Source organism: Antechinus flavipes, chromosome 6 (assembly GCF_016432865.1).
Source record: "Antechinus flavipes isolate AdamAnt ecotype Samford, QLD, Australia chromosome 6, AdamAnt_v2, whole genome shotgun sequence".
Classification (NCBI taxonomy): Eukaryota; Metazoa; Chordata; class Mammalia; order Dasyuromorphia; family Dasyuridae; genus Antechinus; species Antechinus flavipes.
In genome coordinates this window covers 133,503,366-134,656,798 of record NC_067403.1, presented here as the reverse complement: position 1 = coordinate 134,656,798, position 1,153,433 = coordinate 133,503,366, and the positions used below count along the sequence as shown (strand labels likewise).

The 1,153,433-nt window shown below is 35.0% G+C and overlaps 9 protein-coding genes, 1 long non-coding RNA gene and 1 pseudogene across 20 annotated transcripts; 4 read left to right on the top strand and 7 right to left on the bottom strand.

Moving 5' to 3' along the window:
• Positions 1-34,542: 34,542 nt before the first annotated feature.
• ETNPPL (ethanolamine-phosphate phospho-lyase) lies at positions 34,543-55,302 on the bottom strand. The gene is made up of 13 exons (XM_051966640.1): positions 55,029-55,302; positions 52,505-52,623; positions 52,115-52,274; positions 49,330-49,404; positions 46,820-46,910; positions 45,765-45,881; positions 42,923-43,005; positions 42,388-42,613; positions 40,446-40,600; positions 39,374-39,463; positions 38,924-39,054; positions 37,760-37,791; positions 34,543-35,833 (listed from the first exon to the last, which is right to left on the bottom strand). Exons 1-13 carry the CDS (start codon positions 55,082-55,084, stop codon positions 35,708-35,710), a joined length of 1,461 nt encoding a protein of 486 aa, XP_051822600.1. The 5' UTR covers positions 55,085-55,302; the 3' UTR covers positions 34,543-35,707.
• Positions 55,303-145,082: 89,780 nt separating this feature from the next.
• Positions 145,083-149,669, top strand: LOC127541357 (60S ribosomal protein L34). The gene is made up of 5 exons (XM_051966643.1): positions 145,083-145,114; positions 146,511-146,584; positions 146,674-146,773; positions 147,245-147,348; positions 149,540-149,669. Exons 2-5 carry the CDS (start codon positions 146,520-146,522, stop codon positions 149,622-149,624), a joined length of 354 nt encoding a protein of 117 aa, XP_051822603.1. The 5' UTR covers positions 145,083-145,114; positions 146,511-146,519; the 3' UTR covers positions 149,625-149,669.
• A 21,161-nt stretch (positions 149,670-170,830) lies between these two features.
• On the bottom strand, positions 170,831-172,483 carry LOC127540381 (40S ribosomal protein S27). The gene is made up of 4 exons (XM_051965041.1): positions 172,367-172,483; positions 172,050-172,158; positions 171,493-171,603; positions 170,831-170,912 (listed from the first exon to the last, which is right to left on the bottom strand). The coding sequence occupies exons 1-4, from the start codon at positions 172,370-172,372 to the stop codon at positions 170,884-170,886; spliced, it is 255 nt and encodes an 84-aa protein (XP_051821001.1). The 5' UTR covers positions 172,373-172,483; the 3' UTR covers positions 170,831-170,883.
• Positions 172,484-229,096: 56,613 nt separating this feature from the next.
• On the bottom strand, positions 229,097-231,952 carry B3GALT4 (beta-1,3-galactosyltransferase 4). 7 transcript variants are annotated; one of them, XM_051966970.1, is made up of 2 exons: positions 231,813-231,952; positions 229,097-230,876 (listed from the first exon to the last, which is right to left on the bottom strand). In XM_051966970.1, exon 2 carries the CDS (start codon positions 230,857-230,859, stop codon positions 229,714-229,716), a length of 1,146 nt encoding a protein of 381 aa, XP_051822930.1. In that variant the 5' UTR covers positions 230,860-230,876; positions 231,813-231,952; the 3' UTR covers positions 229,097-229,713. The 7 variants fall into 7 exon arrangements, with proteins under 7 accessions (XP_051822930.1, XP_051822932.1, XP_051822931.1 ...); XM_051966972.1 differs by lacking the exon at positions 231,813-231,952 and adding an exon at positions 231,462-231,793; XM_051966971.1 differs by lacking the exon at positions 231,813-231,952 and adding an exon at positions 231,506-231,793.
• A 527-nt stretch (positions 231,953-232,479) lies between these two features.
• Positions 232,480-237,616, bottom strand: LOC127541751 (40S ribosomal protein S18). Its single transcript, XM_051966976.1, has 6 exons — positions 237,508-237,616; positions 237,072-237,170; positions 233,830-233,916; positions 233,646-233,747; positions 233,448-233,539; positions 232,480-232,600 (listed from the first exon to the last, which is right to left on the bottom strand). The coding sequence occupies exons 1-6, from the start codon at positions 237,508-237,510 to the stop codon at positions 232,525-232,527; spliced, it is 459 nt and encodes a 152-aa protein (XP_051822936.1). The 5' UTR covers positions 237,511-237,616; the 3' UTR covers positions 232,480-232,524.
• A 195-nt stretch (positions 237,617-237,811) lies between these two features.
• On the top strand, positions 237,812-247,479 carry VPS52 (VPS52 subunit of GARP complex). The gene is made up of 20 exons (XM_051966967.1): positions 237,812-238,077; positions 238,404-238,488; positions 238,613-238,665; positions 238,818-238,893; positions 239,085-239,152; positions 240,580-240,755; positions 241,314-241,464; positions 241,621-241,721; positions 241,839-241,971; positions 242,141-242,198; positions 242,382-242,515; positions 242,875-243,030; positions 244,519-244,637; positions 245,324-245,447; positions 245,696-245,791; positions 245,898-246,005; positions 246,169-246,234; positions 246,336-246,447; positions 246,803-246,921; positions 247,039-247,479. Exons 1-20 carry the CDS (start codon positions 238,012-238,014, stop codon positions 247,183-247,185), a joined length of 2,148 nt encoding a protein of 715 aa, XP_051822927.1. The 5' UTR covers positions 237,812-238,011; the 3' UTR covers positions 247,186-247,479.
• Positions 247,480-284,352: 36,873 nt separating this feature from the next.
• On the top strand, positions 284,353-360,319 carry OSTC (oligosaccharyltransferase complex non-catalytic subunit). Of its 2 annotated transcripts, none has more exons than XM_051965975.1 (4): positions 284,353-284,584; positions 305,476-305,569; positions 306,337-306,534; positions 360,182-360,319. In XM_051965975.1, the coding sequence occupies exons 1-4, from the start codon at positions 284,446-284,448 to the stop codon at positions 360,219-360,221; spliced, it is 471 nt and encodes a 156-aa protein (XP_051821935.1). In that variant the 5' UTR covers positions 284,353-284,445; the 3' UTR covers positions 360,222-360,319. The 2 variants fall into 2 exon arrangements, with proteins under 2 accessions (XP_051821935.1, XP_051821937.1); XM_051965977.1 differs by lacking the exon at positions 360,182-360,319 and adding an exon at positions 311,652-312,095.
• A 733-nt stretch (positions 360,320-361,052) lies between these two features.
• Positions 361,053-908,731, bottom strand: COL25A1 (collagen type XXV alpha 1 chain). The gene is made up of 38 exons (XM_051965978.1): positions 907,648-908,731; positions 906,519-906,588; positions 622,979-623,023; positions 620,157-620,164; positions 575,416-575,433; positions 553,937-553,963; positions 553,748-553,774; positions 514,095-514,166; positions 512,989-513,096; positions 508,915-508,950; positions 488,386-488,412; positions 484,073-484,117; positions 468,675-468,728; positions 465,200-465,226; positions 461,169-461,213; positions 450,348-450,380; positions 449,565-449,600; positions 444,447-444,491; positions 430,445-430,507; positions 422,527-422,595; positions 421,590-421,634; positions 420,285-420,329; positions 419,051-419,128; positions 411,471-411,494; positions 410,788-410,832; positions 407,519-407,563; positions 403,278-403,358; positions 400,794-400,856; positions 400,190-400,240; positions 396,935-396,961; positions 388,615-388,650; positions 386,659-386,712; positions 381,462-381,515; positions 379,790-379,816; positions 378,469-378,522; positions 373,171-373,248; positions 369,708-369,746; positions 361,053-362,704 (listed from the first exon to the last, which is right to left on the bottom strand). Exons 1-38 carry the CDS (start codon positions 907,939-907,941, stop codon positions 362,702-362,704), a joined length of 1,998 nt encoding a protein of 665 aa, XP_051821938.1. The 5' UTR covers positions 907,942-908,731; the 3' UTR covers positions 361,053-362,701.
• Positions 570,849-572,201, bottom strand: LOC127540964 (elongation factor 1-alpha 1-like; annotated as a pseudogene).
• A 2,985-nt stretch (positions 908,732-911,716) lies between the features above and the next one.
• LOC127540288 (uncharacterized) lies at positions 911,717-917,144 on the bottom strand. The gene is made up of 2 exons (XR_007948116.1): positions 916,962-917,144; positions 911,717-913,991 (listed from the first exon to the last, which is right to left on the bottom strand). It is a non-coding gene; the product is annotated as an uncharacterized LOC127540288 (long non-coding RNA).
• Positions 917,145-1,057,001: 139,857 nt separating this feature from the next.
• On the top strand, positions 1,057,002-1,151,816 carry SEC24B (SEC24 homolog B, COPII coat complex component). 4 transcript variants are annotated; one of them, XM_051967390.1, is made up of 24 exons: positions 1,057,002-1,057,366; positions 1,072,536-1,073,255; positions 1,096,430-1,096,603; positions 1,102,947-1,103,051; positions 1,116,325-1,116,417; positions 1,119,495-1,119,676; positions 1,122,254-1,122,438; positions 1,125,511-1,125,613; positions 1,128,252-1,128,378; positions 1,129,211-1,129,320; positions 1,131,064-1,131,176; positions 1,132,494-1,132,612; positions 1,132,956-1,133,011; positions 1,133,326-1,133,532; positions 1,134,838-1,134,961; positions 1,141,633-1,141,791; positions 1,142,436-1,142,609; positions 1,143,181-1,143,291; positions 1,144,802-1,144,977; positions 1,145,327-1,145,464; positions 1,146,044-1,146,148; positions 1,148,645-1,148,737; positions 1,150,328-1,150,431; positions 1,150,925-1,151,816. In XM_051967390.1, the coding sequence occupies exons 1-24, from the start codon at positions 1,057,249-1,057,251 to the stop codon at positions 1,151,037-1,151,039; spliced, it is 3,711 nt and encodes a 1,236-aa protein (XP_051823350.1). In that variant the 5' UTR covers positions 1,057,002-1,057,248; the 3' UTR covers positions 1,151,040-1,151,816. The 4 variants fall into 4 exon arrangements, with proteins under 4 accessions (XP_051823350.1, XP_051823349.1, XP_051823352.1 ...); XM_051967389.1 differs by having other exon boundaries at positions 1,122,251-1,122,438; XM_051967392.1 differs by lacking the exon at positions 1,102,947-1,103,051 and having other exon boundaries at positions 1,057,003-1,057,366.
• Positions 1,151,817-1,153,433: the final 1,617 nt, after the last annotated feature.

The window sequence follows — 1,153,433 nt, the reverse complement described above, 5'->3', positions numbered from 1 at the left end:
AGCTTCAACATCTGCTGCAGTGCTATTTGTACTCCGTAGCATGCAGACTCAGATATCTTAATATGTGGACTCAGATAACAGCTAATGCACAAACTTACTGACCATGCTGTGGGAAGGAAATAATCACATTTCCATAAAACAAAAACCAGGGAATTGTTAAGGACCATGCCTAAGTGAAGCTGCAGGTTAATTCTGCAAACCTCCACAGCTGTGAATCATAACATTTGAAGGAGTTTTAAAGTAGCATTTACTTAGGCAGATAATCCTTGTGGATTGGGAATGAAATAAATTGGAGGCAAGAGGGAAGAGGAGAGAGGTCAGAGAATGCAACTGCCTCTCAGTCTCCTTGTATCATCATCCTCCTCTCATATGAAGAGATCCATTTTACAGGTCTGAGTTAGACCTCCAGCAGCCACTGGTAGGTGGCTCCCATATCACAGTACAAGTCTATTGCTCTTTCCTACACCTTTTCTCATACTTGTTAACTTCTTATTCTTTAAAAAGACCTATGGGGGTGAGGATGGAGACTGTGTCCCCTTTAGTCTGTAATCACTCTGAAATTGTGTCCCCTTTGATCTGTAAAAGAAGGGAGATTCAGAATCTCAGGCCCTCCTGGGAAAGTTTATCTCCCCAGACAAATTAAGCGTGTCATTCAATTGAAGATCTCTGACAAATCACTTCCCATTGATTTTTTGGGGTGATCCAAATCTTCAGGAAATTCCAGAGATCTCACTTGATATCGAGTGACTTGAAATGCCAAGATAAGTAGCTAGGCCTGGGAATATTGGCTCTCTTTTCAACTGGTGATTTTAGCCTTAGACTTCTATGAGGGACAATTTTAAACTATATTTTTGCAGAAGTCCAAAGTAGGGCTTAGCTGCTTATCATTACTCTTGCTTGCTGTGAAGACATTCTCTTCTCAGTGCTAGCAGGACTTTACCATTTGGAAGTCAGTCTTCCTAGCAAAGCTGGTTTCTGCAGTGCCAACAATAAACTTTCCTTTTGCCAGTCAAACTTTTTGGGTTCATGAATTCTTTCACGTTGAACCTGTGCCAACCAGAAGGGGATTCTCACACCTCAACTCTCTGCGCTGCTACTAGAACAGCATTACTATTACTACATTTTTTTGGTGGGGGTGCTCCAGGAGTGGATGCCAGCCAAATAAAAGAAATTTGAGACTGTGATGGATTTTTTTTTTCAAACTGTGCTCCCATGATTTATTGGAATGGATGCCAAGAACAATGGCACAGTATGAGTCTGTCTTCAGAAAAGGGGTAATGAAGTATCATACCAATCTTTTATCTTGTAGTTTACTTTGAGGACAAATCTTAAATACGTATGCCTCATTTAAGAAAACATTAGGGGTAGGGAAATATCTTCAATTACTTCAATCAGTTCTTAGATGTTATAATTGCTTTTCACATCCTTTGCTTCCTCATGTCAGATAAACTCTAATTACATACTTCAGCTTCTTTTCTAGGGCCCTACATTCCTCAGTAATGAGAATTCTGCACATATAATCCATACATAGACCCACCATATGGTCATTTTCATTCCAAGCCACTATATCCTTCCCCATTCACTCTTTCTCACTTTCTACTCTAGTCCTAAGAACACTAATCAGAATAATATTATCATTCTTAGAAATAGTGGAGTCAATTCATTTTCCTATGTCTCTATTTATTCCCGTGACTTCCTGGACCAGAACATTTCTTCCTGGCTATCATTCCCCTGTATCTATCTAGTCTTCCATCACTGAAATGTAAATTCCTTGAAAGCAAGAACTTGCTCATTTTTCAAAATATCTATATACTCAGTATTAAATGCAGTGCTTACAGCAGAGAAAATATTTAATGTTTTTTCATTCATTCATCTCATTCTGGTTACCTGAATCTGTAAAGAAATTGGGTATAATGCACCCTTGACCTTGGAAAAAGTTACTTAACCTCTTATTGACTCTAAACAACTATTAATTTGCATCAATAGAGGGAAATTCTCTATGTGAATAAAATTTCAGATTCAAACCTTTTATGTATCAGTTAATCAACAAACATTTATTAAGTACCTACTGTGTGCCAGGTATTGTTCTAAGATCTAGATCTAGATACAGATCATTACTTGTGAGGATTTCATTGAGATTAGACAGACATTTTAATCAATAGTTACTAATGCTTTCTCAGTCACTTTTTTTTTTTGGAGGGGGAGAGATATATTAATACTATATGTGAATTTATCCATTTTGTGGCCTCTCCTTCTTTGAGATTTTTTAAAAATCAGTAAAAGAATGCTTTTAATATTGTGTCACTTACACATCATTTACCTCTACATATTTTATAAAGTTTAGTTACTTTTTATAATTTTATTTCCTTGAGTATCATTAATGCTTTTTGATATAACAAATTAGTGAAATCTGAATTTTATGTTTCATTTTAAATTGAGAATAGATTGTTATAGAAATGCTAAAAGATCTATTTCATTTTATATTTGTTGTTTTCCAATTTTATCCAAAATGTTCTTGACATATTTGTATTTCACTACAAACTTTCTAAGACCAACTCTCCTATGCTTTTTTTTTTTTTTAATGTGAAGTAGTACTACTTATAATCTCTCATTATTTTCTCTTTTGGCTCATTTCTTCTGGAACTGTATCAACTCATAAGGCATTTGTTGTTGTCCAGTCCTTTCAATCATCTCTGATTTTTCATGATTCTATTTGTTGTTTTCTTGGCAAAGATAATGTAATGATTTTCTATTTCCTTCTCCAGCTCATTTTACAGATGAGGAAACTGAGGCAAACAGGGGTTGTCTAGGAAATGTCTGAGGCTAAATATGAACACAAGAAAATGAGTCTTCCTGATTCCAGGTTTAGCCACTGTGCCTACTAGCTTTAGATATTATACAAAGTCAATTTAAAGGTCTAATTGGTTTGATCTTTGCATTCCCTGCCCCATTTTCCATCATTCTGACTCTATCATGATAGAAGTAGAAGGATACTATAGAGGACAAAGACTCATTTTGCATTTTTTTCCTCTTTTGTGAATTGTCATAGTCAAAGAATTCACTAGCTAATAGTCAATCTGCCGGTAATGGGTTTCTATACTGCATAAGTTTTTTCTTGTCTGGATTAAATATACCTCATTCCTTCAGTTATCATATGTCATGATTTGAGGTTTTTAATATTTCAGGTTAGTTTCTTTGGAAGATTTTCAGCTTATTAATATCCTTTATAAAATGGTGGGCCTAGAATTGAGCACAATATTCATATGTAATATAGCAACTTCATAAGAAAGAGAACTTTGATCCAGGCTAAAACAAGTAAGTGATAGAATGGACAAAATGTTGAGTCACAAAAACTAAAATTCAAATTCAGCATCAAATATTAGTTATATGATCCTAGGCAAATCTGCCTCAGTTTCCTCATATGGAAAATGGAGTTATTGTGAGGATGAAATGAGATATTTTAAAGCACTTTTGCAAAACTAAAAGTACTATATATATGCTAGCTATTTTTATATTTCACTTATGCATCATAAACTCCTTTAAGCAGTCTGTTGACTTCAACTAGTGACTGTTCAATTGTGTTGTTGAAGCCCATGAACTCCTCAGAATGCTTTTAAATGCATAAAATACAAAGCATTTAAAAAGAAATTATATTAAAATATGGTTATAGAATTATTCAGCAAGCACATTCACACAGCCCAGATTAAAGGGATCCCTGATCTAGGCAGTCTATGATCCAGAATCCTAAAAATTCTGACTGGACAACAGTGATACTCATGTTCATGAGTCCTGCAACATAAGATGATCTATCAATTCTCCTATGAAACTATGTTTAATATTGTTTTTAGGTACACAATAATCGTTATTAAGAGAAATCGTAACAAAATTTTAATTTGCCATATACTCTGTTCTATCTTGACATACATAAATGATTCAAAATAGACAATTAGACACTTTTAGATAGAGCCCTTGAAAAACATCTCCTAGGAAAACTTTTTCTAAACCACTCTGCTTCTCACTATTACCAATTATTACCAAATATTAGCAAATTAGCAAATGAGTTAATTGCTTGGAATAAATGAAGATGATTTTCTGCCCCCCCCCTTTTCTAACTGGCCTAATAGCTTCCAGGGTTACTTCTCATCTCTTTATTACTGACTAACAGCAATCCCCTTTCTACAAGTTGTGTCAGCATTCTCAAATAAACAACCCCTAGATTTAAGACAATTCATCTGAAATATTTATAAAAGTGTCTGCAAGGCAAACACCTTGTTTATTTTTTTTAAATCAAAGTCATTTTCTGTCACTTGGTCCTATTCTCACTAGGCTTATCATCAGATATCTGTAAAAATGCTTATAGTAGAATGTGTTTTCTCTGACTGCCTCAGAAAGCTATAAATTATTCTATTAATGGTTTGAGTCTTTCCTTTTGGACTTTTTCCATGGTGGAAAAGAGAATGAATCCCAAAGTCACACTGGACTAAGTGTTTTTAGAATCCTATGTACTAATTTGGGGATTTATCTGCTGAAAGTACTTTTTTTCTTACTTTTGTAAGGCAATTAGTGACTTTCCCGGAATCACACAGCTAATAAGTTTTGTGTCTGAAGCTGTATTTGAATTCAGGTCCTCCTGACTCCAGGGCCAGTGCTTTATCCATTGTCTCCTCTAAATACACTTATTTGTTGAAAGTACTAAACAGTTCCTTGGCTTGAAGTTGTTAGAGCATTCCATGGGCATAATTCTGTGTAGTGATAGAGTTGAATTGTTTTAATCATGTCTGACTCTTCATGATGCTATTTTGGGATTTTCTTGTTAAAGACACTGGAGCAATTTGCCATTTCCTTTCTCTAGCTAATTTTAGAGATGAGGAAACCAATGCAAGCAGGATTTAGTGCCCTGCCCAGAGTCACATAGCTAATGTCCGAGGCCATATTTGAATTTATGAAGCTGAGTCTTTCTGATTCCAAGCCCAACTGTTTAGCTGCTCTGATAGAAGCAATATGGCATATAGTGTTGGATCTGCATAGAGGAAGACTTAAGTTTAAATTCCCTCTCTTGATACTCATAGCTCCATGACTCTGTGTCTCAGACATTTCTATTCCTTGTATCCCATATGTTGTTGAAAATCTGGAATGCTTCTTTTATTCTTGTTTTTCAGTGGATATTTGTACCAAAAATCACTCTCCTGCCTCTTACCAAAAGCCTCGACTATAGGCCAAATTTAGGAGGATGCCTCTTTTAAATGCTACTAGCATGCAGATTGATAAGGGCCATCTTTGCTTTTGTATGTATGCTTTGTTATATTCAGCAGTTAGATTAATATAATCATTCAGAATCAATTGTATGAAATGGGAGACATTGACACAGGCCCGCCCAGCATGGCATGCCTTCATCAGACAAGGTATTGTGCCCTATGAGCAAAGCAGAATTGAATTAGCCCAAAAGAAATGGTACATATGCAAAATTAGAGAAGCTACCCCAAATGTTCATAGGGAATATTTGTGTCCAATCTGTGGCAGAACATTCCCATTTCCTATTGGTCTGATCAGCCACAGTCGGACACACTGTAACTCGGCTCTAACACAATGATGTAATTTTAATCCTCATCAAGTACGAAGGACAACAACCAACCAACTAACATTTGTTCATTCATAGAACAAACATTTATGAAATATAAACTACATGTAATCAATATGAGATACAATCCAGCCTTGATCTCTGCCTTTCCTCTGTTGATTACCTCCGATTTATCTTGTCTGTAGCTTATTTATCCATAGTTTGTGTTTTGTCTCCTCCATTAGACTGTGAATTCTTCTATGGTAGAGAATGTCTTCTATTTTCATATCTCCAAGGCTTAGCACAATGCTTCCTAAACATAGTAGATATTTAATAAATGATTTTTGACAAACAGATTTTAGGAAGCTTTCAGTCCAGCAGAAAGAAAAAAGACAACATCATGAATCACTATTATTAGGCACTTAATAAATGTTGATTGATTGATATATGACAAATGATAACTGCAAAATAATGAGTTATGAGTGATCTGATTGAGATGTTCATTATTCATAGGGAGGATCCAGGAACATTTCCTGGAGAAAGAATGTTTCCTGGAGGTGATTTAAGATGGGATTTGGGAAATGGTTGGAGTTTTAATGGAAGAGAGAAGAAAATAAAACAAATTAGGTAGAGGGCATTTATTGAAGAGCATACCATATTTGGGGGAAGAAGACAGCTTCTTGACATTCTGCTTATAGACTCAATTAAGGCTTCACCAATATAGAAAAATGAGAACTAAGCAGACTTCAGTTTACCAGGAAGGACCCTGGATCAAGTTATAGATTTGTAGAAAAGTACAATGAATAGCAATCACAGCCCTAACTCAAACCATTGAAATATCATTGAGACAAAGTCCTTAAAACTTGGAATTGTATTTGTATGATCAAGTGACACTGGCTCCTGCTCTTTTACATTACTCCACTGACAAACCTCTTTTTACACTGATTTTGCTCTGTTCTCTAAAGATTTTTAGACATTTTCTGGGATGAAACTCTAGAAATGCCTGAAGAGAGCCTGTAGAACCTACTGATTTCTTAACTACTTAACCAGGTCATTCCAATCACCATGTATCCCCAAGTCAACAATGATTCTGAAGAAGAACATATGCTTCTTCTCCAGACCAAGAGTATTTGTTCCAACAAACCTTATCTCTGTACTTATTAAATGAGGCATTAGATGTGTGACCTAAGGAAATCCTACCTACAAACTACCTTGTATTCAATCATATTCCAAAGTCTCTATGGCCAAGAAGAAAAGTGACCATATATATTTGATGGAAACAGATTCCTTTCTCTTTAAAAGTTTTAGCTAATGATACATTACCCATATATTTCTTGTTATATCCATTTGAAACAAGTTATTGGGTTAGTAAAAGGAAGCAGATTTGTGGACTGAATCTTTTCTGTCCTGGCTTATGACTATTCCCTTGCATAATAGTATACTTGTTTGTAGCAGCCCTTCTTGCAGTGGCAAGAATTGGAAACTGAGTGGATGTCAATCACTTGGAGAATGGCTGAATAAATTATGGTATATGAATGTTATGGAATATCATTATTCTATAAGAAATGATCAGCAGAATGATTACATGAACTGATGCTAAGTGAAATGAGCAGAACTTGGAGATATTGTACACCACCACAACAAGATTATATAATTATCGATTCTGATGTATGTGGCTTTTTTCAACAAGATGATTGAGATGAGCTCCAATAATCTTGTGATGAAGAGAGTCATCTACACCCAGAGAAAGGACTGTGGGAACTGAGTATGGACCATAGCATAGCATTTTCACTCTTTCTGTTGTTGTTTGTTTGCATTTTTTTTTCCTTCTTGATCTGATTTTTCTTGTGCAGCAAAGTAATTGTATAATTATGCATATATTGGATTTAAAATATATTTTAACATATTCAACATGTATTAAATTATCTGCCATCTAGAAGAGGGAGTGGGGGAAAAGGGGAAAGTTTGAAACACAAGGTTTTGCAAGGGTCGGTGTTGAAAAATTACCCATGCATATGTTTTGTAAATAGAAAGCTTTAATTTTTAAAAAAGAAAAAATATACTTTTGAAAACTATGCTTTCCTGTGTTCTCTCTGCATTTACTCTTCTTTGGGAGAAAAAGAAAATACGTGCTATTACCCAGAGGACCTGAAAAAAATCTGATGTGACATAATCCAAGCATATTTAAGCTAACATTGAACCCTCTATCCTCTTTGTTTACTTTTATAAGATTATTTTCAGGGACATATTTACTTTGACTTCTCCAGTTCTTTTCCATAAATATCATGTCTGGGGTCACCTAAACATTGTGTTCTTACTTATCTGCCTTTTAAAAAAAACCCAACTTAGTTTGATTAAGCAACTTCTGAATAAAATACAAAATGTTCATTAAATTTCCTCACAACAATTTGGGTTAAAACTCAAAATCACCATGACAAGTTTAAGAAGTAGATATAAATAAAAATAAGTCTGTGAAGGTTGATTATCAGAGACAAATCACATGACATGAAATGAAGATGTGATGCAGTATTTAGAAGAGTTGGCCTTGAAGTCCAACATACCCGAGTTGCAATCCTGCCTCTATTCATGAGAACATAGTCAAGTCATTTAAAAACTCAGCCTCTCAAATACTTTAGACTATAAAGTTATGTATGGATTTAAAATGGAGGCAAGTCTTTCTCTGAGAAAAATGGCAGAAATTCTACCCCACCCTAACCTCTGGAAATCATAGTGTATTCCATTCTGTTGGCATTGTTATGCTTTCAAATGGAAGGTGCAATTTTGGGATGATAAACTGGATCATAGTATTAGGGTCCTCCATCTTATGCTCTACTCAGAGTTACTATTAATATGTGCAACTGAAGTGACTGTCACTATCTGGGTGACCTTGGAAATGTAATTTAAAATCCCTAGATCTCAATTTCCTCATCTGGGAGAGGAAAGAATAGGCTAGATGATTGCTGGGTATCTTTTCTACTCTGTTGTTGATGTTCAATTGTTTCAGTCTTATCTGACACTTTGTGACATTATTTGGGGTTTTTTTTTGGCATAAATATTAGAATATCCACCTCATTTTTACCAGTGAGGAAACTGAGGCAAAAACAGTTAAGTGACTTGCCTAGAACCACACAGCTAATAAGTGTCTGAGGCCTGATGAAAGACAAAACATAAAGAGAAAGCTGGCATCCAGGATGAGCATAAAGGGAAGTGAGTGAGAAAAAAAGTGATCAGGAAGAAAAGTTTGGCTGGAGCTTCTCAAGAAATGATGATTCTTGGCAGAAATTCATCAAAAGCAAAGGTCCCTCAAGGTGAAGAGTAGAGAATACAGATTTGAAAGAAATAGTTAATATGTTAATCGATACAAAATATTTTCACTGTATTTGGGGGGAAATTGTTTTAGTATGCTTGTTTTCAAATTGCCATCACTAAGAAAACAGCTCATTTAGCATGATATGGTGACCAAAAACCCCAAGATGATCTTCGGCTGCTTTGCTCTCTACCCTGGTCAGAACATATCTGGAATATTTTGCTCAGCTCTGGGTGGTTTTCCCATTATAGTGTAATATCGTGACATTAGTCTTCTTGTTTTTCTTACATGACATTCCTTCTCCTAATGGTACTTTCACAGGCCAAACCCTTAAGTTTACTATTTTCACCTTGTCTCTTGGATTCCTTGTCTTCCTTCATGACCCAGCTAAAATACAAGGTTTCTAAAAGAAGCCTTCCCTAATCCTCTTTAATGCTAGTTAGTGTCTTCCTTCTGAAACCCAGTTTATTCTTTGTAACTCTTGTTCATGCATGGTTGTTTGCATAGGGTCTTCCCCATTAGACTGTGAACTCATTTTTTTTTGCCATTCTTTGTATCTCCAGTGATGGAGTGACCAGTACTTAGTAGATATATTTTTTTAAATGATTGTTGACTTTATAGAAGAGATTCTTAGTCAGGTTCAAGTTAGACTGGATGATTTATAGAACCTCTTCTAAAGTTAATTGTACGAAGTATATATAGAATATATACCGTGTTTCCCCGATAATAAGACCTCCCCTTACTGTGTAAGATTCCTCTAAAATAAGCCCTCCCCCGAAAATAAGCCCTATTGAGATTGCTACTGTAGTGAAGGTGATCCCCTGCGCTACATGCTACATTACGGTACCTTCTGTATGCACCATCCCCTCCCCCCCCCGGGTGAAACGCACGCCAAGCTCCGAGCTGCATCTAATCAGAGCTGCAGCAGTGAGTGCGTGTGTTCTTTCCCAGTGATTTGCTTGCTGGCACCATTGAGAGCAGTGCCGCAGAGAGGAGCTGAGGCAGGACAACATAAAACCTGGTATGTAAGCAGGAGTGAGGGGGCATGATGGAGGATAAAAGGGGCATGATGGAGGATAAAAGAAGAACTCAGGGGGCATGATGGAGGATAAAAGAAGAACTCAGCCAGCTCTCACCACGCTAAAGAAATGAAGAACTTCTTTGCAGAGAGAAGAATAGATCAAGTAATGATTCCTGCAGGAATGACTGCCTATCTCCAGACCCTTGATATTGCAATAAACAAGCCATTCAAGGACCATTTACGCATGGAAGTCAATGACTACATTGAAAATGGAATGGAAAAAAATCAATGTGGAAACTTTGTGAAGCCCTGTCTGCAAGAAGTTGTGACTTGGGTGAAGAAGTCATGGGATAAGATTACTGACAGCTGTGTCGCCAAGGCACTACGAGCAGGTTACCTGGACAAGACATGTTCATTTAAAGAGAGCTATATTGCTGGACATGACAGATTGGGTCCACTTCTTCTGAAGGAAAGAGAGGCACAAGACATCCAGGATGGAATTCAGGGTATGGACACTTATGACAATGTTGTTGAAGAAGATGACATGATCATTATTGAATAAAGGTACTTTTTTTTTGTTCACATTTACCTGTTTATTAAAATTGCTGTCAATGTTCATTAAAATAAGCCCTCCCCTGAAAATAAGCCCTCTGAGGTTTTTCTGTCCAAAAAAATAATAAGACAGTGTCTTATTATCGGGGAAACACAGTAGGTAATAAGGAGCAGAAGAGAAGCTGGAACTTAAGGCAGTCCTGCTGTCACTGTATTGTCCACCCTGCATCTCCCACTCCAAAATTCTCACATTGATTCTTTCAAAGAGCTTTATTCTGTACTTTATACAAAGAAACCTTGTATGTAGTCCTTTTACTATTTAGAAAATGCATTTAGAAATGAGCCTATTCTCTAAAAACTTATGTTATTATCATAACATAGCATAAGATATCACAACACATTGTGTTATTTTAAGAATTGGTTTTAATTTGGCATATGCATCTGAGATCTCAATGAAAGAATTTAACTTATGAGATTCAGAACAAAGAAATATGGTTTATGAGTCTCAAAAAAAAGTTTTAAAAACCTGTGCTGTTTATATTTATATACACACATATATGTATATAAAAGTATACAGCATATATATGTATGTTTATATTGAACTATATATGTATATGTACAATATATGTATATATGTTGCCTGATCTTCATTGAGGCAGCTTCTATTCACTGAGGTTGTTATTTGTTATTCATTCTCAAAGACAACCATGACACACCAGTGATTTGGATTTGAGTGAGTGAGGGCTTAAAAAAGGCCAATGTTTCCCACTGCATCCAGGGCCATGTCCAGTTGTCCTGATCTGTTTCTGGCCACTGGGTAGAAAGGGAAATTGGAGACCTTGCTCAGCATTCCTCACTGAAATTGAAGCCACCCAATTCACTTGCCTGTCATGGCACCACCTCCCTGATATCATGGTCCTCTTCAAGAACAAAAGACAAACAACATGTTTTTTGTAAGACTTTGTGTTCCAAGATTACACGATGGTCAATTCTGATAGATGTGGCTCTCTTCAACAATGAGTTAATATGTATGCACATATTATATTAACATGTATTTCTACCATGCTTAACATTAAAAAAAATTTTTTAAGACTTTGTGTTCCTGATGCTAAGTGAAATGAGCAGAACCAGATCATTATATACCTCAACAACGATACTGTATGAGGATGTATTCTGATGGAAATGGATTTCTTCGACAAAGAGATCTAACTCAGTTTCAATTGATCAAGGATGGACAGAAGCAGCTACACCCAAAGAAAAGACACTGGGAAATGAATATAAACTGCTTGCATTTTTGTTTTTCTTCCCGGGTTATTTACACCTTGTGAATCCGATTCTCCCTGTGCAACAAGAGAACTGTTCAGTTCTGCAGACATATTGTATCTAGGATATACTGTAACTTATTTAACACGTATAGGACTGCTTGCCATCTAGGGGAGGGGGTGGAGGGAAGGAGGGGAAAAATCAGAACAGAAGAGAGTACAAGGGATAATATTGTAAAAAATTACCCTGGCATGGGTTCTATCAATAAAAAGTTATTTAAAAAAAAAAAAAAGACTTTATGTTCCAATTTTTCTCCCTCTTTTCCATTCTTTCTTCTTCCCCAAGACAACAAACAATCTGATCTAGGCTAAATATATGCAAACCACGAGAAAGAAAAATACAAACAAAAAAGGTGAAAATACTATCCTTTAGTCCATATTCATTCTCCACAGTTCTCTCTCTGGATGCAAATGGCATCCATCCCAAGTCTATTGGAATTGCTTTGAATCACTGCAGTGTTGAGAAGAGCCAAGTCCATCATCACATAATCTTCTTGGTGTTTGTGTACAATGTTCTCTTGATTTAACCAGTAAACGTTTATTAAGTGCCTACAATGTGCCAAGCACTATTTTAAAACATTGAACATACAAGGATAGGGAAAAGATAATTTCTGCCCTCAGGGAGTTTATATTTTAATGAGATCATAGCTATAAAACTAGAATGGACTTCAGAGACCAGGTGGTACAACCCCTTCATTTTATAGATCATGAAAAGTAAGACCCAGGAAAAATAAGTGAATTGACCAAAGCTACCCAAATGCCAGTTGTGGAATTGGAATCCAGCTTCCTGGACTCCAGATTCTATGATCTGTTAATGTCAATTTGTTTACTTCGTAAAAATATTATGTCAAAAAACACAGAACCTGGCCACGACAGAGAGAGCTCAATAAATATTGGGTAATGTGATTTCATGGCTCCCTCCTTATTCCATACTATAACCTCTCTGACTATCCCTGTGTATTGCATTCTTTTGGGGACTCTGTTAACAGCTGCTAAAACTGATAAAGTTACCCCTGTCCAGATATTAATGGATGCTAAAGCTTCCTAGACATACATAGCTCCAGTGATGGAAAATTCAGAAACCCTGGCATGTCTGTGGCAGAGAATCATTTCAGTGTCTTCTCAAAAGATACTATACACTTGATGAATCTATAAACTAAGATCACTATAGCTTCTTCCTCATACATTTTAAGTTTAGTTCAATCTGGTAAATTTTATAGGTAGCCAAAGTTAGAAATGCTACCTTTAATATTATTATTTTTTGAGACCAAATTTGTGAATTCATCAGTGTAGGAATTTATTCTACCAATACAGGTTAGAGGCTTCTCTGCAACCTATAGCCTTTCAAAGATGCCTGAGACAATGGAAAATTAAGGGTTGTCCAGGATCATGTAGCAAGTTTGTAGCAGAGATCTTCCCAGATCTTTCTAGCTCCAAAGCCATCTCTTTATCTTCTTTATCATGTACTCTTAGCTTTTGTAATGTTAAAAGGCATAGAGGTCTTCTACTGAGTAATATACTTGAATCAAATTTGATTTAAAAAAAAAGATAGATTGTGATTTGCACCACTGGAATGATCTCTAATCAATAAGATTACAAATCAATTCACTGAAATGTGAAGTTGATTGGGTATTGGTGCTTTGCTGAATCCATCACTCACTTTTGGAGCTATTCTCTTTTTACCCTGTAGATTTTTCTTTTTTTTCTTTATTTTTTTTTAAAAAATTAACATTTTCATAGATGGCATGAAACAGGAGAAAGGACTGCATTGCAAGTGGAACCATGAATCTCTTAATTAGACTTTGCTTTTTCAAGTACACAATAAATTTAATATATAACTTTCAAAATTTTCCTGCTTATCTATAATTCCTTCAGGCCTTTTATTCTCTTTTTATTTATTTTGGTGGGGATGGGAGGGAAAGAACTGCCCTTACCTCTGTATTATTCCTATTCCTTCCATTGAAAAGGAAAAAGAAAATTCTTACATAGTTGGAAAAGCATTTTGAAACCATTCCCTCAAAAGTCATTAAACTGTATGCAACAACAGATGTAAAAATACTATAGTCCTAAGTCTATCTTGAAGTGAAAGAAAATATATATATATATATATATACAATAGGTATATATTATGCTTATATATGAAAAAGTGAGAGGGAAGAAAGAGAGAGAGAAAGAACGAACAGCTTTTTTCTTAGTGATAAAGAGCTGAAGACTAAGAGGGTGCTCATTAATTAGGGAATGATTGAATAAATGATGATACATGAAACAAATGGAATACTTATCATGTCATAAAAAAAGAATAGCATCAGAAATCTAAGAAGACATGTGTGATTTTTTGCAGAAAGGAATGAGCAGAGTCAGAACAATCTATACAATGATAACTACACCCAAAGCAATGACTGACTGATTTCAGGCAACCAATGCTACCTTATACTTGATAGAGAGATGGTGAATATATTTTTTTTTTTGGCCACTGTTATGTACTGTTAAGTACAGAACTCTGTACTTAAAACAAAGATTCTTACAAGGTGCTAAGTGGAATTGCTAAAATAATGATTATCTAGTTTAGCATGGTGATTGATAATTCTCTAATTCAGTACATGTACTTAGTACTTAATATAGTTCTACAAGATTCATACCTATGATGTAATTAAAATAGAGCTTATAAAGCTGGGACAAACTCAACCAGAGTCAGAACCAGAAAAGACAAGAGGAATGGAGGTGGGAGCTCAAGCTCTCAGAAGTCAAGGAAAGACAAATTCATTCCATTGTCATCAGCCTTGTAGTGGCTGTCCTGTCCTCCTGCTCCTCCCAGAGACCAAGGCCCATCTGAAGGGCCTCAAGTAAGCTAGCCAGGCCCCAGGCAAGGAGGCAATAAAGAATTTGGACTTTAATATGTGGCTATTCTTGTGGTGATTATTCTATTGAAAAGAAGGCTGCTCCTGAGACCTCCAGAAAATCAACAAGAACATTACAGGCCACTGTTAGGGCAACTAAGTGGTACAATAGACAGAGCATGATGGCTGAAATTCTAATTTCAAACCTGGCCTCAGATAGACACTAGTTGTATGATCCTGGGCAACTCACTTAACTCTGTTTGCCTCCATTTTCTCATCTGTAAAATAATCTGGAGAAGAGAATGGCAAAATATCCCAGTATCTTTACCAAGAAAATCCCAAATGGAGTAATGAAGAATCAAACATGATTGAAAAACAATTAAATAGTGACACTACTAGAGGGAAAAAAAATGTTGAACTTGGAATCAGGAAGATCTGAATTGAAATTGATCATGGTTCTCAGCAGAGAAGCTACAAACACAGGGGGTAAAGACTTCAATCCTAAAACACTGGGGTCTCCCAGGACCTGACCACACGTACACAACACCCAGAGTGACTCAGTACACTCTCAGACTCAGAGAGTGGCTGCTGTGCAGGCAGCACAGCCATTGTTGTTCCATTATTACTTCATTGCTACCTCCGGTAGTTTGTAGAGGAAGCTTGATAACACCACACATACTGCCTAAAAAGCAGACCACATTTGCTTTTTTTTGTTTGTTTGTTTTCTTTGTTTCTTTTTTGTCAAAATGAGCAAAAAATTAAAGCACACTCTAACTATAGATAGTTTCTGTATGGCTAGAGAGCAGACTTCAAACCCTGAGGAGACTAAAAACAGAGTGTTTCCAGATGAATCCCCAAAGGAGATATGATCCCATCCCCATCACACAAGACTCTCATAGAAGAAATTTAAAAGGCTCTTACAAGAGAGCTAGAAGAAAAATAGGGAAAGGAAAGAGAAGTTTGCAAGAGGGTCTGGATAAGTCATCCTACTCATTTAAAGATAGAATGGATAAAGAAATCAAATCCCTGAAAAACAGAATTAGTGAATTGGAAAAGGTAAACAATATGTGCAAAAGTGTTTGTGGCAACTCTTTTTGTAGTGGCTAGAAACTGGAAACTGAGTGGATGCCCATCAATTGCAGAATGGCATATGAATGTTACGGAATTTTATTGTTCTGTAAGAAATGACCAGCAGGATGAATACAGAGAGTCTTGGAGAGACTTACATGAACTGATGCTGAGTGAAATGAGCAGAACCAGGAGAGCATTATACACTTCAACAACAATACTGTATGAGATGTATTCTGATGGAAGTGGATATCTTTGACAAAGAGAAGATCTAATTCAGTTCCAGTTGATCAATGATGGACAGAATCAGCTACACCCAGAGAAGGAACACCAGGAAATGAATGTGGACGTCTTGCATTTTTGTTTTTCTTGCCAGGTTATTTTTATCTTCTGAATCCAATTTTTCTTGTGCAACAAGAAAACTGTTAGGTTCTGTACACATATATTGTATCTAAGATATACTTTAACATGTTTAACATGTATGAGACTGCCTGCCATCTAGGGGAAGGGAGGTAGAGGGAGGGAAGGGAGAAGTCAGAACAGAAATGAGTGCAAGGCAAATGTTGTAAAAATTACCCATACATATGTTCTGTCAATAAAAAGCTATAATAAAAAAAGTAATTATGAAAAAAATTGAAGCAATTTTCTTTGAAAAAGGCATCATTTCTCAAACATATAGACAACTGAGCTAAATTTAAAAAAAAAAACAAGAGTCATTTCACAATTGATAAATAATGAAAAGATAAATTTACACATGAAGTTATAGTTACCTATAGTTACCTATAGTCATATGAAAAAAATGCTCTAATTCACTATTGATTGGAGAAATGCAAACTAAAATAATTCTGAAGTACTATCACATACTTATCATAAGATTGGCTAATAGATCAGAAAGGGAAAATGATGAATAGTGGAAAGGATGTGGAGAAAAATAAGACATTAATGCATTGTTGGTGGAGTTCTGAATTTATTCAACCATTCTGTTGAGCAATTTGGAACTATGCTTAAAGAGCTATAAAACCACTACTAGATATGTACCCCAAAAGAGATTAACAAAAACAAAAAGTAAAAGGACCTATTTTGTGTGCAAAAAGTGTTTATAGCAACATTTTCTTGGGGGCAAGGAATTGTAAATTGAGGAGATGCCTGTCAATTTGGGAGAGGCTGAATAAATCGTTCTGTGTAATTATAATGAAATACTATTGTGCTATGAAAAATGATGAGCAAGATAATCTCAGAAAAGTCTGGAAAGACTTCCATGAACAAAGGGAAATGAACTGTGTACAAAGTAACAGCAATATTGTAAGATGATCATCTGTGAATGACTTAAGTTATTCTCAGCAATACAATGATCCAAGACAACTCTATAGGACTTACTTGTGATAAAAAATGCTATCCATACCCAGAGAAGGAACTGTCTGAATGCAGATTAAAGCATACTTTTTTTTTTTGCTTTATTTTTCATTAGGGATTTTTTTGTTTTTTGTTTGATTGGGTTTTGGTCTGTTTTCTTTCATAACATGACTATTATAAAAATGTTTTTCATGACTACACATGTATAACCTACATTGAATTGCCTACATTCTCAGTGAAGAAGGAATGAAGGAAAAGAATCTGAAGCTCAAAGTTTAAAAAAAAATTTGAAATTGAAACGAATTTGAAATTGAAAATGAAAACATTTTTCATGTAACTGAACGAAAATAAAATGCTAAATTAATTAATTAATTAATTTTTAAAAAAAGAAATTGATCATGGGTATATCAGCTTCTTTGTACCTGTTTCCTTATTTGTAAAATGAGAAGGAAAATACCTCCGGAGATGTTCTGAAGATAAAGATATTTATAAAGTGCTTTGCTAAAGTTAAAATGTCATATAAATCTTATTATTAGTGAATAATTAGCTTTGTTTAGAGTTAGGAAAGCCTGTTTCTGACATTTAACTAGATGTAAACTCTGAACAAATTATTCATTTCTCTGGGCCTCAATTTCTTCATTTGCAAAATGGGAGTGGGGGAAGATAGGGTTCAGTGATTTATTCCAGCTCTAAATATGATTTGTGATCTCTGATTACATGTCCTTTGTTACTTCCCTCACCTTTCTACCTCATGTTTGGTTGCTACAGTTTTTCTTTTTTCCTTCTGGGAAACAAAATCTCAAGGTTAGCAATTGATTTCAGCCTCTAGTTTTCAGTCATTGAATGATTTTTTAAAAATTCAAAGAACTTGGGTAAAGATGACAGTAAACCAGTATACGCAATGAGCAATATTTCATTAAACCCAAGTCAGGCTAAAAGAATCATCATGTCTTTATGGTACTCTTGCCATCTCCCTCCTTTGAATCTTTATAGCAAATGACATTTGGAATGGTTTCCAGAGCTATCTATATGAATTTTTCTGTTCAGTATATTCAGGTTTGTTAGTAATTGATGTGCTGTATTTCCTTCCTCTGCCTTGGTAGCCTTTGGGAGTCAATTCATCAGAAAAACTGGTTCTACAGCATTTTATTAACAGCTTCTGGCATGTATTGTCTTGGACATTTGCCCTCGGTATTTTTAAATGAAGATTTTTTATTCTGATTTGTTGACTCATATAATAAGGCAAGATTCCTGTGGGAACTGCTAGGTGTCTGGAGGAGAAAGAAAAGAGACAAACATGAGCTTTGGGATGTGATTCAAGGGAAGAAAAGAAATGGTTGGATGAGATGCTTAGGGGAGGGAATAGTACAGATATTGGGGTTGGGAAAAAGATGTATTTCTAATGCAGCACCAATTGCCACAGGTTTAATGCCCCCCAATGAAGGATATCTCATTCTTTCTCTATTCCCAGGGGTTGTAGATGGCTTTTTGTCCAGATTTTCATATTCAGAGCTAATCCTTTCCCACCATATTGACACTTGCTTGGTTTGATCCTCACAGTCCCTAATTAAATCATATCTATGGATCCCCAAATTTTCCACATCCCTTTTTGCTTAGACTAACCAAAAATAGCCATGTTTCTGTCATAAAAGTTCTATCAGGAGTGAGTTCAAGGGGAATAAATTATTGAAGTAAAACTTTGATGTGAGTCAATGTGGCATAGAGATAGAGAGCCAATGTCAAAGCTGGGTTCATCTTCTGACACATTCTGGCTGTCATTTAACCTTCAGTGCTTGAGAGTAATGGTTTTCTCATCTGGGAGTCTCCTAAACTAATAAATGTCTATGCCATCTGATAAATTGATAGGCAAAGAATTTTGACTGTGAACTCCACTTCAGCTATTAATTTTGTGACTGTGCAGCCAGTCACTTCTCTAAACATTAGTTTGTTTACTTATCTACAAAATGGAAACAATGATATTTGCATTGAATGTCTCAGGATTGTTGTAACAATCAAATATGATAATGTATATAGATCCTTTTAAAATGTCATATTTAATTATTTTACCTAGAGCTATGAACTCCCATTGAGGGAAACTATCTTCTCCACTTCTGTAGAGTATCATCTTCTCTGCCATCAACTTAAAGTTTTAGACAGTGTCTTGAGGACATTAAAAGATTAAGTGACTTTTTTAAAATAGTATTTTAATTTTCTCAATTATATGTAATATAATATGTTAATGTTAAATATCTGAAGTCTGAATTTGAATTCAGGTCTCCTGACTATAGGGTTGGTATTCCATCCACTGTGCCATCTTGTTGCCCCTTCACCGTGCCATCTAGTTGCCCCTCCAAGATTTTTAAATTCCATTTTTTTTCTTCCTCTCTCTCCTTTCTTCCCCTCTTCCTAAAGTGGTAAGCAATTTGGTATGTATTTAATATGTATAATTGCCTAAAACAATTTCCATATTAGTCATAGTTGTGAAAGAAACAGACCGAAAGGGGAAAAAAGAGGTGAAAAACGTATGCTTTAATTTTCATTCAGAGTTCATCTCTTCATCTATCTGGAAGTGAATAGCATTTTCCATTATGAGTTCTGTGTAATTGTCTTAGATTACTGTGTTACTGAGAAGAGCTAACTTGTTCATAGTTGATCATCACACAGTATTGCTGCTGATACTGTGTATGATGTTTTCCTGGTTCTGCTCATTGAATTTGCATCAGTTTGTACAAGTCTTTCCAGCTTTTTCTGAAATTTGCCTGCTCATCACTTCTTATTGTACAATAATATTCCAATATATTCATAACCACAACTTGTTCAGTCATTCCCCAATTGTTGGGCATCTCCTCAATTTCTAATTCTTTGTCACTATGAAATGGGATGATATATTTTTGTACTTATGGGTTCTTTTCCTTTTTTAATGATCTCTTTATGACAGACCTAGTAGTGGTATTGCTGCATCAAAGGATATGAATACCCCGATTGCCCTTTGGGCAAGTTCTAAATTGCTCTCTAGAATGATTGAATCAGTTTGTTGAGTCAGAGCCCAGGACCTACTCAAAATTATGTATCTAGCTCAGGAATGTGGACCAATAAAACCTCTTATCTGTTGCTCCTTATTTGTTTCTCATCCAGACTTCTTATTTGTCTTTTTTTTCTTTTAACTACATCCTGACTTCTTAACCTGTTTCCTCCCCTAAATAACAATACCTTGCTAAAAGACATCCTGGCTTCTTCTTTATCTTTCTTTCACATTTTACAACCTTATAGGTTCAGCCTGCAGATTGAAGGTCCAAAATTTCAGTATATAAAACTCTTCCAAACTTTTTCTAACTGCCACTCTCTCTCAGAATTTGGTCTGCTTTGGTGTTAATAAAGACTTTTGTGACTATAAGAGAATTTCTTTGGATTCTTTCAAACTATGAGCCATGCCTTAGGGTCCCAATTTTCCCACATCCTCTCCAACATTTATTATTTTTCTTTTTTGTTCTGTTAGTACCTCAAAGTTGTTTTACTTTACGTATCTCTAATCAGAAGAGCACTTCTTCATATAAGTATAGATAATTTTGATTTCTTCATCTGAAAACTGCCTGTTCATATCTTTCGATTATTTATCAGTTGGGGAATAACTTGTATTCTTATAAATTTGCTTGGTTCTCTATATAATTGAGAAATGAAGCCTTTATTAGAGACACTTGGTGTAAAGATTGTTTACCAGTTTTCTGCTTTCCTTCTAATCTTGGTTCCATTTGGTTTTGTTTTTGCAAAAGCTTTTAAATTTAATATAATCAAAATTATCCATTTTGCATTTTTTTCTTGTTTAGTCACAAATTCTTCCCTTCTCTATAGATTTGGTAATTTTTTTATTCTTCTAATTTGTTTATGGTTTCATTCTTTATGTTTAAATCATTTACCCATTTAATCCTATTTTGGTTATGGTCTATTTCTAATTTCTGCCATATTAGTTTCCAGTTTTCCTAGCAGTTTCTGACAAAAACTGACAAAGAGTGCTTAAACCAGAAGCTGTGTCTCTGAACCTTATCAATTCCATTAATCTTTTCTGTTTCTTAGCCAGTACCAAATAGTTTTGATAATTGCTTCTTTAAATTATAGTTTTACATTTCATACTGCTAAACCACTTTCTTTTGCATTTTTCATCAGTTCTCTTGATATTCTTGTCTTTTTATTCTTCCAGATAAATTTTGTTTTTGTTTTTTATTTTTCTAGCTCTATTTTTAAAAATTTGCAATTTGATTGGTATGGTCCTGAATAAGTAAGTTAATTTAAGTAGATTTGTCATTTTTATTATGAGTTCAGCCTATACCTATGACCAATGGATATTTTTCCAGTTGCTTAGATCTGACTTTATTTGCATGAAATGCATTTTATAATGGTGTTCATATATATAGTTCCTGAGTTTGCCTTGGCAGGTAGGTTCCCAATCTACAATTTTAAAGCCCCACTTTGCGGCACATTCCCTGAGAGGAGCCAGGCAGTTGTCCAGAGAAGGCCGCTGGTGCCCGGCCTTCCCCGTACCTGAATCAGTGCTGAACTACTTGCATCAAACTGACCTAGGCAGAAGAGAGAAGGCAGAGGGAGTCTTCTGGTTATGGTGAGGAGCCCCGCAAGGCCTAGGACATTGGGGGTCATCATCATGGGTCTAAGTCCAGGACCTTACTCAGGACTACAGCAAAATGGTGCTGCACAGGGCCCTGCGTTGTCAACAGTTTCCTGCTGGTCCAGAAGCAGAAATCCCATAAGGAGCAGCTCATGCACTGCTGCCTCAACCCATACAGATCATCTTCATGGATTCTATCCCCCTCATCCACCTTGGTGCTGGTCCCCCCCATGCTCAAGGTGGCCCCCACTTTAATCAATTCTTGGTATACAGACAATAGCTATGTAATTGATGGTTATTATCAGGCTAATGAACTTTACAGGATGGCAGTTCAAACCAGATTGCTGAGAAGATAGACTGAATTGCAGAAGGCTCCAAAGACACTGCACTCATCATGGTAGGCAACACAAAGTTCACAATGAAGTGCATAGAACCTGCCATTCATGTGTAAAAGCATCATGAAAATAAATAGCGGTGTAAAGATCTACACTATGATTTTTGTGAAGACTGGCTGGAAGCCTAGAGGATCTCAGCATCTTTCTTAGATAGCAGGTCCTATGAAATTCTTATTTGAAATGATTGAACAAATACAGAGATCAATAATCTATGTTAGAGATTCCATTGACTGATTTATGGGCATTTCCACTACACTGAAGAGGAAAAGAGAAATATTTTAAAATGTAAATAAGATCTCATACCTAGTATGGAAAGGGAAGAATTTTAAGAAATGGCATGTGGCTTAAAAGAGGCAATGTGTCTAAGAGGTCATCTTTTTAAAACAAAGATCTCTAGAGATAATAAAAACTGTCAACTTTAGCTGTCCCTGTGGATTCTTTCTGTATGTTGTTCTTACCTTCAAAAATCAAAGCTATTTTTGCTTGTCCAAGATTCTTCTTATTAAATGATTTTAACTAATCTTTTATAATCTTAAGAGACTATTTTAAGATTAATGAACTATCTTTTGTTGGAATCTTTACAAACTGCTAACTCATTAGAGTTGATCTGATCTTACAAGAAGATGTTTTGGGCCAGAACCTGAAACAAGGTACTAAGTAGAACTAATTAGTACAATGCTTGTGTTTACACCTTTACTTATCGGAGCTCACAAGTATGCCAGATTCACAAAGTAAACCTTGTACCTTTGGGAATTCACACCTCCCTTAAAGCTCTTAGGGCCAGAGAGCACTATGGGAGAAAACCCATAATCCCTCTCTCTCGTATCCCACAATTCCTCCCTCTTGTATAAAAGAAACAGACAGAGGCTCTCGATCAGATTTCACCGGAATGAGCTGGCTGGAGGCTGAAGAAAGCAGAGGCAGAGGCAGAGGCTGAAGGACAAAACCTTTGGATTTGGAGACATTCGGAGGGAGCTCTTGGAACCAAGCAGAGAAATAGCCTACAGACCTCTAAGCTAACTGGGCTATATTGGAGATAATAAAAGATCTGAACTTTTATCACCTGGCTGCGTTTTGAGAACAAGATCACCACAATCTTTCCCCAAAAACCAAATCTTATCCTTTAATGAGTGTTTTAGAAATTTCTGAGTCCATACTATAAATACAGTCTCAGGACCAGGTATGAAAATCCATAATGGATAACCTTAGTACCAAACCTACTACCCCAAGCAGCTATTTGTGCAAGTAAGGCATCTCTGTTAGAGCTGTCTGGGATTATAAAACTGTACTACTTAAAGTAATATCATACTCAAAAAGTCACAGTAGAAATGAAACTGTTGTCTAATTAATATTTAAAGTTGAGGGTATGATCTAGACATAAAAAAATGATAGTATAAATAAATTAGAAGAACATATGATAGTTTACCTCTCAGACCTGTGGAGGAGGAAATTTTCTTCAGTGATAAAAGAAGAACTAGAGATCATTATTGATCACAAAATAGATAATTTTGTAAAAAGTTTTTGTACAAACAAAACTAATGCAGACAAGATTAGAAGGAAAGCAATAAACCAGGAAAATATTTTTACATTCAAAGGTTCAAAGGCTTCATTTCTAAAATATATAGAGAATTGACTCAAATTTATAAAAAAAATCAAGCCATTTTCTAATTGATAAATGGTTAAAGGATATGAACAGACAATTTTCAGATGAAGAAATTGAAACTATTTCTAATATAAAAAGGTGCTCCAAATCACTATTGATAAGAGAAATGAAAATTAAGACTACTCTGAGATACCACTACATACCTCTCAGATTGGCTAAAATGACAGAAAAAAAGGATGACCAATTTTGGAGGGAATGTGGAAAAACTGGCACATTGATACATTGTTGGTGGAACTGTGAATGGATCCAAACATTCTGGAGAGCAATTTGGAACTATGCTCAAAAAGTTATCAAACTGCATACTCTTGGACCCACCAGTGTTACTACTGGGCTTATCCCAAAGAGATCTTAAAGGAGGAAAAGAGACCAATATGTGCAAAAATGTTTGTGGCAATCTTTTTTGTAGTGGCTAGAAACTGGAAACTGTGTGGATGCCCATCAATTGCAGAATGGCTGAATAAATCATGGCATATGAATATTATGGAATTTTATTGTTCTGTAAGAAATAACCAACAAGATGATTTCAGAGAGTCCTGGAGAGACTTACATGAATTGATGCTAAGTGAAATAAGCAGAACCAGGAGATCATTATACACAGCAACAACAAGACTATATGATTATCAATTCTGTCCTTTCTTCTATCCAGCCCCTCCCTTTTCTTTTCCCTTTCTCCTCCTACTTCCCAATAGGGTAAGATAAATTTCTATAACAAGTGGAATGTGTGTGTTACTCCTTTTTTTATTCAAAACTGATGATATTAAGCTTTAGACAATGCTCATTCACTTCCCTTCTTTCCCTCTACAGCAATAGTTCTATTGTGCCTCTTCATGTGATTCAAATTACCTCATTTTAATTCCCCTTTCCTCTTCTCCCAGTATAATCCGTTTACCACCCCTTAATGTCTTTTTAAAAAAAATCATATCAAAATCAACTTATTCTCACACCCTCTATCTATGTATATCCCCTCTAATTGCCCTAATAAAAGATACAATTGTCAAGAGTTACAAGTATCATCTTCCCATGTAGGGATGTACACAGTTTAACTTTCAAGTAATAAGATTTTTTTTCCCCATTTACCTTGCTATGCTTCTCTTGAGTTTTGTACTTGTAAAACAAATTTTCTGCTTAGTTATGTTTTTTTCAGTAAAAATTATTGAGAGTCCCCTCCTTCGTTGAAGATTCATCTCCTCCCTGAAAGATGCTCAGTTTTGCTGGGCAATTGATTCTTGATTATAATCCAAGAGATCTTTTATTCCAGGATCTCTAACTCTTTATTGTAGAAGTTGCCAAATCCTGGGTAATCCTGACAGTGACTCCTTAATACTTGAATTGTTTTTTCCTGGCAGCATGCAGTATTTTTTATACTTGATCTTATACTTCTGGAGTTTTGCAACAATATTTCTTAAAGTTTTCCTTGTGAGATCTCTTTGAGGAGGTGATTTTTCAATGACTATTTTGCACTCTGGTTCTAATATAGCAGGGCACTTTACCTTGGATGATTTCTTGAAGAATGCTATCCAGACTCTTTTTTTGGTTGTGACTTTTAGGTAATCCAAAAATTTTTAAAGTCCCTCTCTTGGATCTATTTTCCAGATCAATTGTTTTTCCAATTAGCTATTTTACATTTTCTTTTATTTTTTCATGCCTTTTAGTTTTGCTTAACTGATTCTTGTTGTCTCATGGAAACATTAACTTCCATTTGCTAAGTTTTAGTCTTTAAGTATGATTTTCTGCAGTTAGCTTTTGTATATCCTTTTCCATTTGATTAATTCTACTTTTAAAGATAGTGTTTTCTTCAGGAGATTTGTTTTGTTTTGTTTTGTTGCATTTGGCCAATTTTATTTTTTAAGGAATTTATTTCCTTTTCCAAATTGTTGACTCTCTCCTGAAAGAAACCCTTGTTTCTTTTCCCAATTTTTCTTCTGCTTCTCTTATTTTATTTTTTAAATTCTTTATGAGCTCTTCCAAGAAGGCTCTTTGGGTTTGGGGCCAATTCATTTTCTCCTTTGAGGTTTTGCAAGGGGCCATTTTGTCCTCTTCTGAGTTGGTGTTTTGGTCTTTTCTGTCATCTTAGTAGCTTTCTATAGTCAAGGTTTTGTTTTGTTTTTGTATTTTTTTCTAATTCATTTTCTCTCTCCCTTCCTTTCTTTCTCCCACTTTCCCTTTCTCCCTCCCACCCTCCTTTTCTCTCTTCTTCCTTCCTTCCTTCCTCCCCACTATTTCATGACTTTTTAAAGCCCAACTCTGATCCTGGGGCACAGGGGGCACTTCTTATGCAGCTTTCAGCTTTGGCTTTGAGTGTAGTGGCCCCTTGAGTATGGTTACTTACTGACAGTGATGAGGGTAGTCTGACCTAGTCCTGACTGCTGTTCCCTAGTTTTCTGGACTGACAATTTTCCTCCTACACTAGGACTGGAGGATGCCCTACTGGACTGCTCTGCTACTGCTGCCAAGACAGAGGGTCTTGGTGTTGATTCATGCTTTGGTTAAGACTTTCTCAATGGTTTTCCCAGATATTATCCAAGCTGTGCTGCACACCCTTTTCATCCCAGGAAGCCTAACCTTTCTTGAAATCCTTCCAACCTATCTTGAGCTGGAAAATTGCTTCATTCCATCTTTTCGTAGGCTATGTCATTCCAGACCATGTTCAGAAGCTTGGTTTCATGTGGTTTTTAAAGGAAATCGAAAGACCTCAAGCAGCTTCCTAGCTTCACCATGTCATCTTGGCTCCACCACTAGTTTCTTTCTTTTTTAAAATAAAATTAGTCAAACATATATCTATTTTATTGTTTTCCTCCCATGAAACCAACTCAGTTTTATCTATTAGTTAAATAGTTCTCTTTCTTTCAATTTTATCAATCTCATATTTGATTTTCAGAATTTCTAATTTGGTATTTAATTGGAAATTTTTGAAGCATTTTTTTTTTTTAGCATTTAGAAATATAAAGTTTCCTCTAAATATTGCTTTGGTTGAATCCCATAAATTTTGTCATGTTGTCTCATTATTGTCATTCTTCTTTTTTTTTATAATAGCTTTTTATTTACAAGTTATATGGATGGGTAATTTTACAACATTGACAATTGCCAAACCTTTTATTCCAATTTTTCCCCTCCTTCTCCCCATCTCCTCCCCCAGATGGCAGGTTGACCAATCCATGTTGAATATGTTAAAGTATAAATTAAATATAATATAAGTATACATGTCCAAACAGTTATTTTGCTGTACAAAAAGAATCAGATTCTGAACTAGTGTACAATTAGCCTGTGAAGGAAATCAAAAATGCAGGCGGACAAAAATATAGGGATTGGGAATTCTATGTAATGGTTCTTAGTCATCTCCCAGATTTCTTTCACTGGGTGTAGCTGGTTCAGTTCATTACTACTCCATTGGAATTGATTTGGTTCATCTCATTGCTGCAGATGGCCAGGTCCATCAGAATTGATCACCATATAGTATTGTTGTTGAAGTATATAATGATCTTCTGGTCCTGCTCATTTCACTCAGCATCAGTTCATATAAGTCTCTCCAGGCCTGAAATTTTGAAAATAAAAAGCTTTAAAAAATTTTTTTAAAAGAAATGTAGATGTTATACCATTTGGTTCATATAAGTTTAATACTCAGAATGCTTTCCTTGTCTCTCTTAATTAGATTTATGTTTATTTTTGCTTTGTCTGAAATCATGACTTTTTTTTTTTTTACTTTAGCTGAAACATAAATTATTCTGCTCAAATTTTTTATCTTACTTTATATGTGTTTCTATGCTTCCCATGTGTTTTTCATAAACAAACAATATATTGCACATTTTTAATTCATTCTGCTATCCACTTTCATTTTATGGAAGAATTCATCTCATTCACATTCAAAAGTGTGCTTTCCTCCATCCTATTTTTCATTGTTTATACTACTCTCTCTGTCTCTGTCCCTGTCTCTCTTTCTCTCTGACTGACTCTCTCTCTCTCTCTCCCTCTCCCTCCTTCTCTGAATCTCTGTCTCTCTTTATGTCTCTCTGTCTCATTTTTTATCCTGTCCCTCCTCACTAGTGTTTTGCTTCTGACCACTGCCTCCTTCACTTTGGCCTCCATTCTATGATCTTTTCCCTTCCCCTTTTACTTCCCTATTAGGGTAAGATAAGTATATATACTCGAGTGTGTATGTTATTTCCTTTTTGAGCCAAGTTGAATTAGAGTAATGTTCAAGCAATGTATATCTTCTTCCCTCCTTTCCATCTATTATAATAGTTTCCTTCTTCATGTGATATAATGGGGTACATTCTGCCTCCCTCTTCCTTCTTCTCCCAATTTAATCCTTTTACAACCCCTTAATTTTTTTATATCATCACATCCACACCCTCTCTTTCTAACTGCCCTAACAACGATATAGTTGTTAAGTATTGCAAGTATCATTTTCTCATATAAGAAGTTTAACAAGGTGGGTTTTTTTTCCTTATTTACCTTTTTATGCTTCTTTTGAGTGCTATATTTGAAGATCAAGTTTTCTGCTGAGTTCTGGTTTATTCTTCAGGAAGATTTGAAAGGCCCCTCATTTACAGAATATTCATTTTTAACAATGAAGGGTAGTGTTCAATTTTGCTGAGTAGTTGATTCTTCATTGGATTCCGAATTCCTTTGCCCTCCAGAACATCATATTCCAAGCTCTCCTTTTATGTAGTTCTTTTATGTAGCAACTGCTAAATCCTGTGTAATCCTGATTGTGGTTCCTTGATATTTGAATCGTTTCCTTGCTATTAGCAGTACTTTCTCCTTGATCTAGGAGTTCTGGAATTTGGCTTGAAGTTTTCCATGGAATTTTCTTTTGAAGATTTGTTTCAGTTACTATTTTACCCCCTGCTTCTAGGATATTAGGGTAATTTTTCTTGATACTTTCTTGAAAGATATGGTCCAGGCATCATGACTCTTAGGTAGTCCAATAATTCTGAAATTATCTTTTCTAGTCAGTTGTTTTATCACTGAGGTATTTTACATTTCCTCCTATTTTTTCATTCTTTAAATTTTTTTTTGATTGATTCTTGATGTCCTCATGTACACACTAGTTGGCACCTCTCTCTTAATAACCTGTATCCCAGGAAGGAATGACCCTTATTCCCAGAGACAAGCATTATAAAAGATTTGTTATTCCTCTAAAATGGGGGAAGAACAATGGAAAGAATTGTTCTGGGCATCAGAAGACATTTGGACTTTAATTTTGGCTCTTCATTTAATTAGATTTGTAACCATTAACACTTGTCATTTAATAGCACAGAATCTTAAGTTTCCTCAATTATAAAACAGGAATGATTTTAAAAAATACTTTCCTTGTGTTATGTTCTGTTTTATAGAGCCCCAAGTTTGAGTGCCAAAACATACTGTGCTTTCTAGAGCTCCCATGCTGGGGTGGTTAAAACATACCATCTTAGTGGAGGAGTGATAAGGCGAGACTCTGGAGGATGGTTAAAATATGAAGTCCATTTATTCCAAGGTCTTCTCCCTTTATGTATTCTAATACCCTTATGCAACCAAACCAACCCTGGGCATGTACTAAGTATATACTGCCCATGGGGGGACCATATGAACAACTTGCTATTGTATTGCCACCTGGTATCACTCTGCTTCCATTATAACATAGGTTGTCACTACCCCCTGACACTCTCAGGAAGGCCGGGAGCCCTTAGGAGACATGGGGAGCCAAACCATTGTTAGCAGGTTCCTTCTGGGTTGAAAGGTCTTATACCTCACCCAAAGTTCCCCCACTGTCTGTGGCTTCTACATCCTTGAAAAATTACTGTGAAGATCCAGTGATATATTTCTTATCATGGAATCATAAATTTTGAGCTGGGAGGACCTGAGAGGAAATTGAAAGTACTTCACAAAATTTGAAATAAGAGTATTTCTGGGTTTCCCCTAGTCACATTCCATTTATTCTGTTTGCACTTTGGATGTACTGATGTATGGCCATGTTGTCTTCCCCTTTAGAATATAAACTCAAGGACAAGAACTGTTTTTGCTTTCCTTTCTATCTCCAGTCATTAACCACAGTAACCGTCACACAAATTCTTATTTAATATTTATTTATTGATTGAAATGTTTTAGAAATATCAATTTTTACTTTTAGACGAAAAAGAAAATGCTAGGTCTTTCTATCATACCTGGATGCTGTAGCCCATTTCCTGAGTTCCTCTTCCCTACCTAATCCACAAATGCCATCAAAACTGAGGTCATCTCCCCATTATCTAAAAGTGTTTTGTAATGACTTTTCTTAATCAATGAAGCCCTAAAACTTATATCAAACTATTGTGATGAATAAAGGTTTAATGTGCAGAAATGCTGGTTTCCAAGAGCAATGTGTGAGGGCTTCATGCATACTTTGTTCATGTATTTTCTTGAAAGACCGTCTCTATGACTACTCATTCTGAGAACACTGACAAGGAATGAAGGAAAATGATTTCCCATACTACAGAAACAATGTGCACTCATGCAGAATTTTCCCTTTATTAACACACTGATCAAATGACAATTTACCGAGGTTCTCTTGGCAGGGAGACCACCATTCCTCATTGTTGTTCAGTGTCATCTTGGTCCACTCTATAGTCCATTTGAATGCCAGCAATATTTCCCAGAGAAGTGGCAATTTTTTCTGGGGAGGAACATGTTATGTCACCCACAGGTCTAATAGGATAAGCATTTAGTTGAGGTAAAAAAGTAAATAACACGTGAAATGATTAAATTGGCATTGATGCTCCTTTTAGAACCCTTTTTTCCCCAAAACTCAAGCTCTGGTCATTGTTCTCTGATTTAGTATTTATTTTAGTTCAAAGAATTATTTATTTAATTTGGGGAGGGGGGACCCAGAATAGTGGTTCAATTAGTATAAGGAATCCCTAGTGAGGAAATTCCTTCTATCAATGCACATCATCTACTATTTTGCAATTTAATCTTAGAAGATTAAGTGACTTATCTATATCTATGCCACAGGAGATGAGAAATGATTCTGTAACCAAAAGTTTGAAATAATTTCCAAGGGCCACTGAGCCTATACATACATGTTAGCCCAAGATTTTGCATGTTCCATCCCATTGTAATAGTAGGGATTATCTCATTCTTTATATTTGCATACCTATCACTTACATTGCCTGGCATGTTGTAGATGCCAAGAATGTTTGTTGTGAACTGATGCTGAATGAAGTGAGCATAATGTTGTACATAGTAACAGCAACATTGTGTGATAATCAGCTATGATAGATCTTCTCAGCAATACAGTGATCCAAAACAATAGACTTGCGATAGAAAATGCCATATGCATCCAGAGAAAGAACTAAGGAGACTGAATGTAGATTGAAGTATACCGTTTTCGTCTTTTTGTTTTGTTTTTCCCTTTTCTTCTGATTTTTATTTTCCAACATGACTAATATGGAAATATGTTAAAAATCATTGTATATGTATAATTTCTATCAGATTACTTATAATGTTGAGAGAGAGAGAAATAATCTTGAAACTTGTAGATGCCCACCAATTGGAGAATGGCTGAATAAATTGTGATATATGAATATTATGGAATATTATTGTTCTGTAAGAAATGACAGAAAGGCCTGGAGAGACTTATATGAACTGATGCTGAGTGAAATGAGCAGGACCAGAAGATACTTCAACAACAATACTATATGATGATCAATTCTCATGGACATGGCTCCCTTCAACAATGAGATAAACCAAATAAGTTCCAATTGTTCAATAATGAAGAGAACCAGCTACACCCGGTGAAAGAACTATGGGAAATGAGTGTGAACCACAATATGGCATAGCATTTCCACTCCTTCTGTTTTTGTCTGCTTGCATTTTTGTTTTCCTTCTCAGGTCATTTTTACCTTATTTCTAAGTCCTATTTTTCTTGTACAAAAAAAAAAAATAACTATGGATATATATACATATATTGTGTTTAATGTATACTTTAACATATTTGACATACTGGTCTACCTGTCATCTAGAGGAGGGGGTGGGGAAAATGAGGGGGAAAGTTGGAACAGAAGGTTTTGCAAGGGTCAATACTGAAAAATTACCCATGCATATATCTTGTAAATAAAAAGCTATAATAAAAAAATAAGGAAACTATGTTACAATAAAAAAAAAAATGTGAAACTCAAAATCTTATGAAAAAGAATGTTGGAAATTATCTTTACATGTAACTGGAAAATACAAAATACTATTGAAAAGAAAAATTAGCTTGTCCAAAGTAACAGATATAGAATCTGAGTTTAGAAGGTCTCCTTCCTTGTTCAAGAACCATGGCTCTGCCATGAGGATTTTTAGTCATGGGTCTCAGTAACTCTAGATCAATACATTTGTAAACAAGAAAGCTTGGAATAACAAAAATCTTAGAAATGAGGAAAACTTTGAAATGATAATAAAATATTTACATACTCAATTTCCTACCAACAGTACAAAAAAAAAAAAAAAAGACTCACATTAAAAAATGGCCCTGTAAGTTGATGATGTATTATGAATACATTTATCTATCTCATATATACCATGTTAACCTTCATTTCTCTAGCTGGATATACCCCATATCAATATTAATGGAGTTCCAATTAATCAGCTAATAAGCATTTATCATATATGTACTAGAATGTTAGAGTATAACATTTTTCCAAGAGAAAATGAAAAATATTAAATATGTTTTCCCAGGAATTGACAAAGCAATTGAAACTAACTTTGAGCACAAGGTGAGCTTCACTTGGCAGTTGTCTGTCTTAGCCATGAAGCCGATTTTTCTGCTGAGCAGTCTGTTGTATATGAGGTGGTTTTGTTCTGGTCCTTTACCAGATGAACAATCAAAGGCCAAAAACACAAAAAGACATTTTACCTACTCCGAAAAATCTGTAAGTAAAGCTTTAAGTGTACAATACAAATTTTCCCAACAAAAATATCAGAAAGTATATTTTTTCTTTGTTCAATTACGATAGAAGTGTTTATGATCATCTTAATGCTCAAAAAGGCAAGGGCTGCTTAGGAGTTATGTTAAGCTTTATTAATGTGCTTATTGTGCTAATATTATTATTATTAATGTCCTCATCCCCTTTGTTGCATTGCTTTGCTGTTAAACCATGACATTAAAAGGATATCTTGAATCATTTAGTTATTACTGCTTCATTTTTTTCATCATCTTTGTGAGCTCTTTTGGGATTGTCTTGGTGAAAATACTGCAGTAGTTTGCCATTTTCTTCTTCAGCTTACTTTATAAATGAAGAGACTGAGACAAATAGGATTAAATAATTTGCCTAGGGTCACATTGCTAGTAAGTGTCTAGGGCCACATTTGAACTTCCTAATTCCAGGCTCAGCACTCTATCCACTGCACCACTTAGCTCTACTAAAGTGATAATTAAATATTCACGCATTGAATCTTGTACTAACAAAAAGAGGCTCACCTTGAAAAATGGCTCCTACAATTCTATTATACACACACACACACATGATATATACCTGATAACACACTTATAACACATAACATATATGTATAATATACAAATACATATACATGTATATATATATATACATTTATAAACCTCGTAATGGGGCAGGGTTCCTGGGTTCAGTGCACTTCTTCAGCTACATAAAACCTATATATCAATATTGAAAAAACTGATATGCAGGAATTATAAAACATAAAATGACTTCTTATATACTGCAGAGATTTAGATAAGTTATTTATTGTAAGAACATCAAAACTGAAATGATTCTATCCACTCAATTGAGCAAAGATCCTACATTTGGTGAACCATCAAACTTCAAATGGAAATTTGTTCTTTAAAAAAAAAAAATGTGCTTCTTAATACTGCTCCATTTCCTATCACTTCTCTATTTCTACAGAAGTAGAAATGAGAATTTCATACAATAGAGGTCCATTTACTATTCCTTTATTTCATTGATTGCCATGGTCATAACAAGGAATTTATATATAAACACATGCATATATAACAAGTCATAATCAATGAATCAACCTACTCATGATATGCTTTTTTGTGATTAGTTAGGCTGGTCCAAGCTAGTAAATTTGATCTGTTACTGAGCCACACTGGTAGAACCTACTAGAGCTTGAGCCAGGAGGTATGCTAGTACCTGCTCATACTGGTTCCTGAGAGCCTTTGGTTAAAATTTCAGGTGATACTGTGTTAGAGTACTAGGCCTGGAGTGAGGAAGAATTCAAGACTTCAAGAGTTCAAATTTGGCCCCTCACACTTATTAGCTTTGTGACCTTGGGCAAGTCACCTAATCCTGCTTGTCTCAGAGAATGGACAAAAATAGAGTCCAAAGTCTTTATTGTCTCTCATACAGTCTGTGTCTGCCCCAGTTCTCCTAAAATACCCGATTACAATTATATCATTACAGTATATTGAATATGTGTGAACTAGAGAACTAAGTATATATGTGAACTAGAGAACCATTATCTCATCAATTCCACCGAGTTAACACCTTGTTTCAAGTATACTTCTTTCAAGTTTACTTCTCCAAAATTCCTGCCTTTTACAAGACATGACTGAAAGAATTGAACAAAAACAAGCAATCACACCTCAGAAATTGATAAATGTTACAAATCAGGGCTTGATTTCCTTTTTTTGACTATTTAGACTAAAGTGAGGGGGGGCAATGTTAATATAGCTTTAATTTACAGGTCAGTTGTGGATATATATGTCCCCCAGAGAGTCTTTTGTTAAATAATTACCAGCATATATCAAGAGTCTTGAGCTTTAAGATCCTTTAAGACACTGGGGTCACTTTCATACTATGAGACATTGGAGGAAGAATTTGATGTTTAGGAAGTATATGTATTTGATGATAATCCAACAAAAGACAGAAAATTTCTGCATTGAAAATAAATTTTAATTTAATTTAACAATTAACTACATAATCAGAGATAACTAGAAAATAGGCAATTATTAGTGAGTGACCAAACACTATAGCCAATGTATTAACAGAGCAATATCATTTATAATTTCGGTCTTTTACATTTCATAGCTTTCACAAATAATGTGTCTTAAGTAACAAAAAGTAAAATGGATAACAATTCTAGAAATAGATTTAGTGCTGAAAATGGAGAAACTCACAGATACAGATAGTATGGCATAGATTTTCTGATCTTGGACAAATCACTTAACTTTTCTTTGTCTGTTTTATCATCTATAAAATGAAGATGTCAGATTTATTGACTTTTAAGTTTCCTTCCAGAGCTATATCTGCCTATTGGTCTTTTCTCCAATAATGTTTTCATTAATTTGATCTTTAAAAGTTAGACATGGGGGCATCTAGGTGATACAGGGGATAGAGCACCAACCCTGAAGTCAGGAGGACCTGAGTTCAAATCTGGCCTCAGAGACTTAACATTTCCTAGCTGTGTGACTCTGGGCAAGTCACTTAACCTCAATTGCCTCACCAAAAAAACAAAAACAAAAAACTAAATAAATAAAATAAAAATTAGATACCTTTAATTTTTTCTTCCCACTAAAGACTTTGAATATCACCTCCTAATTAATGTTTGGCACTTGTGTGTGTGTGTGTGTGTGTGTGTGTGTGTGTAGAAACTTTACACTTTTTGATAGAAACTTAAGATATGTGATTTTATTGCTTACTTTTGTATATTCTAAGCCTAAATTTTATTTAGATCCCTTAAGCTTCAAACCTGAGAAGCTTGCTGTGCTTTGCCTTCTAACATTAATCACTAAAATGTGAACAGTACACATGGACTTAATATTGAGTTTACATTTTAAAAATTCATAAAAATAAATTAAGTTTTCTGATTCACAAAAGCCAAATAAGGATTTCCTGGGACAGGTGTTTTGATTAGCAGTTGGTTTTTGCTCATTGTTTATTGATTAGGTTATTAACAAATCAAACAAAATGAACAATTACTCTATAGCCACCGTTAAGTATGTCTCTATTAGCAGCCAGAAAATCCCCGGAAACTGCTGGATGCTTCTGCTCTTTCTCTTTAAATCCAGAAGTTGCTTTTGTCTGTAGCCACAAGCCTCATGTCTTGATCCTTTTTCCAGTCACTGTGTGTTTTTCTGCATAATATCCGTTTCTCTTTTTATTGGTATTTTCAGACTGACTGGCACTGTCATTGGCACAATCTGAATTTGCTTCATTAAGCCTCTATAACATAAGCCCAAGTAAATTCCAGTGAATTATTCAAAACTAAACAAGTTTCTCTGAGCAAATTTACTCAACATAATTGACAAGAATTGAACTCTTTTCTCTCTGGTGCCTTCCACAGATACTTTCCACCAGTAATGTGAGCTTAAAAGTGTGGGCACAATCCTTTAAGCTCATTTTGCACCCCTTTCGTATTTTAATTCATGCAAATAAGTAAAAGAATGAAACAATGTATCTGAAACAAACTGGAGAGTGATTTTTGGAAAACCTATAGGCTTTTCCTTAAAACAAATTATATTTCATCCAAAAAGTTTGCATTCCCATTCTTAATGGGTCCAAAAGAATATATTTATCAAGCACTTACTATGCGCCAGGTACTGTGCTAATTACAAGAATCTCCCTAACCAAATATGAATCCAAGCCAAGTTTCAGAAAATGGTAACTTATGACATGTGTGGTCTTGAGCAAATTTCTGGACCTCAGTTCTCTAATCTATAAAATGAGAACACTGAACTAAGATATTTTCCAGTTCTCTGAGCTTAAGACCCTTAAACTTGAATAGTAAAATAAACCAAGTTTCTAGTAGAGAAGGACCTTTACAGGTCATAATTTTCCTACTAATATTTGGTCATAAAGCTTTCCTGGTGTATTGGATAGAAACATAGCCTTGAAACCAAGAAAACAAGATGCCAAGTCTTGACTCAGACATATTGGCTGTGAACAGGGCAAGTTAACTTCTTGATGCTCTAAGCAACTCTTAGATCCTAAATACTAGCGAGTGTCCCTCTGAGATTATTCCTACTTAGCCCGGTACATAGCACATTGTAAGTATTTAATGATTGTTTATTGACTGACTGAAAATGTGCCACCCTGCAGGTTCTAATAGCAATGAAATCACAGTTCTAATTTCTATCCCTGTTATTAGCCCTGATTGCAGAGACTCTGTAAGCAAGCACCCCTTCTTGGGCAGCAAGCTAGACCTGCTATCCACTAGCTAACTCTTTTTTAAGGGTAGAAAGTCATTGAATTTACCTCATCCTCTATTCAACATGATTGCCCTAGGGATCTTGGACAAAAGAAGTTCAGAAAGAACTTTTCCAGAAAGGAAAAGTCTGCCTCTTTTCAGTCATTTAGTAATAAGCAATTATTAAGTGCTTACAAAGTGGCATGTATTGTATTGGGTGTTGAGGATACAAAAACACCATTCCTTCCCTCAAGGAGCTTACACTTTCAAGAGGAAGACAATATACAAAGAATTACATACACACAAAATACATATAAGTAGGATATAATCTCAGACGACTTTTTCTGCAACCTAAGCAACAAGTCATTAAATCCTCTAAGCTTTTTGCCTCCCTCTTGCCCTGCCAAAATCCTTGGTCAAGGGCTCTAAGCAGCTATAAAATGGCCCTCTGCTGGGAGAACCCTAAACACACAGGATCCAGGCCACATTATGACAGCTCCTAGGAGTTTGCAAGCGCCTAGTTCCATTTGGAACTTAAATTCATTTAAGGGTGAAAGAATGGTCTTTTCGTTTCTCAATATTGATCCTTTGCTGTGATATAGGATTCTGAAAAATCCCATATATTGGTGCCTAAATGCCAAGACAGGAGCTTAAATTATCAAAGCCCTTCTGCAGCCCTCTTCCTTAACAGACTACAGGAGCTCCTCACCAACAGAAAAAGGGGATACCTCTGAGGAAATGAGAGTCACTTTTATTTACTCCCTAATGGGAAGGGAAGCTAGATAGTTCAGCTTAAGATGTTCTTGAGTCATACAAGGGGAGTATGGGATTTTGTATATGTCTATAAAACTGCCAGCCTTGGAAGGGAAACTGGTCACTGTATTTCATTAGAAAGTTTTTACTCCCTCACCACCCTCCACCCCCATTTAAAAAAAAAAAAAAAAAGGAAAGTAGGATCTTACTTCAGTCCTGGTTCCTGTGGCTTCTTCTAAAGCTACATAAAGGAAAATGTAATCATTAGAAGATCAGTTACAAAACCTTCTACTGCTTTCTGTTGTGACTAAGAAGACTTTTGCCTGAGATGTTTTAAGGAAAGAGAAGTGTTTAAGTGCTAATGAAGTTTCCCTCTATTAACAGAGAGCAGTATCCTGACTCTTTCTGCAGTGATTTCTACTGTGGAGAATGTCCCTCTGAAAAGTCAAAGGAAAAGAAAGCCTGATTATTTCCATGAGGAAACTCTACTAATTGAGGGGGAAATGTTTAAAAGGGGAGTAGTGAATCAAATGTAGCTGAGATCTCTACTCCTCTAGTCTATTCATCCTGCCATTGTTTCTTGTTTCCATTCATTCATTTACATTCATATTTCCACCTGTAAAAAAATCTTACTTTGTTTCAAAGTCCATTTCAGGGACTCTCTGAAACTTATTTCCCTGAAATCCTTATTTCCCTGACTAAAATGATTAAAATAGACCTCTCCTTTTTCAATCTTCTCAAAGGACTTTGGAGCTCCCCTTTTACATTTGTTACAGTCTACCTTTTATCATAAGCTGCTATGTATGTCTCAGGCCCTTCTTTAAAATCATATGGGAAAAAAATCAAAAGACAATGTTTTGAAATAAAAGTGTCACAATCAGTGAAATGACCTCATGCTAGGAATTTGGGAGGCAGCAGGATATAGTAAGTAAAGAGTTGGCTTTAGAATCAGGAAAATTTTTGAGTTCAAATTCTGGCACAGAATAGTTGGGAGAGTTTGGCATCATTTAACTCCTCCATCCCCTCAGATGCAAAGCAGATGCTGATGCTATTCAGCAGAAAGCCTTAGGATGCATTTCCTTGTATTAAAAAAGCACTACAAGTCAAACCCCACCCCCCCAACAAAAATTTTTTTATAAAACAACTTATTTTCTGTTTCCATGAAGTCTTAATTTTGGAGTGGGGTTGCTTTTGAATAAATTTCTCTCCCCTCTTTTCTCACTTTTTTTTCACCATTTCTAAATCTAAATCTAAGTTACACAAGCATTTCTGTCTTCAAAGGCTATGGGTGTAGACAGTAAGAGATTGACGAATTTTGTACTGATCAGAGGAAAATAAAAAAGAGGGACAGTCCAGGGAGCTGCAAGATTAACCTGTTAGAATTTTATCCAGTTGTTCCACCATAAACTTAGCATTGTCCTTTGTGAAGCACATTGGTGGTTTTAGTTTTAGAACATTCCTATGGGGACCATCAGCACTGAGAAGTATTCCTTGTTCTTTCATCCTAGTAACAGAAAAATGCATATAGATGTAAATAAAGTCAAAGGTTCAGAATAATATTGCAAAAGAAAAAGAGTCCCTCTAGGAAAATCAGATCTTTCTATCACAGAAACAACATATCATATACAAATGTACACTTCTACCCCCCTCTACCCTTCTCCCCTTTTCTCTCTCACACTCACAATCCCAATCACATAGTAAATACTTAATTGCTCTTTTCCTGGAGAAGAGGGCAAAGACTAATGTTATCAAAATCCACATGACATAGATTGGCAAGTAATTGATATGCCACACTAGACACAGAAATAACAGATTTTATTTACTTATAGATGATATGTTGTGCTTCAGCAGTGGCAGGAGTCCTTTTCTGTAGATTCTTCACTAAGTCAATTCCAATAAAAAAACCAATACCCCTAGGAAAGATGGAGAAGAAACGGACATTCATTCTATCAGGAAAAAAATTCCTCATTTTCTTTTTTAAAAAATTTATCACCAATACTTCTGTTCATTTAGTGGTAATGAAAAGGGTCACTGACCTTCCACATCTAAGCAGATTCAGGCTAATCTAATCAAAAGCCAATCAGAGGCTAATTGTTTTTAGAAACAATTTCTTCTTCTCCTTCCTAATAGATTGGAATCTAGGCCTTGATTCCAAGGTCAATTCTCTATTATATGCCATACTGACTTTCTAAAGATAATAACTATCTTAAGCTTCTTAGGACAATAGTTACAACAATACTGTTTAATGTTAATCAATTTAAAAGTAACTAATAAATATTAATAATGTTCGCAAAGTACTTTATATATAAGTACTCATTTTATCCTCACAACAACTGGGAGTCACTTGCTACTTACTATTAGCTTTATTTTACAGATTAAGAAATTGAAGTTTAGGGAGGTTAAGTTACATGCCAAAGATCATGCAACTATTAAGTGGTTGCTAATAAAACCTGATAAGCAGGTTTTAAATTAAAGTTTTTCCTAATTCCAGATCAGTTAAACACCTACTATGTTCTAAGCACTGGGGAATACAAAGAAAGACAATACGGTTTTCTATTTTTTCTATTCATATTTCTAGTCTCAATGAGCTTATATTCTAATGGAGGAGACAACTTTCAAATAACCATGTACCTAAGATGGACAGAAAACCTATTTTTTAGATATCTTTGAGTATTGAAATTGGGAACATACTTCTAGTGTCAAAATATTATTGTGCAGAAATATCTTTAAAAATTTTTTTTGTTTGTCTTTTTGCAAGGCAATGCTCAGATCACACCATTACAGTAAGTGTTAAGATTCTGAGGCTAGATAAACGCAAGCCCTATCCACTGCACCATCTTAGCTGCCCCTATCATGCAATTATCTAATCACATGATTCCTCCTTGATAAACATACCTGACATCCCCGATCAATGAATGTTTTGCTTTTTGCTTATTCAGTAACTCAATTAGGTAATTTCCAACTCGTCTGGCATTTCCTGGGAGGTCTTCCTTTTCAATTACATCTAGGACAGCCAAGCCAACAGCACAGGACACTGGATTTCCTCCATACTGCTCACAAAGATGGAAAACAAAACCCAGCAGTTGGATGAATGGTCTCCTTTCATTTACTAGGAATTCTAGTTAGAATTCTTACAAGGTGCTAAGTCAGTGGAATGGATAGAGACAATGGTTGTTCAGCAGAGGGCTCAATAGTTCTCTAGATGTACTTAATACTTATTAAGAGTTCCATGAGATTCACACCTTAAGAGAGCATTACATAAGCTAGGAGCCTCAACCAGGACGCACTTCAGGAAGCCCATAAGCCCACTCTCAGAGGCAGAGTCAGATTCATTCCAACTTCTACCTTTATGCTGGCTGGAGATTCGGAGGGAGGTGGAAGCAGAAGCTGGCAGAAGCAAAGGACTAGTGGCAGGAACCAAGGAGAAAGATAGGCCTCTAAGAAACCTAACTGGGCCCAAGGAAGGAGACAAGCCTTAAAAGGAAATAACAAAGGATTTGGACTTTAATTCATGGCTGCATTTGGGGTGATTATTAGACAGAACTGAAATGAAGGCTGCCTCCAGAAACCTCCCAAGAAACCTGCTCCCAGAAAACATCATATTTTAGAGAAGAACACTACAGGAATCCTGAAGAATCTCTTTAGGATTCTCCAGCTGAAGCTCAGACGTGAAGATTAAATTTGAAGGGCATTTTTTACTTACCATCAAAACTTTTATAATTCAATATCTATCACAAATATTGACTGTCACAGATTAGCAAAAATATTATGCTATGCAGTTTTGTTCACTGACTGTTTGAGATTGGGTAATTTCAGGCAAAGCCAATAGCTAAAGCTAAAATGTCCTCTTCTGGTCTCTCTCAAATAGTTTTTGATACTTGAATTCCAGTAAATTTGAATCTGACTAAACTATGCCAAATTCTACAAGCATCAACTTTTAAAACTTTAAAGTTAAATGTGATTGGAATAAATCTTTAAAGCAACAAAACAGGTCAAAAAGGTTATTCAAATTATGTCTCATAATCTAAAGGATTTAAAAGATGATTTATGAATTTGTGATAGGCATCACACACACAGGCAGCTATGCCTGTATTTAACAAAACAACTATTTATTAGAATATAGAAAAATGACAAAAGAATGCTTGTTGGGTTGAGACAGATAGTATCTAACTTTAGATATCTTTAGACAGTTTGTTCAAGTTTACAGATTTGGCTTTTAAAAAAAAATTAATATCCTATTCTAGTTCTTACTTTGTACTGACTGTCCTATTCCTGTATCTTTCTTCCTGCTTCCTGTTCTCTCCCTTCAAGAAATGGATTCTCTTTGTACTCTTGTTCAAATATTTTAAATAGAATTTTTCTTGGAGTTCTCCTTTGTACTTAGCCTCCTCTTCATGCTCCCCATCAAAGGCCTTTTTTTGGAGGCGGGGAAGGAATAAATTATTTTCCATCTATTCAATTGTAAACTAACAAGCAGCAAGTACATGACCTGTTTCATCTTTGAACGCCTAAGACCTAGAACATTGTCTTCTATATACTAGTCACTAAAGAAATTCATAGGATCCTAGATATAGACCCAAAAGGGTCATCTCAGAGATCATCTGGTCCATCCTTCTTCATTTTACAGAAAAGGTACGACCAACGAAGGGTCATCTCAAAGATCATCTGGTGCAACCTCCTTCATTTTATAAAAGAGGTTAACTAAGACCAAGGAAGGAAGTAATTTGAAGTAAAAAAAAAAAAAATTAGTAATTACTATCTTTGACCATGTTTGGAGAAAACAAAAAAGCACATAGCACATTCCCCTTTTATAAAACTGTCTGAAAATAAAATTTACCGTGTTAAAATACTCCATTCCAGAAGCACTGAAGGCTTCTGCAATTTCCTGTGTTGTCACAACACAAGATATTGGGTATCCATTGCCCATCGGTTTACCCATGGTAACAATGTCTGGCACAAAGTCTTCACCACACATTTGGAAGCTCCAAAAATGTTTCCCAATTCGACCAAAACCAACTTGAACTTCATCAGCTATAACTACACCTCCTGCTTTGTGGATATATCTGAAAAGTAAAGGGACATGATGAAAAAAAAAAAAGACATGATAGTCTTGAGATCCTATAAAGATACTCATGATATCAAAAAAAGGGGACAGTTTTCCCAATTGCTTTGCATGACAATTACTTGATTTTCATATTAAAATATGGGGATACATGTCAGTATAAGCTTACTAAATGAATTGTGGTTTGATTTGCACCATGTAAAATGTTCCATTAAAATACTGGAAGAATAAAAAAAGACCAAAATAGGCAAAAACAATCTCCAATTGGTAGCTGTCACAAAGTTCAGTGTGCTCCAAGTCCAGTACATACTCTGCCACTTTCTGGAAGTAGCCTGCTGGTGGAATGACTTGGCCTCCACAGCTCTGCATGGACTCAGCAATAAAAGCAGCAATCTACATGAAAGGAGATGAAGTCAGAGTTTATTTAGCTGATTGCCTCCCCTTTGTACACCCAGAGACCAGAATGAGCTTCCTTACAAATCAGCTAACTTCAAGAATGTGCTAGAAAAGAAAAGAGCACTGCCAGAGAGGTAAAGAAGCCATACAATGATTCCATAGAAAAGTACTCATTAGATGTCTATCAAACACGAGATGTAAAACATGGGTCACCAGTTCAGTGCAGTCCTCGTCAACCATAGGACATGGAGAAAAAAAATTGTAGCATTTGACATTTACAAACGTTTAGTCGGTAGCATCATTTTAATGCAATGTGAACACATTCCGAAAATATGCAGCACTGATAATGCCAATTCATGAAAGCAAGGAAAACTTATAGTTCGGCAGATGATGACTGGGCTTGCTATTGTACTATGAAAAGCTTCCATATGAGGAAATATTCGATGCACATCGGCATCTACTCTGCAATTTATAATCTTAAAAAGTTGTCTAGAACACTCGAAGATTAAGTAACTTATCTTGCCCAGTAATTATCAGAAAACAGACTTGAATCCAGATGTTGGTTCCAAGGCCATATCCCTATTAACTATGCCACAATATCTTTCAAATAATAATTATAGCTAACTTTTATAGAAGTCTATTAGGGTTTACAAGGTACTTTACAGGTGTTTTCATTTGATCCATTACAATAACTCAAAAGAAGTAGGTATTGTTACTATTATTTATATTTTGTAGATAAGGAAATTGAATTTAATAACTTGCTCAGAGATAGATAGCTAGTCAGTACCTGAGTTAGAATTTGAACTCGGGCTTCTTAGCTCCAAGTCACTTCAAGTTATTTGGAGTAACTATGCTGCCCCGCTTTTGGCTTTCTTACAGATAAAACTCTCGCATTAGTTCAAGGGTTTTCATATGGTATATAACAAACTAGAGTGTTTCCAGTGTCTAAAAATGGAAAAGAGAAAATGGTTCTAATAAATAAAGTCTGTAGATCTCACATTCTTTTAAACCTTCATCTTAATGTTTGCCTTCTTCTGTCCGCTCCATAACCTTTGGGTGAGGTGTCAATCAATTCTTCTGTAAGTAGGATAGTACCAATCTTATTTTATCGACTGCCTCCTATACAATGTAGGCACCCCTCCCTTGGCAATAACATTTGCCATGAAATGGAATATGCCGTCTTCCCAGAAATAGTGCTTAATGCAATGGTGCTTAAAGTATTGAATGTTATATTCAAAGGGACCCATTTTAGTTAAAAAGCAAGAAGTTTCCAAGAACATGGGGAATTTTCACCTCTTACGCAACATTTTTTTTTTCTGCAGCTGGTATACAGTGCTAAGACAAAGAAAACATGTAGAAAGAAGACAGGGAGAGAGATGCAGGAGAAGAAAGAAGAGGAAAAAAAGGAAGACGAGAGGACTCTGTTAGCAATGAGTACAATTTTTTTTTAAAGTTCCAAATGTTAGGTATTATATCTAGGCCAGGTTTTCCTAACTTTTGTGTCCTGGACTTCTTTGGCATCTGGTAAAGCCTGTAGACCTCATTTCAGGATAATGTTTTATATACATAATGAAATACATAGGATTATGAAAGAAACATTCTACTGAAATAATTATAAAAATATTTCTAAAACACAGATCACACATTCAAGATTAAAAATTCTTAATCTAGGTTATCAGATGACTGATGACTTCCTAGGATTTCATCAGAATTGCTATGTGATAGAGTAGGCAATTTCCTACTACATCACACAACAATGCCCTGAGATTCTGATTTTATTTCACACAACTATCAAAAATTAGTTAGGATTTGAATCCACATCTTCCAGATTCCAAATCCAATACCCTCTCCACTATGCTATGGGGACTCTCAAAATGCTATGCTTTTAAAACCCCTGAAAGAAGGTTCAGTATAGGATATTAAACTAAATTCAGTTGAGGAAAAAACACTTCTCTAAATACCAACACTTCTCTCCCCTGTTCTTCTCTTTTTTTTTAAAGGTGAGGCAATTGGGGTCAAGTGACTTGCCCAGGGTCACATAGCTAATAAGTATTAAGTGTCTGAGGCCAGATTTGAACTCTAGTCCTCCTGCCTCCAGAACTGATGGTCCATCTACTGTGCCATCTAATTGTCCCTTCCTACTGTTTTTGATTGTTGGAGACTTGCTTACACTTTAAAGGGCAGGTTCACATTGATAGACTTTGTAAAAGATCTGAACAGGTTTAGATCTTTCCCAATTTCCAAAAGTAGAGTCAGTTCTAAGGATGCCCTAAGGTCTTTGTCTGAAACCTAGTTTAGGACTGAAACTCAGGAGTTACTATGTTCTCTTTTCAATCAAAATATTAACCCTTGGTGCCATTATCTATTGGAGTGGATACTTTTCCTTCCAGCAACTTCTCATTCTCATTCTTTCTAGTAGGCTAGAAATGGATCCCTGGAGAAGAGACATGAAGATGCCATTTGCCGAGCTTTTTGACTCCCAGAGCATGAGTTCACACCGCAATGGGGAGAAAGTGGTCATGGGAGAAGTTCCCTATATCAGTAAAATTTCAAGTTGAGTACATCAATCTTCTTGCAGACAAATCTTATGTAGTTTGTACCAACAAAAATGCAAAAAGAACATCATAAAAGAATCTAATGAAAATTTAGGTCCATAATATTTGGTTCAGATTTTTTTTCTCTCCCCCAACTCCCCTTTGAAACCAATTTATAAAAGATGTTAAGAATCTATAATGTCTATAATGGTAAATACAAACCTTCCGCCCACATTTCTGGGCTTCTTCAATAATTTTCTTCACCTCATCTGCATAAGCACCAGCTGGATCTGGGTGGTCCTCTCTATATTTTCCTCGGTAGATATCTGGAGTTGGTGCCTGAAAGCATCAAGAGATAGACTTTCTACATTGAAAATTTAGAATGATCTTTCAGCTTTATGTAGAATCTACATAGATCTAAACTCTTACAAGAAAAAAACTGAGGCCCTAGGGGCTTTAATGACCTAAGCCATTAGCAATTGGTCAGCATCAGAGATAAGATTTTCATTCATGTCCTTTAACTCTGAGTACTTAGATAGCACTGAGCCACCTAAATAGGGAGCTGGGTCTGAAATCAGGAAGATTCATCTTCCTGAGTTGGAATCTTGTTTCAGATATTATATTAGCTGTATGATCCTGAACAAGTCACTTAATTATTTGTCTTAATTTCCTCATCTGTAAAATGAACTAGAGAAGGAAATGGCAAACCATTTCAGTATCTCTATTAAGAAAATCCCAAATGGGGTCAATGAAGAGTTAGAAAAGACCAATCAAAACAACTTCTGTCTCTAGAACTATTGCCCTTTACACTGTAAAATGCTATCTTACCATTGTAGTATGAGGATGGAAAGAAGGCAGAAAGGAGAGAAGAATTAACTCCTGAGCTTTAACTACCAAGTGTTACTTTCAAAACTTAAAGTTATGGGAAAAGAGAGACACAATTGTTCTTTTGAGAATACATAGAAGAGAACCAATTCTTAATTGTTATGTTTTTAAAGAGTATTGCAAATTATAGGGTCACAATTGTTTTTAAAAACTGATGACATCATTTTGTGTTAAATTGTGACCAACTAACTCAAGGACAGAAATGAGGTTGTGCACCCTGGCAAGAATAACAGCAAACAAGACTCAAGGGCACTTTGGCAGTAGTCATCTCTAGAAATTAATGCTAGAAGGTGGCAGATCAAATCCTATTTCTCAAGGTAGATGGTGTGTGCATGTGTGTGTGTATTACATAAATAATACACATATATATGGACATATAAATATGTACTTACAATATGCACATATTCTTTCTTGACATCTTTCCCTTTTCTCAATTTATATGGACTGACTTCAATCAAGGAAGAAAGATGACCATGATAAGCACTGAAAGTAAGAGTAATATACATAATTTTCAAGGAAGTTTTTTTCTAATATTAAAATTTGTATCATTCCATAATCATTAAGAAATGAAGAAAAAATACTTGATTTTAGTAAATACACCCTGCTTGTGTATCTCTATCTATCTATCTGTCTACCTGCCTACCTATCTATCTATCTATCTACATATACATGAAAGGTAAAGATTTGGGAAATTAAAAATAGTATTTTTATTTTAAAAACACGTGTTTTTGCTGATATTAGGTTTGTTAAGGTGGACAAAACTTATTTTTTTTGAGATTACCTACCTTGCCTTGTTGAGCCTTGAAATCATCTATGTAGAAATTAAATTCTATACATTAGTTGGATTTAGTCTCTCCCCTCCTGACATAATCATAGAACGTAGTAAGCAGGTATTAATGTGGTGTAAACTATTACAAACATGTGTACATATACATATGTAACCTGAATTGTTTATGAAATGTGAAAAAATTTCTGATGCATTTAGAAGTTTCTTGTTCATTGACTGGCAAAAAATTAGCCATATCTTTGTGAGAAAGGGATTTTAACAAACTATGCCTATCAGTCCTGGAAGAAGTGGAGTGATGAGAGGGATCTGTCCTCTTCACCTTCTCCAGTTGTTTTGGTGTCCTGCACAAGAACTTCTTGCCTTGAAGGGGACTTCCCCACCCCCACCACTATAGGTACCATTAAAAAAAAATCCTATTTAAAGACATTTTAAGAGTCAAGTTTATATTCTATAAATGCAAACTCAAATAAATGATTTTTCATATTAGAGAGAAAAAGCAGATAGATGATGCTATTTATGGTTGCTGAGTCATATAAATATATGCAGATTTATACAATATTTATATGCTATATACATATTATACATGCACATTTTCATATTCACATATACAGGGATGCAGGGAGAATGTTCAAAAGAATTAAGAGTCAGAGCAGTTCAAGGAACTAAGTGTCTATAATTGCTGTTTTTCTACTTCTAGCCAAGGAAGAAAAGGATGTGAAAATACTAAGAAAATGGAGAATTGTAGGGAAAAAAATGTCACATTTTTACCCCTCTGAGTTAGAAATAGTCTCATTAGTGTTAAGATCAAAGCCAAGAGGGATGGTGATCCAAGGCTTTTGATGCCAAACTCAATTTACTCTACAGATATATAGAAAAATGTTTGAAGATTCTAATTTCAAAAGTAAGCACTAAAAATAAAATCGTTTTGAGCCTAAAGGGAAAAATCAGGTTAGAAGAGTCAGAGTCTAGTAATAGTTAAGGATTAATGAGAAAAATATTGAAATGCATTTTGGTATATTCCTCTAATTATTGGTCTAATTTGTTATCTATTTTTAAATATATACAATTGTATTGACTATGTTTCTGTTTCCCAAATTTGGTTTGTATAAAACCTAATTGTGCCATATAAGTCATATCAGAATCTTTTTTCTACATAATCACCTTGTACTTGTATATAAGTACAAGACGTATAGTACAATACTATACAATCAGTATTGTATTTTATAAACAATACTGTTGTATAAACAAATACCCAAAGACAGAGGTACAGTTGTTACTTCAAATTTAGCAGTTGCTAAACATGTTTAAATTACAAAGAATGGTAATTGTGGATTAATCACTGACAGGCAACTTGTTAATTGTGTCCTCTGAATGCCTTTTGTTGAGGGTGGGGAATTTGGGGGTTCATGGTTCTATATCAGGTGGAAAAATTAAGAAGATTTTATCCATATAGGAAAGAGTATTTCCTCATATATGAACTGAGTCTTCTAAAAGTGCTGTCCTTTGGGATACATGATAAAGAACATTGTGAAAAAATAGAAAAAATACCAAATGTGATAAAAAGACCGAAAGTGGTGGGGTCAAACTTGAATAGAATCTTTATATTTGCATAAGAAAATCTAAAAGAAAAAAAGAACTGCAAATATTTATTTTATATGATAATTATGTATATTTCTTTGTTATATATATTTTTTCTTTAAATTGTTTTTTTGAAGTAGCCTATATAATACTTTACAAATTAAATAAAGTGATATATTTTTAAAATACTGATTGAATGGAAAAACATCGTTTCCTTCATCTGCCCCCAAGTTACTTATGGCAATGAAAGTCCTAGTTATTTGGTTGAGAACGTCTACATATTTTAAGCAAAGAACCCCTACTGTCAGCTTACCCTTTTCTTAAACAAATTTATTAGGAATTAAAATGAGTTCTATGGTACTGGTCTTGCAAATCCATAATTAATAATAAAAAAGACATTAAAACCCTTTATTTATGATACTGATATGTCTATTGAGACATAGTAAAATTAATATATAGCTTTGTCTTTTACTCCAACTCAGAAGAGTGAAGAAAGACCAGCTGGATTCATTCACAATTATTTCATCACAAACTTACTGGTCAAGTGTGATCACATCTTGGTGATCTCTGTATTGCCTAGCAAGACGTAAGGCAAGATCATTGGCTTCAGATCTAGAAAGAAACACATCAGGGTTACAAGTGTATGGTCCTTTTTGCTAGACTCATTCCAAATTGTTAGCTAAAGTATTTGCAGAAAAGAATACGTCAATTTAAAAAAATAAAATGAAACATGCAAATATGTCTTAGTAGTATGATTTAATGCTAAACATGACTATTCCATAAGTGGACAGTTCATCATCATATAAAATATTGTTCTATTCCTTGATCACCATTGAGTCCTCCGTATACCTCACACCTTATTTTTAATTCTTATCAGTAAGAAAAACAAGAACAATATGAGCTATAATTTCAACTAAAGTCATAATATGCACATTTCAGATCCTAGTCTTCTGGGTAGTTGCTAATAATCCCTTTCTTCCTTCCTACCACTGCCAATACAGATCAGCACCTGCTTTCTAACAACTAACCTCAGAAAGTTACCTAGGAGCAAGTTAGAAGGCTTATCAAAAGTAAAAAATCCAGTATATGTTAGAGGCAAGACTAAGTCTTTCTGACTCCTATTAAAAGACTTTGAGGTTATGGCTTTAAAGATAGAAGGGAAGAAATCACTGAATCCAAATTTCTCATTACATTTCTAGTTATTTTGTCTCATGATTGATATGTAGGTAAATATATTTAAGAAAAGGAATGTTGTGGGTCCTTTTTAAGACAGCCTCACCTATCCAACAGGGGAGCTAACATTTAAAACAATAAAAGGTCTTTGGTAAGCTTCATTACAACAGTATGCAGTAGAAATTCTGTTGTTATTTGCTATTATCAGGAGTAAATTTTGTCAGGCATAAATACTAAATGTTTCATTTTCTTATGAAATGAAGGTGATAATTGTTCCCTTCTTGCTTCACTTTTATAGAACCTAAAGATATTTAAAAAATAAGCTGTTGAGTTGTGTCTAAGTCTTTGTGACCCCATTTGAGATTTCCTTGACAAAGATACTGGAGTGATTTGCCATTTCCTTTTCAGTCCATTTTACAAACAAGAAAACAAGGTTAAGGGACTTCGCTAGGATCACACAGCTAGTAGTATCCGAGGCCAAATTTGAACTCAGAAAGATATCTTCCTTACTTTAAGCATGGCATTCTATTTATTGTACCACCTAGCTGCTCGTAAAAGAAGTAGTAACATCTTTCATCACTGGAGCCATGGTGTTGTGCCACAGTTCCCTTTTATTGTCCTGCCTCAGTTTCTCTAAATTATTATGCCTCAGTTTCCCTGAATTGTCCTGGCTCAGTTTCCTTGAGTTCTGTTCTGCTTCAATCCCTCTGATTGAAACCCCCCTTTTCTGCTCATTAGAACTAGGATAATTAGGGCTGTGGTGATCTGGCATTCTAAAAGATAAAACTCCTGATGTCCTATCTCAGATACCTAACTGGTATCCTCAAAGTCCAGACTTCCTGGCTCTAGTTGGATACCTCCTTAACTCCCAATTTGTTGGAATTTATGGTCCTACCCCAACATGTCAGAACAGGACTGATGGTCCCTGCCTGGAGATTCCTGCTCACCAGAGTGTGGACTTCCCCCACCTTTATATATCCAAGCTTGGAGCTATGTGCATATATTTCATTAAGAACTCACATTCAGGGCTGGATACTTTGGACATCAGCCCTGTGGGCAACATTCCCCCAGCACAATCTGTCCCTCTCAGAAATCCAAATAAAATATTAAAAACTCTAATCTCTATCTTGCCTCAGTTTCTCTGGCATTATAATGGTTTTGCTGTTAGAGGATGTGCTTAAAAATAATATAGGGAAAAAAAAGTTAAACTCCTGAGATTCTAAGAAACTCTTTGGAGATGTCTAAGAAGTCACATGGATAGGGATGATGTATGAGAGATAAGGACTTAAATCATTTAGCTTATGTATTCTCCAATTAATATGTGAATTTCTAAAGATTGAGTCAACAATTATTTCACTTGGAGCAAAAATGTTTCACAATTATAATTTAAATATTAGAATTATCTTGAAATTCTTCCCAAGGGAAAATATTTTATGGTTAAACACTTTGTTCTGGAATATCTTGAAGAAATTGTTAACCACAAAATCATGGAAATAGACTTTTAGAAATGAAAGGAACCTAATGATTTTCTTTGTTAGATTTCAATGCTAGTGGAAAATGCCATGTCTCAGAAATTGTATTTGATAAAATCCTTCATTACTATATTGATGAGAATTTCCATCAGATCTCTGCTCCCTACAATTGCCAAATCAGTGTTAATTATTTTTGAGCAGACTTCGACTGATTATTTTTACCAACTGAATACTATACACTACTATCTTTGACATAAGTAACATCTGACTTTTTTTTCCCTCCACTTGATAAGTGAGGAAACAGGTGCTTTAAAAAAAAAAAAAAAAAAAAGGTGTGGGGGGAGTTCTCTAATAGAAAGGAAATTTCTTGAGGACAGGATGTTTTATCTGTGTGCCTTTGTAGGCACACCTAACACAATGGTTGGCTTATACTAAGATCTTAATAGGTGTTTGTTGAATTGAATTGAGTTGATTTGCTCAATATTAATTATTAATAGAAAATAACCTATGCTGTTCTCAAAGTATTTGAATGCCTTTTTTTAGGTGTTCCATATATTCCTAATCTACAGACACATTCAGGATTATATGGACCTGAAAACAATTAATGATCCATTTATAATAAATGGGAAGGGGAATGAAGATAGCAAAATGAAAAGAAATCAAACTCTGAAACATACCCTGAATTAGCAAAATAGCAAACAGATAGTTTCTCTGGCAAAGTGTCGGAGAGGCGTTTGGCATACTCAACAATGCTGTCGTGAAGGAATCGAGAATTTGTATTTAGCAGCTCCATCTGCTTCACAGCAGCTTTAATCACTTCTGGATGACTATGTCCCACTGAAATTTAGGAAACAAAAATTCCAGGAAACTTATTACAATCCCAAATGCCTAGGAAATGAAGGGAAGAACCAAGTAATACAGAAGAAATGTTTTCCCTCTTCAACCAGACTTTCCTTGTCAGTGCCATTAGTTAGCTTTCAGTCACTGAAGAACCACTGACAAATCGGGGAACATAAATTAGTTGCCATAAATCTGCCCTGGCCATGAAATGTATTCTCTGCACTCACCATGAGCAACATTATTGATGCAATCCAGGTATTGTTCCCCATTTTCATCAAACATGTATTGCCCCTGGGCCCGAACTATCTTGATGGGGTCCTTGGCAAAGAAAACTTTACAAGACGGCCTAAAAAAATCAACAAAAGCAATCTTGATCTGGTAGCCATTATTGAAATCATAAAAATTAGAAGAATCTCAAAACTGGACATGTACTTTAGAAGACACAGAGCCAAACCTACAGCTTCACAGAGTACCCCTAAACTTCTCAAAAAAGGCTCAGATCAAGGGCTATGCCAAAGCCCCAAGGAAGACTACTAAAAGAAAAAAATCCTTCATAAGTGAATAAACAAACATTTCATAAAATCAGAAATCTGGGAGGGACCTCAGAGGCCATAAAGTCCAACATCTTTTTGTAGATGGAGAAACAGAGGTACAATCATATAGATCACAGCTTTAGAGCAAGAAACAACTTTCACAGCTACTAAATCGAACTACCCCATTTAACAGAATAAGCCAATTGAATCCTATGAAGTTAAATGAATTGTCTATGATCATCTAGACTATCAAGAGACAGAATAGGAATGAAGGACTTTTTGACTCCAGATCTTGCTTGAATCATTTATGGTCCTATCATTTTTATATTCTGACTTAACTATTTCCAAATATCAAGTGTTCTTTTTGCCCTCTTTTGGAATGCTCTTTTATAAAGGCATATATAAGCATGTGTAATGCCTTAAGGCTTTACAGAGGTTCAAATCCCAGCTCTACTGTTTACTATGTATGTTATCTTGGGAAAAATCAGTCAACTTCCTATGACTCAGTTTTCTTATTTACAAATTGAAGAGATTAAACTAGACTCTGAGGTCTATTAAAAGTTCTAAATCATAATTCCATTAATTCAATTCATGTGATAATTCTGATAGTTTTCCATCATAATGGTAAAGGACTTGTCTCTTTGGAAAGGAAATATTAGAAAACATAATTTGTAAAGAAACTACAACTGTATCTTTAAGAACTTAATCACTTAGGTAGCACTAAGTCACCTAAATAAAATTGGGTCTAATATACTTATTAGTTAAATCAAATTCAAATATTGGAAACTCTAATTTAAGTTATTTACCTCAAAAGTATTTATTTGGTTATTTACCTCAAAAAACATAAGGGTCCCTCCACCCCAAATAACAAAACCGATGCTTAATTCTCAGCACTAAGGAAAAAGCTCTTTGACTGGCAACCACTCCTTTCAGCTATGGTAATCTGAATATTTTTTGCTCTAAGAAGAAAATTAGAGAACACAGAGTTTTTCTCTTAAGATTCTCCTTTATTAGCATGCTACTTGCCATAGCCCCAGGAAGAATAAAATCCTTCTATCCACTGAAGCCAATCACATCAATCAACAAGCATTTATTCAGCACCCTTACTAAGAGCTGATAAACACAGAAATGAAACAATCCCTGCACTCAAGGAGCTCACATTCAATAGGTAGACAACGTATGTATCTAATATACGCTTCAAAGTTCTTGGAAACAGGGGGGACGGGGAGGAATTAAAAAATTAGAATCCCGCTGGCACGCCCATCTCCTATCCCACATCCCAGGTCTTTGCTCGGTTCGACCAGTGGGTCCCTTCCCACTTATGCTAACCCCCATACCGGCAGAGGAGGAAAAGGAAGTGGGAGTGGGGGTGGTATGCAGTCGGGCAGCATGGATTAGGCACCTACTGTGCTAGATTGGAGTGGGAATACGGGAAAGGGGGTGAGGGGAAGGAAAGGAAAATTAACCTTTAAGGAATGAGACCGCTTTGGGTCTAAAAAATATCTGAGGGACTAGTGGCTGCTGTGCCACTAGTCCCTTGGAATCTAAGCTTCCCAGAAAGAGTGATGGGAATAGTGCGTTTTTTCGGGATTCTGAGTACCCCGAAGCACGATTCCTGTTGTATAGACTAGCAGCGAAGTTTACCAATCCCGGGAAGCCTTAGGTGGCGTAGGAGGGGTAAGACAGATAGGGCAGGGAGAGAGACCAAGGGATGCCACCTCTTTACCTTTGACTCAGCTCTGCTCCTTGAGCGGACCCGAGTACGGACTCTCATCTTTGCTAGTGGTGCCGGACTGACTCTTAAGAGATAGAGGTTGGGAGTGCATGCAATCCATCTCTCTGCCCTGCACCTCCCTCTCCCCCCCACTTACCTCTCTCCAGTTTCCAACCCTCTGCTTCGGAGAAATCCGACCGCCTGCCGGGATAGGCATTGACATACGTGCAGATGTGCAGCACGCAGCGGCCTCTAGATTGGGGAGATCGAGGTTGTGGCCTCCAGGCTCAATTTGGGACTAGGTAGGCAAATTTCAGCCTTTGCCACCACGGAGCATTCCCATTTCTTCCCTTACGACTTTCAGGTATAGAAAGGCTGGTGAGGGTTTTGATCAAGAATCCGTCCCACACTCCCCAGGGTGTGAGATTGATTCTCTGCTTACCTTCCCCCAACCCCTGCCCCGGCTCTTCCCAAGCCCAAGTTGGATTGCGCCCAGCTGCTCACCCGATGTATTTTTTCCTGAGTTTGATGGTCTCTGTTTTGCTGTACAGCTCACTCATATTTCAGAGGCTACTGGAAAGCCCGGCACTTCTGCGAATCGATCAAGTTGCCCTTCTCAAGGTCTCAACACTGGCACTAGCTGACGGGATCTGGTCACTTTCCAGCTCCAGAACTTTGAGCAAGACCCAGTTTCCAGCACTTTACCTCCTTTGGTATTCGCTGTTATTATTACCTTTCCGAACTGCCCTATTTTGGGTTAGCTTTGGCATTAGCTGCTTAGTGTCATCTTTTATGTCTTGCACTGGCTTTGCTGTTTGCCAAATCCCTCCTTCCTCTCCTCCTCCTCCTCCTGGGGCGGCCAATTGCTTGGCTAGTTAACCTGGTTTACAATTAATTCGCCCTCTCCTTAGTTTCCTCCTCCCCCAAACCCAGACTTATTGGTTCGTATCCCTCTCTTGGCTTCCTACAACTCCCTATCTCTATTTTTCTTTTCTGTTTCTATTTCTTTCTTTTCTCTTTCTCTGTCTTTTCTAATTTTCTTTTCTAGCATCCCTTTATTCACTCCTCTCACCCTTCCGAGTTTGTGAGGATTTGCAATCACTGAACTTGAATATAGCTTCTGATACTTGATAAGCCTTTATCAGAGTCTTAATTTCATCATCTATAAAAAGGAGAAAGTATTATCCGTATGCCTACTTTCACAGGATTGAGAGGATCAAATGAATTTTAGATATAGATATAGATATATAAAAACCTGTCAAGCTTAAAGCTATACATTAATAATTAGCTCTTATTTCTCTATGTATTTCATTACCATTTATTCCTTTTTACAGTTGCAGAAGCAATGGATAGAAAATATATAATCTGTTGCATTAATTCTTATTTTCTAATTTCCCATTTGATGAACAATTGAACCTAGGGAGGCTAAAGAACACATGTGCTGTCCTGTTGCACACTAAAATCTAGGATCATGGTTTGTAGAAACAAATTTTAAAATCTTTTTAGTTTTCAAGATATATTGAGAAATGACAATTTTCTCTGAAGCCTTTTTTAGACTCCTTGGAAAAGCCGATTTGAAAGGAGAGGACAAAGAAGACTTTCAGTAGTTGAATGGATTAAAGGTGATAACAAAATTTAACAGGTACTAAGAACATTGACAATGTTTTTCCTATCCCAAATTGATTAGTTTTTTGACCTACTTAAAGACAATCCCCAAAGATTGCAGCCTAGATCTCCTATTCTTTTTGAATTCTTGATATAGATCTCAATAGACTTTTATTGTATTATTGAGCACCTACTTAGTGTTAAGCATTGTTTTAAATCCCTGGGATACAAACAAAAAAAAGGGGCAAAAGTAGTCACTCTCAAGAAGCTCACTAGCTATTATATAGTATTATTTATATTTATATGTATATATCTAGTATTATATATTATATATTGGTTGCTAAAGCAGAGTGATTAAGGAGAAAGAGGATTGTGATGATGTGGTTAGTGGTAGTGCAGAGAGATGAGGTGTGAGAATCCCCTTCTGGTGGCTCCAGGTCCAATGTGAAAGAATTCATGAACTCCAAATATTAGTGTCAAAAAGGAAGTGTTATTGGCACTGAGAAGTCAGCTTTTGCTTGAAAGATTCAGTGGCAAAATTCTGGCAGAGAAATAAAAGGAGTTATCACAGAGAAGAAAATGTCTTCACAGGAGGCAGGACTCCTGGCAGGCAGCTATGCCAAGGAGAGAGAGATATCTTGACAAGGCATCATCTTGCTTCGGACATTCTGCAAGTTATAAGTTTAAAATTGCCTTTTTTATAAGAGGTCAATTGAATGAGATTCCTTCAATGTCACTGGCCCCAGGCCTAGATTTGCAGTTGAATGAGATCACTTAAATTCCAGCTACATTCCAGCTAAATTCCAGTGGTTCTGAACTAATTTTCAACTCAATGGAGGATGCAGCTAGTCACCACCAAGATAACAAAATTAAGCCACTTTATCTTGATTCCCTGAGGCAGGCCTCTTCCAGAGGAGAGTTAGAGGAGAGTTACTCAAGAGTTCACCCCATGGTTTCCCCTCCAAAGTCAGAGAGGACAATTTCAGATTTCCCCCATCAGAGACACAAGTGCTGAATTTTAGCATGCAAGCCAGACTATATTTTTAAATATCTTCTTCAGGGAAAGGGACCTTATGTGCAAGAATGTTTGTGGTAGTCCTCTTTGTAGTGACCAGAAACTGAAAACTGAGTGGATGCCCTTCAATTGGAGAATGGCTGAATAAATTGTGGTATATGAATGTTATGGAATATTATTGTTCTGTAAGAAATGACCAGCAGGATGATTTCAGAAAGGCCTGGAGAGACTTACATGAACTGATGCTGAGTGAAATGAGCAGGACCAGAAGATCAGTATATACTTCAACAATACTATATGATGATCAATTCTGATTTCCTACAAACTCATTCATCCTCCAAACTTACCTACTTACCTGTTTTTGTTGAGACTACCACCATCCTGCAAATTTTCAACCTTAAAGTTGTGTGGGACAGGTGGGGAACAAGAGCCCCTTCCCAATTAACTTATTACAGACATTGTCAGATATAAAGAGAAAGTGGCCCAGAGATAACTGGGAGGTATCCCAATTCTGCCACGTGCTCCTGGAACCTGGCCAGCTTCTAGCTTGTCCAGGGTTTAAAAGCAAAAGACTCCCGCCTTCTCATTGGATAGACTAAAAGAATGTAACTGTCCTTGACCAATGGTCACCAATGCCGGATGCCTCCCACAGGTCCCATCACTTCCTGCAACTTCCTATATCCCAGAGTTCAAAGTTCATTCCTCCAGAGATCAAATGACCTCCTCAGGCTCCCAGCTCTGGGAACAGGGATCACGTGACTCAACACTGAGAAATACTTCATAATACGTCCCATTCAAAGTCATTCTTGACTCTCCTATCTCTTACTTTGTATATCCAAGCATTTGCTGAATCTTTAATTCTACCTCCATAACATCTTTTTGCATCTCTCCCTGTCTTTCCCTGTAGTCACTGTCACAGCAAGGTGGTACAGTGGATTGAAGGCTGACCTGAAGTTAGGAATATCTGAGCTCAAATTCTGCCTAGCTATGAGACCCTACACAAATCATTTAACCTCTTTGTGCCTCAGTTTCTTCAAATGGAGATGATAAAAGCTCAGAGTTTTTTTGAGGATCAAATGAGATAGATATTTATAAAATGTTTACTTAGCACAATGCCTGGCATATAGTAGGTGCTTAATAAATGCTTGTTTTCTTCCATTAGCTCTTTATCAGCAGAGGATTACAATGACCTGCTTCCTCTCTTCCTGCTTCCTCTCTTCAATCCATATTCCAAAGATAGCTGCTAAATTGATGAATATCAATTATATAAAACACAGATCAGATTGTGTCACTTCCCAATCAGTTACTCTGTTGTCACTTAGAGAAAACACAAACCCATCAGCCTGACATTTAAAACTCTCTGCAGATGTAATAAGCATCTACTTTTCTGATCTTATTTCCTTTCACATACTCTCCTTTACAACCAAAGTGCTCTCTGATCTCTGTTACTGCTATTCTAGCCCCCACCTCAGCGCTCTTAGCACAAGCCATCCCACAGATCTAGAATGCAATTTCTCCTAAACTTTCCTTCTTAGAATTTCCATCTTCCAAGGCAGCTAGATAGTGCAGTAGATAGAACATCAGCCCTAGAGTTAGGAGGGCCTGAGGTATGACCTCAAGGACTTAACACTTACTAGCTGTGAGGGTGACCTGGGCAAATCATTTAACCCCAATTGCCTCATTAAAAAAAAAAAAAGAATTCCCATCTTCTTTCAAAGTACCACCCCTGAGGTATGACCTTCTCTGTTCTCCTGTTAGTATAGACCTTGAATTCTATCCCTGTGTTACTTTGTATATCTGTGAATGAGTTATATCCTTTTAGAGTCCAGTAAGGCCCTACAGAACAAGGAATTGCTTCATTTTTTACTTTCATATCTTCAGCATCTGTCACAGTATTATGATGAATGCTTAATAAATATTTATTGAATTTAATCAAAAGGTAGCTCTTACATAGGTATATTTGCACATATACATGCTTATAGCAACACATGCATATGTACACACATACCACATATAGACATGTGAATACACATACAACATACATGTGCATGCGTGCAGACATGCATATGGACAGATACACTACATACATATACACACAAACGATTTGCACATGTATACACATATGTATATATATATATGTATATTATATACATATATATATATACACACACATATACATATGGCATTTATAGGATGTATAAACATTTAATCCCAGAAAGTAAACAGTGTTAGCAACATTTCACAGGTGACTTCTAGAACAAATAGCCAGTGTGTGGCTAAGTCAGGATTTAGTATTAGTTTTTCAATTACAACATATATGTTATATCTGCTCTACCATGTAGCCTCATTTGAGTGATTGTTTAATGTTCAATGTCTTTATCGATCCAACATTTTTGTTCTGTTGTTTATATGGACAGTATGCAAGTTTATTTTGCTTTTGAATTTAAGGAGCCTAGCTGTGTGACCCTAGCAAGTCATTTTACCTCTGTTTGCCTCAGTTGCCTCATCTATGAAATGGGATAATCACAGTACCTCCTCCTAGATTGAGTATTGTGAAGATAAAATGAAATAACAAGTATTTTATAAGCCTTAAAGTGCTATAAAAATGCTAATTCTTTTATTCTCTTTGTACACTGCCTGGAGTAGGGTGAAGTACAACTAAATAAGATTTGCTTTTTGTTGCAATATCCTTAGCTTATATTGATTCTAAAGCCAAAGCCAACAATCAGTTTATACTGGCCGTGGGTTCAAATCCCTTCTTTGGCATTCACTGTCTATGTGATCTTGAATGAATTATTTCACATCTCTGACTCTCATTTTCTTACCTATAAAATTAATGCATGTGACTCCATGGCTTTTGAGATCCCCTCCTCTTCTGAAGCTATGATTCTATGGTCTAATGATCTTTTTGTCAGGAGCCAATTCATAGGAATTCAAAAACTACTAGGCTCTCTGACTACATTAATTTCATAGTATTAGTCTTAATAGAGTTTTAATAACTACCTCCTTTTAAGGAATCTTTGTCCTTTTGCATAAAATGAATGAAACTAAAGTGGAGCTAAATCGATAGCTGGCATGCTAGGGCTTCTTAAAAAGCAAAAATACAAAAAATGCTGGTTATGTGGAAATAATACTTTAAAACATTTTTGTGAGTCAAATATCTATGCTGGAATAGTTTTCCTCCCCTCAAACCTGATGTTTACTCATTTTTTTTTTTTTTGAAGACCCTATTGATTGTATTTAGAGTGTAAGCCCTGACTCAAGGGTCAGAGATTTCTCAATAAAGGACAGGCTGGCAGGCTGGATCAAGTGAACTACTGCTGTATATTCCTGGATAAGTAATGAAAATCTAGAACTCTATCAGGAAACTGACATTCAATGGGAATTTGAAGATTGTCAATATTGCTTACTTACCTATCTACCTACTGTTCAATATCAAATTGAGTTGAATTGATGTATCAATGAGAAAGATGTGAATTAAAATAAATTGCATGTCTTCATCCACAAATTAATTACAATATTTTACTATCTTAAACACTTAATATGGTTTTGATTATACACATAATCTATCTCCTCCTCTTGCCCTACCCCTGCCCTACCCTATCAGGGACTTGTGTATCATCTGGAACAAATGTTGGGTGTGATAAACTTGTTTTGTTTTGTTTTGTTTTTCAATTATGAGAATCCTCCAGTCCTATTTAGTAAAGTTCAAAGGATCATAGATTTATAGATCCAGGAAGGTATCTTAGAGGTCATAGAGTCCAATTCTATTATGTTATAAATAAGAGACCTGAGGTCCAGAAAATGAAGTAATTTATCCAAGATAGAATTGAAATTAACATCTTCTGTCTCTGAATTTAATATTTTCCATCATGCCAGACTGCCTTCTCTCATCTGTTATCCTCAAAGTCTGACCTGATTTCATGGGAATAAAGAATGTCCCATTTGCTTCTGTAGCTGAAATGAGGGGTCATATTCTAAATGGGAGCACAATGTAGCATTATTAGTATTAATGGCTAATTGGTGGCCTTTGGTTTTGTTTTATATTGTAGTTCTTTTTTTTTTTCCTGAGGCAATTGAGGTTAATAGCGGCCTCTATTGTAGTTACTTCTAAAAATGCAATTCCTCTCCCTCAATTTGAATCCATCCTTCTACCAAAACAAACAAACAAACAAAAAAACCACAACTAATTAAACGTAGGAAGAGCTAGGTGACACAATGGATAAAGATTCATCTTCCTAAGTTCAAATCCAACTACAGACACATAGCTATGTGTAGCAGGGCAAATCACTTTATATCTATTCATCAGCTGAAGAAGGAAATGGCAAACCACTCTAGCATCTCTATCAAGAAAACACCAAATGGGGGCACAAAGAAACAGATATGATTGAAAAGCAACTGAACAACAAGTAAAAATAACCTATGCAATAATTACATTGATCGATGGTATATGGAAGCATTATTTTTAGAAAAATTTCAGGGGCAGTTAATTGATGTAGTGAATAGAGCACCAGTACTGAAGTCAGGAGGACCTGAGTTCAAATTTGACCTCAGATACTTAATACTTCCTAGCTGTGTAATCCTGAGCAACCCCAACTGCCTCAGCAAAAACAAAAAACAACAACAACAACAACAAAAATCAAAGATTTTCTAGGTTGCCATACAAGTTCCAGACATAATTAAGATATGTTTATGGAGGAAAAAAATACTGTGATTAGTCAGCCTATAAACATTTATAAAGAACCCACTATGTGCCAAACAATGTGCTAAATACTGGGGATACAAATATGAAAAAGAAAGATAATTCCTGCCTTCAAGGAGTTTACACTTTAATGGGGGAGAACATCACATACAAGGAAGTTGAAAAGATAAGGGAGAAAGAAGGGAAGTGAGTACTGGTACGAGGATATGATGGAGTTCAGTCCAAAAGAATGCAGCTTTTGGGAAATGAAGAGATGGCTGGCCTGGGAGTCCTCTTACAAATGGAAGCTTTGGGAGAAATTCTTTGCTCTGCCCTTCAATCAAAAGGATTATAGCATTTTAACATGGATTCAGATTGGCTCTCAGGCTACCTTTATAAAGCAGAATTATAATTTTGGGGCTCAGCAATCAATAGTGATCGGAAGTGAAGAAAGTATTTATTCCAGATCTCAGAACTTCTTTTGAATAATGTGGAATTCTTGGAGAGGGCTCTGGAAGTAACCTATAATTTCTCCCCTTTTCCTAAATGTTTCCCCCCAGATCCCTACTTCTCCCCTTGTAAGCTTCTGAGGGGACAGATTTCATGACTGGAGAAGATTGGAAAAGATTTCTTTATATACAATCCACAAACTCTGGCATCTCAGTCACTCTCTCTTTAACTCTTTAAAACTCCTCACAATCCACTCTCACCTCCTTGTAATCTGGATATTGTCTTCAACACTATACTGAAAGGTTACAGATGGCTCCTAGTTAGCAAATCCAATGGGATTTTGTTCAGTCTTTATCTTCTCTTCAGCATTTGACACTCCAATTTCTGCTCCATGAGGCTAAGGACTGAATCTTTTCTAAATTTATGCTACTTCCCTCAAACTTATCATACTGCTCTGCACATATGAGGTACTTCATAGACATCTGTTAGATTGAATTGAATTTCTGCAATTAAGAAGAATAGAATAAACTATTGGGGTGATAAGCAACTTCTTGTGGTGACCAGAAAGTAACTAAGTAACACAGATGCAACATGAAATTTCTATCCATTGAAACTGAGCTTTTCCAATTGGATCTGATGCTGGAGTTATGGAATACTTGTTTTTGTCCTTACATAGCATTGAACCCCTGTTGGAAAAGGCTACTAAAACATAACATCATGAATTTATAGAACATCATTTTTTCCTGAAAACTGAAAGCATTGCATGTATGTTAACTCCAATTCTCATAGAACTATCTCAGTTTGGTGCCCAATGAAGTATGCTATATGGTACCATAAAACATGGGAGTTCTGAAAGAGTACAACTCTGAGGAACAATGCATGCTATTTGAACAGGTACGGGGATGGGGCATGCAGAATTTCCCCCTGAACTTTATAGCACACAAAATATGGAGCTGGTAGATTCATCTATTTTAAAAACCCTTCTCCACCTCCCCAAATTCCACAAAAAGTATAGTAGTGATAATAGTCCTGTATTCAAGAAAATGCTCTCTTAGGGAAATGCTAACTTTAATCTGAACTTCAGATTGCTGGCTTAACCTCAATACTGACAGATTTAAAGCTACTACTTTTTAGGTTAAGGTTGAAGAACTGCTCCTGATTAATGCTCTATATTTGTTCTTAGTATATGTGCATGTGCATGTATATGAGTGTAATTAAGCAAGAAGGATGTACTACCTTTAGATTTCTCACTCTAGAAATGTGATGTAACCCTGACAATTCTAAAAGATGCTCTAGTTTCTGTCAGGTTTCTGTCAGGAGGTAGCAGTTCTGGGAGTTTCTGGTCTCTGGCAGCTTCTTAGAAGGGCAGTGTTTAGAGAGGAAGGAACTTTCTAGGAGTACTTCCAGCTATGACTCAGAGCAGCAGAAGTTAGTAAGAAGCCCAGCTAGATTATGTATATATATATGAATTATTTGATTATCTCAGTGAAATATATCTCAAACTCAGTCGTTACATGTTCATTTTTTTCCATGAGGAAAAAACTGAGATATTATTGTTGCTATGGAAATACACATTTTGAAATCTATTTTTATTATTGTTTTAAATATCTTCTTTCCTCCTGTGGAAAATATTGTAGATTCTAGGTACTTATGGTATTTATTTTCTTGTTCTCTGATCCTTGACAACTCACTCAGCTACTTTAAGCCTTAGTTTCCTTATCTGCTAAATGGGAATAATAATAGCACCTAGTTCAAAACAATGCTATGAGTGAGATTTATATGTAAACTGTTGTTATAAAGGTTAAAGTTTGGGACCTTAGCAATTCTTTTGTATCAATCCATCAACAATCGTGTGTTAGGCAATGTACTAAAGCACAGAAAGGCAAAAACTGCTTATTTTTGAGGAACTACAATTTAAATCAGAGATATAACATGAATATAATGTAACATATAAGATATATAAAGTCTAGATACGAGATAAATACCTCCTAAGTTACAGAGAAGTTGTAATACTTGGACTAAAATAAGGCAGTATCTATGCCAGTGACACTATAGAGTCATAGGATAGATTTTGAAGTCCTATTACAGCTTTGGCTAGCTATGGGCCTTCTATATGTTACTTACAGTAATCCTGTACCTCTAAAAATAAACCAGGGATTCTTAACCAGGGGTTTTTGAACTTGGTTGTTGTTGGTTTTAAATATTTGATAACTGTTTCCCAAAATAATTGATTTCCTTTGTAATCACATGTATTTATTATGTGCATTATTTGAGAAGGGGTCCACAGGCTTCACCAGATTTCTAAAGTAGTCCACAATGATTGTCAATTTCCAAAGTGTAAATGCTCACACTGAAAATTTAAGAACTAGTTCTAGCATACCCAGATCCCACCTGATACATTTGATAGCAGTGTGACTCCTTGACAACTTACTTTGTCTCACTTTGACTAAAGACACTGTAGTTGAAACTTATGATTTTATTTTCTCCAGAAAAAGCAATCCTGTCAATCTAAGAAATGTTCTTCAACCTTCCTTGTAAACTGGCAGTATATCTTGGTTTTGCAAACTCTTAACCTTTATTTAGATCTGAGTAATACAACTATAGTTTTGTCCCCAACTGGCATTCTAGTAGACTGCTACTGGCCCCACCTCAGTCCATATGAGATCTGTGATTCAGCTCTAGAATATGATCAATAAAGCTTGCGGTTGGCTATTCCTCCTCTCTGGAAGGATTAAGTCCATCTCTATGTCTCTAGAGTTGCTTTGTACTCTACTACACAGCCATAGGTCTGTCTATATAGTATTCCTGATAAGGTCCTGAATACCCACCTTATTGTACAGAGAGAAACTAAAGAATTGATCCCTGGGGCAAATAGAGAAGGCTCTGATAAGAAATCAGTTTAGCTCCATGGTCCCATCCTCTGAGGAAGTCCTTCAGTTTGAAATCCAAGTTATGTCAAACCCCTGAGACCCACCTTTTCTAGAGGTCTCAAGCAGTCTTACTATGCCAGAAATCTCAATCATGTCCCTAAGGTTGAATTTTTCTTATAAAAATTCCTTGTGTACTGCCCTTCTTTGGATCAATTTGTCACAGAACTCTGCCTTGGATGTCTTTCTCCTTATCTTCACCCTCCATGCCATGTGGTATCTCCCCTAACTCCACTATGCTTCTCAACACCACTTCTCCCAATGGCTAACTAACTCTTTTAGAACGCTAAGTCCTTTCAGGATTTAGCCTGCCAGTTAAGGATATGTCCTAACCTTATGGGTGCTCCCTTTCTTCTAGGTAATTGTAAGTTTCACTGAAGAAGTAACTCTCCCAACTCTATTTCATATTTACCAATACTGATATCTATTGTATCCCTTCATTTTGTCTGTAATCTCTTCCCTAGATAAATCTACCTTTTACCAAAGAGAATAACTATTGTGAATTTTTCACATGACCAATTCCCAGCTTTTAATGCCTACCACTGGTGTCTACATCAGCCACATCACTTTGGTCTTTGAGCCATATCAATACCCATTACCTAGAAATCTCTGTGTCTCTCTAAACTGATCTCAGCTGAAGAAATTATTCAATATGAGTTTTTGTTGATTATGACTTTTCTAATGTTCTTTCTAGGTTTTTGTTAGAAAAATTGTTAAGGAGAGTTAGGCTATATTGCTTCCTTCTTCTCTGGTGTCTTTGCTAGTCTCCAGTGAAAATAATTTAGATCTTTCCTAGATAATTTAGAAAAACATTTCCATGAATTAAAAAGAAAACAATGGATTCGAGAACTACAAAATAATTCTTCCTTGAGAGCAATTTGGAACTATGACCAAAGAGCTATAAAACTTGTGTCCCCAGCAGAGCCACTACTGGATCTGTATCCCAAAGAGCTTATAAAAGAGAGAAAAGGACCCACATCTACAAAAATGTTTGTAGCAGCTTTTTTGGTGATGGCAAGAAATGACTACATAAGTTATGATATATGAATATAATGGAATGTTATTATTCTATAAGAAATGATGAATAGGCTAATTTCAGAAAAGACTACATGAACTGTTGCTGAGTGAAGTCAGCAGAACCAAAATAATATTGTGCAAAGCAGCAGCAAGATTATATGATGATCTACTATAACACTTAGTTCTTCTCAGCAATACAGTGATCCTAGACAATTCCAATAGACTTGGGATGGAAAATGCCATCTGCCTCCAGAGAAAGAACTATGGAGATCAAAGCATCTAATTTTCACTTTTCTGTTTTGTTTAATTTTTCTTTTTGCTGTTTCCCCCTTTTGTTTTGATTTTTTCTTTTCCAACAGGGATAACATGGAAATATGTTAAAAATGAATGTACACTTGTAAACTGTATCAAACTTCTTGCTAGGATATTGGGAGAAGGTTAGGGATGGAGGGAGAAAAAATATTGAAATTCAAAATCTTACAAAAATGAATGTTGAAAACTATCTTTACACGTAATTGGAAAAATAAAATATGATTAAAATGAAAAAAAAAATCAACCCAGCCTCCTTGATACTTTTTATTATTAATTTACTTTTAAATGTCATTAAATGTCATTAAATGTCAAATAAATTTATTTATGGCCTATAAAATTAGCAATTAATTTTGAACCATTTTTTTCAACTCAAGAAAGTGTTTTTTAATTAAATTTGCTTCATTGTGTCATAAAACCTAGAATTAAGTTTTTTCTTGTTCTTGGGCAAGTTACTTCTGACAGTTTGCAGATAGGCAGACCAATTTGGATTTTTTATTATATCATGCATTTAAGGCCTTTATTTATGAAAAAAAACACCCTTAGATTTACTACAGAAAAGTGAAGAATTTTAAATAGAAAAAAGTATTCTAAGCTTGTTGCAGAAATGGATTCAGTTAGGTCTTTAGACTGAGAAGGGTTTTTTTGGTCTTTTGTTTTGGTCTTTTTGAGTGCGTCATCCAAAAATAGCAAGATATTGTTTAGGATACAGGACTTTTGTAGCAAGATACACAAAAAATGTTTAATAATTTTGCATATAAAGAGACATACATTTACATACTGACAAAAAAGACAAAGTCACAAATAGTATTTTTAATTCTTTAGTATGAATGAGCTCATGAAGAAACTAACTTTTGTTGCAAGGGCATTTAAGGACAAATCACTTTTTTGAATTTTCAAAGTCTGCCCTCTATTGGCAACATATACAAAAGGATATTTCCTGCCTTAGAATTCTGCACTGAATAGAAATCCATTCATTCATTTGTTTATTCAATAAATAATTAAGTGGCTAGTTTGTGAAAGGCACTGTGCAAGGGACATGTGTTTGGGGGCTGGTAGAGGGAAGAGTACAAAGATAACTAAGTTATGATTCATAGCCAGAAAACTCTTTTCCTATGTAGCCATAAGTTTTTTGGGGATTTTTTTATTTGTTTATTTGGTAGCCAGGTAGAAATAAATATGTAAATGGCACTTTACAGTTACAAATCATTCCCCATACTTTATCTCAGTTGATCTATAGCATTGGATGGGGAAAACTGAGGCTCAGAAAGGCTTGGCCAATTGTCACTTAGATGGTAAATGAGAAGAGGACTGGATTTGATTTTAATCTTTTGATAATGGGATTTTTTGAACAAGAAGGTACCTAGAGATCATATAATCTTACTTCCTCATTTTGCTATACAGGAAACTTAGTGAACCGACCTGCCACCCAGGACTTTCCAGCTCCAAGTACATCAGCTTACCTATTAATCAGGAATCTCAGATTTCAGGGTGTACTTCTTCCTTCCAAGCTATATATATAATTCCTTATCTGTATGTAATTTGCATCTTCTCTTGGCCTTAGTTTACTCATTTGTTAAATGGGAGGGTTGAATTTAATAGTCTTTGAGATCTCCTGGCTCTAAATCTGTGCCCATGATTCTCTGATATAAATTGAATTAATCTCAAAGGAGATGAATTAGACTGAGATATTAGCTTTTGGGGATGATATCACTAAGGTGGTTCTTGGGGAGGGGTGTTCACATTTGGGAAGTCATTTAACTGTTTTCTGCCTCAATTTTTTCTCATCCCCTTGCTTTTTTTTTTTTTTTTTTTAATGTGTTATCTTCACTATTAGAATATGACCTTCTTGAGGACATTTGAGGGTATAGTAGATAGGGCACTGGGCTTAAAATCAGGAAGACCTGAGTTCATATCTGACCTCAGATATTTACTTGCTATATGACCTTAGGCATATCACTTAACCTTTGCCTCAGTTTCCTTAACTGCAAAATGAAGATTATAATAGCATTTAGTTCCCAGGGTTGTTGTGAAGATCAACTGAGATCATATTTGTAAAGTGTTTGGCTTGTATCTGACACATAATAGGTACTATATAAATGCTAATGCAAATTATTGTTTGGATTTATAAAGCACCTATTATGTGACAGATACTGTGCTAAATACTTTACAAATATTATCTTATTATTAGCATCAGTGGTTGTATATTTATATATAAGTATTATTAGCATTGGTATTTATCATTAACATTTGTAGAGTACATATATATACCAAATATTATTATTATATAAATATACAAATACAAAAAATGGCAATAACTAATATAATTCTTATTTGTATTTGTATCCCCAGTGTTTGGCATTTTACTAATGCTTGTTGACTTGACTTGGTAAGACAATCTAGAGCTTGTGCTGAATTGATAAGTGAATTTTTAACAAGTCAGGGTCCATAATGATATGAGGCATTGATAAGGACTTAATGTGGATCATGTTGTTTATAAAAATATTCAATAGGACTATTTATACACTAATATCTAGGAACTATACTGCTTATATTTTTTCAAATAAAGAAACAGTTGCTTTCATTTATTTCTAAGCCAGTTCACAACAGAATATTCCTTTCCACAATCCTAGGATGAGCCAAGTTATTGTTTTATAGCTTTTCTGTAGAAAATTTTCTAGGATTTTCTGAAAGTCAAAATAAATTATATCCACTCAATTTCTTTTTGTCTAACTCAAAGAATTCTAATAATTACTCAGGTGTGATGTCTCTTAGCAAAGATATCTTTCTCTTAGTAATAACAACTTTTAACTTGGGGATATCTGAACTTGATTTTAAAAAATATATATTGATAACTGTATTTCTTTTTTTAAATAATAGCTTTTTATTTTCAAAATACATATAAATATAATTTTCAACATTCACCCCTGCAAAAACTTTCATTCCAGATTTTTTCTTCCTCCTTTTTCCTCACCCCCTCTGCAGACAGCAAGTAATCCAATATATGTTAAACATGTACAATTCTTCTATATATATTTCCACAATCATTCTGTGCAAGAAAAATTAGATCAAAAAGAAAAAAAAAAAGAAAGAAAGAAAACAAAACAACCAAAAAGGTAAAAAAGTATGTTGTGATCCATATTCTTTCCCCATAGACCTCTTTCTACATGCTGATGGCCCTCTCCACAAGTCTATTGGAATTAGCCTGAATCATTCCTTTGTTGAATAGAGTCATGTCCTTCAGAGTTGATCATCACATATTCTTATTGTTGCTGTGTACAATGCTTTCTTGGTTCTACTCACTTCACTTAACAGTGGGATAACTATTTCACCTTTGTAACTTATGTATTTTTAGGGTGGCACAATGGACAAGAACACTAGAATTGAAGTCTGGAAGACCTAAGTTCGAATCCAGTCTCAGAGGCTGTCAATTAACTTCTGTTTGCTTCAATCACCTCGTCTGTAAAATAAAAATAACATCTTTAAGGAACTGCACTCTCACTGAGAATGGGCTAGAGGGGGGAAGATAGATAAATAAAAATCATATAAGCCTTCTCAATTAAGAAAGAAATAAGAGAGGGTGAGGATAAGAGAGAGATTTTTTAGAGTGAGTTCTGAGGGTGAAGCTGCTTAAGCTCTCCTAGTTTCCCTCCAAAACCACATGAATCCAAGCCTCTGAACAGAGTCGGACTCCACGAAACCCTTCTCCAACTCAAGGTAGACTGAAAAAACGTCAAGAAAAGTCAGTCTCACTGGGGAGAAAAGGGTGGTCAACCCAGCTCACATAAGACTGGGGATGACTATGAGAGGGTTTTAATAAGGCAAATCAGCATCTAAGACCCTCAGTCCTGGCTCAGTAGAGGAGCAAGTGGGGGGAGGAGAGTGGGAGGAGGAGAGAGAGGGGGCAGCTTCCACTGTCAGCCTGGGAAACCAGGCTGTTTCCTGAACAGAGTAGGCGAAGCTACTGCCTGCAAACACAAGAGGGCACTGTGCTCAAAGCCAAAGCTCAGAGCTGCATAGGACAGCACCTCCTTTAAATCAGGAACAGAGATCCACCTTAAAAGTAAAAAAAATAAAAATAAAAATTTAAAAAAAGGAAATAAACAAGAAACAGAAAAGAACTTTAACCCTAGAAAGCTACTAATAGTGACAAAGCAGACCAAAACACAAACCCAGACAAGGACAGAATGTCCACAGGAAGAAATCTCAAAGGGATAGATTGGTGTCAAGCCCAAACAGGCTTCTTGGAAATTTTCATAAAAAACTTCAAAAGGCAATAAAAGGTGGAAGAAAAGATGAGAAAAGAAATGAAAGTTATGCATGAGAAAGTCAACATTTTGGAAAAAGAAGGAAAAAAATTTTCTGAACTCCTTAAACAGTAGAATAAACCAAATGGAAAAAAGAGATACAAAAGATAACTCAAGAAAATCACACATTAAAAACTAGAAGAGGGCAAATGGAGGTTAATGACTTTGTGAGACAACAAGAATCACTCAAACAAACTAAAAAGAATGAAAAAATGGAAGAAAATGTGAAATATCTCATTGGCAAAACAGCAGACCTGGAAAATAGATCCAGAAGAGACAATTTAAAAATTATTGAACTATGTGAAGGCATGACCAAAAAAAAAAAAAAAAAAAAAAAAACCCAGATAGCATTCTACAAGAGGTCATTAAGAAAAACTGCCTCAATATTCTAGAAACAAAAGAGGGAATATTCATTTTTTTAAAATAACTTTTTATTGACAGAACCCATACCAGGGTAATTTTTTACAGCATTATCCCTTGCATTCACTTCTGTTCCGATTTTTCCCCTCCCTTCCTCCACCCCTCCCCCAGATGGCAAGCAATCCTTTACATGTTGAATAGGTTACAGTATATCCTAGATACAATATATGTTTGCAGAACCGAACAGTTTTCTTGTTGCACAGGGAGAATTAAATTCAGAAGGTATAAATAACCTGGGAAGAAAAACAAACATGCAAGCAGTTTACATTCATTTCCCAGTGTTCTTTCTTTGGGTGTAGCTGCTTCTGTCCATCTTTGATCTATTGAAACTGAATTAGCTCTCTTTATCGAAGAGATCCACTTCCATCAGAATACATCCTCAAACAGTATCATTGTTGAGGTATATAATGATCTCCTGGTTCTGCTCATTTCACTTAGCATCAGTTCATGTAAGTCTCACCAGTCCTCTCTGTACTCATCCTGCTGGTCATTCCTTACAGAACAATAATATTCCATAAAGTTCATATACCACAATTTACTCAACCATTCTCCCATTGATGGGCATCCATTCATTTTCCAGCTTCTAGCCACTACAATCAGGGCTGCCACAAACATTTTGGCACATACAGGTCCCTTTCCCTTCTTTAGTATCTCTTTGGGTATAAGCCCAGTAGAAACACTGCTGGATCAAAGCATCCTGTTCTTCCCCAGTGATTTGCTTGCTGGTGCCATTGAGAGCAGTGCCACGGAGGAGAGCTGAGGCAGGACAACATAAAAACCCGGTATGTAAGCAGGAGTGAGGGGGCCTGATGGAGGATAAAAGGGGCATGATGGAGGATAAAAGAACTCAGCCAGCACTCACCGCGCGCTAAAGAAATGAAGAACTTCCTTGCAGAGAGAAGAATAGATCAAGTAATGATTCCTGCAGGAATCAAGTAAAGGATTCCTGCCTATCTCCAGACCCTTGATATTGCAATAAACAAGCCATTCAAGGACCATTTGCACATGGAAGTCATTGACTACATTGAAAATAGAATGGAAAGAAATCAGCGTGGAAACTTTGTGAAGCCCTGTCTGCAAGAAGTTGTGACTTGGGTGAAGAAGTCATGGGATAAAATTACTGACAGCTGTGTCGCCAAGGCACTACGAGCAGGTTACCTGGACAGGACATGTTCATTTAAAGAGAGCTATATTGCTGGACATGACAGAATGGGTCCACTTCTTCTGAAGGAAATAGAGGCGCAAGACATCCAGGATGGAATTCAGGGTATGGATACCTATGATGATGTTGTTGAAGAAGATGACATGATCATTATTGAATAAAGGTACTTTTTTTGTTCACATTTACCTGTATTAAAATTGCTGTCAATGTTCATTAAAATAAGCCCTCCCCTGAAAATAAGCCCTCTGGTGTTTTTCTGTCCAAAAAAATAATAAGATAGTGTCTTATTATCAGGGAAACACAGTAGCAATACTACAATATTAATGTACACATCTAAAATCTTACTCTCAAAATGCATCAGTTGGAAGTAATTCTAGCATATATAATTTAAATTTAAACACACAATAATTTAGGTCACATTTTTAGGAGAAAACCCCTCTTTCCCCTCAAAAACTCCATTTTCCTAGACTGCCTGAAATCTCTGAAATGGCAGTAAACTGTTTGAAATCTGAGGTAGAGACAGGCCCCTGGAAGCAAGATGGCAAAATTCAGATTACTTTGCATCAAGATGCACAAGAAGCTGTTAAATCCCCAAATGATCATTTCTTTTACTTTGTAATTCAGCCATCTGAGAAAAACAGAAGACAAAACACAAGACTCCACATTTACACACAAACACAAATTGCTTTTAAATTACTTAAGTGCTGCATAGGAGCTTTCTTCCTGATTGAAAGGCTCATTAGCATTTATACATGAATTTAACTTTTGATATATCCAATCTGTATTTGGGCCTCCTCCTTGATCCTTCCATATGGAACAACAGTATTTTACCATTTTTGTCTTATTTTTCAATTTGTTTCACCCTCTGATACTGAGTTTAATACAAGCCAATTATGGAGGGGTCAAGTCATCGGGAGGAGCTTACCAGGTGCTTCACTGGATCACTATAATAATCCCAGGACCCCGATCAGCTTGGCTTACTAGATGCTGCCCCTTTCCCAGGGCTCTCTTTCAGCTTTATACAGTTTATACAGGGGTATAACTTGCCTGATTGTTCTTCTCACATGCCCACTGGGCTTTCTCTCTCTTAGACTATGGAGGCTTCTTTGGGTTTCTGCTCTGCCAAGTCCGTCTCTTTGTGTCCCTACTTTTCTACAGCAGGATTCCCCCATCAAGTCCAAAAACTATGGGGCTGCTGCCCTGCCAGAAGCTTCTTTGGGAGTGATGAGAAACAGTCATCAGTGAGACAGCACAAGTCTTGGACCAGGCCCCAGAAAACTGTTGGTGATGTAAACTGAGATCTTTTGGGGGACAAATGATGTAAATTTTGTCCCCTTCACCTTTTGGGGTAAGCCCTGAAACTGCCCCCCTTCTCGGGGGAAATTCCTGAGTCTCAAACTTTCCTGTGAAAGAGGCCCACCCTTTAGGGAACCCAGTTAAGTGATCTTATTCAGTTGGAGATCTTGGCCAGGGTCTTGGTCGTGGTCACATCCTCTATTGAGTTGATGATTAGTCTGGAACCACTCCCAGTAGCTCAAACTCCCAGTTAAGTGATTTTATTTATTTGGGGATCTCAAGCTGATAGTCCTCTATTAAGTAGGTCAAACAGCTCCCAGCCCTCAGGCCAAGATTTACCTGATATAATCAAGGGCTGGTCAAACGTCTTCACAGAATCCTAAACAGGATTGTGTTTGCTAAGAAAGCTGTCTTCCCAGCAAGCTGTTCTGCCAGGACTTTTTGTCCACTAAAAAGTCTTGTCTTCTAGCAAGCTGGCTTCTCAGTGCCAGTAAAATTCCTTTTGCTACAGATTTCGGGTTTGGGAATTCTTTTGCATAGGACCTGTGGCTCTGACCAGAGGGTCTCCAACCCCAATTCTCACACCTCATCATTGGGACCAACTACTATCCCAAAATAATTGAAATAGACATTTCTTAGAGCCCAAACAGAAAGCAGTTTATTCAGTTCCTACAGAAAAGAAATGTCACCTTCACTAGGATATTCTAGTGAATGGTGGAAAAGTAGGCAATAGAGCAGGGTTTTTATACCCTAAAACAACTTTACTACATTTTGGGCCCCAAGCTGACCTAGTATCAACATGCAATCATGGGATCACTATTCCTAAGGTCACATTTTTGGGAGTTACACTCTGTCATGGGAATCCACTCTACCCTCAGGATACAAGAAGAAGGGACTATAGATTTCAAAGAGGTTTGTGCAAGATTAATAAGCAAGGATACAAGCTAGGAGGGTTTTCTTGGAATTGTATCCTTAAACGATGGCAGGGGTCAATTTTCTGAGAAGGTCTCACATCCATCCTACTTTGATTTATGAATGAAGACGTTATTCTCCTTCACAGAAACAGAGGACAAGCAAGCGTAGTGTGGTCTTTCATAAATGCAAATGAATGTGTGTGCCTATATATGTGTGTGTGTGTATTATTATAGATATCGATGTATATGTATGTATATAGGTGTATATATGAAATGTGTAAGAATTAAAGTTTGTACTTGGATTGAAAGAATTCTAGGAGATTCTTTTGTAGTTTTTCTTTATTTTCTTTATTTAGCCAAAACTAACAGACTAATCTCTAAGAGTCTAGCAATTAGAGAAAATTTAGGAGGGTTTTATATACTGAATATCTGAGGCTTAACTAACAAGGTAGTAGCCTACAAGACTGTAAATTGAAAAAAAGAGAAATAAAGAAGATGGTGATTAGGGTAAGAGGCAAGCACTTTTACAAAAAAAGACAAAAAGGCAGGGTGAGAGTTCTCTACAGGAGGCAAAAAAAAGGAATCACAGATAAGAGGTTTTAATTATTCCACATACTTTAACTATATTTGTTGTTTTTATTGCTCCACATCTATTAATTCGACATACAGTTGAGAATAGATGATGATTCTAAAGTGTAGGACCCGGATTGTGACGTGTGTGTGTGTGTGTGTGTGTGTGTGTGTGTGTGTGCACATTTGTATAAAATATGTATACATCTGAGCATAATTGTAGCTTTTGTAGGGGAGGAAGTTGAAAGAAAGAATAAAGTTAAAAATACACAGCAGAGAAAAAGAGAAAGCCTATAAGGAATTAAAGAAAAAATAACTCTGAACACAATGTTGGTACTATATAGGCTTTCTTGAAATGGAAATTTATTTCTTTATATTTAAATTCTCTCTTATGTTCTGTTGTGCACATGGCAATGTTCTTTTTCCCCTCCTATTTTGTATTTAAATTTAAAATAAATTAAAGTCAAGCAAATCTGAGTTCAAATCTCATTTCAGATATAAACTATGTGACACTGAGTCATTTACTTCATCTCTCTTGGCCTCAGGTCATTTGTAAAATGGGGAGGGAATTTGAATTTGATGGCCTCTGAAATGCCTGCTAGCAATAAATCTATATGCCTATTACCCTCTGAAACAAAGTAAATTACTCTCAAAGGAGGTGGATTATATTAAGATTCACTTTTGAGACTGAGATGCCCAAACAACTATTCCTTGGAGAGGATAAGTAGTTAAAAAAAAAAAAAAATGGAAACAGAGAAAACACATTTGGATCTTATTTGGGGGACAGCCTTGTTTCTTCATCCCAACAACTCCAATTTATTCCAGGAAACAATCAATTTCAGTGAGAAGACAAAATCTCTAGAAGCAACAGTTAACTTCAAATAGTGAGAAATTCAATCCTGGCTGATTCATGCCATGGGCTGTAAGAGGAATGGAGCAAGAGAATATAGACAATTTGGACTTGTTTTTGTTAACCTGGAACAGACATAATCACTGCTAGGAAAACAGTTCAAAGTGCAGAGGGGTCAATGACATCACCTTTTTGAAGAAAGGCCACTTATATTTACCAGTTTCTTCCCTGCTGAGGAAGCATGGTGTAATAGAAAGAGGCCAAGAGACATAGTAAAGCTTGAGCTTGAGATCAAGCTTTGATATTTATTAGCCATGTAGTCTTATCCCATAGACTCTCTCTATCTCATTTCATCATTTATGTAATGGGAATAATTTTTTAAAACCTATCTCGTAGTGTTATTTTGAGGAAAGTGCTTTGCAAATCTTACCATGGTTTAGCAATACAAGCTTTTTTAAAAAATTACAATTCTGAAAGCAGTCATAACAAGAGGGAAGTTAGGTGAGAAAGTGGATAAAGTGCCAGGCCTAGAGTCAGGAAGACTCCTCTTACTGAATTTAAATCTGATCTCAGACACTTAATAGCTATGTGACCCTGAGCAAGTCACTTACTCCTCTTTGTCTCGGTTTTCTCATCTTTAAAATCAATTGCATTTGGAAATAGCAAAGCATTTCAGTATCTCTGCCAAGAAAATGCAAAATAGGGTCCCAAAGTGCCAGGTACAGCTCTAGTAATGTATCTGACTATCTTTTGCTCTTTTCAGGGAATGATGTCTTCCTGTGGTTCTCATCCTTTCTCTGTCTTTTACTTTTGTGTGTCTGCCTAGAGATGATGTTTATATATATATAAATATATATATATATATATATATATATAATTCCTTAGAATTTATATAATTCAACAAATCAATCAATCAAACATTTATTAGATGCCTATCATGTATCAGACACTGTGTATGTGGCCAAACGTATCATTTGCCAGGGGAATAAAGCAATCCATCAATCAATTATTAATCAAGGAGCAATCATTTAGTAGATGTGTAGAGAAAGAAATAGGTATAAGAAATATTTCGATGGTAGAATTAACAATATTAGACAGCTGTTTGAATATGCAAATTGAGTGAAAGCAGAGAATTATGATTGACTTCTAGATTGTAAACCAGAGTGATTAAAACAGTGACTCCCAAAATAATGATGTCCTCAACAGAAATAGAAAAGTTGGGAAGAGAGGCAGAAAAATGAATTCTGTATTAGTTAGAGTTATAGCGGACAGTTATTGATGCAGGTCTGAAGATCCAGAAGTCATCTGAATAGAGCTGAATGGAATACCCATTGGAGATGATCTACAGTAGATAAAGAAGAGAGCACCAGAGACTTTGGGTACATCTGATACATCTTGAAGAAAGGGCATGGGATATGAATGATGATCGTGCAAAAGAGACAGGAATGGTAAGAGGAGAGAGGATCTAGAAAAGGAGAGGAAGAGTACCAAACATTTTCAAAGGCTGTACTAGGAAAAAAATGAATGCATTTAAAGTAAAGAAATCATTGGCAATCTTTGAAGAAAACTTTCAGTTGAATAAATCTTGTCAGAAGCCAGATAATAAGAGGTTGAGAAGGGGAGTGGGCAGTGAGAGAATGGAAGCAACAGACAACTTTGTTTGGCAGTTTGGGAGAGAATACCTCTCCTAATTTTGATGTAATCTTCCCAGATTTATACTCATGTTTGTTCCTTCTAGTTCTCAGGTGGGAGGAATGCAATGCCTAGAACATATTTTCAACATGACTATTTACTCATCTCTCATACTACTATGCTCACATTTCACTGGCCGGTTTCCCAAATCACCAGTTGATGTGAACCAGCTCTGCCTTTTATTACTTTTTGGTGCCTCCTAAAGATTCTCTTATATGCCACAAACATCTACCCTTCCTGATAAAAGATGAGAAAGAAATGGTCTTCTACCAGGGATAACTTTGTTTCCCTATTTCTTTTTTTCCTCTTCAAAGGTGTCCCATGATTACTAAGTTCATAGAATCTAGATTTTTTTTTTTCTGAAGTAATTTGGGGTTAAGTGACTTGCCCAGGGTCACTCAGCTAGGAAGTGTTTAGTGTCTGAGACCAGATTTGAACTCAGATCCTTCTGACTTCAGGGCTGGTGTAGATACTACACCAACTGTAGCTGCCCCCAGAATCTAGATTTAAATCTGGAAGAGACCTTAGAGAATATATAGTCCAAACCCTTATAGAGTTTACAACCCCTTATAAAAATGAAATAAGTCCTAGGAAGATCACAGTGCTGAGGCTACATTGGGGAGTTAGATTTATCCATCTATGTATGTATGTCTGTGTATCTGATAGAGCTAGGATTAGAATCAAGTCCTCTGACTCCAAATCAAGTACTAGTTCCATTGTAACAATTTTTTTTTTTTTCAAGTAGGGAACAACCCTGAAAAAAAAGTTTAAAAGATCAATCAAATCTACCAATCAATAAAATAGCATTTTTAAAGCATTTCCTATATGCTAGCTAGCATGCTAATTGCTGGAGATATAAAGAAAATTAAAAAAAAAATACAACAGTCCCTCCTTTCAAGGAATTCACAACATATGCTATTGGTAAGATTTTGAAGAGAATTTTCATTTTTTTAAAAAATAAGGTGCAATTGTCACTATCCTACCCTGATCTATTAAATTCAACTTTGATCTTTATCATGGATAATTAAACTTTATTAAGAACAGGAACTTTTTTTTGGTCTTTGTTTTTATCCCTATCTTAGTATAGAGCATAGTAGCATCTTAATGAATATTTGTTAATATTAATTTCTTTATTTCTATTGATGGCCTTACCATTCTCCCAGTCATCCAGGCCCCAAATATTGGACTCTTTTCTCTTCTCCATCCCCTATCTCTAACCAGTCACAAAGTATTTTCATTTCATGTCTTCCATATTTCCCTAATCTGTCCGCCCAATTTTTTTCTTATACAAGAGTAGCAAAGTGGATGATAGTGAATTTGAAGTTAAGAAGAAACAAGTTTTCATCCTGCCTTAAATACTTGTCAGCTGTGTGACCCTGCACAGGTCACTTAATCTCTGTTTATCTGTTTTCTCATCAGTAAAATGATGGCAATCATAATACTTATCTTACAGAATTGCTATAATATAACACATATGAAGTGCTAGTTGCCATTGTCACTAAAATGAAGTAAAGAAGACTGGAAAAAAAGGAATTTCTTCTCTTCCTAGGAAATTTACACTTTTAAAAGGTGACAGGAAGAGGACCTAGGTCCTCCCAAAGCCATCTGGATATATGCATTATACAATATATTGTCAAAAAGTCACAAAGCAATGTCCCAACTGCTGCAATAACACGTGAAAATATTCTTTACTTAGTGCCAACAACATGGCCTTATTTTATGAACCCAAACAGGAAGATAAAGTCCCATGAAAGGCATCTGACCCTGAAGTAGGTGTTAATAATCTCTTTGTTCAATTATAATATGCTGCTTAGAGCCAGTCTTGGGACAAAGAAGGCAGGGTTATATAACTGTCTTGGCAGGTTGAACAGCTTCAGTAGTGCCTTTACAATTCTAGCTCAGCCAATGACTAACAGACAACAACTTCAACTCGACTCAAAATAAAATCAAACCTTTGGTTGGAATTGCACAAAACAGCCCTGTTTCCTTTGGCCTTGAGAGATGATGGCTAAGGATGAGTCTCCTAGTTAGTCATTCAGTGTTAAGACTGTCAGACGGCTCCAGTCAATCCTTTCTTAGAACAGTTAGTCCTTGGCACTAATGAGAATTTACTAAATGTTCTGTCTGTCTAATCTGTCTGTTTGTATCTATGTGCATTATAGAAACTGAGCTAAATTGTGAATTTATTCCTTCCCTCCCCAGAGATGAGGTAGTGTATGTGGAAGATTATGTCCCTGAGGTATTGGGATTTGTATATTTACTCTTCTTATGTCTTTGGAGTAAACATCGGTTTATAAAAGATAACTTAATATCAAATGGTTACGTGGAACTAGGGTGCTAGTCATCTCACTCTTTAAATGGGGGGAGCATAAGGAGTGGAGACTTGAGCCAAGGGCAGAGAAGAAAGATTCCCCAACCCCTTTAGGGTGTCAGAAAATCCTGAGAAGATAAAATCCAACAGCTACACTCTAAGAGAGTGGAACCAGAGCAACCATAAATACATGTTGTATGTATGTATAATTGTATGTATGATTTTTGAGAGCAGGTAATAGTTCACTTTAAAAAAAAACCTTTGAACTTTAAAAAAATTTCAACCTTCCCTCTCCCCTCTAGTCAAGCAAGGGACCCCAAATCCTTGTAAAAAAAATAAGCGTAGTTGACTAAAGTGAATTCTTAAAAAGGGTATTCCAACAAAGTGTTTCTCCTGTATATTAGTAAATAATCTGTCTGCTAGGAGGTGGATAGCATTTTTTATTGTAGATCCTTGAAATCATGATGAATCATTGTGCTTATCACAGTTCTTAAGTCTTTCAAAATTAATTGTTCTAGTTCTTTTCACTTCATTCTGTTCATACAAGTTCACACAAATGTTCCTAGATTTCTCTGAAATTGGCTCCTCTTGATTTCTTATAGCATAATAGTATCCTATTATATTTATATGCCACAATTTGTTGAACCATCCTCCATTAGAATGTGAGTCCTCTTGAGAGCAGGACAATTTATATTCCTAGCACTCAGCACAGTGCTATGAGCATATTAAACAATTAATGTTTTATTCATTTATTCCAGTGATGGATACCAGCTTAATTTCCAGATCTTTGCCACTACAAAAACTGCTATTAATACTTTTTATACTTATTGACTCCTTTTTCTCTTTTTTTTTTTCGACCTCTGTGGGCATAGGTCTAGTAGTGGTATCACTGTAAAAAATAATTTAGTAACTTTGTGGGAATAATTCCAAATTATTTCCTGAAATGATTATACAGTTTCACAGCTCTATCAATTATATATCATTGCTCCTGTTCTCCCATAGTTTTCCCAGTATTTGTCCTTTATTTTTGCTTGATTTTACCAATCTGATGGGTATAAGATAAAACCTCAGAGATACTTTAATTTGAATTTCTCTAACAATGAGTGATTTGGAGAACTTTTTTTTTCCCACATGAATATTGATAACTTGGATTCCTTTGACTGTTTATCAATTGGGGGAATGACTCTTATTCTCATACATTTTAATCAATTTCTCATATGTTTTAGAAATGAAAGGTTTTTAATAATTTAAAGCTAACATTTATCTAGCATTAAATGGTGCTATTAAAATCCTCATTTTACACATGAAGAAATTAAAACAGAGACAGGATAAGTGACTTATCCAGGGTCATACAACCAGTCAATGTCTGAAGGTGAATTTGAGTATAGGTCTTCCTGACTCCAGGTTCAAGGCTCTATCTTTGTCTCTATTCCATACACTCTATCTATACTTTTTTTTTTTCCTAGAGAAACTTTCTATAAAGATTTTTCACTCAATTATCTGATTTCCTCATAATTTTTGTTATATTAGTAGAGTTTATGCAAAATCCTCTTGATTTTATGTAATCAAAATTGTACAATTGATCTCCCATGATCCTTTCTAGCCCTTTGTTTGGTCATGAATTCTTTCTTCATTCATAGATGTGAAAGGTAACTTCTTCCTTGTTCCTCTAATTTTTTTATACTTAGGTCATTTATCTACTTGAAGTTTTGTTTTGTTTTGTTTTGGTTTTGGTTTTGGTTTTGCTATGTGGCATGAGGTATTGGTTTAAATCTAATTTTTTCCCAAACTTCCATTTCCTCAATATTTTTTGTCAAATAGCTGGTTGTAGAGGGCCGGAACTCTGAAAAGATATACTTTAGATACTGACAGCAGGGTACTTGTAATTAAGCACCTACTCAGTGTGTGATAATGATTCTCTAAACATACACTTAATGTAATATAGTGATGTAATGGCTACAGTTGTCAAATGGTCAGTGTGCTGTAGTGATGAATTGGACTGGGAAGACTGGGAATGAACCTCTCAGCCACAAACACAGAGTCTCAGACACAACCACAGAGAAGACTTGAGACTCCATCTTGGACCAGTCTCATGGTAGCTCTCCTGCCTTCATCACTTTTCCACCTAAAAACCAAGACCCATCCTGAGACCCTCTAGAGAGCTAGCATAGACATTACATTTTGGTGCCTAAACACGGGGCCCCACAAACACAGGGCCTTCCAAAGCAGAGTACAAACCAGCTTGACTGATGAGATCGTAAGCTCCATGGAGAAGTTCCTGCGACTTGGAAATAGGGTGAGTATAAAAATAGACAAGTGGGAAACTTTGGTGAAGGCTAAATTAGTCACTTTCGTTTTTTAGCTGAAATGCCGCAAATACTAAGAGTCTCGCCCACCCCAAGGGAAGTGGGTAGAATGCATATTTTCTTTGGTAACTTGGAAGCAGATCACTGGACTCTTAAATATATTAGAGTGCACGTCTCCTTGGCTATCTCAGAAAGAAAAATTAGAGCCAGATATGTGGGAACTAGTGGGAGAGGAACTAATTGAATAATACGAAGCTATGGGTCCTGATTCAATTCCTGAGGAAACATTCCTTATGTACAATATAATACAATTGCCTTTAAAGAATCCCACAAGTTCTAAAAAAAGGAAAAGTTGTTTTGTTTTTTTTTAAATATCTTTTTATTGATAGAACCCATGCCAGGGTAATTTTTTTACAGCATTATCCCTTGCATTCACTTCTCTTTCCTTTCCCTATTTTTCTTTTAGCTCTCTTTTAAGATCTTTTCTAATTTTTTTTTTTAGGAGAGCCTTGTGTGATGGGAACCGAGCTATATCCCCCTTTGGGGTTTTGTCTGGAGACTTCTGTTGTTAGTCTCCTCAGGGTTGGAAATCTGCTCTCTTTCTATATAGAAGCTATCTATAGTTAGAGTTCACTTGGCTTTTTTACTCATTTTTTAAAAAGCCCTTAAGGTCTGCCTTCAGGGCAAGGAAGTTCTCAACTTCCTCTACAGAACAGGGATATATGGAGAGTAGAAGGGCTGCAAAGAGTAGCCATGCTGCTGCAGAAGTGTGACTGCCCTAGGCAGAGCCCCCTTCCTGTGCTGAAGTGTAACTGCCTTGGGCAGAACCCAGTGCTACAGGCTGAGGCTGGTCAACTATGCTGTGGTTATGCTGAGTCACTTCTGGTGGTGGGTAGATATGGCCAGGTCCTGTTAAATTCTGGGATTTGGGGGTTCACTCTACCTTTGGCATTTGTGTAACTTCTCTGCTGATCTACTGCTTTGCAGCCAAAGCAGAGCAGCCAACTTGTGGTTGAGTCTGGGAGGACTCAAATTCTTCACCCACAGAGATCACACCCCGCCCCAGTCCGCTCAGCATAGTCTAACTTCTATGTTCTGCCTCTCTGCCTGTGCTGGCCTCCTCCCACCCAATCAACACAGACCTTTTCTGGCAATCTTCCGAGTTATCTTTGACTAGTAATTTGCTGTACTCCCAATATTCATGGATTTTACCAGTCAAAAACTATTTTTGAGGCTGAATTAGGTAATTAGGAAGTAAAGGTAGAAGGGAATTCACAATGTAGCATGTGTCTTCTCCACCATCTTGGCTCCACCCCCCAGTTGATCATAATCTTGTTGTTACTATGGACAATTCTCTTGGTTCTGCTTACTTCACTTAGCATCAGTTCATGTAAGTCTTTCCAGTTTTTCTGAATTCAGCTTGCTCATCATTTCTTATAGAACAACATTCATATACCATAATTTGTTCATCTATTTTCCCACTAATGGGCATGTACTCAATTTCTAGTTTCTTTCCACTACAAAAAGAGCTACTCCACATTTTTGCACATGTGGGCCTTTTCCTTTTTTTAAATGATCTTTTTAGGATACAATCCAGTAGAAATACTGCTGTATCAAAGGGTATGCACATTTTTATAGCCCTTTGAGCATAGCTCCAAAATGTTCTTCAGAATAGTTAGATCACAATTCCACTATGTCCAAGTTTTCCCACATCCCCTCCAACATTTATCATTGTCTTTTCCTATCCTCTTAGCCAATAGAAGAGGTATAGCCTTTTACCTCAGAATTGTTCCTAATTTGAATTTTCTAATCAATAGTGATTTAGAGCATTTGTTCACATGACTAGAATTGGAAAATCATATCATATCATATCATTTGATCATGTATCAATTGAGGAATAACTTGAAATCTTATAAATTTAAATCAATTTCCAATTAATTTTAGAAATGAGGACTTTATCAGAAACACTTGTAAACATTGTTTCCCAACTTTCTGCTTCCCTTCTAATCATGGCTGCATTGGTTTTGTTTGTGTAAAAACTTTTTAATTTGATGTAACCAAAATTATCCATTTTGCATTTTATAATGTTCTCCACTTCTTCTTTGGTCATAAAGTCTTCTCTACAGATATGAGAGGTGAACTCTCTCTCTCTTTTTTTTTTTTTTTTAATTTGATTATGGTATCACCCTTTATGCCTAAATCATGATCCCATTTCAACCTTATCTTGATATAGGGTGTTAGATGTTGGTCACTACCTAGTTTCTGCCATACTATTTTCCAGTTTTCCCAGCAATTTTTGGCAAATAGTGAGTTTTTATTCCAGGAGCTGGAGTCTTTGGATTATCAAACATTAGATCACTATACTCACTGATTATTGTGTCTTGTGAAGCTAACTTATTCCACTAATCTACTATTTCTTAGCCAGTATCAAATGATTTTGATAACTGTTACTTTATAATATAATTTTATATCTGGAACAGTGTGGCCATCTCTCTTTGCATTTTTTTTTCATTACTTTTCTTAAAATTCTTGATCTGTTGTTTTTCCAGATGAATTTTGTTATTATTTTTGCTAGCTCTATAAAGTAATTTTTTTGGCAGTTTGATTGATATGGCATTGAATAAGTAGATAAATTTAGGTAGAACTGAGTCTTGTCTTTTTAAAGCTAAGGTCTTTAACAGATCTCAGTGTGACTGAGCAGCTGCCCATTCAGTGAATAAGATTAGATAAGAAAGAAATGAGGCAAAGAATGGCCTATATTACAAGTCAGGAAACAGGTAAGTGCTAATATTATCCCTTATTTTTACAGATAAAGAAACTGAGTCTGAGAGTAGTGGACTTCCCTAAAATCACATAGCCAATATACACCTGAGGCAGGATTTGAACTTGAATCTTCTTGACATCAAGTCCAACATTATTAACTGGGAGTGCTAGTTCCCTCTGAGAAGACACAGAAAGCATTGAAAAGGCAGGTACAGAGTCAGGAGATATTGGGGATATGAAATTATTGCTACTTGCAATTGATTAAAAAATGCAAAAAAATGATTTTGACATTTTGGGCCTGGGTGATTGGGAGAACAGTAATGGAATCAACAGAAATAGAAAAGTTAGTAGAAGAAGATGATGACAATTACATTTTATTTTAAAATCATGGAAGTCCTCTTTAATACCTTTACCAGTACTATAATTATTCTTAATTTTTTTTTTATTTTATAATAACTTTTTATTGACAGAACCCATGCCAGGGTAATTTTTTACAACATTATTCCTTGCACTCACTTCTGTTCCGATTTTTCCCCTCCCTCCCTCCACCCTTCCCCTAAATGGCAAGCCGTCCTTTATATGTTAAATATGTTGCAGTATATCCTAGATACAATATATGTGTGCAGAACCGAACAGTTCTCTTGTTGCACAGGGAGAATTGGATTCAAAAGGTAAAAATAACCCAGGAAGAAAAACAAAAATGCAAATAGTTTACATTCTTTTCCCAGTGTTCTTTCTTTGGGTGTAGCTGCTTCTGTCCATCATTGATCAATTGAAACTGAGTTAGGTCTCTTTGTCAAAACAATCCATTTCCCTCAAGATACATCTTCATACAGTATCGTTGTTGAAGTATATAATGATCTCCTGGTTCTGCTCATTTCACTTGGCATCAGTTCATGTAAGTCTCTCTAAGCCTCTCTGTATTCATCCTGCTGGTCATTTCTTACAGAACAATAATATTCCATAACATTCATATACCACAATTTACCCAACCATTCTCCAATTGATGGGCATCCGTTCAATTTCCAGTTTCTAGACACTACAAACAGGGCTGCCACAAACATTTTGGCACATACAGGTCTCTTTCCCTTCTTTAGTATTTCTTTGGAATATAAGCCCAATAGAAACACTGCTGGATCAAAGGGTATGCACAGTTTGATAACTTTTGGGGCATAATTCCAGATTGCTCTCCACAATGGTTGGATTCATTCAGAACTCCACCAACAATGCATCAGTGTCCCAGTTTTCCTGCATCCCCTCCAACATTCATCATTATTTTTTCCTGTCGTCTTAGCCAATCTGACAGGTGTGTAGTGCTATCTCAGAGTTGTCTTAATTTGCATTTCTCTGAACAATAGTGATTTGGAACACTCTTTCAGATGAGTGGTAATAGTTTCAATTTCATCATCTGAAAATTGTTCATATCCTTTGACCATTTATCAAATGGAGAATGGCTTGATTTCTTATCAATTTGAGTCAATTCTCTCTATATTTTGGAAAGGTTTGGAAACCTTTAACTGAAGATGTTTTCCCAGTTTGTTGCTTCCCTCCTAATCATGTTTGCATTAGTTTTGTTTGTATAAAGGCTTTTTAATTTGATATAATCAAAATTTTCTATTTTGTGATCAGTAATGGTCTCTAGTTCATCTTTGGTCACAAATTTCTTTCTCCTCCACAAGTCTGAGAGATAAACTATCCTATGTTCCTCTAATTTATTTATAATCTTGTTATTTATGCCTGAATTATGGATCCATTTTGATCTTATCTTGGTATATGATGTTAAGTGTGGGTCCATGCCTAATTTCTGCCATATTAATTTCCAGTTATCCCAGCAGTTTTTATCAAATAATGAATTTTTATCCCAAAAGTTAGGATCTTTGGGTTTGTCAAACACTAGATAGTTATAGTTGACTATTCTGTCTTGTGAGCCTAACCTTTTCCACTGATCAACTAATCTATTTCTTAGCCAATACCAAATGGTATTTTTTTGTGACTTCTACTTTATAATATAGTTTTATATCAGGTACAGCTAGGCCACCTTCATTTGATTTTTTTTCATTAATTCCTTTGAGATTCTTGACCATTTATTATTCCATATGAATTTTGTTGTTATTTTTTCTAGAGCATTAAAATATTTTCTTGGAAGTCTGATTGGTATAGCACTAAATAAATAGATTAGTTTAGGGAGTATTGTCATCTTTATTATATTCGCTTGGCCTATCCAAGAGCACTTAATATTTTTCCAGTTATTTAAGTCTGACTTTATTTGTGCGGAAAGTTTTTTGTAATTTTGCTCATATAATTCCTGACTTTCCTTTGGTAGATAGATTCCCAAATATTTTATGCTGTCGACAGTTATTTTGAATGGAATTTCTCTTTGTATCTCTTGCTGTTGGATTTTGTTGGTGATGTATAAAAATGCTGAGGATTTATGGGGATTTATTTTTTACCCTGCTACTTTGCTAAAATTATGAATTATTTCTAATATTCTTAATTTTGTAAACTTTATTTTAAAATTATGACACTTGTGAAGAATGTTGGCCCTTTGGAAAAAGTCCCAGTTTCAGATCTGGTTTAGATCTCAGTTCTTTAGTCATTCTTATTGTGTGAGCCAGGTCACTTCACATTTCTAGGATTTATGTCATTCTCACAAGGTGATAATGCAATATTACCTCCATCAACAAAATGAAGAACTCTTGGGCTCTTTCCAGTTTAGCAGGCTAAGACATTGTGGGTGAGAAAAGAAAAACTAGAGACAAAGTTATTGTGTTTTGAAACATTTCTTGTTCATCTTCAGTTCAAGGAGCTAAAACAGAGAATATCATTGGAAAAGGTCAGGAAGAAACATCAAGTAAAGTTGATTAACATCAACTGATGATATGAAAAACTAGCTTTTGAAGTATAAGCATGGTATTATGGTAGAATAATGAATAGCTAGTCATGCTAAGGGTGTGTTCTGGAGTGTGTTTTCATGTGAGATTCCAATGAGAGAGACATAGGGGAACAAGTATAGTGTGAAACTTACTGAGGTTACATCAAGTTGTACAGGAAGTAGGAAGTGTTCTGTCCCACTTAAACTTCTTTACAAAGTTGTCCATGCTCAATTATTTCTATTTTCTCACCTCCTACTCATTTTTAAACTCCTTATCTATCAGGATTTGATTAATTTATTCAATTGAAACTCTTCTCTCCAATAGTTACCAATAATGTTTTTATTTCTAAATCTATTATTAACTCTAAGACATGACCCACTCACTTCACACACACCCCTTGTCCAAATGTATCCAACAAGTTGTCACATTTGTTGATTCTATCTTCATAATTATTCTCCTAGGTTTCCTTGTCTCAGATCTTTTGAATCCATCCTGCACACTACTGGCATATGGATATTTCTAAGTCCATCTCTAACCTTGGTACTCTCATTCTCCAAAAGTCTTTTTTTTAAGATATAATACAAACTCCACTTTTTTCTTTCATAGTTTGAGCTTTTGTCATGTCACAGTCTGGCTCTAGTTAGAACTTTTAGGCTTATTACACATGACACCCCTTCATACCTTCCCCAATTCAAACAAACTGACTCACTTGACATTTCCTCCCCAGCAGTTTATCTTGTTTTAGGCCTTTGTTCTGGTTGTCCCCCTTGTCTGAAATGCTCTGCTCCTCACCTCTAACTATTGGACCCCAGATCCTTTAACAATTGGTATTAATACTATCTCTTTCCCATTGTCTGTAACTTCTTTAAGGTCAGGGACTTTTTTCTCCCCCAGCATTTTGTGCTGGGTAGATGGTAGATACTTAATATCTGACACATGATAGATACTTAATAAATGCTTGTTGACCGATTCTTTCAAAAGATTTTTAACATATCACAAGTTATTAATTAGTGCTTCCTTACCCTCAAAGATTTTACATTTATATTATATAGATCTCCTATAGTATTTACTTATTTGTATACATGCTGTATCCTCCCTGTAGAAAAGAATCCCTTTAAGGACAGGAACTGACTCAGTTTTGTCCCGGTGCTTTGCAGAGTGCTGGGCTTGCACTTGGGAAGATCTGAGTAAAAAATCCAATCTCAGTTGCTTACTAGCTATGTCCCATTAGGTAAATCACATAAACTCTGTATTCTTCAGTTGTCTCACCTGTAACATGGGAGGAATACTTAGTTATCTACCTCCTATGGTTGTGAGAATCAAACAAAATAATAATCATTAAATGCTTTGCATAGTGCCTGGCCCATAGCAGGTACTAGAAAAATGCTTGCTGTTGCTACTTCTACTCCTACTTCCACAAATATATGTTTGATTTTGTCTTAAGAAGGATACCTAGTGAAGTTGTGCCCTAAGAGGTAAAAATGGAAGCATATTAGAGCAGAATTTCGGAGAACCTTAATACCAGGCACCTTGCTATGAAGGTACTTATCTTGCAAGGACATCATATGCAGTCTGATTGTGAGCATCATTAAGGGGCAGATAGATGGGGCAGTACATAAAGCATGGGAACTGAAGTCAGGAGATTCATGATACCTGTGTGAGCCTGGGCAAGTCTCTTTGCTTCAGTTCATCATCTGTAAAATGAACCAGAGAAGGAAATGGAAAAGCATTCTATATCTTTGCCAAGAAAACCCACAAAAATAATCATGAAGAGTTGGGCATGACTGAAATGATTGAACAACAAATAGCATCATTAAATCTAATGATTGGAACACATCAGATATGTCTGTTTCTGTCCCTCCAAATCATTTACACTCTATTTGCCTCAGTCTCCTCACTTCTTAAATGGCATTTTCTAATACCACTTATCTCCCAGTGTTGTTTAAAGAATAAAATAATATCATGTATATATGTATATGTATATATATATATATATATATATATATATACACATACACACACACACAAATATTATACACACACACATATATCCTTTTATTAATCCTAAAGCATTATATAACAGTTATACATATGTATACATAATATATTATATATATTTAGAGAAAGATATAAGTACCTCTATATATTATATGTAAAAGTATATAAAATATATTTATGTCTATATAGAAATATACACATTCATATATGTACCCTTAAATATATAACCTTATCTACCTCAAATCCCCCTCATGTTTATCTGCCATGATCCCTATAAATTTCCACTTAGAATCCCTATAATCATAATGTAAACTGATTGTCCAAGTTGCTTTAGATTCTGCCTGTCCACCTACCTACCTCTTGGTCTCAATTAGTGGCCATTGCTATTAAATTAATTCTTCTGCATATTTTCATATTTCATCCCTCTTGGCCATACCATATAGTACAACACATTTTCTGAGTCTGGACATATTATCTTAAATTTTCATTCTGTATCTTTAGGTTTTGTTTTCTTTTCCTTCCCCTTTATTCACAGGGGCTCATCCAAAGAGTTAGGCTCAAAGTTTAAGAGGCCTTCCTTTGATTTAACAACCCTATTATTAAATTTGTTTTGCTGAACTTTAGCTCCTTAACTGGAGAAATGAAGCTCATTAAAATCTATGAATATTGAATTTTGGGTGGACACTAGTCAGTTGTGATTCATCTGTATTTGGGATGGGGATAATGTAAGAAAAAGTTAGTGTGGTAATGGAGAATGAAGAGAAGGGATAGGGAGGCTAACAGAGTAAGCCATATGAGGAGACAGGGCATGTTGTGAATGAAGATTCTTTGCAAAAGAATAAAGATAGTTCCTATTCCTTTCTGTGAAGGGTATAATAATGAAACAGTTACATGCCTGGGACTGGCAAGAATAGATAGGACTTTGCCCGAGTTCTTCCTGGCTTCCCTTAGAATTAACACTAGTTAAAATATAAACCTCTGAATGGATTTTGGAGCGACAAAACCCAGAAATAATTGGAGTGTAACAACCTTATAGCATAAGTTATATTGGAAGGACTTTAAGAAGTGTCTTTCTCATTGGACAGGGGGCAATGAAGCCCAGAGTAGGTACAGCATGGGGAAGCCCAGGGCAGAAGGCTCTATGGAAATCTAGTGGGAGACTTTCAGCCAAAATACAGCAGATTGGTTACTCTGTCCTGGTTCAGAATGCCAGTGGAGCAGAAGACTAGCTTTAAGACCTCCAACACAATGCAAATAGTGATCCCCTGAACCCCAGAATAAAAAAGCAGCCTTGGCCAGACCAGACCAGACCAGTGAGAAAACCTGCAGCACACCTGCTAGCACAGATAGTAAGAAACTCCTGTTGTCCTATAGAAGAAGCTTGGGACAATCTCCCCTGTGTTCTAGGAGTGGACCTCAACCTTTAAAAATGAGCAAAAAAGCAAAAAGAGCTTTGGTCATAGAGAGCTACTATGGAGATAAAGAAGAAAAGAATCCAAATCTAGAAAAGGACACTAAAGGCAAAATACTACCAGAAGAAGCCTCAAAGAGGGATGTAAATTGGTCTCCAGCTCAAAAGGTTCTCTTGGAAGACCACAGAAAGCATGTTAAAAGAGAGTTAGAAGAAAAATGGGAGAAAGAAACAAGAGCTTTGCAGGAGAATTTGGAAAAAGAAACACTGAAATTGACTGAAGAAAACAATGCCTTAAAAATACATTTGGTGAAATAGAAGAAAACAAAATGAAGAAAACAACTTCTTAAAAAATAAGTTGGTTGATAAGTTATCAAAGGACATGAACAGACAATTTTCAGATGAAGAAATTAAAACCATTTGTAGTCATGTGAAAAATACTCTAAACAGTATTGATCAGAGAAATGCAAATTAAGACAATTCTGAAATACAAGTACACAACTTTCAGAATGTCTAAGATGACAGAAAAAGATGATAAATGTTGCAGGGGATGTGGGAAAACGATAACATTAATACATTGTTGGTGGAGTTGTGAACTTATGCAACCATTCTGGAAAGAAATTTGGAACTATGCCCAAAGGGCTATCAAACTGCATATCCTTTGATTCAAAATTATCTCTACTGAGCCTGTATTCCAAAGAAATCATATAAAAGGAAAAAGAACCCACATGAGCAAAAATGTTTTCAGCAGCCCTTTTAGTAGTGGCAAGGAATTAGGAATTGATTCCGATCAGTAAAAAATAAAATAAAATTTTTAAAAAATGGAAGAAATCATTGGAAAAACAACTGATGTGAAAAACAGATCCAGGAGAGACAATGAAATTATTAGATTAAAGAGTGAATTATTAGATTAAAGCCATGATGAAAAATGAACCAGGACATATCTTTCTTTTTTTTTTTTATTTTAATTTTAATTTTTTATTTTATAATAACTTTTTATTGACAGAATCCATGCCAGGGTGATTTTTTACAACATTATTCTTTGCACTCACTTCTGTCAGGACAATATCTTTCAAAGAAATCAAGTAAAACTGACCTGATATCCTAGAATCAGTAGGTAAAACAGTCATTGATAGAATCGACCAAGCAACTCCTAAAAGAGACCCTAAAAAGAAAACTTCAAGGAATATTGTAAATAAATTCTAGAATTACTGGATCAAGAAGAAAATACTACAAGCAGTCACAATTAGGATTACCCAAGATCTAGCAGCCTCCACTTTAAGGTTCGAGGGCTCTGGAATATAATATTTTAGAAGGCAAAGGAGCTTTGACTACAACCAAAAATCAACTACCCAGCAAAATGAAGTATTATATTTCAGGAGAAAGATATATCTCAGAGAAAAGATCAATTAAATAGGGGATTTTCAATCATTTTTGATGAAGACCTGAGCTGAACAGAAAATTAGATCTTCAAATATAAGATTCAACAGAAGCATAAGAAGGTAAAAAGGGAAGGAAAAATACTATATTTTTAAAGGTTAAAAATGCTTATATCCCTACATAGGAAGATGATACATGTAATTCTTGAGAACTGTATATTTGTCAGGGCTATCCTTAGAGGATGTGGCATAAAATGACTTTAGCATGATGATATAAAAAAGAAATTAGGGGTGGATAAAGGATCATACTAGAAAAAGAGAAAAAGGGAGCTAACTAGGGTAAATTATATCACATGAAGACCTACTATAAGTGAGGGAAAGAAAGGAGAAAAGGGGGAATGTTTGAAACCTTAATCTCATCAGATTTGGCTCAAAGAGGGAATATTAGAAACTTGTCTCACCCTATAGAAAAGTAAGAGGGGAAAGGGGAAAAGAAAGGGATAGGCTAAAAGGAAGGGCAGAAGTAGTAGGGGAAAGATATAAGTGGTAGAAATCAAATGAAATCTCTCCAAGATAATACTGAAGTCTTGATAAAAAAACAAATAAACAATTTGATCACCAAGCAGTAGAGAAACTTGAAATGCTGGTATCCATTATTATTATGGAAATGTTAGTATCCATAATGGTATCCATTATTGTTACTGTTTGGGGTGAGTGGAGAATCTTTATAAATATAAAAAAAATTAAGGAATAATATAAACCTTGAGACACTAAGTAAGAGTGTTGAGGGATGAGACACCCTAATAATGTTTGTAAGTTTAGCAGATATTGCAAACAAATTCACAGTCCCAGTCTCTAAGTTGGCAAAAAAAAAAAAAAAAAAAAAGGGGAGAGGGGGAGGCTTATTTGAGGCTGAGAATTTAGCAGGCTAGATTCCATATTGGAAATAGCAAAGAACTGAAAGAGAACAACTTTATCTAGTCTTCTATAGCCTAAGAGTACATGTTGATTCTATGACCTGAGGCTAAAGAGTAATGTCCAGATGAATTAAGAATGGTGGGATAGGGAGTGTGTGGGTTAGAAACCATTAATAAAAAAAGACTGGATAGATCTCTAGAAGCAAAGCAAAGTTTATTATACCTTCTCACGAGAATCTGGTGTCCTACCCATCGAACAGACAATGGAAGGGAGGAAGCACCATAGGGGGCAGGGTTAAGGCTTTTAATCTCTAACGCAAATTCCCCCTCCCACCACTGACCCTCATCCTTATTGGCTGAGGATCTTACATTCTAAACTCGGGAACTACCCAAGAAATTGAATTTGACCAATAAGTACACAGTTGCCCATATTTGGTCGAAATAGGAAGAATAACAAGAAGGGGGCTTAAGTATGCCCTTATGGGGATAACAGGGAGGAGACCTAAATATGTCCTTAGGAGGATGGCAGGGAGGAGACACTTTAAGTATGCCCTTGACTTAATGCTTAAAGTCCTTCAGGCCTACTCAAACTTTGAAATAGATGAAGCCTTACTCGATTTTCACAACTGTCTTGAAAGATCTCACCTTATCTCGTTCAGGGAGTAATCTCCAAATGAATTAAGAATGAAGAATAGTGGGTTAAGGAGTAATCTTCAGATGAATGAAGAGTGGTCTCTAAAATTTAATTATTATAGGAATTGCCTGAGGCTGGAAGCTATCTGGCTAAGGAGTGGTCAGAATCAGAAGACTTTCCTGAGACAGACTTCAAGACAGAGGATGTAGTGTTTCCTAAAAATCAGGGGACCAAAGAATCCTATTATATCAAGAGGTCATTCTATGTAAAGTCATATCAGTGAAACACTATGATAGTTAGGAGGGCTTGTCATTGAATGCCATCACTGCAAATCAGCCCATTTTTAAAGGATTCCCCTCCTCTTTCACCCCCAAGCAAGCTGAAGAAGGCTGCCAGAGAAGACATAATAGCCCATAGTGAAGTTGGCTGAAATTCTAAAAAGGTGTGCTTGAATCAGACAACTGAGCACATAAGGCTAATTACCTATTTGATGTGAAACAATGACTCTATTAGCATATATTTGGATAAATGGCTCTTCTCACTGTTTGGGGTTAAGATAATCATAGGCAAGCATTCGAGGGTGGAGGGAGAGAGGCACTTGGTGGCAGGACAAGGAGAGAGGCTGGTGACTCTAGACTCCAGAATCCAGGATTTTGCTTGTCTGCCTCCTTCACTTCTCCCCTTAAAGACCAAGGACTTTAATTTATCCTGATGCTAGCTGACCCCAAGGCCCTCCAGGAAGCTAGCCCATAGTCTATATATACTTTATCATTAATATATTAGAAGAGGACAAGCTTATAATTGTGGCTAACTTTTTTTTTTATTATAGCTTTTTTATTTACAAATTATATGCATGGGTAATTTTAAAGCATTGACAATTGAATTGTGGCTAACTTTAATGCTAAAGTAGGCACAGACAGCCAGACATGGCAGGAAGTCCTTGGGAAGAATGGAGTAAAAAATACCAATAGTAATGATCACTTACTACTGAAGACTTGTGTATCTCATTGACTTCTCATATCACTACTATATTCTGCTTACCTAAAAACAATAAGGCCTTGTGGATGCACACTTGAAGCAAATGTTGGCATTTAACAGACTAAGTCATTGGAAGGTGAAGAGGCAGGATGTGAGAGTGACAAAAGCAATGTCCAAAAGAATTCTGGACTGATCATAGTCCTATCTTCCCTCAAGCTAAATATTCACATTCAACATAAGTGTTGGCCCCAAGGCAAAAAAGACTGTCAGAAGAATTTTTTTTTATTTGAAACACTTTTATTTTTTTTTTTAATAATAGCATTTTATTTTCAAAATATATGCAAAGATATTTTTGAACATTCATTTCACTGCTTACATTTCATGTAAGTCTCTCCAAGCCTCTCTGTATTCATCCTGCTGGTCATTTCTTACAGAACAATAATATTCCATAACATTCATATACCACAATTTATCCAGCCATTCTCCAATTGATGGGCGTCTGTTCAATTTCCAGTTTCTAGCCACTATAAACAGGGCTGCCACAAACATTTTGGCATATACAGGTCCCTTTCCCTTCTTTAGTATTTCTTTGGGATATAAGCCCAATAGAAACACTGCTGGATCAAAGGGTATGCACAATTTCATAACTTTTGGGGCATAATTCCAGATTGCTCTCCAGAATGGTTGGATTCGTTCACAACAATGCATCAGTGTCCCAGTTTTCCCGCATCCCCTCCAACATTCATCATTATTTTTTTCCTGTCATCTTAGCCAATCTGACAGGTGTGTAGTGGTTTCTCAGAATTGTCTTAATTTGCATTTCTCTGAGCAATAATGATTTGGAACACTTTCATATGAGTAATAATAGTTTCAATTTCATCATCTGAAAATTGTCTGTTCGTATCCTTTGACCATTTATCAATTGGAGAATGCCTTGATTTCTTATAAATTTGAGTCAGTTCTCTATATATTTTGGAAATGAGGCCTTTATCAGAACCTTTAATTGTGAAGATGTTTTCCCAGTTTGTTGCTTCCTTTCTAATCTTGTTTGCATTAGTTTTGTTTGTACAAAGGCTTTTTAATTTGATATAATCAAAATTTTCTATTTTGTGATCAGCAATGGTCTCTAGTTCATCTTTGGTCACAAATTTCTTTCTCCTCCACAAGTCTGAGAGATAAACTATCCTATGTAACTCTAATTTATTTATAATCTCGTTCTTTATGCCTAGGTCATGGACCCATTTTGATCTTATCTTGGTATATGGTGTTAAGTGTGGGTCCATGTCTAATTTCTGCCATAGTAATTTCCAGTTATCCCAGCAGTTTTTATCAAATAATGAATTCTTATCTCAAAAGTTAGAATCTTTGGGTTTGTCAAACACTAGATTGCTATAGTTGACTATTCTGTCTTGTGAACCTAACCTTTTCCACTGATCAACTAATCTATTTCTTAGCCAATATCAAATGGTTTTGGTGACTGCTGCTTTATAATATAATTTTAGATCAGGTACAGCTAGGCCACCTTCATTTGATTTTTTTTTTCATTAATTCCCTTGAGATTCTTGACCTTTTATTGTTCCATATGAATTTTGTTGTTATTTTTTCTAGATCATTAAAATATTTTCTTGGAAGTCTGATTGGTATAGCACTAAATAAATAGATTAGTTTAGGGAGTATTGTCATCTTTATTATATTCGCTCGGCCTATCCAAGAGTACTTAATATTTTTCCAATTGTTTAAGTCTGACTTTATTTGTGTGGAAACTTTTTTGTAATTTTGCTCATATAATTCCTGATTTTCCTTTGGTAGATAGATTCCCAAATATTTTATGCTATCAACAGTTATTCTGAATGGAATTTCTCTTTGTATCTCTTGCTGTTGGATTTTGTTGGTGATGTATAAAAATGCTGAGGATTTATGGGGATTTATTTTTTATCCAGCTACTTTGCTAAAATTATGAATTATTTCTAATAGCTTTTTAGTAGAATCTCTGGGGTTCTCTAGGTATACCCTCATATCATCTGCAAAGAGTGATAGTTTGGTTTCCTCATTGCCTACTCTAATTCCTTTAATATCTTTCTCGACTCTTATTGCAGAGGCTAGTGTTTCTAATATGATATTGAATAATAATGGTGATAGTGGGCAACCTTGCTTCACTCTAGATCTTACTGGGAAAGGTTCAGTTTTTCCCCATTGCATATGATGCTTACTGATGGTTTTAAATATATGCTCCTGACTATTTTAAGGAAAAGTCCATTTATTCCTATGCTTTCAAGTGTTTTTATTAGGAATGGATGTTGGATTGGATCAAATGCTTTTTCTGCATCTATTGAGATGATCATATGGTTTTTGTTTGTTTGGTTATTGATATAGTCAATTATGCTAACAGTTTTCCTAATATTGAACCAGCCCTGCATTCCTTATATAAATCCTACTTGGTCATAGTGTATTATCCTGGGGATGACTTTCTGTAATCTTTTTGCTAATATTTTATTTAACATTTTAGCATCAATATTCATTAGGGAGATTGGTCTATAATTTTCTTTCTCTGTTTTCAACCTACCTGGTTTAGGTATCAGTACCATGTCTGTGTCATAAAAGGAGTTTAGTAGGACTCCTTCAATCCCTATTTTTTCAAATAGTTTATTTAGCATTGGAGTTTTTTTTTTTTTATAAATTTTTTATTTAATAATTACATTATATTTATACTCATTTCTGTTCCGATTTTTTTTTTCCCCTCCCTCCCTCCACCCCCTCCCCTAGATGGCAAGCAGTCCTTTATATGTTGGATATGTTGCAGTATATCCTAGATACAATATATGTTTGCAGAACCGAACAGTTCTCTTGTTGCGTAGGGAGAATTGGATTCAGAAGGTATAAATAATCCGGGAAGAGAAACAAAAATGCAGATAGTTCACATTCGTTTCCCAGTGTTCTTTCTTTGGGTGTAGCTGCTTTTGTCCGTCATTTATCAATTGAAACTCAGGTCTCTTTGTCAAAGAAATCCACTTCCATCAAAATATGTCCTCATACAATATCGTTGTCGAAGTGTATAATGATCTCCTGGTTCTGCTCATTTCACTTAGCATCAGTTCATGTAGGTCTCTCCAAGCCTCTCTGTATTCATCCTGCTGGTCATTTCTTACAGAACAATAATATTCCATAACATTCATATACCACAATTTACCCAGCCATTCTCCAATTGATGGGCATCCATTCATTTTCCAGTTTCTAGCCACTACAAACAGGGCTGCTACAAACATTTTGGCACATACAGGTCCCTTTCCCTTCTTTAGTATTTCTTTGGGATATAAGCCCAATAGAAACACTGCTGGATCAAAGGATATGCACATTTTGATAATTTTTTGGGCATAATTCCAGATTGCTCTCCAGAATGGTTGGATTCGTTCACAACTCCACCAACAATGCATTAGTGTCCCAGTTTTCCCGCATCCCCTCCAACATTCATCATTATTTTTTCCTGTCATCTTAGCCAATCTGACAGGTGTGTAGTGGTATCTCAGAGTTGTCTTAATTTGCATTTCTCTGATCAATAATGATTTGGAACACTCTTTCATATGAGTGGTAATAGTTTCAATCTCATCCTCTGAAAATTGTCTGTTCATATCCTTTGACCATTTATCAATTGGAGAATGGCTTGATTTCTTATAAATTTGAGTCAGTTCTCTATATATTTTGGAAATGAAGCCTTTATCAGAACCTTTAACTGTGAAAATGTTTTCCCAGTTTGTTGCTTCCCTTCTAATCTTGTTTGCATTAGTTTTATTTGTACAAAGGCTTTTTAATTTGATGTAATCGAAATTTTCTATTCTGTGATCAGTAATGGTCTCTAGTTCATCTTTGGTCACAAATTTCTTTCTCCTCCACAAGTCTGAGAGATAAACTATTCTATGTTCCTCTAATTTATTTATAGTCTCATTCTTTATGCCTAGGTCATAGACCCATTTTGATCTTATCTTGGTATATGGTGTTAAGTGTGGGTCCATGCCTAATTTCTGCCATACTAATTTCCAATTATCCCAGCAGTTTTTATCAAATAATGAATTCTTTTCCCAGAAGTTAGGGGCTTTGGGTTTGTCAAACACTAGATTGCTATAGTTGACTATTCTGTCTTGTGAGCCTAGCCTTTTCCACTGATCCACTAATCTATTTCTTAGCCAATACCAAATGGTTTTGGTGACTGCTGCTTTATAATATAATTTTAGATCAGGTACAGCTAGGCCACCTTCATTTGATTTTTTTTTCATTAATTCCCTTGAGATTCTCGACTTTTTATTGTTCCATATGAATTTTGTTGTTATTTTTTCTAGATCAATAAAATATTTTCTTGGAAGTCTGATTGGTATAGCACTAAATAAATAGATTAGTTTAGGGAGTATTGTCATCTTTATTATGTTCGCTCGGCCGATCCAAGAGCACTTAATATTTTTCCAATTATTTAAGTCTGACTTTATTTGTGTGGAGACTTTTTTATAATTTTGCTCATATAATTCCTGACTTTCCTTTGGTAGATAGATTCCCAAATATTTTATGGTATCAACAGTTATTCTGAATGGAATTTCTCTTTGTATCTCTTGCTGTTGGGTTTTGTTGGTGATGTATAAAAATGCTGAGGATTTATGGGGATTTATTTTGTAGCCAGCTACTTTGCTAAAATTATGAATTATTTCCAATAGCTTTTTGGTAGAATCTCTGGGGTTCTCTAGGTATACCATCATATCATCTGCAAAGAGTGATAGTTTGGTTTCCTCATTGCCTACTCTAATTCCTTTTATATCTTTCTCGACTCTTATTGCCGAGGCTAGTGTTTCTAATACGATATTAAATAATAATGGTGATAGTGGGCAACCTTGCTTCACTCCAGATCTTACTGGGAAAGGTTCCAGTTTTTCCCCATTGCATATGATGCTTACTGATGGTTTTAAATATATGCTCCTGACTATTTTAAGGAAAAGTCCATTTATTCCTATGCTCTCAAGTGTTTTTATTAGGAATGGATGTTGGATTTTATCAAATGCTTTTTCTGCATCTATTGAGATGATCATGTGGTTTTTGTTTGTTTGGTTATTGATATAGTCAATTATGTTAATAGTTTTCCTAATATTGAACCAGCCCTGCATTCCTGGTATAAATCCTACTTGGTCATAGTGTATTATCCTGGTGACAATTTTCTGTAATCTTTTTGCTAATATTTTATTTAAGATTTTAGCATCAATATTCATTAGGGAGATTGGTCTATAATTTTCTTTCTCTGTTTTCAGCCTACCTGGTTTAGGTATCAGTACCATATCTGTGTCATAAAAGGAGTTTGGTAGGACTCCTTCAATCCCTATTTTTTCAAATAGTTTATATAACATTGGAGTTAATTGTTCTTTAAATGTTTGGTAGAATTCACATGTAAATCCATCTGGTCCTGGGGATTTTTTCTTAGGGAGTTGATTGATAGTTTGTTCTATTTCTTTTTCTGAGATGGGACTGTTTAGGATATTTACTTCTTCCTCTGTTAGTTTGGGCAAGCTGTATTTTTGGAGGTATTTTTCTATTTCATTTAAGTTGTCGAATTTATTGGCATAAAGTTGGGCAAAGTAACTCCTAATTATTGCTCTAATTTCCTCTTCGTTAGTGGTGAGTTCTCCCTTTTCATTTTTAAGACTAACAATTTGATTTTCCTCTTTCCTTTTTTTAATCAGATTTACTAAGGGTTTGTCTATTTTGTTGGTTTTTTCATAGAACCAACTCTTAGTTTTATTAATCAATTCAATAGTTTTTTTACTTTCAATTTTATTGATCTCACCTTTTACTTTTAGAATTTCAAGTTTAGTGTTTGACTGGGGTTTTTAATTTGTTCCTTTTCTAGCATTTTTAATTGCAAACCCAATTCATTGACCTTCTCTTTCTCTATTTTATACAAATAGGCCTCTAGAGATATGAAATTTCCCCTTATTACCACTTTGGCTGCATCCCATACATTTTGGTATGATGTCTCATTATTATCGTTTTCTTGGGTGAAGTTATTAATTATGTCTATGATTTGCTGTTTTACCCAATCATTCTTTAGTATGAGATTATTTAGTTTCCAATTATTTTTTGGTCTACTTCCCCCTGCTTTTTTGTTGAATGTAATTTTCATTGCATCGTGGTCTGAAAAGGATGCATTTACTATTTCTGCCTTACTACATTTGAGTTTGAGGTTTTTATGTCCTAATATATGGTCAATTTTTGTATAGGTTCCATGAACTGCTGAAAAGAAAGTGTATTCCTTTCTGTCTCCATTACATTTTCTCCAGAGATCTATCATATCTAGCTTTTCTAGTATTCTGTTTACCTCTTTGACTTCTTTCTTATTTATTTTCTGGTTTGATTTATCTAATTCTGAGAGTGCAAGGTTAAGATCTCCCACTATTATAGTTTTACTGTCTATTTCTTCTTGCAGCTCTCTTAGTTTCTCTTTTAAGAATTTAGATGCTACCCCACTTGGTGCATATATGTTTAATATAGATAGTGCTTCATTATCCATGCTACCCTTTAGCAAGATATAGTGTCCTTCCTTATCTCTTTTAATTAGGTCAATTTTTGCTTTAGCTTGATCTGAGATCAGGATGGCTACCCCTGCTTTTTTGACTTCACCTGAAGCATAGTAGATTTTGCTCCAACCTTTTACCTTTAACCTGCATGTATCTCCCCGCTTCAGGTGTGTTTCCTGTAAACAACATATTGTAGGATTCTGGCTTTTAATCCATTCTGCTAACCGCTTCCTCTTTATGGGGGAGTTTACCCCGTTCACGTTTATGGTTAGAATGACCAATTCTGTATTACTTGCCATCTTGTTAACCCCGGTTTATGCTTTCCTCCCTTCTTTCCCCTTTCCCCCCCTTCCAAGTATTAAGCTTGTGAGCACCCCTTGCTTCTCACAGCCCTCCCTTTTTAGTGTCCCTCCCCCCGCCTTAGAGTTCCTCCCCCTATCTTACCCCTTTCCCTCCCAGTTCCCGTATTCCCTTCCGCTTAGCTTATTCCTTCCCTTTCCACTTTTCCCTTCTCACTTTTCAATGAGATGGGAGAAGTTTCACCATAGATTGAATATGTCTTAAGATTTTTCACTTAAAGCCAATTCTGAAGGCAGTAAGATACCCACTATATTCATCCCCCTCCATTCTTTCTCTCAGATATAATAGGTTTCCTATGCCTCTTCATGAGATGTACTACCCCCACTTTACCCTTTTTCTGGTACAATGTCCTTTCCACATCAATTTCTAGAACAAGGTATACATGTATTCTTTATACATCTATATAGTCAAAATATAGTTCCCAAGATTAATCTTTATAGCATTGGAGTTAATTGTTCTTTAAATGTTTGGTAGAATTCACACATAAATCCATCTGGTCCTGGGGATTTTTTCTTAGGGAGTTGGTTGATAGTTTGTTCTATTTCTTTTTCTGAGATGGGACTGTTTAGGATATTTACTTCTTCCTCTGTTAGTTTGGGCAAGCTATATTTTTGGAGGTATTCTTCTATTTCATTTAAGTTGTCAAATTTATTGGCATAAAGTCGGGCAAAGTAACTCCTAATTATTGCTCTAATTTCCTCTTCGTTAGTGGCGAGTTCTCCCTTTTCATTTTTAAGACTAACAATTTGATTTTCCTCTTTCCTTTTTTTAATCAGATTTACTGAGGGTTTGTCTATTTTGTTGATTTTTTCATAGAACCAACTCTTAGTTTTATTAATTAATTCAATAGTTTTTTTACTTTCAATTTTATTGATCTCTCCTTTTATTTTTAGAATTTCAAGTTTAGTATTTGACTGGGGGGTTTTAATTTGTTCCTTTTCTAGCATTTTTAGTTGGAAGCCCAATTCATTGACCTTCTCTTTCTCTATTTTATGCAAATAGGCCTCTAGAGATATGAAATTTCCCCTTCTTACCACTTTGGCTGCATCCCATACATTTTGGTACGATGTCTCATTATTACAGTTTTCTTGGGTGAAGTTATTATGTCTATGATTTGCTGTTTCACCCAATCATTCTTTAGTATGAGATTATTTAGTTTCCAATTATTTTTTGGTCTACTTTCCCCTGGCTTTTTGTTGAATGTAATTTTCATTGCATTGTGGTCTGAAAAGGATGCATTTACTATTTCTGCCTTACTGCATTTGAGTTTGAGGTTTTTATGTCCTAATATATGGTCAGTTTTTGTATAGATTCCATGAACTGCTGAAAAGAAAGTGTACTCCTTTCTGTCTCCATTACATTTTCTCCAGAGATCTATCATATCTAATTTTTCTAGTATTCTATTTATCTCTTTGATTTCTTTCTTATTTATTTTGTGGTTTGATTTATCTAATTCTGAGAGTACAAGGTTGAGATCTCCCATTATTTTAGTTTTGCTGTCTATTTCTTCTTGCAGCTCTCTTAATTTCTCTTTTAAGAATTTAGATGCTACACTTGGTGCATATATGTTTAATATTGATATTGCTTCATTATCCATGCTACCCTTTAGCAAGATATAGTGCCCTTCCTTATCTCTTTTAATTAGATCAATTTTTGCTTTAGTTTAATCTGAGATCAGGATGGCTACCCCTGCTTTTTTGACTTCACCTGAAGCATAGTAGATTTTGCTCCAGCCTTTTACCTTTAACCTGCATGTATCTCCCCGCTTCAGGTGTGTTTCCTGTAAACAACATATTGTAGGATTCTGGCTTTTAATCCATTCTGCTAACCGCTTCCTCTTTATGGGGGAGTTTACCCCGTTCACATTTATGGTTAGAATGACCAATTCTGTATTACTTACCATCTTGTTAACCCCGGTTTATGCTTTTCTCCCTTCTTTCCCCTTTACCCCCCTTCCCAGTATTAAGCTTGTGAGCACCACTTGCTTCTCACAGCCCTCCCTTTTTAGTATCCCTCCTCCTGCCTTAGAGTTCTTCCCCCTATCTTACCCCTTTCCCTCCCAGTTTCCGTATTCCCTTCCGCTTAGCGTATTCCTTCCCTTTTCACTTTTCCCTTCTCACTTTTCAATGAGGCAGGAGAAGTTTCACCATAGATTGAATATGTCTAAAATTTTTCTCTTAAAGCCAATTCTGAAGGCAGTAAGGCACCCACTATATTCATCCCCCTCCATTCTTTCTCTCAGATATAATAGGTTTCCTTTGCCTCTTCATGAGATGTAGTACCCCCACTTTACCCTTTTTCTGGTACAATGTCCTTTCCACATCTAGTTTCTAGAACAAGGTATACATGTATTCTTAATACATTTTTATAGCAGAAATATAGTTCCCAAGATTAATCTTTACTTTTATAGATTTCTCTTGAGTTCTATATTTGTAGATCAAACTTTTTTGTTAAGTTCTGGCTTTTTCATCAAAAATAGGTGAAATTCGCTTACTTCGTTGAATGTCCATTTTTTCCCTGGAAAAAGATGCTCATTCTAGCTGGGCAAGTTGTTTTTGCTTGTATAACGAGTTCCTTAACCTTTCAGAATATCATATTCCAGGCCCTTCGATCCTTTAATGTGGATGGTGCTAGATCCTGGGTGCTGCTTATTGTGGCTCCTCGATACTTGAATTGGGTTTTTCTAGCCGCTTGCAGTATTTTTTCCTTCATCTGAGGGTTCTGGCATTTGGCCACTATATTTCTTGGTGTTTTGATTTTAGGATTCCTTTCATTAGGTGATCGATGAATTCTTTCAATGTCTATTTTACCCTCTGTTTCTATGACTTCTGGGCAGTTCTCTTTGATAATTTCCTGGAAAATAGTGTCCAGGCTCTTTTTTTCATCATACTTTTCTGGGAGTCCAATGATTCTCAGATTGTCTCTCCTGGATCTGTTTTCCCCAGAAGGTATTTCACATTCTTTTCCATTGTTTGATTTTTTGGGATTTGCTTGACTGATTCTTCTTGTCTCCTCGAGTCATTCAATTCCAATTGTTCAATTCTGATTTTCAATGAAGTATTTTCTTCACTCACTTTTTAAATATCTTTTTCTAATTGTCCAATTAAGTTCTTTTGTTCTATGGAATTTTTTTCCATTTCGCCAATTTTGTTTTTTAGAGAGCTATTTTCTGTTTCCAGTTCACTAATCCTATTTTTCAAGGATTTTATTTCTTTATCCATTCTGTTTTTAAATGAGTGGGATGACTTCTACAGACTCTCTTGCCAAGCCTCCCTCTCCTTTTCCCATTTTTCTTCTAGCTCCCTTGTGAGAGCCTTTTTAATTTCTTCTATGAGGTTCATCTGTGCTGAGGAACAGATGATCTCCTCCTTTGGGGATTCACCTGGAGACAGTCTGTTTTTACTCTCCTCAGGGTGTAGTGTCTGCTCTCTTTCTGTATAGAAGCTGTCAAGGGTTAAAGTCCTTTTCAATTTTTTGCTCATTTTGTCAGAGAAGAATCAAAGACAAACTAGCAAAAAGAAAAAAAGAAAAAACCCTAAATGGAGTCTGCTTTTTTGGGGAGAGGAGCTGGGTGGTGTTACCGAGCTTCCTCTACAGACTGCGGGGAGTAGCAGCGAGGCACTAGCCAGACTGTGCTGCGCCTACGCTCTGAGACTCTGAGAGTGTGCTGAGACACTGTGGAGGAGGGATGGCCAGGTCCTGAGAGACTCCAGCTGTTTGGGGTTGTATTCTTCACCCTCGGTGTTTTTAGCTTCTCTGCTGGGCTACTGGCTTGCTGCCAGGGCAAAGTATCCAATCCTGTAGCAAAGCTCTCCCCGCAGAGACAGCTGCGATCACACCCCACCCCGCTCAGATCTGCTCGGCTGTGAGCTGCCTGCCATGCTCTCAGCTGCCTGCCCTCAGCCTGCGCCTGATCTAAAACTGTCCCCGCCCTTGCGCAAAAACAGACCTTTCTTGGCGAATCTCAAGGATGTCTTCTCTTGGTAACTATTTGTGGGTTTTTTTTTTTCAGTCAAGCATTAATTCAGAGGCTTGTAATGGAATGGATTCTGAGAGAAAACGTGGAGCTTACACAGATATGTGCCTCCTCTCCACCATCTTGGCCGGAAGTTCCATTTGATCGCAATTTCATGTAAATTATTAATTCATAAAACTTATTGTCTTTGGGAGTCCAATGGAAGTGGGGAAAAATCAGGACAGATATATTTATGCTCTGTTTCTGCAATTTTCACATGACTATACATCATCCCAGAGAGCTCACAATTTGTGTTTTCAGATTTCTCTCTACATGGTATGCTATTTTGCCTAATTTCAGAAGTGAAAAGGAGATATACACATGGACCAATTCAAACAAATAGAAGCAGTTACATGTAAACATATCTCAGACATAAAAATCCATATTTCAAAATGTAAATGATTATATGAACAACTTCTTGCTTGAAAGGTTAGGCTCATTATTGCAGAGAAACAAAAAAAACAAAAACAATAACTAAGGTTAGTAGTCTGGAAATTAGACCAGGGAAAACTTGGTGACCAAGATAACAAGTGAGAGAATAGAGACCATTGTTTAATAATTAATCCCCAACTGGATTACTTCTTTAAAAAAACTTTCTCTCTCTTTTTTTTTTTTTAATAACTTTTTATTAATAGAACGCATGCCAGGGTAATTTTTTACAGCATTATCCCTTGCATTCACTTCTGTTCCGATTTTTCCCCTCCCTCCCTCCACCCCCTCCCCCAGATGGCAAGCAGTCCTTTACATGTTGAATAGGTTACAGTATATCCTAGATACAAAATATGTGTGCAGAACCGAACAGTTTTCTTGTTGCACAGGGAGAATTGAATTCAGAAGGTATAAATAACCCGGGAAGAAAAATAAAAATGCAAGCAGTTTATATTCATCTCCCAGTGTTCTTTCTCTGGGTGTAGCTGCTTCTGTCCATCTTTGATTAATTAAAGCTCTCTTTATCAAAGAGATCCACTTCCATCAGAATACATCCTCAAACAGTATCGTTATTGAGGTATATAATGATCTCCTGATTCTGCTCATTTCACTTAGCATCAGTTCATGTAAGTCTCGCCAGTCCTCTCTATATTCATCCTGCTAGTCATTCCTTACAGAACAATAATATTCCATAACATTCATATACCACAATTTACTCAACCATTCTCCAATTGATGGACATCCTTTCATTTTCCAGCTTCTAGCCACTTCAAACAGGGTTGCCACAAACATTTTGGCACATACAGGTCCCTTTCCTTTCTTTAGTATCTCTTTGGGGTATAAGCCCAGTAGAAACACTGCTGGATCAAAGGGTATGCACAGTTTGATAACTTTTTGAGCATAGTTCCAAATTGCTCTCCAGAATGGCTGGATGGTTCACAATTCCACCAACAATGTATTAGTGTCCCTGTTTTCCCACATCCCCTCCAACATTCCACATTATCTTTCCCGGAGGTCATTCTAGCCAATCTGACAGGTGTGTAGTGGTATCTCAGAGTTGTCTTAATTTTCATTTCTCTGATTAATAATGATTTGGAGCACATTTTCATATGTAAAAAACTTTCTGTTTAAGAGAGCTCAATACTATGCAGCTTGTAAAAGAAATGATTATTAATAATAAATTATAGAGAAAGCCTTTTTTCATCCTAATTCCTTGTTCAAATCTCAGACTTTGAAGGACAGTACTGATCTTTGCCAAAAATTTATTCACCTTAAACCATCTTATTTAGGTTGATTTATAGATTCTGGCCCTTTCAAAGTTTCATACTATGGAGAAGGAAATTTTGCAGATATAATTAATGTTTCATTTACAGAAATATAACTACTATAAGCTATTAACTGTCATCAGAAAATTTTAAAAAGAAGTCTTAGAAAAGAGCAAAAGAAAGGGGAAAAGGGGGGGGAAATTACTATGTTATAATGTATCAACAGACCCCCAAAAAAGACTAGGGACCCTTTTGTGTGTTGTTTTTAAAGGTCAGTATAGAGGGCCACAGATAGTGGGGAAACTCTAGTTGAGGTATACGACCCTTCAGCCCAGAGAGAACTTGTTGACAATGTCTGGTTCAGCTCCCCATCTCCCCTAAGGGCTCTCGAGCTTCCTGAGAAGTCTGGGGGCTGTGAAAATCTGTGTTGCATTTGAAACAGAGTGATACCGAGTGACAGAGTCATCTACATATAATAGCAAGTTGTTTTATGTGGTCCAGCATGTGCAATACATAGAGCATGTTCAGTGTTGCTATAGTTATGTAATGATGTTAGGGTATATAAGGCTGAGAGAATTTGGAATAAATGGGCTCCATGTTTGACCATACATGTAGGTCCCACCTCATCATTTCTCTTCTGTTGGAATCCTTACAAACTGCTAACTAATTAGAGTTGATCTAATCTTACAAGAAGATGTTTTGGGCAGAACCTGAAACAAGGTACTAAGTAGGACTAATTAATACAAGGCTTGTATTTACACCTTTACTTATTAGAGTTCACAAGTATGCCAGCTTCACAAAGTAAACTTTGTACCTTTATGAGTTCACACCTCCCTTGAAGCTCTTTGGGCCAGAGAGCACTATGGGAGAAAACCCATAATCCCTCTCTCTCGTATCCCACAATTCCTCCCTCTTGGATAAAAGAAACAGACAGAGGCTCTCGGTCAGATTTCAGCGGAGTTACGCCAGAAGCCCTCTCTCTGAGGCAAGGCAAGAGAGAATATATATTCCACTTGGCTGGCTGGTCGCAGAAGAGAGTTCAGCTGCATTGGAGAGGAGTTGGTGGCTGGGCTCCTGCATGCCCCCCACTGAGACCAAGCTGGTCTGAAAGACTCACCAGAAAGCTAGCCGAGCTCCAAGTGAAGGAGACAAGACATTCATTCCATCTCTGTGTTGGTTGGAGGCTGAAGAAAGCAGAGGCAAGGCTGAAGGACAAAACCCTTGGATTTGGAGACATTCGGAGGGCTCTAAGCTAAACCGGCTGTGTTTTGAGAAGAACAAGAACTCCAACATTTGAACTCCCAACACTCTTCTAGGACCAAGGACTTGGATTAGTACTGAACACAACAGATCAGCAAACAAGGTCTTCTAAAACTGTGTTCTACAGAGCATGGATATTCAGTGTTATAGGAATGAGAATTCTATGAGAAAATTCTGTTACATAGTATTTCCACTCTTTTTGTTATTGTTTGCTTGCATTTTTGTTTTCCTTCTCGGGGTTTTTTCTTTCTAGATTCGATTTTTCTTGTGCAGCAAGATAACTGTATAAATATGTATATACATATTGGATTTAACATATACTTTAACATGTTTAACATATATTGGACTATCTACCATCTAAGAGAGGTGGTGGGAAGAAGGAAGGGAAAAGTTGGAACAGAAGGTTCAAGGGTCAATGTTGAAAAATTACCCATGCATATGTTTTGTAAATAAAAAGCTATAATAAAAAAAAATTTAAAAAGAGAAAATTCTGTTAGTTGGAATGCTCTGATATTCCACTAAAATATTAACTATTTAATTACAATATTCTGATGAATGAAGGGTCAATGAATTCATACCTGTGGCTTACATGTCCCTGTAAACATATGGGGTTAAACAATTAATAGGGTAAATGCTTAGAAAAACAATCATTAGACATCCCACTGCGACAGTACTGAATGCCATTTAATCAGTGAACAGAACTAAGACCTGGCCAGTTCACTTTTCGAATATTTGATGCGATTTGTGTTCAACTATACTTTGTTACTGTTATAGAAAGAACAAAACAAAACAGGAAAGCTCTTTTTCCTTATATGGATTTTCTATGTTCACTTTCATATCTTCCAAAATAAGCTCTGGAAAGGTTGAAAACTATGTTACAATCCCCCAAACTCAAAAGTTTTGCTTTGTTTTTCCACCAATGAGAACAACTTTAGTCAATTTCATGATGTCGTTTTTTATTCTATCACACCAAGTATTTCTACAAAATGCAAATTTGAACCCACTTCCTTGGAAAATAGTCTATTTGGCAGATCATTCAAGTTCTAAAAAGTTTGCTTGTGAACAGTCATGGATAATAGTCAGAGAATTTGGTCCACAGAATTTAATAGATAATATCTTACATATGGATTCAGACATATACAGCCCATCAAAACATCTCTCCTAAAACATAAGTATGTACAGCTTATGAAATTGTTTTTCACATGAACAATTATGATCATCATTATAATCATAATTATCATCATAATAAATAATACACCTAATAAAACATAAAATATATAAATTTCAAGAAATCTGCTGGCTTATCATCTTTCCAGATGAAATATGGTAACATGTCTCTAGATTTAGATATATACAGCACATCAGAATGTCAAATTGTTTTTCATATAAACAAATATAATATATATAATAAACATGCTTTTTCAAGAAATCTGCTGGCTTATTATCTTTCCAAATGATATATGGTGAAATATCTATAAATTAAATAAACATTAGTCTGGTGTCTGTGGCACAGGTTAATATTTTTAATAACTTTAATTAAAACATATAAATCACATAACTTATAGCATAAAGTAAATAAGGAATTTTCAATTATAATATGAACTAAAAAAATAGCTCCTTCCTATCATGGTGGAGGATATTAAATTTTTCTAGAAGTAATTTTATAATCAGATGATCTTTGATTTATTGTATCCTCTAAAAATCATAACCCTTAAATCAGAGCTTATTCACCTTGGTTATCATTTTGCTATCAATGTTTAAAATTGTGCTGCTCAAATTCCCCAAGACAGTAAAGAGTGTAGAAGAGAGATGGGAATGAAATGATAATCCTGAGCCTGATGTAGAACTGCATTTCTGAAGCCCATCTAATACTTAACCTCTTATTCTTTTTCCTTAATCTTCACTCCAAGGTGGAATTAAAATTATGTTAGGCATTGGAAAATTCAGAAAAACCTTTGTATTCATATTAATACCAGTTCTTCTTACATCCTAGCCCTAGGCCCAAAAAGAAAAACGAATCATATTTAATTTCAGAATGACATGCTGAGAACTACTACTAGTAACATGTAGAGCACCATAAAGTGATGTATTCCCAGACTATTGATGACTATTCCATTTTAAACATTTTTGTACAATCACATGTGAACTTCTCAAGGCCATTGTTGCCATTAAAAAAAACTCAAAAATATTCTCTTGTTTTTTTAGAAATCAGTAATCTTGTGTTTTGAAAAGATTAGAAGAGGTATTATTGAACTTTTAAACACCTAGATAATTTTACTATATAGTAGGACCCCTGGAGATTCAACAAAGTAAATTAAGACCACAGCCCCCATCATCATATTACTGATTAAATTTTACTTTTAATGAGTAAAAAAGATAACTGTTCATTAAGATGGTAGTATAGGACATGTTGATTTGTTTCCTTTGTTTGTATTTGTTACAAAAGAGGGAGTCGAGAGTGACAGAAGAGGGAAAAAAATCAATAAAATATTTAAATAGGAAAAAAAAATAGTGTGGCAAGGGAGGAGGATTTGTTTTCAGTGAGCAGTTTTTTTATCCTTCCTAAGACTGATGACCTGTCTGGTAGATGAATCATTATGTTCATGTTTTTTACATAGTTATGCATATATCCGAATTTAGAAGATTTTTTTTTCTTATTTACCAGGTAATGATCAATTCCAGATTAAATGAATCTTCACTCTGTATAGATAACAGTATGCTAAAAGCAGAGGCTCTCTACCATTGCCATATATCCAAAATGAAATTATCCAGAAATCAAATCCATTGGCCTGGGGAAAAAAAAAAAGTTTCTTCATTTGCTCCTAACTACATACTACAGTGTTCCTTTGCTGCTGATATTTTGGTAGATTGAGCTAATTTTTAAGGGATGATTTATATCTGGCTTTTTTGAAAGATGTTTATGTCTTAAAGCAAAAATACTTTTTCTTTTTTTTTCAAAGTTTATTTTGCTGTAAACAGCCAGGGAGAATAAAGTTCAGAAGCACAATGTAACCCAATCTATTGTTCTGCTCTCATTGTTGTGTTTTAAACTTGCCAGATGATATCTCTGTAAGGGTGGATCTCCACTATTTTAATAATTCACATGCAGCTAATTTTTAGATTATTGACTGAAAATGTTGAGCTCTATATTTGGGGTACCTAAATGAAATTAGGGTTTAGTTAAGGTCTAGTGGCAGGTTTGGGGTACAGGGAGTCAAGCAAAGCTCCTCTGCAACCCCCTTGGATTCAGTGCAAGGATATGGCGGTAAATGCGGTCTAGTAGCAGCGAATTCCCAATAAAAGCATTTATTGGCCTGAGAGCTAGATTGATAAAAGAGGTTTATTATTAGGTTTGGAAGTAAGGAGATAGGTAAGATAGAGATAAGGAGGGCACCGGACAGAAGGTCCAGTGGACAGTGGATCCTCACATGGCTACCATGTTTGAAATCTCTGCAAAGAGGGGTTTCCAGCGTGGTCTTTTTATAATAGGAGACTTAGCTCGAGGGGCTTTTGGGTGTAGTCCCAAAGTTGGCTCAGATCCGGGTGGGGCTGGGACAGGTTCAGATCTTCTATTGGAATTCAAAGGGACCAGGATTTGTGAGTCAAAGGGTAATTACATTCACTAGGAGGGGATGGGAATCTAGAAACTAATTTTTCCCACATCAAAGATTTTTCCTAGTGTTATTTTTATTGTTAAACTATGTGGGAAAAAAATGCAAGCAAGTGTAACAGGAAATGTTCTTAAATCTTAACTGTTGACTGTGTACACATAAGCTCATTTTTGTGAATTCTCATTTTTGTTCTCTGTGTGTGTGTATACAAATGACTGTATTAGTGTATGCTTTCCAGAGAATTGGATTATATGAAGTTAATAAACATTCATTTTTAACAATAGCAAAAAAAAAAAAAATTGTGCTGCTACTAGGCTAGTAGATTGCTTAAACTAAACGGCTCCCCGATATATATATATATATATATATATATATACACACACACACACACACACACACACACACACACACACACACACACACACAATAAATTCCCAGAAAAGAAAAGCGGGGATGTCAGGTTATCTAAGGTAAAATAGCCTGGGTAGGAAAAAGAAGTTGTTGAAACTCCAATGCCTACGAGTGGTCATTGTACTTCTAGCCTGGACAGGAAAGAGACCAGTCTCAAAACAAAAGAAAAGGGTGTCAGTTAAAGCAGAGCTGTAAATTCAAGAGGCATTACTTGTTACGCTTTGGGAAATTTCAGTACTTTACTTTGCTCCAAAATAAGTTACCAAGAGAAAGGAGTGTGAAGGATTTTGGATTAAAAAAAAAAACAAAAACAACAACAACAACAACAACAACAACCAAAAAAAAAAAAAAAAAAAAAAAAGATTTTTGCTGGAGAGCATGGCCTGATCTGCCTTTTTTTTTTTTTTTTTTTTACTCTTGTTGCAGACATTTACAAGAGTGCAATTGTTACCATTGTAGCCTTGAGTCCTAGCTATTGTATACAATCACTGAAAGGACTAATTTCTCAAAGCAACCATTTCCTAAGTTAAACATATGCTTTGATGTCAAAATTTCTTATGTAATTTTGGATCATTCTAATTTATTTTATCAGATGGGTTCTAGAGTGTGCTATTACATAATAAAGCAAATAATGAATGGAGACTAGGTAAACACTAATTCTTTTTTCTCTTTAAGGTTGAGCCAAGATCTCCAAGAACATCAGGATGGTGGACAGGTATAACCCAAGTAGATCATTTCTGTTGTTGCTAATCTATTATTACAACTATTTTTGTTATAGAATAGGAGTTTAAGGTCTATAAAAATTGGTCCATGCCCATTACATAAATGATTTGAAATTATTATAGTCATAATTTTAAATCAATCATATTTTATTTCAGAGATCATATTTGATTTCAGAAAATATAACTTTAGTATCATAATAGTTATAATTTGCAAATTATTTTTGTACATATACATATGTATAAAAATTTCATCATGTATGAAGTCATATGATTCTATGAGGCAGACAGTTTAATTCCCATTTATATACAAAGAAACCTCAGCTCAGGAAGATTTGTTTGTCCATAGTCATATAACTACTAAGTATCAGAAATGATATTTGAACTGAGGCCTTTTAACCACTAAACCATGCTTCCTCGCTATGATATTAATGTCATTTTGTACTTGTGTGACAATTTTACATTGAGATTTTATACATTGAGATTCAATTTGGCTTCAACAACCTTATGAAAAAAGTAGGCTTGGATTAAAGTAGAAAAGATAGAATAACATATCAAGCTTTAGATCCCAAATCATTTGAACAAGCTCTTATTCAATAACGAACTAAGGAAGAAATAATTTTTTGAGATACTCTATGATAATGGTCCTCAGTATTTAGTCTGAGTATCATTTTTGGACAATACTTTGGTCTCATTTAATAAAGATGTTCATAATCTGTTATATATGTCATGTAATTTTTGAGCTGAGTGAAATTATGAAATTTTTCAGTCCAATCCTCTTATTTAGCATGAATGGAACATGGAAAATGTGCACATAATGTAGAGAAGGGAGAAAGAAGTTGACCAAGATAGAGCCCAGATCTTGTTTCCAAGTAGAGCACATTATCTCCCTTTTATAGATAAGAAAATTGAATCTCTCAGTCACAAGCATCAGATCTTTGATTAAAACCCAGGAGTTCATACTTCAAGTACAAAATTCATCCCCCTATGTCTCACTGCCTTGTCAAATCCCATTTGACTTTTACAAGAATTGTACCCCTCTTTCAACTAGTCTCAGAAGAAATATTCATTTTTAGGATAGCTTTTTTTTTTTTTTTTTTTTTTTTTGCATTTCATGAGAGGTCCAGAGAGCTGTCTTCAGATTCAAGCATTCAAAGGTTCAAATCTCATTCCTGACCCATTAGTTGTATGACTGAACAAATCATCTAACCATGCAGTGACCTCAGTAATAATAATGATACTTAACATTGATATGCTGCTTTAAGGTTTACAAAGTACTTTATAAATATTATTCCATGTTATCATCACTGTGAAAGTCAAATGAAATATTTGTAAAGAACTTATCATGGTGCCTGGCACATAGTATAAACTTTGTGAAGAACTTATCACGGTACCTAGTACATAGTAGAGGCTATATAAATGCTTATTCCCTTATCCTTTGCGGCCCTCCCTCACCTTTATCATCACAAAAAATCTGATACCATTATTATTATCATTTTACAGATGAGAAAACTGAGGCAAACAGAGGTTAAATCATTTGCTCAGCACTACACAGCTGGTACTTGCTCCTGCACCACCTAGCTACTATCGTGAAGGAAATTTTCTCACTGGGAGTTCCCTACATAAATGAAATTGCAAGTCTAGATAAAAACAAAACAAAACTCACAGTATCAATGATCTTCACTGCCAAAAATTACCAAGAATAGATGTAAGATTATGCTAGAATTAAAAAATAAAGGTAACACTACTCAATATGATAGCTTAGCTATCCTAGAGTCTATACAGAAATCTGTTCTTTTTTGTAATTTATTTACAAATATTTGTAAATGTTTCTATCATTCAATCTCGATAAGTGAAATTACACTAGGATAAGATCTCTGGATATAGTTAAGATCAGACTGACCCATAAACTATAAAAATATCCCTTCATAATTGTTGATTCATTTATGACAATTTATTAAATTATATACATAGCTTTATAACAGATGTTATAAAACCAAAAAAAAAAAAAAAAGAATAAGGAGAGCCATTCTTGTCCTTTTGCTGTTCATAGTGTCCTAAAGAAGGACATTATTCTGTATTTTTAGAGCTATAGAATATCATGTCTGATGCTTTTTAAAAGGAAATGAATGTTCCCTTCTGAGTCTGATGACTCAGCGAAGGACTTGGTTACTGATGACAGTTCTTTTCCAAGGGAAATCACTTCAGGAGTGGTGGTCTGAAGCTGTGATCCTCTCACATAATACAATACAAACTCATTCTATTTCTTACATATGAAATAGGTATAATAAAGCCTGCAGTGCCTGTTTCAAAGGATTGTAAAGAAGGTAAATCAGATAAGGGGTGTTAAACATTTAGGTAGAATGGGAATGACAAATGTGAAACATCATTAAACATTTGGGAGTTAGTAAACTTTGTAGTAGCATGATAAATTATTTCATTGAATAAGGTCACATAACCCTATTTGCCTCCATTTCCTTATTTGTAAAATGAGCTGGAGAAAGATATGACAAACCACTCCAGCATTTTTGCTAAGAAAACCTCAAAGGGGTTCATGAAGAACCAGAAACAACTGAATATCAACAACAAGAAAAAAATAAAGATGGATTTGGTCTTTAATTTTGAATTGACATTCATTTTTTTGACAGACAACATAAAGTAGCAAAAAGAGATCTGACTCTGGAGTTGGGAAAACTAGGATTCAAGTCCTCCTTCTGAAATATGCTAGCTATCTCTCTATGGACAAGTTATGTAGCAGCCATATTTGACCTATATCAGATTGCTTGCTGTTTTGGGGAGGAAGTGATGCTATTTGAGGGATCTAGATTCCTGGTGGTCTAGAGGTTAGTGGCTATAAGAGAGTTGTTAAGAATCCCCTTTAAATCGGCCACAGGTTTTAAGAGTGAAAGAATTCACTCATTCCCGAATATTAGTTGCAAAATGAAAGTTTATTGTTAGATAGAAATCAGTTTACCAAGAGACTGACTTCTATAGTGGTAGATCTATGGAAAATGGAGTTTTGCACTGAGAATGCAGTTCTCAGTGGACAGAAGGTCCTGACAGTAAAGGGAGCTACCAAGGTCCATCTGCAAAAGACCTTCATTGATGGAAACTATTATATTGTGTCTTCGTGGGGACTGGGACAGCCAGGATCTCCTATTGGAATTCAAAGGGATACTTTTTGACCAGCATTTGTAATTGAATCAAAGGCCCTGGCATTCTGAAAAGATCTTATCTAGGGGAGGATATGCTTTCCCCAGGAAAGGGCTGAGAAACTGAAAGGGATCACAGATCTTAAAGGGACCACTACCCACTTTAGAAGGAGCTAACAGAGGGAGGGAAAAATTTGGGAAACAAAATATTGCAGCAATGAATGCTGAAAAATAAAATACTATTGAAAACTTTAAAAATCTATGTAACATCCACACATACCAAGTGACTCTCTAAGACTATATATTGTAAAGAATGTGCCAACTTGTACTGAGAGGAGTTTTTTCATCTGGGATGTGCCTCTCCAGGAATCCACAACTGCTTAGCTGCAGGATTTTAGATTAGCCTGACCTGGCAATGAATCCTGCTCGGAGTCAGCCAGCAGACCAGCAAAGGCTGAGAAGGATTGGGAAAAGATATGCTGGAATGAAATGGCAAACAGGATGGATAAGGGGAGAGGCTGTTTCTCCTTGGACCCTAAATTCACACAGTCCCTTTGATGAGGTATGGATCATGGCAGGAATATGAGTTGGTCTCCTAGTTCTCTAGAACATCAAGTTAGGGCAAGTTCACAGCAAGAAATGTTACACAAAAGGCTGTGATAAGAAAAGGCACTTTATTATAGAGAGAGACACTAAGATTGTGGGCAATGTCAAAGAATTGCAAAGAGACATTCTCTCAAGGCTTACTTTTATACAGAAACAAAACGGGAAAAGAGTCTTTCCCAGGGAATGTAGATTTTTGCATCCAAAAGGTGCATAATGTGTGGGAAGAGTCTTTCTCAGGGAATGTAGATGTTCTTCAGGGAGAGGCTGTATTGTCCTCATCACTTTCATATCTTGATTTATCTACTTTTTGTTTAGAGCTTAAAAGAGAATACTTAGTAACAATAAAATATCTTACCAGAAACACCTGTGTCTGTCTTTCTCTTTTCTTGCTTCCATGGTTTCTGTGAGAGTCAATACAGCCGGTCTGTCATTGGCATTTCACAAACTGATGCCTGAGAATAGTGATTTCTGAGGATCCAGACACTTGCTGTATTTTTTCCTCTTTTGTTTATTTTTACTTATTAGTTTATACAATAGGGCAAACAGTAGTTAAACAGCCCTGCAAAGATAAATATGAAAAGTTTTAAAAGCCCTTGTTAGAGAAAAGAGCCTCATTATCACTTCAAAATAAATTACAGAATTTCTTGACATGGTAGGAAAAACATCTCTGGTTTCCTTCTGAGGGAACCTTAGATTTGTCCCAATGGAGAGCAGTGAGGGAGCAAACTGACTGAATATTACAATGAAGTGGGGCCAGATAATTTCCCCCTTCACTGTTTTCAGCTGTATAATATTTTAAAATTGTATATGGCTGATCCTACTTCCTTCGGAGAGATCAGACGTTTCTCATCTCGAACCCAAACAGACCCTGCGAACTGCCTTTTATCTAACAAAGCTCAAATACAGACAGACTGATGAATTGACTTCTTTATAAATCAAAGAGGAGCCTCCCAGCAATCTATTACACCCCTGCAAAAGCTGCAACAGCCCCACTCAGGGGAAGATTCTCTCCCAGCGGATTCTCTCTTTAGGAATTTCCCTGTCATTGAGGTCCCAGATCCAAATAACCCAGGACAGGCTGGGCAAGACTACACCCCTTTGCCTATGAGTGTCCTTAAAAAATTAAAAGCTGGGTCTAAGGATTATGGTCCCATGTCTGCTTAGAGTCTTTTAGAACAAGTTCGCCAGTCGGTCTTCTCTCCACATGATGGGCGCACACCTGCATGTATTTCCCTAGATCCAAGGGATTATCTAATTTGGTCCACAGCTTTTAGGGAATAGTGTAGGCTTCAGCCAGTGGATAACTAGACTCATAATGTTAGCATAAATCAGGAGCAACTAGCAGGGACAGGTCAGCTCAGTGAATTAGGGAAACAATTGCATTACACTGTGCAAGCATACCAGCAGATTGCTGCCTGTGCCTTAAGGGCTTGGTAGAAGCTTCCTTCTGCCAAAGAATGTGTCCTTTACACAGATCAAACAAGGACCCACTGAGCCTTTCAGTGATTTTCTTGCTCCACTCATGACAGCAGTGATTAGAATGATAGGAGAAGGGCAGTCAGCTAATATTATCGTTAAACAAACAAATTATTGTTAACAAAAACTGCAAAAAAGCCCTTTTGGGAGGATCCCCAGACTTGTTCTGAGGAAATGATTGAGCATTGTTCTTTGGTGGGCACTTAACAGTTTTATGTTGATTTATTGTCAGAAGCCATAGCAGCTCTAAGCAATCCTGGAGGTAATTGTTTTAAGTGCAGCAAGCCAGGACACTTTTGCCCAGCTTGCCCGCTAGATGGAGGCAAAGGACAGAAAAAGCCCTTAAGCACAGATCAATTGACTACTCTTAATGGTTATCAAAAGCTCTTGGCTTTTGGGCGACATCAGTGGTTATGTCCAAGATTGCCCTTAACAAATTCTCAGTTAAAACCTCGGTAAGACATACTCCCAGGGGATCCCACATTAATTCGCCTCCCTCCCACCTTTCTCTGACTCCAGCAGCCAAAGCTGCTTTAGCACAAGTTATGGACGTTCTTCCTTCAGTGTCTCATCGATGTGACCCAGCCCTTCCAGTTCCCTTGTCTCCCTTGCCTACTCCCGAGTAGCTTACGGCCTTACTTCAGGGTGATTCTATTTTAGGATGGTTTTTTTCCTCCTATTCAGCCTCACCACGTGATTTTGGCTTATGCTTCTTGGGCAGGACGACCCTCGCATAACCAACCTTTCTCCTTTGCCACAGGCTCTTCACACATACACAGACACCACAAAGAATAATAGAACTTCCTTGTTTCTCCCTGATTTGTCTCAGTCCTTTGTGTTTACCATACCCTTTATGTCTACCCAAGCTACTGAGCTTTTTGCCATTTTTCTGACTTATGTGGCTTGCTGGCCTTTTAAATATCATCTCTGATCGTTTCTATTCAGCGAATGGCCCTCGGCAATTAGAGACAGCTGTACTCCACAGGGGCTCTAATGATGTATTTCAATTATTTTAAAATCTTCAAGCCTTCATACACTCTTGGTCCTCCTCGTTTTATATTGTCCATCTTGCCTCTGCCCTCAATTTCACCCTTGTTATACAGCTGTTGGGTAGTCCTGGGAGCTTACAGAGCAACATCCTAGGTGGCTTTTGGTCCAATCAACCAAGAGTGCCTTATTTGCATATTGGAACTAGCCACTCCAGTCATTATTTTCTCACCCTTGCCAGATTCTATCAGGGCTGGCTCTCCTTCTAGACTTGTTCAAGAAAGTGAAGTTAGGAAGCAGCTACACCCAAAGAAAGAACACTGGGAAATGAATATAAACTGCTTGCATTTTTGTTTTTCTTCCCGGTTTATTTCTACCTTCTGAATTCAATTCTCCCTGTGCAACAAGAAAACTATTCGGTTCTGCACACATATATTGTATCTAGGATATACTGTAACCTATTCAACATGTAAAGGACTGCTTGCAATCTAGGGGAGGGGGTGGAGGGAGGGAGGGGAAAAATCGGAACAGAAGTGAATGCAAGGGATAATGCTGTAAAAAAAAGAAATTACCCTGGCATGGGGGTCTATCAATAAAAAGTTATTTTAAAAAATAATAAAATAAAGTCATAGGTTATTGGAAAAAAAAAAAAAAAGAAAGTGAAGTTAGCCTTGCTGGCATGATCTTTGTTCCTTGGGTTATTTAAGTCATGATAGGATAATGCACAATTTGGAATCTCACCCATGGAAAGGATGCGCTGCCTGGGACCCTCCTGGTCTGACTGTCTTCATTATGTTCATATCTCTATAGATACTTATTCCTCTTTCACTTTTGCCTTAGCACATAGTTCTGCAACAGTCAAAGGTCATTTTCTCCTTGCTTTTGCAACCTTGGGTGTCCCTGCCTCTCTTAAAACAATACAAACAATTTTAAAAAGTACTAGTCCTTCAAATGCTACTTCTCTTTTTGTACATTTTGTGCCTTCTTCCATATTCATCATCTCACAGGTATTCCTCACACGTCATCCTCCAGGGTCAGGCAATTGTTGAGTGCTGGCACCAGACATCAAAGCCTATCTCCAAAGACAGAAAGAGGGAGTTAATGGCCGTGTGCAATCCCTCTCCCCAGCAGCACAATTAGCACAGGTGTTATTCACTTTGAACTTTTTGATTTTCAACTCAGACAGTGTTTCCTGGCCATTTTTCCTCCCCCCCACTCCAACAGGTACCCAAGTGTTCCACCAACCATCATAATCAATCCCCAGCGTTGGTCTCACAAGTTATGTAGAAAGATAGGAGGAGGGGTCTGTTCTTCCCATTACAGATTCTGGGGACAAAATAGCTATTATGATCTTGCTGTGCCTGCTTATTTTTCCATCACTGGAGCATATGTCTATGGAATTCTGCTAGGTTTTGTGGGATGTCCCCCGTGGTTCTCTGCTGATACACCTGTTCCCCTAGGACAGATGGCACTCCTGGAGGCCATTCATGCTATGGACATGCTGACATCCCCCACTGTAAAACAGTTGCCTCATGGGAATGTGACATGTATGGATTATATGCTCTTGCAATCTTATGGAATGTATACCAAAGCTCAAGCCTGTGGCCCAGAAAGCAGATATGTCTATGTTCTTACCCATACCCCTTTTGCCATCCTCCACGTTGTTGTCCCACAATGGTATGATTCCCCTGCCCAAGAAACTCTTCAGCTGAAAAGAAAAAGTGATGTATTTCATGTATCATTTTAGGAATTATGTTCTTAGAAGTTCTTATTGCTTTGCTCAATTTGTAACCATTTTATAGCATAATATCACCCTTGCTTTGCAAAAAATAAAACTCTATTAACCAGGATTTCTTACAATTTATTACTAAAGTAAGAGATACTTTGCTAGTCTTAGGAGATCATGTAGATAACTTAGAATGATGGCTAAGGTGATTATAAATAGACATGACAATCTTTGAGAAAATCCTTCAGGATATGAAGCAGGCCTCGATAGATCAATCTGACCCTAAGGGCATTGCTGATAAAATCAGGAAGTTATTCCAGCAAGCTGTGCCTCTGTGGCAATGGGTGCTCTCCCTCATCAGTCCTATTATCATCATCCTATTATTGATATTCACATTTTGTTGCTTGATCCCTTGGTTTTGTTGAGTAGTAGGGGGCTTGTACAAGCAGATGGCAGTTATTGATCACTGGATACGTCTGCAGCTAAAAAAGAAGGTGAGAATTGTGCCTCTCCAGAAATCCACACTTGCTTAACTGCAGGATTTTAGGTCGGCCTGACCCGGCAATGAACCCTCCTATGAGCCAGCCAGCAGACTGGCTCTTAGGGGGAAGAACATTTTGGTATCCTGTTGGAAGTGTTTAAAAACAAGTTTAAAAAATCTCCTTACTGAGAATTGATATGTAATAATTTATAGGAAAAATAGATTTATAATTGAAGTTTATGGAAAGAATTTTTTTCCTTAGGAAATGCTTGTCAAATTAGCAGGAGTAATTTGGGCAAAATCCTTTTTATCAGGGGGTGAATGAAGTTCAGATTTGATGTGTCATCAATAATGGAGTGACTGCTACTGATGGGATTTTATGGAAGCTTTTATTTTAGTCAGAAATATTACTAAGTAGCTACCATATGCCAGGAATTGTGATAAATACTGGGGATACAAAAAGAAGCAAGACAATCTGCTTTTAAAGAGCTCACAATCTAAACAAACAAATATATACAAACAAGCTATATACAAGATAAATAGGAATAATTAACAGGGAAGACATTAGAATTAAGTGGAATTGGAAAAAGCTTTTTGTAGAATATGGTAGTTTAGTTAAGACTTGAAGGAAACCAGGGAAACTAATTGGTGGGGATGAGGAAGAATAGTTTTACAGGCATGGAAGAGAAAGTGACCAGAGCAAAGGGATGAAGTGTGTTCAAAGAACAAACACCATGGAAGTCATTGTCACTATATTAAAGACTATGTGATACAGAATAAAGTTTAGGAAGACCCACCAGAGGGCTTCTTGCAGTCTCCCAAGTGTGAGTTAAGGAGGGCCTGAACCATAGTGATGGCAGTATTAAAGGAAAGAAAAGGGTGATTTGAGAGATATTGCAAAGGTAATATCAGCTTGGTGATTGCAAAGTCTTGGCAACAGATTAGATATGGAGGAGGGAAATGAGAAATAGTAAAGAGTTGAGTTTCAAATCTAGCTGGTGAGTGTGAGGAACTGGAAAGATAGTATTGCCTTTGTACTAGAGAAGTTGAGTGAAAAGAGGGGAATTTAGGAGGAGAAATAATGAGTTAAATTTTAGACAATGTTTAGTTTAAGATGTCTATTGGACAGACATCCAGTTCAAAATGTCTGAAAGACAGTTGGAAACCCATGAATGAGAATTAGCAGAGAGGGTAGGGCAGGATAGGTCGATCTGAGAATTATCGGCCTAGAAATGGGCATAGGCAAATAAATACAAGGGAATGGAAGAGATCATCAAGTAAAGTAGGACAATTAAATGAAGAGGACTTAAGACAAACCCTAAAGGACACCCATAGTTGGAAGGTATTATTTGGAAGAGGATCTGTCAATGGAGATTTCTAATACAATGGAAGCTGCTTGAGGAAAGGGATTATTTTTTTGTTTGTCTTTATGTCCACAGTACCTAACACATAGTACCTGATACATAGTCTTGAAAGTAAGTGTTAAATTATGATGATTGGCTTCCAACTGAAAAAAATAGCATAATATAATCTGCAAATATTTTTAAATTAATTAGAAAATCTGGGAGATGAGGTGTTCATTTGCAATTCAGAGAAATATTAAAGTAAATTTCCAATAAAATACAAAAGTTAAATCTCTACTGTATTTTTGGATTGATATGTCCCAAGAAAAACTGGAAATTTTGATAAACTCCATAAACGTACAGAGAAGAAGACAATACTATGTGTTGGATGTACATAATTTTATTATCCCTCTGAAAATAAGTAGCACATCCTGTAGCATATTATGATAGTAATTACTATTACCCAAAGTGGATTGAATTACTTGAGGAGAATGGACACTAAAGTGCATTTTTCTTCATGTTCTTTGTAGAGTGCCAATGGCATGAAAGGAGAAAAAGGAGATTCTGGTTTACCAGGTTCTCAGGGACCTTCTGTAAGTTTCTTGTGACTGTCCATAAAACATTGGAAAACAAGGTTCTCCATTTACTAAGCTCAGACCTGTACCAGATAGTTTAACAATGTAGGAATTGCTAACGTTTTAGTGATCAAATTGTAAGGAAATTTCTGTTAGTCTTGTACAATAAGTGCCTCAGGAGAACAAGTTTGAAGTAATTTTTCAGAGAGCTGTCTAACTCCAAGAAAAAAAAATCACTGGTTTCCCAAGACTGCTTTTGGTAGAATTCCGAATGCAGATTATAGTTTCAGTTTTCTCTAAAGCCATGGTTTTGCTCATTGGAATATTTGAAAATATATCAGTAGCTGTTGAATTTATGATATTTCCTAATAATTGGTTGCTTCATTTTTTGGACCAATTGGTATTTGGTGGAAGAAATCTAAAATATAGAGAATTTAATGCATCACTTTCTTACAAGGCACTTCTCCCTATTTTAATAATGAGAGCAGGAAATTAAAGGGATTCAGTTTAACTTATCTGGAAGAAATAAACACATTTTATTTTTAATATGCAGATCATTGGCCCCCCAGGCCTCCCAGGCCCCTATGGTTCACCAGGTCCAATTCACCAGCAATTAATGTTTTTATTTATGACATAAATAGAGTAAAAGAAAAATAAAGTTCTTGAACACAGCTAGGCTCATTTTTGTTGACCAGAGAAAATCACTAGCATATTTGTCTTATTCTCCAAGAAACACAAAGAAGAAACTAAACTGTTGGCTTTGAGCTCCAAAGACTCAGAATGGCATCTTTACCTCCCACAAATGACAATAACAAACTGAAGGACATGTGAAATCCTTGTGAAAAGACAACAGATAGATTCAGGGATCTAATGGAGCTAGTGCCTATTGCTTTGATGAGAAGTAATTATTAAACTTTCAGTGTGAGAATTTACATCTCAGAAATCAACAAAGGTTGATATTAATGCTTGATATATTGTTTGATATCTAGACTGAAGTGGGAGAAAGAGTTGATATATTGTTTGATTATCTAGACTGAAGTGGGGGAAAGAGTTATAGATTATATAGATATTATATCTATATTATATAGATTAAACTTTAAAAAGTGTGTCCTAGGTCACTTGTTTTTCCAGAGACCCAATCATTTAACAATTTACAAGCATACTTCTGGGGGTAGCTTCTACTCCTCTTCAACAATTTAACATTAATAAAATCCTGCCCATCAGATAATATTTCTGAAGGGTTTTGATTCATATAACATAATTGTTTTCTATTGTAAATAGGATTTATATACAATTCGCTTTTTTTAAGCAGGCTTCAGCAAGGCAGGTAAGTGGAAAGTATCAACTCTATCTTCACTATTGTTCAGCAGATAAGATCTCTTTCATATATATATATACACACACAAACATGCATACACATATCTATAACATATACCCCAAAATATACTTGTATATTTATCTTACACACACACACACACACACAACACACACACACACACACACACCCAGGGATGTGCTGGCAAATATTTAACAACTGATATGCCCACATATATATAAAAAGGTTAACAGTTTATCAAAAAATGTATGCACATGCAAACTCACAGGTATGGGTACATATGTATATATTTTATGTATACTATGTAAATAAATTCCATATGTATAGGTATGTCTCTATACATGCACAAATATTACCCAGAGATAAGCTGGTAAATATTTAATAACTGAATCTCAGGGTGGGGAGAGAAGAGGATGTGTATGTATGTGTGTGTGTGTAGATATACACATGTATTATAATATATATGACAAACTGGTCACTTTTCCTTCCTGCTGTGTTCTAGTGCTTAGCTCAGTGTCTGGACATAGTAGGAGCTTAATTAATATTTGATTAAATAAAGAAAAGTTTGGTAAAATGCTTGAAAAGACCTGAGCATAAGCTGTTGCACCAGCCACACTAATTCTATCTCATAAATAATAGCTTCCATTTTGTAGTGGGTGATACCTCCATATGCTATCTAAAAGCATCGCAATTACTAGCCCATTAAGCCTAGTAGTTATGCTTTTGGCACTTCATCTCTCCCTTCCAAAACTTTAGAGAAAAAGAAATGAGATGATGTATCTTATTCATCTATTTTTGGTAATAGCTCTTGTGAAATACATCCTAGCCAAGTTAAAGATAGAAACAACTTCTGATAAACCAACAAGCTGTTTACAGAAAAATATCTGAAATGAATTGTAATACAAAAATATGTAACAAATATTCATGCAATATTTCATTACATGATAAATTCTTTATGATTTTACATTATATTTACCCCATCTTATTTTCTAAATAAAGTCCTTTGAGATATTTATTGAAAACAAAAATAGAATTCAAAGGGCACAAATGTCTTCATAGTCTCTCTAGATTTTTTATCAATTTCCCTATAATGCATTATTTTGCAGATTGATTCATGCACTTGTGAGATCTTTCTAGTAAATTATTAGAATGATTGATAGTGTGATGTCACCACGGAGCCACTCATTAAAGGTATTTGCCTTTCTATCTGCCCAAATTCTACCTTCAATGAGACAGAGAATTAGACAAGAATTATTAGTTTTCCTTGCAGGCAAAGACATCTATTATGAATACATGAAAAGCCAAGGTTCTAGATTTTTTTTTCTACTCCTGAGTTCCTCATATAGTTTTTTTTATATCATCCACACCATCCTGAACTGATCTTTTGCCTGGCTTAATCTCCTTATTGACAGTATCCTATAGTTTTTAGCTTTTGGAAAGTTGTTATTCTGAGTTTCATTCTATCAGAGGACACACACACACACACACACACACACACACACACACACACAAACCTGTTGCCCTCCCCCCCCCAAAAAAAAGTCTTAGTACAATTTAAAATGTTAATAATTTTAAATTTTAATAGCTTAAAATTGCACTGAGGCTTTTGGGAAAACCAGTATAATGATCTTAAGAGAAAGAAGTAAATCATATATCACAGTTCTTGGCACATAGAAGTTGTTCAGTAAGTTGTTTTTCAATCATTGCAATAATTCAACAAAAATACCTTGTTCTCTTTTTTGCTTAACATTTCCAATTTATTTATTTATTTATTTTAATATTTTATTTTATTTTATTTAATAATAACTTTATATTGACAGAATCCATGCCAGGGTAATTTTTTTTTTTTTACAACATTATCCCTTGCACTCATTTCTGTTCCTATTTTTCCCCTCCCTCCCTCCACCCCCTCCCCTAGATGGCAAGCAGTCCTATATATGTTAGATATGTTGCAGTATATTCTAGATACAGTATATGTTTCAGAACCGAACGGTTCTCTTGTTGCACAGGGAGAATTGGATTCAGAAGGTAAAAATAACCCGGGAAGAAAAACAAAAATACAAATAGTTCACATTTGTTTCCCAGTGTTCTTTCTTTGGGTGTAGCTGCTTCTGTCCATCATTTATCAATTGAAACTCAGTTAAGGTCTCTTTGTCAAAGAAATCCACTTCCATCAAAATACATCCTCAAACAGTATCGTTGTCGAAGTGTATAATGATCTCCTGGTTCTGCTCATTTCACTTAGCATCAGTTCATGTAAGTCTTGCCAGTCCTCTCTGTATTCATCCTGCTGGTCATTTCTTACAGAACAATAATATTCCATAACATTCATATACCACAATTTACCCAGCCATTCTCCAATTGATGGGCATCCATTCAATTTCCAGTTTCTAGCCACTACAAACAGGGCTGCCACAAACATTTTGGCACATACAGGTCCCTTTCCCTTCTTTAGTATCTCTTTGGGGTATAAGCCCAGTAGAAGCACTGCTGGATCAAAGGGTATGCAGTTTGATAACTTTTTGGGCATAATTCCAGATTGCTAACATTTCCAATTTAATGGTCTCTCCTTTTAGAATTTACTTGACAAAGTCCATATTACTTTCTTACTCTCTGTTAACATGAACTGCAATTCCTCTTTATATTTAAATCCTTCCATTGATCCTTTTCCTGATAGCAATCTGGCAATGCTAAATTTTGCCCCCTATCTAAAGATATTTTTTAAGGATTTTAGTTTTTTTGTTACTTTTTGTTATTTTTACTTTTAAATGAAAAATATTTATTTCCAAAGGTTGGGGAATTATTATTATTATTATTTTTAAAATTTAGTTAAGCATGCTTCTATAAAAGTAAATGTTCTTAAGATTAGATTTTTTCAGAACAGAATATATTAACTCTCTACTTAGAGAATTATGTTTTTTAAAAGTATCCAATATTATTTTTTGTTTGCATTGGGTTCATACTTATTTCTTATGAAGAAAATATAAGCATGTTTTCATAATATACCAAATGTTATGGTCTTGGTAAGATCATTTGTATCTGGAGCATGGCTACACATATGAGTAGAATGGATTTTGTAATCAAAGTTCCCTGCACACTAAAAGATAATTTCTCATACAAATTTAAAAAATATGAAAACTAGTGAGTTTTTTTTAGTAGGTTTTAATTTCTACTAAATTTCTACTAGATGGGATATTGTGCACTATACCAAAAATGTACAATAACACTGTGCTATGAAAAGTTTATCATTGGCTTCCTGAGAAATAATATTTGATCTGTATTATTTAAATTTTATTTATCACTTTCTGAAACAAATTATTAATTAATTATATGTGTTATAATTACATTTTTTACAGATTATATATAACATTTTAATTATTAATTAAAACAATAACTAAAAACCTGCCTTTTAGCATTTACTAGTTTCTAAGTTGTAAATGCTCACATTGAAAATTTAAATTGATTCTCACAACCCAAATTTAAACTGGCTCCTACAATCCTGTACATATAAGGAATCATGAATATGACTATAGCATTACTTCTGCTTCAATTAAATAAGTAGGTTCTATTGTAGTTGATGATTTAAAGAGGAAAAAAATTAAAATTAAAGAAAGTATGATCTTAAGCATAATGTGAATTATAAGAAACTACCTTTTTGTAAGTTGAATTGGTACAGTAGTACAGTCTTTGCTTCTCCTACAACATTCCTCTGAATAAAATATTTCCAATTTCTATCCTTTTATATGTAGTTAAGAGCAGTGGGTAAAACATTGCATGGATAAATAATTGGATTTGAAAATGCTAAACTCTATCAGTCTGATTTACAAAGCAGAGCAGGAAGAAAATCCAAATATTTCACCCTTCAACATCCCATTGATTATTGAACAAAAGTCAGGTAAAGTTAAGATGTTTTCAAATATATATGACCATTTATTCATAGAATTAGAGTTAATCTGGAAGAGACCCCAGAATTCATTTAATTCAACTCATTTTACAAAGGGGGAAACTTTGGCCCACTAAGATTAATTAATTTACTTAAGTCCATTTGGTAGCAGGTGGCAAAGTAGATAGAATATTAGGCCCAGAACCAAGCACTCATAACATTTAATTTTGACCAGTAAGACTTCATTCCCTGCAATTTCAAAAGATCTCTAATGGCATCAGTATGTCTTTGAAAGAAATACATGAGGTGGCTCGGGTGACACAATGGTTTGAGAATGCTGGATAGAGAATCAATAAAGTCCAAATTCAGTCTCAGAAAATTACTACCTGCGTGATCCTGGACAAGTCTCTTTTTGCTTTAGTTTCCTCAACTGTAAAATGAGAGAAAATAACAACACATATCTTCTCAGGGTTATAATGAGGATAAAATGAGATTAACATGGAAAATTCAATACAAATATGAGTTTGCTTATTTATTATATTTTGTTGTTGTTAATTCATTTTACTGATTCTTCATGACCTTATCTCCATTTCTAGCTCATACAGAAGAGGAAGTTAAGGCAAACAAGGTTCAGTGACTTGTCCAGGGTCATTCGATTAATAAGTCTCTAAAATTACATTTGAACTAAAAGATGCATTTTTCTGACTTTGGGCCTAGCATTCCATGAATCATTATTTTCTTGAGATGTGGAATGAAATAGTGAATGAAGAGCTGACATTAGAGTGAAAAAACATGGGTTCAAGCTCCACCTCTGACATTTTTAGCTGTTTGACCCTTGACAAATTCCTACCTTTCATTGCCATAGGGAATGCTTTAAGACTGTAAGATGCAAAGCTGGTGCTAATTTGGTAAAGAAAGTTTCCTCACAGAAGTTCTCTATATCAATGTAATCAGAGATCTACTCTAAAAAAAACAAACCAAAACCCTACCATATAATCACAGGACTATAAATTACTTAGACAAGTCTCATAGTAATTTGCTCATTCATTTGTTCAGCTATATGTGAAAGAATGTACAAGTCACTGAGCTCATGCAATGCCATTCAATCTTTGCTCAAATGACTTTTGTTTCTGGTTTATAAGTTCACATTTCTCAATGAAATGGCCCAAGGAAATGAGTTATTGAACTGCAGCTGAAGTAGGTACGCTGATTGTTATTTGTCCTTTGTTCTCAAAGAGGACCATGGCATCAGGAAGGAACAACTGGAGATAGCCCTACATGCAGTGGAAGACCTAAGCCTTTTAAAGCTAAGGTCTTTAACATGTTTCACTTTGAGGCAATGCCCAATCAGTAATTAAGAGTAGGTGTGAAATGAAGCAGAGAATGGCCTCTTTTACCCATTTAAAAAAAAAAATTTGGGAGGGGAAGATCCTCAGGGTTTCTGACTAAAACAGAAAACATTACTATATACATTTATTCTGAGGCAAACAGGATCCAATGACCAAGTGGGGCTTAGCCTGAGACCTATTCTCAGTCAAAGAGACCCTCAGTTATTTGTGTTTATCTTGTGAGTTTTCAAAGATCAAAATTTACATTCCTTTGGGCAGAGTACCTATAGATAAAAAGTATGATTTGCCCTGTGTGGACAGAGGGAAGGGAAGAGGAAAAAAGAAAGAAAAGGAAAGAAAAGAAAAGAGCTGTGTTGTCTGGCCAGTTCCAGTTGGGTCCCCAGTGGGACAGCTTCTACTACTACTCACAGAGGTTGTTCTCTGTCCTTTGTTCTCAAGGAGCGCCATGACATCAGGGAGATGATGCCATGACATGCAAGTGAATTGAATTTAAATGAAGGAGGGTTGTGCAAGGTCACCTGTGTCACTTTCTCCTCTGGTGCTATCTGGATCCTCTGCTAAGATCTGTATCAGGATGATTGGAATTGGCCCTAGATGCAGTGAAGCATCTTGGACTTTTTAAGCCAGGGGTCCCCAAACTACGGCCAGCAGCCAGACTGCTGAGGACGTTTATGCAGCCTGCCAGGAGATGGCAAAATCAGACCGGAAGTGACATTCGACCTAAACTCCCGTTAGCAACGCATACTTCGGGCAGTGGGCTGAGGCAGCGGGAACAGAATGTGAGGCGCAGGGGACAAAGTGTGAGGTGATACCAAGGTGAGGTGAATTCCCAGGTCGAGGTGTGTACTGTGGGGAAGGGAGAGAGATGCAGAAGATGGAGAGCTGACACCTGGTACAGTAACGGCAGCCACCACAACAGACAGGCACGGGGGATGCACAGTGCATGCTGCCCATGTCATGGACCCTGCAGGGGAATTCACTGCAGCAGTGAAGGTCGGAAGTGGGAGCTTGAAGAGCAGGAGAGAGAGTGCGGGAAACGGAGGCATCACAGCGCAGAGGCAGCTTGGAGGAAATTGGGCATTGCAGTCTGTATGTCTCTGTGTGGGCAAAGTTATTGCTGTTATATTGTTTTTATAACACTATGTGTGTATGTTAGTATTTTACTAATAGCAATTTGGAATCCCTAGGAAATAACGATCTCAAGAAAAAGAAAAATTGACTCAGAGTGTAGGATATTCAAAGAATAGTGGACTTATGATTACTTTTTCACGCAGTGCAAGGAAAGAGCTGTGTGTCTGATATGCCAGACATCTGTGTTCAAAGAATATAATTTGCGTCGACACTATGAAACTCAACATAAAGATAAATATGATTGGTTGGAGATGTGAGAAAAGATAAAATATTAAAACTGAAAAATACATTGACAACTCAGCAAAATACTTTTGTGAAGCAGAAGCAGCTAAATATTTCATCACTGTGAGCAAGTTTTCAAGTTGCCAAGCTAATAGCACACACTGGCACACCATTCGTGGAGGGAGAATTTGTTAAAGACTGCCTTCTTTCTGTTGCCAAAGAGATGTGTCCAGAGAAGGCCAATTTATTTAGTTCAGTGAGTCTTTCAGGACCTACAATTACACGGAGGATTGAAGAAATGGGAGACAATCTGCATCAGGATTTGCAAAACTCCATAAAAAATTCATATTTTTCCTTGGCACTCGACAAAAGCAATGATGTTTGTGATTCTGCACAACTTCTAATTTTTATTTGTGGGACAAACGATTATTTTGAAGTCATAGAAGAGCTTGCTGCACTGCAAAGCATCAAAGGAACAATTACAGGAGAGGATATCTATGAAAAGGCTTGCCAAACTATGAATGGTTTGGAGCTGGACTGGGCTAAACTAGCCAGCGTGACAACTGATGGTGCTCCTAGCATGGTGGGGTCTAAGAAAGGAGTAATTGCTCACATTAACCAAGAGACGGACAAACATCACCATTCTCATCCAATAGCCATACACTGCCTCATCCACCAACAAGCGCTATGTAGTAAATCACTGACTCTGTTATGAAAATTGTGGTATCTTGTGTTAACTTCATTAGAGCTAATGCACTAAATCACAGACAATTTCAGGAATTTCTGTCTGAGCTAAATGTTGGGTATGAAGATGTTCTGTATTACACAGAAGTCTATTCGCTGAGTCGAGGGAGAGTTTTGAAACATTTCTATGACTTACTTCCACAGATTACAACTTTTCTGCTTTCAAAAAACAAAGAAGTACCAGAGCTCAATGATGCAGAATGGAAATGGCACCTTGCCTTTCTGACAGATAAAACAGAGCTACTCAACAATTTCAGTATGCAACTTCAAGGAAAGGGGAAGCTCTTCGGTGATATGCAATCACATGTCAAAGCATTTCAAGTAAAATTAGGCCTCCTCATCAGACAAGTGAAGGAGGAAAACTTCTGCCATCTCCCCACAACTCAAAATCTGTTAGCGGAAAAACCACTGATTGCATTCCCAAACAAAATATGTGTGGATTCACTGGAAAAATTGCAAAAGGAGTTCCAATTTAGATTTAAAGAGCTTCATCTCCACGAACAGGACATACAGCTTTTCCATAACCCATTTTCTATTAACATTGAAAATGTAGATACAATTTACCAAATGGAACTGGCTGAACTGCAGAATTGTGAGTCTCTGAAAAACGCATTCAAGTCAAGCAGCCTTCATAATTTCTATGCATCTCTCCCCTCTGAGACATATCCTCATCTCAGGAACCATGCACTCAAAATGGCACCCATCTTTGGCAGCACTTATGTCTGTGAACAGACTTTTTCTAGAATGAAACATTTGAAATCTCCAACTAGATCAAGACTAATGGATGCACACTTGCATCACTTGTTACGACTAGCAGAGACAAATATGTAACCAGACATTGATCATCTCATTAGCCAAAAGCAGGCCCATAGTTCCCATTGAAATACTCATAAGTTTGTTGATTTAACTTTACTTCATTTTAAACATTGTATTTGTTCCCGTTTTGTTTCTTCACTTCAAAATAAGATATATGCAGTGTGCATAGGAATTTGTTCATAGTTTTTGTTTTTACTATAGTCTGGCCTTCCAACAGTCTGAGGGACAGTGAACTGACCCCCTATTTAAGAAGTTTGAGGATCCCTGGATTATATTATAAATTTTTTCAATAGACAAAACTAATGCAACAAGGAAAGCAGAAAGATGAGAAACAACTTTTAAAGCAAGTGTTTCTGATGATGGCTTCATTTATCAAATGTATAGAGAACCAAGTAAATTTTGTAAGAATATAAATTATTCCTCAATTGATAAATAGTCAAAGATATGAACAGATCAAGAACAGATGAAGAAAATAAAGCTATTTATATGAAAAAATGCTCTAAATTACTATAGAGAAATGCAAATAAATTTCTCAAAAGTACCACCTCACACCCTCAGATTGCCTATTATGACAGAAAAAGAAAATGATAAATATTGAAGGAGATGTGAGAAAACTGGAACACTAATGAATTGTTGGTAGATTTGCGAACTTACTCAACCATTCTGGAGAACAATTTGGAACTACAGCCAAAAGGCAATCGATCTGTGAATACCCTTTGATCCAGCAGGACAATTACTAAGTCTCTATCCCAAAGAGTACATAAAAAAAAAAAAAAAACAGACCTATTTGTATGAAATATTGCAGAAGCTCTCTTTGTGGTGTCAAAGAATTGGAATTTGAGGATATGCCCATCACTTAGCAGGGGTCCTCAAACTTTTTAAAGGGGGGAGGGGGCCAGATCACTGTCCTCAGACTGTTGGAGGTTCGGATTATAGTAAAAACAAAAACTTTGTTTTGTGGGCCTTTAAATAAAGAAACTTCATAGCCCTGGGTGAGGAGGATAAACCTCCGAAGCTGCCGCATCTGGCCCGCAGGCCGTAGTTTTGAGGACCTCTGACTTAGAGAATGGCTAAACATGTTATATATGAATATAATGGAATACTCTTGTACCATAAGAAATGATGCTCAAGTAATGAACTGAACCAGCTATGCCCAGCGAAAGAATTCTGGGAGATGACTAAGAACCATTACATTGAATTCCCATTCCCTATATATACGCCTGCCTGCATTTTTGGATTTTCTTCACAGTCTAATTGTACAATATTTCCGATTCTTTTTGTACAGTAAAATAACGGTTTGGTCATGTATACTTATTGTGTATCTAATTTATACTTTAATATATTTAACATCTACTGGTCATTCTGCCATCTAGGGGGAGGGGGAAAATTGGAACAAAAGGTTTGGCAATTGTCAATACTGTAAAATTATCCATACATATAACTTGTAAATAAAAAACTATTTAAAAAAAAAAAAGAAATGATGCTCAGGCAAATTTAAGACAAATCTGGACTTACATGAATTGATGCTGAATGAAGTGAATAGAACTAAGAGAACATTGTACAGTGTAACAGCAGCATTGTGTGATAATCAACTGTAATTTACTTAAGCTCTTCTCAGCAATGCAATAATCCAAAACAATTTAATTTATGATAGAAAATGCTATCCATATTCCAGGTAAAGAATTATGGAGTCTCTAATTTTTAAGCAATCAAGCCACTCTCCAATTGATAAATAATCAAAGGATATGAACAGACAATTCTCAGATGAAGAAATTTCATGCTCCAAGTCATTATTAATCAGAGAAATGCAAATTAAGACAACTCTGAGATACCATTATACACCTGTCAGATTGGCTAGAATGACAGGGAAAGATAATGCACAATGTTGGAGGGGATGTGGGAAAACTGGGACACTGATACATTGTTGGTGGAATCGTGAATACATCCAGCCATTCTGGAGAGCAATTTGGAACTATGCTCAAAAAGTTATCAAACTGTGCATACCCTTTGACCCAGCTGTGTTACTACTGGGCTTATATCCCAAAGAGATTTTAAAGTAGGGAAAGGGACTTGTATGTGCAAGAATGTTCACGTCAGCCCTCTTTATAGTGGCCAGAAACTGGAAACTAAGTGGATGCTCAACAATTGGAGAATGGCTGAATAAATTGTGGTGTATGAATATTATGGAATATTATAGCTCTGTAAGAAATGACCCAATAGGATGATTTCAGAAAGGCCTAGAGAGACTTACATGAACTGATGCTGAATGAAATGAGCAGGACCAGGAGATCATTATATACTTCAACAACAATACCATATGATGATGAATTCTGATGGACGTGGCCCACTTCAACAATGAGATGAACCAAATCAGTTCCAATAGAGCAGTAATGAACTGAACCAGCTACACCCAGTGAAAGAACTCCGGGAGATGACTATGAACCACTACATAGAATTCCCAATCCCTCTATTTTTGTCCACCTGCATTTTTGATTTCCTTCACAGGCTAATTGTATACTACTTCAAAGTCTGACTCTTTTTATATGGCAAGATAACTGTTTGGACATGTATACATATATTGTATTTAACTTATACATGTATTGGTCAACCTGCCATCTGGGGGAAGGGGTGGAGGGAAGGAGAGAAAAAGTTGGAACAAAAGGATTTGCAACTATCAATGCTGAAAAATTATGTATGCATATATTTGTAAATAAAAAGCTATTTTAAAAAAAAGAACTATGGAGTCTGAATGAAGATTGAAGCATACTATTTTCACTTTTTTGGGTAGTTTTTACTTTTGTTCTGTTTCTTTATTTTACCACGTAACTAAAGGGAAAATATGTTTATATGATTACACATGCATAATCTATATGAGATTGCTTTTTCAAAAGGAGGTAATGAGGGGAGGGAGGGGAAAAATTTGAAATTTAAAATCTTATTTAAAATGCTGAAAAAATTAATAATGTTGGATATGATAAACACTAAATCACTTCATAAATACTGAACTTTATGCTTTTTTAGAAGTAATTGCATTAAATGAGACAAAGAGTCAAAATGTTTTTATTTGTTTTGTCTGCTAAACCTTTTCTTTCTTTCTAATGTATATTAAATATTTTATTGGTACTCTTTTATTTTTCATTTCTATCACCTACCCACTAAATTATCCCCCTCAAACTTCTTCTTTATAAGTAATAAATAGGGGCAGTTAGATGGGGCAGTGGATAGAGCACTACAAATCAACACATTGGCCATATTTGGAACTGTGGGTTATTCCACTCCTTTAATTTTTCACTTTTCTACGAAGAGATAAGTAGGATACTCCATGATCAGCCCCCTCATGCCACTGCTTTGATCAGTTCAGAAGCCTTGCCTTTGTATTAATGAAATCATTATATATTTTTTCTACATTCTGTTCAATTCATTCTGCAATAGTTCATACAAGTCTACCAGCATTTCTCTTGATCTGCTATAGGCATTCTTTCCTAAAGAACAATATTCCTTTCCATTTATATACTACAATCTGTTTAGACATTCCCCAATTAATCAGCATGAACTTTCTTTCCAGTCCTTTGCTATAACAAAATGTGTTACTTTAAATATTTGTGTGCAAATGCTCTGGAGTGATTTCCTATGCCCTCTTATCAAGATATCTCATTTCTTCTTTTTTTAAATAGTATTTTCCCCCAAATATATGTAAAGATAGTTTTCAACATTTATTTTTGTAAGACTTTGTGTTTTAAATTTTGCTCCCTTTCTCCCTTCCCTTCCCTTTCCCATGCTAAGACAAAAAGCAATCTGATATAGGTTAGATATGTAAAATCCTTTTAAATACAATTCTATATCTGTCATCTTGTACATGAAAAATCAGATCAAAAGGGAAAAATCAGGAGAAAGAAAATAAACAAGATACTATGCTTTGATCACATTCAGTCTCTATAGTTCTCTTTTGGGATGTGATTGGCATTTTCCACCCTAAGTCCATTGGAACTGCTTTGAATCACCACATTGTTGAGAAGAGCCAAGTCCATAGCAATTGACCATCGCATAATTTTGTTGTTATTATATACCATATTTTCCTGATCCTGTTCACTTTACTCAGCAGCAGTTCATGTAAGACTTTCCAGTCTTTTCTGAAATCAAGCCTGCTCATTATTTCTTACAGATCAATAATATTCCATTATCTTCATGTATCATAACTTATTCAGCCATTTTTCCAACTGATGGGTATCTACTCAATTTCCATTTCTTTGTCACTACAAAAAAAGGTTCTATAAACATTTTGTATATATGGGTTATTTTCCCTTTTTTATTATCACTTTGGGATACAGTGAAGAGACTGCTAGATCAAAGGGTATGCAGTTTTATAGTCCTTTGGGTATAGTTACAAATTGCTCTGAATTATTTTATAACTCCACCAAAAATGCATTAATGTTCTAGTTGTCCCACATCCCCTCCAACATTTATCATTATCTTTTCTTGTCATCTTAGCCAATCAAGGATGTGTCAAGTGATACTTCAGAATTGTGAATGCATTTCTCTAATTAATAGTAATTTAGTGTATTTTTTTTCAGAAGACTAGAAATAACTGTAATTTCTTCATCTGAAAATTGTTCATATCCATTCATCATTTATCAACTGGGGAAAGACTTGTATTCTTATAAATTTGACTCAGGATTTTTTTTTATACAATGGATTTACATGTGAATTCTACCAAATGTTTAAAGACCAATTAATTCCAACTATTTGAAAAAATAGGTAAAGAAGGAGTCCTACCAAATTATTTTTATGATACAGATATGGTTTTGATAGTTAAACCAGGTGGGGTCAAAACAAAGAAAGGAAATTATAGACCAATTTTCATAATTAATATTGATTAAATAAAAATTAATAACAAGATTATAGAAAGTCATCCCGAGGATAATACTCTATGACCAAGTAGGATTTATACTAGAAATGCAGGACTGGTTCAATATTAGGAAAACTATTAGCATAATTAACTGTATCAATAACCAAACTAACAAAAATCATATGATTATCTCAATAGATACAGAAAAAGCATTTGATAAAATCTAACTACTCATTCCTATTATAAACACTAGAGATTATAGGAATAAGTTGACTTTTCTTAAAATCATCAGTAGCATCTATTTAAAACCATCAGTAAGCATCATATGTAGTGGGGACAAATTAGAACCATTTCCAATAAGATCAGGAGTGAAACAATGTTGCCCATTATCACCATTACTCTATTCAATATTGTATTACAAATGTTAGCTTTGGCAATAAGAAAAGAAAAAGAGATAAGAGGAATTAGAGTAGATAATGAGGAAACTAAATTATCACTCTTTGCAATATAATGGTATACTTAGAGAACCCCAGTAAATCAACTAAAAAGCTATTAGAAATAATCCACAACTTTAGCAGTGTTGCAGGATACAAAATAAATCCACATAAATCATCAGCCTTTTTATATATTACCAACAAAGTCCAGCAGCAAGAGATACAAAAAGAAATTCTATTCAAAATGACTGTCAATAATATAAAATATTTGGGAATCTATCTGCCAAGGAAAGTTAGGAACTATATGAACACAACTACAAAACACTTTCCATACAAGTAAAGTCAGATCTAATTAGTTGGAAAAATATCAAGTGTTCATGGGTAGGCTGAATAAATATAATAAAAGTGACAATACTAACTAAATTAATCTATTTATTTAGTGCCATACCAATCAAACTCCAAAGAAATTATCTTACAGACCTAGAAAAAAGTAATAACAAAGTTCAACTGGAATAAAAAGTCAAGAATTTCAAGGGAATTAATGAAAAAAAAAATCAAATGAAGGTGGTCTAGCTGTACCAGATCTAAAATTATATTATAAAGCAGAAGTTACCAAAACCATTTGGTATTGGCTAAGAAATAGATTAGCTGATCAGTGGAATAGGTTAGATTCAAAGGGTAAAACAGTCAATAACTTTAATAATCTAATGTTTGACAAACCCAAAGACCCCAGCTTTTGGGATAAGAACTCACTGTTTGACAAAAATTGCTGGGAAAATTGGAAATTAGTATGGCAGAAACTAAGCATTGACCCACACTTAACACCGTACAAGATAAGGTCAAAATGGGTTCATGACCTAGGCATAAAGAATGAGATAATAAACAATTTAGAGGAACATAGGATAGTTTACCTCTCAGACCTGTGGAAGAGGAAGGAATTTATGACCAAAGAACTAGAGATCATTACTGATCACAAAATAGAAAATTTTGATTATATCAAATTAAAAAGGTTTTGTACAAACAAAACTAATACAGACAAGATTAGAAGGGAAGCAATAAACTGGGAAAACATTTTTACAATCAAAGGTTCTGATAAAAGCCTCATTCCAAAATATATAGAAAATTGACTGATTTATAAGAAATCAAGCCATTCTCCAATTGATCAATGGGTCAAAAGATATGAACAGACAATGCTCAGACGAAGAAATTGAAACTATTTTTTAGCCATATGAAAAGATGCTCCAAGTCATTATTAATCAGAGAAATGCAAATTAAGACAACTCTGAGATACCACTATACACCTGTCAGATTGGCTAGAATGACAGGGAAAGATAATGTGCAATGTTGGTGGGGATATGGGAAAACAGGGACACTAATACATTGTTGGTGGAATTGTGAATACATCCAGCCATTCTGGAGAGCAATCTGGAACTATGCTCAAAAAGTTATCAAACTGTGCATACCCTCTGATCCAGCAGTGTTACTATTGGGCTTATATCCCAAAGAGATTTTAAAGAAGGGAAAGGGACCTGTATATGCAAGAATATTCATGTCAGCCCTCTTTGTAGTGGCTAGAAACTGGAAACTGACTGGATGCCCATCAATTGGAGAATGACTAAACAAATTGTGGTATGAATAGTATGGAATATTATTGTTCTGTAAGAAATGACCAACAGGATGATTTCAGAAAGGCCTGAAGAGACTTATAAGAACTGATGCTGAGTGAAATGAGCAAGACCAGGAGATCATCATTTACTTCAACAACAATACTATATGATGATGAATTCTGATGGACGTGGCCATCTTCAACAATGAGATGAACTAAATCAGTTCCAATAGAGCAGTAATGAATTGAACTAGCTACACCCAGGGAAAGAACTCTGGGAGATGACTATGAATCCCTACATAGAATTCCCAATCCCTCTATTTTTGTCAGAACAGAGAAGCTAAACACCTTAAATGATTTTCAGAAATTGATAGGCAATATCCAATGGATGCAACCAGTGTTAGACTTGACTACCTATCAATTGCAATTGTTATATGATATTTTAAGGGGAAACAGTGCTTTAAACTCACCACGCCAGCTTACAAAAGAAGCTCAAGAGGCTTTGAGAGAAGTTGAACTGGCTTTATCCAATGTGGTTGAAAGAGTCACTCAAAAACCCTTGGAAATATCAGTTTTTGCTACACAAGAGGCACCCACAGCAGTCCTCCATCAAGGAGACAGTGTGATAGAGTGGGTGAACCTCCCGGCACAACCAGAACAAAGCCTTACTCTTTACCCAGGCTTGTGGCTAGAATTTTATTAAAGGCCATTAAGGGAGCAGTACAATTATCTGGGACAAGACTTGACAAGATATACACCTTTTATACTAATACACAAATTAATGTGTGCTGTGAAACCATGCCAGAGTGGCAAATTTTATTAGCTATAGCTCCAAATTTTACACATGGGTCTCCATTAAAGATAACCAGACTATTACATAATTGGCGATGGATTCTTGAAGAAAAGGTTTCTAAAGTTCCTCTTAAAGGACCAACTAGCTTTACAGATGCATCCAAACATAATATTTGCAATGTATACTGTCGTGATTTAACTATAAAGAGAGTAGTCAGAACTCCTTTTCAGTCCACTCAGCAGAATGAATTGTATGCAATCATTCTAGCTCTTACTTATTATCCAGGAGATATCAATATAATATCTAATTTGGCCTATTCAGTAGGTGTGGTACAAAGAATTGCCACGGCCCAAATAAAATTTGTAGCCTCTAATATATATCAGCTCTTTAAGAACTTCAAGAGCTTCAGCCCATTACAACATTGGTTCTTTTTTACCTTACTTGTCTTTGGAGAATTTTCTCCATTTTTTAAAAGAGCACAGCATTGGGATTGCCATATATTTTGAATCATAAAATGCCCACTGGAAATATCCATCCACATCTCTCTGGGACTTTAATGGGTCCCAATGTACCCTTGTCTTCCTCCAGATGTTTGGTGATGATCCTCATCCTGTTTTGACCTTTCTCCTGCTTCCCAGGTCAACTAAAGATTCTCCCACTTGATAAACATTAATCCCAACTAAGAGACTGAGAAGGGAAAGAACAGCGTTTTTGCCAAACTCATTCTTAGTTAGGAGCCTGGTTTTCATGCCCATGGTGAAGAGAAATCTATCAGGCTCATTGAAGGTTGTGTATGGTTTGGTGAATACCTAGCTTTTACAGCATTGCTTGTGTCTCTTCTATAATTTTCCTGGTTTCCAGGGCAGCCAGCAAATCCCCCTCATTGGGCCACATGTCTATAATGGCCCTTATCATCCAATCCATGAGGCCCTGGTTCCTTTATTAGCTGTGGGCTCAATTCAGCCATTGTCTGATGGCCAGATGGATTGCCACATTACTTACTTTGCATTCTGGGAGGAATTTTTGTGCTTGGCTTGAAGTTTGGATTTCCTGCCGGGCTTGCTGTCCAGAACCCAAACATCAGGCCAGCAGTCTTGGACGAATACTTTCACCCTTTCCCTTCTGACCACCACCTCCTTCAATTTTCTCTTCCCTTTTTTCAGCCTTCCTCATTTTTTATGCATTTCCCCTTATACTTCTGCTTTCCTTATTAGTCTCCCTCTTTCTTTTCCCTTTTCCTCTCATATTTCCTTATAGTATAAGACAACTTTTTATACCAAATTATGTATGATATTCTCTCTCTGAGCCAAATTTGATGAGATGAAGGTTCAAACAATGCTCATCACCCCTTTTCTTTCCTCAAATCTATTATGTTTTCTATGCCTCTGCCTCTTTATATGACACTATTTGCCCCATTTTACTTCCTTTTTCCTCTTCTCCCAGTACAATCTTTTTTCTACCCATAATTTCCTTTTTATAACATATTAAAGTATATCTCTTCCCAATTGCTTTCATAAAGGTATAATTGTTAAGAGTTACATATATCATCATTCTCATACAGGGTTGTAAACATTTTAACCTTTAAAAAACATCCTTTTTTTAAATTCCTTTTTTAACTTTTTATGCTTCTCTTAAGTCATATTTTAAGATAAGATTTTCTGTTCAGCTCTGATTTTTTTCATTAATAAGATTGAAAATCCCTTATTTCATTGAAATTTCATTGAATGTCCATTTTTTCCACTGAAAGATAGTACTCAGTTTTGCTACTAATTGATTCTTGGCTGCAGTTCAAGTTCCTTTGTGTTCCAGAATATCATATTCTAGGTCCTAGGCAATCCTGATTGTGGCTCCTTGATATTTGAATTGTTTTCTTCTGGATGCTTGAAATATTTTCTCCTTGATTTGATAATACAGCTACAATGTTCCTTGGAGTTATCATTTTGATTGATGAATTCTTTCAATAACTATTTTACCCTCAGTATATTTGTACTTTTAGTCATCAGAAATCATGAGGATGAATCTTGCAGATTTCAGTTTATATTATTATGATAATTCAAGTAGATTAGACACACACTATCCAGCCCTAGAGAGCTTGATGAATGCTGGTGTGGAAAGGGTTTGTGAATCAAATGAGATAATAAGTCCTTGGCATGTTTCAGGATCCAGGGGAAAGAGGCACTACTTTAAAAGGCTAAGGTATTATTGTAATCATTACAATTACAAAAATCTGTAATATCTTTTTGTGGAGCTGAAAATATCTGTCCCTGCAAGTAGAATGGATGCCTGTCATTGCTAGTTTATGCTTGGGCCATGCTAAGGGTTAATGCTCACACAAGGCATTAAGGTTTAGACTACAATTCTCCCAAAGGTAAAATTGTTGCTCCAAGCTTAGCAATTCTAAAATATTCAAAGACTGTGCTGTTCATTTGTGTCCAATTCTTCGTGACTTCATTGGGCGTTTTCTTGGCAAACATACTGGAGTAGTTTAACATTTCCTTCTCCAGATGATTTTACATATGAGGAAACTGAGACAAACCAGGTAAAGTCATTTCCCCAGGATCATGCAGTAAGTGTTTGAAACCAGATTTGAACTCAGGAGGAATCTTCCTGATTTGAAGTTTGTTTCTCTCTCCCTCCCTTCTATAAATCTATACATAAAGATTGTAATTTCATTAGTTTGGAGAACCTTCTGTTGTGGAAAATACTTCTAGTAATGTAGACAAGAAGTTGTACTATACAAATGAAAAAAAAAAGTTATAAAGCAATTAAGTACCCAATTAAGTACATCAAATTAGATGAGTCATTTTCATAATACAAATTAAAATGTTCTCTTCTCTCTGAGATTTATTCAGATCCTGTTGCAATCATCCTTGCTACCCTCATAGAGTAATCTGAGGAGAACTCAGAGCTGTTTAATAGCAATGTGTAATGTGAAGATAACTTGTCTTAAACAGTTGCCTGGGGCATTAAAGGATTCAGTGACTTGTCATTTGTCAAATAAGTATATATTAGAATTCAATCTTGAATCTAGCTAGATCTAAGTACATGGCTAGCCTTCTCTTTACTGTGTCACTGCCTTTTTTTTTTTTTTTAAAGACTCAATTTTATTTTTTAAATAATAGAAATCTTTCAATTAGCACTCATCTTCCAAGATTGTTATGAGGTTTCAAAGAGAAATATGTAAAATTTTTTGTAATCCTTAAAGAGCCTTATAAATGCTAACTTTTTATTTTTATTTTAAGTTAAAGGATTTGTCAGTTAATCTTTCACTATGATGAATACTTTCTCTATGAAAAATTGAAAATTAAATTAGATATCTATATTTACAGCCAGGTTAACTTTTTGGTTTTAGGATGTGCCTAATAAAATGATAGGATAGGTAAAAGAGGGAAAAAAAATCCATGTTTTCTTTTAATTCTGATATTTACTTTTTTGGTCTTTTTTGTTTCATTTGTTACTCTCTGAAATGCTGTGAAATTCACACACACATACACACATTTGATCTGTGTTATCTGAGGGCTGGCGATAAGGTGGTCAGATGCCGTACAACATGGCTGCGCCCACAGTAGCTCCGCCTCTTGTTTACGAACTTCCTTTGGTAGAAGGAAGATCCTGTGAAGTCACTATTTGAACTCTGAACTCGGACGCACTTTCTTTTCCCTCTTCCGGTGACGGACCTAGCAGGTAAGGTAGCTTTTTTCACTATCTTTCGTACCTTTTTACAATCCGCCGCCATCCGATACTTGGCGGGGGCCGGGGTCGTTTGGGATGGGTTCCCCCGGGCTCTAGACGCCGACGAACACTAAGAGCGGCGCTCCGAGCAGATGGCTTTCTCCTTTTGTCTTAAGAGCACTGCCATCCCTCTGCGCCCGGAGCTCCCTGTGGAAGGGTGCAACCTGCGGCGTCCCGCCTAGTGCCTGGGACGCCACGCTCCGAGATCGGAGCGAGCAGAGAGCCCCATTGGCTGGACCCTTGGAGTCCTCCCAAACCTTGGGCTCCCAGAGCCGTGGACTAGAGAACTCATTTTCAGGGTCACGTCCGTCGCTGACATTTCGCGGGTGGTGGGATGGGAACTGGGGAAAGGGGAATGGTGTCGGTTGTGTTAATGTTAGAAACAAAAAATTCTGAACTCGGCTTTTTTTTGGCCACAGTTCTGTTGAATTGGAAAACTCAGGGGAAAAGTTGATAGATTAAATTGACGAGCACTAAGAAAATAAAACAGCCGTGTTACTTTACTTTTATTTTCCCATATATGTGTTTGAGGCATTTTATACAAAGCAAATTTCGTATCTAGCAATATCTCAGGTTGTATCATAGTTTGAAGATGAGGCCCATCGAGATTAAGGGATTTACTTGGTCACACAGGCAGAGCCTCAAAAAACTGGTTATTTTCACTGCCTTTTGCAGGTTTATATTTGAAAATGTAAAGGGGAAAAGGTGGAGTTAATTAAGGAGCTCACTAGGAGTCAAAACTAGTACAAGCCACATAAAATCGATTTAAGTCTGGGAAGGGATGTTGGCTTTTCTAGGTCCCTCTCTGGTCAAACGCTTTACTACTTTTGGAGTCCCTATTTAGTTCCAAAGGGATAATTATCAGCTCCTTTACTGTAAAAGGGATGTGCTGCTTCTTTCTCCAGTAGAAAATGCTGGATTTCGATTTTAGGACTTAAGTTTGAATTCCAGCTCTGGGGCTTAGTTTGTGTGGCTTTAGGCAAATGGATTTAAATCCTTAAATTTCTAATCTGCCAAATGTTGGATATCCTAGGTTCCTTCTCAGTGTGATTTTGGAAGACCTGATGTAGCTCCTGAATATAATCATTTTAGTGTAACATTTATCACTTGTAAAAGTGACGTTTTGCTGGACAGTGTCATGTCGTGATGAAAGTTGTAAAGTGATGGCCCAGGCTTTTAAAAAGTAAAATATTAAAAATAGAAAGTGGAAGTGTTTTGCATGATTAAAGGGCATATTGTTTGCCTTCTCCCTCTCATTGGGTAGGAGAGGGAGAAAATTTGGAATTCAAAATTTTCCAGTGATGAAAAGTAATGTTTAAGAATGTGTTGGTTTTTTTTTTTTTTCAAGAAATTAAAAATGGTTCAGCGTTTGACATATCGCCGTAGGTTGTCCTACAATACAGCTTCCAACAAAACTCGGCTGTAAGTATTCATGTGCTGTAAGTACATGTTTTTAATTTATAAGTATTATTTTGAATGTCTTAATTAATTCTTTCTTCTTTTTGGCACAGGTCACGAACCCCAGGTAACAGAATTGTTTACCTTTATACCAAGAAAGTTGGAAAAGCACCAAAATCAGCCTGTGGTGTGTGCCCAGGAAGACTTAGAGGTGTAAGTTGCTGTATTTATTTTTTCTATAATCATCTTTGTCAAGTTGGTGTTTGTAATTTTGAGGACTCTTCCCAGATTAATCAAGATCTGGTAGAGTACAAGTTCCTTGAGGGTAAAGAACTATTGCTTGCCTTTCTATTGCACCACTCCCCTCAACCCCCCCCCCCCCCCCCCCCCCCCCCCCCCCCCCCCCCCCCCCCCCCCCCCCCCCCCGCCCCAGTCAAGCACAGTATCTGCCACGTAATAGGTTTTGGGACTAAAGGGGAGATTAATTCTTATTTGAAGGTGAATTTCTCTATGGCATTTGGCATCCAAGGGTTACAAAACAGTGGAAAAGAAATTCTTAGTGTAAGAGGGGAGCATTGTGAGGTTAACACTAATTTAGGTAGTGACATAATCATCATAATGTAAACACTACCATCTAAAAAATTTTAAAAGCATGTTTTAATGTAAAATCTTTTTATTATGCAGGTTCGTGCAGTAAGACCTAAAGTTCTTATGAGGCTTTCAAAGACAAAAAAGCATGTCAGTAGAGCTTATGGTGGCTCCATGTGTGCTAAATGTGTTCGTGACAGGTAAATAAAAGTTAAAATAAGTTTTTAGGGGTAACAGCCTATTTGTAAGGATAATTGGTAGCTGTATCAAATGTTGATAGTACTCAAAACTGATTTTTTAAAATGGGTTTTAAATGTTAATTTGTATTTTTCCTGGATTTTAGAGTAAGCCAGCCAATCTTTTTTAAGAAGCTTTGAATTGGAGTGATAAGCAAGATGTTTATTTCAGTATTGCTCAATAACAGTAGCTAGGTTAATCAAAAAACGCGCAAGTTTGTTTATATTTAACTACTTGATTTTGTGTGTATGAGTATTGAAGCCCAAACAGTTAAATGCTCAGTCTGACAATCTTAAAAATCTTCCTCTTGATCTCTCCAACTTTTGACACTGTTAACTGCTTGTAAGTCTTTAACATTGCTCTCTCTGTGCCCTCTCCCCAAGTATAGGTGTTTCTCCCAAAAATCCTTCCTACTTTTGTATCCCCTTGATTAGCTTATCTTTCCATACAGTGACTGCCAAAATCAAACTTTGCATCCCTAAACTGACCTTCATCACCAACTGCTTTAAATGTAATATGGGAATGGAGAGAGGGATGGGGAACCAAGAAAGGAGCCTTTTGATTTTTTTCTGCCTCTAAGCTATTATACAGCTTCACAAATCTTCCTGAAGCACAAAACTGATCCTGTTAATTCTCCTACCTTAAAACCTTGTCTTTTTCCTTCCTTGATAAACAACAAACTTCACAGCTTGGCATTTAAATCTCTTCAGTCTGGCTTTAACCCATTTTTCTAGTTTTATGTCATGTTAGCAATCTTTTTAGTAAGACAGCTCAGGTGCTATTTCCTAATTTTCTTTATTCTTTGTCTTCATAAAAACCTATCTGTTTCTGTCATAATTTGGTGGAGATAAGAGTCTTGGGATCTGTGTTCAGGTCCTTCTGCTTAATGCCTAATATTTAAATTACTTACTCAACAGGTTTCTTTTTCTTCTGACAGTCACACTAAAATCCTTGTCTCTTTTCCTCGAGTTCATGGTTTTCCTGGCTTAGAGGAGCCTGGATCCTAGTAACTACTTCATTTTAAAGGAGTAAAACTGAGGCTCAGGACAGCTAAGTGATATATTGGCCTTCCATGGGCCTGGATTCAGGAAGAGTTCAAACTTGACCTCAGACACATATGTGCCTCAATTCCCCATCTGTAAAATGGGGACACCATAGAGAAGAAAATGGCAGGATCTTTGCCAAGAAAACTCTAGGAACAAAATCCAACACAAATAACAAATTTAAGGTGCATTGAGGATTAGTGACTGGATTTAATTTTGGTCAGATTTAGGATTTAGACCTAATTCCTTTTACTCAAATTAGTGCTTGTACCCTGAATGGAATCACATGATAAATGTTGCACTGTTTATGTAAGGGCCTGTAGTTGGCAACATAACTCAGCTCAGCTTTTGGTTTTTTTGCAGGGCAAGTTTCTGTGGATTTAAAATGATTTCATTTTACCAATTACTCATTGGAAGCCTTGGTGATTTAAAAAAATCATGTTCATATTTGAAATTCAAAACAAAACAAAACAGTGCTATTTAGAGTATTTATAAATAACATTGAAATTGAATTTTTAGGTCTTTATATAGCTCCTAATTGTTTCTCTCTCTTTTTTTTTTTTTTTTTTTTTTTTTTGAAGCCTGGGATAAGAATCTTATCTACTTTTATGTGGTAAATTATAGGTAAACAGTGGTGTGAACATCCAGGGACTACAGAGGCATGCATATGAAATAGTTTTTAAAAGAATTGTCTTGTGATAATTGCCTGGCCAGGTTTTGGTGACAGGAAGTGACTACATTCCTTTAGGGTAGGGGGTCTTAATCTTTTTTGGGTTGTGGATTCCTTGGACAGTCTGGTGAAACCTAGGAAATCTCAATAATAACTTTATATGGCATAAGATTTCAAAAGAAATCAATTACTGACAAATTACCAAAATATTTTTATAAGTTGGGGGAAATAGTCAGCCTTGAGTTCACTGAATTTCTGGTTTAATTCAAAAGTGCTTTAAAAAAAAATAAGGGTTTTTCCCTGTTCTTTGTTCTATCACTTTGCATAATACCTAGTCCATAATAGGTACTTTAAGAAAATGTTTATTTGCTTTAATTAGTAGGTTTGTGAAGGGAAATTTAATTTCAGAAATATTTTTACATTAAATGTTTTTCCATCTAGGATCAAGCGGGCTTTCCTCATTGAAGAGCAGAAAATTGTTGTGAAGGTGTTGAAGGCACAAGCACAAAGTCAAAAGAGTAAATAAAAAGGACTTGGATTCTTTTTGAATGATAAAGAAAATTAAAATGTATTTGAGTGTTCTGGGTTCTTTATCTTTAGTCCTATTTATAATGCTGTGGTGGGAAAGCTTTTAGATTTGCACCTGAGGAAAACAGAATAGGAATCTCATTAGTTCTCCCATTTCTTAGCTTATGTGACCTTTGGAGAAATTACTTAAATGCTCCAATTTCTCATATATTAAAGTGAGAGCTGAATTAGATGTATATGTGTATTTTAACAATGGAAACTTTCAGTTAGCTGATTTCTAAAAGAATCTAAAATAAAACTGTTTTAAGTTGGTGAGTCTTAAATCTTTTAGAAGTAGCTTTTGGTACCCAGAATTTTTTTAGAGATGAAATTGTTGATGGAGTTAATGTGCACACTTAAGACTATGTCACCATAACTTTGAGGTTGAAATTATGAGAAAAAAAAATGTATTAGGCACCCTGCTAAACATGATGCAAGAAAGGCAAATGGATTATCATTAGGAAAAGGGACTTCAATCCCCTCCATTAAGGAAGCCTTCCTCTGAGGAGCCACAAAACAAAAAAAAGCAGGAGATAAAGGGTTTTGGCCACGGATATTTTTTAGTCTGCCAGTGGGCATGGGTGTGGGCTCTACTTCAAGGAAGGCTTCTACAATAGAATTCATCCTTGTATGTCCCCTTAGGAATGCCTATCCATAGTTCTCAGCCCCATTGTATGTATATGCATGTACTTGCTATTCATTCAAATTACCACAGGCCTCCATCCATCTTGATTTTTAAAATTGAGTGCTAATGGAAAACTGGGAAATAGTTCACCATCATTGCCAATAGAATCTAGATAGGTTTTAGTTTCCTGTCATTTGGTTATCTAATACATGGAGTTGAGGAGTCCTGACAGCTGAATGTTGTTGATTAACCTTGAACCTGTTAGTCCAAACTGGAATTCTTTATATCAATAAAACCCTAGAGATCAGGACCTTTATAAAGGAAACTGCCAGTGCAACTTGCCTACCTGCAGCTTAGTCTTAGCTGCCTGGAGCAGTAAGGGATTAAATGATGAAGAATGAAGGGTTTTGTTTTTGTTTTTTTATTATGGGCAAGGAAAGACTTTACTTGATTATACATATTGGACAGCAGGTAAAATGGAGAGAATATAGAATTGTTGGAAGCAATTTAAATAATGGAGAGTGTTCCAGATATGAAGTGCTGCTTTTACTTTTTTTTTTTTTTTTCCAAAAAGAACTCAGACCCTAAAGTCAGGAAGACCCCCAGTTCAAACCTGGTCTCAAGACACACACTGCCTATCTGTGTAATCCTGGACAAGTCACTAAACCCCAAATGCCTCAACAAAAAGATTTTGAATTCTGAATGTTTTTCCCCATTACTTCCCTTTCCCCAAGATAGCTAGCAATCTCATATAGATTATACCTATATACTTTTTTTAAAAAACCATAAAGGAATGAAAAATCAAAACAAGGGGAAAATCAAGAAAAAGGAAAAAGAAAAGTGAAAATCTGCAGTCTGCATATTTCTTTCTCTGGAAATGGATAGCATTTTTCTGTTTCCAGCAGGATGTAAATCTCTTTTAAAGAACTGTTTTGAGTTTCTTAATCATTTATTTTTACATCCAATGTCCAATTTATATCCAAAATCCTATTTTATATCCAATGTGCCTGGCACATAGGAACTAAATTGGAAAACTCCAGATCCCAGCATTATGTATGTGAATATTAACCCACTCAGCTAAAGGATTTTCCACTTATCCTATAGGTGTGTCTCCAAGTTTTCTTTTTTTTTCCCCTAGTAAATGTATTTTAATACACATTACTTTATAAATATGAATCATTGGGAGAGAAAAATCAGCAAAAGGGAAAACCCATGGGAGAGATTTTTTTAAAAAGGTCAATGTATCTGCTAATTTACATTGTCTCCTCAGTTTTTTTTTTCCCTGAATATAGATGGCATTTTTTGTCCAAAGTCTTGTGATTGCTTTGGATCACTGAAAAGACTGACTTGAATTGACTTGTTCATCATTGCATTCTTGCTGTAAATGTGTAAAATGTATTCCTGGTTCTGTTTTTTGCTCAGCATCAGTTCATGTAAATCTAATGTAATGCTGGAGAAACTGAGGCAAAATAGAGATTAGAAAGTTAATATTTTATTTACTGTAGAGCTTGATTGATTGGACAGGACTCTCAAAGTATCCAATGGTGAATGTGAGAATCCCAGGTTTTTTTTAATAGAACTCTAGTAAAAAGAGTAAGAAGCAGAGTGGGGGAAAACTATAAATTCTTATTAGGAAGCCAGAATTGGGATGTCTTAATAAACAGAAGTAAAAATGTCAATTGGGTATCTGAGATAAGTTATCTTGGAATGTTTAGAGAGGGTAGTGCTGCCCTAATGGATGGGAAAAAGGGTTGCATACCAGCATCAGGACAGTGGAGATATAATGCAGGAAAACTAAGGTAGAACAGTGCAACGAGACTGTGGCATAACATTCCACACACTCCTGAATATTCAAATCATTGAATCACCTTTCCCCAGATACTCAGGAGGTCTTAGCACCATAATTTGACTGACTCCCCTTGGGAGTGGATGAAGTGAACAAGATTAGAGAAGATGCATGGACCTACTGCAAGGGCAAGGAGAAGAAGCAAGGGTCCTGGAAGGGATGAAATAAGGGTGGTTAACCACAGGGAGGAATTAGAGACTGGTACCAGTTCTTTTCCTGCCCCTGCTCCAGTTGTCTAGACAAAAGATTCTTAAGAACGGGGACCAGACTTTCCCTGATAAGCCCAGTTAATAGCATTAAAACAGCATTCCTCATTTAGGGTGACACAGTCCTCCGCATTGCAGAAATAGGTCAAGTCCCCTGCGGTTTTGGGAGTCAACCTGGATTTCCAGTTTTGAGATGGATGACTCGATCTGAGTCAGTTCTGTGGTCCTTTATACACATAACTCAGCATACACAGAACTGCCATTCAGGAGGGCTGCAGTGCTGAGTGCGGTAGTGTCTGCCAGGCCGAGCCCTACTGTGAGGGGAAGGATTGGCAGAGCACATTTCTGTCTGATAGTCTCCAAGGGGGAAAAATGGGACCGGAAGTGGCTTCATCTGTCCCTCCTGGAAGAACAGACAGGCTGGGAAACAATGCTACCAGGACACAGAATTTTCTGAGGAGAGTATCAGAGCAGGTGTATTTGGTCCATTTCCATAGGCAAACCATGAACCTTTAGGGGCCTGGTACAATGTCTACAACGTCTGTTGAGGATGCTGAAATATTAATCAAAGAACTGGGGCTACAGGACTGGAGAAGAGGGTCAGAAACACTTGTGGAAGGAGTCACCAGACAGATCCCTATACCTTGGAGATTCCCAAGGATAATTTTAGGTTGCTCCCAGGAACGGGTAGATTGAGAAGTGGTCCCAGGAACAGTCTGCCAGAGCAATTCCAACAAAATAAGGGGGTTCAGAATTAAAACAGAGCCAACAATCATGGCCCAGCCGGGGATTTGTGGAGTTCAAATAGAAGTGCAGTATTGGCAACAAATCGAGCATGGAGTGTAGAGCAAAGGATTCAGCGAGGCTGTCAACTGGAACTAACGGGTTAGAAAGGATAGAGGGCCTTTGGGTCAGGGCTGTGGTGCCAGGGATGGTGGTGGCAGAATAGGATCAGCCAAGGCTAGTATTCTAGAAGGGACTAATAAAGCAGACAAGAGGTCCAGTGGGCTTGGAGGGGGGTGGATCTTTATGCTGAACTAGGAGGTAATGGCTGAATTGAAAACTGCTACCTGCCCGGAACCAAAAGGTGAAATTTCAGGACTTCTTCCACTTCTGGTGGGATGGTTGCTGGATCATTAGGATGATGGGGGGGCGGGGGTTCGAGTGTGGTCTGGGTCTGTTGATCAAAGGTTTGGGTGGTCAACTTAAAGGAGTTGTCCCCTGGGAGTGAGCACCACCTGGCATCAGGGCACAGTCAGACTGGAAGGTCATAGGGGCTCTAAAGTAGAAACAGGGAGCCAGGGTGGGATCTACTGTCATAGGGGGTTCTAAATCTGAGTAGTAGGTGGCAGAAAAGGGGGGACCTCCCTCGAAGTCCCTAAAGGTCATTGTCCATGTGGGCTTTGGGGCATGTGGGTTTCCTAAAGCTTTGAAAAGCAGAGGAAGGAGGAGAACTAAGGAAAATCCCATGATGGCACCACACTCTGGAGAAAGGGCTAAGGGGAAAGGGCCCCTTAGGGGAGGATATACAGACAAATTAGGGCAATCACAAACAGTAACAAAGTAAATACAAGGATTAATCTTCCCAGGATTTTCCCACCCAATGTCTTTAGGGGAAATCAAGGACTGAAGGAATGGATCAGTCTGTTTCAGGAGTTGTCACCAATCTCTGCTCTCCATTCAGTGGTGACAACTGGCTTCACTCTGCTATAGTGAATCCAAAGTGGGATTGACTCAACTTTTAGAGTGGTGGGCGTGGTGAGGATCACAGTATGCAGTCCTTTCCACCTGGGCTCCAGGCAGGAGGTAGAAGATTTCATCAGGACTGCATCACCAGGCTGAAATGGATGAGAGGACTCAGTGACAAGGACAGGAAAGGTCTCTCAGAGGAGGTGTAAATGTCTTCTGAGTTTTCTGCAGGGCCTTGATAAGGGAGGAGTTAAGAGACTTCAGCAATTATGTCTTCCCTGACCAAGGGTAAGATAAGTGGTGATCTCCCAAAGAGAATCTCAAAGGGAGTTAAACCCAATCTTTTGGGGGAGCATGTACTTCTAAGTAATGCTAATGGCAGGAGTAAGACCCAGAAGCTTTGGGTCTTTAAGACAAGCTTTGTAAAGAGCTCCTTAAGTATTCTATTCATTTTTTCCACTTGCCGAGAGCTCTGCGGTCTGTTTCCAGGGCCTTGCTAATGCCTTGTGATATTTTGGCAACAAAGGCAAGGCCATTATCATACCCTATGGCTGAAAGACCTAAGTGAGGCATTAATTCATTTAGTATCTTTTTGACCACTGTGAGAGCCATTTCATTTCGTGTGGGGAAGACTTCTGTCCACCCTGAGAAGGTGTCTGCAAAATCTAATAAGTATTTGTACCCAGCTGTTGACGGCTGTATCTTAGTATAATCTACCTCCCATCTCTCCCCTGGGATAGGTCCCTTAAGCCTGATTCCCACATAGGCCTCTTTAATTCTTTTTTTATTTACTCTAGCACAAGTGTTACATCTATGAATATAACTTCTGATCAATTGGCTGACATCCTTTATGTAATATCTGCTCAATAACTGATGCATTTTCTTTTCACTCAAATGAGTGAAATCATGCAGGTCCTTTACCAGCATTCTGCTTAATGCTTGTGGAATAAAAATGTTGTCCTCTTTGTACCACCAAGGTCCCTCTCTCTGTCTTCCCCTCTGAGACATGAAAGAATCTTCTGCATGGGAGTGTTTGGGGCAATTGCACCTACCCAAACTGACTACTCAGGAGTCACTCCAAATGATGTACAGAAAGAATTTATTAGAATCTCGAGAAGCGGATTGTCCTGGCCTGTGGGCCCAAAAGGACAGCAAAGATACCCACAGGAGGAGAGTCATTCACATGAAGATGCTTACGACTTTTATACATTTCAGACAAAGAACCCCCCAAATCCCACCCTTTACAGGCTGTGATTGGTTACATAAACCTTTATCCCCCTATTTGGTCAGTGGAATGCAGTGAAAAAGGTGATATATAGCTTTGGCCACTTAATTCCTTCTTTGGACAATGGAATGCAGTCCAGGTCTCATCTAAAATCACGTGACTGAGCCTATAGGCCTGATCTACTTCAGTTAACAGTCTCTGATCAATATGTGCTTAAACTGTAAGTTCTTCACCTTTCCACACAATCCCCCCTGTTATTCATAAATATATAGGTATATATATTTCCTCATGAAGAACTAACATTGTGGTCAAATTCGATTAACATTTCTACATAATGCTTGTAAATTGCTTCATCAGGATCATCCCTTGCTACCGCTTCCCATCCCTCCTTTTGTAAAGTCATCATTTTAATGGCATCCTCTTATAAGATTCTTGACAGTGACTTCTGAACTATTTTTGTTACCAATGTAATCGTACAGGGCAAACATAATGGCAACAGGATGATTCCACATATAGCTATTAACCCAGATCCCAACAGTTGTTTCCACCAGCTTCCACCGAACCACGACCAACAGCCATTTGTAAAGGGAGGTTTCCAAACCTGCATGGGTACATGTGCAACCTTACGGGTGTTCTTCGTGATTTCCTTAACAATTTGCCCATTATCGTCAATCTGCATACATCAGGCAGACAAATTCAGTTTCCCACAGACCCCTCCTTCCTCAGCTAGCAAACAGTCTAGGACTAGCGGGTGTTGTAACACTGCTTCCCTTGTCTGAGTTGCCTGATCAGCCAGTAAGTCTAAGGCTTGAGCAGTTTGGTTGGTTATTACCTCTAGGACTGCCTGTAGCCTAATCAACCGATTTAACACATATATCAGTGTTCAATGCCCCCAGCTACCATCCTGGGCCCATGTTGCTGGTCCGTACTCTTTCATAATTCTCCCCAGGCATCTCCCACCCATTGGCATCATTTGTCTGGGTCAAAGAAGTATCAATGCAAGTTAGGGAGCTATCCGCACTTAGTGTTTCCCTTTCCAAATCTTCATATAACCATATTTCCAATTGCTGCCAATGCATGATGGGAGAAAGAAAAATTTAGGTCTAATTATACCTACATAACAAACCCCAATTCAGTTTTTGGGTAAATGGGTATAAGCCCCCTCATCACAGATCCAATAATGCCCCTTCAGGGCAGGATTATCTTCATACCAAAATATAACATATATAACAGGTCCACTTGAAGGTGGAAAATACCTGACATCCCAGGGACCGTTATCTCCAAAGATGACTTTCAACATTTTCCTAACAGTGCCTTCTCTATTCTCCCACTTCCATTCCATTGAAGTGTAAGTTGAACCTGGTGCTGTGCTATTCAAGGTTATACATGTCCATATCTGGGGTCCTTCTGGGTCAGGAATTAAACAGGCAGGTGGCATTTTCCTTGTACACCCCTCACTACTATCAGAACGTTGATTACAGCGAACCATTGATCTGTCATAACAAGTTATACTGATTTGGTCCCATCTATTTACATACCTACTGCAGTCTACTGCTCACTTCTCTGGCCTGCGAGTAAATGTCCATGTACATTCACTTTCTCTCATCTGTGGCCCTGTACCAGACTAATTCAGGCAATCTCTCCCTAAAGCTGTACTGGTCAGAGTCCAGTGATGCTTTTCTTCTGCTGACCAGAAACCTGTTCCATTATGTATTACTGACCTGTTGCTCGAGATTCAGGCCGGAGACAAGGGAACAGGAACCCAGGACCACCGTGTAAGTTGATCAGGTCCCCCACATATCCAACAGTCAATCGATCTAAAGCTAGTGGCTATTGTTTGGATCAGGGTTTGAAAGGTATTTTCATGCCCCACTGCTCTCAAGGTACCAGTACAAAAGATGTACCCACATAACATCATACATGCATATACAAGGCGCAGTTTCCAACCCTTTGGGTTTGGTTCACACCCCATTCTTCCTGATAGTATATAATATCCCTAATCCTAACAAAACAGTTCAACAAAATGTAATATCTAATACAAACAAGAAGAGTCCCAAGAGAGTTCCCCAAATGAGACAAGTCAAAAAGATTTTACATGCACAATTCATCAGTCTTTGCTAAGTTTCCTGTAATTTCAGCCACACTTTCAAAGTTCCTGGATCAGTCTCTACTGCCCACTTCTTTGGCGCATCCACGGGATCTTTGACTCGAGTGTGATGTGTTCAATCTTTCTCTTTGGTGTGTATCGCTGTATCTGAAGTCAACAGGATCTGGAACGGTCCTTCCCAGCTCAGGGTCAGCTTGTCCTCCTTCCACGTCCAAACCAGGACCCAGTCTCCAGGCGAAAATTTGTGCACTGTGAATCCTAAGGGAGGAGTCTGAGCAATAAGCCCTTTTAGTTTTGAAGCTTTCAGATGTTACAGTAAAGACAGAACATATTTCTTTAAAAACAAATCCTTGGTCTCAAATATTGGATTCCAGGAAGAATTTTGAATCCCTTTTGGATAAGAGTGACTATACAATAATTCATAAGGTGATAATCCCACCTCCCTTTGGGGTTTTGTCCTATTCTTAATAAGGCAAGGGGATGGCACTTGGTGTTGGAGTTCAAATGTGGGGTTCTTGTTCTTCTATAAAATATTATAAAAGTTCTCTCTGGGTGCCTTCCCTGGAATCAGGATTTTGTCGGTCCCTGTTCGGCCTATCTCTCTGCTTGGTTCCAAGAGCTCTCTCCAAATGTCTTTAAATCCAAAGGTCTGGTCCTTCAGCCTCTGCCTCTGCTTTCTTCAGCCTCCAGCCAGCTCCAGTCTTCATGTCATTCCGGTGAAATCTCGACTTGTAGCGTCTTCCTCTGAAGAACCTCTTCGACTGGCCCATTGGCCTATTTATGCTCCTTCCAGAGAGAGGGATTATGGGTTTTCTCCCATAGTGCTCTCTGACCCAAAGCTTCAAGGGAGGTGTGAACTCATTGAACTCCAATGAGTAAAGGTGTGAACACAAGCCTTGTATTAATTAGTTCTACTTAGTACCTTGTTTCAGGTTCTGCCCAAAACATCTTCTTGTAAGATTAGATCAACTCTAATCAGTTAGCAGTTAGTAAGGATTCCAACATCTCCCCCTTTCTTTTGTTTTAAAACATAGGGGGTTTCTGAGGGGGTACACATAAATCCATCAATATGGGCCAGAACTTTGTAACAGATATACATGGTATACATAAATCCATCAATATGGGAGGCATTATACATAATTTACAAAATCACACAGCAATATAACACAGGCTAGTGGTAATGTAACAAATAACATGAATCAACATGAAAATTTAACTACTACAAAAGTCTCATCAACAATCTTTCATCTCAAGAAATCCAATGACTCTTGCAATTGCTTAAAATACATAAGCACATAGTAATATAACACAGGCTAGTAGTAATGTAACAACATAAATCGACCTGAAAATTTACAAATGTCCATAAGTCCTAGAAATAGTCCATAAGGAATCCATTGTCCATTAGTTCATGCGCCAGGAATCTAATAATTCCTGTAAGCTCTGAAGTACTGCAAAAAGTCTCATCAACAATTTTTCATCTCAGGGAATCCAGTGATTCTTGCTGGTTTTTCAGGAACTGAAAGCTGAAGATTTTAAAGTTCTTTTGACAGTCTCATTGTTAGCCATCTGATTCCTTTTCCACCTGTGGAAATATAAGCAGATCCTCTTCCCCAAGCAGTTAACCTATCTAATTCTCTTCTATTTACCACTTTTGGGATTTCTCCTCATCATCTGGTAATTACATTGGAGCTGTTTGCATTGGATATTGTCTTGTTGTCTTAAAAGGCCTGTATTCTTCCCAACTGTAATCCTGATTGCTTTTCTGTTGGTTGATGACATCAGAATCCTGAATTTCTAAAGTCTCTCTGGGTGTAACTTCAGCTGCTATCATGCCCCACCTGTCCTTTGATTGATACTTTAGAGCTGGGCCCTGCCTCTCATTCCTCTGGGTCAATATACATTTAGAGGCCCAGTGAAAGCCTCGGTTACATTTTGGACATGGGGTTTTGGGTTTTCTCTCACCCTGTCTTCTCTCTCTATCTCCATATCTACAATGAGCTCTCAGATGTCCAATTTTTCCGCACTGAAAACATCGACGAGTTTCTCTAGAAATCCTCTGCCAAGAAGGACCTTGTCTTTCCATGTTCATCATAGTCTGGGCATAATAAGCATTTGTGCCCACTGTGGCACAGCGTCTTATGATCTCTTCTAAAGGAGCATTTTTGTCTAGCCCCCATATAATTCTTTTGCAAACCTCATTGGCATTTTCCTTAGCCAAATGTTTGGTCATTATTTCTGTTGCTGCATTGTCTCCAATGGTTCTTATTACAGCTGTTTGTAAACGTCCCACAAAATCTGCAAAAGGTTCATTGGGACCTTGCTCTATTTTTGTGAAAGCATTATTTCCATCTTTCTGTCCAGGGAGAGAATTCCAAGCTTTTATTGCAGCCTTAGAAATTTGCTCATACACTGTTATGGGATAATAAATCTGTTCTGAGCTCTCTGCATACTGACCTTCACCAGCTAGTTGGTCAAAAGCAACTTGTACAATAGCTCCTGTTTGCCTATTGCGTTGGGCTTGAATCCTACATAATTCACAAAACTCCGAAAGCCACAATAAATTTTGTCCCGGTTCTAGACAAGTTTTCGTTATGGATTTCCAGTCATTCGGGGTTAGGATTTCATAAGATAAATTATCCAGTAACATCTTCACATAAGATGATGTAGCCCCATAAAGAGTGCAACCCTTTTTCAAATCTTTAATTTTTTCCAAATTAAAAGGAGTGTATCTTCTCCCTTTCTGACCTGAGGAGTTGAGCTCTTCAATCACAGGATATGCATTTATAAAATCAGATATATCTTCTCCTTCATTTTTTGCTTTAATTAATGCTTTTTCTAATCTTGTCAAATTCTGATTTACAGGAGAAGCTGACTGTGTTTCTGTCTCTCTCCCTCCCCCTTGTTCTACCCATGAAGGGTTAATTGCGGGGGGAGGGTCATGAGATGTGGAATCACCTAATTCCTCCTTCTGTGAAGTATCATACTCAGAATTGTAATTAACTCCATTCTCATCTGATTTGTCCTCCTTTTCACCTAGTAAAGTTGGCACTTCCTCCTGTACTTTCCTTTTCATCATTCTATCACTTAAATAACTTCTTATAGCCAATTGTATTACATTATATGTATTAATTATTGAGTTAGGCCCATTTTTATCATAGAATTGACAAAGATCCTCTCCAACCAATTTCCATTCATTTAGATCTAATTCCTTATCAAGAGAGAAACAAGGACATATGTCCTTTACAGTTTGTAAAAATTCAGTGATTTGCTGTAAACTTATAATTAAACCTTGACTTTCCATAACTTTGACAATGCTCTCTAAACATTTTCCTTGAACAGAAACAGGCTGTTTTCTAAATATCTGTCCCATCTTAGATGAAATTCTACTTTAACTCTTCTAACAAAATTTCTTTGTTTCACTCACCCTAATTTCTGGATTGAAGAGTCTTTTCCACTGGATCAGGATCAGAGGCTTTTCCACTTGAATCAGGATCGTAGCTTTTCCACTGAAATCCACTGAAGGGTCTGTTAGCTCCACGTTGAGGGCGCCAAAATGTTGGAGTTCAAATGTGGGGTTCTTGTTCTTCTATAAAATATTATAAAAGTTCTCTCTGGGTGCCTTCCCTGGAATCAGGATTTTGTCGGTCCCTGTTCGGCCTATCTCTCTGCTTGGTTCCAAGAGCTCTCTCCAAATGTCTTTAAATCCAAAGGTCTGGTCCTTCAGCCTCTGCCTCTGCTTTCTTCAGCCTCCAGCCAGCTCCAGTCTTCATGTCATTCCGGTGAAATCTCGACTTGTAGCGTCTTCCTCTGAAGAACCTCTTCGACTGGCCCATTGGCCTATTTATGCTCCTTCCAGAGAGAGGGATTATGGGTTTTCTCCCATAGTGCTCTCTGACCCAAAGCTTCAAGGGAGGTGTGAACTCATTGAACTCCAATGAGTAAAGGTGTGAACACAAGCCTTGTATTAATTAGTTCTACTTAGTACCTTGTTTCAGGTTCTGCCCAAAACATCTTCTTGTAAGATTAGATCAACTCTAATCAGTTAGCAGTTAGTAAGGATTCCAACAACTTGGTCCAGGGCAATTGTGTCTCTAATGCCAATTTAGTCAATTGCTGTTTAATTTCCTTATCCATCCTTTCCACTTTACCTGATGAGAGCGGAGGTCATGGGATATGTAAGACCCATAATAGTTCTAGAGCTTGGGCCACAGATAGGAGGATCTTAGCTATGAAATGGGTGCCTTGGTCCGAATCTACCTGCTCTACCATCCCATACCCTGAAGTGATTATGCTCAGGGAGGACTTTTACAACTGCTGAGGCAGTTGCCCAGGTAAGGGGAAAGGCCTCCGCCCATGAGGTCAGATGGTCCACAATGACCAACAGATATTTGAGACGCCCCACTGATGGGAGCTTGGTAAAGTCCACCTGAATGCTTTGGAAAGGCCTGATACCAGAGGGCCTTCCTCCTTTTTGGGCTTGTCATTGGGCTGCCCTATTCATCCTTTGACAAACAGGACACCCACTGACCAGTTGCCTGCTAGTGTGTACAAGCTGGTGCCACAAACATGGTCAGCACCGCGTCACACAGGCCTCGGACACCCCAAGGACTGCCCTGATGTAAATGTTGGAGCACATGTCCCATACCTGATGTGGTCAGTACCTCTCTGCCATCAGGGAGGAGCCAGTGCCTCTCTTTATCCTCCTGAGCACCAAGGCTTTGGATATCCTGCTTCTCTTCTGGAGTAAGGGAAAGTAGAGGCACTAGAGGCAGAATGCCAGAATTAGCACCTTCATCTCCTCCGTGCTTACAGATTTCTCTCCTCCAGCCCATTTCACCTCCTCATCCATAAAGCAGTTTCCCCTTGTCTCAAATGAATCTCCTCTTTGGTGCCCCTGCATATGAATCACTGCAATGTTCTTAAGTGACATAAGATTAGTCAAAATTTCAGTGACCAATGCCCTGTGTGCCAATCCCTTACCTTTCTATTTTCATTCTTTCTCCCAAGTAATTTATAGGATCTAATTTCTTTTTCCTTCACTTATACAATGACCTAAATGTTTTACCTCGCATTTCACAAATTGCATTTGGTCTTAAGAAATTCTCAGGCCCTGTGCTCCTAATATTTTAGGAGCTCCTAAATAATTTAACAAATTGATAGTGACTTGGACAAGGCCACTCTTTTTCCTTCTTGCCACAAAAGGATCATCTACATATTGTAAGACTTTTAACAGTAAGAAATTTATCCCAGAATGTTCACACAATTCTTATATACCCAAGTAGATGTTTCATAAATTGAATATTATACCAATCATTTTGCTTTTAAAATACCCAATACACAGAAAAATCCCAAACTATATATTGTCTATAACAAAAAACTTTTTCAAAAGGACAAAGGTAAAAACTATTATCCTTGGAGTCCCTTTAAATAATTGGCATCAATACAGTTAATTAAAACTTCCTATTTTCACATGAAAGAATCTGAAAAGTTCTTAAAAACGTCAATTAAACTTTTTGAAATAATACTTTCAAACTATAGATCGCGTTTATGATCATATTCCTTAAACAAGAAAACCATTATGTTTCAAAGAAACAAATATTCAGTCAATTAACCAAGCCAGTACAGAAAGTGACTGGAACGCACTTGGTGAGGGGGAGGAGGGGAAGAGAGGATTCCATGTGGCCACCCTTCCCCCACTCCTGCACTCTTAGACAAAGGATTCCCTCCAGTTTCTCCACTCAATTTCCCACTTAGGAATCCTTCTCAAGCTTTAGGCAATCAGTTTATTTCCTTTTATTTTCTAACTGATTCCTTTTTGATATCATTCAGGCTCTCAATTTTCTCCTACAAATCAATCCTTCATAAATCTCCTGCATTCTTCCTTCCAGTTCCCTTCAGAACTTTTAAGATAAACAATATAGTGAATAGCTAGAAAAACTCCATAAAGCATAACTTACAATGTTAACAAATTACCCAATTATGTTTCCTTGTTTTCCACGTGTCCAACATTCTAAATTTGGATTCCTCAATGCACCCTTTCCTTTATTGTTTCTGACTCCCAGCCCCTCCTGGGTCCCTTATATTCCTTTTTAGCAGCATCCGAGTTATGGATCTGCTGAATCATGAACCTATTTCTCTTTCTTTCTCTCTTATCTCTGTGCTTTCCCATTCCCTTCTCTGCCCCTCTTTTTCCTTAGCCCGGTAGTTTCCCCAATAAAGTTTCCAAAGAAGACCGCATTTACCCTTCAGTCTTCTATAACTTCCTATTTATGTCCAGCCAGGCTAGATACAAACTGCACCTTTAACATCTGTTCATTCTCTGGGCTATCAGGATCTGTTCCTGAATATTTTCTTATTCCTTCTCTAATTCTAAGAACTGCGCTGGTCACTCGTCCTTTTCTTGGGTGATAGCTAAGGCCTTGTTTATATTTTGCCTCTTTGGGAAGGCATCCCTCAACCCCACAACTATTAACTCCCTCATATATTTTGCATATTCCTTGCATATTCTGTCTATGCACCTGAGTATTACCATCCCACCCTAGGTCATTCACAGGATACTTCTGTGATGGGGACCGCCCCATCATTCAGGGGTGGGTGCCTCCTTTCCCATTCCCGCATGGCTTGTGCCCGAATTGAGCAGCACTCTTAAGGAGTAAACAATATTGACAATACATGCATTAATTCCCCCCAGTATATAAACTGGGGCCCAGGAATCGATCTAACTATTTTGACGTCCCCAACTGAGTCCTCCATAACAGAAACTAATTCTTTTTAAATGCCCTGACCTCACTTCTTGATAGGGGTGCATTCACATATCCAATGCCCCCTTGAGCCCCACCTAATGGGACTTCCCTGAGGGGAAACATATCGGCATCCCCCGCTGGGAGGAACACCTCTCTACCTATATCTCCCACTGAACTCCGTGTCTTTCTTGGGAGTGATCCTGCCTCCTCCCTAAAGGGGAGTCTCTGAATATCCTTCTGCACCTGGTGCAATTCCCTGGAAATAGGAGAATACGGCCCTTCTCTTATCTGCTCTCCTGGAGCTTTAGCCATGAACTGGGCCTCAACCGGCTGGGGGAGGGGGCAGAGCTTCTAAAGGGTCCCAATCTTGCTTCTTTTCCTTTACTACTTTCTCTTTAGCCCCTGACCCGGTTCTGTTTTCTCTGACTCTGACTCATCAAGCCAAAGATTAGCACAGGTGGATTCTTCTGGGTTAAAAGAGTCTTTACTATTCACATACAAATTCAATTGTTAACATCCCCAATCCTCGGAGGAACCAAATCTCAGCCAAATCGTTCCCCCACCAATGTTTTGGCAGCTCTAAACAAAGCAGCAATATTTAACGATCTTTCTTTTGTCCTTTCCTTTGTATCTGGGAAGTTCTTCCCAGTCCTTAAGTCGACTTCCTAATGGGCTGTCGACTAGAATTCCCTGGCTAAGGTCCTGACACTCACTTTTGGACTGTGATTTCCCCATTTAACTTAGTTCCTCAAACTAAGTTCAGCAGTTTCTCGGCAACCTCCCTTGGCAGTTCTTTACTATTGGGGCCTGTCACAGTCCAGCACTCCACAAAATTTAGCGAGGGCTATTCCCTCGGGTTCCCTAAAACCCAGCCAATAAGACCCCCAAACTATTCCAAGAGCTTACCGAGCCACACGGTGCGGATTCTAAACTGCGCCGGCCAGTCAGGACATTCGTTCCTTCCAAAATATTAGTTTCTGTACATCACTGAGTCCCCCTGCTTCGGTCCATTGTCTGATAGGGAGGGAGCACGCACACGCTTGAGTCGGAGACCACTGGAAAAATTTCTCCGTGGGCGCCCGCCTCTGCTCAAGGTGTGCACCCGTCTCCCCAAAAGACACCATCCCGGACGAGCCCCCAAAACTGTTTGGGGCAATTGCACCTACCCAAACTGACTACTCAGGAGTCACTCCAAATGATGTACAGAAAGAATTTATTAGAATCTCGAGAAGCGGACTGTCCTGGCCTGTGGGCCCGAAAGGACAGCAAAGATACCCACAGGAGGAGAGTCATTCACGTGAAGATGCTTACGACTTTAATACATTTCAGACAAAGAACCCCCCAAATCCCACCCTTTACAGGCTGTGATTGGTTACATAAACCTTTATCCCCCTATTTGGTCAGTGGAATGCAGTGAAAAAGGTAATATATAGCTTTGGCCACTTAATTCCTTCTTTGGACAATGGAATGCGGTCCAGGTCTCATCTAAAATCACGTGACTGAGCCTATAGGCCTGATCTACTTCAGTTAACAGTCTCTGATCAATATGTGCTTAATCTGTAAGTTCTTCACCTTTCCACACAGGAGGAAGAGGGGAAACTGCCAGAGGCAGGGAAGAAGTGGGAGAGGAAATGGCGGCTTGCTGAGCCACTGCATCCACAGCCCTATTTATCACTGCTTCCATTGTCTTACCAGATTGGTGACCTGGACAGTGGATAATAGCAACAGAGAGGGGTAACCAAATAGAGTCTAGTAAGGAAAGTATCTCTGCCTTATTCTTAATTTCCCTCCCAGAAGATGTCAGCAAGCCCCTTTCTTTGTAAAGAGAGGTGTGGACATGAGCTGTTGCAAAAGCATAGCAGTGTCAGTGAAAATGTTAGCTGATTTCCCTTCTATTATACACAGGGCCTGAGTCAAGGCAACAAGCTCAGCCTTTTGGGCAGAAGAGCCAGAGGGGACTGGGTCTTAGTCTGCTAGAGCAGACTAAGAGAGACTGTGAAGGAGATAATAAAGACTTTGGACTCTATTCCTGACTATTCTCATGGTGATTATTCACTGAGACTAAGGCCCATTGGGAGGACTTCTAGAAATCTAGCTTGGACATTACATTTTGGTGCCCAACCTGGATGTAAGAACCTACACTCAGCAGCTTGGCTGACAAGATCATAAATTCAATGAAGTCCCTGTGACCCAGAAATAGTCAGTTTAGTTTTTTTTTTTTTTTTTTTTTTTTAGCTGAAATAGGGCAAATACTAAGAAAAGAACCTCCCGCACTCCAAGGGAAGTGTGTAGAATGCATAGTTAGGTTACTAAAGAAGCAAGGTTTAGTGATAACTTGGGAGCAGATCATTGGACTCTTAGAAACATTAGAGTACACAAGAGTCTCCTTGGGTCTCTAAGGAAGAAAAATTAGAGCCAGATATGTGGGAAATAGTGGGAGAGCAACTATTTGAATATTATGAAAATAATGGTCCTGATTCAATTCCTGAGGAAACATGTATATACAACATAATATAAATAAGGAAATAGGAAAAAGGGCAAGAGGGAAATGGCACTGACAAAGCAGCTGAAAAGCATGAATTGGACAAGAAAAGAGTTAAGTACAATGCTGATGAAATTCAGGAGTGGGGTGCTTCTCAGCAGGAGCCGTTAAGGCATTTCCCACTTCCAGACCCTCTCTCCTCATTTCCCCTTTGAGGGTGGAGGGAGGAAGACTGGAAGGGGCAGTGCACCACTCATGCAGTAGCTTCAGGATATATCTGATTTGAGAATAAAAGTATACCCTGTGATTGAAGAGTTTCATTGATAGATCAAAGGGAATGCAGTTTGATAACTTAGGGCATAGTTCCAAATCATTTCTCCAGTATGGTTGGATCCGTTCATAATTCCACCAACAATATATTAGTGTCCCAGTTTTTTCACATTCCCCTCCAATATTTGTCATTATCTTTTCCTGTCATCTTAGCCAATCTGAGAGGTGTGTAGTAGTATCTCAGAGTTGTCTTAATTTGCATTTCTCTGATCAATAATGATTAGAACACCTTTTCATACGACTAGAAATGGTTACAATTTCATAATCTGAAAATTGTCTTCATATCCTTTGATCATTTATTAATTGGAGAATGGCTTTTATTCTTATAAATTTGATTTAATTCTCTATATATTTTAGAAATGAGGCCTTTACCAGAACCCTTAAATGTAAAAAGGTTTTCCCAGTTTGCTTCCCTTCTAATCTTGTCTGCATTAGTTTATACAAAAACTTAACATAATATCATTACATTATAATTTTATGATCAATAATGATCTCCAGTTCTTCTTTGGTCATAAATTCCTTCCTCCTCCACAGATGAAATATAAACTATCCTATATTCTTCTTTGCTTATATCATTCTTGATGTCTAGATAATAAACCCATTTTGACCTTATCTTGGTATATGGTGTTAGGTGTGGGTCAATGTCTAGTTTCTGCCATACTAGTTTACAGTTTTCCTAGCAGTTTTTGTCAGTGAGTTCTTTTAATAAGAATTCTTAAGATTTTAAAAGTCATTTATCTTTATAATGTTGTTGTTGTATAAATTGTCCTCCTGGTTCTGCTCACTTAATTCTGCATCTGACACACATTCCATATACTATATACCACATATATCATAATTTGTTCAACTACTCCCCAATTTGTAATTCTTCTGCCATCTCAAAAAAAAAGGACCACTACCAATATTTTTGTACAGGTTAACCCAAGTTAACAGACCTTCTGAAATGAAACCCAAAGGATCCATGGATCCTAAGTTAAGAACTCCACTTTTATAAGGTAATCTTATTAGGTGCCTGTATTAACTTATTTCTGTAGTTCTTCCCATAGCTAAATCCTGTTGTCTTATATAAATAGTACTGGACTTCATTATTGTTCTTCATCCTTTTGGGCTTTGGGTATGGGTGATGGGATTTTGTTTTGTTTTGGAGTAAAAAGTTATCAGGAGAAAGCTTTTCAAAATTCTCATTTTTTTATCTGCCTAAGTCCTATTCATGAGAAATTGAAGGAAGGCTTTTTTCTCCAACTCCTATTTTGTTGGGGGAAAAAAGAAATGTTCACTTTGTATCAATTCAGAGGCAATGAGGGTTAATGACCAGGATCTTAACATTACTATTAACTAGTTTTCTGGCCATTGTTAACTCATCTATATTCTGGGCCTCTTTCTTTTTATGTAAAATTGTGTTAATACCTCATTTCTTCCAGGCTTGATATAAAGTTATTTTTCATATTGCAAATGTGATTTGTTACTGTCCTCAGTATAGTAAAACAACTGAGAAGATTCAACCTTAGTACGTGTTCCCCTTTTACATGCCAGGAAACTAATAGTCTATAGTCTATAGTCTCATATTGAGCCAGAGTTGCTCCTGGGACTCTTTAGGATCCTTCTCCCTGCACTGTTGGGGTGTGAAGATGGGAATGTGAGGTATTTCTTCCCCCTCCTTAAACAAGAGCTACTTTATTTTTTCTTCCAGGTTTTTACAAGCTCCCCAGTCCTGGTCATTTCTTTCCATAAGAGATCATCCCTCATTCCAGGGTAGGCAATCTACCCAGTTCAGCTTGTCAACTTTATATCCCTCCAGTAGATGGCCACTCGGGTTAACATTTGTGTGCAAATAGTCCAGAGAGAGGCTATGCCAGTGAGGACAGTGGATATCCAGCATGGGTGGTAATTTCCCATACTCTTCATGAAACTCCTTCTAATGCAGCTGAAACCAAAACTGCCTTATCATTCAGCAAAAGCTATCCCACTGCAGCTGAGAACAGGTTATTGACACTTCAAGTAAAAGGAAACATCCAAAGGTCACAAAGATAACCCACAAATTCATGAAATGCTTCCTTTTTTATCATCGAATTTCAATGGCCCTCCTGCCTTCAAACCCTGTAACAAGGCTCAAGATCTCCAGGTCTTCATTTGTAATTTTGCCTATCTTCACTTTGTTAACCTACTTGATATTTGCCTGACATAAAATTCTTATGTCTTTTCCTATGTCATTATTTTCTATTTAAGATAAAATGGAATGGTAGGCTTACAATCAGGAAAACCCGAGTTCAATCTGGCCTTTAACACTTACTAATTGTGCAACCCCCCCCACCGCCCCAATCCCCCACACACATACACACAAGTTCCTTAGTCCTGTTTGTTTCCTTCCTCATCTGTAAAATGAGAAGGGAATAGCAAAGGACTTCAGTATCTTTGCCAAAATAAAACAAATGGGGTTACTGGAATTAAGTTTAGATATATGCACTAAAGCAACTTCCTAAGAGATATTCAAACATTTTTTTAAGCACCTATTATACTATATACAGGAACAGAGGCAGAATAGTAGTGACTACCTTTTGAGTACAGAAGATCCAGATCACTTAGATTAACTAAGCTAATTTGTTTTGAACCCCTTGAAGCCAGGGAGTTTTTTGCTTTTCTTTGTATCCCTGTTTCAGCACACAGTCTGACAATAAACATTTTTGTTGATATATTGACCTCTTTTAAAATTTTTAGTAATCTTTTCCCCAAATACATCCAAAGATACATTTCACTTTTGCAAAAACTCTTGTTCCAAAATTTCTTTTCCCTCTTTTCCACCTCCCCAAGGTAGCAATAGGATATAGGTTAAACATTTGAACTCTTTTTTGTAGTTCTCTGACACATAGCAAGTACACTTAATATTTTTTTCATTAATCTTAGGTAGGATAAAGGCATAGTTAGAATAGTCCAGATTATAATACTTTTTAAGACCAAAAATTTGATGTATTTAGTATTTTTGGTTACCTAATGCAAAGCATATTAAAGAATGCTCATAAGAAAAAACCGGAAATAAAATTAAAAACCCTTATTTGCATGTTAATACTTAAGATGCATTAAAATATCAAATTCTAATTTAAGATGATTATCTCAGGATGCTCAAAATCACTGCCTGCCATCCCTCCTACACCACCCATCATTTAAAACCTATTCACTCTACAACTAAGGAGGCTGAATGTCAATCAATATATGCTATGTTCACTTTTTTATTCACTCCTACCTCCATTATCTTTTTTTCTTGGTGACTACTCCAAGTTTCCCTTACTGTTCTTTTTTCATTCTTCCAGAATACAATGTGTTTCTCGGCAGGGTACAGACAGTTCCAGTTGTGTATGTTCCAACCCCAAGAGCAGGCTGGTAAAAATAATTCCTGGGATAACTAACTTCTTGAAAAATGATACCTTTCAATTCTCATCTTTTCTCTTTCTAGGTTTTCTGCCAATTCACCATTTGTGAATCCACCACCTCTACTCCCCCCAAGTAGGCTTCAAGTACTGGTTATGGAGGGTTATCTGAAAAAGGCCTGACTACATTTAGGAGTTGGGGGCATTACAACTCAGCTCAAGCAGTAACTGCCTCTCATACAGAGTGTTGTAGAAACTCCATTAAAAAACAAAATCTGCTGTTAATGCTTTCTTTTGTTGGCTTAATCATCTACTCCCCTCAAATCTACTTTCATTCTATTTTATTCATAGCTGTATGGAAGCAGGTAGAAGAATGTTAAAAAACTACATAAATAAAGATATTTAATTATTCTGGTAAAAGACACAAAAAATTAAGTACATAGATGGGAAAGGATGCTACAAGCAACCTTTCAGAACTTCTAGTCTTTAACATTTACTTTTGATGGGTCCACCCTCACAATATTAAAGCAAAAAAGACAGTGAACAAAACTGTATCAAATTTAGTTTATTTTTTATAGTTCCTTACTCATCCTGAATCTGTCATTAGTGCTGCTTCCGTCTGAAGGAACATCCTGGGAGAGAGATAATAAACTGTTATTTATCATCTTAGCTTACCTTAAGAAAAAAGATTATTTATCCACTCCAAGCCCTTTCAGGGGCAGCTACATGGGGGGAGGGAGGGGTGGGGGAGAGGGGTGGGGTGGGGAAGCAGTAAATGAAGAACTGGGCCTGGCATCAATAAGATACTTCCCAAGATCAAAATCAGGTTTCAGATACCTGCGAGACCTTAGTCTAGTCACTTGCACCTGCAGCTTCATCAGTAAAATGAGTGGAAGGAAAATGACAAACCACACTAAGTGTCTTTGCCAAATTAGGATACTGACGGATGGACGGACACACACGCTAACCAGCAAGCCCCTTTTATTAAATCTTCACAATTAGTCCAAACTTTTTCCAGTTTTCTAACCTCCCCCACTCATCGAATTCTTTATTTCATTTGATTATAAGGTTCTCACAAAAGCCACAGGGGATAATTCAATTTTATCAATGCAAGAATTCTTAATCATTTGACACTTGGCTCACTATCAACCCAATTCCTCAAAATCCAGGTGTTTTGGAAACCCGGGGTGGAGGGAGAGGGACATCACTGACCTTCTGTAAGTCTTGCTTTTCCTCCAGTAGGCTGACAGAGGACAGTGGAGCATCCGACACAGAGAACCACCGTTTGTGCATGGCTGAAGACAGTGGTGATTTTATAGCACCCTGCAAAGCACAATTCAGGATTTGAAAACTTGCCCACCACCTTTATGCACTCCTATTATTCTGAATTTTAAAATGGATATAAATTTCTAGTCAAAGGCAGTTAAGTTACATAAACCCCGCACGTTAAAGCCCTTAAAAGTTTAGCGAATTTTAAGGTAGACACAAGCCACCCCTCAATCCTATCAACAAAACATTAAAAAAGCAGAAAAAGGCGCCCACCAACCAGCCCTCCTCCGAAATTATCAGGCAAATCTTATTTCTGGGTGTAGCCCTTTAAAGATCCCTCCAGACTTGGAGTTTAATTCTGCGGGCTGGTTAGCATCTCCATCCGTAGGGAAGCACAACAAAGTGATGACACACACGGATGACGGAGGCGCGTAACGCGCTGGGGCTCAGGGTTCGGGCCTAGCCGCAGCACGCAGCGCGCCACACTCGCGTGACCTCACCCGGGCACTTTACATCCATGAAATACGAGTTGGGACTCTGCACCAGGCGCTTCTTCTTGTGTTTGCGCTTCTCCTCCTCGGGAGAGGGGTGTAGGAGGTCTTTCGCGAGCTGTGAGGGGCAGAGAGGGACAAATTAGAGACCAGTGAGAGGGAGGAGAAAGGCAGGCACCGCCGTGTTAGAGCCCTGTCTCCTCCTTCATGCATGGGGGACCCGCTGCTGCCCGCGAAGCTAAAAGGGCCGTAACTGGGGACCCTCCGCAGCCCACAAACCATCTGGAGCAGGCAGAACATGCTCCGTGGCAGCCAGAGCAACTCACCGGCATGTTGGGGCGGAGAAATCTTTAAAGCTGGGAAAGTGAAAGCGCAAATCCTGCTCTTTATATATTTCGTAAGGCCGGAAATGACGCATACGTCTCGCCGGGTCGCCATCTTGAGGAGGTCATCGGTATGGATGCTTGCTCATCCATTGGCTTCTTCCGAAAGGTGGCGATCATATAAGGAAGGTCACAGAGAAGTTAGGGCATCTCTACTGCGTTTATAAAAGATGTGGGTAGTCATGGCGACATATTTTAAGTCCCACATGCTGCTTAAAGTAGTAGTTAATGAATAGCCATCTGCCTTTACCATTTAGCCCAACGAATGAGAAACCTCAGCAGAATCCCACAAACAGGCTGTACCAAATGCCAGATCTAAGCCAGGCGATGAGCATCGCATGTTAGTGCCCACTTGATGCCTGCTAGTGGGAGCAATAGGAAGACACCTCCCAGAGTTCAAATGTGGCCTCAAGCTCTAGCTGTGTGATCTGGGAGAGTTCCAAGTTTGCCCCCTAATTTTACCCCCATTTGCCTCAGTTTTCTCATCTCTAAAATGAATTGGAGAAGGAAGTGACAAACCACCCCAGTGTCTCTGCCAAAAAAACCCTAAATAGAGTTCCAAGTATGACAGGCCAGTAATAGCATGCCAAATTCTGTGCCAAGATCTGAAAATAACAAAAAAGAGCAAAAAACAGTATACAAACAACTATGCATAAGTCAGTGAATGTTGAGAGCCTACTACTAACAGGAGAAACAACACAAAGATAAGATCACAAATAACAAAATGTACTAACAAGCTCTAAAAGGATACATTTAGCATGTTTTCAGAAGGAAAGTTAAAGGGCATTGGGAAAGGCTTCTTGCAGGAGGCGGGACTTAAGCTGGGACTTGAGGACCTGAGCATTTGTACATATCCTGACATTTTTGGAGATATTTCCTCTTTCAATCAAAGAAGCATAATCTCTTTTGATATAGTGAGTTGCTCTTATAACAATTTAGCTCAGAGGTGTCAGAGATAGCCTCAGCATCTTATGACAACTAAAGTATTTTGTTATTGGTTGCAGGAGCTGCTTGCTATATCACAAAGAGCCACATTGTATAAGGAAGATAATGAAAAATGTGTATTTCTATGATGTTTGTTTTTCTCCAGTTATATATGGCTGTTCCAAAGCCTCAGTTACTTAAAAATGTTTCATGAAACTGATCCAAGCGTTCTGAAGAGCAATATGGAACTATGCAATTGATCTAGCAGTGTTTCTAGTGCGCCTTTATCCCAAGGAAATCACAAAAGAGGGAAAAGGACTCATATGTACAAAAATGTAGCAGCCCTTTTTGTAGTGTCAAGGAACTGGAACCTGAATGGATGCCCATCAGTTAGAGAATGGCTGAACAAGTTATGGCATATGAATGTTATGGAATATTATTATTCTATAAGAAAATTCTGAGTAGGATTGTGTGGTTCAGAAATGGTGAGGGGTCACCATTTAATAAAAAAAGCTGGAGAGATTTCTAGAAGCAAAGCAAAATTTATTATACATTCTCGGGAGAAGGGCATCTTACTCATTGAGCAGACAAATGAAGGGAGGGGGCAGGGTCAACACTTTTAATCCCTAATGCAATACCCCACCACCACTGACCCTCATCCTTATTGAGGAGCTTACATTCTAAATGAGGAACTACCCAAGAAATTGAACTTGACCAATAAGTACATAGTTGCCCATATTTGACTGAAATAGGGAGACACTGATGTCATGGGAGGATAACAGGAAGGGGATCTTGACCAATAAATACATAGTTGCCTATATTTGACTGAAATAGGGAGACACTGATGTCATGGGAGGATAACAGGAAGGGGACCTTGACCAATAAGTACATAGTTGCCCGTATTTGACTGAAATTGGGAGGGGGACTTAGGTATGCCCTTGACTCAATCTTCAAAGTCCTTCAGGCCTACTCAAACTCTGAAGTAGATGAAGCCTTACTCAATTTTCACAACTGTGTTGAAAGATCTCATCTCATTTCATTCAGTCCCCCCTCTTATTTGTACACTGAGATCGCTTCAAATTTTTGTAACATAACTTCACATTCCCTATCGAATTCCTCATCCCCTTCTGGTTCCTGTGGGTCTTCTTGGGCCACTGGCTCCCACCCTTGTCCTTTTAACACCATCAATCTAACAGACCCTTCAGCTTTCTCCCTTCGATTGTCTGCTCGATGGGTGGGACACCCTTCTCTAGAGAATGTATAATAAACTTTGCTTTGCTTCTAGAGATCTCTCCAGCTTTTTTTATTAAATGGTGACCCCTCACCATTTCTGAACCACACAGGATAATTTTAGAGAGGCCTGGAGAGACTTAAATGAACTGATGCTAAGTGAAGTGAGTAGAATCAGAAGAGCATTGTACTCGGCAATAGCAAGATTGTAGAATGATAGACGAGGCTCTTTTCAACAATGAGATGATTCAGGCCAATTCCACTGGTTTTGTAATAGGGAGAGCCATCTGCATCCAGTGAGAAGATTGTGTGTGTGGATCACAACATAGTATTTTCACTTCTTTGTTGTTATTTACTTGCATTTTGTTTTCTTTCTCATTTTTTTTCTTTTTGATCTGATTTTTCTTGTGCAGCATGATAATTTTGGAAATATGTATAAAAGGGTTTACTTGCTATCTAGGGGAAGTAGGGGGAGGAGGGAAAAAAAATTGGAACACAAGGTTTTGCAAGGATGAAAGTTGAAAATTATGCATATGTTTTGAAAATAAAAATGAGTTTCATAAAAATCAAAATCTTGCAGAAGGTGGGACAAGACAAGGGCTAAAGCTAATGGAACAGAGAGCCAATGGAATTAATTGAATGGTAGTGGGAGGGGAAGATACTTTGTGACATGGTCAGATCTGTGCTTTGGGAAGATCACTTCTATAGCTGAATGAAGGCTGGATTGGAGTAGGGAGAAACTGAAGAGAAACTAACTAGAGGTTAGTGCAATGGTCTAGGTATAAGGTTAGGGGACCTGCATCAAGATGGTGGCAGTAGAGAGAAGGTGGAGTATACAAAGATAATATGAAGGTAGGACAGATGGAATTTAGGAACAGATTATATATCGGGAAAGAGGTAAGGTGAGAGAAAGTTGACACCAAAGTTGTAGTGACTGATAAAATAGTGGTGTCCTTGACAATGATGAGGAAATTAAGAAGAGGGATGGCTTTGGAGAAAAAAATAACAAATTTCATTTTGGACAGGTTGAGTTTAAAGTTTCCAATATAAATCTGGAGGGTCAGGAGAGAGGTTAGATCCAATACAGGCGTTCCCTATTTGAGAGTCTGACATCACTAAGGGTAGAAAGATAGAAAATAAGCAAGAGAGTCAGTCCTCATCTGTCCTAGTGAAGACATCAATAGTCAGCAATAGCCATTTGTCTTAAGGAAAAGACTCAGGTGAAATAGAAATAAATAGAGTGGACAGACTAAATGAGCTAGAAGTTTGAGATTCAGTGATCATGCCAAAAAATAATCCAAAAAAAAGCCTTTTTAAAGTGCCTTTCCCTAGATAGATAACTATATAGAAAAATTAGAAGGCTGTGGTTCTTAATTTCTAGATATTTGTTAAAAGGTCAGGGCTCAGATATGCTTTTGTAGGTGAGTAATTACAGGAAGGGCATAGAGCAGATTGAAAGCAATAACACCTTACGTCCAAAAATACAGCAGCTCTTTTTGTAGTGACAAAGTCCTATAAACTAAAGTTACACCCATCAATTGGAGAATAGCTGATCAAATATTAGTATATGAATCCTATAGAATATTAGAGTGCCACCATAAGAAAGGACACAAAGGACATAGATCTGAGAAGATATAATAATTGATGTTGATTGAAATGAGCAGAATCAAAACAAGTTATTAAAAATGTAAAGAAAAACAACTTGGAAAAATTGTCATCATTGTAATGATCATCCACATTTCTATGGTACCAACGAGTTTTCATGTTATCTTACTTTCCGAGTTTTGATATTCAAGACGTAGAATGAGCTATACATTTTACTACATTGGCAATATGAGAATTTGTTTTGCTTTTTTGTGCCAATTTGTTTTAAAGGTCTTTTTCACCCCCACTTGGAATGAGAAAGAGAAAGAGACTGGGAAGGTAAAAATAGAGGAAAAGGAAGAGGAAAAAAGAAATAAGTTAGAAGGAGTCATAAAGGAGCAAAGATAGTTTTGCATTTTTTTAAAGCAAAGTCAACATAATATAGATTTACATTTCCATATACAATCCTCTTCTGTTCTACAATATTTGTTTTATATGATATTTTAAAAGTTCAAAATTAAAACACAAAGGAAAAAGTGTGATTACCAATACCAAGGACACACCAGAATTAAGAGCAATTTGGCTTGGTGAACAGGATGGGAGGGGGAGATACTTTATTGATGTGGAAATTACAAATTTATTCATTCCAACAGTGTACAAAAAAAATGTATCGTATACCTACCATGTGCAAATTGTAGTAGGGATTACAAAAATCTATAAAACATGGTCCCCACCCTTTAGGCAATTACAATCCTATAACTGAAAAAGCTTTTCAAAGTAATACTGTGGAAGAGATTCAAGCTCCAAGTATTTACTAAAAAGTCAACTCCAGAGATTTTCTAGATTATTGATCTAGAAGATATAGAGAAGAAGTTTCCAAAACTGCTTGACAGCAGAAAAGTTTATCTTGAATTAGTAGAGAAGAGAAACATACGTTGTAGACATTGAAAAAAGCACTTAACAAAGTCGTCAAAAAGTAGAATGGAATGCCTTCAGAATTTGTGATTTTCAAATAACTGGAAGTCTTCAAATGGAGGCTAGATGATAGTATAGAGGGTAATCTTCAAATATAGGTTCAAATAGAGGGAGATGACAATCCAGTCTGGGTTTTATAAAACAGATGAGTACAAGAGAATTTTTGAGTAGCAATTCTTAAAATGGCTTACAGGTATACATTACAAAGATTCAGACAAGGAATAGTATCATCACTGATTCATTCACAGTTAAAACCTTTATCTTTGTTCCATCTCCTTCACTCCTTACATTCAATTAATCAAATCCTACTCATTCTAATTCCCCAATTTCTCTTACATTGGAGGCAGACCGCACAGTGTGTGACTGGATTAGAAAGATCAGAGTTCAAATGTGGCCTCAGACACATTAACTTCTGTGACTCTAGGAAAGTCACTGTCTCTGTTTCTTTATCTGTAAAATGGGGATAATTATAGCACTAACCTCAAAGTGTTGTGAGAATCAAGTGAGATAACAATTGTAAAGCACTTGGCACAGTGCCTAGCATATAGTAAATACTATATGTTATATATTAGCCCCTCCTTTATTCCTATGCTTAACTGCTAGTTCTCATTATCACTCCTCTGGAATTTTGGTGATAATTCCTACCAGGTCTTCCCACCTTTACTCCATCCTTTCCATTACCATCAGAATAATATTCCTTGTGCATAAAGTTAGGCATATCTCATTGAATCCTTCAATGGCTCCCTATATCCTTCAGAGTCAAAATCAAAACACTTACTAGCATTTAATCCATAATGTGAATCTATCCTAATTTTTCAGCCTTAGATATCTTTTTGCTACTCTTCTCCAAATTCTCTGTATTTCTGGCAACCTGGATTGTTTACCTTCTCTCTAGATATCTATGGGACTTGGCACTCCTAACAGACCATGGCCCAAGAGGCTCATTATTAGTGTATTTTCTGTAAAATTTCATTTTTTTGTAAAATCTCACTAGCCTTGATACTTTACCTTATCACTACTCCTTGTCTCTCAGACTGGAAGAGGAGGCTATGAACTCCAAACAACATTTAAGCTCAGATATATCTCTTCTCATTCAGTTATAAACTACTTAGCACAGTTCCTGGCACATGATACATTCTTAATAAATGTTAATTAAATGAATGGCCTATCATTTAACCTCTGCCTGGCAGTTTTCTCAACTGTGAAGTGGGGATTTTAATAGCATCACTTCTCAGAATTGTGAGGATTTAATGAGATATTTGTAAAGCACTTAGTACAGTGCTAGGTCCTTAATAAATGCTTATTTCCTTTCTTTTTGATTCTCTACCTTAGGATTAAATTATCTCATTTCTGAGGTCACAAAGGCAAATTCACTAGTTTGCTATATCTAGCTGGTTCCAGATTATTTCCATATTCCATCCAGCCTTTCCAATAACAATGGTAATTGGAAATTGTTATAATCAAGTATTCTATGGCTCTGCTTAATGCTCCAGACAAAAACTACCTCTAATCCTCCTATTACCTTATAACTATTAGATCCCCCTATTAGAATGTAACAACCTCCCTAGCTGTATCAGATCTAAAACTATATTATAAAGTGGCAGCCATCAAAACCATTTGCTACTGAATAAGAAATAGAGTAATAAATCAGTGGAATAGGTAGTCAATGACTATAGTAATCTAGTACTTAATAAACCCAAAGATCCCAGCCTCTGGGATAAGAACTCAATATCTGACAAAAATTGTTGGGAAAACTGAAAAATAGTATGGCAGAAACTAGGCACTGACTAACATCTAATTCCCTATACTTATGAAATGGTTCATGATTTAGACATAAAGGGTGATACTGTAAGCAAATTAGAACAAGGTTAGTTTACCTCTCAGATCTGTGAAGAAGAGAGGATTTTATGGTCAAAAAAGAACCAGAGAACAATATGAAATGCAAAATGGATAATTTTTATTACATTAAGTTAAAAAGCTTTTGTAAAATAAAACCAATGGACCCAAGATTAGAAGGAAAGTAGAAATCTGGGGGAAACTTTTTTTTTTACATTCAGTGTTTCTGATAAAGGCCTCATTTCTAAAATATATAGAGAATTGACTCAAATTTATAAGACTACAAGCCATTCCCCAATTGATCAATGGTCAAAAGATATAAAAAGGCAATTCTAAGATAATAAATTTAAAGTCATTTTAAAAAATGCTCTAAATCACCATTGATTAGAAAAATGCAAATTAAAACAACTCTGATGTACCATTTCACACCTCTCTGACTAATTAAGATGAATCTTAGCTAGAGATATTGATGAATGTTGGAGAGAATGTAGGAAAACTGGAACACTAATGGATTGTTGGTGGAGTTGTGAATCAATCCAGTCATTCTGGAGAACAATTTGGAGCTATGCCCAAAGAACTATCAAACTGTGTATACATTTGTTTGCTTGTCTCCCCCTCCGCCTTCTCTTCCCCCCTTCTCCTCCCCCCGCCCTTTTTTTTCTTTCACTTTTTGATCTGATTTTTCTTGCATACAGCATGATGAATATAGAAATATGTTTAATATAATCTATATTGGATTGCTTGCTGTCTAGGGGAGAGGGAGGGAGAAAAATTTAAAACTCTGCTGGCAGCTAAATAGTATAAAGGAGAGAACTCTGCCCGGGAGTCAGGAAGATCTGAGTTCATATGTGACCTCAGACACTTAATAACTTACTAGCTGTATGACCTTGGATGAGTCACTTAACACCAATTGCTTGAGGGGAAAAAGAAAAATAAAACTTTCTGCATGTATTTAGAAAAATAAGAAGCTATAACAAATTTTAAGAGAGATAATAATAATAGTAAGAAGAATACAACCTCCTCCCAGCAAGAACTCTCTCTTTTGCATTTATATCCCTAGCACATAATAATGAGGGATTAAGTACAACTGATGAGGTTTAGATTTTGAGGTTCCCTTTTGTCAGGGAACCAAATAATAAGGTCTAGATTTAGGGAACCAAAATGAGATTAGGGTTCCTGGTGGTCAGGCAGTTAAATGATAAGGTCTAGTGGCAGGTTCAGGGTTCAGGGAATCAAATGGAGAAATTTGGTTCCTCTACACCCCCTTGGGATTTGGTGCAAGAGTAGGGAGTTTTGGGGAACCCCCTTCTGGTGGTGCAGGGATTCTCTGTAAAGGAATTTACATGCCCGAAAAAAACTAGACTAATAAAAGAGGTTTACTATTGGCAATGGGAAGTCAGCTTTTACTGTGCAAGAACAGAAAGGCTGAATTCCTCAGTGGAGGAATTCTGGCAGAGAAGTAAATATTTGTTCATGGATAGATAAATATAGAGATATAAGATATATACAGACACACCTATACATATGGAATTTATTTACACAGTATACATAAAATATATACATATGTACCCATACCTGTGAGTATGCATGTACATACATGTATGTGCATACATTTTTTGATAAACTGTGAACCTTTTTATATATATGTGGGCATATCAGTTTTGCCAGCACATCCCTGGTGTGTGTGTGTGTGTGTGTGTGTGTGTGTGTATGTAAGATAAATATACAAGTATATTTTGGGGTATACATAATATACACAGTAGAGATGTGTTTATGCATGTTTGTGTATATATGTATATGAAAGAGATCTTATTTGCTGAACAATAGTGAGAAAGATTTGATACTTTCCACTTATCTGCCTTGTTGAAGCCTGCTTTAAACAAGCGAATTGTATGTAAATCCTATTTACAATAGAAAACAATTATGTTATATGAATCAAAACCCTTCAGAAATATTATCTGATGGCTAGGATTTTATTAATGTTAAATTGTTGAAGATGAATAGAACCTACCCCCAGAAGTATGCTTGTAAATTGTTTAATAATTGGGTCTCTGGAAAAACAAGTGACCCAGGACACACTTTTTAAAGTTTAATCTATATTATTAACTCTTTCCCCCTACTTCAGTCTAGATAATCCAACAATATATCAAGTACTAATGTCAACCTTTGCTGATTTCTGAGATGTAAATTCTCACACTGAAAGTTTAATAATTACTTCTCATCAAAGCAATAGGCGCTAGCTCCATTAGATCCCTGAATCTATCTGTTGTCTTTTCACAAGGATTTCACATGTCCTTCAGTTTGTAATTAAGTCATACATTTGTGGGAGGTCAAGATGCCATTCTGAGTCTTTGGAGCTCAAAGCCAGCAACTTAGTTTCTTCTTTGTGCTTCTTGGAGAATAAGACAAATATGCTAGTGATTTTCTCTGGTCAACAAAATGAACCTAGTTGTGTTCAAGAAAATGACCTTTGACTGCTGCAGAACTATGTGCTGAGGCAAAAGTGAAAGAGGAATAAGTATCTATAGAGATATGAACATAATGAAGACAGTCAGACCTCACAGGCAGCGCATCCTTTCCATGGGTGAAATTCCAAGTTGTGCATTATCCTATCATGACTTAAATAACCCAAGGAACAAAGATCATGCCAGCAAGGCTAACTTCACTTTCTTGAACAAGTCTAGAAGGGGAGCCAGCCCTGATAGAACCTGGCAAGGGTGAGAAAATAATGACTGGAGTGGCTAGTTCTAATATGCAAATAAGGCACCCTTGGTTGATTGGACCAAAATCCACCTAGGATGTTGCTCTGTAAGCTCCCAGGACTACCCAACAGCTGCATAACAAGGGTGAAATTGAGGGCAGAGGCAAGATGGACAATATAAAACGAGGAGGACCAAGAGTGTATGAAGGCTTGAAGATTTTAAAATATTTGGAATACATCATTAGAGCCCCTGTGGAGTACAGCTGTCTCTAATTGCCGAGGGCCATTCGCTGAATAGAAACGATCAGAGATGATATTTAAAAGGCCAGCAAGCCACATAAGTCAGTACCTGAAAAATGGCAAAAAGCTCAGTAGCTTGGGTAGACATAAAGGGTATGGTAAACACAAAGGACTGAGACAAATCAGGGAGAAACAAGGAAGTTCTATTATTCTTTGTGGTGTCTGTGTATGTGTGAAGAGCCTGTGGCAAAGGAGAAAGGTTGGTTATGCGAGGGTCGTCCTGCCCAAGAAGCATAAGCCAAAATCACGTGGTGAGGCTGAATAGGAGGAAAAAAGCCATCCTAAAATAGAATCACCCTGAAGTAAGGCCGTAAGCTACTCGGGAGTAGGCAAGGGAGACAAGGGAACTGGAAGGGCTGGGTCACATCGATGAGACACTGAAGAAGAACGTCCATAACTTGTGCTAAAGCAGCTTTGGCTGCTGGAGTCAGAGAAAGGTGGGAGGGAGGCGAATTAATGTGGGATCCCCAAGGGCAATCTTGGACATAACCACTGATGTCGCCCAAAAGCCAAGAGCTTTTGATAACTATTAAGAGTAGTCAATTGATCTGTGCTTAAGGGCTTTTTCTGTCCTTTGCCTCCATCTAGCGGGCAAGCTGGGCAAAAGTGTCCTGGCTTGCTGCACTTAAAACAATTACCTCCAGGATTGCTTAGAGCTGCTATGGCTTCTGACAATAAATCAACATAAAACTGTTAAGTGCCCACCAAGGAACAATGCTCAATCATTTCCTCAGAACAAGTCTGGGGATCCTCCCAAAAGGGCTTTTTTGCAGTTTTTGTTAACAATAATTTGTTTGTTTAACAATAATATTAGCTGACTGCCCTTCTCCTATCATTCTAATCACTGCTGTCATGAGTGGAGCAAGAAAATCACTGAAAGACTCAGTGGGTCCTTGTTTGATCTGTGTAAAGGACACATTCTTTGGCAGAGGGAAGCTTCTACCAAGCCCTTAAGGCACAGGCAGCAATCTGCTGGTATGCTTGCACAGTGTAATGCAATTGTTTCCCTAATTCACTGAGCTGACCTGTCCCTGCTAGTTGCTCCTGATTTATGCTAACATTATGAGTCTAGTTATCCACTGGCTGAAGCCTACACTATTCCCTAAAAGCTGTGGACCAAATTAGATAATCCCTTGGATCTAGGGAAATACATGCAGGTGTGCGCCCATCATGTGGAGAGAAGACCGACTGGCGAACTTGTTCTAAAAGACTCTAAGCAGACATGGGACCATAATCCTTAGACCCAGCTTTTAATTTTTTAAGGACACTCATAGGCAAAGGGGTGTAGTCTTGCCCAGCCTGTCCTGGGTTATTTGGATCTGGGACCTCAATGACAGGGAAATTCCTAAAGAGAGAATCCGCTGGGAGAGAATCTTCCCCTGAGTGGGGCTGTTGCAGCTTTTGCAGGGGTGTAATAGATTGCTGGGAGGCTCCTCTTTGATTTATAAAGAGGTCAGTGCATCAAAGTCTGTATTTGAGCTTCATTAGATAAAAGGCAGTTCACAGGGTCTGTTTGGGTTTGAGCTGAGAAACGTCTGATCTCTCCGAAGGAAGTAGGATCAGCCATGTACAATTTTAAAATATTATACAGCTGAAAACAGTGAAGGGGGAAATTATCTGGCCCCACTTCATTGTAATATTCAGTCAATTGCTCCCTCACTGCTCTCCATTGGGACAAATCTAAGGTTCCCTCAGAAGGAAACCAGAAATGTTTTTTCTACCATGTCAAGAAATTCTGTAATTTATTTTGAAGTGATAATGAGGCTCTTTTCTCTAACAAGGGCTTTTAAAACTTTTCATATGTATCTTTGCAGGGCTGTTTAACTACTGTTTGCCCTATTGTATAAACTAATAAGTAAAAATAAACAAAAGAGAAAAAAATGCAGATTAAATTCACCCTGCACTCCACACTGTGAGTTTGTTGAATGAATCCCGGGCCAGGGGTGGAACAGGTAAGTGTCTGGATCCTCAGAAATCCCTGTTCTCAGGTGCTAGTTTGTGAAACGCCAATGACAGACCAGTTGTCTTGACTGTCACAGAAACCATGGAAAAAAGAAAAGAGAGAGACAGACACAGGTGTTTCTGTTAAGATATTTTATTATTGGTAAGTATTCTCTTTTAAGCTCTAAACAAAAAGTAAATAAATCAGTCAGGATATGAAGGGATTGTGTGAATTTAGGGTTCAAGGAGAAACAGCCTCTCCCCCTATTCATTCTGTTTATCATTTCATTCCAGCATATCTGTTCCCAATCCTTCTCAGCCTTTGCTGGTTTGCTGGCTGGCTCTTAGGAAGATTCATTGCCAGGTCAGGCTGACCTAATATCCTGCAGCTAAGCAGGTGTGAATACCTGGAGAGGCACATCCCAGATGAAAAACTCCCAGTGCAAGTTGGCACATTCTCACAGGAGTCCTCAAACTACGCCCGCAGGCCAGATGCAGCAGCTGAGGACGTTTGTCCCCCTCACCCAGGGCTATGAAGTTTTTTTATTTAAAGGCCCACAAAACAAAGTTTTTGTTTTTACTATAGTCTGGCCCTCCAACAATCTCAGGGATAGTGAACAGGCCCCCTATTTAAAAGCTTGAGGACCCCTGTTACAATATATAGTCTTAAGAGAGTCACCTAGCGTGCTGGGATATTACATAATTTTAAAAAGTTTTCCATAATATTTTATTTTTCAGCATTCATTTCTGCAATAATTTGTTTTCCAAAATTTTCCCTCCCTCCCTTAGCTCCTTCTGAAGTGGATTGTGGTCCCTTTAAGATCTGTGATCCCTTTCAGATTTTTAGCCCATTCATGGGGAAAGTATATCCTCCAGAGATAAGATCTTTCCCGGATGCCAGGGCCTTTGATTCAGTTACAAATCCTGGTCAAAAAGCATCCCTTTGAATTCCAATAGAAGATCCGGGCTGTCCCAGCCCTCACTAGGTCTGACTTGCTTGGGTTGCCCCAATCCCCACCGGGTTTGACCTGTTCACTGTCCCAGCCCCCACCAAGACACTCAATATAATAGCTTCCATCAATGAAGGTCTTTTGCAGATGGACCTTGGTAGCTCCCTTTACTGTCAGGATCTTCTGTCCACTGAGAACTGCATTCCAGTGCAAAACTCCATTTTCCATAGATCTGCCACAATAGAAGTCAGTTTCTTGGTAAACTGATTTCTATCTAACAATAAACTTTTCATTTTGCAACAAATATTCAGGAATGAGTAAATTTTTTCACTCCTAAAACCTGCGGCCGATTTAAAGGAGATTTTTAACAACTCTCTTATAGCCACTAACCTCTAGACCACCAGGAATCTAGACCCTCAAATAGCATCACTTCCACCCCAAGACAGCAAGCAAATATGGCTGCTACATAACTTGTCCATAGTGAGATAGCTAGCATATTTCAGAAGTAGGACTTGAATACTAGTCTTTCTGGCTCCAGAATCAGATCTCTATCTACTGCTTTATGTTGTCACTCAAAAAAATGAATGTCAATTCAAAATTAAAGACCAAATCCATCTTTATTTTTTTCTTGTTGTTGATATTCAGTTGTTTCTGGTTCTTCATGAATCCATTTGAAGTTTTCTTAGCAAAAATGCTGGAGTGGTTCGTCATATCCTTCTCCAGCTTATTTTACAAATAAGGAAATGGAGGCAAATAGGGTTATGTGATCTTATTCATTGAAATAATTTATCTTGCTACTACAAAGTTTACTAACTCCCAAATGTTTAATGATGTTTCACATTTGTCATTCCCATTCTACCTAAATGTTTAACACCCTTTATCTGATTTACCTTCTTTACAATCCTTTGAAACAAGCACTGCAGGCTTTATTATAGCTATTTCATATGTAAGAAATAGAATGAGTTTGTATTGTATTATGTGAGAGGATCACAGCTTCAGACCACCACCACTGAAGTGATTTCCCTTGGAAAAGAACTGTCATCAATGACTGAGTCCTTGGCTGAGTCATCAGACTACAAATGGTATGTGGTCAGAAGGGAATATTCATTTCCTTTAAAAAGCATCAGACATGGTATTCTATAGCTCTAAAAATACAGAATAATGTCCTTCTTTAGGACACTATGAACAACAAAAGGACAAGAATGGCTTTCCTTATTCTTTTTTTTTTTTTTTTTGGTTTTATAACATCTGTTATAGAGCTATGTATATAATTTAATAAATTGTCATAAATGAATCAACAATTATGAAGGGATATTTTCATAGTTTATGGGTCAGTCTGATCTTAACCATATCCAGAAATTTTATCCTAGTGTAATTTCACTTATCGAGATTGAATGATAGAAACATTTACAAATATTTGTAAATAAATTACAAAAAAGAACAGATTTCTGTATAGACTCTAGGACAGTCAAGCTATCATATTGAGTAGTGTTACCTTTATTTTTTAATTCTAGCATAACCTTACATCTATTCTTGGTAATTTTTGGCAGTGAAAATCATTGATACTGTGAGTTTTGTTTTATTTTTATTTAGACTTGCAATTTCATTTATGTAGGGAACTCCCAGTGAGAAAATTTCCTTCACTGATAGTAACTAGTTGGTGCAGGAGCAAGTACCAGCTGTGTAGTGCTGAGCAAATGATTTAACCTCTGTTTGCCTCAGTTTTCTCATCTGTAAAATGATAATAATAATGGTATCAGATTTTTTGTGATGATAAAGGTGAGGGAGGGCCGCAAAGGATAAGGGAATAAGCATTTATATAGCCTCTACTATGTACTAGGTACCGTGATAAGTTCTTCACAAAGTTTATACTATGTGCCAGGCACCATGATAAGTTCTTTACAAATATTTCATTTGACTTTCACAGTGATGATAACATGGAATAATATTTATAAAGTACTTTGTAAACCTTAAAGCAGCATATCAATGTTAAGTATCATTATTATCACTGAGGTCACTGCATGGTTAGATGATTTGTTCAGTCATACAACTAATGAGTCAGGAATGAGATTTGAACCTCTGAATGCTTGAATCTGAAGCCAGCTCTCTGGACCTCTCATGAAATGCAAAAAAAAAAAAAAAAAAAAAAAAAGCTATCCTAAAAATGAATATTTCTTCTGAAACTAGTTGAAAGAGGGGTACAATTCTTGTAAAAGTCAAATGGGATTTGACAAGGCAGTGAGACATAGGGGGATGAATTTTGTACTTGAAGTATGAACTCCTGGGTTTTAATCAAAGATCTGATGCTTGTGATTGAGAGATTCAATTTTCTTATCTATAAAAGTGAGATAATGTGCTCTACTTGGAAACAAGATCTGGGCTCTATCTTGGCCAACTTCTTTCTCCCTTCTCTACATTATGTTCACATTTTCCATGTTCCATTCATGCTAAATAAGAGGATTGGACTGAAAAATTTCATAATTTCACTCAGCTCAAAAATTATATGACTTACATATAACAGATTATGAACAACTTTATCAAATGAGACCAAAGTGTTGTCCAAAAATGATACTCAGACTAACTACTGAGGACCATTATCATAGAGTATCTCAAAAAATTATTTCTTCCTTAGCTCATTATTGAATAAGAGCTTGTTCAAATAATTTGGGATCTAAAGCTTGATATGTTATTCTGTCTTTTCTACTTTAATCCAAGTCTACTTTTTTTCATAAGGTTATTGAAGCCAAATTGAGAATAACAAGTATAAAATCTCAATGTAAAATTGTCACGCAAGTACAAAATGACATTAATATCATAGCGAGGAAGCATGGTTTAGTGGTTAAAAGGCCTCAGTTCAAATACCATTTCTGAAACTTAGTAGTTATATGACCATGGACAAGCTCTTAAATCTCTCTGTGCTGGGGTTTCTTTATACATCAATGGGAATTAAACTGTCTGCCTCATAGAATTATATGACTTCATACATGAAGAATTTTTTTTATAAATATGTATATGTACAAAAGTAATTTGCAAATTATAACCATTATGATGCTAAAGCATCAAGTTATATTTTCTGAAATCAAATATCTCTGAAATAAAATATGATTGATTGAAAATTATGACTATAACAATTTCAAATCATTTGTATAATGGGCATGGACCAATTTTTATAGATCTTAAACTCCTATTCTATAATAAAAATAGATGTAATGATACAACAGCAACAACAGAAATGGTCTACTTGGGTTATACCTGTCCACCATCGACTCCTGATGTTCCTGGAGTTCGTGGCTCACCCTTAAAGAGAAAAAAGAATCAGTGTTTACCTAGTCTCCAATCATCATTTATTTTACTATGTAACAGCACACTCTAGAACCCATCTGATGAAATAAATTAGAATGATCCAAGTCAAAATTACATAAGAAATTCTGACATCAAAGCAACATGTCTAACTTAGGAAATGGTTGCTTTGAGAAATTAGTCCTTTCAGTGATTGTATACAGTAGCTAGGATTCAAGGCTACAATGGTAACAATTGCACTCCTGTAAATATCTTTAACAAGAGTTAACAAAAAAAAAAAAAAAAAAAAAAAAGGCAGGTCAGGCCATGCCCAGCAGAAAAAATCTTTGTTTTTTTGTTTTTGTTTTTTTATTCCAAAATCCTTCACACTTCTTTCTCTTGGTACCCCACAGTTGGAACAAAGTAAAGTACTGAAATTTCCCAAAGCATAACAAGTAATGCCTCTTGAATTTACAACTCTGTTTTAACTGACACCCTTTTCTTTTGTTTTGAGACTGGTCTCTCTTGTGTCCAGTTCTAGAAGTACAATGACCATTCGTAGGCATTGGAGTTTCAACTTCTACTTTTTCCTACCCAGGGTATTTCACTGTAGATAACCTGACATCCCTGCTTTTCTTTTCTAGGAGCTTATTCTCTGTGTAGCACAATTTTAAATATTGAAAGCAAAATGATAACCAAGGTGAATATGCTCTGATTTAAGGGTTATGATTTTTAGAGAATACAATAAATCAAAGATGATCTGATAATAAAATTACTTCTTGAAAATTTTAATATTCTCTACCATGATAGGAAGGAGCTAATTTTTTAGTTCATATTATACTTGAAAATTCCTGATTTACTTTATGCTATAAGTTATATGATTAATATGTTTTAATTGAAGTTATTAAAAATATTAACCTGTGCCACAGGTTATTTAATTTATAGACATTTCACCAGATTTCATTTGGAAAGATAATAAGCCAGCAGATTTCTTGAAAAGAAACATCAAATTGTTTTTCATATAAACAAATATAACATATATAATAAACATGTATGTCATATTTGTTTATATGAAAAACAATTTGATGTTTTGATGTGCTGTATATATCTGAATCTAGAGACATGTTACCATATTTCATTTAGAAAGATTATAAGCCAGCAGATTTCTTGAAATTTATATATTTTGTGTTTTATTATATGTATTATTTGTTATGATGATAATATTCATCATAATTGTTCATGTGAAAAACAATTTCACAAGCTGTATGTATTTATGTTTTAGGAGAGATGTTTTGATGTGCTGTATATATCTGAATCTATATTTAAGATATTATCTATTAAATTCTGTGACCAAATTCTCTGACCATTATCCATGACTGTCCACAAGCAAACTTTTTAGAACTTGAACAATCTGCCAAACAGACCATTTTCCAAAGAAATGGGTTCAAAGTTGTATTTTGTAGAAATATTTGGTGTGATAGAATAAGAAACGACAACATGAAATTGACTAAAGTTGTTCTCATTGGTTGAAAAATAAAACAAAACTTTTGAGTTTGGGGGATTGTAACATAGTTTTAAAACTTTCCAGAGCTTATTTTGAAAGGTATGAAAGTGAACCATATGGGGAAAAAGAGCTTTCCTGTTTTGTTGTGTTCTTTCTATAACAGTAGCAAAGTATAGTTGAAGACAAATTGCATCACATTTTCGAAAAGTGAACTGGCCAGGTCTTAATTCTGTTCATTGACTAAATGGCATTCAATGCTGTCATGTGGGATGTCTAATGATTGTTTTTCTAAACATTTACCCTTTTAAATGTTTAACCCCATATATTTACAGGGACATGTAAGCCATAGGTATGAATTCATTGACCCTTCACTCACCAGAATATTGTAATTCAATAGTTAATATTTTAATGGATAGAGCATTCCAACCAACAGAATTTTCTCTTTTTAATTTTTTTATTTTTTTATTATAGCTTTTTATTTACAAAACATATGCATGAGTAATTTTTCAACATTGACCCTTGAACCTTCTGTTCCAGCTTTTCCCTTCCTTCTTCCCACCCCCTCCCTTAGATGGCAGGTAGTCTAATACATGTTAAATATGTTAAAGTATATGTTAAATCCAATATGTGTGTATATATATGTGTGTGTGTGGAAAACAAAATGCAAGCAAACAATATATATGGAAAACAAAAATGCAAGCAAACAATAACAAAAAGAGTGGAAATGCTATCTAACAGAATTTTCTCATAGAATTCTCATTCCTATAACCCTGACTATCTATGCTCTACAGAACACAGTTTTAGAAGACCTAGTTTGCTGATCTGTTGTGTCCAGCTAGCTCTCTGGAGGATCTTGGTACCAACCCGAGTCTTTGGTCCTAGAAGAACAATGATGAGGCGGGACCCACATGAATGGTCAAACATGGAGTATATTTATTCCAAATTCTTTCAGGCTTATCTACCCTAATACCATTATATAACTATATTAACACTGCACATGCGCTAACTATATACTGAGCATGCTGGACCACATAAACAGCTTGCTATTGTATGTAGATGACTGTGTCACTCCATATCACTCTGCTTCAAATGCAACCCATGTTGTCACAACCCCCTGACTTCTCAGGAAGGCTGAGAGCCCTTAGGGGAGATGGGGAGCTGAACCAGACATTGTCAGCAGATTCTCTCTGGGCTGAAGGGTCTTTTACCTCAACCAGAGTTCCCCTACGATCCCCCAGCAAACTCTCTCTGCTGACCTTTAAAAAAACAACAAACAAGAGAGTCCCTAGTCTTTTTTGGGATCTGTTGATACATTATAACATAGCAATTTCCCCCCCCTTTTCTCCTTTCTTTTGCTCTTTTCTAAGACTTCTTTTTAAAATTTTCTGATGAAGGTTAATAACTTACAATAGTTATATTTCTGTAAATGAAACATTAATTATATCTGCAAAGTCTCCTTCTTCATAGTATGAAACTTTGAATGGGCCAGAATCCATAAATCAACCTAAATAAGATGGTTTAAGATAAGTAAATTTTTGGCAAAGATCAATACTGTCCTTCAAAGTCTGTGATTTGAACAAGCAATTAGGACAAAAAAAAAGCCTTCGCTATAATTTATTATTAATAATCATTTCTCTCACTGTCCAGAACCTGCTGGACAGTGTGTGTAAAAGGCCCTGCGAAGAGAGAAGAGGAAGGGCTGGACAAGAGACGCGCAGAAGGGAGACAAGACAGGCTTTCTGATCAAGTCTCATTTATTGTGGGCAAAAGTACAAGTATTTATGGTGGTTTGTGAGGGAGTGGGGGTCGTGGAAACTCAGTACAGAGGAGACCCTAGACAAAGGGTTTGTTTCCCGCCGAAAGAGGAGTTGACCAGAGGCCTTTGATGATGTAGGAAGCTCCAGGAGGCGTCTAGATGTCTGATTGTTCAAGGTTAGAGGAGTCTTTAGGAATGTGGCTTTATCACCTGTAGATTAGTGCCGGCTCCCCACAGGTCCCCCTTTTTATATTTATATAAAGAATAGAATTTTTCACTTCCCGACCTGTGCCTGGCTTAGGTTGTCCCTATGGGGAGAAGCCTTACCCGTCATAGGAAGGATATACAGAAACATCTCTTCCTGGTTTAGGTTGGCTAGTCCTTGAGGGATCTTACCTGTCATTGGCTAACCAGGTCTCGATGTTTTTTGAAAATTTTGATTGCTCATATGAGCATCAAAGGGGTCATCATCAGTCTCAAGGCGATGATAATGTATGTGAATGGGTTTTGACAGTGCACTATCTATCTGGGACTTTACAAAGGACTTGATTTTCCGGAAAGCCCAGGGTCCAAAGGACAAAAGTACGAGAAAGCCAATTAAAGGCCCAAGTAAGGGGAGGATATAAGGGAGGATCCCATGGAGCCCACTCCAAAGAGGGTTTTCAAATAGCTCTTGGCACCGCTTAATCAAATCTTCCTGGAGTCTCCTAATTTTGTCCCTAACAATACCGGATTTGTTTGCATAGAAGCAACAGCGTTCTTGGAGGACTAAACCTATCCCTCCTTGTTCTGCAGTGAGGAGGTCCAGGCCTTTTCTGTTTTGCAAGACAACATCAGCTAAACTATTGATCTGATCCTGAAGATCATTTATAGTATTGGAGAGGGCCTGGATGCAGGTGCCAGTCCATGGTCTCATTTTAAAAACTGCTGCTCCAGGCTGTGAAATGTGGGTGTGCCATGCTGACAATCAAAGCTGATCAAAGCTGATCCAGGTCCCAGAAGCAAGCCAATATCTGTAATTTGACCAAAATCTAGAACAAAAAACACAAATCTAACAAAGAAAGATTAAATCATTCTTAGATAGAAAGACTCAGTTCACCAGACTGCTGCAGAACATGAGGAGGCCAAAATAAATTGTTTTCCATGTGAAGAAATGAGTTCGCTTTACAGGCCAGGCAAACGGCTGCCGTCTTTACAGACCATTATTAATTGTCCTCTTATCATGTAGAAAATTTGAAGAAACAAAACACAAATCTCCAGTAAGACAGATGACCAGGTGAAATACTCAGGTGCCCAAGCATTTAGGATACTATGATTACATATAACCAGACTGAAAATAGCAAGGCATGACATAATTGAATTGCATTAACAGTTTCTATTGACCATTGCTCTGATCATAGAAATCAGTTACAGAAGGAAAAATGCAAGAACATAACTGTAACATAATGTAAGCAGTTAAAACTCAATCTTCAGCAGATAACCTTATAGTAATAACAGAAAGAAGTTTTGTCTCAGTAATTTCACAACTTAGAACAATTATCAAATCCAGGTAGATGTTACATGAGTGAACATTATACATACAAATCATTTTGCTTTTAAAATGCCCAATACATAGAAAGATATCCCAAATTGCATATTGTCCATAACAGAAACATTTTCAAAAGGACAAAGGAAAAAACTATTATTTTCAGAGGCCTTTTAAATAACCTCAGGATGACTCAATACAATCAATTTAAACTTATACAAAAGACCCAATTCCACATAAAAGAATTCAAGAAGGTTTTTTAACATAGCAATTAAACTTTTAGAAATACTCGGACCAAAGTATGGATCACATTTATGACCATATTCCTCAACCAAGAAAATATTTATGTATCAAGAAACAAATATTCAATCAATTAACTTAAAAGTAAGCATGCTCTTAAAGATCAGTTTGCTGCACTGTCCGTAATCAGATAAGAAAAAAAACCAGTAGGAAGATACTTAGAGGGGGTGAAGGGAGTAGAGGATTCCACATGGCCATCCTTCCCCCACTCCTGCCCCTTAGGAAAAAAAACTTCCCTCAGCTTCCCCACTCAATTTTCTACATGGGGATCCTTTTCAAGATTTAGCCCATCAGTCTCCCAACATCAGGTTTCTTCCCAAATCTATCCATTTCCAACTTTCTCTTTCTCCCTGGCTACATGAACAATCTCCTTAAAGAACTTTCCTACCAGATGCTCCTTTGGTAAAGTAACAGAAGGCAGTGGGGGTGGGTGGCTCCCTCCCCCATCTCTTTACCTATCCCCAAAAGTCTTCCACCTTCCTAAAACCATGCAAAACTCTAATTTCCCTACAAATCAGTCCTTCCTAAATCACCTGCATTCCTCTTTCCTTTTCCCTTCAAAAACCTGTAAGATTCACACTATAGTGAATAGCCCAAACCTCCAAAAATTCACACATGTCCAGCAGAGCTGGATTTAAAGTATATTAACAAATAACTCAATGTATTTCAGATGGTAACAAACTGAATCAAACAGCTGTTTTTAAAAGTTTTTTGTTTGTTTGTTTGTTTGTTTTCCACCACCTTTCTTCTAACAGCTATCAGCATCTTATCTCCAAAGCTTTTTATTGCCCAGGCCAGGCTAAGCTTGAATTTTATTGTTTTTTAGTAGGCTTTTCCTTAAAAAAGTTTAAAATCACAAGCAAATTTTCTTTATTCATTGTTCTTAAAACTTAACAAAGCTTTTAAATCAGCAAACAGACTAGGGGCTTTTTTCAGGACCTCTACCCCCAGAGAGAAGTTTGTTTCACCTTGAATTCCATTTTTTTTTTTTCTTTCAGAATCCAAAGGGGCTTCTGTGAACTTCCAAGCCTGTTTAGTGCTATTCTCTGCCTTCACAGAGAATGCCTAGATATTCCATTCAAACTTCCTTTTCTTTAAATGTTAGCACATTGCTCTTTTATATATATTTAACTTTCCAAACTTTCAAATCCCTTTCAATCTATTTTTTTAAATTCATTTCTTTTTTTTTTTTTTTTTTTTTTCCTTTTTCTCACAGGCTGCTGTAGTCAGCCAGAGACAGAAGGAGAGAGAAAGATTTTTCAAGCTTCTTGATATTTTCTAAGCCTGCACACAGAGGCTGAATTCTTATCTCTTACAAGTTGGCTAACTTTTAACACAGACACACAAAGACATACATGGAGCTCCATTTTACTAAGCACAGTTGCAACGTTCTTAAAAATTTTTTCAACCAAACAGACAAATCACACAGAACATAGAACACACATCACACAGACTACATAGTTAGAACATTAAACAAACATATAACACATACCCAGAGGATATTTTCCAGCATTCCAGAAAATATCCATCTCAGAACTTTAAAAACCCATCGGTTTTATTCTGAGACCACAGGTAGCTAGCAAACAGACCAGAACAGAACCAGAAAAGAATCAAAAGGTCTACTCTCTTGTTTATCTTGCTAATTTATAACCTCAGAGCAAAGAGTCTTCAGTCTTAATGGGTCAGAGCGGGAGGGGAGTTTTACAGTTTAGGAGATTGAGACAGAACAGTTAAGGAAACTGAGACAAGGGAAACTAGTTCAGGGAAACTGAGTCAGGACAGTTAAAGAGAACTGTGGCATAACATTCAATACTCTTTCCCCTAAATATTCAAACCTTTGAATATTAGCACCTTCCTCTAGATACCCAGGAGGTCTTAGCACCATAATTTTGACCAACTCAAAATAAAACTAGAAAAATGTAAGGACCCATGTGGCAAGAGCCAGTCTCCCCCTGATAACCCCAGAGTTAACAGCTGTACAAAGGCTTCCTTGTTGCAAGCATGTCAGGTCCTCTACAATTCTGGAGCACCATCTCAGCCAGAGAATCCAGTTTGATATGGACAGTTAGTTCTGTGTTCATTTGTGCACTTTGCTAACAGCAGGGCCCAAGGGCTCAACCCACTCCAGGGGAGAAGAGTAAGGCTTGGAGTAGCTTCACGGTCCTGCCCAGAGCTGCTGCTACTAGAATACAGATTTCTGAGCAGATTATGCACAATAAGACCATCAAGGCAGGCAAACTCCAAACTTTTTAAATGCCTGATATCAAACAAGGTCCTTTGAAATGCTGAGGTACTAATTAATGAACTGGGGTTACAGAACTGAAGAAAAACAGATCAGAGAGACTGACAGTTCCAAGTCAGGTGTCTGATTTCTAATCCCAAAAACTGAGTCTGCCAGGGCAATTTTAACAAAATAAGGGATTCCAAAGCTAAAACATTCAAATCCAATCTGAGCTAGTGAGATAGGAGGTGGGACAGAAATGCCTAAGGAAGAGTGCATAGGAGCTAGGGGTTCCCATTCTTTCAGGTATGTTGAAAAAAATATACCAGTTTCCCCAGTATTCTATCTTTTCCTCCCCTTTTATTTTTTATTTATTATTATTTTTTTTTCTCACGGAAAGGAATTATCAAATGACTATTCCCCATATTTAAACCCCAAGAGTGAATCAAAATCCCTATACATAACAGACTAGTACAGTAGCATTTCCTTAAAAGCCCTTAAACATAACAGCAATGATTACATTTTTAACAAATCCCATCCCAGATCTTAAACACACAGTAATAGATGATCCAGGCAAGGTTTAACAGTTAGTCATCAATCATTCCCAAAGTCCCTCATATCAGTCCAAAGTACACTAGATGCAAGGTCTAAAGGCTCATCGATTGGGGAAGTTAAAGAAAAGCTGTTGAAGGGGTAGGGTTTTTTTTGTTTTTTTTTTTTTTTTTTGTCTGTTATCTCCTTTTCATTGTTATGGGAACTTAATTCGAGCCTAGAATTGGTGAGCTTATGGGCATCTTTTAAGAAAGAGGAACTGTCCTGAATAACTTTGTTAATATTTGTTAACATCCTCATCATGTTGATGGGCAGCAAGTAGGCCGCTTATGCAATTCCAATAATTGAAAGCTGTGATAGGGACCTTTCAGGTACAAAAGTTCTATATATCTATATATCTATATAGTTTATATATCTATAAAAATCATTAAGGCAATCTCTAACTCTTTTCATCTTTAAATCTCTACATTTTTCATATCAATGGTTCCTTCCTGTGGGAACTATGAACAAACATCTTCTAAAAACTTAAAAAATTTTCACAAGTCTTTTTTTTTTAACCCTTACTCTTCGCGCCCTTAATGAGTCTTTGAGACCCTCAACAAACCTATACACTAATGTCCTGTCCCATATCAAAAACCTCACTCACCAGGCCTCTTTCTATGGAGCCGGTGCACCCAAGCGGACCTTCTTCTCTTTATTCTCTGGGACTGCGCAGTTCTACTTCTTCAGAGGTTTTTTGATCCAGCAGTGGCTGCTCCTAACTCCACAATCTTCCGGGCCCCACGTTTCGGCGCCAATTGTCCAGAACCTGCTGGACAGTGTGTGTAAAAGGCCCTGAGAAGAGAGAAGAGGAAGGGCGGGACAAGAGACGGGCAGAAGGGAGACAAGACAGGCTTTCTGATCAAGTCTCGTTTATTGTGGGCAAAAGTACAAGTATTTATGGTGGTTTGTGAGGGAGTGGGGGTCGTGGAAACTCAGTACAGAGGAGACCCTAGACAAAGGGTTTGTTTCCCGCCGAAAGAGGAGTTGACCAGAGGCCTTTGATGATGTAGGAAGCTCCAGGAGGCATCTAGATGTCTGTTTGTTCAAGGTTAGAGGAGTCTTTAGGAATGTGGCTTTATCACCTGTAGATTAGTGCCGGCTCCCCACATCTCACAAGCTGCATAGTATTGAGCTCTCTTAAAGAGGAAGCTTTTTTTTTAGAAGTAATCCAGTGTTAAATAATGGTCATTATTCTCTCACTTGTTATCTTGGTCACCAAGTTTTCCCTGGTCTGATTTCCAGACTACTAGTCTTAGTTATTGTTTTTGTTCGTTTGTTTCCCTGCAGTAATGAGCCTAACCTTATAAGCAAGAAATTGTTTATATAATCACTTACATTTTGAAATATAGATTTTTATATCTGAGATATGTTTACATGTAATTGCTTCTATTTGTTTGAATTGGTCCATGTGTATATCTCCTTTTCACTTCTGAAATTAGGCAAAATAACATACCATATGGAAAGAAATCTGAAAATACAAATTGTGAGCTTTCTAGGATGATGATATGTGGTCATGTGAAAATTGCAGAAACAGAGAGTGATCTTATCTACCCTGGTTTTTCCCCACTTCCATTGGACTCCAAGGACAATAAGTTCTATGAACTAGTAATTTACGTGAAATTGTGATCGAATATCAGCAAGTAGTAGAGAAATAATCTCAGTGTCCAGTATTTTACTCTGCCAGGCGATCTTCAGAATCTTCCTAAGATGATTCAAATGGAAACAATTCCATTTCGTGGCATGGCACTGGTACATGGTCCAGTTTTCATAGGCATGCAGGCTCTGTAGACCTTCAGTTTGATGGGCAGCTGAATACCTCCCACATCTTCCTTGGTAGTTTCAGCAATATATACCTCAGCTTTACTATCAATGTGTACATCCCGGATGTACAAAGTAAATGAATTTAATGTATCCACATGATTCACAATTTCTCCATTCACTGTAATGGATGGTTCCACATATGGATGACATGGAGCTGGCTGGTGGAGCACCTGTGTTTTCTATGGTTTAATTGTTAGGCCAAAATTAATCCACACACTGTTGCATCTCAATTTCATGTATTGTATGTATAATTATCTGTGGGAAAAAATCATGCACCAATTTTCCCTCTGCTTTAGTCTATGAAAGTGAACCCTTTCAAATTAAATAATTTGCTCTCAGTGCAGTAGCTAATCTTGATGCAATGTTCATCTTCCTTAAAGGCATCTGACCACACTGCTGAAAATATCATGGTAAAAAACATGGGAACAAGCTCGTAAAAGCACAAAAATATCATTGTCCACGATCCAGGTAAGCATACCATCTTCTCACTATAATACCAATGCAACATTGAATTCAAAGTCTTTTGAATATTTTTTCCTTTGAAAGAAATTGTTATTCATTTAATATGAACCATGGGGATTACAACAAAAGTCCCTTTGTGAAAGAATATCCCAAGGCCCTGCTTCATTTTAGTATATTAAAGGGGTCTTTTTGAAAACTTTCTAATATTATTGGTAAAAGTTGCCTTAACTTGCAGTGCACAACACACAGGGCTCAAAATTTATTCAAAATCTCTTCTTCATTTGGAAATTTGGCTAGAGTGGATTGACTTTAACCTGACTAATTGCAGTTTTGCAAAGTGAATGTTCAAAAATATCTTTGCATATATTTTGAAAATAAAACATTATTATTAAAAAAATAAATAAAAGTGTTTCAAATAAAAAAAAAATTCGTCTGACAGTCTTTTTGCCTTGGGGCCAGCACTTACGTTGAATGTGAATATTTAGCTTGGGGAAGATAAGACTATGATCAGTCCAGAATTCTATACCGGGCATTGCTTTTGTCATTCTCACATCCTGTCTCTTCACCTTATAATGACATAGTCTGTTAAGTGCCAACATTTGCATCAAGTGTGCATCCACAAGGCCTTGTTTTTAGGTAAGCAGAATACAGTATTGATATGAGAAGGCAATGAGATGCACAAGTCTTCAGTAGTAAGTGACCATTACTATTGGTATTTTTTACTCCATTCTTCCCAAGGACTTCCTGCCATGTCTGGTTATCTGTGCCTACTCTAGCATTAACATTAGCCACAATTCAATTGTCAATACTATAAAATTACCCATGCATATAACTTGTAAATAAAAAAGCTATAATAAAAAAAAGTTAGACACAATTATAAGCTTGTCCTCTTCTAATATATTAATGATAAAGTATAGAGTATGGGCTAGCTCCCTGGAGGGCCTTGGGGTCAGCCAGCATCAGGATAAATTAAAGTCCTTGGTCTTTAAGGGGAGAAGTGAAGGAGGCAGACAAGCAAAATCCTGGATTCTGGAGTCTAGAGTCACCAGCCTCTCTCCTCTTCTTCCTGCCACCAAGTGCCTCTCTCCCTCCATCCTCCAATGCTTGCCTATGATAACACCAAACTGTGAGAAGAGCCATTTATCCAAATATATACTAATAGAGTCATTGTCTCATAGCGAATAGGTAATTAGCCTTATGTGCTCCATTGTCTGATTCAAGCACACCTTTTTGGAATTTCAGCCCTCTACAATAAAGGTCTCAAGGTTTCATAAAATTTTTCTTTGACCTTAAAAGAGTTTGTCATGGTAGGAGCACAGGTACTGATGATAGCACATTCTTACAAGTGACAATCATATTGTCACGAGCCTATCATTACGTCCTTTTCTGGGCTTACAAGCTTGTTGACTAGATTAGTTTTGATTATAAAAGCTACAACAGCATTCTGGGGCTTCCCTTCACTGCAGACATTCCAACTTTGGTAAACTGACCTTCATTTGTTAGCCTTGTTTCACACAGTGCTGCCATTTGGATGTGGTACCTGCTACATTCTCTCACAACAAGAGCTTTTCAGGTCTACTGGATTTCTTTTATCCATAATTGTACACACTTTCCACATTTGTGCATTTTTCTATCTTTTATTTGTATACACTTTATAGCATCATGAGAAAAAATAATTCTGTCCAAAAAAAAGAAAGATTGGAATCATTGGAATATGTGAAATACTTCCCAGTTATGCTCAAGAGAAGGCAACCAATGTTGTTGCACTAATTCAGTGTGCCAGGAAGCTAAAATAATGGCATTTGCATTTGTGTTGAGAATGAGTTTAAGTTTTAAAATTGAAGTCTTATGGAATTGTAGATTATTCCACATCTAGATAAAGAATTTTAAATCAAAATGATGTGGTGTGGTCCCTTTAAGATTCCTTTCTTTCTGATTCCCAACCCCTCCTAATTAATGTAATTACCTTTTGATTCACAAATCCTGGTCCCTTTGAATTCCAATAGAAGATCTGGACCTGTCCCACCCCCACCCAGATCTGAGCCAACTTTGGGGCTACACTCACAGGCCCCTTTAAGTAAATCTCCCATTATAAAAGGGCCACACTGGGACCCCCTCTTTGCAGTGGTCCCAAACATGCTAGCCATGTCAGGACCCTCTGTCCACTGGATCCTCTGTCCGGTGCCCTTCTTGTTATACCTTCACCTATTTCCTTACTTCCAAATACCATAATAAACCTCTCTTATCAATCTAGCTTTGCAGCCGATAAATGCTTTTATTGGGGACTCACACCACCAGTAGACTTCATTTACCGCCGCATCCTTGAACCAGATCCAAAGGGGTTGCAGGGGAGTACTATTTGACTCCCTGTACCCTGAACCTATCACTAGACCTCAATTAAACCCTAATTTCCTTTAGATACCCCATATCTAGACCTCATCAAAAACAGTTTTCTTGGGATTTTGACTGTTATTCTGTGACAAAGAGAGACAATTCCATGTGGCAGTCTCAAACTGCAGTACCTCTGAGTCTTTTTTTCCATTTCTTACTTATTAACATTTCTTGTACAGATTTAAAGACATAGTCACCATGGTTCTAAAGATATTTAAATTTTAGAATGGTGCATTTTGGTAAAAGTTTTGATACATTTTATTTTGTATTTCTACCACAGAGTAGAATCCCTGTTTACAACAGTAAACAGGATTAAATAGACATTTTTAGGGTACCTTTTCTAGCCTCTTCTTCACATTAGAAAAAAAAAAAAAAGCCTTTTGGCTGCTCAGTCACCCAGAAGGCTGCCAAATCCCACTATTGCTTCTTCCAGTGAAAAGACAATCCTATGTCCTGGACCACCTGTGTACAAAGTTGTGACTACAATTCACTTGCCTGTTACCACAGAACACTGAAATAGGTAAAAATGGTAAAATGGTATGAGCAGTGTCCTTTGATTCATGCATAAAGCAATGATCCTGAGATCCCCTGATTTTAGAATGTAATGAGCTGAGGCTTGAGTTGATGCACTGAGGTCCCAAGCATGTGAGGCTAAATAGTAATTGAACCATATTCTATTAATATATATGCTTGGAGAAAGAATGGCCCCCACCCACTCTTTGTGAAAGTCCTGATGTGTTGTATAGGAAATGACGTTTTTGGTGGGTGGAGGAAGGGAGTAGAAAGGGAAGCAGAAGGAGAGACTGCTGGCTGGCGTCTTGATACAGTTGCTTGCATTGCTATTGTAACCCCTCCCTTCACTTCCAATCCCCCTCTGCTAGCTGGCTTCCTGTCGCAGCTGCCCATATTGCTATTGCAATCCTTCTTGCCCATATTGCTATCGCAATCCTTTTTCACTCGTTCTAACAATCTGTGTGAATAGATAGACCTAGAAACAGATAGCTCTAATCCTGAGACAATAGTGAATAGACTCTGTACTACCTCTGAGTCATAAAAATAGCATATCAGTGACATGAAGAACCAGATCTCTCTGACTTTTCCTATAAATTTATTTTCTTGTTCCTGGTTCTTTGCTAAATCCTTTTGAAACTTAGCCTGCTTCAATTGGCATTACAATTGCAATAAACTTTGCCCCTTGACTTGAAGAAGGGTTCAAGCTGCAAATTCTTTTGAGATACCTCATTCCACCATCCTATGACCCCAACCTCTTGGGGTCTTCTTTTGAACCTCAATAGTAAAAGGGGGAAGGGAGGAGATACATAAAAAGAAGCTTTGAATATAAACATCAAGCTTAGTTTAGTTTTAAAATATTTTTTAAAAAGAGGATCCTTTGAAAACGGTTTATTTTATCTTTGAGAACTGGTTATTTTATCTTTAAAACTATATTCACCTTGTTTTAGTGCTAATATTTTTTTTTGAAATAAGAGAGAGAAAGGAAATAAACTTCACTATGGGCTATTATGTCTTCTCTGTTTGGCAGCCTTCTTCAGCTTGCTTGGTGGTGGAAGAGGAGGGGAATCCTTTAAAAATGGGCTGATTTGCAGTAATGGCATTCAATGACCAGCCCTCCCACCTGCCATAGTGTTTCACTGATCTGAATTTACATAGAATGTGTATCCTCTTGATATAATAGGATTCTTTGGTCCCCTGATTTTTAGGAAACACTACATCTTCTGGCTTGAAGTCTGTCTCAGTAAAGTCTTCTGATTCTGACCACTCCTTAGCCAGAATCTCAGAATCAAATAAACCCTTTTTTTTGCCAACTTAACTTGGAGACTGGGACTGCGAATTCATTTGCAATACCTGTGACACCCACTGCTGACCCCAAAACATGTTAGTGTGTCTCATCCCTCAACCCTCTTACTTAGTGTCTCAAGTTTATATTATTTCTTAATTTTTTTATATTCATAAAGCTTCTACACTCACACCAAACAATAACAATAATGGATACCATTACAGATACTAGCATTTCCATAACAATAATGGATACCAGCATTTCAAGCTTCATTTTCTCTATTGTTTGTTTGGTTTTTATTAGCAAGACTTCAGTATTATCTTGGAGAGATCACCTTTGATTTCTACCATTTATATCTTTCTTCTCCTACTTCTGCCCTTCTTTCTATTAGCCTATCCCTTTCTTTTCCCCTTCCCCTTTTACTTTTCTCTAGGATGAGACAAATTTTTAAATCAAACTAAGTATGAATTTGACTTTTTGAGCCAAATCTGATGAGATTAAGATTCAAACATTCCCCTTCTCCTTTCTTTCCCTCACCTATAATAGATCTTTTATGATTCTTCATGTGATATAATTTACCCTATCTCTTTTTCTCTCCTTCCAGTACAATCCTATTTCTACCCTTAGTTTCTTTTTTATATCATCACTCTAAAGTCAGTTTATACCATACCCTCTAAATATACCGCTGACAAATATACAGTTCTCAAGAGTTACATATATCATCTTCCTATGTAGGGATATAAGCATTTTTAACCTTTAAAAAATATAGTATTTTTCCTTTTTACCTTCTTATGCTTCTCTTGAGTTTTATATTTGAAGATATTTTGAAGACCTTCACCTCTGGTCTTTTCATCAAAAATAATTGAAAATCCCCTATTTAATTGAATGTTCATCTTTTCCCCTGAAATATAATACTTCATCTTGCTGGGTAGTTGATTTTTGGTTGTAGTCAAAGCTCCTTTGCCTTCTGAAATATCATATTCCAGACCCCTCGAACCTTAAAGTGAAGGCTGCTAGAATCTGGGTAATCCTAATTGTGACTGCATGTGTCACATGCACAATTAATATTAAAATATTAATTTTCTTCTTGATCCAATACTTCTGGAATTTATTTACAATATTTCTTGGAGTTTTCTTTTTGGGGTCTCTTTTAGGAGATGCTTGGTGGATTCTTTCAATGAATATTTTACCTACTGATTCTAGGATATCAGGCAATTTTCCTTGATTTCTTGAAAGATGTTGTCCAGGCTCATTTTTCATCGTGGCTTTAATCTAATAATTCTTAGATTGTCAGTCCTGGATCTATTTTCCACATGAGGCTTGTTTTTCCAATGAGGTACATTTTCTTCCATTTTTAATTATTATTTTGTTAACTGATGGAAATCAATTCCCAGTTCTTTGCTACTACTAAAAGGGCTGCTGAAAACATTTTTGCACATGTGGGTTCTTACCATTTTATATGATCTCTTTGGAATACAGGCCCAGTAGAGACAATTCTGAATCAAAGGATAGTTTGATAGCCCTTTGGGTATAGTTCCAAATTTCTTTTCAGAATGGTTGCATAAGTTCACAACTCACCAACCATGTATTAATGTTGTAATTTTCCTACATCCCCGGCAACATTTATCATTATCTTTTTCTGTCATCTTAGACATTCTGAAAGTTGTGTACTTGTATTTCAGAATTGTCTTAATTTGCATTTCTCTGATCAATAGTGTTTTAGAGTATTTTTTCACATGACTAGAAATGGTTTTAATTTCTTTATCTGAAAATTGTTTGTTCATATCCTTTGATCATTTATTAACCAATTTACTTTTTAAGAAGTTGTTTTCTTCATTTTATTTTCTTTCATTTCACCAAATGTATTTTTAAGGTGTTGTTTTCTTTGGTGAATTTCAGTGTTTCCTTTTCCAAACTGTCCTACAAAGCTCTTATTTCTTTCCCCCATTTTTCTTCAACCTCTCTTTTAAAATGCTTTTTGTGTTCTTCCAAGACAGCCTTTTGAGTCGGAGATCAGTTCACATCCCTCTTTGAGGCTTCATCTGGTGGTCTTTTGGCTTTAATGTCTTTTTCTGGGTTTGGTTCTGTTTTTCCCTATCTCTATAGTAGCTCTCCATGGACAAAGCTCTTTTTGCTTTTTTGCTCATTTTTAAAGGTTGAGCCCCACTACTAGGACACAGGGGACATTGTCCCAATATTCCTCTACAGGATAACAGGGGTTTCTTACTACCTGTGCTAGCAGGGTTGCTGCAGGCTTTCTCACTGGGCTAGGTTGGCTTGGCCAAGACTGGTTTTTTATTCTGGGGTTCAGGGGATCACTAGTTGCGTTGTGTTGGAGATCTTAAAGTTAGTCTGCTGATTCACTGGCATTCTGAACCAGGACAGAGTAGTCAATGCTGCTGTATTTTGCCTAAAAGCCTCCCATTAGATTCCCATAGAGCCTTTCTGCCCTGGGCTTCCCTGTACCTACTCTAGGCTGCATTGCCCCCTGTCCAATGAGAAAGACACTTCTTAAAGTCTTTCCAATATAATTTATACTGGAAGATTGTTACACTCCAATTATTTCTGTGTTCTGTCACTCCAAAATCCATTCAGAGGTTTACATATTAACTAGCATTAATTCTAAGAAAAGGCAGGAAGAACTCGGGCAAAGTCCTATCTATTCTTGCCAGTCCCAGGCATGTAACTGTTTCATTATTATACCCTTCACAGAAAGGAATAGGAACTATCTTTATTCTTTTGCAAAGAATCTTCATTCACAACATCCATTTTACAGATGAAGAACTGAAGTAAAGAGACTTGCCCAGGTTCACATAGGTATCATGAATCTCCTGACTTCAGTTCCCATGCTCTGCCCCACCTACCTGCCCCTTAATGATGGTCACAATCAGACCACAAGCCTATATATAGTCTGACTGCACATATTCTATGATGTCCTTGCAAGGTAAGTACCTTCACAGCAAGATGCTTGGTAATAAGGTTCTCCCAAATTCTGCTCTAATATGCTTCCATTTTTACCTCTTAGGGCACAGCTTCACTAGGTATCCTTCTTAAGACAAACTCAAACATGTATTCATGGAAGTAGGAGTAGCAGTAGCAACAGCAAGCATTTTTCTAGTACCTGTTATGGGCCAAGCACTATGCCAAGCATTTAATAATTATTATTTTGTTTGATTCTCACAATCATAGGAGGTAGATAACTAGTATTCCTCCCATTTTACAGGTGAGATAACCAAGGAATACAGAGTTTATGTGATTTACCTAATGTTACATAGCTAGTAAGCAACTGAGATTGGATTTTTCACTCATATCTTCCCAATTGCAAGCCCAGCACTCTGCAAAGCACCGGGAAAAAACTGAGTCAGTTCCTGTCCTTAAAGGGATTCTTTTATACAGAGAGGATTCAGCATGCATACAAATAATTAAATATTATAGGAGATCTATACAAAATAAATGTAAAATCTTTGAAGGTAAGGAAGCACTAATTAATAACTTATGATATGGAAAAAATCTTTGAAAGAATCAGTCAACAAGCATTTATTAAGTATCTACCATGTTTCGGATACTTCACAAAGTGCTGGGAAAAAAAGAGTCCTTGCCCTCAAAGAATTTACAGACTAATGGGAAATAGGTAGCATTAATACCAATCTGGGGTCCAATAGTTAGAGGTGAGGAGGCAGAGTATTTCAGACAAGGGGAACAACCAGAACAAACTGAATAAACAAACTGGAAACTAAAACAAGATAAATTGCTGGGGAGGGAATGTCAAATGAGCCAGTTTGTTTCAATTGGGGAGGGTATGAAGGGGTGTCATGTGTAAAAAGGCTAAAAGGTCTAACAAGAGCCAGATTGTGAAATGTCAAAAGCTCAAAATATTAAAGAAAAAAAGTGGAGTTTGTATTATATCTTAAAAACAAGACTTTTGGAGAATGAGAGTACCAAGGTTAAAGATGGACTTAGAAGTATCCATATGCCATAGTGTGCAGGATGGATTGGAAAGATCTGTGACAAGGAAACCAAGGAGAATAATTATGAAGACAGAATCCACAAATGTGACAATTTGTTGGCTACATTGGAGAAGGTGTGTGTGTGGAGTGAGTCATGACTTAGAGTTAATAATAGATTTAGAAATAAAAAGATTATTGGTAACTATTGGACAGAAGAGTTTCAATTGAATAAATTGATCAGAATCCAGATAGATAAGGAGTTAAAAAATGAGTAGGAGGTGAGAAAATAGAAATAATGAGCATGAATAACTTTGTAAAGAAGTTTAAGTGGGACAGAACACTTCCTACTTCCTGTACAACCTAATGTAACCTCAGTAGTTTCATACCATACTTCTTCCCCTCTGGTTCTGTCTTTGGAATCTCTCATGAAAACACACTCCAGAACACATCCTCAGCATGACTGACTATTCATTATTCTCCCATAATACCATGCTTATACTTCACAAGCTAGTTTCTTATATCATTTAATCAACTTTACTTGATGTTTCTTCCTGACCTTTTCCTAATGATATTCTCTGTTTTAGCTGCCTGAACTGAAGATGAACAAGAAATGTTTCACAACACAATAACTTTGTCTCTAGTTTTTCCTTTCTCACCCACAATGTCTTAGTCTGCTAAAATGGAAAGAGCCTAAGAGTTCTTCATTTTGTTAATGGAGATAATATTGCATTATCACCTTGTGAGAATGAACTAAATCTTAGAAATGTGAAATGACCTGCCTCACACAATAAGAATGACTAAATAGAGCTGAGATCTAAACCAGATCTGAAGCTGCGAATCTTTCAAAAGAGCCAACATTCTTCACAAGTGTCATAATTTTAAAATAAAGTTTACAAAATTAAGAATAATTGTAGTACTAGTAAACGTATTAAAGAAGACTTCCATGATTTTAAAATAAAATGTAATTGTCATCATTTTCCTCTACTAACTTTTCTATTTCTATTGATTACATTCCTGTTCTCCCAATCACCCAGGCCCAAAATGTCAAACCCAATATTTAATCAGTTGTAAGTAGCAATAATTTCATACCCCCAATATCTTCTGACTCTGTACCTTCCTTTTCAATGATTTCTGTGATTTCTTCTCAGAGGGAACTAGGACTCCCCATGAATAGTGTTGAATTTGAAGTCAAGAAGATTCAAGTTCAAATCCTGCCTCAGGTGTGTATTGGCTGTGTGATTTTAGGCACGTTCACCTCTCTTAGCCTCAGTTTCTTTATCTGTAAAAATAAGGGATAATATTAGCACCTACCTGCTTCCTGACTTGTAATATAGGCCATTCTTTGCCTCATTTCTTTCTTATCTAGTCTTAATCACTGAATGGGCAGCTGCTCAGTCACACTGAGATCTGTTAAAGACCTTAACTTTAAAAAGACAAGGCTCGGTTCTGCCTAAATGTACCTACTTATTCAGAGCCATATCAATCAAACTGCCAAAAAATTACTTTATAGAGCTAGCAAAAATAATAACAAAATTCATCTGGAAAAACAACAGGTCAAGAATTTTAAGGAAAGTAATGAAAAAAAAATGCAAAGAGAAATGGTCACACTGTTCCAGATATAAAATTATATTATAAAGTAACAGTTATCAAAATCATTTGATGCTGGCTAAGAAATAGTAGATCAGTGGAATAAGTTAGCTTCACAAAACACAATAATCAGTGAGTATAGTGATCTAATGTTTGATAATCCAAAGACTCCAGCTCCTGGAATAAAAACTCACTATTTGCCAAAAATTGCTGGGAAAACTGGAAAATAGTATGGCAGAAACTAGGTAGTGACCAACATCTAACACTGTATATATAATACTTATACAGATAAGGTTGGAATGGGATCATGATTTAGGCATAAAAGGTGGTACCATAATCAAATTTTAAAAAACAAGGGATGGCCAAAGATTGACCAAAGAAGTAGTGAAGAACATTATAAAATGCAAAATGGATAATTTTGATTACATCAAATTAAGAAGTTTTTACATAATCAAAATCAATGCAGCCAAGATTAGAAGGGAAGCAGAAAGTTGGGAAATAATGTTTACAACTAGTGTTTCTGATAAAGTCCTCATTTCTAAAATATATAGGAACTTGATTTAAATTCATAAGAATACAAGTTATTCCTCAATTGATCCATGATCAAATGATATGACGATATTAAAACCAATTCTATTCATATGAATCAAATGCTCTAAATCACTATTGATTAGAAAATTCAAATTAGGAACAATTCTGAGGTAAAAGGCTATACCTCTTATATTGGCTAAGAGGATAGGAAAAGACAATGATAAATATTGGAGGGGATATGGGAAAACTGGGACACTAGAGCATTGTTAGTGGAGTTGTAATCTAACCATTTTGAAGAACATTTTGGAGCTATGCTCAAAGGGCTATGAAAATGTGTATACCCTTTAATACAGCAGGATTTCTACTATATCTGTATCCTAAAAAGATCATAAAAAAGAGGAAAGATCCTACATGTGCAAAAATGTTTGGAGTAGTTCTTTTTGAGGTGGAAAGAAACTAGAAATTGAATATATAGCCATTAGTTGGAAGATGGATTAACAAATTATGGTATATGAATGTTAATGTTGTTCTATAAGAAATGATGAGCAAGCTGAATTCAGAAAAACTGGAAAGACTTACATGAACTGATGCTAAGTGAAGTAAGCAGAACCAAGAAAATATTGTACATAGTAACAAGATGATGATCAACTGTGATGGGGTTGGCCTGTGGCGACTTGCATGAACTGATACTAATCAAAATGAGCAGGATTAGGAGATCATTATACACTTCAACAACAATACTATATGATGATCAGATCTGATGAATGTGGTTCTCTTCAACAATGAGATGATCCAAATCAGTTCCAATTGTTCAATAATGAAGAGAACCAGCTACATCCAGCGAAAGAACCATGGGAAATGAGTGTGGACCACAATATAGCATTTACCCTCTTTCTGTTATTTTTTGCTTGAATTTTTGTTTTCCTTCTCAGGTTATTTTTACCTTCTTTCTAAATCTGATTTTTCTTGTTCAGAAAGATAACTGTATAAATATGTATATGTATATATGTGTATATATCTATATCTATATCTATATCTATAATTTAACATATATTTTAACATATTTAACATGTATTGGACTACCTGCCATCTAGGGAAGAGGGTGGGGAGAAGGAGGGGAAAAGTTGGAACAGAAGGTTTTGCAAGGGTCAGTGTTGAAAAATTACCCATGCCTATGTTTTGTAAATAAAAAGGTATAATTAAAAAAAGAAAAAGCTTTAATAAAAAAAAAAGAAAGAAAAAAACACTAAAAAAATTAGTTCACTTGCTTTGCATATAGAGATTTGCTAAAAAGAGAAAAAAGCAAGGACAGGACAAAGCATCCTTAGTTGTTTGACTTCAGGTATGAAAATCACACAAGACTTCCACTCTCTCACCAGACTAGGGAATAGGTGGGAATCATTCCTATAGAAAGGCATCAATTTTGGGCATCAAGTTAGAAGGTTCTGACCTCAAGTAGAGCTCAAAAAGACATTCTTCAAACTCTTTTTTGGCCAGATGAACAAATCTTCACCTCAAGCTCTGTGGCATTTCTCTGGGATGATGGATATTCTGACTTATTGGTCCTCATCCATACCTGGATTCAAACTCAAGAAATAATATTAGTTATAGTCCCCCCAAAATTTTCTCTCTAAGAGCCCAATCCCATATTAGAGGCTTCAGGTGTAAAAGAAAGCCTCAATTAAGCATTCTCAGGGCATGCTTTCTTTTCACATGCAGATGAACTTGAAGACAATTTCATTTCCCCAACACTGTGCAGAGAACACAGCCAAAAAAAAAAAAAAATGCTGCTTTAGATATTTTTAAAAAGCATTAGATCATACTGGTTAAACAACAAGACCATAATGCACTAAATAAAGGTTAAATAATTTGCTGAATGGTTTTTAAATAGCTATTTTCAGAAAATTTGTAGTTAGAAATCTAATAAACTTCTCTTAGAAGTTCCTTGCATTACTAAGCAGTAGAACTTTGATATAGCATCTTATCTATACTGTCTTTAGCATTACAAAAATGATTTTGCTCTTAAAACCACCATCACAGACTTGAAAAATAGGAAAAAAAAACCCAAATATTGAGTTATTAACACCTTGTAAACATAGGTTGAAAAAGGGTTTCAAAAGTGTTCCAGGGCCCCTTTTTTCCAATTGGGTAGCCTTGTGGAAGGCTAGTATTAATTTCCACATAATGGGGAAATTTTTAATTTCCTGAACTGTTGGGGAAATGTTTAAAATTAAAGAAAACTTCATCTAAACAGCTGGAGGGGCCTAGAGAAGGACTGAGAATGAGTAGGATTCTTTTTACTTCCTCCAATAATCAAGAGTAGGGAAAGTACACCTATACTGACTACATAACATCAAGTTTCAGATTTTGTTTCTTTTTGTTATTGTCATTTGTTCTTTCCATTTACTTTGCTGTCACCATAATATATGCTGTTTTCCTGACATTTACTATTAATACAAATCACACTGATCTGAAGATGACCAAGTATGCATGTGAAAACTTCTTTCTGCCTCTCCCTCAACCCTCACCTGTCATTTATGTGAGTGTTTCTTAGCAGGAACAAAAGCTGCCAAAAAAGCAAAGTGGAAGTGGGTCATGCAACATGATACCCATGTGGGTGCATGTGATTTTTTAAAAGTATGTTAGCACCAATTTATAAAGGAAAAAATAAAAATTCACTTCTAATAATTCCTTGAGAGAGTCTTAAAGAGGTAAATGGCATCAAAACAATTTATATGTATATATATCTCAGATATATTATCAGAAAATTTAAAAAATAAATGACCATTTGGATTTCTGCTCTTTATGAGTAAGAAACATGCAGGACATCAACATTATAAAATCTAATTCCCTTCTATGATAAATATATATAAAAAAACTATCCCCTAAAGGACTTATATTTGAAACCATACTTTGCTGAGTCATTGAATCACCACTTTGTAGGTCAAATCATTACAGCATATAAAAGCAAAAATAACAAATTACGTTATTATGAACATAATCAGTAATTCATAATTCTAATTCAAACTAACATTTTCCCCAATTAGACAACTCAAAGCTTAAGTGACCTGGAAACATTGGAGAGTTTGCTATTTTTGGAAAATATTTAAAATGCAACTATTCAAGCACATCTGCTTTTAGATAAAGCACATATTCTATGTAAGAAAATGATTCACACATCAACATCAGTTTAATGAAAGTTTAGGTTTCATCTATTTATATGAACAATATTAATTCTTTGAAATGAGAATCCTGTACATATATAATTACTTATATGAAGGCAACTCTTATGTATATAAATACTACTCAATTACTCAACATACATCATTAAAGTTCTTTATTCTCTAGTTTTTGTGGTTTGGGGAGCATACTAGGAGTCTATCATTAAAAAGATGTCAATAAATAAATGTTTATGTTGATAATGTTTGAGCAATTAAGTTAACTTACAAAAAGAATGTGTATCTTTGTTTTTATATCCAAATGATGCAAATTATAAATTTAGTAATGGAATTTACTGTGTAATTTAATTTATTTGTTAGTAATTAGTTACTTTTTACAGTTCAGAAAAAGATCCACTGTTAGGCTACTCCTAACCAGGCAGTACATTTCCTTACCTAGTCACCTCAACGACTCTTCAGATGTCTCTGGATACACGAGATGAAATAGTCACTACACCCAATGAAGGTTACAGCAGGCACACTTTATTTGGTACAGATTCTCCCACAATGTCTCTATTTCTCCCTCATCCCTTGTCCCTTATATCTTCCCCCCAACTGTCCTCTGTTTCCCCCAGGTCACATGACTTGGCAACAGTTCTTCTAATGGAGGGGAGTGCTTGCCCCATTCTTGGCACATACTTGATTCATGACTGTTTGTGACTTATTTCTGTTGCTGGAACCCCTAATGCACACCTGTCAGCAGAATACATGCCCGGGTGCCTCAACCCAATTCTGGTTTGTACTGTTATAGGGGTCATGGAAAACAGGTGGGGTAGAAGGTTTCAGGGCCCACAATCCACCAACTTATTTTGTATACATAAATTTTTATCAATACTTTTGCATTTATGTAATTAGGTTCCAAAGTAAATTATACCCATCTCCAAAGTTCCTAGCAATTTTTTTAAACAACTAGAGACATTAATGAATTCTAGGGATAACCCTGGAGAAATAGGAAACGCCTACCTGACTGTTTCATACATACACCGTGTTTCCCCGATAATAAGACACTGTCTTATTATTTTTTTGGACAGAAAAACACCAGAGGGGGAGGGCTTATTTTAATGAACATTGACAGCAATTTTAATAAACAGGTAAATGTGAACAAAAAAAGTACCTTTATTCAATAATGATCATGTCATAATAATAATAATAATGATCAGTGCATACAGAGGGTACCATAATGTAGCATGTAGCGCAAGGGATCACCTTCACTATAGTAGCAATCTCAATAGGGCTTATTTTCGGGGGAGGGCTTATTTTAGAGGAATCTTGCACAGTAAGGGGAGGGCTTATTTTCGGGATAGGTCTTATTATCGGGGAAACACGGTATATATATATACACACACACACACACACACACACACACATACACATATATATATAAGCATGTGTATATATATATATATATATATATACACAGCATATAAGAGTGCCAGGTCTGGTGTTAGGAAAACCCTCGAGTTCAAATGTGGCCTTAGACACTTATAAGCTGTGTGAACGTGGGCACGTCACTTCATTTGGCTCAGTTTCATTATCTGTGAAATGAACTGGAGAAGAAAATGGCAAACCATTTCAGCATCTTTGCCAAGAAAACCCCAAATAGGGTCTTAAAGAGTCAGATATAACTGAATAACATTTTAGGTTGAAGGCCATTTAGATACAAAGTCCACAAGGTAACCCAAGCCCCTGTGCCTTCTTGTAAGGACTATGGAAGAAGTAAACAAAATCTATTTTTACGATTCCCTATTCTATACTATATTCCGTGTTATTTACTATAAATATGTGCCTGACTTTGTGATCTGGAAGTCTTTCTACACAGGGATAACTCCCTATGAGGGGAATAAATTTAATACTTGATAAACATTTGTATTGCAATCTGACTTAAAAGATACCTTTGGTATCTTTGGTTTTTACATCACTTATATTTTTCAGTGTAATTCTCTTTACCTCTCAGGGAGCCATTACTTATAACAAATACAAGGAGAAAAAAATTTCAGCAAAACCAGAACATCAGTAGAATCTGACATTGGAAATGGTACAATACATATTCACAATCCTCCACAGGAGATACCTTCTCATACCTCTTCTTTGAGGCCAAACTGAGGCATTATTCACAGAACTCACTATCAATTATTTTGTCCTCCTATGCAGTCTCAGAAGAGTCTTGCACATGTAGATGATGGCATAGGGAAAAGTTCCTTCTGTGTCTGTGATCATATATCTGTTGTCCAATATTCTCCTGTAGATGGATATCTGCTCATGACTACTTGCTTCACTGGCGGAGGGCTCACTTAATACTCTACTTCAGTTAACAATGTGTTGTTTTTGCAGTCCCTCCGTCAGTGAGGACTAGCAGGTCATCTCAGCCTTGCCTGCTTGCTATTGCTTGTGCTTTTTCTTCATGTTCTTTCAAAATTGCTCATACTTGGAATGTTGTGAACATCACAACATCATTGGATTGGCTAATTAAATTGCCTCATTGCCAGAATGGGGCACTTTTAAGAATGAAGATTCTCTCTGTGTATTACTATCCAGAATCTTTGATTTTTAAAAAATTTCTAAAGAAAAGCAAACATGGGCAGCTAAGTGGCACAGTGGATAGAGCACCAACCCTGAAGTCAGGAGGACCTGAGTTCAAATCTGGCCTCAGACACAATGCATCCTGGCTGGGTGACTCTAGACAAGTCACTTAACCCCAATTGCCTCAGCAAAAAAAAAAAAAAAAAAAAAAAAAAAAAAAAAGTTTTAAAATAATAAAGGTCACAATTATCTGCTTTTTAAAAAAATTTAAATGATTCTTTTTCCTAGTCACTTAGGATCCTATTTGGCTTTTTGTTCTCATTATAAAACAGCCACCTCTTTCTCAGAACAACTGAAGTATTTGTCTCAGTTCCATCCCTTTTGGTTCATCTAGTATTACTGCCATTGTATTAATTGCTCTGATACTCCTTTGAAAACTTTTTGATCATTTCTTGTTGGTTCTTGCTGCTTTTGGAAGCCTTAAATATTTGCTCATTGAACTATTGGTTCCTTTATAATAGTTAAAAAAAAAAAAAAAGAAGTGGCTTTTAACAATAATTTACTAGTTGTTTACAAAAGAGGAGCCAGAAGTTGTTTTGAGGTGTGAGAAATGAAGGTTAAAGATCCCCAAGCCATGTGGTGTTGCAGGTTCTTGAGAAAGAATTTGCAATCCCTATAGGTGAGGTTTGTGGCAAAAATGGGTTTATTATACTGAGAAGAAACATCTCAGCAGATTCTTCTTAAAGTAATTTAGCAAAGCTAGGTTTTAGCAAAGATGGGTTTACACTGAGAAATAACTTCTTCAGGGGGCCAAATCCAGAAAGGAATTAGCAAAAGTTTGGGGTTCAGCCTTTTATTATATGGGGATTTTGTGGCCCAAGGTTAGGGAACGATCACCAGATGAATTTGAGGGACTGATTATCAATTCAATAAAGGGTGGTGATTGTTTCCCAGACCAAAGTGATTATCTTATATATAATTCAGTAGCTGTCCTTTAGTACTATTCTCTGAAGTTCATGGCTTATTCTAGAGTTCTACATGTGTCCTGGAACTTTTTGTCCACAGATCTGATTCTTTGGGATTTACACACTTTCAAGTTTGTGCTGCCCACAATCTAATGTGGCTGATGACAAACAAATCATATAAAGTTATGTAAGGATAAATAGAAAATAATAAGCAGAGGGAAGGGAATTAAAAGAGCTTGGAAAAAAGACTTCTGTAGTGTTCTTGGTTGGTTTTCTGGAGGTCTCTGGAGCAGCCTTCGTTTCAGTAGATTAATCACCAGGAGAATAGCCAAGGATAAAATCCAAATTCTTTATTGTCTCCTTGCCTGGGACTCAGCTAGCTTTCTGGAGGCCCTTCAGACCATCTTTGGTCTCAGTGGGGAAAGCAGGAGGACAGGTAGTGTGAGTTGGAGTGAATCCTTGAGTCCGAGGGCTTGTGCTCCAGCCTCCAGCCACCACAAAGGTGGACCATGGAATGAATCTGTCTCTCAGTCCCACCCTGGCTGAGTTTGTCCCAGCTTATATGCTTTATTATAATTAAGTCATTTATAGTATGCTGAGTATAAAACAATCATTAAATTGCTAGGGAACCATTATTTGTTGTAAGATTAAATCAATCAGGCTAAGATGACAGGAAAAAATCATGATGAATGTTGGAGGGGATGTGGAAAATTGGTATACTGATGCATTGTTGGTGGAGTTGTGAACAAATCCAATCATTCTGGAGAGCTATCTGGAATTATACCCCAAAAGTTATCAAACTGTGCATACCCTTTGATCCAGCAGTGCTACTACTGGGCTTATTTCCCAAAGAGATCCTAAAGAAGAGAAAGGGACCTGTATGTGCCAAAATGTTTGTGGCAGCCCTTTTTGTAGTGGCTAGAAACTGGAAAATGAATGGATGCCCATCAATTGGAGAATGGTTGGGTAAATTGTGGTATATGAACGTTATGGAATATTATTGTTCTGTAAGAAATGACCAGCAGGATGAATACAGAGAGGCTTGGAGAGACTTACACGAACTGATGCTGAGTGAAATGAGCAGAACCAGGAGATCATTATATACTTCAACAACGAAACTGTATGAGGATATATTCTGATAGAAGTGGATTTCTTCAACAAAGAGAAGATCTAATTCAGTTTCAATTGATCAATGATGGACAGAAGCAGCTATACCCAAAGAAAGAATGTTGGGAAATGAATGTAAACTGTTTGTATTTTTGTTTTTCTTCCCGGGTTATTTTTACCTTCTGAATCCAATTCTTCCTGTGCAATAAGAGAACTGTTCAGTTCTGCACACATATATTGTATCTAGGAAATACTGTGACATATTTAACATGAATAGAACAGCTTGCCATCTAAGGGAGGGAGTGGAAGGAGGGAGGGGAAACGTCGGAATAGAAGTGAGTGCAAGGGATAATGTTGTAAAAAATTACCCAGGCATGGGTTCTGTCAATAAAAAGTTACAATTATTTTTAAAAATTAAAAAAAAAGTATTCTTAAATCTGCAAAAAAAAAAAAAGATTAAATCAATCATACTGAACTAGAGAACTCATATGCTAAACTAGATAACCATTGTATTATCAATTCCACTGAGTTAGCACCTTGTAAGAATCCTTGTTTCAAGTACAGAGTTCTGGCCCATAACAGATAGATTTCTACAAAAAAAAATGTTACTTGAAACTTGAAGGGAGCCAGGAGGCAGAGATAAGAGAATATTCCATGTATAGGAAACAAGCAGCAAAAATTCCCACCCACAGCCATGTGGTAAGAAAATCTTCTTGAAATAGCAAGGAAAGCAATGCTACTGGATGAGAATATGAGTATATGTCAGAGAATAAGGTGTAAAAAGACTAGAAAGATGTGAGTGAGGGAAGATTTTAAAGGGCTTTAGACACCAATCACAGGATTCCTGGAGATGAAAGTAACATGGCTTTTACCTTTATTTTAGGAAAGTCAGTTTGGTAGCTGAAGAATGGATTGAAATGTAAAGAAACTTGTGAAAGACTGAAATACAGTAATAATCTAACCATGAGGTAATGAGGACTTGTACCAGGGTGGTTAGTTGTGGTTAATTGTATCGAGAGAGAGAGAGAGAGAGAGAGAGAGAGAGAGAGAGAGAGAGAGAGAGAGAGAGAGAGGGAAAAAAGTTTCAAGGAGAAGGTAATCAACAGTGGTAGACTGAAAAAATGTTAAGGAAAATGAGGAGAGGAAAGAACAGTGTATTTGCTAATTAGGTAACCATTGATAGTTTTGGAGAGATGACTTTGGATAGAATGATGAGGATGGAATTATACATTTAGGAGAGTGATAGGAGAGCAGTTGTAGATACTCATTGTAGAGAATCTTTTAAACAATTTAACCACAAAAAGGGAAGTACCATATGGTATGAGTAAAGATTGAGATAAGTGAAGGTGGAAATAGTGGCAGGATGCTCCTAAGTGATAGGCAAAGACTTCCCTTGGTTTTCTGTTAAATAGGAAATGGAGTTCTCTGTTAAGAGAGTAAAAAGGATTGGGAAGAAGGGAAACTATGGGAGGTTTAAAGAACCAATAGAGAGGGTGTTTAAAAGAAGTATAGAACAATAGTCTAAACCAAAAGAAGGCACAATTTGAAGTTGTGTAACATTAATTTATAGTGGGCCCAGTTAGAATATTTTTCCAATTTTTTCCTTCCCATTTACATTCAACAATATATATGTGGGAATGGAGGTGGTAAATAGGGGGAGTGGATGAATGATAGGATTTGTGAAAGTGAATCAGATATGAAGTGATCAGGGATATGAGAAGAAGCTAGTATATAATTAAACTAGTTCAATAAAGAGTGGATATGGGGAGAGGGAAAGAATGGCTAGTATAGGGATGATGATGGCCTGGGAAAGAACTGAGGTATCAAGGAATTGGAGATTATTAAAGGTCAAACTTTATTGACAAATATAGGTTAGGATTTTAAGGGAGAGATGAAAAACCAATAGATTATGTTCAGAGAGGAGAATTTTTGAATTCTTGAAAAATAGATTGTGGTGCATTTGTGAGAGATGGCAAGATCAAAAATTATGACTAGTTTTATTCATAATTAAAGGAGAGTAGACAAGTAGGTCAGTAGGTCATTGGAAATGTGTAAATAGAAGAACAGAGCGATTGGGGGGTTTGGGGGAAAGTTGGTAGATGTTTACATATATATATATATATATATATATATATATATATATATTTGAGATTTTAACAAATTGGTAAATTGAGGTAAATCACTAGGCAAATTATATTTATTAACAGTTATATTGTTAATAAATGGGTTAATGAATTGTCTCCATTTATGTCAAAGACCCCAAGCAAAAAGGACAATTTCTCTTTTATTATAGATTTTAGGAAGTCCAGAACAAACAAGCAGGCTAATTTGTTGTGCCACAGTTCCCTTTTATTGTCCTGACTCAGTTTCCCTGAATTGTTCTGCCTCAGTTTCCCTAAATTGTTCTGCCTCATTTCCTTGAATTGTTCTGCCTCACTCCCTCTGGTTGCAACTCCCCTTTTCTGCTCATTAATTAGGGCTGTGGAAATCTGACATTCCAAAAGCTAAGACTCCAGATGCCCTATCTCAAATACCTAATTGGTATCTCTAAGTTTCAGGCTTCCTAGCTCTAATTGGACACCTCTTAAGTCCTCCCAAATTGTAAGAATTTATGGTCCTACCCCCAATCTATCAAAACCGTATTGATGTTCCCTTCTTAGAGATTCCCACTCACCAGAGTTTGGACTGCACCCTCCTTTGTCTAACCGAGCTTGGAGCTACATGTATATATTTCATGGGAACCTCACATTGGCCGCTGGATTCTTGGAGACAAAAGTCTCATTCAGCCCTGAGACCAAAACATGAATCTATTTGGTCCCAGTAAATCTCTCCCTTTCAGAAATCCAAATAAAATATTAAAAACTCTCTAATTTCTATCTTGCCTCAGTTTCTCCAGCATTATAAGATAATATCATAGGATTAAGAGCACCATAATCGATTACAGTTCTGAGGTGCAAAAAACAAGATTGGATAGAAGTCAACAAGCTGCTAGCTCTCCTGACCCTTGAGACTAAGAAATGGAGTTCATTATTTGAATCCAGTTGGGAAATAAGAAAGAGCACATCAGTTATCCTTAAGGGACAGCTTGATGGAGTAAAGATATCCTCAACACTCTTACTCACTCATTTCCTCAAGGTTATTCCTTAGAGAAAATTCTTTGATTTTTAAAGTTGAAAGTACAGTTGGTTTATTCAGAGATAACCATTATGTAAGCAGTTAACAGAACAATATCAATTACCTGTATATAATCAATAAGAAAATGATACATTTATCCGCAAGGGTGGGGAGATTTGTAAACAACAGTTACTAGGATTTTGATTGGATAGAATCAGAGAATTTTATGGATCTTAAAGTTAAAAGAATTTATTGAACAATAAAGATGAAGGTAGTAAAGTTGAAAGTGACACTGGTAAGCAAAAGGTAATTCCAAAATTCCAATGTTATTTTGTGATGCTTTTTTATACTTATATGGACCTGCTGCTGCTCTGAACAGAAAATTTATATATTAAAAGTTTTTTAAAATATATACAATAAAATATATTTTTATTTTATCAGAATGGTTAAAGAGTTAGTGACTACACAGTTGTTTTTCCTTTTCTGAAGTTGCTGCAGAAGGAATATTAATATGCATATTAAAGTATATTTAGCACAAAGTCAGAGCTATGAAGGACTCTTAAGACATTTACCTCAAAGAGGAATGACAAGTTCTTGGATTGTAGGCAACAGAATTTGAATTTAGGGGACTTGGAGTATAAATATAGATTGGGTAAAACTCCAAGGAGGTATTGTGGTGTGTTTATGATAGAGTAAGGACTTCAAAGTAGCATGGGAGTGAGGATTATTCAGCTCTCCCACCTTGATCTCACTAGTCAGGAGTATGAAATCAATGCTGCAGAGTCTCATGAAGAAGATTCAATTAGTCTCATGCCATAAGGATTACACATAAACATGAAAAATTTAAGTTCACCTTGGTCCCGATTACGAGGAGCCCAGCTGGATTACTATGACCTGAGGGACTTGCTTGTCCCTTGGGAGTCTTTAAGGTATTAGACAAAAAGGTATTGCTAGATTCATTTTGATTCAGAATAATATATTTGAAACATGTTTTCATTCCTTTGAATCAAATTATCTTTGAACAACTAGTAGGTGAATTTTTTTTCCTGTGTGTGTGTGGGGAGGGGCATTTGTGATTAAATGACTTGTCAAGGATCACACAGCTAATTAAGTGTCAAGTGTCTGAGGCTGAATTTGAATTCAGATCCTTCTGACTTTTGGGCCAGTGCTTCATCCACTGTGGCACCCTCCTAATTCTTGTCCTTAGAATTCAATGAAGCATACTTAACCTGCCAGCTGGGGAGAGGGGGAGAAGGAGGGGAAAATTTGGAACACAAGGTTTTATAAGGGTCAGTGTTGAAAAATTACCCATATGTATGTTTTGTAAATAAAAAGCTTTAATTAAAAAAAAAAAAAAGAATTCAGTGAAGCAGATGTTTCCCAGCCTCAGCCTGTCCATTTTCAAGGTTAACTAACTCACTGGTTGACAATAAGTGAATGCAATAAAGTCTTTATTAGGCCCTTACCAGTAATCTCAAGGCCAACTTCCCCACTTCCCACAAATCTACTTAACAGTCAAGTTGTTTAATCTCTCCACAATTAAATATGGAGTAGCTTTTTATTGGTCTGCTCACATGTATGTCTGGAATGCTAAACTTTTTTGGCATGATGTCATTTTGTTGAAAGTCTTGATAATGAACACAAATATTCTATTGATGTTTATTAGTTTAGTATTCTTTTTGACTAATGTTTCTAGATGGTATGCTGCTTTAAATTTTCTTCTCGAATTAGAAACACATCCATCACAAGTAAGCCAATAGATTGTGTAGTTTATTTCCAAACATTAGCAGATAAAGTATAGAGCCATTGATATTGTTAAAATTGTAAATATGTGCCAGAAAGGCAAAATGCTTGCTCCACTGACTTTTTTTTTTTTAATTCTCTTATCTATTTCCCTAATAACAGAAAACAGTTAAAATGTTCAGAATGTAAAATTCTCTTGAAGTTGACAAGACTTTGTTGCTAGTCAGATTTCATCTTTTTTAATGATTGCACTTTGAGATTTTTATGCAGGCCAATTCCAAAAATTTGTTAATATTTATATTTCTCAAGTATCTAATCAGAATGATTTCATCTTACTTTTCTTTGTACCAAGTGGACAAAAGGCTCACTTTTTGGTGACAACTTAGTCATCTTGGACCAGAAAAAATGAAGTCCTTTTTTTGAAGTCCTTTCTTGATCTATATATCTACAGCATCTCAACCACCATAGATAGAGTCATGCTCTGAGCAACTCCATTTATTTCGTAGTACCTTGAGTAGGATAAGTAACTGTCTGGTATAGTATTTTTTTTCATAGTTCCAACTTTTGCTATTTTATTAATAGCAAATAGTCTTCAAAAGACTTCCACTTCAATCTTCTACCATGACTAATTCACTCTATGGCTCTTGATATTTCACAAACTTATTTAAGTCATCATAAACTGATACTGGTACATGTGTAAGGCAAGTTGCCCAAGCCCTTAAATTCTTGTTGAAAAACCTGTTCAACAGTTCTCCAGAACAAGTTTGCGCTGTGTGTCATTCTGTCTCTGCCTTTTCTTTCACATATATTAGAGTTAGGATCATTCAATGGCTTAGTAATCATAGTCTCATTTTTAACATGCTCATAACTGCTAAATTTAAGATAAATGCTCAAATTTCTAAAGATGCTTTAACTGACTTAGTCAAGAGTACCCCCTGTTTATCGACTTAATGCTCATACTCTTTTGAAACACAATGTATCCCAAACACATATTTTACAAAGGCTGTCCAAAACTGGCATTTGTCAATTGAATGTTTTAGGTTGTTTTCCTCTATCGGATCAACACTTATATCAGTCTCTTCTTAGTTTCCTTCAAGGTAGTTGTGTGTAAAACAATTGAGGGGTAGGGTGGAATCTAAACTACATAAATGTAGTTAGTAAGCTACATATGACTTGGAAAACTATACTTGTTTATATGTTAATACATCAACTTTAAAATCAGATTACAAGTAGATATAAACAATCTATAAAAAGAAACATGAATTTGATAGTTATAATAATTATTGTTATATAAATTCATTCAAACCAGGAACACATTACAAGTAGAAAGCATTATGTTTTATGTTAATATGTAATAGATTCATAATCATTGAAAAATATCACTAAAAGAAGATTCAGAATTAATATTTGCTAGGAACTTGGTATATTTTGCCAATAACTATTTTATCAATGTCTATATACATTTAAGGGATAATACTGTGTTTCAATATGGATGATAAATACCTATTTGTTAATCATAATCTTGGAAGTTTGAATAGTTTTTAGGGGTAATTTAGTATGACTTTTTCTTGATCTTTCTGCCCAGTGAATTTTACAATGATAAAAGAGGTTTTCAAGAACCAGAGAATTGTGACCTATCTACCATATTCCTTGTTTAGCTTCCATTTTGTCCGAAAAATTACTTGCTCTTGCATTGATCTCATTGCTTTTATAATGTGACATTTTATACCCTTTTTTTTTATAAAATAGAAATTGTTTTAAAAATCAACTTAATATTCTTATTTGTAAAATGAGATGATCATCTAAGAGGAAAAGTTGAGGAGAGTCTTTGGAGGAGGAGGAAGGGAATGTAAGAGACTCCTGAGCCTGTTTTAGGGTCTTGGAGCAGAAGGAAGGGGAAGGAAGGATGGCAGAATCATCCAGAATACTGGGGTCAATCCAGACCAGGAGTCATGGGAAGAGAATTTGTCAGGAATGTATTTGATGATGGCTAGAAGAACATTTTTACAGTTTTTATACAAATCAGGTCTTGGGAAAGAGACATGAAGACCTAGAGACAGGGGATCTTTGTCCATTTTCTCTCACAGTGATGAAATAAATCTAGTTGTAGGACAGTGTATTATAATTTAGAGACCCATATTCAGGCCACTGTTGTTGATTTTCTAAATTGTTTTGGAGTCAGGATATCACAAAGGAAAACCATATGCTTTCTCCTCAGATCCTATCCTGTGAGTTTCTTCTAATTCTTAAGACATGTTGAGGGGCAGAAGGGATTAGTGGCTCCCTGTCCTATCTCTGATTTCACTACTGGTAGGATTCAAAAGTTGCATTCTAAACTAGCTGTCCCTCAGTAAATAGGAAGGCAGATTGAACATAGTGCATAGCAAATGCTACTAGTTCCTTAATCTAGATATTGCTCTCTTTGGTAACTGATCAAACTCTTAAGCACTCCACAACGCTTGCTTCTCCTTTCATAGCTGTTGAAACAAATTTGCCTATTCTGCTGGTGGAAGTCTTCATGTGCTTGGGGTAGACATCTTGCTAACTCCCCATCAGATTTGATATGTTCTTACTCTCAACCTGCTTTAACCTGTCTGCTGAAATGGTTTATCATGGACTGTGGCTTCTGTGTCTGCTACAGCTTCTTGGAGCCAAAGATGAAAGTTGGGTTAATCAAGTGAACACCAAAGATGGATGAGTACCCAACAAGGGCTGTGCCAGCCCTCATACAGGAAATATGGAATAATCCTCCATGAACACCCTCCACAGCCTTTCCATGACACACAATCTAAGACCAGAGTCCATCCCCTGGCATAACTGGCAAGGACATAGTAGACCAGTTATTATTCCTTGTGGGGTGTTCCTCCTACAGCTCACTACAACAACACCTCTAGCACCAAAGATCCACTCTCAATAGTTCAGTGAGTTTTTGCTTGGACAAAAGAGGGAGTTTTTTTTTCTTCTTTGCCTGATATATATACATTGGTCTGGGAGTTCCCTGAGGTAAGACATAGCCTTTCCACTTTTAAACCATTTGGGGTGTTCCAGATCACACGACTTACCAGGAGAGGTAGCCTTTTTCTTTAGCATCTTTGCTGTCCTCTGCTTAGTATTTATTGGAGAGGAGACTGAGCTGATGGCTACAGCTTCCTTTAATTATGTAGATTCTAAATTCTGGGGTGCTCTAAAAATTGGCCAGGAATTGAAACTCCTATAATAGTCAGAACTTGCCCAAGGGAGACCTTGAATGGATTGGGGCTGCTCTCAGGAAGAACTGGTGTTTGTCAGCTGTAAGGAGAGGTTTGTTCCCAGAGAGATGAAAGCATTCATCCTGAACTTGTTTCTCCAAGGTGGTCTTAGTCCTTAAGGGAGCATCAGTGAGCTAGACAAAGGTCTTAGATTTAACCAGTTACTGGGCCAGGTGTCACAGGCTGAATTCTTACATGAACTATTAACCACAAGGAAAAGAAAAACACCATGTACTTGCCCACCCAGCCAGGTATAGAGAACTTGGATATATTTTTTTAAAAAACTAGAGTTGTAAATATGGTTAGTCACATTTGCCCTGAGTGCCCAAAATCAGCTTTTGTTATCTGGGCAAATTTTCCACAGGGCAAGATACAAGGCAAGAACCTTGTACAAGCCAGTACCACCATCATGCCAGTATTTTTTCTGAGCAAAATCTGTTCCTCCAAAGTAGTTAGTTCTAATTGGACTTGGGTATTAAGAACAGTATTCACATGGAGTCAGATATTCTTTAGGCCATAAAAAGTAAATGGAGAACAGAGGTAGTGATCTAAATTACTCTGTGGTTTCTATCAGCCAGTGAGACCCAGTCAGGTTGTGAGCTGGGCAGAGATTCAGGGCCTCTGGGATTTTCCATTTCCTACATCTTTTCTCAGCTGACAAGATCTGTCTGGTATTAAATATAGCCAGTTTTTTCTATTACTTCTCATCTGGGATGTGTTGATGTTTTTTAATTAGTCTCTGAACTTCCAAATGTGTACAAGTTGTGGTCTCAAAAGTGGATAGAGAAAGGATAGGGAATTGTGAGGATTGTGTGGTCACTGAGTGGTATACCAGAAAGTCCCCATCCTTATAATTTGTTTCCTGAGTCAATATCTAGTCAGCTTCATCAAGATTTGCAAAAAAAAAAAGGTCCTTCATGTATCCTGCTTGTCTTCCTTCCCATGGGCAACCCTTGTAGCTGCAGCTATTGATGTCCACACTTCTGCCAAATTGCTCTTGCAATTCTCAAGCATGATTTTTGAGATCTGATAGGTTTTTAACGAACTGAGTAAAGCACTGAGGACTATGATAATCTTTGGAGGTACTTAGCAATCATATACATGTCAGAACACAATCATTTCTAAATATTTCTGCACTATATAAAACCCAGAGTTTATGGGGAAAATGGGCGCATATGTATACATATTCACATATATTTGTTAATTTTACATTTTAAGAAATCAAGGAGACTCTAATCTAGGAAAATGCAACATCTTTAACTGAGTCTAGAAGTTGCAAACCAGAACATTGTACAGTGCTCAAGTACTTGAGTGCCCGCCTGTTAGAAAAGAGAAGTTTTTATGCAATTGAAGAACAAAAAAATGGGGATGTTGACTGGTGATTGGCTCAGTCTTGTTGTGTTTTTTTTTTGGGGGGGGGGCAGAAGAATAATAAATAACTTGGAGGTTGGACAAGTGCCAAGCACTGCTGACATGGTTCAAACTGGCTACTACTAGTTCAGGTAGGCCTTATGGGGAGAGTTCACAGTATAACATGGAGCAAAAGGCATCTGGGAGAAAGCAAGCCTTTTGTTCCATTATTCATTTTCAGAAATATAGAAAGATAAAGAGTTAACAAATCTTGGTAATTCTGACATTCCTATCTTATGATTTCTCAGTGTTTCATAGTCATTAGTTATCATATTTCAGGGACATTTTGCAGCTGTTTTCAGAGATCTTTGTGGGGACGTATACTGTAAGCCAGCACTGCTACCCAGATCTGGGTATGGGCAAAGCAGCAGAAAACTGCCGCAGTGCTGACCACAAGGCCCTCGGCAACCTTGCTCTCACCAGCTGTTCAGCCACTGCCTCTACCTATGTGCAGAGGTCTTTGGCAGCCACTGATGCTGCTGCCACAGTCACTGACGCTGCCACCACTTCATTCACTGGCTCCCTAAACCTCCTCCTGGTTTGCTAGGGTTCCCTTACATCCTGGTGCACCAAATTTTTCCTGCAGACCTTCCAAGTCTTCCTTTGTGTCTGTGGTTTGAGAGGTCTGGAAACCCTACCACTGCTGAGATTCAAAATCCCCAAAGCTTACTCCTAGTTTCCTGGGGGCCCAGGATGTGTTCACACATTGAGATTGTGCCCCAGATCAACCCCAATGCAACAGACCCCTCCTGTTGGCCTTCCAAGTTGCCTTCAGTTGGAAATTGTTCTATTCCACCTTTTGTGAGTTCTGACATTGAAAAATCTGTTTTGAGTCATTATTTAAAGGCATTTGGAAGGGTTTAGACAAGAGCTCAGGCATGTCTGTCTTCACTGTGCTGTCCTATCTCTGCCTGAGTCATTAGCTCTTTCTCAAATTAAATTTTTAAGGTATATTTTATTTTTCTATTTTTAAAAGAATATTTTCTTAAATAAGCTTTTGTATTTCTGTTTCTGTTTGGCCAGGTCTACTTTTTAAGGTATTATTTTTCCCTTTGGTGAACTTTTGTATATCTTCCCCATCTTCCCCCCTACCTTTTTTTTTTTTTTTTTTTGGCAGTTCCTTTACTATGTGATTGACTCTCATTTCATAAAGATTCTGTCAAATTTCTCTCATGTCTTTTCCCACCACTTTTCATATTTGATTTTGAAAATGCTTTTTGAATCCTTATAGGAGGTATTTTGCGGCCTCAGACAAATTCACATTTTTTATTTGAGACTTTACATGTAGCATTTTATATATATATATATATATATTTTGTGTTTTTATATTGCTTTTCTTTTCTAAGTTTGTGTCTTGATCTTCCTTGTCATCACAGTGACTTTCGATTGTTTTTTTTTTTTTCCATTGGTTTGCTTCTTGCTCATTTCTCCACTAATTTTTTGTGATAAAAATTTTAAAGTTGGGCTGTGCTTTTGGGGTGGAGAGGGTACTATCCAAGACTGAATATTACAAGGCTCCCTGTCATACAGCCTACCAGTGCTATTTGTTTACCAGGGATTTTTTCCTACCTCAGTGAAAGACATTTTCTGCTGTGCTAGTAAGCTCTTTTCCTGCTACTAAATTGATTTATGAGGCATTTTTCAAGGCTGTTCTGAGAAGACCTATCAGATTTATTTCTAAGATAATTAGTTTTATTCTGATTAAACACAATACACACACACACACACACACACACACACACACACACACACACACACACACCCTCTGTAGCCAATAGATTTGGGGCTAATTCTTCGTCAAAGAGCTTCAATTTAGCAAAACTTTGCAAGTTTCAGGTCCATATTGAAAAGCCAGGTACCCACCTGCTCTTTCATTGAGTGGAGTGGGGGCAGCAGATGAACTGGACCCTAAATTGCTTATGGATCTTAAACCAAAGATCAATGAAAAAAATGAGTTAGAGCCAGGATTTGAAACATTCAGGTGGGGTCAAGAAACTCACCAGTCCATTGGAGGGGAGTCCATACTAGACTCATGAGGGTTATTGCATTTAGCGACTGGCTACACTGGGGATAGTTGCATGTATCAATGGAGTTGCCTTATTGAGCTCCTGATAATCAGTGGTCATGTGCTACATCCTATTTGGTTTTCTTAGTGGCCATATGGGCTACTGATAGAACCCCCGATTTCTCCAGTTCCCGTAGGGTCCCATTTAAGTTGTCTTTACCTACCAGCAGATAGTACCATTTGACATTAGCCACTTTTGTCAGTGTAGAGAATCACACTGGCTTCCACTGTGCCTCTGGTTTCACTATCCTGACCCAGAAGTAGAACACATTGTCCATTGTAGCCAAGGTCAACTCTGCAATATATTTGCAGGATATTCAAGATATTTATGGGGGACAGGAACTGACCCAACTATATGCTTGCCCTATCCATGGGAGGTAACCAGAGTTGGGAGTAAATAACTAGTTCTTGAAAAACAGACAATTAGTCATGGCTCTGAAGCTGGAAGGTATCTCAGATGATGTGTGATCCAACTCTTTCTAGTTTAAAGATGTTGATACCATTTCTCAGAGAGGTGGAATGATTCGGTTTGGCACTAGCTGGCACAGAGAATTTGTGCTGGAGCCATGTTAGAATCCTGCCCCAGACACTAGCTGTTGTGATCTTACAAATGGGGTTGATGATAGCATCTTCCTCACAGGGCTGTTGTGAGGCTTGAATAAGTTTAAAATGTTACATAAATAAATCCAAGCCATTATTCTTTACCCAAGGTCAGGAAGGCAGGAAACTCAAACATGGGAGTACATAGAAAAATAAGGCACATATAGAATGTGATTAACAATCTACACATTGCCTCCAAGTTTCCATCCCTTTTCCTCCATCTGTTCACTGGGCCAAATAGTACAAGTGGATCCCTACCTGTTTTTCCCTAAAGAATCCAAATATTTTCCCTCATTTGGTTGTCTTAATGGCAAAGGGAGCTTTTAGCTTCATCTTCCCCTTAGTACAGGCTTGCTTTCAATCCAGCTTTTGGGATTCCCAGGATGAAGCATAATTGAACCAGATTACAGATGGACAATACTTTCTAGTCCTGGACCACACTCATTGCACCCTAAGATCATATTAGTTTTCATTAGTTAGATGACATTAGCTTTCTTACTGTAGTTTCATATAAGACAATACACAAAAATGGGGAAACAAGGAGGTTTTACTGAGAAATAACTGTCATCTTCTCCTGCCCCTGAACAAATGCATTGCAACTTGGGGGACAGTCAACTCTGTTCCTTCTGACCATCCCAGGATGGAAAAGAAGGCTTTTTTTTTTCCCCCTTCCCCTGTTGATTAGGACTCCTCCATATCCAGCTGTCTTGGAGCTGAGTCCTTTTCTGATACTTCCAAACTCTTAAGAATGTGAAATGGGGAGCAACTAGGTGGCACAGTGGATAGAGCACCGGCTCTTAAGTTAGGAGGACCTGAGTTCAAATCTGCTGTCAGACACTTAACACTTCCCAGCTGTGTGACCCTGGGCAAGTCACTTAACCCCAATTGCCTCAGCAAAAAAAAAAGAAAGAAAGAAAGAAAAAAGGGGGGGGGGGGGAATGGAATTACAGCTCAGGCCACTGAATCCATAGCCTGGGGAGATACTTCATTGCTTCATGATAAACTAGGATTGTTGGAGAAGAAGGATAAAATCCCAGGGCAACTGCATCCCAAGTATCCAGATCCCACTGTGGGCCAGCCTTTCCCAACACCTCCTTCTGATAGATCTTCAGCCTCAGCTCTTCTCTTCTGAGGATTCACATATTGTCAAAAATACCACCAGTTCAGCATCCAACATCTCAGCATTCCAAGAGTTTCCTGAAGCCATGAGCAGAGTGGCTTGTCCCCATTCCCTGAGGAACCCCTCACAAGCTCCCAGGCACTCTTCATCTCCCAGGGCTCCATGTGGTGAGAAGTTAGCAAGATCCTCCCAAAACAGCAGCGGTCGATGGGGTATCGGGCAGCACCTGCTATCCGAGAATTGTGGGTAGGTGCAACCCCCACCTTCTTGGCAATCACCCCAACAAAAATATCTTCTACTGGGATTAGAGGCACACCACCAGCTGCCCTCAGAATCAGCTGCAGGACTGGGGCTGACAACACATAGCCAGTGCCTGAACCGTAAGGGGGGAAGGCACCCCGCTCAGAAGGCCACTGGACCTCCGACACCTGATGCCTGCTCCCCTTCAAGCGGGAAGGGTAAACTCTCCAGTGGACATGGCCAAGGTACAGATGGGGCACAGCAGGGGGCAACGCTGATTCTTTCTCTCCACTTTCGGCCCCCCCTTGAAGAATTCTATCTCTGTTAGGATCTCTCTGTTGCAGATCCTTTTCTCGTTTGTCAAGTTCAGCCACAAGCCCAGGGACATTGATATAAACATCATCGTCAGTCTTGAGGACATAATGAACATTGGGGCAATACCTGGCTGCCCATGCCAGTCCACTTAAGGTTTTCAGGGTAAGGTTTCGATATGAATCAGTGAAAGCGGCCTGCACGATATCCCCCTCAACCTGTGCTTCCCATTTTAGCACCTCCCTAATGTTTTCCCAATGATTATAATCAGGTTCCCCAAGTATGAAGAGAGTCCGGACCAAGTGACCATGGATCTCCCGAAGAGCTCCCCAGGAGGCTCGAATAGCATCTCTCTGCTCTTGATGCTCAGGTGCGGTGCTCACTAGGATCAGAAGAAAAGGCTGGGAACCAGAACTTTTGCAAGCCCCTACATTAGGGATCAGAAGGTGGGGCAAGGAGAGCGGGGGTGCAGGTGCAGCTGGGGCTGGCATTGGGGGAGTGAAGGATAACTCCTTCCTTAGCCCAGAGGGACCAAAGATGGCCCAGACACATAAGAATGCCAAGGCTGCCAGGAGGATGCAGCGTGGATGGAGAAGGCAGGAGGACATGTTGGGAAACATTCAAATTTGATAGTGACCTGGAAAGAGACAAATGGGGAGGGGGGGGGAGGGAGGGGAGGGAGGAGAGAGAAGAGGGTAGAAAAAGAATGAGAGTTGGAATAGAGGCAAACATACTTCATAGATAGTCATCTAATTTTCGCCCGCACGTCCTAAGACGGTCCTTAGCTCTCATCCCCAACTACCTCTTCGAGCCAACATTCTCTTCCCCAGCTCCTGCTCCCGGAGAGAATAGAAATAGAGAAGGCAGGAATGGGGGATGGGGCAATGGATCTGAATGCAGATTGCAGAGGACGGAGAAGAGGGGTGACAGATGACAGTTTGGGAAAGCCTGGAGAGGAAAAAGGTAGAACGGGAGCTGGGGACAGAGGACGGGGGGCACTAGAAGTGGATTACCTTGAGTGCAGCACTCTGATGCCCTAAATGCTGGCTCCATGGTTGGGCTGCTTATCAGTAGTGTGCACCCGCCTTGTTTCTCGTCATCTCCCCAGCCCCTCCTTCTAACTCCCCTCCCTCTTCTTACTGGACTGCCTACTTTCTATCTGCAATCACCTTCTGCCTTCCTATCGCCTGGTCCCGTTTACCCCTTCCCTCCTCTCTTCCACCTCATCTGGGTTTGAGGGGTCCTTTCTTTCCCATTATCTCCTACTCGGCTTTTCATTGGCTCTCCTTCTGGTTTCTGTGTCAATATGGGACTGAGGACGGGTTGATGTTTTATCGAGGGCGGATGTCTATTTTTCTACTCCCCACAGTGCTCACGATTCGGGAGAGCAGGGGACATTCTCCCCAGGGTCCTTGGGCAGCTCCGCACCGGCCCGGTGGTGCAGGGACGGGTTTGTGTCCGCAGCTGTGTGCAGCGTTCCCGTCCCAATGCGTGGAGCACGGCAGCCGCAGCAGCAGTTTCCCATCCCTTTCCCCCGCCTCTTTCCCACAATCACTGGCACCACTGCCCTTACCTCCCAGAACCCGTCCAGCATTGGGGGCCGCTTCCGCCCTTTCTCTGCCACGTGGTTGGGATGGCGGTCTGCAGGGTGAGAAGGAAGTCCCATCCAGCAAAGGTCTAATCTGGCTTTCTTTTTACCAGCCAGACTCCACCCCTAAGGCGCTTCCAGAAATTGTAGTTCAAAGGGACCCGGGGCAGTAAGGGAAGTCGCTACGAAGTAGTGGGAGTGCCAGAGACTCACTCAGTTGGCAAAGTCTGTGACCTTCGTACTAGATTAGATGGGGTGCTCTGGGACATCGGCCAGCAACTTCCAGTCTTCTGTCCCAGTTTAACACCTCAGGGTGGAATTTTTCCCTTCCAATTAACAGAGCAACTTAAATTCTTCAAATTTGACTAAATTGAATTGCAACTGCCCCAAAGAGGGCAATTAGCTGACACTAGGAATTTGTTTAGGCAGAAGTCTTGAATAAGAATGGCTTTTTAAAAAGGGTGAAAAGTGTGAGGAGATTAAACCTTTATGGCCAGACGAAACTTATGGACCATATATGCTTCTCTCTAAAAACAACCTTGGATTCTTTTAAGCTGTCAGAGAAAAAAGCAATGCCTCTTGCACCAAGCAGGTGGTTATTGAGATTAAAAACTCATGTATTTAAGGAAGAACAGAAACAAGACACAGACAATTTTGATATAAACTATTTATTAATAGACAAGGCCAATGAATATATTTATTTCTTCTTGGACACACCCACAGTGCGACCTCTTCGGCCTGTAGTCTTGGTGTGCTGGCCTCGGACCCGGAGACTATATACAGAATACAAGGGACAAAAATCAGAATGAGTTGGCAGCAGCCAAAAAATCTGATGAGCTAATGTAGACATTTATTTAAATAACTCACTGCCCTAAAAACGCAATTTAGCCTTGACCCAAAGGACCAAATCGCCAACTGTACAATTAAAATTTAACACAGGTGGGGCAACTAGGTGATGTAGTGGATAAAGCACCAGCCCAGAGTTCAAATCTAACCTTAACACACACTTCCTAGCTGTGTGACCCTGGACAAGTCACTTAACCCTAATTGCCTCAGGAAAAAAAATTAACATAGCTAAACTGAATTGTTCCTCCCCAAAGTCCTAAACTTTTATATCATCTATTCCAATCTTTGGCAAGTCATTCATGAAATTTCAAACCTCAATGACTAACCCTGTGTTGTTCACAAATCCCTCATTTTAAATTAATATTATTTTTAAAATCCCTAGCAATGTCACTTATATTCCTTGAGTGTTGCTAAAACAACCAAATCAGACCGTATCACCATGTTACACATTTGTTCATAAGTGGCTCTCCTTGCCTGCTCTACAAAAGCTCTTAAGGTCCTCTACACCTGGAGTGGAGGGCAAGAATCCACTTCTTTAACCTATCTTCCTTTACTATTTATTCCTGCTCTACCTCACCAAATTGTTAAGAGCTTTACACTTACTACATTCTTACATAGCTATTTTTTTTGTATATAATTTCACCTTCCCAGACCATAATCTTGGATCCCCAGTGTAGTTTTCCTAGAACCCAGATGGTACTAATTCTGAGTCACAAGGTACATCTAATAGTTAATGTATCTTAGAACTTTCTTCAACATTCCCATCTAACTCACCCCCAGAAGTGTCGAAGTCCCCGATGTGCCCGAATCTTTTTCAGGCGTTCCAGATCCTCACGCAGTTTATTGTCCAGACCATTGGCCAGAACCTGTATGAGAGTAAACAGAACATTTCTCCTCTAGCTCCTCCCAAGACTGACATTTTAATTTGCCCCAGTTTATGACCACCTTCTCTACCCTGCCTCCCTCACCTACCTGGCTATATTTTCCATCCTTTACATCTTTCTGTCTGTTAAGAAACCAGTCTGGAATCTTGTATTGGCGAGGATTCTGCATGATAGTGATCACACGTTCCACCTGTGATGGAAAGAGTAATGTAGTAAAAGCCCAAAACTCTTCTAGAATGTATGCTCCCCTCACCCACTTTCAGTATTCTTACCTCATCTTCAGTGAGCTCACCAGCCCTCTTGGTGAGGTCAATGTCTGCTTTCCTCAGTACTACATGAGCATACCTCCGACCCACACCCTGGAGAAAAAATATATATATATATAAGAGATACTGTAAACAATGAAATGAGAATATGAGGATTTGAGAATGAGACCTAGGTAGCAATGCTGTGTAACTAGAGGGATACTGGTACTATCAGCAGTAACAGGGCAGTTTGGAAGAGAATTGAAGCAGTTAAACGACTATCCCTGCTTACACAGCAAGTGTCTGAGCCCAGATTTATACCTAGGAATATAAGTTATGATTTTGCAAGCCCAGCACTCTACTGGCCTATTTATTCCCCTTCTTCACTTTCTTTCAGTCATCTCCAGGCGAAATACATTAATTTCCTTCTACAGAAAATTCATGATGATCAGATTTTTAAATCTTTATCACTTAACATTGCCTATAACAAAAAAGACAAGTGTCACACACTAGGACCTTAACCACCAGCACACCTCCCTCTTCCTGCCTGTGTAGCCTGAATGACCCAAGTGAAAATGCGATTTGTAAATCAGTATGAGGTGATACTACTACTATTGATAGATAGCTAGGTATCTTAAGTGGACAGATAGCTGGACTTGGAAGTCAGGGACACCCAAGTTCAAATCCAGTCTCCCACATTTGTTAGCTGTGGGTCCCTGGGCAAGCCACTTCACTGCCCTCACACCAATAAAATAAGCTAAAGGAGGAAATGGAAAACAATTTAACATCTGCCCAGAAAACTCCAAAAGTGGGTCAGAAAGAGCCAGATACAACTGAAATAGTCACAACGAGGAAGTGTCTTCATTATCACAGCTACACCTGATTCCCCCCCGCCCCAAAACCAGGCAAGTGGGCTTTCAATCTTGACACTTCCAGAGACTACCCATTTTTTGTGTGTGTAGTTATTATATGTACTGGTTTTTCTTATATCAAATATAAAAGGGTTATAGTTCTAGTATGATCTCTGCAACAGTTAAATGCCTTGTAACTCTTAAATTGTTATATATTTTGAATCGTCACTGGTGTTCTGCTGGGTACATACAATTCTCTTGTTTTACATTGTTTTTGTTTTTCTTTTTGCTTATTGTTTCTTTAAATAAAACAAATTTGGAAAAAAAAATTAGGCTCACAATTCTCTTATCTTCTAGGGTTTTGCCAGTTAGAAGCCATAACCTGAGACCAGTGGGCCTCAAACTTTTGTTCTATCTTTATCCTATTAAAAATGATTGAGGATCTGTCCAAAGAGTTTGTTTATGTGGGTTATAGTTATAGATATTGATCACATTAAAAATAAAAACCAATTATGAATTTGTAGAGACTCTGAAAGGATTTCAGAGATTCCGAAGATGCTCTGGATCAGGCTTTGAGAACCAATGCCTTAGACTCTTCCACATTCCTGCTGTTTTTATACCCTAGTACCAGGGGATTCCTGGGAAAGCTATTTATTCTGTCCTGGTTCAAGTCAAACTGGAAGACCTCATGTGCACTCCCCACTAGTGTATAATCTTGAAGAGAGGCCATTTGTGATGGTCAGTACTTGTCTGAGCCTTAACTTCCTTATTAGTAAAATATGAGGTTCAGACTAGAGGGTCTTCATTTGTGGTACACTCCACCTTTGGCAGTCAAATGAAACATATAAACCTTCTCTCAAGAGTGTTTAAACTTGCACAAAATCAAGTGATAATGGAAACCACATAAGCAAAGATATAAACCTCACTCTACATTCTCTGGACAAGATGACCTGAGGTCCAGCCCCTGCTAGATTTGAACCTCAGACCAAACCCTTTCCAAGCCAAATATATTCAGTTTAACTTAATATCAAGTGTCTCCTATTTATTTGCAAGAAAACTAACTGGGGAAGGAAAAGGCATATGGTGCCCATACTGAAGGAGTAACCATCTACAAAATGGAACTACCATCATATAATAATTGAAAACACTAACAACCAGGAGGGTTCATGAAGAATGTTATAAAGAAATCAAAGGTTTGAAGAGACTGAGGAACCTAATAATAAAAATGTATTAATAATTTGTTAACAAATTTATTATTAATAAAGTATTAATGTAATTTAAATTACATGAATTTAAATGTAAAATTAAAAAAAATTAAATATGTGAGATTTATACTTTGGAAGCCTGAGGCTTTTATTGCAACAGGAAAATTGTCCCATCCCTCTCAATTCTATTTCCATCCCAGACAGAGGTTGTCTTTCAGTGTACTCTTTGAGGGCAGAGAAGTCTTTCACCTTTTTTTTCTTGGCATAATGCCTGAACTGTAATAAGAAATTAATGTTTACTAACTAATGAACACCTCCCCTTTAACTCTCTCCTCAGCCCAATTCCCTTGACTGCCAATTTCAGTCTCAAAATGACCCATCTCATCTACTGCATTAACTTGGAAGGCATCTGCAAAACAAGCCTTCCTATAATGCTTTTAGAGAACAGAAATAGTGAAGTTTGGATCTGGGAGAGAACAGGATTTCTGACTTGAGTGTGTTGAAAATGAGAAGTTTGTCTCACTGGTACCACTCCAACTTGTAGAAGAGTGACAGTTTCCAATTTTGTCTTATCCTTTATTCAAGGTCTGGTTTCAAAACCCACCTCTGCAGAAAACAAACAAAAAAGGTGAATCTAGAACATAACCTTTTTATATCAAGCTTTTATACAAAAAGCATTGCACTAAGAATTTCAGGAGGATCACTAATCTTGAAGGGCAAAGCCTAGCAAAATAAGACATGATTTAAAAAAAACCACACACAAAGTCAAAACTAGTTTTAGGCTATTTATCCATGGATGCACTTTTCCTAAGCAAGTATTTCCTACTTATTTGTTTACCCACTACATTTCAAGATTTAGTGAAGCCTGGAACATTTTAAGAGTTAGAAAGGATCTCAAAGATCACTCCTCATTATCTATTTCCTGTACTGTCTAACACAGGTAGTCTGAACCCAGGACTATAAAACTTTTCCCACACTATACCACTGTCTCTGTACATGTACATAGAATATGTCAATTTACATAGTTTTAAAGAGGGCAGATACATGGGCAGTAGTTGGGAGATGGGAAGTACAACTCCTTAAACTATTTTAGTATTTACTATGTTTTACTTCATTAATGTAATGAGTAAATGCCCCAACCTTATAGTCTTCTCTTCTTCATGTCTTATTTAAAAATTCGGTTTTTTGCACCCCCCCCTCGGCTGGTCTTTACCTTAATGGCTGTGATAGCAAAAGCTATTTTCCGCCGTCCATCAATGTTGGTATTGAGCACTCTCAAAATGTGCTGGAACTTCTCGGGGATTACAAGAGACTAGGGGATCGAGATAGCAAGAAGAATTTAGGTAAAGTCAGTCCAAGAATCCCTTATACCAAGTTGCACGTTAACCTTAAGTACAAAAAGGGGTTAAATCACTCACCCTCAGCTACGACCCTGTAAGTTTTAAGAAGCCAAGCGGAGTTTTAGCGTGAAAACCAAATCAGAGAGGTGAGACTCCCTGCTTTCGTGTACAGCCATTCTCCGTCCCTCCCAAGACAGACCGCCCTGACCTAACCGCAAACTGCCGCCCCCGAAGCGTCCTCGCTTCGGTACGCAAAATCCTGACCCCGATGTCGCCGGATCCTCAGACCCGGTTGGAAGCTAGCCTTACCATGGCTACAAAAGCAGCATGAAAGTCTCCTGTGGAAAAGGAAACGGAAGTTACGTGTTCTCCTTATATAGCGGTCCTGAAGGGCGGGGAGGAGGCGGAAGGAGAAAAGAGAAGAAAGACTTCCTTAAAGCAAAAAGACCTTCCTGCTCTTACTCTGTTGGAGTGACGCTACTTCCGGTAGGGTGCTGTCTGGGCTGCGACGTTTCCGTTGTGCACTTTCAAATCCTGTCCGATCGGGAAAAGAAGGCTCACTGAAGTCAAGGTCCCAAGCAGGGAGTGTGTCGACCCAGGTTTCCAATAGAAGGTTTAAAACGAACAGCCCAAGGAATTGGCGGAACGGTTTTCACACGCATGCCTTTTGGGCCATAAGCGTCATTCTATCCACTGTCTTGGATGTCCTGACTTGGTTCCTCCCTTCCCCATCCTGCACCCGGGCAGTGGACGGACCTATTTTGATACACAACGGGCGGAAGTAGCTGAGGAGCCGGGGTAGGAGCAGCAGGAATGGCAGCTCCGCAGCTGATTCTGCCTGTCGGTGCTTCAGACGTGGACGAAGATGAGAACGCCCTGGTGAGGGGCCTGCGTCTGCACTCCCGCCCGCGAGGCTTGGGCGGGAGTGGGGGAAGGTGGTGTTGCAGCGAACGGGGCATGTGCAGCCCTCCGGGGAGACGGCTTTCCCCGGCGAGTGGCGGCTTTATTCACCCCATCACCTCAGTATTTCCCTGAATGTGGGAGGCTTGCTCTGTCATACACCTTTTCACAACATACGATTATTCCTTACAAAATGTGTGAGCTTTGGCATTGCCCCTTCCCGTGTCTTATTCCTTCCATCTCCTTTGCTGCCCCTCCCTATGTTTTATTTCTTCCATCTCATTCGCTAAGTGCTCTCTTTCCAGGGAAGCGGCCCTGGGCTCCAGGAGCCACTGCAGCTGGGAGAGTTGGATATCACATCTGATGAATTCATCCTAGATGAAGTGGATGGTGAGGGATGATTACATCCTAGGCATGTGGGGAGGGTGTGGTCTGGGAATGACACTGGATTGTGGGAAGGAGTTGGAAGGGAAAGAATTGTATGCTTCAATTCTCATGACATCTCTGGGTTTAGTTCACATTCAGGCAAATCTAGAAGATGATTTGGTAAAGGAAGCTCTCAAAACGGTGAGACTTTCTACAATATTCTCTGTTGATCTTCCCCAATATCTTCCTACTGAACAATCTGATGTTTTTTCTCATCTTAATCTCTACCTAGATCTTAAGAGCCTCAGAGTCTTGGATTTCTTTTGACTTAGATTGTCTTTTGGTCCTCCCAGGGTGTAGATCTCCGTCATTATTCAAAACAGGTGGAACTGGAGCTCCAGCAGATAGAGCAGAAATCTATTCGAGATTGTATCCTCATGGGAAAAAGATGGGGATTTCTGTCACTGACTTCAGGGGTGAGGTGAAAGGGATGGCCACGATTGTCTCCTCTCCTCCGAGGTTTGATATAAGTTAAGGTGGGTGCATGATATATAAGGGGTCTTTAGAGATTTGGGTGTCTCTGTCCTTTCTGTGAATCCTCTTAACTGTCCATGGCTCAGATATCCAAGAAAGTGAGAACATTGCATCACTGCACAACCAGATTACAGCCTGTGATGCGGTCCTTGAGGTTAGTGATCCATCCCTAGCATTTATTCAGCACCTGTATTTGCTAAACAATTTTATAGAATACAAAAACAAACATGGCCTTCAAGGAGCTTATACTTAATGGGAGGAGGGAACAGCAGATAGGATGTCTTGTGCTAGGAATAGCAATTACACTAGGGAATTTATGGAGGAGATCATATTAAATACAACTATTGAATAATATTAAGGCTGGAAAAGTAAGAAGATAGGTTGCAAAGAGTTTTAAATGCTTGACTGAGGAGTTTATATTTGTTCTTGAAGGTGATAGGAGGATGCTATTGGAGTTTTACCAAATGGTTTACCATGTCTTTTTCCTGCACCCTCAGGACTATTGGGTTTTTCTATCTGATTTGTAGCTGGATTCTTGCATATATCTTGTTAAAGTACAGGGATTGTTTTGCTTTCTTATTTTTTTTATCTCCTTACTTTATACTCACAAGTGCTTGATAAATTTACTGTATTTTAGGAAATTACTTTGGGAGCTATATAGAAGATGGTTTATAGTGGGAAAAGAGTTGAGGCAAGAGGAAATTTTGAACTCTGGTTGATGTAGGAAGGAACTGGAGTGAATATAAGAGATGTTATGGAGATAGAAAATATAAGATCTGGAACTCAAATAGGGTGAGAGAGAATGAGGAGTCAAGTACCACATCAAGCTTTTCACTGGAAGGTCCTTTTGATAGTCACAGAAAAGTTTAAAAGGTGGGTGTATTTGAAGGAAAAGATAATGACATATTGAATTCCATATACCTGAAGAATATCCGATTATAAAAGTCTACTAGTCACTTTGTGGTCATGGCCTGGAGCTCAAGCAGGAAGTTAGGGAAGTTACTGATAGATCCTTGGGGTATACAAATAGGAGGAATGACATGAATGATGATGATCCAGCAAAGAACAAGAAGAGAATGCAGCCAAACAGGTAGGTGGAGAACCTAGAAGGAAGAGAATATCTAGAAGGACAGGGTGGTTATGTCAGGTAACAAAATGTAGAGAAGCAAAAAAGGGATAAAGACTAACAAGATGCCACTAGATTTGGCAGGTAATAAATCATTGGTGATTTTAGATCAAGACATCATGGTGCACATTTATCCTCATATGTAACTAAGATAAAGTGGAAGTTAAGTCCTAGGAACTGAGTGGATTGAGAAATACTTGCCTCAAAACCTCACATCCTTCATGTCTCGCATACGATCAAGTACTAGAATTGGATGAAATTGGATTTAGCCTTTCCTTTTGTGTTCCTCATAATCCATGTCTTACAGGTGATCCACCATTAAGTATATAGAGAGTATAGACATTTCTGCAAGGGTACCTCAACCCTTTCCCAAATATCTTTATTCTAATTTCTATAGTAATTCTGTTACTCTCCACAAAATGTCACTGATCCCCTTATATTTTCTTCCCCTTTAGCGTATGGAACAGATGCTAGGTGCTTTCCAGAGTGATCTCAGCTCCATTAGCTCTGAGATCCGGACACTACAGGAACAATCTGGAGCCATGAATGTTCGGCTCCGGAACCGCCAGGCTGTGCGTGGGAGACTTGGGGAGCTTGTAGATGGTTTGGTTGTACCCTCTGTCCTGGTCACGTAAGTTACCTGGTATTGTGAATTGCTTGGAGCCAGTTCTATAAGTTTTAGAAAGATTAATGCTTCACTTTTCTTAGGTAAACTGGGGCGAGGGAAGACAAATCAATAAAACTGGGAGGAGATTGTGGTTAATTTGATGAGCATTTCCTCTGCTCAAATCACCTGAATCAGGGGTTAGAAAAAAAGGACTCATCTTGGATCAGACATTTCTTGAGTGGTGTTGCTAGAGATCCCATGGGAATCAGGAATCTTATTAAAGTCATATAAGTCCACTCTGCCTTCACAGCTCAGTGGATTAAAGGATAATTATTCTTTTTTTTTTTTTTTAAATAACTTTTTATTGATAGAACCCATGCCAGGGTAATTTTTTACAGCATTATCCTTTGCATTCACTTCTGTTCTGATTTTTTCCCTCCTTCCTTCTACCCCCTCCCCTAGATGGCAAGCAGTCCTTTACATGTTCAATAGGTTACAGTATAAGGGATAATTATTCTTGAGAGGGAAAGAGGGAGTTTCTTCTTGTCACAATAATTTGACATGTCCTCTTTCTTTGCCTAGGGCAATCTTAGAGGCACCAGTGACAGATCCTCGATTCCTGGAACAGCTACAAGAGCTTGATGCCAAGGCAGCTGCTGTCAGGGAGCAGGAAGCTCGTGGAACAGCAGCTTGTGCAGATGTCAAGGGTGTCCTGGATCGGCTTAGGGTCAAGGTAGAGATGAAAATAATGGTGTCCCCAGTGGCCTTTGAGACTTCCAGAATATCCACCCCCCCCCAAAAAAAAAAAAAAATAGGTAATGCTTTATTCCCTCCCTGGTCCCTTTCAACTGTGATTTTTTTCCTTATGTGTATGATCCTTTCCCATCAGGCTGTGGCCAAGATCCGAGAGTTCGTCCTGCAGAAGATTTATTCATTTAGAAAACCGATGACTAATTATCAGATCCCACAGACTGCCTTGCTCAAATACAGGTCACAGTTAGGGAATGGGGCATGAGGAGGGGCATTAGGTTTTGGGAGAGCCAAGGATAGAAGATGGGAGGATGCTTTCTGAGCCTTCCTGTGGAATTATTTCCATGGAAACTGCAGGTTTTTCTATCAGTTTTTGCTGGGAAATGAACGTGCAACAGCAAGAGAAATCAGGGATGAGTACGTGGAAACGCTGGGCAAGGTTTATCTGTCCTACTCACGCTCCTATCTGGGGAGGCTTATGAAGGTTCAGGTAAAACTGGAGGGAATGAGAGGGGAGGGGGCAGACCAAAGATGAGGTAAGGGAAGTGAATCCCCCAGGGAAGGTGGGTATAGACATAGTACTTTATTTTGGGGAAATGGGAGGGAAGGAAAAATAAGCATGGAGATAGTCAGCTTTTTTCCTCCATATTTCTTCCTAGTATGAGGAGGTGGCTGAGAAAGATGATCTGATGGGTGTAGAAGATACAGCAAAAAAAGATATCCTGAGAACCAAGGAATCATGGCAGAGACTTGCTGAAAATGGGAGAAACAGTTTCTAAGGGGAGGGTGATTGGGACCTGGTCACTTGGGAGTTCCTTCCTAGAAAAATTCTGTTTCTAGACAGCCGGGATCTGTGTGCCCAAGTTCTTTTGTTTTCCCTAACTACCCCTTTCCAGTCACGATTTTTCTCAAAGCCATCTCTCCGAAGTAGAAATACAATCTTCACTTTGGGGACCCGGGGCTCTGTCATCTCTCCTGTTGAGCTTGAGGCTCCCATCCTGGTACCCCATACAGCTCAACGTGGGGAGCAAAGGGTATGAGAAGTAACAGACTGGGGAATTTGGAATATAGTGAGATGCGTGGAGAGGAGGGCATGTAGGAAATGGGGAGAGCAGTAATAATGGGAATATAGTGTAATCTGGGGCAAAGGTATAAGTGTCTTCCCTGCATAAGGAAGGATTGCAGTATGGGAGATGTCAGTGTTGTAGATATCTTTTACATCTCCTATTTATAGTATTGTGATTAGAGAAGGATGATGAGTCTTAGGAATGGTGGGCATTCTTTGCTGTTTCAGTCTGAATGAAGTAGAAAAAACAATGCTAGTCTGGGGAGATTGATGCCAGATATACCAGTTCTCCTCTTCTGTCTCACTCAATGCCTTTCTTGCTCCTAGTATCCCTTTGAAGCACTCTTCCGGAGCCAGCAGTATGCCCTTTTAGACAATTCCTGTCGTGAGTACCTCTTCATCTGTGATTTCTTCGCTGTCTCTGGCCCTGCAGCTCATGATCTTTTCCATGCTGTGATGGGGCGTACTCTCAACATGACTCTGGTAAGTTTCCCTAGAGCTTAGGGCTAAAAACTGTAATACCCCTTACCATAGAGTTTTTTTTTTTTTTTAATAACTTTTTATTGATAGAACCCATGCCAGGGTAATTTTTTACAGCATTATCCCTTGCACTCACTTCTGTTCCAATTGTTCCCCTCCCTCCCTCCATCCCCTCCCCCAGATGGCATGCAGTCCTTTACACGTTGAATGGGTTACAATATAAGTGTGCAGAACCAAACAGTTTTCTTGTTGCACAGGGAGAATTGGATTCAGAAGGTATAAATAACCCAGGAAGAAAAACAAAAATGCAAGCAGTTTATATTCATTTCCCAATGTTCTTTCTTTGGGTGTAGTTGCTTCTGTCCATCTTTGATCAATTGAAACTGAATTAGCTCTCTTTATCGAAGAGATCCACTTCCATCAGAATACATCCTCAAACAGTATCGTTGTTGAGGTATATAATGATCTCCTGGTTCTGCTCATTTCAGTTAGTATCAGTTCATGTAAGTCTCACCAGTCCTCTCTGTATTCATCTTGCTGGTCATTCCTTACAGAACAATAATATTCCATAATGGTCATATACCACAATTTACTCAATCATTCTCCAATTGATGGGCATCCATTCATTTTCTAGCTTCTAGCCACTACAAACAGGGTTGCCACAAACATTTTGGCTCATGCAGGTCCCTTTCCCTTCTTTAGTATCTCTTTGGGGTATAAGCCCAGTAGAAACACTGCTGGATCAAAGGGTATGCACAGTTTGATAACTTTTTGAGCATAGTTCCAAATTGCTCTCCAGAATGGCTGGATGTGTTCACAATTCCACCAACAATGTATCAATGTCCCTGTTTTCCCACATCCCCTCCAACATTCCACATTATCTTTCCCTGTCACTCTAGCCAATCTGACGGGTGTGTAGTGGTATCTCAGAGTTGTCTTAATTTGCATTTCTCTGATTAATAATGATTTGGAGCATATTTTCATATATCTACAAATAGTTTCAATTTCTTCGTCTGAGAATTGTCTGTTTATATCCTTTGACCATTTATCAATTGGAGAATGGTTTGTACCATAGAGTTCTAATCTCGTAAGACATATTCTCAATATGACCTGTGGGAGCTCTAAAATAAGAGTTCCCCAAACCTTGGCCTTTTAAATTCTGCCTTGTCCCAATTCTATAATGTGCCATATAGAGGACACATTTTCATCGTGATCTTGATAGATGTTTCCCCCCCTTGCCACCTAACAAAGGAAATTGTAGACAAAACAGGAAGAAATGATAAGAGAGTGGGAGATTTGAGTGAGAAATTATTTCTTTCTTTGATTTTCTCTACCATTGCTCTTCCCCACTCAGCCATGAGAGAAAGAGGAATGAGTATGTGTATACTCGTTTGAAGGAATGTCAATTGGAGATTTTTTAAAAATCTCTCTTGGACCCTCTTTTCCTCTTGGTTAATCTACTGTGATTTTTTTTTTACCTCCAATTTACAGAAACATCTGGAATCTTATTTGGCTGATTGCTATGATGCCATTGCTGTTTTTCTATGTATCCATATCATCCTCCGATTTCGCAACATTGCTGCTAAGAGGGATGTCCCTGCACTGGACAGGTCACTAATACCTAGCTCTTGATTTTATTGACTTCTGATTCCCTTACTTAAACAATCCTGCATTGAACAGGATTCTAATGATTCTCATACCCACCTCTCCCCATTCAGCAAATAACATTTACTTAAACAATGTCCTGTGCTAAATACTGGGTGGGACATAGTACTTAGAGATAATCTTCCAAGAATAGAAAACAGTATTAATGTGCAGAGAAGACTTTTTCTTGGCTGGAGTAAGGAAAATCATATGAGCTTATGACTGATGAGGTTAGATAGCACTTGGCCTCAAATGCCAAGCAAAGAATCAGCAGTCAGGAATTGATAAAAGAATTTTGCGTGGAGGAGTGATAGGACTAGATCTATGCACAAAGAAACTTGTTCTAGAAGAAGTATGAAGGATAGATTGCAGAATTTCTAGGGAATGGATAGAAGGGAGATCTATTAAAAGACTATTGGAGTAATCCACTAGGATGGAACTGTTAGATGTTAAGTATAATAGAACTTGGATTGATTAGATGTAAGAGAGTTTTCATTATAACAGCAAGGTGTAAGACACAAGAAACTAAGTGATTGTGCCTTTCTCCTTGATCCCTGGCCCTTTAGAATATTTGGAAGGAAATCCAAAGGGATTATACTGGTTAGGAACATGTGTCCTTCATCACTGACTTCTGACCCTGGGTGACCCCCAGGTATTGGGAACAGGTCCTGGCTCTGCTGTGGCCTCGATTTGAGCTGATTCTGGAAATGAATGTACAAAGTGTTCGAAGCACTGATCCCCAGCGACTCGGAGGGCTGGACACACGGCCCCATTATGTGAGGACAGGGCAAGGGTCTCTATGCGGGAGAGGGGGGGGGAGGTGAGGAGGAAGGGGGGAAGCTGGGCGGGGGGAGGGGTCCTTGATTTGGAATGGGATGGGATGACTTGTAGGGAACTTGGGCAGAACTGAAGGACTGATCACTGGGGACAGTAAATTGAAATGGGTGAGTCTGGGAGATTGAGCAGTCTGAGAAACATTAGATCATTCTAAAGATTGGGGTAAGATGTAATTCTCCTTTCTCAGATCACCCGTCGTTATGCAGAGTTCTCTTCAGCTCTTGTCAGCATCAACCAGACAATTCCCAATGAGCGCACCATGCAGCTATTAGGACAGCTACAGGTGAGGTGGCCTTTCGCCTAACTGGAATTTCTAGGAGTGAGGAGGGAAGTCCTGCCTTACATAACCATGCTTTCCTCCATTGTTCCCTTCCTTACTGCTTTCCCAGGTGGAGGTGGAGAACTTTGTACTCCGAGTGGCAGCTGAGTTTTCCTCACGGAAAGAGCAACTTGTGTTTTTGATTAACAACTATGACATGATGCTAGGCGTGCTCATGGTAACAGATTTCCCCCCCAAACCTATAAAATATACTATCTTCTATTCCTTACCCATGGAAGGATTGCTTTCTATTGAAAAGACCCACTTTTTCTGCTTCTTAAAATACTTTGAACTCTTGTCCATCTCCAAATTTGCTTCCCTTGTCTCTTACTTTCCTATAGGAACGTGCAGCAGATGATAGCAAAGAAGTTGAGAGTTTCCAGCAGCTGCTTAATGCCCGAACACAGGTCACTAATTTTCTGTTACTCCTAGTTAGACTTATTGAGGGAACGTTTTTCCACACATAACTCACTCTAAAATACACTAACTTTGTAAACGTGTTTTCTAGGAATTCATCGAAGAGCTTCTGTCCCCACCTTTTGGAGGCCTAGTAGCATTTGTGAAGGAGGCTGAAAGTCTAATTGAGCGAGGTCAGGCAGAGAAGCTTCGAGGTGAAGAAGGTAAGAAAGGAAGGCACAGGAAAAAAGGCTAGCTGAAAGAAAAGAATTATAGGAGCTAGGAGGAGAAGGGGATAAGAACTAGACCAGAGGTATCAAACATGCCCAAAATAGGAACTATTTGATTATTAATAAAATATATATACATAGATATATATGAAGCCTGCAGGGAGCCTTACATACTGCTTAGTCGGCCTATTTCTATTTGATTTTGACACAACTGAGTTAAATGAACATGAGCAAAGTAGGTAAGAGACTACTGGGTGGAACAGGTGTTGCCTTAAGTTAGAAATCCTCAACTTCATCTGTGAGAGGAGACAGCTTTCTAATACTATTAAGTCTGTTTCCTCAATATTAGCCCGAGTGACTCAACTGATCCGTGGCTTTGGCAGTTCTTGGAAATCTTCAGTTGAGTCACTAAGTCAAGATGTCATGAGAAGCTTCACTAACTTCCGAAATGGGACCAGCATCATCCAGGTAACACTCTAGGGGTTCCTAACCCCAATCACTGATCCCATCGTCACATTCTAACTAGCATCATTTGGTGTTCCCAAACTCTAACCACTTTTATAACCTTTTGTGACCTCTGACCAGGGAGCATTGACCCAGCTGATCCAGCTTTATCATCGCTTCCATCGAGTCTTATCCCAACCCCAACTCCGAGCCCTCCCAGCCCGTGCAGAGCTCATCAATATTCACCACCTTATGGTTGAGCTTAAGAAGCATAAACCCAACTTTTGATATGTTTATCCTTGGAATTTTCCAAGTTCTTTCTTAATCCATTCTATCTGTAGGGTACCTCCAATTTTTCAGGGATTAAGTTGCCCACCTAATGATTTCACCCCCCTCCCCCCCAGTCCCCAGGCTCCTCATATGTCTGTTTCCAACCCTGTTAAATATAACAGGCTTTAAATATCCCTTGGCTTTTGCCAGATTATTAAAGAATTGGATTCTCATAGACTATTCTGGAGACTTTCCAAACTGACACTTTATTTTTGGTTCTGTTCTTCTAGCCAATAAAACTTGGTGCCTCAATTTTTGTTTTGTTTTTTATTATTTCTGTCACCTTTTCTTATGATATGAGGATATGAAAAAATTGTTGTAGAAGGGTCACTTTTTATGGCAGAACCCATAGGACAGGGCCTTTTAATCATATATGTCCCGTTCCCTTGGGGTGGTCTGGTGAAGTCAATGGACTTCTGCTTAAAATACATATTTAAAGTTCCTGCACCACTGGTTAAAAACCCCAGACGTAGGTAGATCCTATTCCAGAGTTTCCAACTTTTTAGCCCCTACATACTTTGGGATCCATGACATTGTTAGTATGGTTACTTGATTTGTTCATGTTTTTGAATTTTGGTGGCCAAAATAATAAATCACTTGAGGACCAGCTCTCTGGTTAAAGAATCTCTCTACAATTAAATAGACACTGTATACTTAAGCAAACATACAGTCTGTAGCTAGACATGGTTGCAGTTTTTCCACTTTTGTATACTCTTGCAGGCCTTCCTTGCTTTTGGTGTAGCCTTTTTGAAATCTACAATAAGAAAAAAAATTACTCAATTTCACCAACTGAAAAGGGTAGGCCAGAGTTTCTTTCTGGCTACTGATTACAAAGAAATACTTGCTGTAAAACTGCCTGCATGGACAAAATAAATCACACAGTTGGACCAAGAGAAGTGGGCCACCTTGCACCTTAATGCAAGCTTTGTTGGCTAACCCTCTCTTAAACCATCAGTTAGCCATTCAAATGAAAGTTGTTCCTAAACCAGACTTGAGTACTGCTTTAGCCTGAGAGATTTTCTAACTCCAACCCTATTCTCTTCAGTTTTTCTGCCCCTTTCCCACTTTTCTGAAGCAGCATGAAAATTTCAGGCTAAAAAATTATTAAGTGTGGGAAAGTAACCCTTACTCAAATTGAAATCAGAGATTTTTCAAGGTAAAATGCAAAACAGGATTCACTATGATCTGCTGGAAAAGGGCAACTCCAAACAGGAGTACAAAGCACAAACAGCAAAACACAAAATTATATAGATCCTAATGCAGAAAACAAGCCCCAGCACCTTTTCTCCCATTGACTGGGGAAAGAGACTGGAGGGGGAATATTTTAACACCTGCAGCTTTTAGCTCAACTTGTTATTTCAAAATCTCAAGTCACGATTAGGACATAGGTTGAGGTCACATTCCTGAGAAAGGTCTTCATTCAATTTATCCCATTCAAGTTCTACTGTATTCAGCCCTGGCCATAGCACACTTGGGAGTTTGATGAGTGCTAAATGCTAGATTTTAAGAATGTTTAATTGGAGATTATCCAAAGGAAGGCAGATGACTTCAAAATCAGATAATAAAAGGAATAGATGAAGGAACTGGCAGTACTTAATTCAAATCCAGCCATTTATTCTTGAGGCCCTAGGTATCTAGATGGAGTTGTAGAGAAAGCTTGAAGCACTGACAGGATTATAATATTCCCTGAGGCAGCTTGCCAAGAAGAGAGCTTCCTTGGCAAGCATAATCCTGTTTAGGACTTTTGCAGAGATTCTGGGTTCAGAGTTGTCTTTTATTAGCCATCTGAGGCTCAGGCTTCAATTCAAAATTGCATGATATTCCTTCAAAGTTATCAATGCCTTGGACTTAGATCTCTAATTGAAAAGAGATTACTTATCTTGTGAATTTTGAGCTACTGAGAAGTTGGAGACTAATCTCCAACTCAATGTGTGTGACCATATCCCTGGCCAAGATCTCCAATTGAATAAGACCACCCAAATGGGCTCCCTGAGGGTGGGTCTCCCAGAGGAGAGTTTGGACAGTTTCAGGGTTCAATCCCATCATTTCCCTCCAAAAGTCAAAAGGGACACAATTTGTATCAACCTCCCAACATTAGGATCAGGATGAATATGAGTGATGTCTTAACTAGCATGTGAATTAGATTTAAGTGAAGCAGACCTGCATAAAATTCTCAGGCTCACTCTTTCTTCCTAAGTTATCTAAGTCCAATGGTAGAACAAAAGTCAAGATTGTCCATGATCTAGGGTGGAGTGGATGGCTTAAGTGTCTGACCAATCTCTAAGTGTTCCACAGTACCTGCTTCAACTGCCTTTGTGGTCATTGGAACAAATTGTTCTTGTCCACCTATTCTTGCAGAAGTTTTCATATGCTTGGGGTAAACATCCCCTTTACTTATCAATGGGTGTGAAATCTGTCCATTACCCTTAACCTGGTTTAACCCATCTGCTGAATTAATTCTCCTGGGCTATGGCCATTCCACATAGCTTCTTGGAATCATATTTGAGAATTTAGTGCCAGGTGGACACTAAAGGTGGATGAGCAGCCCTAAAATGAGCTCAGAAAGCCTTCTCACCTGAGGTGCTAGTTTTTCTAAATACTCTGTACAACTCTAATTAAGCCAGCAGATCAGAGGTTGAAGCACTTTTTGTAACTTAGCTAGACAGACCACCCTCTTCTACAAGGCCTTAATGTCCCCAAGCGCTATCAAATGAGGAAATACTCTGGTTCTGGGTCATTTATCTATTATTTGAAATTTTGCAAAGAGTTTAGATTTATTGTGTAACTTGAGTCTTATAACAAAATGCTACAAGGATCATCCTTTTTTACCGGTGTGTAAATAAGGAGAAATTAAATGACTTGTTCAGGGTCATACAACTAATAATGGCCTAAAGTACAATATAAAAATGTAAGTCATCTTGATGCAAAGTACAGGCTTTTATCACCAAGCTTTCCCCTAATTTCTAATTAAGTGAGAAATTTTCCTGTTCAGAAAGGAAATAGTACAATGGTGAATTGAATCAAGAAGATCCTGTTGAGGTCTAGCTTTGGGGTACCTAAATGAAATTAGGCTTAAGGTCTAGTGGCAGGTTTGGGGTACAGATTCGGTGCAAGGGGTCTAGTAGCGGCGCGAGTTCCCAATAAAAGCATTTATTGGCCCAGAGAGCTAGATTGATAAAAGAGGTTTATTATTAGATAAGCAAAGTTAAAGTATAGGCGAAGGTAGAGATAAAGAGGGCACTGGACAGAGGGTCCAGTGGACAGAGAGTCCTCACATGGTAGCCATGTTTGGAATCTCTGCAAAGAGGGGTTCCCAGCGTGGCCTTTTTATAATAGGAGACTTAGCTCTAGGGGCTTTCGGGTGTAGCCCCAAAGTTGGCTCATATCCGGGTGGGGCTGGGAACAGGTCAGATCTTCTATTGGAATTCAAAGGGACCAGGATTTGTGAGTTAAAGGGCAATTTACATTATTAACTAGGAGAGGGTGGGAATCTAGAAAGAAATCTTTCCCGCATCAATCCTACCATCAACAGTGCAAGATTGCCCTTCAACTTTCCCAGACACAGACATTCACCTGTAGCTCAAATCAAACACTTGTGGAACAGCGCATGACATTTCCCTCGAATGATGTATTATTGTCTCATTGACAATTCAGATATTAAAACTCAAAATAGTTAAATATTCAAAATTTAAGTAACTTAAAATTCAAAATAATATCAAAATACTTCCAAGAAATTTTATCTCAAAAAACAAATTTCTCTAATCATAGATTAAGGCTTGTTTTTTTTCTCTTTGTTTTCCATGTTGTAGCAATGAAACTTAATGAGTGCTAAACCAGCTTATTCTCAGGGATTGATGAGCCAATCCTGTTTCCTTTTTTAATGATATAATCAGGTCACTTCTCCCACATTGTCCTGTTTGCATAGAAATAATGAGAAGCCACAGTCCATTGTTAATCCATCCATTCTGTCTTCAACCTCAGACTGTCTTGATGAGAATTTGTTTTCCCTGATTGTCTTTTAACTGTCAACAGTTCAATACACAATCTTGTAATTCCCTAGAGCCTGTATTTATTTCTCCCCCCTTCCTCTGAGATCTTAAAAGTCCTGTCTCCCCAAAAGCAAGTTGCTTAATTACCTTGACTCTGTCTTGCCTAGCTATGCTTGCTTTGAGCCTGTGAGCTGTTTCATGTAAATAAATGGCAAATCTCTATCATCTGTGATAAATATTTTGTCATGTACTTCCATATATTATACTTTCCCAAATCTATTTCATATTATCACTTCTGGTACTTTTATTTTCACATCATAAGCATATATAGTTTCCTTTCTAGTTTAAATCCATCCTGGAGCAGAAATTAATCATTTGGAATAACTATATTTCACATGTAATATATATAGTTCATTTATAAGCCTGAAAAATGCTACTTATTGTAAGCTTCCAGAGTAACATGTAACAATATTGTCTATTTTTACCCCAAGGCAAAAATAAAATCTTTAAACCTAAAGAATGTTGATTCTAAATTGGTCAAAGAATAACTTTAATACAAATTATTCACAATTTAATAATCTTTTTTAAAAATAACTTTTTATGGACTTCCGGTTAAGATGGCGGAGAGGAGGCACATAGCTGTGTAGCTCCACGCTTTCTCTCACTATCCATTTCATTACAAGCCTCTGAATTAATGCTTGACTGAAAAAAACCCCACAAATAGTTACCAAGAGAAGCCATCCTTGAGATTCGCCAAGAAAGGTCTGTCTTTACTGTAGGGCTGGGACGGTTTTAGATCGGGCGCAGGCGGCGGGCAGCGGCAGTGAGAGCACGGGAGCAGACTGGAGAGGGGGTGGGGAGTGATCGCCGTCTCTTCAGGGAGAGCTTTGCTACAGGACTGGATACTTTGCTCCGGCAGCAAGTCAGCAGCCCAGCAGAGAAGCTAAAAACACCGGGGCTAAAGAATACAACCCCAAACAGCTGGAGTCTCTCGGGACCTGGCCGTCCCCCCTTTCCCCCCCACAGTGACTCAGCACGCTCTGGGATCTCAGAGCGCAGGCGCAGCACAGTCAGGCTAGTGCCTCACTGCTACCCCCCCGCAGTCTGTAGAGGAAGCTCGGTAACACCACCCAGCTCCCCCCTCTCCCTCCCCCCCCCCCCCCAAAGAAAGACTCCAGTTTTTTCTGTTTTTCTTTGCTAGTTTGTCTTTGATTATTAGACAGAATGAGCAAGAAACTGAAGAGGACTTTAACCCTTGACAGCTTCTATATAGATAGAGAGCAGACTCTAAATCCTGAGGAGACTAAAAACAGACAGTCCCCAGGTGAATCCCCAAAGGAGGAGATTATCTGTTCCTCAGCACAGATGAACCTCATAGAAGTAATTAAAAAGGCTCTCACAAGGGAGCTAGAAGAAAAATGGGAAAAGGAGAGGGAGGCTTGGCAAAAGAGCCTGGAGAAGTCAGTTAAAGAGGGAGTGGATAAAGAAGTAAAATCCTTGAAAAATAGGATTGGTGAACTGGAAAACAAAATTGGCGAAATGGAAAAAAATTCCACAGAACAAAAGAACTCAATGGGACAATTAGAAAAAGATTTTTAAAAAGTGAGTGAAGAAAATACTTCACTGAAAATCAGAATTGAACAATTGGAATTGAATGACTCGAGGAGACAAGAAGAATCAGTCAAGCAAATCCAAAAAAATCAAACAATGGAAAAGAATGTGAAATACCTTCTGGGGAAGACAACAGACCTGGAAAACAGATCCAGGAGAGACAATCTGAGAATCATTGGACTCCCAGAAAAGAATGATGAAAAAAAGAGCCTGGACACTATTTTCCAGGAAATTATCAAAGAGAACTGCCCAGAAGTCATAGGAACAGAGGAAAAAATAAATATTGAAAGGATTCATCGATCACCCACTGAAAGGGATCCTAAAATCAAAACACCCAGGAATATAGTGGCAAATGCCAGAACCCTCAGACGAAGGAAAAAATATTGCAAGCGGCTAGAAAAACCCAATTCTAGTATCAAGGAGCCACAATAAGGATCACCCAGGATTTGGCAGCATTCACATTAAAAGATCGAAGGGCCTGGAATATGATATTCCGAAAGGCTAAGGAACTTGGTATGCAACCAAAAATAACTTACCCAGCGAGAATGAGCATCTTTTTCCAGAGAAGAAGATGGACATTCAACGAAGTAGGCGAATTTCATCTATTTTTGATGAAAAAGCCAGAACTTAACAAAAAGTTTGATCTACAAATATAGAACTCAAGAGAAATCTAAAAAGGTAAAGATTAATCTTGGGAACTATATTTTGACTATATAGATGTATAAAGAATACATGTATACCTTGTTTTAGAAATTGATGTGGAAAGGACATTGTACCAGAAAAAGGGTAAAGTGGGGGTAGTACATCTCATGAAGAGGCATAGGAAACCTATTATATCTGAGAGAAAGAATGGAGGGGGATGAATATAGTGGGTATCTTACTGCCCTCAGAATTGGCTTTAAGTGAAAAATCTTAAGACATATTCAATCTATGGTGAAACTTCTCCCACCTCATTGAAAAGTGAGAAGGGAAAAGTGAAAAGGGAAGGAATAAGCTAAGAGGAAGGGAATACGGAAACTGGGAGGCAAAGGGGTAAGATAGGAGGAGGAACTCTAAGGTGGGGGGAGGGATACTAAAAAGGGAAGGCTGTGAGAAGCAAGTGGTGCTCACAAGCTTAATACTGGAAAGGGGGGAAAGGGGAAAGAAGGGAGAAAAGCATAAACCGGGGGTAACAAGATGGCAAGTAATACAGAATTGGTGATTCTAACCATAAATGTGAATGGGGTAAACTCCCCCATAAAGAGGAAGCGGTTAACAGAATGGATTAAAAGCCAGAATCCTACAATATGTTGTTTACAGGAAACACACCTGAAGCGGGGAGATACATGCAGGTTAAAGGTAAAAGGTTGGAGCAAAATCTACTATGCTTCAGGTGAAGTCAAAAAAGCAGGGGTAGCCATCCTGATCTCAGATCAAGCTAAAGCAAAAATTGATCTAATTAAAAGAGATAAGGAAGGGCACTATATCTTGCTAAAGAGTAGCATGGATAATGAAGCACTATCTATATTAAATATATATGCACCAAGTGGGGTAGCATCTAAATTCTTAAAAGAGAAATTAAGAGAGCTGCAAGAAGAAATAGACAGTAAAAGTATAATAGTGGGAGATCTTAACCTTGCACTCTCAGAATTAGATAAATCAAACCACAAAATAAATAAGAAAGAAGTCAAAGAGGTAAATAGAATACTAGAAAAGTTAGATATGATAGATCTCTGGAGAAAATGTAATGGAGACAGAAAGGAATACACTTTCTTTTCAGCAGTTCATGGAACCTATACAAAAATTGACCATATATTAGGGCATAAAAACCTCAAACTCAAATGCAGTAAGGCATAAATAGTAAATGCATCCTTTTCAGACCACGATGCAATGAAAATTACATTCAACAAAAAACCAGGGGGAAGTAGACCAACAAATAATTGGAAACTAAATAATCTCATACTAAAGAATGATTGGGTGAAACAGCAAATCATAGACATAATTAATAACTTCACCCAAGAAAACGATAATAATGAGACATCATACCAAAATGTATGGGATGCAGCCAAAGTGGTAATAAGGGGAAATTTCATATCTCTAGAGGCCTATTTGTATAAAATAGAGAAAGAGAAGGTCAATGAATTGGGTTTGCAACTAAAAATGCTAGAAAAGGAACAAATTAAAAACCCCCAGTCAAACACTAAACTTGAAATTCTAAAAATAAAAGGAGAGATCAATAAAATTGAAAGTAAAAAAACTATTGAATTGATTAATAAAACTAAGAGTTGGTTCTATGAAAAAACCAACAAAATAGACAAACCCTTAGTAAATCTGATTTAAAAAAGGAAAGAGGAAAATCAAATTGTTAGTCTTAAAAATGAAAAGGGAGAACTCGCCACTAACAAAGAGGAAATTAGAGCAATAATTAGGAGTTACTTTGCCCAACTTTATGCCAATAAATTTGACAACTCAGTGGAACATAGCTATTAACTACCTAATACAGATTCCAGCTCCCATTTTTCCAATCTAATTCAGTTTCTTTTGTTGCCCTAATGACAAATATAAAATGAATTTTGCATGAAATTTTAAATTACAACTAAGCTGATTTTGCTTCAGGATAAATCAACCAAATCAAATCTGGATTTTACAATCACAAATGGCATCATTCAAAATCTCAATTTTTCCAAGGGCCATTAGCTGCCAATTATCTCAAGTCATAGGCCCCACACTATTCAGTCAACTCTTTCAAAGATTTATGAAGGCAGTCTTGATGAGGAAAGCCCCAAAACTCTATCACTCTCTCAGACTTTGGGGGGTATGCTTAAGAAACTCCCTCAGAGATCATTATATACCTCAACAACGATACTGTTTGAGGATGTATTCTGATGGAAGTGGATCTCTTCGATAAAGAGAGCTTTAATTGATCAAAGATGGACAGAAGCAGCTACACCCAGAGAAAGAACACTGGGAAATGAATATAAACTGCTTGCATTTTTGTTTTTCTTCCCGGGTTATTTATACCTTCTGAATTCAATTCTCCCTGTGCAACAAGAAAACTGTTCGGTTCTGCACACATATATTGTATCTAGGATATACTGTAACCCATTCAACATGTAAAGGACTGCGTGCCATCTGGGGGAAGGGGTGGAGGAAGGGAGGGGAAAAATCGGAACAGAAGTGAATGCAAGGGATAATGCTGTAAAAAATTACCCTGGCATGCGTTCTATCAATAAAAAGTAAAAAAAAATAAAATAAAAAAAAAAATAAAAAAAAAAAAAAGAAAAGAAAGAAACTCCCTCAGAGAAGCTCTCCCCTGAGAGACCCACCCCAAGGAATCAAGATAAAGTGGTTTTATTCTCTTAGATGAGCACACCCCCATTGATAACACTCATTACTGATTACACCCTCTATTGAGGTTGAATCTATTGAATTGAAGATTAGTCTAAGCCTATTACAATCCGAAGATTCTCTATTCTGATTTCAACTCAAACTGCCCCAGCCTGTAGCCAAAGTTTCAGTCATAAAAAGAGGCAACTGGGCTCAGTTCCTTGCAGAGGGCCAAAAGCAGGAATCATGTCAGGCCAAGGGACCTCCCTTGGCATAGCTGCCTATAAGGGACTCTCTGGTTGTTGAAAAGACATTCTCTTTTCAGCATTAAGCTGTCTTTGTTTCTCTCACACATTTGCCTAATAGGACTTCACTCCTCTTTACCATTCTGTCAGTATTTCTCTGGTAGACCTTTACTTCTCTATTGGGACCTTGGCACTAAGGAAGTCAGCCTCCTAGCAAAAAGCTGATTTCTTAGTGCCAATAAACTTCTTTGCCAGTTTAACTTTTTGGGTTTGTAAATAATTTTATGAAGGACCTGCACCGACCAGAAGGAGTTCCTACAACTCTCTGCCCTGTGCCAAACCTCATCAGTCTCACATTCTCATCCCTCTCTTTTGGATCTTAAGAGACTAAATAAAGTGTGTAATAGCTATGGTGACTTGAAAGAATTCAAAGAGATTCTTTTCTAGTCACATTATAGCTAATGGACTAATTTTAAATGAAGTCTAGCAATTTGGGGAGAAAATTGGGGCTTCAGACTATAGGTTAACAGCCTATAACATTGTAAATTTTAAGAAATATTAGAAAGGAACCAGGATGGTTTTTAGATTTTTTTTTGTTCCATATTTCTTAGCTAAATAGGGAGTTTTGAGAAGACCCTGGACTTGGATCCATCGTAACAATTGGGAAACATCCTTCTTATGGTCCTTCAAAGACAGAATTTTGGTATGCTATATTCATATTCTCATTCCATGCTACAAACTTACTTCTCTAGTTTCCATTTGGTAAATGTAACTTTATAGACTATTATTTCAAATTTCTAAAAGGCATTTCTCCAACATGATTGAATTCTTATCTCAATGAGAAAAAAAAAATTTCCTCAAACCTCTCTTTCAAACTACAAACCCTTTATTTTCCAATCCTTTATTCATATTATCTGTGCAAAGGGTTTCCACCATTCTTTAACATGTTACCCATTCTCCTCTAATCTCTTCTTGCTTAAACCTTCCTTCTCGCATTTCCCCCCCTCCTGAAAAAATAAGAAAAACACCAATGAATTTTAAACTAAAATAAACCTCAAAGTTGCACTTATCTTCTTATACTAATTCATCACTTTATTTTATCCTTAATATTTTCTTAATCTCATTTTATTTCCCAATGTATTCTAGTCAAAAACTCCACTGAATCTTTCCTTGACTCATTTGGTTATACTTTACCAATTGATTATTCAATTTCTTCTCTAGTTGAGATCCTTATACAAAGAATAACTGAGGGCAACTTCTTTTCATAGCATCCTTTTGTAGGCTCCTGACTCAGGATGGTCTGACACCTGTGGACTACTTAACAATTAACACAAGGAAATTGATTTAATTATGACATGGAATGGATACCCAGCAAAGGGTATAACATTGGTTTGGGTAGATGCAACATACTCCTTTCAAAAGATACACATCTGATTAAAAGAGACAGGGTGATTTTTACAGCAGGATGTGTGCCAGATCTTGAGGGTGGTAATTCCTCATGCACTGAGTAACTCCTTTTATGCTTTAAGGAGACAAGCAGATTGCATCAAATACTTATGCTTAACTCCTTGGACCATTCCAGTCTTGGCAAATCTTTCTTGTTTTTGAGGGGGAAAACTAGCTTAGCCTACATGGCAGGGACCCATTGCTTCTGCCACCCACTCCTTTATCCAAAGAATTGGAGCACAGATGAGATGGATACCTGCAGGAACAGATAGAACATTTTTTTTCTCCTTTAATTCATTTTTTTTTAGTTCCAAATTTTTTCCCTCCCTCCTTCCCCTCTCCTACTCATTGAAAAGACCAAAAAAAAAAAAAAAAACTTTCATAAATATGTAAAACCATGGAAAACAAATTTCTAAATCATTTATTCTCTTTTGTAGTGGCAAGAAAAATATTTTAGGAGTAGAATTTATTGATACATTTGTTATATGCTACGTCTTTTAATCCTGAAAAACACATTAAAGTTTGCTGTTTTGAAGAAACATTTTGAACACACACTACAATCACTTTTCTAATTTACCAAATTTTCAGACTTCCATCATGTAATGCAAACTAGTAAATAAACACAAGTGCTTTTTAGTGACTTAAATTCTTTGTAGCCCAAGCTACTTTAATCTAAATTTCTTTACTTGGTTCAGGAACACATTTTATTGTTTATCTGCTTCTAATCCCAATCTTAAATTACCATTCTTAGTTTTTCCATAACCTGAGTTTTTCTTTCTTTTTTCAACATCTGAAAAATATTTTAAACTATTAAAAAGACTTTTGCAAAGGAATGCTACTTTCCAATTTTAATATACTTCCCTTTCTTTTAGACAACTCTCCTACTTTAAGTATTTAAAGGTATAAATATGAGTGTATAAAATATAAAGGGTGATAAAGATATATACACACATGGAGGTCTTGTATTCTTTGATTCAACTAACATTTACTTAGTGCCTACTACATTCTGGGAACTCTTATAAATGCTTGTGATATAAGACAAAAATGAAATCTCTGCTTTCAGGAACTTTCGATATGTTTTGTTCATAGATGATTCATTTAAATATTCTTTCTAAAAAACAGTGTAATGTTATAAAAATAGCACTGAAAGACTTGAAAACTGATCAGTATAATGATAACTCAGAATTCCAAAGAAGGAACGATGAAGCATATATTACCTACATCCAAATCATTTATTCTTGATGAAGCTAGATTGGTTCTTAAAGATCATTTCTTCTTTTTCCACATACTTAGTAACTAATATTTTAATAATACAATTTAGAATTCTTTCAGGAATTAAAGTCAAACTCAGAGATCTAGCATACCTGATGCTATTTTTTAGAGAATCAGGCTACTTCTTTGTATTCATCCTCAGTTATGAACTTTTACTTCCATTTTCTTTAACATAATAATAAAAAAAAAGAAAAATAGAAAAGGAAAATAAAGCAAAACAGAACATTGTCACGTATCCAGCAAAACATCACAGAGGATTAAATATATATCAATACATTATACCAGTTCAAGAAAGGATATATAACAGTAGGAGATATATTCAGGAGTATCTACATTTTCTTTGCTTCCTGATAGGTTATTTTCTTCTCTGCTTCAAATTTTTTTTTTTACTTTATTTTTTTTCCCCCTTTCATCCCTAATGTTACCTCTCTCAAGCAGAGATTAATAGGAAATTAATTTTTATATAATATATAATTACAAATATATCTACAGATACATATACATTCATATCCATCTACAATATCTATATACATACATACATACATACATAGAGTAACATGCATATACTACATCTATTCAGACATGTACACACATGCATTTACTCATATGTAAACATGCATTTAAAACAATATTAGTATGACTGACATATAATGTTCTCTCTCATCAATTTTTTTTTTTTTTTTTTTTTGCTGAGGCAATAATACAGCTAGGAAGTGGTAAGTTTCTGAGGCAGATTTGAACTCAGGTTCTCCTGACTTCAGGGCTGGTGTTCTATTCACTGCACCACCTAGCTGCTCCCTTATCAAAATTTTAGTTTGACTTTGTCAAAGATCAATGATTACTAGTGTCCTTTTTTTTTTTTTCTAATAAAATTCTAACCCAGCTAAGCTGAGTATTTTTTTCCATGGAAGAAGATGGACATTTAATGAAATAGAGGCATTCCATTTGTTTCTAAGGAAAAAACCAGACAAACAAAAAATTTGATCTCCAACAACAGGACTCAAGAGAAGTAGAAAAAGGTAAAAGGAACTCTTGAGAACTGTATTTCTGTTGTGGATATACATAAAAACCATATGTATAACATAAAAAAGGGAAGTAGAAATGGAAAGAGGATAGTGTCAGAAAAAGGGAAAAGGGGAGATAAAAAGAGGGAAACTACATGCGACGATAAGGCAAAGGAAACCTATTATATTTGAGGGAACTTAGAGAGGGGGAGGAACACTGTGTGAATCCTACTCTCATCAGAGTTGGCTCAAAGAGGAAATAATTGACATATTTGTTTTACAGAGATTCTTCTCTCACTTCATTAAAAAGTGGGAGAGGAAAAGAGAAAAGGAAAAAGAGTAATAAGGAAGGGTACAAGAAAAGGGAAGGGATTTAAAGGGAGGCGGGAGGGATACTAAAGAGGGAGAGCTGTGTGACACAAGTGGGACCAATAAGTTTAATACTAGGGAAGAAGGGAAGGAGGGTAAGAAAAAGAAAAGTATAAAATGGGGATATTAGGATGACAGGAAATACAGAATTAATCATTTTAACCATAAATGTGAATGGGATGAACTCTCCCATAAAGAGGAAGTGGATAGCAGACTGGATCAAAAGTCAGAACCCTACAATATGTTGTTTACAGGAAACACATTTAAAACAGGGAGATACATACAGAGTAAAGGTAAAAGGCTGGAGCAGAATCTATTATGCTTCAGGTGAAGTCAAAAAAGCAGGGATAGCCATCCTTATCTCAGATCAAGCAAAAGCAAAGATTGATCTAATTAAAAGAGATAAGGAAGGAAACTATATCTTGCTAAAGCAATATCAGTATTAAACATATATGCACCAAGTGGTATAGCATCTAACTTCCTAAAGGAGAAGTTAGGAGCGTTGCGAGAAGAAATAGACAGCAAAACTATAATAGTGGGAGATCTCAATCTTGCACTCTCAGATTTAGAGAAAACAAATAAAAAAGAAATTAAAGAGGTAAATAGAATATTAGGAAAATTAGGTATGATAGATATCTGGAGAAAACTGAATGGTGACAGAAAGGAGTATACTTTCTTCTCAGCAGTTCATGGAACCTACACAAAAATTGACCATATATTAGGACATTAAAAAAAGAAAAAGAAAAAAATAAAATTCTACTGATTGTTGTTATAGTGTTTGTGTATATCTTTTCTTATCTATCCTTGCTGACTGTTCTGCTTTAATTCTGCTCCTTAATTTGCTTTGCTATTATTTAATCTCCCCCAACCCTTTGCTTCCCTCTCCACTCATCCTTCCCTCCTCTCTTCCCCCCCCCCTCCATCTATAAACTATAAGAACAAGGGAGGGAGTTCAATGTATTGTGGTAGCTAGAAGGGAAGGAGCATCTGATTTATCAATCTAGTTTGAGATAATGTTAAGGAGTAGTAATCAGGAGCTCAGTTTGAACCTAAAAATCATTTATCTAGACTAATAATAGATGGGAAGCATAGATTGGTATGGTTCTGTCCTGGAAGCCCAGTCTTTCTAAGGAAAATAGAATGGCTATCGTCTGGTTCCAATCTCATGCTTCCCATTGGTCAAAAATCAAAGTCTTCTTTGGAAAAGGGTAGGTGGAAGAGACTATAAAGATAAGTGATATTCATGCCTCCCTGAGAGCCACATCTAGATAGATTTGTGTGGGACAGGTTAGGTGCAAGACCCCCTTCCCAATTAACTAATCAGAGACCTCATCAGGTACCAAGAGAAAGCATTTATTTAATCCCTGCAGGGAAAGGCCCAGACACACCTGGGAGCCATCCCAACTTCACCATGTGCTCCTGGAACCTGGCCAGCTTCCTGCTTGTCCAGGGTTTAAAAGCAAAAGACTCCAGCTTGCTCATTGGATAGACTACAAGGGTGTAACTATCCTTGACCAATGGTCACCAATGTTAGCTGCCTCTGAAGGTCATGTTGCACCCTGCAACTTCCTGTATCTCAGAGTTCAGATTTCATTCCTCCAGAGATCAAATGACCTCTCCAGGGTCCCAGTTCTGGGAACAGGGATCATGTGACTCAATACTGGGAAATACTTCATCCAATCAGTCCCATTCATTCCTCCTGTCTTTTTCATCAGTTTGACGATTTCTCACTCCAATATATACATTCCACCTCAAGCAGTCCAGACCCAGACTCATTTAGGAAATGGATGAAGGTCTCATCTTCTGGAGCTGCTTCAGGTTGACAAGGAGCATAGAGCCACTGGGACTACCCAGTGGGGTCCAGACTGAAAAGGGGAAATGAGTCAGTTGTAGACGGTGGCAGCAGCAGTATCTAGTGCTGAGTATTAGAATGAGGAAATTTCAAGTGATTTCAAGTTGACCAAGTGCTTAGAATTTCGTGTCTCAGAGTCAGGAAGAAGCAATTCTCACAAGTATATTAAAATGCAAAGACTAAATATGAGTAAAAAAAGAGTAAATATGAGTAAAAGACTAAATATGAGTAAAAGAAAGAGAAAGAATAAACAAAAGTAGAGTTAATAAAGAGGTTACATGGGACAGTAACCAGAAAACCCACCCAGAAGAAGGGGGGGAGGGCGAGGATGAGGCTATCAAAAATGCTTTTCATCCTAACAGGTTTCCTAGGACAGATACCAAAGAATGTTTATTCACAAATTCTTGTAGGTGCAAAGGGTAGAACATGTGCCCTTCAGTGAGTGTGATCTCTCCCAGCAAAAATCCTAGAGCCTTACAAGGGAAGGTTTTTACCCAATTAGTACCAGTGTTAACAAACAAAGCAGTTAGAAATCTCTTCAAGGGGCACGTGTGCAGACCCTTTTCAGAATTTATTTGCCTGGGAGCTATGAGGAAATGCAGGAGTTGGGGAAATTAAAGTTGCCATGGTCAGGGCAAAAAATCAGCAACATGAACAGCTGATCTGTAAACCTGCTTCCCTTCACCTGAAGTGAATTCCCCTTCATTTAAGAAACAGGAACCTCTCTAGGTCCATGTATAGCTGGCAGTAATTATTTTCTCTGCATACTTAATGATACAGGAAATATCAAAAATTCTCTTTCCATATAGCCCCCATGATCATGCAAAACATGAAAAATGTATTTGAAGTCAGTATAGATCTTTGATAAATAAGTCAGGGTCTAGGATTGGGGTTCCAGAGACCCCAAGGACCTAGCCCCACCTTCCATCAACATACAATGTAAAAGACTCTAGGCAGATTAGTTTAACTTTTAGGGTCCTAAAAAACTGTCCTTTAAGGTCCTACAAACTGTAGCCACTACAAAAAGGGCTGCCACAAATATTTTGGCATATACAGGTCCCTTTCCCTTCTTTAGTATTTCTTTGGGATATAAGTCCAGTAGTAACACTGCTGGATCAAAGAGTATGCATAGTTTGATAACTTTTTGGGCATAATTCCAGATTGCTCTCCAGAATGGTTGGATTCGTTCACAACTCCACCAACAATGCATCAGTGTCCCAGTTTTCCTGCAATCCCTTCAACATTCATCATTATTTTTTTCTGTCATCTTAGCCAATCTGACAGGTGTGTAGTGGTATCTCAGAGTTGTCTTAATTTGCATTTCTCTGATCAATAGTGATTTGGAACACTCTTTCACATGAGTAGAAATAGTTTCAATTTCATCATCTGAAAATTGTTCATATCCTTTGACTATTTATCAATTGGAGAAGGGCTTGATTTCTTATAAATTAGAGTCAGTTCTCTTTAGATTTTGGAAATGAGGTCTTTATCAGAAGCTTTAACTGTAAAAATGTTTTCCCAGTGTATTGCTTCCCTTTTAATCTTGCTTGCATTAGCTTTGTTTGTACAAAGGCTTTTTAATTTGATATAATCAAAATTTTCTATTTTGTGATCAATAATGATCTTTAGTTCTTTTTTGGTCACAAATTCCTTCCTCCTCCACAAGTCTGAGAGGTAAACTATCCTATGTTCCTCTAATTTGTTTATAATCTCATTCTTTATGCCTAAATTATGGACCCATTTTGATCTTATCTTGGTGTATGGTGTTAAGTGTAGGTCCATGCCTAGTTTCTGCCATACTAATTTCCAGTTTTCCCAGCAGTTTTTGTCAAATAGTGAATTCTTATCCCAAAAGTTGGGATCTTTGGGTTTGTCAAACATTAGATTGCTATGGTTATTGACTATTTTGTCCTGTGAATCTAACCTATTCCACTGATCACCTAATCTATTTCTTAGCCAATACCAAATGGTTTTGGTGACTGCTGCTTTATGTATTTAGTTTTAGATCAGGTACAGCTAGACCACCTTCATTTGATTTTTTTTTCATTAATTCCCTTGAAATTCTTGACCTTTTGTTCTTCCATATGAATTTTGTTGTTATTTTTTCTAGGTCATTAAAATAGTTTCTTGGGAGTCTGATTTGTATAGCACTAAATAAATAGATTAAGTAGTATTGTCATCTTTATTATATTTGCTCGACCTATCCAAGAGCTCTTAATATTTTTCCAATTGTTTAGATCTTACTTTATTTGTGTGGAAAGTGTTTTCTAGTTTTGCTCATATAGTTCCTGACTTTCCCTTGGCAGATAGATTCCCAAATATTTTATACTATTGGCAGTTATTTTAAATGGAATTTCTCTTTGTATCTCTTGCTGTTGGATTTTGTTAGTGATGTATAAAAATGCTGATGATTGATGTGCATTTATTTTGTATCCTGCAACTTTGCTAAAGTTTTGGATTATTTCTAATAGCTTTTTAGTAAATTCTCTGGGGTTCTCTAAGTATACCATCATATCATCTTCAAAGAGTGATAATTTGGTTTCCTCATTACCTACTCTAATTCCTTTAATCTCTTTCTCAACTCTTATTGCCAAAGCTAGCATTTCTAATACAATATTTAATAATAATGTTGATTGTGGGCAACCTTGTTTCACTCCTGATCTTACTGAGAATATATCCAGCTTATCCCCATTACATATGATGCTTACTGTCAGTTTTAAATATATGCTCCTGACTATTTTAAGGAAAAGTCCATTTATTCCTATCCTTCCAAGTGTTTTTATTAGGAATGAATGTTGGATTTTATCAAATGCTTTTTCTATATCTATTGAGAATATCATGTGGTTTTTGTTAATTTGGTTATTGATATAGTCAATTATGCTAATAATTTTCCTAATATTTAACCAGCCCTGCATTCCTTGTATAAATCCTACTGGATCATGGTATATATCCTGAGGATGATTTTCTGTAATCTTTTTGCTAATATTTTATTTAAGATTTTTGCATCAATATTCAGTAGGGAGATTGGTCTATAATTTTCTTTCTCTGTTTTCAACCTACCTGGTTTAGGTATCAGTACCATGAAGGTATTCTTCCATTTCATTTAAGTTATCGGGTTTAGTGGCATAAAGTTGGGCAAAGTAACTCCTAATTATTGCTCGAATTTTTTCTTCATTGGTGGCAAGTTCTCCCTTTTCATTTTTAAGACTAACAATTTGATTTTCCTCTTTATCCTTAATCATATTTGCTAAGGGTTTATTTATTTTGTTGATTTTTTTCATAAAACCAACTCTTAGTTTTATTAATTCAGTACTTTTTTTACTTTTAATTTTTATTAATCTCTCCTTTTATTTTTAGAATTTCAAGTTTAGTCTTTGACTGGGGTTTTTTAATTTGTTCCTTTTCTAGCTTTTTTAGTTGCAAGCCCAATTCATTGGCCTTCTTTTTCTCTATTGCATACTGCAAATAGGCCTCTAGAGATATAAAATTGCCCCTTATTACCGCTTTGGCTGCATCCCACACATTTTGGTATGATGTCTCATTATTGTCATTTTCTTGGATGAAATTATTAATTACATCTATGATTTGCTGTTTCACCCAATCATTCTTTAGGATGAGATTATTTAGTTTCCAATTATTTTTTGGTCTATTTTCCCCTGGCTTTTTATTGAATGTAATTTTGATTGCATTGTGGTCTGAAAAGGATGCATTTACTATTTCTGCCTTACTGCATTTGAATTTGAGGTTTTTATGTCCTAATATATGGTCAATTTTTTGTATAGGTTCCATGAACTACTGAGAAGAAAGTGTACTCCTTTCTGTCTCCATTTAGTTTTCCCCAAAGATCTATCATAACTTACTTTTCTAGTATTCTATTTACCTCTTTGACTTCTTTCTTATTTATTTTGTGGTTTGATTTATCGAATTCTGAGAGTGCAAGGTTGAGATCTCCCACTATTATAGTTTTGCTGTCTATTTCTTCTCGCAGCTCTTTTAATTTCTCTTTTAAGAATTTAGATGCTATACCACTTGGTGCATATATGTTTAATATTGATATTGCTTCATTATCTATGCTACCTTTTAACAAGATATAGTGCCCTTCCTTATCTCTTTAATTAGATCAATTTTTGCTTTTGTTTGATCTGAGATCAGGATGGCTACCCCTGCTTTTTTGACTTCACCTGAAGCATAGTAGATTCTGCTCCAACTTTTTACCTTTACTGTATGTATTGCCCTGCTTCAACTGTGTTTTTCCTATAAACAACATCTTGTATGATTCTGGCTTTTAATTCAGTCTGCTAACTGCTTCCTCTTTATGGGGGAGTTTACCCCATTCACATTTATGGTTAAAATGAATAATTCTGTATTACTTGCCATCTTGTTAACCCCTGCTTATGCTTTTCTCCTTTCTTTCCCTCTTACCCCCCTCCCCAGTAATAAACTTGTGAGCACCACTTGCTTCTCACAACCCTCACTTTTTAGGATCCCTCCCTCCACCTTAGAGTTCCTCCCCCTTTCTTACCCCTTTTCCTCACAATTTCTGTATTCCCTTCTGCTTAGCTTACTCCTTCCCTTTTCACTTTTCCCCTCCCACTTTTCAAGGAGGTGGGAGAAGTTTCTCCGTAAATCGAATATGTCTAATATTTTTCTCTTTAAGCCAATTCTGATGAGAGTAAAATACACACTATGTTTATCCCCCTCCCTTCTTTCTCTCAGATATAATAGGTTTCCTTTACCTCTCCGTGAGATGTAATATCCCCACTTTACCCTTTTTCTGGTACAATTTCCTTTCTACCCCTAGTTTCTAGAACAAATTATACATGTGTTCTTTGTGTATCTTTATGTATCAGAAATATAGTTCCCAAGATTTCTTTTTATCTTTTTATGTTTCTCTTGAGTCCTATATTTGGAAATCAATTCACCTATTTCATTGAATGTCCATCTTCTTTCCTGGAAAAGAAAATGCTCATTTTGACTGGGTAAGTTATTCTTGGCTTCATACCAAGTTCCTTAGCCTTTCAGAATATCAGATATTCAGAATATCAGATCAGCCCTTTGATCCTTTAATGTGGATGCTGCTAGATCCTGAGTAATCCTTATTGTGGCTTCTCTATTTTTGAATTGTTTTTTTTTCCTAGCTGCTTGTAGTATTTTTTTCCTTTGTTGGATAGTTCTGGAATTTAGCCACAATATTTCTTGTGTTCGATGAATTCTTTCAATGTCTATTTTACCCTCTGTTTCTATAACTTCTGGGCTTTTGATAATTTCCTGGAAAATAGTGTCCAAGCTCTTTTTTTCATCATATTTTTCAGGGAGTCCATTAATTCTCAGATTGTCTCTCCTAGATCTATTTCCAGGTCTGTTGTTTTCCCAAAAAGATATTTGACATTTTTTCCCCATTGTTTCATTTTTTTTTATTTTGCTTGACTGATTCTTGGTGTCTCCTCGAGTCATTCATTTCCATTTGTTCAATTCTGATTTTTAATGAATTATTTTCTTCATTTGCTTTTTTAAATTTCTTTTTGTAATTGTCCAATTGAGTTTTTAAATGAGTTGCTTTGTTCTATGGAATTTTTTCCATTTTTCCAATTTTATTTTTTAGAAAGCTAGTTTCTTTTCCTAATTCACTAATTCTGTTTTCCTTGGAATTGTTTACCTTTTCCAATTCACTAATTCTGTTTTTCAGGGATTTGATTTCTTTATCCACTCTATCTTTAAATGAGTGGGATGACTTATCCAAAACCCTCTTACCAAGTTTCCCTTTCTTTTCCCTATTTTTCTTCTAGCTCTCTTGTAAGAGCCTTTTAAATTTCTTCTATGAGTCTTGTGTGTTGGAGACCAGATCATATCCCCCTCTTTGGGTATTTCATCTGGAGACAATCTGTTTTTAGTCTTCTCAGGGTTTAAAGTCTGCTCTCTATCCATATAGAAGCTCTCTATTGTTAGGGCTCGTTTTAATTTTTTTGCTCATTTTGTCAAAGAAGAATCAAAGAAAACAAACTAACAAAAAAAGCAAATGCAGTCTGCTGGATGGTATTACCAAGCTTCCTCTACAGATTTCAGGGGGCATCAGTGAGGCACTAGCAGGACAGTAATGGCTGCACTATGTCTGTGCTCTGAGACTCTGAGAGCATGCTGAGTCATTCCGGGTGGGTGTGGTCAGGTCCCAAGAGACCCTAGCTTTTCAGGATTATAGTCTTTACCCCCTGTATTTATAGCTTCTCTGCTGATCTACTGTCTTGGTGCCAGGGCAAGGTAGCCACACTGTGTTAAAGTTCTCCCCACAGAAACGGCTGAGATCACACCCCATCCTGCTCTGGTCTGCTCAGTGTGAACTGCCTTCCGTGTCTCAATGCCTGCCTGCAGCCTGCACCTAATCTAACCCTTCTCCCCCCCCCCCCCCCCCCCCCCCCCCTCCTCCCCACTGCCTTAGTCACGCACTAACTCCTACGCCTTGTCATGAAAAAAAGTATTTTGAGGGCAATAAGGAGCCTAGATAGATGCATGTCTCCTCTCCGCCATCTTGGCCAGAAGTTCTGTAACAATCTATTCTGATAGGCTTTAATGTATTTCCTTTCAATCAAACTTGAGAAAATTACTTTGATATAATATGTGGAAATATTTTTTATAACATTCTTAAAAAGTTGATATTTTTATTCATTTTATATGAAACACACTTTAATGTTGTGTAAATGTGGACAAATTAGTGCCTTAAAAGATACCTTGCCAATTCTAAACCAGGGAATCTTTTCAATTTAAAAATCACTATTAGTTCTTATCACACTCATGTAATTAATTACATCTACGCCAAAGACCTTATCTCTTAATCCATAGAAGCAAAGGAATCTTTGGATTTTTTTTTCACTCTTTCTAAAAAATTCCAGTTGTTATGACACCTGTATTTTGCAGGTTTCATCCCAAATTGCAACTTGTATCCTGGGACAGATTCTTTTGGAGTCTTAAAGATTGTCTCTAAATGTTATTCCTACTCTTTTGGGAAACTCATCTCTTTTTTTCAGTGCTCTTAGAGATAACATTTAGAGGGCTCATTAATCTAGATAGAACTTCATTTTACAGATGAAGAAACTGAGGCTCAAAGAGCTTAAATAACTTACTTAAGGTCATCTGACTACTAAGCATCAAAGGCAAATTTGAACCAAGGTCCTTAGACTCCAGTATTCTTTGCATTCTATTCATCTTATATATTTCAAACAATATTCCAAATCTTTACTCTTGTTTACATTAATAAGTCATCTTAATTTGCAAGGCAATAAGTTGATATGTAAGCCAAACTATTTTATTTTATTCAACTAAAACATTGTTCCTGTTAAGATGTTTCTGTGAATAGAAATACACAATGGTATTTTTAAAATGTGCTTATATGTTGTGTGACAGAATTTTATTTTATTTTATTTTTATTTATTTATTTATTTTTAAAAATAACTTTTTATTGATAGAACCCATGCCAGGGTAATTTTTTACAGCATTATCCCTTGCGCTCACTTCTGTTCCGATTGTTCCCCTCCTTCCCTCCACCCCCCTCCCCCAGATGGCAAGTAGTCCTTTATATGTTGAATAGGTTACAGTATATCCTAGATACAATATAAGTGTGCAGAACCAAACAGTTTTCTTGTTGCACAGGGAGAATTGGATTCAGAAGGTATAAATAACCCAGGAAGAAAAACAAAAATGCAAGCAGTTTATATTCATTTTCCAGTGTTCTTTCTTTGGGTGTAGTTGCTTCTGTCCATCCTTGATAAATTGAAATTGAATTAACTCTCTTTATCAAAGAGATCCACTTCCATCAGAATACATCCTCAAACAGTATCATTGTTGAGGTATATAATGATCTCCTGGTTCTGCTCATTTCACTTAGTATCAGTTCATGTAAGTCTTGCCAGTCCTCTCTGTATTCATCCTGCTGGTCATTCCTTACAGAACAATAATATTCCATAACATTCATATACCACAATTTACTCAACCATTCTCCAATTGATGGGCATCCATTCAATTTCCAGCTTCTAGCCACTACAAACAGGGTTGCCACAAACATTTTGGCACATACAAGTCCCTTTCCCTTCTTTAGTATCTCTTTGGAGTATAAGCCCAGTAGAAACACTGCTGGATCAAAGGGTATGCACAGTTTGATAACTTTTTGAACATAGTTCCAAATTGCTCTCCAGAATGGCTGGATGTTCACAATTCCACCAACAATGTATTAGTGTCCCTGTTTTCCCACATGCCCTTCAACATTCCACATTATCTTTCCCTGTCACTCTAGCCAATCTGACAGGTGTGTAGTGATATCTCAGAGTTGTCTTAATTTGCATTTCTCTGATTAATATTGACTTGGAGCATATTTTCATGGCAATTTCTATCAATTTCTTCATCTGAGAATTGTCTGTTTATATCTTTTGATCATTTATCAATTGGAGAATGGCTTGATTTCTTAAAAATTTGAGTCAATTCTCTATATATTTTGGAAATGAGGCCTTTATCAGAACCTTTGATTGTAAAAATGTTTTATTGTTTCCCTTCTAATCTTGTCTGCATTTGTTTTGTTTGTACAAAAATTTTTCACTTTGATATAAGTGTGACAGAATTTTAAAATCTAGCTTCAATTTTTGGTGACGCTTGACTGCTATTGAGTCCATCACAACCTGGAGTTGGGAATGCTTTAAGCAAGCTTACACTGACATTCTTTAAATTTGTAAATATGATTTGTAAATGTCACTCTGTAAACAAGAGTTCAGGGGTTTTAGTTATACTACCATGAAATACTGTGATTATTTTTGAAAGCAAACTCCTTCCCCTTTATGGCTACAACAAGCAACTACATGTTGGCAGCAGGAAGGCCAGTTTGTTGTTCAGTAATTTTACTACGTCTGACTTTTCATGATAGCATTGGAGGTTTTCTTGGCAAAGATACCACTCTTAAGTGGTTTGCCATTTCCTTCTCCAGTTTATTTTATAGATGAAGAAACTGAGGCAAATAGGGTTAAGTGTTTTGCCCAGGTCACACAGCCTGTAAATATTTGAGAAGAAATTTGAATTCAGGTTTCTCTGACTCAAGGTCTAGCACTTTATCCACTGTGCCACCTAGCTGCCTGTTTTTGATACTGAATGGTAGCTAAATGTAGATAACATAATAGATATTAAATAAAATAAATTATAAAATAGATAAAATACATAGATCAAAGTTTATTTTTGACACTAAATAGTAGCTAACATTTATGTAGTGCTTAAATACTTATGCTTGTTGACTTGCTGCATGATAGTAATCCTGGAAAATAGCAGATAGTACAAATATTATTAACTCCATTTTAGAACTGAGCAAACAAGAAGTTAAGGACATTGTTCATTGTGTGGCACCATATTTTATTTTTGGTGCTTCTGTCTCACTAATACAGCAGAAAAATGCAGAGTTCATACATAAACCTTCCATAATATAACCACAAAGTGGAAGGAAAAACTATGAGACAGAAGAATGAAATTAATAAGGCAAACTTCAATGTGTTAAGATAAATAAATTGACCTGATCCTATTTCTTATGGAATCATTCAATCACAGGTTTCAGGCTTCAAAGGACTTTCTAACAATTACAACTTCCCCGAAACAGAATGGCTTCCCTAATTAGTAAGTTCCCTATAACTGGAGGTGACCAAACAGAAACCATTTCATTATGTAGAGAAAGGATTCACATTTCAGGTATTAGCCTTCATATTAAATAAGATCCCTTCTAACTAAGAAAGTTAATAATTTTAGGCAAGGTAGACCTTTAGAATAGACTTTACAAATATGGCTTGGTCAATATCTTTGAGAATCAGATGTAGTTAAATGTTCCTCCTAAAATCAAATACCATGGTTCATAACTTGATAGAAATTGCCATGGTGCCAGTCATGGAAGGGCGGGGGAAAGCAGATTCTTGATTTCCTTATAATAGAAGAGACTATTGTAACGAAAAGGTTATGTATAGCTAGAAAAATAATCTTCCCAAACTCAGAATTTCTTTGTGAACTATAGCCAGGTGATTTCTAATGATTTCTAATTTTAAAAAGATAACAACTGAAGAGAATTTTCTTATCTTTTTTTCTCCCTTGTGACCACTAATAAGTCTACAAGGTTTTGCATTAATATTTTTTTCTACAGTATTTTTCCAGTCCATATTTCATATTATTCCTTCACACCATATTTATTAAGTGCTATGTGCCAGACAGTGCTAAAGACAGGGCATATAAAGAAAGAAAAAGAAAAGACCAAGCAGTTCCTGCTCTCATAGTGTAAAAGGATTTCACAGTGTAATGGAAGAGAAAACATGCAACTATATACAAATGAGTTATATACAAGATAAATTGGGTATAATCTCAGAAGAACAATTCTAAGATTAAAGTCTGTGAAATACTTTTGGTAAAAGTGAGACTTTGAGGGAAGTTTAGAGGCATAAATGAAGAGAAAGAAAGTTCCAAGTATAGAGGATGGCCAATGAAAAGGCAAGAAATCAGGAAATACAGTATTCTAAAAGAGAAAGGCAAGGATAGCTCTTCCCAAGACATAACCTTCCAATTTTTGTTTTTTGCATAATGGTTCCCAAGTGCAGAAAGGATGCCTATCTGGCCTCTGCCTCTTAGAAGCTCTAATTTAATCCCAGCATGGCTATTTCTTCCACCTGAGTTCTACTTGAAATTATTTTGTATTAACTTTCATATGTATTTATTAGTATATATGTGATGTCTACCCAGCAGAAATTAAGAGCTTTGAGAGCAGGGATTGTTTCCGTTTTTGTCTAACACTGTACCTTTATTATAGTTGGCAGACAATAACATTTTGTTGAGCTAAAGGTGGGGGAAAAGGCTATCATAAAGCTCCTTTTTTTTTCCTTCCTAGAAGGTTTGTTTATTCGCCACTAGTTAGAAATACACATGACTTCATTCTTGCTTTTGGGAAATTTCAAGTTAAAAGAATAGGACTTACTATTTGCTTTGTTTATAATTCTTGTTAGTTCAACATTAATCTTTTCTGGATGTTTATGCAACACAACAGAGAGTTTTATTTTCATTTGGTGCATATTCTAAGAGTAAGATAGCTGAATAGGTTTGTTTGGTTTTTTATCAAAAATGTTCCTACAGTGATATGGTTAGATACAAATGATATCAGATATTTGTGCTATATTCATGAAATTGTTGTTTTATATCTGAATGTTGGTTAATATTATTTGTATACGCAATGTTCATACAAACATTTATTTAGTTTTTCAAAATTATTTATTAACATTCTTAAAAAAATTTTTTTTTGAGTTCCAAATTCTTTCTCACTTTTCAGCCCCCTTCCCTTCACTGAGAAGCAAGCAATATTGATTCCAATTTGTATACATATATTTAAAGTGTGGAAGTGAATATATATTATTTTTTATTTCTTATTTTATTTTTTCCTAGTTACATGTAAACAATTTTTATCATTTGTTTTTAAAAAACTTTTGAGTTCCATATTTTCTCTTCTTCCCTGCCGCATCCGTATTGAAAAGGCATATGTAAAGTTCTGCAAAACATTTCCAAAATTTTTTGGTTATCAATTGGAGGAGCTCTTATTTCTCATAAATTTGATTCAGTTCCCTTTTTGTTTGTTCCAGGGAAACTTGGTTCAAAATTCTTTTCATAATTACTATTAATTTCCCTGTTTATTCTATTCTCCCTCCTTTTACCCTGTCTCTTCTCAAAATAATTTTGCTTCTGATTACCCTCTCCCACATTGTGTTCTCCTTTCTATATCATGTTTCTTCCTTCTCATATCCCATTCCCCTTCTATTTTTCTACAAGTTAAGATACATTTCTATATCCAATTAGTATGTGTCATTTCCCACTTTGAGTCAATTCTCATCAGAGTAAGGTTTACTCCGTCTTCCTCTGCTCCCTCTCTTTTCCTCCACTTTAAAAACTTTTATTTGACTCTTTTATGGCAGATAATTTACATCATTTCACCTCTCCCTAATACATTTTTCTCTCCCTCCTTAATTCAACTCATACCTGTGCCCTCTGTCTATATATATTCTTAATTGCCATAATTAATGGAAAAGTTCTTATGAGTTACAAGTATCATCCTCTCATGCAGGATGAAAATATGAGCAAATATTTTTGCTGTTTGCTCATTGGGGGAATGAAACTTAAATGAGAAAACTGAAACCTACAATATAATCTCTGTCTGTTAACTGTGCCCACTTCTCCTTGCCTAACTGCTTGTTGGGAGGAAGACGTCCTTTCTCTTGAGATGGTAATAAAATTCCTTTCTGCTTTCACCTTGAGAAATCTACTTGATTTATTTGAGCTGGTGGTCTTTGTCCAACACAGAATCATGGACTTAGACCTAGAAGGAAACTGAGGATCTGTTCCAGCGTCGTTTTTATAATAATTTTGACATTTTTATAGGTTTTTTTTTAAAGGTTTAAAAAAACCACAGATTTTGTGAACTCTGAAACCAGTTTATTCTCTTCCCTTGTCAGGAAATATTTAAAAAAAAAAAGTCCATTCTGCTATTATGTACTATGTACAAGAGTCAGATTTCCCAGACAATCTTATCATCATAGTTAAGGCAGTCATAAAATGAACTCTATCAAGTATAAGTACATACAAAAAGGAAGCTAGTTCTCCCAGACCATCTTGTTAGCATCTTTTAAGACAGTCCCAATACACTTCCTTGTCACTCTCAAACTGATGAAACCAGCCCAGAAGAGTGAGTCACACATCATCATCACTACATTTAACAATGAGCTCTGTTAAAAAACCTTCCTAAGAAAGACAGGCTTGGGGCAGCTAGGTAGCACAGTGGTAGCCCTGAAATCAAGAGGACCTGAATTCAAATCTGGTCTCAAACATGTAACACTTCCTAGCTGTGTGACTCTGGGCAAGTCACTTAACCTCTAACTGCCTCAGCAAAAAAGCAAGGAAAGAAGAAAAGAAGGAAGGAAGAAAGGAGGAAGGAAGGAAGGAAGGAAGGAAGGAAGGAAGGAAGGAAGGAAGGAAGGAAGGAAGGAAGGCTTTTAGACTCTATGAGCTGAGAGATGCCTTGGTCATGTATTCCCTATACATGTACTTTGTTACCCAAGATTGTTTGAGATAGTCTCAAGGGCAAGGGCTAGTAGAAACAAGGATTTGCAGAGGAAATTAGGAGTGCTTAATTGGAAGATATTTAGCATAATAACAGTTCTCTTACATTTGAAGGATTGCCACTGCAAAAGGCCTAACTTTTGTTGTGCTCATCCCTAGATATCAGCTCTAGAAGAAATGGGTAAAAGTTGCAATAAAGAAGATTTTTCACAGTGATTATAGATTTAGAACTAGAAGGGATCTTAGTTCAAATTCCTTTTTCTAGAGATAAGGAAACTGGGACTTAAAGACATGAAGATAACTTAACTAAAGGCACATAAGTAATCCAGTGTCAGAGCTGGACTTTAAATCCAAGACCTCTAATTCCTTTTTTTTTTTTTTTTTCATTTTTTTATTATAACTTTTTATTGACAGAACATATGCATGTGTAATTTTTTACAACATTATCCCCTGCACTCACTTCTGTTCCAACTTTTCCCTTCCCTCCCTCTACTCCTTCCCCTAAATGGCAGGCAGTCTTATACATGTTAAATATGTTATAGTATATCCTAGATACAATATATGTGTGCAGAATCGTACAGTTCTCTTGTTGTACAAGAAGAATTGGATTCAGAAGGTAAAAATAACCCGGAGAAGAAAAACAAAAATGCAAACAGTTCACACTCATTCCCCAGTGTTCTTTCTCTGGGTGTAGCTGATTCTGTCCATCATTGATCAATTGGAACTGAATTAGATCTTCTCTTTGTCAAAAATATCCACTCCATCAGAATATATTCTCATACAGTATTGTTGTTGAAGTATATAATGATCTTCTGGTTCTGCTCATTTCACTCAGCATCAGTTCATGTAAGTCTTTCCAAGCCCTTCTGTATTCTTCCTGCTGGACCTCTAATTCTTTATCCAGTGATCTTTCTCCCATCCATGATCCCTAAGTTGAAGTTTTTTTTTTAAGGAAGCAGACTTCTGTTGAATGCACAAAACCATTATCTCTACTTAAAATTGTTAATAGCAGAACAAGATCTAAATTTTATGAACCTAAATCAATTCTATTTATATTCTAAATTTAAATTCATTTACTAAATTTAAATTAATGTTACTAAATTTAAAAACAAGTGGTTAATTGCAAGAGTATGGGATTCTGCTAAGAGGGCCACCTTGACCTTTTTTAAAAATATTTTATTTTATTTTATTTAATAATAACTTTATATTGACAGAATCCATGCCAGGATAATTTTTTTTTTTACAACATTATCCCTTGCACTCGTTTCTGTTCCGATTTTTCCCCTCCCTCCCTCCATCCCCTCCCCTAGATGACAAGCAGTCCTATATATGTTAGATATGTTGCAGTATATCCTAGATACAATATATGTTTGCAGAACCGAACAGTTCTTTTGTTGCACAGGGAGAATTGGATTCAGAAGGTAAAAATAACCCGGGAAGAAAAACAAAAATGCAAATAGCTCACATTTGTTTCCCAGTGTTCTTTCTTTGGTTGTAGCTGCTTCTGTCCATCATTTATCAATTGAAACTCAGTTAGGTCTCTTTGTCAAAGAAATCCACTTCCATCAGAGTACATCCTCATACAATATCCTTGTCAAAGTGTATAATGATCTCCTGGTTCTGCTCATTTCACTCAGCATCAGTTCATGTAAGTCTCTCCAAGCCTCTCTGTATTCATCCTGCTGGTCATTTCTTACAGAACAATAATATTCCATAACATTCATATACCAATTTACCCAGCCATTCTCCAATTGATGGGCATCCATTCAATTTCCAGTTTCTAGCCACTACAAACAGGGCTGCCACAAACATTTTGGCACATACAGGTCCCTTTCCCTTCTTTAATATTTCTTTGGGATATAAGCCCAATAGAAACACTGTGGATCAAAGGGTATGCACAATTTGATAACTTTTTGGGCATAATTCCAGATTGCTCTCCAGAATGGTTGGATTCGTTCACAACTCCACAATAATGCATCAGTGTCCCAGTTTTCCCGCATCCCCTCCAACATTCATCATTATTTTTTCCTGTCATCTTAGCCAATCTGACAGGTGTGTAGTAGTATCTCAGAGTTGTCTTAATTTGCATTTCTCTGATCAATAATGATTTGGAACACTCTTTCATATGAGTGGTAATAATTTCAATTTCATCATCTGAAAATTGTTTGTTCATATCCTTTGACCATTTATCAATTGGAGAATGGCTTGATTTCTTATAAATTTGAGTCAGTTCTCTATATATTTTGGAAATGAGGCCTTTATCAGAACCTTTAACTGTGAAGATGTTTTCCCAGTTTGTTGCTTCCCTTCTAATCTTGTTTGCATTAGTTTTGTTTGTACAAAGGCTTTTTAATTTGATGTAATCAAAATTTCTATTTTGTGATTAGTAATGGTCTCTAGTTCATCTTTGGTCACAAATTTCTTTCTCCTCCACAAGTCTGAGAGATAAACTATCCTATGTTCCTCTAATTTATTTATAATCTCGTTCTTTATGCCTAGGTTGACCTTTGATGCACAATAAGTGTTCTGCCACGATGCAGAAATGCCCTTGTTGAACAAGGAGCATTGATTAGTGATCGTGGGAACAAGTGTAAGCCAAAGGTCATAGCCAATGGCTATATGAACAGGTATACCTGAACAGAGCCTCTTGCCTGGGGGCGAGCTGCTGAATTGCTGGATTGGCTTTCCTTCCATTGGCAGATGTCATACATACGCAATGCCCACAAGCTGCTTTTCTATATGGTGATTGGGGATTGCCTACTGTTCACGTGGGGATCATGTTTGCAAAAATATATATCAACAAGGTTATATGGCATAATAAACTGGAGCTCTTTTCACACCTTTTAAGTCTTCTACCTCATTCATCTTGCTTTTGAAATCAAAGGGTTCATATGCCATGAGCTCTTAAAAGACAGTTGTAACAACTGGTTACTGCAAACAGGGACAGGAACCTAAGAGGGATGCCAGAGTGACCACTGGTCATGGTCATGCACTGCTACGTGGTCAAGATAACTTCTCTGCAGACTCCAGAGGGAGAGCCTGCTGAGCTGCACTGTTTTTGGACTAGGTAGAGTGCCGTAGAGAGTGGCTAAGTAATCTAATGGGGCAGAAAATAGGTACTGTACTCCTTTCAGACAGGGAAGTATTAATTGTACTTTTTAGTCAGGTAACCTGAGGGGGGCTGTTATAATTGTGATAGATGGATTGTTTCTGGTGAACAGCTCACCACTTATGATAAGCAATGCCCAGGAGAAATATAAAAAAGTCATTTTACTATATATAATCTCATTAAACAAAGTCTGAAATCAGAACCAGAAAAGGGGGGTCAGAAAATTTAGTCAGAACACAGACAGGCCCATCTCTTAGCAGTAGATGTCCCTCTCCTGAGCCTAGCAAGATGATTTTAAATGGCCTCCCCACCACCACCACCACCTTCAACCCCACCTTATCCGGACCTACAGCCTTTCAAAAACCCTCCTAATGTAAAAAATGAAATAAGAAAGAAATATAAAACAAAGACTGCAGTGACACAGTGGACAAAAACCAAAAGGTAATCAGTTATATTCTTTATCTTAACTTCAAAAAGTTTTACAGCAATGACTGACTTTTGAATGACTCTTGTACCCAATGATTGGAAAGCAATTGCCCAGGCAGTGTTGACTCCAGGCCAGACAGTGTTCTAGATGACAGAATTTTTAGAAAAGACTCGATTGATTGATACTCAGGTTGCTTCAGGAGCAAGCATGAAGCTATATTTTGGGCAACTTAGTGACACTGGGGTCCCAAAACTAACCTGAGGAATGACAGCTGAAGTAGGGATAAATCAGGAATGGAGGAACAGGTATGCAACTTCAGATGCCAAGGGACAATCAGAATAATAAAACTTTGAAGCAATGATTATTACCACCTAACCCTCATGCTATTTGTGAAGTGCCCATTCAACAGTATCAAAAAGGAAAACAATTAAAAATCCTTGTTATAAATCCTCCACTACCCTGATATTATACCATTAGCTATCCCAGTCATACAAATATATGTGCCTGTGTCTGTTACTATGATTAACACTGATGATATTAAAACATATCTTAACAAGGGATAATGTATAGCTCAAGGAATAGTCACTCCATCTGAACTTACAGTTAAAACATGAGATAATAATTGTGAATTAGCCCCACAGATGGATCCAAATTTAGAGACCGTTGTATAAACATATTTTACAAAGGCTATCGCACTCACTCATCTAATACTAACCCTTACTTTGAATAACCAACAGTTTAAAGGATTTTTAAGACACTGAAGCTGACAGGACTGTGGTGGCTCCTTCTCAATGGCCCCCTTGGTGGCCTATGACTTCAGAAAACAATAGAATGGCAGGGGTAGGAGGCAGTAAAGAGGTTTTGATGTCTGCTGAACTGGTAAATTGGCAAAAAGATAGAAAGGCAGAAATCATTTTTCCTTTAATAATAGATGGATTACATATTAACTTATGGGGTAGGGATATATTACATCAATTAGGGATGAAAATTATCACAGATTTTTAGGAGAGTCATTGCTGTTGCAGCTTTCACCACTCTAAAAATAACTACTCACACATCAGTTATGGGTGGAGCAATGAATGGACACTGTCCAAAGAGAAAACAGCTACTTTACATCAATTAGTACAAGAACAATTAAAATTAGGACATATTAAGGAAACAAACAGTCCATGAAACTCTCCTGTATTTGTTATAAAGAAAAAATCTGGTAAATGGGGAATGTTAACAGACTTGAGACAAATAAACTCAGTTTTGAAAGATATGGGTACTTTACAGGCAGGTTTGCTATCCCCAAATATGATCCCCAGGGAATGGCCCTTATGGACTCTATCCCTCTTCACCTTGAGGACAGGGATAAATTTGCTTTCTTGGTACCAATATATAATTCTTAGAGACCTGTAGGGCTGGGGACTAACCCTAGAGGTGATAGGCCAAATGATATATGGCAAATGGATGTTACACATATGGGAAAAACATACATTCATATTACAGTTGACACTTATTCAGGCTTTGTTTCTGCATCCTCTCAATGAGGGGAAGCTGCTTCACATGTAATAAATCACCTGTTTCACTGTTTTGCCTTTATGAGTATCCCACACATCATTAAGACTGATAATGGACCCTCATATACCTCAAAAATATTAAAACAGTTCTTATAGGAATTCTCTATACATCATATTTTTGGGATTTCTTACAATGCTACTGGACAGACATTGTAGAAAGGACTAATCAGACCCTCAAGAGATTTATTTAAAAAAAAAATAGGGAGATGGAGGTAGGGTCACTCAGCAAATTATAGAGAAAGCAGTGTACACAATAAATTACTTAAAATTTGATTCAAATGATTTAAGTCCAGCTATGAAATACTCTCTGATGAACATAGAGAATCACTAAGAGATAATACCCAATCTTCCTTAAGAAGGCCCCCCTAAGAATGAGACCATGGTAATGAAAAAGGGTCTTGAAGGATGGGAGACCCTATAAGGTTTTAATGGGGGACCAGCATATGCTTGTATCTCCACAGGAGAAAACCTTCAGCAGTGAATCCCCAGACATCTCAAAGTTGTCCATAGAACTGAAGAGGAAAAGAAGAAGAGGTGACCATCCAATAGGAGTAGAAGACGTGCCCCCAAGACCACTAGCAAGATGTTTTCTATATATATGGGCTTATGTTACATACAATCAGGACTGGCAACAGAGGCCAAAAGGTGGGCTATCACGATGGACCCATCATGACCTAGGATTATCTCATGCGGGGTGGGATATAATGTGACACATACTAGGCGTGCAGGGGATGTCCTGTCATAGTGACACCCTCATCTGTGGGAGGATTGTAGCAGTGTGTCTACATAATGGATCATCAGATTGGCCCCTTAAAAAGCACAAGCCTCCATAGGACACATTCTTGTCAGTCAAGAATTGGGCCGGTAGTTTGGCACATGGAAAAACATCTTGGGTCCTGGTTCTTGGACAAATGGCATGAGAATTAGATACCAGTTCTACACTAAAGTCTGTCTTGGAGGGAAATATGCATTCATGTGGGGAGACTGTAACTGTTACCAAAGAAGCATTAGATTTTTACAATGTTTGTTACTTGTTGGAATTGTATATTGAAATTGAAAATCAGAATATATTTGTGATCACTAGAGCTCATGTATCAATGCTTCCTGTCAAAAGTGAGAAATAGACCTTAAACCCATTAGAAAAAAGAGAAGTATCATTGGAAAGAGGAGCTGAAGTAGAGTTATTTAAACTCCAGACTCTATTACAATGTGAATCTAGATAAAACTACTGAAAAAAAATCAAACGTTGGTTTGATAATACCTCTTTCATGGTAGTTAAAATTAGAATCATGGATTGGTCTGTGTTGTTATGTTGTTACTGCTTTGTTGTTACCCTGTAATATTAGGATGCTTTTATAGATCTTTCTCCACCATCCTTTCAGAAGTTGCAGCTCAAGAAAGGACTTTTTATTCAAAACATAAAAAGGGGGAATTGCAAGGATATGGGATTCTTTTAAGAGGGAGTACAGAGGCCTCCTCGACCTTTGATGTACAATAAGTTTTCTGTTACGTTGCAGAAATGCCCTTGTTGAGCAAGAAGCATTGATTTGTGATTGTGCGAACAAGTGTAAGCTGAGGGTCATAGCCAGTGACTACATGAACAGGAATGCCTGAACAGGGCCTCTCACCTGTGAGCAAGCTGCTGAATTGCTGGATTGGCTCTCCTCCTATTGGCAGATGCTATGCATGCACAATACCCATGAGCTGCTTCTCTGAATGGTGATTGGGGTTTGCCTACTGTTCACACTTGCAAAAATGTATATCAACAAGGCTGTATGGCATAATAAACTAGAGCTCTTTTCATACCTTATGAATCTCTCGCCTCTGAGATTAAAGGGCTCATATGCCATAAGCTCTTAAAAGACAGCTGCAACAGTTAATTTTCTATTAAGGAAATTGCCCTATTAAGTTTGTCATTTTATTGTTTAGTCCTCTGAGCCGAGTCCAATTCTAGTAACTCCATTTGGAGTCTTCTTGGCAAAGACAATGAAGTGGTTTGTCATTCCTTCTTCAGGTCATTTTGTGATCTGAACTCAGGTCTTCCTATCACTGTACCATCTAGATGCCCTAACTCTTGAGTTCAGGGGGAAAAAATGAAGTAGAAGTAGAAGAGTACAAACCATAAATATCTTAGTCCATAGACTTCATACAAGTTGAAAAGATTAATCATCTGGCTATGAGAAAAACAATTCGTTCAGATCATGGCAGAATTTTTTCTTTGGGGTTTAATTCTATTTCTCGAATGAAAAACATTGTTGCTAGATTTCAGAGCTTGTCTGAAAGTGGAATGGGCTATTTCAAAAGATGATGAGATTCTTTCAAAAAAATTAATATTTTATTTTCCCCTATTACATATAATACTAATTTTAACATTTTTAAAAATGTTGAGTTCCAAATTCTTACTTTCCCTCCTCTTCTCATTAAGAAGGCAAGCAATTTGACATGGACTATATATGTAGTCATGGAAAACACATTTCCATGAAATGGAAATGCTGTGAAAGAAAACAGACAAAAAAAAAATTAACTAAATAAAGAAAAAGTTATCTTCCACATGCATTCAACACCACCAGTTCTTTCCATGAAGATGGACAGAACCTTTCATCACAAGTCCTTCAGAATTGTCTTTGGATAATTGCATTGTTGAGGACTTATTGACAGTATATCATCATAGAATATTATTGTTATTGCATCACTGGAATTCTTAAAGCAAAGGGTTGATAGACATCTGATAGGGGAGATGTTATAAAGGGGATGATTTACTTTCCGCTCAAGAATAAGTTGGACCAAATGATCTCGAAGGTCTCTTCCAATGCTGAGATCATATAATAAAAGAAAAAAGGCTATGTTAACTAAAACATTAAGAATAATAGAATTACAGTCAACTAAGACTATGCAAGATGTTCCCTTTTTGGCAATAAAAAACAGGTTAGGGAAAGCATCCTCCCCATTTCATATTGAGAAAATCAAAAGTAAAAAGGCAATTCAGAAAGAACACTGGATGTAGAGACCAAAAACTTGCATTTGAAATCTAATTCTACTTTTTTTAAAGTTATTTTCAAAATACATGCCTAATTTTCAACATTCATTCTTTGCAAAAACCTTTTTCCAAATTTTTTCTCCCTCCTTTTCCCTCATCCCCTCCCTTAGACAGCAAGTAATCCAATATATGTTAAATATATGCAATTCTTCTATACATATTTCCACAATTATTCTGCTGCACAAGAAAAAATCAGATCAAAAAGGGGAAAAAATGAGAAAGAAAACAAAAAACAAGCAAACAAAAAAAGGTGAAACACTCCGTCCCCACAAGTCCATTGGAACTGTATATGACTCTACATATTATAAGAGTGGGAGTCTTTCCAGTAAAATACCTGTGGATTAGATCACCTCTAAAGAGGTCCTTTCCAAGACCAAATATTCTTCCTCCAACTAGGTTCCACAATTAGCACGCAAGTTCCGGCTTGTGTTTTTACTGCCAGGCAACCTAATGCGCCGGGCTGCCAATTTATCCTTCTCCAATCCTGGCTCTCCACGACGTCAGAGGCCTCCCAACTCTGCGACAGCCGGTGGGGAGTGGCGAGCAAGGAGCGACTTCTTCCTCTCCCCCTTCTTGCCACGTTGAGGGCCACGTGGGTCCTGGAAGATTAAACCTTGTCACTTAATTGGATATTAAAAATCCTAAAATCTTTGTACACCTCCGATGTCGTGAAAAATGTTAAAATAACTGAATTTTATATTTTAGGCTTAATGATGTTGCTTGCCACGGCTCTCGTCTATTCTTTTTCAGGCCTTTTCTTAGCTTTCAGGAATCTGGCGACATCTTCGAGCATGCTCGCTATGTAGTCTTCTTTTTCTGGTGCCGCGGCGCCTGAAGCGCCAGCATCTCCGTGATAGAATCTTGGGGCTGTGGAACGTCGCCGCAGCCAGCATGGAGACCTTGTACCGAGTGCCCTTCGTGGTCCTAGAATGTCCCAATCTGAAGCTGAAGAAGCCGCCCTGGGCCCACATGCCATCAGCAATGACGGTGTACGCTTTGGTGGTGGTGTCTTATTTTCTCATCACTGGAGGTAATGCCGGCGGGTTCGGGAGTTCCCAAAGGACTTCCGCTAGATCCCGTTCGGGGTTCACTCACTTTTTTGCGAGTCCTCTCTTGGTCTTCAGCTAGAGCAGCGTGTACTAGTCTATGTGTAAATATTTATCACGTTAGCCCATCAATAAAACTAAGTTTTGTGCCAGGCACTGTATCAAGATACAAAAAGAGACTAGAGGCAGTCGCTGCCCTCGAGGAGCATACTATTTAACGGAGCAAACAAATTCATACAAAGTAAGCTATGTAATTCAATTCAGTAAATAATTTTTTTTATATCTACTGTGTGCCAAACATAGTGTTAAGCTCTGGATATACAAAAAAGAGGTAAAAGAAGGCCTTTAAAGAAGCTTAAATCTAATGGGGGAGACAACAGGCAAACAATTCTATACAAAACAAGCTAAATAATTCAGGACAATAAAGATTTTATTATCTAAGCCTAGAGGGCTAATCCAGGAGATTTTAGCCATTCTGTTACCCTTGAAAGTCTGATCAGTGAAGGCTGTGAAATCTTTTATCAATTAATATTTATAAATGCATAACAAAATTCTCGGGTTTACAAAGGAGTCCAATTATGTCGAATTAAAGGTTGAGTTCCTCTTGTTCTCCCCCCAGTTCTCAAACCCTTCTAAAATACACCTCCTTTTAAGTTATTTTGGGTTAGAAGTACCCCAGAAGCAGACCCAGAGTTATAAGGAATTTCCTTTGTCTAAGTTGTATAGGCAGAAATAGTATTGAGACTGGGTAGTACCATTCTGCTGTGATCACACTGGCTCTAGAAGATTATTCAGTTTGGGGTGCTGTTTTAGAAAGTTCTTGAAAAAGCTGGAGAATGTTTCTAAAAGGGCATCCAGTATTTATGGATATCACCTCCTGTTTTGGGGTTTTCAAACAAAGGCTGGATGACCATTTATTTGGTCTTATGTAGAAAGGGATTCTTTTTCAGGTATAGTTTAGAATAAATGGCTCCTATTTTCTGTTAGAACTTAGGTCTTCTGATTGTCAGTTTATCAGTGCTCTTTTCAATAGATCACATCTCTTGTCTGGAGAGCCTGCTCTTACACAGATTCTATTTATTTATTTAGATTTTTTGTTTTTGTTTTTGGACTAGGTGAAAGAGGAGATTCTTTGCCTCAGTTGCTTCCTAACCTTATTCACTGAGTGCAGCCTCAGTGTTGAAGGAAGATCTGAGCTTAAAAAGGCCAAGGTCTTCCCTTGCATCTAGGGCCATCTCCAGTTTTCAAACTGATCTAATTCTCAAACTGATCTGTATCAGGACACTTGATCCAAACAATAAATAATGATCACAATGAAGTAGAAATGATGTCCTAGTTCCTGTATAAATAAATAAATTGAAAAAAAAAAATTCTGGACTCCTGGTAGTATCTGGAAATATTTGTTATTTAGCATGTTATATTACAAATATCATTTAGTAGTGAAATTTTAAAAATTAGTTTTCTCATCTTTATAAATAGTAATTTACAGAATTTCAGATTATAAGTATCTAATGGGGACCCTGTTTTTCATTTAGTAATATCTGTGAAGAAACTGAGGACTAGAGTTCTGTAGTTGCATCCTTAATTCTCTAATTTCATATCCTTAATATTCTACTACTACTACTATTAGTTTATTTCCATTATGAAAGTTTTGCTTTTAATCTTACCTGAAATTACTGTGTGCCTATATTTGATTCATAGGTCTTTACCTCTGCTCTCCTAGTGCTTTAGTTCCTAGAAGTCTGTTGGAGAATTTATGTAAGCACTACAAGCATCTGTAGTCTTTTTATTTTAAGGTACAACTTCCATGTGTTTTCTGTAGAGGATACATCTGTGTTCTTTTTTGATTTTACTCTCTCACCATTAGTATTTGTCCTTATCACCATTCTCTTACATTATCACATGGATCATTTTTATGTGGGGTATGGCTTTAGTTATCTCTTTTGGGAATGACTTTCAGATCTGTATCTTCAGACCTGATTGATTTTCTTTCTTTCTTTCTTTCTTTCTTTCTTTCTTTCTTTCTTTCTTTCTTTCTTTCTTTCTTTCTTTCTTTCTTTCTTTCTTTCTTTCTTTCTTTTTCTTTCTTTCTTTCTTTCTTTCTTTCTTTCTTTCTTTCTTTCTTTCTTTCTTTCTTTCTTTCTTTCTTTCTTTCTTTCTTTCTTTTTCTTTCTTTCTTTCTTTCTTTCTTTCTTTTCTTTCTTTCTTCTCTCTTCTTTTATTTTATTTTTATTATTATAGCTTTTTATTTAGAAAACATATGCATAGATAATTTTTCAACATTGACCCTTGCAAAATCTTCTGTTCCCACCTTTCCCCTCCTTCCCCCCATCCCCTCCCCTAGATGGCAGGTAGTCCAATACATGTTAAATATGTTAAAGTATATGTTAAATACAATATATGTGTTCATATTTATACAGTTATCTAGTGTACAAGAGAAATTGGATCTTGAAAGAAGGTAAAAAAAAAACCTGAGAAGGAAAACAAAAATGCAAGCAAACAATAACATAAAGAGTGGAATTGCTATGTTGTGGTCCATACTCATTTCCCATAGTTCTCTCTCTGGGTTAGGCTGATTATCTTCATTACTGAACAATTGAGACTGGTTTGAATCATCTCATTGTTAAAGAGAGCCATTTCCATAAGAATTGATTATCATTTAGTATTTTGTTGAAGTATATAATGATCTCCTGGTTCTGCTCATTTCACTTAGGATCAGTTCATGTAAGTCTCTCAAGGCTTCTCTGAAATCATCCTGCTGGTTATTTCTTACAGAACAATAATATTCCATAACATAACACAGTTTATTCAGCCATTCTCCAATTGATGGGCATCCATTCAATTTCCAGTTTCTAGCCAGTACAAAAAGGGCTGCCACAAATATTTTTGCACGTATGGGTCCCTGGATCAAAGGGTATGCACAGTTTGATAACTTTTTGAACGGAGTTCCAAATTGCTCTCCTGAATTGTTGGATTTATTCACAATTCCACCAACAATGCATTGTCCCAGTTTTCCCACATCCCCTCCAACATTAATCATTATCTTTTTCTGTCATCTTAGCCAATCTGAGAGGTATATAGTAGTATCGCAGAGTTGTCTGCATTTTTCTGATCAATAGTGATTTGGAGCACTTTTTCACATGACTAGAAATCGTTTCAGACATCTGAAAATTGTCTATTCATATTCTTTGCCTATTTGTCAATTGGAGAATGGCTTGATTTCTTATAAATTTGAGTCAATTCTCTATATATTTTGGAAATGAGGCCTTTATCAGAACCTTTGAATGTAAAAATGTTTTCCCAGTTTATTGCTTCCCTTCTAATCTTGTCTGCATTAACTTTGTTTATACAAAAACTTTTTAACTTAATATATTCAAAATTTTCTATTTTATGATCAATAATGATTTCTAGTTCTTCATTGGTCACAAATTCCTTCCTCTTCCACAGGTCTGAGAGGCCTATGTTCTTCTAATTTATTTATAATCTCATTCTTTTATGTCCAGATTGTGAACTCAATTTGATCTTACCTTGGTGTACAGTGTTAAGTGTAGGTCAGTGCCTAGTTTCTGCCATACTCGTTTACCATTTTCCCAGCAGTTTTTGCCAAATAGTGAATTCTTATCCCAAAAGCTGATGTCTTTCCGTTTGTCAAACACTAGATTGCTATAGTTATTGACTATTATGTCCTATGAACCTAACCTATTCCACTGATCAACTTCTACATTTCTTAGCCAATACCAAATGGTTTTGATGACCACTGCTTTTATAATATAGTTTTAGATCTGGTACAACTAGGCCACCTTCATTTGATTTTTTTTTTTTTTCATTAGTTTCCTTGAAATTCTTGACCGTTTGTTCTTCCATATGAATTTTGTTGTTATTTTTTCTAGGTCAGTAAAATAGTTCCTTGGGAGTTTGATTGGTATAGTACTAAATAAATAGATTAAATAGTATTGTCATCTTTATTATATTTGCTCGACCTATCCAAGAGCTCTTAATATTTTTCCAATTGTTTAGATCTTACTTTATTTGTGTGGAAAGTGTTTTCTAGTTTTGCTCATATAGTTCCTGACTTTCCCTTGGCAGATAGATTCCCAAATATTTTATACTATTGGCAGTTATTTTAAATGGAATTTCTCTTTGTATCTCTTGCTGTTGGATTTTGTTAGTGATGTATAAAAATGCTGATCATTGATGTGCATTTATATTGTATCCTTCAACTTTGCTAAAGTTTTGGATTCTTTCTAATAGCTTTTTAGTAGATTCTCTGGGGTTCTCTAAGTATACCATCATATCATCTGCAAAGAGTGATAATTTGGTTTCCTCATTACCTATTCTAATTCCTTTAATCTCTTTCTCAACTGTTATTGCCAAAGCTAGCATTTCTAATACAATATTTAATAATAATGTTGATTGTGGGCAATCTTGTTTCACTCCTGATCTTACTAGGAATGTTTCCAGCTTATCGCCATTACATATGATGCTTACTGACAGTTTTAAATATATTCTCCTATTTTAAGGAAAAGTCCATTTATTCCTATCCTCCCAAGTGTTTTTATTAGGAATGGATGTTGGATTTTATCAAATGCTTTTTCTGCATCTATTGAGATGATCATATGGTTTTTGTTAATTTGGTTATTGATATAGTCAATTATGCTAATAGTTTTCCTAAAATTGAACCTAAAATTGAAAAATTCCTGGTATAAATCCCACTTGGTCATGGTGTATTATCCTAGGGATGATTTTCTGTAATCTTTTTGCTAATATGTTAAGATTTTTGTATCAATATTCATTAGGGAGATTGGTCTGCAATTTTCTCTGTTTTCATCCTACTTGATTTAGGTATCAGTACCATGTCTGTGACATAAAAGGAATTTGGTAGGACTCTTTCTTTCCCTATTTTTTTCAGATAGTTTATATAGTATTGGAATTAACTGTTCTTTAAATGTTTGGTAGAATTCACATGTAAATCCATCTGGTCCTGGGGATTTTTTCTTATGGAGTTGATTAATAGCTTGTTCTATTTCTTTTTCTAAAATGGGACTGTTTAAGCAATTTACTTCCTCTGTTAATCTGGGCATATATATTTTTGAAGGTATTCGTCCATTTCACTTAGGTTATCAAATTTATTGGCATAAAGTTGGGAAAAGTAACTCCTAATTATTCCCTCTTCATTAGTGGAAAGTTCTCCCTTCCCTTTTAAGACTAACAATTTGATTTTCCACTTTCCTTTTTCTAATCACATTAACTAAAGGTTTATCTAATTTTTTTTCATAAAACCAAGTCTTAGTTTTATTTATTAATTCAATAGTTTTTTTACTGTCAGTTTTATTAATCTCTCCTTTTAGTTTTAGAATTTCAAGTTTAGTGTTTGGGGTTTTTTAATTTGCTCTTTTTTTAGTTTTTTTAATTGCAAGCCTAATTCATTTCTCTATTTTGTGCAAGTAAGCCTCTGGAGATATAAAATTCCCCTTATTACTGCTTTGGCTGCATCCCATAAATTTTGGTATGTCATCTCATTATTGTCATTCTCTTGGGTGAAATTATTAATTGTATCTATGATTTGCTGTTTAATCCATTCATTCTTTAGGATGAGATTATTTAGTTTCCAATTACTTTTTGGTCTGTGTTCCCTTAGCTTTTTATTGAATATAGTTTTTATTGCATCGTGATCTGAAAAGCATGCATTTACTATTTCTGCCCTTCTGCATTTGAATTTGAGGTCTTCATGTCCTAATATATGGTCAGTTTTTTTATAGGTTCCATGAACTGCCAAGAAGAAAGTGTACTCCTTTCTGTCTCCATTCAGTTTTCTTCAAAGATCTATTATACCTAACTTTTCTAGTATTCTATTTACCTTTTTAACTTCTTTCTTACTTATTTTGTGGTTTGATTTGTCTAGTTCTGAGAGTGCAAGGTTGAGATCTCCCATTCTTATAGTTTTGCTGTCTATTTCTTCTTGCAGCTCTCTTAACTTCTCCTTTAGGAATTTAGATGCTATACCATTTAGTACATATATGTTTAGTATTGATGTTGCTTTATTATTTGTGGTACTTTTTAGCAAAATAGTTTTCTTTCTTATCTCTTTTAATTAGATCAATTTTTGCAGTTGCTTGATCTGAGATCAGGGTGGCTACCCCTGCTTTTTTGACTTCACTTGAAGCATAGTAGATTCTGCTCCAGCCTTTTACCTTTACTCTGTATGTATTACCCTACTTTAAATGAGTTTCTTGTAAGCAACATATTATAGGATTCTGGCTTTTAATCCAGTCTGCTATCCACCTCCTCTTTATGGGAGAGTTCACCCCATTCACATTTATGGTTAAAACTATTAATTCTGTATTTCCTGACATCTTCTTATCCCCAGATTATGCTTTTCTCTTTCCTTTCCCCTTTATCTCCCTCCCCAGTATTAAATTTATGGGTACCACTTGCCTCATGCAGCCCCTCCTCTTTAGAATCCCTTCTTCCCCCTTAAAGTCCCTCCCCCTTTCTTAAACCTTTCCCCTAATATTTCTGTATTACCTTCTATTTTGCTTACCCCTTTCCTTTTCACTTTTCCCCTCCTACTTTTCAATGAGGTAGGAGAAGTTTCTCTGTAAATCAAATATTAATTTTAATTAATTAAAAATATTAATTTTCTCTTTGAGCCAAATCTGATCAGAGTAAGATTCATACAGTATTCATCCTCATCCCTTCTTTCCCTCAGATATAGGTTTCCTTTGCCTCTTCGTGAGATGTAGTTTCCCTCTTTCTGATACAATCTTCTTTCCACCTCTAGTTACATTTTTATATTATAATAGTAAAATCAAATTATACATGTACTCTCTCTATATACCCATAACAGAAATATAATACTTAAGAGTTCTTTTTACCTTTTTATGCTTCTTTTGAGTCCTATATTTGGAGGTCAAATTTTTTGTTTAGCTCTGTTTTTTTCATCAGGAATAAATGGAATTCACCTGTCTAATTGAATATACATCTTCTTCGCTGGAAAAAAAGGCTCAGTTTAGCTGGGTAATTTATTCTTGGCTGTATTGCAAGTTCCTTTACCCTTTGGAATATCGGACTTCAAGGCCCTTAAATCCTTTAATGTGGAAGCTACTAGATCCTGAGTAATCCTTATTGTGACTACTTGGTATTTGATTTGTTTTTTTTCGGGCTGCTTGTAATATTTTTTTCTTTGTCTGATAGTTCTGGAATTTAGCCACAATATTCCTTGGAGTTTTAATTTTGGGGTCTCTTTCAGGAGATGTTGATGAATTCTTTCAATGGCTATTTTATCTTCTGATTCTATGACATCTGGGCAGTTCTCTTTGAGGATTTCCTGTAAAATAGCGTCTAAGCTTTTTTTTTTTTTTTTTCATCATGATTTTCAGGGAGTCCAATACTTCTTAGATTATCTTTTCTAGATCTGTTTTCCAGGTCTGTTGTTTTCCCAAGTAGATATTTAACATTTTTTTCTATTTTTTCATTTTTTTGGTTTTTCTTGACTGATTCTTGATGTCTCCTCGAGTCAGTCATTTCCATTTATTCAGTTCTGATTTTTAATGAATTATTTTCTTCATTTTTTTTTTATTTCTTTTTGTATTTGTCCAATTGAGGTTTTAACTGAGTTGTTCTATGGAATTTTTTTCCATTTCATCAATTTTTTTTTTTTTAAGGAGTTATTTTTCTTTTTCCAGTTCACAAATTCTGTTTTCCTGAGAGTTCTTTACCTTTTCCATTTCACATCTCAGGGAGTTGTTTTCTTTTTCCACTTTTTCCACTTCTTTTAATGAGTTATATTCCTTTTCCAAACACTCTTGCAGAGTTTTCCTTTCCTTTCCCCATTCTTCTAGCTCTTTTTAAAGATCCTTTTCAATTTCTTCTTGGAGAGCCTTGCATGGTGGGGACCAGGTTATATCCCCCTTTGAGGTTCATCTAGAGATAATCTGCTTTTAGTCTCCTTAGTGTTTGAAGTCTGTTCTCTTTCACTATAGAAGCTATCTATATTTAGAGCTCACTTTGCCTTTTTACTCATTTTTTAATAAAGTTGGAGTCTGCTTTTGGAGCAGTGAGGGCTTTCTAAGCTTCCTCTATAGAGCAGGAAGTGACAGCGACAGTGCTGGGATCCTCCTGGTGCTGGGTGGGTGTGGCCAAGTCCTATGAGACTCTGGCGCTTTGGGGTATACTATTTACCCTCTGTGTTCGTGTTGGAAGTTTTATGACATCTCTGCTGATCTGCTGTCTTGCAGCCAGAGCAGAGTAGCCAGCCAATACTGTGGTAGTGTCCTCCCTGCAGATTCTCCACCTGCAGAGACCATACTCTGCCCCTGGTCTGCTCAGCTTGTGCTCTTCCTGTTTGCCTGCCTGTGCCTGCGTGTGGTCTGGCCTCCTCCTATGTCCACACCTGACCAAAACAGACCTTTTCTGGAGATCTTCGAGATTATCTTCTGTTGGTAATGTGTTGTACTCCCAATATTCAAGGGTTCTGACAGTCCAGCACTTAATTCAGAGGTTGAATTTGGTAGTTTAAGGATAGCAGGAAAGCTCAGAAAGAAGCATGTGTTCTCTCCGCCATCTTGGCTCTGCCCCCAGACTTGATTGATTTTTCATGATTTTAGTCTCCCTTTTCTAGATGTTCAATTGAACACATGGATGCTATGTGGATGTTCAACCAAGCTCATTTCTCTCATGTTAACCCCAACAAAACCCTATTTTTAACTCTTACATTCCCGTATGCCTGAAGGATGATGTTTTGTTCTCTCAAGTCCTCCAGTTTCAAAGAGAGTAATTTTTTATTCTTTTTTTCTATGTCTATTCCTACTGCTTCAAATCTTCCTTTGAAGCATCAATCCCCTCTTTACCATTCTAGTCCAGGAGTTTCATTGCCTCTTGTATAGACCCTTCAATCCAGATTCTTAACTGGTTTCCCTGCCTTTAGACATTCTCATGTGACAAAATAGTCTTCTTTTTCTGCTTGATATATGAATTATATAAACTTGCAATTGTCTTTAGAAGTGGAATTTTAATTAATTATAATTAAATTTATAGGTGTTGATGAGATTATCAAGTAAAAATGTATAGAGGGTGAAGAAAAGATAGCCTAGGACAGATTCTGTGTGACATCCATGGTTTTTGTATAAAACCTGGATGAAAATCCATTAAAGGAGATTGAGAAGGAGCAGTCATACAGGTAAAAGGAGGAGACAGCAGTATCATAAAACTCTTGAGAGAGGTTTTGAAGGGGCAGGGAGTAAAAGTATTAAAGGCTACAGAAAGTTCAAAGGAAGAGGATTGAAAAAAGGTCATTTGAGCACCAGCTGAAGTTAGGAGGACCTGAGTTCAAATCTAGTTTCAGACATTTAACACTTCCTAACTGTATGACCCTGGGCAAGTCACTTAACCCCAATTGCCTCAGCAAAAACAAACAAACAAGAAAAAAGACCATTTGATTTTGCAAATAATTAAATGATCATGGGTAGCTTTGGAGAGGGCAGTTTTGGTTTAGTTATAAGGTCGGAAGGCAGACTGTAGAAACTTGAGAGTGAGAGAAGAAGAAGAGATCTTCCAGATCTTTTCAAGAGATCTTACCAGAAATTTAATTATAAAAGGCTGGAGAGATATAGGACAGTAGCTAGCAAGGTTGAGTGGATCAAGTGAGGGTTTATTTTGAGGATAGTGGACATTTTTGTAGGCAGTAGAGAAGCAGGGAACTCTTGGTGAATAGCCTTAATTTATTTCAGTAAATTGGAGTAAAGTTATTTGCTGAGGTGTGGGGGAAGAGAGAAACCAAGAAATTAAGGAGAGTTGAAAAGGTTTGAAGAGCTATTGAGTTAATTAGGGAGGTATAGAATGCTTTGCTGTAGTTAAAACCCAGTTGAGGTTGCACAACATAAATTTTTGTGGACCTCATCTGCATGATTTTGTGATTTTTCTCCACTTCTGTTCAGTAGCATATACATAGGAGTTAAGACAACACATTTTGGGGATGCTCCAAGACTGATGCTTGGTAGGTTACAATTGAGATACAAAGAAGCTAACTACTCTTTAACAGTATAGAGTTGAACTGGTTCAAAATAATGAAAGGAGGAGAGTGTAGGTAATCCAGAGGAAATGATCTGAGAGGGAATTGGAGAGTCAGAGAGTTGATTGGAGATTGTGGTGTAAAGAACAGGGTTTAGAATTGCAAGGCAGAGAAAGGTGGAATGACGATGGATTGTGATCAGATTGGGGACTTTCAAGATTCATGGAATTTGAAAGTGACACCATATGAAATGGCAAATTCAAACTATCTCTGTATGTGACTAGGGGAAGGTAGAGGAGAGCAGTTAGTTTGAAGGGAATATCAGATGGTAAAATCTTCCAGATATTGTTCAAACTCATTTCTCCCCTCATGAATCCTCTCCTTCTTTCTCTCATCTTAAACTTTTTTGGTTATTTTCCATCTTTCATGCCTTTGGTCATGATTCCATTCCTAGAATCTTTTCTATCCTTTCATTACCTACTATTGAAATCCTTTTCCTCACTATCACCAATACCAACTCATTGGTACTTTACCAATTGCCAGTGACAGGAAGATAAGCTTAGGAACTTTGGGAATAGCTCCTAAGACCAAGCCTGATTCTAGTCTATTCCTATAGCCATCATCTAGGGGAGTAACCCCTATAAAGTAGGATGTGGCAACTGCTTCTTTGGATGCTGTAGCTGCTATAGAACTCTTTAGCAACCACAACTAAGGATAACCCGGAAAAGAAAGTTTTTACAATCCAGCCCTTGGTACTATTCAATGACAAAGCATCAGAAACTGATAATGGTTTATGATGTTAGAGAAGAGATATTTCCATCTGCTTTGCCATTCCATTCCAAGGACAAATGAAATTTTCTACGTGTCTTATAATTGAAACTTCCTATATGAAACTCCTTACATTAGAATACAAGCCCCCCTTGAGAGTAAATATACTTTTTCTTTGCTGTGTATATTCTCAGCGCTTAGCATAATACTTTCACATAGTGAGTATTTCCATCCTTTATAATTCATTATATATTCAGTTATGTTTCTGTTTCTTTTCAAGGCTGTGCTCAGGTGCTACTTCCTCTATTAAACCTCTCAATTCTTCCAACTAGAAGAAATTTTTAAAGCTCTTTGTACATCTTTTTTTCTGTTACCACATTGTTATTTAGTTGTCTCCAACTCTTTGAGACCCTGTGGACTTTTTTTCTTGGCAAAGATACTGGAGTACTGTGCAATTTTTTTCTCCAGTATGTTTCCACTTCACAGATGAGGAACTGTGAAAAATGAGGGTAAAGTGACTTGACTAGAATCACACAGTAAGTGAGGTTGGATTTGAACACAAATCTTCCTGATGCCAAGCTAGTTCTTTATCCACTGAGACCCTTAGCTGCCCCCTACCACATTGTAATTTGTTTTATAGTTATTTTTCTCTTTGAGTGAATTGTGATCTTCATCAGTGGAGAAAAATGCCTGTAGATTTCTTAGGGTGTGTAGTTGGAAAAGAACATTAATTAATCCCTCATTTTTTTTAAATAGCTTTTTATTTACAAGTTATATGTATGGGTAATTTTACAGCATTGACAATTGCCAAACCTTTTGTTCCAATTTTTCCCCTCCTTCCCTTCACCCCCTCCCCTAGATGGCAGGATGACCAGTAGATGTTAAATATATTAAAGTATAAATTATAATCCCTCATTTTGCAGATAAGCTTAACCAAATTAAGAGTCTTGGCTTAGGATCACACAGACATAAACTAAAGGATGCATTTAAGTATGAGACTCACAGGATCCAGGGAGAAGAAGGAATAGGTTTTTGCACAGGTCAGAGATGGGAAAGATGTTCTCCAGCCTTCTGGAGATTTGTATCTCCAGAACAAATAAGTAACAGCTGATTTGAATGCCGGTTCTCTGTCTTTAAAATACAAGACCCTGGGGCAGCTTGGTGGCTCAGTTGGATAGAGCACCAGTCTTGAAGTCAGGAGGACCTGAGTTAAATGTGGTCTCAGACATTTAACACTTCCTAGCTGTGTGACCCTGAGTAAGTCACTTAACCCCAATTGCTTCAGAAAAAAAAAAAAAAAAAAAAAGCTAGACCTGGAGTAAGGAAGATTCACTTCCTCAGTTCAGATCTGGCCTCAGACACTTTGTGATTATTGACCTTGAGTAAGTTTCTTCATCTGTAAAATGAACCAAGATGGGGTAATGAAGAGTTTTTGATGTGAATGAAATGACTCAAGCACCACGGCCTCTAGATCCACAGCTCTTCTCATTGCCACCAAATTTGATATTTGAGGATGCAACCACAGTTCCATCAAGGCAGATAGCTTCACCGCTACCATCACCATCTTTTATGTTCCTTATTGGGCTATAAGCTTGTTATAGCTTATTCATCTTTTATCTGGTACCTGGTGCCATATTTATTACATACTTATTGAATATTTGAATGAATAGGAGGACGTTGGAGCCTGCCTGAGACAGACAAGTTAGAAGGTGCAACTGACTTATAATAACTAGTTCTTTGAGGGTCAGGTTCATCATCTTTCACTAAAGGAATATTTTTCAAATGAATGAGTTCGATTTAATGTTCAATTTAATTTTTTTTGCATTTGTTCTTATACTTTATTACATCATAATTCAGATTTTTAGAAGGTAGAGTCATTCTTCCTTAAAATTCTTTGCATTTCCTATTTTCTGCTTACTATCAAAACTAAGTGATAGTGGGTATGTTTCTTTTTCTCCACATTTCTTTTTTTGTTTTTTTCTTTATTTTTTAAAATAACTTTTTATTGACAGAACCCATGCCAGGGTAATTTTTTACATTATCCCTTGCCCTCTCTTCCGTTCCGATTTTTACCCTCCCTCTCTCCACCTCCTCCCCAAGATGGCAAGCAGTCCTATACATTTAAATAGGTTACAGTATATCCTAGATACAATATATGTTTGCAGAACCGAACAGTTCTCTTGTTGCACAGGGAGAGTTGGATTCAGAAGGTATAAATAACCCGGGAAGAAAAACAAAAATGCAAGCAGTTTATATTTGTTTGGGGCAATTGCACCTACCCAAACTGACTACTCAGGAGTCACTCCAAATGATGTACAGAAAGAATTTATTAGAATCTCGAGAAGCGGACCGTCCTGGCCTGTGGGCCCGAAAGGACAGCAAAGATACCCACAGGAGGAGAGTCATTCACGTGAAGATGCTTATAACTTTTATACATTTCAGACAAAGAACCCCCAAAATCCCACCCTTTACAGGCTGTGATTGGTTACATAAACCTTTATCTCCCTATTTGGTCAGTGGAATGCAGTGAAAAAGGTGATATATAGCTTTGGCCACTTAATTCCTTCTTTGGACAATGGAATGCAGTCCAGGTCTCATCTAAAATCACGCGACTGGGGCCTATAGGCCTGATCTACTTCAGTTAACAGTCTCTGATCAATATGTGCTTAATCTGTAAGTTCTTCACCTTTCCACACATATTCATTTCCCAGTGTCCTTTCTTTGGGTGTAGCTGCTTCTGTCCATCCTTGATCATCAGTTTAAATGTTGAATTATTCCCGAGTATTATTGAAAGAATACATTTTAATTATTTAAATGATTGGAAGCCAAGAATAATTTTTCCTGATTATTTAAATTGTATAAAATCTGAATCATGCAATCAAGATAAAACATTTTCTTATTCTCTGATCATCTCACTAGACAAAAAAATTTTTTGAGATTTTCTAGAAGGAGGAAAGTCCTCTCTCTCTCTCTCTCCTGAAAACTGACAACTGAGTATTAAGGCCAAAGGGAGTCACAGAGAATACTGAGGGAAAATTCTTTATGACTGTAGTCATGAATAAAAAAAATCTGGACGGAGGGGTATAGCAAAGTTATAATACCAACTTGACAAAATGTCATTCCTAAGGGATGCCCAAAGCTAGATTTAAAGTTAGGTGAGTAAAGAAAAGCACTTAAGTTAAGTTAAAATAATGTAGATTGTGTGAAGATTAAGAGCTGAGGGCCCAATAACTGGATGTATTTAGCCTTGAGGCTAAAACATTGTTGTTTCTTGATGTCCTCATTGTATTCTAATCTACAGTGTGACCTTCCTAAAGATGAGCAACTTGCTATTACTACTAACGGATTATCTTTCTGAATAGTAACAGGAACGTTAATTATATTGCTGTTATTACTGATTTTAAAGTTATAATGAAAAAACAAGATTATTTGTCAGTGTTTAAATTGATACATCAATCACTCCCCCAGATCCCCACCCTCTTGTGTCTTCAGTTAGCCTTTAGTTAGTTGTGTCTTGCTGTTTGCCTGGTACTTGCTATTTGCTAAAAATATGAATACAAGAAGTTAAGTAGTCCCAAAAGATTAAGTAGAAAGGTGTATAATATTGGCAGTTGGCAGTAGAAATAATTTTATAATTTCTAGTAATGTTTTTCTTTATTTTTCTATTTAATAATATTTATTTGAGTTACAAAGTTTTTTTTTTTTCCCCTTCCCTTCTCCCTCCCCCAAACAGTAAGCAATCTGGTGTAGGTTTATACATATACAGTCATTTTAAGCATTTTCCCATATTAGTCATGTGAAAGAAAAAACAAAAAAAGATAAACCACGACAGGAAAAAGATAAAAATGGTATGCTCTGATCCATGTTCAATCTCCATAGTACTTTCTCTGTATATGGATGGAATTTTCCATTCCAATCTTTCAATAATCTCTGTGATTGCCAAATCTAATAACTTCTTCTCAATCCTCATCCTTCGGGAAATTTCTACATACTTTGACACTGTCATTCACCCTTTTCTTTGTGATGCTCTCTTTTCCCTGTTTCCCTGACACTACTCTATCCTGATTGTTCTACTGTCTGTTTTCTTCTCTGTCTTTGATGGATTGCCTAGATCACACAAGGAGGGTGTCCCAGGGCTCTGTTCTGGTTTCTCCTTTCTGAATATTATTTGCTTGGTATCAGCAATTTCCATGGATTCAGGTGTTATCTGTCTGGTAATAATTTTGATCTACTTAGCTAGCCAGAATTTCCATATCTTGGACATTGTTGGACAGCTTGAATTGGATGTCCCAGACATCATAAACTCAAAATGTCTCTGTTACTGTTAAGAGCACTATCCAATTTGTTCTTTTTATTTCTTGTTTTCACTGTGTATTGTCTCCTTCTTGAATTGTGATCTCCTGGCGAGCAAAGACTGTTTCTTGACTTTCTTTGTATTCCCAACACTTAACATAATTAAGTCCTCACTTAGTAAGCATCTCAGTAGTAGTAGATGCTAGTTAACCAATTCTTGGTTAACCATTTCTTCATGGAAATGGTTTAACTTTAGTACTCTGATATTGTTGAGGTCTAGCTTTGGGGTACCTAAATGAAATTAAGGTTAAGGTCTAGTGGCAGGTTTGGGGTACCGATTTGGCGCAAGGGGGTCTAGTAGCGGCGCGAGTTCCCAATAAAAGCATTTATTGGCCTGGAGAGCTAGATTGATAAAAGAGGTTTATTATTAGATAAGCAAAGTTAAAGTATTGGCGAAGGTAGAGATAAGGAGGGCACTGGACAGAGGGTCCAGTGGACAGAGGGTCCTCACATGGTAGCCATGTTTGGAATCTCTGCAAAGAGGGGTTCCCAGCATGGACTTTTTATAATAGGAGATTTAGCTCGAGGGGCTTTCAGGTGTAGCCCCAAAGTTGGCTCATATCCGGGTGGGGCTGGGAACAGGTCAGATCTTCTCTTGGAATTCAAAGGGACCAGGATTTGTGAGTTAAAGGGCAATTTACATTATTAACTAGGAGAGGGTGGGAATCTAGAAAGGAATCTTTCCCGCATCATTCCCCCCTCAAGCAGTTGGAACTTAAATTCATTTAAGGAAAAAGAAATAGGGCAAAGTCTCTTATTGAGACAGAATTGAAGATTTTCTCCTTCCAGGATTTTCCAAGTTCAGGGGTCCCCTCTTCATCCCCGCCTCAAGCAGTCACCTCCAAAGGCATGTGGGAAAAGGGGCGCCGATCTCCTCTTAACTGCTTCGAGCTGGCAAGGGTCGTAGAGATTTGGGGTTCATGCCAGGAGGTGAGGCATGAGGTGTGGGGTTTGGGGATGGCAGCAGTGCATCTAAGGGGTGTGTGTCCCAGTCAGTTATTCCCAGTCAGTTGTCCCATGTTCTCCAGGCTGAAGGGCGGTTGAGAGTACAAAGATTGAAGCCCAGATCTTGGGAGCAGTTAAAACCAGGGTGTCATCCAGGGTGGAGATGATGACAGCAGGTCCCTTCTATGGGCTGCCTGTAAGAATGTTGATGGCCCATATAACAAGGAGAAGTAGGAGAAAATGCTGGGAGCAAATTATTTGTCTATAGTAAAAAGTATTAAGTATCCTCGAATTTAGCCCTTTCACTCTTAATTTCCAGGAAAGATAATTTCTCCTGGTGTTGGTTCAGGGTATAGACTAAGTAGTCAGGGGAAACTGGAGGACTATATATGTAATCAAGATAAAAATGCAATTTAAGCTCTTAGAAATCTTTGAACGGTGCTGCCTTTCTTTAAAAGGAGTTGGTTCCTCAATAAGCAAAGATCCTAAGCCTTCCCCCCACTTTCCCCACTCTATGGGGGAGGGGTGGAAGGGGTCAGAGGGAGTGCAAAGTATCTCAGCACTGCCAACCCAGCTTACGGGCCCCTGAGGTATTGGGACTGTCCTGGGATAAAAAGAGAAACAGGGCCAAATCCCAATTCCCTACTGGGGAACAGGACGCCGGGGGACAATTCAGCCCCTGTGGTGTGATGCAGTTTCTCCATTGTTCCTCCTGCTCGAACTCAGGACAGAGACTGGGGTCTCCTCGGACAGTTTCCAGGGCACCTTCGGGCCTAAGTCTGGGAGAGATTTGTATTAAACGGTGCTTCTGCTCCAAATGTTTTTTCAGGAGGCAGAAGTTGCCCTGAGAAAAGAGCTCAGTGTCTCAGGTTAGAGTTAAAGGGAAACCAACAGCTGTTAGCAGCAGAGTGGAAGAAACATTGAGGTTTGGACCCCGAAAAAGTTGAGGTGGTGGGAGGGTCCTAGGTTTCACTAGGCTGAATCTTTCAGCTTTAAAAAAGACAAGAGTGCTGGGTGTGTTTTGGCTCACTGCTTTTGCCTGAGGGCATAAGTGTTAATCAAGCCCAGGATTAGAAAGAAAAAAAACTTTTAAGGATGGACTTGTCCAGAGAGATTGGGAATTCAGCTAATCTATTCAGAGTTCAGGTGTTAAGAATGAGGCATTTTTCTCAAGCCCAGTGTTTGTCTCTGCATTAAGAGACAGCTTAAAATCTCCATAGGGATGGGGTGTGGACAGGTAAAAACTTTTATTCTTCCAAATCCTTGCAGCCTCCCTCGTATCTCTTAGAGATAGAGCCGGCAAAAGAAGGCCTTTTGTCAATCCGCAGCAATTCCTAAAAGAATTGTGCCAGAGCTTAGAGCTCCCAACTAAGACCCAAGCCCCACCTGAGGGCTTTGGGTGTCCACTGCAAGATAAGGAAAGAAAAAAGTCTTTTACCTTGTCCAGAGTTAAGAAAGCTAATTCATGGCAAAACCCGAAAACTTTCACATTCTATAACGTAACCTTGCTCTAGAAGGTGTCACAAAGGGCCCTCCCAGAGGACCGTTTGCCAAAAAAAACCCACAGGATTTCGTCCTCACAGCGTCCTATGAGCGACAAATCCCCCCAAGACTGCAGGAGTCTCCCAGCGAGCTCAAATTAGCCCGGGCATTTGAGCCGCCCCCGTTACAGAAGCATGACATGGTGGGTTTGCCTCAGTGGAAACCTCCTAAGAGGGCCACCAACTTTGAGGGCTAGGTAGCAAAGGAGAGATGTGGTAGGAGTGGGTGTGTTCTCCTTTCAATAGCTCCTCTCTTTAACACTAGACAGTATGCATATTCTATAGCCCTGGGCTACTTGAGCAGCAAGTCAGGGGCCTAGCCCTGCCTTCCATCAACATACAGTGTAAAAGGCTCTAGGCCTAAGCCTAATCAGGGTGATGAGATTCCCAGCTTTCTCAAAAGGCAAGGTGGGAGTGGCCCCAAGTACTTGGGCGAAGTAAACCTTTAGATAAAGAAACTCTAGCCCCAGGAAGTAAAAAGCTTAGCAGCAACCGTAGTGTGGCCACAAATTAAAATAGCTACTTAAGGCAGTTTTACTTCTGGTCTATGCAGTCACACCTGAACTCAAAACTCCCAGCAAATATTAGCTGCAGTCCCAAAGGATTTTATCTTCTAAGTTATCATTAATCAAGGACTTCAGATGAATCTAGTTCTCAAGAATCACAGTAAAGGGTTTACAGTTTATACAGCTATCTTTCTTATATAAGTAGACAATTTTAAATTTAACATTACACAGATCTTGAAGTTCACAAGTAACTGAACCAAACTTCATATAACTTATAATTGCCCAACAAAGATGACAAATGTTAAGGCATAACTCAGTTACAAATTGCCCAATACCTCTAGAAAACACACCATCTAAGTAGGAAGGTAAACTATCCCATCTTAGTCACTCAGCATCTCAAAGAATGGGCGAGGGAAAACAGGGAAGAAGTCCAGAAAACATGAGAAAAGCACACAGCAAAGACAGACTTCTTTCCTAAAGGTATTCACCGAATTCTTAAATGGCTTCAGTTTCTCCCATTAACTCATTTCTTGCTGCAGTCAAGGAATGAGGGGAGAAAAGAAATAAAAAGCCATCTTTTAAAGAATTTAATTTGCCTTGACCTGAAATTTTATTCCCCAGCCATCATTCCAAAGGTCTTTCTTGAAGCTGCAACCTGGCCAGGGTTGGAGCCCAGAAAAAAAACCCTTTTGTTGGCAGGGACATAGAATGCCAATCCAGAAAAGAATAGAACCGAGTGTGCTAAGAGCAAAAGGTTTTAGGACTAAGAAAACTAGGTTCTCTCTCCACAAGCAGCTAAGAAATAGTTTTAAGTAGTGCCCTGAGGCTAAGAAAAAAACCGAGAGCAGTTTAAAATCCGGTCTTTGTAGACAGCCTTGTGAGCATGTGAAAGCGTAATTCTGAGGCTTCTACAGTTAACGCAGGATGACCAAATCAGGGAAACTGAGTCCCGTTTAAAATGTATGGAACAAGCACACTTCCTGAGGGCTGGAAGCTGCGGCTTTAAGAGCCAGGTAAAAGTCTGGAAGGGGCACGGCTCACTTGTCCAAATTGCTAGCAAATTTCTATTTTAAAAGTTGGTGACAACCTTTCCGGAGATTTGAGAAGATTAAGATTGAGTCCCCAATCTCCCCACTGTACAGTAACCCCAAGGAGGGGACAGGATAGGAGCATTTAAATGGCAGGTTACCAAGCCACATGGGAGAGGTCTGAAACAGGCCTCGAGTTCTTCACTCCCCACGCCATGGAAGAAGGGGGAGGAAAGGCCAGAGCGACGGTGAGGGACGAAGAGATGCCATCTTACCCAGCGCAGTGCGTCTTGAATGGCGAGGGCTCCTCTGGCAATTCCATGCTGGAACTTAAAGGTGGGGCAGCTCATCTAAGCCCCCAAATCTTGCTGGGAGAGCAAAACCTGAAGGGAAGACAGCTTACCCCTGTCCAGGGAGTAGCTACCCTGGTCAGAGACATTCTCTAAACTCACCCCAATTCAGTGACCTTTCTCCTCGTGGCTACAGCTTGACCATTAGAGACTCCATTGCATTTAACAGTGGAGTGGGAGAAGGGCTCAAGTTTCTCCGACTATCTCCCCAGAACAGAGCAAAGAGAGTGCTGGCCTGGGACCCCCAAAAGGAGTGGGGTCCCCAGAACAGTCACGTGTCTCCTTGGTCTGGGGTGGAGTGTTAAAGAGACACTTCCTCTCGTGTCTCAACAGTTCCTGCTGGAGAGCAGGGCTTTCTGGTGACAGAGAAAAAAAGATTAGAAATGCACTGAGATGCAAAGGAAGGGCCTTTAATTCTCGAAAGGATTTGGACAGAGGGAGTTTCCTCAAGCAAAGCATCTGCTCCAGGAAAGATTTTAGAGGCAGGGGAGTGTCTAGATTGTGGACAGGTAAAAACTTGTATTTTTTCAAATCCTTGCAGCCTCCCTTGTATCTCTTAGAGGCAGAGAGCGAGACAAAAGAAGGCCTTTTGTCAATCTGCAGCAATTCTTAAAGAATTGTGCCAGAGCTTAGAGCTCCCAACTAAGACCCAAGCCCGACCTGAGGGCTTTGGGTGTCCACTGCATCAATATGGCTATTTAATTTAATTTCAATTTGGTTTGAATTAGTTTGATTCTAATCTGAATTATTTTGATTGTTCTGCCTCTTGGGGTAATCTTGACATTGTAGTAATTGTTTATTTTTATTTTAGTTCTGCTATCTTATGTGTTGGTTTAATCAGGTTTTCCTCTGCTTTTCTGTATATTCTGAAAAACATTCATTCATTAAAATGTTATGGTTCATATAATGTTCATATAATACAAATAGTGTAACTTTCCTAGTCATTGGGCACATAATTGTTTCTAGATTTTTGAAATTGGCTAGGTCTTAAAATTGAAGACGTCAAAGACATTAAAATATTTCATTTGATTTAAAATTTTACATAGATAAGAACTCTATGGAAATCACAATTTAAGGGAAAAATTTAAATAGTTATGAAATGTAGGTAGATAGATGAATTCAAGCTACATATTTGTATTTTCTTTAAACAAATATGAGGACTTCTCCAATATTGATTACTTTGCAGGAAAATTCTGACACAAAGTTAAAGGGTCTGCCATATCTTAAGTAAACCTCATCTCATTTGATTTTGCCACATGGGGAAAAGGGAATCTTAAACATTTATATTAATAAAATAAAGAATTTTATGTCTTCAGAGATAAAAGAAAGTTATAACCTTAATCCAGCCTAATTTTCACTGTTATTTTCCACATAGGAATAATTTATGATGTCATTGTGGAACCTCCCAGTGTTGGATCTATGACAGATGAACATGGACATCAGAGACCAGTTGCCTTCTTGGCATATAGGTAGAAATTATTTTATTAAAAGTAACTGGTGGAGTGCAATAAGGATGGGAGATTGAACAATGTGTGCTTATTTTAAAATGCAATCAATTTCCTTTTGGAAAACACTTTTATTTAAAGAATAATTATCCTCAGTACTGGATTTTGGAGTGGCTGAATTTTGTATCTCAGAATCATCTCATCATCATCCTATGTTGAACAGTCTACAATTCACCAGCCTAGGTTTTTTATCCCAACACTAAGAAGGACAGTGGTTTTTTTTCTCTTGGCTTAGTAGAATGTTTCTCCCACATCCATTCTCTCTGTTTTCTGGCATGATGGTACCAAGCATTACTATGCTGGTGCTATTATAGGCTAGACAGATTTCTGTCATTTGGAATATATTTCTGAAGAGGGAAGAGAAGTGCACTATCAATCCCAAACTTCATTGCAGAAGTGGAAGATCCTTGGTATGGAATATCACATTCACAGCTAGACATGAATGAGTATTTTCTGAATTTGTCAAATTATTCTTTCAAATCAAATCTAGTTTGTATTGTTTTTGTTGCTGCACTAATTATTTTACATTCTCAATTTTGTAAATAGAACACCATCTAAAATAATGATTATGTTAAATCTTTTATTTTATTTCCTTTATAGAAAAAAAAAAGTATATATTTACTCAAAAGAGTTCTAAGAATTCTAGTTTCAAACTAAAGGAAAAGCTAGTCTTGAATACACAAAATCTTCATGTTTATGTTTTTTGCAGAAAATTATTCTTTCTTTTGCAGAGTAAATGGACAATATATTATGGAAGGACTTGCATCCAGTTTCCTGTTTACAATGGGAGGTTTAGGTTTCATAATCCTAGACCGATCCAATGCACCAAATATTCCCAAGCTCAATAGGTTTCTCCTTCTATTCATTGGTTTCGTCAGTGTCCTCTTGAGTTTCTTCATGGCGAGAGTGTTCATGCGAATGAAGCTGCCGTAAGTCATTAAACATTCTGCTTCATGGTTTATATTACTGGTGGGTTGTAAATTTGAAGATTAGTGTAAAACACTAATGAAATTTTTGGAGCTGGAAAGAACTTTTTAAAGCTCATTCTAATCAAAATCCTTTTGCATTTGAGGAAATTGAAGCCAGAGAAGTGAAGTGGCATGTGATACAGCTAGTCAGTGGATAGGTTTGTGTCACAATCAGAATCTCCTCATTTAGCCCATTGCTCCTGGGCAGAATAGAAAACTCCAGATGGATCCTGACTTTAAAAATGGAAACTCACAGCAGAAAGCATTTTAATAGTACTATTTTAGTGGGTTTGTGATTTGGTTATCTTCACAATTCATGGATTTGAACAAAGAATGCCAAATGCCTGGCAGTTATACTTCCCTCTGTTTACTTGACTCTCCCTTTCATAGAGAATGGCTGTCATCTTTTATGCCTCTTGTGGAGTGTTTAGCCTGTTTTTACAACAGTTTATATTTTCTCTGTTACTCTTTATTGCTCTTTAGGAGACATTTAGCTTTAATTCTTCAGAGGCTGTGGCATTCTGTTACTTGTGGTATTATTGGAAAAATGTTGTTGAAAAGATGGATGGGCTTTTAAGCAGAAGCGTAGGGCCAGTAAGAGCATTTTAGCTTGTTCTCTTGTTTGATTCTAGTCCTGATTCAATAGGCAGTGTCTGATCAGACAATTTTATTGGTTGTCCATCTTGTAAATCACCTTCCTTTCCCCTTCTCTTTCTTTCCTAGAATTTTCAAAATCATCACACACACACACACACACACACACACACACACACACACACACACATATACACACACATATTATTCAGTCAGTCTTCCCTCCTGCCCTTGTCTTTGGGGCTTTCCTCTGAAGGTATGAATGAAATAACAGATGGAAAAGGACTTCTGCGACTCTGACCTTTAGAATCATCAGATTCTTTTTTGACAGGAGAAAGACTGGGGAATTATTGGCTCATCAGTTTATCTCCATTCCCCCAATCAGTTAGCTTATATCTTTCTCTTCATTCTTTGTGCTTATCCTAATTCTAGGCCTAAACACATCTAGTTAAAAAAAGGCATACTTTCAGGATTTCAAAATTCACTTATACTTAGAATCCTGCTATATTTATGCCATAGTCTTACTTATTAGGATAATGTGATGAAGATTGTAGGGCGGAGGAAGGGAGAGACAGACAAGAGAGAGATTAGGTATAAAAAGTATGTGGGAAGCTAACCCATTTTTGCACCCCCACCCCATTTTGGACCATCCAGACTATTTTTAAAAATTGACAGGTTAGACAGGGAGCCAGATCTAAAAAGATGAAATAAATAATCTAACTTAGCTAGAAAACAGTTCGTGGCCCCAGGGGGAAGGGGAAGGTAAGAGGACTTCAGTTAGGAAAACTTTGTACACAGTAATAGCAAGATCGTGTGAGATGATCAACTATGATAGACTTAATTCTTCTCAGCAATAAAATGATCTAGGACAATTCTAATAGACTTGGGATGGAAAGTGCCATCCGCATCCAGAGAGAGAACTATGGAGACTGAATATGTATCAAAGCATATTGTTTTCACCTTTTTTGGGGAACTTTTTTTTTTTTTCATGGTTTTTCCCTTTTGTTCTGATTTTTCTTTCCCAACATATCTTATATGGAAATACGTTAAAAATGATTGTACATGTATACCCTATATCGGATTGTTTACTGTCTTGGGAAGAGAAGGTAAAGAAGGGAAAAATGAATGTTGAAAACAATCTTTACACATAATTGAAAAAATAATATATTATTAACATAAAACCTTAAAAGACATTTTCAAGCTTTTTGTTTTTTTTTTAATTTGAAAGCTCAAAATGAGACAGTAGGTAAAAGTCCTATCTTACTTTGTCCTAGTCAGACCACATGTGATCTGAAAAATATGCTCTCTTTTGATTATTGCATTTTAGGAAAGGTATTGGTAAATCAGAAAGAATCGAGAAAAGGGCAGGCAGGATAATAAAGGTTTCAAGATTATGTTATATATGAATTGAAGATTATATATGAATTGAACATGAAAAGAAGAATAGGGCATATTTATATTTTGGAGAATAGAAGGCTTAGTAAAAGGACAGTCTTCATAGTCATAGTTTGGAATGCCTTTGTGTAGAAAAGAGATTAGATATGTTCTTGACCCCAGAAGGCAAGAATGGGAACAGTTTTAAAGAGAAAGTTAGACTTGGCATAAGGAAAAAAACCTTCAAAAGTTTTTTTTTAAGTTTTAAAAAGTAGAATACACTGCCTTAGGAGATAGTGGCTCCTTGTCACTTTGAGGTCTTTAAACCAATACCAATTTCCCCCTTCTCTTGTATGCTGGAGAGGGCATTCTTAGCCATTTATATAAAACCTTCTAATTCCTTTTCCACTCTTGATTTTTTAAGATAAAAGATGTAACTTACAACCATAGTCATGGAGGGCATTGCTATCATTCCTTTATGATGTCTATAGCTAATGTAGGTTTTCCCCCAAAGACTTTAAATTATAAAACTAGTATAATACTGCATGATATAATAAGAACAACACTGTTTTTGGAAGTTGGTTATTTAGGAAGAGGGAGAGTGTGGAGTAGAATAAGAGAGATGAAGATTCAAAGACTTGAGTTTGAATCCTGGTCTTCCTCCTACTGACTACTTGGATGATTTGGATAAGTCACAAAACTTTTGGGGGCTAATCTAAGTGATTAGATTACTTTTAAGATTCTTTTAATGTTCAGTTGTAAGATAAATGTTAAGTGTTAAGTTGGTGAATTTTAATTCTCTCTAATAATTTTCACTTTACCTAAAAGATTCCCTTTAAGTGTTCATTTTTATAATCTTAATCTATAATTGGTAATTCTGAAAGATTTTTAAGGTTTGTTTAAAGGGTATCTTGCTTGGGATCATAACTTTGATCAAGGGCATCTCTGAATATTCTTGAGTTTTTAATCTAATAAGTATGACATACATCCACATTACTACAAAATGAATGTACATGTATGAAAATAAGTGAGTTCAAAAGAATAAGATGACTTGACTAGAATGAGATACTGAAAAATATTAATATGTCCAAAAATCTGCTTGAAGATATATTTCAAAGAGACATGCATAATTGACCCAATTGGTCATTCCTTTATATAGAGCTGTGCTGTAAGACTTAATTCTTAAGAAGTATTTTAAAGGTTAACAGTGACTTTTTAAATGCCAAATTGAATGGCCTTTCCCCAATCATCTTCCTCCTTGATCTCTGCCTGGCCCTCTTCGAAAAGGATCATACATCTAGAGTTGGCTGGGACCTCCAAGGCCATCTGGTTTAACCACCTCATTTTACAAATAAAAAAACTGAGGCCCAATAATGTTAACCGATTTGACCAAGGTCACATCAGTAGTAAGCTTTAGAGAAAGGCTTTCAATTTGCATCCTCAGACTCCAGTCAATATTCCCTCCTTTTATACCATGTGGTTCTAATCTTAGTTTCTACTTTCTATGGAAGTATTGTAAAATATATGAAAATTATAAAATGTCTGCTGTGGCTCTTTGAATTTGGGAAGACTTAATGTTATAAGTTATAAAACTGGCACATTTTGCAATGTCTGTCTATTTGGATTTTCTCATATACTCCATTCCCTTGCCTTCTATTCCCTTTCTCCCTTTTCTTGTACTCTCTATCTTCCTTATCCAAGTATTTTGCTGAAATGGAAGAGGAAAACACACCACTTTACCTCATTTTCATATAAACCACAAGATTTACAAATATGTTTACTTCCTATCAGTTAAATGAAAACAAAATTTTGTTTTTTTCAGACTTCACCTCACTAAGAGGGGACAGGTGGTTTTTCTGCCAACATTGAGTTACTAGGAATTATTATTTTCACTGGGTTTTTATCTGAAAACATAGCTAATTTGTAGTTTTATATTCTGAATTTAGTTATATTCATATCATTCACCTCTTTTATCAATCCCAAGGTCATAGGGCCAGATATTGACTGTTAGACTTGCTTTTTTTCTCTTATTTTTAATTTTTATAAGTAATCTACTCGTAGGTCTTATATACAGTAGTCAGCTAAAATGTCACGTTCAGATAGCCTCCACCCCAGACACATACATATAGTTTAATAGAATAAATAACTTAAATAATAAGTCATAATAAATAACATAGACAGGACAGAATTATTTGTATTCACTGATTACAGATCAATATCATCTAGAAAATCCATGAAAAAAGTACTGAACCCTTTTATTGTGAAAATGAGTGTGCACTTTAGAAGCAAGCTATATCTTATATTTGAGAATTGAACTAATTTATTTAGTGTATAGATTTTTTTTACTGATTTGATATAATTAAATATAAAAACATTATTGCATATTGTTATTGTACATTAAAAAAATTTTTTCCCTCAATATTATCTAAACAATCAAGCAATCTGATATAAACCTTGCACAGTTATTTTAGGGAAGCTGTGGCCACTGGTGAATATATATTCACTAAAATAATTTATTAATTTTTTTGGTCATAATTTAAATTTTAAAAATATTTTAATATTAAAGGAAAATGTAAAAACTTTAACTATATTTATCAAAGGGGCTTCATGTCTCTATCTGGTGCCTGAAGTAGAAACCATGAATATTAATACTCCTTGAAGCTCACATGTTGATATCCTTTGTTCTTTTCTCAGAGATGTGTCTTACTCTTTCTCATAGGTCGTCATTCTCTGTAATATTGTTTCCACATTTTCTAGAAAGTTAAATCAACTGATTAAGTTCTAGAAATCTCAAATCTAATTGTAGGAATAGTGTATGTCTTCTACAGGGAACTGTATTCTGACTTTTAAACTTATAAGGAATTTTCTTTTTTCTCTGCTTTTATCTTTGTCTTTTTATTTATTGCATTTTTGTTACTATGAAAATATTTGGGTACTGATGTGGAAGTACCATAAAAATAGCACTTCCCTCACAGGATTACTGTGAAGATCAAAGGATATATATGAAAAGGACTTTATAAACCTTCAGAGTTGTATATAAATGAGAGATAGTAGGAACAATTTTGAATGAAATAGTTTAATTTTTACTTTTCACTCTTGCATTTCTACAGGGGCTATCTACTGGGTTAGACTTCCTTTTGTGAAGACTCGATAATAACTGGATTTGCTCCTTTTAAAGACATTTCAAAGGCCATTCGGCTCTCCAGAAAATAATTTGGAACGTGGATTGTCTGTGACTCAGAATGACATAAGGAAAGGTCTGATGAAAAATTTAAAAAAAATTTGTTCATGTTTTGGAAAAGAATTAATAAAGTATTTCATTATTTCCTAAAAGCCCAATTATAAATTTCACAAACAGCACTTCTGGTGAACATGTACACAAGTAAATTCAGGGAGCTGGAGCCTCCAGGCTGATAACTCTATCCAGTGGATCAGCTTTGCCTTGACCCTTTGTATTTTAAGTGTAGCTTTCAGAGTCTAATTTTATGTGTCTTTGTCCCTAAATTACAATAAAATGTATGGAAGGAGCCACAATAAATCATTTTTCTATTGAACTGATTGTGTGTGAATATTTTAATTGATTGAATGAATAATAATTTTATAGCTACAGTATCATAGGATTTTTCTTTTCCTTATGTTTTCATTTTTTAGACTAAGTATTTCTACGTTGGACTTCTACTGTTAATTGTTAGGGAATTTTAACCTGCTGTTTTTCAAACCTGGACTGGTTCAGGCCTTCTTCCACAGCCTGGTTATTCTATTCCTAGGAGCTAACTATCCAAATTGAGGCCTCCTGTAGTTCTAAACTTAAACAATATATTAACTTTAACCTTTCCCTATAATTGTGATTATAGAATTATTCCAACATCCCTGTCCATTTTCAACTGTTGTCACATTTTGGACATAGACAAAAACTTCTCTGTTCTTCCCACCAAGGTTTCCTTCAGATCTATACTTCCTAGTCAGGCCTACTGGTTTTTCACACTTTTCAACATCTATTTTTATGATGTTTTAATTTCCATTTTTTCTCCTTCCTAACAATCTGATATAGATTTTACATATACAATCATATTAAACATATTTCCACATTAGTTGTGAAAGAATCAGAACAAAAAAAAAACCATGAGGAAAAAAAAAAAGTGGAAAAAAAGTGCATTCAGGCTGTGAATGTGGATAGTATTTTCTACAATAAATCATTTGACATTGTCTTAGATTATTGCATTGGCTGAGAAGAACAAAATCTTATCAGAGTTAATCATCTACACAGTGTTGCTGTTATTGTACAATATTCTTGTTCTGCTCACTTCACTTAGCATCAATTCAGGTTTTTTTGAAAACTGCCTGTAGAGCAAATTTTTGAATATAAATAACTTATAATTTATAATTTTGCAACCCTCACATTGAGTCATGAGACCCCATATGAGGTCATGACCTTCTGTTTAAGAAGCTGAGGTTTAGAGAGTATTTAATTTAAGGGTTGGCAAACTAAACTGATCCATGAGCCAAATGGGACTCATGCCTGCCCTCATGTGGCCCATGAGCTAAGAGCCAAGGCCCTCATTTTGAAGAGGAAAGTAAGTTCCTGAAGCTTGTCTTGCTTAAGGTTTTGCTAATATATGGAAGTAGTATAGTGGAAAAAAGCTCTGCATTTGGACTCAAGACTTGAATTGGAACTTAAATTCTTTCACCTTTGTGAGGTTGGGCTTCTCTTTAAGCCTAATTTCCTAATCAATAAAATAAGGGGGTTACTTGATCTCTAATCTCTCTTCTAGCTTTAGATCTATGGTTTTGTGATAATATGAATCCTAGGTTCTCTCCAAATCTATTTTCCATTATGTGATGCACACTAGAAACAAATATAGAATGCCTAATTTGAAAAGAATTCATATCAGTACAAAAAAACTTGCTAAGTAATGTTCAAACAATTCCAAAATTAAATAATGAAATAGAACATTGCCTAGCACATGGTAAGTACTATTCATATTAACTATTTTATTTAGGGCAGCTTGGTAGCCCCGTGGATAAGAACACTAGCCTTGGAGTCATAGTTCAGATCCCATTTCAGACAATTCCTAACTATGTGATCCTGGGTAAGTAACTATGGGAATACTACATGGCAAAGATACAGAAGTGGTTTGCCATTTCCTTCTCATTCATTTTAGAGATTAAAAAAACCAAGGCATATATGACAAGGAAATGGCAAACTACTTCTGTATCTTTGCCAAGAAAATCCCAAATAATCAGACATGACTGAAAAATGACAGAATAACAGTTATTAAATGTAGTATCCCATATATAGAAAAAGTATTCTTATCAATGCCTAAAAAACCTATAATCTTTGAAAGATAATAGGCACTTAGTTGCAAATGTTAGTCTGATCACCATTTAAACCTTTTAAAAAATTATTCTGAACCTAACACTAGATAAGTTATTTCCATGATACAGAACAGAAAACGGATTGTGAAACTTAAAATTCTCTTATGTACAATTTACTTTTCCTTTTAAGTATACAAATTCAGGTAATTTTCAGAGCTTTTTTTGTCTGTTTCCTTTTGTCAGATCTACTTAATCCTCTTATAAACTCTCCCTTACAATCTCAACAGAAAAAAAACAAACTTGTAAACCATATAGTCAAACAAAACAAATTCCTACTTTGATCATATCTGAAAATGCATATTTCATTTTGTCAGTAAGTAGATTGTCATTTTCCCACATTCCTCTGAAGCTGCAATTGGTCTGATTGTATCTGATAGTCTTTCAAAATACATTTTTTTAAAGTAACTTTACTCTTAAAACTTTTAAATTCATTTAAACTTAAATACAAAATGAGAAAAAGGAACATTCCCATGTACACAACATGAATTGCCATTTTGGACTTTTTAAAAAACGTGTAAATAAAAAAAAAATAATAAATAGTATACATTGCTTTCAAAGCTACCCAACTAAAATAAAGCCCAGTAAGAAAGAGAGAAATTCCATTTTAAATAATTGTGGACAAAATATTTAGGTGTCCACCTGTCAGAAGACAAACTCAGGAATTATATAAAGACAATTTCAAAACACTTCTCACAAAATCTGATCTAAACAATTGAGAAACTATCATTTGCTTATGGGTTGGCTGAGCTAATATAATACAAAAGGCAATTTTAACTAAATTAGTTTATTTGTTCAATGCCAGACCAATCAAACTGCCAAAAAATTATTTTATAGAGCTAGAAAAAGTAACAAAAATAACACCTAAGAAAAGAAAATGTCAAGGGAATTAATTTTTTTTGAAATGCAAAGGGCAATGACCTAGCAGTACCAGACCTAAAACTTTATAATAAAGCAGCAGTTATGAAAACCATCTGGTACTGGCTAAGAAATGCTGTGGTGCATCAGTGAGATATGCAAGGCACAGTAATCAGTGACTATAGTAATCTACTGTTTGATAAACCCTGACTCCAGCTTTCGGAGTGGGAACTATTTGACAAAAATTGCTAGGGAACCTGGAAAATATGTCACAAACTTGGCATTGAACTATATACAGTTCACATTGCATACCAAAATAAGGTCAAAATGGATATATGATTTAGTTGTAAAGAGTGATGCTATAAACAAATTAGGAGAGCAAGTCATAGTTAGTGTATCATGTCTTTGAAGAAAAGAGGAATTTATGGCCAAAGAACTAGAAAATATGGAACGCAAAATGGATAACTAACTGATCACATTAAATTAAAAAGTTTTTGCACAGAGAAAACCAATACATCTAAAATTAGAAAGAAAAGAGCTAAGGATGAAATTTTACAGTCAGTGTTTCTGATAAAAGTCTCATTTCCAAAATATATGAAGAATTGAATTGAATTTATAAGAAGACAAATCACTCTCCAATTGACAAATGGCCAAAAGATAAGAACAATTTTCAGATGAAATTAAAGTCATATGAAAAAGTTTTCTAAATCACTATAGAAGAAATGCAAATAAAAACAACTCTGAGGTACCACTTTGCACTTATCAGATTGCCTATGATGATAGAAAAAGATAAGTTTGGAGGGGATGGAGGAAAATTCGGACATTTACATTGGTGGAGTTGGGAACTGAACCAGCCATTCCGAAGAGTAATCTATCATTTTAACCAACTTGAAAAATGTAAAATCTTATCTCAAAGTTGTATTTACATTTCACTCATCAATAATGATTTAAAGCATTTTTTATATAACTATAGTTTTGATTTCTTCATCCAAAAGCCAAATATTCACTTCCTTTGACATCCCCCTCCCCCAATTTTCTTCTTCCCTTCTAATCTTGACTACATAGAGTTTATCTGTGCAAGAATTTTTAAAGTTAATATAATTTAAATTATCCATTTTATATCTCACAATAATACTCTATCTCTTTTTCATTCATAAATTGTTCTCCTATCCATGAGCCTGATAGGTAGTATATTTCATGTTCTTATTCTTTTTTTGAGCTCATCCTTTTATATCTATACTTTTTCAACTCAGTAAAATAAATTTTTAGTCATTTACATTAGGATGGCATTGAATAAATGGATTAGTTAGATAATGTCATTTTTATTTTCCAATTTAAATTTGACTATTTGTATAAAGAATATTTTATAACTGTTCACGTAGTTTCTGCTCTAGTTTTGGCAAGTATAATCTCAGTTATTTCATACTGTTTACACTTATTTCAAATGTAGTGTTTCTTGTTATTTTTTATTGGGTTTGGTGGTGAGATGTAAAAATGCTGATGATTGATGTGGATTTATTTTACATCCTACTAGCTAAATTTACTTTTTCAATTAATTTTTATTTAAATATTTAAGATTTCTCAAATATATCATATTGCCTGCAAAAACAGTTTATTATTTCATTTCATTCTGATTTTTTAAAATTTCGTTTTCTTATTGTTATTGTTAACATTTCAGAAACAATATTAAATAATATTGGTGATGTAATGTAGTTTACTAGTTTATTTCTTTTAATCAAATATATTTTATCTTTAACTTTGAGATCATGATAACTACACCTGCTATTTTTTACATCAGCTGAAGTATAATAAATTGTATTTCAGCTCTTTGCGTATCTCTCATTTTTAACTGTGTTTCTTGTAAATGTTGGATTCTGATTTTTAATTCATTCTGCTATCCATTTCCATTTTATGGGTAACATCCCATTCACATTCAAAATGCCAGGATATTAGGAAACACACTGTTTTCCAAAGCTAAGGCCCGATAAGCTAATTTTGTCCTGAGCTTGGCATAACCACCAATTCTTTGTGCTCATCCTCTGGGTGATCTCAGCCACAGCGAAATTCCAGAATTGTTTCTGGTCATGAAGCTCCACTATGAATGAAACTTTTCACATTGTTAGTTATCCCTCATTGTCAGGACTACTGCTCACTGCATACCATAGGTATAGGTATTAAAATCTCCCCATATTACTTCAGGCCCTCCTAAACCCGAGAGGTGGGACTACAGCACATAAATTTTGCAAATTGTTTCCCTCACTTTGAAATTAAACTTATGTTTGATTCTAGATTCTCCTGTCTCTAGCCTGCTTTGTTAAACAGTAGTCACTCATAGGTTGGTCTGGTTGACAAAAGTTATAATTTCTAGTTGGTATTTCCTTTGATCCTATTTTTTCTTCACTATCCTTCTTGCCCTGTTTATTCCTCCTTACACATCTGTTTTACTTCTGACCACTACTTTGCCCTCACATTATTTCTTTATAAATTTTTTTTTTATTGTTGCTCATGTTCTTATTTTCTTGAGATCACTCCTTTTATATCTAAGTCATGTGTCCATTCTGATCTTATCTTGGTACATGGTTTAATATATTGGTCTGTGCCCAATTTCTGTCATCTGCTTTCTAGCTTTCTTAACCATTTTTTACAAAATAATGAATTCTTATCCCAAAAACAAATCTTTACATTTGTCAGACATATTATAATATATATGGTATTTTCCTTTTTAATACAGTCCTAATGAGAGTAAAGTTAATACCACTATGAGTCCCTCCATTTTCACCTGCTTCTTTATCAGTTCTTCCTTTTACTTATCATTTGTATGAGTTGCTACATTTTCTCTCTCCCTACCCAGTTTTATGTTTTAGAATTAACCCATCTTACTCAGCTCAACCCAAGCCTTTCTTTCAAACTACCTAAGTAGTGATGAGAGTCTTAAGATCATATTTTCACTTATAAGAAAAAAACAGCTTGACTGTTAATTAGCTTGTAATTGGTTTTTAATGTTTATAGTTTCTTCTGAACCTTATATGGCAAATTTTCCATTGAATTCTCATTTTTTTGGTCACAAATACCTGAAACTCAGTTCTTTGAATGTCCTATATTTTTCATTCAGGATTACTTAACTTGTTGGTTTAGTTATTTGTAGTCACAATTCCAGCTCTTTTGCTCTTCAAAATATTATATTTCAACACTTGCAGTCTTTTAACAAGGAAGCTGCTGAGTCTTGTCAGATTATGATTGTATCTCCTACTTAATTTTTTTTTTCTTGTTAAATATGTGCAATATTTTCTCCTTAGCCTGGGAACTTTGAAATTTGACTATGATATTCTTGTAAGCTTTCATCCTGAGATCTCTTTTGAGTGATCTTTGGTATTTTGTTTTGTTTTGTTTTTCTGTTTTTTACATTACTCTCTGACAAAAGAAATTTAAGTATCAACTGGACTGGACTGGTTTCCAATCTGTTGATAGCTGGAGCCAAAAAAAGAAAGCTAGAGATAGATGAGTCTTGAATAGAACTTTGATTTCAAAGTGAGGAAAAGAACTTGCAAGTCAAATCCCCCTTCCTTAAAAAAGGGGCTTGCCTGCCTGTGGGAGGGATAAGGTTTTTAAGTATGAAAACCACAAAAAACTGGATGATAATATAGGCATTCTTAGATCTTGAGTAAATAATTTTCATTGCAGGACTGATGCAGAGAGGGTATTTAAACCCTCAAAGTATTTTAGGGTTTTGGGCTGGTATTGGGAGTGCCTTAAAAGAATTTGTAGATTTCTCTAAATCAAGAGGCAAAGATTTTATTGTTATGCTATTAAGTCAGGCTAAATTCTTAAAGGGAGTTAGCAATTAACAAGGGTGTGTGAAATAATATATTGGAAGTCTCCCAGAAAAAGTTTATTAAAGTAATTAAAGTCTGAAAACTTTAGTTTCTATTTCTCAGAAGTAAGATTACTAAATTCCTTACAATAATGCTTATGTCAGATTTTGCAAAATGCTGTTGTGACAGTCTTATTCTTGTAAAGCCTTGCAGAAAGGCCATGGCCTTTCTTACTTATTCCCTGCAGGCAAAGAGGAATAGGGTGGATTAAACAACTACTGTGTTTTTCCTGGTATTTAAGCTTGGGGACTGTTAGAGTTCAAATGTTGGAGTTTGTTCTTCTCAGGGCACAGCCGGTTTAGAGGCTTAGAGCCCTTCGGATGTCTCCAAATCCAAAGGTTCTGTCCTTCAGCCTCTGCCTCTGCTTTCTTCTGCCTCCAACAGAGATGGAAGATCTCTCTTATCTCCTTCTGGGGAGCCCAGCCACCAACTTGCCACGGAGAGAGGGCTTCTGGCGTAGCTCCACTGAAATCCGTCAAAAGTGTTCTCTGCAGCAGAGTCGTTCCTCTCGAGTCTAGCGCGATCAGCCAGCCAAGAGGAAAAAATGTATTCTGGAATGGCTGTCTCGCCTTATATGTGAACCTTCTGAGAGAATGGGATTATGGGTTTTCTCCCATAGTGCTCTCTGGCCCAAAGAGCTTTAAGGTGTGGTGTAGAAAGTGTACTTTTTGAAGCTAGCATACTTGTGGAGTCCAGTAAAGGTGGGAACACAAGCCTTGTCTTGATTAGTTCTACTTAGTACCTTGTTTCAGGTTCTGGCCAAAACAACTTCTTGTAAGATTAGATCAACTCTAATTACTTAGCAGTTAGTAAGGATTCCAACAGGGGACAATGTCAGTGGGGTAGCCTTCATTGCTGAGCTTGTCCCTTTAGACCAGCGTTGAATTGGCCACTTCTCAAGATTCTAAATAAAGAAACTTTCTGTCTGTACCTAGAGATGCCTCTGATTAGTCAATTTGAGTGAGGATGGTGACATCCCACATAGTTGGGGGCTCATCTGGGATCGGTGGTCTTCAGGGAAACAGTGGTGGTCTCAGGTCAAAAGCAGGAGCCCATGGACCAATTAATCTACAGCTTTTGACTTTGAGAGTGCTGCCTCTTTCCCAGAGGGCAAGCAACCTGAAGCTGAGGAACTTGGTGTACATGGAGCGGGAGGAAATCAAAACCATCCTGATGGCCGTTAGTAGTTTAGAGCATCTACACTTGTGGCTTGAGGTAGGCACTGGGCAGGGGAGGAAGGGAAGGGGGAGGAGCTGGGGGTCTATTGGCTGGGTCAAAGGGGACCCGAGAGACTAGTCCTCTTGAAATTATTGGGACTGCTCCCACCTCAAGGAAAGGGCTCTCAGAGGACACTCTCAGGTGACTGCTGGTATAAGGATGACCTTCACCAAACTTGGTCTGTGGCCAGGGTTGTACTATGGGAAAAGTGCAGTCCAAAGAAAGAGTCAGAATGGAGGGCAGGGAATACTGGCTGATAGTTCTCTGGGGAATCGGCTTCAAAATTGGGATAAAATCCCAAAATATAAAAGGAAAAATAAAAAGAAAATGATCAAGTATTGTTGCTTTGTCTGGGGTAACCAGAATATAGGCGGAGAAATAATCTGGTCAGAGTTTGGCTCCTCCAAAGATCGGGTGTGTCGGCAACTAAATTTATTTGTTAATGGGAAAGAATCCCTCTGCTGTTGGGGTAGTACCAGCAGGACAGAAATACCCAATAGCTCATCTGGTGTGGGATAGCAGTAACCCTGCATATAGACAACATATGGAGGATCTGAAGGACCTCATAATCACAAGTATTAGGGACTCATTCCTTAAAAGGCAGCGTATCAACAAAGCTCTGGGAAATAAGCAAGAGAAGAATCACTCACCCAATATCTAGAGAACCTCAAGATAGGGATGAGGAAATATTCAGGAATGGATCCTGAAGGCACTGAGGCAGAGCAGGTATTAAAGGTGTAGCTTGTATCTAATTCCTGGACAGATATTAATAAGAAATTACAGAAGATTGATGGGTGAAGTTAGAAGCCATTAGGAACTTTACTGGAAGAGGCTACAAAAGTATGAGAAGCGAGCATGACAAGGAGAGAAAGAAAGAGAGACAAAGGGATAAGAGAGAGCATCAGAGGACTAAAATGATGGTATAGGCAGTGGTTCTCAAACTTTTGTTCTCAGTATTTTCATGTTATTAAAAAACTATCAAGGATCTGTTCAAAGAGTTTTTGTTCATATGGGTTATATTTATAGCTATTTACTATATTAGAAATAAAAAATGATTTTGAATTTGTAGACCCTCTGAAAGGGTTTCAGAGACCCCAACAATTCTTTGGACTACACTTTGAGGACCACTGGTATAGGCAATTCAGAGTGCATAAAATCAGAACACTCCTAATAGAGGGTATAAGGGATCTGACCTAGAAGGGAGTGGAAACCTGTAAAAAAATAGGAGAGCTGAGGAATTCAGACTCAAGATGCTGGACATGTGGGAAACAAGGGCATTTTTCCAGAGAATGCCCCAGGAAAAGGGAAGAAGAACAGGGGCCTCTCTGATTGATCTAGAGGACTAGGGAAGTCAGGGGTTCATTGAGAAATCCCACCCAGAGTCCTTGATAAATTTAAGAGTGAGCTCCTCTAAGGAGGAATTAGTGTTTTTGGTAGATTTAGGAGCAGCCAAAACCTCAGTCACATAGGTACCAAAAAGGACAAAATTGTCTACTAAGACTCTAGTAGTGTTTGAGGTCAAGGGAAAAAATTTCCCGGTCCCCATGCCTGAAGTAATATCCATAGAGTATAATGGAACAGAGGTATTAGGACAGCCTCTAGTGATACCCAATTACGATATTGCCTATCAGCCTTGTGACTAGAGGATCTGTGCTGGTACCTATAAGAATTTTTATCATGAAAGAAATTGCTAAGAGCCAAATTGATCCATGGATCTATTCTGGGCTAGCTCTGGTCCCATCCCAATCCGGATAGTAGTCAAGGATCCTACTACATATTGTTTGGGTTCAACAATACCCGGTCCCCACGGAAGGGAGAAAAGGCCTACAATAGTCATTAAGAGATTATTAGACAAAAAATTGAGCACTGCATAAGCCCTGATAAGGAAGCAAAAATATTGCATTATGTAGATGACTTACTTCTTGTAGGGAAAAAGAGGGATTATTTAGCACAAACCACTATCAGGTTCTTAATTTCCTGGAGTAGAAAGAGTTAGAATATTTCAAGAGAAGCTGCAGTTTGTAGAAAGGGAAGTAAATATTTGGATCACTTGGTAAATGAAGGACAAAAGAAACTGGATCCAACCCAGATTGAGAGGATTCTCCAAATATCAAGGCCAAGAACAAAAAGGGAGTTCAGGAAAATTTTAGGGTTTTTGGGGTACTGTTGAAATTGGATTTATGAATATGTATTGTTAACTAAACCTCTTTACACTCACTTGCTAGAAAGAAAACCTAATCAGATTGAATGGGAATCTGGGGCACAAGGAAATTTTGAGGAACTAAGAAAAGCTCTAATGTCTGCCCCACTATTGATGTTATCATCCCTGGAAAAGCCATTTCATCTATTTGTTAATATTGAAAAGGGCGTAAGCATTGGGGGTGCTGGCACAAATAAGGGGAGGGCAGAGACATCCAGTGGCTTTTGTTTCTAAACTCCTGGACCTCATGGCAACAGGATGGCCCTCATGTATACAAGTGGTGGCTGCAACAGCCACCTTGGTGGAGGAAAGTAGAAAATTGACATTTGGAGGAAGTCTTAATGTGAGTGCCCCTCACTAAGTTCATTCTATTCTGAATCAAAGGGCTGGAAGATGGTTGACAGATTCTAGAATATTGAAATATGAAGCAAATTCTATTAGAAAGAGATGATTTGATATTATCACAGGAATCAAACCTAAATCCAGTCAGTTTTTTGTCTACCTCCCCTGGGGAACATGCTCCATTAGAGCATGATTGTATCAATGTAGTAAATTTACAGACAAAAGTTAGGAAGGATTTAAAGGAAGAACCTCTACTGACAGGAATTCAGTGATTTATAGATGGTTCTTCATGGGTGGTAGAAGGGAAAAGGCAGAATGGGTATGCAATCATTTATGGGAATGGATTGTCGGTTGTCCAGTTAGGTTCAGCTCAGACCTGTGAATTATTTGCGCTTAACCAGGCCCTAAAGACTTTAGAGAAAAGAGTGGACCATTATATTGATTCTAAATATTCCTGGGGAAGAGTGCATATATTTGGAAAAATTTGGGAAGAACGAGGGATGGTCAATAGTAAAGGTAAGGAAATGGCACATGAGGCCTTAATAGCTGAGATTTGGACTAATTTTATGTTACCCAAATTTAAAGCTGTTGTCCATGTGAAAGAGCATCAACTCAGGAATTCCTTTGAAGCCAAAGGAATTGCCTTGCAGATGAGGAAGCAAAGTGAGCAGGGGCAGTGGTGGGTGGGTGGAGGAAGATCCCACTAATCCTGAGGAAATAATGATGCTAATACTGGCTTTATCCTAGCATATACCTCTACCATCCTATACTCCAAATGAGAAGCAGAAAGTTCAGGCTCTTGGAGCCCAGGAGGACACAAAGGGCTACTGGTTCTTGCCTGATGGCAGAGAGGTACTGACCAAGGCAGGTATGAGACATGTGCTCCAATACTTACATCAGGGCAGTCACTGGGATGTCCAGAACCTGGGTGATGCAATTTAGTAGACGGTTGCTTTGTCTGTTGAAGGACAAATAAAACAGCCCTACGATGAGCCCCATTGGGTGGATGGCCTCCTAGTATCAGGCCTTTTCAAAGCATACAGGTGGACTTCACTGAATTGCCCCCCTGTGGAGCATATCAAATATCTGATGGTCATAGTGAACCATCTGACATTCTAGGTAGAGGCCTATCCCCTTCAACAAATCACAGCTTCAGCTGTGGTCAAAATCTTCCTTGAACAAATTATTCTAAGGTATGGGATAGTGGAATGTATTGATACAGACCAGGTTACCCATTTTACAGCTAAGATCCTACAATCCCTGGCTAGGGCCTCAGAAATACTTTGGGATCTCCATACTCTTGGCACCTTCCTTCCTCAGGAAGAGTGGAAAGGATGAATCAGGAAATTAAGAATCAGCTAACCAAATTGACTCTGGAGACTCAGCTACCTTGGATAAAGTGCCTTTCCCTTGGCCTCTTTAAGAATAAGGATTTGCACACATATATTGTATCTAGGATATACTATAACTTATTTAACATGTATAAGACTGCCTGCCATTTAGGGGAGGGGGTGGAGGGAGGGAAGGGAAAAATCAGTGAGTGCAAAGGATAATGTAAAAAATTACCCATGCATATGTACTGTCAATAAAAAGTTATAAACAACAACAACGAGTCTCTCTGGAAGTCCCTTGCCAAAAGGGACCCTGTCTTCCCATGTTTGGATCTTGGGAAGTCTGCATCATAGTCTGGCTATAAAAGGTATTTGTGCCCACTGTGGCACAGCGTCTTATGATCTCCTCTAAAGGAGCATCCTTGCGTAGTCTTAGTATAATTCTTCTACAAACCTCATTAGCATTTTCTTTAGCAAGTTGCCTTATAATTTCTGTTGCTGCATTTTCACCAATAGTTCGTATGACAGCTGTCGGCAAACGCCCCACAAAATCAGCAAAGGGTCCATTTGACCCTTGTGCTATTTTTGTGAAGGCTTCTTCTCTGTCTTGTTTACCTGGGATAAAACCCCATGCTTTGATAGCAGCAGAAGCAATTTGCTCATGTGCTGCTACAGGGTAATTAATCTGTATTGAAGTATCTGCATAAGAACCTACACCTGTTAGTTGGTTACAGGTGATTGGAGTATTAACTTCACTTTGATTATTTCATTGGGCTTGTATCCTACAGAGCTCACTATATTCAGAAACCCACAACAAGTTTTGTCCAGGTTCTAAGCATGTCCTTGCTATAGATTTCTGGTCACTAGGGGGTTAAAATTTAATAAACCAAATTCTGTAGCTCTATAAAAAGTGCAAGCCTTTTTCAGGGCTTTGATGATTTCTAGATCAAAAGGAGTATATCTTCTACTTTCTTGACTGGAAGAGTTAAATTGTTGAATCACAGGCTATATATCTATTCTCAAATCAGTTGTATTCTGCCCTTCTGTGGTTTTAAGTACTGCCTTTTGCAATCTAGTCATAGGAGGGGGTCATTGTTGGGGAGGGGCAGGGAGATGCTGGTGATATCACTTCCCTTCCCACTCCTCTTCTTCCCTCTACCCAGGAAGGTGAAGTAGATGGGGGAGGGTCAAGGACCTGCTCTGGTGTAAGTGTTGTGTGGTGAAGCTGGGCTATGACAGTGAGAATCACCACACCCTTCAAGTTCACTTAAATCCTCATGCTCTCTGGTGATATTGCCATTAATCTGTTTTTTGTCTTCCTTTTTTTTTTTTTTTTTTTTTTTTTAAATAATTATAACTTTTTATTGACAGAATCCATGCCTGGGTAAGTTTTCACAACATTATCCCTTGCACTCACTTCTGTTCCAATTTTTCACCTCCCTTCCTGCGCCCCTCCCCCAGATGGCAAGCAGTCCTATACATGTTAAATATATCACAGTATATCCTAGATACAACATATGTGTGCAGAACCAAACAGTTCTCTTGTTGCACAGGAAGAATTGGATTCGGAAGGTAAAAATAACCCGGGAAGAAAAACAAAAATGCAAATAGTTTGCATTCATTTCCCAGTGTTCTTTCTTTGGGTGTAGCTGCTTCTGTCCATTATTGATCAATTGGAACTGAATTAGATCTTCTCTTTGTTGAAGAAATCCACTTCCATCAGAATACATCCTCATACAGTATTGTTGTTGAAGTATATAATGATCTCCTGGTTCTGCTTATTTCACTCAGCATCAGTTCATGTAAGTCTCTCCAAGCCTCTCTGTCTTCATCCTCCTGGTCATTTCTTACAGAACAATAATATTCCATAACATTCGTATACCACAATTTACCCAACCATTCTTCAATTGATGGGAATCCATTCATTTTCCAGTTTCTAGCCACCAGAGAGGGCTGCCACAAACATTTTGGCACATACGGGTCCCTTTCCCTTCTTTAGTATCTCTTTGGGAGATAAACCTAGTAATAGCACTGCTGGATCAAAGGGTATGCACAGTTTGATAACTTTTTGGCCATAATTCCAAATTGCTCTCCAGAATGGTTGGATTTGTTCACAACTCCATCAACAATGCATCAGTATCCCAGTTTTCCCACATCCTTTCCAACATTCATCATTATTTTTTCCTGTCGTCTTTGCCTTCCTCTTTTTCCTCACACTTCCTCATCTGGCTGTTCTTAAAGCTTTTCTTTTTTATGTAACTTGCAGGATTCTTTAAGGCCAATTGTATTATGTTGTATATATAGAATGTTTCCTTAGAAATTGAATCAGGACCTTTATCATTGTAATATTCACATAGTTGATCTACTAGTTTCCAATTATCTGCCTCTATTTCTTCTTTCTTGAAGAAACAAGGGGATGTGCATTCTAATGTATCCAAGAGAACACCAATCTGCTCCCAAGTTACAAGCAAACCTTGTCTCTGGATTAACCTAAGTATGCTTTCTATAGAGCTCCTTTGGAGCAGGGGTGGAGGTGGAGTTGGGGATGGAAGAGAATCTTTTCCTAATATCTGCCCCATTTCAGTTAGAAAAGGTTACTAGTTTAGCCCTTAACAAAGTAAGTTCCCTGTCTATTAAAATACTCTTATTTCCTGGTCAACTGGGACTTCTTCAGTGAAATTAGGATACTTGGTTCCCATGTTGGGCACCAAAATGTAAAGTCTGGGCTAGCTTCCTGGAGTCCTCAGGAACAGCTGGAGTCAGGATAAGTAAAAGTCCTTGGTCTTTAAAGGGAGAAGTAAAAGAGATGGACAAAACTGCCAAGAGGCTCTTGGATTCTCGAGTCCAAAGTCACCCCCTCTCTCCTCTTCTGCCCAGACAAGTGAAGTCTGGCTTGTTTTACCTCTAATCCTTACCTATTATCTGTCTCATATAGATTAGGTAATTAGCCTTGAATACTTAAATACTCAGTTGTCTGATTCAAGCACACCTTTTAAGAGTTCCAGCCCTTTACAGACATATATGATATAATTGAATATTTGTACATGTTCTTCAGCCATTCCATGTCAGAGAAAGAACCTTTTGTAATTTCCAACTTATTTTCATTATATAACATAATTTAAAAATGCATATTATAAAGTGCTTTCACATTTACTAATTCATTTACTCTTTGCAACAATCCTTGAAAGTAGGAAGGGTATGTAGCAATGTCCATTTTATGGAAGAAAAAACTGATGCTCAAAAAATTTATGTGATTCAAGTAAAACAAGACTGGAAAGTCTTGAAACTTTTAGTCTAGAGACAACAGAACAACTGAAGAATTTTGAGTAGGGGATGATGTGATTAGAATTTTGTAATAGGAAGATTAATTTGGTAGCTACTCATGAGTGGATAGGAGAAAGGAAATACTGGAAGGGAAACCAGTTACAAGTTATTATTATTATAATATTTTTTTGGCGAAATGTGGTAAGGATGTGAATGAGGGTATGACTTTGGGGGTGGAGAGAAGAGGATTGAATATAGAATTGATAAGAGTTGACAACTGAGAATAAGAGAATTAAGAAGACTTAGAGGCACTGAAGCTTGATGACCAGCACTTGATAATAAGTAGTTTGTTCTTACAAAAGCAGATTTGGATGAGATTCAATTATATGTCCATATTTAAAGTTTCAGATAATCTCCTTTATAACCATCAAATATTATTTTTCTTCCTTATTTTGTTATCTTTAGCTATTTCTGAATTGTTTTCATATCTCTTATTTTATCTTCAAAATCATTTTATGTATGTTCTACTGCGTTGTGTGGTGCTGTGCTAACCTTATTCATTTTTTTTTGTGGATTAGGTTACTTCCCTACACTACTGTCTCTCCAACCATTCCTTAGCTCCTCTCCTCTGGGAAAGACTTTTCTTTGAAATCAAGACTAATGGGAATTGCTTCTATTTCATTACTATCCCAGCTAGCCATAATCCTTCAAACAGTGTTGACTTCTTCATTGCCTGGGGAAGAGAATCTTAACCTTTTTTGTGTCTTAGACCCCTGTGTCTGGTGAAACCTATGAATTTCTTCTCAAAATATATTTTTTAATTGCAAGTAAAATAAATGCTAAATTTTAGTTAGAAGTTAATGACAAGAAAGTGTCACTATCCCTCTATCCAAGTCCATAGACTCCTGATTAAGAACTTGGAAGGCCTAAGAGGATTTTAGTACAAATGTTTTCTCTTTCTGCCCTGGAAGATTGTAAAAATTAATAAATAATTCTGTTTTATCATTTCTGAACTCCTAGTTAACAAATTTATTGCAGAAATACAGACACTCAAAATCTTTCTCTCTCCTGGATCACAAGCTTCCTTATTTTCTTTCTTTAAACCAAAGTTTCTTATAGCAAGGGTAGGGAATACCAAGGGTAGGTAATACCTGGCCTACAGACCATATAAGACCCTCAAAATCAGTTGGTCTGGGCCTGATAAGGCAACCACAGGTGGGCTTGAAATTTAATAAATCTAGGAGTTTTTTTCATAGCAATGTAAATTTATATTATGAATCATAATAGTAACATAAATGTTGAGGGTCATGCAAGGAACATCCATTACAGGATAGACAGGACATGTACTTGAATACTTCTCATTGGCTGCCAAGGGGCCATCTGCCTGTATTGCAGTGACTCAGAGAACAATCAGTGTTAGGCAGACTCTCTTAGCTTGCCTCGCAACATTGCAAAAGTGTTAGCACACTCTGGCAAAACTTCAGCAATCTGATGATGGTCAGATGAGAAAGAACTGAATTATCTCAGTCTTAATCCAAGTCATTTAATTATATACCACTACATCATTGACCAAGAAAGTCTCTGTACCCAAACGGTTCATGGAGAGGAAGGTAAAACTTGAGTGAACTCAATAATAGCAAATGACTTGTGGTCTAGCATTTATGATGGACATTATCAATTACTTCTCAGGATTGAATGTCAAGCTGCAGGGCCTCGACCAACTTCTCAGCTATCTGATTTCAAATGATATCTCATTTAAAGTTAAATTAAGGCTGTGGAAAGTACAACTTAAAAGGAATAACAATATATTTTCCCACTCTGGAAGGACAAAAGCCTTCTACTACATTTGAATATGTTGGTGAATGTGCAAAACTGAGGCATTTAATGAAAGATTCAAGAATGTGAAAAATAAATAAATGTAATTCAACATCTTTGCTATTTAAGGTGGAACCAGCTGATGCACGTGATAATCTATAATAAAAAATCAAGCAAAGCAGTGATAAGCTGAAAGCTGGGTATAACAATTTCTTACTGCTTGAGTTCTAAAAATATGATGTAAGCAATGATGAATTTCTCATTTTGAGTAGACAGGCATTGAAATATGTCTGTATTTGGAATAACTTATGGTTTTGTTTTTTTTCCAAAACTTACCATTGCAAAAGTCAACTGTGTTCAGACTGATCAACCCAAACTTGGAAAAGCAGCTGTGAGTAGCAACATCAATACCAGCTAATATCATACATCTTATCAAAGAGAAACATTCTGACCACATTAGGGGCGAGCTAATTAAGTGTTTGACAAATATTCTAGGCTAATTTTTAAGTTGATAATTTTGTATAGCTCCTGAAAGATGTTATAAATATCCAAATGGCACTTGGCAGAAAAAAGCTTCCTTACCCCTGCTATATGGGATCATGTAACTGCATGTGAGGGTTACAAAATTATGATTTATTATCAGTAAACATTTGATTTATTTACCTGTTTCACATCTCTGTGTACCTACAGTTGAATAAAAATTTCTCGGGCAAAAAGAAGTCACAAGTGGAAAAAGTTTAAGAAGTTCTACTGTAAATTTTATTTGTATTAATTAACTCAAACTTAGCAATGCATTGGTCACAATACACTTTCCCTTCCTCAACTTTCCCCCCTGCCAATTATAGGCTTAAAAAATAAAATACATATATAAGCAAAGAAAAGTTAAAAAAAATTTTCATTGATTTTTAAATTTAAATTTTTAAAACTTATTTAGACTAAAATCCTTCTAAACCCTTCAGGTTCTTAATCAGGGCTCTATTGAGTTGGATGGAGGGAAAGTGACACTTAATTTTCACTAACTTCTAACTAAAATTTAGCGTTTATTTTACTTGCAATTTAAAAATGTATTTTTAACATTCATTTAAAAAATGAGTTCTAAATTCTCTCCTTTCTTGTCCCTCATCCAAGGAGAAGGCAAACAATATGATATTAACGATGCATATGAATTCATGCAAAACATATTTCCATATTAGTGATGATGTTATAAAAGAAAAAACACAAAAGAAAAAAGTATGCTTCAATATGCACTCAGAGTTCATCAGGTCTTCCTTTGGAGATGCATAGTATTTAGGTTAAGAAATTTTAATTTGGAAATGGAAGACATCAGGATCTCTCTGAAGAAAAGGAAGGGAGGAAGAAAGAAAGAAAGAAAAATAGAAAAGAACCTCAGAACCCTTTCAAAATGCCCACATATGAAATGTTGGTTAAAGAAAAAAGAGAGAGAGAGAGAGTTTTTCCCACATTAACAGCTTGGAAAAGGGACAAAAAACAATTCCTTTTAAAAGCACAATTAGCCAAATGCAAAAAAGAAAAAGAAAAGACCCACTAAGAAAAACACCACCTTGAAAAACAGAATTAACAAAATGGAAAAGGAGATACAAAAGCTAATTGAAGAAAATTATACATTAAAAACTAAAACTGGACAAATGGAAGCTAAAGATTCTAAAAGACACAGAGAAACTAATAAGAATGAAAAAATGGAAAAAATTGTAAAATAACTCATTGGAAAAACAGCTGACCTAGAAAATAGATTAGGAGAAACGATTTAAAACTTGAAGGTCAAGACCAAAAAAAGTAACATTCTTCAAGAGATCATCAATAAAAACTGCTCTGATGTTCCAGAACCAGAGGACGAAATTTTCATTGGGAGAATCCACCAATCGCCTCTAGAAAGAGATCCTACAAGGAAAACCTCAAGAAAGTTTGTTGCAAAACTCCAGAACTATAATCTCAAGGAAAAAAAGGACTGCAAGGTGCCAGAAAAAAAATCAAAAACAAACACAAACAACAACAACAAAAAACAAAACTCAAGTATCAAGGAGCCACGATCAACATTATTCAGAATTTGATAGCTTCTATAATAAAGGATCAGAGGCCCTGGAATACCATATTTCAGAAGGCAAAGGACCTGGAATTACAACCAAGAGTCAACTCCCCAGGAAGACTGAGCATCATCTTTCAGGGGAGGAGATGGATCTTCAATGAAGTAAGGACTTTCAATCATTTCTGTTGAAAAGACCATAACTAAACAAAAAATTTGATCTACAAACACAGGAATCAAGAAAAGCATAGAAAATAAATTGGGAAGAAAAATAAAATCATTATTTAAAGATTAAACTGTTTACATCCCGACATGGGAAAATGATACTTGTAACTCTTGAGAACTGTATCCTATAGATAGTCCGAGGGGATATACATAGAGAATGTGGATAAATTGAGTCTGATGTGATGATATTAAAGAAAAAGATATTAAGGAGTGTACTGGGAGAAGGAAAAAGGGGAGGTCAAAAGGGATAAATTAGATCACATGAAGAGGTACAAAAGACTTATTACAATAGAGGGAAAAAAGAGAAGAGAATGAGCATTGTCCATCAAAATAGTGGTTATGCAGTCCTTAACTTATATAGAAGAAGATTCTAGGATTTGAATTTTTCCCAAAAAGAAGTGGAGATTGCTGAACCAAAAAGGACCCTGTAAGTTTCTCATGAGAACCTGAACTTAACCTCACACTCTAGATCAAAATGACAAGCATGACCATAGAGTGACCTTGCCTATTTCTGTTCTGCTTACTTGGGCATCACACCTATGAGGTGCTTCTACTGATAAGATCAGTTATTATTCCCTGAAAATACTGACCCTGGAAGGTCCCCTTAAGTCCATTCCTATCAATGTATGCATCCTGTTATTCCCACTATTGTATACATTCCAAACCCATTCCCATCATTGTGTCATCTGATTATTGCTTTAGGCTGTAGGAAATATAATTTTTTGTATAACAGCTGCCTGATGACCTAATTGAATTCTTTTTGCTTCTGTATCACCTAGTTATAATCCTATATAAACACTGTTCCTTAGTCATTCTGGACCAAATGGTTTTTGAACATGAGTTTGATTTGGTTGGCTAGCTTAAACTCTTCACAATTAAAAGATTAAAAACCAATCTCTGCCTTGCCTCAATTTCTCTGGCACTACATTTTCTCCCTGAGAAAAATTGGAACTAATACAATCCTTAAGCTGAAAAATGGATTTGAGTCATGTCTAGTGAGTTTTGCAAAGGGGACCTAGTTTGTAGGAGTACAGATTTAGAGGACAAAATTGGGTTCATATGAAAATGAACAGCAGCAGCAACAGTATGAATAGATGAATGAAAAAGGATTTATTAAGCATTTATTAGGTGCCAAGTTAGGAGAAGAAAGGTTACAAAAGGCAAAGATAATCTGGAGTAATCTCCCGTAAGAAGACTAGAGCCCCACTAAATTTTCTCCAGATAGAAAAGGAGCTGTACTTTGAGGGTACTGAGGAAAGCTGCAGTGATTGAAGTAATATCCTCAGGTTAATTGCCAGCAGTGGCAATTAGAGAAAAGAGTTGGTTTGCAAAAGAGAGAAGAGAACTGAGGAGCCTATCAAGATTCTTTTAGAACTTTTGAAACAAAGGACCCAGACTGAAGCTCTAGTTAAAATTTCATCTTCCAGGTTTCAAGGAAACTCTTAAAAGATTTACTTTGTTGACTGAACCAAACTCATGTACGAACATAGACATGATCTGGGATGATTCAGTTCTTTCCTTGAAGTACAGAAGAATGGGGTAGTGTGGGAAGCTTGAAGGAAAAAAAAAGATGTTTTGAGCAACAGTTAATAGAGAATTTGGGAGGAGTAAATAGGTTGCCTTGTAGTAGAGGACAGAGGTAAGAGTAGAATCATATAAATTTATAATAGATCTAGGCAGTTTGGCTACATGACTTCTTTCATGAATAGAACACTTATTCCATGTGAATAAAAAAGGTGGAATAAGAGGAATCCAGAAGTGGGGTTTGGCAAAACACCAGGGGACAAGGGATTCAAGAATTTTTAAAAGGACAGTGTGGAATTAAACTAAGTATAGCACCAAGCCTATGAAGGAAAAAAAGGGAGAAAACATATAGAACTTTTTAACATTTGCCAAGTGCTTTGCATACAATAATTTTTTTTTGATTCTGAAACTAATCACATAAAATGAGCACTTTTAAATGCAGAGAAAGATAAATAATTGCTTTCGTATAGCACCAAGCTTATGAAGGAAAAAAAAGGAGAAAACATATAGAACTTTTTAACATTCGCCAAGTGCTTTGCATACAATAATTTTTTTTTGATTCTGAAACTAATCACATAAAATGAGCACTTTTAAATGCAGAGAAAGATAAATAATTGCTTTCCCTTTTCAAGATAAAATGACTTTAACAAATTATGTTTATAAGTGAGTTGCTTGTCTGGTTTTCCTTCTTTTGTACATTGTACCCTCTTTTGCACATTTAAAAAAATGTTCCAGTGACCTTCTTTTATGTGTGTATGTATGTGTATGCAACCGGTTTCTCTTCCACCTTCTCTCCCAAACAAGGAAAACAAATAAACAAACTCTTTTTGTAACAAATATGCAAAAACTATGAGGGATTTTTGGCCTGAGACAGCTAGGTGGTACAGTTGATAAGAGTGCCAGTCAGGAATCAGGAAGATTCATCTTCCTGCATTCAATTTCAGTCTTAGACACTTATTAGTTGTGTAATCCTGGGCAAATTACTTTACCGTGTTTGCTTCTGTTGCTCAGCTGTAAAAGGAGTGAAGAAGGAAATGGCAAATTATTACAGTATCTTTGCCAAGAAAATCCCAAATGGAGTTGCAAAGAATTAGGTATGACTGAAAACAATAGCTTTTGAAAGACTTTTTTCCTTTTTTTAAAAAACTTTTTAGTGCTTATATCAGTGTCTGACAAATAGTAGATGATTAATAAATGTGTGTTTTGTTAACTAGCAAACAAAATTAATTTCCACATTTATCATCCTAGAAAATATATATTTCCTTTTTATTATCTAAAACAAAGATAACATGCTTCATTGTTGGTTTTATGGAATTATAGTTGGTTATTGTGATGCAAATTGTGTCCTTTGACTTTTGGGGGGAAATTATGGGAGTGAACCCTGAAACTGTCCAAACTCTCCTCTGGGAGAGACCCATCCTCAGGGAATCAAGTTAAGTAGTCTCATTCAGTTGGAGATCTTGGCCAGGGATTTTGAATTGAAGATTAGTCTGGAACCACTCCCAGTAGCTCAAACTCCCAAGATAAGTAATCTCTTTTCAATTTGAGATCTAGGCCCAAGGGCATTGACAACATTGAGGAAATGTCATTCAATTTTGAATTGAAGCCCAAGCCTCAGATGGTTAATAAAAGACAAGTCTGAACCCTGAAGCTGCCTTGCCAAGATTTTGCCCAATGGTGAAGATTCTCTTCTCAGTGTTAACCTTTGCTATTTTCCTAACAGGATCTTTTGCCCTAATAAGCTGGCTTCTCAATGAACAATAAAAATCCCTTTTTGCCACACAGATTTTGGGTTTGCCAATTTTTTTGCATAGGACTTATGCCTCAGAACAGAGGGCATTTTCCACACTAATTTTTGCATCTCATGACAACTACCACTAACCTCATCAACTGCATGGATCAGAATTCTTAAATATTTCAAGTTTGTCTTACAATACTGATGTTATATAAACGATTTTCTGGATTCTGCTTACTTCACTCTTTATCAATTTATTAGAAATACACTCTTGACACTGAAAATCAGATATAAAGAAAAATTTATTAAAGAAGAATCTTAAGGAATTGTCTTAACATGTCTGGCCAGAAATTACCATGAAAGGAGTTGCTATAAATATTTTTGTACAAATAGGTCCTTTCCTCTCAACTTTTTTTTTTTAATTTATGTTTTTGGAATATAGACCTAGCAGCATGCTGGATTAAAAGACATACAGTTTTACTTGTCCTTTGAATAAAGTTTCAACTTTCTTCTCAAAATGATTGAATACATTCACAGCTCCACCAATAACACATCCCAGTTTTCCTATAGCACTTCCAATACTTATAATTTTCCTTTTTTTGTCATATTAGCTGATATTAGCCTAATATTAGTCTGATAGGGAGGAGGTGGTACCTCCGAGTTATTTCAATTTGCACTTCTCTATCAGTAGTGATTTAGATAATTTTTCATGTGACTATAGTTTTGATTTCTTTGAAAATTGCCTGTTCATATCCTTTGATCATTTATCAATTGGGGAATGGCATGAATTTTTATAAATATAATAATTCTCTATACATTTGATAAATGAGGCCTTTATCAGAGATATTTGTTATAAATTTTTCCTCCCAGTTTTCTGCTTTCCTTAAAACTTTGGTTGTAATGTTTTTTTGTGTAAAAAAAATTAATCTTATATAATCAAAATTATTTATTTTACATTTTTAATATTTTTCTATATTTTATTTGTCTTAAATTCTTTTCTTATCTGAAAATAGATCTGAAAATAGTAAATATTCTATGCTCTCTTATTTGTTTATTATATCACCCTTTATGGGTAAGTCATGTAAGCCATTTGTCCTTATCTTGATATATAATATGAGATATTGGAGACAGGAAGTCAGTTTTGAGGTGATGAGGTTCTGAAATCATTTGTGATAAAATGTAAAGAAAGTCCTCATTTTGGATCTCAAAACTTTTTTAGAATGGTTTGAAATTCTTGGTAATGAAAAGACCCTGGAAATAAGTAATCATTCCACTTCCTCCACATTCTCTTTCTCACCCCTCAACACCTTATTAGCTTGTAAGGGTACAGATTTCATGCTTATGGGAAGACTGAAAAGGAACTCTTTACAATAAAGACTATGCTAGACTCTGGTATTTTTCCAGTCACTCTCTCTTTAATCCTTTAAACTTGCTCAAAATCCACTTTCACCTCCTTTTAATCTGGATCTTGCCACTAGCACTATACTAAAAGGTCACAGATGACTTCTGGTTAACAGATTCATTGAGCTTTTGTTTGGTTCTCATCTTCTCTTCAGCTTTTGATAATCTTCAGTTTCTGCTCCATGAAGTCAAGGACTGAATTTTATTTAAATTTATATCATTTTCTTCAGGACTTATAAATGTTTGTTAGATTGAATAAAATCTCTCTGAGCAAGAATAGGACAGAATGGACTAGTGGGATGATAAGTGACTTCTAATGGTGATCAGAAAGTAGCTGAATAGCAGAGATGCAGCTTGGAGCTTCTATCCATTGGCCAGAAATTGAATTTTTCAGATTAGCCGTTGCTCAAGTTAGATAGTACTTGCTTTTGTCCTTGGATAGCTTTGAGCCACTTTTTGTAGGTAACAGTCAACATAACATCATGAATCTACAAAATATCATTCTTCCAGAGAACTCAAAGCACTCCAACTCTCTGAACACGACTTCAAAGTTTGGTACTGAACCATACTATGAGGCATGAGAGTTCTGAAGGAGCACAATTCTGATATACAATGTATGCTATTTAGAAAGGAATGGGGCTGGGGTAGAGGGTGGACATGCAGTTTCCCACCCAATCCTGTAATACACAAAATATGAAACTGGTAGGTGGCTGTATTTCAACAACTCTCCCTCATTTCCCCAAATTCCACAGTGAGTGTAGGGTTTGTAATAATACATTTGGTGTGTGTGTGTGTGTGTGTGTGTGTGTGGTTGTGCATGTGTTCAATAGAAAAAGGTGTGACATCTTTAGATTTTTCACTTTAGAAATATGATGTGAGCCTGACTTCTCCAAAGGATTTCTAAGCCAGGTCTCTTCCAGGAGGTAGCAGGGCAGTGAGTTTCTGGTCTCTGGCAGCCTTTTGGTGACACGGCAGTGTTTAGAGAGGAAGGAACTTGCCAGGAGTGCTTCTAGCTGTGACTCAAAGCAGCAGGAGTTAGCAAGGAGTCCAAAGGAACTATGTATAAATGTATGGTTATCTTTGTGTTTTCTCAGTGAAATTTAGCTCTAACTTAGCTGTTAATATGCTCATTTTTTCCATGCAGAAAAATTGGAATATTGATGTTGCTGTGGAAATATGCATTATGCAACCTTTTGTTTTTATTACTGCTTTAAATCTCCTTTTTCCCACTGCAGAACTTTTCTCCAGGTACTAAAATTAGACTTGATGCTGTAGATTTTGGACGTGTGTTTTATAACTTTCTTTTTTCCTCTGATGGTTTCTTTTATTTTAGAGTGTTTCCCTTTGTTTTACTCATTCTCAAGACATGCAATAAGATGACTTGCAAATTCTAGCCTTTATAAATTTGGCTTGGATTATTGATATGCAGATGACTCCAAAATCTTTCTCGTCAGACCTAATTTTTTTTAAACTGAATTTTAGATCTGTTATATGTCACTAGGTGACATGAATCAGGGTCTCGGAATCAGGAAATCAGAGTTTGAACATCAGATATTAGTAAATGTTTAACAACTGGTTCTCTGAAAAAAATAACGTACACCCAATATATTTTCATTTTCTCAAGTCTAGACAGTCAACGAAACAATAAATCAAGGCCTGACTTATTGCATTTGTCAATTTCCAAAATGTAAATGCTCATACTGAATTTTGAAAAATCAGTTCTGAACTGGCTCTAGCACATCCAGATCCTGACAGATCTTTACTAGCCAGGTGAACCTTGACAACTCATTTTGCAATGCTAAGCCTTAATTTTCTTATCTGTTAAATGGGAATAATAATAACCTACTTCACAACAATGTCATGAGGATTGAGTGAAATACTAAATGTAAAGTGTGTTGCAAATCTTAAAGTGTATATAAATGTTAGGTGTAGAAAGCCAAAACTCTGGAGAAGTATACTTGAAACAAAGTGTTAACTCAGTGGAATTGATGAGATAATGGTTCTCTAGTTCACATATATACTTAGTACTTAGTATGGTGAGGTAATGGCTCTCTAAGTTCATGCATAATTAGTAAGCTGTAATGATGTAATTACAATAAGGTATATAAGGGCTAAGAAGGACTGGAAGATAGACATTCTATCTTTGACCAGCCTTGTGGTGGCTCTCCTACCTCCTGCACTATGGGGGAGACTGGTTGAAACTGTCAAACTGTCAGATGTAGAGCAGATTTGGAGACTGAAGGAGACAATTAAAGGCTTTGGACTTTATTCTTGACCATTTTCATGGCGCCTATCCTGCTGAGACCAAGGCCCAGCCGAAGGATCTCCAGAAAGCTCGTCCGAACATTACAGTTAGGCATTACTATTATAATTATTGTCAACTAGACATGTCTACTTGGATGTCCCATAGACATCTCAAACAACCTCCCTTTTATTTTATACATGTTATAGTGATGGTGGTGATGGGAGGGACATTCCTATCTTGCCAGTTATCCTGGGGCATGGTAGAAAAGATAGGAAAGTCCCAAAGTAGTGCAGCCAGATGAAAAAAAGTTATATGTTATGTGTCAAGTATGGTCCTAAGCCCTAGAGAAATATATGAGAAGTAAAAAACAGTTCCTGCCATGAAGGAATACAAATTTAATGGAGAGCAACATATAAATAATTATGTACAAACAAATTATATATAGGATAAATAAGAAATAAACAGATGAAAGACACTGGAATTAAGAAAGATAAGGAAAGGTTTCCTGTAAAAAGTGAGACTTGAGTGGAGATTTGAAGGAAGCAGCAAAGCCAAGAGTTGGAAATGTAAAGGGAAAATATTCTATGATGGAAGACCACCAGCAAAAATGCCTGGAGTTAAAAGATGAAGTGTCTTGTTTGAAGAACAACAAGGAAGCCAGAGTCGCTGGGTCAATGAATACAGTGATGTGGTGCAGCCTTTTGAAATGATGTCGTAGGAACCCGAATAACAGCACAGAAGCCAATATTCTTCAAGAAACCTCAAGCCACCCATCTTTGGGAATGATGTAGCTATTGGGAGTGATGTAGCATTACTTGGAGAAAATGTGTGAAAGAATGGGAGTTGGACCTGATATCTTTATTCCACTGAGCTATCCTTCAAGGATGTCTAGGTTGTCATTCAAAACTCTGGGCTGCTATTTTTCACCTGGACTCAACAATGAACACTTCTGATCTCAAGAAATGCCATTATTGTTAGCTCCTATTATCAAGCTTCCCACCAATCAAAAAGGACTGTGTGGTTGAGGGACTTTTCCTTTTGTTGAGCAGGCACAGTAATGAATACTTCTGTTTGACAGCAACCTTATTAATGAAAACACTCTCATTACTATGTATCAGGAGGATATCCTTTTTCTGGATTCCCATCATGCACTTGCTGATGCAGACATAATACACATGCAAGTTCACTCTGCATTAGGATCCTCCATAATGCTCTAGACTTCTGGACTTGCTATCCCCTCTCTTTCCCACCCCTGACTTTTAAATAGTGTCTCTTCACTCTCAGACCTCCACTACATCTTCTTTAGTTAGCCTGTGTGACTTTTATGATATAAAGTGCTTCTTTTTGGCTATGAGAACACCTTTGTAAGTTTTTCACATTCCTAAACACTCTCTCAAAGTCTTGGGCTTCATACATCATGGTGGTATGTGAGCTGTAAGAAGACTGAAATGGTTGCATATGGAGATAAGTCCTGAGGAATTTTGAATGCCAAACAGGATTTTAGTAGTGGAATCACTAATATTTATTTGAGTATTGAGGTGACATTATCAGACTTGTGTTTTTGTAGGATTTCTTTGGCAGAGAAGACTGGAGTAGGGAAAGGCTGGAGGCAGGGCAACCCAGAAGGAGGCTATTGCAGTAATTTGGGAGTGAAATGGTAAGGACCAATGTCAGAAGAAAGAAAAGAGAGTATTCAAGAGTTTTCAAAATATTATACATCTTTAGCAACAGATTGGCTTTTGAGGAAGGGGGTGAGAGAGAGAGACAGAGGAAAAAAAGGAAGAAAGACAGAGACAGAGAGACATATACAGAGACAGAAAAGGAGAGAGACAAAGACACACAGAGAGAAAGAGACAGAGAGAGAAGAATTAAAAAATGACATCTCAGTTTCAAGACTAGGAGCTGGTAAGATGATGGTGTCCTTCATAGTAACAGGGAAGTTTGAAAATGCTGAAATTTTATATGGGAAAGAGAATGAATTAAGTTTTAGATATATTGAGCTTAAAATGTTTACAGGACATTCAGTTTAAGATAGCATTTGAAAATGTGAGACAACAGGTCAGCAGATAATTTAGGGTTGGATAAGTAGATTTGAAAATCCATTTGTATAGAGGTGATAATTAAATCCATGAAAACTAATGACATCATCAAGCAAAATAGAGTGATGAATATTTTGGCCTAGACAATTCTTGAAAATCAATCAATTAATAAGCAAAACAAAAATATACCTAATATATTAAGGCAAAGAAAGGCAAAAACAATGCCTACCTCTAAGAAGCTGAAATTTAAATGGGAGAAACAGTGTGAAAAAGACCATATAAAATATGGTAAGATAACATATAAAGTAGGTAAAATGAGAGATAGGTGCCTCCTTAAATTACAGATAAGTTGCAATCTGCTTGGATTGGAGCTGGAGCAATACTTACACCAATTAGATTATTATATTAAACCAATTACACCCACCCAACATGAAGCTGTTACAGCTTTGCCTAGGTATGAGCCTCCTATTTCTTAGAAATTACTTACTTGTACATTTAGCTAAATCAGGAACTCTTAACCTGGTGTCTGTGAACTTGATTGTTCTTAGTTTTAAATATCTGATAACTTCATTGCAATATGATTGTTTCCTTTGTCATTCCATGTATTTATTGTATGCATTATTCTGAGAAGGCACTCCAGGTTTCACCAGACTTCTGAAATGGTTCATGAAATTCACAAAAAAGTTAAGTACTTCTGGGCTTAAAAGCAAAGGTTGATATTGGTTTTGTTTTCTTAGGGAAAAATAATCTTATTTGCTAGAAGAATACAACAGAGTTTGAAAGTGTTATGTTATTTATGTTTTATGACAATAAAAAATTGGGAATTAGTTATATGTCAATAAAGTAGCCATTTTAGTAATATATTTTTTATCTGAATTATTAATTTTATGTTACTGCATAAATTCTTGACTATTTAAAAATCAAGAAAAGCACAATTACCACATCTGTCTTATAAGTCCCTCCATCACCTCATTTTGCAAGATAGATATTAATTTGCTTTATTTTGCATTTAGAGACACACAGGAAGTAATAAGGAGAGATGGGAAGAGGATGTATAATATAATTTACTGTTTTAGCACATTTGTTATATATATTTTTGTAAATTTTGATAGAACTACTAGATGTTTCTGGACAGTTATCATTTTAATCCCTTAGATTTCAACTGTCCTATCATCTCAGAACTGTACCAAGTTTCTGAGAATATATTAAGGAATCCGTTGCCCTCCAAGTAGTGCTTTCAATGACTTGAGTAGTTTGCAATCCATCAGATTTACTTATTTAAAAAATTCATGTCAAATTCTGCAGCTCGTTTCTAAATAAATAAACACTCAATGTGGCAAATTGTCAAGAGAATACTCTTTTTATTTAAATTTTATTTTTAATTAAAGTTTTTTTTATTTTCAAAACATATGCATGGGTAATTTTTCAACAATGACCTTTGCAAAACCTTCTATTCCAAATTTTCCCATTTTCCCCCATTCCCTCCCCTATTTGGCAGGTAGTCCAATACATTAAATATGTTAAATCCAATATACATATACAGTTATCTTGCTGCACAAGAAAAATCAAATCAAGAAGGAAGAAAAAAATTGCAAAAGAAAACAAATGCAAGCAAACAACAACCGAGAGAGTGAAAATGCTGTCTTGTAGTCCACACTCAGTTCCCATTGTTCTCTGGTGTAGATGGCTCTCTTCATCACTGAACAAGTGGAACTGGTTTGAATCATCTCATTGTTGAAGAGAGCCACGTCCATCAGAATTGATCATCATATAGTCTTCTTGTTGTTATGAATAATGATCTCCTGGTTCTGCTGATTTCACTTAGCATCAGTTCATGTAAGTCATGTAAGGCAATCCTGACTGGGTTAGCAGACATGTACTCCACAGAGTCCTTATCCCACTGCACATTGTTGTTGGACTTTGCCTTCAAGGGGACAAAAGCGGGTCACTTTCTCTGGCATGAGCTCCCCCACCTTGTGTTGGCAGTATATCTCAGTAATCTCCTGGTGACATTGCTGAGACTTAGACCGGTACAGAACTTAGATGATCTCCTTCCCAGAGATGTTGCACCTTGGCAGCTGGTCATGCTTGAATTCAGGGGAGCCAGCCCCATTCTTCCTGACGTGGGGTTATTTGGAGGATTTAGGGCTTGCCTTGGTGGCACTATTCTTCTGGGCAGCTTGGTTGCTATACTGCAGGGCTTCATTAGAGCCTTTTTCCAGGAGTGAATTCCCCTTTACTTTTTCTTCCTGTTCTAGTTTCTTCAAATGTTCCTTTTACTTATTCAGTGACTTCTTTCCCAGGTCTGGCAGGTGCTTTTGCCTCTGAGTTCTTGGGGCAAAGTTACTGTTTTCGATATTTTCAGTCTTTTGGCACTGAGTTTTCATTGTTGCTATCTGTCCTCATTTTCTCTTTGGGCTGGTGAGAAAAATATCCATCTTGTGTCTCCAGGCTGATGAAGGGACAAGGTGGTGGCTCCCGGGGTCACATAGCTAGTAAGTATCTGAAGCCAGATTTGAACTCAGGAAGAAAAGTCTTTCTGATTCTAAGCCTAGGACTCTATTCAGCTAGCTGCCCATATACTCAAGAATACTCTTTTATAGGATCATGAATTTAGAAAGAGAATGAATCTTAGAATACTTTAAGTCCAACTTTCTATCTTTCACAGATGAAGAAACTGAAGCACAGAGAATTTAAGAGATTTGTCTAGAAACACATAGCTAGTAAATTTCTAAGGCAAAACTTAAATCCAGTTCTTCTTGGCTCCATCTTTTATGCCATACTGCTCTAGGAGGAAATTTATCAAGAAATAGACTTTTGATCTCAAACATGAAAGAGAGGTCAAGCAAAATAAGGACAGGAAAAAAAAGGGCACTGGATTTGGAGATAAGATTCCACTTTTACCCTTTAAGAATATAAGTTTTGCTGCGTGAATTATTCTTGGATATAAGCCTATGTACCTTTTGCCTTTTGCAATAATATATTATAAGCTTTGTACTCCTTTAGACATGAAGATGGTAAATTTTGTATGATACTGATTGTGACTCCTCAGGACTTGAACTCTTTCTACTGGCTGCTGGTAGTAGAAGGTACCTTATATTTTCTTTAATTTATTTTTCAGTCTTTTTGTTTTGTTTTTATATTTCTTGTTGCTCATGAAGTCATTAACTCGAGCCTTTCTGATTTTTAAGGAGTTTATTGTTTGGGTAAAGGCTTTATACCTCTTGAATTAAGCTTTTAATTCTTCTTCCAAATCTTTACTTTCCAGTTTAAATTTCTTTTACTGTTCTTTCCCATAGCATTTTTCATTTTATTCATCAAATCATCTTAAAACTCTTGCTTCATTTCATCCATGAATTTAAGTTGAACTTTTGTATTACCTATGTTTTCCTGATTCAAATTTAAGTTCCTTAAGGACAATTGAGAACTCAGTAAGGCACTGGGTCTCAAGTTGGGAAGATTTGAGTGCCATATCCGACTTCAGATACTTACTCAATGTGTGACCCAAAACAAATTAGTTAATTTGTCTCAGTTTTTTCAATTATAAAATGCAGATAATAATAACACCTAGCTCCCCAGGGTTGTGCTGAGGATTAAATAAGATAATATTTGTAAAGCACAGTATCTGACACATAGTGGATGCTATATAAATCCTAACACTAATTTTTATTAGGAATTACATATCACCTACTACTGTGTTTCCCCGATAAGACCTATCCCGAAAATAAGCCCTCCCCTTACTGTGTAAGATTCCTCTAAAATAAGCCCTCCTCCGAAAATAAGCCCTATTGAGATTGCTACTGTAGTGAAGGTGATCCCCTGTGCTACACGCTGCATTATGGTACCCTCTGTATGCACCGCGTCTCCCCCTTCCTCCCCCCTTCCCCCCCGGATGAAACGAACGCCGCGCTCCGAGCTGCATCCAATCAGAGCTGCAGCAGTGAGCGCGTCATCCTGTTCTTCCCCAGTGATTTGCTTGCTGGCGCCATTGAGAGCAGTGCCATGGAGGAGAGCTGAGGCAGGACAACATAAAAACCTGGTATGTAAGCGGGAGTGAGGGGGCATGATGGAGGATAAAAGAAGAACTCAGCCAGCACTCACTGCACTAAAGAAATGAAGAACTTCCTTGCAGAGAGAAGAATAGATCAAGTAATGATTCCTGCAGGAATGACTGCCTATCTCCAGATCCTTGATATTGCAATAAACAAGCCATTCAAAGACCATTTGCGCATGGAAGTCAGTGACTACATTGAAAATAGAATGGAAAGAAATCAGCGTGGAAACTTTGTGAAGCCCTGTCTGCAAGAAGTCGTGACTTGGGTGAAGAAGTCATGGGATAAAATTACTGACAGCTGTGTTGCCAAGGCACTACGAGCAGGTTACCTGGACAAGAGAGCTATCTTGCTGGACATGATAGATTGGGTCCACTTCTTCTGAAGGAAATAGAGGCGCAAAACATCCAGGATGGAATTCAGGGTATAGACACTTATGAGGATGTTGTTGAAGAAGATGACATGATCATTATTGAATAAAGGTACTTTTTTTGGTTCACATTTACCTGTTTATTAAAATTGCTGTCAATGTTCATTAAATAAGCCCTCCCCTGAAAAATAAGCCCTCTGGTGTTTTTCTGTCCAAAAAATTAATAAGACAGTGTCTTATTATCGGGGAAACATGGTATGTGCCTGATACTCTGCTAAACACAAAAAATTATCTCATTATTGGCATCAGAGTTTGTGTATAATAATTATATGTAATATTAGCAGTTGCACTTATCTTTAGTATTTATAGAGTACCTACTATGAGCCAGATAACAAAATTATTATTTATACAAATATACAAATACAGGCAACAATAACAATAATAAATATAATTATGTAATAACTATAACAATACAGTGATATAATATTATCTATAACATGATTATGTAATCAGAATAGTTATTATTATTACTATTTGTATTTATATCCCCAGGGCTTAGTACAGTGTCTGGCACATAATAAGATCTTAATAAATACTTATTGACTTGACTTAGTAGGACTAGGTAGAGCTTAGATTGAGCTGATATGTGAAGGTAATGAAAGAATTACATCTCCATTGTCCTTTGGCTGATTTCAGCTCCAGTCTCTTCTAGCCATATTCTCCTCTTAGGGATTTGAAGGGTTGGAGGGATGAGCTGACAGATGAGCTCAAGCTACCTCATTACATTAGTATGAGCCCCCTTTCAAAGTGTCCACCTGAGCATCTCTATTTCCCCCACCATTATCTGCAGCTTCTACCCCTGCTATACTTCTTTGTTATTATCAGGAACTCCATTTATACAGATGATTTTCAGTTGCTCTCCCATTCTGAAGATTTCCTTTTAGAGTTGAGATAATCCATCTCCTCCAGGCCCCAGATATCCCCCTGAACTTTTAAAGAACATTTTCCTATAAGACAATTTTGTTAGTGGAATTTTTGGATATCACCTGTTTATTGCCTTTTTGCCTTTATTTACTTTATTGCCCTACTTGCTATGCACCTCTCTCCTACCCTCACACCTCCTGAAATTTAATTATGTCTATCCCATGTGACTTCATGGTTCTTAACCTGCTCTGCTTTGGTTCCCATTCTGCCCCGTCTTTGTCCTAAGTCCTGGTACACCATCTTACTCTGGTAGGATGCTCCGAGTAGAAGCTTTTGAGGCCTATATTCAGATCACTTTGCCTTATAACTGTTTGTTTCTTTCTGGATTGGATCTGTGATTAAATTGTGTCAACTGGACAAAAACTGACCTCTAATCTGTGAGTAGGCAGAGCCAAACAGAGCAAGACTGAGGCAGATGTATCAGAAATCAATTAGCAGTTTAATTTCAGAGTAAGGAAAACAGTTTTGCAAACTGAAGTCCTCCAGAGAAGGAAGGAGTATTTCTTATGGCCAGGGTAGGGTTTTTAAATAAAACTACAAAAGGTGATAATACTGCACAGCCATTCTTAGGTCTTGAGCAAACAGTTCCAATAGCAGGCCCACATATGCAGGCATTTTGGAGGCCCTATAGACAGTCTTGGGTCCTGTGGGAATAATCTCCAAGTTATTAGAATCATTGAGTCTTGTAATCATTCAGTGGGGTACAGAACTAGAGTTAGCATGAAAGAAACAAGAGTAAAGTACTTGATTTGCTTCACTTAGCATGTCAGATTTGATTGATCATTTACTGCTACAGTATGTCAGTGGCAGTACCACTTTCCCTGAGATCCATGGGAAGTAAGGGTCAAAACAATCTGATGGGAAAAGGGAATTATAATTGGGGAGAATAGAGGTATATGCAGCTGGGACTACTGAGATATCCCCTAGAGAGGTGAAATCTGTTCCTATCTAGCCTATGGATCCTTTGCTTCCAGGCACAGTAGGCTTGACCATTTCACTTCCTGGGAGTGCTTACAAAGCAGATTGCTTCTCAGCTGATTGATTATGTCTGATTACTGAGCTTCTAAAGATTCTCTGGGTGTAACATCAGCTGCCATCATGCTCCAAGTATTTTTTGCCTGGGACCCTGGAGCTGGGTCTTGCTCCCTTTTCTTTTAGTCATTCTATATTCTGATGCCCAAATGGAAGCCTCTGTTGCATTTTAGATAAAGGGTTTTGGGTCTTGTTCTCCCACCCTGTCTTCTCTGCCAGGTTGCCTATTTCATTGAATTTGTATTCTACAGAGTTCACTATAATCAGAAATCCACAACAGGTTTTGTCCAGGTTCTAAACATGTCCTTGCTATAGATTTCCAATCATTAGGGGTTAAAACTTCAAAAGCCAAATTCTCTAATAACATTTTAACATAAGACAATGTAGACTCATAAAGAGTGCAAGCCTTTTTCAGAGCTTCAATAATTTCTAGATTAAACGAAGTGTATTTTCTTTTTTCTTGACCTGAAGAGTCAAACTGTTCAATCACAGTTTTTTTTGGGGGGGTGGGGTGGGGTGGGGTGAGGTGGGTTTCTTCTATTTTTAAATCAGATATATCCTATCCTTCATTTTTAGCTTTAATTAGTGCCCTTTGTAATTTTGTCATAGGGGGTGGACAAAGCCGCTTCATAGGTGGTGCTGATTGTGTCACTGCCCCTCCTCCTTCTCCTTCCACCCATGAAGAAGGGTTAATTGAGGGGGTAGCATACCCTAATGGTTCCTGCTATGAAGTAGCACATTCCTTAACTTCATCAGCATTTTACTTAACTCCTTTCTTGTCTTATTCTTCATGCTTTTCAACTGTTTTATCAGTATTCACCTCCTGCTTTTTCCTCCTTTTTTCCTTATTCTAATACTTATGTAATTCCTTAGAGCCAATTTTATTAAATTGTATGTATAGAATGTTTCTTTAGGAATTGAATCAGGACCATTATCATTATAATATTCTATTAGTTCCTCTCCTACTAGTTTCCACTCATCTAGCTCTAATTCTTCCTTAGAGAACCAAGGAGATGTGTATTTGTTTCTAAGAGTTCAATGATCTGCTTCCAAGTTACACTCAAATCTTGTTTTTTTATTAGCCTAACTATGCTTTCTACACACTTCCCTTGGGGAAGGCTGTTTTCTAATCATTTGTCCTATTTCAGATGAAACACTAGTTTAGCCCTTAACAAAGTTTCTTGCTTGTCTATTTTTGTATTCACCCTATTTCCGGTTCACGGGGACTTCTCCACTGTACTCACAATCATGTCAGTTGAGCTGCTGAGCATAAATCCTCACGCCCCCATGTTGGGCACCAAAATGCAATGTCCAGGCTAGCTTTCTGGAGGGCCTTGGGACCAGCCTTGGTATCAACAGAATAATCACCACAACAATAGTCAGGAATAAAGTCTTTATTGTCCTCTTTGCAGTCTGTGTCTGTCATGGTTTGACCCAGTCTCCTCTGCCAGCATTCTGCCAGTGTGATCTTAGTGCAGGAAGCAGGAGAGCCATCAGGAGGATGATCAAAGATAGAATGTCTCTCTTCCAGTCCTTGTTAGACCTTATATACCTTATTGTAATTACATCATTACAGCTTACTAATTATGCATGAACTTAGAGAACCATTTCATCAGCATGTTAAGTACTAAGTATATATGTGAACTAGAGACCAATCATCTCATCAGTTCCACTGAGTTAACACCTTGTTTCAAATATACTTCTCCAGAGTTCTGGCTCTCTACACAAAATTATGATTTTGTCAGAGGGTGAGTACAAAGTACAACATATTATTATTGTGCTGAGCTCATGGCACAATTTGCTCTGAAAATACACCCTACATCTTGACATTTCCCCTTTTTTGCCAAAATGAGGGAATCTGGAGAAATCCTTACTATTATGGTCAATAAAAGAGGCTATAATATATGTCAAGATGCCATAAGAGGCTAGTTGAGCCAGATGAGATGTTGTCCATGGGGTTAGTTCCTTGAGGGGATCTATTGGGTAAGTGTGTCCAACATATCATTGCTAACCATTATTTATTGAAAAACAGAAAAGAGAGGGGGTGCCAAGAATATAGTGAGGAAAAATGCCAACACATTCTTGAATCAGGGCTTTGGCGGTTGGGCACATAACAATAAGATACTTCACTAGATATTTAATTTTTTTTTTTAAATTGAGTCAAATTTTCTGGAAGGAGAAAAGTAAAAGGATATAAAATATAGGGACAATCTGGTAATTCAGATAAAGAGCACACCTTGGAATCAAGAAAACATTGTACTGGCTATGTTCTGGGATACAAAACAGTTAAGTTCTTAATGGCCAGGCAACTAACTGTTTAAGACTATATCAATTTGCTTTGGTAGAGGGAGTTTTCTGACTGGTAGTTCCCTATGCCAGTTGTGAAGATTTTAGGAAATACCCTGTTTTCCAGAGCTAAGGTCCAGCAAGCAAGCTTAGCATAACAACAATCCTTTGAATTCACCCTCTGGATGATCTCATTCTCTGGCAAAATCATATAGTTTTTGTATTGCTTTGATCCCTATTTTCCATGGGATCGAGCACTGCAGCTGATATGTTGCAGAAGAAAATGATCAATCAAATCTCCTGACATGCTAAATGAAGCAACTAAGTGCTTCAGTCCTGTTCCTATTGATGGGTGTGAAACTATGTTTCCTTTAATTTATAAAATTACCACTCTAAAACTGTGTTCCTTTTGATCTATAAAAGAAGGGAGATTTGGAATCTGGAGTCTCCCGCCCTCCTGGGAAAGCATATCTCCCTAGATAAATTAAATGGCATCATCCAACTGGGCTATTTTTAAGGCAAATCACCCCACTGATGCAGATCCGTTTCAGGAAATAGTGATTTCCATTCATTTGGAGATCTAGATCTGGGGACTTTGGCTTTCTTTTCAACCTGAAACTGGAGCCTTGAGATTCCCTATTAAAAGATATTTCTAAATTCACTTCTTTGCAGAATGTCCAAAGCAGGACTATGCCTTGTCCCTTGGTATAGCTGCCTGTCAGGACTCTGCCTGTCTCTTCTCAGTACCAGCCTCCATTTCCCTAATAGGACTTTGCCACTATGAAGTCAGTCTCTTAGCAAAGCTGGCTTCTCATCCAACAATAAACTTCCATTTTTGCCACCTAAAACTCTTCGGGTTCATGAATTTTTTCATAAAGGACCTGTGCCGCTGACCAAAAGAGGATTTCCACAACTCTTTGACTGCCACTAGAACCCCATCACTGCTATACTAACTCTGGTTCTATATGCCATTGATTGATTACAAGGCTCAATGACCCTTAAGACTTGAAATAATCACAAAGCTCAACAATTGTAATAAACCAGAGACTCTTCCCATAGGATCCAAGAATGTCTGTGTTGCCCCCAAAATACTTACATGTGTGGGTCTGCCATGGGAATTGTTTATTCAAGACCTAAGAACAATTGTGTTGTAGTTCTATTTTTTATGGCTTTCATGTTTAAAAACTCTATCTTTACCATAAGTTAGGAGACTTCAGTTTGCAAACTTATTTTACTCTCTCTGAAATTAAATTGCTTTTGATTCCTTTTTACTCATTTGCTTCTGGTCTGCTATGACTACTCACAGATCAGAGGCCTGTTCCAGGCCAGTTGACATTTAAGTTGATGCAGAAGTGGGATTGAATGTATCAAATGGACTTTCTGGTACCAGTGGGAATGGATTAGAAGCCGCTGGAGATTTCTCCAGAGTTTGACTGCCCCGTCTTGTTTGGTGAGCCCATAGTCCTTTTCTATCTCCAATCCAGGGCTCATGCATTGGTTGAGCTTGCTATTCTTTTTGAGGAAAACTCCAGGCCCCTCTCTTGCCCTAATTCATCTGGGATTGCTCTGGTAAAGTTATCCTTTTTTAACTGCATACCTCTTGTTAATTGTTATCTCCTTGTTCTTCTACTCCTTTACCATATACTCCTATTAGATTTGCTAAATAATTGCTTTGGTATGCCTTAGAGCCAAACATGTTTTGTCTGATTTGTCTTGTCATTTTGTTTGTGTTTGAGTATTTTTAAATGTAAAATATCCGTGTTACATTTGTGTTGTTAGATTCAGTTAGCAACAACCTTGAAAGATTTAAAGTATAACCAGCCAGAAAAATCTCTATGGGCTATAATAAGAGAATTTAAAACATTAAGAAAGATTAATGAATTTTCAAATTTGAAGTGATGGTTCCAGTAGGCAGGAGTAACTCTTACTTTAGGCTTTCCATGAGGGGTTAGGTTATAAGAAAAGAGAAAGGAAAAAAAAAACAAAACCACAAGACACTTTCTCCCTATCATTTCAGCTTTGGTTGTGTTGGAATTACTGGAGGAAAAGTCATACAATCATAATTTGTAGAACCATTAAAAACATTTTAACAGATTCTGGAGGTTTGGAGATTAATCGTTAAGAAGTTTCAAGATTATCATTTAAGATTGCAGAACAGAACTCCTGGGATTTGGGGGATAATTCCAAGAACCCATTCCCTTCTGAACTTTTTAGCAAGTTTGGGAATATCACTCTGTAAAATTTGTTTTAAAAAATAAGGATTAAATTATATAAATATTTTGAAAGTAAAGCAAGATTAATAGCCTCATTGTTCCAGGGCAATAAGGAAGACATCTAGTTTGAAAGTAATCCCAGAATAAAGAAAAATAAAATAGAAACATGGTTTTCACTTTATAGCAACCTCTTGTTAATTCTTTCTTTGATGATTGTTTAAAACAGAGATCACCTATAATAACTCCCCCAGGTTAGAGACTTTCCCGTTCTCTCTCATTCCAGATCAGATACTTAAACAGAGAGGTTGAGAAAAAAAAGATAGGGAAACTTGAATTATGTTCTGCCTCTCCAGTGTAAGCCTCATTGTCTGGAGTCTACCTAGGAGAGGTGGGGCAGCACTCTGAGGGGCCCCCACTGGTAGTGACTCCAGTGGCTCTGCGTCCTAGGGCACCCTTTAACCTGCCCTTGTAGGCAAGTTTGGGGCATCACACTGGTGCAGTACATCCTGCCCAATCTGTCCCAGCAACTGCAAAAGGCCCCAGTCCCAACAGCGCCTGATCTCAAATCTGTACCTGCAGGGGGTCAGGCCCCACAGCCAGCATTCACTTTGTCTGGTCACCAACCATGAGGTCCTGGCATCAGTCACTCCAGACTCTGGGATTCCAATTCTGCAGCCACTTCCCTCTGCCCAACCCTCAGCAGGTCCTGCTCAGCAGCTGCCTGTTGCTCCTGGTAGCACCTAGCAAGGCAGTATAAGGTAGGGTGGCCACCTAACCTCTGCCCTTGGTGAGCCTGCCTTCTGTGTGCCAGTTGCAGAAATTTATAATCTTAGGCAAGTTATCTTGGATCTAAGGATGATGTTATCCACCTTCAGAGAAATAGAGTTAAAACAAGCATAGTATGGTCTTACATATACGTATATGAAGGCATATGTATCTATAATTAGATATGTAAGTTTATATATATATATATATATGTATACATATATATGTGTTTGTATGTATATACGTACATTCTTCTTAGGTCCAAGTCTTTCCCTATTTTTCTAAATCCACCAACTCATCATTTCCTATGCTACAGCAATATTCTAACTTTATGCTATCTAGTTGTTTCGAATTGTCTAAAACAATATTAATATGGATGACATGCAGTATAATTTCTCTATTTTTTCTTTTAAATGAATCTATTTTAACTTTAAATTTGTCTGAAATCAGTGATTACTACGACCCCTCCTTTTTTTTTTTTTAAATAAATTCTACTCCTGATCATTGTTATTGTGGTTGTGTGTGTTTCTAGTTTCTTATTCCTACTGGCTTCTATTTTACTTCTATCTGCTAATTTGCTTTGCTATTAATATTTAATCTCTCCCTCTTACCCAATGGTCCCGCCCTTATCCTTTTTTCTTACCTTTTCCTTTCTTTTTTATCCATTCCCATTAATCTACACACCTTAACTCATTCCCATTAATCTACACACTTTTCTGTATCCCACCTTATCTTATTCTCTGCCCCTTTTATTTCTTTATACATTTTAAAGTTTTATACCCTTTTAGATATATGTGTATTGCTCCTTATTTATCCCATTCCTACTGTGAGTAGGATTTCAGACTTACTAGTCCTCCGTCTGTGTTAAGTCCAAGCTAGCTCCCTGCCTTCAGGATTAGCCAGAGTAAAAGTCCTTGGTCTTTAGGGGGAGAAGTGAAGGAGATAGTCAAACTGCCACAAGTTTGCCCCCAACCTCTCTCCTTCTAGTCCTGCTGCAAAGTGAAATCTGGTCTCTCTCACTCCACCCTCTAATCCTTGCCTATGATTATCTTACTGCCAAACATTGAGCCTGCACGAAACAGTGAGAAGAATCATTTTTCCAAACATATGCTAATAGAGTCATTGTTGAATAATGAATAGGTAATTTAGCTTTAAGTGCTCAGTTGCCTGATTCAAGCATACCTTTTTGTAGTTTCAGCCCTTTACACTTCTGTGTGCCAGTTACAGAAATTTTCCTCTAATTCCTCTGTGACAGTTCTTGCTTTCACATCTCATTCATATGACAATTACTATTTTTACCTTTTCCTACATAGTTTTGTTTTTTAGAATCATATATATATTCAACTCTACCACAATCTTTCTTTTGAACTACCCAATTATTAATGACAATCTCAGATATATGGTTTACATTTCCATTTAAAAAAAGTTTTATTAAGTCCTTTGAAATTAGTCTTTGATGTTAGCTCTTATATGTCAAATTTTCTATTGAGTTCAGGTTTGTAACAAAATCCTAGAAATGTGAGAGTTTCTTGAATGTTTGTTTTTTTCATTCACTATTATACTTAATTTTTCTGGCTGCAGCCCTAGTTCTTTTGAATATATATATATATATATAATATATATATATATATATATATGTATGTATGTATGTATATTCTGAGGAGGAACCCTGGTCTTCCCTGGTCTCATAGTAACTGCCTGAGATTGGAATCTTTCTCCTTTGTCTGCTTTTTTTTTTTTTTTTTTTTTTTTTTTTTTTTTTTAAAGAGCTTGTTAGTGTTAGGACCTCTAGTCCTGTGATCTGGGGGATGGTGCTCTGACCTCAGGTCTTCCTTTAGTTCTCCCCTCTAGCTGGCCTGTGCTAACTCCTTGGCCAGGATATAATCCCTGTCTCTGCAGCAAAATTGGGCCTGGATTCTTATTAGCAGAGGTTCTCTTAATCTTCCACTCCCCATTATCTCAGGAAAATGAGAGCTCCTGTTGTTGGGGCTGAGGCTACTTCCCAAACCAGAAGTTAGTATGTCTTGCAGAATATTAGTCTGGAGGTGTTTACGATTCACACAGATCACACCTCATTCCTGGTATTCCTTCTTTGGATTTTCTTGCCCCTGGTCCTCCTCTTCTGCCTCAACTTCTATTTGTTGCCATTCTTCATCTATTCTCTGTCATTGCTAAGGAGAAGAAGCTAATAAATTGTGGGATTTTTACCTTAATTCCCAAGCTCACCAACCTAAGCCCAAAGCTGTCCCTTAACTCAATAGCTTGTTCTGGCTCAACAAGCTTCTTGTGACTTGGGAACTGACTCAGTTTTGTATCTGTATTACTGTTTGGGGAGAGAAATTTTGAGAGAGGGAGAGGACAAGAAAGAGAGAGAGGAAAAGGGAGAGAAGGAGAAGGAGACAGACAAGGTGACAGAAATAGACAGAGACAGAGAGAAAGAGAGAGAGAGAGACAGAGAGAGACAGAGAGAGACAGAGAGAGACAGAGAGAGAAATATATATATAGAGAAAGAGAAGAAAGAGAGAGAGAGAGAGAGAGAGAGAGGAGAGAGAGAGAGAGAGAGAGAGACTCTTTTCCTATGAGAAACAGGAAACTTGTCATGCAAAAAAAGATAATTTAATTTCTTTCTTTTTTTAATTATAGCTTTTTATTTTCAAAATATATACATGGAGGGGCAGTTAGGTGGCACAGTAGATAGAACACAATCCCTAAAGTCAGGAGGACCTGAGTTCAAATGTGGCCTCAGATACTTAACATTTAAGTATCTTTTTCTAGCTGTGTGACTTGGGCAAGTCAGTTAATCCCAATTACATCAGCAAATATATATATACACACACACATATATATATATATATATATATATATATATATATATATAATATATATATATATATATATATATATGTATATATATATATATATATATACACACACACATATATATATATATATATAGATAGATAGATAGATAGATAATTTTTGATATTCATCCCTACAAAACCCTGGGTTCTGATTTTTTTCCCTTCCTTCTTCCCCTCCCCCCAGTTGGCAAGTAATCCAATATATGTTAAATATGTGCAATTCCTCTATACATATTTCCAAAAATATAATGCTGCTCAAAAAAAATCAGATTCAAAGGGGAAAAAATGAGAAAGCAAACAACAAAATGCAAGCAAACAACAACAAAAAGAGTGAAAATACATATTGTGGTCCACATTCAGTTTCCACTATCCTCTCTCTGGGTGCAGATGACTTTCTTCATCACAAGATCATTGGAACTGGTCTTAATCACCTCATTGTTGATGAGAGCCATGTCCATCAGAATTGAGATGATTTAATTTCTAATAAAGCATTGCCTGACTAAAAAAATAAAGCTATTCTCCATAAGCTTTCTTATCTTCTCTACACATCTCAGACCTAGCATTCTCCCTTTATCCCATTCTCTAAAGAAGAAGTGACCCTTTTTCTCATCAAACCTAACCCTCAACTTTTATCCTTTATGTCATCTCTTTGCGTTTTCTCTAGCAGTTTACTCTCACCATCATCATCTTCTCCCCTCTCATCTTTAATTTCTTCCTATGTGACTCTGTGGTCTACAAGTCAATAAATTAACAGAGAAGGATTACCTTAATCCTTTAAGGCACTCAGCACCCTATCCCTCACCACTCTTTTTCGAGGGTAGCTTTACAAATCTACCCACTAAGCTCTCAACAAAGCTCAAATATACTTTCTTTCCTCTCCAGGGCCACGGAAATACAAAAGGCAGAAGATTGTTTAGGCCAGGATAGTAGCACCCCAGGACTCTGTGCTTCAACAGAGGGAGCTGAGGCAGAACGTATATGTATGTCTTCAATGACTTTGAGATCTGGCCTCCAGGAAAGCTGTAACCAAATGAAGAATCAGAAATTGAATGATAGATTAGAAGAAAAAAAAAAGATTGAAATGATTGGAAATCTCAGGAGGAAGAAAACTCAATTAAAGCCTATTATGAGAATTTTTGTTTCTTTTTATTTTTCAGGACTCAGAACCATTTCTCTTGCAAATTTTGGTTCACTAATAGCCTATTCTCTTCTGTTAATATTAACCTTACCTGACCAAAATTTGACTCATGAATAAAAGGAAACTATTTCACATATCTCAGATAGAAGCCAAAGAGAAACCAACATTATTTGGCTACATATTAGTTCCACTAACTAAACCGTCAAAGAAAGAATATCCCAGATGTCTTGTCTTGTTTTCTTAGTGATATATTAATTTTCCCTTTCAGTCAGCCTGTTAGTGAAACCTCCAAATGAAATTTACTCTATAACATGATAGAGAGATTAATTTATTTCCTTAGGGAAAGTATGAGATTATGACTCTTTTAAACTCAATTTATTCAATGTTTATGACATTGAAGGAAACACTGGGATTATAGATCTATCTTTGACTTTTGTGGCCTAAGAGGAAAATACAAGATTAGATTTTGTAAAAGAATTATTTTTCTGCACTGAAACCATTTTGTCTATAAGAAATCTTGTCAGAAACCTCCTGGTGGTTCGAGTCCCTGGGTGTTGAATATCTTATGATGCTTGAGTCTATTTAATCTATTTCCTATCCCAATCATAACCAGAGTATAAAGGAAAAAGTTCCTCCACTGCCCCTATCCTTCACTGAGTCCCTAGCATTTAATTAGACTCTTCTAGATGCTGGGACCTACAGGCGTCCTCAGCAGGAATGAGGTCAACAGAATCAGTCAGCAAGACTTCTTGTCTGACCAACTCAGTGTTGTCACATGATCCCTGTTCCCAGAACTGGGACCTTGGGAAGTCATTTGCACTCTGGAGGAATGAACTTTGAACTTGGAGATACAGGAAGTTGCAGGAAGTGACATGACCTGTGGGAGGCAGCCGGCATTGGTGACCATTGGTCAAGGAGGGTTACTTCCTTTTAGTCTATCCAATGAGAAGGCTGGAGTCTTTCGCTTTTAAACCTTGGACAAGTAGGAAGCTGGTGCTTCCAGGAGCACGTGGTGAAGTTGGGATGGCTCCCAGGTATGTCTGGGCCTCTCCCTGCAGGCATTAAGTAAATGTTTTCTCTTTGTATCTGATGATGTCTCTGATTAGTTAATTAGGAAGGGGTCTTGCACCCCGCCTGTCCTACACAGTCCCTAACCCCAAATAATAGAAGGCTAAATAAAAAAACAAGACTCTGTACTCAAACCTTTGCTATCTTTCTAATCTGGAAGCAGCCTGCTGAGGAAATAGTTTCTCAGTGAAAATAAACCCATTTTTTTGGCCAAAAACCTTGCTTACAGATCAGGATTACAAATTCTTTCACAAAAAACTGTCACATTGACCTGGGGACCTCCATCACTGTTAGAGTATTTCTTACCCCTCAACAGTTTCAATCTTGTGGAACCCCTGAAAGTCTCTGGGAAGAGGTAGAATTTCCAGCCTATACTTTGTGAGTCATTGTTTTAATTGAAGAAATAATGGATCACTGTTCTTTTTCATCTAAGAGTTCAGAACAAAATTTTCATGAACACAAAACTTAAGACAAACTAGTATCAGTGTTTGGATTAATATTTTAATAATTACACACTTTTTACATTATGAAAATAGGTCATAAATAGTGTAAAAATAATTCTGAAGATCAACTTCTCACAAACTAGGGATCTCCTAGACAAGCTAAAAAAAATTTAAATAAAACAAATGGAAAATGAAAAACCAAGGCAATATTTTCAAATCAAAAATCAAATCCATGCTAGTTTTTTTCCTGATTCAGCAGTCATACATCAAGATTAAAATGAAGATATTTAAAATAAGTCATCAAAATGCCACTTTGTTATTATTTACATAACTGAGAAATCTAGACTTGTGTCATATTTACAATAAGACACTACATATATTCTTAATATAATCAATGACATGATACTGGTCCATATGAAGTTTTAACCATAAGCAGTGTAAAGCTTGCCAAAACACTTTTTGCTTTTTTCTGCTGTCATGTATTGATGAAATCATCTGTTTTCTGTAATACAAAAATAACTGCACACAATGATAAACTTTTAAGAAAGTAAAAAATACAAATAAAAATATTTTTCCAAGGAAAAAGATGGTCAGATACATCTTTTACAAATGTTAATAAATTTCACAGTATTCTACTTTCCCCAAACATGTACAGTAATAAAAAGAATATCCACAAAAGTGTTAACAATATGTAAAACATCCTCCATGAATCTAATTCAATAATATATCCGAGATGTGTGCAAGTACCAGCTGAATTATGATAAATTCTGATAATTTTGGCTAAACATCAACAAATGATGAAATAAAAGTTCTAAATTCAGTAAGGTACTCCTGTTCACCAAGTAAGGTTAATTCTACTTAGCAGCATGATCAGCTTTTAAAAATCCTACATTTAAAGGGGCATTATTTTTCATAGTATTCATTTTATCTATAGTGTATTAGTACAAACTCCACCAAATAAAAGTTGGGGGTGATTCTCTACTATGGGTCTCTCGGAATTCAGCTAACTGAGTCAATGCTTCAAAGAAATGACAGGAGAAGCTTAGCATCCTTATTTTCCTAATAACTTAGCAGAATTGTAGTATATGCTTATGAATGTTAATAATACCTTAGGTATACTATTTTAATTGCAGCACACATTACATCATTAAATCTGTTGACACTTAATTCCAAGTATGGTTTCCCATAGAGAACAAAGTTTCTAGAGGTACCAAAGTTTTCTGTTTAAAAAATGAAAAAATGAAATAAGACTCTATAGAGATCAAAGGGCTTTCTCCTAGACAATCTTCAAGATTTGCTGATAAAAACCAAACAAACAATTTGATCACCAAAGCAGTAGTGCTAATGAAGCTTGAAATTCTGGTATCTGTTGCCTACCATGATGTTTTCATTTATTGGAAGGTGTCAAGACAGCAGAATAAAAGCATAACCCATTTCTGAATAAGGTCATATACTTTTAGTAACATAATAAAATTAGAAATTGAGAATTTCAACTTTTCATGCTACATCAGCAAGACAAAGAATGAGTTCTGAAGGGACTGAACATTTCAAAATGCTATACACAATATTTTCATACTTGCTGGCATGCTGATTTGACTATTTTCCAAATTTGCATTTATACATACTTTTGCTATTGTCAAAGAACATGTATAAGAAGACAGATATACATGTACTCTGTCTTATCAGAATATTATACACTGATGAGAAATTCACCAAAAAGAAAGGAAGTTTGTGTATAGCACCAATAACTTGTCATAGAATTTTCCATAAACATTATCCGAAGAAAAGGAGGGGGGGCATATACCCTCAAGCTATATTGAGAGTAAGATAAATGAAAACCAAAGAAAATGTATACATATATTTGTGTTCTGTGTTCAAGTGTAGGCAGTATACGTCAACTTGGCCCCTCTAGACAGGGACTGTGTTTTGGTTATTGATTGGGGTAAGTGTGGAAGCTGATAAATTAATATAAAAAGTAAGGAATAAGATAAACTATGATACTGAAAAAAAAAATATATATATATATGTCCTATGTGCTACCATGTTCACAGGTCAGTGAAACATTGTGGTAGTTGGAAGGGCTGGTCAATGAATCCCCATCACTTCAAGTCTGCTTATCTTTAAAAAATTATCCCCTTCTTCAACCCTCAAGCAAACTGAAGAAGGCTGTCAACAGACAAAATATGGCCCAAACTTATTTTCTTTCTTTGCTCTTCCAAGAAAAGTCATATATTAGCATTTAAACAGCCAAAATAGTTTTAAAGATACAATACTAGTTAAGCTTTATTTTTATATTCACAACTTCTTATATGTATTCCTCCTCTGTCCCCAATATCCTTATCATGTATAAAATATCTACAAAGAAAATTGGCACTTTTCCAAAATCTGTATCCAAGTAACTAAATCACACTGCAAGTCATTCAAAGAGACCTTCATGTTAACAGAATGTCTTCTTCAGTAAATGACATGGATAACTACATTTTTTGTTGCAAAACAGAAATTTTCCTCATTTGTAGATTGGAAAGAAAAGTCTTAGATGAGAATTTGAATTGTCCTCCAGGTATATTTTATGCCTATATCCTAGGTATTCTCCTTGGGCTGAGAAGTACCTTTGGTCATATTCCCAAATACACAGAAATCAAGTTCACAGCTTTCTTTGTTCATTGAATAAAAACTAGAGTTATCAAATCAGTTACAAAGTTACATATGCAGATATATTAGAACAACCACTTAAAAAAACACAAAAAACAAAACAAAAAACTTTATTGAAAGCCATCCCAATGGGAGAAAAGATAAAGTTTCTTTGTGTTTTATTTTGAATCTATGCAAACTCTAAAGAGTAATTCATCCCCATTCATTTCTCTAAAAGAAAAGAAAGAAAAAAAAAATAACAAGGATGAAATCTACATATCAAAATCTTAAAACTATTTTCTTAAAAATTCCAGAGTTCCAGCCTATAGAAGACTCTGTTCAACACTGGCTTAAGACAAATTGCTTCAGACAAAGAAGGCCCTCTTTGCCTCCATCATCCAAGTCCCCTCCATACTAACCTAAATCATAGTACAGAAGATTAGATGTTGCTCTTCAAAGACTGACAAGAATACTGGCCAGGCCTGGGGGTGAGGGTGGGGGGGTGGAATGCTACTGAAAATGTTACCACTGAGACGAATTAATCCATTAATCCATTGGTTTGATTACCAGGCTCAGCCAATTCTGGAAAGAAGTCAATGAAGAATAAAAGGGATGGGAGGGAGGGGACAGGGAGGGAGAAGACATTTGGTATGATGATCATTCTGTTACATATTGCAAAAGAGAGATCATGGATTCCCTCTGAAATGCTGGCAACTGAATAAAAAGTGAGATGGAGATCAACTGTTTTTCCTTTCTGTTATTGAAAATGCAGTGCATGGAATGAGAACTTTCCCATGAAAGGAGACATACTTGGGAGGGGATCTGAATTATAGCACAGCTCAAAAGTATAGACCTTCCTCCACTGAATCTTGTCCCAGGTAACCTTTCCATTTTGAATAGACCAAGCATCCAAGAAATAGCCTGAGATGGTTAGAGGCTTTGAGACAAATAGGTGGAAACAGAAGTTCCATTTATGAAAGAGCAGCTCTATCTCTGATATCTTTCTGATAGCTCAGATTTGGTCTGTGGATAAAACAAACATTCAGGTACATAACCAGAATTATGAAAAAATCTGAAAATAGACAAATCTTAGCTTTAAATAGAATCATAAAGAATAGAAAGCAGTTCTACATGGTTAGCCATGCCTGGACATGTTTCATAGTATATATTTACTATATGAAAAAAAGTCAACAGGAAAGCACTGAAATTATAAAAATGAGTCACTTGGATGCTTAATATTTAATAGTGAAGAATCTGTGCCTCTTTTTTTTTCTTCTTGCTTTTGTTCTTCTCCTTCTCCTTCTTTTCTTTCCAGCTGTCCTCAATAGGATAGATAGATACGACAGGCAACAGTATTATAGTGCTGGAGAGGAGAGAGTGTCTGTTTTTTGAGTATGAGAATATTTAAAGGTTTTTAAAAAAGTAATGTTTTTAGAAATGGACTCACATGATTTGAAGAACTTCTAGTGCTTAAAAATTGGTCACAATAAATGTAAAAGAAAATAGAAACAAAAATATTTGGGAGGGGGACAAGTGTACAAAGGAAAAATGATGATCAAAAGAAAAAAATACAAAAGAAATTAAAATATTGTCAGTTTTCAAAACTCTGCAGAAAATATTAAACATGGATTGTTTTTCCAAAAATACACTGTCAAGTCACATTGAGACATGGACTATCCAGATGAGCTTGGCCATTTTACTCTGTAGGAGAGTATAGGATTTTCACTTCTCTTCTTCAAGGCATGTTCTTTCTTTAGCAACTCAATTTTGTCAAATGGTAATTACCAGTTGTCTCATTCCTCAAAGAGAAGATTTGTTGATTCAAATATCTTCAGCTTCAGACAAACCACTGGCCATCTCTGTCATCTTTCCCAAACACCCATATTTTCAGTTGTGAAATTTTTTTAAATTAAAAACTAGTTTGTTTTCCTCTGGGTGTTTGCTTTTGTAAACCTCTTCCTTACTCAGTCACATAAGAAACAGCACATGATGTTGAACTTGTCCACCTTACACATCTTCACTGCTAGGAGTGGTACAAGGAAAATCGTTGGTGGGCAGCAGGCATGGTACCTTGTATTTTTTAAAATCAAGGTGGCCTATGGGACCCCACAAAACTGGATGCTGTCACTCTGCAGTCAGGACTGCAGCGCCCTCAAAATATAAGACCTTTTGTTGTTCTTGCTCCACGAACTTATCTCTTTTTGGCAATAAGCCATGGTGTAACCCCCTTGTGAATAATAAAAGGAAGAAAAAAGTTCAGTAACTGGGTTCAACGATGTTAGCAAGCAATGGGTTAGCATCAGACAAGCAGGTTGGGTACACACTTCATGCTCTTTTAGTTTATCTCAACACGTTGGTGGGGGGGGGGAATGTATTTCAACAGTGGTGGCCAAGGTGAATATGGATGAGAAGATAGTCAGTTCTACATACAATCAATCAGTCAGTACCATACATTTCATAGCTTTTAGTCCATATTTGGTCAAAATTTCATGTAAACTACTAGTTCATGGAAGATAGTATCCATGGCAGTCCAGTGGAAGGGAAAATCATGGCAGGTTTACTCTCTATCCCTGCTATTTCCACCTGGCTACATGTCGTTATACCAGAGAGCTTTCAGTCTATGTGTTTTCATGTTTCTTTCCACATGGTTTCCTGTTCTGCCTAACTTCAAATGTAAGTGAAGAAAAAATGTACACATGGACCAATTCAAACAGGTAGAAGCAACTACCTGTTAACATATTTCAGACTTGTAAAATCTATATTTCATTTTTCAACCATAAATACAAAATGTAGAGCATTATATACACAACTTCATGCTTGTAAGATTAGATTCATCACTGCAGGGAAACAAATAAAAACAATAAGTAATATTAGTAGTCTGGAAATTAAATCATAGAAAACTTGAACTAAACAACAAGTTAGGAGAATAGAAATCATTGTTTATCAACTAATCCCCAGTTGCATTACTTCTACAGCAAGCTTCTTCTTTAAGAAAGCTCAAAACTAGGCAGGTAAGTAGTACATTGCATGGAGACAGAGTTTGGAGACAGGAAGAGTTGAGGTCAAATAGGATTCAAATACTTGCTAATTATGCGAAGCTGGGAGAATAACTTGACCTCTATTTGTTTTAGTTTTCTCATCTATAAAAAGGGGATAATAATAGCAGTTGTCTCCCAGGGTTGTTATGAGGATAAAAATGAGATTCAATTTGTAAAGCACTTTGTAAATCTTAAAGCTCTAAATTAATGCTAGCTATTATAACTGAGGGCAGTTAGGTGGCCCAGTAGATAGAATGCCAAGCCTGAAGTCAGGAAGCCTCATTTTCCTGAGTTAAAATCTGGTGTTACAGAAGCTGTATGATCCTGAGCAAATCACTTAATTCTCTTTGTTTCAGTTTTCTTGTCTGTGAATGAATTGGTAAAGGATATGACACACCACTTTGCCAAGAATACTCTAAATGGGGTCACATAGATTTGGACACAACCAAAACAAATGAACAACAAAAATGATTATTAATGAAATTCTATTTCTGGTTAAAAACCAAAACTTTTGGATATAATCAATGTGTCTAGCCCTTTACTATGTTACTCTAACCCTCTAGGGAGCTATGAAAACATCTGTCTTATATGGATGGGTTATCATTTCCTTTTTTCTTTGAGTAATTTGTAATGAAAACATCTCTCTTTTAGTCTATGATTTATGGAGTCATATATAGATAGTAGAGAAAAGATACAGCATGGCAAAAGTGCAGGATTTTCAGTCTTAGTCACTTAGTAATTGTGTGATGTTGAAGAAGTCAGTTAACATCTGGATTTGACTTAATTGTCTTTAAGGTTCTTTCTAGCTTGAAATCTATGATCCTTTTATCTATTTGAAAGGATGTGATAATTTCCTGCTTCATGGCTTCATTTACAATGAAGACTCGTGGTTGCCTCTCCCTCCTCATCTTGACTAGTTGGCTTTTTTAAGCTTCCTTCAAGTTTTGCTTCAAATAATACCTTCCCTTTGAGAGTACCACCAATTTATTCTATATATAACTTGTATGCTCATTGTTATTTGCTTATCTTCCCCTTAGATTGGGAGCTTCCTGAGGGCAGAGAACTTGTTCTTAACTTTCTTTTTAACTTTAACTTTCTTAGTGCTTTGTAGTGCTTGGCAGAATGTCTAGAACACTTAATGACTTGTGTGAGTGAAACCATTCTCCTATATCCTGTTAGAATGTAAGCTGCTTGAGAGCAATAACTCTCTCTCTCTCTCTCTCTCTCTCTCTCTCTCTCTCTCTCTCTCTCTCTCTCTCTCTCTCTCTCTCTCTCTCTCTCTCTCTCTCTCTCTCTCTCTCTCTCTCTCTTTCTCTCTCTCTCTCTCTCTCTTTCTCCTCCTTCTGTTCCTGCACCTCCCCTCTTCTTTTTCTCTCTTTCTTTTGCATCCAACACAGTACCTGACACATGTTAAGTGTTTAATAAATGCTTGTTGATTGATCATATAACCAACTAGAATTAGCTATAGCTATAATAATTCAGTGCAAATAATTTATTTAGCCCCCCAGTGTCCCCGGGCAATTTTCAAAGAAGCCAAATTACAAATGAATGGCCAATATTCATTGATGGTGAAGCCTCACACTTGAAGTTCCCCACACTGATGAAATCACAAGTCTGTGTCCCTCCTCACCAACCTCCAATAAAACCAAATATATGTAGAAATATAGTATATGTTTCCTAAAGCAGGAAATATGATAAACATTATAAGAAAATGTTCCCATGAAATCTACCTTTTCAAGGTCACCCTAATCTACAACTGTGATATGATTTTTGGAAAAAAAGAAAACCCCTCAAAGATGTGGTAATGTTCAAAGAATGTTCAATTTAGAATTAGTCAACTTAGGTTCAAATTCTGTTTTTGACACCTTTCAGTTGTGAGAACTTTCTTCTTTTTTATCTTAGTGCCTCATTTCTCAGGGGGAATAATATTATCAGCACTACTGGGATACTATGAGGAAAGGATTTGTAGAGACTTTACAGTAATCTATAAAAAGATTAATTATTAGAGGTAAAAGGTTCTGATATTCTAAGTTGTAAAAATCCCCTCAAAGCATCCTAAAATCCTCTTCAAATCAGAAGCCATCACCAGCCTAGCCTGAACATTATACTGAGAATTGAACTGCCATATAATATTTTCTGAAACTTAGAGAAATAACATTATAGCAACAACTTTCTGGTGGAAGTTAAATAAGATCTTTACATATCCACTTATTTTCTTAGGAATAAAATATAGCCATTTGATTAACCATTTTTTTTTTGGGGGGGTCTCCACAAAGAAGCTAGGATGTCTTGTTGCTTTGTAGCTCTTGATGCTCTTTGAGAAGTGTGCTCTGTATCTTAAAAAATTTTTCTCTAAATAAGTGACCATTTGGAGGAAAAGTAATGATGACATAGCTGTTAACTTTTCCTATGCTTAATTAAGGATGGCATTTGAGAAAATAATCAAAGTTTTTGGTTGCCACATCACTGTATTTAATTATATATATATATAATATACACATATGTATATGTATGTATGTATAAATATATATATTCTGCTATTTGTATATGCTTTAAAGTCCCTAAGCAAAACTATGAAATCAGTAAAACATTTCTGAGTACTTTTCTCTGGTCCTTCAACTTTTTTAAGGGGATTTGTGCCTAGCTAATTTTCCTCTTCTGATCACCCCTTTTCCAACCCTATTTAGTTAAATGTTCATATATTTATGAATTGCATATATGTAACAACAATAACAAAAGGCTCAGACTTTCGTCAATCTTCAGCTCTTCCTTGGAATCAGTTCAAAATGTTTCTTCTTGCCTTTGTCCATAGAGTTTTGACCTTTAAAAACTTTTTTAAACTTTGTTCATTAAATCAGAACTTCAATTACTACCTTCTTGTTCTTCCTTGGTTGAATCTGCTTGACTCATTGATTATAGAGATCTGCTCTATTGGATCTCTCATTACTATTTCCCTCTTCTGCTGTCATCATTGTAATTGCATGCTTTGGTCTAACATTTCTCTACCCCTGTTTTCTCTTATTATTACCCCATCTGGTTCACAGGAAGAGATTTTTCTGGGGTTTATTTGCAAACCTTTTACTTTATAAATATATACATTCATTAGTAATACATCTGGGCAACATTATTAGAAGAGCATATAAAGGAAAACTATCCAGAGTGAGACTGGACAGTCCTAGTATTTGGGCATTCTAATCTGTTTGTTTAAATTTTCTCTGCTTCATTTCAAGATTAATGTTCCTCTCTAGACTTGCAGGGAACCAGTCCTTGGGGATTCCACAAGTGAATAGTTGCTCTTATTTCTTTTACCTCTTTCTCCTCTACCATATCTTATGGGATGCCTCTGCCTGGATCTGAGAGATTGAATTTACCTTATCATCAGATAATTCCAAATTCAAACTAAAACCTTTCTCAGGAAGACAGTTCTCATTGCTTAGGAGATTTTTGTATTCTTTGCCTACATTTCTAAATGATCATATATACTTAATTTTCCAAACCAATGACAATACAAGGAAATATAAACAGGTAGTGTTCCCATCATTTTAAAAATTCTACTTTTATGAGTGTATATCACAAAGAATAAAAATTCACTTTGAAAATATATAAAGAAAAGCTCATTTGTCAACTATTTGTACCTGCTCATTTACAGTTTTGCTACCTCTTCCAAAGGCATTACTCCATACTTTTTAGTCCATATGTGTGCATGTGTAATATATGTGTATATAATATATTTTATGTATTTATGTATATATAATATAAAAATGTATGCCTACAATACTGTGCTTTGCAAATTTTAAAGTTCTGCATGATAACAGCTGAAGCAATGAGGCACGCTGATGAAATCTGAGAAAGTATTTTGTGCAAGGCGAACTACCAAAAATTTTCTTTCATTCGTTGATGAAGATAATCCAGGATCCTGACCCCAAGAGCTTTGGAACAGCAGTAGGCTTCTCCAATTTCTCCTAGCTGTAAATACTTTTCTTTCTGAGATTACCTTCTATCTACACTCAAATGAGATAGAGATGAGATCAAATGAGATAGTACATGTAAAATGTTTTGCAAACCTTAAAGTACTATATACATTCTCACTATCATCCTCACTACCATCATCACCATCATCATCACTCTGTATCTTGTATTCATTTCTTCCCTAGTCTCAATCACTAATTGGGCAATGCCTCAGTTAAATAGACTTGCTAAAGACCTTAGCTTAAAAAGTCCAAGATGCTTCACTGCATCTATGGCCAATTCCAATCATCCTGATACAGATCTTAGCAGTGGACCCAGATGGCTCCAGAGGAGAAAGTGACACAGGTGACCTTGCACAACCCTCCTTCAATTCACTTGCATGTCATGGCATCATCTCCCTAATGTCATGGTGCTCCTTGAGAACAAAGGACAGAGAACAACCTCTGTGAGTAGTAGTAGAAGCTGTCCCACTGGGGACCCAACTGGAACTGGCCAGACAACACAGCAACTTTTTTTCCTTTTTCATTTTCCACACACCCTCTGCCCACACACCTTATCTATAGGTACTCTGCCCAAAGGAATGTAAATTTTGATCTTTGAAAACTCACACGATAAACACAAATAATTGTGGGTCTCATTGACCGAGAATAGGTCTCAGGCTAAGCCCCACTTGGTCATTGGATCCTGTTTGCCTCAGAATGAATGTATATAGTAATGTTTTCTGTTTTCTCAGAAACCCTGAGGATCTTCCCCTCCCAGATAATTTTTTTTTTAATAGGTAAAAGAGGCAATTCTCTACCTCATTTCATACCTAGTCTTACTGATTGGGCATTGCCTCAAAGTGAAAAATGTTGAAAACCTTAGCTTTAAAAGGCTTAGGGGAGACCTAAGTGGGATACACTGTATGCAGGGCCATCTCCAGTTGTCTCTTCCTGATGCCATGGTCCTCTTTGAGAACAAAAGACAAAGAACAACCATTGTACCTACTTCAGCTTCTATTCAATAACTCATTTCCTGAGGCCATTTCACTGAGAAATGTGAACTTTATAAACCAGAAACAAAAGTCATTTGAGCAAAGATTGAATGGCATTACATAAACTCAGTGACTTTACATTCCAATATATGTACATATATTTTGCTCAATATATGACTTTTGATGGACTGAACAAATGAATGAGCAAATTACTGTGAGACTTGTCGAAGTGATTTATAGTCCTATGACTATACAGGTAGGGTTTTTGACTTTTTTTTTAGAGTAGATCTCTGATTACATTGATATAGAGAACTTCTGTGAGGAAACTTTCTCTACCAAATTAGCACCAGCTTTGCATCTTATAGTCTTAAAGCATTCCCAATAGCAATGAAAGGTAGGAATTTGTCAAGGGTCATACAGCTAGAAAATGTCAAAAGTGTAACTTGAACCCATGTTTCCTCACTCTAATGTCAGCTCTCCCTTCACTATTTCATTCTACATCTCAAGAAAATAATGAATCATAGAATGTCAGGCCTAAAGTCAGAAACACGCCTCTTCTTGAGTTCAAATGTGACCTCAGAGACTTACTAATTGAATGACTCTGGACAAGTCACTGAATCTTGTTTGTGTTATGCCACAGTTCTCTTTAATTGTCCTGATTCAGTTTCCCTGAACGAGTTTCCCTTGTCTCAGTTTCCTTAACTGTTCTGTCTCAATATCTTTAGTTGTAAATCCCCCTCTGACCCAGTAAGACTGAGGACTATTTGCTCAAAGGTTATAAATTAGCAAGACAAACAAGAGAGTAGACCTCCTGACTCTTTTCTGTCCTCAAGGATTTACAATATCCCTCTAAAATATTCCAAGGTATCTCACTGATATCTTTACTTCTTTGTATTTAGACATCCTGTCTCTGGGTTTTTAGAATTTGTGGCCTCCCCCATCCTGATAGAGGTTTTCCCTCGCTTCTTACCCCTTCCTTTGTTTAGAGAAAAGGTATTTAAGAAGTTGGGGTTCCTCCATTCATTGCTGGAGGCTGGCGGCTGGTGGCCATATGTTGGACGCTGGATTCTTTGGGATGACAGTCTCCTCCAGCCCTGGGACCAACATGGATTCCTTGGTCCCAGTATACTTATCTCTGTCTGACTAGATAATTTGAGACGAGAGTCCTGTCCAGTCAATCTTACTCTCCCATTAATAAAATATTAAAAACTCTCTAATCTATCTCCTGCCTCAGTTTCTCCGGCATTACAATTTGCCTTAACTTCCTCTTCTGTAAAATGAGCTGGAGATGGAGATGAAGTCATGAAGAGTCAGTCACAAGCAAAATGAATTAACAACAAAATATAATAAACAAGCTCATATTTGTATTAAATTTTTCATATGTTAATCTAATTTTATCCTCATTACAACCCTGAGAGATGGGGTGTTGTTATTTTCTCTAATTTTCAGACTGATAGAGTTCAGCATTTTCAAATCCAATGACTAGTCAATCATTGTTTTACTCACTGCTGTTAAATATGTATATAAAAGGACAGAAATTGAGAATATTCAGAGGAATATTGTAGGAGAGGCAAAGAGACTGTACTGTACCAAGTCAATTTCAAAAAGGGTAGTTTCTAATGAATATAATTAGTAAAAATCAGGGACTGTTTTACATCCCTGTTTAGTTTGATATAATAATGAATAACCTGGGAACAAGATTATATAAAGAAATCTCTCCAGAAGACTCAACTTCAAACTTGCTCATTATCTGACTTTGCTGAAGGTTGTTATAAAATGCATAAAAAAAATCCAGAAAGCTTTATTCCACATCAAAGCAAAGTGAGAGGGTATTTTAAAGAAATACTTCCTTCATCTTACCTTTTGCCAGCACCCAGGCATTGGTAATCCATCCGGCCCCTATTCCAAGGAGAATAAAAAAGACATTTCTCAGTACCCCCAAAAAGGAGAAAACTTCATAGTTATTATGCTCAATGGCTTAAAAAATTGGATGCTCTAATCCTAAAGTTTGATTCTATACTTCTGTCTTTATACTTTATACTTCTTACTAGGATTTCTTAAAGTAGCATATGCTATTTCAATTCAGATAAAGGAAATTTCCTCTAGAGAGGGAATAGCTATATCTTAACAAATAAACTAAACGCATAACAATTTTGAAAACCACACTAAGAAGTTGACAAATTATAATATGGCTCCTTATAACTTTATCCTTAACTATCAAGTTCTGTACTACAACTATGGTTTGAATGTCTTTATTAAGTTTCTTGATTTATCTGTATGGAACTCTATCTCGTCAGAATTCTATGCATGATAAAGATAAATGATCAATTCCTTATCATTTCTATCTGAAGCTTACATTTCACAGCATGCTTAATATCATGCTTCTTTTAATTTTAAATTTTTCCTCTTTAAATCATCAACTACAGTAGAACCTCCTCATTTAAGTGAAGTAGAAGTCATGCTATAATTCACTATTCAGTATCTTATACAGAGCTGTTGGAGCCAGTTTGAATTTGCTTTGTGAGAACCAATTTAAATTTTTAGCCAATTTAAATTTTCAATGTGAGCATTTACATCTTAGATATTAGTAAATGCTAAAAAGCAAGTTTTTAGTTATTATTTTGATTAATAATTAATATTTTATATATAATATTGAATAAATATAATTAATTATAACACACATAAAATTAATTAATAATTTAAGCTTCAGAAAGTGATGGAGAAAACTTAAATAATGCAGATCAAATAATCTTCTTCAATAAGCCAGTTATAAATTTTTCTTAGCATACTACTAAGTTCATTTAGCCCTTGTCTACTTTTGATACAATGCACAGTACCTCATCTAGTAGAAATTAAAACAAACTAGCTTTCATATTTGTTAAACTTGGTTGAGAAATCATTTTTTAGTGTGCAGGAACTTTTCTTTTATTACAAAACTCATTCCACTTATATGTGTAGACATGCTCCAGATACAAATGATATCACCAAGACCATAACATTTGGAATATTATGAAAGCATGCTTATGTTTTTCCCATGAAAGATAACTATGAATCCAATGCAAACAAAAGAAAAGACTGGATACTTTTAAAAGTATAATTCTCTAAATAGAGAGTTAATATATTCTATTCTGAAAAATCTAATCTTAAGAACATTCATCTTTATAGAAGCGTGCTTAGCTAAAATTATAAAATAACATGCAGATACCTCAACCTCAGGAAATAAATATTCTTCATTTAAAAGTAAAAATAACAAAAAGTAACAAAAAACCAAAATCCTTAAAAAATGTCTTTACATATGGGGGAAAAATTTAGCTTTGCCAGATTGGTACCAGGAAAAGGATCAACAAAGAATTTTAGTATAAAAAGGAATTGCAGTTCATGTTAACAGAGAATAAGGAAGTGCTATATACTTTGTCAAAAGGAGAGACCATTAAATTGGAAATGTTAAGCGAAAAAGAGAGCAAGGTATTTGGGCTGCAGACCACTATATTCTTTAGAACGATGATGAAATGACCCTGCCAGTTTTCTTGGTCAAAGAGACTATGTTGCTATTTCATTATTATGCTGAGTTCTTATATGTAATGATGGTAACAACATGAGTCTGTCAGATCCACCCTGAGGAAGGCAGTGTCCAGAGGAGTCCCCAGACTTATAACCCTTGAGGAGGGGGAGAATAAGTAAAAGAACACTCAGCCTCTGTTAGCCCTCAAGTCCATAAACAGTGTTAGCTTAGCCAATCCCAGGGAAGCAAAAGTGGGTCTGCTTGGGAGTACTCAGACCTAGGAAGGGCAATATGTCAGGAGGAACATGGATACATCAGCCCAAATCAGGGGATCTTGACAGAAGAAGAGATTTTTTTTTTTTTCCCCATTATGAGCTGCATTGACCAAGAGAATCTGCTCATACTCGATCTTCTTTCAATGGATCAATCAGATTAGTGAGTCAGGACAAGATAAGGTGAATCTTGTTGTTTAGGATGGAACATGGACATATCCCGATAAGCTGCGAGAAGCACGGGAATCTGGAATTCCTGACATGGAAAGAAGTTTGTGGAATGTGATAATGAGAGTCAAGTAGAGATTTTGGGCCAAGATGGAAGGGTCCATTTTTAGTTGAGATATGGATTTTTCAGTGGATATAAGTTTTCCCAGGCCTTGGAAGGGTTAAGGTGACCTTCATAAATGATTGCACTCAGATGGTTGTAGGTGAAAAGTTTCTACCCAGGCCCTTCATTTTTATGAGGACTTGAAAAGAAGATACTCAGTAAATTCTATGTCAATGGATCTAGAACTAAGGTAATATTAAGGATCAGACTGAGTTCAGTCAGGAAAGAGACAGAGCAGTCAAACATTCTCTAGTTCTCTAGAACTAGGCTTATATCAGGACAGGCTTTAAAGGTAAACTGTAGGCACTTTTTTTTTTTAACTTTTAAACTTTTAACACCTCATAGTGCCTCCAATCTTATATCATATGAGGTAGTTTGCTATTATTGAGAAGTAGGGATCATAGATTTAGATCTGGAAAGAACATCAGGGGTCCTCTAATTCAGCCTCGTCATTTTACATATGGGAAACCTGAACCAGAAAAAAGGAAAGTGACTTGGTCAGGATCCCACAACTATCTGACGCAACTCTTCCTGATCCTAAGTTTAACACTCCATCCACTATGCCACCTGTCTATAAAGAAACTTCTTTTAATTTTCTCCCTTAGTGAGTCCAGAAACTTGGAGTGCAATATGGAAGACTGAAATCTGAAGAAGGCACTGGTAAATTGGAGACATGTATCTGCTGAAGAGGATAAATCAAGGAGGTTCCTGTTTAGAGATAGTCTGGTACCATCAGGTTTATTTCTTCCATGAGAACTAATATCCTTCCATTCCACTTTGAAAAGTAAACTGAAAGTAAGCTTCCAAAACTTAACTTTGGCATTAAGCTCTTCTCCCCATATAAACAAGAACTTACTGATCAAGGCAAAGATTTATTTTTCTTTTTAATGAAAAAAAATTAAAATAGAAGAAAGTAATTAGTTTATGACCTTTTTCAAAGGATACAGACATATGGAGGCCATGTGAAGTGTAAATAAAAGACCAGGGTGTTAATTCACATTCACTGATAAAAACAAAAACCCAAATCCCCAAAACTATAGTGGATTTCTCCACCTTGCATTAGTTTCTGGAGGGGCCAAATGATCCATGCACATGCCTATAAATATGTTGAATATGTAAAGATTGCTTCAGAAAGGCTTGCTTTACATTTTTAAAGTTTGATGTATGATCACACAAAGGAACTACATGCAGGGTTGATAGGAAAGAGAAATACTGTACCAATTGGCAAGGGGCATCCAGCCCATCCAGGCCAGGCTGACCTGGCTCCCCTTTTTCCCCCTTAACTCCACGGAATCCCTGTTTGATGAAGATTAACTTGTAACATTATTGACAAAAGAAATGTCTTTAAACACTGATATTGCTAAGAAAACATGAGTTTGTAGCCATAAAAGACCAGGAGAGGAACAATTCTGGAGTAGCTTTCAATGGCACAGCTCCATGAAAGGGTTAGCATCTTTTAAATGACTTCCCTTTTAAATTGAGATACCATTCAGCCAATGTTGTTTTCTCTTTCAGTCTTATCTGTGTATTTGGGAGATCCATTTTAAAATTAATATATTCAAAGTACTTAAGCTCGAGAAGAAAAGATCCTGTGATAAGGACAGGTTCCCTAGGACTGAATAACATCTCTAACAAGTGACTGTAATAAGATACTTCCAGTTTGTTCCTCTCGCATTGTTTTATTTTAAGTCTTATTTTACCCTAGACATCAGAACAGACTTCTATGAATGAGACATACCAATGGGCAAGGTGCATCTAATCCAGGAGCACCCTGTTCTCCTTTCTCCCCTTTGGGCCCCTTTTTGCCTTTCTTTCCCTTTTCCCCCTGTAGACACAATAGTTTGGATAAAACAGAGATTTCATTTTGGGGACAATGGTAGTAAAAAAAAAAATTGATTAAAGGATAATTCTAGTTGACAGAAGCCTGAATGGACATTTACCACTCTATTCTGACTGGGATGAAGAATGTGTGGAAAATCCTACATTGTAGTAGACCACACCAGCAGCCCATATGAGTCCTGGGTATCTTGAGATTTGAGGCAAGGTTTGAGAGATTTGAGCAGTCTTGAAAGGGAGAACTGACAGATAAACCAGAAGGAAAATGCTGATGTTTATTCCATCCACAACATCCTCAAGGAAGAGATTTTTCAGTGACACATAATCTAGCTGGGTTGAAATAAATAATAACGGGGTGGTAATCAGTCTTGTCAGGTGCAAGATAGCACAGTGGGTCCCAAAAGGGCCCATTAATTACAACAAATGAAATTTCCAAGAAGGCTGGTTCCTTTGTTCAACTCATCTCAACGGAGGGCATGAACTTTTTAACCTTGCAGCAACAGACTGAGGTCATGTTAATCTAGGGATACTAGAAAAAATGCTCTTCGACCTCCACTTTCAGAAACAATGCCAGATGTTTTAACTTTGTTTCTCAACTGTTGGTAGCATTTTTAAGACCATCTGAAATTGCTCAGAATCTTAAAATATGTGGATACTTAGTTATAGACTTTATTAAAAATGGGATTCTTTCCTCAAAAGCCAGTGTGACTTTTAGGGATGGGTGATTGAAACCATTTTGCTTATTTATTTTTCTGAAGGCCAATTAAAGAGTCAGGAGTATTTATATGTCTTAGGTTTTGGATTATTAGTTGTTTTTTTTTTTTTCCAGTTTATTTTCCCATTGATTCCTTGCCAGATGATCACAGTGGTAAATGTATTTCTGGCCTACTCTCAATTTAGGAAAAGCATAAGTTGTTCTGTTTAAAATAGGAAAAAGCAAGGTGAACTCAGTGATACAAATATTAAAAAAAATGAGATAGGGATGATTATGAGGTGGATAGTAGCCAAAAGGAAATTAGTATCAGCTGTCAATTAGACATGGTAGGAAATTTAATTGGAAAGAAGAATTGTTTGGATGGAGGATTTTCAGGAAAGGCAGCAAAAAGAGGAAAAGAAAAGAATGCACCTTTGGATAGGTAAACATAGTCAATAAATAACAGTTTTTACCAAGATAAAAACACATGGAAAATCTATATGTAGGGTAGAGGCAGGTTTTGACACTTTAAAAATAATTTATAAGGCAAATTAGTATTTAAAGGAGAACACAACACAAAATGTAATGAATTCCACAATCAGATTAGTGCATTCATTTTGCAATCAGGCTATATAATGAAATTAAGTTTAAAGTAAATGCCAAAGCAAATAATCAGACTCATCAAAGAAGGGGACCACAAAGTACAGAAAGATAAAGTATAAGTATTAATTTTGCCAGAGGATGAGTGAAAAATTCATCCTCTGGATCCTGGGTGCCAAAAAGCCTTTATAAAAAAGCTTTAAATCAAAGCCATGGGTCTCTTAATTTTAATGCTGGGGAGAGATGAGAAAGTCTTACTTGGCTACGAACAAAGACTGGAGCCAAAGGCTAGGTCATTAGGAAAGTAGATAAACCAAGTAAGTATAGTTAGAGTAATATTTCAAAACATTTCAGTATTGGAAAGTGAATGCATATACTTTAGCAGATTTTTTTTAAAGTACCTCAAATGGAATAGCTAAGAAGACCTGGATTCAAATTCTACTGCTAACACGCACTGTGACTCTGATTTTTCAGCACTTTAAGCAAGTCTCTAAAACTATTTGTTCAGTCGTATCTGACTTTTTGAAACCCCCTTTGGAGTTTTCTTGGCATAGATTCTGCAGTGGTTTGCTATTTCCTTCTCTAGCTCACTTTACAGATGAGGAATTGAAGCAAACAGGGTTAAGGGATTTGTCTAGGATCACACAACTAAGAAGTATCTAAGGCCAAAATGGAACCCATGAAAATGATTCTTTCTGATTCAAAATCCGAGGCTCTATCCACTGTGCTACCCAGCTGCCCTATTCTAAATCTACGGTTGCAGAAAAGGTGGCAGCTTCTAAAAGCAGAGAAATAGTTACAGCAATGAAATTGCTGGACTAATCGCTATACCCTATCCTGGAGAGAGAACTAATTTTGGATTACAAAGGTCATTCTTCCTGTGCTATATGTAATCATGATCAGAAATCATGGGGATAAATCTTGCAGATTTTACTTTATGTTATTTTGATAATTCAAGTAGATTAGACACACACTATCCAACTTTAGGGAGCTCGATGAATGCTGGTACGGAAAGGGTTTGTGAATTAAATGAGAGGCATGCTTCAGGTTCCAGGAGAAAGAGACACTATTTTACAAAGGCTAAGGAATTATTGTAATTATCACAATTACCAAGAATCTGTAATGTCTTTTTGTGGAGCTGAAAATAGATATTGGTATTGTTTCTGCAAGCAGAATAGGTGCCTGTCATTGATAGTTTCCATGTGCCATGCTAAGAGTTGATGCACAAGACATTAAGGTTCACCCTACAGTTCTCTCAAGGGTAAAATTGTTACTCCAGGCCTAGAAATTCTAAAATATCCAACACTGTGCTGTTCAATTGTACAATTCTCTGTAACCTCATTGGGGGTTTTCTTGGCAAAGATATTAGAGTAGTTTAACATTTCCTTCTCCAGATGAGTTTATATATGAGGAAATTGAGACAAACTGGGTAAAATCACTTTCCCAGGATCACACAATAAGTGTCTGAAGCCAGATTTGAACTAGAGTCCTCCTACTTGAGGCCTGTTTCTCTCTCTCCCTCTCTTCTATAAATCTATACATAAAGACTGTAATTTCATTAGTTTAGAGAACTTTTTGATGTGGAAAGTACCTTCAATAATGTAGACAGGCAGTAGTACTATTCAAGTGAAAAAAAAAGCTATAAAGCAATTAAGTACATGATTTAGGAGATTAGATTTTTATAATACAATTTTATAACACAAATTAAAATATTCCATTCTCTCTGAGATTAATTCAGATTTTGTTGCAATCACCCCATAGAGTAATCTGAGAATAAGAACTCAGAGCTGTTTAATAGCAATGTATAATATGAAGGCCTGGGACATTAAAGGGTTCAGTGACTTGTCATTAGTCAAATAAGTATATATTAGAACCCAGTCTTGAATCTGGGTCTTTTTGACTACATGGTTAGCCTTCTCTTTACCATATCTCATTGCCTTTTGAATAATATTTACAGTTTTTTTTAAAAAAGACTCTTAATTTTATTTTTTAAATAATAGAAATATTTTAATTTGCACCCACCTCCCAAAATTGTTATGAGATTCCAATGAGAAATATGTAAATTTTTTGTAATCCTTAAAGAGTCATATAAATGCTATTTTAATTTATATTTTGTTAGAGTGTTGTACATTATATTTTAAGTTAGCTAATCTTTCACTATGATGACTTTCTCTATGAACAGTTGAAAATTAAATTAGACATCTATATTTACAGCCAGGTTAACTTTTTGGTTTTAGGATGTGCCTAACAAAATGATAGGATAGATGGAAGAAGGGAAAAAATCCAGGTTTTCTTTTAATGATATTTACTTTTTTGTTTAATTTGTTACTGTCTGAAATGCAGTGACATTCACACACACACACACACACACACACACACACACACACACACACACATTCACCAGGACCAGTGAGCTCAGTGACCCAGTAAATTTGACCTGTTGAATAAAATACAGTACTAGTAGTGGACTGCTACACACATATACCCACAGTTTAAATTATAGTGATTCAATACTGCAACTGAAACAGTTCCACTAGAAAAAGAAAAAATAGTTATGAATTGTTCCTCAATTCATAAACACTCCCCTTTTTTAAATAATTAAGAGTGCCAAAAATACTATTGATGTCAGAGCAAGGCAAGATATAAACTGTCCTATATCCTCTCTGCAATATAAATATGAAAGATTTTATATAATTTACTAAAGTCTGATACTACATATGTTGCTTTTTGTTACAGCTAAAGTCATGAAAGCTTTTCCCTACTATTTGAATTTTTAAAGCCTGATTCTGATACCAGTAATGTAAAACCTGATCATATCAATTATAAAACAATTAGGATTTCTCATTTAAAAACTCATATTTTTCATTTAAACTTCAGAAAATGGAAGAGTTGAATCCAAAACACATTAACTTTATAATTTAAAGTAAAATAATCACCCAGCCTGCTCCTTACTTTCCATTTATGAAAAGTAGAACTATAGTAGGCCAATTTTTTCCCCAGGCATAAGGGTTTATGTCATGAAGATGAAACCCATGGCAGAAACACATTACTGAAAGGTACAATTTAACTCCATTCAGTGACCCAGTCAATGTCATTAGCCTTCATTTGCTGTGCCTATCCACTAAATCTCACAAGAGAAGTCTGGGGAAAATATAGTCTTATGAGGACAACAGGGATTAAAATCTATCCTTCATTTGAGACAGCATTAACTGCAGTTGGCAACACAGGTTTCTTTAGATTCTCTGGGAACCTTGACTATAGATTTTAGTGTCTGCTTATTTTTGGCACACAGGATAAGGGAAAGATTAAGCATATAAAATAGATATGAGGCTGAAGAAATGGATGGAATAGAATGAACAATATGAAATAAGCAGCATCAAGGTTACCTTTTCTCCTTTCTCTCCTAAATCACCCTTTTCTCCTCGAGGACCAGGAAAACCCTATAAGGAAAAAACCAACAACAAACAAAAGCAAAAATATCTATTGGTCTAATGTGTCAATAATGTTGGGGAAATAATCAGATTTATTGTTTTCCTACAGACAGAAAGAGTTAAGAATATCCCAAATAACTTCAAGACCAACTTATTAATTACATTATAAATTATTACATAATAATAGCTGACACTACTATAGTGTTTTAAGGTTTACAAAATAGCCATATGACAAAACATTTATGGAAGTCTGATCAATTTCCTTAACTTCTCAAAATTCCCTTTACCCACTGTATTGATGCTTTTCAATTAATTCCATCAACTTCTTGGCTTGTCTCTCATAATATGTCTCAATTACTGTATTCAATTTAATGTATTCAATAGAACATAAGCTCCTTGAAGACTTTTCATTTTTTAAATAAAATAGAGACTGTTTCATTTTTGTCTTTGTATTCCCAATTCCTCCCACAGTGGCTGGCATATAATAGGTACTAATTGGTTGCTGAATGCTGGACTCTGGAGAGATTCATGGCTAATATATTTTAGGAAATATAAACTAAGGATATATACAGTTTAGATCAAGCTTCAATTAAGAAGAAACTGAAGAATGTTTGAAATAACGTATATAAAGCTTTGTAAACCTTAAAACAACATATCTGTTAACTATTATTGTTAATCATGTTAAATACAGTTAATAATGATACTAATAATAGTGACAGAAATTATATCACCACATGTGAGCACTTTTGTATTTTTTTGAATTATTATATAAATTAGATGTGACTCCACCAATAAAATCACAAGTAAATTTTCTTTCATTCCAATTCTATTTAACTTTGTCAACTCTCATTAGGCAGCTACTGTGCGCTGAGTACTAGTTATAAATCACTGGCTCACAGATGAAGAATTGGAGGAACCTCAGAGGTTATCTAATCTTAATCCTCTCACTTCCAGATGAGGAAACTGAGGCTCACAGAGATTAAGTGATTAGGCCAGATTCCACTGGCACTGTAAGTGGCAGAGCTACCAGCTAAATTCAAGACTTTTAACTCCAAATCTAGCAATTTTTCCATGATACCTTTTCTATCTGGGAAAGTAATTTTAAAATGTTACTGTTTACTACCCTATGTTCATTACATACAAACATTTGTGATACACCTCATACTCCCTAATATGCACAGTGAATGGTAAATAAATAAGCAATATCCATGCTGTTATAGCCATAAACACACTAGTATCTGTTACTATAGGAATGCTTATTGTAAGTTTTACTTACATCAAGACCAGGTTCTCCATCCTTCCCCTGCCAAAGAACCACATGAGCTACATTATTGCTCCTAAGCTTAGGCTATTGCTTCACTACTCAGGACTCTCACTACTAAGAATGACTATGTTAGAATATGAGCATACAAATATAAAAATGATTACTTTGGAAGTAGAAAAGTGAACTTTTAGTTGAGTCACATACATTGCTTCTACTAGTCAAGTGAAAGATGATGATTCATAATTCCTACAAATATTATATGAAAATATTACACAGTCATATAGTTAATAACTTTGGGGATAAAATTTGAATTGATTCAGATTAATTCCAAGTCCTGCACTCTCTCCACTGTATATTTTAGCTACCTCTAAATTGATAAGATTCTAGCTCCTTCACAGTGAAGGAAGGGAAGCATGTTTCATTGTTAATGTTATTGTCAATTTTTATTTATGATACTTCTGGTCTCTCTCTCTCTAAATCAATTTGAAAGGAGAAAGTTTTAAAAATGCTACTTTTAAGCAGAGTTTGTAAATAAATGCTGGCCAAAGATAAAAAATTCACAACCTGCTTATCCAGTGAAGATTTCCTTTCTTATAGTATAATACATACTACTGAAACAATATACTCTCTCTGTCAAGTTCAGCAATCCATTCAATTTCAGCAAGAAATCGGCTTTGATTCTACCAGTTTCAAAATTAGAATGTGTTAAGCTCATTGTTTGAGTCTTATTTGTTTTTAATTTTAAAAAAGAAGACATATGTAAAGTAAAACAATCAGAAAAAACTTGATCACATTTTAACAATATTTTGTATATTTATATTATTATATTATAATTTTAGCAAAATGTTCCTTGTATCAATTATAGTTGTATAAATTTCATTGTTTCCTTTATAATTTCATTTCTATATGCCTGAGAATTTTCAGAAGAGAAATGAAAAGATAGTGATATATCAGATTTAGCTTTGCCAACAGATCATTTCTTCTTCTAAGGCAAATTTTTCTTCACATTTCTAGTGAGACCTTGAAGACTTAGATCAGTGTGCCAGACAAATTCTCAAGGACTATATATTCAAATCTCTTGGAGCTGTGGGAATTGTGGGCGCTGATGTGTAGACAGAACTAGAGAAATGAGCATTAGCATCAATAATTTTGGAAAAGCTAATTTTAAGAGTAATAATACTTTCTATATAACATATTAAATAACGTTTAATGCTGTTCAATGTTAGTTTCATATAGCTAAGAGGAAAAAATAAACTGAGTAGTAAGGCTATTAAATTCTGATTTCTTGGTAGAATTTCTGTATCAATTTTTGACGCACTAAACTTTTAATGATGGGCACCTAGTCAAATTAAATGTTACAAATGAAAAATTAGAAACAACTTGAAGCCAAGATTGCACATTATCCTGGTTTGTTCCAGTAATAATTTAAAAGTAGTTTCTAGTTCTCTCTCTCTCTCTCTCTCTCTCTCTCTCTCTCTCTCTCTCTCTCTCTCTCTTTCTCTCTCTCTCTCTCTGTGTTTCTCTCTTTCTGTTTTCTCTTTCTCTCTCTGTTCAAGAAAAGATAATGGTATTATTGCTGAAGCAAACATAATTATGGATGTAAGTTTATTTTATTATGAAATGATTGAGAAAATAGGTGACATTTCATTAATATATGGACTAATGAAAGTTACAGTCAACTCACAGGCAAACCATAAGTTCCTCTGGGTCCAGGCTCTCCAACAGCTCCCTTTTCACCCTAAAAAAATACATATATACACACACTTTATTTTTGTATTAGCCTATCTATAAATTTTTTCTTTAAAGTTCACCCATAGCATTCTATCAAAATTCCAGAGAAATAGTCTCAATCATTTCAAACAATTTGTTATGAGTAATGCATAGTTGTAACATACATATTTGACTTTATTAAAATCACAGATGAAGGACTTATGGCAGCCAACTCCCATCAACTCTGTCAGAGAGGTTATTTGTCTAAAGTATTATAATTGAATTATTTATTTACAGTATGGGTTTTTTTCCCAAGGATTTTAAGGATGAAATGTTTTGATATCTTCTACTAGACTCAATGGAAATGGTGTAAATTTGTTGTTGCTCCTTCAAAGAGCATTTAAAAATTATTAATCTTTCTTATTAGAAGTTGTCCAAGGTATGAATTTTGTCTTGTTTTGGGAAGATCTAGGTTTCCATTAATGCAGAGAATACCTTAATAAGTATAGGGTAGGAATTTGTTTGTAACTTAAAACCTTAGGTACTGAATCCTGAAAGTACTTAGTGGTTATGTCACACAGCTATTAATAGCTAATACTACTAATTACTGATAATTACTTTTAATTGATGATTAAAAGATTACTAATAATTCCTCATCATAATTACTACTAATAATTACTATTTATAGAGCCATTTGAGGGCTACAATATATTTAATAAATGTTACCTCATTTGATCTCCATTGACTTCTGGAGAGTTACTATTAACTCCTACTAAATCCTTTTAGTAGATGAGGAAACTGAGGCAAGCTGAGTGACTTGCCCAATATCATACAGCTAATAACTATCTCAGACTAAATTTGATCTCATATCTTCCTGTCTTCAGGTCCAGCACTCAGACCCAACATTGAGTCACCTAGAACCTAAAACAAGACTTGAACTGGTTTTATAGTATGAATTTCTTTTTGGGACGGTGAAGGAGAGAAATTTTGTTATTTCATTGATCTGGGGAATTTTTAGTGAGGAAAATCTAGCACAGATCAGATCTTACTGTGGAATTGACAGGATGACAGAGTTGCCATGGGAATGCAGTTCTTAAACCCTAGTCTTCTGGACTCAGAAGTCAGATCTCCATCTATATAGCACCTGACCATAGTTTAGGTATACTCATAGATCAAAATCTTTGATAAATCGATTCTTCTCTCTCCATTCTACTTTTTTAAACTAGGCAATTAACTTCTGGTAATCTATAAGAAATCTGATATCTACAAAAGAATGTAAAGATTAGTCGAGCAGAATGAAGTCTCACAATAATGACATGGCTATGATAATGACTGGAGTAGTTCTATTTCAAATATTACTTTTTTTTAAATAACTTTTTATTGACAGAACCCATGCCAGGGTAATTTTTTACAGCATTATCCCTTGCACTCACTTCTGTTCCAATTTCAAATATTACTTTTTCCCTTTTTGTTTTGATACATTAAATCTTGTCAGTTGATTAGGTTGTGGTATGAAGACTTTGGCTGTGAAGCTGACATCTAAGCAGATGGCCAGAGAGAAGATAAAGCCTCAGTTCTGGCAAGTCATTGAATGGAAAGATGTTCATAAAAGACTTTTAAGGGTTAACAAATTAGGTCTCTGGAATGAAACACAGAATAAAGAGATTGGTCTGTCCCCCTCATCCTGGGCTCCATGATAGGTCCTGGTAGGCAGCCATTTTACTAAATAGTTTCCATCTTCTCTACCTTGATCTCTGTTCCAACCCTTATAGCTATTTAAAGTTCTTTGTGGCTAAAGTACAGCAATTGATCTAAGATTAAAGACTTGAAATTAAGCGTGCCAGAGTTCATATATCTACATGAGTATGACCTTAATGTCTTCCCTCGAGAAGCTCTACCATTGATCCAAAGATGCCATCATTGCTTTACACATTTATGGACCTGCTCCTCTGGAACTGTCTTTATATCTTGGGGTGCTTTTCTTTGAATATGATCAAAAAGGGCAATTTTCATTGTTATTGGGTAGATTTGAGTTTTGAGAAGCAGTCCCAAAATTTAGTGAATAAAATGATAGGTCAAACTGAGTTTTATTGAATATTTGTGACCAAAATGAGATATGTCACTGACTACTATCTGACCTTGGGCAAATCATTTAAGCTCTCTAGCCCTTAATTTTCTGAATATTAGAATATAAAATCTTAGAAGGTGTATATAGTTTTACTGTTTTGTTTTTGTAACCCCAGTACTTTCCACAGTGTCTGACTAATAGTGGGTAGAATACTGAGCCAAGAGTTAGGAAGACCTGACTTCAAAACAGGCCTCAGCCACTTACTAGCTGTGTGACTTGGGCAAATCTAAACTTTGCTTTTCCTTGTTTCCTCCTCTGTAAATTGGGAATAAGAATAGCATCTACCTCTTGGCTTATTATAAGACTCAAATGACATAATAATTGTAAAGTTTTTAGCTCAGTGTCTTATACATAGTAGGCACTATATAAAAAGTTGCTGATTGATTGTATTTCTCAAATATTTAGTCAAATAATTCAGAAACCAGTTCTAAAAATTGTAGATCTAGAATTGTAGCAATGGTTTACATGGCTCCATTGAAAAAAGACATTAATTTGTGTGTATTACTTCTGGTATATTTAAAATTTGGGCTTAGTTGTTAGAATGTTGTTCTTTATTCATAGTCAGGAAATCCTTGGTTCAAATCTAGACTGTCACTTCTTAGATGTGCAATCCAGGAAAAGACATTAACCTCAGTTAACTTCCTAGGACTTAGCCTCTAAGAGGGAGTTCCCACATGGAAGTTCTTTTAGACATTTTATTGGAACATCTTTTTTTTTTTTTTAATTTGTTTCTCAGAGTGAGTTAACTATTGAAGCAGGATATTTGACTTTCAGACCTAAATACGATAATTTGAGAGAGAGAGCAAGTTGTGTGTGTGTGTGTGTGTGTGTGTGTGTGTGTGTGTGTGTGTGTGAGAGAGAGAGAGAGAGAGAGAGAGAGAGAGAGAGAGAGAGAGAGAGAGAAAGAGAGAGAGAGAGAGAAAGAGAGACAGAAAGAGAAACTGGGGTGAGGTTTGAAAATATAGTCATAGATCTGGACCTAGAAGGAATATCATGGTCATCTTCGTTAAGTCCTTCATTTTATGGGGAAGGGACAGAGAGAACAAGCATCTCCTTAAGTACCTACTGTGTGTCAGGTATTGTGCTAAGTACTTTACAGGTATTATTTCATTTTTTTCTCATAATAACCCTTTGAAGTAGGTGCCATTATTATCTCCATTTTACAATTGAGAAAACTAAGATTTGACCAGGGACACACAGTTATTGTCTAAGTTATCGTCTAATGTGAACTCAGGTCTTCCTGATGAAGAAGTTTTTCTTTTTTAAACTATCATCTTAAATAGTTTCATCAGAACTAATCAGTATTTTCATTGTCCTAGGAACCAAGCATCTGGTGTCAGGGAATAAGACAGAGAACTAATGTTCATGAAAATTTGCCTGCCTAAAAGACTGATTTCATTTTGGCTGGCTTAATTTCTCTGGGGCTTTTTAATGTACTCTAATGCCACTCTCTATAACTCTCTCTCTCTCTATTTTAAAATGGTAGTTAAGCTGAAGCAGCACCATACCAGATAAATGGCCACAGTGTCCCCAGTGTCCTGATAAGAGGTATTTCCAGAGGTCTGATACTAGGTTCTCTGTCAATACTCAAATATTCTGAATTAATAATCCAGTGTAGCTCTTATACTGATGATGCTTCATTTGTCTTCAACTATGCAGTCAATGGAGGTCTTGGCTCCCACAGCTGATCTTTTGATTCTTCCTGCTCCAACAAAGAGATCTGATACTCTTGTGACCCATCAGGAGGCATCGGAAGTAACAGCTGATTTGCCAAATGGTCAAATCCTGCTCCTCTTCTCTAGTCTCAAGGCATGCTGCCAAAAGAACTGGGGAGATTTACTGATTTGTTTCTAGAAATAGCCACTGTCTTTCTTGACACCACACTGGTGGGAAACCTTGAAGGTCTATTTAAATGTTAAAGTGTTTATTTTAAATTTAGATAAACATTGCCCCCTTTACCTGTAGAATTCATAGATGAAATTGTAGCTAAGAGATAACTGCATCTCTGAGGAAAAAGAGACATTTTTGTAAAGACCTGAAGATCTCAGAATTTTCCTCTCTGGAGAAAGGAAAGAGGGAACAAATAATTAAGCACCTACTACATACCGGGCACTGTGCTAAGTGCTTTACAAATATTATCTCATTTGATCCTCACAATACCCTACAAAGTAGATATTGATATTATGTTCTTTTTACAAATGAGGAAATTGAGACAAATAAGAGGTTTGTAAGTTATCTGAGTTTAAATAGGAACTTGAGTCTTTCTCATTCTAGGTCTAGAACTTTGTCCATTGTGTCATCTAATTGCTTCTGATCGTGATTAATTGATGCTGTTGTAGCAAATTTTATTATTGATCCTGTGGTTCACAAGCAACATGCAAAGAGAATCTTCAAACTAGAGGTTAAGAAAAAGTTTTTCCCTCTTAAGACTCCAAAATTATTTTCTTATGGCTAAAGAAGGAAGAGGTCTTTTTGAGAGATAAAATGGAAAAAAAGGTTCATTTAATTTGGTAATGGGGGTGATCATGATGATTTGTGTCCTTTGATCTTCTTTACTAAGGTGGGGATAGAAAGCTATTTTTTTTTCTTCTGAATGGTAGTTTTGTATGAACGGCTACCTTCTAAATTCTAGAGATTTTAGCTCTACTTCTTTCTGCAATGCCATGTAAAAACATCTTCTTTATGGTAGCAAAGTCCTTTTTTTTCATAGAAGAGAACTTAAGACCCTCTCTATCTTTATTGTTAGTATTAGTGAGGCAATTGAGATTAAGCAACTTGCAGAGGATCACACAGTAAGGAAATGTTAAGTGTCTGAGGCTGGATTTGAACTCAAGTCTTCCTGATTCCAGGGTCAGTGCTCTATCCATTGTACCATCTAGTTGTCCCTTATTTTATTATTATTTTTTTGACTTTATCTATACTTTACTGACATTGAATAGCTGTATCCATTCTCCTAGAGAGAAAAAGATGGAAGCCCGTTTTTGTAGAACTTTCTTCATTCCACAGATTCATTTGAACAATTGCAGAAATAAGAGGAACTTACTCTTTCTCCTTTAGGACCTGCAGGTCCATGGGGTCCAATAGGGCCATCTGTACCCTACAAAAAAGGAATAAGAAAAGAAAATGTACCAGAAATATGACTCAAATGTTGCTAAAAAGCAGTAGAAGTTTAGCGATTAACTGTTGCCTTAGGAAACCATAGAGATATTTTAATGCTACTCATCTTTTTCTTATAGTTCATTTCTTCAGGTTAACGATTTTTCAGAGATTTTAGGGATGAATGGCATATTCCAGTAAGCATAAAAATTTCATTTGATCATATTTATTCACATATCTTCTCTCTTCACATTTTACTCCTCTACCATACTCTATTTTTAAGGCAGAAATATAGAATTTCTCTTATCCCCCACACATTATTTTCCTCTAGTGGGCTGCTTTGGTTGTCAGTAGCAGCAGGAGTTCCTCTGAAGGCTTGGCCAGAACAGTTGGAAGAGAGCTGAACAATTTTATTTGCTGAAAGTCAAATGAAGTGTAATGGTCACCAAAGTTTTCCTGCTCAGATACAACCTTCAGAGGATCTTTTGAAGGAGTTGAGTAGGTGAGAAGGCTAAAGAGGAGGAGAAAGAAGTTTGGGTGAAGGGAAGGAATTATGTGGTCATAATCCCTAAAATTATTCCTTTAGCAGCAGCAGGCAACCTGAACAATTTATGCTAGTAGGATTCCTCTCTCTCCTCCCATTTTAATGGTAAAATAATCACTAAAAGAAGTGGGAGTTATGTGCATAAATATAGCATATAGAAAGAAACACAGAAACCTCAATGAAAAGAATGACAGCCTAAAGATTGGCCATTTTGTTTTATTTTTAAATAATAGCAGATGCTAGCCTTTTATATGTTTTTTTCTTTTCCACTTCTAGAAATGCTAGTTCCAGGAAGACTTTTCTATTCTTGTTCTCGTTCTCTCTCTCTCTCTCCTTCCTTCCTTCCTTCCTTCTTTCCTTCCTTCCTTCCTTCCTTCCTTCCTTCCTTCCTTCCTTCCTTCCTTTCCTTTTTTTCCTTTCCTGAGGCAGTTGGCGTTAAGTGACTTACACAGGGTCACACAGCTAGGAATGTTATCTGTTTGAGACCAGACTTGAACTCAGGTCCTCCTGACTTCAGAACTGGTGCTCTATCCACTGTGTCAACCTAGTTGCCCCCCCTACCCCAGAAGATTTTTTAGATTACCAACAGTATATAAGTTCCATAAGGTCAGGGACTATTTAATTTCTGTATTTATATCTCTACCACTTGGCACAGTGCCTGGCATATAGGAGACTCTTAAGAAAAGCTGTTTGGACAAGTGAGTTGAAAGGTTTATTTTTAAATATTAGATGCTTGTAAAACTGATGAAAAGGCAATCTGGATTTAAAAAACAGTCTCTAGAAATCTAATCTGATATGCTTCTGAATACTCAATCTCAATTGGTACTTTCTTTAGCTTCAAAAGCCACTCTCAAAATACTTCAAATGCTGAAATTGAAGCTATGGAAGGGATGCCAAGATAGAAGGCAAAGCTGTAATAAAGAGACATGTCTCATTTAAAAGAGCAGATATGCTTACATAGGATTATCTATTGCTCAGAAGGAAGTTATATATTTTTTGAAATGTACATAAACAGAGAATGAATAGTAAGTAACAACAAAGGTTGGAATCAAATCTTCTTTAGCGCTATTGGAGAAATGATCCCATGGAATTACATAGAATGTGAGACTGATATAAGAGAACTGAGTTTTTGTAGAGAAATGAGCTATAAAGATGGACATCTGTAAAGTAAACCAGATTTCAACCCTAGAAATAAGTTTTTTGGTAGTTCTGGGGTTCATTCACAGAAAGCTGCAATTTCACTCTCCCAATCATTTCAGCACTAAGAACATTATTCATCATTTTACTCAAATAAAGAGATGTGTCACAGAACACCACAAACTCATGAGGAAGGCATGCAGAGAAAGACGAGAGACTCACCCGGGATCCTGGCTTTCCGTCTAAGCCAGATGCTCCCTATGTGGTTAGGTTGGAAGCATAGTTGGTGGGTGCAACACAGATCACAAGAACATGAAATTAGTAAGTAGAACTGATAAATAAATATAAAATTCAAACAACAGAATCTGTGGCTATAGGTTCCGAACTATCACATTGCTACAACTTGTTAGTTAAAAAAACAACAACACACAACAATAAATGTCCCACAGAACCTGCAATTTTCATGACATTTCTAACCCACAAATCCTTATTTAAAAAATCAATCTAATGTATTTTAAAGTAAAATAAAAAATCTACTCTGATAAGCATTAAGTTCTACCTAGATGCCATTTGGACGTGTAATATGATTTTTTCATATGGACTATAAAATTTACAATATAGTCATTTCTTTATAGATTCTGAAGAGAAAAAAAGTGGCTCAATCCCTTAAGAAAAGGCTTCATTTTCCCCCCTTTTGGAGACAGAGTTACGTGACTTGCCCAGGGTCACAGTGTCTCAGGCCAGATTTTTACTTAGGTGTTCCTGATTTCAAAGGCAGTGCTTTATCCAATGCACCACTTAGCTATCCCAAGAAAAACGTTATTTAAAGAACCAGTTATTACATTTCAGTATTCCAAATGATAAAGGGGAGAAAGTCCACTTTTGCGTGTTAGAATTTTGGGGGGAATAATAAAGTAAATGACTAAACCAGGGATTTTCAACTGTCTTTGGTAAGATGTCAAGGGGTCAGAGAATATGCCTATCTTTAGCCATCTTTAAAGTGTGGGGGAGAAGGGGGCGGAAGGGGAAAAAAAAGAAAAAGAATTTACACAATAATTACCCAATAATTTTGTTGTATGTTCGAAAGGAATAGTAAGTTGTACTTTTTAATTGCAATTATGAAAATGCTTGTTTTATTCCAAAAATTAAAAAAAAACCTTTTTAATATGAGAAAAAAATTACACCTTTATTTTCATTAACTTCTAACTGAAATTTAGTATTTCCTTCAATTATTAAAAAAAAAAAATATTCTGAGATCATGTGCTCCACCAGCCTGCCAAAGGGGACTATGCCACAAAACACAAAAACTGTATTTTCTCACTTAACCACCTTCCATTCATTCCCTTTTTCTGGTGAGGTTACAAGGTGTGGCTTAGATGACTCTTAATAGATTATATCAGACTAAAAGGATGGGTATACTGCTAGACCATTAAACATTCATTTCATTTACCACTAGAGGGACCACTTTGAAAAGACAAATGAAATAGCTAAATAAAATATTCTAAATCTAAATCATCCCTAAATAAAATACATATCAGAGATCATATGGCAATTATTTGAATTTCTCTGTTTATTTTTATTTTTAAAATGTATAGTTTTTTTTTTTGTTGTTTTGTTTTTTGATCCTTAATCAATCAAGGAACATTCAGCCTGGGATCACTCATCTAGAATTGTAACTGAGCACCTGAAAGATTTCCAGTGCTTATTTCAAGCATGAATTATAAGCACTGTTTTTGACTTGACGTGGATAATAGATTTTTAAATGGTAAAATATTTATACAAGCTTTTTTTACTCATGTCATTGATGTGATTGAATATTTAAGAAAGATAAGGCACTAGCTTTGAGGTTTCTTGGCTAGATTGCAGGGAAACTAACTTGTATTCCCATCTTTTGCTTTGGGGGAGGGGATTTGATTTCTACTGCAAGAAGTACAAATGATGCTACCTATATACATTTATAGGTATCTATTCCAACAACAACAAAAAAAAGGATGAGTAATCCTACTTATCCAATAAAATGATCATTTGTTTCAGTAGGCAAGTTATTTAGGCAAATGCTGTAGTAATTAGACAAATTATTGTAGGCCCAGAACTTTTATTTAAGGTTGATTAAAAGAAATCATTTTGGAAATTTAATTTTTAAAATGAAAATTCAAGCCAGTCATATACTTTATAGATGCTCTTTCTTCAGAGTCATGATGGTTAATGACCTGGGTATCGACAAGTTTGGGGAAGACTGACAGAAATTTTTCAGATACAGAAATAGTCTAAACTTTTCTGGAAGACTGAATAATGTAGTCCGTCTGGGAGAGACTGAAAAAAAAATCAGTCAACTAATAATTGACTTTTTGGCCAGCTATTGTTTGGACTTTTATTTGCAATATAACCCTAAATTGGAAGATTGTTTAAATTCTTATCAAATGTGTTTGAAACTTAAATCGAGTCCTTTTTTCCTCTGGTAATTGTAGAGAGAAGTTTGATATGAAAGGTGGGGAAGAAAGAGGAATTTTTCATTGTTTCATTAAAAGCTAATTAAAAATCCCCCTGTTCAAGATCTATCACAACCTTCTGCAATGGTATGTGCAAAACAAACAACATGAAACATTCAGAAAACAATAGGATTAATGTAAGGAAGCACAAAGCAATGTCCTCACACCATGAACAATGACTAATTGCATATTTGCAAATGCTAGGAAGCTTACAAAACATACAAAAAAAAAAAACCTTTTAGAAGTCTTTAAATCTACACTGAATTATGAGAATCTATTTTCAGAGGAATTATGTGAAATAATGCATGTGTAGGCTTTAAGAGAGGGAAGAGGAAGACACTTTCAATAATCTATGGAGAGAGTTGACATGTATACAACCGAATGAGGTGGCAAAAGTGACAAAAATGCAGGCAGACTCTAGGGAAAATTGAATGGGACTGAGTTCTGTTCCAAAAGATGATGCTTTAGACAACAGGAATATCCACAATATTCAAGTGCTCCTGAGTAAACCAGAGTAATTGGGTTAAAATAGAAAGACAAGTCTGAAATTTGTACTAAAAATTGAACAGTTTTCTTTACTTACTGGAAGACCAAGGGGTCCTCTGTCACCCTTTTGACCTGGTTCACCTTTCAATCCTTTAAGACCATTTAACCCTGGTTCACCCTAAATGCAAAAGTAAATGCCAATTTTGGTTGCTATTATGGGTTTTTAAAGCTGGGACAGAAGAGAGCCAGTCTAAGAAATGGCTGCAAAGTTCAGTTTTAAGTAACAGCAGAAGCAAGCTAGAATTATATTTTATTAATTCAATAGTTACTTATGAGTTTGGGGGTGGGGTTGTAAAATGATTATCAGTTAATTGAAATATATGACAGATAAAAAGAAACTCGAGTTGTTGATATCATTTTCGTAGCAGAAAATGCCCTATGAATGAATTAACTTAAGGGTGGGATTATGTCCCTCCATTTTGTTCACATCTGGAAACGAAATATTTGCATTACACAGCTGTGGCAAAATGCATTAGTAAAAATCAAAGTGGAAGGTGCTGGGGGAGTTTTGTAACAAAAGCCCATTCTGCTGGAACAGCAAACTGTAATATGCAGGAGAGTCTTCAGAATAGATACTTTAAACCTTTAAGCATTTATGTTCACCCAAAGAAGACAACAACTGAATCAGGATGATAGAGACTAAATGGCCAGAATGCCTATTTTTAGTGTCTACCATATCGTATCTAAAAAATAAAGTTTTAGAAATTTTTTAAATCATTCATATGTTTAATATGAGATTAAAGGGAGAATAAAATGTTAGCTCAAGATGTATCCTAAAGATTTTAATACTTTTAAAAGTAAAAGTTTAATATGATAGCTTTAATTTAATATTTAATATAAATGATTTGTTAAGTGGGGAATAATGAATTAATAATCAATTATTTAATTTAACAGTGTAACTAAAACTTTAATAAATCAAAACTTCACTAAGGCTTTTGGGATGCCCTGTCATTGGAACAATGAAAAATTATCATAGAATCATAGAATTAGAAGTCATCTAATCCAACTAAGAACTTTCCTTCTAAGATATCCTCCAAAAGAGATCATGCAGGGTTTAATTTAGGATCTTTAGTGATGAGAAATCCACAACTTTCAGAAGAGACTCATGATACTTTGCTGTTGTTTCTCTGTAATTTCAGTGTCTCTCTCAGTGATTCCATTTGGGGTTTCCAGCAAAGATGCTGGAGTGGTTTGCTATTTCATTCTCCAACTCCTTATATAGATGAGGAAATTGAGGCAAACAGGTCACATAGCTACGTGTAAACATAGTAAATGTCTGAAGCCTGATTTGACCTCACAGAGATGACTTCCTGACTCCAAGCTCAGCATTCTATTCACTGTGCCACCAAGCTTCCCCTTCTGCTTTGGTGCAGTTCTAATTGTTAGCGAGTTTTTTCCTTGCATTGAGGCTCAATATTTCTCTTTTCAATTTCTGCCTCTTGATCCTCACTTCTCTCTGGATACTGGCTGAACAAGTCTAAATCCTGTTCACTCCAGGTTGAAAACATCCTTCATTGGCTGCTCAATACTCAAATCTCATCTTCTCTAGGCTAAATATCACCACTTCATCTAGCTTTTTATTATATGGCATATCTTTATGAGCTTGGTCACCCTTTTTTTTTTTTTTTTTTTTTTTGCTGCATTACATTTTCAAAGTCCTTCCTAAAAGATAGTACTTAGAACTGAATATAGTACCTCAAATAGCATCTGAAAAGTACAGAACAGAGACAGTGAATGTTCTGGGCACTATGCTTCTCAAAATGTACCTTAAATTTGACCTTTTTTCCCGACTATCATATTCCAGTCATATTAGTCTTGCACGCACATACAAAAAACAACAAAATAAAAAATACAATCCATATTTGTATGTGAATTCTTATCCAGTGATACCTACATCATGATACACTTGAACAACTCATCCCTTCAGTTCAACTGTAGGATTTAATATTTATTCTTATTAGATTTCAATGAAGATTTATCCATTTTTGAGATCTTTTTGAATCCTTACTTTTAATAATATGCTAGGCTATGCCTTCCAACTTTGTGCCACAGCCAATTGCTTAATATATACTTTTTATAATCATATAATCTGTCATTATAGAATAATGACAACAGATAACATTTGTATAGTGCTAATTCTGCTTTATATGTTGCTTACTCTTATACTCTTATTTGATCCTCACAACAACACTAGGAGATGGGTGCTATTATCCTATTTTATAGGTGAAGAAACTGAAGCAAACAGAGGTTATATGACTAGTAAGTACCCGAGGCTAGATTTGAACTCATGAATCCTGACTCTAGAATATGCCACACTGATAAATGTTTCTAATTACATTAATTTGGTAGTGACTTTTTTTTTTACATTGGGAAATGAGAGATGAGAATTAATTAATTTCCCTGAAACTGGAAAATGAAGGTGAAATTTCTTCACTAACAAGCAGTCAACTACAGACACCCCTGTACTAAGTCTTTATGACTTTCATGTGTAGACTTTAAATATATCAGAAACAGCCACAAAAAACATAGAAAAGTAATATTTCAGAATTATACCTATATAACATCTCTCTGTATAAAAAAATTGTGATTACACTCCAGAAGGAGATAAGTTACTTAAGACAGGAGTCCAGGTGGAAAAGAAACATGCATTCCGGTCCCTTGGCTCTTATTGGTTTAATTTCCCTAATGTCCAACAAGGTAGAATGCCTGCATTCAGCAAACTGCAAAATGAGAATGAGAAGCTTTAAAAAAATCACATAGTCAGAATAATTATCTAATTTCAATTTGAGATCTACAGACTTATACAGATTAACAAATCATAGTATTGAACACATGATTACAATTGTAGTCCAGCTTTCCTTATGTGATATTATTCAGTAAGAAGTTTTGATTCATGAAAGTTGGGAATTAAGTGGGAAGAAGTTTTGACTATTAAAAATACCTTTTTTCAGAGGAACATCAAGTCTGAATAATGCCAATAGAATCCACTTGAAATAATGAAATAATAAAATAGAATTTTAAGAGATAGAAGGGACCTTAATTGATAAACTTTTGAGTAATATCATTTCAGGTTATAATTTTTAAAAATAGTTGGGAACACTGAGGCCTAGAAGTGTTACATTTAAAGTCCCACAGCTAGAACTCAGATCATCTGGCTATTTGTGTTTTCAAAACACTATCCAGACTTATGAGATATTTCTTTTGGGGTCACTATATCCCCAAGAGAAAGGAAATTAAATTTCTCTATACTATTCATTCAGTTACTGGGTTCAAAATTTAAGACACTGATGTCTTTCTTCTACTTTACATACAGTCAGCTGTTGTGGCCTGTAAGTCTTTGCACATCTCCTATATGTACTATTCTCTTTCCTTTCCGGATCTGCTGCCCTAGTTCAACCACGAATTACTTGCCTCCTATACAAGTGCAAATAGTGGGTCACTTAAGTGGTACAGAATAGAGAACTGGGCCTGAAGTTGGAAAACCTGAGTTAAAATTCAGCCTCAGACTTAGTTATGTGATCCTAGGTAAATTATTTAATTTCTACTTCAGTCTCCTCAACTGTAAATGGGAATAATTCTAGCATTTACCTCACAGAGTTGTGATCAGTGAGACTCTATGAAGGGCTTAGCATAAAGCCAGCTATATAGCTGGTACTCAATGCTTATTTTCTTCCTTTATTCTCTTCTTTAAAAAGTCTGTCTTCAGGCCTCTCTGCCCCAATCTATACTTCAAATCAGACTTTCTGCCTATATAAGAGATATCGCTCCCTATCAGCTCAAAACCCTATTGGCTGCTGAATTAAGTCCAAGGTCTCTCACAAAATTACATCACCCTCTCCACATTCCTACATTTTCCCTCTCTCCTTATCTTGCACCCATAGCTTCTTATACTCTGTACTCTCAATACAGAGAGTTTAATTTAACAGAGAGTTGGTTTTAATCAAACCCAAAATATGCGCTATACCTGGAATGTCCCTCCTTTAATCTCTATCTCTTTGCAAAAATCCTTTTCATCTTTCAAAATCTGATCCATGTATTTCCTTGTCCATTAAAACTTTTAGTCCTTGACATTTCCATGGCATTTTTGAAACCTTTCACATATATTTATTATATACTAATATAAGCATCCATATATACTTGTATATAAGGCAGCTTATTTCCTAGCTGTGTAATCCAATGCAAATCATATTTGCCTCAGTTTCCTCATCTATAAAATGATCTGGAAAACGAAATGGCAAAGCACTCTACTGTCTCTGACAAGAAAACCCTAAATTGGGCCATCAAGAGTTGAACATAGGTGAAAAATGACTGAACAACAATCAAGTGGGGATAATAGCATCTAACGCCCAGGATTGTCATGAAGATCAAATGAGATAATGTTTGTGAAGTTCCTGGCACACAGTAGATGCTTCAAAATTTTTTATTTCTTTCCATTCTATTCTATGCACACAAATATACCAAAGCTATAGCATTGTTGTGTGTTATATGTTGTGTGTATATGCATGTCTTGTTTCCCCATTTAGAGTGTAAACATATTGAAGGCAAAAAAATGTGTGTTCCCAAGGAGTTACATCACACTTAGGAGTGGGTTTGTCTTTTTCATTAGGTTTATTTTCTGATCTCAGTATTTCATAAAGAGGTGATGCTCTTTGAGGGCACTAGAATTAACCATTTTTTTTTTTTACAGCTAAAGTTCTAATTTTCTCTTTATAAAGGCAAAGGACAGGAAGGGCTTATCTATCCTGGGGAATCAAAGGAGACATTACTGCTAGGCAGGAGCTATATCTAGTTATATTCTCCATCTCAATGAATATAAAACATATGTGTAATCCCACAAATTCCCTGTAGGGTAGTTTAAATTTGGAAATGACAGATTCTAAAAATTAAATGGAAATTTACAAATATGATAATATATTCATAGTGTGGTGGAATGGAAGCTACATTTGGAGGTGGAGAATCTAATTGCGGCTTTGATCTAGTTAGCTAGTTACTTAAACTCTTGGGATCTCAGTATCTTCATCTGTAAAAGGAAGGGGTTAGACTAGATGATTCTGAAACTTCTCAGCTCTAAAGTGGTGAACCTATATAAACTTCAAGAAGCACATATAATAATACCCAATGATTTTTGAAATGTAAGCTAAATTGGTTCTAAAGATAGCATAGTGACAAAGCAACACTTGGGTTAGTCCGAAACTTTCATCTGCTTCCTGAATGATGAGTTGATTTTTATTATCTCAGTACCATAAACTTTAATTGTGTTTGGAAGAAATGCAAAAAAAAAAAAAAAAAAAAAAAGAAAGAAAGAAAGAAAGAAATCCAGTTCTGGGTGATATAATTTAGATTGATCATTCTGCTTCATAAGATTCAAACATCTGGATGCTTAAAGGCTTAAGAGTATCACTAGGTATTTGACAAATGAATGAGACAGAGACAAACATGCTTGGGTCATGCTTCACAATAATTAACAAAAAGTTTAGCAGAAAGAAGCCAGGCAATTATCTGATTACCTTTGGCCCAGGAAGTCCATGGGGTCCCTGGAAGTAGAGAAAAAAACTTCTGATTAAGAACTAGACCACTATTTGTCATTTGTAATCAGAAACAATTTATTAAATAAATGCTCAAATATAACATCAATAATATTCTTTTTGGGGGATTCTTTTTGGAATAGGGGTAGATGAGATTTTAGATGCCCTTTTGCCATCTCTATTAGAGCCTGAAATTCCATTACAAAAAGGTTTCCATTAAGAAAATCACTTGTCAGTGGGGAGAAATGTGTCTGGCACACATTTAATAAAGAGAAGAATTTAATAAAGTATTGTTTCAAAGTTATTTTTGTGCACCTATTTAATGGCATCAAGATTAAGATGTAAACTCCTCGAAAACAGAGACTGGTTATTAGTCATTTCTATAACCCGCAGTTATCTAACATTGCATCCTACATATACTTCAATATTTCAGTGTATTCAGAAACTCATTGATATGAATACTTTTTGTAACAATGCAGATTTGGAGCCATTTACCCCTTCATAACCCACTTGATTCTTATTTGTGTTCTTCTAAAAATCCATAATAAGCATATATAACATTGGAGAGGGCTTCCTTTTAAATGAATGAATATAAATCATTTATTGAGAAATACAAACTACTGTGCTATGTGCTAGGAATACAAATAGAAAAGTAAGACATTCCTGATCTCAAGGAGCTCACGTTCTAAAGGTGGAAATTACACATATAGAAGATTTCAGGTCACATGGAAAATGTCTCTTTTTGCGACCATCGAGATAGCACTTGGGTTGTCTATAAGTTGTCTCTAACTCTATATGTCTAGCTAACCTAATTCTTTAGTCATTCATTTCTTCAATATCTCTTACAACATTTTGAGATGCAAATCATAAGATTACATGCAAATGGGTACTTTAAAAAATTGTGTGTGTGTGTGTGTGTGTGTGTGTGTACATCTTCAAATCATTGGAAATACTATACAACTTTCCAAATCCAATCTAGTCCAGTTCTTTTTCTTCTGGGCCCAACTTCCCATACATCTTCATCCAAGATATATTACTGATTGATTAATTCAAAGCATTATGCATTTAACTGAATGTCATAGCCTGGATAAAGGATTTTTTTTCTATTCTATTTTTCATAAGTTATTAGCATGTTCTCTTTTGATTGGTCATGTTTCTCACTAAAGAGTTTCTATAATATTCTGAGGCTTGATGACAAAATAACAAAAACATGTGGAAGGTCTCACCATCTATAAGGAATCATTCTTCCATTTGAATTGCTGAAGAACATTTTTGATAATCATCTTTGATAATTATATGATCCTAATAAATGGTAGATACATGGTTGGAAGAAAGCCTTTAAGTCAATTTGCTCTACTGAATCAAATTTCTTTCTGTATCCAATATGTAGTAGGATTTATATTCTCAGTCAATTGTGTAATTAAAAATATATATATGAATTGTAAAGATATAGATAAAATAATTTGCAAAAGTATGTCTATTCTCATCTGAGGTTTTCTTTGTGCATATTTCTTCTTCAATGTGTATATTTTAATTTCTCACTGGGCATTATAAATGTTCAGTTTTATTATATATTAATTCCTGTTTACATTATATATAGCTTTCCTAGTTTTGCTTATTTTACTCTGTTCCAATTTTATGTCTTTTCCTATTTTTTTCTGAATTTTCTATAAGTTAGTAATTTCTGAAGTATTTTTAATAAATTTTGATTGGAATAATATCATTTATGATTTTTATAATTGTTCCTTCTTTTAAAAATCAATCCATTAACATTTTCAAAACTGTATAACATTTAACATATATTTCTTCTGTATGTACATTGTCTGATTGAGTCACGTTTTCTAACTTATTTTTCTCAGTCACCATTTCTACCTTTTAAATAGTATATTGATTACTGAGATGTAACCAGATAATTGCTGGATTCAATTTTGGTGGCTCCTTTGCTTTTGATAGTGAGACCAGGGTGGTGTAGAAGTACTGGCATATATATTTCATTTTCCTTCCATTTGTTGTCTCCCTTTTATTTATTTGCTAAAACCATTCCATATGTAACCTAGCTTACTTTGATGTTGTACAACTATATCTAAAATGCAATAAGGAAGATTATTCCTTGGCTATCTCATCCTGAAAGGCTCATGAAGAATATAAATAAAGATCATCATGAAACTAATTTAAATTTTGTGTTTCAAAATTGGTTATAGAGGTAAAGTGTAGAGGAATCCTATGAAGAACCTAACAAAATTTTTCAAAGTTAAACAAAGATTTCAAAAATCAAGGTTTTCAATGGTACATAATGACTTTAATGCAAAGATCAAGAGAATAAGAAATATGATATAAAAGATTGTTCACAGATGAAGAAAAAAGGCCCAATATTCACACCTGCATATTATTAATACTTCCTTCATGAAGGGACACACAAAGAGCACAAAAATATAAAAAAAATGAAATTGCATTTTAATTAATTATTGATAATTTTATTATTAATTTTAATTTTTACATATATGTATGCATGTATGTATATATGAAAGAGATCTTATCTGTTGAACAATAGTGGAGATAGATTTCACTTGCCTGCCTTACTGAAGACTGTTTAAAAAAAAATCCAACTCAACATAAAGCCTATTTACAATAGAAAGCAATTATGTTATATGAATCAAAACCTTTCAGAAATATTATCTCATGGCCAGGATTTTATTAATGTTAAATTGTTGAAGATGAGTAGAGGCTACCCCCCGGAGTATGCTTGTATACTATTTAATAATTGGGTCTCTGGAAAAACAACTTACCCAGGACACACTTTTTAAAGTTTAATGTGCATTATTAACTCTTTTTGCCCATTTTCTTTAGTCTAGGTAATAAAACAATATATATCAAGCACTAATATCAGCCTTTCCTGATTTCTGAAATGTAAATTAGTTCTCATCAAAGCAATAGGAGCGAACTCCAGTAGATCCCTGAATATATCTGTTATCTTTTCACAAGAATTTAATATGTCCTTCAAAGTTTGTAATTAAGTCATAAATTTGTAGGAGGGAAAGATGCCATCTTGAGTCTTTGGAGCTCAAAGCCAACAACTTAATTTCTTTCTTTGTGTTTCTTGGAAAATAAGACAAATGTGCTGGTGATTCTCTCTGGTCAACAAAATGAGCCTAGCTCTGTTCGGGGACTTTATTTTGCTCTTACTGTAATTATAGCTGATAAATAAAACATTAATTGCTGATGAAAAAGAAAACTTACCATTGGGCCTGGTGGACCATGGGGGCCTGGGGGACCTGGTGGGCCGATGATCTACATATTAAAAATAAAATATGTTTACTTCTTTCAGATAAGTTAGACTGAATCTCTTTAGTTTCCTGCTCTCATTATTAGAACAGAGACAAGGGCCTTGTAGGAAAGTAATGCATATAAGTTCTCTCTGATTTATATTACTTCCATCAAATATCAATTGGTCCAAAAAAGAAAGCAACCAATTATTAAGAAACATCATAAATGCATCAGTTATTGCTATATTTTCAAATATTCCAATGAGAAAAACCATGATTCTAGAGAAAACTGAAACTATGTTCTGCATTCAGAATTCTACCAAAAAAAGTTTTGGAAAACCAATGAATTTTTTTTCTTGGAGTTAGACAGTCCTCTGAAAAATTACTTCCAACTTGTTCTCCTGAGACACCCATTGTACAAGGCTGACAGAAATTTCCTTTATAGTTTGACACACCAAGACATTAGCAGTTCCTACAGTTGTTAAACCATCTGGTACGTGTCTGAACTTAGTAAATGGAGGACATTGTTTTCCAGTGTTTTATGGACAACCACAGGAATACAGCCACAAGAAACTTACAGAAGGCCCCTGAGGACCCGGTAAACCAGAATCTCCTTTTTCTCCTTTCATGCCATTGGCACCCTACAAAGAACATGAAGAAAAATGCACTTTAGTGTCAATTCTCCTCAAGTAATTCAATCCACTTGGACTAATAGTAATTGCTATTATAATGTGCTATATACATATAATGTGCTATATACATTCAATACATAGATAGTATTGTCTCCTTCTGTGTATGTTTAAGAAGCTTATTAAAACCTCCAAGTTGTCTTGGGACATAGAAATTCAAAAATACAGTAGAGATTTTATTTTTGTATTTTATTTGAAATGTACTTTAATATTTCTCTGAATTGCAAATGAACATCTCATCTCCCAAATTTTTAAAATATTTGCAGATGATGTTATGCTTTTTTTTCAGTTGGAAGCTGATCATCATAATTTGACACTCGCTTACAAAAATATGTATCAGGTACTATATGCTAGGTACTGTGGACATAAAGACAAAAAAAAAAAATCCCTTTCCTTAAGCAGCTTCCATTGTATTAGAAATCTCCATTGACAGATCCTCTTCCAAATAATACCTTCCAACTATGGGTGAACCTTAGGGTTTGTCTTGGGTCCTCTTCACTTAATTGTCCTATTTTACTTGGTGATCTGTTCCATTCCCTTGTATTTATTTGCCTATGCCCGTTTCTAGGCTGATGATTCTCAGATCTATCTATCCTGCTTCAGCCTCTCTGTTAACCTCCATTCATGCATTTTCAACTGCTTTTCAGACATTTTGAACTCGATGTCTGTCCAATGAACATTTTAAACTAAACATGTCTAAAACTAAACTCGTTATTTCTCCTCCTAAACTCTCCTCTTTTCTCTTTAGTTCTTTAGTACTGTCAAAGGCAACACTATTTTTCCAGTTCTTCATATTCACCAGCTAGATTTCAAACTCAAGTCCTTACTATTTCTCACTTCCCTCCTTCATATCCAATCTGATGCCAAGACTTTGCAATCACCAAGGTGGTATTTCCTTTGAAATATCTCTCAAATCACCTCCTTCTTTCCTTTGATATTGCCATCACTATGGTGCAGGCCCTCCTTAACTCACACTTGGGAGACTGCAAGAAGCCCGCTGGTGGGTCTTCTTAAACATTATTCTGTATCACATAGTCTTTAATTCAGTGACAATGACTTCTATGGTGTTTGTTCCTTGAACACACTCCAACCCTTTGCTCTGGTCATTTTTTCTTCCATTTCTGCAAAATCTTCCTCATCCCCACCAACTTTTCCTGGTTTCTTTCAAGTCTTAACTAAACTACCATCTTTACAAAAAGCCTTTCCCAACTCCTCTTAATTGTAATAACTTCCCCTATTAATTATTTCCTACTTGTCTTATATATAGCTTGTTTATGTATAGTTGTTTGCTTACATTGTGAGCAACTTGAAGGCAGAGATTATTTTTTGCCTCTTTTTGTATTCCCAGTATTTACCACTGTTTCTGGCATATAGTAGCTACTTAATAATATTTCTGATTAAAATAAAAGCTTCCATAAAATCCCATCAGTAGCAGTTACTCCATTATTAATTGCACATCAAATCTGAATTTCATTCGCCACCTGATAAAAAGAATTTTGCCCAAATTATTGATGCTAATTTGACAAGCATTTCATAGGAAAAAGAAGTCTTTTCATACACTTCAATTATACATCCAATTTTCCTATAAATTATTACTTGTTTTTAACACACTCACAACAGGGTACCAAAATATTCTTCCCCTATTTCCATTATTGTATGCTTTTAAAAACAGGCTTATTTTATGCTTGTAATTGACTTTCTGACAACTATTTGCCAAGTTTCTATGGAGACTAATTAACAAACAAGAATATGGCCAAGGAAGGTTTTTTTCAATTATTTCCTCCAATGAGCATGATATAGAAAAAAAATGAAACATTGTATTCCATGATTAGTTAGTTGGATTCTTATAAAAAATCAGTGTGGCACAGTGCTAATCAAGAATCAGGAAAACTTGGTTTCAAATTCCAACTAAGACACTAGCTATGAAAATTTGTTATGAACTTTATGAACCTCAGGTTTCTCACCTGTAAAATAGGGATTATAATGGCACTTATTTTAATAAGAGAATCAGGTGAAATAATGTATGGTAAGGTGCTTTGCAAGCTTATAGTTTCCATTATTGTATACTTTTAAAAACAGGCTTATTTTAAGTAGCTACTACATGCCAGAAGGGAGTTCCCTTCAGAAGGGAATTGAATTGGAGTTGTTAGTCAGGCAATCTCCAACATTCTGATGAGTTCTGTCTGTCCAAAAGTTTCTACAGTAACCGCACCTGTCCACATCACCCCATCTTCTAACAGAAAAATTATGCTGCCCAATATTCTGATTCTGAAGCTAACAAATAATCTTTCCTAGTGATTTGATATTTCTGGACCTGAAAGTTAGCACACATACACACTCTCATTCCCCAAATATTTATATATATATACTCACTGGTAATCCAGGAAGTCCAATTCCTCCCTTTTCACCTGGCTGACCTGAATCTCCCATGTCTCCTTTTGAGCCTTTAGGGCCCTAAAACATATAACAAGTTTTATATGGCCACCTGTTAGATCTTGAGTAAGGCATATTTTCAGAACAGTTGCAGGTGAACAAAGATGTCCCCCCCCCCCCAACACTGCAATGATTCTGAATGATTACATACAGATCCCAGTAAAATTGCAAAGGCTCTGACAGAATGTCAGAGCTGATATATACCTTAGAAACCATCTAATCTAAACAAGTGAGGAAATTTTTAAACCCAGAGATGTAAGGGTCGGGTCTCATTCAGTGCACCGGGAAGTAAACAAGCAATAATGTTTGAGACCTCCCAGAAGTGATTTCTGTGATCAAACAGAGACTGTCTCTTGGGCAAGAACTCTGGCCACATTGAGATTGCATCGTTAGGGGGAAGCGTCTCCTTCTCTGATTGGCTGTACATGTGACCTCATAGACTCTATTTAAAGAGTGGGGAGGACAAAGTTGCTCTCTTTGACTTGATATTCATTTGGGAGGTCAGGGGCAGGATGTGAACACATGAATAAAAGACCCTGAGCTTGCACATGGTTGTTATCTCTGAAGACCTCAGACAGAGATAAGCTTGGTAAAATTGGTTTAAGCACTGCAAGAGACAGTGACCAGAGATTTCTCTGAGGGCCTGGGAATTAATGGAGACTGGCAATAATAAGTGCAGAGTGGTACAAAGATGTTCGCAAATGTAGTGAATGCCTAGAGCAAGCATTTACACAGAGAGAAGTGACTTGCCTAGGATCACAGAGTTAGACGATGCTTTTGTTACTCACATTACAAAAAGCACATAAAGTACATCAAAACTGTTTTTCTCATTTAAAGGAAGACCCAAAAGTGCTTTGTTCATTCCACTGAAGTATGGAAAACATAGCATTAGATGGTGGCGGCATATGTCCTTGATATTTGACTTCAACACTCAAATCTGACATTGTCACCCTTTATGGAATCAAAGTGTTCAGCTTTAAAGTTTCAACAGTGTGACCTATATTTATAGGGGTAGGATAGGGGACTAGGGGTTGATCTTGCAGTTTCAATGGAATAAGGAACCTCCCAGATGAAGAAACTTCTCTCGGTGTAAGTTGGCACTTTCTCTACAGCATATAGTCTTAGAGAGTCACCTAGAGTGCTGAGATGTTACATAATTTTAAAAAGTTTTCAATAGTATTTTATTTTTCCAAACACGCAAAAGATAGTTTTCAACATTCATTTCTGCAATTCTTTGTGTTCCAGATAATTTTCCTTCCCTCCCTTATCTCTTTCCTCCCCAAGACAGCAAGCAATCTGATGTAGGTTAAATAAGCATGCTACATAACTTGTCCATAGTCAGATAACCAGTGTATTTCAGAAGTAGAACTTGAATCCTAATCTTTCTGACTCCAGAGTCAGATCTCTATCTACTGCTTTATGTTGTCTCTCAAAAAATGAATATCAATTCAAAATTAAAGATCAAATCTATCTCTATATTGTTTCTTCTTGTTAATATTGAGTTGTTTTTGGTTCTTCATGAGCCCATTTGAGGTTTTCTTGGCAAGATGCTGGAATGATTTGTCATGTCCTTCTCCAGTTCATTTTACAAATGAGGAAAGTGAGGCAAATAGGGTTAAGTGCCTGCCCAGGATCACACAGTTAATAAGAGTCTGATTCCATACTTGAGTTTACAAAGATGAATCTTCCTGACTCCAGGCTTGGTATTCTATCCACTGTACCACCTAGCAGAGTTTTTTTTAAAATACAAAAAATATTGTTGATATTATTCATTGAAACAATTTATCTTGCTTAAAAAAGTTTACTAACTCCCAAATGCTTAATGATGTTTCACATTTGTCATTCCTATTCTCTCTAAATGTTTAACACCCCTGATCTGATTTACCCTCTTTATAATTCTTTGAAACAGGCACTGCAGGCATTATTATACCTATTTCACATGTAAGAAATAGAATGAATTTGTCTTATATTATGCTGAGAGGATCACAACTTCAGACCACCACCACTGAAGTGATTTCCATTGGGAAACAATTGTATTCAGTGACTGAGTTCTTGGCTGAGCACAAATGGTGCATGGTCAGAAGGGAACATTCATTTCCTTTTAGAAAGCATCAGAAATAGTATTCTATAGCTCTAAAAATACAGAATAATGTCCTTTAGGACACTATGAACAACAAAAGGACAAGAATGGCTTTCCTTATTCTTTTTCTGATTTTATAACACTTGTTATAGAGCTATGTATATAATTTAATAAATTGTCATAAATGAATCAACAATTATGAAAGGATATTTTCACAGTTTATGGGTCAATCTGATTTTAATCATGTCCAGAAATCTTATCCTAATGTAAATTCACTTATCGAGATTGAATGATAGGAACATTTACAAATATTTGTAAATAAATTACAAAAAAGAACAGGTTTCTGTATAGACTCTAGGACAGCCAAGCTATCATATTGAGTAGTGTTACCTTTATTTTTTAATTCTAGCATAACTTACATCTATCCTTGGTAATTTCTGTCAATGAAGATCATTGATATTGTGAGTTTTTATCTAGACTTGCAATTTCATTTATGTAGGGAACTACCAGTGAGAAAATTTCCTTCATTGATAGTAGGTAGGTGGTGCAGGAGCAAGTACCAGCTATGTAGTGCTGAGCAAATGATTTAACCTTTATTTGCCCCAGTTTTCTCATCTGTAAAATGATAACAATAATGGTATCAGGTTTTTTGTGATGATAAAGGTGAGGGGGGGGATGCAAAGTATAAGGGAATAAGCCTTTATATAGCTTCTACTATATACTAGGCCCCATGATAAGTTCTTTACAAATATTTCAGTTGATTTTCACAATAATGATAACATGGAATAATATTTGTAAAGTACTTTGTAAACCTTAAAGCATCATATCAATGTTAAGTATCATTATTATCATTGGGGTCACTGCACGATTAGATGATTTGTTCAGGGTCATACTACTAATGTGTCAGGAATGAGATTTGAACCTCTGAATGCTTGAATCTGAAGCCAGCTCTCTGGACCCCTCATGAGATGCAAAAATAGCTATCCTCAAAACGAATATCTATTCTGAGACGAGTTGAAATAGGGATATAATTCTTTTAAAGATTAAATGGGATTTGTTTGACAAGGCAGTGAGATATATGTGATGAATGTTGCACTTGAAGTATGAAATCCTGAGTTTTAATCAAAGATCTGATGCTTGTGACTATAAGTAAATAAATCTCTTTGAGATTCAATTTTCTGATCCATAAAATAGAGATAATGTGCTGTACTAAAAAGCAGAGGTGGAAACAAGATCTGGATTTTATCTTAGACAACTTCTTTCTCCCTTCTCTGCATTATGTTCATACCATATTTCATTCGTACTAAATAAGAGGGTTGGATGGTAAAATTTCATAATTTCACTCAGCTCAAAGATTTTATGATTTACATATAACCTATTATGAACATTATTGTTAAATGCGACCAAAGTGTTGCCCAAAAATAATAACTGAGGACCATTGTCTTAGAATATCTCAAAAAATTATTTCTTCCTTAGTTCTTATTGAATGATAAGAGCTTTTTCAAATGATATGGTATTTAAGTTTGATATGTTGTTTTATCTTTTCCTCTTTAATCCAAGTCTGTCTTTTTCATAAGATTGTTGAGACCAAATTGCAGATAACAGGTATAAAACATCAATATAAAATTGTTAAACAAGTACAATGTGGCATTATATCATAGAGAGGAAGCATGGTTTAATGGTTAGAAGATCTCAGTTCAAATACCATTTCTGATAGTATATGACCATGGACAAACTATTAAATCTCTCTGAGCTGGGGTTTCTTTGTATATAAGTGGGAATTAAATTGTCTGCCTTATAAAATTATATGACTCCATACACAATGAATTTTGTAAATATATATATGTATATATATACACACAAAATAATTTGCAAATTATAACCATTATGATATTAAAGCATCAAGTAAGTTATATTTTCTGAAATCAAATATGATCTCTGAAATAAAATATAATTGATTTTAAATTATGACTATAATAATTTCAAATCATTTGTGTAATGGGCATTGATCAATTTTTATGGATCTTAAACTGCTATTTTATAATAAAAATAGATGTAATGATATAACAGCAACAACAGAAATGATCTACTTGGATTATACCTGTTCACCATCGACTCCTGGTGTTCCTGGAGATCCTGGCTCACCCTTAAAGAGAAAAAAGAATCAGTGTTTCCCTAGTCTCCATTTATCATTTGCTCTACTATGTAACAGCACCCTCTAACCCATCAGATGAAATAAATTAGAATGATCCAAATCAAAACTACATAAGAAATTCTGATATCAAAGCAGATGTCTAACTTTGAAAATGGTTGCTTTGAGAAATTAGTCCTTTCGGTGCTTGTATATAGTAGCTAGGACCCAAGGCTACGATAGCGACAATTGCACTGGTGTAAATGACTGCAACAAGAATAAAACCCTCAAGACCATCTAAAGGCAGATCAGGCCATGCCCTGAACCAAAAATCTTAAAGGTTTTTTTTTTTAATTCCCAAATCCTTCAAACTCTTTCTGTTGGTAACCCACTGTTGGAACAAAGTAAAGTACTGAAATTTCCCAAAGCATAACAAGCAAGGCCTCTTGTATTTACAGCTCTATTTTAATTGACATTCTTTTCTTTTGTTTTGAGACTGGGTCTCTCTCATGTCCAAGCTAGAAGTACAATGACTACTCATAGGCATAGGAGTTTTGATTTCTTCTTCTTTCTGCCCAGGCATCTACCTTATATAATCTGACATCCCTGCTTTTCTTTTCTGGGAGCTTATTATATTGGTGTTAGACTTCCTGCCCTTGGCCTATTGCAGCTCATTTTAAGCAATCTACTAGCCTCAGCCTCCCTGGTAGCAGCTCAATTTTAAACATTGATATCAAAAAGATAACCAGGGTGAATATGCTCTGATTTAAGGGTTATCATTTTTAGAAGATACAATAAATCAAAGATCATCTGATTATAAAATTACTTCTAGAAAAATTTAATATCCTCCACCATGCTAGGAAAGGAGCTACTTTTTATAGTTAATACTATGTTGAAAATTCCTGATTTACTTCATGCTACAAGTTATATGATTTATGTTTTGATTGAAGTTATTAAAAATATTAACCCATGCCACGGACACCAGACCAAGGTTTATTTAATTTATAGACATTTCACCATATTTCATTTGGAAAGATAATAAACCAGCAGATTTCTTGTTATATATATTATATTATATATATATAAAATGATGATAATATTTATTATATTTGTTTATATGAAAAACAATTACATAAACCATACATAAATACTTATGTTTTAGGGGGAATATTTTGATATGCTGTATATATCTGAATCCAGACATGTTGCCATGTTTCATTTGGAAAGATAAAAAAACCAGCAGATTTCTTGAAAGATATATTTTTATATATATTATATTTATTATTTATTATGATGATAATATTTATTATAATTGTTCACGTGAAAAACAATTTCATAGGCTGTACAGACATAGTTATGTTTTAGGAGAGATGTTTTGGTGTGCTATATATATATATATATATGTGTATATATATATCTGAATCTGTATCTAAGATATTCTCTATTATATTCTATGGATCAAATTCTCTGACCATTATCCATGACTGTCTACAAAGAAAACTTTTTAGAACTTGATTGATTTGTCAAACAGACCATTTTCCAAGAAAGTGGGCTCAAATTTGCATTTTGTAGAAATATTTGGTGATAGAATAAGAAACCACAACATGAAATGACTAAAGTTGTTCCCATTGGCTGAAAAACAAAACAAAACTTTTGAGTTTGAGGGACTGTAATATAATTTTAAATCTTTCCAGAGCTTATTTTGGAAGGTATAGAAGTGAACATATGAAATCTATATGGAGAAAAAGAGCCTTCCTGTATTGTAGTGTTCTTTCTATAACAGTAGCAAAATATAGTTAAACAAATATTGAAAAAGTGAACTGGCCAGGTTCTAGTTCTGCTCACTGACTAAATGGCACTCAATGTTGTCACAATGGGATGTCTAAGCATTTACCCTTTTAAATGTTTAAACCCATATGTTTACAGGGACATGTAAGCCACAGTTATAAATTAATTGACCCTTCATTCACCAGAATATTGTAATTTGGTATTCAAGAATTCAGAGAGTACTATTTTGCCAAGACACAAAATATTGAGTTAATGTACAATTGAGTGCAGTTTAGTTGAATTCCAAAGTAGAATAGTAAGCAACATATGAAATCTTTTTGAATGTAAAGTGCTCAGCTTTATGTTTCCTGTCTACTATAGCACCATCACAACAACCCTTGCTATATACTGAATCATATGGCAAATCTATTTTAAAAAAATTTTTTATTTTTTTGCTGAGGCAATTGAGGTTAAGTGACTTGCCTAGGGTCACACATCTAGAAAGTATGAGGTGTCTGAGGCCAGATTTGAACTTTAGTGCTGGTGTTCTACTCACTGCACCACCGAGCTGCTCCACACATCTACTTTTACATATACAGAGATGGTATCATGCTCTTGATAATGGGAGATTCTAGCAAGTTACAAAGCCTTTAAATGTATAAGCAAGTACTATATTTTAAAAGTTATTTGAATAAGCATGATCAATTTAATGATAAGAAACACATACAGAATCTTGCATATCCATAGTTAAAGTGAAACTTTTAAAAAATTCATTGATTTCACTGATTAAACTTCACAAGGTAGAGGGTACCTTAACATTGGTTTTGGCGAAGAATTAATGTGGCAATTAGTTCTCTCCTTTCTCATTACTTGCCCAAGCATGAGAAAGTTACTACCGACATTAAGTACAAGTGCTGTATATAAAATTTATGGGGAATTAAAAAAAATCTGATATATACATACATGTAGCAATATATTTAAAACATACAAATGTGGAATCTTATTTTATATATGATAATATTATCATACATTAATTATGATATAATTATATATTACACATACACACACACACATATACTAATACTCCTCACTTTGAGGGGATGAGAAAACTGAAGGTAGACGTGGACTCTCTCTTATTAATCCAGCCTACTTATTTTATAAAATCTTTTTCTTATTTCATAATGTGGCTTACCATTCTTACATTCTTATCAATACTTCCCTCTTGTTCAATTTTCTCTCAAAACAATATCCCCAAATAAATTATATTTTAATTTCAGTGAAATGTAAATTTATTTTCCCTATTTCTTACAGTTCCTCACCAAACTTCTTCTCTAATATCTTTCTCATTCTTCCTGACTTGTTTCCTTTATCAAAACTATTGCTGCTCTTCAAGGATCCTTCTCTCTACTTCAGGGATTGTAGAGAGATATATGTACATACTGCTAATGGAAACAAGCAAAATAAAAGATAACCTTTGGTCCCTGCAATCCTTGTGGTCCAGGAGGTCCTGGGGGTCCCTAAATCAAGAAAGAAAAATAAATGTTAAAAATAAGATCAGGATTAGATATCAAAAGAACTCTAGAAAACAGCTAATGCACAAATATTACACAAAAAAACAATGATTGTAATAAAAACTGATTTGTACCTTGCAATAACCCTACAGGGCATTAACAGATCATTAAGTTAAGAGAACTCAATTATTTCATATTAATGTTAAACACAAATATCTAGGTCAAAATAACAATGGAAATTCTTTGATAATGGAGGTTTGCTGTTAGGTCTTTCTTTCAGGACACTTAGCCTATAAATATTTACTTCTCTGGATGTAATCTCCTCCTAATAAAGATTTTATGAACATTTAAGACCACAAATTTGATCTTAGTTTCCACCAGCTTTATCTCATAAGATAATTTCCATATTTTAAACCATGTTTTCTTTTATAAGGTAAAAGTGACAAAGACTTTTTCCTATCATGAGACAGAATTTAGTCTAATCAACAAGGACTAGCACATGATGTACAAATTTATTACTGTGAGGAAACCCAGAAATAAAAATCAGGAAATGAGAATGAAAAAGGAATGCCATTATGACCAACATGCAACCACACCAAAGAGAAACATTTATTGAATGGATGATAGCATGCAATAATAATTACCGTGACAGTTAAGGTGGTAATCCTCTGTTGGAAAAAAAAAGCGTAAACAAAATACAATGTTACCAATGTGGCATACTGAAATACATTTCTACTACATTTGTAATATATAAATACATACTACATTTGTTTAACAACAAACTCTTCTGAGAATGTAAAGAAAGATAAGTATGTCCTGTATCACCAACTGCCAATTAAACATTTCAAACTGGATGAGTAGACATCTCAAACTCATCTCTAAAACAACTCTTTGATATCATCTTTGTGAAAAAATCCTTCACTTTTCCTAATTTCCCTATTAAAGGCATCCTTATTCTCACAGTCATTTATGCTTGCAAAATCTTGATATCATCTTCAATTCCTTACTCTCATTCACAAAAATACATTACCAAATCTTTCTTTCCCTTAAACATTTCTCACATCTCCCATTTATGATGCAGTCATCATCTCAGTCAAAGCTCTTGTCACCTCTCATCTTGAACTACTGCAATAGCACTCCTCAGCTGGATTCCCTACTTCATTTCTCCTACACAAATCATCTTCCTCATACCTACTAGTGATTTTCCTCAAATATAGGCTGGATCAATTCATGCCCCTCTCCCAAACTCAATAAATTTTAATGACATCTAGACATTGAACCTCTAGAATTAAATACAGTGTCATTTGGCATTAAAAACTGTTCACAACCTAATGCTTTTTCTCTCACACCTTTTCCCCTACTTTATACAGTTTTATGTTTTAATAGTTTAAAAATTGTACCAAAATTTTGAGAATTATTTTATGTATACTAATTTATACAGAAATTCTCTCTCCCATTAGAGAAAAAACAAAAATAAAAATCAAGGAAATTTTTAAATGTGAAAATCATCAAGGTGCACAATGTTCAAAGAGAAAAAGGAAGAGGAATTCTTGCCATTGGATCCTCCATCTGATATACACCGTGTGATCTTGGATAAGCCACTCACCTTCTGAGTGCATCTAAGTATTTTCTAAGAATAGAGGCAAAAAAAAAATTCTCTAAGTAGGAATTCCTATAATGCTGAAAACCACAAGTTTAAATATTTGAGATGATGAAGTTATATGTGATTCAGAATCAGGGATGCATTGATTATTTCTTGCCTAGTAGGTAGAGAAAACCCTCCTTTGAATCATGAGGAACTGATTTTAAGTCCTATTTTTGACACTTATTAGCTGTGCCATCTTTCAATCATCTTTCAAGGAATACTACAGGATGTCCTAAACGTCTTTCTATACGTTTAATACTTGAAATTATACTTATATATATTTTGGGGATATTTTGAATAACCTGCAGAATAGACATCATTTGCATTATATAGAAATAAAACAAAATTATAAGTACAGTCCAAATGAACCATATGTAGCACAGGAGGTAGTTAAGTCATGTAGTGAGAGGGAGGGGTAGCCTCTATACTTCTTTAGTATCTAGACAATATCAAGAGATTCAGAATAAACCCATTGGGCCATTGAAAAGACCTCTTCTGTAGACAATTTCTGTAAGACAAGAGTTAAGCTGAATTGCTGGAAGGAGTAAAAGCATTGATGAGATCTCAGCTTCATCAATGCAGTACTTGAAACAGCTCTAACAAGACCTCCAATGAAATTGTATTCATTTTAAATTTAATCATAGAAAATGACAATAATTAAAAGTTCAACTAAGAAAACAATACACAAACATAATATTATAATAAATATGGGAATGGATACATGTCATGACTGGTTTTGTAGACACCAGGGGTAAAATTTTTAGTTTTTATATTATAAATGACTAGTTTTTTGTCTATTACACTACTATAATTAGAAAACCGAAAAGGAAAAAATAAGCTTCTCTGTGAGAATCCTTTAAAATGTTAGTTTTGAATAGGAAAACATGGAATCAAAACCAGAGGATGGTGAGAATACTGGAGAGATAATCTAATCCACCTGCCTTTAATAATATTTAAATAAAACCAAGCAGATGAACATATAACAAATATGAATCACTTTCTACCTAAATGAGATTAATTTTTCTTTTTTGAAGTCTTATGAGTTGCATAATGAACAATACACTTGATGATCTGAAAATGAAGTTTGTACACGCTAATAACTAAAATAGCTAACAGATTGTCTTTAAAACTGCAATGAAGTTAAGTTCACATAGTCTTTACATAGTCTTGAAACTTAAGCAGGACAATTTACTGTTCATCTTGCTAACTTAAAGGACAAATAACTACCAATGAAAACAACTTCACAGATCTGGTGTTTTTACAATCACTTGGAAGTGCCCACATGAACCATATAGTGATATTCTAACATCTGCAATTAAATACACATTTTGTAACTACTCTATAAAATTGAAGATACATAAACCCAGACCAATTCTCTCTTGAATAGTGATAGTAATGTGAAAATCATGGCTTTCAGTAATAATGGAATAAGAAGTTTTGTTTCCTCCAGTGAGACATGAAATGAAATGGGAAGCATGAACTACAGCAAATATAAATTGACTTGAGCCAGTCAGGCTGTTTTATAATTTATTCCCCAAAAACTTCCACATGCAGTGGAATTAGAATTAAATGCTATTTTATGTTCCATAATGATGCCTGATTGAAATTACCTATCACTGATTCTGTCTTACACCTGCCAAAGAGGTAGAGTTTATGAGAAATATTAGAGCTTAAGTTAAGAAGCAAAGGGTTTTTTTAAATTGCTAATTGCTCAAAACTTAACTGCCTGGCAAATTAAGATGAAAATAAATGTCTTATGGAGTATAGGCTATGGAATGAAATTATGTATAATCACTTGGTTTTAAATTAGCAATGTGGTGCCTTATAAATATACCTATCATGTACATTATTTAAAAATAGTTAGCATTTATATAGTGCCTTAAGGTTTGTCCAGCAATTGCACATATGAATTCATCTGATCTTCACAACTACACTTTAAGGGAGATATATACATTATTATTTCTATTTTACAAATAGGAAATTAAGGCACAAACATATAAAATAACTTGCCCAAGATCACATAACTAGGAAATGTCTGAAGCAGGATTCAAACTCAGGTCTGACTTCAAATGTTCTATCTGTTAAGAGGGCATTAAGTTTTAGCCAACCTCAAATATTAGCAGTTCCTAAAATTAATATTTAATTTTTCACCTCTAAATTGGCACAAGCGATTCTCCATGACAGAAATATATTCTCTTTATTACTTTAAGTGGTTCACATTCATTTGATATTATTCCCCAATATTTACTTCTTCACTCCAGTTTTTGAGTATGTGTAGAGAAGCCAAAGCCAACCCTTTGACATGTACCTTAACCATACACTTTCTGTCTTCTCTAGTAGATTGCTTTCAATATTGTCCTTACCCTCTAATTTTCACTACATGAATACAAACACAACCAAATCTCTCCCATACTAAAAGAACCCAAAACAAAATACCTTCGAATCCTACCACTGCCAACTGCCAATGGATATATTTCCTCTCTTATTCAGTTAAACTACTTGAAAAAATTAGTAAAATCTAGCATCTCTATTTCTCTGGCTCTTTTCTAAACACTGTATAATTTGACTTTCAATCTCCTCATTCAACTAAATTTTCCATTTCTAAAATTACTACCATCCTGCCAAATCAAATGATATTCCTTTATTCTTCAATCAATCAATAAGCACCTAGTTCCAACCTACCTCTTCAAATCTCCTTACATTTTATTCCTTTATGCATACTATATGGTCTAGTCATGTTATTGGCTAACTTGCTGGTCTCTATTACACAAGACTTGTACCAATTAGTCCACATACTTGGAATGCTCTGATTCTCAACCTCCAACTCTTAGAATTCTTAGCCTCTTTAAGATTCAGCTCAAACTCTACCTCTTCTAGGGTACATTTTCTGATCCTCTGATTGTTGGCCTCCAAAAGCCATCCCTTGTAAGGTTACCTTCAATCTAGTCTGTATTTATCTTGTATGTTCTGTAGTGTGTATGTGTGTTCATATATGTATATGATCACTTCAGCAATCAGGTTGAATTCTTCTGCATGGATTTTATTTGCTGACTACAAGTACACAAGAGATAGTGTAGCATGGTGGGTAGAAAACTAGGCTTGGAGTCAGAAAGAACTAAGGTCAAGTCTAGATTTTGAAACATGTTTTCTATGTGCCTCCTAGTAGTAAATCACTTCTCAGGACTATAGATATCTAATATACGCCCTGAGATAAGACTATGGATTATTTCAAGCCTCAATGAAGAGAATTAATAAATAGAAGGTAAGGATGATTTACCCCATCATTTGACAGTTTGTTGAACTCAAGCAGAAAAGGGTTAAGTGTCCTGCTCAAAGTCAAATAGCTAATTACTGGTATAACCAAATCTACATTTACATTACATCCCTGTCCAGTGGTACCTTGCTCTTACCTCACATAAGGCACCTATGTTATTTTATATACACATACATAGATAGAAATTCAATCAATAATTAGTAAATACAGTAATTTTATAGTACAAACACACTGTAAATACACATATAAATATACATGAAGGAAATCAAATTAATAAACTGGAGCTTGATAACAGATGCTTATTTTTCTGATCTTCTTGCTTTTGGGGATGCTAGATTGAATTATTGATTGTACATGTGCCATGCTAACATACTAAAACAACACTTTCCCAAATCTTATATATGTTTTCCTTTCCATTTTTCAGATATGGAAAAAAGAAAAAACAAATTAAAAAAAACCACAAAAAACAAAGAGATTGAACTAAGAAAGAGATATTTCTGCAAGGCCTATATTCAATAAGCATTTTTTAGTTAAAATTGCCTACATGAGCAATAAAACTCTTTTAGGTCTTGTTCATACCTTAAAAAATAATATTAATAAAATCATGTGCTCACCAGCTAATGTAAAAAGGAATAAATTAGTAAGGGAAGACAAAAATGAGGCAAGCTTCAAGCAAAGAAGGCCATTGCTAGAGCTATAGGAATTTTGAAACCCTTGTATATGCTTAGGACAATTCTGTGGAGAAGAGAGACACAATTTAATTGAGATGACCCAACTAATATACATTCAACAGTTAGGGAACAACTCTAACTCTAAGATGTGACTTTGAGGGCAGAGAAGGAATGGAATAGGAAAAGGCCTTAAGGAAGAGAAAAGACTAACAGCTTTGAAGGGTGGATAGGTGAAAGGGAGAAAGAATGAAGAAAAGAAGCAACTACACCTAAGTGGTGGGAATTGACATAGAATTTGGGAGGCAGGGAGGAGAATGATCTGACTTACAAGTAGGAATTATGCTGGAAAGAAGGGAGAACTAGATGTACTAGGTAAGATTTCTGAAGAGATCTGGCAAAAATCATGGAAGAACAGATAGGAAAGAGTATGCATAATGCAGTAGGTAAAAATAAAACACAGTAAAAGACTTCTTAAGTAGGAACATTTTCAAAGTCCTATTTAAGAAAGATTAATTGGGTAGAAAGAAATGTAAAAAAAAAAGAAGAAACTAGAAGCAAGAAGATCAACTGATTTTCACAGTAACACACCAGAAGTGATCAGTTTGAACTGGGAGAATAAGAAGGAAGTTCAAGAAACTCTTTGAAGAAAGAAATTTAAAGATTTGATGATGAATTAGAAATGAGGGATGTAGCATAGAGAAGAATCAAAGATGAGTCCAAAGTTTGTTTTGTTTTGTTTGCTTGATTTTTGCTGAGGCAATTGGGGTTAAGTGACTTGCCCAGTGTACACAGCTAGGAAGCTAAGTGGCTGAGATAGGATTTGAACTCATGTCTTCCTGACTTTAGAGATGGTGCTCTATCCATTTTGCCACCTAGTTGCCCCCGAGTCCAAAGTTTTTATGTCAGAGACTATAATAGAAAAGGTAGAAAAGGAGACCTGGTTTTTTAATGAGGAGAGAATGATTTCAATGAGTTCAGTGTTGCTATGTTTTGAATTTGAGGTGAGAATAGTACAGCTAAGTGGAAAAAGTTCTATAGGCGGTTGGAAAAATGTGATTGGAGAAGAGACAAGTGTCAAGGCAAGAGAGAACTGAAATTGGGAAAATGGATATAATCTCCGAGGTCTGGGTCTTTTTTTACACTATTTTCCCAATCATATATGCATACATGTGTATATATGAGTATGGGTGTATGTATAATTTAATATCACATAATATTCTTTTTATGAAACATGGTAACAAACTGGAAAGAGAGCCAGCTTCAGAGTCCCTCCTCTTTATACATATTGATTAACTAAACCTAGATAAAAGTCAGAACTCTAAGCAAATCTCTGAGACTAAGTTTCAGAGATGTTCAGAGAAGAACATTGGTGGAAGAATGTTTCTTACCCAGGAGCTCCCTGTTCCAAAGAAATCTCATGTCTCATATATTTTTACTCTCCTCCTTTCTTCTCCAGTCTCTCTTTAAATATACATATATTTTGAACATGAATATTTTATCTATCTGCTTTTCTATCTAAATGTAAGAGAGGCAATAAAAGGTAACTGGATAGAGGGCTGCCCCCAGAGTGATTAAGACTAAGGTTCAAGTTCTGCCTCTGATGTCACATCCTTGAGCAAATCATTTAATTTTTAAGACTATAAATGTAAGAGTAAGTGCTGATCTACAATGATAAAAGATTTTTTTTATAGATAGTTACCTGTACTGATGAAATCACAGGTAAGGTGTGTGTGTATGTATGTATTGTATACATGTATGTATGTATACTTAATGTAAAACATATACATATTTAAATATGAAACACAAGTACATATTATAGAAAGGATAATAGGGTAATAATATGGAAATAGAATATATGTATATGTGCCTAGATTTGCACACATATGCTTATACCTGTATCTATATCTACCTCTCTCTCTGTATCCATCTATCTATATAAAACATACATGTATATTTATTTAGTCTATCCCAGAAACAGAAGGAAGAACAGAAATTCAAAAATAGAAATTTAACAGAAAGATGCATGCAGAGCAATGGGCAAAGCAGATGAAGCATTAGTTTGTTAGGTAGAAGGAGAATCAAGAAAGTATATGTCATAGAAGCCAAAAAAGAAAGGTAATAAAGAGTAATTGTTTAGTATAAAATGCCATAGAAAGATCAGAGAAGATAAATAGTGACAAAAGTTTATGGCTTTGGTGAGAAAGAGATCATTAGTAAACTATGATGGAACCATTTCAATGATATGGTTGTGATGAAAGACAAATAAAAGAGAATTAAAGAGAGAGTGGGTAGTTGTGCAGAAAAAAAAATAATGAATGGAACCCATATTTTCAAAGAGTTTGGCAGGGGAAGAATGGGCAAAGATTATATAGTTGCTGAAAGAGTAAATAGTTAAAAGTGAAGAGATCCAAGCATATCTCTAAAGGTCAAAGAAAAAGTGGCTGTGATGAGAAAGTGTGATAATCATGGGAACAAGGTCTGAGGCATGGAATCAAGTGATTTATTTTAGGAAATGGGAAAGGATTCTTCTCCTCTGAGACTGATTACAGAAATAAATATTTATAATTGCCAAGAAACTAAAAGACTTTAAATCAAAATATGTTTCTCTTTTTGTAGAAGAAAATGTTCACCTACCTGCAAGGCCTCATGAATATTGCCATTGTAGTCTATGATTTCTGTTGCTCCTGGATCTCCCTTTTGCCCAGGTGGACCCTATGAATACATAAAAAAAAATTTGCTCATTCATATCACGAATACTTCTGTACCCTTGAATTGTTTCCTTCACCATTTCTGAGCCCCTCTCCCTCCCAATCAGTCCCCAAACCATATCTTTGTGTTTGTCCTTTCAAGAAAAACATTTAATGCCAAATTTTGTCCTTTCATGAGGTTAGGCAACTTTTCTCTTGTACAGAAGACATAGACCAGCAAAGGTGAGATAGAAACTCTTTGCAAAGTAATTTTTTTCTAATAGTTATTAGAATAAAAGTTAAAATGAGATGCCAACCTTTGCACTGGATTTATCTTGATTTACCAAAGTCATTCCTTTTTCCTCATCTTCCCTTTAAAGACTGCTTTTAATCGCTTGGTGTTTAAAGGACAAAGCATCTTTCTGCAGCAAATAACTTTTGAAAGGAGAATGTTGTTTATTAAATATTTTCTATAAGCTCATAGATTTAAAGCTAAAAAGAACCCTAGAAATCTTGGACTTCAATCTCTTTATTGGAGAAATGCAGAAAGTGATTACTAGAAAAATTAAATTAATTTGCTTATATTTACACAACTAGTAAGTGCCTGAGGCTGTTTTTGAATTCAGGTCTTCCTAATTCTAAGTCCAATGCTTTAGCTATTTCTTCAGGCTGCTTCTCTTTTCACTTTTATCTTGTTGTTAGACTGACAGTTTTTAATCCTTTTTAGATCACTTTTAATTTCCTGATTTAATTTAAATTCTTGGGCTAATGTCTATTTTTATTACTGTATTAACAACTTAATGAACATTATACACATTTGCTCATAGGGTAGCTATTTAAACTGAACAAAATGAAAAATAGGGAATTTTAAGATCTTCCTCTCTTGAGTTGGTTTGTTTATTACTTTTCCCTCTTTAGGATAATGAAGGAGAGAGTGAACCTCTTGGATGGGCCGGTAGTGATGATAGCAATAATTACAATGGATGCTACATCTTGTTAAATATGTGTGTATGGGGATGATATATATATGTGTGTGTGTGTGTGCATGTACATGTGCATATGTATGCATATTATACATATATGTATATGTGTATATTAGTCACAACATTCCAAGTGGATACTTCAAACTCTACCCCATGTATAGGCTAATGATGGTAATTCAAGATAGCAGGTACACTTACTCTTGATCCCAGAGCTCCAGAGTCACCTTTGTCTCCACGATCACCCTATTGCCCAGGGAAAACAAGGCAAGAAATAAACCACTCATTCTTGGAAAAGAATGGTCATTAGTTGAAACTTACAATATTTTGACTTGTAAAATTGGCATACACAATTTAGTCAGTAACAAGAAAACATCACATGTAATAGAAATGAACCCCACTGGGGAAGTTTATAAATCATTTAAACATATAAAAGATAATTTATATGTATATATGTACACACACATACACATACATAAATGCCTATACGTATACATATGCATATACATATATATATACACACACACAACCCATTCATATATAAATGATAATATATGTATTTATACATATATACAACCCATACATATATAAATGGTAATATATGTATCTATACATATATACACATATACATGTAATATATATACAGACATACCCTTTTCTATTTATAAGAATCTTTCTATAAACATTTTTAGGATTCAGTATACAGGTTAGAAATTTCTCACAGAAACTTTTGCAAAATCAGTCTATATTTTTTCTTCCTTAAAGACTTCATTTATAATACTGTCATTCAACCAAGTGAAACTGAGCAGTCCTGATCGCCAGGATCTTGTGTAACATCATAATACTTAATAGCAGGACTGCAGTGATCATACTGACTGAATTTTGGAGAGCCACCACTCCTGCTTTCTGTCAAGTTCCAATGGATATCAAGTGGGTTCTCCATGGAATTTTTTATTTATTTTTTACAAAAGATAGTGCTTGTGTTTAGGGAAAACCTTTCATCTGGTAAAATATTCACTGAAGAAAATGGCACTTACCCTTAATTAAATTTAAGGTATAAAAGAAGACATGTGATATGCATAATTTCATCATTCTATTGGGGAGAAAAATACCTAGATATTTTGTTTTTTGTTCAAGTAATCAAGTTGATTTGATTAAAAGAAAAAAAAAAAAGGAAATTTAACCTTGCCTAAAGAAAAAGGTCTAGCAAGAACCTACAAACTAAAAGGAAAAGTAGAAACCACCCTGAAAAATCAAATGGTATGAATAAAAAGCTCAATAGTATTAAGATGATATAATGGAGAAGCATTGATGGTAATAGCAATATGAGAAAAAGTTAGTGTGAAAATAAGGCTCTTTGTAAAAAAGTCTCCAAACTATATGCAACTTCAGGGGGTGGGGGGAGAAGAGAGAGGTGGCAGGGAGGGAGAAAAAGGGAGAAAGGGAGGGAAAAAGTGGGAGAATAAGAAGGGTAGCATTAATAGAAAGCACTGAAATGTAACTGACCTTTGACCCTTTGGGACCTCTAACTCCTGATTCACCTTGTTTCCCCTGTTATAAAAAAGACATGAGAGAGAAAAGAGAAAATGGCAAATGATGTTAAGATCAGAGAAAGGAATTAGCTGTGATTCCAAATAATGCAGAGTGATGAATAACTTTTTATGTTAGTTGTCATATATATATAATATATGTCCAGTTGGGTATATAATCACAAACATAAGTAAATATATACATGTGTATATATTTACTTATGTTTGTGGTTATATATACATACATATATATATATATATCTCCAGTTGGGTATATAACCACAAACATAAGCAAACTCTAATGGTTCTCCAATCCTATATTTCCCCACCAACCCAGCTATTCTATCATAATTCAGAGGACTACTCTCTCAAGGGGAGGATTTACATGAATAATTCTCATTAGTCTTAATAGTGTTTGTCTGCATAAATTTTCTCTTCTTCAAAGAGTAAATTATTTCCTGTGTCAGTAAGATGGGCAATTAAAATAAAGTGTTACCACATTAGCTGCCAGAAAAGTTTAGTAAAAATAAAGATAAAACAGTTAAGTGATTTTTTTGTAACTTTAATATTTTCAAGGTTTTACTATCATGTACTAGAAATAAACAGATACTTATATTTTCCCTGAAAGTTTTAAACATATCCAGGGGGAAAATTTTCTATAGCATCTCCCTCCTCTTCTTGTCCTATCCTAATGGACTTGGTTAATAAAAATAAGAGAGTAAACAGAAGAGAATAAGTTGGAAAAATCAAATTATAGAATCAATCCCATTTGAAAAAGATCTAGTGTATGTACATTTCAGAAACTATATGGGAATTTGGACAGTTCCCTTCAGCATGTATTAAGCTTTATTTTAATTTTCTAGTCTGAAGCAGGTGGTACATGTTTTCAGAACAACAAACATTTCACAACTAACCTTTGGTCCAGGGACTCCAGGTTCACCTCGCTCACCTCTCCCAGGAGATCCAGCCTCTCCACGTTCACCCTGTCATAAATTACATCATCCACAAGTGACAATATGCCAATATTCATCATTATAAAATAACAAAGTTTGGTGTATAGAAAGAAAACTGAGTAGAGCCCAAGCAATGGGCCTGCTTGGGAAAAAAAAAGCTACAACAATTTTGATTCTAATTGTTGCATATAGAAAATGTTTTATCCAAGGAAACTTAAATGGGAAAGATATGGCATATATTTATTTTGGGGTATATAATCACAAACATAAGGAAACTCTAATAGTTCCTGGGTTCCATCTCTTCCCACCAACCCAGCCATTCTTAGATAATTCAGAAGACCATTCTCTCATCAAAAGAAGGGGAGGACTTACCTGGTTTTCAACTACCAGTAAAACAGATTTCTTGCTAAATTAGGAAAACTAGATAGTCATTCCAGATGACTGATGGGAAAAAAATCCCTCCAACCTTAGTGATGAAGGATGTGGTGATATGAATCCCCTAATATAATCCATGTACTATTTAAGAAAAATAGTTAGTACTTTAAGGTTTATAGTTTTTCATCTATGTTAGCTTACTTAAACCTCATAACAATCCTATAAGGTAAGTCCTATACTCATTTTACAGAAGAGGAAACTGAAACACAGATAAGGTAAAGAGATTGGGTCACACAGCTAGAAAGTGAGGAAGGATTTGAACTTGGGCCTTTCTGAATTCCAGTCATATTTTAAATCTACCTTATGCCTAAAATTGTAGAGGGCTGAAACTCTGAAAAGGTGTGCTTGAATCAGACAACAGAGCACTTAAGTTTAATTACCTATTAGATGTGAGATACTGGCTCTATATACATATATTTAGATGAGATGATAATGTGATGGCTTGTAATGACCGCGTATTTAAAGTCAGCCGGAGTCAGGAATTCAGGTTAAGGGAAAAATCTTCAATATTTATTGAAGCGAAGAGGTGAATAAAGATTGCTATAGCAAATATAGGCAAGAAAGATTGCGATAGCAAATATAGGCAGTTGCGACAGGAAGCCAGCTAAGAGAGAGCGACGCGAGCCGAGGCAACCATGGAGGCAACTGTGTCGGCAACTGTGGCAATGGCCGTCCCAAAAGTCTCTCCTCCCCTTCCTATTCCACTCCCCTGCCTCCACCCACCAAAATCGTCATTTCCTATACAACACATCAGGACTTGCACAAAGAGTGGGTGGGGGCCATTCTTTCTCCAAGCTTATCTATTAATAGAGTATGGTCCAATTACTATTTAGCCTCATGTGCTTGGGACCTCAGTGCATCAACTCAAGCCTCAGCCCATTACAATGGCTCTCCTCACCATTGGTGCTTGCTGAATGTTTGGTGGTGAGGAAACCGTAGGCAAGGATTAGAGGACAGATGGAGAGGGGTCAGGGTCACTTGGCTGAAGGACAAGGTGGATTGGGGCTAGAGACTCCAGACTCCAGAATCCAGATATATCTTTGGCAAGTTGCATGGCATTTTGCCTGCATCCTTTATTTCTCCCTCTAAAGACCAAGAACTTTGACTGATCCTGACTCTGATCGTGAGACCCTCCAGAGAGCTAGCCCAGACAATTTATAAAATGAATAAAATATCCTAGAATAAAAAGTCTAATGGGCTTGTGTTCCAACATGATCTTCATTAGCAAATCATCAGGCCTAATTTGAAATTTGATGACTTTAATCTCTTATGAACTTTATTATTAAATGCTATTGAGAAACATTAGAAAGTCAAGTCTAGAAATCAGGAAGAATCCCATCTAAAACATATATTGGTTGTGTGATTTTGGAAAAGTCACATAACTGTAGAGATACAAGCTACTCTCTAAATTGTCTAGCTTTATCAGGAGAGAGAGCTTCCTAATTAGCAGTTTCTTAATTAGTATGTTGCCACATAAACTTACAAGACTTATTTTTTTTTCTAGCTCTAGAAAATATTTTTTGGTACTTTGGCATAGCATTGAAAAAGTAAATCAATTTAGGCAAAATTATCATATTTATTATTTTAGCTCAGATTAGCCGTGAGCAATTAATATTTTTCTAATTGTTTAGAATTTACGTTGTATGAAAAATGTTTTGTAATTATGTTCATGTAGTTCCTGTTTGTCTTGGCAAGCAGAATTCCAAATATTTTATATTGTCTATAGCTAATTAATTAATTAATTTTTGCTGAGGCAATTGGGGTTAAGTGACTTCACACAGCTAGGAAGTGTTGTGTCTGAAACCAGATTTGAACTCAGATCCTCCTGACTTCAGGGTTGATTTTCTATCCACTGCACCATCAGCTGCTCCTTTCTGTAGCTATTTTAAATGGAATTTATTTTTATATTTCTTGCTGGTAAGCTTTGTTAGCAATATATAGAAATGCGGATGATTTATTGGGATTTATTTTATATCTACTTTATATCCCGCGACTTTGTTAAAGTTGTTGTTTCTTTTTCTTCTCTTATTGCTAAAGGTAATAATACTTCTAGTACAATACTGAATAACAGTGGTGATAATGGGCATCCTTGCTTCACCCTTGATATTACTAGGAAGGCTTCTAGCTTATCCCCATTACAAATAATGCTTGCTGATGGTTTTAGGTAGACACTGGTTATCATTTTAAGGAAAACTCCATTTATTCCTATACTCTAGTGTTTTTAATATGAATAGGTGCTATATTTTGTCAAAAAATTTTCCCACTTCTATTGAGATAACCAAATGATTTCAACTGGTTTTGTTATTGATATGTACAATGATACCAACAGTTTTCCTAATATTGAACCAGCCCTATATTCCTAGTATAAATTTTACCTGGTCATATGTAATGGGTCAGAATTCTGGAGAAATGTACTTGAAATAAGGATTTTTACATCAAAGTGTTAACTCAGTGGAATTGATAAGACAATGGTTATCTACTTTACATATACTTAGTACTTAGCATGGTGATGTAATAATTCTACAATTGATGTAATTGTAATTGAGTATTTAAATTGAGGACAAAGTCAACCACAGAGATTCCATCTTTGATCAGCCTTGTGGTGGCTCTCCTGCCTCCTGCACTTTCAGAGAGAAAAGACTTGACCACCATCCTGGTGGTTGTCTTGCCTCCTGCATTCCGCCACTGAAACCAAGACCCATTCCGAAGGACCTTCAGAAAGCTAGCTAGCTCGGCCTCAGGCGAAGAAGACAGACTGTGGGAGTCACAGTCTATTGTCTGTCTATTGGGGAGACAATAAAGATTTTGGATTCTATTCCTGACTATTCTTGTGGTTATTATTCTTCTGAGACCATGGCTGGTCCCAAGACTTCCAGAAAATCAGCCGGAACATTACAGTCATAGTGTATTATTTTTGTGATGTTGCTGTAATCTCTTTGCTAATGTTTTACTTAATTTTTTTTACATAAATTTTTATGGGAAATTGCTCTATAATTTTTTTCCCTCTGTTCTGGTTTTTTCTGTTTCAAGTAATCCCTTTGCTAATATTTTATTTAATTTTTTTACATAAATTTTTATGGGAAATTGCTCTATAATTTTTTCCCCTCTTTTCTGGTTTTTTCTGTTTCAGGTATCAGCATCATATTTATGTCATAAAAGGAATTTGATTGAACTCCCTCACTTAGTTTTCCAAATAGTTTACATAATATTGAAATTCTTGTTCTTTAAATGTTTGGTAGAATTTACTTTTAAATCCACCTAATTAATCCATTTAGAGAGTTCTTTCGTAGGGAGTTCATTGATGGCTTATTCAATTTCTTTTTCTAAAATGGGATTATTTCAATATTTTATTTCCTCTTATGTTATTCTGAGCAATTTATGTTTTTGTAAATATACATTTATTTGACCTAGATTTTCCAATTTATTATCATATAGTTGGACAAAATAACTCCTAATTATTGCTTTAGTTTTCTCTTCATTGGTGATGACTGCATCCTTTTCATTTATGATACTTTTAATTTGGTTTTCTTCTATCTTTTTTAATCAAATCAACCAAGGGTTAATCTATTTTATTAGGTTATTTTCCCCCATAAAGCCAACTCAGTTTTATTTATTAGTTCAATAGTTTTCTTCCTTTCAATTTTACTAATGTTTCCTTTGATTTTCAGAATTTCTAATTTTGTATTTTAATTAGAGATTTTAAATTTGTTGTTTATCTTGCTTTTTAAAATTGCCCACCCAATCTGTTTTTTCTTTATTTTATTCATGTAAGCATTTAGAAACATAAAATTTCTCCTTAGAATTGCTTTGGCTATGTCTTATAAAATTTTGGTCTGTTGTATTATTATTGTAATTCTCTTTGATGAAATGTTTGATTGCTTCTATGATTTGTTGCTTGATTGAGTCATTCTGTAGAATTATATTATTTAGTTCCCAATTATTTTTAAATCTATCTTTCCATGGCCCATTATGATCTAAAAGGATCTGTTCTTTTCATTAGGAAAATTTGAAAATCTCCTTATTTTATTAAATGTTCAATTTTTTCCCCTGAAAGAGTATGTCAGTTTTGCTGGGTAGTTGGTTCTTGATTGTAATTTATGCTCCTTTAACTTCCAAAATATCATATTCCCATCCCTCTGATCCTTTAATGTTAGAAGTTGTTAAGTCCTATGTAATTGTATGGTTCCTTGATATTTGAATTGCTTCTTTCTGGTTGCTTACAGTATTTTCTCCTTGGACTGATAGTTCTGGAATTGGCTACAATTCATTGGAGTTTTGATTTGGGGGATCTTATTAAGGAAGTAATCAGTAGATTCTTTCAATTTCTATTTTGCCTTCTGGTTGTAATATATCAGGGCAGTTTTGCCTTGATAATTTCTTGAAAGATGCTGTTCAGATTCTTTTTTATTTATCATGGCTTTCAGGGAGTTCAATAATTTTTGAACTATCTCTCCTGTATTTTTTTTCCAGGTTAGTTGGTTTACCAATAAGGTATTTTACATTTTCTTTTAGTTTCTCATTCTTTTATTTTTGTTTGATTGATTCTTGATGTCTCACAGAGTCAATAGCTTCCACGTACCCAATTCTAATTTTCAAGGAATTATTCTCTTCAGTGAGTTTTTGTTGCTTTTTTTTCTATTTGTGCAATTATAACTTTTAAGTAGTTGTTTTCTTCAATTTTTGTGTTTCCTTTCCCAAGCTATTGACCCTTTTTACATAATTCTCTTGCAGAACTCTAATTTCTTTTCCCTGTATTTCTTAATTGATTTTAAAAATCTTTTTTGGGCTTTTTCAAAGACTTTTTGGATTTGGGACCAATTCACATTCCTCTGTAAGACTTCAAATATAGGCATTTTGACATTGATTTCCTCTTCTGAATTTGTGTTTTGATCTTTCCTATTACTATACTAACTTTCTATGATCAGGGTTCTTTTCTTTTTCTTTTTTCTTTTCTTTTCTTTTCTTTTTTTAAAGTTGAGCTCTGCTCTAGGGGAAATTGTCCCAGGTTTTTTTTTTTGCATTGAGAGCAGGGATCAGTTTACTGGCTTTCTATGCTGTGGCCTGACCTAGTCATGCCTATTGTACCCTGGATTCCAGGGGGCTGGCAGTTTGCTTGATGATCTAGGGCTAGATACCTCACAGCTGGCTTGCTTTGCTGCTGGCCTGCTGAGTCAAAACCAGGAGGCCTCAGTTCTTGAATTATATTGTGACTAAGAGCCTCCTGTTGGCTTACCCAAACACTGTCTATGCTTGATTGCCTTCTTCCTCCTCAGTGAGGCAGACTTTTCCTGAAGTCCTTCTAAATTACCTCGAGCTGGAAAATCCATCTTTTTATGCATTCTGTCACTCCAGAATTCTTTTAGAGGTTTGATTTAAGGTTATTTCTGAGAGAAACTAGACAGAGCTCAGGCAACTTCCTAGATTCTCTCTACCATCTTGGTTTTGCCCCACTCCTGAATCTAAAACCAGTATTTTAGGAAGATTGATTTGATGATGGTGCATTGCAGAGAACAAAAGAAATGAGGAATTGGAAGAGCCCAGAATAACAACTGAGGCAGCTAGGTGATTCAGTGTGAATAGAAAGCTGAGTTCAAATCTGGCCTCAGAAGTAGCTTGGTGATCCTGAACAAACCTGTTTGCCTTCATTCATTGATGAAGGAAATGGCAAAATATTTTGTATAAAAAGTCTATGGAGAGCATTGTTGTGTTTTGGTGGGGTCACAAAAAGTTGGACATGACTGAATGACTGAACAAGAAGAAGAAGCACAGTAGCTTGGCAAAAGCAGGCATTTAACAAATATTTGCTGAACTGAACTACTGAATATTGGCAAGGAGACACATATTCAAATCTTGGCTTTTTTGCTTACAAATTTAAGTGACTTTGGGTAAGATATTTGGCCTCCTGCACAAATAATGAAGATGACAAAATGAGTAGCATTTATCTAACACTAATTTTTTAAAGCACATTACACCAATTATGTCATCAAAATCACTCTGGGCGGTAGGTACTATCACTATCCTCATTATACAAATGGACAAAGTGAGGCAGATAGAAATTAAGTGATTGCCCAAGGTCACATAGTTAAGAAGTATCTGAGATCAGATTTGAACTCAGGTTTTGCTGATTCCAGGTCCAATGCTTTAGCCATGGCACTAATTTATATCCCTTATAAAGTAAGAGAGTTAAACTAGATAGTCCCAAAGGCCTTTTCAGGTTCTAGATTTTTTAACACAGACCTGGGTTCAATTCATTCCTTTGCCACTTGCTACAATATTTTTGGGAAAGTCATTTCTGTCTTTTTGGGCTCAGTTTCCTCATCTGTAAAATGAATAGGTTGTACTACATGAACCCTGAGACACTACAGGGCTCTAAATCTATGCTCCTTTGATATGTAGCCTAATTGGCTGGAGTGGGTGGTGTCATCCAAGAAAAAGATGATGAGGATGACCAAGAATTTTTGTAGTTGGGAAATGAAAAGGGAGGGAGATGAAAAGATTACTTGCTAAAATCTATCCAGGTTAAAACAGGTGCTTCATATACTTGGACTTATTGCATGAAAAGGGACCCTAGTGCACAAGAACATCTCCAATTTGCAAACATTGGTGTGGTCTAGCTATCATGCAAAAGTGAATTGATTAACTCTGACAGGCTACACATCACTTCCACTGATAAGAAGACAACTAATTATTTGCCTTTCTCCAGAGAATGGGGTGCTCCATATGCAGACCAAAACTTTTGGAGCTTTTCTTCCAGGAATAATCTATGAATATACAGATTTGACTTTCTGAAACCATCTCTCATTTATTTCCAGTGAATTCAATACATGGAAGAAAAGATAGCAATTGTTTAAAAATAAAGGAAAGTTGTTCCAATGTTATCTTCTTTGATTTATCTAGGACTTGCATCTGGCACAAGCAAAACTAAAATTTCAGATCTATATCTTTTAAATTCATGTGCCTATTTTTGTTTCTGCCTGAGAAGATGAAAAAAGAGCTTCATTTTGACTTGATAAATAGCAAAATGATTTTTCATATGGTGGGCATACAGGTTTTTATGCTTTTAGCATACTTTGGGGTATGGTCTGATAGGACATGTCATTGAAGATTTTATATTCAAGAAGCTTTCCGCTCTTCAAAGTATTTCTTTCTGGTGCCAGGTGTTTATGGAATCTATGAAAGGATTATTTCTAATTTCTGGCTTTAAAGGAGTTGCAATGATTAAGGTGAGTTATAATTCTCTGCTGAAGTTAGTGTGCCTGACTCTGCTTAAAAATTCTACTCCTTCAACCTGGCAATTAGACTACAGAGCTATTTAGCAGTTTTTATAATGAAGGAAGGGATAAAATACATTGTCTGGTATATTCCAGTCCCTTGTGAATCATTTTGCCCACCTCTTCTGGAATGTTGCTCTGAACAGAAACCAAAGGAATAAGAATCTACTTACCTTTGTTCCAGGTAACCCTGGTAACCCTGGTTCTCCCTGTGGACCAATGAAACCTGGTTCTCCCTTTAAAAAGATGAGTAAATCAATTAAAACAAAATTGGTTTTCTCCTAATACAATTCTTCCCACCCACCCTCCTTTTTCATCACCCACTTATTTCCAATTGAGATCCAGCAACTTTGCAGACAAATTTAATTATGGAGGACCTTCATCAGCACAACTATTTTCAAATCTTTATAGAATTTAGATAAAGAAAGAGGAAGACAAAACAATTGAAAAATCTCTAACTCTCCTTTTCCATTTGTTGTATGGTGCCTATTGTTACTTGGCAAAAATCTAATACATTTGTACTAAAGATTGGATGAAAACATTTTTTCTTTTTAGTAATTGTCTATTATTTTTGAATATATATATGTATAGGTGGGCATAGAAAGCCTACACATCAATGTCATTTCTTTTTTCCCCAATGATTTAATTTTTTATTTTCCCCAATTACATGCAAAAAATATTACATATTTTTTAGTTTTTTGTTCCAAATTTTCTCTATTTTTCATTCTACCCTCTCCCCCACAATGAAAAGGCAAGCAATTTTAAGTAGGTTATATATATGCAGTCATGCAAAACATATTTCCATATTAGTCATGTTTGAAACATGACCAAAAAAGTATGCTTTTATCTGTATTCAGACTCTATCAATTATTCCTCTGGAAACGTCATTCCCTATTTCTGAAATGCCTGGCACTCTTTTATTAGAAAAAGAGGGGAATAATGTTCCAGAGGGATTTCTCATGAACATTTCTACTTTCCTCTTCTTTCTCTGAACCTTTACACATGAACTGAGGAATCAGAGTGGGACATGGAATGAACTCCCTGGAGCATATTTACCAAAATAATTTTCTGAATTCTAGTATTTCAGAAATGCCAATGACAGAGATCCAAATTTCAGGCAAAAATGGTTAACCACAAATTTATAATCTGCTGTTGTTAGAATAACCCCTTACTGATGAATAAAAATGCTCCTGCCCCACAAAAAACAAATAAATAAGCTATCCCTCAAAATTTTCTGACTCGGTGTCTCTTTAAATGATTAGCTTGCACTAAAAAAATGCAAGTTTTTAAAAAAGGTTGACAATTTATAAATAAATCAGACCTTGCATATCTCTAAAGAGAAATAAGTTTTCTGATTGGTTAGCATATCGGTAAGAGTGTAAAGAAAACAGGAGGACCAGGAAGGGCATAACAGTGAAAAGAGAAGAGATAGGAACGAATAATACACAAACAAACATTTTTTTATTCCAGTTAGTTACTAGGTTATGTTACTAGGAAGACAAAGCATTTCAACTTGGGATGCAAGACTTTAGAGCTAGTGTTATTGTTGGCTAGAAACAATTTTTAGGACCTAAAATTTTAATCATCACTAACAATAAAGTAATTAAACTGCAAGTGATAGAAATATCTTTTAAGTTTATGATAAAAGAATGTGTGACAATCCTAGTACTTCAAACAACATTAAAATGGCTTAATCTTACAATTTTCCATAAAAATAATTATCTGTTCATTGTTATCAAAGCACCATGAGAGTCTACATTTTTTCATCAATCCAAAAAATAATCCAGTCCCAGCTTTTCATAGATGTTAAATTCAACCCTCAATCTAATCAAAAGCAAGGGGGAGGGAAATGACATTAACAATTAGGAACATTTAACATTAGGTAAAATCAATTTATACTCATTTTTTTCTTCTCAAAGATCTCAAATAGCTTCACAGACATCATCCTCACTATTTCCTGATGTGAAAGACAGGTAGACTAGAATTATTATGCCCTTTTACAAATAAAGAAACTGAATTTAATAGTCATTTGCCTGAAGACATTCCTGATAAAACCCATCCTAGTGCTTGATCCAAAGACTGCTTGAGTTATCGTTGAGTGGAGAAATTATTCCCTTTAATCTCAAAAAGTTCTTAGTAGCTATTAGTAGAGCAGAAATGGTTAAGTTTCTCTTTTCCTTTTGTAAGGAGATGAAACAATATCCCAATAAAACTAAGAACATGAAGGTACAAAACTCAGATTGCTTTAGCTTTCTGCTGTTGTCATCTCCACTGCATTCCTTAAATGTTTGGGGCTGTAAGAATTCAGTTGTACCTTTCCTGAAACCTGAAGATGACTCTTTGGACTTGTTTCAATGAGTTAGCACCTATATTTTGAGGTCAACACAATGTATGACAGCAGGAATCTACTAAAGGGCGAAAGCATAGGATTGTAGATTTAGAGCTAAAAGTGAGCTCAGAAGCCATATTGTTCAACACCTTCATTTAACTGATGAAGAAACTGATTTCTAGAGATGGTAAAAAAAAAAAAAAAATTAGGTTTATATGTTCAAAGCTCTAAGAGATCTCAGAGGCTATTTAATACAATGTTTATTTTATAGATAAGAAAACTGAAGTCCCAAAATGGGAAGTACCTTGCCTAAAGTCACACAGGTAGTGAAAAGTACAGGCAAGATTTGCATTTAAGTTCCCTTACTCTTTTGATCTTTCCGATAATCTTGGGAGGTAGGTGCTTATTATTATTTCATTTTTCGGGAGAGGAAATTAAGGCAGGCAGAGATTTCATGACTTACCATTGTCCACATAATTAAGAAACATCTGTGACCATATTTGAACTAAGATCTCTAGATTCCAGGTACAAAGCTCTATCCCCTGAGCTATTTAGCTGTTAGTAAAGTCACACCTCTCCTTCATCCCATTCTCCACCCCCCAAAAGTTGAGATCAGTCACAAAGAATGGAAAAAAATAAAATTCTGAAGGATATCTTGAAGAAATTTTTTCAAAAATCAGATCTATCTTCATGGGTCTGTCAAACATAAAACACAATTCTTATTTCTTTTTCTGCTTATTGACTCAATGATGCTTTCAATGTCACCATCAAAGTTAAGACCTATGGGATTATGCAAAGCATCTCTGACATTCCTAAAGCTTCTGGGAGATAGATCATGATTATTCATTACTGTATAAGCATCCTGACATGAAAGAAATAACAGACAGAAGTAGGAGGGGCATTGTATTGCAGTCACATTTGGGGGAGTCTGGAAGGAAAACAGATTGGATCAGAAAAAATAGAGACAGTGATCCTAAGACAATGTACTTTGGTAGACTCTTCTTGGGAAAGAAGCAGACTCCTAGACATGACTTAATCTCTCTAAGTCTTGGATTTCTTCTCTTTACATTCAAGGTGTAGATGATTTCTTAAGTCTTAAGTTTGAAGATTTCATGTGACAAGATTCTAAAACAATGCTTTAATGAGTACCATTATTTTTAATGGCCCAAGCACTAGTACTGATTTGTCATTTCTGTAATTTTGAGACTGAGATTCTTCTCTGAGAAGAGAGTTATAATCGTTATACTTTGGCTACTAGATGTAGGGTCATTTTGCATTAATATATGTAAAAATCAGTTTTATAACATGTTAGAAAAATTATATCTGTGGTTTGATTGCTACAGGGAGATTTTTGTGAGGGACCCCCTCCTCTACAATTTAAGAGTTTTAAGAGAGTTGTCTGGTATCATTGAAAAGAGAAGAAATTTTCCTAGAATCATAAAAATAGTATATGTCAGAGACAGGACTTGAATCTAGGTCAGCCTGGCTCTGAAGCTATCTCTCTATCCACTCTACTAGACTGTCTTGAGTCTCTACTTCAGATTGGTCCTCTACTGGAGTGAGTGAACTTGTTGGCAGATTTTTAAAGGCACTAAAATAAAATTTATTACTAGTGAACTTACCAACAAATGTTGGAATTTATGTCTTTTAAAGGCACTAAAATAAAACTTATTACTAGTGAATTTACCAACAAATATTGGAATTTAGGCTTTTGGGAATGCAATACATTAAAGATGAAGTAGTCTTTTGGGTTTCAAGAAGCTCATAACACTCATTAGACATGGATTTTAAAGATATAACTAGGTAGCAAATAACAACTTCAAGAATTCTCTTGTCACTAGAAATTCCTATCAATGCTCAAATGAAAGGAGCATTTAAGCACCAATCTTCAGCAACCAACCAGGAATCAGAAACATCTCTTGATTACCTAAAAGTCTCACCTCTAAGCATTCCCTTCTTACAATTAGGATGAACAAGGCATCAAGATTAACTACCATAGTAAGGGCAAATTCTTCAACTTAAAAAGGCTAGAAGCCAAACCTAAAATGAGGTGAATGCTGGTGTATGAATTTTTTGTTTGCACATGATTGAACATTCAGTGCGGCCTCTGAGACTGAAACACAACAAAGCATGGATGAATTCTGTGCTGCTTGTGCTAATTTGGCCTATCATCACCAAGAAAACACAAGTACTCCATTCAGCCAGCACCACATTATCCATATGTGGAACCATCAATGATAGCAAATGGAGATGTTTTGGACTCTGTGGATAAGTTTACTTACCTTGGAAGTGTACTTTCCATGGATGTACACATTAATAATGAGGTTGACACACGCATTGCCAGAGCTAGCTCAGTATTTGGAAAACTCCAAAAGAAAGTGTGAGAAAGAAGAGATATTAGTCTGACTAGTAACTGAATGAGAGCAGAGCCATTGTGCTGACCTCATTGTGGTATGCTTGTGAAACCTGAACAATATGCCAGCGCTATGCCAGGAAATTTAATCACTTTCATTTGAGTTGTCTTAGGAAGATTTTGAAGATCACCTGGCAAGATGAGATAACAGACGTTGATGTCCTTTCTTGAAACTGCCAAATATTCAAACACAAACAGACTGTGCAATTTTGTTGGGCTTGCCACATTGTTCAACACTTTTGAATTCTCTCTTAAGAACTTTAGAACTGATTGCAGGACATGAGAGACATCAGCACAGGACCATCCAATATAATGTGTCCTTATCAGAAAAGTGTGGTGCTCTATAAGCAAAGAAGAATCGAAATAGCTCAGCAGAAACACAACATGCACAAAGTTAGAGAATCCACCCTAAATGGGCATATGGACTATTTGTGCCCAAACTGTGGAAGACCATTCTAAGCTCATATTGGTCTTTATAGTTGTATACACTATGACTTGACTATAACATAGTGATGTTATTTTGGGCCTCTTCAAGAATGACAATCACCACACAGTGGGAAGAATTATTCCCTTATCACTTCCTGAGCTTCCCTATTGTCTTAACAGCATGGTTAACAGCAAATTTCAATGGAATGGAAGAGAGAAGATTTGCTATTCCACTGTTCTGCACCCTGTCCCTGATTCAGGGCATGCCCTAGGGCAGGCCATGTGTGAAGGTTGGGTAATCAAGGAATGCACAGAGAACTGCTCAGTAGCAAGCTAAACTAGAGCTCTCAGTAGTAAGGAGGAATGCTATGAAAGCAGGATGGAAGCACAGCAGCCAACAGCACTGCTTTCCTAAGAATAATGGCAGCAGATGGATCCACCTGTACATTCACCACTGGTGGTGGTGGTGATGGATAAGCAGCTTAAGAGAGGAAGAGGGAAAACTTTAAACAGTGACAGGTTCTAGGAAGAAGAGGATATTGCTGCAAACCAAAGTACTCTCTTCACATGAACACCTTATGAGAAGTCTTTTTTATCTCTCTCACACACATGAATCGCAACTTAATTTTCATATTTGAAGGACAGATATTTATATCTGTTTACAAAATATGGAGATATACACACATATAAACACATTTTACACTATATAAAGACACACATACACATGTGCATATATAGTCTCTGTCTTTTTCTCTTTCACTCCTTCTGCCCTTCTCCTTTCCTTAAATGGAAGGATAGGCCTGAAACCATGAGAAACATTATCTTTGTTTGAAACTGTCTGCAGTCAAAATTATGTTGCTACCTTTTCACACCCTAATGCAGATGGTATTTACTGTTTTACAACCCAGATGTGCTATCATCCACTACCTAAGACCTTGACAACTTGATAAACATAAAGAAATATTGTTTTATTGCCTGTTGGGAATGTAATTCTTAAATGTGATAACCTTTACCTCCTGTCTGGGAAAAGAATTCTATTATTATAATGAATGCTTTCAAAGAACTCCTTTGTAGATTTTCCTATAAACATGTATCTTTGAAACCGCTTGATACTAACTCCCCCTTCTCCCCCTGCCCCCAAGTCCTGGAGAGGCTCAGTCCTGGCCAGCAATCAATAAACGCTCTTAAACTTTCATTATTTTGGCTGTCCTGTATTTCCTCTCATCTGGGCACTTCACTACAAGAAGTCTTCCCCAGTCCTCTCATTTTAGTGCCTTCTCCCCAAGATTACCTCCAATATATGTTTTTATGGCTTCTCTGTATGTAGCTTTTGGAATGTGGTCTTCTCCATGAGACCATGAGTTCCTTGAAAGAAGGGGCTAGTTTTTTTTTTTTTTGTTTGTTTGTTTGTTTATTTGCTAGTTTTAGTTTTAGTTTTTTGCTTTTCTTTTTATCTCTACCAGTTAGCACATGGCCTGGAATATCATAGGTGCTTAATACTTAATATTAAGTATTAATGCTTAATACTTAATAGTATTACTAACTATTTATTACAACTGTTACAATCTCACCCAAACTGGAAGTACAGGGGTCACTTACATATCCAATCCCACTATGATCAGCAGAGCAGCTTTGACCCCTTCTGTTTGTTTCAATCAGGGTGGATTCATGCTCTTGCTCTTACACACACACACACACACACACACACACACACACACACACACACACACACACACACACACACACACACACACACACACACAAACGCCTGCAGATAACCTGGTGACTTTCTTGCTTTAAGAGCTTATCATACTGATGGAAGATGCTTTTCCTACCCCACAGTACTCCTAAGCCAAAAGAATTGTCAACTCCCCTCCCCCACCTTGGTAGCTGGGTTTATAAGGGTGTGCTATAATGCCTGATTATCTAGTTATTTTTTTTAATCATCACCTTTTCAATAAATCACCCTAGCTTTGTGTCATCCAAAATAAACAATTAAAAAAACATATTCTGGAATGTCCAAAATCACTGGATAAAAAACTATACCCTTATTAGATACTTTAATTCTGGCATGATCATTTCAAAATAAATAGTTTTTTCTTGCCCTACCTTTTAGCACAAATTTAAGTTTTATTTATCTTTTATGACTTTAAATGGGCACTACCCACATAGAAGAGTCGGAAAGGCAAACTTCAAAAGAAAATAATAGCTCAGTGGAGAAGATGAAGTCTGTGCTCTGAGTTCAAATGGAGAAAAGGGAAGAATGATCCCTGAGGAGTAATTTTCTTTTGACTCTCCTGGCAACTACTATCTATATCTGAAGATCATATTGAGAAGTCATCTATAGTCTCAAGCTTTTTAGCTGGGGGATGGTTAAAAAGATGATTGGAAAGCTAGGAACTGATTCAGGAAATGTGTCCTTCCTTTTACCTTTAAGAAACTAAGGATTACTATAACAGGTCTGATGAAGTTCTGGGAATCTATAATAAGGCAGTGACTAATTTTCTCTGTACACAGTCCAAAATAGCAAGAGGTTATTAATTGCAATTGACCTTGAAGTAATCTTCCAGCTGACCCTGAAACAACAATATAATTTTTTGAGTTTTATTTTGCTAGATTTACTTATTAAAGTTTATTTGTTTCTGTATTCAAATTCCTTGCTGTTTTCCCCCTAATATTTGGATAATTATTTCAATTATTACTTTCCTCTGTACTTTTATTTATTTCATTCATGTTTTGAAAAACATTATTCTGAGAAGGGGTCCAGGAACTTCACTAGGCTGCCAAAGGGCAAAGAACCCCTGTATGATTATTAGCGAAGTTAAAAGTAAAAGAAGCAAGTGCCTCTTAATGGAAGCAGCTACCAACTGTTTTGGAGATTAATATGCCTAGTTTCATGCAGAAACTTATCAGGTGTTCTCATCAAAATTTTTTAGAAATAACCACCTGCAAAAGCAAATTGAAAATATCATCCTAAATGAGCAGTCCTTATATTCAGAGAAATCTCTGACTTTGCATTTATGACCATTTGTTTTATTTTATGAGTCATTCAAAGTATTTTATGACTTTTTTTAACCTGTCTAAAAGCACCTCTGACTTAGCCTATAATCAGGTTGTATTTTCTGAGACCTTTGGTGCTTCCAAGCAGATCCAGTTATTGTTTTCCAGAAACAATAGTATAGTAGGATGGTAGAGGGAGAGGAAGAAAAGTGCTAATTAGCTAGGGTGCTAAAAGTATCAGCAATAATTCTGATTAATGTGATGTGGCACTGATTGCAGGAACCCTAGAAGTGTCCTTCTTCCTTACAGGCTAATTAGAATTCAAGTCAGCACAATAACAGCCTTGGAGGATTATAGTGAAAACATTGCTGTAATAAGAACCAGCAGCCTATTTGGAGGTAATGATTGATTTGTAAAATTACTGAAGGAGGAAAGGGTGCTGCAGAGAACAAGAAGATAAAGTTTATCCAAAATAAAAAATGCTTATTTTCTTTATGGATCAAGTTTGACACTACCTTAAAACATCTTTTTGAGAGTTTGGGGGTGGGGTACAATATTAAAAACATAGCTTTTTGTTCTTTTCTTCATGGGATTACATGATGAAAGTGCTTCAATATATTTATTGGAGGCTTTCATTAGGCCTGGTGAGATTTCTCATTTCTGGTTGCCTAATTGGACTCTGAAAATACTCAGTTTCTTATATTGACTTTGTCCAAGGCAAAGAGGCTAATGGTGGATAACAGATACATAATGCTAGTCTTTTAATGAACAGCACTTTCTTTTTAGGAAATTATTTCATATCCTGTTTCATTTTTTGAAAATCTAACTTTTCTGGTTTTCTGATGAAAATGAAATAGCAGTGAAAGTAGATTTTATTAGACAATACTTCTAACATGCAATATAGACTCACACTCCTTCCCGAAGAATGGCAAAGTCAGTGCCTTAGCTGCCTGCAAAAAGGATTCTCTGTTTTTTGATTCGATGTTAGTGATGATTTCATAGCAAAAATGTCACAATCAGAAGTATCTCATATTTGTTCCACTCCTGATAAAGTTGATCTAAAAGTAGAAGATCAAAGCCTTTTTCTTTTTGGAAAAAAAAAAGTTAAGAAAAAAACAATAGTTTCTTTAGTGTTTAAATGATTTTCTTTTAGAAATTTCAGATTATTTCTTTCCAATAAATAAAAACTAGGAACTGTCTTATTTTTCTATTTGTATGTCAAGTGCTTAGTACAGTGCTTGGCACACAATACTCCCTAAATTTCTTCAATGCCTTTATTCCTTCATTTGTTTTCATCTCCAATAAATTAAAGTGCTTTCTCCATTTGTCTTGCTTACTTCACTTGTCTTTAAAGTGAGCTGACTGTATATGTTTATTTTGTATTCATTTCATTCTGAACTTCAGAGATAAAACAAGCATTTCCATAAGAAGTAGAATAGAAAAAAATATGACTGCACATAAAACTGCAACTTTATTATGTACAACTTGCTGTTCCTTTTAAATATATAAAAAGTTGTCATATAACTTTATTTTTTTTTTCTTTTCTTCCCTTCCTCTATCACCCTAGAGATGGCTACCATTAGACACAAATATGTATTGTGTGTGTATGTGTGTGTGTATATGTGTGTAAAATCATTTTATACATACTTCTATTTATCAATTCTTTCTCTAGATACAGAAAGCATCTTCCTTCATAAGTCCTTTATAGTTAATTTAGGTATTTATAATAATCAAAATGACTTAGTTGCTCAAAGTTGTTCTTAAAACAATTCTGCTATTATTGAATATGATGTTCTCTTGGTTCTATTCATTTCACTCTTCATTATTTCATAAGTCTGACTGTAAGCTTAAAGAATCCTCTTCAGGGAATATCTCGTAATTTATGCATCACATTATTTGGTGGCAGTAAGAGCTAAGGTCATGCCAGAACTACTGCTTTTTCTGTAAAGGAGATGAAAGAACTGCCCTACACATTAGTCAGACTCATTCTGTCATCACCACTGGTTATGACCAGAATATCATGTTCCCCAATCTTCTCCCTGGGCATGTATATCATCTTAGGTAATAGTACAAGAGAAGCAAAGAGAAAAGATGAGTCATTGTCATACTACAAGTAGACAGTTGACCTCCCTACTTTAAAGATAGGCTGTTGAATTCATCCATCAGCCCAACTCAACTCAACTCAAGTTGAAAATTACTATTGATAACTGGGAAGTTAAAGAAACTCAAATAAGGAAAGGTAGAGGGGTAGCAAGAATTCATCTATCCACATTCTGGGATAAAAGAAGAGGAACATATATGGAAAATGAGCACGGACATAAAATAGTACTTATTGCATCTCAGATTTAGAGCACTTCAAGTTTTGCAAAAAACACTTTCTTCATGACAATCTATTGAGAAAGATATTGCTTATATTATTTTCCCTAGTATAAAGAGTAAAAAGAAAGAAAAGTGAAAGGACTTGGCCAATATCCCATAAATAGTAAGAGTCTAAAATAAATAGTAAGAGTCTAAATCTATTTCATTTTTATCTTGATATTTCCAATTCCTAGAATAGTACCTGCCACTTAATAAATGCTTCTTTCTTCTTTTTTTACTCTAAACTCTGAACTCTTTCTGCAAAATGGAAAGATAACAGTTTTTTTTTTTACCCACTGGAAGCTGGAACTTAGCAATTTTATCCAGTCAGCAATTGAGTTAAATCATTATTTTGCAAGAATATGAAAACTAAACTGAGGCTTGAAATTCAATGACTGCACTGAGCTTCTCATTACCCCGTTTAACCTTGGAATATCCTGGCATTTTATGGACCATGAATGCATGAAATAGGAATTCCAAATGACTTCCATATAGCAAAAAAGGATTTTTAATATGAGTGTAAAGATGGAGAGTATAAATGTAACATCCTCACTGCTAATGAGTGTTCTGCATGCCTACATTTTCCACACTTTTTACTCTTATTGGTTCCTCAGGATGATACATGGATGAGTCAGAATTCTGTGTTAGGTACTTTACTCATTTCCTGAATGCCAGATTGGGCTGGCACCAGACACTCATCAAATTTCCAATCATTCCACAGAAGCAACAGGTGATGAAACAAAGCTTCTGAGGCTGATTTCTTCAATATCCTGAAAAGGATGAAATTTAATTGTGCTTTTTCTGGAGCTGCAGATAATGAAGGGGGAAAGAGAAAGGGAAGGCTGAATAGCAACAGGAAGTATTTCCAAAGCATAAACAAAAAATCAGATAGTGAAAAGAATCTTTTGGCTACAACCCATTCTACATTTTCTGACATGATGGCTTTATCTTATAGGGGACTCTGCTCATGCAAAAGGAAAAAGGGGGAAAAGGACATCCTAAGTTATCACACTGACAGTGCTCTATCCACTGAATTATTTGGATACTTCTTAGACAAAATTTAAGTGATTTATCCAAAGTCACACAGCTAGTGTGGATCCGAGTGTTCCAGATTCCAGGTCCAGCAACACTCTATTCATTAAACCATCTAACTGCCATATAAGTTATAGGTTATCAATTGACATTTAAAAATGTTCAAATTCACTAATTTCTTGAAATGATATCTAACTTTTATCTCTAGCTATCTGTTAGATGACTTGCAAAAAGTACTATATCCTGAACTAGAGAGAAAAGGCAAAATGTATTATGTAAAATATATATTATGGAAAGTATGTATTTGGCAAAATGTGCAATAGACAATATTGTTACTGATAATTATCTCCAAGTACTTGATGTGGAAGCCTCTCTAGATAGTGCTAATAGGGATTTATATAAAGTGACAGGATGAAGACCACACCTATAGCTACTTCTACAAAACAAACAGAAATATTCCTATGGGTCTGGAGCATAAGACCAATTATTTTTCTAGAGTTGGCAGGCTATAGGCTTTTCTTCTCCCCAACCTGAGAAAGTACAAAAATTGTGAGTTACTCCACAGGTCACTGGGCCACTAATGCTTAAATGAGCACTGGATTAGTATATGAAATTATCAAAATAAAATGGTAAGAATCTAAGATTAAATTATTACAATAAAATGAGGGATTAGTAACTGATATAGTTATATGTAAAAGAAGAGGATATGTGTACTTTTCTTAAATTCTGTGCAAAAATAAAAACAAAACCCAGGGCAGGGCATTCAAGAAAAAGAGAACAAAATCTACTTTTAAGTGAACTAACTTTGATACTATCTGAGTTCCCTATTAGGGTAGCTATTTATCAATTTTATAGAATTCCTGCTGTTATTTTTTGAGTTGCTACTGAAGTTAATATGCTTTTAGTTCTCAGTTCTTCCACAATATATCTCAGTTTATATTCTTTTCACATAAAGCTACCAACTTCTCTTCCCTAAATGTCCTTTTCATAAATTTCCTTTAAAACTCCAAACTCATAAATTATAAGCATGAATATATGTATGTATGTGTATATATGTGTACATGTATTATATATGTATATATATATGCATATATATATATGAAAATATTTCCTTGTATCCAGGGAAAGATTGCAAATAGACATAACTTAATTTTAAAATGCTTAAAAGTAAGTGATTTTTATGCATTTTTCTTTGTTAAATATCAAAGCATGTTGAGTGATTGTAATTGCTTGACATTCAGGCAATTCAGGAAGTTATTGTCATAAAAGCATTTTTTTTCCCTTTCACTAAGGAATCAATGAGGAAAATAGCTAAAATTCTATACTTTGGCATAATAATAGGCACTATTATTATCTCCTAACTAAAAACTAGGCCAGAAATATATTAGAATTCTGAACACCATCCAAGAAGACAAAGCTGAGAAATCACACTGATTTAATTCTACTATTTATATATTTTATATAGCAAAACAAAGTTATTTTATTTGAAATTCATGTGATTATCATATATTCTCTAGGCAACTCAATACTTTAAGAGATTTATTCTCTGATTATTTTATTTCATGTAGCATATTTTTCCTGAGAATTTTCACCCAGACTCAGAAATATGTTTTATAGACTGCACAATGGAAACTGATATGAACGCCTATGAGATTTGAAAATCACTAGTGATAAATCTATTCCCATCACTATCATTAAGCAGATGCTTATTGGCATGTTGGACAAAAAAAATTGTAGTCCCTTTTAGAGAAACCTACATGATTCAGAAGGAATATTGACTCTTGGTACCTTGGAGAGATGATATACATTTGCTGCATTTCTAATTATTTCATGCATGTTCTGTTTTGAACAATTTGCCTTGTGAAAACAAACTGATTTCTTAAGTTCAAAAACAAGAAAGTAGATTGTTTTTCCCCAAGGTTTATAGAATTAGCCAAAGGACATATATAATAAGAAGGACCTTAAAATAGAGTGCTGAAAGCGTAAATGAACTGTATCCAAGATAGGGAAACCAAGTCCCTTGTTAGCTCCCAACTGAAACACCTCATATTACTTCTGTCCTCAGTAACTAATAATTTTTTCCCAGAGACCATGGAAAGTCAACATAGAGATTTATTTCCTAGTACATGAAATATTGGACTATTCTATGTTGTGCTAAAGTGTTTAAATACTGAGGTTCTTGGTAGAGATTATGAACAATAAATGAACACTGTGGAAAAGAAAGACTTTGTGAATGCCAGCTTTTTAGGACCACTAAGTTCTTATTCTAGCCCAAATCTGACAAGATCTTTGGAATGGAATCAAAATTGAAGTCAAAGTGCGATTCTAGACTTTAAAGAAGTTCTGACTTCAAATAGCTACAATGTATATGAAGTCCACATGCTACAAACTTCAGCAGGACTTGTTTTTGATTTTCTACTTTTAAAAGATTAGTTACTTAAGAAGGCATTAGAAAGATAGCACAACCTTGTTGTTGGTTTGTTTTCCCTGAGGTTTTTTTTTTTTTTTTTGTGTGTGTGTGTGTGTGTGTGTGTGTATATGTTTTTCCTATCTTCCACCTTGGGATTTTTTCCATTTTCAAACCCTATTACACCAATACTGCGGATTAAGTATTTACCTTTATCCCCGGAAGTCCAGGCAGCCCAGGCAGCCCTGGTTCACCCTACATAGGAAAATTACATAACATTATAGAATAGTATTCACTGAAGCACAAATTGCTGGTGAGAGAAATGGCAAATGTAGCTGGAAGCACTACAGACATCCTTTCTGCACACATACACACAGAAACAGTCTAATTCTAAAAATGATGGTGAGATTGTGTGGTTCAGTCAACTCTTGATGATTCATGATTTAATTGATCAGTCTGCAGATTCCATGGGCTCCTCCCTACCATAGATTTAGTAACACAACTTTAGATTATTTAACTTATCATTTGAATCTTCCCCAAAAGGTGGATAGGGAAAGAGCTAACAGTCCAATACCATTTGTTACTCTCAGACAGAGTAGGAAAGGAGATTGAAGGCACCAGTTAAAGTGAAGCTTTAGGATTCAACATGGATTTCAAATATCTGCGTTAACCCAAAAGTCTCTTATCAATGTGCCATCAAGAGTTGGCTATATGAAGATGCTAACATCAGAACAATGCATATCAAAAGTCTTCCAAGATTTTAAGTAGAAGAAGCTTCTTCTACATTCTTGGATGGTGAGGAGATAAGTGAGTAGTTAAAATATATTTAACACCACTGTATAAACATGACAATTGTTCAAATCTAGGAAACCCTCCTTAGCTTCTTAGTGGATACTATACAGCTGTTCAATGAAGGCAGGTTTAGGATTAAGTGGTATAGTCTGGATGAGTGTGTTGGAGTCACACTAAACCTTCTCATTTTCATAGAATTGTCTGCATTATTTTAAGCACTAAGTATTGTGACAAGATGTACTGAGACTACATTGCTCAGAAAATTCCTTGCATTCTACTGATTAAATCATCAAACAAATTGAAAATGGAGGGGGAAAAGCATACATATTGGGGCTAGAACTATTATATGGATGATATATGATTTACACAAATTATACTATTTCACCATGGTAATCCAGTGCAGATAAACTCATTCCCTCTCATGGTAACATATTAAGCATAAACTAAAGGATGAAAGGAAAAGTAGGAAGGGAGGCCTAAGTACAGCTGGAGCAGTTCATTTCAAGTGCAAATCTGTTGAGAAATTCCAAGACAATTTAATTAGAATACCTGTTCCCTTCAAGTTTTACAACTATCTAACTTGCTATTTAAAATAAATCTGGAAAATAATAATTTCAGAAATGATTTACTGAAGGATGAATATAGAGAGAACAAATTAGTTTTCTCCTGATTTCATTCAAAATTTCTTTCCGAATGCAAAAAAAAAATCATTCTGAATGAAAGCTTTAGAAGATAAGCAAACCTATATTTTAATGTATAAAGTGGATTCAAGACTATTTTCCAATAGTTCTGCTTCATTATTGATAAAACTTCTGATCAAATTACATTTCTCTGGATAGAATGACAAAATACTTCTTTTTTCCTTTTCTCAAAGAAGTTAAATCCTTTTAGTAGAACTTATTATAACTACATGAAATTATGGTCATATTACATCCTTTTTTCCTAATTTGAAGTCTACATTTTTTCTCTTTTAAAGAGTCTATTTCCTTAGAAGTCATATTAAACAAAAGTTTAGAAAAAATATAACTAATAAAACTAAATAGAACAATGTATGGGGATATGTAAATATGGGTTTATATACAATGCAAAGTGAAGGCTTATTTAGAATATTGGACTTTTGTAGAGTAAGAGCTAGCTCCCCAGAGGCTTTGGGATCAGCCATAGTTAGGTTGAATTAAAGTCCTTGGTCTTTAAGGGAAGAAGTGAAGGAGGCAGACAAGTAGAATCCTCGATTCTGGAGTTTGGAGTCACCAACCTCTCTTCTCCTCGTCCTGCCCCAAGTGACTCTGGCTTCTCTTTCCCCCCACTCCCAATCCTTGTCTACAATTATCTTAACACCAAACATTCAGCAAGCATCTATGGTGAGAAGAGCCATTATCCAAATATGTGCTAATAGATTCATTATCTCACATCAAATAGGTAATTAGCCTTAAGTGTTCAGTTTTCTGATTTAAGCATACCTTTTTGGAGTTTCAGCCCTGTACAGAGTTTAACTCACAAAAGTATAATTTAACAAATTTTAGGATAGTAATATTGTTTTTTTCCCAAAAATAAAAATGTTTCTCTCATTTATGAGGGAACATTATTGCAAGGAAAATCAATATGAATAGCAATAGAACTCTAGACTTCTAGGGAAGATAAAGTTGTCCAAAACATTTTAGAATATAATGAAATATAATGTAAAGGAATATAATATCATGTTTTGTAATAATGTTTGAATGGAGTTTTTTAAATATAACTTATTAACCATTTCCTTCATATCCCGAGAGTGATATATATGTATTTAAGTTTATGTTTATTTTATAGCCACAGATTATGCTTATTGGCCATCAGTGATCTTCATAGTTTGGCTTTTATTAATATTTATTTACTGATAGAGATGTAATATCCCTCACTGTGAACTCTCTCCTCCATCTGTTTGAGAATGTATTCTGCAATTTCTCTGTCCTTCTTTCTTTTCTTTAACACAATCAAAGTTCTTTCCATCAAATTGGATTGTTCAATAAAAGCTATTTCTTCTCTTAGAAGAAAAGGACTCTCCTTTTTTCATACTTACCAACTCTTATATTCAGGAATTCCTTTGGGTCATGGCTAAAATGGGTATGTGTGGAGAACTAATGGGGACCTTTTGCACCAGAAGAATAAAACTTGAATGGCCATAAGAAAAACAGGGCCTGATTCCAGAAAATCCTCTCTATAGTTTTCCTCAGCAGGGTTCTTTCCTTCAACTCCAAGTACCTGCTGCTACCGGCCATCAACATTAAAAACCATTGGTCCCAGCTGTTCAACTTTCTCTCCAAATCAAAAAAAAGGGACTATTTTCCATGAATGAACAACACATGAAATTTGTCAATTCCCTTTCCTTTTTTTATATTTAAAATACTTGTGAAAAGGAGGGAGCAGTATTATGAAAATGAATACGTACATAGAAACAAAAACTTACATACTCAACACAGATGCACATACATATTAGAGCATTCATGCTCTAATGCAAGGTATATACAGAGAAATTTAAAATAGAGTTAAAAACAATTTCTTACACTCTTATGCTAGATTTCCAATATACAAGTTCTACACTCATCAGGATAAAATTAAACATTCAGAAAATCCAATCTGCAACTGGGTTTGGTACTCTAATATGTTTTTCATATGTTTACTCATAAGGCAGGAATTATAACTAGTTCTTTACCAGTTATAACAGAACTATGAGCAACCATTGTAATATGGAGGGGAAAAAAGTTGTGGAGAAGTAGAATTGAACTTATAGAAACTTCAAATCAAGAGAAAAAAATGGCATTTATTACCATAGACATTCTGCTTCTCGTTTAGTACTTGTGTTGAGTAACCTAAATACTCTCATATTCAAATAAGTAATTTTCAATGATTTTAATGGGTAGCACTGATATCAACTGATGTTGTCTTGCCTAAATATTTGCAAAAACTGGGGAAGGGAACTGCTAACGTTTAGGAATATATTTATTTAACTCCAAGTTCAACATTGAATGAATTCAATCCTCTTTTCTAAACATTTCTTTGGAATCTAAGAAAATCTAAAATCTATGAGCCTCCAAGGAACACATTTAGGCTATAGTGCCAAGTAATTTTGGTAATGTTCAATGTAAAAATCTTATACTGAAACCAACAGAAACTATAGAAGTATTTTTATGCCTACAATGGAATGGTTCTAGACATACCTACTTCACCAAATCACAGTTTAGACTGAGTAATTTAAATATGACCTACATGTATAAAATTGAAGAGATTTGATATCTCTATCATGGGTAAATATAGTACTCAATTCAAACTTTTGCTATTTTCTCTTCAGTGGAAGAAATCAGAGGGACCTTAGGGTAATATATAAAATGTTCTGAAGGCCCAAAAAGGAAAACTTCAGTCTTTGTGGACTGCAATGGGACTGACTGAGTTAGTGCTTTTTTCTTCCTTTAAAAGAATTAGATTGTCTTCGAAGGTAGAGCCCCACATGAAAAGACCTTTTCAAAAATTACCTGAATTCTAAAGTGCATAAAACAAAAGACTGACTCTCTTAATGTCTACATGGGTGTGGGAACAACATTTTATTATGTCTCCAGGTTCCAAATGACTACAATATGATACATTTTCTCATTTCAATTTCATTAATGAAGTAAATTCTATCTTTCAATTCATCTGTCTTTCTACCACATCATATGCCACCAAAGACAAAGCCATAAATTTATCCAAGATCTAATCTATTGTGGAATTCACATTTAATGGCTAGTGACAATACATCTGTTATTCCAAATCTGATTGCATTGGACATTGAAATCCAGATACTCACATGACAAATGACTTCCAGTTGTTTCCTGCACATTAAACTCAAATGAGCAGATAAATCTAAACATACTTAACATAGCCTTTAATTTATTACCCAAGTGAGGCATAAATGATAAACAAATGTAATGTTTCCACAGATTAGCTAGTTAAAATAGTTTTGATTAGTGTCTTTAATTGAAACTCGGGTTTATAAACTGAATTGGCTTATAAATCATAAAATTGTGTACTTAGGCTGTAAGAAATAATTTATATTTAATAAAATCAACAAAGGAGCATCTGTGATAAAAAAGTTTTGTTTTATTTTTTAAAGAGCTGCCTCTCACTTCCTATTGAGGTTACTTTGTCAACATGTATATCTTTTAAACAAATGAAGAGCACAAATGTGGTTAGACATGCAAGATTAAATAGTTAGCATTCCAACTTAACTGATCTTTGAAAATCTCAGACAACTGAATTTATGCACTTTTTGTTCAGAAAATAATTCCTTACCACAAAAAAATTTATTTTATCTTGACCTTTGGTCTTAGTCATAGTCATGATATTTAAAACACAAAAGCACCAACAAAAACTCTGAATATAATTCAATAAATATATACTGCTTTGCAGTTCTTTTCAGAAAATATTTAAATTGTGGTCAGTGGATTGGTAGAAATGAAATGAATGAAAATGAAATAAAGAACCTAGCAGAGTATGAGAGAAAGAGATAAATCTTTAAAATATTACCTTTTGTCCTGGATGACCAGATTCTCCAGGTTCTCCCTGACAAAAGAAAAAGGACAATTCAATTCAAAGAACAATTATTTAGTATTTACTATGTGTCAGATGGTACATCTACTAAATGGATCACAAGATGATAGGAACAGTCTTGCCAATTATTTTTTGAAAACACTGACTACAGACTCTCATGCTCTGGAATACTTGGGATTCAGCTCACATTCAATTCATTCCAACACATTTGTTAAACACCTACCCAGTTTAAGGCCCTTAGTATTATGTGCTGGACATAATTCTTGTCATTCATAATATTTTATCATAGTCCTCATATTTCATTAGACAAGTCATCCACAAAACCAAGTATCTTTGAAAACCAAGGAGAATGGGTGGGCATATTAGTAAATAGTATAAACCATTTGGTTAACTATAGGATTTCTATTTGGCAGTTTGGGCTCTGAGTACATGAATCAGTACTTGTTTTCATGACAAAATTTAATGCATTAGAAAAGTAGTTGTTTAACTTTTCTGAGATTTTCTTGGCAATGATACTTGAGTGGTTTGCCATTTTATTCTTCAAGTCATTTTACAGACAAGAAAACTATCAAAGTACCATAGCAAGTAAATATCTGCGATCATGTTTGAACTCTGATCTTCCTGAATCTAGACCTGGGATTTTATCTACTGCACCATGTAACAGTTATAGTTGGTGAAAGGAAAGAAATGAAATAAACTTTAAAATGACTACTGTGACTCTCTTGGGGGATAATCCATGTTCAGTAGACATATAATTACCTTAATTCCTGCAGCAGAAGATCCAGGATCACCCTGATTGAAAACCCACAAGAAAATATTCCAAATGAAATAATAGTAGTGGCACAGTAAGCATCAATACATATACAATCAAGGTTACTATGAAATGTATTCCAAGTGTCTCAATTCAGATTGACTGTACTCTAGTGGATTTCATACAAATGTACTTTCTATCAAGATGTCATTATTTTCCAATATGGAATAATTTGTTTTATATATATCATTATCATCAAAGTTGTTTTCTTCCCATTAAAAGCTACCTTCTTTAATAACAAATACAAACCTACTTTTTCATATTTTTTTCACCTTGAGACTGTTCTAAAAATGTAATGATATTGATATTTTTCTGCTTTTCATTCACACATATCATATATTATTATTTACTGGCTTTCATTTAGAGAGAAGAGTAAATAATTTTGATTACATTAAATTAAAAAAGTTTTATATCAATAAAACAAATGTAGCCAAGATCAGGAGGAAAGCAGAAAACTGGGGAAGGGGGGGTTTGAGAGCAGGAAATTTTGTAGACAATTTATCAGATAAAAGTCTCATATTTAAAATATATAAAGAACTTTGTCAAATCTATAAAAATATGAATCATTCCCCAATTGAAAAAGTCAAAAGATATGAATAAGCAGTTTTTCAATGAAGAAATCAAACAATTTACACTCATGAAAAAAAGTATGCCAAATCATTATTGATTAGAGAAACGAAAATTACAACAACCTTGAGATATCATTTTATACCTCCCAGATTTGTTAAAATAATTAAAGGAAGAAATATCAAATGTTGGAGAAGGTATGGAAAAATTAGGACACTAATTCAATTATTGGTGGAATTGTAAACTGATCTAGTTATTTTAGAAAGCAATCTGAAATTATGCCAAAAGAGTTATTAAAGGAAAAAAAACCTATATGTTCCAAAATGTTTATAACAGTTCTCTTTGTAGTGGCATAGAACTGGAAATTGCAGGAATACTCATCAATTGGAAAATGGTCGAAGAAATTGTGAAATTTGATTGTGATGGAAACTACTGTGTTATAAGAAATCATGATTTATTAAAGATCCAGAGAGCTAAAGCTTATAAGGAAAGCCATGGGCAATAAAAATGACTTTTCAAAAATAAATATGGGAAAAGAAGGTGGTTAAAGAAAGGAAAAGGAAAAGAAGGGAATACTGCCCCAACTAATGGAAAAGAAAACTTAGCTGTGGAAGGGATGGTAACTAATACTGTGTTGAAGATAGAATTAGTCAATTTTTACTTTACTTATATGTGGGACAAAGACTCACACATATAAAATATGCTCAAATAAATAAAATAAATTAAGAAGATTTCTCCAGGTAAAAGCAGAAAGGAATTTTATTACAATATTCCAAGAAAGGGCGTCTCCCTCCCTACAAGCAGTTAGGCAAAAAGAGGCGAGGCATAGGTAACAGACTAGGATTATATAAGGGTCTGGGGTAACACTCCCTATGGCTGTATCTTTGCCCTAATTATTCAGGACAAATGACCTCAAATTCTAAGTCATAAATGAGTAAACACTTCTAGCCCTTTAGAACAACATCTTTAGGATGACTAAATTACTTTATATAAGAGTTTCAATGCCAAGGTAGCCTCAATTTAGTTTCTCAAGAAAAGGGCTATATGATCCCATTCTTTGTAAATCACATGATCCTTGGAGAAAGAAACTTGGGCCTGGGGCACAGTTGACCTTTACTCAGTTTTTAGAACACTGTCTCTATCTTGTGAGATAGCTTTCACAATTCACTTCATTCACTTATGTATTACCACCTTCCGAATTTGTGGGGTGAAGGGAAAAGATGAAATAATTTTTGACCCCACAGGGGCCAATAATCTTTGGCAAGAGGGAATTGATGTCCAAAAGAAGTAAGAAAAAAAGTAAAATATTAAAAAAAATAAAGCATTTAACTATCCTCAATGAATTCACATCAAAAAGCTATCAAAAAACTGCTGAATGTGATTGCTGATGATTAGTGATTTTTGAAAGAATATAGCCAACAGGAGACAAACCACAGATCTGAAAAAGGGCTTTCATTTACTAATTTAATTGCCTACTGTAATTTTAAAAATGAAAGTGAATTAGGTTTACAAACTCTAAGCTTGTCTCTAATTCCTAGCAAAATTCAACAATATCTTTTTTTTTAATTTATTTTATTTTTAAATAACTTTATATTGACAGAATCCATGCCAGGGTAATTTTTTTACAGCATTATTCCTTGCACTCACTTCTGTTCCAATTTTTCCCTCTCCCTCCCTCCACCCCCTCCCCTAGATGGCAAGCAGTCCTTTACATGTTAAATAGGTTACAGTATATCTTAGATACAATATATGTGTGCAGAACCGAACAGTTCTCTTGTTGCACAGGGAGAATTGGATTCAGAAGGTATAAATAACTCAGGAAGAAAAACAAAAATGCAAGCAGTTTATATTCATTTCCCATCAACAATATCTTATTAAAGGGAAAGCTAGTGAACATTTAAAAAGAAGTAGGCAAAAAAAAATTTCAAGGTTCTGTCAAAAATAGGTCACCAGACTAACCTAATTTACTTTATCAGCAGGCTTACTTCACTGGCAGATTAGGGGAATACTGCAGGTATCATTTCTCCAAATTCAGTAAAATATCTTAAGTGAATCTTGAAAAGAAACAATGATTCTAAGAGGTGGGAGTAAGGAAGGAGAGCAGTTCAGGTATGGGGAATAAGAGCACAAAAGCAAATATGCTTATCATAGATTCATGTTCAGAAAAGATAACATAAAATGGTTTCTTTGGATAGTGTTTTATGTGAAGGAAAGAAATCTGAAATCAGTCTAGAAAGATAATTTAAGTGCCAGGTAGAGGAGATTGTATTTTATCCAAAAGGCAAAAAGGGACCATTAAAGCTTTGAGCAAAAGAATGAAAGTCACACTTGTGTTTTGCAAGTATCAATTTTGCAACTATGTAGAGGATTGCTTTGAAAAGGAGAAACTGGAGTAATGAGGAGACTATTCAAAGAGTTCAAGGGAAAAGTGATCAAGATTTGGTGGGGAAAAGGGAAGAAAAGCAAGAGAAGTTATGGAGCTAAATTTGACAAGAGTTGGACATTGTTTGGCTCCATGAGGACAAGGGAGAATAAAAGTAACATTGTGCAGCAAGTAGAGTGCTAGGCTTGGAATTGGGAACTCTCTTAGACACATACCAGCTGTATCTTGATCTTGAAATCCTTTTGCAAAAGAAAATGTTGGACTCACTGACCTCCAGAGTCCTTTCTATCAGTTAATGTAGGGGTCCTATAATTCAAAGAGCTGAAGATGATTGCTGGGTTGTAAATCTGGGAAAGATTTTGGATATATCAACAGAAATCAGGAAGTTTTGAAGTCATTGAGTTTAGGATGGAGGTGAAGATAGTGAGTTCTCTTTTGGATGGATTTCATTCCAGATACCTGGGGCATATATGTTGAGATATTTTAGGAGTTGGTGATGTGGGAGAGAGATGAAGTTAGAATATGGAGAATTGGAAGTCTTATGAAGAGATGATTATTGAACTCATGATAACTGAGATCACTGAAAAAGTGTTGAGCAAAGTAGTCCCAGAGTCTCTTTGCATAGAAAGAAGTGTAAAGCAGGGATGATGAGCCAGCAAATAAGACTGATTAGACAGTATAAGTATGAGACTGTTATAAGGAAAATTAAGTGAGGAGAAAGCATCCAGGATGTGGGATGACCAAACCAATAAAGAGGTCAAGAAGGATGAGGAATAAAAAGGACACTGTATTTTGTAATTAAGCTAACATTGGTAAGTGGAATGAGCAATCTTATAATGTCAGATCCAATAGAAAATTGATAGTTTATATTGCTAAAGTTCACATTTTGGTAAGTGAGGACCCAATGTCTTGTTGAATTGATTTTTACAAAAACAAAGAGACAAATAAAAGAATGTGTTGCCTCTACCATAGCTTTGATATTTTTACTAATGCTTATATTACATGACACTCTCCTCACAAGACTTGGGACTAGATTCCTGCCATAAGACAGGAAGTAGAGCAACAATAAAAAAAAATTTCTGAAGGATTGTTGCACTGATAGCAAGTTGAGTTCATTTTGATATATATGTATGAACAATATTGTTCCTTTCTTTTGCAGAATGTACAACTGAGAAGTCTCAAGTAATGTTTACAACTCTAAAGTGACCAGCCCACTACAAGTGAAACATTTTAAGAGATAATGCTGGAAGTAATGTAAATAAGACACTTGCTTATAATTCTCCTTCCTTCATAAAGAGAAAATGAATAGAGGATTAAAACAAAGATAGAATGTAAGTATGCTTTGAATATCCTCTTAATTTTTTTAATGAGTTAACTTCCTTAGAAATGAAAATTTCAGCAGAGGAAGATATTCACAGATGGACAAATGTATTTGGCATAAATGAATATGACTTCACTCCTATTTCCTCTATTTCAGATGAAGCATAATGAACATTAATCAAAATGTCATAGACAATAATTTCTTAAATCAGGTTGGTGTAAAGATTTCCAAATATCATGATGTTGAAACTGAATTATCTCAGATGCAGATGTAGGGGGGTATTTCTTCCATGAAAATTCAACCATAGTCCATTATCTATCCATTCTCTGCAAGAAAATTTACCTTTTGGAGTTGTGAACAAATTCATTAATTCTATAGAGCAATTTGTGACTATGCCCAAAGGGTTATATAACCCTTTGACCTAGCAATACCACTACTAGATCTATATCCCAAAAGAGATTTTTTAAAAACCAAAAAGGATCTATATCAACAAAAATATTTGTAACATCACTTTTCAGGTGACAAAGAATTAGAAATTGAAGGAATGAGAATCCATTGGGCAAGACTGAACAAATAGAGGTATGTGATAGAATGTAAAGTAATAGTATTATTCTATATGAAATGATGAGCAGTATGCCCTCAGAAAAAACAAAAAAAAGAGTTACATGAGCTGATGCAAAGTGAAATGTACTGTGTACAAAACAATAATATAAGATGATCAGTTGTGAATGATTTAGCTATTCTCAGCAATACAATGATCTAAAACAACTCTTGAAGGACTTATAACAAAAATACAATACATCCCCAAAGAAAGAACTGATGATGTTTGAATACAAATTGAAGCATATTTTTTAAACTTTCTTTTTCTTGAGTTTTTTTTTTGTTGTTGTTCTATGTTTTTTGACTACTATGAAGATGTTTTGTATACATATGTATAACCTATATCAGATTACTTAGCTTCTCAATGGCGGGGGAAGGGAAGAAAAAAGGTAATTTGGGACTCAAAGTTTTAAAATGTATCTTAAAAGTTGTTTTAATATGTAACTCGGGGAAACTAAAATATTAATAATTTCTTTTAAAAGAAAAGCTATTTTTTCCTATGTTTGTATACAACACACTACATTTTTGTCAAACATTGACATCCTTATTATTAGGAGTTGGGTTAAAATCTAGCTGTCTTGTTTTCTCTTTTCATTTTTATAATACCAATTACTATTTCAGTGCTCAATACTATTTGTAACAGTAGCTAGGTGTCACAGGGTGGAGTTTGGAGTCATAAAGCTACCTCTGGGGCTTATATGTTGAGATATTTTAGGTGTGTGAGATAATTTCTATTTGTCTCAGTTTCCTCATCCACAAAATGGAGATAATAATAGTGTAGAGTGCTGAAACTCTGAATCAGACAAGAGAGTACTTAAGGCTACTTATTCAATGTGAGACAATGGCTCTATTAGCATATATTTAGATGTTGGCTCTCCTCACCATTGGTGCTTGCTGAATGTTTGGTGGTGAAATAATTGTAGGCAAGAGATTAGAAGACAGAAGGAGAGAAGTCAGAGCCACTTGGCAGCAAGATGAGGAGGAGAGAAGCTGGAGACTCCAAACTCCAGAATCCAGGATACATCTTTGGTAAGCCATGGCAGCTTGCCTGCCTCCTTCACTTCTCCTCCTAAAGACCAAGAACTTTGATTTATCCTGACTCTGGCTGACCCTGAGGCCCTCCAGGGAGCTAGCTTCTCTTACTGGGAGGCCATTTATATATGTATTCATATAGAAATATATGTATCTAAACTTGTGCATGTGTCCACTTTTACACATCTGACCACCAAATAGAATATATAGAGAAAAAATATGTGACTGTTATATGTTTTAGAAAAATTAATCCTTTCTGAACTTCATTTTGATCATCCATAAAATGGTGATAATGATGTCTGCTCTAAGCATCCCTGAAAAATAGTTCTACATTTAGAGTTTTATACTTCGAAATTTGGGCCTTATCTAATAAGTAGCCAGAAATTAAGAAACAATTTCATAAGAAAGAACTTTGGGAACTCAAAAGTATTTTGATAAATGCCAGGTATTATCATTCATCAAACTTTAAGAAACATCCTAAGCCTTTGCAAAAAGTCATATTCTATTATTGTTCGGTAAGAAATGACCAGCAAGATGAATACAGAGAGGACTGGCAAGACTTACATGAACTGATGCTAAGTGAAATGAGCAGAACCAGGAGATCATTATATACCTCAACAACGATACTGTATGAGAACATATTCTGATGGAGGTGGATCTCTTCGACAAAGAGCTCTAACTGAGTTTCAATTGATCAAGGATGGATAGAAGCAGCTACACCCAAAGAAAGAACACTGGGAAATGAAACTAAACTGCTTGCATTTTTGTTTTTCTTCCCAGGTTATTTTTTACCTTCTGAATCCAATTCTCCCTGTGCAACAAGAGAACGGTTCGGTTCTGTAAACATATATTGTATCTAGGATACACCATGACATGTTTAACTTGTATAGGACTGCTTGCCATCTGGGGGAGGGGGTGAAGGGAGGGAGGGGAAATGTCGGAACAGAAGTGAGTGCAAGGGATAATGTTGTAAAAAAGTTACCCAGGCATGGGCTCTGTCAATAAAAAGCTATTAAAAAAAACCAAACAAACAAAAAAAACCACCAAAAAGTCATATTCTTTAACCCACACTATTTTATGTTTTCTTTTAGCATATTCTCATAATTTATACTATCTATAGACCTTAGGGACATATCAAATCCAACATTCTCATTTTATAGACAAGGAAACTAAAAACCAATGAGTCTAAATGATTTGCCTAAAGTCACACCAGTAATAAACGAGAAAGATAGGATTTGAACCTATGTTTTCTATTTCCTAAGTCAGTATTCTTTCCATTTTTGCTCTTTATTCTTTCTTATTATTATGTTGCAAAACTCCATATAAAATGCTCATCTCATCTACTTTTCCTATGGGTCAAATCATGTTTTTGTGCATACACATAGGAAAGGAAGGAAATAAGCATTTTTTAAGCCTATTGTGTGTTAGGTACCATGCTAAATGCTTTAAAAATATTATCTCATCTGTTCCTCACAATAACCTGGAAGAAGGTAGGTTATATCATCCACATTTTACAGTGAGAAACCTGAGGCAGAAGTGTTTAAGAGACTTGCTCAGGATCACACTGCTAGAAAATTTCTGAGGCTGGATTTAAACTCAGGTCCTCCCAACTTCAGAACCAATGCTCTATTCCCTGTGCCATTTCATTTTCTCACAAATATAATGAGAAAAAAAGCTAAGTATTCTGTTGATCTTTTTCCTTCTAACCTGACCAGCCATAAAGTGCATTAGGGCTTAACTCAGTCATTGAGCTAGTAGGAATTCAGATTGGGTGTTCTTCCCTGCTTAACTGCTCCTTTTTCATGCTTGAGCACCACTTACATTCAGAGGGAAAAAGGGAGTCCTGAATGATGCCTAGAAGGAAGCTTTTGGATTAAGGTTCAATGAGAGACAGAGCTCCAAGTGAAGGTATACAGAATTTAGCAAGTAAATGGACATATTTTGATCCAGAGGACCAAGGAAATTTTCAGAAATGATGATTATCTGAAGCAAAAGGCCAAAGGAAAAAGTAAGGCTAGAGATTTCAAAACCATTCAATATGCTGGATAAACTATCTGCTTTCAAACAGTAGGAAAACAAGAATCTGAATTGGCTTTTTAAATTATTGGGAACAATATCATAAGAATTTCTTAATCTTTCAATAGCAACATTGCAGTTGGATTCTTCATCTGTTTTGTACCACGGACTTTTTGGCTACAGTCTGGTGTAGCCAGACTGGATCTCTTCTTAGAATTATGTTTTTATGTACATAAAGAAAAGTACCTATAATTTATGATTGCAAAGGAAACTAATTACATTGAAATGCAGCTGTCAAAAATTTTAAAATCATGGCTATCTTTTTACCATCCCCAACCCGAAAACTATCTGCTTCAGTTTAAAAACCCTTTCATTTGAATAAAACATCTATTCTAAGTCAGTTGTCAGCATGAGGTAAAACTCTAACTGATGGCTTTAGAGAATAATTTGTCCAGTGCTTTTGTGGTTTCCCAGGATTCCTGGATGATCAGGCTGAGAATCTTTGGATTGTTTTGTCATCCAAAGAACCAGACTTGGATCAAAAGGGAAAAAAGAAATCCCTATTAAAATGATCAGTGAATAATGTAACTTACTACATTGATAGACAACATGAAATATATTTTTCTGATTTTAATTCCAATCTATGATAAATGATGAATGAGTGTTAACATATCACAACAGAATTGTCATGAAAAGATTAGAACTTAATTACATGACAGAAATAACATTTTGTGAAATATATTAAAAATTACATTCAAATTATACCATTCATGAGGATATTCTAGATTTCAGGTCACATATTATACAATACAGATTTCTTTTTACAAGCTACAGTTTAGATTGAAATCATTTCCTTTTTAACTAATGTATTTCCTGAGTTTAGTTGTCTAATAAAAATTGTAATAAAAATGCTATCCAAATTAGTTCTTTTCAATTTCCATGTGAAATAATAAAAAAAATTTCTTTTGATTAAAAAAAAGTAAAAAATTAGGAAAATTTTACAAATAGCCTATGTTGAGGAAAAAATACTGAAGGAAGCCAAATGTGTTCTTCAAAGATAAAGAACTGTTTTGTTAGATTTGAAAGTTAAATGTGATTGATTTTAAAATTCATCATGAGCATATGTTCTAAAAATTATACTTTTAAACACAGGCAAATAGCTTCTGCTTCTTTTGGCTAAGTGTAATTTTTAAAAATTATTAATCACCATTCTGGATGCTTAGCATAAATCTACTTCAAAATGTGTAGTTTTAATAAACCTATATGCATTTATAAATATCCATACAAATAATCCATTAAAAAGTTGCACTCAATTTGGAATTGGGAGATTTAAAGCCCAGCTCTGCTACTCAAAAACTTTGTGACCTATGACAAGCCACTAAGCTTTCTCATTTCTTGATCTCTCCATCTTTAAATCTGAGACAGAAAGGCTATCTACCCCACAGGTTTAACCTTAATTTCTTTCTTCCAAACATAAGCTAAAAGGCAATACAATATTCATGATATGTAGCTGGTTTTCTAGAATCCTCAGGATAATGTTATTAACCTTACCACTAGGAAACATTTTAATGTCAATCCTGATTAAATACAGTTGCAAATACATCTGCCAGGTAATGAAAATGGTTCTATGTACAGCATATTTTTAGATTATTACTCTTCTGAGATTCACAAATACAACTAAGGACTTACACAACCACATATGCCATTTACCTATTAATAGTTATAAGAATCATAACATAAATCTTTTATTTTGTGGGTTACATAATGGTACATCCATTCTTGATTAGATCAATAGTTCCTAAATTACAACTCTGTCATTCTGTTATTTTTTTCATCTCTTCAGACATGAAGAACACTGATTTTTCTCCATGTTGTTCAGTTATCATTAGGTAGCTTGCATTAACCAGTAATTCTGTTATTGAGTCATTTCACTTATGTATAACTTTTCATGATCCCATTTGGAATTTTCTTGACAAAGATACTGAAGTCATTTGCTATTCTCTGGTTTATTTACAAATGAGGAAACTGAGACAAATAAGATTAAGTGACTTGCTCAGGGTCACAAAACTAGTAAGTGTCTGAGGCCATATTTGATCACAGGTGTCCTTGACTTCAGGTCCAGTTCTCTAACTACTACACCACCTAACTGCCCTTACACCAATAATTCAGCTGCCTTAATATAATATTGTCTAGAGCTGAATAGCTACATATTCTTTTTCAGTCTCTTAATTGTCCAGTCACTCTTGAGGACTCTATCTTTTAACTCTTCCTCTGTAGCATGTTCAAATTGTTTTTTATCAGAAATCTTTGGAAAGTGAGAATTCAATTAAAAGAAAAAACAAATTGACAATTTTTTGTTAAACTTTGTGGATTTCAGGTTCAAATTGATACAACTTTTCAATATAACATGAGAGAATTTAGTTAAATGATATTACCCTTGTGGTTGTACAACAAAATTGCTCAAATTTGTTTTGAAATTTTACCTTTTAAAACTTACTAGACAAAATAAATCAGTCTGGAATAGAGATCTCCAAATATCTTCATATTAAAATTGAATTATCTCAGTTGTAGCTGTAAGGGAGCATTTCTTCCATGAAAATCCAACCACTTGACCATCCATTCTCTACAAGAAAATTCACCTTTTCTTGTGTTTGTACAAATATACCACATTATATGCTGAACAATGCAACGTATCATTCTAAGGAGTTGTGATAAATCTGCTATTTGTCTTCTCTTTTCATTTTTATAGTCCCATGAAACTTACCTGAACCACACCCACTCATATATCACAACATATTAATTTTTTCTATACAATATACTTTCATATTTCAAACACCAAAAAACTCATACCTTTTCACCCGTGTCGCCTTTGGGTCCACTCTCTCCAGCATCTCCCTAACGGGAAAAAGAAAATGGATGAAACAAAATTTTTAATGTCACACACAGTGATGTTATATTAAGTGTTTTTCCCCATCCTTTTCCTTTGTACATAGTATATCAAATGAAGATCTTATAAGTTCTTTGCAAAGCCACAAAGATAAAGAATTTTAATTAATTTGGCTGGATGAAACTATAAAGATAAAGAAAATGACCAAATAGTATTCATATTGTATCTTAAAAGAACTTTTTCATCAATTTAATTTAACACAGTAGGAAAAATATGCTGGAAAGTCACATAGTCTGATGCATTGTAAATAAGATTGTAATTTGAGACCCAGCTCTGACAATAGCTCTATGACTCATAAAGTCATCAGAGAAATGACAATCAAGTTAACAATTCCTTAATTCTTAATATGAGTTTTAATTTCCCCCATATAATGGATCACTCTGAAACTGCTCTATGAACATCTAATTGACTCTGATCGAGTCTGAAGAAGACTTGATTACTGGCAAGACAGAGATGCTTATACACAATTCAAAGATCCCAGTCATTTTCATTTATTCTAGCCACAATCTAGGTAGTTAATTTTTTTCTCTGAAGGACTCTTCTTTCTAAGGATCTATTTACAATCATTGGTTTCTTTCTCCACCATGATTTTTCTCTTTTCCAACATTTCTCTTACATGGCTGTTGAGAATGGCTGATTTACGTGTATGAATACAGGAATATCTTGGAGATAAAGGCTTTCAAATTCCTCACTAGATTTGGCTGGATCACTCTGGGTTTGGGAATTATTAGAATGTAGAGAAATTACATAAATTTCAAAATCCTGATATAAATGACAGGCTAAAACCTAATTTCAATGGGAAGCAATCTTGCATGGAAAGGACATATCAATAAAATGGATTTATATTTCTTAAGCTATGGTTTTTTGGTATAATACAAAGGTTAAAGTACATTAAAGCTAGTTATTAGTCTCTATTTTTATCATTAATATGTTTCTTCTAATAGAGACAGAAGGCAATTAATGTGAATCTTAATACCTTGCCTCTCAGATTATCTTTAATTTCTTCAGTGTATGTTAATAATTGTTTGCATGTATGTTTACATTTCTTTGTATGTATCTTGAGTATTTAGTGTGGATATGATAGACAATAATTATGACTGGAGATTTCTTTTTTACTTGGTTGCTGAGCCATTTCAGTTGTGTCTTACTCTTTGGGACCCCACTTGAAGTTTTATTGGTAAAGATGCTGAAATGATTTGCCATTTCTTTCCCATTTTATAGATAAAGGAAGAGACAAACAGGGTTAAGTAACTTGCCCAGGGTCCTAAAGTTAAGAGGTGTCTAAGGCTACATTTGAACTCAGAAAGATGAGTTTTCTTGACTTCATTCCCAGTGTCTATCTACTGTGCCACATAGCTGCCCCTTCTTTCTTATTAGTCTAGTGCTAAATATAAGTCATACATATTTACCTTTAATGAAATGCTAATTTATGGCAGGCAGCCTCCTTAATCCCTCAAAGCCTCCAAGAACTATGATTTTGATTGTATGAGTAAACTTATCACTGCCTTGGAGATCAGTTCCTTGGAAAATTATTTTAATAGGCAGTTTTATGAATTGATGCTTGTTTTTTTTAAAAAAATTACCTTATGCTAAAGCTCTAAGAGTACTCTAAGTACTCTTAGTACTAAGTACTAAGTGAAGCTCTAAGTACTAACTATGAGACCTTAAGAAGATTGCCTAGCATAACTGAATTTTGAGTTTTTTAATAACAATAGGAGGAAGCAATACTAAATAACTTTTGAAGTCTTTTCAATTTCTTGATCTATAACTCCTATGACTCTTTGAGTCCCTCCAAATTTGCTACACTCTATTGCCAGATCAGCTCATTAGGCCTAAATAGAATTTGAGCTCTAAAGACAAAGCTTTCAAGACTCTCAAAAAAGATATTACTTAAAGTGTTTTCCTATAGAGGAAATATTGGTCAGAGGTTCTAATCGTTTTGTGTGTGTCATGTACCATACACACACACACACACACACACACACACACATACACACACTCACACACATTCACAGTGGCAATTTAGTGAGTTCTATGGACCTTTCTCAGAATTATGTTTGTAAGTCTTCAATTTGGCTAGAATTAGAAAACCAATTATATTGAAATAAAGTCATCAAAATACTGAAAAAAGAAATTTGTTAAGAACTCTCTGTTCTATTTGGAAGTATGCCTAAAGGGTTAGATCCATTAGTGTCTCTACTGGATTTGTATCCCAAAGAGATCATAAAAGAGGGAAAGGGACCCAATCGTTGCTAAAACGATTTGCAAAAATGTAGCAGACCTTTTTATAGTGGCAAAGAACTCGAAATTGAGTGAATGCCCATTAATTGAGGAATGGCTGAATAAGCTATAATATATGAATGTAATGGAATACTACTGTACTATAAGAAATTATGAGCAGGCTGATTTCAGAAAACCTGGAAAGACTTACATGAACTGATGCTAAGTACAGTGAATAGAACCAAGGAATTTGTACAATCACAATAAAATTATTGAAATGGACTTAGCTTTTTTCTAATTTTTTTCCAGCATGATAAATATGGAGATTTGTTAAGAAGAATAACACATGTTTAATCTATGTCAGATCTTTTGCAGTTTTGGGAGGGGAGAGAGGAAGACAGAGAAAATTTGAACACAAAGTCTTGTAAAAATGAATGTTGAAAACTATCTTAGCACATATTTGGAAAAATAAAATACTATTAAAAAGAGAGAGAGAGAACCCCTTGCTCTGATTAATTTCTAGATATGGCATTCTCTGCATTTCCTTTATATACTCAAGGGTAGTCATAAAAACTCATTTTGACACCTAGTCTTGCTTTCTATTGCAAAATTTTGGATTTCATTTAGGAAATCTATATTTCTTTTGGATTGTCATCCATAAGAATATGACATACATATTTACTTCAGCAAAAATTTCTATAATTACCCAAATTTTTGCAAGTCTAATGAGTTTGAAAGATTTTTAAAAGGTTAGTATGTAATACTGAACATTTTTAGTTAAAAGTAGTCTTTTCTTAGAAGCTCTTTGGGCAATTAGGTGATACAATGGATAAAGTCCTGGATCCAGAGTCAGTAAGACCTAAGTTCAAATCCAGGCTCAGACAGCTGAGTGACTTTGAGTAAGTCCCTTAACCCTGTTTGCGTCACTATCTTCATCTGTAAAATGAGCTGGAGAAGAAAATAACATATCACTCCTTTATCTTTGCCAAGAAAACCCCAAATAGGACCATGAGTAGTTAGACATGACTGAAAAACCAAATAAACCAGGATAAAGCAATTCTTACATAAGAATTATATAAGTTTATTCTACTAATAGTGTTCTCAGGGGAAAAAACAGTGGCTAGAATAAATTAAATTAATTTCTTAAAAATAAACATGGGAATTTCAATAAATTATCATTTTTGCACTTCTTGCATTCTTCCCCTCCCCCCTAAGAAGATTGGTGATACAATAATTAGAATAGTAGGCATGGAGTCAGTAAAATCTGAGTTTAAATCTGGCCTCAAATATGTACTAGTTATGTGACCTTGGGCAATTTACTTAACATAATGGGCAGGTAGATGATACAGATGATCCAGCAGGCCTGGATCAAAAAAGATTCATCTTCCCCAGTTCGAGTCTAACTGCTAACTTTATGAAATCCTGGGCAAGTCACTTAATTCTATTTGCCTCATATCCCTCATCTGTAAAATAAGCTGGAGAAGGAAAAGGCATATCACTCTAATATTTTTGTTAAGAAAACCCCAAAGGGGATCACAAAGAATTGGACATAACTAAAACAATAGAATAATATCACTCAACTGTAAAATGGTGACGATAACAGTATTTACCTCCAAGTGTTGTTGTGAGGATCAAATAAGATACTATTGGTAAAGTGTCTGTCACATAAAATAATCTTAGTTCTAGGAGGGGAAAGAGATAAATGCAATCTTACCTTTTCTCCTCGCTCTCCAGCATCACCCTGAGAAAAAGAAAAGATGTTAAATACATTATTCATGTGTTCAACTAGATACTGTCGAGTGAGTTTGGTTGGAAGTACCTGATAAGATGAAGGAAAATATGGAGAGGTTACACATGATAATGTATTCATGATAAAGTGGTTGGTACAAATGAAAAAATATCTATTAAATTCTAAGAAACTAGGATAAAGGGACTCCAGAATTTGAGCAAAATAAGTTCAAAATCAATACAAGAACATCTGACTTCTTATTAAGGGTGATGAGCTTTAAAAAACTTTCTGTTCTACAAAATGAGATATTGATCAGAGAAAGTGGCTGTGTGATTTTGGAGAAGAAGGTAGGAGTTATGGGCTTTTTATTCTAGATCAAATGTTGACTTACTATGTGACTATTAGTCACATTTTCAATTTTGCAGTCTCAGTTTCCTAATTTGTAAGGTAAAATGATTGATTGGCTTTATTCTTCCCTGCCCAAAAAGTCTTTTATTCAATGACTTAAAGCAGGATATTGACAACATAGATGCTGTCTGGGGGGAAAACAAGCATTGATGTTAGGCAGACTATTCAAATCTAGATATCATCTTGATTCTTTGCATCTGTATTTTATAAACTAAGGAAAGATACTACATAATCAATATACTGTCATATGGATATTGGTGGTATTACAACTTAGATTCCATGGCAGCATTTGTAAATAGTCTGGTAATTTTTGTTTCGTTTAAAATTGCTGTTAAAAAAAAGTTGCTTAGTACAACCTTCAGATTTCTCTTAGAATAAGGTTCCCACATGCAGGAAATACCATAGGCATACTGTTACATAAATGAAATCAATGGGGCTATATCTCATTGTTATCAAAATACCAAAGAAATAAACTGTCAAAAGAATAACTTAACATATCTTTGTGATAAATGATGTGGTGTGGTGAGAAGCCACTTGGACTTGGAATTAGGAAAATCTCTGATTGATCCTGTCAATCACAGGACCAAAGGTCCCCTGAATCATTTGTCTTTATCCTGTCCCTTAACTTCCAAAGCTGAAAAAGATTCAATAGTGTGGATTTGGTTTGAGCCAAATGAAGTAGTCTCAATGCCATAACATCCTCTGTACCCTCTACCTCAAACGACAGCAGTAAATTATGAATCCAATGTTTGCTGGGATATTACTGTATCCACTAGAATGTGAAAGAACCTAGAAATTTTATGAGTCTTCTTTATTCAGAAAGTACAAAATCAGGGAAATTCCTGGGGTAAAGAGAATTTCAATATAACGTTGCAGAAAAAGGACAGAAAGGATTTTTAAAAGCCCTAGAATGAATTATATGCATTATGAAATAGTTGCTTTTGTCAAAAGTTTGAGCAGAGGTCTCCAGTGCCCTCAGATCTTCTTGCTGACAGGATAGTTTAAGATGACTTCCATGTTCTTTTTCAAACTCATAACCTAGTTTCAGTGGGAAATCTCTTTTCATTCTTAGAAGCTAACAGTGACCTTCTGGCTTCGAGTTTTTCTGGCCATTATCATCACTCAATGCCTATGAAGATGGTTGCTAGGCAACACTAGAATAGCACCATGAACATAAATTCCAGTCATTTGGCATTTTACTATAGAGAAAGAGAACCAGATAGCTGAGGTCTCAAAAGTCTATTTCACTTGCCTCTCTTTCTGGGCAAAGGAAACATTTCAAAACTTGAAGTCTGTCCTTGGTACCTGTCAATGGTGATGGGATCTGTGAAATCCGCTGATAGATATGTGGGTAGAGATACATAAAAACACAATTGATGGAATTAGACAGAATTCTGCTGTTTAAAAAGGGAAGCTCACTAAAACAAATCTTTTGAAATTTGTCTGAATTATAATGTCAGTTATATTGTCCTTAATACATTTCATTTCTCAACAAAGAGAAATTTTTCAGAAGTCAATAACAACTACAGCTGCAAACCCTCTCAAGATATTTCTTAACGATTTAAGTCATATCTATATTAACATTTTAAATGGAGCTACATCTGAAACTGCTGTAGAAATGTTGCATTACTGAATAGGTAAATTTCTAGGAGCAGTAACAGAAGCTGTAGAAATCATTTGAAAGAATAGAAAATCCCAGGCAACATAAATATGGCCTATGATTTTCAGAAAGTCATCATGGAAGAATAGAAAATACAGTAAACTTTGCAGCAGAAGACTTAGATTTGAATGTTTGCTCTGAAACTTAATTACTGAGAGGGAAATTAATTTCCTTATCTAAAATGAAGAAAATGATACCTAGACCACATAATTCATAATGGTTGGAGGAAAGTGCCCTGTAACCTTACTATGTTATGTAAGTATTCATGTTCCACTAATGAAACCATGAAAGTCATTTTGGGAACTGGGTTTTCTAATGATAGCCAATGATCTCTGCCAATTTTCTGTGAATGTACATAAAATGAAAACAAAGTAGATACCCAATGATTGAGAGAATAAACAAATTGTGTTAGAGTAATAGGATAAAAAAAAAATTTCACTGTAAGCCTTGTCACACAGATCAGGCATGGTGGTCCATGATGGAAACCCCTGCTACTGGGGAAGCTAATATTGTGAACCTCTTGAGCTTGGAAATTCTGAACTGCAGTGGGCCAAAGAGATGGGAAGTCTGCACTAAATCTAGCAACAATATGGCAAAGCTCTGAGAGTGGGGAGTCACTTGCCCTGGGTTGGAATAGAGCAGATCAGAACTCTAGTGATAATCAGAGGGAGATCAGGCCTATGAGTAGTCCCTGAACTTTTAGTCTAGAAGAAAGAGAAAGACCCTCTCTCAAAAAAAAATGAGAAAAAAGTAAGAAAGAAAAGAGGAAAGAAAGAGAGAGAAACAGAGTAAGAGAAGGAGAGAGGAAGAAAGAAAGGAAAGAAGAACTTATATCCATAAAGAATATGGGAAAGCATGGGAAAAACCTATGGAATATTTATTAAAGTTAAAAAGCAAGCAAGATAAAGAAAAAATGATTACAACATAAAGAGAAAGAAAACAACAAAACAGTCAAAACTGAATGCTGTGAAATTATAATGGCCAAGCTTGGCCTTGAAGAAGAGATGAGAAAACTTCCTTCCCTTCTTTGTAGTGTGGGGACTATGGATGTGGATGTATAGTTTATTTTGCTGTACTGTTTTTTCCCTTTTTGGAAATGCAAAATATATTAATAAAGTTGAAAAAAGGAGAAAAAGGTTGAGATGGGGGAAGATTTAAGTATGTCCTATTTGCTAAATCAGGAAAAAGCATCATGAATATTAATTAGAATGTCATAAGCAATAGTTTTTTTAACATAGTATAAAGAGAAATCTAGTGTGTCATGGTGTTAATAGGCGAAGAAGGCAACACAAGTTTAGCTATCAGGCACATCAAAAATGGGAATAATGATATTTTATGAAAATTTTTATATTGTACAGAAAATGCACATGAATTTTTTTTTTCTTAACTAACCTTAAGCCCAGGTGTTCCATTCTGCCCCACTGTTCCAGGTAAGCCAGGTTCACCCTCAAATGAAAACAGAAAATATTATTGATTATAATAACAACCCTGCATTAAATATATCTTCGAATTCTACCTAGCCCTAGAAAAGAGATTCCCATCTAATTGGAGCTCCCCAAATTATGAAAATGGCATAGAAATAAAATGTTGAAAGTATGTGTGTTATATAATTTGACATGATGAAGACTTTAAAGTAATATGTATATATACAGGTGTGTGACTGTGTGTGTATGTGTGTGTACATATATTAATCCTTTTCACTGCAAGTGATGTTTATGAGATAATATAGTTAGCATTTATGTAGTACTTTAAGGACTGCAAATCACTATAAAAATATCTCATTTGACTCCCCCAATTATTATTATCCCATTTGATGGTTGAGGAAACTGAGGAAGAAAGAGGTTGTTACTTGTCCAAAGTTACACAACCAGTAAGTGTGTGAAGCTGGATTTGCATTCAGGGTTCCTGACTGCATGTCCAATGTTCAATAGAACATTACTGGGCCACTTAGCTGACAATTATTAACTTGAAAAAGCTTCCTATTTCTAACGAATGGTGACTTCATTCAATACAGCAAAAATCTTAACTATAAGTTTCAAAGAAACATTGGCTCTTTATGGTATAAAAATAGAAAATATGCTAGTCATGCCATTTTGGGATAACCAAAAAGCCTTAAGAATCTTGCTTTTTATTTTTAAATACTCCGTAAAGTCCATCAAATTATATTTTGCCTTAAAGATCAGATCCCTTCTTTTTACTGAGAATCGTAAAAGTGCTTCTGCTATGCAGGTAGTATTTCCCTTGATTTTAACAAAGCATCTGATAAAGATCATGCTATGATTGTGGAAAATGTGGCAGTAAGTGTACTATATAACTTTATAATTAGGAGGAGGTCTATAAATAGATTAAATGGCTGGACTTGAAGAGCTACCAATAGATATCAAATGGAGGGAGGTTACCAGTGCAGTTCTACAAGATCTGCGCTTGGCCCAGAATATTGAATATTTTTATCAATTACTTCGATAAAGTCATAGAAGACAAATTATTAAGTAAGAGAGGTACAGCTAGTGTCTTGGATCAGATGGACACCAGTCAACCGATAAGAACACTGAGTCAAATTTAATAAAATGAAATTTAATAGTGACAAATATAAAATCACATACATGGGTTCAAAAAGACTATTTCACAAATAAAGATAAAAGGTTGGTTAAATAATTAAATAATGTATTAACTAATTAAGTATTGTATAAGTTTAATATGAGTCAATTCAATAGCAGGGCAGCCAAAAAACAAATATAAGAGGGATGGAATACCCAGGACTAGAGAGATGGTAGTCCCAATGCAATGTGATTTTGTGGTTCTCTGATTTTAGCAGGGTTTCTGTCTAAATCTTCTAGGTTTGGAATCTGCCTCTGGCAACTCCCACGCCCAATCTGTCTGATTCTGACCACTTCCTAATCATATAGCTTCTTGCCTCAGGAAACTCCCACAGATCAAACTGTTAGTAATAATCTGGTCAACAACTCCTTCAGAGACTACTCCTTCTCAGCCATAGAATTAGCATATCTATGATTGAAAGCTGTATAAATATATCTCCTTGCTTCTCTGCTGAATTCCCTTAGAATTCCAACCTGCTTTTCTTAATGGCAATAATCCATCTAGAATATTGATATTTATTTTGAGTGTTTCAATACCTTCTGAAGTCAAGAGAAGACTTAAGGCATGATACTTATCTTCAAGTATTTGCAGGGCAAATAGGTGAAAAATATAAACAGATGAACTAAGGCAGGAAAAAATTCCTGATACCATGAGCTTCCCAAAAATGGAGTGAAAGGTCTATGGGGGGGAGGGTGTCCTTAAGGAAACAAATGACCATTGGGAAGTTATACTGCAGAAAAGATTCCTCACTGAGCATTAACGATACAAGAATTCCAATTATGAAGTTCTGTAATTATCAAGTTATTGTAATTAGCATACCACCATTCCTCTTTTCTTGTCATTACCTTGGTTTAGGAACATAATCTTTTACCTCATCTACTATTATTGACTTCTTTCTATTTTGTATCTTTTTTCTCCTCTAGTCCATATTACATGTACTTTACAGGATTCTTAGTCTTTTTTTTTTTTTTTTAAATGTCATTAACCCCTTTAGTAGGTTGGTGAAGCCTAAAGATTCCACAGACTAAAGTTTTTAAATGAATGAAATAAAGAAAATAACAAAATAAACCAAGAATACTGAAATAAAGATGTATTTTTTCTCACTCAATTTCAGGGACCCCTTGAATTCTATTTACACCCTATTGATTCCAAGATAATCTAATTCCAAGATAATGCATGATCTAATTCCACCACCCAGGACATATTTTACTTTAGATTTTCCATCCTTTTTTTCACCTGACACTCATATGGCACCATTTGCAATTACCTCATCATTCTTCTGATCATCTTCCACATGAAAAGAATGAAATTATAATGAAAAGTGGACCTATTCTAATAAGGAGCTAGACCATGACTGATGCCTCTTCCTTCCGAGACCATTCCCAACCTCAGGCAATCTAGACAAAGGATCTACCTCTGCACAGAACTGGCTACGTGGAACACAAATGGTATGGAATTCAGCTTCGATTAAATTCTTTGAAAGGTTCTCTAATTTGGGTAGGGTAATCATTCCAAGACTTCATCTCATCTTCTACCCTGTCTTTTAAAGAACTAAATTTTGACCAAATCTCCAAATGAGGAAGAGAAAAAATCCTGGATCTCTCCAATGTTTGGTTATTTAATTATCATTTCTCTCATTGATGAAAGCTTTCTAATCTCCTAAGGCCCAACTCAGGTGCCACCTTCTTCAAGGAAATTTTCCCTGATTCTCCCTAGCCAAAAACTTTCTCTCCATCCTCAAATCTGCCTAAAAGTACTTTGTAGCTGGTATTTTTCCTTTGTCTCTAATAGTCCTAATCCAGCATAGTATTTATCTATGTATATTCTATAGCTCCCTCAGTAGACGGTAATCTTACTGAGAGCAGGGGGTGATTATATTATTTAAAAATTTTAAACGCTTAGCCCATGATACTTAATGATGTCTATCAAACTGAATTCAATCTTTCCTCTTCTTTCTCCTATTATGCAGTGCATCATAATGATTTATAGACTTGTCATATTTTCTCTAGTAGATTAAGGAAAAGCAGTGTGGATTAGTGGGTAGGGGACTGGATTTAGAGTTAAGGAGATCTGAGTTTAAAAAATTCTTTTACTACTCACTAGCTGCATCCTTTTGGGCAAGTCATAACCTCACCCACTTTCAGTTTTTTCAACTGTAAAAGCATATGGGTAGAAGAGGCAGATACCAAGGTCCCTTCCAGCTCTAAACCATGACACTTGACTATAAATTCTCTCAAGGAGACACAACTTCAGTTTTCATTTTTGTTTCCCTAGCACCAGGCATTGAGTAGATGATCATTTAATGCTTCTGAATTGAATCCATAAGGATAAATTTGATTTTCTTCATTTCATTTGCTATTTCAGTTTCTATACAAGGTCTCAGTTTGATGTCAATATCTTTTATACAAAAGTGCTTCTATCTATATATTGAGGGGTGAGGATACCCTAAGTGCAATGGGGGTCCCCAGGCCAGTGTTGCAGGTTTTGTGAAAGAATTCGAAGTCCCAATCTTCAAGTGAGATCTTTGGCAGCAATGGATTTCATAGAGACGTCTCTCAGTGGGCTAGTTCCTGATTAGGAATTGGCAAAGGTTGGGATACAGATCCTTGATTTTTATTTAGCTTTCTATAACCCAGGGCTAAAGAGCTATCTCCAGATGAATTGAGGGACTAATTTCCAGGTCAATAATGGATGGCAATTATGCTCCAGGCCAAAATCTCCAAATGAATTATAAGTGGGGATTATTGTGGGAGTTTCCCCTAGGAATGCTCCCAAAGGCCTGGAGGGGTTGAGATTCAGGGTTCTTCCAAACCAGGTCTACCCCTCCAAAGATCAAGGGAACACAGTTCCTATTACATCATATAAATCAGATGATGTAGCAGTAAACAAAGTCTGAAGGGAGAAGGAGACGTCCCACTGATGCTGCCATAGCAAGCTTACTTGGGTAATTGTAATCAAGGGAATAAGAACAAAATCGGATATCATTGAAAGAGAATCTAGCATTTGCTGACAAAAAAAGGGAGCAAATCTGTTATCAAAGGAACAATATAACAGGATAGGGCTGATGAAACATCTAACAGATGCCAGTATATGACAACGATGTAATATAGCTTCTAGAGGAAACAGCAATAATTTTAAGGTCCCCTGACCTTAGGAGGCTTCTGTTCTAACAATCTGTTGGTGATTTTAAATCTTCTGACTTTAGAATCTGTGATCATGAGGCTCTCTGATCTAAGAATGCTATTGTTCTATCAATGATTATAAACATCTTCTGGCCTAGGAATATAATAATATTTCTTCCCTTAAACTTGTGGGAAGATGTATTAGTGACACTGAGACTCTCTAACTATTCTGAAAATCTGTCTGCCAATGATTTCAAGTCTTTTGGCCTTAGAATAGTCCTACACACATTATTGTTGGTTGGTCAGTGAAAAACAAATTCTTAAGACTACTCCTTGGTTCTACCACTATGCCATAAAATTAGCATATCAATAACACGGGTAACTAGATAAATGTATCTCCTTACTTTTGTTCCTTTGCTAAATCTTCTGAACTTTAGTCCGTTTCAGTTGGCATTACAATTATAATAAACTTTGCCTTTTAACTTGGATATGAGTTCAAATTCTTTTGAGACACCTCACAACAATGGTCTGTGACCCTCAACATTTTGGGGTCCCTTCCCTACCTCAACAACATTGATCTAACTTTTAAAATATTTCCACAATTAGAGTTGTATGTAGTCTGGATGATAATTTACCTACTGAGATCTTCAAACAGGAAAAGGAGGAGCTGTTTAAATATCACCACAGGTTTCTTTATAAATATATGAATATCAAGGAAACTCTCATGCTTTTAGATATGCAAGGAAATCAGAATTCCCTAAAGCAATTATTCTTTTACATCATTAAATAGGGATAATAATTGGTTGGTGAATTCTTGTTGAAATGAAGAGAGATGTGAAAGAAGAAAAGGAAAAAGAACAAAAGTTAAACTTTTGTAAAGTAAAACTTTGTAAAGGTCAGTTGCTTTCATTTTTGACCAGTTGCCAGTCTAAACATAGAAATTGTTTAGACTGAGATGTTCATTTTATGGATGAGGAAACTAAGGTCCGCAGAAGTAAAGTGAATGGACTAAAACCATACAAATCATCTTCACTAACATATCATTATATTAAATATATGTCATATGCCCAAACATATAAGAATGACATATGGGAAAATGATAAGATGAAAGAGTTTAATTTTGTCTATAAAAGCATAGTTTTTATGCCTTGTTGGATCTAAATCTGGCAACATTTCAAACTCCCAAAAGATAAGGAAATTCTATAGGTAATAATTATAAAGCAAAACAGCAGCAGATATCTTGAATGTAGGTAGATTGATGGTGTTTCCACTCCTATATTTTAAACTCCAATACTATTCCCAATGTATTGCTCCCAAATGACTGTTTGAGTATTTAAATTGAAAATAATTTAAACTGACTTTGCAAAAGTCAGTTGCTTTCATTTTTGACCAGTTGCCAAATCATCATCCCCCATCCACCTCCCTCTTTCTTGTTTCTTTTCCTCTCAATACATTTCCCTCTATTTCCAGATTTTTATATTTTCCTGGGGGGTGGGGAATGGATCTAAAATATGGCATGTAAGGAAAACTATTTACCTACAGAAAGAAAAATAATTCTTTGTTTATAAAAGGGATTCAGAAAAAATTATGCCCAGCTTTCTCCCTTTCATTGTTATTGCCACTGGGGAATATCCTGAAACTTGGAGCTTTTAGAACTATCTCTAGGTCCAGGAATGGAAAGGAGGAAAAGCTGGGAAAATTAATAATATCTCAGGACAGCTGGACTAGAAAACAAAATCCTAGGCTGTAGGCTGAGGCTCGAAGGCCCTTCCTGTATGGTACCTTTCCATCCCCAATTTACGTGGGTTTAAAAAAGTTATCTGGATATAGAAATACAAGAGGGGACATATTTAGTAGAGCATACTGCTAATGAATAAATTTGAAGGGCACAATCAAGCCTATTAAGTGTATTTGAAATAATAATTGTTCTTAATATGCAGATGTCAGTAGTCATGATAGAGGGATGACTCCAGGCTATAAAAAATAGGCAGTATGCCAGAGGTTTAAGCACAGTTGTATCAGGTACAACAGTTTCACCAAATTTTATAAAGTTCATCCTGGAGCAAAAAGAAAGGTTAATAATCATGTTTAGGTTTTTTTTTTTTTTAAGTCCTTAGAGAAGCATGAAGCAATATGTGTATGGGAGAATGGATTCAGAAAAGAAACATATATTGCTATGAATAGGGGAAGATTTAGATCTAGATCTGGAGACTATTCAAATGAATAATTTTCATTCTTATATATTCACTCTGTAAATATCTTGTCCAGTCTACACATTATTTATCCATTTCCCCAAAAGTCATATAGTCTAATTTTTTCTATTCTCCCCTCCCCCCCAACTTTGGACTATAATTAAGTTGTCATAGATTTAGACTTAAGGAAGTGTCTGATTCAACAGCTTTTTCCAGCTACTTCCTTTCTTTTCACTTAAGAATACTCCACATTGGTCCTGTTCCTGCACCTCCTCTTCTCTCTCTTAATCATTGTTCATTACTTAGTAATTTTACCTCAGGCAGTCTCATATATACATGCAAGCACCCACACATTTTCTTTAGATCTCCTTTTTTTCTTTTTTCTTTCATTTGTCTACTTTTTGCCTAGTTATCACAGAAAAACTTTTCTCCTCCTCTCTTCTTTTCTCTGTTCTTATGAGTCAAAGAGAAATCACAATCATGGTAAATAAACCCAAATAGTTCATAAAATATCTGCATTATAGAGAGAATGCCACAATTTTATTTATCTTTTATGTTTTGGTATGAAAAATATTCATTTACTATTTCTGCTTTTCTAATTTGAGTGCGAGGTTTTGTAAGAGTTGGTGTTCCAAATTTTTCTCCTTCCTTCCTTATTTCCCTTCTCCCTAAGATAGCAAGCATTCTGGTGTAGGTAAAACATTTCCGTATTTGTCATGTTGTGCAAGACAAATCACACCAAAAGGGAAAAAAAAAGCATTAGAAAGAAAAAAAGCAAACAAAGATTAAAAAAAGATGAAACTACTATGCTTTTATCCACAAAAATTCTCTTTCTCTGATTGTGAATGACATTTTACATCCCAAATCTACTGGAATTGAGAAGAGCCAAGTCCCTCACAGTTGATAGTCACATAGACTTGTTACTGTGTATAATTTTCTCCTGGTTCTGCTTCTTTCATTCAGCATCACTTCTGAATCAATCTGCTCATCATTTCTTATGGAACAATTCTATTTTAGTACATTCATTTCCCATAATCTATTCAACCATTCCCCAATTAATGGGCATCCACTCATTTTCCAATTCTTTGCTGCCACAAAAAGAACTGCTACAAACATTTTGCACATTTTGCAAACATTTTGTCCTTTATCCTCTTTTATGATCTTTTTGGGAAATAGATCCAGTAGAGATATTGCTGGATCAAAGGTTATGCAAAGTTTCATAGTATTTTGGGCATATTTTCAAATTGTTCTTCAAAATAATTGGATCAGTTCACAACGTCACCAACAATGTATTTTGTCCCAGTTTTCCTACATCCCCTTCAACATTCATCATTACCTTTTCCTGTCTTCTTAATCAGTCTGAGAGGTGTGAGGTGGTACATCATAGTGTTATGCCACAGTCTCCTTGAAATGTTCTATCTCAGTTTCCCTGCAATAAGTTCCCTGCGTTAGTTTCCCTAAATTATAATATCTCAATTTCTCTGAGTTAGTATGCTATGCTCCCTCCCCTGCTTTCCTGTCATTAGGGCTGAGATAATAAGGGCTATAGAGAGCTGGCCACTCTGACATTCCAAAAGATAAAACTCCAGATGTCCTATCTCAGATACCTAATTGGCATCCTCTATCTCTATCTCTCCAGACTTCCTATCTCTAGCTGAATACCTCCTTAATTTCCAATTTATAATAATTTATAGTTCTCACCTCGTACCTGTCAAAACCAAATTTATGGTCCATCCCTGAAAATTTCCATTCTCTGCTTTCTGCCTTTGTTTTTCTTCTCACTGAAGTCCTATAAAAATCCTTGGAATCTCACATTCAATACTAGATACTTTGAGACATAAGTCCAATCCAGTCAATCAAATAAGCTCTCCAATAAATAAAATATTATAACTTTCTAATCTCTATCTTGCCTCAGTTTCTCCAGCATTACAAAAGTTGTTTTAATTTTCATTTCTCTAATCAATAGTGATTTAGAGCATTTTTTTTGTATGACTAGAAATGAAAATTCATCTGAAAACTGTGTGCTCGTATCCTTTGACTGTTTATCAATTGGGGAATGACTTGTCTTCTTATAAATTTGAATCAGTTCTGTATGTATTTTTAGAAATGAGGCCTTTTACATGAACTGATGCTAAGTGAAATGAGTAGAACCAAGAGATACCAATACATGGTAACAGCAAGATTGTATGATGATCAATTCTGATGTACCTGGCTCTCTTCAGCAATGAAATGATTCAGACCAGTTCCAATGGTTTTATGATGGAAAGAGCCATCTGCATAGAAAGAGAGCTATGGGAATTGAGTGTGGATCACAACACAGTATTTTCATTCTTTTTATAGTTGTTTGCTTGCATTTTGTTTTCTTTCTCATTTTTTTCTTTTTTGATCTGATTTTTCTTGTGCAGCATGATATTTGTGGAAATATGTATAGAAGAATTGCCCATGTTTAATATATATTAGATTACTTGCTGTCTAGATGAAGGGATAGGAGAAAGGAGAGAGAAAAATTTGGAATACAAGATTTTACAAGGATGAATGCTGAAAATTATTCAAGCATATATTTTGAAAATAAAAAGCTTTAATTAAAAAAGAAGAAGAAGAAAAAGAAGAAGAAGAAGAAGAAGAAAAAGAAGAAGAAGAAGAAGAAGAAGAAGAAGAAGAAGAAGAAGAAGAAGAAGAAGAGATAGCTAGATGGCTCAGTAGATAGAAGTCAGGAAAACCTGAGATCAAATTTGACCACAAACACTTAATTCCTAGCTGTCGGATTGTGGGCAAGTCATTTAACCCCATTTGCCTCAGAAAAAGAAAGAAATAAAGAAAGAAAAGAAATGAGGCCTTTATCAGAAACACTGGCTATAAAAGTTGTTTTCCAGTTTTCAGTTTTCCTTCTAATTTTGATTGCATTGGTTTTGTTTGTGCAAATCTTTTTAATGTAATGTAATCAAAAAAAATTCATTTTGCATTTCATGATGTTTTCTAGTTCTTCTTTGGTCATAAATTCCTTCTTCACATATCTGATCAATAGACTATCTCTTGTTCTCCTAATTTGCTTATATATCACCCTTTTTGTCTAAATCATGAACCCATTTTGACCTTATCTTGGTATAGGTGTTAGATATTGGTCACTGCCTAATTTTTGCCATGCTATTTTCTAATTTTCTCTGCAATTTTTGTCAAATAGTGAATTTTTATCCTGGACTTTTATTTAAGGCTGTCTTCTCTAGATCTCACCAACTCTGCCCTTCATGAAGGGAGGTAGCATTAAGTGACCATCTCTGCAAATAAGGAGAATCTTATGCAAATGATTTCTTTCTCTGGATCTAAACATATAAAAGGGGATGAAAAGTGAAGGCTTCTCTCCTCTGTGCTTAGAAGAAATATTGCTAGTGACTGAATTTGAAGGGCTCAATTCCTTGTGTATAGTAGGCAGATAAGGAATATTTATAAACCACTTACTTACAAAAAGAGTACTGAAAATTAGAGATTGCTTGTTTTAGTACAGAAAGTATTACTTAAAAGAGCAAGAATAAATTTAAAATGTAAAAATTAATGTTTATTATTTATAGCTGCCTTATTGGTCTCTAAGTCTTCTGTCTCTTCTCCATCCAATCAATTCTTCATCCAGCTGCCAAAATAATCTGTTGAGGCACAAGTCTATCCATATCATGTCCCATCTCAAAAACCAGCAGTGGTTTCCTATTATCTCTTAAATAAAATACAAACTCTGTATCCTGGCATTTAATTTGGCTCCTATCTACCCTTCTACCTTATTTAACATGATTTCCCTTCAAGCATTCTATATTTTATTCAATTATACTATTATCTATCTGCCCACTAAGCTCTGCATTCCAACTCTGGCCTTAGTGAATTCTCAGAAGACATTTTCCATACCAAGAATGTACCCCCTTCTCATCTCTACTTTTCAGAATTCTTCAAGATATAGTTAAATTAGCCCTTTATCAATAACTCTTTCGTTATCTTCACAGTTGGTAATACTCTTTTCCTTCTCAAATTATCATGTAATTCATCCATTTGTTTTCATATTATTTACTCTAGTATAATGTAATTTCCTTGAGGCAGGGAGAGTTTTATTTCTGCCTCTCTTGTTCTATGGTACTACTATATGTGGTACATACCTAATAAATATTTACTAAATGGCTTGATCAACATGAGCATATTAGACAGTGGATAGATGTAAGAAGGGAGGGTTCACAAACTCATTCATTGGAAAATAAAGAATCTGACCTAGTGACTTAATAACACTAATATTTTGTGACCTTTTAAGGCTTACAGATTATTTTATGTCAGCATAAGTTATTGCCTATATCTGCCTATGACAGCACAAATATTGCCTATCCCTTAGAGAGAAACATTCAAGGATATACAAATTATTGAGTCCTGATCTAGAATTTAACCAGAAAAGGGTTCTGCCAAAAATTAAATAATTTAAAGCAAGCTATTTGAACAACTTTTCCATACTGTTGGTTCTATTTGGTCAGACTTATAAGCAGAAGACCTTCTATATTTTTCCTTGGGGGGAAGTATTTTGAAATTTGATTTTATAAAATTCTTTTTAACAACAAAAGGACAGTCCTCTACAAATAAAATATGTAGCTTATTACAGCAAATTTAGATAAAAAATAGTTCTTATTTTAACTCTAATTCTTTTGGCTTTAAACTAATAGACAATTATTAAAAATAAAAAAAAAACTAATCTTTCTCCATGCTACCTACTCGTTTTAAATTTACATGATTATAGGAAATCCTCTGCGTTCCATAAATTCTAAATCTGTAGTTTTTAATACTGATTATACAACTGAAAATCTCCACTAAAGTAGTCATCTTAACTACTTTGATATCTCATTGTGTTGTGGTCTTAATAGTTGTGGCATTTCAGTAAAAGCTCTAGATTCCTTCCAAGACAGTTTTGCTTTATCTTTAGGTCATACATTGACTCTCTGAAGAACAATCTAAATGAAAAAAATTAGTTTTGTTTTATGTTTGTAGGGAAAAATTTAGATTTGTAACTAAGCTGAACATCAAAGGTCTTAGAACTATAATGAATCTTGGAAGCCTTCTATTTCCATTTCCCAACTTACACAGGAAGGAATTTCTCTAAAACATCACTGACAGGAAGTCATCCAAATTTCTACTTGGCTATTTCCAGTATGCCTGAAGGATTTCATGTTTGTTCTAATTTCTGTAAGAAAAAGGTTTTCTTGTTCTGGTCATCTAATTTAAGTTGTATTTCAAGGATTAAAGTGGTCATTTTTATATGTTTTGTGTTTTAAGGATAGAGACTGTCTTTTGCTTTTTTTTTTTTTTTTGCTTTCCTATCACTGAACATAGTGCCCGAATTATAGTAAACACTTCTTAATAAATGTTTATTGATTGATTCTCTCATTCAATATATTAGCTCTGTGTCATCGAAAATTTAAAAAGGAAGGAAGGAAGAAAAGAAACAAATATTTATTAAACACTGAAGTATGCTACTAAGTGCTTTACAAATATTATCTCCTTTCTTCCCTCACAACAACCCTAGGGTAGAGTGCTACTCCTATTTTACAGATGAGGAAACCGAGGTAGAGAAAGGGTAAGTGACTTGCCTGGGATCATTGTCTTTGAACTTAAATCTTTGACTTTAGGCCCAAGGTTCTATGCACTTAACTATTTATGTTCCTTTTATTTCTTTATGTAAGTTGTTGATAAAAATATCAAGACAAATGATAAATGAATTGGCTGCCTTAGGAAGTAATGAATTTCTCCTCATTGGAGGTATTCAAGCAAAGCAAGATAAACTCTTGATTCTCATTCATGCACAGATTGAACTAGATGGTCTTTTCCCCAATTGATAAATAGTCAAAGGATATGAACAGACAATTTTCAGATGATGAAATTAAAGCCATTTATAATTATATCAGAAAATGTTCTAAAACACTATTGATTAGAGAAATGCAAATTAAAATAACTCTGAGGTACAAAAACCATCTCACCCCTTTCAGATTGGCTAAAATGACAGGAAAAGATAATGATAAATGTTGGAGGGAATGTGGGAAAACTGGGACTCTAATGCATTGTTGGTGGAACTGTGAACTGATCCAACCTTTCTGGAGAAAAATCTGGAACTATGTCCAAAGGGCTATAAAATTGTGCATACCTGTTGGAATCCTTACTAACTGCTAACTAATTAGAGTTGATCTAATCTTACAAGAAGATGTTTTGGCCAGAACCTGAAACAAGGTACTAAGTAGAACTAATCAAGACAAGGCTTGTGTTCCCACCTTTACTCCCACAAGTATGCTAGCTTCACAAAGTACACTTTCTAACTTCAAGGGAGTTCACACCTCCCTTAAATCTCATTGGGCCAGAGAGCACTATGGGAGAAAACCCATAATCCCATTCTCTCAGAAGAGTCAGATAAAAGGCCAGCGATGAGGGATCTATGGCAGAATACATTTTTTCCTCTTGGCTGGCTGATCGCGCTGGACTCGAGAGGAACGACTCTGGTGCAGAGAACACTTTGACGGATTTCAGTGGAGCTACGCCAGAAGCCCTCTCTCTGCGGCAGGTTGGTGGCTGGGCTCCCCAGAAGGAGTCAAGAGAGACATTCCATCTCTGTGTTGGTTGGAGGCAGAAGAAAGCAGAGGCAGAGGCTGAAGGACAGAACCTTTGGATTTGGAGACATCCGAAGGGCTCCAAGCCTCTAAACCGGCTTTGCCTTGAGAAGAACAAGAATGCCAACATTTGAACTCTAACACATACCCTTTGACCCAGCAGTGCCATTACTGGGTCTGTATCCCAAGGAAATCATAAAAGAAGCAATGGGACTCACATGTGCAAAAATGTTTGTATAGTAGCTCTTTTTGTGGTTGCAAAGAACTGGAAAAGGAGTGGATACTCATCAACTGAGGAATGTCTGAACAAGTTGTGGTTTATGAAAGTAATTGAATATTATTGTTCTATAAAAAATGATGAAGAAGCTGATTTTTAAAAGGCCTGGAAAGATTGATATGAACTGATGCTGAGTGGAACACAATAACAGCAAGAATGTGTGATGAAAGACTTGATTCTTACAGCAGTTCAGTGTTCCAAAGCAATCCCAATAGACTTTGGACAGAAAACACCATCAGCATCCAGAAAAAGAACTAAGAAGACTGAATGTAAATCAAGACATACTATGGACACTTCTTTTTTCTGTTTTTTTTTTCTCTCTCTCCCATGGTTTTTCCCTTTTGTATTCTGATTTTTCTCTCCCAATACGATTCATAAAGCAATGTGTATTAAAAATAAATAAACTTACTACAATAAAAAAAAGAACTAGATGGTCTTTGAGGTCTCTTTTTATTTAGGGCTTTTGTGATTCTGTTATGCTGAACAGGACAGAGCTTAGAGCTCAGCTTGATCCATATTTTAGAGATACATCTTTGGATATGCTATTTTCATAATTCACTATCTGGAGCACATGAAAATATTTTAGATAGTTCTTCAGTGGGCCTTGCTAAACCACATTTCTGATCTCAATTGAAAAATTTCCTTTTACTTTAACTAGGAAAACTAAGAAGATATATCTAAAATTCTCCTCTTCATCCTATTAATGAGTTAATGTTTACATAGTGTTTTAAGGTTTTCAAAAAGCTTTATATATATTAATACATTTTAAGCTCACAGCAATCTAGGGAGGTGAGTTATAATTAGTTCCAGTTTACACATGAGGCTATTATTTTTCTCATTTTGCAGATGAAGATGCTGAGGCAGACAGAGCATAATTTGCCCAGTGTCACATAGCTAATGTCTGGGGCTGGATTTGAATTCAAGTCTTTTTGATCCTAGGCCCAGCATTCTATCCACTATGTCATCTAGCTATTCTTTTAAGTATAATTCTTACTATAAATATTTGTGGGCTTAATATGTATTTGCTTTTTAACATTTAAAAAGAGGAAAAAATGTAAAAAGCAATACCATGTCTATGTCTAAATTAGGCCCTGAATGCCTCAACTCTAGGAATTGGAACTTCAGCAGAAGTTCTAATTTACCTGAAAAACTATTGTTCTTGTTGACTATAAGTCAAATAAAGTTATTGTTCCAGTTTTTATTTGATATGTTCTAAAGCACCAAAAATGGAACCTACTTCATCTACTCCCTAGAAACACTAGTTCCTATTCAACAAAAGCAAATTTGGGAGTGAAATGGGGATAACCCAGAAATAAGATATCCTCCAATGTAGTTTTAACATCTAAGACGTAGTCTGTCTGTTACACCACTTATACTATTCTTACTTACCTTCTCAGAAAAGCATGTTATTTTCATATGTTAGCATTCATGTCAACTTCTTGAAATAAGATGATTACATTACTCCTCTAAGTTCTGACTGGGACGTAAGGTCCCTTTGTTATAGCTAGAGCACATATACACTCTTCTCTTTCCAGAGATTACATAGTAGCTATTAATAAAATTAAAATCATATATACAGGTAACAAATCTTCTGTATAAAAGATTTTGGAATAAAGGCTTGAAGTTTGGTAACATTTATATTCTTTACCCATCTTAGAAAAAATTAGTTCAAGCACAATTAAGTTGTGCTGATATTTGTAGAAATTTGTAGAAATTGTGTTACAGTAAAATCACTCAAAATGTCATAAATGAAGGTGGAAATCTAAAGATAAATCTGTGTATTTAAAATGTCCACTTTGATGTCTTAAGTACAATTTAAATTGGATGACCAGGACAAGAAAACTGGATACATTCCTTATTCAACAAGCATAAAAGTAAATTCCCAATTTTTCATTCGGGCATGGTATACATTAATTATTTTTGTAATTAATCATGATTAAAATATCATTTTACTCATAATTAAAAGAAGGATAATAAAGGAACTCACCGTTTTTCCATCCATTCCTGGAGTTCCAGGTGCTCCAATAGAACCCTAATGGGAAAAATATAATAGGTTTAGGCAGACATTCAGATTATAAAATGCTTTTATACTGAATTTAAATGTTTGTGTATCATATATTATCAAATGTTCTATTCTAAAACCTCCCCAAAGCATAGATATTACTTGGATTTATTGAAGGATATACCAGTGGAGCATATTCTCTGAGGGGAATCTATTAAGTAAAATAAAACAGTGACTTAAGTTTTAGTGGTAAGCTGTAAGTGCTAAGCAAATATAACCTCACTATGCAGAGAAAGGCTCATTATTTCCAACAAGGTTACCTTGTTGGAGTCCTTAAACTTCATAGCATAAAAATACAAAATGAACTTTAGTTCTGTGTCACCCATTTCTCACTAAACAGGGACAAAGTAGTAGAAAATGAGAAAGTTTAAAAAATTAATAGGTTTTAGACTATAAATATCAATTTAATTGTTGATGAAATATCTTTGTCAGCAATCAGTTCATACATTAATAGAAGAACTAAATTGTATCCCTATTGAAATTTTTCCAATAAATGAAATCATAAGACATGGACAAAAAAAAGGTATTATGATGATGAAAAGCCTTGAGTTTTCAATCAAAGGATCTATGATTAGTGCCTGGTTCAGTTATTTGCTCTCTATTTGTCCTTGAGGAAGTGATTTTCTCTCTCTGGTTCTCAGATTCTTATCCATAAAATGATGAGATGGAATAGATGCTTGCAAAAGTTCCTCTCAGGTCTAAATCTATAATCTTTTAATACTAAGTTGTAACTAAATGGATGGATCATCCTCCTTAAGGAGTGAATAAAACAGTTGATAAAGTTTATTCACAAATGTGAATAAACCAGATAATAATAAAATGAGTTTCATCATACATTCAAGGGCATTAAGTAATGATATTTTACTGATATCTTCCGATTTCATCCATGGGCTCAAAATCAAGGGGACTTCTATGAAGATTGATGCAATGTGTTTATTAATAATTGGTATAGAGGGCAAAGATAGAGAGATATTCCACAAAGAATTTGACAAGATCTTTCTATAATGATAATATATATAAATGAAATATATATACACATACACCTCCTGATAATTGATCATTTCATTGCGAAGATGAAGCGACAGAAGGACAGTAAAAAATATGTTGGAGAATATAGTTTTAGATTATACTGGTTGATGACTTAGAAGAATACTTTTTTTTCCCCAGAAAGATTGGATGCAAACATAAACCCATACCACCAAAATGAAATTATACCCCCAAATGAAATAAAAGGACTAATTACCAATGTTGGAATAAATTCAGAATCAATAATCTATGGATAGTCAGATCAATAACTAGCAAATTCTCACAGTAAAGGTTACAGCTGAAACCAAATTAGAAAAAAAGAGAAGAAATGCTAAATGTAAATGTAAAAATGAAATGAAAATGTTGAATGTAGATATGACAGATCTTACAATCCATACAGCAAAAGTTAAGTGAATAAAGAATGCAAATTGCCAAGGCTTGAACTAGAGTTGAATGGGCAGTATGATAAATTAACCAATCTGTACATATATATTCAAAGTTGTACAATGTGCCGGGCTCAAAATTAAATAAGAATCAAGCAGGCTGGATTGCATTTGTGAAATCATACTATACTTTTAAGATTCCAAATTCTCTCTTTCACCAAAGATCCTGTTTTTTTTTTTCTTTCTTTGTAATGACCATCATTCTATATAGCTGTAAAACCACCATGATCTCTGAAGAATCAACATTGCAGATCACCCAAAAAGCCCTGGAAAGACATGATGGGTATAAGTAAACTAAAGCAAATGACTTGTAATGGCTCAGAGTAATGAAAAGAGAGAAGGAAAGTGAGAGAGAATGGGAGAGACAGAGACACAGAGAGAAAAAACCATCAAATGGAGAAAGGATCACTAGTCAGTTGTAAAACTAAGTGACAAACTACAGTTGGCCTGGAACCCACAAAATATTCAAATTCCATGAAGATTCCCAACACTTAAGCCCAAGGCAAGAGTCCCCCAAGATATGAAATTATACCCATGTGATTGTGATTCTGAATGGATTGTGATTGGAATGAAGAAAGAAGTAACCACAAAGATATTGTTGTTGTTATTCAGCTGTTTATGACTCTTTGGGGCGCCATTTTAGGGTTTTCTTGTCAAAGTTAACTGAATAGTTTGCTCTTTTCTTCTCCAGCCCATTTTAAAAATGAAGAACTGAGGCAAACAGGATTAAAAGACTTGCCATAAAGATACAAGGAAATGCATTTAAAAAGGAAAAACTCCTGCTTTAATATGGCATATCAAATCCACTATCTTGATGGAGCATTTTGTTCTTGATGAGTGTTCTTTCCCAACTTTATGAAATGTTTCAACCTTTGACTACTTATTTCCCATGTCATCTGCTGGCCAACACATGATCATATAATGATAATTTTCATGATTTCTTAAAAACTAGAAAATTAAAATCTAATCCTGTTTGTATTCTCTATGAGTCAAGCATACTAATCTTGTTAAAGTTAATATGTGGTGCTAATAAAAAAAATTATTGCTTAGATTGAAATTCAAACATACCAGCTAGTGCCACTAATCTATTCTTAGTGCTTATGGTACATATGTACTATGTAGTTCAATGACTTACATTAGAAAAATTTAAGAACAAAAACAGCTCTTTCCAGACTCATGAGTTTCAATTAGATGAAACAAAAGGTAACAAAGAAACCATAGTAGAACCAATTAAAAGGCAAGAGAGAAGAAGGGATTAAATGATATTTGGTAGGAAGGAAAGCAAATAATTGTGTGATATGAAAATTCTTGGTATTCACAATAACTATTGTTTTCTGGATTTACAAAGACCAAAACTGGATGTCTTTATTCAAATCATGTGAATATAAATCCAGTTTTGAAATGGTAATGTGTTGGAGGACAAGAAATAGTCATTAAATATTATTCAGAGCAAAAACTATGACATCTAGTCAGGCACAGAAAGACATTAAGAAATATTTCCAAATATTCCTTTTACTTCCTCTCTCATATTACATCTTCCTTCCTGACTATGGATATAGATAATTGATGTTTTTAAATTCAGCATGTACATTCCTTTCCTGGTACTAGGGAACAAACTGATTTTTTTCTTGGCTTCTGTAAAATGTTAAGATGATTTTATTTTAATTGAAAAGGACTTTATTAAAATTATGACTTCTTTTGCCAAACAACTTGAAGATTTCTGATGGAAAGTAATGTATGCTCTTTTTACTGTTAATATTGTGTGTGCTATGAATGGACTTGTAATTTTGCCTTGGCATGAATAGATTAGAATAATTTCACAATTTCACATTGGAAACATTACTGTTAAAGTTGCGTTATTCTGACATGAATTATCCTACAAATCATTAGCTTTTATTTTGGTTTAAAAGGTTTTGTTTTAACAGATAACAAGTATTTTTTTAAGGCTTCAACCCTGGATGCAATATGAAATTTTAAAATAGAGAACAAATGCTTTTCTATTCATACTATTACCAGTGATTCTATTCTGATTTCTGAGTACTTTCTTTAGATATATAATGTTACTTCTATACTTAATACATTTTTGTTTAATTGGGAATTCAGTTGTATTAGTGTAAAATGATGGCAAGGAGCCATTGATCAGCTTTCACTGATGTGATGAATGACCTACTGATGTCATTTAGTATTGTGTAATGATGTAATCCTTCAAGCTCTTGGTTCACTTCTATCAAACTGCAGTATTTGATACTGATAAGTATAAACAATGCCAAAAAGATACAGAAAGTAAATTCTCCACTTGGCAATAGGAGGGAAGTCCTGAGCCACCTGTACACAACTAGTTTAGCATTATTTAACCTTCTTGGTTTATTGTGGCCAATGTTTGGGTCATGTGGCAATAGAGCAGCTCAGTAAAGTCATAATCCATTTAACCTGAGACTTTATCTTCTCTTGACTTTTTAAAAACTTGACTTCATAGCTCTACTAGTACTTGAATAAGAAAATTATAATAACTTTTTAACTTACAAGTTCAGTATACAGACTGAAAACAGTCTGATCTGGACTGTACATTTTTTATAATAGGGGAAAAATTAGAAAATTTCTCACATTATGAGGTTGGATTTGGGAAAAACAGACTTGACAATCTAAACTAATTGCTCCGAAGTAGCATACTGTAGCTAATATTATTCACTTCTCAGAATTGCAATTTGGAATTAAGGATCATAATTACTTTCACAGTATTATTATTTATACTTATTATTTATTCTTTACCTTTTGTCCTGGAGGCCCTTGAGGTCCCTGAAAAAGGAAACAATTCAATTAGCATAATAATAGTACCAATTTAAGCTTAAGTGAACAATTAAATTTGTCCCATTCTATAAATCTCTCCATGTTGGGCTGAAAGCAGCTAATGTTTTGTGCATCAAGGGAAAGGAAAAGTTGGTTAAAAATACACAATGGATCTTTTATGCTCTTTTCTGAAATAGCATTAAGCATACACAGTAGGATCCTGATTTGTCCCATTTTTTTCCCCTTAAATCTTTGCTATTCCATTCCATCTTCAAATACCTGCAAATCTACATTATCAATCTTACTTAGACAGCTAAAGTTTTCTTCAGTTAAAAGACCACTAACAAACCCAAACAGCCAGGTGACATATTATTTTTGAAATAAACCTGTACAATTTTGGTTGGCATATTTGCAAGGAAAAGAATTTAAAAGCACCAAAGAAAAGCATATTTTAGCTATTGACCCTTCCTTCTATTAGAAACTTTTCTGATCCCCCTCTACTACTAGTGCTTTCTGTTCTAAGGTTCTTTTACTCTTTATTCATCCCATACCTATTTATACACACATTTTCTTCCTCATTAAAATGAAGTCTCTTTAAATGGAGACACCGTTTCTGTTTTTTTACTTTCTTTGAACAAACAATGCTTAGTAAATACTGGTTGAATTGCTGATGCCTTATTGCTATAGAAGGGAATAAGAAATAGAAGATGCTATCAGTATACTTCGGCAAGTGAGTGAGGATATTCCTTCCCACCCACTTCCTCCAATACAATATGGCACTTTGAGATGTGTCATTATGGTGACAAATCCGATGATAGTGTTTCAGATGACTTTATTTAATTAGAGAACGAAGCAACTAACTTTGAGGCTTTTGAGACATAAGGACAAAAGGAATACAAAAGCATATAATAATAAAATATAATAATCTTGCATATTTCTTTATGATTTGTAAAATGCAATTTCTTAGAATTGTCCATTTTACCTTTCAAAAAATTTGTGCTGGACTACAAATCTCATTGGTCATCAAGTTGCTTGTTTTGTTCTCTAAAAGTTATCTCAGTAACACAATTTGATCACAAGTTGATCAGTAAAAGAAAACAGCTAATGGGGAGGTTGGGAACAATCTTGTACTTCATGTTTAAGAACATTTAAATCCTTATTTCTATCTACTGACATCCAAAATGGTCTTCCACCTTCATTCATGAGAAACATCTGTCATACAGGTTGCCTCTCTATTACAATATATCATTATTAGGTGATTTCATGGTCCATTCTGAGGAATCTTTTAACACCCAAGTCTCTCAACTTTCTCAGCTCCGATCATCTTCATCTTAAATCAAGAACAATTGTGATTACCATATCTCAGATTTCACTATTATTTAAAACAGATCACTTCCTAGTTCCAATATTCTCTCCTCTAATCATAATCTGTGAACTTCCACTCTCTTCACAACTACACACTTCTAAAACCATTTTGGGGACTATTTTTAGTAATTTTTTAGTACGTCTAGTAGATATTTTCTTGGCAAAAATATTACTGGTCATCATTTCCTTCTCCAACTCCTTTTATACTTTAGAGATCACAATATCTTCTTATACCTTGATCATTACATGTTTCCCCATCTATATTATGATTTCACTTCCTTTTCTTTCACATGTTCAATCTTATAGTAGATTATTTCAATAAAATTCACCTTCCACCAGTGAACTCTCATTCCTTAATTCATTTTCTAGTTCTACATAGACAATACAAAACCCAAGTCAATTCCTTCATTTGTTTTCTTCTGATCTTTCACTGCTGCATGGAAATCTTCTAATGCTTCTCTTATTGATTCTGTATCCTATCCCCAACTATAAAAGTTCCAAACCTTATTCTTCTCTGCCTTTAAGCATTCAGTCTTTACTTTCCCCCTCCTAGAAGATGACTTCCACAACTATGTACATTAGTACTGTTTTGAAGAAAGTGCTTTGAAAATCTTAAAGTTATCTGAAATATTAACTATTACTTATTATGATTTTACCAGATATATTAAAAAGAGGTGATATAATTTTAAAGGCACTTGAGGGCTGATTTTAAAGATGTCTCAGAAGTGACAATTCTAAGAGAATTGAGAAAAATTATGGATAATGTAATGAATTCACCATCTCAAAAGGCTAATTTTTCTCTTTAAAAACTTTCAAAGGATTCTATCTGCATACAGCCATTTAACCCTTTAGTTTCCTCATTTGTAAAATGTGAATAATAATAGCACTTATCTTTCAGGATTATTGCGAGGATAAAATGAAATATTTGCAAAGAAATTTACAAACCTTAGAGAGCTACAAAAATGCCAGATATTATTATTATATAATTGTTAATAATTATGTAACTAATGGTGTTATTTTAAGTAATGTTATAATCATATTACATAAATATATAATCAATATAATTGTATACTACTTAATGTAATATATGTTAAGCATAGAATAATTTAAACAATTAATAATTTAATAATAAAATATATCAATATATAACACTACATATATAATTAAATATATGGTATAATTAATCATTATTTTACAAGTACTTATTAATAACTTTAATTGTGTGATATGATATATGATATAATTCTGATACATTATAGATATGTAATGCTTATAATATAATTATAGCATGTTATTATGTTATTTTGAATACATATCAATAATACAATAGACTAGGAGTTACAAAGAATATCACATTATTTGTTGATTATAAAAACGGCTCAAAGGCATGTGTGTATGTATTTAAAATGCAAGACTTGGGGGCAGTTAGGTGGTGCAGTGTTGGTGCAGTGTCTATCCACTGAATAGCCCTAAAGTCAGGAGGACCTGAGTTCAACTCTGGACTCAGACACTTAACACTTCCTAGCTGCATGACCCTGAGCAAGTCACTTAACCTCAATTGCCTCAACAAAAAACCAAACAAATAAAATACAAGACTCATAATAGATTTGCGCACAGTCAACCCGATTATCAACTTCAAGCCAAGCATAAAGCAAGCAGACAAATAATCACTAAAGGTATTTAGGTGAAACATGGAGAATGTCCTGTGAAAGCCCAAGTAAAAGGGGAATTTTAGATCAGTGAAGACATCCTCCCGATATTCCTCTTTACACATAATAGTGTACTCATCCCATCAAGCCCTGGAATTCTATAGGATCTTCTCAAAGAGATTGATGGTCATCAAAAGACTAACCCATGGACAGTGGAAAAATAAAGAGAATGAAGAACTCATATTTTCTTAAGTTGGATGCATAGATAGTCCACTGGGTTATCCCTAGTACATAGGGATATAAAGAGTTGTTTTAAGAAAAAAGCAGAATCTGCTCTTCCGGAGTTCATATTCTAATAGTCATATCAGAATTGATCTTTTCTTAATCCACTATTTTTCTATTATATTTCCTTTTGTTTCCTCCTTTGTCAATAAAAAACAATATATCATCTCTATGTGAGATTTTTATGAATTTGATTAGCCAGCCTTTCTCTAATATGAAAAGCAGCTGGTGGGGAAGGGTCAATTAGTGTCACTTTACTCTGAGTCAGGAAGGTAAAATAAATTTCTTGAAACCATTCAGATAGTCAAAAATGTATTTGAAAATGAAACTCAGATTTTTGGTCCTTTCCAGTTATTAGACCATATAAAAACATCTAAGTTTTTGTTTAGGCTAGTTTTATATCAGGGCATTGTTTAATTAATTGTTCAATGTACCAATTTTAAGGAAAGTCAAAATAAGTGGATTTTGTCAAGGTATGGTATGCAGAAATAAAGGCTGAATCTGGACAGTCTACATTTGTTTTTTCCTATTTCTTTAAAAGTTCCTAGCAGATTTCTTTCCTCTCAAAGTGCTTTTTAAGAAAGGAAGTCATATATGAAAAATTACATCAATTCAGTGGTCAGACTGAGACTTTATTTAGACAACTCAGGAAGTTCAGTTTCCCAGGGTAACCCTAAATTTGAGCATATATTATTCATTAAAACTGGGCTTTTCACATTACATGATTGTATAGCCCCTACCAAATCAACATTTGAAAATAAGAGCATTAATGTAACACACTTTTTCTAATCAAAGACTAGCACATCTGGAATTTTCTATATGACTATGCAAAGAGAAATTTAGAAAGGCACAGGAGGATTATATTATACTTTGAAATTCAGGACTGGTGTACATTGAAATATTTATCTCCATTAAAGTATATTTTAATAAGTATTTAATAAAAGGAAATTGAGGACCATAGAAAGACTATAAATATTCAATTTATTCAGAGATTACCATTACCATTCATCTTAAAACCCAGCAAACAGTGGGTATAGAAGCTAGATACATCATGAGACTTAAATTCAAGCCTCAGTTTCCTCATCTTTAAAACAGTGAAGACAATACATGGGAGTTTCTATAAGATCATTATATAGCAATCCTTTGGGATATATGATAGAGGGCTTTTCCCCCTCTCTTCTCTCCTCTCACTGAAAAAATGGATATATTAAAAGACCAATTTCCCTTGTGAAGGTATAAAGGACAACTGAGCCTCAGGAAGATCATATGCCAGGAACTCATGTACTCTTGGACAAGACTGTATCTAGGAAAAGGTTAAGTTCCTGTACCAAAGAAAAAAGACAAACTGGGGAATCCAGTTTGTAGAAAAACATCTTTGGAATTGATCAGACATGACTTTTTTAAATTAAATTATAAAGTTCTTGCTTCTTCTATTTTGTCTCATCCCCTAATTTCGTGAATGATGAATGTTAGAATACCCACTGCAAAGATCTCTAAGACAAATTCTGATTGTATGAATAGATGGAAGCTGCAAATATGTTGAGGATTTCATCTTCTTAGATTCAATTTAATGATCTCTTCTGTTGAAATCTTTTCAGATTTTGAATCTGCTATTACCCTAGTATGGTTCTATTTTAATAAGGTTTTATCTAAAAAAACTTAAAGCTAAATGACTTTAATGAAATGGATTTTCATTAATATGTATAGCTATTGAGCAACATTCAGTGGAGACCCTTTTAAATTCATTCTGTCTTTTTAAAAATTTTGTTTTAATGAACATTTTTTTTTCTTTCTCCAAGTTTTTCCTCTCCTTTGGAAATGAAAAGAAAAGAAAAACAAAATCCTTGTAATCAATGAGCCTAGTGAAGCAATACAAATTCCCACATTATCCATGTCCAAAAGTGTGTGTTTCATTGTACATATTTAGCCTATTGTCATCATTGGTCATCTGGAATTGGGATCACACTTTCCAATATATTATTCCTTTCCTCCTCCTCCCCCCACCCCAGCATCAATTTTTTTTTAAGAAAAGTACTGACTTTCCTTGGGAAAATGTCAAATCAGTATGATTCATCTCTCACTGTTTCTTGAAAGCGTGAGTTTGTTACTTCTTTTAAGGGAGGTCCTTGAAAGCTCAGGAAATTAAAGAAATAATACATTTTTCTAACCAGTTGACAAAACCAGAACCCAGGACAGAATATTGCATACTAAATACCACAGGATAATTAAGGACAGATCTAGAAACTTCAGATCCTGTCTTCAAAACAGGTCCTAGCCCCACTTAATCCATTCCTTCTAAATATTCAATAGATTTTTTTGCTTGTTTTCTGAATCTAAAGTAGAAATGACTCAGAAAAAAATTTAAGAGGCTTCTCCTTGTTCTATTATTAAATTTCTCTAGTGAACCATTAAAAAATTATAATCCCAATGACCTTACATCCTACACTTTATACCCCAAAAATTTTATTTTAAGGAAAGGATAGGTCCTTTTCTAATTTTTCAGAATGCTAAGAAATATTTTTCTAGATTCTTAAAAATTCAGTGTCTCCTGACCAAAAAACAAAATATTCCAGGTGAGAATGCAACCTAAATTTTATTTAATGTTCTTGGAAAGATCATTGTCCTTTATTATAATCCCAGTTTCCCCCCTAAATTATTGTCACACATTGGGTAAATCATAATTTCATTGGATTTAAAGGCCATGGGATCTTAGATTTAGAGTTAGAAGAGACTTGAAGGTCATTTCATTCACTATCCTCATTTTATAAATGAAGAAACTGAAGTCCATAAAACAAAGTAATTTGTTCAAGATTATACAAGAAGCAAATGGAAGGACTAGAAGCTGGAATTAGGTCTTATGACTAAGTTCAGCACTATTGAACTGTATTGCCCGAGTTTACAGAAGATGTCTTTGGAGGAGAAATCAAGTGTCTTGTTAAAGGACACATAGCTAGTAAGTCTCAGAAACTCATGATAGTATCAGGATTCAAATCCATGTCTTCTCCAGCCATTATAGACTCTAATTTCCTCCTTCATAAATGGAACATGAAGTAATAAAGGACATATTATACTTACATAGCACTTTAAGGGTTTCATCATGTATTATTACTCAAAACAATTCTGTGATGTGAGGAATAAAAGTATTATCTGTTTCATATAATGGCATAATATCTACATGGATTTAGTTTTTTTCAACATTCCCTAAAATGGCACCTTAAAAACATTTTTTCCCCACAGAAATGCACCAATGTGGTCACATAGGAGTGAATGCATATATGCAAAAATATAACAGAATCACAGTTTCAAATATCAGAAGCCATCTCAACCAACTATATATTTTTAAAAGTGGTCATTTAGTCTCTGTAAAGGTCTTCACTATGACACAACCAACTTTTTCGAGGGTAGGCAGCCCATCACACTTTTGGATGCTCTTAATGTTGGAAATTCTAATCTTAATTCTAGTTTTCTTTCTCTTTATATAAGCCTAAAATTATTTCTTTGGAACTTAACCCATTCCTTTTGCTTCTTCCTCCTATGACAAAATTGAACAAATGTGATAACTCTTCACATAATCTGTTTTGGTCTTTTCTTTTCCAGGCTAAATGTTCTCAGTTCTTTCAACTGATTGTTATATAGCAGCTGAGTCAAGGTTCTTCATCTTTCTCATTGCCTTCCTATAGTTTTTTTTAAATTATCTATTTCTTTTTTTTTTTTTTTTAATTATAGCTTTTTACCTAAAGTTTCTTTAATGGGATCAATGTCCCTGCCAAATTACTCAGGGCTGAAGCCAAATTGTCTTAAACAGGGTATAAATTCAGTGAGATGATCAACTTCTTAATCTTTGAAGATATGTTTTTTTAATGTAGTCAAAATCCATTTTTGCTTTGGGGAGTAAGGTTGCCATGTCAGATATTTTTGATTAAACCTGACTTATAGACTAAAATCCCCAGATATTTAAAAAAAAACAAAACTATTATGTAACCATGCCTCTTCCATCTTTTACTTATGATTTTGATTTTTAAAACTCATTTCAAACTTTTATCTTTATATTTCTTTCTGTTTCAAAACTCTCAGATTAAAGAGAAAATATTTCAAACAACAAGAAAAAAACACAATTTAGCTACTATGGAAATACAGTCAGAATTTCACTAGATCCATCAGCTTCTACTCTAAAAGACTATAGCTCTTAGAACATTATATGTTAGAGAGGAAAAGAACATCCAAGAATAACATATCCAGCAAAATTGAATATAATCCTGAATGGAAAAAAAGGACATTTGAAAAACTGAAAAGCTTTGAAATATTTGTAACATAAAGACCAGAATTCCATGGAAATGTAAAATAAAAACTAAACCTAGGTTAAATCCTGACTCTTCTGACTATCTCTCATATCTCCAAACATCTCTCCCACTGCTTTTCAGTTCAATTTGTGAGTTGTCTTCCCCCATAAGAACATAAGGTCTTCTTCTTGGAGGCAGGAACTATTTTTCTTTTTGCTTGTATTATATTATTAAGTATGGAACAGTATCTAGTACAAAGTAAATGCTTAATAAATAATTTATCAGCCTTTATCTCTCTATCAACATTATCACTTGAGGATGTCTTCTTGAATCACTTCCTCCATTTATTGTATCTGGGTTGTGTTTCAATTTGGCACTGAACATGCTTTTGAAAGAAAGAATGCCTTTTGTTTCTAGAAGATGGAATTATCTTTAACTTCTCTTTCTAACACTACATTGTGTGTGAAGTATTGTATGAATTCTTCCCCCCTTTTTGTTATTTCCCCATGTCCTGTATATGTAGACATATTTACTTGACATTAATCAGTGACATTTATCAATATTTGACATTTATTGGTATTTAGTCTGTTAGCTTGACCACTGTTGGCTCAATTATCTAAAGCCTGAAGGCCTAAACCAGAAATCTTCCATTCCAATCTCTCCAGATAGCAACAATCAGTTAGCTGCCCCACCCCCTTCAATACTCTCTTACTTGTGATGTAATCTCTTGTAACAAAATCTATAAAAGCTGTGTATATTCACTGATTCTTTGGTCTCCTGCTGTGAGTACTTTCACTTCACTCACGGGGCTGGAGCACCTGCCTCTCATGAGAAGCTATAATAAAGAAGTTTTCTACTTTCTACTTCGAGTATTCTCTGAGTAGTCAATTTGGGTAAGGGTCTTTTACATCCCACACAATTGGAAATAGAAGCTTTGTAATAGTATAGGAAAAGAAATTGGCTTTGAAATTAAGAATGGGCTCAAGTCCTATGAGTCACTCATTTCTTACTCTGGATAAATCACTCATCTTTCCTAAATTTTCTATTATTTAGTGCCATTTAAATAGAAAGCACTATTATTTTACATAAAACTACTTAAGAATACACAAAGATCTACAGAGAAGATATTATTTCCCCCTTGACCTTAGACCAAGAGATAGAATAAGAAGATAATGTATTATTTTCCTATTTTCATTGTGCTTATTTAGAAAATCAAACTTTGGCTCTGAACCAAAATATAAGATTCACTGAGAAAGGCTCTGATGGTATTTGCTGACACGTATTTTACAAACAAATCGAGGACTTAGTCCCTACAATGGGCAATATTTCACGAGATGGTTGCTAAGGAATCCAGCAGTTATAGGACTAATATGCATGTGATATTAGCAATAATACCTCAACTAAAACAGGATCATAAGATTTTTGCTTTTAAAAATATATTTTCTTCATTTAGGGATTGTTTCATCCTTTATCTCTCTATCCTCTACAATGGTACTCATAGCAGATACTTACTAAATGCTTATTGATTGAAAAGAGAAAGGAAATTAAGGCCTTGTAGTACTAGAAGTGCAAGTTGCTTTGGCCACATATGAATCCTGTGTCTGCTTCCTTAGTACTCCACTCTAAATTTGTACACACTCTTCCCAAAAGCACTATATGTATGGGATAGTATATCCCATGTTTATAGCTACTTCCCATATAATGTAATTTTAGTAAATGTCTATACATCAAGCTGATTGTGTCAACTGGCTGACTGAAAAAAAAGTACACTTGTAGGGGTTCATGAATTGTAAATTTTAGACTTATAGATTCACAGAAGTATCTTTGAGTTCTTAGGTTGCCACTCTCTGAAACATCTAACCTATGAGTGAGAGTGTGAGTTGGAGGAAGTAACTCCCAAAGAAGAGCTATACTGTGTCCACATGTAGATCTCTTTTCTATTATTAGGGTTCATGTTCCTTGAACCTTCTTACTTTAACTCTTTGTCTCTTTGCTCCCTCCTACTAGATGTGATGTGATAAATAGCTCTAATGCAAAGCACATGTCCAAAAAATTTTATTATACAATTATATAATGTATCAATTATATATAATGAATATGTATTCTCAAAAAGCTATATTCATAAGAAACTAAATCATTGAAAGAGAAACAGTATTTATACTGCTGTCAAAGAATCAGGGAAAAGGTTATAGTAAGTTGGAAGAGATACATTTGTAGCTATTATCATTTTTACCAGAAAATCATTTTCCATACAATGTACTTAACATGATAACTGGCCATTTCACATATACATAACCCTAAGCTGAATTTTTGTAAACATAAATATGGATGACTTCCATTTTTATTAGTTTTTTTTAAAAAGCCTTCAGAAATATGACCACTCTTTGGCCAATGAATAACATGATCAACCAGACCAACCTTTTCAGACTTACTAAAAACATAACATGTATAGAAGCTTCTTTGCATTTTATTAAAGTTTACACTCCCTTACTTCTGCTTCTCTTAATTTCTGTGAATACAGCAGCAAAATACTTGATGATGAAGATGGGGTGGGGAAGGATACAATATAATAGTTCAGAAATTCATTATCTCTAACTGTAGTCTGGTATTAAATTCTGAGGGCTTGGTTTTGACTGAAAACCTATGTATTCGAGTTCAAGATTCTATGCTTTTAAAAACTCATTATGCATTTCTGAAAAAGCACTAAGGCCATGCTGTATGGATTTAGTACCCAGTAGGATTGAAGAAACTGGTTTGTTTGTACTGTGGGTTTTACTTGCAACTTTCTCATCATTTAAAACTACTGAAATATATGCCATGATTGAGAAAAAAGTAAATCACTGCCTGGCATTCTACTAAATCCAAATTGATTTTTAAGGAAAAATTCCATTTTGTATAATTCCTGACATTTAAACATGAACTCATCACACTAGTGGGTCCTCAAACTTTTAAATCTTCTAATTCCTCTGATGCTTTTCAAGACCTTCCTCTATAAAAAAAATGTCTATCATTCCATCAGTGAAACATGACAGCATTTTAGAACTGTGGAAAAAAGGAGGGCAGGGAAAGAAGGGATGTAACAGGTTAAACAAAAGAAAATGAGAGGGCATAGGCAAAAGAAGAAAAGGAAAAAAAAAGGAAAAAAAATGAGATTTTAAATTGTATTAATAAACCATGCTATCCACACTGCTAAAGAAGAGCAGGTTTTTAGTCAGGGGATGGCAAACTAAATTAACCAAATTATACTGACATAGAATGTTATCAAATGTTTTCATAATTATGATTCAATATAATTGATTTCCTTTGTAAATTTAGACATGTTATGTATTTTAAAACATCATTCTGAGAAGGGTTGACTTTTCTAAAAAATCCCCAAAGGGGTCCATGACATCAAAAAAGGGGGTTAAGACCTGATTTAGAATCACTATTAACCGCCATTTCCAAGTCTTATTAATGAAATTTCCACAATATCTCTAGCATCTGTTCCCTTCTCTCTGACTAGACTGCTATAGTCTTAAATATTTATCACCTTTAACTTGGATTATTGTTAATTTCAGTATTTCCCCTCTTCAAATATAGTTGCCAAAATAATCTCCTAATGCCTGGATTTAGATGGAGTGATCCCTTAAAATCATCTGTGACTTCCAATGTCCTATAAGATGAAATAAGAAGGTCTTTAGCTTCACATTCAAGGCTTGCCGTAATTGGGCTCTTAAGTTTACCATTTAGTCTTAAACTTCGTTTTATTTTATACTGCTCTCCCTATACTCTTTTACTGCTCTGATCTGTTTCTTGATTTTGTCCCACTTTTTCTTCTTTCTCTATATTCTTCTAGACTATTCATTGCAATTGGAACCTATAATACCTCTTGTCCTTCCTCTGCCCTTCATCCTCAACATACAAATATTCATTTTCTAGGTGTGCATCTTCTCCTCTTCAGCTATTTCAATTTCTTCTATGAAGCCTTTTCTGTATCTTCAACTTAAGCTGATCTTTTTTCTAGTCAGATTTTCCTAGAGCATTTAAATTTTACTCCATTCTTATTACATTCTACTTGACATCATCATTATATATATGGTTTTCCTATACTTGCTTTAAGTTATAAATGCATTATAGTGCATATAGTACCAAACCTGAAGTTAGAAAGACCTGAATTTAAATACAAACTCAGATGCTAGTTGTGTAAGGTAATGATAATGATAGAAATTGCTTCTCAAGTTTGTTGTGAAGATCAAATGAAAGAATATTTGTAAAGTGCTTTGCAAACAATCAAGGATCATATAAATGCTAGTTAGTATTTTCTTGTTGGCAAGCACTATGTTATTTCCATCTTTGTGCGCTTAACACATGGCATTAAACATAGTAGGCACTCTAAATTTTTTGAGAAATAGATTTTATCACAGGACCCTTGAAAAACAGTGTGAGTAAAGACAAAAAGGATGGATACTGAATTGAAAAAAGTACCTCATGAAGTCTTGAAATGAAAACAATAAAATTTTCCCATAAATTAGGCATATTATCAATCCTAATATACCAATCTTTGCTGAAGAAGGGGAGATTTTGGGAAAGTGGTTCTCTTGAAGAGCTCAAAAAGAATTTTAAAAATCAAGTAAAAGAGGTAGAAGAAAAAGGGAGGAAAGAAATGAGAGGTATGTAGAATTGTGAAGAAAAGTCAACAGCTTGGAAAAGGAAGCACAAAAATACATTGAAGAAAACAATTTATTAAAAAAGATTTGGAAAAATGGAAAAAAGCATATACTAAAGAAAAAATTCCTTCTAAAAATAGAATTGGTAAAATGGAAAAAAAATCCACTGGACAAAGCAACTCTCTTAAAAATATAATTGGCCAAATGGAAAAGAAGGTAAAAAAGCTAAGTGAAGAAATTAATTCATTTAAAATTATAATTGGATAAGGGGAAGCAAATGACTAATGAGATATCAAGAATTCTTTTTTGAGTTCTTCCAAGAGATATTTGAGCTTGAGACCAATTCATAATCCCTTTTGAAGATTTACATGTAAGCATATTACTATTTCCATCGTCTTTTTTTTTCCCCCTGAGGCAATTGGGATTAATTGACTTGCCCAGGATCACACAGTTAGGAAATGTTAAGTGTCTGAGACTAAATTTAAACTCAGGTCCTCCTGAATTCAGGGCTGGTAGTCTATCTAAGTGGCACTACCTAGCTGCCCTGACATCCTCTTCTAAGTTTGTGTTCTGATCTTTCCTGCCATGGTAGTAGCTTTCTATGGTCAGAGCTCTTGTTGCTTTTTTTTTTTTTTTTTTGCTGTTTTTTAAAGTTGAACTCTGCCTCCTAGGCACAGGAGGCATTGTCCAAAGTTTCTTTTGCAGAGAGATGGGGCCTCTTACAAGCTTGCTTTTCTGGGGTTAGAAGTGTTGTCAGCTTTCTCACTGTGCTGGGTTGAGCTGGTCTGTTGAGCAGAGGATTGCCTTTACACTGGGGCTGGAGGTCTCACAGCTTGGCCTTCTGAGCCACTGGGTGGTTGAGCCAGGACAAAGGGGCCTCAGATGCTGATCTTTGTTGCAGCTAAGAGCCTCTGCTTAGATTTTCCCTATACCATACTACCTTCCCCCTCTACCCAAGTGAGACCGATCTTTCCTGAAGTCCTTCTATGTTATCTTAAACGGGAATATTGCTCCACTCTAAACTTTTGTGGGTTCTGTTACTCCAAAATTCATATTCCTTGATTCTGAGGGAAACTGAAGAGCTCAGGCAATTTTCTGGCTTCTCTCTACTATCTTGGTTCCACCTCCCAAAGCCACTAGAGTATTTAAATAGCTGAAATAAATTGGCATTTTTCTCCTGTTTTCTTTGAGTCAAACAATAAGGAAATGATGGAAGCTGAAAATTCGAATTTGACTCCCTGGAAAAATCTTCTCTCCTGGTATTGTGGCATGAGTTTCAAACTAAAAATCAGGAAGTCTGTATGCTTATCACAGCCATTCCCTCACCTATAAATTGAAAGTGTGAAACTAGATGATCCCTAAGGTCAGCTCTAGATGTTAATTCTAATTACTGTCAATAGAAATACAAGGTCATCAATGTTGTAGTGTAAAAAGAACTAGGCTAAGAGCCAAGAATACTTGAATTCAAATCTTTCCTTTGACACTAGCTCAAAACACTTGATGTCTTGGAACCTCATTTCTTTAATCTGGGAAATGGGAATGGTTGGACTACATAATCACAGAGGTGCTTTCAAAGCTCATGTCCAGCTTTTTGTGATCTTATTTGGAGTTTTCTTGGAATGGTTTGCTATTTCCTTTTCCAGCTTATTGTACAGAGAAGAAAACTGAGTCAAACAGGGTTAGTGATTAGACACAAAGCTAAAGTCTGGGACCAGAGTTAAATTCAGGAAGATAAAATTTCCTGACTCCAGAACTACCACTCTATCTGCTATGCCGATAATTGCCTAATAAAAATAATAACTAACATTCTGAGAGCACTATATGCCAGATGATAGCTAAGCACTTTACAACTGTCATCTCTTGATCTTTACTATAATCCTGGAAGGTAAGTGCTATTACTGCTTATCAATAGGAGGTCTTTCCAAATATCACTAGTTGTTAGTCTCTCCTGCCCCCAGCTCTCATCTAATCCATGAATATACATACTTTATTGACATCTAAATATCTATTTCCCTTAAATACAATGTCATTGAGAGCAAGATACAATGCCATTTTTGCACCCCCAGTACCTAAATTCTTAGCAAGTCAGGCTGAATTATAAAAATGCTATTGACATACAAGCTGTCTTGAATAAATTTTTATGTAAATTACTATTTGCCTATAATTGATTCCAGAAAGAAGATTTAAATACTATCCAACATATGTTGAGTACTCTGAATTTTAAAAGTACTTTGCCATGATTTATCCCCTCTGATTCTTCCAGTAATTCTTGAAGTAGGTATAGTAGATATAATCATAATTACAAACTAATAAAAATGTAAAGTTTGCCCTTTCATATTAAGGGTAATGGCTTTTTGCTTCTTTCAAAGTGAAGAGAAGCAACATATTTGAAAGGCAAGATAATTCAACTATCTCTCCAGCTGGGATTGACCAAATTAGGGAATTTATTGGGTCTGAAGAGTTAAAAAGAAGAAGAAAGAGACTTTGGGGGAGGGGGCAGACTATCACCTTCAACTGAGACAATTCCTTGGAGGCATGGAGCATTAGAGCACACCAAGATGCGAAACCATTTAGGAATAAATTGAGCAGCTATATTTAATGACATTTCTACTTGAAATGACATCCAGCCAGGGATTGTAAGGAGATAGAATTAAGCTATTTATCATTCATATATTATATTCTAGGCAGTATGTATAAAATCAAGGAAAGTGGAACGTGATACTTATGCTAATCTGTTTCTTTGCCTCATAAGCTCATAAGATGTTGCATTGTACATGCAAAATCCATGCATCAATAAAATTATGAATAGGACTATATAACTAGTTAGAAGTATGTATTCTCCCAATTTCTCCCACTTCTCACAAATTGGTTTTTCTCACTTCCTGCTTTAATGTTTCTCAAGCTATTATCCCAATTAATCTCATAATCAGGCAGTAAGGTGATACAAACACATCTGTAGTTAGGAAGACTCATTTTTTCTGAATTCAAATTTGACCTCAGACCCTTACAATCTGTGTGTGACACTGGAAAGGCAGTTTGCCTCATTTTTCTCATCTGTAGAATGAGCAGCCACTCTAGTGTCTTTGCTAAGAAAACACCAAAAAGAGTCACAAAGAGTCAGACTCAATTGAAAAATGAATGAACAACAACAAAGTCTCATAATCCCTTGTTATGGAACAAGTAAATTTTAATGCATCAAGGAAAAAAAAAAGTGGATCTGATTTTATTAATTAGAAATTCATAGTACATAATCTCATTTGGTTCCTTGTTGCTGCTTGATAATCTTTCTGGTCTAACCTTGCTGACTTCTTAAATCTTTCTCCAAATCTCTAGTTGTGAATGATTCCTTCTCTCCACTCACCACTTACTGCTGAAGACTTAGTTTCCTCCTCCCTGAGAAGTCTGAGAATGTCTTCCATGGAATCCCTCAGGTACTTTTCTCAGTTCTATGAATTATGTCAGTATTACTGTCTTCATTCTCCTTTGTTGAATGATTCCTCACAAAGACTCAACTCTTTTATCCATTCCATCCTGTCTTCTTCTCAAGGAACTCACAACTCCTATTTATTTCTATCTTTTTCTAAATACTTTGCATTTATCTACAAATATACCCAAACCTCCATAATCCTTTAAAAAAAAAAAGAGAAAGAGAAAGAAAAGGAGGGGGAAAAGGTTATCTTCAATTCTCCTATACCATACAGCTAACAATTCATTCGTTCTTTTCGGCTGATTTTCCCAAAAAAATTCTCTTCTTCAATACCTAATCTTTACTCATTTCTTTGCAATCAAGATTCTATCCCTACTAAAATTGTTCTGACATTATTGATGACCAAGTAAATTTCAAACACAATGGCTTTTTGGTATTCCTAATCTTCATTGGAGTGTTAGTTTTTGACACTATTTCCCACCCTCCCCTTACTGGATACTCTGCTCTCTTGAAATCAGAGATATCTCCTTCTACTAGTTCTCCTCTCACCTTCATAACTGATTAGGATTTGAACCTAGGTCTCTTCTAATTTCAAGTTTGGCACTCTTGCTACTATTATCTCTAAGTAGGTGTAATAAATGTTTCTTATTAAATGGCATCACATTGTATATAGAGCAGTATCAGAAAGAAGGCTTTACAGTCTCAGAAACTGTAAGATGTAATATTGGTAAGGTCAGTTAGAGAAGAATATTTTCAGTGTAACTCAGAATGTTCCATAGAGAGCTAGTCAAAATCAAGTCAAAGAAATGAATCACTCTCAATAATTTGAGAATTTAAGTTATATTGAGCTCTAAGCTTACATAATGGAAATGTGGCAATAATAGCAACAACCACCACCCACAACAACAATAATAATAATACAAACTTATGTAACTCTAAGATTTACAACATAGAAAATTTCAAGTGTAATTATCTTTATTTGATACCTTGACACTTCTCTGGGTATCTATAAAATTAAAAGATTAGATTAAATTGGGCTTTCTTTGTGTCATGTATTCCTTGGCAGTCTGGTGATGCCTATAGTGTCTCAGAATAATGTTTTTAAATTCATAAAACTGGATATATGGGAGTACAAAGGAAATTAATTATATTAGATTGTGGTTGTTGATTTTTTTAACTTCATAGATTATAGATTAAGATGTTCTGAACAAACTCTAAGAATCCTTTCAGTGTTAAAATTCTGTGATGCCATCTGTCCTTTTTAATTATCATTGATATAAAATCTTAAGAAAAATATTTATTTTTACTATTTAAATTACAACTCAGTGTGTCACCAAAGTCTTAAGATTTAAGGAATTTAAGAGTGCATTAAGGTTTTTGAAACTCTTTGTATAACTACCTCTATCTAAATCTGTATAATAAGTTCTTAACTTGCTTAGGCAGATACCAAAATATTGAATAGATTTCACTTGATGAACTTGATGGGGGGAAAATTACATCTTTATTTTCACAACTCTCTAACTGAAAGTTAGCATTTACTTCAGCTCTAAATACTTGAGAAGTACGTTGTTCTGAGTAAAAGTTCATGGGTACCCCTTCCTGTGCTTCAATACTATGATTCAGCTACAGTCTCACTTGGAATCTCCATTAAACACCTGCAGTCTCCTTACTCTGGAACTTTGATCAATTCAAATGGCCTTCTCACTCTGGAACATTTCTCCACCATGATAGCTTCTTCTACTACTTGTGAGTTACTCTCAAGCTGAATCAAGCTGGCTTGGATTTATATTCCCAGCACAGTGAGTGCTTTAAAAATGCCTACTGCTTTCACCAGTTTGACAAAGGGTTCTTGGTAAAATTTTAAAGAGCTTGTACCCTTAGATTCTTGTTCCTGAAAATATTTTTCATTTCTGCTTTATCTTAATAGGATCCAATACATTATTTGAACCCCTAAGTTTTGATGTGGATTTTTTTTTTCTACATCATAACAGACATTTTGCAACCATAATATACAAGTTTTACAAGGCAAATTTATAGGGCAACAATTTTTAAAATTATAGACAAACAAAAAAGGACACAACTACTTCTCACATTAGGAGCCCACAGCAAGAACTAGCTTTGAGGCCTTGAACTTGATCTCTTATTGCTCCTACACAACTCTATAAATTACAAAAGAATTATCATCTGTATTAATGGAGGTAGTTTTCACCAGGAATTTCCAGCATCAATTAAATCATAGGTCTGGAATTTAAAAGAAAAAAAAATTCTAGCTATCCACACCTGTGGGGGAATTTCACACCTCGTCAAGGAAATGGCAACCGTATTTGAATTTAATCTATCTTACAAAAGAAAACTGTAAAAACAAATTGTGTCTTCTATTCCCTCCTCTGTAATTCTTTCCCCTGTGTGTCTATACATCTTGGCTTTCTTACTCTCAGATCCTTTCTCCCTCTTCAGATTTTTTTTTAAATCACCTCATTCCTCTTTTTGTTCTCCTCATCTCTCACTTATTTCTCTTCTCTTTAACATACTCCAATATGAAACTGCAAGATCTCATTGGTATGTTTTATACTTTTATGATCATTATTCCTAAATTAAAAGCAAAAGAACTAGGCTTGTATTAGGAAAAAAAATGAGTCTTTTTATGGTTTATTTATTTTAGTCTATTTATTTTGGTCATCACAAAATAATTTGTAATGTAGAAATTCGAGGACATGTCTGAAATGAAGAGATATTCTCAGTATGGAGAATGCTAATTTAGCATTTGAATTTACTGAGAACTATTCACAGAGATTATCTTATCCTAGTTATCTTTTCTTTCTCCTCTAAAATAGAGTTCCTTTTTTAGGCTTTGTTTTTTACTTAATATTTTGCCATTAAACATTAAAACAAAAATAATTTTTTTACATTTGTTTCTAAAATTTTTGAATTCAAGATTCTCCCCTTTATTCCCACTCATAATTAAGAAATTACTTGTGAAGTTATGCAAAACATTTCCAAGGTCAAGGTATGAAAATAAAACATACATCTCCTACCCTCAAGAAAATTAAGTTTAAAAGAGACAGAAAGATAGACAAAAGGACGAGAGAAAGAGAGAGAGAGAGAGAGAGAGAGAGAGAGAGAGAGAGAGAGATAGAGAGAGAGAGAGAGAGAGAGAGAGAGAGAGAGAGAGAGAAGGAGGGAGGGAGAAAGGGAATGCTTCAATATATACACAATCAGTTCCTTCTCTGGGTATGATTAGGATTTTTCATCATAAGTCCTTCAGAGTAGTCATAGATGATTGTACTACTGAGAATAGCAAAGTTATTCATAGCTGGTCATCCCAGAACATTGCTATTATTTTGTACTTAGTACATTTCACTTTGCTTAAGTGAAGACTTTCCAGTGTTTTTTCCTTAAAGGAGAGCATCCTGCGCATCATTTCCCATAGAACAATAATATTTCATCATAAACACACACCATAGTTTATTGAGCCATTCCCCAATTGATGGGCATCCCCTTGATTTCTAATATTTTTGCCCTGACAAGAGAGCTGCTGTGAATATTGTTTGTATATATAGGTCATTTTTAAAAATCTCTTTTGGTAATCATGCCAAGTAGTGGTGTTGTTAAGTCAAAAGATATGCATGAATTTATAATCCTTTGGGCATAGATCATATCTTTTGATCATTTATCAATTGGGACATGGCTCTTTATATATATATAAATTTGCCTCAGCTTCCTCTATGTTTGAAAAATGAGGTCTTATCAGAGAAACTTCCTTTGAAATTCTTTTTACAATTGCTATTGCTAACTGTATTTCCCTCCATTTATTCTCTTCTTTCACCCTGTCTCTTCTCAAAAGTGTTTGCTACTGATCACTCCCTCCCCCAATATGCCCTCTCTTTTATCACCATTTGCCCCTTTCCATATCCCATTCCTGAAGGGTAAGATAGATTTCCATACCTCTACTGAGAAAGTATGTTTTTGTTAGACATTTTATGTGTAGCAGAGGTAATTCCATGGAATGTAATATGAATTCTAGTTCTATAGGAATGGGGATGCACTTTGGCTTCTTGCTTTTTAAAAGACAAAAGGGGTGGGTAGCTAATGTTCAACCAATCTCCTTCATCCAAAATCTTGGTGTCAGATTGCTCATGCACTTGTTTGTTTAGATAACAAAACTTCCAAACATATATACCTATATGTGCATGTGTATGTGTACATATTATATATGTATGTGTACATGTATATGTGTTTATAATATATGTTTGTAAACACATCCATAATATACTATAGGCTAACAAGCATTAACTAAGCACTGTGCTACATACTAAGGCTACAAATAAATATGTATGTGAGTGTGTATATTGTGTGTGTATATATATACGTTTATATAAATATATATGCATATATGTTTCTCTAAGAAAACAAAACAAAATAGCCTTTTATTTTATAATATGCTATCATGTTTGTCATTTGCTTTATTTTACACATGATTTCTCATCTAGTTTATAACCTCCTTGTGAGAGTTTATGGTACTTTTAAAACTTCATGGTCTCCAGAACATAGTTGCTCTTGATTGAATTTCACAAAATAGTCTTTGATTTCCAGTGATTTTTCTTTTTTTGACCTATCGCTGGCCAATAGACAACTTTTATCTTGCTACATTTAAAACTGCAAACTTCAAAGGACTATTCACATGCAGGAAAAAATATCATATTCTCCAATTCATTTTTTCTTAAACTGCAAGCTTTTCAAGACCAGGTTGAAGAACAGCTGTGCAAGGTTATATTCACAATAATAATGCTGCTCATTAAGTTACTGTTGAAATATTCTAGCTTTCAGACATTTTTAGAATGGGAAAAATCTGAGATACTTGCCATTAAGCCTTGTTCTCCTGGTTTTCCTGGTTCACCCTTAAAAAAGAATTTAAAAATCAATATTATTAGTGTTACATATATTAAATGTATAGTTCATGTCCCTATTCAGTAATGATGTTTCAACAACCACTGAAGCACAACAAAGCAAACAGTCATTGATGTACATGTGGCAACCATATGAAAATACATTTTTTTCCTGATTGCACTACTTTCTAAAATACTCTAATTGCAAATACAGAAACATTGCTCTTAAAAGAGTTACTTTAAAAGTATACTCAAGCCATATGTAAAAATCAATCCTTTAATTTAACAAAAGGAACTTTTCCATACAAGATCAGCTTAAGAGTTGTGAATGGGTTAAATGGTAACTCAGAGACCAAATGACCAAATAATTGGCTAATGCAATGGGACCCAATGCTCACAATGCTATTAAAAATTGCAACTACAACAAGACTTTTGTGACGTATTATATAATTGTATTTATACACTATTTCTATTCTGATGCCTCATCAGTTTGAAGAATTAATCTCTGCAGGACTATAGAAAAATCCAACTCTGGTATACCCTACTACTAAGCTTGTAGGGTTTCCAAAAGGGTCTGATCACAGAAAATAGATGCCATTCAAGAACCAATCTAGTTAAAAGTTAGAAAAAAATCTTTATCAGAAGACTGTCCCTTAGGTGATAAAGTTTCCATCCATGGCAACTCACAATAACTGTTTATCAAGGTGAGAAGAGAGATGTAATGGAGGGACCTAGCAATTAGGAATTCTAATACTAATAAATTAGAACAATATTCTACTCAATGAGAGGTCAGATTGGTAACCTCCATCATTAGAAAAAAAAAGTTGCAAATTTGGGCATAAAAATCTCTGAATATCTATCTTCTAGAAAGTCCATGTATTTTAGGAGAAGTAGATATTTTGGTCCCCATGCAGTCAATTTGAATTTTTTTTTTTTCAAATTCAGGGCATTGACAATTGTGCAAAAAGACCCAATTATCTCTATCAGAGACCAGAGTCTTTGCTAAATTTCAAATAAACACTTTTCACTTATGTGATGTCTCCTTAAATAGTTCAAAATTGTATTTGTATTCAGTGGAGTACATGACTTTTGAAAGAATTTTTAGGAAAGCTTCAGGACTGTTTTCTGATTATAGAAAACTACATGAAAAATAATTTCTTTGTTATGTAGAGAAAAGAAACTGAATACATTAAAGTTATTTAGAACTTAAGTTACATTGAAACTTAAAACAGCTTAAAATAGCTGATTAACCCCCAAATTCCAGGAAGAATTGCTCAATGGCATTCTTATTATCATGATTAATTTTTGCTTAAATTAATGGGGTACAGTGGTAAAATTTCTAGAATTGTAATGAGACAACATGGGTTCAGAATTGACTTTGGACACATGACTTAACTTTTTATGCCTTAGCTTTCTATCTGTAAAGTGAGGGAAGAGCACAAGAGAATGACATTAAAGATTAGTTCCAGCTCTAAATTGATGACCCTAATCCAGGATTATTTTGTCATTATTATTAATGTTATAAAACAAAATAATAGGCAGTTGAGCAAAATAACTACATTAAGTAAACAACTTTGGAAACAGCTAGCCTTTTTAAATGGCTTCCAAATTTATTTTAAGAAATTCTTTTCTAGGTGTTCCAAATCATTATTGATCAGAGAAATGCAAATTAAGACAATTCTGAGAGACCACTATACACCTGTCAGATTGACTAAGATGACAGGAAAAGATAATGACGAATTTTGGAGGGAATGTGGGAAAACTGGGACACTGTTGGTGGAGTTGTGAACAGATTCAACCATTCTGCAGAGCAATTTGGAACTATACTCAAAAAGTTATCAAACTGTGCATACCCTTCAATCCAGCAGTGCTACTACTGGGCTTATATCCCAAAGAGATCTTAAAGAAGGGAAACGGACCTGTATGTGCAAAGATGTTTGTGGCAGCCCTTTTTGTAGTGACTAGAAACTGGAAATTGAATGGATGTCCATCAATTGGAGAATGGCTGAGTAAATTATGGTATATGAATGTATGGAATATTATTGTTCTGTAAGAAATGACCAGTAGGATGAATACAGAGAGGCTTGGAGAGACTTACATGGACTGATGCTAAGTGAAATGAGTAAAACCAGGAGACCATTATACACTTCAACAATACTATATGGGGATCAATTTTGATGGAAGTGGCTATCTTGGCAATGAAGAGGATCCAATTCAATTCCAATTGATCAGTGATGAACAGAACTAGCTACACTCAACGAAAAGAACACTAGGAAATGAGTGTGGACATAGCATTTACACTCTTTCTGTTGTTATTTACTTGCATTTTTGTTTTTCTTCCCATCTTATTTTTACCTTTTTAAATTTGATTTTTCTTGTGCAACAAGAGAACTGTATCAATATGTACACATATATTGTATTTAAGATATACTTTAACATGTTTAACATGTATGAGACTGCCTGCCATCTAGGGAAGGGGGTGGAGAGAAGGAAGGGAAAAATTGAAAGAGAAGTGTTTTCAAGAGTCAATGTTGAAAAATTACTTATGCATATATTCTGTCAATAAAAAGTTATAATAATAAAGAAAAGAAAAGAAATTCTTTTCTGAGGATTATAAACATTTACCAGTTTTTCAACTAAATTAAATCTGAGCCCATAATAAAATTTCTAATTAAATTTATGGAATTTACAAATTTGGGCTTATGAAATGTGTAAGCAGTTCCTATCTTAACACATTCATTGCATTTATACTTCTATGTTACTTTAAGGTCACAAAGAACTTTCCTATTTATTTCACCTTGATATAAGGTTAAACAAAATTTCTTATAGTAGATAAGAGAATCTTTTCTTCCCTCTTTATCCTCATTTCTTAACAATTCTTCAATGGAATTTAATTCCTAATACAGCCTTAGAAGGCATAGCATGAAATCAATATAGTTAAACAAAAAAGGGAAGCTATTTGAAAAGATATTTATTATATTTAGAGCAAGAAGGGAATTGAGATATCTAACCTTATTGAATAAATATAAAAATCAAGACCCAGAAAAGTAACTTATTCAAAATCACACAAATATTAAGTGTGACCAGACTCCTAAACTATCACTTTCCATAATTCACATGACCTTCCTAATAGCAAAGCACCAAAGAATACACAATTTACAAAAATGAAGTTTCTTTAGATGATGACTCATTTGGAGCATTATTCTGAGAAAAATAAATCATAAGAATTGAGCTTTTAGAATTGTGAATTTTTCCTTCTAATGGTAGAGTAACTTCACTAGTACTATGCCTTGGGTTAGTTCACCATATTCTAAGAGTGAATTCCTAATAGAATTACATGAAAGAATTAATAGTATCATTAAACATGGGAAATAGCATTCATAAGAAAATTTGCTCAGAATTTTTGCATTAGACTTGAAATTTAAAAAAAATAATAAGGCACACAACCAAACAAACTTCCACTTGATTCATTTGTAGTTCATAGTGAACAATGCTATAATGGAATTTTAAAAAATCATTTATCACTTACAACATGGTATACAAGTGTCCCCAAAGTCTTAATGATTTTAAGCTACAGCACTTTATATTAGTCTAAAATTTGGGGACCACTCTATGTTTTTCATTGATGGGTTTTCATTGCTAGACAGACTTCTAGGACCATACTTTATACCATACAAGTCTAGTTCATTCTCAGCTATGGGAAGACAGACACTGAAACATGTAGCTCACCATTCCTTCTCAAACCTGATCTGGTAGAACTCCAAATCAGTTGCTACCCCTTCTCTGCACTCACTCTGGTTCCTACTGAGGCCAACAAGGGAAAGAAGGCTGTGGCTGGCAGCAGCACCTGGCTTCTGCTCTACTTAGAGATTTTTCAATTATACATCTTAATCATTTCTCTTCTTTCCATCATATATCCCCACAACCTGAACCTTATCCCATGCCCAGGTCTAATGATTATCAGGAATGCTTTAGAAAAATTAGAAAAAGTCACTCTTCATAAAAAGTTTTGGGAATTTGTGATTCAAAAAGCAAAAAGAGAGTACTCACAGGTACTCCTGGCATCCCCCGGGGACCATCTTTCCCTGTGTCCCCAGGAGGCCCTCTGGGTCCTGGTGGGCCAGGAGGTCCAGGAGGCCCAGCTTGTCCTTGGTCACCCTGCAGTGAAGAAATGAAGAGATACACAAATGATCATACAGGACAATGTGCTGAAGCATCTTTCAATCATTCTTTAAAAATTTGCTTTCTCCACTACTTTTTGGCTCAAATGATTCACATAACCAAATGGTAAAAAGAATCCTAGAGGGACATAAAACAGGCATACCTGCTAGTTACTTGTCTGACCACAGGAAGGACATATTTCATACAATGTGAGCTGACTTGATGCAGTAAAACAGACAAGTACTCAAGTGGCTTGGCCAGGCCAGGCCCTTGGGAACAGTATTACATCATAATCACTTTGCTTGAAAGCAAAGTTATCTACTCCTTTGGAATAAGTCCACAAGAACAATGCTGCATCAGCTTGTTTTTAATTTTATACTTTACTTATAGTGTCAATAAAACAAATAGTTGGAATTGCACTTTAGGCAGATGCATTTCATAGTTAGGGAATCGATAAATAACACACACAAAGATCTTTCCTTAAAAATATTAAGTCATTCTTAGCTTAGTTCAAAATGACTTCTTAATTTCTAGAAGCAGAAGGTTCTGAAAACATCTCTTACTGACTTAAATTGTAATAAATAAACTATGGAGAAAAAAAAGAAAAGAAGGAAAAATATGGTAAAATCTTTTAATTTCTTTTAATTTTTCTTTGGAAACTCAACTATATCATAGGATGATAAGTTTGAGATTGGGAAGGATATTGGAGGAAACTGAGGATCAATTAAATGACCTGACCAAAGTCACAGTTATTATGAGCTTGAATTGAGATCTCAGCCCAGGTGCCCTGGCTCCAAGAGCAATCTCTTTCCATAGTGCATTCCATAGTGCAACATCTTTCATCTTACAAATATTCTACAAATACAGCTTATTAAAATTATTTTCCTTTGGAATGTTTTCAAGACAACACTCCACCATTAAGAGCTATAATATAAGCATGCAGAGTAATAATTAAAAGTAAAGAAGAAACAGACTTTAGACAGATGCAGCACTACCTTAATGAGGCGGCGTTTAATGAGCTGCTGATCAGCAGAGAGAAACCCATGATTGATTTTAGGAAACACCATCTGATCAGGCAGTTGAGGTCAAAGGTTGAAGTTCAGAGGTGAGAGAGTTGAGGAATAGACATCAGAAGGCCCAAGAAAGAAAGAAAGATACAAGCATTAGACTTATCAAAATTAATAATAGAAGAAAAAAAGAACCAGTATTTGTCTTACACTAGAACCCCAGCCTGATTGTTGAAAAGAATAAAGCTATGGAGCATGGTCATAAGATTAAGTTTTTAAATGCAAAAAAAAAAAAAATTTTTTTAAACAGTTATTTAGTCCAGAGATATTAGGATTGTTTTGTTTTGTTTTAAATCGGTTTTATCCCACAGCTCCAGATGCTCTTCTTTGCTTTTCTACAAGTAGAGGTTCCAAGGACAAAGTACCAGTTCAATTTTTCAGCAGGATTTTCAACCAGCATAACGTTGCATGAACTCTTATGCTATTTTAATGATGACTGAAGGCCAAAAGCTCTTACAATAGTTTAGTCACCTGGGTGTTAGAACACACAGATAAGAACACTGAAGCACTACAATCCCACAAAATTAGGACTGAATAAAAATGTAGGGTATTCAAAGATCACATTACTCGTAATGAGTTATTTAAGGTGAATCTTCATCTAAGAAAATTTTATTTTAAAAACTTAGAATAAAATCTCCATGCATTGATAGCTTTTATTCCCAGAGACAGATGAAGTAACTGACTTTCAAGAGCCCAGTTAACTGTCTGCACACATTCTTATGCTGATTGAGAAACCTGGCTGAGCAGGCATATGATTCAACCACAAACCTTGAAGGTGAGTATCTGATTACTGTGCAGAGCCGCAACTGTGGGGAAGCCTGGCAGACCCTACAGATACAGCATGGGCACCAAAACAACATGACAGAAACCATCACACAAACATTGCACTAATGGACAAACAGAACAAGCAATATGCCCAATGGGGCATATGGACTACTACTAGATTCATTTATGATGGACAATTTTCTAGAATTCTAATTGCAGAAGGTTTTCCATGGATGGCTATGGGGCCTATGCTGAATACCAACGTATTATTACATAATGGTAGCAATGTTCTGTTTACTCAAAGACATAGAGCATACAATCCACAATCCATTTTCTAAAAATGGACAATAACACACAGTGAACATGGTCAGATTAGAAACAGTGCTCAAGACAAGACTCAATGAGTCTGACATGTTTAGTGTTCCCACCTGTGCTTCAAAATATCCCTCTCATATCATATGATTACTCCCAATTCAAAAAGCCTGTTTTCTCTTGCTCGAAGAACTGAGAATGCTATCAATGGCTTTCATCTATATTGTGAACATGTCTATGGCAGGGTTGGACTTTTATACTCTAGTTAAGTATATGTAATTTTTCAAAAGTCCCATATTTTAAAAGAACAAAATGCTGTTCAGAACCCTTAATTATGAGAAGAGACCAGATAAAAATTTTGCAGGGACATCCCCCTGAAAAGAATCATAATGGAAAAAAGAGAAATAAACCAGTTTTATGAACTAATAGCACTGGTTCCTCCTTTCTGAAGAACAGACGATTATAGATATTAAATTGGATAGACATGAGAGACATTTTTTGCCCTACTCTTACCATCTTTCCAGTATTGTGTTCTGCAAAATTGGAGCACTCCAGCAAAAATAATTCCTCTCCTTATCCTTATTTTTTTGTTGTTTAAGCATAATTTATAAATATATTGAATTAAATAGCAAAAGGAGCTGCAGATGTCTATGTCCTCCCTTATTTCTCTAGAGGTCTCCACAAGGATAAAAGTTCTCTAGTGTTAGAGACTTTCCTTCTGAGAATTGCCATGCATGCCATGTCAGCTGGTAGGATGAATGCAGGAGGTAAAAAAGGGCCTTGATGACCCTTTAATAAAGCAGGAGGTTGTGTCTTATAGATGTTTACTTGAGAAGGTGAGGAGTGTGTCCTCTTGCTAGATCTTAGGAGGCAGCACTAAATCCCTTGAGGATCCACCTAAGCAGTGCTGAGTGGGCTAGTTACCGGGTGATCCCAGAGGAGAGTAAATATAAATGGCCAGTTTTGACATAGGCAGAGGAGAAGGATGCAGAGGGAAGTAGAAAGAGGCAGCGATGTAGAGATTCAGGGAAGCAAAGAGAAAGATGCAGAAACATACATACACTTGCTCTTGCTTTCTGCTAACAACTCCTGCTGAGATTACTGATAAAGAGAGGCTGTTTGGCACCTTAATATTGGTCTCCTTTTTGTGTCTATCTGGGAAAGATTGGTATGTATGGCCCTGGCAATCAGTAGTTTCCAAGATAGGAGATTACACTCTAGAGTCTTTATTTTATTGGTTTTCACCCACTTCCCAGTTGGAGATTTTTATTTCTTTTGAGAAACTCAATGGATTTTTGAATGGATAGATAGATACATTTATAGATAGTAACATTATTGCTCTATTTGCCTTTGATTCTTATCTATTGAAGTATTGCTTAGATTGGACCAAAACAAAGGAAATTTATCAGCTTTGCCAAATTCCATTCTGATAAGACTGTTGTAGTTCAGTGGTTTCTGAGTGACCTGTACCCTCCTTTCATTTTTTCTCTTCCTTAAGCAAAAGCCCTTTAAACATAGCTTGTACACAAATATAGATATGCCGAGAGTCGGAAAACAGATGTGTACAATTTGCTTTTGTTTTATAGAGGAATATGAGTTTATTAGATGGTAATGTGCCAGCATCTTTACATCTGTGATTCATTAGCCCGATATTACACAAAGTAAGAATTCTATATGTAAACCACAATATTTATGTGACAAAGAATAAAAACAGACACAAACAAGCATAAGAAGGACCAGAAATGTAAGTAATGGTGATAAATCATGTCGCTTTAAATGGGGTTATCTAACAAAAATAATTTAAATTTTAAAACATTTTAACATGTGCATGTTAAGCTTTACAAGTATTTTGAAATGGTAATGAATAAGCAAGCCATTTCTCACATTCTTATCTGAATATGACTAAAAAGAAATGACCACATTTTCTAAAAGCCCATTTAAAAAAAAAACTCCAATGTAACAAATTCTGAAATGGGAAGAAGAAAGATAATTGGAAAGATGCTTTTCATTTAAGATTCTAAATCAATGAAAACTTCTGTGTCCAGAAGCTGTTTTCAGATGCCTTAATCTTATTACCAAAAAAATTTACACACTTAATACTTATAACTACATTCTGGGGGTCTCACTGAATGAATGGCAGAATAGCTTTAGGAATCTGGCTGAGAGGAAATAAAAATGGGTCAAAATCTGTGACTTTCTACAGACATCCAAAGCTCTCTTTGTTAGTGAGTAAAAAGCTCTGTTTAGACCTGAATATCATGCTGCATCGCATTCAGGTACACAGTGTATGTAACTGTTTCCCAAGATAGCAGCACATACTCCTCCTTTGCCCACATCAGAAGAATGAATAATTTGGGACCAGAAGTCCAAACTAAAGTTGCTAACTTCTCCCTTTCCATATACGTTCTTTATTTGGCTATTCTTAACCATCTTTTTTTCCACTTAAAGTTTATCTTATATTAATGTTAATGAGATCTCAGATGAAAAAAAATGTACATTTTGGACATATAATCAACACTGTGATTTACTCTGTTCTGCTCTCTCCTCCCATTCCCCAATCTAAGAGCAGAAAAGAGAGTGAGGGTTTCTAATCACATAGAAGCCGTAGCTAGATCATTTGTCTTAAACAAAAATGACAAGTCTCATGAGTTTTCTTTGCTTTACTCACTGTACTTAGTTACATTATACTTCATATTCACAGGAAAGGTGGAGGAAAGGAATGAAGTGGATAAATGCAAATTCTGGGTTAGGTTCATTCCAAAGTACAGCAAGAGGTGATAAGGTCATTAGGGCTGGAAAAAAAATTCTCTGAGGAATTTTCATGAATAGCCCCATATTTAGATCCCCAACATACTCACAAGTTAAAATAGTTCCATATGGATACATTTTTAGGATGAGCTAACAGTAGTACATACTGAAACTGTTTAAATGTGGATTTACAAGGCTAGCATTAAGATCTTTGTTCTCCCCTATTATTGCTGAGGTATGTTGTCATCCTGTGAATTATGCTTTTTTTATGCAGACATTGTTTTGTTTTATTTTTCTATGTCACAGTACTGTGGTCCAGTCAAAAAGATTTTACGTGTGGTTAACTTAGATAAATAATAATAATGAATGAATGTAAAAAGATTTATTAAGCACTTACTAGGCATCAGGCACAATGCTAAGTATTGTGGACATAAATATAAATATGAGATGTGGAACACATACTTCAGGAGAGTATATGATGACAGAAAATATGGGATGGGAGTTTTGGTCTGAGAAGTCAGAGGGTTAATGAGTTTAGACATAACAGTTCATTGACATGTCTTTTCCACTAATAATGACAATATTGAATTAATTACAGGTTTCAGAAGAAATGGAACAAGGAAGGAGGAGAGCAAAATAAGAATAATTATAAATAATTTACATTTATATGAATGCTTTTCAGCTTACAGAGAATTATTTTTTCCCATAACATCCATGTGGTTGTACAAATATCATTATCCCCAAGTGACTCGCCTCAAACTCATACTCCTGTTAAGTGCTAAAGTTATGACTTAAACACAGGGCATAGTGACCCCAAAACCAATGTGCTTTCCATTATACCCAAAGAGAATAATCCATTTTCCCACAATTAAGGTTTTTCTCTATAGTAATTAGCTACAATCTTTTCCAAATAAGTGAAATGGACATATTCTTTTAGTTTTATATCTCAGAAAACTTGCCTGGTACACAGATGGTTTGGAGTGGGTGTAGGAAAAAAAAAATACAAGGCTTGGAAAAAGAACACAAAAATAAACCGGTTCATTAAAGCAATTTGTAACCCCCCCCAAAAAAAATGTTTTAAATACTTTAGGAGACTGTATGCATAAGATGTAATACAACTTTCCATAAGTAATTTTCCTTCTTGAAGCACTTAACACATGTAATCTCAGTAATGCTCACAACATTGTAATAGAAAGAGGCACATGTCTTGTTATATCCTCTGGGTTGTGATAAAACACCAGCCTGCCTCAGAATGTTGTTGTAGAGACAAACAGTTTATTTAAGAGACTTTGACCTTCTTAGAAGAAATCATTTGCATAGCCACTCCTACCCAAAGTTTTCAGAACTTTGGTGGAAAAGATCTTAGGTATGTAAATAAATATGAAATCTTTTGATTTTTGCATTAGCTCCAGTAAAAGAACTGGAAATGTCATGCAAGATTTTAAAAACATGATTTATATTGTTAAATTGTAATATGTCCTCCCCTTTCGTGATGGAGAAAACTTTATTTTTTATTGAAGGGAAAGAGAGTGGTACAGAAATTTATTTTCTGTGATTTTTTTTAAAGGGTACATAGGTAGATTGTGAAAGCATCTAGTCTTGAACACAGGTCTTGACTTTAATTCTCTATCCACTTTCTCACACTACCTCTCATGGAAAAACAGTCTGTTATTAATTCCTTTTTTAAAGATACTTTTTAACTCGAAAATTCTTTAATGGAGGGCATTCTAGATCTATCCAAATGAAAATAACTTATCAACTTAAAAACAAGCAATTGGGCAGAGTTGACAAATGAATTTTAGAAAGAAACTGAAATATACATTATCCCCAAAATCTGGTGTCAGTTATTCCATTTAATTGGGACCTAGAAACAAGAACATGATGGGAGAAAGTCCAATTTTGAATAGAAAAAAGATTATTATCTTCTGGTGACCTTCATAGTTCTAGGTCATGTGGCCCCACACATTATTGTAAGGTAAGAATTGAAGAAAATAAGCTTTACTCAGAGGGAGGAAATAGTCTGAACCATCTACTGAATTAGTTTAAAGAAAACCAAGGCAGAGAGGCTTGGATAAGTTAGAATATCCCAAGACCAACACATTCAAGAATGGAGTCAATGCAGAGGACAAAACTTTTATGATAAGAGAAAGAGATGAATCTTTCTTAGGCAGGCAGCCATATCAAGAAGAGAAATTTAGAGATGTTGAGAAGCAAATCTAAAAGAAATTGAATTCTGATAGTGTCAATAATCTTAATCTTAAAAGGCTAGACTTTAAATTGGCATCCACATTAGCAAAATAAGATAGAAAGCAAAGAATTAATAATCAGGGTTGTCTCCTGTGGTTTTCTATAGAAGATGAAGCTTAATATTTAAGACCAGCATAACTTTGAAACCTTTTCCTTTTTATGTTATTTTAAACTTCTATATGCTTTCATATATACTTTTAGAAGTGACCTGAATTTTTAAAACTCTTTAAAAATCTAAACAAGGATTGTGCTTGAATTTCAAAGGCAGTAGAAAAGGGGAAAAATTAGAAGTGACATTTTTCTTCCAAAGGTGATCAGATGACTTCCCCAAGACAAAAGAAAGAATAAACAAAGTATGCTTAATTGATAATCATAGGTTCATATATTTAGAGCTGGTAGGGACCTCAGAAGTGATCAAATACAACTCTTTCATTTTATGAATGAGGAAACTGAGGCCCAGAGAATTCAGCTTGGCTAGGGTCATGCAACTAGTTAAATGGCAGAAGGCAGGTCTTAAATTAAGGACTTCCTCATTCTAAGTCTGGTGTTCTATTCATCACACCATAATAGATTCTAGTCTGCACTTTAATACATTTAGGAGTGTGACTGAGGACAAGTAGTTTAAGCTCAGTGAACATCAATTTCCTTCCTTCCTTCCTTCCTTCCTTCCTTCCTTCCTTCCTTCCTTCCTTCCTTCCTTCCTTCCTTCCTTCCTTCCTTTTCTTTCTTTCTTTTTTCTTTCTTTCTTCTTCCTTCCTTCCTTCCTTCCTTCTTTCTTTCTTTCTTTCTTTCTTTCTTTCTTTCTTTCTTTTTCTTTCTTTCTTTCTTTCTTTCTTCTTTCTTTCTTTCTTTCCTTTTTTCTTTCTTCCCTACCTCCTTCCTTCCTTCCTTCCTTCCTTCCTTCCTTCCTTCCTTCCTTCCCTCCTTCCTTCCCTCCTTCCTTCCTTCTTTTCTTCCTTCCTTCCCTCTTTCCCTCCTTCCTTCCTTCCTTTCTTCCTTCCTTCTTTCTTTTTTCTTTCTTTCTTCTTTCTTTCTTTTTCTTTCTTTCTTTCTTTCTTTCTTTCTTTCTTTCTTTCTTTCTTTCTCTTGTTCTCTCTCTCTTTCTTCCTCTCTTTCTCTTCCTTCCTTTTCTTTCTTTTTTATTAAAGCCTCTCTAAAATCATACTCCTGATCATTTTTATAGAACAATAATATTCTATAACATTCATAAACCATAAATTATTCAGCTATTCTTCAACTGATGGGCATCCACTCATTTTCCAATTTCTTGCCACTACAATTTGCTGCCACAAACATTTTTGCACATGTGGGTCCCTTTCCCTCCTTTGAGATCTTTTTGGGATATAAGCCTAGTAGAAACACTGCTGGATCAAAGGATATGCACAGTTTGATAACTTTTTGAGCATAGTTCCAAATTGCTCTCCAGAATGGCTGGATCCATTCACAATTCCACCAACAATATACCTAGTGTTCCAGTTTTCCCACATCTCCTTTAACATTGGTCATTATCTTTTCCTGCCAATCTGAGAGATATATAGTGGTACTCAGAGTTGTCTTAATTTGCATTTCTCTGATCAATAGTGATTTAGAGCATTTTTTCATATGCCTAGAAATGGTTTTAATTTCTTCATCTGAAAATTGTCTGTTCATATCCTTTGACCATTTATCAATTGAACAATGGCTTAAATTCTTATAAATTTGAGTTAATTCTTTACATAGTTTAGAATTGGGACCTTTATCAGAACCCTTACATATAAAAATGTTTTCCCAATTTACTGCTTCCCTTCTAATCTTGTCCACATTAATTTTGTGGTACAAAAACTTTTCAATTTAATATGACCAAAATTATCTATTTGGTGTTCAATAATGAGTTCCAGTTTTTTGGTCACAGATTCCTTCCTTCTCCATAGATCTGAAAAGTAAACTATCCTATGTTCTTCTAATTTGCTTATAGTATCACTCTTTATGTAAATCACGGACCCAATTTGACCTTATCGTGGTATATGGTGTTAGGTGTGGATCAATGCCTAGTTTCTGCCATAATTTCCTTATCTTTAAAACAAGGATGCTACACCAAGTGAATTCTAAGATCTCTTCCAAACTCTGATATTCCAGGACTTTGATCCAACTCAAAATATATTAGGTGTCCACTATGTGCAGAGAGTGAGCAAAATATAATACTGAGATAAAATGTCATCCTAGTCCTCATAGTATAGCTTTGTAGTGAGATATAACACTATATGATTATTCTTATACATGTACAATGTAACAAAATTACTCATTTTCTTGGTAAAAGTACATAACAGAGTTATAAGAAAAATGTTACATAAGACCTGGGATGGAGGAATGGAGAAATGGAGAATTTCTAATAAAGGAATTGGGAAAGTTTTACTGAAATATATTAGCATTGGAAATTGAAATATATAGCATTGGAGTTGGGCTTTAAGGGAAAAATATAGAATTTACTTGGAGAGAAGATTCTTGATAGAGAGATGATGAGCAAAAGTTTGTTGTTGTTCAATCATTTTTCAGTAATGTCTATCTCTTCATAACCCACATATAGGGTTTTCTTGGCAAAGATAGTGCAGTACTTTGTCATTTCCTTTTCCAGGTCATTTTACAGATGAAGAAACTGAGGCAAACAGGATTAAGCAATTTGTCCAAGATCACACAACTAGTAAGTATCTGAGGGCTTCATTTGAACTCAGGAAGATGAATCGTCCTGATTCCATGTCTGGAATCACCTAGTCTATCATCTAGCTACCTGCTCTATCTAGCTGCCTAGATGGAAAGTTAAGGCATGTATGGGGAAGAAAAAATGGTCCAGTTTGGCTGAAGTGTAGGTTGCATTCGAAGATAAAGATTAGGAGGTAAGACAGAAAAGATAGGGTGGCTTTAGATTATGGAAGGCCATGAATGATAAATAAAACAATCTGAACTTTTCTTAGTGGATAATAAGGTTTTGAGTAAAGGAGTTGAAATGATGCTCCTATATGTAATGAAGATAATTTTAATAGCAAGGTAAAGAATGGTTTTGGAGATGAGTAGAGAAAGAAGGCAGGTCTTCAAACCTATTGGATTGAGGATTTATAGCAAGACTTTATAGCAACAGATAATGGTAATCTCTGTCTTCTGTCCATGTTATAGTTTAACTTCCCCAATTACTCTAGCCACTTACACAATTGAGAAGCTAATAGTCATTAATAACCTGTATTCCCTCAAAAATCCATACAAGTCAAGTCAACAAGTACTTATTATTAGAAAGTATCCACTCTGCACCAAACACTATACTAAGAGTTGGAGTTACAAAGAAAGGCAAACATAGTGCTAACCCTCAAGTAGCTCACAGTCTAATTCAGAGAGGCAACATTCAAATGAATATGTGCAAACATTAACTTTTTCTAATTTTAACTGAAGTTATTTGAGCATTTTTCTTACTAGATTTAAGCTTCTTGAGAGCACATTATCTGTTTCTTCAGCACTATTTGATAAATATATTGAGTTGAATTGGCTACTATCTTATGCATTATATTAGGCATTAGCCTTATAAAAAACCCTTTTGTAATATATAAGCAGTGGTATAAGCAAATATTGTTTGTTCAAATATATAGTATGTCTCCATTTTATTCTAATAGGAATATCATTGTACATAACTAGCAGAAATGATTTTTTGTAAGAATATACTTATGATAGACACTATACCATGGACAATGGCCTCTCCAACATATAGAAAGTTAGGTAGTGGAAGTCACTGAAATATGGTAAAAAAGATTAAGAAACGTTAGTTATAACTTTTTGGCTGGTTGACAAAAATCAAACTATATTGGAAAAACAAAAGTGGCATCTTGAGCCATGAAATCCACTGAGCTAGCCGCTAATATAGTATTCTGATTCTTCTTGCCTGATTACAGAGCACATTCCAAAAAGACTATTGTAATGGACTGTATAACAAAAGATTAATATACCTAGAATTTGATTGAAATGGTTCCCAGCTAAGGAAGACTAGATGGAGAAGGATTATTATACAATGCAAAATGGATTTCAGTTAGTGAATTACTTTAATCTACATAGCAGAAACTGTCAGAAGATAAACTAAGGATAGGGAGAAGAAATGAACAAGGATTGGTATGACAGCCATATTCTATTATGTGAGTGAATTTACTTTTCTGAATTAAGAAATCCAGGTACAAAATATTCAATATACAAATGTATATGTACAAATACACAAATATTCAATATACAAATGATATAAATTCTGTGATATTCAAATCTGGAAGCTTGCACTATTTATCATTGAGGATGAATTATGTTACTTTTACATGATTACTAAATGAAATTCTGGTAAAAAAAAATCTCTGTCAGAGAGATAACATAGTACTGAGTGACAACTAGTAAAGTTAATTTCCCTCTGGACATTTCATTAATTTGCTAGGGGTGTTTTGGATATTTGGACAAAATTTTAAGAGGTAGATGGTTCAATTGCCCTCAATTCCTCTCATCTTTAAGGAGTCTATAAAAGCTTATTATTGAAATAGACAGATAAGGCTGTCTAATATGCCAAGAATTGTGGTAAGGATTAAGTTTACAAAGTTAAGCAAGCAAGACTGCCATTGTCTTATTTCTTTTACACTAAATGTGAAAAAAAAAAAGTGTGGTTTGATCTCATGTCCTTGAAAAAGAATCTAGCAGCATTGTTTCACACTGTATATTAGCATTGAAGAAGTGAAAATGATAACTGGGAAAATCCCCAAAAGAAGATTTCTATTCTCTGGGATGGTACCTATTTGACTGCTTTCTGCTTCATGCTAGCCAAATAATGCTCTTCTGATCTCACCAGTTATTAATTCATCACACCAATTCTGAATGATTTCCCAAAAGACTAACTTAAAATTGTATAACTTTGAACTCTAAGAAAGTGTCTAAGTCACAAAGTGGGCTCAATTCTGGGATGTAAATTTGCTCCAACAATTTCCTTATATTTTAAAGGAACAAGTAGATAAATGACAGATTTATGATGCTCTGAGAATTGGGTTTGTCATAGTTTGAGAAAGGTTTCATTCATAGAAAATAAAGGTTTTGGATGTTTCCAACACTATCTTGATTTTGATTTCTATGGTTTTTTATTACATTAAAAGGTTGATCTTTTGTTTTATTTTGCCTGGACCCAGAACTCTAATTTACATCCAAAAGTCATATCACCTCATTCTGACCATCATCCTTATCTCTTCCTCACAGAATCTTTGAATTTTGCCATCAGTGTGGTTAAGAGCCCTGAGAAGTGACCTTTGTCTTATTTTGTTTGACTAAAGCCACTCACTTCCAGGATACTGACTCATAATCATATCATATTTCTCTCTACTTCTACCTCTCCTTTCCTCTTTTTCCCCAGGTCTCTTTTATGTATACTTATCTCATTAAAATATAAGCCCTCTGAGGACAATGGCAGTCTTGCTTGCTTAACTTTGTAAACTTAATCCTTACCACAGTTCTTGGCATATTAGACAGCCTTATCTGTCTATTTCAATAATAAGCTTTTATAGACTCCTTAAAGATGAGAGAATTTGAGTTGAAATTTTCCTCACATAAACCACAATATGCAGGAATTTAATGCATAGCAATCAAGTATCTCTACTAAAAGAGATACAGTGCAAAATACAGATTCAAAATATCAGCTTAGTGATGTGAGAAAATTCTTTTGGGACTTCGATGAAGGAAGAACAAAGTACAATTCTTTTTTATATGGAGGATAAATGCCCCAAGTATGTAATAAATGTGTAACCTATGTCAGAGTTGTTTCTTTAGGAAAGTGAACTCTGAATTTCCTGATTCTTTTGAAATTAAAATTTCAACTTTATCATAGTATATATTTTTTTCTTTGGTTTTAATTTCCTTATCATTGTTGATTTTTGCAAAATGAAAGGTAGCTATGTGCCATATTGTATATCAGGTTTCATTTCTTAAATCCTCTCATTTTATTTGCATAAATAATTTCTCCAAAATGGCCCATTTTAATCCTCAATCTCAAATTTTCCTTTCACTTTCCTCTTTCAGAGAAAGATACAAGTACTGAAAATATTGGGGCAATAAAATAATCTAACATAGAAAGTAATGGAAATGGAGAACAAAAAAACACAAGGCAAGTTTAAATATAACCTTTCCAAAGAGACAAGGTCATACTCTTGCTTTCAACATATTGAATCCTAACATCAGGCCATGGAACTGGCCTGCACAAAACTGAGATGAAACTTGTGTCTCCAAATGTGAAGATAAATAATTTTTAAAAAAATTTTATTAAAGCTTTTTATTTACAAAAAGGTAATTTTTCAACAATGACCTATGCAAAACCTTCTGTTCCAAATTTTCCCCTCCTTCTTCCCACCCCCACCCCTAGAAGGCAGGTAGTACAATACATGTTAAATATGTTAAAATATATGTTAAATCAATATATGTATATATATTCATACAGCTATTTTGGGGCACAAGAAAAATGGATTAAGAAGGAAAAAAACTGAGAAAGAAAACAAAATGCAAGCAAACAACAGAAACAGTGAAAATCCTATGATGTGGTCCACACTCAGTTCCCACAGTCTTCTCTCTAGGTGTAGATGGCTCTCTTTATCACTGAACAAGTGAAACTGGTTTGAATAATCTTATTGTTGAAGAGAGCCACATCCAGAGGATAAATAATTTTAAGTCAAGAAAAGACATTGCAATTGAGTAAATATCAAAGAATTCTTCCTTATTTATGGGGAATCCACAATACTAGGGGGAAAAGTTTTCTATGTTCAAAAGCAGAAAGTTGAGCATATGTCATCCAATTTATCTAAGAAGAGATCTGCTTTTGTTCCTGTTGTCTAAGAGAAAGAGCAACAGTCTGATATACAAAAGACAGGTGCATTTCATAAGACCTGTTTTTCTACTATATAGGTCTCTGAGATACAAAGTTTAAGGTTTACTTTTTTAAAGTAGGTGGCCTTTGGTATATTCCCATCACTATCAGCATTCTACTACTACAAATGCTCCAATTTTCTGATTACTACACATTTAGTTTTTGGTGAGGTTTTTTCCCTAATCAAAGGATGAACCTTATCACAATTTAATTTTGCTTACCATTTACTGAGAATTCTACATACTTTGTGATATGGATACATCACAGAAGGGAGGAAGACAAACGTTTTCTTTGATGTTGAACTCAGCCTGTTTTGAGACAAAACCTGTTCATATGATTTGATCTGTAACTCCAACATTGATACTGAAATTATTCAGGTCTCTGAACTAGTGAAATATCTGGGGAAGTTTATGATTGCCAAATTTAAATAAGTTCAGAGCTTCTAAAAAACAGCAATAGTTTCAGATCCTTCTTTTTGCCTTCAATTCTGTTACTATTTTTTAGTATTTATTTTTCCTAAAACAAAGTCACCCTATCTTGATCAGGATAAAAGTATAACAGCCACTTTTAGGAGCCTAATGGCACTAGGGATCATCAAAGAAGCTCTGACATGCCCTATTTCTGACTTCATTTGGTTTGCCCCCTTTTTGAGGCAGTTGGTAGTCCCACAATGCCAGAAGTTCACAATATGGGTGCTAAAATTAGTGCAGATAACTGGTCAACAGAGACCACTGTGCCTCAAAACTCTAGAACTCAGACTAGCCACTAGCCTCAGTTGTACTGGTAGTAGAGATTTCAGGCACATTTCTTCACACCCAGATTGCCTATGAATTTTTGAGCATTACACTGACTATGACAGCCTTAGCAGCATATCAGGAATGAGAAGACAAGGGATATGATATGTAAATTTATTTTTTTCTATTAACAGTCACAACACAAAGTTTCTACAAAGTATAAAAGTTTGAAATTTCCAAAGGGAGATTTAAAAAATTATCTTTGTATTTTTTTTATTTGTCTTAATTATTTTCCACTTTTATACAATCTAAGTTGTGCTATAGACATTCTAAAGGGATATGGAACGGCAACAGAATGCTAATTATTAATCCTTGCATCTCTTAATACTTAATTTACAAAGGAATGATTTTTCCTCTTTATTCTACGTAACCAAAAAGTGTAATCTAATCTATTTTGTAACTTTTTCCCTACCCTATCAATTTTTCATACTTTGGCATCAAAATGCATAACCAATATTTGTTTTGCTCATGGAAAAAGTGGTAAAGTTTTATTTTTGTGTGTGTGTCTAAGATGAGACAAAGATATGTGATTCAAATACTCTTTACTGGAACCCTGGCCTCCAAACCTATTCTTTCTGTAAAGCTTTGCCAGAACAGTTACAGAGGATAATCCAACCAACCTAATCATTCATTTTTCATTAGAGTCCCCAGCAGGGCCACTTTGATGGGAATATTTATGAGGGGAGATATGTCCATTAATGCAACTACACAACCAGGAAGAGAAAAAACAGAGAACATATGTAATATTTCCCGACACAGAAGTTTCTCAAAATCTATTGAAAAGTGCATAATAGGAAACTATTTGGACTCAACCAAAAACATGTGGATATAAAGCTGCATTCTTTTTCTAAATCACAATGGAAAATTCATGTAAAGCTCCAATAGAGAATTCCTGTTCAGATCATTCATTCTTAGACATTCTTAGACAATGAACCAAAAATATATACTAAAGAGGTCCTCAAACTTTTAAAATAGGGGGCCAGTTCACTGTCCCTCAAGACTGTTGGAGGGCCAAACTATAGTAAAAACAAAAACTTTGTTTTGTGGGCCTTTAAATAAAGAAACTTCATAGCCTTGGGTGAGGGGAATAATTGTCCTCAGCTGCTGTATCTGACCCATGGGCCGTAGTTTGAGGACCCCTATAATATCTCAAGGGGTAAAGATTTGAAAAATTTGGGGGGATACTTCTGAATTACTGTATTCTCAAGAAAGAAACTAGTTAGTATGGAATCCCACTGTTGGGAGTAGAGAATATCCCTTGTCTTAAATTATATTTTTGAAGAGATAAATTGTTATTTAATGTGTTACTTTATTCACACAATTAGGAGCCCTATATTTTACTTTAGAATTGACTTAGTATTCATTGTAAAGGGAGGATATAGATTTTCAGATTATTTTTAAGAGATGAATAAATAATTTAAAGGGAAATATTAACATTGGAATCTCAGGATAATATGATGAGACTTCCTTTAACTTATTCTCAATAAATGTCCCTAAATGGAATCTCATATTGACCAATATCTTAGATTTTAGAGGCAAGTAAGTGATGCAATGGCTAGAGGATTGAACCTGGAATCAGGAAGATATATGTCCCTGGGCAAGTCAGTTAACTCATCTGTCTCAGTGTCTTCATCAGCAAAATTGGAATAATAATAACATCTACCTCCCAGTGTTATTTTAAGGATAAATTAAGGTAGTATTTGTAAATCACTTTAGAAATCTTAAAGCATTATACAAATATTAGTTTTTATTTCAAGCCATTGACAGGCTCCAATAAAAAATTCCTTGAAATGTTAGAATTTATGAAAATTAATTTGATTAAGCATAAAAAGTAATCTATTATCCTCATAAAATGTTCTTTCCTTGGTTCATATGAAAATTAATTTGGATAAAATAGATTAACCTCTTCATAAAGCATGTCTTTCCTTATCAATTATTTTGTTAGTTAAATAGAAATAGGTCTGAAATTGATCATTATATCCCTTAGATAACATTTACAAAATACTGGTTGGGGGCCTTTTTGTGATGGGCAAGATGATCCTAAGTTTAAGAGTAAGTTATAGCTTTTTCTAAAATGTTTAAAAGTGTTTAAGTCTCTTATGATCTGTTTGAAGACTAGCCTAGTTAAGTATGGAAAGGCCTATCACTAATAATTGGGCATCAAGCAATAAATTTTTTAGCCACAGCAGTCCATGAACCAAAGAAATATAAACATGCCTATATTACATCTCTCAAGATTAAAAATTTCTATATAATGTTTAATATATCACATATAATGTAAATATCTATTAATATTATACAATACCAATATAGCACACATACATATATCTATTATATATGTACACATACAGAGATGTGAGTATGCACTGTTGCTTTAAAAAAGGGCAGAGACTCAAAAGCTCATCAACACGATCATGAGAATAACCATCACAAATAATTTTTAAATAATTTTTCATATATATTGTAGTGGGATTTTCTTTTTCTTCTTTTTTGAAGGAAACTTGGAATTTTATTTAGGGAGTTATTCAGAATCAATAAGTAAACATTTATTACATCTACTACATTCTAGACACTGTGTGTATGTTTAATAACTGGATGTGGAGTCAAGAAGACCTAACTTCCAATCTGGCCTCATATCTCATTAACTGTGTGACACTGGACAAGATGATTAACCTCTGCCTACCTTGATTTCCTCATCTGTAAAACCAGGATAACAATAAAATCTATCTCCCAGGATAGTTGTGAAAATAAAAATAGGATAATATTTAGAAAATATTTTGTAAACCTCAAATCACTGTATAAATAGTAGCTATTACTACTATATGCCTACAAGATAATATTTAGCCTTAGGAGCTCTGAAAGACTGAGTGACTTGCTAATAGGTAAAAGAAGCAGAACTTGGATCCAAGTCTTCTTGATTCCACACCTAACCCTCTATCCACAATATCAGGTTGCCTCTCACTAACAGAAATTAAATAATTAGAAAAAAAAAGAAACTGATGTATATGCCAATATTGTATATGAGAAATAAAAGATTTTCAATAAAGAATACATTTCTGTGTGTATATATTTACATATACATTATACATATATTATCTTGTGCACATTATATTTGCATACACATGTATATTTTAACTATAAAATGTTATTCATATACGCACAATGCTCCTTTGGGACTGGACATGTAATATATGTGTAAGGGTATGTGCACATGAGGGAAGAAAGAAATCTGAAGCTATAAGGACTATGAAAAGCACATATTTCTTATTTCTTTCGGAGGAGAAATAAAAACATTTCATTTATCCAACTTATAAATGTTGATAAAGACAGTCAAAATATGCTGATTATCTAAATCTCATAAATAGAATCAAACTTAGAGCCAGGGTTCTTTTTATGTTTTATTTTTTCCTCAAATTTCATGTTAAAACATTTGGGTTCATTTTTAAATTTTGAGTTCCAAATTCTCTCTCTTCTTCCTTTCATCCTCTGCCTTCTCCTTGAAATACTAATCAATCCATTATAGGTTACATATATACAGTCATGTAAAATATTTCCATATTAGTCACTTTGTAAAGAAGATTTGAATAAGAAAGAAAGAAAGTAAAAAGAAGTATGCTTCAGTCTGTATTCAAACAATATTAGTTCTTTCTCTGGAGGTGGATAGCATGTTTCATCATGATGTCTTTTGGAATTGTCTTGGATTGGGAGTTCTTTGAGATTGTCTTGGGTTACTGTACTACAGTTCTTCATCATCGAATATTGTTGCTATTATAAACAACATTCTCTTGGTTCTACTCATTTCACTTTGCATCAGTAAGTCTTTCAAGGTTTTACTGAAATCATCCTGCTTGTCATTTCTTGTAGAATAATAATATTCCATTATATTTATATATCACAACTTGCTCAGTCATTCCTCAATTGACTTTCCAATTCTTACCCATCATAAAAAGAACTGCCATATATATTTTTGTACAAATAAGTTCTTTTCTCTTTCAGGGGGATGTCTTTGGTATACAGACCTAGCAGTGGTATTGCTGTATCAAAGGATATGCACAGTTTGATAGTCCCTTGGGCATATTTCCAAATTACTCTTCAGATTGTTTGGATCTGTTTACAACTCCACCAATAGTCCATTAGTGTCTCAGTTTTCCCACATACCTTCTAGTGTTTTTTATTTCCTTTTCTATAATATTAGCCATCCTGAGAAGTATGAAATGGTATCTCAGAGTTGTTTTAATTTTCACCTCTCTAATCAATAATGACTTAAATAATTTTTTCATATGACTGTACACATCTTTGATTTCTCTGAAATATCCTTTTTATATCCTTTGATTATTTATCAATTGGTGAATGACTCAGTTCTCTAAATATTTGAGTAATAAGGGCCTTATTAGAGATACTTGCTGAAAAATTCCCCCCCCCCCTTTCTAATTTCCCCCCACCTTTCTACCTTCCTTTTAATTTTGGTGGCATTGGTTTTGGTTGAGTAAAAACTTAAATATTCTTAATCATTCCTGTGTCATGGATCCTTTGTCAAAATCTTGTTTTCAAATGCATCAAATGAAATATGAAGGTTTGCGAAGGAAACCAATTATGTTGGCATTTTCAAAAGATTTTAAGAACCTAACTCGCAAATCCCAAGTTAAGAACTCCTGTTTAGGAGAATTCCCTATGGATTTTATTTGTATTTAGACATTCCTTCCATCATATTCTTTGTGCCATATTCATTTTATCAGTGGAAAAATGTCCATTTCAGCAGTAACAGAAAACTCCTAAGGCCTAGCTGGCTTTAAGAGGCAAGACTGGACTTCCAAGGGTGGAGCCAAGATGATGGAGATGACATACATTTCTTTCTGACCTTTTCCTACAAAACTCAGACTAATTAGCAAATCCAGCCTCTGAATTAGCTCTGGACTAGCAGAATCCACAAATATTGAGAGTATAAGAAATTACCAGCAGAAAATAATTTTGAAGATCACCAGAAAAGGTCTTTTTCAATTGAAAATGGGAGGGAGGCAGCCAAGTACAAGCAACTGAGCACAAATGCCAGTACAGACAGCACAAAGTCCCAGGGTGGTGTGGACTCCACAGGGTGGTGTGGACTTCATGTGGTGGAGAATATGTGGGGAGGAATCTACAAGAATCTATAGCAGTGTTGGCCACTCTGCCCTGGTTGCAAGCCAGTAAATCAGCAGAGAAGTTATAAAACATCCAACACAAATACAAAAGGTTAATAATGAATGCCAGAATCTCATGAGACCTGGCCATGCCTACCCAGCACCAGGAGTGAGTCAGCACTGATCTAGTGCAACCACAGCCACTTATAGAGGAAGCCATTGCTTGTAGAGGAAGCTAGGAAAACCTCTCTCACCCTAAAAAGCAGACCTTAACTTTTTTAAAAAAAATGAGTAAAAAAGTAAAGAGAACTATGACCATAGACAGCTTTATGGTAAAAGAGAAGAACAAATTTCAAACCCCGAGGAGAGTAAAGGCAGATTGTTATATTACCAAAAGGTAATATAACTGGTCCCCATCACACAAAATTCTCCTAGAAGAAATTTAAAAGGATCTTAAAAGAGAGCTAAAAGAAAAGAGCTAGAAGGGAAAGGAAATGAAAGCTTTGCTAGAGGGTTTGGAAAAGGCATATAGCTCATTAAAAGATAAATTTTGATTAAAGTCAAAAAAGAAAAAAAAATCCCAGAAAATCAGAATTTGTGAAACAAAAAAAGAAAATAACTCCTTAAAAAAACAGAATTTGTGAAATGGAAAAAAAAATTCCATAGAACAAAACAAGTCATTTAAAAATTCAATTGGATAAATACAAAAAGAAGTAAAACAAAATAAATGAAGAAAATAATTCACTGAAAGTCAGAACTAAACAAATGGAAATGAATGACTCAATGAGATAAGAATCAGTCAAGCAAAATCAAAAAAATGAAAAAATAGAAAAAATGTAAAATACCTCATTGGGAAAACAACTGACCTGGAAAATAGATTTAGGAGAGACAATCTAAGGATTATTGGATACCCCAAAAACTATGATGAATAAAAGAGCTTAGATATTTTTCAGAAAATCATCGAGAATTGTCCAGCTGTCATAGAATCAGAAGATAAAATAATCATTAAAAAAATTCACCAAAGACCTCCTAGAAAGAGACACCCAAATTAAAACCCCAAGGAATATCATGGCTAAATTACAAAATGATCAGACCAAGAAAAAATATTACAAGTAGCCAGAAAGAAATAATTCAAATACCAAGGAGCCACAAGAAGGATTACTCAGGACCTAGTAGCTTCTACTTTAAAGGATCAAAGAGTGTGTAATCTGATATTCTGAAAGGCAAAGAAACTTGGAATGCAGCCAAGAATAAATTACCCTGCTAAACTGAACATTTTCTTTCAGGAAAGAAGATGGACATTCAATGAAACACGTGAATTCCATTTATTTCTGATGAAAAGACCAGAGCTGAACAAAAAATATGACATCCAAATATAGAACTCAAGAGAAGCATAAAAAGATAAAAAGCAAAAAATTCTTGAGAACTCTATTTCTGTTATGGGTATACATAGTGCATGTATAATTTGATTTTACTGTTATAAAAAAGAAACTAGAGATGGAAAGGGGAATGCATCAGAAAAAAAGGAAAATGGAGGTAAAATGAAGGAAATTACATCTCAGGAAGAGACAAAGAAAATCTATTATAACTGAGGGAAAGAAAGGAGGGTGATGAACATTGTGTGAATCTTACTCTCATCAGATTTGGCTCAAAGAAAGAATATTAGACATATTTGGTTCCACCAAGAAACTTCTCTCACATTACAGAAAAGTTGGAGGGGAAAGGGCAAAAGGGAAGGATAGGCTAAATAGAAGGGAAAATAGAAATAAGGTATAAGAAAAAGGAAGGGCCTTTAAAGGGGGAGGACTGCTTGAGGCAAATAGTATTCATAAGTAAAATACTGAGGAGGAGGGAAAGGGGAAAAGGAAAGAGAAAAATATAATTTGGGGCTAATAAAATGGCAGGAAATATGGAATTAGTCATTTTAACCATAAATGTGAATGGGATGAACTCTCCCATAAAGCACAAGTGGATAGCAGACTGGATTAAAAACCAGTAAACAACAATATGTTGTTTACAAGAAACACATATAAAGCACAGTGTTACATATAGACTAAAGGTAAAAGCCTAGAGCAGAATCTATTATGCTTCAGGTGAAATAAAAAAAAAAATAAAGCAGGGGTACTTATCCTCAGATAGCTCAGATCAAGCAAAAGAAAAAATTGATCTAATCAAAAGAGATAAGGAGGGAAATTATATCTTGCTAAAGGGTACCATAGATAATGAAGCAATATCAATATTAAAGTGGTGTAGCATCTAAGTTCCTAAAGAAGAAGTTAAGATAGTTGCAAGAAAAAATAGACAGCAAAACTATAATAGTGGGAGATCTCAATCTTGTACTCTCAGAACTAGATAAATCAATCCACAAAAATAAATAAGAAAGAAGTTAAAGAGGTAAATAGAATACTAGAAAAGTTAGGTATGATAGATCTTTGGAGAAAACTGAATGGAGACAGAAAGGTCTTTCTTCTTGGCAGTTCATGGAATCCATAAAAAAAAACTGACCATATATTAGGATACAAAGACCTCAAAATTAAATGCAGAAAGGCAGAAATAGTAAATGCAATTTTTTTCAGATCACAATGCAATAAAAATTACATTCAATAAAAGGCCAAGGGAAAATAGACCAAAAAGTACTTGGAAACTATATAATCTCATTCTAAAGAATGATTGGGTGAAACAGCAAATCATAGACACAATAATTTCATCCACGAGACTGGCAATAATGACAACATACCAAAATTTGTGGGATGCAGCCAAAACAGTAATAAGGGGAAACTTTATATCTCTAGAGGCTTACTTGTATAAAATAGAGGAAGAAAAGATCAATGAATTGGGTTTGCAACTCAAAAAGCTAGAAAAAGAGCAAATTAACCCTGCCCCCAATCAAATACTAAACTTGAAATTCTAAAAATAAAAGGAGAGATTAATAAAATTGAAAGTAAAAAAAAACTATTGAATTAATAAATAAAACTAAGAGTTGTTTTTGTTTTTGAAAAAACCCAACAAAATAGATAAACCACTGGTAAATTTGATTAGAAAAAGAAAATAGGAAAATCAAATTGTTACTCTCAAAAATGAAAAGGGAGAACTATCCACCAATGAAGAGAAAATTAGAACAATTATTAGGAGTTACTTTGCCCAATTTTATGCCAATAAATTTGACAACGTAAGTGAAATGGAGAAAAACCTACAAAAATATAGATTGCCCAGATTAACAGAAGAGGAAATAAATTACTTTTTTTTCCCATTTTAGAAAAAGAAATAGAATAAGCTATTAATCAACTCCCTAAGAAAAAATCCCCAGAACCAGATGGATTTACATGTGAATTCTACCAAACATTTAAAGAATGATTAATACAAATACTATACAAACTATTTAAAAAAAAAAAAAACAGGGATGATGGAGTCCTATTAAATTCCTTTCATGCCACAGATAGGGTACTAATACTTAAACCAGGTAGGATGAAAACAGAGAAAGAAAATTATAGACCAATCTCTCTAATGAATATTGATGCAAAAATCTTAAATAAAATATTAGCAAAGATATTACAGAAAATCATTACCAGGATAATACACCACAACCAAGTAGGATTTTTACCAGGAATGCAAAGCTGGTTCAATATTAAGAAAACTATTAGCATAATTGACTATATCAATAACCAAATTAACAAAAAACATATGATTATCTCAATAGATGCAGAAAAAGTATTTGATAAAATCCAACATTCATTCCTAATAAAAACACTAGAGAGTATAGGAATAAATGGCCTTTTCCTTAAAACAGTGATTAACATCTATTTAAAACCAACAGCAAGCATCATATGTAATAGGGACAAACTAGAACCATCTCCAATAAAATCAGGGTGAAACATGATTGCCCACTATCACCATTACTATTCGATATTGTATTAGAAATGCTAGCTTTGGCAATAAGAGAAGAAAAAGAGATTAAAGAAATTACAGTAAGCAATGAGGAAACCAAATTGTCATTCTTTGCAGATGATATGATTGTATATTTAGAGAACTTTAGAGAATCAATTAAAAATCTATTAGTAGCAATCCACAACTTTAGCAACATTGCAGGATACAAAATAAAACCACATAAATCATCAGCATTCTTATACATCACTAACAAAATCCAACAAACTCCATTTTAAAATAACTGTTGATAGTGTAAAATATTTGGAAATCTATCTGCCAAGGGAAAGTCAGGAACTATAGAAGCAAAACTAGAAAACACTTTCCACACAAATAAAGTCACATCTAAGCAATTGAAAAAATATCAAGTGATCATGGATAGGTGAAGCGAATGTAATAAAGATGACAATACTCCCTAAACTAACCTATTTATTTAGTGCTATAACAATCTGACCCCCAAGAAACTATTTTACTGACCTAGAAAAAAAAATGACAAAAAAATTCATCTAAAAGAACAAAAGGTCAAGAATTTCAAAGGAATTAATGAAGAGAAAAGCAAATGAAGGTGACCTTGCTGTAATAGATCTAAAACTATATTATAAAGCAGCAGTCATCAAAACCATTGGTACTGGCTAAGAAACAGAGAAGTTGATCAGTGGAATAGGTTAGATTCACAGAACAAAAAAGTCAATGACTATAGCAATCTAATATTTGACAAACCCAAAGGCCCCAGCTTTTGGGATAAAAATTCACTATTTGACAAAAACTACTGGGAAAATTGGAAAATGGCAGAAAGTAGGCATAAACCCACACCTACCACCGTATACTAAGATAAGGTTGAAATGGGTTCATGATATAAACATAAAGAACAATATTATAAACAAATTAGAAGAACATAGGATAGTTTACCTCTCATATTTGTAGAGGAAAAAGGAATTTGTGACCAAAAAAGGACTAGAGATCATTATTGATCAAAAAATAGATAATTTTTATTATATGAAGTTTAAAAGTTTTTGTACAAAGAAAATGAATGCAGACAAGGTTAGAAGGAAAGCAATAAACTGGAAAAACATTTTTACATCTAAAGGATCTGATAGAGGCTTCGTTTCCAAAATATATAGAGAATTGACTCAAATTTATAATAGCTCAAGCCATTCTCCAATTGATAAGTAGTCAAAGGATACGAATAAACAATTTTCAGATGAAGAAATTGAAACTATTTGTAATCACATGAAAAGGTGCTCCAAATCATTATTGATCAGAGAAATGTAAATTAAGACAACTCTGAGATACCACCATATACCTGTCAGATTGGCTAAGATGACAAAAAAAGATAATGACAAATGTTGGAGGGGAAGTGGGAAAACTAGGACACTTATACATTGTTGGTGGAACTGTGAATGGAGCTAACCATTCTGGAGAACAATTTGGAACTATGCTCAAAAAGTTATCAAGCTGTGCATACCTTTTGATCCAGCAGTGTTTCTACTGGGATTATATCCCAAAGAGATCTTAAAGGAGGGAAAGGGACCCATATGTGCAAAAATGTTTGTGATAGCCTTTTTTGTAGTGGCAAGAACCTGTAAACTGAGTGGATTCCTATCAACTGGAAAATAGCTCAATAAATTATGACATATGAATGTTATGGAATATTACAGTTCTGTAAGAAATGACCACCGGGATGATTTCAGAGAGACCTAGAGAGACTTACAAGAACTAATGCTAAGTGAAATGAGCAGAACCAGGAGATCATTATACATGGCAACAACAAGACTATACGATGATCCATTCTGAGGGATGTGACTCTCTTCAGCAATGAGAAAATTCAAACCAGTGCCACTTGTTCAGTGGGGAAGAGAGCCATATACAAGAGAGAGGACCATGGGAACTGAGTGTGAATCACAACATAGCATTCTCACTCTCTGTTGTTGTTCACTTGCATTTTGTTTTCTTAGTTTTTTCTTCCTTCTTGATCTGATTTTTTTTTTGTGCAGCAAGATAACTGTATAAATATGTATACATATATTGAATTTAATATATATTTTAACATATTTAACATATATTGGACCACCTATCAGCTAGGGAATGGTGGGGGAAAGAAGGCAAACATTTGGAATAAAAGATTTGGCAAGGGTCAATGTTGAAAAATTACTTATGCATATGTTTTGTAAATAAAAAGCTTTAGTAAAAAAAAAAAGGGGGGAGGGAGGGAGAGAGGAAAAAAATAGAGTCCAAAATTTTGCAAAGATGAATGTTGAAAACTATATTTTTATGTAATTAGAAAAAAATAAAATATGATTAAGTAAAAGAAAAGGAAAAAGAAAAGAAATATAAGAAAATAAAATAATATCTCAACTAAAAAAATCAACTTTTACAAACTAAAACTCAAATAAATAAATAAATAAAGTGTTTAAATTAAAAAAAAAAAGAGTGGCAAGACCCTAGTAGACCACTTCATCATTTTCAAGGCTTAAGCAAATGGGTTAAGGACTTTATAATGAGATGCTTCTGGATAGGTTCAGGAAATATGCATTTATTCTACCCACTGCCCCTGAACTTAAACTGAATAAACTGATATAAATCCATGAAAGGAACAATAATCCACTATGCCATCCACCAGCACTTCCTAAGGTTACAGTTTTTGATGATATTTTTACATCAAATTATTCAGGTTCAAGCCCAGAAGGTTCCCAAAGCTCTATCATAGCCATTTATCTTTGTCTTTCTTTCTCACCAATATTCACAATGATCTAATCAGTTGCCTTAGAAGAATTCAGACATTCAGGGAATATTTATATCTGATAGCTTGGTGGCTCAGGTAATAGAATTCTAGAATTGGAGGGAATTAAGAAAAGCTAAGTTCAAATCCTATCCCAGACATTTTAATCCTTCTGCTTCAGTTGTCTCATATGTAAAATGAGGATAATAATAGCACCTATCCCTCTCCTACCTGGGTTATTGTGAGAATCAAATGAGATTATATAAACATATATGCAAAGTAATTCATAAGCCTTAAAGTGTTATATAAATACTATTTATCATTATTTGTTGTTGTTGTTGTTGTTGGTATTTAGCCTGGAAGAGCATCATACTCTTTGATATCATAAATATTCAATGAGAGATTACAGGAGAATCTTGTCCATAATATGTGTACCCTCTTATTCATTCTTACTCAAGATGAATTCAGCCACAAGTCAACAAATCTCAATTCAATACCAAAGCAAATAAGTCAAATTCAATTGCCCCAATTTTTCCAATTTCTATGTGATTGTAAAAGCAAACATATATATTTATGGTCACTTAAATATTACTAGAAATTACTAGAAAATACTACTAGAAAATTACTAGAAAATATTACTAGTAGATAGCAATGGAACTTTATAGAAAGATGAGTTCTCTTTATTAACATTTTCTTTTTACATAGAACTCTCCCAAAGTAAAAAAAAAAAAAAATTCAAATTGCCTTGCTTGTAAACCAATAATGTAATTTCTAAAGGACTACATCTGAAGTAAGATCCACAACCCCCTTTCTTACAAAGCAATCTTGGTTTGTTACTTTTGATTTACAATCTATGTCTGCTAAAAAGAGCTGCTGGAACCATTAGTGAAAATATGCAAGTATACTTATGAAAAGATGCTACTGTCTGGCAATTAAATTACTTTTCAGAGGGCAATTTCAATCAAACCTGCAGTAATTGTCCTCCCAGAGCTCACTTTGTTAGTGAATAAACTGTTATTAGATTTAAGATGGAAAATGCAGACCAGTAGTTATTTGCCCTCCATCCCCTTCCTGAAACTTAAATGTGTCATTAAAATTCTGCTATTGTGATTTATTCTGCTTTCTACACTGCTGATTAACTTCAAGGGCTTAAAGTTGCAACTGTGATGGATTTGGGGTATTGGGAGAGGAATGGTAGAGGTTGTATTGTTTCTTGGCACACAGCAGCTTACTCTCAAATTGTATATTTTTATTGTGTTCAGTATTCATAAGAATATATACCCAGTAGGATATAATTTATCATTTAGATTTATAGTAAATTTAAAGTATTTTCTAGATGCCTAGAAAGACTTCTTTCCTCTTCCTTATAAAATGTTATAAATAATATTTATACCACAATAAGCCCAAATCTTACTCATTTTTTCCTTTACCCTCAACACTACAATTGCTGTTTAAAACACCAGTGCCAGTCCTAGTTCCACACTGCATAAACTGAAAATTTAGATCAACACATGAAAAAAAAATTATCTTGCTTAAACCTGAGTCAAATACAATTTTAGATTTTCAAGTCAACTATGGAAAAAAGATTTAGATTTCAAAACACACAGTTCAATAAAGACCATTCTAAAGTAAGAGCTCTCAAACTTTTTTGGTTTCAGGACATCTTTATATTCTTAAAAAATATAGAGGAATTGATAAATGGCCAAAGAATATAAGCAGGCTAATTTCAGACAAAGCAATCAAAGCTATTTACAGTCACATGAAAAAAAAGTCACCATTGATTAGAAAAGTGCTGATTAAAACAATTTGGATTATCAGATTAGCTAATATGTCAGAAAAGGAAAATGAAAACTGTTGGAGGGTGTGTGGAAAATTAGAATACTAATGCATTGAATTAGTAGAGCTGTGAATTGATCTAACCATGCTGGAGAATAATTTAGAACTGTATCCTAAGGGATATCAAACTGTGCATATCCTTTGATCTAGAGATATTATTAGATCTGTAATCCAGATTTTTTAAAAAAGAAAAGGACCTATATACAAAAATATTTGTAGCAGCTCTCTTTGGCAAATTATTGGAAACTGAAGGAATGCCCAACAATGTAGCTATGGCTGAACAAGTTGTAGTATATGACTATGATAATTTATTATGCTCTAAGAAATAATGAGCAAGATGCTTTCAGAAATATCCTGTAAAGACTTATATGAACTGATACAAAGTAAAGTAATAGCAATATTGTACAAAGATCAACTGTGTATATCCTAGTTATTCTCAGCAATACAAAGATAAAAGATAATTCCAGAGATTTTATGATGAGAAAGAAATTAAATGCAAATTAAAGCATACTTTTGTTTACTTTCTTTATTTTTAACTTGTGATTGTCTTTTTAGTCTGTTTTCTTTTATGACTAATAAACAATTTTTTATGATTATATATGTATGACCCATACTAAATTGTTTGCCTTCTCAATAAGAAAGGAACTCAAAATTAGAGTAGAACTCAAAAATTTTGAAAAAATATATATATATAACTGGGAAGATAAAATATTTTAAAACAAAAAAATCAAATTAAAAATATAGATGACCTCCAAAAGAGCTTATGTTTACATGGATCATATCTATTGATATCTACCATATTAGAAACTTAAAATTTTGAGTATTATTATAAAAATAGTTTTGACTTGGTTGCACCTTCCTGAGTCTTGTGTCTTTCTTCATGCCACATTTTGAGAACCCCTGTTCTAAAATACCTAACAATACTTGAAGACATAATGACCTACCTATATAGATTTCACTGGAAGGAATATGAATGCCCTTAATATTGCATGATTTAAAAGTAAGACTTTCTTTGTCGTCTAAAATGTTTCAATTCATTAAATTTCAAGAAATAATGTGAGCTGGTTCAGCTAAGTCTGAAAAGATAGTAGAATGTGTAATACATTACATTAAAATATGTAGTAAAAAGAATACTATTGGGAATAATGTAAGCAACGAAACCTAAGGGAGAAATGTGGATATGGAAAATGCAATACCTTTCTATTTGCTCTAAAAAATGGAAACAGGGGTACAAAGACCATTGAATGTAGGGAAAATGCAAAGGAAATTCAGGAGTTTTACAGACTGATTAGCATCACTTAGTGAAAATCCTTTACTGAAAAGATAATTAAATAAAATTAAATAAATTAAATTAAATTAAATCAAGGTTTTAAAATTAAATTTAATAAGTTTATGGTCACTTTCTTTCCAGATATGAGGGTTAAAATTTCAATCTTTCCAATTTAAATAAAAAGGAAGTAAAAGATAAGCATGTGATCAAATTTTCCTATTTAAAACTTCCACTATTGGATAGGTTTATTGCGTAGGGTTAGATCTCCTATCATGATCCCACTTTTTCCACTAACATGTGAGAAGAAAAAAGAAGGGAATAAGCATGTATTTAAACACTATACTAAGCACTTTTCAAATATTATTTCATTTGATTCTCAAATATCTCAATTTGATTCTCATGATAATCCTTCAAGATGGGTGCTATTATTATCCCCACTTTATAGTTGAGGCAAAGAAGTTAAGTGACTGGCCCAGGTTCATATAGCTAATAAATGTCTGAGATTGGATTTGAACTCAGGTCTAGTCTGACTTCTGACCAGAAGTCTATAGACTCTGTCACCTGTCTCTAAAAAAAAAAGTAAGCAAAGTAAGATTCTTAGACATTGGCCTTTTGCTTGATATTGCCTTACTGTTATACATGGCCAATCATTACCTTCTATCTATTGTGGATTTCAAGGGGAAAAACTATTTAACATAATAAGATTTCTTCAAAATAGCTCCATGATGGAACAAACTTTAAAATGTCTGAATTCCATTTAATATAAAAACTCTGAATAGTTTGAAGTACAGAAAAAATATTGCCAAGAGAACTCTAATTTTAAATTAAAATTAAAAATTTAAAATATAACAAGAACTATTTTTAATTTTAGTGAACTTCTTGTTTCCATGCCAACTTTTTTTGAATGTGGAAAAAATTAAAATAATATTCTTTCACTTGAGTTCCATCCATTCTGAGATATCTTTTCCCTTCTCATGAGTCAATACATTCAGCACCACATAGGCAATTTATTTAAGTAAGAAGAAAGAAAGGCAAGGGTTAAATAAATAAGAAACTCACATTAATATTTCCTCCTCCCTAAGACAGCAAGTAATCTGATATAGGTTATACATGTAAAATCATTTAAAAATATATTCAAAATTTTTAAAAGTGATAATAATTTAGGTAATTTTTAACCAGACATATGATTTTGAAGGCATAAGAACCTCTCAATGAAGAAATTCTCCCTACCAATCCATATAAGCACCTTTAAATGTTTTAATGTCTAAATGTTTTAACAGAGCAAAAGGATCTGCTTAATAATTCAAGTTAATAAAGGTTAAGATAATATAATAAACTTCTAGATGCTTTCCTTTTCTGGAACTTCATCCTTCCTGTGTAAGACATTTTTAAGATACTATCAGTTTTGCATAGAACCAGCTGTTAAGAAAATTTCCTTGAATACACTGTGAGGAGAAAATAATTTTATGAAATTAGTGGAGCCCAGCTCCTGGGCATCTTGTTGTTACTGAGCACAGAGCTCATTTATTAGGGCTAGATGTCATTTAGCATGAGAATGGTAGCCAATTTCCTAATGAATTGTGATGTTGACCAGAAAATAATGACTTAGTCCCCTTCTTGAATCTAATATTATATGTATTAAAAAGCATAGAAAAATGTAAAAATGTTAACAACCTGGGTTATTGGGGGGGGGAATGGACATATTTGTATGTGAACATTAAAGCAAAAGGGCATCTTTTTGATTCTCAAGGACTAAGGACATGACACATTAGAAAAGACTTCTATAAATTAGAAAATAATAATATTTTAAAATGTTCAATGTAAGTCAAAAACAGAAAACATTGTAAAAGATGATGCCAATAGAGTAAACTTGAAGTCAGATAATCTGAGTTTCAGTTAAAACTTCTATTATATTCAGTTAAAGATGAGTAAGTCACTTTATACACCTCTAAAATTCATATTCTTACTCTTTGAAATGATGACAGTATTTTTATATTACCAATCTTATAGGGTTGGAGTATTTAATATATTATAAAGTAAATTAAAAAGTAGGATATAGAGAACAAGTTTTATAAGTAGGAAGGCTTGAGTTTCAGTTCTGTCTCTTTTTTGACACTTGAGCCAGCCAATTGGTTTAGAAGATTGAATTCTGGCCTTACAGTCAGAAAGAATTGCATTCACAGCCTCTCTTAAACATTTACTAGTGTGGCACTGGGCAAGTCCCTTAATCTCTGTATGTCTCAATTTCTTCATCTTTAAAATATGGGATTAAATCCAAAGACCTTCATGATTCCCTCTAGGTCTAAATCTTTCTGTTTTCAAGACTAATACTAGAAAAGTTTTTTTAAAAGGTATTTACATGATTGGTAGAGAGAATTTTCATCATTGAAAGGTTCTTATGCCTTCAAAATCATGTCTGGTTAAAAAAATTACCTAAATTATTATTTAAAAAACATTTTGGTATATGTTTTAAATAATTGCACACATTTAACCTATATCAGATTACTTGCTGTCTTGGGGAGAGGGAAATAAGGAAGGAAGGGAACAAAATATGGAACACAAAATCTTACAGAAATTAATGTTGAAAACTATATTTACATCTATTTGGAAAAATAAAATGCTATCAAAAAAAACTTTTGAGGGTTTTTTTTTTTGCTATTGGGTCTTCAGTGTTCTGCTGTAGATCATAGAATATAATTAATTTTTTCTTTTAATAAAAGAAACTTAATAAAAAATAGCATGCTCTTTGGTAAGGGGATAATCAATTCATTCAACATATTCTCTTACAATAGAAATTACAAATATAAAATAAACAGGATGATACCCTTCTCAGGATCCATAGAGAGATTATAGGGAGTAGGGAGTAGTAGATAGAAAAACCAGTTAGGCCTCTTCTGATAGTATGACCTTGAAGAAGTCCCATAATCTCTATACCTCAATTTCTTCATCTGTAAAGTGAAGAGTTTAGACACAATCATTCTAGCTTTAAGTCTATGATTCTATGATCCTATCATGCCAGGCAAATCACAAATTTCCTCTTCATGGGAGTGATAATAGCACCTACTTCACAAGCTTATTCTGGTGGGGATCAAATGAAATAATATATAAAACATTTTACAAGCCTTAAAATGCTTGATAAATGTTAGCAATAATGGCTATGGTGATAATGATGACAGGTTCCATGGCCTTGGAGTCAGGAAGACCAAAATTTAAGTCTCACCTCTGACAAATACTGCCTGTGTGACCCTGCCCAAATCATTTAATCGCTCAGAGCAGAATACTCTTTAAGAGAGATTTTTTTATCCTAAACTGCAGAGGAGGTACCAATCTCTGGTGATAATATCAGAAAGTCAATACACATTTAGTACACGCTTTTTGGATAGCTATATGGCACAGTGGAAAGAGTGGCATTAGGAAGACCCAAATTCAAAAGTAGCTTCAAATACTCAGTGGCTGTGTAATCCTAGGCAAGACACTTAACCCTGTTTGCCTCAGTTTCACATCTGTAAAACAATCTGGAAAAGGAAATGACAAACCACTTCAGTATGTTTGCCAAGAAAACCCCAAATAGGATCACAAAGAATCAGACCCAGCAGAAATGAACATGATCACACATGTGCTTATTATATTTGAGGTACTGCATTGAGCTTAAGGTACAAAGAAAATTAAAAAAAAAACAATGCATGTTTATAAAAAGCATACATTCTAATAAGGGAGCCAAAATATAAAATACTGGTTATATACAAGATATAAATAGAGTAGATGGAAAGTGATCTAAAAGGAAAAGGCACCAGCCATTACAGGGCCAGAAAAAGTCTTTTACAGAAAGTAGGAGCTCAGTCTCAAAGGGAACCGGGAAAATTAAGAGGTGGTGGTAAAGGGGTATGAGATTGCAGGAATGAGAGACAGTTGGTATAAACAAAAAGAGAAGTGAAATTGAGTGTCATGTGTGAGGAACTTCAAATAGGCCAGTGTGGTCTGATTATAGAGTATGTGAATGGTAATAAAGGCTAAGACAATTGGAAAGTTGGGAAGGAACTAGGTTAGGAAGAGTTTTAAATGTCAAACTGAAGAGTTTATATAGGATCCTGGAGATGTCTCCCAGGGGATAAGGGAGTTGAGAGGGGTCAGACCATTCAACCTGAAGGATAGATTGGAGTAAGCAGAGATTAAATGGCAAAGACACCAGTTAGAAGGCTAATAATTCAGAGCAAAAGAAGACTAAAATAAGACTATAGTTGTGACTATGTAAGTGAAGCAAAAGGGACATAGATGAGACAGTATGTGAAACCAAATATGACAAAGTGTGAAAATGTCATGGATAAAAAAGAAACACTTCAAGTATGGTGGATCCACAGTCAGGGATCATACATGATTAGCTGATTCTACATCAAAGATTCAGACAGTTTGAAATATGATATTTCAGAGAGCAAGGGAGTTAAGAATACAACCAAGAGTCACCTACCAGTAAAACTGAGTATAATTTTCAGGGAAAATGGTGGATATTCAATGAAATAAAGGACTTTCAAGTCATTATAATAAAAAGACCAGAGTTGAATAGAAATTTGACTTTCAAATACAAGACTCAAAAGAAACATAAAAAAGTAAGCAGGAAAGGGAAACCATAGGAGACTTAACAAAGCTAATCTTACATTTCTACATGGGAAGACAAAGAACTTTCTCATTATTAGGGCAGTTAGAAGGAATATATAGATATAGAACACAGATGTAAATTGAATTGAATAAATCTAAAAGTAAAATAAAATTAGGAGGTTCAAAAAGAATGTACTGAGAGAAAGGAAAAGGGAGAAATGGAGTGGCATAAATTATCTACCACAAAAGGAAAAAACAAAAAAACCCCACTTTTACATTAAGGGAGAAAAGGAGAGGGGAGAGGGAGAAAGTGACTTTTACCCTCATCAGAATTGGTTCAAAGAAGGAATAACAGATATCTATCTTACCCTGCAGAAAAGTAGAAAGGAAAGGGGTGATAGAAGGAAGGAAGATTGAGGGAAGGCATGGTCAGGGAAAAAAAAAAAACACTTTTTAGGAAAAACAGGGTAAAAGAAGAGAGAGAATAGAATAAGTGAGGGAAATAGAATTAGTGATAGTAATTATTAAAAGAATTTTGAAGCAAGTATCTCTGATAAAGGCCTCATTTCTCAAACATATTAGGAAACTGAGTTAAATTTATAAAAAAAATTAAGAGCCACTCCCAAATGATAAATGATAAAAAGATATAAATAATTTTCAGATGAAGTAATGAAATCTTTTTTATGACCATATGAAAAATACATTAACTCACTATTAATTGGAGAAATGCAAATTAAAACAATTCTGAGATACTACTTCATACCTATTAGAGCGGCTAATAGGCCAGGAAAGGAAAAAAATAACAACCATTCTTTAAAGTAATTTGAAACTATGTTCAAAAACTCTTTGACCTAACAATATCACTACTAGGCATGTATCCCAAAAGAGATTTTTTTTAAAAGTAAAAGCATCTATATGTAAAAAAAAATTTATAGCAGCTCTTTTCTCAGGGCAAAAAAAATTGGAAATTGAGGGGCTGCCCATCAATGGGAAATGGATAAATAAAATGTGGAACGTAATTATGACAGAATACAATAGTAGTATAAGAAATGTGCTATAAGTGCTACAAGAAATAATGAACAGAACGCTCTCAAAAAACCTAAGCTTATGCTTAGTAAATGTATTGTGTATAAGGAAACAGCCATATTATAAGATAATCAGCTGTAAATGACTGTTATTGTACAGTACAATGGTGCAAGACAACTCTGAAGGACTTATGATGAAAAATTTTATCCATACTCAGAGAAAGAACTGATTGTGCTTGAATACAGATTATAGCATACTTTTTTCCTTTATTTTTATTGAGTTTTTTTTTTAGGGGGGGGAGGAAATTTATGTTTTTTTTCACAACATGACTTTTGTAAACATATTTTGCATAGCTTTACATGTGCCTTCTCAATGGGTTGAGATGGGGAGGGAGTAAGAGAGAGAATCTGAAACTCAAAGTTTTAAAAACAAATATTAAAAATTATTTTACAAGCAACTGGGGAAAATAAGATATTAATTTCAAAAGAAAAAGAAAATGGCATGGATATATGGAGTATTTGAGAGTGAGAGAACTGAGAATGACACTGAGCTTGTAAGCCTCGTGAGTAGGAGCAAGAAAATGACCACAATAGGGAAATTCACAAGAGAAAAGGGTATGGGGAAAAGATAATTAGTTTGGTTTTGGCTGGATTTGTTGAGTTTGAGATGCTTATAGGAAGTCTAATTGTAGAGGTCCAAGAGGCATTTGGTGGCTCAGGAAAGAGATTAGGGCAATAAACATAAATCTGAGAATCACCCACACCCAGATCATTATTAAACCCATGGGAACTGAGAAGATCACCAAATAAAATAGTCTGGCTTAAAGGAAGGAGAACCCAGGGTTCAATATTGAGTAGAGGGAGTTTCCTCATCTGGATATTCCCTTTACCAAAGAAATCCCTATCCTTAGAAACTTGTGGAAATGATAGTGATTTGTTTTTAGCAACTTAAATCAAGTATAAATCTGATAAAGGCCAACTATGCACTATGCTTCCCAACTGTTCATTGCAACTTCTGTCACTGGCCCTCTATTTTCTCCCTACAATCTTTCTCTAGGTATTTTCAACTGTTATTTTAATGTAAATGACTCCTGGATCTATATTACTAGGCTTGACTTCTCTCTTGAACTTTAGTCCTTCATTTCCAACTATCTGCTGGACTTGTCAACCTAAATGGTGCATGGACACTTCAAACTCAAAAGTGATAAGAAATATAAACCATCACCTTCCTCTCTGAACTAGCTTCTCTTCTTGACTTCTTTTATTTTTTTGAATGGAGTGAGGAAGGGGGTACTATTTTATTAATCACTAAGAGTTGAAACTTCAGAATTATCTTTAACTCACTCCACTCACTGCCTATCCCATGATCATCCCTTCAACTGCCTTACTCATAAATCTTGCCACCAAGATCAGAAACCACTCTTTAATCCTTTCAGTTCAGTTCAGTTCGAGCCCGAGGGTCCTCTCTTGATCAGTGACTGCCTCACTTGCCTAATTCATCAGATCCTAGCCATGTTTTATTTCACTCTTCCACTCTCAAATCATCTTCTTAGGTTCAACAATTCCACTGTCATATCCCAGCTGTGTCTATACAAGAAAGTCATTCAATCTACTAGTGACTCAGGCAGCCTTCTCAACTGCTGATCTAAATTGGCCAATGAAGTTTCTCTACCAGAAATTTCCTACATTCATGAAATTACAGGTTTGGACCAACAACAAATAAACAAATAAACTTTAATTTTCATTAATTACTGAATAAGGTTCAAACTCAGAAGCCTGGCATTCAAGGCTTCCCACAATTCAACCCCAACTTGCCCTGCCAGTCTTAATATCTTTCATTTTCTTCTCTAACACAGGATACCAGACTTGGAAGGGCCCTTAAGAGACATGTAGTTCAAAAAATGTTATATATGAAGAAACTGAATAACTTCCTGTAATACACTTTGATTTTTTTTCTTCTTCTATACTGCTAACTCTTCCATAAAGCTATCAGATATCCTTCAGCCAAAAGTGATCTCTTCCTGCCTTGAGTACCTATAGTACTAGTTCATACTACTATGATCTTACTGTTCCTTACTGTTCCATCTTCCAACTCTGTACTTTTTCACTGCTTATCATAAATAACTGGAATAATCCTCTCAATTAATTACCATGCCATATATGAATGGATGGATGGATGTGTGAATGAATGAAAAAATGAATGCAGAGTCCCATTCTTTAGTTCAATACTTTCTTAAAGTCCTCATTGATTTGTTTGACATGTTCCATTTTCTTTTGAAATATTTGATGAAGAAAAAGGTGTATGAAGAGTGGCTAGGAGGGTATTTAATATTTTTTGTTGTTGTGCCATTTCAATCATGTCCCATTCTCTGTGAACCCATTTGAGATTTTAATGGATAAAGATTCTGGAGCAGTTTGCCTTTTTCTTCCTTAGCTCATTTTATAGGATTAAGAAAAACAGGATTAAGTGACTTATCCAGAGTTGCACAGCTATTAAGTGTCTGAGATGACATTTGGATGCAGGTCCACCTGAGTCCAGGCCTCTCTCCACTGTAACATTTATAAGTATTAAGTTAAAGCTCAGCAAGAGAAAGTCACCAAACAATAAAATGAGGTATTGAAAATAAGATGATTGTGTTAAGATAATACTAATAAGATCTGAATAAACAAATGAGAAAAAAATGGTATTTAAATTAAGTTGAAAAAAGATTGGTGAAGGCAAAAAATGAGTCAAAGTCAAAAAAAATTGGTTTAAAGCATTCTCAGATAATACATTATTTTGAAACCCTAAGATTCTTAGAGAAAACAGTTTAATTATTACACTGAATTGAAATTGTTTTAGAGAGACACACACCTACCTCCAGCCTGGGATGAAAAAAAAAGATCAGTAGAATTTTGTTTCTTACATTTCAATATATTCAAAGATAGAGAGAAGACTCCCTAAACTTTATATATGTGCCTGCAAATTTGAAAACTTTGGTGAGGTTGTTTTGTTTACATAAGTTATAAAAGAATTATTGGACATTTAATTGTCTTGATATTGATTTCTTCTGTTTCTGAAATCATCAAGATCTTCTGACCTATAAAAGCAATATGTGTATGATTTTTCAAAAAAGCATAAATGGATTTTGACCTCCTTATTTTCTAGTTTTATATGAGTATTTTAAGGTTCTGTGATTTTATCAATATGATTATACCCTGCACTGGTGCAGATTGCAATCTTAATTACAACATTAGAGTAGTCTTCATAAATCACTGCTGCAAAAAACAAACAAAGAAAAATCTGGTGGCCAATTACCTGGGAAAAGTCTCTCTGAACTTATTCTAATCCTTGGTTAAGAAGCATATAGTCAGCTTGGCAGGACCTGTGCCAGGCACTAACTTCCAAACCCAGGTTTACTTCAATACTACAAGGAGCCATTGGAGGAGAACTTTAGTAGTTTTACTAATAAAATATTATACAAAAGATGTCCAGTTCTATTTGGTGCAAAGTTTCCTCCAAAACTGGTACCAAGGTATCAAGATTCTCACTCACAAAAAATCTCCATGAATATCAGATTCAAGCTATATGCCTCAATACAAAAATGAAAGTTGTGGGACATAAATATTTTCCCATTTCCCACCTGAAATCCTAAAGGATCTTATAAAAGTTGATTTACACTCACATGAAGACTGGCTAAAATTCTTATGAAATGCTGTCTGGGCTCAGCAAAACAGTTCATGAACTCTGACCAAACTTTCAGTGAACCTGACCCAAGCCTTGAGTTTGTAATGCAATATGATATACCAGGTGAGATTTCACATGGGTTCAGGTTTCATTCTGAAAACTTGGCTCAACTTTCTAATCATTCAACACCTTCGAACGATGAAAGCCAACACACCTGTTCTAAAAATGAGCACTGATGACAGCTAAAGAATTAATCTGCCCCTTAGTACTGTTTTGCCAAGAGAAGATCTTTCAGAGACAAAGCAGTCTTGCCTTTACCTGGCCAAGGAGGGTTGAGTGATTCTGATGTAGTGCGAAAAAAGAAATGAGTAAGATGCCATGTGAAATAATCGCCTGGTTTTAGACACACAAGATAAGTGTATCTAAGCTAATTGGAAGGGGTTTTAATATCTGAGTTTATTCACAATCACAACAACCAATATCATGTTTAATAATCTTACTCAGGGAGATTAATTTATCTAAATAGGCTGAACACAGTCATCAGCAAAGATAACTTCCAGGAGCAATGTAATGGTCAGAGTCAAGATTACTGTTTTACACTCATAACAGTTCAAAAATGAGAGGTCAAAAACAAGAGGGCAAAACAAAAACACTAGGAGAGTATCAATGGGACAGCAAACCTCTCAAGCTGGCATCTCTTTAAGCTTTCTCAATAAAACTATTCAACCCCAGCATAAACCATTTTAGTTATCATCGTTGGCATATGGCACAGACATATTACTGCTTTTAACTTGCTGTACTATTTTTTTAATGACCTGTGTTCCCCCTGAAAGCCTGCTTTTGCTTCTAGTGACATGAGAAAATGGAGAGCATGTAACCCAACCAAGGCACTACATCATTAGAACAGTATGTCTGAACATGGGGGTAATGAGTCACAGATGTGAAATCAGGGAATTGGCACAACCCAAGGTAGCAGAGGAATGTTCACCACTGCATTGTAATGGTTAAAATAACCACATTTGAGAAAGAAAAAAGAAATCCCATTGACAATTTCTTCCATATATATATCTACAGCTAAAGAGTTATCTTTCAACTGCTTTTAACATGTCTAGAATAAGAGAAATCACAGTTTATTTATACTTAGCTTGAAGTTTAAGAAATAGAACACATATTGGTATTTTTTTGGCATATAATATATGCAATATATCCATCTCATAACACTTGGCATTTAAGTGAAACTTAATGGGACAAGCCACTAATAATCGACAATTTTTGTCCTTATTAGACCTTATTAGAAGGTCATGATTTTTTAATAGACTTTTATAGAAATGGAAAGGTGGTAGTGGGTTTTTTCCCAATTAAAATGATTCTGGTCCTTACTAAGCAGGGCTCATTATTGTAAAGCATTCCACTAATAAACCACAAATAAAGATAAAGCAATATCATGTATATATGCAAGCTCCATCCCTATGCACACACCACCATTACTTAAAATGCTTGCCAAAGCAGTCTCACTAAGAGGTGATAAGGCATTCATTCTTGCTAGAAGGTACTAAACATGCAGAGATAGACAACTAATAAGCTAGGGTACTTTTTATTAAATTAGTTTAGTGCTAAAAACTCATTTTCTACTCAAGGTAGGAGGAAATATTTTTTTTTCCTTGAAGAAAATGCTTACCCGAGGGCCCTGATCCCCTTGATCTCCCTGCAAAGTGGAAAGATGAGATGATAGTTTTAACGCAGCATATGTGTGCTACTATCTCATAATCTCAAATTACAGTATGTCAAGATAAACTAGGTCCAAATCTATGATAACTTGCCTTGTTTTTAATTTGACTAGGATCACTTACGTCATATATTTACTCACCTTGTCACCTTTGGGACCAGGAGGGCCCTACAAGAAAGAGAAATAGAGGGAAGGAGGGAGAGGGAGAGAGAAAGAAATGAAAATATTATTGTAACTTGAACAAATCATTAACTGGATTGAGAGGCACATGAGTAAAACACACAAGTGACAAGGTACCTTTTCCTTATCACAGCAACTACTATAGGAACTAATGATTCTTTAGTCATATTTGTATTCAATAAAACAACAACAATAAAATCAAAATTAGTAGGTATTCTAAAAATCTAGCTATAGTGTTGTCTGCCTTTAAATGCTTCCCTTTCCTTCTCTTCCCTCCCTCTCTTTTTTCTTTCCCTCCCTCCCTTCCTCCTTTTCTCTCTCTCTCTCTCTCTGTCTCTCTGTCTCTCTGTCTCTCTCTCTCTCTCTCTCTCTCCCCCACACACACACAATGATTCCCCTCATAGGGATATTGAATGTCAGAGTTGTCAAGGTATCATTCTCAGTCATGTGCTGGGATGTATGGGAAGAAAGGGAAGGAAAGAAGCATTTTTTAAAATTATATGCCAGATACTGTGATAAGTACTTCACAAATATCTCATTTGATGCTATATATACATGAATATATGTCCACTGGCCACACCTATGTCAATTCAATTCAAGAAACATTTCTTAAGTGCCTATTGGATACAGGGCATGCGAGGAGAGGCAGAGGAAGATATTTGAAGGAGTTCTGAAATTTTGACAAAATAGATATACATGATCTTCTGTTCCAGAAGATTATTAATTTGGTAAGAAAATACATATCACTAGTACATATGTACTATATGATACAAATCCTGGTAATAGTAGTGCAGAATAATCTGGGATAAATGCATTAGAGTGATGCAAAATGCTATGTGAGTTCCAGGAGAAAAGGTAATTTTCATTAAGGAGCAGAAGAGAGAGGGAAATAGTAGAATTCAGGGGGTTGGGATAAAACAGGGAAGAGAAACTTCAACAGAAGGGGATAGCTAAGGAGGGTGAGTACATTAGGTGTATCTGAGCTCACAGTTTTCCCCAATTTACTTGCATACTATGAAGACAAATGAGATAATGTTAAAAGTCCTTTTTAAACACAGCAACAAAGATTGATAAATGGAAGAGTCCTAGAAGGCATTTCAGGGTAACCTCCTCATTTTTTCATTTGAGGTTCTGAAAGTATCTAAGTGATTTGGCCAAGGAAGTATTAACTGATAAGAAGTGGCAATGCCAGGCTGGAACTCTAGCTCCAAATTTCCATCTACTACACTGCCTTTCAATTTTCTTGAAGATAGTAAAATCCATCTATCACCATTTTTATTTTAATAATCCATCAATATTCTAATGATTGGAATTTTTTGTATAAGAACTCCCTATACCAGTATAGATCATTTGCAAATTAGGAGATAGATAGTTTTGAGGGTTGCTGTATCTTAAAGTTTTATCATCTGTAGTCAACTTAATGGGCTTTAACATTGTCAAGAAGATTCTTGAAGAAGGATAGACTGTCAGTATTGTTTATTATACTTGAAACATTTATATTTGGTAGAATCTATCAAAAGTTTACACGCTGCCTTCCTAGTTTTTGAAAAACCAAGTTTACCCCTATGTCAAGAGGAAGCATTAGAGTAGGGCCTTAGTGTTATTAACAACAATAAAACTATTTTATACACATAATCATCAATGGTTTAAGTAGGAAAAAACTTGGCCTGAAATTTCAATGAATCTGAACACATATAATAGAATGGGAAGAAGATAAATTTGAGTTTAAATTCTAACTCGGCTACTTGTTACCTGATAAGGATAATGGAGAAGAAAGAAGAGAATCAAATCGAGGAAGAATATTCATTTAAAGAATGTGTTTGGGCAGACTATCATATATGCTCTTTAAATTATCACTGAAAAGACTTGATAAATCTTATTTCAGTAGATAGATAACTGTGGCGTGGATGGACATTAATAATTGATTAAAATACTTCATAATGGGATAGAGATCATAGAGTAGAACTGTTATGCCACAGTTCCCTTTTAGTGTCCTGCCTCAGTTTCTCTAATTGTCCTGCCTCTGTTTCCCTAATTGTCCTGCCTCAGTTTCCCTAATTGTCCTGCCTCAGTTTCCCTAAATTGTTCTGAGTCAGTTTCCCTGAATTGTTCTGCCTCAGTCCCCTTAGTTGCAAACTCTCCCTCTCGTTCATTAAGACTGATATAACTCAGAACTACTTACTATAAGATTATAAATGTGTAAACTCAAGATAAGGGGGAATCTAGACTTCCTGACTCCAAGCTGGACACCTCCTTAACTTCCAGTTTGTTAGAATTTACAGTCCTACCCTCCCATTCTGTCATTGTTCTTCTTTATCCCAACTTATCAGAATGTCTGGTGCCTCCCCTTAACCCTCTCAGAACCGGATTGATAGTCTGCTCCCACTGTCAGTGCTCTGACTCTGCCCCTGTCTCGGTCTACCCCTGTAACTGAGCCACAACTTATTCAGTGCTATTTAATTTATACATCCTTCTAGGATTCCTATTTTTGAGTATTTTTGGAGACTCTATTATCCCATGATTCACAAAATTTACAACATTAGAAGAATAAAGGAATTTTTTAAAATGGGTTTTTGTTTCAAAGAGATTAAGTCATCAAAGTGTATGATAGGAGAGGATGGTGAGCATGATACAATATATTAGTCAATCAGTAAGCATTTACTTAGCATTTACTATGTGTCAAGCACTGTACTAAACTCTGAAGATAGAGAGAAAATCCAAAGAGTCTCTCTTAGAGAAGCTCATGATTTGTTTGTTTGTTTTGTTTGTTTTTCTGGAGAAAACAACAAGCAAATTTGCATAAACAGGCTCTAGAAAGAAATAGTTAATAGAGAAAAAGCAACAAAACTTAAATTAAGAGGAACTAGGGAAGAATTACTTAGTTATGGAAAGGATATCATCCGAGAAATATATAAGTGAAAAATAAATAGTGTTAATCCACCAAGCAAGGACCTGGCAACCTGATAGATAACTAAAGTACAATTTGTGTATTCCATTAGTATGCCTGGGATAAGAGAAAGTAAGCAAAGATCCCAAAACATTGGGTAGACACTCTCCTTCCCAGACAGCAAACTATTAAGAATAAATGGACAAGACCTGCATATAGGAAAACAGGCATGGATGGGTTTTGATTTGCATTGTTAGAGAGTATATTGTCTTTTATGAGATTCAGAGATCCATTTGAATTTTGGAGTACCTGAGTATTTAAAGCAATACAATAGGAGGCTAGATAGCACAGTGGATAAAGAACTAAATATGCTGTTAGTACATCAAATATCTAGCATTTCTGGAAGAGGAATGTTGTATAAGCAATTTTCTGGGAAAATGCAGTCTCTCTCGTTTAAGTACCAATTTTGGTTTTGTGTGTGTGTTTTTATAAATTTAAACAATTTCATTGAAAGTCTTTCTAAAATTATCACACATCATTCAATACTGTCTTGATGACTCAGCATCATCACTATGACTATCAATTGTTAAATTGAATTGTAATACAGTAATGTCTCCCAGGGGCTCTTTAGTAACAGAATAGTTTGCTTCTATATAAATTGAGCCCATCTTGCTATATATTTTGAATTACTATAACTGTTTTTAATTTTTATTTTCTCCTTTGGTTTTTTCTTGCTGCTGTCAGTGTCTGTGAGTCCAAAACTCACCGCCATTCTAACCTGTCACTTGGAGAAAGAACCTAATAATAAAAAGTTATGAGAAGAATAGGAAAGACTGGAATTCATCTTCAGAGGATGATATCGAAGTTTAAAAAGCATATTCTGCCCCAAAGAGTAATGTTAAATGATTACCTGCCCATAAAGAAATTATAGAAGAACTCAAAAAAGACTTTAAAAATCAAAAGAAAGAGATTAAGGGGAGAAAAAAAAGAACCATCCAAGAAAAGCAAGAAAAATATGAAAAGAAAGTCAAGCAACTAGAAAAGGAAATCCAGAGCCTTAAGGAAGAAAATGTCTCTTTGAAAATTAGAATTAAGCAAGGGGAAGCCAGTGAAATTATAAGAGGCCAAGAAATAACAAAACAAAATATAAAGAATGAAAATATAAAAGAGAATTTGAAACAATTTATAAGAAAAACAACATAGAGAATAAACCAAAAAGAGATAACATAAGAATAATTGAACTACCTTCTGAAAGCTATGAACAAAACTTGATACAATAATAAAAGAAATAATTAAAGAAATTTGTAAAAGATATAAAGAAAATTGTTCTGAAGTGATAGAACAAGAGAGAAAGTAGAAATAGAAAAAAAAAATCACTCATCACCACCTCAAAGAGATCTTACAATGAAAACACAAAGGAAAATGCTTGCTAAATTTCAAAATCTCCACATGAAAGAAAATTTTTTGCAAGCAACAACAAAAAAAAGCAATTCAAGTATGCTGGAACTGGAATTGTACAGGATTTATTTGCGACTACTATAAAAGACTACAGGTCCTGGAATACTATATATCGACAATCAAAAGAGCTAAAGTTGTGGCAAAAATATTATATCTAGGAAAATTAAGTATAATATTGAATGAATGGATATTTAATGAACTCTCAGGTTTTCAGGATTTTGTCTCAAACCAGAACCCAATAGAAAATTTAACATATAAGAACCAACATCAAAGACTAATCTCAAGGGATTCAATAAGAACAAACTTTTATATGTGGAAAGGTAACCTATAAACTAAGAAACATTTCTAATTGGGTAATCCAAAAGAAGGATTGGGGTAGAACTAATTATGATGTGATTCTAATAAGCAAAACCATCTAGGAAAAGGTAAAAATTGTAATTATGCTATACTATATGAAGTATTAGAGCAAAAGAGCCAAAAAAGGAATTAGATAATGGAGGAGGGCTGATAGTTCTGAAAACCTCACTGCATAGGGTATAGGTTATATATTGAGGGAATAAACACACACACACACACACACACACACACACACACACACACATACACACACATACACCAAGAAAGACACACACATACCCTCCAAAATCTATAAAGAGGGAGAGGAAATAAAATAATATGGGGATTAGAAAGGTGTATAGATTAATGTGAATAGAATATTATGTATAGATTAAAGGGAAAGGGATAAAAAGGGAAAATAAGGATAGAGGGAAAAGGTAAGGGAGGTTAAGTAGCAAGGCAAGTTAAAAAGTAGAACTAAAGTAGAAGAATTAGCAGGGATAGGAAATAAGAGACATATACAAACACAATAACAATGTTCAGAAGTAGAATTTATTAGAAAAAAGTAGGGGCAGTAATCATTCATCTTAAGACAAAGTCAAACTTAAAGATCAATATTATATATCAGCCATTTTAATATTGTTTTGAATTTATGTATATATCTGTATGTGTATGTGTGCATGCATTTAAGTAGATAGAGTTCTTAACCTGAAGTCCATGAAACTAGCTTTGAAGGGGGCCATAAATTTGCTTTTTTATATATTTTGATAAAAATATTTTAATATTTTGAGAAGACCCTATTTAATATAATCTAACTATGTGGAATAAGTACATTAAATATATAAATGTGGACTATAGTATAAGGTGTTACATACATGTTGAAAATGCTTACATGTATGGCCATGGATTTCCTTAAAATCCCTAATGAAAAGATACACAGTATTATCAGAACAATGGATTCTTTCTACATTGTTAGTCATATATTAATTTTGTCTATTATACTAACAAAATATTAATGTTAAGATTTTTAAAATCATCCACATGTCAAGATCAAGAAAAATATGATCAATGGTTTTTCATTGAGATATAAAGGAGAAAGCATAATACATTAATATTTGAGGCATGATAATGTTTTGTTAAATCTAACATGATTTATTTGGAATAGAATATATTACCACTTTAATGTGATAGGTCTATTATTCACTTAGAAAAATTCAGACTACTCAGCAGCTTCCTATGCAAAAAAAAAAAAAAAAAAAAAAAAAGTGTATTTCTTGGATCCTGGATACATTTTCTTCCCTCCTCCCACAATGAGTCTACTGGGATCTATAAGAGATTAGATTGGAATGCAAATCTGAAATATAGGGATCACTAAAGTGATGCAAAGAAGATTAAGACAAAATTAAAAATATATGCAAAAAGCATGGGGCAGCAAAATGCTATAAAACCTGTTCAAACATGGCTTCTTGTTAAAGTCAGGTCATTTTTTTTTTTTTATAAATTTTATTTTATTTAATAATAACTTCGCATTGACAGAATCCATGCCAGGATAATTTCTACACGACATTATCCCTTGCAATCACTTATGTTTCGTTTTTTCCCCTCCCTCCCTCCCCCCCCCCAGGATGGCAAGCAGTCCTATATATGCTAAACATGTTGCAGTATATCCTAGATACAATACATATTTGCAGAACCGAACAGTTCTCTTGTTGCACAGGGAGAATTGGATTCAGAAGGTAAAAATAACTCGGGAAGAAAATCAAAAATGCAAATAGTTCACATTCATTTCCCAGTATTCCTTCTTTGGGTGTAGCTGTTTCTGTCCATCATTTCTCCAATGAAACTCAGTTAAGTCTCTTTGTCAGAGAAATGCACTTCCATCAGAATACATCCTCATACAATATCGTTGTCGAAGTGTATAATGATCTCCTGGTTCTGCTCATCTCACTTAGCATCAGTCCATGTAGGTCTCTCCAAGCCTCTCTGTATTCATAAGTCAGGTCATTTTTAACAATACATGAGAAACATTTCATTTCTATAAGCTGGGGAAGGGGTTTGCAGGATTACTCAAAAGTTTCTATTATTTTTCAAAAGTCATTTTCAAATAACACACATGGAAGGAAGTCACACAACCATATTGGCAATTGTCTTGATGGTATTTGCGTGTGGTTTTCCAACTTGCATTTTTTTCCTAGTGAGTAATATAGAATTATGACATACAGGCTACTCAGATCCTTTCAATTCCAATAGGAATTGCTTTTCCTTTATGCTTAACAGGCAGCTCCACAAATTATTAACATTTGGGATAATGAGGAAGGAATATAGGACCTCTAATATTTACACAAAAGAAATGGCTTTACTTTGAGAAAACTATCTTTATTTCATTTTTTAAAAAAGCTTTCTTGTCTCAGTTTTCCTCTTTTGAACAGCTGCTACAGAAGTTTGTTTGTTTGTTTTGGCTAAAAAAAAAAAAGATATAGTTTATTTTTGCATGTAAGCCCAAGAAAGACTATTGCATTTTTGTTTTATAAATCAATGGGTTTATATTAAATTAGGTTACTCTTGGAAGAGTTTACTTTCCAGTAGTGTATCTACATAAAGTATGAAATATATTTTATAGTTGTGTGAATTCCAATAAATAAATCAGGCCATGTGCCAGGCAAATGGCTTTTTCTTTTTTAGTAAATATAGGTCATGAGTATAGCTACTTGTTTCATTATGTCTCCAAGTTAATATTGGATATACCTTTTCTATGAGGATTGTAATGTTTAGATTCTCTAAACATTCTGCCAAAGAAATTCAGAATTATTCATTAGCTGTAGATTTTTTTTCCTCCCGTTGCTTTTTTCCTTTGCATCTCTAAGTAATGAACTGAAGCACTTTAAATCAAACTATATATTCTTTTAAAAAAACATAAAAATAAAAATAATGAATCCTCAATGTTAGGATTATATGTTTATGTGCTGAATTTATACATCATCACACTCATTCACTAGTAACAAATTGTTTCTATCATTACTGCTATGTAATAAAATTTAAGATCTAGTATCATCGGCTCCTTCCTTCATATTTTTTCAATAATTCTCTTTTTATTCTTGATCTTTTATTCTTCCAGAAGAATTTTGTTAAATTATGTTTTCTAGCTTTATGAAATAATTCTTTGATATTTTGGTATAACACCAAATAATTAATTTAGGCTAAATTAAAATTTTTATTATATTGGTCTGGCCTACCCATGAGAAATTAATATTCTTCAGTTATTTAGATCTGCCTTTAATCAAAAGAAATATCTTGGAACTGTGTTTATATAATTCTTGTGTATGTCTTGGCAAGTTGTAATGGGCCAGCTTTTGGAATAAGAATTCACTGTTGGACAAAAACTGCTAGAAAAATTGGAAATTAGTATGGCAGAAAAAAGACATGGACCCACACTTAACACTATACACCAAAATAAGGTCAAAATGGGTTCATGATCTAGACATAAAGAATGAGATTATAAATAAATTAGAAGAAGAATATAGGATAGTTTACTTCTCAGACCGATGGAGGAGGAAGGAATTTGTGACCAAAGAAGAATTAGAGACCATTATTGATCACAAAATAGAAAATTTCTATTATATCAAACTAAAAAACTTTTGTACAAACAAAACTAATGCAGACAAGATTAGAAGGGAAGCAATAAACTGGGAAAACATTTTTACAGTCAAAGGTTCTGATAAAGGCCTTATTTTCAAAATATATAGATAAATGACTCTAATTTGTAAGAAACCAAGCCATTTCTCCAATTGATAAATGGTCAAAGAATATGAACCGACAATTTTTGAATGAAGATATGGAAACCATTTCTAGCCATATGAAAAGATGCTTCAAATCATTATTAATCAGAGAAATGCAAATTAAGACAACTCTGAGATACCACTATACACCTGTCAGATTGGCTAGGATGACAGGAAAAGATAATGCTGAATGTTGGAGGGGATATGGGAAAACTGGGACACTGATACATTGTTGATGGAATCATGAACGAATCCAACCATTCTGGAGAGCAATTTGGAACTATACTCAAAAAGTTATCAAACTGTACATATCCTTTTTAGGTAGTATTGGAATTTTATTTTATTTTTATTTTTATTTTTTTAATAACTTTTTATTGATAGAACTCATGCCAGGGTAATTTTTTACAACATTATTCCTTGCATTCACTTCTGTTCCGATTTTTCCCCTCCCTCCCTCCACCCCCTCCTCCAGATGGCAAGCAATCCTTTACATGTTGAATAGGTTACAGTATATCCTGGATACAATATACATGTGCAGAACCGAACAGTTTTCTTGTTGCACAGGGAGAATTGAATTCAGAAGGTATAAATAATCCGGAAAGAAAAACAAAAATGCAAGCAGTTTATATTCATCTCCCAGTGTTCTTTCTTTGGGTGTAGCTGCTTCTGCCCATCTTTGATCAATTGAAACTGAATTAGCTCTCTTTATCGAAGAGATCCACTTCCATCAGAATACATCCTCAAACAGTATCATTGTTGAGGTATATAATGATCTCCTGGGTTCTGCTCATTTCACTTAGCATCAGTTCATGTAAGTCTCACCAGTCCTCTCTGTAGTCATCCTGCTGGTCATTCCTTACAGAACAATAATATTCCATAACATTCATATACCACAATTTACTCAACCATTCTCCAATTAGTATCTTTTTGGGGTATAAGCCCAGTAGAAACACTGCTGGATCAAAGGGTATGTATATACCCTTTGTTACTACTGAGTTTATATCACAAAGAGAACTTAAAGAAGGGAAAGAAACCTGTATGTGCCAAAATGTTTGTGGCAGCCCTTTTTGTAGTGCCTAGAAGCTGGAAATTGAATGGAAGCCCATCAATTAGAGAATGGCTGAATAAGTTGTGGTGTATGAATGCAATGAAACAATATTATTGTTCTGTAAAAAATGACCAGCAGGATGATTTCAGAAAGGCCTGGAGAGACTTACATGAACTCATGTTGAATGAAATGAGCAGGATCAGGAGATCATTATATACTTCAACAACAATACTATATGATGATCAATTCTAATGGACATGGCTCTCTTCAACAATGAGATGAACCAAATCAGTTCCATTTGTTCAACAATGAAGAGAACCAGCTACAACCAGCGAAAGAACTATGGGAAATGAATATGAACCACAGCATAGCATTTCCACTCCCTCTGTTTTTGCTTGCTTGCATTTTTGATTTCCTTCACAGATTAATTGTACATTATTTCAAAGTCCAATTCTTCTTGTGCAGCAAAATAACTGTATGGATATGTATACATATATTGTATTCAGCATATACTTTAACATATTTAACATGTATGGGTCTGCCTGCCATCTAGGAAGTAGGGGGAAAGAGGGGAAAAGTTGAAAAAGAGGGTTTTGCAAGGGTCAGTGCTGAAAAATTACCATGCATATATCTTGTAAATAAAAAGCTATAATAAAAAAAAAAAGTTGTAATGGGCCAGAACTCTGTATTTGAAACAAGGATTCTTACAAGATGTTAACTCAGTAGAATTGATAAGACAATAGTTATCTAGTTTAGCATGGTGATTAATAGTTCTGTAGTTCAGTATGATTGAATTAATCATACAACAAATAATGGTTCCCTAGTGATATAATGATTGGCTTATTCTCAGTATGATAAATGGTTTAATTGTAATAGAATATTTAAGAAGGTCAGAGTCAGACCTAGAGGGGACTAGAACAGACTCAGGGAAGACAGAGGACTGTAGGTTGGAGCACAAGCTCTCAGACTGAGACATACTTCAAGACAGAGACCATCGTGGTGGTCCTCCCACTTCCCCCACAGAAACCAAGACACATTCTAGAGGACCTTCAGAAACCTAGTACAGGCCCCAGGCAAGGGGGCACAAGAATATGAAGGAGACAATAAAGATTTTTGGACTTTATCTCTGGCTATTCTCATGGTAATTACAAAGGCTGGTTCAGAGACCTTCAGAAAACTAACCAGAACACTATAGCAAGTAGACTCCCAATTATTTTACAATCCACAATTATTTAAAATGGAACTTCTCTACATTCTCTTCTGTATTTTGTTGGTCATACATAGAAGTGCTGGTGATTTATGGGAGGATATTTTATATCCTGCCATTCTGCTAAAATTGTTCATTGTTTTGAATAGTTTTGGTTTTTGTTAACTTTGTAGGATTCTCTAAGTATATTGTCATATCATTTGTGAAGACAGATAGTTTTGTTTCTTTGTTGACTAACCTTTTTTCTTTTACTTTTACTTTTTTTTCTGGTCATTCCTATAAGCTAGCATTTCTAGTACTATATTAAATAATAATGGTGATAGTGGACATCCTTGCTTCACCCCTGATCTTATATGGAAGGCTTCTGATCTCCAAGATAATGCTTGTACTTGGTTTTAGACAGATATTACTCATCATTTTGAAAAAAGTTCATTTTATTCTTGTGCCTTCTGGTATTTTTCATAGAAATGATATTTTATCAAAAGATTTTTCTCAATCTATTGATTTGTTTTTGTTATTGGTACAGTTATTTATAGTTTTCCTAATATTAAACCAGCCCTGAATTCCTGGTATAAATTTCACTTTGTCTTTGTATGTGATCTTTCTAGAATTTTATTTAGAGTTTTTGTATTAAGAAAATTGGTATGTATTTTCTTTCTGTTTTGTATAAAAATGATATTTATGAAGTCATTGCATTTGGAAACAAATATTTTTGACAATTTACTTTACTCGTTTAATTAACAAGGCATAATTTAAGAGTTATATTTAAAAGTTATTCAGCAAGTAACTCTCACAGATTCTCAAGCTGTATGGACCCCCACAAGCCATTCCTGAACATGAATGCCCTCCACAAAATCCTTGATGAAGTTGATCTTTTTTGTACATTATCTCTCCTATAATACTAGACAATTCCAGTGGGAAAGGATTGTTTTTGTCTCCTTATATTTTCAGTATTTAGCAAAATGTTTAGCACATAGTGAGCACTTAAACTATTTGTTGCCTTAACTTGTCAACACATTTGCAATGGCAATTCTTTCATCTAAAAAGGATGTCCATTGGTAGAGAAATAAATCTTACACTTCCTGCATCAAAACCTCCAAATACAACACAACTCACAAATCTATTACTCTAAATGTATTGGTAGTAGTAGTGCTATAAAATGGGAAAACAAATACTTGAGGTTGGCAAGTAAATGATGCTTTAAATATAACTCTTATAGTGATCAGTCACATGCAACTGAAACACTTTTTAATAACTAGGTGGTGACTGCTTGTTTCTGAGAGCAAGCCTCATTTTCATGGGGAAAAGAAACTTTCATTTCAAAGATGGCTTTCTGTCAACACTATTTTGAGCCTGGAGGAGGTAGTCAAAGTATCTTTCACAGGATCAAACATTATGACTAAAAATTCCTCTTTACAATATCACTGAAAGCAATTTAGTCTCTTGAAGACTCCTATTAAGAAAAAACTATAATAAGGCATCAAAGAACAACCCATTCCACCTGAGGACAATTCTTATCATCAGAAAGGGTTGAATTTGTTTGTTTGTTTGTGGGGAGGGGAGTTGCTTATATCAAGTCTGAATCTGCAGAGTTGCAACATTCACCTCTGGCCCCCATTTCCTGAACATTTCTGGCCAAGGATAAAACAGATCTGAATGATCTTGCTCATTGCCCAGTGGGACAGGGGTAGATTAGAAGAAAGATATTACTGAAGAATCATCCTTTCAAATATGATTTCATAATTTGTGAAAAGGAGCTAGTCTATGAAACACTAATTTAAAAAAAAAACACTTTCTTTTCACCTCCCTCTTATTCTCCTTAATGTCTTAATTTCTTTCAACACTAATATTCATTAGAATATCTGTCTAAAACCAAGTACAAATTCAACTATTTTTTTAATATACCATTTCTTTACATCTTTCTAGTGTAATTCATTCAAGTCTCTGCATTCTAAATGCCTCATTTCCCTTCTACCTTAAGTCATTATTTCTTCCTTCTATCACTTTTTCCTCCATCAATACTTCAAACATGCTCCTCCATTTTCATAATTACCAATACAGTCCAGACAATGAACTTAGAATCAAAAGATTTAACCTTATCTGGATTTACCTTTATCTCTGACAATAACTTTATATGTGATTCTGGAGAAGTCACATTCTATCTAGGTCTTAGTTCATAAAACTAAGGAGTTAGGAAACTCTTGAAAGGTAAATCCCTAAATTGGGCTGCTTAGAACCTCCTCTTCTTTTGGCTTTTGGTTTCTATTTTTCAAAGACTTATACAACCAGATTAACAAGCCTTTGTGAAGAGAAAAAGATTTTCTTTACTGTAGCAATCATCCAAATCAGTGGTTCTCAAACTTTTGCTTTCAGTATCTTTATCCTATTAAAAATTATTGAGGATCTCTCCAAAGCGTTTTTGTTTATCTGGATTATATTTATAGAATTTACCATATTGGAAATAAAAACTATTTTTGAATTTGTAGACCTTCTAAAAGGGTTTCAGAGATCCCCAGGATTCTCTAGACCATACTTTGAGAACCACTGGATTCCAAATGCTATAAATTTAAAACAATTGACAAATTGAGTTCAAAGGGAATAGTTGATTTTTAAGGTTACTCCAATTCTGTGATTTCAAGATTTGTGTTAGCATCCCCCTCGCTCATCAACCTTCTAGTCTTCACTGCAATTCATTCCAAACACAGCACCCCTAACAATTTAACTCAAACACTGTTTTAATCATGTCATTGATCAAGAACTATGTTCTCCTACTTTTGAATAAATTCAATTGGGCATCTCTCTCACTTAAATTATTGATCTTCTAAGTATCCTATGCCTTTAGCAAAGAACATTGTACTTAACTTCCCAATCTCAGTCAGGCTTCCTTAAAAAACTAACCTAACTTTTCCTTTTAACTATCATGTTAGAAAAACAATTAAACTTCATTGATCTGCACACAATCGATATTATTTTTAAGTGTGCTTTGCAGATCATTATTGCAAAAAAGGATTACAAGGGAGAGGGATGTTGAACATCCTTAAGGAAACAAACTTGAAGCTGATATTTATTTTATAGAAATACAAAAGAATATTCTCCTATATGTGGCTTTAACCTCTCAGTTTAGATACACTCTTTGGAACATACTGCCCTGTCTTCAGGATAACTTTCAGGTCCCATTATTATACACTGGGAATTTCCTCTCTTATTTTTGGTTTGATACCCCAAAATGAAGATCTATCTTTCCCTATAAATCTCGTAGTGTAGAATGATAGTAAAGTCATAGACACCCAAAAGAGTAAAGGACAATTAGGCAGTTGTTGACTAGGCAGGTCAAAACCAGGACAGCCTCTGTGAAGCACCACTGTTGACCTCCTTCCCTTTCCCTGAAGATCATCATACCCAAGGTCCTAGGAATATTCTAACTGTAACCCTTTCCGGTTCTAACCAGGTGTTTCAGGTCTACTCACTGTCCTACTGAGATTGGGGGTAAAGAGGAGTAGAATTTAAATTGCTCTGATGTTAGCCTTTCTTTATTGCACCTTATCCTGAAATGGGCTGAGGCTCGAGTTAATGCACTGAGGTCCCAAGCACGTGAGGCTAAATAGTAATTGGACCATACTCTATTAATATATGCTTGGTGAAAGAATGGCTCCGCCCACTCTTTGTGCAAATCCTGATGTGTTGTATAGGAAATGATGTTTTTGGTGGGTGGAGGCAGAGGAGTGGAAAGGGAGGCGGAAAGAGAGACTGCTGGCTGGCGTCTTGACACAGCTGCTTACATTGCTATCGTGACCGCCCTTCATCTCCAATCCCCTTTTCACCTGCAATCCCTATTCACCTCTGCTAGCTGGCTTCCTGTCGCAGCTGCCCATATTGCTATCGCAATGCCCCTTAGTTTAGTCTTTAAGACCGCTACTGAGAATAAAGATTGAAGATTTTTCCCTTAATCTGAATTCCTGACTCCAGCTGATTTTAAATACACAGTCATCACATTATCCTACATGTCTCCTTGTGCAAATTAAAACACTAATTATAAAAGTCTAAGAATAAATTTTCCCCACAGTTAAAGTTATGAACAATGACTTATTTAGTTCCCTTCAAAAATTATCATATAATTTACTTTGGTTGCATACATTGATTTACACATTAAAATAATCAGGAAATTTTCTATATGTTCATTTTAGGAAGGAGAGTTCTTTGAATCAGGAAGCTCATTATTTAAGTTCAACATCTTTTCTCTTTTTCTTTTTTTCCTCTTACATGTGAAGAGAACAAGGAAATTTAACTTGGAAAAAAATGGTATCCCAGTACAGAATTGATATAAAGTACATGGCATTTTCCTATAACTTGTGAGACTTTAGACCACACTTGAAAACCACCAGCCTATATATGCAGCCTGTAAAACTCTAATTAACTATAAGGTTAAAAGACTATCATAGACACTTAGACATATACTCTATCAAACTAGTCCAACACAGGTAGATTTTGGATATTGACACATGTTCTCCTTTCTCTTCTTGGCTTCATATAACTGGGAGGGAGAGGTGGTGTGAGATATGGAGAAGAGGAACAACTTTATTCCTTTTCCCCTTTTCCTCCCTGCTCCTACCATTAAATGCAGATATTTTACACACACACGCAGAGATCTCTAATCATACACACACACACACACACATATGTATATGTATATATACACATATGTATATATGTACAAAACATATGTATATATAAAATATATGTGTATATATATATATATACACACACACACATACACACACATATATGCATTCAAATAAATTCCATGAAACATCAAACTATGTTTGTCTTCTATTTCTCTGAAGATAAATAACATATTCCTTCATAAACCCAAGTTTTCCCAAGTTTTCCCATATTTTTATAAATCCCAAACTCATCATTTCCTACTCCACAGTAGTGTTCCAACCTGGTGCTGTCTAGTTATTTTATATGGCTTAAAACAATATTGATTAATATGGTTGACATATAGTGTAGTTTTCCTATTTTTCTCTTTTGATTAAATATATTTTTGCTTTAATTATGTTTGAGAATAATGAATATTAATCCTGCTTTTATTACTTAATAAGTTCTACTTTTGATCTTTATTATTATGTTTATGTGTATCTCTTATTTCCTATCCTCCTGACTGCTCTACTTTACTTCTTTCTACCTGCTCCCTTACCTTCCTGTTACTTAATCCAACCCATCCCTTCTATTCCTAGGATCCTTATCCTCTCTTCCTACTTTTTCCTCTTGCCTTCTGGTTTTTATCTGAATTCAGAAGACTTTTTATAGCCTTCCAAATATATATATATGTTGTTCTCTCTTTATCCTATTCCCAGTAGTATATACACCCTTCTATATCACCTTGCTTATCTTATTCTCTAATCTTTTATTTCTTTATAAATTTAGAAGACTGATTTCCTTCTAAATGTATATCTTGTTCTCTTTTTAACTTAGATCTAATGTGAGTAGCATTCCCTCTAAAAATCCTTCCCTTATCCTCTCCAACCCTCCCCATCCCCTTAGCCTCTTTTTTTCCTGAATTTAGAAGACTTTTATGCCCTTGTAAATATATATATATATATATATATATATATATATATATATACACACACACACACATATACATTATATATATATATATATTTATATCATATTACATAACAATATATATTATTTCAGAGCCACCAGTCCTCCTCTCCTTTATAATTCTTCTATGTCAGTTTTTCCTCTTGCACCTCATTTGTAGAAGATAACTATTCTTGGGGTTAGCTAGATGGTACAGTGGATAGAGAACAGGTCCTGGAATCAGGAGGACCTGAGTTCAAATCCAGCCTAGACACTTAATATTTCCTAGCTGTGTTACACTGAGCAAGTAACAACTCCAATTGCCTCACCCCCCCAAAAAAAAGTAATTATTCACTTTCCTACATTATGTTGCTTTTTTTTTTCATTAAACTATTTTAATGGTCTTAAAATTCTGTGACAAATTTTTGGTCAAGTTGTTTCCATAAAACTGCATGAAATAAATGGTCCACAAAAACATTGCTTTCCTCCTGAAGTTTTTATGATGCATTGTAATCATTAATTGGTCTTTTATTATTAAACTTAAATGGCTAATTGAGACAAACCCTTTCGAGATCATTCTTTCACCACTGATTAAGACTGGGGTGGCAAGTATTGTATGGAATATTCATTTAGACTTCTGGCTAAGTGATTTTGTGACCTTGCCAGCTCTAGCAGCCTTCTTGGCAACTGTCCTGATGATACCAACTGCAACAGTCTGTCTCATATCACGAACAGCAAAACGACTCAGAGGAGGCTAATCAGAGAAGCTCTCTACCCACATGGGATTTCCTGGAACCATGTCAGCGATGGCAGCATTACCAGATTTCAGGACTTAAGGACCATCTTCAAGCTTCTTATTAGAACGACGATCAATCTTCTCCTTTCAGCTCAGCAAACTTGCAAGTCATACGAGCCTTGTGACAAAACAGAGCAGGTGCATAGCCAGCACTGATTTGGCCTGGGATGGTTCAGGATAATGACCTGTGCCGTGAAACCAGCAGCTTCCCTTGGTGGGTCGTTCTGCTATCACCAGCCACATTACCACAGCAGACATCTTTGACAGACACTTTCTTGACATTGAACCAACATCACTCAAAGCTTCCTAGTGCAATTCAACAGACTTTACTGCAGTTGTAACATTGTAACATTGACTGGGGCAAAGGTGACCACCATGCCTTATTTCAGAACACGAGTATCTACACAGCCAACAGATACAGTACCAATACCATCATCTTCTAGACATCTTGGAGGGATAGATGAAGGGGCTTATCAGTTGGATGAGTTGGTGGTAGGATGCAATCCAAAGCAGCAAGCAGTATAATTTCATTATCATTTCCATCCTTCAGGGGACTTCCATCCTTTAAATCCAGGCATATTAGAGCTTGGCTGTAGCATGTTGTCACCATTCCACCCTGAAAGTGGCACAAAAGCTACTGTATCAAGATTGTAGCTAATTTTCTTGATATCGGTACTGACTTCCTTGACAATTTCCTTGTATCTCTTCTGGCTGTAGGGGAGCTTGGTGGAACCCATTTTGTTCACACCAACAATCAGTTGTTTCACACCTCATGGGCAGGTTCTCAGGTCTGCCCATTTTTTAGCAACAACAATCAGGACTGCATAGTCAGTCTGAGATGTGCCTGTAATCACATCCTTGATCAAGTCTCTGTGTCCTGGAGCATCAATAATAGTCACATAGTATTTGCTGGTCTCAAATTTCCACAGGGAGATATCAATAGCGATACTCTTACATTTAGCCTTCAGTTTATCTAAGACCCAGTAGCCTCCTGCTCAAACCTCTCAATGGTTCTCTTATCAATTCCACCACATTTGTAGATGAGGTGACCAGGACTGGTAGACTTGCCAGAATCTATGTGTCCAATGATGGCAATGTTAATGTGAGTCTTTTTCTTGACTATTTTTGTAGAGATTTAGTGGTGGTTTTCATAACACCTGTGTTTTGGCAGCAAACCCCGTTGTGAAAAGGAATTATTTTGCTTTTTAGAATCACCTCATACTCAGCTGAGTATAATCTTTCTTTCAGACTACCAACTTGACAATTGAAAACATGTGGTTTACATTTCCATATATAAAATATAAACAGTTTGTTCTTATTGAGTCCCTTGAAATTAGTCTTTGATGTTTATCTGATATTTCTCTTGGATCTTATATGTCATATTTTCTATTTTGTCCAGGTCTTTTTGCAACAAAATCTTGGCTATCCTTTTTATTCAGGACTATACTTAATTTTGCTGGGTGTGACATTTTTGGCCACAACCCCAATTTTTTGCTCTTCAATATGCAGTGTTCTAAGACCTGAAGTCTTTTTGTGTATTTGCTGCTACTATTGAGTGATTCTAATTGTGGATCTCCCATTGATAATTGGTGGATTTTTTTTTTGTTTGTTTGTTTTGTTTTTTGTTTTTTGTTATTTCTACTTTGCTCTTTTGTTTCAACCCTTCAAGACAATTTTCTTGGGTCAATTTTTATATTATTGTATAAGATTTTTTAAAATCAGTTTTCAGGTAGTTCTATTATTCTTATGTTTTTTTTTCCTTGATCTGTTCTTATCCTCTTTCTTTTCCATTCATATAGTGATTTACATGGTATCTTTTGTTATATTACATTTTCATTCAAAGAATCCTTGGTAAGAGATTACAATTGAGGTGAGGTCATCTTTCTTTCCATTGTCCAATAGATTCTTTAGAAATTATTTTATTCACTGGTTTGTAGTCATATAACATAATGGTATTTAAAGTGGGTTTTTCTTTCAGAGAACCATAAAAGCACATGGCGATTTTTCACAGTCCCATACCCTCATTCCTAGATTAAACTCAATGTCAATTTGAGATGACTATTCAAAATCTACCTCCTATTGAACCATTTCAATAAGTTATCCATCTAATTGACTACATCAAAGAAATATCTCCTGAGCTTAGTTCAAAAAGAGTGTCATTCTTATATGGTTATCCCAATTCTCCCTCCAACAAATACATCATAATAGGAACTCATAGCATCATCTTAGAAAATAGATTTATATATAACTAAACATAACACTTATCTATTGGAATCAGTGCTTATATATTTGGAATACTAACAAATGCTACTGACAGACTAACAAAGAGATAATGTAAATTTGCTTTTTTAAAATGGAGGCAGTTAGGTACAGTGAAGGTAGCACTGGACCTCAAGTCAGAAAAAACAGAGCTCAAAACCCAGCTCTGATTATTGTGTGACCCTAAGTGAGTAACTTAACCTCAGTCTGTCTTAGTTTTCTCATCTGTAAAATGTAGATAGTAATAGCACCTACCTCTCAGGGTTGTTGCAGGGATCAAAGGAGATATTTATAAAGTGCTTTTAACCTTAAAACAATATAAAAACATTATTATTGTTGTAATTATTATTACATTGGATTTTTAGTAGGAATGGCTTTCTGTGAATGTAAAAAAATTACCTATAGTATCAATAATTCTTGTTATGGTTGTTCTCATATATAGAGAATTCTTGGAGAGTTACTTGGGAACATTGAGAGGTTAAGTCATTTAATTATGAGGATTGCACTAGGCCTATACATTTAAACACACACACACACACACACACACACACACACACAACCACAACAGCAACAACAAAAACCAAAAGCTTAAAAACAGCCTGCCTTCGAGGATTTTACATTATATTGGAAAAAAGAATATTTATAGTCAAAAAGTATATGCCAAGTAGAAACAAAATTATTTGGGGAAGGTTAACAATACTAGCAATGGGGAGATAAAAATGGGGTTCCTGGAGAATCTACCAACTGAGTTCATCTTTGAAAGAAGACATGCATTCTTTGAGGCAGAGGTGATGAAAGAGTATATTTCAAGCATGGTGGATTATTTCGTATAATAGTACAGAACAAGAAATAGTATATCATCTGAGGATATAGCAAGAAGGTCATTAGGCTAGAATGTAGAATATTTGAAAGAAAACAATGAACAATAAGTTTGAAAAAGTAAACTGAGTCCAAAATGTAAAGAATTTTAAGAATCAAATAGAGGAATTTTTATTTTATGCTGGGGGCATGTGTCATTGGAGATTTTGAGCAAGGAGGAACCGAAATTATCAACTTGGCAGTTATGTAACAAATGGCATTAGAGACTAAAGAAAGGACCACTACTGTGAGAGATGATGAAGATTTTTACTAAGACAGTGACTATATGAATGGAGAGAAGGAGACAGATGAGACAGATATTATAGTGGTAGAATTAATAAGATTTAACTCCTGATGGGATATGAGAGAAGAAAGAAAGAAGAGTGTTGGCCAGTGTCTCCCACCGTGAATATGAGAAACTGGAATTATGGTAGAGACTTCAACAGAAATCAGAAAATTAGGAAAAAGAATGAGTTTGAGGTAGGAGATTATGAGTTACATGGATTACCCATAATTACACAGGACATGAACCCACATTGACAACCCTGTTGTCAAAGCTGGATTATGACTTGTTGTCTCAAGTTCAATAATTATGTGCATCACTTAATAGCATTTTGTTACATGATAACTTATATTCACCACTATTTCTTAATATTTTAAAGCTTGTATCAGACTTTATGTTAGTCTCTTTTTGCTTTTTCCTTTTATACACATTCCTCTGATATGTCAAATTTTGTCAGTCTCTTTCTTGAATCCATATTTCTTTCATTACAATTCATCTCTTTAGCAGTAGCAATGTAATGAAAATGTAGAAAATAATTCAGTTCCTGTATATAATTAATCAAAAGTGGCTAGATTTGAAGGAACTAGTTTGTACAAGTTTATAACATTATTAACATGATTAATAAACAGGTAATGCACACCATGCTCCATATTTGGTAAATTATTAAAATTCACTTTCAAGTTCTGTGGCAATGTTTCAAATCAGTTAAGAGTCCTGTTTTGTTTACTTGTACATTATTAAACTCACCATCTGGTCAGACAACTAATGCAACTGAAATGGCTACAAAGAGGCCAGGCTTTCCTCCTAGGAAATATTTGTTCTACTATGTTGCATAATGATTGCCAGCAAATAGCTATTTTTAATTTATCAATTGAAAAGAATTGTTGAAAACTTCAGCTTTGAGGAGTCTACTTTGGAATCATTTCCTTATGAGGGACTTTCTTACCTGTGGACCTGGCTGACCCTGCAAAAGAAGAGAAAAAAAGAATTACAAGATTGTTTTATTCATACATATTTCACTTCCTGAGCTGATAGCAGGAAAGATTTATTTTTTCAAATATTTGGTGTTTTTTTTTTTAATTATCACCTTCATTTTCAAACTTTCTTTTTCCCACTGCCCTTTCCTACCTAAAAAGGTCATTCTTTATGTAGCAAAGAATTTTTTTTTTAAGAATTAAGGATGGAGGAAAGCAGGGGAACAGTTCAGCAAAAGCAGCCAGCCTATCAACTGAATTTACAAGTACATACAACATTCCATGCAAATACATCTCCATCTCTGCAAATACAGAAGAAAGATAAATTTTTCTCATCTCTCCCTTAGAGCCTAGCTTGACCTTTGAAAGATCTTTTCAATTCCACCTCCAAAGGTCAATCAAATTCTTAACTCAATGTCAAGATAACTTCATTGAAAATCTTAAATTTTACAATTGACAGCTCCAGAGTGACGTGAAGACATACTGAAATGTGATTGGGGGGTGATAGAAGGAAAGGAAACAATAATTGCCTTAATATAGTCTTAATCAAGGAATCATTTGTTGAGATTTTCCATAACCCAGAGAACCAAATGTGTGATTATGAGCTATATTTTCACAAATGACCAGATCATATGTCATAATAATTAGGCACAAGAGAAGTAGGTACATTTTATGATTGACTGAGCCTTTGTCTTTCTGAGTATCCAGGAAACATTCCCCGCCCCCCATTTTAACTCAATAGAATTGAGCCAAAGGCTCTTAAAAATCATTATGAAACATCTTCAGCTCAGTAAAAGGGGATCATAACTCTTAACACAGTCAATAAAGTTTATGATCACTAACAAATTTAATGCATTTTGAATGTCATTTTTTGTTTGAAGTTAACATTTTAAAAAACAACATAATTAAACTATTTCTCACAAAAATTCAATCACTGAAGAAATATAAGTATTGATAATCCATTACTTTATTAAACATTTTAGATTAAAATCAAATTTTCTATTCTATGAGATGAAAGAAAAGGATTCTATGAGTTACAAAAGAGACAGAAGGACTATTGTTCATGATGGATCTACAGGGTTGGACAGGAAGAAGAAGGCAGTAGCCAAAAAAAAAAAAGCAACTTGAAAATATCTGCTTAATCTTGTTGTAAAAAAGGAGCAAATTTTCTTAACCTGTGCTTCACAGATTCACAAAAGGTCCATGAATAGATTTCAAGGGATTTCTAAACTTGAATGGTAAAAAAAAAAAAAAAAAAAAACAACTTTATTTCAGTATAATTGTCCTCCTTTATAATCCATTGTAATTTTCTTTATGCATTTAAAAATCTTCTTTTGAGAAGTAGACCTTAGGTTTCACGAGACTGCCAGAGAGATCCATTACACATACACACACACACACACACACACACACACACACACACAGAGAGAGCTAAGAATCCCTCTTCTGGACCACAATGGCAAAATGTCTACATGTGTAGTCTCAAAGAGAGATTTGAATTGGTCTCAAGCTCAAAAGGTTCTCTTGGAAGAGTTCCAAAAAAGATTTTAAAAATCAAGTAAGAGAGGTAGAAGAAAAGTTGACAAAAGAAATGAGAGCTATGCAGGAAAATTATAGAAAAGGGGAAGAAGTCAATAACTTGGAAGAAAAAGCCCAAAAATTGTCTGAAGAAAATAACTCCTTAAAAACCAGAATTGGCTAAATAGAAAAAAAATTCCACTGAACAAAACAACTCCTTTAAAGGTAGAATTGTCCAAATGGAAAGGAAGGTAAAGAAAAGCTATCCAAAGAAAATCACTAAAAATGGACAAGTAGACAAGTGAACTACTCAATGAGACATTAAGACAAAATTTAAAGAATGAAAAAAATAAAAGAAAATCCAAAATACCTCATTAGAAAAACAACTGACCTGGAAAATAGATCCAGGAGAGATAATTTAAGGATTATTTCACTACCTGAAAGCCATAATCAAAAAAAGATCCAGAATATCTTTCAAGAAAATCATTAAGGAAAACTGCCCTAACATCCTAGAACCAGAGGATAAAATAATGATTGAAGGAATTCACTGATCATCTCGGGAAAGAGACCCCAAAATGAAGACTCCAAGGATTATTGTACTTAAATTCCTGAATTTCAGATAAAGTAGAAAATGTTGCAAGATGCCATAAAAATAATTCAAATATTAAGGAACCATACTTAGGATTACCCAGGACTTAGCAGCTTCCATATTAAAAGATCAGAGGGCATGGAATATGGTATTCCAGAAGGCAAAAGAGCCTAAATAACAACCAATAATCAAATATCCAACCAAATTGAGCATAATTTTTTAAGGGGAAAGATGGATACTCAATGAAATAGAATGTATTTTATCATTTATGATGAAAAGACCAGTGTTGAACAGAAAATTTAATCTTTAAATACAAGACTCAAAAGAAGGATAAAAAGGCAAACAGGAAAGGAAAATATATGTTATTTAAAGGTTAAAATATTTACATCCCTACATGGGAAGATTATATTTCTAAGTCTAAAGAACTGTTTCTGTGTTAAGGCAGTTAGAAGGGGTATACGTAAAGAGAGTGTGTGAATATTTAAAAAAAAAAAAAACCTTAAAGAGTGGGAAAATTATTGTACTGGAAGAAGGGGAAAAGGGAAGTAAAATGGGACAAATTCAGCACATGGAGAGGCACAAAAGACTTATTAGAGTAGAGAGAAAGAAAGGAAAAGGGTGAGCACTGTTTGAATATTAATTTCATCAGACTTGGCTTAACATACACATCTCATTGTGTATTTATTTTACCCTATAGGGAAGTAGGAGGAAAAAGAGGAAAGAAAAAGGAAGAGGGAAGGCTGATAGAAGGGAGGTCAGAAGTAGAAAGGAAAAGGGCTAAGAAAAGGAGGAACTTAATAGAAAAGAGGGCAGATTGAGGGAGGTGGAACTCAGAAGCAAAACACTGATGAGAAAGGAAAGAGTGAAAGGAGAAAATAAAATATAAAAGGGGAAAAACAAGATGGAGGAAAATACAGAGTTAGTAATCATATGTGAATGTGAATGTGATGAACTTTCCCATAAAATGAAAGTAGATAGCAAAGTAGATTAAAAGCCAGAATCCTATATATTGCTTATAAGATATACATTTGAAGCAGAGACACATACAGAATAAAGGTAAAAGACTACAGCAGAATATATTATGCTTCAATTAAAGTAAAAAAAATGTGGGATAATGATCCTGATCTTAGACCAAAAATAGATATAATTTAAAAAGATAAGGAAGGAAACTATATCTTGCTAAAGGGTAATGTAATGAAGTAATATCAATTCTAAACTTATAACACTACACACCTCTCAGATTGGCTAAGATGATAGGAAAAGACAAAGATGAATATTGGAGGGGATGTGGGAAAACTGGGACACTAATACATTGTTGGTGGACAAATCTGGCCATTCTGGAGAGCAATTTGGCACTTTAAAAAGTTATCAAATTGTGTATACCCTTTGATCCAGCAGTGTTATTACTGGGCTTATATCTCAAAGAGATCATAAAGGAAAGAAAGAGACCCATATGTGCAAAAATGTTTGTGGCAAGCCTTTTCATAGTAGCAAGAAACTGGAAATTGAGTGGATGCCCACTGGTTGCAGTATGGCTGAATAAGTTATGGTATATGAATGTTATGAAATATTATTGTTCTATAAGAAATGATCAACAGGATGATTTTAGAAAGTCCTGGAGAGACTTATATGAATTGATCTTAAGTGAAATGTGCAGAACCAGATCATTGTACATGACAACATCAATATTATACGATAATCAATTCTGATGAATGTGACTTTTTCCAACAATGAGATGATTAATGCCAGTTCCAATGATTTTGTGATGAAGACAACCATCTACACTCAGAGAGAAGATTGTAGGAACTGAATGTAGATCACAACATAATTCTTACTCTTTGTTGTTGTTTGCTTGCATTTTGTTTGCTTACTCTTTATTTTCTTTTTTGGATCTGATTTCTTTTTGCAGCAAGATATTTGTATAAATATGTTTATACATATTGGATTTAACATATATTTTTAAAACATATTTAACATATATTCATTCAATTGCTTGCCATCTGGGTAGGGGTAAGGGAAAGGAGGAGAAAATCTGAAACACAAGGTAATGCAAGGATCAATGTTGTCAAATTATCCGTGCATATGTTTTGAAAATAAAAAGCTGGTTTCATAAAAAAAAAACCAACAAAACAGATAAACTTTTAGTTAATTTGATTAGAAAAAGAAAAGAACATAAAATTGTTAATCTCAAAAATGAAAAAAGGAGAACGTTCCACCAATGAAGAGGAAATTAGAGCAATAATTAGGAGTTATTTTGCCCAATATATGTCAATAAATTTGATTACCTAATGAGATGGAGAAATAAGTACAAAAATATAGATTGCCCAGATTAACAGAAGAGGAAATAAATTATCTAAACAGTCCCATTTTTAGAAAAAGAAATTGAACAAGTTATTAATCAACTCCTTAAGAAAAAATCTCCAGGGCCTGATGGATTTACATGTGAATTCTACCAAACATTTAAAGAACAATTAATTGCAATACTATACAAACTATTTCAAAAAATAGGGAAAGAAGGAGTCCTACCAAATTCCTTTTATGACAAAATTATGGTGCTGATACCTAAACCAGGTAGGATGAAAACAGAGAAAGAAAATTATAGACCAATTTCCCTAATGAATATTGATTCAAAAATCTTAAATAAAATATTAGCAAAGAGATTATAACAATTCAGCATAATATACTATAACCAAGTGGTATTTATAATAGGAATGCAGGTACTATCAACATAATTGTCCAAATCAATAATGAAACTAGTAAATCATAAGATTATCTTAATATCTTTAATAGATACAGAAAAAAAATTTAACAAAGTATAGCACCCATTGCTAATAAAAACACTGGAGAGCATAGGAATAAATGGGGTTTTCCTTAAAGTGTAAGTAGCATCTATCTAAAACAACCAGAAACTAAAAATTATTTTACAGAGTTACAATAATAATAACAAAGTTCTTCTGAAAAACAAAAGATCAAGAATATCCAGAGAATTTGTGGGGAAGGATGAAAAAAAAAGTAGCCCAGTCATAGCAGACTTAAAGCTTATAAAGTGGCAATCCTACATTTTTTAAAAAAATTTTTAAATATTATTTATTTATGTATTTATTTATTAAAGTGACTGGCCAAGAAATAGAATGGAAGCTCAGTGGAATACATTAATTATACAAAACATTATAGTCAATGACAAAAACTCCAGCTTCTATGATAATAACTCACTATTTGACAAAAACAGGTAAGAAAACTAGAAAACAGTATGTCAGAAACTGGGCACCCCATACCAAGATAAAGTCAAAATGAGCATATGATTTAAATATAACAGTTGATACTATAAGCAAATTATAAGAGCAAGGGATAGTTTACCTGTCAGATTGTGGGAAAGGGAGGATTTATGATGAAATAAGAAATAAAGAGCATTATGAAATGCAAAATGGATAATTTTGATTACTTTAAATTGAAAGGTTTTTGCACAAACAAAACTAATGTAGCCAAGACTACAAGAGAATCAGAAAGCTGGCAAACAATTTTTACTGGTAGTATTTCTGATAAAGGGCTCAATTCTAAAATTTACATATAACTGAGCCAAATTTATAAGAATACAAGTCATTCCCCAATAGATAGTCAAAGGATATGAACAGAAAATTTTCAGAAAAAGAAATCAGTCATATGAAAAATGCTCTAAAATCACTATTGATTGAATAAATACAAATTAAAACAATTCTAAGGTACTACCTCACAGCTATCAGATTGGCTAAAATGACAGAAAAAATAATGATTAATGTTGGAGAGAATGTGGGAAAAATGGGATCTTAAAGTATTGTTAATAAAGTTGTGAAATCCATTCTGCAGAGCAATTTGGAATTATGGCTAAAGAACTAAAAAACTGTACATACCTTTGATACAGCAGTCTCACTACTAGGTCTGTATCCCAAAGAAATTATAAAAGAGAAAAAAGGATTCATATGTGCAAAAATGTTTGCAGTAGTGCTTTTTGTGATATCAAGGAATTGGACATTGAATGAATGCTTTTCAATTGGGGAATATCTGAATGAGTTATGGTATATAAAGGTAACAGAATATTATTGTTCTCTAAAAAATTATGAGTAGGCTGATTTCCCAAAAGCCTGGACTTGGCTCTTTTCAGCAATACAGTTTTTTAAGACAATTTCAATAGACTTGGGCTGGAAAATGCTATCTGCATCTAGAGAGAGATCTATGGAGATTAAAAGTGAATCACAGCATACTATTGTCTCCTTTTTTGTTGTTTGTTGTTTCTTTTTCAGGATTTTTCCTTTTTGTTCTGATTTTTCTTTTACAACATAACTAATATAGAAATATGTTTAAAATGATTGCACATGTTTAAGCATTATCAAATTGCTTGTTACTTGGGAAAGGGAGAGGTAAGAAAGGGAGAGAAAAAAAATTGGAATTCAAAACTTACAAAAATAAATGTTGAACAATATTTTTATATGCAATTGGAAAAAATAAAATACTGTTGAGAAAAAAAGAAGAATCCCTTCTCTAAGTGTTCTGACCTAGAATGCCCTGACAAGCAAAGTATAGACCAGTGATATCAAATACAAATAGAAATGGGGCAGTCACTAAACCATACATAAGGATCTCTGTGGGCTACATATTGACTTAGAAAAAACATACCTAATATTTATGTAATATTACCTCATTTTGACCTCACATTGTTTGTCCTTCATTCTCGAAGAGGACCAATAATATCAAAAACAAAATGTCATAACTTGCATGTGAATTGAATTACAGTGAGAAAGAGTTGTGCAAGACCTGACTCTCTCCTCCAGAGCCATCTGGATTCAATGGCAAGCTATACATCAGAATAACTGACATCCCAGATGCAAAAGGAGACTTTGTTTTTTTAAGGTAAGATCTTTCTCATATCTTAGTTTGTCTCAGACAATAATAATTTTACAAATATTATCTCATTTGATACAATAATCTTGGGGAGGTAGGTACTATTATTATTATTATCCCTTCTTTACAGATGAAGGAACTGGTATGAATTGAGATTAACTAATTCATCTAGTAAGTGTTTCAGGATGAATTTGAACTCAGGTTTTTCTGACTCCAGTCCTGGAGTTCCATTCATTGAGTCTTTAGTTTTTGTTATGATAGTTATTGTTTTTAATACATCAACACATTAAAATCAGACAGAAAGTACATTTTAATCTGCTTTTGAGCTACATTCAGGAGTGTTGTGGTCACGTAGATAGACTAACTACATTAAGGAGTGTTGTAGTCACATAGATAGACCACCAACTGAGAGTTTAATGCCTCTATAGGCAGAAAATTTTGTTGGCCAAGTAGTAATCTTTTTCTCTGATTGGATGACTCCAAGAACCTTTTTTAAGGAGGATCCCAAGCCAGATCTGAGAAGTAATCACATCACTACTCCAGACTTCTCTTGTTCTATGTACCCCGAACCTGTCACAGACTAACATATAAAGATACATTCAGCTTCTTTTTATATATTGTCCAGGAATTGTTTTTTTCCTCAATAGCTATTTAAGGATGAAACATAAACGTTTCAAATTAATATTCCTCATAATTGGTCTCTGATCTACTTTTCCATCTCCTCTTCTTTTGCTCAATGTTCCAACAAAGCTGAAGCCATCATTTTAATCTCCTACTTTGCACAAGTGACTGTCATGGGAACTTCCTTATCTTCTCTATATGAGAAGATATGTAAATGATAAATCTCAACACATGACAACATACATAGCTTATTGTTGTTGTTCAGTCATTCAGTCATGTCCAACTCTTTGTGACCTCATAGACATAGAATGCCAGGCCCCTCTTTCCTTCACTGTCTCTTGAAGTCTGTCCTAATTCATATTCATTGCTTCCATGACAAAATCTATTTATTTCATCCTCTGCCAATCTTTTTTTTTTCTTTTGCCTTCAATCTTTAGCTACATCCGGGTCTTTCTTAGTGAGATCTGTTTTCTCCTTATATGGACAAAGTATTTAAGCTTCAGTTTCAGTATTTGACCTTCCAGTGAATAGTATGAATTAATATCTTTAAAGAGTACATAATAGGTGATGGATTCATGTTTATTGAAGTTAATTGAATTCAATGCCCAGGGGTGAGACTGCAAGTCTCACAAATAAGCAGAATATAAACCACCTGAATATCTGAAAATACCAACATGTATTGGTCATCCTGCCATCTCTCAAGAGTGTGGTGAGCTTTTTCTTCTCAAAACGCAGCCAGGTGATAAAAGTTCAGATCTTTTATTATCTCCAATATAGCCCGGTTAGCTTAGAGACCTATCTCTCTGCTTGGTTCCAAGAGCTCTCTCCGAATGTCTTTAAATCCAAAGGTCTGGTCCTTCAGCCTCTGCCTCTGCTTTCTTCAGCCTCCAGCCAGCTCTACTCTTCATGTCATTCCGGCGAAATCTAGACTTGTAGCTTCTTCACTCTCTGAAGAACTTCCTTGACTGGCCCATTGAAGCTCTATTTATGCTAGTGCTCTCTGGCCCAAAGAGCTTCAAGGGAGGTGTGAACTCATTGAACTCCAATGAGTAAAGGTGTGAACACAAGCCTTGTATTAATTAGTTCTACTTAGTACCTTGTTTCAGGTTCTGCCCAAAACATCTTCTTGTAAGATTAGATCAACTCTAATTAGTTAGCAGTTAGTAAGGATTCCAACACAAGAGTTCCCCATATACTCCAGTTCTGCAATCTGTATAGAATCTTAAGAAAATCAAATGATATCATAATTTACATGAGGTTCAGACTATAAAGTCAGCCTAGAAAGTAAGAATCGTATTTATTCAAAATTAGCCTCTCTCCACAGGTCTCCAAGGGAAGCAGCATCTAATTATTTGAAACAATGAACAATGTCAATAAGCTGGATCCATATCTTCCATATAAGATCTATGTTGAGATCTAGATAGAAAGTGAGACTTAGTACTACCTAAAGATAGACAGATGTTCAGCCATTCTGGAGAGCAATTTGGAACTATGCTCAAAAAGTTATCAAACACTGCATACCCTTTGACCCAGCAATGTTACTACTGGGCTTATATCCCAAAGAGATCTTAAAGAAGACAAAGGGACCTGTATGTACATGAATGTTTGTAGCAGCCCTCTTTGTAGTGGCCAAAAACTAGAAACTGAGTAGATACCCATCAATTGGAGAATGGCTGAATAAATTGTAGTATATGAATAATATGGAATATTATTGTTCAGTAAGAAATGACCAACAGGATGATTTCAGAAGGGCCAGAGACTTACACGAACTGATGCTAAGTGAAATGAGCAGGAACAGGAGATCATTATATACTTCAAGAACAATACTCTATGGTGATCAATTCTGATGGAACTGGCCATCTTCAGCAATAAGATGAACCAAATCAGTTCTAATGGAGCAGTAATGAACTGAACCAGCTACATCCAGCGAAAGAACTTTGGGAGATGATTATGAACCATTACATCGAATTCCCAATCCCTATATTTTTGCCTGACTGCATTTTTGATTTCCTTCACAGGCTAACTGTACAATATTTTGGAGTCCGATTCTTTTTGTATAGCAAAATAATGGTTTGGACATGTATACTTATTTTGTATTTGATTTATACTCATATATTTAACATGTATTGGTCATCCTGCCATCTAGGGGAGAGAGTGGGGGGAAGAAGGGGAAAAATTGGAACAAAAGGAACAAAAGCATTGACAATTGCCAAAGCTGTAAAATTACCCATGGATATAACTTGTAAATAAAAAGCTATTTAAAAAAAAGATAGATGTTGCTGTTTCCTTTGTCCCAGCTACAATCCTTCTCTCCTGGTGCTTTCTTCTGCCCTCCTACTGTCATCTCTTCCTTGAGCCTGAATTATTTATATTATTATTCCTCTCCTCAGCTTCTTTTATTGGTTGAGCAGTTGAATTCATGTAAGTTAAGTGTAAATATGTTAGTGACTCCACTATAAACCTAGGAATGGCAATCTGTTTTCCAATTATATGCCGGCAATTTGTCAAATGAAAGCCAAAAGAAGAAGAGGTGCCAAACTTGGGCAAAGCTTCCTTGAATAAAAGATGTTCTCCCAAGAAGGTCAAATTTGACCACTTAGCAAAGTGACAGGAGCTCATATACTTGCATATAAAAGCCAATGCTATCAAAACAGCACTTTAACATGTGAATAAAAATGCTTTTTTCCTATCTCTGACATAACATCACTGGGCTAAAACTAACTGATATCTGATAGCTAAAGAACATCTTTGTATTAGTTGAATCATATTATAAAATGTCACAATCATTAAAATAGACATTGGCATCAAAGGACACTGTGAGTGATGCCTGAAATCTTTCCCTCTTTGAGAAATCAAAGTCCATATAGCTTATCTTGGTTTTTAATTAATGAAAAAAGTGTTCCCTGTCCATTTGAAAAGCTATGCTTTCAGCATATATCATTTGAATTCATTTTTTGAAATATTGAAATTCAAAATAAATAAGGATTTGTGATTAAAAAGATTTCCATGAAGATCTTCAAGTTCTTTTGAAAAACAAATCAATATGATGAAATTGAAACTATTTCTACTCATATGAAAAAGTGTTCTAAATCATTATTGTCAGAGAAATGCAAATTAAGAAAACTCTGAGACACCACTACACACTTGTCAGATTGGCTAAGATGACAGAAAAGATAATGACAAATGTTGGAGGGGATGTGGGAAAACTGGGACACTGATGCATTGTTGGTGGAGTTGTGAATGGATCCAATCATTCTGAAAGCAATTTTGAACTACACTCAAAAAGTTATCAAACTGTGCATACCCTTTGATACAGCAGTGTGACAACAGGGCCTATATCCCAAAGAGATATTAAAGAAGGGAAAGGGACCTGTATGTGCAAAAATGTTTGTGGCGGTCCTTTTGTAAGTGGCCAGAAACTGGAAATTGAATAGATGCCCATCAATTGAAGAATGGTTGGGTAAATTGTGGTATATGAATGTTATGGAATATTATTGTTCTGTAAGAAAGGACCAACAGGATGAATACAGAGAGTCTTGGAGAAACTTACATGAACTGATGCTAAGTGAAATGAGCAGAACCAGGAGATCATAATGCACTTCAACAATAATACTATATGAGGATCAATTCTGATGGAAGTGGCTATCTTCTGCAGCTACACCCAGCGAAAGAACACTGGGAAATGAGTGTGGACCACAACCTAGCATTTGCATTTTTTCTGTTGTTGTTTGCTTGCATTTTTGTTTTACTTCCCAGGTTATTTTTAACCTTCTTCCTAATTCCAATTTTTCTTATGCAACAAGATAACAGTATAAATATATATAACATGTTTAACATGTATGGGACTACTTGCCATCTAGGGAAAGAGGTAGAGGGAAGGAGGAGAAAAGTTTGAACAGAAGTTTTGGAAAGGGTCAGTGTTGAAAAATTACCCGTGCATATGTTTTGTCAATAAAAGCTATAATAATAATAAAAGAGAAAAACAAATCAACAGGCAACTTTGTACCAGGTAAGTTGCTAAGCATCAGGGATACAAAGGAAGTAAACAAACAAAAAACAGTCCCTGCCCTCAAGAAACTCACATTTTAATGGTGGAGACAACATCCAAACATCAATGTACAAACAAGATGTATATAGGATAATTTAGAGATAATCTCATAGGCCAAGCATAAAGGATTAGGTTTGATATACTCCCTAGAAGGGTTCAGTAAATATTTGAAACTTGAAAGCTATCACTATCCACTTCAATACAAGAAAGTTTATAAAATGCAGTCTTTGTATTCCTCAATATTTTGGTTTTCCTCATAGCTGAGAATGCAATAAACAAATAAAGTAATAATCAACAAGCATTTATTAAGCATTGTCTACATGCCTATTGCTGCAGTAGAAAGACACTGGGAATACAAAGACAAAAAAAAGAATTAGATATTTTTCAAGAACTAAGAACATGTTTTGGTATAATCAAAATTTGAAAATTAAAGCCCTAGAAGTTTTTTTATTTGTAGGCTGGATTTGAGTGATAACTGGAATTCTGTGCTCTCCTCCTGCAGACCATCCACAAATGATAGCTCTATTTTAAAAAAATCATGGTGCTGCTTCATAATCAAAATAGCTAGCATTGATAGAACATTTTAAGATTCTGACAAGATAGCAAATATTATCTCATTTAATCTTTATGACAATCTTAAGAGGCAGGTGTTATTGTCATCATTTTATAGATGAGAAAACTGAGACTAAAAGAAATTGAGTAATTTCTTATGGTCATATAGCTAAGAAGGTACCTGATATCGGATTTGAACTCAAGTCTTCTTGACTCCAAGACTGGCATTCTATCCATTGGGTCTCCTAGCTGCCCTTGTTTCCTGCTACTAAAAGGAGCAAAATTATTCTCATATGACATCTTCTGGATTATCTATACTTTCTTTCCCCACAGGGTGTGTTTGTGTGTATGTGTATGTGATATTTTATTTTTTCCTCAATAACATGTTAAAACAATTTTTGAAGGTTTTTGTCTTGAGTTACAAATTCTATCCCTTTCACTCTTCCCTCCTCCATTCCTGAGGCAGTAAGCAATCAGATATAGGTTTCTATATGTGTGTGTATGTATGTATGTATAGATGTGTATATATGTATACAAAGCTGTGAAAATAAATATATAATATATTGTAATATTATATATAATACATTATTTGGTATATGAAAATATATATAATAAATTAATATTGTATAAATGTATTTAATATAGGCAAAATACATAGTGCATTATTACAAAATATATTTTATAGTATATATGAATGTATATTGCTATGAAAATATTTATGATACATTATTACATAATACACTGTAGTGTGTGTGCGTGTGTGTGTGTGTGTGTACTCACCTACTGAATTATAGATTGCATATTCAAATGATAACAACACTGAAACTTGAACCAATCAATCCAAATAAAATAAAAACAAAGAGTGAAGGGCAGCAAAAGTGGTAAGTTGTTACAGCTACATAGGGCATGCAAATCTTTCTGCCATAAGTTTTATTCATGCTCTAGAACTTAAACCTTGTCCCAGGGTATGGATAGGAACCCAGCCCACGCTAGAAGTAATTCTATAGAAAACATGACAAGTATGTAAGTGTGATCTAACACCTGTATTAAATAGCACATGCCTTACAAATCTTATGCAAGATTTCAAAGCTGCCTCTCGCAGCCAATATTATGTAATCTACTATTAGCCAGAAGCCACCAAAAAAAAAATACAAATCAGAAGAAATAGGTACCAAACATCTATAGTTTTATGACCATCATTTAAAAAAGAAAAAAAATCTGGCCAAATGATAAAGGTAATAATATGAGAGGGGTTCTATGAGTGGCAATGGCAGCTGGAAGTAGAAGGCTTCTGGGATGTCAAAAAAGAGTACAATAGAATAGTCATGAAAGATGACTCAGAATATTATAGTTCTGTAAGGAACGACCAGCAGGATGAATACAGAGAGGACTGGCGAGACTTACATGAACTGATGCTGAGTGAAATGAGCAGAACCAGGAGATCATTATATACCTCAACAATGATACTGTTTGAGGATGTATTCTGATGGAAGTGGACCTCTTTGATAAAGAGAGCCTTAATTGATCAAAGATGGGCAGAAGCAGCTACACCCAGAGAAAGAACACTGGAAATGAATATAAACTGCTTGCATTTATGTTTTTCCTCCCAGATTATTTATACCTTCTGAATTCAATTCTCCCTGTGCAACAAGAAAACTGTTTGGTTCTGCACACATATATTGTATCTAGGATATACTGCAACCCATTCAACATGTAAAGGACTCTTGCCATCTGGGGGAAGGGGTGGAGGGAGGGAGGGGAAAAATCGGAACAGAAATGAATGCAAGGGATAATGCTATAAAAAATTACCCTGGCATGCATTCTATCAATAAAAAAATTATTAAAAAAAAAAAGAAAGATGACTCAGAGATACAAATTTATGCTTGAGAAAACTTGGAGAGAAAGATGAAAGCAGAGTAAAACTGCAACAGATAGCAAAAAGAATATTAGGGTCTGGTATAGAGAGTAGGGGAAGAAGGAACCAAAGATTTTATACATGTGCATATATGTGTGTAACTGTGTTTAAATAAAAATTTAGATATACTATATATATGTATAAATACATATATATATATATATATTGTTATATAATACTCTAGGAATGGAGAGTATTTTAGAAGTTGAGAAAAAATAACTACCTCTTGTTACTAGGTAATTAGAGCTCAGAGGGAGATCTAGTCCAAAACGAGAAGACTAAAGGTATTTGATATAAATGTGTGACTCTAGTCAAATCATGTAATCTCTCTAGGCTTTAGATTCCTCCTTGGTAAAATGAGGAGAATGGATCAGATGGTCTCTGAGGTTAGGTTTAGTGCTGAAAGGGATCTCATCTAGTCTGATCTCCTAATTATATAACTGATGAAACTGAGGTTTAGAATAAGTGAATAAATTACTGACCTTAAAATCAGGTTTTCAGAATTCAAATTTTGTCTTAGACACTTACTGGCTTTGACCCTGAACAAGTCATTTAATGTACTTTAGCCTTAGTTTACTCCTTGAAAAATGGGATAATATTTACACCTACATTAAGGGGGTTTCATGAAGACTGAGATAACATGTGAAATACTGCAAAACTTAAAGTGCTATATCCAGATGTCTCTGGAGGCTAAAGTGAGGTTAGTGACTCTGCATAGCTCTCCCTCACTTAAATGCAATTCATTTCAATGTCATAGCATCACCTCCCTAATATCATTGTCCTCTTTGATAATGAAGGACAAACAACAAATGTTTATTACTGTTAATATTATTTCCAGCATCCTAAAAGATTGTCTTTGGATGAACTAGAAACTGCTTTACCACATAGCTTTAAGTCTATGATCCTTTGATAAGTAATGACTGAGGAAATACCTATAAATACTGAATTTAGAGAGTTTGGCTTTAAAATCTCTCAAAATGGAAAAAATGATTTCATTATTTCCAGTAAGACATTTAAGCTTAAAGATATTTTTTGTCATTAAATGTAACTTGTAATTAGAAAGATTATAGAAAAATAATAATCACTCTAAAAACTAAGGCTCTCAAAATAGCCTTAAAGTATTCTTCTGCATATTTCACATGTAATCTCATTTGCCAATGGAAATTTTCCTAAGCCTAGTTGGAATAATGATCAAGTGTCAGGCCTTTTTCATTCTGTTGTGATGAACCCAAGATGGCCAGCTATAAATTGTGACTTGTATGAACTAAAACTTGAGGGTTCTTTTAAGTTGAATTCTTAGAAATATCTGGGTCAATCATGTTTTTGGAAAAAAAAAATCACTTACATCCAGCCATTCTGGAGAGCAATTTGGAACTATGCTCAAAAAGTTATCAAACTATAAATACCCTTTGATCCAGCAGTGTTACTAATGGGCTTATCCCAAAGAGATTTTAAAGAGGAGAAAGGGACCTGTGTGTACAAGAATGTTTGTGGCAGCCCTCTTTGTAGTGGCCAGAAACTGGAAACTGAGTGGATGCCCATCAATTGGAGAATGGCTGAATAAATTGTGGTATATGAATGTTATGGAATATTATTGTTCTGTAAGAAATGACCAGATTTCAGAAAGGCCTGGAGAGACTTACATGAACTGATGCTGAGTGAAATAAGCAGGACCAGAAGATCATCATATACTTCAACAACAATACTATATGATGATCAATTCTGATGAACATGGCCATGCTCAGCAATGAGATGAACCAAATCAGTTCCAATGGAACAGTAATGAACTGAACCAGCTACACCCAGTGAAAGAACTCTGGGAGATGTCTATGAACCACTACATAGAATTCCCAATCCCTCTATTTTTGCCCGCCTGCATTTTTTATTTCCTTCACAGGCTAATTGTACACTATTTCAAAGTCCGATTCTTTTTGTACAGCAAAATAACTGTATGGACATGTATACATATATTGTATTTAACTTATACTTTAACATATTTAACCTGTATTGGTCAACCTGCCATCAGGGGCGGAGGGTAGGGGGAAGGAGGAGAAAAGTTGGAACAAAAGGTTTTGCATCTGTCAATGCTGAAAAATTACCCATGCACATATCTTGTAAATAAAAACTTACAATAATGAAAAAAAGAAAAAAAACACTCAACTCTCCTTCCAAAAACTAAATCTTACTATAATTAAGCCCAGAGAAATTGTTCATTATAGGAACTCTGAAATAAAGAACAAATATGTGGAGGTGGAAAATATTCAATGCTCTAGAAGATTTACTTGTATGTCAACTTGTATGTAGTTAGAATCCATGTCCTGCAGGCATCTTTGATATTGATATGAGACAATAAGAAAGTAGGAAAAGCAGATCTAAAAGGTGTTAATTAGAACAGTATGGCAATAGCAAATAGCCAGTAGCTGGTGACTGAAAAGAGAGTGTTCAAAAGAAAATGAAAGATTTGTAATGCTCTCAAACCATAATGGAACTATGGACTGACACATGAGATGTTGCATCTGGCTTACTTTTTGTTGCTTTAACCCATTCAGGAACACTATTAGTTAACCATTCTGAGTAAGCCTGATTTTACAGTCAGGGTTTCCAGACAATGAAAACACTTTTCCATATTTCTCTAAAGCGTTTTAGATTTCCGACAGAGGTAATTAGATTTTGCTACATGATAGTTTGTATTGTTGAGGAATTTGCAGATGATACCTTTGAATTAAAAATCTGTTTAGCTATCTGCTTGTATGTTGCTATTATTTGAACTTCAGCATTAACACAACTCTGAAATATTTTTTATGCAGTTCCTAACTTCAATATATGTTAGTTTTATCATCATATTTATAAAACTTGACAGTTGTAGATTCTTATTGTGATAAAATTTGAATAAAATGTCAAAGAAGATCAGTAGAATTCTGAAGTTGTTACAATTCATATTATTCTTGAAGGTAAAGATGATGTAAAATATTGGTAGAGAAAACATTGAACTTATGGTCAGGACATATACTTATGTATTCTTTCCCTATCTCTAGTCCTTTATAGAATCAAATGAAATATTTATAAAAATACTTAGCATAGAGCTCAATATATAGTAGGTGGTACATAAATGCTTACTTCCTTCTCTCCGTTTCCTTCCCTTCTTTCCCTCTGCTTAAAGGAAAAGAATACTTCAGAGCAAACTCTCAAGTAAATGTCCACAATCTCAAATAATCTCAAACTTATCTCAAAATAGCTTACTAAGGTTAATAGTGGATCAATTCATGTCTTTTCCCTACAGGCTTAGAAACTGTTCATAAGCTCTCTGAACTCTTCATTTGCCCATGGTTAACTAGATATAATTATAGATGAGATAGATATAAATAAGTATAATGTTCTTAGTTGATTTTCTGGAGTTCTTGGAGCAGCCTTCTTGTCAGTAATCACCACAGGAATAGTCAGGTGTTAAAGTCCAAAAGTCTTTATTGTCTCCTTCTCCTGGTTTTTAGCTAGCTTTCTCGAGAGCCTTTCAGAGTCTTAGTTTCAGTGGAGAAGCTAAGGAGGAGAGCCTGTCACCAGGAGCCTAAATGAATCTCTCTCATTGGCTCCAAGAGCTTGCTTCTAGTCCACTTGTCTTCTCTAGCTCTGAATCCCACCTGGCTTATATGCTCTACACTTGGTATACACTTAGTACCAATAAGTACATCACTAGGAAATCATTATTTGTTGTAAGATTAAATCAATCATACTGAACTTAGAGAACTATTAAGCAACATGCTATACTAGACAACCATCGTTTCATCAATTCCACTGAATTAGCACCTTGTAAGAATCCTTGTTTCATAACAGCTATGGATATAGATGCTGGTCTAATTTTACAGCTGATTCTTACTGGAATAAAATATGATCATTCATGTCTGAGGTGAAGAAAAGGGATAGAATCTGTACCAACAGAAGTATGAGAATAATGACATTCCAACACCCACAGTTTGCTTTCTAATTCATTGAAAAAGCATTATTTATTTCTTGTCAACAAGAATATGTGTGGCATTGTATTAGGTAGATAGAAAGACAAAAGAAAAATAATTTCTATTCTCAAAGAATTTATATTCTGTTCAAAGATAACAAATATATATAAATATGTATATAAACTGATTGTGTATGTGTGTATGCATGCAATACACATATATACACTTATATGCATATATATATACATATATATATATATATATACATATATATATATATATTTGCGCATTTGTAAGGGCACTAGCAACTGGGGAGAGAAGGGAGAAGAATCAGGATAGATGACTAGATAGGAAGTAACACTTAATCTAAGCTGTGAAGGAAGCACTAGATGGAATCTGACACCCGAAGGAAGCAGAGATGAATGGGAAGTACATTCCAAGCATAGCCAACAGCCTATCCATGAAAAAGGAGATGAGAGATGGAATGTCACAGGTGGGAAACAGCAAATAGAGCACTTGGACTGGAATGTAAAGTGTGCAAGAAAAATAAATGTGTACTAAGCCTTGAAGTGTAGATGACAATCAGATTGTAAAGAACACCAAACAGAGGGGCATTTATTTTATTCTAGAGGTAAATATGAACTATTGGTATACTTTGAGCAGGGGAAATGAAAATATCATTTGGCAGTAAACTAGATCCAAGTCAGATAAAGCCCTCAACTGAGTGGTAGTCATGTGAGAGGAGTAAAGGGGATGTAAACAAGAAATGTTACAAAAGTAAAACTCAAAACACCTAGTAAATAATTGGATATGAAAGTGGAGAGGAGGAAAAGTAAAGAGCCATATTCTGATAATACATTTCTTGTTTAATGAAAGGATTTGTTTCATTTGATGAAATATAGAAAGGAGATGAAAGTTTCAAAGGAAAAGAAAATGAACTGTTTTGGAAATGTTGAGTGTAAAATGCCTATGTGACATTCAGTTGGAAATATCAAGTCAGCAGCCACTTATTAAACTGTATGCCTAGTCATTTTATAGACAAATTCCAAGAGCTGACTAACTTAATAGTAGTCTAACTTTGAACAAGCTTCAGAGAGAAAATTGTATGCTAGGAAAGAGTAAAACCTCAGTCGATCCTCTAAATTTTGAAAAGTTGGGACTTCACTTACACTTCCCAATATCTCAGAAGCACCAGTGACCTGAGAACAAACTAAATGCATTGAAGAAAAGGTGATCTCAAGACATCTATGAGGAGCTCAGTAGAAAGCTGTTTCATACCACAGGGTAACTTCATCAGGATTCCACAGGCAGAGAAAAGGACTTGTATACAATCAAGAATTCCACCTACCCAAGCCTTATTATAATTTCTTGCCACTGTCCTGCTCCAATTTGACCAGAACCTTCCAAAATGGACCTAGAGTTTTGTTACTAGGTCAAAACCCCGCTGACTGATGATGAATGAATGTAAAGTAGCCCACTTAGTTCTCAATACTTACTAGCTGGTCCTAGACATCAGAACATGCATCAGTTTCCTATGTCATCTATTAGAATCTCACCATCTGACTCCTGCTGCCTACATCAACTCTATTTCCCAGAACAAAACTTCCTTTCCTGCTAATATTTCCTCTCTATGTATTAGAATGTCAACTCCTTTAGGATAGGAACTATATTTTTTAATCTTTGTATCTCCAGTACTTAGCCCAGTGGCAGATAGTATTTAATAAATGCATCTTCATTTATTAGTTCATTTCCAATAAGCTGTTATTGATACAAGAACTCAAAAGATAAACTAGAGTTGGCTATACAGATCTAGGAGCTCACTAGGAAAGATGAGCTCACTAGCAAGAAATGGGTCCAACAAAGTACACAAGGAAATAAGATATCTATGGAGAAGCTGTAGCAATTTGTATTGCTGGGAAATTCACACAGATGACAAGAACAAAAACCAGGAGAAGCAGAGTCATAAAAATACAAAAAGGAGAGTCATTCCAGAAGAAAAGATACCAAAAAAGTCAAGAAGAATGAAATGAGGTCATTACATTGGGCAACTGAGAGATAATAGGTAACTTTGGAGAGAACTGCTTCAATTGATCAATGAAGTCAAAAGTCAAATTACAAGAAGCTGAGTAATGAGAGGAGAGGAAGTGGACAGCTTGTTTTATTTCTTTTTCTGAAATAGGACCATTTAAGCAATTTATATCCTCCTCTGTTAATCTGGACAACCTATATTTTTGCAGGTATTCATCCATTTCACTTAGGTTACCAAATTTATTGGCATAAAGTTGGGCAAAGTAACTCCTAATTATTGTGCTAATTTCCTCTTCATTAGTGAAAAGTTCTCCCTTTTCATTTTTGAGACTAACAATTTGATTTTCCTCTTTCCTTTTTCTAATCAAATTTAGCAGTGGTTTATCTATTTTGTTTTTTTTTTTGTAACAACTCTTAGTTTTATTTTAATTTAATAGTTTTTTTACTTTCAATTTTATTAATCTCTCCTTTTATTTTTTGAATTTCAAGTTTATTATTTGATTGGGGGGTTTTAATTTGCTCTTTTTCTAGCTTTTTGAGTTGCAAGCCCAATTCATTGATCTTTTCTTTCTCTATTTTATACTAGTTAAGTCTCTAGAGATATAAAATTTTTCCTTATTACCATTTTGGCTGCATCCCACAAATTTTGGTATGTTGTCTCACCATTGTCATTCTCTTGGTTGAAATTATTAATTGGTCACCCATTCCTTCTTTAGAATGAGATTATTTAATTTCCAGTTACTCTTTGGTCTATTTTCCTCTGGCTGTTTAGTGAATATAATTTTTATTGCGTTGTGATCTGAAAAGAATGCATTTGCTATTTCTGCTTTTCTGCAACTGATTTTGAAGTGTTTATGTTCTAATATATGGTCAATTTTTGTATAGGTTCCATGAACTGCTGAGAAGAAAGTGTACTCATTTCTGTCTCCACTCACTTTTCTCCAAAAATCTATTATACCTAACATTTTTAATATTCTATTTACTTCTTTAACTTCTTTCTTATTTATTTTGTGGTTTGATTTATCTAGTTCTGAGAGTTCAAGGTTGAGATCTCCCACTATTATAGTTTTGCTGTCTATTTCTTCTTGCAGCTCTCTTAACTTCTCCTTTAGGAATTTAGATGCTATACCACTTGGTGCATATAGGTTTAGTATCGATATTGTTTCATTATCTTTGGTACCCTTTAGCAAGATAAGAGTTTCCTTCCTTATCTTTTTTAATTAGAACAATTTTTGCTTTTGCTTGATCTGAGATCAGGATGACTACTCCTGCTTTTTTACTTCACTGAAGCATAATAGATTCTGCTCCAGCCTCTTACCTATACTCTGTATATATCACCCTGCTTTAAATGTGTTTCCTGTAAACAACATGTTGTAGGATTCTGGCTTTTAATCCAGTCTGCTATCTGCTTACGCTTTATGGGAGAGTTTACCCCATTCACACCTATGGTTAAAACTACTAATTCTGTATTTCCTGCCATCTTATTATCCCTAGATTATACTTTTCTCTTTCTTTTTCCCTTTACCCCCCACCCCAGTATTTATGGGCCCCACTTGCCTCAAACAGCCCTTCCCCTTTAGAATCTCTCTCCGTTACAGACCCTCCCCCCTTCTTATACCTTTCTCTTACTATTTCTGTATTCCTTTCTATTTATCCTACCCCTTCTCTTTTCACTTTTCCCCTCACACTTTTCAATAAGATGAGAGAAGTTTCTTTGTAAACCAAATATGACTAATATTTTTTCTTTGAGCCAAGTCTAATGAGAGTAAGGTTCACACAATATTCATCCCTTCTCTTATTCTCCTCAGATACGATAAGTTTCCTTTGCCTCTTCATGGGATATATTTTCCCTCTTTTTACCTCCACTTTTCTCTTTTTCTGGTACAATCCCTTACCACTTTTAATTCCTTTTTATATTGTAACAGTAAAATCAAATTATACATGCACTCTTTATAGATACCCATAGAAATACAGTTCTCAAGAGTTCTTTTTACCTTTTTATGCTTCTCTTGAGTCCTATATTTGAAGGTCAATTTTTTTTTTGCTTAATTCTGGTTTTTTTCATCAGAAATAAACAGAATTCACCTGTTTCATTGAATGTCCATCTCCTTCCTTGGAAGAAAATGTTCAGTTTAGTGGGGTAGTTTATTCTTGACTGCATTCCAAGTTCCTTTGCTTTTTGGAATATCAGATTCCAGGCCCTTTGATCCTTGAATGTGGAAGCTGCTAGATCCTGAGTAATTCTTATTGTGGCTCCTCGGTATTTGAATTATTTCATTCTGGCTGCTTGTAATATTTTTTCCTTGTTCTGATAATTCTGAAATTTAGCCACAATATTCCTTGGAGTTTTAATTTGGGGGTCTCTTTCAGGAGGTGTTTGATGAATTCTTTCAATGTTTGATGATTTCCTGAAAAATAATATCTAGGTTTTTTTTTTTTTCATCATGATTTTCAGGGAGTCCAATAATATTTAGATTATCTCTCCTAGATCTATTTTCCAGGTCTGTTGTTTTCCCAAGTAGGTATTTAACTTTTTTTTTCTATTTTTTCATTTTTTTGGTTTTGCTTGACAGATTCTTGATGTCTCATCAAATCATTTATTTCCATTTGTTCAGTTCTGATTTTTAGTGAATTATTTTCTTCACTTACTTTTTTTTTTTTTACTTCTTTTTTGTAGTTGTCCCATTGAGTTTTTAAATGAGTTGTTTTGTTCTATGGAACTTTTTTCCATTTCACAAATTTTTTTTAAGGAAAAATTTTCTTTTTCTAATTTACAAATTCTATTTTCCTGGGAGTCCTTTACCTTTACCAGTTCACATATTCAGTTTTTCAGGGAGTCATTTTCTTTTTCCAATCTGTCTTTTAATGAGTTATATGCCATTTCCAACCCTCTTGCAAAGTTTTCCTCTTCTTTCCCCATTTTTCTTCTAACTCTTTTGAGATTCTTTTAAAATTTCTTCTAGAAGAGCCCTGTGTGGTGGGGATCAGGTTATATCACCCTTTGGGGCTTCATCTGAAGATAATCTGTTTTTAGTCTCCTCAAGGATTGAAATCTGTTATTTTCTTTCACTATTGAAGCTATCTATAATTAGAGCTCACTTTATCTTTTTACTCATTAAAAAAAAAAATCGGGATCTGTTTTTAGGGCATAGAAGTTCTAAGCTTCCTCTACAGACACCCAGAAGTGGCAGTGGCTGTGCTGGGATCATGCTGAGTCACTCCCAGTGCTTGATGGGCATGGCCAGGTCCTGTGAGACTCCAGCACTTTGGGGTACACACTTTACATTTTTGTTTGTGTTGTATGTTTTATAACTTCTCTGCTGATATACTGGCTTGCAACCAGGGCAGAGTAGCCAACACTGTGGTAGAGTCTTCCCTATAGATTCTCTGCCCTGTGGAGACCACCCCCCACCCCCAGTCTATTCAATGTGCAGCATTGCTCCATGCTCTGCCTCCCTGGCTGCACCTGGTCTCCTCCCATGCCTGCACCTAATCAAAACAGACCTTTCCTGGTGATCTTTGAAATTATCTTCTGCTGGTAATTTTCTGCACTTCCAATATTTGTGTATTCTATCAGTCAAGCACTATTTTAGAGGCTGAATTTTGTAATCAGTGTAAGAGTTGTAGGGGAGCTTAGAAAGAAGAGTGTATCTTCTCTGCCATCTTGGCTCCACCACCTCCTATTATTATTATTATTATTAACAATACACATCAACTCCCCTCTCCAAAAATTGAAGACTAGCCCTGCAACAAATAAATTGAGTTGAATGAGAAAAATTCATATATTGACCATTTCTGAAAAGGCATGTCTCATTCTGATTCTCTTATTCATCACCTGTAGAGGGCAGGAATGAGGTGTAGAGGGCACCTGTAGAGAGTTGGAACTCTGAAAAGGTGCATGTGAGATAATGGTTTTATTAACATATACTTAGATAATATAGTGATGTGATGGCTCTCCTCAGGATTGTTGCCTGCTGATTGTGTTGTGGTGAGGTAGTCATAGGGAAGGATTGTAGGGCTGAGGGAGAGGTCAGAGCCTCTCTTTCACAGCAGGTTCATCAGGAAAGACTTTAGGCTCCAGACTCCAGAGTCCAGGATCCATCTTTTGACAAGCCATGTGGCAATTTGCCTATCTCCTTCAGTTCTCCTCCTAAAGACCGAGGACTTTGACTGATCCTGACTCTGATTGATCTTGAGGCCCTCCAGAGAGCTAGCCCCTGACATTATAGTCACCTATACCAAGAGTTGGCATGCTTCCTTGCTTGTATTCTAAGGTTAAGACTGATCAGAATCGGTATCATATTTCTGAAGTTTTTCAAAGTTGTTTTCTTTTATGTTATCATCATCATCCTATATGTTTGATTCCTGATTCTGCTCACTTCACAGTTAATTTATGTGAATTTTCTCAGGCTCCTTAAGATCCACAAAATTAGAGTGCAAAATTATTTCATTATATTCAGGTAGTATTATTTGGTTAGTTATTGTCTACATTCATGACAATTCCCTTATTTGCCTTCTTTGATACAATAAAAAATATTACTATGATATTTATACATCAATAGGACTATTTCCTCTGTTTTTTTACCTCTTTGGGCTATATGTCTAGAAGTATTATTGTGTCAAAGTGTCTTTGGGGTATAATTCCAAACTGCTTTTCTGAATGACAAGCTTTTCAAAATCCATTTTCTGCAGAACACTTTTTCTGGCCTCGTAAATCTCCCTCCCTACAGTTTCTAATACCCTCTTCCTTACCAATTATCTTGCATCTATTCTTAAAATAATGCACCTAGTTATTTGCTTGTGATTTTCCTCATTATAGAAGATGTGCTTGTTAAGAACAGAAGCTGGGCTTTTTGCCTTTCTCTGTATTCTTAGTGCTTAGCATATTGTTGATTGCTAATTGAATGAATGTCTACTGAGAACACTTCACAGTTCTATGCATTAGTTAATTTGCTTATCCAAAACCATTTTCCCAAATTATCACTTTTCTTTTTTGTCATCTTTTCCAATGTGAGAAGAGTAAAGTAAAGCCTGATGATCCCTAAAACTCTTTGAGATTAACCATCTGATCTGGCATTTGATCCAAGAATAAGAAAGAAGGATTCATTCCAACCCTCAGAACTTTGGGAAGCTGGAATCTCACTCTACTTTTCATGACAAAAAAATATAAAAAACAGCCCAAAGCAGTTAGATAGCAATATTTTCACATAGCAACAATGTTAAAACCTCACAAATTGCTAGCATAGATTTAGATTTTAGGTTCTCTGTATAAAATTCCTGAAAGCCTTTCATGTCATCCAAATCCAAAACAAATAGAGTTCTAAGGAAGAGGAACTCCATGGAGATGTCTACAGACCTAGGACAGACTTATGTCAATGCCACTGTTTAAGTGAATTTTAAAATTAAACTGTCTCCTATTACTTAGAATAAATTTATATGCAGCCACATACCAATCTTTAGAATAAGTTAATATGAAAATGCAAGAAAGGCAGTTAAACTAGAAGAGGCAAACACTGATTTATGAGTATGAATTAAAAACTGGCTTTACAAAATTGCTAAATTAGCTTCTCAGACATTATGATGTTTTTTATGCTGCACAGAAACCTAGCCTTGAAGCAATGTTGCATGCTTGACTAAAATTAAATACTATTAATAATTTATATTACCTACTATGTCACCCTACAGAATAGTTATTAATAATTCTTAGAACTCTTGCTTTATCTGCAATTAAATACTATACTTATATATAAGTTGTCCAAGGTCAGATGTGCTATCAGTAAATGCTTAATTCCCAAGTAAGCAAGTTGCATTCTAGGTAAAAATGAACACATAAAGACTCAAGCTTGACTAATTTATTTTGTTGAATTTTGAGCAAGACAAAAGGGAGGGATGGGAGAAAGGGAAAGAGAAATGGGATTTCTTGTAAGATTTTTATAAGAAAATAAAAATAAACCTATTTGGGACTTGGGAGTATTTCTATGTGATACAATTACTACCTTTAGGTAAATTCTTGATTAAAAAGCTTAATTCACTTTTTTCTGTTTAGATATTGAAGAAAAAATTGGGTTTTTTATTTTTCTAGTCTTGTTATACATTATTCCTTTCTGCTCATACCACCCTTTCAGCCAAATTGACTTTTTTTAATGTTCCTCAACATACAATAATCCATCTCCTATCTCCATGCTTTTTCCTATACTACCCTCAAAGTTTAATGTGTAATCTCTCCTTATGCTTGTCACTCACAATCCCTAGCTCACCTCAAAATTCTTGTAATATTTTTTATATGAGAACTTTTCTATCCCTTCCAGCTGCTAGTGTTTTCCTCCCACAAAAACTTATCTTGCATTTATTTTATAATTATATGCATTAATGTTATATTCTCTGATAGAATATAAGTTCTTTGAACACAAGAACTGTTTCAGTATTGTCCTTGTAACCCTGTCTGTCACTTAGTAGTCACTTAATAATTGTTCTATTGATTAACAGAATCACATATGTGTGGATTTTGACCATAAAGCAAAATGTCCTTAAGTTGTACAATAGAAAGATAAAGGTTTTTCCTTTTTTTTCTAACACAATTTCTCTATTTTAAAAAGTCAACTAAAACATGAAAACAAATTTGAAATCAAATGGGGCAAATGAGCAAAAAGTGAAGAAACAAAGAAATGAACAAAAGAAAACAAATGCATTTTATTGATGACATTTTAGGAAACTAAAGCAGTGCTAAGTAATTTCCATTATGAATTTAATCTTTCTGGGGACCAATCATTTCAAAAAAAAGTCAACATTCCATTGGGGAGCAAAATAAATTGGACACAGAAACATATGGTGAGGGACCTTTCCTTATCCCTCCACTGCTACATAAACCCTCATTATTCCAAATTGGCAGGACTCCTACTGGCACACACAATTCAACTTGCCCTCTCCCAAACTACCTTGTGTTTTAAATAGAAACTGTTTATTTCTACTCAGATAGAGAAATAGTTTTCCTTGACAGAATGTAAATTATCTGAAGACAGATAACTCTTTCTTCTTTGTCTTTATATCCCCAGCCCCTACCTCATAATAAACATTTTGTATAAAGATTGATTATTGATACAAATAAATGAATTTCTTTATGTTTCCTCTACAAAATCCCACTCTGATGTTTCATCATGATGCCGAGAATACCCTCAGTTCTTGACTGATGTGCTAGTGGAAGTCTTACCAATTTGGAAAGATATGAGAATATGTATTGCTAACAAACCAGACTCAATTTGGAAAAAGACTTAAAACTTAAATAAGAGAATTGTTCCCAAAGGATGAATTATTATGACCACAGTAACTCATAAATTACTAAAATATGGAAAGAGTTGAGTTTTATATGTGATAGAAATAAAATCACAAATTCTTGAAGTACTGAAAAAAATTAAACATTTAAGAATTTTTAAAAAAATTCTTAACTATTAGTGATTATAGTATCTATAATAAAAGCCGAATAAAGCAAATTGAATGAGAAAGGTGAGGAGCAGGGGAAAGTATATAGTGGATAAAGTACCAGACCTGGAATCAGTAAGCCATCTTCATGAGCTTAAATCTGGCCTTTAGACACTAGCTGACCCTGGGTAAACAATTAATCCAGTTTTCCTCAAGTTCCTTATCTATCAAATGAGCTAGCAAACCACTCCAGTATCTTTGCCAAGAAAACCCCAAATGAGGTCATGAAGAGTCATACATAATTGAAAAATGACTGAATACCATCACCATAACCAAATTTAAATAATTTTAAATTTAATATAAAAGTTTCTATTCTATGCAATGGATACTTTATCATTTGAAGAAATCTAAAATAACATTGATAAATAAATATGGGTAACTTTGAAATTTTTTTCATATACTTATCATGACCATTTGCTTACATCTTCTTTATTATAAGCACACATATATTAATTATTTGCTATATAACATTATACAATATGCTTCATGTGTTCCAGACTTTGGAGAACAGATGAAACTCACCCTTATAGAACTGATAATTCAAATGAATTAAATAATATAAAATAGCAACTGAAACACACACACACACACACACACACACACACACACACACACACACCCCTCCCAAAAGCTAATGGTAGCAAGAGGGGAAATCAACCATCAAATTCAAGATTTAGAAGAACGGCTTTCTAACTGTGGTTTGTTGGATCCCTTAAGACACTCTTATGGTGTTACAAGATCAAAATTATTTTCAGATTAATACTAAGACATTTAGTTCTTAATATGGTAAATATTTATTGATAATAACTAATATAAACTTTGGAGAATAGAAATATTCAATCATTTTTAAGGGTATGAAAGAGTAGGTCTTGAGTCCAAAAACTTTAAAAACCATTGCCTCACAAAAATTTTTGTTTTTCTCTTTTCCAAGATTATATTTTTGGAAGAAGGATATCTCTCTCCACTTATTAATTGAATCAGACAAAAGCTGTACATAATGCTACTGACCAAAGGGATGTTCTAACTTTTCTAAGCATAGTGTTCTTCCTGTTCATTTCACTACTCTAGGCTTAGATTCGAGATCCTTTTATAGGTGTTAATTAGGGATCAATTTTACTTATATATTGTAGACAGAATACAATAAATGAAGAGAAATAAATGAGAGAACATTGTTTAAATTAACACCCTAGATTAAAAACAAAGACAGTTTTATTGCCAATTTATTTTTATAAATAAAATAGAGGGGCCATAAATCAAAGTTGTTATAATAGTGAATGGCATTTTAAAAAAATATAATACAAAGTACGCGGAAAGTAATTTTAGGACTGGGGAAACACAAACAAGGAAGTTAGAAAAGATGGCTTGAAAGAGAGATTATGAAGCCTATGCTGCCAGAATGGAAGCTAGATGTCCAAAACAGATTCTGGGTCTGAAGTTAGGAAGACCTTAATTCAAAGATGGATTCAGTCACTTATTAGTTATGTGACCCTAGAAAAGTCACTTAAATACCATTTGCTTCCATTTCCTCAACTATACAATGGGGATGATATCTCTCAGGTTTGTTGTGACAATCAAATGAAATAATATTTGTAAAATAACTACTACAGTACATGGGACATCATAAGGCCTTAATAAATGTTTATTGAATTGGATTATTCAGTATTTATTCAGCAGTGAGGTGGGACTGGGGAGTAAAGGAGAGGATGAAGAAGCAAAGTAGATAACTGGCCTTTGAGGTAGAAAAGAAGAAAGTAAGCATTTTTTGAGTGCCTACTATGTGTCAAAATAATAAAAGAAGTATTACATTTTTATCATCTTAGATAAAATGAAATGCAAAGTGAAATGAAATGAAAGCAAAACACTCATGAAAATAAAATTCTTAATGACAGAAAATGAAGTTCTTAACAATAATATTCCTTCTTAGTGACATCTAAATAGGCAGTCATCCTTAAAAGTCAGATTCATTTTAGAATAATCACATCAAACAAGAAATCAAGAAAAAGAAATAATTGTTTACTGGGGAATAAGTTGCAAATTTGAACCTCAAACTCCAGACAGATGACCCTCATCCATATTTATATAAAGTTGGGTGAATTCACTTCTTTTTAGCTATTAAACCTACTCACAAGCAATTGTCATTATTCACACAAACAGATCTGCACTCATAATCAGGCTTCTGTAATAAGTTGTTATGCATGGAAGTCTAATTTATAATACTAATTAAGTCATATAGTTTTTTTGCATATTCATTATGATGCATATTTGCACATTTAACATCTTTAGCAAGGAATAAAGAGTCCAACAAAGCAGACAATTGTAAACAAATACCTTTCAATTTGGAAATAAATAGATATAGATAGAATAAATAGACCTGGGTTCAAGACTTGCCTCCATCACATTCTGACTGCATCACAAATTCTTTAACTTTCTATCCATTTAACCTAAACTCTAATTAGGCGACTCCCTAAGTCTTATAGGATATAAGGCTTGAAGTTGCAGAAAAAGCATTCATTGTTAGAGGGAGTTTCCTATACAGCCAGAAGTTTCTTATACCAATGTAATTATATTGTTCTCTCTATATTGACTGTTCTGTAAAGTGCATAGTCTGAGACTTAAAAAGTCTAAATTATAGGTCCAGCTCATATGGCCTTAGATTATTTGGTTTACTTCTCTGTCTTCAGTTTCTTCATATTTTGACAATTTTATTTTAAGAAAAATAGTTTCTGAGTAATTTAATCATTTTTGATAATAAGGCTAGCACATTATTAATAAAAAGATGATCATCTGGCTATCTTTCCTCAACCAAAGACCTCCTCTAAAGGTGGTGAGTTCACAGTCTATATGCCATTTGAAGAGTAGGTATTTCAGAGGAATTTTCAATCAATTCTGAATGGTTAACACAATGGAAGATGAGTTATATTAAAATAAGGGTTACTGGGGTATGTAACTTAGATCATCCAAATCTTAGTCAATAGACTCCAATTTCCCCATGGGCAATTTCCCCAAAAGGGAAAAAAACTTGGTCCTGATTCATAATTACTTATTAAATATAAGAAATAATTAAATTCTCACAATATGTAGATTGAAAAAGTTGAGCTAGATAATTTATAAAGATCCTTCTATGACAAACATTCTAGAATTTCAGGAACAAAATGTGTAGGAGTATCTTCTTTCCTTATGCATGAAGAGCCTACAAAGTTAGTCTATACAACAACAGATTATTTGAGAGCATATCAACATTCCAAAAATCCATTCACATAATGTCATTGAATAATCTGATAACAGTAGAATAAGAGTAAAAGTGATATGGCCATTTCCATGTTTTCCCACATTAATGGTCAAAATGGAAGATGCCAAGTCTCTCTCTCCTTTGTTAGACCTCCCAAAACATTCAATATCTGTTTGTAAAATTATTATTATCTGTGTATAAATCTTATCTCTAATATTTAGATTTAAGTTCTTTGAGGGCAAAGATAAAGTCGCATTTTATTTTGTGTTTCTCAATACCTAACCCAGGCCTTTGGGTTGCATTTTATTTTGTGTTTCTCAACACCTAACTTTGTAAACTATTGATTATTAATGAATGTTCGCTGAAATAATAGATGTTTATGCCTACCTTCTACTTTGCTTGAAATCCTGCTCTAGGCAGACACACTTACCTTCCTAGTACCTTCCATGATGGTTTTTTTTTTTTTTAATGATTTTTCTATTATGTTAATTATCTAATTAATTCAAAGAAAAAAATTTCAGCTGCATTGGCCAGGATTTGTTGGTCCATTATTATAACTCAAGTCTAATATATCTTTTACCAATTATATGCTAAAATATTTTTAGATTAGTATTGTTTTAATCATCGGATTTACCCACCTTTTTAAATTAATTACTGGCCTATAGTCACCGGCCAATTACTATTAGGTAAAATTTAGAATATTTATGCTCTTGGGCACTTCTAAATGCTTAAATTACATTGTAATTGTATTTAATATATTATTTCCTGCCTATAACATTCCCTTCTTATAATGTGCTCTATTGAAATAGCATAGGAAATTATTGGTCTTTTGTAATGTGTCCTATACTGTGGTTTTAGATACAATTTTTAGTTTGGCATGAAAGAGAAAGAAGAAATAAATTAGAGAATCAAGAAGTCTATTCATTCAAAAGGCAGGTATAAGGGGAGAAAATATTGGAGGAGGGGGGAGGAAAGATCATTAAGATCAGCAGGGTAAGGAATTTACCATATTCTGTAAAGTGGGGATAATAACACTGTTTACTACAGGAATAAGCCAGAGTTCTCCAATACAATTGAAAAATTCCACTTGTTTTCAGCTATTCCAACCATAAGCTGAGTAGTTGATTATTTCTCTTCTTTCAAGGGCTTTATTTGCTGCTGGTTTCTTTCCCCACTTTAATCTTTATTTTCAGGGTCTTTTTTTTATATGGCTGCTGTGGTTTGTTGGTCTTATGACTGAAGAGATATCTTGCAGGTTAGAAAATCTCAAAATCATCTTCAGCTGTGTCTGGCTAGCTCCAGACTTAGTCACTAATGGATGGTATAGAAATTATATGAGCATTAGAATCCTGATATAAACGCCAGGATGAAAAACAGCATCGATGGAAAGCAAAAGGGCTTAAAAAGCATGTGATGGAAAAAGGACATGCCAATTGATTTGATGATTTTGAGTAGTTTTTTTTTTTTTTTTTTAATTATGGGCTTCAGTGAAATTTAATGGTTAGATTAGGTTCAGGCTAAAAATTTTGGATTTTTATCCTTCATATATTTCTGCTTTTAACAAACAGAAGGAAATCAAAACCAGTACCTTTTTTTGAGATTATCTATAATCTATCCTATATAAATTTTATTTTTATATAATTATTTGCATGTCATCTCCCTAAATGTAAGATTTTTAAGGACGGGGATTGTTTCTGTTTTCAATATATTCACAACACTTACTATAGCCCTTGACACTGTTTAATGATTTAACTTGACCTACCTACTTCATAGAGTTGTCTAAAGTTGTCATTAAGTCTATGGCACAAAACCAAATTTTACAATCAAGTTCTTCTAGAAATTCAGTAATCTAGAATATAGAGACTGAACTTAGAAAATTGTTCTCTATGCAAGAGTCATTATAAAGAGGAAGATAGGATCCTTGGAGGAGTAGAATAAAGAATGTCATCAAAGAAATGTATAATTATAAAAAAGTAGGTATGTAGTCACTTAGTAAGGATTCACCAAAAAACCCAACCCTAATAGCTCGATGGTATCCGTGAAATATAGAATTTAAGTAAGAGTAATAGACAAAATAGACATAGATAGGTTAGGATCTCTGTGTCATTGAAGCAAATAACCACATCCATGAGATAATGGATCCATTTTAAAAATTGATTTAGTAGAATACAAAATCCTCTTTTAGATAAGTTATGGTTAATAGTGTGTCAAAATTTTACAAGATTTCATGGAAGACACAATTACAGATATCACTTTGTCTAATAACCTATTAAGATGTAGCATCAAGTAAGGCATCAAAGAGATGCATCATTACCAGAAGTTGATTTTTGATTTAACATAGCCTCTAATTATAGCAGTGGATATGAAGGATGGGGTGGAAAATCGCTAACTTCTTCTGTTTTTCTCTATTTTAGAAAAATCTCTTGGTTTTCCTTGAAGCTCCGCTAGCTCCCCAGACACCTTGCAAAGAAAGAAGCCAAAGTGGGGGAAGGGAAAGAAAGAGAAAGTAGGATGAAGGAGATGGAGGGGAAGGGCAGAGAGACTGACATGTCACTTCTTGAAAATTAACTGGCGAATGTTCAGCAGATGAATCTTTGTAACAGCTGTGGCATCATGACTTTGATGAATTGGGCTTTCTTTCTCACCGCCTTTTCTAGAAATTTTCTGAAGGAAATCCACCCCACCCCAATGGATCTATTTATTAAAACATATCCAACAATAATCAGCTTTATTGTAATCTCAATTCTTCAGTATATTTTGCTTTTTTTGTGACAGTATTTTGTTTTACCCTTCTGTGTTGGCTACTAGCCTCAATTCCTTCCCTCTAAAATATTAGGGTTGGATCACATACTCTCCCAAGGTCTCTTCCCCTTCTGAAAATTCGGTGTTTCTAGAATTTCTCGATCAGACTTGAAAATTTTTATTTGAACATAAGTTCTTGGGTATCTATTAAGGTACAGAAGGATTATGTACTACATTGCTGAAAGGAATATCTTTCCCAATAAAATCAGAGTTATCTGAAATGAATATCTACAAATACTACATTGCCAACACAGGATGAGACACTGTGATACTATGTTTACATTGAATAGGAGACAATGCCAGGATTGGAACTATGATTTTTACTGATATAGGGAACTTCACAATGAAGAAATTCCTTTTGTTAATACAGAGCAGCAATTCCTTTACAAGGTCAGTCTTAGGAAGCAGAAGGTTAAATTACTTGCCCAGAGGGAATTAAATCCAGATCTTTCTGGATTCCAGAATGGCTTTCTATCCATTACATCACACTTCTTTTCTTAGACTAAATAACAGACATAAATAGGAATTCAGTGACACTCCTTTATTAGCTCCTTTCCCTCATCTTAGCAATTCTGCATTATGATTTTGGATATGGAGTCACTGATCAATTTGTAGAATATAATGATTTTCAGTTCTAAACGAAAAACCCTTTCATAAACCATCTCCTTGACTATTATTAAAACACTCTTTCCATAAGGAATATCTATTAATATATCTATGAAATCTAATTTATTGACCATGGTAAAAAGGACAAGTTACAGCAAGTGCACAAGAGGATTCCCTAATATCTTACTTCCATAGTAAGTTACATGTTAACAATTACTGTAATTTAAAGCAGTAGATTAAGTTACATTTTGCCTTTGATTTTGCTACTACTGAAAATATGTGGTACTACTTTATTGCTTTGGTTTAGCAGACATTTAATAAATATTTACTATATGAATGAATGGATGGATGAACCTCAGCTCTAGTTCCTGAAAAATGAGCTATGAAAATTAATGGATATCAAGGAAGCTCTGACTTTTTCATTATAAATCTCATAATCATGAGTGGGAAGATGCTTTGGAATGCTGACTAATTGTCTTGAAGTTCCGTTTAGACAAGATACTCATTTTTATAATTTCTATAGAGGATTTGTTAAAAATTATAACACTAGATGTAAAAGGTTGTTTCTTCCCATAATACATACATATATATGTACATATATATGTATATATATATATATATATCCAAATATATTCCAATATAGCTTGTCAGCATTTTTCAGTTCTTTCATAACATTAGCAATATCAAATTCGAAATATAAAAGTAATTATAAGTTCTGATAGTAGACCTCAGAGCTGGGAACTCCAGATTGTAAATTCATCTGCTTAATCATAGGAAGCTAGCTAGAATACTCCTATTCTTATTTTTCTTTGTTATGGTATACATGCCTCCATACTGGAGTGACTTAAATACATAGAAATCCACCTAGCTATTTTTGTTGCCTCTCTAGTTCTTGCCATATCTCTATTCCAATATGGGGCAACAGCTATGAATATTTGGCCAATGAATTATCCTGTCCTTCTACTGGTCTGTTGACCATGGATGTTTAGACATCTGCTCATAAACCCATCGGCTTGCTAAGCCCTCCTGAAATGTCTGTTAAGGTCTGTTCACTAACCTGTTTGTAAACCAATGTAATTCTATAGTTTGTGTAGACTTCCTTGGAGTTTCCAGAAGCATTTCCATGGCTTGGCAAGGTCTATCAACTAATGAAATTCTGTATTTTTGGTCTGCTTCACCTATATTAACCAATTTTAAGCACTATGAAATTATGGCCCCAAAGGAAGTAGGCATCTTAGATCATGAAGAAGATCTGAGATCCACACCATTAAATGGGACCAGAGACTCTTTGATAAGGGACCATTTGCTCAGAACTCTACCTCAGTATGGGTGTGTATGTGTTTTTTCTTGCAGATTAGACAATTTTGAAAATCGTCAGTTGACATGGGAAAACCCTGAGTGAAATTAAAAATTCAACTAAGCTTATAAATGACATTCCTTTATAATCATTAACCTTACATAAGAGCTAAAATCTTAACTAATTAAAACCATAAGTCTGACATTAAATGAAAAAATTCTCATTTCTTTAATCAAATTTTAAAGTACAAGACAGTATATACAGAAAAGTTTGTTTCTCTTTGTTCATGCAGTTCCAATAGAATGTGTCAAGTGTGGATGACGAATCAGAGAATCATAGATTTAATGCTGACAGATGTTAGCTATCTTTTGGTTTACTTTACCCCTTTTCCCACAGGGCAGTTAAGTGGCATAGTGAAGTAAGCACTGGGGCCTGAAATCAGGAAGATCGGATTTCAAATCTAGCTTTGGGGCATTTACTACCTATGTGTCTCTGGATAAGTCATTTAATCCATTTACCTCAGTTTTCTCATCTGTAAAATGAGCAGAAGAATGACATAGCAAACCACTCCAGTACTTTTACTAAGAAAACCTCAAATGAGGTAAAGTGAATGACCAGATCCAAAAAGGACTAAACAACAAAAACCCTTCTGGACCTCTTTGTTTTGCTGATGAAGGGTTAAAGGCCAGACCTGTCAAATCACAGAACAGAGATCACACTTTTTACACTTAGAATGAAGTCACAATTAAACACTTACTTATAATATGTAAAGAAAACGGTAGGAATATAGAAGATTCAGAAGTCCAGATAAATGAGGCAGAAAACAGAAAGCAGAATTATTTAAGGCCCAGTTCTCAAACTTTTTTTTCTCTGGTTTCCCTTTACAACTTTTAAGAATTACTGAGGATCCTCAACTCAAGAGAGATTATTGTGTCCCCTATGATTGAATGAAACTATATATTTGAAAGCAGTGTCTCCAGCCTGAGACTAAAACATGTCTTTCATGTATTCTATAAAAATCCATGGCCTCTGGGCAACTCAGATCTCCAGAGTAAGTATGATTCTATTCTCAGAAGAGTGCTTTAATACAGATGTAACTAATATAAGGACTTCCATGGCATGATACTATACAAATATTGTCCTTTTAGAGCTGTTTAATTCTGAATTTAAGATTCTATTTGCAAAAGGTTGTACCTTTCCCAGAATTATATCACTAACACCGAATTTATTTATTTCTTAATAAGATAAAATAAAAAGTTGTCCCAACTAACTTTTCACATTCACAATATTCTTGAGGATATAGGAAGATAAACAACTAAAGATCTGGAGGGAAGGAGCTGGGAGAGAAAATGGCAGACACCCTACCTAATTGCCCAACTGTTAGTATTGATAGTGATTTTTTCTAACAAATAAAGAATTTCAATCTTTTCCCAGCAGTGATGGTATCAGTCATTCTTCTCTGTTTTCTCAAGAAATGGCACTATATGCCAGTTCTACTGGAAGGTGCCTTTCCCCAAAGGGAACCACATAGGAGAAAGAATTCTACCGCATTCCTAATAATTTCTTCTGCTGGGAAGGGTCACCCTAGTGACCCAGATTCAGAAAGGCTAAGAATTCTGATCAAAGATATGTAGGTAAACTCAGAATCATAAAACCACAAAATATCAGGTTTGGAAGGGAAACCAATCTCTTGTTTAGGCTCCCAGACAAGTAGCCAGTAAGCCTGGGCTTGAAGCTCTTCAGATTGCAGAACTTTCCAAGGAAGTGCATTTCATTTCAGTGTGTCTCCTTGTTATAAAGTATTTCCATACATCAAGCCTTAATATGCAACTTTTATGCACTGCAACTGAAATTTTGATTCCTTCCTTGATCCTACTGCCTGGATGTGATACTGTCTTCCTCTAAATGGCCCAGGGCACTTGATAACTCTTTTTTAATGTTTGCCATAGATCATCTTTCATAATATTAGTATATTTCCCTTATGAGCTCCCTCTCCTACTCCAAACAGCACAGTGCCTGACACATAGTAGATAATTAATAAATGCTTAGCCTAATCAGGGTGATCAACACAGATCCAACACTTCAGAAGTGTCATGTTGCTAGTTGGTATAAAAGAAAAAATATCTTTAATTACTCAGATCATAAACTTTACCAGTATCACTGAGACCACGTGGGCAGAATACTGAACTCAAAATGCTTCCTAGCTACAATGGTCTCTTTCCCCCCTTATCCCTCCCACTCCTACCCCTTACAAGCTACTACCCAGATTTCTTTAAATTTCCCTTTGGCCTGTTTTTTTTTTTTCCTTTCAAGACTTCCCTTGATGTTCATTTCAACTTCCCCAGTTATAAAAATGTTACATGAAGAGAAGGATTCTCCATCTCTCTGAGGATGCCCCTAGATATGTATGCCTGTTTCTCCCTTACAGGAGATCCTTGGCATTTCCTTTTTCTGAATAGGTTAGAACATGCTGCATGCTTATTTAAAAACTTTTATTTCCCAAATGGAATCCAAGAGTCTGGCATGACAATAAAATTGTAATATTGTATGTGTGTATGGGGAGAGATCCAAACTTTTAAAAACTAGGTTAGATTGAGATGCCAGTGTCGCATCTTTTTTTTTTTTTTCCTTTTAAACTCAACCTCATCATTCATCTCAATTTGAAGGGTGGAATCTTTACACTCGTGGAGAAAAATGCAAGGTCCTCATTCCTGGACATTTAAATTTCAACTTAATTTGAGAATAATAAGAATGCTATCTAAGCAGGAGCAGTAGAATTATGTTGATTTTTAGCAGCTGGTTGGCAGAGCCCAGCTATTTCTACACATATAGGTCAACCAAGATCACTGCAAAATGAGCCTAATGTGACAAAAAAAAAAAGATACTGGAGATGTCATTTATCCATGAGTTCATTCTGGATAGAGCTGTGGGATGAAGTTCAAGTTCACTGAGGATATAGTTCAGGACTGAAGAGTCAGGAAGCCTTGAGTCTGCCTCCTAATTTAGACATCAGCTGTTTGATCCCAAACAAATCATTTACTCTTGTGTGCCTCAGTTTCCTTTTAAAAAATGGGTATAATAATACCACCTAATCACCAGGTGCTATAATATTCATAAGATAATTTATAAAGTGCTTAAAAACTGTATAAATGCTAGTTATTAGTATTTTTTAAAACAAGTTCTCTTTCCTGGTTAACATTAAGATCATGTTTTTAAACCCAGACTTCCTTGCTTTTAAAGAGGCAGTGTGCAAGGGAAGAAAACTAGTTGTTGAATTAGAGGACCTGGATTCAAATGCTACTTTATTTATTACCTAAGCAAATCACTTGCTAGGGTGTTAACACTTCCCTGGGTATTAACTTTCTCTACAGGATGAAGCATGTGATTTCTGAAGTGTCTTCCAATTGTAGAGCTCTTGCTAATACGCTCTACAGAAAGCAACCATAATCTTCCATGGGGGTTGAAAAGGATTTATGGTTCAGAAGGACACAATTCTCTATCACTTATGAAACTAAGCACAAAATAGCCACATAGTATAGTGTCAAGAGGTCTAGGTTTTAGAGGAAGAAACTTTGAGACTAAATTCTGAATGTGCTAGTTACTTCCCATGTGAGTTAAAGAAATAATATCCCTGGTCCTCAGTTTTCTCATCTGTAATATGAAGATTGAGTGCCAACATCCTTTCTATCTCCAACTCTTTTTGATCTTAAAACTTAGCAAAGTCAGATTATAGATCATCTAAAAAACTCTTAGTAAGAGCTAGAAACAATATAGGATAGAGTAGGATATTATGAATAACATGAGTAGGGAAAGAAATAATACATAATGTTCTTTGTTATTGGTTAGTCATGGCCCTATTGAAGGTTTTCTTGGCAAAAAATGTTGAAGTGATTTGATATTTCCTTCTCCTCTTTATTTTACAGGTGAGGAAATTGAGACAAAGTTAAGTGACTTGTACAGGGTCACACAGCCAGTAAGTATCTGAGGTCAGATTTGAATTCAGATAGATGAGTCTTTCTGACCCCAGGCCCAGTCCTCTATCTATTGTGCCACTTGAAAGTGTCTGCTCCTGAATTGTAAACCAACAGCTTTTGATTCACATAAATGTAATAATCAAAACTGTTTATTTTAAAGGTTTTCCAGAGGTAGATCTGTGTGTCCCTTTAAGGGGGCAGGGGAGGAACAGAAGCAAAGATAGAGAGAGCTTTTTCCCCCCCAATTCATCTGCCACAATGACTAAAACAACTTTTTACCAATAGTCTGGCCATGTCTGCTTTAAGAAGCAGAGTCAATGGTTCAACTTATTTGGCAATTGTTAATGATACACAGGGTAGAACAGACTGTACAAAAGATTCATATTTCATACCTCACAATGTTTAACACTAGCAACAATAACATCCTATCGTTGTCATTTTCTTATGACTATATAACTTAGAAGATTGATAGGAATCAAAAAATCAGTGGCAACAAGATTCCTGTCTCTTTTCTGGCTAAACTCCCAGGATTTGCTTATTTCTCTGACTTGTGAAAATGAGTAAAGAACTTCCTTTGAAACATGGGAGAAAGGAAATATTAACTCTACAGAAGATCAAAGCTTATTGAGAAATTAACCCTATTTTAAAACTGTGATATAATTTAGAAAAAGTTTGACCGATTATTTGTATTTCCATGAAATTCATACTGCTTAGTTTTAAAGGCAACTTTAAAAGCAGGAGATATATCTTAACTGCCTCTGAAATCTGCCATTAGGATAGGCATTCTAGCAAATATTCTTGTAATGTTCAATCCAGACAATCAAAATACTTGCATCAAATTGTTTGGAATAGTATTTTGCTCTGTTACATTTGTGTGAAGGAAAGTTAGAAAAGAGCAGCTGATAATTGCCTAACTCTAAATGACATATGTTATCATAAAATTGCTCCATTACACTCTTTTATCAGATTAAGACTCCTGTGGTAGCAATTTACTTTTCTCAAAATGCATAGGACTAAGCAATCAAATTAAATAGGATATATGAGGCCCAAAGGTCCCAAAATACAAGCAGAATGGCTTCCTAAGGAGCAAATGAACTAGTGGGATCCACTACCAGTTGAGTTTAGAGTCATGATGACCAAACAATTATCTCGATATATAAAAATGTTCAAATTGAATAAAAGAAACAATTTAAATACCACACAATGCTAGCTGCATTTGCATCTTCGTGTCCTGTTGTTTCCCAAATGTTTTTTAAATGAAAATCTAAAGATTACAAAAGTTATTGTTATCACTATGTACTAGGTTAGAGACAGGGAACATCTGCCCTACAGGCCATATGAGATCCATGAAATCATTTACTAAGGCAACAGAAGGTGATAATGAGCTGAAAGCTAAGTACAACAACATCCCAGTTGATACTTTTGTATGGCCTGCAAAGGATGTTAAATATCCAAATGGCTTATAGCAGAAAAAAGGCTCCCTACCTTGAATTAGGTAGATACTAATTTTTCAGTTCATTGGGGAAATATTTCTTCATAAAAGCAATAAAGAGTCAGTTTATAAATCTTCACAAGTAATGAGTTAATTAGGGTAGCTGGGTAGCACACTGGATAGAGTCATGGAGACTCATTTTTCTGAATTTAAATCTGACCTCACACAGTTACTAGCTGAATGACCCTAGCAAATCACTTATTTGCCTAGTTCATCTGTAAAACAAATTGGAAAAGGAAACACTAAATTTGCTAAGAAAACTCCAAACAAAGAGTTAAACATAAATGGAAACAACTGAACAAAAACAAGGAGTTGGTTGCCATTATTGTCATGAAGCAGGAAAAAGTCAAAAGATCCAGTTTGAATCCTGGCTCTTAAATTATCTACTTGGCCTTTGGCAAGTTGTTAACCTCACAGTTTCTTACTCTACAATTAAAGGAATAAGTTGGCCTAGACTGATTCCCAAAGGACCTTTTAGGCTCTAATTCTCTGATCTTATAATGTATATGTATAAAGGGTAGAAAATTCTGAAGCTTTTTTTTTTTCAGGAAGCTTTCAATGAAGTTTTGTTATCCATTTCATATTCCAAAAGCATTAATGAAAGGTGAATGAGTACCAGAACATCCCAGATGATACTTTGGAGTCTCAAATACACTAAAATGTCCTGGCACAAGCTGAAGGGGATTTTGATGTCCTCTTAGAAGATCTTTCTCTTAAAGGCTAGCAATAGCTATTATTATTATTATTATCTGTATATGCTTGCAAGTGATATCTGCTTGAGAGTAAGATCACTATTCAGAAGAGAGAATATGATACATAATATAATAAATTCAAATTGCTACTCAGAAATAGCAGTTTCTGGTTTATGGGAGAAGCATTAGATTATTTAAGAAAAAAAAGAAAAGAAAGGAAGTTGGAGAATAGAACCTATGTGGAGAAACAGCCCCACTGAATTTACACCCCCATTGAATTTTCTAAGCATCCTACCTGGGGAATAAACACTCATGACACCTAATGTTAAAACATGTTTACTATCTTTGTTGTTATTGTTTGTCGTTCCTCCTCAAAGAGGACTATGACATCAGGGAGGTGATGCCATGTCATACAAGTAAGTTGGATTTAAGTGAGGGAGGGCTATGCAACATCACCTGTGTCACTTTCCCCTTCCGACCCTTCTGGGTCCAGGGACCAGATATACATCAGGATGAGTGAAGATGGAAGGACCTTGGCCTTTTTAAGTAAACAAAATCTTCTACAGATCTTAGTTTAACTCCCCATTCACTCAGAGATTAAGGCTAAGTAGCAATTGAAGCAAATATATATTTTTCACATATTATATAAGTAAATCACATAAATAATCATATAATATCAAATAAGTCACATACATAAACAACAAACAAAACAAACAAATAAATATATGAATCTGGAAGGGAAATACTCTTAGGGTTTCTGGCCAAAGCAGAAATGATTGCTATTTACATTCAAACTTTATTAAGAAATCACCCAAGTCATCTGATACAAAGTGAAAAGTAGAAAGAACTCAGTTAATCAGAGGACTCAGGTACAATGCTCTCTTTGAAATTTATCAATCCAGTATTCATTAGGTATATATTATGTGTTAGGTTACTTGTGTGACTTTAGATAAGTTATTTAACTTTCCTGGCCTCATTTATCTATAAAAACAAAAGGATTGGATAGATGAGTCCTGAAGTTCCTTCTAGATTTAGCTCTATGATATTATATGATAAGATACTTTTCTGGTTTGCCTATGTTAAGAATCCTAATAAATACACATGAACATGAGTAAGTTGCATTAATGGTGGTGGAAATAGTGGCAATAATGATGCTATAGTTAGTTGATTTTCTTAGCAGAAGTGGGGGAGGATACACAAGTGGGAATAATTGCCATTTCATAATTCACTTTAAATAAGAAGTAGAATCAGAATCACCCCCTCCCATTTTTTTTCTTTTTTTGTTGTAGAACAGAACTTAGGTACCAGACCCATCATCCAAGGCAGTTTATAATTAGAAATTACAAAGTAATTAGAAATTTCAATTGTAATTAGGAAGCTAGCCAAAGCACTTTAATTTGATAAGAGATAGTTTCAATTAAGTAGTAGTTTGTTGTCTAAATCCCTTATAGTGAAGCTCTTAATAATATTCTTTTAAAATTTTGCTAATTGAATAGCATGAATTTTCTCCCAGCCAAAAAAAAAAAAAAAAAGAACTATTGATTTTAAACAGCAATATGATTTGAAAATAGAATCAAAGTTTCTGAAAACACAAATATCAGACTAAGATAGATACCCACATTGTAAATTAAACATGATAGATCTGGCCTTTACTTTATATATTCGTTATGATTTAAGGATGTGTCTTAATCCATAGTATGACTAAATATGTGGCAAAAATGTTGAGTCATTCTAGAGAAGGGTTATATGATGGATTAAAAAAAGGTTATATAAGACAAACAAGGGAAATCTTTATGCACGGGATCAAGAGTAATAGTCAGTCTGAAGGAAAAGAGATTAGCAATTGCCTGCAGTAAAAGGAACCAATCCTGAACTTTAGAAACCTGTAAGTGATCGTGCAAAAAATACTAGGATTTAAGGATCACTTAGGCTACAAAAGGAGACCATGAAAGGAAGCCTTGAATACTCTGTTCAAACTGAAATCTCTGGAGTTTTCTCTGGTCAATAGTGGTTTGTTTCCAGTATAAACTATAGAGGTATAAAGTTGAAGCCTAGGAGGAAACACTTACAGACCCAGGCCAATCCATCTGCCTGCCATTAAAGGAAAGCTAAAAATCAGTTACAGAACAAAAATCATTGCCATGATTTATGTTCCATCCCTGAATTTTCCAGGAAGACTGCAAAAGCTATTTGGGAAGCTAACATTTCTTTTGAATAAAGAAAACTAGTATGCACTAAGCCTCTTGCTGTCTTTGGATCAAGACATCCTGTCAGATGAGGTGCCAATGTGTACTCAGTGAACAGTGGAGCAAACTAGCTTTGGGCGATGTTAGTTTTCTCAAGGCCAACTATTATTGCTACTGTAAATACCCAGTGCTCAGTGTATCTGACAGCAAATATTCAGGATATTAGTCAAAAACACATTCAACTCAAAGGTGACAAGATAATTCATTCTGGTGAATGGAAAACAGACCGGAAACTACACAAGTGTGACTTACTCAAATAAGAAAAAGCAAGAAAACTCTCAGAGGGTTGTGCAGGCAAAACTCCAACTCACTTCAAAGGGAGCTTTGCATTAGAAGGGAGTATTGGACAGAGCCTACAGGGAATTATCATTTTCATAATCACATTGCTATCTCCATTTGGTAGACCAGTAAATGCAATTATTTCAGATATAAGTTTAAACAGATGAAGTTAGCTTTGGATTTCCATGAAAAAGAAAACACATAATTCCAGAGCTATGAGTTATTGGCAATGAAGCCCAAACCAAAACTAACACTTTCCAAAAATAAGAGGCAGTAAAAAACTATAGGAATACTTACAGATTATTTGGTTCCAAAATATCACCTATAAGATTGCTCCAACAAAATTGTGCTTAAAGACTTTCTCCACTGATATGTATTAAACAACTGCTCAGCTGTTCCAGAAGCAGTCTTTTTTTTTTTTAATGGTACTACCTTTCCTCTAATTGAAATATGATCTGTTGAACCACAGTGAAGTTCTAACAATCCAGATTAATGTGGAAGAGCCAAAATGCTTTAAATATACTTACAGGAGGACCTGTGAAAGAAAAGAAGACAAAAAAAGAATCAGTTCATTCAGTTATAGAAATAAGCACATAAAATACCAAAAATAAAGATTATTTCAAGAATCTGAACTTTTAATGGAAATAAGAATTAAATCAGATATACTAAGGAGAAATCAGGTATAAGAGGCAATCTGATTTAAAAGATACTTTTTTTGACATTCTTTTTAATAAAGATGTGGAGAAGCAATGTTTGACTTCTCAAAATTTACAAAATTGGTCAAACCAGTAGTCTATTATGTTAGATAACTTTAAAATGTTGTTCCTCCAAGAACTACTAGAACTGATGTTAAAGATATGAGCCCAAAAAAGACTTCAAAAACATATGCAATTCTGTTAAGCAATTATATATTCTCATGAAATCACATACCATGCCAAAAAAGTACTGATTACAAGATTCCATTTTCAGAAATATCATATATAAAATATTTTCTCTAGCTTACTAGTTCCAATTAGCCATGATACCAAGCTTTCATTTCATCTTGCCTACAGAATTATGCATCTTTTTTTTTTTAATCCTAAATAGTTGCTATTGGCATTAGGACAAAATACTAAAGACTAGTTCTTACTTTCCCTTGCCATAAAAGACAATTTAGTGGCTACTCCATGAAACATTCCTTTCATCATTCATTCTCACTCCTCCCTTTCCAGGACTCAGTATACATGGTATGAGAAGGTCATACTGCATGAAGTAATATTTGCACATATGTCCAATTATTTTGAGTTGGCAAATTTTTTTTGAGGAAACTATCAAAGTGTTGCAAATAAAATATAATTAATTCAATCATATTAAGTGATGCAGCTATAATTATCAAATCAATGACTTTTCATTAGCTTTTATGCCTCTTTTTTTATGAAAGGAAAATGGAGGCTTCAAACAGAACCAGTTATATTTTGTACTTGATAATTAGTCTTTATAAAATTTGGATAAGATATATCTTATCTTGATCTTTGCAATTAATCTTGATGTTTAACAATTTAAACATTAGTTTTTAAGCATTTTAGAACACACTGTGAAAGAATTGTTGTTTCCTTGTCTCTTTAAATGTCTTTTCTCTTAATCTTTTAAGCAAAGGGAGACAAGCTGATAAGACTTCATTTGATTCTTTGTGAAGACAGCCCAAGTAAAACAGGATGCCAAAACAATGCCCTAGATAAAGTTTTCTCATGAAACTCATTTAATCCCTTTGCTTCATTTTGACTGAGGAGATTGAATTTGTATGAGGCAGATTCAGGAAACCTAATTTCCAGTTTTGTCACTAAAAACCAATGTAATGTTTGGTTGATAATCCTGTGATTTATCTGGGACTACTTTCTTTTTCTGTTTAAGTAAAAAAAAAAAAAAAAGAAAGAAAAAAAAGGTTATCTAAATTCAGGTCTTCCAAGTCTTTAAGATTGACCTGATATCAAATATAACTTGATGATTATGTAATCAAATTAACATGTCTCTGGAAAGAAACAGACTTAGATATATTACTATAAACACACAAGGACTGCAAATTTAAAACAAAAATGACCCATTTAAGTCTGAGATTCTTGGGCTAGGGGTTATTTAAGGTTTTTCTATATTCTAAAATGATCTCATTTTGTGACTATTAAGCAATATTCAAAATTTGAATGTTTATTGATTTAGATTGAGGAAAAGCAGCGCTAATCCTTTCAGAAAAGTATGGTCCCTGTTCTGAGACAACTATTAACTCAAGTGTTACATAGTTTTATAGACTAGGGACATAATCCTGAACTACATACTAGGACACTCATATCACAGCATTTTTGCACAAGAATAGGATTGATTGAACTTTGTCTGGATAATGTGAACTCAACCTGAGGGAAGCAACAGTAAAGAAACACAAAGGATGTTCCAATGATTTGGCCAAACCATGACTGCATTAGTATATAGGCCTCTCCTTTACACAGCTATAAGAAATTAAAGAATGCCTGAATATGTTGTGGCATGTGATTGTGTTGTAACATTGCAGGATCGTAAGAAATGACAAACAGGTTGGTTATAGGAAAACATGGAAAGATTTACGTTAAATAATGCAAAGTGAAATATCAGAACCAAGAGAAATTAATTTACAGTAACAACATTATTCCAAGAGTAACTATATATAATTAAACTATTTTGTTATATAAACAATCAACTATAAACAACTTATGAAGAAAAATACTTATTTGCCTCCAGAGAAATAAAGGCTATGTGTATGTATTGTATAATTTTACACATATATCTATATCAAATGTTGGCCTTCTCGAATGTGGTTTTGGGAGGCATGGAAGGGGGACAACCCAGAACTGTCCTGTACCCTACTTATGTTTATAAGCATTATATATATATGCTTATGTATATGTGTGTGTATGTGTGTAGAGTCAGTCAGAAGCCTCAGTCAGCCTCAGATTATTCAGTCAGAAAGACCTGGATTTAATTAGTGCGTCAGAATGTCATTTAACCTTTTGGTTCCTTGGAGCAACTGTTTTAAGACTAGATGTAGCAAAAGAGTTGTTATCCTGCACTGGCACAGGGAGTTTACTTATGGGAGATCTCTATGCCAATGAAATTAGGTTTAGACTAAATATATATCTCTCTGGGTGTAGACCCATACAAACACAGTTAAGAGGAAAATTATTTCAAAAACTAAATCTTAGATGTGCAGAAGATAAGACAAGACTCATTAAAACAACACAGCAAAAGATAAATAGGAAGAGATGGATGCCTAAACAAAGCTTAGTGACCAAATACAGAAATCAAATTGTTACATGTCATGGCAAAGCCCAAAGTTCAAGTTTACCAGATTCTCCTCTTCTGCCCCTTTTACCACGTTTCCCAGGAGGTCCTGAAACAAAAATAATAAATTTCTCAATTATTTGTTACTTTAATGTATTTTCTTAAATTAAAACTGTCTCATTGCTAGGTTTGTGCTTAGGTTATCCATTTAAACAAATTCTCACTTTGATTTAAACAAAGTCAATGCCCTTCGGTGACTGTGAAAATATTTGATTCTGAACAGCCTTTCTAGCCTTTTATTTTTGTTTTTGTTTTAGTCAGAAACCCAGAGGGTCTTTCCCTCCTAGACTATTATTTTTTTTAAAATCTAGGTAAAAAAGACCATTCTTTGACTCATTTCTTACCTATCCTTAATCACTGAATAGACATTGTCATAATCAAACTGTGACCTGGGAAAGATCTTAACTTAATTTAAAAAGTCCAAGGTCTCCCACTGCTCCGGGGGCCATCTCCAATTATTTGGATCTGTGTCTTGCCATTGAACCCATATAACTTCACAGGACTTTGCACAGCTCTCCCTCAAATTCTATTCACTTACAATTCATGGCATCACCTTCCTAGGCAGAGAGATCAAGGGCCTTCTTTCATGAACAATTTCTAAGCCTCATTGTGACAAATGACTAAATTTCCATAAGAAATGGTGATATCTGTTTTTTTATTTTCTTATTTTTGAGGTAGAGGATGCAAGGAACAGAATACTAAATTTCAAATTAGGAAGCCCTGACTTTAGACAAGTCACATAACCTTTGTCTGCTATAGGTTCTGCCTTTACAAAATGGGGAAAATAACAGCACCTACCTTTTAGAACTGTGTGAGGATCAAATGAGAAAACATATGTAAAGTTCTTTGCAAACATTTAAGTCCTATATAAATGCTCACTAATTTTTTTTAATAACATCAATTACTAAATGGGCCAGATTGGAGTTGCTTCAGCTGTATGCAAACATCTCTTTTTAAAAAATTCTTTTCTCTATTTTGTCACTAACTTTAATCTTTGATGTTCTGATTGTGCATCAAGAGCAGTTTGAAAATTATTGCCACATGTAACCAGTCACTTCTTGTCTACTAAAACAATTGACTTCATTTTCTGTTGTTATTTGATCTATCTATCTCTACATATCTTTCCTTTTTGGAAAAAAATCCCTGGTTATATAAGTGTCTAATCTTTTTCACTATTCTCTCCTATGTATAATTTTGTACTGGGTATTAAAGTAGATGTTGACTTAATGTTCAGGGTCTTATTGAAATAATTCAGAGAATTTCTCTTCTTTCTCTTGTTCTGCATTAAAAGTTGAATGAGAAATGGCTCCATTTTCTTCATTGTGATCTTTTTGCAAATATTCATCATGAACACTGCAATCCAAGATAACTAAGCACCCCTTGGAATTGATAGAGTACAGCTTCTAGAGGAAATATAGCAGTAATCTTAACCGTTTCTCTAATCTCTCTAATTTTTCCTATAAATGTGTGTTCTTGCCTCTTTGATAAATTCTTTTGGCATTACAAATGCAATAAACTTTACTCCTTGACTTGCAGATGGATTCAAGCATGCAAATTTTTTGGAGATACTTCATGGCATTAGTCTGTGATCTCAAGCTTTTGAGATGTCCTTTCTGAACCTCAATATTTGATGGCCCTTATGGGGAGAATCTGGCTTCCCCTGGCTTCATCCCCTCCTTGTTAAAGTAAGTCCTCTATTTTCTTTTCTCCCTCAGTCTTATAGCTGGGATACCCCAAGAAACTGGGAGAAGGCTTCTCTGAGTCATCTTGAGCACCATTCCTTGACTGAGAATGCCCAGACTTGGAAATTCTTGCAACTTTCAGCAAAGTTTCTAGGGAAACTTTGACATTTTTCTACCTTCTTTGGGATGCCAGAATTAACAAAATGCTATAGAATGTTTTTTTGCAAAGAAATTTTATGGCTTACAGATAGGTCTGAGGGGTGGTCTATTCACTATTGTCTTAGGAACCTGATTATCATTGACCAGAAGATTATCTATCTGGCAGTCAACAGTGTTGATAGGACTATCCTAAAGCCAGAAGACTTTAGAATCATTGACAGACAGATTGACAGCAGAGTGTTTAAAATAGCACTCTAAGATCAGGGGACCTTAGGATTACTGCTATATTTCCCTAAAACCTAGAGAAAGAAATATATAACTATATTATTATATTTCTAAGGCCAGAAGACTTTTAGAATCATTGACAGACATTGTTAGAATAATAGTACTCTAACATAAGGGGGCTTTAGAATTACGGCTATATTTCCCTTAGAAATTGTACCCTATCAAAATGATACTAACTACATCAACATCTTCATTTGCCTCACTCAAGAGAACCTTTTATTCATTCCATTTAGATGAATTTTTCTTTTTTCTTCTTATTTCATTTAAAATGTTAATATTAATTTCATTCTACTTTACCTGTGGTATCATAACCCCAACTAACCCATATTCCAAACCTTCTCTAAATACTTTAGTTCTCCTTTTCATTTTGACTGAACCATTGCCTTTGCCTTCTGCTGCCTCTCATTAACATGATGTCCTCCGAGAATTCTCTTTTATTGCTTTGTCCCATCAATTTCTACTCTATATTAGAAAGTCAGGGATCAGTGGCTATGCCATAGAACACAGAGGTCCAGAACATCCATTGAAGGCATTGTAATAGATGCTATGGATATGACAAATAAAAATAAAGCATGCCCCTTGTCTCCATTAAAATTTCTCTCTAGTAGATGTGTTCTGATGTGTGCCATAAAACAAAGTAAAATATAAAATTACATTAAGAAAGGTAATGATGATGCTATGGGAATTCAGAAGAAGGATAGATTAATACTATTTTTATCATTTTCATGAGATGATGGGGGAAATGAAACATTTTCCAGCAAATCAAGAAGAAAGAAGAAGAAAGAAGAAGAAGAAAGAAGAAGAAGAAGAAGAAGAAGAAGAAGAAGAAGAAGAAGAAGAAGAAGAAGAAGAAGAAGAAGAAGAAGAAGAAGAAGAAGAAAAACACTGAGCTAATCTGCATTAGACTTGATACATTCTTGGCTTTCTGGTCATCATTCTCAATAACACCAGATCACTCTCCATTTCCTTAGGCATTGTAATTCCCCTTCAGTGACCCTCCAGATAAAGAGAAAAACATATTCACTATGAATTTAACCCTTATAATATTTGCTCTCCCCCCACCCTGAAAAAATCCAAGGAAAATAAAGAACTTCCTGGTTTTAAAGAATGAGCTGCTAAGTCTGACAACTTCCAAATTCCAAAAAGTTCAAGATAAAGGTAGCACGTGGCCTGAGTACCCTGGAGACTCAACTGGATATTAAGGGCTTCCACATGGAAAAATTATTATCAAAAACAAAAATGTTAGTAAAACACTCAGTTTTTCTCAAACCGCTCAAACAATCTGGTCTGCCCACTTGGATTTTACAAGTTTTTAAAAAAGGCAACAAAAGCATAATGTAAAATATTTTATAGCCAGCCACACTTTTTATAAATTGTCATTTGAAATAGTCCAATTCCAAATCCTTCTGAGACAGCTAAGTAGCATAATAAATAGAATATTGGGTCTAGATTCAGAAGAATCTGAAAGCAAATCTCGGTCTATATACTTATTAGATGTGTCACTCTGGGCAAGTGATTTAACCTCTTTCTGCTTTGGTTTCCTCAATAGATGAAAGAAAAATAATAAAAAGGGATAACAGAGATGAAAATAATAAAAGATAGAAATAGAGATAATAATAGCACCACTTCCTAAGGTTATTGTGAGCATGTTGTGTTGCTCAATATAATATATTTGAAGATAGGAATGGTTTCATTTTTGTTTGTATCTTAGCACCAAGCATTTAACAAATGCTTATTGATTACTGACTGAAGCATGTGGCATCGTTTTATAGAAGGGGAAAAAATTCCATTTTATCATTTTGATTGTACATCTAAGCTTACCTAAGAAAATATGCCTGTTTGATAATTCTAGGAATTCAATATTTTCATAATTGTTTGGTGTCTTAAGAAAATAGAAGACTGACTTTTAGCTGAATTTCCATAGTTTTCTTTATTATCTTAGTAGTGAATGTAATAATATCCTTTTGTTATGTGGTTAAGAGAGGTAGGTAAGCATGTGAAAGATGATTTTTCCCTTAATAAGCAAATAGTTCAAACTGAAATATTCAATTCTTAGCATGAGGTACAACATGATTCTTGATTTTTTTTAAAAACCTGCCTCTATTAAAAAGGTTGCTGTGCTGTGTTTTCATTATGAACTTCACCAGATGCTTTAATATTCCTATTTATAAACAGATAAGCTTCAGTGACACATTCCTCTATCAAGAAAATCCGAAAAATTATGACTCTAAGATGCAAATCTTAGTAAATTAAATACTACTAGTTATGGTAGGAAAATATAACTACCTGTTAACATTTTAACAAAAAAATATGTAAGATGCCATAGATTACTCAATATTTTCCTCATTCCATTTCTTTACCTACAGATGTCCTTAATTCATCTTTCCTAAGAGAAACAGAAACACCAAGAAGGAAAAACAGAAGGGACTCTGGACCAATCACATTAGAAGAATGAAAATATATTTAAATCTTGTTTACTTGGTCTTGGTGTGATTTCAAGGATATTAATGTTTTCCCTCCTGACTTCTCCACCTCCTCCCTTCTCCCTTCCCCATCAGAAGTCTAGCAGAAGCATAGTACATTGAAAGGGATATTGAATTTGGAGGTAAAAGACTTGCAATTGAATACAGACTCAGCTAGGCACATCCTGGAGGTCCTGGGTGAGTCATTTAACCTCTTTTGATCTCTATTCATCATCTATAGAATGAAAGGATTGGATATGATGATCTCTAAGCTCCTTCCTAGTAATAAACTTATAATATCATGAAATTCCTTTAATAATACACAGTTTTTCATCTCATTCAGGAACAAAAAGATTGAAAATACAAGTGTTTACTAATGCATTGTGAAATCATCCAACTATTCTGGAGAGCAATTTGGAACTATGGCCAAAGGACTATAAAACTGTGCATATCTAGTAGTGTCTCTACTGGGTTTGTATACCAAAGAGATCATAAAAAATGAAAAAGGATCCACATGTGCAAAAATGTTTGTAGCTGCCCTTTTTGTGGTGGCACAGAATTGGAAATTGAGTGGATGCCCATCAGTTGAAGAATGGCTGAAAAGTTATGGTGTATGAATAAAACGGAATATTACTGTTCTATAAGAAATAATGAGCAGGCTGATTTCAAAAAAGCTCAGAAAGATTTACATGAACAAATGCTAAGTGAAGTGAGCAGAACCAAGAGAACATAGCAACAAGATTATATGATGATCAACTGTGATGGAATTGGCTCTTTTCAACAATGAGATGATTCAAGACAATTCCAGTAGAGTATGAAGACTGAATGTGGATGAAAGCATAGTATTTTCACCAGTTTTGTTGCTGTTGTTTGCTTGCATGTTTTTTTTTCTCTCTCGTGTTTTTTCCCTTTTGTTCTAATTTTTTAGCACAGCATGACAAATATGGAAATATGTTTAAAACCTATATTATATTTCTTGCTATCTAAAGGAGAGGGAGGAGAAGAGGAGGGAATTTGGAGCACAAGGTTTTGCAAAGGTAAATGCTGGAAACTATCTTTGCATGTATTTGGAAAAAATAAAATGCTATCAAAAAAAGAAAATACAAGTATTTAATTCAACAAACATTTAATAAGTACATTATGTTACATGTAAGGGATTGTCCTTCATTCTGAGGAAACAAAGAAAACAATTTCTGCCTTCAAAAAGTTTTCAGCATACTACTTGGAGGATATATATATATATATATATAACAATAAACAACGACTAATGCAAAGTAATTCTGAGCAACAGAACACCCTAATAACTAGAGTGGGGATCAGGAAATGGTGTGTGTAGGAAGTGAGCTGTGGTTTGATGAGTTACACATCCCAAGGTGGGGGGGAGTGGAGAGAAAGAAGAAGAGAAGAATCAATTTACTCTAGAATAGACTTTTGGAATTTTTATGGATGCTAGAGATCATTTGGCAGATGATGGAATCTAGATAGGAGATGGAGAGAAGAAGCAATTCACATTAGAATCATAGACTTTGGGAATTTTTATGGATGCTAGAGATCATTGGTTAGATAGTTAGAAAAACTCGAATTTAAATCCTGCCTGAGACACTTACCAGTAGGGTGAACCTGAGCAAGTTACTTATTTAATCTTTCTTAACCTCAATTTCCTCATCTATAAAATAGGAATAATAACAGCTTCTATCTCCCAGTGTTGTTTAGAGGATCAAGTGAGATGATGCATGTAAAAGTACTATATAACTAACATCATCATCATTATGAAAATCATGTAGTGTCTAGACTAGTTATCTCTAGTCTCTTCCTCTAATCTATCATTTTATGCCACTAAGAAATAAACCTTTTTAATTCATATTTCTAATCACATCATGTCACTTCTCAAAAATCTTAATTGGGTTTTCCCTTTCTACCTAAGACTTGGCATAAAAGTTTTGTGCAATCTCTCCCAAACCCACATTCCCTGCTGAATTTCACATTGGTCTTTCTCATGTACTCAAATCTGCTGTTGTATATATTAGACTCATCACTATTCCCTAAATATACTTCTCCCCAAGCTTTTCTTCTTCATACATTATTCAGAGTTTTCTTTTCATGCTCTGTACCTATGACTTCATAAGTAGAGGAAATTTGTTGAGGAAACTGCCTTTACCAATGCAGATCAATACCACTTCTATAGCTTAGCTTTAGAAAATTGCTTGGAGGACTGGAGAGTTAAGGGATTGCCCAAGAGTCACACAATTTATCTATGTCAGACTTTAAATCAAGGTCTTCCTGACTCTAAAGTCAGATTTCTATCAACTCCATCACATTGCCTCTCTACTCTGTTTTGTGTTGGAGTTATCTGCATTTATGTCCTATTTTCCCTCCCTGTTAAAACAGAGGTATCAAACTGACACACAGGATAGGTCCATGTAAAAGTTCAAGATAGGGTTAATATGTGGATTTCTAATGTAATATGCACCTACAGGAATCCTAAATATAGTTTAGTGTCTCCCATTTCTATTTGCATTTGACTTTACTCTTGTTAAGTACTTGAAGGCAGGGACTATTTTTGTATCCTCAACCAATTATTTTTTTAGTAGATCTTTATCTAAACTGTATGATCAAATGAGTGACAGGATCTAGTTCAAAGGTCTTATTCTGCACAAGAAGAAACAAAAGGCCAGAAAGGTAGACAATTACTAAAGACTGTTAGCTAGTTAGTGGCACTATTCCCACTAGGAACATAAGGTACAGGACTATTTCCTAAACCACATTGTTTTCTAAAGTTGATCTATCACAAGCAATAAGAGCGATAATAGATCTCTTCCTGTTTGGATAAGGAGAAGGCTGAGGACATCAAAGTGAAACTTTATCTACTTCACAACTTGGCCATCCTGTTTTCCCTAAAAAATGGTCAAATGGAAGCTGTGCAGAAACACATGCACACATTAATGGAATCATTATGGTATGAGCCAAATGATAGAGACCAATACTGCATTCCACGATATATGTAGGTTTGATTTACATATAGATAAAAAAACAAGAACAAAGACCATGTATCTTTGGTATGAAGGAAATTTGTTTTCAAAGGATTAATTCATTGAAGTATCACTGCCATATTTAAATGAAGGTTATTTGTCTTAAATGTCTTTTTTTAGTTTTTAATTTTTTTTAAATTAATGTCTATGCTACATCAGTTTAAAAAAGATTAATGAACCCAAATTATAGATGGTGAAGCAAATGTGCTTTTCAAACCTGAATTCTGAACTGTCATCATTCAGTACAATCTAATTTATATTTACCTAAAAGGTGTGTAATACAGACAAAACTATTAAAAGTAATATCTCAGTTTCACAAAAAATTCTAAATAAAACCTAAAATTTTGCCTTTCCAAATATTTGATGCATTTTTCTGTTGGCTATCCTTCCAGCACCTCAAGCTCACAAAAACTCATATAAAACTGAACTCCTCAGACTCTTGCATACTTCCTGGGCTCTATTCCTGCACCATTTCTCCAGTCATCCTTGTTTGCAATCCAGTCTTTCTTCTGAGTCTGAGTCTTTCTTCTCCCTTGAAAAGTGATCAAATTCCATGCATTATCTCAGCAGTATCTTTCACATATGGCTGTTTCTGTCTATTTATATTGACACCAACTTAGCTCAGAGACTCACTAAATCTTTTTCATTCCAGTAGTCCCTGAGATGGTCTCCTGATCTCCACCCTCTGTCTCCCATCCCCCTTTCATAGCAATTTTCCCAATGCACAAGTCTCACCACACTACTCCCCTGTTCAAAAAACTTTCAGTGACTCCCTATGGCTTACTGGATGGAATACAAACTCTTATAACCAACGTGTATACAAACCCTCAATCTGGTTACAATTAACTTCTTGTGTTATAATATATATTGTCTGCCTCATACATTCAGGCAAACAAGACCCTTTACAATTTTCCAGCCTTTTCCTACCCTCTCCTGCCTCTGTGACCTTTTTCATGCTGTCCCTTATTCCTGAAACTATTTAATCCATACCTCTTCTTGTTGAAAAGACTTTTATTCCTTTAAAGCTTGTTGTGATATTTTCTCCATGAAGTCTTCCCTAATGTCTTCAGAAATATACTCTCTCATTACTCTTTGTTCAATTTTCTCCAAAATACTGATCTTAAGATAACTTAAAATTGTTTACAATTTTGTCTTAATTACTAGATTGCATGATATTTGAAGGCAGGAACTCTATCTTATTTCAGATCTTTCCCAGATGAAGAATATGGTAGGTACTTGAAAAGTGTTTGTATTCAATTATTTTGAGAAGAAAAAAAGTCAAATCAAAACGTAATATTTATGAAAACTCTTAGAAGCCAATATTTTCTGCACATTGTTCCTTTTATAAATCTGCCTATTTTCTATTTCACACATGAGAAAATTTCTGTCAACCACAGAAGTAGCATAAAATATCACAATATACTCATCAAACATACCATCTTGACAGAAACAGCTTTTGATAGATTAAGGGAGATTTTAATGGAATGCTGCTGTATTATAAGAAAGGACAAACAGAATAATTTCAGAAAAACCTGAAAAGCCTTACATGAATCAACACTAATCAAAGTGAGCAGAACCAGAAAAACATTGTAAAGAGTAACAGCAATATTGTTTGATGAAGAACTATGAATGATTTAGCTAATCTCAATGATACAAAGATCCAAGACAATTCCAAAGGACTAGTGATGAAGCATATTGTCCATGTCCAAAGAAAAAACTACTATTCTTAGAATATGAACTAAAGCATACTATTATTTACTTTCTTTTTTTTCAAATTCTAATCTGTATAATATATATCTGATTGCATACCTTCTCAGGGAGAGGGAATGAGGAGAGGATGATGGAATTTGGAACTCAAAACTTAATATAAAATGTTTAAAAAAAAAAAAACAAAAGAAAACTGGCTTTTTGAAAAAAAAATTACCTCAATCTTAAAAAATTTTCCATAAAGTAATCTGGAGAAGTAGGTTTCTGTTATTGTTTTTAATATAAAGACTATTCTTTTCAAAAATTTATTTTATTATACCATTTTATTTACAAAACATATGCATAGGTAATTTTTCAACATTGACCCTCGCAAAACCTTCTGTCCAAATTTTCCCTTCCTTCCCCCCACCATTTCCTCTAGATGGCAGATAGTCCAATACAATCAATATGTTAAAATATATATTAAATCCAATATATGTATACATATTTTTAGTTATCTTGCTGCACAAGAAAAGTTGAATCTAGAAAGAAAAAAAACTGAGAAGAAAAACAAAAATGCAAGCAAACAATAACAGAAAGAGTGAAAATGCTATGTTGTAGTCCACACTCAGTTCCCATACTCCTCTCTCTGGGTGTAGATGGCTCTCTTCATTACTGAACAAATGGAATTGGTTTGAATCATCTCATTGTTGAAGAGACACACATCCATCAGAATTGATCATCTTGTTGTTGTCTTATATAATGATCTTCTGGTTCTGTTCATTTCACTTAGCATCAATTCATGCAAATCTTTCTAGGCCTCTCTGAAATTATCCTGTTGATTGTTTCTTACAAAACAATTATATTCCATAATACTTATATACCATAATTTATTCAGCCATTCTGCAATTGATGGGCATCCATTCTATCCAATACAAAAAGAGCCATCACAATATTTTTGCACATGTAGGTCCCTTTCTCTTCTTTAAGATCTCTTTGGGATATAAACCCAGTAGTAACACTGCTGGGTCAAAGGACATGCATAGGTTGATAATTTTTTGAGCACAGTTCCAAATTGCTCTCCAAAATGTTTGGCTCCATTCACAGCTCCATCAACAATGTATCAGTGTCCCAGTTTTCCCACATCCCCTTCAATATTGCTCATTATCTTTTCCTGTCATCTTAGCCCATCTAAGAGATGTGTAGTGGTATCTCAGAGTTGTCTTAATTTGCATTTCTCTGATCAATAGTGATTTATGGAGCACCTTTACATATGAGTTCGTATAGTTTCAATTTCTTCATCTGAAAATTGTCTGTTCCTTTCCTTTGACCATTTATCAATTGGAGAATGGCTTGATTTCTTATAAATTTGAGTCAATTCTCCATATATTTTAGAAATAAGGTCTATCAGTACCTTTGAATGTAAACATGTTTTCCCAGTTTATTGCTTCCCTTCTAATCTTATCTGCATTAGTTTTGTTTGTACAAAAGCTTTTTAATTTGATATAATCAAAATTTTCTATTTTGTGATCAATAATGATCTCTAGTTTTCCTTTGGTCACATATTCCTTCCTCCTCCCTAGGTCTGAGATGTAAACTATCCTATGTTCTTCTAATTTATTTATAATATCATTCTTTATATCTAGATCATGCATCCATTTTCACCTTATCTTGGTATACAGTGTTAGGTGTGGGTTAATGCCTAATTTCTACCATACTAATTTCCAATTTTCCCAGCAGTTTTTGTCAAATAGTGTATTCTTATCTCAAAAGCTGGGATCTTTGGGTTTGCCAAACACTAGATTGCTATAGTTATTGACTATTTTGTCCTGTGAACCTAACCTATTCCACTGATCAACAAGTCTGTTTCTTAGCCAGTACTAAATGGTTTTGATGACTGCTGCTTTATAATATAGTTTTAGATCTGGTACAGTTAGGCCACCTTCATTTGGATTTTTTTTTCATTAATTCCCTTGAAATTCTTGACCTTTTGTTCTTCCAGATGAATTTTGTTGTTATTTTTTCTAGATTAGTAAAATACTTTCTTGGGAGTTTGACTGGTATAGCACTAAAAAAATAGATTAGTTTAGATAGTATTGTCATCTTTATTATATTCGCTTGACCTATCCAAGAGCACTTGATATTTTTCCAATTGTTTAGATCTGACTTTATTTGTGTGGAAAGTGTATTGTAGTGTTGCTCATATAGTTCCTGACTTTCTCTTTTCAGATAGATTCCCAAATATTTTATACTATTAACAGTTATTTTAAATGAAATATTAATTGACAATTTTTCGTTGTTCTGAAGTTAGGAGACAATAATCATGATGAGGAAACTGGAGAGAAATGCTTTAATGGAAGCTTATATTCTTTTCCATCAACAACTACAAAATTCAAATGTCTACCCAATTTTTCATGGAAGAATGAAATAAAAATTAGCCACACATATCAGGAAATAAACTTAAATTAGTCATATTTCTTTAGGCAGATTCTCAGTGTATCATTTAAGATATTCTTCACCTAAATTAACAACAATTCTATTACTTTTTAACATGAATTATGTTGAGGGACAGAAAATGAAAATCACAGACAAATAGCAGAAGTAGAAGTGATTCTGTAGTTGAGACTAGAGGGCAAAATTTGGTGAATGATTCCATTTAATGTCACTTGACACACACTTATTAAGTATCTATCAGGTGCAATGCATTGTATACAGAAAGATGAAATAAGACAATCCCTTTCTTCTAGGCATTTATAATACAGTAATAGAAACAATGAAAAGAAGAAAAAGATATAATGAACTAAGAAATAAAGCATGGAAGAAGCCACCCAAATTTAGTCCAACTTTAGGAAGAAAAGGTACATGGTCAGCTGAGCATGTGGGAACTGTGCTGATCAAAACCCAAGTCAGGAAAAAAAACAGTAGTTCTACCTACATTGAGCTGACCAAGGATAAAATTAACAACTGGTTAGGTACATATATGTCAAAATAAAGGATGCCTTGATGTAGAGTGGATATACATATGACTCAAAGAGATCCTGAGATCAATCATTGAAACCAGCCCACTTGCTACAGACTATTATTGACAGAAATAATAATGACTATATAGCTCTTTAGCTAACAAGTTAGAAGAATTGACAAAAGTTTGAAGGAATAATAATAAAGGTTGTGAACTTTATTCAATTACAAATTCATGCAGTTATGTATTATTTACGCTTTTGGATATTATGTTGAATAAAAAATTTGTTGCTATTTTTTGTTTGAGTTTGTTTTATATTGTAATGATCATGCAAACATAAGAATCAGAGGATGGGGTTACAGAGTAATAGGGAAGATGAAGCAAATAAGAAAATCCTCCCCTTAATTATTTTAATTTGTATCTAATTATCTTGTTGTTCACTTGTTTTAATTGTGTCCTTCTCCTCAAGAACCTATTTGGGATTTTCTTGAGAAATATACTAGAGTGATTTGCCATTTTCTTCTGTAGCTCACTTTACAGATGAGGAAAATAAGACAAACAGGGTTAAATAACTTGCTAGCAAGTGCTAGCTGGATTTAAACTCAAGTCTTTTTGACTCCAGGCCCAGAGTTTTATCTATTGTGCCACTTAGTTCCCTTATCTAATTATCTAAGTACATGTTATTTTCACCCAGTAGAATATAATCTATTTAAGAGAAGGATCTTTTGCTTATATTTTTGTACCCATCACTGTGCCTAGCACAGAAAAAGTATGTAAGTCAATTTATAAAGGATCTTTTTTAAAAGACTGCAGTGATATTTTTAATTATGAAATTATAGAACATTATTTACAAGAAATAAGCTAGTTCTTGCTATATGCCAAGCACTGGGCTTAGTTCTGGAGATAGAAGCAGGAAAAAATATATAGTCTCTGCTCCACCAGTAAATGACTGCGCTTCTGAAAGCTTCTGTCAGGAAGCATTTGTATATCTCAAGCAAAATTTGACTCACTGAATCTTCCTCGCATTGCTCCTAATTCTGTCCTCTAGGGCCCACCAGAACTGATCTAATTCCTTTTCCACATGTGACCTCATTAAATATTTGAGAACTGCCATATCCCTTTCCAACCCCATCAAAGCCCATTTTTATTTTTAGAGACACAGTAAAAATATATACGAGGTAACAATCAAGTAGCAAAAGCAACAGGTGTATTCATGTAACAATGTCTTTGAGGGTCACACACCATCTCTAAAACACTGGCCTAAGTAATTGATAAAGTGTCATGCCCACTTCCTTACAGAGAGATAATAGATATTGTAAAATGAGGCAAAGATTTTTGAATAGGGACAATGTGGGAATTTGTTTTTACTTTATAATGCCTATTTGTTATAAGGGTTTTGTTTTCCCATTTTTTAATGGAGTAGGGAGATAAGAAAGAGAAATAATTTTTTGTTCACTGAAAAAATACAATTAAATGTACAAATTAATCACAAAACCTAATTCTTCCTTTACCAGTACAATTCTAGTTTAGGCTATTATTACCTCACTCTTGGAGTATGAGGAGTCTCCTAACTAATCTCAGGCTTTAGGCTCTCTTATCTCTAATCATTATGTACACTATAACTAGCTTTACCTCCCCAAAACAATGTTTTTATTGTATCATTTCTCTGATCAAGCACTTCAATAATTCTCCACTAACAAAAAGATAAAAATCCAAAGTCCTCAATAGCCCAGATTCAATGCATTTTTTTTTTTTTTTTTTTTTTTTTGCTCTCCAACCACTTCTCCATTCACTGTTAACCAGAACATACTTGTTCATTCCTGTCTCCATGCTTTTGTTCCTGCAGCTCCTTAGGTCAACCCCAAGTCTCATGTGCCATGTTATTCCCTCTCTTTTCCACATGTCATTCAATGAAAAGGAAGTTCATTGTTAGTATGAGTGACAGCCTGAGTGAAAACATAGGGATGGCAAATGGAATGCCAAGTGTGAAGAACAGAAAGAAGGCCATTTTTGTTAGACCAAGGAGTACATTAAAGGGAATAATATATATTAAGACTAGAAAGATAGACAGCTGCCTTGTAAATATGACTTCTTTTTCTTCTTTTTATTATGTATAGATTGGCATAAGCAGGATCTTACACCATTCTCATTTCTGTCTTTTATTTCCACTAGCTTCCTTCAGCTCAGCTCTGGCATTTTATAGGAGGACTTTCCTGGTCCCTTTTCTAATCCATACACCTTCCCCTATAAGATGATCTGATCATCTTCCATCTACTCTGGTTTTTTTACCTAGTTATTTACATTTATCTTCTCCACTGGAATGGAAGTAACATGAGAACAGGGATCATATTTGTATTCCCTTCTTTATATATAGGCAAGGATGTAAGTACAATACTAAGAATATGATAGAGCTTTTGCCTGATCAAATTTTTTTAAGTCCTATCTTTCCTTAAGTCAATCTTAATTTTCTCCACTTTCCCATGAAGCCATGCCTGACCATATTAGTTCATAGCAAACTTTCCTTCCTCTGAATGCCAGCATAGTTATTTTTCTATTCCATACACATAGCCATTAAATTCTACATTTTCCAGTGTAGTACACTATTTTCTCTGTGTATTGCATCTCTTTCAACTATTCCTAGGCAATATGGTACAATGGTCAGGTAGTTAAAATTAAAGACATGGAAGAGAGTTCTAATCCTGCCATTTACTATCTATGTGATGTTGAGCAAATTACTTCATTGCCTTGGCTTTTTTTTCCTCTTTTACAAAGTAAGAAAATTAATTCAAATGATCTCTGGAGTCCATCTAGCTCTATTGTCATGAGTATAGCTATAGAACCCTTACAATATGGCTTAGTGATTAGATGATCAGCTTCATGGTAAGGAATCGTACCCTAGATTCCCAACTCTGATATGTTCTGGCTACATGATCCTGGATAAATTCCTTCCATTTTCAGTGATCTAGATCAGAGGTGTCAAATAGATGGCCTGAGCCAAATTACAATATAATATAGATATAGATATATATAATATATATGCAATACTTAACAAAATTTTTTAAAATGCCATAAAACAAAATAATATTAATATATGGTTTTCTAAGTTAATATGTGACCTGCAGAAATCTATATGGAAAGTTCATTGACTCACATTTCTTTTAGAGTTTGATACCATGGCTAGAAAACTCCCTTATAGTATAAGTTTCAGAAGGCTCTCACCTATATTAGTAAAAGAATTTTCTTCATCTGGAATACAAAAATTCTTTATGCCAATGAAATCACAGGTCTGATCTCAGCCCTTAATCTAAAGACTCTAACTCTTAAGAGGACAAGGGCAGTCAAATACTTCCTGATATTCTTCTACAGCATAGAACACAGACCTGTATATGAGACAATTTCCAGTTGTTGTTCAGTCATGTCTGAGTCTTCGTGACTCCATTTAGAGTTTTCTTGGCAAAGTTACTGGAGTGTTTTTCCATTTCCTTCTATAGCTCATTTTAGAGATGAGAAAATTGAGGCAAAAAGGGCTAAATGACTTGTCCAGAATTATACTCTACTAAGTATCTAAGGCCAGATTTGAACTCAGGAAGATAAGTCTTCCTGACTACAGGTCTAGTGCTCTGCCCACCAGGTGAACTAAATGTTTTATATGGGACAATATTCAATATTTATTAAATTAATGAACTTATACACCCACCAAAGATCTGTTAAAAAGCTATCTTCTGCATCTATGTTACACAAATGCCTTGCAGATGAAACTACCTCATAAAGTCCTTAAGGCAATTGTGTAACTGAAACCTTTAGGAGCAATCTAACCCTAACTTACTTAGAATAAATCCTAATCGACAGCAAATGTTATTATAGAAAAGTTCCAGTGATATATGAATGTGATAAGATGTCTACTTGGTAATTTATATTCCAAGTAATTTTGTTGAATCAAGTTAAGTTTTAGGTTAAGGCAAAGAAGAGGAAATTAACTGTCACTATATAATATACTTTTTAAAATATTTACCTCACTTAATGAATTTCCTGCCTCATAATATCCAAATTAAGTTGGACTCAATGTCTTTAGCAGTTGTGTTCTTTCCCTCCTCCCAAACCTGTCACCATTTATTCTTTTTTTTCCAGACAAAAATAAAAAGCAGAAAGCCCAGAAAAATGCAAGAAAATGTTCAAATACCTGTATCATTTTCTATTTATTCAACAGATTTTACTTTTGTTTTTCCTTCTCCTTCTGTATCTAAAGTAAAATAACTTTTCTAAAGATGATTTTTATCTGTCTCTTCTTTTTATATGAAGAATTGTTGTAATATGGGAGCCACCTGACTGTATATGCTGGAGATCCAACCCAGACCTGCAGAAGGTACTAAAGTGGTTTGCCATTTCCTTATCCAGCTCATTTTACAGATGAAAAAACTGAGGTAAACAGTTATTTTACTAGAGCATTTATTAAATACCACCATGTTTTAGACACTGTGGTAGGAATATAAATATAAGCATGTAAGACAGCTCCTGCCTTCAAGGAACTCATAAGAATTCTAATGGAGGAAGATAACACATAAAGGGGAGCTTGAAGAGGGGCTATACAGTTTCAGCAGCAGGCTGAGGACATGGCAGAGGATTATTTCCACATATGGTGAGGCAAAGTTCATTTATCAAAACCCTGATTACCATGGCAGAAGTCCATGGTTCTGAGGATGATTGCTGGATTGCCGGCAGTGTGGTCTGGAGATGGCAAGAGGTTTTGTAAAAAGATTGAATTTCTTTAACAGGAACAACAACAATTAGCCTTGAAATCATGTTAGAAATGTCTGGCAAAAGGAATGGAGCAATAAAAGGAGACACACTATGATTTTATAATATACTTTGTTAAGGGGCAGGTCAATTTTCTGAGAGCCTCCACAGTTGTGGATCATAGCATCTGAAGGAGTTGCAGGGCAGCCTTTGCTGACACGGGTGTTGTAGACTGGGAATGAAATAAATTGTAGGCAGAGGGAAGAGGAGAGAGGTCAGACAACGCAACAGCCTTTCACTTAGAGAGGTTGGAGAACAGCAACTGCCTCTCAGTCTCCCTGTATCATCCTCTCACATTGTCACAGATAATTCAGGCCCTCTCCAAAAGCAAAACAAAATCATCCACAAAGGGATCATGAGATATGGTCTCTATTAAAAAAAAAAAAAGAAACTTAAATAATGATGATGATGATGATAGCATTTCAAAGTTTGCAAAGTACTTTGCAAAATTTTCCCTTTTGATTTTAATAGCCCTGTGACATTGGGCACTGTTATGATTCCAGCAAAAGAGAAAATAGAGGCTCAGAGAATAGTCACACAGCTAGTAAATGTCTGTAATAGGACCCAAAGCCAGGTCTTTCTGATTCCATATATAGTACTTCTTGCAATGCTACGATGTCTCACAAGTACTTTTCTCATTTTGTTCATTAAAAAAAAAAAAAAACTAGGAATAGAACACAGTAAGTTTAATTGCCTTTTTAAGGCTACATACAAATGTTGGTAGACTTGTGAGTTGATCTACTCATTCCTTTGTTTCCTTATTGTTAAATCACAAATTAATCTTGACAGGCAAATTCCCCAGAACATAGAAATATTATGACTAGTTTTATATGAATAAAACATTTTCCCATAGAAAATATAACAATTTTTGGCATTTTACTTCTGTTATATTCATCACACTGCAAGTAGACCCATTTCAATGAAATTGTAGAAATAAAATTCGAAAGCATGTGAAACACACTTTCAAACATGTTCACCACAAACTTTAATGTACATTACACATACAGTATAGGTTCTAATATGAATTTTGAATAATGCTCTAGTTCAGCAGGCAAACACTCCGATGACCTCATATAATAAAGAAATGCTTAAAGAAAGAAAGAGAGAGAGAGAGAGAGAGAGAGAGAGAGAGAGAGACAGAAAAAGAGAGAGAGAGAGAGAGAGAGAGAGAGAGAGAGAGAGAGAGAGAGAGAGAGAGAGAGAGAAGAGAAACTTTCACAGGGACTTCATTTTGGCTAATTTTACTATAAGCATCAAGGACACTCAGAACTTAGCAAAGATTTGGATATACATTGTTGTCTACCCTATTACATGTGGTAATAGGGTAATTCTTGAAGCCAAAGACTGTCTTTTGCCCCCTTTTTTAACCACCAGCACAGTGCCCGATAAATGGTATGTGCTTGAAGTTAATTAAGCACTTAATATAAGGCCAAATACAAAATGCCAATCAGCCTCCAAAAGAGTCATGGAGCTCCACCTGTTAAAGGAAAGTGTTGGCTCTCTGTAGCTGACCAACATAAATCAACATATCTGGGACTGGAAGATCAAGGGTCACCACTTCAGGATACAGAGTAAATGAAGGCAGGCATTTAGTTTGTCATTTGTTTACAAGAAACATTTTTAAAGGAGCAATATAACAGCTGTTAAAAAATGGCCAGTAAGCAGCCTTGGGGCATTACAGAATGCCCAACGATACCAGAAACTTTGCAAAGCCAGCCGGAATTGTCACATTCTGGATGAGAGGCAGCATTGTAAAATAATAGGAGCACACAACCAGCAAGCACTTTATGTTCCTGTAACATGACCATCTTCAACGCACCATTAGTTTGGACCTTTGCCATAACACGTATACCCTGGCAAGCCTTCATGACACACAACATTTAGAGTGTGAACAACAGGATGGATGCCTCAAATGGCTACAGGTACTTCATGTGAGGCCAAATTATTTTCTTTAAGGGGTGCAACAATGCTCTAGGCAAGAATATGTCTTATTTAAAAAGAAACAGGATTCATCCTCACAGATGAGGGAATTAAGAGTTTTATTAATTGTTGATACCCATAAGAATATGAATATAATACGCTCTACTCTATGAGATCCACCTCACTCTGTCCTTAGGCACTATACCAGATTAAAAAGGGGGAGGGGGGGCACAGGCCTGCCCTTAAGGAGATGACAATCTTCACTCCTAGGGATAATGCATGCATATTGAATACATAGACAATGCAAGAAAATGTATGGAGCCCAAACATTAATTGCTTTAGGAATTTAAGGAGACATTGAAATAAGAAAGACTTCCCTGAGGAGGCTTGCATGAATATAATTTGAACACATTGAAGGAAGGCATAAATTCATTTTTTTCCTTTGTATTCCAAAACCCAACACAGTGCCTTGAATATTGAATACTGCTTAATGAACACTTACTGACTTGAAATGCTTCTCAAGATTACTGAATGTGGACTCAGAGAGTCACTTCACTGAAACTCCAGTGGAAAGATCTAAAGAAAGTGGAATATAGGGAGGATTAACTTGGCAGATGTGAGAAATTACAAATATAAAGAAGTTAAGGCATTGGTGGAAATGGAAAAAGGTAAAAATTCAAGCACTGAGATGTTTCAAAGTCAAAGATGAAGCAATGACTGGCTGGATGTAGGGCATGAAAAACATAGGTGTAATGACCGCGTATTTTAAAATCAGCCGGAGTCAGGAATTCAGGTTAAGGGAAAATCTTCAATCTTTATTCTCAATAGAGGTGAAGAGAGATTGGTGGTGAAGGGAAATCAGAGGTGAAGGGGGATCATGATACCAATGTGTGCAGCTGCAACAAGAAGTCAGTCAGCAGTCTCTCTCTGCTCCTCTCTCCGCCCCTCTGCCTCCACCCACCAAAATCGTCATTTCCTATACAATACAACAGGACTTGCACAAAAAGTGGACAGGGGCCATTCTTTCTCCAAGCATATATATTAATAGAGTATGGTCCAATTACTATTTAGCCTCACGTGCTTGGGACCTCAGTGCTTCAATTCAAGCTTCAGCCCATTACACATAGGCATAAAAGATAATCCTAAGAAAGTAAGGGGAAAGTATTGGCTTTCAGTTGAATCATTGCTAGTTCTGTATCAATTTAGGTCTCTCTATCACCAATCCAATGGCTAGATGCAAAGTTTTAAATCTTCAAAATTTTATTGTAATCATCATCATCATCATCATATTTAAAAACATGGCTAAAGGAAAAATCTGTTTTGTATGACTTTATACCCGTAAGAGATTTTGTATTTCTTGCCTTTTCAATGGGAGGTGGAAAGGAAGGAGAGAAATTTAAATTGAAAATAAAATTGACATATTTTTAAACTCTACATGATATTGGTAGATTTTAGTGGATTAGTATTATCATGGAGTATTTACTTTAGTACACATTTGATCCCAAGAAATGGTGCAGAAATCCTTAAGATTTGGAGATTCAAGTCCAAAAGCTTAGTTAAAAAGTTATGATTTAGGAATTCAGGGACACCTCCCCCTCAGTATACAAGGTTCATTTTCTATAGAAATTTCATAGATATGTGTGATTCTGGACAAGCCACTTAATCCCAATTGCTTCAGCCAAAAAAAAATCATAGATCTTTTCAATTAAATACATGACAGTCTATTAATGATATCATAGACTTTGTTTTTAAACCAAAAAGTCTCTGCCCCCAGATTAAATTCATTATTGCTGCTGGCTTCTCCCTATGAGTTATTTATTCTCTCATATCTAAGATTTTGCTGAGGTCTGTGCAAGATCTCCCAGATTTGCCTTCTGCTTTTCTCTGATGCTACCACCACTCTAGACAAAGCAGGTCCTCATTATTTTAATCTTTAATTACTGTAATAGCGTGCTGGTGGGTCTGCCTTCTTCAAGTCTGTCCCCAGTCCAATCCATTCTCCATTCAGCCACTAAAATGATTTCCCTTAACCTCACATCAGGCCATGTCAGCGCATATTCAATAAATACTAGTGGTTCTCTAACACCTCCAGGATCAAATACAAAATCCTCTGTTTAGCATTCAAATCCTTCCATAACCCCCCTCCTACCTTTTCATTCTTCTTATACCTTACTCCCTGACATATATCTGCTCCCGAGACATTGGTCTCTTGACTGTTCTAAGACACTCCATCTCTCAGCTCTGGTTATTTCCCCAAGCTGCCCCTCATACCTGGAATATTCTCCCTCTTCTTCTCTACCTGCGTGGGCTTCACTATTTTTCTTTAAATCCCATCTTTTACAGAAAGTCTTTCCTAATTCCTCTTTATTTGTACTTGTTTGTACACTTTTAGTTGCTTGTTGTTTCCCCTATTATATGATGAGGTTCTTGAAGCCACAGACTATTTTTTGCCCCCTTTTGTAACCCCCACCCCCAGCACAGTGCCCAATAAATAGTATGTGCTTAATAAATATTTATTGACTGATTTATGAAATTATGTGGAGTAGAAAGAAGAAAGCCTGAAAACAGGAAAATCAATTAGTAAACTGTTGTTATTGTTTGTTCTTCCTTTTTGAAGAGAACCGATGATGTCTTGATTCATGCTTGATTTGGATTTAAGAGAGGCAGAGTTGCCCAATTTTCAGACTCATTCTCTTTTTCAAAGCCAATGAAGTCCAGTGGCAGGAAAAAGTGAGAATAATTGGCAATGACCCAGGATGCAGTGCCTGAACTTGGTGTTTTCCATGTCTGACCAAGCTCTAAGTGCTCCACAGTGGAGCTTCCTTCAATGCCATTTAAACAAATACTTCTCATCTACTCATTTCACTGAAGGAAGTCTCATGCATAGGAAAGATACTCCCTTTAACTCCCCAACTGCTGTTAACTATGCCTGTTATTGTATGCTACTATTAAACTAGTTGGTCCTTTAAGTTATTTCACCTTCCAGATCTTTTCTAGCTCCAGATCTATGATAGAATAAAAGATCCCTGTTTTTATCTTTGTTTCTCCCAGAACCTAGAACACTGCTGAAATCCTAATAAAAAATCCTAATAAAAAAAATGATTACTGATTAAATGACTGATAAGATCCTATGGTCTTCTTCATGATGAAAATCTTCTCTTCCCTACGATATCTTGACTCTTCTCTTAGGTCTTTCTTCTTGTATTTTGACATTATATGTTGTTATATATATGAGCCCCTTCTCTCCTTCTATACTTTAAACTCCATGATGATATCAGTGCCCATACTAGATATTGAATAAATATTTATTTGAGATCACTCCATGGACAGAGAATCACATAGGTATAGGGTTGTAGAGCTAGCCTATTCCCATAGGCTAACTATTCCACTCCTCTTGTTTTCCTGATGTGGAAACCAAGAACCAGGAAATCTAAGTGCCCAAGATCACAAAAATAGTTTCAAAGGCAGAATCTGAATCCACACTCTTCAACTTCAGAGTCAGTGACTATTTTAGATGGAATATTCTGTGTTCTATTACAAGTGTCAAGCACTTCAGTATTCAGGGATGATAACCAAGGCCACTGTCAGCCTTTCTCCATTTCAAACAAGGAGACAGCTGCTTTTCCCAAGGAAGTAAGGATTTGTTAACAGGAGCCTGGTTTTCTTCTCTCCCTGAACTCTCAAGTACATCAAAGGACAGCAATTGAAGGAAGAAAGCTAGTCTTACTTAGCTCCTTCTCCTCTAAATACTCTCCCCCAATTGACAAATAGGGAGTCTTAGGACCTAGCTCACAAAAAAGGGATGAGCTTCAAAAACAAATTCTCCAATGGTACTCAAGCAGAATTAAAAGAAGGCCTTTTGATGATTCTCCTCTATAGCCAAATCAAAATAAGGTTCATTTGTGACAAAACTCTTGTGACAAAATGTGAGGACAGGCTAGTAAATTAAACATTACCATGTTTGATAAGATACCTACCCTTCTTCTGCATTGTCAAGCAGCTACGTTATACTGTTCACTTAGTTCTCCAATACTGACAGACCTTTTTGGACTTAAAACAAAATCAGTAGGTAAAAAAAGATGTAAAGCAATAACCCAGATAATGGTAAGAAAGATATCTTCTAATGACTCATTAGTCCATTTCAGAAAATTAAATGCTCCTTTCATATTGGTTCTGTGGCCATAATTTTGGCAAAGGCCAGAATATTCATTCAATGGAAATTAAATACTGGAAACATAAATCAGATATATATTCTATAGCCTCTTTTTTTCTAGTTTTTTTAAAGGTCATTTAGATAGAGACATTCTAGGTGCCTCATCTTATAGTATCTTAGAGCTGAAGCTAAGATTGACAAGGCCTTCATGATTGTGATGATGGATTCAAGTATTCATTGAATGTAAAGTTTTTCATTTCACTGAATCAACCAATGATGAAATATAATATGGTAAGATTAAGTATGGCACATAACTAGACAGAGACATTGATTCTAGAGTAATCTTTTCTATAACCCATTTAAACCAGCCATTTAAAACCAGGTCCCTTCCCCTGCCTGAATATATTCCTTTCAAAGAGTCCATCTGATGTCTGGCCCACCCAAGTGTCATTTGGAGAAAAGTTAGTGACAGCTGCAGCATTTCTTTTCCAATTTTAGATAATAATAATATTTTAAATATTCAGTAATCACAGCACATCACAAAGTAAACAAAGACTCTTGAACATTATACAAATCAGTTTGGGAAAAGGTGTTCTCCACATAGAAGGAAAAAAAGTCATACTTCACCCCTTATTCATTATTTGAAGTTCCTGATAAAAACCTCCCTATAATCAGAATTGATTTTTAAAAGGTTTCTGTGAGTTTAATGCCCCAGGAAGAATAATTATAATACTATAACAATCAAAAGAAGCATTCTTTAATCTTCATGTGTTCTTTACTTTGATTCATCTGTCAAGGAGCAGACTCCATTTTATAGTAAGAGGTAGCATTTTCAGATGGAGATAAAATTTCTGAATTAAATAGGCATTCTCCCATGTGATAGAGTAATCCTAGTAACCCCTTTGTCACTCATGAATTTTGCTGTAGATCTGTTTCTATTCTCTGTATGGGGGAAGAACTAGGTCCCAAGAAAAGCTTACTTCCTTATACCAACAAGCATCCTGTCAGATTATACAAATCATTACATCATAGAGCATAAATTAAAAGCTATGAGGAACCCTAGGGATCATTCTCTGATCATAGAACATTATTTTACTGTTGAGGAAATTGAGGGTAAGAAAAGTTTAGTGACTTCCTTGGAATTTTCTAACTCTTAAGTTTCTAGGGTATGATTTGAACTCAAGTTTGACTTCAAATCCAGAGCTTTCTACATCATCACATAATTACTATATAGAACTACTACTGTAATGAAAGTACTCATTACAAATTACAAGAAGTTCTCTTTAAATTGCATTCAGATATTGCCCAAACAGCAAGTAATGGGTTGAATTCCCAGGATGGCCTCATGTAAGTAGACAACATTTACTCATTTCAGGGCACCAGAAAGCATAATGATGAAGTAATTCATGAATGTCAGGACTGAAGAGACCCTTAGAAAACATCCATTCTCTTCAGTGAGGAGTTCTGACTTTTATGAACAAGCTGCATAGTCACTCGAAGAGCCAAGACTCCAAATTTCTGCATTGCTTTTCATACCACTCTAGGTTGTCTTGCAAAGGAAAAAGCAGCTGACTGAGAAATGCATTTCCACTGTCTGGGTGACCAATTTCTTCCCAGAGAGCAGTTTATATTAGGATGAGGCCACACATGAAAATAACCTTTGGCTCTTAACTGAGGCCAAGATATTTGTATGGTGTTTTGGACAAAGGGAGGAAAAGAGGGAATGAAGAGTGGGAAAGAAGAGGAAAACAGAAAAGAAACAGAATTAAAAGAAGAAAGATAAAGAATATAATAGTGTACCAAAAGCCTTAGTGCACATAAAAATTTTAATAGATTCTAAGACTTTTTGAGACATTCTAACCAATGCATCGATTCACTGGATCCTAAATGAGATAGCTTAGCCAAAGAATTAGGATCTTACCAGATAATCAGTATTAGACAGTCAGTGATCAACAGGCAAAAAAAAAAAAAAAAAAAAAAAACATTGTCAAGGAATCTAGTCACTAATAAAAACAAACCAAAAATGGTATGAATGAAGGTCACATTCTACACAACACATCAAAGTCTGATTAGGTGTGTACAGATCTTTCAATCGTTTTTTATAAAGCCAACTTTTATATACCTTCAGAAACTTGGAAGAGATCCAAGTGTAGTAACTTTGACAGCCAATCATTACCTGTGCTGAACTTAAGCAACTAATTCCCTCTGTTATTGCTTTCTCACAGGTAGAATTCCTGCCCTTTTCTTTATTTATGGTCCTCCTCACGACATAATAAAAGTTCCCAAAACACACTGAAGCATTTGTGGCTTATAATTTTACCAAGGACAGAAGCCAGAAGAATCATTCTGATTATAAGGTGAAAATCTAGTATAAAGTTATATGCAGAATCAGGAGAGTTATCATTTTAGGCAGAGAAAAATAAATAATGAAAGTCAGAGTATAAAGATGTATAAATTTCTCTACAAAAGATCTGAATGCCCAAAATTTTGAATATTTTCCCCAAATACTGAAAAATATCTGAGTAATTCAATAACTTTTACAAATTAAAAAAAGTAAAGTGCTTTAAAGAATTTTTTAAAAATGTTAATGCTAAGGCAATTTCTTGTTCTATAATCTCAGTCAAATTGAGACCTATTAAGACTCTTAGCTCAAAAAAGATCTCTAGTATATATATACAGCGATCTCTAGAGAATTGATCTTTATTTTGCCACTTGACCCACATGGTTCCAGAGGGAAAAAGCAAGGCTGGTGACTTTGCACAGCCCTCCTTCATTTAAATCCAATTTACTTGCTTGGCATGGCATCACCTTCCTGATATCAAGGTCTTCTTTGAGAAGGAAGGACAAACAATAGTCTAAAATAGGACTTTCCTATGTAAAAAGTTCCAGTAAAGGTAACAATAATGTTTATGTAGCAATTTCTCATTCTATGAGGTGGATTATTATTATTATTTTACAGATTATGAAACTGAGGCATAAAGAACTTATATGACTTGCTCATGATCACACAGATAATATTCATCTACTCGTTTATACACTTATTTAAAAACATTTATTGATGTACATGGAATGCCAAAGCCAGGACTCAAATCTAGGTCTTCTGATTATAAGACCATTATCCTTTCCATTGCATCAAGTTAGGACACTGAAACCAAAACTGCTTTTCTTCATATAAAACATCCATCTCCCATCTTCACCCTTTACACAGACTGTCTCCCATATTCGGGACACATTCCCTTCCCACTCCTACTGCATATAATCCCTAATCACCTTCAATACTCATCTAAAGAACCATTCCTGCATAAGGGGGTTAGATGTAATGATCTCTAGGGTCCCTTCTAGCTCTAAACTAGTATTAGTAGAAACCTAAGTTTCAGAGAGAAAGATTTAAGTTTGATATAAGAAAAACCTTATATTTTATGATCATAAAGATCTAGAAACAAAGAATAATGATTAGGGAATGCCTAACAAATTGTGGCATATGAATGTAATGGAATATGATGGTCTTATAAGAAATAATGAACATGATTAATACAGAGGAGCATGGAAGACCTCCATGAACAGATACAAAATGAAGTAAGCAAAAGCAGGAAAATAGGGTACACCATTCCTACAATAATGTAAATGGGGGGAAATTGGAATAATTCAAATTCAATATATGAAATTATAAAAAAAGAAACTTAGTCCAAGAGTAAAAATATGAGACAATACCCCCCTCTCACTCTTATACAGAGACTGATATTTCAAGGGTCTGTAATAGTACATATAACATTATTTGTTAATATATATAAGCTTTGTTTAATTTTTCTCTCCCTATTTTAAAAAATCTTTGTTATAAAAATATTTATACTTGCCCTTTTTATCTTATTAAAGCTTTTTATTTACAAAATATGTGCATGGGTAATTTTTCAACATTGACCCTTTCAAAGCCTTCTGTTCCAAATTATCTCCTCCTTCCCCCCACATCTCCCCTAGATGGCAAGTAGTCCATACAGTACATATTAAATATGTTAAAAATGTCAAAATATATGTTAAATCCAATTATACTTGCCCTTTTAAAAGTGAAATTATGCATTAGGGGGATGTTCATTAATTGGGAAATGACTGAATAAGTTGTGGCATATGATTTTGTTGAAATACTATTGTAATAAGGAACAATGAGCAGGATGTTCTCAGAAAAATCTGGACTTAAAAATCTGGAAAGTCCTCCATGAATTCAAGCTAAGTGAAATGTACTCTATACAAAGTAATAACAATGTTCTGGGATGACCAGTTGTGAGTCATTCATGATTACTCTGAAGGACTTATAATGAAAAATTCTTTCTATACAAAGAGAAGGAATTGAATATGTATGAATACAGACTGAAACTTTCTTCTCTTTCTCTCTCTCTCTCTTTCTCTTTTTCTCTTTCTCTCTCTCTCTTTCTTTTTCTCTCTCTTCTCTTTCTTTTAACTTAATTTCTTGAGGATTTTATTTTCTTTAGGGTTTTATTTTCATTTTTCATTAGAGATCTATGTATTTTTTTCATAATTTGACTTCTATGAAAATGTTTTGCATAACTTCACAAGTGGTTTCTTAAATGTGAGTGGAAATAAGGGAAAGAATCTAGAACTCAAAAATTTTAGAAACAAATATAAAAATTTTTCCTTTTGTTTTGAATGTAACGGGGGGAAATATTTAATAACTAAATGAAACAATTTTTTTAAAAATCTGGACTCACATGAACTGATGCAAAGTAAAATAAGCAGAACTAGAACATTGTATACAGTAATAACAATACTGTATGATGATAATCTGTGAATGACAGCCATTTTCAGGAATGGGATGATCCAAGACAATTCTAAAGGAATTGATGAAAAATGTAATCAACCTCTAGAGAAAGTAATAATAGCATCTGAATATAGAATAAAGTATATTGTTTTTCTTTCTTTCCTTCTCCCTTTTAAAATTTCTCTTTCTTTTAAATTTTCTTCTTCATAGTCTGTATAATATGGAAATATTTTTGTTTCATATGTTGACATCATATTTGAATTGTATCCAGTTTCTCAAGTACTGGAGTTGGTGGTGAAGGACAGAGCAGGGATGGATAAAGATCACAACAAATGGGAGGTAGATTCCATGCCCCCAACTATGGTTAGAGTAAGAATGGACAGAAATTGAATCCTAGAAGTGATCTTAATTCTCATTCTGCTTTTAGTGATGAGTTTTCTGTGTGACTTTCTCTAACTGTATGGTTCCCTCCGGCTTAGGTCTTGCTTCCCAAGGCAGGATAGGTAGAGCCTGCATAGGAACCCTGGGTCTGACTCCAGTTCTGAATATAAATCAGCAATGCAGAGAGGTTTTGAGGGATAAAACTATGCCCTGTTCTCTCTGTATTTTTATATAAAATTGCATGTATAAAACCTTATTATCATATTGTTTAGAGAGGGAGGAGGAGAAGTAGGGACAGAATTGTACCACAAAACTTGTTGCTAAATGTTAAAAATTGTTTTTACATGTAATTAGAGAAAAATAAAATATTTTTAAATGGGTTCATTACTACATATTTCATAGAAGAAAACTTCTGAGGAAAAATTATTTATGTGGTAATCTTTGAATCATTTAAAGTATTTTTCAAATGAATGAATAATTATTTGTAGTTGTTACCAAAATCTGTATTCAAGTATTTCTCTACATATTACAACCTTCTAGTCTTACTTTCTAAAGAAAGGATTCTTAACTTAGGGTCTATAGATTTTTTCATACTACTAAAGAGAATCATGACTCAAAAAAGAAAAAGCCCTATTAGTGCAATTCTTATCACTTTCAATCTTACCTACATATTCCTAGTGATTTCTCCTTTTCTACCTCTCCTGAAGTCTGAAAAAAATGAATAAAAGAGATTTGTCTTGCATAAACTATGCTTTTTTCCCCCCTTTCTTTTAAAAATCTGCTAGGAACAACCTATATGACACATATTCCAACCATCTTGATTCCATGCTTCCCTTCTTAGCTGTCTAATTTTTTGAAAGTTGCAAATGTTGCAATCATTTCTTTAGTTGCAAAGCCATTCACTGCCCAGATGTGTAAATAGAATAACATAAATCCATAGGGACCCACATAGAAAACCAGGCACTGTGGAGACTGAGAGCTGAAAGGATCTTCTAGGATTACTAAGTCCTGGCCTCTTTTTTTACAGATGAGGAAAGTGAACTCCAAAAATGTTAATTAAATGACTTAGGTTTATGCAGCTAATATTAATGTCTGAATTGGGAGTCCAATCTAAGTCTTCTTGATATTGAGTCTAAAACTTAGAGCTCTCGGGGATCCACAGAGATGTGTCTGCCTTGAAGAGCTTATAACCTATAGTGGAGTGTGATATTAATCTATTTCCTTGCTCAAGTGCTTTATGTCTATATCTGATCTGTTTCATATGTTCTTTCAATATTTGTTATTGATATAATTTATTATATGATCAACATTATATTTACTAAGGGCAAAATATCATGCTAAGCTTCAAGTGAGAAATATAAGATTTAGAACAGACTTAATCCCTGACTTCACAAATAATAATATTTCCATTTACATAAGCATCTTGAGGTTTTCAAAGAGTTTTTACCATGATCCTCATAACAACTCTTTGAGGTAGATGCTACTGTTATTTCACTTTTACATATGAGGAAATCAAGACTCAATTTAGGTATTTGTCAGGATTACACAGACAGTAGGTGTCTTAGATATAATGTGAACCCACATCATTCTGACTCCAACTTCAGCTTCCTTTCTATACCAAACTTGTTGTCTTACAATTTAGTAGCTATTAGTAATAGTAAGAGAATAAGAAATAAACATAGATAAGACTCATTATAAGGTAAATTAATCAAAAAAGATACAAAACAAAGTAATGTATAATTTCTGGCTAAAATGGCTAAAAATTTGACCCCAATAAAGCTGGGTAGATACAACATTCTAGATTGATGGAAAACCTTAAGTAAAGTCATAGATGTGGGGGAGAACAGTGAGTATTCATAAGGGATCACAAAATCACCCAAATTGCTAAGAATCTAAAGGGCTGGGAATGATTAACATGAGATTTCTATTGTCTGATGGACTGCCTATGAAAAGAGGTTTGAGCTTTATTTTATAAAAAATAGGGAACTACTAAATATATTTGAGTTATGACCTAATCCAAAATTTAAAATTCTTATTTCACTAGTATTATGAAAAGTATGTTGACTCTAAAGAAGAATGGAGAGGAAAAAGGATTAATATCACATAGGTAGGTATCACATAGGTAGCATCATTCCTCTAACTGGGGTGCTCAAACTACAGCCCGCAGGCCAGATGCAGCAGTTAAGGATGTTTATCCCCTTCACCCAGGGCTATGAAGTTTCTTTATTTAAAGGCCCACAAAACAAAGTTTTTGTTTTTACTATAGTCCAGCCCTCCAACAGTCTGAGGGGACAGTGAACCGGCCCTCTATTTAAAAAGTTTGAGGACCCCTGCTAGAAGACTATAGATAGAGGTAGGAGTGGGAAGCTAAGGTGGGAGTAAGAAGGATAACACAAAAGAAATACTAATTTTCTTCTGAACTTAATTCCAGTTTGTTGATCTTAGTCAACTTTTTTTAAGAATTTAGTGCTGACTTGAGAAAATAATTCTTTCTCATCTTTGACATCATAATAAAACTGAGATCAATTAAAACATTAATGTTGAATTTTGGAAATGCAACTTAATACCCATGGGAGCCTGGCATAGCAGGAAGAATGCTGGTTTTAGGTGAAAATGATAGCCCTGCTGGCCCTTCTCATTTATAGGACTTTGAGCAAATCATTTAACCTTTGGAGGCCTCAGTGTTTTCTCATTTGTAAAATGGAGAGGCTATACTAGATCATTAAGGTCCTTTCTGCTTCTAAATATATAATCCTATGGTCTACACTAATCTACCCCAAGTGCAAGGTTTTTCACCACCTCCATCTGGCTTCCTACAATGATGTAGGTTTATTTAAAATAAAAGAACAACAATACTATTTACAGGTGATGAAAACCCAAATATAACAAAGAATGGAAGGAAAATGAAAAAAAAAAGCAATATGAAGGAGAGGAGAATATGAAACATCAGCTTCATTATACATTATCCTCCTTTAAAATTTGGGTCTTAAAAGGGGATTTCTATAAAATTCTATAACTTTACAGAATGTCCATTTAGAAATATTACTTTATCTCTTCTCATTGCTTACTAAAAATAAGTGTCCCTCTCATAGCTAAAGCATTTATGTACTTTCAGAAAGCTATCATATCTTTTCTCAGACACCTTCCCTCTAAGCTAGAAACTCTCAGTTCTTTAATAGCTCCTCATAGATCATGTTTTAAAGTCTTTTCTTCTTTTTATTGCATAATAATATTTATTATGTTAAATTTGTTCAACATGGTTTTTACTGACAGTAATCGTTTAGTATGTAGCAAAGCAATGATTATCCAGACACTAAAAGTTAAACACATAACCAAGTATGCAAAATTCTAGGCAATATCAATATCAGGAATTAGTGCTATAGTTTCATACACATTTAAAAATGAATCAAAAAGGCCCAAGAGAATGTGGACAAGTCTTCCTTCCATTCCTCAGTTTCTTTGACTTGAAATAATAGAACACTACTCTTAAAAGCTCCTTTCACTGTCATAGAAACTGAAGAGTACAACTTGTCTGTGTCAGAGTACTCTGAATGCTTAAAAATTCTTAGACCACTGTAAAATCCAAAGTACTTTCTAGAGTTGAAAAGTAGATGTGAAAGGGGTGAAACTGTGTCCCCTTTAATCTCTAAAATAATCACTCTGAAATTGCGTCCCCTTTGATTCGGGCTCTCCCAGACTCCAGAGAGTCTAGGAGAAGGCATATTTTCCAGACAAACCTTTTTCTTATAAGCAGCATCATTCAATTGGAAAACTTGGGCAAATCACATCGCATTGATCTTTTGGGGAGATGGATTGTAGAGGGTTACAGACAGTGAGGAAAATCTGGTTAAGGTATAAGACCCTTCAGCCCAGAGGGAACCTGCTAACAATGTCTTGCTGGGCTCCCCATCTCCCCTGATGGTTCCTGAGAAGTCGGGGATGGTGACCTGTATTGTGATTGAAGCAGAGTGATAGCAAATGGAAGAGTGATACCAGATGGCAAACTACATACAATAGCAAATTGTTTATGTGGTTCTACATGCTCAGAGTTGTTTTTGTTACATAATAAAAAGGAGAAAACCCTTGAAATAAATGGACTCCATTTTTCCACCATCCTCGAGAGTCCCGCCTCATCACTTCTCCACTAGGAAGTCATATTTTAATCACCTTGGTGTGGGAGCTCTAGAAAGCAACTGTACATTTTGTCACCCCAAACTTGGGGGCTCTAGAAAGTAGGATACAACATTTGATGCCCCACGTGGGGCTCTAGATGAGATCCTGTACAAATCAGCTAGACTGACATGATTGACTGAGTTCAGTGGAGAAGTCCCAGTGACATTGAAGAGTAAGTATTGAAATAGGCAAGCAGGAAGAATCTGTAAGGGATAGTCTAGTCGCTTTTGTTTTTCAGTCAAAATGGGGCAGATACTAAGAAAAGAGCCTCCCCTACCCTGAGGGAAGTATGAAGCATGCGTAATTAGGTTAATAGAGAAGTAAGGGTTGTTGGTAACTCACATGTAGAGCACTGGGCTCTTAAATATATGAGCGTACAGATCTCCTTGGCTCTAAAAGGAAGAGAGATTAGAGCCAGAGATGTGGAAAATAATGGGAGAGCAACTAATTGAATATTACAAAGCTATGGGTCCTGACTCAATTCCCAAAGAAACATTTCTTATGTACAATATAATACAATTGGCTTTAAAGAATCCTACAAGTTTTAAAACAAGGAAATATTTTAATGTGAATGTCCAGGCAAGGAAGTGTGAGGAGACAAAGCCTGAGGGGGATGGTACTGACAACCCAGCTGGAAGGAATGGCCAAATTAAATACCTCAGGTACCAAGCTGATAAGCCTAAAGAATATGATGCTTCTCACCTTTACAACTCAGTTTTATTTCCTCCTAAACCAGAGCATGTGCCCTTAGGGTATTCCCCATACCCTGACCCTCCTCCCTCAACTCTGCCTTTGTGGGCCAGGGGAGGAGTGTCCACCTACTATGTCCCCCTCACAGGAGGCACTTAGTTAAAGCAAAGGAGGAAGGATATTTGAAAATAGAAGCATATCCTGTGATTGAAGAGCTTGACTTTTTAGGTTAGGTCAGGAGACGATATACTCCTTTTAATTCAGAAACTATCAAAGATCGGAAAAAGGCTTGCACTTTTTATGAGTCTACATCATCTTATGTAAAGATGCTGTTAGAGAATTTGGCTTATGAAATTTTAACACCTAATGACTGGTGATCTATAGCAAAGACATGCCTTGAACCCGGACAAAACTTGTTGTGGCTTTTGGAGTGTAGTGAACTCTGTAGAATACAATCCCAATGAAATAGGAAACCTGGAATTATGAGCAAATTGCTGATGCTGCTATCAAAACATGGGGCACCCTCCCAGGAAGACAAGATAGAGGGGAAGCTTTCACAAAAATAGTGCAAGGTCCAAATGAACCTTTTGCAAATTTTGTGGAATGTCTGCAAACAGCTGTCATACAAACTATTGTTGAAATCGCAGCAACAGAAATTATGGTAAGACAACTTTCTAGAGAAAATGCTAATCAGGATTGGAGAAGAATTATACTAGAACTACACAAGGATGCTCCTTTAGAGGAGATTATAAGATGCTGTGCCACAATGGGCACAAATATCTTTTATTCCCCGAATATGATGCAGGCTTTTCAAGCTCTGAACATGGGAAAACAGGGTCCCTTTTTGGCTAGGGACTTCCAGAAAGACTCTTCAATGCTTTCAATATGAAAAATCTGAAAGCTCAATGTTGGCAAAAAGATAAAGTGAAAAAACAGGGTGGGAGAAAAAAACTCATGTCCAAAATGCAATAAGGACTTTTATTTACATAAGTGTAAAGTGACTCAGGAAAATGAGAAGTGAGGCTGTGTTCCAGAGCCCCAGGCAAAAAAAAAAAAAAAAACACTTGGGGCACAATGACAGCCATTGTTACACCCAGAGAATCTTTAAAAGTTCAGTACTTTGACACAGATCAGTCACCTCAGAAGCAACTTGATGGGAGAAAGGGATTACAATTGGGGAGAACAGAGTTGTATGCTGGTGGAACTACTGAGATATCCCCTGGAGAACTGAAACCTGTCCCTGTCCACCCTATAGATCCCTTGCCTCCACATACAGTCAGCGTAACCATTTCAGCTCCTGAGAGTGTTTACAAAACAGTATCTATCCATACACTGATTTGGGAAACTGGGGAATATGTAGTTAATATCCCAGTCACTAATGTAGGTAGGCAAGTGTGATCTATCGCCCAGGGGAAGTAGTAAAATCAGGCCTACTGATACATACTCCTTAAATGCACATAATTCAGGATCAAGGCATTCCTCCAAAAATAAAAGAGTGGGGGAGCCACACGTAACCCTAGAGAACTTCTAAATTTAATTTTATGTATTAAAAGTTTTTTTTTTATTTTTGATGGAGATGCACTGGTTCCAGCAGACAGGTTTTATAACCGCCAGAAGGGCAGTGTCCAGTGCAAGCAGCTCCACTATCTTTAGATAATCACCAGGTGATGTGGAGAGATCCAGAAAGTGGTGAATGGAATGGACCAGATAGATTAACTGCTTTGGGGAGAGGGTTTGCTTGTATCTCTACAGATGAAGAAAGAATCAGATGGGTGCCAACAAGCTGTATCTGCCTTGTCCATTGGAGAGAGACAGAAAAAATAAGACCCTTGAAATAAAGGAGAAGAGCCAAGAAATACCTGGCGGTTTCGTCGCTGACTGTGTCCACCACTGAAGGACGCTGGCAGTTAACCCTTTGTGTATTTGTGAGTATTAAAAATAATTCTCAATAAGACTGATGCAGGACTTTAAAACCTGCAGGAATCATTGGATTCCCTTACACATGAAGATAGATGGACAACAGATTGCTTTAGGACTATTTTTTGGCTGCTGAAGGAGGTATATGTATGCTTGTGAATTGAGTTATTTTTTGCACCTTCCATCTGGGACTCATGGAAATCTTTATAATATTATGTTTATTCATATTATTTGTTATGTTACTACTTGTATGATATTACAACTTGCCTGTATGATTCCTCCTATGGATCTAACCACTGATATATACTTGGTCATAGAGTATTATCTTGGGTATGATTTTCTGTAATCTTTTTGATAATATTTTATTTAAGATTTTTGCATCATTATTCATTAAGGAGATTGGTCTATAATTTTCTTTCTCCATTTTCAACCTACCTGGTTTAGGTATCAGTACCATGTCTGTGTCATAAAAGGAATTTAGTGGGACTCCTTTAATTTTTATTTTTTCAAATAGTTTATATAGCATTGAAGTTAATTGTTCTTTAAGTTTTGGTAGAATTCACATGTAAATCCATCTGGTCCTGGGGATTTTTTCTTAGGGAATTGATTAATAGCTTGTTCTATTTCTTTTTCTAAGATGGGATTGTTTAATCAATTTACTTCTTCCTCTGCTAATCTGGGCAAGCTATGTTTTTGTAGGTATTCTTCCATTTCATTTAAGTTATCAAATTTATTGGCATAAAGTTGGGCAAAGTAACTCCTACTTATTGCTCTAATTTCCTCTTCATTCGTGGCAAATTCTCTCTTTTCATTTTTAAGACTAATGATTTGATTTTCCTTGTTACTTTTTTAAAATCAAATTTACTAAGGGTTTATCTATTTTGTTGGTTTTTCATAAAATCAACTCTTACTTTTATTAATTAATTCAATAGTGTTTTTTTTTTTTACTTTCAATTTTATTAATCTCTCCTTTTATTTTTAGAATTTCAAGTTTAGTGTTTGACTGGGGGGTTTTAATTTGTTACTTTTCTAGCTTTTTTAGTTGCAAGCCCAATTTATTGACCTTCCCTTTCTCTATTTTATGCCAGTAGGCTTCTAGAGATATAAAATTTCCCCTTATTATGTCTAATATTTTTCTCTTTAAGCCAATCCTGATGAGAGTAAGATACACATTATGTTCATCCCCCTCCCTTCTTTCCCTCAGATATAATAAGTTTCCTTTGCCTCTTCATGAGATGTAGTACCCCCAATTTACCCTTTTTCTGGTACAATTTCCTTTCCACTAGTTTCTTTTTTTATGCTATAACTGTAAAACCACATTATACATGTGTTCTTTATGTATATTCATAACAGAAATGTAGTTCCCAAGATTTCTTTTTAACTTTTTATGTTTCTCTTGAGTCCTATATTTGGAGATCAAACTTTTTGTTTAGTTCCATTTTGTTCATCAGAAATAGATGAAATTCACCTATTTCATTGAATGTCCATCTTCTTCCCTGGAAAAAAAAAAATGCTCATTTTGGCTGGGTAAGTTATTCTTGGCTGCGTACCAAGTTTCTTAGCCTTTTGGAATATCAGACTCCTGGCCCTTCAATCTTTAATGTGGATGCTGCTAGCTCCCAAATAATCTGTATTATGGCTCCTATAGATATGAATTATTTTTTTCTAGCTGCTTGTAGCATTTTTTCCTTGGTCTGATAGTTCTGGAATTTAGCCACAATATTTCTTGGAATTTTGATTTGGGGCTCTCTTCCGGTAATTGATCGATGAATTCTTTCAATGTCTATTTTACCCTCTGTTTCTATAACATCTGGGCAAGTCTTTTTGATGATTTCCTGGAAAATAGTGTCTAGGCTCTTTTTTTCATCATAATTTTCAGGATGTCCAATAATTCTCAGATTATATCTCCTAGATCTATTTTCCAGGTCTGTTGTTTTCCCAAGTAGGTATTTAACATTTTTTCTATTGTTTCTTTTTTTTTTTTTTTTTTTTTTTTTTGGTTTTGCTTGACTGATTCTTGGTGTTTCCTTGAGTCATTCATTTCCATTTGTTCAATTCTGATTTTTAATGAATCATTTTCTTCATTTACTTTTTAAAATTTTTTTTATAATTGTCCAATTGAATTTTTAAGTGAATTGTTTTGTTCTATGGAATTTTTTTCCATTTCATCAATTTTATTTTTTAGAGAGCTATTTTTTTTTTCAATTCACTAATTCTGTTTTTCAGGTATTTGATTTCCTTATCCACTTTATCTTTAAATGAGTGGGATGGCTTATCCAGACCCTCTTGCCAAACTTCCCTTTCTTTTCCCCATTTTTCTTCTAGCTCTCTTGTAAGAGCCTTTTTAATTTCTTCTATGAGAGTCTTGTGTGGTGGGGACTAAATCATATTCCCCATTGAGGATTCATCTGGAGACAATCTGTTTTTAGTCTCCTCAAGATTTGAAGTCTGCTCACTATCCATCTAGAAACTATCAATAGTTAGAGCGTGCTTTAATTTTTTTTTTTAATTTTGGCAAAAAAGAAACAAAGAAAACAAAGAAAAGCAAATGCGGTCTGCTTTTTGGGCAGTATAGTATCACCAAGCTTCCTCTACAGACTACAGGAGGTAGCAATGAAGCAGCAGTGGAACAGCAATGGCTGCACTGCCTGCACAGTGGCCACTCTCTGAAACTCTGACTACATGCTGAGTCACTCTGAGTGTTGGGTGGGTGTGTTCAGGTCCCGAGAGACCCCAGTGTTTCCAGATGGAAGTTTTTACCTCCTGTGTTTATAACTTCTCTGCTGATCTACTGACTTGCTGCCAGGGCAAAGAAGCTCACACTGGGTAAAGTTCTCTCCGCAAATTTTCTGATGGCTATGACTACACCCTGCCCCACTCTGGTCTGCTCAGTATGAGCTGCCTTCCATGCTCTCCCTACCTGCCTGTAGTCTGTGCCTGGTCTAACCATCCTCACTTGCGAGTAAAAACAGACCTTTTCTGGTGATTTTCGAGGATATCTTCTGTTGGTAATGCATTTGTGGGTTTTTTCACTCAAGAACTATTTTGAGGCCGTATTATGAAAATAAAAGTATTCTGAGGGCAAGAAAAAGCTTAGATAGATGGATCTTGGCCAGAAGACCCCCATCCAAAGGGATTTTCATGCACAATTTTCATTAATGATGGGAGCACCAGGCTATGCTATTAAGGCAGTCAGGTTATAATCATTCAAGCTTTGCAGATCAAGAATATTCCTTAGCTCAAGTTAAGAAAAACAGTAGGTTTTTCCATTTAACAATGAAAACTTCAGGAAACATCTGGAAGGATATTTCTTCCTTTGCAGTAAAGTAGAGAACTAGCCCCTTAATAATTTGACCTGGACCTTTGTTGAGTGGGAAGATACCAAAATTTGGTGGCATGTGCTCACACTTCCCCTGCATAAAATATTCATCCTGCAATAGGTCACTAAAGCAAGTTTGAGCTTTCTTTCATCTCCTTTCTTGGTAAAATAGCCAAAAGGGTATTAGAATAATGTCTCTCAAACACAGTAAAGGTCTGGACAAACATCTTAGTAATATTTCTGAATAGGCTAATGCTTAGAAACATTCCCTAAATGATAATAACAATTCTTAAATCTCTGGTAAAGACCATGGTAGTCAAATGTCAATTCAAAAATATCAGTGAACTACAGTGTGAAAATATCAAATCAATACAGGCCCTCACTATTGATCTCTTTATATTGTGCATTGAAATATCATTTTATATTTCATAGTTATTTACAACCATTTTCTACTTGTTATCTCAGAACTAAAATGGATGTTATTGGTCATCTGGTCCAAATCCTTCATTTGACAAATGGAGAAATTGGGGCCCACAAAAGGAAAGTGGCTTACTTAAAATCATGCAAGTAGTAAGTGGCAAAGCTAGGATTATAATCTAGGTTCTCAGACTCTATATATAGCAATGACAAAAATATCTTAAGTTGATATACATTTTTAGATTTGCAAAATATTTCCTTTCAAAGAGGGAAGGCATCTTTAATAAATATTTGTATCCACATTTTACAAATGAGATTTGAAAAGATTATTATTTGTTTAGGTCCATATCCAGGACGCATCATTGTCAAAATAACCACCATATATCCAACATAGTTGCTATTATTCCATAATGCCTCATACCATAACCTTTTTGTTCCCTTTGGATTACTTGTTTATAAATACTCAAACAGAGGAATGTGCTTGTACACTTAGTGTTTTTGGCTGTCTCTACAGATGTGTGTATTAGAAAGAAAGAAACTGAGACAGAGAGACAGAGAACACAGGAAGAGACAGAAAGATAGAAAGAGAAGCTGCAGTTATTTCATACATTTTAATAAAACTTTATTTTTAATCTTAAAATTCCAGATAAGAAACAACAAAATTATGTTTAGTAAGGGAAATTAGTTTGGAAAAGACAAAACCTTAAAATGACTTAAAGTCCATTAAAGATTACACTGATAGGTTGCCTTTATTTTATATGGTGGATGTATTCCCCTGAAACCTGTGAAGGAAGTAAATATTTATATATTAAATCATTATTTTCCTACTGACTAAGATTTTGGAATGTATTTCTACCCACTCACCAAAAAAATAAACAAACAATGATTGGTGCTAACACAATGGAAAGTTATGGGTAGATATTTTAATTTATAACTCAAGGAATATATCCAAGTATCAGTTGTTGAATGTTTCTTTCTCTACAGCATTTTTTACATTTGTCTTTTTCTTTCCATTAACATAGTCACCACCTCAATCCAGGCCTTTATCATTTCTTCCTTGAACTATTGTAAAAGTCTCTCAGTTGTTTCCCCTGACTCATCAGTTCCAGTTCAACTGTATCTTCTACAAAGCTGCCAAACTTATTTTTCCTAAAGAGCAGTTCTTACCATCTCACTCCACACTCAATAAACTCCAGTGGCTCTCTATAGTCTCTAGGCTAAAATATAAGCAAACTCCTCTGTTGACATTTAAAGTTCCTCACATCAACATATCTTTCCCACCCCTTCCTTCATACTACTACTGTACATGCAAAATGTTTCATTTCCCAAGACCATGCTTTTGGACTGCTTATTTTCTCCCCATCCTCCCACCCCTTACTTAGGATGTATTTCCTCTTCACCTCCACTATTTAGTATTCTTGGTTAAGGCTCAACCAAAGTATCATTTTTCACCTGAAGTTTCACCAAGTTTCTAGAACTATCTCCCAAAATTATCTTATATTTACTGCATAGATTCTATATGTGTTTAAACAAATTTTCTCCCCATTTCTAATGCAAGCTCATTGAGGGAAGGGGAAATTTCATTTTTGTCCTTGTATTTCCATCACCTAGTATGGTCCCTTACATAGAGACGGCACTTAATATGTGTTGATTGATTGAATAGTATGCCTTCATCAATGACTGATCCAAGGACTCAATCATTTTATATAATGCATGAAAGAAATTAGTTAAATAGACTAACAATTTGCATAATTGCCTAGATTGATGCCTGGAATGATATCTATTGAAAAGATCCTTACCAGAATCAGCAATTCATGCCAGTTGCCAATTCTTCCTGTTCCTATGCTACTGGACTTCTCTTTGAAATTAATTTTGATTAATGTTTGTGGCAGCCCTTTTTGTAGTGGCTAGAAACTAGAAATTGAATGGATGTCCATCAATTGGAGAATGGCTGAATAAATTGTGGTATATGAATGTTATGGAATATTATTGTTCTATAAGAAATGACCAACAGGATGAATTCAGAGAAGCTTGGAGAGACTTGCATGAACTGATCCTAAGTGAAATGAGCAGAACTAGGAGATCATTATACATTTCAACAACAATACGATATGGTGATCAATTCTGATGGATGTGCCTCTCTCTTCAACAATGAGATGATTCAAACCACTATCAATTGTTCAATAATGAAGAGAATCAGCTACACCCAGAGAGAGAACTATGGGAAGTGAATGTGGACCACAACATAGCATTTCCACTTTTTCTGTTATTGTTTGCTTGCATTTTTGTTTTCCTTCTCAGGTATTTTTACTTTCTTTTTAGATCCGATTTTTCTTGTGCAGCAAGATAACTATATAAATATGTATACATATATTGTATTAAATATATATTTTAAACATATTTAACATGTATCAGACTACCAGCCATCTAGGGAAGGGACTGGGGGGAAGGAGGGGAAAAGTTGGAACAGAAGGTTTTGCAAGGATCAGTGTTGAAAAATTACCCATGCATATGTTTTGTAAATAAAAAGTTATAATTAAAAAGAGAAAATTAAGGGAAACAAACAAACAAAAAAAGAAATTACTTTTGATTTATTTATTGTAGATTTTTCTCTTTGAGTACATATTATTTTTCACTAACATAATGTAAACTCCTTAGGGATGGGTACTGTTTCATTTTTGGTTTTGTTCACCAAGTGTCTAGAACAGTGCAGAATATTTAAAATATGCTTAATAAAAAGCAGCATGGCTCAATAGTAAGAGAAATGGATTTAGAAGAGAAGACCTGAGATCGAATTCTGCTTTTGTTATTTACCACTTATGTAATCTTGATAAAGTTGTGTCACCTCTCTAGAACTCAGTTTCCTCTTCTGTAGAATGAAGAATTAGACTTACTTGACCCCTGAGTTTCTTCCAAGTCTAAATCTAGGATATTGAGAATTGGGAGTTGGGGCAGGAGAAATTAAGCCAACAAGTTTTGAAAATGAATATGTCAGAGTACAGAGAAAAAATTCACAAAATCTCCTTCCCTAAACAGTTTTAATCCCAATAACGATTCTGACCTCTAGAGAATAACTTACTGAAATAAATACCTTTTTGAGTTTCTTTCCAAACCTAAATTTCTATAATCCTAAGGGAAAGAATTTGCTCTCTCCTTTGTTTTTCCTTAACAATTAAATCCATAGCACTTTGTTTAAACAGTTCAACAAGATACTAACAGCCACTGACCACTATTATGCTCTATAGTGCCCAGACTTAATGACAGCGTAAAGCTATTTCCATAGTCATAAGCCCATGGTGTAAACTTACAAGACACTAGCTTCCGTCAAGTTAAACCAAGAACAATGGTCAACCATTGATTCCAGGAGATGACTGTTAGATGGAGAAGACTGAAACCTATTTTATAACAGAAACAGACAGAAAGGCAAACTCCCTCAAGCATTTTCTAGCTATAACATAATCAACAGTGTTGAAAGCTGGGTTAAGATCAAGTAACACAGTAAAGATAGAGGAAAAAGCAAAATTTTCAAAGGTAAGGAGGTCATTTGTAACTCTGACAAGAGTAATCTCCCCACTCCCTCCCTTTTCCTCCACAAATGACTAAAAGTTATCACATGCAGAGTATTTTGATAGATGTTCATTCAATTCCTAGGCCATAACCTGCTGGATGAATCTGTGAGGGAGAGTGGATAGAGTAAGATTTGGGGGAGTGAAAAGTGGTTTGTTTTTTGATCTTTTCTTCTTGGCTGATCCTGGAATGTCATCCTTCACTGAGCTAATCAAGATTTCTTCCTGACTTGTTCCTTGCTCAGAAGACTTCAGCCATATTTGCTTTCTTAATTTATTCTTCAAGTATTTTGCCTGCCAGATCTCTATGAAATGGCTACTGGCTCATGCTGTAGTTAAGTTTCTTTAAACTTTGTTACAACTTGAATTTCTGCTCATTTATCTGTACCAGGAAGGAACTTGTCTCTAAATTCTCTTCTAGCTCACTAGTGATATGATTCTGTGATATCCTTTTAAAAATGGAGAGAAAGGAGGCTTTGAATGTCCTTTGAAAGCATTTTCTAAGTATCATGACTGATACTCCAAAGATGCCAATCATAGTATAACTATATTACACTAAAATTTGGTAATTTAATATACTTTTATGCAACTATTTCTATTTCCTTTTTCTCAGACTTTCCCAAGGAGAATGATACTCAGGAAAGAGCTTTGTTTATTTGTTGTTGTTGTTGCTTGTTTCCCCTAGCAGGTGATGCTGATACAGACTTGGACATTTACAATGTATAACAATCACATCATCAACCTCTAATTTTACATGGTACTAGATGATATAGAGTAGGAGAGTTTGCAAACTACTTTAGAGGCTTCTAGGTAGATCAGTGGATTATAGCACTGAGGCTGGTTTAAATAAGATCCCAGTTCAAATTTCACCTCAGACATTCGTTACTTTATGAATGTAGCCATTACCAAGTTACAACTTCTCTCAGCCTCATTTGCAGAATAGAAATACTACTCATTTCACAAAGTTGTTTTGAAGATCAAATCTTAGAATGCTTTACAAATGTTATGCTATTACATATAACTTGTTGAAGTTCCACTAAAAGAGGAAATTACTACTGGCTTTATTTTCCCTTTCTATAGATTAAAAAAAATAGAGTTCAAAAAAATTAGGTGACTTATCATAGTAAAGAAGTAAAAACTGTATCTAGTTTTAATTCAACTCCAAGTTCAGTTATGCAAACACTATATTGCATTTTCTCTTAAAGTAGGTAAAGCATATACCAAAATTCCCCAAATTAATTTTACTAAGAAAAAGAAAAAGAATGTACCATAGACTCAAAGATCAAGATCTGGAAAGAAATATCTAATTCAATCAGAGGGCATCTAACTCAAACTTCTTTTTTTTTTGGATGAAAAAGTATAGCTCAGGGCCTAGACCAAGGTAAAAAAGATAATAAGAATAAGAGATATGATTTACAGGAGGTGGAGCCAAGATGATGCAGAGTAGACATGATTCTACCTGACTTCATCCAAGCTTCCCTCAAATCAACAGCAGATTAAGCCTCTGAATTGGTTTTGGAGTGAGAGAACTCACAAATATTTGAAGTACAACAAATTTCCAGAAGAAGAAACTGTGGAAGAACTTCACAAAAGGTCTGTTTCAATTGGGCAGGGGGAGAGGCTTGGAGCCCAGACCCCAGTGCCTGGAGTAAGGAGCTGGGGTGGGGAGCCTAGGCATTTCAAGTCTGCTCACTGTGGAATCTATCATGAGACTCTTAGGTCACTCTGTGCTGGTTACAAGCAAGTGGATCAGCAGATTAGTTGTAATCTGCTGGACAGAGTAGTTTAAGAGTCCCACTATAGATTCCCCAGAAGAATGGGGACCTGGCTGACCCTACTCAGCAATGGAGCAGTCAGCAGCACCAGCCCAAGGGCAAACTAAAGCAGCTGTCATCCTTAGTCTTAAAAGCAGATCTCAACCTTTTTTAAAAAATGAGCAAAAAAGCAAAAAGAACTCTTGACTCTTAATGGCTTTTATGGAGAAAGAGAAGAACAGATTTCACACCCCAAGGATCCTAAAGGCAAATCAGCTCCAGATGAAGCCCAAAGGGTGATATGAGTTGGTCCCCATTTCACAATACTTTCTTGGAAGAATTCAAAAAGAACCTTAAAAGAGAGTTAGAAGAAAAATAGGGAAAGGAAATGAGATCTTTGTAAGAGGGTATATAAAAACAGAAATTATCTGGAAAAACTCCTTACAAAATATATTTGATGAAGTGGAAAAAGCATATAACTCCTTACCAAATAAATATGAAAAAGAAACCAAATCATTGAAAAACAGAATGTGTGAAATGTAAAAAAAAATGCAATGAACAAAACACTTCAATTGGCCAAAGGCAAAAGGAGATATAGAAAGCTAACTGAAGAAAATAATTCACTAGAAATTAGAACTGAACAAATGGAAGTGAATGATTCAATGAGACTTCAGAATCAGTCAAACAAAACCAAAAAAATGAAAAAAAAAAAAAGAAAATGTAAAATATCTCACTGGAAAAACAATTGATCTGGAAAATAGATCTAGGAGAGACAGTCTAAAAATTATTGGACTTCTGAAAGCCAAGAGATATATTTATATTTAGGTTTTCTTACTCTAGAGTCAAGTTACTAAGTCAACAAGCTTATATTGTGACTTTTAAGTGCTAGGAACAGGGCTATATGGTGGAGATAGAATTTTATTTTTAAAAAAGACAAGAAATGTCCCTAATGTTAAGGAGCTCACAATATAATAGAGCCATTATCACTACATTGTTTTCCAAGAAAAAAGGGCAAACAAAAAAAGATGGTAAGATTAAGTGGAAAATAATCTCTTAGAGGTGAAAGTCTAGTTAGGGATGGAAAGGCTGGGTTTTGGTTTTGGTTTATATCAGATGACTGTTTTTCATTCTCTTTCTCCACTTTTGATAAAATAAAGCTTCAGGCCTATGTCTGTATTTAACAGAAAAGTCTGTAAGGATAAGTATACTCAGCTTCCATGCCTTTCCACGATTTGGAGTGTGTTATTATAGTATATTTCATTTGATATTTCTGGGTGCTCATTCTACTGGGTGCTTGTTAGAAAACCTTCTAGTCCAACATGGTGTGGCAAGCAGTTTTAGCAAGCTGCTTTATAAGGACCCATTTGTCAGGATTTTGGTCTCCAGAGCAATAGCTGACTATGGAGCTTTTGAAATCAGGTTCTCGTTTCTGCTGGCTACATAACAAACCAAAACAGACTGAAAGACAAATATAAATGTTTTTGTTGGCTGGTGCACAGAGACTTGTAGCTATGGGACTCTAAGAATTTATCCATGGATTTGGAGAGAATCTGTGGTGGATGTTACAAAATTGTTCTAACAGGTAAATTAATTCTAAAAAAAACCCAGCATTATACTTTAAAACAGACTACTCTACAACACAGATATATAGCTAGAGAAATAATTAGACCATGGTCTTATAGTCTAATAAGTTGTTACTATACAGGCTTACCCATTCCAAGTATTCCAGTGAAGCATTTATATTATGCACTGAATGAGTCAGTATTGAGAGTTTTAGGGCATGTAAATGTATTATTTTAGCCCTGACACTTAATTATAATCTTTAAACTAAGTATGAAAAGTCTTTAAAGCCATTGGATGCAATGAAATGATGCAAGATAGGAAAGAGGTACTAATTTGTTGAGGGATTCCAACCTGACCTTTAGGTCAAATTAAAAAAAAAATGAGTTGCCTAGAATCAGTGATCTTCAACTAGAGGTGAATTAGAAAACCTCTGAAGAACTACTTTGGAAGGAAGGAAAGACCTAGGCTTCCCAACAGCATTCTAGCCCTGTTATCTCTACCCCTTCCTCTGCTACCTCCTGAATAACAATAACTGAAAGCAATATCTATCATTGAAACCAAGGACAAAAGTCAAGTTTAAGGGGAACCCCTTAAGCACATTGTAAAAGTATAAAAAAAGATTTCCAGCAATTGATAGTTAGCAGTAATTCTTTTATACATATTTGCTCTCTAAACTTGAGCTTGCATTATTCAGATTGCGAGTGCATTTCTCTGTGATCTTATGAGAATCTAAGGAAGATGTTTGGTACCACCTTTTCTTACTCTGCCATTTTAGTAAATACTAAGTCTAAAAGCTACTCCACTTGATAATCTTGTGGGGTATACAGCAGTAGGGACTGCAGCCAATGGCATTAGAGAATCACTTTCAAGTTCTAAGTGGTAACCCTACAACCTTGAAATGGAGTTGTGGCCATCCTCTGGGACTTGAGACTCATCTTTGAGAATGGAGATTGGGGTGAGGATCTTCAGAGTTTAGAGGAACTACAAGTAATTTCTCTGATGTATGTTGCAAATCTTAAAGCTAGGTCTCTCTTTTTTTAATCTGGGTTAACTTTAATCTGGGTATCCTAGAAGCCATTCCTTAAGCAACTTTGAATACAATGAAGAATTTTCATTAGAATTCAGAGGTCAGGTTTGGCTCTGGAGGAGAGTTGAGAAAATACAGAGGTATGGTAGTAGAGATTTATAATACTGCATATTCTATTAGCTAAAATCATTGTTTTTATTCATTCATTCATTCATTTTATAGAGAATGGCTCACTAACTCACCTTTATTAAAAACAAATGCAATGTGAAAATAAAAGGTGTTGATATAAATGAGATTTTTTAAAAAAGGATTAAGGTCTCAGTCTGAAGGAAAAAAAAAAAAACCCTAACTTTTCTAGTTACTACAAAACACAAATCCTTTCTAGAGAAGGAATGTTTAATCTTTCAGAGTTATCCCAATTTTTTGTTTGATTTTTCAAAACATGATTTGTCTAATCCTCACTTAAAAAGCATCTTATAAATATTTTTAAGAAGTTGAAACTAAAAGTAATTCTATTTTTAGAATTTCATCAGATCCTGTGTAATAATTGGAGATATCCTGGGGTGTTGCAAAATGGGAATTGTAATGTAAGATGCAAATTAATATGATGTGAAAAGTGCAGAAAGACCTGGAAAAAGATTCTGAAGCCTTTATTCCTGGGCTCCTGCCAGGTTTTTTTGCACATTTCATTAGTACCAATCTAGGGCCAAGTCAAGTGGATGACACTTGTTCCAGAACCCATGTGCACTTTTCATTTATAATTAACATTAAAACAATATAAAGAAGACAGGCATGTTTTAAAATGGTAGATAAAATAACAGAGGTAGTTTGATTAATCTCTTAGTAACTTTTGGAATCTTTATATTTAGCTTTCAGTAAACTGGAGTAAAATTACAATCAAATAATTGCTAAAGCATGTAATTCTACAATAAGCATTAAACAAATTAATCACAGTTGCACACATATAATTTATCCAAAGCAAAAAAAAAAAAAAATTATGGGATTCCTTTTTATTTTTTGCCTTCTTTTTTCTTTGCTATCTAAACTCAATTTCTCTATTCCTTCCCCAAAGGAGCTATTTTATGAATATTGATTCATTTGAACTCTTGTCATCTGGACATTTTCCCCCCTCTAAGTTTTATATAACACTTGTAGGACCCCAAAATGAATATAGCAGTTTAAGGAAGGCTTGAGTAAGGCATGCTTAACCTATCTACATGCTATACTTTTTTACACACCCCACTGAAAAAGGTGGAAAGAAAGAAAGAAACAGGGAAGATGAGAAAGAGAGGAATATGAAAGGCAATATGTCTTGTAATCAGGATTTTGGAGTTAAGAAAATTTGGGTTAAAGTCATATTTTTAACACATTGGCAGCAATTTTAAGGCTACAAGTTACAGAAGAACTACTGATTTTATCAGGAAAAGCAATTTTTGGGAGCTCCCCACAATGATAAAATTTAAAATCTGGACTTCCCCCTCTACTTGTCCCCTAAAATACATACATACATACATATATATATATATATATATATATATATAATATATATATATATATATATATATATATATATACATGTTTTCATATAACTATGCTTTCTAGCTTAGAAGATATAAAAGATAAGAACAAAATTTCTAAATTGATGTTTATATCTTACTGACTTATAGAAAACTTTTGTTTTGAATCTAAATAGATTACCTTGCATTTTGCTTTCAGAAATGGAAATGGTGGGTAATATATATGAATGTAATTCTCCTAAGTGCATTATGGATTGCAAAAGGATAACTAACTCCTTCTTGTTAAGAAATAGACTGACAACTTGGCTAACACATTCATTTTTGAAAGGAAATTTTTAAAAGTATGCTTAAGTATTTTAGAAATTCTGATTGCTGTCATGAAAATTTAATAGGCCTACCAAACAAAGAAATATTCATCTCTCCTAGGTGGCATTCTGAGAAACCAATCCCAATATTAAAAAGACCATAGGTTTCTAAGTCTAAAATTCGCTTTTATTGGTCAAGTTATAATACCCATAGTAATCTCATCAATTTATTTAAATACACACACACACACACACACACACACACACACACACACACACACACACATTTTATTTTTGCTGAGGCAGTTAGATCTAATTGACTCGTCCAGGATCTCACAGTTAGTATTAAGTGTCTGAGGCCAGTTTTGAACTCATGTCCTCCTGACTTCAGGGTTGGTGCTCTATTCATTGTGCCATCTAGCTGCCCGTTATTGAAACATTTTAATTTCTAAAATTACTAATCATAAAAAGTCACAAAAAACTTTCCTTAACTTTTTTTTGGGGGGGAAGGGGGGTGGATGAGAGGGAATATAGGATGAATAGGAAGACATAGCCTTACTTAAAGCCTGTAGAACACATGCAATGTTCCTGTTTCTTTTAGGATTAACTGCTTCAATACAACATCTTCAAACTAGCTCATTTTTTTTCTAGTTATATTTTCAATGACACCAAGATGCTACCATTAAAATGACTTCAATACTAAAATGAAATAGATCATAGTTATCTTCATGAGAAGCTGAAAGTGAAAGATTTCCAAAATAATGCTGAGTATCACTGAAAAGTAAGATATAAAAATCTTTATCAAGAGAATGGTTAGCCCTTCTGCTCCCTCTTTTCTTCTTTCCTTCATCCCTTCCCTTTTCTGACTATTCGTGAAATCTGGCTTCTTAATAAATTCTGACCTGTTTGTTCCCTGGTTAACAATGCTGAATTAATATATTCAAACGATATATATTTAGACAACCAAAGATATCAATGAAATAGCTTGGAAATGGTTTCTTAAGAAAGCAGCCTTTCATAATTCAAAGCAGAAAGAATATAAATAAGTAGATATAGCTACATTCATCTATACATACACATATATTCTTTATTTTTTTCACCAATAGCTCCTGAGAGATAATAATTTGGGGGTCCAGTGGTGCTAGCATGTAAATTTTCACATTATAGACAAACTTTCTAACACTACAAACCTAAAACAGTTATATTATTAAATTGAATTCCTTAATGATATTGCTGGAGCATTATTCTATGAACAAGGCCACCCTCAGAATGGCATACCAGGTTTTTATTCCCCAATATTCAAACTCCATCTGTGGTTAGGCACAGTGCCCAGCTTGGTATAATCATAATGCATTGCCTAAACTAATAGATTTCATAACTGGGCATTATCGAGGTGGTTTCCAACCTATTTCCTCCCAGAAACATTCAAGAATAGAATATAACAGTGAGCTCATCTAAATATACTTATTTTATGCTACTGAGATCCTTTTACATAAAAAAAATTTAGCATTTAGTGTTCCAATTCACAACTTTATGTTAGGCAAAAGCATTTTTCTTCCTTTCTTATAATAAGACATTCTGTGATTAGGTAGTATGACCCCTCAATCCTTAAAAAAATACAAAATAATTATTCTTAAGTATATAAAGAGGATAGAAAAATTCTAAAGCTGGGATTTTTAATGGCAGAGAGGGAATAATAGGTGACACAGTGGCTAGATAGCTGGTCCTGGAATCAGGAAGCTCTGAGTTCAAATCCAGCCTGAAATACACGCTAGTTGAATGAACATGGATAAATCACTTAACCTTTGTCTGCCTTAGTTTCAGGACACTTTAAAAGGGGGGTAATAATAGCAGCTGTAGGAATCTCCAGGGTTGCTGTAGGGATCAAATGAAATGATATTTTTTAAAGCTCATAGCACAGTGACTATAGTAGATAGGCACTTAATTAATAACGCTGGTTTCCTTTCTTCCTTCATGGATCTCTTTGGCAGTCTTGCAAAGTCTATAGACTCCTTCTCAGAATACTTTTTAAATACATGAAACAAAATACATAAGGTCACAAGGAAAACTAATTATACCAAAATAAAATTATCAAAATATTTTTAAAAATTCAGAGTCCCCAAACTATGAACTTTTGATCTAAAGTATAGCTAAATACAACAGCCAGGGTTAATTCAGAACCTTTTTACCAGTTTCATAATCAGCTCCATCATTAAAAAGAACATGGGTACTCAAAATTCAAAATATAAAGGAACAGGGTAAATTGCCAAAGAAGTTCCTGGAGCTATCATTTTGGGAGGGAAACTTGGTTCATTTTGTTCTTTGGTTACAAAGAAATGAAGAATGTATCAGAGTTATGCATCAAAGTCATCAATGCATCAATTATGCATCAATAGTTGTAGCAGAACAAATTTGGACTTTTCACGAAGTTGCTAAGTCTTAAATCCAAAGATGGTATGAACCCTTTCCCCTATCTGGAACCTTAATAAATGAAAACATATAATGCATAACATATTTGGCTCTTAAAGCCCACACAACTAAGAATGAGTTTCCATTTTATCTCTAAAATAATTAATCCGTGTGAAAAACAGAAAAAAAAAGATAGATCATTTGTTCTGTCCCCCTCATTTTATAAATGAGTGTGGTGGAAAGCTTGAGACTAGGACTCAAGTTAGAATGTGGAAATATTTAACATGATAGTACATGTATATATATGTGTGTATGTATATATATATATATATATATTTATATATATATATATATATTAGCTTTGTCACTAAGGAAGGACAAGTTATTTAATTTCTCAAAACCTCAGTTTCTTCATATGTAAAAGTGGGAATAACAGGGCAGTTGTAAGGAAAGCATCATGTGAAAGATTATCATTATTATTACAAAAAGATTTCTTTTTAAAAAGGAATATCCAAAGAATTAAATAAAGTTTAGAAGAAGCTGTCCACTGTGGTTTGGACATCATTTAGTCCTACTGAAAATTTTATAATAATGATATTTGTTGTTAAAATGTCCACACAGTACTCAATCAATAAAGATTTATTAAGGAACTAGTAAATAGAAGAGATGAAAGATGCATGTACGTAATCTCACTAGCAGCCATCGTTCTGTCTCTATGATTTTATCTTCTTAAGAGATACTTAACTTGGAGATCCCTAAGCCATAAGTTGTTTTAAATTTGAAATCTATAGTTTACTTAGTCCTTAATTTGTCTGCTAAAATTATTTGATGATATAGATAGATAGATAGACAGATCTGTATGCGTGTGTGTGTGTGTGTGTGTGTGTGTGTATCTGCTCATTTCTGCGGTATCTTTCCTGAGAAAGAACATTTTTACGCATAATGACCTAGAAAAATTGTTTGCTTATTCAATAAAATCATCTCCTTTCATATACCTTTTGAAAGAGCTAGCTGAAAGTCTCTTAGGAGTTGTCCAGACATGTGTAAAGCATTGTCAGAAGCCTATAAACATTCCTGATAGATTCTGTGACCCAGCAGCTCATATTTTGTGGTTCAGGGGGAAAAGGAGGACACAAGAAAAGGATCATCAGACAGTGAATAATTGGACACCTGCTGTCACCTACAATGTCTGCTGATCCCTGCTCTACAATTTCACCATTGACAGAGTCAGAGTATGAGTAATGTCAAAGGCCAAATATGGACCTGCCTATCAACAACCCAGTGTTTAGACAAAATGTTCTGAGAAATTAAAGAATCAACAATTTTCAAGAAATGTCTGAATCATGGCCAGATCCCAGACCTTTAGTTAGACTCTATCAAATGGCATTATTCCTTCTTTCTGTGAAAAATGTTCTTTGAGGAAAGGAGCTATGTGGTGTCATATGGCCTCATAGATCCATAGGATTATACAAAATTCTTAAATTGGTGCAAGGAAATGAAAGAACTCTAAATTTAAAGTTTGGAGAATTAGCTCCAGGGGCAAACAAAAAAGCTATAGGCATTTGGACCTTGGCTCAATGAGTATGAGGCAAAATTAGCTGCCCTCTCTAAGTTATCCCAGGGGACGAGTTACAGCTCACCTCAAAAGAGTGTTTCCAAATTATATAAAACATTACAAAAAAAATTACAAAACATGCTCATCAGTCATATACAGGACACTTATTTTCTGTTCAGGAACTTTCTATTCTTTTTGAGACATTGCAGGGTCAGTAAGGAAGCCAAAAATGTAATATATTCCCATCTCTCAGACATGACCTGAGTAGTTCATTTTCCTTCACTGTTCTTTGCTCATGAAATATCTCTGTGAGAGACAATATGGTACAATGGATAGAGAGTCAGCCTTGCAGTGAAGAAGAGCTGGGCTCAAGTCTTATCTCTAACATATAACGGCTATGTCATATTGGGCAGATTATTTAACTTTTCAGTGTTTTAAATAACTCTTAGAGTTTATCTAAGTCTTAGAGAAAAGCAAATACTAATGCAAATAATAACTAACATATATATGATACCCTACTATATGCCAGATACTGTACCAAACACTTTTGATCTCATTTATCTTTACAACAACCCTGGAAGGTAAGTGCTATTATTATCCCCATTATACAGAAAAGAAAACTGAAACAAACTGAAGCTAAGTGATTTGCCCAAAGTCACACAATTTAGTAAGGCTGAATATTAACTCAAGTCATACTAACTCCATGTCTAGTGGCTACTACTACTACTACTGGGCTACCTAGTTAGAAGAGCTTTTAATTTGGGCTCCATTGACTTCTTTTTATTTAAGTATTTTGGTAACTGTAACTCATTATAATTGACTTCTCTTGTAATCTCATGTATTTTATTTAATGAATTTAAAAACATGATTCTGAAAAGGGCTCCATGACTTCCCCCAAACTCTCAAAGGAGTCGATGACACAAAAAGGGTTAAGAACCCCATGAATTGCAAAGAAATTGCTAGTGTGTTTTGGTAGAGGGATTTTCCTTATTTTATATTTCCCTATAGCAATGAAAACATAGCTACACTGATCCTCCCCATCCTTTTGTAAATGGGGGTATCTGAGTATTTTATGCTGAATTACAAATCCTCCCATAGCTCCCTCTCCACAACCAAGGATAGCTCACCTTGACATCCTTGAATAATTTGAATTCCCATTATATTATTGATATTATATTGTGAAAGTTGAATGCATCAAATAGCAGCAAAATTATCAAGAGCCAGTGAGTCCTCTTTACCTCTTTATAATGTTACTCTAATTTTATATACTATATTTATAACACTACATTTTTAAAAAAATAACACCCTCTTTACTAGCATCCAAGAATTTATCATATAAGACTTATTTAATAAACTAGAGTTTCTTTAGTAATGAAAAAAGCTTCTGCTTTTAAAAAAATATTTGAGGAAATATGTAAGCATGCATAAGTACATACACATACACCCATATACATATATGTGTACCAATCTATATTTAAATGTTGAATACCTATAAAATAATCTGCCCTGTGGGGGAAAAAATTAGAAGACCAATGATTTACTGGAATTCCAAGAAATTCCAAGAAATATGGGAAGACTTATATAAACTGATACAGAGTAAAGAAATAACATACAATTATTAGAATAATATAAATGAAAATAACACTAAAAGATGGCTAAGTTCAGAGGAAATGAAATGACTGACAGTGGTAGAAGATGGTGAAGGTAAAAGAATTCAGAAATAAAGATATCAATTGGAAGGCTACTACAATGCTCTCATAAGGGTCCTCAAACTTTTTAAATAGGGGGCCAGTTCACTGTCCCTCAGACTGTTGGAGGGACGGACTATAGTAAAAACAAAAACTTTGTTTTGTGGGCCTTTAAATAAAGAAACTTCACAGCCATGGGTGAGGGGGATAAACGTCCTCAGCTGCTGCATCTGGCCCGCACACTGTAGTTTGAGGAACTTGGCAAGAGGTGATAAAAGTCAGAATCTTAGTGTGTCTAAGTGTCTCAGTCAGTGTCTTTCTTATAATGTGCCTAGAACTGATCATGCTGTGACCAGAGCATGATTATAAAAGGACTGTGCTGTTCCTTTCTACTGGGCTTTTATTAATGAGTTTAAGAATAACATTTGATTTTAATAGAAACATTTGATATTACAGTTTATATTAAGTTCATATAATCCACTAAAATTGCTGTCTAGGCACAATTCATTCACCCTGCACTTAGCTAATTTTAAAAATTGAAGTGGAGATCTAAAATTGAAGTTCAAACCTTTGTTTGAACCTATTAAATTCTGACGTAAATATCTTTAAAGGCAAGAATTGTGTCATTTCCAATCTTATATCCCTAGCACCTAGTGCAATGTTTTGTCAATATTTATTTGAGAAGATGTCAAATAAATATTTGGAGAATTGACCGACCACTTAGCATCCCATCTCTCTCCTCTGTGGCTATACAGGTTATCTCCCATGTGTGGAGCACACTCCTTCCTGATCTCTCTGAATTTTTGTAAAATCAAAATGAGACAGCTGATACAGCTGGAATTACAAAAGGGGTGTGTGTGTGTGTGTGTGTGTGTGTGTGTGTGTGTGTGTGTGTGTGAGGGGTATGTGTCACATACACACATATAGAGAGAATTTCAAAATTAAAAAATTTTAAATGTTTTGCTTTAAAATAAGCAAAAGAAAAATTCATTCTCTTAAATTTTCAGAGAAAAACCAAAGTGCTGTGACATTGTACCATGATTCCTTGGTGTGGTAAATGATTGATAATTTGTTCTTGAATGTTTGGCTAATCTTCCATTGATCCCTTAACAGGTTGGCTTTATTTTTCTTCCACATTTCCTTTCTTTATATAATGACTTTTCTGATAAACGATTTTTCACATTAAGTATAGAGGAAGATGTCCATCATCAGGCAGCTTATTATGTTTATTTCAATTTCAAAAAGTTGTTAGGAAACCCCTGAAACTGTTTACATTAAATGAAATATAAAATATATCTGTAGCATTTGACACAATCACGAGAGAGCCAAACACTACTTACTAGTACTGAAACCTAATCCTGCTACTTTCCTGGGTTCCTAAATGAAGGCAATTAACTCCTGTCACCTATTTAAAAAAAAAAAAAAACTACTTGGTTTGTAGCTTCTATTCAAATATTAACACTTGGGGCAGGTAGGTGGTGCAGTGGATAGAGCACCAGCTCTGAAGTCAGGAGGACCTGAGGTCAAATGTGGTCTCAGACACTTAATATTTTCTAGCTTTGTGACCCTGGGCAAATCACTTAACCCCAATTATCTCAGCAAAAAAAAAAAAATTAACAAAATATGAGGAATAACATATGCTCCTCTGACATTTCACTTGAACAGCAATGGGAACTCTAAGTCAATAATGCAACATTATGTAGCATTCAATAAAAATCATCTTTTGGTTTTAGCAGCAAGCACAGACTGATACTTCTACAAGAGAATTTGTTTCATTCAAAGTGCAATTGCTAAAATGAAAAGGAAAGGAATGAAGGTTAAAATGATTGGCATGAAAGAGAAAAAGATTCTCTCCAACTTCTCCCTAAAATACCATTAATCCTATCTCCTGCTGCTGCCAGCCTGCCTAAATCCTATATTAGTTTTAAAATGAATAACAAAAGAATCTAGACTTTCAAACTTTATCCTTTTGAGCTTCTCTGTGGTTTGCAAGAGGTAAATTTAACAAGAAATAAGAGATTATTTAGGAAATCAATGTGAGCAAGCTACTGGCCATTACTTAATAATTAAAGTTCAAATGTTTAAAAAGGGCATCCATGTTTTTCAATAATCTAGTCCCCAAATACCTATGGAATGACATCTCCCAGTATTCATAAACTAGCAGAAACTCTAAATTGGAAGTTATCTCCAAAGATCACGTAGCTTATATAGGATTTTCAGGTTTGCAATGTACTGCAATGTAGTGTACACACACATACACACATATATGTATATGTATATAATATAAAACCACATTTCATCCTCATAAGCACTATGGCAGGTAAGTTATTATTCTTATCCCAGTTTTACAGATGAAGAAACTGAGGATGAGAGAAGTTAAATACTTTATCCAAGTATATCCAAGTTAGTAACTATCTGGGACAAGATTTGAAGTTAGAGTGTCCTGACTTCAAATCCACAGTTTTTCCCCATATGCTACCTGGTTCCAACTAGTGTAATTCATAGCTGATCAGGAACATCCCTCTATAGCACCGGAGACAAATGGGTCCTCCATTCTTTATGTAAAGAATTCCAGTGATGAGGAACTTCCTAGTTCCCAAAAAAAGCTCTAAGAATTAAGAAATTTATTCTTTGACTGAGATAAAATTTTTAATTTTCTCAATTCAGTTGTTTTTTTTTTTTTTTTCAGTTCAAAGGATCCATGTTCTTACCAAGGTGGTTTCTCCTTGCAACAATGCAGATGGCAATCCATCCATATCCTGGCATTTTATAAGGTTTTGCCCACAACTTCTCATAAATCCTCCTTAATAATCTACCCTGAGCACTAGAGTCTTCTCTCTAAATGTTGTAGGTATTCAGGCTGTCTATCTGCTATCTCTGGCCTACAACATATGAGCATTCAACCTCTTTTTGCTATCATTTTTTTTCCTTGGATGATATCATTTATCCTATCCAATCATACCTGCCTTCGTACTCTAGATCTATTATAACTTTGACTCATCATGTATTTTAAGATTCACATACATATAGTAACACCAGAAAAACATTGATGTTCAAAAGGTAGGGCTAAACTTGGAATCACTGAAAACATTATGCAATTTCTCAGCCTACATACTATCTCTTATTTAATTGTAGGAGAAGCCATTAGCAATGACTGCTTAAGATATGTTTTAATGGACAAACTTCATAATTGCCTATCATATCATTAACCATATGTATTAAGTATCCATTTAGTTTTTTCCTGTGTGGATTACTTGGAGGGTCTCCTTTGAGTCTCACATATCTTACTAAGGAAGCCCTTTGATTTGATTGACCAACCACTCCAACCAACCAACCAAAAATGTGTAAATAAGCTATATAAAAGATAAATAGAAAATAATCAACAGAGGGGAAATTATGAAAGACTGAAAAAGACTTCCTGTTGAAAGTGAGATTTCAACTGGCACTTGAAGAAAACTAGGAAGTGGAAATCCAACTAAGAGAAGGAAATGCTAAAACCTGCCAAAGTTTTTTCTCTGCTGCCATTCAGTAATGTAGGGTCACCTCTACATCATGATGAGACATTAGAGCGTTACTTCTGTGGAGGCTTCCCTGATGATCTTACCTCTCTAACTAAGACCACATTTGCAGGTATTTTATGCAATTATGAGATATGATTTAGAATATTGCAAAAATATCAGAGAGGTTGTCAATTAGTCATGTCTGACTCTTCATGTCTCCATTTGGGGTGTTCTTGACAAAGATACTGGGGAGGTTGGCCATGTCCTTCTCCAGCTTATTTTACAAATAAAGAAACTGAGGCAAACAGAGTTAAGTAAATTGCTCAAAGTCGCACAGCTAATAAATATTAGACCAGATTTGAACTCAAGTCTTGATGACTCCAAGGCTGGTACTCTATCTATGATATCATCTAGTTATCTGCCCCTATCAGAGAGTTGCAAGTACCAAAGAATATGGAAGGAAAGAAAGATTGATTACTTCCAATAAGTTGAGATATTCAGTATTGGTATCAAGAAAGCTCTAACCCTAACCTTCTCCTTGCAATACATTTCCCTTCTTCACTTAAATGACATTATTCTGTTACTCCTTCTACTCCTTTGATTTTTTCCTTCTTTGTTTCTTTTTATCTCAAATGCAGTATCCTAAAAATGCTAAGTTTGACTGTTACCCTTCTCTCTTTCTACACTTTCCTTTGGTGAACTCATTTATATCTGAAACCTTCTATTAATACTCTATGCATATGATATCCAAATCTGTGTGTTGAAATGCAAGTTCTACCCAACATCCCCTGTTTCTAATAAGTGGAGAGATCCCTCCAGTTTTATGTTCTGCAGCACCTTAAGCCTAGTATGTCTAAAATTCAATTTATTCCTCAGCAGTTTTAATTTTTCTCTTTCTGTTAATAATATAGTATATATTATATATAATATATTATATTTAAATTAATTAAATTAAAATTCTGATAATAATAATAGTATCTCAGGACTGTAAGCTTAGAATCATCTTTGGGTCCTTCCTTGCTATCCTAATCCCAATTCAACCTATAGTCAAGTCCTGTCAATTCTATCATTAAAACTTCCTCTTCAAATTTCTCATAGCATTTTTCCCTAGATCTCTCTCTTTATTACTTATATCATCCTCTATTTCATCATAGTTATTTATCTATTTCTTCTTCTTCTCCCCAACCCCATTACATTACATTGTAAACTCCTTGAAAGGAAGATGTGCATAGTATGAATCTTTATGGTGCTAGGACCTAATACAACTATTTGCAAATAGTACTAAAAACAATTTTTATTGAATAAATGGGTGCCAATATGATGAATAATAGGCATTCAAGGAATATATTTCAATCTATTAAATCAGAGATTAGTTTTATATGAGTCTGGGTATAAAATTCTCAGGGCATAGCATATCTTTAGTATATTCTGTTCAAAACTGAATAAATTGGGAGTAAGTGGACATTAAGCAATCAACTTTATTTAAATAAATTGAGTGCATGTTCAACAGTACTTTCCAAAGCAATATACTATGTCCAAAAACATTTAATCTCTTCAGAGTTTTCCTCAGAAGTCAACTTAATGCATTTCCAAGGTAATACTTCATATTGCTTCTAACTAGTAGTTAAATAGTAATCCACATGTCTAACAGATTAATAATTCTTTGGATGAAAAGAACCCTGTACCAGACTAACTTCCTTAACAACTGACTCACAGGGGATCCATCTTAATCTTAAATGGGCCAGCACATATCACCACCTTTTCTTTTTTCGTTTTTGAAAAGTCTGGCTTCTCTGCATGAATGCCCAAATGTGATAGTGAGTTTTCCAAGATACAGTCATGAGAACTAGGGGTATATACTTAAATAGGAATCAAGCCATGCTGTTCAGGAGTAACAGACGACAAGCCAAAGAAACAGTAACTTATACGAAGCTTTTCACCTCAAGAATGTTGGTTTAAATCCAGCACAGGATCAAAAAAAATTTAAAGCTGTCTAATGTCTGAGCAGGAGGTAATCTCTATTGAGTACCCAGATAGAAATATGACCACAACATCATTGCTACTGATATACAATAGTGATGAAGCAAAAGCACCCTGGGGACAAAAATCATCTTACAAAAAGATAGTTCTTTATCAAAGCTAAAAAAGAATATGAAGGCCACCAAAAAAAATGCCTTGCTAAGAATTGGCTTTCCTTTAAGGATGCTCTCTTTCAAATAATCTTGAAAGAATGTTTTAGGAATCTTGGAGTCTTCAAACTTATTTATACCCAGTTGTTTCAATTGTGTTCAACTCTGTGACCCCATTTGGGATTTTTTCTTGGCAAAGATACCAGATCAGAAAATTGCCGTTTTCACACTGCTATTAAATATCTTAGGTCAAATTTGAACTCAGGTCTTTCTAACCTCAGGGCTGGTTATCTATCCTCTGCATCACCCAACTGTCCCAATACTGATACCCAAAGCTAAAAGGAATAACTTTAATCATCTTTAATTTAAAAAGTACTATTATACTTGTGTTCATCTTAGTATATATACTTTAAATGGCATGCATGATGAGGCAAAATTCAGACATCAAATTCTATATAAAACTTCATAACTTTACAAAATTCTGTTAATTTCAGAAGGATTCATCTCCTTTTATCACAAAAGTAGAATACTTTTAAATTTGCTATAAAATCTTTACATTAGATTGTGAGTTCCCATGTAATTTGCCGCCACTCCCCCCCTTTTTATTTTTGCAATTCCAGTAATTTAGCATAATACCTGGCACATATTAACCACTTAATAAATGACTGACCCAACATGAGGGGATAAAAACATCTATTACAAAATGACAAAGATCATTAGAGAAACTACATATTCCATTTGTCTTCTATTATATCATTAATCAAATTATAAGATTATCATCCTGTAAGGGGGAACAGGGAAGTTGTGGGCAAAGGGCCAGCCTTGGACTGTGAGTCCAGGAGTAAGTCTTTCTCATGACATTATCTATGATCCTAACCAAGTCAATTAACTTTTCAGTGTCCCACACAACTGTCTAAGATTTTAAGTTGCATATATATATATACATATATATTATAAAAATCAAGTTCCCTATTAGAAACTCTAAGTTATTGGTTTTTCCAAAGATTTTTTAAAATTTATTCAGTTATTTAAAACTTAAAGACAATATAGAAAAAGGAGGGGGAAAAGCTTTGCCATGTGCACAGCAGAAAGTGAGAGAGCATTCACAATATAAAGCAATAAACTTCCATTTCAAGAAAACCTATTCAATAAATACTATACATTTTGTTCACAGCTGTCCATCCTTTCTTGGCTTACTTATAGATTTTCTTTTGTTCTGAGATGTTTCCCCTGCACTAGCACAATGACCTGATATATAGCTTGTGACTAATAAATGCATATAAGTTGACTGATACTTATCACTAAATGTAATTTCAGTCTTTTACCAAATGCATTAACAGCTCTTCTGACTTTCCCCATAATGCTTTGGCCCATTAATGAGTGAACACTTTAAAGTTTGCAAATTGATATGCATATTATCTCATTTGATCATCATAGCAACCCTAGGAGATATATGGATTTTTACATTTTACAAAGGAAAAAACTTAATCTGAAAGAAGTTAACACTTTCTCAGTGACTGGAAGATTTGAACTTAGATTTTCCTAATTTCAAGTCTAAAAGTGCTATGTACTGAGTCACCAAGTTGACTCAAAATCTTTCACCTAGATAAAGGATCATCACAGTATCACCTAAAAATATCCTATGATATGAAAATATAAATAGGTGTAAAAAAAGTAAAAAATTATAGTATTTACACTGACCCAAGAACAGAGAACAATTGCCAAAACAAATGATAATCCTTTGTAGTAAGATTTAAAAAGTTTTAGTTTGAAAAAGGGACACTTTTTAAACACATTTATATTGACAAAGTTCTTTCTATATAATAGTTTTGAATAATGAATAGTGAAATTTTATTAGTCCCATTTTACAGATGAAGAAATTAAGATTTAACAAATAAACCACCTGCTCAGCTTTGCACAGCAGGAAGAGCCTAAGCAGAAATTCAGGGTTATTTTCATTATGCCATAATGAATGTTCTATAGTTTATCTTTCAAAAAATACTATCAAAAAGTTTTTTAAATGACAAAAATACAATTTTGATCTTTACCCTTGAAATATATATATTTTTTAATATTCCTGATAAACTTCCTTTCTCCTTACAAAATTCTTTGGAGTCTTAAAGGATCTCTTTAGTAGTAATCAAACCTCAAAAAACAAAGAAGCAGATATTTCAACTATCTAATTTTATTTTTTTTGATCTAATAATAATATTCATTTCTAGGTGATTTAAGCTTATCAATGAGCTTAGCTCAGAGAATTGTACAGCCTTTAACCTAAATGAAACCTCCAAGATTATTCCTGAGAACAGCTGTCTCTAGAGTTTCTTTTGAAATAGTGTGCCCTAAGAATTCATTCCTGAGCATACTGATAGCTGCACTCAGATTCAAAAAAGAACCTCATCCAAACCACAAACACATGATAGATAAGTAGTATTATTTAAGGCCAAGGAGGCAAAAAAAAGGCCTGCATTCAGATCATGCCAGAATGCCTGAGGTTTCAAGGAGAATCTTTGAACTTAGTTCCCTTCATATCCATTAATTTTACTTGGCATTCAGTGTTATCACAAGAGTGTTTTTAAATAATAGCACCACAATCTTCACCGCATCCCAGCTCACTATAGATAGTACTTATTTCTTTGATTATATTTTTGTTTATCACAAACACTATTCTATCTAAAAGATGTTGGCAATTTTCTTTTTCACTACATGGGCATCTTACCTATTTTTATGACTTTCAGTGGGATTTTTCTTAATACATATTCATACCTAGTATTTGACATCAGGTTCATATTTTTGGTAGCAGACTGTCAGCGCCATCAAATCATTTACATCGCACAGCATTAAGACACTACATTTTGGCAATGTACTATATTTTGGCAATGTACTCCATTCCACATGTCTGAAAACTGAGAGATACTAGAGATTCATCAGTGAAAAATGTACATTTTAACAAGAGCAGTCTGTTTTCTGATAGTTTGCAAAATTAAAAAAAAATTAAAAATAAGCCTTGATTTCATTTCAGTTATCTGATGAATAACTAAGACACCATTTAAAAAAAAGACAAAACAGAATATAAAACAGAGCCTTCTGATAATTAAAGTTGTTTAAATGTGATTAGCTTTCTTTATTTTGTCTCTTGAAAATATCTATTTCTCATTGCATGAATTAAAATATCATTTCAATAGACAATGAAAATCTCAAGTATGTAAGGGTTCTGACCTTATCTATTCAAATAGAATTGTTTCATTAGCTAGATTTTTACATTTCAAAAATTCTCAAGTATTCACAACTAAGAATATAGTCCTTATCTATTCAAACTGGAGTTATTTTATTATGTAGATTTTTAGATATTCATCAATTCCTAAAGACTTAAAATATATTTTACTTTTACATTATTGACATTGTTTTTTTTTTTTTTTTTTAGATATTTCGTATGTATTGTACCCTGAAATCATCGTAGGTCCTATTGACAACAAAGATAGCACCACCTGTGCCCTATACAAGAATACTAGCTATGGAAAAAAAGAGGGATAGAGAGAGCAAGAGCTAGAGACAAAGACAGAGAGACAGAAAAATAGGGAGAGATAGACAAAAAGATAGTTACATAGGTGAATAAACAGATAATTGAAGATATCTGGATGGATGATAAATCACATCTCTTCATAGAGGTTTGTTAGGGTTTTATTTTCCCTAAAAGGAATGCTATGAATCTTCTTGCTCTGACATGCTTTTGAGGCAAAGGACCCCCAATATCACTTTCCTGGGATAAGAGTAGCTGTGGAGAGAGGTACTACTTAGGAGACAAGATGATACGTGTAAAAGAGTACTGGCAATAGACAAAGACTGAATACTTATGTGTGACTTTTCCCTAGTGTAAATGTTCAAGTATAGCAAACATGTGCAGTCAATATGTCTGGAAGCAGAGATTTCTAACCTAGGGATTGTTTAAACAATTCATGACCAGCCCCAAATTTTCTTGCTTTTAGCTTGGGGATTTTTAAGCATTTTAAGCCAAACAAATTTTTTCAGATTTTGAAAAACAGACAAACCTTATACAGAGCCTTAATGATGATATTTTCAGCAAAGAACCCCTCTTTTATATGGTGATAAATCAGTATAGTATGGAACATGGAATGGGGGGGAAAAAGTCCTCAATTTGGAGTAGGAGGACATGGATTTGTATCCCAAAACACCTTATTACAAAAATTTGGGCCTCAATTTCCTCATTTATAAAATGAAGAGGTTAGACTAAATGATCCCTATGTTTGCTTCCAGTTATAAATCCAAAGAACTGTCTATGGGAAAGAAGAATGCACATTTGTCTGACAAGTCCATTTGGTCTATAGAATGCACAAAAATTTATGTGGTCACTAAAACCTCTAGTCTTAGAACATGGAGAATAAAACTTAAGCTGAGGAATCAATAGGAGACACTCTTTGTATATACTAAATACTTCAATGTGCACACATAAGCTTAGAGCCCTTTACTCCCAAATAAGTATAGTTGTTGACCAAAAGGACAGATGGTCTCTGTGAATAAAAGGATTCAAAGACTGAAGCAAGAACAATAATGCCCATAACAAAGTTATAGCCAGATTCCAGCATTTCTTGTTAAAGAAAGAATGTATTCAGTGAACTTCCTAAGTGAGGGACAGATGTCTTTAAGAGCCTACTTTATGTAGTTTGCGGATAGGAAAGTGGGCAATGGAGTAAAGTATTGGATTAATGAGATTAAACTGTTCTCTATCATCATCATCATTGATAACATTTTGTCAAAGCAATATGCTATGCTAAAATACTATATGGATGGTTAAATTGGAGATTTCCCCAGATCTTTGCAAATAAACTTACTCTTTGTTTTCCATGAAGATTCTGTTTATATTAGTGTGACTGTATGTGTACATACATAGATAAATAGCGATATATATGTATGTATATATATATATGTATATATCACAACGCAGTATGCATGTATATATACTATATAGTACATGTATGCATACATACACACATATACTATAAAAGGGAAAGATGCCACTTGCTATATATTTAATCTGTTAGAAATTTTTACACATTCATTTCAATAAACACACCAATCAAACAAGAGAGCCAGTCAAAAACCTACTCAGGTGGTCAGCCCAGCTGTAAAGCTATTAATCATGTAACTCTTTTCCCATCATGATAAGAGTAGTTGTTGACATGAGAATCATGCTAATCAAAATTATATTTTCTTAAGTAAACAACAAATTTCACTCTTAAAGCTATAGATGTCATTCATCTGCAAAGGGACAGCTGGACTGGGGACTGTACAGAAGCCTTTGGCTCCCTAAGGAGTCTCATCACTGAGCTCAGTGTACACATGAAGGCTTTCTTACCACTTCAGACTGTGCTTTTATGGCCCTTCATCAAAATCACGTACTTTCTGAAAATTTTCTCAATTTATGGTGTGTTGTCTTCCTTTAAACAGATACCACAGTTACCTACTATATTACTAAGGTTGACCCTTGGTTTTGTAAGTTTTTTGCTGTAATGCTGACAATTGTTTGCCCTAGGTAAAACAAGGGCTCTCCATAATCTGAAGCAGACTGTAATGAACCAGCAAAGGAGTTCAAAATGGGAATGAGATTCCAGGAACAGCAAGAACACTAGGGAAGTTTCAAGATTTACAATTCAACAAAATGAATATTTGCTTTCCAATATTGATTTAAATGAAGATCTTCACCAAGGGCTTCTCTCAACATGATGGCTGGCGGATACAAGATATATTTATCCACTGGGTTTCATATATGGCCTAGATTTTTTCTAAACTGACATGAAAGATTCTGCGTTTTTTCTTTCTTTTCATTCCTTCCTTCCAGGCAGTCAGAATTAAGTGACTTGCAATAGGGTTACATAACTACTGAGTATCTGAGGCTCCTCCCAACTCCATGTCCAGTTTTCTATCCATTGCCACTGCCCCAAGAATTCTATTCTAAAGTAATACAATTGTCATTGGTATTGCTGATATTTTATGGCATTAAAGTTTTGAGAAAAGCCACCATTTTAGAAATATACTGTTCAACTAAAATGGCAACTTTATCCTTCCCTTGGGAAAGCCTTTCAGCTAATCATTCAGAAGAACCACAATGCAGGACTGAAACATTGATGAAGAAACAATTTTCCATAACAAACTGAAATAATCAGCTTTACTAGAATGGAAGCCTCATTCTTTATTGTCAGGGGCATCTGTGCTACTGATTGACTATGTACTCTAAGCAGAAAGGGAATTGGTTCATAACTCAAGGCTGAAGTTGCAACCAGTAGTCAAATTCCTTAGTCCACTAAAAAATTTCTATTCTTTTCATAGTATTTCAGAGATATCCTTAAGTGTTAGCTGAGAACCTGCCCAACAGGTCAGATCACAACACATTATAATTAGTCCCTCCTGATTATTTCTAATACCTCCCAGAACCAATGTGAATCACTTGTTTAGATCACTTCAATGACTTGCAAGAAATCTGACTCTTTCAGTAAGATGATGAATAATATACACAATGACTTTTCACATCTGGATTCTTGAACTGGTAATGATGTCTGAGTCCACTGGGAAGACAGAACAAGAGAGAGACAGATAGAGACAGAGAGAGAACAAAACAAAGAAATCACTAATTCAATTATTTCTTTATTTCCCAAATTTTTCCTTGCTGCTTCTTTTTTAAAATCTCCCTTTGGGATGTTTTTAATGAGCAAACAGATTTTTAAAAAAGAATGTTAATTCTAAACCATGAGTTAAAGTCTTTTATAAGATTCTTTATATTAAAGAAATATTATTTTTGCTAAGTTAATCTTAATAAAAAACTACTTCAAATTACATATGCATCTAACTTAAAAATCAAAGATACTTTGAATTACGTGAGGAAAGTATTTGTCTAGATTATTCAAATCAAATGTTTGAATGTCTAAAACAGAAGGAGAGCACACTTTAAATAATACTACACATTTATATTTACAAAATAATAGGATTGACATCAAATAAATATAGCATGTCATTTTTTCCCAAAGCTTTTATGTTCCATTTCTATAAAATTTGTGTTTTTGCCTTTATACAACTTCATTAACACTGCCACGATTATACATAATGTCACATATAAATATAAATAATAAGTGGGAAATAGCACCAGAAAAAAAATACATATGACATAGAGGGTCATTTAAAAAATGTTAGATTCATTCATATCTAAAAATGTAAAGATTATTTTTTAAACTTAAGTTTTTAATTTCATTATGTTTAAAATTAAAGTGTAGATATTCCTATGTTCCTCAGTACTTATAGACTTGCATTATGCATCATAGCCATGGCTTAGGACTCCTTGCATCTCTTTCCAATCCTAATTCTCCACATCTGATAGCTACTGCCACTCACATTCCAGTTACACTTGCCCCTAGCATTCTTCCATTCAAACACAGTGCCACTATCCAGTTCTTAAATTTTGATTTCATGGTTCATCCCCATTTGATCAGCTAATCAGAAATTTTGACTGTCTTCAGATTATTTTCTACATATCTCACTTCCTTTGAGTTAATAATCTTGCTCAAGGGCCTGGAAAAGTTCTACAAACACTTTTCAAAGACTATAACCAATGAAATAATAGAAACTAAATTCTATCCCTTAATAGCAGAAAAGGTCCCTCTATTCCCCACTGCTCTGTTTTATGTTATCACTAAAGTAAGATCATACATCAGTTACAGTCTGTATTCCACATCAATTTCTCTATGGGATCAATTCCTAAAAATTCTTAAGTGATATTTTAGTTGCATAGAAGAATGTAGACAGAAACTAGAAGCACAAGAAGCCTTGTAAAACTGTTTCCCCATAGTACTTCCAAATCTAAAATAATGCAAATATCTAAGCCTTTTCTTAATAATCTAGTATGTATTTCTGTTTGTACCAAGAAATTTAAAATGTAAATTGAAACATCAAAGATTTATTGATCATCTGATTTGCATATGAATAGAAAGTCGGGGTAGGTAGGGAAAGACAAAGTTCAGATGATACATTTGGGAGAGAGGATCCTACATACTGAAATCTCAGAGGTAACTACTTTCAATCTGTCTTCTGTACTGGTTCATTAGACTTCAGAGTTACAGATACTCCAGTAATCCATATAGGGATAATTATGAAAGTTAAAAGACTTTCATAATTATATATGAGAGGCAGCTAGGTGGTATAGTAGATAAAGCATTGGGGCCTGGATTTAGGAAGACAAGCTCAAATCCAGCCTCAAAAATTTAATGCTTGCATGACATTCTGATCAGGTCACTTAACTTCTGTCTGCCTCAGTTTCCTTAGTTGTAAAATGGGAGTAATATTAATACCTATCTTCCAGGGTAATTGTATGGACCAAATGAGATGAAAATTATAAAGTTCTTAGCACAGTAAATACTAATAAATGTTAATTTTCTTCCTTTCTTCCTTCCATCCCAGTCTGTTTTCTCTAGATATTTCCAAAACAATTATCATCCCTAACATCAATAAAGCCAGTACAGCAGAAAGACACACACTAGTTCTGTCTTTTAAAAAAATTTTAACTGTCTATTTCCAACCCAAGTAAATGAGACTGAGAATAGATCAAAATCAAAATGACTTCTTTTAATCTATTATAGTAGAAATTTCCCACAAAGATCAAACATGAACGATGAAGGACATGAGAGAAAATTGGGTAAATAATCTAAGGACTACAAAACATTTGTCATTTTTTTCTGAAATGCTTTTAATAACTTAGAAGCTATTTATTGGGAGCAGAGGAGTAATGGGGGAGGGAAAGAGAAGGGAAGGAAACGGAGGAGGAGAGAGAGGAGAAGAAAGGTAGAGAGAGGATTTTTATGAAATCAATTTTTTTTGTAATTTCTTTCAGCCCCCATTTTCTTGTCCCCCTCAGAGAGCCATTTCACATAATAAATATTTTTAAAGAAAAAAAAGGAGAAAGGACAGAAATAGTCAGCAAAATCAAACAAGAGATTGAAAAAGTCTGAGAATATATGCAATGTACTATCCCCATGGATATCCCACTTCAGCAAAGGAGTAAGATGGAAGTGTCTCCTCATATCTTGAGAGTCAGGCTTGTTCTTTGTAATTTTGCAATATTCACTTTTGACTTTTCAGATTTGTCGTTTTTGTTTCAATTATTCTCCTTATTGTTTTATAGGCTCTTATACTTTAGTCTACATCAATTCATATAAATTTTTGCATACTTTTCTGTCTTTACCATATTTATTCTCTCTTATAGAAAAGGAAGTTCATTGATTTATGTACTATAATTTGCTTAGCCATTTACCCAGTCAGTGAAACCCAAATCTTACAGGCCCAAACCCAGGACTCTTTCAATAATACCCAAATTTAATATTTAAATTAGAATGAGTTAATGCTTCCTAATGAATGCTCATACAGACAGATTTGTTGAATTATAATAAAAGATGGCTGGCAACCTAGATAAAGAAGTTAGTTTTTGTTATCTTTAGAGGAGTCATTTGAAGAGCCATACTAAGACAGAGAAGTTTTGGATCAAGAAGTTGTGATGTTGTAGGTAGGAAGATCCCCTGAAATATTCAGCTTTTTAAAATATTAAAATATTCAGAACAAGAAAAAAATTGGCTTTATATGCCTACTCATGTTTAGCTAACAGTAACCCAATCTTGTTTTCTCAAAGAACTCAAATCTCAATCAATTCTCTTTCTCCAGAAATGAGTCTAGATGTCTCTTGCACTCATTTATGCTCTTCTCCAATTGCCTTGCTTAGTAATTTATTCCATATGTTTATTATCCTTTTCATGAAATGTTCCTTTGCCCTGTACAGAAGAAACAAAGGCCTTTCTTCAAGCTGACATCTGGCTGTCTCTTACACAAAATTTAAGATTCCCTATGCTTCTCTTGAGCATTCACATACACTAAGTTGCTTGAGCTACTGCTGAAATATACTTCTTATGTCCCTAGTGAGAAATCCACAAGGAAGATTTCAGGGAATCTTAATCCATAAATAAGTGACCCATTAAAACATTATCTAGACTATCACTTTAAAAAAGAAAATGAAACTTTTAATGACTAACAAGGAATATACCCTATCTATGCTTTTAAAATATTTTGTTTTCTCTTGCAAATAAATACATTAGAAGAAGCTTTTACTATTAGAGCTATGATTTCAGGGGTAGAAGGAATTCCCAAGTGAGGAAATTCTCTCTACCAATGTGGGTCAGACTTTGGTCTGTGACTTACAGTCTTAGAGCACGGAGAGTTTAAGTGATTGGACCAGGATCAAAAGCAAGTGTGTCCCAGAGGTGAACCAAGACTCTCCTAATTTTGAAGCTAAATCTTTATTTATTGCACCAATTCCTGGAAGTCAGTCATACAAAATTTTACCAAGGTTCACATGTGAACAGGTGAGCAATAACAATACATCCTTTAATAAAGCCTTTCTTCTGAGCCTCCTTGTGGTATGAAGGAAACCTTGGATTCCACAAAACCAGGTCTGGAAAGGCTTCAAGAATGATTCCAACAATGAACTTTACCTGGAGGCTGAGGACACTAGTCTTAGTAACTTTAGAAAGATTCAGTGTGTGTGTGAGAGGAGTAAGAGATAGACAGAAAAGGGGAGGAAAGGAGGGAAGGAGAGAAGGAGAAAGGGAGAGAGGGAGGGAGGGAGAAGCAAAGAAGGAGAGAGAGAAAGGAAGGAAAGAGGGAGAGAGAGGGAGGGAGGGAGAGGACACACGTATGCAATGATGAGAGTAGGGGTAGAATGGAAGGATGAAATATGAAAACAAAATTTGAAGCCAAAAAACATGCCTGGACACAAATATTGTTATCTGATCCTTTTATCATCTGAGTTGAATGTGGTCATTTTTTTCCCATAAAAAAGTATCTTCAAAGAACTCCAGATTGCAAGTCAGTCATCTTAATTCCTTGGACAGCTCTACAACTGTTTCTTTATGTTTTCTCCTTATCTTGAACACCAGACATGCATGTAACTCTATTCCATCTACAAAATAGAAGGTTTTTTTTCCCTTTTCTTACTGGTCTTATTCCCTTATTTTGAGTTTTGAAGCAATGTTGTTTAGCCTGTAAGTACAAGTAGATTCTTAAATGCTTTTTTTTAATTTCATGAACCACAATTTATCTTTTTATTCTTCTAGTGGTAACAAAGTTAGTCTTCATTCAAAAAATAAAAATAATAAGGAAATTTAACATCATTTATATAATAAGGTTATTGAGATAAGAAACTCATGAACTAACAAGTCCAAAATAACAGAAAGGGGGGAAAAGAGACCTATAAAAGGATGAAATAAAACAATCCCATATGCTCAAATCTTCCCCCATTTTAAGAGAGCAGAAAGACAATAAGAAAATCTCTACAATTTGTGCTCTAGGATGTGTCAGCCAAAAAAACAAAACAAAAACAAAGCCAAAATGTAAAAACATTAAGGCTCTCTTCATCAAATCATCTTCAACAAAGGTTTTTTCCTATTTAAATATGTTGAAGTTTTCATCATCAAGCATCAAACTTTTTTCCCAATTATTACCCATGATCAATTTCCAGAAGATGTAGAGTTGTCTATCAAAATTACTCTAAAGCTATGAGAATCCCCATTACCAGAATATAGCAGTTTGGATAATTCATAGCAAGTGGAACAACCAGGCATGATTCTCTGCTAACTCTTATGGAGCACGCACACATGTTTACCATGGTCACATTTTCATGAAGTTCACGAGGTCTGAGTGGGATAAGGCTGGACAAGGGAAGAAGAACAAAGCTGGCTTACTTAAAAGAATATGAAATTCTTATTTATATAATGATAATAAGTCTTTTTCCCCCTTCAAAAACACGTTTCCCCAAAATCTTTTACAGATTATTATGGATAAATCTCATTAGACAAAAATATCTATCCCTGCATACCTTTCCCGAATCATTTTATTGCAATGTTTTTCTTCTTTGTAACTATTTAAATTTCTTACCAGCTCTATCTTGTAAGAAACTTAATTCCTGTAACCCTCAGTTTCCCCACCTTTTAAATGGGAAAATAATAGCATCTAGTATATAGGATTGTTGCAAAGATTAAAAAAGTTAATGTATATAAAGTACTCTGTAAAGCTGAAAGTAATTTTTTTAAATTGAATTAAATAGATTCCCAAATTCTCAACCTGACATTTAGATTCTTCAGTATAGTAATCTTCAGAATGGTGGAAAGATTCTGATTCTGGATTCAGGAGATAGGTTCAAATCCCCCTCTGACACTAGCTGTATGATTTTGAACATGTACCTTCATTTCTTCAGTTTTCTCATCTATGAAAAGAGTGACTTAATTAGAAGGGTTTTGAAGTCCTGTCTCACTCTAGATATATGAATGACCCTACTGTGCTAAACTATCCATCCAATTTCACCACTCCTCAACCTGAATTTTCTTCTCTCATCAAGCTGGTCTTCATTGACCCATAAAGTTATCATTCTGTGCATTCTAAACTATCTTTTTTAGGAAATGAAATCTTAAAACAGTCTGGAATTTCACAAAGAACTTGGAAACTCTGGACCAATAAGTTTCAGAAATGATATCAACTCAAAAGGAAGATATATATTAATCTTGTTCAAGAAGACGTCATTTGTCACTATTCTTTATCACAAAGGAAAAACATTTTTTTCTCATTAACTCAGAATCTTCTAACTATCTGCAAATGACAAATAATGTGGCCAGGGCAATGAAAGTATGACTAAAATTGTATCCTTCCATGTTTTCTTACCAATATATATCATGAATTACATTTCACTACAATGGAGCAAAAATTTGAACCATATAAATTATCTTACACAAGCCAATCAATTAACCTCTTAAGGCTTCTTTCTCTCTTCAATTTCTTCATCCATAAGATGAAAAGAGTTTGATCAGATGATCACTAAAATCCCTGTGATTCTTATCACATGATTTATATACTTAAATTTGATAAGTCTCCCACATATATGTATGGATATGACTGTGTATATATGCATATATATGTGTGTATACACAAAAATACAGACATTCACATACACATTTATGCATATATATATTTATATGCAATTTCATTCTTATCAGAATCTTGGCGATGGGTTTAAGGCAAGTATCTCCACTCCTCAGATAAGAAAACTGAGATGAAAAGAAGTTACATGGGTTTGAGTTCTGACTCTGATACTAGAATCATTATAATGATAATAATGATAACAAGAATTAACATTTATATCTGTTGAAATCTGCAAAACATACTATATATATAATATGTGAAAATCTCATTTTATCTATATATGTATATATATTTAAACTTTTATTTATGTATATGTACATACATAAATATATATACAGATACACATATATAATATATATAATATAACTATAAAACTTCAGTTATATATTATATATATAAGTGTATATATATGCATATATATAAACACATGTATATACACATAAAACATAATAACTTACAGTACAGCATATTATATTTTCTGAAGGTTAGGTTAAGTGATTTGTTCAGGTATTTTATATATATAAGTGTATATATATATATGCATACATATATAAACACATGTATATACACATAAAACATAATAACTTACAGTACAGCATATTATATTTTCTGAAGGTTAGGTTAAGTGATTTGCTCAGGATTACAATGTACTATTCAAACCTAGAAATGGGTGTTAGTTGTCCTATTTTCTTCTTTATCCTTTTAGTATGAATCTTTTTGCTGCTTGCTTCTGTTGACTAAATGTCACCTATCCGTTCTAGGAAGAACACATATTTATTATATACTTATAGTGCACTAGACACAATACTAAGAACTTTACAAATTTTATTTTATTTGATAGTAAGGAGTCCTTCTATTTTTCACTTTGCTGTTATATCACTAATAAATGGTTTCATTTCCTTCCTCCAATCTTCCTGAGTTCCCCAGAGAATCAACAGGAAACCTAAAGATGTTCTGCTAATTTGAAGTTCTATCTTCCATGTGGCCTTAATAAAAGAGACCAGAATTCATCAGAGCAGAGATCTGTCCAGTGTAAGCCCTCACCCCTTAACATGAAAGTTCAGCTTGTTTTCTTTCCTGGTGTGTCATTGAAAAAAGCTTTTCTCTTCAAACAGAAGAAAAAAATCACCATTAAAATACTTCATGTTAACCTCAGTAGGTTGCAAAAAATCACTATTCAAATTTGGTGACTAAAGATAGAATTTTCCAAAGCTTTTAGTCATTTTCTACAATTTCTATTTGTTATTTCTGGGTCTGAAAAAAAGTCTCTTTTGCCTATTTTCATCTTGAAGATGCAAATAATGTCTGATCTCATCAGCTCCCCTGAGTTCAATTATTATCTCTATGTAGATGATTCCCAGATCTATATTTCCAGTCCTAGTTTCTCTCCCAAAATATAGTCATGTATCTTCAACTGCATCTTGGATTTTTCAAACTAGATATAATATAGATATCTCTAACTCAAAATTTGAACTTATCTCCCTTCCCTATAAAACTCTATCTTTTTCGGGATCTCTATCAAGAGCACCATCATATTCCAGTCATTGAGACCTTCAAATGTTGTAGCATCCTTGACTCCTCTTTCCCTCTCTCCCTCTTTCTTCTTCATCATAATCATCATCTTCATCAACATCATCTTCTCCTCCTCCTCCTTTTTCTTCTTCTATTCCTCCTTCTTTTTCTCCTCCTCTTTCCTCACTGTCTCTTTCTGTCTCTGTCCCTCTGTCTGTCTCTGTCTCTCTGACTCTCTCTCCATATCTTTCTGCCTCTCTCTGTGTGTCTCTATATGTCTGTCTGTCTGTCTCTCTCTCTCTCTCTCTCTCTCTCTCTTCCCAAATATACATAGAGAGAGACAAAGATGAAAATATTATTTTTGCCTAGCTATTGCATGTTGTCTTGCCCATTAATATGTATGCTCCTTGATGGAAGAGACTCGTTTTGCCTTTCTTTATAACCCCAGCGTTTAACTTAGTGCTCAGGATATAAGAATTTAATAAAAGTTTGTTTACTGACTATGTTATTCTACTGCAATAACCCAGCTAGTTTTGAATCTACAAATTAAATCTGTATTTGTCATTTAGTATATAAATATAAATTAAAGTTACAGAATCAGAAATCTCAGAAATGAAGAGAATTTTAAAGGCTATCTAGTTTAACCTGTACTTACCCAAAAACATCTCAACATCTCTATTAAAAGTTTCATTTGAGGTCTTAATAAGGGGGCATAACAACTTACTTCAAAGCAAAGATAATAAATGCTAACTGAACAAAACTTAATTTATGTGGTAGGTAGATGGCATGGTGAACAGAGAACTGCATTTAGAGTCAGGAAGATCTGAGTTCAAATCTAGTCTCAGATCCTTACTAGCAATGTGACCTTGAGCAAGTCACTAACCCTGTTTGCCTTAGTTTCCTCGTCTAATGGCAAACCACTCTAGTATCTCTCCCAAGAAAACCCCAAATATGGTCACAAAGAATCAAACAAAAGTAGAAAAAATGAACCAAATATAATATATCACTTAGTTATGCTATATAAACATTAGTTATTATTAAAGAAAATGATCGAATTTAAGACAAAAATGAAAAGTTATATGCACTATCTTTGACAAAGATCTGATATCCAGGATATAAAGAAAATTATCTAAGACCAAAAGCCATCCCACAAGACAGAAGTGGTCAAAAGACACAAATAATTGTAAAAAGAAAATTGCAAGCTATTAACAACAATATAAAACACTGCTCCTGCTTACTAATAATAATAAACAAAAATATAAATTACAATTCATTTTCAGTTTATTGGCCCAAAGTTAGTGTCTGCAGCAAAATTTGAACTTAGGTCTCTCTTGATTCTAGGTTGCTACTCTAAACACTGTACCAACTGTCTGCTTGGCAAAGAAATCTCTGTATCTTAGACAATATACTCCATTATTTATACATTCCTTCCTTTCTGTAGAATGGGAATAATAACTCATGTGTTATATATATATGTATATATATATATATATCACATATTATAATTTATACATATATCTTATGTATTTTCATTAAATTAAAATAAAATAAAATAAGTAGTATTTAGAAATAAAAATGCTTTGCAAGAATTAAAGATCATCCTAGCAGTTTCCAATTCTCATAGCAAGTGTCTGCCTTTAAATTCACAATAATAAAAAATCCTACTTAGGATACAACTAAGTAGAGATGCAAAGCACTGAGTTAATTGAAATAGAATTGCAATCTTCTTCTGTATTTTATAATAAGTTAAATCACTTCTTAAGTTTTTTCTTCAAGTTTTCACAGGAGAAAGTACAGTACTGCCTATCATTAGAAAGAGCCTTGGTCCTGGGTTCTACCAATCTGGTTTAGAATCCTCACTGTTATTTATTATTGCAATTCACTTATCCTCTCCTGACCTCATTACCAACCTCTGATGATCCTTTATTCCTATTATAATGATTTTATTTAATGTATGTCCAAAGGCCTCTTGGTAATAGGAATATTTTTTAAATAAGTTAATCTTTAAATAAAATCAACAACTGTTATTTTCTTTCTAAATGACCAAATACTTGAAATTTGTGAGTCATTATAAAATTTGTTTCTATCTTGTTTGGAAAAAACAAGGATTATATAGAAGTGACTATAAGTTATTATAGAAAAAGGCCAAGCTCTAATTGGAAGGGCTTGAATTATAGACCATTCTATTGCCCCAAAATTAGAACATCTAAATGTGGAGAAGCTTCCTATTGGAGAATTGGCTAGTAAATGATGGAGATGATGAGGATTAATAAAGAGATAGAGGGGGGTTCTGCCATAGAAATTTAAAGATCCCTTACCATTATGAGGAAAGGACTATGATCTACTTCACTAAAGATAAAAAAAATCATAAATCTTTTAATGGACTGAAAAATGTAATTGAAATATCTTTTTTTTCCACATCCATTTTCTCATACAGCACTTATTACTTGAGTTAGGAAGGGAGTAGAAAGTTGCCAAGCAAATGACTTAGATGATATTCATTTCTTTGTTTGTTTAACTCTCTACTATCAGGTAAAGCAGAAAACCCTTCATTTTTCGCTCTACCAGTTACAGGGTTTCTGCTTCCTTTCTAAAGACCAATTTATCATAGGTCAACATACCGTGCATTACAAATTTACTTTTTCCTGGCTTTATAAAATATCCTAAGTTATTCACCTTAATTTTTTCTCTCATGAAATATTTTTATGAATAATATTTTATTTTTTCACAATCACATGTAAAACAACTTTTAATATTTTTTTAAATTTGAGTTTCAAATTCTCTTTCTCCTTCCCCTTCCCTCTCATTCAGAAGGCAAGCAATTTGCTATAGGTCATACATGTGTAATCATGAAAGATATATTTCCATTATTAATCATGTTGTGAAAGAAAACACAGACCAAAAAAAAAAAAATCCAAGAGAAAATAAAGTGAAAAATAGTATTCTTCAATCTATATTCAGATTCCATTAGTTCTTTCTCTGGAGGGAGATAACATTTTTCATCATGAGTCCTTTGGACTCATTTTGGACTACTTTATTGTTGAGAATAGCTAAGTCTTTCACATCATACAAAATTGCTATTACTGTGTACAATGTTCTCCTGTTTCTGCATCAATTATTTTGCTTCAATTGTAATCTTTCCAGGTTTTTCAGAAATCATCCTGTTTGTTACTTTTTATAGTATAATAGTATTCCATTACAATCACATTCCACAATTTTTCAACCATTCCCCCAATTGATGGATATCCCCTCACTTTCAAATTATTTGCCATCATAAAAAGAGCTTCTATAAAGCTTTGGAACAAATAGAGTCGTTTCTTTTTTTTAATCTCCTTGGCATATAGATCTAAGAGTGGTGCTGCTAGATCAAAAAGTATTGCAAAATTTCATAGTTCTTCAGGTATATGACATAGTTTTAAAATAACATAAGAAAATTGGGACACTTTGCAGTTTTGAATTTGTTATATAACACAGTGAATATATAGCCCTGAACCTGGAGTCAGTAAAACCTAAATACTTTGCAAATCATAACACACTATATAAATGCTAGCTGTTATTATTATTATTAAGCCATTTTAAAACTATATAGTTTGTTATATTAATTAATATGTAATAAATCTTAGAATTTCATATTAGATGAAAACATGACAGACTCACAATCAAATACAAAAATAAAACAAAACAAAACCCCCCTAAAAACCTGTATAGATCTAACTTCATAATCAATGAACTACTTATTCTCTAACATGTGAAGACTTGACTTCAATATTCTAAACAAAAATTCCCTCAGGTCCTAAAAAAATAGATTTTTCACTATTCTATTTTTCAAAAATTCTAAATAGTTCACCTACAGACCAAACTAACATGGCTGAAATCTAGATTCAATCTATTAGTCTCTACACACCCTAGATGCAATACAGCATTAAAATAACCTCCAACTAAATCACACTTTCTACAAATGCACACTTAGCAGCAAATCATTGCTCTCCCAATAACTTTTTAAAAATTCTTTTTTAATCTTTCCCTGAATTGGTATGTCTGAATGAATGAACAATGAAACCCAATCTTTCCTGCCCCTTTCTATAAAGATGTTAATTTCATACAAACAAACAGAATCTGAGCATTTTCCCCTCAACTTATGCTAAACTTTATTAAGTGATGCTCACATAAAATGATTTCCTTGAATAGGGAAGTTTTAGGAAACATATCCTCTTAGAAAATCATCTTGAGCAGGCCCAAGGAGAGTGAATTTTATGTTCAATATAAAATGACACATTGGTAGCATTACATAGTCAGGAAAAAAAAAAAAATAGGGACAAGGATTGTGTAAATTATTCTTTCAAGGGATTTCCCTATCTGCAGCATTCCTCCTATTTCTATCCCAAAGCTCTCCAGTAGGTGGAAAATTGCCAAGAATGTGAAAGTCTGATGAACTCAGTCATAGTTTGTGAAGTTGGCAAACGTCCACAAAAACTTAGGCTAGACCACCACACTCATCTGAGTTCTGAACCAAACAACCTAGAAAGGAAAACTTAAAATCTGGCTGACAAGGAGACACTCAAAAAATTGAACAAACAGCTTTGGCTGGGCTTATGAGCACTGCAGCTCTTAAATTTTCTTGAGCACAGAAAAAGGCTTCTACACCAGAGAGATTGTAATCTGTTTTAGCAATACCAGAGTAATTGTGAGTAATCTCTTCTGATGCATTTTCTTGATCTCTTAATCAAAAAGAAAAAAAGAAAAAGAAAGAAAGAAAGAAAGAAAGAAAGAAAGAAAGAAAGAAAGAAAGAAAGAAAGAAAGAAAGAAAGAAAGAAAAAAGAAAAAAAAAAGCTTCTCAACAGGGCAGGAAGGAAACTACTTCTTTAACCCCCTGATGACAGAAACAAATCGTTTTGCAGCTCTGGGAAGAGATTTGTCACAAATGTGCAAACCAGATATCCCATCCTGGAAATTCTGCAGAGCTCCAGATCTAAATATTCAATGAATACTATTGTTATTCTCTAATAACACTAGAGATTTTTGTAACACAAGGCTCTCAGTTGATGTTTAACAACTATGTTCTTATATTAATACCTCTTCAAAAGGTTTGATTTTAAGTGTAATTATTATTTACAATTATTCTTATCTTATCCAGTATGTACTTTTTTATAAACAGTATTCTAGTCTCCTTAAAATATCTGGTTCACTATTAGGCTTAATTTACTTTGTGTGACCTTATATGGATCATTGAATAGAGCAGTATGCATTTAATAGCCATTTTATTATTTGTGACTTTGTGTTAGACATTAAATGACCAAAGAAGGATAAAAACAGTTTTTACCTTCAAAAAGCTTATATTCTAATTGGAAGGAAACATGTAAATAAATAGATATGTACAAGATAAATACCAAGTATATGGAATGTAAGTTGAGTAAAAGATTCTAGTAACTGGGGGAGCAGGAAAGTCCTCCTCCAGAAGATAACAGTCCAAATGAGTCATGAAGCAAGACAAGGAATTCTAAGAAACAGAGGTTAAGAGGAAAAGAATATTCCCTTAAGCTCTTAATCTTTTTGGACCTCATTTTCTCTAACCATAAAATAAAAGGGGTTGGACTAAATAAGAAAAGTTTGATTTCATAGGTTCCTTGTCTCTCAAAACAAATTCCTATTTCTATTTTAGAAAAGATAAGTTTCCTAATAATTTCCCTGTTCAATGAAATCATTGGGTATAAGCATCACTTAACAAAGCCTAGCATAGACTCAAGGAAAAACGTTCAGATTCTGTTTGCTTGTATGAAATTAGAATCTTTATAGACAGGAGCAGTAAAGATTGAATTTCATTGTTTATTCATTCAGACATACCAGTTCTTTCAGGGAAAGACAGTAAAAAGGAACTTTTAAAAATTGTTGAGAAAGCAATGATTTGCTGCTAAGTACGCATTTGTAGAAAGTTTAATTTAGTAGGAGGTTATTTTAATGCTGTATTGCATCTAGGGTACATAAAGACTGATAGACTGAATCTAGATTTCAGCCTTGTTAATTTGGTCTGTACGTGAACCATTTAAAATTTTTGAAAAATACAAAGTGTTATATAAGAACTGAGGGAATTTTTGCTTAAGGCATTGAAAAAGTCACCATATATTAGAGAATAAATAAGTAACTCACTGGTTAAAAAGTTAGACTTATTACAGGTTCTTGATGGGGGGAGGGGTTCTTTTTGTTGTTGTTTGTTTTTGCAAAGGTTCAGGTTACTACTGCTTCCAATATAGGTCTTTAATTTGGAGCACATGATTTTGATTTTTAAAATTATTTTGATAATTATATTTTAAGATTATTGGTTTTCTCTTTGTCTTATGCATTTTACTTTATGGACAACTAAGTGGTGCAGTGAATAGAATATTGGACTTGTAATCAGGGAGACTATTCTTCAAGAGTTCAATTCTGGCCTCAGATACTTAGTAGCTATGTGACCCTGGGCAAGTTACTTACCACCATTTTCCTCAATGAGCTGCAGCAGAAAATGGCAAACTACTCTCATATGTTTACCATGAAAACCCCAAATTCATGAAGAATTGAACAGGACTCAAAAAACCTGAACAGCAGCATTTTATTTTATGAATTTAGAACTATTGCTCTGAGATGTTCATTGGTTTCACAACAGTGCCAGAGGATTCCACTGTCACATACACAAAAAAAGGTTAAGTATTTTTAGCAGAGAGAGAAAAGAAGAGGGACACAAATGACCATGACCTTCATGATGAATACAGTAACAAAAAAGGAGATTGAAGAGTTCCGTAGATAGGTAGAAAACCAGGAAAGAAAAATGTCACAAAAATTTGGAGAGGAAAAAAATATCCAGAAAAAGATGAGCAATAGTTTTTAAAAAAAGACTGCAGAGAGGTCAATTAGGATCTTGAGTGACTTTGGAAAGATCAATTTCAAGACAGGTGGCATTCTGGGGCAACATCACTTTGTATGGTAAAATTATACCAGGATCTAGTCAAAGATATGAATACATTAAGGCAACCATAACTTTTTACATTCAGAACAGATACTGTGTTTAAAGGCATAAGCAAATATCTTGCAAAGTCAGAACAAAGTTTCAGCAAAACATCTACTTACAAGAAAAAATTATATTCTCCAGAATTAAACTACTAAATATCAGGACAATGGCAAGCAAGATTTTCTTATATGGGGAGGCATATCTTCACACACACACACACACACACACACACACACACACACACCCCACACCACACAATTTTTCAGTTAATGAAGTCATTATTGTTCAGTTATTTTTCAATCATGTCCAACTCTGGATTTTTGAGATTTCTTGGCAAAGATATTGAAGTAATTTGCCATTTCTTTCTCCATCTCATTTTACAGATAAAGAAACTGAGGCCGACAGTTAAGTGACTTGCCCAAAATCAAACAGCTACTAATTGTCTGAGGTAAGATTTGAACTCAAGTCTTCCTGACTTAAGGTTCAGTTCTTTATTTACTATTCCATCTACCTACTCTGTGAGTAGTGAGGAGTGGAGGTGAGGAAAAATTTAAAGTAATCAGCTTAAATACCTAAAATTCCTAAAATCCAAACTGAAATCAAATTATTGTGGGAAATCTTCGATTTTGATTACAATATTGCTTTGGTAAACAAACAGACTTCTCTATCCCATAAAAAGATACCTAAGCATTCATTGCCCTTGATTCCTAGAATATAAAAACATTCACAAAGAATGAAAACAGGGCTCTCATCCCCTTTGCTTCACATGATAAACATTTTTGAGTCCTGTGCCTCAGATAAAGGGAATCCCTTTGGTAGATTCACTCATAGACTTATAAAGGCCAAGAAAAAACATGCTTCACTAAAGATTCCTTCTCTAAAATATATTTTATTCCATCATGGCTGACCCTTTACAACCATATCTTGGCAAAGATCTGGAGTGGTTTGTCATTTTCTTCTCTGGCCCATTTTACAAATGAGGATGCTGAGGCAAAAAAGTTTAAATGACTTTCCCAGCGTCACACAGCTGAGGCTGGTTTTGAAGTCAGGTTTTCACAATGGATGACTGAGGTCAAGGGAAGAATGTCACTGAATATAACAGTGATTTTTAAATATTATAATTTTTTTTTAAAAAAAGAAAGCTTGTATTAGACACAATTGGAAATAGCGGCCTTAACCTGCTTTCAACTAAAAGGGTTGTGTTGAGATGGGAGCATTGAATTATTTGTATATACAAGTACCAGGATGATTGAGCAATCAAAAAATTAAGCTATTTTGCTCTTATTTTTCCAAAAAAGTGACACAAAATCATGGTCAGCAAATAAAGTCCTTAATTGAAGATTAAACTCAAGCTGCATGGAAAGTAGTTGAGTAGAGATTATTTTTGCCACTGCCAACAATTTACTGAGTTAAAGAAATGTATATGTGTCTGTTCAAAGAGTATGGCTGAAATATTAATTTAGTTTAACAGGTTCAATTAGAATTCATGATATACAAGATAACATCTTGGCTAAATCTTAACAAATTACGTGTCTTTCTGGGCAGACATATTTAATATTTAATGATTAGAGACTTGATGTTTGCTTAAGAACCTGCATAAAACTATGTAAGTAAAACTAACCCATGTTAAAGAACATGAAGTTAAGGAACAAACTGCACAACAAAAGGGAAAAGAAATTCTGTTCTATGTATAGTTAAGGGATTTAGTTAAAATAAAATGCCATCCTTGACTTTTAAAGTTTTTGTCATGTATTAAACATTACTATATTATTATTGTTGTTGTTCAGTCACTTCAGTCATATCCAATACTTCATGACCCCATTTAGGGGTCATTACCAGATGAGGAAAATAATGTAAACAGTATATAAACTCAGGTTCACGTACTGTTTACCTTCTAAAGCCAGATTAGAACTCAGGAATGTAAGTCTACTTGATTTCAGGCCTAGCACTCCATCTACTACACCACTTAACTGCTCCATGAAAGCAAGTTAACTGATCCTATTTGCCTCAGTTACTTCAAAACTCCAAATAGGGTTACGAAGACTTAGATACAACTAAAAATGACTGAAAAACAAAATATAAGAAAGCTAAAATTCCCATTTTAAGTATCTTTAATGGATAATTTATATAAACCAAGTGATTTAGAGTTAAAATCTATTGTTCAAATCTATAAAACAGGAAAATATCATAAAATTCTTTCATTAGTCCTAATCTTCTTCTTACTGAAAGTTCATCTTTTTAATAAGAATATTTTTCTTATGATTTTATCTTTTAGGCAGTGAGTCATTTGACATCCCTACATAAAAACAACTCTGATCTCTGAAGAATCAAAATTGCAAGTGACACAAGGGAATTATGGAAAAAAAGAATGGTTTCAGACTTCCAGCCAAGATGGCAGAGAAGACACACACATTTATCTAAGCTCCTTCTTGCCCATACAATACTTTTTTTTCATGACAAGGCCTTGGAATTAGTGCTTAACTGAAAAAAAAACACGAATACATTACCAACAGAAAATAGGCTCTAAATTCACCAGAAAAGATCGGTTTTTGCTCGCAGGCAGGGACAATTAGATCAGGCACAGACTGCAGGCAGGGAGGGAGAGCACAGCAGGCAGCGAGAGTATGGGAGGCAGCTCACACTGAGCAGACCAAAGAGGGAGAAGGGTGTATGTGTGTGATCTCAGCCAGCAGAAAATCTACAGGGACAACTTTACCACAGTGTGACTACTTTGCCCTGGAAGCAAGCCAGTAGATCAGCAGAGAAGCTATAAACAAAGGAGGTAAAGACTATAACCCCGAAAAGCTGGAGTCTCCTAGGACCTGGCCACACCTACCCAGAGTGACTCAGCACGCTCTCAGAGTCTCAGAGTGCAGACTGTCCTGCTAGTGCCTCATTGCTGGCCTCTGCAGTCTGTAGAGGAAGCTTAGTAATACCATCCAGCCCAAAAAGAAAAAAAGCAGAACGCATTTGCTTTTTTTGTTAGTTTGTTTTCTTTGATTCATCTCTGACAAAATGAGCAAAAAATTAAAGCAGACTCTAACAATAGATAGCTTCTATACAAATAGAGAACAGACTTGAACCCTAAGGAGACTAAAAACAGATTGTCTCCAGATGAATCCCCCAAAGGGGATATGATCTGGTCCCAAACACACAAGACTCTCATAGAAGAAATTAAAAAGGCTTTCACACGAGAACTAGAAGAAAAATGGGCAAAGGAAAGGGAAACTTGGCAAGAGGGTCTGGATAAGTCATTGCACTCATTTAAAGATAGAGAGGATAAAGAAATCAAATCCCTGAAAAACAGAATTAGTGATTTGGAGAAAGAAAATAGCACTCTTAAAATTGGCGAAATGGAAAAAAATTCCATAGAACAAAATAACTCACTTAAAAACTCAATTGGACAATTACAAAAAGAAATTTAAAAAGTAAATGAATAAAATAATTCATTAAAAATCAGAATTGAACAAATGGAAATGAATGACTCGAGGAAACACCAAGAAACAGTCAAGCAAAACCAAAAAAAAAAAAAAATGGAAAATTGTCATATACCTTCTTGGGAAAACAACATCCCTGGAAAATAGATCTAGGAGAAATAATCTGAGAATTATTGGACTTCCTGAAAAGTATGACGAAAAAAGGAGCCTAGACACTATTTTCTAGGAAATTATCAAAGAGAACTGCCCATATGTTATAGAAACAGAGGGTAAAATAAACATTTATTCATCAATCAATTACAGAAAGAGTCCAAAATCAAAATTCCAAGAAATATTGTGGCTAAATTCCAGAACTATCAGACCAAGGAAAAAATACTACAAGCAGCTAAAAAAATATAGAGGAGTCACAATAAGGGTTACTCAGGATCTAGCAGTGTCCACATTAAAGGATCAAAGGGCCTGGAATCTAATATCCTGAAAGGCTAAGGAGCTTGGTATGCAGCCAAGAATAACTTACCCAGCCAAAATGAGCATTTTTCCCTCAGGGAAGAAGATGGACAATCAATGAAATAAGTGAATTTCATCTATTTCTGATGAAAAAAACAGAACTAAAAAAAAAAAAAGTTCGATCTCCAAATATAGGACTCAAGGAAAACATAAAAAGGTAAAAAGAAATCTTGGGAACTATATTTCTGTTATAAAATACATAAAGAAAACATGTATAATTTGTTCTAGAAACTAGAGGTGGAAAGGAAATTGTACCAGAAAAAGGGTAAAGTGGAAGTACTACATCTCACAAAAGAGACAAAGAAAATCTATTGTATCTGAGGGAAAAAAGAGGGGGGTGAACATAGTGTGTATCTTACTCTCATCAGAATTGGCTTAAAGAGAAAAATATTAGACATATTTGATTTACAGAGAAACTTCTCCCACCTCCTTGAAAAGTGGGAGAGGAAAAGTGAAAAGGGAAGGAGTAAACTAAGTGGAAGGGAATACAGAAATTGTGAGGAAAAGGGATAAAACAGGGGGAGGAATTCTAAGGTGACGGGAGGGATCATAAAAAAGGAGGGCTATGAGAAGCAAGTGGTGCTCACAAGTTTAATACTGGGGAGGAGGGTAAGGAGGAAGGAAAGGAGAAAAGCATAAGCAGGGGTTAACAAGATGGCAAGCAATACAGAATTAGTAATTTTAACCATAAATGTGAATGGGGTAAATTCCCCCAAAAATGGGAAGCGGTTAGCAGACTAGATTAAAAACCAGAATCCTACATTATGTTGCTTACAAGAAACACATTTGAAACAGGGCGATACATACAAAGTAAAGGTAAAAGGCTGGAGCAGAATCTACTATGCTTCAGGTAAAGTCAAAAAAGCAGGGGTAGCCATGCTGATCTCAGACAAAGCAAAAGCAAAAATTGATCTAATTAAAAGAGATAAGGCAGGGCACTATATCTTGCTACAGGGTAGCATAGATAATGAAGCAATATCAATATTAAACAAATACGCACCAAGTGGTATAGCATCTAAATTCTTAAAAGAGAAATTAAGAGAGCTGCAAGAAGAAATAGACAGCATAACTATAATAGTGGGAGATCTCAACCTTGCACTCTCAGAATTAGCTAAATCAAACCACAAAATAAATAAGAAAGAAGTCAAAGAGGTAAATAGAATACTAAAAAAGTTAGGCATGATAGATCTTTGGAAAAACCTAAATGGAGACAGAAAGGAGTACACTTTCTTCTCAAAAATTCATGGAACCTATACAAAAATTCACCCTATATTAGGACATAAAAACCTCAAATTCAAATGCAGAAAGGCAGAAATAATAAGCGCATAATAAGTGCATCCTTTTCAGGTCATGATGCAATGAAAATTACATTCAATGAAAAGCCAGGGGGAAATAGATCAAAAAAAAACTGGAAACTAAATAATCTCACCCTAAAGAATGAGTGGGTGAAACAGCAAATCATAGACATAATCAATAACTTCACACAAGAAAATGACAATAATGAGACATCATACCAAAATGTGTGGGATGCAGCCAAAGCAGTAATAAGGGGAAATTTTATATCTCTAGAGGCCTACTTTGCTTAAAATAGAGAAAGAGAAGGTAAGCGAATTGGACTTTCAACTAAAAAAGCTAGAAAAGGAACAAATTAAAAAGCCCCAGTCAAACACTAAACTTGAAATTCTAAAAATAAAAGGAGAGATTATTAAAATTGAAAGTAAAAAAAACTATTGAATTAATTAATAAAACTAAGAGCTGGTTCTATGAAAAAAATAACAAAATAGATAAACCCTTAGTAAATCTGATTAAAAAAGGAAAGAAGAAAATCAAATTGTTAGTCTTAAAAATGAAAAGGGAGAACTTGCCACTAATGAAGAGAAAATTAGAGCAATAATTAGGAGTTACTTTGCCTAACTTTATGCCAATAAATGTGATAACTTAAATGAAATGAAAGAATACCTACAAAAACATGGCTTGCCCAGATTAGCAGAGAAAGAAGCAAATTGGTTAAACTGTCCCATCTTAGAAAAAAAAATAGAACAATCTATTAATCAACTCCATAAAAAAAAATCCCCAAGAGCAGATGGATTTACATGTGAATTCTAACAAACATTTAAAGAACAATTAACTCCAATGCTATATAAACTATTTAAAATAAAATAGGGAATGAAGGACTCCTACCAAATTCCTTTTATGACACAGATATGGTACTGATACCTAAACCAGGTAGGTTGAAAACAGAGAAAGAAAATTATAGACCATTCTCCCTACTGAACATTGATGCTAAAATTTTAAAAGGCGAAAGATTTATACGATCTGAAGAGAAACCAGAGTATAATGATGCTAAAATTTTAAATAAAATATTAGCAAAATGATTACAGAAAATCATCCCCAAAATAATACACTATGACCAAGTAGGATTTATACCAGGAATACAGGGCTGGTTCAATATTAGGAAAACTATTAGCATAATTGACTATATCAATAACCAAACAAACAAAAACCATATGATCATCTCAATAGATGCAGAAAAAGCATTTGATAAAATCCAACATCCATTCCTATTAAAAACACTTGAGAGGATAGGAATAAATGGACTTTTCCTTAAAATAGTCAGGAGCATATATTTTAAACCGTCAGTAAGCATCATATGTAATTGGGATAAGCTGGAACCATTCCCAGTAAGATCAAGAGTGAAAAAAGGTTGCCCACTATCACCATTATTATTCAATATTGTATTAGAAATGCTAGCTTCGGCAGTAAAAGTTGAGAAAGAGATTAAAGGAATTAGAGTAGGTAATGAGGAAAACAAATTATCATTCTTTGCAGATGATATGATGGTATACTTAGAGAACCTCAGAAATGCTACTAAAAAAAATATTAGAAATAATTCACAACTTTAGCAAAGTTGCAGGATATAAAATAAATCCACATAAATCCTCAGCATCTTTATACATCATCCACAAAATCCAACAGCAAGAGATCCAAAGAGAAATTCCATTCAAAATAACTGTTGATAGTATAAAATATTTGGGAATCTATCTACTAAAGGAAAATCAGGAATTATATGAACAAAATTACAAAACACTTTCCACACAAATAAAGTCAGATTTAAATAATTGGAAAAATATTAAGTGCTCTTGAATAGGCTGAGCCTAAATAAAGATGACACTACTACCTAAACTGATCTATTTATTTAGTACTATACGAATCAGACTCCCAAGAAACTATTTTAATGACCTAGAAAAAATAACAACAAAATTCATATGGAAGAACAAAAGGTCAAGAATTTCAAGGGAAATAATGAAAAAAAAAATCAAATGAAGGCAGCCTAGCTGTGCCTGATCTAAAACTATATTACAAAGCAGCAGTCACCAAAACCATTTGGTATTGGCTAAGAAATAGATTAGTTGATCAGTGGAATAGGTTAGATTCACAGGACAAAATAGTCAATAACTATAGCAATCTAGTGTTTGACAAACCCAAATATCCCAACTTTTGGGATAAGAATTGACTATTTGACAAAAACTGCTGGGAAAACTGGAAATTAGTATGATGCATTATTAGTGGAGTTAGATGCAACCATTCTGGAGAACAATTTGAAATTATGCCCCAAAAGTTATCAAACTGTGCATACCATTTGATCCAGCAGTGTTACTACTGGGCTTATATCACAAAGAGATGTTAAAGAAGGGAATGTGCAAAAATGTTTGTGACAGCCCTTTTTGTAGTGGCTAGAAACTGGAAAATAAATAGATGCCCATCAATTGGAGAATGGTTAGGTAAATTGTGGTATATGAATATTATGGAATATTATTGTTCTGTAAGAAATAACCAGCAGGATGAATACAGAGAGGCTTGGAGAGACTTACATGAATTGATGCTGAGTGAAATGAGCAGAACCAGGAGATCATTATGCACTTCAACAACAATGCTATATGAAGATGTATTCTGATAGAAATGGATATCTTCAACAAAGAGAAGATCTAATTCAGTTCTAATTGATCAATAATGGACAGAATCAGCTATACCCAGAGAAAGAACACTGGGAAATGAAGGTGGACTACTTGCATTTTTGTTTTTCTTCCCAGGTTATTCTTACCTTCTGAATCCAATTCTTCTTGTGCAACAAGAGAAATATACAAATCTGCACACACACACACACACACACACACACACACACACACACATATATATAATATTTAGGATATACTTTAACATATTTAACATATATAAAACTGCCTGCCATCTAGGGGAGGAGGTGAAGAGAGAGAAGGGAAAAGTCGGAACAGAAGTAAGTGCAAGGGACAATGTTGTAAAAAAAATTACCCAGGCCTATGTTCTGTCAATAAAAAGCTATAATTTACCAAAAAAAGAATTTTATAACTAAGACAGTTCATTATAATGGAGTATAACTTATAAAAAAAGAATGGTATCCATGGCATATTACTAAAATGACTCAGATTTTTAGAAAAGGTGAAATAGATGAGGTATGCAATACACTGTAGTAAATTACTATAGTAATCTAATGTTTGATAAACCCAAAGATCCAAATTTTGGGGATAAAAACTGCTGGGAAAACTTCAAAACAGTATGGCAGAAACTAGACCAGTATCTCAGAGTATATATCTTGATATCAAATAAAGTCAAAATAGGTACATGATAATACAATAAGCAAATTAGGAAAGCAGGGAATAGTTTACCTGTCAAAGCTGTGGTTAAAGGAAGGAGTTTGGTCCAGATAAGATATAGAGCATAACAAAATGGATAATTTTGATTATATGAAATTAAGAGATTTTAGCACCAATAAAATCAATGTCAACAAAATTAGAACAAAAGCTGAAAATGGGGAGGGGGGAATTTTATAGCAAGTATCTCTGATTTTAATCATTTCTCAGATATATAGAGAAACAAGTCAATTTTATAAAAATATAAGTCATTCCCCAACTATGAAATTATCATAAAATATAAACAGGTAATTTTCAGACAAAGAAATCCAAGCTATCTATAGGCATATTTTTTAAAATATTCTAAATCACTAGTGATTAAATAAATGTGAATTAAGACAACTCTAAGGTATCATATTGGCTAATATGATTTTTTTTAAAAGAAAATCATAAATTTTAGAGGGGATGTGGGGAAAGTAAGATAATAATGCACTGTTTGGTGGAGTTGTGAACTGTTCCAACCATTTTAAGCTATTAAAACCATGTTTAAAGAGCTATAAAATTTCTACCCTTTGATTCAGCATTACCACTGCTGGAGTAATGAATAAATGTTACCATTGCTGGGCAAGTAAAGGAGGAGAGACAAAGAAAGACAGATAGATAAAAGGAAGAGACAGAGAAATAGATGGAGAGAGACAGAGACGAAATGTTTGAAAGTAGGAGAGATGATGATAACCCAGAGACGTCTCAGATATAAAAAGAAACAGAGGCCAGATTTGAAGGTATTGAACAGGTATTATATGGAGGCTTTACATAAAAGATTGGACAAGAATCTCACAGGATAAGAAGGTAAAAAGAATTCAGGGTCTTATTCACATATTGAGTTCAGAAATATTTCAGTACCTATATAAGGACGGAGTTTCCCTTTTTTATATTCTAATGGTTTCATCAGTATTGTAGAATTAAAATTCTGGAAAAAATAAATGGAATCACCAAAGTCCTTCATTGTACTTCCATGTACACTTCCATGTACCTCTTTTTAAACTTCAGCTCTCAGAAAATCAGGCAAAATTCTGTTTGCCTCAATTTCTCATCTATAAAATGAACTGGGGAAGGAAATGGCAAATGAAACTCACTCACATTTCAATCTTTTTTTTTTTTTTATCCACATCTAAAAGTTGCTCAGTGTAAGAAGCTCTCTGTTTAGGAAATCTCCTCAACCCATGTTTCTTGGCAACTATTTTGCAATTTAAAAGTTGTGACAATTACCTAAGGCTCTGAAAGGTCTAGAGTTACTTGAATCTTACAGTCAATATGCTTCAGAGGCAATTTAAGGCAGCTAGATCCCAATCAATGTGAACAATGAATCATATAAAGTGGTCACATCATTTAAATTCATATGGCCTACTTCCTTTGGGCTGGAACTAATGACTATATTTTACATAATTGTAACTCACACTGCATGTTTCTACTGCGGTAGAAATGATTATCACTATATAATTATAACTTCAAATAGTGAGAATTTGAATTCATGCAACCACCTCATAGGATTCATTCTTCACATTCATTGGGACTGGCTGTATGCTAGACTCTGAGGAATGTTTTCTCTCTACCTGTGCAGCCTTTCTACCTAAGAAGCACACTGTTTCACACCTCAATACAATTCTGAAAACTAAAAAAAGTCTAATGGATTGTTTATTATGCCACCCACTAATCTGAAACACTCATACTTGCTTGAGAGTATCCCATTACCCTATCAGTATGTGTTATTTTACACAGTGTAATGCAAAATGATTATATGAAAATGACAATTTCAAACCCAAAGAAATCTAACAGATTTCATAAATTATTTCAATAGTGAGGAAATAAAATATTCCAATAGTGATAAAGGCATTTCATCAAGCCCAATGTACAAAATAAGCTCTGACTTTAGTGGATGCCTACTAAAAGATTCTCATATGACCTATTAAGCATATTCTAACAAAGGCAGAATGAAAAATTTGATTTAAAAAACAAAGCTGAATGTTCAGTAGGACAGATAGTTCTGTAATGTAATAGAGGGGCCAATCAATGACTCCAGTCAAAAAAAATCAATGAACAGGTAGGTAGTGCAGTGTCCTGTATGAGGAAAACTTTAATCCAGATCCAGCCTGTCACATTATGACCTTAAATAAGTCACTTAATCCTATTTGCCTCAATTTTTCATCTATAAAATGATGAATTGGAGAAGGAAATGGCAAAACACTCCAGTATCTTTACCAAGAAAATCCCATCAGAATCATGTAGAATTATACACAACTGAAAAAACTCAACAATAACAATATCTATATGTATTACAAATGGTAGATGAAAAAATATTTTGTTTAAATATTTACTCATTAGCCATGTTTAATCTGCTTTCAATACAAAGCATGGCCCAGGAAATAGAAATCTCAGATAAGAAATCTGTATATATATCCACAAGAAATACTCAATTAGCACAAGTCTTAGTGCAGTTTTAATTTTTTGACTGCACTAAGATTTCTGAAAAACAGTATATATGAGTATGTATATGTATATAGATATGACTATGTACATATATGCATTGTTAATTCAATAAAAACTGAATAAAGTTCAGAGTAGTATAATTACAAAATTTATACTAACAAATAAAAACAGACAAATGTGCATGTTCTTTCATGTTTTTACAATGCATAAATTCAATATTCATCAATGTGAGAAGAGCTTTCTAAGTGTTTTCTCCTAGTTTATCCATGCTTTCTTTTCCTAGAGTGTTCTTGTCCATTTCCTCACATTAAATCTTTTACAGATTTCCCTAAGGAGCTGCTGGAGACCATCCTCTAGATCAGGAATTCTAAATCTGAGAATCTATAAATCTGTTTCTTTTAACTATTTTGATCATTATTTAAATATGATTGTTTCTTGGGTAGTCCTATGAATTTTATTTTATGCAGTGAAAAACATTCTAAGAAAAGCTTCATTAATTTCACCAGAATCTCAAAGGGACTCAAGCCACAGAAAAAGATCAAGAATCCCCGATGTAAGTCTTCTAACATCTCTTCATATCAGTGTAACATGTGAGTTAACTACTTTGAAGTCCTCATTCTCACTACATTATAAAATTATAATCTGTTATTCTCATATAAGACATTGAATGAATTCTAGTCACTTGCATTCAACTCTCTGCATTTGAATAATATAACAAGGGGGAGGAGTTTTCATTTGTCCTAAAACACTTCCTTTTATTTTCCTTCTCACTATCCCAGATACATTCCAACTTAGTCAAGAATTGAATGAAAAAGGGGAAGAAATATAAAGGGTGATGACTAAGAAGAAAATTCTGAGTTAGAATTCCATTGTATATCATTTTCATCATATTTTCAAAGGGATGATGCTCTATTATTGTACAGCATATTCCCCTATGTTCTTTTGAACATTGAATTCTTTTGATGGGCTAGAAAACTATTTAAGACTGTATACTTGAATAACGATCACCATTTATACTTACTAATACTTATTAATACGCCAATGCAGATCAAGATTTTTATTATTATTATTTCGACAAGTTAATTGAGGTTAAGTGACTTGCCCATGCTTACATAAAAAGTAAGTGTCAAAATGTCTGAAAGTCACATTTGAATTCAGGTCATCAGGCCCCTGCAGGCATTATGCTCTCTCCACTGGACTACCTAGCTGCTCCTTATAGAACAATACTATTTAGTTTTGTGGATGTACAAACTGGCTTTTGTATTAACAAAGACACATTTTTAGCACTTGGGGTATACTTGTTGTTTGGGGAATAGAATGGATGAATATATGGTATATGAATATTTGGAGGGCTGGAACTCTGGAGAAGTATACTTGAAACAAGGATACTTACAAGGTGTTAATTCAGTGTGATTGACAAAATGATGGCTCTCTAGTTCACATATACTTAGTACTTAGTATGGGGATGTAAAGGTTCTCTAGTTCACACACACTCAGTATGCTGTAATGATGTAATTGTATTAGGGTATTTAAGGGCTGAGAGAACTGGAGACACAATCAGTCAGAGTGAACAGACTGTGAAGGAGACAGACTGTGAGAATAAAGTGTTTAGACTCTATTCTTGACCATCCTCATGGTGACTATCCTGCTGAGATTAAGACCCATCCAGAGGAACTCCAGAAAGCTAGCCCAGACAATACATTTTGGCATCTAAACGTGGGGCACTGAAAGAAGTATTTTGAGACTCTGAACATAAGAACCTACACTCAGCAGTTTGATTGACATGATCATAAGTTCAGTAGAGAAATCCCTGTGATCCAGAAATAGGGTGACTAAACTAATCACTTTTGTTTTTCAGCTAAAATGAGGCAAATATTAAGAAAAGAGCCTTCCCTATCTCAAAGGAAGTGTGTAGCAAACATACTTAAGTCAATAAAGAAGCAAGGTTTGTTGATAATTTGGAAGCAGATCATTGGACTCTTAGAAGTAGTAGAGAGTGCACATCTTCTTGGTTCTCTAAGGAAGAAAAATTAGAGCCAGGTAAGTGGAAACAAGTGGGAAAGCAATTTAAATGAATATTTGTAATGGGCTGAGGCTCAAGTTGATGCACTGAGGCCCCAAGCACGTGAGGCTAAATAGTAATTGGACCATATTCAATATATATGCTTGGAGAAAGGATGGCCCCGCCCACTCTTTGTGCAAGTCCTGATGTGTTGTATAGGAAAATGACGTTTTTGGTGGATGGAGGTAGGGAAGTGGAAAGGAAAATGGAAAGAGAGACGGCTAGATGGAGTCTTGACACAGCTGCTCGCATGCGATGGCCCTTCACCTCCAATCCTCCTCTGCTAGCTGGCTTCCTGTCGCAGCTGCCCATATTGCTATCACAATCCCCCCTCACCTCTACTGAGAATAAAGATTGAAGATTTTTCTCTTAACCTGAATTCCTGACTCCGGCTGATTTTAAATACGCGGTCATCACAAATATTACTATGATAATGGTCCTGATTCAATTCCTAAGGAAACATTATATATATATATATATATATATATATATATATATATATATAACATAATACAATTGGCTTTAAGGAATCCCACAAGTTTTAAAATAAGGAAAAAGGAGAAAAAGCAGTAGGTGGATGGTACTGACAAAGCAGCTGAAAAGCATGAAGAAGTAGACAAGAAAGGAGTTAAGTACAGTGTTGATGAAATTAAGGAATGTGGTGCTTCTCAGCAGGAGCACGTAGGTATTCCCCATCTCATGACCCACCCCTCTCAATTTCGACTTTGTGGGCAAAAAAAAGAGGAGGAGGAGTGGGAGAGGCAGTTACACCATCAGCACCACCCATGCAACAGCTTTTTCCATCCCCTATGAGACAATTACAGAAGGAATTAGTTAAAGCTAAAGAGGAAGGACAGGATACATCTGATTTGAAAATAGAAGCACAATATTATTGCTCTGTAAGGAATGACCAGCAGGATGAATAAAGAGAGGCTTGGAGAGACCTACACGGACTGATGCTAAGTGAGATGAGCAGAACCAGGAGATCATTATACACTTCGACAACAATATTGTATGAAGATGTATTCTGATGGAAGTGGATTTCTATGACAAAGAGACCTAACTGAGTTTCAATGGATGGACAGAAACAGCTACACCCAAAGAAGGAACACTGGGAAATGAATGTGAACTATTTGCATTTTTGATTTTCTTCCCGAGTTATTTTTACCTTCTGAATCCAATTCTCCCTGTGCAGCGGGAGAACTGTTCGGTTCTGCAAATATGTATTGTATCTAGGATATACTGCAACATATTTAACATATATAGGACTGCTTGCCATCTTGGGCGGGGGGGGAGTGGAGGGAGGGAGGGAAAAAACGAAACATAAGTGAGTGCAAGGGATAATGTTGTAAAAAAATTATCCTGGCATGGATTCTGTCAATACAAATTTATTATTAAATAAAATAAAATTTAAAATTAAAAAAAAAAAAGAAAGAAAGAAAATAGAAGCACACTCTGTGATTGAAGAGTTTGATGCTTCAGGTCAAAGAAAAAAAGACACACTTCTTTTAATCTAGAAATTATCAAAGATCTGAAAAAGACTTGCACTCTTTATGGCTCTACATCATCTTATGTTAAGATGGTATTAGAGAATTTGGCTTATGAAATTTAAAACCTAAGAATTGGAAATCTATAGCAAAAATATGTTTAGAATCTCGAAAAAACTTGTTGTGGCTTTCTAAGTATAGTGTACTCTGTAGAATACAAGCCCAATGAAATAGACAACATGGAGTTACTATACAAATCACCTTTGACCATTTAGCAGGTTTAGGTCTTTATGCAGACACTTTAGCACAGATTAATTACCCTGTAGCAGCATATTAGTAAATTGCTTCTGCTGCTATCAAAGCATGGGGCACCCTCCCAGGAAGACAAGATAGAGGGTAAGTCTTCACAAAACTAGTGCAAGCTCCAAATGAACCCTTTGCTGATTTTGTGGGACATCTGCAGAAAGCTTTCAAACAAACTCTTGGTGAAAATGCAGCAATAGAAATTATGATAAGATAACTTGCTAGAGAAAATGCTAATAAGGTTTGTAGAAGAATTATACTAGGACTACACAAGGATACTCCTTTAGAGGAGATCATAAAACACTGTGCCACACAGTAAACACAAATACCTTTTATACCCAGGCTATGATGAATGTAGAGGGCTGGAACTATGCACTGAGATCAGGACTGCCGAGCACTTGAGGCTAACATCTGATTGGACGATACTCTATGGGCATATGCTTGGAAAATGGTCCTTTCCACTATCCATACTGGCTCAATGATTGGTATATAGAGGATTGTAGCAAGGACTAGGGGGTGGAGTAAAGCTAGCCAGAGACACACTCTCAGCAATAGATGAGGGAAGGTGGTCTTGGAGATTCTGCTTCCATCCTGTTCAATCCTGAGTCTAGGGACCAAGAATAAAGATTGAGGACTTTTGTTTATCCTGACTCCAGCTGATTCTGGGGTGTCCTGAGTGCAAGCACAATCGTTACAGATGAACATGGGAAAACAGGATCCCTTTTGGCAAGGGACTTCCAGAGAGACCCATCAATGCTTTCAATGTGGTAAAGTAGGGCATCTGATAGCTCAATGTTGGCATAGAAGACCTAGTGGGAGAACAAGACCCAAAACCCTATGTCAAAAATGCAACAGAGGCTTCCATTGGGCATCAGAATGAAGACTGACTCAGGAAACAGGAAGCAGGGTCCAGCTCCAAGGCCCCAGGCAAAAAACACTTGGGGTATGATGGCAGCTGATGTTACACCAAATAGTCTTTAGAAGTTCAGTACTCAGACATGATCAATCAGCAGAGAAGCAACCTGATGGGGGAAAGAGATTACAATTGAGGAGAATGGAGTTGTATGCAACTGGGACTACTGAGATATTCCCTGGAGAGGTGAAATCTGTCCCTGCCTGTCCTATGGATCTTTTGTCTCTAGGTACAGTAGGTTTGACCATTTTACCTCCTAAGAGTACTTATAAAACAGTATTTATTCATACACTGATTTGGGAAACTAGGGAATGTATAACTAATATCCCAGTCACTAATACAGGTAGACAATGTGTGATTTATCACTCAGGAGAAGTAGTAGCATCAGGTTTACTGATACATAATCCTAATAGGCAATATGGTGATATTTACCCAGATTTTGCAGCTGTTACATCTAACTGTCCTATGCTCACTATCTATGTAAATGGCATACCATTGAAAGGGCTGGTAGACATGGGTGCAGATAGTACAGTCATTAGAGGTGACAACTGGCCCAGTCATTGGCCAAATATTAAGGCAGACACCTATCTGTCTAGCATAGGAAGCTCAATAGCAGCTGAAGTTGGTGCTTTGTTAGTGCTTTGAAATGGATGTGAAGATGAAACAGGAGTTTTTACTCCTTTTGTAGTAGAAAATATCCCCATCAATCTGTGGGGAAGAGACATCTTACAACAGTTAGGATTACAAATGAGTACATCAGCCTTTTAGGCAGAGCTGCTATTGAAGGGCTGCCTGCACTCTCACCTATTCCCATTCAATGGAAAACGAATAAACCAGTATGGGTAGAGTAGTGGCCCTTAACAAGTGAAAAAATTCAGGCCTTATTAATTATAGTACAAGAACAACTTGACCAAGGACACTTACAACCTTCTCTAAGTCCTTGGAATTCCCCTGTATTTGCTGTAAAAACAAAATCTGAAAAATGGAGGATGTTGACTGATTAAAGGAAAGTAAATGAACAGATGGAAACTATGTGAACTCTTCAACCTGGATTTCCATCTCCTACTCAATTGCTTAGAGAATGGCATCTTTCGGTTGTAGGCATTAAGGATTGTTTCTATTCTATTCCTCTGGATAAGGAGGATATGAAAAGATTTGCCTTTTCAGCGCCCATCATTAATTTAGTTGAGCCTTATAAAAGATATGAATAGACAGTTTTGCCATAGGGAATGAAAAATATCCCTACATGTGCCAAATATATGTTGCTGCTGCTCTTACTCCAGTAAGAAAAGCATTTCTAAAAGTTATGTTATTACATTACATGGATGATATCTTAGGGTATGCATCTGAGGAGCAAATGTCCGAAACATGTCTACAAAAAAAGCACTAAGGAACTACAAATTCAGAAAAAAATCAAAGGCACAGTCCTTTTCAATATTTAGGATATGAAGTATATCCTAAGGTACTTACAGTACAAAAATTTTCTTTAAGAACAGAGAAATTGAACACTTTAAATGACTTTCAGAAATAGGAGATATCCAATGGATGCATCCAGTGTAAGGCTTAATTACTTATCAATTACAACACTATATGACATTTTAAGGGGAGACACAGCTTTAAACTCAGCATGCCAGCTTGCACAAGAAGCTCAAGAGGCTTTGAGAGAAGATGAATAGGCTTTATCCAATATGGTTGAAAGAGTTACTCAAAAACCCTTGGAAATATCAGTTTTTGCTACACAAGAGGCACCCACAGCAGTCCTTCATTAAGGACACAGAGTGGGTGAATCTCCCAGCACAACCAGAACAAAGCCTTATTCCTTACTCAGTGCTTGTGGCTAGAATCTTATTGAAGGCTATTAAGTGAGTAGTACAATTATCTGGGATAAAACCTGACAAGATATGCACCTTTTATATCAATGCACAAATTAATGTATGCTGTGAAACCATCACAGAGTAGCAAGTTTTATTGGCCACAGCTCCAAATTTTACATAGGATCTCCATTAAAGATAAACTGGCTATTACATAATTGGCAATGGATTTTTGAAGAAAAGGTTTCTAAAATTCCTCTTAAAAGACCAACTATCTTTACAGATACATTTAAACTTAACATTTGCACTGTATACTCTCATGACTTAACTCTAAAGAGAGTAGTCAGAACTCCTTTTCAATCCACTCAGCAGAATGAATTGTATGCAATCATGCTAGCGCTTACTTATTATCCACGAGAAGTAAATATAATATCTGATTCATCCTATTCAATAGATGTGATACAAAGAATTGCCACAGCCTAAATAAAATTTGTAGCTTACAATATATATTAGCTCTTTAAGGAACTTCAAGAGCAAGTGAAAAAGCATCCATATAAGATTTATATCTTGCATGTCCACTCTCATAGTAGATTTCCAGGTTCTATTTTTTTTATGGAAATTCAAAGGCAGATTATCTTTTAACTATATTAGCCAATACTCATTTATTTCAGGCAGCCCAAGAATCTCATTCTAAATATTATCAGGCTGCTCAAGCTTTATGTTTGCAATTTGGGATAACAAAACAGAAAGCTAGGAACATAGTGAAAACTTGTATAGCTTGCCTTCTTTTCCATGCTCCTACACTCCCTCTAGGAAAAATTCTCATGGTTGGAGACCCAATGAAATTTGGCAAATGGATGTGACCCATTATAAATCTTTTGGTCGTCTGTCTTTTATCCATGTTATAGTCAACAACTTTTCAGGATTTACTTTGCAATACTAGCAGCAAAAGAAACAGCCCAAGTGGTCACTGAATTCCTTATACAAGCTTTTGCAGTTATGAGTGTGCCACAAGCAACAAAAACAGGTAACTGACCTGCATATACTTCTAAACATTTTGTATACTTTTGTGCCCACTATCAAATTTTACACACCACTGGCATACCTTTTAATCCTCAAGGACAGGCAATAGTAGAGAAGAGAAACAGAGACATCAAAACACTCCTTCAAAAACAAAAGAAAGGGGGAGCCACAGATAACCCTAGAAAACTTTTAAATTTAGTTCTTTATACTATTAATTTTTTGATTTTTGATATAGATACACTGGCTCTAGCAGACAGGTTTTATAATCCACTGGAAGGGCAGTGTCCAGTGCGAGCAGCTCCACTATCTTTAGATAATTTCCAGGTGATGTAGAGAGATCTAGAAAGTGATGAATGGAAGGGACCAGATAGGTTAACTGCTTGGGGGAGAGGGTTTGCTTATATTTCTACAGATGGAAAAGGAATCAGATGGGTACCAATGAGCCGTATTTGCCTTGTCCATCAAAGAGAGACAGAAAAATAGAAGACCCTTGAAATGAAGGAAAAGATCCAAGAAACATAAGATGGTTCCATCTCTGACTACAAGTGCCACTGAAAAAAACATGACAATTGACTCATGAACATCAAAAATTGTCAGTGAGATTGTTGCAGGACTTCAAAATCTGCAGGAATTATTGGATTCCCTGATACATAATGAGATTGTTGCAGGACTTTCCAAATCTTCAGGAATCATTGGATTCCCTGACACATGAAGTAATGGATGATAGATTGGTTTTGGACTATCTCTTGGCTGCTGAAGGAGGTATATGTGTGATTGTTATTTATATACCCTCCTTCTAGGACTTATTGACATGTAAAATTCCTCATGTTCATTCATATTGTTTGTTACATCACTACTAGCCTGTTATATTACTATGTGCTTGTGTAATGCCTCCCATGCTGATGGATTTATGTATACCTGTTTCAAGTAAGACCCTTCAGTCCAGAGGAAATCTGCTAACAATATCTGGTTTGACTTCCCATTTCCCTTTGATGCCCACCTCCCTTCCTGAGAAGTCAGGGAGGGCATGACACGTGTTCTAAAACAAAAGAATGTGGGAGATGTAGAGGACCAGAACTTTGGAGAAGTATACTTGAAACAAGTATACTTGCAACAAAGATGTTAACTCAGTGTGATTGATGAAATGATGGTTTTCTAGTTCATTTATACTTAGTATGCTGTAATGCTGTAATTGTCTTAGGGTATTTAAGGGCTGAGAGAACTAGGGACACAGTCAGTCAGTCAGAGTGAACAGACTGTGAAGGAGACAGACTGTGAGAATAAAGAGTTTAGACTCTATTCCTGACCATCCTCGTGGTGACTATCCTGCTGAGACCAAGGCCCATCTGGAGACCCTCCAGAAAGCTAGCCCAGATGTTACATGAATATAATGTAATTACATTTTTATTTTGCAATTAGAAATGAAGAAAATGATGGTTCAGAAGAATCTGAGAAAACATATGAATTAATGCAGAGTGAAGTAAGCATAATTAAGAGAACATCTTAACATTAATATTGTAAAAATAAACAACATAAATGGCTTGAGAATTCTGATCAATTCAGTGATCACTCATGATTTCAGAGGATGGATGAAAAATAATTTTACTCATCTCATCACAGAAATTAGTCCATCATCTGATAGAGTAATGTATACAATGAGAAACAAATTTTTAGACATATTCAATGTGGGAATTCATTTTTATTTAGGTTTATATAATGACTATGTTTATATGTGCTTATAATATACAAGGAGTCTTCTTTTCTTTTTTCATTGGTTGGGAAAATGAAATAAATAAATAAAACACATTAAAAATAAAATATTCTAATTTTTTTAATTCTAAAAGGTAGGAATTAAACATGTCTAATTGAATGTATGAGTGGCATATTCATACAAATGCTTATTTTTGTTAATTATGATAATCTACTTAAAGAATTTCATCAACTCAAGAACTAAGCTTAGCTTTCAGTTACCATAACCAAACTTTAAACCCAAACTTTCTGACTTTTTTCTGTGACAAACTTATAAGTTTCCAGGTTTTCTATGGAATTCTGTGGAATAAGAATGTTCAGAACAGTTGCCAATCTAATTGGTAGAGGGAGTTTTCTTACTAAAAACACAACTTAAATCCAGGACACCAAGGAAAACAAAAAGAAAAGCTACAAAATGAATATATGTATATATATATATATATGTATATATATATATATGAATATATATATCTACAAAATGAATATATGTATATATATATACATATATTCATTTTTTTCTTTTTGTTTATATATGTGTGTGTATATATACACACAAACATGTATATATGTATATATACACACATAGATAGATCTAGATATATAGATCATCATTGTGCCACTAGTGAATGTTTACTATGCTCATCAGTGATTGATTTTATACATATATATACATATACACTATCCTCATCAGTGAGATTTTACATATATATAAAACATATTAAACTTTCACTAATGGCACAAAGACAATCCTAATTCTTGAAGTTCTATATCATGGTGCTCAAACTCTGGTAGGTCCTATTGGGATAAAAAAAAACTAACATATGACTGAAAACTAGTCTAGCCAACTAGAAATTTAACTGTCAAGTGATTCTTTTTAGCCATACTTGATTATAAAGATCACCTAATAAATTGTAGAGGGGTTGTAATCCTTGAGTCACTGGACAGAGACCTCATATTGGTAAAATTACATACCTTTTGATATCACAATGATAATAATACTGATTACTGAAAATTATTGGTAATAATACTCAATAATATAAAAATAATGAGGAAAATATAAAGTACAGATTAAAAAGTGTTCCACAGACTGATAAGTGAGAATTGCATTAAGGCAGCCTTCTTTAATGGAAATAGCCATCGGGATTGAAATGAGTATCTTTGCCAAGAAAATCCCAAATGGGGTACAAAGAATCGGACAGAAAGAAAATCACTAAATAACAATAATACTATATACCAGGTGCTGTAGTGGGCACTGGAGATCCAAACACAAAAGTACAAGAATCCTTGCCCTTAAGAAGATTATTTTCGAGCAGGACTCATCACATATATAAATGCCAGAAAAGGGAATTTGGTTCTAAGCAATCACAAGGATTGCAAGGAGAACCATAGCTCTTGTCAAAGCTTTCCCCTGTTGCAATGGCAACACAGAAAAAAAAATATGAGATGAAAGATTGGAAAGGCATTGGGGATGGAGCATGGGGGAAGGGAATTCAGATGATTACAGGGCAGATGGCAAGATGGCAGGGCTGCCTTTGTAGACTTTGTCATTTAAGTGGATGGCTAAATGGGAGAGAGCTGAATTTTGTTCCCTCATTCACCTATCAGCACAACTCACTCTTAGCAGCCCAACATTAAGTAGATATGAACAGGATAGAACATAGCACAGTGCTACAACTATGCTTTAGACACAGGTGTTTTTCTTATTGTTCAGTTGTTTTTAAGTTCTGTCATACAGCTATAAAGTGGCTGAGGCCAGATTTGACTTCAACCTTTCTGACTTCAGGCTCAGGATTCTCTCTACTGCACCCAGTAATTTTCTAATAAGTACTTATTTATTTGATGGTGGGAAAAAGAAACAAATATGCTCTTCGGTCAGATAAACTACATTTTCTTTCATTGCTAAATCTCTCCATTTTTCTTTCTTTATCAGTTTCCTTTAATCTGTTACTACATGTAAAACTCTACTACATATAAACAATTCAAATAAGTAGCACATAAAATAATGAATAGAAACAGTACCCAAAATTATTGATCAAGAATAAAATAAACAATGGACATCACACATACACAACACACACACACACACCCTACCCAAAATGTTTAGAAAGTTCTGTGATCACTGATCACTGATGTGATCACTGATGACCCGGTGTCAAATAGGCCAAGTTGGTTTGATTTGTCAAGCTCAAAATAAAATACTGTATATTTTAAGTCTTAACAAATCACAAAACACAATCTGCCCCATTCCCAAGGGTGAAGCCAAATGAGATCTTTTCAGCTGCTCAGATCAGAGTGTATTCATACCATACATCCACACCCTATTTTTCATGTCTACTGGATTTTTATCATAACAGTTGATAGAGAACTGGATCCAAGCTTATATGACCTACCAGCTCTTATGCCACTCTTCTGGGATGAAACAAAAGAGACTAGAAATCAAAGCTTTGTTGAGATCTAAGGCAACATAAGGGATTAGAGTCTCCTTCTTTAGCCACACAAGAACAGAAACTTTCCTTAAACCCTGGTCTTTGCACATGATAGTAAGCTAGGCATTGAAAGAGATATACTCAAATACCTTTGCTGATCTCCAGAAGCTAAAACAGATCCCACCTGGGGTGGGCATATGGAGAAATTATTACCAAATTGTGTACTTGAACTAGGGATTAGAAAAACAAGATTCTGCTTCTTTTCTTTCTACTTAATATCTGCATAACCTTGAGCAACCTCTCTGGGCCTTAATTTTCACTTTAAAGTGGGAATAGAAGCAGCATGGAGTAGTGCATAGAGAGCAGATATAAGAATCAAGAAGACCCATCTCTGATACATACTGTGTGATTATTTGCAAAACACTTAATTTCACAAGATAACTCTTTGTGTTATAAATTATGAAGAAGGATCCGTGTATATCTGGTAATGGGAAAGTAACTGGGAACTAGCTGCCTACCCCAATGAAATCACAGGTCTGAAGATAGATAGATGGATGGATAGATGGATGGATGAGATAAATAGATATGGAGAGGGATGAATGGATACAGATGGATGTATGACAGACAGATGGACAGACAAAATAGCTGCTTGAACCAATGAAATAACAGTTCTGATGAGAGACAGACAGACACACAGAGGCTTACTCTATACCTCGCAGGGTTACTATGAGACACTTTACCTACCATGAAGTACTATATAATAGTGAGTCATTTTTTTAATAAAGGATAGATAGGATATTTCCATCAAGAATAAAATTATGATTAGAGCATTAGCATGTTCACCCAGCATTTAAGAGTGCATAGCATATAACAAGTGTTTAATAAATATTTATTGATTGATCTGACATTGAGGAAACCAATGAGACTAAGTTTAGAGAACAGCATGAGAAGTTTAGATGGGTAGGCTGGGTTAAATTATGGTCACTCTGAGGAACTATATACACAAGTCAGTGAAGGCTTTTTGAACAGAAAAGGTCATTACGAAAGAGTTACTTAAGAAAACCTAACTTTATAGCAATAAGAGAGATAGAATGGAACAGGGAGGATGAGGTAGCAGAGGATCAGCTTCATCTGATAATATATCAGATAAGTATTTACATCATATGCTACCAAAACAAGTTTTACAGTGTGTCTTTACCCCAAAGATGAAAAATGAAACCTTCAAGTAATCATTTTTAGGCAAAGATATCAAGAAAATGAAACCAGTAGGGCACTAGAAAGATGAGCACACACATGTTACACTCTCCAGAAAGTATTTCAAGGTGCTAAATGAGCAGATAGTTTTATCTTTTCTTGGCAACTGCTGTTTTCACATTAAAAGGCTTCAGATTGAAAGGATTCATCAAAAATCTTCAGATATAGTGAAGGTTGTTATAAATTGTAATGTTTGTTATATGCCTTTGATAAATCTGTTTGCCAGAGAAATTTCTTCTGAGGGAAAAAATCATTACTTTCCAGAGGGACTCAATAAAACTAAGATTCCATAGTGTTACTAAAAAAAGATTACATCACATTAATAGCATGGTACAGAAGTCATCCATACACTGTAACATATTTAACATGTATAAGACTGCTTGCCATCTAGGGACGGGGGTAGAGGGAGGGAAGGGAAAAGTTGGAACAGAAGTGAGTGCGAGGGATAATGTAAAAATTACCCAGGCATATGTTCTGTCAATAAAAAGTTATTTTAAAAAATAAATCATCCTAAATTATGAAGTTTTTGAAGGTACAAACTATATCTTTTATATCTCATCTTTATTTCACAATACCCAGATCAATTTTTTATTAGTGAAAAATAAATGTTGATGCAATCAGTGACTAATGGCAGCTAGCAGTGTAGTGGATAGAACAGTAGTTCTGAAGTCAAGAAAACGTGAATTCAAAACCAGCATCACAAATTACTAGTTATGTGATCCTTGGCAAGTATGTTGGGTAAAATCTGAATTAATTGAAAAAACAAAGGTTCAAGCTTCTGAGCCTAATGATTTATTAATCAATGCATGGCAACTACACAACAAATTTAAGACAAGCCCCCTCAGCTAGCCACTGATCCCTGAATAGAGGAATAGACAAAGTTTTAAGCATTGAATGAAAACAATTGTGGATATAAACCAGGTAATTTGATTTCTATTGGAGGAAAATTTAGGGACTTTCCAAGATAGGTGGGGAAAGTGGACAGGTACAATTCTCTGAAATCAGTTCCATTCCCTCCAAGTGTCTATGTTCAATCAAAAGAATAAAGAAACAATAACTGATTGACAATTGTAAATCCAGTTTTCAAATAAAACATGGGTTACTTGAGATATATAAATGTAAGAGAAGTTCTTGCATCAATCTTCAGATCTAACTGGGTTTCTGGTCAATATAAGCTAGGTCCTCAGGTAAGGGTTTTAAAGGAATAGCCATTCAGGGCTAGGTTCAAACAATGCAGTAAATTTTTTTCACTATTCACATAACTGAACAAAGTTTTCTCACAAGCCTAAACCCATATTTAAATAGCTCAAGAAGTGAATATTAAAATGGAGTCAGTGTGGTTTACTCAATTCCCACAATTTTCTCACAAATCACTTAATCTTTGTCTCATTTTTCTCAACTGTACAATGGAGATAATAATAGCAATTACCTCTCAGATTTACCGTGAGAATCAAATGAGATATTTGTTAAAGCATTTAGTATAGTACTAGCATATAGTAGGTATCAAGTGAATGCTTATTCCCTTCTTCCTCTTTCCTTTCACTTCCTTAACGTTGAACATAGTCTTATAGTAGCCATTCTCAATCTGTTACTTTTTCAAGGACAAGGCTGTTCAAAAACACCAAAACAAATTTTACCTTTAAACCAGATAATTCTGGATAGAACTTCTTGATCACCAAATCCTACTTGTAGGTTCAATTTTGATTTCATATATTTTAAAATTAAAAGATTGGACCAGATTATTAGACTAAATGAAAGCTATACTGAGTAAAACAGAATCTATTATAAAAACTGATGCCACACATTTTGTATCTAGATATACTATACAATATGAACATTCTTGCCTTCACTTTGCAAACAGGAATGGCCTTACCGTCACTCTATTCCTAATTACAATGACTATTTTTTCCATAAACTTTCAGAACTATAAAAATTATTAGATAGAGAAGTGTAGAGAAAAGGGTATTGGATTTGGAGTCAGAACAGATGTAGATTCAAATCCTGCTTCTAGTATTTAATTATTATATGACCATAGATAAGCCATTTAGTTTTTCTGAGCTTCAGGTCTCCTCTTTGTGGCTTCTTAAAACTACATTTATAGCATTTACTGATGCTGATTCTCCTTCTCCATGTACTCTTGATTTTCTCAAGAAAAATGAAATGAACATATATATATGATTACAATGAAGATGCTCCATTAATCAACTGATTAAATTGATTGGCATAGATAGGAAAGTGTGAAAAATGACAGTATAATCAAGAAAAAAATGTTAGTGGCAGTTTTACACATATTTTCATGACTGTACTATTCTAATTATATCTAAGCAACTCATTTTTTCCATGTTTCCCAATGCTTACAGGGGTTCTAAAAGGACAAAGGACAGGAGCAAGGAAGTGGAGAGGAGTTAGCTTCTCAAGATGTCACTATGCTGCAACATCTGATATATCTTTCATGCATCAGCATCATCCATATGTGATGGGGGCCAAGTGTCAAGGGATTAGGGAGATAGAATTGATCCCCAAAACAGAAAGAATATGATTCACATCGAAGAACAGAATAGTACATTCCAGAATTAATTGATGAAGCAAGGCCATTTTCCCCCCATATGCCAGGAAGCTAGCTTGTTTTGGCAGTGCATTATCTGCAATCCAACAATGCTGGGACATGCGGCATATATGGCTGCTGGATAATTGTAAATGCTTTCTTCAATGACAAAATAGACCAGTTCTCCAACTTTTACCTATTATTGAATTATATTCCTGCACTATCTTTTAGTGAGGGAAAAAAATGACTAATTAGCTTCAATCTAAACCACAGTGGTTTGTAGTGGTGATAGACCTGGTGAATTTTGAGAATAAAGAGATTTATAATTCCTTTCCTTCAGTTTGAATGACATTAACATAAATTAACTACTAAACTTCCCAACCAAGTTTTACAGAGCTCTCTCTCAAAATGAATACCCATTTACAATATTTTCTTCTTGACTCCCTTACAGTTACAAGGGTGCTCAGATTTCCCCCAGTTCTAAAAACAAAATATACAAATAAAAAGTTCTATCTCTCCTATCCCCTCCACTGCTAAGCTTATAAAAGGGGTGTTCACCATTTGCTGCCTATAGTCACAGGATAACGGATTTAGAGTTGTTAAATAAATATCCAATACCCTCTTTTTGCAGGCAGGAAAACCAAAATCCAGAGAGATTTTGGACTTGTCTAAATTAGTACTTATTTTAAAATGGCACCTGACTATAAACCCAGAATTCTTTCTCACTGTTCTATGCTTTCTTTATTGGCAACTAGGTAGTACAGTGGACAGAGTGCTAGAGTGGGAGTCAAGAAGAGCTGAGTCCAACCCAGCCTCAGCCATTTCCTAGCTATGTAACTCTAGAAAATTACTTAACCCCATTTGCCTCAGTTTTTTCTTCTGCAAAATGAGCTGGGGAAGAAAATGGCAAACCACTCTAAAATTGTTGCCAAGAAAACCCCTAAAAGGGTCACAAGTACTAAACAACCATAATATGCTTTCCTTGGCAACCACTGACTCTTTAACTTACTGCAACTTAATGTTTATTCTAGCCATTCCAACAAAATTTCTAAGACTTCTTGTCATTAAATCCATGGATCTTTTCTCTTACCCACCTTCTCCTTTTAATCTTTGAAGTATTTTATTCTATTGACCCTAGTCCCTTTGTCTTTATAACCTCTACTATTTTGCCTTTCATGAGTGCTTTCTTAAGGTTCTCCTCCTATTTCTCTGACTACTTCCTTTCTGCTTCAAGTTTCAAATTTTGTAGAGTTGGAGGAGAGCTCAGAAGCTATCTACTCCAACTATGTTTCCAATTTTCCCAGCAGTTTTTGTCAAATAGTGAGTTCTTATCCCAAAAGCTGGGGTCTTTGGTTTTATCAAACTCCAGATTGTTATAGTTATGACTGTTTTGTCCTGTGAACCTAACCTATCCAACTGATCCACTACTCTGTTTCTTAGTCAGTACCAAATGTTTTTGGTGACCCCTGCTTTATAATATAGTTTTAGGTCTGGCACAACTAGGCCACCTTCATTAGCATTTTTTTTCATTAATTCCCTTTAAATTCTTGACCTTTTGTTCTTCCAAATGAACTTTGTTACTATTTTTCCTAGATCTGTAAAATAATTTCATGGAATTTTGATTGGTATGGCACTAAATAAGTAGATTAATTTAGGTAGTATTAGTCATTTTTATTATATACGCTTGGCCTACCCATGAGCACTTAATATTTTTCCAACTTATTAGGTCTGACTTTATTTGTGTGGAAAGTGTTTTGTAGTTGTGTTCATAAGTTCCTGACTTTTCCTTGGCAGATAGATTCCCAAATATTTTATACTATCGACAGTTATTTTGAATGAAATTTCTTTTTGTATCTCTTGCTGCTTTGTTGGTAATATATAAAAATGCTGATGATTTATGTGCATTTATTTTGTATCCTGCAACTTAAGCAAACTTATCTTATACATTTGAAAAAAATCTAGCCATTTTTAATTCTGTAAATGTTGGAGGAAGAAAAAGTTCAATAGGTTGGGTTTTCCTTTTCATAGGAAAATAGGGTTTTCCTATATAAATCATATAACAAAAAAAAAATTTTGTTGCCATGATGTAAGTAACAGAAGTGGAAATTTCAGTAGATAAATCTTCAACATTAGGAGGAATCTGCTTTATAATAAGTTATTATAATAATAGTATTATATTACAATAAGATTTTCACTACTTATAACTTGTGAAGTATTTGTCCACCATAAAAATATTTGCCCATCAAGAAGTCTAAATTATTCTTAAAGCAGAAAGAATTTTGACTAAGGTATCAAAATGTAGCAAATATCCACAGCACACACAGAGGAAATAATAAGGGGAATTTTATCATCAGTATGATAATCAAATAGTTCTGGTGAGAACAAAACACAAAACTTTTAAGCATCCATTAGGATAGCCTTCTGGCTTTTCCAAAATGGTTATCCAGATGCCATTGTGTATTCTATCAGCAATATAATGTGTTCTGTGACGTATTTCAATTATACCTAATAGCACTGCTTACTACCATGTCATATTAGCTCACATTACACAATAGAATTTCTCTGTTTCATTTTCAATCAAGCAACAAATATATATTAATATTTGACTATCTTGTAGTACTGGGGCTACATTTCTTTTTATTTTTAAACTCACAATTATATAAATTCCTCCAAATAAAATTCCAATCCCTGTTTTCAAAACAGGAAATTCATAATTAAGCTTGAGTCAATCCTGTTATTTCTATGTATCTATGCAGAGATTCCTAAAAGAATCCAATGCTCTAAGATGATTAAAAGCAGGCATTTCATTATGACTCTGAATCCCCTTGACTCTTGTTAGTAAAATCCTCCTTTTACTGCCATAACATGTACAAGTAAATTAAGTCAAAACAGGGTGGTCCCCCAAATCAATTGCAGTTTCATTAAATGCATCTTTTTTTTCAGTCCCCTCACCCACCAATATTTCAGTCTTGACTGCAATCTAAAATATGATTAATTTGTAATGCTATGAAAACAAGAAAGAAAAGAAAAAGAAGGGGAAGAATCAATTCCTTGATAACAAAGGCCCATTTCTATTATCCAAAATTTAAAAATTAAAAAATTTTAATTTAAAAATGAGAGTGTTACTTAGTCAAAACTTTCAGAGCACATTATATATATACAAAGTCCTCTAATGTGATACTCATTCCTTTCTGGAAGTAAAAATGGACTTTTAAAACTAACAGGTTTTTAACTCTATTGGCCTATCAGAGGATCAAAGAGAGCTGCAAGGGATTTTAACATTGAAGGATAGATGACTGGATGGAAGGAAAGATGAATGGTTAGACAGATAAATAAACATTCACTAAGCTCTTATTATGTGAAAAGCATTATGCCAGGTAGTAAGAAATAAATAAAGAAAAGTAAAACACTCCTTTTTCTAAGAGAGTTTACATTCTAAAAAGGGAAGCAACATATGTGGAAAATGTTCAACCTCCTTATTTAACAGATAAGGAAACAGAAGCCTAGGAGGTTCCTACAGGCAGGATTTGAACCCAACTCCTTTTAATTCCAAAGTATGTATCTATTATCTCCCTTCTAAATCAATTCATTATTGCATATAGAGCCCTGGAGATCTGGATTTAATCTTGGCAGATTTTTACTATATTCATGACTTAAATTTCTCTAGGTCTCAGTTTCTATAACTACAAAAGGAAGGTCTAGAGTAAATAATCTATAAGGTCCTTTGTGGGTCTAAATCTATTATTTTAATCACAAAATCATGTGATTTAGCAATATTTAGTACTTTAAAACACTTTAATAAAATATATATAATAGTATATATATATATTTGAAAATATATATCTTATAAAATCCATTACATGCTGATGAGGTGCAAGAATTGAGAGTAAGAGATCCCCTCTGGTGGATGTCACAGATTCCTTGCAAAAGAATTCACAAACCCAAAGTTTGTGGCAAAAGGGGATTTATTTGCACTAAGAAGACAGCTTTCTTAGTAGCCAAAGAATCCCGGCAGGACAGTTTTACAAGGATGGATTTACACTAAGAAGAAAATATCTTCATCAGTGGGCAAAATTCAGAAGGGCAAATAGCTCCTAATTAGGAATTAGCAAACATTGGTTGACACTGAGAAGAAAATATCTTCATCAGTGGGCAAGATCCTGTTAGTACTTCTGCAAAGATGTCTGGGCATAAAATGCTACTTATATTGGGGCTGCTTTGATCTTTTGGCCCTGAGCTAGGGGCCTAATCTCTGGATGAATCTGAGAAACTGATTTTCAATTCAACTCAATTCAAAATTGGATGAGATTACTTATCTTGGGAGTTTCTTTTATGGACATGAGGGTATGTGCTTCTCCTAGAAGAAGAATTTGAGACCCCCGAATCACCCTTCCCCCACAGATTAAAGGGGACACAATTTACATCAATGCTGGAAGGTATGATTTGTGCTTTTTGGTCATGCCAAACAAATTTAGAATAGAGCTTCAATTTCACCTCTCATCAACAAAATATTCCCATTACAAAGAGATGAAAGTACATTACCCACCATTCTCATAAACAGGCTTCATTTTGTAAATGGACAAGAAAAGAAGAGTACTTTAGAAACCCTTAGTATTTCCAAGAATATTATATCAACTGTTCATATGTGTAAACATTTAATTTTTAAAAGAAAGTGGCAATTGATTCACAGCCATTCTTGCTACCCAATCTATTCTAATCAAACATTATATCATACAATCCTTTGACTAAAATACTGAATAAATATAGCAAGTGCCAATAAATATGAAAAGAAAAGCCTCCTCCAGTTAAAAATATTATTAATAGATCTATAAGAGGAAGAAGAACTATTTGAAAATATTTTCCATTTTACTTGTCTATTTTATAAAGCCCTTCACATAAAGATAAATTTTAATCTTTTATGTAAAGCATCTTGAATAAAGCAGATGTTTAACAAGTTTTGAATATACAAATTGAGCAACAGTAATTCAAGATTCTTTATTTTTAAAGCTGATTTTTGGATTTTTTGTTTCTTGGCTTTATGACTTCTGACAAGACCAAGTATTAGTGTGGCACCAAGATTTAGAGATCAAATTGTGTTCCTTTCTAAACTACATTGATGGATCTTCTGATATGATTCTTCACCCAGAAATACACCCTCTCTGAAGTTCTAGTACAAGACTAATGTAACAGCATAAATTATTTCAGTCATTCTATTGAATAAGCAACTTAAGCATTTTTCATCCACTTTTTCAAAATAACAAAGATCTTGCTGGGAAGTCTACTTACAGTGTCTTTTTTTTTAATCTTATAAAGATCACACACACACACACACACACAGAGGATTAGAATAACCATACCCACCATATTTAGAGCATTTTCATATAAACACATTTTGAGAAACAGTTCTTGAATAAATAATATCCTGATAAATAATAGGTAACAAGAAAATCCTTTTAGCCTTCTCACAATTTATACTTCATTCAGACATTTCAGTATCTAGGCATCTAGGGAGGGAGATTTTAAAATCATTACAGTACAATATTTGTTTAATAGAAAGTGATGGCTTAAATGTTACAATATGTTTCTTGAACACCTTCACATTAAATAGCAATGGAACAAAAAGCCTACTGGTTCAACTCAGGGGTGAGTTTCCTAAAGCTCCTCATTATTGTAATTTCCAACTTGGAAGCCAAACTAAATAACAAGGAGTAATTGCCAGTTAGAACTTCCTGCTCTTTTCCTTTTATTCCTTAAACACCATTCAAGGCCTGAAGCAGTCAAACACTTTTAGCTTCAACACAGAAACCAAAAGAATTTAATTTGTGTCTTTCCATAATGAACCTGTCAAGAGGCAGCAGTGATGCATACCATGACCCAGTACAACAATTTCCCTTCCACACAGAGAAATGAGTTTCCACAGTTCAACGGAACATTCTCATTTCTTCATTTTTCATTTTACTCCCATTAATGATCCATCCCTGTGCCCCTCCCCCCGCCAAAGTTGCACTTGCTTATCTACTGGGTTTTACATGCCTTCACAATGATCCCTGTCATGGGAAACCATCTTAAAGGAAACCTTTCTCTTATGATAAGTTAAAACAATCACAAGAAAAGAAAGAATAAAACTTTTTTGTGTGTCATGGACCTGGTTGGTAGTCTCAGAATAATATTTGTAAATAATTGAAGGAAATGCTAAGTTTCAGTTAATGAAAATAAAAATGTAATTTTTTTACCCAAAAGCTTTGTTGTGAGTGAGTAAAGAGAAGCCTTGGTCCAGGTCTAAGTCTCAGAAATCAGGTCTGCAGCAGAGACTACTACTGATGAAAAGGATTCTAGCTGAATCTCCCTGACATTTTTTTCCTCATCTTGTAATCTGAGGCACATACTTCAAGCTTGTTTTTCAAAAACCTGTTTCAGATATCAAATGATTAACAGAATTTTTATGCAGGCTTTTTTATTACAAACACATTTACGGATTACTACAAGATTGGTCAATTCAGTCCCCATTCTCTTGCCCTAAGGAGACCCCAGGACAAGTTTCTGGCCTGAAACAACATCTGAAACAGAGCTTTCTCACTTTGCTTATTGTGGGTATTCACACCCACCATTGGGGATACACACAAGACTGAATTCTAGCTCAGGGAAATTAGTTAAGGAGAAACTGCTTTTCAAATGTTTACTTTTAAAAGGCATTTATAATCAAGGGTTTGAATTTGTTTAGTTTTTACTTCCCTTGGATGGGTCCTTGAATGTGCAGAGGAATAAGAGATTTCTTTCAAAGAAATTTTTGGCCTCAAAATGAAGTCAAGCACTGATAGCACTGAGCCTGAATGGTCAATTCAAAATGAAAGATGAAAGAAAGTCTTTTACATTGAAGAGTTGCAGAAGTCAGAAGAGTTAAGTTCAGAGGTTAAGGTTGCCTCTTCCTCTTTCAAAGGATTCCCATTGTAGGGCCTCTTACTAGGCAGTTTTGAAAGTGATGTAATCCTTAAGTAAAATTAACATTGGAACAGCATCAGACCATTCTGAGCATATAACCTCATGAAACTATAAGTATAAATATATATTCAAAATCTGGTCCATCCCATCATTGATCCTGAGAATAACAGCAACAACAATAATAATTCTGATGTAATGATGATGATTCAGTATTTAACATTTATATTGTGCTCTAAGGTTTGAAAAGTGCTTTACAAATAATATTTGATCCTCCCAACAATCTTGGAAGATTGGTGCTATTGTATTATCCTCATTTTACAAATGAAGAATCCAAGGTAGACTGAGGAGACTAAGTATCTTTCCTAGAGGCACACAATTAATAAAGTAGCTGTGCCTACATTCAAACTCAGGGCTTCCTGATTCCAACACTCTTTTTTTCCCTACACTATCTAGCTACTCATTTAAATTTCACAATCCTGATGCAGAATGTTAAATTTACTCAAAATAACAATCTGAGTTAGGGTCAACATTAGACAAAATTGAAGAAATGATGATGACATTGCGTCTAAAGTATCCAATAATCTAAAACAGTTCGAACAAATTGATTCCTATTGTTGTGCCACAGTTCCCTTTTATTGTCCTGACTCAGTTTCCCTGAATTGTTCCGCCTCCGTTCCTAATTGTTCTGCTCAATCCTGCAACACACCATCCCTCCCTCCTAATCATGATCATCCAGATAAGGAGAAAGACCATTTATCTTAGACATCATCAGAATGTCCAGTGCCTCTTCCCATGCTGTCATTCCACTTTATCAGAATGTCCAGTGCCTCCCCCCCACCCTGTCAGAACCAGATGGATAGTCCATTCCTGCTCTCAGTGCTCTGACTCTGCCCCTGCTTCATGGGAAGCATACATTAGCTGCTGGATGCTTTGGACATCAGCCCTGGGGGGCAACATGCCCCCAACACAAATAAAATATATAAAATAAAATGTCTAATCTCTATCTTGCCTCAGTTTCTCCATTATTACACTATTAGTAAAAGGTAATTGGTGGTACAGTGACTAGAGTTCTAGACCTGGAGTTTGAAGGATCTGAGCTCAAATATAGCCTCAGAAAATACTAGCAGTGTGATTCTGGAATTAAGACACTTGGCTTCAAATGGAAAACAAGTAATGACAGAACCCATCTTTCAGGGTTATGGTGAGGATTAAATGAGATACTATTTGTTAAAAAATAAAATAAAATAAAATAAAAACCCACTTATCACTGTGTCTGCCACATAGTAGGTACTATATAAATGCATATCCCCTTCTCCTTTCCCCTGGTAATCTACTATCTTACATCTTCCCTTTCATAGAATAAAACAATTTGATAGTTTGATAGGGAGCTCTATAGTCAACTAGGTGGATCTATGTCCCAAAGGATATAACATAACCAATAAAGAGCCACCTTGAAGACCTCCAAGGAGGAAAAACCTACAATTTCTAGAATGGGACTTTTAACTTGTTGTCCATAGATCCTAAGGATCTATCGTTAAGTTCCAAGAATCCATGAACTTGGATGGATAAATATATGTGCACATGTGTGTTCATGTTATGTGTATAATTTGGTTCTCTTGTAATCCTATGTATTTTATTTTATTCATGGACTATATGGACCCATTGGGATTCACAGGCTTCATCAGACTATCAGAGGAGTCCTTGACACAAAAACCATTAAGACCCTTGCATTTGAGGCAGCTCATTTCATTTATGATCAGCTCTAATTATTAGAAAGTTTTTACTTACTCTTTCTCTTATCTTGTCATCAACCTCATCATCATCTCAACTAAGATTTTAGGTAACCCAATTTTAAGGTATTATCCCTCACAAGTCTCATTTGGATGAGACTCTTTGAAATGTTAAAAGCCAAAATCATTATTATCCAATGATAGAATGTTGCTGGTAATGGGAGAAAAGTCTATTCTGTGCCTTCCAAATGATAACAGACACAGAACCTCTGCCAGAGAAAACAGCTCTGAGCAGAGGAATCTACAGTGTTGCTCTTCCCTGGAACTTTTCCTAGTATTCTGTATTTTATTTTAAATACTTCAACTATTTACCAAGACTGATCATCCTCATTTTATAGATGGAAATGCCGAGTGGCAAATAAAGAACAAAATTCAAGTACCTTACAGCAGATTTCATTTATACCCCCCAAAACCCTTGAAGATCTATCCCACTGGTCTCTTGTGAACTCAGAACAAAAAACAAACTTAGAAAAACTATTAGAGAAGGATCAAGAACTAAATACAGGACTGTTCTTTTTTCAATCTATTCCTCTGACCTGAAGGCCATGCTTGCTATCTAGACCATCAGATCTTATCAGATGTATCAATCATCATAGCAGGATGTGTTCATACCCTCCATATTTCCATGGCTTACCAGTGAGTTAGCACTCCTATATTTGGCTGGGAGTGGGGAGAAGAGGGAGGGAAGCTCTCAATGTTTCTTAACATCTTAGAGCTATATAATAAGTACAATCACTTTATATGGAATGATAATATGAATATGAGAGTCAAAGAAGCTAAATAATTATTAAACTGGGGAAGGTTGAGTGTTTAATTCCATGCTCTAAAAAGGATTTAAATGTCTAGCATCTTAGATTGTGTGTGTGTGTGTGTGTGTGTGTGTGTGTGTGTGTGTGTGTGTGTATCCAGAGAAACAGAGAAAGCGTTGTGGTGTGAAGGGGGAGACCCAAGTTAGAAAGAGTGGAATGTTCTAGCAAACTTGAGGAAATGGAAATGCATCATCATTTATCTTACTCCAGATGACACACTCTGAGAAAATTACAGATTGTGGTCTTAAATGGAGTCTCCTATTATCTATGCAGATTCCCCCTCATACATTTAGCATCTAGAGAGAGCTTTCCAGATGCACAAGTATAATCACAAGCAGCCATTTGTTGTAGACCTATAAATGAATACATATTTATTTACTTAGCACCAATTACACTAAAACTTTGCAGAGTTAATCGCCATTAAGAAAGGTAGTGGTGATATTTCAATCCTAGAATATTACACTCAATTCTAGGTACTATATTTTTAGGAAAGGAACTGAGAAGCTTATGTACTTCCAAAAAATGTCAATCAGGATGATAAAAGATCTTATAGGCAATGCCGTGTAAGGAGCAGCAATTGAAGTAACCAAGAATTGAAGGGAGGATTAGGATAGCAGTCTTTAAAGTAAAATAATCTTTCAAGGGCTATCATGAAGCAAAACAATTAAACTAAAGGGAAGAAGTTCTTAATAAATCGGAGCTATTCAAAAATAGAATCACCTGCCTTCAGAAATATTGAGGTCTCTTTCACTAAATATCTTCAAGCAAAGATTCAATGACTCTACTCAGAGATGTCAAAGTTTATTAGATCTAGATTCCATTTTTAATAGTTATAATTTATTAGGAAAATTTTCTAATTAGTTGCATCATTAACCTGACCTCAAGCCAAAATCTAATTCTGTACAACTTTTAAGTTTTATATAAGTATCTATGATTTGGTCTTGTAAGAAGGCATATATATACACATATATATGAGTCATTTTAATTGATTGGAGTAAAGCAAAACTTTTGCACTAACAAATGATACTAGGACATTAAAATATGGAGAATTCTAAACAGTATCATTAAATCCTCATCAAGAAATATTTATTGAGCCCCCTGGTACATGAGATTCTTCTATGAATGGTGATGATTTTATATAAAATAAAGAAAATGTAGTCTGAGCCTTGTGGGAGCTTATAATACTTTAAAAAAGAAAAAGAAACCTCATGTTGGCAAGATTCAAATGTCTATCTTTAAGCCACAGGAAAAAGATATGTTCTGCCATGAAGGTGTAGGAGCAACATAATATAAATGAGCCTACAGATTACAGCAAATCAGACATTCATGTGGATGTTGAACTGGGGCCATCTCCAGAATATGGCCCTAATCATGACTTGTATTTTATTTATGTCTCTCTTTAGACTTCTGGGGTCTTTAACTAAATGCCAATAAAAAGGCAAAGGTAAAAGATAATATAAAGTAACAAACAGCTTGTTTTTCTGAGCAATTAGATGGATGATAATATAGATAAATACTAAATGATCAGGAGTCCATTTAGGGTTTTTAGATTTAATAAATGTGTCTGAATTGATAATCTACAGGAAATTGTTCCATATCAACTTGTAAAAGATAATGACATATAGCTTCTAATGTGTCCAATAATCTAAAGCACTTCAAACAAATTGACTCTTACTATTTTGGAGAATAGGAAATAAAGTCAACCATGGCATGTTGAGATACTCTGAGCCATTACTTGCTATTTGTTATATCTTGTGGTGCTTTAATACAAAAATCAACTTGCTCTTATTCCCATGCCACCAGCATTTCTCACTGTGATTCTCAAATAAAGAAAATCCATTAGGCTTCTTAAGTTTCTGAAGTCTCTGGCAGTTCTCCACTGTCTAGTTAATCAAGAAATAACTCCTAAAGGTATTCTGAAATGAGTAAGAGTTGGGGTCATAATTTCTAAGATGTCATGAAAATGGGATTTTATACATGGGACCAACCCAAGGGGTGTTACACAGTATGCAGAACCAGTTCTATCTGGAAAAGCAGAGAAAACAAAAATGTATAGATGTAGTGAAAAGGTCTTGCAGTTTTCTAATTTATTTGAACAGCATGTTTCATAAATAATTGAGTTTAGGAAACAATAATCAACAATTATATAAGGTAAGGAATTTGCATCTAATGCTAATTAAGGAGGGGGAAAAACCTTTTTAGGTCATCAGTAAAATCTGAAGACATAACATTTATGCTTATATAAATTTTAGTAAGTGAATATATTATATACAAACATGCTCTCTTTATTTTATTTTATTTAATATTCTACTCTTTGAATAAAAAATTAGAAAGAGGGGAAATTATCCCCTTGACTTGTTTGCTATGGAGTTTTCTTGTGAAAGAAATATTGAACAGCTGAAAATCATAATTCCATCTTGTAAGCCACTTAACCTCCCTGGGTCTTAATTTTCCCATCTGCAAAATGAGAGAATTGGTCTAGATCAGGATGTTTCAAAGATAGATTTAAAGGTTTCTATGAACTTTGGAGGGAAAATTTACAACTTTATTTCTACTAATTTCTTAATTGAAATTTGGTATTTCCTTCAGTTATGACTTCTGAAATTATTCCATGAAAGGTCCATGAGCTTTACCATACTCTTATGGAATCCATAACATGAACAAGCACAGAATGGTTAAGAAGTACTGATCAATATAGTCTCTGTGGTCTTTTAAAGCTCTAAGTCAAAAGTAAATAAAATTTTCTTCAGATGAGTCCTTAACCTAATAAATCTACAAACTGCAAATTCACTAGTTCTACAAAGACAGAAAAGAAATGTCCAGATATTAAAAAAAAAGATCCTTCACTAGGCCTGGCCTTATCAGAAGATCTAGATTTCTTAAACAATTACCTTTGGATCACTGGATTTTATGATGTTACAAAATCCTAACCCTATAGAAAAATACCCTAAAAATTAACAATAGTTCAACCTTTAAAAAAAAATGAACAAAATGCAACTCAATGAGTTGAAGGCTTTCCTCAAGGTTATCAGGGACTCAAATCCAGGGTATTAAGCGCCAAACCAAAGGTACTAATTTTTTCTGCTACATCATAGTAATTCTCTTGAAACTGCCTCAAGTTTCATTTATAAAGTGAGAACAAATCAGATGATCACCAAATTCACTTCTTTTTATATAATATGATCATGGATTTTATAAAAATTATTTCAGCAATAGAAAAAATAAGTTGACTAGATAACTTGCAGAAGGTTAAACTGCTATTCAAAAACTGCTGATTTGATTCAGAAGGCCTCTAAGTATGGCATGAATTTTCTTTCTTCTTAGCATTTAAAATAATTGAATTTTTTTTCTCTTTGATAGAAGTTACCTGTAAATAAACTATTCCTCCTAGAAGTTTTCCTTTTAATTTAGTCTTGCTGGAAACTGAACTAGCACAGCAATAATATCCATTCTGGGATTTGCAGCATGAATACAGAATATAATAGAATATTTTGAGCAAAGAAGACTTGATTTTAAATTCTGTTTCAGAAACTGGCTATGTGACTCTGGACTAGTCATTTAACTCCTGTCAGTCTTAGTTTCCTCATGTGTAAAATGAAGATAATAATAGTAAGGATTTTGTGAAAGTCAAATGAGCCATCATATGTAAAATGCTTTGCAAACTTTAAAACTCTCTAAAAGTACCATCATTATTATTATTGTTATTTAATTCATCTATCCTTCTATTTATCTTCATTATATTGTGATTGATATTCATTTTGATGACCTCCCCTCAAAGTACTGCATGATTTCAACATGTGTCTAGAAAATGAAATAAAAAGATGAATCTCTATGTTCAGTAGAGTTTTAGGTTCAAATATATTCTATTTCTATTCCAATTACTTAAAAATTGGCAATCCATAAATTTAGTACTAGCATACTCTAAAGTCTCCATAGTACCTGTTTCAGCCACTTTTGTAGCCATTGGAATGAACAATTCTCATTCACCCATTCCACGGGGGTAAATCTTCATTGCTTGAGATTGACATCCCTTAACTCACTGACAGGTTTGAGGCTTGTCAGTGCCTCTCAATCTAATTTAATTCAGTATTAATAGGGTGTGACCACAGCAAATGCTACAGCTTATTAGAGCCACAGATGTGAGTAAAGTGACAGGTAGACACCAAAGATAGATGAGTGGCACTGAAAAGGGCTCAGAGCAAGCCTTCACACAAGAGGTGCCAGTCCTTCCTGAATATCTTTGCCAATATAAGCTGCACCACAGGCCTGAAACAAGTACCAATAACCCTTTCTCCATCCCAATCTTGAATTGTCTATTTTCTTCCATATGCCATTTGGTATAGTCGCTTCATTTTTACTAATGAACAGATTGAGGGGGAATGAAACTTTATGTTTAATCTACATTATTAATATTTCCTCATTTCATGTAAAATAATATTATTTAGAAAAATGCTTCATTTATTTTAGCTTAATCTCTCCTTTCTCAAACTATCAATCAGGCCAATCCTCATTGGCATTTAGATTTGGCATCTTATTTTGGTGATGAGGGAAAATGTACAAGGGGAAGGAAATGATCCAATACTCTCTACTTAACCTTGTAGATTTTCCATATATTTATTATGTTAAGTATATTCAAAATATTAAATAATTTTATTTTAAGAAACTCTGGTCAGGGGAGCATAAAGTTAATCAAACTTTACATTACTTAAAGATAAGAATCATTTGGCACTATTTCTCCCACTGTTAGAAAACAATCACTCCCCTTCTTCTATCAGAAAGCAATGGAATCAAAAAGAAAAGAAAGATAGGCTTACAGTATGTCTGACTTCCCCAGCTACCTCTTAGGCAGTTAGGAAAGAATATATTTCAGCTTTCAATTCATCATTTTCATTTTCACAGTCATAAATTATTTCCCAGGCTATAAAACAACAGGGTTCTAATGAGACACAATAAAGTTCTTCAACGTTAATAAATGAATTCAGTTGTATGGGGACAATTTCAAATCTTTAGAAAACTTTCCTGTTTCACAAGCAACATCCCCACATACTATTTTTTCTCCCATGAATAGAACAATAATAAAAAATACCAGAATGCACTATAGAATATTGCAGAAGTTTAAGAACTACATACATCTGAAGAATTTTTCAGTTTAGAAGGTAATTCACAGCACAATTCATTTTAGTTTTGCAGACAGGCTGATATGTTTAAATCAAAGCTTTGATCTAAGGTATTCAATCTGGTTTCTAAGTGTATGACAACCTTTAATACACAACATTAATCTGAAATTCCTTTCCCCTCCTTCTCATATCTAATCTTTAACTGAGCCATCTGAAATTTTAAATCAGTGTTTAATAATTTCAGTGAGCACTATTTCCCTTATATTAAAGCATACTACCAGTGGGGGAAATTGGATATTATTCAATATTTCATGTTCACAGAAACAAAAACTGGGAATAAATAATAATAACAGCATTTCATAGTTCTTCAAGATTTATTTTGGTTTTTTACATATGAAATCTCCTTTGATCTTCATAACAACTCCAAGAAATAAGTATTAACACATTACCACAATTTACAGTTAAGGAAATAAACAGAAATTAAATGATTTGACCAGGGTCATATAGCTAGTATTTAAGGATTTGAAGTCAGGTCTTCCAAACTTTCAAGTCTAACACTTTACCTAGAGTACCATCTAGGTACCTCAGATTGTCTACATGATCCTGATAGCCTACAAGTATGCTTGATTTAATTCACTGTATATCATAGTCTAATTAGTTTTGACAATGAATCAATTGGATAGCCCTAAGGAATTAACTGTGGGCGGTAAGAAGTAAATATTCATAATGAAATAATAATAATTATTATTATTATAGATGAAATATATATGTAATGTCATCTATTACAAAATTACACATAATATCCAAACAAAGATTATCAACTTTGAAGTAAAAGGTCCTGGATTCAAATTCTGTTTATCAATTTAAAGATGAGTTACTTGTCACTATTTCTCCCACTGTTACAAAACAATCACTTCCCTTCTACCAGAAAGCAACCCCAAAAGCAAGATTGGCTTGCACACATCCCTCAACCTTCTGAGCCTCAGTTTCCTCATTTATAAAATGAGGGGCTTTTTGTCTCTTAAACTCCCATTGTTCTTGTTGAGTCCTTTCAGTTATGTTTAATTCTATGACCCTATTTGGAGTTTTCCTGGAAAAGGTATCAGACTAGTTTTGCCATTCCCTCTTCCAGCACATTTTATAGATGAACAGACTGAGGCAAATAGGGTCAAATGATTTACCTAATGATAACTAATAAGTGTCTGAGACAAGATTTGAATCAGTCTTCCTGATTTCAAGCCCAGTGCTCTAATTGCTGTGCCAGCCAACTTCCTTCTTGAGCATCCATTCAACTATAAATCTGCAATTTTTTTATCTCACTATTCCACTTAATCCTCACACAATCCTTAATACAGTTCTATGAGGTAAAGCATGCATATGTGACTAAACCTGTTTTATAGATGAAGAAACTAAAGCTGAACAGAACTAAATGAGGCCAAGACCTGAACCTCATAACTAAAGAGATAGTTCCTGAGATGAGGAAAACCATCCTTTATACATAAATGTCAAATGTGATAAGCAGAAAAATTAAGCTAACACTATTTAACAACATGGTCAGCAAAAGACAAGAACAAAAGGAAGAAAAAAAAGAGTCAGATAATTGAGTAAAAACATGGTTCTTGGAGCCATGCCAATAAAAAAAAAAAAGGCTATTAGAAGCATTGTCAAATTAGTGCTATTTGTCAAAAGTACAGAGGAACAAACTTGAAGTAGCTGTCTTATATGTCACAAGAGAATAAATTGAGCTGATGCTGCCAATTGTCTGTGGTGAAGCACACATCCCATGGATTCTAATTTGACCCTCCTGAGAGAGAATCCCAATTAGAAATAAAGGAAACTATTTAGATGTGGTGCTTTGGGACACAGTCTGACCTCACATCAGTGTCAAGTGCAGGAAAAGGCTGAAGGAATTTTCCAAAGGGCTTTTTCTGTTTCCACATAAAAGCAATGAGCCTTGAAGATTTAGCTTTTGAAGTCCACCTCCCAGGACTAGAATGAGAACAACCAAATTACTACATTCACTCTCCTGATTTTTTTCCTCCCCAAGTACTAGAGTACTTTGGGAAAATCAAGCAAGACAATGAGAATCCATGCCTTAGCCTACCAAAATTAGATAGTTCAGGTTTTGTATTCATAATGGCCCAAGGTACAAGAACCTATTCATTAGCACTTTTAAATATGGCTTTTCAGTTCATGTTTCTTCTCTCAAATATACACTTATGTTGATATCATATTAGTAATGTCAATTTAAGAGTCACCTAATAATGATTTTTAGAATAATATTTTCTTTTTATTTTTTCTTCTCCAAACAAAGTAATCTAATATTCCAGATTTAACTAAGAATCCCCCCCCAAAATTTAAAAGATAAAGGTTGACTAGACAACTATTAGAAGGGATGGGGAAAAAAGCAATTTATTTAGGATTCAAGTAATTGAAAATTTTCCTAACATCAGAATTATAAAAAGTGATATGGCTTTTTTCCTCTCCTAGTTGGTCTTTCAACAGAGGCTGAATGACCACTTTCCAGGACTCTTTTAGAAGTATGAACTACTGAAGTCCTAATCAGCTCTGACATTCTATTGTTCTCCAGTTTTGTTTTCTTTATGGGTATATGGGGATAATTAGGTAGCACAATAGAGTGCTAGATCTGGAGTCAGAAAAACTCATTTTCCTGAGTTCAAAATTGGTCTCAGATATTAACTATGTGATCCTGAGCAAATCACTTAATCCTGTTTGCTTCAGTTTCCTCATCAAATTCACAAAATGAATTTGAGAAGAAAATAGCAAACCTCGCCAGTATCTTTGCCAAGAAAATCCCAGATGGGATCACAGAGTCAGAAGTGACTGAAAATTACTGAACCATTCTAGACAGTCATATAAATTTTCAATGACCCCAGGCCATCATATAGGACTATAAATTGCATAGAACGTTCAAATCTTCATTGATGTTTCTCCTTGAGAGCTCCCTGATCACATACAGTTTAAAAACAACAACAACAATAATCTACAATTACACTCAATCTTATGAATTTTTAACTAAGATTTTAGATAATATGGGATTACTCTAGATGAAGAGTGGGGTACCTTTTTTCTGCTACGGGCCATTTGGATTTTTATAATATCACTTGTAGGTCATACAAAATTATCAGCTTGTAGAAGCACTTGGAGGTTGTTGTATCTGGCTTTCAACTCATCATCAGTAGTTGCCTTAGAAAATGATTTGGGGGCTTTATATTGCCTGTGGACTTCACGTTGTTCACTCCTTGTCTAGACTTTTTTTTGGTGTTAGTGGCAGTTTTTGGGAAGTTGGGAAAGCCTAAGGATTTCTTCATTTTTTAATGCATAAAATATATAGTAAATCAATCATATTGAAATAGAATAACCAAAATATTTAAAAATTAAGATCACATGAAAAAGTCTTGGTCTAGAATCAATAAATACAAGCAAATAAAAACAGCCTTTGGCAGCAGAAAGCTGCCTTTCTGTGTCAGATAGGAGCAACCAATGGCACAGGGACTCATTAGTAGGCACCAAGCACAGAGCCTTTAATCTATGGCAGGACCTGTAGTTTAAGGAGGACCTTGTCACTCCTGATACTGAAGGACACACAGTATCAGAGGACTGGACATAACTGGCATACCACTGCCTATGTCCCTAAACCTTCTTAATACCACTATATAAAATTACAGAGAAGTGTACAAACCACCTGTTGAGCTAGAGAAAACAAAAACAAAAAAACTATCACATTATGCCCTCATGAGACTACTTTTTCACTGGCTGTCCTGACATATTTTGTCCCATTTTATGCTTCAGTTCAATTACACTCTTAAAAGAGCAATGAGCATCCTTAATCTAAGTATTCTCAGATGAAGAGAGAAAACTATTAAAAAAAAAAAAAAAAAACCTATCCCATTGCTTTAGAGTTCAATCAGACTTGGTCAGTAAATTTTTTTCTGTAATGTTCTAAAATTCCTAGGCACCTCTCAAATTTTGTGAGAAAACTAACAAAACATTGTCCAGCTAAATTCTCTTAAATTCAATGGTTTTTTAATTGTTCCCCCCCCAAAAAAATGCAATCAAACATATTATATATTCTAACTATTTTTTAACAAAATAATTTGTGCAAACACTAATATCTCAAGAATTAAAGCTGGAAGGGACCTTGAAATCATCTGATCTGAGAATTAACCTGAGGTCTGAGAACTTTGAAAAATATATATTTTCATACCTGTACTACTCATAATTTTCCTTCATAATCCTATGTATTTTATTTGATATATTCAAAAGTATTATTCTGAGCAAGAATCCATAGACTATTAAAGGACTCCACAACATAAAAAAAGTTAAGAATCCTATGATGTTATCCAATCATTTTATAGATAAAGAAACTGGGCCACAGAATCAAGATTCAAATGCATGTCCTCCATTGTTCTTTCTATTGCTTAAAGCAGAGAAGAGAAAGGAAAGGGAGAAAGAAGAAAGGAGAAAGAGAAGAAAAAGAAAGAGAAAGAAAGAACAAAGAAAGAGAGAGGAAAAAAGAAGAAAGAGGAAAAGGAAGAAAGAAGAAGAAGAGGAGGAGGAAGAGGAAGAGGAGGAGGAGGAGGAAGAAGAAGGGAAAAGAAAGGGAAGGGAGAAGGAGAAAGAGAAGGAGAGAGATAAGGAAATGGAGAAGAAAGAGAAGGAAAAAAGGAAGAGAAGGGGGAGGAGGGGGAGGAAAGAGGCAGATGTATTGACCAAAAACAGCTTCACCAAATAATGACAATTCTAGCATAATGACTGAGCAGAAGCTTCTGGAGACTGCTGACCTTTATCATCTTCCCAAAATATATAGCATATAATAAACCAAGAAAAATACAATTAAACTGTCCAATACCATCATTTAACAACATCAAACAATATCATCATTGTTTTTTACCAGAGATCCTTCCCTAGCACAATAACAGCCCTTTTTCTGTAAATGACACATCCATGTGTCTTTTACCCTTTATCTGAATATAGCTGAAAAGCAATGTAAGATGATAGCCAAAAATAGAGAATGAGAAAAATAAGAGAAAACACCAAATGAAAATAAAATACAGTGTCCTAGATTGGATGCAACACTATCCACAGAACTTCATTGGGCCCATGTATCTATATTTACTAACAAAGGCCCAGTGAAAACATGATGATAAGTGTTGCTAAATTTGACTTCGTGGTTTTAAAGACAGTTGTGGTGAATCTGATGGCAGTTTTTTTTTCTTTTTTAAAGCAATATAGTCCCAGGAAAAAGCTCATTTATCAATATAGTTAGTTTTTAATTATTGTTCTAAAGGAATAAAAACATTAATGAAGGTCATCTAACAAAGATTATGAAACATTCATTAATCCTCAGGGTTTCCCTTATTACTATTATCTTTCTACCATGATTCTACCAAATCAGTCACTGTGATGCAACTTCTAAAACAACATAAATAGCAATAAAAAGAATTCATCCTATGAACACTAAAGCTCATTCACCACATTCCTAGCTCTTCAAGATTTTCATATCTTGATTGATTTTGGATAATGTGAAGCATGTTTTTTTAATTATCTTCTCTATTCAACCATAAACAGATGAAAGAGTCAGTCCGCGAACCATATGGATATATGAAGTCAAATTTATATAGATCTAATCAAAAAACTGCAGTGGCTTCCCCAGTCCAGCTTTATCCATAAGTCATCTCCACCTTTTAGAATATCTTGTTTCCATCAAAATTCTGCTCATGTGTTACATTCTACACAAAGCCTTTCCTAATGCTCCCAATTACTAGTTCTTTTCTCACCAAAATAGGCAAACAAACAAACAAAAAAAACCTTTGTATTTATTTTGAAATATTTTCCTGAGTTCAAATCCAGCTTTAGATATTTATTTGTTTGGTGATCCTGGACAAGTAATTTAACCCTGTTTACCTCAATATGAAAAATGATCTAGAAATGAATATGGAAAGCTACTCCAATATCTTTGCCAAGAAAACCCCAAGTAGGGTAAAAAAGATTGAAAAACAACTGAATAATAACACATATATATATGATTTGTTTAATTATTATATGTACGGGTTGATTCCTCCAAAAGAATGTAAGCTCCTTGAGAATAAACACTATTTCAAAAGAATTTATGATCTATAGATTAGAACTCTAAGAGATCTTAGAGATTGCTACACAGATCCAGCCCCTTCATTTTTATAGATTGGTAAACTGAAACCCAGGGAGATAAAATGACTTGGCTGAATCATACAGCTAATATGCATCTGATGTGGGATTCAAGCCCAAGTTTTCCTTATTCCAAATCCAATAGTCTATCCATAGTGCTGCCTAGCATTGGGATATAATAAGCAACTATTAAGTGCTTGTAATCAATTGAGGCAGAGCACTGACTAAAGTGGAAACTTTAGAAAATGCTTCATTCAACACATCCCTGGATATTTCACACTTAAAACTGGACAGAATGTGTGCCAAGGTATCTTACTGAAGATAAAATAGCTTTGAATAAAGTCATCACTAGGAAAAACTTTGGAAGGAAACACACTTTGTCACATGGAATACCTGACAACTGAAGGCATGTTAATGTGCTAGCTGTGATGATTAAAGAAAAGAAATTGAGCAGATGTGTAAGTATAATTTACAGAAGAGCAAACAGAAAAAAATCTATGCATACACACATCGAAGCAATTGAATAGTGGCCAGAGAAGAAGTAGAATTAAATGACCATTTTTTTTAATGCAAAAAAAACCCCAAACATTCAAGATCAAGTTTGAATTTTGTTTTGTTTTGGTTTTTTTTAACCTTCAAATGGCAAAAAATTTTGGTAGCTGTGAGAAAATAGCGCTAAACTCAAGAACTCTAAAAGTTGTCATGATTCTTGTATTAGATTTGGACAATGGAGAAAATAACTGAGGTTGATCTAAGCTAAAAGCTATATCTCTTTCTAATTTGGAATCAGAATGAATTTAAAAGAAAAAAAAAGATGAGCAATAAACAAGACTGCAGTTTTTCTGATAGCTCTCTAAAAATAGTCCATATTTTGAGAGACCAAAAAATGGGAGAGAATATATTTATTCTATATATTTTCTGTAACTGGTTGACTAAGTAGGTACAAAAAAAATTGCTCCAAATTAAAAAAAAATTCTGTTTGTAAATTTTAGGATGGGAAAGAAGGAAGCCTATCCTGGGTTTGGCAATGCAAAAGTTTTACATATATATAATTTAGCATTAAAATTTAAAATGGTGCTTTCATTTGTCTATTTTTCATTACAGCTTAGACATTCATTGTGATAAAATGATAGATTTGGCTGTTTTTACTATTTCAATCATTCACAAAAGACCCACCACCTGTAATTTCCCTTGTATTTGATCTTTATACATCTGTGCAAACTAAGCATATTTCTAATAATTACTAGAAGAGCAATCTATTGCTAACCCAACTGAATCAGTTGTCAGCAAGGAGAAAAGTATGACCCCTTTATTGATCCCAATCACTACATGATGACTTATTAAGCTGTACTAAAAATGAAGGGACAATATAAAAATGGTCTTTATGATTAATGGTTCTTTACCTTCAAATACAGAATCTAATATCTTATGAAGTATTAGAGTATTATAAAAAGAATGGGATAATCTGAATCATGGGACCTGGTTTGTTTGATCTACTGCTACTGATTCTCTATTAGGCTTCAATTTCTTTACACAGAAAATAAGAAAGTTGGATCATCTATAAGGAACATTCTATCTTCCAATTTAGGTTTGATATTAGTTACAAACCCCTAATAATTACAGAAAATAATTACAAAAGGAGAAGAGGCTGACTTGAAAGGGGACAGGATCGTGCTCACTGACCAACTTCAATCACAAGTTATTAAAGGATAACTACATGTCAGGCATGTGATATAATCAATTTCTTTGAGGTATGATTTGGACTACATGCATTTGGAAGGCCCCTCTTTGAAATCTTCTGAATCTATGATTAATTCTAAACTTTTCTGAAATACATAAATTAGTACAAGCAAACTATCTCTGTGCCTTGAAAGTACTTACAATTTAGTCCACGTAGTTATTTTCAATAATTCTATAGGTCAAATAAACTCCCTGCAACTAGACTACATAAAGAATTTAAAATAGAGAAGATAGAAATATTTCGATATTTTTCAGAATATACAATATGATTTCCTTTTCCTGATTTGATGTAATAACACATTCTTTTCTCATACTTAAATATACTGAAAAAGGGTATGTTTATTTTATAGAAATTAGGAAGAACAAAGCTATATATGTATATTAATTATTAGGATTATTATAATAACTTTACATTTTTTCTTTTTAAAATATTTGGCAAACTTCTGGACAGAATTACAGTGACTATTTAATAATATTGCTTAAGGTCAGTATGCTATCATTTAGAATAGGGATAAGGGATAGGAAGTGATTTCATTGGTCTAGGGAGTTCCCAAGGAAACTTCCTAAGTGAATTTTCTCTGTGAAGAATTTAGAATAGAAACTAGAAAAATATTATTTATAATTGTTTTTTTTTTAAATAATAGTTCTCACTGGGCGAAAGCAGGTTTCTCAGGGAAGTTTTCTGGAGGCAGCCTTAATTTCAGTTGAAAGTAATAATCACCTCAAAATGCAGCCAGGTGATAAAAGTTCAAATATTTATTTTCTCCTTCCAAAATAGTCTGGTTAGTTTTTCTTAGAGGCCTCTCTCTCTTCTTGGTTCTAAGAGCTCTTGCAGCTTGTCCTTTGCCTCTGCTTTCTTCTGCCTCCAGTCAGCACAAAGATGGAATGCATCTCTTGTCTCCTTCTTTTGGGGCTCAGCTAGCTTTCTGGAGAGCCTTTCAGACCAGCTTGGTCTCAGTGGAGGAAGTGCAGGAGCCCAGCCACCACAGTGGTGTGAGAGGAAGATGAATCTGGTTGAGCCTCCGAGAAAGTGCTTCTCCTCAACTGAACTGATGCTCCCTTCTCCATGTAATTCAGCTGAACTTTCTCCGAGACCTTCTGTCTGTTTCTTATATATAAGAGAGTGGGATTGTGGGATATCTCCCAGCGTGCTCTCTGGCCCTAAGAGCTTCAAGGGGGTGTGAATTCGGATATCTCATACTAAACCCTGAAATCTCCCAAATATGAGAACTCCAATGAGAAAAGTGTGAACACAAGCATTGTATCAATTAGTTCTACTTAGTACCTTGTTTCAGGTTCTGGTCCAAAACATCTTTTTGTAAGATCAGATCAAGGATACTGAACCATGCTAAATTAGATAATTATTGTCTCTATCAACTCTAATGACTTAACAATTTGTAAAGATTCCAACATATAATGAAAGACCTTTGCTGATATGTTATTCTTTCATCAAATATTTATTAAGCACCTACTGTGTATGAAGCACTATACTAGGAAAATATATTATTTAGGCAAAGATCTCCCCTCTTTCCTCACACAGCTTATAGTACAACCTTGTACATACAAACTTGGATAGCTTTAAGATACAATATTATAAAATAAGGATGTTAAAGAAATTTGGGGTTTGCTTTTTTATATATGAGGGCATAGGTTGTTCCTAACTAAGAAACCAGGGAAAGTTTCATGAAGGAGACATATAAATAGTGTTTTAGCTAAGAGACATTTCTGAGTGGGAAGAATGCCATCTGCAAAAGACAGAAGTGAGAATCAATCAGCAGATCATAAGTTGGAAGTGGTGAACAGATTTATTTGGCTGGAGCAGAGCAACAGTATTAAGGAATACCAAGAAATGGCATTGTTAAGAAGAAAACAGGAAAGCTGACAAAGGCCTCTAAAAATCAGGCTATTTGGATTTTAGGGAACCACTTAAGGCTCATGAGCAGGGCAAAATGGAAACAGGGTTTGAAGATTATTGTAATAGCTGTGTGTAATATTTAAAAAATAAAGAATGATACCACAATGCCTCTGTGCAGGAGTCTAAGAGTGAGATGAAAGAGGACCAAACATCATAACAGCTTTGACAGTAGAAAAGGAAAGATCAAAGAAATATTGTGAGGAAAGAATTGAAGAAGTCTTGTCTAATTATTAAATTTGCATTCTAGATGTATTTCTGCAATCAGTTTTTTTTTTGACCAAGTCTCAAAGAGCTTTGTTAAATATCCATCAGCTATAGAATTAACTCTAATTTTGAGTTCATTAGCCTATTTGAATAAATAGATAATTTTTTCTTACTTCCTGCTGGAAAGCTTCTATCTTTCCAATATTCTCTACTCTAAAAAAATCAAGAAGGATGTTCTATGTTATAGAAATGCTTGTTTTATTCCATAAATTAAAAATAAAATTTAAAAAATGAATTGCTAGAGAGTGAATAGAGATAAGGGACCAGAGAAAGTTAGGCCAAAGAAAGAGAAAGGAAGAGAAAAGCAAAGTAAACTTTTCCTCCTTAGCAGAAAATCATGCTAGGAAATTTGTGAAGCACTTTTTTGAAACCTAAACAGCCTAAATGGCTAAAGATGTTTTCTACTGAATAAAATATTTCTTCTTTGGAAAGTAATAGAAGAGCTTTATTTTGGTAACAAGAACACCTGGAAAAGAGTATGACACATGAACTGCTCCAAATTCCTCCTAGAAGCTGATTCATTATGAGAAATATGGGACTTAGTGAAGCCAACTGTGCTCTGTCATCAAATCCTACATGTTTCTGGTTCTGCTTTTCTACTATGATATTCCAAAAAGTCAGTTCTAATTATAAAAGTAAAATAAATAATTCATGGGGATTTCCTGACATTTCAGCTTTGGGTCAATGTAAAATTTGGGATTTGATGCTCATTTTAAGAAAGTAAATTGCTTCAACACTTCAATCAGTATGATCTTTTGATCCAAATATAACATAGTAAAATCTAACTAATTTAGAATAATTAGGAGAAAAATCAATGTAATCTGGTGAAAAGTTATATTACAAAAGAATTTTAGAAGTGCTATTTCCAGTTCACATTGTAATTCAAAATAGATTTGCACACTTTGTTCATTCATTCACAATTGCATTTGTTTCATTCATTCTTTGAACTAATCCTTAAGGACTCTGTTTTAATAAGTCTGAATTTTATTTAACACATCTATTGTGTCCTGATGTGCTTATGTATATGTATATTCATTGGTTTCAAATAGTTTGAACCTTCTCAGTCATCTAATCCTTTATTTAAGCTAATAATTTGGACCAGGATGAAAATGTCTTTAAGGTAAAGCAAGCTTCTATACAGGCAGCTATATGATATGATAACAGTCGAGAGGATGTTGGATCTGGAGTCAGGAAGACTCATCTTTGTGAGTTCAAATCTGACCTCAGATACTTAATAGCTAGGTGATCTTGGACAAGTCATTTAACCTGTGTCTCAGTTTTTTTCACTATAAAATTGGCTGAAGAGGGAAATGGCAAACTCCTTTGTTATCTTTATCCAAAACAAAACAAAACAAAAACCTAGTTTATTTTACTGATAAGGAAACTGAGACAAATAGGATCAAGTGATTGCCCAGTATCAAATAGCTAGGGAGTTTCTGGGGTCACATTTGAATTCAGGTCTTCCTAATCCTAAATTCAATGCTCTATCTGCTATGCCACCTATCTGCCCCAAATGCATGTGTATTTTACAAATTACAGCCTGTAATAATAGCAGCTTGAGTGATACCCACCAGAAAACAAATGCATTTTATTTAGAACTTCTGCTGTTATCAGTTGTCATGATGGAGATATCTACCTTTCAGTTAAACTGAGAAAACTAAAAAGTCTTTATTTTAAATACAGCTGAGACTCATCAATTCCTTGCTGCTTATCTAACCTTTGTTAGGTCTCTTTTTCTTCTTCTTTTTCGTCCTCTACCAAATGAGCATCATTTATCTAGCTTTCATTTTGACTAGAGATTCAAGAGAAGGAGGCTTCCAACCAATCTGGCTCACACCATTTTTATTTTCTCTGTTGTTTTTGGCTTGCTGCCCTCCCCCCCAAAAAAAACAACCAAAAAAAAAAATTAAGCCGCCTTCTGGTGATTCAGTGGCTCTATGTATTTATTTGGATTCATTATGCACAGCCAGAGTAGATGCCAATGTCTTCTAGGGTCTGAACATCAAAGTATTTATGAGATGGGTTTTTCATTGCACTCATGTGTGTCCAAAGTCAGAGTAGCATAGGAGCCTGTTTATTGTGAAAAAGCTTTGTGGCATCATGAAAACTCTAGGCTTTCATCCTAGTATATGATGCCAAATTGTGCTTTCTGTTGTATTCTCTCTGGAAAGAAAACCATGAAATGTAGACACAGAGCTGGGAACAAGTTTGAAAGTGATTGCTTATAACCAATTTTTGTTTGCTTATTTGTTTTCCAAGAAGTGTAAACTTAGTACAACTAGAAAGCTTATTTTTTATAAGGAGAAAATAGTATAGCTGATGCACTTTGTGCAAAGATTTTTAACCTGGGATCCAGGAAATTATTTTTTCAAAAATAATTTCTTAATGAAAGTTCAGGATAATTGATATTCTTGGTAATCCTATGGATTTTGTTTTATGCATTTTAAAAAATATACACAAAAAATATTAAATTTGGGGAGAAGTCAAATGCACTTATTGAAGTCTTTCCAATATATGTTTTAACATTTAATACACATGTAGTACAGTCAATAGAGAGTTTGGTTTCCAGCCTGTTTCTCAAACTTAGTATCTGTGTGGCCCTAGGCAAGTCACCTCTAAGTGCCTCAAGGCAATTCTCTATAACCAAGTTATTAAGCAGGTGCTGACAGGCAATGTAAAAGTAATTTCTTTCCTCTATGAAGTGACCAAGGTACAGCCAAAAACCAACCAATAACAATAAGACTGTCACTAATGGATGTTTTGCTAAGTGTCATGTTATGGAGTAAAAAACAAAATGAAAAGAAGAATATATATCTCCTTTTTTTTCCCTCTTTCTTTTTTTTTATTTGAATACCAGCATAATAGAGCTTTATTACCTAGATACCCATTAAAAGTTTTTTTTCCCCTCCTTCCTTCTTCCCCTCACCCCTTCCCCCAGATGGCAAGTTGACCAATACATGTTAAATATGTTAAAGTATAAGTTAAATACAATATATGTATACATGTCCAAACAGTTTTTTTGCCATATAAAAAGAGTCGGACTTTGAAATAGTGTACAATTAGCCTGCGAAGGACATCAAAAATGCAGGTGAACAAAAATAGAGAGATTGGGGAATTCTATGTAGTGGTTCATAGTCCTCTCCCAGAGTTCTTTCCCTGAGTGTAGCTGGTTTAGTTCATTACTGCTCTATTGGAACTGATTTGGTTCATCTCATTGTTGAAGAGGGCCACGTACATTAGAATTGATCATCATATAGTATTGTTTTTGAAGTATATAATGATCTCCTGGTCCTCCTCATTTCACTCAGGATCAGTCCATGTAAATCTTTCCAGGCCTTTCTAAAATCATCCTATTGGTCATTTCTTACAGAATAATAATATTCCATAACATTCATATACCACAATTTATTCAGCCATTCTCCAATTGATGGGCATCCACTCAATTTCCAGTTTCTGGTCACTACAAAGAGGACTGCCACAAACATTCTTGCACATACAGGTCCCTTTCCCTTCTTTAAAATCTCTTTGGGATATAAGCCCAGTAGTAATACTGCTGGGACAAAGGGTATGCACAGTTTGATAGCTTTTTGAGCATAGTTCTAAATTGCTCTCCAGAATGGCTGGATATATTCACAATTCCACCAACAATGTATCAGTGTCCCAGTTTTCCCACATCCCCTCCAGCATTCCACATTATCTTTCCCTGTCATTCTAGCCAATCTGACAGGTATGTAGTGGTATCTCAGAGTTGTCTTAATTTGCATTTTTCTAATTAATAATGACTCGGAGCTATCATATGGCTAGAAATAGTTTCAATTTCTTCGTCTGAGAATTGTCTATTCATATCCTTTGACCATTTATTAATTGGGGAATGGCTTGATTCCTTATAAATTAGAGTCAATTCTTTATATATTTTGGAAATGAGGTCTTTATCAGAACATTTGTTTGTTTTCCCAGTTTATTGCTTCCCTTCTAATCTTGTCTGCATTAGTTTTGTTTGTACAAAAACTTTTCAATTTGATATAATCAAATTTTTCTATTTTGTGATCAACAATGATCTCTTTGGTCATAAATTCCTTCCTCTTCCACAGATCTGAGAGATAAAGTATCCTATGCTCTTCCAATTTATTTATAATCTCATTCTTTATGCCAAGGTCATGAATCCATTTTGACCTTATCTTGGTGTACAGTGTTAAGTATGGGTCAATGCCTAGTTTCTGCCATATTAATTTCCAATTTTCCCAGCAATTTTTGTCAAACAGTGAGTTCTTATCCCAAAAGCTGGGGTCTTTGGGTTTGTCAAATACTAGATTATTAAAGTTATTGGCTGTTTTGTCCTTTGAACTTAACCTATTCCACTGATCAACTAGTCTATTTCTTAGCCAATACCAAATGGTTTTGGTAACTGCTGCTTTATAATATAATTTTAGATCTGGTACAGCTAGGCCACCTTCATTTGATTTTTTTTTCATTAATTCCCTTGAAATTCTTGACCTATTGTTTTTTCCATATGAACTTTGTTGTTATTTTTTCTAGGTCATTAAAATAGTTTTTTTTGGGGATCTGATTGGTATAGCACTAAATAAATAGATTAGTTTAGGTAGTATTGTCATCTTTATTATATTTGCTCACCCAATCCAAGAGCATTTAATATTTTTCCATTTAATATTTGGTTAGATCTGACTATTTGTGGGGAAAGAATTTTTTAGTTTTGCTCATGTAGTTTCTGATTTTCCCTTGGCAGATAGATTCCTAAATAAAGATTCCTAAATTATTAAATATATTCCTAAATACTGACTCCTGTCAGTAGTTACTTTAAATGGAATTTCTCTTTGTACTCTAACTGCTGGATTTTGTTAGTGATATATAAGAATGCTGATGACTTATGTGGGTTTATTTTGTATCCTGCAACTTTGCTAAAGTTATAGATTATTTCTAATAGCTTTTTAGTAGAATTTCTGGGGTTTTCTAAGTATACCATCATATCATCTGCAAAGAGTGATAATTTGGTTTCCTCATTATCTGCTCTAATTCCTTTAATCTCTTTCTCAACTCTTATTGCCAAAGCTATCATTTCTAATACAATATTCAATAGTAAAGGTGATAGTGGGCAACCTTGTTTCACTCCTGATCTTACTGAGAATGGTTCCAGTTTATCCCCATTACATATGATGCTCACTGATGGTTTTAAATACATGCTACTGATTATTTAAAGGAAAAAACCATTTGTTCCTATACTCTCAATGTTTTTAATAGGAATGGATGTTGGATTTTATCAAATGCTTTTTCTGCATCTATTGAGATGAATATATGGTTTTTGTTAATTTGATTATTAATACGGTCAATTATACTAATAGTTTTCCTAATATTGAACCAGCCCTGCATTCCTGGTATAAATTCTACTTGATCATGGTGTATTATCTGGGGGATGATGTTCTGTAGTCTTTTTGCTAATATTTTGTTTAAGATTTTAGCATCAATATTCATTAGGGAGATTGGTCTATAATTTTCTTTCTCTATTTTCAAGCTACCTGGTTTAGGTATCAGTACCATGTCTGTACCATAAAAGGAATTTGGTATGACTCCTTTATTCCCTAGTTTTTCAAATAGTTTATATAGCATTGGGGCTGATTGTTCTTTAAATGTTTGGTAGAATTCACATGTAAATCCATCTGGTCTTGGGGGTTTTTTTCTTAGGAAGTTGATTAATAGCTTGTTCTATTTCTTTTTCTGAGATGGGACTATTTAAGCAGTTTACTTCCTCCTCTGTTAATCTGGGAAGCCTATATTTTTGGAGGTAGTCATCCATTTCACTTAAGTTATCAAATTTATTGGCATAAAGTTGGGCAAAGTAAATCCTTATTGCCCTAATTTCCTCTTCAATGGTGGAAAGTTCCCCTTTTCATTTTTAAGGCTAAAATTTAATTTTCCTTTTTCCTTGTTCTAAGCAGATTTACCAAAGGTTTATTTATTTTATTGTTTTTTTTTCATAAAACCAACTCTTAGTTTTATTTATTAATTCAATAGTTTTTTATTTTCAATATTCTTAATTTGTCCTTTTAATTTTAGAATTTCAAGTTTAGTATTTGATTGGGGGGGTTAATTTGGTCTTTTTCTAGCTTTTTAAATTGCAAGCCCAGTTCATTGATCTTCTCTTTCTCTATTTTATTCACGTAAGCTTCTAAAGATATAAAATTTCACCCTATTACTGCTTTGGCTGCGAATATATCTCCTTTTGCTCTCTAAGAGGAATATCTAGCCTGAGACTAAGTCTATGGGAGTTTGTATGACATCTTACACAGGTTTAAATAGTCCTTGAAATGAACCCAGAAGTGCATTTTTTAAAACTCATTCTGAGAAACTCATTTCTTTTTCTCAGGGGCCCTATTAAAAATAGCTTGTGTGTAAAATCCTAGGCAACATATTGCTCCTTTGTGAGATCAAAAAACAAACCAAGAGAGAAGCCAAATCCTTTATGACTTATGTACCACCACACTGCCATTCTCTTAGTCACTGATTCTGCAAGTGTTTTATAACCCCCCAAAATAAAACAAATACCATCAAACATGTCTTCTCACAAACAGGGGGGAAAAATAAGTATTATACCAATATAATTGTAAGCTTCACTATGCATAGTTCAACAACAGGATTTCAAGAGAAGCAACTATGTTTTTATCTGCCAGGTAAGATACAAAAGAAGGTAACAACTCAGTCAGGAAAAGTTTGATTGACTTCATTGTAATGATTGCCTTTGAATCCAAAGAGTTCACTTGCTAGCCATTACAAATATAATGTCAGTCAAACGATGTCTTTGAGAGGCAGGAAGATGGATTTGGGAGACCCATAAGAGCTGGAAAGAAACTTCATGGTCATTTGGTCTAACACAATTCATTTTACAGATAAGGAAACAAATTCAGTGAGAGAAATAACTTCACTTGTGCAATTTATATGGTAAAGAAGATGACAACAGACCAAATACAATCCTAACAACATTTCAAAACTTCCCTCCCCAAGGGTGTAGCCAAGATGGTAGAGAGTAGACAGGTCTTTGAGGTCTTCCTAGCTTCTCTCAGATCGACACCAGATCAAGCCTCTGAAGAAGTTTTAGAATGACAGAACCCTACAAATATTTGAAATATAACAAATTTTCAGGAGAAGATATTTTGGAAAACTTCAAAAAAAGTCTATCTCAATTGGACAATTGTGGAGAGGGAGGCTTTGCAGGCCAATGCAAGCGCAGTGCAGTGCAGAGAGATCTGGGGATGAGAGGCTTCTGTGCTGGGAAAATCTAATAGGAGACTGGTAGCCAAAATGCTGCAGCATTTGCTGCTCTGTCCTGGTTCAGAAGATAGTGGATAAATAGATTAGCTATGAAACCTCTAACACAACTATATAAGGCAAATAGTGAGCCCTTGAGCCCTACCATAACAAGAGACTTGGCTATAACCATCCAGCATAGAGAAGGAAGCTAGCAGCACTGGCCTAGGACAGTGTGAAGCTGCTGTGGCCTGTAGAGGAAATTTGGGACAATCTTCCCTGTGCCCTAAGAATAGATCTAAACCTTTTAAAATGAGCAAAAAACAAAGCAAAAAGATCTCTGACCATAGATTGATTTTATGGAGTTAGAGAACAGACTTCAAATCCTGAGGACACTTAGGGCAAAACATCTCTAGATGAAGCCTCAAAAAAGTAATATAAATTTGTCTCCATGTCACAAAAGTCTCTTGGAAGAATTCAAAAAGGATCTTAAAAGAGAATTGAAAGAAAAATGGAGAAAGGAAATGAGAGCTCTGGAAAAGGAAACACAGAACTAATCTCTTTAGTCCCTTCCCTCTAAAACATGCAATCCTATGAAATTTACAGGGCTCCCAATAAAGTCATTGTAATAGAAACTTCTGAGAGTGATGTCAACAAAAATACTGTATTTCCAATCAAATGATAGTTTGGGGCATTTTGTGGCATATTGTTTTGGGCATACTAGGAGATGAATAATCTTTTGCAGATAAACAAAGAAATGTTTTTACATAATAAATTGGATTATTTTGTCTGAATTGAACAGGTTTCAGTTTCCTAATGCATAAAATGAGAAAGTTGGATTGGATGATCTTAGAAAGACCCTTTTAGTTCCAGGTCAATATGCCTATGATACTAGGAAATCATCCAAGGCCCTAGAATTTATAGTATTAATGAATATTGAGCAAAACTATCTAATAGGCTGTGTACAATACCTATTTTATTTTAAAAAGGTGAACCATAAAGTTGTTCAACTTAACATATCTCAATTTCTTTCTTCCTAATATCAATAGTATCTGTCAGAGGAGAATTGGGATGTTGTTCAGTAGTTTTCAGTCATGTCCTCCTTTTAATGACTCTATTTGGGATTTTCTTGGCAAAGATACTGGAATGGTTTGCCATTTTCTTCTTCAGCTCATTTTACAGATGAGGAAACTGAGGCTAACAGGATTAAGTGGCCTGCCCCACTAGTCACCCAGCTAGTATCTGAGGCCAAATTTGAACTTAGTAAGATATTCATGACTTCAGGCCCAGTACTCTATTCCATTGTTCCATCTAGCTATCCCCCAATCTGGGTACCCTAATTGATTGTTTTGCCTGAATATACAAGGATAAACACACAGGAGAAAGGCAGAGAGACATCAAGCCAATGCAAATATTACAATGGGTTTTCCTTTTTTCTGCCTGAGGAAATGCATATTTCCTCATATTATATATTTTCCCTATTCTTTTTTCAGGAATATCTCCAGCATCTAGGTATCTTTTCAAATGGCCATGATCATTAACTACACAAACTTATAAATACAACTCTTTTTGAAATGCCAATAACTACAATTTTAAAAACAATTGATGTAGAAGTCAAAGAATATGATCACTCCCCAAAAGCTTTATTATACAAAAATGTATAGTGTTTCATAACTAAGTAATTTTATACTTACTAACTTTATGAGGATTAAATTGTTCAAAGAGACAATTAGAACATGGAGTTTATTCCTAACTCAACTCTGCACTCTGGCTATAATGGATGAGAAAACTGTCATTATTCAATAATCTTTCAATTGTATTAAATAAGGGATTGCACCACTATTATTCATAGCTCTTTGTTGAACTATAATCCACTATTATTCATAGTTCAACAAAGAGCTTAGAAGATCAGTATGATAAATGACATTAATTGGAAAGCTCATTGGCAGTTCCAGAGAGAAGTCAAAGTCTGAATTAACACACCATGTTAGGGAATAATAGCTAGCATTTATCTCATGTTTTAGAGTTTGCCAAATACTTTACAATAGTATTTCATTTTATTCTCACAATAACCCTGGAAAGGAGTTGTTATTAATATCCCCACTTTACAGATGAGTAAACTGCAGCAGACAAAGCTTAAGTGACTTGCTCAGGATCACACAAATGTTTTGAAGCTGTACTTAAACTCAGATCTTGATCCCAGATTCACTGCCTTATTTAAGGATCATACATACTGATAAATAATGTAAAGGAAGTTTCTTGAACTGCTGTTCATGGCCATGAGCCTACATTCTAGACAAAGAATGTCAATTTCCATCATTACAAATCAATCAAAATCTACATCAAAACAAAATGCATGTTTTTATAAAGTGCTATTTTCATAATTATCTAGATTTTGAGCTGAAAGGAGTCTCAGAAATAATCTAATTCAAATATATGTCATATTATGGTAAAATCTGAGATTTCACACAGATAATAAATAATCACTATTATTTAGGAAATTGCTTTACAAAGGCACCTAAAAGATTAAATTTGTATTAACAAACACCTGATGAGAAGCCAACATCTTCTTCAGTTGCACCACATAATTTCTTTCTATACCCTGTATCATTCAGATAACAAAATCAAGGCAAAACCACACTGCTGTTATTACAGTGTAAAACACACACTATTTTATTGCATTGTGCTCAAAATTCAACTTTTTTCTGATATATGAAATTGATCTGAACTCCAAACAAAAATTAGATTTTCTCCTTTTACCTTAAGGTCTTGTTTCTGTAATTTTCCCCGATTTCATCCACTCTGTCTACCAATACAGATAGCTATTTCTCTCTACTTCAGCAAATGGGTCTTTGGAAGCTACTATCATCAAAAGAAATCACCAAACTACAGACAGCCAAGGGGAAAGTTTAACTATCTTTAAATGAAGGTCAAAGTCCATTGATAAGTCCATACTCAAAGTCTTTCCAATTAAGCAAGCCATGGTAGAAGTTTTACTCTGTTAGTACAGGCTTCATTATCCCTATCTTGCCCCTTCTCTGCTCCCTGGAGTGTGACCAGTTAAGCCATATGGCTCTGCCTTTGAAACTTAGAATTACCTCCATGCAATAATGAAGACCTGTGTGGACGATGAAATGGACATGCTACAAAATTTAGGATCTAAAAATCAGAGATTTAGTATTGAAAGGGTCATTAGAGGTCATTTAATCCAACTCTTTCATTTTAAAGAGGAGGAAATTGAGCTCCAGAAAGGTTGTGACTTTGCTCAAGGCCACATATGGATCTTATTTGATGATTCCATTAAAATGGCTGGTTCTATATAAAGAGTCTGCTTGTATAGACTGTCCATGTCTTGACAGATGGTTCACAGTGCTTTTTGGTTTATTATTGATTGGGTTCAATAATATATTTTACATTAAACACATCTTCACCACTCTTTATAAAGATGATACAGCTTGCCACATCATTTTGGGTAAAAGTATTAGAATGTAATTGAAGAACATCAAAAAAGAAAAGGAATCCTTCTCTTTAGGACTCGAGAAGGGATGGATACAAACTAGCATGAAACATGATTAACAAAGCCAAGTGGGAAAAGAGAGAAGAGAAGGCAGTATCATGGAACAGGATCATAAGATATAGTAAAGGGACTAGGGGAGGGGGCAGGAATAAAAATGGTTTAAGAGCTGAGTGGTGTGTTATAATGAAAAAAAACCAATTCAGTTCTTTCCCTAAACACATATGCATGGATGAGTATTGTGTCCTACTTTCTAGAGCCCCCAAGTTGGGGTGATTAAAATATTGAGTCCTGCTTTCTAGAGCTCCCAAGCTGAGGTAACAAAACATACTGTTGCTTTCTAGAACCCCCATACCAGGGTGATTAAAATATCGTGCTTTCTAGAACCTCCAAGCTGGGGTGACAAAATATACTGTTGCTTTCTAGAGCCCTCACACTGAGGGGATTAAAATATACTTTCCTAGTGGAGAAGTGATGAGGCGGGACTCCCAAGAATGGTGGAAAAACGGAGTCGATTTATTTCAAGGGCTTTCCTCTTATTTAATGTAACAAAAACAACACTATGCATGTGAGACCACATAACTTGCTATTGTATGTAGTTTGCCATCCAGTATCACTCTTCCACCTGATATCACTCTGCTTCAATCACAATACAGGTTGTCACTATTCCCTGACTTCTCAGGAAGGCAGAGAGCCCTTAGAGGAGATGGGAAGCCAAACCAGATATTGTTAGCAGATTCTCTCTGGGCTGAAGGGTTTTATACCTTACCCAGAGTTTCCCCACTGATTGTGACCCTCTACAGGTGAGAGGAAAAAATAGGAAAGGAAAGAGAAAGGGGGAGGAAGAGAGAAAGAAAAAAAGGGAGGGAGAGGGAAAGGGATGGAGGAAGTCAGGAAGGAAAAAGAAGAGTTGGACCAGGATACAAGAGAACTAGATACAAATTCTGCCACTGTCAATAAGTAGGTGAATGATCATGATTTGGAGAAATCCCTTACCTTCTCTGTGCTTCATCTTCCTCATGTGTAAGATGGAAAATTCTACAATTCCCTCCTAAGTCCATGATTCTAAGTCTTCATTTAAACAAAATCAAACATGCCAAAGTAATTTAAAACAGGATTCTACCTAAAAATCTGGATTTCTACAGTAGAGATGATTTCTCACAGCACTCCTTCCCAACACAAGAGTATTTAAATTCTAGCAGACTCACATGACTTTTATTTGGAAATCTCCAACAGTTATGTTGGGAAAATGAAGCTACAATTATATGTTTCTGTGGGAAAGGGAGGGGGCATTCAAAGTAAAGTAGGGAGGAAGATTTTGAATTCTTAGGAGCTAAACCACTGGTACTTTCAGAAATCTTCATTTACAATAAATTCTAACTTTCATTTACAATAAATTATCTTCAGTTAACTAAAATCTCCCCAAATTTCTTCCTTTCTAAAGTAAATTTTTGATTCTATTGTTCTTGCCAATTTGCTTTGGGCTACATAAATCTGTAAAAGAGAAAAAAAGCAGAAAAGAATTGAAAGGTTATATTTACATTTAGAATTTAATTTACTTTCAAGCTTCAGATTTATCTTAATACATTTTACTCCAAAAGAAGAAAAATTAGACAGCAGCTACCAGAGCATTAATGTCTTTTCCACAGACTTAGCCACATTTCGGGATTCAACATTACTAACCCACCCCAACCCCTCTCCCAGGTGCTGAAGGAGGAAAAGAGACAAATAAATGAATAAGAAGGCCCGCTCTCTCTGAACCCCAACTACTAGCAAACAACTGGAATTCAAAAGTAACCCTTTGTCTGCCTGATAAAGACAAAATTCACATAATTTAGAGAAACCTCCATTCTTTAAGCATCATTGCTGGCTCAAAACATGCAGCGTGGAGAAAGTTATGTAAGAAAATATTTTTCAAAACTCTTTACCCAAATCAAGGAAATTAATATACAGGATGGGAGAAATAGCCAAGACATATATGTAGTTGTTGTTTGTCCTTCAATGGCCTTTGTCATTCTCAAAGACAACTATAACAACAGGGAGGTGATACCATGACATACAAGTCAATTGAATGCACATAAGGTCACCAGTCTCACTTTTTCCTTTGGAACCATTTGGATGCAATGGCCAGATATAGATCAGGGCAAATAGAGATGGCCCTGGATGTAGTGGGATACCTTGATCTTTTTAAACTAAGGTCTTTAATAAGTTTCAACTTTATTGAGAACTGGGCAACAGAGCTAATTGCTTTCTTCAATATATGTATGTGTGTGTGTGTGTAGTACAAATATATAAATATATAATATATACATTAATATATATGTGTGTGTAATAGATATAATAAATAAATGTGTATATATACAGATATGCAAATACACACACACTATATATATATGTATACATATACATATGTATATATATATATATACATTTATATGTGTGTGTTAGGTATATATAGGATGGAGGAATAGCCAAGATATATATGTAGTTGTTTGTCCTTAATTCTTGAAGACAACTATGGCACAAGGAAGGTAATACCATGACATCCCTTATAGGGAAAAAGCAAAAGACTATTTAGATACAACTCTGCTCAACATATGCAAATAGAACTCTTGACCCTGGATCATCAGAATAGACTAGCACAAATGAGGATTAGCCTTTCTCTAAATCCTCAGCTATAATGCCTCCTCACTTGGGCTTTTGCAGGTGTTATTACCACATGCAATGATTATCACTTAACAACTATACTCAAAAACAGTGTAGAGGATTAGGATTTTTTATTTTGCTTTGTTTTTAAATTCAGGAGTCAAAATGAACTGCAAAATGTTCACACTGAATCAGGCCTCTTTCTTTCTACCTCAATTTCCTCTTCCTTCCTTCCTTCCTCCTCATCTGTGCACAGCCCTGAACCCATGTACCAAAACTTAGTGGATACCATCTGCTATTAGTACTGTCCACATGCTTTCCAGCCAAGATGAGTTCCAGGCCAAGTTTATCTTGTGAGTTAACATGAGGTGACAAGCTTGGCAGCTCATGAATTTTCCCTGCATGATTGATTCAGCCTGGCTGACCAGCTCTATGCTAATGAGCATGTACCAGAACTCAAAACAAAAACATTTTTGAGTAATTTAAAACTTCAGAGCTTGATTTGCCAGATAATATGTGATTTATTGTTTAATTAGGGTCCCAGCAGAATCTGCTTCTGTGCAGATTGCATGTAAAACAAACATTAGTGATTGCAAATTGCTTGCTATCAAAATTAACTCTATAAATAATATAATGGATGAGGTTGAGAGAAAAGTGCTTTCAAAAAAAGATGGAGAGAGCTCAAGTTGTCTTACATTGTTGCAAATTACCCTCTTTGGAGGAAAATAACTAGTCTTTCAAACCTAGTATATTAGACCACAAACAGTGTTTAAATAAATGTAGAAAAATACTGACAAAGATCTGACTCTATTTGGGGAAGATCAGCACTTTCTCTGATTACCAGTTGTAGCATAAGTATCTTGCTCAGAGTAATAGGGCTAATATGAGCCAAAACTTGCTTTCCATCTTCCATTATCAACCTGTTTCATAGAAACACACACATACATATTTATTAAATACAGAAATTAATTTCATTGCCTCACCCCATCCATTGAGTTATCTCTTTTGTTCTGCCACTGTTCACATGACCCCTCACAATGATTAAAAAAAAAAAAAACACTTCATTAATCAACATGTTTCAAATGGTCAAATAAATAATATGCTAAAAGACAAACAATTGAAAAACTCCCTTTAAAATAAAAGTAACATTTTTATGCCAAGGCCCTTTCTCTGTCATTATCCCAAACTCTCAGAAGTTGAGCAGGGTTTAACTGGCTCAAAACAAGGGCCTAACAAGATGTGGGATTTACTGTGTGTGTGCGTGTGTGTGTGTGTGTGTGCGTGTGTGTGTGTGTGTGTGTGTGTGTGTGTGTGTACTTGGCCCTATAGACTGTAGAATAATTGTTTTGAAGATTGAAACTGGAACTCTTTGTCTAAAATTAAGTATAATTTAATTTTTTTCGGCCTAAATCAAATTCATTAATTTGTGAAGAACAGAATAAGACAGGCTCCACTAGTTTCTATTTCAAGACTTTGTTTCCACTTTCACTTTCCTCTTTCAAACACAAAAAGGTCCCAAGTCCTTGCTCTACCCTCTTCTGTCATCCTAGTACAAGAATGTAGTGACCAAAATTTTCAACTGGGCAGCAAATAGGTCTACTATTATTGACAAGGTGACCATCAAAGATGACAGTCACCATGACAGTCACCACCTGTGTCCCACTATATTAAATTAACCTCCTCAGGATCCTTCCAAGCTGGCAAGAGATGCACTTCCTCACAGACAGCCTTTCCCACAACCTGCCTAAACTATTCCCCACCTCCTCCTCCACCCCACCCCCCTTTTTGCACCTGGCATGACAACTGTTTGGGCAGCTCTAGCCTAAGCTGCTGATTTCAAAGCCTATACAGCTAAACTATGCATACCGGTCCCATCCTGGTTAAACTATGGTCATCTGAGACTTTCAAGAGCCTAAACATTTGCTCTTGATTCCTCTGGACTTCAGAAAGGGAGGTATCAGAAATTAGAGATAATGGCTTCCCTCCACCCATCTTCCCACTTGAGAAATGAATAATGTAGCTCCATGATTTCAAAATGTGACCCTCAAAAGCAATTCTATGACAAACTACATGAGGTCTTATGTAGGCAAAATAGACTTATTTTAAAGTCTCTAGGAGGATTTGAAGTAATGCTTTGTGCTATTTGATTTTCAAATCAAGTTTTGGGGTTTTTCTTTCTTTTGTTTTTTTGTTTTTGTTTTTGTTTTTTTTTTTTTTTTTTAGTTAGGGGCTCAGAAAGTGCTTCTTGTTATTCAATCAACAATTAAAACTTAATCACATATTGCCCCATATCTGAGTCAATGGGGGTTTTACATGTGTAATGGATGCAAAATTGCAGTCCATTATGGAGAGATTTACATATTTTAATGATTGTGTTCTGATACTCTTGTTAAATAGCTCCACATAAGAAGTAGGTGATTTGTGGGAACGTTTTTGGGTCTCTTTCCTCCATGGAAAATGTTATCAGTGATCTAAGTTTTCAATGCTAACAGAGCAGGAATGTGTGCTGCCGCACTATGATCTTCATGTTAGCTTGAGACTTAGGGGATATGCTCTCTGGAGTTTATTGAAAATTCAAGCTTGGAAAATTTGGGACCATTTAGAAAGGAAATGAGCAACTCTTATAATCACTAGGTTTCCTTTAAAACCTAGTATAAAGTACCCCTGTCTACAAGATCCTGCCACTTTTGAGGGTCTCCTCCACAAAAATTATCTTGTATTTCTTTTGTATCTATTTTTTAATATATAAATGCCACATCATGTGTGATCCAACCATCAACCTCAACTCCTTAACAGAAATTTTACTCTAGGCTCTGCCCTGGGGAAATACCCTGAGCACTTCTAGGTATCTGTCTCTCCCAGAATCAGATCCCTTTCTGTATTTAGTGTCTTCCTTAATTAGAATGCATCATCCTTGAGAACAGGAATTACCTTCTTTGTATTTAAACTCCTAGAATTTGTCAGTGCTTGGCATAAAGTAAGCACTTAAATATGCTTTATCTATCTATTCTACCTATATAAGATAAATTCCTTGAGGGCAGAGGTTTTATTCTTTGTCTCTGTATCTCCAAAACATACTATGTGTGTAGAATACTGTGATGCGGTTAGTGGCAGTGCAGAGAGTTAAGATGTGAGAATGCTCTTCTGCTCCACTCAGTTTCAATGTGAAAGAATTCACGAACCCAAAATATTAGTGGCAAAAAAGAAAGTTTTCTTGTTGGCACTACAGAAGCCAGTTTTGCTAGGAAGACAGACTTCTGAGTGACAAGATCCTGGGAGGGAGAGGTCCTCGCAGAGAAATCCTGACAGAGAAATCCTGACAGAGAAATAAAAAGGGGTTTTTCACTGAGAAGACAATTTCTTCAGAGCAGGCAGGAGTCCTGGCAGGTAGCTATGCCAAGGAGAAAAAATTCCTTGAAAAGGCATAATCCTGCTTCAGACATTCTGCAAAAGAAAAAAATGAGTTTAAAATTGCCTTTTTTTTTTTTAATAAGAGATCAATTGAATAAGATTCCTTCAATGTTGTCACTGCCCCCAGGCCTAGATTTCCAGTTGATATCCTTTCTAAGCAAAAATTTCTTCTTATTTCCATCAACTCTTTCACTTAAATTCAAGCTAAAGAGGACTGGTCCTGGACTAATTTTCAATTTGATAGAGGATACAGCTACTCAATAGAGGGTGTAGCTACTCCCACCAAGATAACAGAATGAAACTACTTATCTTGATTCCCTGAGGTAGGTCTCTCCCAGAGGAGAGCTCCTCAGAGTTTCCCTCCCATTGCCCCCAAAATTCAAGGGGAACATTATTTTCATTAGCTGTAAGGTCTTAATAAAAGCTTAGGGATTGAAAGATCTCAGATTAATTAGTGGATGTCCCTAGAGCTACAAATCTCATTCTTTAGTATCTGGTTCTAAAGGACTACTGATTGCAATCTCTGACTATCCCCAAAGGTATTCCTTTAGCCTAAGGACAAAATGGCCTAATTCTCATAAAATTCTATAATGCAGTAATAAATAACATGGTCAGAGAACAAGTTCTGTAAATCAGAAAGAATTTAGGCATGACAATCTCTGCCACATTCTAAGAATGCTGAAACTTTATAAAGAAATTCTAAAAGCACCTGTGATCAAGGCACCAACCCTTCATCAACCCTTTCTTATCAGTGCCTTACTAGATCTCCTTAAAAAAAAAAAAAAAACCCTGGCATTCAAGGGAATAATACAGCAAAGATTATTTTTGTTTGCTTCTGACATTATGTGAAGAAATATTAGGGAAGGGACTGAGTGGAACCAGGCTGAAAGCATTAAAAATACTTTTTTCCATAAAAACAAATAAATGAAACAAAAAGTGCTAATTTACCATGAGGAGAGAAAACTGATAGAATTCATTTCAGTGAGTTTGCTGAGAAATCAAGTTTGCTACTTGTATTCAAACTTCCTTAAAATGGAAGTCTTTTGCTACTAAGAACAGAAAGTAAAATTGGCTTTTGTTTTTTTATTCAAAGCAGCTGTCCCACTTTATTCTGCTTGCAAACAATAACAAATTAGGAGAATGAAGTGTGTGTAAAAGGTAATATTTTTGTTCAGCCTGAGGCAGTAGTACCAAAGAATTTAAACACTATAAAGCCTCATTTAGTCTCATTTACTGAGATTATTTTTATTTTTCAACTATGACAAGATATCCTTTCTAAGCAAAAATTTCTTCTTATTTCCATCAATTATAAATAATCTTACATTATTTCCATCACCATGGAAGTGACCCTGGATTTCTCAAAGACAAAGAACAAGTTCCATCTGGCAGTTCCAATCAAGTTAGACTATAAATTGTGGCAGCAGATTTTTTTTTCTAAAGCTACTTTGAAGCTACAAAAGCTTAGAGCACAGGCTGGACAATAGATTATGAGTCTCTCATTCAAGTTTTCAGACTAGCAAAGCTTACAAAGGCTTGTTGCCAGCTGGATGCAAAGTAATAATAATTTCATTTTTGGCTACAGCAACGCTAGTGGCAGTATCCTGACCCACACAGAAATTGTGATCTACAAAGGGAATATCTCATACATGAAATTATGACTCCTTGAAGCATCAATGGAAGAAATTCTTTATTAATGCATTTATAAATCTACAACACAAAATGAAGAAAGATATCTCATTAAGATATTAATGATAGTTTAATTAATTTGTTTTAAATCAACAAACCTTTTGGAAAATGCATCAAATTGTTCTTTTTATCTCCAAAGTGTAGAACAAGGCTTTTGTAGGCACTCAATGAATGTTTATTGACTTGCTGAAAAAGGAGAAATGTAGGGAAGGAAAACGGGAAGGGTTAGGAAAGATAAGAGATTTGTATTTAACTATAATTCAAGAACAAAAAGTCAAGGATTCAAAAATTAAAGGGACCTTTTTAAGGTCACCTAGTCTTGTAACCTTGATTTTAGAACTGAAATCCACAGAGATAAGATGAATTGTGGCCAAATTGGAATTTGAACTCAGGTTTTCAGAGCAGTTAGGTGATGCAGTAGATAGAGTACTAGACTTGGAATTAAAAAGACATATTCATATTCATATTCATGAATTCAAATCCTGCTTCATACACTTAATAGCTGCGTGATCCTGGGCAAGTCACTTAATTCCATTTGTTTCAGTGCCTCATCTGTAAAAATCATCTGATGAAGAAAATGACAAACCACTTCTGTTTCTTTGCCAAGAAAATCCCAAATGGGGTCATGAAGAGTCGAACTCGAATGTAACCACTCAATAAAATAACCCCCTTTGTCTCCAGCTTCAACATTCTAGACAAATAGGTGAGTGCTGGACCTGGAGTCAAGAAAACTAGAGTTCAAATCCAATCTCAGATACTGATGAACTGTGTGATCCTAGGCAAATCATTTAGCCTCTAACTGGTTGACCAAGAGCCACTGGAAAAGGAAATGGCAAATCACTCCAGTATCTTTGTCAAGAAAATCCTATGGACAATTGGTTCACAAAGTCAAGAGGAGTTGGATACAACTGATCAACAATAACAAAGAGATTTCAACCTATTCATCCTATAGACAAAGAAACTAGTAAGGAACAGAGTTAAACTCCAAAATCAGAATAATATGATAGAGCTTTGCCTCAAGACTAAGATGACCTGTATTTGAATCTTACTTCTAATGATTAGGAATCAGCTTATTCAAATGTAAAAGCAAGAAGTTTCCTTGCATTCTTCTCAGAGCTCAATCTGGAGTTATTAGAGCTCTGATATTTCCTACATGTGAGCAAGTAACTTAGTCTTAATTTGCCTCAGTTTCTCCATCCATAAAATGTGAATGGTAATTATTTATATGAAATTTAATTGCTGAATGAAAAATTATTTATTAATATACAAGTAATATAAATACAAACATAATTATAATGCACATTTTGTCATATTCATTTTATCACTCCTTTGATAAATCTGTTGTACCGCATCTTAGATTCACTCAAACATCTTAGGAAATAGTAGTATTTCTAATGCTGAAAAATGTCATGTACTCCAAGCTACTTTTTTTTTCATTAAAAATCAGTGTTCAACTTTAAAGCACATTAGTGAAATGAAGCATTCCACTTATGCCAAAATGTGCATCTTCTCTACTGAATCTTAATGCATCCTCTAATAGGAAATTTCAAAGATATTATGCCTCAAAATTTTATAGGAGCTTAAAAAATATCTGTACAGAGGTACAGTTCACATTCTTAACAGGATCTTTCACTGGTTATCCTTGAAGCCAATGAAACATAAAGGAAAGAAGGGCTATAATTTGCAGGTTGAAGGATTACATTGTCATTACTGTCCTATACTTCAGGACTTAGATAAAGAGCATCCACAGGTTTTCTTGATCATAGAATTCCATGGCAAGGCACATGTCCCTGGTCCAGACAAAAGATTGCAAAGAATATTGCTTACCAGCAAATGTTGAATTATGTATTTAACTAAAATTTGTATTTGCTTTGTTGACAAAAGAAATTTGGAGAATCCCACTGCTGTGGAGAGTGAAAGAAATCTATAGGTCCAAGCTACCCCTAGAGAAATCTGCTTTTGAGAAAGGATAAGCTGTATTCCCATCTTCCCTAAAACATTCTCTTTTGTTTTTCATTTCTTTTCTCATCATTTACTGATTCTAAGATGAAATACTTGTACTGGAATCAAGTAAGAAGATTTTGTCCAGAACATAATCAAGTGCTAAACACCAAGGTAGAAAGCCTGTCAACCACATAAGTTCCTGGTGTCTGGAATACATAGATACTTCTATAAAATATATTTAATTCCAAAGTCATGATCATTACTTTTTAAGATAACATCTGAACAGACTTCGAGTTCCAAAGCTTCCTAAACAAGCCAGAGTTATATTTTTTCTGACTTGTGACAACTGAGTTGACTCAGATTGGATAAACCTGAATATTCAACCCTTTCTATAGAGGCCAACACCACTCTATTTGCTTTTAAAAGGGGAATTTATATATAAAGAGATAAATACATACTTACATATTCAGATATATGTATACATCTAACCCCAAACCACAGTTATACATTTTAGTCCTTTTTTCTGTTTGCCCCCTCTATTAAAAAAAAATAGAAGACAAGAAAAATATTTTTTACCAATAATTCTCTGTTTATTCTTTGACATCAGGTCATCTCCTTTCCAGCCTTGCAATGACTTTATGCTAATTTATGCTATAGAGAACACTATAGGAAGCATAAGCCAGGAGACCTAGACTGAATCTCCCTTCTCCCAGTAGATTTTCCTGTGTGGTCCAAAGTCATTTAAAAACTTTGAGTCTCATTGCCCTCATTTCTAAGATCACCATAGCCTTTTCTAGTTCTAAAATTCCATTACTCAATAAAAACTGTTCCTATTCAAGCCCTTACCTTTTCTGCTCAATTTGTTTCTTTGCTCTTTTCTCAGTATTTTAAGCTTTTTGTTTTGACAATGAAAGGAAGAAAATAAACAATGAAAATATTATAAAGTTATAAAGGCATAGTTTCAAGTTTTATTACCCCCAAAATTATAATTACCATTTATATAGTGCTTTAAGGTTTGCAAAGTACCATACATAAGTTATTTCATGATTTTTGCAATCATTTTGAGGTAGATACTATTAGTCTTTCCAATTTACCAGATGAAGAAACTAAGGTTGAAGAAGGTCAAGTGAATTGTCCAGGATCACAAAAATTTGAGGCAGGATTCAACCTCAGGTTTATTTCATTTTACTTCCTGTTGATGATCACATCCTATTTCCTCATATAAATGATCATGAACCTTACCTAAATCTCAAATCATTCCCTAAGTCAAGACCTCATTGTGGCACAGAGGTAAAATCAACCTCAGTTTGCAAAGTTTCAGCCAATGGAAAAAAAGCTCTGATGTCAGTCAATTGTCCTAAATTTAGACCAAATCATTCTTAATCTGTGTGAAAACTTGTTCCTACATTTCTTTTTGTTTGTTTGTTTCTTTTTCTTTTTTTTTATTAAAGCTTTTTATTTATAAAACATATGCATGGGTAATTTTTCAACACTGATCCTTGCTAAACCCTTTTGTTCCAAATTGTCCCCTCCTTCCCCCCACCCCCCCCATTAGCTGGCAGGTAGTCCAATACATGTTAAATATGTTAAAATATATATTAAATCCCATATGAGTATACATATATATACAGTTATCTTGCTGCACAAGAAAAATCAGATCAAGAAGGAAAAAAAATGCAAGCAAACAACAACAGAGAAAGTGAGAATACCATGTTGTGGGCCATATTCAGTTCCCATCCACATTCAATTCCCACAGTCCTGTCTCTAGGTGTAAACAGCTCTCTTCATCACTGAGTGATGAAGTGGCACTGGTTTGAATCAGGCAAGTTCAATTCATTGATCATCTCTTTCTCTATTTTATGCAAATAAGCATCTAGGGATATAAAATTTCCCCTTTTTACCACTTTGGTTGCATTCCACAAATTTTGGTATGTTGTCTCATTATTGTCATTCTCTTGGATGAAATTATTGATTGTGTCTATGATTTGCTGTTTTACCCATTCATTCTTTAGAATGAGATTATTTAGTTTCCAATTACTTTTTGGTCTATTTTCACCTAGTCTTTTACTGAATGTAATTTTTATTGCATCCTGATCTGAAAAAAAAAATGCACTTACTATTTCTCCCTTTCTGCATTTGATTTTGAGGTCTTTATGTCCTAATATATGGTCAATTTTTGTATAGGTTCCATGAACTGGCGAGAAAAAAGTGAACTCCTTTCTGTCTCCATTCAGTTTTCTCCAATGATCTCCAAAGATCATATCTATCATATTTTCTAATATCCTGTTTACCTCTTTAACTTCTTTCTTATTTATTTTGTGGTTTGATTTAACTAGTTCTGAGAATGCAAGGTTGAGAATTTCCACCATTATAGTTTTGCTGTCTATTTCTTCTTGTAACTTTAGGAATTTAGATGCTATAGCACTTGGTGCATATATGTTTAATATTGATATTACTTCATTATCTATGGTATCCTTTAGCAAGATGTAGTTTCCTACTTTATCTCTTTAAAAAAATTTAAAAATTAGATCAATTTTTGCTTTTGTTTGATCTGAGATCAGGATGGCTACCCTTGCTTTTTTTACTTCACCTGAAGCATAATAGATTCTGCTGCAGCCTTTTACTTTTACTCTGTATTGTATCTCTTTCCTTTAAATATGTTTCTTGTAAACAACATATTGTAGGATTCTGGCTTTTAATCCAGTCTGCTATCTGCTTATGCTTTATGGGAGAGTTCACCCCCTTCACATTTAAGGTTAAAATGACTAATTCTGTATTTCCTGCCATCTTATTAACTCCAAATTATATGTTTCCTTTTTCCTTTTCCCCTTCCCCTCCCAGTCAATTGTCAATCAACAAGCATTTATCAAGCTTTTAAATTTAGTTATGCCAGACATCACCACTGAATTGAAAATAAACATGGTATCCATTATGCCTCAGAAAACAATTGAACATCAGATTTCTTCCTATCAGACTTCCCTTCCTGACCAAACAAAGTTCAAAACTAAATGGATTCTGAGACCATGTTAAAATTGACTGTTTCCCAGACTCTGTCATCTTGAACAGATCATGACATACAGAAGCCAAGGAAAACAAATCAAATTCATGTTTTATTGGGTCCCACATGCTGCAATGTTTCCAAGTGCACAAGTATCCACCAAGAAGCCCACTGTTTGATTCTGAAAACAAATCCATAATAAGAATAGAATACAGAACAAAAATCAACTCAACAAGTGATTCCATGTGTTTTTCATTTTTCTGCATCCTAAAAAAGGAAGTGAATGTGGTATAGTATTCATGCCTCCTAGTTTGGAGGTTTCCAGGCATTACCTTAAATTCCACATTTAAGGGGCCCCTAGTCCCTTTCCAAGTCTACTCTTTAAAAGACCATAGAATAGAAGGAATGGAATTAATTCCTATAGAATCAAATGGTAATATCTCTGGAATACATCACTCATTTGGAGTGAGAAAATCTGTGTGTAAATCCCAGCTCTGCCACTTATCCTAATGAATTTAAGCTCACATATGTACCATGCAGTTCAGACATTTTACAATCACATCTGACTTTTCATGACTCCATTTGGGGTTTTATTGGTAAAGATACTGAAGTGGTTTATCATTTCCATCTGCAGATGGATGCAGATCATGAGTTATCTTCAAATGAGATAACCTGTAAGTCTCTTTGTAAACATTCAAGGGCTAGATGAATATTAGGTATATCTGTGAAGAAAAACCTATGTTTTATTTCACATAAAACCAATATAAGTCAAGAATTCTAAGTCAATTCTATATGGCACTATATTGCTGTATAACAACAAATAATTTCCAAAAATATGTGCTGTGTAATTTGCAAGAGTTTAATTTGGGGGAGAAATTAGCTATTTACCCTTTCAAAATACTGTATATTCTATAAAAGCAAACACTCACAGGTACTAAACTAACTGTATATTCATGGGTCATTTAGTACCTCTCAAGGTATTAGTTGTGTTGTTTTTCAGTCATATTTGATTCCTCACAACTCCATCTGGGGTTTTCTTGGCAAAGATACTGGAATGGTTTGGCCATTTCCTTTTCCAATTCATTTTACAGAGGAGGAAACTGAGGCAAATAGGGTAAAAGTGACTTGCTCAGGGTTATACAAATAGTATGCGCCTCAGTCCAGATTTGAACTCAGATCTTTCTGACTCCAGGCTTAATGCTCTATTCCCTGAGCCATCTAGCTGCCCCAAGGTCTCTGCATGAAGAAAGCCTAAAAATATGTGCATTTTTAAACCTTTGACAAAATCACTTAACAGATAAGAAGCTCATGGACTACATGTGCCCATAATATGTGTTAGATACTAGTGAACATATCACATTAATGGGACTTACTGTTTCATATTAGTAGGCTAGAAGAACACTTTCATTTAAAAAAAAAAAAAAAACCATAGGCCTACTAGGGAGCTCTCCCATCTACATTGTGAAATGTCAGGTTTCTTACACAGTCTACATTCCAATCAAATTGATCTATTTGTTGTCCCTTTTACACAGTTTCTTTCTCTCACCTTCCTGTGCAGAATGCTCTCCCTCCTTAATTCTATCTTCAGAACTAGTTTCCTCCAATGTTAAGCTGAAGTTCTAGTTCAAAATCAATGATCGTCTGAATTTCAGTGTTAGTCCTTAAAAGTCATCTGGTCCTGACCTCTCATTTCAGAGAAAAGGAATATGAGACTGCTGAAAGTCCAAGAGACTTTGCCTCAAGGATTAGTAACATTTAATCAAAGTAGGATAAAAAAAATGATGTGCAATTAAATTAGCCTTTGAAATTAATTATATTTGACCAATCAAAAAAGTTCTCCCTTTTTTTTTTTTTGTAGTAAGGTGTTACTGGTTTTTTTTTTTTTTTCAAGTTCTTGCAATTGCTGGTAACTCCCTGAAATCACTTTGTTTTTCTTTTGCATATATTCAATATTTATTCATCTCTAAAATGTTGTTTGCCTTCAATACAATATAAGCTCCTTCAATATAGGGACGGTTTTCATTTTGTTTGCCAGTAACGAGCAAAGAGTCTGGCACTTTGTAGACATTTAATAAATGTTTGTTGTTTGATTACAAATAAGGTAATTCCACTAATGATTTTTATTTGACATGTTTTTAATAAATGATCATGATTATGCTGAGATTAGTTATCTTCCTGAAAAAGTTGTATCATTTCATTTATACATGATATAATGTATCTATTACATGGATATAATGATCCAACATTCATCTAATTTTTTTTCTTAGAAACAATGTTATAAGAGAGAATTTTTATATTATGGGGCCTGATATCATGTTTGGGGTTTTCTTGGAAAAGATACTGAGTGATTTGCCATTTCTTTCCCCAGCTCATTTTACAGATAAGGAAATTAAGGCAGAGTCACACAGTTTCTGAAGCTGGATTTGAACTCAAGAAGAATCTTCCTGACTCCAAATTCAGCACTCTATTCACTACACCACCTAGCTGCTCATTTAAGCAGTATAATATAGTAAAGAAACAGATTTAATTTAATATGCTAGAAAAATGTCTTATTCTTTATGATAATAATAGTTCTGATTTATCAATCACAGTAAACAAAAAGGTAAAAACACTTTCATGAGGGTCATAAAATTTAGGATTTCTGGGGAAGAGAGGTAAAAAGTTTTCAGAGAACCAAGGAAGATCATGAAGTCTAATATCCTACTTCTTAGCTGAATTCTTCAAACCCACTGAGTGATACACATTCCCTCTTGCTTTCCATTCCATTTCCATTTTTAATAACATCTTTGAGGTCAGAGATTTTGAAAGACACTTGGAGCCATAATGATTTTGTGATTTTTTTTTGACAAATTCTGATTATAAGGTTGGCATTGCTGCTTCCTTTTTTCCTATTTTTTCAATATCCATCATACATAAAAATGAATTGTCAAGGGGCAGCTAGGTGGCACAGTGAATAGAGAACTAGCCCTGAAATCAGGAGGACCTGAGCTCAAATTTGGCCTCAGACACTTAAACTTCCTAGCTGTGTGACCCTGAGCAAGTCACTGAACCCCAATTGCCTCAGGAAAAAAAAATGAATTGCCGGTATTTCTATCAAATTTAGGAGTTGAATCTCTCTTCCAAACTGGCTATCTTAAAAGTAACGTAAGCAGCATCAACAGAATAAGAAAAGTACAAAACTGTAAATCCCTGTAAGTCAGATCCCTTATGCTGAAAATGTCTATTATTTATGATGTCTATATTCATAAATGATGAGGAACTAAAAATTAGGAAGGCCATTAATCTAATATCCTGGAAAAAGTAGTGTGCTGAATTGTATATTAATGTTCTGAAAGAGTCAGTGTAATTCATGTCAGTGAAAATTTACTATTAAAAGATACTTTATCAACTTCAGTTCAATAGTCTTAGAGCTGAGGTTTAAATAAAAGTGCATATCCTAGCAAATAATCTCATCTCATCTTTAAAACATCACAGGTTCATGATGCTAGAGCATAGTATATTTATACCTAGGGGGGAAAAAGGATCAAGGTCCAGAGTAAATTAATATCAGTATAGAAATTCTGACCTTTCTGTAAAATTTCTCTAAATCTGAAGAATGATACTCAAATGATACTATGAAGCAAAGCATCCCTTTCCCACTATTTTTGTAATTCATGATTCAAGTCTAATGAATTTGCATAAAATTCTTGTCATTGGTAAAGAGCCTCATTTAGGATACCACTATAGAAGAATTGGTAAAAGCTGGATGTCTACTTCCCTCAAAATATCTCTATTTTCCCCTCTCCCCCTCTCTCTCTCTCCCTCTCTTCTCCTCTCTTTCTTTCTTCCCTCTCAGTCCCCACCCCCCCCTTCCTCCTCTTTCCCCTCCCCTCTTTCTCTCTCCCCACAGGGCCTCTGCGAAGAAAGCCTAGAAATATGTGCATACTTTCCAAAATGAGAAACAAAAGAACATCTCTCATCTCCCAAACTCTTACCAATTCTGTCCTTACCTAGGAATGCTGCTCAAGTAATCATTCACTCTACCAATAATGAGATTCTCATGCAATACTTAAACCCCAGGTCATACTTTGATAATACAAACTATGCTAACTGCTTTTATAAATATTACCTCAGTTGATGCTCACAAAAACCCTGGGAGGCAGTGGCTATTATTATTCCCATTTTACAGTTGAGGAAAGTGAGGCCAAACAGAGGGTAAGTGAATTGCCTGGGTCATGTAACTAGTAAGCATCTGAAGTCACAATTGAACTCAGTTCAAGCAAGCAGGAGATACAGCAGGGAAATCAGAAGAACTTATTTCAGATCGTACCCTTAATACTTCCTATCTATGTGTTACCCTAGACAAGTCATTCCAACTTTCTCAGTCTTGATTTTTCATCTATAAAATAGGCACAATCCCAAGGAATGAACTATAGTGAGTCTAGAATAATGATGAGAATGCTTTTTACAAATAGTCTTTTTTTTTGCAGGTAGGAGTGAGGGTGGAGGAGAATGGAATTGGTAAAAAGGGATTTGTATTTTAGGTAGAAGTTTTGCACAGAACAACTTCTAATGACTCTTTCAACTATCATAATAAATAACCATGTTTTTACTAGGTTTCTTCTACTTCACACAGTTATGATATGATGGGGGGAAAGTATATGCTACATTTGTCTACAGACATGAGTCCAAATTTCAACTCTGTTTCTTAATATCTGAGTTACCTAGGGCAAAATCTCTTAATCCTTTTTGGGTCTCAGTTTCCTCAACAGTAAAATGAAGAGTTGGATGGGATGATCTCTGATGTCCCTTCTATCTCTAAACCTATAGTCCTAAGAATGATTCTCTCTAAACTATTTGGATGCCCTTCCCAAATCATGGTCTGCTTCTATTTTGATTTGCTTTAGTTATTCTTCTTATCCCTTTGTCATTTATTCAGGAAAAGAGAAAGGAAGTAAACCAAAGCAAATATGAAGCTGTACTATGAGAAAGCCAGCAAAGATAGCAAGAATATTTTAGCACTTTCCTTAGCCATCACCACCCAAACAACATGCAAAAAAGCCATCTGCATTTTTAACATCATTTATATTGTCTTGTTCAACAAGTTCTCAAAATGAGAAGGAAGTCTATGTGTCTGGAGAGGATATGTAATACTACTGATTCTTATTCTCCTAAGGAGTATTTGTTACTGTGAAATATTTCCCAGAACATTCCATTCAGGCCTTTCTCCTCAGTAAAATATGCTCCACTAACCAAAATAAACCATAACTCAAAGCAAAGAATGGAAAGAGCTATTACTCTCCAGAGGAGAATCAAGGTTTGGAAGGACATGAACCTAGTTTAACAATATTCTCTTGTAAACATGGCACATTTTTGGCTCATTGGGTAATGTCTTACCTAACCTAAAGTGATCCTCCTCTACCAGAGCAGTTTGATTTTTAGAGAAAGCTATGACAACTAAGGTCGGAAAATTTTCTTGGAGAACATGGAAAATGACATCTCCCATCAATTTAGGATGGAATAAAGATAGGAAAATGCTAGTATAAAAATACCTCTCTATCTTCTTTCCCCTACTTCCTTTCACATGTGTACAAAAAGGGTAACAGTTTGTTGTTTAGTTAGTTTTCTTCATGTCTTACATACTTCTGAAGGAAAATGAGAAAGGAAAATGGAGGTCACCTGGGTCTGGCCAACCAGATGGTCTGGCAGAGTAGAATAATAGGCCTTGAGCCTAGAACACCTGAGTTCAAATCCAGCCTCAAACACTAAGTGTACCTTTCAGCCTCACTTTTCTTCTCTGTAAAATGAGAATAATACAAGGTTATTGTGAGAATAACATGAGATATATTATCTCATTACTAAGTAAACACTAAACACTAAATATCATTGCTATTATCATTATCATTACTATTATTTGAAAGGGCTACATGAATTAATTAAAACTGTCTGTCAGATGACCAGGTTCCTCCCTAACTTCTTTCAGTTGTGTGATATTTGAGATCACATGTAATTTCAACGGTTGATCCAAAAATCCAAAGTAATTTCCTTCCTTCCGTTCTGGAGCATATTACACAGGGAGTAGTTATTAGGTTTTTGGGGTTTTTTTCTGTGTGTGGTGGAGGGGGTGGGGGGGTAGAATCCCCAGCACAACTCAACAAATGTTTATCACTTAATGTGGATGCTAAACACTTTGTCAGGAATGGAAATATAATGATAAAAATGAAGCAGCCTCAATGCTCCAAGAGTTTTACAATCTTTTGCGGGGTGAATAAAATACACAAATAGGTAGAAACAAGGTATTTTGAGGACTCTTTTGGAGAGAGGAGAAAAACCTTCACACAGAAGCTGACCCTGCAGCTTGAAGGAAGTCAGAACTCCCAGAAGCAAAGTGCATTCTGGCTGAGAGACATGGAGACACAGAGGGAAGAGACAGAAAGCTGAAATTGCAGAATAATGTATAAAAGTATAGCTGGAATATAGAAGAGATGAGGCAAGTAAGAGGAAAAGTAGGCAACAAAAGGCATCAAAACAGCAAGGTTAAGGAGTTTGAGTTTAATAAGAATGAATGATTGTGACAACTGCGCACTAGCACCCAGGATACCCCAGAATCAGCCGGAGTCAGGATAAGCAAAAGTCCTTAATCTTTATTCTTGGTCTTTAGACGCAAGATTGAATAGGATGGAAGCAGAATCTCCGTGACCGCTTTCTTCCTCATCTACTGCAAAGAGTGACTCTGGCTCATCTTACTCCACCCCCTAGTCCTTCCTCCAATCCTCTGTATACACCAATCATTGAGCCAGCACAGAATAGTGGGAAGGAGCATTTTCCAAGCATATGCCCATAGAATATTGTCCAATCGGTAGTTAGCCTCAAATGCTCAGCAATCCTGACCTCAGTGCATCGACTCAATAGTTTCAGCCCTCTACAAATGATCACTAAGTTGAAGATAGCATGACACTCTAATGTCTAAGTTCAATTCTTCTAATAAGTTCAGATTCCACCTCGGACACTTATTAGCTGTGTGGCTTTTAACAAATTCCTTAACCTTCTTAGGGTTTCAGTTTCCTCATCTATTATTAATAACTAATGATTAGAAATAGTTTTAAAGTTTATAAAGTAGTTTACAAATAGCATCTCACTGGAATGTAGGTGCCATTAATTTTCAAAATTTTACAAATGGCTAAATTGAGTTATACAAGAATTAGAGACTTTCTCAGGATCACAAAGGAAAATGGGGGAATGGATTTTGTAGTCCTTTTGAATTCTCACTGTATGATCCTAGAAGCAAATGAGGAACCATTGAAATTTAAGGCTAATTCTCTAATTGATAAATGGTCAAAGGATATGAACAGACATTTTTCAGATGAAGAAGTTAAAACTATTATAGTCATATGAAAAGGTGCTCTAAATCACTATTGATCAGAGAAATGCAAATTAAGACAACTCTGAGATATCACTTCACACCTGTTAGATTGGCTAAGATGACAGGAAAAGATAATGACGAATGTTGGAGGGGGTGTGGGAAAACTGGAACACTGATACATTATTGATAGAATAGTGAACGGTTCCAACCATTCTGGAGAGCAGTTTGGAACTATGCTCAAAAAGTTATCAAACTATGCATACTCTTTGATCCAGCAGTGCTTCTACTGGGCTTATATCCCAAAGAGATTTTAAAGGAGGGAAAGGTATTCACATGTGCAAAAATGTTTGTGGCAGCCCTCTTTGTAGTGGCAAGAAATTGGAAACTGCATGGATGGGCATCAATTGGAGAATGGCTGGATAAATTCTGGTATATGAATGTTATGGAATATTATTGTTCTATAAGAAACGACCAGCAAGATGATTTCAGAGAGGCCTGGAGAGACTTACATAAATTGATGCTAAGCGAAATGAGCAGAACCAGGAGATCATTATACATGAAAACAACAAGATTATATGATGATCAATTCTGATGGACATGGCTCTCTTCAACAATGAGATGATTCAAGCCAGTTCCAATTGTTCAGTGATAAAGGGAGCTATCTACACCCAGAGAGAGGACTATGGGAACTAAATGTGGTTCACCCCATAGTATTTTCACTCTTTTTATTGCTATATGCTTGCATTTTATTTTGCTTCTCTCTTTTTTTTACTGGTTTGATTTGATTTTTCTTGTGCAGCATAATAATTGTATAAATACATATATATGCATATATTGGATTTAACATGTTTAACATTTTTTAAAAAATTAAGGCTAGTGGCAGAGATTTGGCAGGTGAGAAGAGTGATTTGAGTAAGTGTATTACACACTAATGAGAGTTTTCCATAATTTCCATGTATTTATTTTAAATAACTCTTATCTGCTCCAAGTCATGGTGAGAAAAGTTAACCTTGTTAGAACAAAAATGATGATAGACTCAATTGCTATAGTTTCAACACTAGCATCCTCAACATGTAAATATGTTCATCATGAACATGGAAATATATGTTCCAATTGATACTGAAGAAATTTTTTTCATCTCAATCACTTCTTAACCAAGGATTTTTTTCTTTTTTTGTTTCCCATAAAGTTGAGTCTGGATATACAAATAGAAAAGTCTAAGAACATAGAAGAGAGATAAGGGGCAACTACTCTGTGGTTCTCTTTTTATGGACCTCAGATAAATCCATTTGCCTTCTCCCCACTATGACTTCTCTGTCCTTATAAAGAGGAGGAATTATACCTGTCTTCAAGCTATTCTACACGGGAATGTTTTAAAGATAAATGAACTAACATCTAAGGGAAAACACTTTGAATTCTCAAGTGGACAAAATGGATCCATAGAAATCCAAAATGGTATCATTATACTGATAATGTTTTTCCAGTGACTTTTTGAGCATTATATGTCACAACCCCAAGAGAAATCTTTACCAACAAACTCCCACAATCATCAGGAGTGGGAGAGATTACTTTTTAAATAAAATGTTTCATTCTACTCCACCTGATAACATTTTTCCATTAATTTGGGGTGAAGGTATGGGTCCAGATGTTGTTCCTTCTGTTCATACTTCTCTAAAAGGATCCAGATTTTTCACCTCCATTTCTTGTACCTCCTGAAATAAACACTCTAAAATTTAAATTAAAAAAAAACTTCCTAGAATCCAGGTACCAGCTAATGGATTAATATTAAAATGTTCATTTTAATCATCTTCAAATGCAAAGCAGACTTGGAAAAGCCTTGGGTAGGGATAAGTGGAAAAAGAGAAGCCTAATGGTAATCCTCTAGTTCCCTTATATCTACTTTCTCATCTGATACATCTCTACTCTAGTGGGCCAATCTAATCACCAAACTTGGCCTTTACTCAGCCAAATAGGCCATTTGGTTTTAATTCCATCATTCCATGCAGAACAATATCTCAGGTACCTAATTTCTATAAAGAATTTAGAAATAGGCATTTAAAACCGTAAACAAGAAGGTTTATTTGTATAAATTCAGTCTATAAATTATAATTCCCTGAACCTGATATTTGACACCTAAGTTACTCTGATTAACATCCTGTTTACTCTTATAATAGGTTAATCAAGAGACCATTGCTTCATATTTAACATATATAGAACTACTTGCCATCTAGGGGAGTGAGTGGAGGGAAAGAGGGGAAAAATCAGAATAGAAGCGAATGCAAAGGATAATGTTGTAAAAAAAAAAAATTACCCTGGCATGGGTTCTGTCAATAAAAAGTTACTTTAAAAAAAAGAGAGAGAGAGACCATTGCTTTTAGGTGAACATGCCAAGTGTTTCAATGTGTCCATGCTGATTACAGAAGTTGCCAAAGAAGGCAGAAGCAAGTGTACCAGCTGCTCCTGTACCTCACTGTGTGTATATATGATAGTGCCTAGTCAAAGTATCCCATATCACATCATCAGTTAGAAGTGGAAATGGGGGGAAGCATGAAAATCTTGGCAGTGTTCCTAAAAGATAGCTGTAGTAACATAAGGTAATATCTGTGTATATATGAATGGCAACAGAAACACTCAAAATCTTGAGAATAATCATAACTGTGCTGAAAACCACTCCTATCAGTTACTCCCTACATCCCTCACAGTACACTTCTATTATCTCTCAGGTGCCCAATTTTACTTAAATTTCTCATGATAATAATTTTCAAGTCTATGGTTTTTCTTTTAAATAAATATGGGTAAGCCAGTAATAATCATTGCAACTAGGGTACTCCTATAACTAGGAAAAAAACACTTCATACACTTATAGAAATTATGCTGTCTCAAACTTTAGATGGCTTCTAATATCTCTTCCAGATACAAATGCACAATCCTGCATGATCTACTTTAAAAAAAAAAGATGAATAAATAAACAAAATGGAATGGAATCATACCAATGATGTCATTGATATAGGAAAGAACCTATAAATAAATTCTCAACACTGCAAGTTGGCACTATCTTTGCAATACCAAATGGTTACATTACTAGCCCAGGGACACATAGCCAGTAGAAATTAGAGACAGAACTTGAATGCAGAGCATCCTAACTTCAAAAGCAGCCAATATCCTGTGATGCTTTACGTTTTTAAAAATAAATAAATAAAATTTTTAAACAGCATCCAAAGAGTTATATATCAAGTTGTGAATTTCCTATCATTTTCATACCACCTTTTGCATAATTTTTACATGAACTCCTTTTCAACATGACACCATTGACACCAACTGCCAAGCCATTCCTTAATCCCTTGCAAAACCTTTGAAAGGTCTTGCTAAATATGATTAAAACCAACTCAAGGTTAATGACTACTTCCCAACCACTCAGTTACCACTTAGAACTTGGTGTCCTGTCTATTACACAATCCTCAGGATGCACACAACAGCATTAACACTTTTGTTTGAGTGCCCTGGACTTGCCCACATATATACCCAATAGTATGAAAGTTTTATCTAAAAAGACAAATAATGCAAAGTAACAGCTCTGAAATGCCCATTCCTATTATCCCAAATATACTTGTCAACGGGAACAGGAATTAGAACAATTTTTTTTAATTTTTTACTTTTTTTACATTTATTTTATAAAAGGGATAAGATTAAAGGCAAGGAAATTCTTTATATTTAGATCAGAATTTTTAGTCATTGTATCTTGGGTCCTTTGCTTAACCAACTGATACAATATCTGCATAATTATTTAAATATTGAATTATGGCAATTAGATTAAATCAATAACACATAGTTCAGAAACTGCTCACATTGAGTACCTCCATATTGTTTTGTTGGTAGTTGTTGATTTGAATGAGGTAATTTCTTTCAGGGACCCTCTTTAATTAGACTTGGCTGTCAACACTTACAAGGGAGAAGTTTCATATGCTATAAAAAAGGTTATTGATAAGATAACTATTTGACTAATTGGAATTAGAGTTTTAGAATTAAGAAATTTTCTAGAATACAATACAAGGTCAGGAGACAATGGCTGATGAGCTGTTCCACAAATGTTTAAACAAAGCCTATGTCTATTTTTGTTCCCAAAGCAGGTGAGGCTAATCACATGACAATATATGGTGAAGACTTTATTTTTATTGTGCCAAACAGCTGATAGGAGATTAAGCCAGAAAAATATGAGAGGTGCCAGCAGATACATTTCCCATGAAAAGAGATTAGATAGATATATAGGTATGTGCAATGGTATCAGCATGAATTGTTTTAAGGGAAATTCATACTCCAAAAAGTAAAAATAATGTATTCACTTCTGTTAATTATAGGAGGAAAATTAAGATATAAAATGAAAGTATACACATGAACTATTTAGTAGTAGTATTTCCTAGAAACATAAGTCAATAATAATGACATTCGGTAATAGACCAATTTAAAAATCATTAAACTGACTAGGAATTTGTGTAGGAATAGATTTAATATTTTTTCTTTTCTCCATTTTTAACCAAATGAACCTTATCCTGTAAATGTGAATAATTTCTGATTAAAATGTACATATCTGTATTTCACAGGAAAAATTATATTGTTATTATGTTCTTGATCTCTTCTATTCCTAATAGATCTAAAAGACCAATTTACAATCAAGAATACAAAATATAATATTGCAATTTTTTATGATCCATGATGGATATGGATTTGGGGGGAAGGGTATATAGTTTAAATATGAATCAATATGGAGTATCATGGCAGATAAAACTGATTTCAAAGTCTGAAAGAGATGGATTCAAGACCTGATTCTGATAAATCTTAACTGTGTAGCCATGAGTCAATCAAAGAGAATCAATTAAGTGTTTACCATAGGCTAGGCAAAAAAGCAATCTCTATCCCAACATATCAATGGAGGAGACAACATGAAAATACATAAGAACATAAAAGATATATATAAAGTATATATAAGGTTTTTATATAAAGTATATAAAGTTTTTCTGAAATGATAAAACATCAGTAGTCAGAGGGTTAGAAAAGGCCTCTTAAAGAAGGTAAGATGTGAGCCAAATTTGGCAAAGCAGGACATTCCAGATGTGGAGGCAGCTAGTGCAAAAGAGATTGAGTCACATGTATAAGGAATAGCAAACAGGCTGATGTCTCTGGGTCATAAAGTCTGTGGAAGAAAATAAGGTCAGATCCTGAAGAGTATTAAATTCCAAAAAAAGATCATATTTTATCCTGGAGGTCATAAGAAACCACTGTAAACTTATTGAGGACACAAGAGGGGGGCATGACATAGTCGGAACTATGCTTTAGAAAAATCATATTGGCAAAGGATTAGAAATGTGAGTTGAAAACAAGGAATCAGGGACTGAGCCAAAGTTATAGGCCTGGGGAAGACAACAGTGTCTTTGACAAAGATAGGAAGATTCAGATAAGGGAAAGAGATTTGGGGGAAAGGATGAGTTTTATTTTAGACCCATTGAATTTGAGATGTCTACAGGACATTCACTTGAAGATGTTCAAGAAATAGGTGCATGACTGTGGCTCAGCAGAGAGATTAAGGAAGGACATATAGATCTGGAATCCATTTGTAGAGATTATCATCGAACCCATGAAAGTGAATGAGTTTTTCAAGTGAGAGTATATAGAATGAAAAAATCAGGGAGCTCAAGATCCTTAGGAAACTAATGTTTAGAGGGCATAATATGGATAAGAAACCAATAAAAGAGAACAGCTAGACTGATAAAAGAACCAAAAGAAAGAAGGGTCACAAAAGCTGAGGAGGCAAGAGTATGCAGAAAAAAGTGATTGACAGTGTCAAATAGTATAGAAATTCAAGGAATATAAGTGCAGAGAAGAGTTCTACTAGAGATCACTGGTAACTTTAGAGAAGGCACTTTAAAAAGAATGACAAGACTGGAAGCCAGATTGCATACAGTTTAGAAAAAAGTGAGAGGAAAGGAACTGGAAGCATGAATCATAATATAATATCTCAAGGATTTTAGCCATAAAGAAGAGAGAGATGAGATAATAATTAGTGAGAATGGCACATCCTGTGAGGTTTTTGTTTCTTTGTTTGTTTGTTTTAAGGATGACAGAAACATTGGCTTGTCAGCAGCATGGAAGAAGACAGTAGATAGAAATGAATACTGAGACAGAGAGAGAGAGAGCATGAAAAAGAGAGACAGAGACAGAGATAATAGTGAGGACAACTTGCTAGACTAACCAGGAGAGGATGGTATAAGGCCATAGATGGAGGGGTTTGCTTTGACAAGAAGAAGGGCCACTTCATCAATCCAGTACACAATAAAATAGGCATAGTAGATGACCTCTGAGTAAGATGAGTTGGGGAGAAATACTAACAGTGAGATTCTGAGGAATAGTCTCAGTTTTTTTCAGTGAATTATGAGACAAGATCCTCAGCCAAAAGAATAAAGGAGAGGTGCAGTGGAGGAGCTTAAGAAGTTGAAAAGATATGGATCAACTTTCTGTAGGGAATGAAATAGCACTTAACATCTCATTTGATCCGCATAGCACAACAACAACATTGGGAGGAAGAGACTATTATGATCCTCATTTTTATAGAACAGAAAACAAAAGCAGAACAAGATTGAGTGATTTGTTCACAGTTACACAGCAAGTAAGTGATGGTGGCTGGATTTGAATTCCTAACACTTGACACTTTCCTGATACTAGGCCCACTAGAGCCAATATTCTATTCATTAAGCCGCCTACATGCATCTAGCTGATGCACCCAGGTGAGGAAGGAATATTCCAGGCATGGGAGTGAACCTGGGCAAAGGCAAGGAGACAAGACAAAACACTACATAAGCAGAACAAGTAAGTCTGTTTGACTGGAAGGCAGAAGAGAGAGGTATTGTGATGCTCCTGGAAATATAGATTGGAAGCCAAGTAAGTGCTCAGCTTTTGTTATATAAAAAAATGAAGGAAGGAAGCATGAGGGTCATCCTATCAGAAGACAGAGCATGTGTTTGGAGTTATTTCTCTCCAAAAAGAACTGATAGATTCATACCATCCTCTCTTTCCTAGTCCTTCCTCCCTACACCCAACAGAGACTTATTGTGGCCATCCTGATTGAAAGCTCAAAGTATGAAGACTGTTTGATCTCAGAGGCAAGATGAATGAAGTGGGAGACTCATAGAATGTGAAAAGAGCTCCAATTTATTATGCAATACAGCCTTGTTGAAATACATTTTTGTAAGCATGATCAGCACATAAACATTAGGCAATCCCCAATCACCATTCAGAGAAGTAGCTCCTGCCAATGGGAAGAGAGCCAATCCAGCCATTTCAGAAACCCGCACACAGGCAAGAGGCTCTATTAAGGTAACTGTTACAAGCAGTTGTACTGTGACCCTCAGCCAGATCCCTTTCCCACATCACTGCTCCTTGCGCAACAAGGGCATCCCTGCGACATGGCAGAAAGCTTATTGTGCACCAAGGGTCGAGGTGGCCTCTGTACTCCCTTTTGGCAAGGTCCCATACACTAGCAGAGATCAATGACACGGTTCTGAGATTGTTGACAAGGGTTAGAGATACAGGCTATGGCTATGTAAGAGAAGAAAATGCCCTAATTTATGGGGCCAAAGTCCATGCCCTGAAACTATTAGTAACTCACTCTATCCAAGTAAATACTAATGGAGAAATTCATAATGCACACCTGCACAGCACTTTTAAGTTTCCCTCACAACAACATCAATGAATGAAAGGAACTAAGCAAATATAGAGAAAAGTAACAACAAACTTTGTTTTTAATTAGCCAACATCCACTTTCAATCAATCAATCATACCTACTATGTAACCGGTATTACAAATACAAAGAAAAATGAAATGGCTGCGACTCTCAAGGAGTTTGCTTGGCCCAGAGAGAAAAACATATGAGGAAAATTTGTGCTCATACAAGATGTCCCAAAAATCTTACTGCAATTTAAAGCCCCATTTAAAATCCCATTTGAGGTTTTCTTGGCAGAGATAGTGAAGTGGTTTGCCACTTCCTTCTCATCCATTATAGATGAGAAAACTGAAGCAAACAGGGTGAAGTGACTTGCCCAGAATCACATAGCCAGTAAATTTCTGAAGCCAGATTTGAACTTAGAAGATGAGTGTTCCTAGTTTCCAAGCCCAGTGTTCTACCCACTTTTTTATCTAGCTGCCCTATTAAAACTATATATCCTGATAAATAAATAAAAACAAAGACTGCACCTGTCATTCCACAGTCAACATTGCAGAATAGCACTTTTAGAAGCAATGAGGCAAGGTAGAACAATGGATAAAGCACTGAGCTTTATCCTCAGGAAGACCTGATTAAGCCCTAGATACCCACGAGATAAATAATCCTCAGCAAGTCACTTAACCTTTGTTTGTCTCGATTTTCTCATCTGTAAAAGAGGATAATAAAAGAACCTACCTTCCAGGGTTTCCATGAGTATCAAGTGATATTTGCACAGTGGCTGTTATATAATAGGCACTACATAAATGTTAGCTAGTATCAGCATTAACTTACAGTCTTAAGAATTTTCCCTAGAGAATAGAGATATAAAGTGATTTGACTGGACATATTCTACCAGTATGTGTTAGCAATGGGACTTGAACCCAAGCCTTCTTGGTTTTATCTCTTACATCATACAACCATATAAGTAAATGCAAAATAAATTAAAGATAATTTGAAATAAGGGAAAACTAGCAGTTGAAGGAAATCCAGAAAAAGCCACTAATGCCACAATTATAAAGAGGAATCCACCAAAATTGTGAATCACTTTATATTTTTTAATCTCTAGGATGTGTCCAATATTTCTATTTTCCTCAGGACTTAGAATGAATGTTATTCAAACATCATAATGTATCCTAAAATAAAGAACTTATTTTCAGGTTCTGTGTACAAGATCAGACAGGCTAAGGAAAGACTTGTTTTGCCAAATTCTTTAGGGAAAAAAAGAGACAACAGTAGTTTTACAACATTTCTATGTATACATTTTATTTCCTAACAATGTATCTTAATAGCCTTAGTTTGCTGGGGGTTACTTAACCTAAAAAGTCCTTTCTTGGAGTCACACCAAATACAGAAAACATCTATATGAAATAAGACAAAACTTCTAGGAGTCATTTGTTCTGTGCTTTAGCAATAACATTGACTACTAGGTCTAATAAATATCATCTGTGCCACAGAGAAGCCTTGAAATTCACTTAATAATAGACAAGTTCCCTTTGCATCAAAAGATATCTATCTTGTTCCATCCTCATTTTGCTCAATTTTCAATGCAGGACAAAACTTTCAAAATCTCTGCTATAATAGGCTATACAAGTCACTATAAATGCCTATGTCTAGAGAGTTTCTCCTTCGGCAAATGCACATTGAACACAGAAAAGTGTGTGTCTATCCACAGAGGGAGTTCACAATTCTTAAAAAAAAATCTTTAGCTGGGATGCATTAATCTTAGTTTAGAACAATAGCTGGCAGATAGATGTAGTCTATAGGAAATGAGGCTAACAATTGGGTCATTTTTTAAAGGGAATTCAACAAACTTTTATTTATTTGGCATGAAGCCAAGACTGGCTTCTTTGAATGAAAAAGCATAACTTCTTATAACTTCTTTTTATTTCATAGCCTAGCAGCCAATGAATAAATCATCTAATAACCTGCTTATCTCCATCTTCATGATATACATCTGGGGTGTGTAAGTCCACATCAGTGGATTCTCAAAGTCATTCTAGGATATATTGAAAGTGAAGCTATAAAAAAATGAAGGTGTGTGGTATATTCCAATTAGTAAGGAGTTAACATTTATAACATATTTTTTCTTCTTTCTCATACATCTTGGTATATATCTTTAATCAACAAGACTACTGAATTAGAATTTTTCAAGGACATATATATTGCAGGCACACAAATAAAAGTGTGTGTACAATGCTGGCAAGATGCATATTTAGCTCAACCAATATTATGCGTAGGTGTCTGAAAGAGAAGTTAAAAAAATAATTTTATATCAGTTCAATTCAATGGTTCGATTCAGTGAGCAGTGGAGACAGACAGGGAGAGACAGAGACAGAGAGAAACAGAGATAAAGTCAGAGCCCGAGACAGACAGAAACAGATCCAGAGACACAGAGAGAGAAGAACAAAAATAAAGTAAGAGTCAGACTCAAAGACAGAGACAGAAATACAGACACAAAGAAGGGATACAACATATAAAAAAGATAATTAAATACCAGGTAAGTTGTGGTGAAAAATAAGAAAGAAATATAAAGAGGTTTCATACAGGAGGTGAATTAGGAAAGAATATAGGATTCTTAGAACCAGAGGTGAATGAAGAATCCATTCCAAGATTTGGAGACAAAATTCCAGAGGTAAGAAATAAAATGCCAAGCTCAAGAGTTGCAGAGTAGAACCCTATGGCTGCAACATCAGGTACATGTGAAGGAATAAAGTGTAATAAGTCTTCAAAGATAGATATTTGCCAGGTTGTGATAAGTTGTGAGTCCTGAGCTAAGGAATCAGTATTTTATGCAAGAACAGATTAAAAAACTAGAGGAACTATACATAAAGATCCCTACTTGGCTGCACTATACATTAACATGTTTTTATATTTTATTATGCTATGTTTTGTTAAATATTTCCCAATTACATTTTAATCTGGTTTGGGCCCATGGCCCACTGTTTGATACCTCTATTCTAGAGACGGGTATGGAGGGAATGAAGATGTTTTAGCAGGGATATTATACCACGTCAGATTTTTGTTTTATTAATTAACTTGGTGGGTTTGTGAAGTATAGATTGGAGACAGGAAAGGTCAGAAGCAGGGAAATCAATTAAAAGGTTACTGCAATAACTTAAGAGAGAAATGATGAGGCACAGGGGAAAGAAGAACAGATTGGGGAGATAGTATATGGTACACAGTACATAGTATATGGAGGCCAAACTCACAGTTAGGGTAACTGATTAAATGGGAAGGAGAGGAGAAGAGAAGGAGAGTGAGGATGACATTCAGGTTACCAACATGAGATATTGATGCCCTCAAAAGGAACAAAGAAAAATGAAGAAGGAAGAGTTTAAGGAAGAGATAATAATTTGCCAATTTACCTTTTAAAATTTTGCCCATTTTTTTACCATATCAAATCAACCATTTTAAATAAACATTACATTTTTTAAAGTTCAGTTTTACTCTAACTCTAATAAAATTAAATTCAATGAGTTGAGAATTTATCATATTTGTTAATTTGCAGTAATCAAAGATGGAAGTATCAGAGTGGACTATCCTATGGATTTGGGAAATAACTTTAATAAATCAAAAGTATTTACATCCAGATCTGATGCCAAGACCACCAGGGAAAACATATAAGGAAAGTGGTTTCAGAGTCACAGAATTGGGCCCTCTCTAAACACCAATATTGCCCTCAGAAGCTGTGATTTTTTTTTCATTCACAAGAATTTTTATTTTGCAATTTTAGGACAATTATTCTTTTTTTTCTATTAGTATAAGTGGTCTGGTAAGATTGGAATAATTTTTCCCATTCAAAGCCTATGATGATGAGATTCTGGAAGGGTCATTTAGGGGATATAGAGAGAAAAATGGAGAAATGAAAAAGCCAATTCATTTGAATCAGGAAAGACATCTCTGTTCCTACTCATCATTTCAATTCTACAAACAAAACATTTTTGTGACCTTGGCAAATCACTTAATCTCTCTGGGCCTCAGTTTTCTTCACAGTCCCTTCCAACTCAGCATCTATGATGCTAAGTGCCTCTTAGGCTGAATACATAAATTTAGTGAGATGCATTCTGTGAACGAGGTGAAATCATTTCCAAGGCTTAGAAAATAATGCATAAAGAACTATAGATTCCATACATGGAAGAAAGATTAGGAAGTCTAAATTTTCCTAAAAGACACTAAAAAACCAAACAATTTTGTCATTCAAAACTATTTCAAGTTTACAGAAAATTATTATCTTAGAATTAAGGTTAATCAAGTTGAATAAATTTGGAGCAAGCTCTAGAGTGCACTAAAAATGGTATTTATCAGTAAACAGAGCAGTGCTGAGAAAAGTGCTGAGAAAAAATGGACTATTTCTTTTTAGATATATTTTGAAAATAAATAATTTACTTCAGTTATTTTTCCTTTTCTTAAAAAAAGTTTCTTTATTGCTCTATTTTGTTTTGATTGATCAATTGCTTTCCAACAAACAATATCCTTCTCCTAGCAGCTTTCCTACATCTAGAACTTTCATGGGGTGATGTAGAGTCTGCCCCATAGGCCAAGATGGGATGCAGAGAGATGAAGGAATGTTATATTATGATAAGGAGAGGGAACATTCCTTTCTCTGATGCCTATGCCAGCTGCTGGTCTGACTAGCATGTTCCCTCACTCATTTCCCTTGTTGCTACCATCCAGGTTCTTATAGTCATCTTTCCTGACAACTTTCCAACTAGAGCATAAGAACTACTCCTTTTATGTGCTATTTAGCTCACACCCAAAATTGAAAGATGACAGGTGTTAGAGAGATTATCAGGGAAGGTGACATATGATAGCCATACCAATGATCCTCCTCACAATTCTTCCCCCACCCCCACCCCTCACTAGTAAACTCAGCCCTGTTATTCCCTATTCTCATCTCTTTTCTTTCTAAATACTCCAAAATTTTTTCTGTTGCAGTTTAATAAAAAGACTGCTGGCATTAGGGATAGAGGCCCTGAGTTCTAACCCTGGTTTTTTTCCTTTACTAGCTATTCTAATTTAAGTAAATCATTTCACTTCTCTGGGCCACATCTGGGCCTACATTTGTAAAAGATGACCTCTCTAAATATATGACACTAGTTCTCATATTCCTTTTCACTTCTGATTATCACTGAAACCATGTCTCTCATGCTAGAAGCTTTTTGACATGCAGATCCAAGAGGAAGACTATGTAATCTTTGCTCTGTAGGTGCCTCTTCCAGATCACCAGTCTATCACCATCACTTACCAACTTTTTCTTTTTTGAAGTACACTGTCTCTTGAATAGATTATTATTGCTGTTGTCATCTGTGAATTTGTCCAAGTCATTCTCCCTTCATCCCACTAAGTTCTGTAGTTTACTCAGTCTTCTCTACTCCCTTCAAACATCCTAACCTCCCAGGTAATGTTCATCTTCTCAACTCCCATGACCTCCGTTCTCCAATCTATCATAACCAAACCCAGGAGTGATCATTTCTAAAAACAATATGTCCATCTCTAATTTCCCCTTCTGCCTCTGTTGTGATTGGTGATGCATGTAACTTTCCATTTGGATAATTTATTGTTTAGCAGAAAGGAAGAATGAACGTTTAACTTAATTTGGAACCAATACTGTTGAATGTATTTGGCCTTATGTTCATTGTCTTTGTTTGCATTATTATAGTTATTGAGTATATTGGATTTTCTGCTTCTGCTTCCTTCATTATATATTTGTCTTCTATCTTCTCTAAAAGCTTCTTGTATATTATCTTTTATGGAGCAATAATAGTCCACTAAGTTCATATGCCACAATTTGTTCCACCACTTCTCAACTATAGGGCCTCTAATTTGTTTCCAGCTTTTTCCTATTGCAAATAGTCCTGCTATAAAGATCTTAATACATATGGATCTTTCTTATAGGTAGTGACTTCTGTGTGATTAAAAAAATAGTAAATAGTCACTGGATCAAAAGAAAGGAACATGGAAAGATAAAAACACTATTGCACTCTTGGTTGATTGTGAACTGATCCAACCTTTCTGAGAGCAATTTGGAAATATGCCCAAAGAGTTACAAAATATTAATATCACTGCCAGGTCTATACACCAAAGTGAAACCAAGAGAACAATGTACACAGTAACAGCAATATTGTATGATTAATCATGAATGACTTAGCCATAGAATCTCAGAATTTCAGTTTAGGAGATCTTTCAGAGACCACATAGTCTAACTGATACCTGAATAATAATGCCTTCAATCATCCTAAAAATTTCTTTTATAGTGAGAGGAACCCACTCCCTTCCAATGCAGCTTTCTACATCTTCTAATTATCTAGTAATTATCTACTAGTTTTAATTATCAAGAAGTTTTTCTCTAAGTGGAGATAAAATCTAAGTACAACATCTATCTACTTCTCTTCTCCTCCCACTCCCACCCAATGTCAAGCAGAAGTCTAATCCCTTTTCAATATGACAGTTCCTATAAAAGACGATTGTCTTCAACTTCTGCTCAAAAGTTTATTATGTTACTCTCATCACCTCCAAAGACTTAGCTACTTCATGCTAAATATCTATAGTTTCTCCTCCTATCTGTACAATCTACAATTTTCTTACCATTCTGATCATTCTTGGATCAATACGTTAAGCAATTAATCAAATAGAAAAGAGAGACAAATGGAGGTAGGAAAAGAGAGAACAGAAAGGGGAAGGATTATACATCAAAGGAACAGCTTTTCAATTAAATAAGTTAACTGAACTTCATAAAGTGACTGGCTGCATCAATCATATTCTTTCAAAATGCTAAGGAGAATTTAAATAAATATAGTCAGCATTTTCATAAACACTAATCAAAAGGTAAACTTAAGACAAACAAGGAAGTAATTATTTGTATGATATCTTTGTATTGCAAAAGTATTGCAGATCTCTTATAAATGAGTTCTTCAAGGGTATACTAAATATTGTTACATTTACACAAACATAGTTTACACACAACTTTCAGTATTATATCTATATACAATAGCTATAATTATGCTAATTGTGAAAACAAGTAATTAGCTTAAAGATATAAAGAGGCTGGAAGGAATAAATTTAGGATTCAGGACCAGACTGACAAATTCCTAAAGATATTTAGTAAAGGAACAATTTATTAGAAGAAAAATGTTTTTGAGCCTCCCACCTAAGATTATAATAAGAAAGAGCTTGTCAACAATATTTGCCTCTCTTCAAGGACTCATCTCCAGATGGAAGGGCATTTTCCTATGTAACTGATGATAATTTAATGGAGACAAGAACTAAATATATTTCCTTGCAAAAATTCCCAAGTGAAGAAAATACTTCTAAGATGAAAAAAAAAAAAAAAAAAAAAAAAGTTGTTACCTTTTGCCTGAAGCAAAAGGTTAATTGGGACTTGAGTAGATTCACATAACCATTATATGTCAGAAGACCTTAAACTCCTGATTCTGAGATCAGCACTCTATCCACTACACCAAAATCATTTTCAGGCACTGGAAAAGTGTTGGGAATTTTGCCCAGAGGAATATTATTTCATAAAATGAGAGCATTATGAGTTACAAGAAGAAATTGATACTAGATCTCTAAGATAACAAAAACAAAAGGAAGCCTGGAAAGGTGATATTAAAATTCTAACAACTGAGACAATTCAAACAGATGTAGCTTTATTTTATAGCTGTGTGGAGAGTCATAGAGAAGGTAATGTCTTATAAGAACTGGAATTCTGGAGAATACCAATAAAACTGTAATTTGAGTATACTGGAATTTGCAGAAAAGGCTAAACAGGAACTTGCAAAGACAGTGTTTCTTCTCTTACAAAGTATGTTGTTTTTCTTTTTTTTTTTTTTTTAAAGAAAAAAGAAAAAAAAAAAGAGTCTCCTCTGAGAGCCATGAAAGCTTTTCTGAGTCCTCTTAAATTTGCCAATATAGTAAATGTTCCAGATTACTCTTTGGTGACACCATGATTATTTGTTTGGCCTAGAACAGTTTGTCATGATTTTGTTCTTAGAATAAGAAGAAAAAAATATTTCTCTCTCTTTTTTTTTTCCTTTTAAGCAATTGTTGTTGAATCTTATATAAAATAAGCTCTCTTATTTTATTAATTTTTTCCAAAAGTGTAACATGGGAGAGTTGATTGATGACCTCAGAGCTAGAAAGGTTTGAGTTCAAGGCCTGTCTCTGATACATACAAGACCTTGAATAAGTTACTTAACTGGTCAACTCATGGAAATTTAAAAGTACAAGTGGCAAAAAAAAGAGTAAAGACCTACACTGATAATAGACGTTTCCTTATCAGAGTTCCCTAAGTCAATAAAAATACAAGCAAGCACAATCCCTGTCAAGCATTCTAAATCATTTGACTTTTATGTACAATCTATACTTGAGATACTCCCAAGATCTTTAAAGATAAGAGATAGGAAAAAACTCAACCAACAGAGGCTCAAATGAGGTTGCAGAGGAAAGGCACCCTACATAAAATGAAGTGACAAAGTTAAGACAGTTGATGGGAAAAGTAAATGAAACCTTGGGTAGGGCGGGGAGACCATAGGAGAAAAATATATATCAAGTAAATTCACTATTTCTAATTATTATTAGAATTTTCATTTTTAGTGGTTTAGATTGTCTATTGACTATTTTCCAACTATTTAAATGAAGATTTAGATATAAGTATCTAAGATAATTTTGAAGTTAAGAAACTCATTAATTTCACAATAAGAAAAGCCATTTAGGAGAGATGTATGTGAAGTAGTAGCCTGAACTATTAAAAAAAATTCTATTTTATTCCATGAGAAAATTGGAAAGAAATTAAAATGACTTACTTATAATGTTTAACACTAACGATAACATTATTTAGTTGGGCTGCTATGAAAACAAAGGTTTAATTAAAGTCTCAATAATCATATTTTTAATAAAGATGTAACTCAGATCTTTCCTTGGTTTATATTTGAATGACTTCCATTCAAGTTAAGGTTTTCATTTAGAAGAACAAAATACAAACAGGTAATTTTTTTAAAATGTTACTTAAAGATGAACTTGATAGACCTTTAAAGGTTATTTTTGAAACTGGAAAAAGCATTAGCTTTTTGTTCAACAATTCAACTTAAAGTATGATCTCCACAAGTCATAAGGATCGTTTAATAATAGATTTCAATTGGATAAAAATAAGAACAGAAGGAATGGACCTTGGTAGAAATAAAGAAGGTTTTCAACAACAATTAGGATAGGAGGTAAAGGGAAAACAATAAATACTTATCTAGCACCTACTATGTGCCAGACATTGTGCTAAGTGCTTTTAACAAATATTATATCACTTGATTCTCACAATATCCATGAGGCTGATATTGTTATCCCTATTTTACACTTGAAGAAACTGAGAAAGGTAAGTAACCTGACTCATATAGCTAGTCAATGTCTGAGGCTGGATTTGAACTCTCTCTTCTGGGTCTGTGTTCTTTCCATACATCACCAATTATCATGAAACTAGAAAAGATTTTCTTATGATATTGCCTTAGCACTGGAATGGAATTCCAAAGGAGATTGTGAATGTTTATTTCTAATTGCATGGAAGCAGGTAGACAGCCATTGATCTGGAAAAGGGTAAAGTTTACATAGTTGGAAAACTATAAACTTGATGGATTTCATGTCTTTTCTAGAATTTTATTTCCAATTTCAAAATTTTCTATTTCCAACTAAAGCAAAATATTTTCTGAAGATACATGCAAAAGAATTTAAAGACATATTCAATTATAATGAATTTATCTTTAAAAATACCAACAGTTCTGTAAGAAATGACCAGCAGGATGATTTCAGAAAGGCCTGGAGAGACTTCAGAAAGGCCTGGAGAGACTTACATGAACTGATGCTGAGTGAAATGAGGAGGACCAGGAGATCATTATATACTTCAACAACAATACTATATGATGATCAGTTCTGATGGATGTGGCCATCTTCAACAATGAGATGAACTAAATCAGTTCCAATAGAGCAGTAATGAATTGAACCAGCTACACCCAGCAAAAGAACTCAGGGAGATGACTATGAACCACTACATAGAATTCCCAATCCCTCTATTTTTGTCTACTTGCATTTTTAATTTCCTTCACAGGTACAATTGTACACTATTTCAAAGAACGATTCTTTTTGTACAGCAAAATAACTGTATGGATATATATACATATATTGTATTTAACTTATACTTTAACATATTTAACATGTATTGGTCAATCTGCCATCTGGAGGAGGGGGTTGGGGGAAGGAGGGGGGAAACAACTGTCAATGCTGAAAAATTACCCATGCATATATCTTGTAAATAAAAAGCTATAATAAAGAAAATAATAAAGAAAAAGAGAGAAAATGTATGAAATAAAGTAAATGAAGGAGTTAAAAATAAAAATAAAAATACCAACAGTAATTTTTTTCTATCCTGTATTCAAGTTTTAACAATCTCCTGTAGAAAGTGGGATTAAAGTTAAGGAAACTAAAAAGCAAAGCAAAGAAAAGAGAATATACCAGACAAGAAAAACAGCTAATGAAGAAGCATAAAATAGGGAAATATGCCTTTATATGTAAAGAACAGCAAGTAAACTATTGTAGCTAGATCATAGAGTACATGGAAGAGACTAAAATGTAAAAAGACAAGAAAAATAGGAAGGAACAAGATAGGAAAGTTAAAAGTCAAGCAGAGGAGTTTAGAGTTGATCCTTGAAGCAAGAAGAAGCTTCTGGAGTTTACTTAATAGGAAAATAACTTGATGAAATCTATGCTTTTGAAAAATCATCTTCCCAGATAAATGGAGAATAGATTGGAGTGTGGAGAGAGTGTCAAGGAGACCAGTTAAAAAAACTATTGCAGTCATAAAGTGAAGAGGTGATGAGAACAGGTATTATGGTGATTTGTGTGAGTGTATAGAGCATGACATATCTGAAAGATGCTGTAAGGGTAGAAATAACAAGACTTGACAACAATAATTTGGATATGTGGGTCAAACAGTAGAGAGGAGGTAAGGATAACACTGAGCTGGTGAGTGTGGATAATAAGATGGTGATAAATTCAAAAGTAATAGGGAAATTGGGACTAGGAGAGAGTTTGGGTGGAAAGATAGTAAATTCTGGTTTTTTTGATTTGGTTTTTTGTTGTTTTTTTTGTTTGTTTGTTTGTTTGTCTGGTTTTTTTGGGGGTTTTGGGATTTTTTTGGGTTTTTTTTGTTTTTGCTGAGGCAGGTAGGGGTAAGTGACTTGCTCAGGGTCACACAGCCAGGAAGTATCTAAGGCCAGATTTGAACTCAGGTCCTCCTGACTTCAGGGATGGTGCTCTAAATACTGTGCCACCTAGCTGTCTCATGAATTCCATTTTAAACATGTTAACTTTTAAGTATCTACAGAATATAGAGTATGAGATATCCAAAATCAAGTTAGTGATGCAGGAATTCAAGAGAAATTAGAGATACATAGCAATAGATACACATATATGTACATACATATATACATTGTGTGAATGTGTTTATATCCATACGCCTATATGCGTGACTATATATATATATATATATATATATATATATACATGTATATATATATATATATATATATATATATATATATATATATACATATAAAATCTGCATGGAAATGATAATTGAATACAAAGGAGCTGATGAGATTACAATGAAAAATTGGAGAACAAAAAAAAAAAGAAAGTGGCCTAGGACGGAGCCTTAACCTTAGGTAATATTTCCCTCTAGTTAATGGAAATAATTTGATGATAAATGACCAAAGAAGACCCCCCCCAAAAATGATCAGACAGGTAGAAGAAGATAAGGAGAAGATAACATCATGAAAACCTACAAAGAAGAGGATCCAGGAGGATGGTGATATTTATTTAAATTAGAAAGGCTATAATTACTACAGTAATGAAAAGAATGAAAAACAAATCTGTAAGTATTTAAAATACACATGAACACACATATTTTATGAAAAAAATCACATCAGGCTAGAAATAAAATGGGGTTCAAAAAGAAAAAAATAAACCCAAAGCTATACATCCTAGAAATTTAAAAAATACATAGAAAATAATCCAAAAAAAACAAATCTAAAACAAGAGTTTGCAACATGATGCAAATCAGATAAACACCAACAGAACTGAGAATACTATGGAGGCTGCATAGATGGCAGGCAACAAAAATAAACCTTTATGACTTAGGGCAAGTGCACAGAAGCATCTTGTCAAAAGCTAGGATGCAGAACCAGAGGAATGTACAGTAAGATCCTTCCCAGACCAATAAGGTCAATTGTGATGGCCCAATTAAAAGACCATTTTAAAATATCTTACATAGGGGAATTCAAAATCATGAAATGGACAAAAGGATTATTTGTGAAGATGAAAAGTACTGATTTCAACAGAGAACAAAGTCAAAGCTGTCACTTTGGTTTTCCCAAAAAAAGATAAATGAGTAATATAGGAAAGAGGTAGGTGCAGAAGAACAGGACTTTAGAGCCCAGACACAGACTGATCCAGAGAAGGAATCAATTACTTTATCTCCTTTCAAACATGTTAATATCATGTATTCAAGTCTCTCCAGTTTCAAAGAAGTATTCTGCTGGAAATCTTGGAGTTTAAGAGATGATCAAATCTGATTTCCAGACATTCAAGATAAAGATAGCATAGTGAAGCAGAAAGAGTAGTTAACAAAAAGGTAAAGAGAATTGCATTCTTGTCTCAACTCTATCATTCAGTATTTGTGTGACATTAAACACTTCATTTAACCTGTCTAATTTCTCTCGGCTCTAAAAGAGAGATAATACATAATCTGCCTACCTTGGAGAGTTAAAGTATCAAATGACACAAAATATTTTGGATTCCTTTGAAAAGTATAAAGTGCTATACAAATGTAAGGTACTATTTCTTAATACACATTTCTAGGTCTCTTCCTATTACTCTATTGTATTCATAAAGGTTTAGCCAAAAACAATATATTTTAATTCCAAAATATTTTTAAAGACCTTCTAGTGTAGTTTAGAAAAGAATAAAAAAATCTGTGCTTTTAAAAGTCTTCTTTGGTTCACTCTGGAAGGTTTTAGCAAATATAATTTTTATTCTCTTTCCCAATCCTATCCTATGCAGAACCACCAGCCTCCTTTATTTGCACACAGCTTTGCCACAATATGAGCTTTCCACTGTGTTTTCAAAAATAGTCTCTCTGTGTATGACCACCATAATAATCTCCTTTTACATTTCATCTGAAAATACATGATCCCTTTCCTTCTGTACCAATAGTCTCCTTGGCAATTAAATCAGTAAAAAGGATGGAACTTCTACATGTGTAATATATAATGCAGGCAGTATCCAAATACACCCTTTATGTATAAAGGAGCTTCTAGGTGACCAAAGTAACTTCCTTTCTCTCCATGTTGTTTCTACTTGTGGTTTCCTCCTTTCTGGTCAACATCATACCATCACTGTTTTTCCTCAAAAGAGGAAAGGAATGAGAGAAGGTTTGCTACAGATACATTTGGAAAAATAAACATTTTGAATCATTCCTCCCTTATGACCTCATCTCCCCTTTTGCCTCTAATTATCCCAGACCTATCTCGGATTGGCAGCAGGCTTATCTTAGTCTTATCTCCCTGTCTCCCTGATCACTCTCCCACATTACCTGTATTCATCCAACTCTCTCCAGAGTACAGAATAGTGTCCTCCTGTTTTTTCCCTGAAATGAAGATTAATCTTACTTAAGTCCTTTGGGTACTGAGACACACTATTGAAATGACTGAATGATTTTGTCCTTTCTCCTGTCCCCTATTTGAAGGAGAAGGGGAAACAAGAGTATGCATTTTCTCACCAATTTATTGCCTTATTCTTACTAGACTAAAAAGCTTCAGAAAACCCCCAAAAGGTAAAGGAGACAAATGAGAAGGTGAGAAGTCACAGTTTATTCAATTGAGTATAAAAGGCAAGAAATCCTTGTCACAAGCAAGAGAGAGAAAAGGAAGCAGGAAAACCAATTATGAGACCCGTGAAAGAAAAGTAATCTGGCAACCAAGGAGTCACCTAGAATACAAAGAAGTATTCTAAGGGTTATAATAATAGTTGTTGGTATTTTGTGTTGATTCACTTAATCTTCATAACAAGGTAAGGTAGATGCTATTATTGCCATTTTATAGAGGAGGAAACTGAGGCTGAGAAAGAGTGACTTGCTTAGTTTAACAGACCTGGGAAGTATGTGATATGCAAGCTGAACTCAGTATCAGTATCCTGACTCTGAATTCAATACTTAATATACACTGTACCATTGACCTAATTCTAGCTGAGTTTATAGTGGCAAAAATTCCCTGCACTCTAATTCCTGCCCCACTGTCCCCAAATCTAAGGAGTTATTTAGATTAAAGGAAGTCCCTACTTCCACAATCCAGCAGGTTGAATAAATTGTTAAGTCTCTGATTTTCTGAAATTGCGAAGAAAGATATATTTCTGGCATTCCAAATCACTTCCATAAAAACATTACACATGGTGGTTAGAGTCTTCAGTATTTTTAGTATCGAAATATACTTCAAGTACATTTGGAGTCCAATAGGCTTCTGTGAATAGAGAAGAGCCTTTCATGTGGGATATTTTTCTATGAGAAAATATTCACAGTTCTGAATGGCTTGATTACAAATGAGTTTTTTGTGACTTTTGAGTGTTCATGCAATAGGACCAGCTTGTATTTACTATGATTTCTTTGTCAATGAATAGTGAACTACAAACAGTGAACCCAAAAAGTAGGTTCTGACTCTGCCATTTAGTAGCAATGGGACCTCTAAACAAGTCATAAAACCACCATGAATCTGTTTCCTCATCTATAAAATAAGATAAATCCTGTCTACTTAAGCAAGTTCAGTTGTCCTGAAATCAGGAAAAAGCAATTTTTTTAATTCTAAAGAGTTATGATAAAGATGCTGAATAATTGATAAAGGTAGCAGTTATAGTAGCCCTAAAGAGGAGCTAGAAATTTGGCAACAGGAGCAAATTCAATTGGTGAGGAAGTAAAGATACAGACTGGTCCAATTAGGTGTAGCTGTGCAGAGAGGACCAGTCTACTCATCAGTGATCCTAGCCTAAGCCCCAAAGGAGATGGTTCCAGTAGAAAAGATCTATGGCAGTAGGACCATCAATGGTGTTGGTTGGTTGAGTAAGGGAGCAAGGATAGTCACATCATATGATCAAGGTTAAAAAGCATGTCATCCTATCCCACTCCCAGATATCAGTAACCTTTGAGATCTTAAAAGCAAGTAGATCATTTCATTCTATTGATACTTCCTACTTTCATTTAAAATATAAATCAGACAAGAGTAGAAGGGAAACAATAAACTGGGGAAACATTTTTACAATCAAAGATTCTGATAAAGGCCTCATTTCCAAAATATATAGAGAATTGACTCTAATTTATAAGAAATCAAACCATTCTCCAATAGATAAATGGTCAAAGGATATGAACAGACAATTCTCAGACAAAGAAATTGAAACTATTTCTAACCATATGAAAAGATGCTCCAGGTCATTATTAATCAGAGAAATGCAAATTAAGACAACTTTGAGATACCACTACATACCTGTAAGATTGGCTAGAATGACAGGGAAAGATAACGTGCAATGTCGGAGGGGATGTGGGAAAACAGGGACACTGATACATTGTTGGTGGAATTGTGAATACATCCAGCCATTCTGGAAAGCAATTGGAATTATGCTCAAAAAGTTATCAAACTGTGTATACCCTCTGATCTAGCAGTGTTACTACTGGGCTTTTATCCCAAAGAGATCTTAAAGAAGGGAAAGGGACCTGTATGTGGAAGAATGTTTGTGGCAGTTTCTTTGTAGTGTCCAGAAACTAGAAACTGAGTAAATGCCCATAAATTGGAGAATGGCTGAATAAATTGTGGTATATGAATATTATGGAATATTATTGTTCTGTAAGAAATGCCAACAGGATGATTTCAGGAAGGCCTGGAGAGACTTACACGAACTGATTCTGAGTGAAATGAGCAGGACCAGAAGATCATTATATACGTCAACAACAATACTATATGATGATCAATTCTGATGCACGTGGTCCTCTTCAACAATGAGTTAAACCAAATCAGTTCCAATAGAGCAGTAATAAATTGAACCAGCTATCCCCAGTGAAAGAACTATGGGAGATGACTATGAACTGCTACATAGAATTCCCAATCCCTCTATTTTTGTCCACCTGCATTTTTGATCTCCTTCACAGGCTAATTGTACACTATTTCAAAGTCCGATTCTTTTTGTACAGCAAAATAACTGTTTGGACATGTATACTAATATTGTATTTAATTTATACTTTAACATATTTAACATGTATGGGTCAACCTGCCATCTGGGAGAGGGGTAGGGGGAAGAAGGGGAAAAATTGGAACAAAAGGTTTGGCAATTGTCAATGCTATAAAATTACTCATGCATATAACTTGTAAATAAAAAGCTATAGTAAATAAATAAATGAATGAAATATAAGTCAGAGGGGGGGAAAAATCACATTATATGGTGGTAGTCCTTTGGGATTTTCTCGGTTTTAATCCTGGATTTTTTTTAAATTAGACAATACAAATAAATATACCCCCTTTCATGTAACATCTTCTCTATACCTTCTAGCTACTACAATTCTTAAAATAATATACTTATCCAAAATAATTTCATCATTGTCATAGAAGGGGCCTCCTTTGAGGAGTTACTATCCTCCCCAATTTTTCCTTATCAATACAATTAAGAAGTTTTAAGAAGTGATATTGGTTTCTTAGATTAAGAAAAGAAAATGTTATAGTGGAATCCCTTTCTAATGAATCCACTGGAATAAGCAGTACTACTCTAAACATGTTCAATTCTGAGACATAGGAAACAATGGAACAGGATTTCCCAATCTGGGAAGGCACTGTACTCAATGAGCAAAGCAGAATTTCAATAATTCAAAAATATGTGAGATGCACCAATTTAAAGACATCTCCACTCCAAATGTTCATATGAACTATTTGTGCCCAACTTATGGTAGAGCCTTCCAAGTTCATACTAGTCTGACCAGCTACAGCTGGGCACACTGTACCCTGACCCCAACATCATGACATCATTGTGGTCCTGTTAGAGCAAGAAAGCAAACAACAATCATGTTATTCCAAACCAGATTCTTTTATACATAGTTATTATTCTTTCAGTGTGGGATATCACCAGTGATATATCCAAACCATATAATGAGAGAATTCAATTCTAGAGACCATGATTTATTGCTCTGTTTATTGAGTATAAAGTGTTATTCTTCAGGTTAATTTGGGGTAGGAGGGTCTTGAGCCAAAAATTATCTCCAATAAGAGAAGCCCATGAAGTCTCTCAACTGTATCCAAGCCAGGACAATCAAACTTCTGTCTCAAACCTGCCTCTGTCCATTTTGCATTTTGATGTAATTTGTCATATTGCCATATTATTATTATTCAAATTATGCAGCCAGTATTCCCTCAGCTCTAATGCCAGAAATCATAGCCAGTCTCCTGATCTTGGCAGAACGATATGTGTATACTTATCACATGAATGGGTTTTTGAGTTGTTATTGTACTGAACTTAACCTATGCCTATTATCCCTACCCTGTCACCTCCCTCACAAAACTAAAAAGTATTAAAGTAGCTACAGAAAGTATATCCCATCTAAACGTGCTTTACTATTGTATTTGAGAGCAAAGTTTTCATAACCATGATAGACAAGAGTGCAACAAATGTGGGCCAGCAAAGCTTAAACTTAAGTGGCACAGAGGATAGAATGATGGCTCTAGGGCCAGAAAAACTTAAATTGAAATTCTGCTTCAGAGACTGTGTGAGTCTAAGGAAGTCACCAAAGTTTTCTGTTCAGGTTTCAGAGGCTTCATCTATAAAATGCATATAACAGCCTCCAAGATCACCATCAACTCTGGAAATCTCTGATCTGTGGTTTAATTTTTTTTTCATTCAAACCTTTGATCTGATCAGGTAGTAAGGATCTCTACAAAATCTAGCCTCAAATATTAAGTTTAAGTCTTATGAGATGATCTTTTTACAACCTTCATGACTATAGGCATTTCACTTTAACTTTTCAGATCTCAATGTCCTCTTTTTTAAGATAACAGGGTTGAACTAGATGTCCTGTAAGGTCTTTTATAGCTTGAAATCTATGAACTATGATTCTTTATTAACATTTCAAATTGTATCCTAGTCAAAGCACTCCCATATCCCATGTTAAGTCCCTTCTGCTGTGAGGCATTTGCCAAAAAATTCAGTAAGGGGGCAATAAATAGGACTTCAGCTACCAATTTAGGAGTAAATGGAATCAAGAAAGCCATGTCTAATCAGGTGAATGACTCTAAATTCCATGTGTATTAGAAAAAATGCCATCTCTAGTTAGAGGAAGATAAGTCAGGTGGTGTTCCAGCTCTGCCTCTTCATGAGTCATTGCAAGTCATTTAACCTCAAGGTGCCTCAGTTTTTTCATCTGTAAAATGGATATAATAATACTTGCATTACCTATTTTCCCAGGTTTTAAAAATTAAGCCCTTCCTAAACTATCACTAATAAGGGTGCAGGTTGGAAACACTAAGTCTAGATTAAGAAATTAGTTTGCAGGTTCTCAAGAGAGAAAATTAAATTGGCAAAAAAAAATTGGGCTAAGTGTATTTAGCTCAGCTATGTATATTCTAATAAAGCAGGTTCCATAGGACTTGAAAAGACACACCAGTGCCAGATATTTGTTGTTGGACCAAAAAATGTTGCATTAGAGGAATGTGACATGGACACAAATAATAAAAAATTATAAAAAGAATGAGAAGTGCAAACATTTCTTCCTGAAACCTTTAATGGTTTTCCTTGACAGTATGTAAACCATTTTCTATGACTGTATTTCATTCCTCATAGCCCATGAAAATTGTCTAGGAGCTACTCAATCTCATAGCTACAGTCATTTGCCTTAAAACCTTCTTTGCTGAGACATCAGACCATTTCAAAAACAGTAAATTAAAATGAAAATTTTCCATAATGATGAATTATCAAAACGCCATTAAATGAAATGAATGTTAAAGCCAGAAAATGAAAAAATGACCACTAAGAAGAGAAGAATACATCTTTGCCTGTCATCCCAAGAGATTTCAATATCCTAGAAAGATCTGGATGTAAGATATTCTGTGTTCTATTAAGTTCATTATATAAGTGCCTAACATATTGCTCAATAAATAATGATGTTTTTAAATTTGGAAACCAGGTGGTACAAATATCAAAGTTCCTAGACACCATTCTGTTTCTGACCCAAGTCCATCTCCCAATAGAGGCAATGACCTCATGTCAAACCACCAATTGTTTTGAATTCTCAATCAATTGGATCTTTGTGTTTTCTATGGAGGGGGGGAAGAATGCATCAAAACCACACTATAAGAAATCTTATGTTGTCTGAAAGACATTACAGTATGATGTCAGCTATCTGAACTATGGTTTCTTTATTTGGCTCATTACATTTCATTTCAAAGATTAACTGATTGGCCCTTCAGTAGACCTCTGTTTATGAACCTTAAGATTCCTTGAAACTGAGCAGATATCCAATTCACTTTGGTTTATCTTACACTGCAGAAACATGCAGAATTTACCCTACAGAGTAGAATTAAGATGAGACAAAAGAGATTATCCACAAAGACTATTCACCAAACACACAAGTGACTTTGTTTTTCCTATGGAATGTAGGAAAAACTTACCATAGAATTTTAATGACTTTATTTAATGAAAACTGAATTTGACCAGTGTTTCATATGAGGCCATAACGTTTTTACATCAGGTACACAACAGAATCTGAATAGGACCTTTTCATATATATGTACCTAATAAAACTTTCTACATAATAAATAACATTTTAGTTTTCAATTAAAATTAAACTTGATTCTTGAGACAATATCCATAAGATAAAAGATATATTAATTTAAATTAATACTAAACCTAAGTCCTAAAAAGTAAATACAAATTCCACATGGAAATAATTTGCTTTATTTTTAGGCATAGCACAATGTCATTCTTTGTCCCCTATGAATATGCCATTTCACTCTTTTCAGTGTTATGTTTTAATAATGTCTGTATTTCAAATCTTACAGAACACATTATGAGTGGAATGAAAGTCTATGTGGGTGGATATGTGGTCTGTAAACTGTATTTGTTGGATTTATTCATTACATCCCTTTGCCCAAATAAACCACATTAGTCATCCTATGTCTAAATCTTACTTGAGTAACATGGCATCTTGAACCATATTTTCAAATGCCATCTAATAACTTTTATTTCACAATGGACTGAAACATCATTGTCGTTTCTATTAGGGAATCTAAAAGGAACACAATACTTAGGAAATTGAATCCAATTTAGTACACAAATCTGCTACACAATCTTTTATGTCTTACACTTATAATAAAATTTTCAACTCAGTGCTTAAGGATAAATCAGAGATACTTCAGCACATATTGTCATTTTGGGCTTTCATAGAACATTTACATAAAAATTTGAACAGTATTAGTGCTTATTAGAAATCCTGGTCTACAACCTCCTCAGTTACTTAAGAGTTTTTTTTTTTTAATCATATGTTCTTTACAGCTATAAAGATATATTCCTAGTGGAGACTCTAAACTCTGAACTCAAAATAAGTAAATCTGCTTTACTCAATGGAAAAGTTTAATTCTTTTAAGTAAACTCTCCAAGTCTACAGATATTCAAAAAAACAACTATTCATTCTAGTGCTATGAAACTATAAAGCTGATCTTTTGCCTAATAACTCTAAAGAGGGATGCCAAAAAAATAGTAGTAGTCATCATCACAGTAGTGGTGGTGATAGTAATAAGAGTAATAGTAGATTATAAGATTGTAAATATGGAAATTGTTTGAACCTATTTAGATAAGCATCCATATGGCCTGAAGGGAACTAGAAATTGACCTGCCTGCCTTCAGGAATTATATAAAAACCAATATTGGCAAATGAAAATAAGTATTCTTTCTATGAGACAGCAATTGTGTGAACTTCCTCACTAATGTGTTGAGGGGTTTAATGTCACTATAGCACTGGAGAAATTCTTCACTATAGATAGTTAAATTCATTCTACTACTGCTTTTGAATGGATTTGAATGGATTAAAAGCATGCAAGCATGCAAGCATGCTCATCAAAGTTAATGTGATAATGCTGATACAGGTACAGCATCCTACTGACCTATTCCAGGCCATTATTTTCTTCAATTTCTTCCCACTAATTTTAACCATGGAAAGAAGTCACTCCTAGGCATTATTCTGTGATCTCATCTGTGTCAATTAAATTCTTTAGGCTCCAGTTTATCTTTAAAATCAAACAATCATAGAGGTGGAAGGAACTTTTGAGTTCTAGGGAAATCCATGTCTGAAGCATGAATGCCTTCTAAAATAGCAACCAAAAAGCATTTCTTAAGTACCTGATATATAGAGAAGATACTAGACTAGGCCCTGAAGCTTATGCTGCTTCCCCCCATCCCCCAAAAAAGACAGTCTCTACTCAAAGAACTTACAACTTATCAAGGAAAACATTGGGCACATATTTGTGAAAGGAATGAGCACACATTTATAATAAATGTATACAAAATAATTATAAGGAAATTACAAGGTGGATAACTGGGGATGAGAGGGAAAGAGCATCAGGAAAGGCCACATGTAACATATATAAAAGGTGCCCACTCTATCCACACCATAATTATTCAAGTATATGGGACAGTTTATGCAAAGGCACATAGATAAAAGAGAAGGTGTCTAGAAAGGCAAGTAAGTCACTTAGTCTGGTCACAAAGGGGAGTAATTCATTTTATGTTTGGAAAGATAGTCTGGAGCCAGATTGTGAAGGATTTTGAATGTCAGCCAGAAGAATTTGTCTTTTATCACAGAGATAATAATATGCCATTAGAAGTTTTTGGGCAGAACAGTAACATGACCAGATATGTACTTTGGGAATATCACCATCACTGTTAGGTAGAAGATGTATTATAAATGGTCGTGCAGATTTAACTCGCATACTTTCAATGCTATGAACTCAATTCCTTATTAGTATTCCTGGATGGCAGTAATTATTAGGAAAACTGACTTTATATTGAGCTGAAATATCTTGTATGAAAGTTATTTCCAATGGTTTTACTTTAGCCCAATAAGGCCATACAGAATAAGACATACAGAATGAGGGGATAGATTAGATGCTATCTACAATTTCCTCTAAATTAAAAAGTATTTCTGACCTATTTTAAGATGCATATAATTTTGTATCCATCAATTTATGAATGAGTTGCATTTCAAAAGTTTAAAATAAATTCTGCCTCATTTTTCCTTAATTCTTTTTTTAAAATCCTTTTGACTCTTCCAATTCTTCACAGTTCTAATTTGTCCCTCTTTCCTTAAATCTCCAAACTATTCCTGCCTTACACACCAACAATACAAAACTTTACTTTCCTAAGAAGAAGCCATATAAAGAAGATTCCCTCCACCCCCTTTCTCATCTAAAAGCTTGCCTCTTCACACATCTTCTTTCTTTCACTCTTGTAATAAAAAGAAGTATCATTATTTCCTTTGAAAATAACATTTCCATCTATGCCCTATGTCCTCTTCACTCCGGTGTCCTCTAGGACTCTAGTTAAGTCTCCCCAATCTCAAGACAAAAAAAATCCTTTCTTTTGAATTACCATCATATTTTTATCTTTTCCCTTACAAAGCCAAATTTCTTGAAAAAATATTCTCTAGCTAATTCCTCCACTTCTTAACCACCCACTCAGGTGTCAGTCCCTTTATGTTGGGTTGCTGTCCCCATTTCTCAGTTGAAACTGTTTTCTCAAAGATCGCTGGTGACTCCTTAGTTTCCTCATCCAATTACTTTTTCTTAGTCCTAATCTCACTTGATTTCTATCAAGCATTTGAGACTATTGACTACCTTCTTCCTAGTGATATTTTTTCACTCTTGTTTTATAAGACAACCAAATTGTTTCTTCTCTCTTTCCTCCAATAGCTCCTCTTTCTCCTCTCATATACAAGACACTAGCATTTCCCAAGTTCTTGTTCTTTGCCTTCTTCCTTGTCTATATTTTCTCCCTTGGTGATTTCACCCATTCCTATGGCTTCATTGGTTACTTCTATATCAATAATTTCCAAATCAAGTGCCTATCCCATCTTACCAAAACTCCATAAATATGATTGTATCTTCCTAGTGGAGCTCTCCATCCAAATGTTTTACTAGGACCTCAAAATTATTATATCCAAAACTGAACTTTCTCTTTCTACTGGTAAGTAGATTTAAAGATTTAAAAAATTCTGGGTTTAAACCCCAGGTCTTCCACTTATTATCTGTGCAACCTGGTAAAAAATCATTTGATTTCTCTGGACCTCAGTTTTTCTCATGTGTAAAATGAGAGACTGGACTGTGTTACATGATCTCTTAGAAGATCCTCTTCTAGATCCAAATGGTATAATAGTATGTTTTCATTTATGTGCTCATCTGGAAAAGATTGAAAGATCTCTGCTCCAAAATATTTTGAGTAGTTTATTAATAAATTTCCTGAGGCCAAGATGCTTGCATCTTATTCATCACTATTTCATCCAACATGGAAAGACTGTCTAAAATTGATCTGATCAATTTGTCCATCTTCTAAAAGAATATAACTGAGAACTAGAAAAGGTCCTTAGAAATAGATGGTGTACCTATATAGCAAGATATATACATGCACATTTTAACATCTGTAATTACTATATATAACTACATATAATAGCTATATACATATAATATGTATCAATTGACTCACAGAATCACAAAATGAGCAATAGAAGGTATTTTAGAAATAGAGTCCAACCATTCCTTACCTAGGTCACACACAGGTGGCAGGAGACAAACCAAAGGACTGAATGCCAAGCTCTCTGATTTGAAAACCTGAGTTTTTTTCACTCTAATATCAAAATAGTAAGGGAAATTACCCTTATTCCAGTTTTCACTGATGTGCCAGGGGAAAAAATGGTGTTCCATTAAAAATTTATTTCTAAAGCATTCAGCCATTCTAAAACACTCTATTAAACTCACTTTTCAATCCCTGCTTTAGAGTATAGTCTCTATTTTGAATCAAACACACTCCTGAAAGAACATTAAACCCTTATTCAAAATGTCTTTTCTTCTTTTGGAATGGCTTGCAGATCTTCTAGCACATTCTATTAATATCTCAGCAATGGTAAACCCTTGCAATGTGAAAGTAAAGTTGATTTTTAGAAACAGCCAAAAATCCTTTAAAGAAAAGTCTAGTGAATAACACAGATGACCAAGTTAAGTCATATCATTCAGACAAGAACAAAATGTGATTTAAAAATATTAAGGATGGTTTTCTTGTATAATCATTATATCACAGTTTTAAAATTGGAAAGATCATATAAACCAAGGGTTTTAAACCTGGAGTCCATAAATCTGTGGATTAACCCAATTATATTGTCCTTTTACCCAGTTATAATACAGTATTTTAATAATAAAAACAATAACAACAAAAACAATAATAAAACATTTACATAGCATTCTATGGTTTGCAAAGCACTTTGTAAATAATATCTAATTTTATTCTCAAATCTACCCTGGGAGGTAAGAGCTAGTATCACCATCCCTGTTTTACAGATGAAGAAACAGGCATAAAGAGATTAAGTGATTTATTCAGGGCCACATAACTAGTGAATAAGGTTGATTTGAACTCAGGTCTTCCTGACTCCAAGTCTAGTTCTCTACCTGTACTATCCAGAAGGCCTGCAGTAAAATGTATGTTATGTGCTACATAATTATTTTAATGGCTCCAGAGCAACTTTTCTCAGTCTTTATTTTCTTGAATTAATATACTCACAGGAAAATGATAGTTAAGTAAAAGTCTCAGACAATTTCCTTCAGAATTTATTTTAAACGATAATGTTCAATGGAATTTGAGCCTGATCTCCAAGAGTTGAGCCCTAGTTCTAACCAACTAGAATAAAAATAAATGATGTCCTTTATGGTTTTTCTTGTAACACCTAAACATCCCAAACCAGTGTCTGTATTTTCCTTTCACTAGAGCCCCATTTTCCTTAGGGGACAGGTTCCAAAGAGATTCAAATAAACACAAGAAAGCACATTGGAGTGCATTGTTTAAAAAAACTATAGTTCACTTTCTTAGTGAGATTTGAGACAAAATTACTAGGGTCTCCTCCTCCCAGCATCCCCCATTAGTTTATGAATAGCTTGATTTGATATTGATTACATCATTTTTCTTTAAATCCCTTTCCTTTGCTTGAGTGGCTGCCTTGGTATAATAAATTACATGGTAATTTATAGTATAGGACTAAAGAACTAGTGAATTTAGAAGTGAGAACCAACAAAAATGTGAAAGAGACATTTTAATACCTATGGGGAAGTCTCAGGAGAGACATCTGGTGAAGTAGCTTTAAAACTGTAGTTTTATTTCTCTTAAAAAAAAAAAAAGTGGGGGAAGGGGAGAAAGAAAGGATTTCTAAGCAGTAAGAGCTGAAATATCTTCCTGGTTTCTTCTCAGACATTTACTCATGACCCTACCTTCACTATCCAGAAAGTACTTATTTTCTCCAACATTTTCTTTTTCTCCCCTTCCCTATTTTTAACTTTGACACACAGATTGCGTTTCTCTAATGTCCTATTTCAGAGTGATGTAATATTACAATAAAACATTTTATTGCACCATAAATAGTTTTATTTGTAACACTTCCTATAATTTATTGCTTTCCTGATTGATGACAATCAACAGTTGTTATTTTTTTTTTTTAACAAATTCTGATTGAGCATTCAATTAAGCATTTCACAATTCAGGTATTTACATGCCCAGAAGATGTCGTAAAGTTTACCAAATGGTGTGTAGTATATTTAGGCACACTAACAGTCAAAGAAAATCTGTTTAAATTTTCAGAAAGGAAAGACCAATGTTAGAAAACCAACCAAGAATGCTATGAGAAGTCAATGAAAACTTAATCAAAATCATTTTTTTTAAATGGAGTCTATTTAGACAGCCAGAGTGTTTAAAAATAAAAACAAAACAATTGTCCTGAAACTAGAACTGAATTGGTTCAGCTACAGGTTTTGATGCCAAAAGAAATTAAAAACTAAAAGTATGAATCAAAACCAAAATGCTAACATGAAATTTAATCATGACAACTAAAGAATGGCTGAATATAATCATGATATATTACTACATTTGATTATTTAGCAAGTGTCTGCAAAATCAAAAACTATTCCACAAGCAAAACTGTAGACTACACTGTGACAAATTTAACTTAAGATATACTTTGTTCTAACAGACACATGATTTCACTGGTGCTGGTCTCTATATTAATGAATCCTATCACAAATTCTCTTCTCATCCTGTGACATTATTTTTCATATTTTTCATAAATTCACCAAAGGAAATCTACTCATTGTGCCACATTTTTTCCTGAAATGAATTACATTTAGTGCCTTGCAATGATCTACTCTGATCATATATTTTTAGTCTTTAATTCTCTCCACTTAATCATACCATATCCTTTTGTTTTCTATCCTTTCACTATCTAACATGCCAATACTCTGATATCTGTGGCTTCATTGGTGAGGATACTTCCTCCAAATGATTTAAATCACAAAACATTCATGATGTACACATACATCTGTACAACTGAACAATTCTTGTTCAAACACACACATCCTCAATAATGTCTTTGATATCACTTTCCACATGCAAGCGTACTTATTAATCTGTGTACACCTACTATATATCTTTCCATTACCCTTTTAGTTTTTTTATAATTTTAATTCTGATGAGATGTGTTGTTTTGTGATCCAGCTATATAGCGCAACAAAAGCATGTTAAATTAGTATGTTTTTATAGGAGTTAATAGTTTGAAATCACTCAAAATTTGTAAACGAAAATCCAATTTGATTTACTCCTCATCATCAACTTCAAGCCTAACCCCTTATTTATCTGTAGTACTTGTGTAAGATATATGTATTAATGAATTAAATCTCTTTCTATGCAACTGTATGTATAAGCAATGTTCATTTTCCATTCATTTTATTTTCCTGACATAGACATTAAAAGGCTATGTAATATTGCAGGATTTACTGAATAAATATGATATTATCTACAAAATAGGTATATGTGAAAATCATCATTGATAAAAAAAATTGCCTTTGTTTTTCCCTGGAACCTTACATAGGGCATCTTCCATGACAATAAGGACATCTTTGACAAGCACTTATCATACTCTATCTCTCAAGACTAGAATGCTAAATGGATTTTTGAACAAAATTCTTCATAATGGCATTTACTACAAACTTTACTCTAAAAAGCAACCAAAAGTCTAACTGCATACAACTGATTCCCAAAATGAGTTTTAATGTATCTGTAACAATGCACAGTTCTATTAAAATATGGCTAATTGCATTTTTTGTGTTTTGGATGGCTCATCAAACTTTTCCCAAACTTTCTTGCTCTCTTATGGAGAAATAATTCATAAAGTATGAGTAATAATCTGCTAGAAACTAGACTCTTTTTTTCCTCAATCCCAAACCATATTTTCTTGGGGGGGGGAGGGGAGAGAGGGAGGGAGAATGTCAGTTTAGATAATCATCATTCTAGTTGTTCTTTGTCAGATGAGTGTTCAATCATCTTCTAGTCATATCCAACCCTTCATGATCCCATTTGAGATTTTCTTGGCAAAGATATTAGAATGACTTGCTATTTTCATCTCCAGCTCATTTTACAGATGAGGAAAGTGAGGCAAATAGCATGAAGTGACTTGCCTAGGATCACACAGCTAGTAAATGTTTGAGGTCAGATTTGAACTCAAAAAGAGAAATTTTCCTGATAGCAGACACAGAACTCTATTGTGCCACCTAATTCTCTACTACCAAGGAGTCAAATTCAATAATTACAAAATCATCATGTCAGCTATTGGATTATCTAAGTCTTTCTGCATATTCTTAACATAATGGCTGTTGGCTATAACAATTCCACTCACCCAGTTCATCTATGTAAAATTGGTCTTAGAGAGCAAATGAAAATTAAGTAGAAAACACCTGGAAATATCAGTATTTTAATAAATAAAAATTTTCCCATGCCGTCCATAAGAAGATCAGAAACAAAGAATGATAGGATTTTGTGGGACCTTAGACAACATCTCTACTAGAAACCATTCATTTCATACAGTATGAAACTGAAGTCCAGGGAAATTAAGCAAATAATTCAAGTACCCAAAGCTCAACAGTAGGAGTGCCAAAGCATGACTTTAAGTCCAATGTTCTCTCTCTCTGCCTTGGTAACATGTTGTTTAGTCATTCAGCTGTCTGACTCTTTGTTATCTCATGGACCATAATGAGGTTTTCTTGGTAGTGATACTGGCATTTCTTTCTGTGCTGAGTTAAGTCAAACAGAAATTAAGTGACTTGTTCAGGGTCAAATAGCTAGTAAGTATTTGAGGCTATTTCAGATTTCAGATCTTTCTAACTCCAGGCTCTGGTCTCTATTCTGTGAGCCACCTAGCTGCCTCCTCATAATAATCACCAGTTGTTTTATTTGCTTTATCTCTAACATAACATATTTAAAACTCCTGGGAAAATTGGCTTTCTGGAACTGTAGTAATAACAAAGTAAAAATCAAATGATACCTTACTAAGCAGCAGAATTTAACTAAAGGAAAATAAGGGAAAATATGTATGAGATCAAAGCAAAATATGAGATTTAGAGCAAATAAATGTCAGAGTAAATAGATCATTAGCCTGGAGTCAGGAAGATTTGAGTTCAAATGTGACCTCAGACTATTATCAACTGTATGAATCTGCACAAATCATTTAACATCTGTCTGTCCAAGTTTCCTCAAATGTAAAATTGAGATAATAATAGTATCTCTTAAAGTTGTTAGAAGGATCAGATTATACAGTACTCATTTAGTTAATGATTGATTCTTTCTTCCTTCCAATGTCTAGATTCCCAGCACCACAGATTCAGAGGCAGAAAAAAACTGAAGAAGCCACATACTATAAGATCTTCACATTTCAAAAAAAAAAAAAAACCCTTAAAACTCTGAGGTCAAGATCACACAGATAGAAAATAGTAAAGCTAAGATTCTCTGATTCCAAAATTTAAGTTCCTTTCAATGTACCAAATGAAAAGGCAGGAAATGTAAGCTGTGTGGACAAGTTATCCATATAACAAATATCTTTGGAATATTCTACTTTGATAGAAAGACTATTGGCCTGTATGATTTAGATTGGTATCCCAAAACACCAAGGTAAATCAATGGATCACAAAAGCCATGAGAGAATAGCTTAACTAAATAATAAATATCTATTATGCACAAACTAGTGTCTAAGGCCAGATTTGATCTCAAGAAGATGAGTCTTCCTGACATCAGGTTATTTCCTGTCTCCACTGTGTCACCTAGCAAACTGCCCATTCTTAAATAAGCTCAATTATTTGATTACAAACATTTATAAGAGTTTCTTCTGAGAAAGGGACAGTGTCTGGCATAAAGTAAATGCTTTAATAAAAGCATATTGACTGACTGAGAAATGTAAAACCATAAACCAAAGAATGAAAAGCCATGAATTATAAATCAGTATCTCATTTTGCACACTTAAAATAGTTGCAACTGGATCAATGCCTCAGATCCTCGTTTACTGTACACACCATCTTAAAAGCAACAACAGAAACAGTGTTAACTAGACTAAGACAGAGAACAGCTGGCACTTCCGCTCCAGGAAAAGAATGTTCCAAAAACAGTTCAAGAATGTTTGATGATATCCATCAAGATCCTCTTCTAAAATTTCAAAGTCCCATTAAAAATTACTAATTGCTATCCACAATGAAAAAGAGGAAGTCCAGCAAATACCATCAAATAGCCATTCCTTGAGACTCCATAAACTTTACTTTTATCTTTTCCTTTCCAAAGGATATTTTTTATCTGTATGATAGAGATTTTTAGGAAAATCGATACATTTTTAGGGGGAGGGGGGAATTATTTGTATAATTGGCTTGTCATTAAAAGGGCTGACAGCATTTCTTTATATCCCTGATACTTAGCATAGTACCTGACACAGCAGGCCCTTAATAAAGGCTTGGCTTAACAATACAAAGAATTTTTGTTATTGTTTTTCAGTTATTCAAGTCATATCTGACTCCTCATGATGGCATTTAGGGTTTTCTCTGCTAAGATACCGGAGTGGTTGCCAGTTCCTTCTCTAGTTTATTTTATAGATGAGGAAATTGAGGCAAACAGGATTAAGGGACTTGTCCCGGATTACAAAGCTAATAAGTGTCTGAGGCCAAATTTGAGCTCAGGAAAATGAGTCTTCCTAATTCCGGGCTGGGTGTTCTATCCAATGTGCCATTTAGCTGCCCATTTCTCTATAATTATTTAATTATTTAGTAGACCTAGTATTACTGATCTAGAGTTAAAGGGAACCCAACTCTTTTATTTAATAGATAAAGGAACTGAGAAACAAGGTTAAATGCCTTTCTAATGTCACACAGTCAGCACCAGAAGCAGGATTCAAAGCCATCATTATGTTGGAGTCAAGATACAGTGTATCCAACTGTGACTGATCAGAACAATATGAATTTGGAAGACTCTACCTCAGGTTGGACACAAATAGTTCTTATAAAAATTTGGAGTAGAGATGTCTCTAAATTTTTTACTACATTCTGCTTTGCTTATTGACCCACAACACTTTCTTTGATGTGGACACACCATGCTTGGTTGTCCTATACTATTGTCTCCTATGTCACATAATTGATTCCACAATTATTTGGAGAGACCTTGTTTTTTTGGTATCCCTTTTGTATCTCCTTTCACAAGCATGTAAGAGCTTGCTTTGTGTGAGTTCTTCATAAGAAATTTTTAAAAATTCTATTCTGCTAAATACTTGCCAAATAATGTCACCCCTTCACAGCTACAGAATAACTCTGTGCCCCTCAGCAACATCAATTCCTCAATTATCTATGTAATTGTGGCAAATCCCCCATCTTGACAGCTACCAAGTTTATCACAAACATTTTTAAAGATAAAAGGCATTTTGGTTTAGGGGGAAAAGTACTAGTTGTACATTCAGAAGCCTTGGCTTCAAATTCTAGCCCATTTTAATAATGGGTAAGTAATTTAACCTCTGTGCCTCAGTTTTCTCACATATAATGTATTTCATTGATTTCTGTAATTCACTGATCTCTGAAGTCCATTGTGGCAATAAATTCTATAACCTACTCTAGCATATTCTACTCCTATACTCACTAATTCCTTAAGAGCATCGCCCCCCCCCAAAAAAAATGGCAACAAATTGCCTAGAATCTCCTGATTCTCAAAGCCTAGAAGAAAAATGAAAGGCAGGGCCAGTACTTTTCAATTCAAAATGCATTTATTAAGCATCTTCTATGTACCAGACACTATACTAGATGACTGGCATACAAACACAAAACAGTCCCTGCCTTTCAAGGAGTTTGTGTCAATTTCACTTTTTTTCCCTCTTAAATGAAAAATAGCTTGAGAAAAAATGAAAAAAAAAAAAACTTCTTCACCTCCAATAACATTAGCTTCCTTGTTATTCCACACACACACACACACAAGCCTTTACCCTGCCTATCCCTCATGCTCTCCCTCCTCTTCTCTTCTTGGTTTTCCTAGCTTCTTTCAAATCTCACCTCACCACCTTCTGCAAGAGGTCTTTCCTGGTTCCCCTCAATGTGAGTTACTTGCAAATTACCTTAATAACACAGTAAATAGAATATTAGATGTGAAATCAGAAAGTCTTGATTCAAATTCAGCCTAAAACACTTACTGGACATATAATTAAGACAAGTCACTTAACCTCAATTTCTTCAATTATAAAATGGAAATAATAGCATCTACCTCCGAGTTGTAGTAAGAATTAAATGAGATACAGTGTCTGTCATATAGTATGTAAATATTTATTTCCATCACATAGTTTTTGCATGTTGTCTCCATTAAAATGAGTCTCTAAATACGGTGCCAAGAACATAATAAGTAGTTAATAAGTTTTTGTTAATTCAATTTGAAAAAAATAAGTAAACTTAGAAAACTGCAAATATTTCTCCTCCTTAAGACCTGATTTTCACATGTAAGTATAAATTCAAGAGTTAAAAGAACTCAAAAGCCCTTAGACAAAACTGAAATATAAGTAAAATTTATTTTTAATATCTTCAGCCTCTGTTTTATGGTCTTTTTTTCTCCTTTCTGCATCTCCTCCCTTTTTAAATGCATTCACAACAAGGATCTGAAATCAATCATTTTTATATTGTGAAATTAAGACAATATTTTACTCTTCCAAAGAGTACATACTGACAGTAAACTACATATCTATAGTCTATGAACTAGTGTTAGCTACATTGTAAAAAGCTCATTGCCTGGTTAGTGCATTTCCATTTTTTGGATATAGAAAAACTCCTAACATCCATTTACTGAATCATAGAGGGAATAGTCTCTATATCAGCTAAAGGAAGACCTACAATGATGAAACTGCAGACTCATCCTTTTAAACCTAGGTTCTTCATTGTTCCTGGGCAACAGAATTTTAGCTTCACCAGTTATGTAGTGGAGGAAGATATGGGAGGTAGAAAGAGTATATAGGCATGTCTGATTGGAATCTGGCTGGCTAACCCAAAACCACACCGCCATATGTAAATTGCCACACAATTCCTGTGTGATCTTAGAGAAATTACTTCAGATTCAAATTATTCTGGATCTGAATTTTCTCATCTTTACAATGAGGTAGTTGAGGTGGTTGTATTAGATGGCCTCAAAGATCCCTTTCCATTTTCAACAATCCTATGAGTAAGATTACAGAGTTACCTGTGAATGAACAATCACAAACCCAAAGGACTAATGATAAAACATGCTACCCATCTCCTGAGAGAGAGAAAGGATAGATCAGATAGGGCTAAAACAATATTCAAACCATTTAAAAATTATCAAGCTTTATATTTATGCTGCATCAATTAATTCAACAGGCTCTTATGTAATATCTAGTTGGAACAAGGCAAGAGGTGGTATTGGCCAAGGTTATCTATTGTATTCTGGGCTATCACCAGTCATCTTAACTTTTTGTCTTGTCGTTGAACTCCAAAGGTTCTGGAGGGGAGAGTGAGGCTGATGATTTGTGAAGCTCTGCTCCACTCATATCCAACTCACACACAAGCTAAGGCATCATCTTCATGATTTCATCTGTCCTAGGGAATCAGGAAAATCTGGGATCAAGGCCCAGTCCCTGACTATACAAGTCATTCAAACTCTCAGTGCTCCAAAGCAAGTAAGAGTTAGTTACAGAACAAGTATCAAACTGCTTTGGTAGAAGTTTTCTCATTTGGGGTTCCCTATCCCAATGAAATTATGAGTCTAATCCCGAAAAAATATACCTGGCACAGTGTCAATTTGGGACTGCTGCTATTTAATTGTTTTAGTCATGCCCAACTCTCCATTTGGGGTTTTTATGACAAAGATATTGGAGCGGTTTGCCATTTCCTCTCCAGCTCATTTTACATATGAGGAATTGAGACAAAGTAAATGATTTGTTCAGGGTCATATAGCCAGTAAGTATCTGAAGCTGGATTCAAATTTATAAAAATGAGTCTTCCTGAACTGAAGTCCAGTACTCAATCTACTATGTTACCTAGATTTATATCGGGGATACAAAAAGAAAAAGTAATAGTTTCTGGCTTCAAAAAAATTATAATATATTAGACATGTATCATGTACACAAATCAGAAATACAATCTAGAACATGTTAGAGAAATCCAGACAAGATACTAAAAAAAAAATCTGAGAACTAACTCTTTAGAGGAATCGGATATATTTTTAAAACTTCACTAACATAGTTCTATAATTTTAAAATTTAATTAGTACTACATTTTCTCTGTGTATAAACACACAGTTTTCACCTGAAATCTCTTCAGCTACATTAACCTATCCCTATGATACTTGGGCTTCTAAGTCAAGTTAAGTGAAGACCAGCAGTGCTATATTACAACTACTGTTACAACTTTGCTTAAAGATTTTTTTGCTTAAAGATATTTATTCTATCTCTAGATAGTTACAAGTTATATATATATATATATATATATATATATATATATATATATGTTCCTGTATATTATAACAATTTAATCTAGTTACTTATTAAGACTAAGTCATAGATGCTGGAATTTCCTTGTGATGAGCAAGCCCAAAAAATTAAATAACTTTTAATGATATCAATTATTTAGTCTTTTTAAAAATGCAGTGGCAAAGTAGCCTTCTAAAAAATAATCATATTTTAAATTTAATTTAATTGAGTCTTGAAAGGAGTTCTATTTTTAAGAATTATCTACTAAAATGCAAAGATTACTGGAATAACTTCTTCAATGTTATTAACATCAAAAGGAATATTTTCCAAGCAATTTCAGGTGTCTAAATTCACAATGGGCTGCCTCAGCCAATAAGAGGATCCTCTCCACTGAACATCTCCAAAGGTCCAACTAGCAAATATTCTCTAATCAGTTACTGGAGAAATTGCAAAAAGGATTTAAACTTTTGAGATTCTGTGATTTTTTTAACCATTGTGGAGAAATCTCCTACCTAATAGAATTTCTTGATCATCTGGATGATTCAAAGTAGAGTTAGGGAGATAGGCTTAGTTTTTTTTTTGAATGAAATTATAGTTAAGTGACTTGCTTAGTGTCACAATAGCTATTAAATATCTAAGGCCTGATGATGAACTCAGGTCTTCCTGACTGCAAGGCCAGTGCTCTATCCAGTATGTCAACTAGCTGCTTCTGGCTTAGATTTTTAAAATGTTCCATATAAGTCAAGCTGCTCACAAGATCAATTGTGAAGTCAAAAACAATTGTCTTCAGTGCTTCTAGACACAATCAATACCACTCTTTCCACCAGTAGTTTCCTATTTTCCTCTAAAAGATCAATTCAATAGTCTCATAATCTCTCTATCCTCCTTATCAGGACAAGAATTGACAAACTCACTTGCATTTAGTCATAAATGACCAATAATTCTTATAAAATAGTAATATAGTAAAAAAAAATTTAATGGATAGAAAGTCATCTTCAAAGAAATGAATCAGGGAATCACTGAATTTTAGAGTTGAGAGAGATGCCATTAAACATTAAATTCAACCCATTCAAGAAAGGAATTCCCATTCTAACATAGTCAAGAGACTTCCAAAGAAGAATACAACTCCTCTCTAGAGGAGTATAGAAGACTATTCTGCCCCAGTAAATAAAATTGTTTTCTGAGACTACCATTACTATTGAAATCACAGATTCATTTTTTTAAATGCTTGGTCTTATCTTTCCCAAAGTTGTTTTGATACAAAGCACTTTGAGATAGAGTTTCTAACTTCCAAATTTCAAGCATCATCTTATGAATGGGGTTGAGGAAAGGTAGGTATTTTGGTAAACATGGAGACCTCTTTAGTAACCTAAAATCAAACTACAAACATGGATGCCTACTCTACGTATTCATCAATCTAGTTCTGTCAATAAGCCACTGGAGCAATGGGTTCAGTGTTATCATCACTTCCAAATAAAATCACTTTGCATGTTTTTAATCATTAATGTGTTCTTCCAACATTCTCAAAACAGCAATTTTTAATTCATTGTTTCACTTATGGTCAAATGTATATAAGATCCTATCAATAGCACTAAGTATTCAAATTGGAGTCTCCATTGGCACTTCATATATACTACTTTAGGAAAATGGTACTAGATTTGTTGCTTTCCTAGGGTAAGTAACTCCCAGGGCAGTTAAGTGCCAAGCCTGGATTCAGACATCTCCCCGAGTTCAAATCTGGTCAAAATCTAACTAAACTAATCTAATTCAAATCTAACTAGCTGTGTCAACCTGGACAAGTCACTTAACCCTGTTTGCTTCAGTCCCTCTTCTGTAAAAATGAGCTGAAGCAGGAAACAGCAAACCACGCCAATATCTTTGTCAGAAAAACTCCAAAAGGAATCCTGAAGAATCAGATATGACTAAACAATGAAAAAGCCAACTTCCAATGAAGAAATTCTTCTACCAATGCAGATCAGCATTTGCTTAATAATCATAATTTTAGAGGCAAAGAGAAGGAAAATTATTTACCTAAAGTTGCATTATATGACCTCATTGTGTTATTATTATATTAATTCTTATGTCAGTTAATATGTGTAGGCAGTATTTTAATCCAGTTCTTCCTGACGCCAAGGTATGTTCTCCTCATCCATTAGATCATTCTTCTGCTCATACTTTATATTTATTATACATGTAGGTCTTATCTCACCATGTACATTATAAATTCCATGTAGATGTTCTCTATCTCAAAGATTCTTAAACCACTGTCTTAAGCATAATGGGCCTGGATAAATATTCATTCAATCACTGAATAAATCATTCTACTTTCAATGTGTTACCTAAAATCTGGGGTAACATAATTTTTGTGTACTTTAATACAGGTGTTCAGTAAAGAAAATCATTTTCAACAAATAAAAACTTGAATGTATGAGAAAAGATAAATTAAGAGTAATTATTCACTTAATAAATGGACTTTTCACCCACAAAATGATTTATCATAATATTACTTTAAAAGGAAAAATTCTTCCATTACATTTTAAATAGTATTTGATTTACAAATATTTGATTTACACATGAATCTTCAAGAGTAACTTTATTGTCTAAAATAAAGCAGATCTCTAAACTAAGGAACTTTTTTTTTTCTCAACAAGGACTCTTCTGTATTTTCTGGCTTGCCAGACATTGGAAGCAACAGAACCTGGCAGAGACCATTAAATCTAACTGGATGAAACCCAAAGACATTCCCCCTACACCTGTAACTTCTCCAGTTCATTCTTAAAAGCTCCCATAAAAGTCATGAGTACAACTGCAAATAGCCATTTTCCCCATCCAGCACTGCAGGAAATGAATAAATCATATTCAGTCTAAGTGAGGACCTGAAGCATAACAGAGCTGGTCACTGAATGCTGTTTATGTTAAAAAGGGCAACAAGAAAATTTCACTCCAAACCAAACAAAGGATTTTCAACATTTGGTTTTATCCAAACAATGCCTGATTAATGCCTTCTTAATGTTCCACTGGCACTTAAAATTTAATGGTCTTCATTTTTTCAAAAACATTTCCAAAAATTTATTTTTATAAATCCCATTTCAGAGAAAGAGATAGTTTGATACATCTCATTAATGGGCCACAGAATCAAAGTCTTATGGGTTCAAATCCCTCACCTCTAAAACAAACCAACCTTGTAACCCTGGTCCAGTCACTTAACCCTTCAATTTCCTAGGCAACTGTCTAAGGCCAATTTGTAGAAAAGTCATAAATCTTCATTTTAAGAAGTTTCCTCACTGATATTTACTGCAACCAATAAAATCACTAGTTTAAATGCCCCCCAAAAAAGAAAAAAAAGATGACTATAGCATCTGGACAATTTTCTCCACATATATATTTAGTCCTCACATGGTATTTATAAATATCCTCTTTCAATATTTTTAAATGATATAATACTAAGATTCTAGAAAGAAAAGAACAACTGATGATATTTCCAGGAACTTTCCAGCAGTTTCTCTGTTCACAATCTTGTAAAATTAGACTGATAAAGAAATCAATCTAATAGACTGTTAGAGGAGTTTGGCAAAACTCATTAGTTTAGCAAACACAAACCTGAATGATATGATTTGTAAAAGCCATATGAGAAATGAGTAACTTTACCATGACTGAAAGTGCTAAAGCATTTTCCTGAGATCCATACCTCGGTTTCTTCTATTGGTAACCAGATAGTTGGACATAAAAACATTTCTAATGTGATATATTTCTTTTTAAAAATAATAACAACTCTGGTAAGCTATGCTTTATCTAATCATAAAAATGAAAAGAAAAAAAATCACTGAATTAAAATAAAGGTTCTCATTTTTGAGGACAGACTATAATCACCATTGTTAAAAAAAAAATACACATGAAAAGAAATTGACTTGACTGGAATTTCCCCTATGCAACCTTTATAAGGGAATAGTCAATCAATAAGTATTTATTAAAAGACTACTATAAGACTTCTATATAGAAGGCTGGAACTCTGGAGAAGTATACTTGAAACAAGAATACTTACAATAAGGTGTTAACTCAGTGGAATTGATGAGATAATGGTTTTCTAGTTCACATATATCTAGCATTATATAATGATATAATCATTCTAGTTGGAATATACTCAGTATGCTGTAATGATGTAATTGTAATAGGGTATTTAAGGGCTGAGAGAACTGGGGACAGGGTCAATCATTCAGAGTTAACAGACTGTGAAGGAGTCAGACTGGGACAAACTGTGAAGGACACAGACTGGGACAGACACAGATTGTGAAGGAGACAATAAAGACTTTTCCAGGAGTCCTCAAACTATGGCCCGCAAGCCACAAGTGGCAGCTGAGGATGTTTATCCCCCTCACCCAGGGCTATGAAGTTTCGTTATTTAAAGGCCCACAAAACAAAGTTTTTGTTTTTACTATAGTCTGGCCCTCCAACAGTCTAAGGGACAGTGAACTGGCCCCCTATTTTAAAAGCTTGAGGACCCCGTTTAGACTCAGTTCCTTCTGATGACAATCCCGCTGAGACCAAGGCCATTCCAGAGGACCTCCAGGAAGCTAGCCTGGACATTACATTTTGGCATCCAAACGTGGAGCACTGAAAGAAACACACTACATTTTGAGGCTCTGGATGTAAGGACCAACATTCAACAGTCTGACTGGTGCAATTATAAAATCAGTGGAGAAGTCCCTGTGATTCAGAAATAAGGTAAGAACAAAATTAGACAAGCAGGAAACTTTGGTAAGGGTTTTTCAGTTGAAATGGGACAAATACTAAGAAAAGAACCTTCCCTAACCCAAAAGAAGTGTGCAGCAAGCGTAGTTGGGTCAATAAAGAAGCAGATCATTGGACTCTTAGAAATATTAGAGTGCACATCTCCTTGGTTCTCTAAGGAAGAAAAACTAGAGCCAGATAAAAGAGGAAACTAGTGGGAGAGAATTATTTTAATATTATGAAGATAATGGTTGGATTTAATTCCTGAGGAAACATTCTATATAAACAACATAATACTATTGGTTTGAAGGAATCCCACAAGTTTTAAGATAAGGAAAAAGGAGGAAGAGCAGGAGGGGGATGATACTGACAAAGCAGCTGAAAAGCATGAAGAATTGGACAAGAAAGAAGTTAAGTACAGTACTGGTGAAATTAAGGAGTGCGGTGCTTCTCAGTAGTAGCCCTTAGGGCATTCCCCATGTCATGACACTTTCCCCCTCAATTTCAACTTTATGGGAGAAGGGAGGAAGAGTGGGAGGGGCAATGACACCATCAGCACCACCCATGCAGCAGCTTTGTCCACCTCCTACAACACAATTATAAAAGGCATTAGTTAAAGCTAAAAAGGAAGGACAGGATACATCTGATTTGAAAATAGAAGCATACTCTATGATTGAAGAGTTTGACTCTTCAGGCCAAAAAAGAAGATACATTCCTTTTAATCTGGAAATTATCAAAGATCTGAAAAAAGGCTTGCACTCTTTATAGGTCTACATCATCTTATGTTAAGATGGCATTAGAGAATTTGGCTTACGAAATTTTAACCCTTAGTGATTGGAAATCTATCTATATTGGAAACTTTAACCCTATAGTGATTGGACAAAACTTTCTGAGTGTAGTTAACTCTGTAGAATACAAGCCCAATGAAATAGGCAGTCACCTTTCATCAATTAGCAGGTTTAGGTCCTCATGCAGACACTTTAGCATAGATTAATTACCCTGTAGCAGCATATGAGCAAATTGTTTCTGCTGGATCAAAGCATGGGGCAGCCTCCCAGGAAAACAAGATAGAGGGGAAGCCTTTACAAAAAAAGCCAAGGTCCAAAATGAACCCTTTGCTGATTATGTGGGATGTCTGCAGACAGCTGTCATACAAACTATTGGTGAAAATGCAGCAATAGAAATTATTAGACAACTTGCTAGAGAAAATGCTAATGAGATTTGTAGAAGAATTATATTTGGATTACACAAGGATGCTCCTTTAGAGATCATAAGACACTGTGCCACACAATGGGCACAAATAAATACCTTTTGTACTCAGGCTATGATGCAGACTTTTCAAGATCAGAACATGGGAAGAGAAGGTCCCTTTTGGCAAGGGACTTCCAGAGAGACTCTTCAATGCTTTCAATGTGGTAAAATAAGGCATCTGAAAGCTCAATATTGGCACAGAAGGCCCAAACTTCTATGGTTCTATGTGGGAGAACAAGACTCAAAACCCTATGTCCAATATGTAACAAAGACTTCCATTGGGCATCAGAATGTAGACTGAATCAGGGAAACGGGGCTTGTCTCCAGGGCCCCACTCAAAAAACAATTGGCACATGATGGCAGCTGATGTTACACCCAGAAAGTCTTTAAAAGTTCAGTACTCTGACATGATCAATCAGCCAAGAAGCAACCTGATGGAGGAAATGGATTATAATTGGGTAAAATAGAGTTGTATGCAGCTGGGACTACTGAGATATCCCCTGGAGAGGTGAAATCTGTCTATATCCGGCCTATAGATCCTTTGCCTCTAGACATAATAGGCTTGACCATTTCACCTCCTGAGAGTGCATACAAGACAGTGTCTGTCCATATACTGATTTGGAAAACTGGGGAATGTGTAGCTAATATACCAGTCACTAATACAGGTAGTCAATGTGTCCTTATCACCCAGGAGAAGTAATAATAGCATCAGATTTACTGATACATACTCCTAATAGGCAATTTGGTGATATTTATCCAGATTTTGATTCCCAACAACAGAATCCAGGAATATTTTGGACTACAACTGTTACAATTGACTATCCTATGTTCACTATCTATGTAAATGGCATACCATTTGAAGGATAGGTAGACATGGATGCAGTCATTAGAGGTGATGATTGGCCCAGTCATTGGCCAAAGATTAAGGCAGTCACCTATATGTCTGACATAGGAGGATCAATAGCAGCTGACATTAGTGCTACCCCTTCACTGAGAGCCACACCTCAAATGGATAGGTATTTGAAGATAAAACAGGAGTTTTTACTCTTTTTGTAGTAGAAAAAATCCCCATCAATCTATGGGGAAGAGACACCTTACAACAGTTAAAATTATGAGTACTTCGGCTTTTTAGGCAGGGCTGCTGTTGAAGGCCTGTCTGCACTCTCACCTGTTCCCATTCAATGGAAAACTAATAAACTGTGGGCAGAGCAGTGACCCTTAACAAGTGAAAAAATTGAGGCCTTCTTAGATATAGCACAAGAGCAACTTGACACGTTAGTCCTTGGGATTCCCCTGTATTTGTTGTTTAAAAAAAAAAGAAAAGAAAAGAAAAGAAGAAAGAAAAGAAAAAGAAATCTGGAAAATAGAGGGTATTGATTGATTTAAGAAAAATAAATGAAAAGATGGAAACTATGGAAACTCTTCAGCCTGGACTTTCATCTCCTACTCATTTGCCTTTAAGAATGGCCTCTTTGGGTTGTAGACATTAAGGATTGTTTCTATTCTATCCCTCTGGATAAGGAGGATATGAAAAGATTTGCCTTTTCAGTACCCAGCGTTATTTTAGCTGGACCTTATAAAAGATATGAATGGACAATTTTGCTACAGGGAATAGCTCCACTAGTGTCAAATGTATGTGGCTGGTGTTCTTACTCCAGTAAGAAAAACATTTCCAAAAGTTATGTTATTATATTACATGGATGATATCTTGGGATGTGCATCAGAGGAGCAAATGTTAGATGTCTACAAAAGACTATAGAAACACTAAGAAACTCTGGAGCATATAGCGCCAGGAAAAATTCAAAGGCACACTCCTTTTCAATATTTAGAATATGAAGTATATTCTAAAGTGCTTACAGTACAAAAACTTTCTTTAAGAACAGAAATTGAACACTTTTAATGACTTTCAGAAATAGATAGGAAATATCCAATGGATGCGTCCAGTGTTAGGCTTAACTACCTATCAATTACAACCATTATATATAACATTTTAAGCAGAGACACTGCTTTAAACTCACTGTGCCAGCTTACACAAGAAGCGCAAGAGGCTTTAAGAGACGAATACGCTTTATCCAATATGGTTGAAAGAGTTACTCAAAAACCTTTGGAAATATCAGTTTTTGCGACAAAAGAGGCACCCACAGCAGACCTTCATCAAGGACACAGTGTGATAAAGTGGTTGAACTTCCCAGCACAACCAAAACAAAGCCTTATTCCTTACTCAGAGCTTGTGGCTAGAATCATATTAAAGGCCATTAAGGGAGTAGTACAATTATCTGCAATAAGACCTGAAAGGATATATACACTTTTTATACCAATGCACAAATAAATGCATGCTGTGAAACCATCCCAGAGTGGCAAATTTTATTGGCCACAACTCCAAATGTTACACATAGGTCTCCATTAAAGATAACCCAGCTACTATATAATTGGCAATGGATTTTTTAAGAAAGAGTTTCTAAGGTTCCTCTTAAAGGACCCACTATCTTTACAGATGCATCCAAACATAATTTGTGCTGTATACTCTCATGACTTAACTATAAAAAGAGTAGTCAGAACTCCTTTTCAATCCATTCAGCACAATGAATTGTATGCAATCATGCTAGCTCTTACTTATTATCCAGGAGATGTAAATATAACATCTGATTCAGACTATTCAGTAGGTGTGGAACAAAGAATTGCCAAATCCAAATAAAATTTGTAGCTTCTAATATATATCAGCTCTTTAATGAACTTCAAGAGCAAGTGAGAAAGTATCCAAGTAAGATTTATATCTTGCATGTCCACTCTCATAGTGGACTTCCAGGTCCTATTTTTTTATGTCAATTCAAAGGCAGATCACCTTCTAACCATGCTAGCCAATACTCATTTATTTCAGGCAGCCCAAGAATCTCATTCTAAATATCATCAGGCTGCTTGAGATTTACATTTGTAATTTGGGATAACAAAAGAAGAAGCCAGGAGCATAATAAAAGCCTGTACATCTTGCCTTCCTTTCTACACTCCTACACTCCCTCCAGGGAAAAACTCTCGTGGTTTGAGACCCAATGAAATTTGGCAAATGGATGTGACCCATTATAAATCTTTTGGTCATCTGTCTTTTATCCATGTTATAGTAGATACCTTTTCAGGATTTACTTTTGCAATACCAGCAGCAAAAGAGACAGCCCAAGTGGTCACTGAATTCTTTCTATAAGCTTTTGCAATTATGGGTGTGCCACAAGCAATAAAAACAGTTAATGGACCTGCATATACTTCTAAACATTTTGCACACGTTTGTGCCCAGTATCAGACTTTACATACCACTAGCATACCTTTTAATCCTTAAGGACAGGCAAGAGTAGAGAGGAGAAACAGACATCAAGATGTTCCTCCAAAAACAAAAGAAAGGTACCCCAGAGAAATTTTAAATTTAGCTCTTTATACAAGTAACTTCTTGATTTTTGACAAAGATGCTCTGGCTCCAGCAGTGCAGGTTTCATAACCCGCTGGAAGGGCAGTTTCCAGTGAGAGCAGCTCCACTATCTTTAGGAGCTAGCTAATAGCTAGGTGATGTGGAGAGATCCAGAAAGTGGTGAATGGAAGGGACTAGATAGGTTAACTGCTTGGGGGAGAGGGTTTGCTTGTATCGCTACAGATGGAGATAGATGCCAACGAACCATAATCACCTTGTCCACTGGAGAGAGACAGAAAAAGAAAAGACTCTCAAAATGAAAGAGAAGACCTAATAAACATCTGGTGGTTCCATCTCTGACTACACATGCCACTGAAAAAAGCATGACAGTGAAGATCAAAAATTGTCAATGAGACTGTCGTGGAACTTCAAAATCTGCAGGAATCATTGGATTCCCTGACACATGACAAGACTGTTGCAAGACTTCAAAACCTGTGGGAATCATTGGATGCCCTGACACATGAAGTAATGGACAATAGATCAGTTTTGGACTATCTCTTGGCTGCTGAAGGTATGTGTGAGTGTTTTTTTTATACCCTCTTTCTAGGACTTATAGACATGTATAATTCCTCATGTTGATTCATATTGTTTGTTACATCACTACTAGCCTTTGTTATATTACTATGTGCTTGTGTATTACCTCTTATGCTGATGGATTTATGTATATCTGTTTCAAGTAAGACCCTTCAGTTCAGAGGAAACCTGCTAACAATATCTGGTTTACTGTTCTCACTTCCCTGAGAAGTCAGGGAGGGTATGATCACTTCTTTTTTTGGTGTTTTCACTTCCCTTTCTGAAAAGTCAGGGAGGGCATGACTACCTGTGTTCTAAAACAAAAGAAAGCAAGAGATATAGAGAGGTAGAACTCTGGAAAAATATACTTGAAACAAAGATACTTACAATAAGGTGTCAACTCAGTGGAATTGATGAGATAGTTCACATATATCTACTATAATATAATGATATAATCACTCTTGTTTGACATAATGCTATAATCACTCTAGTTGGAATATATTCAGTATGCTGTAATGAGTAATTGTAATAGAGTATTTAAGGGCTAAGAGAACTGGGGACAGGGTCAGACAGAGTGAACAGACTGTGAAGGAGTCAGACTGGGACAGATTGTGAAAGAGACAAACTGTGGCAGATACAGATTGTGACAGACACATGCTGTGAAGGAGACAATAAAGACTTTAGATTCTATTCCTGACCATCCTCATGGTGACTATCCTGCTGAGACCAAGGCCTGTCCAGAGGACCTCCAGAAAGCTAGTCCGAACATTACAGTCAGGTACCATGAAAAGTGTTGGAAACACACAGAAAAGAGGGGGAAAACTTGTCATTCGCAGACTAATGAGAAACCAACTGTGCCAACAACTACGTACTAAAAAAAAAAATAGGATAAAATTAAGATAGGTGACTAAGTAATTGAATTTACTATGGCCTGTGTGAAGCCAAGAATGACAAATATCTACTATTATTTTCATACCTAAAATATACACAGGTAGTAGTATTTCATTGACAACATCAGGAATTGCTCCTTTTTTCATATATTTTTTTCTTCCATAAACAGTGAGCATGAACCAGACAATACCCAACTCCAAACCCCAAAACAAGAATGGGAAAAATGAAGGGAATTTAATTCAGTTAAAATATTGGAGGAAAATGGCAATTTAACTAACACAAGTGAATTCAGTACTAAATTGGCCTATGTATAATATGCAGCTAATAAACTCTTCTCATCTCAACATCAACATCAATAAGCAACAGCCAGGCACTATACTAAGTGCTAAACATAAAAAAGAAAAAAATCCAAAGAATCCCTGACCTCAATAGGCTTGCATTCAAACATGTACATATATCAGTTAATACTGAATATATGTGTTATATGTACATATAATATAAAATTTCCATGCCTCCATTCTGAAGCAATTTTCTTCATACTGCAGAGTGAAAATTTTTCCTTATGCATGCTAATTTTTCTTTAAAAAAAGAATCAAAATAGCATAGGATATTAATTGCTCAAGTCCTTGGATTTAGAAGAAGTGGAATGAAAAAGCCAGGGGAAGGGAAATTTAAGAATGACTGGGATAGTTCCAGTAACCACTGAATTATCTTTGTGATGTTTAGTTCTCCCTTTCTTGCCTTGTTAACATATACTGTTTTCTCCCCTTACTGTCCCCCAAATTCCCAAAATGTGATTTATAGTTTGTTTTCAATTACATCAATATCTTCCCTTTCTTTTTGTTTTTCTCATTCATGAGACAATAAAAAATAAAAAAATAGGAACCCTACTCAGGGTTCTTATGATTGTAATTCTGTTTTGTTTATGTATAGTGTCTTAATTATTTTATCAATAGTTATTGTTCAAAATGTTTAAGCTATCCATAGATCAAGGAGGGTGGTCTGGTCACCTAAATCTTCTGAATTCTCTGTAGAGAAATCACCTGTCCAGTCTTTTTTGAGAACTTTTAGAGGAAACAAGTATGCACTAACCCATGCCTATGAAATCTGTATATCTAACAAAAAAGTATTTCACCAAGGAACTACATGGCTCATCTCACCTCATCTACTCCCCACACCCATACACCAGTTTTCACCTCTGTGCTTTTTCAGTCCCCAAGTCTTTTTGAGCTTCCAGATGGCCTCAATTAAAAACAAGTATTTTCTAATTTACAACACAGGAAACATTCAAAATGTTTTGCTGAAGTAGAGTTGGGGGAACCCTAGTAAACTCTCATCTCACTATAAAGAAATACCTCCATGACCTTAATTCATCTGTACAGGTCCCTGACATGTGCATAAGTCTTTTTTATTGCGATTATTATAGTTTCTCTGGCACTCAAACTAAAAATGAAAGTTTGATGGAAAGGCACAATTTCAAATCCAGACTTTCTTGCTCCCTATCTTTTGTCTTTGAGCAGTCTCAGGTCTATAGTGGGGGGCTTAACACAGAGACAAAGAGCCTTGGGTATGGAATATTAATAGCTGCCTTGCTTTTTTTCTCTCCTACATAACACAATCTATAACTGTGACATCAGTATCCTGAATCCTTATAAAATAGGATATCATTTTTCTTTGATAGGCTTGTAACCCAATGCACTAGTTTTCCTTTGTATGAACTGCCCAAGAACTGGGTACTTACTCAGCTTTGTACCATGTGTGTAGCAAAGAGTCATTTCTATAGTTCATAGGATTATAGATTGAGAATTGGAAGGAGATTTCCAGCCCATCTTTTTCCAACCTTCTCATTTTAGATATGAAGAAACTCCTGAAACTTTCTTCTTTGGGGGTGGGGTTATTTTTGGAAAAAAAATTTTTTAAGCAAGCATTAAAATAGGAATGATGAAAGACTTTAAATCCATACATATATTTCACTTCACTCACAGCAATAAATGTACCCCTCAACACACAATTTGTCAAATTTTCTAAGAGTTGAAGGATTGGGAAATAGAGGGTCAAGTTAGAATGGCTATTTGCAATCTTGGAGACTAGCCAACATAACTGCTCATAAGACTGAATTTAAACTTGACAAAGCAATCCCAATAAAACTGAAGTCATATGGTATGTTTGAAATGGTCCCCTTCTTTAAAACATTCAAAAAATAAAACAGATAATGAAATAAACTATGCATTACTTTTGCCCTCAAAAATGAAACTTTTATGTGAATAGAGATGCATGCATCTCTACTCGGATAAAGTGATTTGTTAAAAACAATAACCACCAGACAACTCTTATTATAGTTAGTTATTTTTCAGTTGTGACCAACTTTTTGGGATTTCTTGGCAAAGACACTGGAGTAGTTTGCTATTCCCTTCTCCAGCTCATTTTACAGATGAGGAAACTGGGGCAAACAGGATTAAGTGACTTGCCCAGGATCACACAAATATAAGAATTTGGGGCCAAATTACCTGGCATGGATTCTGTCAATATAAAGTTATTATTAAATAAAATTAAATTTAAAAAAAAGAATTGGGGGCCAAATTTGAAATCAGGAAAATGAGTCTTCCTGACTCCAGACTCAAAAATCTATCTATTAGACAAACTAGCTTTCCCAATATATATATGCCCCTGAAGTCCATCAAATGCTCTTGATTCAATAATAATTTACTTTGAAAATTTCATGGCAACCTAGATAATTTAGCTATATCCCTTTTTTAAGGGAAGAAAGGTCTTTAAATAAAGATTCCTGAAACTTGAAAATTATTCTTTCTCTAGGTGAACCATCAAATGTCAAACTGGTTGATTGTCTTCTTTCTAGTAATAGAAGTTCTAGGAAACTACCATTCACTGTGTGAAATAACAGAATACTTGACATAAATGGAAAGAGAGACACCTTATAGTTAAGCCTTACATTGGTGAACTTGGAAAGGAAATTTATAAACTAGTTTGGTCTCCTGACAAAGTCCTATATGATGCTATATGAGTCCTATATGTACCCTTCCCCCAAAAAAAATCCTCAGTAGGAACACATAATTATTTTTTATTTTAAAAAAACACATAATTTAAAAACATGTCCAATTTGTTTTATACAAACTTAACTTTACTAAGGTGGAGCAGAGCCACAAAGATGATTAAAAGATTGTAAAGTAATATCTATGGGAAAAGATTAAAGGAACTGGTACTATCCTGTTTGGTGAAGGAAAGTTTGATGGATGATTTAGTAACATTCTCAATATATTTCATAGTTATTCCAGTGACCAACTGTTCTTCATTTCCAATGAGAACTAAAGAAAATAGAACTAAATATCAATATGAAACACTTAGTTTAGATATAAAAAGGAATTTCCTTGTAATGAGTTAAACACTGAAGTAGAATAGTTTGGAATATTCTCTCCTAAGATCTTTACAAATTCAATTATTTGTCCTTTGCCTTTAATGTTTGGCAAGGTTCTGTCTGTCTTAACAATAAATTACTTAATTTTAATTAATTAAAGGTTAAGTTTCTTGCTACGTAGAGTTTCTTTCATTTAATGAATTCATAGCCTCAGCACCTAGTATAGTGGCTGGTACACAACAATCACTTAATAAATGCTTCTTTGCGGCTGATAGATGTTCCATATCCTCAAATTCTCTGAATCCACAGGTTTTAGCATAAATCTAGCTGAGAGAGAAAGTACACAAAAATAGGAAGAAAAGAGGGCTTTTAAGGGAAGATGAAAGAAGCAAGCAATCAGGACCTTTTTTCCTACATGAGGAAAAGTTCCTGACTCAAGGAAGTTCCTCTATAACCTTCTACAGACCAAATAAATGCTTTATTGTCTTATGAGGCAATCTAATTATAAAGGTAGGTTTTTGGCAAAAATAGAAAATGAGGAATATCTCAGATCTTCATTTTGAGGTCTCAAAAAAAGTTTATTTCTCAATTAGAGTTGAGCAGTAGATTCTGGTACTTAAATTATCTATTTTTTCTACTTCTTCCTATCTATAACGTCTCAAAAATTCTGAGTCCCTCAAAGAATGGTGTTATGATGCTTGCTATTTCTTTTGCTAAGGTATTACATCCTGTTTAAATAGCTTTCTTGCTCTTAAAGCATCATACTTCTTCCTTGAAAATTCAGTCACTGACAACAATTTCTTTTCCTATTACAAAGTGAAAGTTTAAGAAATGGTTTGATACATCTGCAACATGAAGCACTTATGCTTTAATTCACTGGCAGCAGCCTTAAAAATCATTATGATGGCCTATTCATTTTCTGCTCCGCTGAACATGAAAGACTTTGAATCACCTCTTCAAAATTTTTTGAGATGCTGTATTTTTGGAAATGTTATTACTTTTTACTTGACTGTTTCATTTACTACAGTGCTTGCAATATGGTTCCTCCAAAGATTTATATAACATGATAGACACCAATATATATAATTTCAAAATTAAGAGCCTAGGTAGCATGTTTCTGTAACACAGTAGAACCTAATAGAACTTAAGGAAAATACAAAGGGAATTTTTTTAAATTGGTATCCTGGAATTCTTATGCAAATTACAACAAATATGCAATCTAAACTTGTAGATTTCAACAAGGGAAGGAAAAGATAAGGGAACAGGCATTTATTAAGCACTACTATGTACCAAGCATTATGCTTATATCTCATTTGATTCTCAAAACAACCTTATGTGATAGGTACTATTATTACTCTTATTTTATAACTGAGGAAATTGAGGCAAACATAGTTTATGTAAATTGCCCAGGGTGAAACAGCTAGTGTCTTAAACCAGATTTGTATTACTGATTCCAGACCCAGCACTTTATTGTGCCATCTAGCTACCTCTACAAACTTTTATGTTCAAATTATGTCTTGAGTTCAAATATGAGAAAATAGCTAGAAAGAAGGGCAAAGTCTAATGAAGATTTTTTTAAAGATGAAAAGATATGGATCTATTTAAAGGTAACAGGAAAAGAAAGATGACATAGGGAGAGATTCAAGATAAGAGACAATGACTGAGGGAGCAATCTATAGAAGAAGATGAGAGAGGATTGGATCAAGGGCACTTGTGGAGAGTCAAAAAAAATGAGATATCAGAAGAAAGGAAAAGAAAAATGGTGGTTTTGAGAGGAAGAGAGGAGAGCCCATAGTTCTTAGCCTCAATTTTTTCAGTTAAGTTAAAGGAAAAGTCATCTGTCAAGTTGCAGAGGAAAAGAAAAGGTTGTGGGAGGCTTGAAGAAAGAAAAGGTTTGAAATAGTTTTTGTGGGAAGTAACATAGGAAATCAATTGTTATTCACTCATGTCTGACTCTTCACGATCCTATTTGGGGTTTTCTCGGCAATGATACTAGAGTGGCTTGCCATTTCTTTCTCTGACTCATTTTATAAATCAAAAAAATTAGGCAAACAGAGTTAAGTGCCTTGTTCAGGATCATATAGCTAGTAAGGTATCTGAGGTCAGATCTGAATTCAGGAAGATGAGTGCTTCTCCAAGTTTATTTCTCTAATCTACTGAACCACTTAATTGCCTAAAAAATAACTCTCTCAGGTAAGTGCTATTGTTATCTCCATTTTAAAGATGAGGAACCTGACATTCAGAGAGGTTGCCTTGTTCATTGTTCTTTCCATTCCTAAGACAATTCTAATAATCTGTAACATGGACATTATGTCCCATTATTTTGTCCCCCAATTTTGTGTAAATCTATTTCCTATTCTTCTTTTTTTACTGGCTTTTTCTTTAATAGTCTTTTCTATTCATTCCCTATTCTATAATCAAAATGAAATGAAACCTTCAAAGATACCTCATGTTACCCTTTCATAGAATCCCATTTCTCAACTCATTTCTATATTATAGACACCTGTGTATATATCAGTGTCAGAGGATTGTTTTGCTTACTGGATTCCCTCAAAAGTCCTTAATTGGACTTCCGGTTAAGATGGCGGAGAGGAGGCTCACAGTTGCATAAGCTCCGCGCTTTCTCTCACTATCCACTTCATTACAAGCCTCTGAATCAATGCTTGACTGAAAAAAACCCACAAATAGTTACCAAGAGAAGCCATCCTTGAGATCCGCCAAGAAAGGTCTGTCTTTACTGGAGGGCTGGGGCGGTTTTAGATCGGGCGCAGGCGGCGGGCAGCGGCAGTGAGAGCACGGGAGCAGACTGGAGAGGGGGTGGAGAGTGATCGTAGCCGTTTCTGCGGGGAGAGCTTCGCTACAGGTTTGGATACTTTCCTCCGGCAGCAAGTCAACAGCCCAGCAGAGAAGCTAAAAACACCGGGGCTGAAGAATACAACCCCAAACAGCTGGAGTCTCTCAGGACCTGGCCGCCCCCCCCCTTCCCCCCCCTCAGTGACTCAGCACGCTTTGGGATCTCAGAGCGCAGGCGCAGCACAGTCCTGCTAGTGCCTCACTGCTGCCCCCTGCAGTCTGTAGAGGAAGCTCGATAACACACCCAGCCCTCCCCCCCCCCAAAGAAAGACTCCAGTTTTTTCTGTTTTTCTTTGGTAGTTTGTCTCTGATTAATAGACAGAATGAGCAAGAAGCTGAAGAGGACTTTAACCCTTGACAGCTTCTACACAGATAGAGAGCAGACTCTAAATCCTGAGGAGACTAAAAACAGGCAGTCCCCAGGTGAATCCCCAAAGGAGGAGATCTGTTCCTCAGCACAGATGAACCTCATAGAAGTGATTAAAAAGGCTCTCACAAGGGAGCTAGAAGAAAAATGGGGAAAGCAGAGTGAGGCTTGGGAAAAGGAGAGGGAGGCTTGGCAAAAGAGCCTGGAGAAAGTTAAAGAGAGAGTGGATAAAGAAGTAAAATCCTTGAAAAATAGGATTAGTGAACTGGAAACAGAAAACAGCTCTCTAAAAAACAAAATTGGCGAAATGGAAAAAAATTCCACAGAACAAAAGAACTCAATGGGACAATTAGAGAAAGATTTTAAAAAAGTGAGTGAAGAGAATACTTCACTGAAAATCAGAATTGAACAAGTGGAATTGAATGACTCGAGGAGACAAGAAGAATCAGTCAAGCAAATCCAAAAAAATCAAACAATGGAGAAAAATGTGAAATACCTTCTGGGGAAGACAACAGACCTGGAAAACAGATCCAGGAGAGACAATCTGAGAATCATTGGACTCCCAGAAAAACATGATGAAAAAAAGAGCCTGGACACTGTCTTCCAGGAAATTATCAAAGAGAACTGCCCAGAAGTCATAGGAACAGAGGAAAAAATAAACATTGAAAGGATTCATCGATCACCCACTGAAAGGGATCCTAAAATCAAAACACCAAGGAATATAGTGGCCAAATGCCAGAACCCTCAGATGAAAGAAAAAATATTGCAAGCGGCTAGAAAAACCCAATTCAAGTATCAAGGAGCCACAATAAGGATCACCCAGGATCTGGCAGCATCCACATTAAAAGATCGAAGGGCCTGGAATATGATATTCCGAAAGGCTAAGGAACTTGGTATGCAACCAAAAATAACTTACCCAGCGAGAATGAGCATCTTTTTCCAGGGAAGAAGATGGACATTCAACGAAGTAAGCGAATTTCATCTATTTCTGATGAAAAAACCAGAACTTAACAAAAAGTTTGATCTACAAATATAGAACTCAAGAGAAATCTAAAAAGGTAAAGATTAATCTTGGGAACTATATTTTGACTATATAGATGTATAAAGAATACATGTATACCTTGTTCTAGAAATTGATGTGGAAAGGACATTGTACCAGAAAAAGGGTAAAGTGGGGGTAGTACATCTCATGAAGAGGCATAGGAAACCTATTATATCTGAGAGAAAGAATGGAGGGGGATGAATATAGTGGGTATCTTACTGCCTTCAGAATTGGCTTTAAGTGAAAAATCTTAAGACATATTCAATCTAGGGTGAAACTTCTCCCATCTCATTGAAAAGTGAGAAGGGAAAAGTGGAAAGGGAAGGAATAAGCTAAGCGGAAGGGAATACGGGAACTGGGAGGGAAAGGGGTAAGATAGGGGGAGGAACTCTAAGGCGGGGGGAGGGACACTAAAAAGGGAGGGCTGTGAGAAGCAAGGGGTGCTCACAAGCTTAATACTTGGAAGGGGGGGAAAGGGGAAAGAAGGGAGGAAAGCATAAACCGGGGTTAACAAGATGGCAAGTAATACAGAATTGGTCATTCTAACCATAAACGTGAATGGGGTAAACTCCCCCATAAAGAGGAAGCGGTTAGCAGAATGGATTAAAAGCCAGAATCCTACAATATGTTGTTTACAAGAAACACACCTGAAGCGGGGAGATACATGCAGGTTAAAGGTAAAAGGTTGGAGCAAAATCTACTATGCTTCAGGTGAAGTCAAAAAAGCAGGGGTAGCCATCCTGATCTCAGATCAAGCTAAAGCAAAAATTGACCTAATTAAAAGAGATAAGGAAGGACACTATATCTTGCTAAAGGGTAGCATGGATAATGAAGCACTATCTATATTAAACATATATGCACCAAGTGGGGTAGCATCTAAATTCTTAAAAGAGAAACTAAGAGAGCTGCAAGAAGAAATAGACAGTAAAACTATAATAGTGGGAGATCTTAACCTTGCACTCTCAGAATTAGATAAATCAAACCAAAAAATAAATAAGAAAGAAGTCAAAGAGGTAAATAGAATACTAGAAAAGTTAGATATGATAGATCTCTGGAGAAAATGTAATGGAGACAGAAAGGAATACACTTTCTTTTCAGCAGTTCATGGAACCTATACAAAAATTGACCATATATTAGGACATAAAAACCTCAAACTCAAATGTAGTAAGGCAGAAATAGTAAATGCATCCTTTTCAGACCACGATGCAATGAAAATTACATTCAACAAAAAAGCAGGGGGAAGTAGACCAAAAAATAATTGGAAACTAAATAATCTCATACTAAAGAATGATTGGGTGAAACAGCAAATCATAGACATAATCAATAACTTCACCCAAGAAAACGATAATAATGAGACATCATACCAAAATGTATGGGATGCAGCCAAAGCGGTAATAAGGGGAAATTTCATATCTCTAGAGGCCTATTTGTATAAAATAGAGAAAGAGAAGGTCAATGAATTGGGTTTGCAATTAAAAATGCTAGAAAAGGAACAAAGTAAAAACCCCCAGTCAAACACTAAACTTGAAATTCTAAAAGTAAAAGGTGAGATCAATAAAATTGAAAGTAAAAAAACTATTGAATTGATTAATAAAACTAAGAGTTGGTTCTATGAAAAAACCAACAAAATAGACAAACCCTTAGTAAATCTGATTAAAAAAAGGAAAGAGGAAAATCAAATTGTTAGTCTTAAAAATGAAAAGGGAGAACTCACCACTAACGAAGAGGAAATTAGAGCAATAATTAGGAGTTACTTTGCCCAACTTTATGCCAATAAATTCGACAACTTAAATGAAATAGAAAAATACCTCCAAAAATACAGCTTGCCCAAACTAACAGAGGAAGAAGTAAATATCCTAAACAGTCCCATCTCAGAAAAAGAAATAGAACAAACTATCAATCAACTCCCTAAGAAAAAATCCCCAGGACCAGATGGATTTACATGTGAATTCTACCAAACATTTAAAGAACAATTAACTCCAATGTTATATAAACTATTTGAAAAAATAGGGATTGAAGGAGTCCTACCAAACTCCTTTTATGACACAGATATGGTACTGATACCTAAACCAGGTAGGCTGAAAACAGAGAAAGAAAATTATAGACCAATCTCCCTAATGAATATTGATGCTAAAATCTTAAATAAAATATTAGCAAAAAGATTACAGAAAATTGTCACCAGGATAATACACTATGACCAAGTAGGATTTATACCAGGAATGCAGGGCTGGTTCAATATTAGGAAAACTATTAGCATAATTGACTATATCAATAACCAAACAAACAAAAACCACATGATCATCTCAATAGATGCAGAAAAAGCATTTGATAAAATCCAACATCCATTCCTAATAAAAACACTTGAGAGCATAGGAATAAATGGACTTTTCCTTAAAATAGTCAGGAGCATATATTTAAAACCATCAGTAAGCATCATATGCAATGGGGAAAAACTGGAACCTTTCCCAGTAAGATCTGGAGTGAAGCAAGGCTGCCCACTATCACCATTATTATTTAATATCGTATTAGAAACACTAGCCTCGGCAATAAGAGTCGAGAAAGATATAAAAGGAATTAGAGTAGGCAATGAGGAAACCAAACTATCACTCTTTGCAGATGATATGATGGTATACCTAGAGAACCCCAGAGATTCTACCAAAAAGCTATTGGAAGTAATTCATAATTTTAGCAAAGTAGCTGGCTACAAAATAAATCCCCATAAATCCTCAGCATTTTTATACATCACCAACAAAACCCAACAGCAAGAGATACAAAGAGAAATTCCATTCAGAATAACTGTTGATACCATAAAATATTTGGGAATCTATCTACCAAAGGAAAGTCAGGAATTATATGAGCAAAATTATAAAAAAGTCTCCACACAAATAAAGTCAGACTTAAATAATTGGAAAAATATTAAGTGCTCCTGGATCGGCCGAGCGAACATAATAAAGATGACAATACTCCCTAAACTAATCTATTTATTTAGTGCTATACCAATCAGACTTCCAAGAAAATATTTTATTGATCTAGAAAAAATAACAACAAAATTCATATGGAACAATAAAAAGTCGAGAATCTCAAGGGAATTAATGAAAAAAAAATCAAATGAAGGTGGCCTAGCTGTACCTGATCTAAAATTATATTATAAAGCAGCAGTCACCAAAACCATTTGGTATTGGCTAAGAAATAGATTAGTGGATCAGTGGAAAAGGCTAGGCTCACAAGACAGAATAGTCAATTATAGCAATCTAGTGTTTGACAAACCCAAAGCCCCTAACTTCTGGGAAAAGAATTCATTATTTGATAAAAACTGCTGGGATAATTGGAAATTAGTATGGCAGAAATTAGGCATGGACCCACACTTAACACCATATACCAAGATAAGATCAAAATGGGTCTATGACCTAGGCATAAAGAACGAGACTATAAATAAATTAGAGGAACATAGAATAGTTTATCTCTCAGACTTGTGGAGGAGAAAGAAATTTGTGACCAAAGATGAACTAGAGACCATTACTGATCACAGAATAGAAAATTTCGATTACATCAAATTAAAAAGCTTTTGTACAAATAAAACTAATGCAAACAAGATTAGAAGGGAAGCAACAAACTGGGAAAACATTTTCACAGTTAAAGGTTCTGATAAAGGCCTCATTTCCAAAATATATAGAGAACTGACTCAAATTTATAAGAAATCAAGCCATTCTCCAATTGATAAATGGTCAAAGGATATGAACAGACAATTTTCAGAGGATGAGATTGAAACTATTACCACTCATATGAAAGAGTGTTCCAAATCATTATTGATCAGAGAAATGCAAATTAAGACAACTCTGAGATACCACTACACACCTGTCAGATTGGCTAAGATGACAGGAAAAAATAATGATGAATGTTGGAGGGGATGCGGGAAAACTGGGACACTAATGCATTGTTGGTGGAGTTGTGAACGAATCCAACCATTCTGGAGAGCAATCTGGAATTATGCCCAAAAAATTATCAAATTGTGCATACCCTTTGATCCAGCAGTGTTTCTATTGGGCTTATATCCCAAAGAAATACTAAAGAAGGGAAAGGGACCTGTATGTGCCAAAATGTTTGTAGCAGCCCTGTTTGTAGTGGCTAGAAACTGGAAAATGAATGGATGCCCATCAATTGGAGAATGGCTGGGTAAATTGTGGTATATGAATGTTATGGAATATTATTGTTCTGTAAGAAATGACCAGCAGGATGAATACAGAGAGGACTGGCGAGACTTACATGAACTGATACTAAGTGAGATGAGCAGAACCAGGAGATCATTATACACTTCGACAACGATATTGTATGAGGACATATTTTGATGGAAGTGGATTTCTTTGACAAAGAGACCTGAGTTTCAATTGATAAATGACGGACAAAAGCAGCTACACCCAAAGAAAGAACACTGGGAAACGAATGTAAACTATCTGCATTTTTGTTTTTCTTCCCGGATTATTTATACCTTCTGAATCCAATTCTCCCTACGCAACAAGAGAACTGTTCGGTTCTGCAAACATATATTGTATCTAGGATATACTGCAACATATCCAACATATAAAGGACTGCTTGCCATCTAGGGGAGGGGGTGGAGGGAGGGAGGAGGAAAAAAATCGGAACAGAAACGAGTGTCAATATAATGTAATTATTAAATAAAAAATTAAAAAAAAAAAAAAAGAAAAGAAAATTATGTTTAAAAAAAAAAAAAAAAAAAGAATTGAGAGGAAGGTCTAGGTCTTTGTTGTCACAGAGGTATAAATAGGGCCCTGGCCCAGAAGTCAATTTGTTTCAGTTTATTTTAATGAAAGTAACAGCATGTATCCCAGGATTATTGTGAGGATCAAATAATATAATATAATAATTATATTATCAATAATAATATAATAATATAATAAAAAAAAAAGTCCTTAATTATGAGTGAAATGTCTCACATGAGGGCCAGGCTGTCAGAGGGAAAAGTGATGCTGAAGTGATGCTTATAAAATTACTAGCAGTCAAAATAGATAAACCAGAGTTGCATTGTATCAGATACAAAAATATTTACTCAACTGCTGTTTGCTTCTGTAGATATAGCATTTCAGGGCTGTTCCATGAAAATATTATCAGCATCTCTTTCTCCTGCTATCTAACGTAAAGATAAGCTTTCTCTACCTTCATCCAGACCATGGAATAAAGCCAATGTAAGCCCCAACCCAGAGCTCCAATAACCCCACAGCTGCTCATCAGCTCCTCCCCCACTCCCTGTTAGAATCCATCTGTCCATCAGAAAGCAGACATCAATCCAGTTCTCTAGTGAACAGCTGATTGGGGTGGGGGGAAGGGAGAAGAGGGGAAGATGGAAGAAAGAATCAGAAAGCAGTTGCACTTTTCTGGGACCAAGCAGAACTGTGAGTATTTTAAGAGGTGGAGGGAAACTAAGCAGATAAATGGCCTAAAACAGTGGTTAAGCATTGTGACTGCCACCTCCTGAGCCAAGTTGGGTGGCAATTTCCCATGCACTCTTCTGACTGCACTCAGCTCAATCAGTAGTCAATGACCATGTCTAGACAAACCATAATAGTTGGACTGTGAGACAATCAGTCTGGTCATTTTGGCCACCTTAGCTAATTCAAATAAACACATGGTAGTAATTAACTTCATATTTATTTTTTAATCTAATTGGTATAATTGAGTCAATTGCCAAACCATAATCAATAAATACATATTGACTATGAGTATATAGCATCTACTAAAGTGCTTTGTATAGTCCCTGTCTTCAAGAAGTTTTAAATCTAAGAGAAAAAAAAAATAAGACAAATATACAAGCAGCAAAAATATTCATATATAATTAAAGCCCAATAAAAACTCATCAACAAAGAATCCACTAATTGGTTCATTTGATCTTGACTAGGACAAGTTTATTTTTGCACTAACTATTAAGAAAGCATTTAGTCAGCACAAAATGGTATTAAGACTTTGAGGGTGCATGTTTTGCATTCTAGGAGAATAGCACATTAACCTTATATATGTAGAAATTGCTAATGCCAGATGAATTAGTTATTAATTACAAGCAGATCCAAGAGGAGTGATCTTCAATCAAAGAGTCATAACATTTTAGCAGTAGAAGAAGGGACCTACCTCCAAGAACATTAAATCCAGTAGTTTCAATTTATAGATAAGAAAATAAGTTTAGAAAATGTAAATGACTTGTCCACATTATTAGCTGTTAGTTTAATTATTTGTATGTACTCTGATGAAAAAAAGTTGTATTTCTTTCCATTTCTATTTTCTCTTTATTATAACACAATAAATTAGAACAAAGGAAAATATCTCATCATCAAGACACTCTGCTAATTCAAATTAGTGTTCCCCCAGTCTGAATTATTGAGATAGTTACGGACTGTCACCACTTACATTTGAGGTTACCGAGTACTATTATACTGATTGTCAACAAAAATAAATTATAGCACATGGCTATTTCTTTCCCTAACCTTTTGTTTAAGACAGAATAATTATCATTTTCTACAGTCTTTAAACTATAACTAATTGTAATTTTCTACAATTAATATTTATCTTAGAGAATTTTTGCAAATCCAAAAAAAGGATAAGTGATATGAGTCAGAAGGGTAGATGGAAAGTTGCTTTATTAGGGAGATACTAAAGTCAATGCCTAAATACAAGCATTCAGGGAATTTAACTTTTTAGTTCTCCTTCCACACCTACCTTCTTAAATGCTTGGTTGCCACACTGGGCATTATTAATAATATCTATTCCTTAACCCCAAGCTATCCAGCCTTCAGGGTTATCCCTCTCTTGTTTGCATGATATAAACTGACACTAGGGGGTAGAATTAAAGAATCATTTCCAAAAGTTCCAATACAACTGTAAAACTTGTGATATCTATTATCCAAAGGGATGAAAACTTAGTCACCTATTAGAGGAGCAGTCTTTCTGGGAAAAAATCAGGCATTTAAATGCAGATAAACCAAGTGTAATTTTTTCAAGAAAAGAAAATTCTCAATTGATTTTAATAGGGAGAGGGGAAGAGAGAAAATGAGGGGTAAAAACCCTTATTACACATTGAGGTAAGAAAATGATGTCTTGTGGGGATTTTGTGCCAATCTAAAGCCATAATTAAAAACTATTTGAGTAAAATGATGTTCCCTTAATATTGAAATTTACACTTAAGAGTAAGTGTGAATAATGGATAGAGAGTCAATCTCAATGCAAAGAAGCCTTGGGTTCAAGTATCATTTCTGGTGGCAATGTGCCCTGGGTAACAAACTGAATCTCTCAAAGACCCTATGCAAATCTCTAGGACTATAAATTGAGGAGAAGAGATTCTAATCTACATTGATAGAGGGAATTTCCCTATCATAGATCAAGAAAATCATATATCCAGGATGTATCCGCATTCCTTATTTAATTTCAAAGATGACTAGAAAGGAAAACTCCAAAAAAAAACCTTCATGGAAAAGTCTCATCATGTCACAGAAAAAAAAACTCTGAGTTCTTGAAATCCATGCAAGTGAAGCACAAAGTCTGATGGAGTCTACCATGCAGGGAAAGCTTTGAATCTGGGCTCAGCACCAGATTCTGTGTCTGTTATTGTAGGAGCAGTTGAGCTAAATTTGGAAAGGTTCATTACCAGAAGGTTGACGACCAAGTAACAAATTTTCTTGGCTATAGCAACTTATGAAACCATCTCTTAAGGCTGGGAGGGGTTGAAATCTGAGTTAGTAGAAGAAACACTCAAACCAGCAAAAACACAGATGCTCATGATACCAAAGTGTTATAAGAGAAATTTAATATACTGTTTCAGAAGAGTGTGGAAAACCATTCTTGAGTTTTAGAACTAAGGGCCATCTTCCAAAACAAATTCCACAGAAGTTTGCAATTTGTTGCAAAATTGAAAAGCCAGTAGGTTTTAGTGTTTTGTAAATTTGATAAAAATTTCTTCCTCCAAGGATTTTTTTCCCTTCCTAATTTTACTGAAAATCCATGTTCTGTTTATCTTTAAGAAGTAGGAACTTTGGAAACAATACAGTACTACTTCTAAAACTATTTAGCAACTTTAAAAGAACTGAAGTTTTCTGTCATTCCTAAATATATTTATCCCAAGGTATCCAGTATATTAGCTATTATATTATTCTAGTTTGCCATACTGTACTACTTTTTATAAATATATTAAGCCACCAAAAAAATCATAAAATAAGAAAGATGAGAAAGCTACACTCTACAAAAAGGGAATATGATTTAACAGGCAAAACTTACTCTGGGCTCAAGACATCAACCAGATATCTGGCATCTAGCATATAGCCTGAAAATGTGGATAGTATTCTTCTGATGGATGGAATTCTATAAGAGTTCCAAGTCCAGACCAATGTGCATATTCATTTGAAACATGTACTACTGTATTTTTACTTCTTATTAGTATACATATTATTCCTTTCAGCTAACTATTAATAGTATTTCACCAACGGATCCAAATGACCTGAACAATATCCAAATTAGAGGCATAAATAAGACATGGAATTAAATTATTTTTGCCACTGTTTCCCTTAGATCTCCCAAAGTAAAGTCTCTAAGGGAAGGAAAAGGGAAGAAGAAAAGAGAGAAAGAAATAAACATTACTTTAGTGCCTATTATACTAAGTATGTTTTATAAATATTATCTCATTTAATCCTTTCAACAACCTTGAGAAGTAGGTGCTATATTATTACCATTTTACATGAGGAAATAAAAACAATCAAAGGTTAAATGATTTGCACAGGATCACGGAGCTAATTAAGTACGATAATAAGAGAACAGCTATTCAAAGATAAACATTTTAAATAAATTTTTTGAGTTCTATTTCAAAAGATTTTACCATGCTTTTTCTTCGTTCTTTTCTGGTACCATATTGTCTTCCCGCCCCCAGAAAACATCATCTAGACAAGTTATATGTTGACTCAGAAACTTTAAAAATAGTTAAATGGCTTTGCATTAAGAAAAATTTGCCTCTTGGTGGATATAGAATCACTATTCGTAAAAGGGCATTTGTCATGAGGGCAGAGGTTATCTTCCTCATTCATTCAATAAACATGCATTAAGTACTTACTGTGTACAGGGTGCTGGGGATACAGAGACAAAACAAAACAGATCTGACCCTGAAGGAGCTTATATTGAAAGGCATGGGGGAGAGAAGGAGAGGAACATGCCCACATATTAGCAAATATGCAATATATTAAAAGTAATACAAAGTAAATTGTAGGGGAGAGGAAGAGGATACTAGCAGTTAGAGGGATTGGCAAAGGCTTCAGGAGGTATTTGAAATAAGTTTTAAAAGAAACAAGGGACTTTTAAGGTATAAGGTATAAGGTACGATGTGAGGAATAGCATATTCAGAGCTTCAGAAATGAAAGATAGGTGTATGGAACACCAAACAGGTCAGTTTGACTAAAACACAAAATAAGTGAAACATAGTATCCCTTCTCAGTGCCTAGAATGGTACTTTGCATATAGAAGATGCCAGAAATACAGGACATGCAGAATATTTATGAAAATGAATCACAGTTAATACATGAATTTCAGACTATCTAAAAATCATTTTCATCACAAATTGCTGTGATGTAAAATTTTACATTCATAATTAATCTTCTTTTAGTCACTAACATCCTCATAAAGTCAATGTTGGCTGACTGGAAACTATGTATAGAATCTCTTATTGCATTAATTCATCCTGAACTGCCTTTTCTCTCCCAAATCCTTTAAGTTCTATAGAAATCTTTGGAGGAGAGAAACAGAGCTATAAATTTCATCAGGGAAGGGAAATTTCCAGTAGAATTACCAAAACGGTTTAACTTCCAGTCTGAGAGAGAGAGTTGTCTAGGGCATTTGGACAGTACATATATGAGACAAAATTTGTGCACAGATTTTCCTAATTCCAAGGTCAACTTGTAATGGTGTTTTTCTTCTTTAAAATAATAATGGTTCATTCTCCAATTGATAAATGGTCAAAGGATATGAACAGACAATTTTCAGAGGATGAAATTGAAACTATTACCACTCGAAGCAACAAACTGGGAAAACATTTTCACAGTTAAAGGTTCTGATAAAGGCCTCATTTCCAAAATATATAGAGAACTGACTCAAATTTATAAGAAATCAAGCCATTCTCCAATTGATAAATGGTCAAAGGATATGAACAGACAATTTTCAGAGGATGAAATTGAAACTATTACCACTCATATGAAAGAGTGTTCCAAATCATTATTGATCAGAGAAATACAAATTAAGACAACTCTGAGATACCACTGCACACCTGTCAGATTGGCTAAGATGACAGGAAAAAATAATGATGAATGTTGGAGGGGATGTAGGAAAACCAGGACACTGATGCATTGTTGGTGGAGTTGTGAACGAATCCAACCATTCTGGAGAGCAATCTGGAATTGTGCCCAAAAAATTATCAAATTGTGCATACCCTTTGATCCAGCAGTGTTTCTATTGGGCTTATATCCCAAAGAAATACTAAAGAAGGGAAAGGGACCTGTATGTGCCAAAATGTTTGTAGCAGCCCTGTTTGTAGTGGCTAGAAACTGGAAAATGAATGGATGCCCATCAATTGGAGAATGGCTGGGTAAATTGTGGTATATGAATGTTATGGAATATTATTGTTCTGTAAGAAATGACCAGCAGGATGAATACAGAGAGGACTGGCGAGACTTACATGAACTGATGCTAAGTGAAATGAGCAGAACCAGGAGATCATTATACACTTCGACAACGATATTGTATGAGGACATACTTTGATGGAAGTGGATTTCTTTGACAAAGAGACCTGAGTTTCAATTGATAAATGACGGACAAAAGCAGCTACACCCAAAGAAAGAACACTGGGAAACGAATGTGAACTATCTGCATTTTTGTTTTTCTTCCCGGGTTATTTATACTTTCTGAATCCAATTCTCCCTATGCAACAAGAGAACTGTTTGGTTCTGCAAACATATATTGTATCTAGGATATACTGCAACATATCCAACATATAAAGGACTGCTTGCCATCTAGGGGAGGGGGTGGAGGGAGGGAGGGGAAAAAAATTGGAACAGAAATGAGTGCAAAGGATAATGTTGTAAAAAAAAAAATTTACCCTGGCATGGATTCTGTCAATATAAAGTAATTATTAAATAAAAATTTAAAAAAAGAAAAAGAAAAAAAAAGAAAGAAAAAAAAAAAAGAAAGAAAGAAAAAACAAACAAAAAAATAATAATAATGGTTCTCTCTGGGAGCAGGTTTCTTGGGGAGGTTTTCTGGAGGCAGCCTTAGTTTCAATTAAAGGTAATAATCACCCAAATTGCAGCCAGCTGGTAAAAATGCAAACGTTTATTTTCTCCTTCCAAAATAGCCTGGTTAGTTGAAGCCTATCTCACTGCTTGGTTCTAAGAGCTCTTGCAGCTTTGTCCTTTGCTTCTGCCTCTGCTTTCTTCAGCCTCCAGCCAGCACAAAGATGGAATGAATCTCTTGTCTCCTTCACTTGGGGCTCGGCTAGCTTTCTGGAGAGTCTTTCAGACCAGCTTGGTCTCAGTGGGGGAAGTGCAGGAACCCAGCCACCAACCACAGTGGTGTGAGATGAAGATGAATCTGGTTGCGCCTCTGAGAGAGTGCTTCTCCTCAACTGAACTGATGCTCCCTTTTCAATCTTCAGTTGAACTCCTCTGACTGGGCTCACTGAAGCTCTATTTATACTCCTTCGAAAGAGAGGGTGGGATGCGAGAGAGTGGGATTATGGTTTCCTCCCAGAGTGCTCTCTGGCCCTAAGAGCTTCAAGGGAGGTGTGAATTCAGATATCTCATACTAAACCCTGAAATCTCCAAACGTGTGAACTCCAGTAAGTACTTAAATACTTCTTGCTTATATGAGCTCTCTAAAGGTGTGAACACAAGCATATCAATTAGTTCTTCTTAGTACCTTGTTTCAGGTTCTGGCCCAAAACATCTCCTTGTAAGATCAGATCGAGGATACTGAACAATGCTGAATTAGATAATTGTTGTCTCTGTCAACTCTAATGACTTAACAATTTGTAAAGATTCCAACAAACTTGGAACATAAATTATTAGAAAAACAAAATGTACCACAAAATTGCATTAATTAACACTATTGTTAACATTGCTCTTAAGTTCATAATTACATGCCCTTTTATGTTGATAAAGTTGCATTAATTCAACTGGGTGTCAGTTGAACTCATTTTAATCTTTGGCTGACAAAACCAGTAATAACAGAAAGAGCAATTAGGTAGTCTTGTGTACTTAGGATTATAGCTATTGAAGTTCTTTTCATCTAAAGTCACATTTAAATCAATTTAAAGTTTTTATTTTTTAAAATTCTTTTTAACCAACCAGGTATGTATCAAAGCAGACGGCTATATTTTGACTAGCTAAGTCAATAAATTAATTTTTCTTTATAAAATATACCTAGTTTTTTAATGGTTTCATTGTGTTGACATAATGCCATTGTCACTGAAAAGTTATCAAAATAGAATTAAATTCTATGGCCTCTAGACAACAATGATGATAGCAATCGATAGCTATTATTAAGTACCAAATCTTAATATTTAAGATTTAAAAATAAAAAAACTTTAATAAAATAAAAAATGTCTACTTACTGTTCAGATCTCCTATCATTTAATTTTATCAAAGGACACTAGGCCATGTCCTAGTTGAAGTGCTAAGTCTTAGCCTGATATTACAGAAAAAAGAGCCAGTTAATTAGGAGATCTCAATTGCAGTCCCAATTCTATCATTGACTTACTTTCTGGCCTTTATGGAAAAATCACATTCTCTCTTCAAGTCTCAGTTTCCTCATCTGACCCGAACACTCTCTAAGGTCCTTTTCATCTATAATTAGACAAGCCTTTGATTATCTATATCATCAAAGGCCAATAAAGTAAATTAACTAATCTAAGATACAGGTTCTGAAAAAATAGGGAAAAACCCTACTCAGGAAAAATCTCAGTCCTGATTCATTTCTTTGTATAAGGCTCACTAAGTCAGACTAATCACTTCCTTTCTGCTTCATTGGTTTCATTGTACTTCATTGCTTCATCTAAGATGGTGGAGTAAGCAGTGAATCACTGTAACTCTCCTACATTCAACTCCAGGCAATCATAAAATAGCATCCCAAAACAGAGTGCAAGAAGATAGGTAAAACAATCTCTTAGCCCAGGAAACTGGAATATTGGCAGGAAAAGTCCATCTCACTGAGGTAAGGGTGGGGTTTACAGTGCAGAACAGGAAGCTTCACAGGGAGCTGGAAGCAAGCCCCAATACAGCAAACTAGCAGGAGATTCTGGACGCTGGTATAAGAGAGCAGGCAATCATCAATATTAATACTTAGCATAGCCAAGGGAGCCTCTAGACTCCTGCGCTGAGAACCACCACATGCTTTGATGTAGCCTCAAGCAAATATGCATCTTCCAACAGCCAGACCTCCACATGCTTTAGTATGGACCTGAGCAAAACAGGCAACCTCCAGAGACCAGACTGTCATGTGCTTTAGTGTAGCCTCAGGAAAAAGGCCTCAGCACACACCAGACACTACCATTGGGATGCTAGCTCAGCACCAATAAGCTGTTAGACAGCAGCCTACAGCAACCCTATCCCCCAGTCTACCCTCTCATCACAGCACCAAACATGAGGTTCTCCCATGGGCTTCAGGGCAACATCAGTGCAACATCAAGTAAACAGCTAGGGCCTGATGTCACTGGCATCAGAAATCTGAGACAGTACTCCTTCTACCCTGTGAGTGGAGTTCAAATTTTTAAAAAGGAAAAAGAAAAAAACAACAGAAGACTGACCACAGAAAGTTATTATGGTGACAAGAAAGATCAAGACACAAATTCAGAAGAGGACAACAAGGTAAAACATCTATGGTCAAAACCCCAAAATAAAATGGGAAGTGGTCTCAGGCCTTCATGGAAGCCCTTAAAAAGGAGCTTTAAAAATCATATAATAAAGTAGAAGAAAAATTGGGAAAAGATACGAGAGTGATGCAAGAGAATTATGAAAAGGTCTGTTCTGCTTTGTCTTTATATCCTCAGGACCCTGTATATAGTAGATACTTAATGCATATTCATTGAATGAATAAGAAAGATAACTTATATTTGAAACTTACACAAATAATGAATCTATTTCCACTGAGGCAATTTTTTCCCTAAATCAACAGCTTGAAAAACTGCCTAAGAAGTAGAATTGGCCAAATGGAAAAAAAAAATACCAAAAATCCACTAAAATATGTATGGGTTTCCTAATTATAGCTAAATCTAACTATTTAGTTGTATTAAAAATGTGTTTCAATAGTTAGAGCTAAGATTGAGACTCACTCCTTGATATATATTTGATTCCTACCTTCTTTTTTTTCTCAATAGTATTTTATTTTTTCAAATACACATAAAGACAATTTTAACATTCATTTTTGTTAGACTTGGTGTTCCAATTTTTTTTCCTTTCCTCCCCAAGATAGCAAGCAATTTGATATAGATTATACATGTATAATGCTTTTAAATATATTTCCATATTTATCATGTTGTGCAAGAAAAATCAGGCCAAAAGGAGAAAAAAAGAGAGAGAGAGAGAGAAAGAAAAAGAAAAAGAAAAAAAAAGTGAAAATACTATGTTTTAATCAACATTCAGTCTCTATAGATTTCTTTCTGGAAATGGATGGCATTTTCCATCCCAAGTCTATTGAAATTGTCTTAGAACACTGCATTGCTGAGAAGAGCTAAGTCTATCATAATTCATCATTACATAATCTTGCTATTACTGTGCATGATGTTCTCCTCATTTAGCTCACTTCACTCAGCATTAATTCATGTAGGTCTTTTCAGGCTTTTCTGATTTTAGAAATTTCTGAAATCAGTCTGCTCATCATACTTTATAGAACAATAATATTCTATTATATCCTTATGCCATAATTTATTCAATCATTTGCCAATTGATATATCCTTAGTCTCTACCATTTAGAATGTAAACTTCTGAGAGCAGGGATTATTTTTGCTTTTTTCTATATTCCTTGAATCTAGCAAAATGCCTAACACATAGTAAACACTTAATAAGTGTGTATTAATTAACTGATCATCAATGACTAAAAATACCTATATATCCTGAATATTTGACTTATTTCCATCTTATCAAACAGAATCTCTCATTATTTTTGGAGTATTTCTTTTAGATTAAAAAAAATATGAATTAGAAGAGGATTAAATCCTTATACTAGAATGATTCTGACTTCTAACTTGGCAGTTTTTCAAAGTATTTACTACATCCTTCTCACCCATTTAATCCAGCCTCTTCTCAGATAGGGACAACTAGGTTGCTGAATGGGTAGAGAACTGGGCCTGGAGTCAGGAAGATTCAACTTCCTGAGTTTAAATCGAATCCCAGACACTTACTAAGCTGTGTGACCCTAACCAAGTCACTTCACCCTATATGCCTCATTTTTCTCATTTGTAAAATGAACCAGAGAAGGAAATAGAAAAACCACTCCATCTTTGCCAAGAAAACCCCAAATGGAATCACAAAGAGTCTAATATAACTAAAATGACTGAACAACAGCAGTAAAACTTTTCAGATAGATGGCATGTCTAATTCTCAATGATTCTATCACCTTAATTACTAAATTAATTTATCTCAAAAAAAAAAGTTAGCATCAACCTAATAAATGTAGTAGGCCTAATACAACTGCCCTTAATATACTAATTAATTTCTAAGAAGAATAGATTTTCCTTACAAAGTTGCTCTACATTGCAAAGCTAATGGACTAACAGCTCTAATACAATATCAAAGCTAATAAAATAATTCAAACACAGTGACAGAAAATCTGGATCTAATCTGGAAAGTGATGTACATATTAATATAGTCTTAATAATGGAACTCACAGTATGACTGGCAGACCCCTTAAACATCCTTAAATATCTCTATCACAAGAATGATTTACAGAATCATATGGGTTGGTGAGTAAAAGAAGCATTTATTAAGTGCTTATAATATGCAAGACGCTAAGCACAGCACTGGGAATTACAACAACACAAAAAAAGACAAAACAAAAAGAAAATCCTTACCATCAAGAAGCATACATTCAAGAGGGGAAACATAAAATATACAGGTACATTCAAGTTATAAAAAGTGCTTATGAAAGGCAATTTGAAAGAGGAAGGCATTGAACAGCTCAGGAAAATTAAAATTTTAAAGTTATTCCAGCACTTTTTGTTATGCCTGAAAATTATGTGATTTTTTTTATGAATCCATCTTTTATGCAGAAACAGGACTTTCTGTACTCTACACTGGCCTGGCTTTTACTACATCCTATTCATGTGTCCAGATTTAGCCCCATATCCAATGCTATTACAGAGGCTAGCAATAAAAATGCCTGTAAAAAGGATATAAAGACTAAAGAAATTTGCTTAAATTGGATAAAAGAAAGTTGGAGGAACATCATGACAATATTGGAACATACCAAGGTCTTTCATTTGCCAGAAAAAAAAGGAATGAAATGAGTTTAAGTTGCTAGCAGGTTCAACTCAAGAATTAGGTACCAGAGAAAATTTCCAAGCTTGAAGTTTTTTGGAGACATTAAAATGTATTGCCAAGGAAAGCCATAAAGTTTCCACTGTAAATTTTTACAGACAGATTTGGGTGGCTACTAAAGAGACACTACCACATTATGAAAAACCTGAACTTAAGACAAACTCAGCCTATATCCTAGCTTGCTAGTGGTGTGACATTAAGCCATTTAACCCATATGTGCTTCAGTTTCTCCTTCTATAAGTGAGAATAATATTTGCATGTGGTTGTTCTAATCAAATGACATAATTCATACAAAATGCTTTTGAAATGTTAAAAGTCTCTATAGGACAATGAATTTGAAAATCAGACACTATAAGTTTCTAATATGTCCAGATTTCCAAAACATCTTCTTCAACCCTAGTCATTCATGCTACTGATTGGCTGCAGTTGTTATTTAGGCCAAGTAGTCTTGCCTCTTTATTATATTTTGATGTCTGAAAAATCAATTTTAATATTTAATAGCTTATGTTAGAAAGTAAATGTTTTGAAACAGATGGGCACAGGTAATAGGTACACACCATGATTATAAGTTAATCTGACCATTTGTAACATTGTTCTTTTTTGGCAAACAAAATGAAATGAAAATCAAACCAAGTCTATGAATCATGTTTATGCAGGAGCAGTTTTGACATTTCCAATTTTAAGCATATCACTAAGATGGAGAAGTCCATGATTTAGTAATATCTAGGAGGACTACTCAACACATAGTATTTAATTAAAACACTTCTAAATTTTAGGACCAAATATAGGCTAACTCTTATTCTTGTCTGTTCCATACACAGTCTTAATCCCTATTAAAATTAAATAAATGAAACAACACAAAGTGTTCAGAGTGTAGCCAAAATTCTTGGCAGATGTTCATATTGACAGTGAATATTCTGTGCTATAGGTGAGAGAAAACATAAACGGGTCACTGTTGACTTGAACCATGCTAAATAGCTGTACATATTTCATTATGGCTTTTCTTTCCCCATTGGCTATACCTATAAAATATGGGCTAGCTCCCTGGGGGACCTCAGGATCAGCCAGAATCAGCATAAATCAAAGTCTTTGGTCTTTAGGAAGAGAAGTGAAGGAGGCAGGCAAGCTGCCATGTGGCTTGCCAAAGATGTATCCTGGATTCTGGAGTCCAGAGTCTCCAACCTCTCTCCTCCTCATTCTTCTGCCAAGTGTGACTGACCTCTCTCTCCCAGCCCTCCAATCTCACTACCACTCTCACTACCCTCACTACCACCCATTCAGCAGGCGCCAAACATGAGGAGAGCCAATCACATTACCATATCATCTAAGTATATGCTTATAGAGCCATTATCTCACATCCAATAGATAATTATCCTTAAGTGCTCTGCTCTCTGATTCAAGCACACTTTTTCAGCGTTTCAGTCCTCTGCATATACCAGTCCATCTTCCTACAGGTAACTAAGACAATCAGAATATATCTTCATTGTTATTCATTCATTTCAATCGTGTCTTATTCTGTGAGACCTTATTTAGGATTTTTTTGGCAAAGACCTTGAAGTGGTTTGTCATTTCCAATCTCCAGTTCATTTTACAGATGAGGAAATTTAAGCAAAGTTAAATGGCTTAAGGGACACACAGTTAGTAAATGTCTGAGGCTGAATTTAAACCCATGTAGATGAGCCTTCCTGATATCAAGCCCAAGGTACTGTCAGCAGAGTTCTAGCTCTGGCAAATGACAGATTTTCAGGTCATCTAATCCAACTTCTACATTTTACAAAAGAGGAAATTAGGACATATAGAAATTAAGAGATTTGTTCAGGATCACCCAGCTAGAAAGTACCTGGATTGAAATTTGGAGCCCTCTCCACTATAACTTGCTCTCTCTTTGAAAAGTCCTCAAGTATATGATCACAGACATAGTAGGCTATGTGAGGACAGATCTTGCTATAAGTATAAAGAGGCTCGTGAAATATTGTGGGTAAATTTTAATAAGGTTTAGGGGAAGGGCAGCCACTAAAATTATGATTCACATTAGTGGAGTGATAAAATTAAGGATCATCACTAGAATTTTTATCGGTGACATTTATTTAGCACATTTTAAGTTTTGCTGAGCATATTTACATATATTATTTCATGTGAGATTTTTTACCCCCATTTTACAAATAAGTCAACTTTAGTTGCTCAATGATTTGCCCCTAATCTCACTGGTAATAAGAACTAGAGGCAGGATTACAACCCCAGCTTTCCTAAGTTTATGTCCCCTTTCCTTTCCATTCTACCATCCAAGTGGCCCTATTTAATCACTAATAGATCTCTTTTGTCTGCATTCTTCCTTACGTTTCTAAGATTCCTGAGAAGATGAAAGATAGAAATTGAAAGCATCAGTAATGAAGATACTTAACAAAAGGTTTATAACCACTCAGCATAATTCATTAATAGTATTCATTAACATTACTATCAACTGTTCAGCACACAGTAGGAGCTTAATAACTATTGCTGAGTTTGTTGAATGTTATGTCAACAACCTTAAGTAGGTTATTGACTTAATAATACAGAAGAGTTCATTTCTAATGTTCAATTCCTGAATCATCTTTTCTCCCAGGTAACTTTTTTTTCTCTACTCATGACTTTCCCTCTTATTACTGGCTACCCTCTGATTTTTCCCTTTTAAAATCTTTTTTCTGGGCCTTTTTTTACTGGTCACAATCAATTTCTAAAACCTAAATTCCTTACTGGTAGTGATTATAAATTCTTAAATAAGGAGTCTGTTTTACTCACCTTTTGAATCTTCTCAAATGCCTAATGTGTTTTGCACATAGTCTTCTTAACTGATATTTTCCTTTTTTTAATTAAATGATCAATCAAAAAACACTCCAAAAAAGTCTTATGTACAACTGGGTTCAAAAATAATTTTGTTTTTTTTCCTTTGGTTGATTTTTCATTCTCAAAGAGGACCAATGACAACATGAGGGTGACGTCTTGACTTGAGAGGAGATTGGATTTAAGAGAGGCAGAGCCTTACTCTTTCCTCCAAAGTCACTGAAATCCAATAGCAAGACAAATGTCAAGATGACTGGCAACAGCCTCTCTAATTTAAGGTCTTTTACAAAGAGTCTTTCCCTTCCAGATTGATTGATAGAATTTGAAAGTATACATCCATACAACAGAGCTCAGGCATGCTTCAGTTTGAAAAATATCACTACTACTAAGAAGATTCAAACATTTCCTTAGAAAAAAAGAAGCAAAACTTTTCTGGATATAAGTTTTCCCCCATATGATTGAATTTTCTATTTCATTTTAAACAAAAAAAAAAAAAACATTTTAAACAAAAACAAGTAGCAATGATAGCACTAAACTCAATTTCATGACTTTGGGTCTTTGGGCCTCTGGGAGTCATTAAAAAAAATCCTTGCCATTATATATTACCAGATTGTTGCTCCTTATTTATTAAATAAAATTGTATCACTTGAATCTGAGATATCTTAAAGCACAGTAGAAGAGCTAAAAAAAAAAAAAAAAAAAAAAAAAAAGCTAAGGTAAGTTAAAACCAGGTGAAACAAGTCCATAATATTTTTTGAAGGACATGTATTAAAGATACTTGTCAAGAAGTCTCATTTTCCCAAGGAAGCTTATCAGACTCCTGCACTCAGCAGGATAGATAAGTTAGATCAAGGATTTTCACTTACATAATTGACCAATTTAAAGGTCCTGATTGAATCTGATTAAAATGTTTAGATTTGTTGGGTAAAGTTTTCCAACCCTTAATACCAAGAGAACTCTTTTAGTGACTCAAAAACAGAACAGAACACTAGGCATTTAGTGAATAAATACCTCAGAACCTGAAAGTTAAATCTTTGAGCCTTAATTTGGTATCTTTTTATATTTATGAAATGCAGATAATGACCTTCATTAATTAATAAGGGTTTTCTATGATAAAGAAAAATTATTCATTATAATGAAGGTCATGCCTCTAAGGAGAAAATTATCCAAACTGTTAAAATATAAAACAATAATTTTGAGAAATCTGAGTTGAAATAAAAACCATATCATCCTTTTTAAGGATTAATTTTTCAGTTTGGAAAAAAGTAGCAAATCCTAAATTACAAGACCAAAAGTGTTATGACAAAGCAAAGCTAAATCTCACTTAAATTGAAATCCAGCAATGGATTTTGGTGAATTAAGAAAATCTGCAATGATGTAACATTTTCTTTCACTTTCTACAACCCTGACACTGACTTGTATGTAATTCTATTTTATATCAAATTTCATCCTCACTTAACATAAAAATAATGTTTTATGTACATTTCTCACATAACCTATATAATTTCTGAAAGGTTATTGTGGATGGGAGTTTGATATCTGTTGCCTGAGTGTCTGAAATGAAAAGTTCTCTAGATTATTTACTTAAATGCTAACAATCTACAATGCTAACATCCCAATTATAAAACAACAGCCTAAGAATCATATTCATATAAATCAACAAAGGAGGTTGGTGACACAATGAATAGAATCTGACCTAGAATCTGGAAGACCCAAGTTCAAATCCAGACTCAGAAATTTATCAGCTGAGCAGCTGGAAAATCACTTAACCACTGTCTGCCTTAGTTTCCTCATAGGTAAAACAGGGATAATATTAGAATATATATTTCCCATGTTTGTGGCAGCCCTGTTTGTAGTGGCTAGAAACTGGAAAATTAATGGATGCCCATCAATTGGAGAATGGTTGGGTAAATTGTGGTATATGAATGTTATGGATTATTATTGTTCTGTAATAAATGACCAGCAACGATGAATACAGAAAGGCTAGGAGAGACTTACATGAATTGATGCTAAGTGAAATGAGCAGAACCAGGAGATCATTATATACTTCAACAACAATACTGTATGAGGATGTATTCTTATGGAAGTGGATTTCTTTGACAAAGAGAAGATCTAACTCAGTTTCAATTGATCAAATATGGACAGAAGCAGCTACACCCAAAGAAAGAACACTGGGAAATGAATATAAACTGCTTGCATTTTTGTCTTTCTTCCCAGGTTATTTTTACCCTCTGAATCCAATTCTTCCTGTGCAACAAGAGAACTGTTCAGTTCTGCAACATATATTGTATCTAGGATACACTGCGACATATTTAACTTGTATAGGACTGCTTGCCATCTGGGGGAGGGGGTGAAGAGAGGGAGAGGAAAAGTTGGAACAGAAGTGAGTGCAAGCGATAATGTTGTAAAAAAAAAAAAAAATTACCCAGTCATGGGCTCTGTCAAGAAAAAGTTATAATAAAATAAATAAATAAATGAAACACTTTATATATTTCAAGTGTTATATCATACAGGCTATTATTATTTTTATTCAAGTTTCTCAAATTTATGAGGAGGAAAATAGCCAATATATTCATTTGTAGCAAACTACATCATAAAGCAGTTTCCTTTTTTCCTACTTCTTGTCACTAAAATACTGGAGAAAAAAATTGGAATTCAGATTTCCAAAAAATACTAAAAAGTAATTTTAATGAAGCCAAATAGGAAGCGAATTTACTCTTAAAATAATGTTAACTTTTAAAGTAAGCTCGGAGAGAAAAATGCCAAAAACGACAATGAATTAAATTCTTAACGTTGCTGGAAATGAAACTATTTCCTTTGGGTCTCTTTCCTCTCATACCCAAAAATAGTCAATTAAAGAGCTTATTCTTTCCCTTGTTAAAATAAATTAGTTAAATGGAGTTTTATCCCTCTGTTGTATTATTCATACAGGAGGTTATGTGATTTCCTCTTTACTTTTACAAGGCTGAAAATCCCATCTACCATTTTTAAGGAATGGATTTCCACAGCCTATATTAGTCATTATAGTAAACATTTATTAACCATCAGCAATATTCTGCACATTATGAGGAACACAAATGTAGCCAGATTCTTTCTAGGGAGTCTTCACAATAAAACTTTCAAATTGGAAAAATATGAGCATCATTCAAATCTATGCCTTTCTTTCAACTAAAATTTTAAAATAATGGGGAAATATATTCAATATTTGTATTGATATTAAATAATTTTTTTAAGAATTAGGCAGGAAAAACACTAGTTTTCCAATCTTCCCATGTTGTATCTATGCTAAGGTTTCCATTCAAGAATCTCTTAGAGTAAATAACCATAGAGATTCAAGTTGTGGGATAAAATAAACATATTCCAAATTGAACATTTTGACAAATTAATATGAGTGGTGTGTCAAATACTTTTTCTAGTCTGTAGTAAGAAACAGAACTTCAAAAATATGTGAAGGCAAAAATTTAATTATTTCATTCCTATGAATAAGGCCAGTAAAAGAGCACCAATCATGGATATCACTTTCAATTGTACAATCTGCAATTGAATTACATGAAATAGAACAAGATAGTCCACATAATCCATAGATTTTTTGTTACCTGCATTTTAATATAGTGCTAAATGTGGAATAAATGAGGGTTATTCATAAATATGCCTTATTTTAAATCTTTTTTATACCACTTGAATTTTATCAAACATGTATTCTTCATTTATTATAAATAAAGCACTATGCTAGACTAGGGGAAAAAAATACAAAATTTCAACTAGAGATTAAAAAAAAATTAAGATGTATTTTTTCCCATCTAAATTCATGCAATCCTTGAATTTTGTCCATGGACTCCATTGGATGTTCAAGGATATCAGATTAAGAACCCCTCTTCTAAAATGCTGTTTCCCAACAAATTCCAACAATAGATAGGAAAAAATGAAGGTTTCTTTGACTTCACAGAACTTACAATCTACTGGAGAGATATAACATATAGACACATAGGAAAGTACATAGTAATTTGAAGGAAAGAGCATGAACAACTGGAAGAAATGAAGGAGTGGTGAACTTTGAGCAAAAATAAATAAATCCTAAAAGTCATACTATTTTCTATAATATTCCAGTTAATAGCAACTGATATAGTCAATCAGTCAACAAGATGGTACAGTGAACACAGCCTCAGACACTTACCACCCGAAGGACTCTAGATAAGCTGTTTAACCTCTGCCTGTCTCAGTTTCATCTTTGTAAAATAAAGATAATTATAGTGTCATTTCTGAGGATTGTTGTGGGAATAATATGAGATAATATTTATAAATGAGCTTACAAACCTTAAAGCATTTTACATGTGCTAGTTATTAGTGAGCAATATATGTCTGACACTGATATAGGGAATATAAAGACAAAAAAAAAACAAAAAAAAAACAAAGCCAACCATGACTCCCTCTCTCAAAGAAGTCACACAGATATCAATTTATTCTTTTAAAATTACAAAGTATATATTTCTTATGCTATATCATTTAGTATTTTCCTCTTCAATTTATTTTTTATTCTCTGGGCCATAACTTGAAATTGTCACATCTAATTTAGAAAATTTTATTTCTAAAGATCTTCTATTTGTTTTTTTCTTTATTTAATAATTTGTATTTAAACAAATCTGCAGAAAACCTACTAGAAGGTCTCACTAAGGCATATCTTCCCAAGAGCATCCATGGATGCAACTAGTACAAGAGGTGGGAAGTTGAGGATTTATTTTTTTTTATTTTTAATAAAATCTTTATGAGGAACATATCAAAACTATCCATGATGGAAATCCAAGACAGAATTTCTCAAATGATTTCTTACAATAGGCCAAAAAGAACACAAGATCCTATTGTGTTTATTACTTGTTGATTTAAAAAAGCACTTAATTTGATTGAAAAAAACACAGCCTTAAAGATTTTTCTCCAACAATGTTATGCATATGTTAAACTTAGACAAGAATTATTGATCAAAGGACAAGCATCACCCATAATCAATAGCATAACTGGCTTATGTTCTTCACTAATGTAAAGAACAGTAGAATTCTATAGTATAGTAATCTCCAAAATTGTGAAAACAGTCTTTCCTCTCCCTGGAAAAGCTGATTTGCCTTTTCTCCAAACATGATTCCCACAATGCTCTCCTCATTTTATGCATGTCCAAAATAGTCCCATTTAACTATTTCATATTTACATATAAACTTCATTGTTTAGAATCCATGTTACATATTATAGGCATAGCACAACAAAAATGAATTTCATAACTGATTCGGTTAGAGTTAACGAAAAATGTTTCTCTATAATTTTACCTATCCTTCACTAAAGTTCCTATTATAAAATAGAAATTAACTTAGGTTCTCAAGGCAATCCCAAAGTTCAAGTATGAAGTGATAATGGGCAGCTAAGTTGCATAATGGATAGAGCATCAGCCCTGAAATCAAGAGGGCCTGAGTTCAAATCTAGTTTCAGACACTTACCACTTCCTAACTATGTGACTCTGGGCAAGTCATTTAACCCCAATTGCCTCAGCAAAAAAAAAAAAAAAAAAAAAAAAAAAAAAAAAAAAAAAGGTAATAATAGACAATATGATTGTCATGTGGGAACTACTCTAGAGGTTAGTCATCAGAATACTGATCTTAAAATTATAATATTTTTGTCAAAGCAATGTCTATTAACAAACACTCAGGTACCAATTTATTTTGGAACAGAGAAAATTCATGTCAAGGAAATAACAAAACCTTTAAGTTCTGAATTAAGTCCCTAAGGGTTTCTGTTGGTAAATCGTACTACTTTTCCACATAAGCCGGTATATTCTTTGAAGACAGGAGCCATATTATTATCAGCTATGTTATTCAATAAAACACATAATAGAAAATAGACACACATTAAAAAGAAATGAAAAGGTGGCACAACAGATATAGGACCAGCCCTGAAGTCAGGAGGACCTGAGTTCAAATCTGACCTCAGATACTTAACACTTCCTAGCTGTGTGACCTGGGCAAGTTATTTAACCCCAATTGCCTCAGAAAAAAATAACAACAACAAAAAGAAATAAAATACAAAAAAAAAAAAAAAAAAAAAAAAAAACAAGGCAGAACAATAAAAGAAGTACAAAATGCCCAGTGAACTCAGAAGAGAAAGAACTAATGAGGCTTTCTTGTGTCAACAGGGAATCTATGAAATTTATGTAAAAATTAGACTGATTAAAAGAGAAATGAATATGCATGTAGAACCCAAAGAGTTTACAATCCATACTGAACTTTGCATAATTATAATAGTAGGACAAAGTAAGGAGGAAAAAACACATATCTCCACCTACAGGTACAATAAAGGTGAGGAAAAACAAAATCCTTCCCAAAAGGAAGGAGCAAGCTGATGGCAAAAGCCACATCCTTTACCCTTTGTTAAACTATGAAAATAGGATAGTCTGTTTATCTACAAGGATCCTAGCTGCACAAGAATTTTCCCAGTCTGGTGCAGATTGCTGGCACCTTTATTAACTCCAAGGACACACAAGGAATCCAATTTGAGATGTCAACAATAAATTATGTTAGCTCACAGGGTGCTTCATCCTTAACATATTCAGGGACTCCTGCATAATCTGGGTCAATTGTTTCTAGAAAATATGGCAACTCAAAAAGATAAACTTAGGAGACCCTTTAACATTCCTCAACCCTTGAGAATGTTATATATGAACTGAGTTTTAAACTGTGAGTAGAAATTGGCCTGGAAAGCAAGGGGATAGAAAGAAATAGGAATTCTAATTAAAGGAAACCATATGAGTGAAGGCACAAAGACAAGAAATCCCAAAGCATGTTCAGAACAAGGTGATCAAAGAAAGTGTAAAGGAAAATAAAACTAGAAAAGTCCATTTGAGAAAAAATCATGAAAGACTTTAAATACCAGGTGAAGGAGTGCATTGCTTAAGATATTTCCTGTCTCTTCCACTATAATTTATCCTCCATTCAATGACTGATGTTATTTTGTTAACTTATGAATCTGACCAACTGAACAAAATCTAGTGACCCCAAAATCCATTTGATCTCCAGGTTCAAATATAAAATCTTATGCTTGCCATTTAAAGCTTTTCACCACCTGGCTCCTTTTTCTACCTTTCTAATCTTACATTTTGCTCCCTCTTCACTCCCTAAGATGGAGCTGCACCGGCCTGTTTACTATTCCTCTATGGAACACTTTATCTCCTGATTCCATGAATATGTACTGGTTCTCTTCCCGTGACTGGAATGTTCTCCTTCCTCGATTCTGTGTTCTAGCTTTCCTGGCTTAAAACTTAGCTTCAAGACAGCTTAAATCCCACCTTCTGCAGGAGACCTTCCCCATCTCTTGATGCTTTTAGTGCCTTCCCCTGTGTTGTTATGTTTCATTTGTACTGCATATATCTAGTATGAATGTAATCATTTGCAGGCTTTCTTCCTCAGTAGAACGGAAACTCCTTAAAGGCAGAGACCATTTTTATCTTTCTTTGCATAGCCAACATTTAGCACAATGCCTATCTATAGTACAATGCTTAATAAAAATTTGTTGACTGCCCAACTTCTGATTATGTATGTTTTTAGCCCATGAAATGGGTATAGTCCATAGAGTATTGAACCTGGAGTCAGGAAGATTCATCTTCTTGAGTTCAATCCAGGCTCAGATACTTACTAGTTGGGTGACTCTGGACAAGTCATTTAACCCTATTTATCTCAATTCCTTATCTGTAATATAAATGAGCTGGAGAAGGAAATGGCAAACCACTCCAATATCTCTGTCAAGAAAATGAAGTTACAAAGAGTTGGACGTGACTAAAAAATGACTGAAAAACAACAAAGAACATGAAAAGTCTAGCTTACAGTGAGGACTCTAAAAATTGCTATTCATTTCTAACTAGACTTCATTGTCAAATGCTAACTTCTGAAGGGAGGAGGGTAAAAACAAAATTTCAGACTTCAGCATGGCTCATTTTAGGACCAAGACCTAAAATTTTGAAACGGGTATTGTAACCATTAAAAGTAGAGACATGCCAGAACATACATCTACATACAATCTATGCCAGAGATTATCTATATTAGAGGCTGAAGCTCAGATAGGCAATAAACTTCAGGTTTTTAAAAATGTGCAACAAAACAGATTTCCTTTTTCTTGGAGAGACTGGATACTTCTGCACCTTTGCTTGTATAGGACTTTGCCAATGGATATCCAAAAAGAAAAAAAAATTAAATTTAAAAAAAAGGACACTTGAATCTCTACAGTTGCTTATATAGTGGGGGAAGGGCAAGGAGAAGAGACTGATTTTGGTTTTAAAGGACCAGGTTCAAATTCCACTACATATTTTCTTACTTGTTTGATGATTTCTTCTTCACCTATACAGAAGTTTGGAGAAGATGGCCTCTGAGTTCTCTTCCTAACTTTCTAGACTTCTTCTACTTGAATCCATACCTTTCTCTTCCCTCTACCCCCTTGAGGTAATAACAATAGCTACTTCCTCTCCAGTCTGTGCCCTGTACCTGGAATACTCTGCCCTCTCAATTCCAGCTCTGAATTTTCTTGGCTTTATTGATTGAAAACTTCATTTTTCTTCAGAAGCCCTTTCCATGTCAGATTCCTGTCCTTGCCAATGTTTTCCCCCCAAGACCACTTTCCATTTGCTCATTGTACATAGTTGTTAATATGTTGTCTCCCACTACCCATTGTGAGCTCCTTGAAAGCATCACTTATCATAGTGCCTAGCACAGATCTAGCATGTAGCAAAAGCTTAATAAATGTTCTTTGACTTAATGACTATGAAAACTTTTTTTTTACCTATTGAAGCAACTTTTGAAAATAATAACCCAGAACTGAGAAAATATCTGTTAACTCTCTCATCTCATTTGACATTGACATAGATGTGAAGTTATTTCCCTAGCCTTTTTTTCCAGATTATACAGGAGATTTAAAAGAAAAATCCCACAGAAATACTATTAGCAGGCAATTGCTTATTTCAGAACACTACACAATAAAATCTAAATTTACCCATATCCTTTTGTTCAGAATACTTTCTAATTCAAAGGTCATTGTTCCTTTGGTTAAAATGCCAAACTGCTCAAACCCAGCTAATTAAAAGTCTGTTCTTTGAATTTCGCATTAAAAGAACTTTATTTTGTTATAAATAGTTTAAATTCCATTTCTAGTTTCCAGATTATGTACTCTAGAGGTAACAGAAAAACCAAGCAAGAAAAGGAATTCTTTGATAAGCTCTCTCTGCTAAAGAGTCTGCTGCATCAAGAGCCATTCTTTTAAGCAATAGAACTTTTTTTTGTAACTGAATCTACTTGGTAGAGGTTGACCATTAAGTAAAACAAGATATTTTTCGTAACATTTTGGTCCTTCCTATAAATACATACAAAATTATCTTTTAACCCAATTTAGTTGCTTTAGAAGTTATATTACTGCTGATTATAGTAAAAAGATACTAAAACAATGAAGAAAACAGCAATCATCTTAAATTAAGAAAATTTCTCTCTACAACTTTTATTTTTAAAATGTGTAAAAAGTGCTTAAGGTAAACATGAATACTTTATATTTAAAGGAAAATGTTATTCTGCTTTTTGTATATTACTGTGAAAAAGCACTACTAATTTAACTAATCTTACCTAGGCTAAATGACTATTTAAGATTTGTTAAAGGACTTTTATAATTATATCTCATTTGATCCTCACAATAACCCTGGGAGATGGATATTATTATTATCCCCATTTTAGAATTGAGGAAACTGAAGCAGGCAGAAAGAAGTAAAGTAAAGTAAAGTAGAGTCTCATAGCTAGCAAGTATCTGAGCCTAGATTTGAATTCAGATCTTTCTGATTCTAGGTCCAGGGCTCTATTTACTGTACCTTTTGCCAATATGTAAAAAAAAGAAAATCTGAATTTTAAAAATATATCAGATTCTACAAATGAATATTGAAATAGCTTCCAGATAAACAATATACTGTTGGCTATATTACTTATGCCTTGTTTATCAAGCTTAACATTTTTATTTTTATAATATACACATAACTACATGAAAATTTCTACTATGTGTTAGTGTAATCAAAACAGTCAATCACTTTTAATCAAACCACAAATAACAATATCTCATAATTGCTGGTTGCTTCCCTTCCTGTAATTATATTTCAAGTACTAAATTAGTTTTTCCATAGAAGGTACATAGGAGCACAATGGTCCTCTTTATTAAAGCTGATGTTTTACTAAAAGCCTTTTTTTCACTCTACAAAAGGGCATTCTCAGACTATCAGAGAGCAACTAAAAAGAACAGTACCAATGAGTAAATGTCCCCCTGCTGTGGCTATGAAAAGTGTATGTTTCCATCATGAAGGAGCTTTGCAAACTCGTGATTAGAAGCTAAAGCTGGGTTTATTGTGTGCTCTATATGATTTCAAGTGAAGAAAAAGAACAATCCCACCCCCCATGAACCTCTCCTCTTAGACCTCTATAAGTTTCCTTGAATCCCACCAATAAACAGGTTTTGAATGGATTGCTGTCTATCACTAAAAATGGAAAAGAAAAGGAAAAAAAAAAAAAAAAAACAGTTCTATCAATCCACCTTTCCCTTCAAGGTTTCATAGAGTTTAGTTTGAGGTAATAAATCATGATCTAACAAAAAGATTAGTGTGTCTCTAGACATAAAGCAACATAGAGATGTGAGTAACAGTTTTTGTAATGTTCTGTTACATAGTTTAAAGAATACTGAATGTAGATAAAGATGGTTAGGCACCTAAAGAAAAAAAAAAAAACAGATGATTTAAGAGAGAATCTGTCTTCACTTAGAAACAAATGCTCTTTAATGCCAACGTGAAATTTCCCAAAAAGTTTGAATAATCATGTCTCCAATTCCCTAAGCAAGAGTTATTGATAGAAATGACAGATCCAATTTAATTCCAAGTGGAATTAAGGACAATGTGAGATGGTGTGTTCCTTCCCAGAAGCATTTTCTTGGAAGGCAGTCCTAGTATATACATCTATAAAATCACAAAATCAGTTGAAAGATCCCATGGAGATCTTTGTAGTGGCCAGAAACTGAGTGGATGCCCATCAATTGGAGAATGGCTGAACAAATTGTGGTATATGAATATTATGAAATATTATTGTTCTGTAAGAAATGACCAGCAGAATGACTTCAGAAAGGCTTGGAGAGACTTACATGAACTGATACTGAGTGAAATGAGCAGGACCAGGAGATCATTATATACTTCAACAACAATATATTATGATGATCAATTCTGATGGATATGGCCCTCTTCAACAATGAGATGAATCAAATCAGTTCCAATAGAGCAGTAATGAATTAATTGAATCAGCTACACCCAGAGAAAGAACTCTGGGAGATGACTATGAACCACTACATGGAATTCCCAATCCTTCTATTTTTGTCCATCTGTATTTTTGATCTCCTTCACAGGTTAATTGTATACTATTTCAAAGTCTGATTCTTTCTGTACAGCAAAATAACTGTTAGGACATGTATACTAATATTGTATTTAATTTATACTTTAACATATTTAACATGTATTGGTCAACCTGCCATCTGGCGGAGGGGGTGGGGGAAAGGAGGGGAAAAATTGGAACAAAAGGTTTGGCAATTGTCAATGCTGTAAAATTACCTATGCATATAACTTGTAAATAAAAAGTTATAATAAAACAATAAAATAAAATAAAATAAGAAAAAAGAACAGTCACAATAACATTAAAAAAAAAAAAAGAAAGATACCATGGAGAGTCCAACCTCCCATCATAGCAAAAGTATCCTCTTGGCAAAATGCATATTTAACAGGCAGTCATCTAGCCTCTATTCAAGCTTTTGCAGTAGTGGAAGGATTCACAATTTCATAAAATGATATTTTCCATTGTGAGAAATTTCTCATATATATTAAAATCTGAGTACCTCTTAAGACCTACTAATTGGTCTGTGTTCTCTTCTTTTTATAAATACACAGAATTCTGATTGCACTTCTGTATCACAGCACTTCAGACATTTGAAATCTACTCTAAGTCTTATCTTTTCTAGTTTCTTTCCATTCTTCCACTGTCCTTAATATAACATGATCTACTAACCCTTCATCATCCTGGTCTCTCTGAATAGATGTTGAAAATAGATGATTTTCTTCAAAAAAAAAAAAAGACATCTTACACATGTGATCTGAACCAATGTGAAGGGTGAAAGAACTTAGTACTTTGTTCTAGATCCTATAATTGCATAATTATAACCTAGCAAACCTTTAGTTTTTGGCAAAGCAGGGGCAGCCAAAAAAACATCATTTCAAACTCGACATCTTTAGATTAAGTACTATTAATCAATGGTCATCCTCAGGCTGTACTATGGCACCATATGTGTTCTGACTTTAGGATTTTTTGATTAAATAAAACTTAATCCTTCCTTTACTAAATTACAGCTTCCTGAGGACAGGAATTATTCCTTATTTTATATTTAATGCCAAAGAGTCTAGCACAGTGCATACACATAGTAAATACTCAGTATTTATTGGATGAAATTTAAGTAAAATAAGTACAATACAAGGTACAGTGGTGTGAGATATAGTGAGGCCTGTTAAAAAAATATATTTCTTAAATTTATTTCTTTTCTTCATTAGTACAATATATATTATTGCTTAATATTTCCTAAGAGCACCTCAAGGGGATAAATAGATATGTCATGAAAAAATATAAATACAACACAAATAATGAGAAACAGCCTCACCTTACCGAGGAGAACCATAATCCCTCGTGGAAGCTCACAAGTTGCTTTCTTCTCTACCCAATGCAGCAACCACAATCAGTCAAATACAACAATCCTACATAAAGTATCCTTCCATTCATTTCTGTCATCTAAACAGTAAGTGTAGTCTGGAGAATGAGTTTATTGCTATGGTGACCAAAGTGCTCCCTAGACCAAGTAGGAAGGAAATTGAACCCATGACTCATACCCAACAGTGATGAGGCCCATCGTTAGGCTGCAGAGAACTTTTAAAACTCACGCAGACCCGATATTTGAAAGCATATTTATTTCAAATGAAGCATTTAAGATGGGGAGAATGGGATGGAAATGAGAGGATCATACTGAAATAGTTGTGATATCCTACATAATGAGAATTTTAATTTTTAAGATTTAAGCTACAACTACAGATTGGAAGATAGCAATCTAGCTGATTTATAAAATGTACAATTTCAATTAATTTCTTCAGTTTTGCAATAGGGTTCTTGAAAAGATCTTCTACACTGAAAAAGATTCAGGAGTTATTGCTTTATAACAATAACAGCAGCAGAAATGAAAATTAGAATAATAATAGTGTATGAGATCATATGTACAATAGTAAATAGCTAGCCTCAGAGTGAATGAGATATGTTTAACTCTCTCCCTTCTGATGTGTACAGTGTGTCCCAAGTAAGTCCCTTAGCCTCTCAGTACTCCAGACAACTCTAAGACTTTAAATTATAAAACAGTGGCCATCACTTATGGATAAAGAAAGTTTCTTCCTCAGAAAATTCTCTAAAATTCTCAGTGAGCTCTTAATTACTAAATCTAATGGTTTTACCTTAATCTTCATCCTCTTTGACCTCTCTGTAGCATTTGGAACTATCATCCACCTTTTCCTCCTGAATAGTATCTCTGGGTTTTCATGACAATATTCTCTCCTGATTCTTTTATCTGTCTGAAATCTCCTTTTCAGTTTCCTTCATTAGACCTTCACCCATACACTTCACACACTGGGCAACCCTCAAGTGTCTATCTTAAATCATCTTCAATTTTCACTCTATCTTATCTCAACTGATCTCATTATCTCCCAATGATTTGATTCACCTAGATTTTTATATCCATCTCTAGTCTCTCTCTTGAACTCCAGTCCCATATCATTTTTGAACTGGATATCATGTTCAATTGTGTTCAAACACTGTTTTTGACCATTACTAACTCCATAATCAAGTCAATTTCTCTGAGCTTCTCCTTCCTCATCTGTAAAAATAAGGGAGTTGGATTAGAAAGCTTCTATAGTATCTTCCAACTCTAAAGCCATAGTTTTGTATAAATCACTTCCTCTAAATGTATATTCAGTCACTGCTCAGTAGAAAAAGATTTTATATCTTGGAATTCCAATAGCCAAGTTAATGTACAGATAATTTAAAATACATGTATTTCTTGATATGCTACTATATTTCTTTGCTATCACTCAGCTACCATCACTGACAGATGTACAAAAGGGCCATTTTGTATTTTCTTTTGTTTCATAGATTTCCATAATCAAAGAATTAATCATCAAGTGTCCAGTCTACTTTCCAAATACTAAGCTAGACTAATTTTCAAAAAGCAGAAATTGTCTGCTGCCTAGAACAAATATTTAGCAGTTACCTAACAATAAATTGAAATTATAATTCTTTATCAGAAAAAATGAATGTTTATCTTGTTCAGACAATGAGAGAAAAATCTTTATTCATGTTATATAGTTTTTGGCTAAAGAACATTACACACATTTATCCAGAATGTTTTGGAAAAGAAGATTAAATATAGCATAATTTTGTAAATATTCTACAATAGAGTAATCTAAGAACTATAAATAAGATACTAATAATAACATACTAATAATACTAATACTAAAAATAACTTAATTCTTCTTTAGTTATTGAGAAGATATTTTAGGATTTTGTAATTCCCTCAGAACTTCTATTTTAAACAATTATTAACATTGTTCAGCATTGCAGATGGAGAAAATGTAGGAGACTGGGATTTACCTGTTTTAAGTGGATGCCACATCCTGAAAAATATTTTTCAATAAAAATTAAACTGCCAGGCAGGAGGCAGATGGTAGCTACAAAGAAGACTGAGATTAGCAGGATACTTGATCTTAGCATCTTGGGATGCCTAGACTTAATTCAACTTTATTATGATGAGCCCCTGGGAGTGAAAGACTACCTTATTCTCTAAAGAAGGGCAAACCAATCCTATGCTTATCAGTAGTGGATGGAATCCATGAGGAATTCCTTTGCTTTCAACATGAAAGAAATGGAGACAGTCTTTTTTTAAGTGTTTAATTAAATTAAAAATAAAAACAAATTAGTCTTTGAAATCAATTATCAACTTGTTTATATATTATTTTTCTTCTAAGAATGGTAGAATGCCAAAGAAAAATCTAATTATTTGAGCTTTCCACTAGTTTAGATTCCAGATGAACAAGAGTTTAAGTATAAAAACTTTTAGGAGGGCATAATAAATCTATATTCTACCATTTTAGGTGCCATTCTATCCAATCAACAGAAGTAAAATTTTTGCAAAAAAAGAAATGATTCTCTACCAATCAAGTTAGTACAATATTAGTGCTTTTAGCTACCAGATGGAATCCTTTAGAATACACTTGGGACACAACTGGACCTGTAGAACAACATAATGGTTTCCTCCAAAAATATTACTTTAACTACTAATCAATTTTCTTGAAAGTATTAAAGAATGGGGGATTTAAATAGCAGGAAAATCAACATAATTTTCCATTTTAAAACTTAACATATGCACAGAATCCTATTTTTTCCAGGAACACTGGGGTGAGGTTTGGGGTTTATGTTTTAGAGGGGAGAGGGAGAAGGGGATAGAAGTGAAGTGAAAGAAGTGAAAGGAATAAAGAGGAAAAGGTTGAGCCCAATTGGTCAGTAAGTGACAGCACCAGAATCATCAAGCATAAAAAATTTTGACTTCTTGAAGAAAAGAAATGGGGTGTACTTGATAAGATTTTGAAAAAATATGTCAAATAGCTAGTCATTCTAATAAGCATTCTAGCTTGAAAAAAGATTTTGCTTTAAAGTAAATTAAAGAGAATCATGAAAATGATTCATAATGACTATCAAAATGGAAATAAAAAACAGAAAGAAAAAAATTAAAATTGAATGTTGTAGAATTATGAAAACATGACTTCTTCCCTTCCAACTCATCTCTTCCTCCTTTTGAGTTCTTTCCCTCCTAATTTCCAACTCAGAATTTCTGGCTTTTTTAAAGATTTAGCTCAGGCATCATCCTTCTATTTTTTCTATTTCTATTTCTTCTTCTATTTCTAATTCTTCCCATTGCACATTCCTACTAAAATCTCCTGCTCTGGTACATACTACTTGACTTATACATTATCTCTCCCATTAAAATATAAGCTTCTTAAAGGCAGGAAATGTTTTTGCTTTCTGTTTGTATTTCCAATGCTTAGCATAATATTTGGCACATAATTCTTTCTGAACATACTATCAGACTCAATTGATGTATTGAGTAATCTTTCTTTCCCTTTTCTTTTTCTTGATTATTCTTTGTTATAAAGTGATGCTCAGGATGGAAAGAAGAGGAATATTAGGAAATAAAAGTGATTTAAAAAACAGAAGATATCAATAAAAATTCAAAACAATGAAAAAAATAGGTTTAAAAATGTTTTTAAAAATTTAATTGCTTAAAAAAAATGACTTTTTTCCCCAAGATATAGCCAAAGGTACTACTGTTAATGCAGTTATAAATTCTTTTTACCAGAGTCTATGGAATATTAGCAGTGGCAGAATAATTTAACTGATAAAACTATTGATTCATATTCATTCTAATTATCTTTCTCTTCCAAAAGCATTTTTTCAAAACTTGCTCAACTCTCAACAAAATAGTCTATGTGCCTAACTGAGTTTCAATTGATAAATGACAGACAGAAGCAGCTACACCCAAAGAAAGAACACTGGGAAACGAATGTGAACTATCTGCATTTTTGTTTTTCTTCCCGGGTTATTTATACCTTCTGAATCCAGTTCTCCCTGTGCAACAAGAGAACTGTTCGGTTCTGCAAACATATATTGTATCTAGGATATACTGCAACATATCCAACATATATAGGACTGCTTGCCATCTAGGGGAGAGGGTGGAGGGAGGGAGGGGGAAAATCGGAACAGAAACGAGTGCAAAGGATAATGTTGTAAAAAAAAAAAAATTACCCTGGCATGGATTCTGTTAATATAAAGTAATTATTAAATAAAAATTAAAAAATAAAAAATAAATTAAAAAATATATAGTCTATGTGAACACTATAAAAGTTTTATTAAACCAATGCTTAATCTAGTCCAAACATCATAGTGGAAAGTTGAAGGCTGATTGAATGAATGTAAATCCAGGCTGCTAATAGGCAAGAATCACAGGAACCAGCCTGCAGAACAAAAGTTCAAGAATTATATTCAAATTAGGAGCTTCCTTGGTATTGAAAATATTTCAATTTGTTTCTTCTATAGCACAAAAAGAAAACCAGATGCTACGGCATGGGAGGGGGAGGGGAAGAAGGACAGGAGGAAGGAGAAGGAAAGAAATTTCTTATAATAAAAGAAAATTAGAGAAATATTTCCAACAAAATATGACAGAGTTGAACTAAGGAAAAAGAGGGAAAGAATTTCAAACTTTTGGAATGGTTTATGAATAGAGTTCTGTTGTTCCTTTTTCAGAATTAAAAATGATTGAATATTTTTCATTCTTAAATATCAATTACTAATTTCTCATTCTATGAATATGTTCTCCAGCTACAAAAGTTTACTTTGTTCTAGAAATTCATTTATCTAGATAAAAATTATACAAAACCTAGATTGCATCCAGTAAGGCTCTCCATTTGAACCATTTGGTTTCAATTAATTGTCCCAAACCTGTAAAAACTTTGATCCAGTATAAGAATACTGGAAAACGAAAACAAAGTTTGACATATCAAAGTACCATGATTTCATTATCCCCTCTGACATGCTACTACACTGAAAACATATAAATTCCTGATACCTATCTGGGGCCAAATAAATCTGCTCTCAAGATTATTGACCCATCATCTAAATATCACTATTAGCGACCCATTAAGGATGGCTTAAATCTAACTTTGGAAAACTTCATAGTCACATAGTGCATGTAAGCTCTAACAATCCTTATCATCATTCCCATTCTCACTAACATGTCAGGTCTCCAGTATTTGACTATGTCTCCCCCTTGGGGCTTTTGGAGTATTTCTGAGAAGTTAGAAAATGTTTCTAACATCATTGGATCAAGTCCCCACCAACATCTCACAAGAATCAATTTAGTTGACCATCTTTAAGTAACTTTTATAAAAGAGTATCTAATAAGTAAGTAACCAGTAAGAAAACTGGTACAAAACATTCCCCACAAATAGCAGTGTTACCCTCTCCCACAAATATACATCCAGGGGAAAGTAGACCACATGTAACAAAGGAGTAATTCACAACTCCTATTGCTGAAAGTCATTTTTTCCTCATCCATGAATGGAAGAGATTGAGAAGTACCAAACAAATTCCAATTAAATATGGGGACAGGTAAATGGTTCAGTGAATAGAGTAGCGGGCCGGAGTCAGAAAGATTCTTCTTTCCAAGTTCAAATTTGGTCTCAGACACTAACTAGCTGTGTAACCTGGACAAATTACTTAATCCTATTTGTCTCAGTTTCCTAATATGCAAAATGAGCTGGAGAAGAAAATGGCAAACCACTGCAGTCTCTTTTCCAAGAAAACTTCAAAAGGGGATTATGAAGAGTCAGATATAACTGAAAAACAGCTAACTGACAAACATAGTGAATCTATGTCTGTTTGTACTTGGATTCAGATACAGACACTGCCACCAGCTGTTCAAATACATTGTTAGGATCCCAATGAGAAGTTAGGAAGTCTTCCTGACTCTTGCAAGACACTCCCCTATCCAAAATACAGAGGAAAAAGAGAGTCCTGACCAAGGATAAAGGTAAAACCTTTTCCCATTCACTCAGCCTCAAACTTATCCTTAGCAGTCAGTTAGAAAGTTACCATTGTTTCCAATTTCTGGAATTCCCTCCCTTCTAAATCTGTCTGATAACTTAAAGATGAATACTAAAGCATAGTTGGTCTATCCAGAACATAATTTTTATCCAATGTCATTTCAATTCAAAAGTGTTTTGAACATTTAGGATTCAAAAGTGAGTGAGTCATGTGCAAACTGAGTGGACGCCCATTAGTTAGAGAATGGCTGAATAAGTTATGCTATATGAATGTTATGGAATATTATTGTCCTATAAGAAATAATCAGCAGGATGATTTTAGAGAGGCCTGGAGAAACTTACATGAACTGATGCTAATAAAATGAGCAGAACCAGCAGATCATTATACATGGCAACAACAAGATTATATGATGATCAATTCTGATGGATATGAGTCTCCAACAATGAAATGATCTTGTGATGAAGAAAGCCATCTACACCCAGAGAGAGTTAAAATGGATGTCCAAGGTTACGTAGTTGATAAGTGTCCAAAATGGGATTTTAATTTCTATCTTCCAGATACCAAGTCTAGCACTCTATCATTATGCCACAGTATCTTAATAGTGGTCCTATGTAAAGATTGATCCAATTAATAAGTCAGCTGAGAGGAATAGCATAAAATCCTCAACTTAGAATCAGAAAAACCTGAGTTCCAAGGGTCTGAGACATACTAGTTACATGTGTTGAATATGGGCAAGTCACAAGTTAACTCTCTAAATACTATAAATTCCAGATAAGAAGCCAATATGCATTGGCAATGGGAGTCTCCTAACCTAGGATTCATTATGCCAATTAAATCATGGGTCCGGTATAAAAATAACAACAATAAAAATGAAAATAATTTGACTAGACATAGAGTACCAAAAATTTGACTAGGATTGATATGGCCAATAGAACCATCATTTGTAATCTACCAAACAATTCTCCAATGTTCTGAAAAAAAGGTAAGTTGAATTCCAGAGCCTACAAATAGAGGTTGAAATCAACATAAGAGATCTGAAAAAGATGAGATCTATAGCAACTTATTTTTGCACTAGGGACTAAAGAAGAATACATACAAATAGAGCTAATACCTACATTTGGATTCTTATTTCTGACCTATTTCAGGCTTCTTTTGGCAGTCTGCCCCACCTCCTTAAGCAGTTCACCATATTTGTACCAGATTTTGCTTGGTTAACCAATTGGTTTAAGTCACTAACTAACTCAGATCTCCCAAACTCAAGCAATTTACTAGCTTTAATTTCCCCCAGCAGAAGGGCTTTTGCCAACACATAACCTATAGACTCTTCAACCTTATTTTAATTACTTATATAATAAGATCATATCTACACTAGGAGGTGAGTTTTTAGATTTACATTATATTTAGCAAATTATTGATACCCAAGAAAGATTGTAGATAATAACCATGAGCACAATTCTGAACAAATATAAAAAGGGAATATTCAACTACATACAGCAATTTATACAACAGAAAGCACTTTTTTCACATACCAAGACTCATTTGCTTTTCCAAAAAAGAACAATCATAAAACTAAAAAAACACTTAAAGGTTCTACAAGTTCCAACAGTCTCTTACTGGTTTTCAAAGGAGGACTATAATTTCCCCACCCCTGGCTAAATTGTTTGTAATTGAAATCCTTCCTTACATATAAAATAATTTTCTTTTCCTATAAATTTAAACAATCACAATTTTTCTCTGCTTTCAATGAAACAATGAAGAAGCAACAAATAGATGTATATTTATCTCTTTAAAAAAAGAGAAAGAAAATAGCAGAGGAAACTAGAAGAAAAGAAACTGAAGAATGGAAGAGAGAAGAAGGAAAAGGAAAGAAAAATAAAATGATCATTTTACTCAAGATAGAAATGAACCAAGATAAGTAGAGGAAACCACCCAAGTAGGAAGACAATGTTGGTTAAATAGAAATGCATATCCAATATAAGATAATCATACTATAAAAATTAAATAGTTAATATTATTATCTGTGATATTAGATAAATCATAACCATACTTGTTAGCCTTGAAAAGTCTTTTAGTGTCAGGCCTTCTCTAACCATGAATCCCTATATACTCTGTGATCCAATGTTCCTCAGCTTCATTGATATTCCTCAAACAAGACACATCAGCTCCTAATTCTGGACATTTTCCCTGGCTGCCTACCATGCCTGAATCTCTTTCCTTATCTCTGGCTTCCTTCAAATCCCAGCTAAAATCTCACCTTCTACATGAAACCTTTCCTTCTCTCTTTCAACTCTAGTGCCTACATTCTATTGAATATCACAAATTTATACTTAATATAACTTATTTGTACATGTTTGCTTGCGTGTGATCTCCCCCATTAGACAGTGAGTTCCCTGAGGGCAGCAATTGTCTTTTGCTTTCCTTTGTATTCCCAGGGCTTAATATAGTGTTTAGCACATGATAATAGGTGTTTAATAAATATTTACTGACTTAGAAAACAAAGGATTTTAAGATCATAAACTTAAAGCTGGAAAGGTTTTTAGGAATTATAAACCCATTTCGAAAATGAGAACACTGAGGCCCAGGGCAGTTAAGTGCCTTCCCCTGATTATTCAGCCAGTAAGTGTCAAAAATTATATTCAAGCCCAAGTCCTCCAAGACACCAAGTCTATTATATTAAACCATGATATCTTCATAATTTTTTTCCCTCTTGTGTATTTAGAGTGCTTGCCTTGAATAAACTGGAATTCTGGTGAGTGGTGGGTGGAGAGGAGATGCTCTTTGTCTACCTACCTATATCTACTAATCCCCAATCTCTGCACTAATCCTATCTTCCAGGGAATAGCAACATATATTTCCTCTGCTTTAATACCCAATAGACTTATTCTAAGACTCATGCTACTAAATGATAGGAGGAAAGAAGAAGCCAGCCATACAAAGTTCCTACCACCCACTTAAAGTAATTAGCACCAAAGATGAAGGTATTCAGAAAGTTCCTACTCAAGCTTGTCATAGATGCATCCATTTATCTGAGGCCAAAGAAATCCCCCAACTCTATCCTCTAAACTGAGACATGGTGTGATTGACAACATCACATAAGCATATTTGAGATTAAATTAGTTTTGCCTAAGACATCTATTTATCCATTTTTTGCCAAGCCTATTTTTCTACAAAATCAGGAGGGAATATTAGAAACAGAGATGATAAAATTTATGAAATTGGAATAAAAATTGCTAAATAAAAAAAACAAGATTATTATTTTTTAATCCATCACAAAAGGATCAGAAAAAAACCCCAATACCTTCCCTTTATCCCCATAATCTGTTCTAATGTACAGAAACTAATAGTTTTGTAGCTTCAAGAGTGAATCATAATCTCAAACACCAGAGTAATACTTATAAACAAACAAGGATATTTCATGCAAGATCAAAGGATTCTCTTCCTTTACAAGTAATAATTATACCAATCTACCCCTCCCCTTCCTTATTTTCACCTCTTCCACCCCACTCCAGCTCCTATATTTTTTTTCCTCTGCTTGGAATTTACAAAGCGATTATCTGATTCTCCACAACTATCATCAGAAAATTTGCTTTGCCTAAATCTACCTTCCCAATGAGAATCCCAATTGGGCCTATAATTGGAATTGGCTAATCAAAAATTAAACCCATTATGCCTCCTGTTGGTGCAGCCATATTACTAAATAATGAAGCATAAAAGATGGAAGGATAACCTTTTCATTTCTGGAGGAAAACCAGTTACATACCAGTAGAACAGTTTTCCCAGTAATATATTGCCCTGACAGCTATTCCTGGTTTTCATCCTTTTTCCTGCTAATAAGATCTTAGTTAGATTCTCTCTTATCACCTTTCTTCAATGACAGGTTATCAAGCAGAAGTGATAAAAGTGAAGTGAGTTCCATATAAGAAAACTAGATGTAGCAGTTGTTTGGGAGTGGGATGGGAATAATCATATTCCACTAAGAAGGTTGTATGACGAAAGAGCATATGCCTTTTAAAAAATTTGTTTTCAATTAATGAACATTTATTTTCTTTCCCTCCTACATTCACCCACCTCCCAAAAAAGGAAAGCTGAACCTTTAAAACAAATTTGTATAATCAAGATAAACAAATTTCCATATTGGCCATTTCCAAAAACATGTGTCTCATTCTACATATTGAATTTGTCACTTTTTTGGCATAATGGGGAAAGGGGGAGAAATGAGAAGGAAGAAAGGCTGAGTGTTTTATTATATCATTTTCCAGGGAAGACAGAATATGGTATATTATACAATACAATATAATATAAATAATTGTCACAGATAAAGAATATTTGGAAAAACCAATTGAAAGTCCACAATTTCAATTAAACTAATTAAATTGTAAAAAAAAAAAAAAAAAAAGTTTAAATTACCATTTTAGAAACAATGAAATGCAACTAAAGTTAACAAAATATACTGGCATCATAAGAACAAAACCCAATTATAACTGCAGTCTTAAATGCCATTAAATTAGAAATAGTAGGCTATGTGCAACTTTGAGCTGTCTTATAGTTCTCAAGTCTATCCATATGATAACATTAGTCTTTACAATTGGTTAATAACCTGTTTATTTCTCAAGAAGCCAAAAATACCTTTTACTAAGAAATATATGTAGATATATCATTATTAAGATAAGTATTCATTTTTTAAATTTAATCTCTGCCTTGGGGAGACCATACATGAAATATACTGTGTTCAGCATCACAACTTAGATAATTTGTGGAAGCAAGTGAGCTAAAGGGTAGGATACCTGTAAATCATGTTTTTGAACATTGGTTGAAGGACCTAGGAATGTTTAGACTGGAAAAGAGAAAATTAAAGGAAAGCCCAGTAGGCTATAGAGTAAGCTGTGGAGAACTCAAATCATGACACCCACAATAAGTGATGACTTATGTTACAATATCAGCAAAGATGATACCTCAGATTCAGGAGGTGGTTAAACACTAGTCAGAAGCCATGGGCTCCTGATTTAAAAATAAAGGATGATACTACAAGCAAGTTAGTAGAGCAAAGAATACTCTACCTGTCAGATGTGTGGAGAAGAGAAGAATGTATGGCCAAGTAGAACTAGAGAACATCATGAAATACAAAATGGAAAATTAAGATTAATTAAATTTAAAAGAGTTTGCACAAACAAAACCAATGCAACCAAGATTAGAAGGGAAAAGGGAAGCTGGAGAAAAAAATGTTTTTAGGCAGTATTACTGATAAAGGCCTCATTTCTAAAATATATAGAGAACTAACTCAAATTTATAAGGAAAAAATCATTCCCCGAATGACAGTCAAGATATGATCAGACAATTTTCAGATAAAGAAATGTAAATCATTTCTAGTCATTTGAAAAAATGCTCTAAATAACTTTGATTAGAGAAATGCAAATTAAGACAATTCTGAGGTACCACTAAGATGACAGGAAAAGATAATGGTAAATGTTGAAGGAGATGTGGGAAAATAGGGACACTAATGCATTGTTGATGGAGTTGTGAAATGATTCAACCATTCTGAAGAGCAATATGAAACTATGTCCCAAAGGGCTATCAAACTGTATACCCTATGATCCAACAATGTCACTACCAGGTCTGTATCTCAAAGAGATCATAAAAGAGAACCCATATGCACAAAAACGTTTATAGCAGCCTGGGGTGTTTTTCTTCTTTAAAATATAGGAGTTCTCTCTGGGGGCAGGTTTCTTAGGGAGGTTTTCTGGAGGCAGCCTTAGTTTCAGTTAAAAGTAATAATCACCCCAAATGCAGCCAGCTGATAAAATGCAAACGTTTATTTTCTCCTACCAAACTAGCCCGGTTAATTTTTCTTAGAGGCTTATCTTTCTGTTTGGTTCCAAGAGCTCTTGCTGCTAGTCCTTTGCCTCTGCTCCCTTCAGCCTCCAGCCAGCACAAAAGTGAAAGATGGAATAAATCTGTCTTGCCTCCAAGAGAGGGCTTCTCTCTGAACTCACTTGATGCTCCCCTCTCAAGCTTTTCAGCTGAACTAACTTGAAGCTTACTGAAGCTCTATTTATGCACCTTTTCCGAGAGTGGGATTGTGGGATCTAAGAGTGGGATTATGGGCTTCCTCCCAGAGTGCTCTCTGGCCCTAAGAGCTTCTTGCTTATATGAGCTCTCTAAAGGTGTGAACACAAGCATTGTTTCTATCAGTATTAGCAACTTATCACCTTGTAAGGATTGATCTAAAGTGTGAACCAATAAGCATTGTATCAATTCCATTGAGTTAACACTAGGATTCTAACAGCAGCCTTTTTCATAGTGGTAAGAAAGTGGAAATTAAGTAGATGGCCATCAGCTAGGGAAAGGCTGTATACATACTATGGTATATGAATGTAATGGAATATTATTATTCTATAAGAAATGATAAGCAGGCTGATTTCAGAAAAGCCTGGAAAGATTTACATGAATTGATGTTAAGTGAAGAGAGCACTACCAGGATTATATCGTACACAGTAACAACAATATTATATGATGATCAACAATGATGGACTTAGTTCTTCTCAGCAATGTGATGATTCAAGATAATTCCAATTGTTTTGGGATAGAAAATGCCATGCACATCTAGAGACAGAACTATGGAGATTGAATGTGGATCAAAATATAGTATTTTCACCTTGCTTGTTTCTTTGCTTTTTTTTCATGTTTTTCTCCTTTTGGTCTTATTTTTCTTGTACAACATGACAAATATGAAAATATGTTGAAAAAATTATACGTATTTAACCTATATTACATTGCTTGCTGTCTTGGGGGAGAGGGGGTAAAGGAGAGAGAGAAAAAATTAGAAAGCAAAGTCTTACAAAAATGAGTATATTTTTACATATGTTTGGAAAAATAAAATACTATTAAAAAGAAAAAAAAAAAAGAAAGAAACCCTCAACATCTCAGCATAAGTTGGGACTCCACCATTTTTTAGCTTTGTAACCTACTGGTAATTATTGCACCAGTCTGGATTTCAGCTTTTTCCTCTACAGGAACTATATTAGGTAATTATCAAGTTTCCTGCTTCTCAGCTCAAATATTCTATGACTCTCAAATAGAAAGTAAATTTAACAAAAATAACTTTAAGCTACTTAAATGTTATTTTGTTCAAACATGGTATTTCTTGCAGTGCATGACAGAATGCAGCTAACTCTAGAGAATTCAATCAAGCCTTGAAAGTTCTCAGAGTTTGAGTCTAGCATCAGGGTGCTATCTAAGGATCAGCATTTCTAAGTGTGGTGTAATCCTTGTCAACAGAGGATTGGCTACTAGGTGATCAATTCTTTAGATCTCAGTTGATCATGAAGCACTTTTGCTAGAATATGATACTGTTAGGTTCTTCTCAAGCAGAGGGAAAGTGCATAATATCTCAAAAGCAACATATGCCAGTCTGGAAAAGAGGAAGGAATTTAAAGATGGGGGAGTGGTTAGGAGAAATGTCACCACCTGTTCCCTTTCTTTCCAGTTCATCTTTCTAACTGTAAACAGAAAGCATTCAGGCTGAATTTGGTAGGTGTATGAAGGAAAATGTATAACAAAGCCTGAAGAGGATCAACAAGAGGAGTATTAGTTATGACCTCTTCAGGTTGGCTAATATTACAGAAAATTCTGGAGGGGATGAGGAAAAACAGAAACACTATAATATACTATTGGTGGAATGGTGAACTGGTCCAACCATCCTGGAGAACAGCTTAGAACTATGCCCAAGAGGTTATAAAACTGTGCATACTCTCTTTGACTGAACAATACCACTACCAATCTATATCCATGCACAAAAATATTTATAGTAGCTCTTTTTGTAGTAATAAAGGATTGGAAATTGAGGGGATGTCCAACAATTGGGGAATGGCTGAACAATTTGTGGTATGTTGTAATGGAATAGTACTGTGCTATAGGAAATGAGGATGAAGAGGCTTAAGAAAAACCTGGGAAGACCTAAATGAATTGATATAGAAGGAAGGGAACAGGACTAAGAGTATAGTAACAGCAATATTGTAACAATGATCAGCTATGAAAGACTTGGTTACTCTGATCAATACAATCAATATAATTCAATCAAGACAATTCTGAAATTGTATATTATATAGATGATGTATATATGATACATGTGTGTACAATATATACATAAGTGTACTGTACACTATTTATACACATATGTGAGTCTGAGTATATGTGTGTATGTATGTACACTTATACAAACGTCATAGATCCAGCATTCATTTGGAGGTAATAGTAAAACATTCTATTTTGATACTTCAGGCATTTCCATTTCTCTATATTTCCTACTCTTTTTTGTTTTTTCCTATTTTTTAAATTTTAAAACAAATCAAAACCTTCTTGATTAAAAGTCAGTTAAAGAAAATTTTGTGTTCCTGAACCACACATCTAATCAACTTAATAATTATGCTTATCTAAGAATTTGTTGTGCCACAATCTTTAAAAAAAAAAAAAAAAAAAAAAAGATTGTGTCTTGGGAAAAAAATAAACAACTATAGAACTTGATTAATTTTGTCACCCAAAAAGGGTCTGTGATATTTCTCTGTTCAGTGGTCACCTGCTAGGCACACAGCTCAGAATGAATCATCCATGCTTTTCCCATTCTCCCCATCATCTAAGCCATCAAAAGTCATGTTTATTAAATGGTAGGTTAAGATAAAATGTCTTTGGAATGTTTTCCACTAAAGAAAACATGGATTGGTACTATCTTCGTATTTATCCAGTATGATGTGCTCCTTGGGAGATAACAGCTCTCTGAACAGCCAAACATAACTGTTTGGTAAGGTGATTTTCTTAACTAGTATCCCCTGTAGACTTGGTTATTCATTTTCCAGATCCTATAGAAGATAGTGACACCCTCCCTTCATCCTAAAATTAAGGGGAAAATCTAGAAACCAAATACTGTTAACATGGTATTTCAGTGCAGTTGGCCTTCCACAATCACCAACCCAATGGTTAGACAGCATTTTTACATTCCTGTACTCTATACATGAGCGAGGAAGAACAACAAATTAAAACAGTTTTCTTTTCCCCTTTTAAATAAGACCCACCTAATGGAACGATAAAATAACAAGAAAACCAAGAGATAATAGAGTTTCAAGAAGTAGTCTCCTAATAAGAAGCAGAAAAGAGGAAAAAGAAGCTAAGAAAAATAAAGAGAGCTCAGAAGCAATTTTCCCAGTTCCCCTGGGTGATGGGGCATTTTGCCAGCTGTCACTGATGGAATGGCTGAAAATGTTATGCCAAAACTGGTACTCTCATTAAGTTTGAAGCAATTTAGCAGGAATGTTATAAGGCATTCAGATTTCAAGAGAAAAGGAATGCCTGCTATTGTCATTTCAATAATATCTACCAGATTTTTAACTTGCTTTCTTTCAATAAACTGGTTCTAGTTGTTCATTGCCATTACACAACTGAAAATCTCAACATGAATATCCCATTACTTGACACAATGTTTCCATTCATTGTGTAGCTAGTTTTTTTAAATGTATGGCATAGATTTCTCTTGTGCAGTAAGATAACTGTATAAATATGTATACATATATTGTATTTAACATATATTTAAACAAACATGTATTGGACTACCTGCCATCTGGGGGAGGAGGTGGAGGGAAGCTGGGAAAGTTGGAATAGAAGATTTTGCAAGGGTCAATGTTGAAAAATTACCCATGTATATGTTTTGTAAATAAAAAGACATAATAATAATAATAATAATAATATGTATGTCATAAGTAGAAAACCATGTCCATTGGAAGCTCGAGTTTTAATATGACAATATAAATAATATGAGACAAAATAAAACATATTTAATGCAAAATAATTAAAGGTTCATCACATATGTTGGAAAGACATACAGCCTTAAAATTTAAAAGATTGGGATTTTTTACCCTAAAATGAAGACTTTAGTCACAAGGGACTAAACATACTTAAACATGTTCTCTCAATTACATAAAATTATTTTAACTTTATGTATAGTATTTTACTTAGAATTAGAAGTTCCTCGAAAGTTATCTGGTAAATTCTCTTGCCTTTGGCCAAACTTCCTCTAAATCCTTCCAGCATATGCTATCCAAGTTATGATTTTTTTTTTAAAAGCAAAGTAACAAGCTTCTACAAGTTCCCAAGAGAAAGCTCTTTCTCATGACTAATGCAAATACCACTCCCTCCACTCAATGGAGACATTTGATAATATTCAATCATTTTCAGTCATGTCCCACGCTTATGATCCCGTTTGGAGTTTTCTTAGCAAAGATACTAACTTGGTTTGCCATTTTCTTATCCAGCTCATCTTACAGATCAGGAAACTGAGGTGTACAGGAGTAAGTGATTTGCAGAGGGTCACAAACCTAGTAAATATTTGAGGCATGATTTGAACTCAGAAAGAGGAGTCTGCCAATTCCAAGACCATGTATATCCACTTTGCCACCTAAGTTCCTTCTAGTGGGAACACAGAACAGCTTTGTAGAAAGAACAGTGACTGTGGAATAGATCTTATTTGTGTCTATTTGTTTGCACGTTGTCTCACCCAATGGAAGCTCCTTGAGGGCAAGGGCTGGTTTTTGCTTTCTTTGTAACCTCAGGTTTAGTATAGTGTCTGGCACATAATAAATATTTATCAAATTAATAAATGCTATAAGCATGGAAGTAGATGTTTAATGAATGCTTATTGACTTGACTACATGATCTTGAGCAACATCCCTGGCCTCAGCATCTTCATCTGTGAAATAAGGAATTGAATTAATTGCCTTCTGAGGTCCCTTCCAGATCTAAACCCATTAACCTGTTAATCATCTTGAGCATAATGTATGTATTAAAAAACCATCATTAGGTTATCCCTTACTATATTCTCCCAAGTCTAAAATCCTTCTCTAAGACAAAAATCTCAACTTCATTTTGGGATTTTAAGAAACAGGCAGGACATGTAGAAAAGCCAGAAAGGAAAGTCGGAAGAAAAGAAGAGAAGGTAGACAGAGGAAAATAAGGGAGGAAAGAAGGAAACAAAGAAACAAAGAAAAAAAAAAAACATTCACCCACCTCCCAAAAAAGGAAAGCTGAACCTTTAAAACAAATTTGTATAATCAAGATAAACAAATTTCCATATTGGCCATTTCCAAAAACATGTGTCTCATTCTACATATTGAATTTGTCACTTTTTTGGCATAATGGGGAAAGGGGGAGAAATGAGAAGGAAGAAAGGCTGAGTGTTTTATTATATCATTTTCCAGGGAAGACAGAATATGGTATATTATACAATACAATATAATATAAATAATTGTCACAGATAAAGAATATTTGGAAAAACCAATTGAAAGTCCACAATTTCAATTAAACTAATTAAATTGTAAAAAAAAAAAAAAAAAAAAAAAAAAAAAGTTTAAATTACCATTTTAGAAACAATGAAATGCAACTAAAGTTAACAAAATATACTGGCATCATAAGAACAAAACCCAATTATAACTGCAGTCTTAAATGCCATTAAATTAGAAATAGTAGGCTATGTGCAACTTTGAGCTGTCTTATAGTTCTCAAGTCTATCCATATGATAACATTAGTCTTTACAATTGGTTAATAACCTGTTTATTTCTCAAGAAGCCAAAAATACCTTTTACTAAGAAATATATGTAGATATATCATTATTAAGATAAGTATTCATTTTTTAAATTTAATCTCTGCCTTGGGGAGACCATACATGAAATATACTGTGTTCAGCATCACAACTTAGATAATTTGTGGAAGCAAGTGAGCTAAAGGGTAGGATACCTGTAAATCATGTTTTTGAACATTGGTTGAAGGACCTAGGAATGTTTAGACTGGAAAAGAGAAAATTAAAGGAAAGCCCAGTAGGCTATAGAGTAAGCTGTGGAGAACTCAAATCATGACACCCACAATAAGTGATGACTTATGTTACAATATCAGCAAAGATGATACCTCAGATTCAGGAGGTGGTTAAACACTAGTCAGAAGCCATGGGCTCCTGATTTAAAAATAAAGGATGATACTACAAGCAAGTTAGTAGAGCAAAGAATACTCTACCTGTCAGATGTGTGGAGAAGAGAAGAATGTATGGCCAAGTAGAACTAGAGAACATCATGAAATACAAAATGGAAAATTAAGATTAATTAAATTTAAAAGAGTTTGCACAAACAAAACCAATGCAACCAAGATTAGAAGGGAAAAGGGAAGCTGGAGAAAAAAATGTTTTTAGGCAGTATTACTGATAAAGGCCTCATTTCTAAAATATATAGAGAACTAACTCAAATTTATAAGGAAAAAATCATTCCCCGAATGACAGTCAAGATATGATCAGACAATTTTCAGATAAAGAAATGTAAATCATTTCTAGTCATTTGAAAAAATGCTCTAAATAACTTTGATTAGAGAAATGCAAATTAAGACAATTCTGAGGTACCACTAAGATGACAGGAAAAGATAATGGTAAATGTTGAAGGAGATGTGGGAAAATAGGGACACTAATGCATTGTTGATGGAGTTGTGAAATGATTCAACCATTCTGAAGAGCAATATGAAACTATGTCCCAAAGGGCTATCAAACTGTATACCCTATGATCCAACAATGTCACTACCAGGTCTGTATCTCAAAGAGATCATAAAAGAGAACCCATATGCACAAAAACGTTTATAGCAGCCTGGGGTGTTTTTCTTCTTTAAAATATAGGAGTTCTCTCTGGGGGCAGGTTTCTTAGGGAGGTTTTCTGGAGGCAGCCTTAGTTTCAGTTAAAAGTAATAATCACCCCAAATGCAGCCAGCTGATAAAATGCAAACGTTTATTTTCTCCTACCAAACTAGCCCGGTTAATTTTTCTTAGAGGCTTATCTTTCTGTTTGGTTCCAAGAGCTCTTGCTGCTAGTCCTTTGCCTCTGCTCCCTTCAGCCTCCAGCCAGCACAAAAGTGAAAGATGGAATAAATCTGTCTTGCCTCCAAGAGAGGGCTTCTCTCTGAACTCACTTGATGCTCCCCTCTCAAGCTTTTCAGCTGAACTAACTTGAAGCTTACTGAAGCTCTATTTATGCACCTTTTCCGAGAGTGGGATTGTGGGATCTAAGAGTGGGATTATGGGCTTCCTCCCAGAGTGCTCTCTGGCCCTAAGAGCTTCTTGCTTATATGAGCTCTCTAAAGGTGTGAACACAAGCATTGTTTCTATCAGTATTAGCAACTTATCACCTTGTAAGGATTGATCTAAAGTGTGAACCAATAAGCATTGTATCAATTCCATTGAGTTAACACTAGGATTCTAACAGCAGCCTTTTTCATAGTGGTAAGAAAGTGGAAATTAAGTAGATGGCCATCAGCTAGGGAAAGGCTGTATACATACTATGGTATATGAATGTAATGGAATATTATTATTCTATAAGAAATGATAAGCAGGCTGATTTCAGAAAAGCCTGGAAAGATTTACATGAATTGATGTTAAGTGAAGAGAGCACTACCAGGATTATATCGTACACAGTAACAACAATATTATATGATGATCAACAATGATGGACTTAGTTCTTCTCAGCAATGTGATGATTCAAGATAATTCCAATTGTTTTGGGATAGAAAATGCCATGCACATCTAGAGACAGAACTATGGAGATTGAATGTGGATCAAAATATAGTATTTTCACCTTGCTTGTTTCTTTGCTTTTTTTTCATGTTTTTCTCCTTTTGGTCTTATTTTTCTTGTACAACATGACAAATATGAAAATATGTTGAAAAAATTATACGTATTTAACCTATATTACATTGCTTGCTGTCTTGGGGGAGAGGGGGTAAAGGAGAGAGAGAAAAAATTAGAAAGCAAAGTCTTACAAAAATGAGTATATTTTTACATATGTTTGGAAAAATAAAATACTATTAAAAAGAAAAAAAAAAAAGAAAGAAACCCTCAACATCTCAGCATAAGTTGGGACTCCACCATTTTTTAGCTTTGTAACCTACTGGTAATTATTGCACCAGTCTGGATTTCAGCTTTTTCCTCTACAGGAACTATATTAGGTAATTATCAAGTTTCCTGCTTCTCAGCTCAAATATTCTATGACTCTCAAATAGAAAGTAAATTTAACAAAAATAACTTTAAGCTACTTAAATGTTATTTTGTTCAAACATGGTATTTCTTGCAGTGCATGACAGAATGCAGCTAACTCTAGAGAATTCAATCAAGCCTTGAAAGTTCTCAGAGTTTGAGTCTAGCATCAGGGTGCTATCTAAGGATCAGCATTTCTAAGTGTGGTGTAATCCTTGTCAACAGAGGATTGGCTACTAGGTGATCAATTCTTTAGATCTCAGTTGATCATGAAGCACTTTTGCTAGAATATGATACTGTTAGGTTCTTCTCAAGCAGAGGGAAAGTGCATAATATCTCAAAAGCAACATATGCCAGTCTGGAAAAGAGGAAGGAATTTAAAGATGGGGGAGTGGTTAGGAGAAATGTCACCACCTGTTCCCTTTCTTTCCAGTTCATCTTTCTAACTGTAAACAGAAAGCATTCAGGCTGAATTTGGTAGGTGTATGAAGGAAAATGTATAACAAAGCCTGAAGAGGATCAACAAGAGGAGTATTAGTTATGACCTCTTCAGGTTGGCTAATATTACAGAAAATTCTGGAGGGGATGAGGAAAAACAGAAACACTATAATATACTATTGGTGGAATGGTGAACTGGTCCAACCATCCTGGAGAACAGCTTAGAACTATGCCCAAGAGGTTATAAAACTGTGCATACTCTCTTTGACTGAACAATACCACTACCAATCTATATCCATGCACAAAAATATTTATAGTAGCTCTTTTTGTAGTAATAAAGGATTGGAAATTGAGGGGATGTCCAACAATTGGGGAATGGCTGAACAATTTGTGGTATGTTGTAATGGAATAGTACTGTGCTATAGGAAATGAGGATGAAGAGGCTTAAGAAAAACCTGGGAAGACCTAAATGAATTGATATAGAAGGAAGGGAACAGGACTAAGAGTATAGTAACAGCAATATTGTAACAATGATCAGCTATGAAAGACTTGGTTACTCTGATCAATACAATCAATATAATTCAATCAAGACAATTCTGAAATTGTATATTATATAGATGATGTATATATGATACATGTGTGTACAATATATACATAAGTGTACTGTACACTATTTATACACATATGTGAGTCTGAGTATATGTGTGTATGTATGTACACTTATACAAACGTCATAGATCCAGCATTCATTTGGAGGTAATAGTAAAACATTCTATTTTGATACTTCAGGCATTTCCATTTCTCTATATTTCCTACTCTTTTTTGTTTTTTCCTATTTTTTAAATTTTAAAACAAATCAAAACCTTCTTGATTAAAAGTCAGTTAAAGAAAATTTTGTGTTCCTGAACCACACATCTAATCAACTTAATAATTATGCTTATCTAAGAATTTGTTGTGCCACAATCTTTAAAAAAAAAAAAAAAAAAAAAGATTGTGTCTTGGGAAAAAAATAAACAACTATAGAACTTGATTAATTTTGTCACCCAAAAAGGGTCTGTGATATTTCTCTGTTCAGTGGTCACCTGCTAGGCACACAGCTCAGAATGAATCATCCATGCTTTTCCCATTCTCCCCATCATCTAAGCCATCAAAAGTCATGTTTATTAAATGGTAGGTTAAGATAAAATGTCTTTGGAATGTTTTCCACTAAAGAAAACATGGATTGGTACTATCTTCGTATTTATCCAGTATGATGTGCTCCTTGGGAGATAACAGCTCTCTGAACAGCCAAACATAACTGTTTGGTAAGGTGATTTTCTTAACTAGTATCCCCTGTAGACTTGGTTATTCATTTTCCAGATCCTATAGAAGATAGTGACACCCTCCCTTCATCCTAAAATTAAGGGGAAAATCTAGAAACCAAATACTGTTAACATGGTATTTCAGTGCAGTTGGCCTTCCACAATCACCAACCCAATGGTTAGACAGCATTTTTACATTCCTGTACTCTATACATGAGCGAGGAAGAACAACAAATTAAAACAGTTTTCTTTTCCCCTTTTAAATAAGACCCACCTAATGGAACGATAAAATAACAAGAAAACCAAGAGATAATAGAGTTTCAAGAAGTAGTCTCCTAATAAGAAGCAGAAAAGAGGAAAAAGAAGCTAAGAAAAATAAAGAGAGCTCAGAAGCAATTTTCCCAGTTCCCCTGGGTGATGGGGCATTTTGCCAGCTGTCACTGATGGAATGGCTGAAAATGTTATGCCAAAACTGGTACTCTCATTAAGTTTGAAGCAATTTAGCAGGAATGTTATAAGGCATTCAGATTTCAAGAGAAAAGGAATGCCTGCTATTGTCATTTCAATAATATCTACCAGATTTTTAACTTGCTTTCTTTCAATAAACTGGTTCTAGTTGTTCATTGCCATTACACAACTGAAAATCTCAACATGAATATCCCATTACTTGACACAATGTTTCCATTCATTGTGTAGCTAGTTTTTTTAAATGTATGGCATAGATTTCTCTTGTGCAGTAAGATAACTGTATAAATATGTATACATATATTGTATTTAACATATATTTAAACAAACATGTATTGGACTACCTGCCATCTGGGGGAGGAGGTGGAGGGAAGCTGGGAAAGTTGGAATAGAAGATTTTGCAAGGGTCAATGTTGAAAAATTACCCATGTATATGTTTTGTAAATAAAAAGACATAATAAATAATAATAATAATAATATGTATGTCATAAGTAGAAAACCATGTCCATTGGAAGCTCGAGTTTTAATATGACAATATAAATAATATGAGACAAAATAAAACATATTTAATGCAAAATAATTAAAGGTTCATCACATATGTTGGAAAGACATACAGCCTTAAAATTTAAAAGATTGGGATTTTTTACCCTAAAATGAAGACTTTAGTCACAAGGGACTAAACATACTTAAACATGTTCTCTCAATTACATAAAATTATTTTAACTTTATGTATAGTATTTTACTTAGAATTAGAAGTTCCTCGAAAGTTATCTGGTAAATTCTCTTGCCTTTGGCCAAACTTCCTCTAAATCCTTCCAGCATATGCTATCCAAGTTATGATTTTTTTTTTAAAAGCAAAGTAACAAGCTTCTACAAGTTCCCAAGAGAAAGCTCTTTCTCATGACTAATGCAAATACCACTCCCTCCACTCAATGGAGACATTTGATAATATTCAATCATTTTCAGTCATGTCCCACGCTTATGATCCCGTTTGGAGTTTTCTTAGCAAAGATACTAACTTGGTTTGCCATTTTCTTATCCAGCTCATCTTACAGATCAGGAAACTGAGGTGTACAGGAGTAAGTGATTTGCAGAGGGTCACAAACCTAGTAAATATTTGAGGCATGATTTGAACTCAGAAAGAGGAGTCTGCCAATTCCAAGACCATGTATATCCACTTTGCCACCTAAGTTCCTTCTAGTGGGAACACAGAACAGCTTTGTAGAAAGAACAGTGACTGTGGAATAGATCTTATTTGTGTCTATTTGTTTGCACGTTGTCTCACCCAATGGAAGCTCCTTGAGGGCAAGGGCTGGTTTTTGCTTTCTTTGTAACCTCAGGTTTAGTATAGTGTCTGGCACATAATAAATATTTATCAAATTAATAAATGCTATAAGCATGGAAGTAGATGTTTAATGAATGCTTATTGACTTGACTACATGATCTTGAGCAACATCCCTGGCCTCAGCATCTTCATCTGTGAAATAAGGAATTGAATTAATTGCCTTCTGAGGTCCCTTCCAGATCTAAACCCATTAACCTGTTAATCATCTTGAGCATAATGTATGTATTAAAAAACCATCATTAGGTTATCCCTTACTATATTCTCCCAAGTCTAAAATCCTTCTCTAAGACAAAAATCTCAACTTCATTTTGGGATTTTAAGAAACAGGCAGGACATGTAGAAAAGCCAGAAAGGAAAGTCGGAAGAAAAGAAGAGAAGGTAGACAGAGGAAAATAAGGGAGGAAAGAAGGAAACAAAGAAACAAAGAAAAAAAAAAAACATTCACAGTGCCTAGAGAAAATAAACCCTCTGACAGAAAACATAATTATTTTGTATTATTGTATCATCAGGGCCCAGTAGAGTACCTTATACATAGTAGTTGATTAGTAAATATTTGTCAAATTTAATCAAGTCTGGGACTTGAATATTTGATTCTAGTGATAGGGGGAAAGTATTGGAATATATGGTATTTTCATTTCCACATAAAAGGGGAATTTAGGACTGTTTATATTAAATATTTGAGAGTTTTAGGGAGTTAACCTCTGAAAGTCTACAAGAGCTCAGTTCAAATCATGAAGATCTAAATTCAAGTCCAGCCAATGTCAAGTATGACCCTGTACAAATTATTTAACTTCTCAATGTCTCTGGTAATTCTAAGGCTCATAAATTGCAGAAGAACTGCCCAACTCCCTTGGAAACGAAATAAGATGGAGTGGGGATGAGAGAGAATAAATATTGCCTATACCAACAAACTCACAAGAGGATAGACAAAAAGAGGAAAGTAATTCTTACTGAGTCTGATCATTGCTATACTATTAATTTCAAATAAAAGCAAGTTACCCTTCATCACAAACCAAGTTATCTCTATCAACAGTACATAAATGAAATTATACTATTTTTCTTTAAAACAAAAAAAGAAATATCAGTAATTTCTAAGGACTCACTGATGAAAGGAGGAAAAAAGGTCATCAAGTCTAACTCCTTAAATTTTTTAATAGAAACTGAGACTGAGAATTCAAATGACTTCTTGTTATAGAGTACTAATTGTGGCAGTGACTAATCATAATATTCATGGTGACTAGATGTCACTAGAATAAAGACTAGATTCCAGGTTTCCTGACACCACACCATTAAAACCTACTTCCTCATGTTTGCTTGCACTTTTGTTTTTTTTTTTTTTTTCCCCCCTCAGGTTATTTTTACCTTCTTTCTAAATCCCATCTTTCCTGTGCAACAAGATAATTGTATAAATATGTATGCATATATTGTATTTAACATGTATAGGACTACCTGCCATCTAGGGAAAGGGTGGGGGGAAGGAGGGGAAAAGTTGGAACAGAAGGTTTTGCAAGAGTCAATGCTGAAAAATTGTATATGTTTTGTATATAAAAAGCTATAATAAAAAATAAAATTAAAAAAAAAAAACCTACTTCTTCTCCTGTCTAGTTTTTCTGTTCAAGTGAAAACATCAATGATGGAGTTATTTCCAGGAAAGGCATAGAAAGGCCTGTGCTCCAAATGGTGTTTAGGCAGCTGGCTAGCTGCCAGCCTGCTGATGCCAGAGGTCCTTATCAGCTGGCACAGCAATGCCTTCCTGGCACTGCACCTGGTGAATGCATACTTCACACAGAACATTATAGAATGCTGCACCAAAGTCCAGAAGAGGAATTCTTGCAGCTGTAGCAAGGAACCAATTTGCACACTTCTATGAGGTTTAAGTTCTGCAGATACCAACCCATGGAAGCCGACTGCCTTTCCATGGCTCAGCTTCTGCTAAATCAAAAATTCTGCTAAACAGAGCTTTAGTTTGTTTGGGTTTTGTTTTTTTTTTTTTTTTTTTTTTAAGCAAGCATTTGGTGGTATACAGAGGAGAGAATAGTTATTCCTGAGCTTAAGAAAGTCAACGAGAAAATAAGTCAGATAGTTAAGCTACTCCTTTTATAAATCAGATGTGATGTCTGGAAAGAAGGACAGATTTATACCTTTCAAGTTTAAAGTTCTTGAGAACCACTGTTGTTTCATGACCAACCCCTAAATGTGCCTAGCTAACTAACTAGTCTCATTCATTCTTGATCTAGTAGTTAGTTGCCAATTAGGCAAAAATACTTTAGAGATTGATTTTGACATCCACAAGGAAATAACGTTCTATGTATTCAAAAGAAAATTCCAACTAATGGCACCCTTAGTTGGGGAAGGTCCTATAAATATTTGTTCTTCTGCAGTGTTTTTGTCTGTAAATTACACCTTGTCAACCTGGAAGGTCTCAGCCCTCTTGTACAAATTCTGATGGGCTTGAAGACTTTTAAAAACAATTACAAATGAATGCAAATAAAATAACACTAATTTCTGTCAGTCCAGAGTTCTTTGTTTGTTTGACTACTGGGTTAAGGTCAGGAACTCCTATCATATACTCCAATACAGAGATATTGGGGAGTGATAACCCAGTCAATGGGCAACCAGAGCTAGATCCAAATGATCTGGAAAGCATCTCTTTTTAATCCTCTTATCCAACCTATTCTTCATGAATCATAATTAATATTTACCAGTTTTCCTGAGTTACATCTCAGCATGTCTTTATGTTGATATTTCATTCTATCTTTAGATCAAAATCCAGAAATCTAAAAAATACTAAAATACCATTTATCTCTTATAAGAAATGTTAATTATAACAAAAATGCACATTGTCTATCAGTGTTTGAATTCCAAGTCTGGCTGTATTTTGGGATTTGTTTTGTTTATTTGTTTGTTGTTTTAACTTGATAGAGAATAGCTCCATTCTGATTTTACAACTTAAGTCTGTTTGATGTAGTATATTGGAATGTGTAGGTCCAGATGTTTGCCTCCCAAATATGTTCAGGTAAAAAGTGATGTAATGTGGAGCTTCTAGTGGCAGCAAGGAAGCAAAACTAAGAAAATTGGCAATGAATGGCAAGCACAAAGTAGAGGTCCTTTTTTCTAGTAAATGAATGATGTATGCAGAAATATTTATGGCAGCTCTATTTTGTAGTGACTAGAAACTGGAAAGCAAATGGATACCCATCAATTGGAGAATGGATGAATAAATTATGGCATAAGAATGTTATGGAATATTATTGTTTTGTAAGAATATTATTGTCTCTGTAGGGAACAGAGGAGTTACAGACACAAAAAACCAGAAAGTTATAGGAGAATGACATCAACCTCTAAAACACCTCTTAGCCATGTATTTGAAAAGCAGTGGCTTTTAATGGGAAGCCAAAAAAAAAAAAAAAAAAAAAACTAATCTCTACTAATCTTCTGTATGATTGAATGTAGAAACAGGAAAATGTTAATAACAACCAAAAAAAAAAAAAAAAGGGTGGAAACTGAGGAAAGGTAACCTAACTGTAATAACCCTAACAAAATGGAAAAGAAATGGAAAACTGTTGATTTATCTTTAGCAGATGATAAATAAGGAATCTTGAAAAAAAAACTATATTCTATTTTCACTAGAGGTACCAAAACTAGTTAATGCATTTGAAAACTCTTTCATTCTGAATATCAATGGAATTCATATCTGTGCATTTTGCCTATATTTACCTTGAAGATTATTTTTATCTGCTCTGCTTTCTCACAGTGAACATATGTATAACACTACCTCTATGGCTTTGATTATCTTAACTAGGATATATTCATTTTAAACTACTGGTTCTGGATTCTTGATCATTATTAACATTAAAGTTACAGTTTATACACATGAGTTTTCTTTTATCTTCTGATACAAAGAAAAGATTATTAAATAGTTTCATTTACCTGCTGGACAGTTACACTCTAGAGGTGATTCTCTGACGATTCTTACTTTAGCCAAATGCTCATAGGATCTCTGGGGGGGGAAAGAAGAGGTATTAACAATAGCTTAACAGTTCTTTTATGAATAGAATTATTTGGCCGCCTTTGGGCTTAAGGAGGATTTGCCTCTATTTGATAGTATGCATCATGACTAACAGTTAACTTCTGTACTTGGATTTCTGTCAAGAGTTAACAGTAATCCAGCCCTAAAAAAAGAAAATGACAATTGAAATGTTATCAAAGCTGCTGGACTTGTATAATGTGAATCCTATCCACTTCCCCTACATCAAGCATGTACAATCCACAGAACCTGGCACCAAGATACAGTTCTCTGTGCAAAATATATGAAGAAATAGTCTTTTCCAACTGAAAGTCAATTACTTGGAGGTGTTTAGCAGCAAATTCTGAGGACTAAAATTTACTGGATTGCAGAGAACAAGCCCAAATCCCAAAAAACCTTCCAACAATGTTCTGAAACCAACCTCAACTATAGTAACCATAACCTGGAACTTATTTTTCCTTCCAAATATCAACTCTAAGGCTTCTGCAGTCACAAAACTCCCCAGTAGTAGGACCCTTAAAACAACACACACACACACACGCATACACACACACACACACACACCTTTCTTTGCTTTTTCTTTAAGAGCACTAAGCATAACACATTTTGGCATATTTTATGATTAATCATGAGGAAATTTCCTTTTTTAAAGGAGAAATGGAAGAAGAGCAAGAAGAGGGGAAATGGAGAAAATTTCCTAGACTAGATTATCATTGGAGTGTACAGATATAATCTCTGAATGGATTCCAATGGATTTGGGAAAAGAGAAACGCATTCTAGTTTGAATGACTAAATCAAAAGGCAAGAGCCAACCATGGGCACTTTCAGACTTCCCTCCCACGCTCAGCCATGAATACATCAGCTCTGGTGACTGAATGAACCACAGATACTTTATATACATAACGTTACACACTGAGATTTCTAAACTAGGTCTTGCCTATACAGACACATGAACATGCTACATGCTAGCTGGAGCTGGGTGTACACCCTGGAACATGTTACATCCCCGTACCACCGAGGTTTCCACCACACCTGAGACAGAAGTCGTTCTATTTTTTCTTGCATCACTGCTTCCATTTGATCCAATGAAGCCGGCAGAAGCTGATAAGGAAGTTCCCCTTTGGCTGCCTCGATGGCCGAAATCCTTGTTTGTAGGTCGTTGGTTTTCACCCCCAGGTACAGGCAGGCAATCATACACATCAAGGACAGCACAATTGGCAGTAGGGAGCAGGGGGCTACAATCCTGAGGCAGCGCTGTCCCGGAGAGGAGCTGGGTTTTTCGGCCCCATCATGTTCTCCCTTCACTATTTGGTTCTTCCCCAGCATGATGGTGGGGATTTTTGTCTTGTCTGATTTTTCACTCCGGCCTTCACGAGTAATTTGAAAATATAAGAACAAAAATAAAATACAAAGGGAAAGGATGGATTCCACCAAAGTTCAGATCGAGTTTGCAGTGCTAGTTTGCTGAACCACAGAGGTGGGGAGAGGAGAATAAATGGTCCTCAGCTCAGATTGTCTCAGAGCCCAGAAACTGCATCCTTTTCCTAGCTCACCCCACCCAGCAATGAGCCAAAAGCACCCTCAGCCCCGGCAGGAGAGGGCTGTGGTGGGAGGAAAAATTCTAAAGGACACCAAGTCCCACAGGACTTCTTGATCCACTCTAAGTACCCCTTGGCCAAAATGTCCCGAGAGTGGCCAGCAGCGTAGATGGCCACCAAGGACTGCAGGAGTCCCTGCGCCTGGCGAGCAAGGATTGCCCAAAAGAGACCCGGCTTTAGCTCGCATCCGATGTTGACCAGTCCGACCTGTTGCGAGACTTTTTCCCAATTTTTATTAATAATTAGCTTTTTTGGTGTTTTCAACACACGCTGGGCTGTGTGTTTTCCTAAGCTGATTCAGCTCAAAGCAAAAAAGAAGAGGAAAAAAAAGTGAAGAGGGGGGTAGTGGGAGAGGATGCAAAAGAAGTCAAATAAAATCAGGGTAGCAAAAAGAAGAAGGTAGATAGGGAAAGAACGGTAATGACCTTCCCAAAACAAACACCAGTCTTAGACTGAAGGAACTACTACCCGAGTGTATCTGCAGCAATCTGCGTGTAAGCCTTAAATATCCTTCAGAGTGTTTGTATGTGTGTGTGTGTGTGTGTGTGTGTGTCTGTGTCTGTGTCTGTGTGTGCGCGTGTGCGTATGTGTATTGTGCGAGTATGCGCGCGCGCTAGAACCACAGAACGCCCCTCCTTCACTAAACTCTCTCTATACAGTAGTACCCCAGCAGTGGCCGCTGCCGCCGCCGTGCTGCTGCTGCTGCAGTTGCGGCTACTCGCTAACTCCCATTCTAACTCTCCAGCTGCGGAACCTCCATTATTAGCATAATTTATTCACCTTTGCCTGGTGTCCCCGCCCATATCCCAAATCCCACCCCGCTCCAGCCCAAGAAACCTCCCAGAAGGCGTACTACAGAAAGGCGGCGGTCAGTTTATTAGCATAATGTATGCAAATACACAAAATCTCAGGAAGATTGGAGAAGAATTTAAGAGAGCAGTCTCACCCCAAAAAGAAATTTCCTTCACTCACTCATATACTCTCTCTCAGTTGGTAGGTGCTCTGAGGAATGGAAAACAGCAAAAAGAGACCAGAAGAATTGGCTGGGCTCTGGAAGAATTGGACTGAGTGAGGGTGTTAGGAACTTCGGCTTCCAAGACTCAGCATAGGGGGCAACTTGGTTTATCATCGCGAACAAATGGGTGATAATATCCTAAAGGAAAAGTGATCTAGCTTTCTTCATTTTTACTTCTGACTTTCAAATAAGGCTGATCTTTCCCTCCTCTTCCACCTCTTTTTTCTCCTCTCCCATTCTCCTGCCTTTTTCTCTTCTCCTCTCCATTTCTTCCTCTCCCTTCTTCATCCTCCTCCCTCTTCCTATCTAGTCCTCTTCCCCCTTTCTCCTTTCACTTCCCCAATTGGTTTCCTTTTCCCCTCTTCTTCCTCTCCCTATCCCATTCATTTTTTTTTTCCTCCCCTGCTCTCCCTTATGTTGAGACACATATTTCTGGAAGTCACGGAATCAGTTTGCCCCTCAGCCAAGGTCTCTTGATAAAGGAAGCAAAGTCTGGGAGGTTTTGTTCTCGTCTCTACCAGGTTTCCCCTTTATGTAGCAGACGCTGATTGACTTTTTTCTTATCCTGGCTGCTTTTTGTTGTGCTAATGTATTTTCCTGATTCACTTTTTTTGTGCAGCTGGGGAGGTGGGGGGTGGAGGAACTAGGAGGGATGAATTGGAAAAGAAAACTTCTTGTTCTCACTATCTGACTCTTTTCATGTAATCTGGAGCAAATTAGGATCCTGAAGAGGAATTCTTGAAAGCTGATGACAAATTGTCTGGCGGTAACATTCTCCCTCTCAACAAACTCTTCCCCAAAAATGAATTGGGGAGGGGAGGGAGAGAATTTCTCTTCTACTATTGCTCTTCCTTTTTCTCCTCACTTCCTTCCCTATCACTCCTCAACCCCATCAGAAATTCCCTATATTAGTTCACCTCATAGTTTTTACTCACAAATTCAATCATCAAAAAACATTTTATTTCCCCTAGCCTTCCATATGCATAAATGGATTCAGCTGAACCATACAAAAGAGCTATAATAAAAGGAGGAAAGGGAAAATGGAGATTGGATGACCCCAGAAATTAAAGTAACATGGAAAGGGACAATTTATTAAATTTTATTAATGAAATAACAACATGCAATTTAGCAGAAATAATTCTCAATTCCTATTTAATTTTCAATCAATGGGGAAAGGAAGTATGTTTTTCTGAGATCTGTGGATTTTTCTGTATATTGGAGGAAAAAGTCTTTGAGATAAGGTATCATCTTTTCTGTTTTTGATTATCCCTCCTTGACTTAGGTTATCCAGAAAACATGCTATAAAACAAGTTAGAAAGGCCATGTTAACATACCTATAAATTAAGTTAAATAACAGAATTTGCTCAAAAGAAAAGCAAGAAAAAAACTAAGGGTGTTTAGGTCTTGATTCCTTTGTGGACTTTGTAGAATCAGTAACCATTGCTTTGGAATAATAACATGATATCAATATTATCTCACCCATATTCCAGAATTTCACCTGTGACTTGAGGATGAATTATTGACTGGTCCTGAGACAGACTGATCCCTGGGAAGTTTAAGTCTTATATTGGAATGAAATGATACACCAATTGGTAATTCAACAGTTAATAAAAGGAGACTTACATAATTATAACATAGAAAGTGTACTCAATAAATTTGAGTATAGCTCCCTTCATTTCCCTAAAGAGGGGTGTATGGTGACCTGCAGCTTTGAAGTATCTGCCAAATCCATGGGGCTTCTACTCCATTTGTGCAGGCCTTTTTATGCTTTCATGCCAGTCCTATGGACATAGCATAAGACTCATTGAAGGAGATCTTATATGACCTGTCCCACAGAGTGTTCTCACATTCCAGTCAGGCTGCCCACAACTTAGCCCACTTTGTGTCCTTATCAGTTACCCTGAGGTACCCAGTTACTAAATAATTTCTGGCAAGAGAAGGAGCCAGATTGTCATAGGCAGGGATTTACTAGTCTACAAAGGACACAGAGTGTCAAGACATGTATTGGAAATGTCATTCTCTGACAGTTACATCCTGTTTGTGAAGAGCCCTGACAAATAAGAGACATAGGCAAATGTGAGCTTAAATGTACCATTCCCATTTAGCAACAGATGCCTCTGGTGCCCTAATGGTCGTGCTAGGAAGACTAATGTGCTAATATATTTTCCTGATTCACTATTTTGTGCAGCTGGGGAGGTGGAGGGTGGAGAAACTGGGAGGGATAAATTGGAAAAGAAAACTTCTTGGTCTTACTATCTGACTCTTTTCATGTAATCTGGAGCAAATCATGCATCACCCAACTAATAATAGGAAACTCTGAATTAAGGGTAATTGTATAACCTGCATCATCTGTTTAGTAATAACTAGTGTAATAGGCAAAGGAAAGGCAAACAAATTCTTTTTTCTGAAAAGTATTTTTTTTTTCTGAAAAGTGGTGTGAGGGATGTAGAAGACCCTTACCCAAAATAACTACTCAGAGATCGCTCAGTAGAAGGCAGAAAAGTTGTTTATTGAAAAACCTCCGGAGGATGAGCCGTCCCATCGCAAGATAAGCTCGCGGTAGGAGGGCTAAAGAAGTAGTAAAGATACATAGCTTTTATACAAGAAATTACATCACAAGTAAGAGAGCATTGAAAGGGGAGGGGGAGGCATCTAATTGGTTGTTGCTATTTGGGGAGATTGGAATGGAAGGTTTCTGTTTCCCTGAAATCTCCTGATTTCTGGGAAACAAAGGCAGGCCTTCAGGCTTAATCAAGCAGACAGTGGTCCAGCTAATAGACTAAATATTGATAAATGTCAAATACCAATAAATGTCATCAGTTCAGGTTAAGTAAATATGTTTCTAGCTGGCCAAGGCTCAAGTAGATATGAGCCTGCACATATACAGGTCATAGGGGAAACACAGAAATAATAAAATACAGAAAAAGAATTCATACATTCCTGTAAGTTCTTCACCTTTTCTATTCCCCACAGCTCCCCCCTTCTAACATTTAAATGATTTTTATCATATTTCTATGAAGAACTTACACACTGTTCAAAATCAGTTAGTATATCTATATATACATTGTTTATCAAGTTCACAATCAAGATCATCCCTCTTTAATACATTCCAGTCTTTTCTCTGAAGAATCATCATTTTAATAGCATTTTCTGTATGCAATATTTTGATAGGGACCACTGAACTATTCTGGTTACTAATGTAATTATACAGGATAGACATAGCAGCAACAGGATAATACCATTGACTGCAATAAGTTCATACCATAAAAATTGCTTCCACCAACTATCTTAGAAACAGTTATCACAGAACAGATTGGCATTTGGCAAACATAAAAATACAAAGATAAATAAAGATGACAATCTAGGGAAACTGAGGCACAACATTACACACTCTTCTTCTGAATATTTGAATTATTGAATTACCTCCCTAAGATACCTGGGAGGTCTCAGCACCATAATTTTGACCAATCCAATGTGAGGCAAATAAATCAAAATGAAACTAGAAAATGCAAGGACTTATGGCAAGGACAAGTCTCTTCCTGACAACCCCAGAGTTATCAGCAGTACAAAGGCCCTCATCTCAGTCAGAGAATCCAGTTTGAGATGGACAGTTCACTGTGTTAGGGAGTCTGCAGTCATTTGTGCACTTAACTCAGCTTCTGCTTATAGAGGGAGTAGCAGGGCTTGAGACAGTCATGCTGCCCATTCAGAGGGGCAACCCACTCCAGGGGAGAAGGGTGAGGCTTAGTGTAGCTCCACCTGTCCCCACCCAGGGGACAGACAGGGCTGCTACTAGAATACAGATTTCTGAGCAGAGCTATCAGAGCATGCACAGTTAGAACATGAAGGCAGGCAAACCCCAAACTTTAGAGGCTTGATCTCAAAAGGGCAATGTTATTAAAAATGCTGAGGTACCAGTTAAGAAACTGAAGTTACAGGGCTGGAGATTGCCAGTCCCAAGACAAGTGTCTTTATCTTAGAGATTTCTTTAAAACAGAATAGTTCCCAAAACTGAGTCTGCCAGGGCAATTCCACAGAATAAGGGGTTTCAAAGCTAAAACATAGTAAAAACAAAAAGGATTGTTTAAGGACTTCCAATTCAATCTGAACTGGTGGTCTAGGGGGTGGGGCAGAAGTACGTAAGGCAAAAGTGAAAGAAAACTAAGGGTTCCCACTCTTTTAGGTATTTTGAGAAAAATCCACCAGTTTCCCTAGTTCCCTATATCTTCCTCTCCTTTTTTTTTCTCATGGAAAGGAATCATCCAAAAAAATAATAATAATAATAATAAATAGTCAAATAACCATCCACATATAAATCCCAAGAGTGAATTAAAGTTCCTACATACATAACAGTCTAGTACAGGAGGAGTTTCCTAAAATCAATCAAATCAAATCAAATCAAATACCTTAAACAATTACATATTCTGAAGTGAACATAGATATTATAAACATTTTATAGCTTCCTTAACAGCAATAGTTACCATTTTTAATAATTTCCATCCCAAATCTTAAACACACAGTAATGTTTGCATTTTTTTTCTAACTCTAGTAATAGAATTGTAATTTTAACAATAATTCATCAACCACTTTCCCACTTCCCCCATATCAGTCCAAATTACATCAGGAGCACTGGCGATGGTCTCGATCTTAGCTGCTTCAGGCTGAGAAGTGGGTGAAGGTGCTCAATCCATGCAAGGGTGTGGGTGTGGTGTCAATCTAAGCTTCAGATGGGCCGATCCATGTCTCAGAAGAGATTCAATAATCTGTAATTTGACCAAAATCTAGAACAAAAAAACTAAATCTAACAAAGTTAGAACAGTCTGGACCTGCAACAACATGTGGGGAGGCCAGTATAGATTGGCCAGCAGTTCCTGTGTGAAGGAATAAGCTTGCTTCACAGGATAGGCAGACAGCTATAGTTCCAATAAATAGCAGTTAGGTTTCACAGACCATTGTAAATTGTCCTCTTATCATTTAAAAAAAAACATTTTAAAAATAAAACACAAATATCCTGTAACAGACAGATGACCAGGCTAAATACTTATTTGCCTAAGTATTTAGGCTATAAAGATTACATATAACCAGATTGGAAACAGCAAGGTATGACATATTTGAATTACATTAACAGTTCTTATTAACTATTGTTCTGATCATAGAAATCAGTCACAGGAGGAAAAAATGCAAGAACATAACTATAACATAATATAAGCAGTTAAAACTCAATCTTCAGCACACTGAAGAGTGGAGCTTTAAAACTTCCAAATAGCATTAATTACAAGCCCAAAGAATTTTGTCTTCAAAGTTTCAAATAAATCTCAGTTATTTACCATGACCTTATATCAATAACAGTAAGAAATTTATCCCAGAAAATTCACACAATTCTTATATACCCAAGTAGATGTTGCATCTTGAATAAATTTAATATACCAATCATTTTGCTTTTAAAATACCCAATATACAGAAAAATCCCAAACTACATATGGTTCACAACAAAAACATTTTCAAAAGGAAGAAGGCAAAAACTATTATCCTTAAAGTCCCATTTCAGATAATTGGCATCAATACAGTTAATTAAAACTTCCTATTTTCACATAAAAAGAATCTGAAAAGTTCTTGAAAACATCAATTAAACTTTTTGAAATAACCCTTTCAAACTATATACCACATTTCTGATCATATTCTTTAATATTCATAACCATTATGTATCTAAAGAAACAAATATTCAATCAGTTAACATCTTGTAAGAGCAATTTGTCTCTTTAAATAACCATTTGTTTTCTTCAGCCAAAGGAACCAAGCGGCTGCCGCTTTCCACTGCTGCTCGCTTTCTCTCCTCCCACAAAAACACATCCCTTCTCACAGCCATCTCTCTGTGACTACCCTTTCCAACCAGTTCCTTCTTTTTCCCACTGACGACTTCTTGAAATCATTTGTTTCTACTAATCAATCCTTCTTAAATTACCTTCATTCTCCTATCCCATCTCTCTGTCTCTCTCTCTTCCCAATGCTTACTTGCTCAAAATTTATTACATACTTTAAACACTCCTAAACCAAAAATCCTTCCGACTAGATGCTCTATTTAAACTATTAATTGCTTTTGTAAATCAATCTCTTTTCCCTTGTCTTTAAATCATCTTTTTTTAAACTTTAAACTTCAAGATTCACAATTAATTTTGAATCAAATTTCATAAAACTTATAATATAGTTTACAAATTACTCAATACTTTTAAAAAGCAACATACCATTTAAGTAGGGAGATACAAACACAAGCTCCCCCTAAGGTAAGCTACTGGCATTTTGTTTAATAACCTATATTTCAATTTGAAGTCCAACCAAATAATAAAAAAAAAAAAAAGTTTTTCTCTTCAGTTGTAAAGGCCACAATATTCGAAAAATTCTTAAGATTTTATACTCAGAATAAATCTAACATGTGTAAGGCAACAGTAAATTATTTCCCCCAATTTTAATTTTATTTCAATTTCAAAATTATAGTACCTCTTTAAAATATAGTAAATTCCCAAAACTCTTAATCAAATATTGCAAACAATTACCCAGTTTAGTCTTCTTAAACTTTCTGTTCTCTAATTCCATGAAGGCAAATTTACTAATAATGATTTTTCTTTCTTTTCCTGCAAATTTTTTCTTTAGAAGTATGCCTAGTTTTCCCACAGGTCCAACAGGTCATTACGCCCCTGTGTTCAACTATTTACCTCTCTGACTCTATTTTTATTCCTCCCTTCCAATATCTGCAGTTTCTTATTTCTGATCTTAAATTTTCCAATCTTAACACACACACTAATTTAAAGTTATTTTAAAATTAACCAGTACTTCAGTTTGTGAAATTTCCTAAAATTTACCTAGATACTTTATTCCCATGTCTTTTCTTTAGTAACCAGGAAAGAGTTAAGCACCAATCCATGCTTTACCTTGAGAATTCTTTCCTCTGGCTGAGTCCTGATAACAGGCTCTTTGTTTACAGGAGCGATAGCCACTGTTCTTCTATTTTTCTCAAAACTTTCCAAACTTTCAATCTATGTTTTTATTTTTCCCCCTTCTTTCCCTCTTCCCGCAAAGCCACTGCCAGAGACAGAGGGAGAGAGAGAAAAATGATTTTCTTTTCTTGAGAAGCCCAAAACTAGTTCCCAAATTCTAAGACCAATACATTCTGAGCCACTCTGAAAGAATTACTACTCTGATTGAATTCCAGTTCCCACAATTCAGCCTGATATTTTTCTCTAAGCCTGTAACACAGAGCTGAATTCTTATCTCTTATGAGCTTTCTAACTTTTAACACAGAACAAAGGCAATGCAAAGCAGACATACACACAGACATTCACAAAACTCTATTTTCACCTTTTACATACAGATTTAAGTCTGATATACCCAAATAATCCTGGGATATACATCCTCCCAGTTTTCTTCCCTTGTATATCTGGGAAGTTCATTCCAGTCTTGAATTTCCTAGCTAACGTCCTGATACAAATTTTTGGACTGCTTCTATACCACCCTGGACCCGATCCAGGTGTTGGCGGAGGCCCTATGTTACCCTCACGCCCAGGCGGAGGCCCTATGTTACCCTCACGCCCCCACAGCCACCCGAGAGCTTCCTTAGGAAAAGTCCTTTATCGTTGGGGTTAACAGCAGTCCACACCAAAAATAAATTTAAGAGGGCTAATCCCTCAGGGTCTCCCTCGACCCAGCCAATAAACCCCCAGACTTCCCAAGAGCTTTACCTCGAGAACATATGTTTCTTTTCAGGCTGCAAATGCCGGCCATCAGGACTCTACTTCTTTCAATCTTCAATTCTGCGTTCCACTGAGTATTCCTGCTTCGGGTCGTTGTCTAAGAGGGGAGGGAGGCTGCTCACCCAGAGCCAGAGACCATGGAGAAAACTACTCCGTGGGCGCCTGTCCCTGTTCGGGTGCACATAGCCATCTCCCCCAAAGACCCCATCCCGGACGAGCCCCCATCTGTGAGGGATGTAGAAGACCCTTACCCAAAATAACTACTCAGAGATCGCTCAGTAGAAGGCAGAAAAGTTGTTTATTGAAAAACCTCCGGAGGATGAGCCGTCCCATCGCAAGATAAGCTCGCGGTAGGAGGGCTAAAGAAGTAGTAAAGATACATAGCTTTTATACAAGAAATTACATCACAAGTAAGAGAGCATTGAAAGGGGAGGGGGAGGCATCTAATTGGTTGTTGCTATTTGGGGAGATTGGAATGGAAGGTTTCTGTTTCCCTGAAATCTCCTGATTTCTGGGAAACAAAGGCAGGCCTTCAGGCTTAATCAAGCAGACAGTGGTCCAGCTAATAGACTAAATATTGATAAATGTCAAATACCAATAAATGTCATCAGTTCAGGTTAAGTAAATATGTTTCTAGCTGGCCAAGGCTCAAGTAGATATGAGCCTGCACATATACAGGTCATAGGGGAAACACAGAAATAATAAAATACAGAAAAAGAATTCATACATTCCTGTAAGTTCTTCACCTTTTCTATTCCCCACAGTGGTATAGAAGTGGCTGCTTTGAGGTGACTCAGAGTGCTGGATCTGGCATTAGGAAGACCTGACCCATCTCAGACATTTAATAGATATATCACCTTGACAATTCACTAAAACTCTGCCCCAGTTTCTTCTACTGTAAAATGGGAATAATAATAACAGCATCTATGGCTCAGGGTTATTGCAAAATTAAATCAGATAGTTTTTATTAAAAAGTGTTTAGCACAATGCCTGCCACATAGTAAACACTATATAGAAATTTATTCCTTTACTTTCCCCTTGCAGCTCCAAAAGTCCCCACCCCTCACCATATACCAGCTAAAGGTTTTACTTACCCAAAAAAAAAAAAATCCCAAAACTAAAAACAAAACCACAACATGGACTTCAAAAGAACAAAAAGACCCAGGAAAAACTGCTAGGTGAACCATTTTAAGTCTTTCTAGGCTATAGCTTATCCTAGGCTCCATTCAAAAAAAAGTAGACTTGTGGGTAACTCAAAAATTGGGGCTATCAGCATACTCAAGAAAGAAATGCTTATTCTTTTTTTTTTAAGTTTTTTACTTATAAAACATATGCATAATTTTTCAACATGAACCCTTGCAAAACCTTGTGTTCCAAATTTTCCCCTTCTTCCCCCCATCTCCTCCCTAAATGGCAGGTAATCCAATACATGCTAAATATGTTAAAATATATGTTAAATCCAATATGTGTATACATATTTACACAATTATCTTGCTCCACAAGAAAAATTGGATCAAGAAGGGAAAAAAAACTAAGAAAACAAAATGCAAGCAAACAACAGAAAGAGTGAAAATGCTATGTTGTAGTCCATATTCACTTCCCACAGTCTTCTCTCTGGGTATAGATGGCCTTCTTCATCACAAGATTATTGGAACTGATCTGAATCATCTCATTGTTGGAAAGAGCCAACTCATCATATAGTTGCCCTGTATAATGATCTCCTGGTTCTGCTCATTTCACTTAGCATCAGTTCATCTAAGTCTCCCCAAGTCTCTTTAAAATCATCCTGCTGATTGTTTCTTATTGAACATTAATGGGAATGCTTATTCTTCTCTTCCCTATTTTTTTTTTCCTGAGGCAATTGGGGTTAAGTGACTTGCTTGGAAGTGTTAAGTGAAGTATTAAGAGTCTGAGGTTCCAGATTTGAACTCAGGTCCTTCTGACTTTAGGACTGATGCTCTATCCACTACACTACCTAGCTGCCCTGTGTATTCTTAAGTCAAAAATCCATTAAGCACTTGGCCTTCCTTTTTAAATAGTGAATAAGCATATATCAATAGCTTATTCTAAATTATGTTCAAAATTAACTGTTCTCATTCACTGTACTCCTTCAAACTTGACTCAATCAGTTCCGTGGATTTTCTTTAGTGTGATTTCCAATCCTCTTTCCCTCATATGTGTTATTATCTATCTAATCAAAGGTTTTTAAACACTGTGGCCTTGTCCATTTTAGTCAACATTTTTTTCATCTATATAATATAACAGTTCCATGAAGAAGGAAAGCCTCTTTTAGATCATTGCTTAAAGAACAAAATAAGTCAGTATGAGTTTGGTAGTCCTAAGAAAAGACATTCTTCCCAGGTGACAGCAAAGTGTTTCTGATTAATATCAATCTCTAATATTGAGAAAAAAAATTCTGGTGACATTGATAATACTATTCCACTTACCCTGGGCCTGAAGTACCTGATCCACCACAGCTGCAGAAACAGCTGCAGCAATGGGCATGACATCTTGTTCAGCTCTCTGGAATCTACTATAAGTCTTGACATATTATCTTCCTTCCTCACAGGCCACCCAGGGTTGTTGTAAAGAAAACTAGTATAACAAAATTCTCCAGCCTCCTTCATCTATATCGCTAAAGAAGGCATATCTTTCACGTCCCTAAAGACCCAGTATTGTTTGGCATTAACTACATGGGATGAATTTAACAATATTAAGGGCTTCTATTTAACCTTTCTATAAGTTACATAGAAGTTACTGAAAGATGCTTATAGAGTTACAAATTCCTTCATGATACTTCTTCTCTAGTGATATCTCCCAATTCTTTGGGGATGAAAGTCTACCTTTCTCCTCCCTTTCTGGAAGAAATCATTCAGAGGTTGAGAGAGGGTGGAGTGAAGTAATAGGATAAGCACCCTACTTTCTTTCCTCTCATTCTTGGAAGTCTCATCTATATTTCTTCTCAATCTCATATCTTATGAGTTAGCTAGATGGGACAGGAGAGACTTCCAGGATTAGAATCAAGACCTAAGTTCAAATCCAGACTCAGATACTTCCTAGCTATGTGACTCTAGACAAGTTTTTTAACCTCTGTTTACCTCAGTTTCCTCAAGTGCAAAATGAGATAATAGTTTCTATCTCTCAGAGCTGTTGTGAGGATCAAATGAGATAACAAGTATAATGTACTTTGCATAGTGCCTGGCACATGGTAAGTGCTAAGTTAATTATTTTTTCCTCTAGTTTTTCCATTGTTGCATAAATTCCATTCTACAATGACTGGACATAATATATATGTGTCACCAATAAAATAGCAAAATATTCCTTCCAGTGTAATCAATTTTATTTCCTATCTGTTCTCATCAGATGTTACAACTCTTCTCTTAATCTGGGAAATAGAATAGAAACTAATTTTTATCAGTAGAGATAACTTGAACATATACAAAAATGAATACAAAATCATTTTGATGGGGAAGTCACTAAGCAGCTATGAAAAAAAAAAACTAAAGTTTTAAGGGGATTTGGATCCAAATATTGATATCTAAAACTAAATCAATTGTCTCAAATGCAAATCCTATGACTTTTCCCCTGTGGAGATCTCACTTAAAAGGCTAAGTTTTATGATAATATTCCTGTTTTATAAATCACATTTAAATTAGATTCTGGAATATAAGGAATTATTTTAAATGATTTAAAATAAAAAAATTCATTATCACTAAGATGGAAAGAATATTAGGATAATAATGATTTGCTACTCTATAGCTACAAGTATAGTTTTAATACCATAATGTTGGTGATAAGCCTAGCATTAGAGTTCAATGAATGTGCACAGCCCAGAGTTTTTCCAGGATCAGTTTCTTATTAAATCGACCCCAAAGATAATTTACTCATATCCTTCTCCAAAATTTAAATCATTTTCACTGTAAAAGAAATCAAGGAAGCTCCTAGTTCTAACCTCCTTTTTCAGTTTTCTATGAAATCAAACTTCCTCGCTGATTTCTACTTTTTCCGAAGTGCAGAGGAAGGATAAGTATATTTAACATGGAAAGTTTATATGCTCATTCATTCAGAGGTTATTCAACAAGCATGTTGAGCATCTACATAATACAACACACTGCATAAAGAGACACAAAATAGAAGAGACCACAAAAGAGCTTAAAATTCAGTTAATAAACAGGTGGTGAATGTTCAGGCAGTGAAATTCATAAAATTGTAGTGACAACATCATTAATGGCATTTTAAATATTCAGAAATGATAATTTCCAGTAGTAAGGAAGACTATTTTAAGCCCAACTGGCACTGAATTAAAAGTTACCATGATAGATCCTACATGGGACTATGATGGCATGGCAGAAAGTCCCAAAACTCAAAGAATGTAAACTTGATGCTGTAGGGAGATAGGTTGAATTATATAAATGCTTATTAAGTTTGATATACAATATATCTTGTCTCCTGATTTAGTACAATGTACTGGCTTGAATCTCTATTCCTACAACTGAGTTTCCTGTACCTCTTGGGAGCAGCTTATTGACACAATGGATAGAGTTTTGAGTCCAAAGTCAGGAAGATCTGAATTCAAATCCAGTTAAACATTTACTAGCTATGTGACAACCAGATTCTCCAAGGGAAAAAATAGAGCAAGTAATTACTTGGACATGTAATTTAATCTCTGTCTCATTTTCTTCAACTGTAAAAATGAGAATAACAATAGCACCTACCGCTAAGGATTGTTGTAAGGATCAAATGAGATGATATTTGTGAAGCTTGCCATAATGTCTAACACATATAGTGGTAACTATATAAATGCTAGCTATTTATATGAATAATAGGCATTGGTTATTATTAACTTAGCCTTCTGAACACTGGCAATACAAGAAAATCCTGGTCTTCTAGTTTATGCTTGTATGAATTCTAATGTAGAATCCTCCTCCCTTACTGGATGGTGACTGGCCCCATATCTACCCTGGTCTTTGATCACTGTTCTTTCATGGATCTTTCCCTAGAAAAGATAAATATAGTGGTCTCAAACCAGGAGTATGCTGAAGAACATTCAGTCTTGTGAAGGCTAATTGTTAAATTTTAAGTATAAACATTTATATACACCTTGGAAATGAGCAAACTCTACAAATCAGTGTTTATTTTATTATGTTGCTGATTTTCTAAACTTAAGAAAACAATGGAAAAAATGTTAGATGTCAAATGTAGGCTAAACTAAAAGTGTGCTGTGTACACATTTTTGTACTTTCTTTCCCCCGATAACCTGGTTAAATATTTATTAGCACACCTCCCTTTTATCTATGTTATAACTTAATGAACAAAAAAACTCATTTTATATATAAAATATAATAATAATAATAATAGCTAGCATTTGTATAGTACTTTTAGGTTTGAAAAGTGTTTTACAGTATTTAGATTCTCACAACAATCTTTAGAGGTAGATATTATTATTATTCTCATTTTAAAGATAGGAAAACTGAGTCAAGACTGTGACTAAATGACTTGTCCAGTGTCACACAGCAAGTATCTGAGACAGAGCTTGAACTCGTATCCTGACTCTGGATCCAGATCTCTATCCATTTCACCTTGTAGCTCTCACAATTACATAGAACTATAAAGAAAACCAATAATATTGAAATACAGATTTCAAAATATTTTTTAAAAACAGTTTAAGAAACTCTGGCCTATAGACTTCCTAGATAATCTCTAAGACCTTTGGCCTGAAGACCATGGCTCCTTTCCTTTGCCTAATTGGCTTCACAGTGACTGACAACCTGCCCAATGATGATATTAATTTACCTATTCAGATAATATTTCAGATTAATTACTTACTATATGTAGAGGATCATGCTTGATGTTGGGAAGAAAAGTCAGGTCAGCAAACAATTAAGAATTTCCCAGGTGCTAAATGCTGGGGATACCAAAAAAAAAAAAGGTAAAGATGGCCCTTGTCTTTACAAGCTAATGGAATAAACAACATACAAACAACCATGTATGAACAAGCTATATACAGATTAACATGGTGGTAATCTCTGGGGAAAGGCAGTAGTATTAAGGATGATGGAAAAGCTTCTTTCAGAAGGTGAGATTTAAACTGAGATTGAAACAGGAGGAAGAACATTCCATGCAGAGGCAAAGAGAAAGTATTTATGTAAGAGACAGCCAGGCAATCAGTGTACATGAAAGGGAATAAATTATGAGAATACCAAAAAGATAAGAAAGCATTAAATTATGTAGGGTTTTAAAAATCAAACAGAGGTTTTTTAAATTTGTTTTTGGAGGTAATAGGGAGCCACTGAAATTTAATGAGTAGGGGGTGATATGTGCTTTAGGAAAAATCACTTTGGAGGTTGAATGGAGACTAGACTAGAATGAGAAGTGACAAGCAGACCAACCAGCAAGCTATTACAATAATTCAGGAATGAGGAGATGGAAGTTAAGAGGAAAAAGGGGAAATTCTGAGAAATATTAAAGATAAAATAAAATTAACAGGTTTTGGCAATAAATTGGAAATGGTAGAGTGAGACAAGTAGGGAGTTGATGACAATTACTTTTCAAGACTGGATAAACAGAAGGTTAGTAATGCTCTTGAGAGGAAAGAAAGAAGTAGAGAGGGTTCAGAGAACAAGAAGCAGAGGAGTGGAAATAAAGGTTTCATTTTGAGATAAGATATCTATGATACATCTAATTCAAAATGTTCATTAGGCAGTTGGAGAAGACAATTAAGAAATCCTTATTCCTAATACTAGGACTTTATCCTAAAGATATCAGAAAAAGGGTAAAAACAAATCTATCTGTAGAAAATATTCAAAACTGCTTTTTTGTAACAATTAAATACTGGAAGTAACTTATAAATCCAACAGCTGCAGACTAGCTGAAAAAAAAAAGTACGGTTAAGTAATGTAATCGACTAGCAATGGACTTACTGTTCTTGTTCACAATTTCTGGTGAACTGACTCTTCAAAGCCCTTTACAACCTGTACCTCCTCTATCTTTATAGTCTTTTTACTCCTTATTTCTTACCACATATTCTGAGAGACAGTGAAGCTGCCTTCCTTGCAGGTTGTGCAATTATTCAGCTGTGTCTGACTCTTCATAGTCCCATTTGGGGTTTTCTTGGCAAAAATACTGAAGTGATGTGTGGAATGTGTGTTAGACCTCCTTCTCCAAATTAACTAATCAAAGACATCTTCACGTACAAAGAGAAAGTATTTATTTAGTCCTTTCGGAGAGAGGCCTAAGCATTCCTGGGATGCATCTCAGGTCCCAGTGCATGTGCTTGACCTAACAAGTCAGAAGCAGTAAAGCTGGTTAAATAGCAAAAGACCCAAGTCTTTTCATTGGATAGACTAAAAGGAAATAACCATCATTGACCAATGCCCGTCCTTTTCTTTTTTAATTGTAATGTTTATTTTATTTATTTATTTATTTTTTTGCTGAGGCAATTGGGGTTAAGTGACTTGCTCAATGTCACACAGCTAGGAAATGTTAAGTGTCTGAGGTCAGATTTGAACTCAGGTCCTCCTGATTTCAGGGCTGGTGCTGTTTATTTATTTTTAATACTCATTGCTTTATGAATCATGTTGGAAGAGAAAAATCTAAACAAAAGGGGAGAGAGAGAAAAACAGAAAAACAAGTGAACATAATATATGTTGACTTATATTCAGTCTCCTTAGTTCTTTTTCTGGATGCAGATGGCATTTTCTATCCAAAGTTTATTGGGATTGTTTTGGATCTATCACTGAACTACTGAGAAGAACCAAGCCTTTTATAGTAGATCATCACACATCCTTGCTGTTATAGTGTACAATGTATTCCTGGTTCTGCTTGTTTTGCTCAGCATTAGTTCATGTAAATCGTTCCAGGCCTTTCTATAATCAGTTTGTTCATCATTTTCTATAGAACAATAATATTCCATTACCTTCATGTACCACAACTTGTTCAGCCATTCTCCAATTGATGGGCATCTACTCCTTTTCCAATTTTTTGCTACCACAAAAAGAGCTGCTATAAACATTTTTGCACATGTGAGTTCTTTTCCCTCCTTTATGATTTCCTTTGGATAAAGACTCATTAGTGACACTGCTGGATCAAAGGGTATGCAGTTTTTATAGCCCTTTGTGCATAGTTCCAGATTGCTTTCCAGAATGGTTGTATCATTTCACAACTCTACCAACAATGCATTAGTGTTCCAGTTTTCCCACATCCCCTCCAACATTTATTTTCTTTTCCTGTCATCTTAGCCAACCTTAATGGTGTGAGGTGGTACCTCAGAGTTGTTTTAATTTGCATTTTTCTAATCAATAATAATCTAGAGCATTTTTTCATATAACTATAAATTGCAAAGACCATCTTTTTCAATGCTAATTTTTTCCTGGTGTTATTATATGAGAAGCCATGTAATGCTACTGTTTTATGCAAGTAAAGGTGGATGTCATATAGAAGGCAATGGAAAGACAAATAGTGATAGGAATGGACTGCAAGAGATAAACAACAAGGAATTCCAAAGACATATAGGATTGAAGTATCTTAACAAGAAACCAACCATATTGTACAAAAAGAAGTTTGGCTAGTCCTATGTTAACAACAGGTATAGATAGACTAGGGAGAAACTGAGAAAGGCCTAGAGTCTGTGGGATAGATCCTATGTGGTGAACTTTTGGAAGAATATGGACAAAAGTCACAGGTGATATATAGGAAGGCAATGGGTAATTATTATTAATTATTACTAATTGATTATTGATATCAATATTAATTAAAATTAATAATAACTAGCATTTACACAGTGCTTTAAGTTTTACAAAGTAATTTACAATTATTTCCTTTGATGTTTCACAACAACTCTGGGAGATAGGCACTGTGATTATCCCTATTTTACAGATGTGAAAACTTAGGCAAACAAAGCCCACATAGCTAGTATCTGAGCATAGATTTGAACTCAGATCTTCCAGACTCCAGTTACAGCATTTTATCCACTAAGCCACCTAGTTGTTTATTTGAGTAGCACTTATTATTTACTTCTTATTTGGTTGTTCATCCCTAGCAAATAACCAGAGACCAGAATATTTTGTTACTACAGATATTTAATTATATATGATTTTTTCTTTTTTTAATCTGCATACCTGAAAGATAGATGCAGTTTTTTTTATGACTTGACTTAGAGAGGATGAGTGAATTGCAAGTTCTATATAGAGTAAACAATGCTATACTTCAGCCAAAACATAATGTGACCTTGGGTTGCACAAGGAGGCAGCGTCTAAAAGAAGGGAAGCATAGTCCCGCTCTCCTCTGCCATTGTCATACCATATCTGAGATATTGTATTCACTTCTGAGTTGAATCTTATCTGGACAAAGTAACTAGAATACTCACAGGAGAATGTAGAACATGACATATGACAATCATTTAAAGAAAGGGGAAATAGGTGTAAAGTGGAGGGGTGGCAGAGGTGGGAGTGGTCTCCACTTAGCCTTAAAAAGAGTAGATTTAGAAGGGATATAAAAGTCATCTTCCAGAATTTAAAGGGCTCTCCTGTGGAAGATTGAATCTACTTCTGGTCACTTCAGAAAGCAAAATTAGGAACAAAAAGTAGAAATGGCAGAGGCAAAATTTGATGGAAGGTGACCTTGGGTTATACTAGGAAGCAGTGTCCAGAAGAAGAGGAGGGATGGTACTGCAATACTCAGCCCTTGTTATACCATATATAAAATAATTAATAATTAAACAATAATTATTATTATTAAAAATAAATAACAATTAATAATTAAAGCTTTCCAAAAATGGAATGTGGTACCTTAGGAGATATCCTTCCCCTACCCCACCCCACTCTTTTTCATGAAGAGTCTGAATGTTCCTGCTCAGTCACTGGTTGAACTCTGAGATTCTTTCTAATGATGAGAGTCTACTTCAAGAAGCCAGTATGCTTATTTACTTGCAAAGTAAATAAAGTAAAGTTTTCATGGGGGAAAGAATTGGGGGGAAGATGTTGAGAGTGTATGCAATGTTGCCATATGAAATTCTAGTATATACCCCCCACAACTTAACCCATACTTCTGACAGCCAAATGTAGACTCTTAAAAATTTATTTTCCCCTTGCCATTTTTATGATTATTGCTTCAGCAAAAGTGAAATTCACAATTCCATTAATTAAAATTAAAGGTCTCTCTTTTGGATACCTTTAACTTCGTCAGCCTCTTAAACTACCATTTGTGGGTCTTAAATGACTTTTTTTCTAGACATCATTTAAGCGCACACAAGTCACTCTATTCTTCCTTTGAGTCATGCATTTCATTCCCATTAACACTAATGGCATTTATATGCGTGCACACCTAGGGAGAAAAAGCCTCTTAAACACATTTTTTAAGGGAACAATTTTGCTTCTTGCCATTTCTCTCCTTGCTCCCTGTTTGGTCTTTCCCCGCCCCAATATGTGCCATATAATGTTGCTCTGATTTCTTTCTCAGATCTTACACTTTATTGTTTATTGAACCCCTTTGCTCAAAGTACTACTTGACTTCCTTTCCTTTATTGATAATTCCTGGAAAAAGTAGCATGACTAAATCATTTCTACTGTACTAGATTTTCTGGCTTCAGAGTGAATTTCAGATGTTGCTTTCATTCAAGTCATTTACTTTTCGGCAAAAACCCACAAACTATTTTTTATCCTGTTGAAAACATGCCTAACCAGAAGTCAATTAAGATAATTAATATTTACCCAGGAAACTAAAGTGGATTTTTCCATATGAACATAAAAACATATAGGAGTATTTTAGTGCTCTTTTACTTTATGATATTTTTATTTATTTACACTTTAGGTTTTTTTAAAACCATCTAACACCCAGAACAAATTTAGAAAGGCAAAAGAACAGTAAATCAAACTGGGCTATAGGAATCATAAATCAACAGGAGTTGAGGTAAAAATACACTAAAGTCTATAAACCCACAATCACTTTTTGGTTTATTCCTCCATGGTGAAATGAGTGACCTTTTATTGTTTCCTTAATGGTTTTTTAAATTCAGCTTAATTTTAATTCCTCATCTGCAAAATGACTAGATGATCTCTGAGGTCCCTTCTAGCTCCAAAATCCCATGATCCTAATTTAATAAATTAGGGAATTTAAGGTATACAAAATCCTCCTTTGATGACTTTATCATGGCTTGGAGATGATCCTGAGTTCTAGAAAGCTATGCCAGAAGGACACAAGATCTTGAAGATTTTACCAAGTTTGAAAGGTTTTCATTTCTATCCTGATGCCATACTCTATGTTGTTCAAAAACAGAAGGAAGGAAGGAAGGAAGGAAGGAAGGAAGGAAGGAAGGAAGGAAGGAAGGAAGGAAGGAAGGAAGGAAGGAAGGAAGGAAAAGAGGGAGACAGGGAGACAGGGAGACAGGGAGACAGGGAGACAGGGAGGGAGGATGTTCTGAGATTATCGATCATTTATAATCATTAATTAGGTTGTTGGTAATCCAGTTGTGAGATCTTGATCCAATATCCACAAACTCCTTGAGGGCAGAAATTGTTTTCACTTTTGCTTTTATATCCTCAGCACCTAGCACATAGTAACTACTAACAATTACTTGTCAAGGATATCTTGGAAGGAAATTAACCATATCAAATACAGAGTTTCAACTTGTAAAACTAGAAGGTGTAAAGGGGTTGCAGCCAAACTAAAGGAATTGTTTCATCCTGAATCTAATGACAGCAAGAAACATCATCCCATGGGGCACCTGAGGCAAGAATGTAATTAATAAATAAAACAGATACATGTCAGAGTATCAATAAGATGCAGGGTACTTGAACAGATACATATAGCCAAATCAGAGTATTAGTAAGATGAAGAGTACTTGAACAAACACACCAATTTCTGCCTTTCACAGCTACTGGCTCATTTCTATGTTGATTTGCTCTCCAGGTTCATAAACAGTTTGGGATATAAGTATCTCAGGGATTACTAGAATTTCAGAAATTTTAACTCTAATCAGTTTTGCCTGTAAGCATGGCACTAAAATACAACCATGAACATTATTGCAGCTTTTGTGTGGTTATTTGTTGCAGAAGTTGAATCTAACTAAACTATATCTATGAATAACTATATATGGCATAGCTAAATTATGCCATCTACCAGTTTTAGTATACCAGTGAAAGGAGGAAACAAATTTAATCTGGAATGACTTTTTGTTGAAGACATTCTGAATCTTTATGATCACTGATTATTTTGTTATAATGCCTTCTAACCATTGAATTAATAATGCATTCTGAGATGTAATCAAAGTCAGCCTTTAACTTATTTTGTAGACTCTTTTCTTCCCTTTCTAATGATCCTAGGCAAGTCACTTAACCTCTATTTGCCTAAGTTTGTTTGAAGATTTTTTGGATATTAACAGCATGTACCTCAAAGGATTGTTGTGAGAATCAAATGAGATATTTGTAAAATACTTAGCACAGTGTCTGACATATAGTACTATATAAATGCTTATTTCTTTTCTCTTCCTCTTCTCTTTTTTGAAAGTCTACATTCTCCAATTTTTTCCCCACAAGATCAACCAATTCTTTCAGGATGCAAACATTTATATCATCTTGATTAGGTAATATGAATTCATCAAAGGCATTTTAGATATTTTCTATCTTCAACTTTATACTAGTAATTGCACTGGGTTTTCTTTTTTTAATTTTAAGAGTAGCTAGCATTTATATAGCATTTTATAATTTGCTCTCTTAAAAACATAATAGCATTTGATCTTCACAACCTCCCTAGAAGGTAGGTAATATTATAGCTCCATTCTAGAGATGAGGAAATTGAGTCACAAAAATGACTTGTCCACTTATATAGCTAGTAAGTGGGTCTGAGACAGAATTTGAACTCAAGTTTTTCTGACTGCAGGGCCAGTGCCTTACTGATGGTGCCAAAACAAAAATTACTCTACTTATTAAACAGAAGCAAAATAAGATTTACTCAGTTTTAAAACTTCTCTGTTCTCAGTTATCAAACTAACCTTTCTTCCCAAAGGTCATTGTTATCTTCTTTCCTACTTCATTCTGATTTGTACCTCTCTTGATATTATTCTTACAATAATGTGCTAAACTTTTGGCATTCACCCTCTATTATCTTTTCCATTTTCTCAAAGCACAACTTTTTATGTGCCTAGAACTGTGACCAGTGCTTGGGATACAAAAAAAAAAAAAAAAAAAGCAAAAAAACAGTCCCTCCCCTCAAGGAGTTCACAATCAAATGGGGGACAAAGCATGCAAACAACAATGTGTGAATAAGCTACATATAGATAGAATAACTTGAAGATTATCAACAAAGTGAAGATGATAATATTAAGGGGGAATCAGGAAAGACTTCTAGTAAAAGGTGAAATTTTAGATGAGACTTGAAGGATGTCTCTCATTAATTATTAAATAATCATAGTTGATTGCTTTGCTCTGGAACACCCCTCTCCTAATGGGCATATAAGCCATGAGACTGCCACCATGACAGTTTTCTAAGAAAGAGATAACCAGATGATCATCCTTTTATTAAAATTCTGGCATTATTAAGAAAATTATTATTTTCTTATTAAATTAAATTAAATTTATTAAGTAAATAAATTAAATTAAATTAAATTAAAATTATTAAATTGCCCAGAAATTATATTGAAATACTTTAAATACCACAACATATACATACATATTTGTATCTAATGGTAGTGGGGAGAAGGAGAGAAGGGAATAAAAAAGAGGAGAAAGAAATTTACTTGATAACTTTATTATGTATTTTTAAAGTAGTAACTTACATAATGAATTTGCAGTTTCATATGCAATCATTTTCTATTACACTATGTTGTAGAAATGTTTGTTTTATTCCATAAATTAAAAATAAAATTTTTAAAAATTTTAAAGAAAATATATAGAATCAGAAGACAGGAATGTTAGGAATGGTAAGAAGTCTAATTCTATGATCATAGAATCACTGGAGATGTAAAATGTAAGAATATTAAAAAGATAGAGAAGAACCAGGTAATGAAAGACTTTAAAAGCTAAAAGAAGAATTTTTAATTTATCCCTTTAGCTAATAAGGAACTATTGTTATTTATTAAAGGGAGAGGGATAACATGGGCAGATCTTTAGTCAGTTTACTTTGATAACCAGAGTAGACTAGAGAAGGTAAAGACATCTCCGGAAACAATCAATAAACTTTTACTAGATTTCTCAATGTCCCTAGTATACTATATATGCTACTCTATAGAGACATTTAAAAGGGATTTCAGGGAGTGTCCTTTATCTCAAAAAATTTACATTCTATTGGGGAAAATAACACAAAAGTATATAGTTATAATCAAAATGGATACTTATGGCTTGAAGGGGTGTTGATGGAACGCAAAGTAGTTAACCAAACAAACCTCCACCTTTCATTGCTACTGGTTCATTTCTTTAATGATTTGCTACCCAGGTTCATAAGCAATCTGAGGTATGGATATCTCAGGGATTATTAGAATTTCAAAAATTCTCTCTCTAACTTCAACTTTTCTTCAGTTAAAGAGATTTTCTTTAACTTTTCTTTTTTCTTTTGGGTTACTTTCATTTTCTCTCAATCTTATATGACATACTTAGAAACCTGGAATAAAATAATTTTAAATGTCCATTTACTTCATCAGTTTCAATTTCAAATACATAGGAATGCAGATAAGCATTTAAAGAAGATCTACAAGATCTCCACTTGTAGGCCACAGTTTGTGCAATTAAGATGGGGCTGGGGTTGTTTGAATATATTTTAATCACACATACACAAAGAGAAAGAGAGAGAGAGAGTGAGGGAGGGAGTGAGAGAGAGAGAGACAGACAGACAGACAGACAGACTGACTTCTTCCTAGTAGGAGGATAAATGAAGAGCAAAGCAATGGATACAGCAGAGGATATTGCCCTGTCAGCTGTTTCCACCTGGGTTGCATTCCTAAAGTCCCCCTCATATTAACTATGTATGTCATTACAAAGGATGTATTCACTTGCCTTCTTAATATAAAAAAGCATGTAAGTTTAATATAGTCACACTGTCATAGACTTAAATTTCATAGATAAACTCAGTTGGGGCTAAAGCACTGGCTAGTGTGTCCCCCAGATAAACCTCTAACCCCTCCCCTTACACAGTCACACCTTTCTAAAATTTTATAAAAACCTGTGACTTTGTCCATTAGTCAACCAGCCTTCACCAGAGCAGAGCAGCTAGCTTGGTCACTGGTGCTGACTCACTAGTGGAATGGGGAAACCTATCTGATTCCGCTCAAAAAGAGTCAAGATCTGGTTTTGCCAGTAGCCTTAATGGAGTGAGCCTGAATTCTTGATGTATATAGTTTGTGGCTTTCCTTCCTCAAGAGCAAACAAAGGGAAGCAGGGACCCAGCTTTACTGACAGTTTGGTACCTTTCTTACCCCTATAAATGCCAACAGCTCTGAATAATCTTGTGCAAAATGATACTTTGTTTCTTTCCACATCGGGAAAGTTCTATAGTCTAAACTTTACAGATTATTTTCTTCAGCATACCTAGTTATGGACTTTTTGTGAAAGGGAGTCATAGATTTCACATTTTTTATCTTTTTGTCTGTAAAATCTGTTTTTTCCTCTTTAGGCTACAATCCTTATTCTTCAGACTTTCTCTTATCATGCCATAGAAACTTTTTTACCCTGGAAGCTCACTTTACCCTTAATCTTCACATATTGGAAGAACTCTCTCTCCCCACAGTCTCTCCCTCTGATTGATTGGTTCCACCAAGAACTTCCATTTTAAGGAGATTTAGCCATGTCTTCATTTCTCTCCAAGCTGTACTCCTAATTCTCCAGATACTCTCTACCATACTTCCATATGAGGTACTTTTTCTCCTGCTATCTCCTCCATCCTTCCTTCCCCCTTTTCATCTTCCTTTATGTTTTCTTACCTTATTAAAATGGAAGCCCTTTGAGGGCAGAGAGTATCTTTCCTACTGCTTGAATTTGTATTTTCAATATATAGCACAGTGCCTGGTATAGAGAAAGTGTAAATAAATGTTTGTTGACTTGACAAAATTACAAAGATAAGGAATATAATTCTGTGTATGAGAAATAGAAAAGAAGGGAAAAAACCCATATGTTAGGATTACAACATACAAGAAGGATGAAATGTATAATGAAGCTGAAAAAGTAGTCTAGAACAATGTCAAGCATCATATAAAATGCCTAACTAGATGTGACAGATAACAGAGATAACCCTTACCCCCTAGATCATGCAAAGGTATTATTCCTTTTCTGCCTTCAGTCATTCAGATTTCTCCATTTATAAAAATTAGACATGATGATTGCCTCATTCCTTGGCTTCTCCTGGCCATGTAGAGTCCCACTAATATTTTAGTGTGATGTAATGATCCCTGAGTCATCCCACAATTCAGGAAGGGAGAGAAGGAGGCAAAATACTTCATTAGGTAAAAAAAAAAAAAAAAAAAAGAAAGCTTTTATTTTAGCTCTCTCTTCTTTCAGGGTGACTCTCCAGGTAGCATTAAAAATGGATCCTTCTTTTCTCCAGTATTATGGCAATTTTACCCATATAGAAGCCAGTACAGAAAGTTAAAACTAGGCTTTTGTTTTTGTTCTTTTCTAAGTCTAGAGAATGAATGTGTGGGGATTTACATTGTCTTGGCTAAAATAAAAGAAACTGTGGCAGAGCTCTGAGCCAATGGTACTTTACTAAAGTGTCCATGGAACCCTCTAATGAAGTGGACCTCAAATCTTCCTCATTATCTGAAATACCCCCTCCCTCCAGGGCCCTATTTTTATAGGGATAGATATCCAGACATTCCAGAACTGCTATACTAATACAGAATAATTTCATCAATTAATATAGGATGCATAAGCTAAGATAAGCAAAATAATACATCAACAAAGTCACAAATTAAGTGAAGCAAGGAATATCTCCACTTACTTAGGTAGTCATAAAATGAATGGACTTCTCTTTAGGTTAGGCAGGAGGAGAGGGTACAAGCTATCATATTCAGTGATCTAAGTGATCATAAGGTACCCGTTCCTATTGGACAAAAAATAATGGTCTGGAGGTACAAAAATAAATACAGGGGGGGCTTGGTCACCAAAGCAAGTGTGGAGGACTTCTAGTTAACTTCCTATTGTTAAGCAACTGAACTTAGAATCTACAGCTTATAGTTCTGGAATTAATATACAAAACTTTGATATGATTCTATTGAATTGATTAATATTAATTGGAATGGAGTAGGGGTCCAAATCAATTATTTCTCACAAGCATATGTCCAAAGTTGGAGATAACCATATCAGGTCCTCTCTAATAGAGAGGTCCATAAGTCCTATCAGGAAATCAGAGCTGAAGAAAGATGGGAGGGAGTTCCTGAATGGGAAGTAGGAAGAATTTTAGAATGCTGGAGTACTTATTGGAGCATTCTTACAGAGGGCAGTCACCAAGAAGAAACTGCTTCAAACCAAAACTTTCCAGCAGTGTTATAAAGACGCTTAGCCAAGATGAAATGTAAAATAATTAATTAGCAAAACTGCTAACTGCTCTGTGTTCTGAAAAGAATCAGACTTGTAGCAGATATAACTGTAGTTACAAATTAAGCTACTTAATCCTATTTAATTGATCTTGTAAATTCATGTTTGTATCTGTCCTGTTTTAGCATTCTTTTCATCTATACAAAGAAATTACTGGTCTCAAACCTGTTTCAAATTGTACCTCTTTTGCTCCTTGCTTCTGAGAAAACTAGATGTGGGCCATAACCTAAACTTTAACAAACTTTTTCCAGGAAGCCTTGAACTACAGATGGAGAACTTGAACTACAGAGTGTGAGAAAGGAAAGCCTAATTCTCCCTAATTAGAAGCAGAACTGAACTTCATTTAAACCTCAAACCTAGGTACAGAACAGGATATACTCCCAATACCCACCATGAATTTACCCATGACTATATCAAAGCTTCTTAAATTGTGTATCAAGACCCCATATTAGGTTGCATAACTCAATTTAGGGGCCACAAAATTGTGATTTATTATCACAATTTGATTTGTATTCCTATTTTATAAAACTACATATCTAGGGTCGCACAAAAATTTCTCAAGTGAAAAGGAGTCCCAAGTTGAAAAAATTTAAGAAACTCTGGGCTATATCATGAGGCTATATCAATGCATACATATAAACAAAAACCTTTTGCAAAATACAGTACTAATACATGTTAAAAATAAAAAATAAAAAAACACCAAAAGGATCTTTCCTATGCTTCATATTTCCTGTACTAAATATGAGTTTAGTAGAGAAACTAAACTCATATTTGATCTTTTAACTATTTCCTCTTCAGTCTTATTTATTCAGTCATTTATATTATGGTTATGAAAACTTTTAAATTCTTAATTGCTATCATACTTCCTACCTGAGGCAAGGATTCCCATGAGTCTACTGGTATCTTAACCTCCCTTCCTCTCTCTATGCTAATCTTCTCCTACCATGCTTCTCTGTTTTATATAAATTCCAAGGGTTGAGTTGATTGGAGAAAACAAAATTTGGCTCTCCCACATCAACAAATTATGTTTTTACTCTCTGTCTCTCTGATATATCTCCCCTGCCAACAGAAGATTCTCAACTAATAGTAGGATTCATGGGAAATTATAGCAATGAAATAAAAAAAAAAAAAACACCAATAACTATACATTTCTTATAAAGGAAAAAATAATAATTATCTTAGTTTCTGGGTGAAAAGTAGCTATGACCTGAAAAACAGAACACTCCTACTTTGGGCAATTTTAATTATCTTTCTCCTTCTCACCTGCTCTTTTTTACCATCCTCAAATCTTCAAAACATGTCTTCCATGTCTTACATCTTAACTTTTTTACCTTTCCTTTTCATTTAAACATCTCCCTCATCTCCTTCTTTCTTTGTTAAAATCATATCAACAGTGATTTGTGGCTGAGTTTAAAGAGTGTGGACAGAATGGGCTATTAGGATAAATCTTCCTTTATTTCTTACCTTAAACCTCAATTCAACATTATTCACATAGCATTCTGGCTTCAATACAAAAACTTTCTTAATATTTTGAGGATATAACAAATATTAAAATAAACTTAACAGAGTAATGGTGCCAATGAAAACAATAATTTTTTAGTTCCTAAATAGATGGAAATATTTAGCTCTGACTATAGAACAATGTTTCTACATATTTTCCCTTTTTTATTGATTTATTTCCCATTAAGTCTTTCTTAGTATATAGAATCAAGAGTTTATTTGAAAATTGGAAATAGATCAAATAATATCAAGTGGGAGGCAGCATGATATAGTGTAGTAAGGTTCGATTTAATGGGATCATTAAAACACATAAGGATTCTTACAGGCAGCATACCAATTTATTTCCCATTTACATTTTAATCTGGTTTGGGAACCAGCCGGCCAGCTTTTTGACACCTCTGATGTAGTGAATAAAGATCAGGCCTTAAAACAAGGAAGATCAGGGTTTGAGTCCTGCTTCTGATACATATTGGTGGTGATTCATTAGTCAAATCATTTAACTCTTAGTGTTCTAGGCAATATTCTAAGATTTTAAGCTGCAGAGAAGCTGCCAATGTTCATTGGTAAAGGAAGCTTCCTCCCATAAGAATTCCCAATAGCAAGGAAATCACAGGTTTTAGTACTTATTTCCTACTAACAGACATATCCTGGAGCTGTTTCTCAAAGTCAGAATACTGTGTTTTGAAATATGCTAGTTAACCTCCACTTAATTAGCAAGTTTGGTAGGATTAATTCACTTTTTATCTAGACCAAATTTACATTTATATTAATGGTTTATATCTATTTGATGGCCCCAGCCTATTGGAAACACAAGAGGGAAAGCAGCCTGAAAGAAAGGTTAAAGCACAAGCAAAACTAAAAGGGTGTGATGCATCTGCAGAGGATTAAGGTAAGATAAAATATACGAAGCACATATGGTGAACATGGTAAGAACTGATCTACTTTCAATGTCATGGCAAGCATCTTAATCAGAAAACTTCTGCCAAATTCTAACACCACAGATTCATTTCCATAAAACCATAGTAAAAGAATCACTACAGTAAGTAATGATATGATCTGTTGATTTCATTTGGAATTTTGGTTTTACAAAATAAGTTCTAGAGTGTTTACCACACACTTATTCAGATGTAAGGTCTTAAATCTTCATCTTATTTTCACCCATGCATAGTGAGATTCACAAAAGGGTCTTGGATAATCCAAAATAATATATCTTGAACTTAAGAATGGGTTTATATACTTAACTTTAACTATAAAAACAACTAATTTAGCAATCAATTAAGCATTTATTAAGGACCTACCATATAACAGGCACTCTACCAGGTCTTGGGATATAAAAAATAAAAGTGTAAAAGTTTGGGCTTATATTCTAATCCTCCCCTCAAAAAATAGCACATGTAGGTAAAATATATGCAAATTAAATGGGATAGGGGAGATAAGCTTTGAATAGCTGGGGAGTTAGGAAAGTTTTGAAAGAAACAAAAAGAAATTTTAAAGGCTAAGGCGATGTGGGATAGTCAGAAAAAAGGTACAAAAAAAGAATATGGGTTGTTGTACATGAAGTACAACAGCTTGACTGTACCAGAAAATGTGAGGAAGGAAGTAATGTATAATAATGTTAAAAAGATTGAAACCAAGTTGTAAAGAACTGAACAGAAGAGTTTATATTTGATCCTAGATGTGATTGGGAATAACGCCAAAGGGTCACAAGTCCTAAAGTACTTGTTGTAAGAACTTTAAAAGGAATTTTAAAATCAAATAAAAACAACCAAAAAAATTATGAAAAGAAAGTTAACCAATTAGGAAAAAAAAGTACAAAATCATAAGGAAGAAAATGACTCCTCAAAAACGAAAATTGGGCAAGTAGAATCAAATGACATTATGAAACAACAAAAAAATAATAAAACCAGAAAAATCAAAAGAGAATCTTTTGGACTTATTGGAAAAATAACTGATATAGAGAAGAGATTGGAGAGAGATGACATAAGAATTGTCAAACTACATGAAAGTTATGATCAAAAAATGCATTTGTATATACAATATTATAAAAAATTATTAAGGAAAATCATCTTGAATTTCTAGAACAATAGGGTAAAATAGAAATAGAAAAAAAACTTTTTTCACTACCTGAAAGAGATCCCAGGAAGAAAACTTAAAGGAATGTTATGACCAAGTTTCAAAACTTCCAGTTTAAAGAGAAAATATTGCAAGCAACAGGGGAAAAAAAGAATTTAAATATTGAAGAAGCCATTCCCCAACTGAAAAATGATCAAATGATATAAACAGGCAGTTTTCAGATGAAGAAGTCAAAGCTATCTATAAGTATATGAAGAAGTGCTCTAAATCACTTTTGATTAGAGAAATGCAAATTAAAACAATTCTGTAATACCACCATACATTAGATATGAGAAAAAAGAAGAGTAATAAATGTTGGAGAGGATATTGGAAAATTAGGATACTAATGCACCCTTGACAGAGTTGTGAACTGATCCAAACATTGTGGAGAGCACATGATTATTAAGCAAATCTTAAAAAAAAAAAAAAAAAAAAAACCTTAAAGACTTCTACAAACTGATGCAAAGTGAAATGAGCAGAACCAGGAAAACATTGCACACAGTATCATCAACATTGTGTGATGATCAACTATGAATAACAGCTTTTTCTCAGCACCACCATGATCCAAGACAAGTACAAAGGACTCACAGAGGAAAATGCTATCCACATTCACATAAAGAAGTGATGGACTTTGAATGAAAATTGAAACATATTTTATTCACTTAACTGTATTCTTTCTTATGTTTTTGTTTTCCCCTTTTAATCTGTTTCTTTTTTTACAATTATAAGTAATATGGAAATATATTTTGCATGATAGTGTTAAGGTTAGGAAGGGGGACCCCAAAAGTTTGGGGTCACAGAATGGTGTTACAAAGTGTCTCAAAAGAATTTGCAGGCTTGGATCCATTTCCTAGTTAAAGTGCAAAATTTATTTGTAATTGTAATGCCATTACAGGTGGGCTAAATTCCTAAATAATTTACCAAAGTCCTAAGAGAGAGAAGACCCCTTTATCCAGCTTTCTCTCACCGACATTATAATTCTATGGTCCAGAGGAGTGGTCTCCAGAATGTGGATGACTGACCAACAGGTTATCTATCTGACAGTCAGTGATGAACTGAGGAGTGGCTCTGGAATTCAGTTCTTACTGAGCAGATTATCAGTCAGCAATGAATTGAGGAGTGGTCTATTCATTATTGTCTCAAGAGTTTCATTTGTGGGACTAACCTGAGGCCAGAAGCTATCTGACTGAGGAATGGTCTATTCAGAATCAGAAAGATTGGGTATGGAAGTTTTCCTAAGTCAGACTTCAAAACAAGAAGATTTAGGATCACTGACTTTTTAAGAATTGAAGCCCCCTTAAATCAGGGGACCACAAAATCAATGTTGTCTCCCCTGGAAGCTATATTACATCAATAACCCATGAACTATATCAAACTATCTGTCTTCCTTGGAAGAAGGAAGTGAGGAAGAGAGGGAGAAAAATTTGGAACCCAAAATCTTATAAAATGAATGCTAACAATTTTCTTCATACATAACTGGGGAAAAAAAATACTATTTTTTTAAAGAGCATAAATGTCTATTTGCAAAAAGAGTAAGCAAATATTTTGTAGTTTGCTTTATTTAGTTCAACTTCAACAGATTTCATATGTTCTGAATTTAGCATATTATAGTGGGTTTAAATAAATATTGTGTGGGTCAGAAACCATTAATAAAACAACTGGATAGATCTCTAGAAGCAAAGCAAAGTTTATTTACATTCTCGAGAACGGGCATCCAACCCATCGAGCAGACAATCGAAGGGAGGAGGTACCACAGCGGGTAGGGTCGGCGCTTTTATCCCTAACGCAAATTCCCCCTCCCACCACTCACCGTCATCCTTATTGGCTGAGGATCTTACATTCTAAATGCGGGAACTATCCAAGAAATTGAACTTGACCAACAAGTACATAGTTGCCCATATTTGGCTGAAATAGGGAGGATAACAAGAAGGGGACTTAAGTATGCCCTTAGGGGCTAACAGGGAGGAGATAGCAGGAAGACTTTAAGTATGTCCTTAAGATAGCAGTGAGGTGACACTTTGCAGGGAGGAGACACTAAGTATGCCCTTGACCTTAAAGTCCTTCAGGCCTACTCAAACTTTGAAATAAATGAAGCCTTACTCGATTTTTACAACTGTCTTGAAAGATCTCATTTTATCTCGTTCAATATTTTAATTGTGGGGCCTCTTAAAAAAAATAAATACTGCAATAATACAGGCAGGATTTCACAAGATCTAGCAACTTTTATACTAAAAGAACATAGGTCTTGGAACATTGTATTTCAAAGAGCAAAGGATCTGGGATTTGCATTCAAGACTAACTTATCCAGGGAAGTTGAAAGTTGAAAATAATCCTGAATGAAAAGATTGGACATTTGACAAACTGACAAACTGAAAGAGGTATTTTGTAACAACAACAAAAAAACTTAAAACTCAAAGGAAAATCCAAAAAATATCTAGAAGAAATATAAGAAAATCATTAAAAGTAATAAAACACTAATAATGTGTGTTTACTTATGATATATAAAAATGCTATCAGAATTCTTAAAACTGTTATCATTACTAAGGTTGTTTGAAAGAAAGGTTGGGGCTAAATTGTGCATGTTATTCGAAAAAAATGAAAAGAAAAAAGGAAAAAAGGAGCAATTCTCCTATGTAAATTGGGTGTGAAAGGAAGAATTCAGTCAGAGGAAATAGGTTGGAGAGATAAGAAAACTGGGGCATAGGTTAGGGGTGAGATTTTTAGGAGCCTCATATAGATTAAGATTAGGAAAATAGGAAGAGAAGATAATGGAGGGACTTTTAGAGGAGTGGGTAAAATAAGTAATAAGAGGATAAGAAAACAAGATACAATACCAGAGTAAGGTAAAAAGAGTGACTAAGAAGGAAATTAACGAGAAAAATAAAATGTAGAGAAACTCACAAATAATAATCATCTTTGAATGTGCATGGGGTGAACTCACTCATAAGATGGAAACAGAATGAATTAAAAAATCAGAATGCAAAAACATGTTGTTTACAAGAAATACATTTAAGATACACAAAATTAAAATGAAGGGTTGGAATAGAATTGATTATGCTTCAATTGATTAAAAAAATTAGGGGTAGCAATTATGATTTTGATGAAGTTAGTGTCAGTGCAGAGAGTTATGGGAACCCCTTCTGGTTGGCACAGGTCCAACATGAAAGAATTCATATACCCAAAAAGTTAGACTGGCAAAAAGAAGTTTATTGGCACTAAGAAGTCAGCTTTTGCTAGGAGGCTGACTTCCTCATTGGCAAGATCCTGACAGAGAAGGAAAGGTTTAGCAGAGAAATCCTGGCAAAGAGATAAAGAGGGATTAATGCTGAGAAGAGAATGTCTTCACAGCAGGCAGGGTCCTGACAGGCAGCTATGCTAAGAGAGGTTCCTTGGCATGGCATGGTCCTGCTTTGGACCTCGGCAAAGAAATGAGCCCCAAATCTCATGTTTTTATAAGGAAATCTGAGACTGAAGTTTCAATCAAAGAGATTCCCTCAATGCTGTCACTGCCCCCAGGCCTAGATTTCCAGTTGAATGGGACCACTTACTGGGAGTGGTCCTGAACCAATTTTCAGCTCAATAGAGGTCCATAGAAATATTAAATCTAGATCTCCAGCTAAATGAGACTACTTAAGTTCTGGCTTAGTAGGAGTGGTCCTGGACTCAACTCAATAGAGAGTGTAGCTAGTCCCATGAAGATAAAAGAATGAAACCACTTTACCTTGATTCTCTGAGGCAGGCCTGTCCCAGAGGAGTTTCTCAGAGTTCCTCACAAAGTCAAAGGACAGCTTCAGGGCTTCCCCCATAAATTTCAGGCAAAGTTATGATTCAAATATATTTAATTAAAAAAGATAAACAGGATAACTACTGTTGTGTCCTGCTTTCTAAAGTCCCCACGCCAGAGTGTTTAACACATCCTGCTTTCTAGAATCCCCAAACTGGGGTGAAAAATTGACCATGCTCTCTAGAGCCCTCATGCTGGACTGATTAAAATATAACATCCTAATGAAGAAGTAATGAGGTGGGACTCCTGAGGATGGTGGGAAAATGGAGTCCATTTATTACAAGGTCTTTCCTCCTTTTATATTCTCATACCCTTATGTAACAAAACACTGTGAATGCTCTAAGTATATACTGTGCACATGAAACCACAAACAAATTGCTATGTATGTTGTTTGCCACCTGGTATCACTCTTCCACCTAGTATCACTCTGCTTCAATCACAATACAGGTTGTCACTGCCCTGACTTCTCAGGAAGGCCAAGAGCCATTAGGGGAGATGGGAAGCCAACCAAACATTGTTAGCAGGTTCCCTCTGGGCTGAAGGGAATATCTCACTCAGAGTTTCCCCACTGACTGTGATCCTCTACAAACTACATTTTGATAAAGATATCATAGACAAGGAATAAATATAAATACTGAATCTATATGCATCAAATATAACATCTAAATCTTTAAAAGAAAAGTTAAATGAATTACTGGTGGAGATAGATATTAGTATCACAATAGTAGAAGATTTTAATCTTCCCCTCTCAGAACTAGATGAATCTATCCAAAATATAAATAAGAAGGAAATTAGGGAAGTAAATAGAATTTGTCTAAAATAACTAGATATGATAGATATCTGAAGAGAATTGATAGAAATAAAAAGGAATACATCTTTTTCTCAGTAGTTCATATTCATGGTATCTTTACAAAGATTGACTATATACTAGTACATAAAAGTTTTATAGTTAAAAGCAGAAATATGAAAAATATCCTTTTCAGATCATAATGGAATAAATTATATTTTTATGATGTTTTGTTTATGGTTTATGATCATTTTAATGATGACAAAGGAAACATAGATTGAAAACTAATTGAATATTAAACAATATAGCCTTAAAGAATGACTGTCTTAAAAAATAAATCATAGAAATAATCAATAATTTCATTAAAGAGAAAGACAATGCGACAATATATCAAAATCTATGGCTACAGCAAAAGCAAAGATTAGAGGAAAATTTACATCTCTAAATAATTAAGAGACAAAGAAGAGATCCTATCAAATTACTTTTATGAAACAAATATGATACAGAAACCTAGAACAGAAAGAATAAAAACAATTCCACTAATGTATATGGATGAAAAATTTCCAAATAAAATACTAAACAATTTCAACAATGTATTAGTAACTTTATATATAGTGATCAAGTGAAATGTATACTAGGAATTTGGAGATGGTTTTAACATAAGGAAAATTATCAACATAATTGATTATATCAATAATAAAAATTTTAAAATCATATGCTTATATTAATAGGTACAGAAAAAGCTTTTGATAAAGTTCAATAACCATTTTTATTAAAAAAAAAAAAAACTTGAAAGTATTGGCATGAATGGATTTTTCCTTGAATTGGTTTTTTAAAAACATTTATCTAAAACCATCAGTAAACATTATTTGTAATGGGAATAAACTAGAAACCTTCTCAGTAAAATCAGGTCTGAAAAAAAGGAAGCCCATTGTCAGCAAAATTATTCAACATTGTATTGAAAGTTGTAGCGATAGCAATAAAAAAAGAAAAAAAAATCAGGATAAGAAAGAAGGTAATAAAACTATCTCTTTTTGTAGATGATATGATGACATACTTGGAAAATCTCAAAGACAACTAAAAAGTTACTTGAAACAACTAATCTTTTTAGCAAAGTAAGATATAAAGTAAATCCACATAAATCCTCATCATTTCTATATGTCACAAACAAAACTTTACAAGAAGAGATAGTCATAAATATCCCATTTAAAACAACTCTAGACAATATAAACTACTTGGAAGTAAACTTATCAAAACAAACTCAGGAGTTATATAAACAAAATTATAAAAAACATTTTACACAAATAAAATCAGATCTAAATAATTAGAGAAATAGTAATTTTTATGGATAATCAAAGCTAATATAAAAGTGACAATTTTATCCAGGCTAATCTATATATTCAACAATATTCTAACAAATTATCAAAAATTATTTTATTGAATTAGAAAAAATAACAATTTATGTGAAAAAAAAAATTCAAGAATATCAAAGGAAGTAGTAATGAGAAAAATTAAAAAGAAGAAAGCTTAGCAGTATCAGATCTTATACTATATTATAAAGCAGTAATTATAAAAAACTATGTGATACCAGGTAAAAAAATAGAACTATAGATCAATGGAACATACAGTTTACAGAAGCAAATAAACATCATAAGCTTGCATCTGACAAGTGCAAAGACTTAGGATTTGGGGATAAGGATTCATTATTTGATAATAAAAATTAAAAATGTTTGGGAAAACTGAAAAGCATTATGGCAAAAACTAGGCATAGAACATTTACCATGGTAAGGTCAAAATGGATACAGGATCTACATATAAGAGATATTTTACAAGAAAAATAGAAAAAATGTGGAACATATTACTTATCAGACTTATGCATATGTAAATAATTGATTAATAAACAAGAGATGGCAAAGTTAGGAATAAACAGAATAATTTTGATTACATTAAGTTAAAAAAAAGTTTGTACAAATTGTAATGTCAGAGAAACTGAGACAAGATAGAGATTAGAGAGTTTTTAATATTTTATTTGGATTTCTAAGAAGGAGAGATTTTCTGGAACCAAAGGATCAATTTTGGTCCCAGGGCTGATATCTCAAAGAATTCAGCATCACCACTGAATGTGAGATTCCAATTATTTATATATGGCTCTAAGCAATCAGAGGAGAGAAAGGCAAGGGGTGGAGTCCGAACACTGAGAGTGGGAATTTCCAAGAAGGGACCATTAATCTAGTTCTGAAAGATTGGGTGTAGGACTATAAATTCTGATAAACTGAGAGTGAAGGGGATATTCAATTAGAGACAGAAAGTCTTAGAGACAGAGGATGCCAATTAGGTATCTGAGATAGGACATCTGGAGTTTTATCTTTTGGAATGCCAGATGAGCCAGATCTCTACAGCCCTAATTACCTCAGCCATAATGAACAGGAAAGGGGAGGTTGCAACTAGGGGATTGAAGCAGAATAATTTAGGAAAACTGAGGCAGGATATTTTAGGGAAACTGAGGCAGAATGCTAAAAGAAAATTATGGCGCAACAAAATAAAATAAATATAGCCAAAATCAGAGAGAAATTAGAAAATTGGAGAAAAATTTTTAGACAGTTTATCCTATCTTGAATATTAAAAAAAAAAAAAACTCTCAAATATGTAAGAATGTAAGTCATTTCCCAATGATGACTGATCAAAGGGTATAAACAAGCAATTTCCAGTGAAGAAATCAAAACTATTTATAGTCACAAGGGAAAAAAATGCTCTAAATCATTATTGATTAGAGAAATACAAATTAAAACAACTTAGAGATACCATGTTAGACCTACCAGACTGGGAATGTGGAAAAATTGGGATACTAATTCATTATTGGTGGAATTATGAATTCATCCAACATTTTGGAGGGTAATCTGGAATTATGTCCAGAATAATTAAACTACCTATATTCTTTGATTCAACAATACTGCTACTTGGTCTAAATAATTAGGAGGAAAGGAAGGTATTTTTATATTGTAAAATATTTATAGCATCTCTCTTTGTAGTTGCAAAGAACTGGAAACTGCAGGATGCCCAATCAATTGAGGAATTCCTGAACAAATTGTGGTATATGATGATGAGCTCAATGTTTTTACAAAAACAGAAAGACTTATGCAAAATGATGAAAAACAAAATGGGCAGCACCAAAGGAACATTGTATACAGTAATAGCAATATTGTTTTAATCTAGACTTTGAGCAAATAAATTATTTTAACTATTATAAATGCCTAAATTAACTAAAAAGGACAAATGAAGAAAGATGCTACCTATATCCAAAGAAAGAATTGATAAATAGAAGTATGTATAATTTTTTTTTACATATATACCTATTTTTGACTAATGGTAGTCAACTCTGAGGGAAATAGAGAGAAGAAAGAAGAAGAAAATGTACAAGATAATTTTGTTGTATCTTTGAAAGGAATAGTAAGTTGTGAATAGTAGATTTAAATTTGAGCTACCACACTTTTTTCTTATTCTCTAAATTGATTTATTTAAATATTTTATTAGTTATTGGTAAATTTAAAGTGTTATTAAATGTTACCCTAAGCTGCAGGGAAAGTATTTTTCTATTATTAGTAGTAGCTAATTCTTAAATTAGGATTAAGGTTTTTTTCTCTTTATTGAGCTATATCTTGACATTGGACCCAGATGGTTCTGGAGGAGAAAGTGAGGCAGGTGACCTTGAACAGCCTTTCCTCACTGAAATCCAATTCACTTGCATGTCATGACATTATCTTGTTGATGTCATAGTCCTCTTTGATAATGAAGGACATGTAATAACAATGAAGAGATCAATAGATGAGATTGCCCAGATCCTCTGGGAATATGCTCCTCCATCTTGGGGGGGGGGGGGGAATCTACTCAATTAGAAGACCTTACTTCTGGTTGGAATATAAAGAGAATGTAATCTAGATGAATTCCAGTCCCAAAGCATCAAGTTCACGATATTATGCCAATCTACTGGAGGCCAGGTTAAAGAGAAAACTAACCAAAATGGTCTGGATAGAGATGGATTCCTTTGTCCAGATTGTTAGAGACAGCTAAGTCTCATGAACAAGCAGTGTTCTCAGTAGGAGAAGCTGAAGACTTTTTGCTCACATGCTCATTAATACCCCCATCCCTCCATTATTTATTCATTAATCAGGATTAATTTCTGTTAAGTCCAAACTAATTCCTTGGAAGTCTCAGGAACAGCCAGAGTCAGGATAAGTAAAAGTCCTTGGTCGTTAGGGGCATAAGTAAAGGAGGCAGGCAAACTGCCAGGAGTTTTGCCAAAGATCTCTTCTTGATTCTGGAGTCCAGAATCTCCACTTTTCTCCTCCTCGTCCTGCTGCCAAGTGAGTCTCTGGCCTCTGTTACCCCACCCTCTAATCCTTGCCTATGATTATCTTAACCCCAAACATTGAGCTAACACCAAACAGTGAGAAGGACCATTTTTCCAAACCTATGCTAATAGAGTCATTGTCAAATAGGTATTTAGCGTTAGGTGCTTGGTTGTCTGATTCAAGTGCATCTTTTCATAGTTTCAGCCCTTTACATCTCCTACTTTCTTTTGTTTTAGAACACAGATGATCATGCCATCCCTGACTTCTCAGGGAGGTGAGAACCCCAAAAAGGAGGTGATTACATCCTTTCTGATTTCTCAGGAAGGGAGGTAAAAAAAACACCAAAGGGAAGTGGGGAGTCTAGCCAGAAATTGTTAACAGGTTTCTGGGCTGAAGGGTCTTAGTAGAAACAGCTATACACACATACACCCATCAGCATGGGAGGTCTTACACAAGCACATAGCAATAAAGCACAGGCTAGCAGTGATGACTCTCCCCACAGCCAGTGCAGGCTCAATGTTGTGTAACAAACATGAATTATACATGCAAGTAGTGATATAACAAACAATATGAATCAACATGGTATTGTAAAAGATTTCCAGAAATCCTAAAAGGAGGATATGTAAATAACAATCACACATATGCCTCCTCCACAGCCAAGAGATAGTCCAAAACCAATCTATTGTCCATTACTTCATGTGTCAGAGAATCCAATGATCCCTGCAAGTTTTTGGAGTCCTGCAACAGTCTTTTTATGTGTTAGGGAATCCAATGATTCCTGTAGATTTTGAAGTCCTACAATAGTTTCATTATGGCTCAGAGAATCCAATGATCCTGAGGATTTTCAACTCCTGGATCAGTCTCATTAACAATTTTTGATGTCCTTGAGTCAATTGCCATAACTGCCATGCTCTTTCAGTAGCAGGCATAATCAGTGATGTTTCTTGGGTCTTCTCCTTTGTTTCAAAGGTCTTCTCCATCTCTTTCCAATGGACAAGGCAATGACAGCTTGTTGGCACCCATTTGATTCCTTCTCTATCTGTAGAGATACAAGCAAACTCTCTCCCCCAAAGCAATTAACCTATCTAGTCCCTTTCATTCACCACTTTCTGGATCTCTCCACATCACCTGGAGATTATCTAAAGATAATGGAGCTGCTCACACTGGACACTGACCTTCCAGTGAGTTATAAAACCTGTCTGCCAGAGCCAGTGCATCTTTCTCAAAAATCAAGAAGTTAATTGTATAAAGAGCTAAATTTAGAAGTTCTCTGGGGTTACCTGTGGCTCTTGTTTCCTTTTGTTTTTGGAGGAGTGTCTTAATGTCTCTGTTTCTCCTCTCTACTATTGCCTATCCTTGACGATTAAAAGGTATGCCAGTGGTGTGTAAAATTTTATACTGTGCAAAAAAGTATGCGAAATGTTCAGAAGTACATGCAGGTCCATTATCTGTTTTTATTACTTGTGGCACATCCATAATTGCAAATGCTTGCATAAGTAATTCAGTGACCACTCAGGCTGTCTTTTTTGCTGCTGGTATTGCAAAAGTAAATCCTGAAAAGGTATTTACTACAACATGGATAAAAGACAGATGACCAAAAGATGTATAATGGGTCACATCCATTTGTCAAATTTCATTGAGTCTCAAACCATGAAGGTTCTTCCTTGGAGGGTGTATAGGAGCATGGAAAGGAAGGCAAGCTGTACAGGCTTTTACTATGCTCCCAGTTTCCTCTCTTGTTATTCCAAATTGTAAATGTAAAGCTCGAGCAGCCTGATGATATTTAAAATGAGACTCTTGGGCTTCTTGAAATAAAGGAATATTAGCCAACATAGTTAGAAGACTATCTGCCTTTAAATTACCATCAAAAATAGGACCTAGAAGTCCACTATGAGAGTCGACATGCAAGATATAAATCTTACCTGGATGCTTTCTCACTTGCCCTTGAAGTTCCTTAAAGAGCTGATATATATTGGAAGCTACAAATTTTATTTGGGCTGTGGCAATTCTTTTTGCCACACCTACTGGATAGGCTGAATCAGATATTATATTTACATCTCCTGGATAATAAGTAAGAGCTAGAATGATTGCATACAATTCATTCTGCTGAGTGGACTGAAAATGAGTTCTTTCTGACTACTCTCTTTATAGTTAAGTCATGAGAATATGCTGCACAAATATTATGTTTGGACGCATCTGTAAAAATAGTTGGTCCTTTAAGAGGAACTTTAGAAAGTTTTTCTTCCATCACCAATTATGTAATAGTCTGGTTATCTTTAATGGAGACCTGTGTGTAAAATTTGGAGCTGTGGCCAATAAAATTTGCCATTCTAGGATGGTTTCAAAGCATATATTAATTTTGCATTAGTATAAAAGGTGTATATCTTGTCAAGTTTTATCCCAGATAATTGTACTGTTTGCTTAATGGCCTTTAATAAAATTCTAGCTATAAGCACTGGATAAGGAGTAAGGCTTTGGTCTGGTTGTATTGGGAGGTTCACCCACTCTATCATATTGTCTCCTTGATAAAGAACTGCTGTGAGTGCCTCTTTTGTAGCAAAAACTGATATTTCCAAGGGTTTTTGAGTGACTCTTTCAACCACATTGGATAAAGCCAGTTCAACTTCTCAAAGCTGCTTGAGCTTCTTGTATAAACTGGCGTGGTGAGTTCAAAGCACTATCTCCCCTTAAAATGTCATATAATGGTTGCAATTGATAAATAGTTAAGCCTAACACTGGACACATTCATTGGCTATCTCCTATTAATTTCTCAAAGTCATTTAAGGTGTTTAGCTTCTCTGTTCTTTTATTATTATTATTATTATTATTATTATTATTATTATTATTATTATAGCTTTTTATTTACATGGGTAATTTTTCAGCATTGACAATTGCAAAACCTTTTGTTCCAACTTTTCCCCTCCTTTCCCCCACCCCTTCCCCAAGATGGCAGGTTGACCAATACATGTTAAATATGTTAAAGTATGAATTAAATACAATATGTGTATACATGTCCAAACAGTTATTTTGCTGTACAAAAAGAATCGGACTTTAAAATATTGTACAATTAGCCTGTAAAGGAGATCAAAAATGCAGGCAGACAAAAATAAAGGGATTGGGAATTCTGTGTAGTGGTTCATAGTCATGTCCCAGAGTTCTTTCTCTGGGTGTAGTTGGCTCAATTCATTACTGTTCATTGGAACTGATTTGGTTCATTTCATTGTTGAAGAGGGCCACGTCCATCAGAATTGATCATCATATAGTATTGTTGTTGAAGTATATAATGATCTCCTGGTCCTGCTCATTTCACTCAGCATCAGTTCATGTAAGTCTCTCCAGGCCTTTCTGAAATCATCCTGCTGGTCATTTCTTATAGAAAAATAATATTCATATACCACAATTTATTCAGCCATTCTCCAATTGATGGGCAACCACTCAGTTTCCTAGAGTCTCTGTTCTTAAGGAAAGTTTTTGTGCTGTAAGCCCCTTAGGATATACTTCATATCCTAAATATTGAAAAGGAGTGTATCTTTGAATTTTTTCTGGAGCTATATGCAATTTGTAGTTCCTTAGTATTTCTATGGTCTTGTGTAGACATGCTTCTAACATTTGTATCTCAAGTGCACATCCGAGTATATGATCCATGTAATGTAATAACATTACTTTTGGAAATGCTTTTCTTACTGGAGAAGAGCAGCAGCAACATACATTTGAAACATAGTAGGGCTGGTTTTCATTCCCTGTGGTAAAACTATCCATTCATATCTTTTATAAGACTCAGCTAAGTTAACCCTGGGCACTGAAAAGGCAAATCTTTTCATATCCTCTTTATCTAGAGGGATAGAATAAAAACAGTCCTTAATGTCTATAACCCAATGAGGCCATATTCTAGGCAACTGAGTAGGAGATGAAAGTCCAATCTGAAGAGTTCCCATTATGTCCATCTGTTTATTTACTTTTCTTAAATCAGTCAACATCCTCCATTTTCCAGTTTTCTTTCTTACAACAAACACAGGGGAATTCCAGAGACTTAAAGAAGGTTGTAAGTATCCTTGGTCAAGTTTTTCCTTTATTATATCTAATAAGGATTGAATTTTATCTTTGGCTAAGGGCCACTGTTATATCCACACTGGTGTATCAGTTTTCCATTGAGTAGAAACAGGTGAAAGTGTTGGCAGGCCTTCAAAAGCAGCCCTGCCTAAAAAACTGAAGTACTCATTTGAATCCTAATTGTTGTAAAATGTCTCTTCCCCACAGATTAATAGGGAGTTTTTCAACTATAAAAGGAGTAAAAACTCCTGTTTTGCCTTCAAAAGTCCATCTCAAAGGGGTAGCACTAACTTCAGCTGCTATTGATTCTCCTACGCCAGACATGTAGGTTTCTGTCTTAACCCTTGGCCAGTGACTGGGACAGTTGGCACTTCTAATAACTCTACAATCTGCACCTGTGTCTACCAATCCTTCTAATGGTATGCCATTTATATAGATAGGTCTGCATAGGATGGTCAGCTGTAACTTCTGCAGTCTAGAATGTCCCTGGATTCTGTTGCTAGGAGTCTGGAGAATCTGGGCAACTATCACCAGATTGCCTATTAGGAGTCTGTATCAATAAACCTGAGGCTACTACTTCGCCTGGTTGATAAGTCACACATTGTCTACCTGTATTAGTGACTGGGATATTATCTACACATTCTCCAGTTTCCCACATCAGTGTATGGATGAACACTGTTTTGTAAATACTCTCAGGAGGTGAAATGGTCAAACCTACTGTGCCTGGAGACAAGGGATCCATAGACTGGAGAGGAACAGATTTCACCTCTCTAAGAGGTATCTCAGTAGTCCCAGATGCATATAACTCTATTCTCTTTAATTGATTGGTCATGTCTGTGTACGAACTTCTAAAGATTCTCTGGGTGTAATATTGGCTGCCAAAATGCTACAAGGTTTTTTGGCCTGGGGCCCTGGAGCTATGCCCTGCTTCCCATTTCCCTGAGTCAATCTATATTCTGATGCCCAGTGGAAGCCTCTGTTAAATTTTGAATATAGGGTTTTCGGTCTTGTTCTCCCACTCTGTCTTTTATGCCACGATTAAGCTTTCAGATACCCTACTTTACCATATTGAAAGCATTGACAAGCCTTTCTGGAAGTCCCTTGCTAAAAGGGACTCTATCTTTCCATATTCAGATCTTGAGAAGTCTGTATCATAGCCTAGGTATAAAAGGTATTTGTGCCCACTGTGGCACAGAGTCTTATGATCTCATCTAAAGGAGCATCCTTGTACAGTCCTAGTATAGTTCTTCTACAATCTCATTAGCATTTTCTCTAGCAAGCTGTCTTATCATAATTTCTGTTGCTACATTTTCACCAATAGTTCTTATGACAGCTGTCTGCAGATGTCCCACAAAATCAGCAAAGGGTTCATTTGGACCTTAGACTATTTTTGTGAAGGCTTCCCCTCCATCTTGTCTTTCTGGGATGGTGCCCTGTGCTTTGATAGCAGCCACAGCAATTTGCTCATATGCTGCTATAGAGTAATTAATCTGTGCTAAAGTGTCTACAAAAAGATCTAAACCTGCTAGTTAATCAAGGTGGCTGATATATTAACTCCAGTTTGCCTATTTCATTGGGCTTGTATTCTACAGAGTTCATTATACTCAAAAAACCACAAGAAGTTTTGTCCAGGTTCTAAACATTACCTTGCTATAGATTTCCAGTCATTTCAAAAGCCAAATTCTCTAAAAACATCTTAACATAAGATGATGTAGACTTATAAAGAGTGCAAGCCTTTTTCAGATCTTTGATAATTCCTAAATTAAATAAAGTGTATTTTCTTTTTTCCTGACCTGAAGAGTGAAACTCTTCAATCACAGGCTACGTTTCTATTCTTAAATTGGTTGTATATTGCCCTTCCTCTTTAGCTTTAATTAGTGCCTTTTGTAATTGTGTCATAGGGGTGGACAAAGCTGCTTTATGGGTGGTGCTGATTGTGTCACTGCCTCTCCCACTCCTCTTCCTCCCTCCATCTACGAAGGGGAAATTGAGGGGGTAGGGAGGGTCATGAGATGGGGAATGTCCTAATGGCTCCTATTGTGAAGCACCACACTCCTTAATTTCATCAGCATTGTACTTAACTCCTTTCTTGTCTAATTCTTCATGCTTTTCAGCTGCTTTGTCAGTATCCTTTTCCCTCCTCCTCTTTCTTCTTTTTTCTTATTCTAAAACTTATGTAGTTCCTTAAAGTCAATTTTATTATGTTGTATATATGGGATGTTTCTTCAGGAATTGAATCAGGACCATTATCATTGTAATATTCAATTAGTTGCTCTCTCCCTAGTTCCCACATATCTGGCTCTATTTTTTCTTCCTTACATAGCCAAGGAGATGTGCATTCTAATATATTTAAGAGTCCAGTGATCTGCTTCCAGGTTACAATCAAACCTTTTTTCTTTATTAGCTTAACTATGCATTCTACACACTTCCCTTTAGGTGGGGAAGGCTCTTTTGTAAGCATTTGTCCCATTTCAGCTGAAACACTAGTTTAGCCCTTACCAAAGTTTCCTGCTTGTCTGTTTTTATACTCACCCTGTTTCCAGGTCACAGAGACTTCTCCACTGAACTCATGATCCTGTCAGTTGAACTGTTTATTGTAAATTCTTACATGCACATTTGGGCACCAAAATGTAATTTTTGGGCTAGATTTCTGGAGAGCCTTGGGACCAGCCTTGTTCTCAGCATAATAATCACCATGAGAATAGTCAGAAATAAAGTCCAAAGTCTTTATTGTTCCCTTCACAATCTGTCTGTCATAGTCTGCTTCTGTCAGAGTCAAGAGTCTGGCAGTCTCCTCTGGTCTCACTTTGGTCTGACTTCCTGTTCCCAATTCTTCTATACCCTATTATGATTACATCATTACAGTATAAGGAATATGTGTGAACCAGAGAACTATTATATCACTATGCTAAATAATAAGTATATATAAACTTGATAACCATTGTCTCATCAATTCCTCTGAGTTAACACCTTGTTTCAAATATATTTCTTTCAAGTATACTTCTCTAGAGTTCTGACTCTCATACAGACTTTTTTTTTTCTTAGCAAAGATACTATTGGTGCCATTTCCTCCTCCAGCTCATTTTATAAATGAAGAAAGTAAGACACAGAGTTACATGACTTACCCAGAATCATATGACTATTCATATTTTCATAATTAAGATTCCCTAAAACACTTCATTCTGAACCCAAGTAGGAGTTTTGAGTTGAGAAAGGCACTCCAGTTAAATGCAAAAACAATCCTGATTTAAATTATTGCTTAATAGTTTTAGACTAGGATCCTTGGTAATTTTTCTTTCAGTTTCTTAACTTTGCTACTATATTGGCATTGATCTTCACTTTGAATCATCCATAGCATTTCATATTTGAAATTTTTCTAAAGGAAAGAAAAATAAAATAGGCAATTTTTTTTTAAGGAAAAAAAATCCCTGAATACACCCAATCAAAAATTTGAGAGTCAAGATATAGCTTCAGCTGAGGTCATCCTCAGCATCAAAATAGTTCAAAAATTAGCTATCTTTGGTCATATTTTCAAACCAAAAACAGATTTGCAATATATAAATATTTGTAAAAGTAAAATACACATACTTTTTGTCTTCTATTTTTATAACAAAGATTTCTTTTATCTCTCTGAGCTGTGCTCAGTGAAAGAAAATCTCTTTTTAATACACCTGGATGTCTGGTTGTTCTGTTTAACAAGATGATTAATTTCCCTATAACTCCTCTGTAAGATTTCCCACTTGGCTAGATCTCCCAGAATTTGAAGTCAAAACTTCTGTAACATTAAGTCTTCCACTAAAACTGTGGGAGGTAGGCATATACTCATAAAGTGCCACTAATTCCTACCATATTTTAGAGAGAGACAGAGACAGAGAGATGATAGAGAAATGCCAGATAAATAGTTATAGATATAAGATAGATATAATACAAACTGATTCTCTCCATTCTTTCTATTCATTTTTTTCATGTTTACAAGTCCAGATATTATATTCCATGGAATCTCTCAATCATATGTTTTATTTCTGATCTAAATTTTTCTAATGTAATGCCAGAGAAACTGAGGCAGGAGAGAGATTAGAGAGTTTTTAATATTTTATTAATGGGAGAGTAAGATTGACTGGACAGGACTCTCGTCTCAAATTGTCCAGCCAGACAGAGATAAAGATATACTGGGACCAAGGAATTCATGTTGGTCCCAGGTCTGGAGGAGACTATCATCTCAAAGAATCCAGCGTCCAGCATCCACAGCCAGCCGCCATTCTCCAGCAATGAATGGAGAATCTCTAACCTTTATATACCTTTTAGAGACAAAGAAGAGGGAAAAAGAGCGGGAAAAGCCCAGCTGGAAAAGGCTATGATAAAGATGTCAGTGAAATATCTTGGAATATTTTAAGGGATGTTGTAAATTTCTCAAGGACAGAAGATAATCAGGAAGTCTACTCTCTTGTTTATCTTACTTGGGCTAACAATTTATATCCTTAGACTAATTGGTCCTCAGCCTTCATGGACCAGAGGGAGATTTACAGCTTAGGGGAGTAATTAGGGAGACTGAGACAAGGGAAACTTGTACAAGGAAACTGAGTCAGGACAGTTAAAGAAAACTGTGGCATAACACTAATTCACATGTATGAAGGTAGATAATTTTACAATAAAAGCAGCACAGTGCAGACAAACTAGAGCTCAATGGTTCACCCCATTCCATAAGGTTTTCTGAGTTGTTGCATTAGAATAAAGATAATGATTTGTCAGTCTCATTGAAGTGCTGTCAAGAGTAACTGGTAAGAGGTCATTAAACATTTGGAATTACTCTACCAAATGTTAGAGAAATGCTAGAGAAGAAAAAGACAAATGCTTTGCAAGTGGAACCAGTGGGTTCTATGCTACAGAAATGAAGGAATTAATTTTCTCCCTAATTTAATCATTAATTATTGAAGGATGTATGTTCTATATAGAGTTCAAAAGAAAAAGAGAATCCTGGTACTTGATGAATTTTCAATTCAAATCAATTCAATACACAGTTATTAAATGCCTACTAGGTATAAGACTGCTAAACACTGTGGGGTGGGGAGTGGGAGTATATGAATTGAAAAACATAATAGCCTGTGCCCTCAGGGAGATGCTGCTAATACCATTGAGTCCTTAAATGTAGCTATACTTCTCAATGCTAACAATGACTTCTGAAAAAGTGATCCAACCAGAAATTCATAGAAAAAATTTAATAAAGAAGGCATATCGTCAGAGTTATAACTTAAAAAGTCATAATTTAAAAAATTAGAATAGATGAACTAATTTAGTCCATTAGTATATATATATATATAACTGAGATGTATCTATTATAATTGTATACTTATATAACTGTGTTAGGTACTGGTGCATAGTTACCATGAAAACTCCCAGGCCAGCAGTTCTTGAAGCAGGTTCAAATGAATGGAGTTAGAGATCAATGTAGAAGGCAGTGTGGAATACTGAATAATGTTCAGGATTTAGAGGCAAAAAGGCCTGGGTTCAAATCCTGCCTCAAACATGAGCTATGTGACCCTGGCCAAATCACTTAATATTTCTGCATTTCAGTTTCTTCCACTGCAAAATGGAGGTGGTAGATCTGACAACCACTAAACTCCCTTCTCCCTTTAAACCTAAAGAATCTATAAGAATCTAGGACAGGACCTTCCTCCCTTATCTGGTTATGATGGGTAAGTGAGCAAACGCTATGGAACAGGTAAAACAAGATTTAACAAAGATTTATTAAATACCTATGATATAGAAGGTACTTTTCTGGGTAAAATAGGAAAGAAAATTGAATTTCTATTCAAGAAGCATTTTTAAAGCACCTACTATGTTTAAGGCATTGAGTATATAAAGACAAAACAGAAATAGTCCCTGCACTCAAATAACATATTCTTGTTGCAAGGAAAATTTAGCATAGATAAGATTTAGAAACTTCTAGAAGCCTACAAAGTAGTTAGGATGATAAGATGAAAATATAGACTACAATAATCACCTAAGAAATATAGAAAAGAAGCTATAAGAAAGCATAGAATGGTTTTGGAGTGGAAGTGGAGAGGACAGAAACTGGGGAAGACTCAGTGAAGGAAGAGGTACATAATAGTATTCTTCACTCAGACACTTCATGACATCATCTGGGGTTTTCTTGACAAAGATAGTAGAATATTTTGCCATTTTTTCTCCAGCTCACTTTACAGATGAGGAAACTGAGACAAACTGGTGTCCAGATTTAAACTTAGGAAATTGAGTCTTCTTGATTCCAAGCACTTTATCCAGGCCTTGTTAGAGACCTAGCTCTAATAGAAGAAAGGATCCTAGTTATTCCCAATAACAATATACAGCAGCTACTTAATCAATAGTTTGAAGGAATGAACAAATGAATTTGATCTAGTTCTGGAAGTTTTCAATTCAATTTCAAGCAAAGATTTGAATAGGCAGAGCAGCAACAAAGTCTTTTGAGTATTGACCATTTATCTGGAATATTGCATATATAATGCAAAAGAAGTATAAAATAAAGTTAAAAAGATAAGATTTATATTTAAGTGCAGAAAATGCAGAAGTAATAATGAATTGGAAAGTTTCATGCTATCTCCCAAAGCAATTTCCTATTCCATTCCATAATTACAGCCTCATTCCATAATATATAGACTCTGGAGCTATATAATACAGTAAGGTTTCACCTGATCAGATCAAACACTAGCTTTCAATGTCAAGTTATGGCAGGGCCTGATGAGACATAGAGAACAAAATAGAACATTCTTCTTCCTGCCACAGGAATTCCCATTGAAGACTCAAGGCTCCTGAGACATCAGCTGTTCTTTATTTTGCAAATAAGAATGCAAGAGGTTGAAAACTTGTCACCAAGTTGGAGCCAACATCCACCTGTCCCTCTTGTCAGTCTTTCTGTGAAGTCTCACTGGGATCACAAAACTAAAGATATAAAAGTGGGATTTGCCTTGACTTTTTTCTAAAACCAGCTACATCTAAACATAAGCCTAGATGCTCCATGTGTCTCATTGAAGGAGTCTCCTTCAAACTCTGATGGTTAGACAAAGAACAGCTGTAAAACAGGACAATTCTGAAACATGTTCTTGGGAAATTTTTGCCCATTCTTATCATTAGGTTTTTTTGGTGCAATAAATCAAAAAAAAAAAAAAAGGAATAAATGGACTGGGTTATTCCCCAATACAATTAAATTTTAGGCACATATTCTAGCAGAAAAGTAAACAAGATTACTTCTAATAAATAAAGTGTACTAGGCAGTTTACTACCACATAATAGATGCCACCAAATTGGGACTTTTTAAAATATCTCCTGAAGTAAATTCAGCCTGTCAAACATGCATACTAACAGCATTATTTTAGCATGCATACCAAATAAAATTCAAAGATATAAATCTTTCCTTCATTTGATTTCAATTTTTAGCATTTTACATATGTAAGATATCCCTATTCCTGTCTGAATCCCAGACATGTTACAAGAAAAGGAAGGAAAAAATATATAGTGTATTTAACTTTTGGGAAGAAAAAAATAATGTCTCATATAGCTATCATATATCATTTTGGATAAAGATGGTCTCTTGCTTGATGCTCATAGAAAAGGTCACTAAATAGCAGTCCTGGTTTCAAAACGAATACAACATGGCCTAAGCAGAGGCACAAATGTAGTGAGATTAAAGGAAGTCCATATGAGAAAAAGGTATGTTTTTGTTCTGGGTACATAATCATCTGGTTTTTTAAAAAATATTTTTCTTAAAAGGCTTTGAAATGATTCTTTATTCAAACCAGGTATCAAAAAAGGTTAGTTTGAGTGAAGAATTCTGAAGGAAACTAGGCAGTTTCCAGGCTTCAAAAAGTCATTATGCAAAACACAAGCCAGAATGAAGAAAATAAGGTTAATTCAATTCAATAATCATTTATTAAATGCCTAGTACGTGTAAGACATTAGGAATATAAGGACAAAAACCAAAAATCTCTGCTCTAAGTGAATTTACATTCTACTGAAGGTATAAGGTTCCTAAACAAGGAAACAATATATACTAGAGTAATGCAGAGTATTTTCAACAGGACGAGAGCATTAACAACTTGGCAGCATGGGGATGGAAAGGTCAAATGTAGGTAGTAGCAAATGAGCTGTGCTTTAAAGGAAGGCAGGGATTCTTGGAGATGGACATGTAGAGAGTGAATTCCAGGCATGAGAGAACAACCCATGGGAAGGCAAGCTCAAGTCCCTATCACCAACTGCTTGAGAGATATTTCTACTGTATATCTCATCAGCATCTCAAATTTAAGATGTAAAAAATAGAAGTTATTATTTTCCCTTAGAACCTATCTCTTTTCCTAACTTCTCCATTTCTCTGGAAAGTATCAATATTCTTTGTCACCCAAGCTACCAACTCACCTTCCAAGGCTTGTCAGTTCTCTCCCCATAGTAGCTCTCACATTTATTCTCTTCCTAAAACCTGAATGGTCATAACTCTATTTCAAGTACTTAACATCTCTCATCTGGACTATTACAATAGACTCCTAATTGGCTTCCCCTTCTTTGGCACAATGGATAGAGTAATAGGCTTGGAGTCAGGAAAACTCATCTTCCTGAGTTTGAATCTAGCCTTAGGCAAGTTACTTAACCCTGTTTACCTCCGTTTTCTCATCTGTAAAAGGAGCAAGAGAAGAAAATGGCAAACCACTCTATTATTTTTGCCAAGAAAACCCCAAATAGGTCTTGAAGAATCAGACATGACTAAATGATAAAATCTCTAATTTTGTCTTCATAGAGATGTCCAAGGGATATTTCTAAAGTATCATACTGACCGTGACATTCCCCTGCATACGACGTTTGGTTCCCTATTGCTCCTGGTATAAAATACAGATTCCCTTTTGAGGCATGTAAAGGCCATTATAATCTGACTCCAATCTATTATTTTCTATTTATTTAATTTCATATTAATCCCCCTCATGCACACATTCCAGACAACCATGTTTACTTGTTGATGCTCATACATATCCCATCTTGATACTGTGTATGAGTATTTCCCACACCAGGAATGTTCTTTTCCTCACATACTTCACAAAATGCCTAACTACTATAGCCTCTTCTGTAAGTTTCCAGAGATCAGAAAGATATCTCCCTGAATGATGGCGTTTTCTATCAATGATGTGTACATGTTGAGAGGTGATGAGATCTGTTAATGGCTCAAAGCAGGGACACACAGGAAAAGAGAGGAGCACATTCTAAGCATGGCTATGACTATGGAAAACAGAAGCCAGATAAAAGAAAGGGGCTAATTGATAGCAGACTCTCTTCTCTCAACAGTAGAGAATAGGGATTGAAAGCATCTTCTTTTTTCCTTTCTCCTCTACATATGTAAAGATGGGACTAAGGGGGAAAAAACTCCTACCCCTTAAGAAGGTCACATTTTAATGGAGAAAACAACATAAATAACAGGCTACATGCAAGATATATATTTTCATAAAGACTATTTGTTCCCAACCTGTCTTCTCTGAATACAAAGGACAATAACTTCCAACAAGATATATACAGAATGGATGAGAGGTAATCGCCAAAGAGAAGAAACTAGGAGCTGAGGGAACCAAAAAGAACCTCTGTTATTTGTGCATGCTGTTCCCAAATCCAATATAATGTATGCTCTTTGGGGGAAGGGTCTTTTTCATTTTTAAATTTATCTCTCCAGTTCTAACATCATTGCTAGCCCATAGCAAATGCTTAAAATTTCACTACTGAAGTGAATTGAGCAGTGGATTACAGGTGCATTTAATCCCTACTGGGGAGATTGAGGTTGGTAGATTTCTTGAGCTCTGGAGAACTCTCTGGAGTTCTGAGTTTCATTGAGTCGTGCTGATTAAGTGTCCACACTAAGTTCAGCATCAATATGAGGAACTCTCTGGAGTAGGGAGTCCTCCAAATTGGAAATGGAGAGTGTCAAAGCTTCTGAGACAATGAATATTGGGATCAGGATAGAAGTAGGATATGTACTATGAACCCACAAAGAAATGAATAAATCCAATATTTAAAAAATAATAACATTTATTTAATATTTAATTAAGTGAATTGAATTATGGTAAGAAATAAGATGTCATGAAAGGAGAATAGCTAATAGTTTTGTCAGAATAAATAGTAGGCAGTCAGTCAATATGCATTTAAGTCCTTACTGTGCACCAGGAACGATGCTAAGCATTGGATAAAAGAAAGAAGTTCCTAGCTTACATTCTAATAAGAAAAAACAAAACATAAAAGGAAGATGTAAAGAAAAAAGCATGGGATGCCCACACTGGGATATGATGGAGTAATTGGGATGGAGAAGCCTGGCGAGAACTGAAGAATTAATTGACCCTTTCACCCTCCCTAAATGGAGTCCTGAGAGTAGCCATCCCATAAGAAAGCAAAGGGTCTCTGGGCCTAACCATACTTTCAGTGCATTCTAGGACTGACATGATATTCCAGAATTAAAGTTTTCTGGGAATTGATAAAAAGAAGAACTATAAAATGAGTCTGGAAAAATAGGTGAAGACTGATTGTGAGAAAGTTTTAAATGCTAGGCTGAAAATTTTATATTCCATTTTAGCCTGAATAGGGAGGCAGTAAAGATATTTGAATATCAGCATGAGACCATTAAAATAAAGAAGATGAGAAAATTGAATATTAATTCATAAAATCATAGATTAAGAACTAGATTTTAGAGGTTATCAGTTAACAACCTTAGTATGTTTTTAAGGCAGAATTCAAATCAATCTTCCTCATTCCAAGTTCAACACATATATTTAGACTATTATAATTATCATACATTTATGAATTATTCAGAGAATAAACATTATATTCTCATTTTTTACCGAGCATTCAAAAATAATATCATCTAAGCATTTCATAATCTTGATAGTCGAAATATATATTTCAGACAACTAGAGGTCTGTGTTAAATATACAAAGATTTATAACAGATACACACACAGATAAAGTATTGCATGAACATAGTTTAAAGGAGATATGGTTAGCAGAAAACAGCTAACATCCATCATCCATTTTCAACAATAAGCAAACATATGTTCTAATGGAATATAGTTTAATGGTATTAGTTCTGTAAGCATTGATGTTGATTTTTGACATGTCAACATTTTAAAAAGACAAACCTATCATTTAAATGATTAAAAAATAGATGATTTGTGAAAGATACTCATAGATTAAGAATTTGGGGAGATATATTTCTTCATTTCAGATAATAACCTATGTAAGGAAGCAATAAAAAATTATCATTTTCAACAGTTAGATGTCTCAGCTATGCATGAAACAGATTGATCAATGGGAAATTAGCTAAGAAAAGTTGTTGTTGTTTTAAGAGCTGTATGCCTTATAGATACAACCATATCAAGTGACATGAAGATCATAGGCTGTCATTTTTTCAACCCACAAATTTGTTTTCTCTCATACCATTTTTTCATTTAGAAAGGAATTAGCAACTGGTAGCTAGCAGCTGAAAGTTAGTCTCTTTCAACTATCCCCTAGCTTCTTTTATACTCCCTATTACCTTTAATTCCATGAAGTTGAAGGTTAATTCCATGGCTGAGCAGTGGAGCCAGGCAAGGCTTTGTAACAAAGTTTTTGGTTTAACAAAATTTAAACCTGTTACAAGCCTTCCTAAACCAAAACATGTAATCCCACAAGGCAAAAAAACCATGTCCACCTCTGCATTTTATGCCCTATTAGGCACAATGATTATACTCAGTCTGTGTCAAAGTGTAACTGCTTAAATTTGTGCTCACCATGACCCAGCCATATATCCAAATAATATAGGCTACTAAAATTCTATACATAGACTTTCTTGCAAGTACTCTCTACACAGAAAGCCTATTCAAATTTAAGTCTCAGTAGCATTGAACTATGTTTATTTATTAAAGAAAAATGTCTACAAATTGGATGGAAAGCCAAATCACACGTATAAATAGGTAGATTAAATCAATGAATAAATGAATGATGAGATAGTTAAACTTCCTATGAGAATCTTTATTTTACCTTTTATGATATACAATAATAATTTTTTTTTTTTTTGCTTGTAAGTGGGACTAAACCTATTATTTCAACTGTATAGAGAATTCTCAGGGTAGAAATTCTCTTGCCTTTCTCCTTCCCCCACTGTACATACCAAACCAACAACTTGTCTAACTTAAAATTTTAGAGAATCGTGTTGAACACTGAAAGACTGAACAATTTGCCCATACTCATAAAGCAAGTGTATGTCACAAGCTGGACTTGAACCCAGGTCTTTTTGACCCTCGAGGGTAAACTTCTGTTCATTTTCCACTAACCCATATTGAGTAGTCTCTTAAAGTTCTTTAAAAATTTCCTTTTATTATTATGAACTTGGGCAAATATCAATAAACATGAACATCCCTCCATATAGAGAATAGAAAGATGCTGGATAGATAGACAGACATGCATATATATTTATATTTTTTCCTGAATTTTTTCCCAAATTTGTTGAATAATTATCTTTGCTCTCTAGTTGGCTGCTAAATCTTCAATAAAGTGATCTCAAGACATTCATTTTACAAATGAATGACAGCCTGCTATCTTCAGTTCACTCACTGTGAACAAACAATATTTCATAATGAATTAAAGGACCTACCTGCCTAGATTTCTGAAATTTTCATTGCTATGAACAAAACTTTCTTCTTATTTCTCAATATGTGATTTCCTCAACACTGAGCTAACAGAAAACAAGATGTCTTGCTTTTCTCTAAAATACATCATTTTAATGTATGTCACTGAGAGAGTTCCATGTAATAATTTTTCAACATCAATCTTTAAAAAGGCATTACTTAGTGACTACCATACCTTCAGAAGAAAAAGCACGAAGTTATTTTTTTAATCAAGTAAAGGACAATTAATATTATTTCAGAAAGAAATATAATTCCTTCCAGATTCTCCTATTCAATTTCTAGAATTTGAAAAATAATTTTGAAATTAACTGCCTATGAATTAGAATAGCTAGAAGGAGAGAGGAGGAAAAGCTTTTAGGAGGAAGAAGAGATGGTAAACAGCTGTAAATGGCCCCACCAAATATATGTATTAATGACATGCAACTGTGTGTATCAATATGATTAAGTGTAGATAGCAGCTACTCTATTTAAAAAGCAGAATTTGAAAAGGGAGAACCAGAGCATCAATAGATAAGACATGAGTCTTATCTACACTCACAGGGTATGGACATTGGTGCTATGGCTTGATGAGGTCTCTTTTCAGTGTTAATAATGGTATCATCAAATGAAGGAGGATGTTTTCTAGCAGCTTGTTTAAGTCTGTTTTCTTGCTCTATTTCAGAGAGCAAAGTTTCATGTAAAACGAAGAGGGAATGCTTAATTAAATTCTTAAAAACATATTTTTCTTCCATTCCAGTAATTTTTCCACATAAGAAGATGCCACTTCTAATAATAAGATATCTTATTATATATATGGTATTATATATGATGATATATTGATATATTATCCTATGTTAATATGTTATATTATTATGTATAATACTTCAAATGAAAATGATACACAAATTAGAACTTTATCAATAAATGCATGTTTAAATAAGGGCAAAGAATTGCTGTGCTCTTTCAAAGAAACTAATATTTAAATAGTTCAGAGTATTAATAAAAACTTCAAAGACGCTATTTGAAGTAAGAACTTAGTCATAAATGGTAGTGGCAGATTGACTGGATTAACATGCCTGACAGACAGAGATGGCTGCATGTGCTTGTTGCCTCCAAATATTCATTGACTCTAAGATTTAAATTTTTTTGATCCAACAAAGCTCTGTCCAAATGTGATGTAGTAGTAAAAATTCTATTTTCAAAGATCTTCCAAAATTCTCTGTGTAAATAAATATGGTGACTATCAACTATTTCTGTATTGATTATTCCTATGAAGAACTCACAAGTGAATATTCAGTATTATAGTTGAAATAATATACAGGAAAAGATTTACAACTTATTTAGAGCACAATTCTTCTCTGAGTGCTCATTGTATAATTGAGTAAGCCACTGTATTCTATTAAAAACATTTTTATTAATGTATTTTGTCTTTACACCAGTTATTTCCTACTTCCCTATCCTGTCTTGTGACCAAATTACAGAAAACTTGTCTGGCAATATATAGGATATTCTCTCCCAAGTCTCTCCAATTCTCTCCTATGAGATATTGTATGATCATTGAATCATACATTTAAAGTTGGAAGTGAATCTAGAGTCTATCTAGTCAAATCTCCTCATTTTATGAAGGAGGAAACAGAGACCTAAAAAGATTAAATGACTTGTGCAAACTATTGCTAATAAGTAACAGAAGGATAGTTGCATTTTTATTATCTCTTCTCTGAGATCTTCACTGGGTTTTTCATTACCTCAGAATTCAACTTCCATTTAGTTTTCTTTTCACTTGCACATATTAAAGCAACAATGCACATATAGTTTTCTTAGTTCTATTTATTTTGCTCTGTACCAAATCGTAATTTCCCACATTTCTATAGATAATATAGATTTCAAGTGTATTCTGACTCTATATGGATGAAGGACAACAATGGACATAGGGGAAAAAAAAATTTTAATTATATACCTGAGATAGAGGAAGCCAATAATTTTTTTTTCCTCTTTGAAAAACCCAATAGAATTTTTCTCTCTTCAATTCAATCCATACTTATTATGTAAATTCTTTCTTTTTATTTTTATATCCCCACCCTAGCCCAGTGTCTCTTAGTAGACACTTAATGAATGCTTGTTTATTGACTGATTAATGAATAAGACACTATTCTTCCCAAAATTAATTCAATCATGTTTTTCTCCCTCAAGATAAAATCTCAAAACAACAAACCACAAATATACAAAACATTTATTGATTGTAGGAGATGAATTCACTAAGGATTTAATACAATTTCAGTCCTAGCAAAATTAGGTCTTAATGCTTACTGTTTATTCAGAATAACAAAAAAATCATGTCCTACAAAAGTCCAAGTGATTATTTTATGTAGAAGGCCAGCGGGTCCATGACCATATCAGCTCACCATCTCTTCTAACAGATGTAGAGGGCCAGTAAGTCCATGCCCATATGGGCTTACCATCTCTTCTATCTTTGAAAGACAAATTGGAGTAAATTTAGGTGAAGGCATGCTACAGGAAACAAAGCATATACTATTTACCCCTTAACAATGAATTAAGGACATACTTAAGATAAATACATTAGTATGGTAATTTTTACTATTTACTAGTCTGTTTCAACAAGTGCTATGGTACTGATAAAACATCACAAGTATTTACAATTTTGTTGATGTTGATGAGTATCACAACTAGGCTATTTACAATTCTGTTTTGATAAGTATCTTGGTATTGATGATTGCAATGGATATGGAAATGTCAAAGTATGAAATGTGCACTAACTTTGAAGGAATATGATGTCAACTGAAACTAGCTAGTAATGTTACACTAACCTAAAAGATATATTAAACCTGGCACTCAAATTAATAAATGAAGACTGCAAAGCATATATCTTCCACCTGGCCTGAGGTATTCATTTCATACTCTCAGCATTCAGTGTAGCTGTACTTCAATAGTTTTTTTTTATTATTATTATTATAACTTTTTATTGACAATACATATGCATGGGTAATTTTTTACAACATTATCCCTTGCACTCACTTCAGTTCTGACTTTTCCCTTCTCTCCCTCCACCCCCTTTCCCTAGATAGCAGGCACTCTTATACATGTTAAATATATTATAGTATATCCTAGATACAATATATGTGTGCAGAATTGAACAGTTCTCTTGTTGCACAAGAAGGATTAGATTCAGAAGGTAAAAATAACGTGGAAAGAAAAACAAAAATGCAAACAGTTTACACTTTTTTCCCAGTGTTTTTTCTCTGGGTGTAGCTGATTCTGTCCATCATTGATGAAATGGAACTGAATTAGATCTTCTCTTTGTCAATGATATCCACTTCCATCAGAATACATCCTTATACAGTATCGTTGTTGAAGTATATAATGATCTCCTGATTCTGCTCATTTCACTTAGCATCTGTTCATGTAAGTCTCTCCAAGTCTCTCTGCATTCATCCTGCTGGTCATTTATTACAGAATAATAATATTCCATAGCATTCATTTACCACAATTTGCCCAACCATTCTCCAATTGATGGGCATCCATTCAATTTCCAGTTTCTAGCCACTACAAAAAGGGCTGCCACAAACATTTTGTCATATACAGAACCCTTTCCCTTCTTTAGTATCTCTTTGGGATATAAGCCCAGTAGTAACACTGCTGGATCAAAGGGTATACACAGTTTGATAACTTTTTGATCATAGTTCTAAATTGCTCTCCAGAATGGCTGGATGTGTTCACAATTCCACCAACAATGTATCAGTGTCCCTGTTTTCCCACATTCCCTTCAACATTCTGCATTATCTTTCCCTGTCATTCTAGCCAATCTGACAGGTATGTAGTGGCATCTCAGAGTTGTCTTAATTTGCATTTCTCTGATCAATGGTAATTTGGAACATTCTTTCATATGACTGGAAATAGGCTAAATTTCATCATCTGAAAATTGTCTGTTCATAGCCTTTGACTATTTATTAATTGATTTCTTTCTTATAAATTAGAGTCAATTCTCTATATATTTTGGAAATTAGGCCTTTAGCATAACCTTTAACTGTAAAAATGTTTTCCCATTTTGTTGCTTCCCTTCTAATCTTGTTTGCATTAGTTTTATTTATACAAAGGCCTTTTAATTTGATATAATCAAAATTTTCTACTTTGTGATCAATAATGATCTCTAGTTCTTTTTTGGTCACAGATTCCTTCCTCCTCCACAAGTCTGCAATTATCCTATGTTCCTCTAATTTATTTATAATCTCATTCTTTATGCCTAAATCATGGACCCATTCTGATCTTATCTTGGTGTACATGTTAAGTGTGGGTCCATGCCTAATTTCTGCCATACTAATTTCTAGTTTTCCCAGCAGTTTTTGTCAAATAATGAATTCTTATCCCAAAAGTTGGGATCTTTGGGTTTGTCAAACATTAGATTGTTATAGTTATTGACTATATTGTGCTGTGAACCTAACTTATTCCACTGATCAACTAATCTATTTCTTAACCAATACCAAATGGTTTTGGTGACTTCTACTTTATAATATAGTTTTAATCAGGTACAGCTAGGCCACCTTCATTTGATTTTTTTTTTCCTTAATTCCCTTGAAATTCTCAACCTTTTGTTCTTCCATATGAATTTTGTTGTTATTTTTTCTAGGTCAGTAAAATAGTCTCTTGGGAGTCTGATTCATATAGCACTAAATAAATAAATTATTTCAGGGAGTATTGTCATCTTTCTTATATTCACTCGGTCTATCCAAGAGTACCTAATATTTTTCCAATTATTTAAATCTGACTTTATTTGTGTGGAAAGTGTTTTGTAATTTTGCTTTTATAATTCCTGACTTACCTTTGGTAGATAGATTCCCAAATATTTTATGCTGTCGACAATTATTTTGAATGGAATTTCTCTTTGTATCTCTTGCTGTTGGATTTTGTTGGTGATGTATAAAAATGCTGAGGATTTATGTGGATTTATTTTGTATCCTGCAACTTTGCTAAAGTTGTGAATTATTTCTAATAGATTTTTAGTAGAATCTCAGGGATTCTCTAAGTATACCATCATATCATCTGCAAAGAGTGATAATTTGGTTTCCTCATTACCTACTCTAATTCCTTTAATCTCTTTCTCAACTTTTATTGCCAAGGCTAGTATTTCTAATACAATATTGAATAATAATGATGATAGTGGGCAACTTTGGTTCATTTCTGATCTTACTGGGAAAGGTTCCATTTTATCCTCATTACATATGATGCTTACAGACAGTTTTAAATGTATGCTCCTGACTATTTTTAGGAAAAGTCCATTTATTCCTATATTCTCAAATATTTTTATTAGGGATGGATAGTGATTTTATCAAATGTTTTTTCTGCATCTATTGCAATGATCATATAGTTTTTGTTAATTTGGTTATTGATATAGTTAATCATGCTAATAGTTTTTCTAATATTGAATCAGGCCTGCATTCCTGGTATAAATCCTACCTGGCCATAATGTATTATCCTGGAGATTATTTTCTATAATCTTTTTTGCTAATATTTTATTTAAGATTTTAGCATCAATATTCATTAGGGAGATTGGTCTATAATTTTCTTTCTCTGTTTTCAACCTACCTTGTTTAAGTATCAGTACCATGTCTGTATCATAAAAAGAATTTTGGTAGAACTCCTTCAATCCCTATTTTTTTTCAAATAGTTTATATAGCATTGGAGTTAATTGTTCTTTAAATGTTTGGTAGAATTCACATGTAAATCCATCTGGTGCTGGGGATTTTTTCTTAGGGAATTGATTAATAGCTTGTTCTATTTATTTTTCTAAGATGGGACTGTTGAAGCAATTTACTTCTTCCTCTGTTAATCTGGGCAGGCTATATTTTTGAAGGTATTCTTCCATTTGATTTAAGTTATCAAATTTCTTGGCATAAAATTGGGCAAAGTAACTCCTAATTATTGCTCTAATTTCCTCTTCATTAATGGCAAGTTCTTTTCATTTTTAAGACTAACAATTTGATTTTCCTCTTTCCTTTTTTTTAATCAGATTTAGTAAGGGTTTATCTATTTTGTTGGGTTTTTCATAGAACCAACTCTTAGTTTTATTAATAAATTCATTTTTTTTTTACTTTCAATTTTATTAATCTCTCCTTTTATTTTTAGAATTTCAAGTTTAGTATTTGACTGGGGGGAGGGGTTAATTTGTTCCTTTTCTAGCATTTTTAGTTGCAAGCACAATTCATTGATCTTCTCTTTCTCTATTTTATGCAAGTAGGCCTCTAGAGACATAAAATTTCCCCTTATTACCACTTTGGCTGCATCCCACACATTTTGGTATGTCTCATTATTGTAATTTTCTTGGGTAAAGTTATTAATTATGTCTATAATTTGCTGTTTCACCCAATCATTCTTTAGTGTGAGATTATTTAGTTACAATTTTTTTTGGTCTATTTTCCCCTGGCTTTTTATTAAATATAATTTTCATTGCATCATGTCTGAAAAGGATGCATTTACTATTTCTGCCTTACTGCATTTGAATTTGAGGTTTTTATGTCCTAATATATGGTCAATTTTTATATAGGTTCCATGAACTGCTGAGAAGAAAGTGGACTGCTTTCTGTCTCCATTTAGTTTTCTCCAAAAAGCTATTATATCTAACTTTTCTAGTATTCTATTTACATTTTTTACTTCTTTCTTATTTATTTTGTGGTTTGATTTATCTAATTCTGAGAGTGCAAGGTTGAGATCTCCCACTATTATAGTTTTGTTGTCTATTTCTTCTTGCAGCTCTTTTAATTTCTCTTTTAAGAATTTAGATGCTACACCACTTAGTGCATATATGTTTAATATTGATATTGATTCATTATCTTTACTACCCTTTAGCAAGATATAGTGCCCTTCCTTATCTCTTTTAATTAGATCAATTTTTGCTTTTGCTTGATCTGAGATCAGGATGACTACCCCTGCTTTTTTTACTTCACCTGAAGCCAACCTTTTGCCTTTATTCTGTATGTATCACCCTGTTTCAACTGTGTTTCCTGTGAACAACATATTGTAGGATTCTAGCTTTTAATCCAGTCTGCTAACCACTTCCTCTTTATGGGAGAGTTTACCCCATTCACATTTATGGTTAAAATTACCAATTCACAGTTATGGTTAAAATTACCAATTCTGTATTACTTGTCATCTTGTTAACCCCTTTCCCTTTAGCCCCCTCCCCAGCATTAAACTTGTCAGCACCACTTTCTTCTCACAGGCCTCTCTTTTTTGTATCCTTCTTCCCACCATAGAGTTCCTCCCCCTATCTTACCCCTTTTCCTCACAATTTCTGTATTCTCTTCCACTTAGCTTATGCCTTCCCTTTTCAATGAGGTGGAAGAAGTTTCCCCATAAATCGAATATGTCTAAAATTTTTCTCTTTAAGCCAATTCTGATGAGAGTAAGATACACACTATGTTCCTCCCCCTCCATTCTTTCTCTCCAATATAATAAGTTTCCTTTGCCTCTTTGTGAGATGTAGTACCCCCACTTCACCCTTTTTCTGGTACAATTTCCTTTCCACCTCTAGTTTCTAGAACAAATTATACATGTATTCTTTACATATCTTTATAGCAGAAATATAGTTCCCAAGATTTCTTTTTACCTTTATCTCTTGTTTGGAGATCAAACTTTTTGTTTAGTTTTGGTTTTTTCATCAGAAATAGATGAAATTCACTTATTTTTTTGAATGTCCATTGTCTTCCCTGGGAAAAAAAATGCTCATTTTGACTGGGTAAGTTATTTTTGGCTGCACATCAAGTTCTTTAGCCTTTTGGAATATCAGATTCCAGGCCCTTCAATCCTTTAATGTGGATGCTGCTAGATCCTGGGTAATCCTTATTATGGCTCTTCTATAATTTGAATTGATTTTTTCTCACAGCTTGTAATATTTTTTCCTTGGTCTGATAGTTTTGGAATTTAGTCACTATATTTCTTAGAGTTCTAATTTTAGGGTCCCTTTCAGTAGGTGATCGATGAATTCTTTCAGTGTCTATTTTACCCCCTGTTTCTATAACATCTTGGCATTTCTCTTTGATAATTTCCTGGAAAATAGTGTCCAGGCTCTTTTTTCATCATATTTTTCAGGAAGTCCAATAATTCTCAGATTCTCTCTCCTAGATCTATTTTCAAGGTCTGTTGTTTTCCCAAGAAGGCATTTGACATTTTTTTCCACTGTTTCATTTTTTTGGTTTTGCTTTACTGATTCTTGGTGTCTCTTTGAGTCATTCATTTCCATTTGTTCAATGCTGATTTTTAATAAATTATTTTCTTCACTCACTTTTTTTATATCCTTTTCTAATTGTCTAATTGAGTTTTTAAGTGAGTTGTTTTGTTCTATGGAATTTTTTTCCATTTCACCAATTTTATTTTTTAGAGAGCTATTTTCTTTTTTCAATTCATTAATTTTGTTTTCCTTGGAATTGTTTATCTTTTCCAATAAAGTATTTTGAGAACAAAGATGGAGATTAAGTAGATGTGTGTGTTCTCTCCACCATGTTGGCCAGAAGTCCCACTCCAACAGTTTTAAGAACAACTTTGAGCAAACAAATCATTTTGACTGTTATAAATGGTCAAATTATCTACAATGGACATATGAAAGAAGATGCTATGTGTATCCAGAGAAAGAATTGATAAATAGAACATAAACTCCTAAAATCATCCCCTCCTTCAATTCACTTGGAGATCCTGACCTTGGGAATAATTACCACCCATTATTGTCCTGGAGATTATTCTCTCAGTTCATTGGGAGATTTCTCCCTAGCCCCAGGCCATAGAAAGCAAAATAAAATTGAACTCTGTACCCTAAATTGCAGCTACATTCTAATCAGGAGCCCACTGAGAGCTGTTAAGCTCTGTGTGTACACACACACACACACACACACACACACACACACATACACAGAGTTGTGTTTAATATAGACATCTCTACAGATGGAATCAAAAAGGGGAAAAAAGAAATTTACATGATAACTTTGTTATATATTTTAAAGGAATAGCAAGTTGTACATAATAGATTTGTAGTTTTACATGCAAATGTTATTATGCAACATTATAGAAAAGCTTGTTTTATTCCATAAATTAAAACGAAATTAATTTTTTTTAAATAATTAAAAGAACTGACAAGGGAAGCCTGAAATTGAAGAGGGACCCCAAAACTTTCTCAAGGAGAAAGTCTCCTTGAATCCTGGCCTCTGTAAAGGACCTCGCTCAAGGGAAACAGGATAAACAGCTTCATTCTGTTATCCTGAGAGATGGGTACCACTCCTATTGATAAAACTCATTACTAATTAAGTTCTCTATAGAGGTAAAGATTAGTCCACAGACACCCATTCAATTCTAAAATTCTCCATTCAAGTGGAAGATTCTGGCCCAATTTCAATAGTCCCAAACTCTAGTAGAATCTGCCCATAACAAACCTCTTTACAAAATCTCTTCAATATACTAGGAACTTTTGTCCACTAAGAGAGTCTCTTTCTTAGTGATACTCAGAAATAAACTCTCCTATTCTTTGCCACAGATAACTTGGGTTCATGAATTCTTGTCATGTGGACTCACTCTGTCTTTCTTCCTTTTCCTCCTTTGCCAAGCTCAGGTTGGGGCCTCATCAAAACTATCCTTGGGTATTAGAGGAGTCCTCTAGATATGAACCACAAAAAGAAATTTACATGTGTTTAGGCCTGGCTTTGAGAGAAGAGTAAAAAGAATACTGTCAACCTTAAGAGAAATATAGATAAAATTTTTTTTTGGTATTGCCATTTTCTCCAGAAGGCACCCTTTCTCTGAGTCTGAGACAGTAGTGTTTGGGACGAAGACCACTACCCAAATTGACTACTCAGAGATCACTCATAAAAAGCAGAATTATTTATTAGAATCTTGAGAAGAGAACCATTCCGTTCTGGGAGCCAAAGTTCACAGCAGGACAGAGAGCCACTCCCTTGAAAGTGGTCACAGTTTTTATACATTTCAGACAAAGAACCCCCAAAATCTCACCCTCTATATGTTGTGATTGGTTACATAAGTCTCTATTTCTCTATTTGGTCAGTGGAATTCAGTAGATGAGGTGATGTAAGCTTCTCACTTTTAATTCCTTCTTTGGACAATTGAATATAGTCCAGGCCTTATCTAAAATCATGTGATTTCAGAGAAGCCAAAACTGAGGCCTTAAGGCTTCAACTAATTTATCTAACAGTCTCTGATCAATATATGTTTGATCTATAAGTTCTTCACCTTTTCCACACAGTTGGACCTTTTCTCCCAAGTCCACCTTGGCACTAAAGGACCTCCAGTGTTTTCTACAATTAAGCTTTAGGATTTATTTAAGATTTCCCCAAACTAGAGATTAAAATACTTTTAAAACTGCCTAAATAACATAAACCTTGCCTGAAATATTATTCTTTCAATTCAACAACCACTTCATGTAAGATGCTATACTAGTCATTAAGGATATAAAAATAAAAAAATGAAAAACAATTCTTGCTCTCTAAGTTAGATCCTATATTTTCAGTTCAATCCTACACCAATGTTTTTATCTGGCTCCTAATTTCAAACTAGTAAATCTTAAACTAATATTGAAACAGTCAGGTGGCACCATAGTGCACTGAGCAATGGGACTGTAGTTAGGAAAACCTGATTCAAATATGGCCTTAGACATTTATTAGCTGTGTGACTCTAGGCAAATTATTCAACTTCTGTCTTCCTCAGTTTTCTTATTGTTAAAATGAGAAAAGTACCATCTATCTATGAAGATAAAATGAGATAATAATTGTAAAGCACTCTGTAAACCTCAAAATGTTATATAGATGCTAATATTAATATTTTTGCTTATTAATAAATTCTTTGAGTTCCAGATTCTCTCCTTTTCTCTTCACTTGATCCTCACTGAGAAGGCATACATGAAGTTGTACAAAACATTGCCATAAAAGTCATGTTGTGAAAGAAAACATAGATTTCTCTCCAAAAAAAAAAAAACCCTCAAGAAAAATAAAGTTAAAAAATGCTTCAATCTTTGCTAATATAGATATTACTAACAAATGCAGTCTAATTCCTCTTCTGTAGGATAACTCTTAAACTATTTGGAAACCATTCTGACAACCCTCCAAGTCCTTCTCACAACTACTCCACATAGTCTTTTCAGGCTAAATATCCCCAGGACTTTTTCATAAAAGCAGCTATTAAAAACAGGTTTCTTACACCCTGCTTTTATACAATTGATCTTTTTTTTCCCATTTAAATAAAGGGTTTCACATTTATATTTGCTAAATTTCATTTTCTTAACTTTAACCTATCATCCCAATCTATTGAGATGTTTTAAAATCTCAATTCTGTCATTACCATGTAAGCTATTGGAATTGGAGCCAAGGAATGTAATATGAAGACTCTTTACCTATATCTGATCTAATGCAGGAGAAGAAACTCATAAAAACTCAAAAGGCATAAATTAGATTCAGTCACTATTCATTAAGATACTCATTAAGAGTATCCCAGAAATTGTAACTTCACATTGTGGAACCAAATGATTTTTCCTTAGTGATTCCACGAAACAATTGTATGCAAGGACACTATATGATCTTTTTGATTGTTCATGAGAGTTACATCTTATCTGTCTCAGAAGTAAGAATAGCTCTACTCCTTCTATTTATCTAAGCAATACACAGATATGCACACACCCACATGCATACACACTCATTAATACAACATATACAAATAGCAACATTTTAATCATAGCCACAAATTTTTTCAGTGTACTGAACCAATGCAGGTGAAATATCATGCTATTGTCCCACTGCAAAACCCAAACATACTGGAATCTGAGAAAACTGAAACTATTTTGGAAACATACTTTAATGCTAAGGACATTTTCATCACCAGTTTAAGCTCCTTTAGAGGCACCTGATGTTATACTGGACCTGGAGCCAGGAAAACTTGAATTTAAATTCAGACTGAAGTACTTGCTAAGCTGTGTGATCCTGGGCATTTTGAATTCATGAAATGTATCATGACTCATCTTAGTTCTTTTATTCAGTCTGAAAATATTTTGATCTTTCTAGTCTTCTATACTACCACTATAGACATGAAAACTATAAAAATTAATGATTTTATCATTGACTGGAGAAAGCTGGGTGGCACAGTGGATAGAGTAATAAACCTATTTGGAATCAGGAAGATGAGTTCAAATCTGACCTCAAACTAGCTGTGTGACCTTGAGCAAGTCACTTAATTCTGTCTATCTCAGTTTTCTCATTTATAAAATAAGCTGGGAGGAAATGGAAAATCATTCCAGTATCTCTGCAAGAAAATCCCCAAAATAAAGTTCTTAATATTAAAGTCTTTGGTGTTATCAAATAGTTCAGTAAATATGATTGTGATATTAAAACAAATGCATTATCATGTGCTTTGTTTATTGTTTCTCAGTTGTTCAGTCAGTGTTTAACTCTTCATGACCTGATGGTCAGGCCAGGCCCTTCTATCCTCCACAATCCCTTGAAATCTCTCCAAGTTCATTTTGTTCTTTCCATAACACTATTTATTCTTTTTCTTTGCCATCTCCTTTTCCTTTCACCTTCAATCTTTCCCAATATTAGAGTCTTACCCTTATTATTATCTAGCCAAATTATTTAAGCTTCAGCTTTAGGATTTGACCTTCTAATGATGAAATAATGTCTTTAAGTATTACTGATTTGATGCTGTCCAAGAGATTCTCAAAAGTCTTCTCTAGCACCACATTTGGAAAACATTGATTCTGTAGCATTCATCTTTCCTTAAAGGTCTGTGTGGGATAGCAAGACCCTCACTCAAATTGACTACTCAAAGGAGTCTCTAGGTACAGACGGAAGGTTCCTTTATTTAGAATCTCATGAGAAGCAGGCAGTCCCAGCACCAAGAAAGAACACAGTGCAGAAGGCGGTTTGACAGGCATTTGTCAGCAAGCTTTTATCATCAAAAACCACAGTACTTCCCTAACCCACCCCATTCCTATTGGCTTTTAATTTCAATGACTGGGTCCTTGCCCAAAGGGAATAAGAAAGCTCACAGACTTCCTGCAAGGTCTTATTCAGGGAATAAAGAAGCTTGTGTTCTTTCTGCAAGCTATTTCCACAAAGGTTTTTTACAAGAATGTGAGTTGTCACAACAGCATTTTGCAAAGTCTGACATTAGCATTATTATAAAGGGGTTAGTAATTTTATTTCTGAGAAAGGGAAAATGGGGCTCTCAGACTTCAATCATTTTAATAATCTGTTTCTGGGAGACTTTCAATATGTCTCACTCAGGTCTAAATCTCACAGCCAAATATTGCTACTGGGAAAAAAAAACACACACACACACACACACACACAACTTTGATTAAACAGAACTTTGTCAGCAAGGTGATGTCTCTGTTTTATAGCATGTTATACAGATTTGCCATAGCTTTCCTTCCAAGAAACAAACATCTTTTAAGTTCATGACTGCAGTCACCATCTGCAGTGAATATGAAGGCCAAGAATATAAAATATGATACTGCTTACATTTCTTCTACTGCTATTTGCCAGGGAGTAATGGGATCAGTTGCCAAGATCTTAATTTTTTTATGGTAAGTTCAAGCTAGTTTTTTATTCCCCTCTTTCACCTTCATTAAGAAACTTCTTTAAGAGCTCCTATCAACTCAGCAAAACTTTGTATCGGCTGAAGGACATTCTGTGAATCTAGCTCAAAAGGATCCAAGAATATCTAGTAGAGAGAAAAATTAATTTCTTGAGGACCTGAGGCAGCCCTATTCTCAACTTTTCTTCATTTTACTAGTTCATGGCTTACAGAAAATGGAATCCATATCTGTCATATCTGAGATTGTTGATATTTCTCCCAGCAAGCTTACTTCAGGCTTTTAAATTATCCAGCCTGGTTTTTCTCATGATGTGCTCTTCAACAAGTTAATTCAAAAATCATATAAGTTAAATAAATATACCATTTTGTCAAACTCTTTTCCCAAAGTTAAACCAATAAGTTGCTCTGAGTTTTGTTCTGACTTTTGCCTCTTAGCTACAAGTTCCTCAGGAAACAAATAAGATGATCTAGTATTCCCATCTCTCTGAAGAGTTGCTTCATTTTGTTGTGAAATACAATCAAAGGCTTTCGCGTAGTCAATGAAGCAGAAGTAGATGTTTTTCTACAGCTACCTTGTTTTCTCCATAATCCAGAAAATGTTGGAAATTTGGTTGAGGACAGGGCTGCCTCAGGTCCTCAAGAAGTTAATTTTTTCCTCCACCAAACATTTCCGAGTCCTTCTGAACTAGATTACAGAATGTCATTCAACTGATACACAGTTTTGCTGGATTGGTGACAGATGTTAAATGACATTATTCCAGCAATTTCATGAAGGAAACTGGTAACATCTACAATTTATATATCTGTATCTATTCCTATATCTAAATATGCACTTATGCTATCTATATACAAATAGATGCTATAGATATCTATATATGCTATCTATATAAAATTTCTCTGTCTTTCTCTGTCTCTCTCATTGGTCTACATCAGTTATCATAGACTATGCAGAAACTATACTTTTATGTACTGAGGAAGAAGTGCCTGGCATCTATTGTTGGTCAATCAGTGAGGAAATGGAAAGAAGAAAAGAAAGGAAGGCAAAGGAAGGGAAGGCAAAGCAAGACAAGAAAAAAGGAAAGAGCTATATTGACCAACAGCTCTTACTTCCACTTAGAAAAAGTGATGTTTGTTCTTTGTTCTCAAAGAAGACATCAGAGAAGCGATGTCATAACCCACAAGTGAATTGTATAAGTGAGAGAGGGCTGTGGAAAGACTCCAGCTTCACTTTCCCCTCCAGAGTCATCTAGGCCCAGTAGCAAGATATAGATTCCCAGATTGACTCAGAGTGAATGTGGATAGCAATTGTTTCTGTTTTGGCCAGAAATCCTGAGTATCTTTCCCTCTCAAACTACTTTTCTGACTAGGTAAAAGAGACCATTTTCTGCCTCATTTCTTACCTAACCTTAATCACTTATAGGGCATTGCCTCAGTCAAACTGAGACCTGTTAGAAATCTTAACATTAAAAGGCTAAAATCTCTTACTGCAGCCAGGGTCATCTCTAGTTATCCTCATGTTGCCACTGGAACCAGATGGCACTGAAAAACAAAAACAACTTGTAATAAGTTAACAGTTTAATCTCTTTAGCTATTCTCTCTGAGGTTGGTTTAAGCTCTAGGCCCAAACCACTTTTTTCTTCTGAGAGAAGTTACTATGTATAATGTTTCATCTTCTATCTTGTTTTTCTTTTGCTTCTTTAGTGAGATCTGACTGAGTTGATCTCACTTTTGGCCTGAGTGATCCATGGACTCAAGAATTCCCTAACTTCAAATTCGTCCACCAATCTATCAATTAATAAGTATTTATTAAATGGTTACAATGTGCCAAGTACTATGCTAGGTGATACAATTTAAATTAAATTAAATTAAAGATACAATTTAAAAATGAGACATTCTATGACTTGAAGAGCATTCTAATAAGATGATATAATGTAATGCTCTAATAAAGGGATATAACATATAAAGGGGAGTTATAATCAGGAAAGATTATTGAATGAGTCTTGAGAATCACAAGAGTAGTGGAAACATAGGGGTGTTAGAATATCATACTTTTCAGTAGTGATGCTGTACTTTGCACAGAGCATTCTATCTCCTGACCATGTATTTTCACTGACTGAACTCCAGTATGAAATTTTTTCCTTCTCCTCTTCATCTCCTGTATATCCAAACCAAAATTGCATCTTCTGCAAGAAGCCTTTTCCAATTTCCTTTGATGATAGTTTCTCAATTACATACAATTTATCCTGCATATATCTTACCTGTGTACAATTGTTTGCATATTGGCTCTCCAATTAGACTGTGAGTACCTTGAGAATAGAGTGGGGTTTTTTGGTCTTCTTTGTATCCCAGTTCTTAGTAGAGTGCCTGGTACTTAATAGGCATTTAATAAATTCTTGTTGACTTGACTTGACTAATATTGGTTTGATTACTATTTCCAGAGTAAGAACTAGAAAAATGGGAGGGGAGGGGAGGAGTTATGCAAAAAATCATAAAACAGATAGTGATCAAAATGGGTTCATGATTTAGACATAAAGAATGAGATTATAAATAAATTAGAGGAGCATAGGATAGGCCTCATTTCCAAAATATATAGAGAACTGACTCTAATTTATAAGAAATCAAGCCTTTCTCCAATTAATAAATTGTCAAAGGATATGAACAGACAATTTTCAGAGATGAAATTGAAACTAATTCTACTCATATGAAAGGATGTTCTAAATCATTATTGATCAGAGAAATGCAAATTAAGACAACTCTGAGATACCACTACACACCTATCAGATTAGCTAAGATGACAGGAAAAGATAGTAACAAATTTTGGAGGGAATGTGGGAAAACTGGAACACTGATGCTTTGTTGGTAGAGTTGTGAACAGATCCAACCATCCCGGAGAGCAATTTGAAATTATGCTCAAAAAGTTATCAAACTATGCATACTCTTTGATCCAGCAGTATTACTACTGGGCTTATATCCCAAAGAGATAGTAAAGAAGGGAAAGGGACCTGTATGTGCCAAAATGTTTGTGGCAGCCCTTTTTGTAGTGCCTAGAAACTGGAAATTGAATGAATTTCCATCAATTAGAGAATGGTTGGGTAAATTGTGGTAAATTAATGTTATAGAATATTATTGTTCTGTAAGAAACGACCAACAGGATGAGTACAGAGAGGCTTGGAGAGACTTACATGAACTGATCCTAAGTGAAATGAGCAGGACCAGGGAATCATTATATATTTCAACAACAATACTGTATGAAGATGTATTCTGATGGAAATGGATATCTTCAATAAAGAGAAGAGCCAAGTCAGTTCCAATTGATCAATGATGGACAGAATCAGCCTCACCCAGAGAAGGAACACTGGGAAATTAGTGTGGACTACTTGCATGTTTGTTTTTCTTCCCAGCTTATTTTTACCTTCTGAATTTGATTTTTCTTGTGCAACAAGAAAACTATATGGCTCTGCACACATATATTGTATCTAAGATATACTTTAACATGTTTAGCAAGTATGAGACTGCCTGATATCTAGGAGAGGGAATGAAGGGAGAGAAAGAAAAAGTTGGAACAGAAGCGAGTGCAAGGGACAGTGTTGAAAAATTACCTATGCATATATTCTGACAATAAAAAGCTATAATTAATTTTAAAAATTAATAGCAGGGGACTTCCGGTTAAGATGGCGGAGAGGAGGCTCACAGCTGCATAAGCTCCACGCTTTCTCTCACTATCCATTTCATTACAAGCCTCTGAATCAATGCTTGACTGAAAGAAACCCACAAATAGTTACCAAGAGAAGCCATCCTTGAGATCCGCCAAGAAAGGTCTGTCTTTACTGGAGGGCTGGGGCGGTTTTAGATCGGGCGCAGGCGGCGGGCAGCGGCAGTGAGGGCACAGGAGCAGACTGGAGAGGGGGTGGAGAGTGATCGTAGCTGTCTCTGCGGGGAGAGCTTCGCTACAGGTTTGGATACTTTACTCCAGCAGCAAGTCAGCAGCCCAGTAGAGAAGCTAAAAACACCGGGGTTGAAGAATACAACCCCAAACAGCTGGAGTCTCTCAGGACCTGGCCGCCCCCCCTTCCCCCCCCACAGTGACTCAGCACGCTCTGGGATCTCAGAGCGCAGGCGCAGCACAGTCCTGCTAGTGCCTCACTGCTGCCCCCTGCAGTCTGTAGAGGAAGCTCGATAACATACCCAACCCCTCCCCCAAAGAAAGACTCCAGTTTTTTCTGTTTTTCTTTGGTAGTTTGTCTCTGATTAATAGACAGAATGAGCAAGAAGCTGAAGAGGACTTTAACCCTTGACAGCTTCTATACAGATAGAGAGCAGACTCTAAATCCTGAGGAGACTAAAAACAGGCAGTCCCCAGGTGAATCCCCAAAGGAGGAGATCTGTTCCTCAGCACAGATGAACCTCATAGAAGTGATTAAAAAGGCTCTCACAAGGGAGCTAGAAGAAAAATGGGGAAAGCAGAGTGAGGCTTGGGAAAAGGAGAGGGAGGCTTGGCAAAAGAGCCTGGAGAAAGTTAAAGAGAGAGTGGATAAAGAAGTAAAATCCTTGAAAAATAGGATTAGTGAACTGGAAACAGAAAACAGCTCTCTAAAAAACAAAATTGGCGAAATGGAAAAAAATTCCACAGAACAAAAGAACTCAATGGGACAATTAGAGAAAGATTTTAAAAAAGTGAGTGAAGAGAATACTTCACTGAAAATCAGAATTGAACAAGTGGAATTGAATGACTCGAGGAGACAAGAAGAATCAGTCAAGCAAATCCAAAAAAATCAAACAATGGAGAAAAATGTGAAATACCTTCTGGGGAAGACAACAGACCTGGAAAACAGATCCAGGAGAGACAATCTGAGAATCATTGGACTCCCAGAAAAACATGATGAAAAAAAGAGCCTGGACACTGTCTTCCAGGAAATTATCAAAGAGAACTGCCCAGAAGTCATAGGAACAGAGGAAAAAATAAACATTGAAAGGATTCATCGATCACCCACTGAAAGGGATCCTAAAATCAAAACACCAAGGAATATAGTGGCCAAATGCCAGAACCCTCAGATGAAAGAAAAAATATTGCAAGCGGCTAGAAAAACCCAATTCAAGTATCAAGGAGCCACAATAAGGATCACCCAGGATCTGGCAGCATCCACATTAAAAGATCGAAGGGCCTGGAATATGATATTCCGAAAGGCTAAGGAACTTGGTATGCAACCAAAAATAACTTACCCAGCGAGAATGAGCATCTTTTTCCAGGGAAGAAGATGGACATTCAACGAAGTAAGCAAATTTCATCTATTTCTGATGAAAAAACCAGAACTTAACAAAAAGTTTGATCTACAAATATAGAACTCAAGAGAAATCTAAAAAGGTAAAGATTAATCTTGGGAACTATATTTTGACTATATAGATGTATAAAGAATACATGTATATCTTGTTCTAGAAATTGATGTGGAAAGGACATTGTACCAGAAAAAGGGTAAAGTGGGGGTAGTACATCTCATGAAGAGGCATAGGAAACCTATTATATCTGAGAGAAAGAATGGAGGGGGATGAATATAGTGGGTATCTTACTGCCTTCAGAATTGGCTTTAAGTGAAAAATCTTAAAACATATTCAATCTATGGTGAAACTTCTCCCATCTCATTGAAAAGTGAGAAGGGAAAAGTGGAAAGGGAAGGAATAAGCTAAGCGGAAGGGAATACGGGAACTGGGAGGGAAAGGGATAAGATAGGGGGAGGAACTCTAAGGCGGGGGGAGGGATACTAAAAAGGGAGGGCTGTGAGAAGCAAGGGGTGCTCACAAGCTTAATACTTGGAAGGGGGGAAAGGGGAAAAAAGGGAGGAAAGCATAAACCGGGGTTAACAAGATGGCAAGTAATACAGAATTGGTCATTCTAACCATAAACGTGAACGGGGTAAACTCCCCCATAAAGAATAAGCGGTTAGCAGAATGGATTAAAAGCCAGAATCCTACAATATGTTGTTTACAGGAAACACACCTGAAGCGGGGAGATACATGCAGGTTAAAGGTAAAAGGTTGGAGCAAAATCTACTATGCTTCAGGTGAAGTCAAAAAAGCAGGGGTAGCCATCCTGATCTCAGATCAAGCTAAAGCAAAAATTGACCTAATTAAAAGAGATAAGGAAGGGCACTATATCTTGCTAAAGGGTAGCATGGATAATGAAGCACTATCTATATTAAACATATATGCACCAAGTGGGGTAGCATCTAAATTCTTAAAAGAGAAACTAAGAGAGCTGCAAGAAGAAATAGACAGTAAAACTATAATAGTGGGAGATCTTAACCTTGCACTCTCAGAATTAGATAAATCAAACCACAAAATAAATAAGAAAGAAGTCAAAGAGGTAAATAGAATACTAGAAAAGTTAGATATGATAGATCTCTGGAGAAAATGTAATGGAGACAGAAAGGAATACACTTTCTTTTCAGCAGTTCATGGAACCTATACAAAAATTGACCATATATTAGGACATAAAAACCTCAAACTCAAATGTAGTAAGGCAGAAATAGTAAATGCATCCTTTTCAGACCACGATGCAATGAAAATTACATTCAACAAAAAAGCAGGGGGAAGTAGACCAAAAAATAATTGGAAACTAAATAATCTCATACTAAAGAATGATTGGGTGAAACAGCAAATCATAGACATAATTAATAACTTCACCCAAGAAAACGATAATAATGAGACATCATACCAAAATGTATGGGATGCAGCCAAAGCGGTAATAAGGGGAAATTTCATATCTCTAGAGGCCTATTTGTATAAAATAGAGAAAGAGAAGGTCAATGAATTGGGTTTGCAATTAAAAATGCTAGAAAAGGAACAAATTAAAAACCCCCAGTCAAACACTAAACTTGAAATTCTAAAAGTAAAAGGTGAGATCAATAAAATTGAAAGTAAAAAAACTATTGAATTGATTAATAAAACTAAGAGTTGGTTCTATGAAAAAACCAACAAAATAGACAAACCCTTAGTAAATCTGATTAAAAAAAGGAAAGAGGAAAATCAAATTGTTAGTCTTAAAAATGAAAAGGGAGAACTCACCACTAACGAAGAGGAAATTAGAGCAATAATTAGGAGTTACTTTGCCCAACTTTATGCCAATAAATTTGACAACTTAAATGAAATAGAAAAATACCTCCAAAAATACAGCTTGCCCAAACTAACAGAGGAAGAAGTAAATATCCTAAACAGTCCCATCTCAGAAAAAGAAATAGAACAAACTATCAATCAACTCCCTAAGAAAAAATCCCCAGGACCAGATGGATTTACATGTGAATTCTACCAAACATTTAAAGAACAATTAACTCCAATGTTATATAAACTATTTGAAAAAATAGGGATTGAAGGAGTCCTACCAAACTCCTTTTATGACACAGATATGGTACTGATACCTAAACCAGGTAGGCTGAAAACAGAGAAAGAAAGTTATAGACCAATCTCCCTAATGAATATTGATGCTAAAATCTTAAATAAAATATTAGCAAAAAGATTACAGAAAATTGTCACCAGGATAATACACTATGACCAAGTAGGATTTATACCAGGAATGCAGGGCTGGTTCAATATTAGGAAAACTATTAGCATAATTGACTATATCAATAACCAAACAAACAAAAACCACATGATCATCTCAATAGACGCAGAAAAAGCATTTGATAAAATCCAACATCCATTCCTAATAAAAACACTTGAGAGCATAGGAATAAATGGACTTTTCCTTAAAATAGTCAGGAGCATATATTTAAAACCATCAGTAAGCATCATATGCAATGGGGAAAAACTGGAACCTTTCCCAGTAAGATCTGGAGTGAAGCAAGGTTGCCCACTATCACCATTATTATTTAATATCGTATTAGAAACACTAGCCTCGGCAATAAGAGTCGAGAAAGATATAAAAGGAATTAGAGTAGGCAATGAGGAAACCAAACTATCACTCTTTGCAGATGATATGATGGTATACCTAGAGAACCCCAGAGATTCTACCAAAAAGCTATTGGAAATAATTCATAATTTTAGCAAAGTAGCTGGCTACAAAATAAATCCCCATAAATCCTCAGCATTTTTATACATCACCAACAAAACCCAACAGCAAGAGATACAAAGAGAAATTCCATTCAGAATAACTGTTGATACCATAAAATATTTGGGAATCTATCTACCAAAGGAAAGTCAGGAATTATATGAGCAAAATTATAAAAAAGTCTCCACACAAATAAAGTCAGACTTAAATAATTGGAAAAATATTAAGTGCTCTTGGATCGGCCGAGCGAACATAATAAAGATGACAATACTCCCTAAACTAATCTATTTATTTAGTGCTATACCAATCAGACTTCCAAGAAAATATTTTATTGATCTAGAAAAAATAACAACAAAATTCATATGGAACAATAAAAAGTCAAGAATCTCAAGGGAATTAATGAAAAAAAAATCAAATGAAGGTGGCCTAGCTGTACCTGATCTAAAATTATATTATAAAGCAGCAGTCACCAAAACCATTTGGTATTGGCTAAGAAATAGATTAGTGGATCAGTGGAAAAGGCTAGGCTCACAAGACAGAATAGTCAATTATAGCAATCTAGTGTTTGACAAACCCAAAGCCCCTAACTTCTGGGAAAAGAATTCATTATTTGATAAAAACTGCTGGGATAATTGGAAATTAGTATGGCAGAAATTAGGCATGGACCCACACTTAACACCATATACCAAGATAAGATAAAAATGGGTCTATGACTTAGGCATAAAGAACGAGATTATAAATAAATTAGAGGAACATAGAATAGTTTATCTCTCAGACTTGTGGAGGAGAAAGAAATTTGTGACCAAAGATGAACTAGAGACCATTACTGATCACAGAATAGAAAATTTCGATTACATCAAATTAAAAAGCCTTTGTACAAATAAAACTAATGCAAACAAGATTAGAAGGGAAGCAACAAACTGGGAAAACATTTTCACAGTTAAAGGTTCTGATAAAGGCCTCATCTCCAAAATATATAGAGAACTGACTCAAATTTATAAGAAATCAAGCCATTCTCCAATTGATAAATGGTCAAAGGATATGAACAGACAATTTTCAGAGGATGAGATTGAAACTATTACCACTCATATGAAAGAGTGTTCCAAATCATTATTGATCAGAGAAATGCAAATTAAGACAACTCTGAGATACCACTACACACCTGTCAGATTGGCTAAGATGACAGGAAAAAATAATGATGAATGTTGGAGGGGATGCGGGAAAACTGGGACACTAATGCATTGTTGGTGGAGTTGTGAACGAATCCAACCATTCTGGAGAGCAATCTGGAATTATGCCCAAAAAATTATCAAATTGTGCATACCCTTTGATCCAGCAGTGTTTCTATTGGGCTTATATCCCAAAGAAATACTAAAGAAGGGAAAGGGACCTGTATGTGCCAAAATGTTTGTAGCAGCCCTGTTTGTAGTGGCTAGAAACTGGAAAATGAATGGATGCCCATCAATTGGAGAATGGCTGGGTAAATTGTGGTATATGAATGTTATGGAATATTATTGTTCTGTAAGAAATGACCAGCAGGATGAATACAGAGAGGACTGGCGAGACTTACATGAGCTGATGCTAAGTGAAATGAGCAGAACCAGGAGATCATTATACACTTCGACAACGATATTGTATGAGGACATATTTTGATGGAAGTGGATTTCTTTGACAAAGAGACCTGAGTTTCAATTGATAAATGACGGACAAAAGCAGCTACACCCAAAGAAAGAACACTGGGAAACGACTGTAAACTATCTGCATTTTTGTTTTTCTTCCCGGACTATTTATACCTTCTGAATCCAATTCTCCCTACGCAACAAGAGAACTGTTCGGTTCTGCAAACATATATTGTATCTAGGATATACTACAACATATCCAACATATAAAGGACTGCTTGCCATCTAGGGGAGGGGGTGGAGGGAGGGAGGGGAAAAAAAATCGGAACAGAAACGAGTGTCAATTTAATGTAATTATTAAATAAAAAATTAAAATAAAAAAAAAAGAAAAAATAATAAAAAAAAATAAAAAAAAAATTAATAGCAACAATTATAGTACTTAATCTGGCATTTCAGCTTTGACACCTTAAAATTGCATTAAGATTTTTCCATATTTACATTGTTGGCCTTATTTTTTTTTCTAGGAGAACTTTCAGGCAATTGATACATAGAGATTGTTATGGGCCAGAACTATGAACTTGAAACAAAGGATTCTTACAAGGCACTAAGTCAGTGGAATTGATAGAGACAATAGTTACCTAATTTGGCATGGTTCAATATGATTGATTTAATCCTACAAGGAGATGTCATGGGCCAGAACTTGAAACAAGGTACTAAATGGAATTGAGGAGACAATGGTTAAATCTAGTTTAGCACTGATTTAATCTTACATCAAATGATGGTTTCCTAGTGATAATAATGATTGGTGTATATTCAGTGTGAAGGATATAAGCAAGAAGCTCTCAGAGCCAGAAAGGACAAGCACACTAGAAGCTCTTGGAGGCTAAGACAGATTCATTCCATCTTTCACCTTTGTGCTGGCTGGAGGCTGAAGCACAAACCTTTGGATTTAGAGATAGTCGGAAAGATTCAGAAGCCAGAGAAGGCAGGCAGGAGATCAAGCTCTCAGAACCAAGGGCAGACTGAAAGGCTTCCAGAAAGCTTCCCACCCCCAGGAAAGAGATAATAAAGGATCTGATCTATAAGAAAGCTAACCAGGCTGCAGGAAAGGAGATAAGATTTTGAAAGAGACAATAAAGGATTTGTACTTTAACACCTGGCTGCATTTGTGGTGATTACTGAAGTGAAACAATGGCTCCCTCCAGAGAGCCCAAGAAAACCCCAACAAAAGAATATTACATTTTAGAGAGAATATTACAAGAGATGATTTCTGATATTGTTCAAATTCACTTCTTTTGGTCTCTTTTCTTTTTAGCCAGCAAACATTTTCTTCACATTGGAAGGTAGATGACTCCCCCAGGCAGTGAGTGACTCTCTCATAGCATCAGGTTTTTTATACTGTTATTACATGGTTGACTTGGAGTTACATCATAAACTGCATTTTCAGAGGTTTGTAATTCATCCCCTAACTTGTCATTATTGACTTCATCCCAGGAAAAATGTTCCCAGCAAACTTTGTTGAATTGATTTTTATCATTGGTTTTAGAGATGAGGAAAATTGAAAGAAGCTACATATTATTGGAGGATTTGAAATTATCTTGATTTGAAAGTCAAAGTTGCAGGGGCACTCAGATCACATTTTCAGTTAAAAAAGAACAGTCATAGGCATATACAAGAAGAGTCATCTCTCCTATGATATCAGGACAAGGACAAATCTCACCGTGTCTCTCTCCCACCATCCCTTCTAACATTTCCATACAGGTGAAGTTTTGTTAAAATTAACATAAAAGATAATTGGGGGGTGGGGTGGGGAGGCAAGAGGCAAGATGGTGGAAAGAAGCCAGAACATTGCCTAAACTCTCCCCAGTTTCCCTCAGAATCAATGTTTGATCGAATCTCTGAATGAATTTTGGAGTGACAGAACCTGCAAATAATTCTGTAGCTTAAGATATCTTGGAAAGACTTCAGAAGAGTTGTGTCCATTGGTGAAGAATGAACCTGGCCCAGCACAAGTGTGGTCTGGGGGCACGAAGAGACCCAGTACAGGGGAAACTAGTAAGAAGCTCTTAGCCAAAATATAGAAACATTGCTTATTCTGTCCTAGTTCAGAAGGCTAGTGGAATAGCAGGCTTGCTGTGAGACCTCCAATACAACCAGAAAAATTGTGAGTCCCTCAACCTCAGCATAACAGGTGGGACTTAGGAGGACAACCTACTTCAGTGGAAAAGCTCCAGCTCAGCAGAAAGTCAATGAGAGGCTCCTGTATCCCTGTAAAAGAAGCTTGGTATAATCTCCCCTGTGCCCTAAAATTAGAACTCAATTTTTAAAAATGAGCAAAAAAAGCAAAAAGAGTTCTGATGATAAAAAGCTCCTATGGAGATAGAAAAGATCAGAATACAAACCTAAAAGAGGACAGCAATGGAAAATACTTACAGGTGAACTCTCAAAGCAGGATATAAACTGGTCTCAAGTTCAAAAGGCTCCCTTGGAAGAGCTCAAAGAGGATCTTAAAAGAGAAAAAGAAGAAAAATGGGGAAAAGAAACAATAATCATGCAGAAGAATTATGAAAGTTTTTTTTAGGGGGAAAGACAACAGCTTGGAAAAGAAAGCACAGAAATTGACTGAAGAAAACAACTCTCTAAAAAATAAATTTGGCAAAATGGAAAACAAATATACCAAAGAAAACAATTCCTTAAAAAAAAAGAATTGGCATAAAAAATGGAATTGGTAAAAAGGAAAAACAAACCAACTTCTTACAAAATAAAATTAGGGAAAATGCAAAATGAGATCAAAAGAAAAAGCTAACTGAAGAAAATAATTCATTAAAAAGTAGAATTGGGTAAATGGATGTGAATAGTACAATCAAACAACAAGAATCAATCAAACAAAATTTTTAAAAATAAAAAAAGAAGAAAAAGTAAAATACCTCATTGGAAAAATAACCAATCTGGAAAATAGATATAGAAGAAATAATTTAAGAATTATGGGACTACCTGAAAGGCATGATCAGAAAAAGAGGCTGGACAACATCTTTCAAGAAGTCAAGGAAAACTGCTTTGATATCCTAGAACCAGAAGATAGAACAGTCCCTGAAAGAATCCACCAATCACCTCCTGAAAGACCCCAAAATGAAAACTGCAAGGAATATTGTAACTAAATTCAAGCATTATCAGATCAAGGAAAAAAAGTCTTTAAGTAGTCAGGAAAAAAAAAATATCAAGGAGCCACAATCAGGATTACCAGGACCTATCAGCTTCCACTTTAAAGAATCAAAGGGTTTAGAATATGATATTTCAGAAGGCAAAGAAGTTTGAACTACAACTAAAAAACACCTATCCAGCAAAACTGAGCATAATCTTTCAAGGATAGAGATGGACATTCAATGAAATAGGGGATTTTCAATCATTTCTAATTAAAAGATCAGAGCTGAAGAGAAAATTTGATCTTCAAATACAAGACTCAAGAGACACATAAAAAAGTCAACAGGAAAGGAAAAAATAGCCTATTATTTAAAGGTTAAAATGTTAACATCCCTATATAACTCCTAACTCTTGAGAATTGTATCTGTGTTAGGACATTTAGAAGGGGTATTCATGAACAGAGGGCATGGGTACAAATTGACTTTAATGTGATGATATAAAAAAGAAATTAAAGAATGGAAAAAAGATTGTATTGAGAAAAGACCAAAGGGAAGATAAAATGGGGCAAATCATATCACAAGAAGAGGCACAAAAGATCTATTCGAGCAGGGGAAAAGAAGGGAGGGGGATGAAATTGTTTGAAGTTTAATCTGATCAGATTTGGCTCAAAAAAAAGGAATTCTCTACATACTTACTTTAGTATAGAAATTTGTCTCACTTATTAGGAAGTAGGAAGGGAAAGGGGAAAAGAAAGGGGGAGACAAATAGAAGGGGAAAGAGGATTAAAAAAAAGAGGAAGACTGATAAAAGGGAGGGCAGATTAAGGGTAGTGGGAAACAAAAGCAAAACACTACAGAGGAGGGAAATGATAAAATGAGAGATAAAAGATTAAATGGGGAAAATAGGATAATGGGAAATACAGAATTAGTAATCTTTTATTGTTTTTTATTTTTATTTTCATTTTTGTGAATTATATGTAAAATATTTTTTGTTATGTGTACATTCATTTTTTACACATGTCCATATGAATCATGTTGGGAGAGAAAAATTAGAACAAAAGGAGAAAACCATAAGGAAAAAAAAACAGAAGAAAATAAAAAATGAATATACCATTCGTTGATTTACATTCATTCAGTCTCCATAGTTTTCTCTCTATATTTGGGTGGTATCTTGCATCCAAAATTTATTGGGATTTCCTTGGATCACTGAAATGCTGAGAATAACCAAATCTGTCATAGTTGATCATCATACAATATTTCTGTTGGTGTGTTCAATGTTTTCCTGGCTCTGCTTGTTTCACACAGCATCAGTTCATGTAAATCTAAAATCAGCCTGTTCATCATTTTTTATAGAACAATAATGTCTATTGCTTTCATATACTATAACTTATTCAGCCATTCCCCAATTGATGGAAATTTACTCATTTTCCAATTTTTTTGCTACCACAATAAGAGCTACTACTATGCAGAGTAGAGTGGATTTAAGAGTATAAGAGTATTATAACTCTTTGGACATAGTTTAAATTGCTCTCCAGAATGGTTGGATCATTTAGCACAAAATTAGTAAACTTAAATATGAATGTGAATAAAACAGAAGTGGATAGTAAAGTGGATTAAGAGCCATTATGTTCTTTACAAGAAACACATTTGAAGCAGAGTGATACATACAGAATAAAAGTAAAAGACTGGAGCAGAATATATTATGCCTCAGCTGAAGTAAAAAAATAAAAATAAAAAAAGCAGGGGTGGCAGTCTTGATCTCAGATCAAGCAAAAGCAAAAATAGATTTCTTAAGAGAGATAAGGAAAGAAACCATCTTGCTAAAGGGTATCATAAGTAATGAAGTAATATCAATACTAAACATATATGCACCAATTTGTATAGTATCCAAATTCCTAGAGGAGAAGTTAAGTGACTTTTAAGAAGCAATAGCAAAAGTATACTATTGGGGGATTTCAACCTCCATCTCTCAGAATTAAATAAATTTAATCACAAAATAAACAAGAAACAATTTTAGAAAAATTAGGTATGATGGACTTCTGGAGAAAATTGAACAAGAATAGAAAGGAATATTTTTTTTCTCAGTGATATATGACACCTACACAAAAATTAACCACATATCAAGGCATACAAACCTCACAATCAGATGCAGAAAGGCAGAAATATTAAATGCATCATTAATAGATCAAACAATAAATCATCAAAGCAATAATTTCATCCAAGAGAATGACAATAATGAGACAACATACTAAAATTTATGAAATGCAGCCTAAGAACTGCTTGGGGGAAATTTCATATCTCTAGAGGCTTACATTAATAAAATAGAGAAACAGGAAATCAAAGAATTGAGCATGCAACTAAAAAGTTAGAAAAAGAACCAATTCAAAACTACTAAATAAAAAACAAATTAGAAATTCTGCAAATCAAAGAAGAGATTAATAAAATTGAAAGTAAGAAAGTGATTGAATTAACAAATAAAACTAAGAGTTGGTTTCGTGAAAAACAGCAACAACAACAAAATAGACAAATCATTGGTTAATTTGATTAGAAAAAAAAAAAAGAAAAACATCAAATTACTAGTATCAAAAAGTGAAAAGGGTAAATTTATCACCAATGAAGAGGAAATTAAAGCCATAATTAGAAGCTATTTCACCCAATGTATGCCAATAAATGTAACAATCTAAGTGAAATGGATGAATAGTTACAAAAATACAGATTGCCCCAATTAACAGAAGAGGAAATAAAATACTTAAATCCTCTTTTTAGAAAAAAAAAATTGAAAATACCTTCAATGAATTGCCTAAGAAAAAAAGCTCCAGAGTCAGATGAATTTATAAGTGAATTCTATCAAAGATTTAAAGAACAATTAATTTTAATACTATATAAACTATTTGGAAAAATGGATGAAGGAAGAATTCTACCAAATTCCTTTTATGATACAGATATAGTGTTGCTTCCTAAATCAGGAAGGGCTGAAACAGAAAAAGAAAATTATAGACTAATTTCCCTGATGAATATTGATATAAAATTGGCAAAATAGAACATTAGCAAAGAGATTACAGTAACTTATCATCTAAATAATATACTACAACCAAGTGGGATTTACACCAGGAATGCAGGACTGGTTCATTATCAGTAAAACTATCAGAATAATTGACTATATCAATAACAAAAATCAAATGATTATCTCAATAGATGCAAAAAAAAATCATTTGACAAAATACAACATCCATTTCTAATTTTAAAATGCTAGAGAGAATAGGAATAAATGGAGCTTTCCTTTAAGTGATAAGTAGCATCTATCTAAAATCATCAGTAAGTATTATATGTAATAGGGAACAGCTAGAAGCATTCTCAATAAAATCAGAGGTGAAACAAGGTTGCCCATTATCATCACTATTATTCAATATCATACTAGAAATATTAGCTTTAGTAACAAGAAAAGAAAAAGAAATTGAAAAAATAAGAGTAGATAATGAGCAAACAAAGCTATTACTCTTTGTAAATAATGTAATGATATTTTTAGAGAATCCTAGAGAATCAACTATAAAAAATATCAGAAACAATGAACAACTTTATCAAAGTTGCAGGATATAAAATAAACCAACATAAATTATTAGCATTTCTATGTTACCAACAAAGCCCAATAGCAAGAGAGTTAAAATGATAGTAGACAATATAAAATATTTTGGAATCTACCTATCAAGACAAAGACAGGCATTATATGAACATAATTACAAAACATTTTAGATCTAAACAATTGGAACAATATTAATTGCTCATGGGGAGGCCAAGCTAATATAATAAAAATGACAATTCTACTTAAATTAATGTACTTATTCAGTGTCATACCAATCAAACTGCTAAAATTTTATTTTATAGAACTAGAAAAAATGTAGCAAAATTCAACTGGAAGAAGAAAAAATCAAGAATATCAAGGGAATTAATGAAAAAATGCAAAGGAAGGTGACCTAGTTATAATAGCCCTAAAATATCATTATAAAGCAGTAGTCATCAAAATCATTTGGTATTGGCTAAGAAATAGAGTAGTGGATCAATGTAATAAATTGGGTAAGTATACAATACACAATAATCAATGACTAAAGTAATCTAGTGTTTCATAAACCCAGACTCCAGCTTCTGAGATAAGAACTCAATATTTGACAAAAATTGCTGAGAAAATTGGAAAACAGTTTGGCAGAAACTAGGCATTGACCAACATGTAAGAATCTATACCAAAATAAGATCGAAATGGGTTCATGACTGAGACATGTCATATCTGTGGGGGGAGGAATTTGTGGCTAAAGAACTAGAAAATATTATGAAATGCAAAATGGATAATTTTGATTATATTAAATTTAAAATGTTCTGCACAAACAAAACCAATGAAGCCAAGATTAGAAGAGAAGCAGAAAGCTGAAGGAAACATTTTTTACAGCTAGTGTTTCTGATAAAGGTCTCATTTCTAAAATATGTAGAAAACTGACTCAAATTTATAAGAATACATGTCATTCTCCAAATTTCTGATGAAGAAATTTAAGTCATTTCTAGTCATATAAAAAATGTTCTAAATCACTGTTGATTACAAGAAATGCAAATTAAAACAACTCTGAGATATGACCTTGCACTTATCAAATTGGCTAAAATGACAGGTGGAGTTGTGAACTGATCCAACCATTCTAAAGAATAGTTTGTCCAAAAGGGTATCAAAATGTGCATATCCTTTGATCCACCAATGTCACCACTAAAAAGGGAAAGGATCCATATGTGAAAAAAATGTTTGTAGCAGCTTTTTTTTATAGTAACAAGCAAGTGGAAATTGAGTGGATGCCCATCAGTTGGGAAATGTCTGAATAAATTATGGTACGTGAAGATAATGGAATATTATTATTCTATAAAAAATGATGAGCAGGCTAATTTCAGAAAAGCCTGGAAAGACCTACATGAGCTGATAGAGGGTGAAGTAAGCAGAATCAGGAGAACATTGTATACAGTAACAAAAGTATGTGATGATCAACTGTGATGGACTTGGCTCTTTTCAACAATGAGGTGATTCAAGATAATTCTAAGACTTTCTATCCACATCCAGAAAGAGAACTGGATCAAAACATAGTATTTTCACCTTTTTGTTTGTTTTCTTTCTCATGATCATTTTTTTCCTCTTGGTATGATTTCTCTTGCATAACATGACAAATATGAAAATATGTTTAAAAGACATCACACATTTAACCTAGATCAGATTGCTTGCTGTCTTAGGAAGGGGGAGGGGGAGGGAAGGAGAAAAATTTGGAATACAAAGTTTTACAAAAATCAATGTTGAAAACTATCTTTACATATATTTGGAAAAATAAAATTCTATTGAGAAAAAAAATAATTATGAAGAGGAAAGAACATCACAGAAAATCACCAAGCAGTCTGTAAGAATAAAAGAAATGAGGGGCATGCTATTTCCAGGAAGTCAAATTTAGGTCCTTGGTTGAAACAGATTTATAAGACTGCTTATTTATTTGAGCACCTTGGGTTTGTTTGTTTGTTTGTTTGTTTTAAATAAAGCACTGTCTAACAATTCCACAGTGGATAGAATACCAGGCCTGAAGTCAGAAAGACTTTTTTCCTGAGTCCAAATCTCAGATACTTGCTAACTATGTGACCCTAAGTAAGTTACTTCATCCTGTTTGCTCACTTTCCTTCTCCATAAAATGATCTGGAGAATGAAATGGTAAATCATTCTAGTATCTTTGCCAAGAAAACTCCAAAATGGATCCTAAAGACTCAGAAATGACTAAAATATAAAGGTATTTCTGATTCCTTCTGCTTATATATGCTGCCTTCTTAATGTCTATTCCCCTTCATTGGCTTTTGTCCATCAAATGATCAGGGAACAGAATCATAAATCTAGAGCTAGAAGGAGCCTCAGATCTTATCTAGTTCAACTCCCTCATTTTAAAAATAAGGAAATTGAGGCCCAAGTAGATTGAGTGAATCAATAAATGCAAAAGCATTTATTAAGTTTATTATCTTTAAATGATATGACTAAGATCAAAAAGATACTAAGTGGCAAAACTCAGATCCTATGAGTCCAAATTTAGTGCTCTTTCCAATGTACTACATTTTCTCCCAAGAATAACTGAGAATATTGGTCATATGAATGGTTTCATATACAAGTCATATCATCAATATACTATATTATCTTATATTATCTTTCCAAAGTTTTTGTAAAACTTTCTTTTCTAATTAAAAAAAAAAAGTCAAAATCCTACATACTCATAATGAATCTTGCAAGCTAAAAAGATTAAATTATTAATGAAATTATGTTTCTTGTTACATTTGGAGACTTGACAAGCCCTGGCAGCTCTTTTACTTGCCTCTCTAAGGAGAAACTATGAACCATTCTTCAAATTTCTTTATGTCCTTAGATCTCATTTAATATGAAGACAAAGTAAATATACTTCAATTCCTACAATAATTTAACAACTCATTAAACATTTGACAAAGATCTTCCAGTGAGTCCCAACAGATAAACTTTGAATGCGCTAAGAATCATGACACTTCTCATTCTTTGTTATAATTTCTACTACTTCACAGCTATCACTGCAGAAATGGAGGAGGTTATAAAGTACTGAAGGTAATTTGACAACACATCATGCTATCTTTATAAATAAGATGGAAACTCTTATTGAATGATTGGACCTAGAATATGATCATTAAAGTAGTGTTTCAGTGGATAGGGTGCTGGAGTTAAACTCAGGAAGATGTGAATTCATAACCTCTCAGACAATTGTTAGGTATGTGACCTTGGGCAGGTCATTTAACCTCTCTCAGACATTTTAGGAAAGTCAGTCGCAAATTGGAATATAGCCAGAGAGGGTGTGACCAAGATGTTGAAGGGATTAGAGATTATTCCATATTATGTCTATCTTAGAGGTGTCTACCCTGGAAAAAGAAGACATGATAGTTGCTTAAAAGTATTTGAAGGACAGCGATATGGAAGAAGCATTGGATATGTTCTTCTCGAATGGCAGGAAAACTAAGAAAAATAGGTACAAATTACAAAAATAAAAGTTTTAGTTCCATGGAAGGGAAAATCCTTCCTTATAATCACAACTGTCCAAAAAATAGGTAAGGCTACCTTGGTCAGTCATGATTTCCTCATCACTGGAGCTCTTTAAGCAGAAACAAGATGCATACTTACTAGAAACATTATGTAAGGGGTTCTTCATATAGTTGATCCTTGAGATTCACTCCAACTCTGAGATTCTATAAAAAAGTAAAGTATTTTATTGTTTTTTTTAATATAAAAAGGACCTTAAAGGAAACATACTTTTTCTTCCTCACTTTATAGATGAGAAAACTAAGCTCCAGGTAGGTTAAATGATGTGTCCAAGGTAGTAAGTACATTTAAAGAGTGTGATTTAAAACAAATTTTCATCCCGAATCTTGATGTCTTTCCTCTGATATTATCTCTAATTTATCCTCTAAATATTTTCTTTGTACATAGTTATTTATATGATGTCTTCCCCAGAAGACTATGAGCTCTATGAAGATAGTGACTACTTTAACCTGTTTTTATATGTCCAGGCTTGGCATATGCTTATATGTGCTTGACATCGGCATATATAAGCACTTCATAGGTACTTAATAAACGCATTTTGATTTGACTTGACCTGAAATTTCACTTTTCTGAATTGAGGTTCAGCATCCTCCCTACTCTACCACACTTCCTGGGCAAAGAATTTACAACCTAGTGGCCAATTTTCTAGAAGTGATACTCCATATTTAGCCACTTATTCACTGAATAGCAAATTTTGTCTGTTGCTAGAAATACAGTAGAAATCTTTCATACTTGATAGAATATGCCAAAACTTGAACTCCCATTGGTAAAACCTTTGGGAATCCAAGATCACCTCCATAGCACAGCAAGGCATCTGAGTATGACTTTTATGAAAGCTATGTTTGGCAGGCCCATTGATGAAGGAAGAAATGAAACATCAATTTTTATTGAGTACCTACTATATGTAAGCATTGTGTTAAGTATTTTCTAAATAGTATTATTACAAAAACTTTGAAATTGATGACATTATTATCCCTATTTTACAATTGATAGAAACTATTTTGTTACTTAACTATTTGTTATTTATGTATGTCCAAATCTTTGGGGTTTTCTTGACAAAGATACTGGAAAAGTTTGCCATTTCTTTTTCTAGTTTATTTTTTGATGAAGTACTGAGGCAAACAAGATTAAGTGATATGTACAGGATCACATAGCTAGTAAGTGTGAGACCAGATTTGAACTCAAAAAGTTGAGTCTTCCTGCCTTCAGGCCAGGTATCCAGTATACTTAGTTGCCCCAAGAAATTGAGGTAGACAGAGATTAAGTGATTTGCTCTGGTTCACATAGCTACTAAGGGTCGTGGACCTTATTAGGGATTTGAACTCGGGAGTTTAGTTGGTCTTTATGACTCCAGATTCAGTGCTCTCTATATATAATACCACCTCACTTTCTATTTCATCAATATGTATCTCTTAGATAAAACCCAAGTAGACAGTGAGTTGGCCCCAAAATGGAGAGAAAAGGAAAGCTGGTTGGATCACATTTGGGAAAGTGCAACTTTTCTTGCAATGATCCCAAGCTGTTACCTGCTACAAAATCCAATGTATCAAAGCAAGATGGCCGTTACTCAACTACAGAACATTACAAATGGAGGCCAGCACAAGACATGTCATAAAAAGATGGAATTAATCATGTATTGATAGTGTTGACAGAGCAAATGTTTCATTGTTCACCATGAAACAAGCAAAATAATGAAAGGAAATCTTCTATTCTCTTAGATAAATTCTTTAGAAAGAATTTTTAGTCAGAAGTAGAAAAGAATTGCACAAGATGAGAAAGCATAGATGGATTATAATTTGCACTGAGAAAAAGAACACCCACATCACTGAGCTCACAAATTCATTGCAGTACTGAAGTATAATAGTGATTATATTTCACCACATACACATTCCTGCCAATGCAATTGAAATTTGAAATTAAGACATTTTAATCTAGTAAAACATTTTATGTTCATTTCTTTAAAATATAATTTTAACTAAAATTTGGTAGACATAATTATTGCCAATACAAATGAATTAAAATTGGCTTATTAACTCTTATAAGAATCTTAAAAGAAAATTTGTAAAGGGCAGGAACTCTGGAGAAATATATTTAAGACTCAGTATGATTGATTTAATCCAGATGTGGAATTGATAAGACAATGGTTATCTAATTTAGCATGGTGATTAATAGTTCTCTAGTTCAATATAATTGATTTAATCTTAAAACAAGGTGTTAACTCAGTTGAATTAAGATAATGATTCTCTAGTTTACATATACTTAGTACTTAGTAGAGTTCTACATGTTGACACCTATTCTACAAGATTGACATCTACAATGATGTACTTATAATTGAGTATATAAGAGCTAAGAGATCTAGAAGGGGTTACAGACTTAAAGATAAAGATCCTCATGGTAGCTATCCTGTCTCCTTCATTTTGCCACTGAGAAAAGAGAGATTCCATCTTCGATCAGCCTCCAGTTGGTTCTCCTTCCTCCTGCACTTTGAGAGAGAAGACTTGACCAACTCCTGCATTCCTCCACTGAAACCAAGACCCATTTCCAGAAAGCCTCCAGAAAGCTAGCCTGTCTCCAAGCAAAGGAGACAGACTGTGAAGGAGATAATAAAGACTTTGGACTTTATCCCTGACTATTCTCATGGTAATTATTCTGCTCTGAGGCTACTCTCAGAGACCTCCAGAAAGGTAACCAGAACAATACAAGAATTGGTAGAAGTGGAAATTGTCTGGTTAAAATATCCTAGATTTGATTCATCATGAAAAAGGGAAAATAGGACTGGACTAGAAGTCAAAAGACTTGAACTCTCATCCTGGATCAGTAAGCTGAATGTTTTGAGTAAAGAGGAAAATTATCTTTCTGTTATATTAATGACCCAGACTTTTTATTCTCCATTTAGGACCCAGACTTTAATGGTCAGTCAACCAGTCTCTAAAGGATATGGTTGATAGAGAGATTGCCCTAATCCTCAGTAAACATACTCCTTGATCTTGAGTAGAATCCTTCCTCTCCTCTCCCCGCCCCCCCAAATTAGGAAACCTTATTTCTTTTTTTTTTAAGTTTTTTATTTTCAAAACATATGCATGAATAATTTTACAACATTGTATTCCAAATTTTCCACTCCTTTCTCCCACCCCCTCCCCCAGATGGCAGTAATCCAATATTTGTTATACATATTAAAATATATGTTAAATCCAATATATGTAAACATATTTTTACAATTATCTTGCTGCACAAGAAAGATTAGAACAAAAAGGAAAGAAAATGAATAAGAAAAAAAGAGTAGGAATATTATGTTATGATGCATATTCAGTTCCTGCAGTCCTCTACACCATAATTTATTCAGCCATTCTCCAACTGATGGACATCCACTCAGTTTCCAGTTTCTTGTCACTACAAAAAGGGCTGGCCATTTTCGTACATAAGGGTCCCTTTCCCTCCTTTAAGATCTCTTTAGGATATAGGCCCAGTAGAAACACTGCTGGATCAAAGGGTATACACAATTTGATAATTTTTGAGCATAGTTCCAATTTATTCTCCAGAATGGCTGCATCTGTTCATTGCCAACAATGAATTAGTGTCCCAGTTTTCCCACATCCCCTTCAACATTCATCATTATCTTTTCCTGTTATCTTAGCCAATCTGAGAGGTGTATAGTGATATCTCAAAGTTGTCTTAATTTGCATTTCTCTGATCAATAGTGTTTCAGAACATCTTTTCATATGACTAGAAGGTTTTCATTTCTTCATCTGGAAACTGGGAGACTTTACTTCTGATTAGAGAGTAAACAGAATGAAATCTAGTTGAATTTCTTGCCTTTAAAGAATAAGTTCATGTCCCTGCATCCCTCCCTTGGGGTTAGAGTGATCCATTTTATGAAGGAAAAAATCACTCAGAGAGGTTTTGAGTGACAATCCAGATTTGTGAAGGTGGTTGAGTCTCATGATTAAGTCATTAAGTTTAGCAGAAGTAACTAAAAATGTCTAGCCTATTTCCTCATTAAAAGTCCATCAGTCAGGATTGATTTCTTTTATCTGGAGATTCCTTTTCAAAAAAAATATTTAAAACATGCAGTTTCTCCATCTTTGGTTACTGAAAGAAACCAATGATTACCAATTTGTTGATTATTAGCTAACCTAATCAATAAGTTAATAATCAATAGTATTTATAATATATTATAATAATTAATATTATTACAATTATTTATAATAATTATTATTAACTTATCTCTCTTCTATGTTACAGACAACATGGCTAGAATGAAGATATATGTTAGAGAGAAGATAGATAACAATAGATTTCATTCTCCCTGAGCCTTCTCTTCTCTAAGACAAACATTCCCCATTTCTTTGAACTATATCCCAGATGATATGGACTCAACTCCCTTCACTATTCTAGTTGTCTTCCTCTTAAAGCTTAAAACTTTTCAGCTTAATAATATCCTTTCCTCACTGTCATGCCTAGAACTACTGAATGTAATATTCTATATCTGGTTTGACTAGGACAAAGTACAGAGGAACTAGCTAACACCTCATTCCTGGCAATAAAACCCTTTTTTTTCTCTTTTTGTTTAATTTACATAAGGCAAAAGAAAAGGTGATGAGGTAGTATGGAGTGATGGATTAAATATTAAACTTGGATTCAGAAGGCCATTCAAATCCTACTTCCTATACTTCTTCATTGCATGATATTAGCATGATGGAATGAGGAGTCAGAGGGCCTGACTTCAAATCCCAGTTCTGTTATTGCTCCCTATATTTTGGCATATCACTTAGCTTCTGAAAGCTTCTCAGTCTCCTCATCTGTGCGGCTATGATTCAGTCCCTATCAACTAGAAAGCATTATATTGAAATCCTTTCCCAGGCTTCCTAATAAAGTGATTTGAAACCACCTTGCGATGAAACAGATATTTGCAAAGCAAAACTAGTCTCTTCCTTAGGAAACTAGTACCCATATCTTCATGGAGGAGGAAAGTTCATTTTTCAGGTAGTCTTTTGTTAATGCACATTAATGTTTCCCTGCTGTTATTTTTGGCATCCTAGTAGTAGAATATCTGAAATATGCTAAAACTGATAGTACTTGAGTTTTTTTTTCATATTTTAGACCTTTCCTTTGATATTTTATTCAGTTCAATATAACACTCTCTCTGTTTAAGACACTGTGTTAAATGCTAGAAAAATAAAGACAAAATTCAAAATGATTCTTTCTCTCAAGGAAGTTATATCCTACTATATCCTATGTATACAAATAAATAAATTCAAAATAATTACAGATGAGAGGGAACACTAACAAATGGAAAAATCAGAACAGACAGCTCAGAATCTAGCACTTAAATCATAGTAGATTCAAAGTGGTTCAGTGGATTGAGTGTTAGGTCTGGAGTCAGAAAGATCTGAGTTTAAATCCAGCCTCAGAAACTTATTTTGTATCTCTGGGCAAGTCACTTTATCCTTATTTGCCTCAGTTTTTCATCTGTAAAATGAGTACACTGACTAGCTTTCATTTTATTTCTAGTTCTTCATTAATTCTAATTTTGGATATGCCTTCTAATTTGTTATTATCTAGATCTATTATGCATGCTATCTATTTGACCATAGATAAAATATTAAAAACAATCCACTCTCCATTATCCATGCAAACTTAAATAGTTCATCCTATTTCCCTTCCCTAACTAGATTTTAAACACCTTTTCAAAAATATATTTTATTGATATCTTTTTATATCACCTAAATTTTCCTTTGGACCCCCTTCCTACACTCTTTCCAAATCATTTCTTATAATAAAGAATTTTTGCTCAAAAAAAAAAAGTGAAAGAGAAAATATTCAGTAAAACAGATCAATACAACAAAAACTGATGATGCTATGAAGTATTACACATCCTTGGGAAATTTCCATACACTCTACAAAGAAGTTGGAATAGGGTTCTTTGAGGCTTTAACCATTTAATTATCAAAGGACATCTGCTTTGTTTTTAGTTCTTTGCTGCCACAAAAAAATGCTGCTCTAAATATTGTGGCATATACAAAGTTCCACCAACTATTAATTAATAACTATCTTTCCACAGCACTTCCAGCATTGTCTGTGCCTACTTCTTGTCAACTTTGTCAATTTGTGGGTGTGAAGTAGAACCTCAATTTTGATTTATATTATGTCAAAATATTTATAGATCCTATTAGTTAATATTTTGATTTGTTGCCTTTTTTTCCTTTGAATTCACACCCCTGCCTAATGTAATACTTGTTATATAATCAGTATTCAAAATATTACTTAATGAATCCATATTGTACTTGTAGTTCTCATGAATCATGGGTACCTTGATTATCCTAGATGGTTTAGTATCATTCATAACCACATCTATATTAATGATATATAATAATAATTAACATTTATATTGTACTTAGTATGTGCCAGACATTATATTAAATACTTACAACAATCATGGGAAGTAGGTACTATTATTATTCCCATTTTACAGATAAGAAAACTGAGGCAAACAGAGATTAAATTATCTGACAGAGTCACACAGCTAGTAAGTCTCTAAGGTCAAATTTGAACCCAGGTCTTTTTGACTTCAGGGCTACGCTAAGACCAGCTGTACCACCTAGATATTTTACGGTTAAGATTTGGTCTATATACCTAGTTGGGAAGATAACATATATATAGCATGAAGTATATTGTAAGAGTATAGTAAGAAATACACCAAGTGTTGTGGTAATGATATGATATAATGGTGGTGGGTTATTATTGTTTAGATATTCAGTTGTGCCCAACTCTTCATGATCCAATGGACCATAGCATCCTAGGTCCTTCTATCCTCCTCTATTTCTCAAAGTCTATCCAAATTCACATTCACTGTTTACATGATAATATCTATCTATCTCATCTTCTGCCATCCCCTTTTCCATTTGCCTTCAGTCTTCCCAAGATCAGGTTCTTTTCTGATGAATCCCATCTTCTTATGGTGGTGAGACTTTAAATCTACTATAAATGATCTATAAGTGAACCATAGCAAATCAGACAAATAAAATGCTTTCATCTAATTCAGCTTTCATTATATTTATCATCTAATTCAACTTATGTTATATTCTCTCAGAATGCTACCCTCAATTGGATTTTTTTACTCTATATCCACCTAAATCATAGTTCAGAAGCCTTCCAGTAGTATGTTTAATTTCACTAGTCATCCAGAGGACACAATTAGTCCCAAAATGAAATCATTTAATAAAAACACAAAGTGAGGAAAAATCATATTTTTTAAACTCTCATTTGCCCCTAATCTCACCAATCATATTTTGAGATATATATTCTCCAACAAAGATATATTATCACCAAATGAATCAAAAGATGAAAAAAAGAGCAAGGGTGGAAGTGAGTTGTCAAATTTACTAACCTAAATCCCTGCTTTTCACATGTATGTGTGTGCCTAGCAACACACTTAACAAGCTTTAAGTCATCCCTCACACATAAATATGGCTCCTGTGCAATGTTTCTGCATAATACCAGTGTTAATTGCCATTAACAACTGCCATTATACAACAGAAACAAAAAGAAACCTTCTTTGTTGTTTTTAAGAAATTACTATTCACTGCCTAGAGGTTAAGTGGCTCAATAGATAGAATGCTGGGCCTGAAGTCAAAAAGATCTGAGTTCAAATTCAATCCATAGACACTTATTAGATGTATGGCCCTAGGCAAGTCACTTAAACTCTGTTCATCTTAATCCTTTGGAGAAGAAAATGGCAAACCACCCTTGTATCTTTGCCAAGAAAACTCCATAAAGGAGTCACAAAGAGTCAGACATGACTGAACAATAATGTGCTGCCTACCTATAGTAGCCAATCTAGATGGGAGTCAGTTGAAATTTCAAGTCCCAAACTCAGATCTTGAGTTTTAGTTTGTAGTACAACTAAAAGATAGCTAGATTTGGAGTCAACAGTCAGCTTGGCTCTCATTTCTGTAGTTTACTATATAGTATTGTTGAGGTATGAAAAATGAGGGTGAGAGATTCCCTGACTGGTATTGTTGCAGGTTTTGTGAAAGAATTCACAATTCCCATAGGCAAGGTTTGTGGCAAAAATGGGTTTATTACATTGAGAAATAATTTCGCAGAGGGCTAGTTCCAAAGAGATTAGCAAAGATGGATTTACACTGAGAAGAAACAATTTCTCAGTGGGCTAAATCCTGTTAGGATTTTTAGCAAAGATTTGGGGTTCAGCCTTTGATTATATTAGGTTTTTATGTCCCAAGGCTAGGGAGCAATCTCCATATGAGTTTAAGAGACTAATTTTCAATTCAATAAAGGGTGGTGATTATGCCCCAGGCCAAGATCTCCAAATGAATTGTAGGGGGAGCTTGCTATGGGAGTTTCCCCTATGAACAGGAGGGTCCCAAAGGTTCTGGAGAAGTTGAGATTTTAGGGATTCTCTAACGTAGGTCCATCCGCGCAAAAATCAAGGGGACACAGTTTACATCAGCACCATATGACTCTGAACAAATCATTGATTTCTTTAGGCCTCAGTTCCTTATTTGTAAAGTGAAATGGTTGGACTAGATGGCCCCTAATATCCTTCCTACCTCTAATTCTATGATATTATCCTATTACCAGTTCATTTTTTTGTTCCCCTTGAATTTGAAGGGAAAAATATTTTGCCTAAATTGAGCTTCTGTTTGCTAAATTAATAGGTAATCATCACAAGGAGACTATAAGTCATCTTTCAGTTAAAAATCCAAAGGGTAAAAATATCAAAGACTAAACATTTAATATCCGTTTTTCTTCATCTAGATTTCTGGAAGGTGTGTCTTTCCTAAAGCTTATGGTTATAGATTTTGCAAATTTGTTTCATGAAAGAAAAGAACTGGAATTTGTGTTCTGTGTTCAGCTTTGGGGAAGGGGTAACGCACAGGCGGTATCTTATGTAAATTTCCCTTCCCACAAGTAATCAAAGATGGTGGTTTATCTTAGGAGGATGTCATCTAGTTTTACCTTTAACTTTGTAAAACGATGCTGGTAATCAAGCTAACAATGTAAGAACTGATAGTTTACTGACAGTGTTAAATGACATCAAACACAACAGACTCATTGGAGTTTTCATATCTCTATCTAAAAATTAAACAAAGCACAGCTTATAAAATGTACCAGACAGTCCTTGACATTCCTGGAAATCCAGCTATCACTATGATCTTGGTCATATGTTGACTTCATTTCAAATAAGAATCAATATTACGGCTATCTATTCCTTTCCAGATACTACTGGAATACTCTGGAGTATTTCTAATTTCTTAATTTAATAACACCTCAAATTCAATTTTACTTTAACCAAAAGTGTTCTAACATATGTTTAAAAAAAAAAAACACATATCAATAAAGTCTACCCATATGCTTTCCCTCCTTTCATTCTCTGGGGTCTCTATTTTAATATTTATTCATTCAACTTACATACATTTATTGTTACAAAAATGTTACAAAACATTTGTTGGCTGCCTACTCTGAACAAAGTATTGTGCTAAAACTCTGAGTACATGTTCCTTTTTATAATTTTAGAAAATCAGTATTCACTTTTGATTTTAATATAATAGCAAATTTTACATTTCAGATCTCTTCCTGCTAGAATCATGTGAAATGGAAGTTCCAGAATAACAACTTGTCCATATATTTTTTTTTAAATTAAAGTGCACATTTCTTTTTTTGACTTGTCTCCTGGATATTAATTTCTGGAACTACAAGTCTTGTAAGAAAATTATCTTATTGTGCTTCTTTGAGGGCTTCTGGATAATTCAGTATGCAGCAGCAGCATCTCCTAGTGGACAAATAAGTATTTTTCATTTAATGTTTATTTCACTGGTTATACTTGATTCTTCAAAAACTGACTTTTACTTTAAGAAGCAATGATGATCATTTAAAAAATCATGATTTATCTCAGATATACTAAGTTCAAACTCTTGTGTCAGTGAGCTACAATAAATCCACAGAAGGAAAGAAATATTGATACATGTTCTTAGGTTAAAAGACAATAATCAAGATGACAGATTTTAAACATTTTAAGGCAAGCTATTACAAACCAATCCAGTGAAATATCCTAATGACAATAGAGATACACAAAGAGTCTTCATACTTCAAAAATGGTACTACTAATGGGTATAATTTTGCATATCACACTTATCAATATCAGCAAGCAGATATCCAAATTCCTCCTAATAAGAATGATTACTGAAATGAGCAGAACCAGGAGATCATTATACACTTCAACAACGATATTGTATGAGGATGTATTCTGATGGAAGTGGATTTCATTGACAAAGAGACCTAACTCAGTTTAAATTGATAAATGATGGACAGAAGCAGCTACATCCAAAGAAAAACACTGGGAAATGAATGAACTATTTGCATTTTTGTTTTTCTTCCCGGGTTATTTTTACCTTCTGAATCCAATTCTCTCTGTGCAACAAGAGAACTGTTCGGTTCTGCAAACATATATTGTATCTAGGATATACTGCAACATATTTAATATATATATAGGACTGCTTGCCATCTAGGGGAGGGGGTGGAGGGAGGGAGGGGAAAAATCATAACAGAAGCGAGTGCAAGGGATAATGTTGTAAAAAAAAAATTACCCTGGCATGGATTCTGTCAATAAAAAGTTATTATAAAATTTAAAAAAAGAATGATTACTGATATAAGCCCTTTTTGCAGTATCAAAGGACAGGAAACAAAATACATGTCCATTGATAGAGAATGTGTTAAACTATGGTGAATGAATGTAATGTTCTTACAGCACACATCTTTATAGTTAAAAATGCTGAATGAGGAAAAAATGCTCTAAATCACCATTTATTAGAGAAATATAAATGTAAACATCTCTGAAGTACCACTTCATACCTATCTGAAATCACAAATACTATAGGGGATGTCAGTAAATAAGATAGAGTTATGAATTGGTCCATCTATTTTGGAGAACAATTTGAAACTATGCTCAAAGGGCTACAAAACCCAGAAATAACTCTACTAGATCTGTATCCCAAAGAGATCAAAGAAAAGGGAAGAATACAAAGAATTAGAAATTAAGGGGATGCCTATCAATCAGGGAATGGCTGAACAATGATTGTAATGGAAGAGTATTATGCTATAAGAAATGACAAGAGAAATAGTTTCAGAAAAACCCAGGAAGACTTACATGAACTGATGCAACAGGAACAGAACCAAAAGATTGTAGACAGTAACATCGATATTGTAATCTGATCAATTGTAAAGGCTTATCTATTCTGATCAATACAATTATCCAAGATAATTCCAAAAGATTCATGATAGAAAATGGTATCCAACTCTAGAGAGAAAAAGGTGATAAACTCTGAGTACAAACTGAAGAAAGTTTTTTTTTAACTTTTTGAATTTTTTGTGTAATTTTTCCTCAAAATAGCTAATGATTAGAATAGAAATTATTTTTCATGATTTCACATATATAATTGCTATTACATTACCTACCTTCTCAAGGGGTGGGAGGTAGAGAATTTGAAAATCAATTTTTTTATGAAAAAAATTAATGTAATTGGGGAATATTTAACAAAATAAATGAAAATATTTTTAAAAGAGAGAAATTGTGTAGGGGGAGGGGGGACTTAGAAAAATCTGGGAAGATTTACAAGTGAACACAACCAAAGAGAACATTGTACACAGAAGTATCAATATTATAATAATGATCAACTGTGAAAGTCTTAGCTCAGTACAATGATCCAAGATAATTCCAAAGGACCCATGATTTTAAAAAATGCTATCCACCTTCAGAGAGAGATCTGATGAATACATATTGAAGCAGATTGTTTTTCATTTTCTTTATTTTCTTGCACTTTTTTGGAATAGAGGTCAATATAATTAATATAGAAATGTTTTCCATGATTTCACATGCATAATAGGTATCATACGGTTTGTCTTCTCAGTGGGTGATGAAGAGATGGAAGGAAAAGAATTTAGAAATCAAAGTTTTTTAAAAACTTTTTTTTAATGGCAGTATCATTAACATTTAATGGCCTTCACTGCTCTTTCTTGCTTCTCTTTCTTCCTATCTGATTTTTCCATTTAAGTCTGCTTTGCTGATTCTTTGTCTAGGTAAAGTCCATCAATTATGGGGATCTCCAAGCTTCTGTTCTTCTCTTTTCCCTCTTTACTATCTCACTTGATGATTTTCTTCACTTCCCATAAGTTGTCATAATTCTATGCAATTAATCCCCAGCTCCTCTAATTTCTTTCTTCAGCTACAATCTTATATCAGTCTTTTGGATATCTTGAACAGTATTGTTGACATTGGAGGGACCCAAAAAACTGGGTCACATATTGGTGTTGTGAAGTGTCTCAAAAGAATTTGCAGGCTTGAACCAGTATCCAAGTCAAAAGTTGTAATTATAATGCCAATTGAAGGAGTGTAAATTCCAAGAGAATTTAGCAAAGAACCTGAAGCAAAAAGAAACATTTATCTAGTTCTTCATGTTATAGTTATGCTAATTTTATGGCCTAGGAGTAAAACTGGACCCGCTCACTGCAGGATTTCACCATTCTGAATCCTGATCATGGGTGAAGAGTGAAGAGGCAAAACTCACAAAGATGGTCAAAACAGGAGTTTGTTTACTCAAAATGAATTATTCAGTCTTATATACCCTAATACTCTTCCATAATTATGGCACACTGCTCTTTCAGTGGCGGATATAATCAGAGATAAAACCACCAGATGTTTCCTGGGTCTTCTCATTCATTTCAATGATCTTTTCTTTTTCCATTTTTCTCCAATAGACAAGGCAGATATAGCATATCAGCACTCACTGGAAAAGCATCACATCCCTCAAATCTTCCAGCACAGTAACAAACATTATGAATAAACAAGATACTATACAGAACTTCCTTATCTCTATTCCTGCCCCTCCTCTCCAGCCCCATCATTCTGCTTGTTTTTCTTCTCAAACTTCCTTGTTTGACACTCCATGCTAAAAGCTTTCTTTTATTTTTTATGTGGGATTTCTTAAATCCAATTTTATTACATTGTACGTAAGAAATGTGTCCTTGAGGATTGAGTTGGGACCCATAGCCTGATAGTATTCAGTTAGTTATTTTTCCACTACCTTCCACATTGCTAGCTCCAACTTCTCCTCCCCAGACAGCTACAGAGATAGGCGCTGCACAACATCCAAGAACTCAGTGATCTACTTCTGACTCACCAACAAACCTTGCTCCTTTATCAACCTAACTAAGCATTCCTGATACTTCCTTGGAAAGGAAGGCTCTTTTGTTAGCACTTGCCCCATTTTGGCTGAAAAATGAAAGTCTAGATTAGTCCTTATCAAATCTTCCCACTTGCCTGTCTTTTTAAACTTACCCTACACCTGGGTCACAGGGACTCCTTCCCAAACTTATGCTGTTCTTTGTCAATTGAGCTGCTGTGTATCCTGCTTTCCAAGGCCCACTTTGGGCACCAAATGTCCACTCCTGCTTACTGGAGGATTTCGGTACTAGCCTGAATCCTGATCGTAGGTGAGGAGTGAAGGGGCAGAACTCATGAAGATGGTCAAACTAGGAGTTCATTTATTCAAAATTCCCACAGCCTTGTATATCCTAATACTCTTACATAACTATAGCATATTGTGCATGCATTAATTATATACTGCACGTGTAGGACCACATAAACAATTTGCTATTGTGTACAGATGTTTCCCTGCTACTTAGTATAATTCCGCAATAATTACAACACAAATTGTCATGCCCCCTGACTTTTCTTGAAGGCTGAGACGCCCCTTGGGGAGATGGGGAGCCAAACCAGACACAACAGCAAGTTCCCTTGCTGGGCTGGAGAGTCTTATATCTGAGAGTTCCTTCACTATCTGTGACCCTCTACATAGAAGCAAGGAGTTGTTTTAAGAATGTAGCTATCACTGACCAAGAGACAGTAATGTATGTAGGACTATTCTAAGGCCAGAAGACCTGAAATCATTAACAAATGGACTATTACAACAATAGTCTCAGGATCACTAATATATCTTCCCTGAAGTCTAAGAAATATTATTATATTCCTAGGGCAGAAAACTTTTATAATCATTTACAGAACAATAGCATTCTTGGATCAGAGGGCCTCAGGATCAGATTCCAAAGACAGAAGATTTAGAATCACTGACAGATTGCTAGAACAGAAGTCCCTAAGGTCAGGGGACCTTAAAATATCACATCATTATAAGCATCTCAAACTCAGCATGTCTAAACAAAATCTTAGCACACACACACACACACACACACACACACACACACACGCCCCATTTTTTTTTTTCTCTTCTAAACTCTATTATTATTATGAAGGGTGTTGTCCAGGTTAGTGTCATCGTCAGCACCTCACTCTCATTAATCCTAGATGTCTAATACTTTGTCAAACTTTATTGTTTCTATTCTTATATCTCTTCTCTCTCCTCATATAGTCCCTACATTAGTTAGGCTCTCTTCTAGACCACTGCATTAATTTCTAATTGGTCTCCCTGCCTCATGTCTTTTTCCACCTCAGGCCATTCTCCACTCAGTTACTAGTTATTTTTCTAAAGTTTGGGATCTGTTCACATCACCTCCATTCAGTAAAATCCAGACATTCCCTATTATATTTAGAAGAAAATATGAAGTCTTTTGTTTGGCACTTAAGTCTATTTTATTCCTTTTTTATACTTTACTCTTCATAGACTCTCTGATCCAATTACACTGACTTAGTGTTCTGAACATATGTTCTTACTATCACCGATCTCTCATCTCTGTATCTTTACTTTCTATGTTCCCCACATCTGTAAGGCTTTCAATATTAAAGATACATAAGTAAGACAAGACAAAATAGCCCTTAATACTAATCCCCACCGCTTAGTTTCCTTAACTCCAAATGTCACCTCAAATATATCTTCTATATAGGATGCCTTTTCTGATCCTCCCAATTGCTAGTTCCTTTTCTGCAATTACCTTTTATCTAGTCTATACAGAGATATTTTAATCAATGAAGGTGATATAAAAACAAAAGATATAAAACATTAATTTTAAAACAAAAATAATAATAACTGGCATTTTCTGGTGCTTTAAAGTTTACAAAATGTTATATATCCATTAGCTCATTTGAGCCTCACAACAATCCTATGAAATACATACAAGAGGTCTGGATTTATAGATAAAAGATTTAAGAACTGGTAGAGACCTCAGAAGCTATCAAGTTCACCACTCTTATTTTATGGAGGATATGATAAAGAAACATGTATTTATTAAATTGAATTTATTCAAATTTATTAAATTAAACAAGCATTTATTACTTTGTGCCAGATACTATGGTTAAAGTACTTTGAAAATTTATTTCATTTGATCCTCACAACAACCCTAAAAGATGGATATTATGATTACCAATTTTACTTCAGCAGATATTACATGATTTTACCAGGGTCACAAAGCTAGTAAACGCCTGAAGTTTGATTTGAACTCAGATCTTCCTGACTCCACACTCAACTCTACCACTTAGCTGCCTAGAGGTTATATAATCTACAATAATCACATAACTAGTAAGTACTGGAAACAAGATTTGGATTCAGGTCCTCTTGGCTACAAGTCCAACCTTTTAACCACTCTATTATGTTGCCCCTTTTTCTTTTGTTTAAATTTTATGCTGTCTTATTCATTTATTCTCACTAAAAGTCCAAGGGCTCTTTAAAAAGATAACCAAGAGAAGGAAAATGGCTCTTGGCTAAATTAAACAAAAGACAAGACAAAATATCTGCTGTATTAGGATAAATACTTTCTAGAAGAACTGCAAGACCTAATGGTGGCTACATTAAAAAACCACAGATCTTGGAACACTATATATTGAAGAACAGAAGAACTGAACAGGTGGATTTACAAATGAATTCTACTACACATTTAAAGAACAATTAATTCCAATACTATGTAAACTATTTGGAAAATAGGTAAAGAAGGAATCCTGACAAATCACTTCTATGACACAAATATGGTACTGATACCTAAACCAGAAAGAGCTAAAACAGAGAAAGAAAATTACAGACCAATCTCCCTAATGAATATCATTGCAAAAAATTTTAAATAAAATATCAGCAAAGAGATTACAACAATTTATCATCAAGATAATGATAAAACTATGATCAAGTGGGATTTGTACCAGGAAGCAGGGCTAATTCAATATCAAAAAAATGATTGCCATAATTGACCATATCAATAACAAAAATGATTCCAAGAAATCATATGATAGTCTCAATAGATACCAAAAATTTTTTAACAAAATACAATACCCATTTCTATTTAAAAAAAAAAAAAAAAACTAGAGAGCATAGGGATAAAAGAATTTTTCCTTAAAATAACAAGCAGCAGCTATCTAAAATCATCAACAAGCAATATTTGTAATAGAGTACATTTTAAATTAGATCGGGGTGAAATGAGGGTGACCATTATCACCACTATCATTTAAGATTGCACTAGAGGGGGGTAGAGACAAGATGGCGGACAGAACACACACATCATCCTAAACTCTTCTTTACCCTCAATCTATTTTAACAAAATTCAGCCTCAGAATTAGTGCTTGACTGTCAGAACTCATGAATATTAAGAACATTACCAATCAAAGATAATCTCAAAATTCACCAGAAAAGGTCTGTTTTGCTCGTGGTTGGGGAAGGACCAGGGTTAGGCCAGGTGCAGAACTCAGGCAGTCAGTGAGAGCACGGAAAACAGCTCACACTGAGCAGACTAGAGGGGGACGGGTGTAGTCTCTGCTGGTGGAAAATCTGGAGGGAGAACTTTACCTGTGTCAGATACTCTGCCCTAGTAGGAAGCCAGTGGATCAGCAGAGAAGCTATAAACACAAAGGGGAAATTCTATAACCCCAAAAGATTAGTGTCTCTAGGGACCTGGCCACACCCACCCAATACCCAGAGTGACTCAGTGTGATCAAGCACAGCCACAGTTGCTGGTCCCAGTGCAGCCCTAGTTGCTACCTTTCCGCTGCTGCTGATTTCAGCATAACTACTAATCCCAGTGCAGCCAGTGAGTGCTGTCCCATTGCCCCTTCACTGCCACTTCTTGTTGTTTGTAGAGGCAGTTTAGAAATACCTCACTGTCCTCCATAAGCAGACCATAGTTTTTTTTGTTGTTGTTTGGTTGGTTTTGTTTTGTTTTGTTTTGTTTTGTTTTTTTCCAAAATGAGCAAAAAGTCAAAGCGGACTCTAACTATAGCTATCTTCTATATGGAAAGAGAGCAGACTTCAAACTCTGAGGAGACTAAAAACAGTTTGTCTCTAGACTCAAAGGTGGATATAATCTGGTCCCCATCACACAAGGCTCTCATAGAAGAAATTTAAAAGGATCTTAAAAGAGAGCTAGAAGAAAAATGGGGAAAAGAAAGGAAAGTTTTGCAAGAGGGTCAGGATAAGTCATGTTACTTAATTAAAGATATATGGATAAAGAAATGAACTTCCTAAAAAACAGAATTGGAAAAGATAAACAATTCCCACAAAAACAGAATCTGTGAATTGGAAAAGGAAAATAATTCTTTTTTTTTTCTTTTCTTCTTTTTTTTTTTTTTAATAATTATAACTTTTTATTGACAGAACCCATGCCAGGGTAATTTTTTGCAACATTATCCCTTGCACTCACTTCTGTTCCTATTTTTCCTCTCCTTCCTTCCACCCCCTCCCCCAGATGGCAAGCAGTTCTATACATATTAAATATGTCACAGTATATCTCAGATACAATAAATGTGTGCAGAACCAAACAGTTCTCTTGTTGCACAGGAAGAATTGGATTCAGAAGGTAAAAATAACGCGAGAAGAAAAAGACAAATATGCAAAAATTTACATTCATTTCCCAGTGTTCTTTCTTTGGGTGTAGTTGCTTCTGTCCATCATTGATCAATTGAAACTGAGTTGGATCTTCTCTTTGTCAAAGAAATCCACTTTCATCAGAATACATCCTCATCCAGTATCGTTGTTGAAGTATATAATGATCTCTTGGTTCTGCTCATTTCACTCAGCATCAGTTCATGTAAGTCTCTCCAAGCCTCTCTGAATTCATCCTGCTAGTCATTTCTTACAGAACAATAATATTTCATAACATTCATATACCACAATTTACCTAACCATTCTCCAATTGATGGGCATCCATTCATTTTCCAGTTTCTAGCCACTACAAACTGTTGGAATCCTTACAAACTGCTAACTAATTAGAGTTGATCTAATCTTACAAGAAGATGTTTTGGGCAGAACCTGAAACAAGGTACTAAGTAGGACTAATTAATACAAGGCTTGTGTTTACACCTTTACTCATTGGAGTTCACAAGTATGCCAGCTTCACAAAGTAAACTTTGAACCTTTATGAGTTCACACCTCCCTTGAAGCTCTTTGGGCCAGAGAGCACTATGGGAGAAAACCCATAAACCCTCTCTCTCGTATCCCACAATTCCTCCCTCTTGGATAAAAGAAACAGACAGAGGCTCTCGGTCAGATTTCAGCGGAGTTACGCCAGAAGCCCTCTCTCCGAGGCAAGGCAAGAGAGAATATATATTCCACTTGGCTGGCTGGTCGCAGAAGAGAGTTCAGCTGCATTGGAGAGGAGTTGGTGGCTGGGCTCCTGCACGCCCCCCACTGAGACCAAGCTGGTCTGAAAGACTCACCAGAAAGCTAGCCGAGCCCCAAGTGAAGGAGACAAGAGATTCATTCCATCTCTGTGCTGGTTGGAGGCAGAAGAAAGCAGAGGCAGAGGCTGAAGGACAGAACCTTTGGATTTGGAGACATCCGGAGGGCTCTAAGCTAAACCAGCTGTGTTTTGGGAAGAACAAGAACTCCAACATTTGAACTCCAACATTTTTGCGCCCGAACAGGGACCCCACATTTGAACTCACCACATTTTAATTCACCTCTGGCGTAATTCCACTGAAATCTGACTGAGAGCCTCTGTCTGTTTCTTTTATCCAAGAGGGAGGAATTGTGGGATATGAGAGAGAGGGATTATGGGTTTTCTCCCATAGTGCTCTCTGGCCCAAAGAGCTTCCAATAGCTTTTTAGTAGAATCTCTGGGGTTCTCTAGGTATACCATCATATCATCTGCAAAGAGTGATAGTTTGGTTTCCTCATTGCCTACTCTAATTCCTTTAATATCTTTCTCGACTCTTATTGCCGAGGCTAGTGTTTCTAATACGATATTAAATAATAATGGTGGTAGTGGGCAACCTTGCTTCACTCCAGATCTTACTGGGAAAGGTTCCAGTTTTTCCCCATTGCATATGATGCTTACTGATGGTTTTAAATATATGCTCCTGACTATTTTAAGGAAAAGTCCATTTATTCCTATGCTCTCAAGTGTTTTTATTAGGAATGGATGTTGGATTTTATCAAATGCTTTTTCTGCATCTATTGAGATGATCATATGGTTTTTGTTTGGTTGGTTATTGATATAGTCAATTATGCTAATAGTTTTCCTAATATTGAACCAGCCCTGCATTCCTGGTATAAATCCTACTTGGTCATAGTGTATTATCCTGGGGATGATTTTCTGTAATCTTTTTGCTAATATTTTATTTAAGATTTTAGCATCAATATTCATTAGGGAGATTGGTCTATAATTTTCTTTCTCTGTTTTCAGCCTACCTGGTTTAGGTATCAGTACCATGTCTGTGTCATAAAAGGAGTTTGGTAGGACTCCTTCAATCCCTATTTTTTCAAATAGTTTATATAACATTGGAGTTAATTGTTCTTTAAATGTTTGGTAGAATTCACATGTAAATCCATCTGGTCCTGGGGATTTTTTCTTAGGGAGTTGATTGATAGTTTGTTCTATTTCTTTTTCTGAGATGGGACTGTTTAGGATATTTACTTCTTCCTCTGTTAGTTTGGGCAAGCTATATTTTTGGAGGTATTTTTCTATTTCATTTAAGTTGTCGAATTTATTGGCATAAAGTTGGGCAAAGTAACTCCTAATTATTGCTCTAATTTCCTCTTCGTTAGTGGTGAGTTCTCCCTTTTCATTTTTAAGACTAACAATTTGATTTTCCTCTTTCCTTTTTTTAATCAGATTTACTAAGGGTTTGTCGATTTTGTTGGTTTTTTCATAGAACCAACTCTTAGTTTTATTAATCAATTCAATAGTTTTTTTACTTTCAATTTTATTGATCTCACCTTTTATTTTTAGAATTTCAAGTTTAGTGTTTGACTGGGGGTTTTTAATTTGTTCCTTTTCTAGCATTTTTAGTTGCAAACCCAATTCATTGACCTTCTCTTTCTCTATTTTATACAAATAGGCCTCTAGAGATATGAAATTTCCCCTTATTACCGCTTTGGCTGCATCCCATACATTTTGGTATGATGTCTCATTATTATCGTTTTCTTGGGTGAAGTTATTAATTATGTCTATGATTTGCTGTTTCACCCAATCATTCTTTAGTATGAGATTATTTAGTTTCCAATTATTTTTTGGTCTACTTCCCCCTGGTTTTTTGTTGAATGTAATTTTCATTGCATCGTGGTCTGAAAAGGATACATTTACTATTTCTGCCTTACTGCATTTGAGTTTGAGGTTTTTATGTCCTAATATATGGTCAATTTTTGTATAGGTACCATGAACTGCTGAAAAGAAAGTGTATTCCTTTCTGTCTCCATTACATTTTCTCCAGAGATCTATCATATCTAACTTTTCTAATATTCTATTTACCTCTTTGACTTCTTTCTTATTTATTTTGTGGTTTGATTTATCTAATTCTGAGAGTGCAAGGTTAAGATCTCCCACTATTATAGTTTTACTGTCTATTTCTTCTTGCAGCTCTCTTAGTTTCTCTTTTAAGAATTTAACTATCACCATTATTATTTAATATCGTATTAGAAACACTAGCCTCGGCAATAAGAGTTGAGAAAGATATTAAAGGAATTAGAGTAGGCAATGAGGAAACCAAACTGTCACTCTTTGCAGATGATATGATGGTATACCTAGAGAACCCCAGAGATTCTACCAAAAAGCTATTGGAAATAATTCATCATTTTAGCAAAGTAGCTGGCTACAAAATAAATCCCCATAAATCCTCAGCATTTTTATACATCACCAACAAAACCCAACAGCAAGAGATACAAAGAGAAATTCCATTCAGAATAACTGTTGATACCATAAAATATTTGGGAATCTATCTACCAAAGGAAAGTCAGGAATTATATGAGCAAAATTATAAAAAAGTCTCCACACAAATAAAGTCAGACTTAAATAATTGGAAAAATATTAAGTGCTCTTGGATCGGCCGAGCGAACATAATAAAGATGACAATACTCCCTAAACTAATCTATTTATTTAGTGCTATACCAATCAGACTTCCAAGAAAATATTTTATTGATCTAGAAAAAATAACAACAAAATTCATATGGAACAATAAAAAGTCGAGAATCTCAAGGGAATTAATGAAAAAGAAATCAAATGAAGGTGGCCTAGCTGTACCTGATCTAAAAGTATATTATAAAGCAGCAGTCACCAAAACCATTTGGTATTGGCTAAGAAATAGATTAGTGGATCAGTGGAAAAGGCTAGGCTCACAAGACAGCAATCTAGTGTTTGACAAACCCAAAGCCCCTAACTTCTGGGAAAAGAATTCATTATTTGATAAAAACTGCTGGGATAATTGGAAATTAGTATGGCAGAAATTAGTCATGGACCCACACTTAACACCATATACCAAGATAAGATCAAAATGGGTCTATGACCTAGGCATAAAGAACGAGATTATAAATAAATTAGAGGAACATAGAATAGTTTATCTCTCAGACTTGTGGAGGAGAAAGAAATTTGTGACCAAAGATGAACTAGAGATCATTACTGATCACAAAATAGAAAATTTTGATTACATCAAATTAAAAAGCCTTTGTACAAATAAAACTAATGCAAACAAGATTAGAAGGGAAGCAACAAACTGGGAAAACATTTTCACAGTTAAAGGTTCTGATAAAGGCCTCATTTCCAAAATATATAGAGAACTGACTCAAATTTATAAGAAATCAAGCCATTCTCCAATTGATAAATGGTCAAAGGATATGAACAGACAATTTTCAGAGGATGAAATTGAAACTATTACCACTCATATGAAAGAGTGTTCCAAATGATTATTGATCAGAGAAATGCAAATTAAGACAACTCTGAGATACCATTACACACCTGTCAGATTGGCTAAGATGACAGGAAAAAATAATGATGAATGTTGGAGGGGATGCGGGAAAACTGGGACACTAATGCATTGTTGGTGGAGTTGTGAACAAATCCAACCATTCTGGAGAGCAATCTGGAATTATGCCCAAAAAATTATCAAATTGTGCATACCCTTTGATCCAGCAGTGTTTCTATTGGGCTTATATCCCAAAGAAATACTAAAGAAGGGAAAGGGACCTGTATGTGCCAAAATGTTTGTAGCAGCCCTGTTTGTAGTGGCCAGAAACTGGAAAATGAATGGATGCCCATCAATTGGAGAATGGCTGGATAAATTGTGGTATATGAATGTTATGGAATATTATTGTTCTGTAAGGAATGACCAGCAGGATGAATACAGAGAGGACTGGCGAGACTTACATGAACTGATGCTAAGTGAAATGAGCAGAACCAGGAGATCATTATACACTTCGACAACGATATTGTATGAGGACATATTTTGATGGAAGTGGATTTCTTTGACAAAGAGACCTGAGTTTCAATTGATAAATGACGAACAAAAGCAGCTACACCCAAAGAAAGAACACTGGGAAACGAATGTGAACTATCTGCATTTTTATTTTTCTTCCCAGGTTATTTATACCTTCTGAATCCAATTCTCCCTATGCAACAAGAGAACTGTTCGGTTCTGCAAACATATATTGTATCTAGGATATACTGCAACATATCCAACATATAAAGGACTGCTTGCCATCTAGGGGAGGGGGTGGAGGGAGGGAGGGGAAAAAAAAATCGGAACAGAAACGAGTGTCAATATAAAGTAATTATTAAATAAAAAATTAAAAAAAAAAAAAGAATTTAGATGCTACCCCACTTGGTGCATATATGTTTAATATAGATAGTGCTTCATTATCCATGCTACCCTTTAGCAAGATATAGTGCCCTTCCTTATCTCTTTTAATTAGATCAATTTTTGCTTTAGCTTGATCTGAGAGCAGGATGGCTACCCCTGCTTTTTTGACTTCACCTGAAGCATAGTAGATTTTGCTCCAACCTTTTACCTTTAACCTGCATGTATCTCCCCGCTTCAGGTGTGTTTCCTGTAAACAACATATTGTAGGATTCTGGCTTTTAATCCATTCTGCTAACCGCTTCCTCTTTATGGGGGAGTTTACCCCGTTCACGTTTATGGTTAGAATGACCAATTCTGTATTACTTGCCATCTTGTTAACCCCGGTTTATGCTTTTCTCCCTTCTTTCCCCTTTCCCCCCCTTCCCAGTATTAAGCTTGTGAGCACCACTTGCTTCTCACAGCCCTCCCTTTTTAGTATCCCTCCCCCCGCCTTAGAGTTCCTCCCCCTATCTTACCCCTTTCCCTCCCAGTTCCCGTATTCCCTTCCGCTTAGCTTATTCCTTCCCTTTTCACTTTTCCCTTCTCACTTTTCAATGAGGTGGGAGAAGTTTCACTATAGATTGAATATGTCTTAAGATTTTTCACTTAAAGCCAGTTCTGAAGGCAGTAAGATACCCACTATATTCATCCCCCTCCATTCTTTCTCTCAGATATAATAGGTTTCCTATGCCTCTTCATGAGATGTACTACCCCCATTTTACCCTTTTTCTGATACAATGTCCTTTCCACATCAATTTCTAGAACAAGGTATACATGTATTCTTTATACATCTATATAGTCAAAATATAGTTCCCAAGATTAATCTTTACCTTTTTAGATTTCTCTTGAGTTCTATATTTGTAGATCAAACTTTTTGTTAAGTTCTGGTTTTTTCATCAGAAATAGATGAAATTCGCTTACTTCGTTGAATGTCCATCTTCTTCCCTGGAAAAAGATGCTCATTCTCGCTGGGTAAGTTATTTTTGGTTGCATACCAAGTTCCTTAGCCTTTCGGAATATCATATTCCAGGCCCTTAGATCTTTTAATGTGGATGCTGCCAGATCCTGGGTGATCCTTATTGTAGCTCCTTGATACTTGAATTGGGTTTTTCTAGCTGCTTGCAATATTTTTTCCTTCATCTGAGGGTTCTGGCATTTGGCCACTATATTCCTTGGTGTTTTGATTTTAGGATCCCTTTCAGTGGGTGATCGATGAATCCTTTCAATGTTTATTTTTTCCTCTGTTCCTATGACTTCTGGGCAGTTCTCTTTGATAATTTCCTGGAAAATAGTGTCCAGGCTCTTTTTTTCATCATGTTTTTCTGGAAGTCCAATGATTCTCAGATTGTCTCTCCTGGATCTGTTTTCCAGGTCTGTTGTCTTCCCCAGAAGGTATTTCACATTTTTCTCCATTGTTTGATTTTTTTGGATTTGCTTGACTAATTCTTCTTGTCTCCTTGAGTCATTCAATTCCACTTGTTCAATTCTGATTTTCAGTGAAGTATTTTCTTCACTCACTTTTTTAAAATCTTTTTCTAATTGTCCAATTGAGTTCTTTTGTTCTGTGGAATTTTTTTCCATTTCGCCAATTTTGTTTTTTAGAGAGCTGTTTTCTGTTTCCAGTTCACTAATCCTATTTTTCAAGGATTTTACTTCTTTATCCACTCTCTCTTTAACTTTCTCCAGGCTCTTTTGCCAAGCCTCCCTCTCCTTTTCCGAAGCTTCCCTCTCCTTTTGCCAAGCCTCCCTCTGCTTTCCCCAAGCCTCACTCTGCTTTCCCCATTTTTCTTCTAGCTCCCTTGTGAGAGCCTTTTTAATCACTTCTATGAGGTTCATCTGTGCTGAGGAACAGATGATCTCCTCCTTTGGGGATTCATCTGGGGACTGTCTGTTTTTAGTCTCCTCAGGATTTAGAGTCTGCTCTCTATCTGTGTAGAAGCTGTCAAGGGTTAAAGTCCTCTTCAGCTTCTTGCTCATTCTGTCTAATAATCAAAGACAAACTACCAAAGAAAAACAAAAAACTGGAGTCTTTCTTTGGGGGAGGGGCTGGGTATGTTATCGAGCTTCCTCTCCAGACTGCAGGGGGCAGCAGTGAGGCACTAGCAGGACTGTGCTGCGCCTGCGCTCTGAGGTCCCAGAGCGTGCTGAGTCACTGTGGGGGGGGTAGGGGGGGGGGCGGCCAGGTCCCGAGAGACTCCAGCTGTTTGGGGTTGTATTCTTCACTCCCGTTGTTTTTAGCTTCTCTGCTGGGCTGCTGACTTGCTGCCGGAGCAAAGTATCCAAACCTGTAGCGAAGCTCTCCCCGCAGAGACGGCTGCGATCACTCCCCACCCCCTCTCCAGTCTGCTCCCGTGCTCTCACTGCCGCTGCCCTCAGCCTGCGCCCGATCTAAAACCGTCCCAGCCCTCCAGTAAAGACAGACCTTTCTTGGCGAATCTCAAGGATGGCTTCTCTTGGTAACTATATGTGGGTTTTTTTCAGTCAAGCATTAATTCAGAGGCTTGTAATGAAATGGATAGAGAGAAAGCGTGGAGCTTATGCAGCTGTGTGCCTCCTCTCCGCCATCTTAACCGGAAGTCCCTGGCCCAAAGAGCTTCAAGGGAGGTGTGAACTCATAAAGGTACAAAGTTTACTTTGTGAAGCTGGCATACTTGTGAACTCCAATGAGTAAAGGTGTAAACACAAGCCTTGTATTAATTAGTCCTACTTAGTACCTTGTTTCAGGTTCTGCCCAAAACATCTTCTTGTAAGATTAGATCAACTCTAATTAGTTAGCAGTTTGTAAGGATTCCAACAACAAACAGGGCTGCCACAAACATTTTGGCACATACAGGTCCTTTTCCCTTCCTTTTATCTCTTTGGGGTATAAGCCCAGTAGTAGCACTGCTGGACCAAAGGTATGCACAGTTTGATAACTTTTTGGGCAGAATTCGAGATTGCTCTCCAGAATGGTTGGATTCGCTCACAACTCCACCAAAAATGCATCAGTGTCCCAGTTTTCCCACACACACACCCCCCAACATTCATCATTATTTAGGAAAATAATTCTTTAAAAAAAATTGGCAAAATGGAAAAAAATTCCATAGAACAAAACAACTCATTTAAAAACTCAATTGGACAAATACAAAAAGAAATTTTAAAAAGTAAATGAAGAAAATAATTCATTAAAAATCAGACTTGAACAAATGCAAATGAATGCCTCCAGGAGACACTAGGGATCAGTCAAGCAAAACCAAAAAAAAAAAAAAAATGTTAAGTACCTACTTGAAAAAACAACAGACCAGGAAAATAGACCTAGGAGAAATAATCTAAGGATTATTGGACTCCTTAAAAATCATGATGAAAAAAAGAGCCTAGACACTATTTTTCAAGATGATTTCAAGAAATCATCAAATCTCAGATCTCATAGAAACAGAAGACATTGAAAGAATTCATCAATCACCTACTGAAAGAGATCCCAAAATCAAAACTCCAAGAAATATTTTGGCTAAATTCCAGAACTATCAGACCAAGTAAAAATATTACAAGCAGCCAGAAAAAAAAAAAAAAGAAAAAAAAATTTCAAATACCAAGAAGCCACAATAAGAATCACTCAGCATCCACATTAAAGGATCAAAGGGCCTGGAATCTGACATTCCAAAAGTCAAAAGAATATGGTTGCAGCCAAGAATAACTTACACAGTGAAACTGATCATTTTCTTCCAGGGAAGAAGATAGACATTCAATGAAATAGGTAAATTCCATTTATTTCTGATGAAAAAAACAGAGCTAAAAAAAAAGTTTGACTTCCAAATATAGGACTCAAGAGAAGCAAAAAAAGATAAAAAAACTCTTGAAAACTGTATTTCTATTATGGATATGTGTAAAATTCAGGCTAACTCTCTGGAGGGCTTTAGGATCACTCAGACTCCAGATCAGTCAAAGTTCTTGGTCTTTAGGGGGAAAAGTGAAGGAGGCAGGCAAGCTGCCACATGGCTTGCCAAAAATGTATCCTGGATTATGGAGCCCAGACTCTCCTGCCTCTCTCCTCAGGTGCACATCCCAATATATCATCCATGTAATGTAACAACATAACTTTTGGAAATGCTTTTCTTACTGGACTAAGAGCAGCAGCAACATACATTTGACACATAATACGTTGTTTTTCATTCCATGTGGCAAAACTGTCCATTCATATCTTTTATAAGGCTCAGCTAAGTTAACACTAGGCACTGAAAAAGCAAATCTTTTCATATCCTCCTTATCTAGAGGGATAGAATAGAAACAATCGTTAATGTCTATAACTCAAAGAGGCCAATCTTTAGGCAAATGAATAGCACATGGAAGTCCAGGCTGAAGAGTTCTCATAATTTCCATCTGTTCATTTACTTTTCTTAAATCAGTCAACATCCTCCATTTTCCAGATTTCTTTTTTACAATAAATATGGGGGAATTCCAAGGACTTAGAGAAGGTTGTAAGTGTCCTTGGTCAAGTTGCTCCTGTACTATATCTAATAAGGCCTGAATTTTATCTTTGCCTAAGGGCCACTGTTCTATCCACACTGGTGTATCAGTTTTCCATTGACTAGAAACAAGTGAGAGTGTTGGTAGGCCTTCAATAGCAGCTCTGCCTAAAAAGCCATCTCTTCCCCACAGATTGATGGGAATTTTTTCAACTATAAAAGGAGTAAACACTCCTTTTCACCTTCAAATGTCCATCTCAAAGGGATAGCACTAATTTCAGCTAACTTCAGATCCTCCTACGCCAGACATATAGGTGCCTGCCTTAACCTTTGGTCAGTGACTGGAGCAGTTGGCACCTCTAATGACTATACAATCTGCACCTATGTCTATCAACCGTTCCAATGGTATGCCATTTACATAGATAGTGAACATAACTGCAGTCTAGAATATTCCTGGATTCTGTTGCTTGGAGTCAGAATCTGGGCAACTATCACCAGATTGCCTATTAGGAGTCTTTATAAGTAAACCTGATGCTATTACTTCTCCTGGTTGATAAGTCACACATTGTCTACCTGTATTAGTGACTGGGATATTATCTACACATTCCCCAGTTTCTCACATCAGGGTATGTACAGACACTGTTTTGAAAACACTCTCAGGAGGTGAAATAGCCAAGCCTACTGAGTCTAGAGGCAAGGGATCCATAGGCTGGAAAGAAACAGATTTCACCTGCACACAACTCTATTCTCCTCAATTGTAATGCCTTTCTCCCATCAGGTTGCTTTCTGGCTGATTGATTGTGTAATCCCTTTCTCCCATCAGATTGCTTCTTGGCTGATTGGTCATGTCTGAGTACTGAACTTCTAAAGACTCTCTGGGTATAGCATCAGCTGCCATCATGCCCCAAGTGTTTTTGTCTTGGGCCCTGGGCCTGGGCCCCCCCTCTTGTTTCCCTGAATCATTCTATATTCTGATGCCCAATGGAAGCCTCTGTTACACTTTGGACATGGGATTTTGGGTCTTGTTCTCTCACCCTGTTTTCTCACTCTGTCTCTATGCCAGCATTGAATTTTCAAATGCTCCACTTTACCACATCGAAAGCATTGATGAGTCTCTGTAGAAGTTCCTTGCCAAAAGGGACCCTGTCTTCCCATGGTCGGATCTTGGGAAGTCTACATCATAACCTGGGTATAAAAGGTATTTGTCGCTGTGGCACAGTGTCTTATGATCTCCTCTAAATGAGCATCCTTGTGTAGTCTTCTACAATTCTTCTACAATATAATTGTAGTATAATTCTTCTACAAACCTCATTAGCATTTTCTTTAGTATGTTGTCTTATGATTTCTGTTGCTGCATTTTCACCAATAATTCATATGACAGCTGTCTGCAGACATTCCACAAAATAAGCAAGGGGTTCATTTGTACCTTACTCTATTTTTGTGAAGGCTTCCCCTCTATCTTGACTTCCTGGGAGGGTGTCCCATTCTTTGATAGCAACAGAGGCAATTTGCTCATATGCTGTTATAGGGTAATTAATCTGTGCTAAAGTGTCTGCATAAGGACCTACACCTGTTAGTTCAGTGGTTCTCAAAATATGGTCTAGAGAATCCTGGAGATCTCTGAAACTCTTTTAGAGGGTCTACAAATTCAAAAATAGTTTTATTTCCAATATGGTAAATGTCTATAAATATAACCCAGATAAACAAAAATGCTTTGGAAAGATACTCAATAATTTTTAATAAGATAAAAATACTGAAAACAAAAGTTTGAGAACCACTGTGTTAGTTGGTCACAGGTGATTGGTATATTAACTCCAGTTTGCCTATTTCATTGGGCTTGTATCCTACAGAGTTCTCTCTACTCAGAAAGCCACAAGTTTTGTCCAGGTTCTAAACATGTCCTTGCTAGAGATTTCCAATCACTAGGGTCTAAAATTTCATAAGCCAAATTCTCTAATAACATCTTAACATAAGATGAATAGACCCATAAAGAATTCAAGCCTTTTTTGGATCTTTGATAATTTCTAGATTAAAAGGAGTGTATCTTCTTTTTTCTTGACCTGAAGAGTTACACTGTTCAATCACAGGATAAATTTCTATTCTCAAATCAGTTGTATTCTACCCTTCCTCTTTGGCTTTAAGTAGTACCTTTTGCAATCAAGCCACAAGGTGGGGGGCTTGCTGGGAGGAAGGTGCTGGTGGTATCACTGCCCTTCCCACTCCTTCCCTTCCCTCCATCCAGAAAGGTAAAGTTGATGGGAGAGGGTCAAGAGCCTCCTTGGGTATAGGTGGAGATGAAACTGAGCTGTGAGAATGAGAATCAACACACCCTTTAAGTTCATTCAACTCTCCATGCATTTTGGCGATTTTTTCATTACCTTCCCTGTTCTCTTCTTTCTCCTCACGCTTCCTTGTCTGGCTGTTCTCCTTAAAACTATTCTTTTTTTTTTTTAACTTGTGGTATTCTTTAAGGTTAATTGTATTATGTTGTATTTAGAGAATGTTTCCTTAGAAATTGAATCAGAACCATTATCATTGTAATATTCACTTAGTTGCTCTCTTACTAGTTTCCAATTATCTGCCTCTATTTCTTCTTCCTTGGAGAACCAAAGAGATGTACATTGAAATGTTTCTAAGACTCCACCAATCTGCTCCCAAGTTACAAGCAAACCTTGCCTCTTAATTAGCCTATGTGTGCTTTCTAAAGACTTCCCTTGGGGTGGGGATAGAAGTGGGGGTGGGGGAGGCTCTTTTCCTAATATCTGCCCCATTTCAACTAGAAAACAAAACTTGCCAGTTTATCCTTTAACAAAGTTCCCTGCTTGTCTATTTTAACACTCACCTTATTTCCTGATTACAGGGATTTCTTCACTGAAATTATGGTCCTAGTCTATGTTTGGTGCCAATATGTAAAGTCCAGGCTAACTCTCTGGAGGGCCTCAAAATCAGTCAGAATCTAGATTAGTCAAAGTCCTTTGTCTTTAGGAGGAGAAATGAAGGAGGCAGGCAATCTGCCACATGGCTTGCCAAAGATATATCCTGGATTATGGAGCCTGGACTCTCCAGCCTCTCTCCTTCTCATCTTGCAGCCAAGTGACCCTGACCACTCTCCCTCAGTCCTCCAATCCTTGCCTACAATTACCTCACTACCACACATTCAGCAAGCACCAGTGGTGAGGAGAGCCATCAGACGGCCATATCATCTAAGTATATGCTTATAGAACCATTTGAATAGGTAATTAACATTAAGTGCTCTGCTGTCTGATTCAAGTACACCTTTTCAGAGTTCCAGCACTCTACAGGTATACATAAAGAGTACATGCATAATTTGGTTTTACTGTTATAATATAAAAAAGGAACTAGAGGTGAAAAGGAAATTGTACCAGAAAAAGGGAAAAGTGGAGGTAAAAAGAGGGAAACTACATTTCACAAAGAGGCAAAGGAAACCTATTATATCTGAGGGAATGAAGGGAAGGGGATGAACATAGTGTGAATCTTACTCTCATCAGATTTGGCTCAGAGAGAAAATATTAGACATATTTGGTTTACATAGAAACTTCTCCCACCTCATTGAAAAGTAGGAGGGGAAAAGCAAAAAGGAAAGGGTAGGCTAAATAGAAGGGAATACAGAAATAGTAAGGACAAGATTTAATAAAAGGGGAGGGACTTTAAGGGGGAGAGAGGGATTCTAAAGAGGGAGGGCTTTGTGAGACAAGTGATGATCATAAGTGGGGAGGAGGATAAGGGAGAAAGGAAAGAGAAAAGCATAATTTGGGGATAATAAGATGGCAGGAAATACAGAATTAGTAGTTTTAATCATAAATGTGAATGGGGTAAATTCCCCCATAAAGCAGAAGAGGATAGCAGACTGGATTAAAAGCCAGAATCCTTCAATATGTTGTTTACAGGAAACACACTTGAAGCAGGGCAATACATACAGAATAAAGGTAAAAGCCTTGAGTGAAATCTACTATGCTTCAGATGAAGTAAAAAAAAAAAAAGCAGGGGTAGCCTTCTGATCTCAGATCGAACAAAAGCAAAAATTGATCTAATTAAAAGAGATAAGGAAGAGCACTATATCTTGTTAAAGGGTAGCACAGATAATGAAGCAATATCAATACTAAACATACATGCACCAAGTGCTATATCATTTAAATTCCTAAAGGGGAACTTAAGAGAGCTGCAAGAAGAAATAGACAGCAAAACTATAATAATGGGAGATCTCAACCTTGCACTCTCAGAATTAGATAAATCAAACCACAAAATAAATAAGAAAAAAGTTAAAGAGGTAAATAGAACATTAGAAAAAATAGGTATGATAGATCTTTGGAGAAAACTGAATGAAGACAGAAAGGAGTATACTTTCTTCTCAGCAGTTCATGGAACCTATACAAAAACTGACCATATATTAGGACATAAAGACCTCAAATTCAAATGCAGGAAGGCAGAAATAGTAAATGCATCCTCTCAGATCATGATGCAGTAAAAATTGCATTCAATAAAAAGGCAGGGAAAAATAGACCAAAAAGCAATTGGAAACTAAATAATATCATACTAAAGAATGATTGGGTGAAACAGCAAATCATAAGCACAATTAATAATTTCACCCAAGAGAATGACAATAATGAGACATCATATCAAAATGTGTGGGTTGCAGTGAAAGTGGTAATAAGGGGAAATTTTATATCTCTAGAGGCCTACTTGCATAAAACAGAGAAAGAAAAGGTCAATGAATTGGGTTTGCAACTAAAAATTCTAGAAAAGGAACAAATTAAAAAACCCCAGTCCAACACTAAACTTGAAATTCTAAAAACAAAAGATTAATAAAATTGAAAGTAAAAAATCTATTGAATTAATTAATAAAACTAAGATTTGGTTCTATGAAAAAACCAACAAAATAGATAAATCCTTAGTAAATCTGATTTTAAAAAGGAAAGAGGAAAATCAAATTGTTAGTCTTAAAAATGAAAAGGGAGAACTCACCACTAATGAAGAGGAAATTAGAGCAATAATTAGAAGTTACTTTGCCCTGTGGGAAAATAGGAACACTGATATATTGTTGGTGGAATTGTGAACACATCCAACCATTCTGGAGAGCAATTTGGAACTATGCTCAAAAAGTTATCAAACTGTGCATACCCTTTGATCCAGCAGTGTTACTACTGGGCTTATACTCCAAAGAAATACTAAAGAAGGGAAAGGGACCTGTATGTGCCAAAATGTTTGTGGCAGCCCTGTTTGTAGTGGCTAGAAACTGGAAAACGAATGGATGCCCATCAATTGGAGAACGGTTGAGTAAATTGTGATATGTGAATGTTATGGGATATTATTGTTCTGTAAGAAATGACCAGCAGGATGAATACAGAGAGGATTGGTGAGACTTACATGAACTGAGGCTAAGTGAAATGAGCAGAACCAGGAGATCATTATATACCTCAACAACAATACTATATGAGGATATATTCTGATGGAAGTGGATTTCTTCAACAAAGAGAGCTAACTCAGTTTCAATTGATCAATGATGGACAGAAGCAGCTACACCCAAAGAAAGAACACTGGGAAATGAATGTAAACTGTTTGCATTTTTGTTTTTCTTCCTAGGTTATTTATACCTTCTGAATCCAATTCTCCCTGTGCAACAAGAGAAGTGTTCAGTTCTACACACATATATTGTATCTAGGATATACTGTAACCTATTTAACATGTATAGGACGCTTGCCATCTGGGGGAGGGGGAGAAGAAAGGGAGGGGAAAAATTGGAACAGAAGTGAGTGCAAGGGATAATGTTGTAAAAAATTTCTCTGGCATGGGTTCTGTCAATAAAGAGTTATTTAAATATGTGTGTGTGTGTGTGTGTGTGTGTGTGTGTGTGTGTGTGTGTATGTATAGCTTGCCCAGATTAATGGAGGAAGAAGTAAATTGGTTAAACAGTTGCATCTTAAAAAAATAATAATAAATAGAACAAGCTATTAATAAACTCCCTAAGAAAAAAAATCCCCAGGACCAAATGGATTTACATGTAACTTCTATCAAACATTTAAAGAACAATTAACTCCAATGCTATATAAACTATTTGAATAAATATGGACTGAAGGAGTACTACCAAATTCTTTTTATGACACAGACATGGTACTGATGCCTAAACCAGGTAGGTTGAAAACAGAGAAAGAAAATGATAGAGCAAGCTCCCTAATGAATATTGATACTAAAATCTTAAATAAAATATTAGCAAAAAGATTACAAAAAATTATTCCCAGGATAATACACTATGACCTAGTAGGATTTATACCAGGAATGCAGGGCTGGTTCAATATTGGGAAAACTATTATCATAATTGACTATATCAATAACCAGATTAACAAAACCCTTATGATCATTTTAATAGATGCAGAAAAAGCATTTGATAAAATCCAACATTCATTCCTAATAAAAGCACTTGAGAGTATAGGAATAAGTGGACTTTTATTTAAAACCATGAGTAAGCATCATATATAATGGAGATAAACTGGAACCATTCCCAATAACATCAGGAGCAAAACAAGGTTGCCCACTATCACCATTATTATTCAATATTGTATTAGAAATGCTACCTTTGGCAAAAAGAGCTGAAAACGAGATTAAACGAATTAGAGTAAGTAATGAGGAAACCAAATTATCACTCTTTGCAGATGATATGATGGTATACTTAGAGAACCCCAGAGATTCTACTAAAAAGCTATTAGAAATAATCCACAACTTTAGCAAAGTTACAGGATACAAAATAAATCCACATAAATCATCAGCATTCTTATACATCACTAACAAAATTCAACAGCAAGAGATAACAGAGAAATTCCAATTAAAATAATTGTTAATAATATAAAATATTTGGGAATCTATCTGCCAGGGTAAAGTCAGGAACTATATGAGCAAAACTACAAAACACTTTCCACACAAATAAAGTCAGATCTAAACAATTGGAAAAATATTAAGTGCTCTTGGATAGGTTGAGTGAATATAGTAAAGATGGCAATACTACCTAAACTAATCTATGTATTTAGTGTTATACCAATCAAAATCCCAAGAAACTATCTTACCTAGAAAAAATAACAACAAAATCCATATGGAAGAACAAAAGGTCAAGAATTTCAAGGGAACTAATAAAAAAAAAAATCAAATGAAGGTGGCCCAGCTGTACCTGATCTAAAACTATATTATAAAGCAGCAGTCACCAAAACCATTTGGTATTGGCTAAGAAATAGATTAGTTGATCAGTGGAAAAGGTTAGGTTTACAAGACAGAATAGTCAATAACTGTAGCAATCTAGTGTTTGACAAATCCAAAGATCCCAACTTTTGAGATAAGAAATTCACTATTTGACAAAAACTGCTGGGAAAACTGGAAATTAGCATGGCAGAAATTAGGCATGGACCCACACTTAACACCGTACACCAAGAAAAGATCAAAATGGGTCCATGATTTAGGCACAAAGAACGAGATTATAAATAAATTAGAGGAACAGGATAATTGCAGACTTGTGGAGGAGGAAGGCATTTATGACCAAAGAAGAACTAGAGATCATTATTGATCACAAAATAGACAATTTTGATTATATCAAATTTAAAAGTCTTTGTACAAACAAAATGAATGCAAACAAGATTAGGAGGGAAGCAACAAACTGGAAAAACATTTTTACAGTTAAAGGTTCTGATAAAGGCCTTATTTCCAAAATATAGAGAGAATTGACTCTAATTTATAAGAAATCAAAACATTCTCCAATTGATAAATGGTCAAAGGATATGAACAGACAATTTTCAGATAATGAAATTGAAACTATTTCTATTCATATGAAAGGGTGTTCCAAATCACTATTGATCAAAGAAATGCAAATTAAGACAACTCTGAGATACCACTACATAACTGTCAGATTGGCTAAGATGGCAGGAAAAGATAACAAATGTTGAAGAGAATATGGAAAAACTGGGACACTGATTGTTGGTGGAGTTGTGAACAGATCCAACCATTCTGGAGAGCAATCTCGAATTATGCCCAAAAAGTTATCAAACTTTGCATACCCTTTGATCCAGCAATGTTACTATTGGGGTTATATCCCAAAGAGATACTAAAGAAGGGAAAGGGACCTGTATGTGCTAAAATGTTTGTGGCAGCCCTTTTTGTAGTGACTAGAAACTGAAAAATGAATGGATGTCCATCAATTGGAGAATGGTTGGGTAAATTGTAGTATATGAATGTTATGTAATATTATTGTTCTGTAAGAAATGACCAGCAGGATGAATACAGAGAGACTTGGAAAGACTTACACGACTTGATTCTGAGTGAAATGAGCAGAACCAGGAGATCATTATATACTTCAACAACAATACATCCATAAGGATGTATTCTGATAGAAGTGGATATCTTTGACAAAGAGAAGATCTAATGCAGTTCTAATTGATCAGTGATGGAAAGAATCAGCTACACCCAGAGAAGGACCACTGGGAAATGAATGTGGACTGTGGTGTTGTTCTTCTTTTGTATAACATATGATGGTTCTCTGTGAGAGCAGATTTCTCAGGGAGGTTTTCAGGAAGCAGTCTTAGTTTCAGTTCAGAGTAATAATCACTCCAAGTACAGCCAGATGATAAAATCCAAACTTTTATTTCTTATCTCTTTCCTTGGGCCCAGTTAGCTTTCTTAGAGGCCTATCTCTCTGCTTGGTTCCAACAACTCTTGCCACTAATCTTTGCGTCTGCCAGCTTCGGCTTCTCTTCTTCCAAATGTCTCCAGCCAGCACCAAGGTGAAAGTGGGAATGAATCTGTCTTACCTCCAAGAGAGGGCTTCTGTATCTCCCAGAGTGCTCCTGTGTCTGTCCCAGAGTGCTCTTTGGCCCTGAGAGCTTCTTGCTCTCTAAAGGTATGAACACAAGTATTGTTTCTATCAGTTCCACTTAGTACCTTGTTTCAAGTTCTGGCCCATAACATCTCCTTGTAAGATCAGATCAATCACACTGAACCATGCTAAATTAGATAATTATTGTCTCTATCAATTCTAATGACTTAACATTTTGTAAGGATTCTAACAGTGGACTACTTGCATTTTTGTTTTTTTCCCAGGTTATTTTTACCTTCTGAATCAGCAAGTATCAGAAGCCAGATTAGAACTCAGGAAGATGAGTCTTTCTGTCTTGAGGGCTGGTACTTTATCCACTATACCACTATACCACTATACCATTTAGTAAAAAGATCTAAGTTCACATCCAAAATCAACTGTATAAGTGTGGGCAAGTCACTTAATCTCTGTGTGCTTCAGTTTCCTTATCTGCAAATTGTATATAACAAGAGTGTCTACTTCTCAGGCTCATTGTGAGGATCAAAATGAAATAATATCTAGGCAGCATTTACTTAGCCCATTAACTGGCTTAATTACTTTGTATCACTTTATAACTTAATATTTACTTTATATAATCCATGGTCCAATACTTTCTCCAACACTATGGATGCATATAGATTGGAACATATCCAGGTAACATATTCTCTCTTAGTTCAGTCCCCAATTTGCTCTGCTGAGATTCAACTGGGTATCAGTGCACCTAAACCTCATATGTTTAAAGTTTAAATCATCATCATTTTCCCCACTCACCCCCTCCTACTCCCAATTGGCACTTATTATTGATTTCCAGCTTTTGGATGATGGTGTCCCTTGCTGTCACTCAGGTTTAAAAGCATGGTGTTATCTTTAGTTTCTCTTTCTCCTTCAATGCCCTACAACATGAAAGGTCCTTTGGATCATATTTTGAGAATATCTTTAAAATTTAGACCCTTTTATACTTTCTCATTGTCGTCATACTAGTTTAGGCACTTAATTCTTATCTGATTGAGTGTAATGGGAAACTGAGGACTTCCCAAGAAAGCCATTTTGAAAAGAACCTCAAAACTTAATAATTAATAATAAAACTTGATAATTCCAGACCCAATTTCAAGGGTCCATTAATCATTAAGACTCTGGAAAGGAGAACAAAGATCTGCTCCTCTAGTAGTAATATCTGATCTCCTGGACCTGTACTTAACTTCTTAGAAGAAGCTAACTAATTAATGAATGGAGACATTCTAAGGGATCTGTAAACTGGGTAATCTCTATTTGTTGAGGAAGCCTGAGGTAAACCGAGCCTCCTTGGTTATCCTAGTTTAATGGATTTCTTACCTATAAACAAATCTCTTTGTGAGGGGATTATATGGTTTCTTACAAAATCATTAACTAAGGTAGATTGAGATTTAATTTATTTGGGAAATGAAATAGGGTAAACAGTTGTAAAACTGACCATCATAAAATTCAAGTCAAAATTTAACAAGTTCATGTTACTTCCAAGTATTATTCTTGTGGTCATGACTATATAACTCATTTCAATCTCTGTGGAGATTAATTTCTCTAGACTGGTCTAGAGTCCAGTCTGGAAATGTTCGCTTCTTGCAAGTTGCTAAGAAAAAATATTTCAATTCTATATTTGAGATATCTCTGAGTATTTGTAAATTGGATTTGCCCTACTAACATGATCTATCACCACACTCCAGCAATTGGTCTTTCCTATTATGTGAGCCTCTTCCTCTTCTTAGCAATAAGAATAAGCACCTCCCTGCCCCAGCTCCTAACTATATTCCAAGACTATGAAAAATTGCATTAGATTGTTTTTAACTTAATCATTGCAATAATATTTTGTTTAATAATTTATATTGCACTATGTTATGGAAATATTTGTTTTATTCTACATATTAAAATAATATTTTCACTTTTAAAATTTTTCCTATGCTTTCTTTTTATTAATAATAACTTTTTTATTTTTCAAAATACAAGCAAAAATAGTTTTCAACATTCATCCTTGCAAAACTTTGTGTTTTAAATTTTTATCCCTATGTCCCTGTTCTTCTAAACAAGTAAACCAATATAGTTTAAATATTGTTAAGGACCATGCCTAAATGAAGGGGCAGGTCAATTCTCTGAGAGCCTCCACATCTATGAATTATAACACTTGAAGGAGTTGCAAAACAGCTTTTACTTATGCAAATTTTCCTTGTGGATTGAGAATGAAATAAATTGGAGGCAAGAGAGAAGAGGAGAGAGGTCAGAGAATGCAACTGCCTCTAAGTCTCTTTGTATCAACATCATCTTCTCACATGAAGAGATTCATTTTACAGGTCTGAGTTAGACCTGCAGCAGCCACTGGCAAGTAGCTCCCATATCACAACAAACATGTGTAATTCTTCTAAACATAAGAAATAAATGTTTTTTAAAAAGAAGTTTTTAAAAAGCTAATCCTTGCAATAATACTTTAGAAGATATGATATATAGACTTGTTGTAGGGAACCATTGAGTCAGTATATGTGAAAACACTTTTTATAACTATAAAACAAGATGTAAAATATGCTGTTATCATTTCTACTAATAATAAACACTATTTTCTTTATGATTTTAAAAATGTTAACTGGAAGCATTTTGGTGTATGTTGGACTTTATCTGGATTTAAATACTTACTAAGTTTGATGCCACCTCCAAATGTCTCAGGCAACTCCCTAAGTCTTATCTATATAGAGGTTATCTAATAGAATCCTATCTAGAGATGAAAGGAATTTCAGAAACTATCTAATTCAACTCCTTCATTTTTAATATAATAAAAATGAGCCCTAGGGAAAAGCAAGGGTCACAAAGGTATTAACATACAAGGGAGAATCTGAATCTAGGTCCTCTATCTCAAAAGCCAGTGCTGTTGTGATCTATCAGAAGTTCCTTATACCATTACAGATCATTTGCATAAAAATGAACTACATTCATCAACATGAATTGTATGTTTGAATGAAATCTAATCTTTTTGTACTTTCCCTTTTCTTGCCAGCTGCAGGACTCATGTCATTGAATATGATCCAGGCCAACCAGAGAAAAACTTCCTAAAAACCAGTGAACATCTGTAAATAGGCCAGCAGAGGGTGGTGAAAGCCCATTCATGTCTTACTCCATTACCATTTGAGGGGAAAAAAAACCCTATCAAAATAAAAGGGGAAGCTTCTAAATCTATATTTGACCCGGGATGTTGTATTACAGAACTTAAACGTTTCTCTAGATACAACAAAAGCAAATATATAATTTTAATAATATTTGCCTGAACGGCTTGCCTTACTTTCACCCCCTCCTCAAATTCTTTTTGTTGTTTTTTCTCATTATATTTCTTGAAATCAGGTATTCTTTCTTCCTCATATTTGTATTCCTAGTATTTATCACACTGGTAAGCACTTAATAAATGCTTATTGACTAACAATGCAATTTTCTTTTAAGGGATACAAAGATACACTACATATGACTGAATAATATTTTGTTCTGACACTCAGTTCCAGCTATCCAGAGATTTGGGGGAAGGAGAGGAATAGATAGAAAAGGGGGATATTTCACACCCCCAAACATGCCTGAGTGTAGATTATAATAGATATAAAGCTATCATGTAGTTGTATATACCCTCAGGGAAAGGAAATAAAATTCCTACTTAGGCACAGCTATTTGGAACTCTGGATATAGATTCCCCAGAAATTTCAGGTAATTCATCCCTTTCACCCATTCATATGATCTAATTAGTGAAGCAATTGTTTAAAAATCTATTTTTCACTTTGACAGTAGGTCAAAGAGCTACCAATCCTTAATTTACTTGCGCTGTTAAATAGTTAATAAACATTTATTAAGTGTCTACTATGTTCCATGCATTGGGCTAAGCATTTGATAATACAAAGAAAGACCAAAACAGTTTCAGGTCCCAAGAGAGGACAATGTGCAAACATTTATATACAAGCAAGATATATATAAGATAAATTGGAACTAACCAGTGGAGGAAATGAGAATTAAGTATGATTTTTTAAAAAGGCTTCCTGTAAAAAATGGGATTTTAGCTAAAAGAAAGCAAGGAACTCAGACAGAAATGAGAAAGGTTAACACTCTAGGCATGCTTGAGAGCTGGTGAAAATGTACAAAATTCCAAGATGAAGTGTCAACAGGTGAGAGGAAATAGCAAGTAGATCAATGTTCCTAGATTACACAGTACATGGTAAAATATGTAAGAAGACTGGAAAGGTAGGAAGTGGGAATGAATATAGGAGAGATTATGAAGGGTTTTCAAAACCAAGTAAAATAATCTATATTTGATTGTGAAGGTGACTTTGGAATTTATTGGTGAGGCAGGAGTAACATGGCTAGACCTATGTTTTAGGAAGATCACTTTAATTCTTGTCCTTCATTCACAGAGATAAACAAAAGATATCACAGTGTCGGATTCCAAGTAGAGTGTGTCTGACTGGGGCTGATCAAATCAATATAAGTTAGGAAGGCTCTACCATAGGATAGGCACAACTAATATGTTCCATGTGAATATTTTTCTAACAGCCATGGGAATGCTTGTATTATATATTAGTATATTGTATTGTATATTATTGTATGTTAATATTATCATATATTAATATAATTGTATATTGTATATATATTATTATATATTGTATTGTATATTATATTAGAAATATACATTTCACATTGAACAACATGGTCAGCCCACTGAGGTTGTGCTCTCTGCAGTAGAGTTTGAATGCTTTGGCTGTTCAGCTCAAGAAAGAACCTCAGTGTCTATCTCAGTGTTTTGTCAAATGATCTGCAGAATCTTCACAAGCCAATTCAAATGGAAGTGATTCTGTTTCCTAGCATGGCACTATCCAGATGTTGCAGACATACAACAATGAGATCAATGCAATGGTTTTGTAGATCTTCAGTTAAATAGGCAGTCTAATAGTACTCCTTTCTCACACTTTCCCTCAGAATCTCCCAAACACTGAGTTAGCTCTCACTTTATGTGCATCCATTTCATTATCAATGATTATATCTCTGGAAAGTATGTGTAAACTTATCCACAGCTTTCAAAATCTCTCCAATTGCTGTAATTGATGGTTCCATGTATAGCTATGTGTGGTGATGGCTGGTGTAAAACTTCTATTTTATTGATGTTTACTATCAGTCAAAGTTAGCCACAAGCAGCAGAGGATCATTTTTACTGTTGAGTGAAGAATGGATTGAATAAAGAATTGTAGCAGAGAGACCATCCAGCAAGCTATTGCAATAATCTAGGCATGAGATTTTGAGAGCCAGCCCTGGTAGCAGTGTCAGATGAAAGAAGATAGATATATTTGAGAGATCTGAAGAAAGATCTCGGTAATATGGATTGAATATGGCAAGGTAAGAGAAAGTAAAGAGTCCAAGATGACAGCTAGCTCATGAGCCCAGGTTGAGCTGGTTGAACACTATTTGGTAGAGCCCTACTTGGTGGAGCCCAAAATAGGGAAGTCAGGAAAAGGGGAAAGTTTTGGGGAAAAGATAATGAATTCTGTTTAGAAAGTGTTGAGTTTAAGATGTCTCCAGGATACCCAGTTCAAATGTCCAATAGGTACTTGAAGAAATGGGTCTTTACTATTTATGTCTTAAATATAATTCTTAATTATACTATTAAATATATTATGTTGACTTTGTTGTAAATTATGATTTAATTAGTTATCTGTAGGATCAATACAGTCCTTTTTTATATATATGGCCAATGGCACATTGTCCTAGCTCAAAACTTTTTAAAAACTGGAGGATAAATAAGTCCTACTGTATGAAGGGCATAAGACATAGGGCCGAACATAGGAGTCAGGATATGTGGCTACAGAGAGATTATAGAGTCATTAAATTCCCTTGCCCTATAGATGTGGAACTATGGAATACTCTTTGTGAATTTTTTTTTTTTTGCTTACTTTTGTAAAGATATCTAACTTCCATGGATCTCACTTTTCTTTCCTACAAAATGGGAATAATAACAATTGTCATAAATACTTCATAGAGTTGTTGGATCTTGAATTATTGTTAAGTAAAGTTTTCTGCAAATGTAAAAGCCCTATGTAAGTTTTCTACTCCAAAATCAGAATATTAATAAATTTAGAGCTAGAAGAATGATCTCTTAAGCATTTAGTCTAAATACTTCCTATTTTAAATGAGGAAACTTAGGCCCAACAAGATCACACAAGTATTAAGTAGCCAAGACAGAATACAAACTTAGGCCCTATAATACCAAGTTCAACCTTTTTTTCCACTATACCATAAATACCTCAAAAATTATCATTATTTTATCCTTTTCATACTTTTCAAGAGTTCATAAACATTGGTCATGTAAGAAATCACAGAATCTAGTAAAAGAGATCAAAATCATACAGGAACTGCATGAAGCACATTTCATTCCCAGTATTCAGTCTGCTGTTGAGGTTGTTCCAGGGATGTTTTCAGTGAGTATATAGAAAATGATCTTATATCTCACTAATTTTGTTCAGCTTCAAAAACAGTTATTATATTCAGGTATAGTAGTCCAGAGAATATTAAATATAAAAGAATAAAATCAAGTTAGTGGTTTTTTAAAAAAATTTAAAAATTGAAAATATAAAAATTAAATTAAAAAAGAGAGAAAGAAAAAGAGAGAGAGAGAGAGAGAGAGAGAGAGAGAGAGAGAGAGAGAGAGAGAGAGAGAGAGAACAGGGTAATGGCCCGAGATTGCAATGACCTTGGAGTCCTGTCTGACTACAATCTAAGCACCTGTTTCAGCCATCTTAGTAGCCATTGGAGCCCATTGTTGTCATCTTACCCTTCCACCAAGGAAAGTCTTTATATACTTTAGGTAGACATTCCTCTAATTTGCCATCAGATGTGAGGCCTATTGGTTACCTTCAACCTGGTTTAGTCCATCTACCAGACAATTTTCCTGTTTTGGCTTTTGTCAGAATCAATTGTTAGTAGTTTTGTTGTTATTATTGTTTTCATTGTTGCTGTTAAGAGTTTATATAGATGAGTGGGGGAAGAACCAGAAAGAGAAAGAGAGAGAGAGAGAGAATTTAAAATTCAAATTTTTAAAAATGAATGTTAAAAATAAATAATCAATTAAAAAGAAAAACAAAACAAAAAGTCAGCATGTTATAGAAGAGAGTTGCCCTGAAAGTCAGGAAGACTTTGAATAAATTGCTGCTGTCTCTGACACATCCTGGCTGTGTGAGTGATAATGTTAGATATAATAACCACTCAAGATTACGCCTAGAATCCTCTGCTCCAGGTTCTGCAGGCTCCAGGGCTGGTGGTCTATCCATTATGCCATCTAGCTGCCCCTACTCCTAGAATCTTGAAAGGAATAGTAGGTAAGTTCTGCCAATTTGAGTGTTAATATAAATAGTTACCCCAGAGCCTGTGTGTTACATGTAGATAGCCTATAGCCTTATAATTCCAGGAAAGACTTAGAACAAAGTAATGCCCCATCTCTTCCCTCAAGGACTCACCAAGGGCAAAAGCATGTTGCGTTTGCACACTGTAGACAAAGTCCAAGAGATGGCAAAGAGTCAACCATAACCATGATAAAGAATGAAAGTGCTTGACCCAGTCTCCTAAATTGAATAATGTCCGATTCTTAGAAAGATCCTGGGGATCTTTCTGAGTGGGACTAGCTCACTGAATAAAGGAGGGAGAATTTCATAGAGAATGGGAAATTCCTGGAGAGTTCCTAAGCACAAAGTTCTAGAGAAAGAAGGTAATTTTCCAAATAGTGTCAACCTGATTCAGAGAAGAAGATTATATACACTTGACCCCAGAGCTGCAAAGATAAGAAGAGACTGTGTCACAATGTGGAGCAGAATAACCTGGATTTTGTCCTTATATATTACTAGTAATTATTTGGATAGTGTAATATTCACTATCCAGAAATTTAATTTAATTTCTACAGGAAAAGGCTACAAATATTGTTCTTGAAAGCTCTTCGATCCAAGGTCCTGGGCCATCTCCATTAGGATTTGAGAAGATTTGATCAAAGTGGTTATGTTGATTTGACATATCACATACCATCTCTTGTCTTTCCCTTGAGGTACCTTGATGCTTCAGCTAAACTGACTTGCCTGTCCTGTGGTAGGTGGTCGGGGTAGTTGGCCCCTTTCCAGAGGAGTTATTTCCCCATATGACAAGCGGGCTGGAAGGATGCAACTTCCTTTCCATTAAAATTAAGCTGAGGGCAAGGACTGTTTTTTATGATTTTGACTTTGTATTTCTAGTGTTTGACATATAATAAAAACTTAACAAATGTTTGATGATTGAATGTTTGATTGGAACTCAAGGAAAAAGGGAATGCAATTGTGTAAAAGGTATATTAGTTTATTAGGTTATTGTGAGTCTTTCCATCTCTTTTACATTTTCTGTGAAATAAAATTAAAGCTGTAGTAAGTGTATGACTATAATTTCCTATGATAACATAACTGGATGAAACAGAATCAGAAATTCTATGATTTTAAAATGTAAAGCACTTAAAACCACTTAACCAAGGAAAAAGAAGATGATAGGAAAAATAAAAGCTATTAAACAACTCATGAAAGAGCAAGGTAATATAGTGGGATAGAATGCTAGATATGGAGTCAGGAAGACCTGAGTCTCCCCCTGACACAATTAACTATAACCCTGGTCAAATCACTTCAACTCTGTTGCCTCAGTTTTTTCCACTGTATAATAGGGATAATAATAGTATTTATCTCTCACAGTTGTTGGGAGAATCAAATGAGCTGATATTTATAGTGTTTAGTATAGTGCCTGGCACACAGTAGATACTATATGTTGTGTGCAGTTCAGTCATTTCAGTTGTTTTCATGACCCTGTTTAGGGTTTTCTTGGCAAAGTCACTGGAGCAGTTTGCCATTCCCTTCTCCAGCTTATTTTACAGATGAGAAAACATGTTAGAGTGACTTGCCCAGGTTACACAGCTAGTATCTGAGACTGAGTGCATCTGAGGCTGACCTCGGGTCTTCCTGACCCCAGGCATGGCACTCTATCCTCTGCACTTCTTACTACCTGTAAATGTCAAAGCTCTATGAAAATTTAAACTCTGTGAAAATAGGAATTATATCAATTTTTTGTCATCTTTGTATCTCCTAGGATAGCTGGCTCTTAATAATTGTCTCTTGAATTGAACTGTATCCCAGAAACTTTGCTTCTGTCTCAATCATGGGATAGAATACTCCCTTAACCTCGTGGTAAGACATAATAATTACCTGTAGTTTTGGGACTACCCATACATTAAAGGCTGCTTATAACCAGGCAGAAGGCAACTAACATAGGTATCTTTGCCCTCAAATAAAGGTGACCAGATACACCATTTTTTTCTCAATCCTTTTAGAAAGAACTTTGGAAAGAGTTGAAACCATAACTGCTTAAGATAGCAATTTTTAGCTTAGCTTAGACATCAGTTTATTGTACAAGGGAAACCTTTTAGGTTTTGAGAAGAGGATACTCAGCACCGTCACACAAACGACAACACACAGAATTTGAAAGGACAAATCTAGTTAACATTGTTTGTGATGTATAGGGACATGGGTATATAAAGTAACATTATTTGTGACCAATAACCTTCTGTTACTTTTATATAATTTTCCTCAGGAATTCAGACTCATCTTCCCAGAAAGATCTCATTACCAGGTATTATCCTGAACACAGTATATAGATATATATATATATATGAACAATTATCTTTACAACAAAGAATTATGGTTGAAGTATTTGGATATTAAGATGGTCAATGAACCCTGAGATTTATTCACAGTTATGGCATGATCATAACATAAGACAATACACTTCAGCTTATGTATTGAAACACAAAAGAATTATAGGATTGGGGTGAGAGACTGAGGGAAGAAGTCAAGTGGGGGAAGGGGGAGGGGATGGCAAAGTATCTTAACCAAGGTCACATAAGAAGTCCAGCAGCAGAGCTAGAATTTGAACCCAGATTCTCTAACTCTAGTTTCAATATTATTTTTGTTGCTTTCAAACAATGGCTCACATTTTGATAGTCTTCATGTTTATCAAACATTTTGTTCATCAATCCAAGTAGACAGAATAATCACAGGTCCACATGCCACACTGACATTTATGAAAAATAAAAGGCTGAGTTTGAAACCACTGCACTTTAACTTTCATACCTTGGAAAAGGATAAAATACATTTTGATTTAATCAATTATAAATATGAATAGTGCCTGTATGCTCCTCTAAATCAATGAAAGTCATTTTGTTTTTTAAAAAAAGAGTTTTTTTTTTAAAAGTCCAGCTTCTAGAATCTAAATCATCTATCTCTTTCTAGTTCTGAAATACCTTTTTCCATTTTTTCCCAAATTGTTTATTGTTATTACTCAGTTTTCTCACTTCATAATTCTGATTTAAGGAGGTTGATTTCCTCTGAATACAATTCTTTCTCAAATTCAGTTCTGATTATTTGAATCAATCAAAACATGTTTTTACTTAGTTAAGATATCAAGTGCTTTCACTAAGATATCAAACTTTATACTATCGGGCTGTTAGGTGATGCAGTGGATAAAGTGGCAGACCTAGAGTCAGAAAGACTCATCTTTCTGAGTTCAAATCAGGTCTGTTACTTACTAATTGTGTGACCCTGAGCAGTCACTCCATCATTTGCCTCAGTTTCTTTATCTATAAAATGAGCTAGAAAAAGAAATGGCAAAAAACTCCAATATCTTTATCAAGAAAACCCCAAATGGGATCACAAGAAGTCTGACAAGACCAAAAGACAACTGAACAACAACTTATGCTAACTTCCCATATGGCCTTCAGCAAACCACTATTTAATTTTCCCAGGTCTAAGTTTCTTCAGCTATAAAATGAAGATCAAACTGGTGACCTTCAACTTTGTTTCTAGCTCTAAATCTATGATCCCATCAATCTAATTTTATAAGTTAGGAAACTAGGTTTCAGGATAAAGTGACATGACCAGGGTGAGACAACATTGTCTTAAAAGACAAGAAAGTGAGGTCTTCCACCTCCATGGGTAATATGTAATCTATCGTCCCTTACAAATAAATAAAAACTGTTTGTTTTTGTAACTGTTAAGTTTTTACTTATGTAGAATCTAAATTTACCTCTCTACAATTTCTACCCAGTGTTCCTAATCCTAGGCTGTGAGGCTAAGTCATATAATGTTATCAGATAGCTAGATGGTACAATGGATAAGAGTGTTGAGCATAGAGTCAGGAAGACTTGAGTTACCACTTAGTAATTGCGTGAGTCTGGGCAAGTCACATAACTCTGTTTGCCTCAGTTTCTTCATCTGAAAAAGGCAAACTGCATCACTATCTTTGCCAAGAAAGCTCCAAACAGGGTTAAAAAGTGTCAAACACAATTGAAAAAATTACTACAGCAACAACAACACTTACTATATGGGTCAAGCACTGTGTTAAGTTCTAGGGATACAAAAAAAAATTATGTTCTTTTATTCACTAGAGAAGCTTTTAAGCATTTAAAAGATCATCTTTTGAACTGCTCTTTAAAATATTGCCACTCAATCTCTCTCATTTTAGACTCAACTGAACTGATTATTATAAAACATTCCTTTTAACTCCTGTCATACTTCCTCCCACTCCCCCAGATTAGGGCTTCTTATACTTTTTTTTTTTTCTATTTGCAACCCTTTTTACCAAGAAATGTTTACATGACCCCGGGTGTATTGGTATATAAGATAGGTATACAAATCAAACATTTACTGATAATAAAACATAATATTATGATCCCCACATTCAATTATGAGATGCTATATCAGACTATGACCCACAGTTTAAGAAGCTTTGCTCTAGATCACTCACCTGGGTCCTTTTTAAGCTATATTGTAGAACAAAGGGGTGAAGTCATAGTGAAGAGATTTTCCACAAACCCCATGAATTCTCTGGTTGTGGCAATTTATGAACTAAAAACAAGAGCAAAATGGTCCTTATTTTTTTCCTGTATCTTGAAATTCTAGGAGAAGAATAAAGGAAAAATGGGAAGAGAATCCTAAGAATCTCAGAAGTTTTAGGACAGCTAAACATTAAGTAAATTCCTTTGTTGAGTGACCACTGAACAATGAAATAACTGGAAATAAATGGAAAAAATTAATCACATTTGTCTTGATATTCTTGATATAAATGAAACCAGAAAACAAAAGTAAACTGCAGCCAAATAGAAAGATGGTTCATAAAGATGTCCTTCAGAGGGACAGCTAGGTAGCACAGTGGATAGAGCACCAACTCTGAAGTCAGGAGGATCTGAGTTCAAATCTGGTCTCAGACACTTAACACTTCCTAGCTGTGTGACCCTGGACAAGTCACTTAACCCTAATTGCCTCAGGAAAAAAAATGTCCCTCAGAGAATCAAATAAAGGAGTTATCCAAATTGTTTGATTGTTCATCCAAAGGCAACAAAAACATCATTTCATGGAACATTTAGCCATTTCATATTGCAATGTTCACAATAAATATTTGCAAAAAGAATACCATTAAAATTGCAGCATATGAATCAACATCTGTTGAGAGAAAATGAGTTAAGGAGATTCAATAAAGAACTTGATAAAATTCTCTAAATTAAATCAAGATAAAATACCAAGCATAAACAGGGAATTTCAAGATGACTAATAACCACATTATATCCAAAATTTCAATATCTCCTGAAAATCCAGTTCGAAATGTCTAAAAGGCAGTTGAAGATATGAGATTGAAAGTCAGTAGACAGTGTCAGGCAGGAGAGGTATACTGAGAATCATTAGCATAGAGATGATCATTATCATTATCATCATGAAGCTGATACAGCAATATTTGATGAGTGATGGGAATATCAAGGGTGTGACTTTCAATTTTGCTGGGTAGTTAGTTTTTTGTTAAAGTCCAGGCTCCTTGGCCTTCTGGAATATCTTATTCTAGGTCCTCTGATCCTTTAATATGGAAGCTGCTAGTTCTGGGTATTCCTGATTGTGGCTCCTTGATATTTTAATTACTTCTTTATGGCTGCTTGCAGTATTTTCTCCTTGATCTGATAATTCTAGAATTTAGCTATAATAGTCCTTGGAGTTTTCATTGTTGTATCATTATTGTCATTCTCTAGGATGAAATTATCAATTGTTTCTATGACTTGTTTTTCACCCACTCATTCTTTAGGATTAGAGTATTTAGTTTCCAATTAATTTTTGATCTATTTTTCCATGGTCATTTATTATATATAATTTTTATTGCACCATGATCTGAACAGGATGCATTTACCATTTCTGCCTTTCTGCATTTGCTCTGGAGGTTTTTATGCCCTGATACATGGTCAATTTTTGTGTAGGTACTATGTATCATAAGAAGAAGATATATTCCTTTCTATCCCTGTTCAGTTTTCTCCACAGGTCTATCATATCTAACTTTTCTAAAATTCTATTCACCTCCTCAACTTGTTTCTTGTTTATTTTAGGATTAAATCTATCTAATTCTGAGAAAGAGAGGTTAAATAGTAAGAGTAATGCTGCCATTTAGAGGTCTCAGCAGTTGATTATTGGATTCTTTCAATGACTAACCCTCTGGTTCTAGGATATCAGGGAAGTTTTACTTGATGATTTCTTGAAAGAGTTAGGCTTTCATTGTGGCTTTCAGGTATTCCAATAATTCTTACATTGTTTCTCCGGGATCTGTCTTCCAGGTTAGTTGTTTTTCCAATGAAATATTTTACATATGTTTCTATTTTTCCATTTTTTATTTTGTTTGCCTGATTCTTGATGTCTCATTGAATCCAAATCTAATTTTTAGTGAATATTAGTGAATTATTTTCTTCAGTTAACTTTTTAAACCTCCTTTTGTATTTGATCAATTATACTTTTAAAGGAGTTGTTTTCTTTCTCCATTTTGTGAAATTTATGTTTTAAGGAGTTGTTCAGGGCAGAGCCAAGATGGCAGAGAGGAGACACCTTTTTTCTGAGCTCTCCCCATGACCTTCACATTAACAGCAAATTCAGCGTCTGAACTGGTTTTGGAGTGACAGAACTCATGAATATTGGGGGTATAAAAAATTACCCTCTTGCAAAGTTCTCATTTCAAATTTCAAAGATCTCCAGAAAAGGTCTGTTTCAAGTAGGTACAGAGCAAAGCGGGCCAAGCACAAGCAAGCCAAGCACAGATGCCTAGTGCAGGCAGCACACAGTCCTGAGACAGTGTGGATGCCACACCAGAAAATCTACCAGGAGGAATCTACATCAGTGTTTGCTACTCTGTCCTAGTTGCAAGCAGTAGATCAGCAGAATAGTTACAAGACATCCAACACAAATACAAAAGGCAAATAGTGAATCCCTAAATGCCAGAATTTCATGGAACCTGGCCACATCCACCCAGCACCAGAAGTTAGTCAGCTCTGACCCAGTAAGCCACTGTCACTTATAGAGGAAGCTTGGACAAACTCCCCCTTGCTCTAAAAACAGACCTCAATTTTTTAAAGAAATGAGCAAAAAGGCAAAAAGAACTTTGAAAATAGATAGTTTTTATGGTGAAAGAGAAGAACAGGTTTCAAACTCTGAGGTCACTAAAAATAGATCATCTCCAGATGAAGCCCCAAAGGGTAATATAAATTGGTCCCCATTTCACAAGGCTCTCTTGGAAGCAATTTAAAAGGATCTTAAAAAACAGCTAGAAGAAAAATGGGAAAAGGAAATGATAACTTTGTAAGAGAGTTTGGAAAAGGAAACAGAAATTATCTGAAGAAAACTCCTTATAAAATAGATTTAATGAAATGGAAAAAGCATATAACTCCTTACAAAATAGATTTGACAAAATGGAAAAAGAAACAATTCCCTGAAAAACAAAATTTGTGAAATGGAAAAAGAAAACAACTCCCTGAAAAACAGATTTTGTGAAATGGAAAAAGAAAATAAGAATTTGTAAAATGGAAAAAAATTCATATAACAAAACAACTCATTAAAAAATTCAATTGGCCAAATACAAAAAGAACTAAAAAAAGATAACTGAAGAAAATAATTCACTAAAAATCTGAACTTAATAAATGGAAATGAATGATTCAATGAAATATCAAGAACCAGTCAAGCAAAACTTTAAAAAGAAAGAAAAAAGAGAAGAAAATGTAAAATATCTACTTGGAAAAACAACTAACCTGGAAAATAGAACTACTAGAGACAATCTAAGGATTAGTGGACTTCCTGAAAACTTTGATGGGAAAAAGAAGCTTAGACATTCTCTTTCAGGAAATCATTAAAGAAAACTGCCCTAATGTCCTAGGATCAAAAGGTAAAATAGCCATTGAAATAATTCACCAATTACCTCCTAAAAGAGACCCCAAAATGAAATCTCTAATGAATATTGTGACTAAACTTCAGAACTATCGGACCAAGTAAAAAATATTGCAAACAGCCAGAAAGAAACAATTCAAATACTGAGGAGCCACAATCAAGATTATCCAGGACCTAGCAGCTTCTACCTTAAAGGATCAAAGGACCTGGAATCTGATATTCTGAAAAGCAAAGGAACTTGGAATTCAGCCAAGAACAAATATCCAGCTAAATTGAGCATTTTCTTTCAGGGAAGAAGATGGACATTCAACAATACAGGAGAATTTCATTTATTTCTGATGAAAAAAACAGAGCTGAACAAAAAAATTGACCTCTGAATATAGAATTCAAGAGAAACATAAAAAAGCACAAAAGGAAAGAACTCTTGAGAACTATATCACTGTTATAGGTATACATAGAGAATGCAGGTATAATTTGATTTTACTGTTATAATATAAAAAAAGAAACTAGAGGTAGAAAGGGGATTGTACTGGATAAAGGGGAAAATGAAAGTTAAATGAGGGAAATTAAATCCCATGAAAATGCAAAGAAGACCTATTATAAGTGAGGAAAAGGTAGGGGGATGAACATTGTGTGAATCTTAGTCTCATCAGATTTGACTCAAAGAGAGAATATTAAACATTTGGTTTCATAGAGAAACTTCTCTCACCTTATAGGGAAGTGGGAGGGGAAAGGGAAAAGGAAAGGAGAAGGCTAATAAAAGGGAAAACAGAAGTAGTAGGGGGAAAGTATAAGAAAGGGAGAGGGGCTATAAAGGGGGAGGGCTGCTTGAGGGAAGTGGTGGTCAGAAACAAAATACTGGGGAGAAGGGAAAAGGGAAAAGGAAAGAGAAAAGCATAATTTGGAATTGCAGGAAATACAGAATTTTAACTGTGTTTATGAATAGGGTAAACCCTCCCATAAAATGGAAACAGCAGACTGGATTAAAAGCCAGAATCCTAAAATACATTGTTTACAAGAAACAAATTTAAAGCTGAGTGATACATACTAAGTAAAGGTAAAAGGCTGGAGCAAAATCTATTATGAAGTAATATCAATACTAAACCAAGTGGTAGTGCATCCAAAATCCTAAAGAAGTTAAGAGAGCTATAAGAAGAAATAGAGAGCAAAACTATGGTAGTCTCAACCTTGCTGTCTTAGAATTAGGTAAATCAAACCACAAAATAAATAAGAAGATAAGGAGATAAATACAATATTAGAAAAGTTAGATATGGGAGATCTTTGAAGAAAATTGAATGAAGACAGAAAGGAGTACACTTTGTTCTTGGCAATTCATGGAACCTACATAAAGACTGACTATATATTAGGGCATAAGGACCTCAAAAACCATTGCAGAAAAGCAGAAATAGTAAATGCATTTTTTCAGTCATGATGCAATAAAAATTACAATCAATAAAAAGCCAGGGGAAAATAATCCAAAAATTAATTGGAAACTAAATACTCCCATCGTAAAGAATGAATGGGTGAAATAGCAAATCATAGACATAATCAATAACTTCATCCAAGAGAATGACTATAATGAGATAACATAACAAAATTTGTGGGGTGCAACCAAAGGGGAAATTTTATATTTCTAGATGCTTACTTGCATAAAATAGAGAAAGAGAAGATCAATGAATTGTGTTTGTGACTAAAAAAGTCAGAAAAAAAATTTAAAATCCCCAATTAAATATCAAACTTGAAATTCTAAAAATAAAAGGGAATATTAATAAAATTGAAAGTAAAAAAAAACTATTGAATTAATAAATAAAAGTCAGTTTTATGGAAAAAACTGACAAAATAGATAAACTTTTAGTTAATTTGATTAGGAAAAGGAAAGAGGAAAATTAAATTGTTAGTTTCAAAAATGAAAAGGAATAACTTTCCAACAATGAAGAGGAAATCAGAGCAATAATTAGGACTTATTTTGCCAACTTTATCTCAATAAATTTGATAACCTAAGTGAAATGGAGGAATACCTACAAAAATATAGATTACCCCGATTAACAGAAGAAATAAATTACTTAAATAGTCCCATTTAAAAAAAAAAAAAAAGAAATAGAACAAGCTATTGATCAAATCCCTAAGAAAAAATCTCCAAGGCCAGATGAATTTACATCTGAGTCCTACCAAACATTTAAAGAACAATTAACTCCAATACTATACAAACTATTTGGAAAAAAATTAAGGAAAGAAAGACTCCTACCAAATTCCTTTTATGACATAGATATGATACTGATACCTAAACCAGGTAGGAAAAAAACAGTGAAAGAAAATTACAGACCAATCTCCCTAATAAATATTGATGCAAAAATCTCAAATAGAATATTAGCAAAGAGATTACAGAAATTCATCCCCAGGATAATATATCATGACCAAGTAGGATTTATACCAGGAATCAAAATTAGGAAATTATTAACATAATTGACCAAACTAACAAACTAACAAAAACCATATAATTATCTCAATAGATGCAGAAAGAGCATTTGATGAAATCCAATACCCATTCCTGTTAAAAACACTAGAGAATATAGGAGTAAATGGACTTTTCCTTAAAATGATCAATAACATCTATTTAAAATCATCAGCAAGCATCAAATGTAATGGAAACAAACCAGAATCATTCCCAGTAAGATAAGGCATGAAACAAGGTTGCCCACTATCACCATTACTATTCAATATTGTATTAGAAATGTTAACTTTGGCAAAAATAGAAGAAAAAGATATTAAAGGAATTAGAATAGGTAATAAGAAAATCAAATTATCATTCTTTGCAGATGATATGATGATATACTTAGACAACCCTAAAGAATCAACTGAAAAATGACTAGATACAATTCATAATTTTAGCAAAGTTGCAGGATATAAAATAAATCCACATAAATCATCAGCATTTTTATATATTACTTACAAACTCCAGCAGCAAGAGATACAAAGAGAAATTCCATTTAAAATAACTGCTAATTTTGTGTTCTCTTTTTTTCTAAAATATAATGGTTTTCTGGGAGCAGGTTTCTTGGGGAGGTTCTAGAGGCAGCCTTAGTTTCAGTTCAAATCAATAATCACTTCAAATGCAGCCAGGAGTTAAAATCTAGTCCTTTATTGTCTCTTCCAAAATAGTTCAGTTAGCTTTCCCTGGTTCCGAGAACTCTTGTTACTAGTCCTTTGCCTCTGCAAGCTTCAGCCTCAAGCTTTCTCTGAATCCTGGCTCTGAATCTCTTCAACTGACTCCTGCTTTCTCACTCTCTTCAACTGATTCCTGACTGAGGCTCTGAGAGCTTCTTATACATGATCTCTTAAAAGTGTGAACCCAAAGGTTGACTCCTCCTCTGAGAGAGTGGGATTGTGGGAGATGTAACTTTGTGAATCTCCCGGACTTGTGAACTCTAATGTGTGGGCTAATGTGTGAACTCTCAGCACACAAGGATCTTTTCTCACTTCTCCAACCAAACAATCATATTTATCTTTATGTTGAGTTTCATAGTGTCAACGCAAATTATATTCTTTGAACATAGACACTATATTCTGGCATATCAGACATACAGCTCTTTCCTTGTATTGCATGAAAAAGTAATCATAAGTCCACTGTTCTTTGAATATCCTACACACCAAGTCAGTTTTTCTTTTTCTTGACATCATTATTTCCTAGGGATTCCAAATTGCTATTAGTAAAATACCAATATATATATACAGCGCTACATAAACAATATACCAGCAATAATACTTTGCCCACACAGAGACATACAGACTGCAATGCCCAACTTCCTCCAAGCTGCCTCTGCGCTGTGATGCCTCCGTGTCCCGCACTCTCTCTTCCACTCATCGCACTCCTGCTTCCAATCTTCACTGCTGCAGTGAATTCCCCCTGCAGCAGCCATACTGCATACACTGTACATCCCCTGCGCCTGTCTGTTGTGGTAGCCACTGTTACTGTACAAGGCCACGGGCCGTCAGTTCTCCATCTTCTTCATCTCTCTCCCTTCCCCACACCATACACTCCGGCCTGGGAACTCACCCCTTGGTATCACTCTGTCTCCACCACCTCAGCCCAGTGCCGGAAGTGTGCATTGCTAATGCGAGTTTAGGTCAAATGTCACTTCCGGTCTGATTTTGCCATAATCCGGTGGGCCGCATAAACGTCCTCAGCGGGCTGCATCTGACCTGGGCCGTGGTTTAAGAACCCCTGGTCTTGAGCTTCCTCTGCAGGGCAATAGGGGTTTTTCATTGACTCTACAGGAACTGTGGTGCTGCAGGCTTTCCTAATATGCTGGGTGGCCTGGCCAATCCTGCCTGTTATGCTGGGATTTAGGAGTTGACAATTTGCCTTCTGTAGTTGTGTTGGAGGTCTCACAGTTAGTCTGCTGATCTACTGGCCTTGTAAACCAGGGAGTAGCCAATGCTGCTATATTTTGGCTAAAAGCCTCCCACTAAATTCCCCATACCAGGCTTCTCTGCCCTAGGCCTCCACCTGCACTCCACACTAGGACTCATTTCTCCCTGCCCAATTGAGACAAATCTTTCCTGAAGTCCTTCTAAGATATCTCAAACTGTAAAAATTATTATACGCCAGGGCAGCTAGGTGGTGCAGTGAATAGAGCACAAGCCCTAAAGTCAGGAAGACCTGAATTCAAATATGGCCTCAGACACTTAACATCTCCTAGCTATGTGACCCTGGGTAAGTCTCTTAACCTCAAGTGTCTCAGCAAATATATATATATATTAAAAAATTATTACACTCCAAATGTTTGTAAGTTTGTCACTCTAAAATCCATTTTGAGGCTTTGATCTAAAAATATGAGGTTTGAGCTAAGCATTGATTCTGAAGGAAGTTAGGGAGAGCTCAGGTAATGTCTTTTCTACTTCCTACTATATTGGCTCCACCCCCATGTTCCTTAATTTCCATAAATAAATCCTCAGATCATCGGAAAGATGCCCATGGCTATGGGAAGTCTCTACCAGTATGGACATTTGTCTCTTTATCTAAATATGCTAGATATTCAATTGATGCTAAATTACATTGTTTCTGGCATATTTTGTGCCTAAAATGAAGGATATGAAGGATAATGTTGAACTTTCTTCAACAAAAGAAAATTAAAGATATTGGAGTTATCAAAATATTTTTAAAACAAATTCACAGATCCCATATCAAGAATTCATCAAGACAGAAAGTGACCAGACATTGTAATATTATAGATCCTGTGATAGATAAGTAAATTAACCACCAAATTTACACAGTACTATTCAATTTACAAGTTGTTTCCTTACAATCATCAAGGTTTAGCAGTGCAAATATTATTATACCATTTTACAGATTAGATTTTCCTAAAGAACTTCAGAGAAGTCAACTGACTTTTCCATAGTCAGCCAGCTAATCAGAAAAAGCAATCCAATCATCAGTAATAGCTAGCTAGCATTTATATATGTATACTGTGCCAAGTTCTTCAGACATATTATCTCATTTGATCTTCAGAACAATTCTGGGAGGTAGGTACTATTTTTATTCCCATTTATTAGGAAAATGAGGCAAACGGGTTAATTAACTTGCCCACAATAACACAAATAATAGTCTAAGGTTATACTTGAACTTAGGTCTTCCTAATTTCGGGCGTAGCACTCTGAAGCATTTAGTTAGCATTCATATTTACCCACAGGATGCTAAGCAAGCAAATTAAAATATATGGTCCATGTCCTCTAACAGCTTATAACTTAAATATGTAAGGGTAAAACATATGACACATTATAAAAAGTTAAGTATTCAACTATATACCACCAAAAAATATATAAGAAACATATGATTTAAAAAGTAATAATATTATAAATACGTTCAATGCTTGTGATTTTGTGTTGTACATTGTTTCTTAGATTCAAATAATGATCAGAACTGTCATCAGTGTCATCATAGTAGGCACTTAATAAATGTTTACCATATGTATTTATCATCCCTTTTGATTTTCTTTTTGATCAGCTAGAGAAAGGTAAAAAGATTCATTCTTTTTTCCCTTTACCTCCTAACCTAAAAATCATGAAGAAAAAAGAGATGAAAAATATTGGTAACTTTCACTAAAAAGTAGCTTTGAAAAGGGCAAAGTAGGAAGATTTTGTAGTAGTAGAGTTTCAATATTCACACTTTGTGACCCAGCCTAGCTCAATGTAGTTAAAAAAAAAATAACCCACAACACTCTGGTGAAAGCTGAGTCTAAAAACCAACTTAGTTACTTGCTTTTGTTCTACAGTAAGTCACCTAACCTCTCTGGGCTGTTTTTTTATCTATGAGACAGTGGGGCTTCAGAGGTATTAAACTCAAATAGATTATTTTGTCATATTTTCAGTCTCCGTAGAGCAGCACTTGGGAGTGTTGCCTGTAACCCTAGGTTTCTTTTTAGGTACATTGGACTAGAACATGAATTCTCAATTGTGGGGTACCAAAAACAGGGAAAGGGAGAGAAAAAGGGTGAGCGGAAATTGTGGAGTAGAGAGAGAACATGAAACTCAAAAATGCCATTTATCCAATAAAGATTTATGAAAAATTAATTTCATTTTCTTATATGCATATGTATATGCATGTGAAAGCTAGTAGTTTATTCCTTTCCTATTGAATAGGGGTTATTGGAAAGCTTTCTGAAAGCGAAAGTATCTTGGATCAAAAATGATTGTGAACCACTGAGGTTAAGGGAATCCTTCCAATTCTTCCTATATATAATAGACTTTGAAAAGGTAAAATGAAAAATTTTTTTAAACTATGGATTGTGAGCCAGGAAATCAGGATGATCTGAATTTGAATTTTCACCATGAGCATTTACTAAATGTGCAACTGCGGACAAGGTCAATTCTCTAAACCTCAGTTTTCTCTCATTTGTAAAAAAAAGAAAAATAGTAAGTAGATAGTTAAAATGGACAGATAGAAATAGTCTATAAGGATAGGATAGATAGGATAAATCTACATCGATAAAATAGATCAATAGATCCAGACAGGATATGAGGATAAATCTTTTAGGATAAATAGATAAAAGGACATATAGGATAGAAGGATAATTCAGTAGCTCTAAATAAATAGAATAGATGCAGAGGTAGATATAGCTTAATAGATGACAAATCAAAAGGAAAGAATATATAGATGACAGGATTAGATAAGTAGATATGGATAGCATACATAGATCTATAGATGATATAGAAAGATACATGTAGGCTAGGACAGGATAGCTACGTTAGGTAAATGAGATATAGATATATAAATACATTGGATAGATCTGTAGATCTATTGACAGATGGATAAGTAGAAGGATAAACAGAAAGAGCCTTTATTCAATAGTCACTATGTACCAACACAGTAATAAGCACTGGGGATTATATAAAACTCGAATTAATATTATGTAAAACACCGCCAACCTTTAAAAGTTATTACCGAAATTAATTCCATTTTAATGGGGAAAGTTAACATATAGTGTTATGGAACTCCGATGGGAGGGTTAGGAGGAAAGCATATGCAGATTTGGATTTTTTTTAAGTCACTTAGTCCAATTCTTTCATTTTACACATGTGAAAACTGAGGTCTAGAGAAGTTAATCGACTTCTTATCCAGGGAGTACGAGGCGGAGGTGGAATTAGAACTCAATTTCTGACTTCAAATTGAGAACTGTTTCACTATAATGGAGTTAGAGCTGAGAAAGAAGATAGTGCCCGGCTGCCCACGGAGTCTCTCTTCGCCACGCCTTGGAACTCCTTTATAAAACGAAGCTCCTGGCCGTAACGGAGGCCCTGGGTCCTTCCCATCAGGGTCTAGAAGAAGTCTGAAATGCAACGGTCTCTTTCCGAGACTCGCTCCGGGATAGCCAGGCAATTCCTGGGCTCTCCGCAGTCCCTTCATGGAGGGATAACATCAGGCCCAGGCTGGAGTTGAAAGGCGAGAGGGAGAAGTAGAAAAGGCCTAATCGAGGCACAGAGACAGAGGTCAAGAACCTCTCTCTCGGGTGTGGACTATTTTGCTTGGGCGTGCTCGGAAGCTCGCATCTCCCTTCCCCCGGAGCTTCTAAGCTTCAGAGCGCAGACGCCAGGGGACGCTGTGGCGGCGGCATAAAATTGACGGAAGGGGAAGCTGAAGTTTAGGGGAGGGCAGGGTGAAGACTACAACGAGGCCAGGGATTCCCGGCAGCCGCAGAGCTGCGGCGGCGCGCAGCTAGCGTAAGCGAAGATTCTTCCGTGGAACGTCGGCGCGCCCCTGAATTCCAGATTCCGGTTCGATCCCTTTGGTGACGCCCGGCGCGTTCCTTCCTCTTCCTCCCGCCTCCCCTCCTCCCCTTTACTTACCTCTCCCTCCTTCCCTCCCTCCCCGACTAGGAGCCGGAGCCGCCGCCGGTCATGTCCGCCCCTGCTGGCGCCCCGCATCCCCACGCTACCGCTAGCGCCAGGATCCCTCCCCGGCTCAGAGCTGCGGCCGCTCCCACCGGCCCGAACCAGGCCCAGCACTACCAGAACGGTGAGGCAGGCCGCGATAGGGAAATGCGGGAGGACTGCGCACGGGGCCTAGGGTGCGGGCGGACGACCGGGGGCTCCGGCCTGGCCTGAGAAAGGGAAATAGGGCCCGGCCTAGCTTTGGGGGGAGCTCGCGGGGCCGGGAAAGGAAGCATCGGGAGGCCGGGCCCAAGTCTAAGCGAGGCGCGAGGGCAGGAAATCCTCTGGAGAGGACATTGTTAAGTCTCAGGGAAATGGGGACTCCTGTTCGCCGGACGTCCAGGAGAAAGGATAGTGGCCAGCCTTCGTCGGCACGGCTGCGGAACTACCAGCTCAAGTTAGGGTTTAAGTTTGCAGACAATTGCGTATCAATATGCAATATGGGTGCAACTGTAACCCTGACCCACTTGGGTTGGAATTGTGGCGGTGGCGGCGGCTGCTGCTGCTCCTCCTCCCTTTCCTCTTGGTGGTGTAACTCTTAGCACCTCGGGGGTTTAGGGAGTTTGTTGAACTTGACAACTGCTTTATTCCTAAAGAAAACTCCCCTTCAGCAAGTCTGTCTAAGAAATGGGTTGGGGGGGAAAGGGGAGAGACAAGAAGTCTTCTCTCTCCCACTGTTCCAGTGTATCTCTCGTTATCTCTGCATCTGTTTCTGTTCCTTCCCTCTCCCCTTCTCTCCCTCTCCCCCCCCCCCCCCCATCCCGATCTTTTACTTCCCTGTCTCCTCTCTCGGTCATTGTCTCTTTCCCTTCTTCCCTTCCTCTCCCTCTGTCTCTGTCTACATGATGCCATCATTTTTCACTTTCCTGTCTCTTCCTCTCTCTTGTATGTTTCTCCGTTTCCCATCTCCCTCCCTCTCTTCTTCTGTCTCCCTTTCCCGTTTGTGTCTCTTATCACCTTCCTCCACTTTGTCCTCACTTTTCCCCCTCCTTGTGTGCCTAAGGGCCCCCACCACACCTTCTGCTCGATCGGCAAAATTGAGTGCTCCTTATGTTGACTTTTCACATTACCCTTGAAAATAAGAAAACCAATTTTTAAATGAGGTTCTTGTGAGTTGCCTAATTCAGAATTCTGAGCTGAAAAATTATCTCCAAGAAATCTGTCCCCTCTTTTGGGTAATGTTAATGGTTTCAGACAAAGTGGGCTAGAGATAGTGCTTTGGTTAGAACTTGAAATCAATACAGGTCTGGATCCTAAAACAGGCTTGTGAGGGGAAATATTTTGCCCTTCCCCAAATAATTGTCTGGCTGTGCTGCTACCTCTTAATCTTCTCAGTGAAATCGTAATTTTTTTTAAAGGACATAGAAAATTTAAAATATGTATTATGTAGTGTTTAGCTCAATATCCAGTTGATGCTTTTCAAAAAGTAGGCTCTCTACTCTCTAGTTAAATCAGTAAATCACTTTCTATGACTAGGAAAGATTACTAGGTATTCTATTTCACAAGACTTATAGATATGGTATTTTTGTAACATATAGGGATATGTTGTCTTTTGTATAAGAAATTCAGACTTGTTTTATGGAGTGAACCAAGTGTTTGTTTTAGAGTAACTTAGACCCATGTTTACCTGGAGCCAAGCATTATGCTTTTTATGGTTAACTTCATTTTCTGTGTTGTGCATTATTGACATTGTAAATTATCTGTGGTGCATAGTGCTTAAGAAATGTAATTGTTACACTGATTTAAAACAATTTAGTATATTATTTGGCAAAATAAATTTGATTTCTAATTTTTTAGCCCCATATAATATCTCATTGTAACTCAATGTTTTACTTTATTGTACTCTTCAGTTTAAATTTTTAATTCATTTTTTAGATTTTAGGTAGCATTTATCTCTCCCATCCCAATTTTAAAAATTAAAATTAAATAAATTAAATTTAAAACATTTGAAAGAAAAACATTGCAACAAGTAAGCATAGACAAACAAATCAAGTTACCACACTGTTTTGTTTCTCTGTTGTAATTCCTAGCAAGGTAGAGACTAAATCTTCAATTGTGTGGCAAGTCATTTAACCTAGCAACTCATTGCCTTCCCCTTCTGACTTGAATGTGATATTTCACTTTTAAAGGACTTAAAGAGAAGTACTTTTGAGGTGTTAGCTCCAGTTAGATAAACTGGAAATTAGTTTGCAAATATGTTCACTCATGCTCACTCCTCAAAGAGAAACATTTATATAATTTTAGCAATCAACAAGGTAAACGAGAAATTTATATACATATATATATATATATATATATAATAATAATAAAATATGAAAATTTGATATAATGGGAGATATAAATAAAAATAGATCATAACTAACTTTGTTTCATCTGTTATGGGAAACCCTTTAATTCTGAAAACATACAGAATTTAAAAGATAACTAGTACTCTCTAATATGCCTGAAGTCTTTTCTGATCAGAGCATCTGTCTCAAATTTCTTCTCTTCATTTATAGCTAACTAGAAGCATCAGGTCTTAATATGTAGACATCTCCATGGTGATAATGAGCCTGTCTGGATGCATAATTTCTGTCTATGCAAATTGATAAAAGATCTCTGGGATATTCAAGGAAAAAGAATACTTTCCCTGAGAGATTTCTAATGCCTGTTACCTGGGATTTTTAAGTATAATTTTCTTATTTTAGCTATCTTTAAGTATATCTCCATCTCACATGGGATAGCTGTTGAATTCATTCCAAGAAACATTTATTAATCTATTTAAGGTTGAATGCTGGCAATTAAAAAACAGAGCTGTTATATGTTACATAGCATTAGATTATAAATTCCTTGAGAACTTTGTATAGAATTTAGCTTATCATCTCACACATATCAGTAATTTACTTCATATATATTCCTTCTTTGGGACATTCTCTATACTTTGATAAAGGGTGACTCTTTAGTTGCATGAGGTCAATCTAGGAACAAATTTCTATAAAAATTGTTAGTCTTCAGCTTGAATGACAACTAAATATACAGCCCAAGCTCAGGATCAAGGCTTTTCTAGCTCTAACAAAATCTGCCAGAACTTGGATTTCACTGATAGTCTTTAAGCAACCAGAGCCACTTTGACATCAAGATGAAGCATCAGAGCATGAGATTTTTTTTTTCCCCACCATTAAAGCAAATGTAATATTATATCATGGCACAGTGGAAGGAGTGTAGAGGACTTTAATTTAGAGCTAGCCATTTACTACATATGTGATCGTGGGCCAGTGATCTCATCTCTAGGTCTTTTTCCTTGACTGTAAAATGTGGGGGTTAAACTAGGTGACTTAAGATCTTTTCTGTGTTTAAATCTGTGGTTTGTGATCACTTATACTAAGAATAAAAAGAATGTGATCAACATAATCACACATTATGCTTTTCTTGTGACTAGTTTACTTATGCCATCCCGGGTAAACAATATAATTCTGTTGTATAGTGCAGAAACTTGTTTTGAAACATTTTGCAAACCTGAAAGTGCCAACTATTGTAGTTAACTTTGGTAACATGGCCTTCTCCCCTGGGATTTTGCATTCTTCTAGTTAGTCCAGACAAATTACTGAAGATGCGTAATTTAATTTCTCTTGTAAATTTTTAATGATCTATCACCAGAGAATTTGGGCATTCCTCACCCAAAAGGTGAAAATTATTTCATTGCCTAAAATGCTTCTCTTTTAATTCAGGTTTTATAAGAATTTATCTGTTTCTTAGTGTTTCCTTTACCTTTTAAGCCAGAGAATCCATTTTTAGAGCCTTTTTCATAAATACACTTCCTACATTGTCCAGCGTATGTGTTCTGACTTGTTTTGTGGCTTGGTTGGAGGAATAAATTGAGCTTTTCATTTTCAAGTGTTCCTTAGTTGTATGAAGAAAATGGAGACCTAGAATGAATGGAAGTAGGAAGATGAAGTAGAGAAATAGTCTTTTCCCCCTGGCAATGTATCAAAGATCTAGAAATAGAAGGAACGTCAACAGCATCTGATCCAGCCCCCCCCCCCTTTTTTTTACATGGACAGTAGATGAAAAGAATGAATTCCATAGCTCTTAAGTGATTTGCCCAGCTTTACACAGATATTATTATCAGAGGCAGAATTTGAACTCAGATCTTCGGATATCAGTCAGTACTTTTTTTTATTATGCCATTATGGCTAGCAAGTTAAAAAAAAAAAAAAAATCCATTCTAGCTAAGTTTCCATTTCTTTCCTCTGCAAACATGTTGCCAAAAGTGCTAAAGAGTAACAAAATACTTTTCAGTTTGACATTCTTTCTAATCATTATATAATCTTAGGTACAGGGTTTTTTGTTTGTTTTTTAAACAGTTCAAGATTGAGTGAATGCCCATCAGTGGGGAATAGTTGAATAAGTTGTGGTAAATAAATGTAATGGAATATGCTTGCTCTATAAGAAATGATGAGCAGGCCAATTTCAGAAAAGCCTAGAAAGACTTCCATGAACTGAAGGTAAAATGAGCATAACAAGAGAATATTGTATACCGCAATAGCAAGATTATGTGATGATCAACTATGATAGATTTAACTCTTCTCAGCAATGCGATGATCTAAGACAATTTCCAATATATTTGGGATGGAAAATGCCATCCATATCCAAAGAGAGAACTAAGGAGACTGAATGTGGATGAAGTATACTACTTTCACTTTTGTTTGTTGGCTTTTTCTTTCTCGTGGTTTTTCCCTTTTTGTACTGATTTTTCTTGCATAACATGACAAATATAAAAATATATTTAAAAGAATTGTATGTGTGTAATCTATATCGGGTTGCTGGCTCTCTTGGGGGGAGGGAGAAAAAAATTTGGAACACAAAATCTTACAAAAATAATGTTAAAAATTACTATCTACTACTACCATTTATTTGAAAAAATAAAATACTGTTGAGGGGAAAAATAAAATATTGTTCAAGAAATAACTGGTTGATTAGTGAGTTTTTTAGATAATGGTAGTCCACAGAAAGCAGGAGAAAGGGATCCTGCCTTTCAAATTTTTGTTGGAATTCAAGCCTGGAATTTCAATATTTCTGCTCAAATTCTTCCTCCCCTGAAATGAGACCTTTTAAAACATTTCACAAGGTTCATAGTAGATACACAGGGCTAAACATACAGGACTCTAAGCTTTCAGAGCACAGCAATCTGTTTTTCATTATTGATCACAAAAGAGAAAATTTTGATTACATCAAATTAAAAAGCCTTTGTAGAAACAAAACTAATGCAAACAAAATTAGAAGGGAAGCAACAAACTGGGAAAACATGTTTACAGTTAAAGATTCTGATAAAGACCTCATTTCCAAAATACATAGAGAACTGACTCTAATTTATAAGAAATCAAGCCTTTCTCCAATTAATAAATGGTCAAAAGATATGAACAGACAATTTTCAGATGATGAAATTGAAACTATTTCCACTCATATGAAAGTGTTCCAAATCACTATTGATCAGAAAAATGCAAATTAAGACAACTGTAAAATACCATTACACATTTGTCGGATTGGCTAAGATGACAGGAAAAAATAATGATGAAAGTTGGAGGGGATGCGGGAAAACTGGGACATTGATGCATTGTTGGTGGAGTTGTGAACCAATCCAACCATTCTGGAGAGCAATCTGGAATTATGCCCCAAAAGTTATCAAACTGTGCATACCCTTTGATCCAGCAGTGTTACTACTGGGCTTATACTCCAAAGAGATACTAAAGAAGGGAAAAAGACCTGTATGTGCCAAAATGTTTGTGGCAGCCCATTTTGTGGTGGCTTGAAACTGGAAAATGAATGGATGCCATTCAATTGAAGAATGGTTGGGTAAATTGTGGTATATGAATGTTATGGAATATTATTGTTCTGTAAGAAATGACCAGCAGGATGGATACAGAGAGGCTTGGAGAGACTTACATGAACTGATACTAAGTGAAATGAGCAAAACCAGGAGATCATTATACACTTCAACAACGATACTGTATGAGGATGTATTCTGATGGAAGTGGATTTCTTTGACAAAGAGAAGATCTAACTCAGTTTCAATTGATCAATGATGGACAGAAGCAGCTACACCCAAAGAAAGAACACTGGGAAATGAATGTAAATTTTTGCATATTTGTCTTTTTCTTCTCGCGTTATTTTTACCTTCTGAATCCAATTCTTCCTGTGCAACAAGAGAACTGTTTGGTTCTGCACACATATATTGTGTCTAGGATATACTGTGACATATTTAACATGTATAGGACTGCTTGCCATCTGGGGGAGGGGGTGGAGGGAGGGAGGGGGAAAATCCGAACAGAAGTGAGTGCAAGGGATAATGTTGTAAAAAATTACCCTGGCATGGATTCTGTCAATAAAAAGTTATCATTATTAAAAAAAAAAAGGAAAAAAAATGATCCTTGTCTTAAAGCATTTTTTAATCTCAGAGAGGGGCTAGGACATTCACACAAACATGTTGCAAGGTATCATGTGAATGGGATTAGTATTGCCCTCTTCTGTTCAAGAGGGCAGAATTAGGACCAATTGGATGTTACAAGGAAACAGATTTTGATTCAACATGAGAAAGAACTTTCCAACAATTGGAGCGATTCAATGAGAAGTAGACTCTATCACAAAACAGCAAATTTGTTACTGACGTGGTCAAGAAGAGGTGTGCTGACCATGTCTGGAACTCTAAAGAAACTATTCCTAATGTGGAAAAAAAATATATATATATATGTTGTTAGATGCTTGTAGAGAAGCAAAGAACTCTGAATATGGAGAAGGAGAGGTCATTATCTTCCTCAAGCAATAAAAAAGAAATAGTAAGGACAGGAGTCACTCTAGCCTAGGAAATTCTCCAAGCCTAAATGTTTAGTTTCTTTTTTGAGAATTTTTAGAAGATAAACCAGTCATTAGACACAAATTTATTAAGCATTTGCTAAATGCTAAGCACTCATATATAAGGTTTACAAAAACAAGATGAAAAAATTCTGCTCATAAGGAGCTTACATTTGACTAGAAAAGACTTTTTCCCCCCGTCTCCATAGTTTTATTTATATGAATCAGGACAAAATCAAATAACATTACACCTTAATTTATAAAAGATCCTCCGTTGAGAATATGGTGCTGAAGACATTTTCAGAAGTAATTCATTTTTAATATTTATTTTATTTTCCTAAATACAGGCGAACAGTTTTCAATATTCACCTTTGCAAAACCTTGCGTTTTAAATTTTTCTCCCTCTCTCCTTCCATTCCCCCCTATCCAAAACAGCCAGCAGTTCAGTATAAGTTAAACATGTGTGATTCTTTTAAACATATTTCCATTTGTTTTTCTTCCCGGATTATTTATACCTTCTGAATTCAATTCTCCCTGTACAACAAGAAAACTGTTCGGTTCTGCACACATATATTGTATCCAGGATATACTGTAACCTATTCAACATGTAAAGGATTGCTTGCCATCTGGGGGAGAGGATGGAGGGAGGGAGGGGAAAAATCGGAACAGAAGTGAATGCAAGGGATAATGCTGTAAAAAATTACCCTGGCATGAGTTCTATCAATAAAAAGTTATTTTAAAAAAATATATTTCCATATTCATTATGCTGTACAAAAGGGAAGAAACCATGAGAAAAAAAAACAAAAACAAGAAAGTAACAACAAAAGATGAAAATACTATGCTTTGATTCACATTCAATCTCCAAAGTTCTCTCAGATGTGAGTGGTACTTTCCACTACAAATCTATTGGAATTGCCTTGAATCACCTCATTGATGAAAAGAGCCAACTCTATCACAGTTGATCATCACATAATCTTGTTATTGTGTACAATGTTCTCTTGGTGCTTCTTAATTCACTAAGCATCAGCTCATGTAAGTCTTTCCAGGCTTTTCTGAAATCAGTCTGCTCATCATTTCTTACAGAGTAATAATATTCCATTACATTCATATACTATAAATATTCAGCCATTCCCCAACTGATGAACATTCACTTAATTTCCTTGCCACTACAAAAAAGGCTGTTACAAACATTTTTGTACATGTGGCTCCTTTTCCTCGTTTATAATCTTTTTGGAGTACAGATCCAGTAGAAACACTGCTGTATCAAAGGGTATATACAGTTTTATAGCTATTTGAGCATAGTCAAGAAAGACAATATATACATATAAGTATGTATAAAATAAAAAGAAAATAGCCTTTCACATTGGTGAGGGACCAGAAAAGGCCTCCTGAAAAAGAGAATGAAGAGTGGAGCTGTTTCTTTTGAGAAAATAGGGATTCGTAGGGGCTGAGGTAAAAGAAAAGATTCCACACATAGGAGTGTCCTGTTTGAGAAACAGAAAGTAGGCCTTAGACCTGTATGGCTGGACCATAGAATATATAGCAGGAAATAGTATGTAAAAAAGACTAGAAAAGTAGGGAGAAAGAGCCAGGTTATGAAGATCTTTGATTGCCAAACTTACCAGTTTATATTTTTGGTAATAGGAGCATCTGGAGTTTATTGAGTAGATAAGTTGACTTCGTCAGTTCTATGTTTTAGGAAAATCATAGTGACTGTGTGAGGAATAAAGTTGTTCACAAAATCAGATCTCAAGGTTTCTGAGTCTCCAACTCTTCATTTTATAGATGAAAAAAAGGATAATGAGTGATGACTTCTCCTGCAAGACACAGAAGTACCTTCTGATCTGATATCTATTCTTCTTCCCAATGTATGTCAATATAGGCCCTTAGTGATCCTAATTTGGAAAGGACTGTAAACTAAAGGTCAATGATAAACACTGCTTTCTTTTCTTTTGTTTTTTTTTCCTTGAAAGCTAAAAAATTCATCTAGCTCAAACGTTTGGACCAACTCCTAAATTCAGAACAATGTATTTGTTCCGCCTAGTTTTTTACAGAACTCTACAACTTTCCATAGTACTATTTCTTCCCCAGGCTAAAAGACTCAGTACTGAGGAGCTGCTTTTTTTTATTTTTGGAAAATAAGCTCTCAGACTTAAAGTAGAAACACATATAGCCTGGGAAATCTGCAAATGATGATTAGTTCCTGACTCATTAGAGTTGTTGACTGTTGTTGCCCCAAGTGTTCTGCATGATTTCTACTTATGCCTATTTAAAGTCTGAGTAAGGAAAGCTAGTACCTGTTAAGTAAGATTCTTAAGATTGATCCGTTCAGCATAGAAGGCAGATTTCCATCAGAGATTTTAGATATTTTCATACTGACTTTATGTAAAATACTATATTCTAGCATTTTTTTTGAATACTTTTGTTGATGATTAATCATTGTGAGGTGGAAAGAATCTTGAACTTAGAGTCAAGAATGACCTAAGTTCATATCCACATAGCTTAGTAGCTATGTGACCATAGGGAAGTCACTGTATAACTCTTGAATGATCTTCACTTTTCTCATCTGTAAAATAGGAATACTAATAACACCTACTAGATTGTTAGGATTAAATGTAGATGATGTATTTGCAGACTTAGAGCACTATTGCAAATGTTACTCTTTATTGAAAAAAAGAATTACATTTCTAAAGGTGGTTCTGCTCACTGTTTGGTATGAGTTGTTATTGTTGTTTTTAAAAGAACAATATATTTTTTTACTTTTAGTTTGTTTTAAGTTTTAGTTTTTTAGTTTTCAACATTTATTCTTTTTTGGCACTTAATAAATATTTATTGATCTTTAAAATAATGAGCTTTTTTTAATGTGATTTAAATAAATGATTAATTTTTAAAAATCTTTTCCCCCTCAGTCATTTTGGTCCTATGTAAACATAGCCAAATTATACTTACAAATTAAAAACAAAATCAACACTTCTCTGCTTATAATACTGATTGCTTTATATTCCATTATCTTATTTTAAGATGATCCAAGGATCATTTACTTTTATAAGATTTTTATTTCTAATTTTTTTACATGTGCAATCACATTAAACATTTTTACATTAGCCATTTTGTGAAAGAAGAATCAGAACAAAAAGGGAAACTTTATAAAAAGTGAAAATGGTTTGTTAACTGCATTCACACGCCATAATTCTTTCTGTGAATGTGGCTAGCGTTTTCCATCACTAATTTTTTTTAATTGTCTTAGGTCATTGTATTGCTGAGAAGAGCTAAGTTTATCTAATTTAATCATCCAGCAATATTGTTATTTTGTACAGTATTTTCAAGGTTCTGCTCACTTCACTCAGCATCAGTTCATGTAAGTCTTTATAGGTTTTTCTGACATGCCTGCTCATCATTTCTCATAGAACCAGTGGTTTTCCGTTACATTTGTATATTGCAGTTTGTTCAACCATTCCCCAATTGATGGACATCCCCTCAATTTCAATTTTTTGCCTTGGTATGGTTTTTTAGCAAAACATTTTTGCAAGTACTGTTGACCTTGCGTTTCCTTTTAAGATTTTCTAGAACTTTAAGGCAACATCTTTCACAGTTATTAAAAGATAACCTAGGAGAAGACTAGTAAAATAAATAATGTTTATAATTTTGATGATCCTATGTCATTTGGAGGACTCTGGGCAGGAAACAAGGCAAATGGGAGCTTTTTCATCTTACTCTTGTCAGAAATTCAAACAAATGAATTTTTAAAAAATTAATCCCTTATGTAGGAGATGGGAGAAATGGAATAGATAGCATGTCTTCTGGAAAAGATAAGGGCATTTCATTAGACTGAAAACTGAACAAACAGTGTGATAAAGCCACCAAGAAATGCTAGTGTTGTTATATTATATTAAGAGGAGCATAATGTCTAGAATGAAGGAGGGAATGAGTAGACTTATTTGCAAAACATTTCTACAATATAGCATTTAGTTCTAGAGATCATGTTTAAAATTTTGGAGAGCAAAGGTTTTTGATTTTAAGTTGCCTTGAATAGGACTTAAATTTTTTCCTTTCGTAATCTGTTTTTGTCCAAGAAATTTTTACAAGATCCTGGATGCATAGGGATGTAAAATAGGTGTACAAATCAAATGTTTCTTTTTGTTTTTGTTTTGAAATAAGATGTTCATCTTAGTTGTCTGATTCTAACTATATTATCATGTGTTATGATGTTGCAAATTACCAGTGAAAGTATACAAAAAAAAAGAAGAGGAAATAGTTCCACACATCTTGATACCTTTTTCTTACTCTTCAAATGTTTGCTGTTAAGAAATAATAATTTTGTGGGGCCCCTCCTCCCACACACATTTAGTTACAAGACTCTATAGGGTGTTACAACCCACAAGTTAAGAAGTTGGGTCTAGAGGAGATCAGCAAAGATGGTGCTCCAAGGGCCCCACGAGCTTGCCACACAAAGATTTTTTGGAGTTAAGGGAACGTAAACTGTTTTCAAGTACTTGAAACGGCCATCTTGTGGAAGATTTAATTGGTGCTGTCCAGAACTGGTTCTGATGAGAAGAGCTAAGAACCTTGTATGGAAATTACAGAAAGGTAGATATAGGCTGAATGTAGGAAAGTTAGATCTAACAAAAGATAAATTGGGCTGCTGCTAGAAATGGTGGCTCTCATTTGAGGATTTGGGGGAGAGGAGAACTATTTGGTTAGGATATGTTCTAGAGAGCTTTTACAGATCTGTTTGAGACTAGATAATTGGTCTATAAAATCTCATTTGGCTTGTTTCTATAAGTAACATAATAGTTAATTATAAATATATTATAAATTATAACTATATATTTGTTACATAATTATATATTGATATGTTATCCCATAATATATATGATAATATATAAATAACTTATCTAACTATATTTTATTAACAATGTTCTTATTAAATACAGCATTTTACGTAAATGTTATATATGTTATAACATATTTTTCTTCTTTGGAAGATTTATGGAAAAACATGACTTCACAGAATGTGAAAAGCTCAGAGAGGTCATGGATCCTCAGATTGCAAGGACCTTAGAGACTATCTAGTCTAACTCAGAAGCATTCAGTATTCATAGGATATAATACAGTTAGATATAATACAGTTAGCATATTCTGAGAGTTGTACCTTACTGCCATACCTTTATCTTACAGAACACCATGATTCAAAAGTGAAAGTACTGATTCATGAATCTCAGAGGACCTGGGTTGAAATTTTTCCTCTTGAAGCTACCTATGTGGCATGGGCAAGTAACTTAACCTCTCTAGGCCTTAGTTTCATCTATAAAAATGAGGAAGTTAGATTAGATGATCTCTGGGGTGCTGGGAAGTAGCATGACAGTAAATTGAAAAGTATTTTTGAAACCAGGAAAACGGGTTCAAATCCTACCTTTGACACAGATGGTGATTCTGGGCAAGTCACTTCACATTCAGAGCACATCAGTGCTCTAGGAAATGAAAACTTTAATTAGAAAAGGGGCCTACTTGTATTGGTAGAAGGAGTTTCCTTACTCAGGATTTCTCTATATCAATGAAATCACATTTGTTTCATGTCCCTATAAATTTGGTACAGGCAAAATGCCATGAATTCCAATGAGGAAACTATTTCCTCCCTTATAAAATAAATCAGGTTAGATGTGTAAGCTTATTTCAAATCTGATGTTCATTTATTGCTGGGTCATTATCTACAAGGGGCTGTCAAGAAAGACTTCCTGGTGGAATTGCATTTTAATTGGGACTTGAATGATTTCATCTAGTGGAAATGAGGGAGAGGAGTATGGGGTTCATATATAAGGAGTTATAGGAACTAAAAACAGTCTAGGTTTTTTTGCTGCTGTTATTTTTACCACATGCATATTAGTTTGACAGGCTTATTGAGAAACCAGCTATGTTCTGTATACTGTATGTAACTGGTAGTGGCATGGGAAAGAGAGGACAGATCTAAAAAATGAGGTCCCTCCTCTCAAGGAGTTTAAATTCTAACAATACATATGTATGATGTTTTTATCTTTGAGTTATAAAGTGCTTTTATGTGGTCTTATCTTGTAATCATTAGAAGAATTATGTGATGTATACAGAGAAGACATTTATAGTTGAAAAAATTGAGGTTCATAAAGTGGAAGTCATGTTCTCAAGGTCAGTCTGCTGATTCTTAGCAGAGACAGAATCAGAAACTAGTTTTCCTGCCTGGTAATTAATTCCTTTTTTCTAAGTGTATCACACTCAAGCTCATTTTATCTTCTCTTGGTAGTATAATCTAGCAATTCAATACTTCTGTAATATAAAGGGTCTTAATGATTTCTAAGAGCAGTAGATGGTGCAGGGATAGAAAACCAAGCCTGGTGAAAGATTCATCTTTCCTGATATCAGGAAAATATGTGTGATTCTGGGCAACTCACTTAATCCTGTTTGCCTCAGTAAACTATTTTGTATCTGTACAAAATCTGTAAAAGAAGCTGGCAAAGGAAATGACAAATCACTTACTTTCCTTGTCAGGAAAATACCAAATAAGCTCACAATTACACAACTGAACAGCAGGATAATTCTGACTTATAAAATGTATTAATAAGGCTGGGTAACCTTACTAATAAAAAGAAGTAGCATCTTTTTTTTTTTTTAATTCTTTTGTGAATATTTTATTTAGGAATTTACTTTTCTATAACATTTCTAAATATACATTTCTATTTCCTCTATTCAGAAAATACTCCTTTTTTTAAAAAAAGTTTGTGTTTTTTGTTTTTTGTTTTTTTTTTAAGTTTAGACAATACATGAATGCTGTAGTATATCTTGTATAGACTACTGACAGAAAGAGGGAAGCAAAATTTCTCATTTCTTTTTTGGGACCAACCTTGGCCATTAGACAAAATTCACTTTTTTTGTATTGTTCTTTTCATTTCCTTTGCCACAGTTTTTTTGCATATTGTTTTCCTGATTCTGCTTGCTTTACTCTTAAGTGGATTCATAGAAGTACCAGTAGCACTCTCAACATAATCGCTTTGATTATATTTTTTAAAGTTAAAATATCTTGAATTAAATAATGTAAATTTTAACAGTAGGCAAAAGGTGGGGTTTGAGGGTTTTTTGGTTAAAATATCCATTTAAAATTTTTTTTCTAGCTTGCTTTTCCAAAAACAGGGGAAGAATATAAAATGTCAGCATTTCAAACTTGAGAGTGCTTTGAGTCATTTATTTTGAATGAGTTGTCAGCTTCTTTTTTTAATACATTTAAAGCTTTAGTGTAAAATAACAGATAATGAATATTTTGAAGTGTGCAGTAATGAAAATATTGTAAGATATTTTTGTGGGTTTTTTTAAATAACTTAAATGTTTCTAATGTATTCATAAGAATAAAATAGATTTTATCTGATATTTAGTTCAGTGCTGATAAACATGCAGCAGATAAAACATTCTTGATATTTTTAGAAGATTGACATTTGAGCTATTTGGACATGATAATATTTATTTCCCTGCTCCCATATCCTATAACATGGACAAGCCAAATAAATCATTAGGAAATGGGTAGCTATTTAAATAGATTTGTTTAATACTGACTTAGTTTCAAGAATCACAAATCGATACATTGTAATTCTTTGATATATCATTCCAAATACCATTAATTTATGTTAGTTGATTAAACAAGAACATTAACTTTAAGAGGATTCATTTTTGATTCATTTTTTAAAACTCATAAATGAAACTTTGAATGTAAATATAATGTTTCCAGTCATCCCACAAGATAATTTAATTAAAGCACTTAGAAATTAAGGTTGGTATATGGATACATTTCATATTCTCATCATAAATGTAAGAGAAACATGAATAATAACTGCCTTTCCCAACACCTCTCAGCTTCATTCTTAATTATACAGTGACATCCTTGTAATGACTGTCATAGAAATATGGTTGAAATTGACTTCTACATTATTACTCAGTAAAGGATTAAGGAGCTCTCAGGCCCTTATAGATATGTTGTTGATACTAAAAGAACTTAATAATGATCCTGTTTTTATTAAATTATTTTTAAAATTTTATTAAATTATCTGGAACAGTGTAAATTTTTTATCTTCTAATTTCCTGTTAAGAGATGGAAAAGGCATTGTCTTCGATTTTACTAGGAAAATAAATGAACTGTATAGAAAAATTGACTTCCTGAAAGCTCATAGAAGAAGTAGTCACAAAACTAAGAGTAGAGCTAGACTGATATGAGATCTGTACCAGTGCAACCTACCATATTAGGAAAAAGTCTCTTAATTAGGTCACTCGTTGGATAGGTTCTTAGAAATACTGCTTTGTATAAATACTTAATTTTCTCCCTTCTTAAAGACCAGTATTTCATACTCTTGCTCTTGTACCTTAATTGCTTATTTCAGTGATTTATGTCAATACTTTCTTCCTTTTCTTAGGTCCAGCACAGAATCAGATGCAGTTTCCCTCTGGATATGGATTACATCCTCAAGGATATGTTGTTCCCTCAGGACTATACTCCCAAGGACCTGGGAAAAGTATTCCTCTGCCATTGGAAAGCCAATATGGTACTGATTATTATTCTGGTCACTACACAGTACCAACACAAAATATGACTCTTGCTACAGGTCCTAGCACAGTGAACATGCAACTGGGATCACAGCAAGTATATGGCAGGGATCCTCCTACTTCTCATACTGTAGGGTGCACTCCTGGATCATTCCCAGGTAGTGTTGCATCTTCAACATCCCATTTACACACAGGTAGACCCCAGCCCTCCTTTGGTAATCACTACAACAGTCCAGTCATTCCCTCTGCCAATTCTTCCATTGCTTCTCAGGGATTTCCCCTTACTTCTGGTCATTATGCTATGTCTACTGCTTCGGGTGCTGTGTACCCTAGTGTTTCATATCCTTCAGTGCCTGCTGGTGATCCATATGGGCAAGTATTTACTTCACAGAGTACTTCAGTTATCACACAGTTTAAAGATAATTCATTTCCTGGTCAAAACACAAATGTCAGCCATCCACCGCAGCAGCAGAGTCCTGTGGGTTATAATACTTCATCATGGGCAACTCCAGGCCTTCAATCAACCCAAGACAACCTTACTCAAAATCACATTGGATCCCTGGCTACATCAGGCAACCCATCCAATGCAGGTATGTTACTAAATTAAAATCTTCAAAAGCTTATAGTTGAAATTCACTTCTCTCCCGGATTGTTATCTTTGTGAAGATTAAGGAAGGTATTGTTTTACAGGGAAGTTGGGATTGTAGTTTATCTTTTAATTTTCACTTTTGAATAAGTTTTCCTTTCATCCCCTCCCAGAAAAAGGGCAATTTGCACACATAGTTGCTCAAATATCTGATTTTGTTCTAGCACAGACCCTTGCATATAGTGAATACCTATGATATTTGAGACTTGATGTCCAACATACTATGGGAAGTCACCAAATCCTAAAGTTGTGGTGCTTAGTTAGTAAGGCACAGGAAAAAGAAACTCCTCTTCAGCCAATTCATTAAACACTTACTAGCCATATAATATACAAGTACTTTAGTGGATGCTGAGGCAGGGCATGAGGAAGAAATCAATCGGAGGCACTTGCTGCCTTAAAGAAAAAAATGCAATGTTTTAATTTTGTAGGTTAGCTAATCAGATACCTAGATAATTGTTACTGCCTTTTCCAATTGGATGATCAGAAAGGACATCGTGGGCAGAAGTAGTACTTAAAACAGAGCTTAAAGAAAGGATTTCACATTTGAAATGGACTACTCTTAAGTTGCTTTGAGCAGTGGCAAATTCAATCTGTATGAGGTCTTTGTTAGTGATAGTGAGTAGTCTAGGTTATTGGGAATGTAGGTGAAGATGTGGAGATAAAAACTGGAAAGGTATACTGGAGTGCTAGATCTTAAGGTTTGGATTTTATTTGGTAGATAAGAAGGAGCCATTAAAGAGGGTTTTTTTTTTTAGCAGAATGACATGATCAGATTTACTAAGATGGATGATCAGAGTAAGAAAATGAAGATGTGGCATTTTAACATAGCTCGGAGAAGTTAGGGCTAGAAATCTGAAGTTATCTACTCATAGATATAATAGTTAAGATTATAGGAATAGATGACTTTGCCAAGAGAGAAAGTGATTGAGAAAACCTACATTAAGAGAGAAGGAGAAATGAGAGGAGCTAGAAAAGAATTGTGTAGAGAGTTAGAAAGAAAACCAGGAAAATGTGATGTCAAGGGATACAAGAAGGGAGAAAATATCAAGAAAGAGTTGAAAGTTGTCAGTAAAATTACTATTACAGAGGAAAGATGAAAATGAACTTCTTTTCCCATGGCAGGCAACTTTATAGGAATGATTATTTTCCACGTAGAATAAAGGTTGATGAGCTACCTGCCACAACAGGCTCTTTACAGAATTTTCATCCCAATCCCTCAGGTTGGAAAAATAGAAAGGTAAATGGAACTTGCCAAGCTATGAATGAGATACCTATTGTTTGCTTTTCTTTCTTTACTCCTAAATATTCAATGTTTGCTTTTTTTCTCTTATAGACCAAGACATAATTATATCAATTAGATTAAACATCTTTTCCATAGTTGAGATGCATGACTTGATTACTGGTGAATTTATACTTGACTCTACCATTTTCTTTCTGTTTACAAACTTGCATCTGCAGACTACCTTGAATTCAGTATTAAAAATTGATACAGATATGATTGGGTAATAAAGCTATCAATTGTAATGTTGAATATTCCTAATTTCACTGTTAAAAATGTTTAAAATGCTTTAGTGGTAATTTTACATATTTAAGTATTAACTTACAGTTTAGTGACTATAAATGGGGAGAATTAGCATATTTTAATTCAGATAGTTAATTGATCACATAGGAAACAGGGAATAAAACTGCTATTTTTGGTTGTAGTGCTTAGCAGTAATTTGTAACTAGTCTTCAAGCCCTTGGTCTTATTTTGATCACACATACAAAAAAAAAAGTGTACTTATCTTTATTGCCATAGAAAAATCTACCTGGGAGTTGTGAACGAATCCAATCATTCTGGAGAGCAATCTGGAATTATGCCCAAAAAGTTATCAAACTGTGCATACCTTTTGATCCAGCAGTGCTACTACTGGGCTTATACCCCAAAGAGATACTAAAGAAGGGAAAGGGACCTGTATGTGCCAAAATGTTTGTGGCAGCCCTGTGTGTAGTGACTAGAAACTGGAAAATGAATGGATGCCCATCAATTGGAGAATGGCTAGGTAAATTGTGGTATATGAATGTTATGGAATATTATTGTTCTGTAAGGAATGACCAGCAGGATGAATACAGAGAGGCTTGGAGAGACTTACATGAACTGATGCTAAGTGAAATGAGCAGAACCAGGAGGTCATTATACACTTCAACAACGATACTGTATGAGAATGTATTCTGATGGAAGTTGATTTCTATGACAAAGAGACCTGAGTTTCAATTGATAAATGATGGACAGAAGCAGCTACACCCAAAGAAAGAACACTGGGAAACAAATGTGAACTATTTGCATTTTTGTTTTTCTTCCCGGGTTATTTTTACCTTCTGAATCCAATTCTCCCTGTGCAACAAGAGAACTATTCGGTTCTGCAAACATATATTGTATCTAGGATATACTGCAACATATCTAACATATATAGGACTGCTTGCCATCTAGGGGAGGGGGTGGAGGGTGGGAGGGGGAAAATCGGAACAGAAGCAAGTGCAAGGGATAACATTGTAAAAAAAAAAATTACCCTGGCATGGATTCTGTCAATATAAAGTAATTATTAAATAAAATAAAATAAAATATTAAAATAAAATAAAATAAAATCGTGAGACTATGGGAAAAAAAAGAAAAAAGAAAAATCTACCTGAAGAAAGGGGACATTTTCTTTTTTTAACTTTGTCAAAGAATTGGAGATATCACGTATCAAAAATAGGAATACCAACTTATATTTTTATATATTAGTTAATAGTTACAAAATGTAGGTATATGTAGATGTTTTTTCCCCTTTTTTACAGTTGAAAAAAATGAGTCTCACAGATAATACAACTAATAAGGCACAATGACACAGAACTAAAATCCAATCAGATCTTTCTCTTCTCCCACCCACTGCCTACCACTACTGTCCTACCACTAAGGTTTTTAAGTTTTTATAATAAAGTGAGTCAGCTGGTGAAATTTCAGTGCATTATAAGCTAGAATAAAACTGTCAAGGATCATTGTAAAAAGTATTCTGATTATAAGATTAAAGTAGGTTTCACATAATGTTCATAGATATTAAAATCAAAATTAAAAAGTGATCATTAGGGCACTGATCATAATCAAATGTTTTCTCCTTTTTCATAATCTAATTTTTTTTTTTAATAACAGAGTCCATGCCTGGGTAATTTTTTTACAACATTATCTCTTGCACTCACTTCTGTTCTGACTTTTCCCCTTCCTTCTTTCCCCCCCTCCCCAACATGGCAAGCACATAATCTAAGATTTAAAGAAGTGATCATTGATTGCTATAGCACCAGTTTATTTATTTATTCATTTTGCTTGCTTATTTATTTGGTTTTTTTTTTGCTTTAAAGTGACTAGGTAATTAAGAAATCTGATTTGTTTTTTCCATTCCCAAACTCATACTTATCAAGACCTACAAATTTGTACTAACAATATCTGGGCAAAAATATCAGAATTTAGGACCATTTGTTAGTCTTAATTTCATTATTAAGGACATATTTTGTAAATTTATGACAATCTTTATAATTAGCTAGTGTAAATTATTAGCGATTATAGCTTTGTATTTTTACTGATTTTTCATTCAGCTAGGATTGTTTTATGATGATCCCGTTTCAGGAATGTAAAAGGCAGTCCAGCCCAGTCCACTTCTATTCTCTAGGCCACAAAAGAGTGACAAATTTTGTTGAGATTAAACTAATAGAACAAGTTGACTCTGGAAGGTGTCTTGGCAAGTTTTTTGTTTTTTATTTTATTTGTTTGTTTTTTAAGAGTGAAAATGCTATGTTGTGGTCCACACTCAGGTCCCACAGTCCTCTCTCTGGGTGTAGATGGTTCTCTTCAATTGGACAATTCTCCAATTGAACACTTGGAACTGGTTTGAATCATCTCATTGTTGAAGAGAGCCACGTCCATCAGAATTGATCATCATATAGTCTGATAGTTGCCATGTATAATGATCTACTGGTTCTGTTCATTTCACTTAGCATTAGTTCATGTAAGTCTCTCCAGGACTCTCTGAAATCATCCGGTTGATTGTTTCTTACAGAAAATAATGTTCCATAACATTCATATACCACTATTTATTTAGCCATTCTCCAATTGATAGGCAGCCATTCAGTTTCCAGTTTCTTGGCAAGTTTTATTTGCTTGATTTCTGTATCTTATATAATTATAAGTGAGTATAACCTAACCTTTTCAGCACAGAAAATAAACTGATTATGAGAGTTAAGCTAAATTGAGTTTAAAATAAATTGGTGTTTTAAAGGAATCAAACCATTCTCTAGTTGGGGAAAATACAGTATAAGTACCTTGCTTTACTATGTGAAAAGTAGTCATTTGCAGTTTAAAGTAGATCAAGTATATCTGTTAGTCAAAAAGACTCGATATTCTCCTGACCTGTTTGTTCGCTTCACTCCAGGGCTGATCTTACTGCTGTTTGACCTAAGAGTTTTGACCTGGGCTGATTCCTTCCTCCTTAGGCAGTTTGGTAATCACTTCTGTTCTCAGGGGTTTACCATATTGGTATCAGACTTAGTCTGAATTTCCAATTAACCTATTATAGCTCATATTTCCCAGGTTCAAGTAGTTTGCCAGCTCTGAATGACTCTCTAGTAACAAATAATTAGAGGCCTTCATTACCCAATATGACTTTCTTTGAAAAGTATCAATGGTAATGTTTAAAATAAATTAATGTAGAGGGCCAGAACACTGGAAAAGTATACTTAAAACAAGGATACTTACATCAGGGTGTTTATTCAGTGTGATTGATGAGATAATGGTTCTCTAGTACACATATATTTAATAGTTAGCATGAAAGGTGATGTATTGGTTCTGCAATTGGCACATGCTCAGTATGCTGTAGTGATGTAATTGTACTAAGGTATTTAAGGGCTGAGAGGATTTGAAATAGACTTGAGTGTGATTGGGCTTGAGCTGAGACTCTAGACTCTATCCCTGGCTCTCCAGCTAAGACCAAGGCTCATTCAGAGATCCTCAAGAAAGCTAGCCCAGACATTACATTTTGGCACCCAACGTAGGGCACTGAAAGAAGAACACTACATTTTAAGATTCTGGACACAAGAAGCTATACTCAGCAGTTCAATTGACAAGATCTTAAGCTCAGTGGAGAAATTCCTGTGACCCAGAAATAGGGTGAGTACAAAAACAGACAAGCAGGAAACTTTGGTAAGGGCTAAACTAGTCACTTTTGCTTTTCAGCTGAAATGAGGCAAATACTAAGAAAAGAGCCTTCCCCACCCCAAGGGGAATGTATAGCATGCATAGTTAGGTTAATAAAGAAGCAAGGTTTGTTGGTAACTTGGAAGCAGATCACTGGAATCTTTAATATATTAGAGTAAACATCTCCTTGGTTCGCTAAGGGAAAAAAAAAATTAGAGCCAGGAAGTGGAAGCTAGTGGGAGAGCAACTAATTGAATATTATGAAGCTAAGGGTCCTGATTCAATTCCTGAGAAAATATTCCTTATGTGTAACTAATACAATTGGCTTTAAAGACAGGCTTCTACAACAAGGAAAAATTTTAATGTTGGCAGCCAGACAAATAAGTGTGAGTAGAAAGAGCAGGAGGGAGATGGTACTGACAAAGCAGCTGAAAAGCATAGAGAATTGGATAAGAAAGGAGTTAAGTATAGTGCTGATGAGCTTAAAGAGTGTGGTGCTTCTCACTTTCACAGCTCTCACCTCTGCTCACACTGGAGAAGTCTCCCTTAGGGCAGCATTCCCTACCTCCTAATCCTCCCGCCCCCTCAATTTCACCTTCCTGGGTGGAAGAGGGGAAGAAGGGCAGTGACATCATCAGCACCACACATGCAGCAGTTTTGTCCACCCTCTATGACACAATTACAAAAGCCATTAGTTAAAGCTAAAGAGGAAGGACAGGATACATCTGATTTGAAAATAAAAGCATACCCTGTGATTGAAGAGTTTAACTCTTCAAATCAAGAAGAAAGAAGATACACTCCTTTTAATCTGAAAATTATCAAAGATCTGAAAAAGACTTGCACTCTTTATGAGTCTACATTGTCATGTTAAGATGGCATTAGAAAATTTGGCTTATGAAAGTTTAACCCTTAGTGATTGGATATCTGTAGCAAAGACATGTTTAGAATCTGGACAAAACTTGTGGCTTTCTGGGTATAGTGAACTTCAGAATACAAGCCCAATGAAATAGGCAACCTGGAGTTAATATATCTGTCACCTTTGATCAACTAGCAGGTTTAGATGCTTATTGCAGACACTTTAGCGCAGATTAATTACCCTATAGCAGCATATGAGCAAATTACTGCTGCTACTATCAAAGCATGGGGCCACCCTCCCAGGAAGACAAGATAGAGGGGAAGCCTTCACTAAAATAGTGCAAGGTCTAAATGAACCCTTTGCTGATTTCATGGGACTTCTGCAGACAGCTAATATACAAACTATTGGTGAAAATGTAGCAATGGAAATTATAATAAGACAACTTGCTAAAGAAAATGCTAATGAAAATTGTGAAAGAATTATGCTAGGATTACACAAGGATGCTCCTTTAGAGGAGATCATAAGATGCTGTACACAGTGGGCACAAATAGCTTTTATACCTAGGCTATGATACAGACTTCTCAAGATCTGATCTTGGAAAGATAGTGTCTCTTTTGGCAAGGGACTTCCAGAAAGACTTGTCAATGCTTTCATTGTGATAAGGTAAAGCATCTGAAAGCTTAATCTTGGCATAAAATACAGAGTGGGAGAACAAGACCCAAAACTCCATGTCCAAAGTGTAACAGGGGCTTCCATTGGGCATCAGAATGTAGAATGATTCAGGGAAACAGGAGGGGTGGGGGGGGGGTGGGGGCAGGCCCAGAGCTCCAGGCTAAAAACACTTGGAGCATGATGGCAATCAGTGTTACATCCAGAGAGTCTTTAGAAGTTCAGTACTCCAACATGATCAATCAGCTGAGAAGCAACCTGATGGGAGAAAGGGATTACAATTAGGGAGAATAAAGTTGTATGTAGCTGGAATTACTGAAATATCCCCGGAGAGGTGAAATCTGTCCCTTTCTGGCCTGTTTCCTTTGCCTCCAGGTAGAATAGGCTTAACCATTCTACTTCCTGAGAGTCCTTACAAAACAGTGTCCATCCATACACTAATTTGGGAAACTGGGGAATGCATGGCTAATATCCCAGTTACTAATACAGTAGACAATGTGTGACATCACCCAAGTGAAGTAGTAGCATCAAGTTTACTGATACAGATTCATAATAGGCAATTTGGTAATATTTGCCCAGATTTTAACTCTCAACAACAGAATCTAAGAATATTCTGGGCTGCAGCTGTTACAGCTGACTGTCCTATGCTCACTCTCTATGTAAATGGCATATCAGTGGAAGGGTTGGTAGACATAGGTGCAGATTGTCCAGTCATTAGAGGTGCCAGCTGATCCAGTCACTAGCCGTAGATTAAGGCAGACGCCTATATGTCTGGCCTAGGAGGATCAATAACAGCTGAAGTTAGTGCTACCCCTTTGAGATGGACATTTGAAGGTGAAACAGGAGTTTTTACTCCTTTTATAGTTGAAAAAATCCCCGTCAATCTCTGGGGAAGAGACATCTTAAAACAGGTAGGATTACAAATGAATACTTCATCTTTTTGGGCAGGGCTATTGTTGAAGGTCTACCAACACTCTCACCTGTTCCTATTCAATGGAAAACTGATACACTGGTGTGGATAGAACAGTAGCCCTTAGCTAGTGATAAAATTCAGGCCTTATTAGAGCAACTTGACCAAGGACACTTATACCTTCTCTAAGTCCTTGGAATTCCCCTGTATTTGTTGTTAAAAAGAAATCTGGAAAATGGAGGATGTTGACTGATTTAAGAAAAGTAAATGAACAGATGAGAACTATGGGAACTCTTCCCAAGGTCACACAGCTAGGCCATATTTAAATTTGACAAGTCTTCCTGACTCCTGGCCCAGTGCTGTACTCACTGTGCAAACTCACTGCCTGAATTATCAGTCTATAGAAAACAATAAATCAAACCCTGATTTATAATATTTTCTGTTTTCCAAAGTGTAAATGCTCACACCAGAAATTTATCATTGTGGTAGTTTTTTTTTTTTTTTAATAACTTTTTATTGACAGAATTCATGCCAGGGTAATTTTTTACAACATTATCCCTTGCACTCCTGTTCCGATTTTTCCCCTCCCTCCCTCCACCCCCTCCCCCAGATGGCAAACAGTCCTTTACATGTTGAATAGATTACAGTATATCCTAGATACAATATATGTGTGCAGAACCGAACAGTTTTCTTGTTGCACAGGGAGAATGGGATTCAAAAAGTATAAATAACCTGGGAAGAAAAACAAACACGCAAGCAGTTTATATTCATTTTCCAGTGTTCTTTCTTTGGGTGTAGCTGCTTCTGTCCATCCTTGATAAGTGAAACTGGATTAGCTCTCTTTATCAAAGAGATCCACTTCCATCAGAATACATCCTCAAACAGTATCATTGTTGAGGTATATAATGATCTCCTGGTTTTGCTCATTTCACTTAGCATCAGTTCATCTAAGTCTTGCCAGTCCTCTCTGTATTCATCCTGCTGGTCATTCCTTACAGAACAATAATATTCCATAACATTCATATACCACAATTTACTCAACCATTCTCCAATTGATGGGCATCCATTCATTTTCCAGCTTCTAGTCATTGTGGTAGTTTTAACTAACTCCAACAAGACCCTTGGTTATGGGTATAAAATTGAGAGCCATACAAAGTATTAAAAGATTCTTTGAGGATCAAGAGATGCTTTAAGATGTCAGTATATCGGTGAATGTTCTGTAAAAGGTAGCCCCTGAGCTCAACTTTGAAGGGAAATGATTCTGAACTGCAGAAATGATACATTCTATATATGTTTAGTTTTTGAAGAATAGCTAGTTGTGTTATTTAGCTAAAATGCATAAAGAAAGGATAATATAAGATAATCTTAGAAAAATAAATTAGAATTAAGTCATGAAGAGAAATGCCAGGCTAAAGAGTTAAAATTTTATCTTGTGGAGGCACTAGGAAGCCACTAAAGATGTGTAGCCTATGCTAGGGAGATTGATTACTTTGATTTGTTTTATTTAAAAAAAAAAAATTACAAGAGAGGGAAAACACTGGAGCCAGACACAACAATCAGTAATTTACCTCAGTTGTCCAAGTGAATACAGAAAAGTCTAGAAGCCTAGAGAGAAAGTGAAACGTGAGAAATTGTAGAAATAGAATCAGTAGGATTTTAAAAATTTTTGAACATGGGAATTAAAGAAGATGGAAGACTCAAAAATGATTGTGATTTGAAACTGGGTGATTTGGAGATAATTTTTTCCTTTTATGAGAAAACTAAAATCTTGGAGAAAGGACAGTAGTTAATAGGCAAGATAATGAAGTTCACCTTTGGACAAAGTGAGTTTGAATTGCTGATGGGACATCTATCTAGGAAGAACCTAGAGATGTAGGACTTGGAAGTTCAAATGAAAGACTGCTCTTTTTATATAGATTTGAATGTGCTTTGCCTAGAGGTGATAACTGAACCTATAAAACCAGAAGGGTATAAAATTTTCACTCATGCTTAAACCATCAATCTTACCTTTGACTGTTCCTTTTTTCCCCTCTTTCCTATAGGCAATCTTTTATAAGGATCCATAGAGAGTACTTTCACATTGTCTTGACAATCCATACCTTCCTTTACATTTCCCATGTTTCCCCGATAATAAGACACTGTCTTACTAATTTTTTGGACAGGGGAGAAAAAAAAACCCACCAGAGGGCTTATTTTCAGGGGAGGGCTTATTTTAATGAACATTGACAGCAATTTTAATAAACAGGTAAATGTGAACCAAAAATAGTACCTCTATTCAATAATGATCATGTCATCTTCTTCAACAACATCATCATAAGTGTCCATACCCTGAATTCCGTCCTGGATGTCTCGCACCTCTATTTCCTTCAAAAGAAGTGGACCCAATCTGTCATGCCCAACAATATAGCTCTCTTTAAATGAACATGTCTTGTCCAGGTAACCTGCTCATAGTGCTTTGGCGACACAGCTGTCAGTAATTTTATCCCATGAGTTCTTCACCCAAGTCACGACTTCTTGCAGACAGGGCTTCACAAAGTTTCCACGCTGATTTCTTTCCATTCTATTTTCAATGTAGTCATTGATTTCCATGTGCAAATGGTCCTTGAATGGCTTGTTTATTGCAATATCAAGGGTCTGGAGATAGGCAGTCATTCCTGCAGGAATCATTACTTGATGTATTCTTTTCTCTGCAAGGAAGTTCTTCATTTCTTTAGCGCGGTGAGTGCTGGCTGAATCCCAGATTATCAGACCCCTTTGGTTACCTCGCATAACAAGTGGCAGCATTAAGTCAACCCACTTTCTTATAACGGCTTGTGTACACCAGGCTTTTTCGGTTTCAAGAACGTAAATGCTTGATACACGTTCAATCTTAATCTTTCTTGCCCTTACTGATGATTAGAGGTGTGGCTTTCTTTCCATACAAACGAATTGCCAGAACACAGAACACATTTTTATAAATGTAGCTCATACAGTTTATGTGTTTTAATACATTTAGTGTTTTAAGCATTGAAAAATGCTACATATAGTTATTTGTATCTTTGTAGCATTTAAGATTGTGTGTGTGCAAAATAATGTATCAGTGAAACCTCCTGAAATCCCCTTCCCAGGAGAAATAATCTTTCATCCTTAGAACTTAGATGGTTATTATAAGTCTCTTTCTTATGCTGCAGTAAGAGAGCTGCATCTGCATTCAAGAAAACCTAAGTTCAAATCTAGCCTTTGGTATTTACTATATGCAACCTGGGGCAAGTTATATTACCTCTGTCTGCCTTAGTTTGCTCAGCTGTAAAATGGCAATCATAATAAGAATAATATTAGCAACTACTTCTCAGCTGTTTTGAGAATAAAAGAGATAATATTTGTAAAGTACTTTGCAAGCCTTACAACCCTATATAATTGATTACTTTTATTATTATTTTACATTAATTATCACTGCTGCTTTTTAATTAGCATGGTTTGGAGGGGAGTGTTTTTTGTTTGCTTTGTGGTTTTTGCATGTATCTTCTCTCTTATCAGACCATAACCTTCCAAAAGGCAAGCTTCCCAGACCACCAGCTTTTGGTTTCCAGAAATTTTGATCCTAGGTCTTTCCATTTCACTAATATAACTGATTGTCTAAATCAACCTGAAGCGTCTTAGCCTCTGAGCAATCTTGAAACCCTGAATTTTAGAGATTTAGTTTCCTTAATACCTAATAAACCTTCTCTATTCCTCTTGGTATCTTTGCTTTTGACATTTTTTTCTTTTTAACCCAGAAGCTGTACAACTCTGGGTCATGAGAATGTCTTCTCTAGTTCTTATTTAAAAGAGGAAGGCATATAATACCCAGTAAAGAGGAAATTGGCCTTAAAAAATCCAGCATCTGACACACACTCACTGTGTGACCATCAGGCTGTTTATCTCCCTTATGTTCTAAGTAACTCTATAAGACTGTCAATTATAGAATAGTTGTTAACTGATCTGTAATGGTAAAGAGAACTTCTTATTGAGTTTCTACACCATTGAAATTACAGGTTCCATCTAAAAACAATGTAGGAGAAAAAGTCAGAAATTACACAAAATCAGAATTAATATACCAGCTTAAGGCAATTAGATACATGAATAAATGAAAGCTTATTTTCTTGAGTCATTTTCAATCATGTCCAGTTCTTCATGAACCCATTTAAGGTTTCTTGGCAAAGATACTGGAGTGATTTGCCATTTTATTCTCTCCCTCATTTGCCACATAAGGAACTGAGGCAAACCAGTTAAAAGACTTGCCCAGGGTCACATAGCTAATTAGTATCTGAGATTAGATTTGAAATCAGGAAGATGAGTCTACTTATCTTTGCTACCTAACTATTTTCAAAGACACCTGCCTGGGGCCAAATCAGATGACTTCCTAAACTCTTCTAACTTCAGGATCTATAATAAAACCTTGGGTCTCTATTGATTCTCTTTCGGTCATAGTTTTTGCTTTCTTTTGGACCTCTCTTTGAGAATTTTATTTCATCCTTGTCACCATCCATAGCAGACATTTGTATAAGCCTTTATGGCATGATTTTATTCCTGGGAGCTTGAAATTTAAAAAAAAATGATCTGTAGATCAGTATCATTGGATTTTTTTTTGTCATCCTATATATATATATATTTTTAGGCATTTAAAAACATTCTTAGAAAGGATCCGGGGGCAGCTAGGTGGCACAATGGATAGAGCACCAGCTCTGAAGTCAGGAGGACCTGAGTTCAAATATGGTCTCAGACACTTAACACTTACTAGCTGTGTGACCCTGGGCAAATCACTTAACCCCAATTGCCTCAGCAAAAAGAAAGTATCCATAGGGTCTACAGACTTCCAAAGGGATCCTTGACACACAAAAAAATTAAGAATCCCCATAACACTTGTTTTTTTTTTTTTTTTTAAAAAGAAAGAAAGAAAGAAACCAATTATATTTAAAAGCAGTTTTTAAAACATTCTCAGACTTCAGGTTGTTAGGAACAAATTCATATCAACTTCTTCATCGTACAGAGGAAGAAACTTGAGTTTTCCAAAGAGGAAGAGAATTGTACGTGATTGAAGATCAAGTTCATAGTTAAGATTCAGACTCAGATTTTTTGATTTCCAGTTCTGGCTTCTACAGTGCCATCCATCTCCCTTGCCAGTCTGTCATGGGTACTTTAGGGTAAGACATCGCTAGAGCCTGCCTTCCAAACCTTCAGAAGGTTTAAAGCACTGCTACTACACCTCTCTCACTTTCATTTCCAAATATGAAAAGTCCAAGTGCAAAACATTTTTCATATATTATTTCACTTGTTCCCAGAATCCTTCAGGCTGCCTGAGACAGGTTTTGGATAGGGTTTTTGTATCTAGCCTCATCCTCAGTTATATTAAGCCCTCCAAATGTAATCTTTTTTTTTTTTATTATTATAGATTTTTATTTGCAAAAGATATGCATGGATAATTTTTCAACATTGACCCTTGCAAAACCTTCTGTTCCAGCTTTTCCCCTCCTTCCTCCCACTACCTCCCCTAGATGACAGGTAGTCCAATATATGTTAAATCCAATATATGTATACAGTTATCTTGCTGCTCAAGAAAAATCAGATCTAGAAAGAAAGGAAAAAACCTGAGAAGGAAAACAAAAAGTCAAGCAAATAATAACAGAAAGAGTGGAAGTGCTATGTTGTGGTTCACACTCGTTTCCCGTAATTCTCTCTCTGGGTGTAGCTGATTCTTACTGAACAATTGGAACTGGTTTGAATCATCTCAGTGTTGAAGAGAGCCACATCGATTAGAGTTGATCATCATATAGTATTGTTGTTGAAGTGTGTAATCTCCTGGTTCTGCTTATTTCATTTATCATCAATTAATGTTAATTTCTTCAGGCCTCTCTGAAATCATTCTGTTGATCATTTCTTATAGAGCAATAATATTCCATAACATTCATATGCCACAATTTATTCAGCCATTCTCCAGTTGATGGGCATCCATTCAATTTCCAGTTTCTAGCCACTACAAAAAGGGCTGCCACAAACATTTTTGCATATGAGAGTCCCTTTCCTTTCTTTAATATCTCTTTGGAATATAAGCCCAGTAGTAACACTGCTGGATCAAAGGGTATGCACAGTTTGATAACTTTTTGAGTATAATTCCAAATTGCTTTTCAGAATGGTTGGATTTGTTCACAATCCCAACAGTGTATCAGTGTCCCAGTTTTCCCATATCCCCTCCAATATTTGTCATATTAGCCAATCTGACAGTATGTAGTGATATGTCAGAGTTGTTTTAATTTGCATTTCTCTGATCAATAGTGATTTGGCGCACCTTTTCATATGAGTAGAAATAGTTTTCATCATCTGAAAATTGTTCATATCCTTTGACCATTTCTTATAAATTAGAGTCAATTCTCTATATATTTTGGAAATGAGGCCTTTATCAGAACCTTTGCATGTAAAAATGTTTTCCCAGTTTATTGCTTTCCATCTAATCTTGTCTGCATTAATTTTGTTTGTACAAAAACTTTTTAACTTAAAATAATCAAAATTTTCTGTTTTGTGATCAGTAATAATCTCTAGTTCTTCTTTGGTCACAAATTCCTTCCTCCTCCACAGGTCTGAAAGGTAAACTACCTTTTGTTCTTCTAATTTATTTATAATCTCATTCTTTATGTCTAGATCATTAACCCATTTTGCCCTTATCTTGGTATACAGTGTTAAGTGTGGGTCAATATCTAGTTTCTGCCACACTACTTTCCAATTTTCCCAGCAGTTTTTGTCAAATAGTGAATTCTTATCCCAAAAGCTGGGCCTTTTCAAACACTTATTGCTTATATTATTGACTATTTTGTCCTGTGAACCTAACCTCTTCCACTGATTGACTTTTCTATTTCTTAGCCAGTACCAAATGGTTTTAATGGATGACTGCTGCTTTATAATATAGTTTTAGATCTGGTACAGCTAGGCCACCTTCATTTGATTTTTTTTTTTTTTATTAATTCCCTTGAAATTCTTCACCTTTTGTTCTTCCAGATGAATTTTGTTGTTATTTTTTTCTAGGTTAGTAAGATAGTTTCTTGGGAATTTGATTGGTATTACACTAAATAAATACATTAGTTTAGGTAGTATTGTCATTTTTATTATATTCACTCAACCTATCCAAGAGCACTTAATATTTTTCCATTTGATTAGATCTGACTTTATTTGTGTGGAAAGTGTTTTGAGGTTTTGCTCATATAGTTCCTGACTTTACTCTGGCAGATAGATGTTAGAGTTCAAATGTTGGAGTTCTTGTTCTTCTCAAAGCACAGCCGATTTAGAGGCTTAGAGCCCTTTGGATGTCTCCAAATCCAAAGGTTCTGTCCTTCAGCCTCTGCCTCTGCTTTCTTCTGCCTCCAACCAACACAGAGATGGAATGTCTCTCTTGACTCCTTCTGGGGAGCCCAGCCACCAACTACAGTGGTGTGAGATGAAGATGAATCTGGTTGTCCGCTGAAACCTCGTCTCGTAGCTTCTTCCTCTGTAAGCTCTTCGTCTGCCACCAGCCAGCCAAGAGGAAAAAATGTATTCTGCCATAGAGCCCTCATCGCTGGCCTTTTATCTGACTCTTCTGAGAGAATGGGATTATGGGTTTTCTCCCATAGTGCTCTCTGGCCCAACGAGCTTCAAGGGAGGTGTGAACTCATTGAACTCCAATGAGTAAAGGTGTGAACACAAGCCTTGTATTAATTAGTTCTACTTAGTACCTTGTTTCAGGTTCTGCCCAAAACATCTTCTTGTAAGATTAGATCAACTCTAATTAGTTAGCAGTTAGTAAGGATTCCAACAGATAGATTCCCAAATATTTTATATTATTAACAGTTATTTTAATTGGAATTTCTTTTTGTATCTCTTGCTGTTGAATTTTGTTAGTGATGTGTAAGAATGCTGATGATTTATGTGGATTTATTTTGTATTCTGCAACTTTGCTAAGTTGTGGATTATTTCTTTTTAGTAGAATCTCTGGGGTTCTCTATGTATCATCTGCAAAGAGTGATAATTTGGTTTCTTCATTACTTACTCTAATTTGCTTAATCTCTTTTTCATCTCTTATTGCCAAAACTAGCATTTCCGATACAATATTGAATAATAATGGTGATAGTGGGCAACCTTGTTTTGCTCCTGATATTATTGGGAATGGTTCCAGTTTATCTCCATTATATATGATGCTTACTGATGGTTTTAAATAAAAGTCCACTTATTCCTATACTCTCGAGTGCTTTTATTAGGAATGAATGTTGGATTTTATCAAATGCTTTTTCTGCATCTATTAAAATGATCATAAGGGTTTTGTTAATCTGGTTATTGATATAGTCAATTATGCTAATAGTTTTCCCAATATTGAACCAGCCCTGCATTCCTGGTATAAATCCTACTAGGTCATAGTGTATTATCCTGGGAATAATTTTTTGTAATCTTTTTGCTAATATTTTATTTAAGATTTTAGTATCAATATTCATTAGGGAGCTTGCTCTATCATTTTCTTTCTCTGTTTTCATCTTAACTGGTTTAGTTATCAGTACCATGTCTGTGTCATAAAAGGAATTTGGCAGGACTCCTTCATTCCCTATTTTTTTCAAATAGTTTATATAGTATTGGGGTTAATTGTTCTTTAAATGTTTAGTAGAATTCACATGTAAATCCATCTGGTCCTGGGGATTTTTTCTAAGGCAGTTGATCCTATAGTTTGTTCTATTTCTTTTTCTAAAATGGGTCTATTTATGTAATTTATTTCCTCTTCTGTTAATTGGGGCATTCTATATTTATATAGGTCTTTCTCCTTTTCATTTAGGTTGCCAAACTTAATTGGCATAAAGGTGGGCAAAGTAACTCCTAATAATTGCTCTAGTTTCCTCTTCATTGGTGGATAGTTCTCCCTTTTCATTTTTTAAGACTAACAATTTGATTTTTCTCTTTCCTTTTTCTAATCAAATTAACTAAAGGTTTATCTAGTTTGTTGGGGTTTTTTTTTTTTTTTCATAAAACCTACTCTTAGTTTTATTAATTCAATAGTTTTTTTAGTTTCCATTTTATTGATCTTTAATTTTTAGAATTTAAAGTTTAGTGTTTGATTGAGGGTTTTTAATTTGTTCTTTTTCTAGCTTTTTTAGTTGCAAGCCTAATTCATTGATCTTCTTTTTCTCTATTTTATGCAAGTAAGCATCTAGAGATATAACATTTCCCCTTATTACCACTTTGACTGCATCCCACAAATTTTGGTATATCATCTCATTATTGTTATTCTCTTGGGTGAAATTATTAATTGTGTCTATGATTTGCTGTTTCACCCATTCATTTTTTAGGTTGAGATTATGTAATTTCCAATTACTTTTTGATCTATTTTCCCCTGGCCCTTTATTGAATGTAATTTTTATTGCATCATGATCTGAAAGAAAAAAAAAAAAGCACTTACTATTTCTGCTTTTCTGCATTTGATTTTGAGGTCTATATGTCCTAATATATAGTTAATTTTTGTATAGGCTCCATGAATTGTTGAGAAGAAAGTGTACTCCTTTCTGTCTCTATTCAATTTTCTCCAAAGATCTATCATGTTTAATTTTTTCTAGTATTCTATTTTTCTCTTTAACTTCTTTCTTACTTATTTTGTGGTTTGATTTATCTAGTTCTGAGAGAGCAAGTTATGATCTCCCACTATTGTTCTTTTGCGCTCTGTTTCTTCTTGCAACTCTCTTAACTTCTTTAGGAATTTAGATGCTACATCACTTGGTGCATATATGTTTAATATTGATAATGCTTCATTATATGGTATCCTTTAGCAAGATAAATTTCCTTCCTTATCTTATCCTTATCAATTTTTGCTTTTCTTTGTCATTAGATCAGGATGGCTACCCCTGCTTTTTTTTGTTTCACCTGAAGCATAATAGATTCTGCTCCAACCCTTTACCTACTCTGTATGTGTACATGTATGTATACATACTCTGTATGTATCTTTCTGCTTTAACTGTGTTTCTTGTAAACAACACATTGTAGGAATCTGGCTTTTAATCCAGTCTATCTGCTTACATTTTATGGGAGAGTTCACCCTATACACATTTTCACTTAAAACTATTGATTCTGTATTTCCTGCCATCTTATTAACCCCAAATTATACTTTTCTCTTTCCTTTTTCCCTTTCCCTCCTTCCCAGTATTTTACTTATAAGCACTACTCACCTCAAGTAGTCCTCCCTCTTTAGAGACCCTCCCCCTTTTTATACCTTTTCTCTACTATTTCTCTTTTCCTTTCTAGTTAGTCTAACCCTTCCCTTTTTCCCTTTCCTCTCTTTTTCTATAAGATGAGAGAAGTTTCTTGGTGAAACCAGATATATCTAATATTCTTTCTTTGGGCCAAATCTGATGAGAGTAAGATTCATACAATATTTGTCACGCTCACTTCTTGCCATAAGTTATATTATGTTTTCTTTGCCTCTTCCTGAGATGTAATTTCCCTCATTTTATCTCCACTTTTCCCTTTTCTTCAGTTACACCCTTTCTACTTATAGTTTCTTTTTTATAGTATAACAGTAAAATTAGATTATTCACGTACTCTTTGATGATTTCCTGAAAGATAGTGTTTAGGCTCTTTTTTTATCATGTATTTTAGGGAGTCCAATAATCCTTTGTCTTTCCTAGATCCATTTTCCAAGTCAATTGTTTTCCCAAGTAGGTATTTTACATTTTTTTTCTATTTTCTCTCTCTCTCTCTCTCTCTCTTTTTTTTTTTTTTTTTTTTTTTTGCTTTTTCTTGACTGATTTTTGTTGTCTCATTGAGTCATTCATTTCCATTTCTTCAGTTCTGAATTTTAATGAATTAATTTCTTCATTTACTTTTTTTAACTTCTTTTTGTATTTGTCCAATTGAATTTTTAAATAAGTTGTTTTGTTTTATGGAATTTTTTTCCATTTCACAAATTGTTTTTTTAAGAGTTATTTTCTTTTTTCTGAGAGTTGTTTTCTTTTTCCATTTTATCAAATCTATCTTTTAATTAGTTATATGCCTTTTCCAATCCCTCTTGCAAAATTTTCATTTCCTTTCCCCATTTTTCTTCTAGGAGAGCCTTGTGTTACGGGGATCAGGTTATAACTTTTGGGTTTCATATAGAGACTGCCTTTAGTCTCCTCAGAGTTTGAAATCTGTTCTCATTCACCATAGAGCAGTCTATTGTCAGAATCCTCTTTACTTTTTTTTTTTTTTTTTTTTTTTTTTTTTAAAGTTAAGGTCTGCTTTTAGTGCTGGAGAAGTTTTTCAAGTGGCCCTAGCAATGCTGGTCAATTGTGATTCACTCTGGTGCTGGGTGGGCATGGCCAGGTGCCGTGAGATTCTGGCCTTTCAGAGTTCACTGTTGATCTTTTATGTTTGTCTTGGATGTTTTATAACTTATATGCTGATCTACTGGCTTGAAATCAGGGCAGAGTGGCCAACACTGCTATAGATTCCTATAGATTCTTCCCCACAGATTATCCACCACATGGTGTGGAGTCCGCACTGCCCTACACTCTGTGCTGTCTACTCTGGTGTTTGTGCTCAGCTGTTTATTAGGCTGCCTCCCTCCCGTTTCTGGTCTGTTTCCTCCCATAGATTCTCTGCCACCCAGAGTCTGTACCGTCCCCACACTATGCACTGGCGTTTGTGTTCAGCCTTGTGCTTGGCTGCCTCCCTCCTGTTTCCAATTGAAACAGACCTTTTATGGTGATCTTCAAAATTATCTTCTGCTGATAATTTGTTGTTCTCCCAGTATTTATGGGTTCTGCTCCTCCAGAGCTAATTCAGAGCCAGGTTTGCTAATTAGCCTGAGGGTTATAGACAAGGTCAGAGAAAAACGGGTGTTGTCTTGGCCATCTTGGCTCCTGAAAAAAGATTTTCAAGGAAGATTCACCCAGAAAGCTATGACAATAGTTTCAGTGATGAGGGCCTCTGTGAGTTGTAAGAACTGATTTTTTTTTCCCCTCCTAACTTATGTCTACCTCCATAGCAACTTTATCAACTGATTGGATATGTGTGGTGAGGATTGGGAGCTTGGGTGATTGGAAGCATATGGTGCCTTCCACAATTTGGAGATGGATGTAGGCAAAGATCATGAATATACATTTGCAGTGAAAATAGAAATCCTTTTTTGCCTGTTCATCTTCTATGGTTCACCCTTTTCCCCCTACCTCCCCCCTACCCACCCCCCAAAAAAAAGAAAAAAGAAAAGGAGGAGGTAATACAATTACTTCTCAAGTGCAGCCCAAGTAGAGATCCAGGTGTGTGAATATCAGATGAGGTGAGAATTGTGCTTGTGTAGCTTCTTAGGTTAAATTATAACTACCCCTTTGTAGTAGGTGGTAAGAGAGAGTTAGAAACACAGGTTCCCAGGAGGGTGGAATGTGAGTAATCTTTCTACACCCTTGGAATCTTTTCATAAGCCTCTGGGGAGGTGACATGGCCCCCATTTTGACAACCATTGTATTAGATGACAAATTAAGGTTTTGAGAATTTGAATAATAGTTTCTTCACTAGTCTGAGCTGAAAGTACACTTATGATTATAGAATTTATCATTTAGTTTCCAGTGCCTCAGTTATAAAAACAGAAATTGAAAACCACAAACATTTCAGAGGCACCCATATAAGATAAACATTTATCTATCTATTGAGACATAAGGGGAGAGAAATTGATAGTTAAGAGATGAAATTAGTAGAGAGCAAAGTTAGAATTCAGGTCCCGTACACACTGAGTTTGTATCCACTTTATAATTACAACATGTTAGTCTTTCAAGGTCTAGCTTAATGTGTTTCTAATATATTAGATACATGCAGTGAGTTAAATAATTATGGTAAGAATTTCTTTTTATCTGATTCCTTATGTTTCCTACACAAAATTGAATCTTGGTGACTAAAAGATTTTTCTTGATGCAAATAATTTATAGGCATTTAGAGCCTGCATTTTTTTCATTCACATAATTTGTTACAATGAAAAAACAGAAAGCTCTTATAAGAGTAAAATTGTTTGTAAATTAACGTGAACAATAGTTTTTAAGTTTTATTTAATAGCTTTTAACCTTCAAAAGCAATATAAAGTCATATATTACTTTTGATGAAATAAAATGTGCTCAATGTTAGATTTATTCTTTATGAGCTTGGAAAGGAATTCTTTATATTCAGGAAATCGAAACTTCAGGCTGGAGTTTTTAATGCATGTGCGTGAGGGAGAAACAGCTCTAACAGCACAAAAGAGAAGTCAAGTTCCAATGTCATTGCAGTTGGTTTAGCAGTAAACCATCTCATCATCTCATCTCATCAACTTGGACCATCAGAGGAAAATCTTATATTTTTTTTAAAAATTAGACATGATGATCTTTTAGACAAACTACTACCTATTTTGACTTCTTTAAAGAAGCTTGAATGAAAAATTTTCCCTTTATTAAACTGCATCATGTAGAGTTGACTCCAAGATCTCTAAAAGAAATATCATTATAAGCATTTATGTGTGTGTAATACTTTAAAACTGCATTAAGAGTTTTGGAGACTTATATTAAAGTTAGAAATATTGGTATAAATGTATCAGTTCATATCATTCATACTGGTATAACTGTGATCCATGTGAATACTGAAATTACTTTTCAACAGTGCCGTGCTGAACATTAAGTAAAGTATAATATGGGGAAACATTTGCATCTAAATTCTTTTCCAATATTTTAAAATATGTCAATCCTAGAATATAAGCTAAAGTATTTCCTTTGAATGTCAGGACTTTTCCAAATGCTGAATTTGTGAATAATTATTAGTCATTGAAAACTCTGGAGCATTACATCTTCCTCAGAGAAATCTAAAGTGATGTAAAAAGTTAATTAAATAAATTAATCCTAATTGCCACTTTTTTATTTTTAAAAGGCAAATAAAAAGGTTAGACTATGGTATATCAGATATATGGAATATATGGTATATGAAGAAGCCTCGGTAGATTGCTTTATGGAGTGGAAAGAGTCCTAGGGAATCCCAAGTTTTCTTACATGGCTTTACTTAGCCTCTTCAGGGACTTGGTTTTCTTAACTAAATGAGGCAGTTGGACTAGTTGATGTCTAAAGTTTTCTAGATACATTTCGTAGATACATGTCTTAATTGGATGGATACGCTAGATGGAAAATTGTTTTGACCCAAAATTGAGATGACTGCATTCGAAGTGTCATGTAACACTTTGGGTAATTCTAAGTTTTAACATTAATTCTAGGTTTTAACATTAATTTCTTCTTTTTGATGCTGTGTGATTGCAACTTGTGGAATATCATGATTTTAGCATAAAAGTGAACTCAGAGATCAATTGGGAAAATGATAGAAATGGCCAGGCTACACTGTGCTACTACCCAGGGTGCTTTGTATATAAAATATTAATGAAGGCTCTGTATTGATTAAAGATAGAGGAAGCCACTAGTATGGCTAGTAAAGCATGGCTATATAGCATAACTAGCTAGTACACTACATTATAAAAGGAAAGGAAGGGTTCCAGGGCATTGTACAGGTCATCAGAGGAGAACTTTGTTTTAACATTTTGTTAAATCATTTTTATCAAATTTGTCATTAAAGCATACAAAACATTCAGATGCTTCTTCTTCCTGTTGTTTGAAAAAGAAGATGTAGGAAATGGGGTTTCTTTTTAACCATATAAAAAAATTAAATGATTTTGTTTGTGATTTTCTGGTAGTGTTACTTAAAACAAAACAAAACAAAATAAAACAAAAAACCTGAGATACTTAATTTAACTGCATTATATTTTTTGTTTGGTCTCACTAATTACATTTTATAAGGTTTTCTTTCATTGAAAATTATTCACATGCTAGACATTGAACAATCTCAGCAATCCAAACTATCCCTCTATCCGTTAAACTTTAAAAAAAAAAAAAAAAAAAAAAAAAAAGGCCAAGAGAAGGAGAGAGGGAGGGTAAATACGATAAGGGGAGAGAGAGAAAGAGAGAGAGAGAGAGAAGAGAGAGAGAGAGAGAGAGAGAGAGAGAGAGAGAGCGCGAGCGAGCGGCGCAATATTTAGTGAAGGATCAAACAACTGTACTACTAGTTTCTTAGGTATTCCTTTGTTACATCATAAGTAATATTAACATTGATGGCTTGAATTAACAATGTAAGACTACATTCTCTTATTTTGTTTCTAAAGGCAAGAAGATATGTAGATTGTTGGCGCCTGGAGGGCAGGAACTGTCTTTTGTCTTTTTTTGTATCCCCAGCTTTAACATAGTGCCTTGCACCTAGTAGGTACCTAATAAATTGTTTAATTGACTGATTAAACATATTAGAAAGATTTTCATTTGGAAGAGAATCATATTGTTCTTAGGAGTTTTAATCTTTATTTAATCTGGAAAATATACCTACAAGAATGCTTGCTAGATTAATTAACCTGTTAGTACAGTGACTAATAAATAAAGTTTAATAAATCTATTATGATATGGGATTGTGAGTAAAATACTTTGCCCTTGTCAGTTGCAGATTCTTCATCCTGTCTTGGAAAGCAAAATGTTCAGCTAAACAAGACCAGTCCAGCACCACCCACAGTTTCATCAGAGAATGTTTCTGCAAAGATACAGCCTATAGCGGACCAGGCAACTGAACCTATAGCCTCAGGGACACAGCCTCCAGAACTCTTACTACAGGAAGGTATTGGAGAAAATGAATAGACATATTCAAATCTCGGAGTCAATTTTCCTTTTTTTTTTTTTTCTTTTCCTAAAAAGTTTGTTTTTTATTACCATAATTTTCCCCAGTATTTCTTTACTATGCCCTCCCAGAGGGCCATCCTAAAAGTATTTTTTATGACAGAAAATGAGGAGGGAAACTACTTTATCAATACATCGAAAAAGTCTTAAAATATTTGCATTGCATAGTGTTTTTAGATCTTTTATCTCTGCAAAATCAAACTCATTGTCTTTTTGTTTTAAGTACAGAGCAACCAAAATTTCTTTGTCTGAGATTCTTTAAAACCCTACATAAGGAAGTCACTGATTATTTCTGCACAAGGTGTTTTTTTTTTTTTTTTTAAGTCATTGTTCATCTGTGAAATTATAGCTATTAGGGAGAATAATACATTGAATAAACTTTTTTCTGATTTTTTTTTTCCCCAAGCCCAAAGTTTTTATTCCACAAATTGACTAGCACTTACACAGGCTCTGTTTTGGTACCCACATTTTTCAGTGATACAGAAACTAATTGTAATACACTTTTTGATCTCAAATTACCCTACTTTACCTTTTTCTTTGACAGAGTTCTCATATTTTAATTAAAGATTTAGGCCAGTGGGCAATTTTTCATTTTGACTGATTTTTTAAAAAATCTCTTGCCTACAGTTTGTATTTTTTTATATTGTCAGCATAGATGTGGCAAATTTTCTATGAAGTGGCAGTTGCCAGACTTCAAAATGACTGCTTGCCTTTATCACAAAGCTCTATACTCTGAATTAGAATATCAGTAATCTTATGACTAATCTTACTTGCTCTTCATCTCTTCAAGTTTGGGTTTCTTTCTTTTATGGTCAGCAAAAGCATTTCTTTCTCTTAGAAAAACTGCTGATTTCTTTATTTCATTTTACAAATAAATCATTTAGGTAAGAAAGGGTGTCCATGTTTTACCCAATAAGTCATTGGATTTTCTGGGAATAGAATTTACAATTCAATTCTTGATTTTTTTATCCAATGATTGAGCATGGTGTCATAGATCATATTTCTCAAGAACAATTATAAGTTAGAGTATTTTGAAACATTGTTTAAATGATACTTTTAACTGCTGCTTCCTGCCATATCTTTAATGTCCTGTTATTTACAAACTCTCCATATCCTTACTTATTATAACTCCCTTATATCCTTCCTTATTGATCCCAACTTTGTAATGTAAAGTTTCTGATCGTTTACACTTTTCCCAGTTTAGAATGTTTTCCTTCTTCTGTATCTCACAGAATATTCTGCTTTTCTTCAGACTCAGATGAGGTACCCCCTTGTCTATGAACTTTCTCTTAACAAGCTATTAATTCTCAAAGCATTCTTTGATTTTCCTTGTACTTTTTGTGTTTTTTTCCCTTTCCTACACTGTTAGAGTGTAAGTTTCTTGACAGGAGACTGGTTTTATTAGTCTTTTTATTCGTAGAGTCTTGCACGTAATAGATGCTTAATGTTTGTTGAATTGACTTTCTCTTCTACCCACTGTTTTTCTTCCAATTTTAAGTAAGAAGGAATTTTGAAAGAGAAAAGGAACTTAAAAATCTCTGGCAAACTAAAGTGGCTTTATTTGGTTAATCTATCTTTAATTTAGGGAGAAAAAGATAATTTTTGAGGCCTTTTAGATTGCAACTTATCCTGTTTCCTTTCCTTAAATAAAGACTTTCTGAAATAGACAATAGATGCAGCTGCTTGGCTTCACAGAGCTATCCAGAAAGCCCCAATAGATCAACGTTTACTGTCCTTTTAGCAGAATTTTTTTTTTTTAAATTTTACTTTAGGCTAAATTGTACTGGTGAGGTGTAAATGATGAGGTGGGAGAATTGGGGTGGGAGATCTCCTCTGGTAGGAGGGCAGGTCCTATGTGAAAGAATTTGCAAATCCCAAATCTGTATGGCAAAAAGGGATTTTTGTTGTTTACTAAGAAGGAAGCTTTCTTAGCAGGCTAAACTGATTAGGAATTTGGCAGATATGGATTAACAAAATCTTGATTTTATGGGATAAATCTTGGCCTGGGGCTGGGAGCTGTCTGGGCTACTCAATAGAAGATCATCAGACAGAGATCTCCAATTGAATAAAATCACTTAACTGGGAGTTTGAACTGCTGAGAGTTGTTTGTGGCAATTTAGTGGAGGGTGATTGACTGAGGTCTCCAATTGAATGAAACCACTTAACTGGAAGTTTGCAGGCTTTTCCCAAGGTCTGGGAGCTCCCCAAGGGGATACAGCTTACATGTGCTCCCCAAAAGATCTCAATTTATGTCAGTACTTCAGCGTCCAACAGTTTTTATTGTCTTAGAGGGAATCCAAGAGACATCTCTTATATTCAAAAGAAAAGACATCAACTCAGAAGTCATCTTTTTAAAAAATTCCTTTCTGACCATAATTTTTGCCATATAGATCAAATGCTAGCTTTAACAGTATTGGGGCCTATAATATTTGTTGAAGGAGTTAATCATCTCTGTGTTCTTAAAATATGACATATTCTTGCATCTTTTATAATCCTATGCAATTAAAATAGTCTGCCTAAAGAGCAAATGTGGATCAAGATAAAAGCCAGAATTTCCTTTTCAGTCATAAGAAGAAAATGAAACCCTCAAGTCTACCTTTTGATCTCCAAAGCATTTCATAGATAGAGGTTTATGCCCCTGTTTATAAAAGGAAAAACAGATGGCTTTGCCTAACGCATGGAGCTTGTACTCTTAAAATGCATTCGATTGATAACCACATTGTTATCTAATGTAATCAAGTAATTAAGGTAAAATCCTAAACATACCATTTTACTTGCCCTTGGGTCTTTGATATAGATGTTTTCAATCATTAGCAAATACAAATAAACATACAGTTCTACAACTCTTCCCTATGTTTTCTGTATTCTATGATACTTTATTCTCTGCTTATTTGTCAAAGTTTCAGGAGTAGATGTTAGAATATATCATTGCACTACTCACATCTGAAGAGTGCCAACAGTTAAATAATAGTTTTCTTCATGACCAGTTGTGCTAGAGAGTGGTTTTCATTATTTTAGCCTTCCTAATGCATATTTCTTTTCATTGTTTTAACTTAAAACATCATGTTGCAGCTTTATTCCATAATGATTTCGTTTCTTGATTGTTGATGAGGAAAAACTATGTTAAGTGTACATTATCATTTTAAAAGTCTCTGTTTCAGCATTTCTCTACCAGTAGTGATCTATTATTAAGGTTTTCTTGAGGTTCTTTTTAGCCATGAAAGATATTGTACATATCTTCCAATTATCTTTATATTCTTTTTACAAGATTTTTGACTATACAAGGGACAATTCCTAAATCTAACTTAATTTCATTCATTACTTCTCTGATCTTTTAAAACAGCCTTCTCAGTCAACTAGATTATTTACTTTGTGAATTGTCTTATGTCCAGTTTTCTATCATAGTTTGATTTCCCTTCGCAACTCAAAACTACCACCTAGTACATTTAGGAAAGGTTAACTCATTTTCATGTTAGCTTGAAGAAAATAATTTAAGATGGCTTAACATAAAAAAAGTATCATGCTCCAATGTCAAATTCTATATCTATACCACTACTTCTGCTTGATTAGCAAAGCAAATTGGGGTGAGTGGGTGTGTGTGTGTGTGTGTGTGTGTGTGTGTGTGTATAAAACACTTTAAAGGGATAGACTAAAATATATCTAGTTATGCTAACAAGAAAACTTATTATATAAAAATTCAATGTATGAAACTGGTTCCAGAATTATTTTTTGCATTATAAAAGAATTCCTCTAGTGAAATAAATAGTAATTTACAAAAATTTAATTACTCTACAACTTGGAATATTCTATTATATAAGTATGTAATGTGCAGTATATTTGCTTTAGTTTTTTAAAATGTTCTAATCATTTCTTTGCTTTTATATCATACCCATCTCGCTGTACCCCAGTGACACTGGTAGAGTCTTTCATTTATACATAGGTATTGTTTAGTAGGGCTAGTTCTTTTTTTTCTGAAGACTATAGTTTGATAATGAGACCATTTATAAAGGAGCAGGGCATATGCAGTTCTATTATGAAAAAGATTAACTTCCTTACCCCACCCCACTATCTCCAGTTAACAATAATTATCTGTAATTTGCTTTTAGGTAATCTGATTTAGAAAGAAAGACAAGTCATCAAATAAAGTTACTTGGTTTTCTGGAACTGTGACACCTGTCTTTGCCAATGATAGACCTGAATTGGGACTAGGATTACCAGCAATCTATTCAAAAATGGAAAATATTACATTTCTCTTTTGTAATATTCATCATTGTATAATAGCATTCTATTCAAAAATAGGAAATATTACATTTCTCTTTTGTAATATTCATCATTGTATGATAACTTAACAAAACAAATGCACTTTAACTTGTTTCATATTTTTCTTGAGAGTTATTGATTATATGTAAGTATATACTCACATCTATTTTTGCTATTTATTTGGAGAAAATGCTTCCCTTTCCCTAGATCTAGAATCATATGCATTTTTCTCTTTCTCTATAATACTTTATATTTATCTACAAACTATATGCTTAATCATGACATTCTTGCTGTATGTTATATAATGTATTAAGAATGCATTTAGTTGGACTGTTATTAGAAAAGTAGGCCAATTTAAATCAGATTGATTAAAACCAAGTTTACATTATGTATTGCCTGAATCTCATTTACGGGGTTTTTTTTTTCTTTTTCTGATTTTATCAAAATGGCTGTCATTTTTACATTGAAATTTAACTGTTTCAAAAAGGACGGTAGATTTTTTTTGTTTGTTATGGCATCTTAATTCTTAATAGATAAGCCAAAATTTTTAAATTATCTTACATTTAGCTTTTGCCCCATCATGGAAAATTTTTTTTTTTATAGATGGGAATAGTTATACTTGTATGATTCTTGAAGTGACTACTGTTCCAAAAACCAGGAATATGTTCATTTGAAGAAATGTGGAAAATATCCAAGTGCCAATATATGAGCCAAGATTATTGTTGCTACAGTCTGAATACTTAAGACACATAATAGATTTTTCTTCAAATTAGTTTTTCTTTAAATATTTTGTACTAGGTTTTGAAATTTAAAATTTCAACTTTTCCCTTTTAATAACAACTTGGATTCTCATACTAAATGATTGAAACAGTTTATCCTAATTTTATCTAACAATGAAACAGAAAAGACTAACTGCTTTTCAGGATAATTTGCTGGGAAGCACCTTATAATTGTCATTCATTGTATTTTCCTGCAAAATTTTTCTTGTTGGATTTTGTGAGGATTCAGTCTTATCATTCTTTTTCAAGCCCAAATACTTGACTACCTTGAAATGGTTGTACATGTATGATACTTAAAGTTTCTTCCTCTTTAGATAGGTATTGGTGGCAGTCTATTGTGTTTTTTTGTTTTTTTTTTTTTTGCTGAGGCAATTGGGGTTAAGTGACTTGCCCAGGGTCACACAGCTAGACAGTGTCTGAGACCAGATTTGAACTCGGGTCCTCCTGACTTCAGGGCTGGTGCTCTATCCACTGCACCACCTAGCTGCCCCCAGTCTATTGTTTTTATTAAGCATTTAGTATGTGTAGAACATTGTTCCAAGTGCTGGAATTTATTTTATTCTTTCTGCATCTCTTTTTACTTGTGATTTGTGATGCCCGTCCCCTTCCTCCATTATAAAAACTGAGAAGTTACCAAGACAATATTTGGCTGGGCCAGGGTGGGGTGAGGAGGGGAGAATGAGCTAAATTCTATACAAGCTGAATTAGTCTTTGCTAGAAAATAGCTCAAAGATCATTCTAATCCCATGCCTTCATTTTACAGTCCAGAAAGAGGGAGTACTTGACTTGTTCATGGTCATATCTGGTCATTTCTAGCAAAGATAGAATTTGAAGCCGAGTCTTTTACTCCAAATAAATCAGTGCTCTTTCTGTTGTACCATGTTCCCTACACACAAGAAGCTTATAGTCTAAAAAATAATGTATCTCAAGTATTCACTGATGAAAATGTGTAGGCATCAAGAAAACTTCAAAGGAAGAATGGTTGCTTCTATGAAATATGTATAGTGTAGTACCATATACTTTTATGTACTTTTGATGCTTAACCAAATTAAAAGCTGTTTCTCCTAAACTGCTTATCACAGATAATCTAGATGTTCCAGCTTGGGTAACACATTTGGTTATGTGCATGTTGAGTTGTCTTTTGGAATACCAGAATTCTTACTCACTTTAAAATGCAATGACATGATTTTATTTCTCATCTTTCCTGTCGGTTTGACTTTTGTGTTTGTGCTTTCCACTTCACAGGCATGCAGTTTGGTGGATATGTTAATAATCAAGCTAGCTCTGCACCAACTCCCTCGTCATCAACTTCAGATGATGAGGAAGAGGAGGAGGAGGATGAGGAAGCAGGTCTGCTTTAGCTTTACACCGGTTCTTGATCTTTTCCTGTGCTAGTTTTCTTTTTCATTTCCACCACATTGGATTTCAGGTTCTGTTTAAAACTTGGAAAATTAGTGTTTCAGGATTTGGTAACATGAAGTATGTAGTTGAAAATAAAATTTAGCTTGGGTGAAAAAGGTTGTGAAAACTGAAATGACATTTTTTCCTCCATTTCATAAACTTCAAAACAACTTTCATTTGTAGATGACAGTGTAAGCTTTATATGTTGAGAGAAGGGATTCTGATTCAATTTGCTTCCATTTTCTTGAGCAAAAAAAAAGATTTTTTTACTGGTTATGAAGCTTTTGGCTGATTATTACTGTGGCACATTTGCATAAAGCTTTATGTTATCTGCCTTGCATACTTCTTCAGTGTCAGATCTATAGAGTTGGGTTTGATTTATATTAATAACAGGAATAGGAAGAAATTTGTCAAGGTCACCTACCCATCTTATTAGGTGATTAACAAAACCCAGATATTGCTGTTATTATTATATTTCAGGCAGGTATGTAACTAGTTCATGTATTATTGGTTAGAAGAATATATACATGTGTTTTTCTATTCAAATCTACTTAATATCATTCTCTCTATCCTTAGAAGAATCCTGGAAAAGATTGAGAAGTTTCGTATAAAAGCTATATCTTGCTGGTTTAAGATTGGACCAATAGTATCCATAGCTGTTCTGTTACACTATTATTATTCCATCATACTCTGATCAGTGAGATTTGCTTTGTCAGAACTTTGTCAGAACATATGGCATCATCTCTCTTTCCTACATGGTATTTTTTCACTTTTTAAAAAATGAATGTTTGAGAGGAAGAACAGGAGAGTCATTCCATTTTTACTATAAATATAAAAATGCATTTATATGTTGGAGATTTTATCAAATGTATTTATTTTCCAAAAATCTTAATTATGTTTCCTGTTTTCTCATTATGAGCTTTCTTTCATTGTGTTTCATTTTGGATGGTATTCTTTGGTCTGTTACCTGTCATTTGTTTGCCAGCAAATAGGGATTATTGAAAATTTTACTTGCTTAGTTTAATAAAAGATTTGAGAGTTTATTATGATAATGGAGGCTCCTTCACTATCTCCCTTTGCTTGAGCTAGATTTTTTCTTGTATCTCTACTAGTTAGAAAATCTTTGAATAGTTAATATGTCACATTTATACCGTAACTTTTTTTTTTAATTTTAAATGTTTTTGGCTAAGATAAAGAGATGATTCTCTTTGCTGAGAAAAATATGCAAATAAATTGGTACAAGTCCCAAAGAGTTAAAAGAATAGATTTCTTTCATCTGAGTATATCATGCATGTGTGCTGAGTTTTGTTCAAGAGTGCTTTTATTGGTTTTTATTTCTGCAAAATCTCTGCAGTTTAAATGAGCCACTTTTTGTTTTAGCTCCATGAGCATGACTTTGTGCTTGAGAATTCAAGTAAAGGAAGAAGCCATTATGATAGCAAAGAAGAATACCACATTACACTTAAAATGGGAATTAAATTAATTCTAGTGTCATGGAATTATGTGTTTTTTTTTTTTAATTACATCTGATTAATGTTTTAGGTGACTCAGATAATCATTAAGTCATAGGATCCTACATGTAGAAGGGTGTCCTTTTACAGATAAGGAAACTGAGGTGCATTTAAGTGATGTGACTTGCTTATGTTCACACAAGCATTAAGTAGCATCATATCCTGGATTGACTTCAGCAGTCTTTCCTCTGAATTATATTATATTGTCTTCCAGTTTGTAAAAGGAAGTATTATTTGCACATTTTCTTCATAACTTTAGATTGTTTAAATTCTAAGTTGTAAGACTCAATTCTTATATTGGGTATGTCCATCTTTATAACTTTTTTGCGCATTAAAAAAGAATAAGATGGCAAGGCAACAAGCATTTATTAAGCTCTACTCTGTGCCCAGCATTATTCTAAGTGTTCTTGGAGTCAGTAAATGTTTTTAAATATAATGAATACAAGTTGCTTGGAAAGAAAGATTTAATTTTAGAGAATCCTGTATTTATTTATACAGTATATATACACTCAAATGTTCACTGAAATGCTATGTTTTAACCTAGTCTGTTTTGCTGATGAAGTTTTTGGAGTATTTTGTAATAGTGAAAATTAATTTTAATTTTTAAAATGAGATCTTGAGATTTGAAACCCTAATTAGGGGATAAACATCAATCAGCTCATATCTAAATAAAATGGAACAATTGACAATTCAAACACTTGAAATATATACCTAAAAATGAAAATAATGAACATGTAGTTTTATCATTAAATAATGTTGAATTCATCAATTTATATTAGTTTCCAATAAAAATTTATCTTGCATATGTTATCTTTTAGACTTTTCAAATAACTAATTACAAGTAATATTAGGAAGTATAATAGTTAAAAAAGCAAAAGGCTTTTTATAGCTTTTTTTTAAAATAGCTTTTTGAATCATTTCCCCTTAAAATTTACTAGAATCTGATAGATCAGTACATTCAAAATCTAGGATGTCAAATTGAACTAAATCTGCCATATGATTGATGATTAGAAGATTCACAATGTTCAGAATATCTGATTCCTTTTGTTGTATCTTGCCAAAATATACAATTTAGTTGCCCTATTAGACTAAAGACAATTATCTAGCTTAATGTGCAAATCTGAAGTCAGAGACACTTTCATGGTTAGAATGAAACATTTTAAGTGCTTTTTTTTCTTCTTCTTTCTTACTTATTCTTGGCTGAGTTCATTTAGAATCATTCCCCTTCCCTTATCCTGCTTGCATTAATTGTTAATGATCTCCAGGCAAAATAATTTGACAGTGATGTTTCTGCATTTTATAGTGAGTTAAAGTTGATGGAGTGAGAAGGGCTAGGATGATGATTAACAGCCAATAGTGGTAAATAGCTTGTTTTAGACACTTCATAGTTGATCCTAACATTGGCTGTGGAGTGTAGGTGCCAGTAGCATTTTCATTAACTGGTGAAGAAGAGGGAAGAAGAATGAAGTTCATGGCACTATTAAAGATAATCAGGTTTTTATTTTAATACCCTCAAAAAATAGTGTGGCATTAGTATTAAATATTTTGTATAAGAGCTCTATTATTGCCAGGTTTCCTAGAAAGTAGAAATTTTTTTTTAGAAACTTTTTAAACTTATTTACATCTTTTTGTTTGTGAACTATAACTCTTCTGGGCAAAAGGAAAAAAAAAAAACACAGAAAAACGGGGCAATACATTTTAAATTTAGATTTTTGTTCTATCATTTAAAACTCCTTTAGATTATAATGAGCTTGTTGTATTTGTATTTTTCTTTTATGTCTGTCTAATGAATACAGTCATACTCCATGGAAGGAAGGAAGGAAAATATTATTCAATACCAAACTTGTGTTCCCTTTTCTATGTGCTAGGCATTGTACTACGCCCTGGAGATACCAAAGAAACAAACAAAACAAAAACAACAGTCCTTTATCTGAAGACGACCTGAAACTTGAACATTTCAGTGAAGTCATTAGCCACTGCTTGTTTTGTTCTCCAGTCTCTTTGGTTTATTTTCACCTACTTTCAACTTGATAAACTGAAAAAATTTACTAGGAAAAAGAAAGAAAAATCTAGTAAGTTTATGTCTTCACATTGATTTGATTTGGCAGAGAGGAGAGAGTGTATTTCCCTGAAGTCTTGATTTTCATCATTAGCTTAATAATGGGATGATAATTATTTTAACTGTAGTAATTCAAACTACCAACTAAGTTATCAAGAAGGGGATTACCCAAATTGATAAAATTACAAATTCATAAACATGTATATAAACATCTGTTTTTAAATGGATATAAATAAAAGGGGCAGCTAAATGGCCTAGTAGATAACACACTGGGCCAGGAATGAGGAAGAATTGAGTTCATATATGATCTTGGACATTAGCTGTATGACTGGACAAGTCACTTAACTCTGTTTACCTCAGTTTTCTCATCAGTAAAATAAGCTAGAGAAGGAAATGGCAAACTACTTTAGTGTCTTTTCCAAGAAAACCCAAAATGGGTCATGAAAAGTCAAACACTACTGAAATAACTGAACAATAAATGAATAAATATAAATATATATATATATATATTATATATATATATATACACACAAATTTTGAGGGGCCCTATTAAGAAAAATCAACATTTTATGCTAAATCACCCCAAAAGCTTATATTTTAAAATTATAGGGAACAAAAATAGAGTATTTTTAAAATTTTTCTCATTTTAAAAATTATGTCTAAAATATATTCATAAAGTAAACAAAATTATCTTATGTCAGGAACAGCTGTCAGAGTCAGATTTTTTATGTTTTGTGGAATGTTGCTCTCTGCTCTGAATTATTAGAAAGCAAGTTTAAACTAGTTTTGAGCAAATATTAATCCTCCAGATTACCAAAGCTGACAAAAGTCTTCTGTTGTTCTAAATCACTGCTTTCGTTCTTATATTAATTTTTGTTCTACATACCATCTTTTATTCTCTGAGAACATTGCTCTAGCTGCTGTTTTTAAGCCATCATAAAACTGAAAATGAGAAATATAAGTTTAAAAATAAATCAAAGAAAAGATAAAAAGAAAGTTGTTTAATATGATTGCCCAGTATACAGTCATCAGTGTTCCTCTGCTCTTTCAGTTTAGTAACCTTATATAATTATCCCATCTCCATCCAGACTTTTCCCATTGTGGTTTCAATATATCATGGGTCACCATAAGAAATTTAATGGGAATTTGGGGGGAATTTTGTAGAAGATACAGACACATAAAGGCCAGTAGACAACACAGAAACTATGACTAAATGCTTAATCCAAATTTTACAATAAGATACTGTAAGCATTCCATAAAGAAAAAGAAAAAAATTCAGATTTCTTCTCTGATACAAAAAATTTTATTCAGAGAATATTTTTTAGAAATGTATTTTGATACAGGACAAATGGTCTGATCTCTGTGGCAATTGTGGGGAGAAAGGGTCTTTGTACTGTACAGGATTTAAGAGATTTGATCTGGTAGACAGAGAACCTGAAGAACTTTGGATAAAAATTCACAATATTGGGCAGACTACAACAACAAAAAACATTCCAAAATAAAGAGCCAAAAAGCAAAATGATTATTTGATGAGGCTTTACAGATATTTGAGGAAAGAAGGAAAATGAGACAAAAAGATAACCAACTGAATGCAGAATTCTGGGAGAGAGAAATTTTTTATATGAGCAACAAAGAAATAGAAGAAAATAAAATAGAAAAGACAAGAAATTTCTTGTCTAAGAACTGTACAAAAAAAATCTTATAACCATGATGATGTGATTACTGATCAAAGCCAGACATCCTAGAGAATGAAGTCTAATGGACCTTAGGATGAATTAAAATCTATAATATTGTTGAGAGAAATAAGAGAATCAAACATGCAGCTGATTCCATTCTTATTTAAAAAAAGAATTAAGAAGCCTCTTAATCAAGGTGAAAGGAGAGGGTGAAAGCTGGCTTGAATCTTAGCATAAAAAAACTAAGGTGATGCAAAGAGAGTGAGAAAAATTGGAGGCAGTGTCAGATTTTATATTCTTGGACTCAACAATCAATACAGACAAATATTTCTCTGAGTAGTCCCCTTGTTTATTTCTTCTTCAAAGAATGCTCTTATTTGATAGGTTTTTTTTCACAAGTTACATGTCAAGATGATTTTTAGCATTCCATTTTACAAGAGTTTGAGTTTTAAATTTTTCTTCCTCTCTCCCTTCCCCTCTTCTGAAAATGGTAGAGAGTTTGATACTGTTTATGCATATACTATCTTATAAAATGAATTTTCATATTAGTCACAGTTGTGAAAGAAAAAATAGATCAAGGTAGGGAACCACGAGAAAGAATAAAGTGTAAATAAATATGCTTTCATCTGCATTCTGAGTGCCAGTTTTTTTTTTAATAAAATTTTATTTTTTGAAATACATGCAAAGTTAGTTTCCAACATTCACCTTTGCAAAAACCTTATGTCCTAAATTTTTCTCCCTTTCCTTTCCTTCTTCTCTCACCAAAATAGTAAGCAATCTAATAAAGGTTAAACATGTGCAATTCTTCTAAACATTCCCATATTGATTATGCTGCTCAAGAAAAATCAGATTAAAAGAGTAAAAACACGAAAAAGGAAAAAAAAAAGAAACAAGCAAACAACAACAAAGGTGAAAATAATTTGCTTTGATCCACATTCAGTATCTGGATATGGATGGCACTTTCCATCACGGGTCTATTGGAATTGCTTTGTATCACCTTGTTATTAAAAGGAGCCAAGTCTATCACATAATCTTGTTACTGTGTACGATGTTCTCTTGATTATGCTCATTTCATTCAGCATCAATTCATGTAGGTCTCTACAGGATTTTCTGAAATCAGCCTGTTCATCATTTCTTATAGAACAATAATATTCCATTACATTTATATGCCATCACATATTTAACCATTCCCCAAATGATAGACATTCATTTAATTTCCAGTTCCTTGCCACTACAAAAAGGACTGCTACAAACATTTTTGCACCTTTTATCCTTTTCTCTCTTTTATGATCTCTTTGGGATAGACACACTGCTGGATCAAAGGGCATACAGAGTTTTATAGCCCATTGGGCATAGTTCCAAATTGCTCTCCAGAATGGTTAACTCATTTCACAACACCAACAATGTCTCCATTAGTGTCCCAGTTTTCCAGAGTATCTCCTCCATTATCATTATCTTTTCCTGACATTTTAACTAATCTGAAGTGTGAGGTGGTTATCTCAAAATTATCTTTTTTGCATTTCTCTAATCAGTAGTGATTTAGAGCATTTTTTCATATTACTATAGATGGCTTTAATTTCTTCATTTAAAAATTGTTTATATTGTTTGATCATTTATTAATTGGGAAATACCTTGGATTTTTGTACATTTGAGTCAGTTCTCTATTTTAGAAATGAGGCCTTTATCAGAAACACTGGCTGTAAAAATTGTTTCCACCTTTCTGCTTCCCTTTTAGTCTTGGCTGCATTGATTTTGTTTGTGCAAAGCCTTTTTAATTTAATGTATTCAAAATTATCCATTTTTCATTTCATAAGGTACTTCATAAGTTCTTCTTTGGCTATAAATTCCTTTCTTCTTTACATATCTGACAGGTAGACTATTCTTTGTTCTTCTACTTTGCTTATACTATCACCCTTTAAGTCTAAATCATGTACCCATTTTGATCTTATTTTGGTATGGGGTATAAGATCAATGGTCTGTGCCAAATTTGTGACATACTATTTTCCAGTATTCCCAGTCATTTTTGTCGAATAGTTCTTTATTCCAAAAGCTGGAATCTTTGACTTTATCAAATAAATTACTATAGTCATTGATTATTGTGTCTTATGTACCTAACTGATCCACTACAGTATTTCTTAGCCAGTAACAAATGGTTTTGGAGTCCATCAGTTCTTTATCTGGTTATAGATAGCATTTGTGTATCCTTTGTACTTGTCTGTGATCATTGTGTTGCTGAGAAGAGCTGAATCAATCATACTTGATCATGCTGTGTTGCTGATACTGTTTTCCTGATTCTGCTCGTTTCACATTGCATCAGTTCATACAAGTTTTCTGATTCTTTTGAATTCTCCTTGTTCATCATTTCTTATTGTACAATAGTATTCCATTACATTTGTATACAACAACTTGTTCAGCCATTTCCCAATTGATAGACATCCCCTCAATTTCCAATATTTTGCCACCAATGAAAAGGGCAAGCTATGAATATTTTTGTACATGTAGGTACTTTTTCCTTTTTAATGATTTTTTTGGGATACGGGCCTAGTAGTGGTATTGCTGAGTCTAGGGGTATGCACAATTTTATTACCCTTTTGGCATAGTTCCAAATTGCTCTCCAGAATAAGTAGATTAGTTCACACCTTCCTCTAACAGGGCATGTGTCCCAGTTTTCCCACATCCTCTCCATCATTTATCACTTTCCTTTTTTCTATTTTACTGGATAATCTGATAGATGATAATCTCAGAATTGTTTTAATTTGCATTTCTCTGATCAAATGTGATTTAAAGCACTTCTTCATACACTTATGAATAGCTTTGATTCCCTCATCTGAAAACTGCCTGTTCATATCCTTTAAGCATTTATCAGTTGGGGAATGGCTTGTTTTCTTATAAACTTGACTCAGTTCTTGATATATTTGAGAAATGAGTTTTTTGTCTGAGACACTTGCTATAAAGACTTTACTGCTTTCCTCTTTTCTTCTAATCTTGGTTGCATTGGGGTTTTTTGGTACAAAAATTTTTAATTTAATATAATCAAAATTATGTTTTGCATTTTGTGGTTCTCCTGTTTGATCATTAATTTTTTTCCCTTTCCTTGGGTCTAGCTGGTAGACTTTTCCTTAATTAATTCTTTTAATTTATTTATGGTATCCTCCTTTAAATCATGCATTCATTTTGAATTTATCTTGGTATATGTTGTCAAATGTTAAGCTATATCTAGTTTGTGTCCTATTGTTTTCCAGTTTTTCCCAGCAGTTTTTGTCAAATAGTGAGTTCTTTTTCCAAAAGCTAGGGTCTTTGAGTTTATTCAGACACTAGTTTACTTTTTGACTACTATATATATCAAGTTTCTTCCACTTATCTGCCACCCTATTTCTTAGCTCTCATTTGAAAAAAAAAAAAAAATCCAATCGTATTTAAAAATACTAGGTTCTTATTTCAAAACTATAATGTTCTTTATCAGTTTTGATCATATCAAATTATTTAGATTGCTAGCTTCAGTTAAGAAGCCTATTGATCAATAGGGTGAAAAAGGAGTGTGTCAAAGCTGGCTTGAAGCTTAACATTTAAAAAAAAAAAAAAAAAAGATCTTGGCAACTTTCTATCACTTCCTGGCAAATAGGGAAGGAATGGAAGCAATGTCAGATTTTATATTCTTGGGCTCAAAGGTCACTGCAAACAGCAAATGGAGCCAAGAAATTAAAAGGTTGTTGCTCCTTGGAAGGAAAGATACGGCAAATCTGGAGAGCATGCTAAAAAACAAAGCCATCACCTGGCCAGCTAAGGTTTATAGTCAAAATTATTGTTTTTCCAGTAGCAATGTAGAGCTGTGAGAGTTGGACTATAAGCAAACCTGTATGCTTCAGAATCAACACTTGTGAATTGTAGTGCTGGAGAGATTTTAGAGTCCCTTGGTCAAATACTAAAGAAACTTAATACTTGAGTCACTTAATAAGAAGACAGGACTCAATGAAAAAGACCCTGATGTTAGGAAAGTTTCAAAGCCAAAGGAAAAGGATGAGATGGATAGTGTCATGAAAACAACTTTGAGAAATAGGGGGGATAGAAGGGTGTTATGCTGTGGTCCAGAGGGACATAAAGAATTGGACCTGAATAAATACATGAACAACAAAAATAATTCCTCCACAGAAAAAAAGATAAAAAACTCAATCATATATTCTATAATTATTTAATAAAGTACAAAATTTAGGTAAGGCTTAAAATATTTGTGAATTAATCTTTTCATTTTCACAATAGTACTAAATTTGCTTTAAGTTTTCTTTTTCTAAGATTGGTTTTCCCAATAGTCATTTAACCAACCAACTTGATTGTTTAAAACAATCTGATAAACCACTGCAAATAAGTAGCAAAATACAACATTTCCTCTAAAGCTACAGTCCCCAAAGGAAATCTGCAAGAGACAGAGTTTAATTAGTACTGTTCATATAAATTCGTCTGCAAGGTATAAATTGAATTATTATTCCATCATACACACTTAATCCTGAATACAAGTTTAGAGAAAAATAGCAAGATTTTTTTAAAAAATTGTATCTGGTGCTTATTTGCATGAAAAATAAATACTTGCATATGCTTGAGTGGGAAGTGGGAGGAACCTCTGCTCTTATAGGTCTACCCTCTAACTGTAATCTCATCTCAGTTTTTCTCTATGGGTTTTATATTTACTCAGAAAAAGCGTTTTGAGCCTAATCATAAAACGGAAAACAGTTTGATTTCTGTAGGGTAGAGGGTAGATTATTAAAATTTTTTCCCAATAAGTTCTGATAGCCAAAACTCCAAGAAACTTGGCCAACAGTTGATTACTATTTTGTCACAGCAATCCAATTAAGAGAGTTTTTCATATTCTTAGAGAAAATGAATACAGTACCCAGACCTATGATATCATAGACCTTAAACTCATAATGCCTTAACTGAGGCTCATTTGTTCATTTGCTTTTCAGGGGAAATAAGATCATATAGTCCTTGCCACTAATTAGATTGATATTCAATTTGACATTTTTTTTTTTTAATGTATTACATTTCTTTGTGTGATCAAAATAAAATGGTTCCTTGGAAATTTTCAATTCCTTTGACACTAAAAAAAAATTTTTTTTTTTTAAACAAGTAGATTTTCTTCAAAATTAGAAGATTGGCAAAAGAATAGAAGAAAATTCTCCAAACCTCAACAGTCATATTTTTTGGACTAAAATAAGAAAATAAATGTATAAATTGTGTAAATTTAACTTATATGCTCAGCTCTATTAGCATTCCACATCACTACTTTTTTTCCCTTAGTTGTCTCAAATGTCTTCTTTTTCCTATCTGTAACTTTGTTTCTTTAAATTATTATTATTTTTTTACCCTTAGCACTATTAACAAAGAAATGCAAAATATGTTCTTTAGGGAATTTTGAAGTTCAAGATTAGTAAGTTTAGCTTTACCTCCATTAGTGCTACCCCCATTTCCTCACCAGTTAGGGACCTACTATTTTGGTATCCTTTAATTTTTTTTTTTTAATTATTAAGCATATATTTTTTTCTCTTTTCCCTTCTCACCTTCCTCTTTCCCCAAAGGAAAAACAAAACTCTTGTGACATATGTAGTCATATGTCTCATTCTATCTATTAGTTCATTACATCTCTGCCAAAAAGTATTTTTGAGAACCATCATTGGTTCTCTGGAGTGGAAGGAAGCTCCTAAAGTCATTTAGAATTGTTCGTTTCTAAAATGTTAAAATATAATTCTGCATTTATTCATAGATGTCTACCCAGGTTTCTAATATTTCATTACTTTCACTATCTAATTTACCAAGATATGATCAAAATGGATATGTCATTTAGAAATGAGGGGTGATACTATAAGCAAATTAGGGGAGCCTTAAATATGGATAAGGAAAGAATGTGTAGTCAAATAAGAGTTAAAGAACATTATGGAATGTTAAACAATAATTTTGATTACATTAAATTTAAAAGCTTTTGCACACAAAACCAATGCAGCAAGGATTGGAAGAAATGTAGGAAACTGGGGAAGACAGTCTGTGTGGAAATTCATAAATGGTCAAAGGGTAAGAATCGGCAATTTTTAGAAGAAGAAATGAAAGCTATCTAATCATGAAAAAATGCTTCATTAATAATGATTACAGAAATGCAGATTAAAGCAACTCTGAAGTATCACCTCACACCTCTCCAATTGGCTAAAAGAAAAACAGCAAATATTGGAGGGAATATAGAAAATTGGGACACTAATGAACTCTTGGATGAAGTTGTAAACTGATTTGGCTGTTTTGTAGAGCAATTTGGAATTATGTCCAATGGAATATCAAACGGTACTCTTTAAAATGTGGGAGTGCCCATCAATTGGAGAATGGCTGGACAAGTTATGACATATGTTTGTGATGGAATACTATTGTATCATAAGAAATGACCAGCAGGATATTTCAGAAAAATCTTGGAATATTTAGATGAACTGATGCAAAGTAAACTGGGAGGAATTAGAAAATCATTGTACACAGTAACATCAATATTGTAATGGTGATCAGCTGCAAATGTCTTAGCTATTTTTATCAATATGATGGGATCACAAAGGCAGAAATAGTGACTTTGATAATTTAATGTAATTTCATCTCAAGGCATCTTTTATCTTAATGTCTAAAAAAAATTTTTTTAAATACTTTATATAAGGAACTCAATATTTTTATAGGCATTGATAATACATTACAGCAAGGATTGTTTTTTCATATTTTTAGTTCAATACTTAAATCCTTAATACACGGATTAAATCTATTGTTTAAGAACTCAGTGTATATGAGTAATTAATATGGAGGAGATGTTTTCCTCTGGTTCACCAACTAGCACCCAGAACACAATGCATGAATAGTTATCTCTAGAGATAATTTTCTTGGCCTAATTGTCCACATTTAATCTCATAGGACACATGGGAAGTATTTTATAGATGGGGAATAAGAGGACAGAGGGTGGTGGTAGAGGTGGGACTGAGGAGAGAGTATTAAGGCCAAAGCTAAAGAATTGATTTTGGAAGTTTTTAGAGAGTTGTTAACAACAGAAGTTACTCCATAACTGTGATGTCTAGCCCTCTGTCTGATTCTAAATATAGAGTAAGTTTTATTTGTCCTAGAATTATGAAATAACAATGATTTTTTACATTTTCTTAATATTTTATTTTCCCCCAATTACATGGAAAACAATTTAATATTCATTTTTCAATTGTAAATTAAATTTTTTTTCTTAAATTTTTGAGTTCCAAATTCTCTTCCTTCTACCCTTTACCCCACTGACAAGGAAAGCAATTTGATACAGTTTATATGTGTGCAATCATGAAAAACATTTTTAAAAGAACTTAAAATTCAAGGGTAGAACAGTGCTTGTGTAACAAATGGTATCAAAGAGCAAGGATAACATCTATGTTTGTGGGGTTCATGTTTTAGCAAGGTGTGTACTCCTAATATATTCCCAGAATCCTGTGAGGTAAATAGAACAAGGAATATTATCCCCACTTTATAGAAGAAACTGCTTCACTGCAGGTAAATAACAAGAGAACCAGGCAGAATGAAGTTTACATCTCATCTTTATAGAAGTAAAGAAGCCCTATTACAGGCAGCTCTTAACTGAGCCTTGAGAGGACACATTTATGGGTGGGGCTTTTGTTACATTTGGTTCCCTTTTAAAAACTTATATTCTTTTGTTTTTTGGCTGCTTGTATATCACTTTTATGTTTTCTTCCCTGCCCTAAATGGATGTTTACTCATAACTATTTATTTCTGGTTTATTCTCATCCCATTCATTTCCTTTTAAACAGAATTCATGTTGACTCAAACTGTCTTTAACCTTAGTCTTTTTATTGATTTCTCAAGGCAAGACTCTTACTCTAGTCTACGAAAAACATCTTTATCAGACTGCCAACAGCTTTTTATAAATATTTGCCATTTTTATTAATGTCATTTCGATTTTCTTTTCTTCCTAGCTATTGACAGTTCCTCTACAACTAGCAGTGCTTCTCCTGTGCCCAACAGTTTTGATGTCCTAGAAGGTGGGAACTATCCAGGTGACACAGTGGGTATGTTAACTTAATAATTCTTGTAAAAAATTATGAACTTCCAGGGAAGACCTTGTACTAGAATAAATCATGAGATGAATCTACTTGTTGACCTTCTGCCTAGTGTTTTTGTTTTTTTACTACCACTGAGCTAAAATGGTTCTTACATTTTTTTAATACAATAAAATTATTTTAAAATGCAAATTTTTATCTCATAGACTATACAACAACAGGCAGCATCTGTAGTTTGCCAGTCCCTACATTTTATATGTTATAATATCAAAAAAGCAGTGGTTCCAGGGACAGCTAGTTAGTGCAGTGGATAGAGCAGCAGCCCTGAAGTCAGGAGGACCTGAGTTCAAATCTGGCCTCAGACACTTAACACTTCCTAGCTATGTGACCCTGGGCAAGTTATTTAACCTCAATTGCTTAGGTGGAGGAGAAGGGAGGTGGTTCCACACATGGCACTCGTTTAAATAATGAAAATATGTTTTCCTTGTTTATGTGTGTTTAAAATACACAAGGAAATAGCATGTTTATCATTTGCTTCAGTTTATTCTTTTAAGCATCATATTTCTTTTAAAGACCTCTAAAACAATTTCATAATATTATTATTGTGGAAAAGATGTGCTAATTTCTTTTTAAGTTGATATTTTTATCTCTCCACAAGATAATTTTAAAAAAACAAATTTCATAGTAATCCCTCTCCCTCTTCCCTTTTTCCATTAATCTCAAAGTTTATTGGGATTGCCTTGAAGAACTGAATCACTGAGAAGAACCAAGTCTATCATAGTTAATCATCATATAATTTTGTTGTTGCTTTGTACAGTGTTTTCCTGATCCTGCTTACGTCACTCAGCAACAGTTCGTGTAAATCTTTCTAGGCTTTTTTTTTTTTTTTAAATTTTAATAGCTTTTTATTTACAAGTTATATGTACAGGTTATTTTACAGCATTGACAATTGCCAAACCTTTTGTTCCAATTTTTCCCTTCTTTCCCCCCATTCCCTCCCCTAGATGGCAGGATGACCAATACATGTTAAATATATTAGTTTCTAGGCTTTTTTAAAATCAGCTTGTTAATCATTTTTTATACAGCACTAATTACTTCCATAACTTATTCAACCATTCCCCAATTGATGGACATTCACTCATTTTCCAGTTTCTTACCACTAAAACAAAAAAGGGCTGCTAAAAACATTTTTGCATAAGTGGGTCCTTTTTCCTCTTTTTTGTAGAGACATGGATGAATCAAAGGGCATACACAATTTTATAGCCCTTTGAGCATAGTTCCAAATTGCTCTCCAGAGTGGTTAGCTCATTTCACAACTCCATCAACAATGCATTAGTGTCCTAGTTTTCCCACATCCCCTCCAACCTATATCATTATCTTTTCTTGTCAGCTTAGCCAATCTGAGAGGGGTGAAGTGGTAGATACTTCAGAATTGTTTTAATTTACATGTCTCTAATCAAAAGTGATCTAGAGTATTTTTTCATGTGACTATAGATGGCTTTAATTATTTTATTTGAAAATTGTTTGTATCGTTTGATCATTTATCAGTTATATAATCAGACATAAATTTGGGTCAGTTCTGTTATATTTTTAAAATGAGGCCTTTATCAGAAACACTGATGATAAAACATTTTTCCCCAGGTTTCTGCTTCTCTTCTAATCTTAGTTACATGGTTTTGTTTGTGCAAAAACTTTTTTATGTAATGTGATCAGATTTATCCGTTTTGCAATTCATAATGTTTTGTAGTTCTTTGACCATAAATTCCTACCTTCTCCAAAGACTGATAGGTAAACTATCCTTTGCTCTCCTGATTTGCTTATATCATCACCCTTGAGGCCTAAATCATGTATCCATTTGACCTTATGTTGGGATAGGTTCTGTGCTGTAAGTCTATGCTGAATTTGTGACATAGTATTTTCCCAACAATTTTTGTCAAGTAGTGAGTTCTTATCCAAAAAGCTGGAATCTTACAGTTTATGAAAGAGTAGATTACTATAGCCATTGATTATCATGTCTTTGTATCTCACCTATTCCACTGATCCATCACTCTTATTTCTTAGCTAGTACCAGATGTTTTGATGACTGTTGTGTTATAATAGAGTTTTAGGCCCATACTCTTAGGCCACTATCCTTTGCTTTTTTTTTTTTTTTTTTAATTGATTCCTTTAATATTCTTTACCTTTTTTTTTTTTTCAGAAGTACTTTGTTATTATTTTTTTCTAGCTCTGTAAAATGATTTTTTGGAGTTTTATTATTATGGGCACTGAATAATTAGACTAATAAGTGAAATTGTCATTTAAATTCAACCTACCCATGAGTCATTGTTATTTTCCCAGTTGTTTAGATCTGAATTTATTTATGTGAAAAGTGTTTTGTAATTGTGTTCATATACTTATCAGGTTTGCTGTGGCAGATAGACAACTCCATCATCATTTTTTACAGCATCATAATCATATACCATAATTTTTTTAGCCATTCCCCAATCAATGGACATCCTCTCAGTTTACAATTTTTTTACTATCACAAAAAAAAAAAAAGATTGCTGTAAATATTCTTGAACACTTCTTCTACTTGAATTCTTCTTCCACTGATACTTGAAAGTATTGACCTATTATTGGTCAAAAAGATATATTGTAACTTTGGTCCTACTTCCAAATTGCTTTCCAAAGTGATTGGACCACAATTCCAATAAGAGTATATTAGTGTGCATGCTTTGCTGCAGTCCCTCCAGCATTTGTCATTTTCTGTTTTCTTTGTCAGTTTTGCCAGTATGATGAGTATGAGGTAGAACCTCATAGTTTCTTTAATGTGTATTTACATATGACTATTGCATGTTTGTGTTTCTTCCATTGAGAAATTCCTGGTCATATCATTTAACTATTTAGCTATTTGGAGAACCGAGGTTGAGAAAGGGAAGGAAAGTGATTTACTCTGCTTATGTACCCTTAAACCCATTCTTGATGTTCTTTAAAAAAAAATCAAAAAAAGATGATATTAACTAGCTGGAGAGTTTTGTATGGTTGGGCCTAGCTACATTTTTGAAATTTGTTTCCAAGTGCTGAATCTGTATTTATCTCTTTGTTAGATACGCTTTCTTCATCACCCAGCAGTCCAGCTCCTGCTCTCTCTGTTTCTCAGGCAACAAAACCTGCTAAACCCTTTGGCTATGGGTATCCAGCTCTTCAGCCTGGTTATCAGAATGTAGGGCTGAGTTCTGGAGCACAACCTAGTAACCCAGGATATTCTGGATTCCAGCAGTATGCTCAGGTATGTGTAAGCAGTGACATTGTTTAGTCTGAACTTAATATCAGAATTGTCATCCTAATAGAAGTCCAAGTTATATATAACCTATCATGATTGAATTTCACTTGCCCAAAGGGAAAAAAAAGAATTTTCTGTTGTTATTTCTTCCATGTCCTAGTATGAGACATTTATTTTGGTCATGTTTGTCCCATTTGAAAACTGTATTACATCTTCCCAAAACCATTTTACTAAAGTCTGCTTAGTAAGAAAATAACTTGTGCTATTGATATCACTGTTGACTTAAGCTGTATGATAGTCTTCTCTTCCTTTTCCCCACTTGTAATTAACTACTGCCACACTTAGCATAGCCTAATCTGACACTATTTCAATTTAATAAGTAAGCATTTTTGGTTGGTTTTTACTAGCAATAACAGCTCACGTTGATGCTATAAATTAGAACTTATAAAGCGTTTTCCTCAACAACCATGTGAGGAAATCATTGCGAGTATTATTTTTTTCTATTTTACAGATGAAGAAACTGAGGTTCAGAGAATTTGTGACTTGTCCAGGGTCACACAGCTAGTAAGTGTCAGTGTTAGAATTTAATTAAATCATGGTCTTCTGACTCTCAAGTGTCTGTTGCTTTGGGGAACATAACTTAAATAGAGCACAGTTTCCCCAAGGTTAACAGAAAAGCTTACTACTTGGAATCAAAGGCCTCTGTTTAGCCTACCTTAGAGAATGTTTTCATCCCTCAGAGTGGTAAAGAGTAAAAATTAGAAGCTGGTTGACACCTTGGTTAAAGGATTTAATTTACAGAGAACTAAAGACTTCTAGGGAAAATGTAAAACAAGCAACAAGGAGGAAAGAAAACCATAACATTAATACTAGTAAAATAACAGTAATGATGGTATGATGGTAATAGCTGGCTTTTCAAGGTTTGAAAACATTCATTTAAGCCTCACAGTCCTGTAAGATAGATACTGTAAGAATTTAGTATCATTATTTTACAGATTAAGAAATTTAGATTTAAAATAAACTGTGTTCACCCAATTTGTTAGAATTAAGATTTGAATCCAAATATTCTGATTTCTAAGTCTAATATTCTATTTCACTATTCCTGCTTCCCTCTAGGAACAAAGATTTATCTGATTTAAGCAAATTTCTTTTGTTTGTTCATCAGCTTGGATAAAAAATTTGACTTGATAAACTGGTTTTATTTGACCATTTTTAATCATTTATAATTTCTCCCTCTATCCTAATAAGGAGATAATACCAACTCTGAGTAGATTCTATAGCCTAAAAATTTGAGGGCTGGAATGAAACCAAATTATTTTTATTGTTTTTATTGTTATTGTTATTGTTATTGTTTATTGTTGGAAAAGTCCATAATGTGTCATTTGTTAGAATTAAGGAATAAGACAGTAGAAAGCACAGATTGTATCCTTCCCCCCAAAGAGAAAATGTTTTTTGTTTTCTTTAATTGCTTCCAGAAGTAAAAATGAAAGTGAATCTTCTGTATGTCATTGCACTCCTCATTGACCCTAATTTTTCAAACTAGAAAGAGAGCAGGTTTGGGGAAGTTAGGTTAAAGGAACAGTTGGACAGATTTCTATTTTAGACAAAAAGTGAGGGTGTTCTGCTGGATGACAAGTAAAAAAGTCTTTGGTTCTATTAGCCCAGGGAACATTGTATCTGTTACCAACCCTATGAAATACTAGATTCTCTATTTTCTATTCTCTAAACCTGGCAGAGATTTAGATGACAAAGGCTCTTTACTTAGCTTTATTTATTTATTTATGATGGTGCTTCAAAACCATGTCCAAAATGATACCTCTCACGTAGGTATAACTTGTTAATATGTTTTATTAGTTATATTAGTCATTCTAAAAGAACTTCAATAATTATCTTAGTTTTTATAAAAGCCTGAGTTTCCAAAAACTGTTTTTCTTACTGTGATAAATTGTTTAATTTCAAACTATATGACAAAAATTGAAACACCTTTAAATATTAAGACTTGCTATGAAACCTAATTAAAGATTATGAAGTTTTTAGTGAAGTTTTCTTCATTTTGTCTTTTGTTCTTCCATTGTTTAAATTTTCCCACTCTCATCCTCATCTTCCAGAGGGTCATCCCATAAAAGATTTTTTTTTTTAAGAAAATTTTAAAAGATTTTTTAAATTAGCAGAACCAATCAATCATATCCTCCCCCAAATCTGGAAATATATGCAACATTCCATATTTATTTACCAGTTAACCCTGCAATATTGAGTAAGGTGAAGTATTTTCTAATATCTTTACTTTGGGAAAATTGTAAAGTCTTGATTCCTTGTTGATGATCATTAGTTGGACACAACCCTTCTAATAAGTAAAAATCCACTCGTGAGCATATTAATCAATGTTTGCTTTTTAACCTTTGAAATGGAAGAAAAATCTGGGTAGACAAATCAGTATGGGGCTGTTTACTCAATATAAGATTTAAATTTTCTGCATCTTTTATAAATACAGAATAACAAAATTGAGATCACATTTGAAACAATGATTTCCTTTGGTGGTAGTGGTGGGGGTATTTTTTTAATAATGCTTTTATTTTTCAGCAGTATCCTGGTATGAATCAGTTGTCATCTAGTCTAAGCGGATTAAGTCTCCAACATTCTTCTCAGCAACCAGAAAGTCTGAGACCAGTAAACCTCACTCAAGATAGGAATATTCTGCCTGTGACTCCTGTTCTGGCCCCTGTGCCTAATTTGAATTCAGACCTTAAAAAATTAAATTGTAATCCCGAGTATGTATGTTTTGTAATCTTTTTAATGTATGATCATTTGATATAAGATTTGTTTGATATTGACATTAAAAATAGTGAAAATGGAATGGGATTTGTTGATTTGGAGATAGTACTAAGAAAGGGTTTTCACTTTAAATTAGCAAGGAAATTAGAAGTGGGAAACACAAAATTTATTCCCGAACCATTGTATTTTCAGAAATTTCTGTACAAGTAGATCATATTTTTTCATTTGGGGGATGATTTTTATTATATTCAGAGATAGTTTCTGCCACTTTCTTGAACATATTCTAAGTCCTGGTGAGGAAACTTTTCTGGATACCCTAATAAGTTAATAATAATTTCTTTTTCTCCTTTTCATCCCTTTTTTCCCCAATGGAAAGAGCACAGGACTTGAAGTCAGCAGACTTGGCTCTAATACTTGGTAGCTGTGTGACTATGGGAAGTCACTTAAGCTCCCTGAGCCTGTTTCCTTGTCTATAAAATGGGGATGATAATACTTGCACTACCTACTTCCCAGGGCTGTTGCGGAGAAAGCGCTTTGTAAAGCTTAAAGCACTATATAAATGTGAGTTGTTATAATCAGTAGTTATAATAAAACAATAATTTTATAATCAGTTCCTCTCTACTTTTAATATTTTGTGCCCCCTTTTCAGTCTTTACTTAGCTAAGATACGTCTATTCCTATAGTAGATTTTTATGTAAGCCCAAGGAGAAGTTTAGGCAAAGGGTTTGCCCGTTGGTACTCTTATGTTCATCAGAGGATCAGGAGACAACAAACAATTGTTTGTACCCCATCTTGAATCTTAATTTCAGTTTCCTTTCTGCTGCATTCTTTCAGTTAAGGACCTAACCAGCCTTCATCTGGCCTGCTACTTAAACTTCCTTGCATCTCCTACTTAAAATAGCAATAATGATAGCTAATATTATATAGCGCTGTACAAAGTGCTTTCACATAAAGCCTTCTCTTATTTAAGTCTTACAACATTGAAGAAATTGAGGCTCAGAAATGCTATGACTTGCCCAAGATCACACAGCTAATAAGTTATAGAGCCAAAACTCAAACCTAGGTCTCTGACTCTAAATCAGTTCCTTATAATATACCATGTTATTAATCAGGCTTGGTACCTTTCTATTTAGGATCTCCTAAATAGAATATCCTCTATGCTTTCTAGCTTATCCTGTCCTCCTATTCTCTAGGTGTTTTTCAGGAGGGTTCATTTTATTCCTGAAACTCATCCCTTTGTTATATTTGCCAGTGATCTAGTGAACTTTATTAATTTCCAGGTTTTTGTTTTGTTTTTGACTTTTTCTATAGTAGCTGCCATGTTTCCTTACTAAGAACTATTTGCTTTTAGCTCACCTCCTCTTTTTCCTAATTTGATTCACAGCTTTATTTCTTCATTCTTAAACAAACTTCCTTCTTGTTTTTCATAATCTTAGTCATAAGTGAAATAGAGTTGATTTCTAAAGTAGGGCTGCTTTTCATGCATTTCATAGAGCTTAATCCAAGGAATTTTGTGACACGCATGTCTGTTCAAACTCCTAACTCTGAGGTAAGGGGTCTTGTCAGTCTGGGACTTCCAGTACACCCAAGGTTTATAGATTCTTTCTCCTGAAGAAGCAGCAAAGCCCAAATGTCTAGGTTATCTATTAACCTCAAAATCATAGGTTTTAAGACAGATCTTAAAACAACTTCTTAATTCAAGACCTTACCTTCCCCCTACTCCCAGGTCTGCTATTTCATTTCCCTGTCCCCCCATGAATCCAGAACATTCTTTGGAATGCCACTCTTAAGAGTCTTCATATTCTATCTCCAGATCTAGTCCTGTCACTACCCTCTTCCTTTGTTCTCCTGGAGAATTAATTTATGACTTGGAACATGACCTTCATTATTTGGCTCTTCTTCCTTTTGGTCAAGAAAGTGCATACTAGTCAGGCTTAGCAAAACCATTTCCAGCCTTTAGATTACACTTGAATGAGTCCCATCAGAGTTAAGTTTTCCTTTGGGGAACTGAACTAGGCTGCTGAGTTTTCAGCAGTATTGGACCTTTTCAAATTTTTGAAGTGAATGAAATTTGTCTTTGGGTCCTCTCACCTCTCCTTTACTAAGAATTTTGGGGCATCCTTTATAAAACACTTGGGACTAGAGTGGACCTTAGAATTTGTTGCTGATTTATATTCTATATGGTGTAAATATTCTTCATGATAGTTGATCATTGTACATGGGGAAAAGGAAATGGGGGGAAGGATGTTGCAGAATTGCCAAAAAATCTGAGATACCCTATTTTTGCCCAGCTGCGAAAACTTTATCTATTATCTGCCATGATATATTGTAGTTATTTGACACCTTATCAGTACTATACAAAGTTGGACAATTTTTGACCTTCTATCCTTGTTGATTTTGTTCATGATGCAATTTTCAGACCATTGTACCACCCCCCACACCCCCACACCCCTCCTAAAAAAAAAAAAGTGCTAACAGAAAGTGAAAGAAAATTTTTCTGCCTGACTTTAGCTTTTAACATGTGCAGTAGAAGGAAGTAATATGGGCTTAGGATGTTATTCTTAGCTAAATTTGTCGCTTATTTTATTAAAATATAATTCTGACCTTCTAGTAAGGGAACTTTAAGTATTGTCACATTTTTTATCAGTATGAATATTTTGTGATTCAAACTAGGAACAGATCTGAAGCCTAGGGAATTTTCTAATAGTGCTGAGGCAACCTTATTCTGGTTTATATGAGAGAGAAAACTATATGTGTAAGGAGTCACAAGTAAGTTTTATCAACAGTGACATGGAAGAGTAGAATTAGGATAGCTAGCCCTCAATGACAAGAATATGAACAGGGAATGGCTCTTAATACAGTAATTTCTTTCATAAGAATTTCTGAGACCTCTTTTTAGAATTTTGAATTATAATTTTGTATTTTAAGTAATCAAGAAATATCTAGTAGTTCTCTATAATCTGCTAAAATGTTCTTAACTACTATAATTATTTACAACTTAGTTCTTATGTGCTTTGGTATATTTTAGCCTGATAGCTAACTGTGATTTTTTTTCATTTGCTTTTCAGTTCATTTCGGTGTACTCTGACAAATATTCCACAGACTCAGGCTTTATTGAATAAAGCTAAACTTCCTTTAGGGTTGTTGTTGCATCCCTTCAGAGATCTCACGGTAAAGTGTTGTTTTTATTTGTTGTTCTTGCTAGAGAAATGGATGGTTACATTTTGTACATCAGCTGAATATTTTTGTAAAATATTTTTCTTTCTTCCCTGTTTTTGGTACTCTTAACTTGCAAACTCTAGTTTGTTAGAATTCGGTTCAGCAAATATTACTATCTACTATGTGCAACAAAATGATGCAGAGACCTAAATATAGTGGAATGTGATATGCAAATAATTATTACACAGAATTATGTATGGTGCAATCAGACGAGAGCTTTTAAATAAATTGCTGTATAAGTTCTACGACAGGGAACATAATTAAAAGTGGAAGGATCAAGGGACAGTTTAGGAGAAAGGTCAGGACTGGAAATATGTCTCTAAATTTATAATTTCGTGATATATTTATTGAATACCTACAAATTTATAATTTTGTGATATATTTATTGGACACCTACATATATAAAGAATTATGGTAGATTCTGATTAGTAATGGCTTATATTTATAGATAGCTTTAAACGATGTATATTGTTTAGTGGAAAGACTAGTGGTCTGGAATCCAAGGAGCTGTATCATTTAGCAAGTCACTTAGCCTCAGTTTTTTGATCTGTAAGAATGAGATGGTTAACTAGGTAGCAGCTGGAGATGCCTTCCTGTTCTAGGTCTGTGATTGAGTAGCTATCTTGTGTGATCTTCACACAATAACCCTGGGAAATACGGGTTTCCTCATCAATGTTGTGAACCACATCATAAGAGATGAGAAAACTGTGGTTTGTGTTTAACACAGCTTTGCTCCAGATCTTAACACTAGTAAATAATATGGCCCAGGACATTTACTCTCTACTCCAGACCCAGAGGTGTCTGATTCCACTGAATCTTTAAGGTAAATTCAAATAGTCCCTGCTCTAAGGAAACATAAGAAACAGGGGTAGAGGAGAGGGAACGAACAGAATTTAACATGTACAAATAAATAAAATGAAACCACAATATGAGAATCCTAAAAATAAACACAAAATGTTTTACAAGTTGACAGGAGAGAGAGAAACTAATTATGGGAATAATAATAGATAACATATATCATTTATGCTCACTCATCAATTTACAATTATCTCATTGGTCCTCACAATAATCCTGGGAGATAGATGCTATAATTATCCCCATTTTATAGATGAGGAAACTGAGAGTAACTAACTTGCCCAAGGTCTTGTCACTAGCAAGATTTACCTAACTGAAGATGGATTTGAGAGAAAGATTTGTGTGTATGTATATATTCACATTAATATTACAGGAGTTGCTTGTTTTTGTAAGAATGAACCATAGATTCCTTAGCTATCAATCATATCAAACAAATCATCTCTAGAATATAAAGGGAGGAAAAACCAAAAAGCTCAGTAGGAATGTAAGGAGGGCAAAAGATTAAATGAAAACTATTCTCTTTAAGCATGCCTAAGTTGGGTTTGCCACTATGTTTTAGACATCAGTAGACTAAATGAAATTCACTTTGGACCTCAGTTTTGTTTTTCCTAAATGCTGCTTACTGCTCTTCAGTTTTCTTAGATAGCTATTTCACATATACAAAGGAGCCTCAAAAGAATGGATAGGGTAAATTGTGTTTTTTTTAAATATAATTCTTAATATTCATGTTATTAATAGGACTCACTTGTAAGGTGGAAGCTCAGCCTAGATGGTCACTAGAGTTTCAAGTCAATTCAAAGACACAAAATGTAGCATAGCTTTTTTAAAAGGAAAATTATTAATAACTGGAGAATGACAACCTCAGATGTGTTTTATAAGGATTAAAGAAAGTAGGGATATTTGCCCCAACAAGAAAAAATTACTTGGTTATATATGGTTACTTTTTGAAGGGCTATTATGTGAAAAAGGCATGAGAGTTGCCTTGGACCCTAAAGGGATGAACTAGAAGCCATAGGTAAAAGCTGAAAAGATACATCACAGGCCTGTCTCTTAACAGAATGAGAAACTGGCCCCGACAGAATGAGATGCTGCCAGCAGTGGATTGATTTTTAGGCGAGGTCTTGAAGGAGAGGTTATATGACCATTTCGGTCAGCTGAGTTGTTAGACTACATAGTCCCTTCAAATTCTGAGATTCTGTGTTTCTGGTTTATTTTGAGATCTGAACGTATAAATAAATCTTAAGTTAATCATGAACATAATCAGAGATGTTTATGCCTCTCTTATATTCAAGGATACTCAAATATACACACACACACACACACACACACACACACACACACACACACACACAAAACCTGTAGGCATTGTCACTTAGTGAAGACAAAAAAGTACTACCTTTACACTGAGCTCTGTGTGTACATCAGGATTATGTCCAGAGTTAATGAGCTCTGACTTATGGTATACCCTTGGGCAATCATGCCATTTATCAGCCAATTTCTACTCTTTGTTATGGTGCCATTTTATTTTAGTGATGTTGCCCCGTTGTTTGTAAGAGGAAATGCAGCTACATAGTTGCTTATTTTGCTTAAGACACTGTAAGATGTTATTGGAATGGGGCTATTTCAAGCCATTCACATAAGCAATTATGGGTTCTAATCTTTGTACTAAGCAGAGCAGTAAGAAATATTTCTGTGGAATAATGTGTGCTATGACTTCTTCATTTTGTTTTCCTAGCAATTACCAGTGATAACATCAAGTACCATTGTGAGGTGCCGGTCTTGCAGGACATACATCAACCCATTTGTGTCTTTCATTGATCAAAGGAGATGGAAATGCAATCTATGCTACAGAGTTAATGATGGTGAGTTGTTGGAGATAGGACTTGGTGTTTAATTTTTTTAATGTTGTGTATTTTAAGTATGTTTTAAGAATTGTATCATAAAGTGATTTCTGTCCACAGTTCTGTGAAAGGAAGCACATAGGATAAGAATATTCTCATTTGGGGGCAGCTGAGTGGTGCAGTAAAAAGAGCACCAGCCCTGAAGTCAGGGGGACCTGAGTTCAAATCTGTGCTCAGATACTTAATACTTCCTAGCTGTGTGACCTTGGGCAAGTCACTTAACCCCAATTGCCTCAGACTCCCCCTCCCCCCCAAAAAAAAGAATACCCTCATTTTGCCCCCAACCTAGGGACCATAAGATTCAGAGCAAGACCTCACATGTAAATGAAGGACAAGCAAAAAAGTATTCACAAAGTGGGCAGAGAAAGATACCCAAGTAAAGTCTTAATGTCTTAAGTTATATTTTTGCATGACAGAGGACAGATAAGATCTAGAGAGTATCATAGAAGTCAAATTATGTGTCATTGTTCTTTAGGCTAGGAACCCATGTTTTCAAGTGGGTTTCTGTATGTCTTTCTCTCATAGCAGTTATGTAGTTTGATGGATAGAATGCTAATAGTTTGAGAAGCAGCGCTTTGGCCTCTATTCTGCACCTAGGTTATTTTTTAAAGGGAGGTAATTTTCATAATTCAGTGATTATTAACCTTTTTGGAATCCTCAAATAATAAGCATAACAGGATTGAAAATGGTAGTTATTAAAATTTCTGTGCTATGACTATTTAGTTGTGAGTATAAAAGCCATATGTTTTATCTGTCAGTGATGATTTGCATTGGATTCCCAATTATTGTCTAGTTCCTGAGGAATTTATGTATAATCCCCTTACCCGTTCCTATGGAGAGCCTCACAAACGGCCTGAGGTTCAGAATTCAACTGTGGAATTCATTGCTTCTTCAGACTACATGGTAACTATTAAGTATTTTGTTTTAATTATCTTTTTAGTTCTGAATTCTGTAAATCTTCATCCATGTTTTGAAACTTTCACAGAATTTGTTTTTAGGATTTGGGGGTTCATTTTGTGTGTTTGTTTTATTTAAGATTTGAAAGTTGGCCAGTGAAAATTGGATTTTTTTTAAAAAGTCAATTTGTAATATAAACATTTCTTAATCATATCAAACAATAATATAGCTACTATCATGTAAATTACCATGTAAAGTTTATAAAGCATTTTATATAGCCTCATTCAGACCTTTGAACCTAGATGAAGTGTAGGTATTTCATCCCCATTTTTGTCACATAGTGATGAAGTTTAAATTGGGTTAACTAAAAAGTCCAAATCTCTTTCCACTGTTTTTCTATGTAATCCATCAGCACCAACACTGACTGTTGTTGCCTTTTGGTTGTATGGCCATTGTATTAACTTATGTCTGCTGTTACCATCTCAGACTAACCCAGAGGAAATCTTCCTGTCCTTTTCAAGCTACCTCCATTTTTAGTTTTTTGAAACTAAAAATCCAAGTAAAGTTCTATGTCTTAAGTTATATTTATACTCATGACAGAGGACAGCTAAGATCCAGTGTCAAATTATGTGTCATTGTTTCTTAGGCTATTTCATAGGAATCCATGTTTTCAAGTATGTCTCTGTATATTTTTCTTTTATAGCAACTGTGTAGTTTGGAAAATTGTACCATATTTCTGGTTCAACAAATATCCATCTGCATTGTTATTGACTCAACCCGGCCCTTAATCTCTTTTCATCTAGTCACCAAGCTTTGGCATTCCCCCTCTCTTCATTTCTTTCTTCTTCACAATCATATCTTTTAGGAGATTGCTTTTCTCACTGAGGCAGTCTTTTTTCTCTTATCTACTAAAATCTTCAATTCAGAGTCTTTCCCATCAGCTTTTGCTGTGTCCAGCCAATTCAAGAATTTACATCTGGACACAGTGTGAAGTTCATGATGTATGTGAGATTGTATACTGTATGGCTTAATAATCTGGGTTACTTCCTTTCCCTAGCTTTATCTTGTTTTTCATATCTATTTTTGTTGATAGCCACTTAAAATTGCAATATCCTTCCTCAGGTACAACAGTTTAGATCACTCTCTTCTACAGTTCTTCTTTCACTCTAACGGGGCATACCATCTCATTTTTCTTGTTTCCTATTCCCAGTTCTGCTTTCTTCATGATATCCTGTACTGATTCTGTCTTACAATTTTTCTACCATTCTGAATCTTATCACCAACATATCCTATTGAAGGTGAGAGGAAGTTGGTTGTACTTGTTCCTTTTCACATATTATCCTTTTTTAAAGACCTGCCAGAGATTTTGCCCCCCTAATCTTGATCTGGAGAATATAGTTGAAGAAACCACCAAGTGGCCATTAGACAATAGAAGACTAGAGATGAAAATTGATGCTTCACAGGCCTGTCTCTTCACCTCCATCTATGTTGACACAGCATTTCATAAGTAGGAAAGACCTGGCCAGGTTTGTTACATTAGGACTTCTTAAATAGCAGGACCTTTCCCACATATCAATTCAATTCAGGGGAGAGAAAAGAAAATAGAAACTGTCATTTCAGTAATCTGGATAGCTTAGACAATATTTTTGTTAGGTTTTTTTTTGCTTTGTTTGTTTCAATCTTTTTAGTAAGATATGAAAGAGTGAATTGTGTCTACAAAATAAATTGCATTATTTCTTTTCCCTTCAGCTTCGTCCTCCTCAGCCTGCAGTATATTTATTTGTCTTAGATGTATCTCATAATGCAGTGGAAGCGGGGTATTTGACAATTGTCTGCCAGTCGCTATTGGAAAATCTAGACAAGTAAGGATGTTTAGATTTATTCACTTTATGTGTTTGAGCTAGATTCAGTTTTAGTATTATTACTGGAGAATGTTCTAAGTTAGCTTTCATTTTGTCATATGTTAATATTGAGTTGTATCTGACTCTTTGTAACTCATGGGGTTTCTTGACAAAAGTACTGGAGTGGTTTGCCATTTCTTTCTCCAGTGGCAAAATGGTTAAATGACATACCCACGGCTGAATATGTTTAAAAGGCTGAATTTGAACTCAGGTCATCCTGACTTCAGGCCTAGCATTCTTATTTATCTGTACCGTCTAGCAGCCTCTTCTGTACCAATAGCAATAATAGTCACTGTCCAGTGTGTTGCAGATTATCTTTCTCCTTGGTTTGAGTTGTAAATTAAATCCTGATATCTGATTAATTATTTGGTTACAACAGTCCTTTATTACAATATTAAAGAAATTAATTTATAGGTAAATTTTAATTTTGCTATTTTCTGGGTTTGTTTAAAAAACTATAGCAGCTATCTAATTCAACTCATATATAAAAAGAAGCCCCACTATAAAGTATTTTTTAAATGGATATCCAGCCTCTGATGGAAGGCAGCTTTTGCATTATCAATGTTAATTACATATAGATGTTAATTAGAAATAATTTAGAAAGTTTATTAAGTCGTCCAGCAAAGGAGAGAACTGAAAAAGGGATGGCTTTCTCCCTCTGAGTGTCTATAACATATATTATAGGGTTCAAACAAAGAAACAAGGAAACTGTAGCTAATTGACCAGCACAGAGAGTTTTCAAATAAAACACATGGATTGTTTGAGATATATAGTAGGAGAAAACTCTTAATCTTTAGCTCTGACTGGGATTTTGGTCAGAACAACCTACATCCTAATTTAAGCATTAGATAAATTTGATTTCTAAGCAATAGGTCTGTTTTTAGCCATGCCAGGTTAGGCAAACAATGTTTTCCCATAAGTTATTTGTCTTTTAAATCAGTAAGAAGCATATAGTTCATCCTCTATTTATTTATTTTACTCTTGATATTTGAATGCTAAAATGGATGTTTTTCTTAATCAAGTATGAATTCTGATATATCTAACTTTTGAAAAAAGTGTTTTATCTTTCTTACTGCATTGAATGTTAGATTTCAGTGCTCTTCCTACATGAACAGTTTGTGATGGTTTCAATAAGGACTGTTTTGTTTTTCTTCAATTCTTTTAATAAAAGAAAGTACTCAGCCAACTCCAAATTAACCTATGTAATTGTTGTTTTATCATTTTAAAAATCTGTGATACCAAACACTTAGTAATGAAAGTTATTTCCTTTGTCTTTAGACTGCCTGGAGATTCAAGAACAAGAATTGGGTTCATAACCTTTGACAGTACAATTCATTTCTATAATTTACAAGAAGGATTATCACAGCCTCAGATGTTGATTGTCTCAGACATAGATGGTAAATACATAACAAAAGAAATGATATAGTCTTAAACTGGTACAGAATTGTGAGATAAAATGTGCTTATGCTTGATTTAAGTAGAAAGTGAATAGTGACACATTGTAGAAATAAGATTACTAGGCACATATGCCTGATATGTAAGTTTTTAATTTAATATTTTCTAGGGGAAAACTTTTTTTTTTATTCTTTTGTGCTATTTTAATTAGTTGTTACATTTAAGTCAGATTGTATGCACAGATATATCCCTATTGTGTGTGACATAATTTAACCAATTCTCAGCTTTTTCATTATAATCCTTTGTGCTGTGATTTGTTTATTAGAATGTCTGTTTCACCCACAGATATCTTCTTACCTACACCTGATAGTTTACTTGTAAATCTACATGAAAGCAAAGAGGTAAGTGGCTTTTTTTCTTAGAACATTACTATGATTTCAGTTAATTAAAAGTTAAATATTTAGTGCTTAGTTTCTTTGTATAAAAGCTATTTGTATTTAAATGTATCATTTCAGATGGATTTTTTAGAAATAATACATTGAAAGCAGCCACATTTCATCACTGTATTAGGTTTTAGAAGGACTTCATATTTTATTTACATATAGTCTTGAACCTAAAAAGAAATGAACTGAATTTTAACACAAATGCTCCAGAATGCTTTAAATAAGTAACTTCCTTTCCTTTTTAGTAACTATTTGTAATCTTTGTTTTCCAGCTGATAAAAGACTTATTGAATGCTTTACCAAATATGTTCACCTATACAAGAGAAACCCATAGTGCTCTTGGTCCTGCACTTCAGGCTGCCTTTAAATTAATGTCTCCAACAGGTGGCCGTGTGTCTGTATTCCAGACACAGTTACCTTCCTTGGGTGCAGGACTCCTGCAGTCCAGAGAAGATCCTAATCAGAGATCCAGTACAAAGGTATTTTAGATTTTATTTTGATGTTGCATTCAACAGAATGCTTTTTATTCCCTGTCCTTTTGTCATAGGATCCCACTCATTTTTGTGTGTGTGCTAGAATTATTAGTTAATATTCAAACATTTAAAAAAATCTTTGTGAAAAAGTTATTTTTTTTCAGTTAATGTAAGGAGACTTTTATAAAAATTCTAATTAACTGAATGGTGAGGAGTGGGTATCAGTCATAGGGATCGAATTAAAGGTCCATTCTTTGCTTTTATCACTATAAATTTAGTATCCCTTAACAGGAAAAAGAAAACCATTGCCAGGAATCTCGCTCCATCATTAAGTGCCTGCTATATATTACCCTTCCTTAGGTCCTAGGATAACAGAGATGAAAATGAAACTGTCCTTGCTTTCTTAGAGTTTACATCCTCTCTAATAAGAGACAGACAGACAGACAGACAGATAGACATAGACACAGAATTTGCAAATGAAATCAGTATGAAATAGGTTTAGGCAACAAGAAGACTAGCAGTGATGGGGATTAGGAAAGATTTTATGGAGGTTAACCTGTAAAAAGTTTTTTGCTCCTGCAGGTTTTTCCTCCAATGTGTACTTTTTTTTTCTTTTTAACTGCTAAAATTGAATAATGCTCATGACATATTTTTAAGTAGTCATTTACCTAAGAGGAATAAAAACATGCCAGGATTTTTTTTAAAAAGAAATGATAATGTAAACATTTATGTTGTATCCCCATGGGAGGCAAAAGTTGATTTTACACTGGTAAATTTTTGTCAAGAAGCAACAGAGGGAAAAAGGGCTGGCTTACTTGTAAGTACAGCAAGAAATTTTCATTTCCAATTCAGTTATCCATTGACCTGCAAAGATAGACATTTTCCAGCCTTGTAGAAATTCTAGCTAATACAGTTCTTTACTCTTGTACTGGTCAAATAACAAATTCGTTTTAAGTTTCTAAAATACTTTCTGTCTACCTTGAGCTGAGAAGCCAATTGGTTTATTATGTTATTACTATATTTATGTTATTTTATTCATTGGACTGGCATTTATAAAATTGTGTGGTTTGGGTATACTTTTTTTAAGTGTTTAGGGTTTTTTCCCTTTCAAGAAAAGATGATTTTAGGCATCCAATCTGTCTAAAGAAATTAGATGGCCTACCTTTTGACTGATTCTAGTATATGACACTTTGGGGCTAATATCTCCTACCCAATTTGTATTTAAAGTCATTAAGAATCAATGCCTTGAGATAAATGTATCTGTTTGCCCAGACTATTATCTTTTTTAATTTTTTAAATTTTTTGCTAAAGGTTGTGCAACATCTTGGTCCTGCGACTGATTTTTATAAGAAATTGGCATTAGACTGTTCAGGGCAACAGACAGCAGTGGACTTGTTCCTTTTAAGTTCACAGTATTCTGATCTGGCTTCTCTAGGTAAGGTGATATTTTGTTTTAATCTTTCTTACCTTTGCCAATTTTGACATATAATTAAATCTAAATAACTTTTTTTAAAACGTTCTACATTTTGGGAGAGTTTGACCATGGGTATGATGGAAGTATTTACTTCATGTACCAAAATTACGTTCAACAAACATTATATGGAAAATAGTGTGTTCTAGGTGTTTGTGATGCCTAGACCAAAAAAAAAAAAAAGATGACAGGCCTTTGAGCTCAAGATGCATAAGCACAAAAGTAAATACAAAATAATTTCAGAAGAAACAAAGGACTTGCCAATCTTTTGGAAGACCTGAACTTTGAGGAAAATTTGGGACTCTGAGAGGTAGAGGTAAAGACTGGAAAAGTAAGAAGAGGCCACGTCAAGAAGAATTTTAAAAGCCAACAGAGGACTTTATATTTGATCCTGGAATAAGTGCAATAGGGAACCACTAAAGAGGATTGAATTAGAGAAGTGATGGTGATGGAACTTGTGTTTTTAATTAAGGAAAATCTGTTTGACAACTGAATGAAGTTCTAGCTGGAGTGGGCAAAAACTTAAGCCAGGCTGACCAATCAAAAGACTGTGAGAATAGTATAGGTACGCCTGCCTTAGGATGGTGATAGGTCACAAAGGACAAGGAAACATACAAAAGAAATGTTTCAAAAAGAAGAAACAGCAGGACTTGGCAATTTGTATATGTTTGAATATGGGTGAGACAGGTATTAAGAATGATACCTAGACACTCTGAATGACTATGGAATAATGGTACCCTCTATAATTAGGAAGTTTAAAAAAGGAAAAAGTTGGGAGGAAAGATGGTGAGTTTGGTTTTGGATATGCCAATTTCAAGACATCTATAAGACATTCATTTTGAAATGTCCAGTAGGCACTAAGAATGAGGTCAAAAGAAAGACCAAAGCTAGACAAATTTAAGAATAGCCTACATAGAGACTGGGGGAACTGATGAGATCATTTAGTGAATTCAAATTGAGAGAGAAGAAAGCCTTGGGGAACACTAACAGTTCTGTGACCTGGGCAAAGATCCATCTTAGAAGAGACTGTGAAGAAGTGTCCAGACACATAGGAGGAAAAAAATGAGTAGTGTCGCAAAAAAGATAAAGGGGGGGACGGGGGGGGGGGGGGGGAGGTAAGAGAAATAAGTGAGAGTTACATTGTAGATGATTTTAAATGACAAATTGAGAATTTTATATTTTATCTAGTGGAAATAGTCAAGATTTATGAATAGGCTAATGAGGTAAGGAAATCTGTTTTAGAACTATTCTTTTCATGATAGAATGCTTTGAGGTTGGGAAGTACTAGAATCAAGGAAACCAGTCATTGTTCTTTGATTTGACTATTTGAGTAGCATACTGATTTGTTTCCCAGTTTAATAGAGAGAAGGGAGTGAATATGAAAGATGTTAATAGAGATGCACTCCACTAGGCATGGCATTGATTGTTGGGTAGTCAAGGATAACTCCAAATTGCAAATCTTCATAATCAAAGGAATGCTGGTGCTATAGAAATACCAGTAGATTTGGTAAAGGCAAATGAAAAATTCTCATTTGGAATCCATTGTCCAATAAGCAATTGGTGAGACAAGGACTGCATATATAAATTTTTAAATCGTCTACATAGAAATGATGAGGAGGAGATTAGAGAAGATAAGGGGGTCTTGAGTGATACCTATACATAGTAGATAAGGAAGGTGATAATCTAGCAAGGAAGACTGAGCAGGCAAGATCTGACTGTTAGAAAGAAAGTCAAGGGAAAAAAAAGCAAGTTTCAGGCAAGCTCTGTAGAGATGAACATCTTGTTCAGGAGGGTGAGAATGTGGTCAATAACATCAGAAGCTACAAAAGAGGTCAAGTAGAGTAAAGACCAAGAAAAGGCCAGTAACTTTAACACTTAGTCGTTGTTAGTAACATTAAAGAGCATTTGCTTCAGTTCTGTTCTATCAGTTGTGTAAAGGTTGGCCCTGTCAAGAAAGAACATCTCTTCTTCTGAGACTGGAGCAAAGGAAAAAAACAGATAATAATGAAAAACAGGGCTTTGAAGTATGACTAGAAAGACGATTGAATTTACATCATTTTAGAACTGAAAGGGACAACACTTTCATCCAACAATAAAAGCACTCTTCTACAACATCTTCAGTAAACATTTTTTCCTTCTGCTAGAAGATTCAAAAAAGATAATCAAGAACTAATAATAGTAATAACATGCATTTTTATAGTATTTTAAGGTTTATCACCCTCTTACAGATGAGGAAACTGAATCACATAGGGGTTAAGTGACTTAGTTCACAGCTGTTAAATGTCGAATTCTAACCCAAGTCCCTCAAATCCAAATCTATATTCACTACCATGGCATCATTCCATTTATAAGTAGTTCTAATTATTTGGATTCCTTCTCTCCCTCCCCCACCCCCTAAAAAAAAAAAAAAAGTCAAGGCTAAATTTGCCTCTTAACAAACTAAATTTCTACCCATTATCCCTAGGTCTCTCCTCAGTGTTCAGATGGAATAAGTTTGTTCCCTCTTTTGTATAGAGCCCTTCAAATACCTAAAACGAGTGATCATGTGCTTCCCACAGTCTTCTCATTTCTAAGCTAATCATTCCATCCATGTTTCTTTTACCAGTTCCCACAGTGGAATGAACTCAAGACCCTTCACCATCCTGATTATTCTTTTCTAGAAGCTTTTCTAAACTGTAAATTCAGACTGAAAGCAGCCATTGTCTGCTCCCAAGATAGCTGAGGAGAGCTATCTCCCTCCTTATCCCTGGCAGCTCTCTCTCTTTTAATGTAGACTACAATCCTGTTAGCTTTTATGGCTTCTCTGAGGCTTGAAGACCATAAAAATCTACCAATCATTTTTTACAGAAGCTACTCTTCAATCATAAGTCTGATCTTACTATAATGCCATGTAATACTTTGTATTTATCCATAAAACATTTCATCTTATTAGATTCAGTTCAGTTTGCTAGACTATCAGAACCCTTTTGCACCCTATCATTTAGTGTCTTATTTATATGTTAGTTTTATGCTGTTGTCTACAGATCTGATGAGTATGCCATCTATGCCTTTGCCAAATGCAGATTTTTGGAGCACACCATTGGAGCCCTTCCAAATTGATATTGAGCCATTAAAGACTATCCTGCAAATGCAGACTTACCCATTCCCAACTCCATCTCACTATAATGTCCACAAAAAAGGTGCGAGAGACTGTGCTTTGTTAAAGCATAGGTAAATTAAATTGACATAATTCTCTTAAGCAACTAATTTAGTAAATCTATCAAAAAGGAAAAAAAGGGTAGTCTAATATAACATGTTTTTTGCTTAAGTTAAACTGAATCTTCAGGATACAAAGAAGCTAAGAGCAGCAGGATTCTTTCTTATATTTAAAAAAAATAATGTTTTTACCTCATACATTTCTTAATATAACTTCACCTCCCCAGATATCCCTTCAAACAACTATTTTTGGGGAAGGGACGATGGGAGGGAGAAGAATCTAGCAAAATTAACCAGCACAAGAACCAAGTCTGATAATATGTAAAGACAACTAAGAGAGTGTCATTTTCCTATTTTCAACTCCAATCCCTCCCACCACCACCACCCCCCAAAAAAAAAAAAAAAAAAACAGCAAAGATTTCCTTGTTATTTACTCTACCATTGAGAGCAAGAAATTCTAAGTAAGACAATTTGGGGAGTAAGCTGCTCTGCTTTTAACAGAGAGAACTCCAACAAATGTCTAACTATTACCCATCCCTCATTGTTGTGTTATTTCTCCATGCAAGGCTTATGATCTGTTTCCTAAACTCATCTTTCCACCCAGCTGATGTATAGTGTGCCAAAATCAATTCTGTGTGTCCCCCATTAATTTGTCACCCAAACATTCATTCTCCACCATGCCCTTCTTGGTTTTGAATTTCTTTATGTGAATATTCCCAATACCTTTTTGATGTTATTTTGTAATGTAAGATATTGGTATATCTTGGTGTAAGATACTGGTTTATGCCCAAATTCTAACAGACTGCTTTCCAATTTTCCCAGCAGTTTTTACCAGATAATGAATTCTTATGCCAAAAACTTAATTCCCTATATTTGTCAAATACATGGTTACTACATCTGTTTGCTGCTGTATGTTGTGTGTCTGCTCTGTTCTATTGGCCTTTCTATTTCTTCGTCAATACCAGATAGTTTAAGATCTGATATTGCTAAATTGCCTTCCTTTATAGTTTCTTTTTTTTTTATTTGTTCCTTTAATGTTCCCAACTTTGTTCTTCCAAATGAATTTTGTTTTTTTCTAATTCAATCAAATAATTTTTTGGTAGCTTAATTGGGATAGTATTGAATCTAGTTTATTTCAGATTAGTTCATTTTTATTATATTGGCCCTACCTAATTATGCAAATCTGATTTTATTTTTATAAAAAGTTTTCATAATTTTGTTCATATAGTTCTCAGGTTTATTTTGGCAGTCTTAGGTCTAGGTTTTTATACTATTTAGAGTTATTTTAAGTCTGAAACCTCAGGCTTGACTTTTGCAGAGTTTTGTTTTTGATAAATAGGAATGCTGATGATTTATGTGGATTTACTTTAAATCCTGCTACTTTGCTAAGATAATTGACTGTTTCAACTTAAATTTTTTTTTAGCTTTTTATTTTCAAAATATATGCAGTTTTTAACATTCACCCTTGCAAAATCTTCTGTTCCAAATTTTTTTCTCCCTTCCTTCCCCTAACCCCTTCCTTAGGCAGCAAGTAATTCAATATATATTAAATATGTACAATTCTTCTGTACATATTTCCACAATTTAAATGCTATTGAAGAAAAATCAGATTTAAAAGGGGGAAAAATGAGAAAGAAAACAAAAAGCAAGCAAACAACAAAAAAAGGTGAAAATACTGTCATCCACATTCAGTCGCCACAGTCCTCTTTCTGGATGCAGAAAGCTCTCTCTATCACAAGTCTATTGGAATTGGCCTGAATAATCTCATTGTTGAAAAAAGCCATGTTCATCTGAATTGATCATTGCATAATCTTGTTGCTATGTACAATGTTCTCTTAGTTCTACTCACTTTACTTAGCATTAGTTCATGCTAGTCTCTCCAGATCTTTCTGAAATCCTCCTGCTGATTATTTTTTTATAGAATAATAATATTCCATAACATTCACATACCATAACTTATTCAGCCATTCTTCAATTGATAGGCATCATTCTAGTTCCTTGCCACTACAAAGAAACCTGCTTCAAACATTTTTGCACTTGTGGGTCCTTTGCCTGTTTTTTACTTCTTTGAGATACAGGCCCAGTAGAGATACTGCTGGATCAAAGGGTATGCACAGTTTGATAGCCCTTCGACATAGTTGCATATTGCTCTCCAGAATGATTGGATCAGTTCACAACCCCACCATCAAATTATTAGTGTCCCAGTTTGCTCACATCCCCTCCAACATTTATCATTATCCTTTCCTATCATCTTAGCCAATCTGAGAGATGTGTAGTGATACCTCAGAGTTTTCTTAATTTGCATTTCTCTGATCAGTAGTGATTTAGTGCATTTTTTCCTATGACTTCAATAACTTTCTAATTGAGATATTGGAATTTCTGATATACTACTACTCCATTTTCACTTACCTGGCTTTCCTATTTCTTTCCATTAACTTAGGACCACCCAAACCCAAATTCATTTAATTTCATTCCACCAACTCTCAGAGATACTTAACCTCCTTGCATTTGGGTCTTTCATTAATTTTGTTGGTGCCTAAACTTCAGACATTTGAAGCCATGATTTTACTACTGGCTGCTTTCTTAAATTTTACCTCCAGTGAAACACTTCTAGATGTTTCAGTTGCTGTTCCTTTATTGTTTCTGCTCTTTATGATACCAAGTTTGGTTGAATATACTTAGGCTTCTTTTCCCTTCCTTTTTGGTGATTTATTAGTTTATAAAGATACCAGGAAGATTCCATCCTTAGTAGATAGTAATAGCAGTGTTCTAGTCTCCAACCAGGAACTCTCTTTTTTTTTTTTTTTTTGCCACTTGTTTATCTCCCAATCACCTCCTTCTTGCCTTCAATGAGTAATAATGAGGAAAACACCATCTGGGTCTCTATGGCCTTCACTTTATTGCGTAAAATTTTGTAATTGCACTATACTTAATCTCTGGTAATATGGAAACAAAAATTAAATGGGTTCCTGCTTTCATGTAGTTTACATTATACTACAATATTATTTGTGTCCATATGAATCATGAAAAGTGTATAGTAACCACTTTGACAAGTTTTGAAAGATTCTGTGTTACTCTCTAGGAAGTTAGCAAGACCTCTCTTTCATTTCATATCAACAAAATAGCTCTCTCAGTAGAGAGCAGATTAGGGAAGGATATAACAATTGCCATGCTAGTAAGAGAAATCAGCTAAGATTCACCCTTGATTGTCTGCATTGTGTGTCAGTAAATTTGATTATTGTCCTTTTCATTGAGATTTTATGTGTTTAGATTATGTATATTTTGTTCTAACTTTATTCAACTTAAGTTTTTTATTTTATCTATACTAACCATTTATCTTTAAAATTATTTTAAATGCTGAAATAGAGCATATTGTCTAGTTATAAACAAAAAAAGTTTGGATTCTGCATCTATAAATTGTTATCTTTTTCTTTTCTAAGCTTGCATGTCCAAGTATTCTGCAGGTTGCATCTATTATTACCCATCTTTTCATCATACCCACAATCCTTCACAAGCAGAAAAATTGCAAAAAGATCTAAAACGTTATCTCACAAGAAAAATTGGATTTGAAGCAGTCATGAGAATAAGGTGTACAAAAGGTAAAAAGAATTGAACTTGAATTGCTACTTGTTCAAATGAAATGGCTTAATTTATGAATGTTGTTACCCAGAAAATAAGTTGTATATCATCTAACTAGTGAACTTTCAAGATGTACAGTTTTCTGGCTTATATAATGTCTTACAGTATAATTGATGTCAAATATTTGTTAACACTTTTTTAAAATAAGCAAAATAATTGTTCTGCTTTATTAAATAATAAAATTAAAACAGAAATCAGAGTGCTCTAAGGGTAGAAACAAGGAGGGAAACCCTTAAATGAAATTGTTTAAAATGTTGTCCCAATTTACATTTCCTTATATTTATAGGAATTTGGAAGAATAAAGTCTGCTGCATTGCAAATATTAAATTAATGGGAAAAGACCTCATTTGCTTTGGAATATTTAATATATATTTAGCCCCAATCATATAAAACAAAACACCATCGAGATTATGGGTAGAAATGAATGAAATTTATAGTCTTTGTCTTGTATAAAATTTAAATAAAATATTTTAATCATTGTTTGAGATCCCTTCCTCTCCCCCCTTCCTATCTCATCTAATTCCACAATACATAATAAGTGCACTTCTAAGGTAAATTTTAAAGGTCTTCCTCACTAACTTAAATCTGAATTTCTGCATTTTAGGTCTTTCGATACACACTTTCCATGGAAATTTTTTCGTTCGATCTACTGATTTGCTTTCCCTTGCCAACATCAACCCTGATGCTGGATTTGCAGTACAGATGTCAATTGAAGAAAATCTAACAGATACTTCTCTAGTGTGTTTTCAAACTGCTCTATTATATACCTCAAGCAAAGGTAATTTAAGTAGAACTCAGTAAAGCTTTCTAGAGCACTCATTGTTCTTATCTGAGAGGGAAGACTTTAGTGTTAAATAATGAAGTGTATTTTAACTACTTAAAAATTTCAATTTACTCTTTTTCCCCCAAAACTTTTTCAACAATATAGTGCTTCAGGAAAGAGTATTTAGTCAGAAACAAATGTTTTTGTTAAGTGGCATGCAGAATTTCCTCAATGTTATGTTTTTGGCATTATTTCTATTAATAAGAATTCTGCCCTATTCTTACACAAATCTCTTGCATTGAAGTTTTTTATGAAAAAGTACATTATTGAGGTAATTGATTCTTCTGCCATTTTACCAAATGTAACATATTTCTACTTAGCTAAAATCACCTGCTTCTTAACATTATTCCTATTAAAAGCTGATCCAGATTTGCAACCTTGGTATATAATGTGTTATGGTTTGTTTTATAAAATTTAATTGTTTTCTTTTTTTTTCAAACTTTTAATTGAATCTTTGTTAGGCAACTCTAAAATTTTCCTTTTTTGTCTTTTATTCTAATGTCTATTTATTAATCACTTTGTTTAGGTGAGCGGAGGATTCGGGTACACACTCTTTGTTTGCCAGTAGTGAGTTCATTGGCAGATGTTTATGCAGGAGTAGATGTACAAGCAGTCATCTGCCTTCTAGCAAACATGGGTGAGTACAAGGATGGAAGATGTTTTCTGTCCCATAAGTCATAATTTTGCTATGTATTTTATCCCAAAACCTATTTTAAATTTATATTTAGTTTGAAAAGTCTCTAATATCTCAATCTAGTTTTCTGGAATAAGTTTACAATCCATCCAATAAAAGTTTTCATATATCTCAATGAATATTGCCACTTTCCTTTAGCATCAGAGAAAAATCAGCCTATGTTTATTATAATCTTTCTGATATGTCCACTATATGTTTCCACCTAAATATATATAAGCATGTCCCTCTCCCTCATCATACATTCCATGTTCAAAAATGATAGAAAACTCTTCCTACAGAGTATGTTATTTAATATTTAATTAGCTTGTTAAGCAGGCACAATAGTGATTTGGTCAAGTCAGATCATTTACCCCAACTAGTTTGGGCTGTATTGGCTATTAAGTGGTTTCTCAAAGCCACAAGACTCTTTCTGATTGGCTGAATCCACCTGTACCTTCCTAGCCTTCCAGTTCTTTTTTTGCTCAAGGATTCTGAGATATTTAAACTTAATCAGTCTGTGGAATCTTAATCTTCCTTAACCCCTCACATTTTGAGACCCTGTCAGCGGTACCCACTATCCTACACTACCTTGAAACTTATAACACTCTGTGGAAACCCAACTTTTCAGTATTTCTCATATACAAAAGCCCAATGTTGTCATGGGTTCAAGTAATTTCTTAGGAGTAGCCTTAGTACAAAGGACAGAGTAAAGGATTTAGAGTCAAAAGACTTGGATCAAATTCCAACTCAGCCATATTCTAACTCTTAAGAATTAAGTCAATTAACCTCTCTATAGGCCTCAGTTTCATAGGAGGTTGGTCTCCATGATCCCTAACATCTCTTTCAAACAAATGCTATGATCAGATGATCCTGTGATTTCACCAGTTTTATGTAAGCATGAAATGGCATCTTATGTACTATGTTGGTACCTGGTGCAGAGGAAGAATTAGAAGGAAAGATGGAAAAGAATAGCACAGGATACAGATCACAGGAATTGTGACTTAAAGTGTAATACCCACAGTAATGAGAATACTAATAACTAAAACCAAAGTCTTTCTGACCTCAGTCCCTTTTCTGCAAAATGTGTACCTACAGATGGTCTTGAGAATAAACAAGATAATCTCTTTGTACTCTTTGTAAACCTTAAAGTGTGTTGTCAGCTAGAAATAATAGTATAAGTGATATTCATGTAGTTTCCTTTTAAGTACTGGAAAATACCTTCAAGCACTTTCTCTCCTGAATTGAGTAATTAAGTATTTTTAAAATTGAGAAGAATTCATGTAAGAAATACCCCAGAAAACCCATCTTTGGACTTGAGAATTGTTTTTGTTCTGTTTTTTTAGTTGAAATCCTCATAAATCTGTTTTTCATTCTCTAAACACCTTGTGAGTTTCTTCTACTTCTTACAATATATCCCTTTTCAGTACTTTCTGTCCTTGGGGCTGCTATTCATGTCTTCTCTCCACTTTTCCAGCTGTGGATCGATCAATTTCATCAAGTTTATCAGATGCAAGAGATGCCTTAGTGAATGCTGTGGTGGATTCCCTCTCTGCATACAGCCAGACCTCTTCCACTTCGCAACAGTCTGCTTTAATAGCTCCCACCTCCCTCAAGCTATTTCCTCTGTATGTTTTGGCACTTCTCAAACAGGTACTCACTTACATTGTTAGACTTAAGTTGCGTTTTTATTTCCAGAAATTCAAACAAGCTGTAGAGGATAATAATATGAAGTATAAGATACTTCAGTGTTTTAGGAGGTTTGTGGAACTCCTATTCCTATAAGGTGGAGAATTAGGGAAGCCTGGTGAATGATTACACATATATGATTACCTGCAACTATCAGTTTTGCATCTGTAAATGACTGTATCTGTGTGCATAACTCATAGTTTTAATAGATACTTCCTAACCATAAAATAATCATCTAATGTTTTTTTTTAATTTGAATGTCTTTTAATTTTAACTTAATTAGCTTTTTAATTGACTTTGTTTTTCCTCATAGAAAGCATTTAGAACTGGGACTAGCACCCGCCTAGATGATCGTGTGTTTGCCATGTGCCAGATGAAGTGTCAGCCACTTGTTCATCTGATGAAAATTATTCATCCCAATCTGTATAGAATAGACAAACTGACTGATGAGGTACAAATTCTTTTGATACATACAGAAAACTCTTTTGTTTCAAATTAAGTTCATTTTAGCCTGAAGCTAAGAACATGTTTGGCTGGCTGTCTGTCCTCTTTTTTTTCTGGTAACAATTGTAAAGATTATATGATGCTCTGTCCTAAAGAGGTGCCATAAGCACTCTTGTTTAGAACTCATTGAAAGTTATAATTATCACATCAAAACAAAAATGTTGTGGTACTAGTTGAAAGAATTAAGTTCATAGAATTTTGGAGAATTTGCCACATGCCCAGGACTATTTTGTTGTATTATTTCAAACTATGATTATCTAATCCAGCAAAATCAGGATCTGATCTCCTTATTGTTTCACCATTTTAAAAATTATATTCTCAAGTATCTCCTTTTACTAGAGAAATATGGCTGAAAAGGTAGAGCCCAAAGTTAGATGTGACAGACTTAAAATACTTAAAACAGATTTGTGAAAAAAAATTAATTAAAAGTTTAAAAAATTTTTAATGTTTCAACAAAGTCAGTGGCTATTAGTTTTGGTGATATTAGCATAAGCTTATTGGTACTGTTTCTATATTTTCCTTAAAGGGTGCAGTACATGTTAATGACAGAATAGTGTCTCAGCCACCTCTTCAAAAATTGTCTGCAGAGAAGCTGACAAGAGAAGGCGCCTTCCTTATGGATGCTGGTTCCGTAAGTTGACCTAATGTTGAATTTCATTTTGTACTAGCCAAAGTTTTTGATTAAAGATTCTTCATTAGGGACATTATTTTCTTTTTTGAATAGTCTTTTTAAAATAAGAAGAGTTTATATAGTACTGACTTCTAGATTTCACATAACTCAGTTATATATATATTAGTGAGTTTATATAGTACTAAACATTTTAAACTTTAGTTAAAACTTGTTATGCTAAATGGTTAAAAAATACAAGATCCACTGATATTATAAAACTTTTTTCCTTCTCCACCCACTACTCCCACCCCATTTAACTTTTTTAAACAAAAAGCAACCTTCACAAAAGTTTTTGTTGCATTTTAGCGTTTTAAAATTATACTTTGATTGTAATTTGATTAAAGCATACTTTGTGTGGTTTCTATGATGTCCATGTAAGATACCTCATAAACTTAACAACTACCAAACATTTTCCCTGGTAATGATTACTTAACTTTTCTTGGCCTTTTTCTGTTACATAGCATAGGTATGACATGTTTCAGTTATCATAATCAAACTTGAATTTATAATTTTATTTCCAATAATTGATGCTGGTCACTTGGGATGGGATAAGAGAAAGTCTCCTAACCGCATTTCACTTCTCATAGAAAATGGTAAAAACAGAATCTCTCCAAATCCCTCCCAAAAATAGCCTAATTCCATTTGAAATTTAATGAGATACTATCATTTGAGCCTCCCCTATAGAAAGAAAGTATCCAAGTAAATGAACTTTTCTTAAATCTTATCCATGAGATCAGTGTCATTGTGGCTTGTAATTATTGTGAGGTGTTTTATTCTTTTGTGGCTTTTGTTTGTTTGTTTTGTTTTTTAGCAGAAATGTTACTTGGGCATGTTAATGAAATATTTTTTTTATGCCTGGTGCTGATCAATGATATACCTCTACCCAAAAAAAAAAAAAAATCACAATAAAATAACTAAATCCATAAAACACCCTGCCTTATATAAAATTGGATATTTTCATAAAACATTAATAGTAATCATTTCCTTAGACTTACTGCCTAGAAATATGCCTTTACTAAATCTAGAAATAATTCATAAGGTTTTATCTCAGATCCTTCAGATTGGCAAAGATAAGAGGAGATAATATTGGAAGGATTGTGGGAAAAATGACTTGTACATTGTCTTTGGAGTTATGAATCAGGATAAATCTGTTTTAGGAAGCATTTTGGAATTATGTAAATAATAAATGTTCATACCTTTTGACTGAAAGATGTTATTACTTATACATCAAGAAGTTGATATGGTTAAGTTCCCATAATCCACCAAAATATTTATAGCCACACATTTTGTAAGAGCAAGGAATATGGAACAAAATATATATGTCCATGGTTTGAAAATGATTAAACAAATTGTCCCAAATAGATTGTAATGGAGTAAATATCACTGGGTATGACGTATACAGAGAAGCTGTAAAGATCTACATGAAACTGATACAGAATGGAATAGAGCCAAGAAAACAATATATACAATGATTACAACAGTGTAAATGGAAAAAACAGCATCAAAAAAAAAAAATCAAAAGTGAATGTTGCAAAATTATAAAGAGCAAGCCTGGCTCAAAAGAGGAGATACAGGAAGATACTCCATCTCTTTCTCTTTGCTGAGTTAGGAGATCCATAGAGTTACACATTACACATATTTTCATACTTCTTTGATATTTTGATTACTTTTGCTCTTCCACCCCCCACCCCCCCCTTTAAAAAATAGAGTATGGAGGTGGTGCAGTGGATAGAGTACCAGTCCTGAAGTCAGGCGTAACTGAGTTCGAATCTGGCCTCAGACATTTAACACTTCCTAGCTGTGTGACCCTGGGCAAATCACTTAATCCCAATTGCCTCAGCAAAAAAAAATAGAGAGAGTAATAAAACTTTAATTTTAAAAAAGAGAGGAAATCATAGGATAATAAATTTGAAGCTAGAAAGGATCTTGGAAACTGTCAAGTTCTATCCATTCATTTTAACAAACAGAGAAACCAAGGCTCATAGAGGTTATAAGTGATTTATTTGGGTTATATAAATAGTGTCAAAGCCTAGATTTTCAAACTATTGCATAACTCCTAATTCAGTGGGTTTTTTTTCCTTTACATAGTATTACCTAATTGTCTTGTTCTTTTATTTGAACATTAGTTGTTATTTGGTGCTTTCAAAAATCCTGGTGCCTTTTTCTCTGTAGAAGTAACTAAGTATTTCAGGAGCATTCCTGACAGGAGTCAAATGAGATATTCATTCTGCAAATCTTTAATACTATATATGTGCTGTTATTAAATCAAGGATTCTAGATTGTTGAAAATCATGCAGCTGACAGTTTAATGGTATAAAGGCTCCCAACTATTTCAGTGTTTTGGTTTTCTTTTGAGCTAAGTAGTTCAATATGATCTCTTTTGTATCTGCTAATCTGTAGGAAATTGTGGGAGATTTTCTTTTAAATAATAAAGGCTTTAATTTATTTTTATTTTAGATTATTTACATCTGGATTGGGAAAAGCTGTGACAATAACTTCATAAAAGATGTGCTCGGTTACCCAAACTATGCATCAGTACCACAGAAACTGGTGAACAGATTTTATACAATTTACATATTTCTTAAATTATCTAGCTTTGGGAAGAAATGGAACACCATAAGAGTTGACATTTTAAATGTAACCATGGGAAGCATATAAACCTCTAAACTTGTAACAACATTAGGGAAACAAATAAACGCCTGTCATTTTTATAATTAAAATGAATGTATTTTCATTTTGCTAGCTAGGTACTTATACTTAAAATCATTTCATATATAAGTTTAATATTGGAAAATAATTTATTTTTATTTTCTTTTTTCAACAACAACAAAAAAACCTGTAAACATAATCTTACAATTTTACTATTGGCCACTATAGATATAAGGACCTGAGGGGGGAAGTATATATATTTAAAAGCATAGTACTAAATGGACTTACTTTGGAGTAATAATTATAGAACCAGTGATCCACGTTAGATCTTTCCTTGACAAAATCATCATCTTTGTCATCAAAGATTGATATAAAGAGTTTCTAATGCTAATTCGCCCTCTCCCCAAACAACCTCTGCATGATTATTGTAAGAGTAGGTAACAAAATTTAGATTGCTGAAAATAAGAGAATCAAGTTTAGGATCCAAATTGTTTTTCCATCTTTTCCTGCTATTGTGGGAACACCTATACTTCTATTCACTCTTAAACCAAAACACTCCAGTTTGGGAGAAGCCAATTCTGTGGCATCATTTGGTTCTATTAGAATTATATAAATAGCTAATTATATATTGCCTTATTCAGTTTTCAAGTCCATTTAATAAGTATAATTAATGAAGGGATATTGAACATGCTTTTTACATATTCTGATTTTTTAAGCTGAATTCTTTTTAATGTATTCCTTTAATTTTGTTAATATAACAACATATAAAGGATAGAGTTTGTCATGGTTATTTATAAAGTTTAAACTTTTCATTAATGACAACATCCCCCTTATGTCTGTTATAAGCAATAAGAAATATAAGTATAAGCCTTAAATAGAAATAAAGTAATCATTTTTGTTTGCAAGTCAGCAATATAAGAGTGCTTTTTTATTTTTTAAGGCAAAAGGAAAGAAAATAACTTTGTTCCTGAAAGGGTTAATCTTGTTTGGAACTTAGTCATAGTATTGTCATTGACTACTGTCATTGAAAAATTATATCTACAGTATATTGATCTGAGAAATGAGGGTGTCATGTTTCTACCAGTATTGCTAACTAGTTAATTTTATAGTCATAAAACCAAAAATTGAAAATCAAAAGGAAGAAAAAGCAGACAAAACTCAATGCTTCTGCATCTTTAATTTCTAAATTCTCAAATTTAAGGATAAAATTCTTTCCTACTTAAAATAGTGGTAAATGGAGCTATCATTCAGAATTGGCTTCCATGGGTGGCTCATCTATCAAGATTTATTCCTATTTACAAAGAAAGATGGTCCAAAAAAGTTTCAGTGGCATACTAATTTCATTAACAGAATGGTCAGTTAAACTTAAATTTATGCAAAATTTGGCATTCTTCATTTTTCCAGTGCTTTTCTTTTAATGTGTTTAAATTTCAACAGTTCTATTAAAGCCCTTATGAAAAGAGGTAATTCTTATTTCATCTTTTGACCTAGACACATCTTCCAGAGTTAGATACGCTTTCTTCAGAAAGAACCAGGTCCTTTCTTTCCTGGCTTAGAGACAATAGGCCATTGAGTCCAGTTCTCCATGTGGTAAAGTAAGTATTTCATAATTTTATTGAGAAATGCACAATTTCTTATTTTAAATTGTAGCAAAAATAGTAGATTCAGTGGTCTCTTTTAGTTTCAATTCAACTTACAATCAATATCCTCAATCCTTAATGGAGAAACTAATACTGCTTTGAGGATTTAGTATTTACTTCCCTAGCAGAAATCCTGTTCTAGTCTTACATTATTGCATGAAATGAACCGACCCCTCAGCTCTTGAATCACAAAGCACAACCTTTGATATCTTGCTAGAATGGAAAGGCCTTTATGAGCCCAGTGAGGGATTCTTTCTTTCACCTACATACTAGCTTAGCTAAGATCAGAGAAACATTGGTTTAGCCACTGGATGAATCCTCGGGGGTGGGGGGGGGGGGTTGTCATCTATCTTGATGATAGAGATAAATCTTGAAGTGCATGCACATGATCTCTATTTGAGACCATCTATTAATGACTCCAAGTAATGGTTTTTCTTTCCCTTTTCAGAGATGAGACTCCTGCCAAGACAGACTTCTTCCAGCACTTAGTTGAAGACCGGACAGAGGCTGCATTTTCTTACTATGAATTTTTGCTTCATGTTCAACAGCAGATTTGTAAATGAAATGGAACCAAAGAAGAAGAAAAACATCCATGACTTTTGAGACAAGCATAAGCTGTCAGAGAAGCACATGGGAAATTTGGAAAGAAAGCATTCGCAATACGCACCCCATCATTTCTGAAGCTTTGACAGTTAAAAGTGAAGAATTATCTTCTAAAAGAACTTGGCCAGTTTATTTCAGCCTAAATTAAAAGATAGTAATGATGATGCTCTTTCACTAACTACATTTTGAATTGGTTTATACACATTTCCAATAGTGCGGCAGTATGGTCCTATTAATTGCAAGCTGGCAAATTTATGTAGCTATGTGGAATGATATTTTGTAATGTAAAATTAGATAAATCCTTTTTCTTACATTTAATAGAATATTTCCAAACTTAAAACTCTGACAAGAGATGCCAAAGGGCAATGGTACCAGGTTATTTGTTTATATGAATTACTTTTTAACAAGGAATGATTCGTATTCATTAAATGGATTCACCATTTTCCCAGTGAAGACTATAGAATTTCAATACATGAACTGTAGAAATAAAATATATAGTGTACATAAATGTTACATTTGTAAAGAAATGTAAAAATGTAACTACAGAATATGAATTGCTAAAAATGTGCTACATTGTTGGATGTTTGATGACAGATCTTTTGTCCCAGTTAGAGAATGAGGTTGACTAATACATATTAAGAATGGAGTCCACATAAGAAACACTCTTTGTAATTCTGTTAAATCTTTTATGTGGAATTATTTATGATCACCTTACTAATTAAAGATATTTTGCTTGATTGTGTGTGTATTTTTTGTAACTGAAATTTTTACATGTTCTAGATACAGCATATGGTGAATTTAATATTCTATGTCAATATGTTTTTACTGATTTCTGAGTATCATTATGTGTTCAGTTTCTAACCAAATAACTTTTCAAAAGAGGACTAATTATTGTTAGTGTCATCACTTACCTCACTGTTCTAGTAAAAGAAATGTTCTCAACCATCACATTGCTTTAACTTGAAGTTTTCAGAAATGACATGTTCAGTTAGTTTTATTGATTTAATAGAAGTCCTTCTTGAATTTTTATAGTGCCTTCACTCATTCCGAAAGAAATGCTTCAAGAACAGTTTAGGTTTTCATTAAAAAAATTAATGATCTATTACAAGTAAATTGAGATTAGAGGTTATTACTCTATGTAAATCATAGATTAGACTATAAAAGGGCAAGGATGTTCAGTATATATGTATCCAAATCCCTCATTTTATAGTTAAGTAAACTGTCCCAATGAAATAAATCATCACTTACCCTAGACATTTTTCTTGAAAAGTTGAAAAATAAAAATAACTAATTCTCAAAATTGCCTCTTCGCTTTTCAAATTTTAGTCGTATATACAGCCTAACAAACAGAAATATGAAGAGAATGCAGATAAAGTCATAGTTTCAAAAATTATATATTTACATTTCAGTTGGAAAGTTGGCACCTGAATATTCCCTTGCTTCTTTAGCATCTTCACAGTATGAGAATTGCAGCATTTTATCTCAAGCACCAAACTTTCCCAGTGACCCTGTTAAGCTAGTTTGTAGCTGAATAATGATTAATTTTTTTTTTAATTCTTCATTCATAGCAAAATGGACCTATACAAAGAATTATAATTCACAGTATGCCTTTGAGGAGCTTACTTGTTTCTTTAGAGTAGTAAGAAAAAGCAACTGTCTGTCAAAGATTTACAGCTAATCAGTTCAATATCTACCACAATTCCAAAATACTCATGGTATAAAATACTATCCATTTCTCTAGAGAGAATTCAGGGCCTAAAGTAATTCAGAATACATTTTTTCCTTTATTTTTCTTGCTTGCTTTTTTCAGAACATGACTACATGACTAATGAAAAAATGTTTTGCATATGTATGTTCAGTCATTTCAGTTGTATCTGACTCTGAGCCTGTTTGGGGTTTCCTTGACAAAAATACTGGAGTAGTTTGCCACTTCTTTCTCCAGCTCATTTGACAGATGAGGAAACTGAGACCAACAAGGTTGAAATGACTTGTCCAGGGTCACACCATTAGTAAGAAATATCTAAGGCTGGATTTGCACTAAAAAAGATGAGTCTCATTCTGAGCCTGGCTCTCTATCCACTGTATCACTTAGCTGCCCTATCATATGTATAATGGATATATTTCTTGCCTTTTCAATGAGACGGAGAGAGAATTTGGAAATCATAATTTTAAAATAATATTAAACTGTTAGAAATATTTAGTAAAAGTTAAGACAGGTCCTCAGGCAATAGGCCAAGACTCAAGATTAGAATTTTATTTTGTGAGTGTTTAATGGCTTTTAGAAACTAGTGAAATAACACCCTTTTCCCTTCCCCGCCCCCCATTTATGAATATTTTGAGAGGGGAGGGTATGT

What these genes read in the sequence shown, in the direction of transcription:
- ETNPPL (XM_051966640.1), bottom strand. Translation starts at nt 55,084, where the DNA reads ATGAGTGAGCTGTACAGCAAAACAGAGACCATCAAACTCAGGAAAAAA. An exon ending in TACTTCCAGAAAGTGGCAGA is followed by an intron (nt 42,614 to 42,922) that starts GTATGTACTGGA and finishes TTTACTTTTCAG; the next exon opens with ATATATCCACAAAGCAGGAG. An exon ending in TCATTGATCGGGGATGTCAG is followed by an intron (nt 39,464 to 40,445) that starts GTATGTTTATCA and finishes CATCTTTCCTAG; the next exon opens with GGGTATTGGTTTTTTTATTG.
- LOC127541357 (XM_051966643.1), top strand. Translation starts at nt 146,520, where the DNA reads ATGGTTCAGCGTTTGACATATCGCCGTAGGTTGTCCTACAATACAGCT. An exon ending in GCCCAGGAAGACTTAGAGGT is followed by an intron (nt 146,774 to 147,244) that starts GTAAGTTGCTGT and finishes TTTATTATGCAG; the next exon opens with GTTCGTGCAGTAAGACCTAA. An exon ending in GCTAAATGTGTTCGTGACAG is followed by an intron (nt 147,349 to 149,539) that starts GTAAATAAAAGT and finishes TTTTCCATCTAG; the next exon opens with GATCAAGCGGGCTTTCCTCA.
- LOC127540381 (XM_051965041.1), bottom strand. An exon ending in CATGGATGTAAAGTGCCCGG is followed by an intron (nt 171,604 to 172,049) that starts GTGAGGTCACGC and finishes TGTGCTTTGCAG; the next exon opens with GGTGCTATAAAATCACCACT. An exon ending in AAAAGCAAGACTTACAGAAG is followed by an intron (nt 170,913 to 171,492) that starts GTCAGTGATGTC and finishes TCTCTCTCCCAG; the next exon opens with GATGTTCCTTCAGACGGAAG.
- B3GALT4 (XM_051966970.1), bottom strand. Translation starts at nt 230,859, where the DNA reads ATGTTTCCCAACATGTCCTCCTGCCTTCTCCATCCACGCTGCATCCTC.
- LOC127541751 (XM_051966976.1), bottom strand. An exon ending in TTGCTATCACAGCCATTAAG is followed by an intron (nt 233,917 to 237,071) that starts GTAAAGACCAGC and finishes TTTTTTCTCCAG; the next exon opens with GGTGTGGGTCGGAGGTATGC. An exon ending in GTGAGCTCACTGAAGATGAG is followed by an intron (nt 233,748 to 233,829) that starts GTAAGAATACTG and finishes TTTCCATCACAG; the next exon opens with GTGGAACGTGTGATCACTAT.
- VPS52 (XM_051966967.1), top strand. Translation starts at nt 238,012, where the DNA reads ATGGCAGCTCCGCAGCTGATTCTGCCTGTCGGTGCTTCAGACGTGGAC. An exon ending in ACGAAGATGAGAACGCCCTG is followed by an intron (nt 238,078 to 238,403) that starts GTGAGGGGCCTG and finishes CTCTCTTTCCAG; the next exon opens with GGAAGCGGCCCTGGGCTCCA. An exon ending in TGGATCGGCTTAGGGTCAAG is followed by an intron (nt 241,465 to 241,620) that starts GTAGAGATGAAA and finishes CTTTCCCATCAG; the next exon opens with GCTGTGGCCAAGATCCGAGA.
- OSTC (XM_051965975.1), top strand. Translation starts at nt 284,446, where the DNA reads ATGGAGACCTTGTACCGAGTGCCCTTCGTGGTCCTAGAATGTCCCAAT. An exon ending in TTATTTTCTCATCACTGGAG is followed by an intron (nt 284,585 to 305,475) that starts GTAATGCCGGCG and finishes TTTTCCACATAG; the next exon opens with GAATAATTTATGATGTCATT. An exon ending in GTTGCCTTCTTGGCATATAG is followed by an intron (nt 305,570 to 306,336) that starts GTAGAAATTATT and finishes TTTCTTTTGCAG; the next exon opens with AGTAAATGGACAATATATTA.
- COL25A1 (XM_051965978.1), bottom strand. Translation starts at nt 907,941, where the DNA reads ATGCTGGGGAAGAACCAAATAGTGAAGGGAGAACATGATGGGGCCGAA. An exon ending in CAGGAGAACAAGGCTTAATG is followed by an intron (nt 488,413 to 508,914) that starts GCAAGTATCTCA and finishes TTCCTTTTTCAG; the next exon opens with GGACCTCAAGGGCCTCCAGG. An exon ending in ATGGACTTCCTGGGCCAAAG is followed by an intron (nt 388,651 to 396,934) that starts GTAATCAGATAA and finishes CTAACCACATAG; the next exon opens with GGAGCATCTGGCTTAGACGG.
- SEC24B (XM_051967389.1), top strand. Translation starts at nt 1,057,249, where the DNA reads ATGTCCGCCCCTGCTGGCGCCCCGCATCCCCACGCTACCGCTAGCGCC. An exon ending in TAGACAAACTGACTGATGAG is followed by an intron (nt 1,145,465 to 1,146,043) that starts GTACAAATTCTT and finishes TTTTCCTTAAAG; the next exon opens with GGTGCAGTACATGTTAATGA. An exon ending in TCCTTATGGATGCTGGTTCC is followed by an intron (nt 1,146,149 to 1,148,644) that starts GTAAGTTGACCT and finishes TTTTTATTTTAG; the next exon opens with ATTATTTACATCTGGATTGG.